We start from the raw sequence: 1,153,433 nt of genomic DNA, 5'->3' as shown, positions 1-1,153,433 counted from the left end.
TGGCCAGATCCTGGGCGTTTTCTAGGTTGGATCAGGTAGTAGTGTGGTACCGCACTGAAACAGTGAAGTAATCCTGGATTCGATCTATATATTAGAGGGTGACACCGGTTAGGTTTAGGTTAGGTCTGGTATTTGCCATTATCTGGCTCATAGTTTCGCATTTTTCGCATACTTGTTCGCCACATCCTGGGCGCTTTCTGGTTTGGATCACGTAGTAATGTAGCACCACTCTGAAACAGTGAAGTAATCCTGGATTCGATCTATATATAAGAGGGTAACACCGGTTAGGTTTGGGTTAGGTCCGGTATTTGCCATCATCTGGCTCTTACTTTCGCATTTTTCGCATACTTGTTGGTCAGATCCTGGGCGTTTTCTGGGTTGGATCAGGTAGTAGTGTGGTACCGCACTGAAACAGTGAGTTAAACCTGGTTTCAATGTATATTTTAGAGGATAACACCCGTTAGGTCAGGGTTAGGTCTGGTATTTGCCATCATCTGGCTCATACATTCGCACTTTACGCATACTTGTTGGCCAGATCCTGCACGTTTTCTGGTTTGGATCACGTAATAATGTGGGACCACACTCAAACAGTGAGTTCAACCGGGATCCAATCTATATTTTAGAAGAATAACAACAGTTAGGTCAGCGTTATGTCTGGTATTTGCCATCAACTGGCTCATACTTTCGCATTTTGCACCTATTTGCTGGCCAGATCCTGGGCGTTTTCTGGGTTGGATCACGTAGTAATGTGGTACCACACTGAAACAGTGAGTTAAACCTGGTTTCAATGTATATTTTAGAGGATAACACCCGTTAGGTCAGGGTTAGGTCTGGTATTTGCCATCATCTGGCTTATTCTTTCGCCTTTTTCACCTACTTGTTGGCCAGATCCTGGGCGTTTTCTGGGTTGGATCAGGTAGTAGTGTGGTACCTCACTGAAACAGTGAAGTAATCCTGGATTCGATCTATATATTAGAGGGTGACACCGGTTAGGTCAGGGTTAGGTCTGGTGTTTGCCATCATCTGGCTCATACTTTCGCATTTTTCGCATACTTGTTGGCCAGATCCTGGGCGCTTTCTGGTTTGGATCACGTAGTAATGTAGCACCACTCTGAAACAGTGAGTTAAACCTGGATTCAATCTATATTTTACTGGATAACACCGGTTAGGTCAGGGTTAGGTCTGGTATTTGCCATCATCTGGCTCATAGTTTCGCCTTTTTCACCTACTTGATGGCCTGATCCTGGCCGTTTTCTGATTTGGATCACGTAGTAATGTGGTACCACACTGAAAGAGTGTGTTAAACCTGTGTCCGATCTATATTTTAAAGGATAACACCGGCTAGGTCGGGCTGAGGCCTGGGAGTAGCCATCATCTGGCTCATAGTTTCGCATTTTTCGCATACTTATTGGTCAGATACTTGGCGTTTTCTGGTTTGCATAATGTAGTAATGTGGTTCCACACTGCATCAGTGAGTTGAACCTGGATACAATCTATATTTTAAGGGATAACACCGGTTAGGTCAGGGTTAGGTCTGGTATTTGCCATCATCTGGCTCATACATTCGCATTTTTCGCATACTTGTTGGCCAGATCCTGGGCGCTTTCTGGTTTGGATCACGTAGTAATGTAGCACCACTCTGAAACAGTGAGTTAAACCTGGCTTGAATGTATATTTTAGAGGATAACACCGGTTAGGTCCGGGTCAGGTCTGGTATTTGCCATCATCTGGCTCATACATTCGCATTTTTCGCATACTTATTGGCCAGATCCTGGGCGTTTTCTGGTTTGGATCACATAGTAATGTGGTACCACACTCAAACAGTGAGTTAAACCTGGATCCAATCTATATTTAAGAAGAACAACACTGGTTAGGTCAGGGTTAGTTCCGGTATTTGCCATCATCTGGCTCATACTTTCGCATTTTTCGCATACTTGTTGGCCATATCCTGGGCGTTTTCTGGTTTGGATCACGTAGTAATGTGGCACCACACTGCAACAGTGAGTTAAACCTGGATTCAATCTATATTTTAGAGGATAACACTGGTTAGGTCAGGGTTAGGTCTGGTATTTGCCATCATCTGGCTTATTCTTTCGCCTTTTTCCCCTACTTGTTGGCCAGATCCTGGGCGTTTTCTGGGTTGGATCGGGTAGTAGTGTGGTACCGCACTGAAACAGTGAAGTAATCCTGGATTCGATATATATATTAGAGGGTGACACTGGTTAGGTCAGGGTTAGGTCCGGTATTTGCCATCATCTGGCTCATACTTTCGCATTTTTCGCATACTTGTTGGCCAGATCCTGGGCGCTTTCTCGTTTGGATCACGTAGTAATGTAGCACCACTCTGAAACAGTGGGTTAAACCTGGATTCAATCTATATTTTAGAGGATAACACCGGTTAGGTCAGGGTTAGGTCTGGTATTTGCCATCATCTGGCTTATTCTTTCGCCTTTTTCACCTACTTGTTGGCCAGATCCTGGGCGTTTTCTGGGTTGGAACAGGTAGTAGTGTGGTACCTCACTGAAACAGTGAAGTAATCCTGGATTCGATCTATATATTAGAGGGTGACACCGGTTAGGTCAGGGTTAGGTCTGGTGTTTGCCATCATCTGGCTCATACTTTCGCATTTTTCGCATACTTGTTGGCCAGATCCTGGGCGTTTTCTGGTTTGGATCACGCGGCAATGTGGTACCACACTGAAACAGTGAGTTTATGCTGGATTCGATCTATATATTAGAGGGTAACACCGGTTAGGTTTGTGTTAGGTTGGGTATTTGCCATCATTTGGCTCATACTTTCGCATTTTTCGCATACATGTTGGCGAGATCCTGGGCGCCTTCTGGTTTGGGTTACGTAGTAGTGTGGTACCACACTGGAACAGTGAGTTAAACCTGAATTCAATCTATATTTTAGAGGATAACAACGGTTAGGTCAGGGCTAGGTCTGGTATTTGCCATAACTGGTTCATACTTTCGCATTTTTCGAATACTTGTTGGCCAGATCCTGGGCGCTTTCTGGTTTGGATCACGTAGTAATGTAGCACCACTCTGAAACAGTGAGTTAAACCTGGATTCAATCTATATTTTAGAGGATAACACCGGCTAGGTCAGGGTTAGGTCTGGTATTTGCCATCATCTGGCTTATTCTTTCGCCTTTTTCAACTACTTGTTGGCCAGATCCTGTGCGTTTTCTGGGTTGGATCAGGTAGTAGTGTGGTACCTCACTGAAACAGTGAAGTAATCCTGGATTCGATCTATATATTAGAGGGTGACACCGGTTAGGTCAGGGTTAGGTCTGGTGTTTGCCATCATCTGGCTCATACTTTCGCCTTTTTCACCTACTTGTTGGCCAGATCCTGGGCGTTTTCTGGGTTGGATCAGGTAATAGTGTGGTACCGCACTGAAACAGTGAAGTAATCCTGGATTCGATCTTTATATTAGAGGGTGACACCGGTTAGGTCAGGGTTAGGTCTGGTATTTGCCATCATCTGGCTCATACATTCGCATTTTTCGCATACTTGTTGGCCAGATCCCGGGCGTTTTCTGGTTTGGATCACGTAGTAATGTAGCACCACTCTGAAGCAGTGAGTTAAACCTGGATTCAATCTATATTTTAGAGGATAACACCGGTTAGGTCAGGGTTAGGTCTGGTATTTGCCATCATCTGGCTCAAACAATCGCCATTTTCACCTACTTGATGGCCTGATCCTGGGCGTTTTCTGGTTTGGATCACGTAGTAATGTGGTACCACACTCAAACAGTTAGTTAAACCTGTGTCCGATCTATATTTTAAAGGATAACGCCGGTTAGGTCGGGCTGAGGCCTGGGAGTTGCCATCATGTGGCTCATAGTTTCGCATTTTTCGCATACTTATTCGACAGATACTTGGCGTTTTCTCGTTTGGATCATGTAGTAATGTGGTTCCACACTGCATCAGTGTGTTAAACCTGGATACAATCTATGTTTTAGAGGATAACACTGGTTAGGTCAGGGTTAGGTCCGGTATTTGCCATCATCTGGATCATACTTTCGCATTTTTCGTATACTTGTTGGCCAGATCCTGGGCGTTTTCTGGTTTGGATCACGTAGTAATGTGGCACCACACTGCAACAGTGAGTTAAACCTGGATTCAATCTATATTTTAGAGGATAACACTGGTTAGGTCAGGGTTAGGTCTGGTATTTGCCATCATCTGGCTTATTCTTTCGCCTTTTTCACCTACTTGTTGGCCAGATCCTGGGCGTTTTCTGTGTTGGATCAGGTAGTAGTGTGGTACCGCACTGAAACAGTGAAGTAATCCTGGATTCGATCTATATATTAGAGGGTGACACCGGTTAGGTCAGGGTTAGGTCTGGTGTTTGCCATCATCTGGCTCATACTTTCGCATTTTTCGCATACTTGTTGGCCAGATCCTGGGTGTTTTCTGGTTTGGGTTACGTAGTAATGTAGCACCACTCTGAAACAGTGAGTTAAACCTGGATTCAATCTTTACTTTACTGGATAACACCGGTTAGGTCAGGGTTAGGTCTGACATTTGCCATCATGTGGCTCATACTTTCGCATTTTTCGCATACTTGTTGGCCAGATCCTGGGCGCTCTCTGGTTTGGATCACGTAGTAATGTAGCACCACTCTGAAACAGTGAGTTAAACCTGGATTCAATCTATATTTTAGAGGATAACACCGGTTAGGTCAGGGTTAGGTCTGGTATTTGCCATCATCTGGCTCATAGTTTCGCATTTTTCGCATACTTGTTGGCCAGATTCTGCGCGTTTTCTGGTTTGGATCACGTTGTAATGTGGGACCACACTCAAACAGTGAGTTAAACCTGGATCCAATCTATATTTTAGAAGAATAACAACAGTTAGGTCAGTGTTAGGTCTGGTATTTGCCATCAACTGGCTCATACCTTCGCATTTTGCACCTACATGTTGGCCAGATCCTGGGCGTTTTCTGGGTTGGATCACGTAGTAATGTGGTACCACACTGAAACAGTGTGTTAAACCTGGTTTCAATGTATATTTTAGAGGATAACAACAGTTAGGTCAGTGTTAGGTCTGGTATTTGCCATCAATTGGCTCATACTTTCGCATTTTTCACCTACTTGTTGGCCAGATCCTGGGCGTTTTCTGGGTTGGATCACGTAGTAATGTGGTACCACACTGAAACATTGAGTTAAACCTGGTTTCAATGTATATTTTAGAGGATAACACCCGTTAGGTCAGGGTTAGGTCTTGTATTTGCCATCATCTGGCTCATAGTTTCGCCTTTTTCACCTACTTGATGGCCTGACCCTGGGCGTTTTCTGGTTTGGATCACGTAGTAATGTGGTACCACACTGAAACAGTGAGTTAAACCTGTGTCCGATCTATATTTTAAAGGATAACACCGGTTAGGTTTGGGTTAGGTCTGGTGTTTACCATCATCTGGCTCATGCTTTCGCATTTTTCGCATACTTGTTGGCCAGATCCTGGGCGTTTTCTGGTTGGGATCACGCAGCAATGTGGTACCACGTTGAAACAGTGAGTTAATGCTGGATTCGATCTATATATTAGACGGTAACACCGGCTAGGTTTGTGTTAGGTTTGGTATTTGCCATCATCTGACTCATACTTTCGCATTTTTCGCATAGTTGTTGTCCAGATCCTGGGCGTTTTCTGGTTTGCATCACGTAGTAGTGTGTGACCACACTGAAACTGTGAGTTAATCTTGGATTCAATCTATACATTAGAGGATGACACCGGTTAGGTCAGGGTTAGGTCTGGTATTTACCTTCCACTGGCATATACTTTCGACTTTTTCACCTACATGTTGGCCAGATCCTGGGCGTTTTCTAGGTTGGATCAGGTAGTAGTGTGGTACCGCACTGAAACAGTGAAGTAATCCTGGATTCGATCTATATATTAGAGGGTAACACCGGTTAGGTTTGGGTTAGGTCCGGTATTTGCCATCATCTGGCTCATACTTTCGCATTTTTCGCATACTTGTTGTCCAGATCCTGGGCGTTTTCTGGTTTGGATCACGTAGTAATGTGGCACCACACTGCACCAGTGAGTTAAACCTGGATTCAATCTATATTTTGGAGGGTAACACTGGTTAGGTCAGGGTTAGGTCTGGTATTTGCCATCATCTGGCTCATAGTTTCGCCTTTATCACCTACTTGATGGCCTGATCCTGGGCGTATTCTGGTTTGGCTCACGTAGTAATGTGGTACCACACTGAAACAGTGAGTTAAACCTGTGTCCGATCTATATTTTAAAGGATAACGCCGGTTAGGTCGGGCTGAGGCCTGGGAGTTGCCATCATCTGGCTCATACTTTCGCATTTTTCGCATACTTGTTCGCCAGATCCTGGGCGATTTCAGGATTGGATCACGTAGTAATGTGGCACCACACTGCACCAGTGAGTTAAACCTGGATTCAATCTATATTTTAGAGGATAACACTGGTTAGGTCAGGGTTTGGTCTGGTATTTGCCATCATCTGGCATATACTTTCGAATTTTTCACCTACTTGTTGGCCAGATCCTGGGCGTTTTCTGGGTTGGATCAGGTAGTAGTGTGGTACCGCACTGAAACAGTGAAGTGATCCTGGATTCGATCTATATATTAGAGGGTGACACCGGTTAGGTTTGGGTTAGGTCTGGTATTTGCCATCATCTGGCTCATACTTTCGCATTTTTCGCATACTTGTTGGCCATATCCTGGGCGCTTTCTGGTTTGGATCACGTAGTAATGTAGCACCACTCTGAAACAGTGAGTTAAACCTGGATTCAATCTATATTTTAGAGGATAACACCGGTTAGGTCAGGGTGAGGTCTGGTATTTGCCATCATCTGGCTCAAACATTCGCATTTTTCGCATACTTGTTGGCCAGATCCTGCGCGTTTTCTGGTTTGGACCACGTAGTACTGTGGGACCACACTCAAGCAGTGAGTTAAACCTGGATCCAATCTATATTTTAGAAGAATAACAACAGTTAGGTCAGTGTTAGGTCCGGTATTTGCCATCAATTGGCTCATACTTTCGCATTTTTCACCTACTTGTTGGCCAGATCCTGGGCGTTTTCTGGGTTGGATCACGTAGTAATGTGGTACCACACTGAAACATTGAGTCAAACCTGGTTTCAATGTATATTTTAGAGGATAACACCCGTTAGGTCAGGGTTAGGTCTTGTATTTGCCATCATCAGGCTCATAGTTTCGCCTTTTTCACCTACTTGATTGCCTGACCCTGGGCGTTTTCTGGTTTGGATCACGTAGTAATGTGTTACCACACTGAAACAGTGAGTTAAACCAGTGTCCGATCTATATTTTAAAGGATAACACCGGTTAGGTTTGGGTTAGGTCTGGTGTTTGCCATCATCTGGCTCATGCTTTCGCATTTTTCGCATACTTGTTGGCCAGATCCTGGGCGTTTTCTGGTTGGGATCACGCAGCAATGTGGTACCACGTTGAAACAGTGAGTAAATGCTGGATTCGATCTATACATTAGAGGATGACACCGGTTAGGTCAGGGTTAGGTCTGGTATTTACCTTCCACTGGCATATACTTTCGACTTTTTCACCTACTTGTTGGCCAGATCCTGGGCGTTTTCTGGTTTGGATCACGTAGTAATGTGGTACCACACTGAAACAGTGAGTTAAACCAGTGTCCGATCTATATTTTAAAGGATAACACCGGCTAGGTTTGTGTTAGGTTTGGTATTTGCCATCATCTGACTCATACTTTCGCATTTTTCGTATAGTTGTTGTCCAGATCCTGGGCGTTTTCTGTTTTCGATCACGTAGTAGTGTGTGACCACACTGAAACTGTGAGTTAATCTTGGATTCGATCTATACATTAGAGGATGACACCGGTTAGGTTTAGGTTAGGTCTGGTATTTGCCATTATCTGGCTCATAGTTTCGCATTTTTCGCATACTTGTTCGCCACATCCTGGGCGCTTTCTGGTTTGGATCACGTAGTAATGTAGCACCACTCTGAAACAGTGAAGTAATCCTGGATTCGATCTATATATAAGAGGGTAACACCGGTTAGGTTTGGGTTAGGTCCGGTATTTGCCATCATCTGGCTCTTACTTTCGCATTTTTCGCATACTTGTTGGTCAGATCCTGGGCGTTTTCTGGGTTGGATCAGGTAGTAGTGTGGTACCGCACTGAAACAGTGAGTTAAACCTGGTTTCAATGTATATTTTAGAGGATAACACCCGTTAGGTCAGGGTTAGGTCTGGTATTTGCCATCATCTGGCTCATACATTCGCACTTTACGCATACTTGTTGGCCAGATCCTGCACGTTTTCTGGTTTGGATCACGTAATAATGTGGGACCACACTCAAACAGTGAGTTCAACCGGGATCCAATCTATATTTTAGAAGAATAACAACAGTTAGGTCAGCGTTATGTCTGGTATTTGCCATCAACTGGCTCATACTTTCGCATTTTGCACCTATTTGCTGGCCAGATCCTGGGCGTTTTCTGGGTTGGATCACGTAGTAATGTGGTACCACACTGAAACAGTGAGTTAAACCTGGTTTCAATGTATATTTTAGAGGATAACACCCGTTAGGTCAGGGTTAGGTCTGGTATTTGCCATCATCTGGCTTATTCTTTCGCCTTTTTCACCTACTTGTTGGCCAGATCCTGGGCGTTTTCTGGGTTGGATCAGGTAGTAGTGTGGTACCTCACTGAAACAGTGAAGTAATCCTGGATTCGATCTATATATTAGAGGGTGACACCGGTTAGGTCAGGGTTAGGTCTGGTGTTTGCCATCATCTGGCTCATACTTTCGCATTTTTCGCATACTTGTTGGCCAGATCCTGGGCGCTTTCTGGTTTGGATCACGTAGTAATGTAGCACCACTCTGAAACAGTGAGTTAAACCTGGATTCAATCTATATTTTACTGGATAACACCGGTTAGGTCAGGGTTAGGTCTGGTATTTGCCATCATCTGGCTCATAGTTTCGCCTTTTTCACCTACTTGATGGCCTGATCCTGGCCGTTTTCTGATTTGGATCACGTAGTAATGTGGTACCACACTGAAAGTGTGTGTTAAACCTGTGTCCGATCTATATTTTAAAGGATAACACCGGTTAGGTCGGGCTGAGGCCTGGGAGTAGCCATCATCTGGCTCATAGTTTCGCATTTTTCGCATACTTATTGGTCAGATACTTGGCGTTTCCTGGTTTGCATCATGTAGTAATGTGGTTCCACACTGCATCAGTGAGTTGAACCTGGATACAATCTATATTTTAAGGGATAACACCGGTTAGGTCAGGGTTAGGTCTGGTATTTGCCATCATCTGGCTCATACATTCGCATTTTTCGCATACTTGTTGGCCAGATCCTGGGCGCTTTCTGGTTTGGATCACGTAGTAATGTAGCACCACTCTGAAACTGTGAGTTAAACCTGGCTTGAATGTATATTTTAGAGGATAACACCGGTTAGGTCCGGGTTAGGTCTGGTATTTGCCATCATCTGGCTCATACATTCGCATTTTTCGCATACTTGTTGGCCAGATCCTGGGCGTTTTCTGGTTTGGATCACATAGTAATGTGGTACCACACTCAAACAGTGAGTTAAACCTGGATCCAATCTATATTTTAGAAGAACAACACTGGTTAGGTCAGGGTTAGGTCTGGTATTTGCCATCATCTGGCTTATTCTTTCGCCTTTTTCCCCTACTTGTTGGCCAGATCCTGGGCGTCTTCTGGGTTGGATCGGGTAGTAGTGTGGTACCGCACTGAAACAGTGAAGTAATCCTGGATTCGATATATATATTAGAGGGTGGCACCGGTTAGGTCAGGGTTAGGTCCGGTATTTGCCAGCATCTGGCTCATACTTTCGCCTTTTTCACCTACTTGATGGCCTGACCCTGGGCGTTTTCTGGTTTGGATCACGTAGTAATGTGGTACCACACTGAAACAGTGAGTTAAACCAGTGTCCGATCTATATTTTAAAGGATAACACCGGTTAGGTTTGGGTTAGGTCTGGTGTTTGCCATCATCTGGCTCATGCTTTCGCATTTTTCGCATACTTGTTGGCCAGATCCTGGGCGTTTTCTGGTTGGGATCACGCAGCAATGTGGTACCACGTTGAAACAGTGAGTAAATGCTGGATTCGATCTATACATTAGAGGATGACACCGGTTAGGTCAGGGTTAGGTCTGGTATTTACCTTCCACTGGCATATACTTTCGACTTTTTCACCTACTTGTTGGCCAGATCCTGGGCGTTTTCTGGTTTGGATCACGTAGTACTGTGGTACCACACTGAAACAGTGAGTTAAACCAGTGTCCGATCTATATTTTAAAGGATAACACCGGCTAGGTTTGTGTTAGGTTTGGTATTTGCCATCATCTGACTCATACTTTCGCATTTTTCGCATAGTTGTTGTCCAGATCCTGGGCGTTTTCTGTTTTGGATCACGTAGTAGTGTGTGACCACACTGAAACTGTGAGTTAATCTTGGATTCAATCTATACATTAGAGGATGACACCGGTTAGGTCAGGGTTAGGTCTGGTATTTACCTTCCACTGGCATATACTTTCGACTTTTTCACCTACTTGTTGGCCAGATCCTGGGCGTTTTCTAGGTTGGATCAGGTAGTAGTGTGGTACCGCACTGAAACAGTGAAGTAATCCTGGATTCGATCTATATATTAGAGGGTGACACCGGTTAGGTTTAGGTTACGTCTGGTATTTGCCATTATCTGGCTCATAGTTTCGCATTTTTCGCATACTTGTTCGCCACATCCTGGGCGCTTTCTGGTTTGGATCACGTAGTAATGTAGCACCACTCTGAAACAGTGAAGTAATCCTGGATTCGATCTATATATAAGAGGGTAACACCGGTTAGGTTTGGGTTAGGTCCGGTATTTGCCATCATCTGGCTCTTACTTTCGCATTTTTCGCATACTTGTTGGTCAGATCCTGGGCGTTTTCTGGGTTGGATCAGGTAGTAGTGTGGTACCGCACTGAAACAGTGAGTTAAACCTGGTTTCAATGTATATTTTAGAGGATAACACCCGTTAGGTCAGGGTTAGGTCTGGTATTTGCCATCATCTGGCTCATACATTCGCACTTTACGCATACTTGTTGGCCAGATCCTGCACGTTTTCTGGTTTGGATCACGTAATGATGTGGGACCACACTCAAACAGTGAGTTCAAGCGGGATCCTATCTATATTTTAGAAGAATAACAACAGTTAGGTCAGCGTTATGTCTGGTATTTGCCATCAACTGGCTCATACTTTCGCATTTTGCACCTATTTGCTGGCCAGATCCTGGGCGTTTCTGGGTTGGATCACGTAGTAATGTGGTACCACACTGAAACAGTGAGTTAAACCTGGTTTCAATGTATATTTTAGAGGATAACACGCGTTAGGTCAGGGTTAGGTCTGGTATTTGCCATCATCTGGCTTATTCTTTCGCCTTTTTCACCTACTTGTTGGCCAGATCCTGGGCGTTTTCTGGGTTGGATCAGGTAGTAGTGTGGTACCTCACTGAAACAGTGAAGTAATCCTGGATTCGATCTATATATTAGAGGGTGACACCGGTTAGGTCAGGGTTAGGTCTGGTGTTTGCCATCATCTGGCTCATACTTTCGCATTTTTCGCATACTTGTTGGCCAGATCCTGGGCGCTTTCTGGTTTGGATCACGTAGTAATGTAGCACCACTCTGAAACAGTGAGTTAAACCTGGATTCAATCTATATTTTACTGGATAACACCGGTTAGGTCAGTGTTAGGTCTGGTATTTGCCATCATCTGGCTCATAGTTTCGCCTTTTTCACCTACTTGATGGCCTGATCCTGGGCGTTTTCTGATTTGGATCACGTAGTAATGTGGTACCACACTGAAAGAGTGTGTTAAACCTGTGTCCGATCTATATTTTAAAGGATAACACCGGTTAGGTCGGGCTGAGGCCTGGGAGTAGCCATCATCTGGCTCATAGTTTCGCATTTTTCGCATACTTATTGGTCAGATACTTGGCGTTTCCTGGTATGCATCATGTAGTAATGTGGTTCCACACTGCATCAGTGAGTTGAACCTGGATACAATCTATATTTTAAGGGATAACACCGGTTAGGTCAGGGTTAGGTCTGGTATTTGCCATCATCTGGCTCATACATTCGCATTTTTCGCATACTTGTTGGCCAGATCCTGGGCGCTTTCTGGTTTGGATCACGTAGTAATGTAGCACCACTCTGAAACTGTGAGTTAAACCTGGCTTGAATGTATATTTTAGAGGATAACACCGGTTAGGTCCGGGTTAGGTCTGGTATTTGCCATCATCTGGCTCATACATTCGCATTTTTCGCATACTTGTTGGCCAGATCCTGGGCGTTTTCTGGTTTGGATCACATAGTAATGTGGTACCACACTCAAACAGTGAGTTAAACCTGGATCCAATCTATATTTTAGAAGAACAACACTGGTTAGGTCAGGGTTAGGTCTGGTATTTGCCATCATCTGGCTTATTCTTTCGCCTTTTTCCCCTACTTGTTGGCCAGATCCTGGGCGTCTTCTGGGTTGGATCGGGTAGTAGTGTGGTACCGCACTGAAACAGTGAAGTAATCCTGGATTCGATATATATATTAGAGGGTGGCACCGGTTAGGTCAGGGTTAGGTCCGGTATTTGCCATCATCTGGCTCATACTTTCGCATTTTTCGCATACTTGTTCGCCACATCCTGGGCGCTTTCTGGTTTGGATCACGTAGTAATGTAGCACCACTCTGAAACAGTGAAGTAATCCTGGATTCGATCTATATATAAGAGGGTAACACCGGTTAGGTTTGGGTTAGGTCCGGTATTTGCCATCATCTGGCTCTTACTTTCGCATTTTTCGCATACTTGTTGGTCAGATCCTGGGCGTTTTCTGGGTTGGATCAGGTAGTAGTGTGGTACCGCACTGAAACAGTGAGTTAAACCTGGTTTCAATGTATATTTTAGAGGATAACACCCGTTAGGTCAGGGTTAGGTCTGGTATTTGCCATCATCTGGCTCATACATTCGCACTTTACGCATACTTGTTGGCCAGATCCTGCACGTTTTCTGGTTTGGATCACGTAATGATGTGGGACCACACTCAAACAGTGAGTTCAAGCGGGATCCTATCTATATTTTAGAAGAATAACAACAGTTAGGTCAGCGTTATGTCTGGTATTTGCCATCAACTGGCTCATACTTTCGCATTTTGCACCTATTTGCTGGCCAGATCCTGGGCGTTTCTGGGTTGGATCACGTAGTAATGTGGTACCACACTGAAACAGTGAGTTAAACCTGGTTTCAATGTATATTTTAGAGGATAACACGCGTTAGGTCAGGGTTAGGTCTGGTATTTGCCATCATCTGGCTTATTCTTTCGCCTTTTTCACCTACTTGTTGGCCAGATCCTGGGCGTTTTCTGGGTTGGATCAGGTAGTAGTGTGGTACCTCACTGAAACAGTGAAGTAATCCTGGATTCGATCTATATATTAGAGGGTGACACCGGTTAGGTCAGGGTTAGGTCTGGTGTTTGCCATCATCTGGCTCATACTTTCGCATTTTTCGCATACTTGTTGGCCAGATCCTGGGCGCTTTCTGGTTTGGATCACGTAGTAATGTAGCACCACTCTGAAACAGTGAGTTAAACCTGGATTCAATCTATATTTTACTGGATAACACCGGTTAGGTCAGTGTTAGGTCTGGTATTTGCCATCATCTGGCTCATAGTTTCGCCTTTTTCACCTACTTGATGGCCTGATCCTGGGCGTTTTCTGATTTGGATCACGTAGTAATGTGGTACCACACTGAAAGAGTGTGTTAAACCTGTGTCCGATCTATATTTTAAAGGATAACACCGGTTAGGTCGGGCTGAGGCCTGGGAGTAGCCATCATCTGGCTCATAGTTTCGCATTTTTCGCATACTTATTGGTCAGATACTTGGCGTTTCCTGGTATGCATCATGTAGTAATGTGGTTCCACACTGCATCAGTGAGTTGAACCTGGATACAATCTATATTTTAAGGGATAACACCGGTTAGGTCAGGGTTAGGTCTGGTATTTGCCATCATCTGGCTCATACATTCGCATTTTTCGCATACTTGTTGGCCAGATCCTGGGCGCTTTCTGGTTTGGATCACGTAGTAATGTAGCACCACTCTGAAACTGTGAGTTAAACCTGGCTTGAATGTATATTTTAGAGGATAACACCGGTTAGGTCCGGGTTAGGTCTGGTATTTGCCATCATCTGGCTCATACATTCGCATTTTTCGCATACTTGTTGGCCAGATCCTGGGCGTTTTCTGGTTTGGATCACATAGTAATGTGGTACCACACTCAAACAGTGAGTTAAACCTGGATCCAATCTATATTTTAGAAGAACAACACTGGTTAGGTCAGGGTTAGGTCTGGTATTTGCCATCATCTGGCTTATTCTTTCGCCTTTTTCCCCTACTTGTTGGCCAGATCCTGGGCGTCTTCTGGGTTGGATCGGGTAGTAGTGTGGTACCGCACTGAAACAGTGAAGTAATCCTGGATTCGATATATATATTAGAGGGTGGCACCGGTTAGGTCAGGGTTAGGTCCGGTATTTGCCATCATCTGGCTCATACTTTCGCATTTTTCGCATACTTGTTGGCCAGATCCTGGGCGTTTTCTGGTTTGGATCACGTAGTAATGTAGCACCACTCTGAAACAGTGAGTTAAACCTGGATCCAATCTATATTTTAGAAGAATAACACCAGTTAGGTCAGCGTTACGTCTGGTCTTTGCCATCAACTGGCTCATAGTTTCGCATTTTTCACCTACTTGTTGGCCAGATCCTGGGCGTTTTCTGGGTTGGATCACGTAGTAATGTTGTGCCACACTGAAACAGTGAGTTAAACCTGGCTTGAATGTATATTTTAGAGGATAACACCGGTTAGGTCAGGGTTAGGTCTGGTATTTGCCATCATCTGGCTCAAACATTCGCCTTTTTCACCTACTTGATGGCCTGATGCTGGGCGTTTTCTGGTTTGGATCATGTAGTAATGTGGTTCCACACTGCATCAGTGAGTTAAACCTGGATACAATCTATGTTTTAGAGGATAACTCTGGTTAGGTCAGGGTTAGGTCTGGTATTTGCCATCATCTGGCTCATACTTTCGCATTTTTCGCATACTTGTGGGCCAGATCCCGGGCCCTTTCTGGTTTGGATCACGTAGTAGTATAGCACCACTCTGAAACAGTGAGTTAAACCTGTATTCAATCTATATTTTAGGAGATAACACCGGTTAGGTCAGGGTTAGGTCTGGTATTTGCGATCATCTGGCTCATACTTTCGCATTTTTCGCATACTTGTTGGCCAGATCCTGGGCGTTTTCTGGTTTGGATTACGTAGTAATGTAGCACCACTCTGAAACAGTGAGTTAAACCTGGATTCAATCTATATTTTAGAGGATAACACCGGTTAGGTCAGGGTTAGGTCTGGTATTTGCGATCATCTGGCTCATACATTCGCATTTTTCGCATACTTGTTGGCCAGATCCTGGGCGCTTTCTCGTTTGGATCACGTAGTAATGTAGCACCACTCTGAAACAGTGGGTTAAACCTGGATCCAATCTATATTTTAAAGGATAACACCGGTTAGGTCAGGGTTAGGTCTGGTATTTGCCATCATCTGGCTTATTCTTTCGCCTTTTTCACCTACTTGTTGGCCAGATCCTGGGCGTTTTCTGGGTTGGATCAGGTAGTAGTGTGGTACCTCACTGAAACAGTGAAGTAATCCTGGATTCAATCTATATTTTAGAGGATAACACTGGTTAGGTCAGGGTTAGGTCTGGTATTTGCCATCATCTGGCTTATTCTTTCGCCTTTTTCACCTACTTGTTGGCCAGATCCTGGGCGTTTTCTGTGTTGGATCAGGTAGTAGTGTGGTACCGCACTGAAACAGTGAAGTGATCCTGGATTCGATCTATATATTAGAGGGTGACACCGGTTAGGTCAGGGTTAGGTCTGGTGTTTGCCATCATCTGGCTCATACTTTCGCATTTTTCGCATACTTGTTGGCCAGATCCTGGGCGTTTTCTGGTTTTGGTTACGTAGTAATGTAGCACCACTCTGAAACAGTGAGTTAAACCTGGATTCAATCTTTACTTTACTGGATAACACCGGTTAGGTCAGGGTTAGGTCTGACATTTGCCATCATGTGGCTCATACTTTCGCATTTTTCGCATACTTGTTGGCCAGATCCTGGGCGCTCTCTGGTTTGGATCACGTAGTAATGTAGCACCACTCTGAAACAGTGAGTTAAACCTGGATTCAATCTATATTTTAGAGGATAACACCGGTTAGGTCAGGGTTAGGTCTGGTATTTGCCATCATCTGGCTCATAGTTTCGCATTTTTCGCATACTTGTTGGCCAGATCCTGCGCGTTTTCTGGTTTGGATCACGTTGTAATGTGGGACCACACTCAAACAGTGAGTTAAACCTGGATCCAATCTATGTTTTAGATGAATAACAACAGTTAGGTCAGTGTTAGGTCTGGTATTTGCCATCAACTGGCTCATACCTTCGCATTTTGCACCTACATGTTGGCCAGATCCTGGGCGTTTTCTGGGTTGGATCACGTAGTAATGTGGTACCACACTGAAACAGTGTGTTAAACCTGGTTTCAATGTATATTTTAGAGGATAACACCCGTTAGGTCAGGGTTAGTTCTGGTATTTGCCATCATCTGGCTCATAGTTTCGCCTTTTTCACCTACTTGATGGCCTGATCCTGGGCGTTTTCTGGTTTGGATCACGTAGTAATGTGGGACCACACTGAAACAGTGAGTTAAACCTGTGTCCAATCTATATTTTGAAGGATAACACCGTTTAGGTCGGGCTGAGGCCTGGGAGTTGCCATCATCTGGCTCATAGTTTCGCATTTTTCGCATACTTATTGGCCAGATACTTGGCGTTTTCTGGTTTGGATCATGTAGTAATGTGGTTCCACACTGCATCAGTGAGATAACCTGGATACAATCTATGTTTTAGTGGATAACACTGGTTAGGTCAGGGTTAGGTCCGGTATTTGCCATCATCTGGCTCATAGTTTCGCCTTTTTCACCTACTTGATGGCCTGATCCTGGGCGTTTTCTGATTTGGATCACGTAGTAATGTGGTACCACACTGAAAGAGTGTGTTAAACCTGTGTCCGATCTATATTTTAAAGGATAACACCGGTTAGGTCGGGCTGAGGCCTGGGAGTAATCGTCATCTGGCTCATAGTTTCGCATTTTTCGCATACTTATTGGTCAGATACTTGGCGTTTCCTGGTTTGCATCATGTAGTAATGTGGTTCCACACTGCATCAGTGAGTTGAACCTGGATACAATCTATATTTTAAGGGATAACACCGGTTAGGTCAGGGTTAGGTCTGGTATTTGCCATCATCTGGCTCATACATTCGCATTTTTCGCATACTTGTTGGCCAGATCCTGGGCGCTTTCTGGTTTGGATCACGTAGTAATGTAGCACCACTCTGAAACTGTGAGTTAAACCTGGCTTGAATGTATATTTTAGAGGATAACACCGGTTAGGTCCGGGTTAGGTCTGGTGTTTGCCATCATCTGGCTCATACATTCGCATTTTTCACCTACTTGATGGCCTGATCCTGGGCGTTTTCTGATTTGGATCACGTAGTAATGTGGTACCACACTGAAAGAGTGTGTTAAACCTGTGTCCGATCTATATTTTAGAAGAACAACACTGGTTAGGTCAGGGTTAGGTCTGGTATTTGCCATCATCTGGCTTATTCTTTCGCCTTTTTCCCCTACTTGTTGGCCAGATCCTGGGCGTCTTCTGGGTTGGATCGGGTAGTAGTGTGGTACCGCACTGAAACAGTGAAGTAATCCTGGATTCGATATATATATTAGAGGGTGGCACCGGTTAGGTCAGGGTTAGGTCCGGTATTTGCCATCATCTGGCTCATACTTTCGCATTTTTCGCATACTTGTTGGCCAGATCCTGGGCGTTTTCTGGTTTGGATCACGTAGTAATGTAGCACCACTCTGAAACAGTGAGTTAAACCTGGATCCAATCTATATTTTAGAAGAATAACACCAGTTAGGTCAGCGTTACGTCTGGTCTTTGCCATCAACTGGCTCATAGTTTCGCATTTTTCACCTACTTGTTGGCCAGATCCTGGGCGTTTTCTGGGTTGGATCACGTAGTAATGTTGTGCCACACTGAAACAGTGAGTTAAACCTGGCTTGAATGTATATTTTAGAGGATAACACCGGTTAGGTCAGGGTTAGGTCTGGTATTTGCCATCATCTGGCTCAAACATTCGCCTTTTTCACCTACTTGATGGCCTGATGCTGGGCGTTTTCTGGTTTGGATCATGTAGTAATGTGGTTCCACACTGCATCAGTGAGTTAAACCTGGATACAATCTATGTTTTAGAGGATAACTCTGGTTAGGTCAGGGTTAGGTCTGGTATTTGCCATCATCTGGCTCATACTTTCGCATTTTTCGCATACTTGTGGGCCAGATCCCGGGCCCTTTCTGGTTTGGATCACGTAGTAGTATAGCACCACTCTGAAACAGTGAGTTAAACCTGTATTCAATCTATATTTTAGGAGATAACACCGGTTAGGTCAGGGTTAGGTCTGGTATTTGCGATCATCTGGCTCATACTTTCGCATTTTTCGCATACTTGTTGGCCAGATCCTGGGCGTTTTCTGGTTTGGATTACGTAGTAATGTAGCACCACTCTGAAACAGTGAGTTAAACCTGGATTCAATCTATATTTTAGAGGATAACACCGGTTAGGTCAGGGTTAGGTCTGGTATTTGCGATCATCTGGCTCATACATTCGCATTTTTCGCATACTTGTTGGCCAGATCCTGGGCGCTTTCTCGTTTGGATCACGTAGTAATGTAGCACCACTCTGAAACAGTGGGTTAAACCTGGATCCAATCTATATTTTAAAGGATAACACCGGTTAGGTCAGGGTTAGGTCTGGTATTTGCCATCATCTGGCTTATTCTTTCGCCTTTTTCACCTACTTGTTGGCCAGATCCTGGGCGTTTTCTGGGTTGGATCAGGTAGTAGTGTGGTACCTCACTGAAACAGTGAAGTAATCCTGGATTCAATCTATATTTTAGAGGATAACACTGGTTAGGTCAGGGTTAGGTCTGGTATTTGCCATCATCTGGCTTATTCTTTCGCCTTTTTCACCTACTTGTTGGCCAGATCCTGGGCGTTTTCTGTGTTGGATCAGGTAGTAGTGTGGTACCGCACTGAAACAGTGAAGTGATCCTGGATTCGATCTATATATTAGAGGGTGACACCGGTTAGGTCAGGGTTAGGTCTGGTGTTTGCCATCATCTGGCTCATACTTTCGCATTTTTCGCATACTTGTTGGCCAGATCCTGGGCGTTTTCTGGTTTTGGTTACGTAGTAATGTAGCACCACTCTGAAACAGTGAGTTAAACCTGGATTCAATCTTTACTTTACTGGATAACACCGGTTAGGTCAGGGTTAGGTCTGACATTTGCCATCATGTGGCTCATACTTTCGCATTTTTCGCATACTTGTTGGCCAGATCCTGGGCGCTCTCTGGTTTGGATCACGTAGTAATGTAGCACCACTCTGAAACAGTGAGTTAAACCTGGATTCAATCTATATTTTAGAGGATAACACCGGTTAGGTCAGGGTTAGGTCTGGTATTTGCCATCATCTGGCTCATAGTTTCGCATTTTTCGCATACTTGTTGGCCAGATCCTGCGCGTTTTCTGGTTTGGATCACGTTGTAATGTGGGACCACACTCAAACAGTGAGTTAAACCTGGATCCAATCTATGTTTTAGATGAATAACAACAGTTAGGTCAGTGTTAGGTCTGGTATTTGCCATCAACTGGCTCATACCTTCGCATTTTGCACCTACATGTTGGCCAGATCCTGGGCGTTTTCTGGGTTGGATCACGTAGTAATGTGGTACCACACTGAAACAGTGTGTTAAACCTGGTTTCAATGTATATTTTAGAGGATAACACCCGTTAGGTCAGGGTTAGTTCTGGTATTTGCCATCATCTGGCTCATAGTTTCGCCTTTTTCACCTACTTGATGGCCTGATCCTGGGCGTTTTCTGGTTTGGATCACGTAGTAATGTGGGACCACACTGAAACAGTGAGTTAAACCTGTGTCCAATCTATATTTTGAAGGATAACACCGTTTAGGTCGGGCTGAGGCCTGGGAGTTGCCATCATCTGGCTCATAGTTTCGCATTTTTCGCATACTTATTGGCCAGATACTTGGCGTTTTCTGGTTTGGATCATGTAGTAATGTGGTTCCACACTGCATCAGTGAGATAACCTGGATACAATCTATGTTTTAGTGGATAACACTGGTTAGGTCAGGGTTAGGTCCGGTATTTGCCATCATCTGGCTCATAGTTTCGCCTTTTTCACCTACTTGATGGCCTGATCCTGGGCGTTTTCTGATTTGGATCACGTAGTAATGTGGTACCACACTGAAAGAGTGTGTTAAACCTGTGTCCGATCTATATTTTAAAGGATAACACCGGTTAGGTCGGGCTGAGGCCTGGGAGTAATCGTCATCTGGCTCATAGTTTCGCATTTTTCGCATACTTATTGGTCAGATACTTGGCGTTTCCTGGTTTGCATCATGTAGTAATGTGGTTCCACACTGCATCAGTGAGTTGAACCTGGATACAATCTATATTTTAAGGGATAACACCGGTTAGGTCAGGGTTAGGTCTGGTATTTGCCATCATCTGGCTCATACATTCGCATTTTTCGCATACTTGTTGGCCAGATCCTGGGCGCTTTCTGGTTTGGATCACGTAGTAATGTAGCACCACTCTGAAACTGTGAGTTAAACCTGGCTTGAATGTATATTTTAGAGGATAACACCGGTTAGGTCCGGGTTAGGTCTGGTGTTTGCCATCATCTGGCTCATACATTCGCATTTTTCACCTACTTGATGGCCTGATCCTGGGCGTTTTCTGATTTGGATCACGTAGTAATGTGGTACCACACTGAAAGAGTGTGTTAAACCTGTGTCCGATCTATATTTTAAAGGATAACACTGGTTAGGTCAGGGTTAGGTCTGGTATTTGCCATCATCTGGCTTATTCTTTCGCCTTTTTCCCCTACTTGTTGGCCAGATCCTGGGCGTTTTCTGGGTTGGATCGGGTAGTAGTGTGGTACCGCACTGAAACAGTGAAGTAATCCTAGATTCGATATATATATTAGAGGGTGGCACCGGTTAGGTCAGGGTTAGGTCCGGTATTTGCCATCATCTGGCTCATACTTTCGCATTTTTCGCATACTTGTTGGCCAGATCCTGGGCGTTTTCTGGTTTGGATCACGTAGTAATGTAGCACCACTCTGAAACAGTGAGTTAAACCTGGATCCAATCTATATTTTAGAAGAATAACACCAGTTAGGTCAGCGTTACGTCTGGTCTTTGCCATCAACTGGCTCATAGTTTCGCATTTTTCACCTACTTGTTGGCCAGATCCTGGGCGTTTTCTGGGTTGGATCACGTAGTAATGTTGTGCCACACTGAAACAGTGAGTTAAACCTGGCTTGAATGTATATTTTAGAGGATAACACCGGTTAGGTCAGGGTTAGGTCTGGTATTTGCGATCATCTGGCTCATACATTCGCATTTTTCGCATACTTGTTGGCCAGATCCTGGGCGCTTTCTCGTTTGGATCACGTAGTAATGTAGCACCACTCTGAAACAGTGGGTTAAACCTGGATCCAATCTATATTTTAAAGGATAACACCGGTTAGGTCAGGGTTAGGTCTGGTATTTGCCATCATCTGGCTTATTCTTTCGCCTTTTTCACCTACTTGTTGGCCAGATCCTGGGCGTTTTCTGGGTTGGATCAGGTAGTAGTGTGGTACCTCACTGAAACAGTGAAGTAATCCTGGATTCGATCTATATATTAGAGGGTAACACCGGTTAGGTTTGTGTTAGGTTGGGTATTTGCCATCATCTGGCTCATACTTTCGCATTTTTCGCATACATGTTGGCCAGATCCTGGGCGCCTTCTGGTTTGGGTTACGTAGTAGTGTGGTACCACACTGGAACAGTGAGTTAAACCTGAATTCAATCTATATTTTAGAGGATAACAACGGTTAGGTCAGGGCTAGGTCTGGTATTTGCCATATCTGGTTCATACTTTCGCATTTTTCGCATACTTGTTGGCCAGATCCTGGGCGCTTTCTGGTTTGGATCACGTAGTAATGTAGCACCACTCTGAAACAGTGAGTTAAACCTGGATTCAATCTATATTTTAGAGGATAACACCGGCTAGGTCAGGGTTAGGTCTGGTATTTGCCATCATCTGGCTTATTCTTTCGCCTTTTTCACCTACTTGTTGGCCAGATCCTGGGCGTTTTCTGGGTTGGATCAGGTAGTAGTGTGGTACCTCACTGAAACAGTGAAGTAATCCTGGATTCGATCTATATATTAGAGGGTGACACCGGTTAGGTCAGGGTTAGGTCTGGTGTTTGCCATCATCTGGCTCATACTTTCGCATTTTTCGCATACTTGTTGGCCTGATCCTGGGCGTTTTCTGGTTTGGGTTACGTAGTAATGTAGCACCACTCTGAAACAGTGAGTTAAACCTGGATTCAATCCATATTTTAGAGGATAACACCGGTTAGGTCAGGGTTAGGTCTGGTATTTGCCATCATCTGGCTCGTACATTCGCATTTTTCGCATACTTGTTGGCCAGATCCTGGGCGCTTTCTCGTTTGGATCACGTAGTAATGTAGCACCACTCTGAAACAGTGAGATAAAAACCTGGATTCAATCTATATTTTAGAGGATAACACCGGTTAGGTTTGGGTTAGGTCTGGTATTTGCCATCATCTGGCTCATACTTTCGCATTTTTCGCATACTTGTTGGCCATATCCTGGGCGCTTTCTCGTTTGGATCACGTAGTAATGTAGCACCACTCCGAAACAGTGAGTTAAACCTGGATTCAATCTATATTTTAGAGGATAACACCGGTTAGGTCAGGGTTAGGTCTGGTATTTGCCATCATCTGGCTCATGCTTTCGCATTTTTCGCATGCTTGTTGGCCAGATCCTGGGCGTTTTCTGGTTGGGATCACGCGCCAATGTGGTACCACACTGAAGCAGTGAGTTTATGCTGGATTCGATCTATATATTAGAGGGTAACACCGGTTAGGTTTGTGTTAGGTTTGGTATTTGCCATCATCTGGCTCATACTTTGGCATTTTTCGCATAGTTGTTGGCCAGATCCTAGGCGCCTTCTGGTTTGGGTTACGTAGTAATGTGGTACCACACTGGAACAGTGAGTTAAACCTGAATTCAATTTATATTTTAGAGGATAACAACGGTTAGGTCAGGGCTAGGTCTGGTATTTGCCATCATCTGGTTCATACTTTCGCATTTTTCGCATACTTGTTGGCCAGATCCTGGGCGCTTTCTGGTTTGGATCACGTAGTAATGTAGCACCACTCTGAAACAGTGAGTTAAACCTGGATTCAATCTATATTTTAGAGGATAACACCGGCTAGGTCCGGGTTAGGTCTGGTATTTGCTATCATCTGGCTCATACATTCGCATTTTTCGTATACTTGTTTGCCAGATCCTAGGCGTTTTCTGGTTTGGATCGCGTAGTAATGTGGCACCACACTGCAACAGTGAGTTAAACCTGGATTCAATCTGTATTTTAGGGGATCACACTGGTTAGGTCAGGGTTAGGTCTGGTATTTGCCACCATCTGGCTTATTCTTTCGCCTTTTTCACCTACTTGTTGGCCAGATCCTGGGCGTTTTCTGGTTTGGATCACGTAGTAATGTGGTACCACACTCAAACAGTGAGTTAAACCTGGATCCAATCTATAGTTTAGAAGAATAACACTGGTTAGGTCAGCGTTAGTTCTGGTATTTGCCATCAACTGGTTCATACTTTCGCATTTTTCACCTACTTGTTGGACAGATCCTGGGCGTTTTCTGGGTTGGATCACGTAGTAATGTGGGACCACACTGCAACAGTGAGTTAAACCTGGATTCAATCTATATTTTAGAGGATAACACTGGTTAGGTCAGGGTTAGGTCTGGTATTTGCCATCATCTGGCTTATTCTTTCGCCTTTTTCACCTACTTGTTGGCCAGATCCTGGGCGATTTCAGTGTTGGATCAGGTAGTAGTGTGGTACCGCACTGAAACAGTGAAGTGATCCTGGATTCGATCTATATATTAGAGGGTGACACCGGTTAGGTCGGGGTTTGGTCTGGTGTTTGCCATCATCTGGCTCATACTTTCGCATTTTTCGCATACTTGTTGGCCAGATCCTGGGCGTTTTCTGGTTTTGGTTACGTAGTAATGTAGCACCACTCTGAAACAGTGAGTTAAACCTGGATTCAATCTTTACTTTACTGGATAACACCGGTTAGGTCAGGGTTAGGTCTGACATTTGCCATCATGTGGCTCATACTTTCGCATTTTTCGCATACTTGTTGGCCAGATCCTGGGCGCTCTCTGGTTTGGATCACGTAGTAATGTAGCACCACTCTGAAACAGTGAGTTAAACCTGGATTCAATCTATATTTTAGAGGATTACACCGGTTAGGTCAGGGTTAGGTCTGGTATTTGCCATCATCTGACTCATAGTTTCGCATTTTTCGTATACTTGTTGGCCAGATCCTGCGCGTTTTCTGGTTTGGATCACGTTGTAATGTGGGACCACACTCAAACAGTGAGTTAAACCTGGATCCAATCTATATTTTAGAAGAATAACAACAGTTAGGTCAGTGTTAGGTCTGGTATTTGCCATCAACTGGCTCATACCTTCGCATTTTGCACCTACATGTTGGCCAGATCCTGGGCGTTTTCTGGGTTGGATCACGTAGTAATGTGGTACCACACTGAAACAGTGTGTTAAACCTGGTTTCAATGTATATTTTAGAGGATAACACCCGTTAGGTCAGGGTTAGTTCTGGTATTTGCCATCATCTGGCTCATAGTTTCGCCTTTTTCACCTACTTGATGGCCTGATCCTGGGCGTTTTCTGGTTTGGATCACGTAGTAATGTGGGACCACACTGAAACAGTGAGTTAAACCTGTGTCCAATCTATATTTTGAAGGATAACACCGTTTAGGTCGGGCTGAGGCCTGGGAGTTGCCATCATCTGGCTCATAGTTTCGCATTTTTCGCATACTTATTGGCCAGATACTTGGCGTTTTCTGGTTTGGATCATGTAGTAATGTGGTTCCACACTGCATCAGTGAGATAACCTGGATACAATCTATGTTTTAGTGGATAACACTGGTTAGGTCAGGGTTAGGTCCGGTATTTGCCATCAACTGGCTCATACCTTCGCATTTTGCACCTACATGTTGGCCAGATCCTGGGCGTTTTCTGGGTTGGATCACGTAGTAATGTGGTACCACACTGCAACATTGAGCTAAACCTGGATTCAATCTATATTTTAAAGTGTTACACCGGTTAGGTTTGGGTTAGAACTGGTATTTGCCATCATCTGGCTCATACGTTCGTATTTTTCGCACACTTGTTGGCCAGATCCTGGGCGTTTTCTGGTTTGGAACACATAGCAATGTGGTATCACACTTAAACAGTGAGTTGAACCTGGATTCAATCTATATTTTAGAGGACAACACCGGTTAGGTCTGGGTTAGGTCTGGTATTTGCCATCATCTGTCTCATACTTTCGCATTTTTCGCCTACTCGTTGGCCAGATACTGGGCGTTTTCTGGGTTGGATCACGTGGTAACGTGGTACCGCACTGAAACAGTGTAGTAATCCTGGATTCGATCTATATATTTGAGGGTAACACCGGTTAGGTTTGGGTTGGGTCTGGTATTTGCCATCATCTGGCTCATACTTTCGCAGTTTTCGCATACTTGTTGGCCAGATCCTGGGCGTTTCCAGGGTTGGATCACGTAGTAATGTGGTACCACACTGAAACAGTGAGTTAATCCTCGATTCGATCTATATATTAGAGGGTAACACCGGTTAGGTTTGGGTTAGGTCTGGTATTTGCCATCATCTGGCTCATACTTTCGCAGTTTTCGCATACTTGTTGGCCAGATCCTGGGCGTTTTCTGGTTTGGATCACATAGCAATGTGGTATCACACTTAAACAGTGAGTTAAACCTGGATTCAATCTATATTTTAGAGGATAACAGCGGTGAGGTCAGGGTTAGGTCTGGTATTTGCCATCATCTGTCTCATACTATCGCATTTTTCGCCAACTTGTTGGCCAGATACTGGGCGTTGTCTGGGTTGGATCACGTAGTAATGTGGCCCCACACTCAAACAGTGAGTTAAACCTGGACTCAATCTATATTTTAGAGGATAACACCGGTTAGGTCAGGGTTAGGTCTGGTATTTGCCATCATCTGCCTCATGCTTTCGCATTTTTCTCCTACTTGTTGGCCAGATCCTGGCCGTTTTCTGGGTCGGATCACGTAGTAATGTGGCACCACACTCAAACAGTGTGTTAAACCTGGATTCAATCTATATTTTAGAGGATAACACCGGTTAGGGCAAGGTTAGGTCTAGTATTTGCCATCATCTGGCTCATACATTCGCATTTTTCGCATAATTGTAGGCCAGAACCTGGGCGTTTTCTGGTTTGGATCATGTCGTAATGTGGTTCCACACTGCATCAGTGAGTTAAACCTGGATACAATCTATATTTTAGAAGAATAACACCGGTTAGGTCAGTGTTAGGTCTGGTATTTGCCATCATGAGGATCATACTTTCGTATTTTTCGCATAATTGTTGGCCAGATCCTGGGCGTTTTCTGGTTTGGATCACGTAGTAATGTAGAACCACTCTGAAGCTCTGAGTTAAACCTGGATTCAATCTATATTTTAGAGGATAACACCGGTTAGGTCAGGGTTGGGTTTGGTATTTGCCATCATCTGCCTCATAGTTTCGCAATTTTCGCATACTTGTTGGCCAGATCCAGGGCGTTTTCTGGTTTGGATCACGTAGTAATGTGGTACCACACAGCCACATGAGTTAAACCTGGATTCAATCTATATTTTAGAGGGTAACACCGGTTAGGTCAGGGTTAGGTCTGGTATTTGCCATCATCTGGCTCATGCTTTCGCATTTGTCGCATACTTGTTGGCCAGATCCTGGGCGTTTTCTGGTTCGTATCACGTAGTAATGTGGTACCACACTCCAACAGTGAGTTAAACCTGGATTCAATCTATATTTTAGAGGATAACACCGGTTAGGTCAGGGTTAGGTCTGCTATTTGCCACCGCCTGCCTCATACTTTCGCATTTTTCGCATACTTGTTGGCCAGATCTAGGGCGTCTTCTGGTTTGGAACACGTAGTAATGTGGTACCACACTGAAACTGTGAGTTAATCCCGTATTCGATCTGTATATTAGAGGGTAACACCGGTTTGGTCAGGGTTAGGTCTGGTATTTGTCATCATCCGGCTCATTCTTTCGCATTTTTCACCTACTTGTTGGCCAGATCCAGCGCGTTTTCTGGTTTGGATCACGTAGTAATGTGGTACCACACTGAAACATTGAGTTAATCCTGGATTCGATCTATATATTAGAGGGTAACACCGGTTAGGTTTGGGTTAGATGTGGTATTTGCCATCATCTGGCTCATACTTTCGCAATTTTTCGCATACTTGTTGGCCAGATCCAGGGCGTTTTCTGGTTTGGATCACATGGTAATGTGGTACCGCACTGAAACAGTGAAGTAATCCTGGATTCGATCTATATATTAGAGCGTAACACCGGTTAGGTTTGGGTTAGGTCTGGTATTTGCCATCATCTGGCCCATGCTATCGCATTTGTCGCATACTTGTTGGCCAGATCCTGGGCGTCTTCTGGTTTGGATCACGTAGTAATGTGGTACCACACTGAAACAGTGTGTTAATCCTGGATTCGATCTATATATTAGAGGGTAACACCGGTTAGGTTTGGGTTAGGTCTGGTATTTGCCATCATGTGGCTCATGATTTCGCATTTGTCGCATACTTGTTGGCCAGATCCTGGGCGTTTTCTGGTTTGGATCACGTAGTAATGTGGTACCACACTGAAACAGTGAAGTAATCCTGGATTCGATCTATATATTAGAGGGTAACACCGGTTAGGTTTGGGTTAGGTCTGGTATTTGCCATCATCTGGCCCATGCTTTCGCATTTTTCGCATACATGTTAGCCAGATCCTGGCCTTTTCTGGTTTGGATCACGTAGTAATGTGGTACCACACTGAAACAGCGAGTTAATCCTGGATTCAATCTATATTTTAGAGGATAACAGCGGTGAGGTCAGGGTTGGGTCTGGTATTTGCCATCGCCTGCCTCATACTTTCGCATTTTTCGCATACTTGTTGGCCAGATCCATGGCGTTTTCTGGTTTGGATCACGTAGTAATGTGGTACCACACTGAAACTGTGAGCTAATCCTGGATTCGATCTATATATTAGAGGGTAACACCGGTTAGGTTTGGGTTAGGTCTGGTATTTGCCATCATCTGGCCCATGCTTTCGCATTTTTCGCATACATGTTAGCCAGATCCTGGCCTTTTCTGGTTTGGATCACGTAGTAATGTGGTACCACACTGAAACAGCGAGTTAATCCTGGATTCAATCTATATTTTAGAGGATAACAGCGGTGAGGTCAGGGTTGGGTCTGGTATTTGCCATCATCTGGCTCATACTTTCGCATTTTTCGCATACTTGTTGGCCAGATCCTGGGCGTTTTCTGGGTTGGATCAGGTAGTAGCGTGGTACGGCACTGAAACAGTGCAGTAATCCTGGATTCGATCTATATATTAGAGGGTAACACCGGTTAGGTTTGGGTTAGGTCTGGTATTTGCCATCATCTGGCTCATACCTTCGCATATTTCGCATACTTGTAGGCCAGATCCAGGGCGTTTTCTGGTTTGGATCACGTAGTAATGTGGTACCACACTCAAACAGTGAGTTAAACCTGGATTCAATCTATATTTTAGAGGATAACACCGGTTAGGTCAGGGATAGGTCTGGTATTTGCCATCATGTGGCTCATACTTTGGCATTTTTCGCATACTTGTTGGTCAGATCCTGGGCGTTTTCAGGTTTGGATCACGTAGTAATGTGGTACCACCCTCAAACAGTGAGTTAATCCTGGATCCAATCTATATTTTAGAAGAATAACACCGGTTAGGCCAGCGTTAGGTCTGGTATTTGCCATCATGTGGCATATACTTTCGAATTTTTCACCTACTTGTTGGCCAGATCCTGGGCGTTTTCTGGTTTGGATCACGTAGTAATGTGGTACCACACTGCAGCAGTGAGTTAAACCTGGCTTGAACGTATATTTTAGAGGATAACACCGGTTAGGTCAGGGTTAGGTCTGGTATTTGCCATGATCTGGCTTATACTTTCGCCTTTTTCACCTACTTGTTGGCCAGATCCTGGGCGTTTTCTGGGTTGGATCAGGTAGTAGTGTGATACCGCACTGAAACAGTGAAGTAATCCTGGATTCGATCTATATATTAGAGGGTGACACCGGTTAGGTTTGTTTTAGGTCTGGTATTTGCCATTATCTGGCTCATACATTCGCATTTTTCGCATACTGGTTCGCCATATCCTGGCCGCTTTCAGGTTTGGATCACGTAGTAATGTAGCACCACTCTGAAACAGTGAGTTAAACCTGGATTCAATCTATATTTTAGAGGATAACACCGGTTAGGTCAGGGATAGGTCTGGTATTTGCCATCATCTGGTTCATACTTTCGCATTTTTCGCATACTTTTTGTCCAGATCCTGGGCGTTTTCTGGTTTGCATCACGTAGTAATGTGGTTCCACACTGCAACATTGAGCTAAACCTGGATTCAATCTATATTTTATAGGATAACACCGGTTAGGATTGGGTTAGGTCTGGTATTTGCCATCATCTGGCTCATACTTTCGCATTTTTCGCATACTTGTTGGCCAGATCCTGGGCGTTTTCTGGTTTGGATCACGTAGTAATGTGGCACCACACTGCAACAGTGAGTTAAACCTGGATTCAATCTATATTTTAGAGGATAACCCCGGTTAGGTCAGGGTTAGGTCTGCTATTTGCCATCATCAGGCTCATACATTCGCATTTTTCGCATACTTGTAGGCCAGATCCAGGGCGTTTTCTGGTTTGGATCACGTAGTAATGTGGTACCACACTCAAACAGTGAGTTAAACCTGGATCCAATCTATATTTTAGACGAATAACACCGGTTAGGTCAGCGTTAGGTCTGGTATTTGCCATCATCTGGCTCATACTTTCGCATTTTTCGCATACTTGTTGGCCAGATCCTGGGCGTTTTCTGGTTTGGATCACGTAGTAATGTGGTTCCACACTGCAACATTGAGCTAAACCTGGATTCAATCTATATTTTATAGGATAACACCGGTTAGGATTGGGTTAGGTCTGGTATTTGCCATCATCTGGCTCATACTTTCGCATTTTTCGCATACTTGTTGGTCAGATCCTGGGCGTTTTCTGGTTTGGATCACGTAGTAATGTAGCACCACTCTGAAACAGTGAGTTAAACCTGGATTCAATCTATATTTTAGAGGATAACACCGGTTAGGGCAAGGTTAGGTCTTGTATTTGCCATCATCTGGCTCATACATTCGCATTTTTCGCATAATTGTAGGCCAGAACCTGGGCGTTTTCTGGATTGGATCACGTAGTAATGTGGTACCACACTCAAACAGTGAGTTAAACCTGGCTTGAATGTATATTTTAGGGGATAACACCGGTTAGGTCAGGGTTATGTCTGGTATTTGCGATCATCTGGCTCATACTTTCGCATTTTTCGCATACTTGTTGGCCAGATCCTGGGCGTATTCTGGTTTGGATCACGTAGTAACGTGGCACCACACTGCAACAGTGAGTTAAACCTGGATTCAATCTATATTTTAGAGGATAACACTGGTTAGGTCAGGGTTACGTCTGGTATTTGCCATGATCTGGCTTATACTTTCGCCTTTTTCACCTACTTGTTGGCCAGATTCTGGGCGTCTTCTAGGTTGGATCAGGTAGTAGTGTGGTACCACACTGAAACAGTGAAGTAATCCAGGATTCGATCTATATATTAGAGGGTGACGCCGGTTAGGTTTGTGTTAGGTCTGGTATTTGCCATTATCTGGCTCATACTTTCGCATTTTTCCCATACTTGTTGTCCAGATCCTGGGCGTTTTCTGGTTTGGATCACGCAGTAATGTGGTTCCACACTGCAACATTGAGCTAAACCAGGATTCAATCTATATTTTATAGGATAACACCGGTTAGGATTGGGTTAGGTCTGGTATTTGCCATCATCTGGCTCATACTTTCGCATTTTTCGCATACTTGTTGGCCAGATCCTGGGCGTTTTCTGGGTTGGATCACGTAGTAATGTGGCACCACACTGCAACAGTGAGAGAAACCTGGATTCAATCTATATTTTAGAGGATAACACTGGTTAGGTCAGGGTTAGGTCTGGTATTTGCCATCATCTGGCTTATTCTTTCGCCTTTTTCACCTACTTGTTGGCCAGATCCTGGGCGTTTTCTGGGTTGGATCAGGTAGTAGTGTGGTACCGCACTGAAACAGTGAAGTAATCCTGGATTTGATCTATATATTAGAGGGTGACACCGGTTAGGTCAGGATTAGGTCCGGTATTTGCCATCCACTGGCTCATACTTTCGCATTTTTCGCATACTTGTTGGCCAGATCCTGGGCGCTATCTGGTTTGGATCACGTAGTAATGTAGCACCACTCTGAAGCAGTGAGTTAAACCTGGATTCAATCTATACTTTACTGGATAACACCGGTTAGGTCAGGGTTAGGTCTGGTATTTGCCATCATCTGGCTCATACTTTCGCATTTTTCGCATACTTGTTGGCCAGATCCTGGGCGTTTTCTAGGTTGGATCAGGTAGTAGTACGGTACCGCACTGAAACAGTGAAGTAATCCTGGATTCGATCTATATATTAGATGGTGACACCGATTAGGTCAGGATTAGGTCCGGTATTTGCCATCCACTGGCTCATACTTTCGCATTTTTCGCATACTTGTTGGCCAGATCCTGGGCGCTATCTGGTTTGGATCACGTAGTAATGTAGCACCACTCTGAAGCAGTGAGTTAAACCTGGATTCAATCTATACTTTACTGGATAACACCGGTTAGGTCAGGGTTAGGTCTGGTATTTGCCATCATCTGGCTCATACTTTCGCATTTTTCGCATACTTGTTGGCCAGATCCTGGGCGTTTTCTGGGTTGGATCAGGTAGTAATGTGGCACCACACTGCAACAGTGAGTTAAACCTGGATTCAATCTATATTTTAGAGGATAACACCGGTTAGGTCAGGGTTAGGTCTGGTATTTGCCATCATCTGCCTCATACTTTCGCATTTTTCGCACACTTGTTGGCCAGATCCAGGGCGTTTTCTGGATTGTATCACGTAGTAATGTGGTACCACACTGAAACAGTGTTAATCCTGGATTTGATCTATATATTAGAGGGTAACACCGGTTAGGTTTGGGTTAGATATGGTATTTGCCATCATCTGGCTCATACTTTCGCAATTTTTCGCATACTTCTTGGCCAGATCCAGGGCGTTTTCTGCTTTGGATCACGTAGTAATGAGGTACCACACTGAAACGGTGAGTTAATCCTGGATTCGGTCTATATTTTAAAGTGTTACACCGGTTAGGTTTGGGTTAGAACTGGTATTTGCCATCATCTGGCTCATACGTTCGTATTTTTCGCACACTTGTTGGCCAGATCCTGGGCGTTTTCTGGTTTGGAACACATAGCAATGTGGTATCACACTTAAACAGTGAGTTGAACCTGGATTCAATCTATATTTTAGAGGACAACACCGGTTAGGTCTGGGTTAGGTCTGGTATTTGCCATCATCTGTCTCATACTTTCGCATTTTTCGCCTACTCGTTGGCCAGATACTGGGCGTTTTCTGGGTTGGATCACGTGGTAACGTGGTACCGCACTGAAACAGTGTAGTAATCCTGGATTCGATCTATATATTTGAGGGTAACACCGGTTAGGTTTGGGTTGGGTCTGGTATTTGCCATCATCTGGCTCATACTTTCGCAGTTTTCGCATACTTGTTGGCCAGATCCTGGGCGTTTCCAGGGTTGGATCACGTAGTAATGTGGTACCACACTGAAACAGTGAGTTAATCCTCGATTCGATCTATATATTAGAGGGTAACACCGGTTAGGTTTGGGTTAGGTCTGGTATTTGCCATCATCTGGCTCATACTTTCGCAGTTTTCGCATACTTGTTGGCCAGATCCTGGGCGTTTTCTGGTTTGGATCACATAGCAATGTGGTATCACACTTAAACAGTGAGTTAAACCTGGATTCAATCTATATTTTAGAGGATAACAGCGGTGAGGTCAGGGTTAGGTCTGGTATTTGCCATCATCTGTCTCATACTATCGCATTTTTCGCCAACTTGTTGGCCAGATACTGGGCGTTGTCTGGGTTGGATCACGTAGTAATGTGGCCCCACACTCAAACAGTGAGTTAAACCTGGACTCAATCTATATTTTAGAGGATAACACCGGTTAGGTCAGGGTTAGGTCTGGTATTTGCCATCATCTGCCTCATGCTTTCGCATTTTTCTCCTACTTGTTGGCCAGATCCTGGCCGTTTTCTGGGTCGGATCACGTAGTAATGTGGCACCACACTCAAACAGTGTGTTAAACCTGGATTCAATCTATATTTTAGAGGATAACACCGGTTAGGGCAAGGTTAGGTCTAGTATTTGCCATCATCTGGCTCATACATTCGCATTTTTCGCATAATTGTAGGCCAGAACCTGGGCGTTTTCTGGTTTGGATCATGTCGTAATGTGGTTCCACACTGCATCAGTGAGTTAAACCTGGATACAATCTATATTTTAGAAGAATAACACCGGTTAGGTCAGTGTTAGGTCTGGTATTTGCCATCATGAGGATCATACTTTCGTATTTTTCGCATAATTGTTGGCCAGATCCTGGGCGTTTTCTGGTTTGGATCACGTCGTAATGTAGAACCACTCTGAAGCTCTGAGTTAAACCTGGATTCAATCTATATTTTAGAGGATAACACCGGTTAGGTCAGGGTTGGGTTTGGTATTTGCCATCATCTGCCTCATAGTTTCGCAATTTTCGCATACTTGTTGGCCAGATCCAGGGCGTTTTCTGGTTTGGATCACGTAGTAATGTGGTACCACACAGCCACATGAGTTAAACCTGGATTCAATCTATATTTTAGAGGGTAACACCGGTTAGGTCAGGGTTAGGTCTGGTATTTGCCATCATCTGGCTCATGCTTTCGCATTTGTCGCATACTTGTTGGCCAGATCCTGGGCGTTTTCTGGTTCGTATCACGTAGTAATGTGGTACCACACTCCAACAGTGAGTTAAACCTGGATTCAATCTATATTTTAGAGGATAACACCGGTTAGGTCAGGGTTAGGTCTGCTATTTGCCACCGCCTGCCTCATACTTTCGCATTTTTCGCATACTTGTTGGCCAGATCTAGGGCGTCTTCTGGTTTGGAACACGTAGTAATGTGGTACCACACTGAAACTGTGAGTTAATCCCGTATTCGATCTGTATATTAGAGGGTAACACCGGTTTGGTCAGGGTTAGGTCTGGTATTTGTCATCATCCGGCTCATTCTTTCGCATTTTTCACCTACTTGTTGGCCAGATCCAGCGCGTTTTCTGGTTTGGATCACGTAGTAATGTGGTACCACACTGAAACATTGAGTTAATCCTGGATTCGATCTATATATTAGAGGGTAACACCGGTTAGGTTTGGGTTAGATGTGGTATTTGCCATCATCTGGCTCATACTTTCGCAATTTTTCGCATACTTGTTGGCCAGATCCAGGGCGTTTTCTGGTTTGGATCACATGGTAATGTGGTACCGCACTGAAACAGTGAAGTAATCCTGGATTCGATCTATATATTAGAGCGTAACACCGGTTAGGTTTGGGTTAGGTCTGGTATTTGCCATCATCTGGCCCATGCTATCGCATTTGTCGCATACTTGTTGGCCAGATCCTGGGCGTCTTCTGGTTTGGATCACGTAGTAATGTGGTACCACACTGAAACAGTGTGTTAATCCTGGATTCGATCTATATATTAGAGGGTAACACCGGTTAGGTTTGGGTTAGGTCTGGTATTTGCCATCATGTGGCTCATGATTTCGCATTTGTCGCATACTTGTTGGCCAGATCCTGGGCGTTTTCTGGTTTGGATCACGTAGTAATGTGGTACCACACTGAAACAGTGAAGTAATCCTGGATTCGATCTATATATTAGAGGGTAACACCGGTTAGGTTTGGGTTAGGTCTGGTATTTGCCATCATCTGGCCCATGCTTTCGCATTTTTCGCATACATGTTAGCCAGATCCTGGCCTTTTCTGGTTTGGATCACGTAGTAATGTGGTACCACACTGAAACAGCGAGTTAATCCTGGATTCAATCTATATTTTAGAGGATAACAGCGGTGAGGTCAGGGTTGGGTCTGGTATTTGCCATCGCCTGCCTCATACTTTCGCATTTTTCGCATACTTGTTGGCCAGATCCATGGCGTTTTCTGGTTTGGATCACGTAGTAATGTGGTACCACACTGAAACTGTGAGCTAATCCTGGATTCGATCTATATATTAGAGGGTAACACCGGTTAGGTTTGGGTTAGGTCTGGTATTTGCCATCATCTGGCCCATGCTTTCGCATTTTTCGCATACATGTTAGCCAGATCCTGGCCTTTTCTGGTTTGGATCACGTAGTAATGTGGTACCACACTGAAACAGCGAGTTAATCCTGGATTCAATCTATATTTTAGAGGATAACAGCGGTGAGGTCAGGGTTGGGTCTGGTATTTGCCATCATCTGGCTCATACTTTCGCATTTTTCGCATACTTGTTGGCCAGATCCTGGGCGTTTTCTGGGTTGGATCAGGTAGTAGCGTGGTACGGCACTGAAACAGTGCAGTAATCCTGGATTCGATCTATATATTAGAGGGTAACACCGGTTAGGTTTGGGTTAGGTCTGGTATTTGCCATCATCTGGCTCATACCTTCGCATATTTCGCATACTTGTAGGCCAGATCCAGGGCGTTTTCTGGTTTGGATCACGTAGTAATGTGGTACCACACTCAAACAGTGAGTTAAACCTGGATTCAATCTATATTTTAGAGGATAACACCGGTTAGGTCAGGGATAGGTCTGGTATTTGCCATCATGTGGCTCATACTTTGGCATTTTTCGCATACTTGTTGGTCAGATCCTGGGCGTTTTCAGGTTTGGATCACGTAGTAATGTGGTACCACCCTCAAACAGTGAGTTAATCCTGGATCCAATCTATATTTTAGAAGAATAACACCGGTTAGGCCAGCGTTAGGTCTGGTATTTGCCATCATGTGGCATATACTTTCGAATTTTTCACCTACTTGTTGGCCAGATCCTGGGCGTTTTCTGGTTTGGATCACGTAGTAATGTGGTACCACACTGCAGCAGTGAGTTAAACCTGGCTTGAACGTATATCTTAGAGGATAACACCGGTTAGGTCAGGGTTAGGTCTGGTATTTGCCATGATCTGGCTTATACTTTCGCCTTTTTCACCTACTTGTTGGCCAGATCCTGGGCGTTTTCTGGGTTGGATCAGGTAGTAGTGTGATACCGCACTGAAACAGTGAAGTAATCCTGGATTCGATCTATATATTAGAGGGTGACACCGGTTAGGTTTGTTTTAGGTCTGGTATTTGCCATTATCTGGCTCATACATTCGCATTTTTCGCATACTGGTTCGCCATATCCTGGCCGCTTTCAGGTTTGGATCACGTAGTAATGTAGCACCACTCTGAAACAGTGAGTTAAACCTGGATTCAATCTATATTTTAGAGGATAACACCGGTTAGGTCAGGGATAGGTCTGGTATTTGCCATCATCTGGTTCATACTTTCGCATTTTTCGCATACTTTTTGTCCAGATCCTGGGCGTTTTCTGGTTTGCATCACGTAGTAATGTGGTTCCACACTGCAACATTGAGCTAAACCTGGATTCAATCTATATTTTATAGGATAACACCGGTTAGGATTGGGTTAGGTCTGGTATTTGCCATCATCTGGCTCATACTTTCGCATTTTTCGCATACTTGTTGGCCAGATCCTGGGCGTTTTCACGTTTGGATCACGTAGTAATGTGGCACCACACTGCAACAGTGAGTTAAACCTGGATTCAATCTATATTTTAGAGGATAACCCCGGTTAGGTCAGGGTTAGGTCTGCTATTTGCCATCATCAGGCTCATACATTCGCATTTTTCGCATACTTGTAGGCCAGATCCAGGGCGTTTTCTGGTTTGGATCACGTAGTAATGTGGTACCACACTCAAACAGTGAGTTAAACCTGGATCCAATCTATATTTTAGACGAATAACACCGGTTAGGTCAGCGTTAGGTCTGGTATTTGCCATCATCTGGCTCATACTTTCGCATTTTTCGCATACTTGTTGGCCAGATCCTGGGCGTTTTCTGGTTTGGATCACGTAGTAATGTGGTTCCACACTGCAACATTGAGCTAAACCTGGATTCAATCTATATTTTATAGGATAACACCGGTTAGGATTGGGTTAGGTCTGGTATTTGCCATCATCTGGCTCATACTTTCGCATTTTTCGCATACTTGTTGGTCAGATCCTGGGCGTTTTCTGGTTTGGATCACGTAGTAATGTAGCACCACTCTGAAACAGTGAGTTAAACCTGGATTCAATCTATATTTTAGAGGATAACACCGGTTAGGGCAAGGTTAGGTCTTGTATTTGCCATCATCTGGCTCATACATTCGCATTTTTCGCATAATTGTAGGCCAGAACCTGGGCGTTTTCTGGATTGGATCACGTAGTAATGTGGTACCACACTCAAACAGTGAGTTAAACCTGGCTTGAATGTATATTTTAGGGGATAACACCGGTTAGGTCAGGGTTATGTCTGGTATTTGCGATCATCTGGCTCATACTTTCGCATTTTTCGCATACTTGTTGGCCAGATCCTGGGCGTATTCTGGTTTGGATCACGTAGTAACGTGGCACCACACTGCAACAGTGAGTTAAACCTGGATTCAATCTATATTTTAGAGGATAACACTGGTTAGGTCAGGGTTACGTCTGGTATTTGCCATGATCTGGCTTATACTTTCGCCTTTTTCACCTACTTGTTGGCCAGATTCTGGGCGTCTTCTAGGTTGGATCAGGTAGTAGTGTGGTACCACACTGAAACAGTGAAGTAATCCAGGATTCGATCTATATATTAGAGGGTGACGCCGGTTAGGTTTGTGTTAGGTCTGGTATTTGCCATTATCTGGCTCATACTTTCGCATTTTTCGCATACTTGTTGTCCAGATCCTGGTCGTTTTCTGGTTTGGATCACGCAGTAATGTGGTTCCACACTGCAACATTGAGCTAAACCAGGATTCAATCTATATTTTATAGGATAACACCGGTTAGGATTGGGTTAGGTCTGGTATTTGCCATCATCTGGCTCATACTTTCGCATTTTTCGCATACTTGTTGGCCAGATCCTGGGCGTTTTCTGGGTTGGATCACGTAGTAATGTGGCACCACACTGCAACAGTGAGAGAAACCTGGATTCAATCTATATTTTAGAGGATAACACTGGTTAGGTCAGGGTTAGGTCTGGTATTTGCCATCATCTGGCTTATTCTTTCGCCTTTTTCACCTACTTGTTGGCCAGATCCTGGGCGTTTTCTGGGTTGGATCAGGTAGTAGTGTGGTACCGCACTGAAACAGTGAAGTAATCCTGGATTTGATCTATATATTAGAGGGTGACACCGGTTAGGTCAGGATTAGGTCCGGTATTTGCCATCCACTGGCTCATACTTTCGCATTTTTCGCATACTTGTTGGCCAGATCCTGGGCGCTATCTGGTTTGGATCACGTAGTAATGTAGCACCACTCTGAAGCAGTGAGTTAAACCTGGATTCAATCTATACTTTACTGGATAACACCGGTTAGGTCAGGGTTAGGTCTGGTATTTGCCATCATCTGGCTCATACTTTCGCATTTTTCGCATACTTGTTGGCCAGATCCTGGGCGTTTTCTAGGTTGGATCAGGTAGTAGTACGGTACCGCACTGAAACAGTGAAGTAATCCTGGATTCGATCTATATATTAGATGGTGACACCGATTAGGTCAGGATTAGGTCCGGTATTTGCCATCCACTGGCTCATACTTTCGCATTTTTCGCATACTTGTTGGCCAGATCCTGGGCGCTATCTGGTTTGGATCACGTAGTAATGTAGCACCACTCTGAAGCAGTGAGTTAAACCTGGATTCAATCTATACTTTACTGGATAACACCGGTTAGGTCAGGGTTAGGTCTGGTATTTGCCATCATCTGGCTCATACTTTCGCATTTTTCGCATACTTGTTGGCCAGATCCTGGGCGTTTTCTGGGTTGGATCACGTAGTAATGTGGCACCACACTGCAACAGTGAGAGAAACCTGGATTCAATCTATATTTTAGAGGATAACACTGGTTAGGTCAGGGTTAGGTCTGGTATTTGCCATCATCTGGCTTACTCTTTCGCCTTTTTCACCTACTTGTTGGCCAGATCCTGGGCGTTTTCTGGGTTGGATCAGGTAGTAGTGTGGTACCGCACTGAAACAGTGAAGTAATCCTGGATTCGATCTATATATTAGAGGGAGACACCGGTTAGGTTTGGGTTAGGTCTGGTATTTGCCATTATCTGGCTCATACTTTCGCATTTTTCGCATACTTGTTCGCCATATCCTGGGCGCTTTCAGGTTTGGATCACGTAGTAATGTGGTTCCACACAGCAACAGTGAGTTAAACCTGGATTCAATCAATATTTTAGAGGATAACACCGGTTACGTCAGGGATAGGTCTGGTATTTGCCATCATCTGGCTCATACTTTCGCATTTTTCGCATACTTGTTGGCCAGATCCTGGGCGATTTCTGGGTTGGATCAGGTAGTAGTACGGTACCGCACTGAAACAGTGAAGTAATCCTGGATTCGATCTATATATTAGATGGTGACACCGATTAAGTCAGGGTTAGGTCTGGTATTTGCCATCCACTGGCTCATACTTTCGCATATTTCGCACACTTGTTGGCCAGATCCTGGGCGCTTTCTGGTTTGGATCACGTAATAATGTAGCACCACTCTGAAACAGTGAGATAAACCTAGATTCAATCTTTACTTTACTGGATAACACCGGTTAGGTCAGGGTTAGGTCTGGTATTTGCCATCATGTGGCTCATACTTTCGCATTTTTCGCATACTTGATGGTCAGATCCTGGGCGTTTTCTGGTTTGGATCACGTAGTAATGTAGCACCACTCTGAAACAGTGAGTTTAACCTGGATTCAATCTATATTTTAGAGGATAACACCGGTTAGGGCAAGGTTAGGTCTAGTATTTGCCATCATCTGGCTCATACATTCGCATTTTTCGCATAATTGTAGGCCAGAACCTGGGCGTTTTCTGGTTTGGATCATGTCGTAATGTGGTTCCACACTGCATCAGTGAGTTAAACCTGGATACAATCTATATTTTAGAAGAATAACACCGGTTAGGTCTGTGTTAGGTCTGGTATTTGCCATCATGAGGATCATACTTTCGTATTTTTCGCATTATTGTTGGCCAGATCCTGGGCGTTTTCTGGTTTGGATCACGTAGTAATGTGGCACCACACTGCAACAGTGAAGTAATCCTGGATTCGATCTATATATTAGAGGGTGACACCGGTTAGGTTTGTTTTAGGTCTGGTATTTGCCATTATCTGGCTCATACTTTCGCATTTTTCGCATACTGGTTCGCCATATCCTGGCCGCTTTCAGGTTTGGATCACGTAGTAATGTAGCACCACTCTGAAACAGTGAGTTAAACCTGGATTCAATCTATATTTTAGAGGATAACACCTGTTAGGTCAGGGATAGGTCTGGTATTTGCCATCATCTGGTTCATACTTTCGCATTTTTCGCATACTTTTTGTCCAGATCCTGGGCGTTTTCTGGTTTGCATCACGTAGTAATGTGGTTCCACACTGCAACATTGATCTAAACCTGGATTCAATCTATATTTTAGAGGACAACACCGGTTAGGATTGGGTTAGGTCTGGTATTTGCCATCAACTGGGTCATACTTTCGCATTTTTCACCTACTTGTTGGCCTGATCCTGGGCGTTTTCTGGTTTGGATCACGTAGTAATGTGGGACCACACTGAAACAGTGAGTTAAACCTGGATCAATCTATATTTTAGAGGATAACACCGGTTAGGTCAGAGTTAGGTCTGGTATTTGCCATCATCTGGCTCATACATTCGCATTTTTCGCATACTTGTTGGCCAGATCCTGCGCGTTTTCTGGTTTGGATCACGTAGTAATGTGGGACCACACTCAAACAGTGAGTTAAACCTGGATCCAATCTATATTTTAGAAGAATAACAACAGTTAGGTCAGTGTTAGGTCTGGTATTTGCCATCATCTGGCTCATACATTCGCATTTTTCGCATACTTGTTGGCCAGATCCTGGGCGTTTTCTGGGTTGGATCACGTAGTAATGTGGTACCACACTGAAACAGTGAGTTAAACCTGGTTTCAATGTATATTTTAGAGGATAACACCCGTTAGGTCAGGGTTAGGTCTGGTATTTGCCATCATCTGGCTCATAGTTTCGCCTTTTTCACCTACTTGATGGCCTGATCCTTGGCGTTTTCTGGTTTGGATCACGTAGTAATGTGGTTCCACACTGCAACATTGAGCTAAACCTGGATTCAATCTATATTTTATAGGATAAAACCGGTTAGGATTGGGTTAGGGTCGGTATTTGCCATCATCAGGCTCATACATTCGCATTTTTCGCATACTTGTTGGCCATATCCTGGGCGCTTTCTGGTTTGGATCACGTAGTAATGTAGCACCACTTTGAAACAGTGAGTTAAACCTGGATTCAATCTATATTATAGAGGATAACACCGATTAGGTTTGTGTTAGGTCTGGTATTTGTCATCATCTGGCGCATACTTTCGCAATTTTCGCATACTTGTTGGCCAGATCCTGGGCGTTTTCTGGTTTGGATCACATAACAATGTGGTACCACACTTAAGCAGTGAGTTAAACCTGGATTCAATCTATATTTTAGAGGATAATACCGGTTAGATCTGGGTTAGGTCTGGTATTTGCCATCATCCGACTCATGCTTTCGCATTTTTCGCATACTTATTGGCCAGATCCTGGGCGTTTTCTGGTTTGGATCACGTAGTAATGTGGTACCACACTGAAACAGTGAGTTAATCCTGGATTCGATCTATATATTCGAGGGTAACACCGATTAGGTTTGTGTTAGGTCTGGTATTTGCCATCATCTGGCTCATACTTTCGCATTTTTCGCATACTTGTTGGCCAGATCCTGGTCGTTTTCTGGGTTGGATCTGGTAGTAGTGTGGTAACCCACTAAAACAGTGAAGTAATCCTGGATTCGATCTATATATTAGAGGGTAACACCGGGTAGGTTTGGGTTAGGTCTGGTATTTGCCATCATCTGGCTCATGCTTGCGCATTTTTCGCCAACTTGTTGGCCAGATCCTGGGCGTTTTCTGGGTTGGATCAGGTAGTAGTGTGGTACCGCACTGAAACTGTGAAGTAATCCTAGATTCGATCTATATATTAGAGGGTAACACCGGTTAGGTTTGGGTTAGGTCTGGTATTTGCCATCATCTGGCTCATACTTTCGCAATTTTCGCATACTTGTTGGCCACATCCTGGGCGTTTTCTGGTTTGGATCACATAGCAATGTGGTATCACACTTAAACAGTGAGGTAAACCTGGATTCAATCTATATTTTAGAGGATAACAGCGGTGAGGTCAGGGTTAGGTCTGGTATTTGCCATCATCTGTCTCATACTTTCGCATTTTTCGCCTACTTGTTGGCCAGATACTGGGCGTTTTCTGGGTTGGATCACGTAGTAATGTGGCCCCACACTCAAACAGTGAGTTAAACCTGGATTCAATCTATATTTTAGAGGATAACACCGGTTAGGTCAGGGTTAGGTCTGGTATTTGCCATCATCTGCCTCATACTTTCGCATTTTTCGCACACTTGTTGGCCAGATCCAGGGCGTTTTCTGGATTGTATCACGTAGTAATGTGGTACCACACTGAAACAGTGTTAATCCTGGATTTGATCTATATATTAGAGGGTAACACCGGTTAGGTTTGGGTTAGATATGGTATTTGCCATCATCTGGCTCATACTTTCGCAATTTTTCGCATACTTCTTGGCCAGATCCAGGGCGTTTTCTGCTTTGGATCACGTAGTAATGTGGTACCACACTGAAACAGTGAGTTAATCCTGGATTCGGTCTATATTTTAGAGTGTTACACCGGTTAGGTTTGGGTTAGAACTGGTATTTGCCATCATCTGGCTCATACGTTCGTATTTTTCGCACACTTGTTGGCCAGATCCTGGGCGTTTTCTGGTTTGGAACACATAGCAATGTGGTATCACACTTAAACAGTGAGTTGAACCTGGATTCAATCTATATTTTAGAGGACAACACCGGTTAGGTCTGGGTTAGGTCTGGTATTTGCCATCATCTGTCTCATACTTTCGCATTTTTCGCCTACTTGTTGGCCAGATACTGGGCGTTTTCTGGGTTGGATCACGTGGTAACGTGGTACCGCACTGAAACAGTGTAGTAATCCTGGATTCGATCTATATATTTGAGGGTAACACCGGTTAGGTTTGGGTTGGGTCTGGTATTTGCCATCATCTGGCTCATACTTTCGCAGTTTTCGCATACTTGTTGGCCAGATCCTGGGCGTTTCCAGGGTTGGATCACGTAGTAATGTGGTACCACACTGAAACAGTGAGTTAATCCTCGATTCGATCTATATATTAGAGGGTAACACCGGTTAGGTTTGGGTTAGGTCTGGTATTTGCCATCATCTGGCTCATACTTTCGCAGTTTTCGCATACTTGTTGGCCAGATCCTGGGCGTTTTCTGGTTTGGATCACATAGCAATGTGGTATCACACTTAAACAGTGAGTTAAACCTGGATTCAATCTATATTTTAGAGGATAACAGCGGTGAGGTCAGGGTTAGGTCTGGTATTTGCCATCATCTGTCTCATACTATCGCATTTTTCGCCAACTTGTTGGCCAGATACTGGGCGTTGTCTGGGTTGGATCACGTAGTAATGTGGCCCCACACTCAAACAGTGAGTTAAACCTGGACTCAATCTATATTTTAGAGGATAACACCGGTTAGGTCAGGGTTAGGTCTGGTATTTGCCATCATCTGCCTCATGCTTTCGCATTTTTCTCCTACTTGTTGGCCAGATCCTTGCCGTTTTCTGGGTCGGATCACGTAGTAATGTGGCACCACACTCAAACAGTGTGTTAAACCTGGATTCAATCTATATTTTAGAGGATAACACCGGTTAGGGCAAGGTTAGGTCTAGTATTTGCCATCATCTGGCTCATACATTCGCATTTTTCGCATAATTGTAGGCCAGAACCTGGGCGTTTTCTGGTTTGGATCATGTCGTAATGTGGTTCCACACTGCATCAGTGAGTTAAACCTGGATACAATCTATATTTTAGAAGAATAACACCGGTTAGGTCAGTGTTAGGTCTGGTATTTGCCATCATGAGGATCATACTTTCGTATTTTTCGCATACTTGTTGGCCAGATCCAGGGCGTTTTCTGGTTTGGATCACGTAGTAATGTGGTACCACACAGCCACATGAGTTAAACCTGGATTCAATCTATATTTTAGAGGGTAACACCGGTTAGGTCAGGGTTAGGTCTGGTATTTGCCATCATCTGGCTCATGCTTTCGCATTTGTCGCATACTTGTTGGCCAGATCCTGGGCGTTTTCTGGTTCGTATCACGTAGTAATGTGGTACCACACTCCAACAGTGAGTTAAACCTGGTTTCAATCTATATTTTAGAGGATAACACCGGTTAGGTCAGGGTTAGGTCTGCTATTTGCCACCGCCTGCCTCATACTTTCGCATTTTTCGCATACTTGTTGGCCAGATCTAGGGCGTCTTCTGGTTTGGAACACGTAGTAATGTGGTACCACACTGAAACTGTGAGTTAATCCCGTATTCGATCTATATATTAGAGGGTAACACCGGTTTGGTCAGGGTTAGGTCTGGTATTTGTCATCATCCGGCTCATTCTTTCGCATTTTTCACCTACTTGTTGGCCAGATCCAGCGCGTTTTCTGGTTTGGATCACGTAGTAATGTGGTACCACACTGAAACATTGAGTTAATCCTGGATTCGATCTATATATTAGAGGGTAACACCGGTTAGGTTTGGGTTAGATGTGGTATTTGCCATCATCTGGCTCATACTTTCGCAATTTTTCGCATACTTGTTGGCCAGATCCAGGGCGTTTTCTGGTTTGGATCACATGGTAATGTGGTACCGCACTGAAACAGTGAAGTAATCCTGGATTCGATCTATATATTAGAGCGTAACACCGGTTAGGTTTGGGTTAGGTCTGGTATTTGCCATCATCTGGCCCATGCTATCGCATTTGTCGCATACTTGTTGGCCAGATCCTGGGCGTCTTCTGGTTTGGATCACGTAGTAATGTGGTACCACACTGAAACAGTGTGTTAATCCTGGATTCGATCTATATATTAGAGGGTAACACCGGTTAGGTTTGGGTTAGGTCTGGTATTTGCCATCATGTGGCTCATGATTTCGCATTTGTCGCATACTTGTTGGCCAGATCCTGGGCGTTTTCTGGTTTGGATCACGTAGTAATGTGGTACCACACTGAAACAGTGAAGTAATCCTGGATTCGATCTATATATTAGAGGGTAACACCGGTTAGGTTTGGGTTAGGTCTGGTATTTGCCATCATCTGGCCCATGCTTTCGCATTTTTCGCATACATGTTAGCCAGATCCTGGCCTTTTCTGGTTTGGATCACGTAGTAATGTGGTACCACACTGAAACAGCGAGTTAATCCTGGATTCAATCTATATTTTAGAGGATAACAGCGGTGAGGTCAGGGTTGGGTCTGGTATTTGCCATCGCCTGCCTCATACTTTCGCATTTTTCGCATACTTGTTGGCCAGATCCATGGCGTTTTCTGGTTTGGATCACGTAGTAATGTGGTACCACACTGAAACTGTGAGCTAATCCTGGATTCGATCTATATATTAGAGGGTAACACCGGTTAGGTTTGGGTTAGGTCTGGTATTTGCCATCATCTGGCCCATGCTTTCGCATTTTTCGCATACATGTTAGCCAGATCCTGGCCTTTTCTGGTTTGGATCACGTAGTAATGTGGTACCACACTGAAACAGCGAGTTAATCCTGGATTCAATCTATATTTTAGAGGATAACAGCGGTGAGGTCAGGGTTGGGTCTGGTATTTGCCATCATCTGGCTCATACTTTCGCATTTTTCGCATACTTGTTGGCCAGATCCTGGGCGTTTTCTGGGTTGGATCAGGTAGTAGCGTGGTACGGCACTGAAACAGTGAAGTAATCCTGGATTCGATCTATATATTAGAGGGTAACACCGGTTAGGTTTGGGTTAGGTCTGGTATTTGCCATCATCTGGCTCATACCTTCGCATATTTCGCATACTTGTAGGCCAGATCCAGGGCGTTTTCTGGTTTGGATCACGTAGTAATGTGGTACCACACTCAAACAGTGAGTTAAACCTGGATTCAATCTATATTTTAGAGGATAACACCGGTTAGGTCAGGGATAGGTCTGGTATTTGCCATCATGTGGCTCATACTTTGGCATTTTTCGCATACTTGTTGGTCAGATCCTGGGCGTTTTCAGGTTTGGATCACGTAGTAATGTGGTACCACCCTCAAACAGTGAGTTAATCCTGGATCCAATCTATATTTTAGAAGAATAACACCGGTTAGGCCAGCGTTAGGTCTGGTATTTGCCATCATGTGGCATATACTTTCGAATTTTTCACCTACTTGTTGGCCAGATCCTGGGCGTTTTCTGGTTTGGATCACGTAGTAATGTGGTACCACACTGCAGCAGTGAGTTAAACCTGGCTTGAACGTATATTTTAGAGGATAACACCGGTTAGGTCAGGGTTAGGTCTGGTATTTGCCATGATCTGGCTTATACTTTCGCCTATTTCACCTACTTGTTGGCCAGATCCTGGGCGTTTTCTGGGTTGGATCAGGTAGTAGTGTGATACCGCACTGAAACAGTGAAGTAATCCTGGATTCGATCTATATATTAGAGGGTGACACCGGTTAGGTTTGTTTTAGGTCTGGTATTTGCCATTATCTGGCTCATACTTTCGCATTTTTCGCATACTGGTTCGCCATATCCTGGCCGCTTTCAGGTTTGGATCACGTAGTAATGTAGCACCACTCTGAAACAGTGAGTTAAACCTGGATTCAATCTATATTTTAGAGGATAACACCGGTTAGGTCAGGGATAGGTCTGGTATTTGCCATCATCTGGTTCATACTTTCGCATTTTTCGCATACTTTTTGTCCAGATCCTGGGCGTTTTCTGGTTTGCATCACGTAGTAATGTGGTTCCACACTGCAACATTGATCTAAACCTGGATTCAATCTATATTTTAGAGGACAACACCGGTTAGGATTGGGTTAGGTCTGGTATTTGCCATCAACTGGGTCATACTTTCGCATTTTTCACCTACTTGTTGGCCAGATCCTGGGCGTTTTCTGGTTTGGATCACGTAGTAATGTGGGACCACACTGAAACAGTGAGTTAAACCTGGATCAATCTATATTTTAGAGGATAACACCGGTTAGGTCAGAGTTAGGTCTGGTATTTGCCATCATCTGGCTCATACATTCGCATTTTTCGCATACTTGTTGGCCAGATCCTGCGCGTTTTCTGGTTTGGATCACGTAGTAATGTGGGACCACACTCAAACAGTGAGTTAAACCTGGATTCAATCTATATTATAGAGGATAACACCGATTAGGTTTGTGTTAGGTCTGGTATTTGCCATCATCTGGCTCATACATTCGCATTTTTCGCATACTTGTTGGCCAGATCCTGGGCGTTTTCTGGGTTGGATCACGTAGTAATGTGGTACCACACTGAAACAGTGAGTTAAACCTGGTTTCAATGTATATTTTAGAGGATAACACCCGTTAGGTCAGGGTTAGGTCTGGTATTTGCCATCATCTGGCTCATAGTTTCGCCTTTTTCACCTACTTGATGGCCTGATCCTTGGCGTTTTCTGGTTTGGATCACGTAGTAATGTGGTTCCACACTGCAACATTGAGCTAAACCTGGATTCAATGTATATTTTATAGGATAACACCGGTTAGGATTGGGTTAGGGTCGGTATTTGCCATCATCAGGCTCATGCTTTCGCATTTGTCGCATACTTGTTGGCCAGATCCTGGGCGTTTTCTGGTTCGTATCACGTAGTAATGTGGTACCACACTCCAACAGTGAGTTAAACCTGGATTCAATCTATATTTTAGAGGATAACACCGGTTAGGTCAGGGTTAGGTCTGCTATTTGCCACCGCCTGCCTCATACTTTCGCATTTTTCGCATACTTGTTGGCCAGATCTAGGGCGTCTTCTGGTTTGGAACACGTAGTAATGTGGTACCACACTGAAACTGTGAGTTAATCCCGTATTCGATCTATATATTAGAGGGTAACACCGGTTTGGTCAGGGTTAGGTCTGGTATTTGTCATCATCCGGCTCATTCTTTCGCATTTTTCACCTACTTGTTGGCCAGATCCTGGCCGTTTTCTGGGTCGGATCACGTAGTAATGTGGTACCACACTGAAACATTGAGTTAATCCTGGATTCGATCTATATATTAGAGGGTAACACCGGTTAGGTTTGGGTTAGGTCTGGTATTTGCCATCATCTGGCCCATGCTTTCGCATTTTTCGCATACATGTTAGCCAGATCCTGGGCGTTTTCTGGTTTGGATCATGTCGTAATGTGGTTCCACACTGCATCAGTGAGTTAAACCTGGATACAATCTATATTTTAGAAGAATAACACCGGTTAGGTCAGTGTTAGGTCTGGTATTTGCCATCATGAGGATCATACTTTCGTATTTTTCGCATAATTGTTGGCCAGATCCTGGGCGTTTTCTGGTTTGGATCACGTAGTAATGTAGAACCACTCTGAAGCTCTGAGTTAAACCTGGATTCAATCTATATTTTAGAGGATAACACCGGTTAGGTCAGGGTTGGGTTTGGTATTTGCCATCATCTGCCTCATACTTTCGCAATTTTCGCATACTTGTTGGCCAGATCCAGGGCGTTTTCTGGTTTGGATCACGTAGTAATGTGGTACCACACAGCCACATGAGTTAAACCTGGATTCAATCTATATTTTAGAGGGTAACACCGGTTAGGTCAGGGTTAGGTCTGGTATTTGCCATCATCTGGCTCATGCTTTCGCATTTGTCGCATACTTGTTGGCCAGATCCTGGGCGTTTTCTGGTTCGTATCACGTAGTAATGTGGTACCACACTCCAACAGTGAGTTAAACCTGGATTCAATCTATATTTTAGAGGATAACACCGGTTAGGTCAGGGTTAGGTCTGCTATTTGCCACCGCCTGCCTCATACTTTCGCATTTTTCGCATACTTGTTGGCCAGATCTAGGGCGTCTTCTGGTTTGGAACACGTAGTAATGTGGTACCACACTGAAACTGTGAGTTAATCCCGTATTCGATCTATATATTAGAGGGTAACACCGGTTTGGTCAGGGTTAGGTCTGGTATTTGTCATCATCCGGCTCATTCTTTCGCATTTTTCACCTACTTGTTGGCCAGATCCAGCGCGTTTTCTGGTTTGGATCACGTAGTAATGTGGTACCACACTGAAACATTGAGTTAATCCTGGATTCGATCTATATATTAGAGGGTAACACCGGTTAGGTTTGGGTTAGATGTGGTATTTGCCATCATCTGGCTCATACTTTCGCAATTTTTCGCATACTTGTTGGCCAGATCCAGGGCGTTTTCTGGTTTGGATCACATGGTAATGTGGTACCGCACTGAAACAGTGAAGTAATCCTGGATTCGATCTATATATTAGAGCGTAACACCGGTTAGGTTTGGGTTAGGTCTGGTATTTGCCATCATCTGGCCCATGCTATCGCATTTGTCGCATACTTGTTGGCCAGATCCTGGGCGTCTTCTGGTTTGGATCACGTAGTAATGTGGTACCACACTGAAACAGTGTGTTAATCCTGGATTCGATCTATATATTAGAGGGTAACACCGGTTAGGTTTGGGTTAGGTCTGGTATTTGCCATCATGTGGCTCATGATTTCGCATTTGTCGCATACTTGTTGGCCAGATCCTGGGCGTTTTCTGGTTTGGATCACGTAGTAATGTGGTACCACACTGAAACAGTGAAGTAATCCTGGATTCGATCTATATATTAGAGGGTAACACCGGTTAGGTTTGGGTTAGGTCTGGTATTTGCCATCATCTGGCCCATGCTTTCGCATTTTTCGCATACATGTTAGCCAGATCCTGGCCTTTTCTGGTTTGGATCACGTAGTAATGTGGTACCACACTGAAACAGCGAGTTAATCCTGGATTCAATCTATATTTTAGAGGATAACAGCGGTGAGGTCAGGGTTGGGTCTGGTATTTGCCATCGCCTGCCTCATACTTTCGCATTTTTCGCATACTTGTTGGCCAGATCCATGGCGTTTTCTGGTTTGGATCACGTAGTAATGTGGTACCACACTGAAACTGTGAGCTAATCCTGGATTCGATCTATATATTAGAGGGTAACACCGGTTAGGTTTGGGTTAGGTCTGGTATTTGCCATCATCTGGCCCATGCTTTCGCATTTTTCGCATACATGTTAGCCAGATCCTGGCCTTTTCTGGTTTGGATCACGTAGTAATGTGGTACCACACTGAAACAGCGAGTTAATCCTGGATTCAATCTATATTTTAGAGGATAACAGCGGTGAGGTCAGGGTTGGGTCTGGTATTTGCCATCATCTGGCTCATACTTTCGCATTTTTCGCATACTTGTTGGCCAGATCCTGGGCGTTTTCTGGGTTGGATCAGGTAGTAGCGTGGTACGGCACTGAAACAGTGAAGTAATCCTGGATTCGATCTATATATTAGAGGGTAACACCGGTTAGGTTTGGGTTAGGTCTGGTATTTGCCATCATCTGGCTCATACCTTCGCATATTTCGCATACTTGTAGGCCAGATCCAGGGCGTTTTCTGGTTTGGATCACGTAGTAATGTGGTACCACACTCAAACAGTGAGTTAAACCTGGATTCAATCTATATTTTAGAGGATAACACCGGTTAGGTCAGGGATAGGTCTGGTATTTGCCATCATGTGGCTCATACTTTGGCATTTTTCGCATACTTGTTGGTCAGATCCTGGGCGTTTTCAGGTTTGGATCACGTAGTAATGTGGTACCACCCTCAAACAGTGAGTTAATCCTGGATCCAATCTATATTTTAGAAGAATAACACCGGTTAGGCCAGCGTTAGGTCTGGTATTTGCAATCATGTGGCATATACTTTCGAATTTTTCACCTACTTGTTGGCCAGATCCTGGGCGTTTTCTGGTTTGGATCACGTAGTAATGTGGTACCACACTGCAGCAGTGAGTTAAACCTGGCTTGAACGTATATTTTAGAGGATAACACCGGTTAGGTCAGGGTTAGGTCTGGTATTTACCATGATCTGGCTTATACTTTCGCCTTTTTCACCTACTTGTTGGCCAGATCCTGGGCGTTTTCTGGGTTGGATCAGGTAGTAGTGTGATACCGCACTGAAACAGTGAAGTAATCCTGGATTCGATCTATATATTAGAGGGTGACACCGGTTAGGTTTGTTTTAGGTCTGGTATTTGCCATTATCTGGCTCATACTTTCGCATTTTTCGCATACTGGTTCGCCATATCCTGGCCGCTTTCAGGTTTGGATCACGTAGTAATGTAGCACCACTCTGAAACAGTGAGTTAAACCTGGATTCAATCTATATTTTAGAGGATAACACCGGTTAGGTCAGGGATAGGTCTGGTATTTGCCATCATCTGGTTCATACTTTCGCATTTTTCGCATACTTTTTGTCCAGATCCTGGGCGTTTTCTGGTTTGCATCACGTAGTAATGTGGTTCCACACTGCAACATTGATCTAAACCTGGATTCAATCTATATTTTAGAGGACAACACCGGTTAGGATTGGGTTAGGTCTGGTATTTGCCATCAACTGGGTCATACTTTCGCATTTTTCACCTACTTGTTGGCCAGATCCTGGGCGTTTTCTGGTTTGGATCACGTAGTAATGTGGGACCACACTCAAACAGTGAGTTAAACCTGGATTCAATCTATATTATAGAGGATAACACCGATTAGGTTTGTGTTAGGTCTGGTATTTGCCATCATCTGGCTCATACATTCGCCTTTTTCACCTACTTGATGGCCTGATCCTTGGCGTTTTCTGGTTTGGATCACGTAGTAATGTGGTTCCACACTGCAACATTGAGCTAAACCTGGATTCAATGTATATTTTATAAGATAACACCGGTTAGGATTGGGTTAGGGTCGGTATTTGCCATCATCAGGCTCATACATTCGCATTTTTCGCATACTTGTTGGCCATATCCTGGGCGCTTTCTGGTTTGGATCACGTAGTAATGTAGCACCACTTTGAAACAGTGAGTTAAACCTGGATTCAATCTATATTATAGAGGATAACACCGATTAGGTTTGTGTTAGGTCTGGTATTTGTCATCATCTGGCGCATACTTTCGCAATTTTCGCATTCTTGTTGGCCAGATCCTGGGCGTTTTCTGGGTTGGATCTGGTAGTAGTGTGGTAACCTACTAAAACAGTGAAGTAATCCTGGATTCGATCTATATATTAGAGGGTAACACCGATTAGGTTTGTGTTAGGTCTGGTATTTGCCATCATCTGGCTCATGCTTGCGCATTTTTCGCCAACTTGTTGGCCAGATCCTGGGCGTTTTCTGGGTTGGATCAGGTAGTAGTGTGGTACCGCACTGAAACTGTGAAGTAATCCTAGATTCGATCTATATATTAGAGGGTAACACCGGTTAGGTTTGGGTTAGGTCTGGTATTTGCCATCATCTGGCTCATACTTTCGCAATTTTCGCATACTTGTTGGCCACATCCTGGGCGTTTTCTGGTTTGGATCACATAGCAATGTGGTATCACACTTAAACAGTGAGGTAAACCTGGATTCAATCTATATTTTAGAGGATAACAGCGGTGAGGTCAGGGTTAGGTCTGGTATTTGCCATCATCTGTCTCATACTTTCGCATTTTTCGCCTACTTGTTGGCCAGATACTGGGCGTTTTCTGGGTTGGATCACGTAGTAATGTGGCCCCACACTCAAACAGTGAGTTAAACCTGGATTCAATCTATATTTTAGAGGATAACACCGGTTAGGTCAGGGTTAGGTCTGGTATTTGCCATCATCTGTCTCATACTTTCGCATTTTTCGCATACTTGCTGGCCAGATCCTGGGCGTTTTCTGGTTTGGAACACATAGCAATGTGGTATCACACTTAAACAATGAGTTAAACCTGGATTCAATCTATATTTTAGAGGATAACACCGGTTAGGTCTGGGTTAGGTCTGGTATTTGCCATCATCTGTCTCATACTTTCGCATTTTTCGCCTACTTGTTGGCCAGATACTGGGTGTTTTCTGGGTTGGATCACGTGGTAATGTGGTACCGCACTGAAACAGTGTAGCAATCCTGGATTCCATCTATATATTAGAGGGTAACACCGGTTTGGTCAGGGTTAGGTCTGGTATTTGCCATCATCTGCCTCATGCTTTCGCTTTTTTCACCTACTTGTTGGCCAGATCCTGGGCGTTTTCTGGGTCGGATCACGTAGTAATGTGGGACCACACTCAAACAGTGAGTTAAACCTGGATTCAATCTATATTATAGAGGATAACACCGATTAGGTTTGTGTTAGGTCTGGTATTTGCCATCATCTGGCTCATACATTCGCATTTTTCGCATACTTGTTGGCCAGATCCTGGGCGTTTTCTGGGTTGGATCACGTAGTAATGTGGTACCACACTGAAACAGTGAGTTAAACCTGGTTTCAATGTATATTTTAGAGGATAACACCCGTTAGGTCAGGGTTAGGTCTGGTATTTGCCATCATCTGGCTCATAGTTTCGCCTTTTTCACCTACTTGATGGCCTGATCCTTGGCGTTTTCTGGTTTGGATCACGTAGTAATGTGGTTCCACACTGCAACATTGAGCTAAACCTGGATTCAATGTATATTTTATAGGATAACACCGGTTAGGATTGGGTTAGGGTCGGTATTTGCCATCATCAGGCTCACGCTTTCGCATTTGTCGCATACTTGTTGGCCAGATCCTGGGCGTTTTCTGGTTCGTATCACGTAGTAATGTGGTACCACACTCCAACAGTGAGTTAAACCTGGATTCAATCTATATTTTAGAGGATAACACCGGTTAGGTCAGGGTTAGGTCTGCTATTTGCCACCGCCTGCCTCATACTTTCGCATTTTTCGCATACTTGTTGGCCAGATCTAGGGCGTCTTCTGGTTTGGAACACGTAGTAATGTGGTACCACACTGAAACTGTGAGTTAATCCCGTATTCGATCTATATATTAGAGGGTAACACCGGTTTGGTCAGGGTTAGGTCTGGTATTTGTCATCATCCGGCTCATTCTTTCGCATTTTTCACCTACTTGTTGGCCAGATCCAGCGCGTTTTCTGGTTTGGATCACGTAGTAATGTGGTACCACACTGAAACATTGAGTTAATCCTGGATTCGATCTATATATTAGAGGGTAACACCGGTTAGGTTTGGGTTAGATGTGGTATTTGCCATCATCTGGCTCATACTTTCGCAATTTTTCGCATACTTGTTGGCCAGATCCAGGGCGTTTTCTGGTTTGGATCACATGGTAATGTGGTACCGCACTGAAACAGTGAAGTAATCCTGGATTCGATCTATATATTAGAGCGTAACACCGGTTAGGTTTGGGTTAGGTCTGGTATTTGCCATCATCTGGCCCATGCTATCGCATTTGTCGCATACTTGTTGGCCAGATCCTGGGCGTCTTCTGGTTTGGATCACGTAGTAATGTGGTACCACACTGAAACAGTGTGTTAATCCTGGATTCGATCTATATATTAGAGGGTAACACCGGTTAGGTTTGGGTTAGGTCTGGTATTTGCCATCATGTGGCTCATGATTTCGCATTTGTCGCATACTTGTTGGCCAGATCCTGGGCGTTTTCTGGTTTGGATCACGTAGTAATGTGGTACCACACTGAAACAGTGAAGTAATCCTGGATTCGATCTATATATTAGAGGGTAACACCGGTTAGGTTTGGGTTAGGTCTGGTATTTGCCATCATCTGGCCCATGCTTTCGCATTTTTCGCATACATGTTAGCCAGATCCTGGCCTTTTCTGGTTTGGATCACGTAGTAATGTGGTACCACACTGAAACAGCGAGTTAATCCTGGATTCAATCTATATTTTAGAGGATAACAGCGGTGAGGTCAGGGTTGGGTCTGGTATTTGCCATCGCCTGCCTCATACTTTCGCATTTTTCGCATACTTGTTGGCCAGATCCATGGCGTTTTCTGGTTTGGATCACGTAGTAATGTGGTACCACACTGAAACTGTGAGCTAATCCTGGATTCGATCTATATATTAGAGGGTAACACCGGTTAGGTTTGGGTTAGGTCTGGTATTTGCCATCATCTGGCCCATGCTTTCGCATTTTTCGCATACATGTTAGCCAGATCCTGGCCTTTTCTGGTTTGGATCACGTAGTAATGTGGTACCACACTGAAACAGCGAGTTAATCCTGGATTCAATCTATATTTTAGAGGATAACAGCGGTGAGGTCAGGGTTGGGTCTGGTATTTGCCATCATCTGGCTCATACTTTCGCATTTTTCGCATACTTGTTGGCCAGATCCTGGGCGTTTTCTGGGTTGGATCAGGTAGTAGCGTGGTACGGCACTGAAACAGTGAAGTAATCCTGGATTCGATCTATATATTAGAGGGTAACACCGGTTAGGTTTGGGTTAGGTCTGGTATTTGCCATCATCTGGCTCATACCTTCGCATATTTCGCATACTTGTAGGCCAGATCCAGGGCGTTTTCTGGTTTGGATCACGTAGTAATGTGGTACCACACTCAAACAGTGAGTTAAACCTGGATTCAATCTATATTTTAGAGGATAACACCGGTTAGGTCAGGGATAGGTCTGGTATTTGCCATCATGTGGCTCATACTTTGGCATTTTTCGCATACTTGTTGGTCAGATCCTGGGCGTTTTCAGGTTTGGATCACGTAGTAATGTGGTACCACCCTCAAACAGTGAGTTAATCCTGGATCCAATCTATATTTTAGAAGAATAACACCGGTTAGGCCAGCGTTAGGTCTGGTATTTGCAATCATGTGGCATATACTTTCGAATTTTTCACCTACTTGTTGGCCAGATCCTGGGCGTTTTCTGGTTTGGATCACGTAGTAATGTGGTACCACACTGCAGCAGTGAGTTAAACCTGGCTTGAACATATATTTTAGAGGATAACACCGGTTAGGTCAGGGTTAGGTCTGGTATTTGCCATGATCTGGCTTATACTTTCGCCTTTTTCACCTACTTGTTGGCCAGATCCTGGGCGTTTTCTGGGTTGGATCAGGTAGTAGTGTGATACCGCACTGAAACAGTGAAGTAATCCTGGATTCGATCTATATATTAGAGGGTGACACCGGTTAGGTTTGTTTTAGGTCTGGTATTTGCCATTATCTGGCTCATACTTTCGCATTTTTCGCATACTGGTTCGCCATATCCTGGCCGCTTTCAGGTTTGGATCACGTAGTAATGTAGCACCACTCTGAAACAGTGAGTTAAACCTGGATTCAATCTATATTTTAGAGGATAACACCGGTTAGGTCAGGGATAGGTCTGGTATTTGCCATCATCAGGTTCATACTTTCGCATTTTTCGCATACTTTTTGTCCAGATCCTGGGCGTTTTCTGGTTTGCATCACGTAGTAATGTGGTTCCACACTGCAACATTGATCTAAACCTGGATTCAATCTATATTTTAGAGGACAACACCGGTTAGGATTGGGTTAGGTCTGGTATTTGCCATCAACTGGGTCATACTTTCGCATTTTTCACCTACTTGTTGGCCAGATCCTGGGCGTTTTCTGGTTTGGATCACGTAGTAATGTGGGACCACACTGAAACAGTGAGTTAAACCTGGATCAATCTATATTTTAGAGGATAACACCGGTTAGGTCAGAGTTAGGTCTGGTATTTGCCATCATCTGGCTCATACATTCGCATTTTTCGCATACTTGTTGGCCAGATCCTGCGCGTTTTCTGGTTTGGATCACGTAGTAATGTGGGACCACACTCAAACAGTGAGTTAAACCTGGATTCAATCTATATTATAGAGGATAACACCGATTAGGTTTGTGTTAGGTCTGGTATTTGCCATCATCTGGCTCATACATTCGCATTTTTCGCATACTTGTTGGCCAGATGCCGGGTCGGACCGGTTGGGGGTAGGAGTGCCTCCCCCTACCGGTCCGACGCAAGGGGAGGCACCCTCGGCGGTCTGGTGCGGTCATGAACGCCCGGCCGCCGAGGGGTGGAAACGGGGTCGCGGGCGGTTGCGAGTTGGGGCTCGCAGCCGCCACTAAACGCGGCCCCGGGACGGATAGCGGCGGGATGGAGTGGCCCCGTCCCGCCGCTATGAGGCAGTGTGTCTACTGGGGGGACCGATTGTCCCCCCGGGGGATGGGCGCGAAAGCGCGGGCACGGGGAGGATACCGGAAGAATGCTTCGAGCGATTCCCGGTATCCTCCCAAAGCGTGCCGAAGGGTCACCGTGGGGTTTTTAGTGGGTAGGTCCCGCGCCTGTCGTTGTACGGGCGCGGGGAATCCCACACACCCCTCCCACCTCTCCCCAAGGAGGTGGGAGGGAGTCTTTCGAAGATTTTCCCCACGACAAAAAAAAAAAAAAAAAAAAAAAAAAAAAAAAAAAAAAAAAAAAAATACTTGTTGGCCAGATCCTGGGCGTTTTCTGGGTTGGATCACGTAGTAATGTGGTACCACACTGAAACAGTGAGTTAAACCTGGTTTCAATGTATATTTTAGAGGATAACACCCGTTAGGTCAGGGTTAGGTCTGGTATTTGCCATCATCTGGCTCATAGTTTCGCCTTTTTCACCTACTTGATGGCCTGATCCTTGGCGTTTTCTGGTTTGGATCACGTAGTAATGTGGTTCCACACTGCAACATTGAGCTAAACCTGGATTCAATGTATATTTTATAGGATAACACCGGTTAGGATTGGGTTAGGGTCGGTATTTGCCATCATCAGGCTCATACATTCGCATTTTTCGCATACTTGTTGGCCATATCCTGGGCGCTTTCTGGTTTGGATCACGTAGTAATGTAGCACCACTTTGAAACAGTGAGTTAAACCTGGATTCAATCTATATTATAGAGGATAACACCGATTAGGTTTGTGTTAGGTCTGGTATTTGTCATCATCTGGCGCATACTTTCGCAATTTTCGCATTCTTGTTGGCCAGATCCTGGGCGTTTTCTGGGTTGGATCTGGTAGTAGTGTGGTAACCTACTAAAACAGTGAAGTAATCCTGGATTCGATCTATATATTAGAGGGTAACACCGATTAGGTTTGTGTTAGGTCTGGTATTTGCCATCATCTGGCTCATGCTTGCGCATTTTTCGCCAACTTGTTGGCCAGATCCTGGGCGTTTTCTGGGTTGGATCAGGTAGTAGTGTGGTACCGCACTGAAACTGTGAAGTAATCCTAGATTCGATCTATATATTAGAGGGTAACACCGGTTAGGTTTGGGTTAGGTCTGGTATTTGCCATCATCTGGCTCATACTTTCGCAATTTTCGCATACTTGTTGGCCACATCCTGGGCGTTTTCTGGTTTGGATCACATAGCAATGTGGTATCACACTTAAACAGTGAGGTAAACCTGGATTCAATCTATATTTTAGAGGATAACAGCGGTGAGGTCAGGGTTAGGTCTGGTATTTGCCATCATCTGTCTCATACTTTCGCATTTTTCGCCTACTTGTTGGCCAGATACTGGGCGTTTTCTGGGTTGGATCACGTAGTAATGTGGCCCCACACTCAAACAGTGAGTTAAACCTGGATTCAATCTATATTTTAGAGGATAACACCGGTTAGGTCAGGGTTAGGTCTGGTATTTGCCATCATCTGTCTCACACTTTCGCATTTTTCGCATACTTGCTGGCCAGATCCTGGGCGTTTTCAGGTTTGGAACACATAGCAATGTGGTATCACACTTAAACAATGAGTTAAACCTGGATTCAATCTATATTTTAGAGGATAACACCGGTTAGGTCTGGGTTAGGTCTGGTATTTGCCATCATCTGTCTCATACTTTCGCATTTTTCGCCTACTTGTTGGCCAGATACTGGGTGTTTTCTGGGTTGGATCACGTGGTAATGTGGTACCGCACTGAAACAGTGTAGCAATCCTGGATTCCATCTATATATTAGAGGGTAACACCGGTTTGGTCAGGGTTAGGTCTGGTATTTGCCATCATCTGCCTCATGCTTTCGCTTTTTTCACCTACTTGTTGGCCAGATCCTGGGCGTTTTCTGGGTCGGATCACGTAGTAATGTGGCACCACACTCAAACAGTGAGTTAAACCTGGATTCAATCTATATTTTAGAGGATAACACCGGTTAGGTCAGGGTTAGGTCTGGTATTTGCCATCGCCTGCCTCATACTTTCGCATTTTTCGCACACTTGTTGGCCAGATCCAGGGCGTTTTCTGGATTGTATCACGTAGTAATGTGGTACCACACTGAAACAGTGTTAATCCTGGATTTGATCTATATATTAGAGGGTAACACCGGTTAGGTTTGGGTTAGATATGGTATTTGCCGTCATCTGGCTCATACTTTCGCAATTTTTCGCATACTTCTTGGCCAGATCCAGGGCGTTTTCTGCTTTGGATCACGTAGTAATGTGGTACCACACTGAAACAGTGAGTTAATCCTGGATTCGGTCTATATTTTAGAGTGTTACACCGGTTAGGTTTGGGTTAGAACTGGTATTTGCCATCATCTGGCTCATACGTTCGTATTTTTCGCACACTTGTTGGCCAGATCCTGGGCGTTTTCTGGTTTGGAACACATAGCAATGTGGTATCACACTTAAACAGTGAGTTGAACCTGGATTCAATCTATATTTTAGAGGACAACACCGGTTAGGTCTGGGTTAGGTCTGGTATTTGCCATCATCTGTCTCATAATTTCGCATTTTTCGCCTACTTGTTGGCCAGATACTGGGCGTTTTCTGGGTTGGATCACGTGGTAACGTGGTACCGCACTGAAACAGTGTAGTAATCCTGGATTCGATCTATATATTTGAGGGTAACACCGGTTAGGTTTGGGTTGGGTCTGGTATTTGCCATCATCTGGCTCATACTTTCGCAGTTTTCGCATACTTGTTGGCCAGATCCTGGGCGTTTCCAGGGTTGGATCACGTAGTAATGTGGTACCACACTGAAACAGTGAGTTAATCCTCGATTCGATCTATATATTAGAGGGTAACACCGGTTAGGTTTGGGTTAGGTCTGGTATTTGCCATCATCTGGCTCATACTTTCGCAGTTTTCGCATACTTGTTGGCCAGATCCTGGGCGTTTTCTGGTTTGGATCACATAGCAATGTGGTATCACACTTAAACAGTGAGTTAAACCTGGATTCAATCTATATTTTAGAGGATAACAGCGGTGAGGTCAGGGTTAGGTCTGGTATTTGCCATCATCTGTCTCATACTATCGCATTTTTCGCCAACTTGTTGGCCAGATACTGGGCGTTGTCTGGGTTGGATCACGTAGTAATGTGGCCCCACACTCAAACAGTGAGTTAAACCTGGATTCAATCTATATTTTAGAGGATAACACCGGTTAGGTCAGGGTTAGGTCTGGTATTTGCCATCATCTGCCTCATGCTTTCGCATTTTTCTCCTACTTGTTGGCCAGATCCTGGCCGTTTTCTGGGTCGGATCACGTAGTAATGTGGCACCACACTCAAACAGTGTGTTAAACCTGGATTCAATCTATATTTTAGAGGATAACACCGGTTAGGGCAAGGTTAGGTCTAGTATTTGCCATCATCTGGCTCATACATTCGCATTTTTCGCATAATTGTAGGCCAGAACCTGGGCGTTTTCTGGTTTGGATCATGTCGTAATGTGGTTCCACACTGCATCAGTGAGTTAAACCTGGATACAATCTATATTTTAGAAGAATAACACCGGTTAGGTCAGTGTTAGGTCTGGTATTTGCCATCATGAGGATCATACTTTCGTATTTTTCGCATAATTGTTGGCCAGATCCTGGGCGTTTTCTGGTTTGGATCACGTAGTAATGTAGAACCACTCTGAAGCTCTGAGTTAAACCTGGATTCAATCTGTATTTTAGAGGATAACACCGGTTAGGTCAGGGTTGGGTTTGGTATTTGCCATCATCTGCCTCATACTTTCGCAATTTTCGCATACTTGTTGGCCAGATCCAGGGCGTTTTCTGGTTTGGATCACGTAGTAATGTGGTACCACACAGCCACATGAGTTAAACCTGGATTCAATCTATATTTTAGAGGGTAACACCGGTTAGGTCAGGGTTAGGTCTGCTATTTGCCACCGCCTGCCTCATACTTTCGCATTTTTCGCATACTTGTTGGCCAGATCTAGGGCGTCTTCTGGTTTGGAACACGTAGTAATGTGGTACCACACTGAAACTGTGAGTTAATCCCGTATTCGATCTATATATTAGAGGGTAACACCGGTTTGGTCAGGGTTAGGTCTGGTATTTGTCATCATCCGGCTCATTCTTTCGCATTTTTCACCTACTTGTTGGCCAGATCCAGCGCGTTTTCTGGTTTGGATCACGTAGTAATGTGGTACCACACTGAAACATTGAGTTAATCCTGGATTCGATCTATATATTAGAGGGTAACACCGGTTAGGTTTGGGTTAGATGTGGTATTTGCCATCATCTGGCTCATACTTTCGCAATTTTTCGCATACTTGTTGGCCAGATCCAGGGCGTTTTCTGGTTTGGATCACATGGTAATGTGGTACCGCACTGAAACAGTGAAGTAATCCTGGATTCGATCTATATATTAGAGCGTAACACCGGTTAGGTTTGGGTTAGGTCTGGTATTTGCCATCATCTGGCCCATGCTATCGCATTTGTCGCATACTTGTTGGCCAGATCCTGGGCGTCTTCTGGTTTGGATCACGTAGTAATGTGGTACCACACTGAAACAGTGTGTTAATCCTGGATTCGATCTATATATTAGAGGGTAACACCGGTTAGGTTTGGGTTAGGTCTGGTATTTGCCATCATGTGGCTCATGATTTCGCATTTGTCGCATACTTGTTGGCCAGATCCTGGGCGTTTTCTGGTTTGGATCACGTAGTAATGTGGCCCCACACTCCAACAGTGAGTTAAACCTGGATTCAATCTATATTTTAGAGGATAACACAGGTCATGTCAGGGTTAGGCCTGGTATTTGCCATCATCCTGCTCATACTTTCGCATTTTTCGCATACTTGTTGGCCAGATCCTGGGCGTTTTCTGGTTTGGATCAGGTAGTAATATGGTACCACACTGAAACTGTGAGCTAATCCTGTATTCGATCTATATATTAGAGGGTAACACAGGTTAGGTCAGGGTTAGGCCTGGTATTTGCCATCATCAGGCTCATACTTTCGCATTTTTCGCATACTTGTTGGCCAGATACTGGGCGTTTCCTGGTTTGGATCACGTAGTAATGTGGTACCACACAGCCACATGAGTTAAACCTGGATTCAATCTATATTTTAGAGGATAACACCTGTTAGGTCAGGGTTAGGTCTGGTATTTGCCATCATCTGGCTCATACTTTCGCATTTTTCGCATACTTGTTAGCCAGATCCTGGCCTTTTCTGGTTTGGATCACGTAGTAATGTGGTACCACACTGAAACAGCGAGTTAATCCTGGATTCAATCTATATTTTAGAGGACAACAGCGGTGAGGTCCAGGGTTGGGTCTGGTATTTGGCATCGCCTGCCTCATACTTTCGCATTTTTCGCATACTTGTTGGCCAGATCCATGGCGCTTTCTCGTTTGGATCACGTAGTAATGTGGTACCACACTGAAACTGTGAGCTAATCCTGTATTCGATCTATATATTCGAGGGTAACCCCGGTTAGGTCAGGGTTAGGCCTGGTATTTGCCATCATCTGGCTCATACTTTCGCATTTTTCGCATACTTGTTGGCCAGATACTGGGCGTTTCCTGGTTTGGATCACGTAGTAATGCGGTACCACACAGCCACATGAGTTAAACCTGGATTCAATCTATATTTTAGAGGATAACACCGGTTAGGTCAGGGTTAGGTCTGGTATTTGCCATCATCTGGCTCATACTTTCGCATTTTTCGCATACTTGTTGGCCAGATCCATGGCGTTTTCTGGTTTGGATCACGTAGTAAAGTGGTACCACACTGAAACTGTGAGTTACTCCTGTATTCGATCTATATATTAGAGGGTAACACCGGTTAGGTCAGGGTTAGGCCTGGTATTTGCCATCATCTGGCTTATACTTTCGCATTTTTCGCATACTTGTTGGCCAGATCCAGGGCGTTTCCTGGTTTGGATCACGTAGTAATGTGTGTTACCACACAGCCACATGAGTTAAACCTGGACTCAATCTATATTTTAGAGGATAACACCGGTTAGGTCAGGGTTAGGTCTGGTATTTGCCATCATCTGGCTCATACTTTCGCATTTTTCACCTACTTGTTGGCCAGATACTGGGCGTTTTCTGGGTTGGATCACGTGGTAATGTGGTACCGCACGGAAACAGTGAGTTAATCCTGGATTCGATCTATATATTAGAGGGTAACACCGGTTAGGTTTGCGTTAGGTCTGGTATTTGCCATCATCTGGCTCATACTTTCGCCATTTTCGCATACTTGTTGGCCAGATCCTGGGCGTTTTCTTGTTTGGATCACGTAGTAATGTCGTACCACACTGAAACAGTGAGTTAATCCTGGATTCGATCTATGTATTACAAGGTAACACTGGTTAGGTTTGGGTTAGGTCTGGTATTTGCCATCATCTGGCTCATACGTTCGCATTTTTCGCATACTTGTTGGCCAGATACTGGGCGTTTCCTGGTTTGGATCACGTAGTAATGTGGTACCACACAGCCACATGAGTTAAACCTGGATTCAATCTATATTTTAGAGGATAACACCGGTTAGGTCAGGGTTAGGTCTGGTATTTGCCATCATCTGGCTCATACTTTCGCATTTTTCGCATACTTGTTGGCCAGATCCATGGCGTTTTCTGGTTTGGATCACGTAGTAAAGTGGTACCACACTGAAACTGTGAGTTACTCCTGTATTCGATCTATATATTAGAGGGTAACACCGGTTAGGTCAGGGTTAGGCCTGGTATTTGCCATCATCTGGCTTATACTTTCGCATTTTTCACCTACTTGTTGGCCAGATCCAGGGCGTTTCCTGGTTTGGATCACGTAGTAATGTGGTACCACACAGCCACATGAGTTAAACCTGGATTCAATCTATATTTTAGAGGATAACACCGGTTAGGTCAGGGTTAGGTCTGGTATTTGCCATCATCTGGCTCATACTTTCGCATTTTTCACCTACTTGTTGGCCAGATACTGGGCGTTTTCTGGGTTGGATCACGTGGTAATGTGGTACCGCACGGAAACAGTGAGTTAATCCTGGATTCGATCTATATATTAGAGGGTAACACAGGTTAGGTTTGCGTTAGGTCTGGTATTTGCCATCATCTGGCTCATACTTTCGCCATTTTCGCATACTTGTTGGCCAGATCCTGGGCGTTTGCTTGTTTGGATCACGTAGTAATGTCGTACCCCACTGAAACAGTGAGTTAATCCTGGATTCGATCTATGTATTACAAGGTAACACTGGTTAGGTTTGGGTTAGGTCTGGTATTTGCCATCATCTGGCTCATACGTTCGCATATTTCGCATACTTGTTGGCCAGATCCTGTGCGTTTTCTGGTTTGGATCACGTAGTAATGTGGTACCACACTGAAACAGTGAGTTAATCGTGGATTCGATCTATATATTAGAGGGTGACACCGGTTAGGTTTGGGTTAGGTCTTGTATTTGCCATCATCTGGCTCATACTTTCGCATTTTTCGCATACTTGTTGACCAGATCCTGGGCGTTTTCTAGTTTGGATCACGTAGTAATGTGGTACCACACTGAAACAGTGAGTTAATCCTGGATTCAATCTATATTTTAGAGGTTAACACCGGCTAGGTCAGGGTTAGGTCTGGTATTTGCCATCATCTGTCTCATACTTTCGCATTTTTCACCTACTTGTTGGCCAGATCCTGGGCGTTTTCTGGGTTGGATCACGTACTAATGGGGCACCACACTGCAACAGTGAGTTAAACCTGGATTCGATCTATATATTAGAGGGTAACACCGGTTAGGTTTGGGTTAGGTCTGGTATTTGCCATCATCTGGCACATACTTTCGCAATTTTCGCATAGTTTTTGGCCATATTCTGGGCGTTTTCGGGGTTGGATCACGTAGTAGTGTGATGCCACACTGAAACAGTGAATTAATCCTGGATTCGATCTATATATTAGTGGGTAACACCGGTTAGGTTTGGGTTATGTCTGGTATGTAATAGTATCTCGCCAATACTTTCGCATATTTCGTATAAATATTGGCCAGATCCTGGGCGTTTTCTGGTTTCGATCACGTAGTAATGTGGTACCACACTGAAACAGCGAGCTAAACCTGGGTCCGATCGATATTTTAAAGGATAACACCGGTTAGGCCGGGATTAGGTCTGGCATTTGCCATCATCTGGCTCATACTTTCGCATTTTTTGCATACTTGTTGGTCAGATCCTGGGCATTTTCTGGCTTGGATCACGTAGTAATGTGGTACCACACTGCAGCAGTGAGTTAAACCTGGGTCCGATCTATATTTTAAAGGATAGGACCGGTTAGGTCGGCGTGAGGCCTGGGGTTTGTCATCATCTGGCTCCTACTTTCGCATTTTTCGCCTACTTGTTGGCCAGATCCTGGGCGTTTTCTGGATCGGATCATGTAGTAATGTGGTACCACACTGAAACAGTGAGTTAGACCTGGGTCCGATGAGTATTTTAGAGTGTAACACCGCTTAGGTTTGGTTAGGTCTGGTATTTGCCATCATCTGTCTCATACTTTCGCATTTTTCCCATACTTGTTGGTCAGATCCTGGGCATTTTCTGGTTTGGATCACGTAGTAATGTGGTACCACACTGCAGCAGTGAGTTAGACCTGGGTCCGATCTATATTTTAAAGGATAGCACCGGTTAGGTCGGTGTGAGTTCTGGGATTCGTCATCATCTGGCTCATACTTTCGCATTTTTCGCCTACTTGTTGGCCAGATCCTGGGCGTTTTCTGGTTCGGATCATGTAGTAATGTGGTACCACACTGAAACAGTGAGTTAAACCTGGGTCCGATGAGTATTTTAGAGTGTAACACCGGTTAGGTTTGGTCAGGTCTGGTATTTGCCATCATCTGGCTCATACTTTCGCATTTTTCGCATACTTGTTGGCCAGATCCTGGGCGTTTTCTGGTTTGGATCACGTAGTAATGTGGTACCACACTGCAGCAGTGAGTTAGACCTGGGTCCGATCTATATTTTAAAGGATAGCACCGGTTAGGTCGGTGTGAGTTCTGGGATTCGTCATCATCTGGCTCATACTTTCGCATTTTTCGCCTACTTGTTGGCCAGATCCTGGGCGTTTTCTGGTTTGGATCACGTAGTAAAGTGTTACCACACTGAAACTGTGAGTTACTCCTGTATTCGATCTATATATTAGAGGGTAACACCGGTTAGGTCAGGGTTAGGCCTGGTATTTGGCATCATCTGGCTCATACTTTCGCATTTTTCGCATACTTGTTGGCCAGATCCTGTGCGTTTTCTGGTTTGGATCACGTTGTAATGTGGTACCACACTGAAACAGTGAGTTAATCCTGGATTCAATCTATATATTAGAGGGTAACACCGGTTAGGTTTGGGATAGGTCTGGTATTTGATATTATCTGGCCCATTCTTTCGCATATTTGGAAAATGTTGGCCAGATGCTGGGCTTTTTCTGGTATAGCTCACATAGCATTGTGGTACCACAATGAAACAGCGGGCTAAACCGGGGCCCGATCAATTCTTTAGAGGGTAACACCGGTAAGATCTGGGTAAGGTCTGGGGTTCGCCATCATCTCGCTCATACTTTCACTTTTTTCGCATATTTGTTGGCTAAACGCTGGCTTTTTCTTGGTTGAATCACGTAGTAATGTGGTACCGCACTGAAACAGTGAAGTAATCCAGGGTCCGATCTATATTTTAAAGGATAGCACCGGTCAGGTCGGCGTGAGGCCTGGGATTTGTCATCATCTGGCTCCTACTTTCGCATTTTTCGCCTACTTGTTGGCCAGATCCTGGGCGTTTTCTGGATCAGATCATGTAGTAATGTGGTACCACACTGAAACAGTGAGTTAAACCTGGGTCCGATGAGTATTTTAGAGTGTAACACCGGTTAGGTTTGGTTAGGTCTGGTATTTGCCATCATCTGGCTCATACTTTCGCATTTTTCGCATACTTGTTGACCAGATCCTGGGCGTTTTCTAGTTTGGATCACGTAGTAATGTGGTACCACACTGAAACAGTGAGTTAATCCTGTATTCGATCTATATATTAGAGGATAACACCGGTTAGGTCAGGGCTAGGTCTGGTATTCGCCATCATCTGGCTCATACTTTCGCATTTTTCGCATACTTGTTGGCCAGATCCTGGGCGTTTTCAGGTTTGGATCACGTAGTAAGGTGGTAACACACTGAAACAGTGTGTTAAACCAGGATTCAATCTATATTACAGAAGATAACACAGTTTAGGTCTGGGTTAGGTCTGGCATTTTCCATCATCTGGCACATACTTTCGCAATTTTCGCATAGTTTTTGGCCATATCCTGGGCGTTTTCTGGGTTGGATCACGTAGTGATGTGGCACCACACTCAAACAGTGTGTTAAACCTGGATTCAATCTATATTTTAGAGGATAACTCCAGTTAGGTCACGGTTAGGACTGGTACTTGCCATCGTCTGCCTCATACTTACGCATTTTTCGCATTGTTGTTGGCCAGATCCAGGGCGTTTTCTGGTTTGGATCACGTACTAATGGGGCGCCACACTGCAACAGTGAGTTAAACCTGGATTAAATCTTTATTTTGGAGGATAACACCGGCTAGGTCTGGGTTAGGTCTGGTATTTGCCATCATCTGGCTCATAGTTTCGCATTTTTCGCATACTTGTTGGCCAGATCCTGGGCGTTTTCTGGGCTGGATCAGGTAGTGGTGCGGTACCGCACTGAAACAGTGAAGTAACCCTGGATTCGATCTATATATTAGAGGGTAACACCGGTTAGGTTTGGGTTAGGTCTGGTATTTGCCATCATCTGGCTTATAGTTTCGCATTTTTCGCATACTTGTTGGCCAGATCCTGGGCGTTTTCTGGTTTGGATCACGTAGTAATGTGGTACCACACTGAAACAGTGAGTAAATCCTGGATTTAATCTATATTTTAGAGGATAACACCGGTTAGGTCAGGGTTAGGTCTGGTATTTGCCATCATCTGGCACATAGTTTCACATTTTTCGCATACTTGTTGGCCAGATCCTGGGCGTTTTCTGGGCTGGATCAGGTAGTGGTGCGGTACCGCACTGAAACAGTGAATTAATCCTGGATTCGATCTACATATTAGAGGATAACACGTGTTAGGTCAGGGTTAGGTCTGGTGTTTGCCATCGTCTGCCTCATACTTTCGCATTTTTCGCATACTTGTTGGCCAGATCCTGGGCGTTTTCTGGTTTGGATCACGTAGTAATGTGGTACCACACTGAAACAGTGCGTTTATCTTGGATCCAATCTATATTTTGGAGGATGACACCGGTTATGTCAGGTTTGGGTCTGGTATTTGCCATCATCTGGCTCATACTTTCGCATTTTTCGCATACTTCTGGCCAGATCGTGGGCGTTTTCTGGTTTGGATCACGTAGTGATGTTGAACCACTCTGAAGCAGTGTGTAAAGCCCAGATTCAATCTATATTTTAGAGGATAACACCGGTTAGGTCAGGGCTAGGTCTGGTATTCGCCATCATCTGGCTCATACTTTCGCATTTTTCGCATACTTGTTGGCCAGATCCTGGGCGTTTTCAGGTTTGGATCACGTAGTAAGGTGGTAACACACTGAAACAGTGTGTTAAACCAGGATTCAATCTATATTACAGAAGATAACACAGTTTAGGTCTGGGTTAGGTCTGGCATTTTCCATCATCTGGCACATACTTTCGCAATTTTCGCATAGTTTTTGGCCATATCCTGGGCGTTTTCTGGGTTGGATCACGTAGTGATGTGGCACCACACTCAAACAGTGTGTTAAACCTGGATTCAATCTATATTTTAGAGGATAACTCCAGTTAGGTCACGGTTAGGACTGGTACTTGCCATCGTCTGCCTCATACTTACGCATTTTTCGCATAGTTGTTGGCCAGATCCAGGGCGTTTTCTGGTTTGGATCACGTACTAATGGGGCGCCACATTGCAACAGTGAGTTAAACCTGGATTAAATCTTTATTTTGGAGGAAAACACCGGCTAGGTCTGGGTTAGGTCTGGTATTTGCCATCATCTGGCTCATAGTTTCGCATTTTTCGCATACTTGTTGGCCAGATCCTGGGCGTTTTCTGGGCTGGATCAGGTAGTGGTGCGGTACCGCACTGAAACAGTGAAGTAACCCTGGATTCGATCTATATATTAGAGGGTAACACCGGTTAGGTTTGGGTTAGGTCTGGTATTTGCCATCATCTGGCTTATAGTTTCGCATTTTTCGCATACTTGTTGGCCAGATCCTGGGCGTTTTCAGGTTTGGATCACGTAGTAGTGTGGTACCACACACAAACAGTGAGTTAAGCCTGGATTCAGTCTATATTTTAGAAGAATAACTCCAGTTAGGTCAGGGTTAGGTCTGGTATTTGCCATCATCTGGCTCATACTTTCGCATTTTTCGCATACTTGTTACCCAGCTCCTGGGCGTTTTCTGGGTTGGATCACGTAGTAAGGTGGTAACACACTGAAACAGTGTGTTAAACCAGGATTCAATCTATATTACAGAAGATAACACAGTTTAGGTCTGGGTTAGGTCTGGCATTTTCCATCATCTGGCACATACTTTCGCAATTTTCGCATAGTTTTTGGCCATATCCTGGGCGTTTTCTGGGTTGGATCACGTAGTAGTGTGATGCCACACTGAAACAGTGAATTAATCCTGGATACGATCTATATATTAGTGGGTAACACCGGTTAGGTTTGGGTTAGGTCTGGTATTTGATAGTATCTCGCCCATACTTTCGCATATTTCGTATAAATATCGGCCAGATCCTGTGCGTTTTCTGGTTTCGATCACGTAGTAATGTGGTACCACATTGAAACAGTGGGTTAAACCTGGATACAATCTATATTTTAGAGGATAACACTGGTTAGGTCAGGGTTAGGTCTGGTATTTGCCATCATCTGGCTCATACTTTCGCATTTTTCGCATACTTGTTGGCCAGATCCTGGGCATTTTCTGGTTTGGATCACGTACTAATGTAGAACCACTCTGAAACTGTGAGATAAACCTGGATTCAATCTATATTTTAGAGGATAACACCGGTTAGGTCAGGGTTATGTCTGGTATTTGGCATCATCTGGCTCACACTTTCGCATTTTTCGCATACTTGTTGGCCAGATCCTGGGCGTTTTCTGGTTTGGATCACGTAGTAATGTGGTACCACACTGAAACAGTGAGTTAATCTTGGATTCAATCTATATTTTAGAGGATAACACTGGTTAGGTCAGGGTTAGGTCTGGTATTTGCCATCATCTGTCTCATACTTGCGCATTTTTCGCATACTTGTTGGCCAGATCCTGGGCGTTTTCTGGTTTGGATCACGTAGTAATGAGGTACCACACTCAAGCAGTGAGTTAAACCTGGATTCAATCTATATAATAGAAGAATAACACCAGTTAGGTCAGGGTTAGATCTGGTATTTGCCATCATCTGGCACATACTTTCGCATTTTTCGCATAATTGTTGGCCAGATCCTGGGCGTTTTCTGGTTTGGATCACGTAGTAGTGTGGTACCACACTGAAACAGTGAATTAATCCTGGATTCGATCTACATATTAGAGGATAACACGTGTTAGGTCAGGGTTAGGTCTGGTGTTTGCCATCGTCTGCCTCATACTTTCGCATTTTTCGCATACTTGTTGGCCAGATCCTGGGCGTTTTCTGGTTTGGATCACGTAGTAATGTGGTACCACACTGAAACAGTGCGTTTATCTTGGATCCAATCTATATTTTGGAGGATGACACCGGTTATGTCAGGTTTGGGTCTGGTATTTGCCATCATCTGGCTCATACTTTCGCATTTTTCGCATACTTCTGGCCAGATCGTGGGCGTTTTCTGGTTTGGATCACGTAGTGATGTTGAACCACTCTGAAGCAGTGTGTAAAGCTCAGATTCAATCTATATTTTAGAGGATAACACCGGTTAGGTCAGGGCTAGGTCTGGTATTCGCCACCATCTGGCTCATACTTTCGCATTTTTCGCATACTTGTTGGCCAGATCCTGGGCGTTTTCAGGTTTGGATCACGTAGTAAGGTGGTAACACACTGAAACAGTGTGTTAAACCAGGATTCAATCTATATTACAGAAGATAACACAGTTTAGGTCTGGGTTAGGTCTGGCATTTTCCATCATCTGGCACATACTTTCGCAATTTTCGCATACTTGTTGGCCAGATCCTGGGCGTTTTCTGGGTTGGATCACGTAGTAGTGTGATGCCACACTGAAACAGTGAGTTAAACCTGGGTCCGATCTATATTTCAAAGGGTAGCACCGGTTAGGTTTGGGTTAGGTCTGGTATTTGCCATCATCTGGCTCATGCTTTCGCCTTTTTCGCATACTTGTTGGCCAGATCCTGTGCGTTTTCTGGTTTGGATCACGTTGTAATGTGGTACCACACTGAAACAGTGAGTTAATCCTGGATTCGATCTATATATTAGAGGGTAGCACCGGTTAGGTTTGGGATAGGTCTGGTATTTGCCATCATCTGGCTCATACATTCGCATTTTTCGCATACTTGTTGGCCAGATCCTGTGCGTTTTCTGGTTTGGATCACGTAGTAATGTGGTACCACACTGAAACAGTGAGTTAATCTTGGATTCAATCTATATTTTAGAGGATAACACTGGTTAGGTCAGGGTTAGGTCTGGTATTTGCCATCATCTGTCTCATACTTGCGCATTTTTCGCATACTTGTTGGCCAGATCCTGGGCGTTTTCTGGTTTGGATCACGTAGTAATGAGGTACCACACTCAAGCAGTGAGTTAAACCTGGATTCAATCTATATAATAGAAGAATAACACCAGTTAGGTCAGGGTTAGGTCTGGTATTTGCCATCATCTGGCACATACTTTCGCATTTTTCGCATAATTGTTGGCCAGATCCTGGGCGTTTTCTGGTTTGGATCACGTAGTAGTGTGGTACCACACTGAAACAGTGAGTAAATCCTGGATTCAATCTATATTTTAGAGGATAACACCGGTTAGGTCAGGGTTAGGCCTGGTATTTTCCATCATCTGGCACATACTTTCGCATTTTTCGCATACTTTTTGGACAGATCCCGGGCGTTTTCTCGGGTGTATCACGTAGTAGTGTGATGGCGCACTGAAACAGTGAGTAAATCCTGGATTTAATCTATATTTTAGAGGATAACACCGGTTAGGTCAGGGTTAGGTCTGGTATTTGCCATCATCTGGCACATACTTTCGCATTTTTCGCATACTTGTTGGCCAGATCCTGGGCGTTTTCTGGTTTGGATCACGTAGTAATGTGGTACCACACTGAAACAGTGAGTTTATCTTGGATCCAATCTATATTTTGGAGGATGACACCGGTTATGTCAGGTTTGGGTCTGGTATTTGCCATCATCTGGCTCATACTTTCGCATTTTTCGCATACTTCTGGCCAGATCGTGGGCGTTTTCTGGTTTGGATCACGTAGTGATGTTGAACCACTCTGAAGCAGTGTGTAAAGCCCAGATTCAATCCATATTTTAGAGGATAACACCGGTTAGGTCAGGGCTAGGTCTGGTATTCGCCATCATCTGGCTCATACTTTCGCAATTTTCGAATACTTGTTGGCCAGATCCTGGGCGTTCTCTGGGTTCGATCAGGTAGTAGTGTGGAACCGCACTGAAACAGTAAAGTAATCCTGGATTCGATCTATATATTAGAGGGTAACACCTGTTAGGTTTGGGTTAGGTCTGGTATTTGCCATCATCTGGCTCATGCTTCCGCATTTTTCGCATACTTGTTGGCCAGATCCTGGGCGTTTTCTGGGTTGGATCAGGTAGTAGTGTGGTAACCCACTAAAACGGTGAAGTAATCCTGGATTCGATCTATATATTAGAGGGTAACACCGGATAGGTTTGGGTTAGGTCTGGTATTTGCCATCATCTGGCTCATGCTTCCGCATTTTTCGCATACTTGTTGGCCAGATCCTGGGCGTTTTCTGGGTTGGATCAGGTAGTAGTGTGGTACCGCACTGAAACAGTGAAGTAATCCTGGATTCGATCTATATATTAGAGGGTAACACCGTTTAGGTTTGGGTTACATCTGATATTTGCCATCATCTGGCTCATACTTTCGCAATTTTTCGCATACTTGTTGGCCAGATACAAGGACGTTTTCTGGTTAGGATCACGCAGTAATGTGGTACCACTCAGCCACATGAGTTAAACCTGGATTCAATCTATATTTTAGAGGATAACAACGGTTAGGTTTGAGTTTGGTCTGGTATTTGCCATCATCTGGCTCATACTTTCGCAATTTTCGAATACTTGTTGGCCAGATCCTGGGCGTTTTCTGGGTTGGATCAGGTAGTAGTGTGGTACCGCACTGAAACAGTGAAGTAATCCTGGATTCGGTCTATATATTAGAGGGTAACACCGGTTAGGTTTGGGTTAGGTCTGGTATTTGCCATCATCTGGCTCATACTTTCGCATTTTTCGCATACTTGTTGGCCAGATCCAGGGCGTCTTCTGGTTTGGATCACGTAGTAATATGGTACCACACTGAGACACTGAGTTAATCCTAGATTCAATCTATATTTTAGAGGATAACAGCAGTGAGATCAGGGTTGGTTCTGGTATTTGCCATCGCCTGCCTCATTCTTTCGCTTTTTTCGCATACTTGTTGGCCAGATCCAGGGCGTTTTCTGGTTTGGATCACGTAGTAATGTGGTACCACACTGAAACAGTCAGTTAATCCTGGATTCGAGCTATATATTAGAGGGTAACACCGGTTAGGTTTGGGTTAGGACTGGTATTTGTCATCATCCGGCTCATACTTTCGCATTTTTCGCCTACTTGTTGGCCAGATACTGGGCGTTCTCTGGTTTAGATCACGCAGTAATGTGGTACCACTCAGCCACATGAGTTAAACCTGGATTCAATCTATATTTTAGAGGATAACAACGGTTAGGTTTGTGTTAGGTCTGGCATTTGCCATCATCTGGCTCATACTTTCGCAATTTTCGAATACTTGTTGGCCAGATCCTGGGCGTTTTCTGGGTTGGATCAGGTAGTAGTGTGGTACCGCACTGAAACAGTGAAGTAATCCTGGATTCGATCTATATATTAGAGGGTAACACCGGCTAGGTCAGGGTTAGGTCTGGTACTTGCCATCATCTGGCTCATGCTTCCGCATTTTTCGCATACTTGTTGGCCAGATCCTGGGCGTTTTCTGGGTTGGATCAGGTAGTAGTGTGCTCCCCGCACTGAAACAGTGAAGTAATCCTGGATTCGAGCTATATATTAGAGGGTAACACCGGTTAGGTCAGGGTTAGGTCTGGTATTTGTCATCATCCGGCTCATACTTTCGCATATTTCGCATACTTGTTGGCCAGATCCTGGGCGTTTTCTGGTTTGGATCACGTAGTAATGTAGAACCACTCTGAAGCTGTGAGTTAAACCTATATTCAATCTATATTTTAGAGGATAACACCGGTTAGGTCAGGGTTGGGTTTGGTATTTGCCATCATCTGCCTCATGCTTTCGCTTTTTTCACCTACTTGTTGGCCAGATCCTGGGCGTTTTCTGGGTCGGATCACGTAGTAATGTTGCACCACACTCAAACAGTGAGTTAAACCTGGATTCAATCTATATTTTAGAGGATAACACCGGTTAGGTCAGGGTTAGGTCTGGTACTTGCCATCATCTGGCTCATGCTTCCGCATTTTTCGCATACTTGTTGGCCAGATCCTGGGCGTTTTCTGGGTTGGATCAGGTAGTAGTGTGCTCCCCGCACTGAAACAGTGAAGTAATCCTGGATTCGATCTATATATTAGAGGGTAACACCGGCTAGGTCAGGGTTAGGTCTGGTACTTGCCATCATCTGGCTCATGCTTCCGCATTTTTCTCCTACTTGTTGGCCAGATCCTGGGCGTTTTCTGGTTTGGATCACATAGCAATGTGGTATCACACTTAAACAGTGAGTTAATCCTAGATTCAATCTATATTTTAGAGGATAACAGCAGTGAGATCAGGGTTGGGTCTGGTATTTGCCATCGCCTGCCTCATACTTTCGCATTTTTCGCATACTTGTTGGCCAGATCCTGGGCGTTTTCTGGTTTGGATCACGTAGTAATGTGGTACCACACTGAAACAGTGAGTTAATCCTGGATTCCATCTATATATTAGAAGGTAACGCCGGTTAGGTTTGGGTTAGGTCTGGTATTTGCCATCATCTGCCTCATGCTTTCGCATTTTTCTCCTACTTGTTGGCCAGATCCTGGGCGTTTTCTGGTTTGGATCACGTAGTAATGTGGTACCACACTGAAACAGTGAGTTAATCCTGGATTCGATCTATATATTAGAGGGTAACGCCGGTTAGGTTTGGGTTAGGTCTGGTATTTGCCATCATCTGCCTCATGCTTTCGCATTTTTCTCCTACTTGTTGGCCAGATCCTGGGCGTTTTCTGGGTCGGATCACTTAGTAATGTGGCACCACACTCAAACAGTGAGTTAGACCTGGAGTCAATCGATATTTTAGAGGATAACGCCGGTTAGGTCAGGGTTAGGTCTGGTATTTGCCATCGTCTGCCTCATACTTTCGCACTTTTCGCATACTTGTTGGCCAGATCCAGCGCGTTTTCTGGTTTGGATCACGTAGTAATGTGGTACCACACTGAAACAGTGAGTTAATCCTGGATTCGAGCTATATATTAGAGGGTAACACCGGTTATGTCAGGGTTAGGTCTGGTATTTGTCATCATCCGGCTCATACTTTCGCATATTTCGCATACTTGTTGGCCAGGTCCAGGGCGTTTTCCGGTTTGGATCACGTAGTAATGTGGTACCACGCAGCCACATGAGTTAAACCTGGATTCAATCTATTTTTTAGAGGATAACACCGGTTAGGTTTTGGTTAGGTCTGGTATTTGCCATCATCTGGCTCATACTTTCGCAATTTTCGAATACTTGTTGGCCAGATCCTGGGCGTTCTCTGGGTTCGATCAGGTAGTAGTGTGGAACCGCACTGAAACAGTAAAGTAATCCTGGATTCGATCTATATATTAGAGGGTAACACCTGTTAGGTTTGGGTTAGGTCTGGTATTTGCCATCATCTGGCTCATGCTTCCGCATTTTTCGCATACTTGTTGGCCAGATCCTGGGCGTTTTCTGGGTTGGATCAGGTAGTAGTGTGGTAACCCACTAAAACGGTGAAGTAATCCTGGATTCGATCTATATATTAGAGGGTAACGCCGGATAGGTTTGGGTTAGGTCTGGTATTTGCCATCATCTGGCTTATGCTTCCGCATTTTTCGCATACTTGTTGGCCAGATCCTGGGCGTTTTCTGGGTTGGATCAGGTAGTAGTGTGGTACCGCACTGAAACAGTGAAGTAATCCTGGATTCGATCTATATATTAGAGGGTAACACCGTTTAGGTTTGGGTTACATCTGATATTTGCCATCATCTGGCTCATACTTTCGCAATTTTTCGCATACTTGTTGGCCAGATACAAGGACGTTTTCTGGTTAGGATCACGCAGTAATGTGGTACCACTCAGCCACATGAGTTAAACCTGGATTCAATCTATATTTTAGAGGATAACAACGGTTAGGTTTGAGTTTGGTCTGGTATTTGCCATCATCTGGCTCATACTTTCGCAATTTTCGAATACTTGTTGGCCAGATCCTGGGCGTTTTCTGGGTTGGATCAGGTAGTAGTGTGGTACCGCACTGAAACAGTGAAGTAATCCTGGATTCGGTCTATATATTAGAGGGTAACACCGGTTAGGTTTGGGTTAGGTCTGGTATTTGCCATCATCTGGCTCATACTTTCGCATTTTTCGCATACTTGTTGGCCAGATCCTGGGCGTCTTCTGGTTTGGATCACGTAGTAATAAGGTACCACACTGAAACACTGAGTTAATCCTAGATCCAATCTATATTTTAGAGGATAACAGCAGTGAGATCAGGGATGGTTCTGGTATTTGCCATCGCCTGCCTCATTCTTTCGCTTTTTTCGCATACTTGTTGGCCAGATCCAGGGCGTTTTCTGGTTTGGATCACGTAGTAATGTGGTACCACACTGAAACAGTGAGTTAATCCTGGATTCGAGCTATATATTAGAGGGTAACACCGGTTAGGTTTGGGTTAGGTCTGGTATTTGTCATCATCCGGCTCATACTTTCGCAATTTTTCGCATACTTGTTGGCCAGATCCTGGGCGTTTTCTGGTTTGGATCACGTAGTAATATAGAACCACTCTGAAGCTGTGAGTTAAACCTATATTCAATCTATATTATAGAGGATAACACCGGTTAGGTCAGGGTTGGGGTTGGTATTTGCCATCATCTGCCTCATGCTTTCGCTGTTTTCACCTACTTGTTGGCCAGATCCTGGGCGTTTTCTGGATTGTATCACGTAGTAATGTGGTACCACACTGAAACAGTGAGTTAATCCTGGATTCGATCTATATATTAGAGGGTAACACCGGTTAGGTTTGGGTTAGAACTGGTATTTGCCATCATCTGGCTCATACTTTCGCATTTTTCGCCTACTTGTTGGCCAGATACTGGGCGTTTTCTGGGTTGGATCACGTGGTAATGTGGTACCGCACTGAAACAGTGTAGTAATCCTGGATTCGAGCTATATATTAGGGGGTAACACCGGTTAGGTTTGGGTTAGGTCTGGTATTTGCCATCATCTGGCTCATACTTTCGCAATTTTCGCATACTTGCTGGCCAGATCCTGGGCGTTTTCTGGTTTGGATCACATAGCAATGTGGTATCACACTTAAACAATGAGTTAAACCTGGATTCAATCTATATTTTAGAGGATAACAGCGGTGAGGTCAGGGTTAGGTCTGGTATTTGCCATCATCTGTCTCATACTTTCGCATTTTTCGCCTACTTGTTGGCCAGATACTGGGCGTTTTCTGGGTTGGATCACGTAGTAATGTGGCCCCACACTCAAACGGTGAGTTAAACCTGGATTCAATCTATATTTTAGAGGATAACACCGGTTAGTTCAGGGTTAGGTCTGGTATTTGCCATCATCTGACTCATACTTTCGCATTTTTCGCCTACTTGTTGTTCAGATACTGGGCGCTTCCTGGGTTGGATCACGTGGTAATGTGGTACAGCACTGAAACAGTGTAGTAATCCTGGATTCGATCTATATATTAGAGGGTAACACCGGTTAGGTTTGGGTTAGGTCTGGTATTTGCCATCATCTGGCTCATACTTTCGCAATTTTCGCATACTTGTTGTCCAGATCCTGTGCGTTTTCTGGCTTGGATCACATAGCAATGTGGTATCACACTTAAACAGTGAGTTAAACCTGGGTTCAATCTATATTTTAGAGGATAACAGCGGTGAGGTCAGGGTTAGGTCTGGTATTTGCCATCATCTGTCTCATACTTTCGCATTTTTCGCCTACTTGTTGGCCAGATACTGGGCGTTGTCTGGGTTGGATCACGTAGTAATGTAGCCCCACACTCAAACAGTGAGTTAAACCTGGATTCAATCTATATTTTAGAGGATAACACCGTTTAGGTCAGGGTTAGGTCTGGTATTTGCCATCATCTGCCTCATGCTTTCGAATTTTTCTCCTACTTGTTGGCCAGATCCTGGCCGATTTCTGGGTCGGATCACGTAGTAATCTGGCACCACACTCAAACAGTGTGTTAAACCTGGATTCAATCTATATTTTAGATGATAACACCGGTTAGGTCAGGGTTAGATCTGGTATTTGCCATCGTCTGCATCATGCTTTCGCATTTTTCTCCTACTTGTTGGCCAGATCCTGTGCGTTTTCTGGGTCGGATCATTTAGTAATGTGGCACCACACTCAAACAGTGAGTTAAACCTGGAGTCAATCGATATTTTAGAGGATAACGCCGGTTAGGTCAGGGTTAGGTCTGGTATTTGCCATCATCTGCCTCATACTTTCGCACTTTTCGCATACTTGTTGGCCAGATCCAGCGCGTTTTCTGGTTTGGATCACGTAGTAATGTGGTACCACACTGAAACAGTGAGTTAATCCTGGATTCGAGCTATATATTAGAGGGTAACACCGGTTATGTCAGGGTTAGGTCTGGTATTTGTCATCATCCGGCTCATACTTTCGCATATTTCGCATACTTGTTGGCCAGGTCCAGGGCGTTTTCCGGTTTGGATCACGTAGTAATGTGGTACCACGCAGCCACATGAGTTAAACCTGGATTCAATCTATTTTTTAGAGGATAACACCGGTTAGGTTTGGGTTAGGTCTGGTATTTGCCATCATCTGGCTCATACTTTCGCAATTTTCGAATACTTGTTGGCCAGATCCTGGGCGTTCTCTGGGTTGGATCAGGTAGTAGTGTGGAACCGCACTGAAACAGTAAAGTAATCCTGGATTCGATCTATATATTAGAGGGTAACACCTGTTAGGTTTGGGTTAGGTCTGGTATTTGCGATCATCTGGCTCATGCTTCCGCATTTTTCGCATACTTGTTGGCCAGATCCTGGGCGTTTTCTGGGTTGGATCAGGTAGTAGTGTGGTACCGCACTGAAACAGTGAAGTAATCCTGGATTCGATCTATATATTAGAGGGTAACACCGTTTAGGTTTGGGTTACATCTGATATTTGCCATCATCTGGCTCATACTCTCGCAATTTTTCGCATACTTGTTGGCCAGATACAAGGACGTTTTCTGGTTAGGATCACGCAGTAATGTGGTACCACTCAGCCACATGAGTTAAACCTGGATACAATCTATATTTTAGAGGATAACAACGGTTAGGTTTGAGTTTGGTCTGGTATTTGCCATCATCTGGCTCATACTTTCGCAATTTTCGAATACTTGTTGGCCAGATCCTGGGCGTTTTCTGGGTTGGATCAGGTAGTAGTGTGGTACCGCACTGAAACAGTGAAGTAATCCTGGATTCGGTCTATATATTAGAGGGTAACACCGGTTAGGTTTGGGTTAGGTCTGGTATTTGCCATCATCTGGCTCATACTTTCGCATTTTTCGCATACTTGTTGGCCAGATCCTGGGCGTCTTCTGGTTTGGATCACGTAGTAATAAGGTACCACACTGAAACACTGAGTTAATCCTAGATCCAATCTATATTTTAGAGGATAACAGCAGTGAGATCAGGGTTGGTTCTGGTATTTGCCATCGCCTGCCTCATTCTTTCGCTTTTTTCGCATACTTGTTGGCCAGATCCAGGGCGTTTTCTGGTTTGGATCACGTAGTAATGTGGTACCACACTGAAACAGTGAGTTAATCCTGGATTCGAGCTATATATTAGGGGGTAACACCGGTTAGGTTTGGGTTAGGTCTGGTATTTGTCATCATCCGGCTCATACTTTCGCAATTTTTCGCATACTTGTTGGCCAGATCCTGGGCGTTTTCTGGTTTGGATCACGTAGTAATGTAGAACCACTCTGAAGCTGTGAGTTAAACCTATATTCAATCTATATTATAGAGGATAACACCGGTTAGGTCAGGGTTGGGGTTGGTATTTGCCATCATCTGCCTCATGCTTTCGCTTTTTTCACCTACTTGTTGGCCAGATCCTGGGCGTTTTCTGGATTGTATCACGTAGTAATGTGGTACCACACTGAAACAGTGAGTTAATCCTGGATTCGATCTATATATTAGAGGGTAACACCGGTTAGGTTTGGGTTAGAACTGGTATTTGCCATCATCTGCCTCATGCTTTCGAATTTTTCTCCTACTTGTTGGCCAGATCCTGGCCGATTTCTGGGTCGGATCACGTAGTAATGTGGCACCACACTCAAACAGTGTGTTAAACCTGGATTCAATCTATATTTTAGATGATAACACCGGTTAGGTCAGGGTTAGATCTGGTATTTGCCATCGTCTGCCTCATACTTTCGTACTTTTCGCATACTTGTTGGCCAGATCCAGCGCGTTTTCTGGTTTGGATCACGTAGTAATGTGGTACCACACTGAAACAGTGAGTTAATCCTGGATTCCATCTATATATTAGAGGGTAACGCCGGTTAGGTTTGGGTTAGGTCTGGTATTTGCCATCATCTGCTACATGCTTTCGCATTTTTCTCCTACTTGTTGGCCAGATCCTGGGCGTTTTCTGGTTTGGATCACGTAGTAATGTGGTACCACACTGAAACAGTGAGTTAATCCTGGATTCGATCTATATATTAGAGGGTAACGCCGGTTAGGTTTGGGTTAGGTCTGGTATTTGCCATCATCTGCATCATGCTTTCGCATTTTTCTCCTACTTGTTGGCCAGATCCTGTGCGTTTTCTGGGTCGGATCACTTAGTAATGTGGCACCACACTCAAACAGTGAGTTAAACCTGGAGTCAATCGATATTTTAGAGGATAACGCCGGTTAGGTCAGGGTTAGGTCTGGTATTTGCCATCGTCTGCCTTATACTTTCGCACTTTTCGCATACTTGTTGGCCAGATCCTGGGCGTTTTCTGGGTTGGATCAGGTAGTAGTGTGGTACCGCACTGAAACAGTGAAGTAATCCTGGATTCGATCTATATATTAGAGGGTAACACCGTTTAGGTTTGGGTTACATCTGATATTTGCCATCATCTGGCTCATACTTTCGCAATTTTTCGCATACTTGTTGGCCAGATACAAGGACGTTTTCTGGTTAGGATCACGCAGTAATGTGGTACCACTCAGCCACATGAGTTAAACCTGGATTCAATCTATATTTTAGAGGATAACAACGGTTAGGTTTGAGTTTGGTCTGGTATTTGCCATCATCTGGCTCATACTTTCGCAATTTTCGAATACTTGTTGGCCAGATCCTGGGCGTTTTCTGGGTTGGATCAGGTAGTAGTGTGGTACCGCACTGAAACAGTGAAGTAATCCTGGATTCGGTCTATATATTAGAGGGTAACACCGGTTAGGTTTGTGTTAGGTCTGGTATTTGCCATCATCTGGCTCATACTTTCGCATATTTCGCATACTTGTTGGCCAGATCCTGGGCGTCTTCTGGTTTGGATCACGTAGTAATAAGGTACCACACTGAAACACTGAGTTAATCCTAGATTCAATCTATATTTTAGAGGATAACAGCAGTGAGATCAGGGTTGGTTCTGGTATTTGCCATCGCCTGCCTCATTCTTTCGCTTTTTTCGCATACTTGTTGGCCAGATCCTGGGCGTTCTCTGGGTTGGATCAGGTAGTAGTGTGGTACCGCACTGAAACAGTAAAGTAATCCTGGATTCGATCTATACAGGGTGGGGCAGTAACTATTAGCACCTCAGATATCTTGGAAACTATAAGTTTCACAGAAATATTTGCTAAAGTAAATTGCACAATACGAAGGGTGCTATTGGGTGGCGATAATAGTTTTTTTTGCAGGTGGAGGTACTTCGGACATTTGAAGGTCACATCCATTTTTTTAAATGGATCGGTATGTTTTTGCTTCCGTATCACGATAGAGGATCTTAAAACGAGTTCAACGACCTATTACACAAGGTCATTGAAGGTCATAGAAAGTAGAGAAAGGCGATAATACTTACGGTTTTGCTAGTAAATGAAACATGTTTATAGTAGGTGTTCGAAATGATGACCATCACTGTCAATGCACCGTTGGATTCTTTTTACGATTGATAGACTTGCAAGTCTTACAGCGTCAGAACTTATTGATGCACAGGCTGCAATAATTCGCTGTTGCATATCGTGAGATGTAGTTGGTACTTCTTTGTACACTTTCTCTTTCAGTGTTCCCCACAGAAAGAAATCTAAAGGTGTTATGTCTGGTGAACGAGCTGGCCACGATATTGGACCGCCGCATCCAATCCAACGATTTCGAAATTTTTCATCGAGTTCCCTTCGCGCAATCGATGAATAATGTGCTGGGCATCCATCATGTTGATACCACATGGTTTGTCATGAAAATAAAGGTAACTCTTCTAGCAAAAGACCCAATGTATCCTTCATAAAATTAGCATAGACGTTGCCATTCAAATTTCCATTGATAAAATAAGGTCCAATAATTTGATCACCTATGATACCGCGCCATACATTCACAGACCATTGTTTTTGATGTTCAACCTGTCGCAGCCAATGTGGATTTTCCGCTGCCCATAAATGCATGTTATGCAAATTAACATTCCCATGATTTGTGAATGTTGCTTTATCAGTAAATAAGACGGTATTAAAAAAAAGCTCATTGTTTTGAATCTGACGTATAGCCCATCGACAAAACTCAACGCGATTCATGAAGTTGTTCCCATGCAATTCTTGGTGAAGATTAACGTGATACGGATGAAATTTGTGACGGTGCAAAATGCGAAGTACGCTCCTCCTACTAATGCCAGATTCGCGTTCAATTTATCGCGAACTAATATGAGAATTTCTAGACACACTAGCGAGCACACCGATTTCCATTTCTTCGTTAATTACTCGTTTCTGGCGTTCACTTTTACGAACACTTAAACTACCGGTTTGCCTAAGTTTATCGTACACATTTTTAAATGTTTGACGCGAAGGCTGAGACCGATGTGGATATCGTTCAGCATACAAGTTTTTTGCCCTTACAGAATTTTGTTGGCATTCGCCATAAATAAGAAGCATATCAACCTGCTCTTCAAACGGATACATCGTGCCGGATTGACCGATTTATCGATACTAATCTTATGATGTTTATCTTACTCTGCAAACTATTAAAGTGTCCTTCAAGCAGTGTTTATTCTCAGTGAAGTAAACGGTAAGCATTACGCATTCCTCTACTGTTGACAATACGTATGTTTCATTTACTACCAAAACCGTAAGTATTATCGCCTTTCTCTACTTTCTATGACCTTCAATGACCTTGTGTAACAGGTCGTTGAACTCGTTTTAAGATCCTCTATCGTGATACGGAAGCAAAAACATACCGATCCATTTAAAAAAATGGATGTGACCTTGAAATGTCCGAAGTACCTCCACCTGCAAAAAAACTATTATCGCCACCCAATAGCGCCCTTCGTACTGTGCAATTTACTTTAGCAAACATTTCTGTGAAACTTATAGTTTCCAAGATATCTGAGGTGCTAATAGTTACTGCCCCACCCTGTATATTAGAGGGTAACACCGTTTAGGTTTGGGTTAGATCTGATATTTGCCATCATCTGGCTCATACTTTCGCAATTTTTCGCATACTTGTTGGCCAGATCCAGGACGTTTTCTGGTTTGGATCACGCAGTAATGTGGTACCACTCAGCCACATGAGTTAAACCTGGATTCAATCTATATTTTAGAGGATAACAACGGTTAGGTTTGAGTTTGGTCTGGTATTTGCCATCATCTGGCTCATACTTTCGCAATTTTCGAATACTTGTTGGCCAGATCCTGGGCGTTTTCTGGGTTGGATCAGGTAGTAGTGTAGTACCGCACTGAAACAGTGAAGTAATCCTGGATTCGGTGTATATATTAGAGGGTAACAACGGTTAGGTTTGGGTTAGGTCTGGTATTTGCCATCATCTGGCTCATACTTTCGCATTTTTCGCATACTTGTTGGCCAGATCCTGGGCGTCTTCTGGTTTGGATCACGTAGTAATAAGGTACCACACTGAAACACTGAGTTAATCCTAGATTCAATCTATATTTTAGAGGATAACAGCAGTGAGATCAGGGTTGGGTCTGGTATTTGCCATCGCCTGCCTCATACTTTCGCTTTTTTCGCATACTTGTTGGCCAGATCCAGGGCGTTTTCTGGTTTGGATCACGTAGTAATGTGGTACCACACTGAAACAGTGAGTTAATCCTGGATTCGATCTATATATTAGTGGGTAACACCGGTTAGGTTTGGGTTAGGTCTGGTATTTGCCATCATCTGCCTCATGCTTTCGCATTTTTCTCCTACTTGTTGGCCAGATCCTGGGCGTTTTCTGGGTCGGATCACTTAGTAATGTGGCACCACACTCAAACAGTGTGTTAGACCAGGAGTCAATCGATATTTTAGAGGATAACGCCGGTTAGGTCAGGGTTAGGTCTGGTATTTGCCATCATCTGCCTCATACTTTCGCACTTTTCGCATACTTGTTGGCCAGATCCAGCGCGTATTCTGGTTTGGATCACGTAGTAATGTGGTACCACACTGAAACAGTGAGTTAATCCTGGATTCGAGCTATATATTAGAGGGTAACACCGGTTAGGTTTGGGTTAGGTCTGGTATTTGTCATCATCCGGCTCATACTTTCGCAATTTTTCGCATACTTGTTGGCCAGATCCTGGGCGTTTTCTGGTTTGGATCACGTAGTAATGTAGAACCACTCTGAAGCTGTGAGTTAAACCTATATTCAATCTATATTTTAGAGGATAACACCGGTTAGGTCAGGGTTGGGGTTGGTATTTGCCATCATCTGCCTCATGCTTTCGCTTTTTTCACCTACTTGTTGGCCAGATCCTGGGCGATTTCTGGGTCGAATCACGTAGTAATGTGGCACCACACTCAAACAGTGAGTTAAACCTGGATTCAATCTATATTTTAGAGGATAACACCGGTTAGGTCAGGGTTAGGTCTGGTATTTGCCATCGCCTGCCTCATACTTTCGCATTTTTCACATACTTGTTGGCCAGATCCAGGGCGTTTTCTGGATTGTATCACGTAGTAATGTGGTACCACACTGAAACAGTGAGTTAATCCTGGATTTGATCTATATATTAGAGGGTAACACCGGTTAGGTTTGGGTTAGATATGGTATTTGCCATCATCTGGCTCATACTTTCGCAATTTTTCGCATACTTCTTGGCCAGATCCTGGGCGTTTTCTGCTTTGGATCACGTAGTAATGTGGTACCGCACTGAAACAGTGTAGTAATCCTGGATTCGATCTATATATTAGAGGGTAACACCGGTTAGGTTTGGGTTAGGTCTGGTATTTGCCATCATCTGTCTCATACTTTCGCATTTTTCGCCTACTTGTTGGCCAGATACTGGGTGTTCTCTGGGTTGGATCACGTGGTAATGTGGTACCGCACTGAAACAGTGAAGTAATCCTGGATTCGATCTATATATTAGAGGGTAACACCGGTTAGGTTTGGGTTAGGTCTGGTATTTGCCATCATCTGGCTCATACTTTCGCAATTTTCGCATACTTGTTGGCCACATCCTGGGCGTTTTCTGGTTTGGATCACATAGCAATGTGGTATCACACTTAAACAGTGAGTTAAACCTGGATTCGATCTATATATTAGAGGGTAACACCGGTTAGGTTTAGGTTTGGTCTGGTATTTGCCATCATGTGGCTCATGCTTTCGCATTTGTCGCATACTTGTTGGCCAGATCCTGGGCGTTTTCTGGTTTGGATCACGTAGTAATGTGGTACCACACTGAAACTGTGAGTTAGTCCAGTATTCGATCTATATATTAGAGGGTAACACCGGTTAGGTTTGGGTTAGGTCTGGTATTTGCCATCATCTGGCTCATACTTTCGCAATTTTCGCATACTTGTTGGCCACATCCTGGGCGTTTTCTGGTTTGGATCACATAGCAATGTGGTATCACACTTAAACAGCGTGTTAAACCTGGATTCAATCTATATTTTAGAGGATAACACCGGTTAGGTCAGGGTTAGGTCTGGTATTTGCCATCATCTGGCTCATGCTTTCGCATTTGTCGCATACTTGTTGGCCAGATCCTGGGCGTTTTCTGGTTCGGATCACGTAGTAATGTGGTACCACACTGAAACAGTGAGTTAATCCTGGATTCGATCTATATATTAGAGGGTAACACCGGTTAGGTTTGGGTTAGGTCTGGTATTTGGCATCAACTGGCTCATACTTTCGCAATTTTTCGCATACTTGTTGGCCAGATCCAGGACGTTTTCTGGTTTGGATCACGCAGTAATGTGGTACCACTCAGCCACATGAGTTAAACCTGGATTCAATCTATATTTTAGAGGATAACAACGGTTAGGTTTGAGTTTGGTCTGGTATTTGCCATCATCTGGCTCATACTTTCGCAATTTTCGAATACTTGTTGGCCAGATCCTGGGCGTTTTCTGGGTTGGATCAGGTAGTAGTGTAGTACCGCACTGAAACAGTGAAGTAATCCTGGATTCGGTGTATATATTAGAGGGTAACAACGGTTAGGTTTGGGTTAGGTCTGGTATTTGCCATCATCTGGCTCATACTTTCGCAATTTTTCGCATACTTGTTGGCCAGATCCTGGGCGATTTCTGGGTCGAATCACGTAGTAATGTGGCACCACACTCAAACAGTGAGTTAAACCTGGATTCAATCTATATTTTAGAGGATAACACCGGTTAGGTCAGGGTTGGGGTTGGTATTTGCCATCATCTGCCTCATGCTTTCGCTTTTTTCACCTACTTGTTGGCCAGATCCTGGGCGATTTCTGGGTCGAATCACGTAGTAATGTGGCACCACACTCAAACAGTGAGTTAAACCTGGATTCAATCTATATTTTAGAGGATAACACCGGTTAGGTCAGGGTTAGGTCTGGTATTTGCCATCGCCTGCCTCATACTTTCGCATTTTTCACATACTTGTTGGCCAGATCCAGGGCGTTTTCTGGATTGTATCACGTAGTAATGTGGTACCACACTGAAACAGTGAGTTAATCCTGGATTTGATCTATATATTAGAGGGTAACACCGGTTAGGTTTGGGTTAGATATGGTATTTGCCATCATCTGGCTCATACTTTCGCAATTTTTCGCATACTTCTTGGCCAGATCCTGGGCGTTTTCTGCTTTGGATCACGTAGTAATGTGGTACCGCACTGAAACAGTGTAGTAATCCTGGATTCGATCTATATATTAGAGGGTAACACCGGTTAGGTTTGGGTTAGGTCTGGTATTTGCCATCATCTGGCTCATACTTTCGCAATTTTCGCATACTTGTTGGCCACATCCTGGGCGTTTTCTGGTTTGGATCACATAGCAATGTGGTATCACACTTAAACAGCGTGTTAAACCTGGATTCAATCTATATTTTAGAGGATAACACCGGTTAGGTCATTGTTAGGTCTGGTATTTGCCATCATCTGGCTCATGCTTTCGCATTTGTCGCATACTTGTTGGCCAGATCCTGGGCGTTTTCTGGTTTGGATCACATAGCAATGTTGTATCACACTTAAACAGTGAGTTAAACCTGGATTCAATCTATATTTTCGAGGATAACACCGGTTAGGTCTGGGTTAGGTCTGGTATTTGGCATCATCCGACTCATACTTTCGCATTTTTCGCATACTTATTGGCCAGGTCCTGGGCGTCTTCTGGTTTGGATAACGTAGTAATATGGTACCACACTGAAACAGTGAGTTAACCCTGGATTCAATCTATATTTTAGAGGATAACAGCGGTGAGGTCAGGGTTAGGTCTGGTATTTGTCATCATCTGTCTCATATGTTTCGCATCTTTCGCCTACTTGTTGGACAGATACTGGGCGTTTTCTGGGTTGGATCACGTAGTAATGTGGCCCCACACTCCAACAGTGAGTTAAACCTGGATTCAATCTATATTTTAGAGGATAACACCGGTTAGGTCAGGGTTAGGTCTGCTATTTGCCACAGCCTGCCTCATACTTTCGCATTTTTCGCATACTTGTTGGCCAGATCTAGGGCGTCTTCTGGTTTGGAACACGTAGTAATGTGGTACCACACTGAAACTGTGAGTTAATCCTGTATTCGATCTATATATTAGAGGGTAACACCGGTTTGGTCAGGGTTAGGTCTGGTATTTGTCATCATCCGGCTCATTCTTTCGCATTTTTCACCTACTTGTTGGCCAGATCCAGCGCGTTTTCTGGTTTGGATCACGTAGTAACGTGGTACCACACTGAAACATTTAGTTAATCCTGGATTCGATCTATATATTAGAGGGTAACACCGGTTAGGTTTGGGTTAGGTCTGGTATTTGCCATCATGTGGCTCATGCTTTCGCATTTGTCGCATACTTGTTGGCCAGATCCTGGGCGTTTTCTGGTTTGGATCACGTAGTAATGTGGTACCAAACTGAAACTGTGAGTTAGTCCAGTATTCGATCTATATATTAGAGGGTAACACCGGTTAGGTCAGGGTTAGTTCTGGTATTTGCCATCATCCGGCTCATACTTTCGCATTTGACGCATACTTGTTGGCCAGATCCTGGGCGTTTTCTGGTTTGGATCACGTAGTAATGTGGTACCACGCTGAAACAGTGAGTTAATCCTGGATTCAATCTATATTTTAGAGGATAACAGCGGTGAGGTCAGGGTTAGGTCTGGTATTTGCCATCATCCGGCTCATACTTTCGCATTTTTCGCATACTTGTTGGCCAGATCCAGGGCGTTTTCTGGATTGGATCACGTAGTAATGTGGTACCACACTGAAACAGCGAGTTAATCCTGGATTCGATCTATATATTAGAAGGTAACACCGGTTAGGTCAGGGTTAGGTCTGGTATTTGCCATCATCCGGCTCATACTTTTGCATATTTCGCATACTCGGTGGCCAGATCCTGGGCGTTTTCTGGTTTGGATCACGTAGTAATATGGTACCACACTGAAAGAGTGAGTTAATCCTGGATTCGATCTATATATTAGAGGGTAACACCGGTTAGGTTTGTGTTAGGTCTGGTATTTGCCATCATCTGGCTCATACTTTCGCATTTTTCGCATACATGTTAGCCAGATCCAGGGCGTTTTCTGGTTTGGATCACGTGGTAATGTGGTACCGCACTGAAACAGTGAAGTAATCCTGGATTCGATCTATATATTAGAGCGTAACACCGGTTAGGTTTTGGTTAGGTCTGGTATTTGCCATCATCTGGCCCATGCTATCGCATTTGTCGCATACTTGTTGGCCAGATCCTGGGCGTTTTCTGGTTTGGATCACGTAGTAATGTGGTACCACGCTGAAACAGCGAGTTAATCCTGGATTCAATCTATATATTAGAGGGTAACACCGGTTTGGTCAGGGTTAGGTCTGGTATTTGTCATCATCCGGCTCATTCTTTCGCATTTTTCACCTACTTGTTGGCCAGATCCAGCGCGTTTTCTGGTTTGGATCACGTGGTAATGTGGTACCGCACTGAAACATTGAGTTAGTCCTGGATTCGATCTATATATTAGAGGGTAACACCGGTTAGGTTTGGGTTAGATATGGTATTTGCCATCATCTGGCTCATACTTTCGCAATTTTTCGCATACTTGTTGGCCAGATCCAGGGCGTTTTCTGGTTTGGATCACGTGGTAATGTGGTACCGCACTGAAACAGTGAAGTAATCCTGGATTCGATCTATATATTAGAGGATAACACCGGTTAGGTCAGGGTTAGGTCTGCTATTTGCCACCGCCTGCCTCATACTTTCGCATTTTTCGCATACTTGTTGGCCAGATCTAGGGCGTCTTCTGGTTTGGAACACGTAGTAATGTGGTACCACACTGACACTGTGAGTTAATCCTGTATTCGATCTATATATTAGAGGGTAACACCGGTTTGGTCAGGGTTAGGTCTGGTATTTGTCATCATCCGGCTCATTCTTTCGCATTTTTCACCTACTTGTTGGCCAGATCCAGCCCGTTTTCTGGTTTGGATCACGTGGTAATGTGGTACCACACTGAAACATTGAGTTAGTCCTGGATTCGATCTATATATTAGAGGGTAACACCGGTTAGGTTTGGGTTAGATATGGTATTTGCCATCATCTGGCTCATACTTTCGCAATTTTTCGCATACTTGTTGGCCAGACCCAGGCCGTTTTCTGGTTTGGATCACGTGGTAATGTGGTACCGCACTGAAACAGTGAAGTAATCCTGGATTCGATCTATATATTAGAGCGTAACACCGGTTAGGTTTGGGTTAGGTCTGGTATTTGCCATCATCTGGCCCATGCTATCGCATTTGTCGCATACTTGTTGGCCAGATCCTGGGCGTCTTCTGGTTTGGATCACGTAGTAATGTGGTACCACACTGAAACAGTGTGTTAATCCTGGATTCGATCTATATTTTAGAGGATAACAGCGGTGAGGTCAGGGTTGGGTCTGGTATTTGCCATCGCCTGCCTCATACTTTCGCATTTTTCGCATACTTGTTGGCCAGATCCATGGCGTTTTCTGGTTTGGATCACGTAGTAATGTGGTACCACACTGAAAGTGTGAGCTAATCCAGTATTCGATCTATATATTAGAGGGTAACACCGGTTAGGTCAGGGTTAGGCCTGGTATTTGCCATCATCTGGCTCATACTTTCGCATTTTTCGCATACTTGTTGGCCAGATACTGGACGTTTCCTGGTTTGGATCACGTAGTAATGTGGTACCACACAGCCACATGAGTTAAACCTGGATTCAATCTATATTTTAGAGGATAACACCGGTTAGGTCAGGGTTAGGTCTGGTATTTGCCATCATCTGGCTCATGCTTTCGCATTTTTCGCATACTTGTTAGCCAGATCCTGGCCTTTTCTGGTTTGGATCACGTAGTAATGTGGTACCACACTGAAACAGCGAGTTAATCCTCGATTCAATCTATATTTTACAGGATAACAGCGGTGAGGTCAGGGTTGGGTCTGGTATTTGCCATCGCCTGCCTCATACTTTCGCATTTTTCGCATACTTATTGGCCAGATGCTGGGCGTCTTCTGGTTTGGAACACGTAGTAATATGGTACCACGCTGAAACAGTGTGTAAAACCTGGATTCAATCTATATTTTAGAGGATAACACCGGTTAGGTCAGGGTTAGGTCTGGTATTTGCCATCATCTGGCTCATACTTTCGCATTTTTCACCTACTTGTTGGCCAGATACTGGGCGTTTTCTGGGTTGGATCACGTGGTAATGTGGTACCGCACGGAAACAGTGAAGTAATCCTGGATTCGATCTGTATATTAGAGTGTAGCACCGGTTAGGTTTGGGTTAGGTCTGGTATTTGCCATCAACTGGCTCATATTTTCGCATTTTTCGCATACTTGTTGGCCAGATCCAGGGCGTTTTCTGGGTTGGATCACGTAGTAATGTGGCCCCACACTCCAACAGTGAGTTAAACCTGGATTCAATCTATATTTTAGAGGGTAACACCGGTTAAGTTTGGGTTAGGTCTGGTATTTGCCATCATGTGGCTCATGCTTTCGCATTTGTCGCATACTTGTTGGCCAGATCCTGGGCGTTTTCTGGTTTGGATCACGTAGTAATGTGGTACCACACTGAAACTGTGAGTTAGTCCAGTATTCGATCTATATATTAGAGGGTAACACCGGTTAGGTCAGGGTTAGTTCTGGTATTTGCCATCATCCGGCTCATACTTTCGCATTTGACGCATACTTGTTGGCCAGATCCTGGGCGTTTTCTGGTTTGGATCACGTAGTAATGTGGTACCACGCTGAAACAGTGAGTTAATCCTGGATTCAATCTATATTTTAGAGGATAACAGCGGTGAGGTCAGGGTTAGGTCTGGTATTAGCCATCGTCTGCCTCATACTTTCGCATTTTTCGCATACTTCTTGGCCAGATCCTGGGCGTTTTCTGGTTTGGATCACGTAGTAATGTGGTACCACACTGAAACAGCGAGTTAATCCTGTATTCGATCTATATATTAGAGGGTAACACCGGTTAGGTCAGGGTTAGGCCTGGTATTTGCCATCATCTGGCTCATACTTTCGCATATTTCGCATACTCGGTGGCCAGATCCTGCGCGTTTTCTGGTTTGGATCACGTAGTAATGTGGTACCACACAGCCACATGAGTTAAACCTGGATGCAATCTATATTTTAGAGGCTAACACCGGTTAGGTCAGGGTTAGGTCTGGTATTTGCCATCATATGGCTCATGCTTTCGCATTTTTCGCATACTTGTTAGCCAGATCCTGGCCTTTTCTGGGTTGGATCACGTGGTAATGTGGTACCGCACGGAAACAGTGAAGTAATCCTGGATTCGATCTGTATATTAGAGTGTAGCACCGGTTAGGTCAGGGTTAGGTCTGGTATTTGCCATCATCCGGCTCATACTTTTGCATTTTTCGCATTCTAGTTGGCCAGATCCTGGGCATTTTCTGGTTTGGATCACGTCGTAATGTGGTTCCACACTGCAACAGTGAGTTAAACCTGGATTCAATCTATATTTTAGAGGATAACACCGGTTAGGTCTGGGTTAGGTCTGGTATTTGCCATCATTCGGCTCACACTTCCGCATTTCTCGCATACTTGTTGGCCAGATCCTGGGCATTTTCTGGTTTGGATCACGTCGTAATGTGGTTCCACACTGCAACAGTGAGTTAAACCTGGATTCAATCTATATTTTAGAGGATAACACCGGTTAGGTCTGGGTTAGGTCTGGTATTTGCCATCATTCGGCTCACACTTCCGCATTTCTCGCATACTTGTTGGCCAGATCCTGGGCGTTTTCTGGTTTGGATCACGCAGTAATGTGGTACCACACTGCCACATGAGTTTAACCTGGATTCAATCTATATTTTAGAGGATAACACCGGTTAGGTCAGGGTTAGGCCTGGTATTTGCCATCATCCGGCTCATACTTTCGCATTTTTCGCATACTTGTTGGCCAGATCCTGGGCGTTTTCTGGTTTGGATCACGCAGTAATGTAGAACCACTCTGAAACAGTGAGCTAAACCTGGATACAATCTATATTATGGAGGATAACACCGGTTAGGTCAGGGTTAGGTCTGGTATTTGCCATCATCCGGCTCATACTTTTGCATTTTTCGCATTCTAGTTGGCCAGATCCTGGGCATTTTCTGGTTTGGATCACGTCGTAATGTGGTTCCACACTGCAACAGTGAGTTAAACCTGGATTCAATCTATATTTTAGAGGATAACACCGGTTAGGTCTGGGTTAGGTCTGGTATTTGCCATCATTCGGCTCACACTTCCGCATTTCTCGCATACTTGTTGGCCAGATCCTGGGCGTTTTCTGGTTTGGATCACGCAGTAATGTGGTACCACACTGCCACATGAGTTTAACCTGGATTCAATCTATATTTTAGAGGATAACACCGGTTAGGTCAGGGTTAGATACGGTATTTGCCATCGTCTGCCTCATACTTTCGCATTTTTCGCATACTTGATGGCCAGATCCAGGGCGTTTTCTGGATTGGATCACGTAGTAATGTGGTACCACACTGAAACAGTGAGTTAATCCTGGATTCGATCTATATATTAGAAGGTAACACCGGTTAGGTTTGGGTTAGGTCTGGTATTTGCCATCATCTGGCTCATACTTTCGCATTTTTCGCATACTTGTTGGCCAAATCCAGGGCGTTTCCTGGTTTGGATCACGTAGTAATGTGGTACCACACAGCCACATGAGTTAAAGCTGGATTCAATCTATATTTTAGAGGATAACACCGGTTAGGTCAGGGTTAGGTCTGGTATTTGGCATCATCTGGCTCATACTTTCGCATTTTTCGCATACTTGTTGGCCAGATCCTGGGCGTTTTCTGGTTTGGATCACGTAGTAATGTGGTACCACACTCAAACAGTGAGCTAAACCTGGATTCGATCTATATATTAGAGGGTAACACCGGTTACGTTTGGGTTAGGTGTGGTATTTGCTGGCAGGGCCTGGGCTCTAGCGGTGGGCACTCTGGGGGCCGGCCTGATAAGCGTCTTTGACGCGTGCCTGCGGACCGGTCAGTTCCCCCCCATATGGAAGGTGGCGAGGTTGGTCCTCCTCCACAAGCCAGGGAAGCCCGTGGATTCTCCGTCCGCGTTCCGCCCGATATGCTTGTTGGACGAGGCTGGGAAGCTCCTCGAGCGGGTCATTGTATCCCGTCTCGAGGGTCATCTGTCCCGCGTCGGCCCCGATCTGGCCGACCGACAGTTCGGCTTTCGCCGGGGCCGTTCCACGGTCGACGCCATAGCGACCGTACGGACCCTGGCGGAATCGGCAATCTCCCGGGGGGGTGTGGCGTTGGCAGTCTCATTAGACATTGCCAACGCCTTTAATACCGTCTCCTGGGGGTCGATAGGTCGGGCACTTCAATACCACCGGGTGCCCGCCTATCAATGCCGACTGATCGGGGATTATCTGCGGGGCAGAGTAGTCCAATATCCGGGTCGGAACGGGATGGAGCAGAGAGCGGTGCACCGAGGAGTTCCACAGGGGTCGGTCCTCGGGCCGCTCCAGTGGAACTTGGCGTATGACGCGGTGCTGCGGGCTGACCTCCCCGTCGGCGTGTCGTTGGTTTGTTATGCCGACGACACCCTGGTGATAGCCGGCGGGGATACGTGGAGGAGGGCCGTGGCCCTCGCGGAGGAAGGGACGGCACGAGTCGTCGCCGAGGTAGAGCGTCTGGGGTTGCGCGTGGCACCCCAGAAGACCGAGGCCATCTGGCTGTGTAACGTCAGTGGCCGTGGGGTGCCGCGCCAGGCGTCTCTACGGGTGGGTGGAGCCCAAGTCGAGGTGGGTCGCCGGATGAAGTATCTGGGCCTCACACTCGACAGCTACTGGCGCTTCGGGCATCACTTGGAAGGGTTGGGTCCCCGTATTGAAAGGGCAGCGGCCGCGTTAGGCCGCATAATGCCCAATCTCGGGGGGCCCAACATGGCGGCACGGCGGCTGTATTTGGGAGTCGTCCGGTCCATGGCGCTTTATGGCGCGCCAATATGGGCCGACGGTCTGATGGCCAATCGGCGGGGTGCATTTGTACTCCGTCGGTTACAGAGGTTGGTCGCCATCAGAGTCGTGCGGGGTTATCGCACGATCTCCTACACAGCCGCCACCTTGCTGGCGGGTTCCGCACCGTTTCACCTGCTGGCGAAAATGGACGCAGAGGTCTATCAAAACCTCTGCGACCTTCGCCAGCGGGGCGTGGACCCACACGGCGAGGAGGCCGCCAGGGCCCGAAGCCAGGCGCGGCGACGCGTCTATAGTCGGTGGCTGGTCTGGTTATCGAAGCCAGATCAGCGGGATGATCGCGTTGCCGCGGCGGTCCGCCCAGTGTTTTATGCCTGGGTGGGCCGTAGCTGGGGTACGCCCACCTATCGCCTGACACAGGTACTGACCGGACACGGTTGCTTCGGTCGGTACCTGCATCGGATAGGGCGGGAGGCGACGGCTGCGTGCCGTCACTGCAGGGGAAGGGAGGACTCCGCGCAGCACACGCTGCAGTTTTGCCCGGCGTGGGCAGCGCAGCGCGGTGTCCTCGTTGGAGTAGTTGGAGCGGACCTCTCGCTGCCGCCCGTCATTCGTGCGATGGTCGGCAGTGAGGAGGCGTGGGCGGCCATGGCCTTGTTTTGTGAAGAGGTCATGGCCGCCAAGGAGGACGCCGAAAGGGCGCGTGAAGAGGTGGGGGGCAGGCGGCGACGCCGACCGTAAGACCCTCCACCGCTCCCCGTGGCAGGGGGAGCGCGAAGGGGTCGGTGATGGTGTTTGTGGTGCGGAGCGAGGGACTTTATCCCCTCATTCCCCCTCGCACCCAGCCCATCACCGGACCGGGGGCCCGTGGCAGGGGCCCCGTCTAGCGGGGGCGGCAGTGATAGTCGGCCCCGCAGCCGTGGTCGCGATCGGGTGGGGGCCCGAACGCGGCTAGTAGCAACGGCACGAGTGGGGCGACGTCGCCGGGGGGCAATCAATCATGTTTGCCCCCCATTGGGGGAGGAGATACTATTCCTCCCCCAGGAAGGGCCCGTAGTAGGGCGTTGCGCCAGCGGGGAGAGTCACGGTAGTATCGCTAGTTTGGTTCCCGTGACTCTCCCCAGATAAAGGGTGCAGGCGGTCACCGTGGTGTTTTAGCCGGTAAGAGTCCGGCACTACCCCGGCCTCCCCCCCAGGGAGCCGGGGTGTCCATGAGGATTTCACCACGTTAAAAAAAAAAAAAAAAAAAAAAAAAAAGGTCTGGTATTTGCCATCATCTGGCTCATGCTTTCGCATTTTTCGCATACTTGTTGGCCAGATCCTGGGCGTTTTCTGGGTTGGATCAGGTAGTAGTGTGGTACCGCACTGAAACAGTGAAGTAATCCTGGATTCGATCTATATTTTAGAGGAAAACACCGCTTAGGTCAGGCTTAGGTCTTGTATTTGCCAGCATCTGGCTCATACTTTCGCATTTTTCACATACTTGTTGGCCAGATCCTGGGCGTTTCCCGGTTTGGATCACGTAGTAATGTGGTACCACACAGCCACATGAGTTAAACCTGGATTCAATCTATATTTTAGAGGATAACACCGGTTAGGTCAGGGTTAGGTCTGGTATTTGCCATCATCTGGCTCATACTTTCGCATTTTTCACCTACTTGTTGGCCAGATACTGGGCGTTTTCTGGGTTGGATCACGTGGTAATGTGGTACCGCACGGAAACAGTGAGTTAATCCTGGATTCGATCTATATACTAGAGGGTAACACCGGTTAGGTTTGCGTTAGGTCTGGTATTTGCCATTATCTGGCTCATACTTTCGCCATTTTCGCATACTTATTTGCCAGATACTGGGCGTCTTCTGGTTTGGAACACGTAGTAATATGGTACCACACTGAGACAGTGTGTAAAACCTGGATTCAATCTATATTTTAGAGGATAACACCGGTTAGGTCAGGGTTAGGTCTGGTATTTGCCATCATCTGGCTCATACTTTCGCATTTTTCGCATACTAGTTGGCCAGATCCATGGCGTTTCCTGGTTTGGATCACGTAGTAAAGTGGTACCACACTGAAACTGTGAGTTACACCTGTATTCGATCTATATATTAGAGGATAATACCGGTTAGCTCAGGGTTAGGCCTGGTATTTGCCATCATCTGGCTTATACTTTCCCATTTTTCGCATACTTGTTGGCCAGATCCAGGGCGTTTCCTGGTTTGGATCACGTAGTAATGTGGTACCACACAGCCACATGAGTTAAACCTGGATTCAATCTATATTTTAGAGGATAACACCGGTTAGGTCAGGGTTAGGTCTGGTATTTGCCATCATCTGGCTCATACTTTCGCATTTTTCACCTACTTGTTGGCCAGATACTGGGCGTTTTCTGGGTTGGATCACGTGGTAATGTGGTACCGCACGGAAACAGTGAGTTAATCCTGGATTCGATCTATATATTAGAGGGTAACACCGGTTAGGTTTGCGTTAGGTCTGGTATTTGCCATTATCTGGCTCATACTTTCGCCATTTTCGCATACTTGTTGGCCAGATCCTGGGCGTTTTCTGGTTTGGATCACATAGCAATGTGGTATCACACTTAAACAGTGAGTTAAACCTGGATTCATTCTAAATTTAAGAGGATAACACCGGTTAGGTCTGGGTTAACTCAGGTATTTGCCATCATCCGACTCATACTTTCGCATTTTTCGCATACTTATTTGCCAGATACTGGGCGTCTTCTGGTTTGGAACACGTAGTAATATGGTACCACACTGAAACAGTGTGTAAAACCTGGATTCAATCTATATTTAAGAGGATATCACCGGTTAGGTCTGGGTCAGGTCTGGGATTCGCCATCATCTCGCTCATACTTTCACGTTTTTCGCATACTTGTTGGCGGGATCCTGGGCATTTTCTGGATTGAATCACGTAGTAATGTGGTACCACACTGAAACAGCGAGTTAATCCTGGATTCAATGTATATTTTGGAGGATAACAGCGGTGAGGTCCAGGGTTGGGTCTGGTATTTGCCATCGCCTGCCTCATACTTTTTTTTTTTTTTTTTTTTTTTTTTTTTTTTTGTCGTGGGGAAAATCTTCGAAAGACTCCCTCCCACCTCCTTGGGGAGAGGTGGGAGTCGTGTGTGGGATTCCCCGCGCCCGTACAACGACAGGCGCGGGACCTACCCACTAAAAACCCCACGGTGACCCTTCGGCACGCTTTGGGAGGATACCGGGAATCGCTCGAAGCATTCTTCCGGTATCCCCCCCGTGCCCGCGCTTTCGCGCCCATCCCCCGGGGGGACAATCGGTCCCCCCAGTAGACACACTGCCTCATAGCGGCGGGACGGGGCCACTCCATCCCGCCGCTATCCGTCCCGGGGCCGCGTTTAGTGGCGGCTGCGAACCCCAACTCGCAACCGCCCGCGACCCCGTTTCCATCCCTCGGCGGCCGGGCGTTCATGGCCGCACCAGACCGCCGAGGGTGCCTCCCCTTGCGTCGGACCGGTAGGGGAAGGCACTCCTACCCCCAACCGGTCCGACCCGGCGCCGCCTGGCGGGAGGAGGGTCCCCTCAGGACCCCCCTCCCAGCCTAGGTCATCCGCCACGCCGAGGCGGCCGCCCGTGACGCCTCGCGACCGGGCGACGACCTCGGGCCACCGCTCGAGCGCGCGCTTCAGCACGCCGCTGAAGCTCGCGCTCCCTCCCCGCGGCCTCCTTCTGCAACATTACGTTCTCGCAGAAGGAGGCCACGGCCCTCCACTTCTCCTCGCTGCCGAGCATGGCGCGCACCACGCCCGGCAGCGAGACATCCCGCCCGACGACGCCGACCAGGACACGGCGCTCCCCCTCCCACGCGGGGCATACCTCCAGGGTATGATCCGCCGTGTCCTGCTCAGCGTCGCAGTGGCAGCAACGCGCCGTCGGCTCCTTCCCTATCCGGCACAGGTATCTTCCGAAGCTGCCATGCCCGGAAAATACCTGTGCCAGCCGGTAGGTGAGGCTGCCATGGCCTCTGTCCAGCCACTCCTTCAGGAGTGGCCGAACAGCCTCGACAGTCCGGTGCCCCGCGGTTGGCAGAGCCAGCCGCTCCTGCCACGCGAGCAACACGGACTGCCGGGCCTGGCGCTTCAAATCGCCCCAAGCAGGTTCCTGCCCGCCCGGGACCGCCCCCACCCCCGCGCGACGGTCGACGCGGTGCCGGTACATCACCGCGTGCGACCGCGCGAGCAGGTCCATGGGCGGCATCCCCGCTAGAACCGTCGCCGCCTCATGTGACATGGTCCGATACCCGCGGACGACCCTGAGCGCCATGCGCCTCTGCACCCGACGCAGCATAGTCATGCTGCGCCGGGAGGCAGCCAGGTCGTCCGCCCAGACGGGGGCCCCGTATAGGGCCACCGACTGGACCATTGCCACATAGAGGCGACGAACTCGGCCCGCCGGGCCCCCCAGGTTGGGCAGGATCCGGCCCAGAGCCGCAACCATCCTTTCCAACCGGGGGACCAGGCAGCGGAAATGCTTCTCCAAACGCCAGTGGCTATCGAGGATCAGCCCCAGATACCTGATCTGGGGCTTCACCTCGATGTCAGCCCCACCCACCCGAATCAGAGGGGGTGGCGGATCCTGCCGAGGTGAATGAAACGCAATCACCTCGGTCTTATGGACCGCCACCGTCATCCCCATCCCCCTGATCCGGTCGACGACGCGTTGCGACCCCTCCTCCGCGCGATGCATGGCCCTCCCCCAGTGCGCCCCGACGGCCAGCACCAGTGTGTCATCCGCATAACACACCGTGCTGACGCCGTCGGGGAGGCCGGCCCGCAACACCGAGTCGTACGCGATGTTCCACAGGAGTGGCCCGAGGACCGACCCCTGCGGAACACCGCAGTACACCTCCCTCCGCATATCACCATCCCGGCCCGGATACTCGATCCACCTGCCGCGGAGATAATCCCCGACGACCGCCCTGAGACAAGGGGGGACTCGATGATATTCGAGTCCCCTCCTTATCTCTTCCCAGGGGAGGGTGTTAAAGGCATTGGCAATATCCAAGGATATTGCCAATGCCACCCCTCCCCGGGAGACGGCCGCCTCCGAGAGGGCCCTCACACGACCTATCGCGTCGATAGTCGATCGGCCCCCCCGGAAACCGAACTGGCAGTCGGCCAGACCGGGATCACCCCGCGACAGGTGCTCGACGAGGCGGGCAGCAATCACACGCTCGAAGAGCTTGCCCACCTCGTCGAGGAGACAAATGGGCCGGTATGCGGAGGGAGACTCCGCGGGCCGACCCTCCTTCCGGAGGAGGACCATCCTTGCCACCTTCCAACTGGGGGGGAATCGCCCGTCCCTCAGGCAGCGGTCGAACAACCGCCTGAGGTCGGCCCCAAGGACGCCCTGGGTCAAGACCCAAACCCGGCCGGGCACACCATCCGGACCCGGGGCCGTGTTACGAACCCCGAGCCGTCTGATGGCCGCTGCCAGCTCCTCCTGCGTGACCCCCAGCTCGGCCGTCCACTCCACTGGGACAGCCGCCGCCGCCGGAGGACGCGGTCCCCTCTCCCCAATTGGGAAGAGTGTATTGACCACGTCCTCCAGCAGCCGGGGGTCAAGACCCTCGGTGACGGGGGGCGCCCACGGGCGGAGCTTATTCAGCACCACCTTATATGGGCGCCCCCATGGATCGTCATCAAGGGTCTGGAGGAGCTCCTTCCATGCCTGGGTCTTGGCCCGTTTGATGGCGACCTGCAGAGCAACCCGCGCCACGCGGTATGCTCCATACAGGTCATCAGCTGCCCTCGCTCGCGCCACGCCGTCGCCTGTACGTTGACGACGGCGCGCGCGGGTGTACTGGCGTCGGGCGCGGACAGTCGCGACTCGCAACTCCGCGATCGCGTCCGACCACCAGTACACCGCCCGGCGAGGAGAAGCCCGCCCGACCCGAGGCATCGCCGCGTCGCAAATACCCGCGACCAATGCTCCGAGCCGGGCGACCTCCTCCTCTATGCTCGGCAACTCGGCCGCTCCCTGCGGCCAAGTTGCAGCGAGGGCAGCTGCCATCAGGGCGTCCTTGTCCAGGCGCCGAAGCGCCCAGCGGCGTGGTGGGGTGCCACGCAGGCGGCCGTGTCGGGATGCACTCGCGGCGGCAGGGACCTCCATCCGGATGTACCGGTGATCGGAGAGTGTCTCTGCCCCCGCGACCACGTGCCAACCCGACACCATGCGCACGGCGTTGGGGGTCGCGAATCCAACATCCACGATGGACCCCCCATATCGCCGCACGCATGTGTTCTCCGACCCCCGGTTCAATACCCGGAGGTCGAGCCCCGCCGCCCAATCGCCCAGGATCCCGCCGCGAACGGAGGTCCTGGGGGATCCCCAAGCCACCGACTTGGCATTAAAATCCCCCAGGACCAGCACCGGCCGGGCCGCGTAGCGCTGCACGCATGCCGCGACCTCGGCCAAGTACAGCTCGAACGCAGCGTGACCGCTACGGGGCGAAATGTAGCACCCCACCACAGCGACTCCCCCCCAGTCCACGACGACGAATCCCCGACCGCGCTCCAACAAGGAGAACGGTGGGGACCCGTCGCCCCCTCCCCATACCGTCGCCACCAAGCCGTCCGCGTCGCCCACCCAATGAGGGTGATCAGGGACGCGGTACGGCTCGGCGGCGACCGCCAGGCCAACCCCCCACTCCGCGAGGACTTGGGACATCAAGTCCTGTGCCGCGCGGCAGTGGTTGAGGTTGGCCTGGAGGAGGAGGCGGGGCGGCATTAATTAATGGCCGCGCCAGCCTCCTCCCGGCCGTCCGTCCCCGTAGCACCGTCCACCTCCATGGAGGACGATGCCACCGCCCTCGGCACCGGAGCCGGTGCAGCCCGCCTCTTCCTCTCCTTCCGGGAGGGGGGGGAGCACTTCTTGCTCCCCACCCTGTGATCGGCTGGCCTCCCCATGTCCGCACACAGCGGGCAGTGGGGGGCCGCCGAGCACTGGCTCGCACGGTGCTCTTTGGCACCGCAGCGGTAACACTGACCGCTGCGGTCCACCGGCGAGGTGCACCACTGCCTCACGTGCCCCAATTCGAGGCAGCGGTGACACTGGAGCGGGCGCGGCGCGAGGATTTCCACTCGCGCCGAAACCCACCCCACCAACACCCTCCCGGATTCCGCCACCTTACGGGCGGCGGAGAGGGGGCACCGGGCCCACACCGACCCGAGGCCGGAGGGCGACCTGCGGATCTCTCCGATCCGCAGGTCCTCCACAGGACAGTCCCCCGCCCTCGCAAGGGCACGGGACACATCCTGTGCGCTGACCGAGTCGTCCAGCCCACAAATGCGCATCTCCGTGCGCTTCGTGGGCCGGGCGACCCGGACACCTCGCTCGCCCAGCTGCTCCCGGAGCCTCTGGGCGAGACGATCCGCCTTCGCGCCGCCTTCTGCACCGGGGATCTCCAGCAAGAGACCCCCGGTCACGGCCCTCTTCGCCCTCACGGAGGCGATGCCCAGCTCTTCCAGGGAGATATTCTCCCTGGCGAGCCGCATCGCCTCCGCGAGGGTCAGGTCGCCCCCCTGCGCAACAGTCAGCGTCACCGCTGCCGTTTTTGGGGGACGACCTGGTCGTGCCTTCCCGACCTTCGCGGCCTTTACCTTGGCCGCCGGCGGCGGAGGCGGAGGCTGCGGTTGCGAGGCCTTCCTCGCCGCCCGCTTCGCCTTCCGCCCCACCACCTCACTCCACGCCACCCCCCCTTGGGAGGGTGCTGTGGAGGACGCGACCACCGCGACCACGGGTACACCACCCCCCTTGGGGGTCGCGACCCGGGGCCCTGGTGCCGCAACGCTGGGCGGAGCCTTCACTCCGCCCTTCTTTGCCTTCCCCGACTGTACCGGAACAGGTCGGGGAGGCACCGCCTTCCTGCTGACCGCTCTTCCGGCGAGGAGCTCCTCCCGGAAGGCAGCCAGCTTGCCATCAATCATGTCCCCAATCCTCCTCAGAAGATCGTCTTCTGAGGAGGACGGGGACTTCTTCACGGGCGGAGTGCGGGTGGAGGGGCCCGCGGTGCCCCGCACCACTGCCGCCGCACCCCGTTTAGTTACCTCCGCCGAGGGACGCGGCGGTGGAGGAGGAGGGAGGATGGGAGGGAGGGCCGCGCTGTTCCACAGCGCCTCTGCCCTCCTCCTCCCCTGTCGCTCCTCCTCCAACAGGAGCTGCAGACGGGCGTTCCGCCCTCTGAGCTCCCGCGCCGCCTCCCTCATTTCCTCCGCCGCGGCCTTCAGGGCCTCCGCGCCACCGCTTTTCTGCCCCTTAAAGGCGCAGGCAGCGGCGACTTTCTCCACCCGCCTCAGGGACGAGGAGATCCTCTCCGATATCTCCTCGGTCACCTCGTCCCTGAGGCAACTCAGCCTCACCGACGGGCTCATCGCCCCGCCCACCTCGACGACGGCCTGCCCCGTCCTCTTCCTCTTAGAGCCTATGTGGCTCGTGCTGGAGGAGAAGGACGAGACCGACGCCGTCTCGTCGTCCTCCTCCACCCTCCACGAAGCCGGACCTGACGCTGAGTGGGGCGCGAGCGCCGCCACCCTAACCCCAACCCCGTCTCCGTCCTCCCCAACCGACAAAACCCGCCCCATCCCCATTTTATTTTCTGTGTCCATAATAGTCCCACGAGATGGTCGGAAATAAAGGTCCACCCGGGCAGAGCCGCCTTACCCGGGTAAGCCTAATACTCCGGGGGTTCGGCAGGTTCCCCGGAGGTGGTCGCTTGGGATTGGGCCTTCTCCCCCAACCATGCATCCCATCGCCGCGCACCATAGCTTAGGATTGGAGGGCGATTTTATAGAGTCGCCATACTCGTGGCCCAGGCGGTTAAGCCAAGACCCCCGTTCCTCCTGCCGTCACGTACCATTCACAAAACCAATAGGGAATTGTGAATGGGTCGTTGTGACGACCAACAGGAGGCTTACGGTGTGTGTATGACTCGGGTACCCCGGGTTCGTTAAGCCCGTACTGCAGCTGAAAGGCTGGCAGCCCCTGAGGGAGCCTGCCTCATACTTTCGCATTTTTCGCATACTTGTTGGCCAGATCCAGGGCGTTTTCTGGTTTGGATCACGTAGTAATGTGGTACCACACTGCCACATGAGTTAAACCTGGATTCAATCTATATTTTAGAGGATAACACCGGTTAGGTCAGGGTTAGTTCTGGTATTTGCCTTCATCCGGCTCATACTTTCGCATTTGTCGCATACTTGTTGGCCAGATCCTGGGCGTTTTCTGGTTTGGATCACGTAGTGATGTGGTACCACGCTGAAACAGTGAGTTAATCCAGGATTCAATCTATATTTTAGAGGATAACAGCGGTGAGGTCAGGGTTAGGTCTGGTATTTGCCACCGCCTGCCTCATACTTTCGCATTTTTCGCACACTTGTTGGCCAGATCCTGGGCGTTTTCTGGTTTGGATCACGCAGTAATATAGAACCACTCTGAAACAGTGAGCTAAACCTGGATACAATGTATATTTTGGAGGATAACACCGGTTAGGTCAGGGTTAGGTCTGGTATTTGCTATCATCCGGCTCATACTTTTGCATTTTTCGCATACTTGTTGGCCAGATCCTGGGCATTTTCTGGTTTGGATCACGTAGTAATGTGGTTCCACACTGCAACACTGAGTTACACCCGGATTCAATCTATATTTTAGAGGATAACACCGGTTAGGCCAGGGTTAGGTCTGGTATTTGCCATCGTCTGCCTCATACTTTCGCATTTTTCGCATACTTGGTGGCCAGATCCAGCGCGTTTTCCGGTTTAGATCACGTAGTAATGTGGTACCACACTGAAAGGGTGAGTTAATCCTGGATTCGATCTATATATTAGAGGGTAACACCGGTTAGGTTTGGGTTTGGTCTGGTATTTGCCATCATCTGGCTCATACTTTCGCAATTTTCGCATACTTGTTGGCCAGATCCTGGGCGTTTTCTGGTTTGGATCACATAGCAATGTGGTATCACACTTAAACAGTGAGTTAAACCTGGATTCATTCTAAATTTTAGAGGATAACACCGGTTAGGTCTGGGTTAGGTCTGGTATTTGCCATCATCCGACACATACTTTCGCATTTTTCGCATACTTGTTGGCCAGATACTGGGCGTTTCCTGGTTTGGATCACGTAGTAATGTGGTACCACACAGCCACATGAGTTAAAACTGGATTCAATCTATATTTTAGAGGATAACACCGGTTAGGTCAGGGTTAGGTCTGGTATTTGCCATCATCTGACTCATACTTTCGCATTTTTCGCATACTTGTTAGCCAGATCCTGGCCTTTTCTGGTTTGGATCACGTAGTAATGTGGTACCACACTGAAACAGCGAGTTAATCCTGGATTCAATGTATATTTTGGAGGATAACAGCGGTGAGGTCCAGGGTTGGGTCTGGTATTTGCCATCGCCTGCCTCATACTTTCGCATTTTTCGCATACTTGTTGGCCAGATCCATGGCGTTTTCTGGTTTGGATCACGTAGTAATGTGGTACCACACTGAAACTGTGAGTTAATCCTGTATTCGATCTATATATTAGAGGGTAACCCCGGTTAGGTCAGGGTTAGGTCTGGTATTTGCCATCATCTGGCTCATACTTTCGCATTTTTCACCTACTTGTTGGCCAGATACTGGGCGTTTTCTGGGTTGGATCACGTGGTAATGTGGTACCGCACGGAAACAGTGAGTTAATCCTGGATTCGATCTATATATTAGAGGGTAACACCGGTTAGGTTTGCGTTAGGTCTGGTATTTGCCATTATCTGGCTCATACTTTCGCCATTTTCGCATACTTATTTGCCAGATACTGGGCGTCTTCTGGTTTGGAACACGTAGTAATATGGTACCACACTGAGACAGTGTGTAAAACCCGGATTCAATCTATATTTTAGAGGATAACACCGGTTAGGTCAGGGTTAGGTCTGGTATTAGCCATCGTCTGCCTCATACTTTCGCATTTTTCGCATACTTGGTGGCCAGATCCAGCGCGTTTCCTGGTTTGGATCACGTAGTAATGTGGTACCACACAGCCACATGAGTTAAACCCGGATTCAATCTATATTTTAGAGGATAACACCGGTTAGGTCAGGGTTAGGTCTGGTATTTGCCATCATCTGGCTCATACTTTCGCATTTTTCGCATACTTGTTGGCCAGATCCATGGCGTTTCCTGGTTAAGATCACGTAGTAAAGTGGTACCACACTGAAACTGTGAGTTACTCCTGTATTCGATCTATATATTAGAGGGTAACACCGGTTAGGACAGGGTTAGGCCTGGTATTTGCCATCATCTGGCTTATACTTTCGCATTTTTCGCATACTTGTTGGCCAGATCCAGGGCGTTTCCTGGTTTGGATCACGTAGTAATGTGGTACCACACAGCCACATGAGCTAAACCTGGATTCAATCTATATTTTAGAGGATAACACCGGTTAGGTCAGGGTTAGGTCTGGTATTTGCCATCATCTGGCTCATACTTTCGCATTTTTCACCTACTTGTTGGCCAGATACTGGGCGTTTTCTGGGTTGGATCACGTGGTGTTGTGGTACCGCACGGAAACAGTGAGTTAATCCTGGATTCGATCTATATATTAGAGGGTAACACCGGTTAGATTTGCGTTAGGTCTGGTATTTGCCATTATCTGGCTCATACTTTCGCCATTTTCGCATACTTATTTGCCAGATACTGGGCGTCTTCTGGTTTGGAACACGTAGTAATATGGTACCACACTGAGACAGTGTGTAAAACCTGGATTCAATCTATATTTTAGAGGATAACACCGGTTAGGTCAGGGTTAGGTCTGGTATTTGCCATCATCTGGCTCATACTTTCGCATTTTTCGCATACTTGTTGGCCAGATCCATGGCGTTTCCTGGTTTGGATCACGTAGTAAAGTGGTACCACACTGAAACTGTGAGTTACACCTGTATTCGATCTATATATTAGAGGGTAACACCGGTTAGGTCAGGGTTAGGCCTGGTATTTGCCATCATCTGGCTTATACTTTCGCATTTTTCGCATACTTGTTGGCCAGATCCAGGGCGTTTCCTGGTTTGGATCACGTAGTAATGTGGTACCACACAGCCACATGAGTTAAACCTGGATTCAATGTATATTTTAGAGGATAACACCGGTTAGGTCAGGGTTAGGTCTGGTATTTGCCATCATCTGGCTCATACTTTCGCATTTTTCACCTACTTGTTGGCCAGATACTGGGCGTTTTCTGGGTTGGATCACGTGGTAATGTGGTACCGCACGGAAACAGTGAGTTAATCCTGGATTCGATCTATATATTAGAGGGTAACACCGGTTAGGTTTGCGTTAGGTCTGGTATTTGCCATTATCTGGCTCATACTTTCGCCATTTTCGCATACTTGTTGGCCAGATCCTGGGCGTTTTCTGGTTTGGATCACATAGCAATGTGGTATCACACTTAAACAGTGAGTTAAACCTGGATTCATTCTAAATTTTAGAGGATAACACCGGTTAGGTCTGGGTTAACTCAGGTATTTGCCATCATCCGACTCATACTTTCGCATTTTTCGCATACTTATTTGCCAGATACTGGGCGTCTTCTGGTTTGGAACACGTAGTAATATGGTACCACACTGAAACAGTGTGTAAAACCTGGATTCAATCTATATTTTAGAGGATATCACCGGTTAGGTCTGGGTCAGGTCTGGGATTCGCCATCATCTCGCTCATACTTTCACGTTTTTCGCATACTTGTTGGCCAGATCCTGGGCGTTTTCTGGTTTGGATCACATAGCAATGTGGTATCACACTTAAACAGTGAGTTAAACCTGGATTCATTCTAAATTTTAGAGGATAACACCGGTTAGGTCTGGGTTAACTCAGGTATTTGCCATCATCCGACTCATACTTTCGCATTTTTCGCATACTTATTTGCCAGATACTGGGCGTCTTCTGGTTTGGAACACGTAGTAATATGGTACCACACTGAAACAGTGTGTAAAACCTGGATTCAATCTATATTTTAGAGGATATCACCGGTTAGGTCTGGGTCAGGTCTGGGATTCGCCATCATCTCGCTCATAGTTTCGCATTTTTCGCATACTTGTTGGCCAGATCCTGGGCGTTTTCAGGTTTGTGTCACGTAGCAATGTGGTACCACACTGCAACTGTGAGTTAAACCTGGAATCAATCTATATTTAAGAAGAAAACACCGCTTAGGTCAGGGTTAGGTCTGGTATTTGTTATCATCTGGCTCATACTTTCACCTTTTTCACCTACTTGTTGGCCTGATCCTGGGCGTTTTCTGGTATCGATCACGTAGTAATGTGGTACCACAATGAAACAGCGGGTTAAACCGGGGTCCGATCACTTCTTTAGAGGATAACACCGGTTAGGTCTGGGTCAGGTCTGGGATTCGCCATCATCTCGCTCATACTTTCACCTTTTTCTCATAATTGTTGGCCAAATGCTGGCATTTTCTGGTTTGGATCACGTAGTAATGTGGTACCACACTGAAACAGTAAGATAATCCAGGATTCGATCTATATATAAGAGGGTAACACCGGTTAGGTTTGGGTTAGGTCTGGTATTTGCCATCATCTGGCTCATTCGTTTGCATTTTTCGCATACTTTTTGGCCAGATCCTGGGCGTTTTCTGGTTTGGGTCACGTAGTAATATGGTGCCACACTCAAACATTGAGTTAAACCTGGATTCAATCTATATTTTAGAGGATAACACCTGTTAGGTCAGGGTTTGGTCTGGTATTTGCCATCATCCGGCTCATACTTTCGCATTTTTCGCATACTTGTTGGCCAGATCCTGGGCGTTTTCTGGGTTGGATCAGGTAGTAGAGTGGTACTGCACTGAAACAGTAAAGAAATCCTGGATTCGATCTATATATTGGAGGGTAACACCGGTTAGGTCAGGGTTAGGTCTGGTATTTGCCATCATCCGGCTCATACTTTCGCATTTTTCGCATACTTGTTGGCCAGATCCTGGGCGTCTTCTGGGTTGGATCAGGTAGTAATGTGGTACCACACTGAAACAGTAAGATAATCCTGGATTCGATCTATATATAAGAGGGTAACACCGGTTAGGTTTGGGTTAGGTCTGGGATTCGCCATCATCTCGCTCATACTTTCACGTTTTTCGCATACTTGTTGGCGAGATCCTGGGCGTTTTCTGGATTGAATCACGTAGTAATGTAGAACCACTTTGAAACAGTGAGTTAAACCTGGATTCAATCTATATTTCAGTGGCTAACACCGGTTAGGTTTGGGTTAGGTCTGGTATTTGCCATCATCTGGCTCATACTATCGTATTTTTCGCATACTTGTTGGCCAGATCCTGAACGTTTTCTGGTTTGTATGACGTGGTAATATGGTACCACACTGAATCAGTGAGTTAATCCTGGATTCAATCTATATTTTAGAGGATAACAGCGGTTAGGTCAGGGTTAGGTCTGGCATTTGCCATCATCTGTCTCATACTTTCGCATTTTTCAGCTACTTGTTGGCCAGATACTGGGCGTTTTCTGGTTTGGATCACGTAGTAATGTGGCACCACACTGAAACAGTGAGTTAATCCTGGATTCGATCTATATATTAGAGGGTAACACCGGTTAGGTCAGGATTAGGTCTGGTATTTGCCATCATCCGGCTCATACTTTCGCATATTTCGGATACTTGTTGGCCAGCTCCTGTGCGTTTTCTTGTTTGGATCACGTAGTAATGTGGTTCCACACTGCAACACTGAGTTAAACCTGGATTCAATCTATATTTTAGAGGATAACAGCGGTTAGGTGAGGGTTCGGTCTGGTATTTGCCATCATCTGGCTCATACTTTCGCATTTTTCGCATACTTGTTGGCCAGATCCAGGGAGTTTTCTGGGTTGGATCAGGTAGTAATGTGGCACCACACTGCAACCGTGAGTTAAACCTGGATTCAACCTATATTTTAGAGGATAACACCGGCTAGGTCTGGGTGAGGTCTGGTATTTGCCATCATCTGGCTCATAGTTTCGCATTTTTCGCATACTTATTGGCCAGATCCTGGGCGTTTTCTCGTTTGGATCACGTAGTAATGTGGTTCCACACTGCAACAGTGAATTAATCCTGGATTCGATCTATATATTAGAGGGTAACACCGATTAGGTTTGGGTTAGGTCTGGTATTTGATATTACATGGCCCATACTTTCGCATGTTTCGTATAAATTTTGGCCAGATCCTGGGCTCTCTCTGGTATGGATCACGTAGTAATGTGGTACCACAATGAAACGGTGGGTTAAACCTGGGTCCGATCAATTCTTTAGAGGATAACACCGGTTAGGTCTGGGTCAGGTCTGGTATTCGCCATCATCTCGCTCATACTTTCACCTTTTTCGCATAATTGTTGGCCAAATGCTGGCTTTTTCTGGTTTGGATCACGCAGTAATGTGGTACCACACGGAAACAGTGTGTTAATCCTGGATTCGATCTATATATTAGAGGGTAACACCGGTTAGGTTTGGGTTAGGTCTGGTATTTGCCATCATCTGGCTCATACTTTCGCATTTTTCGCATACTTGTTGGCCAGATCCAGGGCGTTTTCTGGTTTGGATCACGTAGTAATGTGGTACCACACTGCCACATGAGTTAAACCTGGATTCAATCTATATTTTAGAGCATAACACTGGTTAGGTCAGGGTTAGTTCTGGTGTTTGCCATCATCCGGCTAATACTTTCGCATTTTTCGCATACTTGTTGGCCAGATCCTGGGCGTTTTCTGGGTTGGATCAGCTAGTAGTGTGGTACCGCACTGAAACAGTGAAGTAACCCTGGATTCGATCTATATATTGGAGGGTAACACCGGTTAGGTCAGGGTTAGGTCTGGTATTTGCCATCATCCGGCTCATACTTTCGCATTTTTCGCATACTTGTTGGCCAGATCCTGGGCGTCATCTGGGTTGGATCAGGTAGTAATGTGGTACCACACTGAAACCGTGAGTTAAACCTGGATTCAATCTATATTTTAGAGGAAAACACCGCTTAGGTCAGGGTTTGGTCTGGTATTTCCCATCGACTGGCTCATACTTTCGCCTTTTTCACCTACTTGTTGGCCTGATCCTTGGTGTTTTCTGGGTTGGATCACGTAGTAATGTGGAACCACACAGAAACAATGGGTTAAACCGGGGTCCGATCAATCCTTTAGAGGATAACACCGGTTAGGTCTGGGTCAGGTCTGGTATTCGCCATCATCTCGCTCATACTTTCACCTTTTTCGCATAATTGTTGGCCAAATGCTGGCTTTTTCTGGTTTGGATCACGCAGTAATGTGGTACCACACGGAAACAGTGAGTTAATCCTGGATTCGATCTATATATTAGAGGGTAACACCGGTTAGGTTTGGGTTAGGTCTGGTATTTGCAATCATCTGGCTCATACTTTCGCATTTTTCGCATACTTGTTGGCCAGATCCAGGGCGTTTTCTGGTTTGGATCACGTAGTAATGTGGTACCACACTGAAACAGTGGGTTAAATCAGGATTCAATCTATATTTTAGAGGATCACACCGGTTAGGTCATGGTTAGGTCTGGTATTTTCCATCATATGGATCATACTTTCGCATTTTTCGGATACTTTTTGGCCAGATCCTGGGCGTTTTCAGGGTTGGATCACGTAGTAGTGTGATGCCACACTGAAACAGTGAATTAATCCTGGATTCGATCAATATATTAGAGGGTAACACCGGTTAGGTTTGGGTTAGGTCTGGTATCTGCTATTACCTGGCCCATACTTTCGCATATTTCGTAAAAATGTTGGCCAGATCCTGGGCTTTTTCTGGTATGGATCACGTAGTAATCTGGTACCACAATGAAACAGCGGGTTAAACCGGGGTCCGATCAATTCTTTAGAGGATAACACCGGTTAGGTCAGGGTTAGGTCTGGGATTCGCCTTCATCTCGCTCATACTTTCACCTTTTTCGTATAATTGTTGACCAAATGCTGGCTTTTTCAGGCTTGGGTCACGTAGTAATGTGGTACCACACTGAAACAGTGTGATAATCCTGGATTCGATCTATATATTAGAGGGTAACACCGGTTAGGTTTGGGTTAGGTCTGGTACTTGCCATCATCTGGCTCATACTTTCGCATTTTTCGCATACTTGTTGGCCAGTTCCAGGGCGTTTTCTGGTTTGGATCACGTAGTAATGTGGTACCACACTGAAACAGTGTGTTAAACCAGGAGTCGATCTTTATATTAGAGGGTAACACCGGTTAGGTCTGGGTCAGGTCTGGGATTCGCCATCATCTCGCTCATACTTTCACCTTTTTTGCATAATTGTTGGCCAAATGCTGGCTTTTTCTGGTTTGGATCACGTAGTAATGTGTCACCACACTGCAACCGCGAGTTAAACCTGGATTCAAACTATATTTTAGAGGATAACACCGGCTAGGTCAGGGTTAGGTTTGGTATTTGCCATCATCTGGCTCATAGTTTCGCATTTTTCGCATACTTATTGGCCAGATCCTGGCCTTTTCTGGTTTGGATCACGTAGTAATGTGGTACCACACTGAAACAGCGAGTTAATCCTGGATTCAATGTATATTTTGGAGGATAACAGCGGTGAGGTCCAGGGTTGGGTCTGGTATTTGCCATCGCCTGCCTCATACTTTCGCATTTTTCGCATACTTGTTGGCCAGATCCATGGCGTTTTCTGGTTTGGATCACGTAGTAATGTGGTACCACACTGAAACTGTGAGTTAATCCTGTATTCGATCTATATATTAGAGGGTAACCCCGGTTAGGTCAGGGTTAGGTCTGGTATTTGCCATCATCTGGCTCATACTTTCGCATTTTTCACCTACTTGTTGGCCAGATACTGGGCGTTTTCTGGGTTGGATCACGTGGTAATGTGGTACCGCACGGAAACAGTGAGTTAATCCTGGATTCGATCTATATATTAGAGGGTAACACCGGTTAGGTTTGCGTTAGGTCTGGTATTTGCCATTATCTGGCTCATACTTTCGCCATTTTCGCATACTTATTTGCCAGATACTGGGCGTCTTCTGGTTTGGAACACGTAGTAATATGGTACCACACTGAGACAGTGTGTAAAACCCGGATTCAATCTATATTTTAGAGGATAACACCGGTTAGGTCAGGGTTAGGTCTGGTATTAGCCATCGTCTGCCTCATACTTTCGCATTTTTCGCATACTTGGTGGCCAGATCCAGCGCGTTTCCTGGTTTGGATCACGTAGTAATGTGGTACCACACAGCCACATGAGTTAAACCCGGATTCAATCTATATTTTAGAGGATAACACCGGTTAGGTCAGGGTTAGGTCTGGTATTTGCCATCATCTGGCTCATACTTTCGCATTTTTCGCATACTTGTTGGCCAGATCCATGGCGTTTCCTGGTTAAGATCACGTAGTAAAGTGGTACCACACTGAAACTGTGAGTTACTCCTGTATTCGATCTATATATTAGAGGGTAACACCGGTTAGGACAGGGTTAGGCCTGGTATTTGCCATCATCTGGCTTATACTTTCGCATTTTTCGCATACTTGTTGGCCAGATCCAGGGCGTTTCCTGGTTTGGATCACGTAGTAATGTGGTACCACACAGCCACATGAGCTAAACCTGGATTCAATCTATATTTTAGAGGATAACACCGGTTAGGTCAGGGTTAGGTCTGGTATTTGCCATCATCTGGCTCATACTTTCGCATTTTTCACCTACTTGTTGGCCAGATACTGGGCGTTTTCTGGGTTGGATCACGTGGTGTTGTGGTACCGCACGGAAACAGTGAGTTAATCCTGGATTCGATCTATATATTAGAGGGTAACACCGGTTAGATTTGCGTTAGGTCTGGTATTTGCCATTATCTGGCTCATACTTTCGCCATTTTCGCATACTTATTTGCCAGATACTGGGCGTCTTCTGGTTTGGAACACGTAGTAATATGGTACCACACTGAGACAGTGTGTAAAACCTGGATTCAATCTATATTTTAGAGGATAACACCGGTTAGGTCAGGGTTAGGTCTGGTATTTGCCATCATCTGGCTCATACTTTCGCATTTTTCGCATACTTGTTGGCCAGATCCATGGCGTTTCCTGGTTTGGATCACGTAGTAAAGTGGTACCACACTGAAACTGTGAGTTACACCTGTATTCGATCTATATATTAGAGGGTAACACCGGTTAGGTCAGGGTTAGGCCTGGTATTTGCCATCATCTGGCTTATACTTTCGCATTTTTCGCATACTTGTTGGCCAGATCCAGGGCGTTTCCTGGTTTGGATCACGTAGTAATGTGGTACCACACAGCCACATGAGTTAAACCTGGATTCAATGTATATTTTAGAGGATAACACCGGTTAGGTCAGGGTTAGGTCTGGTATTTGCCATCATCTGGCTCATACTTTCGCATTTTTCACCTACTTGTTGGCCAGATACTGGGCGTTTTCTGGGTTGGATCACGTGGTAATGTGGTACCGCACGGAAACAGTGAGTTAATCCTGGATTCGATCTATATATTAGAGGGTAACACCGGTTAGGTTTGCGTTAGGTCTGGTATTTGCCATTATCTGGCTCATACTTTCGCCATTTTCGCATACTTGTTGGCCAGATCCTGGGCGTTTTCTGGTTTGGATCACATAGCAATGTGGTATCACACTTAAACAGTGAGTTAAACCTGGATTCATTCTAAATTTTAGAGGATAACACCGGTTAGGTCTGGGTTAACTCAGGTATTTGCCATCATCCGACTCATACTTTCGCATTTTTCGCATACTTATTTGCCAGATACTGGGCGTCTTCTGGTTTGGAACACGTAGTAATATGGTACCACACTGAAACAGTGTGTAAAACCTGGATTCAATCTATATTTTAGAGGATATCACCGGTTAGGTCTGGGTCAGGTCTGGGATTCGCCATCATCTCGCTCATACTTTCACGTTTTTCGCATACTTGTTGGCCAGATCCTGGGCGTTTTCTGGTTTGGATCACATAGCAATGTGGTATCACACTTAAACAGTGAGTTAAACCTGGATTCATTCTAAATTTTAGAGGATAACACCGGTTAGGTCTGGGTTAACTCAGGTATTTGCCATCATCCGACTCATACTTTCGCATTTTTCGCATACTTATTTGCCAGATACTGGGCGTCTTCTGGTTTGGAACACGTAGTAATATGGTACCACACTGAAACAGTGTGTAAAACCTGGATTCAATCTATATTTTAGAGGATATCACCGGTTAGGTCTGGGTCAGGTCTGGGATTCGCCATCATCTCGCTCATAGTTTCGCATTTTTCGCATACTTGTTGGCCAGATCCTGGGCGTTTTCAGGTTTGTGTCACGTAGCAATGTGGTACCACACTGCAACTGTGAGTTAAACCTGGAATCAATCTATATTTAAGAAGAAAACACCGCTTAGGTCAGGGTTAGGTCTGGTATTTGTTATCATCTGGCTCATACTTTCACCTTTTTCACCTACTTGTTGGCCTGATCCTGGGCGTTTTCTGGTATCGATCACGTAGTAATGTGGTACCACAATGAAACAGCGGGTTAAACCGGGGTCCGATCACTTCTTTAGAGGATAACACCGGTTAGGTCTGGGTCAGGTCTGGGATTCGCCATCATCTCGCTCATACTTTCACCTTTTTCTCATAATTGTTGGCCAAATGCTGGCATTTTCTGGTTTGGATCACGTAGTAATGTGGTACCACACTGAAACAGTAAGATAATCCAGGATTCGATCTATATATAAGAGGGTAACACCGGTTAGGTTTGGGTTAGGTCTGGTATTTGCCATCATCTGGCTCATTCGTTTGCATTTTTCGCATACTTTTTGGCCAGATCCTGGGCGTTTTCTGGTTTGGGTCACGTAGTAATATGGTGCCACACTCAAACATTGAGTTAAACCTGGATTCAATCTATATTTTAGAGGATAACACCTGTTAGGTCAGGGTTTGGTCTGGTATTTGCCATCATCCGGCTCATACTTTCGCATTTTTCGCATACTTGTTGGCCAGATCCTGGGCGTTTTCTGGGTTGGATCAGGTAGTAGAGTGGTACTGCACTGAAACAGTAAAGAAATCCTGGATTCGATCTATATATTGGAGGGTAACACCGGTTAGGTCAGGGTTAGGTCTGGTATTTGCCATCATCCGGCTCATACTTTCGCATTTTTCGCATACTTGTTGGCCAGATCCTGGGCGTCTTCTGGGTTGGATCAGGTAGTAATGTGGTACCACACTGAAACAGTAAGATAATCCTGGATTCGATCTATATATAAGAGGGTAACACCGGTTAGGTTTGGGTTAGGTCTGGGATTCGCCATCATCTCGCTCATACTTTCACGTTTTTCGCATACTTGTTGGCGAGATCCTGGGCGTTTTCTGGATTGAATCACGTAGTAATGTAGAACCACTTTGAAACAGTGAGTTAAACCTGGATTCAATCTATATTTCAGTGGCTAACACCGGTTAGGTTTGGGTTAGGTCTGGTATTTGCCATCATCTGGCTCATACTATCGTATTTTTCGCATACTTGTTGGCCAGATCCTGAACGTTTTCTGGTTTGTATGACGTGGTAATATGGTACCACACTGAATCAGTGAGTTAATCCTGGATTCAATCTATATTTTAGAGGATAACAGCGGTTAGGTCAGGGTTAGGTCTGGCATTTGCCATCATCTGTCTCATACTTTCGCATTTTTCAGCTACTTGTTGGCCAGATACTGGGCGTTTTCTGGTTTGGATCACGTAGTAATGTGGCACCACACTGAAACAGTGAGTTAATCCTGGATTCGATCTATATATTAGAGGGTAACACCGGTTAGGTCAGGATTAGGTCTGGTATTTGCCATCATCCGGCTCATACTTTCGCATATTTCGGATACTTGTTGGCCAGCTCCTGTGCGTTTTCTTGTTTGGATCACGTAGTAATGTGGTTCCACACTGCAACACTGAGTTAAACCTGGATTCAATCTATATTTTAGAGGATAACAGCGGTTAGGTGAGGGTTCGGTCTGGTATTTGCCATCATCTGGCTCATACTTTCGCATTTTTCGCATACTTGTTGGCCAGATCCAGGGAGTTTTCTGGGTTGGATCAGGTAGTAATGTGGCACCACACTGCAACCGTGAGTTAAACCTGGATTCAACCTATATTTTAGAGGATAACACCGGCTAGGTCTGGGTGAGGTCTGGTATTTGCCATCATCTGGCTCATAGTTTCGCATTTTTCGCATACTTATTGGCCAGATCCTGGGCGTTTTCTCGTTTGGATCACGTAGTAATGTGGTTCCACACTGCAACAGTGAATTAATCCTGGATTCGATCTATATATTAGAGGATAACACCGATTAGGTTTGGGTTAGGTCTGGTATTTGATATTACATGGCCCATACTTTCGCATGTTTCGTATAAATTTTGGCCAGATCCTGGGCTCTCTCTGGTATGGATCACGTAGTAATGTGGTACCACAATGAAACGGTGGGTTAAACCTGGGTCCGATCAATTCTTTAGAGGATAACACCGGTTAGGTCTGGGTCAGGTCTGGTATTCGCCATCATCTCGCTCATACTTTCACCTTTTTCGCATAATTGTTGGCCAAATGCTGGCTTTTTCTGGTTTGGATCACGCAGTAATGTGGTACCACACGGAAACAGTGTGTTAATCCTGGATTCGATCTATATATTAGAGGGTAACACCGGTTAGGTTTGGGTTAGGTCTGGTATTTGCCATCATCTGGCTCATACTTTCGCATTTTTCGCATACTTGTTGGCCAGATCCAGGGCGTTTTCTGGTTTGGATCACGTAGTAATGTGGTACCACACTGCCACATGAGTTAAACCTGGATTCAATCTATATTTTAGAGCATAACACTGGTTAGGTCAGGGTTAGTTCTGGTGTTTGCCATCATCCGGCTAATACTTTCGCATTTTTCGCATACTTGTTGGCCAGATCCTGGGCGTTTTCTGGGTTGGATCAGCTAGTAGTGTGGTACCGCACTGAAACAGTGAAGTAACCCTGGATTCGATCTATATATTGGAGGGTAACACCGGTTAGGTCAGGGTTAGGTCTGGTATTTGCCATCATCCGGCTCATACTTTCGCATTTTTCGCATACTTGTTGGCCAGATCCTGGGCGTCATCTGGGTTGGATCAGGTAGTAATGTGGTACCACACTGAAACCGTGAGTTAAACCTGGATTCAATCTATATTTTAGAGGAAAACACCGCTTAGGTCAGGGTTTGGTCTGGTATTTCCCATCGACTGGCTCATACTTTCGCCTTTTTCACCTACTTGTTGGCCTGATCCTTGGTGTTTTCTGGGTTGGATCACGTAGTAATGTGGAACCACACAGAAACAATGGGTTAAACCGGGGTCCGATCAATCCTTTAGAGGATAACACCGGTTAGGTCTGGGTCAGGTCTGGTATTCGCCATCATCTCGCTCATACTTTCACCTTTTTCGCATAATTGTTGGCCAAATGCTGGCTTTTTCTGGTTTGGATCACGCAGTAATGTGGCACCACACTGCAACCGTGAGTTAAACCTGGATTCAACCTATATTTTAGAGGATAACACCGGCTAGGTCTGGGTGAGGTCTGGTATTTGCCATCATCTGGCTCATAGTTTCGCATTTTTCGCATACTTATTGGCCAGATCCTGGGCGTTTTCTCGTTTGGATCACGTAGTAATGTGGTTCCACACTGCAACAGTGAATTAATCCTGGATTCGATCTATATATTAGAGGATAACACCGATTAGGTTTGGGTTAGGTCTGGTATCTGCTATTACCTGGCCCATACTTTCGCATATTTCGTAAAAATGTTGGCCAGATCCTGGGCTTTTTCTGGTATGGATCACGTAGTAATCTGGTACCACAATGAAACAGCGGGTTAAACCGGGGTCCGATCAATTCTTTAGAGGATAACACCGGTTAGGTCAGGGTTAGGTCTGGGATTCGCCTTCATCTCGCTCATACTTTCACCTTTTTCGTATAATTGTTGACCAAATGCTGGCTTTTTCAGGCTTGGGTCACGTAGTAATGTGGTACCACACTGAAACAGTGTGATAATCCTGGATTCGATCTATATATTAGAGGGTAACACCGGTTAGGTTTGGGTTAGGTCTGGTACTTGCCATCATCTGGCTCATACTTTCGCATTTTTCGCATACTTGTTGGCCAGTTCCAGGGCGTTTTCTGGTTTGGATCACGTAGTAATGTGGTACCACACTGAAACAGTGTGTTAAACCAGGAGTCGATCTTTATATTAGAGGGTAACACCGGTTAGGTCTGGGTCAGGTCTGGGATTCGCCATCATCTCGCTCATACTTTCACCTTTTTTGCATAATTGTTGGCCAAATGCTGGCTTTTTCTGGTTTGGATCACGTAGTAATGTGTCACCACACTGCAACCGCGAGTTAAACCTGGATTCAAACTATATTTTAGAGGATAACACCGGCTAGGTCAGGGTTAGGTTTGGTATTTGCCATCATCTGGCTCATAGTTTCGCATTTTTCGCATACTTATTGGCCAGATCCTGGGCGTATTCTGGTTTGGATCACGTAGTAATGTGGTTCCACACTGCAACAGTGAGTTAACCCTGGATACAATCTATATTTTAGAGGATAACACCGGTTAGGTCAGGGTTAGGTCTGGTATTTGCCATCATCTGGCTCATATTTTCGCATTTTTCGCATACTTATTGGCCAGATCCTGGGCGATTTCTAGTTTGGGTCACGTAGTAATGTGGTTCCGCACTGCAACAGTGAGTTAAACCTTCATACAATCTATATCTTAGAGGATAACACCGGTTAGGTCAGGGTTAGGTTTGGTATTTGCCATCACCTGGCTCATACTTTCGCATTTTTCGCATACTTGTTGGCCAGATCCTGGGCGTTTTCTGGGTTGGATCAGGTAGTAGTGTCACCGCACTGAAAAAGTAAAGTAATCCTGGATTCGATGTATATATTAGAGGTTAACACCGGTTAGGTTTGGGTTAGGTCTGGTATTTGCCATCATCTGGCTCATACTTTCGCATTTTTCGCATACTTGTTTGTCAGATCCTGGGCGTTTTCTGGGTTGCATCAGGTAGTAGTGTGGTACCGCACTGAAACAGTGAAGTAATCCTGGATTCGATCTATATATTGGAGTGTAACACCGGTTAAGCTTGGGTTAGTTCTGGTATTTACCATCATCTGGCAAATACTTTCGCATTTTTCGCATACTTGTTGGCCAGATCCAGGGCGTTTTCTGGTTTGGGTCACGTAGTAATGTGGTACCTCACTGCCACATGGGTTAAACCTGGATTCAATCTATATTTTAGAGGATAACACCGGTTAGGTCAGGGTTAGGTCTGGTATTTGCCATCATCTGGCACATACTTTCGCATTTTTCGCATACTTGTTGGCCAGATCCTGGGCGTTTTCTGGGTTGGATCAGGTAGTAGTGTGGTACCGCACTGAAACAGTGAAGTAATCCGGGATTCGATCTATATATTAGAGGGTAACACCGGTTAGGTCTGGGTCATGTCTGGGATTCGCCATCACCTCGCTCATACTTTCACCTTTTTTGCATAATTGTTGGCCAAATGCTGGCTTTTTCTGGTTTGGATCACGTAGTAATGTGACACCACACTGCAAGCGTGAGTTAAACCTGGATTCAAACTATATTTTAGAGGATAACACCGGCTAGGTCAGGGTTAGGTCTGGTATTTGCCATCATCTGGCTCATAGTTTCGCATTTTTCGCATACTTATTGGCCAGATCCTGGGCGTTTTCTGGTTTGGATCACGTAGTAATGTGGTTCCATACTGCAACAGTGAGTTAAACCTGGAATCAATCTATATTTTAGAGGAAAACACCGCTTAGGTCAGGGTTAGGTCTGGTATTTGTTATCATCTGGCTCATACTTTCACCTTTTTCACCTACTTGTTGGCCTGATCCTGGGCGTTTTCTGGTATCGATCACGTAGTAATGGGGTACCACAATGAAACAGCGGGTTAAACCGGGGTCCGATCATTTCTTTAGAGGATAACACCGGTTAGGTCTGGGTCAGGTCTGGGATTCGCCATCATCTCGCTCATACTTTCACCTTTTTCTCATAATTGTTGGCCAAATGCTGGCTTTTTCTGGTTTGGATCACGTAGTAATGTGGTACCACACTGAAACATTAAGATAATCCTGGGTTCGATCTATATATAAGAGGGCAACACCGGTTAGGTTTGGGTTAGGTCTGGTATTTGCCATCATCTGGCTCATTCGTTCGCATTTTTCGCATACTTTTTGGCCAGATCCTGGGTGTTTTCTGGTTTGGGTCACGTGGTAATATGGTGCCACACTCAAACATTGAGTTAAACCTGGATTCAATCTATATTTTAGAGGATAACACCTGTTAGGTCAGGGTTTAGTCTGGTATTTGCCATCATCCGGCTCATACATTCGCATTTTTCGCATACTTGTTGGCCAGATCCTGGGCGTTATCTGGGTTGGATCAGGTAGTAGAGTGGTACTGCACTGAAACAGTAAAGAAATCCTGGATTCGATCTATATATTGGAGGGTAACACCGGTTAGGTCAGGGTTAGGTCTGGTATTTGCCATCATCCGGCTCATACTTTCGCATTTTTCGCATACTTGTTGGCCAGATCCTGGGCGTCATCTGGGTTGGATCAGGCAGTAATGTGGTACCACACTGAAACAGTAAGATAATCCTGGATTCGATCTATATATAAGAGGGTAACACCGGTTAGGTTTGGGTTAGGTCTGGGATTCGCCATCATCTCGCTCATACTTTCACGTTTTTCGCATACTTGTTGGCGAGATCCTGGGCGTTTTCTGGATTGAATCACGTAGTAATGTAGAACCACTCTGAAACAGTGAGTTAAACCTGGATTCAATCTATATTTCAGTGGCTAACACCGGTTAGGTCAGGGTTAGGTCTGGTATTTGCCATCATCTGTCTCATACTTTCGCATTTTTCAGCTACTTGTTGGCCAGATACTGGGCGTTTTCTGGTTTGGGTCACGTAGTAATATGGTGCCACACTCAAACATTGAGTTAAACCTGGATTCAATCTATATTTTAGAGGATAACAGCGGTTAGGTCAGGGTTGGGTCTGGTATTTGCCATCATCTGTCTCATACTTTCGCATTTTTCAGCTACTTGTTGGCCAGATCCTGGGCGTTTTCTGGTTTGGACCACGTAGTAATGTGGTACCACACTGCCACATGAGTTAAACCTGGATTCAATCAATATTTTAGAGGATAACACCGGTCAGGTGAGGGTTAGGTCTGGTATTTGCCATCATCCGGCTCATACTTTCGCATTTTTCCCATACTTGTTGGCCAGATCCCGGGCGTTTTCTGGTTTGGATCACGTACTAATGTAGAACCACTCTGAAACATCGAGTTAAACCTGGATACAATCTATATTTTAGAGGATAACACCGGTTAGGTCAGGGTTAGGTCTGGTATTTGCCATCATCTGGCTCATACTTTCGCATTTTTCGCATACTTGTTGGCCAGATCCAGGGAGTTTTCTGGGTTGGATCAGGTAGTAATGTGGTTCCACACTGCAACAGTGAATTAATCCTGGATTCGATCTATATATTAGAGGGTAACACCGGTTAGGTCAGGATTAGGTCTGGTATTTGCCATCATCCGGCTCATACTTTCGCATATTTCGGATACTTGTTGGCATGACCCTGGGCGTTTTCTGGGTTGGATCACGTAGTAATGTGGTACCACACTGCCACATGAGTTAAACCTGGATTCAATCTATATTTTAGAGGATAACACCGCTTAGGTCAGGGTTAGGACTGGCATTTGTCATCATCTGGCTAATACTTTCGCATTTTTCGCATACTTGTTGGCATGACCCTGGGCGTTTTCTGGGTTGGATCACGTAGTAATGTGGTACCACACTGAAACACTGGTTTAAACCAGGATTGAATCTATATTTTAGAGGATAACTCCGGTTAGGTCAGGGTTAGGTCTGGTATTTGCCATCATCTGTCTCATACTTTCGCATTTTTCGCATACTTGTTGGCCAGATCCCGGGCGTTTTCTGGTTTGGATCACGTACTAACGTAGAACCACTCTGAGACATCGAGTTAAACCTGGATACAATCTATATTTTAGAGGATAACACCGGTTAGGTCAGGGTTAGGTCTGGTATTTGCCATCATCTGGCTCATACTTTCGCATTTTTCGCATACTTGTTGGCCAGATCCAGGGAGTTTTCTGGGTTGGATCAGGTAGTAATGTGGCACCACACTGCAACCGTGAGTTAAACCTGGATTCAACCTATATTTTAGAGGATAACACCGGCTAGGTCATGGTGAGGTCTGGTATTTGCCATCATCTGGCTCATAGTTTCGCATTTTTCGCATACTTATTGGCCAGATCCTGGGCGTTTTCTGGTTTGGATCACGTAGTAATGTGGTTCCACACTGCAACAGTGAATTAATCCTGGATTCGATCTATATATTAGAGGGTAACACCGATTAGGTTTGGGTTAGGTCTGGTATTTGATATTACATGGCCCATACTTTCGCATGTTTCGTATAAATTTTGGCCAGATCCTGGGCTCTTTCTGGTATGGATCACGTAGTAATGTGGTACCACAATGAAACGGCGGGTTAAACCTGGGTCCGATCAATTCTTTAGGGGATAACACCGGTTAGGTCTGGGTCAGGTCTGGTATTCGCCATCATCTCGCTCATACTTTCACCTTTTTCGCATAATTGTTGGCCAAATGCTGGCTTTTTCTGGTTTGGCTCACGCAGTAATGTGGTACCACACGGAAACAGTGTGTTAATCCTGGATTCGATCTATATATTAGAGGGTAACACCGGTTAGGTTTGGGTTAGGTCTGGTATTTGCCAACATCTGGCTCATACTTTCGCATTTTTCGCATACTTGTTGGCCAGATCCAGGGCGTTTTCTGGTTTGGATCACGCAGTAATGTGGTACCACACTGCCACATGAGTTAAACCTGGATTCAATCTATATTTTAGAGGATAACACCGGTTAGGTCAGGGTTAGTTCTGGTGTTTGCCATCATCCGGCTCATACTTTCGCATTTTTCGCAACTTGTTGGCCAGATCCTGGGCGTTTTCTGGGTTGGATCAGCTTGTAGTGTGGTACCGCACTGAAACAGTGAAGTAATCCTGGATTCGATCTATATATTGGAGGGTAACACCTGTTAGGTCAGGGTTAGGTCTGGTATTTGCCATCATCCGGCTCATACTTTCGCATTTTTCGCATACTTGTTGGCCAGATCCAGGGCGTTTTCTGGTTTGGATCACGTAGTAATGTGGTACCACACTGCCACATGAGTTAAACCTGGATTCAATCTATATTTTAGACGATAACACCGGTTAGGTCTGGGTCAGGTCTGGTATTCGCCATCATCTCGCTCATACTTTCACCTTTTTCGCATAATTTTTGGCCAAATGCTGGCTTTTTCTGGTTTGGATCACGCAGTAATGTGGTACCACACGGAAACAGTGAGTTAATCCTGGATTCGATCTATATATTGGAGGGTAACACCGGTTAGGTTTGGGTTAGGTCTGGTATTTGCCATTATCTGGCTCATACTTTCGCATTTTTCGCATACTTGTTGGCCAGATCCAGGGCGTTTTCTGGTTTGGATCACGTAGTAATGTGGTACCACACTGCCACATGAGTTAAACCTGGATTCAATCTATATTTTAGACGATAACACCGGTTAGGTCTGGGTCAGGTCTGGTATTCGCCATCATCTCGCTCATACTTTCACCTTTTTCGCATAATTTTTGGCCAAATGCTGGCTTTTTCTGGTTTGGATCACGCAGTAATGTGGTACCACATGGAAACAGTGAGTTAATCCCGGATTCGATGTATATAGTAGGGGGTAACACCGGTTAGGTCTGGGTCAGGTCTGGGATTCGCCATCATGTCGCTCATACTTTCACCTTTTTTGCATAATTGTTGGCCAGATCCTGGGCGTTTTCTGGGTTGGATCAGGTAGTAGAGTGGTACCGCACTGAAACAGTGAAGTAATCCTGGATTCGATCTATATTTTAGAGGAAAACACTGGTTAGGTTTGGGTTAGGTCCGGTATTTGCCATCATCTGGCTCATAGTTTCGCATTTTTCGCATACTTGTTGGCCAGATCCTGGGCGTTTTCTGGGTTGGATCAGGTAGTAGTGTGGTACCGCACTGAAACAGTGAAGAAATCCTGGATTCGATCTATATTTTAGAGGAAAACACCGGTTAGGCTTGGGTTTGGTCTGGTATTTGCCATCATCTGGCTCATACTTTCGCATTTTTCGCATACTTCTTGGCCAGATCCAGGACGTTTTCTGGTTTGGATCACGTAGTAATGTGGTACCACACTGAAACAGTGTGTTAAACCAGGAGTCGATCTATATATTAGAGGGTAACACCGGTTAGGTTTGGGTTAGGTCTGGTATTTGCCATCATCCGGCTCATACTTTCGCATTTTTGGCATACTTGTTGGCCAGATCCTGGGCGTTTTCAGGGTTAGATCACGTAGTAGTGTGGTACCGCACTGAAACAGTGAAGTAATCCTGGATTCGATCTATATATTAGAGGGTAACACCGGTTAGGTCTGGGTCAGGTCTGGGATTCGCCATCATCTCGCTCATACTTTCACCTTTTTTGCATAATTGTTGGCCAAATGCTGGCTTTTTCTGGTTTGGATCACGTAGTAATGTGGCACCACACTGCAACCGTGAGTTAAACCTGGATTCAAACTATATTTTAGAGGATAACTCCGGCTAGGTCAGGGTTAGGTTTGGTATTTGCCATCATCTGGCACATAGTTTCGCATTTCTCGCATACTTATTGGCCAGATCCTGGGCGTTTTCTGGTTTGGATCACGTAGTAATGTGGTTCCACACTGCAACAGTGAGTTAAACCTGGATACAATCTATATTTTAGAGGATAACACCGGTTAGGTCAGGGTTAGGTCTGGTATTTGCCATCATCTGGCTCATATTTTCGCATTTTTCGCATACTTATTGGCCAGATCCTGGGCGTTTTCTAGTTTGGGTCAAGTAGTAATGTGGTTCCGCACTGCAACAGTGAGTTAAACCTGCATACAATCTATATTTTAGAGGATAACACCGGTTAGGTCAGGGTTAGGTTTGGTATTTGCAATCACCTGGCTCATACTTTCGCATTTTTCGCATACTTGTTGGCCAGATCCTGGGCGTTTTCTGGGTTGGATCAGGTAGTAGTGTGGCACCGCACTGAAAAAGTAAAGTAATCCTGGATTCGATGTATATATTAGAGGTTAACACCGGTTAGGTTTGGGTTAGGTCTGGTATATGCCATCATCCGGCTCATACTTTCGCATTTTTCGCATACTTGTTGGCCAGATCCTGGGCGTTTTCTGGGTTGGATCAGGTAGTAGTGTGGTACCGCACTGAAACAGTGAAGTAATCCTGGATTCGATCTATATATTAGAGGGTAACACCGGTTAGGTCTGGGTCATGTCTGGGATTCGCCATCATCTCGCTCATATTTTCGCATTTTTCGCATACTTATTGGCCAGATCCTGGGCGTTTTCTAGTTTGGATCACGTAGTAATGTGGTTGCGCACTGCAACAGTGAGTTAAACCTGGATACAATCTATATTTTAGAGGATAACACCGGTTAGGTCAGGGTTAGGTTTGGTATTTGCCATCACCTGGCTCATACTTTCGCATTATTCGCATACTTGTTGGCCAGATCCTGGGCGTTTTCTGGGTTGGATCAGGTAGTAGTGTGGCACCGCACTGAAAAAGTAAAGTAATCCTGGATTCGATGTATATATTAGAGGGTAACACCGGTTAGGTTTGGGTTAGGTCTGGTATTTGCCATCATCTGGCTCATACTTTCACCTTTTTCGCATAATTGTTGGCCAAATGCTGGCTTTTTCTGGTTTGGATCACGCAGTAATGTGGTACCACACGGAAACAGTGTGTTAATCCTGGATTCGATCTATATATTAGAGGGTAACACCGGTTAAGTTTGGTTTAGGTCTGGTATTTGCCATCATCTGGCAAATACTTTCGCATTTTTCGCATACTTTTTGGCCAGATCCTGGGCTTTTTCTGGTTTGGATCACGTAGTAATGTGATACTACACTGAAACATTGAGTTAATCCTGCATTCGATCTATATATTAGAGGGTAACACCGGTTAGTCTTGGGTTAGGTCTGGTATTTGCCATCATCTGGCTCATACTTTCGCTTTTTTCGCATACTTGTTGGCCAGATCCAGGGCGTTTTCTGGTTTGAGTCACGTAGTAATGTGGTACTTCACAGCCACATGGGTTAAACCTGGATTCAATCTATATTTTAGAGGATAACACCGGTTAGGTCACGGTTAGGTCTGGTATTTGCCATCATCTGGCACATACTTTCGCATTTTTCGCATACATTTTGGCCAGTTCCTGGGCTTTTTCTGGTTTGGATCACGTAGTAATGTGATACTACACTGAAACAGTGAGTTAATCCTGGATTCGATCTATATATTAGAGGGTAACACCGGTTAGGCTTGGGTTAGTTCTGGTATTTGCTATTACCTGGCCCATACTTTGTCATATTTCGTATAAATGTTGGCCAGATCCTGGGCTTTTTCTGGTATGGATCACGTAGTAATGTGGTACCATAATGAAACAGCGGGTTGAACCGGGGTTCGATCAATTTTTTAGAGGATATCACCGGTTAGGTCTGGGTCAGGTCTGGGCTTCGCCATCATCTCGCTCATACTTTCACCTTTTTCGCATACTTGTTGGCGAGATCCTGGGCGTTCTTTGGATTGGATCACGTAGTAATGTGGTACCACACTGCAACTGTGAGTTAAACCTGGATTCAATCTATATTTTAGAGGATAACACCGATTAGGTCAGGGTTAGATCTGGTATTTGCCATCATCCGGCTCATACTTTCGCATTTTTCGCATACTTCTTGGCTAGATCCTGGGCGTTTTCTGGGTTGGATCACGTAGTAGTGTGATGCCACACTGAAACAGTGAATTAATCCTGAATTCGATCTATATATTGGAGGGTAACACCGGTTAGGTTTGGGTTAGGTCAGGTATTTGCTATTACCTGGCCCATACTTTGTCATATTTCGTATAAATGTTGGCCAGATCCTGGGCTTTTTCTGGTATGGATCACGTAGTAATGTGGTACCACAATGAAACAGCGGGTTAGACCGGGGTCCGATCAATTTTTTAGAGGATATCACCGGTTAGGTCTGGGTCAGGTCTGGGATTCGCCATCATCTCGCTCATACTTTCACCTTTTTCGCATACTTGTTGGCGAGATCCTGAGCGTTTTTTGGATTGGATCACGTAGTAATGTGGTACCACACTGCAACTGTGAGTTAAACCTGGATTCAATCTATATTTTAGAGGAAAACACCGGTTAGGCTTCCGTTTGGTCTGGTATTTGCCATCATCTGGCTCATACTTTCGCATTTTTCACATAATTGTTGGCCTGATCCTGGGCGTTTTCTGGGTTGGGTCACGTACTAATGTGGTACCTCACTGCCACATGGGTTAAACCTGGATTCAATCTATATTTTAGAGGATAACGCCGGTTAGGTCAGGGTTAGGTCTGGTATTTGCCATCATCCGGCTCATACTTTCGCATTTTTCGCATACTTCTTGGCTAGATCCTGGGCGTTTTCTGGGTTGGATCACGTAGTAGTGTGATGCCACACTGAAACAGTGAATTAATCCTGGGTTCGATCTATATATTGGAGGCTAACACCGGTTAGGTTTGGGTTAGGTCTGGTATTTGCCATCATCCGGCTCATACTTTCGCATTTTTCGCATACTTGTTGGCCAGATCCTGGGCTTTTTCTGGTATGGATCACGTAGTAATGTGGTACCACAATGAAACAGCGGGTTGAACCGGGGTCCGATCAATTTTTTAGAGGATATCACCGGTTAGGTCTGGGTCAGGTCTGGGATTCGCCATCATCTCGCTCATACTTTCACCTTTTTCGCATACTTGTTGGCGAGATCCTGGGCGTTTTCTAGGTTGGATCAGGTAGTAGTTTGGTACCGCACTGAAACAGTGAAGTAATCCTGGATTCGATCTATATATTGGAGGGTAACACAGGTTAGGTCAGGGTTAGGTCTGGTATTTGCCATCATCTGGCTCATACTTTCGCATTTTTCGCATACTTGTTGGCCAGATCCTGGGCGTCTTCTGGGTTGGATCAGGTAGTAGTGTGGTACCGCAATGAAACAGTGAAGTAATCCTGGATTCGATCTATATATTGGAGGGTAACACCGGTTAGGTCAGGGTTAGGTCTGGTATTTGCTATCATCCGTCTCATACTTTCGCATTTTTCGCATACTTGCTGGCCAGATCCTGGGCGTCTTCTGTGTTGGATCAGGTAGTAGTGTGATGCCACACTGAAACAGTGAATTAATCCTGGATTCGTTCTATATATTAGAGGGTAACACCAGTTAGGTTTGGGTTAGGTCTGGTATTTGATATTACCTGGCCTATACTTTCGCATATTTCGTATAAATGTTGGCCAGATCCTGGGCTTTTTCTGGTATGGATCACGTAGTAATGTGGTACCACAATGAAACAGCGGGTTAAACCGTGGTCCGATCAATTCTTTAGAGGATAACACCGGTTAGGTCTGGGTCAGGTCTGGGATTCGCCATCATCTCGCTCATACATCCACCTTTTTCGCATACTTGTTGGCCAGATCCTGGGCGTTTTCTGGGTTGGATCAGGTAGTAGTTTGGTACCGCACTGAAACAGTGAAGTAATCCTGGATTCGATCTATATATTGGAGGGTAACACAGGTTAGGTCAGGGGTAGGTCTGGTATTTGCCATCATCTGGCTCATACTTTCGCATTTTTCGCATACTTGTTGGCCAGATCCTGAGCGTTTTCTGGTTTGGATCACGTAGTAATATGGTACCACAGTGAAACAGTGAGTTAATCCGGGATTCAATCTATATTTTAGAGGATAACAGCGGTTAGGTCAGGGTTAGGTCTGGTATTTGCCATCATCTGTCTCATACTTTCGCATTCTTCACATACTTGTTGGCCAGATCCTGGGCGTTTTCTGGGTTGGATCAGGTAGTAGTGTGGTACCGCACTGAAACAGTGAAGTAATCCTGGATTCGATCTATATATTGGAGGGTAACACCGGTTAGGTCAGGGTTAGGTCTGGTATTTGCCATCATCCGGCTCATACTTTCGCATTTTTCGCATACATGTTGGCCAGATCCTGGGCGTTTTCTGGGTTGGATCAGGTAGTAGTGTGGTACCGCACTGAAACAGTGAAGTAATCCTGGATTCGATCTATATATTGGAGGCTAACACCGGTTAGGTTTGGGTTAGGTCTGGTATTTGCTATTACCTGGCCCATACTTTGTCATATTTCGTATAAATGTTGGCCAGATCCTGGGCTTTTTCTGGTATGGATCACGTAGTAATGTGGTACCACAATGAAACAGCGGGTTGAACCGGGGTCCGATCAATTTTTTAGAGGATATCACCGGTTAGGTCTGGGTCAGGTCTGGGATTCGCCATCATCTCGCTCATACTTTCACCTTTTTCGCATACTTGTTGGCGAGATCCTGGGCGTTTTCTGGGTTGGATCAGGTAGTAGTTTGGTACCGCACTGAAACAGTGAAGTAATCCTGGATTCGATCTATATATTGGAGGGTAACACAGGTTAGGTCAGGGTTAGGTCTGGTATTTGCCATCATCTGGCTCATACTTTCGCATTTTTCGCATACTTGTTGGCCAGATCCTGAGCGTTTTCTGGTTTGGATCACGTAGTAATATGGTACCACACTGAAACAGTGAGTTAATCCGGGATTCAATCTATATTTTAGAGGATAACAGCGGTTAGGTCAGGGTTAGGTCTGGTATTTGCCAGCATCTGGCTCATACTTTCACATTTTTCGCATACATTTTGGCCAGTTCCAGGGCTTTTTCTGGTTTGGATCACGTAGTAATGTGATACTACACTGAAACAGTGAGTTAATCCAGGATTCGATCTATATATTAGAGGGTAACACCGGTTAGGCTTGGGTTAGTTCTGGTATTTGCTATTACCTGGCCCATACTTTGTCATATTTCGTATAAATGTTGGCCAGATCCTGGGCTTGTTCTGGTATCGATCACGTAGTAATGTGGTACCACAATGAAACAGCGGGTTGAACCGGGGTTCGATCAATTTTTTAGAGGATATCACCGGTTAGGTCTGGGTCAGGTCTGGGCTTCGCCATCATCTCGCTCATACTTTCACCTTTTTCGCATACTTGTTGGCGAGATCCTGGGCGTTTGTTGGATTGGATCACGTAGTAATGTGGTACCACACTGCAACTGTGAGTTAAACCTGGATTCAATCTATATTTTAGAGGAAAACACCGGTTAGGCTTGTGTTTGGTCTGGTATTTGCCATCGTCTGGCTCATACTTTCGCATTTTTCACATAATTGTTGGCCTGATCCTGGGCGTTTTCTGGGTTGGGTCACGTACTAATGTGGTACCTCACTGCCACATGGGTTAAACCTGGATTCAATCTATATTTTAGAGGGTAACACCGGTTAGGTCAGGGTTAGGTCTGGTATTTGCCATCATCCGGCTCATACTTTCGCATTTTTCGCATACTTCTTGGCTAGATCCTGGGCGTTTTCTGGGTTGGATCACGTAGTAATATGGTACCACACTGAGACAGTGTGTAAAACCCGGATTCAATCTATATTTTAGAGGGTAACACAGGTTAGGTCAGGGTTAGGTCTGGTATTTGCCATCATCTGGCTCATACTTTCACCTTTTTCGCATACTTGTTGGCGAGATCCTGGGCGTTTTCTGGGTTGGATCAGGTAGTAGTTTGGTACCGCACTGAAACATTGAGTTAATCCTGGATTCGATCTATATATTAGAAGGTAACACCGGTTAGGTCTGTGTTAGCTCAGGTATTTGCCATCATCCGACTCATACTTTCGCATTTTTCGCATACTTATTTGCCAGATACTGGGCGTCTTCTGGTTTGGAACACGTAGTAATATGGTACCACACTGAGACAGTGTGTAAAACCCGGATTCAATCTATATTTTAGAGGGTAACACAGGTTAGGTCAGGGTTAGGTCTGGTATTTGCCATCATCTGGCTCATACTTTCGCATTTTTCGCATACTTGTTGGCCAGATCCTGAGCGTTTTCTGGTTTGGATCACGTAGTAATATGGTACCACACTGAAACAGTGAGTTAATCCGGGATTCAATCTATATTTTAGAGGATAACAGCGGTTAGGTCAGGGTTAGGTCTGGTATTTGCCATCATCTGTCTCATACTTTCGCATTTTTCACATACTTGTTGGCCAGATCCTGGGCGTTTTCTGGGTTGGGTCACGTACTAATGTGGCACCTCACTGCCACATGGGTTAAACCTGGATTCAATCTATATTTTAGAGGATAACACCGGTTAGGTCAGGGTTAGGTCTGGTATTTGCCATCATCCGGCTCATACTTTCGCATTTTTCGCATACTTCTTGGCTAGATCCTGGGCGTTTTCTGGGTTGGATCACGTAGTAGTGTGGTGCCACACTGAAACAGTGAATTAATCCTGGATTCGATCTATATATTGGAGGCTAACACCGGTTAGGTTTGGGTTAGGTCTGGTATTTGCTATTACCTGGCCCATACTTTGTCATATTTCGTATAAATGTTGGCCAGATCCTGGGCTTTTTCTGGTATGGATCACGTAGTAATGTGGTACCACAATGAAACAGCGGGTTGAACCGGGGTCCGATCAATTTTTTAGAGGATATCACTGGTTAGGTCTGGGTCAGGTCTGGGATTCGCCATCATCTCGCTCATACTTTCACCTTTTTCGCATACTTCTTGGCGAGATCCTGGGCGTTTTCTGGGTTGGATCAGGTAGTAGTTTGGTACCGCACTGAAACAGTGAAGTAATCCTGGATTCGATCTATAAATTGGAGGGTAACACAGGTTAGGTCAGGGTTAGGTCTGGTATTTGCCATCATCTGGCTCATACTTTCGCATTTTTCGCATACTTGTTGGCCAGATCCTGAGCGTTTTCTGGTTTGGATCACGTAGTAATATGGTACCACACTGAAACAGTGAGTTAATCCGGGATTCAATCTATATTTTAGAGGATAACAGCGGTTAGGTCAGGGTTAGGTCTGGTATTTGCCATCATCTGTCTCATACTTTCGCATTTTTCACATACTTGTTGGCCAGATCCTGGGCGTTTTCTGGGTTGGATCAGGTAGTAGTGTGGTACCGCACTGAAACAGTGAAGTAATCCTGGATTCGATCTATATATTGGAGGGTAACACCGGTTAGGTCAGGGTTAGGTCTGGTATTTGCCATCATCCGGCTCATACTTTCGCATTTTTCGCATACTTGTTGGCCAGATCCTGGGCGTTTTCTGGGTTGGATCAGGTAGTAGTGTGGTACCGCACTGAAACAGTGAAGTAATCCTGGATTCGATCTATATATTGGAGGGTAACACCGGTTAGGTCAGGGTTAGGTCTGGTATCTGCTATCATCCGTCTCATACTTTCGCATTTTTCGCATACTTGTTGGCCAGATCCTGGGCGTCTTCTGTGTTGGATCAGGTAGTAGTGTGATGCCACACTGAAACAGTGAATTAATCCTGGATTCGATCTATATATTAGAGGGTAACACCAGTTAGGTTTGGGTTAGGTCTGGTATTTGATATTACCTGGCCTATACTTTCGCATATTTCGTATAAATGTTGGCCAGATCCTGGGCTTTTTCTGGTATCGATCACGTAGTAATGTGGTACCACAATGAAACAGCGGGTTGAACCGGGGTTCGATCAATTTTTTAGAGGATATCACCGGTTAGGTCTGGGTCAGGTCTGGGCTTCGCCATCATCTCGCTCATACTTTCACCTTTTTCGCATACTTGTTGGCGAGATCCTGGGCGTTTTTTGGATTGGATCACGTAGTAATGTGGTACCACACTGCAACTGTGAGTTAAACCTGGATTCAATCTATATTTTAGAGGAAAACACCGGTTTGGCTTGTGTTTGGTCTGGTATTTGCCATCATCTGGCTCATACTTTCGCATTTTTCACATAATTGTTGGCCTGATCCTGGGCGTTTTCTGGGTTGGGTCACGTACTAATGTGGTACCTCACTGCCACATGGGTTAAACCTGGATTCAATCTATATTTTAGAGGGTAACACCGGTTAGGTCAGGGTTAGGTCTGGTATTTGCCATCATCCGGCTCATACTTTCGCATTTTTCGCATACTTCTTGGCTAGATCCTGGGCGTTTTCTGGGTTGGATCACGTAGTAGTGTGATGCCACACTGAAACAGTGAATTAATCCTGGATTCGATCTATATATTGGAGGCTAACACCGGTTAGGTTTGGGTTAGGTCTGGTATTTGCAATTACCTGGCCCATACTTTGTCATATTTCGTATAAATGTTGGCCAGATCCTGGGCTTTTTCTGGTATGGATCACGTAGTAATGTGGTACCACAATGAAACAGCAGGTTGAACCGGGGTCCGATCAATTTTTTAGAGGATATCACCGGTTAGGTCTGGGTCAGGTCTGGGATTCGCCATCATCTCGCTCATACTTTCACCTTTTTCGCATACTTGTTGGCGAGATCCTGGGCGTTTTCTGGGTTGGATCAGGTAGTAGTTTGGTACCGCACTGAAACAGTGAAGTAATCCTGGATTCGATCTATATATTGGAGGGTAACACAGGTTAGGTCAGGGTTAGGTCTGGTATTTGCCATCATCTGGCTCATACTTTCGCATTTTTCGCATACTTATTTGCCAGATACTGGGCGTCTTCTGGTTTGGAACACGTAGTAATATGGTACCACTCTGAGACAGTGTGTAAAACCCGGATTCAATCTATATTTTAGAGGGTAACACAGGTTAGGTCAGGGTTAGGTCTGGTATTTGCCATCATCTGGCTCATACTTTCGCATTTTTCGCATACTTGTTGGCCAGATCCTGAGCGTTTTCTGGTTTGGATCACGTAGTAATATGGTACCACACTGAAACAGTGAGTTAATCCGGGATTCAATCTATATTTTAGAGGATAACAGCGGTTAGGTCAGGGTTAGGTCTGGTATTTGCCATCATCTGTCTCATACTTTCGCATTTTTCACATACTTGTTGGCCAGATCCTGGGCGTTTTCTGGGTTGGGTCACGTACTAATGTGGCACCTCACTGCCACATGGGTTAAACCTGGATTCAATCTATATTTTAGAGGATAACACCGGTTAGGTCAGGGTTAGGTCTGGTATTTGCCATCATCCGGCTCATACTTTCGCATTTTTCGCATACTTCTTGGCTAGATCCTGGGCGTTTTCTGGGTTGGATCACGTAGTAGTGTGGTGCCACACTGAAACAGTGAATTAATCCTGGATTCGATCTATATATTGGAGGCTAACACCGGTTAGGTTTGGGTTAGGTCTGGTATTTGCTATTACCTGGCCCATACTTTGTCATATTTCGTATAAATGTTGGCCAGATCCTGGGCTTTTTCTGGTATGGATCACGTAGTAATGTGGTACCACAATGAAACAGCGGGTTGAACCGGGGTCCGATCAATTTTTTAGAGGATATCACTGGTTAGGTCTGGGTCAGGTCTGGGATTCGCCATCATCTCGCTCATACTTTCACCTTTTTCGCATACTTCTTGGCGAGATCCTGGGCGTTTTCTGGGTTGGATCAGGTAGTAGTTTGGTACCGCACTGAAACAGTGAAGTAATCCTGGATTCGATCTATAAATTGGAGGGTAACACAGGTTAGGTCAGGGTTAGGTCTGGTATTTGCCATCATCTGGCTCATACTTTCGCATTTTTCGCATACTTGTTGGCCAGATCCTGAGCGTTTTCTGGTTTGGATCACGTAGTAGTATGGTACCACACTGAAACAGTGAGTTAATCCGGGATTCAATCTATATTTTAGAGGATAACAGCGGTTAGGTCAGGGTTAGGTCTGGTATTTGCCATCATCTGTCTCATACTTTCGCATTTTTCACATACTTGTTGGCCAGATCCTGGGCGTTTTCTGGGTTGGATCAGGTAGTAGTGTGGTACCGCACTGAAACAGTGAAGTAATCCTGGATTCGATCTATATATTGGAGGGTAACACCGGTTAGGTCAGGGTTAGGTCTGGTATTTGCCATCATCCGGCTCATACTTTCGCATTTTTCGCATACTTGTTGGCTAGATCCTGGGCGTTTTCTGGGTTGGATCAGGTAGTAGTGTGGTACAGCACTGAAACAGTGAAGTAATCCTGGATTCGATCTATATTTTAGAGGAAAACACCGCTTAGGTCAGGCTTAGGTCATGTATTTGCCAGCATCTGGCTCATACTTTCGCATTTTTCACATACTTGTTGGCCAGATCCTGGGCGTTTTCTGGGTTGGATCAGGTAGTAGTGTGGTACCGCACTGAAACAGTGAAGTAATCCTGGATTCGATCTATATATTGGAGGGTAACACCGGTTAGGTCAGGGTTAGGTCTGGTATTTGCCATCATCCGGCTCATACTTTCGCATTTTTCGCATACTTGTTGGCCAGATCCTGGGCGTTTTCTGGGTTGGATCAGGTAGTAGTGTGGTACCGCACTGAAACAGTGAAGTAATCCTGGATTCGATCTATATATTGGAGGGTAACACCGGTTAGGTCAGGGTTAGGTCTGGTATTTGCTATCATCCGTCTCATACTTTCGCATTTTTCGCATACTTGTTGGCCAGATCCTGGGCGTCTTCTGTGTTGGATCAGGTAGTAGTGTGATGCCACACTGAAACAGTGAATTAATCCTGGATTCGATCTATATATTAGAGGGTAACACCAGTTAGGTTTGGGTTAGGTCTGGTATTTGATATTACCTGGCCTATACTTTCGCATATTTCGTATAAATGTTGGCCAGATCCTGGGCTTTTTCTGGTATGGATCACGTAGTAATGTGGTACCACAATGAAACTGCGAGTTAAACCGTGGTCCGATCAATTCTTTAGAGGATAACACCGGTTAGGTCTGGGTCAGGTCTGGGATTCGCCATCATCTCGCTCATACTTCCACCTTTTTCGCATACTTGTTGGCCAGATCCTGGGCGTTTTCTGGGTTGGAGCAGGTAGTAATGTGGCACCACACTCAAACTGTGATTTAAACCTGGATGCAATCTATATTTTAGGGGATAACACCGGTTAGGTCAGGGATAGGTCTGGTATTTGCCATCATCCGGCTCATACTTTCGCATTTTTCGCATACTTGTTGGCCAGATCCTGGGCGTTTTCTGGGTTGGATCAGGTAGTAGTGTGCTACCGCACTGAAACAGTGAAGTAATCCTGGATTCGATCTATATATTGGAGGGTAACACCGGTTAGGTCAGGGTTAGGTCTGGTATTTCCCATTATCCGGCTCATACTTTCGCATTTTTCGCATACTTGTTGGCCAGATCCTGGGCGTTTCCTCGTTTGGGTCACGTAGTAATGTGGTGCCACACTGCAACAGTGAGTTCAACCTGGATTCAATCTGTATTTTAGAGGATAACACCGGTTAGGTCAGGGTTACGTCTGGTATTTGCCATTATCTGGCTCATACTTTCGCCTTTTTCACCTACTTTTTGGCCAGATCCTGGGCGTTTTCTGGGTTGGATCACGTAGTAGTGTGATGCCACACTGAAACAGTGAGTTAAACCTGGATTCAATCTATATTTTAGAGGATAACACCGGTTAGGTCACGGTTAGGTCTGGTATTTGCCATCATCTGGCACATACTTTCGCATTTTTCGCATACATTTTGGCCAGTTCCTGGGCTTTTTCTGGTTTGGATCACGTAGTAATGTGATACTACACTGAAACAGTGAGTTAATCCTGGATTCGATCTATATATTAGAGGGTAACACCGGTTAGGCTTGGGTTAGTTCTGGTATTTGCTATTACCTGGCCCATACTTTGTCATATTTCGTATAAATGTTGGCCAGATCCTGGGCTTTTTCTGGTATGGATCACGTAGTAATGTGGTACCATAATGAAACAGCGGGTTGAACCGGGGTTCGATCAATTTTTTAGAGGATATCACCGGTTAGGTCTGGGTCAGGTCTGGGCTTCGCCATCATCTCGCTCATACTTTCACCTTTTTCGCATACTTGTTGGCGAGATCCTGGGCGTTCTTTGGATTGGATCACGTAGTAATGTGGTACCACACTGCAACTGTGAGTTAAACCTGGATTCAATCTATATTTTAGAGGATAACACCGATTAGGTCAGGGTTAGATCTGGTATTTGCCATCATCCGGCTCATACTTTCGCATTTTTCGCATACTTCTTGGCTAGATCCTGGGCGTTTTCTGGGTTGGATCACGTAGTAGTGTGATGCCACACTGAAACAGTGAATTAATCCTGAATTCGATCTATATATTGGAGGGTAACACCGGTTAGGTTTGGGTTAGGTCAGGTATTTGCTATTACCTGGCCCATACTTTGTCATATTTCGTATAAATGTTGGCCAGATCCTGGGCTTTTTCTGGTATGGATCACGTAGTAATGTGGTACCACAATGAAACAGCGGGTTAGACCGGGGTCCGATCAATTTTTTAGAGGATATCACCGGTTAGGTCTGGGTCAGGTCTGGGATTCGCCATCATCTCGCTCATACTTTCACCTTTTTCGCATACTTGTTGGCGAGATCCTGAGCGTTTTTTGGATTGGATCACGTAGTAATGTGGTACCACACTGCAACTGTGAGTTAAACCTGGATTCAATCTATATTTTAGAGGAAAACTGCGGTTAGGCTTCCGTTTGGTCTGGTATTTGCCATCATCTGGCTCATACTTTCGCATTTTTCACATAATTGTTGGCCTGATCCTGGGCGTTTTCTGGGTTGGGTCACGTACTAATGTGGTACCTCACTGCCACATGGGTTAAACCTGGATTCAATCTATATTTTAGAGGATAACGCCGGTTAGGTCAGGGTTAGGTCTGGTATTTGCCATCATCCGGCTCATACTTTCGCATTTTTCGCATACTTCTTGGCTAGATCCTGGGCGTTTTCTGGGTTGGATCACGTAGTAGTGTGATGCCACACTGAAACAGTGAATTAATCCTGGGTTCGATCTATATATTGGAGGCTAACACCGGTTAGGTTTGGGTTAGGTCTGGTATTTGCCATCATCCGGCTCATACTTTCGCATTTTTCGCATACTTGTTGGCCAGATCCTGGGCTTTTTCTGGTATGGATCACGTAGTAATGTGGTACCACAATGAAACAGCGGGTTGAACCGGGGTCCGATCAATTTTTTAGAGGATATCACCGGTTAGGTCTGGGTCAGGTCTGGGATTCGCCATCATCTCGCTCATACTTTCACCTTTTTCGCATACTTGTTGGCGAGATCCTGGGCGTTTTCTAGGTTGGATCAGGTAGTAGTTTGGTACCGCACTGAAACAGTGAAGTAATCCTGGATTCGATCTATATATTGGAGGGTAACACAGGTTAGGTCAGGGTTAGGTCTGGTATTTGCCATCATCTGGCTCATACTTTCGCATTTTTCGCATACTTGTTGGCCAGATCCTGGGCGTCTTCTGGGTTGGATCAGGTAGTAGTGTGGTACCGCAATGAAACAGTGAAGTAATCCTGGATTCGATCTATATATTGGAGGGTAACACCGGTTAGGTCAGGGTTAGGTCTGGTATTTGCTATCATCCGTCTCATACTTTCGCATTTTTCGCATACTTGCTGGCCAGATCCTGGGCGTCTTCTGTGATGGATCAGGTAGTAGTGTGATGCCACACTGAAACAGTGAATTAATCCTGGATTCGTTCTATATATTAGAGGGTAACACCAGTTAGGTTTGGGTTAGGTCTGGTATTTGATATTACCTGGCCTATACTTTCGCATATTTCGTATAAATGTTGGCCAGATCCTGGGCTTTTTCTGGTATGGATCACGTAGTAATGTGGTACCACAATGAAACAGCGGGTTAAACCGTGGTCCGATCAATTCTTTAGAGGATAACACCGGTTAGGTCTGGGTCAGGTCTGGGATTCGCCATCATCTCGCTCATACATCCACCTTTTTCGCATACTTGTTGGCCAGATCCTGGGCGTTTTCTGGGTTGGATCAGGTAGTAGTTTGGTACCGCACTGAAACAGTGAAGTAATCCTGGATTCGATCTATATATTGGAGGGTAACACAGGTTAGGTCAGGGGTAGGTCTGGTATTTGCCATCATCTGGCTCATACTTTCGCATTTTTCGCATACTTGTTGGCCAGATCCTGAGCGTTTTCTGGTTTGGATCACGTAGTAATATGGTACCACAGTGAAACAGTGAGTTAATCCGGGATTCAATCTATATTTTAGAGGATAACAGCGGTTAGGTCAGGGTTAGGTCTGGTATTTGCCATCATCTGTCTCATACTTTCGCATTCTTCACATACTTGTTGGCCAGATCCTGGGCGTTTTCTGGGTTGGATCAGGTAGTAGTGTGGTACCGCACTGAAACAGTGAAGTAATCCTGGATTCGATCTATATATTGGAGGGTAACACCGGTTAGGTCAGGGTTAGGTCTGGTATTTGCCATCATCCGGCTCATACTTTCGCATTTTTCGCATACATGTTGGCCAGATCCTGGGCGTTTTCTGGGTTGGATCAGGTAGTAGTGTGGTACCGCACTGAAACAGTGAAGTAATCCTGGATTCGATCTATATATTGGAGGCTAACACCGGTTAGGTTTGGGTTAGGTCTGGTATTTGCTATTACCTGGCCCATACTTTGTCATATTTCGTATAAATGTTGGCCAGATCCTGGGCTTTTTCTGGTATGGATCACGTAGTAATGTGGTACCACAATGAAACAGCGGGTTGAACCGGGGTCCGATCAATTTTTTAGAGGATATCACCGGTTAGGTCTGGGTCAGGTCTGGGATTCGCCATCATCTCGCTCATACTTTCACCTTTTTCGCATACTTGTTGGCGAGATCCTGGGCGTTTTCTGGGTTGGATCAGGTAGTAGTTTGGTACCGCACTGAAACAGTGAAGTAATCCTGGATTCGATCTATATATTGGAGGGTAACACAGGTTAGGTCAGGGTTAGGTCTGGTATTTGCCATCATCTGGCTCATACTTTCGCATTTTTCGCATACTTGTTGGCCAGATCCTGAGCGTTTTCTGGTTTGGATCACGTAGTAATATGGTACCACACTGAAACAGTGAGTTAATCCGGGATTCAATCTATATTTTAGAGGATAACAGCGGTTAGGTCAGGGTTAGGTCTGGTATTTGCCAGCATCTGGCTCATACTTTCACATTTTTCGCATACATTTTGGCCAGTTCCAGGGCTTTTTCTGGTTTGGATCACGTAGTAATGTGATACTACACTGAAACAGTGAGTTAATCCAGGATTCGATCTATATATTAGAGGGTAACACCGGTTAGGCTTGGGTTAGTTCTGGTATTTGCTATTACCTGGCCCATACTTTGTCATATTTCGTATAAATGTTGGCCAGATCCTGGGCTTGTTCTGGTATCGATCACGTAGTAATGTGGTACCACAATGAAACAGCGGGTTGAACCGGGGTTCGATCAATTTTTTAGAGGATATCACCGGTTAGGTCTGGGTCAGGTCTGGGCTTCGCCATCATCTCGCTCATACTTTCACCTTTTTCGCATACTTGTTGGCGAGATCCTGGGCGTTTGTTGGATTGGATCACGTAGTAATGTGGTACCACACTGCAACTGTGAGTTAAACCTGGATTCAATCTATATTTTAGAGGAAAACACCGGTTAGGCTTGTGTTTGGTCTGGTATTTGCCATCGTCTGGCTCATACTTTCGCATTTTTCACATAATTGTTGGCCTGATCCTGGGCGTTTTCTGGGTTGGGTCACGTACTAATGTGGTACCTCACTGCCACATGGGTTAAACCTGGATTCAATCTATATTTTAGAGGGTAACACCGGTTAGGTCAGGGTTAGGTCTGGTATTTGCCATCATCCGGCTCATACTTTCGCATTTTTCGCATACTTCTTGGCTAGATCCTGGGCGTTTTCTGGGTTGGATCACGTAGTAATATGGTACCACACTGAGACAGTGTGTAAAACCCGGATTCAATCTATATTTTAGAGGGTAACACAGGTTAGGTCAGGGTTAGGTCTGGTATTTGCCATCATCTGGCTCATACTTTCACCTTTTTCGCATACTTGTTGGCGAGATCCTGGGCGTTTTCTGGGTTGGATCAGGTAGTAGTTTGGTACCGCACTGAAACATTGAGTTAATCCTGGATTCGATCTATATATTAGAAGGTAACACCGGTTAGGTCTGTGTTAGCTCAGGTATTTGCCATCATCCGACTCATACTTTCGCATTTTTCGCATACTTATTTGCCAGATACTGGGCGTCTTCTGGTTTGGAACACGTAGTAATATGGTACCACACTGAGACAGTGTGTAAAACCCGGATTCAATCTATATTTTAGAGGGTAACACAGGTTAGGTCAGGGTTAGGTCTGGTATTTGCCATCATCTGGCTCATACTTTCGCATTTTTCGCATACTTGTTGGCCAGATCCTGAGCGTTTTCTGGTTTGGATCACGTAGTAATATGGTACCACACTGAAACAGTGAGTTAATCCGGGATTCAATCTATATTTTAGAGGATAACAGCGGTTAGGTCAGGGTTAGGTCTGGTATTTGCCATCATCTGTCTCATACTTTCGCATTTTTCACATACTTGTTGGCCAGATCCTGGGCGTTTTCTGGGTTGGGTCACGTACTAATGTGGCACCTCACTGCCACATGGGTTAAACCTGGATTCAATCTATATTTTAGAGGATAACACCGGTTAGGTCAGGGTTAGGTCTGGTATTTGCCATCATCCGGCTCATACTTTCGCATTTTTCGCATACTTCTTGGCTAGATCCTGGGCGTTTTCTGGGTTGGATCACGTAGTAGTGTGGTGCCACACTGAAACAGTGAATTAATCCTGGATTCGATCTATATATTGGAGGCTAACACCGGTTAGGTTTGGGTTAGGTCTGGTATTTGCTATTACCTGGCCCATACTTTGTCATATTTCGTATAAATGTTGGCCAGATCCTGGGCTTTTTCTGGTATGGATCACGTAGTAATGTGGTACCACAATGAAACAGCGGGTTGAACCGGGGTCCGATCAATTTTTTAGAGGATATCACTGGTTAGGTCTGGGTCAGGTCTGGGATTCGCCATCATCTCGCTCATACTTTCACCTTTTTCGCATACTTCTTGGCGAGATCCTGGGCGTTTTCTGGGTTGGATCAGGTAGTAGTTTGGTACCGCACTGAAACAGTGAAGTAATCCTGGATTCGATCTATAAATTGGAGGGTAACACAGGTTAGGTCAGGGTTAGGTCTGGTATTTGCCATCATCTGGCTCATACTTTCGCATTTTTCGCATACTTGTTGGCCAGATCCTGAGCGTTTTCTGGTTTGGATCACGTAGTAATATGGTACCACACTGAAACAGTGAGTTAATCCGGGATTCAATCTATATTTTAGAGGATAACAGCGGTTAGGTCAGGGTTAGGTCTGGTATTTGCCATCATCTGTCTCATACTTTCGCATTTTTCACATACTTGTTGGCCAGATCCTGGGCGTTTTCTGGGTTGGATCAGGTAGTAGTGTGGTACCGCACTGAAACAGTGAAGTAATCCTGGATTCGATCTATATATTGGAGGGTAACACCGGTTAGGTCAGGGTTAGGTCTGGTATTTGCCATCATCCGGCTCATACTTTCGCATTTTTCGCATACTTGTTGGCCAGATCCTGGGCGTTTTCTGGGTTGGATCAGGTAGTAGTGTGGTACCGCACTGAAACAGTGAAGTAATCCTGGATTCGATCTATATATTGGAGGGTAACACCGGTTAGGTCAGGGTTAGGTCTGGTATCTGCTATCATCCGTCTCATACTTTCGCATTTTTCGCATACTTGTTGGCCAGATCCTGGGCGTCTTCTGTGTTGGATCAGGTAGTAGTGTGATGCCACACTGAAACAGTGAATTAATCCTGGATTCGATCTATATATTAGAGGGTAACACCAGTTAGGTTTGGGTTAGGTCTGGTATTTGATATTACCTGGCCTATACTTTCGCATATTTCGTATAAATGTTGGCCAGATCCTGGGCTTTTTCTGGTATCGATCACGTAGTAATGTGGTACCACAATGAAACAGCGGGTTGAACCGGGGTTCGATCAATTTTTTAGAGGATATCACCGGTTAGGTCTGGGTCAGGTCTGGGCTTCGCCATCATCTCGCTCATACTTTCACCTTTTTCGCATACTTGTTGGCGAGATCCTGGGCGTTTTTTGGATTGGATCACGTAGTAATGTGGTACCACACTGCAACTGTGAGTTAAACCTGGATTCAATCTATATTTTAGAGGAAAACACCGGTTTGGCTTGTGTTTGGTCTGGTATTTGCCATCATCTGGCTCATACTTTCGCATTTTTCACATAATTGTTGGCCTGATCCTGGGCGTTTTCTGGGTTGGGTCACGTACTAATGTGGTACCTCACTGCCACATGGGTTAAACCTGGATTCAATCTATATTTTAGAGGGTAACACCGGTTAGGTCAGGGTTAGGTCTGGTATTTGCCATCATCCGGCTCATACTTTCGCATTTTTCGCATACTTCTTGGCTAGATCCTGGGCGTTTTCTGGGTTGGATCACGTAGTAGTGTGATGCCACACTGAAACAGTGAATTAATCCTGGATTCGATCTATATATTGGAGGCTAACACCGGTTAGGTTTGGGTTAGGTCTGGTATTTGCAATTACCTGGCCCATACTTTGTCATATTTCGTATAAATGTTGGCCAGATCCTGGGCTTTTTCTGGTATGGATCACGTAGTAATGTGGTACCACAATGAAACAGCGGGTTGAACCGGGGTCCGATCAATTTTTTAGAGGATATCACCGGTTAGGTCTGGGTCAGGTCTGGGATTCGCCATCATCTCGCTCATACTTTCACCTTTTTCGCATACTTGTTGGCGAGATCCTGGGCGTTTTCTGGGTTGGATCAGGTAGTAGTTTGGTACCGCACTGAAACAGTGAAGTAATCCTGGATTCGATCTATATATTGGAGGGTAACACAGGTTAGGTCAGGGTTAGGTCTGGTATTTGCCATCATCTGGCTCATACTTTCGCATTTTTCGCATACTTATTTGCCAGATACTGGGCGTCTTCTGGTTTGGAACACGTAGTAATATGGTACCACTCTGAGACAGTGTGTAAAACCCGGATTCAATCTATATTTTAGAGGGTAACACAGGTTAGGTCAGGGTTAGGTCTGGTATTTGCCATCATCTGGCTCATACTTTCGCATTTTTCGCATACTTGTTGGCCAGATCCTGAGCGTTTTCTGGTTTGGATCACGTAGTAATATGGTACCACACTGAAACAGTGAGTTAATCCGGGATTCAATCTATATTTTAGAGGATAACAGCGGTTAGGTCAGGGTTAGGTCTGGTATTTGCCATCATCTGTCTCATACTTTCGCATTTTTCACATACTTGTTGGCCAGATCCTGGGCGTTTTCTGGGTTGGGTCACGTACTAATGTGGCACCTCACTGCCACATGGGTTAAACCTGGATTCAATCTATATTTTAGAGGATAACACCGGTTAGGTCAGGGTTAGGTCTGGTATTTGCCATCATCCGGCTCATACTTTCGCATTTTTCGCATACTTCTTGGCTAGATCCTGGGCGTTTTCTGGGTTGGATCACGTAGTAGTGTGGTGCCACACTGAAACAGTGAATTAATCCTGGATTCGATCTATATATTGGAGGCTAACACCGGTTAGGTTTGGGTTAGGTCTGGTATTTGCTATTACCTGGCCCATACTTTGTCATATTTCGTATAAATGTTGGCCAGATCCTGGGCTTTTTCTGGTATGGATCACGTAGTAATGTGGTACCACAATGAAACAGCGGGTTGAACCGGGGTCCGATCAATTTTTTAGAGGATATCACTGGTTAGGTCTGGGTCAGGTCTGGGATTCGCCATCATCTCGCTCATACTTTCACCTTTTTCGCATACTTCTTGGCGAGATCCTGGGCGTTTTCTGGGTTGGATCAGGTAGTAGTTTGGTACCGCACTGAAACAGTGAAGTAATCCTGGATTCGATCTATAAATTGGAGGGTAACACAGGTTAGGTCAGGGTTAGGTCTGGTATTTGCCATCATCTGGCTCATACTTTCGCATTTTTCGCATACTTGTTGGCCAGATCCTGAGCGTTTTCTGGTTTGGATCACGTAGTAGTATGGTACCACTCTGAAACAGTGAGTTAATCCGGGATTCAATCTATATTTTAGAGGATAACAGCGGTTAGGTCAGGGTTAGGTCTGGTATTTGCCATCATCTGTCTCATACTTTCGCATTTTTCACATACTTGTTGGCCAGATCCTGGGCGTTTTCTGGGTTGGATCAGGTAGTAGTGTGGTACCGCACTGAAACAGTGAAGTAATCCTGGATTCGATCTATATATTGGAGGGTAACACCGGTTAGGTCAGGGTTAGGTCTGGTATTTGCCATCATCCGGCTCATACTTTCGCATTTTTCGCATACTTGTTGGCTAGATCCTGGGCGTTTTCTGGGTTGGATCAGGTAGTAGTGTGGTACAGCACTGAAACAGTGAAGTAATCCTGGATTCGACCTATATTTTAGAGGAAAACACCGCTTAGGTCAGGCTTAGGTCATGTATTTGCCAGCATCTGGCTCATACTTTCGCATTTTTCACATACTTGTTGGCCAGATCCTGGGCGTTTTCTGGGTTGGATCAGGTAGTAGTGTGGTACCGGACTGAAACAGTGAAGTAATCCTGGATTCGATCTATATATTGGAGGGTAACACCGGTTAGGTCAGGGTTAGGTCTGGTATTTGCCATCATCCGGCTCATACTTTCGCATTTTTCGCATACTTGTTGGCCAGATCCTGGGCGTTTTCTGGGTTGGATCAGGTAGTAGTGTGGTACCGCACTGAAACAGTGAAGTAATCCTGGATTCGATCTATATATTGGAGGGTAACACCGGTTAGGTCAGGGTTAGGTCTGGTATTTGCTATCATCCGTCTCATACTTTCGCATTTTTCGCATACTTGTTGGCCAGATCCTGGGCGTCTTCTGTGTTGGATCAGGTAGTAGTGTGATGCCACACTGAAACAGTGAATTAATCCTGGATTCGATCTATATATTAGAGGGTAACACCAGTTAGGTTTGGGTTAGGTCTGGTATTTGATATTACCTGGCCTATACTTTCGCATATTTCGTATAAATGTTGGCCAGATCCTGGGCTTTTTCTGGTATGGATCACGTAGTAATGTGGTACCACAATGAAACTGCGAGTTAAACCGTGGTCCGATCAATTCTTTAGAGGATAACACCGGTTAGGTCTGGGTCAGGTCTGGGATTCGCCATCATCTCGCTCATACTTCCACCTTTTTCGCATACTTGTTGGCCAGATCCTGGGCGTTTTCTGGGTTGGAGCAGGTAGTAATGTGGCACCACACTCAAACTGTGATTTAAACCTGGATGCAATCTATATTTTAGGGGATAACACCGGTTAGGTCAGGGATAGGTCTGGTATTTGCCATCATCCGGCTCATACTTTCGCATTTTTCGCATACTTGTTGGCCAGATCCTGGGCGTTTTCTGGGTTGGATCAGGTAGTAGTGTGCTACCGCACTGAAACAGTGAAGTAATCCTGGATTCGATCTATATATTGGAGGGTAACACCGGTTAGGTCAGGGTTAGGTCTGGTATTTCCCATTATCCGGCTCATACTTTCGCATTTTTCGCATACTTGTTGGCCAGATCCTGGGCGTTTCCTCGTTTGGGTCACGTAGTAATGTGGTGCCACACTGCAACAGTGAGTTCAACCTGGATTCAATCTGTATTTTAGAGGATAACACCGGTTAGGTCAGGGTTACGTCTGGTATTTGCCATTATCTGGCTCATACTTTCGCCTTTTTCACCTACTTTTTGGCCAGATCCTGGGCGTTTTCTGGGTTGGATCACGTAGTAGTGTGATGCCACACTGAAACAGTGAGTTAAACCTGGATTCAATCTATATTTTAGAGGATAACACCGGTTAGGTCACGGTTAGGTCTGGTATTTGCCATCATCTGGCACATACTTTCGCATTTTTCGCATACATTTTGGCCAGTTCCTGGGCTTTTTCTGGTTTGGATCACGTAGTAATGTGATACTACACTGAAACAGTGAGTTAATCCTGGATTCGATCTATATATTAGAGGGTAACACCGGTTAGGCTTGGGTTAGTTCTGGTATTTGCTATTACCTGGCCCATACTTTGTCATATTTCGTATAAATGTTGGCCAGATCCTGGGCTTTTTCTGGTATGGATCACGTAGTAATGTGGTACCATAATGAAACAGCGGGTTGAACCGGGGTTCGATCAATTTTTTAGAGGATATCACCGGTTAGGTCTGGGTCAGGTCTGGGCTTCGCCATCATCTCGCTCATACTTTCACCTTTTTCGCATACTTGTTGGCGAGATCCTGGGCGTTCTTTGGATTGGATCACGTAGTAATGTGGTACCACACTGCAACTGTGAGTTAAACCTGGATTCAATCTATATTTTAGAGGATAACACCGATTAGGTCAGGGTTAGATCTGGTATTTGCCATCATCCGGCTCATACTTTCGCATTTTTCGCATACTTCTTGGCTAGATCCTGGGCGTTTTCTGGGTTGGATCACGTAGTAGTGTGATGCCACACTGAAACAGTGAATTAATCCTGAATTCGATCTATATATTGGAGGGTAACACCGGTTAGGTTTGGGTTAGGTCAGGTATTTGCTATTACCTGGCCCATACTTTGTCATATTTCGTATAAACGTTGGCCAGATCCTGGGCTTTTTCTGGTATGGATCACGTAGTAATGTGGTACCACAATGAAACAGCGGGTTAGACCGGGGTCCGATCAATTTTTTAGAGGATATCACCGGTTAGGTCTGGGTCAGGTCTGGGATTCGCCATCATCTCGCTCATACTTTCACCTTTTTCGCATACTTGTTGGCGAGATCCTGAGCGTTTTTTGGATTGGATCACGTAGTAATGTGGTACCACACTGCAACTGTGAGTTAAACCTGGATTCAATCTATATTTTAGAGGAAAACACCGGTTAGGCTTCCGTTTGGTCTGGTATTTGCCATCATCTGGCTCATACTTTCGCATTTTTCACATAATTGTTGGCCTGATCCTGGGCGTTTTCTGGGTTGGGTCACGTACTAATGTGGTACCTCACTGCCACATGGGTTAAACCTGGATTCAATCTATATTTTAGAGGATAACACCGGTTAGGTCAGGGTTAGGTCTGGTATTTGCCATCATCCGGCTCATACTTTCGCATTTTTCGCATACTTCTTGGCTAGATCCTGGGCGTTTTCTGGGTTGGATCACGTAGTAGTGTGATGCCACACTGAAACAGTGAATTAATCCTGGGTTCGATCTATATATTGGAGGCTAAAACCGGTTAGGTTTGGGTTAGGTCTGGTATTTGCTATTACCTGGCCCACACCTTGTCATATTTCGTATAAATGTTGGCCAGATCCTGGGCTTTTTCTGGTATGGATCACGTAGTAATGTGGTACCACAATGAAACAGCGGGTTGAACCGGGGTCCGATCAATTTTTTAGAGGATATCACCGGTTAGGTCTGGGTCAGGTCTGGGATTCGCCATCATCTCGCTCATACTTTCACCTTTTTCGCATACTTGTTGGCGAGATCCTGGGCGTTTTCTAGGTTGGATCAGGTAGTAGTTTGGTACCGCACTGAAACAGTGAAGTAATCCTGGATTCGATCTATATATTGGAGGGTAACACAGGTTAGGTCAGGGTTAGGTCTGGTATTTGCCATCATCTGGCTCATACTTTCGCATTTTTCGCATACTTGTTGGCCAGATCCTGAGCGTTTTCTGGTTTGGATCACGTAGTAATATGGTACCACACTGAAACAGTGAGTTAATCCGGGATTCAATCTATATTTTAGAGGATAACAGCGGTTAGGTCGGGGTTAGGTCTGGTATTTGCCATCATCTGTCTCATACTTTCGCATTTTTCACATACTTGTTGGCCAGATCCTGGGCGTTTTCTGGGTTGGATCAGGTAGTAGTGTGGTACCGCACTGAAACAGTGAAGTAATCCTGGATTCGATCTATATATTGGAGGGTAACACCGGTTAGGTCAGGGTTAGGTCTGGTATTTGCCATCATCCGGCTCATACTTTCGCATTTTTCGCATACTTGTTGGCCAGATCCTGGGCGTTTTCTGGGTTGGATCAGGCAGTAGTGTGGTACCGCACTGAAACAGTGAAGTAATCCTGGATTCGATCTATATTTTAGAGGAAAACACCGCTTAGGTCAGGCTTAGGTCTTGTATTTGCCAGCATCTGGCTCATACTTTCGCATTTTTCACATACTTGTTGGCCAGATCCTGGGCGTTTTCTGGGTTGGATCAGGTAGTAGTGTGGTACCGCACTGAAACAGTGAAGTAATCCTGGATTCGATCTATATATTGGAGGGTAACACCGGTTAGGTCAGGGTTAGGTCTGGTATTTGCCATCATCCGGCTCATACTTTCGCATTTTTCGCATACTTGTTGGCCAGATCCTGGGCGTCTTCTGGGTTGGATCAGGTAGTAGTGTGGTACCGCAATGAAACAGTGAAGTAATCCTGGATTCGATCTATATATTGGAGGGTAACACCGGTTAGGTCAGGGTTAGGTCTGGTATTTGCTATCATCCGTCTCATACTTTCGCATTTTTCGCATACTTGTTGGCCAGATCCTGGGCGTCTTCTGTGTTGGATCAGGTAGTAGTGTGATGCCACACTGAAACAGTGAATTAATCCTGGATTCGTTCAATATATTAGAGGGTAACACCAGTTAGGTTTGGGTTAGGTCTGGTATTTGATATTACCTGGCCTATACTTTCGCATATTTCGTATAAATGTTGGCCAGATCCTGGGCTTTTTCTGGTATGGATCACGTAGTAATGTGGTACCACAATGAAACAGCGGGTTAAACTGTGGTCCGATCAATTCTTTAGAGGATAACACCGGTTAGGTCTGGGTCAGGTCTGGGATTCGCCATCATCTCGCTCATACATCCACCTTTTTCGCATACTTGTTGGCCAGATCCTGGGCGTTTTCTGGGTTGGATCAGGTAGTAGTTTGGTACCGCACTGAAACAGTGAAGTAATCCTGGATTCGATCTATATATTGGAGGGTAACACAGGTTAGGTCAGGGGTAGGTCTGGTATTTGCCATCATCTGGCTCATACTTTCGCATTTTTCGCATACTTGTTGGCCAGATCCTGAGCGTTTTCTGGTTTGGATCACGTAGTAATATGGTACCACAGTGAAACAGTGAGTTAATCCGGGATTCAATCTATATTTTAGAGGATAACAGCGGTTAGGTCAGGGTTAGGTCTGGTATTTGCCATCATCTGTCTCATACTTTCGCATTCTTCACATACTTGTTGGCCAGATCCTGGGCGTTTTCTGGGTTGGATCAGGTAGTAGTGTGGTACCGCACTGAAACAGTGAAGTAATCCTGGATTCGATCTATATATTGGAGGGTAACACCGGTTAGGTCAGGGTTAGGTCTGGTATTTGCCATCATCCGGCTCATACTTTCGCATTTTTCGCATACATGTTGGCCAGATCCTGGGCGTTTTCTGGGTTGGATCAGGTAGTAGTGTGGTACCGCACTGAAACAGTGAAGTAATCCTGGATTCGATCTATATATTGGAGGCTAACACCGGTTAGGTTTGGGTTAGGTCTGGTATTTGCTATTACCTGGCCCATACTTTGTCATATTTCGTATAAATGTTGGCCAGATCCTGGGCTTTTTCTGGTATGGATCACGTAGTAATGTGGTACCACAATGAAACAGCGGGTTGAACCGGGGTCCGATCAATTTTTTAGAGGATATCACCGGTTAGGTCTGGGTCAGGTCTGGGATTCGCCATCATCTCGCTCATACTTTCACCTTTTTCGCATACTTGTTGGCGAGATCCTGGGCGTTTTCTGGGTTGGATCAGGTAGTAGTTTGGTACCGCACTGAAACAGTGAAGTAATCCTGGATTCGATCTATATATTGGAGGGTAACACAGGTTAGGTCAGGGTTAGGTCTGGTATTTGCCATCATCTGGCTCATACTTTCGCATTTTTCGCATACTTGTTGGCCAGATCCTGAGCGTTTTCTGGTTTGGATCACGTAGTAATATGGTACCACACTGAAACAGTGAGTTAATCCGGGATTCAATCTATATTTTAGAGGATAACAGCGGTTAGGTCAGGGTTAGGTCTGGTATTTGCCAGCATCTGGCTCATACTTTCACATTTTTCGCATACATTTTGGCCAGTTCCAGGGCTTTTTCTGGTTTGGATCACGTAGTAATGTGATACTACACTGAAACAGTGAGTTAATCCAGGATTCGATCTATATATTAGAGGGTAACACCGGTTAGGCTTGGGTTAGTTCTGGTATTTGCTATTACCTGGCCCATACTTTGTCATATTTCGTATAAATGTTGGCCAGATCCTGGGCTTGTTCTGGTATCGATCACGTAGTAATGTGGTACCACAATGAAACAGCGGGTTGAACCGGGGTTCGATCAATTTTTTAGAGGATATCACCGGTTAGGTCTGGGTCAGGTCTGGGCTTCGCCATCATCTCGCTCATACTTTCACCTTTTTCGCATACTTGTTGGCGAGATCCTGGGCGTTTGTTGGATTGGATCACGTAGTAATGTGGTACCACACTGCAACTGTGAGTTAAACCTGGATTCAATCTATATTTTAGAGGAAAACACCGGTTAGGCTTGTGTTTGGTCTGGTATTTGCCATCGTCTGGCTCATACTTTCGCATTTTTCACATAATTGTTGGCCTGATCCTGGGCGTTTTCTGGGTTGGGTCACGTACTAATGTGGTACCTCACTGCCACATGGGTTAAACCTGGATTCAATCTATATTTTAGAGGGTAACACCGGTTAGGTCAGGGTTAGGTCTGGTATTTGCCATCATCCGGCTCATACTTTCGCATTTTTCGCATACTTCTTGGCTAGATCCTGGGCGTTTTCTGGGTTGGATCACGTAGTAATATGGTACCACACTGAGACAGTGTGTAAAACCCGGATTCAATCTATATTTTAGAGGGTAACACAGGTTAGGTCAGGGTTAGGTCTGGTATTTGCCATCATCTGGCTCATACTTTCACCTTTTTCGCATACTTGTTGGCGAGATCCTGGGCGTTTTCTGGGTTGGATCAGGTAGTAGTTTGGTACCGCACTGAAACATTGAGTTAATCCTGGATTCGATCTATATATTAGAAGGTAACACCGGTTAGGTCTGTGTTAGCTCAGGTATTTGCCATCATCCGACTCATACTTTCGCATTTTTCGCATACTTATTTGCCAGATACTGGGCGTCTTCTGGTTTGGAACACGTAGTAATATGGTACCACACTGAGACAGTGTGTAAAACCCGGATTCAATCTATATTTTAGAGGGTAACACAGGTTAGGTCAGGGTTAGGTCTGGTATTTGCCATCATCTGGCTCATACTTTCGCATTTTTCGCATACTTGTTGGCCAGATCCTGAGCGTTTTCTGGTTTGGATCACGTAGTAATATGGTACCACACTGAAACAGTGAGTTAATCCGGGATTCAATCTATATTTTAGAGGATAACAGCGGTTAGGTCAGGGTTAGGTCTGGTATTTGCCATCATCTGTCTCATACTTTCGCATTTTTCACATACTTGTTGGCCAGATCCTGGGCGTTTTCTGGGTTGGGTCACGTACTAATGTGGCACCTCACTGCCACATGGGTTAAACCTGGATTCAATCTATATTTTAGAGGATAACACCGGTTAGGTCAGGGTTAGGTCTGGTATTTGCCATCATCCGGCTCATACTTTCGCATTTTTCGCATACTTCTTGGCTAGATCCTGGGCGTTTTCTGGGTTGGATCACGTAGTAGTGTGGTGCCACACTGAAACAGTGAATTAATCCTGGATTCGATCTATATATTGGAGGCTAACACCGGTTAGGTTTGGGTTAGGTCTGGTATTTGCTATTACCTGGCCCATACTTTGTCATATTTCGTATAAATGTTGGCCAGATCCTGGGCTTTTTCTGGTATGGATCACGTAGTAATGTGGTACCACAATGAAACAGCGGGTTGAACCGGGGTCCGATCAATTTTTTAGAGGATATCACTGGTTAGGTCTGGGTCAGGTCTGGGATTCGCCATCATCTCGCTCATACTTTCACCTTTTTCGCATACTTCTTGGCGAGATCCTGGGCGTTTTCTGGGTTGGATCAGGTAGTAGTTTGGTACCGCACTGAAACAGTGAAGTAATCCTGGATTCGATCTATAAATTGGAGGGTAACACAGGTTAGGTCAGGGTTAGGTCTGGTATTTGCCATCATCTGGCTCATATTTTCGCATTTTTCGCATACTTGTTGGCCAGATCCTGAGCGTTTTCTGGTTTGGATCACGTAGTAATATGGTACCACACTGAAACAGTGAGTTAATCCGGGATTCAATCTATATTTTAGAGGATAACAGCGGTTAGGTCAGGGTTAGGTCTGGTATTTGCCATCATCTGTCTCATACTTTCGCATTTTTCACATACTTGTTGGCCAGATCCTGGGCGTTTTCTGGGTTGGGTCACGTACTAATGTGGCACCTCACTGCCACATGGGTTAAACCTGGATTCAATCTATATTTTAGAGGATAACACCGGTTAGGTCAGGGTTAGGTCTGGTATTTGCCATCATCCGGCTCATACTTTCGCATTTTTCGCATACTTCTTGGCTAGATCCTGGGCGTTTTCTGGGTTGGATCACGTAGTAGTGTGGTGCCACACTGAAACAGTGAATTAATCCTGGATTCGATCTATATATTGGAGGCTAACACCGGTTAGGTTTGGGTTAGGTCTGGTATTTGCTATTACCTGGCCCATACTTTGTCATATTTCGTATAAATGTTGGCCAGATCCTGGGCTTTTTCTGGTATGGATCACGTAGTAATGTGGTACCACAATGAAACAGCGGGTTGAACCGGGGTCCGATCAATTTTTTAGAGGATATCACTGGTTAGGTCTGGGTCAGGTCTGGGATTCGCCATCATCTCGCTCATACTTTCACCTTTTTCGCATACTTCTTGGCGAGATCCTGGGCGTTTTCTGGGTTGGATCAGGTAGTAGTTTGGTACCGCACTGAAACAGTGAAGTAATCCTGGATTCGATCTATAAATTGGAGGGTAACACAGGTTAGGTCAGGGTTAGGTCTGGTATTTGCCATCATCTGGCTCATACTTTCGCATTTTTCGCATACTTGTTGGCCAGATCCTGAGCGTTTTCTGGTTTGGATCACGTAGTAATATGGTACCACACTGAAACAGTGAGTTAATCCGGGATTCAATCTATATTTTAGAGGATAACAGCGGTTAGGTCAGGGTTAGGTCTGGTATTTGCCATCATCTGTCTCATACTTTCGCATTTTTCACATACTTGTTGGCCAGATCCTGGGCGTTTTCTGGGTTGGATCAGGTAGTAGTGTGGTACCGCACTGAAACAGTGAAGTAATCCTGGATTCGATCTATATATTGGAGGGTAACACCGGTTAGGTCAGGGTTAGGTCTGGTATTTGCCATCATCCGGCTCATACTTTCGCATTTTTCGCATACTTGTTGGCCAGATCCTGGGCGTTTTCTGGGTTGGATCAGGTAGTAGTGTGGTACCGCACTGAAACAGTGAAGTAATCCTGGATTCGATCTATATATTGGAGGGTAACACCGGTTAGGTCAGGGTTAGGTCTGGTATCTGCTATCATCCGTCTCATACTTTCGCATTTTTCGCATACTTGTTGGCCAGATCCTGGGCGTCTTCTGTGTTGGATCAGGTAGTAGTGTGATGCCACACTGAAACAGTGAATTAATCCTGGATTCGATCTATATATTAGAGGGTAACACCAGTTAGGTTTGGGTTAGGTCTGGTATTTGATATTACCTGGCCTATACTTTCGCATATTTCGTATAAATGTTGGCCAGATCCTGGGCTTTTTCTGGTATCGATCACGTAGTAATGTGGTACCACAATGAAACAGCGGGTTGAACCGGGGTTCGATCAATTTTTTAGAGGATATCACCGGTTAGGTCTGGGTCAGGTCTGGGCTTCGCCATCATCTCGCTCATACTTTCACCTTTTTCGCATACTTGTTGGCGAGATCCTGGGCGTTTTTTGGATTGGATCACGTAGTAATGTGGTACCACACTGCAACTGTGAGTTAAACCTGGATTCAATCTATGTTTTAGAGGAAAACACCGGTTTGGCTTGTGTTTGGTCTGGTATTTGCCATCATCTGGCTCATACTTTCGCATTTTTCACATAATTGTTGGCCTGATCCTGGGCGTTTTCTGGGTTGGGTCACGTACTAATGTGGTACCTCACTGCCACATGGGTTAAACCTGGATTCAATCTATATTTTAGAGGGTAACACCGGTTAGGTCAGGGTTAGGTCTGGTATTTGCCATCATCCGGCTCATACTTTCGCATTTTTCGCATACTTCTTGGCTAGATCCTGGGCGTTTTCTGGGTTGGATCACGTAGTAGTGTGATGCCACACTGAAACAGTGAATTAATCCTGGATTCGATCTATATATTGGAGGCTAACACCGGTTAGGTTTGGGTTAGGTCTGGTATTTGCAATTACCTGGCCCATACTTTGTCATATTTCGTATAAATGTTGGCCAGATCCTGGGCTTTTTCTGGTATGGATCACGTAGTAATGTGGTACCACAATGAAACAGCGGGTTGAACCGGGGTCCGATCAATTTTTTAGAGGATATCACCGGTTAGGTCTGGGTCAGGTCTGGGATTCGCCATCATCTCGCTCATACTTTCACCTTTTTCGCATACTTGTTGGCGAGATCCTGGGCGTTTTCTGGGTTGGATCAGGTAGTAGTTTGGTACCGCACTGAAACATTGAGTTAATCCTGGATTCGATCTATATATTAGAAGGTAACACCGGTTAGGTCTGGGTTAGCTCAGGTATTTGCCATCATCCGACTCATACTTTCGCATTTTTCGCATACTTATTTGCCAGATACTGGGCGTCTTCTGGTTTGGAACACGTAGTAATATGGTACCACTCTGAGACAGTGTGTAAAACCCGGATTCAATCTATATTTTAGAGGGTAACACAGGTTAGGTCAGGGTTAGGTCTGGTATTTGCCATCATCTGGCTCATACTTTCGCATTTTTCGCATACTTGTTGGCCAGATCCTGAGCGTTTTCTGGTTTGGATCACGTAGTAATATGGTACCACACTGAAACAGTGAGTTAATCCGGGATTCAATCTATATTTTAGAGGATAACAGCGGTTAGGTCAGGGTTAGGTCTGGTATTTGCCATCATCTGTCTCATACTTTCGCATTTTTCACATACTTGTTGGCCAGATCCTGGGCGTTTTCTGGGTTGGGTCACGTACTAATGTGGCACCTCACTGCCACATGGGTTAAACCTGGATTCAATCTATATTTTAGAGGATAACACCGGTTAGGTCAGGGTTAGGTCTGGTATTTGCCATCATCCGGCTCATACTTTCGCATTTTTCGCATACTTCTTGGCTAGATCCTGGGCGTTTTCTGGGTTGGATCACGTAGTAGTGTGGTGCCACACTAAAACAGTGAATTAATCCTGGATTCGATCTATATATTGGAGGCTAACACCGGTTAGGTTTGGGTTAGGTCTGGTATTTGCTATTACCTGGCCCATACTTTGTCATATTTCGTATAAATGTTGGCCAGATCCTGGGCTTTTTCTGGTATGGATCACGTAGTAATGTGGTACCACAATGAAACAGCGGGTTGAACCGGGGTCCGATCAATTTTTTAGAGGATATCACTGGTTAGGTCTGGGTCAGGTCTGGGATTCGCCATCATCTCGCTCATACTTTCACCTTTTTCGCATACTTCTTGGCGAGATCCTGGGCGTTTTCTGGGTTGGATCAGGTAGTAGTTTGGTACCGCACTGAAACAGTGAAGTAATCCTGGATTCGATCTATAAATTGGAGGGTAACACAGGTTAGGTCAGGGTTAGGTCTGGTATTTGCCATCATCTGGCTCATACTTTCGCATTTTTCGCATACTTGTTGGCCAGATCCTGAGCGTTTTCTGGTTTGGATCACGTAGTAGTATGGTACCACACTGAAACAGTGAGTTAATCCGGGATTCAATCTATATTTTAGAGGATAACAGCGGTTAGGTCAGGGTTAGGTCTGGTATTTGCCATCATCTGTCTCATACTTTCGCATTTTTCACATACTTGTTGGCCAGATCCTGGGCGTTTTCTGGGTTGGATCAGGTAGTAGTGTGGTACCGCACTGAAACAGTGAAGTAATCCTGGATTCGATCTATATATTGGAGGGTAACACCGGTTAGGTCAGGGTTAGGTCTGGTATTTGCCATCATCCGGCTCATACTTTCGCATTTTTCGCATACTTGTTGGCTAGATCCTGGGCGTTTTCTGGGTTGGATCAGGTAGTAGTGTGGTACCGCACTGAAACAGTGAAGTAATCCTGGATTCGATCTATATTTTAGAGGAAAACACCGCTTAGGTCAGGCTTAGGTCATGTATGTGCCAGCATCTGGCTCATACTTTCGCATTTTTCACATACTTGTTGGCCAGATCCTGGGCGTTTTCTGGGTTGGATCAGGTAGTAGTGTGGTACCGCACTGAAACAGTGAAGTAATCCTGGATTCGATCTATATATTGGAGGGTAACACCGGTTAGGTCAGGGTTAGGTCTGGTATTTGCCATCATCCGGCTCATACTTTCGCATTTTTCGCATACTTGTTGGCCAGATCCTGGGCGTTTTCTGGGTTGGATCAGGTAGTAGTGTGGTACCGCACTGAAACAGTGAAGTAATCCTGGATTCGATCTATATATTGGAGGGTAACACCGGTTAGGTCAGGGTTAGGTCTGGTATTTGCTATCATCCGTCTCATACTTTCGCATTTTTCGCATACTTGTTGGCCAGATCCTGGGCGTCTTCTGTGTTGGATCAGGTAGTAGTGTGATGCCACACTGAAACAGTGAATTAATCCTGGATTCGATCTATATATTAGAGGGTAACACCAGTTAGGTTTGGGTTAGGTCTGGTATTTGATATTACCTGGCCTATACTTTCGCATATTTCGTATAAATGTTGGCCAGATCCTGGGCTTTTTCTGGTATGGATCACGTAGTAATGTGGTACCACAATGAAACTGCGAGTTAAACCGTGGTCCGATCAATTCTTTAGAGGATAACACCGGTTAGGTCTGGGTCAGGTCTGGGATTCGCCATCATCTCGCTCATACTTCCACCTTTTTCGCATACTTGTTGGCCAGATCCTGGGCGTTTTCTGGGTTGGAGCAGGTAGTAATGTGGCACCACACTCAAACTGTGATTTAAACCTGGATGCAATCTATATTTTAGGGGATAACACCGGTTAGGTCAGGGATAGGTCTGGTATTTGCCATCATCCGGCTCATACTTTTGCATTTTTCGCATACTTGTTGGCCAGATCCTGGGCGTTTTCTGGGTTGGATCAGGTAGTAGTGTGCTACCGCACTGAAACAGTGAAGTAATCCTGGATTCGATCTATATATTGGAGGATAACACCGGTTAGGTCAGGGTTACGTCTGGTATTTGCCATTATCTGGCTCATACTTTCGCCTTTTTCACCTACTTTTTGGCCAGATCCTGGGCGTTTTCTGGGTTGGATCACGTAGTAGTGTGATGCCACACTGAAACAGTGAATTAATCCTGCATTCGATCTATATATTAGAGGGTAACTCCGGTTAGGTGTGGGTTAGGTCTGGTATTTGATATTACCTGGCCCATACTTTCGCATATTTCGTATAAATGTTGGCCAGATCCTGGGCTTTTTCTGGTATGGATCACGTAGTAATGTAGTACCACAATGAAACAGCGGGTTAAACCGGGGTCCGATCAATTCTTTAGAGGATAACACCGGTTAGGTCTGGGTCAGGTACTGGGATTCGCCATCATCTCGCTCATACTTTCACCTTTTTCGCATAATTGTTGGCCAAATGCTGGCTTTTTCTGGTTTGGATCACGTAGTAATGTGGTACCGCACTGAAACAGTGAAGTAATCCTGGATTCGATCTATATATTAGAGGGTAACACCGGTTAGGTTTGGGTTAGGTCTGGTATTTGCCATCATCTGTCTCATACTTTCGCATTTTTCACCTACTTGTTGGCCAGACACTGGGCGTTTTCCGGGTTGGATCACGTAGTAATGTGGCACCACACTCAAACAGTGACTTAAACCTGCATGCAATCTATATTTTAGAGGATAACACCGGTTAGGTCAGGGTTAGGTCTTGTATTTGCCATCATCCGGCTCATACTTTCGCATTTTTCGCATACTTGTTGGCCAGATCGTGGGCGTCTTCTGGGTTGGAACAGGTAGTAGTGTGGTACCGCACTGAAATAGTGAAGTAATCCAGGATTCGATCTATATATTGGTGGGTCACACCGGTTAGGTCAGGGTTAGTTCTGGTATTTGCCATCATCCGGCTCATACTTACGCATTTTTCGCATACTTGTTGGCCAGATCCTGGGCGTCTTCTGGGTTCGATCAGGTAGTAGTGTGGTACCGCACTGAAACAGTGAAGTAATCCTGGATTCGATCAATATAGTAGAGGGTAACACCGGTTAGGTTTTTGTTGGGTCTTGTATTTGCCATCATCTGACTCATACTTTCGCATTTATCGCATACTTTTTGGCCAGATCCTGGGCGTTTTCTGGTTTGGGTCACGTAGTAATGTGGTACCACACTGAAACCGTGAGTTAATCCTGGACTCAATCTATATTTTAGAGGATAACAGCGGTTAGGTATGGGTTAGGTCTGGTATTTGATATTACCTGGGCCATACTTTCGCATTTTTCGCATACTTGTTGGCCAGAACCAGGGCTTTTTCTGGTATGGACCACGTAGTAATGTGGTATCACAATGAAGCAGCGGGTTAAACCGGGGTCCGATCAATTCTTTAGAGGATAACACCGGTTAGGCCTGGGTCAGGTCTGGGATTCGCCATCATCTCGCTCATACTTTCGCATTTTTCGCATACTTGTTGACCAGATCCAGGGCGTTTTCTGGTTTGGATCACGTAGTGATGTGGTACCACACTGAAACAGTGAGTTAATCCTGGATTCGATCTATATATTAGAGGGTAACACCGGTTAGGTTTGGGTTAGGTCTGGTATTTGCCATCATCTGGCTCATACATTCGCATTTTTCGCATACTTGTTGGCCAGATCCAGGGCGTTTTCTGGTTTGGGTCACGTAGTAATGTGGTACCAAACTGCAACTGTGAGTTAAACCTGGATTCAATCTATATTTTAGAGGATAACACCGGTTAGGTCAGGGTTAGGTCTAGTATTTGCCATCGTCTGCCTCATACTTTCGCATTTTTCGCATACTTGTTGGCCAGCTCCAGGGCGTTTTCAGGTTTGGATCACGTAGTAATGTGGTACCATACTGAAACAGTGAGTTAATTCTGGATTCGATCTATATATTAGAGGGTAACACCGGTTAGGTTTGGGTTAGGTCTGGTATTTGCCATCATCTGGCTCATACTTTCGCCTTTTTCACCTACTTCTTGGCCTGATCCTGGGCGTTTTCTGGGTTGGATCACGTAGTAATGTGGCACCACACTTAAACAGTGAGTTAAATCTGGATTCAATCTATATATTAGAGGGTAACACCGGTTAGGTTTGGGTTAGGTCTGGGATTCGCCATCATCTCGCTCATACTTTCGCATTTTTCGCATACTTGTTGGCCAGCTCCAGGGCGTTTTCAGGTTTGGATCACGTAGTAATGTGGTACCACACTGAAACAGTGAGTTAATCCTGGATTCGATCTATATATTAGAGGGTAACACCGGTTAGGTTTGGGTTAGGTCTGGCATTTGCCATCATCTGGCTAATACTTTCGCATTTTTCGCATACTTGTTGGCCAGATCCAGGGCGTTCTCTGGTTTGGATCACGTAGTAATGTGGTACCACACTGCCAGATGAGTTAAACATGGATTCAATCTATATTTTAGAGGATAACAACGGTTAGGTCAGGGTTAGGTCTGGTATTTGCCATCATCTGGCTCATGCTTTCGCATTTTTCGCATACTTTTTGGCCAGATCCAGGGCGTTTTCTGGTTTGGGTCACGTAGTAATATGGTGCCACACTGCCAGATGAGTTAAACATGGATTCAATCTATATTTTAGAGGATAACAATGGTTAGGTCAGGGTTAGTTCTGGTATTTGCCATCATCTGGCTCATACATTCGCATTTTTCGCATACTTGTTGGCCAGATCCTGGGCGTTTTCTGGTTTGGGTCACGTAGTAATGTGGTACCAAATTGCAACTGTGAGTTACACCTGGATTCAATCTATATTTTAGAGGATAACACCGGTTAGGTCAGGGTTAAGTCTAGTATTTGCAATCGTCTGCCTTTACTTTCGCATTTTTCGCATACTTGTTGGCCAGCTCCAGGGCGTTTTCAGGTTTGGATCACGTAGTAATGTGGTACCACACTGAAACAGTGAGTTAATCCTGGGTTCGATCTATATATTAGAGGGTAACACCGGTTAGGTCAGGGTTAGGTCTGGTATTTTCCACCATCTGGCCCATACTTTCGCATTTTTCGTATACTTGTTGGCCAGATCCTGGGCGTTTTCTGGGTTGGATCAGGTAGCAGTGTGGTACCGCACTGAAGTAGTGAAGTAATCCTGGATTCGATCTATATATTAGAGGGTAACACCGGTTAGGTTTTGATTAGGTCTGGTATTTGCCATCACGTGGCTCATACTTTCGCATTTTTCGCATACTTGTTGGCCAGATCCTGGGCGTTTTCTGGTTTGGGTCACGTAGTAATGTGGTGCCACACTGCAACAGTGAGTTAATCCTGGATTCAATCTATATTTTAGAGGATAACACCGGTTAGGTCAGAGTTAGGTCTGGTATTTTCCATCATCTGGCTCATACTTTCGCCTTTTTCACCTACTTGTTGGCCTGATCCTGGGCGTTTTCTGGGTTGGATCACGTAGTAATGTGGTACCACACTGCCACATGAGTTAAACCTGGGTTCAATCTATATTTTAGAGGATAACACCGGTTAGGTCAGGGTTAGGACTGGCATTTGCCATCATCTGGCAAATACTTTCGCATTTTTCGCATACTTGTTCGCCAGATCCAGGGCGTTTTCTGCTTTGGGTCACGTAGTAATGTGGTACCACACTGCCACATGAGTTAAACCTGGATTCAATCTATATTTTAGTGGATAACACCGCTTAGGTCAGGGTTAGGACTGGCATTTGTCATCATCTGGCTAATACTTTCGCATTTTTCGCATACTTGTTGGCCAGATCCAGGGCGTCTTCTGGTTTGGATCACGTAGTAATGTGGTACCACACTGCCAGATGAGTTAAACCTGGATTCAATCTATATTTTAGAGGATAACACCGGTTAGGTCAGGGTTAGGTCTGGTATTTGCCATCATCCGGCTCATATATTCGCATTTTTCGCGTACTTGTTGGCCAGATCCAGGGCGTTTTCTGCTTTGGGTCACGTAGTAATGTGGTACCACACTGCCACATGAGTTAAACCTGGATTCAATCTATATTTTAGAGGATAACACCGCTTAGGTCAGGGTTAGGACTGGCATTTGTCATCATCTGGCTCATACTTTCGCATATTTCGCATACTTGTTGGCCAGATCCTGGGCGTTTTCTGGTTTGGATCACGTAGTAATGTGGCACCACACTGCAACCGTGAGTTAAACCTGGATTCAATCTATATTTTAGAGGATAACACCGGTTAGGTCAGGGTTAGGTCTGGTATTTGCCATCATCCGGCTCATACTTTCGCATTTTTCGCATACTTGTTCGCCAGATCCAGGGCGTTTTCTGGTTTGGATCACGTAGTAATGTGGTACCACACTGCCACATGAGTTAAACCTGGATTCAATCTATATTTTAGAGGATAACACCGGTTAGGTCAGGGTTAGGACTGGCATTTGCCATCATCTGGCTAATACTTTCGCATTTTTCGTATACTTGTTGGCCAGATCCAGGGCGTTTTCTGGTTTGGATCACGTAGTAATGTGGTACCACACTGCCAGATGAGTTAAACCTGGATTCACTCTATATTTTAGAGGATAACACCGGTTAGGTCAGGGTTAGGTCTGGTATTTGCCATCATCCGGCTCATATATTCGCATTTTTCGCGTACTGGTTTGCCAGATCCAGGGCGTTTTCTGCTTTGGTTCACGTAGTAATGTGGTGCCACACTGCAACAGTGAGTTAAACCTGGATTCAATCTATATTTTAGAGGATAACACCGGTTAGGTCAGGGTTAAGTCTAGTATTTGCCATCATCTGCATCATACTTTCGCATTTTTCGCATACTTGTTGGCCAGCTCCAGGGTGTTTTCTGGTTTGTATCACGTAGTAATGTGGTACCACACTGAAACAGTGAGTTAATCCTGGATTCGATCTATATATTAGAGGGTAACACCGGTTAGGTCAGGGTTAGGTCTGGTATTTCCTATTATCTGGCACATACTTTCGTATTTTTCGCATACTTTTTGGCCAGATCCTGTGCGTTTTCTGGTTTGGGTCACGTAGTAATGTGGTGCCACACTGAAACCGTGAGTTTATCCTGTATTCAATCTATATTTTAGAGGATAGCAGCGGTTAGGTCAGGGTTAGGTCTGGTATTTGCCATCTTCTGGCCCATACTTTCGCATTTTTCGCATACTTGTTGGCCAGATCCTGGGCGTTTTCTGGTTAGGGTCACGTAGTAATATGGTGCCACACGGCAACAGTGAGTTAAACCTGGATTCAATCTATATTTTAGAGGATAACACCGGTTAGGTCAGGGTTAGGTCTGGTATTTGCCATCATCCGGCTCATATATTCGCATTTTTCGCGTACTTGTTGGCCAGATCCAGGGCGTTTTCTGCTTCGGGTCACGTAGTAATGTGGTGCCACTCTGCAACAGTGAGTTAAACCTGGATTCAATCTATATAATAGAAGAATAACACCAGTTAGGTCAGGGTTAGGACTGGCATTTGCCATCATCTGGCTAATACTTTCGCATTTTTCGTATACTTGTTGGCCAGATCCAGGGCGTTTTCTGGTTTGGATCACGTAGTAATGTGGTACCACACTGCCAGATGAGTTAAACCTGGATTCAATCTATATTTTAGAGGATAACACCGGTTAGGTCAGGGTTAGGTCTGGTATTTGCCATCATCCGGCTCATATATTCGCATTTTTCGCGTACTGGTTCGCCAGATCCAGGGCGTTTTCTGCTTTGGTTCACGTAGTAATGTGGTGCCACACTGCAACAGTGAGTTATACCTGGATTCAATCTATATTTTAGAGGATAACACCGGTTAGGTCAGGGTTAAGTCTAGTATTTGCCATCGTCTGCCTCATACTTTCGCATTTTTCGCATACTTGTTGGCCAGCTCCAGGGTGTTTTCTGGTTTGTATCACGTAGTAATGTGGTACCACACTGAAACAGTGAGTTAATCCTGGATTCGATCTATATATTAGAGGGTAACACCGGTTAGGTCAGGGTTAGGTCTGGTATTTCCTATTATCTGGCACATACTTTCGTATTTTTCGCATACTTTTTGGCCAGATCCTGTGCGTTTTCTGGTTTGGGTCACGTAGTAATGTGGTGCCACACTGAAACCGTGAGTTTATCCTGTATTCAATCTATATTTTAGAGGATAGCAGCGGTTAGGTCAGGGTTAGGTCTGGTATTTGCCATCTTCTGGCCCATACTTTCGCATTTTTCGCATACTTGTTGGCCAGATCCTGGGCGTTTTCTGGTTAGGGTCACGTAGTAATATGGTGCCACACGGCAACAGTGAGTTAAACCTGGATTCAATCTATATTTTAGAGGATAACACCGGTTAGGTCAGGGTTAGGTCTGGTATTTGCCATCATCCGGCTCATATATTCGCATTTTTCGCGTACTTGTTGGCCAGATCCAGGGCGTTTTCTGCTTCGGGTCACGTAGTAATGTGGTGCCACTCTGCAACAGTGAGTTAAACCTGGATTCAATCTATATAATAGAAGAATAACACCAGTTAGGTCAGGGTTAGGACTGGCATTTGCCATCATCTGGCTAATACTTTCGCATTTTTCGTATACTTGTTGGCCAGATCCAGGGCGTTTTCTGGTTTGGATCACGTAGTAATGTGGTACCACACTGCCAGATGAGTTAAACCTGGATTCAATCTATATTTTAGAGGATAACACCGGTTAGGTCAGGGTTAGGTCTGGTATTTGCCATCATCCGGCTCATATATTCGCATTTTTCGCGTACTGGTTCGCCAGATCCAGGGCGTTTTCTGCTTTGGTTCACGTAGTAATGTGGTGCCACACTGCAACAGTGAGTTATACCTGGATTCAATCTATATTTTAGAGGATAACACCGGTTAGGTCAGGGTTAAGTCTAGTATTTGCCATCGTCTGCCTCATACTTTCGCATTTTTCGCATACTTGTTGGCCAGCTCCAGGGTGTTTTCTGGTTTGTATCACGTAGTAATGTGGTACCACACTGAAACAGTGAGTTAATCCTGGATTCGATCTATATATTAGAGGGTAACACCGGTTAGGTCAGGGTTAGGTCTGGTATTTCCTATTATCTGGCACATACTTTCGTATTTTTCGCATACTTTTTGGCCAGATCCTGTGCGTTTTCTGGTTTGGGTCACGTAGTAATGTGGTACCACACTGAAACAGTGAGTTAATCCTGGGTTCGATCTATATATTAGAGGGTAACACCGGTTAGGTCAGGGTTAGTTCTGGTATTTGCCATCATCCGGCTCATATATTCGCATTTTTCGCGTACTTGTTGGCCAGATCCTGGGCGTTTTCTGGTTAGGGTCACGTAGTAATATGGTGCCACACGGCAACAGTGAGTTAAACCTGGATTCAATCTATATTTTAGAGGATAACACCGGTTAGGTCAGGGTTAGGTCTGGTATTTGCCATCATCCGGCTCATATATTCGCATTTTTCGCGTACTTGTTGGCCAGATCCAGGGCGTTTTCTGCTTCGGCTCACGTAGTAATGTGGTGCCACTCTGCAACAGTGAGTTAAACCTGGATTCAATCTATATAATAGAAGAATAACACCAGTTAGGTCAGGGTTAGGACTGGCATTTGCCATCTTCTGGCCCATACTTTCGCATTTTTCGCATACTTGTTGGCCAGATCCTGGGCGTTTTCTGGTTAGGGTCACGTAGTAATGTGGTATCACAATGAAGCAGCGGGTTAAACCGGGGTCCGATCAATTCTTTAGAGGATAACACCGGTTAGGCCTGGGTCAGGTCTGGGATTCGCCATCATCTCGTTCATACTTTCGCATTTTTCGCATACTTGTTGACCAGATCCAGGGCGTTTTCTGGTTTGGATCACGTAGTGATGTGGTACCACACTGAAACAGTGAGTTAATCCTGGATTCGATCTATATATTAGAGGGTAACACCGGTTAGGTTTGGGTTAGGTCTGGTATTTGCCATCATCTGGCTCATACATTCGCATTTTTCGCATACTTGTTGGCCAGATCCAGGGCGTTTTCTGGTTTGGGTCACGTAGTAATGTGGTACCAAACTGCAACTGTGAGTTAAACCTGGATTCAATCTATATTTTAGAGGATAACACCGGTTAGGTCAGGGTTAGGTCTAGTATTTGCCATCGTCTGCCTCATACTTTCGCATTTTTCGCATACTTGTTGGCCAGCTCCAGGGCGTTTTCAGGTTTGGATCACGTAGTAATGTGGTACCATACTGAAACAGTGAGTTAATTCTGGATTCGATCTATATATTAGAGGGTAACACCGGTTAGGTTTGGGTTAGGTCTGGTATTTGCCATCATCTGGCTCATACTTTCGCCTTTTTCACCTACTTCTTGGCCTGATCCTGGGCGTTTTCTGGGTTGGATCACGTAGTAATGTGGCACCACACTTAAACAGTGAGTTAAATCTGGATTCAATCTATATATTAGAGGGTAACACCGGTTAGGTTTGGGTTAGGTCTGGGATTCGCCATCATCTCGCTCATACTTTCGCATTTTTCGCATACTTGTTGGCCAGCTCCAGGGCGTTTTCAGGTTTGGATCACGTAGTAATGTGGTACCACACTGAAACAGTGAGTTAATCCTGGATTCGATCTATATATTAGAGGGTAACACCGGTTAGGTTTGGGTTAGGTCTGGCATTTGCCATCATCTGGCTAATACTTTCGCATTTTTCGCATACTTGTTGGCCAGATCCAGGGCGTTCTCTGGTTTGGATCACGTAGTAATGTGGTACCACACTGCCAGATGAGTTAAACATGGATTCAATCTATATTTTAGAGGATAACAACGGTTAGGTCAGGGTTAGGTCTGGTATTTGCCATCATCTGGCTCATGCTTTCGCATTTTTCGCATACTTTTTGGCCAGATCCAGGGCGTTTTCTGGTTTGGGTCACGTAGTAATATGGTGCCACACTGCCAGATGAGTTAAACATGGATTCAATCTATATTTTAGAGGATAACAATGGTTAGGTCAGGGTTAGTTCTGGTATTTGCCATCATCTGGCTCATACATTCGCATTTTTCGCATACTTGTTGGCCAGATCCTGGGCGTTTTCTGGTTTGGGTCACGTAGTAATGTGGTACCAAATTGCAACTGTGAGTTACACCTGGATTCAATCTATATTTTAGAGGATAACACCGGTTAGGTCAGGGTTAAGTCTAGTATTTGCAATCGTCTGCCTTTACTTTCGCATTTTTCGCATACTTGTTGGCCAGCTCCAGGGCGTTTTCAGGTTTGGATCACGTAGTAATGTGGTACCACACTGAAACAGTGAGTTAATCCTGGGTTCGATCTATATATTAGAGGGTAACACCGGTTAGGTCAGGGTTAGGTCTGGTATTTTCCACCATCTGGCCCATACTTTCGCATTTTTCGTATACTTGTTGGCCAGATCCTGGGCGTTTTCTGGGTTGGATCAGGTAGCAGTGTGGTACCGCACTGAAGTAGTGAAGTAATCCTGGATTCGATCTATATATTAGAGGGTAACACCGGTTAGGTTTTGATTAGGTCTGGTATTTGCCATCACGTGGCTCATACTTTCGCATTTTTCGCATACTTGTTGGCCAGATCCTGGGCGTTTTCTGGTTTGGGTCACGTAGTAATGTGGTGCCACACTGCAACAGTGAGTTAATCCTGGATTCAATCTATATTTTAGAGGATAACACCGGTTAGGTCAGAGTTAGGTCTGGTATTTTCCATCATCTGGCTCATACTTTCGCCTTTTTCACCTACTTGTTGGCCTGATCCTGGGCGTTTTCTGGGTTGGATCACGTAGTAATGTGGTACCACACTGCCACATGAGTTAAACCTGGGTTCAATCTATATTTTAGAGGATAACACCGGTTAGGTCAGGGTTAGGACTGGCATTTGCCATCATCTGGCAAATACTTTCGCATTTTTCGCATACTTGTTCGCCAGATCCAGGGCGTTTTCTGCTTTGGGTCACGTAGTAATGTGGTACCACACTGCCACATGAGTTAAACCTGGATTCAATCTATATTTTAGTGGATAACACCGCTTAGGTCAGGGTTAGGACTGGCATTTGTCATCATCTGGCTAATACTTTCGCATTTTTCGCATACTTGTTGGCCAGATCCAGGGCGTCTTCTGGTTTGGATCACGTAGTAATGTGGTACCACACTGCCAGATGAGTTAAACCTGGATTCAATCTATATTTTAGAGGATAACACCGGTTAGGTCAGGGTTAGGTCTGGTATTTGCCATCATCCGGCTCATATATTCGCATTTTTCGCGTACTTGTTGGCCAGATCCAGGGCGTTTTCTGCTTTGGGTCACGTAGTAATGTGGTACCACACTGCCACATGAGTTAAACCTGGATTCAATCTATATTTTAGAGGATAACACCGCTTAGGTCAGGGTTAGGACTGGCATTTGTCATCATCTGGCTCATACTTTCGCATATTTCGCATACTTGTTGGCCAGATCCTGGGCGTTTTCTGGTTTGGATCACGTAGTAATGTGGCACCACACTGCAACCGTGAGTTAAACCTGGATTCAATCTATATTTTAGAGGATAACACCGGTTAGGTCAGGGTTAGGTCTGGTATTTGCCATCATCCGGCTCATACTTTCGCATTTTTCGCATACTTGTTCGCCAGATCCAGGGCGTTTTCTGGTTTGGATCACGTAGTAATGTGGTACCACACTGCCACATGAGTTAAACCTGGATTCAATCTATATTTTAGAGGATAACACCGGTTAGGTCAGGGTTAGGACTGGCATTTGCCATCATCTGGCTAATACTTTCGCATTTTTCGTATACTTGTTGGCCAGATCCAGGGCGTTTTCTGGTTTGGATCACGTAGTAATGTGGTACCACACTGCCAGATGAGTTAAACCTGGATTCACTCTATATTTTAGAGGATAACACCGGTTAGGTCAGGGTTAGGTCTGGTATTTGCCATCATCCGGCTCATATATTCGCATTTTTCGCGTACTGGTTTGCCAGATCCAGGGCGTTTTCTGCTTTGGTTCACGTAGTAATGTGGTGCCACACTGCAACAGTGAGTTAAACCTGGATTCAATCTATATTTTAGAGGATAACACCGGTTAGGTCAGGGTTAAGTCTAGTATTTGCCATCATCTGCATCATACTTTCGCATTTTTCGCATACTTGTTGGCCAGCTCCAGGGTGTTTTCTGGTTTGTATCACGTAGTAATGTGGTACCACACTGAAACAGTGAGTTAATCCTGGATTCGATCTATATATTAGAGGGTAACACCGGTTAGGTCAGGGTTAGGTCTGGTATTTCCTATTATCTGGCACATACTTTCGTATTTTTCGCATACTTTTTGGCCAGATCCTGTGCGTTTTCTGGTTTGGGTCACGTAGTAATGTGGTGCCACACTGAAACCGTGAGTTTATCCTGTATTCAATCTATATTTTAGAGGATAGCAGCGGTTAGGTCAGGGTTAGGTCTGGTATTTGCCATCTTCTGGCCCATACTTTCGCATTTTTCGCATACTTGTTGGCCAGATCCTGGGCGTTTTCTGGTTAGGGTCACGTAGTAATATGGTGCCACACGGCAACAGTGAGTTAAACCTGGATTCAATCTATATTTTAGAGGATAACACCGGTTAGGTCAGGGTTAGGTCTGGTATTTGCCATCATCCGGCTCATATATTCGCATTTTTCGCGTACTTGTTGGCCAGATCCAGGGCGTTTTCTGCTTCGGGTCACGTAGTAATGTGGTGCCACTCTGCAACAGTGAGTTAAACCTGGATTCAATCTATATAATAGAAGAATAACACCAGTTAGGTCAGGGTTAGGACTGGCATTTGCCATCATCTGGCTAATACTTTCGCATTTTTCGTATACTTGTTGGCCAGATCCAGGGCGTTTTCTGGTTTGGATCACGTAGTAATGTGGTACCACACTGCCAGATGAGTTAAACCTGGATTCAATCTATATTTTAGAGGATAACACCGGTTAGGTCAGGGTTAGGTCTGGTATTTGCCATCATCCGGCTCATATATTCGCATTTTTCGCGTACTGGTTCGCCAGATCCAGGGCGTTTTCTGCTTTGGTTCACGTAGTAATGTGGTGCCACACTGCAACAGTGAGTTATACCTGGATTCAATCTATATTTTAGAGGATAACACCGGTTAGGTCAGGGTTAAGTCTAGTATTTGCCATCGTCTGCCTCATACTTTCGCATTTTTCGCATACTTGTTGGCCAGCTCCAGGGTGTTTTCTGGTTTGTATCACGTAGTAATGTGGTACCACACTGAAACAGTGAGTTAATCCTGGATTCGATCTATATATTAGAGGGTAACACCGGTTAGGTCAGGGTTAGGTCTGGTATTTCCTATTATCTGGCACATACTTTCGTATTTTTCGCATACTTTTTGGCCAGATCCTGTGCGTTTTCTGGTTTGGGTCACGTAGTAATGTGGTGCCACACTGAAACCGTGAGTTTATCCTGTATTCAATCTATATTTTAGAGGATAGCAGCGGTTAGGTCAGGGTTAGGTCTGGTATTTGCCATCTTCTGGCCCATACTTTCGCATTTTTCGCATACTTGTTGGCCAGATCCTGGGCGTTTTCTGGTTAGGGTCACGTAGTAATATGGTGCCACACGGCAACAGTGAGTTAAACCTGGATTCAATCTATATTTTAGAGGATAACACCGGTTAGGTCAGGGTTAGGTCTGGTATTTGCCATCATCCGGCTCATATATTCGCATTTTTCGCGTACTTGTTGGCCAGATCCAGGGCGTTTTCTGCTTCGGGTCACGTAGTAATGTGGTGCCACTCTGCAACAGTGAGTTAAACCTGGATTCAATCTATATAATAGAAGAATAACACCAGTTAGGTCAGGGTTAGGACTGGCATTTGCCATCATCTGGCTAATACTTTCGCATTTTTCGTATACTTGTTGGCCAGATCCAGGGCGTTTTCTGGTTTGGATCACGTAGTAATGTGGTACCACACTGCCAGATGAGTTAAACCTGGATTCAATCTATATTTTAGAGGATAACACCGGTTAGGTCAGGGTTAGGTCTGGTATTTGCCATCATCCGGCTCATATATTCGCATTTTTCGCGTACTGGTTCGCCAGATCCAGGGCGTTTTCTGCTTTGGTTCACGTAGTAATGTGGTGCCACACTGCAACAGTGAGTTATACCTGGATTCAATCTATATTTTAGAGGATAACACCGGTTAGGTCAGGGTTAAGTCTAGTATTTGCCATCGTCTGCCTCATACTTTCGCATTTTTCGCATACTTGTTGGCCAGCTCCAGGGTGTTTTCTGGTTTGTATCACGTAGTAATGTGGTACCACACTGAAACAGTGAGTTAATCCTGGATTCGATCTATATATTAGAGGGTAACACCGGTTAGGTCAGGGTTAGGTCTGGTATTTCCTATTATCTGGCACATACTTTCGTATTTTTCGCATACTTTTTGGCCAGATCCTGTGCGTTTTCTGGTTTGGGTCACGTAGTAATGTGGTACCACACTGAAACAGTGAGTTAATCCTGGGTTCGATCTATATATTAGAGGGTAACACCGGTTAGGTCAGGGTTAGTTCTGGTATTTGCCATCATCCGGCTCATATATTCGCATTTTTCGCGTACTTGTTGGCCAGATCCTGGGCGTTTTCTGGTTAGGGTCACGTAGTAATATGGTGCCACACGGCAACAGTGAGTTAAACCTGGATTCAATCTATATTTTAGAGGATAACACCGGTTAGGTCAGGGTTAGGTCTGGTATTTGCCATCATCCGGCTCATATATTCGCATTTTTCGCGTACTTGTTGGCCAGATCCAGGGCGTTTTCTGCTTCGGCTCACGTAGTAATGTGGTGCCACTCTGCAACAGTGAGTTAAACCTGGATTCAATCTATATAATAGAAGAATAACACCAGTTAGGTCAGGGTTAGGACTGGCATTTGCCATCTTCTGGCCCATACTTTCGCATTTTTCGCATACTTGTTGGCCAGATCCTGGGCGTTTTCTGGTTAGGGTCACGTAGTAATATGGTGCCACACGGCAACAGTGAGTTAAACCTGGATTCAATCTATATTTTAGAGGATAACACCGGTTAGGTCAGGGTTAGGTCTGGTATTTGCCATCATCCGGCTCATATATTCGCATTTTTCGCGTACTTGTTGGCCAGATCCTGGGCGTTTTCTGGTTAGGGTCACGTAGTAATATGGTGCCACACGGCAACAGTGAGTTAAACCTGGATTCAATCTATATTTTAGAGGATAACACCGGTTAGGTCAGGGTTAGGTCTGGTATTTGCCATCATCCGGCTCATATATTCGCATTTTTCGCGTACTTGTTGGCCAGATCCAGGGCGTTTTCTGCTTTGGGTCACGTAGTAATGTGGTGCCACACTGCAACAGTGAGTTAAACCTAGATTCAATCTATACTTTAGAGGATAACACCGGTTAGGTCAGGGTTAAGTCTAGTATTTGCCATCGTCTGCCTCATACTTTCGCATTGTTCGCATACTTGTTGGCCAGCTCCAGGGCGTTTTCAGGTTTGGATCACGTAGTAATGTGGTACCACACTGAAACAGTGAGTTAATCCTGGGTTCGATCTATATATTAGAGGGTAACACCGGTTAGGTCAGGGTTAGTTCTGGTATTTTCCACCATCTGGCCCATACTTTCGCATTTTTCGTATACTTGTTGGCCAGATCCTGGGCGTTTTCTGGGTTGGATCAGGTAGTAGTGTGGTACCGCACTGAAATAGTGAAGTAATCCTGGATTCGATCTATATATTAGAGGGTAACACCGGTTAGGTTTGGGTTAGGTCTGGTATTTGCCATCACGTGGCTCATACTTTCGCATTTTTCGCATACTTGTTGGCCAGATCCTTGGCGTTTTCTGGTTTGGGTCACGTAGTAATGTGGTGCCACACTGCAACAGTGAGTTAATCCTGGATTCAATCTATATTTTAGAGGATAACACCGGTTAGGTCAGAGTTAGGTCTGGTATTTTCCATCATCTGGCTCATGCTTTCGCCTTTTTCACCTACTTGTTGGCCTGATCCTGGGCGTTTTCTGGTTTGGGTCACGTAGTAATGTGGTATCACACTGAAACCGCGATTTTATCCTGTATTCAATCTATATTTTAGAGGATAACAGCGGTTAGGTCAGGGTTAGTTCTGGTATTTGCCATCATCTGGCCCATACTTTCGCATTTTTCGCATACTTGTTGGCTAGATCCAGGGCGTTTTCTGCTTTGGGTCACGTAGTAATGTGGTACCACACTGTCACATGAGTTAAACCTGGATTCAATCTATATTTCAGAGGATAACACCGCTTAGGTCAGGGTTAGGACTGGCATTTGTCATCATCTGGCTAATACTTTCGCATTTTTCGCATACTTGTTGGCCAGATCCAGGGTGTCTTCTGGTTTGGATCACGTAGTAATGTGGTACCACACTGCCAGATGAGTTAAACCTGGATTCAATCTATATTTTAGAGGATAACACCGGTTAGGTCAGGGTTAGGTCTGGTATTTGCCATCATCCGGCTCATATATTCGCATTTTTCGCGTACTTGTTGGCCAGATCCAGGGCGTTTTCTGCTTCGGGGCACGTAGTAATGTGGTGCCACTCTGCAACAGTGAGTTAAACCTGGATTCAATCTATACTTTAGAGGATAACACCGGTTAGGTCAGGGTTAAGTCTAGTATTTGCCATCGTCTGCCTCATACTTTCGCATTGTTCGCATACTTGTTGGCCAGCTCCAGGGCGTTTCAGGTTTGGATCACGTAGTAATGTGGTACCACACTGAAACAGTGAGTTAATCCTGGATTCGATCTATATATTAGAGGGTAACACCGGTTAGGTCAGGGTTAGGTCTGGTATTTGCCATCAACCGGCTCATACTTTCGCATATTTCGCATACTTGTTGGCCAGATCCTGGGCGTTTTCTGGTTTGGATCACGTAGTAATGTGGCACCACACTGCAACCGTGACTTAAACCTGGATTCAATCTATATTTTAGAGGATAACACCGGTTAGGTCAGGGTTAGGTCTGGTATTTGCCATCATCCGGCTCATATATTCGCATTTTTCGCGTACTTGTTGGCCAGATCCAGGGCGTTTTCTGCTTCGGGTCACGTAGTAATGTGGTGCCACTCTGCAACAGTGAGTTAAACCTGGATTCAATCTATATATTAGAGGGTAACACCGGTTAGGTCAGGGTTAGGTCTGGTATTTGCCATCAACCGGCTCATACTTTCGCATATTTCGCATACTTGTTGGCCAGATCCTGGGCGTTTTCTGGTTTGGATCACGTAGTAATGTGGCACCACACTGCAACCGTGAGTTAAACCTGGATTCAATCTATATTTTAGAGGATAACACCGGTTAGGTCAGGGTTAGGTCTGGTATTTGCCATCATCCGGCTCATACTTTCGCATTTTTCGCATACTTGTTGGCCAGATCCTGTGCGTTTTCTGGTTTGGATCACGTAGTAATGTGGTACCACACTGCCACATGAGTTAAACCTGGGTTCAATCAATATTTTAGAGGATAACACCGGTTAGGTCAGGGTTAGGACTGGCATTTGCCATCATCTGGCTAATACTTTCGCATTTTTCGCATACTTGTTCGCCAGATCCAGGGCGTTTTCTGGTTTGGATCACGTAGTAATGTGGTACCACACTGCCACATCAGTTAAACCTGGATTCAATCTATATTTTAAAGGATAACACCGGTTAGGTCAGGGTTGGGACTGGCATTTGCCATCATCTGGCTAATACTTTCGCATTTTTCGTATACTTGTTGGCCAGATCCAGGGCGTTTTCTGGTTTGGATCACGTAGTAATGTGGTACCACACTGCCAGATGAGTTAAACCTGGATTCAATCTATATTTTAGAGGATAACACCGGTTAGGTCAGGGTTAGGTCAGGGTTAGGTCTGGTATTTGCCATCAACCGGCTCATACTTTCGCATATTTCGCATACTTGTTGGCCAGATCCTGGGCGTTTTCTGGTTTGGATCACGTAGTAATGTGGCACCACACTGCAACCGTGAGTTAAACCTGGATTGAATCTATATTTTAGAGGATAACACCGGTTAGGTCAGGGTTAGGTCTGGTATTTGCCATCATCCGGCTCATACTTTCGCATTTTTCGCATACTTTTTGGCCAGATCCTGGGCGTTTTCTGGTTTGGGTCACGTAGTAATGTGGTATCACACTGAAACCGTGATTTTATCCTGTACTCAATCTATATTTTAGATGATAACAGCGGTTAGGTCAGGGTTAGTTCTGGTATTTGCCATCATCTGGCCCATACTTTCGCATTTTTCGCATACTTGTTGGCCAGATCCTGGGCGTTTTCTGGTTTGGGTCACGTAGTAATATGGTGCCACACTGCAACAGTGAGTTAAACCTGGATTCAATCTATATTTTAGAGGATAACACCGGTTAGGTCAGGGTTAGGTCTGGTATTTTCAATCATCTGGCTCATGCTTTCGCTTTTTTCGCATACTTTTTGGCCAGATCCTGGGCGTTTTCTGGGTTGGATCACGTAGTAGTGTGATGCCACACTGAAACAGTGAATTAATCCTGGATTCGATCTGTAAATTTGAGGGCAACACCGGTTAGGTTTGGGTTAGGCCTGGTGTTTGCCATCATCTGGCTCATACATTCGCATTTTTCGTATACTTGTTGGCCAGATCCAGGTCGTTTTCTGGTATGGATCACGTAGTAATGTGGTACCACACTGCCACATGAGTTAAACCTGGATTCAATCTATATTTTAGAGGATATCAACGGTTAGGTCAGGGTTAGGTCTGGTATTTGCCACCATCCAGCTCATATATTCGCATTTTTCGCGTACTTGTTGGCCAGATCCAGGGCGTTTTCAGGTTTGGATCAGGTAGTAATGTGGTGCCACACTGCAACAGTGAGTTAAACATGGATTCAATCTATATTTTAGAGGATAACACCGGTTAGGTCAGGGATAGGTCTGGTATTTGCCATCATCTCGCTCATACTTTCGCCTTTTTCGCATAATTGTAGGCCAAATGCTGGCTTTTTCTGGCTTGGATCACGTAGTAATGTGGTACCACACTGAAGCCGTGAGTTTATCCTGTATTCAATCTATATTTTAGAGGATAGCAGCGGTTAGGTCAGGGTTAGGTCTGGTATTTGCCATCTTCTGGCCCATACTTTCGCATTTTTCGCATACTTGTTGGCCAGATCCTGGGCGTCTGGTTAGGGTCACGTAGTAATATGGTGCCACACGGCAACAGTGAGTTAAACCTGGATTCAATCTATATTTTAGAGGATAACACCGGTTAGGTCAGGGTTAGGTCTGGTATTTGCCATCTTCTGGCCCATACTTTCGTATTTTTCGCATACTTTTTGGCCAGATCTTGGGCGTTTTCTGGTTTGGGTCACGTAGTAATGTGGTGCCACACTGAAACCGTGAGTTTATCCTGTATTCAATCTATATTTTAGAGGATAGCAGCGGTTAGGTCAGGGTTAGGTCTGGTATTTGCCATCTTCTGGCCCATACTTTCGCATTTTTCGCATACTTGTTGACCAGATCCTGGGCGTTTTCTGGTTAGGGTCACGTAGTAATATGGTGCCACACGGCAACAGTGAGTTAAACCTGGATTCAATCTATATTTTAGAGGATAACACCGGTTAGGTCAGGATTAGGTCTGCTATATGCCATCATCAGGTTCATACTTTCGCATTTTTCGCATACTTGTTGGCCAGCTCCAGGGCGTTTTCAGGTTTGGATCACGTAGTAATGTGGTACCACACTGAAACAGTGAGTTAATCCTGGGTTCGATCTATATATTAGAGGGTAACACCGGTTAGGTCAGGGTTAGTTCTGGTATTTTCCACCATCTGGCCCATACTTTCGCATTTTTCGTATACTTGTTGGCCAGATCCTGGGCGTTTTCTGGGTTGGATCAGGTAGTAGTGTGGTACCGCACTGAAATAGTGAAGTAATCCTGGATTCGCTCTATATATTAGAGGGTAACACCGGTTAGGTTTGGGTTAGGTCTGGTATTTGCCATCTCGTGGCTCATACTTTCGCATTTTTCGCATACTTGTTGGCCAGATCCTGGGCGTTTTCTGGTTTGGGTCACGTAGTAATGTGGTGCCACACTGCAACAGTGAGTTAATCCTGGATTCAATCTATATTTTAGAGGATAACACCGGTTAGGTCAGAGTTAGGTCTGGTATTTTCCATCATCTGGCTCATACTTTCGCCTTTTTCACCTACTTGTTGGCCTGATCCTGGGCGTTTTCTGGGTTGGATCACGTAGTAATGTGGTACCACACTGCCACATGAGTTAAACCTGGGTTCAATCTATATTTTAGAGGATAACACCGGTTAGGTCAGGGTTAGGACTGGCATTTGCCATCATCTGGCTAATACTTTCGCATTATTCGCATACTTGTTCGCCAGATCCAGGGCGTTTTCTGCTTTGGGTCACGTAGTAATGTGGTACCACACTGCCACATGAGTTAAACCTGGATTCAATCTATATTTTAGAGGATAACACCGCTTAGGTCAGGGTAAGGACTGGCATTTGTCATCATCTGGCTAATACTTTCGCATTTTTCGCATACTTGTTGGCCAGATCCAGGGTGTCTTCTGGTTTGGATCACGTAGTAATGTGGTACCACACTGCCAGATGAGTTAAACCTGGATTCAATCTATATTTTAGAGGATAACACCGGTTAGGTCAGGGTTAGGTCTGGTATTTGCCATCATCCGGCTCATATATTCGCATTTTTCGCGTACTTGTTGGCCAGATCCAGGGCGTTTTCTGCTTCGGGTCACGTAGTAATGTGGTACCACACTGCCACATGAGTTAAACCTGGATTCAATCTATACTTTAGAGGATAACACCGGTTAGGTCAGGGTTAAGTCTAGTATTTGCCATCGTCTGCCTCATACTTTCGCATTGTTCGCATACTTGTTGGCCAGCTCCAGGGCGTTTTCTGGTTTGGATCACGTAGTAATGTGGCACCACACTGCAACCGTGAGTTAAACCTGGATTCAATCTATATTTTAGAGGATAACACCGGTTAGGTCAGGGTTAGGTCTGGTATTTGCCATCATCCGGCTCATACTTTCGCATTTTTCGCATACTTGTTGGCCAGATCCTGGGCGTTTTCTGGTTTGGATCACGTAGTAATGTGGTACCGCACTGCCACATGAGTTAAACCTGGGTTCAATCTATATTTTAGAGGATAACACCGGTTAGGTCAGGGTTAGGACTGGCATTTGCCATCATCTGGCTAATACTTTCACATTTTTCGCATACTTGTTCGCCAGATCCAGGGCGTTTTCTGGTTTGGATCACGTAGTAATGTGGTACCACACTGCCAGATGAGTTAAACCTGGATTCAATCTATATTTTAGAGGATAACACCGGTTAGGTCAGGGTTAGGTCTGGTATTTGCCATCATCCGGCTCATATATTCGCATTTTTCGCGTACTTGTTGGCCAGATCCAGGGCGTTTTCTGCTTTGGGTCACGTAGTAATGTGGTGCCACACTGCAACAGTGAGTTAAACCTGGATTCAATCTATATTTTAGAGGATAACACCGGTTAGGTCAGGGTTAAGTCTAGTATTTGCCATCGTCTGCCTCATACTTTCGCATTTTTCGCATACTTGTTGGCCAGCTCCAGGGCGTTTTCTGGTTTGGATCACGTAGTAATGTGGTACCACACTGAAACAGTGAGTTAATCCTGGATTCGATCTATATATTAGAGGGTAACACCGGTTAGTTCAGGGTTAGGTCTGGTATTTCCTATTGTCTGGCACATACTTTCGTATTTTTCGCATACTTCTTGGCCAGATCCTGGGCGTTTTCTGGTTTGGGTCACGTAGTAATGTGGTGCCACACTGAAACCGTGAGTTTATCCTGTATTCAATCTATATTTTAGAGGATAGCAGCGGTTAGGTCAGGGTTAGGTCTGGTATTTGCCATCTTCTGGCCCATACTTTCGCATTTTTCGCATACTTGTTGGCCAGATCCTGGGCGTTTTCTGGTTAGGGTCACGTAGTAATATGGTGCCACGCGGCGACAGTGAGTTAATCCTGGGTTCGATCTATATATTAGAGGGTAACACCGGTTAGGTCAGGGTTAGGTCTGGTATTTTCCACCATCTGGCCCATACTTTCGCATTTTTCGTATACTTGTTGGCCAGATCCTGGGCGTTTTCTGGGTTGGATCAGGTAGTAGTGTGGTACCGCACTGAAATAGTGAAGTAATCCTGGATTCGATCTATATATTAGAGGGTAACACCGGTTAGGTCAGGGTTAGGTCTGGTATTTGCCATCATCCGGCTCATACTTTCGAATTGTTCGCATACTTGTTGGCCAGCTCCAGGGCGTTTTCAAGTTTGGATCACGTAGTAATATGGTACCACACTGAAACAGTGAGTTAATCCTGGATTCGATCTATATATTAGAGGGTAACACCGGTTAGGTCAGGGTTAGGTCTGGTATTTGCCATCATCCGGCTCATACTTTCGCATGTTTCGCATACTTGTTGGCCAGATCCTGGGCGTTTTCTGGTTTGGATCACGTAGTAATGTGGCACCACACTGCAACCGTGAGTTAAACCTGGATTCAATCTATATTTTAGAGGATAACACCGGTTAGGTCAGGGTTAGGTCTGGTATTTGCCATCATCCGGCTCATACTTTCGCATTTTTCGCATACTTGTTGGCCAGATCCTGGGCGTTTTCGGGTTTGAATCACGTAGTAATGTGGTACCACACTGTAACAGTCAATTAAACCTGGTTTCGATCAATATTTTAGAGGATAAAACCGGTTAGGTCTGGATTAGGTCTGGGTTATGTCCACATCTGGCTCATGATTTTGCCTTTTTCGCATTCCTGTTGGTCAGAACCTCGGTTTTCTCTTGTTTGAATCAGGTAGTAGTGTGGTACCACACTGAAACAGACAATTTAACTTGTTTTCGATGAATATCTTACAGGATAAAACCGCTTAGGTCTGGGTTAGGTCTGGGTTATGCCCGCATCTGGCTCATGATTTTACCTTCTTCGCATACTTGTTGGACAGATCCTGGGGGTTTTCGGGTTTGAATCACGTAGTAATGTGGTACCACATTGAAACAGTCAATTAAACCTGATTTCGATGAATATTTTAGAGGATAAAACCGGTTAGGTCTGGGTTAGGTCTGGGTTATGCCCGCTTCTGGCTCATGATTTTGCCTTCTTCTCATACTTGTTGGCCAGATCCTTGGTTTTTTTCGGGTTTGAATCACGTAGTAATGTGGTACCACGAAGTAACAGTGAATTAAACCTGGATTCGGTCAGTATTTTAGTCGGTAACACCGGTTAGGCCTGGGTTAGGTCTGGGTTATGCCCCCATCTAACTCATGATTATACCATCTTCGCATACTTGTTGGACAGATCCTGGGTTTTTTCGGGTTTGAATCACGTAGTAATGTGGTACCACACAAAACAGTCAATTAAACCTGGTTTCGATCAATATTTTGGAGGATAAAACCGATTAGGTCTGGGTTAGGTCTGGGTTATGTCCGCATCTGGCTCATGATTTTGCCTTCTTCGCATACTTGTTGGCCACATCCTGGGTTTTTTCGGATTTGAATCACGTAGTAAAGTGGTACCACACTGTAACAGTCAATTAAACCTGGTTTCGATCAATATTTTAGAGGATAAAACCGGTTAGGTCTGGATTAGGTCTGGGTTATGTCCACATCTGGCTCATGATTTTGCCTTTTTCGCATTCCTGTTGGTCAGAACCTCGGTTTTCTCTTGTTTGAATCAGGTAGTAATGTGGTACCACACTGAAACAGACAATTTAACTTGTTTTCGATGAATATCTTAGCGGATAAAACCGATTAGGTCTGGGTTAGGTCTGGGTTATGCCCGCATCTGGCTCATGATTTTACCTTCTTCGCATACTTGTTCGACAGATCCTGGGGTTTTTCGGGTTTGAATCACGTAGTAATGTGGTACCACACTGAAACAGACAATTAAACCTGGTTTCGATCAATATCTTAGAGGATAACACCGGTTAGGTCTGGGTTAGGTCTGGGTTATGCCCGCATCTGGCTCATGATTTTGCCTTTTCCGCATTCTTGTTGGCCAGATCCTTGGTTTTCTCTGGTTCGAATCGCGTAGTAATGTGGTACCACACTGAAACAGACAATTAAACCTGGTTTCGATCAATATTTTAGAGGATAACACCGATTAGGTCTGGGTTAGGTCTGGGTTATGGCCGCATCTGGCTCATGATTTTACCTTTTTCGCATTCCTGTTGGTCAGAACCTCGGTTTTCTCTTGTTTGAATCAGGTAGTAATGTGGTACCACACTGAAACAGACAATAAAACTTGTTTTCGATCAATATTTTAGAGGATAAAACCGGTTAGGTCTGGGTTAGGTCTGGGTTATGCCCGCTTCTGGCCCATGATTTTTCCTTCTTCTCATACTTGTTGGCCAGATCCTTGGTTTTTTCGGGTTTGAATCCCATAGTAATGTGGTACCACACTGTAGCAGTCAATTAAACCTGGTTTCGATCAATATTTTAGAGGATAAAACCGGTTGGGTCTGGATTAGGTCTGGATTATGTCCACATCTGGCTCATGATTTTGCCTTTTTCGCATTCCTGTTGGTCAGAACCTCGGTTTTCTCTTGTTTGAATCAAGTAGTAGTGTGGTACCACACTGCAACAGACAATTTAACTTGTTTTCGATGAATATCTTAGAGGATAAAACCGATTAGGTCTGGGTTAGGTCTGGGTTATGCCCGCATCTGGCTCATGATTTTGCCTTCTTCGCATACTTGTTGGCCAGATCCTTGGTTTTTTAGGATTTGAATCACGTATTAATGTGGTACCACGAAGTAACAGTGAATTAAACCTGGATTCGGTCAGTATTCTAGTCGGTAACACCGGTTAGGCCTGGGTTAGGTCTGGGTTATGCCCCCATCTAACTCATGATTTTACCATCTTCGCATACTTGTTGGACAGATCCTGGGTTTTTTCGGGTTTGAATCACGTAGTAATGTGGTACCACAGCGAAACAGTCAATGAAACCTGGTTTCGATCAATATTTTAGAGGATAAAACCGGTTAGGTCTGGGTTAGGTATGGGTTATGCCCACATCTGGCTCATGATTTTGCCTTTTCCGCATTCCTGTTGAGCAGAACCTTGGTTTTATCTTGTTTGAATCAGGTAGTAATGTGGTACCACACTGAAACAGACAATTAAACCTGGTTACGATCCACATTTTAGAACATAACACCGGTTAGGTCTGGATTAGGTCTGGGTTATGCCCGCATCTGGCTCATGATTTTGCCTTCTTCGCATACTTGTTGGCCAGATCCTGGGTTTTTTCGCGTTTGAATCACGTAGTAATGTGGAACCACACAGTAACAGTCAATTAAACCTGATTTCCATGAATATTTTAGAGGATAAAACCGGTTAGGTCTGAGTTAGGTGTGGGTAATGCCCGCATCTGGCTCATGATTTTGCCTTCTTCGCATACTTGTTGGCCAGATCCTGGGTTTTTTCGGATTTGAATCACGTAGTAATGTGGTGCGACACTGTAACAGACAATTAAACCTGGTTTCGATCCACATTTTAGAACATAACACCGGTAAGGTCTGGGTTAGGTCTGGGTTTGCCCGCATCTGGCTCATGATTTTACATTCTTCGCATACTTGTTGGACAGATCCTAGGACTTTTCGGGTTTGAATCACGTAGTAATGTGGTACCACACTGAAACAGTCAATTAAACCTGGTTTTGATCAATATTTTAGAGGATAACACCGGTCAGTTCTGGGTTAGGACTGGATTATGTCCACATCTGGCTCATGATTTTGGCTTTTTCGCATTCCTGTTGGTCAGAACCTCGGCATTCTCTTGTTTGAATCAGGTAGTAATGTGGTACCACACTGAAACAGACAATTAAACTTGTTGTCGATGAATATCTTAGAGGATAAAACGGATTAGGTCTGGGTTAGGTCTGGGTTATACCCGCATCTGGCTCATGATTTTGCCTCCTTCGCATACTTGTTGGCCACATCCTTGGTTTTTTCGGATTTGAATCACGTAGTAAAGTGGTACCACACTGTAACAGTCAACTAAACCTGGTTTCGATCAATATTTTACAGAATAAAACCGTTTAGGTCTGGGTGAGGTATGGGTAATGTCCACATCTGGCTCACGATTTTGCCTTTTCCGCATTCCTGTTGACCAGAACCTTGGCCTTATCTTGTTTGATTCAGGCAGTAATGTGGTACCACACTGAAACAGACAATAAAACTTGTTTTCGATCAATATTTTAGAGGTTAAAACCGGTTAGGTCTGGGTTAGGTCCGGGTTATGCCCGCATCTGTCTCATGATTTTGCCTTCTTCGCATACTTGTTGGCCAGATCCTGGGTTTTTTCGGGTTTGAATCATGTAGTAATGTGTTACCACATTGAAACAGACAATTAAACCTGGTTTCGATCAATATCTTAGAGGATAACACCGGTTAGGTCTGGGATTGGTCTGGGTTGTGGCCGCATCTGGCTCATGATTTTGCCTTTTCCGCATTCTTGTTGGCCAGATCCTTGGTTTTCTCTGGTTCGAATCACGTAGTAATGTGGTACCACACTGAAACAGACAATTAAACCTGGTTTCGATCAATATTTTAGAGGATAAAGCCGGTTAGGTCTGGGTTAGGTCTGGGTTATGCCCGCATCTGGCTCATGATTTTACCTTCTTCGCAAATTTGTTGGCCAGATCCTTGGTTTTCACTGGTTTGAATCACGTAGTAATGTGGTTCCACGAAGCAACAGTCAATTAAACCTGGATTCGGTCAGTATTTTAGTCGGTAACACCGGTTAGGTCTGGGATAGGTCTAGGTTATGCCCGAGTCTGGCTAATGATTTTGCATTCTCCGCATACTTGTTGGTCAGAACCTTGGTTTTCTCTGGTTTGAATCAGGTAGTAATGTGGTACCACACTGAAACAGACAATTAAACTTGTTTTCGATGAATATTTTAGAGGATAAAACCGATTAGGTCTGGGTTAGGTCTGGGTTATGCCCGCATCTGCCTCATGATTTTACCTTCCTCGCATACTTGTTGGCCAGATCCTTGGTTTTTTCGGGTTTGAATCACGTATTAATGTGGTACCACGAAGTAACAGTGAATTAAACCTGGATTCGGTGAGTATTTTAGTCGGTAACACCGGTTAGGCCTGGGTTAGGTCTGGGTTATGCCCCCATCTAACTCATGATTTTACCATCTTCGCATACTTGTTGGACAGATCCTGGGTTTTTTCGAGTTTGAATCACGTAGTAATGTGGTACCACACTGAAACAGTCAATTAAACCTGGTTTCGATCAATATTTTAGAGGATAACACCGGTTAGGTCTGGGTTATGCCCGCTTCTGGCTCATGATTTTGCCTTCTTCGCATACTTGTTGGACACATCCTGGGGTTTTTCGGGTTTGAATCACGTAGTAATGTGGTACCACATTGAAACAGTCAATTAAACCTGATTTCGATGAATATTTTAGAGGATAAAACCGGTTAGGTCTGGGTTAGGTCTGGGTTATGCCCGCTTCTGGCTCATGATTTTGCCTTCTTCTCATACTTGTTGGCCAGATCCTTGGTTTTTTCGGGTTTGAATCACGTAGTAATGTGGTACCACACTGTAACAGACAATTTAACTTGTTTTCGATGAATATCTTAGCGGATAAAACCGATTAGGTCTGGGTTAGGTCTGGGTTATGCCCGCATCTGGCTCATGATTTTACCTTCTTCGCATACTTGTTCGACAGATCCTGGGGTTTTTCGGGTTTGAATCACGTAGTAATGTGGTACCACACTGAAACAGACAATTAAACCTGGTTTCGATCAATATTTTAGTGGATAACACCGGTTAGGTCTGGGTTATGCCGCTTCTGGCTCATGATTTTGCCTTCTTCTCATACTTGTTGGACAGATCCTTGGTTTTTTCGGGTTTGAATCACGTAGTAATGTGGTACCACGAAGTAACAGTGAATTAAACCTGGATTCGGTCAGTATTTTAGTCGGTAACACCGGTTAGGCCTGGGTTAGGTCTGGGATATGCCCCCATCTAACTCATGATTTTACCATCTTCGCATACTTGTTGGACAGATCCTGGGTTTTTTCGGGTTTGAATCACGTAGTAATGTGGTACCACACTGAAACAGTCAATTAAACCTGGTTTTGATCAATATTTTAGAGGATAACACCGGTCAGTTCTGGGTTAGGACTGGATTATGTCCACATCTGGCTCATGATTTTGGCTTTTTCGCATTCCTGTTGGTCAGAACCACGGCTTTCTCTTGTTTGAATCAGGTAGTAATGTGGTACCACACTGAAACAGACAATAAAACTTGTTTTCGATCAATATTTTAGAGGTTAAAACCGGTTAGATCTGGGTTAGGTCCGGGTTATGCCCGCATCTGTCTCATGATTTTGCCTTCTTCGCATACTTGTTGGCCAGATCCTGGGTTTTTTCGGGTTTGAATCATGTAGTAATGTCTTACCACATTGAAACAGACAATTAAACCTGGTTTCGATCAATATCTTAGAGGATAACACCGGTTAGGTCTGGGTTAGGTCTGGGTTATGCCCGCATCTGGCTCATGATTTTGCCTTTTCCGCATTCTTGTTGGCCAGATCCTTGGTTTTCTCTGGTTCGAATCGCGTAGTAATGTGGTACCACACTGAAACAGACAATTAAACCTGGTTTCGATCAATATTTTAGAGGATAACACCGGGGGGTGGGTCTGGGTTATGCCGCATCTGGCTCATGATTTTGCCTTTTCCGCATTCTTGTTGGCCAGATGCTTGGTTTTCTCTGGTTCGAATCGCGTAGTAATGTGGTACCACACTGAAACCGACAATTAAACCTGGTTTCGATCAATATTTTAGAGGATAACACCGGTTAGGTCTGGGTTATGCCGCATCTGGCTCATGATTTTGCCTTCTGCGCATACTTGTTGGCCAGGTCTTGGGTTTTTTCGGGTTTGAATCATGTAGTAATGTGTTACCACATTGAAACAGTCAATTAAACCTGGTTTCGATCAATATTTCAGATCATAAAACCGGTTAGGTCTGGGATTGGTCTGGGTTGTGACCGCATCTGGCTCATGATTTTGCCTTTTCCGCATTCTTGTTGGCCAGATCCTTGGTTTTCTCTGGTTCGAATCACGTAGTAATGTGGTACCACACTGAAACAGACAATTAAACCTGGTTTCGATCAATATTTTAGAGGATAACACCGGTTAGTTCTGGGTTAGGTCTGGGTTATGCCCGCATCTGGCTCATGTTTTTGCCTTCTTCGCAAATTTGTTGGCCAGATCCTTGGTTTTCACTGGTTTGAATCACGTAGTAATGTGGTTCCACGAAGCAACAGTCAATTAAACCTGGATTCGGTCAGTATTTTAGTCGGTAACACCGGTTAGGTCTGGGATAGGTCTAGGTTATGCCCGAGTCTGGCTAATGATTTTGCATTCTCCGCATACTTGTTGGTCAGAACCTTGGTTTTCTCTGGTTTGAATCAGGTAGTAATGTGGTACCACACTGAAACAGACAATTAAACTTGTTTTCGATGAATATTTTAGAGGATAAAACCGATTAGGTCTGGGTTAGGTCTGGGTTATGCCCGCATCTGCCTCATGATTTTACCTTCCTCGCATACTTGTTGGCCAGATCCTTGGTTTTTTCGGGTTTGAATCACGTATTAATGTGGTACCACGAAGTAACAGTGAATTAAACCTGGATTCGGTGAGTATCTTAGTCGGTAACACCGGTTAGGCCTGGGTTAGGTCTGGGTTATGCCCCCATCTAACTCATGATTTTACCATCTTCGCATACTTGTTGGACAGATCCTGGGTTTTTTCGAGTTTGAATCACGTAGTAATGTGGTACCACACTGAAACAGTCAATTAAACCTGGTTTCGATCAATATTTTAGAGGATAACACCGGTTAGGTCTGGGTTATGCCCGCTTCTGGCTCATGATTTTGCCTTCTTCGCATACTTGTTGGACACATCCTGGGGTTTTTCGGGTTTGAATCACGTAGTAATGTGGTACCACATTGAAACAGTCAATTAAACCTGATTTCGATGAATATTTTAGAGGATAAAACCGGTTAGGTCTGGGTTAGGTCTGGGTTATGCCCGCTTCTGGCTCATGATTTTGCCTTCTTCTCATACTTGTTGGCCAGATCCTTGGTTTTTTCGGGTTTGAATCACGTAGTAATGTGGTACCACACTGTAACAGACAATTTAACTTGTTTTCGATGAATATCTTAGCGGATAAAACCGATTAGGTCTGGGTTAGGTCTGGGTTATGCCCGCATCTGGCTCATGATTTTACCTTCTTCGCATACTTGTTCGACAGATCCTGGGGTTTTTCGGGTTTGAATCACGTAGTAATGTGGTACCACACTGAAACAGACAATTAAACCTGGTTTCGATCAATACTTTAGAGGATAAAACCGGTTAGGTCTGGGTTAGGTCTGGGTTATGCCCGCATCTGGCTCATGATTTTACCTTCTTCGCAAATTTGTTGGCCAGATCATGGATTTTTTCGGGTTTGAATCACGTAGTATTGTGGTACCACACTGAAACAGACAATTAAACCTGGTTTCGATCAATATCTTAGAGGATAACACCGGTTAGGTCTGGGTTAGGTCTGGGTTATGCCCGCATCTGGCTCATGATTTTGCCTTTTCCGCATTCTTGTTGGCCAGATCCTTGGTTTTCTCTGGTTCGAATCGCGTAGTAATGTGGTACCACACTGAAACAGACAATTAAACCTGGTTTCGATCAATATTTTAGAGGATAACACCGGTTAGGTCTGGGTCATGCCGCATCTGGCTCATGATTTTGCCTTCTGCGCATACTTGTTGGCCAGATCTTGGGTTTTTTCGGGTTTGAATCACGTAGTAATGTGGCACCACATTGAAACAGTCAATTAAACCTGGTTTCGATCAATATTTCAGATGATAAAACCGGTTAGGTCTGGGTTATGCCGCTTCTGGCTCATGATTTTGCCTTCTTCTCATACTTGTTGGACAGATCCTTGGTTTTTTCGGGTTTGAATCACGTAGTAATGTGGTACCACGAAGTAACAGTGAATTAAACCTGGATTCGGTCAGTATTTTAGTCGGTAACACCGGTTAGGCCTGGGTTAGGTCTGGGATATGCCCCCATCTAACTCATGATTTTACCATCTTCGCATACTTGTTGGACAGATCCTGGGTTTTTTCGGGTTTGAATCACGTAGTAATGTGGTACCACACTGAAACAGTCAATTAAACCTGGTTTTGATCAATATTTTAGAGGATAACACCGGTCAGTTCTGGGTTAGGACTGGATTATGTCCACATCTGGCTCATGATTTTGGCTTTTTCGCATTCCTGTTGGTCAGAACCACGGCTTTCTCTTGTTTGAATCAGGTAGTAATGTGGTACCACACTGAAACAGACAATAAAACTTGTTTTCGATCAATATTTTAGAGGTTAAAACCGGTTAGATCTGGGTTAGGTCCGGGTTATGCCCGCATCTGTCTCATGATTTTGCCTTCTTCGCATACTTGTTGGCCAGATCCTGGGTTTTTTCGGGTTTGAATCATGTAGTAATGTCTTACCACATTGAAACAGACAATTAAACCTGGTTTCGATCAATATCTTAGAGGATAACACCGGTTAGGTCTGGGTTAGGTCTGGGTTATGCCCGCATCTGGCTCATGATTTTGCCTTTTCCGCATTCTTGTTGGCCAGATGCTTGGTTTTCTCTGGTTCGAATCGCGTAGTAATGTGGTACCACACTGAAACCGACAATTAAACCTGGTTTCGATCAATATTTTAGAGGATAACACCGGTTAGGTCTGGGTTATGCCGCATCTGGCTCATGATTTTGCCTTCTGCGCATACTTGTTGGCCAGATCTTGGGTTTTTTCGGGTTTGAATCATGTAGTAATGTGTTACCACATTGAAACAGTCAATTAAACCTGGTTTCGATCAATATTTCAGATCATAAAACCGGTTAGGTCTGGGATTGGTCTGGGTTGTGACCGCATCTGGCTCATGATTTTGCCTTTTCCGCATTCTTGTTGGCCAGATCCTTGGTTTTCTCTGGTTCGAATCACGTAGTAATGTGGTACCACACTGAAACAGGCAATTAAACCAGGTTTCGATCAATATTTTAGAGGATAACGCCGGTTAGGTCTGGGTTAGGTCTGGGTTATGCCCGCATCTGGCTCATGATTTTGCCTTCTGCGCATACTTGTTGGCCAGATCTTGGGTTTTTTCGGGTTTGAATCATGTAGTAATGTGTTACCACATTGAAACAGTCAATTAAACCTGGTTTCGATCAATATTTCAGATCATAAAACCGGTTAGGTCTGGGATTGGTCTGGGTTGTGACCGCATCTGGCTCATGATTCTGCCTTTTCCGCATTCTTGTTGGCCAGATCCTTGGTTTTCTCTGGTTCGAATCGCGTAGTAATGTGGTACCACACTGAAACAGACAACTAAACCTGGTTTCGATCAATATTCTAGAGGATAAAACCGGTTAGGTCTGGATTAGGTCTGGGTTATGTCCACATCTGGCTCATGATTTTGCCTTTTTCGCATTCCTGTTGGTCAGAACCTCGGTTTTCTCTTGTTTGAATCAGGTAGTAATGTGGTACCACACTGAAACAGACAATAAAACTTGTTTTCGATCAATATTTTAGAGGTTAAAACCGGTTAGGTCTGGGTTAGGTCCGGGTTATGCCCGCATCTGTCTCATGATTTTGCCTTCTTCGCATACTTGTTGGCCAGATCCTGGGTTTTTTCAGGTTTGAATCATGTAGTAATGTGTTACCACATTGAAACAGACAATTAAACCTGGTTTCGATCAATATCTTAGAGGATAACACCGGTTAGGTCTGGGTTAGGTCTGGGTTATGCCCGCATCTGGCTCATGATTTTACCATCTTCGCATACTTGTTGGACAGATCCTGGGTTTTTTCGGGTTTGAATCACGTAGTAATGTGGTACCACACTGAAACAGTCAATTAAACCTGGTTTTGATCAATATTTTAAAGGATAACACCGGTCAGTTCTGGGTTAGGACTGGATTATGTCCACATCTGGCTCATGATTTTGGCTTTTTCGCATTCCTGTTAGTCAGAACCACGGCTTTCTCTTGTTTGAATCAGGTAGTAATGTGGTACCACACTGAAACAGACAATAAAACTTGTTTTCGATCAATATTTTAGAGGTTAGAACCGGTTAGGTCTGGGTTAGGTCCGGGTTATGCCCGCATCTGTCTCATGATTTTGCCTTCTTCGCATACTTGTTGGCCAGATCCTGGGTTTTTTCGGGTTTGAATCATGTAGTAATGTGTTACCACATTGAAACAGACAATTAAACCTGGTTTCGATCAATATCTTAGAGGATAACACCGGTTAGGTCTGGGTTAGGTCTGGGTTATGCCCGCATCTGGCTCATGATTTTGCCTTTTCCGCATTCTTGTTGGCCAGATCCTTGGTTTTCTCTGGTTCGAATCGCGTAGTAATGTGGTACCACACTGAAACAGACAATTAAACCTGGTTTCGATCAATATTTTAGAAGATAACACCGGTTAGGTCTGGGTTATGCCGCATCTGGCTCATGATTTTGCCTTCTGCGCATACTTGTTGGCCAGGTCTTGGGTTTTTTCGAGTTTGAATCATGTAGTAATGTGTTACCACATTGAAACAGTCAATTAAACCTGGTTTCGATCAATATTTCAGATCATAAAACCGGTTAGGTCTGGGATTGGTCTGGGTTGTGACCGCATCTGGCTCATGATTTTGCCTTTTCCGCATTCTTGTTGGCCAGATCCTTGGTTTTCTCTGGTTCGAATCACGTAGTAATGTGGTACCACACTGAAACAGACAATTAAACCTGGTTTCGATCAATATTTTAGAGGATAACGCCGGTTAGATCTGGGTTAGGTCTGGGTTATGCCCGCATCTGGCTCATGATTTTACCTTCTTCGCAAATTTGTTGGCCAGATCCTGGATTTTTTCGGGTTTGTATCACGTAGTATTGTGGTACCACACTGAAGCAGACCATTAAACCTGGTTTCGATCAATATCTTAGAGGATAACACCGGTTAGGTCTGGGTTAGGTCTGGGTTATGCCCGCATCTGGCTCATGATTTTGCCTTCTTCGCATACTTGTTTGCCAGATTCTGGGTTTTTTCGGGTTTGAATCACGTAGTAATGTGGTTCCACGCGGAAACAGACCACTTAACTTGGTTTCGATCAATATTTTAGAGGATAACACAGGTTAGGTCTGGGTTACGTCTGGGTTATACCCGCATCTGGCTCATGATTTTGCATTGTCCGCATTCTTGTTTGCCAGATCCATGGTTTTCTCTGGTTTGAATCACGTAGTAATGTGGTACCACACTGAAACAGTCCATTAAACTTGGTTTCGATCAATATTTTAGAGGATAACACCGGTTAGTTCTGGGTTAGGTCTGGGTTATGCCCGCATCTGGCTCATGTATTTGCCTTCTTCGCAAATTTGTTGGCCAGATCCTTGGTTTTCACTGGTTTGAATCACGTAGTAATGTGGTTCCACGAAGCAACAGTCAATTAAACCTGGATTCGGTCAGTATTTTAGTCGGTAACACCGGTTAGGTCTGGGATAGGTCTAGGTTATGCCCGAGTCTGGCTAATGATTTTGCATTCTCCGCATACTTGTTGGTCAGAACCTTGGTTTTCTCTGGTTTGAATCAGGTAGTAATGTGGTACCACACTGAAACAGACAATTAAACTTGTTTTCGATGAATATTTTAGAGGATAAAACCGATTAGGTCTGGGTTAGGTCTGGGTTATGGCCGCATCTGGCTCATGATTTTGCCTTCTTCTCATACTTGTTGGCCAGATCCTTGGTTTTTTCGGGTTTGAATCACGTAGTAATGTGGTACCACGAAGTAACAGTGAATTAAACCTGGATTCGTTCAGTATTTTAGTCGGTAACACCGGTTAGGCCTGGGTTTGGTCTGGGTTATGCCCCATCTAACTCATTATTTTACCATCTTCGCATACTTGTTGGACAGATCCTGGGTTTTTTCGAGTTTGAATCACGTAGTAATGTGGTACCACACTGAAACAGTCAATTAAACCTGGTTTCGATCAATATTTTAGAGTATATCACCGGTTAGGTCTGGGTTATGCCCGCTTCTGGCTCATGATTTTGCCTTCTTCGCATACTTGTTGGGCAGATCCTGGGGTTTTTCGGGTTTGAATCACGTAGTAATGTGGTACCACATTGAAACAGTCAATTAAACCTGATTTCGATGAATATTTTAGAGGATAAAACCGGTTAGGTCTGGGTTAGGTCTGGGTTATGCCCGCTTCTGGCTCATGATTTTGCCTTCTTCTCATACTTGTTGGCCAGATCCTTGGTTTTTTCGGGTTTGAATCACGTAGTAATGTGGTACCACGATGTAACAGTGAATTAAACCTGGATTCGTTCAGTATTTTAATCGGTAACACCGGTTAGGCCTGGGTTAGGTCTGGGTTATGCCCGAGTCTGGCAAATGATTTTGCATTCTCCGCATACTTGTTGGTCAGAACTTCGGTTTTCTCTTGTTTAAATCAGGTAGTAGTCTGGTACCACACTGAAACAGACAATTGAACTTGTTTTCGATGAATATCTTAGAGGATAAAACCGATTAGGTCTGGGTTAGGTCTGGTTTATGCCCGCATCTGGCTCATGATTTTACCTTCTTCACATACTTGTTGGACAGATCCTGGGGTTTTTCGGATTTGAATCACGTAGTAATGTGGTAGCACATTGAAACAGTCAATTAAACCTGATTTCGATGAATATTTTAGAGGATAAAACCGGTTAGGTCTGGGTTAGGTCTGGGTTATGCCCGCTTCTGGCTCATGATTTGGCTTCTTCTCATATTTGTTGGCCAGATCCTGGGTTTTTTCGGGTTTGAATCACGTAGTAATGTGGTACCACACTGAAACAGTCAATTAAACCTGGTTTCGATCAATATTTTAGATGATAAAACCGGTTAGGTCTGGATTAGGTCTGGGTTATGTCCACATCTGGCTCATGATTTTGCCTTTTCCGCATTCCCGTTGACCAGAACCTTGGTTTTCTCTGGTTCGAATCGCGTAGTAATGTGGTACCACACTGAAACAGACAAATAAACCTGGTTTCGATCAATATTTTAGAGGATAACACCGGTTAGGTCTGGGTTATGCCGCATCTGGCTCATGATTTTGCCTTCTGCGCATACTTGTTGGCCAGGTCTTGGCTTTTTTCGAGTTTGAATCACGTAGTAATGTGTTACCACATTGAAACAGTCAATTAAACCTGGTTTCGATCAATATTTCAGATCATAAAACCGGTTAGGTCTGGGATTGGTCTTGGTTGTGACCGCATCTGGCTCATGATTTTGCCTTTTCCGCATTCTTGTTGGCCAGATCCTTGGTTTTCTCTGGTTCGAATCACGTAGTAATGTGGTACCACACTGAAACAGACAATTAAACCTGGTTTCGATCAATATTTTAAAGGATAACGCCGGTTAGATCTGGGTTAGGTCTGGGTTATGCCCGCATCTGACTCATGATTTTACCTTCTTCGCAAATTTGTTGGCCAGATCCTGGATTTTTTCGGGTTTGTATCACGTAGTATTGTGGTGCCACACTGAAGCAGACCATTAAACCTGGTTTCGATCAATATCTTAGAGGATAACACCGGTTAGGTCTGGGTTAGGTCTGGGTTATGCCCGCATCTGGCTCATGATTTTGCCTTCTTCGCATACTTGTTTGCCAGATTCTGGGTTTTTTCGGGTTTGAATCACGTAGTAATGTGGTTCCACGCGGAAACAGACCACTTAACTTGGTTTCGATCAATATTTTAGAGGATAACACAGGTTAGGTCTGGGTTACGTCTGGGTTATACCCGCATCTGGCTCATGATTTTGCATTGTCCGCATTCTTGTTTGCCAGATCCATGGTTTTCTCTGGTTTGAATCACGTAGTAATGTGGTACCACACTGAAACAGTCCATTAAACTTGGTTTCGATCAATATTTTAGAGGATAACACCGGTTAGTTCTGGGTTAGGTCTGGGTTATGCCCGCATCTGGCTCATGTTTTTGCCTTCTTCGCAAATTTGTTGGCCAGATCCTTGGTTTTCACTGGTTTGAATCACGTAGTAATGTGGTTCCACGAAGCAACAGTCAATTAAACCTGGATTCGGTCAGTATTTTAGTCGGTAACACCGGTTAGGTCTGGGATAGGTCTAGGTTATGCCCGAGTCTGGCTAATGATTTTGCATTCTCCGCATACTTGTTGGTCAGAACCTTGGTTTTCTCTGGTTTGAATCAGGTAGTAATGTGGTACCACACTGAAACAGACAATTAAACTTGTTTTCGATGAATATTTTAGAGGATAAAACCGATTAGGTCTGGGTTAGGTCTGGGTTATGGCCGCATCTGGCTCATGATTTTGCCTTCTTCTCATACTTGTTGGCCAGATCCTTGGGTTTTTCGGGTTTGAATCACGTAGTAATGTGGTACCACGAAGTAACAGTGAATTAAACCTGGATTCGTTCAGTATTTTAGTCGGTAACACCGGTTAGGCCTGGGTTTGGTCTGGGTTATGCCCCATCTAACTCATGATTTTACCATCTTCGCATACTTGTTGGACAGATCCTGGGTTTTTTCGAGTTTGAATCACGTAGTAATGTGGTACCACACTGAAACAGTCAATTAAACCTGGTTTCGATCAATATTTTAGAGGATAACACCGGTTAGGTCTGGGTTATGCCCGCTTCTGGCTCATGATTTTGCCTTCTTCGCATACTTGTTGGACAGATCCTGGGTTTTTTCGGGTTTGAATCACGTAGTAATGTGGTACCACACTGAAACAGTCAATTAAACCTGGTTTCGATCAATATTTTAGATGATAAAACCGGTTAGGTCTGGATTAGGTCTGGGTTATGTCCACACCTGGCTCATGATTTTGCCTTTTCCGCATTCCCGTTGACCAGAACCTTGGTTTTCTCTGGTTCGAATCGCGTAGTAATGTGGTACCACACTGAAACAGACAAATAAACCTGGTTTCGATCAATATTTTAGAGGATAACACCGGTTAGGTCTGGGTTATGCCGCATCTGGCTCATGATTTTGCCTTCTTCGCATACTTGTTGGGCAGAACCTCGGTTTTTTCAGATTTGAATCACGTAGTAATGTGGTACCACACTGAAACAGACAATTAAACCTGGTTTCGATCAATATTTTAGAGGATAAAACCGGTTAGGTCTGGGTAAGGTCTGGGTTATGCCCGCTTCTGGCTCATGATTTTGCCTTCTTCTCATACTTGTTGGCCAGATCCTTGGTTTTTTCGGGTTTGAATCACGTAGTAATGTGGTACCACGAAGTAACAGTGAATTAAACCTGGATTCGTTCAGTATTTTAGTCGGTAACACCGGTTAGGCCAGGGTTAGGTCTGGGTTATGCCCGCTTCTGGCTCATGATTTTGCCTTCTTCTCATACTTGTTGGCCAGATCCTTGGTTTTTTCGGGTTTGAATCACGTAGTAATGTGGTACCACACTGTAACAGTCAATTAAACCTGGTTTCGATCAATATTTTAGAGGATAACGCCGGTTAGGTCTGGGTTAGGTCTGGGTTATGCCCGCATCTGGCTCATGATTTTACCTTCTTCGCAAATTTGTTGGCCAGATCATGGATTTTTTCGGGTTTGAATCACGTAGTATTGTGGTACCACACTGAAACAGACAATTAAACCTGGTTTCGATCAATATCTTAGAGGATAACACCGGTTAGGTCTGGGTTAGGTCTGGGTTATGCCCGCATCTGGCTCATGATTTTGCCTTTTCCGCATTCTTGTTGGCCAGATCCTTGGTTTTCTCTGGTTCGAATCGCGTAGTAATGTGGTACCACACTGAAACAGACAACTAAACCTGGTTTCGATCAATATTTTAGAGGATAACACCGGTTAGGTCTGGGTTATGCCGCATCTGGCTCATGATTTTGCCTTCTGCGCATACTTGTTGGCCAGATCTTGGGTTTTTTCGGGTTTGAATCACGTAGTAATGTGGCACCACATTGAAACAGTCAATTAAACCTGGTTTCGATCAATATTTCAGATGATAACACCGGTTAGGTCTGGGTTAGGTCTGGGTTATGCCCGCATCTGGCTCATGATTTTGCCTTTTCCGCATTCTTGTTGGCCAGATCCTTGGTTTTCTCTGGTTCGAATCGCGTAGTAATGTGGTACCACACTGAAACAGACAATTAAACCTGGTTTCGATCAGTATTTTAGAGGATAACACCGGTTAGGTTTGGGTTATGCCGCATCTGGCGCATGATTTTGCCTTCTGCGCATACTTGTTGGCCAGATCTTGGGTTTTTTCGGGTTTGAATCATGTAGTAATGTGTTACCACATTGAAACAGTCAATTAAACGTGGTTTCGATCAATATTTCAGATCATAAAACCGGTTAGGTCTGGGATTGGTCTGGGTTGTGACCGCATCTGGCTCATGATTTTGCCTTTCCGCATTCTTGTTGGCCAGATCCTTGGTTTTCTCTGGTTCGAATCACGTAGTAATGTGGTACCACACTGAAACAGACAATTAAACCTGGTTTCGATCAATATTTTAGAGGATAACGCCGGATAGGTCTGGGTTAGGTCTGGGTTATGCCCGCATCTGGCTCATGATTTTACCTTCTTCGCATTCCTGTTGGTCAGAACCTCGGTTTTCTCTTGTTTGAATCAGGTAGTAATGTGGTACCACAATGAAGCAGAGAATTAAACCTGGTTTCGATCAATATCTTAGAGGATAACACCGGTTAGGTCTGCGTTAGGTCTGGGTTATGCCCGCATCTGGCTCATGATTTTGCATTGTCCGCATTCTTGTTTGCCAGATCCATGGTTTTCTCTGGTTTGAATCACGTAGTAATGTGGTACCACACTGAAACAGTCCATTAAACTTGGTTTCGATCAATATTTTAGAGGATAACACCGGTTAGTTCTGGGTTAGCTCTGGGTTATGCCCGCATCCGGCTCATGTTTTTGCCTTCTTCGCAAATTTGTTGGCCAGATCCTTGGTTTTCACTGGTTTGAATCACGTAGTAATGTGGTTCCACGAAGCAACAGTCAATTAAACCTGGATTCGGTCAGTATTTTAGTCGGTAACACCGGTTAGGTCTGGGATAGGTCTAGGTTATGCCCGAGTCTGGCTAATGATTTTGCATTCTCCGCATACTTGTTGGTCAGAACCTTGGTTTTCTCTGGTTTGAATCAGGTAGTAATGTGATACCACACTGAAACAGACAATTAAACTTGTTTTCGATGAATATTTTAGAGGATAAAACCGATTAGGTCTGGGTTAGGTCTGGGTTATGGCCGCATCTGGCTCATGATTTTGCCTTCTTCTCATACTTGTTGGCCAGATCCTTGGTTTTTTCGGGTTTGAATCACGAAGTAGTGTGGCACCACACTGTAACAGTCAATTAAACCTGGTTTCGATCAATATTTTAGAGGATAAAACCGGTTACGTCTGGGTTAGGTATGGGTTATGTCCACATCTGGCTCATGATTTTGCCTTTTCCGCGTTCCTGTTGAGCAGAACCTTGGTTTTATCTTGTTTGAATCAGGTAGTAATGTGGTACCACACTGAAACAGACAATTAAACCTGGTTACGATCCACATTTTAGAACATAACACCGGTTAGGTCTGGATTAGGTCTGGGTTATGCCCGCATCTGGCTCATGATTTTGCCTTCTTCGCATACTTGTTGGCCAGATCCTGGGTTTTTTCGGATTTGAATCACGTAGTAATGTGGTGCGACACTGTAACAGTCAATTAAACCTGGTTTCGATGAATATTTTAGAGGATAAAACGGGTTAGGTCTGGATTAGGTATGGGTTATGTCCACATCTGGCCCATGATTTTGCCTTTTCCGCATTCCTGTTGGTCAGAACCTCGGTTTTCTCTTGTTTGAATCAGGTAGTAATGTGGTACCACACTGAAACAGACAATTAAACCTGGTTTCGATCAATATTTTAGAGGATAACGCCGGTTAGGTCTGGGTTAGGTCTGGGTTATGCCCGCATCTGGCTCATGATTTTACCTTCTTCGCAAATTTGTTGGCCAGATCCTGGATTTTTTCGGGTTTGAATCACGTAGTATTGTGGTACCACACTGAAGCAGACAATTAAACCTGGTTTCGATCAATATCTTAGAGGATAACACCGGTTACGTCTGGGTTAGGTCTGGGTTATGCCCGCATCTGGCTCATGATTTTGCCTTCTTCGCATACTTGTTTGCCAGATTCTGGGTTTTTTCGGGTTTGAGTCACGTAGTAATGTGGTTCCACGCGGAAACAGACCACTTAACTTGGTTTCGATCAATATTTTAGAGGATAACACAGGTTAGGTCTGGGTTACGTCTGGGTTATACCCGCATCTGGCTCATGATTTTGCATTGTCCGCATTCTTGTTTGCCAGATCCATGGTTTTCTCTGGTTTGAATCACGTAGTAATGTGGTACCACACTGAAACAGTCCATTAAACTTGGTTTCGATCAATATTTTAGAGGATAACACCGGTTAGTTCTGGGTTAGCTCTGGGTTATGCCCGCATCCGGCTCATGTTTTTGCCTTCTTCGCAAATTTGTTGGCCAGATCCTTGGTTTTCACTGGTTTGAATCACGTAGTAATGTGGTTCCACGAAGCAACAGTCAATTAAACCTGGATTCGGTCAGTATTTTAGTCGGTAACACCGGTTAGGTCTGGGATAGGTCTAGGTTATGCCCGAGTCTGGCTAATGATTTTGCATTCTCCGCATACTTGTTGGTCAGAACCTTGGTTTTCTCTGGTTTGAATCAGGTAGTAATGTGATACCACACTGAAACAGACAATTAAACTTGTTTTCGATGAATATTTTAGAGGATAAAACCGATTAGGTCTGGGTTAGGTCTGGGTTATGGCCGCATCTGGCTCATGATTTTGCCTTCTTCTCATACTTGTTGGCCAGATCCTTGGTTTTTTCGGGTTTGAATCACGAAGTAGTGTGGCACCACACTGTAACAGTCAATTAAACCTGGTTTCGATCAATATTTTAGAGGATAAAACCGGTTACGTCTGGGTTAGGTATGGGTTATGTCCACATCTGGCTCATGATTTTGCCTTTTCCGCGTTCCTGTTGAGCAGAACCTTGGTTTTATCTTGTTTGAATCAGGTAGTAATGTGGTACCACACTGAAACAGACAATTAAACCTGGTTACGATCCACATTTTAGAACATAACACCGGTTAGGTCTGGATTAGGTCTGGGTTATGCCCGCATCTGGCTCATGATTTTGCCTTCTTCGCATACTTGTTGGCCAGATCCTGGGTTTTTTCGGATTTGAATCACGTAGTAATGTGGTGCGACACTGTAACAGTCAATTAAACCTGGTTTCGATGAATATTTTAGAGGATAAAACGGGTTAGGTCTGGATTAGGTATGGGTTATGTCCACATCTGGCCCATGATTTTGCCTTTTCCGCATTCCTGTTGGTCAGAACCTCGGTTTTCTCTTGTTTGAATCAGGTAGTAATGTGGTACCACACTGAAACAGACAATTAAACCTGGTTTCGATCAATATTTTAGAGGATAACGCCGGTTAGGTCTGGGTTAGGTCTGGGTTATGCCCGCATCTGGCTCATGATTTTACCTTCTTCGCAAATTTGTTGGCCAGATCCTGGATTTTTTCGGGTTTGAATCACGTAGTATTGTGGTACCACACTGAAGCAGACAATTAAACCTGGTTTCGATCAATATCTTAGAGGATAACACCGGTTACGTCTGGGTTAGGTCTGGGTTATGCCCGCATCTGGCTCATGATTTTGCCTTCTTCGCATACTTGTTTGCCAGATTCTGGGTTTTTTCGGGTTTGAGTCACGTAGTAATGTGGTTCCACGCGGAAACAGACCACTTAACTTGGTTTCGATCAATATTTTAGAGGATAACACAGGTTAGGTCTGGGTTACGTCTGGGTTATACCCGCATCTGGCTCATGATTTTGCATTGTCCGCATTCTTGTTTGCCAGATCCATGGTTTTCTCTGGTTTGAATCACGTAGTAATGTGGTACCACACTGAAACAGTCCATTAAACTTGGTTTCGATCAATATTTTAGAGGATAACACCGGTTAGTTCTGGGTTAGCTCTGGGTTATGCCCGCATCCGGCTCATGTTTTTGCCTTCTTCGCAAATTTGTTGGCCAGATCCTTGGTTTTCACTGGTTTGAATCACGTAGTAATGTGGTTCCACGAAGCAACAGTCAATTAAACCTGGATTCGGTCAGTATTTTAGTCGGTAACACCGGTTAGGTCTGGGATAGGTCTAGGTTATGCCCGAGTCTGGCTAATGATTTTGCATTCTCCGCATACTTGTTGGTCAGAACCTTGGTTTTCTCTGGTTTGAATCAGGTAGTAATGTGATACCACACTGAAACAGACAATTAAACTTGTTTTCGATGAATATTTTAGAGGATAAAACCGATTAGGTCTGGGTTAGGTCTGGGTTATGGCCGCATCTGGGTCATGATTTTGCCTTCTTCTCATACTTGTTGGCCAGATCCTTGGTTTTTTCGGGTTTGAATCACGAAGTAGTGTGGCACCACACTGTAACAGTCAATTAAACCTGGTTTCGATCAATATTTTAGAGGATAAAACCGGTTACGTCTGGGTTAGGTATGGGTTATGTCCACATCTGGCTCATGATTTTGCCTTTTCCGCGTTCCTGTTGAGCAGAACCTTGGTTTTATCTTGTTTGAATCAGGTAGTAATGTGGTACCACACTGAAACAGACAATTAAACCTGGTTACGATCCACATTTTAGAACATAACACCGGTTAGGTCTGGATTAGGTCTGGGTTATGCCCGCATCTGGCTCATGATTTTGCCTCCTTCGCATACTTGTTGGCCAGATTCTGGGTTTTTTCGCGTTTGAATCACGTAGTAATGTGGAACCACACAGTAACAGTCAAATAAACCTGATTTCGATGAATATTTTAGAGGATAAAACCGGTTAGGTCTGAGTTAGGTGTGGGTAATGCCCGCATCTGGCTCATGATTTTGCCTTCTTCGCATACTTGTTGGCCAGATCCTGGGTTTTTTCGGATTTGAATCACGTAGTAATGTGGTACCACACTGAAACTGACTATTAAACCTGGTTTCGATCCACATTTTAGAACATAACACCGGTAAGGTCTGGGTTAGGTATGGGTTATGCCCGCATCTGGCTCATGATTTTACCTTCTTCGCATACTTGTTGGACAGATCCTAGGGTTTTTCGGGTTTGAATCACGTAGTAATGTGGTACCACATTGAAACAGTCAATTAAACCTGATTTCGATGAATATTTTAGAGGATAAAACCGGTTAGGTCTGGGTTAGGTCTGGGTTATGCCCGCTTCTGGTTCATGATTTTGCCTTCTGCGCATACTTGTTTGCCAGATCTTGGGTTTATTCGGATTTGAATCACGTAGTAATGTGGTACCACGAAGTAACAGTGAATTAAACCTGGATTCGGTCAGTATTTTAGACAGTAACACCGGTTAGGCCTGGGTTAGGTCTGGGTTATGCCCCCATCTGACTCATGATTTTACCTTCTTCGCATACTTGTTGGACAGATCTTGGGTTTTTTCGGGTTTGAATCACGTAGTAATGTGGTACCACACAGAAACAGTCCATTAAACTTGGTTTCGATCAATATTTTAGAGGATAACACCGGTAAGGTCTGGGTTATGCCGCATCTGGCTCATGATTTTGCATTCTTCGCATACTTGTTGGCCAGATCCTTGGTTTTTTCGGATTTGAATCACGTAGTAATGTGGTACCACGATGTAACAGTGAATTAAACCTGGATACGGTCAGTATTTTAGACAGTAACACCGGTTAGGCCTGGGTTAGGTCTGGGTTATGCCCCCATCTGACTCATGATTTTACCTTCTTCGCATACTTGTTGGACAGATCCTTGGTTTTTTCGGATTTGAATCACGTAGTAATGTGGTACCACGATGTAACAGTGAATTATACCTGGATTCGGTCAGTATTTTAGACAGTAACACCGGTTAGGCCTGGGTTAGGTCTGGGTTATGCCCCCATCTGACTCATGATTTTACCTTCTTCACATACTTGTTGGACAGATCCTGTGTTTTTTCGGGTTTGAATCACGTAGTTATGTGGAACCACACGGTAACAGTCAATTATACCTGGTTTCGATCCACATTTTTGAGGTTACCAACGGTTAGGTCTGGGGTTTGCCCGCATCTGGCGCATGATTTTGCCTTCTTCGCATACTTGTTGGCCAGATTCTGGGTTTTTTCGGATTTGAATCACGTAGTGTGGTACCACACAGTAACAGTCAATTAAACCTGGATTCGGTCAGTATGTTAGTCGGTAACACTGGTTAGGTCTGGGTTAGGTCTGGGTTATGCCCGCATCTGCCTCATGATTTTGCCTTTTCCGCATTCTTGTTGGCCAGATCCTTGGTTTTCTCTGGTTTGAATCAGGGAGTAATGTGGTACCACTCTGAAACAGTCCATTAAACTTGGTTTCGATCAATATTTTAGAGGATAACATCGGTCAGGTCTGGGTTAGGTCTGGGTTATGCCCGCATCTGGCTCAAGATTTTGCCTTCGGCGCATACTTGTTGGCCAGATCCTGGGTTTTTACGGGTTTGAATCACGTAGTAATGTGGTACCACATTGAAACAGTCAATTAAACCTGGTTTCGATCAATATTTTAGAGGATAACACCGGTTAGGTCTGAGTTAGGTCTGGGTTATGCACGCATCTGGCTCATGATTTTACCATCTTCGCATACTTGTTGGACAGATCCTGGGTTTTTTCGGGTTTGAATCACGTAGTAATGTGGCACCACACTGAAACAGTCCATTAAACTTGGTTTCGATCAATATTTTAGAGGATAACACCGGTTAGGTCTGTGTTAGGTCTGGGTTATGCCCGCATCTGACTCATGATTTTGCCTTCTTCGCAAACTTGTTGGCCAGATCCTGGGTTTTTTAGGGTTAGAATCACGTAGTAATGTGGTTCCACGCGGAAACAGACCACTAAACTTGGTTTTGATCAATATTTTAGAGGATAACACAGGTTAGGTCTGGGTTACGTCTGGGTTATACCCGCATCTGGCTCATGATTTTGCCTTGTCCGCATTCTTGTTGGCCAGATCCTTGGTTTTCTCTGGTTTGAATCACGTAGTAATGTGGTACCACACTGAAACAGTCCATTAAACTTGGTTTCGATCAATATTTTAGAGGATAACACCGGTTAGGTCTGGGGTAGGTCTGGGATATGCCCGCATCTGGCTCATGATTTTGCCTTCTGCGCATACTTGTTGGCCAGATCTTGGGTTTATTCGGGTTTGAATCACGTAGTAATGTGGCACCACATTGAAACAGTCAATTAAACCTGGTTTTGATCAATATTTTAGAGGATAACACCGGTTAGGTCTGGGTTATGCCGCATCTGGCTCATGATTTTGCCTTCTTCGCAAAATTGTTGGCCAGATCCTTGGTTTTTTCGGATTTGAATCACGTAATAATGTGGTACCACGAAGTAACAGTGAATTAAACCTGGATTCGGTCAGTATTTTAGTCGGTAACACTGGTTAGGTCTGGGTTAGGTCTGGGTTATGCCCGCATCTGCCTCATGATTTTGCCATTTCCGCATTATTGTTTGCCAGATCCTTGGTTTTCTCTGGTTTGAATCACGTAGCAATGGGGTACCACACTGAAACAGACGATTAAACCTGGTATCGATGAATATTTTAGAGTATAAAACCGGTTTGGTTTGGGATAGGCCTGGTTTATGCCCGCATCTGGCTCATGATTTTGCTTCTTCCAATACTTGTTGGCCAGATCCTTGGTTTTCTCTGGTTTGAACCACGTAGTAATGTGGTACCACTCTGAAACAGTCCATTAAACTTGGTTTCGATCAATATTTTAGAGGATAACATCGGTCAGGTCTGGGTTAGGTCTGGGTTATGCCCGCATCTGGCTCAAGATTTTGCCTTCGGCGCATACTTGTTGGCCAGATCCTGGTTTTTACGGGTTTGAATCACGTAGTAATGTGGTACCTCATTGAAACAGTCAATTAAACCTGGTTTCGATCATTATTTTAGAGGATAACACCGGTTAGGTCTGAGTTAGGTCTGGGTTATGCCCGCATCTGGCTCATGATTTTACCATCTTCGCATACTTGTTGGACAGATCCTGGGTTTTTTCGGGTTTGAATCACGTAGTAATGTGGCACCACACTGAAACAGTCCATTAAACTTGGTTTCGATCAATATTTTAGAGGATAACACCGGTTAGGTCTGTGTTAGGTCTGGGTTATGCCCGCATCTGACTCATGATTTTGCCTTCTTCGCAAACTTGTGGGCCAGATCCTGGGTTTTTTAGGGTTAGAGTCACGTAGTAATGTGGTTCCACGCGGAAACAGACCACTAAACTTGGTTTCGATCAATATTTTAGAGGATAACACAGGTTAGGTCTGGGTTACGTCTGGGTTATACCCGCATCTGGCTCATGATTTTGCCTTGTCCGCATTCTTGTTGGCCAGATCCTTGGTTTTCTCTGGTTCGAATCACGTAGTAATGTGGTACCACACTGAAACAGTCCATTAAACTCGGTTTCGATCAATATTTCAGATGATAAAACCGGTTAGGTCTGGGATTGGTCTGGGTTATGCCCGCATCTGCTGATGATTTTGCCTTTTCCGCATTCTTGTTGGCCAGATCCTTGGTTTTCTCTGGTTCGAATCGCGTAGTAATGTGGTACCACACTGAAACAGACAATTAAACCTGGTTTCGATCAATATTTTAGAGGATAACACCGGTTAGGTCTGGGTTATGCCGCATCTGGCTCATGATTTTGCCTTCTTCGCAAAATTGTTGGCCAGATCCTTGGTTTTTTCGGATTTGAATCACGTAATAATGTGGTACCACGAAGTAACAGTGAATTAAACCTGGATTCGGTCAGTATTTTAGACAGTAACACCGGTTAGGCCTGGGTTAGGTCTGGGTTATGCCCCCATCTGACTCATGATTTTACCTTCTTCGCATACTTGTTGGACAGATCCTGGGTTTTTTCGGGTTTGAATCACGTAGTAATGTGGAACCACACGGTAGCAGTCAATTATACCTGGAGTCGGTCAGTATTTTAGACGGTAACACCGGTTAGGACTGGGTTAGGTCTGGGTTATGCCCGCATCTGGCTCACGATTTTGCCTATTCCGCATTCTTGTTGGCCAGATCCTTGGTTTTCTCTGGTTTGAAACACGTAGTAATGTGGTACCACTCTGAAACAGTCCATTAAACTTGGTTTCGATCAATATTTTAGAGGATAACATCGGTCAGGTCTGGGTTAGGTCTGGGTTATGCCCGCATCTGGCTCAAGATTTTGCCTTCGGCGCATACTTGTTGGCCAGATCCTGGGTTTTTACGGGTTTGAATCAGGTAGTAATGTGGTACCACATTGAAACAGTCAATTAAACCTGGTTTCGATCAATATTTTAGAGGATAACACCGGTTAGGTCTGAGTTAGGTCTGGGTTATGCACGCATCTGGCTCATGATTTTACCATCTTCGCATACTTGTTGGACAGATCCTGGGTTTTTTCGGGTTTGAATCACGTAGTAATGTGGCACCACACTGAAACAGTCCATTAAACTTGGTTTCGATCAATATTTTAGAGGATAACACCGGTTAGGTCTGTGTTAGGTCTGGGTTATGCCCGCATCTGACTCATGATTTTGCCTTTTTCGCAAACTTGTTGGCCAGCTCCTGGGTTTTTTAGGGTTAGAATCACGTAGTAATGTGGTTCCACGCGGAAACAGACCACTAAACTTGGTTTTGATCAATATTTTAGAGGATAACACAGGTTAGGTCTGGGTTACGTCTGGGTTATACCCGCATCTGGCTCATGATTTTGCCTTGTCCGCATTCTTGTTGGCCAGATCCTTGGTTTTCTCTGGTTTGAATCACGTAGTAATGTGGTACCACACTGAAACAGTCCATTAAACTTGGTTTCGATCAATATTTTAGAGGATAACACCGGTTAGGTCTGGGGTAGGTCTGGGATATGCCCGCATCTGGCTCATGATTTTGCCTTCTGCGCATACTTGTTGGCCAGATCTTGGGTTTATTCGGGTTTGAATCACGTAGTAATGTGGCACCACATTGAAACAGTCAATTAAACCTGGTTTTGATCAATATTCCAGATGATAAAACCGGTTAGGTCTGGGATTGGTCTGGGTTATGCCCGCATCTGCTGATGATTTTGCCTTTTCCGCATTCTTGTTGGCCAGATCCTTGGTTTTCTCTGGTTCGAATCGCGTAGTAATGTGGTACCACACTGAAACAGACAATTAAACCTGGTTTCCATCAATATTTTAGAGGATAACACTGGTTAGGTCTGGGTTAGGTCTGGGTTATGCCCGCATCTGCCTCATGATTTTGCCTTTTCCGCATTCTTGTTGGCCAGATCCTTGGTTTTCTCTGGTTTGAATCACGGAGTAATGGGGTACCACACTGAAAGAGTCAATTAAACCTGGTTTCGATCCACATTTTAGAGGATAACAACGGTTAGGTCTGGGGTTTGCCCGCATCTGGCGCATGATTTTGCCTTCTTCGCATACTTGTTGGCCAGATTCTGGGTTTTTTCGGATTTGAACCACGTAGTGTGGTAGCACACAGTAACAGTCAACTAAACCTGGATTCGGTCAGTATTTTAGTCGGTAACACTGGTTAGGTCTGGGTTAGGTCTGGGTTATGCCCGCATCTGCCTCATGATTTTGCCATTTCCGCATTATTGTTTGCCAGATCCTTGGTTTTCTCTGGTTTGAATCACGTAGCAATGGGGTACCACACTGAAACAGACGATTAAACCTGGTATCGATGAATATTTTAGAGTATAAAACCGGTTAGGTTTGGGATAGGCCTGGTTTATGCCCGCATCTGGCTCATGATTTTGCTTCTTCCAATACTTGTTGGCCAGATCCTTGGTTTTCTCTGGTTTGAACCACGTAGTAATGTGGTACCACTCTGAAACAGTCCATTAAACTTGGTTTCGATCAATATTTTAGAGGATAACATCGGTCAGGTCTGGGTTAGGTCTGGGTTATGCCCGCATCTGGCTCAAGATTTTGCCTTCGGCGCATACTTGTTGGCCAGATCCTGGGTTTTTACGGGTTTGAATCACGTAGTAATGTGGTACCACATTGAAACAGTCAATTAAACCTGGTTTCGATCAATATTTTAGAGGATAACGCCGGTTAGGTCTGGGTTAGGTCTGGGTTATGCCCGCATCTGGCTCATGATTTTACCTTCTTCGCAAATTTGTTGGCCAGATCATGGATTTTTTCGGGTTTGAATCACGTAGTATTGTGGTACCACACTGAAACAGACAATTAAACCTGGTTTCGATCAATATCTTAGAGGATAACACCGGTTAGGTCTGGGTTAGGTCTGGGTTATGCCCGCACCTGGCTCATGATTTTGCCTTTTCCGCATTCTTGTTGGCCAGATCCTTGGTTTTCTCTGGTTCGAATCGCGTAGTAATGTGGTACCACACTGAAACAGACAACTAAACCTGGTTTCGATCAATATTTTAGAGGATAACACCGGTTAGGTCTGGGTTATGCCGCATCTGGCTCATGATTTTGCCTTCTGCGCATACTTGTTGGCCAGATCTTGGGTTTTTTCGGGTTTGAATCACGTAGTAATGTGGCACCACATTGAAACAGTCAATTAAACCTGGTTTCGATCAATATTTCAGATGATAACACCGGTTAGGTCTGGGTTAGGTCTGGGTTATGCCCGCATCTGGCTCATGATTTTGCCTTTTCCGCATTCTTGTTGGCCAGATCCTTGGTTTTCTCTGGTTCGAATCGCGTAGTAATGTGGTACCACACTGAAACAGACAATTAAACCTGGTTTCGATCAGTATTTTAGAGGATAACACCGGTTAGGTTTGGGTTATGCCGCATCTGGCGCATGATTTTGCCTTCTGCGCATACTTGTTGGCCAGATCTTGGGTTTTTTCGGGTTTGAATCATGTAGTAATGTGTTACCACATTGAAACAGTCAATTAAACGTGGTTTCGATCAATATTTCAGATCATAAAACCGGTTAGGTCTGGGATTGGTCTGGGTTGTGACCGCATCTGGCTCATGATTTTGCCTTTCCGCATTCTTGTTGGCCAGATCCTTGGTTTTCTCTGGTTCGAATCACGTAGTAATGTGGTACCACACTGAAACAGACAATTAAACCTGGTTTCGATCAATATTTTAGAGGATAACGCCGGATAGGTCTGGGTTAGGTCTGGGTTATGCCCGCATCTGGCTCATGATTTTACCTTCTTCGCATTCCTGTTGGTCAGAACCTCGGTTTTCTCTTGTTTGAATCAGGTAGTAATGTGGTACCACAATGAAGCAGACAATTAAACCTGGTTTCGATCAATATCTTAGAGGATAACACCGGTTAGGTCTGCGTTAGGTCTGGGTTATGCCCGCATCTGGCTCATGATTTTGCCTTCTTCGCATACTTGTTTGCCAGATTCTGGGTTTTTTCGGGTTTGAATCACGTAGTAATGTGGTACCACAGCGAAACAGTCAATGAAACCTGGTTTCGATCAATATTTTAGAGGATAAAACCGGTTAGGTCTGGGATAGGTATGGGTTATGTCCACATCTGGCTCATGATTTTGCCTTTTCCGCATTCCTGTTGAGCAGAACCTTGGTTTTATCTTGTTTGAATCAGGTAGTAATGTGGTACCACACTGAACAGACAATTAAACCTGGTTACGATCCACATTTTAGAACATAACACCGGTTAGGTCTGGATTAGGTCTGGGTTATGCCCGCATCTGGCTCATGATTTTGCCTTCTTCGCATACTTGTTGGCCAGATCCTGGGTTTTTTCGGATTTGAATCACGTAGTAATGTGGTGCGACACTGTAACAGTCAATTAAACCTGGTTTCGATCAATATTTTAGAGGATAAAACGGGTTAGGTCTGGATTAGGTATGGGTTATGTCCACATCTGGCCCATGATTTTGCCTTTTCCGCATTCCTGTTGGTCAGAACCTCGGTTTTCTCTTGTTTGAATCAGGTAGTAATGTGGTACCACACTGAAACAGACAATTAAACCTGGTTTCGATCAATATTTTAGAGGATAACGCCGGTTAGGTCTGGGTTAGGTCTGGGTTATGCCCGCATCTGGCTCATGATTTTACCTTCTTCGCAAATTTGTTGGCCAGATCCTGGATTTTTTCGGGTTTGAATCACGTAGTATTGTGGTACCACACTGAAGCAGACAATTAAACCTGGTTTCGATCAATATCTTAGAGGATAACACCGGTTACGTCTGGGTTAGGTCTGGGTTATGCCCGCATCTGGCTCATGATTTTGCCTTCTTCGCATACTTGTTTGCCAGATTCTGGGTTTTTTCGGGTTTGAGTCACGTAGTAATGTGGTTCCACGCGGAAACAGACCACTTAACTTGGTTTCGATCAATATTTTAGAGGATAACACAGGTTAGGTCTGGGTTACGTCTGGGTTATACCCGCATCTGGCTCATGATTTTGCATTGTCCGCATTCTTGTTTGCCAGATCCATGGTTTTCTCTGGTTTGAATCACGTAGTAATGTGGTACCACACTGAAACAGTCCATTAAACTTGGTTTCGATCAATATTTTAGAGGATAACACCGGTTAGTTCTGGGTTAGCTCTGGGTTATGCCCGCATCCGGCTCATGTTTTTGCCTTCTTCGCAAATTTGTTGGCCAGATCCTTGGTTTTCACTGGTTTGAATCACGTAGTAATGTGGTTCCACGAAGCAACAGTCAATTAAACCTGGATTCGGTCAGTATTTTAGTCGGTAACACCGGTTAGGTCTGGGATAGGTCTAGGTTATGCCCGAGTCTGGCTAATGATTTTGCATTCTCCGCATACTTGTTGGTCAGAACCTTGGTTTTCTCTGGTTTGAATCAGGTAGTAATGTGATACCACACTGAAACAGACAATTAAACTTGTTTTCGATGAATATTTTAGAGGATAAAACCGATTAGGTCTGGGTTAGGTCTGGGTTATGGCCGCATCTGGCTCATGATTTTGCCTTCTTCTCATACTTGTTGGCCAGATCCTTGGTTTTTTCGGGTTTGAATCACGAAGTAGTGTGGCACCACACTGTAACAGTGAATTAAACCTGGTTTCGATCAATATTTTAGAGGATAAAACCGGTTACGTCTGGGTTAGGTATGGGTTATGTCCACATCTGGCTCATGATTTTGCCTTTTCCGCGTTCCTGTTGAGCAGAACCTTGGTTTTATCTTGTTTGAATCAGGTAGTAATGTGGTACCACACTGAAACAGACAATTAAACCTGGTTACGATCCACATTTTAGAACATAACACCGGTTAGGTCTGGATTAGGTCTGGGTTATGCCCGCATCTGGCTCATGATTTTGCCTTCTTCGCATACTTGTTGGCCAGATCCTGGGTTTTTTCGGATTTGAATCACGTAGTAATGTGGTGCGACACTGTAACAGTCAATTAAACCTGGTTTCGATCAATATTTTAGAGGATAAAACGGGTTAGGTCTGGATTAGGTATGGGTTATGTCCACATCTGGCCCATGATTTTGCCTTCTCCGCATTCCTGTTGGTCAGAACCTCGGTTTTCTCTTGTTTGAATCAGGTAGTAATGTGGTACCACACTGAAACAGACAATTAAACCTGGTTTCGATCAATATTTTAGAGGATAACGCCGGTTAGGTCTGGGTTAGGTCTGGGTTATGCCCGCATCTGGCTCATGATTTTACCTTCTTCGCAAATTTGTTGGCCAGATCCTGGATTTTTTCGGGTTTGAATCACGTAGTATTGTGGTACCACACTGAAGCAGACAATTAAACCTGGTTTCGATCAATATCTTAGAGGATAACACCGGTTACGTCTGGGTTAGGTCTGGGTTATGCCCGCATCTGGCTCATGATTTTGCCTTCTTCGCATACTTGTTTGCCAGATTCTGGGTTTTTTCGGGTTTGAGTCACGTAGTAATGTGGTTCCACGCGGAAACAGACCACTTAACTTGGTTTCGATCAATATTTTAGAGGATAACACAGGTTAGGTCTGGGTTACGTCTGGGTTATACCCGCATCTGGCTCATGATTTTGCATTGTCCGCATTCTTGTTTGCCAGATCCATGGTTTTCTCTGGTTTGAATCACGTAGTAATGTGGTACCACACTGAAACAGTCCATTAAACTTGGTTTCGATCAATATTTTAGAGGATAACACCGGTTAGTTCTGGGTTAGCTCTGGGTTATGCCCGCATCCGGCTCATGTTTTTGCCTTCTTCGCAAATTTGTTGGCCAGATCCTTGGTTTTCACTGGTTTGAATCACGTAGTAATGTGGTTCCACGAAGCAACAGTCAATTAAACCTGGATTCGGTCAGTATTTTAGTCGGTAACACCGGTTAGGTCTGGGATAGGTCTAGGTTATGCCCGAGTCTGGCTAATGATTTTGCATTCTCCGCATACTTGTTGGTCAGAACCTTGGTTTTCTCTGGTTTGAATCAGGTAGTAATGTGATACCACACTGAAACAGACAATTAAACTTGTTTTCGATGAATATTTTAGAGGATAAAACCGATTAGGTCTGGGTTAGGTCTGGGTTATGGCCGCATCTGGCTCATGATTTTGCCTTCTTCTCATACTTGTTGGCCAGATCCTTGGTTTTTTCGGGTTTGAATCACGAAGTAGTGTGGCACCACACTGTAACAGTCAATTAAACCTGGTTTCGATCAATATTTTAGAGGATAAAACCGGTTACGTCTGGGTTAGGTATGGGTTATGTCCACATCTGGCTCATGATTTTGCCTTTTCCGCGTTCCTGTTGAGCAGAACCTTGGTTTTATCTTGTTTGAATCAGGTAGTAATGTGGTACCACACTGAAACAGACAATTAAACCTGGTTACGATCCACATTTTAGAACATAACACCGGTTAGGTCTGGATTAGGTCTGGGTTATGCCCGCATCTGGCTCATGATTTTGCCTCCTTCGCATACTTGTTGGCCAGATTCTGGGTTTTTTCGCGTTTGAATCACGTAGTAATGTGGAACCACACAGTAACAGTCAAATAAACCTGATTTCGATGAATATTTTAGAGGATAAAACCGGTTAGGTCTGAGTTAGGTGTGGGTAATGCCCGCATCTGGCTCATGATTTTGCCTTCTTCGCATACTTGTTGGCCAGATCCTGGGTTTTTTCGGATTTGAATCACGTAGTAATGTGGTACCACACTGAAACTGACTATTAAACCTGGTTTCGATCCACATTTTAGAACATAACACCGGTAAGGTCTGGGTTAGGTATGGGTTATGCCCGCATCTGGCTCATGATTTTACCTTCTTCGCATACTTGTTGGACAGATCCTAGGGTTTTTCGGGTTTGAATCACGTAGTAATGTGGTACCACATTGAAACAGTCAATTAAACCTGATTTCGATGAATATTTTAGAGGATAAAACCGGTTAGGTCTGGGTTAGGTCTGGGTTATGCCCGCTTCTGGTTCATGATTTTGCCTTCTGCGCATACTTGTTTGCCAGATCTTGGGTTTATTCGGATTTGAATCACGTAGTAATGTGGTACCACGAAGTAACAGTGAATTAAACCTGGATTCGGTCAGTATTTTAGACAGTAACACCGGTTAGGCCTGGGTTAGGTCTGGGTTATGCCCCCATCTGACTCATGATTTTACCTTCTTCGCATACTTGTTGGACAGATCCTGGGTTTTTTCGGGTTTGAATCACGTAGTAATGTGGTACCACACAGAAACAGTCCATTAAACTTGGTTTCGATCAATATTTTAGAGGATAACACCGGTAAGGTCTGGGTTATGCCGCATCTGGCTCATGATTTTGCATTCTTCGCATACTTGTTGGCCAGATCCTTGGTTTTTTCGGATTTGAATCACGTAGTAATGTGGTACCACGATGTAACAGTGAATTAAACCTGGATACGGTCAGTATTTTAGACAGTAACACCGGTTAGGCCTGGGTTAGGTCTGGGTTATGCCCCCATCTGACTCATGATTTTACCTTCTTCGCATACTTGTTGGACAGATCCTTGGTTTTTTCGGATTTGAATCACGTAGTAATGTGGTACCACGATGTAACAGTGAATTATACCTGGATTCGGTCAGTATTTTAGACAGTAACACCGGTTAGGCCTGGGTTAGGTCTGGGTTATGCCCCCATCTGACTCATGATTTTACCTTCTTCACATACTTGTTGGACAGATCCTGTGTTTTTTCGGGTTTGAATCACGTAGTTATGTGGAACCACACGGTAACAGTCAATTATACCTGGTTTCGATCCACATTTTTGAGGTTACCAACGGTTAGGTCTGGGGTTTGCCCGCATCTGGCGCATGATTTTGCCTTCTTCGCATACTTGTTGGCCAGATTCTGGGTTTTTTCGGATTTGAATCACGTAGTGTGGTACCACACAGTAACAGTCAATTAAACCTGGATTCGGTCAGTATGTTAGTCGGTAACACTGGTTAGGTCTGGGTTAGGTCTGGGTTATGCCCGCATCTGCCTCATGATTTTGCCTTTTCCGCATTCTTGTTGGCCAGATCCTTGGTTTTCTCTGGTTTGAATCAGGGAGTAATGTGGTACCACTCTGAAACAGTCCATTAAACTTGGTTTCGATCAATATTTTAGAGGATAACATCGGTCAGGTCTGGGTTAGGTCTGGGTTATGCCCGCATCTGGCTCAAGATTTTGCCTTCGGCGCATACTTGTTGGCCAGATCCTGGGTTTTTACGGGTTTGAATCACGTAGTAATGTGGTACCACATTGAAACAGTCAATTAAACCTGGTTTCGATCAATATTTTAGAGGATAACACCGGTTAGGTCTGAGTTAGGTCTGGGTTATGCACGCATCTGGCTCATGATTTTACCATCTTCGCATACTTGTTGGACAGATCCTGGGTTTTTTCGGGTTTGAATCACGTAGTAATGTGGCACCACACTGAAACAGTCCATTAAACTTGGTTTCGATCAATATTTTAGAGGATAACACCGGTTAGGTCTGTGTTAGGTCTGGGTTATGCCCGCATCTGACTCATGATTTTGCCTTCTTCGCAAACTTGTTGGCCAGATCCTGGGTTTTTTAGGGTTAGAATCACGTAGTAATGTGGTTCCACGCGGAAACAGACCACTAAACTTGGTTTTGATCAATATTTTAGAGGATAACACAGGTTAGGTCTGGGTTACGTCTGGGTTATACCCGCATCTGGCTCATGATTTTGCCTTGTCCGCATTCTTGTTGGCCAGATCCTTGGTTTTCTCTGGTTTGAATCACGTAGTAATGTGGTACCACACTGAAACAGTCCATTAAACTTGGTTTCGATCAATATTTTAGAGGATAACACCGGTTAGGTCTGGGGTAGGTCTGGGATATGCCCGCATCTGGCTCATGATTTTGCCTTCTGCGCATACTTGTTGGCCAGATCTTGGGTTTATTCGGGTTTGAATCACGTAGTAATGTGGCACCACATTGAAACAGTCAATTAAACCTGGTTTTGATCAATATTTTAGAGGATAACACCGGTTAGGTCTGGGTTATGCCGCATCTGGCTCATGATTTTGCCTTCTTCGCAAAATTGTTGGCCAGATCCTTGGTTTTTTCGGATTTGAATCACGTAATAATGTGGTACCACGAAGTAACAGTGAATTAAACCTGGATTCGGTCAGTATTTTAGTCGGTAACACTGGTTAGGTCTGGGTTAGGTCTGGGTTATGCCCGCATCTGCCTCATGATTTTGCCATTTCCGCATTATTGTTTGCCAGATCCTTGGTTTTCTCTGGTTTGAATCACGTAGCAATGGGGTACCACACTGAAACAGACGATTAAACCTGGTATCGATGAATATTTTAGAGTATAAAACCGGTTTGGTTTGGGATAGGCCTGGTTTATGCCCGCATCTGGCTCATGATTTTGCTTCTTCCAATACTTGTTGGCCAGATCCTTGGTTTTCTCTGGTTTGAACCACGTAGTAATGTGGTACCACTCTGAAACAGTCCATTAAACTTGGCTTCGATCAATATTTTAGAGGATAACATCGGTCAGGTCTGGGTTAGGTCTGGGTTATGCCCGCATCTGGCTCAAGATTTTGCCTTCGGCGCATACTTGTTGGCCAGATCCTGGTTTTTACGGGTTTGAATCACGTAGTAATGTGGTACCTCATTGAAACAGTCAATTAAACCTGGTTTCGATCATTATTTTAGAGGATAACACCGGTTAGGTCTGAGTTAGGTCTGGGTTATGCCCGCATCTGGCTCATGATTTTACCATCTTCGCATACTTGTTGGACAGATCCTGGGTTTTTTCGGGTTTGAATCACGTAGTAATGTGGCACCACACTGAAACAGTCCATTAAACTTGGTTTCGATCAATATTTTAGAGGATAACACCGGTTAGGTCTGTGTTAGGTCTGGGTTATGCCCGCATCTGACTCATGATTTTGCCTTCTTCGCAAACTTGTGGGCCAGATCCTGGGTTTTTTAGGGTTAGAGTCACGTAGTAATGTGGTTCCACGCGGAAACAGACCACTAAACTTGGTTTCGATCAATATTTTAGAGGATAACACAGGTTAGGTCTGGGTTACGTCTGGGTTATACCCGCATCTGGCTCATGATTTTGCCTTGTCCGCATTCTTGTTGGCCAGATCCTTGGTTTTCTCTGGTTCGAATCACGTAGTAATGTGGTACCACACTGAAACAGTCCATTAAACTCGGTTTCGATCAATATTTCAGATGATAAAACCGGTTAGGTCTGGGATTGGTCTGGGTTATGCCCGCATCTGCTGATGATTTTGCCTTTTCCGCATTCTTGTTGGCCAGATCCTTGGTTTTCTCTGGTTCGAATCGCGTAGTAATGTGGTACCACACTGAAACAGACAATTAAACCTGGTTTCGATCAATATTTTAGAGGATAACACCGGTTAGGTCTGGGTTATGCCGCATCTGGCTCATGATTTTGCCTTCTTCGCAAAATTGTTGGCCAGATCCTTGGTTTTTTCGGATTTGAATCACGTAATAATGTGGTACCACGAAGTAACAGTGAATTAAACCTGGATTCGGTCAGTATTTTAGACAGTAACACCGGTTAGGCCTGGGTTAGGTCTGGGTTATGCCCCCATCTGACTCATGATTTTACCTTCTTCGCATACTTGTTGGACAGATCCTGGGTTTTTTCGGGTTTGAATCACGTAGTAATGTGGAACCACACGGTAGCAGTCAATTATACCTGGAGTCGGTCAGTATTTTAGACGGTAACACCGGTTAGGACTGGGTTAGGTCTGGGTTATGCCCGCATCTGGCTCACGATTTTGCCTATTCCGCATTCTTGTTGGCCAGATCCTTGGTTTTCTCTGGTTTGAAACACGTAGTAATGTGGTACCACTCTGAAACAGTCCATTAAACTTGGTTTCGATCAATATTTTAGAGGATAACATCGGTCAGGTCTGGGTTAGGTCTGGGTTATGCCCGCATCTGGCTCAAGATTTTGCCTTCGGCGCATACTTGTTGGCCAGATCCTGGGTTTTTACGGGTTTGAATCAGGTAGTAATGTGGTACCACATTGAAACAGTCAATTAAACCTGGTTTCGATCAATATTTTAGAGGATAACACCGGTTAGGTCTGAGTTAGGTCTGGGTTATGCACGCATCTGGCTCATGATTTTACCATCTTCGCATACTTGTTGGACAGATCCTGGGTTTTTTCGGGTTTGAATCACGTAGTAATGTGGCACCACACTGAAACAGTCCATTAAACTTGGTTTCGATCAATATTTTAGAGGATAACACCGGTTAGGTCTGTGTTAGGTCTGGGTTATGCCCGCATCTGACTCATGATTTTGCCTTCTTCGCAAACTTGTTGGCCAGCTCCTGGGTTTTTTAGGGTTAGAATCACGTAGTAATGTGGTTCCACGCGGAAACAGACCACTAAACTTGGTTTTGATCAATATTTTAGAGGATAACACAGGTTAGGTCTGGGTTACGTCTGGGTTATACCCGCATCTGGCTCATGATTTTGCCTTGTCCGCATTCTTGTTGGCCAGATCCTTGGTTTTCTCTGGTTTGAATCACGTAGTAATGTGGTACCACACTGAAACAGTCCATTAAACTTGGTTTCGATCAATATTTTAGAGGATAACACCGGTTAGGTCTGGGGTAGGTCTGGGATATGCCCGCATCTGGCTCATGATTTTGCCTTCTGCGCATACTTGTTGGCCAGATCTTGGGTTTATTCGGGTTTGAATCACGTAGTAATGTGGCACCACATTGAAACAGTCAATTAAACCTGGTTTTGATCAATATTCCAGATGATAAAACCGGTTAGGTCTGGGATTGGTCTGGGTTATGCCCGCATCTGCTGATGATTTTGCCTTTTCCGCATTCTTGTTGGCCAGATCCTTGGTTTTCTCTGGTTCGAATCGCGTAGTAATGTGGTACCACACTGAAACAGACAATTAAACCTGGTTTCCATCAATATTTTAGAGGATAACACTGGTTAGGTCTGGGTTAGGTCTGGGTTATGCCCGCATCTGCCTCATGATTTTGCCTTTTCCGCATTCTTGTTGGCCAGATCCTTGGTTTTCTCTGGTTTGAATCACGGAGTAATGGGGTACCACACTGAAAGAGTCAATTAAACCTGGTTTCGATCCACATTTTAGAGGATAACAACGGTTAGGTCTGGGGTTTGCCCGCATCTGGCGCATGATTTTGCCTTCTTCGCATACTTGTTGGCCAGATTCTGGGTTTTTTCGGATTTGAACCACGTAGTGTGGTAGCACACAGTAACAGTCAACTAAACCTGGATTCGGTCAGTATTTTAGTCGGTAACACTGGTTAGGTCTGGGTTAGGTCTGGGTTATGCCCGCATCTGCCTCATGATTTTGCCATTTCCGCATTATTGTTTGCCAGATCCTTGGTTTTCTCTGGTTTGAATCACGTAGCAATGGGGTACCACACTGAAACAGACGATTAAACCTGGTATCGATGAATATTTTAGAGTATAAAACCGGTTAGGTTTGGGATAGGCCTGGTTTATGCCCGCATCTGGCTCATGATTTTGCTTCTTCCAATACTTGTTGGCCAGATCCTTGGTTTTCTCTGGTTTGAACCACGTAGTAACGTGGTACCACTCTGAAACAGTCCATTAAACTTGGTTTCGATCAATATTTTAGAGGATAACATCGGTCAGGTCTGGGTTAGGTCTGGGTTATGCCCGCATCTGGCTCAAGATTTTGCCTTCGGCGCATACTTGTTGGCCAGATCCTGGGTTTTTACGGGTTTGAATCACGTAGTAATGTGGTACCACATTGAAACAGTCAATTAAACCTGGTTTCGATCATTATTTTAGAGGATAACACCGGTTAGGTCTGAGTTAGGTCTGGGTTATGCACGCATCTGGCTCATGATTTTACCATCTTCGCATACTTGTTGGACAGATCCTGGGTTTTTTCGGGTTTGAATCACGTAGTAATGTGGCACCACACTGAAACAGTCCATTAAACTTGGTTTCGATCAATATTTTAGAGGATAACACCGGTTAGGTCTGTGTTAGGTCTGGGTTATGCCCGCATCTGACTCATGATTTTGCCTTCTTCGCAAACTTGTGGGCCAGATCCTGTGTTTTTTAGGGTTAGAATCACGTAGTAATGTGGTTCCACGCGGAAACAGACCACTAAACTTGGTTTCGATCAATATTTTAGAGGATAACACAGGTTAGGTCTGGGTTACGTCTGGGTTATACCCGCATCTGGCTCATGATTTTGCCTTGTCCGCATTCTTGTTGGCCAGATCCTTGGTTTTCTCTGGTTTGAATCACGTAGTAATGTGGTACCACACTGAAACAGTCCTTTAAACTCGGTTTCGATCAATATTTTAGAGGATAACACCGGTTAGGTCTGGGGTAGGTCTGGGATATGCCCGCATCTGGCTCATGATTTTGCCTTCTGCGCATACTTGTTGGCCAGATCTTGGGTTTATTCGGGTTTGAATCACGTAGTAATGTGGCACCACATTGAAACAGTCAATTTAACCTGGTTTCGATCAATATTTCAGATGATAAAACCGGTTAGGTCTGGGATTGGTCTGGGTTATGCCCGCATCTGCTGATGATTTTGCCTTTTCCGCATTCTTGTTGGCCAGATCCTTGGTTTTCTCTGGTTCGAATCGCGTAGTAATGTGGTACCACACTGAAACAGACAATTAAACCTGGTTTCGATCAATATTTTAGAGGATAACACCGGTTAGGTCTGGGTTATGCCGCATCTGGCTCATGATTTTGCCTTCTTCGCAAAATTGTTGGCCAGATCCTTGGTTTTTTCGGATTTGAATCACGTAATAATGTAGTACCACGAAGTAACAGTGAATTAAACCTGGATTCGGTCAGTATTTTAGACAGTAACACCGGTTAGGCGTGGGTTAGGTCTGGGTTATGCCCCCATCTGACTCATGATTTTACCTTCTTCGCATACTTGTTGGACAGATCCTGGGTTTTTTCGGGTTTGAATCACGTAGTAATGTGGAACCACACGGTAGCAGTCAATTATACCTGGATTCGGTCAGTATTTTAGACGGTACCACCGGTTAGGACTGGGTTAGGTCTGGGTTATGCCCGCATCTGGCTCACGATTTTGCCTATTCCGCATTCTGGTTGGCCAGATCCTTGGTTTTCTCTGGTTTGAAACACGTAGTAATGTGGTACCACTCTGAAACAGTCCATTAAACTTGGTTTCGATCAATATTTTAGAGGATAACATCGGTCAGGTCTGGGTTAGGTCTGGGTTATGCCCGCATCTGGCTCAAGATTTTGCCTTCGGCGCATACTTGTTGGCCAGATCCTGGGTTTTTACGGGTTTGAATCAGGTAGTAATGTGGTACCACATTGAAACAGTCAATTAAACCTGGTTTCGATCAATATTTTAGAGGATAACACCGGTTAGGTCTGAGTTAGGTCTGGGTTATGCACGCATCTGGCTCATGATTTTACCATCTTCGCATACTTGTTGGACAGATCCTGGGTTTTTTCGGGTTTGAATCACGTAGTAATGTGGCACCACACTGAAACAGTCCATTAAACTTGGTTTCGATCAATATTTTAGAGGATAACACCGGTTAGGTCTGTGTTAGGTCTGGGTTATGCCCGCATCTGACTCATGATTTTGCCTTCTTCGCAAACTTGTTGGCCAGATCCTGGGTTTTTTAGGGTTAGAATCACGTAGTAATGTGGTTCCACGCGGAAACAGACCACTAAACTTGGTTTCGATAAATATTTTAGAGGATAACACAGGTTAGGTCTGGGTTACGTCTGGGTTATACCCGCATCTGGCTCATGATTTTGCCTTGTCCGCATTCTTGTTGGCCAGATCCTTGGTTTTTCTCTGGTTTGAATCACGTAGTAATGTGGTACCACACTGAAACAGTCCATTAAACTTGGTTTCGGTCAATATTTTAGAGGATAACACCGGTTAGGTCTGGTGTAGGTCTGGGATATGCCCGCATCTGGCTCATGATTTTGCCTTCTGCGCATACTTGTTGGCCAGATCTTGGGTTTATTCGGGTTTGAATCACGTAGTAATGTGGCACCACATTGAAACAGTCAATTAAACCTGGTTTTGATCAATATTCCAGATGATAAAACCGGTTAGGTCTGGGATTGGTCTGGGTTATGCCCGCATCTGCTGATGATTTTGCCTTTTCCGCATTCTTGTTGGCCAGATCCTTGGTTTTCTCTGGTTCGAATCGCGTAGTAATGTGGTACCACACTGAAACAGACAATTAAACCTGGTTTCCATCAATATTTTAGAGGATAACACCGGTTAGGTCTGGGTTATGCCGCATCTGGCTCATGATTTTGCCTTCTTCGCATACTTGTTGGCCAGATCCTTGGTTTTTTCGGATTTGAATCACGTAGTGTGGTACCACACAGTAACAGTCAATTAAACCTGGATTCGGTCAGTATTTTTGTCGGTAACACTGGTTAGGTCTGGGTTAGGTCTGGGTTATGCCCGCATCTGCCTCATGATTTTGCCTTTTCCGCATTCTTGTTGGCCAGATCCTTGGTTTTCTCTGGTTTGAATCACGGAGTAATGGGGTACCACACTGAAAGAGTCAATTAAACCTGGTTTCGATCCACATTTTAGAGGATAACAACGGTTAGGTCTGGGGTTTGCCCGCATCTGGCGCATGATTTTGCCTTCTTCGCATACTTGTTGGCCAGATTCTGGGTTTTTTCGGATTTGAACCACGTAGTGTGGTACCACACAGTAACAGTCAACTAAACCTGGATTCGGTCAGTATTTTAGTCGGTAACACTGGTTAGGTCTGGGTTAGGTCTGGGTTATGCCCGCAACTGCCTCATGATTTTGCCATTTCCGCATTATTGTTTGCCAGATCCTTGGTTTTCTCTGGTTTGAATCACGTAGCAATGGGGTACCACACTGAAACAGACGATTAAACCTGGTATCGATGAATATTTTAGAGTATAAAACCGGTTAGGTTTGGGATAGGCCTGGTTTATGCCCGCATCTGGCTCATGATTTTGCTTCTTCCAATACTTGTTGGCCAGATCCTTGGTTTTCTCTGGTTTGAACCACGTAGTAATGTGGTACCACTCTGAAACAGTCCATTAAACTTGGGTTCGATCAATATTTTAGAGGATAACATCGGTCAGGTCTGGGTTAGGTCTGGGTTATGCCCGCATCTGGCTCAAGATTTTGCCTTCGGCGCATACTTGTTGGCCAGATCCTGGGTTTTTACGGGTTTGAATCACGTAGTAATGTGGTACCACATTGAAACAGTCAATTAAACCTGGTTTCGATCATTATTTTAGAGGATAACACCGGTTAGGTCTGAGTTAGGTCTGGGTTATGCACGCATCTGGCTCATGATTTTACCATCTTCGCATACTTGTTGGACAGATCCTGGGTTTTTTCGGGTTTGAATCACGTAGTAATGTGGCACCACACTGAAACAGTCCATTAAACTTGGTTTCGATCAATATTTTAGAGGATAACACCGGTTAGGTCTGTGTTAGGTCTGGGTTATGCCCGCATCTGACTCATGATTTTGCCTTCTTCGCAAACTTGTTGGCCAGATCCTGGGTTTTTTAGGGTTAGAATCACGTAGTAATGTGGTTCCACGCGGAAACAGACCACTAAACTTGGTTTCGATCAATATTTTAGAGGATAACACAGGTTAGGTCTGGGTTACGTCTGGGTTATACCCGCATCTGGCTCATGATTTTGCCTTGTCCGCATTCTTGTTGGCCAGATCCTTGGTTTTCTCTGGTTTGAATCACGTAGTAATGTGGTACCTCACTGAAACAGTCCATTAAACTTGGTTTCGATCAATATTTTAGAGGATAACACCGGTTAGGTCTGGGGTAGGTCTGGGATATGCCCGCATCTGGCTCATGATTTTGCCTTCTGCGCATACTTGTTGGCCAGATCTTGGGTTTATTCGGGTTTGAATCACGTAGTAATGTGGCACCACATTGAAACAGTCAATTAAACCTGGTTTCGATCAATATTTCAGATGATAAAACCGGTTAGGTCTGGGATTGGTCTGGGTTATGCCCGCATCTGCTGATGATTTTGCCTTTTCCGCATTCTTGTTGGCCAGATCCTTGGTTTTCTCTGGTTCGAATCGCGTAGTAATGTGGTACCACACTGAAACAGACAATTAAACCTGGTTTCCATCAATATTTTAGAGGATAACACCGGTTAGGTCTGGGTTATGCCGCATCTGGCTCATGATTTTGCCTTCTTCGCAATACTTGTTGGCCAGATCCTTGGTTTTTTCGGATTTGAATCACGTAGTGTGGTACCACACAGTAACAGTCAATTAAACCAGGATTCGGTCAGTATTTTTGTCGGTAACACTGGTTAGGTCTGGGTTAGGTCTGGGTTATGCCCGCATCTGCCTCATGATTTTGCCTTTTCCGCATTCTTGTTGGCCAGATCCTTGGTTTTCTCTGGTTTGAATCACGGAGTAATGGGGTACCACACTGAAAGAGTCAATTAAACCTGGTTTCGATCCACATTTTAGAGGATAACAACAGTTAGGTCTGGGGTTTGCCCGCATCTGGCGCATGATTTTGCCTTCTTCGCATACTTGTTGGCCAGATTCTGGGTTTTTTCGGATTTGAATCACGTAATAATGTGGTACCACGAAGTAACAGTGAATTAAACCTGGATTCGGTCAGTATTTTAGACAGTAACACCGGTTAGGCGTGGGTTAGGTCTGGGTTATGCCCCCATCTGACTCATGATTTTACCTTCTTCGCATACTTGTTGGACAGATCCTGGGTTTTTTCGGGTTTGAATCACGTAGTAATGTGGAACCACACGGTAGCAGTCAATTATACCTGGTTTCGATCCACATTTTAGAGGATAACAACGGTTAGGTCTGGGGTTTGCCCGCATCTGGCGCATGATTTTGCCTTCTTCGCATACTTGTTGGCCAGATTCTGGGTTTTTTCGGATTTGAATCACGTAATAATGTGGTACCACGAAGTAACAGTGAATTAAACCTGGATTCGGTCAGTATTTTAGACGGTAACACCGGTTAGGACTGGGTTAGGTCTGGGTTATGCCCGCATCTGGCTCACGATTTTGCCTATTCCGCATTCTTGTTGGACAGATCCTGGGTTTTTTCGGGTTTGAATCACGTAGTAATGTGGCACCACACTGAAACAGTCCATTAAACTTGGTTTCGGTCAGTATTTTAGACGGTAACACCGGTTAGGACTGGGTTAGGTCTGGGTTATGCCCGCATCTGGCTCACGATTTTGCCTATTCCGCATTCTTGTTGGACAGATCCTGGGTTTTTTCGGGTTTGAATCACGTAGTAATGTGGCACCACACTGAAACAGTCCATTAAACTTGGTTTCGATCAATATTTTAGAGGATAACACCGGTTAGGTCTGTGTTAGGTCTGGGTTATGCCCGCATCTGACTCATGATTTTGCCTTCTTCGCAAACTTGTTGGCCAGATCCTGGGTTTTTTAGGGTTAGAATCACGTAGTAATGTGGTTCCACGCGGAAACAGACCACTAAACTTGGTTTCGATCAATATTTTAGAGGATAACACAGGTTAGGTCTGGGTTACGTCTGGGTTATACCCGCATCTGGCTCATGATTTTGCCTTGTCCGCATTCTTGTTGGCCAGATCCTTGGTTTTCTCTGGTTTGAATCACGTAGTAATGTGGTACCACACTGAAACAGTCCATTAAACTTGGTTTCGATCAATATTTTAGAGGATAACACCGGTTAGGTCTGGGGTAGGTCTGGGATATGCCCGCATCTGGCTCATGATTTTGCCTTCTGCGCATACTTGTTGGCCAGATCTTGGGTTTATTCGGGTTTGAATCACGTAGTAATGTGGCACCACATTGAAACAGTCAATTAAACCTGGTTTCGATCAATATTTCAGATGATAAAACCGGTTAGGTCTGGGATTGGTCTGGGTTATGCCCGCATCTGCTGATGATTTTGCCTTTTCCGCATTCTTGTTGGCCAGATCCTTGGTTTTCTCTGGTTCGAATCGCGTAGTAATGTGGTACCACACTGAAACAGACAATTAAACCTGGTTTCCATCAATATTTTAGAGGATAACACCGGTTAGGTCTGGGTTATGCCGCATCTGCCTCATGATTTTGCCTTCTTCGCATACTTGTTGGCCAGATCCTTGGTTTTTTCGGATTTGAATCACGTAGTGTGGTACCACACAGTAACAGTCAATTAAACCAGGATTCGGTCAGTATTTTTGTCGGTAACACTGGTTAGGTCTGGGTTAGGTCTGGGTTATGCCCGCATCTGCCTCATGATTTTGCCTTTTCCGCATTCTTGTTGGCCAGATCCTTGGTTTTCTCTGGTTTGAATCACGGAGTAATGGGGTACCACACTGAAAGAGTCAATTAAACCTGGTTTCGATCCACATTTTAGAGGATAACAACAGTTAGGTCTGGGGTTTGCCCGCATCTGGCGCATGATTTTGCCTTCTTCGCATACTTGTTGGCCAGATTCTGGGTTTTTTCGGATTTGAATCACGTAATAATGTGGTACCACGAAGTAACAGTGAATTAAACCTGGATTCGGTCAGTATTTTAGACAGTAACACCGGTTAGGCGTGGGTTAGGTCTGGGTTATGCCCCCATCTGACTCATGATTTTACCTTCTTCGCATACTTGTTGGACAGATCCTGGGTTTTTTCGGGTTTGAATCACGTAGTAATGTGGAACCACACGGTAGCAGTCAATTATACCTGGTTTCGATCCACATTTTAGAGGATAACAACGGTTAGGTCTGGGGTTTGCCCGCATCTGGCGCATGATTTTGCCTTCTTCGCATACTTGTTGGCCAGATTCTGGGTTTTTTCGGATTTGAATCACGTAATAATGTGGTACCACGAAGTAACAGTGAATTAAACCTGGATTCGGTCAGTATTTTAGACGGTAACACCGGTTAGGACTGGGTTAGGTCTGGGTTATGCCCGCATCTGGCTCACGATTTTGCCTATTCCGCATTCTTGTTGGACAGATCCTGGGTTTTTTCGGGTTTGAATCACGTAGTAATGTGGCACCACACTGAAACAGTCCATTAAACTTGGTTTCGGTCAGTATTTTAGACGGTAACACCGGTTAGGACTGGGTTAGGTCTGGGTTATGCCCGCATCTGGCTCACGATTTTGCCTATTCCGCATTCTTGTTGGACAGATCCTGGGTTTTTTCGGGTTTGAATCACGTAGTAATGTGGCACCACACTGAAACAGTCCATTAAACTTGGTTTCGATCAATATTTTAGAGGATAACACCGGTTAGGTCTGTGTTAGGTCTGGGTTATGCCCGCATCTGACTCATGATTTTGCCTTCTTCGCAAACTTGTTGGCCAGATCCTGGGTTTTTTAGGGTTAGAATCACGTAGTAATGTGGTTCCACGCGGAAACAGACCACTAAACTTGGTTTCGATCAATATTTTAGAGGATAACACAGGTTAGGTCTGGGTTACGTCTGGGTTATACCCGCATCTGGCTCATGATTTTGCCTTGTCCGCATTCTTGTTGGCCAGATCCTTGGTTTTTCTCTGGTTTGAATCACGTAGTAATGTGGTACCACACTGAAACAGTCCATTAAACTTGGTTTCGATCAATATTTTAGAGGATAACACCGGTTAGGTCTGGTGTAGGTCTGGGATATGCCCGCATCTGGCTCATGATTTTGCCTTCTGCGCATACTTGTTGGCCAGATCTTGGGTTTATTCGGGTTTGAATCACGTAGTAATGTGGCACCACATTGAAACAGTCAATTAAACCTGGTTTTGATCAATATTCCAGATGATAAAACCGGTTAGGTCTGGGATTGGTCTGGGTTATGCCCGCATCTGCTGATGATTTTGCCTTTTCCGCATTCTTGTTGGCCAGATCCTTGGTTTTCTCTGGTTCGAATCGCGTAGTAATGTGGTACCACACTGAAACAGACAATTAAACCTGGTTTCCATCAATATTTTAGAGGATAACACCGGTTAGGTCTGGGTTATGCCGCATCTGGCTCATGATTTTGCCTTCTTCGCATACTTGTTGGCCAGATCCTTGGTTTTTTCGGATTTGAATCACGTAGTGTGGTACCACACAGTAACAGTCAATTAAACCTGGATTCGGTCAGTATTTTTGTCGGTAACACTGGTTAGGTCTGGGTTAGGTCTGGGTTATGCCCGCATCTGCCTCATGATTTTGCCTTTTCCGCATTCTTGTTGGCCAGATCCTTGGTTTTCTCTGGTTTGAATCACGGAGTAATGGGGTACCACACTGAAAGAGTCAATTAAACCTGGTTTCGATCCACATTTTAGAGGATAACAACGGTTAGGTCTGGGGTTTGCCCGCATCTGGCGCATGATTTTGCCTTCTTCGCATACTTGTTGGCCAGATTCTGGGTTTTTTCGGATTTGAACCACGTAGTGTGGTACCACACAGTAACAGTCAACTAAACCTGGATTCGGTCAGTATTTTAGTCGGTAACACTGGTTAGGTCTGGGTTAGGTCTGGGTTATGCCCGCATCTGCCTCATGATTTTGCCATTTCCGCATTATTGTTTGCCAGATCCTTGGTTTTCTCTGGTTTGAATCACGTAGCAATGGGGTACCACACTGAAACAGACGATTAAACCTGGTATCGATGAATATTTTAGAGTATAAAACCGGTTAGGTTTGGGATAGGCCTGGTTTATGCCCGCATCTGGCTCATGATTTTGCTTCTTCCAATACTTGTTGGCCAGATCCTTGGTTTTCTCTGGTTTGAACCACGTAGTAATGTGGTACCACTCTGAAACAGTCCATTAAACTTGGGTTCGATCAATATTTTAGAGGATAACATCGGTCAGGTCTGGGTTAGGTCTGGGTTATGCCCGCATCTGGCTCAAGATTTTGCCTTCGGCGCATACTTGTTGGCCAGATCCTGGGTTTTTACGGGTTTGAATCACGTAGTAATGTGGTACCACATTGAAACAGTCAATTAAACCTGGTTTCGATCATTATTTTAGAGGATAACACCGGTTAGGTCTGAGTTAGGTCTGGGTTATGCACGCATCTGGCTCATGATTTTACCATCTTCGCATACTTGTTGGACAGATCCTGGGTTTTTTCGGGTTTGAATCACGTAGTAATGTGGCACCACACTGAAACAGTCCATTAAACTTGGTTTCGATCAATATTTTAGAGGATAACACAGGTTAGGTCTGGGTTACGTCTGGGTTATACCCGCATCTGGCTCATGATTTTGCCTTGTCCGCATTCTTGTTGGCCAGATCCTTGGTTTTCTCTGGTTTGAATCACGTAGTAATGTGGTACCACACTGAAACAGTCCATTAAACTTGGTTTCGATCAATATTTTAGAGGATAACACCGGTTAGGTCTGGGGTAGGTCTGGGATATGCCCGCATCTGGCTCATGATTTTGCCTTCTGCGCATACTTGTTGGCCAGATCTTGGGTTTATTCGGGTTTGAATCACGTAGTAATGTGGCACCACATTGAAACAGTCAATTAAACCTGGTTTCGATCAATATTTCAGATGATAAAACCGGTTAGGTCTGGGATTGGTCTGGGTTATGCCCGCATCTGCTGATGATTTTGCCTTTTCCGCATTCTTGTTGGCCAGATCCTTGGTTTTCTCTGGTTCGAATCGCGTAGTAATGTGGTACCACACTGAAACAGACAATTAAACCTGGTTTCCATCAATATTTTAGAGGATAACACCGGTTAGGTCTGGGTTATGCCGCATCTGGCTCATGATTTTGCCTTCTTCGCATACTTGTTGGCCAGATCCTTGGGTTTATTCGGGTTTGAATCACGTAGTAATGTGGCACCACATTGAAACAGTCAATTAAACCTGGTTTCGATCAATATTTCAGATGATAAAACCGGTTAGGTCTGGGATTGGTCTGGGTTATGCCCGCATCTGCTGATGATTTTGCCTTTTCCGCATTCTTGTTGGCCAGATCCTTGGTTTTCTCTGGTTCGAATCGCGTAGTAATGTGGTACCACACTGAAACAGACAATTAAACCTGGTTTCGATCAATATTTTAGAGGATAACACCGGTTAGGTCTGGGTTATGCCGCATCTGGCTCATGATTTTGCCTTCTTCGCATACTTGTTGGCCAGATTCTGGGTTTTTTCGGATTTGAATCACGTAATAATGTGGTACCACGAAGTAACAGTGAATTAAACCTGGATTCGGTCAGTATTTTAGACAGTAACACCGGTTAGGCGTGGGTTAGGTCTGGGTTATGCCCCCATCTGACTCATGATTTTACCTTCTTCGCATACTTGTTGGACAGATCCTGGGTTTTTTCGGGTTTGAATCACGTAGTAATGTGGAACCACACGGTAGCAGTCAATTATACCTGGTTTCGATCCACATTTTAGAGGATAACAACGGTTAGGTCTGGGGTTTGCCCGCATCTGGCGCATGATTTTGCCTTCTTCGCATACTTGTTGGCCAGATTCTGGGTTTTTTCGGATTTGAATCACGTAATAATGTGGTACCACGAAGTAACAGTGAATTAAACCTGGATTCGGTCAGTATTTTAGACGGTAACACCGGTTAGGACTGGGTTAGGTCTGGGTTATGCCCGCATCTGGCTCACGATTTTGCCTATTCCGCATTCTTGTTGGACAGATCCTGGGTTTTTTCGGGTTTGAATCACGTAGTAATGTGGCACCACACTGAAACAGTCCATTAAACTTGGTTTCGGTCAGTATTTTAGACGGTAACACCGGTTAGGACTGGGTTAGGTCTGGGTTATGCCCGCATCTGGCTCACGATTTTGCCTATTCCTCATTCTTGTTGGACAGATCCTGGGTTTTTTCGGGTTTGAATCACGTAGTAATGTGGCACCACACTGAAACAGTCCATTAAACTTGGTTTCGATCAATATTTTAGAGGATAACACCGGTTAGGTCTGTGTTAGGTCTGGGTTATGCCCGCATCTGACTCATGATTTTGCCTTCTTCGCAAACTTGTTGGCCAGATCCTGGGTTTTTTAGGGTTAGAATCACGTAGTAATGTGGTTCCACGCGGAAACAGACCACTAAACTTGGTTTCGATCAATATTTTAGAGGATAACACAGGTTAGGTCTGGGTTACGTCTGGGTTATACCCGCATCTGGCTCATGATTTTGCCTTGTCCGCATTCTTGTTGGCCAGATCCTTGGTTTTCTCTGGTTTGAATCACGTAGTAATGTGGTACCACACTGAAACAGTCCATTAAACTTGGTTTCGATCAATATTTTAGAGGATAACACCGGTTAGGTCTGGGGTAGGTCTGGGATATGCCCGCATCTGGCTCATGATTTTGCCTTCTGCGCATACTTGTTGGCCAGATCTTGGGTTTATTCGGGTTTGAATCACGTAGTAATGTGGCACCACATTGAAACAGTCAATTAAACCTGGTTTCGATCAATATTTCAGATGATAAAACCGGTTAGGTCTGGGATTGGTCTGGGTTATGCCCGCATCTGCTGATGATTTTGCCTTTTCCGCATTCTTGTTGGCCAGATCCTTGGTTTTCTCTGGTTCGAATCGCGTAGTAATGTGGTACCACACTGAAACAGACAATTAAACCTGGTTTCCATCAATATTTTAGAGGATAACACCGGTTAGGTCTGGGTTATGCCGCATCTGGCTCATGATTTTGCCTTCTTCGCATACTTGTTGGCCAGATCCTTGGTTTTTTCGGATTTGAATCACGTAGTGTGGTACCACACAGTAACAGTCAATTAAACCAAGATTCGGTCAGTATTTTTGTCGGTAACACTGGTTAGGTCTGGGTTAGGTCTGGGTTATGCCCGCATCTGCCTCATGATTTTGCCTTTTCCGCATTCTTGTTGGCCAGATCCTTGGTTTTCTCTGGTTTGAATCATGGAGTAATGGGGTACCACACTGAAAGAGTCAATTAAACCTGGTTTCGATCCACATTTTAGAGGATAACAACAGTTAGGTCTGGGGTTTGCCCGCATCTGGCGCATGATTTTGCCTTCTTCGCATACTTGTTGGCCAGATTCTGGGTTTTTTCGGATTTGAATCACGTAATAATGTGGTACCACGAAGTAACAGTGAATTAAACCTGGATTCGGTCAGTATTTTAGACAGTAACACCGGTTAGGCGTGGGTTAGGTCTGGGTTATGCCCCCATCTGACTCATGATTTTACCTTCTTCGCATACTTGTTGGACAGATCCTGGGTTTTTTCGGGTTTGAATCACGTAGTAATGTGGAACCACACGGTAGCAGTCAATTATACCTGGTTTCGATCCACATTTTAGAGGATAACAACGGTTAGGTCTGGGGTTTGCCCGCATCTGGCGCATGATTTTGCCTTCTTCGCATACTTGTTGGCCAGATTCTGGGTTTTTTCGGATTTGAATCACGTAATAATGTGGTACCACGAAGTAACAGTGAATTAAACCTGGATTCGGTCAGTATTTTAGACGGTAACACCGGTTAGGACTGGGTTAGGTCTGGGTTATGCCCGCATCTGGCTCACGATTTTGCCTATTCCGCATTCTTGTTGGACAGATCCTGGGTTTTTTCGGGTTTGAATCACGTAGTAATGTGGCACCACACTGAAACAGTCCATTAAACTTGGTTTCGGTCAGTATTTTAGACGGTAACACCGGTTAGGACTGGGTTAGGTCTGGGTTATGCCCGCATCTGGCTCACGATTTTGCCTATTCCGCATTCTTGTTGGACAGATCCTGGGTTTTTTCGGGTTTGAATCACGTAGTAATGTGGCACCACACTGAAACAGTCCATTAAACTTGGTTTCGATCAATATTTTAGAGGATAACACCGGTTAGGTCTGTGTTAGGTCTGGGTTATGCCCGCATCTGACTCATGATTTTGCCTTCTTCGCAAACTTGTTGGCCAGATCCTGGGTTTTTTAGGGTTAGAATCACGTAGTAATGTGGTTCCACGCGGAAACAGACCACTAAACTTGGTTTCGATCAATATTTTAGAGGATAACACAGGTTAGGTCTGGGTTACGTCTGGGTTATACCCGCATCTGGCTCATGATTTTGCCTTGTCCGCATTCTTGTTGGCCAGATCCTTGGTTTTTCTCTGGTTTGAATCACGTAGTAATGTGGTACCACACTGAAACAGTCCATTAAACTTGGTTTCGATCAATATTTTAGAGGATAACACCGGTTAGGTCTGGTGTAGGTCTGGGATATGCCCGCATCTGGCTCATGATTTTGCCTTCTGCGCATACTTGTTGGCCAGATCTTGGGTTTATTCGGGTTTGAATCACGTAGTAATGTGGCACCACATTGAAACAGTCAATTAAACCTGGTTTTGATCAATATTCCAGATGATAAAACCGGTTAGGTCTGGGATTGGTCTGGGTTATGCCCGCATCTGCTGATGATTTTGCCTTTTCCGCATTCTTGTTGGCCAGATCCTTGGTTTTCTCTGGTTCGAATCGCGTAGTAATGTGGTACCACACTGAAACAGACAATTAAACCTGGTTTCCATCAATATTTTAGAGGATAACACCGGTTAGGTCTGGGTTATGCCGCATCTGGCTCATGATTTTGCCTTCTTCGCATACTTGTTGGCCAGATCCTTGGTTTTTTCGGATTTGAATAACGTAGTGTGGTACCACACAGTAACAGTCAATTAAACCTGGATTCGGTCAGTATTTTTGTCGGTAACACTGGTTAGGTCTGGGTTAGGTCTGGGTTATGCCCGCATCTGCCTCATGATTTTGCCTTTTCCGCATTCTTGTTGGCCAGATCCTTGGTTTTCTCTGGTTTGAATCACGGAGTAATGGGGTACCACACTGAAAGAGTCAATTAAACCTGGTTTCGATCCACATTTTAGAGGATAACAACGGTTAGGTCTGGGGTTTGCCCGCATCTGGCGCATAATTTTGCCTTCTTCGCATACTTGTTGGCCAGATTCTGGGTTTTTTCGGATTTGAACCACGTAGTGTGGTACCACACAGTAACAGTCAACTAAACCTGGATTCGGTCAGTATTTTAGTCGGTAACACTGGTTAGGTCTGGGTTAGGTCTGGGTTATGCCCGCATCTGCCTCATGATTTTGCCATTTCCGCATTATTGTTTGCCAGATCCTTGGTTTTCTCTGGTTTGAATCACGTAGCAATGGGGTACCACACTGAAACAGACGATTAAACCTGGTATCGATGAATATTTTAGAGTATAAAACCGGTTAGGTTTGGGATAGGCCTGGTTTATGCCCGCATCTGGCTCATGATTTTGCTTCTTCCAATACTTGTTGGCCAGATCCTTGGTTTTCTCTGGTTTGAACCACGTAGTAATGTGGTACCACTCTGAAACAGTCCATTAAACTTGGGTTCGATCAATATTTTAGAGGATAACATCGGTCAGGTCTGGGTTAGGTCTGGGTTATGCCCGCATCTGGCTCAAGATTTTGCCTTCGGCGCATACTTGTTGGCCAGATCCTGGGTTTTTACGGGTTTGAATCACGTAGTAATGTGGTACCACATTGAAACAGTCAATTAAACCTGGTTTCGATCATTATTTTAGAGGATAACACCGGTTAGGTCTGAGTTAGGTCTGGGATATGCACGCATCTGGCTCATGATTTTACCATCTTCGCATACTTGTTGGACAGATCCTGGGTTTTTTCGGGTTTGAATCACGTAGTAATGTGGCACCACACTGAAACAGTCCATTAAACTTGGTTTCGATCAATATTTTAGAGGATAACACCGGTTAGGTCTGTGTTAGGTCTGGGTTATGCCCGCATCTGACTCATGATTTTGCCTTCTTCGCAAACTTGTTGGCCAGATCCTGGGTTTTTTAGGGTTAGAATCACGTAGTAATGTGGTTCCACGCGGAAACAGACCACTAAACTTGGTTTCGATCAATATTTTAGAGGATAACACAGGTTAGGTCTGGGTTACGTCTGGGTTATACCCGCATCTGGCTCATGATTTTGCCTTGTCCGCATTCTTGTTGGCCAGATCCTTGGTTTTCTCTGGTTTGAATCACGTAGTAATGTGGTACCACACTGAAACAGTCCATTAAACTTGGTTTCGATCAATATTTTAGAGGATAACACCGGTTAGGTCTGGGGTAGGTCTGGGATATGCCCGCATCTGGCTCATGATTTTGCCTTCTGCGCATACTTGTTGGCCAGATCTTGGGTTTATTCGGGTTTGAATCACGTAGTAATGTGGCACCACATTGAAACAGTCAATTAAACCTGGTTTCGATCAATATTTCAGATGATAAAACCGGTTAGGTCTGGGATTGGTCTGGGTTATGCCCGCATCTGCTGATGATTTTGCCTTTTCCGCATTCTTGTTGGCCAGATCCTTGGTTTTCTCTGGTTCGAATCGCGTAGTAATGTGGTACCACACTGAAACAGACAATTAAACCTGGTTTCCATCAATATTTTAGAGGATAACACCGGTTAGGTCTGGGTTATGCCGCATCTGGCTCATGATTTTGCCTTCTTCGCATACTTGTTGGCCAGATCCTTGGTTTTTTCGGATTTGAATCACGTAGTGTGGTACCACACAGTAACAGTCAATTAAACCTGGATTCGGTCAGTATTTTTGTCGGTAACACTGGTTAGGTCTGGGTTAGGTCTGGGTTATGCCCGCATCTGCCTCATGATTTTGCCTTTTCCGCATTCTTGTTGGCCAGATCCTTGGTTTTCTCTGGTTTGAATCACGGAGTAATGGGGTACCACACTGAAAGAGTCAATTAAACCTGGTTTCGATCCACATTTTAGAGGATAACAACGGTTAGGTCTGGGGTTTGCCCGCATCTGGCGCATGATTTTGCCTTCTTCGCATACTTGTTGGCCAGATTCTGGGTTTTTTCGGATTTGAACCACGTAGTGTGGTACCACACAGTAACAGTCAACTAAACCTGGATTCGGTCAGTATTTTAGTCGGTAACACTGGTTAGGTCTGGGTTAGGTCTGGGTTATGCCCGCATCTGCCTCATGATTTTGCCATTTCCGCATTATTGTTTGCCAGATCCTTGGTTTTCTCTGGTTTGAATCACGTAGCAATGGGGTACCACACTGAAACAGACGATTAAACCTGGTATCGATGAATATTTTAGAGTATAAAACCGGTTAGGTTTGGGATAGGCCTGGTTTATGCCCGCATCTGGCTCATGATTTTGCTTCTTCCAATACATGTTGGCCAGATCCTTGGTTTTCTCTGGTTTGAACCACGTAGTAATGTGGTACCACTCTGAAACAGTCCATTAAACTTGGTTTCGATCAATATTTTAGAGGATAACATCGGTCAGGTCTGGGTTAGGTCTGGGTTATGCACGCATCTGGCTCATGATTTTACCATCTTCGCATACTTGTTGGACAGATCCTGGGTTTTTTCGGGTTTGAATCACGTAGTAATGTGGCACCACACTGAAACAGTCCATTAAACTTGGTTTCGATCAATATTTTAGAGGATAACACCGGTTAGGTCTGTGTTAGGTCTGGGTTATGCCCGCATCTGACTCATGATTTTGCCTTCTTCGCAAACTTGTTGGCCAGATCCTGGGTTTTTTAGGGTTAGAATCACGTAGTAATGTGGTTCCACGCGGAAACAGACCACTAAACTTGGTTTCGATCAATATTTTAGAGGATAACACAGGTTAGGTCTGGGTTACGTCTGGGTTATACCCGCATCTGGCTCATGATTTTGCCTTGTCCGCATTCTTGTTGGCCAGATCCTTGGTTTTCTCTGGTTTGAATCACGTAGTAATGTGGTACCACACTGAAACAGTCCATTAAACTTGGTTTCGATCAATATTTTAGAGGATAACACCGGTTAGGTCTGGGGTAGGTCTGGGATATGCCCGCATCTGGCTCATGATTTTGCCTTCTGCGCATACTTGTTGGCCAGATCTTGGGTTTATTCGGGTTTGAATCACGTAGTAATGTGGCACCACATTGAAACAGTCAATTAAACCTGGTTTCGATCAATATTTCAGATGATAAAACCGGTTAGGTCTGGGATTGGTCTGGGTTATGCCCGCATCTGCTGATGATTTTGCCTTTTCCGCATTCTTGTTGGCCAGATCCTTGGTTTTCTCTGGTTCGAATCGCGTAGTAATGTGGTACCACACTGAAACAGACAATTAAACCTGGTTTCGATCAATATTTTAGAGGATAACACCGGTTAGGTCTGGGTTATGCCGCATCTGGCTCATGATTTTGCCTTCTTCGCATACTTGTTGGCCAGATCCTTGGTTTTTTCGGATTTGAATCACGTAATAATGTGGTACCACGAAGTAACAGTGAATTAAACCTGGATTCGGTCAGTATTTTAGACAGTAACACCGGTTAGGCCTGGGTTAGGTCTGGGTTATGCCCCCATCTGACTCATGATTTTACCTTCTTCGCATACTTGTTGGACAGATCCTGGGTTTTTTCGGGTTTGAACCACGTAGTAATGTGGAACCACACGGTAGCAGTCAATTATACCTGGATTCGGTCAGTATTTTAGTCGGTAACACCGGTTAGGACTGGGTTAGGTCTGGGTTATGCCCGCATCTGGCTCACGATTTTGCCTATTCCGCATTCTTGTTGGCCAGATCCTTGGTTTTCTCTGGTTTGAAACACGTAGTAATGTGGTACCACTCTGAAACAGTCCATTAAACTTGGTTTCGATCAATATTTTAGAGGATAACATCGGTCAGGTCTGGGTTAGGTCTGGGTTATGCCCGCATCTGGCTCAAGATTTTGCCTTCGGCGCATACTTGTTGGCCAGATCCTGGGTTTTTACGGGTTTGAATCAGGTAGTAATGTGGTACCACATTGAAACAGTCAATTAAACCTGGTTTCGATCAATATTTTAGAGGATAACACCGGTTAGGTCTGAGTTAGGTCTGGGTTATGCACGCATCTGGCTCATGATTTTACCATCTTCGCATACTTGTTGCACAGATCCTGGGTTTTTTCGGGCTTGAATCACGTAGTAATGTGGCACCACTCTGAAACAGTCCATTAAACTTGGTTTCGATCAATATTTTAGAGGATAACATCGGTCAGGTCTGGGTTAGGTCTGGGTTATGCACGCATCTGGCTCATGATTTTACCATCTTCGCATACTTGTTGGACAGATCCTGGGTTTTTTCGGGTTTGAATCACGTAGTAATGTGGCACCACACTGAAACAGTCCATTAAACTTGGTTTCGATCAATATTTTAGAGGATAACACCGGTTAGGTCTGTGTTAGGTCTGGGTTATGCCCGCATCTGACTCATGATTTTGCCTTCTTCGCAAACTTGTTGGCCAGATCCTGGGTTTTTTAGGGTTAGAATCACGTAGTAATGTGGTTCCACGCGGAAACAGACCACTAAACTTGGTTTCGATCAATATTTTAGAGGATAACACAGGTTAGGTCTGGGTTACGTCTGGGTTATACCCGCATCTGGCTCATGATTTTGCCTTGTCCGCATTCTTGTTGGCCAGATCCTTGGTTTTCTCTGGTTTGAATCACGTAGTAATGTGGTACCACACTGAAACAGTCCATTAAACTTGGTTTCGATCAATATTTTAGAGGATAACACCGGTTAGGTCTGGGGTAGGTCTGGGATATGCCCGCATCTGGCTCATGATTTTGCCTTCTGCGCATACTTGTTGGCCAGATCTTGGGTTTATTCGGGTTTGAATCACGTAGTAATGTGGCACCACATTGAAACAGTCAATTAAACCTGGTTTCGATCAATATTTCAGATGATAAAACCGGTTAGGTCTGGGATTGGTCTGGGTTATGCCCGCATCTGCTGATGATTTTGCCTTTTCCGCATTCTTGTTGGCCAGATCCTTGGTTTTCTCTGGTTCGAATCGCGTAGTAATGTGGTACCACACTGAAACAGACAATTAAACCTGGTTTCGATCAATATTTTAGAGGATAACACCGGTTAGGTCTGGGTTATGCCGCATCTGGCTCATGATTTTGCCTTCTTCGCATACTTGTTGGCCAGATCCTTGGTTTTTTCGGATTTGAATCACGTAATAATGTGGTACCACGAAGTAACAGTGAATTAAACCTGGATTCGGTCAGTATTTTAGACAGTAACACCGGTTAGGCCTGGGTTAGGTCTGGGTTATGCCCCCATCTGACTCATGATTTTACCTTCTTCGCATACTTGTTGGACAGATCCTGGGTTTTTTCGGGTTTGAATCACGTAGTAATGTGGAACCACACGGTAGCAGTCAATTATACCTGGATTCGGTCAGTATTTTAGTCGGTAACACCGGTTAGGACTGGGTTAGGTCTGGGTTATGCCCGCATCTGGCTCACGATTTTGCCTATTCCGCATTCTTGTTGGCCAGATCCTTGGTTTTCTCTGGTTTGAAACACGTAGTAATGTGGTACCACTCTGAAACAGTCCATTAAACTTGGTTTCGATCAATATTTTAGAGGATAACATCGGTCAGGTCTGGGTTAGGTCTGGGTTATGCCCGCATCTGGCTCAAGATTTTGCCTTCGGCGCATACTTGTTGGCCAGATCCTGGGTTTTTACGGGTTTGAATCAGGTAGTAATGTGGTACCACATTGAAACAGTCAATTAAACCTGGTTTCGATCAATATTTTAGAGGATAACACCGGTTAGGTCTGAGTTAGGTCTGGGTTATGCACGCATCTGGCTCATGATTTTACCATCTTCGCATACTTGTTGCACAGATCCTGGGTTTTTTCGGGCTTGAATCACGTAGTAATGTGGCACCACACTGAAACAGTCCATTAAACTTGGTTTCGATCAATATTTTAGAGGATAACACCGGTTAGGTCTGTGTTAGGTCTGGGTTATGCCCGCATCTGACTCATGATTTTGCCTTCTTCGCAAACTTGTTGGCCAGATCCTGGGTGTTTTAGGGTTAGAATCACGTAGTAATGTGGTTCCACGCGGAAACAGACCACTAAACTTGGTTTCGATCAATATTTTAGAGGATAACACAGGTTAGGTCTGGGTTACGTCTGGGTTATACCCGCATCTGGCTCATGATTTTGCCTTGTCCGCATTCTTGTTGGCCAGATCCTTGGTTTTCTCTGGTTTGAATCACGTAGTAATGTGGTACCACACTGAAACAGTCCATTAAACTTGGTTTCGATCAATATTTTAGAGGATAACACCGGTTAGGTCTGGGGTAGGTCTGGGATATGCCCGCATCTGGCTCATGATTTTGCCTTCTGCGCATACTTGTTGGCCAGATCTTGGGTTTATTCGGGTTTGAATCACGTAGTAATGTGGCACCACATTGAAACAGTCAATTAAAGCTGGTTTCGATCAATATTTCAGATGATAAAACCGGTTAGGTCTGGGATTGGTCTGGGTTATGCCCGCATCTGCTGATGATTTTGCCTTTTCCGCATTCTTGTTGGCCAGATCCTTGGTTTTCTCTGGTTCGAATCGCGTAGTAATGTGGTACCACACTGAAACAGACAATTAAACCTGGTTTCGATCAATATTTTAGAGGATAACACCGGTTAGGTCTGGGTTATGCCGCATCTGGCTCATGATTTTGCCTTCTTCGCATACTTGTTGGCCAGATCCTTGGTTTTTTCGGATTTGAATCACGTAATAATGTGGTACCACGAAGTAACAGTGAATTAAACCTGGATTCGGTCAGTATTCTAGACAGTAACACCGGTTAGGCCTGGGTTAGGTCTGGGTTATGCCCCCATCTGACTCATGATTTTACCTTCTTCGCATACTTGTTGGACAGATCCTGGGTTTTTTCGGGTTTGAATCACGTAGTAATGTGGAACCACACAGTAGCAGTCAATTATACCTGGATTCGGTCAGTATTTTAGTCGGTAACACCGGTTAGGACTGGGTTAGGTCTGGGTTATGCCCGCATCTGGCTCACGATTTTGCCTATTCCGCATTCTTGTTGGCCAGATCCTTGGTTTTCTCAGGTGTGAATCACGGAGTAATAGGGTACCACACTGAAAAAGTCAATGAAACCTGGTTTCGATTCACATTTTAGAGGTTAACAACGGTTAGGTCTGGGGTTTGCCCGCATCTGGCGCATGATTTTGCCTTCTTCGCATACTTGTTGGCCAGATTCTGGGTTTTTTCGGATTTGAATCACGTCGTGTGGTACCACACAGTAACAGTCAATTAAACCTGGATTCGGTCAGTATTTTAGTCGGTAACACTGGTTAGGTCTGGGTTAGGTCTGGGTTATGCCCGCATCTGCCTCATGATTTTGCCTTTTCCGCATTCTTGTTGGCCAGATCCTTGGTTTTCTCTGGTTTGAATCTCGGAGTAATGGGGTACAACACTGAAAGAGTCAATTAAACCTGGTTTCGATCCACATTTTAGAGGATAACAACGGTTAGGTCTTGGGTTTGCCCGCATCTGGCACATGATTTTGTCTTCTTCGCATACTTGTTGGCCAGATTCTGGGTTTTTTCGGATTTGAATCACGTAGTTGTGGTACCACACAGTAACAGTCAATTAAACCTGGATTCGGTCAGTATTTTAGTCGGTAACACTGGTTAGGTCTGGGTTAGGTCTGGGTTATGCCCGCATCTGCCTCATGTTTTTGCCATTTCCGCATTCTTGTTTGCCAGATCCTTGGTTTTCTCTGGTTTGAATCAGGCAGTAATGTGGTACCACACTGAAACAGACAATTAAACCTGGTTTCGATCAATATTTTAGAGGATAACGCCGGTTAGATCTGGGTTAGGTCTGGGTTATGCCCGCATCTGGCTCATGATTTTGCTTCTTCCAATACTTGTTGGCCAGATCCTGGGTTTTTTCGGGTTTGAGTCACGTAGTAAAGTGGAACCACACAGTAACAGTCAATTATACCTCGATTCGGTCAGTATTTTAGTCGGTAACACCGGTTAGGGCTGGGTTAGGTCAGGGTTATGCCCGCATCTGGCTCACGATTTTGCCTATCCCGCATACTTGTTTGCCAGATCCTTGGTTTTCTCTGGTTTGAATCACGTAGTAATGTGGTACCACACTGAAACAGACAATTAAACCTGGTTTCGATCAATATTTTGGTGGATAAAACCGGTTAGGTCTGGGTGAGGTATGGGATGTGCCCGCATCCGGCTCATGATTTTGCCCTCTGCGCATACTTATTGACCAGAACCTTGGTCTTATCTTGTTTGAATCAGGCAGTAATGTGGTACCACACTGAAACAGACAATAAAACTTGTTTTCGATCAATATTTTGGTGGATAAAACCGGTTAGGTCTGGGTTAGGTCTGGGATATGCCCGCATCTGGCTCATGATTTTGCCTTCTGCGCATACTTGTTGGCCAGATCTTGGGTTTTCTCGGGTTTGAATCACGTAGTAATGTGGTACCACACTGAAACAGACAATAAAACTTGTTTTCGATCAATATTTTGGTGGATAAAACCGGTTAGGTCTGGGTTAGGTCTGGGTTATGCCCGCATCTGGCTCATGATTTTGCCTTATCCGCATACTTGTTGGCCAGATCCTTGGTTTTTTCGGATTTGAATCACGTAGTAATGTGGTACCACACTGAAACAGACCATTAAACTTCGTTTCGATCAATATTTTAGAGGATAACACCGGTTAGGTCTGGGGTAGGTCTGGGATATGCCCGCATCTGGCTCATGATTTTGCCTTCTGCGCATACTTGTTGGCCAGATCTTGGGTTTTCTCGGGTTTGAATCACGTAGTAATGTGGCACCACATTGAAACAGTCAATTAAACCTGGTTTCGATCAATATTTTAGAGGATAAAACCGGTTAGGTCTGGGTTAGGTATGGGTTTTGTCCACATCTGGCTCATGATTTTGCCTTGTGCGCATACTTGTTGTCCAGATCCTGGGTTTTTTCGGGTTTGAATCACGTAGTAATGTGGTGCCACATTGAAACAGTCAATGACACCTGGTCTGAATCAATATTTTAGAGTATAACACCGGTTAGGTCTGGGTTAGGTCTGGGATATGCCCGCATCTGGCTCATGATTTTGCCTTCTGCGCATACTTGTAGGCCAGATCCTTGGTTTTTTCGGGTTTGAATCACGTAGTAATGTGGAACCACGAAATAACAGTGAATTAAACCTGGATTCGGTCAGTACTTTAGTCGGTAACACCGGTTAGGTCTGGGTTAGGTCCGGGTTATGCCCGCATCTGGCTCATGATTTTGCCTTCTTCGCATACTTGTAGGCCAGATCCTTGGTTTCCTCTGGTTTGAATCACGTAGTAATGTGGTACCACAGCGAAACAGTCAACTAAACCTGGTTTCGATCAATATTTTAGAGGATAACACCGGTTAGGTCTGGGTTATGCCGCATCTGGCTCATGATTTTGCCTTCGTCGCATACTTGTAGGCCAGATCCTTGGTTTCCTCTGGTTTGAATCACGTAGTAATGTGGTACCACAGCGAAACAGTCAACTAAACCTGGTTTCGATCAATATTTTAGAGGATAACACCGGTTAGGTCTGGGTTATGCCGCATCTGGCTCATGATTTTGCCTTCGTCGCATACTTGTAGGCCAGATCCTTGGTTTTCTCTGGTTTGAATCACGTAGTAATATGGTACCACACTGAAACAGACCATTAAACTTCGTTTCGATCAATATTTTAGAGGATAACACCGGTTAGGTCTGGGGTAGGTCTGGGTTATGCCGCATCTGGCTCATGATTTTGCCTTCTTCGCATACTTGTTGGCCAGATCTTTGGTTTTCTCTGGTTCGAATCGCGTAGTAATGTGGTACCACACTGAAACAGACAATTAAACCTGGTTTCGATCAATATTTTAGAGGATAACACCGGTTAGGTCTGGGTTATGCCGCATCTGGCTCATGATTTTGCCTTCTTCGCATACTTGTTGGCCAGATCCTTGGTTTTTTCGGATTTGAATCACGTAATAATGTGGTACCACGAAGTAACAGTGAATTAAACCTGGATTCGGTCAGTATTTTAGACAGTAACACCGGTTAGGCCTGGGTTAGGTCTGGGTTATGCCCCCATCTGACTCATGATTTTACCTTCTTCGCATACTTGTTGGACAGATCCTGGGTTTTTTCGGGTTTGAATCACGTAGTAATGTGGAACCACACGGTAGCAGTCAATTATACCTGGATTCGGTCAGTATTTTAGTCGGTAACACCGGTTAGGACTGGGTTAGGTCTGGGTTATGCCCGCATCTGGCTCACGATTTTGCCTATTCCGCATTCTTGTTGGCCAGATCCTTGGTTTTCTCTGGTTTGAAACACGTAGTAATGTGGTACCACTCTGAAACAGTCCATTAAACTTGGTTTCGATCAATATTTTAGAGGATAACATCGGTCAGGTCTGGGTTAGGTCTGGGTTATGCCCGCATCTGGCTCAAGATTTTGCCTTCGGCGCATACTTGTTGGCCAGATCCTGGGTTTTTACGGGTTTGAATCAGGTAGTAATGTGGTACCACATTGAAACAGTCAATTAAACCTGGTTTCGATCAATATTTTAGAGGATAACACCGGTTAGGTCTGAGTTAGGTCTGGGTTATGCACGCATCTGGCTCATGATTTTACCATCTTCGCATACTTGTTGGACAGATCCTGGGTTTTTTCGGGCTTGAATCACGTAGTAATGTGGCACCACACTGAAACAGTCCATTAAACTTGGTTTCGATCAATATTTTAGAGGATAACACCGGTTAGGTCTGTGTTAGGTCTGGGTTATGCCCGCATCTGACTCATGATTTTGCCTTCTTCGCAAACTTGTTGGCCAGATCCTGGGTGTTTTAGGGTTAGAATCACGTAGTAATGTGGTTCCACGCGGAAACAGACCACTAAACTTGGTTTCGATCAATATTTTAGAGGATAACACAGGTTAGGTCTGGGTTACGTCTGGGTTATACCCGCATCTGGCTCATGATTTTGCCTTGTCCGCATTCTTGTTGGCCAGATCCTTGGTTTTCTCTGGTTTGAATCACGTAGTAATGTGGTACCACACTGAAACAGACAATTAAACCTGGTTTCGATCAATATTTTAGAGGATAACACCGGTTAGGTCTGGGTTATGCCGCATCTGGCTCATGATTTTGCCTTCTTCGCATACTTGTTGACCAGAACCTTGGTCTTATCTTGTTTGAATCACGTAGTAATGTGGTACCACATTGAAACAGTCAATTAAACCTGGTTTCGATCAATATTTTAGAGGATAACACCGGTTAGGTCTGGGTTACGTCTGGGTTATACCCGCATCTGGCTCATGATTTTACCATCTTCGCATACTTGTTGGCCAGATCTTGGGTTTATTCGGGTTTGAATCACGTAGTAATGTGGCACCACATTGAAACAGTCAATTAAAGCTGGTTTCGATCAATATTTCAGATGATAAAACCGGTTAGGTCTGGGATTGGTCTGGGTTATGCCCGCATCTGCTGATGATTTTGCCTTTTCCGCATTCTTGTTGGCCAGATCCTTGGTTTTCTCTGGTTCGAATCGCGTAGTAATGTGGTACCACACTGAAACAGACAATTAAACCTGGTTTCGATCAATATTTTAGAGGATAACACCGGTTAGGTCTGGGTTATGCCGCATCTGGCTCATGATTTTGCCTTCTTCGCATACTTGTTGGCCAGATCCATGGTTTTTTCGGATTTGAATCACGTAATAATGTGGTACCACGAAGTAACAGTGAATTAAACCTGGATTCGGTCAGTATTCTAGACAGTAACACCGGTTAGGCCTGGGTTAGGTCTGGGTTATGCCCCCATCTGACTCATGATTTTACCTTCTTCGCATACTTGTTGGACAGATCCTGGGTTTTTTCGGGTTTGAATCACGTAGTAATGTGGAACCACACGGTAGCAGTCAATTATACCTGGATTCGGTCAGTATTTTAGTCGGTAACACCGGTTAGGACTGGGTTAGGTCTGGGTTATGCCCGCATCTGGCTCACGATTTTGCCTATTCCGCATTCTTGTTGGCCAGATCCTTGGTTTTTTCTGGTGTGAATCACGGAGTAATAGGGTACCACACTGAAAAAGTCAATGAAACCTGGTTTCGATTCACATTTTAGAGGTTAACAACGGTTAGGTCTGGGGTTTGCCCGCATCTGGCGCATGATTTTGCCTTCTTCGCATACTTGTTGGCCAGATTCTGGGTTTTTTCGGATTTGAATCACGTCGTGTGGTACCACACAGTAACAGTCAATTAAACCTGGATTCGGTCAGTATTTTAGTCGGTAACACTGGTTAGGTCTGGGTTAGGTCTGGGTTATGCCCGCATCTGCCTCATGATTTTGCCTTTTCCGCATTCTTGTTGGCCAGATCCTTGGTTTTCTCTGGTTTGAATCTCGGAGTAATGGGGTACAACACTGAAAGAGTCAATTAAACCTGGTTTCGATCCACATTTTAGAGGATAACAACGGTTAGGTCTTGGGTTTGCCCGCATCTGGCACATGATTTTGTCTTCTTCGCATACTTGTTGGCCAGATTCTGGGTTTTTTCGGATTTGAATCACGTAGTTGTGGTACCACACAGTAACAGTCAATTAAACCTGGATTCGGTCAGTATTTTAGTCGGTAACACTGGTTAGGTCTGGGTTAGGTCTGGGTTATGCCCGCATCTGCCTCATGTTTTTGCCATTTCCGCATTCTTGTTTGCCAGATCCTTGGTTTTCTCTGGTTTGAATCAGGCAGTAATGTGGTACCACACTGAAACAGACAATTAAACCTGGTTTCGATCAATATTTTAGAGGATAACGCCGGTTAGATCTGGGTTAGGTCTGGGTTATGCCCGCATCTGGCTCATGATTTTGCTTCTTCCAATACTTGTTGGCCAGATCCTGGGTTTTTTCGGGTTTGAGTCACGTAGTAAAGTGGAACCACACAGTAACAGTCAATTATACCTCGATTCGGTCAGTATTTTAGTCGGTAACACCGGTTAGGGCTGGGTTAGGTCAGGGTTATGCCCGCATCTGCCTCATGTTTTTGCCATTTCCGCATTCTTGTTTGCCAGATCCTTGGTTTTCTCTGGTTTGAATCAGGCAGTAATGTGGTACCACACTGAAACAGACAATTAAACCTGGTTTCGATCAATATTTTAGAGGATAACGCCGGTTAGATCTGGGTTAGGTCTGGGTTATGCCCGCATCTGGCTCACGATTTTGCCTATCCCGCATACTTGTTTGCCAGATCCTTGGTTTTCTCTGGTTTGAATCACGTAGTAATGTGGTACCACACTGAAACAGACAATTAAACCTGGTTTCGATCAATATTTTGGTGGATAAAACCGGTTAGGTCTGGGTGAGGTATGGGATGTGCCCGCATCCGGCTCATGATTTTGCCCTCTGCGCATACTTATTGACCAGAACCTTGGTCTTATCTTGTTTGAATCAGGCAGTAATGTGGTACCACACTGAAACAGACAATAAAACTTGTTTTCGATCAATATTTTAGAGGATAACACCGGTTAGGTCTGGGGTAGGTCTGGGATATGCCCGCATCTGGCTCATGATTTTGCCTTCTGCGCATACTTGTTGGCCAGATCTTGGGTTTTCTCGGGTTTGAATCACGTAGTAATGTGGCACCACATTGAAACAGTCAATTAAACCTGGTTTCGATCAATATTTTAGAGGATAAAACCGGTTAGGTCTGGGTTAGGTCTGGGTTATGCCCGCATCTGGCTCATGATTTTGCCTTGTGCGCATACTTGTTGTCCAGATCCTGGGTTTTTTCGGGTTTGAATCACGTAGTAATGTGGTGCCACATTGAAACAGTCAATTAAACCTGGTTTCGATCAATATTTCAGATCATAAAACCGGTTAGGTCTGGGATTGGTCTAGGTTATACCCGCATCTGGCTCATGATTTTGCCTTCTTCGCAAACTTGTTGGCCAGATCCTGGGTGTTTTAGGGTTAGAATCACGTAGTAATGTGGTTCCACGCGGAAACAGACCACTAAACTTGGTTTCGATCAATATTTTAGAGGATAACACAGGTTAGGTCTGGGTTACGTCTGGGTTATACCCGCATCTGGCTCATGATTTTACCTTCTTCCCAAATTTGTTGGCCAGATCCTGGATTTTTTCGGGTTTGAATCACGTAGTATTGTGGTACCACACTGAAACAGACAAATAAACCTGGTTTCGATCAATATCTTAGAGGATAACACCGGTTAGGTCTGGGTTAGGTCTGGGTTATGCCCGCATCTGGCTCATGATTTTGCCTTCTTTGCATACTTGTTGGCCAGATCCTTGATTTTTTCGGATTTGAATCACGTAGTAATGTGGTACCACACTGAAACAGTCCATTAAACTTGGTTTCGATCAATATTTTAGAGGATAACACGGGTTAGGTCTGGGGTAGGTCTGGGATATGCCCGCATCTGGCTCATGATTTTCCCTTCTGCGCATACTTGTTGGCCAGATCTTGGGTTTTTTCGGGTTTGAATCACGTAGTAATGTGGCACCACATTGAAACAGTCAATTAATCCTGGTTTCGATCAATATTTCAGATGATAAAACCGGTTAGGTCTGGGATTGGTCTGGGTTATGCCCGCATCTGGCTCATGATTTTGCCTTTTCCGCATACTCGTAGGCCAGAGCCTTGGTTTTCTCTGGTTTGAATCACGTAGAAATGTGGTACCACGAAGTAACAGTGAATTAAACCTGGATTTGGTCAGTATGTTAGTCGGTAACACCGGTTAGGCCTGGGTTAGGTCTGGGTTATGCCCTCATCTGACTCATGATTTTACCTTCTTCGCATACTTGTTGGACAGATCCTGGGTTTTTTCGGGTTTGAATCACGTAGTAATGTGGTACCACACTGAAACAGTCCATTAAACCTGGTTTTCGATCAATATTTTACAGGATAGCACCGCTTAGGTCTGGGTTAGGTCTGGGTTATGCCCGCATCTGGCTCATGATTTTGCCATGTCTGCATTCTTGTTGGCCAGATCCTTGGTTTTCTCTGGTTTGAATCACGTAGTAATATGGTACCACACTGAAACAGTCCATTAAACTTGGTTTCGATCAATATTTTAGAGGATAACACCGGTTAGGTCTGGGTTATGCCGCATCTGGCTCATGATTTTGCCTTCTTCGCATACTTGTTGGCCAGATCCTTGGTTTCTACGGGTTTGAATCACGTAGTAATGTGGAACCACGAAATAACAGTGAATTAAACCTGGATTCGGTCAGTACTTTAGTCGGTAACACCGGTTAGGTCTGGGTTAGGTCCGGGTTATGCCCGCATCTGGCTCATGATTTTGCCTTCTTCGCATACTTGTAGGCCAGATCCTTGGTTTCCTCTGGTTTGAATCACGTAGTAATGTGGTACCACAGCGAAACAGTCAACTAAACCTGGTTTCGATCAATATTTTAGAGGATAACACCGGTTAGGTCTGGGTTATGCCGCATCTGGCTCATGATTTTGCCATCGTCGCATACTTGTTGGCCAGATCCTTGGTTTTTTCGGATTTGAATCACGTAGTAATGTGGTACCACGAAGTAACAGTGAATTAAACCTGGATTCGGTCAGTATTTTAGACGGTAACACCGGCTAGGCCTGGGTTAGGTCTGTGTTATGCCCCCATCTGACACATGATTTCACCTTCTTCGCATACTTGTTGGACAGATCCTGGTTTTTTCGGGTTTGAATCACGTAGTAATGTGGTACCACACTGAAACAGTCCATTAAACTTGCTTTCAATCAATATTTTAGAGGATAACACCGGTTAGGTCTGGGTTAGGTCTGGGTTATGCCCGCATCTGGCTCATGATTTTGCCTTCTGCGCATACTTGTTGGCCAGATCCTGTGTTTTTTCGGGTTTGAATCACGTAGTAATGTGGTACCACATTGAAACAGTCAATGACACCTGGTTTCAATCAATATTTTAGAGGATAAAACCGGTTAGGTCTGGGTTAGGTATGGGTTATGTCCACATCTGGCTCATGATTTTGCATTTCCGCATTCCAGTTGACCAGAACCTTGGTTTTATCTTGTTTGAATCAGGCAGTAATGTGGTACCACACTGAAACGGACAATAAAACTTGTTCTCGATCAATTTTTAGAGGATAAAACCGGTTAGGCCTGGGTTAGGTCCGGGTTATGCCCGCATCTGGCTCATGATTTTGCCTTCTTCGCATACTTGTTGGCTTGATCCTGGGTGTTTTCGGGTTTGAATCACGTAGTAATGTGCCACCACATTGAAACAGTCAATTAAACCTGGTTTCGATCAAAATTTTAGATGATAAAACCGGTTAGGTCTGGGATTGGTCTGGGTTATGCCCGCATCTGGCTCATGGTTTTGCCTTTTCCGCATTCTTGTTGGACAGATCCTTGGTTTTATCTTGTTTGAATCAGGTAGTAATGTGGCACCACACTGAAACAGACAATAAAACCTGGTTTCGATCAATATTTTAGAGGATAACGCCGGTTAGGTCTGGATTAGGCCTGGGTTATGCCCCCATATGGCTCATGATTTTGGCTTCTTCGCATACTTGTTGGACAGATCCTGGGTTTTTTCGGGTTTGAATCACGTAGTAATGTGGTACCACACTGAAACAGTCCATTAGACCTGGTTTACGATCAATATTACAGAGGATAACACCGGTTAGGTCTGGGTTATGCCCGCATCTGGCTCATGATTTTGCCTTCTGTGCATACTTGTTGGCCAGATCCTTGGTTTTTTCGCGTTTGAATCACGTAGTAAAGTGGTACCACGAAGTAACAGTGAATTAAACCTGGATTCGGTCAGTATTTTAGTCGGTAAGACCGGTTAGGCCTGGGTTAGGTCTGGGTTATGCCCTCATCTGACTCATGATTTTACCTTCTTCGCATACTTGTTGGACAGATCCTGGGTTTTTTCGGGTTTGAATTACGTAGTAATGTGGTACCACACTGAAACAGTCCATTAAACCTGGTTTTCGATCAATATTTTACAGGATAGCACCGGTTAGGGCTGGGTTAGGTCTGGGTTATGCCCGCATCTGGCTCATGATTTTGCCATTTCCGCATTCTTGTTGGCCAGATCCTTGGTTTTCTCTGGTTTGAATCACGTAGTAATGTGGGACCACACTGAAACAGACCATTAAACTTGGTTTCGATCAATATTTTAGAGGATAACACCGGTTAGGTCTGGGTTATGCCGCATCAGGCTCATGATTTTGCCTTCTTCGCATACTTGTTGGCCAGATCCTTGGTTTTTTCGGGTTTGAATCACGTAGTAATGTGGTACCACGAAGTAACAGTGAATTAAACCTGGATTCGGTCAGTATTTTAGTCGGTAACACCGGTTAGGCCTGGGTTAGGTCTGGGTTATGCCCCCATCTGACTCATGATTTTACCTTCTTCGCATACTTGTTGGCCAGATCCTTGGTTTCTTCGGGTTTGAATCACGTAGTAATGTGGTACCACGAAGTAACAGTGAATTAAACCTGGATTCGGTCAGTATTTTAGTCGGTAACACCGGTTAGGCCTGGGTTAGGTCTGGGTTATGCCCGCATCTGGCTCATGATTTTGCCATTTCCGCATTCTTGTTGGCCAGATCCTTGGTTTTCTCTGGTTTGAATCACGTAGTAATGTGGGACCACACTGAAACAGACCATTAAACTTGGTTTCGATCCACATTTTAGAACATAACACCGGTTAGGTCTGGATTAAGTCTGGGTTATGCACGCATCTGGCTCATGATTTTGCCTTCTTCGCATACTTGTTGGCCAGATCCTTGGTTTTCTCTGGTTTGAAACACGTAGTAATGTGGTACCACTCTGAAACAGTCCATTAAACTTGGTTTCGATCAATATTTTAGAGGATAAAACCGGTTAGGTCTGGATTAGGTCTGGGTTATGCCCGCATCTGGCTCAAGATTTTGCCTTCGGCGCATACTTGTTGGACAGATCCTGGGTTTTTTCGGGTTTGAGTCACGTAGTAATGTGGTACCACACTGAAACAGTCCATTAAACCTGGTTTTCGATCAATATTTTAGAGGATAGCACCGGTTAGGTCTGGGTTCGGTCTGGGTTATGCCCGCATCTGGCTCATGATTTTGCCATTTCCGCATTCTTGTTGGCCAGATCCTTGGTTTTCTCTGGTTTGAATCACGTAGTAATGTGGTACCACACTGAAACAGTCCATTAAACCTGGTTTACGATCAATATTACAGAGGATAACACCGGTTAGGTCTGGGTTATGCCCGCATCTGGCTCATGATTTTGCCTTCTTCGCATACTTGTTGGCCAGATCCTTGGTTTTTTCGGGTTTGAATCACGTAGTAATGTGGTACCACGAAGTAACAGTGAATTAAACCTGGATTCGGTCAGTATTTTAGTCGGTAACACCGGTTAGGCCTGGGTTAGGTCTGGGTAATGCCCCCATCTGACTCATGATTCTACCTTCTTCGCATACTTGTTGGCCAGATCCTTGGTTTTTTCGGGTTTGAATCACGTAGTAATGTGGTACTACGAAGTAACAGTGAATTAAACCTGGATTCGGTCAGTATTTTAGTCGGTAACACCGGTTAGGCCTGGGTTAGGTCTGGGTAATGCCCCCATCTGACTCATGATTTTACCTTCTTCGCATACTTGTTGGCCAGATCCTTGGTTTTTTCGGGTTTGAATCACGTAGTAATGTGGTACCACGAAGTAACAGTGAATTAAACCTGGATTCGGTCAGTATTTTAGTCGGTAACACCGGTTAGGTCTGGGTTAGGTCCGGGTTATGCCCGCATCTGGCTCGTGATTTTGCCTTCTTCGCATACTTGCTGGACAGATCCTGGGTTTGTTCGGGTTTGAATCAGGTAGTAATGTGGCACCACATTGAAACAGTCAATTAAACCTTGTTTCGATCAAAATTTCAGATGATAAAACCGGTTAGGTCTGGGATTGGTCTGGGTTATGCCCGCATCTGGCTCATGGTTTTGCCTTTTCCGCATTCTTGTTGGACAGATCCTTGGTTTTATCTTGTTTGAATCAGGCAGTAATGTGGCACCACACTGAAACGGACAATTAAACCTGGTTTCGATCAATATTTTAGAGGATAACGCCGGTTAGGTCTGGGTTAGGCCTGGGTTATGCCCCCATATGGCTCATGATTTTGGCTTCTTCGCATACTTGTTGGACAGATCCTGGGTTTTTTCGGGTTTGAATGACGTAGTAATGTGGTACCACACTGAAACAGTCCATTAAACCTGGTTTTCGATCAATATTTTACAGGATAGCATCGGTTATGTCTGGGTTAGGTCTGGGTTATGCCCCCATCTAACTCATGATTTTGCATTCTTCTCATACTTGTTGGCCAGATCCTTGGTTTTTTCGGGTTTGAAGCACGTAGTAATGTGGTACCACTAAGTAACAGTGAATTAAACCTGGATTCGGTCAGTATTTTAGTCGGTAACACCGGTTAGGCCTGGGTTAGGTATGGGTTATGTCCACATCTGGCTCATGATTTTGCATTTCCGCATTCCTGTTGACCAGAACCTTGGTTTTATCTTGTTTGAATCAGGTAGTAATGTGGTACCACACTGAAACAGACAATTAAACCTGGTTTCGATCCACATTTTAGAACATAACACCGGTTAGGTCTGGATTAGGTCTGGGTTATGCACGCATCTGGCTCATGATTTTGCCTTCTTCGCATACTTGTTGGCCAGATCCTGGGTTTTTTCGGGTTTGAATCACGTAGTAATGTGGAACCACAGAGTAACAGTCAATTAAACCTGATTTCGATCTATATTTTAGAGGATAAAACCGGTTAGGTCTGAGTTAGGTGTGGGTTATGCCCGCATCTGGCTCATGATTTTGCCTTCTTCGCATACTTGTTGGCCAGATCCTGGGTTTTTCGGATTTGAATCACGTAGTAGTGTGGTACGACACTGCAACAGTCAATTAAACCTGGTTTCGATCAATATTTTAGAGGATAGAACCGGTTAGGTCTGGATTAGGTCTGGGTTATGTCCACATCTGGCTCATGATTTTGCATTTTCCGCATTCCTGTTGGTCAGAACCTCGGTTTTCTCTTGTTTGAATCAGGTAGTAATGTGGTACCACACTGAAACAGACAACTAAACTTGTTTTCGATGAATATTTTAGTGGATAAAACCGGTTAGGTCTGGGTTAGGTCTGGGTTATGTCCACATCTGGCTCATGATTTTGCCTTTTTCGCATTCCTGTTGGTCACCCCTCAGGGGCTGCCAGCCTTTCAGCTGCAGTACGGGCTTAACGAACCCGGGGTACCCGAGTCATACACACACCGTAAGCCTCCTGTTGGTCGTCACAACGACCCATTCACAATTCCCTATTGGTTTTGTGAATGGTACGTGACGGCAGGAGGAACGGGGGTCTTGGCTTAACCGCCTGGGCCACGAGTATGGCGACTCTATAAAATCGCCCTCCAATCCTAAGCTATGGTGCGCGGCGATGGGATGCAAGGTTGGGGGAGAAGGCCCAATCCCAAGCGACCACCTCCGGGGAACCTGCCGAACCCCCGGGGTATTAGGCTTACCCGGGTAAGGCGGCTCTGCCCGGGTGGACCTTTATTTCCGACCATCTCGTGGGATTATTATGGACACAGAATATAAAATGGGGATGGGGCGGGTTTTGTCGGTTGGGGAGGACGGAGACGGGGTTGGGGTTAGGGTGGCGGCGCTCGCGCCCCACTCAGCGCCAGGTCCGGCTTCGTGGAGGGTGGAGGAGGACGACGAGACGGCGTCGGTCTCGTCCTTCTCCTCCAGCACGAGCCACATAGGCTCTAAGAGGAAGAGGACGGGGCAGGCCGTCGTCGAGGTGGGCGGGGCGATGAGCCCGTCGGTGAGGCTGAGTTGCCTCAGGGACGAGGTGACCGAGGAGATATCGGAGAGGATCTCCTCGTCCCTGAGGCGGGTGGAGAAAGTCGCCGCTGCCTGCGCCTTTAAGGGGCAGAAAAGCGGTGGCGCGGAGGCCCTGAAGGCCGCGGCGGAGGAAATGAGGGAGGCGGCGCGGGAGCTCAGAGGGCGGAACGCCCGTCTGCAGCTCCTGTTGGAGGAGGAGCGACAGGGGAGGAGGAGGGCAGAGGCGCTGTGGAACAGCGCGGCCCTCCCTCCCATCCTCCCTCCTCCTCCACCGCCGCGTCCCTCGGCGGAGGTAAATAAACGGGGTGCGGCGGCAGTGGTGCGGGGCACCGCGGGCCCCTCCACCCGCACTCCGCCCGTGAAGAAGTCCCCGTCCTCCTCAGAAGACGATCTTCTGAGGAGGATTGGGGACATGATTGATGGCAAGCTGGCCGCCTTCCGGGAGGAGCTCCTCGCCGGAAGGGCGGTCAGCAGGAAGGCGGTGCCTCCCCGACCTGTTCCGGTACAGTCGGGGAAGGCAAAGAAGGGCGGAGTGAAGGCTCCGCCCAGCGTTGCGGCACCAGGGCCCCGGGTCGCGACCCCCAAGGGGGGTGGTGTACCCGTGGTCGCGGTGGTCGCGTCCTCCACAGCACCCTCCCAAGGGGGGGTGGCGTGGAGTGAGGTGGTGGGGCGGAAGGCGAAGCGGGCGGCGAGGAAGGCCTCGCAACCGCAGCCTCCGCCTCCGCCGCCGGCGGCTAAGGTAAAGGCCGCGAAGGTCGGGAAGGCACGAACAGGTCGTCCCCCAAAAACGGCAGCGGTGACGCTGACCGTTGCGCAGGGGGGCGACCTGACCCTCGCGGAGGCGATGCGGCTCGCCAGGGAGAATATCTCCCTGGAAGAGCTGGGCATCGCCTCTGTGAGGGCGAAGAGGGCCGTGACCGGGGGTCTCTTGCTGGAGATCCCCGGTGCAGAAGGCGGCGCGAAGGCGGATCGTCTCGCCCAGAGGCTCCGGGAGCAGCTGGGCGAGCGAGGTGTCCGGGTCGCCCGGCCCACGAAGCGCACGGAGATGCGCGTTTGTGGGCTGGACGACTCGGTCAGCGCACAGGATGTGTCCCGTGCCCTTGCGAGGGCGGGGGACTGTCCTGTGGAGGACCTGCGGATCGGAGAGATCCACAGGTCGCCCTCCGGCCTCGGGTCGGTGTGGGCCCGGTGCCCCCTCTCCGCCGCCCGTAAGGTGGCGGAATCTGGGAGGGTGTTGGTGGGGCGGGTTTCGGCGCGAGTGGAAATCCTCGCGCCGCGCCCGCTCCAGTGTCACCGCTGCCTCGAGTTGGGGCACGTGAGGCAGTGGTGCACCTCGCCGGTGGACCGCAGCGGTCAGTGTTACCGCTGCGGTGCCAAAGAGCACCGTGCGAGCCAGTGCTCGGCGGCCCCCCACTGCCCGCTGTGTGCGGACATGGGGAGGCCAGCCGATCACAGGGTGGGGAGCAAGAAGTGCTCCCCCCCCCTCCCGGAAGGAGAGGAAGAGGCGGGCTGCACCGGCTCCGGTGCCGAGGGCGGTGGCATCGTCCTCCATGGAGGTGGACGGTGCTACGGGGACGGACGGCCGGGAGGAGGCTGGCGCGGCCATTAATTAATGCCGCCCCGCCTCCTCCTCCAGGCCAACCTCAACCACTGCCGCGCGGCACAGGACTTGATGTCCCAAGTCCTCGCGGAGTGGGGGGTTGGCCTGGCGGTCGCCGCCGAGCCGTACCGCGTCCCTGATCACCCTCATTGGGTGGGCGACGCGGACGGCTTGGTGGCGACGGTATGGGGAGGGGGCGACGGGTCCCCACCGTTCTCCTTGTTGGAGCGCGGTCGGGGATTCGTCGCCGTGGACTGGGGGGGAGTCGCTGTGGTGGGGTGCTACATTTCGCCCCGTAGCGGTCACGCTGCGTTCGAGCTGTACTTGGCCGAGGTCGCGGCATGCGTGCAGCGCTACGCGGCCCGGCCGGTGCTGGTCCTGGGGGATTTTAATGCCAAGTCGGTGGCTTGGGGATCCCCCAGGACCTCCGTTCGCGGCGGGATCCTGGGCGATTGGGCGGCGGGGCTCGACCTCCGGGTATTGAACCGGGGGTCGGAGAACACATGCGTGCGGCGATATGGGGGGTCCATCGTGGATGTTGGATTCGCGACCCCCAACGCCGTGCGCATGGTGTCGGGTTGGCACGTGGTCGCGGGGGCAGAGACACTCTCCGATCACCGGTACATCCGGATGGAGGTCTCTGCCGCCGCGAGTGCATCCCGACACGGCCGCGTGCGTGGCACCCCACCACGCCGCTGGGCGCTTCGGCGCCTGGACAAGGACGCCCTGATGGCAGCTGCCCTCGCTGCAACTTGGCCGCAGGGAGCGGCCGAGTTGCCGAGCATAGAGGAGGAGGTCGCCCGGCTCGGAGCATTGGTCGCGGGTATTTGCGACGCGGCGATGCCTCGGGTCGGGCGGGCTTCTCCTCGCCGGGCGGTGTACTGGTGGTCGGACGCGATCGCGGAGTTGCGAGTCGCGACTGTCCGCGCCCGACGCCAGTACACCCGCGCGCGCCGTCGTCAACGTACAGGCGACGGCGTGGCGCGAGCGAGGGCAGCTGATGACCTGTATGGAGCATACCGCGTGGCGCGGGTTGCTCTGCAGCTCGCCATCAAACGGGCCAAGACCCAGGCATGGAAGGAGCTCCTCCAGACCCTTGATGACGATCCATGGGGGCGCCCATATAAGGTGGTGCTGAATAAGCTCCGCCCGTGGGCGCCCCCCGTCACCGAGGGTCTTGACCCCCGGCTGCTGGAGGACGTGGTCAATACACTCTTCCCAATTGGGGAGAGGGGACCGCGTCCTCCGGCGGCGGCGGCAGTCCCAGTGGAGTGGACGGCCGAGCTGGGGGTCACGCAGGAGGAGCTGGCAGCGGCCATCAGACGGCTCGGGGTTCGTAACACGGCCCCGGGTCCGGATGGTGTGCCCGGCCGGGTTTGGGTCTTGACCCAGGGCGTCCTTGGGGCCGACCTCAGGCGGTTGTTCGACCGCTGCCTGAGGGACGGGCGATTCCCCCCCAGTTGGAAGGTGGCGAGGATGGTCCTCCTCCGGAAGGAGGGTCGGCCCGCGGAGTCTCCCTCCGCATACCGGCCCATTTGTCTCCTCGACGAGGTGGGCAAGCTCTTCGAGCGTGTGATTGCTGCCCGCCTCGTCGAGCACCTGTCGCGGGGTGATCCCGGTCTGGCCGACTGCCAGTTCGGTTTCCGGGGGGGCCGATCGACTATCAACGCGATAGGTCGTGTGAGGGCCCTCTCGGAGGCGGCCGTCTCCCGGGGAGGGGTGGCATTGGCAATATCCTTGGATATTGCCAATGCCTTTAACACCCTCCCCTGGGAAGAGATAAGGAGGGGACTCGAATATCATCGAGTCCCCCCTTGTCTCAGGGCGGTCGTCGGGGATTATCTCCGCGGCAGGTGGATCGAGTATCCGGGCCGGGATGGTGATATGCGGAGGGAGGTGTACTGCGGTGTTCCGCAGGGGTCGGTCCTCGGGCCACTCCTGTGGAACATCGCGTACGACTCGGTGTTGCGGGCCGGCCTCCCCGACGGCGTCAGCACGGTGTGTTATGCGGATGACACACTGGTGCTGGCCGTCGGGGCGCACTGGGGGAGGGCCATGCGTCGCGCGGAGGAGGGGTCGCAACGCGTCGTCGACCGGATCAGGAGGATGGGGATGACGGTGGCGGTCCATAAGACCGAGGTGATTGCGTTTCATTCACCTCGGCAGGATCCGCCACCCCCTCTGATTCGGGTGGGTGGGGCTGACATCGAGGTGAAGCCCCAGATCAGGTATCTGGGGCTGATCCTCGATAGCCACTGGCGTTTCGAGAAGCATTTCCGCTGCCTGGTCCCCCGGTTGGAAAGGATGGTTGCGGCTCTGGGCCGGATCCTGCCCAACCTGGGGGGCCCGGCGGGCCGAGTTCGTCGCCTCTATGTGGCAATGGTCCAGTCGGTGGCCCTATACGGGGCCCCCGTCTGGGCGGACGACCTGGCTGCCTCCCGGCGCAGCATGACTATGCTGCGTCGGGTGCAGAGGCGCATGGCGCTCAGGGTCGTCCGCGGGTATCGGACCATGTCACATGAGGCGGCGACGGTTCTAGCGGGGATGCCGCCCATGGACCTGCTCGCGCGGTCGCACGCGGTGATGTACCGGCACCGCGTCGACCGTCGCGCGGGGGTGGGGGCGGTCCCGGGCGGGCAGGAACCTGCTTGGGGCGATTTGAAGCGCCAGGCCCGGCAGTCCGTGTTGCTCGCGTGGCAGGAGCGGCTGGCTCTGCCAACCGCGGGGCACCGGACTGTCGGGGCTGTTCGGCCACTCCTGAAGGAGTGGCTGGACAGAGGCCATGGCAGCCTCACCTACCGGCTGGCACAGGTATTTTCCGGGCATGGCAGCTTCGGAAGATACCTGTGCCGGATAGGGAAGGAGCCGACGGCGCGTTGCTGCCACTGCGACGCTGAGCAGGACACGGCGGATCATACCCTGGAGGTATGCCCCGCGTGGGAGGGGGAGCGCCGTGTCCTGGTCGGCGTCGTCGGGCGGGATGTCTCGCTGCCGGACGTGGTGCGCGCCATGCTCGGCAGCGAGGAGAAGTGGAGGGCCGTGGCCTCCTTCTGCGAGAACGTAATGTTGCAGGAGGCCGCGGGGAGGGAGCGCGAGCTTCAGCGGCGTGCTGAAGCGCGCGCTCGTGCGGTGGCCCGAGGTCGTCGCCCGGTCGCGAGGCGTCGCGGGCGGCCGCCTCGGCGTGGCGGATGACCTAGGCTGGGAGGGGGGTCCTGAGGGGACCCTCCTCCCGCCAGGCGGCGCCGGGTCGGACCGGTTGGGGGTAGGAGTGCCTTCCCCTACCGGTCCGACGCAAGGGGAGGCACCCTCGGCGGTCTGGTGCGGCCATGAACGCCCGGCCGCCGAGGGATGGAAACGGGGTCGCGGGCGGTTGCGAGTTGGGGCTCGCAGCCGCCACTAAACGCGGCCCCGGGACGGATAGCGGCGGGATGGAGTGGCCCCGTCCCGCCGCTATGAGGCAGTGTGTCTACTGGGGGGACCGATTGTCCCCCCGGGGGATGGGCGCGAAAGCGCGGGCACGGGGAGGATACAGGAAGAATGCTTCGAGCGATTCCCGGTATCCTCCCAAAGCGTGCCGAAGGGTCACCGTGGGGTTTTTAGTGGGTAGGTCCCGCGCCTGTCGTTGTACGGGCGCGGGGAATCCCACACACGCCTCCCACCTCTCCCCAAGGAGGTGGGAGGGAGTCTTTCGAAGATTTTCCCCACGACAAAAAAAAAAAAAAAAAAAAAAAAAAAAAAAAAAAAAAAAAAAAAAAAAAATTCCTGTTGGTCAGAACCTCGGTTTTCTCTTGTTTGAATCAGGTAGTAATGTGGTACCACACTGAAACAGACAATTTAACTTGTTTTCGATGAATATCTTAGAGGATAAAACCGGTTAGGTCTGGGTTAGGACTGGGTTATGCCCGCTTCTGGCTCATGATTTTGCCTTCTTCTCATACTTGTTGGCCAGATCCTTGGTTTTTTCGGGTTTGAATCACGTAGTAATGTGGTACCACGAAGTAACAGTGAATTAAACCTGGATTCGGTCAGTATTTTAGTCGGTAACACCGGTTAGGCCTGGGTTAGGTCTGGGTTATGCCCCCATCTAACTCATGATTTTACCATCTTCGCATACTTGTTGGACAGATCCTGGGTTTTTTCGGGTTTGAATCACGTAGTAATGTGGTACCACACTGAAACAGTCAATTAAACCTGGTTTCGATCAATATTTTAGATGATAAAACCGGTTAGGTCTGGATTAGGTCTGGGTTATGTCCACATCTGGCTCATGATTTTGCCTTTTCCGCATTCCTGTTGACCAGAACCGTGGTTTTATCTTGTTTGAATCAGGTAGTAATGTGGTACCACACTGAAACAGGCAACTAAACCTGGTTTCGATCAATATTTTAGAGGATAACACCGGTTAGTTCTGGGTTAGGTCTGGGTTCTGCCCGCATCTGGCTCATGGTTTTGCCTTCTTCGCAAATTTGTTGGCCGGATCCTGGGTTTTTTCGGGTTTGAATCACGTAGTAATGTGGTTCCACGAAGCAATAGTCAATTTTACCTGTATTCGGTCAGTATTTTAGTCGGTAACACAGGTTAGGTCTGGGTTAGGTCTAGGTTATGCCCGAGTCTGGCTAATGATTTTGCATTCTCCGCATACTTGTTGGTCAGAACCTTGGTTTTCTCTTGTTTGAATCAGGTAGTAATGTGGTACCACACTGAAGCAGACAATTAAACTTGTTTTCGATGAATATTTTAGAGGATAAAACCGGTTAGGTCTGGGTTATACCCGCATCTCGCTCATGATTTTGCCTTTGCCGCATACTTGTTGGCCAGATCGTTGGTTTTCTCTGGTTTGAATCACGTAGTAATGTGGTACCACAGCGAAACAGTCAATGAAACCTGGTTTCGATCAATATTTTAGAGGATAAAACCGGTTAGGTCTGGGTTAGGTATGGGTTATGTCCACATCTGGCTCATGATTTTGCCTTTTCCGCATACTTGTTGGACAGATCCTAGGGTTTTTCGGGTTTGAATCACGTACTAATGTGGTACCACATTGAAACAGTCAATTAAACCTGATTTCGATGAATATTTTAGAGGATAAAACCGATTAGGTCTGGGTTAAGTCTGGGTTATGCCCGCATCAGGCTCATGATTTTGCCTTTTTCGCATTCCTGTTGGCCAGAACCTCGGTTTTCTCTTGTTTGAATCAGGTAGTAGTGTGGTACCACACTGGAACAGTAAATTAAACCTGATTTCGATGAATATTTTAGAGGATAAAACCGGTTAGGTCTGGGCTAGGTCTGGGTTATGCCCGCTTCTGGCTCATGATTTTGCCTTCTTCTCATACTTGTTGGCCAGATCCTGGGTTTATTCGGGTTTGAATCAGGTAGTAATGTGGCACCACATTGAAACAGTCAATTAAACCTGGTTTCGATCAAAATTTCAGATGATAAAACCGGTTAGGTCTGGGATTGGTCTGGGTTATGCCCGCATCTGGCTCATGGTTTTGCCTTTTCCGCATTCTTGTTGGACAGATCCTTGGTTTTATCTTGTTTGAATCAGGTAGTAATGTGGCACCATCCTGAAACAGACAATTAAACCTGGTTTCGATCAATATTATAGAGGATAACGCCGGTTAGGTCTGGGTTAGGCCTGGGTTATGCCCCCATATGGCTCATGATTTTGGCTTCTTCGCATACTTGTTGGACAGATCCTTGGTTTTTTCGGGTTTGAATCACGTAGTAATGTGGTACCACACTGAAACAGTCCATTAAACCTGGTTTACGACCAATATTACAGAGGATAACACCGGTTAGGTCTGGGTTATGCCCGCATCTGGCTCATGATTTTGCCTTCTTCGCATACTTGTTGGCCAGATCCTTGGTTTTTTCGGGTTTGAATCACGTAGTAATGTGGTACCACGAAGTAACAGTGAATTAAACCTGGATTCGGTCAGTATTTTAGTCGGTAACACCGGTTAGGCCTGGGTTAGGTATGGGTTATGTCCACATCTGGCTCATGATTTTGCATCTCCGCATTCCTGTTGACCAGAACCTCGGTTTTATCTTGTTTGAATCAGGTAGTAATGTGGTACCACACTGAAACAGACAATTAAAGCTGGTTTCGATCTATATTTTAGAGGATAAAACCGGTTAGGTCTGAGTTAGGTGAGGGTTATGCCCGCATCTGGCTCATGGTTTTGCCTTCTTCGCAAATTTGTTGGCCGGATCCTGGTTTTTTTCGGGTTTGAATCACGTAGTAATGTGGTTCCACGAAGCAACAGTCAATTAAACCTGGATTCGGTCAGTATTTTAGTCGGTAACACCGGTTAGGTCTGGGTTAGGTCTAGGTTATGCCCGAATCTGGCTAATGATTTTGCATTCTCCGCATACTTGTTGGTCAGAACCTTGGTTTTCTCTGGTTTGAATCAGGTAGTAATGTGGTACCACACTGAAGTAGACAATTAAACTTGTTTTCGATGAATATTATAGAGGATAAAACCGGTTAGGTCTGGGTTAGGTCTCGGTTATACCCGAATCTGGCTAATGATTTTGCATTCTCCGCATACTTGTTGGTCAGAACCTTGGTTTTCTCTGGTTTGAATCAGGTAGTAATGTGGTACCACACTGAAACAGACAATTAAACTTGTTTTCGATGAATATTTTATAGGATAAAACCGATTAGGTCTGGGTTAGGTCTCGGTTATGCCCGCATCTGGCTCATGATTTTGCCTTCTTCGCATACTTGTCGGCCACATCCTGGGTTTTTTCGGATTTGAATCACGTAGTAAAGTGGTACCACACTGTAACAGTGAATTAAACCTGGATTCGGTCAGTATTTTAGTCGGTAACACCGGTTAGGACTGGGTTAGGTCTGGGTTATGCCCGCATCTGGCTCACGATTTTGCCTATTCCGCATTCTTGTTGGCCAGATCCTTGGTTTTCTCTGGTTTGAAACACGTAGTAATGTGGTACCACTCTGAAACAGTCCATTAAACTTGGTTTCGATCAATATTTTAGAGGATAACATCGGTCAGGTCTGGGTTAGGTCTGGGTTATGCCCGCATCTGGCTCAAGATTTTGCCTTCGGCGCATACTTGTTGGCCAGATCCTGGGTTTTTACGGGTTTGAATCAGGTAGTAATGTGGTACCACATTGAAACAGTCAATTAAACCTGGTTTCGATCAATATTTTAGAGGATAACACCGGTTAGGTCTGAGTTAGGTCTGGGTTATGCACGCATCTGGCTCATGATTTTACCATCTTCGCATACTTGTTGGACAGATCCTGGGTTTTTTCGGGCTTGAATCACGTAGTAATGTGGCACCACACTGAAACAGTCCATTAAACTTGGTTTCGATCAATATTTTAGAGGATAACACCGGTTAGGTCTGTGTTAGGTCTGGGTTATGCCCGCATCTGACTCATGATTTTGCCTTCTTCGCAAACTTGTTGGCCAGATCCTGGGTGTTTTAGGGTTAGAATCACGTAGTAATGTGGTTCCACGCGGAAACAGACCACTAAACTTGGTTTCGATCAATATTTTAGAGGATAACACAGGTTAGGTCTGGGTTACGTCTGGGTTATACCCGCATCTGGCTCATGATTTTGCCTTGTCCGCATTCTTGTTGGCCAGATCCTTGGTTTTCTCTGGTTTGAATCACGTAGTAATGTGGTACCACACTGAAACAGACAATTAAACCTGGTTTCGATCAATATTTTAGAGGATAACACCGGTTAGGTCTGGGTTATGCCGCATCTGGCTCATGATTTTGCCTTCTTCGCATACTTGTTGACCAGAACCTTGGTCTTATCTTGTTTGAATCACGTAGTAATGTGGTACCACATTGAAACAGTCAATTAAACCTGGTTTCGATCAATATTTTAGAGGATAACACCGGTTAGGTCTGGGTTACGTCTGGGTTATACCCGCATCTGGCTCATGATTTTACCATCTTCGCATACTTGTTGGCCAGATCTTGGGTTTATTCGGGTTTGAATCACGTAGTAATGTGGCACCACATTGAAACAGTCAATTAAAGCTGGTTTCGATCAATATTTCAGATGATAAAACCGGTTAGGTCTGGGATTGGTCTGGGTTATGCCCGCATCTGCTGATGATTTTGCCTTTTCCGCATTCTTGTTGGCCAGATCCTTGGTTTTCTCTGGTTCGAATCGCGTAGTAATGTGGTACCACACTGAAACAGACAATTAAACCTGGTTTCGATCAATATTTTAGAGGATAACACCGGTTAGGTCTGGGTTATGCCGCATCTGGCTCATGATTTTGCCTTCTTCGCATACTTGTTGGCCAGATCCTTGGTTTTTTCGGATTTGAATCACGTAATAATGTGGTACCACGAAGTAACAGTGAATTAAACCTGGATTCGGTCAGTATTCTAGACAGTAACACCGGTTAGGCCTGGGTTAGGTCTGGGTTATGCCCCCATCTGACTCATGATTTTACCTTCTTCGCATACTTGTTGGACAGATCCTGGGTTTTTACGGGTTTGAATCACGTAGTAATGTGGAACCACACGGTAGCAGTCAATTATACCTGGATTCGGTCAGTATTTTAGTCGGTAACACCGGTTAGGACTGGGTTAGGTCTGGGTTATGCCCGCATCTGGCTCACGATTTTGCCTATTCCGCATTCTTGTTGGCCAGATCCTTGGTTTTCTCTGGTGTGAATCACGGAGTAATAGGGTACCACACTGAAAAAGTCAATGAAACCTGGTTTCGATTCACATTTTAGAGGTTAACAACGGTTAGGTCTGGGGTTTGCCCGCATCTGGCGCATGATTTTGCCTTCTTCGCATACTTGTTGGCCAGATTCTGGGTTTTTTCGGATTTGAATCACGTCGTGTGGTACCACACAGTAACAGTCAATTAAACCTGGATTCGGTCAGTATTTTAGTCGGTAACACTGGTTAGGTCTGGGTTAGGTCTGGGTTATGCCCGCATCTGCCTCATGATTTTGCCTTTTCCGCATTCTTGTTGGCCAGATCCTTGGTTTTCTCTGGTTTGAATCTCGGAGTAATGGGGTACAACACTGAAAGAGTCAATTAAACCTGGTTTCGATCCACATTTTAGAGGATAACAACGGTTAGGTCTTGGGTTTGCCCGCATCTGGCACATGATTTTGTCTTCTTCGCATACTTGTTGGCCAGATTCTGGGTTTTTTCGGATTTGAATCACGTAGTTGTGGTACCACACAGTAACAGTCAATTAAACCTGGATTCGGTCAGTATTTTAGTCGGTAACACTGGTTAGGTCTGGGTTAGGTCTGGGTTATGCCCGCATCTGCCTCATGTTTTTGCCATTTCCGCATTCTTGTTTGCCAGATCCTTGGTTTTCTCTGGTTTGAATCAGGCAGTAATGTGGTACCACACTGAAACAGACAATTAAACCTGGTTTCGATCAATATTTTAGAGGATAACGCCGGTTAGATCTGGGTTAGGTCTGGGTTATGCCCGCATCTGGCTCATGATTTTGCTTCTTCCAATACTTGTTGGCCAGATCCTGGGTTTTTTCGGGTTTGAGTCACGTAGTAAAGTGGAACCACACAGTAACAGTCAATTATACCTCGATTCGGTCAGTATTTTAGTCGGTAACACCGGTTAGGGCTGGGTTAGGTCAGGGTTATGCCCGCATCTGGCTCACGATTTTGCCTATCCCGCATACTTGTTTGCCAGATCCTTGGTTTTCTCTGGTTTGAATCACGTAGTAATGTGGTACCACACTGAAACAGACAATTAAACCTGGTTTCGATCAATATTTTGGTGGATAAAACCGGTTAGGTCTGGGTGAGGTATGGGATGTGCCCGCATCCGGCTCATGATTTTGCCCTCTGCGCATACTTATTGACCAGAACCTTGGTCTTATCTTGTTTGAATCAGGCAGTAATGTGGTACCACACTGAAACAGACAATAAAACTTGTTTTCGATCAATATTTTAGAGGATAACACCGGTTAGGTCTGGGGTAGGTCTGGGATATGCCCGCATCTGGCTCATGATTTTGCCTTCTGCGCATACTTGTTGGCCAGATCTTGGGTTTTCTCGGGTTTGAATCACGTAGTAATGTGGCACCACATTGAAACAGTCAATTAAACCTGGTTTCGATCAATATTTTAGAGGATAAAACCGGTTAGGTCTGGGTTAGGTCTGGGTTATGCCCGCATCTGGCTCATGATTTTGCCTTGTGCGCATACTTGTTGTCCAGATCCTGGGTTTTTTCGGGTTTGAATCACGTAGTAATGTGGTGCCACATTGAAACAGTCAATTAAACCTGGTTTCGATCAATATTTCAGATCATAAAACCGGTTAGGTCTGGGATTGGTCTGGGTTGTGCCCGCATCTGGCTCATGATTTTACCTTCTTCCCAAATTTGTTGGCCAGATCCTGGATTTTTTCGGGTTTGAATCACGTAGTATTGTGGTACCACACTGAAACAGACAAATAAACCTGGTTTCGATCAATATCTTAGAGGATAACACCGGTTAGGTCTGGGTTAGGTCTGGGTTATGCCCGCATCTGGCTCATGATTTTGCCTTCTTTGCATACTTGTTGGCCAGATCCTTGATTTTTTCGGATTTGAATCACGTAGTAATGTGGTACCACACTGAAACAGTCCATTAAACTTGGTTTCGATCAATATTTTAGAGGATAACACGGGTTAGGTCTGGGGTAGGTCTGGGATATGCCCGCATCTGGCTCATGATTTTCCCTTCTGCGCATACTTGTTGGCCAGATCTTGGGTTTTTTCGGGTTTGAATCACGTAGTAATGTGGCACCACATTGAAACAGTCAATTAATCCTGGTTTCGATCAATATTTCAGATGATAAAACCGGTTAGGTCTGGGATTGGTCTGGGTTATGCCCGCATCTGGCTCATGATTTTGCCTTTTCCGCATACTCGTAGGCCAGAGCCTTGGTTTTCTCTGGTTTGAATCACGTAGAAATGTGGTACCACGAAGTAACAGTGAATTAAACCTGGATTTGGTCAGTATGTTAGTCGGTAACACCGGTTAGGCCTGGGTTAGGTCTGGGTTATGCCCTCATCTGACTCATGATTTTACCTTCTTCGCATACTTGTTGGACAGATCCTGGGTTTTTTCGGGTTTGAATCACGTAGTAATGTGGTACCACACTGAAACAGTCCATTAAACCTGGTTTTCGATCAATATTTTACAGGATAGCACCGGTTAGGTCTGGGTTAGGTCTGGGTTATGCCCGCATCTGGCTCATGATTTTGCCATGTCTGCATTCTTGTTGGCCAGATCCTTGGTTTTCTCTGGTTTGAATCACGTAGTAATATGGTACCACACTGAAACAGTCCATTAAACTTGGTTTCGATCAATATTTTAGAGGATAACACCGGTTAGGTCTGGGTTATGCCGCATCTGGCTCATGATTTTGCCTTCTTCGCATACTTGTTGGCCAGATCCTTGGTTTCTACGGGTTTGAATCACGTAGTAATGTGGAACCACGAAATAACAGTGAATTAAACCTGGATTCGGTCAGTACTTTAGTCGGTAACACCGGTTAGGTCTGGGTTAGGTCCGGGTTATGCCCGCATCTGGCTCATGATTTTGCCTTCTTCGCATACTTGTAGGCCAGATCCTTGGTTTCCTCTGGTTTGAATCACGTAGTAATGTGGTACCACAGCGAAACAGTCAACTAAACCTGATTTCGATCAATATTTTAGAGGATAACACCGGTTAGGTCTGGGTTATGCCGCATCTGGCTCATGATTTTGCCATCGTCGCATACTTGTTGGCCAGATCCTTGGTTTTTTCGGATTTGAATCACGTAGTAATGTGGTACCACGAAGTAACAGTGAATTAAACCTGGATTCGGTCAGTATTTTAGACGGTAACACCGGCTAGGCCTGGGTTAGGTCTGTGTTATGCCCCCATCTGACACATGATTTCACCTTCTTCGCATACTTGTTGGACAGATCCTGGTTTTTTCGGGTTTGAATCACGTAGTAATGTGGTACCACACTGAAACAGTCCATTAAACTTGCTTTCAATCAATATTTTAGAGGATAACACCGGTTAGGTCTGGGTTAGGTCTGGGTTATGCCCGCATCTGGCTCATGATTTTGCCTTCTGCGCATACTTGTTGGCCAGATCCTGTGTTTTTTCGGGTTTGAATCACGTAGTAATGTGGTACCACATTGAAACAGTCAATGACACCTGGTTTCAATCAATATTTTAGAGGATAAAACCGGTTAGGTCTGGGTTAGGTATGGGTTATGTCCACATCTGGCTCATGATTTTGCATTTCCGCATTCCAGTTGACCAGAACCTTGGTTTTATCTTGTTTGAATCAGGCAGTAATGTGGTACCACACTGAAACGGACAATAAAACTTGTTCTCGATCAATTTTTAGAGGATAAAACCGGTTAGGCCTGGGTTAGGTCCGGGTTATGCCCGCATCTGGCTCATGATTTTGCCTTCTTCGCATACTTGTTGGCTTGATCCTGGGTGTTTTCGGGTTTGAATCACGTAGTAATGTGCCACCACATTGAAACAGTCAATTAAACCTGGTTTCGATCAAAATTTTAGATGATAAAACCGGTTAGGTCTGGGATTGGTCTGGGTTATGCCCGCATCTGGCTCATGGTTTTGCCTTTTCCGCATTCTTGTTGGACAGATCCTTGGTTTTATCTTGTTTGAATCAGGTAGTAATGTGGCACCACACTGAAACAGACAATAAAACCTGGTTTCGATCAATATTTTAGAGGATAACGCCGGTTAGGTCTGGATTAGGCCTGGGTTATGCCCACATATGGCTCATGATTTTGGCTTCTTCGCATACTTGTTGGACAGATCCTGGGTTTTTTCGGGTTTGAATCACGTAGTAATGTGGTACCACACTGAAACAGTCCATTAGACCTGGTTTACGATCAATATTACAGAGGATAACACCGGTTAGGTCTGGGTTATGCCCGCATCTGGCTCATGATTTTGCCTTCTGTGCATACTTGTTGGCCAGATCCTTGGTTTTTTCGCGTTTGAATCACGTAGTAAAGTGGTACCACGAAGTAACAGTGAATTAAACCTGGATTCGGTCAGTATTTTAGTCGGTAAGACCGGTTAGGCCTGGGTTAGGTCTGGGTTATGCCCTCATCTGACTCATGATTTTACCTTCTTCGCATACTTGTTGGACAGATCCTGGGTTTTTTCGGGTTTGAATTACGTAGTAATGTGGTACCACACTGAAACAGTCCATTAAACCTGGTTTTCGATCAATATTTTACAGGATAGCACCGGTTAGGGCTGGGTTAGGTCTGGGTTATGCCCGCATCTGGCTCATGATTTTGCCATTTCCGCATTCTTGTTGGCCAGATCCTTGGTTTTCTCTGGTTTGAATCACGTAGTAATGTGGGACCACACTGAAACAGACCATTAAACTTGGTTTCGATCAATATTTTAGAGGATAACACCGGTTAGGTCTGGGTTATGCCGCATCAGGCTCATGATTTTGCCTTCTTCGCATACTTGTTGGCCAGATCCTTGGTTTTTTCGGGTTTGAATCACGTAGTAATGTGGTACCACGAAGTAACAGTGAATTAAACCTGGATTCGGTCAGTATTTTAGTCGGTAACACCGGTTAGGCCTGGGTTAGGTCTGGGTTATGCCCCCATCTGACTCATGATTTTACCTTCTTCGCATACTTGTTGGCCAGATCCTTGGTTTCTTCGGGTTTGAATCACGTAGTAATGTGGTACCACGAAGTAACAGTGAATTAAACCTGGATTCGGTCAGTATTTTAGTCGGTAACACCGGTTAGGCCTGGGTTAGGTCTGGGTTATGCCCGCATCTGGCTCATGATTTTGCCATTTCCGCATTCTTGTTGGCCAGATCCTTGGTTTTCTCTGGTTTGAATCACGTAGTAATGTGGGACCACACTGAAACAGACCATTAAACTTGGTTTCGATCCACATTTTAGAACATAACACCGGTTAGGTCTGGATTAAGTCTGGGTTATGCACGCATCTGGCTCATGATTTTGCCTTCTTCGCATACTTGTTGGCCAGATCCTTGGTTTTCTCTGGTTTGAAACACGTAGTAATGTGGTACCACTCTGAAACAGTCCATTAAACTTGGTTTCGATCAATATTTTAGAGGATAAAACCGGTTAGGTCTGGATTAGGTCTGGGTTATGCCCGCATCTGGCTCAAGATTTTGCCTTCGGCGCATACTTGTTGGACAGATCCTGGGTTTTTTCGGGTTTGAGTCACGTAGTAATGTGGTACCACACTGAAACAGTCCATTAAACCTGGTTTTCGATCAATATTTTAGAGGATAGCACCGGTTAGGTCTGGGTTCGGTCTGGGTTATGCCCGCATCTGGCTCATGATTTTGCCATTTCCGCATTCTTGTTGGCCAGATCCTTGGTTTTCTCTGGTTTGAATCACGTAGTAATGTGGTACCACACTGAAACAGTCCATTAAACCTGGTTTACGATCAATATTACAGAGGATAACACCGGTTAGGTCTGGGTTATGCCCGCATCTGGCTCATGATTTTGCCTTCTTCGCATACTTGTTGGCCAGATCCTTGGTTTTTTCGGGTTTGAATCACGTAGTAATGTGGTACCACGAAGTAACAGTGAATTAAACCTGGATTCGGTCAGTATTTTAGTCGGTAACACCGGTTAGGCCTGGGTTAGGTCTGGGTAATGCCCCCATCTGACTCATGATTCTACCTTCTTCGCATACTTGTTGGCCAGATCCTTGGTTTTTTCGGGTTTGAATCACGTAGTAATGTGGTACTACGAAGTAACAGTGAATTAAACCTGGATTCGGTCAGTATTTTAGTCGGTAACACCGGTTAGGCCTGGGTTAGGTCTGGGTAATGCCCCCATCTGACTCATGATTTTACCTTCTTCGCATACTTGTTGGCCAGATCCTTGGTTTTTTCGGGTTTGAATCACGTAGTAATGTGGTACCACGAAGTAACAGTGAATTAAACCTGGATTCGGTCAGTATTTTAGTCGGTAACACCGGTTAGGTCTGGGTTAGGTCCGGGTTATGCCCGCATCTGGCTCGTGATTTTGCCTTCTTCGCATACTTGCTGGACAGATCCTGGGTTTGTTCGGGTTTGAATCAGGTAGTAATGTGGCACCACATTGAAACAGTCAATTAAACCTTGTTTCGATCAAAATTTCAGATGATAAAACCGGTTAGGTCTGGGATTGGTCTGGGTTATGCCCGCATCTGGCTCATGGTTTTGCCTTTTCCGCATTCTTGTTGGACAGATCCTTGGTTTTATCTTGTTTGAATCAGGCAGTAATGTGGCACCACACTGAAACGGACAATTAAACCTGGTTTCGATCAATATTTTAGAGGATAACGCCGGTTAGGTCTGGGTTAGGCCTGGGTTATGCCCCCATATGGCTCATGATTTTGGCTTCTTCGCATACTTGTTGGACAGATCCTGGGTTTTTTCGGGTTTGAATGACGTAGTAATGTGGTACCACACTGAAACAGTCCATTAAACCTGGTTTTCGATCAATATTTTACAGGATAGCATCGGTTAGGTCTGGGTTAGGTCTGGGTTATGCCCCCATCTAACTCATGATTTTGCATTCTTCTCATACTTGTTGGCCAGATCCTTGGTTTTTTCGGGTTTGAAGCACGTAGTAATGTGGTACCACTAAGTAACAGTGAATTAAACCTGGATTCGGTCAGTATTTTAGTCGGTAACACCGGTTAGGCCTGGGTTAGGTATGGGTTATGTCCACATCTGGCTCATGATTTTGCATTTCCGCATTCCTGTTGACCAGAACCTTGGTTTTATCTTGTTTGAATCAGGTAGTAATGTGGTACCACACTGAAACAGACAATTAAACCTGGTTTCGATCCACATTTTAGAACATAACACCGGTTAGGTCTGGATTAGGTCTGGGTTATGCACGCATCTGGCTCATGATTTTGCCTTCTTCGCATACTTGTTGGCCAGATCCTGGGTTTTTTCGGGTTTGAATCACGTAGTAATGTGGAACCACAGAGTAACAGTCAATTAAACCTGATTTCGATCTATATTTTAGAGGATAAAACCGGTTAGGTCTGAGTTAGGTGTGGGTTATGCCCGCATCTGGCTCATGATTTTGCCTTCTTCGCATACTTGTTGGCCAGATCCTGGGTTTTTCGGATTTGAATCACGTAGTAGTGTGGTACGACACTGCAACAGTCAATTAAACCTGGTTTCGATCAATATTTTAGAGGATAGAACCGGTTAGGTCTGGATTAGGTCTGGGTTATGTCCACATCTGGCTCATGATTTTGCATTTTCCGCATTCCTGTTGGTCAGAACCTCGGTTTTCTCTTGTTTGAATCAGGTAGTAATGTGGTACCACACTGAAACAGACAACTAAACTTGTTTTCGATGAATATTTTAGTGGATAAAACCGGTTAGGTCTGGGTTAGGTCTGGGTTATGTCCACATCTGGCTCATGATTTTGCCTTTTTCGCATTCCTGTTGGTCACCCCTCAGGGGCTGCCAGCCTTTCAGCTGCAGTACGGGCTTAACGAACCCGGGGTACCCGAGTCATACACACACCGTAAGCCTCCTGTTGGTCGTCACAACGACCCATTCACAATTCCCTATTGGTTTTGTGAATGGTACGTGACGGCAGGAGGAACGGGGGTCTTGGCTTAACCGCCTGGGCCACGAGTATGGCGACTCTATAAAATCGCCCTCCAATCCTAAGCTATGGTGCGCGGCGATGGGATGCAAGGTTGGGGGAGAAGGCCCAATCCCAAGCGACCACCTCCGGGGAACCTGCCGAACCCCCGGGGTATTAGGCTTACCCGGGTAAGGCGGCTCTGCCCGGGTGGACCTTTATTTCCGACCATCTCGTGGGATTATTATGGACACAGAATATAAAATGGGGATGGGGCGGGTTTTGTCGGTTGGGGAGGACGGAGACGGGGTTGGGGTTAGGGTGGCGGCGCTCGCGCCCCACTCAGCGCCAGGTCCGGCTTCGTGGAGGGTGGAGGAGGACGACGAGACGGCGTCGGTCTCGTCCTTCTCCTCCAGCACGAGCCACATAGGCTCTAAGAGGAAGAGGACGGGGCAGGCCGTCGTCGAGGTGGGCGGGGCGATGAGCCCGTCGGTGAGGCTGAGTTGCCTCAGGGACGAGGTGACCGAGGAGATATCGGAGAGGATCTCCTCGTCCCTGAGGCGGGTGGAGAAAGTCGCCGCTGCCTGCGCCTTTAAGGGGCAGAAAAGCGGTGGCGCGGAGGCCCTGAAGGCCGCGGCGGAGGAAATGAGGGAGGCGGCGCGGGAGCTCAGAGGGCGGAACGCCCGTCTGCAGCTCCTGTTGGAGGAGGAGCGACAGGGGAGGAGGAGGGCAGAGGCGCTGTGGAACAGCGCGGCCCTCCCTCCCATCCTCCCTCCTCCTCCACCGCCGCGTCCCTCGGCGGAGGTAAATAAACGGGGTGCGGCGGCAGTGGTGCGGGGCACCGCGGGCCCCTCCACCCGCACTCCGCCCGTGAAGAAGTCCCCGTCCTCCTCAGAAGACGATCTTCTGAGGAGGATTGGGGACATGATTGATGGCAAGCTGGCCGCCTTCCGGGAGGAGCTCCTCGCCGGAAGGGCGGTCAGCAGGAAGGCGGTGCCTCCCCGACCTGTTCCGGTACAGTCGGGGAAGGCAAAGAAGGGCGGAGTGAAGGCTCCGCCCAGCGTTGCGGCACCAGGGCCCCGGGTCGCGACCCCCAAAGGGGGTGGTGTACCCGTGGTCGCGGTGGTCGCGTCCTCCACAGCACCCTCCCAAGGGGGGGTGGCGTGGAGTGAGGTGGTGGGGCGGAAGGCGAAGCGGGCGGCGAGGAAGGCCTCGCAACCGCAGCCTCCGCCTCCGCCGCCGGCGGCTAAGGTAAAGGCCGCGACGGTCGGGAAGGCACGAACAGGTCGTCCCCCAAAAACGGCAGCGGTGACGCTGACCGTTGCGCAGGGGGGCGACCTGACCCTCGCGGAGGCGATGCGGCTCGCCAGGGAGAATATCTCCCTGGAAGAGCTGGGCATCGCCTCTGTGAGGGCGAAGAGGGCCGTGACCGGGGGTCTCTTGCTGGAGATCCCCGGTGCAGAAGGCGGCGCGAAGGCGGATCGTCTCGCCCAGAGGCTCCGGGAGCAGCTGGGCGAGCGAGGTGTCCGGGTCGCCCGGCCCACGAAGCGCACGGAGATGCGCGTTTGTGGGCTGGACGACTCGGTCAGCGCACAGGATGTGTCCCGTGCCCTTGCGAGGGCGGGGGACTGTCCTGTGGAGGACCTGCGGATCGGAGAGATCCACAGGTCGCCCTCCGGCCTCGGGTCGGTGTGGGCCCGGTGCCCCCTCTCCGCCGCCCGTAAGGTGGCGGAATCTGGGAGGGTGTTGGTGGGGCGGGTTTCGGCGCGAGTGGAAATCCTCGCGCCGCGCCCGCTCCAGTGTCACCGCTGCCTCGAGTTGGGGCACGTGAGGCAGTGGTGCACCTCGCCGGTGGACCGCAGCGGTCAGTGTTACCGCTGCGGTGCCAAAGAGCACCGTGCGAGCCAGTGCTCGGCGGCCCCCCACTGCCCGCTGTGTGCGGACATGGGGAGGCCAGCCGATCACAGGGTGGGGAGCAAGAAGTGCTCCCCCCCCTCCCGGAAGGAGAGGAAGAGGCGGGCTGCACCGGCTCCGGTGCCGAGGGCGGTGGCATCGTCCTCCATGGAGGTGGACGGTGCTACGGGGACGGACGGCCGGGAGGAGGCTGGCGCGGCCATTAATTAATGCCGCCCCGCCTCCTCCTCCAGGCCAACCTCAACCACTGCCGCGCGGCACAGGACTTGATGTCCCAAGTCCTCGCGGAGTGGGGGGTTGGCCTGGCGGTCGCCGCCGAGCCGTACCGCGTCCCTGATCACCCTCATTGGGTGGGCGACGCGGACGGCTTGGTGGCGACGGTATGGGGAGGGGGCGACGGGTCCCCACCGTTCTCCTTGTTGGAGCGCGGTCGGGGATTCGTCGCCGTGGACTGGGGGGGAGTCGCTGTGGTGGGGTGCTACATTTCGCCCCGTAGCGGTCACGCTGCGTTCGAGCTGTACTTGGCCGAGGTCGCGGCATGCGTGCAGCGCTACGCGGCCCGGCCGGTGCTGGTCCTGGGGGATTTTAATGCCAAGTCGGTGGCTTGGGGATCCCCCAGGACCTCCGTTCGCGGCGGGATCCTGGGCGATTGGGCGGCGGGGCTCGACCTCCGGGTATTGAACCGGGGGTCGGAGAACACATGCGTGCGGCGATATGGGGGGTCCATCGTGGATGTTGGATTCGCGACCCCCAACGCCGTGCGCATGGTGTCGGGTTGGCACGTGGTCGCGGGGGCAGAGACACTCTCCGATCACCGGTACATCCGGATGGAGGTCTCTGCCGCCGCGAGTGCATCCCGACACGGCCGCGTGCGTGGCACCCCACCACGCCGCTGGGCGCTTCGGCGCCTGGACAAGGACGCCCTGATGGCAGCTGCCCTCGCTGCAACTTGGCCGCAGGGAGCGGCCGAGTTGCCGAGCATAGAGGAGGAGGTCGCCCGGCTCGGAGCATTGGTCGCGGGTATTTGCGACGCGGCGATGCCTCGGGTCGGGCGGGCTTCTCCTCGCCGGGCGGTGTACTGGTGGTCGGACGCGATCGCGGAGTTGCGAGTCGCGACTGTCCGCGCCCGACGCCAGTACACCCGCGCGCGCCGTCGTCAACGTACAGGCGACGGCGTGGCGCGAGCGAGGGCAGCTGATGACCTGTATGGAGCATACCGCGTGGCGCGGGTTGCTCTGCAGCTCGCCATCAAACGGGCCAAGACCCAGGCATGGAAGGAGCTCCTCCAGACCCTTGATGACGATCCATGGGGGCGCCCATATAAGGTGGTGCTGAATAAGCTCCGCCCGTGGGCGCCCCCCGTCACCGAGGGTCTTGACCCCCGGCTGCTGGAGGACGTGGTCAATACACTCTTCCCAATTGGGGAGAGGGGACCGCGTCCTCCGGCGGCGGCGGCTGTCCCAGTGGAGTGGACGGCCGAGCTGGGGGTCACGCAGGAGGAGCTGGCAGCGGCCATCAGACGGCTCGGGGTTCGTAACACGGCCCCGGGTCCGGATGGTGTGCCCGGCCGGGTTTGGGTCTTGACCCAGGGCGTCCTTGGGGCCGACCTCAGGCGGTTGTTCGACCGCTGCCTGAGGGACGGGCGATTCCCCCCCAGTTGGAAGGTGGCGAGGATGGTCCTCCTCCGGAAGGAGGGTCGGCCCGCGGAGTCTCCCTCCGCATACCGGCCCATTTGTCTCCTCGACGAGGTGGGCAAGCTCTTCGAGCGTGTGATTGCTGCCCGCCTCGTCGAGCACCTGTCGCGGGGTGATCCCAGTCTGGCCGACTGCCAGTTCGGTTTCCGGGGGGGCCGATCGACTATCAACGCGATAGGTCGTGTGAGGGCCCTCTCGGAGGCGGCCGTCTCCCGGGGAGGGGTGGCATTGGCAATATCCTTGGATATTGCCAATGCCTTTAACACCCTCCCCTGGGAAGAGATAAGGAGGGGACTCGAATATCATCGAGTCCCCCCTTGTCTCAGGGCGGTCGTCGGGGATTATCTCCGCGGCAGGTGGATCGAGTATCCGGGCCGGGATGGTGATATGCGGAGGGAGGTGTACTGCGGTGTTCCGCAGGGGTCGGTCCTCGGGCCACTCCTGTGGAACATCGCGTACGACTCGGTGTTGCGGGCCGGCCTCCCCGACGGCGTCAGCACGGTGTGTTATGCGGATGACACACTGGTGCTGGCCGTCGGGGCGCACTGGGGGAGGGCCATGCGTCGCGCGGAGGAGGGGTCGCAACGCGTCGTCGACCGGATCAGGAGGATGGGGATGACGGTGGCGGTCCATAAGACCGAGGTGATTGCGTTTCATTCACCTCGGCAGGATCCGCCACCCCCTCTGATTCGGGTGGGTGGGGCTGACATCGAGGTGAAGCCCCAGATCAGGTATCTGGGGCTGATCCTCGATAGCCACTGGCGTTTCGAGAAGCATTTCCGCTGCCTGGTCCCCCGGTTGGAAAGGATGGTTGCGGCTCTGGGCCGGATCCTGCCCAACCTGGGGGGCCCGGCGGGCCGAGTTCGTCGCCTCTATGTGGCAATGGTCCAGTCGGTGGCCCTATACGGGGCCCCCGTCTGGGCGGACGACCTGGCTGCCTCCCGGCGCAGCATGACTATGCTGCGTCGGGTGCAGAGGCGCATGGCGCTCAGGGTCGTCCGCGGGTATCGGACCATGTCACATGAGGCGGCGACGGTTCTAGCGGGGATGCCGCCCATGGACCTGCTCGCGCGGTCGCACGCGGTGATGTACCGGCACCGCGTCGACCGTCGCGCGGGGGTGGGGGCGGTCCCGGGCGGGCAGGAACCTGCTTGGGGCGATTTGAAGCGCCAGGCCCGGCAGTCCGTGTTGCTCGCGTGGCAGGAGCGGCTGGCTCTGCCAACCGCGGGGCACCGGACTGTCGGGGCTGTTCGGCCACTCCTGAAGGAGTGGCTGGACAGAGGCCATGGCAGCCTCACCTACCGGCTGGCACAGGTATTTTCCGGGCATGGCAGCTTCGGAAGATACCTGTGCCGGATAGGGAAGGAGCCGACGGCGCGTTGCTGCCACTGCGACGCTGAGCAGGACACGGCGGATCATACCCTGGAGGTATGCCCCGCGTGGGAGGGGGAGCGCCGTGTCCTGGTCGGCGTCGTCGGGCGGGATGTCTCGCTGCCGGACGTGGTGCGCGCCATGCTCGGCAGCGAGGAGAAGTGGAGGGCCGTGGCCTCCTTCTGCGAGAACGTAATGTTGCAGGAGGCCGCGGGGAGGGAGCGCGAGCTTCAGCGGCGTGCTGAAGCGCGCGCTCGTGCGGTGGCCCGAGGTCGTCGCCCGGTCGCGAGGCGTCGCGGGCGGCCGCCTCGGCGTGGCGGATGACCTAGGCTGGGAGGGGGGTCCTGAGGGGACCCTCCTCCCGCCAGGCGGCGCCGGGTCGGACCGGTTGGGGGTAGGAGTGCCTTCCCCTACCGGTCCGACGCAAGGGGAGGCACCCTCGGCGGTCTGGTGCGGCCATGAACGCCCGGCCGCCGAGGGATGGAAACGGGGTCGCGGGCGGTTGCGAGTTGGGGCTCGCAGCCGCCACTAAACGCGGCCCCGGGACGGATAGCGGCGGGATGGAGTGGCCCCGTCCCGCCGCTATGAGGCAGTGTGTCTACTGGGGGGACCGATTGTCCCCCCGGGGGATGGGCGCGAAAGCGCGGGCACGGGGAGGATACAGGAAGAATGCTTCGAGCGATTCCCGGTATCCTCCCAAAGCGTGCCGAAGGGTCACCGTGGGGTTTTTAGTGGGTAGGTCCCGCGCCTGTCGTTGTACGGGCGCGGGGAATCCCACACACGCCTCCCACCTCTCCCCAAGGAGGTGGGAGGGAGTCTTTCGAAGATTTTCCCCACGACAAAAAAAAAAAAAAAAAAAAAAAAAAAAAAAAAAAAAAAAAAAAAAAAAATTCCTGTTGGTCAGAACCTCGGTTTTCTCTTGTTTGAATCAGGTAGTAATGTGGTACCACACTGAAACAGACAATTTAACTTGTTTTCGATGAATATCTTAGAGGATAAAACCGGTTAGGTCTGGGTTAGGACTGGGTTATGCCCGCTTCTGGCTCATGATTTTGCCTTCTTCTCATACTTGTTGGCCAGATCCTTGGTTTTTTCGGGTTTGAATCACGTAGTAATGTGGTACCACGAAGTAACAGTGAATTAAACCTGGATTCGGTCAGTATTTTAGTCGGTAACACCGGTTAGGCCTGGGTTAGGTCTGGGTTATGCCCCCATCTAACTCATGATTTTACCATCTTCGCATACTTGTTGGACAGATCCTGGGTTTTTTCGGGTTTGAATCACGTAGTAATGTGGTACCACACTGAAACAGTCAATTAAACCTGGTTTCGATCAATATTTTAGATGATAAAACCGGTTAGGTCTGGATTAGGTCTGGGTTATGTCCACATCTGGCTCATGATTTTGCCTTTTCCGCATTCCTGTTGACCAGAACCGTGGTTTTATCTTGTTTGAATCAGGTAGTAATGTGGTACCACACTGAAACAGGCAACTAAACCTGGTTTCGATCAATATTTTAGAGGATAACACCGGTTAGTTCTGGGTTAGGTCTGGGTTCTGCCCGCATCTGGCTCATGGTTTTGCCTTCTTCGCAAATTTGTTGGCCGGATCCTGGGTTTTTTCGGGTTTGAATCACGTAGTAATGTGGTTCCACGAAGCAATAGTCAATTAAACCTGTATTCGGTCAGTATTTTAGTCGGTAACACAGGTTAGGTCTGGGTTAGGTCTAGGTTATGCCCGAGTCTGGCTAATGATTTTGCATTCTCCGCATACTTGTTGGTCAGAACCTTGGTTTTCTCTTGTTTGAATCAGGTAGTAATGTGGTACCACACTGAAGCAGACAATTAAACTTGTTTTCGATGAATATTTTAGAGGATAAAACCGGTTAGGTCTGGGTTATACCCGCATCTCGCTCATGATTTTGCCTTTGCCGCATACTTGTTGGCCAGATCGTTGGTTTTCTCTGGTTTGAATCACGTAGTAATGTGGTACCACAGCGAAACAGTCAATGAAACCTGGTTTCGATCAATATTTTAGAGGATAAAACCGGTTAGGTCTGGGTTAGGTATGGGTTATGTCCACATCTGGCTCATGATTTTGCCTTTTCCGCATACTTGTTGGACAGATCCTAGGGTTTTTCGGGTTTGAATCACGTACTAATGTGGTACCACATTGAAACAGTCAATTAAACCTGATTTCGATGAATATTTTAGAGGATAAAACCGATTAGGTCTGGGTTAAGTCTGGGTTATGCCCGCATCAGGCTCATGATTTTGCCTTTTTCGCATTCCTGTTGGCCAGAACCTCGGTTTTCTCTTGTTTGAATCAGGTAGTAGTGTGGTACCACACTGGAACAGTAAATTAAACCTGATTTCGATGAATATTTTAGAGGATAAAACCGGTTAGGTCTGGGCTAGGTCTGGGTTATGCCCGCTTCTGGCTCATGATTTTGCCTTCTTCTCATACTTGTTGGCCAGATCCTGGGTTTATTCGGGTTTGAATCAGGTAGTAATGTGGCACCACATTGAAACAGTCAATTAAACCTGGTTTCGATCAAAATTTCAGATGATAAAACCGGTTAGGTCTGGGATTGGTCTGGGTTATGCCCGCATCTGGCTCATGGTTTTGCCTTTTCCGCATTCTTGTTGGACAGATCCTTGGTTTTATCTTGTTTGAATCAGGTAGTAATGTGGCACCATCCTGAAACAGACAATTAAACCTGGTTTCGATCAATATTATAGAGGATAACGCCGGTTAGGTCTGGGTTAGGCCTGGGTTATGCCCCCATATGGCTCATGATTTTGGCTTCTTCGCATACTTGTTGGACAGATCCTTGGTTTTTTCGGGTTTGAATCACGTAGTAATGTGGTACCACACTGAAACAGTCCATTAAACCTGGTTTACGACCAATATTACAGAGGATAACACCGGTTAGGTCTGGGTTATGCCCGCATCTGGCTCATGATTTTGCCTTCTTCGCATACTTGTTGGCCAGATCCTTGGTTTTTTCGGGTTTGAATCACGTAGTAATGTGGTACCACGAAGTAACAGTGAATTAAACCTGGATTCGGTCAGTATTTTAGTCGGTAACACCGGTTAGGTCTGGGTTAGGTCTGGGTTATGCCCCCATCTTACTCATGATTTTACCATCTTCGCATACTTGTTGGACAGATCCTGGGTTTTTTCGGGTTTGAATCACGTAGTAATGTGGTACCACACTGAAACAGTCAATTAAACCTGGATACGGTCAGTATTTTAGTCGGTAACGCCGGTTAGGCCTGGGTTAGGTCTCGGTTATACCCGAATCTGGCTAATGATTTTGCATTCTCCGCATACTTGTTGGTCAGAACCTTGGTTTTCTCTGGTTTGAATCAGGTAGTAATGTGGTACCACACTGAAACAGACAATTAAACTTGTTTTCGATGAATATTTTATAGGATAAAACCGATTAGGTCTGGGTTAGGTCTCGGTTATGCCCGCATCTGGCTCATGATTTTGCCTTCTTCGCATACTTGTCGGCCACATCCTGGGTTTTTTCGGATTTGAATCACGTAGTAAAGTGGTACCACACTGTAACAGTGAATTAAACCTGGATACGGTCAGTATTTTAGTCGGTAACACCGGTTAGGTCTGGGTTAGGTCTGGGTTATGCCCCCATCTTACTCATGATTTTACCATCTTCGCATACTTGTTGGACAGATCCTGGGTTTTTTCGGGTTTGAATCACGTAGTAATGTGGTACCACACTGAAACAGTCAATTAAACCTGGATACGGTCAGTATTTTAGTCGGTAACGCCGGTTAGGCCTGGGTTAGGTCTGGGTTATGCCCCCATCTAACTCATGATTTTACCATCTTCGCATACTTGTTGGACAGATCCTGGGTTTTTTCGGGATTGAATCACGTAGTAATGTGGTACCACACTGAAACAGTCAATTAAACCTGGTTTCGATGAATATTTTAGATGATAAAACCGGTTAGGTCTGGATTAGGTCTGGCTTATGTCCACATCTGGCTCATGATTTTGCCTTTTCCGCATTCCTGTTGACCAGAACCTTGGTTTTATCTTGTTTGAATCAGGTAGTAATGTGGTACCACACTGAAACAGACAATTAAACCTGGTTTCGATCCACATTTTAGAACACAACACCGGTTAGGTCTGGATTAGGTCTGGGTTATGCCCGCATCTGGCTCATGATTTTGCCTTCTTCGCATACTTGTTGGCCAGATCCTGGGTTTTTTCGGGTTTGAATCACGTAGTAATGTGGAACCACACTGTACCAGTCAATTAAACCTGGCTTCGATCAATATTTTAGAGGATAAAACCGGTTAGGTCTGGATTAGGTCTGGGTTATGTCCACATCTGGCTCATGATTTTGCCTTTTTCGCATTCCTGTTGGTCAGAGCCTCGGTTTTCTCTTGTTTGAATCAGGTAGTAATGTGGTACCACACTGAAACAGACAATTAAACCTGGTTTCGATCAATATTTTAGAGGATAACACCGGTTAGTTCTGGGTTAGGTCTGGGTTCTGCCCGCATCTGGCTCATGGTTTTGCCTTCTTCGCAAATTTCTTGGCCGGATCCTGGTTTTTTTCGGGTTTGAATCACGTAGTAATGTGGTTCCACGAAGCAACTGTCAATTAAACCTGGATTCGGTCAGTATTTTAGTCGGTAACACCGGTTAGGTCTGGGTTAGGTCTAGGTTATGCCCGAGTCTGGCTAATGATTTTGCATTCTCCGCATACTTGTTGGTCAGAACCTTGGTTTTCTCTGGTTTGAATCAGGTAGTAATGTGGTACCACACTGAAGTAGACAATTAAACTTGTATTCGATGAATATTATAGAGGATAAAACCGGTTAGGTCTGGGTTAGGTCTCGGTTATACCCGCATCTCGCTCATGATTTTGCCTTTTCCGCATACTTGTTGGCCAGATCGTTGGTTTTCTCTGGTTTGAATCACGTAGTAATGTGGTACCACAGCGAAACAGTCAATGAAACCTGGTTTCGATCAATATCTTAGAGGATAAAACCGGTTAGGTCTGAGTTAGGTATGGGTTATGTCCACATCTGGCTCATGATTTTGCCTTTTCCGCATTCCTGCTGACCAGAACTTTGGTTTTTTCGGGTTTGAATCACGTAGTAATGTGGAACCACACAGTAACAGTCAATTAAACCTGATTTCGATGAATATTTTAGAGGATAAAACCGGTTAGGTCTGAGTTAGGTGTGGGTTATGCCCGCATCTGGCTCATGATTTTGCCTTGTTCGCATACTTGTTGGCCACATCCTGGGTTTTTTCGGATTTGAATCACGTAGTAAAGTGGTACCACACTGTAACAGTCAATTAAACCTGGTTTCGATCAATATTTTAGAGGATAAACCCGGTTAGGTCTGGGTTAGGACTGGGTTATGCCAGCATCTGGCTCATGATTTTGCATTCTTCGCAAATTTGATGGCCATATCCTTGGTATTCTCTGGTTTGAATCAGGTAATAATGTGGTACCACATTGAAACAGTCAATTAAACCTGGTTTCGATCAATATTTCAGGAGATAACACCGGTTAGTTCTGGGTTAGGTCTGGGTTATGCCCGCATCTGGCTCATGATTTTGCCTTTTCCGCATTCTTGTTGGCCAGATCCTTGGTTTTCACTGGTTTGAATCACGTAGTAATGTGGTACCACACTGTAACAGACAATTAAACCTGGTTTCGATCAATATTTTAGAGGATAACACCGGTTAGTTCTGGGTTAGGTCTGGGTTCTGCCCGCATCTGGCTCATGATTTTGCATTCTTCGCAAATTTGATGGCCATATCCTTGGTATTCTCTGGTTTGAATCAGGTAATAATGTGGTACCACATTGAAACAGTCAATTAAACCTGGTTTCGATCAATATTTCAGGAGATAACACCGGTTAGTTCTGGGTTAGGTCTGGGTTATGCCCGCATCTGGCTCATGATTTTGCCTTTTCCGCATTCTTGTTGGCCAGATCCTTGGTTTTCACTGGTTTGAATCACGTAGTAATGTGGTACCACACTGTAACAGACAATTAAACCTGGTTTCGATCAATATTTTAGAGGATAACACCGGTTAGGTCTGGGTTAGGACTGGGTTATGCCCGCTTCTGGCTCATGATTTTGCCTTCTTCTCATACTTGTTGGCCAGATCCTTGGTTTTTTCGGGTTTGAATCACGTAGTAATGTGGTACCACGAAGTAACAGTGAATTAAACCTGGATTCGGTCAGTATTTTAGTCGGTAACACCGGTTAGGCCTGGGTTAGGTCTGGGTTATGCCCCCATCTAACTCATGATTTTACCATCTTCGCATACTTGTTGGACAGATCCTGGGTTTTTTCGGGTTTGAATCACGTAGTAATGTGGTACCACACTGAAACAGTCAATTAAACCTGGTTTCGATCAATATTTTAGATGATAAAACCGGTTAGGTCTGGATTAGGTCTGGGTTATGTCCACATCTGGCTCATGATTTTGCCTTTTCCGCATTCCTGTTGACCAGAACCGTGGTTTTATCTTGTTTGAATCAGGTAGTAATGTGGTACCACACTGAAACAGGCAACTAAACCTGGTTTCGATCAATATTTTAGAGGATAACACCGGTTAGTTCTGGGTTAGGTCTGGGTTCTGCCCGCATCTGGCTCATGGTTTTGCCTTCTTCGCAAATTTGTTGGCCGGATCCTGGGTTTTTTCGGGTTTGAATCACGTAGTAATGTGGTTCCACGAAGCAATAGTCAATTAAACCTGTATTCGGTCAGTATTTTAGTCGGTAACACAGGTTAGGTCTGGGTTAGGTCTAGGTTATGCCCGAGTCTGGCTAATGATTTTGCATTCTCCGCATACTTGTTGGTCAGAACCTTGGTTTTCTCTTGTTTGAATCAGGTAGTAATGTGGTACCACACTGAAGCAGACAATTAAACTTGTTTTCGATGAATATTTTAGAGGATAAAACCGGTTAGGTCTGGGTTATACCCGCATCTCGCTCATGATTTTGCCTTTGCCGCATACTTGTTGGCCAGATCGTTGGTTTTCTCTGGTTTGAATCACGTAGTAATGTGGTACCACAGCGAAACAGTCAATGAAACCTGGTTTCGATCAATATTTTAGAGGATAAAACCGGTTAGGTCTGGGTTAGGTATGGGTTATGTCCACATCTGGCTCATGATTTTGCCTTTTCCGCATACTTGTTGGACAGATCCTAGGGTTTTTCGGGTTTGAATCACGTACTAATGTGGTACCACATTGAAACAGTCAATTAAACCTGATTTCGATGAATATTTTAGAGGATAAAACCGATTAGGTCTGGGTTAAGTCTGGGTTATGCCCGCATCAGGCTCATGATTTTGCCTTTTTCGCATTCCTGTTGGCCAGAACCTCGGTTTTCTCTTGTTTGAATCAGGTAGTAGTGTGGTACCACACTGGAACAGTAAATTAAACCTGATTTCGATGAATATTTTAGAGGATAAAACCGGTTAGGTCTGGGCTAGGTCTGGGTTATGCCCGCTTCTGGCTCATGATTTTGCCTTCTTCTCATACTTGTTGGCCAGATCCTGGGTTTATTCGGGTTTGAATCAGGTAGTAATGTGGCACCACATTGAAACAGTCAATTAAACCTGGTTTCGATCAAAATTTCAGATGATAAAACCGGTTAGGTCTGGGATTGGTCTGGGTTATGCCCGCATCTGGCTCATGGTTTTGCCTTTTCCGCATTCTTGTTGGACAGATCCTTGGTTTTATCTTGTTTGAATCAGGTAGTAATGTGGCACCATCCTGAAACAGACAATTAAACCTGGTTTCGATCAATATTATAGAGGATAACGCCGGTTAGGTCTGGGTTAGGCCTGGGTTATGCCCCCATATGGCTCATGATTTTGGCTTCTTCGCATACTTGTTGGACAGATCCTTGGTTTTTTCGGGTTTGAATCACGTAGTAATGTGGTACCACACTGAAACAGTCCATTAAACCTGGTTTACGACCAATATTACAGAGGATAACACCGGTTAGGTCTGGGTTATGCCCGCATCTGGCTCATGATTTTGCCTTCTTCGCATACTTGTTGGCCAGATCCTTGGTTTTTTCGGGTTTGAATCACGTAGTAATGTGGTACCACGAAGTAACAGTGAATTAAACCTGGATTCGGTCAGTATTTTAGTCGGTAACACCGGTTAGGCCTGGGTTAGGTATGGGTTATGTCCACATCTGGCTCATGATTTTGCATCTCCGCATTCCTGTTGACCAGAACCTCGGTTTTATCTTGTTTGAATCAGGTAGTAATGTGGTACCACACTGAAACAGACAATTAAAGCTGGTTTCGATCTATATTTTAGAGGATAAAACCGGTTAGGTCTGAGTTAGGTCTCGGTTATACCCGAATCTGGCTAATGATTTTGCATTCTCCGCATACTTGTTGGTCAGAACCTTGGTTTTCTCTGGTTTGAATCAGGTAGTAATGTGGTACCACACTGAAACAGACAATTAAACTTGTTTTCGATGAATATTTTATAGGATAAAACCGATTAGGTCTGGGTTAGGTCTCGGTTATGCCCGCATCTGGCTCATGATTTTGCCTTCTTCGCATACTTGTCGGCCACATCCTGGGTTTTTTCGGATTTGAATCACGTAGTAAAGTGGTACCACACTGTAACAGTGAATTAAACCTGGATACGGTCAGTATTTTAGTCGGTAACACCGGTTAGGTCTGGGTTAGGTCTGGGTTATGCCCCCATCTTACTCATGATTTTACCATCTTCGCATACTTGTTGGACAGATCCTGGGTTTTTTCGGGTTTGAATCACGTAGTAATGTGGTACCACACTGAAACAGTCAATTAAACCTGGATACGGTCAGTATTTTAGTCGGTAACGCCGGTTAGGCCTGGGTTAGGTCTGGGTTATGCCCCCATCTAACTCATGATTTTACCATCTTCGCATACTTGTTGGACAGATCCTGGGTTTTTTCGGGATTGAATCACGTAGTAATGTGGTACCACACTGAAACAGTCAATTAAACCTGGTTTCGATGAATATTTTAGATGATAAAACCGGTTAGGTCTGGATTAGGTCTGGCTTATGTCCACATCTGGCTCATGATTTTGCCTTTTCCGCATTCCTGTTGACCAGAACCTTGGTTTTATCTTGTTTGAATCAGGTAGTAATGTGGTACCACACTGAAACAGACAATTAAACCTGGTTTCGATCCACATTTTAGAACACAACACCGGTTAGGTCTGGATTAGGTCTGGGTTATGCCCGCATCTGGCTCATGATTTTGCCTTCTTCGCATACTTGTTGGCCAGATCCTGGGTTTTTTCGGGTTTGAATCACGTAGTAATGTGGAACCACACTGTACCAGTCAATTAAACCTGGCTTCGATCAATATTTTAGAGGATAAAACCGGTTAGGTCTGGATTAGGTCTGGGTTATGTCCACATCTGGCTCATGATTTTGCCTTTTTCGCATTCCTGTTGGTCAGAGCCTCGGTTTTCTCTTGTTTGAATCAGGTAGTAATGTGGTACCACACTGAAACAGACAATTAAACCTGGTTTCGATCAATATTTTAGAGGATAACACCGGTTAGTTCTGGGTTAGGTCTGGGTTCTGCCCGCATCTGGCTCATGGTTTTGCCTTCTTCGCAAATTTCTTGGCCGGATCCTGGTTTTTTTCGGGTTTGAATCACGTAGTAATGTGGTTCCACGAAGCAACTGTCAATTAAACCTGGATTCGGTCAGTATTTTAGTCGGTAACACCGGTTAGGTCTGGGTTAGGTCTAGGTTATGCCCGAGTCTGGCTAATGATTTTGCATTCTCCGCATACTTGTTGGTCAGAACCTTGGTTTTCTCTGGTTTGAATCAGGTAGTAATGTGGTACCACACTGAAGTAGACAATTAAACTTGTATTCGATGAATATTATAGAGGATAAAACCGGTTAGGTCTGGGTTAGGTCTCGGTTATACCCGCATCTCGCTCATGATTTTGCCTTTTCCGCATACTTGTTGGCCAGATCGTTGGTTTTCTCTGGTTTGAATCACGTAGTAATGTGGTACCACAGCGAAACAGTCAATGAAACCTGGTTTCGATCAATATCTTAGAGGATAAAACCGGTTAGGTCTGAGTTAGGTATGGGTTATGTCCACATCTGGCTCATGATTTTGCCTTTTCCGCATTCCTGCTGACCAGAACTTTGGTTTTTTCGGGTTTGAATCACGTAGTAATGTGGAACCACACAGTAACAGTCAATTAAACCTGATTTCGATGAATATTTTAGAGGATAAAACCGGTTAGGTCTGAGTTAGGTGTGGGTTATGCCCGCATCTGGCTCATGATTTTGCCTTGTTCGCATACTTGTTGGCCACATCCTGGGTTTTTTCGGATTTGAATCACGTAGTAAAGTGGTACCACACTGTAACAGTCAATTAAACCTGGTTTCGATCAATATTTTAGAGGATAAACCCGGTTAGGTCTGGGTTAGGACTGGGTTATGCCAGCATCTGGCTCATGATTTTGCATTCTTCGCAAATTTGATGGCCATATCCTTGGTATTCTCTGGTTTGAATCAGGTAATAATGTGGTACCACATTGAAACAGTCAATTAAACCTGGTTTCGATCAATATTTCAGGAGATAACACCGGTTAGTTCTGGGTTAGGTCTGGGTTATGCCCGCATCTGGCTCATGATTTTGCCTTTTCCGCATTCTTGTAGGCCAGATCCTTGGTTTTCACTGGTTTGAATCACGTAGTAATGTGGTACCACACTGTAACAGACAATTAAACCTGGTTTCGATCAATATTTTAGAGGATAACACCGGTTAGTTCTGGGTTAGGTCTGGGTTCTGCCCGCATCTGGCTCATGGTTTTGCCTTCTTCGCAAATTTCTTGGCCGGATCCTGGTTTTTTTCGGGTTTGAATCACGTAGTAATGTGGTTCCACGAAGCAACAGTCAATTAAACCTGGATTCAGTCAGTATTTTAGTCGGTAACACCGGTTAGGTCTGGGTTAGGTCTAGGTTATGCCCGAGTCTGGCTAATGATTTTGCATTCTCCGCATACTTGTTGGTCAGAACCTTGGTTTTCTCTGGTTTGAATCAGGTAGTAATGTGGTACCACACTGAAGTAGACAATTAAACTTGTTTTCGATGAATATTATAGAGGATAAAACCGGTTAGGTCTGGGTTAGGTCTCGGTTATACCCGCATCTCGCTCATGATTTTGCCTTTTCCGCATACTTGTTGGCCAGATCGTTGGTTTTCTCTGGTTTGAATCACGTAGTAATGTGGTACCACAGCGAAACAGTCAATGAAACCTGGTTTCGATCAATATTTTACAGGTTAAAACCGGTTAGGTCTGGGTTAGGTATGGGTTATGTCCACATCTGGCTCATGATTTTGCCTTTTCCGCATTCCTGCTGACCAGAACTTTGGTTTTTTCGCGTTTGAATCACGTAGTAATGTGGAACCACACAGTAACAGTCAATTAAACCTGATTTCGATGAATATTTTAGAGGATAAAACCGGTTAGGTCTGAGTTAGGTGTGGGTTATGCCCGCATCTGGCTCATGATTTTGCCTTCTTCGCATACTTGTTGGCCAGATCCTGGGTTTTTTCGGATTTGAATCACGTAGTAATGTGGTACGACACGGTAACAGTCAATTAAACCTGGTTTCGATCAATATTTTGGAGGATAAAACCGGTTAGGTCTGGATTAGGTCTGGGTTATGTCCACATCTGGCTCATGATTTTGCCTTTTCCGCATTCCTGTTGGTCAGAAACTCGGTTTTCTCTTGTTTGAATCAGGTAGTAATGTGGTACCACACTGAAACAGACAATTTAACTTGTTTTCGATCAATATTTTAGAGGATAAAACCGATTAGGTCTGGGTTAGGTCTGGGTTATGCCCGCATCTGGCTCATGATTTTGCCTTCTTCGCATACTTGTTGGCCACATCCTGGGTTTTTTCGGATTTGAATCACGTAGTAATGTGGTACCACACTTTAACAGCCAATTAAACCTGGTTTCGATCAATATTTTAGAGGATAAATCCGGTTATCTCTGGATTAGGTCTGGGTTATGTCCACATCTGGCTCATGATTTTGCCTTTTTCGCATTCCTGTTGGTCAGAACCTCGGTTTTCTCTTGTTTGAATCAGGTAGTAATGTGGTACCACACTGAAACAGACAATTTAACTTGTTTTCGATGAATATCTTAGAGGATAAAACCGATTAGGTCTGGGTTAGGTCTGGGTTATGCCCTCATCTGGCTCATGATTTTACCTTCTTCGCATACTTGTTCGACAGATCCTGGGGTTTTTCGGGTTTGAATCACGTAGTAATGTGGTACCACATTGAAACAGTCAACTGAACCTGATTTCGATGAATATTTTAGAGGATAAACCCGGTTAGGTGTGGGTTAGGACTGGGTTATGCCAGCATCTGGCTCATGATTTTGCCTTTTCCGCATTCTTGTTGGCCAGATCCTTGGTTTTCACTGGTTTGAATCACGTAGTAATGTGGTACCACACTGTAACAGACAATTAAACCTGGTTTCGATCAATATTTTAGAGGATAACACCGGTTAGTTCTGGGTTAGGTCTGGGTTCTGCCCGCATCTGGCTCATGGTTTTGCCTTCTTCGCAAATTTGTTGGCCAGATCCTGGTTTTTTTGGGTTTGAATCACGTAGTAATATGGTTCCACGAAGCAACAGTCAATTAAACCTGGATTCGGCCAGTATTTTAGTCGGTAACACCGGTTAGGTCTGGGTTAGGTCTAGGTTATGGCCGAGTCTGGCTAATGATTTTGCATTCTCCGCATACTTGTTGGTCAGAACCTTGGTTTTCTCTGGTTTGAATCAGGTAGTAATGTGGTACCACACTGAAGTAGACAATTAAACTTGTTTTCGATGAATATTATAGAGGATAAAACCGGTTAGGTCTGGGTTAGGTCTCGGTTATACCCGCATCTCGCTCATGATTTTGCCTTTTCCGCATACTTGTTGGCCATATCGTTGGTTTTCTCTGGTTTGAATCACGTAGTAATGTGGTACCACAGCGAAACAGTCAATGAAACCTGGTTTCGATCAATATTTTAGAGGATAAAACCGGTTAGGTCTGGGTTAGGTATGGGTTATGTCCACATCTGGCTCATGATTTTGCCTTTTCCGCATTCCTGTTGACCAGAACCTTGGTTTTATCTTGTTTGAATCAGGTAGTAATGTGGTACCACACTGAAACAGACAATTAAACCTGGTTTCGATCCACATTTTAGAACACAACACCGGTTAGGTCTGGATTAGCTCTGGGTTATGCCCGCATCTGGCTCATGATTTTGCCTTCTTCGCATACTTGTTGGCCAGATCCTGGGTTTTTTCGGGTTTGAATCACGTAGTAATGTGGAACCACACTGTAACAGTCAATTAAACCTGGCTTCGATCAATATTTTAGAGGATAAAACCGGTTAGGTCTGGATTAGGTCTGGGTTATGTCCACATCTGGCTCATGATTTTGCCTTCTTCGCATACTTGTTGGCCACATCCTGGGTTTTTTCGGATTTGAATCACGTAGTAATGTGGAACCACACTGTAACAGTCAATTAAACCTGGCTTCGATCAATATTTTAGAGGATAAAACCGGTTAGGTCTGGATTAGGTCTGGGTTATGTCCACATCTGGCACATGATTTTGCCTTCTTCGCATTCCTGTTGGCCAGAACCACGGTTTTCTCTTGTTTGAATCAGGTAGTAATGTGGTACCACACTGAAACAGACAATTTCACTTGTTTTCGATGAATATCTTAGAGGATAAAACCGATTAGGTCTGGGTTAGGTCTGGGTTATGCCCGCATCTGGCTCATGATTTTACCTTCTTCGCATACTTGTTCGACAGATCCTGGGGTTTTTCGGGTTTGAATCACGTAGTAATGTGGTACCACATTGAAACAGTCAATTAAACTTGTTTTCGATGAATATTTTATAGGATAAAACCGATTAGGTCTGGGTTAGGTCTGGGTTATGCCCGCATCTGGCTCATGATTTTGCCTTCTTCGCATACTTGTTGGCCACATCCTGGGTTTTTTCGGATTTGAATCACGTAGTAATGTGGTACCACAGCGAAACAGTCAATGAAACCTGGTTTCGATCAATATTTTAGAGGATAAAACCGGTTAGGTCTGGGTTAGGTATGGGTTATGTCCACATCTGGCTCATGATTTTGCCTTTTCGCATTCCTGTTGACCAGAACCTTGGTTTTATCTTGTTTGAATCAGGTAGTAATGTGGTACCACACTGAAACAGACAATAAAACCTGGTTTCGATCCACATTTTAGAACCCAACACCGGTTAGGTCTGGATTAGGTCTGGGTTATGCCCGCATCTGGCTCATGTTTTTGCCTTCTTCGCATACTTGTTGGCCAGATCCTGGGTTTTTTCGGGTTTGAATCACGTAGTAATGTGGAACCACACTGTAACAGTCAATTAAACCTGGCTTCGATCAATATTTTAGAGGATAAAACCGGTTAGGTCTGGATTAGGTCTGGGTTATGCCCGCATCTGGCTCATGATTTTACCTTCTTCGCATACTTGTTCGACAGATCCTGGGGTTTTTCGGGTTTGAATCACGTAGTAATGTGGTACCACATTGAAACAGTCAATTAAACTTGTTTTCGATGAATATTTTATAAGATAAAACCGATTAGGTCTGGGTTAGGTCTCGGTTATGCCCGCATCTGGCTCATGATTTTGCCTTCTTCGCATACTTGTTGGCCACATCCTGGGTTTTTTCGGATTTGAATCACGAAGTAAAGTGGTACCACACTGTAACAGTCAATTAAACCTGGTTTCGATTAATATTTTAGAGGATAAAACCGGTTAGGTCTGGATAAGGTCTGGGTTATGTCCACATCTGGCTCATGATTTTGCCTTTTTCGCATTCCCGTTGGTCAGAACTTCGGTTTTCTCTTGTTTGAATCAGGTAGTAATGTGGTACCACACTGAAACAGACAATTTAACTTGTTTTCGATGAATATCATAGAGGATAAAACCGATTAGGTCTGGGTTAGTTCTGGGTTTTGCCCGCATCTGGCTCATGATTTTACCTTCTTCGCATACTTGTTCGACAGATCCTGGGGATTTTCGGGTTTGAATCACGTAGTATAGTGGTACAACACTGTAACAGTCAATTAAACCTGGCTGCGATCAACATTTTAGAGGACAAAACCGGTTAGGTCTGGATTAGGTCTGGGTTATGTCCACATCTGGCTCATGATTTTGCCTTTTTCGCATTCCTGTTGGTCAGAACCTCGGTCTTCTCTTGTTTGAATGAGGTAGTAATGTGGTACCACACTGAAGCAGACAATTTAACATGTTTTCGATGAATATCTTAGAGGATAAAACCGAGTAGGTCTGGGTTAGGTCTGGGTTATGCCCGCTTCTGGCTCATGATTTTGCCTTCTTCTCATACTTGTTGGCCAGATCCTTGGTTTTTTCGGGTTTGAATCACGTAGTAATGTGGTACCACGAAGTAAAAGTGAATTAAACCTGGATTCGGTCAGTATTTTAGTCGGTAACACCGGTTAGGCCTGGGTTAGGTCTGGGTTGTGCCCCCATGTAACTCATGATTTTACCATCTTCGCATACTTGTTGGACAGATCCTGGGTTTTTTCGGGTTTGAATCACGTAGTAATGTGGGACCACACTGAAACAGTCAATTAAACCTGGTTTCGATCAATATTTTAGATGATAAAACCGGTTAGGTCTGGATTAGGCCTGGGTTATGTCCACATCTGGCTCATGATTTTGCCTTTTCCGCATCCCTGTTGACCAGAACCTTGGTTTTATCTTGTTTGAATCAGGCAGTAATGTGGTACCACACTGAAACAGACAATTAAACCTGGTTTCGATCAATATTTTAGAGGATAACACCGGTTAGTTCTGGGTTAGGACTGGGTTATGCTAGCATCTGGCTCATGTTTTTGCATTCTTCGCAAATTTGATGGCCATATCCTTGGTATTCTCTGGTTTGTATCAGGTAATAATGTGGTACCACATTGAAACTGTCAATTAAACCTGGTTTCGATCAATATTTTAGAGGATAACACCGGTTAGTTCTGGGTTAGGTCTGGGTTTGCCCGCATCTGGCTCATGTATTTGTCTTCTTCGCAAATTTGTTGGCCGGATCCTGGGTTTTTTCGGGTTTGAATCACGTAGTAATGTGGTTCCACGAAGCAACAGTCAATTAGACCTGGATTCGGTCAGTATTTTAGTCGGCAACACCGGTTAGGTCTGGGTTAGGTCTAGGTTATGCCCGAGTCTGGCTAATGATTTTGCATTCTTCTCATACTTGTTGGCCAGATCCTGGGTTTTTTCGGGTTTGAATCACGTAGTAATGTGGTACCACGAAGTAACAGTGAATAAAACCTGGATTCGGTCAGTATTTTAGTCCGTAACACCGGTTAGGCCTGGGTTAGGTCTGGGTTATGCCCCCTTCTAACTCATGATTTTACCATCTTCGCATACTTGTTGGACTGATCCTGGGTTTTTTCGGGTTTGAATCACGTAGTAATGTGGTACCACACTGAAACAGTCAATTAAACCTGTTTTCGATCAATATTTTAGAGGATAACACCGGTTAGTACTGGATTAGGAATGGGTTATGCCAGCATCTGGCTCATGATTTTGCATTCTTCGCAAATTTGATGGCCATATCCTTGGTATTCTCTGGTTTGAATCAGGTAATAATGTGGTACCACATTGAAACAGTCAATTAAACCTGGTTTCGATCAATATTTCAGAGGATAACACCGGTTAGTTCTGGGTTAGGTCTGGGTTATGCCCGCATCTGGCTCATGATTTTGCCTTTTCTGCATTCTCGTTGGCCAGGTCCTTGAATTTCACTAGTTTGAATCACGTAGTAATGTGGTACCACACTGAAGCAGACAATTAAACCTGGTTTCGATCAATATTTTAGAGGATAAAACCGGTTAGGTCTGGGTTAGGTATGGGTTATGTCCACATCTGGCTCATGATTTTGCCTTTTCCGCATTCCTGTTGGTCAGTACCTCGGTTTTCTCTCGTTTGAATCAGGTAGTAATGTGGTACCACACTGAAACATACAATTAAACTTGTTTTCGATGAATATTTTAGTGGATAAAACCGATTAGGTCTGGGTTAGGTCTGGGTTATGCCCGCATCTGGCTCATGATTTTGCCTTTTTCGCATTCCTGTTGGTCAGAACCTCGGTTTTCTCTTGTTTGAATCAGGTAGTAGTGTGGTACCACACTGGAACAGTCAATTATACCTGATTTCGATGAATATTTTAGAGGATAAAACCGGTTAGGTCTGGGTTAGGTCTGGGTTATGACCGCTTCTGGCTCATGAATTTGCCTTCTTCTCATAATTGTTGGCCAGATCCTGGGTTTTTTCGGGTTTGAATCACGTAGTAATGTGGTACCACGAAGTAACAGTGAATTAAACCTGGATACGGTCAGTATTTTAGTCGGTAACACCGGTTAGGTCTGGGCTAGGTCTAGGTTATGCCCGAGTCTGGCTAATGATTTTGCATTCTCCGCATACTTGTTGGTCAGAACCTTGGTTTTTTCGGGTTTGAATCACGTAGTAGTGTGGTTCCACGAAGCAATTAAACTTGGATTCGGTCAGTATTTTAGTCGGTAACACCGGTTAGCTCTGGGTTAGGTCTAGGTTATGCCCGAGTCTGGCTAATGGTTTTGCCTTTTCCGCATTCCTGTTGACCAGAACCTTGGTTTTATCTTGTTTGAATCCGGTAGTAATGTGGTACCACACTGAAACAGACAATTAAACCTGGTTTCGGTCAATATTTTAGAGGATAACACCGGTTAGTTCTGGGTTAGGACTGGGTTATGCTAGCATCTGGCTCACGATTTTGCATTCTTCGCAAATTTGATGGCCATATCCTTGGTATTCTCTGGTTTGAATCAGGTAATAATGTGGTACCACATTGAAACAGTCAATTAAACCTGGTTTCGATCAATATTTCAGAGGATAACAGCGGTTAGTTCTGGGTTAGGTCTGGGTTATGCCCGCATCTGGCTCATGATTTTGCCTTTTCCGCATTCCTGTTGGCCAGATCCTTGGTTTTCACTGGTTTGAATCACGTAGTAATGTGGTACCACACAGTAACAGACAATTAAACCTGGTTTCGATCAATATTTTAGAGGATAACACCGGTTAGTTGTGGGTTAGGTCTGGGTTCTGCCCGCATCTGGCTCATGGTTTTGCCTTCTTCGCAAATTTGTTGGCCGGATCCTGGTTTTTTTCGGGTTTGAATCACGTAGTAATGTGGTTCCACGAAGCAACAGTCAATTAAACCTGGATTCGGTCAGTATTTTAGTCGGTAACACCGGTTAGGTCTGGGTTAGGTCTAGGTTATGCCCGCATCTGGCTCATGATTTTGCCTTTTTCGCATTCCTGTTGGTCAGAACCTCGGTTTTCTCTTGTTTGAATCAGGTAGTAGTGTAGTACCACACTGGAACAGTCAATTAAACCTGATTTCGATGAATATTTTAGAGGATAAAACCGGTTAGGTCTGGGTTAGGTCTGGGTTATGCCCGCTTCTGGCTCATGATTTTGCCTTCACCTCATACTTGTTGGCCAGATCCTGGGTTTTTTCGGGTTTGAATCACGTAGTAATGTGATTCCACGAAGCAACAGTCAATTAGACCTGGATTCGGTCAGTATTTTAGTCGGTAACACCGGTTAGGTCTGGGCTAGGTCTAGGTTATGCCCGAGTCTGGCTAATGATTTTGCATTCTCCGCATACTTGTTGGTCAGAACCTTGGTTTTTTCGGGTTTGAATCACGTAGTAATGTGGTTCCACGAAGCAATTAAACTTGGATTCGGTCAGTATTTTAGTCGGTAACACCGGTTAGCTCTGGGTTAGGTCTAGGTTATGCCCGAGTCTGGCTAATGATTTTGCGTCTTTCGCATTCCTGTTGACCAGAACCTTGGTTTTATCTTGTTCGAATCCGGTAGTAATGTGGTACCACACTGAAACAGACAATTAAACCTGGTTTCGATCAATATTTTAGAGGATAACACCGGTTAGTTCTGGGTTAGGTCTGGGTTATGCCCGCATCTGGCTCATGTATTTGTCTTCTTCGCAAATTTGTTGGCCGGATCCTGGGTTTTTTCGGGTTTGAATCACGCAGTAATGTGGTTCCACGAAGCAACAGTCAATTAGACCTGGATTCGGTCAGTATTTTAGTCGGTAACACCGGTTAGGTCTGGGCTAGGTCTAGGTTATGCCCGAGTCTGGCTAAAGATTTTGCATTCTCCGCATACTTGTTGGTCAGAACCTTGGTTTTCTCTGGTTTGAATCAGGTAGTAATGTGGTACCACACTGAAGCAGTACAATTAAACTTGTTTTCGATGAATATTTTAGAGGATAAAACCGGTTAGGTCTGGGTTAGGTCTGGGTTATACCCGCAGCTCGCTCATGATTTTGCCTTTTCCGCATACTTGTTGGCCAGATCGTTGGTTTTCTCTGGTTTGAATCACGTAGTAATGTGGTACCACAGCGAAACAGTCAATGAAACCTGGTTTCGATCAATATTTTAGAGGATAAAACCGGTTAGGTCTGGGTTAGGTATGGGTTATGTCCACATCTGGCTCATGATGTTGCCTTTTCCGCATTCCTGCTGACCAGAACCTTGGTTTTTTCGGGTTTGAATCACGTAGTAATGTGGAACCACACAGTAACAGTCAATTAAACCTGATTTCGATGAATATTTTAGAGGATAAAACCGGTTAGGTCTGAGGTTGGTGTGGGGTTATGCCCGCATCTGGCTCATGATTTTGCCTTCTTCGCATACTTGTTGGACAGATCCTGGGTTTTTTCGGATTTGAATCTCGTAGTAATGTGGTATGACACGGTAACAGTCAATTAAACCTGGTTTCGATCAATATTTTAGAGGATAAATCCGGTTAGGTCTGGATTAGGTCTGGGTTATGTCCACATCTGGCTCATGATTTAACCTTTTTCGCATTCCTGTTGGTCAGAACCTCGGTTTTCTCTTGTTTGAATCAGGTAGTAATGTGGTACCACACTGAAACAGACAATTTAACTTGTTTTCGATGAATATCTTAGGGGATAAAACCGATTAGGCCTGGGTTAGGTCTGAGTTATGCCCGCATCTGGCTCATGATTTTACCTTCTTCGCATACTTGTTCGACACATCCTGGGGTTTTTCGGGTTTGTATCACGTAGTAATGTGGTACCACACTGTAACAGACAATTAAACCTGGTTTCGATCAATACTTTAGAGGATAACACCGGTTAGTTCTGGGTTAGGTCTGGGTTCTGCCCGCATCTGGCTCATGGTTTTGCCTTCTCCGCAAATTTGTTGGCCGGATCCTGGTTTTTTTCGGGTTTGAATCACGTAGTAATGTGGTTCCACGAAGCAACAGTCAATTAAACCTGGATTCGGTCAGTATTTTAGTCGGTAACACCGGTTAGGTCTGGGTTAGGTCTAGGTTATGCCCGAGTCTGGCTGATGATTTTGCATTCTCCGCATACTTGTTGGTCAGAACCTTGGTTTTCTCTGGTTTGAATCAGGTAGTAATGTGGTACCACAATGAAGCAGACAATTAAACTTGTTTTCGATGAATATTATAGAGGATAAAACCGGTTAGGTCTGGGTTAGGTCTGGGTTATACCCGCATCTCGCTCATGATTTTGCCTTTTCCGCATGCTTGTTGGCAAGATCGTTGGTATTCTCTGGTTTGAATCACGTAGTAATGTGGTACCACTGCGAAACAGTCAATGAAACCTGGTTTCGATCAATATTTTAGAGGATAAAACCGGTTAGGTCTGGGTTAGGTATGGGTTATGTCCACATCTGGCTCATGATTTTGCCTTTTCCGCATTCCTGTTGACCAGAACCTTGGTTTTATCTTGTTTGAATCAGGTAGTAATGTGGTACCACACTGAAACAGACAATAAAACCTGGTTTCGATCCACATTTTAGAACACAACACCGGTTAGGTCTGGATTAGGTCTGGGTTATGCCCGCATCTGGCTCATGATTTTGCCTTCTTCGCATACTTGTTGGCCAGATCCTGGGTTTTTTCGGGTTCGAATCACGTAGTAATGTGGAACCACACTGTAACAGTCAATTAAACCTGGCTTCGATCAATATTTTAGAGGATAAAACCGGTTAGGTCTGGATTAGGTCTGGGTTATGTCCACATCTGGCTCATGATTTTGCCTTTTTCGCATTCCTGTTGGTCAGAACCACGGTTTTCTCTTGTTTGAATCAGGTAGTAATGTGGTACCACACTGAAACAGACAATTTAACTTGTTTTCGATGAATATCTTAGAGGATAAAACCGATTAGGTCTGGGTTAGGTCTGGGTTATGCCCGCATCTGGCTCATGATTTTACCTTCTTCGCATACTTGTTCGACAGATCCTGGGGTTTTTCGGGTTTGAATCACGTAGTAATGTGCTACCACATTGAAACAGTCAATTAAACTTGTTTTCGATGAATATTTTATAGGATAAAACCGATTAGGTCTGGGTTAGGTCTGGGTTATGCCCGCATCTGGCTCATGATTTTGCCTTCTTCGCATACTTGTTGGCCACATACTGGGTTTTTTCGGATTTGAATCACGTAGTAATGTGGTACCACAGCGAAACAGTCAATGAATCCTGGTTTCGATCAATATTTTAGAGGATAAAACCGGTTAGGTCTGGGTTAGGTATGGGTTATGTCCACATCTGGCTCATGATTTTGCCGTTTCGCATTCCTGTTGACCAGAACCTTGGTTTTATATTGTTTGAATCAGGTAGTAATGTGGTACCACACTGAAACAGACAATTAAACCTGGTTTCGATCCACATTTTAGAACACAACACCGGTTAGGTCTGGATTAGGTCTGGGTTATGCCCGCATCTGGCTCATGATTTTGCCTTCTTCGCATACTTGTTGGCCAGATCCTGGGTTTTTTCGGGTTCGAATCACGTAGTAATGTGGAACCACACTGTAACAGTCAATTAAACCTGGCTTCGATCAATATTTTAGAGGATAAAACCGGTTAGGTCTGGATTAGGTCTGGGTTATGTCCACATCTGGCTCATGATTTTGCCTTTTTCGCATTCCTGTTGGTCAGAACCTCGGTTTTCTCTTGTTTGAATCAGGTAGTAATGTGGTACCACACTGTAACAGACAATTTAACTTGTTTTCGATGAATATCTTAGAGGGTAAAACCGATTAGGTCTGGGTTAGGTCTGGGTTATGCCCGCTTCTGGCTCATGATTTTGCCTTCTTCTCATACTTGTTGGCCAGATCCTTGGTTTTTTCGGGTTTGAATCACGTAGTAATGTGGTACCACGAAGTAAAAGTGAATTAAACCTGGATTCGGTCAGTATTTTAGTCGGTAACACCGGTTAGGCCTGGGTTAGGCCTGGGTTATGCCCCCATGTAACTCATGATTTTACCATCTTCGCATACTTGTTGGACAGATCCTGGGTTTTTTCGGGTTTGAATCACGTAGTAATGTTGTACCACACTGAAACAGTCAATTAAACCTGATTTCGATCAATATTTTAGATGATAAAACCGGTTAGGTCTGGATTAGGTCTGGGTTATGTCCACATCTGGCTCATGATTTTGCCTTTTCCGCATCCCTGTTGACCAGAACCGTGGTTTTATCTTGTTTGAATCAGGCAGTAATGTTGTACCACACTGAAACAGACAATTAAACCTGGTTTCCATCAATATTTTAGAGGATAACACCGGTTAGTTCTGGGTTAGGTCTGGGTTTGCCCGCATCTGGCTCATGTGCTTGTCTTCTTCGCAAATTTGCTGGCCGGATCCTGGGTTTTTTCGGGTTTGAATCACGTAGTAATGTGGTTCCACGATGCAACAGTCAATTAGACCTGGATTCGGTCAGTATTTTAGTCGGCAACACCGGTTAGGTCTGGGCTAGGTCTAGGTTATGCCCGAGTCTGCCTAATGATTTTGCATTCTTCTCATACTTGTTGGCCAGATCCTGGGTTTTTTCGGGTTTGAATCACGTAGTAATGTGGTACCACGAAGTAACAGTGAATTAAACCTGGATTCGGTCAGTATTTTAGTCGGTAACACCGGTTAGGCCTGGGTTAGGTCTGGGTTATGCCCCCATCTAACTCATGATTTTACCATCTTCGCAATTTTGATGGCCATATCCTTGGTATTCTCTGGTTTGAATCAGGTAATAATGTGGTACCACATTGAAACAGTCAATTAAACCTGGTTTCGATCAATATTTCAGAGGATAACACCGGTTAGTTCTGGGTTAGGTCTGGGTTATGCCCGCATCTGGCTCATGATTTTGCCTTTTCCGCATTCTCGTTGGCCAGATCCTTGGTTTTCACTAGTTTGAATCACGTAGTAATGTGGTACCACACTGAAACAGACAATTAAACCTGGTTTCGATCAATATTTTAGAGGATAAAACCGGTTAGGTCTGGGTTAGGTATGGGTTATGTCCACATCTGGCTCATGATTTTGCCTTTTCCGCATTCCTGTTGGTCAGTACCTCGGTTTTCTCTTGTTTGAATCAGGTAGTAATGTGGTACCACACTGAAACAGACAATTAAACCTGGTTTCGATCAATACTTTATAGGATAAAACCGATTAGGTCTGGATTGTCTGGGTTATGCCCGCATCTGGCTCATGATTTTACCTTCTTCGCAACTTGTTCGACAGATCCTGGGGATTTTCGGGTTTGAATCACGTAGTAAAGTGGTACCACACTGTAACAGTCAATTAAACCTGGCTTCGATCAATATTTTAGATGATAAAACCGGTTAGGTCTGGATTAGGTATGGGTTATGCCCACATCTGGCTCATGATTTTGCCTTTTCCGCATTCCTGTTGACCAGAACCTTGGTTTTATCTTGTTTGAATCAGATAGTAATGTGGTACCACACTGAAACAGACAATTAAACCTGGATTCGGTCAGTATTTTAGTCGGTAACACCGGTTAGCTCTGGGTTAGGTCTAGGTTATGCCCGAGTCTGGCTAATGATTTTGCCTTTTCCGCATTCCTGTTGACCAGAACCTTGGTTTTATCTTGTTTGAATCCGGTAGTAATGTGGTACCACACTGAAACAGACAATTAAACCTGGTTTCGATCAATATTTTAGATGATAACACCGGTTAGTTCTGGGTTAGGTCTGGGTTATGCCCGCATCTGGCTCATGTATTTGTCTTCTTCGCAAATTTGTTGGCCGGATCCTGGGTTTTTTCGGGTTTGAATCACGCAGTAATGTGGTTCCACGATGCAATAGTCAATTAGACCTGGATTCGGTCAGTATTTTAGTCGGTAACACCGGTTAGGTCTGGGCTAGGTCTAGGTTATGCCCGAGTTTGGCTAATGATTTTGCATTCTCCGCATACATGTTGGTCAGAACCTTGGTTTTCTCTGGTTTGAATCAGGTAGTAATGTGGTACCACACTGAAGCAGTACAATTAAACTTGTTTTCGATGAATATTTTAGAGGATAAAACCGGTTAGGTCTGGGTTAGGTCTGGGTTATACCCGCAGCTCGATCATGATTTTGCCTTTTCCGCATACTTGTTGGCCAGATCGCTGGTTTTCTCTGGTTTGAATCACGTAGTAATGTGGTACCACAGCGAAACAGTCAATGAAACCTGGTTTCGATCAATATTTTAGAGGATAAAACCGGTTAGGTCTGGGTTAGGTATGGGTTATGTCCACATCTGGCTCATGATTTTGCCTTTTCCGCATTCCTGCTGACCAGAACCTTGGTTTTTTCGGGTTTGAATCACGTAGTAATGTGGAACCACACAGTAACAGTCAATTAAACCTGATTTCGATGAATATTATAGAGGATAAAACCGGTTAGGTCTGAGTTAGGTGTGGGTTATGCCCGCATCTGGTTCATGGTTTTGCCTTCTTCGCATACTTGTTGGACAGATCCTGGGTTTTTTCGGATTTGAATCACGTAGTAATGTGGTACGACACGGTAACAGTCAATTAAACCTGGTTTCGATCAATATTTTGGAGGATAAATCCGGTTAGGTCTGGATTAGGTCTGGGTTATGTCCACATCTGGCTCATGATTTAACCTTTTTCGCATTCCTGTTGGTCAGAACCTCGGTTTTCTCTTGTTTGAATCAGGTAGTAATGTGGTACCACACTGAAACAGACAATTTAACTTGTTTTCGATGAATATCTTAGAGGATAAAACCGATTAGGCCTGGGTTAGATCTGGGTTATGCCCGCATCTGGCTCATGATTTTACCTTCTTCGCATACTTGTTCGACAGATCCTGGGGTTTTTGGGGTTTGTATCACGTAGTAATGTGGTACCACATTGAAACAGTCAATTAAACCTGATTTCGATGAATATTTTAGAGGATAAACCCGGTTAGGTCTGGGTTAGGACTGGGTTATGCCAGCATCTGTCTCATGATTTTGCATTCTTCGCAAATTTGATGGCCGTATCCTTGGTATTCTCTGGTTTGAATCTGGTAATAATGTGGTACCACATTGAAACAGTCAATTAAACCTGGTTTCGATCAATATTTCAGAGGATAACAGCGGTTTAGTTCTGGGTTAGGTCTAGGTTCTGCCCGCATCTGGCTCATGGTTTTGCCTTCTTCGCAAATTTGTTGGCCGGATCCTGGTTTTTTTCGGGTTTGAATCACGTAGTAATGTGGTTCCACGAAGCAACAGTCAATTAAACCTGGATTCGGTCAGTATTTTAATCGGTAACACCGGTTAGGTCTGGGTTAGGTCTAGGTTATGCCCGAGTCTGGCTGATGATTTTGAATCTCCGCATACTTGTTGGTCAGAACCTTGGTTTTCTCTGGTTTGAATCAGGTAGTAATGTGGTACCACACAGAAGCAGACAATTAAACTTGTTTTCGATGAATATTATGGAGGATAAAACCGGTTAGGTCCGGGTTAGGTCTGGGTTATGTCCACATCTGGCTCATGATTTTGCCTTCTTCGCATACTTGTTGGCCAGATCCTGGGTTTTTTCGGGTTTGAATCACGTAGTAATGTGGAACCACAATGTAACAGTCAATTAAACCTGGCTTCGATCAATATTTTAGAGGATAAAACCGGTTAGGTCTGGATTAGGTCTGGGTTATGTCCACATCTGGCTCATGATTTTGCCTTTTTCGCATTCCTGTTGGTCAGAACCACGGTTTTCTCTTGTTTGAATCAGGTAGTAATGTGGTACCACACTGAAACAGACAATTAAACCTGGTTTCGATCAATATTTTAGAGGATAACACCGGTTAGTTCTGGGTTAGGTCTGGGTTCTGCCAGCATCTGGCTCATGGTTTTGCCTTCTTCGCAAATTTGTTGGCCGGATCCTGGTTTTTTTCGGGTTTGAATCACGTAGTAATGTGGTTCCACGAAGCAACAGTCAATTAAACCTGGATTCGGTCAGTATTTTAGTCGGTAACACCGGTTAGGTCTGGGTTAGGTCTAGGTTATGCCCGAGTCTGGCTGATGATTTTGCATTCTCCGCATACTTGTTGGTCAGAACCTTGGTTTTCCCTGGTTTGAATCAGGTAGTAATGTGGTACCACACTGAAGCAGACAATTAAACTTGTTTTCGATGAATATTATAGAGGATAAAACCGGTTAGGTCTGGGTTAGGTCTGGGTTATACCCGCATCTCGCTCATGATTTTGCCTTTTCCGCATACTTGTTGGCCAGATCGTTGGTTTTCTCTGGTTTGAATCACGTAGTAATGTGGTACCACAGCGAAACAGTCAATGAAACCTGGTTTCGATCAATATTTTCGAGGATAAAACCGGTTAGGTCTGGGTTAGGTATGGGTTATGTCCACATCTGGCTCATGATTTTTCCTTTTCCGCATTCCTGTTGACCAGAACCTTGGTTTTATCTTGTTTGAATCAGGTAGTAATGTGGTACCACACTGAAACAGACAATTAAACCTGGTTTCGATCCACATTTTAGAACACAACACCGGTTAGGTCTGGATTAGGTCTGGGTTATGCCCGCATCTGGCTCATGATTTTGCCTTCTTCGCATACTTGTTGGCCAGATCCTGGGTTTTTTCGGGTTTGAATCACGTAGTAATGTGGAACCACACTGTAACAGTCAATTAAACCTGGCTTCGATCAATATTTTAGAGGATAAAACCGGTTAGGTCTGGATTAGGTCTGGGTTATGTCCACATCTGGCTCATGATTTTGCCTTTTTCGCATTCCTGTTGGTCAGAACCACGGTTTTCTCTTGTTTGAATCAGGTAGTAATGTGGTACCACACTGAAACAGACAATTTAACTTGTTTTCGATGAATATCTTAGAGGATAAAACCGATTAGGTCTGGGTTAGGTCTGGGTTTTGCCCGCATCTGGCCCATGATTTTACCTTCTTCGCATACTTGTTCGACAGATCCTGGGGATTTTCGGGTTTGAATCACGTAGTAAAGTGGTACCACACTGTAACAGTCAATTAAACCTGGCTTCGATCAATATTTTAGAGGATAAAACCGGTTAGGTCTGGATTAGGTCTGGGTTATGTCCACATCTGGCTCCTGATTTTGCCTTTTTCGCAATTCCTGTTGGTCAGAACCTCGGTTTTCTCTTGTTTGAATCAGGTAGTAATGTGGTACCACACTGAAACAGACAATTTAACTTGTTTTCGATGAATATCTTAGAGGATAAAACCGATTAGGTCTGGGTTAGGTCTGGGTTATGCCTGCTTCTGGCTCATGATTTTGCCTTCTTCTCATACTTGTTGGCCAGATCCTTGGTTTCTTCGGGTTTGAATCACGTAGTAATGTGGTACCACGATGTAAAAGTGAATTAAACCTGGATTCGGTCAGTATTTTAGTCGGTAACACCGGTTAGGCCTGGGTTAGGTCTGGGTTATGCCCCCATGTAACTCATGATTTTACCATCTTCGCATACTTGTTGGACAGATCCTGGGTTTTTTCGGGTTTGAATCACGTAGTAATGTGGTACCACACTGAAGCAGTCAATTAAACCTGGTTTCGATCAATATTTTAGATGATAAAACCGGTTAGGTCTGGATTAGGTCTGGGTTATGTCCACATCTGGCTCATGATTTTGCCTTTTCCGCATCCCTGTTGACCAGAACCTTGGTTTTATCTTGTTTGAATCAGGCAGTAATGTGGTACCACACTGAAACAGACAATTAAACCTGGTTTCGATCAATATTTTAGAGGATAACACCGGTTAGTTCTGGGTTAGGTCTGGGTTTGCCCGCATCTGGCTCATGTATTTGTCTTCTTTGCAAATTTGTTGGCCGGATCCTGGGTTTTTTCGGGTTTGAATCACGTAGTAATGTGGTTCCACGAAGCAACAGTCAATTAGATCTGGATTCGGTCAGTATTTTAGTCGGCAACACCGGTTAGGTCTGGGCTAGGTCTAGGTTATGCCCGAGTCTGGCTAATGATTTTGCATTCTTCTCATACTTGTTGGCAAGATCCTGGGTTTTTTCGGGTTTGAATCACGTAGTAATGTGGTACCACGAAGTAACAGTGAATTAAACCTGGATTCGGTCAGTATTTTAGTCGGTAACACCGGTTAGGCCTGGGTTAGGTCTGGGTTATGCCCGCATCTGGCTCATGATTTTTCCTTCTTCGAATACTTGTTGGACAGATCCTAGGGTTTTTCGGGTTTGAATCACGTAGTAATGTGGTACCACATTGAAACAGTCAATTAAACCTGATTTCGATCAATATTTTAGAGGATAACACCGGTTAGTACTGGATTAGGAATGGGTTATGCCAGCATCTGGCTCATGATTTTGCATTCTTCGCAAATTTGATGGCCATATCCTTGGTATACTCTGGTTTGAATCAGGTAATAATGTGGTACCACATTGAAACAGTCAATTAAACCTGGTTTCGATCAATATTTCAGAGGATAACACCGGTTAGTTCTGGGTTAGGTCTGGGTTATGCCCGCATCTGGCTCATGTATTTGTCTTCTTCGCAAATTTGTTGGCCGGATCCTGGGTTTTTTCGGGTTTGAATCACGCAGTAATGTGGTTCCACGAAGCAACAGTCAATTAGACCTGGATTCGGTCAGTATTTTAGTCGGTAACACCGGTTAGGTCTGGGCCAGGTCTAGGTTATGCCCGAGTCTGGCTAATGATTTTGCATTCTCCGCATACTTGTTGGTCAGAACCTTGGTTTTCTCTGGTTTGAATCAGGTAGTAATGCGGTACCACACTGAAACAGACAATTAAACTTGTTTTCGATGAATATTTTAGAGGATAAAACCGATTAGGTCTGGGTTAGGTCTGGGTTATGCCCGCATCTGTCTCATGATTTTGCCTTTTTCGCATTCCTGTTGGTCAGAACCTCGGTTTTCTCTTGTTTGAATCAGGTAGTAGTGTGGTACCACACTGGAACCGTCAATTATACCTGATTTCGATGAATATTTTAGAGGATAAAACCGGTTAGGTCTGGGTTAGGTCTGGGTTATGACCGCTTCTGGCTCATGATTTTGCCTTCTTCTCATACTTCTTGGCCAGATCCAGGGTTTTTTCGGGTTTGAATCACGTAGTAATGTGGTACCACGAAGTAACAGTGAATTAAACCTGGATACGGTCAGTATTTTAGTCGGTAACACCGGTTAGGCCTGGGTTAGGTCTGGGTTATGCCCCCATCTAACTCATGATTTTACCATCTTCGCATACTTGTTGGACAGATCCTGGGTTTTTTCGGGTTTGAATCACGTAGTAATGTGGTACCACACTGAAACAGTCAATTAAACCTGGTTTCGATCAATATTTTAGATGATAAAACCGGTTAGGTCTGGATTAGGTATGGGTTATGTCCACATCTGGCTCATGATTTTGCCTTTTCCGCATTCCTGTTGACCAGAACCTTGGTTTTATCTGGTTTGAATCAGGTAGTAATGTGGTACCACACTGAAACAGACAATTAAACCTGGTTTCGATCCACATTTTAGAACACAACACCGGTTAGGTCTGGATTAGGTCTGGGTTATGCCCGCATCTGGCTCATGATTTTGCCTTCTTCACATACTTGTTGGCCAGATCCTGGGTTTTTTCGGGTTTGAATCACGTAGTAATGAGGAACCACACTGTAACAGTCAATTAAACCTGGCTTCGATCAATATTTTAGAGGATAAAACCGCTTAGGTCTGGATTAGGTCTGGGTTATGTCCACATCTGGCTCATGATTTTGCCTTTTTCGCATTCCTGTTGGTCAGAACCACGGTTTTCTCTTGTTTGAATCAGGTAGTAATGTGGTACCACACTGAAACAGACAATTTAACTTGTTTTCGATGAATATCTTAGAGGATAAAACCGATTAGGTCTGGGTTAGGTCTGGGTTATGCCCGCATCTGGCTCATGATTTTACCTTCTTCGCATACTTGTTCGACAGATCCTGGGGTTTTTCGGGTTTGAATCACGTAGTAATGTGGTACCACATTGAAACAGTCAATTTTAACTTGTTTTCGATGAATATTTTATAGGATAAAACCGATTAGGTCTGGGTTAGGTCTGGGTTATGCCCGCATCTGGCTCATGATTTTGCCTTCTTCGCATACTTGTTGGCCACATCCTGGGTTTTTTCGGATTTGAATCACGTAGTAAAGTGGTACCACACTGTAACAGTCAATTAAACCTGGTTTCGATCAATATTTTAGATGATAAAACCGGTTAGGTCTGGATTAGGTCTGGGTTATGTCCACATTTGGCTCATGATTTTGCCTTTTTCACATTCCTGTTGGTCAGAACCTCGGTTTTCTCTTGTTTGAATCAGGTAGTAATGTGGTACCACACTGAAACACACAATTTAACTTGTTTTCGATGAATATCTTAGAGGATATAACCGATTAGGTCTGGGTTAGGTCTGGGTTATGCCTGCTTCTGGCTCATGATTTTGCCTTCTTCTCATACTTGTTGGCCAGATCCTTGGTTTCTTCGGGTTTGAATCACGTAGTAATGTGGTACCACGATGTAAAAGTGAATTAAACCTGGATTCGGTCAGTATTTTAGTCGGTAACACCGGTTAGGCCTGGGTTAGGTCTGGGTTATGCCCCCATGTAACTCATGATTTTACCATCTTCGCATACTTGTTGGACAGATCCTGGTTTTTTTCGGGTTTGAATCACGTAGTAATGTGGTACCACACTGAAGCAGTCAATTAAACCTGGTTTAGATCAATATTTTAGATGATAAAACCGGTTAGGTCTGGATTAGGTCTGGGTTATGTCCACATCTGGCTCATGATTTTGCCTTTTCCGCATCCCTGTTGACCAGAACCTTGGTTTTATCTTGTTTGAATCAGGCAGTAATGTGGTACCACACTGAAACAGACAATTAAACCTGCTTTCCATCAATATTTTAGAGGATAACACCGGTTAGTTCTGGGTTAGGACTGGGTTATGGTAGCATCTGGCTCATGATTTTGCATTCTTCGCAAATTTGATGGCCATATCCTTGGTATTCTCTGGTTTGTATCAGGTAATAATGTGGTACCACATTGAAACTGTCAATTAAACCTGGTTTCGATCAATATTTTAGAGGATAACACCGGTTAGTTCTGGGTTAGGTCTGGGTTTGCCCGAATCTGGCTCATGTATTTGTCTTCTTCGCAAATTTGTTGGCCGGATCCTGGGTTTTTTCGGGTTTGAATCACGTCGTAATGTGGTTCCACGAAGCAACAGTCAATTAGACCTGGATTCGGTCAGTATTTTAGTCGGCAACACCGGTTAGGTCTGGGCTAGGTCTAGGTTATGCCCGAGTCTGGCTAATGATTTTGCATTCTTCTCATACTTGTTGGCCAGATCCTTGGTTTTTTCGGGTTTGAATCACGTAGTAATGTGGTACCACGAAGTAACAGTGAATTAAACCTGGATTCGGTCAGTATTTTAGTCGGTAACACCGGTTAGGCCTGGGTTAGGTCTGGGTTATGCCCGCATCTGGCTCATGGTTTTTCCTTCTTCGCATACTTGTTGGACAGATCCTAGGGTTTTTCGGGTTTGAATCACGTAGTAATGTGGTACCACATTGAAACAGTCAATTAAACCTGATTTCGATCAATATTTTAGAGGATAACACCGGTTAGTACTGGATTAGGAATGGGTTATGCCAGCATCTGGCTCATGATTTTGCATTCTTCGCAAATTTGATGGCCATATCCTTGGTATTCTCTGGTTTGAATCAGGTAATAATGTGGTACCACATTGAAACAGACAATTAAACCTGGTTTCGATCAATATTTCAGAGGATAACACCGGTTAGTTCTGGGTTAGGTCTGGGTTATGCCCGCATCTGGCTCATGTATTTGTCTTCTTCGCAAATTCGTTGGCCGGATCCTGGGTTTTTTCGGGTTTGAATCACGCAGTAATGTGGTTCCACGAAGCAACAGTCAATTAGACCTGGATTCGGTCAATATCTTAGTCGGTAACACCGGTTAGGTCTGGGCTAGGTCTAGGTTATGCCCGAGTCTGGCTAATGATTTTGCATTCTTCTCATACTTGTTGGCCAGATCCTTGGTTTTTTCGGGTTTGAATCACGTAGTAATGTGGTACCACGAAGTAACAGTGAATTAAACCTGGATTCGGTCAGTATTTTAGTCGGTAACACCGGTTAGGCCTGGGTTAGGTCTGGGTTATGACCGCTTCTGGCTCATGATTTTGCCTTCTTCTCATACTTCTTGGTCAGATCCAGGGTTTTTTCGGGTTTGAATCACGTAGTAATGTGGTACCACGAAGTAACAGTGAATTAAACCTGGATACGGTCAGTATTTTAGTCGGTAACACCGGTTAGGCCTGGGTTAGGTCTGGGTTATGCCCCCATCTAACTCATGATTTTACCATCTTCGCATACTTGTTGGACAGATCCTGGGTTTTTTCGGGTTTGAATCACGTAGTAATGTGGTACCACACTGAAACAGTCAATTAAACCTGGCTTCGATCAATATTTTAGATGATAAAACCGGTTAGGTCTGGATTAGGTATGGGTTATGTCCACATCTGGCTCATGATTTTGCCTTTTCCGCATTCCTGTTGACCAGAACCTTGGTTTTATCTTGTTTGAATCAGGTAGTAATGTGGTACCACACTGAAACAGACAATTAAACCTGGTTTCGATCCACATTTTAGAACACAACACCGGTTAGGTCTGGATTAGGTCTGGGTTATGCCCGCATCTGGCTCATGATTTTGCCTTCTTCGCATACTTGTTGGCCAGATCCTGGGTTTTTTCGGGTTTGAATCACGTAGTAATGTGGAACCACACTGTAACAGTCAATTAAACCTGGCTTCGATCAATATTTTAGAGGATAAAACCGCTTAGGTCTGGATTAGGTCTGGGTTATGTCCACATCTGGCTCATGATTTTGCCTTTTTCGCATTCCTGTTGGTCAGAACCACGGTTTTCTCTTGTTTGAATCAGGTAGTAATGTGGTACCACACTGAAACAGACAATTTAACTTGTTTTCGATGAATATCTTAGAGGATAAAACCGATTAGGTCTGGGTTAGGTCTGGGTTATGCCCGCATCTGGCTCATGATTTTACCTTCTTCGCATACTTGTTCGACAGATCCTGGGGTTTTTCGGGTTTGAATCACGTAGTAATGTGGTACCACATTGAAACAGTCAATTAAACTTGTTTTCGATGAATATTTTATAGGATAAATCCGATTAGGTCTGGGTTAGGTCTGGGTTATGCCCGCATCTGGCTCATGATTTTGCCTTCTTCGCATACTTGTTGGCCACATCCTGGGTTTTTTCGGATTTGAATCACGTAGTAAAGTGGTACCACACTGTAACAGTCAATTAAACCTGGTTTCGATCAATATTTTAGATGATAAAACCGGTTAGGTCTGGATTAGGTCTGGGTTATGTCCACATCTGGCTCATGAGTTTGCCTTTTCCGCATCCCTGTTGACCAGAACCTTGGTTTTATCTTGTTTGAATCAGGCAGTAATGTGGTACCTCACTGAAACAGACAATTAAACCTGCTTTCGATCAATATTTTAGAGGATAACACCGGTTAGGTCTGGATTAGGTCTGGGTTATGTCCACATTTGGCTCATGATTTTGCCTTTTTCACATTCCTGTTGGTCAGAACCTCGGTTTTCTCTTGTTTGAATCAGGTAGTAATGTGGTACCACACTGAAACACACAATTTAACTTGTTTTCGATGAATATCTTAGAGGATAAAACCGATTAGGTCTGGGTTAGGTCTGGGTTATGCCCGCTTCTGGCTCATGATTTTGCATTCTTCTCATACTTGTTGGCCAGATCCTTGGTTTTTTCGGGTTTGAATCACGTAGTAATGTGGTACCACGAAGTAAAAGTGAATTAAACCTGGATTCGGTCAGTATTTTAGTCGGTAACACCGGTTAGGCCTGGGTTAGGTCTGGGTTATGCCCCCATGTAACTCATGATTTTACCATCTTCGCATACTTGTTGGACAGATCCTGGGTTTTTTCGGGTTTGAATCACGTAGTAATGTGGTACCACACTGAAACAGTCAACTAAACCTGGTTTCGATCAATATTTTAGATGATAAAACCGGTTAGGTCTGGATTAGGTCTGGGTTATGTCCACATCTGGCTCATGAGTTTGCCTTTTCCGCATCCCTGTTGACCAGAACCTTAGTTTTATCTTGTTTGAATCAGGCAGTAATGTGGTACCACATTGAAACAGTCAATTAAACCTGGTATCGATCAACATTTTGGAGGATAGCACCGGTTAGGTCTGGGTTAGATCTGGGTTATGCCCGCATCTGGCTCATGGTTTTGCCTGCTTCGCATACTTGTTGGACAGGTCCTGGGATTTTTCGGATTTGAATCACGTAGTAATGTGGTACCACACTGAGACAGACAATTAAACCTGGTTTCGATCAATATTTTAGAAGATAACACCGGTTAGGTCTGGGTTAGGTCTGGGTTTGCCCGCATCTGGCTCATGATTTTACCATCTTCGCATACTTGTTGGCCGGATCCTGGGTTTTTTCGGGTTTGAATCACGTAGTAATGTGGTGTCACGAAGCAACAGTCAATTAGACCTGGATTCGGTCAGTATTTTAGTCGGCAACACCGGTTAGGTCTGGGCTAGGTCTAGGTTATGCCCGAGTCTGGCTAATGATTTTGCATTCTTCTCATACTTGTTGGCCAGATCCTGGGTTTTTTCGGGTTTGAATCACGTAGTAATGCGGTACCACGAAGTAACAGTGAATTAAACCTGGATTCGGTCAGTATTTTACTCGGTAACACCGGTTAGGCCTGGGTTAGTTCTGGGTTATGCCCGCATCTGGCTCATGATTTTAACTTCTTCGCATACTTGTTCGACAGATCCTGGGTTTTTTCGGGTTTGAATCACGTAGTAATGTGGTTCCACACTGAAACAGTCCATTAAACTTGGTTTCGATCCACATTTTAGAGGATAACAACTGCTAGGTCTGGGTTATGCCCGCATCTGGCGCATGATTTTGCCTTCTTCGCATACTTGTTGGCCAGATCCTGGGTTTTTTCGGATTTGAATCACGTAGTAATGTGGTACCACACAGTAACAGTCAATTAAACCTGGATTCGGTCAGTATTTTAGTCGGTAACACCGGTTAGGTCTGGGTTAGGTCTGGGTTATGCCCGCATCTGGCTCATGATTTTGCCTATTCCGCATTCTTGTTGGCCAGATCCTTGGTTTTCTCTGGTTTTAATCACGTAGTAATGTGGTACGACACCGAAACAGTCCATTGAACTTGGTTTCGATCAATATTTTGGAGGATAACAGCGGTTAGGTCTGGGTTAGGTCTGGGTTATGCCCGCATCTGGCTCATGATTTTGCCTTCTTCGCATACTTGTTGGCCAGATCCTTGGTATTCTCTGGTTTGAATCAGGTAATATTGTGGTACCACATTGAAACAGTCAATTAAACCTGGTATCGATCAATATTTTGGAGGATAGCACCGGTTAGGTCTGGGTTAGATCTGGGTTATGCCCGCATCTGGCTCATGATTTTGCCTATTCCGCATACTTGTTGGACAGGTCCTGGGATTTTTCGGATTTGAATCACGTAGTAATGTGGTACCACAGCGCAACAGTCAATTAAGCCTGGTTTCGATCAATATTTTAGAGGATAACACCGGTTAGGTCTGGGTTAGGTCTGGGTTATGCCCGCATCTGGCTCATGATTTTGCCTATTCCGCATTCTTGTTGGCCAGATCCTCGGTTTTCTCTGGTTTTAATCACGTAGTAATGTGGTACCACACTGAAACAGTCCATTGAACTTGGTTTCGATCAATATTTTACAGGATAAAACCGGTTAGGTCTGGGTTACGTCTGGGTTATACCCGCATCTGGCTCATGATTTTGCCTTGTCCGCATTCTTGTTGGCCAGACCCTTGGTTTTCTCTGGTTTGAATCACGGAGTAATGGGGTACCACACTGAGACAGTCAATTAAACCTGGTTTCGATCCACATTTTAGAGGATAACAACTGCTAGGTCTGGGTTATGCCCGCATCTGGCGCATGATTTTGCCTTCTTCGCATACTTGTTGGCCAGATCCTGGGTTTTTTCGGATTTGAATCACGTAGTAATGTGGTACCACACAGTAACAGTCAATTAAACCTGGATTCGGTCAGTATTTTAGTCGGTAACACCGGTTAGGTCTGGGTTAGGTCTGGGTTATGCCCGCATCTGGCTCATGATTTTGCCTATTCCGCATTCTTGTTGGCCAGATCCTTGGTTTTCTCTGGTTTTAATCACGTAGTAATGTGGTACCACACTGAAACAGTCCATTGAACTTGGTTTCGATCAATATTTTACAGGATAAAACCGGTTAGGTCTGGGTTAGGTCTGGGTTATGCCCGCATCTGGCTCGTGGTTTTGCCTACTTCGCATACTTGTTGGACAGGTCCTGGGTTTTTTCGGATTTGAATCACGTAGTAATGTGGTACCACACTGAGGCAGACAATTAAACCTGGTTTCGATCAATATTTTATAGGATAACACCGGTTAGGTCTGGGTTAGGTTTGGGTTATGCCCGCATCTCGCTCATGATTTTGCCTTTTTCATGTACTTTTTGGCCAGATCTTGTGTTTTTTCGGGTTTGAATCATATACTAATGTGGTACCACACTGAAACAGACAATTAAACCTGGTTTCGATCAATATTTTATAGGATAACACCGGTTACGTCTGGGTTAGGTCCGGGTTATGCCCGCATCTGGCTCATGATTTTGCCTTTTCCGCATACTTGTTGGCCAGATCGTTGGTTTTCTCTGTTTTGAATCACGTAGTAATGTGGTACCACAGCGCATCAGTCAATTAAGCCTGGTTTCGATCAATATTTTAGAGGATAACACCGGTTAGGTCTGGGTTAGGTCTCGGTTATGCCCGCATCTCGCTCATAATTTTGCCTTCTTCGCATACTTGTTGGCCAGATCCTGGGTTTTCTCTGGTTTGAATCACGTAGTAATGTGGTACCACACTGAAACAGTCAATTAAACCTGGATTAGGTCAGTATTTTAGTCGGTAACACCGGTAAGGTCTGGGTTAGGTCTGGGTTATGCCCGCATCTGGCTCATGATTTTGCCTTCTTGGCATACTTGTTGGCCAGATCCTTGTTTTTCTCTGGTTTGTATCACGTAGTAATGTGGTACCACAGCGAAACAGACCATTAAACTTGGTTTCCATCAATATTTTCGGGGATAAAACCGGTTAGGTCTGGGTTAGGTCTAGGTTATTCCCGCATCTGCGCCATGATTTTGCCTAATTCCAATACTTGTTGGCCAGATCCTGTGTTTCGTTCGGGTATGAATTACGTAGTACTGTGGTACCACACTGAAACAGACAATTAAACCTGGTTTCGATCAATATTTTAGAGGATAAAACCGGTTAGGTCTGGGTTTGGTCTAGGTTATGCCCGCATCCGGCTCATGATTATGCCTATTCCGCATAATTGTTGGCCATATCGTTGGTTTTATCTTTTTTGAATCACGTAGTAATGTGGTACCACAGCGCAACAGTCAATTGAACCTGGTTTCGATCAATATTTTAGAGGATAACACCGGTTAGGTCTGGGTTAGGTCTCGGTTATGCCCGCATCTGGCTCATGATTTTGCATTTTCCGCATACTTGTAGGCCAGATCCTTGTTTTGCTCTGGTTTGAATCACGTAGTAATGTGGTACCACAGCGAAACAGTCAACTAAACCTGGTTTCGATCAATATTTTACAGGGTAACACCGGTTAGATCTGGGTTAGGTCTGGGTCATGCCCGCATCTGGCTCATTATTTTGCCTTGTCCGCATTCTTGCTGGCCAGATCCTTGGTTTCCTCAGGTTTAAATCACGTAGTAATGTGGTACCACACTGAAACAGACAATTAAACCTGGTTTCGATCAATATTTTAGAGGATAAAAACGGTTAGGTCTGGGTTAGGTCTGGGTTATGCCCGCATCTGCCTCATGATTTTGCCTTTTCCGCATTCTTGTTTGCCAGATCCTTGGTTTTCTCTGGTTTAAATCACGTAGTAATGGGGTACCACACTGAAACAACAATTAAACCTGGTTTCGAAGAATATTTTAGAGGATAAAACCGGTTACGTCTGGGTTAGGCCTGGGTTATGCCCGCATCTGGCACATGATTTTGCCAACTTCGCATACTTGTTGGCCAGATCCTTGGTATTCTCAGGTTTGAATCAGGTAATAATGTGGTACCACATTGAAACAGTCACTTAAACCTGGTTTCGGTCAGTATTTTAGTCGGTAACACCGGTTAGGTCTGGGTTAGGTGTGGGTTATGCCCGCATCTGGCTCATGATTTTGCCTTGTCCGCATTCTTGTTGGCCAGATCCTTGGTTTCCTCTGGTTTGAATCACGGAGTAATGGGGTACCACACTGATACAGTCAATGAAACCTGAATTCGGTCAGTATTTTAGTCGGTAACACCGGTTAGGTCTGTGTTAGGTCTGGGTTATGCCCGCAGCTGCCTCATGATTTTGCCTTTTCCACATTCTTGTTTGCCAGATGCTTGGTTTTATCTGGTTTAAATCACGTAGTAATGCGGTACCACACTGAAACAGACAATTAAACCTGGTTTCGATGAATATTTTAGGGGATAAATCCGGTTAGGTCTGGGTTAGGCCTGGGTTATGCCCGCATCTGGCTCATGATTTTGCCCTCTTCGCATACTTATTGGCCAGATCCTGGGTTTTTTCGGGTTTGAATCACGTAGTAATTTGGAACCACCCAGTAACAGTCAATTATACTTGGATTCGATCAGTATTTCAGTCGGTAACACCGGTTAGGACTGGGTTAGGTCTGGGTTATGCCCGCATCTGGCTCATGATTTTGCCTTTTCCGCATTCTTTTTTGCCAGATCCTTGGTTTTCTCTGGTTTAAATCACGTAGTAATGTGGTACCACACTGAAACAGACCATTAAACTTGGTTTCGATCAATATTTTCGAGGATAAAACCGGTTAGGTCTGGGTTAGGTCTAGGTTATTCCCGCATCTGGGTCATGATTTTGCCTAATTCGCATACTTGTTGGCCAGATCCTGTGTTTTTTCGGGTTTGAATCACGTGGTAATGTGGTACCACACTGAAACAGACAATTAAACCTGGTTTCAATCAATATTTTAGAGGATTATAACCGGTTAGGTCTGGGTTAGGTCTGGGTTATGCCCGCATCTGGCTCATGATTTTGCCTACTTCGCATACTTGTCGGACAGGTCCTGGGTTTTTTCGGGTTTGAATCACGTAGTAATGTGGTACCACACTGAAACAGACAATTAAACCTGGTTTCGTTCAAAATTTTACAGGGTAACACCGGTTAGGTCTGGGTTAGGTCTCGGTTATTCCCGCATCTGGCTCATGATTTTGCCTTTTCCGCATACTTATTGGCCAGATCCTTGGTATTCTCTGGTTTGAAACAGGTAATAATGTGGTACCACATTGAAACAGTCAATTAAACCTGGTTTCGATCTATATTTTAGAAGATAATACCGGTTAGGTCTAGGTTAGGCCCGGGTTATGCCCGCATCTCGCTCATGATTTTGCCTTTTTCATGTACTTGTTGGCCAGATCTTGTGTTTTTTCGGATTTGAATCATATAGTAATGTGGTACCACACTGAAACAACAATTAAACCTGGTTTCGAAGAATATTTTAGAGGATAAAAACGGTTAGGTCTGTGTTAGGTCTGGGTTATGCCCGCATCTGCCTCATAATTTTGCCTTTTTCGCATTCTTGTTTGCCAGATCAATGGTTTTCTCTGGTTTGAATCACGTAGTAATGGGGTACCACACTGAAACAGACAATTAAACCTGGTTTCGATGAATATTTTAGGGGATAAATCCGGTTAGGTCTGGGTTAGGCCTGGGTTATGCCCGCATCTGGCTCATGATTTTGCCCTCTTCGCATACTTGTTGGCCAGATCCTGGGGTTTTTCGGGTTTGAACCACATAGTAACGTGGTACCAAACAGTTACAGTCAATTAAGCCTGGATTCGGTCAGTATTTTAGAGGATAACACCGGTTAGGTCTGGCTTAGGTCTGGGTTATGTCCAAATCTGGCTCATGATTTTGCCTTTTCCGCATTCCTGTTGACCAGAACCTTGGTTTTATCTTGTTTGGGTCAGGTACTAATGTGGTACCACTCTGAAACAGACAATTAATCTTGTTTCCGATCAATATTTTAGAGGGTAAAACCGGTTAGGTCTGGGATATGTCTGAGTTATGCCCGCATCTGGCTCATGATTTTGCCTTTTCCGCATTCTTGTTGGCCAGATCCTTGGTTTTCTCTGTTTTGAATCACGTAGTAATGTGGTACCACAGCGAAACAGTCAACTAAACCTGGTTTCGATCAATATTTTAAAGGATAACAACGGTTACGTCTGGGTAAGGTCTGGGTTATGCCCGCATCTGGCTCATGATTTTGCCTTCTTGGCATACTTGTTGGCCAGATCCTTGGTTTTCTCTGGTTTGAATCACGTAGTAATGTGGTACCAGAGCGAAACAGACCATTAAACTTGGTTTCGATCAATATTTTAGAGGATAAAACCGGTTAGGTCTCGGTTAGGTCTGGGTTATTCCCGCATGTGGGTCATGATTTTGCCTAATTCGCATACTTGTTGGCCAGATCCTGTGTTTTCTCTGGTTTGAGTCACGTAGTAATTTGGTACCACACTGAAACAGACAATTAAACCTGGTTTCGATAAATATTTTAGAGGATAAAACCGGTTAGGTCTGGGTTAGGCCTGGGTTATGCCCGCGTCTGGCTCATGATTTTGCCTAATTCGCATACTTGTTGGCCAGATCCTGGGTTTTTTCGGGTTTCAATCACGTAGTATTGTGGTACCACACTGAAACAGACAATTAAACCTGGTTTCGAAGAATATTTTAGAGGATAAAACCGGTTAGGTCTGGGTTAGGCCTGGGTTATGCCCGCATCTGGCTCATGATTTTGCCTTTTCCGCTTTCTTGTTGGCCAGATCCTTGGTTTTCTCTGGTTTGAATCACGTAGTAATGTGGTACCACACTGAAACAGACAATTAAACCTGGTTTCGATGAATATTTTAGAGGATAACACCAGTTAGGTCTGGGTTAGGTCTGGGTTATGCCCGCATCTGGCTCATGATTTTGCTTTCTTCACAAATTTGTTGGCCAGATCCTGGATTTTTTCGGGTTTGAATCACGTAGTATTGTGGTACCACACTGAAACAGACAATTAAACCTGGTTTCGATCAATATTTTAGAGGATAACACCGGTTAGGTCTGGGTTAGGTCTGGGTTATGCCCGCATCTGGCTCATGATTTTGCCTTCTTCGCATACTTGTTCGCCAGATCCTGTGTTTTTTCGGGTTTGAACCACGTAGTAACGTGGTACCAAACAGTTACAGTCAATTAAGCCTGAATTAGGTCAGTATTTTAGAGGATAACACCGGTTAGGTCTGGCTTAGGTCTGGGTTATGCCCGCATCGGGCTCATGATTTTGCATTTCCGCATACTTGTTGGCCAGATCCTTGGTTTTCTCTGTTTTGAATCACGTAGTAATGTGGTACCACAGCGAAACAGTCAACTAAACCTGGTTTCGATCAATATTTTAAAGGATAACAACGGTTACGTCTGGGTTAGGTCTGGGTTATGCCCGCATCTGGTTCATGATTTTGCCTTCTTGGCATACTTGTTGGCCAGATCCTTGGTTTTCTCTGGTTTGAATCACGTAGCAATGTGGTACCACAGCGAAACAGACCATTAAACTTGGTTTCGATCAATATTTTCGAGGATAAAACCGGTTAGGTCTGGGTTAGGTCTGGGTTATGCCCGCATCTGGCTCATGATTTTGCCTACTTCGCATACTTGTCGGAGAGGTCCTGGGTTTTTTCGGGTTTGAATCACGTAGTAATGTGGTACCACACTGAAACAGACAATTAAACCTGGTTTCGATCAAAATTTTACAGGGTAACACCGGTTAGGTCTGGGTTAGGTCTCGGTTATTCCCGCATCTGGCTCATGATTTTGCCTTTTCCGCATACTTATTGGCCAGATCCTTGGTATTCTCTGGTTTGAAACAGGTAATAATGTGGTACCACATTGAAACAGTCAATTAAACCTGGTTTCGATCTATATTTTAGAAGATAATACCGGTTAGGTCTAGGTTAGGCCCGGGTTATGCCCGCATCTCGCTCATGATTTTGCCTTTTTCATGTACTTGTTGGCCAGATCTTGTGTTTTTTCGGATTTGAATCATATAGTAATGTGGTACCACACTGATACAGTCAATTAAACCTGGATTCGGTCAGTATTTTAGTCGGTAACACCGGTTAGGTCTGGGTTAGGTCTGGGTTATGCCCGCATCTGGTTCATGATTTTGCCTTTTTCGCATTCTTGTTTGCCAGGTCAATGGTTTTCTCTGGTTTGAATCACGTAGTAATGGGGTACCACACTGAAACAGACAATTAAACCTGGTTTCGATGAATATTTTAGGGGATAAATCCGGTTAGGTCTGGGTTAGGCCTGGGTTATGCCCGCATCTGGCTCATGATTTTGCCCTCTTCGCATACTTGTTGGCCAGATCCTGGGGTTTTTCGGGTTTGAACCACATAGTAACGTGGTACCAAACAGTTACAGTCAATTAAGCCTGGATTCGGTCAGTATTTTAGAGGATAACACCGGTTAGGTCTGGCTTAGGTCTGGGTTATGTCCAAATCTGGCTCATGATTTTGCCTTTTCCGCATTCCTGTTGACCAGAACCTTGGTTTTATCTTCTTTGGGTCAGGTACTAATGTGGTACCACTCTGAAACAGACAATTAATCTTGTTTTCGATCAATATTTTAGAGGGTAAAACCGGTTAGGTCTGGGATATGTCTGAGTTATGCCCGCATCTGGCTCATGATTTTGCCTAATTCGCATACTTGTTGGCCAGATCCTTGGTTTTCTCTGGTTTGAGTCACGTAGTAACGTGGTACCAAACAGTTACAGTCAATTAAGCCTGAATTAGGTCAGTATTTTAGAGGATAACACCGGTTAGGTCTGGCTTAGGTCTGGGTTATGCCCGCATCGGGCTCATGATTTTGCATTTCCGCATACTTGTTGGCCAGATCCTTGGTTTTCTCTGTTTTGAATCACGTAGTAATGTGGTACCACAGCGAAACAGTCAACTAAACCTGGTTTCGATCAATATTTTAAAGGATAACAACGGTTACGTCTGGGTTAGGTCTGGGTTATGCCCGCATCTGGTTCATGATTTTGCCTTCTTGGCATACTTGTTGGCCAGATCCTTGGTTTTCTCTGGTTTGAATCACGTAGCAATGTGGTACCACAGCGAAACAGACCATTAAACTTGGTTTCGATCAATATTTTCGAGGATAAAACCGGTTAGGTCTGGGTTAGGTCTAGGTTATTCCCGCATCTGGGGGTCATGATTTTGCCTAATTCGCATACTTGTTGGCCAGATCCTGTGTTTTTTCGGGTTTGAATCACGTAGTAACGTAGTACCACACTGAAACAGACAATTAAACCTGGTCTCGATCAATATTTTAGAGGACAACACCGGTTCGGTCTGGGTTAGGTCTGGGTTATGCCCGCATCTCGCTCATGATATAGCCTTCTTCGCATACTTGTTGACCAGATCCTGGGTTTTTTCCTGTTTGAATCACATAGTAATGTCATACCACAGCGAAACAGTCCATTAAACTTGGATTCGATCAATATTTTCGAGGATAAAACCGGTTAGGTCTGGGTTAGGTCTGGGTTAGCTCTGGGTTATTCCCGCATGTGGGTCATGATTTTGCCTAATTCGCATACTTGTTGGCCAGATCCTGTGTTTTCTCAGGTTTGAGTCACGTAATAATGTGGTACCACAGTGAAACAGTCAATTAAACCTGGTTTCGATAAATATTTTAGAGGATAACACCGTTTAGGTCTGGGTTAGGTCTGGGTTATGCCCGCATCTGGCTCATGATTTTGCCTTGTCCGCAATCTTGTTGGCCAGATCCTTGGTTATCTCTGGTTTGAATCACGGAGTAATGAGGTACCACACTGAAACTGCCAATTAAACCTGGTTTCGATCCACATTTTAGAGGATAACAACGGTTAGGTCTGGGTTATGCCCGCATCTGGCACATGATTTTGCCTTCTTCGCATACTTATTGGACCGATCCTGGGTTTTTTCGGGTTTGAATAACGTAGTAATGTGGCACCACACTGAAACAGTTCATTAAACTTGGTTTCGATCAATATTTTAGAGGATAACACCGGTTAGGTCTGGGTTAGGTCTGGGTTATGCCCGCATCTGGGTCATGATTTTGCCTAATTCGCATACTTGTTGGCCAGATCCTGTGTTTTTTCGGGTTTGAATCACGTAGTAATCAGGTACCACACTGAAACAGACAATTAAACCTGGTTTCGATCAATATGTTAGAGGATTAAAACCGGTTAGGTCTGGGTTAGGTCTGGGTTATGCCCGCATCTGGCTCATGATTTTGCCTAATTCGCATACTTGTTGGCCAGATCCTGTGTTTTTTCGGGTTTGAATCACGTAGTAATTTGGTAACACACTGAAACTGACAATTAAACCTGGTTTCGATCAATATGTTAGAGGATTAAAACCGGTTAGGTCTGGGTTAGGTCTAGGTTATTCCCGCATCTGGGTCATGATTTTGCCTAATTCGCATACTTGTTGGACAGGTCACGGGTTTTTTCGGGTTTGAATCACGCAGTAATGGGGTACCACACTGAAACAGACAATTAAACCTGGTTTCGAAGAATATTTTAGAGGATAAAGCCGGTTAGGTCTGGGTTAGGCCTGGGTTATGCCCGCATCTGGCTCATGATTTTGCCTTCTTCGCATACCTGTTGGCCAGATCCTGGGTTTTTTCGGGTTTGAATCACGTAGTAATGTGGTGCCACACAGTCACAGTCAATTATACCTGGATTCGGTCAGTATTTTAGTCGGTAACACCGGTTAGGCCTGGGTTAGGTCTGGGTTATGCCCGCATCTGGTTCATGATTTTGCCTTCTACGCAATCTTGTTGGCCAGATCCTTGGTTATCTCTGGTTTGAATCACGGAGTAATGAGGTACCACACTGAAACTGCCAATTAAACCTGGTTTCGATCCACATTTTAGAGGATAACAACGGTTAGGTCTGGGTTATGCCCGCATCTGGCACATGATTTTGCCTTCTTCGCATACTTATTGGACCGATCCTGGGTTTTTTCGGGTTTGAATAACGTAGTAATGTGGCACCACACTGAAACAGTTCATTAAACTTGGTTTCGATCAATATTTTAGAGGATAACACCGGTTAGGTCTGGGTTAGGTCTGGGTTATGCCCGCATCTGGGTCATGATTTTGCCTAATTCGCATACTTGTTGGCCAGATCCTGTGTTTTTTCGGGTTTGAATCACGTAGTAATCAGGTACCACACTGAAACAGACAATTAAACCTGGTTTCGATCAATATGTTAGAGGATTAAAACCGGTTAGGTCTGGGTTAGGTCTGGGTTATGCCCGCATCTGGCTCATGATTTTGCCCTCTTCGAATACTTGTTGGCCAGATCCTGGGTTTTTTCGGGTTTGAACCACATAGTAACGTGGTACCAAACAGTTACAGTCAATTAAGCCTGGATTCGGTCAGTATTTTAGAGGATAACACCGGTTAGGTCTGGCTTAGGTCTGGGATATGTCCACATCTGGCTCATGATTTTGCCTTTTCCGCATTCTTGTTGGCCAGATCCTTGGTTTTCTCTGTTTCGAATCACGTAGTAATGTGGTACCACAGCGAAACAGTCAACTAAACCTGGTTTCGATCAATATTTTAAAGGATAGCAACGGTTACGTCTGGGTAAGGTCTGGGTTATGCCCGCATCTGTCTCATGATTTTGCCTTCTTGGCATACTTGTTGGCCAGATCCTTGGTTTTCTCTGGTTTGAATCACGTAGTAATGTGGTACCAGAGCGAAACAGACAATTAAACCTGGTTTCGAAGAATATTTTAGAGGATAAAACCGGTTAGGTCTGGGTTAGGCCTGGGTTATGCCCGCATCTGGCTCATGATTTTGCCTTTTCCGATTTCTTGTTGGCCAGATCCTTGGTTTTCTCTGGTTTGAATCACGTAGTAATGTGGTACCACACTGAAACAGACAATTAAACCTGGTTTCGATGAATATTTTAGAGGATAACACCAGTTAGGTCTGGGTTAGGTCTGGGTTATGCCCGCATCTGGCTCATGATTTTGCTTTCTTCGCAAATTTGTTGGCCAGATCCTGGATTTTTTCGGGTTTGAATCACGTAGTATTGTGGTACCACACTGAAACAGACAATTAAACCTGGTTTCGATCAATATTTTAGAGGATAACACCGGTTAGGTCTGGGTTAGGTCTGGGTTATGCCCGCATCTGGCTCATGATTTTGCCTTCTTCGCATACTTGTTCGCCAGATCCTGTGTTTTTTCGGGTTTGAACCACGTAGTAACGTGGTACCAAACAGTAACAGTCAATTAAGCCTGAATTAGGTCAGTATTTTAGTCGGTAACACCGGTTAGGTCTGGGTTAGGTCTAGGTTATGCCCGAGTCTGGCTCATGATTTTGCCTTCTTCGCATACTTGTTGGCCAGATCCTGGGTTTTTTCCGTGTTTGAATCACGTAGTAATGTGGTAGCACACAGAAGCAGTCAATTATACCTGGTTTCGATCAATATTTCAGAGGATAACACCGGTTAGGTCTGGGTTAGGTCCGGGAAATGCACGCATCTGGCTCATGATTTCGCCTTTTTCGCAAACTTGTTGGCCAGATCCTGGGTTTTTTCCGTGTTTGAATCACGTAGTAATGTGGTAATTCACTGAAGCAGTCAATTAAACCTGGTTTCGATCAATATTTTAGAGGATAACACCGGTTAGGTCTGGGTTAGGTCTGAGTTATGCCCGCATCTGGCTCATGATTTTGCCTTTTTCGCAAACTTGTTGGCAGATCCTGGGTTTTTTCCGTGTTTGAATCACGTAGTAATGTTGTAGCACACTGAAGCAGTCAATTAAACCTGGTTTCGATCAATATTTTAGAGGATAACACCGGTTAGGTCTGGGTTAGGTCTGGGATATGCGCGCATCTGGCTTATACTTTCGCCCTTTTCGCAAACTTGTTGGCCAGATCCTGGGTTTTTTCCGTGTTTGAATCACGTAGTAATGTGGTAACACACTGAAGCAGTCAATTAAACCTGGTTTCGATCAATATTTTAGAGGATAACACCGGTTAGGTCTGGGTTAGGTCTGGGTTATGGCCGCATCTGGCTCATGATTTTGCCTTCTTCGCATACTTGTTGGCCAGATCCTGGGTTTTTTTCGTGTTTGAATCACGTAGTAATGTGGTAACACACTGAAGCAGTCAATTAGACCTGGTTTCGATCAATATTTCAGAGGATAACACCGGTTAGGTCTGGGTTAGGTCAGGGTTATGCCCGCATCTGGCTCATGATTTTGCCTTCTTCGCATACTTGTTGGCCAGATCCTGGGTTTTTTTCGTGTTTGAATCACGTAGTAATGTGGTACCACACTGAGGCAGTCAATTAAACCTGGTTTCGATCAATATTTCAGAGGATAACACCGGTTAGGTCTGGGTTCGGTCAGGGTTATGCCCGCATCTGGCTCATGATTTTGCCTTCTTCGCATACTTGTTGGCCAGATCCTGGGTTTTTATCGTGTTTGAATCACGTAGTAATGTGGCACCACACTGAGGCAGTCAATTAACCCTGGTTTCGATCAATATTTTGGAGGATAACACCGGTTAGGTCTGGGTTAGGTCTGGGATATGCGCGCATCTGGCTCATGATTTTGCCTTTTTCGCAAACTTTTTGGCCAGATCATGGGTCTTCTACGTGTTTGAATCACATAGTAATGTTGTACCACACTGAGGCAGTCAATTAAACCAGGATTCAGACAGTATTTTAGAGGATAACACCGGTTAGGTCTGGGTTAGGTCTGGGTTATGGCCGCATCTGGCTCATGATTTTGCCTTCTTCGCATACTTGTTGGCCAGATCCTGGGTTTTTTTCGTGTTTGAATCACGTAGTAATGTGGTAACACACTGAAGCAGTCAATTATACCTGGTTTCGATCAATATTTCAGAGGATAACACCGGTTAGGTCTGGGTTAGGTCAGGGTTATGCCCGCATCTGGCTCATGATTTTGCCTTCTTCGCATACTTGTTGGCCAGATCCTGGGTTTTTTTCGTGTTTGAATCACGTAGTAATGTGGTACCACACTGAGGCAGTCAATTAAACCTGGTTTCGATCAATATTTCAGAGGATAACACCGGTTAGGTCTGGGTTCGGTCAGGGTTATGCCCGCATCTGGCTCATGATTTTGCCTTCTTCGCATACTTGTTGGCCAGATCCTGGGTTTTTATCGTGTTTGAATCACGTAGTAATGTGGCACCACACTGAGGCAGTCAATTAACCCTGGTTTCGATCAATATTTTGGAGGATAACCCCGGTTAGGTCTGGGTTAGGTCTGGGATACGCGCGCATCTGGCTCATGATTTTGCCTTTTTCGCAAACTTTTTGGCCAGATCATGGGTCTTCTACGTGTTTGAATCACGTAGTAATGTTGTACCACACTGAGGCAGTCAATTAAACCAGGATTCAGACAGTATTTTAGAGGATAACACCGGTTAGGTCTGGGTTAGGTCTGGGTTATGCCCGCATCTGGCTCATGATTTTGCCTTCTTCGCATACTTGTTGGCCAGATCCTGGGTTTTTTTCGTGTTTGAATCACGTAGTAATGTGGTAACACACTGAAGCAGTCAATTATACCTGGTTTCGATCAATATTTTAGAGGGTAACACCGGTTAGGTCTGGGTTAGGTCTGGGTTATGCCCGCATCTGGCTGATGATTTTGCCTTCTTCGCATACTTGTTGGCCAGATCCTGGGTTTTTTCCGTGTTTGAATCACGTAGTAATGTTGTAGCACACTGAAGCAGTCAATTAAACCTGGTTTCGATCAATATTTTAGAGGATAACACCGGTTAGGTCTGGGTTAGGTCTGGGATATGCGCGCATCTGGCTTATACTTTCGACTTTTTCGCAAACTTGTTGGCCAGATCCTGGGTTTTTTCCGTGTTTGAATCACGTAGTAATGTGGTAACACACTGAAGCAGTCAATTAAACCTGGTTTCGATCAATATTTTAGAGGATAACACCGGTTAGGTCTGGGTTAGGTCTGGGTTATGGCCGCATCTGGCTCATGATTTTGCCTTCTTCGCATACTTGTTGGCCAGATCCTGGGTTTTTTTCGTGTTTGAATCACGTAGTAATGTGGTAACACACTGAAGCAGTCAATTATACCTGGTTTCGATCAATATTTCAGAGGATAACACCGGTTAGGTCTGGGTTAGGTCAGGGTTATGCCCGCATCTGGCTCATGATTTTGCCTTCTTCGCATACTTGTTGGCCAGATCCTGGGTTTTTTTCGTGTTTGAATCACGTAGTAATGTGGTACCACACTGAGGCAGTCAATTAAACCTGGTTTCGATCAATATTTCAGAGGATAACACCGGTTAGGTCTGGGTTCGGTCAGGGTTATGCCCGCATCTGGCTCATGATTTTGCCTTCTTCGCATACTTGTTGGCCAGATCCTGGGTTTTCATCGTGTTTGAATCACGTAGTAATGTGGCACCACACTGAGGCAGTCAATTATACCTGGTTTCGATCAATATTTTAGAGGATAACACCGGTTAGGTCTGGGTTATGCCCGCATCTGGCTGATGATTTTGCCTTCTTCGCATACTTGTTGGCCAGATCCTGGGTTTTTTTCGTGTTTGAATCACGTAGGAATGTGGTAACACACTGAAGCAGTCAATTAAACCTGGTTTCGATCAATATTTTAGAGGATAACACCGGATAGGTCTGGGTTAAGTCTGGGATATGCGCGCATCTGGCTCATACTTTCGCCTTTTTCGCAAACTTGTTGGCCAGATCCTGGGTTTTTTTCGTGTTTGAATCACGTAGTAATGTGGCACCACACTGAGGCAGTCAATTAACCCTGGTTTCGATCAATATTTAGGAGGATAACACCGGTTAGGTCTGGGTTAGGTCTGGGATATGCGCGCATCTGGCTTATACTTTCGCCTTTTTCGCAAACTTGTTGCAGATCCTGGGCTTTTTTCGTGTTTGAATCACGTAGTAATGTGGTAACACACTGAAGGAGTCAATTAAACCTGGTTTCGATCAATATTTTAGAGGATAACACCGGTTACGCCTGGGCTAGGTCTGGGTTATGCCCGCATCTGGCTGATGATTTTGCCTTCTTCGCATACTTGTTGGCCAGATCCTGGGTTTTTTTCGTGTTTGAATCACGTAGGAATGTGGTAACACACTGAAGCAGTCAATTAAACCTGGTTTCGATCAATATTTTTGAGGATAACACCGGTTAGGTCTGGGTTAGGTCCGGTATATGCGCGCATCTGGCTTATACTTTCGCCTTTTTCGCAAACATGTTGCAGATCATGGGTTTCTTCCGTGTTTGAATCACGTAGTAATGTGGCACCACACTGAGGCAGTCAATTAACCCTGGTTTCGATCAATATTTAGGAGGATAACACCGGTTAGGTCTGGGTTAGGTCTGGGATATGCGCGCATCTGGCTTATACTTTCGCCTTTTTCGCAAACTTGTTGCAGATCCTGGGTTTTTTTCGTGTTTGAATCACGTAGTAATGTGGTAACACACTGAAGGAGTCAATTAAACCTGGTCTCGATCTATATTTTAGATGATAACACCGGTTAGGTCTGGGTTAGGTCTGGGTTATGCCCGCATCTGGCTCATGATTTTGCCTTCTTCGCATACTTGTTGGCCAGATCCTGGGTTTTTTTCGTGTTTGAATCACGTAGTAATGTGGTACCACACTGAGGCAGTCAATTAAACCTGATTTCGATCAATATTTCAGAGGATAACACCGCTTAGGTCTGGGTTAGGTCCGGTATATGCGCGCATCTGGCTTATACTTTCGCCTTTTTCGCAAACATGTTGCAGATCATGGGTTTCTTCCGTGTTTGAATCACGTAGTAATGTGGTAACACACCGAAGGAGTCAATTAAACCTGGTTTCGATCAATATTTTAGAGGATAACACCGGTTAGGCCTGGGTTAGGTCTGGGTTATGCCCGCATCTGGCTCATAATTTTGCCATCTTCGCATACTTGTTGGCCAGATCCCGGGTTTTTACCGTGTTTGAATCACGTAGTAATGTGGTACCACACTGAGGCAGTCAATTAATCCTGGTTTCGATCAACATTTCACAGGATAACACCGGTTAGGTCTGGGTTAGGTCTGGGTTATGCCCGCATCTGGCTCATGATTTTGCCTTCTTCGCATACTTGTTGGCCAGATCCTGGGTTTTTTTCGTGTTTGAATCACATAGTAATGTGGTAACACACTGAAACTGTCAACTAAACCTGGTTTCGATCAATATTTTAGAGGATAACACCGGTTAGGTCTGGGTTAGGTCTGGGTTATGCCCGCATCTGGCTCATGATTTTGCCTTTTTCGCAAACTTGTTGGCCAGATCCTGGGTTTTTCCGTGTTTGAATGACCTAGTAATGTTGTAGCACACTGAGGCAGTCAATTAAACCTGGTTTCGATCAATATTTCAGAGGATAACACCGGTTTGGTCTGGGTTAGGTCTGGGTTATGCCCGCATCTGGCTCATGATTTTGCCTTCTTCGCATACTTGTTGGCCAGATCCTGGGTTTTTTTCGCGTTTGAATCACGTAGTAATGTGGTAACACACTGAAGCAGTCAATTAAACCTGGTTTCGATCAATATTTTGGAGGATAACACCGGTTACGTCTGGGCCAGGTCTGGGTTATGCCCGCATCTGGCTCATGATTTTGCATTCTTCGCATACTTGTTGGCCAGATCCTGGGTTTTTACCGTGTTTCAATCACGTAGTAATGTGGTACCACACTGAGGCAGTCAATTAAACCTGGTTTCGATCAATATTTTAGAGGATAACACCGGTTAGGTCTGGGTTAGGTCTGGGTTAGGTCTGGGTTATGCCCGCATCTGGCTCATGATTTTGCCTTCTTCGTATACTTGTTGGCCAGATCCTGGGTTTTTTTCGTGCTTGAATCACGTAGTAATGTGGTAACACACTGAAGGAGTCAATTAAACCTGGTTTCGATCAATATTTTAGAGGATAACGCCGGTTAGGTCTGGGATAGGTCTGGGTTATGCCCCCCGCCAACCGGGCAGGGATGCACACCCGGCGCCACGCTGGTCCGCCAAGAGGCTGGACCCGGACGCCCTTGCGATGGCAGCCTCCGTTGTGGCATGGCAGGAGATGCCACGCCGGACCCTCGGCAATCCATCTGCCGGGGCGCGTTGGTTCCGGGAGACTATGACGTCGTTGTGTGACGCAGTCATGCCCCGGGCCACCGCCCCGAGCCGAGGGGGGTCCGTGTACTGGTGGTCGGGCGAGATCGAGGATTTACGCACTCGGTGCGTTGTCGCCCGACGCCGGTACACCCGCGCCAGGAGATGGCGCGGGGCGACGGAGGCAGAGGTGGTGGGGTTGCGCGGGGTATTTTCCCTGGCGCGAAGAACCCTCCGCCGGGCCATCGCGACCGCGAAAGCCCAGGCATGGACGGAGCTCCTCGGGTCTCTGGATGCAAATCCATGGGGGCGCCCTTATCATATGGTCGTAGGGAAGATGCGATCATGGGCGCCCCCGATCACAGAGAGCCTCGACCCCCAGCTGCTCGGGGAAACTATGCGCGTCCTCTTCCCCGCTGGGGGAGAGGCGTTCCTGCATCCCCCCGAGCCACAGCCGGATCACCCGCCTTGGTGGTCCGACGAACTGGGGGTCTCCGAGGAGGAGCTAGCTAGGGCCGTCCGGAGAGTGGCTGCCAAGAAGACGGCGCCAGGACCGGACGGCATACCCGGCAAGGCCTGGGCAGTAGCGGTGGGCGTTTTGGGTGGCGGGTTGATACGCGTCTTCGACGCGTGCCTCCAGACCGGTCAGTTCCCCCCCATATGGAAGGTGGCGAGGTTGGTCCTCCTCCACAAGCCAGGGAAGCCCGCGGATTCTCCATCCGCGTTCCGACCCATTTGTCTGTTGGACGAGGCTGGGAAACTCCTCGAGCGGGTCATTGTATCCCGTCTCGAGGGGCATCTGTCCCGCGTCGGCCCTGATCTGGCCGACCGACAGTTCGGCTTTCGCCGGGGCCGCTCCACTGTCGACGCCATAGCGACCGTGCGGACCCTGGCGGAATCGGCAATCTCCCGGGGGGGTGTGGCGTTGGCAGTCTCGTTGGACATAGCCAACGCCTTTAACACCGTCTCCTGGGGGGCGATAGGTCGGGCACTCCAGTACCACCGGGTGCCCGCCTATCTGTGTCGACTGATCGGGGACTATCTGCGGGGCAGGGTAGTCCAATATCCGGGTCGGAACGGGATGGAGCAGAGAGCGGTGCACCGCGGCGTTCCACAGGGGTCGGTCCTCGGGCCGCTCCTGTGGAACTTGGCGTATGACGCGGTGCTGCGGGCTGACCTCCCCGTCGGCGTGTCGTTGGTTTGTTATGCCGACGACACCCTGGTGATAGCCGGCGGGGATACGTGGTGGAGGGCCGTGGCCCTCGCGGAGGAAGGGACGGCACGAGTCGTCGCCGAGGTAGAGCGTCTGGGGTTGCGCGTGGCACCCCAAAAGACCGAGGCCATCTGGCTGTGTAACGTCAGTGGTCGTGGGGTGCCGCGCCAGGCGTCTCTACGGGTGGGTGGAGCCCAAGTCGGGGTGGGGCGCCGGATGAAGTACCTGGGCCTCACCCTCGACAGCTACTGGCGGTTCGGGCATCATTTGGAAGGGTTGGGTCCCCGTATTGAAAGGGCAGCGGCCGCGTTAGGTCGCATAATGCCCAATCTCGGGGGACCCAACATGGCGGCACGGCGGCTGTATTTGGGAGTCGTCCGGTCCATGGCGCTTTATGGCGCGCCTATATGGGCCGGCGGTCTGATGGCCAATCGGCGGGGTGCATTTGTACTCCGTCGGTTACAGAGGTTGGTCGCCATCAGAGTCGTGCGGGGTTATCGCACGATCTCCTACACAGCCGCCACCTTGCTGGCGGGTTCCGCACCGTTTCACCTGTTGGCGAAAATGGATGCAGAGGTCTATCAAAACCTCTGCGACCTTCGCCAGCGGGGTGTGGACCCGCACGGCGAGGAGGCCGCCAGGGCCCGAAGCCAGGCGCGGCGACGCGTCTATAGTCGGTGGCTGGTCTGGTTATCCAAGCCAGACCAGCGGGATGATCGCGTCGCCGCGGCGGTCCGCCCAGAGTTTTATGCCTGGGTGGGCCGTAGCTGGGGTACGCCCACCTACCGCCTGACACAGGTACTGACCGGACACGGTTGCTTCGGTCGGTACCTGCATCGGATAGGGCGGGAGGCGACGGCTGCGTGCCATCATTGCAGGGGAAGGGAGGACACCGCGCAGCACACGCTGCAGTTTTGCCCGGCGTGGGCAGCGCAGCGCGGTGTCCTTATTAGAGCGATTGGAGCGGACCTCTCGCTGCCGGCCGTCATTCGTGCGATGGTCGGCAGTAAGGAGGCGTGGGCGGCCATGGCCTTGTTTTGTGAAGAGGTCATGGCCGCGAAGGAGGACGCCGAAAGGGCGCGAGAGGAGGTGGTGGGCAGGCGGCGACGCCGACCGTAAGACCCTCCACCGCTCCCCGTGGCAGGGGGAGCGCGAAGGGGTCGGTGATGGTGTTTGTGGTGCGAGGTGAGGGACTTTATCCCCTCATTCCCCCTCGCACCCAGCCTATCACCGGACCGGGGGCCCGTGGTAGGGGCCCCGTCTAGCGGGGGCGGCAGTGTTAGCCGGCCCCGCAGCCGTGGTCGCGATCGGGTGGGGGCCCGGTCGCGGCTAGTAGCAACGGCGCGAGTGGGGGCGACGTCGCGTGTGACCGCGCGGCGTCGCCGGGGGGCAATCAGTTTAGTTTGCCCCCATTGGGGGAGGAGGATCGCTTCTCCTCCCCCGGGAAGGGCCCGTAGTAGGGTGTTGCGCCAACGGGGAGAGTCACGGTAGTATCGCTAGTTTGGTTCCCGTGACTCTCCCCAGATAAAGGGCGCAGGCGGTCACCGTGGTGTTTTAGCCGGTAAGAGTCCGGCACTACCCCGGCCTCCCCCCCAGGGAGCCGGGGTGTCCATGAGGATTTCACCACGTTAAAAAAAAAAAAAAAAAAAAGGTCTGGGTTATGCCCGCATCTGGCTCATGATTTTGCCTTCTTCGCATACTTGTTGGCCAGATCCTGGGTTTTTTTCGTGTTTGAATCACGTAGTAATGTGGTAACACACTGAAGCAGTCAATTAAACCTGGTTTCGATCTCTATTTTAGAGGATAACACCGGTTAGGACTGGGTTAGGTGTGGGTTATGCCCGCATCTGGCTCATGATTTTGCCTTCTTCGCATACTTGTTGGCCAGGTCCTGGGTTTTTTTCGTGTTTGAATCACGTAGTAATGTGGTAACACACTGAAGGAGTCAATTAAACCTGGTTTCGATCAATATTTTAGAGGATAACACCGGTTACGTCTGGGCTAGGTCTGGGTTATGCCCGCATCTGGCTCATGATTTTGCATTCTTCGCATACTTGTTGGCCAGATCCTGGGTTTTTTTCGTGTTTGAATCACGTAGTTATGTGGTAACACACTGAAGGAGTCAATTAAACCTCGTTTAGCTCAGTATTTTAGAGGATAACACCGGTTAAGTCTGGGTTAGGTCTGGGTTATGCCCGCATCTGGCTCATGATTTTGCCTTCTTCGCATACTTGTTGGCCAGATCCTGGGTTTTTTTTGTGTTTGAATCACGTAGTAATGTGGTAACACACTGAAGAAGTCGATTAAACCTGGTTTCGATCAATATTTTAGAGGATAACGCCGGTTAGGTCTGGGATAGGTCTGGGTTATGCCCGCATCTGGCTCATGATTTTGCCTTCTTCGCATACTTGTTGGCCAGATCCTGGGTTTTTTTCGTGTTTGAATCACGTAGTAATGTGGTTACACACTGGAGCAGTCAATTAAACCTGGTTTCGATCTCTATTTTAGAGGATAACACCGGTTAGGACTGGGTTAGGTGTGGGTTATGCCCGCATCTGGCTCATGATTTTGCCTTCTTCGCATACTTGTTGGCCAGGTCCTGGGTTTTTTTCGTGTTTGAATCACGTAGTAATGTGGTAACACACTGAAGGAGTCAATTAAACCTGGTTTCGATCAATATTTTAGAGGATAACACCGGTTACGTCTGGGCTAGGTCTGGGTTATGCCCGCATCTGGCTCATGATTTTGCATTCTTCGCATACTTGTTGGCCAGATCCTGGGTTTTTTTCGTGTTTGAATCACGTAGTTATGTGGTAACACACTGAAGGAGTCAATTAAACCTCGTTTCGCTCAGTATTTTAGAGGATAACACCGGTTAAGTCTGGGTTAGGTCTGGGTTATGCCCGTATCCGGCTCATGATTTTGCCTTTTTCGCAAACTTGTTGGCCAGATCCTGGGTTTTTACCGTGTTTGAATCACGTAGTAATGTGGTACCACACTGAGGCAGTCAATTAAACCTGGTTTCGATCAATATTTTAGAGGATAACACCGGTTAGGTCTGGGTTAGGTCTGGGTTATGCCCGCATCTGGCTCATGATTTTGCCTTCTACGAATACTTGTTGGCCAGATCCTGGGTTTTTTTTGTGTTTGAATCACGTAGTAATGTGGTAACACACTGAAGGAGTCAATTAAACCTGGTTTCGATCAATATTTTAGAGGATAACACCGGTTACGTCTGGGCTAGGTCTGGGTTATGCCCGCATCTTGCTCATAATTTTGCCTTCTTCGCATACCTGTAGGCCAGATCCTGGGTTTTTTTCGTGTTTGAATCACGTAGTAATGTGGTAACACACCGAAGGAGTCAATTAAACCTGGTTTCGATCAATATTTTAGAGGATAACACCGGTTAGGTCTGGGTTAGGTCCGGGAAATGCCCGCATCTGGCTCATGATTTTGCCTTCTTCGCATACTTGTTGGCCAGATCCTGGGTTTTTTTCGTGTTTGAATCACGTAGTAATGTGGTAACACACTGAAGCAGTCAATTAAACCTGGTTTCGATCAATATTTTAGAGGATAACAGCGATTAGGTCTGGGTTAGGTCTGAGTTATGCCCGCATCTGGCTCATGATTTTGCCTTCTTCGCATACTTGTTGGCCAGATCCTGGGTTTTTTTCGTATTTGAATCACGTAGTAATGTGGTAACACACTGAAGCAGTCAATTAAACCTGGTTTCGATCAATTTTTTTAGAGGATGACACCGGTTAGGTCTGGGTTAGGTCTGGGTTATGCCCGCATCTGGCTCATGATTTTGCCTTCTTCGCATACTTGTTGGCCAGATCCTGGGTTTTTTTGGTGTTTGAATCACGTAGTAATGTGGTAACACACTGAAGCAGTCAATTTAACCTGGTTTCGATCAATATTTTAGAGGATAACACCGGTTAGGTCTGGGTTAGGTCTGGGAAATGCGCGCATCTGGCTTACACTTTCGTCATTTTCGCAAACTTGTTGGCCAGATCCTGGGTTTTTTTCGTGTTTGAATCACGTAGTAATGTAGTACCACACTGAGGCAGTCAATTAAACCTGGTTTCGATCAATATTTCAGAGAATAACACCGGTTAGGTCTGGGTTAGGTCCGGGAAATGCACGCATCTGGCTCATGATTTCGCCTTTTTCGCAAACTTGTTGGCCAGATCCTGGGTTTTTTCCGTGTTTGAATCACGTAGTAATGTGGTAACACACTGAAGGAGTCAATTAAACCTGGTTTCGATCAATATTTTAGAGGATAACACCGGTTACGTCTGGGCTAGGTCTGGGTTATGCCCGCATCTGGCTCATGATTTTGCATTCTTCGCATACTTGTTGGCCAGATCCTGGGTTTTTTTCGTGTTTGAATCACGTAGTTATGTGGTAACACACTGAAGGAGTCAATTAAACCTCGTTTCGCTCAGTATTTTAGAGGATAACACCGGTTAAGTCTGGGTTAGGTCTGGGTTATGCCCGCATCTGGCTCATGATTTTGCCTTTTTCGCAAACTTGTTGGCCAGATCCTGGGTTTTTACCGTGTCTGAATCACGTAGTAATGTGGTACCACACTGAGGCAGTCAATTAAACCTGGTTTCGATCAATATTTTAGAGGATAACACCGGTTAGGTCTGGGTTAGGTCTGGGTTATGCCCGCATCTGGCTCATGATTTTGCCTTCTTCGCATACTTGTTGGCCAGATCCTGGGTTTTTTTCGTGTTTGAATCACGTAGTAATGTGGTGACACACTGAAGGAGTCAATTAAACCTGGTTTCGATCAATATTTTAGAGGATAACACCGGTTACGTCTGGGCTAGGTCTGGGTTATGCCCGCATCTTGCTCATAATTTTGCCTTCTTCGCATACCTGTTGGCCAGATCCTGGGTTTTTTTCGTGTTTGAATCACGTAGTAATGTGGTAACACACCGAAGGAGTCAATTAAACCTGGTTTCGATCAATATTTTAGAGGATAACACCGGTTAGCTCTGGGTTAGGTCTGGGTTATGCGCGCATCTGGCTCATGATTTTGCCTTCTTCGCATACTTGTTGGCCAGATCCTGGGTCTTTTTCGTGTTTGAATCACGTAGTAATGTGGTAACACACTGAAGCAGTCAATTAAACCTGGTCTCGATCAATATTTTAGAGGATAACACCGATTAGGTCTGGGTTAGGTCTGAGTTATGCCCGCATCTGGCTCATGATTTTGCCTTCTTCGCATACTTGCTGGTCAGATCCTGGGTTTTTTTCGTGTTTGAATCACGTAGTAATGTGGTAACACACTGAAGCAGTCAATTAAACCTGGTTTAGATCAATTTTTTTAGAGGATGACACCGGTTAGGTCTGGGTTAGGTCTAGGTTATGCCCGCATCTGGCTCATGATTTTGCCTTCTTCGCATACTTGTTGGCCAGATCCTGGGTTTTTTTCGTGTTTGAATCACGTAGTAATGTGGTAACACACTGAAGCAGTCAATTAAACCTGGTTTCGATCAATTTTTTTAGAGGATGACACCGGTTAGGTCTGGGTTAGGTCTGGGTTATGCCCGCATCTGGCTCATGATTTTGCCTTCTTCGCATACTTGTTGGCCAGATCCTGGGTTTTTTTCGTGTTTGAATCACGTAGTAATGTGGTAACACACTGAAGCAGTCAATTTAACCTGGTTTCGATCAATATTTTAGAGCATAACACCGGTTAGGTCTGGGTTAGGTCCGGGAAATGACCGCATCTGGCTCATGATTTTGCCTTCTTCGCATACTTGTTGGCCAGATCCTGGGTTTTTTTCGTGTTTGAATCACGTAGTAATGTGGTAACACACTGAAGCAATCAATTAAACCTGGTTTCGATCAATATTTTAGAGGATAACACCGATTAGGTCTGGGTTAGGTCTGAGTTATGCTCGCATCTGGCTCATGATTTTGCCTTCTTCGCATACTTGTTGGCCAGATCCTGGGTTTTTTCCGTGTTTGAATCACGTAGTAATGTGGTAATACACTGAAGCAGTCAATTAAACCTGGTTTCGATGAATATTTTAGAGGATAACACCGGTGAGGTCTGGGTAAGGTCCGGGAAATGCACGCATCTGGCTTATGATTTCGCCTTTTTCGCAAACTTGTTGACCAGATCCTGGGTTTTTTCCGTGTTTGAATCACGTAGTAATGTGGTACCACACTGTGGCAGTCAATTAAACCTGGTTTCGATTAATATTTTAGAGGATAACACCAGTTAGGTCTGGGTTAGGTCTGGGATATGCGCGCATCTGGCTTACACTTTCGCCATTTTCGCAAACTTGTTGGCCAGATCCTGGGTTTTTTTCGTGTTTGAATCACGTAGTAATGTTGTACCAGTCTGAGGCAGTCAATTAAACCTGGTTTCGATCAATATTTCAGAGGATAACACCGGTTAGGTCTGGGTTAGGTCTGAGTTATGCCCGCATCTGGCTCATGATTTTGCCTTCTTCGCATACTTGTTGGCCAGATCCTGGCTTTTTTTCGTGTTTGAACCACGTAGAAATGTGGTAACACACTGAAGCAGTCAATTAAACCTGGTTTCGATCAATTTTTTTAGAGGATGACACCGGTTAGGTTTGGGTTACGTCTGGGTTATGCCCGCATCTGGCTCATGATTTTGCCTTCTTCGCATACTTGTTGGCCAGATCCTGGGTTTTTTTGGTGTTTGAATCACGTAGTAATGTGGTAACACACTGAAGCAGTCAATTTAACCTGGTTTCGATCAATATTTTACAGGATAACACCGGTTAGGTCTGGGTTAGGTCTGGGAAATGCGCGCATCTGGCTTACACTTTCGTCATTTTCGCAAACTTGTTGGCCAGATCCTGGGTTTTTTTCGTGTTTGAATCACGTAGTAATGTTGTACCACACTGAGGCAGTTAATTAAACCTGGTTTCGATCAATATTTCAGAGAATAACACCGGTTAGGTCTGGGTTAGGTCCGGGAAATGCACGCATCTGGCTCATGATTTCGCCTTTTTCGCAAACTTGTTGGCCAGATCCTGGGTTTTTTCCGTGTTTGAATCATGTAGTAATGTTGTAGCACACTGAAGGAGTCAATTAAACCTGGTTTCGATCAATATTTTAGAGGATAACACCGGTTACGTCTGGGCTAGGTCTGGGTTATGCCCGCATCTGGCTCATGATTTTGCATTCTTCGCATACTTGTTGTCCAGATCCTGGGTTTTTTTCGTGTTTGAATCACGTAGTTATGTGGTAACACACTGAAGGAGTCAATTAAACCTCGTTTCGCGCAGTATTTTAGAGGATAACACCGGTTAAGTCTGGGTTAGGTCTGGGTTATGCCCGCATCTGGCTCATGATTTTGCCTTTTTCGCAAACTTGTTGGCCAGATCCTGGGTTTTTACCGTGTCTGAATCACGTAGTAATGTGGTACCACACTGAGGCAGTCAATTAAACCTGGTTACGATCAATATTTTAGAGGATAACACCGGTTAGGTCTGGGTTAGGTTGGGTTATGCCCGCATCTGGCTCATGATTTTGCCTTCTTCGCATACTTGTTGGCCAGATCCTGGGTTTTTTTCGTGTTTGAATCACGTAGTAATGTGGTAACACACTGAAGGAGTCAATTAAACCTGGTTTCGATCAATATTTTAGAGGATAACACCGGTTACGTCTGGGCTAGGTCTGGGTTATGCCCGCATCTTGCTCATAATTTTGCCTTCTTCGCATACCTGTTGGCCAGATCCTGGGTTTTTTTCGTGTTTGAATCACGTAGTAATGTGGTAACACACCGAAGGAGTCAATTAAACCTGGTTTCGATCAATATTTTAGAGGATAACACCGGTTAGCTCTGGGTTAGGTCTGGGTTATGCGCGCATCTGGCTCATGATTTCGCCTTTTTCGCAAACTTGTTGGCCAGATCCTGGGTTTTTTCCGTGTTTGAATCACGTAGTAATGTGGTACCACACTGAGGCAGTCAATTAAACCTGGTTTCGATCAATATTTTAGAGGATAACACCGGTTAGGTCTGGGTTAGGTCTGGGATACGCGCGCATCTGGCTTATACTTTCGGCTTTTTCGCAAACTTGTTGGCCAGATCCTCGGTTTTTTCCGTGTTTGAATCAGGTAGTAATGTGGTAACACACTGAAGCAGTCAATTAAACCTGGTTTCGATCAATTTTTTTAGAGGATGACACCGGTTAGGTCTGGGTTAGGTCTAGGTTATGCCCGCATCTGGCTCATGATTTTGCCTTCTTCGCATACTTGTTGGCCAGATCCTGGCTTTTTTTCGTATTTGAACCGCGTAGAAATGTGGTAACACACTGAAGCAGTCAATTAAACCTGGTTTCGATCAATTTTTTTAGAGGATGACACCGGTTAGGTTTGGGTTACGTCTGGGATATGCGCGCATCTGGCTTACACTTTCGCCATTTTCGCAAACTTGTTGGCCAGATCCTGGGTTTTTTTCGTGTTTGAATCACGTAGTAATGTTGTACCAGTCTGAGGCAGTCAATTAAACCTGGTTTCGATCAATATTTCAGAGGATAACACCGGTTAGGTCTGGGTTAGGTCTGAGTTATGCCCGCATCTGGCTCATGATTTTGCCTTCTTCGCATACTTGTTGGCCAGATCCTGGCTTTTTTTCGTATTTGAACCGCGTAGAAATGTGGTAACACACTGAAGCAGTCAATTAAACCTGGTTTCGATCAATTTTTTTAGAGGATGACACCGGTTAGGTTTGGGTTACGTCTGGGTTATGCCCGCATCTGGCTCATGATTTTGCCTTCTTCGCATACTTGTTGGCCAGATCCTGGGTTTTTTTGGTGTTTGAATCACGTAGTAATGTGGTAACACACTGAAGCAGTCAATTTAACCTGGTTTCGATCAATATTTTAGAGGATAACACCGGTTAGGTCTGGGTTAGGTCTGGGAAATGCGCGCATCTGGCTTACACTTTCGTCATTTTCGCAAACTTGTTGGCCAGATCCTGGGTTTTTTTCGTGTTTGAATCACGTAGTAATGTTGTACCACACTGAGGCAGTCAATTAAACCTGGTTTCGATCAATATTTCAGAGAATAACACCGGTTAGGTCTGGGTTAGGTCCGGGAAATGCACGAATCTGGCTCATGATTTCGCCTTTTTCGCAAACTTGTTGGCCAGATCCTGGGTTTTTTCCGGGTTTGAATCACGTAGTAATGTGGTAATTCACTGAAGCAATCAATTAAACCTGGTTTCGATCAATATTTTAGAGGATAACACCGGTTAGGTCTGGGTTAGGTCTGAGTTATGCCCGCATCTGGCTCATGATTTTGCCTTCTTCGCATACTTGTTGGCCAGATCCGAGGTTTTTTTCGTGTTTGAATCACGTAGAAATGTGGTAACACACTGAAGCAGTCAATTAAACCTGGTTTCGATCAATTTTTTTAGAGGATGACACCGGTTAGGTCTGGGTTAGGTCTGGGTTATGCCCGCATCTGGCTCATGATCTTGCCTTCTTCGCATACTTGTTGGCCAGATCCTGGGGTTTTTTTCGTGTTTGAATCACGTAGTAATGTGGTAACACACTGAAGCAGTCAATTTAACCTGGTTTCGATCAATATTTTAGAGGATAACACCGGTTAGATCTGGGTTAGGTCCGGGATATGCCCGCATCTGGCTCATGATTTTGCCTTCTTCGTATACTTGTTGGCCAGATCCTGGGTTTTTTTCGTGTTTGAATCACGTACTAATGTGGTAACACACTGAAGCAGTCAATTAAGCCTGGTTTCGATCAATATTTTAGAGGATAACACCGGTTAGGTCTGGGTTAGGTCTGAGTAATGCCCGCATCTGGCTCATGATTTTGCTTTTTTCGCAAACTTGTTGGCCAGATCCTGGGTTTTTTCCGTGTTTGAATCACGTAGTAATGTTGTAGCACACTGAAGCAGTCAATTAAACCTGGTTTCGATCAATATTTTAGAGGATAACACCGGTTAGGTCTGGGTTAGGTCTGGGTTATGCTCGCATCTGGCTCATGATTTTGCCTTCTTCGCATACTTGTTGGCCAGATCCTGGATTTTTTTCGTGTTTGAATCACGTAGTAATGTGGTAACACACTGAAGCAATCAATTAAACCTGGTTTCGATCAATATTTTAGAGGATAACACCGGTTAGGTCTGGGTTAGGTCTGGGCTATGCCCGCATCTGGCTCATGATTTTGACTTCTTCGCATACTTGTTGGCCAGATCCTGGGTTTTTTTCGTGTTTGAATGACGTAGTAATGTTGTACCACACTGAGGCAGTCAATTAAACCTGGTTTCGATCAATATTTCAGAGGATAACACCGGTTAGGTCTGGGTTAGGTCCGGGAAATGCACGCATCTGGCTCATGATTTCGCCGTTTTCGCAAACTTGTTGACCAGATCCTGGGTTTTTTCCGTGGTTGAATCACGTAGTAATGTGGTACCACACTGTGGCAGTCAATTAAACCTGGTTTCGATCAATATTTTAGATGATAACACCAGTTAGGTCTGGGTTAGGTCTGGGATATGCGCGCATCTGGCTTACACTTTCGCCATTTTCGTAAACTTGTTGGCCAGATCCTGGGTTTTTTTCGTGTTTGAATCACGTAGTAATGTTGTACCAGTCTGAGGCAGTCAATTAATCCTGGTTTCGATCAATATTTCAGAGGATAACACCGGTTAGGTCTGGGTTAGGTCCGGGAAATGCACGAATCTGGCTCATGATTTCGCCTTTTTCGCAAACTTGTCGGCCAGATCCTGTGTTTTTTCCGTGTTTGAATCACGTAGTAATGTGGTAATTCACTGAAGCAGTCACTTAAACCTGGTTTCGATCAATATTTTAGAGGATAACACCGGTTAGGTCTGGGTTAGGTCTGAGTTATGCCCGCATCTGGCTCATGATTTTGCCTTTTTCGCAAACTTGTTGGCCAGATCCTGGGTTTTTTCCGTGTTTGAATCACGTAGTAATGTGGTAACACACTGAAGCTGTCAATTAAACCTGGTTTCGATCAATATTTTAGAGGATAACACCGGTTAGGTCTGGGTTAGGTCTGGGTTATGCCTGCATCTGGCTCATGATTTTGCCTTCTTCGCATACTTGTTGGCCAGATCCTAGGTTTTTTTCGTGTTTGAATCACGTACTAATGTGGTAACACACTGAAGCAGTCAATTAAACCTGGTTTCGATCAATATTTTAGAGGATAACACCGGTTAGGTCTGGGTTAGGTCCGGGAAATGCACGCATCTGGCTAATGATTTCGCCCTTTTCGCAAACTTGTTGACCAGATCCTGGGTTTTTTCCGTGTTTGAATCACGTAGTAATGTGGTACCACACTGAGGCAGTCAATTAAACCTGGCTTCGATCAATATTTTAGAGGATAACACCGGTTAGCTCTGGGTTAGGTCTGGGATATGCGCGCATCTGGCTTACACTTTCGCCATTTTCACAAACTTGTTGGCCAGATCCTGGGTTTTTTTCGTGTTTGAATCACGTAGTAACGTTGTACCACACTGAGGCAATCAATTAAACCTGGTTTAGATCAATATTTTAGAGGATAACACCGGTTAGGTCTGGGTTAGGTCTGGGCTATTCGCGCATCTGGCTCATGATTTTGACTTCTTCGCATACTTGTTGGCCAGATCCTGGGTTTTTTTCGTGTTTGAATCACGTAGTGATGTTGTACCACACTGAGGCAGTCAATTAAACCTGGTTTCGATCAATATTTCAGAGGATAACACCGGTTAGGTCTGGGTTAGGTCCGGGAAATGCACGCATCTGGCTCATGATTTCGCCTTTTTCGCAAACTTGTTGACCAGATCCTGGGTTTTTTCCGTGTTTGAATCACGTAGTAATGTGGTAATTCACTGAAGCAGTCAATTAAACCTGGTTTCGATCAATATTTTAGAGGATAACACCGGTTAGGTCTGGGTTAGGTCTGAGTTATGCCCGCATCTGGCTCATGATTTTGCCTTTTTCGCAAACTTGTTGGCCAGATCCTGGGTTTTTTCCGTGTTTGAATCACGTAGTAATGTTGTAGCACACTGAAGCAGTCAATTAAACCTGGTTTTGATCAATATTTTAGAGGATAACACCGGTTAGGTCTGGGTTAGGTCTGGGATATGCGCGCATGTGGCTTATACTTGCGCCTTTCCGCAAACTTGTTGGCCAGATCCAGGGTTTTTTCCGTGTTTGAATCGCGTAGTAATGTGGTAATTCACTGAAGCAGTCAATTAAACCTGGTTTCGATCAATATTTTAGAGGATTTCACTGGTTAGGTCTGGGTTAGGTCTGGGTTAGGTCTGGGTTATGCCCGCATCTGGCTCATGATTTTGCCTTCTTCGCATACTTGTTGGCCAGATCCGGTTTTTTTTGTGGTTGAATAACGTAGTAATGTGGTAACACACTGAAGCAGTCAATTGAACCTGGTTTCGATCAATATTTTAGAGGATAACACCGGTTAGGTCTGGGTTAGATCTGGGTAATGCCCACATCTGGCTCATGATTTTGCCTTCTTCGCATACTTGTTGGCCAGATCATGAGTTTTTTTCGTGTTTGAATCACGTAGTAATGTGGTAACACACTGAAGCAGTCAATTAAACCTGGTTTCGATCAATATTTTAGAGGATAACACCGGTTAGGTCTGGGCTAGGTCTGCGTTATGCCCGCATCTGGCTCATGATTTTGCCTTCTTCGCATACTTGTTGGCCAGATCCGGGGATTTTTTCGTGTTTGAATCACGTAGTAATGTGGTAACACACTGAAGCAGTCCATTAAACCTGGTTTCGATCAATTTTTTTAGAGGATGACACCGGTTAGGTCTGGGTTAGGTCTGGGTTATGCCCGCATCTGGCTCATGATTTTGCCTTCTTCGCATACTTGTTGGCCAGATCCTGGGTTTTTTTCGTGTTTGAATCACGTAGTAATGTGGTAACACACTGAAGCAATCAATTAAACCTGGTTTGGATCAATATTTTAGAGGATAACACCGGTTAGGTCTGGGTTAGGTCTGGGCTATGCCCGCATCTGGCTCATGATTTTGACTTCTTCGCATACTTGTTGGCCAGATCCTGGGTTTTTTTCGTGTTTGAATCACGTAGTAATGTTGTACCACACTGAGGCAGTCAATTAAACCTGGTTTCGATCAATATTTCAGAGGATAACACTGGTTAGGTCTGGGTTAGGTCCGGGAAATGCACGCATCTGGCTCATGATTTCGCCTTTTTCGCAAACATGTTGGCCAGATCCTGGGTTTTTTCCGTGTTTGAATCACGTAGTAATGTGGTAATTCACTGAAACACTCAATTAAACCTGGTTTCGATCAATATTTTAGAGGATAACACCGGTTAGGTCTAGGTTAGGTCTGGGATATGCGCGCATCTGGCTTATACTTTCGCCTTTTTCGCAAACTTGTTCGCCAGATCCTGGGTTTTTTCCGTGTTTGAATCACGTAGTAATGTGGTAATACACTGAAGCAGTCAATTAAACCTGGTTTCGATCAATATTTTAGAGGATAACACCGGTAAGGTCTGGGTTAGGTCCGGGAAATGCACGCATCTGGCTTATGATTTCGCCGTTTTCGCAAACTTGTTGGCCAGATCCTGGGTTTTTTCCGTGTTTGAATCACGTAGTAATGTGGTAATACACTGAAGCAGTCAATTAAACCTGGTTTCGATCAATATTTTGGAGGATAACACCGGTGAGGTCTGGGTAAGGTCCGGGAAATGCACGCATCTGGCTTATGATTTCGCCTTTTTCGCAAACTTGTTGACCAGATCCTGGGTTTTTTCCGTGTTTGAATCACGTAGTAATGTGGTACCACACTGTGGCAGTCAATTAAACCTGGTTTCGATCAATATTTTAGAGGATAACACCAGTTAGGTCTGGGTTAGGTCTGGGATATGCGCGCATCTGGCTTACACTTTCGCCATTTTCGCAAACTTGTTGGCCAGATCCTGGGTTTTTTTCGTGTTTGAATCACGTAGCAATGTTGTACCAGTCTGAGGCAGTCAATTAATCCTGGTTTCGATCAATATTTCAGAGGATAACACCGGTTAGGTCTGGGTTAGGTCTGGGTTATGCCCCCTCAGGGGCTGTGTCCGGCCAGGTGTCCGGCGCAGTACGGGGCGTAGCGACCCCGAGGTACCTGATGCTAATCACACCGTAAGCCTCCTGTTGGTCGTCGCAACGACTCATTCACAATTCCAGTCTTGGTTTTGTGAATGGTACGTGACGGCAGGAGGACCGGGGGCCTTGGCTTAACCGCCTGGGCTGCGAGGATGGTAACTCTATAAATTACCCTCTAATCCTAAGTTATGGTGCGCGGCGATGGGATGCATGGTTGGGAGAGAAGGCCCAATCCCTAGCGACCACCTCCGGGGGCACCTGCCGAACCCCCGGAGTATTAGGCTTCCCCAGGCAAGGCGGCTCTGCCTGGGGTGACCTTCCTTCCGACCACACTCGTGGGAACAACAATGGAGCATGATCAAATTAAAACAAACAGGACTGGATATTTTGATAACGGATTGGAACTCGAAACGGCAAACGGCATGGCAACGAATGGACCACTTCCTGGTGGGGTGAAACCCATGGTCAGGAGTGTGGAGGTGGTTAATCCCCAGCTCGGGATCCACCTTGGAGGTGATTTGGACCTCCTTAGGGTCGGCGCCGGCCCAGTGGTCAGCCTGGAGCGGCTGAATGCCTCTGAGTGGCGCAAAGCGGGGAGGGAATCACCTCCCCGCAAAAGGCATGATGCCGAGGAGGCGACGTCGAGCATCGTGGAGGCTGTCGCACTTCTCGACGATGAGTCCCAAGACGGCGACGATTGGGCGCCGGATCGTTCAACTGCCGACGACGTTGAGTGCGTCGATTCAAGCGAGGAGGATATTGAACCCGGGAAGAGGAAGCGGAAGGGCCCAGGGGCGGGGAGACCCCGGGGTATTTTCGTAGACCCTAGAAAGTTGGGGCCCGGTATGAAGCACCTGCCGAAGCAGGCGGACCTCCGTAATATTGCGGAGGTCATGAAGTCAGACGAACTCTTGGGCCGGCTGAAAGAGCAGTTGGAGTCCGTCGTCAGGGTGGCAGATACCGCGAGCCACTTAAAGACGACGGACATCCGCGGCCTACGTTTGGCTGCACGGGTGGCGTTGGTCAGCGCCGAAGAGCTGCACGGCAGAGCTGACCGCGCCGAAAACCCGAACAGGCCGGCCCGGGAAGTCGTCATTCGTCAGGGCGAATGGGAGAGGAGGTCCAAGGCACTAGAGAAGAGGCTGGAGGTGGCGGATAAGACCGCCACCACCCTTTCCGAGACCGTGAGGGTCAAAGACAGGGAGTTGGAGCACCTCAGGCGGGAAGTTGGCCGCCTGAGGTACAAAGAGGAGCAGCGGAGGCTCCAGAGAGCAGGAGACGAGCCGGCCGGCGAGACACCACCGGACCATCTGCTGCCCTGTGTCCCTCGACCGCGGCGGAGGGACCTCCTCCCGCCCACCTTTGACGGGGGGGATCCCGGCATGGAGATCGACACGGCGGTCCCTGGACCGTCATGTCCAGCTAGGCCCGTCCAGCAAGTAGAAGAGTGCCCCGAGTCTGGAAACCCTTTGGTGGCCATGATGGCAGAAGTCGTCAAAAGGGTTTCTGACATGGCCGGGCATATATCGGCCCTGGAGGACCGGTTCCAGGCGCGTTTTGATGCGGTGTGGCGGGCTGTGTCCCGCCCGCCACTGGGGAAGGGTGCCATGACCCTTTCTGCATCCGCAGGAGCGGCCCCGCCGATTAACGCGAAAGGGGCAGATATGCCAAAGGGAAAGGCGAAGGGGACCGTGGCGACGAAACCGGGGGGCACGTGTGCTCCTGTCAAAGCCGCCGCGACAACCCCCAAGGCTACAAACAAAAAGATAGGTGCCACCAAGCCCCATGGTGGCACCTCTACAGCCGGAGTGACGGATAAATCAAAGCCACCCGCCGCGAAATCCAAAGTGTCGGAAAAGGCTGCGCCACTTCTCCCTCCACCATCACCCAAGGCGAAGTCCACCCCTACCCCCACCAGCGAGGGGCAGGGTACTTGGGCTGAGGTGGTTAGGCGTGGCAAAAAGAAGGGGTGTGGAAAGGAGGCGACTGCAGTCACACCCACCACCAAGGCAGGTAAGACCTCCGCGGCAAGTCGGCCAGCCGCCACTACTGCGGCTGGCAGCAGCAAGAAAGGCGGTGCTCAGACTGCGGCGGTCAAATTGCCGAGGTTGCCTAAAAAGGCAGCAGTCTCGGTGACCGCCGCCGTAGGACGCGAAGGAGAACTGGGCCCCCTCCTCAACAGGGTGATGCCGGGTATCTGTAAGGATCTCGGGATCACCGGGATGCAGCCCACCAGAGCGGTCACCGGGGCGCTCCTGTTAGCGATCCCTGGTGAGAAAGGTAAGGAGAAGGCGACCGCTCTGCGTGCGCGTCTTGAGGGGGTCCTCCAGGACGAGGGTGTTCGGGTGGCTTGCCCCCAGAAACAGGCCGAGTTAAGGGTGTCCGGCCTGTCGGAGGCAGCCACCCAGGACGCAGTTAGGGAGGCCCTTGCCACCGCCGGGGGTTGCGGCGCTGCGGAGGTCAACGTTGGTGACCTCCGCAGGGACAGCTCAGGCATGTTTACTGCCTGGGCTCGCTGTCCCCTTCGCGCCGCAACCAAGCTCGCGAAGTCCGGCCGCCTAATGGTCGGCTTCTTCGAGGCCCGGCTGGCGGTGCTTGCCGCGAGGCCGCTGCAGTGCCACCGCTGCCTGGAGTTCGGTCACGTTCGGCAGCGGTGCACCAGCACCGTAGATCGCAGCGGCCTCTGCTACCGCTGCGGAGGGGACTCCCACACAGCCAGGGAGTGTACGGCCGCCCCAAAATGCCCCCTTTGTGTGGGCCTGGGGCGGCCAGCGGATCACCGAATGGGTGGGGCGGCGTGCCGTCCCCCCAAACGGAAGGGCAAGAAGGCAAAGGGTATGGTTGTGCCCCCATCCACGGTGCCGGCTGGTGTTGAGCCGGCGCCGGTGCCCGTCGCGATGGAGATCCAGGGGGCGGCTTGTTCCCAGCCGTCCCCAGCTGTGGTGTCGGGTGTTACACCCGCCCCAGCCTCTGTCGCGACGGCAGTGAGGGGGGTGGCATGTGTACCCGCCCCGCAACCCATGACGGAGATGATGGAGGTGGATGTGGCGCCTTGCGACTCGGTGCCCTCCACCTCCACGAAATCGGAAGGAGTTTTGTCCGGTGGGGGTGCTGCAGAGCCCCCACCACGGGCGGCAGACCAGACGCCGTGCGGGTCAGAGCCCCTTATTAGGGGGGTGATGGCCTCGTACGGCGGCAATGATCCGGGGCGCGCAGAGGCGCCCCTAAGCGCTGGAAGTGGAGGCCTGGAGGAGGCCGCGGGTGAGATCCGATAATGTCTCAACGCCTCCTCCAGGTCAATTTGAACCACTGCCGGGGGGCTCAGGATCTCATGCTCCAAACCCTCCGGCAGTGGAACATCGGGATGGCCGTGATCGCCGAGCCCTATCGTGTCCCCAAACACCCCGCTTGGGTGGGGGACCTTAACGGGGTCTCGGCGATCACCTGGCAGTACGGGCGCGGCACGTTGCCGTGCTCTGTAGTGGGGCGGGGCCACGGGTTTGTGGCGGTTAAGTGGGGGGAAGTAGTGGTTGCCGGGTGTTATGCGTCGCCCGCCAAGGGCCTCAGCGATTTTGAGGCGTACCTCGACGAGGTGGGGAGATGCATCTCCCCACATCTCGCCAGTGGGGTACTCGTCCTGGGAGATTTTAATGCCCACGCTGCAGCGTGGGGCTGCCCCAGGACGACCGTGAAGGGTGACGCGATGCTCGAATGGGCGGCGGGTCACGGCCTCATAGTTTTGAATGAAGGGGCCGTGAGCACGTGCGTGCACGCGCGGGGCGAGTCGATCGTCGACATATCGTTGGCGAGCCCCGCCATGGCGCGCCGTGTGTCCGACTGGAGGGTCGCGGAAGAGGTGGCCACGTTAAGCGACCACCTCTATATTACGTTTTCCGTATCCGCGACCCCCGGCGTAAATGGACCCCGTCAACCGGGCAGGGAAGCACACCCGGCGCCACGCTGGTCCGCCAAGAGGCTGGACCCGGACGCCCTTGCGATGGCAGCCTCCGTTGTGGCATGGCAGGAGATGCCACGCCGGACCCTCGGCAATCCTTCTGCCGGGGCGCGTTGGTTCCGCGACACTATGACGTCCTTGTGCGACGCAGTCATGCCGCGGGCCACCGCCCCGAGCCGAGGGGGGTCCGTGTACTGGTGGTCGGGCGAGATCGAGGACTTACGCACTCGTTGCGTTGTCGCCCGACGCCGGTACACCCGCGCCAGGAGACGGCGCGGGGCGACGGAGGCAGAGGTGGTGGGGTTGCGCGGGGAATTTTCTCTGGCGCGAAGAACCCTCCGCCGGGCCATCGCGACCGCGAAAGCCCATGCATGGACGGAGCTCCTCGGCTCTCTGGATGCAAATCCATGGGGGCGCCCCTATCATATGGTCGTAGGGAAGATGCGATCATGGGCGCCCCCGGTCACAGAGAGCCTCGACCCCCAGCTGCTCGGGGAAACTATGCGCGTCCTCTTCCCAGTTGGGGGAGAGGCGTTCCTGCATCCCCCCGAGCCACAGCCGGATCACCCGCCTTGGTGGTCCGACGAACTGGGGGTCTCCGAGGAGGAGCTGGCCAGGGCCGTCCGGAGAATGGCTGCCAAAAAGACGGCGCCAGGACCGGACGGCATACCTGGCAGGGCCTGGGCTATAGCGGTGGGTGCTCTGGGGGCTGGCTTGATACGCGTCTTTGACGCGTGCCTGCGGACCGGTCAGTTCCCCCCCATATGGAAGGTGGCTAGGTTGGTCCTCCTCCACAAGCCAGGGAAGCCCGCGGATTCTCCATCTGCGTTCCGACCCATTTGTCTGTTGGACGAGGCTGGAAAGCTCCTCGAGCGGGTCATTGTATCCAGGCTCGAGGGGCACCTGTCCCGCGTCGGCCCTGATCTGGCCGACCGACAGGTCGGCTTTCGCCGGGGCCGCTCCACAGTCGACGCCATAGCGACAGTGCGGACCCTGGCGGAATCGGCAATCTCCCGGGGGGGTGTGGCGTTGGCAGTCTCATTAGACATTGCCAACGCCTTCAATACCGTCTCCTGGGGGGCGATAGGTCGGGCACTGCAGTACCACCGGGTGCCCGCCTATCTATGCCGACTGATCGGGGATTATCTTCGGGGCAGGGTAGTCCAATATCCGGGTCGGAACGGGATGGAGCAGAGAGCGGTGCACCGCGGGGTTCCACAGGGGTCGGTCCTCGGGCCGCTCCTGTGGAACTTGGCCTATGATGCGGTGCTGCGGGCAGAACTCCCCGTCGGCGTGTCGTTGGTTTGTTATGCCGACGACACCCTGGTGATTGCCGGCGGGGATACGTGGAGGAGGGCGGTGGCCCTCGCGGAGGATGGGACGGCACGAGTCGTCGCCGAAGTAGAGCGTCTGGGGTTGCGCGTGGCACCCCAGAAGACCGAGGCCATCTGGCTGTGTAATGTCAGTGGTCGCGGGGTGCCGCGCCAGGCGTCTCTACGGGTGGGTGGAGCCCAAGTCGGGGTGGGGCGCCGGATGAAGTATCTGGGCCTCACCCTCGACAGCTACTGGCGCTTCGGGCATCATTTGGAAGGGTTGGGTCCCCGTATCGAGAGGGCAGCGGCCGCGTTAGGCCGCATAATGCCTAATCTCGGGGGACCCAACATGGCGGCACGGCGGCTGTATTTGGGAGTCGTCCGGTCCATGGCGCTTTATGGCGCGCCGATATGGGCCGGCGGTCTGATGGCCAATCGGCGGGGTGCATTTGTACTCCGTCGGTTACAGAGGTTGGTCGCCATCAGAGTCGTGCGGGGTTATCGCACGATCTCCTACACAGCCGCCACCTTGCTAGCGGGTTCCGCACCGTTTCACCTGCTGGCGAAAATGGACGCAGAGGTGTATCAAAGCCTCTGCGACCTTCGCCAGCGGGGCGTGGACCCGCATGGCGAGGAGGCCGCCAGGGCCCGGAGCCAGGCGCGGCGACGCGTCTATAGTCGGTGGCTGGTCTGGTTATCGAAGCCAGACCAGCAGGATGATCGCGTCGCCGCGGCGGTCCGCCCAGTGTTTTATGCCTGGGTGGGCCGTAGCTGGGGTACGCCCACCTACCGCCTGACACAGGTACTGACCGGACACGGTTGCTTCGGTCGGTACCTGCATCGGATAGGGCGGGAGGCGACGGCTGCGTGCCATCATTGCAGGGGAAGGGAGGACACCGCGCAGCACACGCTGCAGTTTTGCCCGGCGTGGGCAGCTCAGCGCGGTGTCCTCGTTGGAATAGTTGGTGCGGACCTCTCGCTGCCGGCCGTCATTCGTGCAATGGTCGGCAGTGCGGAGGCGTGGGCGGCCATGGCCTTGTTTTGTGAAGAGGTCATGGCCGCGAAGGAGGACGCCGAAAGGGCGCGTGAGGAGGTGGGGGGCAGGCGGCGACGCCGACCGTAAGACCCTCCACCGCTCCCCGTGACAGGGGGAGCGCGAAGGGGTCGGTGATGGTGTTTGGGTGCGAGGTGAGGGTCACTATTCCCTCATTCCCCCTCGCATCCAGCCCATCACCGTACCAGGGGCCCGTGGCAGGGGCCCCGTCTAGCGGGGGCGGCAGTGTTAGCCGGCCCCGCAGCCGTGGTCGCGATCGGGTGGGGGCCCGGTCGCGGCTAGTAGCAACGGCAAGAGCGGGGGCGACGTCGCGTGTGACCGCGTGGCGTCGCCGGGGGGCAATCAGGTTAGTTTGCCCCCCATTGGGGGAGGAGGATCATATCTCCTCCCCCGGGAAGGGCCCGTAGTAGGGCGTTGCGACAACGGGGAGAGTCACGGTAGTATCGCTAGTTTGGTTCCCGTGACTCTCCCCAGATAAAGGGCGCAGGCGGTCACCGTGGTGTTTTAGCCGGTAAGAGTCCGGCACTACCCCGGCCTCCCCCCCAGGGAGCCGGGGTGTCCATGAGGATTTCACCACGTTAAAAAAAAAAAAAAAAAAAAAAAAGTAATGTGGTAACACACTGAAGCAATCAATTAAACCTGGTTTAGATCAATATTTTAGAGGATAACACCGGTTAGGTCTGGGTTAGGTCTGGGCTATTCGCGCATCTGGCTCATGATTTTGACTTCTTCGCATACTTGTTGGCCAGATCCTGGGTTTTTTTCGTGTTTGAATCACGTAGTGATGTTGTACCACACTGAGGCAGTCAATTAAACCTGGTTTCGATCAATATTTCAGAGGATAACACCGGTTAGGTCTGGGTTAGGTCCGGGAAATGCACGCATCTGGCTCATGATTTCGCCTTTTTCGCAAACTTGTTGACCAGATCCTGGGTTTTTTCCGTGTTTGAATCACGTAGTAATGTGGTAATTCACTGAAGCAGTCAATTAAACCTGGTTTCGATCAATATTTTAGAGGATAACACCGGTTAGGTCTGGGTTAGGTCTGAGTTATGCCCGCATCTGGCTCATGATTTTGCCTTTTTCGCAAACTTGTTGGCCAGATCCTGGGTTTTTTCCGTGTTTGAATCACGTAGTAATGTTGTAGCACACTGAAGCAGTCAATTAAACCTGGTTTCGATCAATATTTTAGAGGATAACACCGGTTAGGTCTGGGTTAGGTCTGGGTTATGCCCGCATCTGGCTCATGATTTTGCCTTCTTCGCATACTTGTTGGCCAGATCCTGGGTTTTTTTCGTGTTTGAATCACGTAGTAATGTGGTAACACACTGAAGCAGTCAATTAAACCTGGTTTCGATCAATATTTTAGAGGATAACACCGGTTAGGTCTGGGCTAGGTCTGCGTTATGCCCGCATCTGGCTCATGATTTTGCCTTCTTCGCATACTTGTTGGCCAGATCCGGGGATTTTTTCGTGTTTGAATCACGTAGTAATGTGGTAACACACTGAAGCAGTCCATTAAACCTGGTTTCGATCAATTTTTTTAGAGGATGACACCGGTTAGGTCTGGGTTAGGTCTGGGTTATGCCCGCATCTGGCTCATGATTTTGCCTTCTTCGCATACTTGTTGGCCAGATCCTGGGTTTTTTTCGTGTTTGAATCACGTAGTAATGTGGTAACACACTGAAGCAATCAATTAAACCTGGTTTGGATCAATATTTTAGAGGATAACACCGGTTAGGTCTGGGTTAGGTCTGGGCTATGCCCGCATCTGGCTCATGATTTTGACTTCTTCGCATACTTGTTGGCCAGATCCTGGGTTTTTTTCGTGTTTGAATCACGTAGTAATGTTGTACCACACTGAGGCAGTCAATTAAACCTGGTTTCGATCAATATTTCAGAGGATAACACTGGTTAGGTCTGGGTTAGGTCCGGGAAATGCACGCATCTGGCTCATGATTTCGCCTTTTTCGCAAACATGTTGGCCAGATCCTGGGTTTTTTCCGTGTTTGAATCACCTAGTAATGTGGTAATTCACTGAAACACTCAATTAAACCTGGTTTCGATCAATATTTTAGAGGATAACACCGGTTAGGTCTAGGTTAGGTCTGGGATATGCGCGCATCTGGCTTATACTTTCGCCTTTTTCGCAAACTTGTTCGCCAGATCCTGGGTTTTTTCCGTGTTTGAATCACGTAGTAATGTGGTAATACACTGAAGCAGTCAATTAAACCTGGTTTCGATCAATATTTTAGAGGATAACACCGGTAAGGTCTGGGTTAGGTCCGGGAAATGCACGCATCTGGCTTATGATTTCGCCGTTTTCGCAAACTTGTTGGCCAGATCCTGGGTTTTTTCCGTGTTTGAATCACGTAGTAATGTGGTAATACACTGAAGCAGTCAATTAAACCTGGTTTCGATCAATATTTTGGAGGATAACACCGGTGAGGTCTGGGTAAGGTCCGGGAAATGCACGCATCTGGCTTATGATTTCGCCTTTTTCGCAAACTTGTTGACCAGATCCTGGGTTTTTCCGTGTTTGAATCACGTAGTAATGTGGTACCACACTGTGGCAGTCAATTAAACCTGGTTTCGATCAATATTTTAGAGGATAACACCAGTTAGGTCTGGGTTAGGTCTGGGATATGCGCGCATCTGGCTTACACTTTCGCCATTTTCGCAAACTTGTTGGCCAGATCCTGGGTTTTTTTCGTGTTTGAATCACGTAGCAATGTTGTACCAGTCTGAGGCAGTCAATTAATCCTGGTTTCGATCAATATTTCAGAGGATAACACCGGTTAGGTCTGGGTTAGGTCCGGGAAATGCACGAATCTGGCTCATGATTTCGCCTTTTTCACAAACTTGTCGGCCAGATCCTGGGTTTTTTCCGTGTTTGAATCACGTAGTAATGTGGTAATTCACTGAAGCAGTCACTTAAACCTGGTTTCGATCAATATTTTAGAGGATAACACCGGTTAGGTCTGGGTTAGGTCTGAGTTATGCCCGCATCTGGCTCATGATTTTGCCTTTTTCGCAAACTTGTTGGCCAGATCCTGGGTTTTTTCCGTGTTTGAATCACGTAGTAATGTGGTAACACACTGAAGCAGTCAATTAAACCTGGTTTCGATCAATATTTTAGAGGATAACACCGGTTAGGTCTGGGTTAGGTCTGGGTTATGCCTGCATCTGGCTCATGATTTTGCCTTCTTCGCATACTTGTTGGCCAGATCCTAGGTTTTTTTCGTGTTTGAATCACGTACTAATGTTGTAACACACTGAAGCAGTCAATTAAACCTGGTTTCGATCAATATTTTAGAGGATAACACCGGTTAGGTCTGGGTTAGGTCCGGGAAATGCACGCATCTGGCTAATGATTTCGCCCTTTTCGCAAACTTGTTGACCAGATCCTGGGTTTTTTCCGTGTTTGAATCACGTAGTAATGTGGTACCACACTGAGGCAGTCAATTAAACCTGGCTTCGATCAATATTTTAGAGGATAACACCGGTTAGCTCTGGGTTAGGTCTGGGATATGCGCGCATCTGGCTTACACTTTCGCCATTTTCACAAACTTGTTGGCCAGATCCTGGGTTTTTTTCGTGTTTGAATCACGTAGTAACGTTGTACCACACTGAGGCAGTCAATTAAACCTGGTTTCGATCAATATTTCCGAGGATAACACCGGTTAGGTCTGTGTTAGGTCCGGGAAATGCACGCATCTGGCTCATGATTTTGCCTTTTTCGCAAACTTGTTGGCCAGATCCTGGGTTTTTTCCGTGTTTGAATCACGTAGTAATGTTGTAGCACACTGAAGCAGTCAATTAAACCTGGTTTCGATCAATATTTTAGAGGATAACACCGGTTAGGTCAGGGTTAGGTCTGGATTATGCACGCATCTGGCTCATGATTTTGCCTTCTTCGCATACTTCTTGGCCAGATCCGTTTTTTTTGTGTTTGAATCACGTAGTAATGTGGTAACACACTGAAGCAGTCAATTAAACCTGGTTTCGATCCATATTTTAGAGGATAACACCGGTTAGGTCTGGGTTAGGTCTGGGTTATGCCCGCATCTGGCTCATGATTTTGCCTTCTTCGCAGACTTGTTGGCCAGATCCTGGATTTTTTTCGTGTTTGAATCACGTAGTAATGTGGTAACACACTGAAGCAATCAATTAAACCTGGTTTAGATCAATATTTTAGAGGATAACACCGGTTAGGTCTGGGTTAGGTCTGGGCTATTCGCGCATCTGGCTCATGATTTTGACTTCTTCGCATACTTGTTGGCCAGATCCTGGGTTTTTTTCGTGTTTGAATCACGTAGTGATGTTGTACCACACTGAGGCAGTCAATTAAACCTGGTTTCGATCAATATTTCAGAGGATAACACCGGTTAGGTCTGGGTTAGGTCTGGGCTATGCCCGCATCTGGCTCATGATTTTGACTTCTTCGCATACTTGTTGGCCAGATCCTGGGTTTTTTTCGTGTTTGAATCACGTAGTAATGTTGTACCACACTGAGGCAGTCAATTAAACCTGGTTTCGATCAATATTTCAGAGGATAACACTGGTTAGGTCTGGGTTAGGTCCGGGAAATGCACGCATCTGGCTCATGATTTCGCCTTTTTCGCAAACATGTTGGCCAGATCCTGGGTTTTTTCCGTGTTTGAATCACGTAGTAATGTGGTAATTCACTGAAACACTCAATTAAACCTGGTTTCGATCAATATTTTAGAGGATAACACCGGTTAGGTCTAGGTTAGGTCTGGGATATGCGCGCATCTGGCTTATACTTTCGCCTTTTTCGCAAACTTGTTCGCCAGATCCTGGGTTTTTTCCGTGTTTGAATCACGTAGTAATGTGGTAATACACTGAAGCAGTCAATTAAACCTGGTTTCGATCAATATTTTAGAGGATAACACCGGTAAGGTCTGGGTTAGGTCCGGGAAATGCACGCATCTGGCTTATGATTTCGCCTTTTTCGCAAACTTGTTGACCAGATCCTGGGTTTTTCCGTGTTTGTATCACGTAGTAATGTGGTACCACACTGTGGCAGTCAATTAAACCTGGTTTCGATCAATATTTTAGAGGATAACACCAGTTAGGTCTGGGTTAGGTCTGGGATATGCGCGCATCTGGCTTACACTTTTGTCATTTTCGCAAACTTGTTGGCCAGATCCTGGGTTTTTTTCGTGTTTGAATCACGTAGTAATGTTGTACCACACTGAGGCAGTCAATTAAACCTGGTTTCGATCAATATTTCAGAGGATAACACCGGTTAGGTCTGGGTTAGGTCCGGGATATGCACGCATCTGGCTCATGATTTCGCCTTTTTCGCAAACTTGTTGGCCAGATCCTGGGTTTTTTCCGTGTTTGAATCACGTAGTAATGTTGTAGCACACTGAAGCAGTCAATTAAACCTGGTTTCGATCAATATTTTAGAGGATAACACCGGTTAGGTCTGGGTTAGGTCTGGATTATGCCCGCATCTGGCTCATAATTTTGCCTTCTTCGCATACTTCTTGGCCAGATCCGGTTTTTTTTGTGTTTGAATCACGTAGTAATGTGGTAACACACTGAAGCAGTCAATTAAACCTGGTTTCGATCAATATTTTAGAGGATAACACCAGTTAGGTCTGGGTTAGGTCTGGGTTATGCCCGCATCTGGCTCATGATTTTGCCTTCTTCGCAGACTTGTTGGCCAGATCCTGGATTTTTTTCGTGTTTGAATGACGTAGTAATGTGGTAACACACTGAAGCAATCAAGTAAACCTGGTTTAGATCAATATTTTAGAGGATAACACCGGTTAGGTCTGGGCTAGGTCTGCGTTATGCCCGCATCTGGCTCATGATTTTGCCTTCTTCGCATACTTGTTGGCCAGATCCGAAAATTTTTTCGTGTTTGAATCACGGAGTAATGTGGTAACACACTGAAGCAGTCAATTAAACCTGGTTTCGATCCATTTTTTTAGAGGATGACACCGGTTAGGTCTGGGTTAGGTCTGGGTTATGCCCGCATCTGGCTCATGATTTTGCCTTCTTCGCATACTTGTTGGCCAGATCCTGGGTTTTTTTCGTGTTTGAATCACGTAGTAATGTGGTAACACACTGAAGCTGTCAATTTAACCTGGTTTCGATCTATATTTTAGAGGATAACACCGGTTATGTCTGGGTTAGGTCTGGGATACGCGCGCATCTGGCTTATACTTTCGCCTTTTTCGCAAACTTGTTGGCCAGTTCCTGGGTTTTCTCCGTGTTTGAATCACGTAGTAATGTGGTAACACAATGAAGCAGTCAATTAACCCTGGTTTCGATCAATATTTTGGAGGATAACACCGGTTAGGTCTGGGTTAGGTCTGGGTTATGCCCGCATCTGGCTCATGATTTTGCCTTTTTCGCAAACTTGTTGGCCAGATCCTGGGTTTTTTCCGTGTTTGAATCACGTAGTAATGTGGTAATACACTGAAGCAGTCAATTAAACCTGGTTTCGATCAATATTTTAGAGGATAACACCGGTTAGGTCTGGGTTAGGTCTGGGATATGCGCGCATCTGGCTTATACTTTCGCCTTTTTCGCAAACTTGTTGACCATATCCTGGGTTTTTTCCGTGTTTGAATCACGTAGTAATGTGGTACCACACTGAGGCAGTCAATTAAACCTGGTTTCGATCAATATTTTAGAGGATAACACCGGTTAGGTCTGGGTTAGGTCTGGGATATGCGCGCATCTGGCTTACACTTTCGCCATTTTCGCGAACTTGTTGGCCAGATCCTGGGTTTTTTTCGTGTTTGAATCACGTAGTAACGTTGTACCACACTGAGGCAGTCAATTAAACCTGGTTTCGATCAATATTTTAGAGGATAACACCGGTTAGGTCTGGGCTAGGTCTGCGTTATGCCCGCATCTGGCTCATGATTTTGCCTTCTTCGCATACTTGTTGGCCAGATCCGAAAATTTTTTCGTGTTTGAATCACGGAGTAATGTGGTAACACACTGAAGCAGTCAATTAAACCTGGTTTCGATCTATATTTTAGAGGATAACACCGGTTAGGTCTGGGTTAGGTCTGGGCTATGCCCGCATCTGGCTCATGATTTTGACTTCTTCGCATACTTGTTGGCCAGATCCTGGGTTTTTTTCGTGTTTGAATCACGTAGTAATGTTGTACCACACTGAGGCAGTCAATTAAACCTGGTTTCGATCAATATTTCAGAGGATAACACTGGTTAGGTCTGGGTTAGGTCCGGGAAATGCACGCATCTGGCTCATGATTTCGCCTTTTTCGCAAACTTGTTGGCCAGATCCTGGGTTTTTCCGTGTTTGAATCACGTAGTAATGTGGTAATTCACTGAAACACTCAATTAAACCTGGTTTCGATCAATATTTTAGGGGATAACACCGGTTAGGTCTGGGTTAGGTCTGGGATATGCGCGCATCTGGCTCATACTTTCGCCTTTTTCGCAAACTTGTTCGCCAGATCCTGGGTTTTTTTCGTGTTTGAATCACGTGGTAATGTTGTACCAGACTGAGGCAGTCAATTAAACCTGGTTTCGATCAATATTTCAGAGGATAACACCGGTTAGGTCTGGGTTAGGTACGGGAAATGCATCATCTGGCTCATGATTTCGCCTTTTTCGCAAACTTGTTGGCCAGATCCTGGGTTTTTTCCGTGTTTGAATCACGTTGTAATGTGGTAATTCACTGAAGCAGTCAATTAAACCTGGTTTCGATCAATATTTTAGAGGATAGCACCGGTTAGGTCTGGGTTAGGTCTGGGTTATGCCCGCATCTGGCTCATGATTTTGCCTTCTTCGCATACTTGTTGGCCAGATCCTGGGTTTTTTTCGTGTTTGAATCACGTAGTAATGTGGTAACACACTGAAGCAGTCAATTAAACCTGGTTTCGATCAATTTTTTTAGAGGATAACACCGGTTAGGTCTGGGTTAGGTCTGGGTTATGCCCGCATCTGGCTCATGATTTTGCCTTCTTCGCATACTTGTTCGCCAGATACTGGGTTTTTTTCGTGTTTGAATCACGTAGTAATGTGGTAACACACTGAAGCAGTCAATTTAACCTGGTTTCGATCAATATTTTAGAGGATAACACCGGTTATGTCTGGGTTAGGTCTGGGATACGCGCGCATCTGGCTTATACTTTCGCCTTTTTCGCAAACTTGTTGGCCAGTTCCTGGGTTTTCTCCGTGTTTGAATCACGTAGTAATGTGGTAACACAATGAAGCAGTCAATTAATCCCTGGTTTCGATCAATATTTTGGAGGATAACACCGGTTAGGTCTGGGTTAGGTCCGGGTTATGCCCGCATCTGGCTCATGATTTTGCCTTTTTCGCAAACTTGTTGGCCAGATCCTGGGTTTTTTCCGTGTTTGAATCTCGTAGTAATGTGGTAATACACTGAAGCAGTCAATTAAACCTGGTTTCGATCAATATTTTAGAGGATAACACCGGTAAGGTCTGGGTTAGGTCCGGGAAATGCACGCATCTGGCTTATGATTTCGCCTTTTTCGCAAACTTGTTGACCAGATCCTGGGTTTTTCCGTGTTTGAATCACGTAGTAATGTGGTACCACACTGTGGCAGTCAATTAAACCTGGTTTCGATCAATATTTTAGAGGATAACACCAGTTAGGTCTGGGTTAGATCTGGGATATGCGCGCATCTGGCTTACACTTTTGTCATTTTCGCAAACTTGTTGGCCAGATCCTGGGTTTTTTTCGTGTTTGAATCACGTAGTAATGTTGTACCAGACTGAGGCAGTCAATTAAACCTGGTTTCGATCAATATTTCAGAGGATAACACCGGTTAGGTCTGGGTTAGGTACGGGAAATGCACGCATCTGGCTCATGATTTCGCCTTTTTCGCAAACTTGTTGGCCAGATCCTGGGTTTTTTCCGTGTTTGAATCACGTTGTAATGTGGTAATTCACTGAAGCAGTCAATTAAACCTGGTTTCGATCAATATTTTAGAGGATAACACCGGTTAGGTCTGGGTTAGGTCTGGGTTATGCCCGCATCTGGCTCATGATTTTGCCTTCTTCGCATACTTGTTGGCCAGATCCTGGGTTTTTTTCGTGTTTGAATCACGTAGTAATGTGGTAACACACTGAAGCAGTCAATTAAACCTGGTTTCGATCAATTTTTTTAGAGGATAACACCGGTTAGGTCTGGGTTAGGTCTGGGTTATGCCCGCATCTGGCTCATGATTTTGCCTTCTTCGCATACTTGTTCGCCAGATACTGGGTTTTTTTCGTGTTTGAATCACGTAGTAATGTGGTAACACACTGAGGCAGTCAATTTAACCTGGTTTCGATCAATATTTTAGAGGATAACACCGGTTATGTCTGGGTTAGGTCTGGGATACGCGCGCATCTGGCTTATACTTTCGCCTTTTTCGCAAACTTGTTGGCCAGTTCCTGGGTTTTCTCCGTGTTTGAATCACGTAGTAATGTGGTAACACAATGAAGCAGTCAATTAATCCCTGGTTTCGATCAATATTTTGGAGGATAACACCGGTTAGGTCTGGGTTAGGTCCGGGTTATGCCCGCATCTGGCTCATGATTTTGCCTTTTTCGCAAACTTGTTGGCCAGATCCTGGGTTTTTTCCGTGTTTGAATCTCGTAGTAATGTGGTAATACACTGAAGCAGTCAATTAAACCTGGTTTCGATCAATATTTTAGAGGATTACACCGGTTAGGTCTGGGTTAGGTCCGGGAAATGCACGCATCTGGGCTATGATTTCGCCTTTTTCGCAAACTTGTTGGCCAGATCCTGGGGGTTTTTCGTGTTTGAATCACGTAGTAATGTGGTAACACGTTGAAGCAGTCAATTAAACCTGGTTCCGATCAATATTTTAGAGGATAACACCGGTTAGGTCTGGGTTAGGTCTGGGTTATGCCCGCATCTGGCTCATGATTTTGCCTTCTTCGCATACTTGTTGGCCAGATCCTGGGGTTTTTTCGTGTTTGAATCACGTAGTAATGTGGTAACACACTGAAGCAGTCAATTAAACCTGGTTCCGATCAATATTTTAGAGGATAACACCGGTTAGGTCTGGGTTAGGTCTGGGTTATGCCCGCATCTGGCTCATGATTTTGCCTTCTTCGCATACTTGTTGGCCAGATCCTGGGGTTTTTTCGTGTTTGAATCACGTAGTAATGTGGTAACACACTGAAGCAGTCAATTAAACCTGGTTCCGATCAATATTTTAGAGGATAACACCGGTTAGGTCTGGGTTAGGTCTGGGTTATGCCCGCATCTGGCTCATGATTTTGCCTTCTTCGCATACTTGTTGGCCAGATCCTGGGGTTTTTTCGTGTTTGAATCACGTAGTAATGTGGTAACACACTGAAGCAGTCAATTAAACCTGGTTCCGATCAATATTTTAGAGGATAACACCGGTTAGGTCTGGGTTAGGTCTGGGTTATGCCCGCATCTGGCTCATGATTTTGCCTTCTTCGCATACTTGTTGGCCAGACCCTGGGTTTTTTTCGTGTTTGAATCACGTAGTAATGTGGTAACACACTGAAGCAGTCAATTAAACCTGGTTTCGATCAATATTTTAGAGGATAACACCGGTTAGGTCTGGGTTAGGTCTGGGATATGCGCGCATCTGGCTTATACTTTCGCCTTTTTCGCAAACTTGTTGGCCAGATCCTGGGTTTTTTCCGTGTTTGAATCACGTAGTAATGTTGTACCACACTGAGGCAGTCAATTAAACCTGGTTTCGATCAATATTTTAGAGGATAACACCGGTTAGGTCTGGGTTAGGTCTGGGATATGCGCGCATCTGGCTTACACTTTCGCCATTTTCGCATACTTGTTGGCCAGATCCTGGGTTTTTTTCGTGTTTGAATCACGTAGTAATGTGGTAACACACTGAAGCAGTCAATTAAACCTGGTTTCGATCAATATTTTAGAGGATAACACCTGTTAGGTCTGGGTTAAGTCCGGGAAATGCACGCATCTGGCTTATGATTTCGCCTTTTTCGCAAACTTGTTGACCAGATCCTGGGTTTTTTCCGTGTTTGAATCACGTAGTAATGTGGTACCACACTGAGGCAGTCAATTAAACCTGGTTTCGATCAATATTTTAGAGGATAACACCGGTTAGGTCTGGGTTAGGTCTGGGATATGCGCGCATCTGGCTTACACTTTCGCCATTTTCGCATACTTGTTGGCCAGATCCTGGGTTTTTTCGTGTTTGAATCACGTAGTAATGTGGTAACACACTGAAGCAGTCAATTAAACCTGGTTTCGATCAATATTTTAGAGGATAACACCTGTTAGGTCTGGGTTAAGTCCGGGAAATGCACGCATCTGGCTTATGATTTCGCCTTTTTCGCAAACTTGTTGGCCAGATCCTCGGTTTTTTCCGTGTTTGAATCACGTAGTAATGTGGTAACACACTGAAGCAGTCAATTAAACCTGGTTTCGATCAATATTTTAGAGGATAACACCGGTTAGGTCTGGGTTAGGTCTGGGTTATGCCCGCATCTGGCTCATGATTTTGCCTTCTTCGCATACCTGTTGGCCAGATCCTGGGTTTTATTCGTGTTTGAATCACGTAGTAATGTGGTAACACACTGAAGCAGTCAATTAAACCTGGTTTCGATCAATATTTTAGAGGATAACACCGGTTAGGTCTGGGTTAGGTCTGAGTTATGCCCGCATCTGGCTCATGATTTTGCCTTCTTCGCATACTTGTTGGCCAGATCCTGGGTTTTTTTCGTGTTTGAATCACGTAGTAATGTGGTAACACACTGAAGCAGTCAATTAAACTTGGTTTCGATCAATTTTTTTAGGGGATGACACCGGTTAGGTCTGGGTTAGGTCTGGGTTATGCCCGCATCTGGCTCATGATTAAGCCTTCTTCGCATACTTGTTGGCCAGATCCTGGATTTTTTTCGTGTTTGAATCACGTAGTAATGTGGTAACACACTGAAGCAGTCAATTTAACCTGGTTTCGATCAATATTTTAGAGGATAGCACCGGTTAGGTCTGGGTTAGGTCTGGGATACGCGCGCATCTGGCTTATACTTTCGCCTTTTTCGCAAACTTGTTGGCCAGAACCTCGGTTTTTTCCGTGTTTGAAACACGTAGTAATGTGGTAACACACTGAAGCAGTCAATTAAACCTGGTTTCGATCAATATTTTAGATGATGACACCGGTTAGGTCTGGGTTAGGTCTGGGATATGCGCGCATCTGGCTTATACTTTCTCCTTTTTCGCAAACTTGTTCGCCAGATACTGGGTTTTTTTCGTGTTTGAATCACGTAGTAATGTGGTAACACACTGAAGCAGTCAATTTAACCTGGTTTCGATCAATATTTTAGAGGATAACACCGGTTATGTCTGGGTTAGGTCTGGGATACGCGCGCATCTGGCTTATACTTTCGCATTTTTCGCAAACTTGTTGGCCAGTTCCTGGGTTTTCTCCGTGTTTGAATCACGTAGTAATGTGGTAACACAATGAAGCAGTCAATTAACCCTGGTTTCGATCAGTATTTTGGAGGATAACACCGGTTAGGTCTGGGTTAGGTCTGGGTTATGCCCGCATCTGGCTCATGATTTTGCCTTCTTCGCATACTTGTTGGCCAGATCCTGGATTTTTTTCGTGTTTGAATCACGTAGTAATGTGGTAACACACTGAAGCAGTCAATTAAATCTGGTTCCGATCAATATTTTAGAGGATAACACCGGTTAGGTCTGGGTTAGGTCTGGGTTATGCCCGCATCTGGCTCATGATTTTGCCTTCTTCGCATACTTGTTGGCCAGATCCTGGGGTTTTTTCGTGTTTGAATCACGTAGTAATGTGGTAACACACTGAAGCAGTCAATTAAACCTGGTTCCGATCAATATTTTAGAGGATAACACCGGTTAGGTCTGGGTTAGGTCTGGGAAATGCGCGCATCTGGCTTATACTTTCGCATTTTTCGCAAACTTGTTGGCCAGTTCCTGGGTTTTCTCCGTGTTTGAATCACGTAGTAATGTGGTAACACACTGAAGCAGTCAATTAAACCTGGTTCCGATCAATATTTTAGAGGATAACACCGGTTAGGTCTGGGTTAGGTATGGGTTATGCCCGCATCTGGCTCATGATTTTGCCTTCTTCGCATACTTGTTGGCCAGATCCTGGGTTTTTTTCGTGTTTGAATCACGTAGTAATGTGGTAACACACTGAAGCAGTCAATTAAACCTGGTTTCGATCAATATTTTAGAGGATAACACCGGTTAGGTCTGGGTTAGGTCTGGGATATGCGCGCATCTGGCTTATACTTTCGCCTTTTTCGCAAACTTGTTGGCCAGATCCTCGGTTTTTTCCGTGTTTGAATCACGTAGTAATGTGGTAACACACTGAAGCAGTCAATTAAACCTGGTTTCGATCAATATTTCAGAGGATAACACCGGTTAGGTCTGGGTTAGGTCCGGGAAATGCACGCATCTGGCTCATGTTTTCGCCTTTTTCGCAAACTTGTTGGCCAGATCCTGGGTTTTTTCCGTGTTTGAATCACGTAGTAATGTGGTAATTCACTGAAACACTCAATTAAACCTGGTTTCGATCAATATTTTAGAGGATAACACCGGTTAGGTCTGGGTTAGGTCTGGGATATGCGCGCATCTGGCTTATACTTTCGCCTTTTTCGCAAACTTGTTCGCCAGATCCTGGGTTTTTTCCGTGTTTGAATCACGTAGTAATGTGGTAATACACTGAAGCAGTCAATTAAACCTGGTTTCGATCAATATTTTAGAGGATAACACCGGTAAGGTCTGGGTTAGGTCCGGGAAATGCACGCATCTGGCTTATGATTTCGCCTTTTTCGCAAACTTGTTGACCAGATCCTGGGTTTTTCCGTGTTTGAATCACGTAGTAATGTGGTACCACACTGTGGCAGTCAATTAAACCTGGTTTCGATCAATATTTTAGAGGATAACACCAGTTAGGTCTGGGTTAGGTCTGGGATATGCGCGCATCTGGCTTACACTTTTGTCATTTTCGCAAACTTGTTGGCCAGATCCTGGGTTTTTTCCGTGTTTGTATCACGTAGTAATGTGGTAATTCACTGAAACACTCAATTAAACCTGGTTTCGATCAATATTTTAGAGGATAACACCGGTTAGGTCTGGGTTAGGTCTGGGCTATGCCCGCATCTGGCTCATGATTTTGACTTCTTCGCATACTTGTTGGCCAGATCCTGGGTTTTTTTCGTGTTTGAATCACGTAGTAATGTTGTACCACACTGAGGCAGTCAATTAAACCTGGTTTCGATCAATATTTTAGAGGATAACACCGGTTAGGTCTGGGTTAGGTCTGGGTTATGCCCGCATCTGGCTCATGATTTTGCCTTCTTCGCATACTTGTTGGCCAGATCCTGGGTTTTTTTCGTGTTTGAATCACGTAGTAATGTGGCAACACACTGAAGCAGTCAATTAAACCTGGTTTCGATCAATATTTTAGAGGATAACACCGGTTAGGTCTGGGCTAGGTCTGAGTTATGCCCGCATCTGGCTCATGATTTTGCCTTCTTCGCATACTTGTTGGCCAGATCCGGGGTTTTTTTCGTGTTTGAATCACGTGGTAATGTGGTAACACACTGAAGCAGTCAATTAAACCTGGTTTCGATCAATATTTTAGAGGATAACACCGGTAAGGTCTGGGTTAGGTCCGGGAAATGCACGCATCTGGCTCATGATTTCGCCTTTTTCGCAAACTTGTTGGCCAGATCCTGGGTTTTTTCCGTGTTTGAATCACGTAGTAATGTGGAAACACACTGAAGCAGTCAATTAAACCTGGTTTCGATCAATATTTTAGAGGATAACACCGGTTAGGTCTGGGTTAGGTCTGGGATATGCGCGCATCTGGCTTACACTTTCGCCATTTTCGCAAACTTGTTGGCCAGATCCTGGGTTTTTCCGTGTTTGAATCACGTAGGAATGTGGTACCACACTGTGGCAGTCAATTAAACCTGGTTTCGATCAATATTTTAGAGGATAACACCAGTTAGGTCTGGGTTAGGTCTGGGATATGCGCGCATCTGGCTTACACTTTTGTCATTTTCGCAAACTTGTTGGCCAGATCCTGGGTTTTTTTTGTGTTTGAATCACGTAGTAATGTTGTACCACACTGAGGCAGTCAATTAAACCTGGTTTCGATCAATATTTCAGAGGATAACACCGGTTAGGTCTGGGTTAGGTCCGGGAAATGCACGCATCTGGCTCATGATTTCGCCTTTTTCGCAAACTTGTTGGCCAGATCCTGGGTTTTTTCCGTGTTTGAATCACGTAGTAATGTGGTAACACACTGAAGCAGTCAATTAAACCTGGTTTCGATCAATAATTTAGAGGATAACACCGGTTAGGTCTGGGTTAGGTCTGGGATATGCGCGCATCTGGCTTACACTTTCGCCATTTTCGCAAACTTGTTGGCCAGATCCTGGGTTTTTTTCGTGTTTGAATCACGTAGTAATGTTGTACCAGACTGAGGCAGTCAATTAAACCTGGTTTCGATCAATATTTCAGAGGATAACACCGGTTAGGTCTGGGTTAGGTCCGGGAAATGCACGCATCTGGCTCATGATTTCGCCTTTTTCGCAAACTTGTTGGCCAGATCCTGGGTTTTTCCGTGTTTGAATCACGTTGTAATGTGGTAATTCACTGAAGCAGTCAATTAAACCTGGTTTCGATCAATATTTTAGAGGATAACACCGGTTAGGTCTGGGTTAGGTCTGGGTTATGCCCGCATCTGGCTCATGATTTTGCCTTCTTCGCATACTTGTTGGCCAGATCCTGGGTTTTTTTCGTGTTTGAATCATGTAGTAATGTGGTAACACACTGAAGCAGTCAATTAAACCTGGTTTCGATCAATATTTTAGAGGATAACACCGGTTAGGTCTGGGCTAGGTCTGAGTTATGCCCGCATCTGGCTCATGATTTTGCCTTCTTCGCATACTTGTTGGCCAGATCCGGGGTTTTTTTCGTGTTTGAATCACGTAGTAATGTGGTAACACACTGAAGCAGTCAATTAAACCTGGTTTCGATCAATTTTTTTAGAGGATAACACCGGTTAGGTCTGGGTTAGGTCTGGGTTATGCCCGCATCTGGCTCATGATTTTGCCTTCTTCGTATACTTGTTCGCCAGATACTGGGTTTTTTTCGTGTTTGAATCACGTAGTAATGTGGTAACACACTGAAGCAGTCAATTTAACCTGGTTTCGATCAATATTTTAGAGGATAACACCGGTTATGTCTGGGTTAGGTCTGGGATACGCGCGCATCTGGCTTATACTTTCGCCTTTTTCGCAAACTTGTTGGCCAGTTCCTGGGTTTTCTCCGTGTTTGAATCACGTAGTAATGTGGTAACACAATGAAGCAGTCAATTAACCCTGGTTTCGATCAATATTTTGGAGGATAACACCGGTTAGGTCTGGGTTAGGTCTGGGTTATGCCCGCATCTGGCTCATGATTTTGCCTTTTTCGCAAACTTGTTGGCCAGATCCTGGGTTTTTTCCGTGTTTGAATCACGTAGTAATGTGGTAATACACTGAAGCAGTCAATTAAACCTGGTTTCGATCAATATTTTAGAGGATTACACCGGTTAGGTCTGGGTTAGGTCCGGGAAATGCACGCATGTGGCTTATGATTTCGCCTTTTTCGCAAACTTGTTGGCCAGATCCTGGGGGTTTTTCGTATTTGAATCACGTAGTAATGTGGTAACACACTGAAGCAGTCAATTAAATCTGGTTCCGATCAATATTTTAGAGGATAACACCGGTTAGGTCTGGGTTAGGTCTGGGTTAGGTCTGGGTTATGCCCGCATCTGGCTCATGATTTTGCCTTCTTCGCATACTTGTTGGCCAGATCCTGGGGTTTTTTCGTGTTTGAATCACGTAGTAATGTGGTAACACACTGAAGCAGTCAATTAAACCTGGTTCCGATCAATATTTTAGAGGATAACACCGGTTAGGTCTGGGTTAGGTCTGGGTTATGCCCGCATCTGGCTCATGATTTTGCCTTCTTCGCATACTTGTTGGCCAGATCCTGGGTTTTTTTCGTGTTTGAATCACGTAGTAATGTGGTAACACACCGAAGCAGTCAATTAAACCTGGTTTCGATCAATATTTTAGAGGATAACACCGGTTAGGTCTGGGTTAGGTCTGGGATATGCGCGCATCTGGCTTATACTTTCGCCTTTTTCGCAAACTTGTTGTCCAGATCCTCGGTTTTTTCCGTGTTTGAATCACGTAGTAATGTGGTGACACACTGAAGCAGTCAATTAAACCTGGTTTCGATCAATATTTTAGAGGATAACACCGGTTAGGTCTGGGTTAGGTCCGGGAAATGCACGCATCTGGCTTATGATTTCGCCTTTTTCGCAAACTTGTTGACCAGATCCTGGGTTTTTTCCGTGTTTGAATCACGTAGTAATGTGGTACCACACTGAGGCAGTCAATTAAACCTGGTTTCGATCAATATTTTGGAGGATAACACCGGTTAGGTCTGGGTTAGGTCTGGGATATGCGCGCATCTGGCTTACACTTTCGCCATTTTCGCAAACTTGTTGGCCAGATCCTGGGTTTTTTTCGTGTTTGAATCACGTAGTAATGTGGTAACACACTGAAGCAGTCAATTAAACCTGGTTTCGATCAATATTTTAGAGGATAACACCGGATAGGTCTGGGTTAAGTCTGGTATATGCGCGCATCTGGCTCATACTTTCGCCTTTTTCGCAAACTTGTTGGCCAGATCCTGGGTTTTTTTCGTGTTTGAATCACGTAGTAATGTTGTACCACACTGAGGCAGTCAATTAAACCTGGTTTCGATGAATATTTCAGAGGATAACACCGGTTAGGTCTGGGTTAGGTCCGGGAAATGCACGCATCTGGTTCATGATTTCGCCTTTTTCGCAAACTTGTTGGCCAGATCCTGGGTTTTTTCCGTGTTTGAATCACGAAGTAATGTGGTAATTCACTGAACCAGTCAATTAAACCTGGTTTCGATCAATATTTTAGAGGATAACACCGGTTAGGTCCGGGTTAGGTCTGGGTTATGCCCGCATCTGGCTCATGATTTTGCCTTCTTCGCATACCTGTTGGCCAGATCCTGGGTTTTTTTCGTGTTTGAATCACGGAGTAATGTGGTAACACACTGAAGCAGTCAATTAAACCTGGTTTCGATGAATATTTTAGAGCATAACACCGGTTAGGTCTGGGTTAGGTCTGAGTTATGCCCGCATCTGGCTCATGATTTTGCCTTCTTCGCATACTTGTTGGCCAGATCCTGGGTTTTTTTCGTGTTTGAATCACGTAGTAATGTGGTAACACACTGAAGCAGTCAATTAAACCTGGTTTCGATCAATTTTTTTAGGGGATGACACCGGTTAGGTCTGGGTTAGGTCTGGGTTATGCCAGCATCTGGCTCATGATTTAGCCTTCTTCGCATACTTGTTGGCCAGATCCGGGGTTTTTTTCGTGTTTGAATCACGTTGTAATTTGGTAACACACTGAAGCAGTCAATTAAACCTGGTTTCGATCAATATTTTACAGGATAACACCGGTAAGGTCTGGGTTAGGTCCGGGAAATGCACGCATCTGGCTTATGATTTCGCCTTTTTCGCAAACTTGTTGACCAGATCCTGGGTTTTTCCGTGTTTGAATCACGTAGTAATGTGGTACCACACTGTGGCAGTCAATTAAACCTGGTTTCGATCAATATTTTAGAGGATAACACCAGTTAGGTCTGGGTTAGGTCTGGGATATGCGCGCATCTGGCTTACACTTTTGTCATTTTCGCAAACTTGTTGGCCAGATCCTGGGTTTTTTTTGTGTTTGAATCACGTAGTAATGTTGTACCACACAGAGGCAGTCAATTAAACCTGGTTTCGATCAATATTTCAGAGGATAACACCGGTTAGGTCTGGGTTAGGTCCGGGAAATGCACGCATCTGGCTCACGATTTCGCCTTTTTCGCAAACTTGTTGGCCAGATCCTGGGGTTTTTTCGTGTTTGAATCACATAGTAATGTGGTAACACACTGAAGCAGTCAATTAAACCTGGTTCCGATCAATATTTTAGAGGATAACACCGGTTAGGTCTGGGTTAGGTCTGGGTTATGCCCGCATCTGGCTCATGATTTTGCCTTCTTCGCATACTTGTTGGCCAGATCCTGGGTTTTTTTCGTGTTTGAATCACGTAGTAATGTGGTAACACACCGAAGCAGTCAATTAAACCTGGTTTCGATCAATATTTTAGAGGATAACACCGGTTAGGTCTGGGTTAGGTCCGGGAAATGCACGCATCTGGCTTATGATTTCGCCTTTTTCGCAAACTTGTTGACCAGATCCTGGGTTTTTTCCGTGTTTGAATCACGTAGTAATGTGGTACCACACTGAGGCAGTCAATTAAACCTGGTTTCGATCAATATTTTAGAGGATAACACCGGTTAGGTCTGGGTTAGGTCTGGGATATGCGCGCATCTGGCTTACACTTTCGCCATTTTCGCAAACTTGTTGGCCAGATCCTGGGTTTTTTTCGTGTTTGAATCACGTAGTAATGTGGTAACACACTGAAGCAGTCAATTAAACCTGGTTTCGATCAATATTTTAGAGGATAACACCGGATAGGTCTGGGTTAAGTCTGGGATATGCGCGCATCTGGCTCATACTTTCGCCTTTTTCGCAAACTTGTTGGCCAGATCCTGGGTTTTTTTCGTGTTTGAATCACGTAGTAATGTTGTACCACACTGATGCAGTCAATTAAACCTGGTTTCGATGAATATTTCAGAGGATAACACCGGTTAGGTCTGGGTTAGGTCCGGGAAATGCACGCATCTGGTTCATGATTTCGCCTTTTTCGCAAACTTGTTGGCCAGATCCTGGGTTTTTTCCGTGTTTGAATCACGAAGTAATGTGGTAATTCACTGAACCAGTCAATTAAACCTGGTTTCGATCAATATTTTAGAGGATAACACCGGTTAGGTCCGGGTTAGGTCTGGGTTATGCCCGCATCTGGCTCATGATTTTGCCTTCTTCGCATACCTGTTGGCCAGATCCTGGGTTTTTTTCGTGTTTGAATCACGTAGTAATGTGGTAACACACTGAAGCAGTCAATTAAACCTGGTTTCGATGAATATTTTAGAGGATAACACCGGTTAGGTCTGGGTTAGGTCTGAGTTATGCCCGCATCTGGCTCATGATTTTGCCTTCTTCGCATACTTGTTGGCCAGATCCTGGGTTTTTTTCGTGTTTGAATCACGTAGTAATGTGGTAACACACTGAAGCAGTCAATTAAACCTGGTTTCGATCAATTTTTTTAGGGGATGACACCGGTTAGGTCTGGGTTAGGTCTGGGTTATGCCCGCATCCGGCTCATGATTTAGCCTTCTTCGCATACTTGTTGGCCAGATCCGGGGTTTTTTTCGTGTTTGAATCACGTTGTAATTTGGTAACACACTGAAGCAGTCAATTAAACCTGGTTTCGATCAATATTTTAGAGGATAACACCGGTAAGGTCTGTGTTAGGTCCGGGAAATGCACGCATCTGGCTTATGATTTCGCCTTTTTCGCAAACTTGTTGACCAGATCCTGGGTTTTTCCGTGTTTGAATCACGTAGTAATGTGGTACCACACTGTGGCAGTCAATTAAACCTGGTTTCGATCAATATTTTAGAGGATAACACCAGTTAGGTCTGGGTTAGGTCTGGGATATGCGCGCATCTGGCTTACACTTTTGTCATTTTCGCAAACTTGTTGGCCAGATCCTGGGTTTTTTTTGTGTTTGAATCACGTAGTAATGTTGTACCACACAGAGGCAGTCAATTAAACCTGGTTTCGATCAATATTTCAGAGGATAACACCGGTTAGGTCTGGGTTAGGTCCGGGAAATGCACGCATCTGGCTCATGATTTCGCCTTTTTCGCAAACTTGTTGGCCAGATCCTGGGTTTTTTCCGTGTTTGAATCACGTAGTAATGTGGTAACACACTGAAGCAGTCCATTAAACCTGGTTTCGATCAATATTTTAGAGGATAACACCGGTTAGGTCTGGGTTAGGTCTGGGTTATGCCCGCTTCTGGCTCATGATTTTGCCTTCTTCGCATACTTGTTGGCCAGATCCTGGGTTTTTTTCGTATTTGAATCACGTAGTAATGTTGTACCACACTGAGGCAGTCAATTAAACCTGGATTCGATCAATATTTCAGAGGATAACACCGGTTAGGTCTGGGTTAGGTCTGGGATATGCGCGCATCTGGCTTACACTTTCGCCATTTTCGCAAACTTGTTGGCCAGATCCTGGGTTTTTTTCGTGTTTGAATCACGTAGTAATGTTGTACCAGACTGAGGCAGTCAATTAAACCTGGTTTCGATCAATATTTCAGAGGATAACACCGGTTAGGTCTGGGTTAGGTCCGGGAACTTGTTGGCCAGATCCTGGGTTTTTTTCGTGTTTGAATCACGTAGTAATGTTGTACCAGACTGAGGCAGTCAATTAAACCTGGTTTCGATCAATATTTCAGAGGATAACACCGGTTAGGTCTGGGTTAGGTCCGGGAAATGCACGCATCTGGCTCATGATTTCGCCTTTTTCGCAAACTTGTTGGCCAGATCCTGGGTTTTTTCCGTGTTTGAATCACGTTGTAATGTGGTAATTCACTGAAGCAGTCAATTAAACCTGGTTTCGATCAATATTTTAGAGGATAACACCGGTTAGGTCTGGGTTAGGTCTGGGTTATGCCCGCATCTGGCTCATGATTTTGCCTTCTTCGCATACTTGTTGGCCAGATCCTGGGTTTTTTTCGTGTTTGAATCACGTAGTAATGTGGTAACACACTGAAGCAGTCAATTAAACCTGGTTTCGATCAATATTTTAGAGGATAACACCGGTTAGGTCTGGGCTAGGTCTGAGTTATGCCCGCATCTGGCTCATGATTTTGCCTTCTTCGCATACTTGTTGGCCAGATCCGGGGTTTTTTTCGTGTTTGAATCACGTAGTAATGTGGTAACACACTGAAGCAGTCAATTAAACCTGGTTTCGATCAATTTTTTTAGAGGAAAACACCGGTTAGGTCTGGGTTAGGTCTGGGTTATGCCCGCATCTGGCTCATGATTTTGCCTTCTTCGCATACTTGTTCGCCAGATACTGGGTTTTTTTCGTGTTTGAATCACGTAGTAATGTGGTAAAACACTGATGCAGTCAATTTAACCTGGTTTCGATCAATATTTTAGAGGATAACACCGGTTAGGTCTGGGTTAGGTCTGGGATATGCGCGCATCTGGCTTATACTTTCGCCTTTTTCGCAAACTTGTTGGCCAGATCCTCGGTTTTTTCCGTGTTTGAATCACGTAGTAATGTGGTAACACACTGAAGCAGTCAATTAAACCTGGTTCCGATCAATATTTTAGAGGATAACACCGGTTAGGTCTGGGTTAGGTCCGGGAAATGCACGCATCTGGCTTATGATTTCGCCTTTTTCGCAAACTTGTTGACCAGATCCTGGGTTTTTTCCGTGTTTGAATCACGTAGTAATGTGGTACCACACTGAGGCAGTCAATTAAACCTGGTTTCGATCAATATTTTAGAGGATAACACCGGTTAGGTCTGGGTTAGGTCTGGGATATGCGCCCCATCTGGCTTACACTTTCGCCATTTTCGCAAATTTGTTGGCCAGATCCTGGGTTTTTTTCGTGTTTGAATCACGTAGTAATGTGGTAACACACTGAAGCAGTCAATTAAACCTGGTTTCGATCAATATTTTAGAGGATAACACCGGTTAGGTCTGGGTTAGGTCTGGGATATGCGCGCATCTGGCTCATACTTTCGCCTTTTTCGCAAACTTGTTGGCCAGATCCTTGGTTCTTTTCGTGTTTGAATCACGTAGTAATGTTGTACCACACTGAGGCAGTCAATTAAACCTGGTTTCGATGAATATTTCAGAGGATAACACCGGTTAGGTCTGGGTTAGGTCCGGGAAATGCACGCATCTGGTTCATGATTTCGCCTTTTTCGCAAACTTGTTGGCCAGATCCTGGGTTTTTTCCGTGTTTGAATCACGAAGTAATGTGGTAATTCACTGAACCAGTCAATTAAACCTGGTTTCGATCAATATTTTAGAGGATAACACCGGTTAGGTCTGGGTTAGGTCTGAGTTATGCCCGCATCTGGCTCATGATTTTGCCTTCTTCGCATACTTGTTGGCCAGATCCCGGGTTTTTTTCGTGTTTGAATCACGTAGTAATGTGGTAACACACTGAAGCAGTCAATTAAACCTGGTTTCGATCAATTTTTTTAGGGGATGACACCAGTTAGGTCTGGGTTAGGTCTGGGTTATGCCCGCATCTGGCTCATGATTTAGCCTTCTTCGCATACTTGTTGGCCAGATCCTGGATTTTTTTCGTGTTTGAATCACGTAGTAATGTGGTAACACACTGAAGCAGTCAATTTAACCTGGTTTCGATCAATATTTTAGAGGATAACACCGGTTAGGTCTGGGTTAGGTCTGGGATACGCGCGCATCTGGCTTATACTTTCGCCTTTTTCGCAAACTTGTTGGCCAGATCCTCGGTTTTTTCCGTGTTTGAAACACGTAGTAATGTGGTAACACACTGAAGCAGTCAATTAAACCTGGTTTCGATCAATATTTTAGAGGATGACACCGGCTAGGTCTGGGTTAGGTCTGGGATATGCGCGCATCTGGCTTACACTTTCGCCATTTTCGCAAACTTGTTGGCCAGATCCTGGGTTTTTTTCGTGTTTGAATCACGTAGTAATGTTCTACCACACTGAGGCAGTCAATTAAACCTGGTTTCGATCAATATTTCAGAGGATAACACCGGCTGGGTCTGGGTTAGGTCCGGGAAATGCACGCATCTGGCTCATGATTTCGCCTTTTTCGCAAACTTGTTGGCCAGATCCTGGGTTTTTTCCGTGTTTGAATCACGTAGTAATGTGGTACCACACTGAGGCAGTCAATTAAACCTGGTTTCGATCAATATTTTAGAGGATAACACCGGTTAGGTCTGGGTTAGGTCTGGGATATGCGCGCATCTGGCTTACACTTTCGCAATTTTCGCAAACTTGTTGGCCAGATCCTGGGTTTTTTTCGTGTTTGAATCACGTAGTAACGTTGTACCACACTGAGGCAGTCAATTAAACCTGGTTTCGATCAATATTTTAGAGGATAACACCGGTTAGGTCTGGGTTAGGTCTGGGTTATGCCCGCATCTGGCTCATGATTTTGCCTTCTTTGCATACTAGTTGGCCAGATCCTGGGGTTTTTTCGTGTTTGAATCACGTAGTAATGTGGTAACACACTGAACCAGCCAATTAAACCTGGTTCCGATCAATATTTTAGAGGATAACACCGGTTAGGTCTGGGTTAGGTCTGGGTTATGCCCGCATCTGGCTCATGATTTTGCCTTCTTCACATACTTGTTGGCCAGATCCTGGGTTTTTTTCGTGTTTGAATCACGTAGTAATGTGGTAGCATACTGAAGCAGTCAATTAAACCTGGTTTCGATCAATATTTCAGAGGATAACACCGGTTAGGTCTGGGTTAGGTTTGGGTTATGCCCGCATCTGGCTCATGATTTTGCCTTCTTCGCATACTTGTTGGCCAGATCCTGGGTTTTTTTCGTGTTTGAATCACGTAGTAATGTTGTACCACACTGAGGCAGTCAATTAAACCTGGTTTCGATCAATATTTCAGAGGATAACACCGGTTAGGTCTGGGTTAGGTCTGGGAAATGCACGCATCTGGCTCATGATTTCGCCTTTTTCGCAAACTTGTTGGCCAGATCCTGGGTTTTTTCCGTGTTTGAATCACGTAGTAATGTTGTAGCACACTGAAGCAGTCAATTAAACCTGGTTTCGATCAATATCTTAGAGGATAACACCGGTTAGGTCTGGGTTAGGTTTGGGTTATGCCCGCATCTGGCTCATGATTTTGCATTCTTCGCATACTTGTTGGCCAGATCCTGGGTTTTTTTCGTGTTTGAATCACGTAGTAATGTGGTAACACACTGAAGCATTCAATTAAACCTGGTTTCGATCAATATTTTAGAGGATAACACCGGTTAGGTCTGGGTTAGGTCTGAGTTATGCCCGCATCTGGCTCATGATTTTGCCTTCTTCGCATACTTGTTGGCCAGATCCTGGGATTTTTTCGTGTTTGAATCACGTAGTAATGTGGTAACACACTGAAGCAGTCAATTAAATCTGGTTTCGATCAATATTTTAGAGGATAACACCGGTTAGGTCTGGGTTAGGTCTGGGATATGCGCGCATCTGGCTTACGATTTCGCCTTTTTCGCAAACTTGTTGACCAGATCCTGGGTTTTTTCCGTGTTTGAATCACGTAGTAATGTTGTAGCACACTGTAGCAGACAATTAAACCTGGTTTCGATCAATATTTTAGAGGATAACACCGGTTAGGTCTGGGTTAGGTCTGGGATACGCGCGCATCTGGCTTATACTTTCGCCTTTTTCGCAAACTTGTTGGCCAGATCCTCGGTTTTTTCCGTGTTTGAAACACGTAGTAATGTGGTAACACACTGAAGCAGTCAATTAAACCTGGTTTCGGTCAATATTTTAGAGGATGACACCGGTTAGGTCTGGGTTAGGTCTGGGATATGCGCGCATCTGGCTTACACTTTCGTCATTTTCGCAAACTTGTTGGCCAGATCCTGGGTTTTTTTCGTGTTTGAATCACGTAGTAATGTGGTAACACACTGAAGCAGTCAATTAAACCTGGTTTCGATCAATATTTTAGAGGATAACACCGGTTAGGTCTGGGTTAGGTCTGGGATATGCGCGCATCTGGCTTACACTTTCGCCATTTTCGCAAACTTGTTGGCCAGATCCTGGGTTTTTCCGTGTTTGAATCACGTAGTAATGCGGTACCACACTGTGGCAGTCAATTAAACCTGGTTTCGATCAATATTTCAGAGGATAACACCGGTTAGGTCTGGGTTAGGTCTGGGAAATGCACGCATCTGGCTCATGATTTCGCCTTCTTCGCATACTTGTTGGCCAGATCCTGGGTTTTTTTCGTGTTTGAATCACGTAGTAATGTGGTAACACACTGAAGCATTCAATTAAACCTGGTTTCGATCAATATTTTAGAGGATAACACCGGTTAGGTCTGGGTTAGGTCTGAGTTATGCCCGCATCTGGCTCATGATTTTGCCTTCTTCGCATACTTGTTGGCCAGATCCTGGGTTTTTTTCGTGGGTGAATCACGTAGTAATGTTGTACCAGCCTGAGGCAGTCAATTAAACCTGGTTTCGATCAATATTTCAGAGGATAACACCGGTTAGGTCTGGGTTAGGTCCGGGAAATGCACGCATCTGGCTCATGATTTCGCCATTTTCGCAAACTTGTTGGCCAGATCCTGGGTTTTTTCCGTGTTTGAATCACGTACTAATGTGGTAATTCACTGAAGCAGTCAATTAAACCTGGTTTCGATCAATATTTTAGAGGATAACACCGGTTAGGTCTGGGTTAGGTCTGAGTTATGCCCGCATCTGGCTCATGATTTTGCCATTTTCGCAAACTTGTTGGCCAGATCCTGGGTTTTTTTCGTGTTTGAATCATGTAGTAATGTGGTAACACACTGAAGCAGTCAATTAAGCCTGGTTTCGATCAATATTTTAGAGGATAACACCGGTTAGGTCTGGGTTAGGTCTGGGATATGCGCGCATCTGGCTTATACTTTCGCCTTTTTCGCAAACTTTTTGGACAGATCCTGGGGTTTTTCCGTGTTTGAATCACGTAGTAATGTGGTAATACATTGAAGCAGTCAATTTAACCTGGTTTCGATCAATATTTTAGAGGATAACACCGGTTAGGTCTGGGTTAGGTCTGGGTTATGCCCGCATCTGGCTCATGATTTTGCCTTCCTCGCATACTTGTTGGCCAGATCCTGGGTTTTTTTCGTGTTTGAATCATGTAGTAATGTGGTAACACACTGAAGCAGTCAATTTAACCTGGTTTCGATCAATATTTTAGAGGATAACACCGGTTAGGTCTGGGTTAGGTCTGGGTTATGCCCGCATCTGGCTCATGATTTTGCCTTCCTCGCATACTTGTTGGCCAGATCCTCGGTTTTTTTCGTGTTTGAATCATGTAGTAATGTGGTAACACACAGAAGCAGTCAATTAAACCTCGTTTCGATCAATATTTTAGAGGATAACTCCGGTTAGGTCTGGGTTAGGTCTGGGTTATGCCCGCATCTGGCTCATGATTTTGCCTTCTTCGCATACTTGTTGGCCAGATCCTGGGTTTTTTCCGTGTTCGTATCACGTAGTAACGTGGTAATTCACTGAAACACTCAATTAAGCCTGGTTTCGATCAATATTTTAGAGGATAACACCGGTTAGGTCTGGGTTAGGTCTGGGATATGCGCGCATCTGGCTTATACTTTCGCCTCTTTCGCAAACTTGTTGGCCAGATCCTGGGTTTTTTCCGTGTTTGAATCACGTAGTAATGTTGTAATACACTGAAGCAGTCAATTAAACCTGGTTTCGATCAATATTTTAGAGGATAACACCGGTTAGGTCTGGGTTAGGTCTGGGATACGCGCGCATCTGGCTTATACTTTCGCCTTTTTCGCAAACTTGTTGGCCAGATCCTGGGTTTTTTCCGTGTTTGTATCACGTAGTAATGTGGTAACATAACGAAGCAGTCAATTAAGCCTGGTTTCGATCAATATTTTAGAGGATAACACCGGTTAGGTCTGGGTTAGGTCTGGGATATGCGCGCATCTGGCTTATACTTTCGCCTTTTTCGCAAACTTGTTGGCCAGATCCTGGGTTTTTTCCGTGTTTGAATCACGTAGTAATGTTGTAATACACTGAAGCAGTCAATTAAACCTGGTTTCGATCAATATTTTAGAGGATAACACCGGTTAGGTCTGGGTTAGGTCTGGGATACGCGCGCATCTGGCTTATACTTTCGCCTTTTTCGCAAACTTGTTGGCCAGATCCTGGGTTTTTTCCGTGTTTGTATCACGTAGTAATGTGGTAACATAACGAAGCAGTCAATTAACCCTGGTTTCGATCAATATTTTGGAGGATGACACCGGTTAGGTCTGGGTTAGGTCTGGGTTATGCCCGCATCTGGCTCATGATTTTGCCTTCTTCGCATACTAGTTGGCCAGATCCTGGCTTTTTTTCGTGTTTGAATCACGTAGTAATGTGGTAACACACTGAAGCAGTCAATTAAACCTGGTTTCGATCAATATTTTAGAGGATGACACCGGTTAGGTCTGGGTTAGGTCTGGGATATGCGCGCATCTGGCTTATACTTTCTCCTTTTTCACAAACTTGTTGGCTAGATCCTGGGTTTTTTCGGGTTCGAATCACGTAGTAATGTGGTAACACACTGAAGCAGTCATTTAAACCTGGTTTCGATCAATATTTTAGAGGATAACACCGGTTAGGTCTGGGTTAGGTCTGGGATATGCGCGCATCTGGCTTATACTTTCGCCTTTTTCGCAAACTTTTTGGACAGATCCTGGGGTTTTTCCGTGTTTGAATCACGTAGTCATGTGGTACCACACTGAGGTAGTCAATTAAACCTGGTTTCGATCAATATTTTAGAGGATAACACCGGTTAGGTCTGGGTTAGGTCTGGGTTATGCCCGCATCTGGCTCATGATTTTGCCTTCTTCGCATACTTGTTGGCCAGATCCTGGGTTTTTTCCGTGTTCGTATCACGTAGTAACGTGGTAATTCACTGAAACACTCAATTAAGCCTGGTTTCGATCAATATTTTAGAGGATAACACCGGTTAGGTCTGGGTTAGGTCTGGGATATGCGCGCATCTGGCTTATACTTTCGCCTTTTTCGCAAACTTGTTGGCCAGATCCTGGGTTTTTTCCGTGTTTGAATCACGTAGTAATGTTGTAATACACTGAAGCAGTCAATTAAACCTGGTTTCGATCAATATTTTAGAGGATAACACCGGTTAGGTCTGGGTTAGGTCTGGGTTATGCCCGCATCTGGCTCATGATTTTGCCTTCTTCGTATACTTGTTCGCCAGATACTGGGTTTTTTTCGTGTTTGAATCACGTAGTAATGTGGTAACACACTGAAGCAGTCAATTTAACCTGGTTTCGATCAATATTTTAGAGGATAACACCGGTTATGTCTGGGTTAGGTCTGGGATACGCGCGCATCTGGCTTATACTTTCGCCTTTTTCGCAAACTTGTTGGCCAGTTCCTGGGTTTTCTCCGTGTTTGAATCACGTAGTAATGTGGTAACACAATGAAGCAGTCAATTAACCCTGGTTTCGATCAATATTTTGGAGGATAACACCGGTTAGGTCTGGGTTAGGTCTGGGTTATGCCCGCATCTGGCTCATGATTTTGCCTTTTTCGCAAACTTGTTGGCCAGATCCTGGGTTTTTTCCGTGTTTGAATCACGTAGTAATGTGGTAATACACTGAAGCAGTCAATTAAACCTGGTTCCGATCAATATTTTAGAGGATAACACCGGTTATGTCTGGGTTAGGTCTGGGATACGCGCGCATCTGGCTTATACTTTCGCCTTTTTCGCAAACTTGTTGGCCAGTTCCTGGGTTTTCTCCGTGTTTGAATCACGTAGTAATGTGGTAACACAATGAAGCAGTCAATTAACCCTGGTTTCGATCAATATTTTGGAGGATAACACCGGTTAGGTCTGGGTTAGGTCTGGGTTATGCCCGCATCTGGCTTATACTTTCGCCTTTTTCGCAAACTTGTTGGCCAGATCCTGGGTTTTTTCCGTGTTTGTATCACGTAGTAATGTGGTAACATAACGAAGCAGTCAATTAACCCTGGTTTCGATCAATATTTTGGAGGATGACACCGGTTAGGTCTGGGTTAGGTCTGGGTTATGCCCGCATCTGGCTCATGATTTTGCCTTCTTCGCATACTAGTTGGCCAGATCCTGGCTTTTTTTCGTGTTTGAATCACGTAGTAATGTGGTAACACACTGAAGCAGTCAATTAAACCTGGTTTCGATCAATATTTTAGAGGATGACACCGGTTAGGTCTGGGTTAGGTCTGGGACATGCGCGCATCTGGCTTATACTTTCTCCTTTTTCACAAACTTGTTGGCTAGATCCTGGGTTTTTTCGGGTTCGAATCACGTAGTAATGTGGTAACACACTGAAGCAGTCATTTAAACCTGGTTTCGATCAATATTTTAGAGGATAACACCGGTTAGGTCTGGGTTAGGTCTGGGATATGCGCGCATCTGGCTTATACTTTCGCCTTTTTCGCAAACTTTTTGGACAGATCCTGGGGTTTTTCCGTGTTTGAATCACGTAGTCATGTGGTACCACACTGAGGTAGTCAATTAAACCTGGTTTCGATCAATATTTTAGAGGATAACACCGGTTAGGTCTGGGTTAGGTCTGGGTTATGCCCGCATCTGGCTCATGATTTTGCCTTCTTCGCATACTTGTTGGCCAGATCCTGGGTTTTTTCCGTGTTCGTATCACGTAGTAACGTGGTAATTCACTGAAACACTCAATTAAGCCTGGTTTCGATCAATATTTTAGAGGATAACACCGGTTAGGTCTGGGTTAGGTCTGGGATATGCGCGCATCTGGCTTATACTTTCGCCTTTTTCGCAAACTTGTTGGCCAGATCCTGGGTTTTTTCCGTGTTTGAATCACGTAGTAATGTTGTAATACACTGAAGCAGTCAATTAAACCTGGTTTCGATCAATATTTTAGAGGATAACACCGGTTAGGTCTGGGTTAGGTCTGGGATACGCGCGCATCTGGCTTATACTTTCGCCTTTTTCGCAAACTTGTTGGCCAGATCCTGGGTTTTTTCCGTGTTTGTATCACGTAGTAATGTGGTAACATAACGAAGCAGTCAATTAACCCTGGTTTCGATCAATATTTTGGAGGATGACACCGGTTAGGTCTGGGTTAGGTCTGGGTTATGCCCGCATCTGGCTCATGATTTTGCCTTCTTCGCATACTAGTTGGCCAGATCCTGGCTTTTTTTCGTGTTTGAATCACGTAGTAATGTGGTAACACACTGAAGCAGTCAATTAAACCTGGTTTCGATCAATATTTTAGAGGATAACACCGGTTAGGTCTGGGTTAGGTCTGGGATATGCGCGCATCTGGCTTATACTTTCGCCTTTTTCGCAAACTTTTTGGACAGATCCTGGGGTTTTTCCGTGTTTGAATCACGTAGTCATGTGGTACCACACTGAGGTAGTCAATTAAACCTGGTTTCGATCAATATTTTAGAGGATAACACCGGTTAGGTCTGGGTTAGGTCTGGGATATGCGCGCATCTGGCTTATACTTTCTCCTTTTTCACAAACTTGTTGGCTAGATCCTGGGTTTTTTCGGGTTCGAATCACGTAGTAATGTGGTAACACACTGAAGCAGTCATTTAAACCTGGTTTCGATCAATATTTTAGAGGATAACACCGGTTAGGTCTGGGTTAGGTCTGGGATATGCGCGCATCTGGCTTATACTTTCGCCTTTTTCGCAAACTTTTTGGACAGATCCTGGGGTTTTTCCGTGTTTGAATCACGTAGTCATGTGGTACCACACTGAGGTAGTCAATTAAACCTGGTTTCGATCAATATTTTAGAGGATAACACCGGTTAGGTCTGGGTTAGGTCTGGGTTATGCCCGCATCTGGCTCATGATTTTGCCTTCTTCGCATACTTGTTGGCCAGATCCTTGGTTTTTTTCGTGTTTGAATCACGTAGTAATGTGGTAACACACTGAAGCAGTCAATTAAACCTGGTTTCGATCAATATTTTAGAGGATAACACCGGTTAGGTCTGGGTTAGGTCTGGGTTACGCCCGCATCTGGCTCATGATTTTGCCATCTTCGCATACTTGTTGGCCAGATCCTGGGTTTTTTTCGTGTTTGAATGATGTAGTAATGTGGTAACACACTGAAGCAGTCAATTAAACCTGGTTTCGATCAATATTTTAGAGGATAACACCGGTTAGGTCTGGGTTAGGTCTGGGTTATGCCCGCCTCTGGCTCATGATTTTGCCTTCTTCGCATACTTGTTGGCCAGATCCTGGGTTTTTTTCGTATTTGAATCTCGTAGTAATGTTGTACCACACTGAGGCAGTCAATTAAACCTGGATTCGATCAATATTTTAGAGGATAACACCGGTTAGGTCTGGGTTAGGTCTGGGTTATGCCCGCCTCTGGCTCATGATTTTGCCTTCTTCGCATACTTGTTGGCCAGATCCTGGGTTTTTTTCGTATTTGAATCTCGTAGTAATGTTGTACCACACTGAGGCAGTCAATTAAACCTGGATTCGATCAATATTTCAGAGGATAACACCGGTTAGGTCTGGGTTAGGTCTGGGATATGCGCGCATCTGGCTTACACTTTCGCCATTTTCGCAGACTCGTTGGCCAGATCCTGGGTTTTTTTCGTGGGTGAATCACGTAGTAATGTTGTACCAGCCTGAGGCAGTCAATTAAACCTGGTTTCGATCAATATTTCAGAGGATAACACCGGTTAGGTCTGGGTTAGGTCCGGGAAATGCACGCATCTGGCTCATGATTTCGCCATTTTCGCAAACTTGTTGGCCAGATCCTGGGTTTTTTCCGTGTTTGAATCACGTACTAATGTGGTAATTCACTGAAGCAGTCAATTAAACCTGGTTTCGATCAATATTTTAGAGGATAACACCGGTTAGGTCTGGGTTAGGTCTGAGTTATGCCCGCATCTGGCTCATGATTTTGCCATTTTCGCAAACTTGTTGGCCAGATCCTGGGTTTTTTTCGTGTTTGAATCATGTAGTAATGTGGTAACACACTGAAGCAGTCAATTAAGCCTGGTTTCGATCAATATTTTAGAGGATAACACCGGTTAGGTCTGGGTTAGGTCTGGGATATGCGCGCATCTGGCTTATACTTTCGCCTTTTTCGCAAACTTTTTGGACAGATCCTGGGGTTTTTCCGTGTTTGAATCACGTAGTAATGTGGTAATACATTGAAGCAGTCAATTTAACCTGGTTTCGATCAATATTTTAGAGGATAACACCGGTTAGGTCTGGGTTAGGTCTGGGTTATGCCCGCATCTGGCTCATGATTTTGCCTTCCTCGCATACTTGTTGGCCAGATCCTGGGTTTTTTTCGTGTTTGAATCATGTAGTAATGTGGTAACACACTGAAGCAGTCAATTTAACCTGGTTTCGATCAATATTTTAGAGGATAACACCGGTTAGGTCTGGGTTAGGTCTGGGTTATGCCCGCATCTGGCTCATGATTTTGCCTTCCTCGCATACTTGTTGGCCAGATCCTCGGTTTTTTTCGTGTTTGAATCATGTAGTAATGTGGTAACACACAGAAGCAGTCAATTAAACCTCGTTTCGATCAATATTTTAGAGGATAACTCCGGTTAGGTCTGGGTTAGGTCTGGGTTATGCCCGCATCTGGCTCATGATTTTGCCTTCTTCGCATACTTGTTGGCCAGATCCTGGGTTTTTTCCGTGTTCGTATCACGTAGTAACGTGGTAATTCACTGAAACACTCAATTAAGCCTGGTTTCGATCAATATTTTAGAGGATAACACCGGTTAGGTCTGGGTTAGGTCTGGGATATGCGCGCATCTGGCTTATACTTTCGCCTTTTTCGCAAACTTGTTGGCCAGATCCTGGGTTTTTTCCGTGTTTGAATCACGTAGTAATGTTGTAATACACTGAAGCAGTCAATTAAACCTGGTTTCGATCAATATTTTAGAGGATAACACCGGTTAGGTCTGGGTTAGGTCTGGGATACGCGCGCATCTGGCTTATACTTTCGCCTTTTTCGCAAACTTGTTGGCCAGATCCTGGGTTTTTTCCGTGTTTGTATCACGTAGTAATGTGGTAACATAACGAAGCAGTCAATTAAGCCTGGTTTCGATCAATATTTTAGAGGATAACACCGGTTAGGTCTGGGTTAGGTCTGGGATATGCGCGCATCTGGCTTATACTTTCGCCTTTTTCGCAAACTTGTTGGCCAGATCCTGGGTTTTTTCCGTGTTTGAATCACGTAGTAATGTTGTAATACACTGAAGCAGTCAATTAAACCTGGTTTCGATCAATATTTTAGAGGATAACACCGGTTAGGTCTGGGTTAGGTCTGGGATACGCGCGCATCTGGCTTATACTTTCGCCTTTTTCGCAAACTTGTTGGCCAGATCCTGGGTTTTTTCCGTGTTTGTATCACGTAGTAATGTGGTAACATAACGAAGCAGTCAATTAACCCTGGTTTCGATCAATATTTTGGAGGATGACACCGGTTAGGTCTGGGTTAGGTCTGGGTTATGCCCGCATCTGGCTCATGATTTTGCCTTCTTCGCATACTAGTTGGCCAGATCCTGGCTTTTTTTCGTGTTTGAATCACGTAGTAATGTGGTAACACACTGAAGCAGTCAATTAAACCTGGTTTCGATCAATATTTTAGAGGATGACACCGGTTAGGTCTGGGTTAGGTCTGGGATATGCGCGCATCTGGCTTATACTTTCTCCTTTTTCACAAACTTGTTGGCTAGATCCTGGGTTTTTTCGGGTTCGAATCAGGTAGTAATGTGGTAACACACTGAAGCAGTCATTTAAACCTGGTTTCGATCAATATTTTAGAGGATAACACCGGTTAGGTCTGGGTTAGGTCTGGGATATGCGCGCATCTGGCTTATACTTTCGCCTTTTTCGCAAACTTTTTGGACAGATCCTGGGGTTTTTCCGTGTTTGAATCACGTAGTCATGTGGTACCACACTGAGGTAGTCAATTAAACCTGGTTTCGATCAATATTTTAGAGGATAACACCGGTTAGGTCTGGGTTAGGTCTGGGTTATGCCCGCATCTGGCTCATGATTTTGCCTTCTTCGCATACTTGTTGGCCAGATCCTGGGTTTTTTCCGTGTTCGTATCACGTAGTAACGTGGTAATTCACTGAAACACTCAATTAAGCCTGGTTTCGATCAATATTTTAGAGGATAACACCGGTTAGGTCTGGGTTAGGTCTGGGATATGCGCGCATCTGGCTTATACTTTCGCCTTTTTCGCAAACTTGTTGGCCAGATCCTGGGTTTTTTCCGTGTTTGAATCACGTAGTAATGTTGTAATACACTGAAGCAGTCAATTAAACCTGGTTTCGATCAATATTTTAGAGGATAACACCGGTTAGGTCTGGGTTAGGTCTGGGTTATGCCCGCATCTGGCTCATGATTTTGCCTTCTTCGTATACTTGTTCGCCAGATACTGGGTTTTTTTCGTGTTTGAATCACGTAGTAATGTGGTAACACACTGAAGCAGTCAATTTAACCTGGTTTCGATCAATATTTTAGAGGATAACACCGGTTATGTCTGGGTTAGGTCTGGGATACGCGCGCATCTGGCTTATACTTTCGCCTTTTTCGCAAACTTGTTGGCCAGTTCCTGGGTTTTCTCCGTGTTTGAATCACGTAGTAATGTGGTAACACAATGAAGCAGTCAATTAACCCTGGTTTCGATCAATATTTTGGAGGATAACACCGGTTAGGTCTGGGTTAGGTCTGGGTTATGCCCGCATCTGGCTCATGATTTTGCCTTTTTCGCAAACTTGTTGGCCAGATCCTGGGTTTTTTCCGTGTTTGAATCACGTAGTAATGTGGTAATACACTGAAGCAGTCAATTAAACCTGGTTCCGATCAATATTTTAGAGGATAACACCGGTTATGTCTGGGTTAGGTCTGGGATACGCGCGCATCTGGCTTATACTTTCGCCTTTTTCGCAAACTTGTTGGCCAGTTCCTGGGTTTTCTCCGTGTTTGAATCACGTAGTAATGTGGTAACACAATGAAGCAGTCAATTAACCCTGGTTTCGATCAATATTTTGGAGGATAACACCGGTTAGGTCTGGGTTAGGTCTGGGTTATGCCCGCATCTGGCTTATACTTTCGCCTTTTTCGCAAACTTGTTGGCCAGATCCTGGGTTTTTTCCGTGTTTGTATCACGTAGTAATGTGGTAACATAACGAAGCAGTCAATTAACCCTGGTTTCGATCAATATTTTGGAGGATGACACCGGTTAGGTCTGGGTTAGGTCTGGGTTATGCCCGCATCTGGCTCATGATTTTGCCTTCTTCGCATACTAGTTGGCCAGATCCTGGCTTTTTTTCGTGTTTGAATCACGTAGTAATGTGGTAACACACTGAAGCAGTCAATTAAACCTGGTTTCGATCAATATTTTAGAGGATGACACCGGTTAGGTCTGGGTTAGGTCTGGGATATGCGCGCATCTGGCTTATACTTTCTCCTTTTTCACAAACTTGTTGGCTAGATCCTGGGTTTTTTCGGGTTCGAATCACGTAGTAATGTGGTAACACACTGAAGCAGTCATTTAAACCTGGTTTCGATCAATATTTTAGAGGATAACACCGGTTAGGTCTGGGTTAGGTCTGGGATATGCGCGCATCTGGCTTATACTTTCGCCTTTTTCGCAAACTTTTTGGACAGATCCTGGGGTTTTTCCGTGTTTGAATCACGTAGTCATGTGGTACCACACTGAGGTAGTCAATTAAACCTGGTTTCGATCAATATTTTAGAGGATAACACCGGTTAGGTCTGGGTTAGGTCTGGGTTATGCCCGCATCTGGCTCATGATTTTGCCTTCTTCGCATACTTGTTGGCCAGATCCTGGGTTTTTTCCGTGTTCGTATCACGTAGTAACGTGGTAATTCACTGAAACACTCAATTAAGCCTGGTTTCGATCAATATTTTAGAGGATAACACCGGTTAGGTCTGGGTTAGGTCTGGGATATGCGCGCATCTGGCTTATACTTTCGCCTTTTTCGCAAACTTGTTGGCCAGATCCTGGGTTTTTTCCGTGTTTGAATCACGTAGTAATGTTGTAATACACTGAAGCAGTCAATTAAACCTGGTTTCGATCAATATTTTAGAGGATAACACCGGTTAGGTCTGGGTTAGGTCTGGGATACGCGCGCATCTGGCTTATACTTTCGCCTTTTTCGCAAACTTGTTGGCCAGATCCTGGGTTTTTTCCGTGTTTGTATCACGTAGTAATGTGGTAACATAACGAAGCAGTCAATTAACCCTGGTTTCGATCAATATTTTGGAGGATGACACCGGTTAGGTCTGGGTTAGGTCTGGGTTATGCCCGCATCTGGCTCATGATTTTGCCTTCTTCGCATACTAGTTGGCCAGATCCTGGCTTTTTTTCGTGTTTGAATCACGTAGTAATGTGGTAACACACTGAAGCAGTCAATTAAACCTGGTTTCGATCAATATTTTAGAGGATGACACCGGTTAGGTCTGGGTTAGGTCTGGGATATGCGCGCATCTGGCTTATACTTTCTCCTTTTTCACAAACTTGTTGGCTAGATCCTGGGTTTTTTCGGGTTCGAATCACGTAGTAATGTGGTAACACACTGAAGCAGTCATTTAAACCTGGTTTCGATCAATATTTTAGAGGATAACACCGGTTAGGTCTGGGTTAGGTCTGGGATATGCGCGCATCTGGCTTATACTTTCGCCTTTTTCGCAAACTTTTTGGACAGATCCTGGGGTTTTTCCGTGTTTGAATCACGTAGTCATGTGGTACCACACTGAGGTAGTCAATTAAACCTGGTTTCGATCAATATTTTAGAGGATAACACCGGTTAGGTCTGGGTTAGGTCTGGGTTATGCCCGCATCTGGCTCATGATTTTGCCTTCTTCGCATACTTGTTGGCCAGATCCTTGGTTTTTTTCGTGTTTGAATCACGTAGTAATGTGGTAACACACTGAAGCAGTCAATTAAACCTGGTTTCGATCAATATTTTAGAGGATAACACCGGTTAGGTCTGGGTTAGGTCTGGGTTATGCCCGCATCTGGCTCATGATTTTGCCTTCTTCGCATACTTGTTGGCCAGATCCTTGGTTTTTTTCGTGTTTGAATCACGTAGTAATGTGGTAACACACTGAAGCAGTCAATTAAACCTGGTTTCGATCAATATTTTAGAGGATAACACCGGTTAGGTCTGGGTTAGGTCTGGGATATGCGCGCATCTGGCTTATACTTTCGCCTTTTTCGCAAACTTGTTGGCCAGATCCTGGGTTTTTTCCGTGTTTGAATCACGTAGTAATGTTGTAATACACTGAAGCAGTCAATTAAACCTGGTTTCGATCAATATTTTAGAGGATAACACCGGTTAGGTCTGGGTTAGGTCTGGGTTACGCCCGCATCTGGCTCATGATTTTGCCATCTTCGCATACTTGTTGGCCAGATCCTGGGTTTTTTTCGTGTTTGAATGATGTAGTAATGTGGTAACACACTGAAGCAGTCAATTAAACCTGGTTTCGATCAATATTTTAGAGGATAACACCGGTTAGGTCTGGGTTAGGTCTGGGTTATGCCCGCATCTGGCTCATGATTTTGCCTTCCTCGCATACTTGTTGGCCAGATCCTGGGATTTTTCCGTGTTTGTATCACGTTGTAATGTGGTAATTCACTGAAACACTCAATTAAACCTGGTTTCGATCAATATTTTAGAGGATAACACCGGTTAGGTCTGGGTTAGGTCTGGGATATGCGCGCATCTGGCTTATACTTTCGCCTTTTTCGCAAACTTGTTGGCCAGATCCTGGGTTTTTTCCGTGTTTGTATCACGTAGTAATGTGGTAATTCACTGAAACACTCAATTAAACCTGGTTTCGATCAATATTTTAGAGGATAACACCGGTTAGGTCTGGGTTAGGTCTGGGATATGCGCGCATCTGGCTTATACTTTCGCCTTTTTCGCAAACTTGTTGGCCAGATCCTGGGTTTTTTCCGTGTTTGAATCACGTAGTAATGTGGTACCACATTGAGGCAGTCAATTAAACCTGGTTTCGATCAATATTTTAGAGGATAACACCGGTTAGGTCTGGGTTAGGTCTGGGTTATGCCCGCATCTGGCTCATGATTTTGCCTTCCTCGCATACTTGTTGGCCAGATCCTGGGTTTTTTTCGTGTTTGAATCATGTAGTAATGTGGCAACACACTGAAGCAGTCAATTAAGCCTGGTTTCGATCAATATTTTAGAGGATAACACCGGTTAGGTCTGGGTTAGGTCTGGGATATGCGCGCATCTGGCTTATACTTTCGCCTTTTTCGCAAACTTTTTGGACAGATCCTGGGGTTTTTCCGTGTTTGAATCACGTAGTAATGTGGTAATACATTGAAGCAGTCAATTTAACCTGGTTTCGATCAATATTTTAGAGGATAACACCGGTTAGGTCTGGGTTAGGTCTGGGTTATGCCCGCATCTGGCTCATGATTTTGCCTTCCTCGCATACTTGTTGGCCAGATCCTGGGTTTTTTTCGTGTTTGAATCATGTAGTAATGTGGTAACACACTGAAGCAGTCAATTTAACCTGGTTTCGATCAATATTTTAGAGGATAACACCGGTTAGGTCTGGGTTAGGTCTGGGTTATGCCCGCATCTGGCTCATGATTTTGCCTTCCTCGCATACTTGTTGGCCAGATCCTGGGTTTTTTTCGTGTTTGAATCATGTAGTAATGTGGTAACACACAGAAGCAGTCAATTAAACCTCGTTTCGATCAATATTTTAGAGGATAACTCCGGTTAGGTCTGGGTTAGGTCTGGGTTATGCCCGCATCTGGCTCATGATTTTGCCTTCTTCGCATACTTGTTGGCCAGATCCTGGGTTTTTTCCGTGTTCGTATCACGTAGTAACGTGGTAATTCACTGAAACACTCAATTAAGCCTGGTTTCGATCAATATTTTAGAGGATAACACCGGTTAGGTCTGGGTTAGGTCTGGGATATGCGCGCATCTGGCTTATACTTTCGCCTTTTTCGCAAACTTGTTGGCCAGATCCTGGGTTTTTTCCGTGTTTGAATCACGTAGTGATGTGGTACCACACTGAGGTAGTCAATTAAACCTGGTTTCGATCAATATTTTAGAGGATAACACCGGTTAGGTCTGGGTTAGGTCTGGGTTATGCCCGCATCTGGCTCATGATTTTGCCTTCTTCGCATACTTGTTGGCCAGATCCTTGGTTTTTTTCGTGTTTGAATCACGTAGTAATGTGGAAACACACTGAAGCAGTCAATTAAGCCTGGTTTCGATCAATATTTTAGAGGATAACACCGGTTAGGTCTGGGTTAGGTCTGGGATATGCGCGCACCTGGCTTATACTTTCGCCTTTTTCGCAAACTTTTTGGACAGATCCTGGGGTTTTTCCGTGTTTGAATCACGTAGTAATGTGGTAATACATTGAAGCAGTCAATTTAACCTGGTTTCGATCAATATTTTAGAGGATAACACCGGTTAGGTCTGGGTTAGGTCTGGGTTATGCCCGCATCTGGCTCATGATTTTGCCTTCCTCGCATACTTGTTGGCCAGATCCTGGGGTTTTTTCGTGTTTGAATCATGTAGTAATGTGGTAACACACTGAAGCAGTCAATTTAACCTGGTTTCGATCAATATTTTAGAGGATAACACCGGTTAGGTCTGGGTTAGGTCTGGGTTATGCCCGCATCTGGCTCATGATTTTGCCTTCCTCGCATACTTGTTGGCCAGATCCTCGGTTTTTTTCGTGTTTGAATCATGTAGTAATGTGGTAACACACAGAAGCAGTCAATTAAACCTCGTTTCGATCAATATTTTAGAGGATAACTCCGGTTAGGTCTGGGTTAGGTCTGGGTTATGCCCGCATCTGGCTCATGATTTTGCCTTCTTCGCATACTTGTTGGCCAGATCCTGGGTTTTTTCCGTGTTCGTATCACGTAGTAACGTGGTAATTCACTGAAACACTCAATTAAGCCTGGTTTCGATCAATATTTTAGAGGATAACACCGGTTAGGTCTGGGTTAGGTCTGGGATATGCGCGCATCTGGCTTATACTTTCGCCTTTTTCGCAAACTTGTTGGCCAGATCCTGGGTTTTTTCCGTGTTTGAATCACGTAGTAATGTTGTAATACACTGAAGCAGTCAATTAAACCTGGTTTCGATCAATATTTTAGAGGATAACACCGGTTAGGTCTGGGTTAGGTCTGGGATACGCGCGCATCTGGCTTATACTTTCGCCTTTTTCGCAAACTTGTTGGCCAGATCCTGGGTTTTTTCCGTGTTTGTATCACGTAGTAATGTGGTAACATAACGAAGCAGTCAATTAACCCTGGTTTCGATCAATATTTTGGAGGATGACACCGGTTAGGTCTGGGTTAGGTCTGGGTTATGCCCGCATCTGGCTCATGATTTTGCCTTCTTCGCATACTAGTTGGCCAGATCCTGGCTTTTTTTCGTGTTTGAATCACGTAGTAATGTGGTAACACACTGAAGCAGTCAATTAAACCTGGTTTCGATCAATATTTTAGAGGATGACACCGGTTAGGTCTGGGTTAGGTCTGGGATATGCGCGCATCTGGCTTATACTTTCTCCTTTTTCACAAACTTGTTGGCTAGATCCTGGGTTTTTTCGGGTTCGAATCACGTAGTAATGTGGTAACACACTGAAGCAGTCATTTAAACCTGGTTTCGATCAATATTTTAGAGGATAACACCGGTTAGGTCTGGGTTAGGTCTGGGATATGCGCGCATCTGGCTTATACTTTCGCCTTTTTCGCAAACTTTTTGGACAGATCCTGGGGTTTTTCCGTGTTTGAACCACGTAGTCATGTGGTACCACACTGAGGTAGTCAATTAAACCTGGTTTCGATCAATATTTTAGAGGATAACACCGGTTAGGTCTGGGTTAGGTCTGGGTTATGCCCGCATCTGGCTCATGATTTTTCCTTCTTCGCATACTTGTTGGCCAGATCCTGGGTTTTTTCCGTGTTCGTATCACGTAGTAACGTGGTAATTCACTGAAACACTCAATTAAGCCTGGTTTCGATCAATATTTTAGAGGATAACACCGGTTAGGTCTGGGTTAGGTCTGGGATATGCGCGCATCTGGCTTATACTTTCGCCTTTTTCGCAAACTTGTTGGCCAGATCCTGGGTTTTTTCCGTGTTTGAATCACGTAGTAATGTTGTAATACACTGAAGCAGTCAATTAAACCTGGTTTCGATCAATATTTTAGAGGATAACACCGGTTAGGTCTGGGTTAGGTCTGGGATACGCGCGCATCTGGCTTATACTTTCGCCTTTTTCGCAAACTTGTTGGCCAGATCCTGGGTTTTTTCCGTGTTTGTATCACGTAGTAATGTGGTAACATAACGAAGCAGTCAATTAACCCTGGTTTCGATCAATATTTTGGAGGATGACACCGGTTAGGTCTGGGTTAGGTCTGGGTTATGCCCGCATCTGGCTCATGATTTTGCCTTCTTCGCATACTAGTTGGCCAGATCCTGGCTTTTTTTCGTGTTTGAATCACGTAGTAATGTGGTAACACACTGAAGCAGTCAATTAAACCTGGTTTCGATCAATATTTTAGAGGATGACACCGGTTAGGTCTGGGTTAGGTCTGGGATATGCGCGCATCTGGCTTATACTTTCTCCTTTTTCACAAACTTGTTGGCTAGATCCTGGGTTTTTTCGGGTTCGAATCACGTAGTAATGTGGTAACACACTGAAGCAGTCATTTAAACCTGGTTTCGATCAATATTTTAGAGGATAACACCGGTTAGGTCTGGGTTAGGTCTGGGATATGCGCGCATCTGGCTTATACTTTCGCCTTTTTCGCAAACTTTTTGGACAGATCCTGGGGTTTTTCCGTGTTTGAATCACGTAGTCATGTGGTACCACACTGAGGTAGTCAATTAAACCTGGTTTCGATCAATATTTTAGAGGATAACACCGGTTAGGTCTGGGTTAGGTCTGGGTTATGCCCGCATCTGGCTCATGATTTTGCCTTCTTCGCATACTTGTTGGCCAGATCCTTGGTTTTTTTCGTGTTTGAATCACGTAGTAATGTGGTAACACACTGAAGCAGTCAATTAAACCTGGTTTCGATCAATATTTTAGAGGATAACACCGGTTAGGTCTGGGTTAGGTCTGGGTTACGCCCGCATCTGGCTCATGATTTTGCCATCTTCGCATACTTGTTGGCCAGATCCTGGGTTTTTTTCGTGTTTGAATGATGTAGTAATGTGGTAACACACTGAAGCAGTCAATTAAACCTGGTTTCGATCAATATTTTAGAGGATAACACCGGTTAGGTCTGGGTTAGGTCTGGGTTATGCCCGCCTCTGGCTCATGATTTTGCCTTCTTCGCATACTTGTTGGCCAGATCCTGGGTTTTTTTCGTATTTGAATCTCGTAGTAATGTTGTACCACACTGAGGCAGTCAATTAAACCTGGATTCGATCAATATTTCAGAGGATAACACCGGTTAGGTCTGGGTTAGGTCCGGGATATGCACGCACCTGGCTCATGATTTCGCCTTTTTCGCAAACTTGTTGGCCAGATCCTGGGTTTTTTCCGTGTTTGAATCACGTAGTAATGTGGTAATACACTGAAGCAGTCAATTAAACCTGGTTTCGATCAATATTTTAGAGGATAACACCGGTTAGGTCTGGGTTAGGTCTGGGTTATGCCCGCATCTGGCTCATGATTTTGCCTTCTTCACATACTTGTTGGCCAGATCCTGGGTTTTTTTCGTGTTTGAATCACGTAGTATTGTGGTAGCATACTGAAGCAGTCAATTAAACCTGGTTTCGATCAATATTTCAGAGGATAACACCGGCTGGGTCTGGGTTAGGTCCGGGAAATGCACGCATCTGGCTCATGATTTCGCCTTTTTCGCAAACTTGTTGGCCAGATCCTGGGTTTTTTCCGTGTTTGAATCACGTAGTAATGTGGTACCACACTGAGGCAGTCAATTAAACCTGGTTTCGATCAATATTTTAGAGGATAACACCGGTTAGGTCTGGGTTAGGTCTGGGATATGCGCGCATCTGGCTTACACTTTCGCCATTTTCGCAGACTTGTTGGCCAGATCCTGGGTTTTTTTCGTGTTTGAATCACGTAGTAACGTTGTACCACACTGAGGCAGTCAATTAAACCTGGTTTCGATCAATATTTTAGAGGATAACACCGGTTAGGTCTGGGTTAGGTCTGGGTTATGCCCGCATCTGGCTCATGATTTTGCCTTCTTCGCATACTTGTTGGCCAGATCCTGGGTTTTTTTCGTAGTTGAATCACGTAGTAATGTTGTACCACACTGAGGCAGTCAATTAAACCAGGTTTCGATCAATATTTCAGAGGATAACACCGGTTAGGTCTGGGTTAGGTCTGGGATATGCGCGCATCTGGCTTATACTTTCGCCTTTTTCGCAAACTTGTTGGCCAGATCCTGGGTTTTTTCCGTGTTTGTATCACGTAGTAATGTGGTAATTCACTGAAACACTCAATTAAACCTGGTTTCGATCAATATTTTAGAGGATAACACCGGTTAGGTCTGGGTTAGGTCTGGGATATGCGCGCATCTGGCTTATACTTTCGCCTTTTTCGCAAACTTGTTGGCCAGATCCTGGGTTTTTTCCGTGTTTGAATCACGTAGTAATGTGGTACCACACTGAGGCAGTCAATTAAACCTGGTTTCGATCAATATTTTAGAGGATAACACCGGTTAGGTCTGGGTTAGGTCTGGGTTATGCCCGCATCTGGCTCATGATTTTGCCTTCCTCGCATACTTGTTGGCCAGATCCTGGGATTTTTCCGTGTTTGTATCACGTTGTAATGTGGTAATTCACTGAAACACTCAATTAAACCTGGTTTCGATCAATATTTTAGAGGATAACACCGGTTAGGTCTGGGTTAGGTCTGGGATATGCGCGCATCTGGCTTATACTTTCGCCTTTTTCGCAAACTTGTTGGCCAGATCCTGGGTTTTTTCCGTGTTTGTATCACGTAGTAATGTGGTAATTCACTGAAACACTCAATTAAACCTGGTTTCGATCAATATTTTAGAGGATAACACCGGTTAGGTCTGGGTTAGGTCTGGGATATGCGCGCATCTGGCTTATACTTTCGCCTTTTTCGCAAACTTGTTGGCCAGATCCTGGGTTTTTTTCGTAGTTGAATCACGTAGTAATGTTGTACCACACTGAGGCAGTCAATTAAACCAGGTTTCGATCAATATTTCAGAGGATAACACCGGTTAGGTCTGGGTTAGGTCTGGGATATGCGCGCATCTGGCTTATACTTTCGCCTTTTTCGCAAACTTGTTGGCCAGATCCTGGGTTTTTTCCGTGTTTGTATCACGTAGTAATGTGGTAATTCACTGAAACACTCAATTAAACCTGGTTTCGATCAATATTTTAGAGGATAACACCGGTTAGGTCTGGGTTAGGTCTGGGATATGCGCGCATCTGGCTTATACTTTCGCCTTTTTCGCAAACTTGTTGGCCAGATCCTGGGTTTTTTCCGTGTTTGAATCACGTAGTAATGTGGTACCACACTGAGGCAGTCAATTAAACCTGGTTTCGATCAATATTTTAGAGGATAACACCGGTTAGGTCTGGGTTAGGTCTGGGTTATGCCCGCATCTGGCTCATGATTTTGCCTTCCTCGCATACTTGTTGGCCAGATCCTGGGATTTTTCCGTGTTTGTATCACGTTGTAATGTGGTAATTCACTGAAACACTCAATTAAACCTGGTTTCGATCAATATTTTAGAGGATAACACCGGTTAGGTCTGGGTTAGGTCTGGGATATGCGCGCATCTGGCTTATACTTTCGCCTTTTTCGCAAACTTGTTGGCCAGATCCTGGGTTTTTTCCGTGTTTGTATCACGTAGTAATGTGGTAATTCACTGAAACACTCAATTAAACCTGGTTTCGATCAATATTTTAGAGGATAACACCGGTTAGGTCTGGGTTAGGTCTGGGATATGCGCGCATCTGGCTTATACTTTCGCCTTTTTCGCAAACTTGTTGGCCAGATCCTGGGTTTTTTCCGTGTTTGAATCACGTAGTAATGTGGTACCACATTGAGGCAGTCAATTAAACCTGGTTTCGATCAATATTTTAGAGGATAACACCGGTTAGGTCTGGGTTAGGTCTGGGTTATGCCCGCATCTGGCTCATGATTTTGCCTTCCTCGCATACTTGTTGGCCAGATCCTGGGTTTTTTTCGTGTTTGAATCATGTAGTAATGTGGTAACACACTGAAGCAGTCAATTAAGCCTGGTTTCGATCAATATTTTAGAGGATAACATCGGTTAGGTCTGGGTTAGGTCTGGGATATGCGCGCATCTGGCTTATACTTTCGCCTTTTTCGCAAACTATTTGGACAGATCCTGGGGTTTTTCCGTGTTTGAATCACGTAGTAATGTGGTAATACATTGAAGCAGTCAATTTAACCTGGTTTCGATCAATATTTTAGAGGATAACACCGGTTAGGTCTGGGTTAGGTCTGGGTTATGCCCGCATCTGGCTCATGATTTTGCCTTCCTCGCATACTTGTTGGCCAGATCCTGGGTTTTTTTCGTGTTTGAATCATGTAGTAATGTGGTAACACACTGAAGCAGTCAATTTAACCTGGTTTCGATCAATATTTTAGAGGATAACACCGGTTAGGTCTGGGTTAGGTCTGGGTTATGCCCGCATCTGGCTCATGATTTTGCCTTCCTCGCATACTTGTTGGCCAGATCCTGGGTTTTTTTCGTGTTTGAATCATGTAGTAATGTGGTAACACACAGAAGCAGTCAATTAAACCTCGTTTCGATCAATATTTTAGAGGATAACTCCGGTTAGGTCTGGGTTAGGTCTGGGTTATGCCCGCATCTGGCTCATGATTTTGCCTTCTTCGCATACTTGTTGGCCAGATCCTTGGTTTTTTTCGTGTTTGAATCACGTAGTAATGTGGTAACACACTGAAGCAGTCAATTAAGCCTGGTTTCGATCAATATTTTAGAGGATAACACCGGTTAGGTCTGGGTTAGGTCTGGGATATGCGCGCACCTGGCTTATACTTTCGCCTTTTTCGCAAACTTTTTGGACAGATCCTGGGGTTTTTCCGTGTTTGAATCACGTAGTAATGTGGTAATACATTGAAGCAGTCAATTTAACCTGGTTTCGATCAATATTTTAGAGGATAACACCGGTTAGGTCTGGGTTAGGTCTGGGTTATGCCCGCATCTGGCTCATGATTTTGCCTTCCTCGCATACTTGTTGGCCAGATCCTGGGTTTTTTTCGTGTTTGAATCATGTAGTAATGTGGTAACACACTGAAGCAGGCAATTTAACCTGGTTTCGATCAATATTTTAGAGGATAACACCGGTTAGGTCTGGGTTAGGTCTGGGTTATGCCCGCATCTGGCTCATGATTTTGCCTTCCTCGCATACTTGTTGGCCAGATCCTCGGTTTTTTTCGTGTTTGAATCATGTAGTAATGTGGTAACACACAGAAGCAGTCAATTAAACCTCCTTTCGATCAATATTTTAGAGGATAACTCCGGTTAGGTCTGGGTTAGGTCTGGGTTATGCCCGCATCTGGCTCATGATTTTGCCTTCTTCGCATACTTGTTGGCCAGATCCTGGGTTTTTTCCGTGTTCGTATCACGTAGTAACGTGGTAATTCACTGAAACACTCAATTAAGCCTGGTTTCGATCAATATTTTAGAGGATAACACCGGTTAGGTCTGGGTTAGGTCTGGGATATGCGCGCATCTGGCTTATACTTTCGCCTTTTTCGCAAACTTGTTGGCCAGATCCTGGGTTTTTTCCGTGTTTGAATCACGTAGTAATGTTGTAATACACTGAAGCAGTCAATTAAACCTGGTTTCGATCAATATTTTAGAGGATAACACCGGTTAGGTCTGGGTTAGGTCTGGGATACGCGCGCATCTGGCTTATACTTTCGCCTTTTTCGCAAACTTGTTGGCCAAATCCTGGGTTTTTTCCGTGTTTGTATCACGTAGTAATGTGGTAACATAACGAAGCAGTCAATTAACCCTGGTTTCGATCAATATTTTGGAGGATGACACCGGTTAGGTCTGGGTTAGGTCTGGGTTATGCCCGCATCTGGCTCATGATTTTGCCTTCTTCGCATACTAGTTGGCCAGATCCTGGCTTTTTTTCGTGTTTGAATCACGTAGTAATGTGGTAACACACTGAAGCAGTCAATTAAACCTGGTTTCGATCAATATTTTAGAGGATGACACCGGTTAGGTCTGGGTTAGGTCTGGGATATGCGCGCATCTGGCTTATACTTTCTCCTTTTTCACAAACTTGTTGGCTAGATCCTGGGTTTTTTCGGGTTCGAATCACGTAGTAATGTGGTAACACACTGAAGCAGTCATTTAAACCTGGTTTCGATCAATATTTTAGAGGATAACACCGGTTAGGTCTGGGTTAGGTCTGGGATATGCGCGCATCTGGCTTATACTTTCGCCTTTTTCGCAAACTTTTTGGACAGATCCTGGGGTTTTTCCGTGTTTGAATCACGTAGTCATGTGGTACCACACTGAGGTAGTCAATTAAACCTGGTTTCGATCAATATTTTAGAGGATAACACCGGTTAGGTCTGGGTTAGGTCTGGGTTATGCCCGCATCTGGCTCATGATTTTGCCTTCTTCGCATACTTGTTGGCCAGATCCTGGGTTTTTTCCTTGTTCGTATCACGTAGTAACGTGGTAACTCACTGAAACACTCAATTAAGCCTGGTTTCGATCAATATTTTAGAGGATAACACCGGTTAGGTCTGGGTTAGGTCTGGGATATGCGCGCATCTGGCTTATACTTTCGCCTTTTTCGCAAACTTGTTGGCCAGATCCTGGGTTTTTTCCGTGTTTGAATCACGTAGTAATGTTGTAATACACTGAAGCAGTCAATTAAACCTGGTTTCGATCAATATTTTAGAGGATAACACCGGTTAGGTCTGGGTTAGGTCTGGGATACGCGCGCATCTGGCTTATACTTTCGCCTTTTTCGCAAACTTGTTGGCCAGATCCTGGATTTTTTCCGTGTTTGTATCACGTAGTAATGTGGTAACATAACGAAGCAGTCAATTAACCCTGGTTTCGATCAATATTTTGGAGGATGACACCGGTTAGGTCTGGGTTAGGTCTGGGATATGCGCGCATCTGGCTTATACTTTCTCCTTTTTCACAAACTTGTTGGCTAGATCCTGGGTTTTTTCGGGTTCGAATCACGTAGTAATGTGGTAACACACTGAAGCAGTCATTTAAACCTGGTTTCGATCAATATTTTAGAGGATAACACCGGTTAGGTCTGGGTTAGGTCTGGGATATGCGCGCATCTGGCTTATACTTTCGCCTTTTTCGCAAACTTTTTGGACAGATCCTGGGGTTTTTCCGTGTTTGAATCACGTAGTCATGTGGTACCACACTGAGGTAGTCAATTAAACCTGGTTTCGATCAATATTTTAGAGGATAACACCGGTTAGGTCTGGGTTAGGTCTGGGTTATGCCCGCATCTGGCTCATGATTTTGCCTTCTTCGCATACTTGTTGGCCAGATCCTTGGTTTTTTTCGTGTTTGAATCACGTAGTAATGTGGTAACACACTGAAGCAGTCAATTAAACCTGGTTTCGATCAATATTTTAGAGGATAACACCGGTTAGGTCTGGGTTAGGTCTGGGTTACGCCCGCATCTGGCTCATGATTTTGCCATCTTCGCATACTTGTTGGCCAGATCCTGGGTTTTTTTCGTGTTTGAATGATGTAGTAATGTGGTAACACACTGAAGCAGTCAATTAAACCTGGTTTCGATCAATATTTTAGAGGATAACACCGGTTAGGTCTGGGTTAGGTCTGGGTTATGCCCGCCTCTGGCTCATGATTTTGCCTTCTTCGCATACTTGTTGGCCAGATCCTGGGTTTTTTTCGTATTTGAATCTCGTAGTAATGTTGTACCACACTGAGGCAGTCAATTAAACCTGGATTCGATCAATATTTCAGAGGATAACACCGGTTAGGTCTGGGTTAGGTCCGGGATATGCACGCACCTGGCTCATGATTTCGCCTTTTTCGCAAACTTGTTGGCCAGATCCTGGGTTTTTTCCGTGTTTGAATCACGTAGTAATGTGGTAATACACTGAAGCAGTCAATTAAACCTGGTTTCGATCAATATTTTAGAGGATAACACCGGTTAGGTCTGGGTTAGGTCTGGGTTATGCCCGCATCTGGCTCATGATTTTGCCTTCTTCACATACTTGTTGGCCAGATCCTGGGTTTTTTTCGTGTTTGAATCACGTAGTATTGTGGTAGCATACTGAAGCAGTCAATTAAACCTGGTTTCGATCAATATTTCAGAGGATAACACCGGCTGGGTCTGGGTTAGGTCCGGGAAATGCACGCATCTGGCTCATGATTTCGCCTTTTTCGCAAACTTGTTGGCCAGATCCTGGGTTTTTTCCGTGTTTGAATCACGTAGTAATGTGGTACCACACTGAGGCAGTCAATTAAACCTGGTTTCGATCAATATTTTAGAGGATAACACCGGTTAGGTCTGGGTTAGGTCTGGGATATGCGCGCATCTGGCTTACACTTTCGCCATTTTCGCAGACTTGTTGGCCAGATCCTGGGTTTTTTTCGTGTTTGAATCACGTAGTAACGTTGTACCACACTGAGGCAGTCAATTAAACCTGGTTTCGATCAATATTTTAGAGGATAACACCGGTTAGGTCTGGGTTAGGTCTGGGTTATGCCCGCATCTGGCTCATGATTTTGCCTTCTTCGCATACTTGTTGGCCAGATCCTGGGTTTTTTTCGTAGTTGAATCACGTAGTAATGTTGTACCACACTGAGGCAGTCAATTAAACCAGGTTTCGATCAATATTTCAGAGGATAACACCGGTTAGGTCTGGGTTAGGTCTGGGATATGCGCGCATCTGGCTTATACTTTCGCCTTTTTCGCAAACTTGTTGGCCAGATCCTGGGTTTTTTCCGTGTTTGTATCACGTAGTAATGTGGTAATTCACTGAAACACTCAATTAAACCTGGTTTCGATCAATATTTTAGAGGATAACACCGGTTAGGTCTGGGTTAGGTCTGGGATATGCGCGCATCTGGCTTATACTTTCGCCTTTTTCGCAAACTTGTTGGCCAGATCCTGGGTTTTTTCCGTGTTTGAATCACGTAGTAATGTGGTACCACACTGAGGCAGTCAATTAAACCTGGTTTCGATCAATATTTTAGAGGATAACACCGGTTAGGTCTGGGTTAGGTCTGGGTTATGCCCGCATCTGGCTCATGATTTTGCCTTCCTCGCATACTTGTTGGCCAGATCCTGGGATTTTTCCGTGTTTGTATCACGTTGTAATGTGGTAATTCACTGAAACACTCAATTAAACCTGGTTTCGATCAATATTTTAGAGGATAACACCGGTTAGGTCTGGGTTAGGTCTGGGATATGCGCGCATCTGGCTTATACTTTCGCCTTTTTCGCAAACTTGTTGGCCAGATCCTGGGTTTTTGCCGTGTTTGTATCACGTAGTAATGTGGTAATTCACTGAAACACTCAATTAAACCTGGTTTCGATCAATATTTTAGAGGATAACACCGGTTAGGTCTGGGTTAGGTCTGGGATATGCGCGCATCTGGCTTATACTTTCGCCTTTTTCGCAAACTTGTTGGCCAGATCCTGGGTTTTTTTCGTAGTTGAATCACGTAGTAATGTTGTACCACACTGAGGCAGTCAATTAAACCAGGTTTCGATCAATATTTCAGAGGATAACACCGGTTAGGTCTGGGTTAGGTCTGGGATATGCGCGCATCTGGCTTATACTTTCGCCTTTTTCGCAAACTTGTTGGCCAGATCCTGGGTTTTTTCCGTGTTTGTATCACGTAGTAATGTGGTAATTCACTGAAACACTCAATTAAACCTGGTTTCGATCAATATTTTAGAGGATAACACCGGTTAGGTCTGGGTTAGGTCTGGGATATGCGCGCATCTGGCTTATACTTTCGCCTTTTTCGCAAACTTGTTGGCCAGATCCTGGGTTTTTTCCGTGTTTGAATCACGTAGTAATGTGGTACCACACTGAGGCAGTCAATTAAACCTGGTTTCGATCAATATTTTAGAGGATAACACCGGTTAGGTCTGGGTTAGGTCTGGGTTATGCCCGCATCTGGCTCATGATTTTGCCTTCCTCGCATACTTGTTGGCCAGATCCTGGGATTTTTCCGTGTTTGTATCACGTTGTAATGTGGTAATTCACTGAAACACTCAATTAAACCTGGTTTCGATCAATATTTTAGAGGATAACACCGGTTAGGTCTGGGTTAGGTCTGGGATATGCGCGCATCTGGCTTATACTTTCGCCTTTTTCGCAAACTTGTTGGCCAGATCCTGGGTTTTTTCCGTGTTTGTATCACGTAGTAATGTGGTAATTCACTGAAACACTCAATTAAACCTGGTTTCGATCAATATTTTAGAGGATAACACCGGTTAGGTCTGGGTTAGGTCTGGGATATGCGCGCATCTGGCTTATACTTTCGCCTTTTTCGCAAACTTGTTGGCCAGATCCTGGGTTTTTTCCGTGTTTGAATCACGTAGTAATGTGGTACCACATTGAGGCAGTCAATTAAACCTGGTTTCGATCAATATTTTAGAGGATAACACCGGTTAGGTCTGGGTTAGGTCTGGGTTATGCCCGCATCTGGCTCATGATTTTGCCTTCCTCGCATACCTGTTGGCCAGATCCTGGGTTTTTTTCGTGTTTGAATCATGTAGTAATGTGGTAACACACTGAAGCAGTCAATTAAGCCTGGTTTCGATCAATATTTTAGGGGATAACACCGGTTAGGTCTGGGTTAGGTCTGGGATATGCGCGCATCTGGCTTATACTTTCGCCTTTTTCGCAAACTATTTGGACAGATCCTGGGGTTTTTCCGTGTTTGAATCACGTAGTAATGTGGTAATACATTGAAGCAGTCAATTTAACCTGGTTTCGATCAATATTTTAGAGGATAACACCGGTTAGGTCTGGGTTAGGTCTGGGTTATGGCCGCATCTGGCTCATGATTTTGCCTTCCTCGCATACTTGTTGGCCAGATCCTGGGTTTTTTTCGTGTTTGAATCATGTAGTAATGTGGTAACACACTGAAGCAGTCAATTTAACCTGGTTTCGATCAATATTTTAGAGGATAACACCGGTTAGGTCTGGGTTAGGTCTGGGTTATGCCCGCATCTGGCTCATGATTTTGCCTTCCTCGCATACTTGTTGGCCAGATCCTGGGTTTTTTTCGTGTTTGAATCATGTAGTAATGTGGTAACACACAGAAGCAGTCAATTAAACCTCGTTTCGATCAATATTTTAGAGGATAACTCCGGTTAGGTCTGGGTTAGGTCTGGGTTATGCCCGCATCTGGCTCATGATTTTGCCTTCTTCGCATACTTGTTGGCCAGATCCTGGGTTTTTTCCGTGTTCGTATCACGTAGTAATGTGGTAACACACTGAAGCAGTCAATTAAACCTGGTTTCGATCAATATTTTAGAGGATGACACCGGTTAGGTCTGGGTTAGGTCTGGGATATGCGCGCATCTGGCTTATACTTTCGCCTTTTTCGCAAACTTTTTGGACAGATCCTGGGGTTTTTCCGTGTTTGAATCACGTAGTCATGTGGTACCACACTGAGGTAGTCAATTAAACCTGGTTTCGATCAATATTTTAGAGGATAACACCGGTTAGGTCTGGGTTAGGTCTGGGTTATGCCCGCATCTGGCTCATGATTTTGCCTTCTTCGCATACTTGTTGGCCAGATCCTTGGTTTTTTTCGTGTTTGAATCACGTAGTAATGTGGTAACACACTGAAGCAGTCAATTAAACCTGGTTTCGATCAATATTTTAGAGGATAACACCGGTTAGGTCTGGGTTAGGTCTGGGTTACGCCCGCATCTGGCTCATGATTTTGCCATCTTCGCATACTTGTTGGCCAGATCCTGGGTTTTTTTCGTGTTTGAATGATGTAGTAATGTGGTAACACACTGAAGCAGTCAATTAAACCTGGTTTCGATCAATATTTTAGAGGATAACACCGGTTAGGTCTGGGTTAGGTCTGGGTTATGCCCGCCTCTGGCTCATGATTTTGCCTTCTTCGCATACTTGTTGGCCAGATCCTGGGTTTTTTTCGTATTTGAATCTCGTAGTAATGTTGTACCACACTGAGGCAGTCAATTAAACCTGGATTCGATCAATATTTCAGAGGATAACACCGGTTAGGTCTGGGTTAGGTCCGGGATATGCACGCACCTGGCTCATGATTTCGCCTTTTTCGCAAACTTGTTGGCCAGATCCTGGGTTTTTTCCGTGTTTGAATCACGTAGTAATGTGGTAATACACTGAAGCAGTCAATTAAACCTGGTTTCGATCAATATTTTAGAGGATAACACCGGTTAGGTCTGGGTTAGGTCTGGGTTATGCCCGCATCTGGCTCATGATTTTGCCTTCTTCACATACTTGTTGGCCAGATCCTGGGTTTTTTTCGTGTTTGAATCACGTAGTAATGTGGTAGCATACTGAAGCAGTCAATTAAACCTGGTTTCGATCAATATTTCAGAGGATAACACCGGCTGGGTCTGGGTTAGGTCCGGGAAATGCACGCATCTGGCTCATGATTTCGCCTTTTTCGCAAACTTGTTGGCCAGATCCTGGGTTTTTTCCGTGTTTGAATCACGTAGTAATGTGGTACCACACTGAGGCAGTCAATTAAACCTGGTTTCGATCAATATTTTAGAGGATAACACCGGTTAGGTCTGGGTTAGGTCTGGGATATGCGCGCATCTGGCTTACACTTTCGCCATTTTCGCAGACTTGTTGGCCAGATCCTGGGTTTTTTTCGTGTTTGAATCACGTAGTAACGTTGTACCACACTGAGGCAGTCAATTAAACCTGGTTTCGATCAATATTTTAGAGGATAACACCGGTTAGGTCTGGGTTAGGTCTGGGTTATGCCCGCATCTGGCTCATGATTTTGCCTTCTTCGCATACTTGTTGGCCAGATCCTGGGGTTTTTTCGTGTTTGAATCACGTAGTAATGTGGTAACACACTGAACCAGCCAATTAAACCTGGTTCCGATCAATATTTTAGAGGATAACACCGGTTAGGTCTGGGTTAGGTCTGGGTTATGCCCGCATCTGGCTCATGATTTCGCCTTTTTCGCAAACTTGTTGGCCAGATCCTGGGTTTTTTCCGTGTTTGAATCACGTAGTAATGTTGTAGCACACTGAAGCAGTCAATTAAACCTGGTTTCGATCAATATCTTAGAGGATAACACCGGTTAGGTCTGGGTTAGGTTTGGGTTATGCCCGCATCTGGCTCATGATTTTGCCTTCTTCACATACTTGTTGGCCAGATCCTGGGTTTTTTTCGTGTTTGAATCACGTAGTAATGTGGTAGCATACTGAAGCAGTCAATTAAACCTGGTTTCGATCAATATTTCAGAGGATAACACCGGTTAGGTCTGGGTTAGGTTTGGGTTATGCCCGCATCTGGCTCATGATTTTGCCTTCTTCGCATACTTGTTGGCCAGATCCTGGGTTTTTTTCGTGTTTGAATCACGTAGTAATGTTGTACCACACTGAGGCAGTCAATTAAACCTGGTTTCGATCAATATTTCAGAGGATAACACCGGTTAGGTCTGGGTTAGGTCTGGGAAATGCGCGCATCTGGCTCATGATTTCGCCTTTTTCGCAAACTTGTTGGCCAGATCCTGGGTTTTTTCCGTGTTTGAATCACGTAGTAACGTGGTAATTCACTGAAACACTCAATTAAGCCTGGTTTCGATCAATATTTTAGAGGATAACACCGGTTAGGTCTGGGTTAGGTCTGGGTTATGCCCGCATCTGGCTCATGATTTTGCCTTCTTCGCATACTTGTTGGCCAGATCCTGGGTTTTTTCCGTGTTCGTATCACGTAGTAACGTGGTAATTCACTGAAACACTCAATTAAGCCTGGTTTCGATCAATATTTTAGAGGATAACACCGGTTAGGTCTGGGTTAGGTCTGGGATATGCGCGCATCTGGCTTATACTTTCGCCTTTTTCGCAAACTTTTTGGACAGATCCTGGGGTTTTTCCGTGTTTGAATCACGTAGTAATGTGGTAATACATTGAAGCAGTCAATTAAACCTGGTTTCGATCAATATTTTAGAGGATAACACCGGCTAGGACTGGGTTCGGTCCGGGAAATGCACGCATCTGGCTTATGATTTCGCCTTTTTCGCAAACTTGTTAACCAGATCCTGGGTTTTTTCCGTGTTTGTATCACGTAGTAATGTGGTAATTCACTGAAACACTCAATTAAACCTGGTTTCGATCAATATTTTAGAGGATAACACCGGTTAGGTCTGGGTTAGGTCTGGGATATGCGCGCATCTGGCTTATACTTTCGCCTTTTTCGCAAACTTGTTGGCCAGATCCTGGGTTTTTTCCGTGTTTGAATCACGTAGTAATGTTGTAATACACTGAAGCAGTCAATTAAACCTGGTTTCGATCAATATTTTAGAGGATAACACCGGTTAGGTCTGGGTTAGGTCTGGGATACGCGCGCATCTGGCTTATACTTTCGCCTTTTTCGCAAACTTGTTGGCCAGATCCTGGGTTTTTTCCGTGTTTGTATCACGTAGTAATGTGGTAACATAACGAAGCAGTCAATTAACCCTGGTTTCGATCAATATTTTGGAGGATGACACCGGTTAGGTGTGGGTTAGGTCTGGGTTATGCCCGCATCTGGCTCATGATTTTGCCTTCTTCGCATACTAGTTGGCCAGATCCTGGCTTTTTTTCGTGTCTGAATCACGTAGTAATGTGGTAACACACTGAAGCAGTCAATTAAACCTGGTTTCGATCAATATTTTAGAGGATGACACCGGTTAGGTCTGGGTTAGGTCTGGGATATGCGCGCATCTGGCTTATACTTTCTCCTTTTTCACAAACTTGTTGGCTAGATCCTGGGTTTTTTCGGGTTCGAATCACGTAGTAATGTGGTAACACACTGAAGTAGTCATTTAAACCTGGTTTCGATCAATATTTTAGAGGATAACACCGGTTAGGTCTGGGTTAGGTCTGGGATATGCGCGCATCTGGCTTATACTTTCGCCTTTTTCGCAAACTTGTTGGCCAGATCCTGGGTTTTTTCCGTGTTTGTATCACGTAGTAATGTGGTAATTCACTGAAACACTCAATTAAACCTGGTTTCGATCAATATTTTAGAGGATAACACCGGTTAGGTCTGGGTTAGGTCTGGGATATGCGCGCATCTGGCTTATACTTTCGCCTTTTTCGCAAACTTGCTGGCCAGATCCTGGGTTTTTTCCGTGTTTGAATCACGTAGTAATGTGGTACCACACTGAGGCAGTCAATTAAACCTGGTTTCGATCAATATTTTAGAGGATAACACCGGTTAGGTCTGGGTTAGGTCTGGGTTATGCCCGCATCTGGCTCATGATTTTGCCTTCCTCGCATACTTGTTGGCCAGATCCTGGGTTTTTTTCGTGTTTGAATCATGTAGTAATGTGGTAACACACTGAAGCAGTCAATTTAACCTGGTTTCGATCAATATTTTAGAGGATAACACCGGTTAGGTCTGGGTTAGGTCTGGGTTATGCCCGCATCTGGCTCATGATTTTGCCTTCCTCGCATACTTGTTGGCCAGATCCTGGGTTTTTTTCGTGTTTGAATCATGTAGTAATGTGGTAACACACAGAAGCAGTCAATTAAACCTCGTTTCGATCAATATTTTAGAGGATAACTCCGGTTAGGTCTGGGTTAGGTCTGGGTTATGCCCGCATCTGGCTCATGATTTTGCCTTCTTCGCATACTTGTTGGCCAGATCCTGGGTTTTTTCCGTCTTCGTATCACGTAGTAACGTGGTAATTCACTGAAACACTCAATTAAGCCTGGTTTCGATCAATATTTTAGAGGATAACACCGGTTAGGTCTGGGTTAGGTCTGGGATATGCGCGCATCTGGCTTATACTTTCGCCTTTTTCGCAAACTTTTTGGACAGATCCTGGGGTTTTTCCGTGTTTGAATCACGTAGTAATGTGGTAATACATTGAAGCAGTCAATTAAACCTGGTTTCGATCAATATTTTAGAGGATAACACCGGCTAGGACTGGGTTCGGTCCGGGAAATGCACGCATCTGGCTTATGATTTCGCCTTTTTCGCAAACTTGTTAACCAGATCCTGGGTTTTTTCCGTGTTTGAATCACGTAGTAATGTGGTACCACACTGAGGCAGTCAATTAAACCTGGTTTCGATCAATATTTTAGAGGATAACACCGGTTAGGTCTGGGGTAGGTCAGGGATATGCGCGCATCTGGCTTATACTTTCGCCTTTTTCGCAAACTTGTTGGCCAGATCCTGGGTTTTTTCCGTGTTTGAATCACGTAGTAATGTGGTAATACACTGAAGCAGTCAATTAAACCTGGTTTCGATCAATATTTTAGAGGATAACACCGGTTAGGTCTGGGTTAGGTCTGGGATACGCGCGCATCTGGCTTATACTTTCGCCTTTTTCGCAAACTTGTTGGCCAGATCCTGGGTTTTTTCCGTGTTTGTATCACGTAGTAATGTGGTAACATAACGAAGCAGTCAATTAACCCTGGTTTCGATCAATATTTTGGAGGATGACACCGGTTAGGTCTGGGTTAGGTCTGGGTTATGCCCGCATCTGGCTCATGATTTTGCCTTCTTCGCATACTAGTTGGCCAGATCCTGGCTTTTTTTCGTGTTTGAATCACGTAGTAATGTGGTAACACACTGAAGCAGTCAATTAAACCTGGTTTCGATCAATATTTTAGAGGATGACACCGGTTAGGTCTGGGTTAGGTCTGGGATATGCGCGCATCTGGCTTATACTTTCTCCTTTTTCACAAACTTGTTGGCTAGATCCTGGGTTTTTTCGGGTTCGAATCACGTAGTAATGTGGTAACACACTGAAGCAGTCATTTAAACCTGGTTTCGATCAATATTTTAGAGGATAACACCGGTTAGGTCTGGGTTAGGTCTGGGATATGCGCGCATCTGGCTTATACTTTCGCCTTTTTCGCAAACTTTTTGGACAGATCCTGGGGTTTTTCCGTGTTTGAATCACGTAGTCATGTGGTACCACACTGAGGTAGTCAATTAAACCTGGTTTCGATCAATATTTTAGAGGATAACACCGGTTAGGTCTGGGTTAGGTCTGGGTTATGCCCGCATCTGGCTCATGATTTTGCCTTCTTCGCATACTTGTTGGCCAGATCCTTGGTTTTTTTCGTGTTTGAATCACGTAGTAATGTGGTAACACACTGAAGCAGTCAATTAAACCTGGTTTCGATCAATATTTTAGAGGATAACACCGGTTAGGTCTGGGTTAGGTCTGGGTTACGCCCGCATCTGGCTCATGATTTTGCCATCTTCGCATACTTGTTGGCCAGATCCTGGGTTTTTTTCGTGTTTGAATGATGTAGTAATGTGGTAACACACTGAAGCAGTCAATTAAACCTGGTTTCGATCAATATTTTAGAGGATAACACCGGTTAGGTCTGGGTTAGGTCTGGGTTATGCCCGCTTCTGGCTCATGATTTTGCCTTCTTCGCATACTTGTTGTCCAGATCCTGGGTTTTTTTCGTATTTGAATCACGTAGTAATGTTGTACCACACTGAGGCAGTCAATTAAACCTGGATTCGATCAATATTTCAGAGGATAACACCGGTTAGGTCTGGGTTAGGTCCGGGATATGCACGCACCTGGCTCATGATTTCGCCTTTTTCGCAAACTTGTTGGCCAGATCCTGGGTTTTTTCCGTGTTTGAATCACGTAGTAATGTGGTAATACACTGAAGCAGTCAATTAAACCTGGTTTCGATCAATATTTTAGAGGATAACACCGGTTAGGTCTGGGTTAGGTCTGGGATACGCGCGCATCTGGCTTATACTTTCGCCTTTTTCGCAAACTTGTTGGCCAGATCCTGGGTTTTTTCCGTGTTTGTATCACGTAGTAATGTGGTAACATAACGAAGCAGTCAATTAACCCTGGTTTCGATCAATATTTTGGAGGATGACACCGGTTAGGTCTGGGTTAGGTCTGGGTTATGCCCGCATCTGGCTCATGATTTTGCCTTCTTCGCATACTAGTTGGCCAGATCCTGGCTTTTTTTCGTGTTTGAATCACGTAGTAATGTGGTAACACACTGAAGCAGTCAATTAAACCTGGTTTCGATCAATATTTTAGAGGATGACACCGGTTAGGTCTGGGTTAGGTCTGGGATATGCGCGCATCTGGCTTATACTTTCTCCTTTTTCACAAACTTGTTGGCTAGATCCTGGGTTTTTTCGGGTTCGAATCACGTAGTAATGTGGTAACACACTGAAGCAGTCATTTAAACCTGGTTTCGATCAATATTTTAGAGGATAACACCGGTTAGGTCTGGGTTAGGTCTGGGATATGCGCGCATCTGGCTTATACTTTCGCCTTTTTCGCAAACTTTTTGGACAGATCCTGGGGTTTTTCCGTGTTTGAATCACGTAGTCATGTGGTACCACACTGAGGTAGTCAATTAAACCTGGTTTCGATCAATATTTTAGAGGATAACACCGGTTAGGTCTGGGTTAGGTCTGGGTTATGCCCGCATCTGGCTCATGATTTTGCCTTCTTCGCATACTTGTTGGCCAGATCCTTGGTTTTTTTCGTGTTTGAATCACGTAGTAATGTGGTAACACACTGAAGCAGTCAATTAAACCTGGTTTCGATCAATATTTTAGAGGATAACACCGGTTAGGTCTGGGTTAGGTCTGGGTTATGCCCGCATCTGGCTCATGATTTTGCCTTCCTCGCATACTTGTTGGCCAGATCCTGGGTTTTTTTCGTGTTTGAATCATGTAGTAATGTGGTAACACGCAGAAGCAGTCAATTAAACCTGGTTTCGATCAATATTTTAGAGGATAACACCGGTTAGGTCTGGGTTAGGTCTGGGTTATGCCCGCATCTGGCTCATGATTTTGCCTTCTTCGCATACTTGTTGGCCAGATCCTGGGTTTTTTTCGTGTTTGAATCACGTAGTAAGGTGGTAACACACTGAAGCAGTCAATTAAACCTGGTTTCGATCAATTTTTTTAGGGGATGACACCGGTTAGGTCTGGGTTAGGTCTGGGTTATGCCCGCATCTGGCTCATGATTTTGCCTTCTTCGCATACTTGTTGGTCAGATCCTGGATTTTTTTCGTGTTTGAATCACGTAGTAATGTGGTAACACACTGAGGCAGTCAATTTAACCTGGTTTCGATCAATATTTTAGAGGATAACACCGGTTAGGTCTGGGTTAGGTCTGGGATACGCGCGCATCTGGCTTATACTTTCGCCTTTTTCGCAAACTTGTTGGCCAGATCCTGGGTTTTTTCCGTGTTTGTATCACGTAGTAATGTGGTAATTCACTGAAACACTCAATTAAACTGGTTTCGATCAATATTTTAGAGGATAACACCGGTTAGGTCTGGGTTAGGTCTGGGATATGCGCGCATCTGGCTTATACTTTCGCCTTTTTCGCAAACTTGTTGGCCAGATCCTGGGTTTTCTCCGTGTTTGAATCACGTAGTAATGTGGTTCCACACTGAGGCAGTCAATTAAACCTGGTTTCGATCAATATTTTAGAGGATAACACCGGTTAGGTCTGGGTTAGGTCTGGGTTATGCCCGCATCTGGCTCATGATTTTGCCTTCCTCGCATACTTGTTGGCCAGATCCTGGGTTTTTTTCGTGTTTGAATCATGTAGTAATGTGGTAACACACTGAAGCAGTCAATTAAACCTGGTTTCGATCAATTTTTTTAGGGGATGACACCGGTTAGGTCTGGGTTAGGTCTGGGTTATGCCCGCATCTGGCTCATGATTTTGCCTTCTTCGCATACTTGTTGGTCAGATCCTGGATTTTTTTCGTGTTTGAATCACGTAGTAATGTGGTAACACACTGAAGCAGTCAATTTAACCTGGTTTCGATCAATATTTTGGAGGATGACACCGGTTAGGTCTGGGTTAGGTCTGGGTTATGCCCGCATCTGGCTCATGATTTTGCCTTCTTCGCATACTTGTTGGTCAGATCCTGGATTTTTTTCGTGTTTGAATCACGTAGTAATGTGGTAACACACTGAAGCAGTCAATTTAACCTGGTTTCGATCAATATTTTGGAGGATGACACCGGTTAGGTCTGGGTTAGGTCTGGGTTATGCCCGCATCTGGCTCATGATTTTGCCTTCTTCGCATACTTGTTGGTCAGATCCTGGATTTTTTTCGTGTTTGAATCACGTAGTAATGTGGTAACACACTGAAGCAGTCAATTTAACCTGGTTTCGATCAATATTTTAGAGGATAACACCGGTTAGGTCTGGGTTAGGTCTGGGTTATGCCCGCATCTGGCTCATGATTTTGCCTTCTTCGCATACTTGTTGGCCAGATCCTGGGTTTTTTTCGTGTTTGAATCACGTAGTAATGTGGTAACACACTGAAGCAGTCAATTAAACCTGGTTTCGATCAATTCTTTTAGGGGATGACACCGGTTAGGTCTGGGTTAGGTCTGGGTTATGCCCGCATCTGGCTCATGATTTTGCCTTCTTCGCATACTTGTTGGTCAGATCCTGGATTTTTTTCGTGTTTGAATCACGTAGTAATGTGGTAACACACTGAAGCAGTCAATTTAACCTGGTTTCGATCAATATTTTAGAGGATAACACCGGTTAGGTCTGCGTTAGGTCTGGGATACGCGCGCATCTGGCTTATACTTTCGCCTTTTTCGCAAACTTGTTGGCCAGATCCTGGGTTTTTTCCGTGTTTGTATCACGTAGTAATGTGGTAACATAACGAAGCAGTCAATTAACCCTGGTTTCGATCAATATTTTGGAGGATGACACCGGTTAGGTCTGGGTTAGGTCTGGGTTATGCCCGCATCTGGCTCATGATTTTGACTTCTTCGCATACTTGTTGGCCAGATCCTGGGTTTTTTTCGTGTTTGAATCACGTAGTAATGTGGTAACACACTGAAGCCGTCAATTAAACCTGGTTTCGATCAATATTTTAGAGGATGACACCGGTTAGGTCTGGGTTAGGTCTGGGATATGCGCGCATCTGGCTCATGATTTTGCCTTCCTCGCATACTTGTTGGCCAGATCCTGGGTTTTTTCCGTGTTTGAATCACGTAGAAAAGTGGTACCACACTGAGGCAGTCAATTAAACCTGGTTTCGATCAATATTTTAGAGGATAACACCGGTTAGGTCTGGGTTAGGTCTGGGTTAGGTCTGGGTTATGCCCGCATCTGGCTCATGATTTTGCCTTCCTCGCATACTTGTTGGCCAGATCCTGGGTTTTTTTCGTGTTTGAATCATGTAGTAATGTGGTAACACACAGAAGCAGTCAATTAAACCTGGTTTCGATCAATATTTTAGAGGATAACACCGGTTAGGTCTGGGTTAGGTCTGGGATATGCGCGCATCTGGCTTATACTTTCGCCTTTTTCGCAAACTTGTTGGCCAGATGCTGGGTTTTTTCCGTGTTTGAATCACGTAGTAATGTGGTACCACACTGAGGCAGTCAATTAAACCTGGTTTCGATCAATATTTTAGAGGATAACACCGGTTAGGTCTGGGTTAGGTCTGGGTTAGGTCTGGGATATGCGCGCATCTGGCTTATACTTTCGCCTTTTTCGCAAACTTGTTGGCCAGATCCAGGGTTTTTTCCGTGTTTGAATCGCGTAGTAATGTGGTAATTCACTGAAGCAGTCAATTAAACCTGGTTTCGATCAATATTTTAGAGGATTTCACTGGTTAGGTCTGGGTTAGGTCTGGGTTATGCCCGCATCTGGCTCATGATTTTGCCTTCTTCGCATACTTGTTGGCCAGATCCGGTTTTTTTTGTGTTTGAATCACGTAGTAATGTGGTAACACACTGAAGCAGTCAACTAAACCTGGTTTCGTTCAATATTTTAGAGGATAACACCGGTTAGGTCTGGGTTAGGTCTGGGATATGCGCGCATCTGGCTTATACTTTCGCCTTTTTCGCAAACTTGTTGGCCAGATCCTGGGTTTTTTCCGTGTTTGAATCACGTAGTAAAGTGGTACCACACTGAGGCAGTCAATTAAACCTGGTTTCGATCAATATTTTAGAGGATAACACCGGTTAGGTCTGGGTTAGGTCTGGGTTAGGTCTGGGTTATGCCCGCATCTGGCTCATGATTTTGCCTTCCTCGCATACTTGTTGGCCAGATCCTGGGTTTTTTTCGTGTTTGAATCATGTAGTAATGTGGTAACACACAGAAGCAGTCAATTAAACCTGGTTTCGATCAATATTTTAGAGGATAACACCGGTTAGGTCTGGGTTAGGTCTGGGATATGCCTGCATCTGGCTCATGATTTCGCCTTTTTCGCAAACTTGTTGGCCAGATCCTGGGTTTTTTCCGTGTTTGAATCACGTAGTAATGTGGTACCACACTGAGGCAGTCAATTAAACCTGGTTTCGATCAATATTTTAGAGGATAACACCGGTTAGGTCTGGGTTAGGTCTGGGTTATGCCCGCATCTGGCTCATGATTTTGCCTTCCTCGCATACTTGTTGGCCAGATCCTGGGTTTTTTTCGTGTTTGAATCATGTAGTAATGTGGTAACACACAGAAGCAGTCAATTAAACCTGGTTTCGATCAATATTTTAGAGGATAACACCGGTTAGGTCTGGGTTAGGTCTGGGTTATGCCCGCATCTGGCTCATGATTTTGCCTTCTTCGCATACTTGTTGGCCAGATCCTGGGTTTTTTTCGTGTTTGAATCACGTAGTAATGTGGTAACACACTGAAGCAGTCAATTAAACCTGGTTTCGATCAATTTTTTTAGGGGATGACACCGGTTAGGTCTGGGTTAGGTCTGGGTTATGCCCGCATCTGGCTCATGATTTTGCCTTCTTCGCATACTTGTTGGTCAGATCCTGGATTTTTTTCGTGTTTGAATCACGTAGTAATGTGGTAACACACTGAAGCAGTCAATTTAACCTGGTTTCGATCAATATTTTAGAGGATAACACCGGTTAGGTCTGGGTTAGGTCTGGGTTATGCCCGCATCTGGCTCATGATTTTGCCTTCTTCGCATACTTGTTGGCCAGATCCTGGGTTTTTTTCGTGTTTGAATCACGTAGTAATGTGGTAACACACTGAAGCAGTCAATTAAACCTGGTTTCGATCAATTCTTTTAGGGGATGACACCGGTTAGGTCTGGGTTAGGTCTGGGTTATGCCCGCATCTGGCTCATGATTTTGCCTTCTTCGCATACTTGTTGGTCAGATCCTGGATTTTTTTCGTGTTTGAATCACGTAGTAATGTGGTAACACACTGAAGCAGTCAATTTAACCTGGTTTCGATCAATATTTTAGAGGATAACACCGGTTAGGTCTGGGTTAGGTCTGGGTTATGCCCACATCTGGCTCATGATTTTGCCTTCTTCGCATACTTGTTGGCCAGATCCTGGGTTTTTTTCGTGTTTGAATCACGTAGTAATGTGGTAACACACTGAAGCAGTCAATTTAACCTGGTTTCGATCAATATTTTAGAGGATAACACCGGTTAGGTCTGGGTTAGGTCTGGGATACGCGCGCATCTGGCTTATACTTTCGCCTTTTTCGCAAACTTGTTGGCCAGATCCTGGGTTTTTTCCGTGTTTGTATCACGTAGTAATGTGGTAACATAACGAAGCAGTCAATTAACCCTGGTTTCGATCAATATTTTGGAGGATGACACCGGTTAGCTCTGGGTTAGGTCTGGGTTATGCCCGCATCTGGCTCATGATTTTGCCTTCTTCGCATACTTGTTGGCCAGATCCTGGGTTTTTTTCGTGTTTGAATCACGTAGTAATGTGGTAACACACTGAAGCCGTCAATTAAACCTGGTTTCGATCAATATTTTAGAGGATGACACCGGTTAGGTCTGGGTTAGGTCTGGGATATGCGCGCATCTGGCTTATACTTTCTCCTTTTTCGCAAACTTGTTGGCTAGATCCTGGGTTTTTTCGGGGTTCGAATCACGTAGTAATGTGGTAACACACTCAAGCAGTCATTTATACCTGGTTTCGATCAATATTTTAGAGGATAACACAGGTTAGGTCTGGGTTAGGTCTGGGATATGCGCGCATCTGGCTTATACTTTCGCCTTTTTCGCAAACTTTTTGGCCAGATCCTGGGTTTTTTCCGTGTTTGAATCACGTAGTAATGTGGTACCACACTGAGGTAGTCAATTAAACCTGGTTTCGATCAATATTTCAGAGGATAACACCGGTTAGGTCTGGGTTAGGTCTGGGTTATGCCCGCATCTGGCTCATGATTTTGCCTTCTTCGCATACTTGTTGGCCAGATCCTTGGTTTTTTTCGTGTTTGAATCACGTAGTAATGTGGTAACACACTGAAGCAGTCAATTAAACCTGGTTTCGATCAATATTTTAGAGGATAACACCGGTTAGGTCTGGGTTAGGTCTGGGATATGCGCGCATCTGGCTTATACTTTCTCCTTTTTCGCAAACTTGTTGGCTAGATCCTGGGTTTTTTCGGGTTCGAATCACGTAGTAATGTGGTAACACACTGAAGCAGTCATTTAAACCTGGTTTCGATCAATATTTTAGAGGATAACACCGGTTAGGTCTGGGTTAGGTCTGGGATATGCGCGCATCTGGCTTATACTTTCGCCTTTTTCGCAAACTTTTTGGACAGATCCTGGGTTTTTTCCGTGTTTGAATCACGTAGTCATGTGGTACCACACTGAGGTAGTCAATTAAACCTGGTTTCGATCAATATTTTAGAGGATAACACCGGTTAGGTCTGGGTTAGGTCTGGGTTATGCCCGCATCTGGCTCATGATTTTGCCTTCTTCGCATACTTGTTGGCCAGATCCTTGGTTTTTTTCGTGTTTGAATCACGTAGTAATGTGGTAACACACTGAAGCAGTCAATTAAACCTGGTTTCGATCAATATCTTAGAGGATAACACCGGTTAGGTCTGGGTTAGGTCTGGGTTACGCCCGCATCTGGCTCATGATTTTGCCATCTTCGCATACTTGTTGGCCAGATCCTGGGTTTTTTTCGTGTTTGAATGATGTAGTAATGTGGTAACACACTGAAGCAGTCAATTAAACCTGGTTTCGATCAATATTTTAGAGGATAACACCGGTTAGGTCTGGGTTAGGTCTGGGTTATGCCCGCTTCTGGCTCATGATTTTGCCTTCTTCGCATACTTGTTGGCCAGATCCTGGGTTTTTTTCGTATTTGAATCACGTAGTAATGTTGTACCACACTGAGGCAGTCAATTAAACCTGGTTTCGATCAATATTTCAGAGGATAACACCGGTTAGGTCTGGGTTAGGTCCGGGATATGCACGCACCTGGCTCATGATTTTGCCTTCTTCGCATACTTGTTGGCCAGATCCTTGGTTTTTTTCGTGTTTGAATCACGTAGTAATGTGGTAACACACTGAAGCAGTCAATTAAACCTGGTTTCGATCAATATTTTAGAGGATAACACCGGTTAGGTCTGGGTTAGGTCTGGGTTACGCCCGCATCTGGCTCATGATTTTGCCATCTTCGCATACTTGTTGGCCAGATTCTGGGTTTTTTTCGTGTTTGAATGATGTAGTAAAGTGGTAACACACTGAAGCAGTCAATTAAACCTGGTTTCGATCAATATTTTAGAGGATAACACCGGTTAGGTCTGGGTTAGGTCTGGGTTATGCCCGCTTCTGGCTCATGATTTTGCCTTCTTCGCATACTTGTTGGCCAGATCCTGGGTTTTTTTCGTATTTGAATCACGTAGTAATGTTGTACCACACAGAGGCAGTCAATTAAACCTGGTTTCGATCAATATTTCAGAGGATAACACCGGTTAGGTCTGGGTTAGGTCCGGGATATGCACGCACCTGGCTCATGATTTCGCCTTTTTCGCAAACTTGTTGGCCAGATCCTGGGTTTTTTCCGTGTTTGAATCACGTAGTAATATGGTAATACACTGAAGCAGTCAATTAAACCTGGTTTCGATCAATATTTTAGAGGATAACACCGGTTAGGTCTGGGTTAGGTCTGGGATATGCGCGCATCTGGCTTATACTTCTTCTTTTTCGCAAACTTGTTGGCCAGATCCTGGGTTTTTTCCGTGTTTGTATCACGTAGTAATGTGGTAATTCACTGAAACACTCAATTAAACCTGGTTTCGATCAATATTTTAGAGGATAACACCGGTTAGGTCTGGGTTAGGTCTGGGATATGCGCGCATCTGGCTTATACTTTCGCCTTTTTCGCAAACTTGTTGGCCAGATCCTGGGTTTTTTCCGTGTTTGAATCACGTAGTAATGTGGTACCACACTGAGGCAGTCAATTAAACCTGGTTTCGATCAATATTTTAGAGGATAACACCGGTTAGGTCTGGGTTAGGTCTGGGTTAGGTCTGGGTTATGCCCGCATCTGGCTCATGATTTTGCCTTCCTCGCATACTTGTTGGCCAGATCCTGGGTTTTTTCCGTGTTTGAATCACGTAGTAAAGTGGTACCACACTGAGGCAGTCAATTAAACCTGGTTTCGATCAATATTTTAGAGGATAACACCGGTTAGGTCTGGGTTAGGTCTGGGTTAGGTCTGGGTTATGCCCGCATCTGGCTCATGATTTTGCCTTCCTCGCATACTTGTTGGCCAGATCCTGGGTTTTTTTCGTGTTTGAATCATGTAGTAATGTGGTAACACACAGAAGCAGTCAATTAAACCTGGTTTCGATCAATATTTTAGAGGATAACACCGGTTAGGTCTGGGTTAGGTCTGGGATATGCGCGCATCTGGCTTATACTTTCGCCTTTTTCGCAAACTTGTTGGCCAGATCCTGGGTTTTTTCCGTGTTTGAATCACGTAGTAATGTGGTACCACACTGAGGCAGTCAATTAAACCTGGTTTCGATCAATATTTTAGAGGATAACACCGGTTAGGTCTGGGTTAGGTCTGGGTTAGGTCAGGGATATGCGCGCATCTGGCTTATACTTTCGCCTTTTTCGCAAACTTGTTGGCCAGATCCAGGGTTTTTTCCGTGTTTGAATCGCGTAGTAATGTGGTAATTCACTGAAGCAGTCAATGAAACCTGGTTTCGATCAATATTTTAGAGGATTTCACTGGTTAGGTCTGGGTTAGGTCTGGGTTATGCCCGCACCTGGCTCATGATATTGCCTTCTTCGCATACTTGTTGGCCAGATCCGGTTTTTTTTGTGTTTGAATCAAGTAGTAATGTGGTAACACACTGAAGCAGTCAACTAAACCTGGTTTCGATCAATATTTTAGAGGATAACACCGGTTAGGTCTGGGTTAGGTCTGGGATATGCGCGCATCTGGCTTATACTTTCGCCTTTTTCGCAAACTTGTTGACCAGATCCTGGGTTTTTTCCGTGTTTGAATAACGTAGTAATGTGGTACCACACTGAGGCAGTCAATTAAACCTGGTTTCGATCAATATTTTAGAGGATAACACCGGTTAGGTCTGGGTTAGGTCTGGGTTAGGTCTGGGATATGCGCGCATCTGGCTTATACTTTCGCCTTTTTCGCAAACTTGTTGGCCAGTTCCTGGGTTTTCTCCGTGTTTGAATCACGTAGTAATGTGGTAACACAATGAAGCAGTCAATTAACCCTGGTTTCGATCAATATTTTGGAGGATAACACCGGTTAGGTCTGGGTTAGGTCTGGGTTATGCCCGCATCTGGCTCATGATTTTGCCTTCTTCGCAAACTTGTTGGCCAGATCCTGGGTTTTTTCCGTGTTTGAATCACGTAGTAATGTGGTAATACACTGAAGCAGTCAATTAAACCTGGTTTCGATCAATATTTTAGAGGATAACACAGGTTAGGTCTGGGTTAGGTCTGGGTTATGCCTGCATCTGGCTCATGATTTTGCCTTCTTCGCATACTTGTTGGCCAGATCCTGGGTTTTTTTCGTGTTTGAATCACGTACTAATGTGGTAACACACTGAAGCAGTCAATTAAACCTGGTTTCGATCAATATTTTAGAGGATAACACCGGTTAGGTCTGGGTTAGGTCCGGGAAATGCACGCATCTGGCTTATGATTTCGCCTTTTTCGCAAACTTGTTGACCAGATCCTGGGTTTTTTCCGTGTTTGAATCACGTAGTAATGTGGTACCACACTGAGGCAGTCAATTAAACCTGGTTTCGATCAATATTTTAGAGGATAACACCGGTTAGGTCTGGGTTAGGTCTGGGATATGCGCGCATCTGGCTTACACTTTCGCCATTTTCGCAAACTTGTTGGCCAGATCCTGGGTTTTTTTCGTGTTTGAATCACGTAGTAATGTTGTACCAGACTGAGGCAGTCAATTAAACCTGGTTTCGATCATTATTTCAGAGGATAACACCGGTTAGGGCTGGGTTAGGTCCGGGAAATGCACGCATCTGGCTCATGATTTCGCCTTTTTCGCAAACTTGTTGGCCAGATCCTGGGTTTTTTCCGTGTTTGAATCACGTTGTAATGTGGTAATTCACTGAAGCAGTCAATTAAACCTGGTTTCGATCAATATTTTAGAGGATAACACCGGTTAGGTCTGGGTTAGGTCTGGGCTATGCCCGCATCTGGCTCATGATTTCGCCTTTTTCGCAAACTTGTTGGCCAGATCCTGGGTTTTTTCCGTGTTTGAATCACGTAGTAATGTGGTAATTCACTGAAACACTCAATTAAACCTGGTTTCGATCAATATTTTAGAGGATAACACCGGTTAGGTCTGGGTTAGGTCTGGGATATGCGCGGATCTGGCTTATACTTTCGCCTTTTTCGCAAACTTGTTCGCCAGATCCTGGGTTTTTTCCGTGTTTGAATCACGTAGTAATGTGGTAATACACTGAAGCAGTCAATTAAACCTGGTTTCGATCAATATTTTAGAGGATAACACCGGTAAGGTCTGGGTTAGGTCCGGGAAATGCACGCATCTGGCTTATGATTTCGCCTTTTTCGCAAACTTGTTGACCAGATCCTGGGTTTTTCCGTGTTTGAATCACGTAGTAATGTGGTACCACACTGTGGCAGTCAATTAAACCTGGTTTCGATCAATATTTTAGAGGATAACACCAGTTAGGTCTGGGTTAGGTCTGGGATATGCGCGCATCTGGCTTTCACTTTTGTCATTTTCGCAAACTTGTTGGCCAGATCCTGGGTTTTTTTCGTGTGTGAATCACGTAGTAATGTTGTACCAGACTGAGGCAGTCAATTAAACCTGGTTTCGATCAATATTTCAGAGGATAACACCGGCTAGGTCTGGGTTAGGTACGGGAAATGCACGCATCTGGCTCATGATTTCGCCTTTTTCGCAAACTTGTTGGCCAGATCCTGGGTTTTTTCCGTGTTTGAATCACGTAGTAATGTGGTAACACACTGAAGCAGTCAATTAAACCTGGTTTCGATCAATTTTTTTAGAGGATAACACCGGTTAGGTCTGGGTTAGGTCTGGGTTATGCCCGCATCTGGCTCATGATTTTGCCTTCTTCGTATACTTGTTCGCCAGATACTGGGTTTTTTTCGTGTTTGAATCACGTAGTAATGTGGTAACACACTGAAGCAGTCAATTTAACCTGGTTTCGATCAATATTTTAGAGGATAACACCGGTTATGTCTGGGTTAGGTCTGGGATACGCGCGCATCTGGCTTATACTTTCGCCTTTTTCGCAAACTTGTTGGCCAGTTCCTGGGTTTTCTCCGTGTTTGAATCACGTAGTAATGTGGTAACACAATGAAGCAGTCAATTAACCCTGGTTTCGATCAATATTTTGGAGGATAACACCGGTTAGGTCTGGGTTAGGTCTGGGTTATGCCCGCATCTGGCTCATGATTTTGCCTTTTTCGCAAACTTGTTGGCCAGATCCTGGGTTTTTTCCGTGTTTGAATCACGTAGTAATGTGGTAATACACTGAAGCAGTCAATTAAACCTGGTTTCGATCAATATTTTAGAGGATTACACCGGTTAGGTCTGGGTTAGGTCCGGGAAATGCACGCATCTGGCTTATGATTTCGCCTTTTTCGCAAACTTGTTGGCCAGATCCTGGGGGTTTTTCGTGTTTGAATCACGTAGTAATGTGGTAACACACTGAAGCAGTCAATTAAATCTGGTTCCGATCAATATTTTAGAGGATAACACCGGTTAGGTCTGGGTTAGGTCTGGGTTAGGTCTGGGTTATGCCCGCATCTGGCTCATGATTTTGCCTTCTTCGCATACTTGTTGGCCAGATCCTGGGGTTTTTTCGTGTTTGAATCACGTAGTAATGTGGTAACACACTGAAGCAGTCAATTAAACCTGGTTCCGATCAATATTTTAGAGGATAACACCGGTTAGGTCTGGGTTAGGTCTGGGTTATGCCCGCATCTGGCTCATGATTTTGCCTTCTTCGCATACTTGTTGGCCAGATCCTGGGTTTTTTTCGTGTTTGAATCACGTAGTAATGTGGTAACACACCGAAGCAGTCAATTAAACCTGGTTTCGATCAATATTTTAGAGGATAACACCGGTTAGGTCTGGGTTAGGTCTGGGATATGCGCGCATCTGGCTTATACTTTCGCCTTTTTCGCAAACTTGTTGGCCAGATCCTCGGTTTTTTCCGTGTTTGAATCACGTAGTAATGTGGTAACACACTGAAGCAGTCAATTAAACCTGGTTTCGATCAATATTTTAGAGGATAACACCGGTTAGGTCTGGGTTAGGTCCGGGAAATGCACGCATCTGGCTTATGATTTCGCCTTTTTCGCAAACTTGTTGACCAGATCCTGGGTTTTTTCCGTGTTTGAATCACGTAGTAATGTGGTACCACACTGAGGCAGTCAATTAAACCTGGTTTCGATCAATATTTTAGAGGATAACACCGGTTAGGTCTGGGTTAGGTCCGGGAAATTCACGCATCTGGCTTATACTTTCGCCTTTTTCGCAAACTTGTTGGCCAGATCCTCGGTTTTTTCCGTGTTTGAATCACGTAGCAATGTGGTAACACACTGAAGCAGTCAATTAAACCTGGTTTCGATCAATATTTTAGAGGATAACACCGGATAGGTCTGGGTTAGGTCTGAGTTATGCCCGCATCTGGCTCATGATTTTGCCTTTTTCGCAAACTTGTTGGCCAGATCCTGGGTTTTTTCCGTGTTTGAATCACGTAGTAATGTGGTAACACACTGAAGCAGTCAATTAAACCTGGTTCCGATCAATATTTTAGAGGATAACACCGGTTAGGTCTGGGTTAGGTCTGGGTTATGCCCGCATCTGGCTCATGATTTTGCCTTCTTCGCAAACTTGTTGGCCAGATCCTGGGTTTTTTTCGTGTTTGAATCACGTAGTAATGTTGTACCACACTGAGGCAGTCAATTAAACCTGGTTTCGATGAATATTTCAGAGGATAACACCGGTTAGGTCTGGGTTAGGTCCGGGAAATGCACGCATCTGGTTCATGATTTCGCCATCTTCGCATACTTGTTGGCCAGATCCTGGGTTTTTTCCGTGTTTGAATCACGTTTAATGTGGTAACACACTGAAGCAGTCAATTAAACCTGGTTTCGATCAATATTTTAGAGGATAACACCGGTTAGGTCTGGGCTAGGTCTGAGTTATGCCCGCATCTGGCTCATGATTTTGCCTTCTTCGCATACTTGTTGGCCAGATCCGGGGTTTTTTTCGTGTTTGAATCACGTAGTAATGTGGAAACACACTGAAGCAGTCAATTAAATCTGGTTCCGATCAATATTTTAGAGGATAACACCGGTTAGGTCTGGGTTAGGTCTGGGTTATGCCCGCATCTGGCTCATGATTTTGCCTTCTTCGCATACTTGATGGCCAGATCCTGGGTTTTTTTCGTGTTTGAATCACGTAGTAATGTGGTAACACACCGAAGCAGTCAATTAAACCTGGCTTCGATCAATATTTTAGAGGATAACACCGGTTAGGTCTGGGTTAGGTCTGGGATATGCGCGCATCTGGCTTATACTTTCGCCTTTTTCGCAAACTTGTTGGCCAGATCCTGGGTTTTTTCCGTGTTTGAATCACGAAGTAATGTGGTAATTCACTGAAGCAGTCAATTAAACCTGGTTTCGATCAATATTTTAGAGGATAACACCGGTTAGGTCTGGGCTAGGTCTGAGTTATGCCCGCATCTGGCTCATGATTTTGCCTTCTTCGCATACTTGTTGGCCAGATCCGGGGTTTTTTTCGTGTTTGAATCACGTAGTAATGTGGAAACACACTGAAGCAGTCAATTAAATCTGGTTCCGATCAATATTTTAGAGGATAACACCGGTTAGGTCTGGGTTAGGTCTGGGTTAGGTCTGGGTTATGCCCGCATCTGGCTCATGATTTTGCCTTCTTCGCATACTTGTTGGCCAGATCCTTGGGTTTTTTCGTGTTTGAATCACGTAGTAATGTGGTAACACACTGAAGCAGTCAATTAAACCTGGTTCCGATCAATATTTTAGAGGATAACACCGGTTAGGTCTGGGTTAGGTCTGGGTTATGCCCGCATCTGGCTCATGATTTTGCCTTCTTCGCATACTTGATGGCCAGATCCTGGGTTTTTTTCGTGTTTGAATCACGTAGTAATGTGGTAACACACCGAAGCAGTCAATTAAACCTGGCTTCGATCAATATTTTAGAGGATAACACCGGTTAGGTCTGGGTTAGGTCTGGGATATGCGCGCATCTGGCTTATACTTTCGCCTTTTTCGCAAACTTGTTGGCCAGATCCTGGGTTTTTTCCGTGTTTGAATCACGAAGTAATGTGGTAATTCACTGAACCAGTCAATTAAACCTGGTTTCGATCAATATTTTAGAGGATAACACCGGTTAGGTCCGGGTTAGGTCTGGGTTATGCCCGCATCTGGCTCATGATTTTGCCTTCTTCGCATACCTGTTGGCCAGATCCTGGGTTTTTTTCGTGTTTGAATCACGTAGTAATGTGGTAACACACTGAAGCAGTCAATTAAACCTGGTTTCGATGAATATTTTAGAGGATAACACCGGTTAGGTCTGGGTTAGGTCTGAGTTATGCCCGCATCTGGCTCATGATTTTGCCTTCTTCGCATACTTGTTGGCCAGATCCTGGGTTTTTTTCGTGTTTGAATCACGTAGTAATGTGGTAACACACTGAAGCAGTCAATTAAACCTGGTTTCGATCAATTTTTTTAGGGGATGACACCGGTTAGGTCTGGGTTAGGTCTGGGTTATGCCCGCATCTGGCTCATGATTTAGCCTTCTTCGCATACTTGTTGGCCAGATCCGGGGTTTTTTTCGTGTTTGAATCACGTTGTAATTTGGTAACACACTGAAGCAGTCAATTAAACCTGGTTTCGATCAATATTTTAGAGGGTAACACCGGTAAGGTCTGGGTTAGGTCCGGGAAATGCTCGCATCTGGCTTATGATTTCGCCTTTTTCGCAAACTTGTTGACCAGATCCTGGGTTTTTCCGTGTTTGAATCACGTAGTAATGTGGTACCACACTGTGGCAGTCAATTAAACCTGGTTTCGATCAATATTTTAGAGGATAACACCAGTTAGGTCTGGGTTAGGTCTGGGATATGCGCGCATCTGGCTTACACTTTTGTCATTTTCGCAAACTTGTTGGCCAGATCCTGGGTTTTTTTTGTGTTTGAATCACGTAGTAATGTTGTACCACACAGAGGCAGTCAATTAAACCTGGTTTCGATCAATATTTCAGAGGATAACACCGGTTAGGTCTGGGTTAGGTCCGGGAAATGCACGCATCAGGCTCATGATTTCGCCTTTTTCGCAAACTTGTTGGCCAGATCCTGGGGTTTTTTCGTGTTTGAATCACGTAGTAATGTGGTAACACACTGAAGCAGTCAATTAAACCTGGTTCCGATCAATATTTTAGAGGATAACACCGGTTAGGTCTGGGTTAGGTCTGGGTTATGCCCGCATCTGGCTCATGATTTTGCCTTCTTCGCATACTTGTTGGCCAGATCCTGGGTTTTTTTCGAGTTTGAATCACGTAGTAATGTGGTAACACACCGAAGCAGTCAATTAAACCTGGTTTCGATCAATATTTTAGAGGATAACACCGGTTAGGTCTGGGTTAGGTCTGGGATATGCGCGCATCTGGCTTATACTTTCGCCTTTTTCGCAAACTTGTTGGCCAGATCCTCGGTTTTTTCCGTGTTTGAATCACGTAGTAATGTGGTAACACACTGAAGCAGTCAATTAAACCTGGTTTCGATCAATATTTTAGAGGATAACACCGGTTAGGTCTGGGTTAGGTCCGGGAAATGCACGCATCTGGCTTATGATTTCGCCTTTTTCGCAAACTTGTTGACCAGATCCTGGGTTTTTTCCGTGTTTGAATCAGGTAGTAATGTGGTACCACACTGAGGCAGTCAATTAAACCTGGTTTCGATCAACATTTTAGAGGATAACACCGGTTAGGTCTGGGTTAGGTCTGGGATATGCGCGCATCTGGCTCATGAGTTTGCCTTTTTCGCAAACTTGTTGACCAGATCCTGGGTTTTTTCCGTGTTTGAATCAGGTAGTAATGTGGTACCACACTGAGGCAGTCAATTAAACCTGGTTTCGATCAACATTTTAGAGGATAACACCGGTTAGGTCTGGGTTAGGTCCGGGAAATGCACGCATCTGGTTCATGATTTCGCCTTTTTCGCAAACTTGTTGGCCAGATCCTGGGTTTTTTCCGTGTCTGAATCACGAAGTAATGTGGTAATTCACTGAACCAGTCAATTAAACCTGGTTTCGATCAATATTTTAGAGGATAACACCGGTTAGGTCCGGGTTAGGTCTGGGTTATGCCCGCATCTGGCTCATGAGTTTGCCTTCTTCGCATACCTGTTGGCCAGATCCTGGGTTTTTTTCGTGTTTGAATCACGTAGTAATGTGGTAACACACTGAAGCAGTCAATTAAACCTGGTTTCGATCAATTTTTTTAGGGGATGACACCAGTTAGGTCTGGGTTAGGTCTGGGATATGCGCGCATCTGGCTTACACTTTTGTCATTTTCGCAAACTTGTTGGCCAGATCCTGGGTTTTTTTTGTGTTTGAATCACGTAGTAATGTTGTACCACACAGAGGCAGTCAATTAAACCTGGTTTCGATCAATATTTCAGAGGATAACACCGGTTAGGTCTGGGTTAGGTCCGGGAAATGCACGCATCTGGCTCATGATTTCGCCTTTTTCGCAAACTTGTTGGCCAGATCCTGGGTTTTTTCCGTGTTTGAATCACGTAGTAATGTGGTAACACACTGAAGCAGTCAATTAAACCTGGTTTCGATCAATATTTTAGAGGATAACACCGGTTAGGTCTGGGTTAGGTCTGGGATATGCGCGCATCTGGCTTACACTTTCGCCATTTTCGCAAACTTGTTGGCCAGATCCTGGGTTTTTTTCGTGTTTGAATCACGTAGTAATGTTGTACCAGACTGAGGCAGTCAATTAAACCTGGTTTCGATCAATATTTCGGAGGATAACACCGGTTAGGTCTGGGTTAGGTCCGGGAAATGCACGCATCTGGCTCATGATTTCGCCTTTTTCGCAAACTTGTTGGCCAGATCCTGGGTTTTTTCCGTGTTTGAATCACGTTGTAATGTGGTAATTCACTGAAGCAGTCAATTAAACCTGGTTTCGATCAATATTTTAGAGGATAACGCCGGTTAGGTCTGGGTTAGGTCTGGGTTATGCCCGCATCTGGCTCATGATTTTGCCTTCTTCGCATACTTGTTGGACAGATCCTGGGTTTTTTTCGTGTTTGAATCACGTAGTAAAGTGGTAACACACTGAAGCAGTCAATTAAACCTGGTTTCGATCAATATTTTAGAGGATAACACCGGTTAGGTCTGGGCTAGGTCTGAGTTATGCCCGCATCTGGCTCATGATTTTGCCTTCTTCGCATACTTGTTGGCCAGAGCCGGGGTTTTTTTCGTGTTTGAATCACGTAGTAATGTGGTAACACACTGAAGCAGTCAATTAAACCTGGTTTCGATCAATTTTTTTAGAGGAAAACACCGGTTAGGTCTGGGTTAGGTCTGGGTTATGCCCGCATCTGGCTCATGAGTTTGCCTTCTTCGCATACTTGTTCGCCAGATACTGGGTTTTTTTCGTGTTTGAATCACGTAGTAATGTGGTAACACACTGAAGCAGTCAATTTAACCTGGTTTCGATCAATATTTTAGAGGATAACACCGGTTATGTCTGGGTTAGGTCTGGGATACGCGCGCATCTGGCTCATGATTTCGCCTTTTTCGCAAACTTGTTGGCCAGATCCTGGGTTTTTTCCGTGTTTGAATCACGTAGTAATGTGGTAACACACTGAAGCAGTCAATTAAACCTGGTTTCGATCAATATTTTAGAGGATAACACCGGTTAGGTCTGGGTTAGGTCTGGGATATGCGCGCATCTGGCTTACACTTTCGCCATTTTCGCAAACTTGTTGGCCAGATCCTGGGTTTTTCCGTGTTTGAATCACGTAGTAATGTGGTAATACACTGTGGCAGTAAATTAAACCTGGTTTCGATCAATATTTTAGAGGATAACACCAGTTAGGTCTGGGTTAGGTCTGGGATATGCGCGCATCTGGCTTACACTTTTGTCATTTTCGCAAACTTGTTGGCCAGATCCTGGGTTTTTTTTGTGTTTGAATCACGTAGTAATGTTGTACCACACTGAGGCAGTCAATTAAACCTGGTTTCGATCAATATTTCAGAGGATAACACCGGTTAGGTCTGGGTTAGGTCCGGGAAATGCACGCATCTGGCTCATGATTTCGCCTTTTTCACAAACTTGTTGGCCAGATCCTGGGTTTTTTCCGTGTTTGAATCACGTAGTAATGTGGTAACACAATGAAGCAGTCAATTAAACCTGGTTTCGATCAATATTTTAGAGGATAACACCGGTTAGGTCTGGGTTAGGTCTGGGATATGCGCGCATCTGGCTTACACTTTCGCCATTTTCGCAAACTTGTTGGCCAGATCCTGGGTTTTTTTCGTGTTTGAATCACGTAGTAATGTTGTACCAGACTGAGGCAGTCAATTAAACCTGGTTTCGATCAATATTTCAGAGGATAACACCGGTTAGGTCTGGGTTAGGTCCGGGAAATGCACGCATCTGGCTCATGATTTCGCCTTTTTCGCAAACTTGTTGGCCAGATCCTGGGTTTTTTCCGTGTTTGAATCACGTAGTAATGTGGTAACACACTGAAGCAGTCAATTAAACCTGGTTTCGATCAATATTTTAGAGGATAACACCGGTTAGGTCTGGGTTAGGTCTGGGATATGCGCGCATCTGGCTTACACTTTTGTCATTTTCGCAAACTTGTTGGCCAGATCCTGGGTTTTTTTGTGTTTGAATCACGTAGTAATGTTGTACCACACTGAGGCAGTCAATTAAACCTGGTTTCGATCAATATTTCAGAGGATAACACCGGTTAGGTCTGGGTTAGGTCCGGGAAATGCACGCATCTGGCTCATGATTTCGCCTTTTTCGCAAACTTGTTGGCCAGATCCTGGGTTTTTTCCGTGTTTGAATCACGTAGTAATGTGGTAACACACTGAAGCAGTCAATTAAACCTGGTTTCGATCAATGTTTTAGAGGATAACACCGGTTAGGTCTGGGTTAGGTCTGGGTTATGCGTCCGGTCCATGGCGCTTTATGGCGCGCCGATATGGGCCGGCGGTCTGATGGCCAATCGGCGGGGTGCATTTGTACTCCGTCGGTTACAGAGGTTGGTCGCCATCAGAGTCGTGCGGGGTTATCGCACGATCTCCTACACAGCCGCCACCTTGCTAGCGGGTTCCGCACCATTTCACCTGCTGGCGAAAATGGACGCAGAGGTGTATCAAAGCCTCTGCAACCTTCGCCAGCGGGGCGTGGACCCGCATGGCGAGGAGGCCGCCAGGGCCCGGAGCCAGGCGCGGCGACGCGTCTATAGTCGGTGGCTGGTCTGGTTATCGAAGCCAGACCAGCAGGATGATCGCGTCGCCGCGGCGGTCCGCCCAGTGTTTTATGCCTGGGTGGGCCGTAGCTGGGGTACGCCCACCTACCGCCTGACACAGGTACTGACCGGACACGGTTGCTTCGGTCGGTACCTGCATCGGATAGGGCGGGAGGCGACGGCTGCGTGCCATCATTGCAGGGGAAGGGAGGACACCGCGCAGCACACGTTGGAAATTTGTCCGGCGTGGGCAGCTCAGCGCGGTGTCCTCGTTAGAGCGATTGGAGCGGACCTCTCGCTGCCGGCCGTCATACGGGCAATGGTCGGCAGCGAGGAGGCGTGGGCGGCCATGGCCTTGTTTTGTGAAGAGGTCATGGCCGCCAAGGAAGACGCCGAGAGGGCGCGTGAGGAGGTGGGGGGCAGGCGGCGACGCCGACCGTAAGACCTTCCACCGCTCCCCGTGGCAGGGGGAGCGCGAAGGGGTCGGTGATGGTGTTTGTGGTGCGAGGTGAGGGACTTTATTCCCTCATTCCCTCTCGCACCCAGCCCATCACCGGACCGGGGGCCCGTGACAGGGGCCCCATTTAGCGGGGGCGGCAGTGTTAGCCGGCCCCGCAGCCGTGGTCGCGATCGGGTGGGGGCCCGGTCGCGGCTAGTAGCAACGGCACGAGTGGGGCGACGTCGCGTGTGACCGCGCGGCGTCGCCGGGGGGCAATCAATCATGGTTGCCCCCCATCGGGGGAGGAGGATCACATCTCCTCCCCCGGGAAGGGCCCGTAGTAGGGCGTTGCGCCAACGGGGAGAGTCACGGTAGTATCGCTAGTTTGGTTCCCGTGACTCTCCCCAGATAAAGGGCGCAGGCGGTCACCGTGGTGTTTTAGCCGGTAAGAGTCCGGCACTACCCCGGCCTCCCCCCCCAGGGAGCCGGGGTGTCCATGAGGATATCACCACGATAAAAAAAAAAAAAAAAAAAAAAAAAAAAAAAAGGTCTGGGTTATGCCCGCATCTGGCTCATGATTTTGCCATCTTCGCATACTTGTTGGCCAGATCCTGGGTTTTTTTCGTGTTTGAATCATGTAGTAATGTGGTAACACACTGAAGCAGTCAATTAAACCTGGTTTCGATCAATATTTTAGAGGATAACACCGGTTAGGTCTGGGCTAGGTCTGAGTTATGCCCGCATCTGGCTCATGATTTTGCCTTCTTCGCATACTTGTTGGCCAGATCCGGGGTTTTTTTCGTGTTTGAATCACGTAGTAATGTGGTAACACACTGAAGCAGTCAATTAAACCTGGTTTCGATCAATTTTTTTAGAGGATAACACCGGTTAGGTCTGGGTTAGGTCTGGGTTATGCCCGCATCTGGCTCATGATTTTGCCTTCTTCGTATACTTGTTCGCCAGATACTGGGTTTTTTTCGTGTTTGAATCACGTAGTAATGTGGTAACACACTGAAGCAGTCAATTTAACCTGGTTTCGATCAATATTTTAGAGGATAACACCGGTTATGTCTGGGTTAGGTCTGGGATACGCGCGCATCTGGCTTATACTTTCGCCTTTTTCGCAAACATGTTGGCCAGTTCCTGGGTTTTCTCCGTGTTTGAATCACGTAGTAATGTGGTAACACAATGAAGCAGTCAATTAACCCTGGTTTCGATCAATATTTTGGAGGATAACACCGGTTAGGTCTGGGTTAGGTCTGGGTTATGCCCGCATCTGGCTCATGATTTTGCCTTTTTCGCAAACTTGTTGGCCAGATCCTGGGTTTTTTCCGTGTTTGAATCACGTAGTAATGTGGTAATACACTGAAGCAGTCAATTAAACCTGGTTTCGATCAATATTTTAGAGGATTACACCGGTTAGGTCTGGGTTAGGTCCGGGAAATGCACGCATCTGGCTTATGATTTCGCCTTTTTCGCAAACTTGTTGGCCAGATCCTGGGGGTTTTTCGTGTTTGAATCACGTAGTAATGTGGAAACACACTGAAGCAGTCAATTAAATCTGGTTCCGATCAATATTTTAGAGGATAACACCGGTTAGGTCTGGGTTAGGTCTGGGTTAGGTCTGGGTTATGCCCGCATCTGGCTCATGATTTTGCCTTCTTCGCATACTTGTTGGCCAGATCCTGGGGTTTTTTCGTGTTTGAATCACGTAGTAATGTGGTAACACACTGAAGCAGTCAATTAAACCTGGTTCCGATCAATATTTTAGAGGATAACACCGGTTAGGTCTGGGTTAGGTCTGGGTTATGCCCGCATCTGGCTCATGATTTTGCCTTCTTCGCATACTTGTTGGCCAGATCCTGGGTTTTTTTCGTGTTTGAATCACGTAGTAATGTGGTAACACACCGAAGCAGTCAATTAAACCTGGTTTCGATCAATATTTTAGAGGATAACACCGGTTAGGTCTGGGTTAGGTCTGGGATATGCGCGCATCTGGCTTATACTTTCGCCTTTTTCGCAAACTTGTTGGCCAGATCCTCGGTTTTTTCCGTGTTTGAATCACGTAGTAATGTGGTAACACACTGAAGCAGTCAATTAAACCTGGTTTCGATCAATATTTTAGAGGATAACACCGGTTAGGTCTGGGTTAGGTCCGGGAAATGCACGCATCTGGCTTATGATTTTGCCTTTTTCGCAAACTTGTTGACCAGATCCTGGGTTTTTTCCGTGTTTGAATCACGTAGTAATGTGGTACCACACTGAGGCAGTCAATTAAACCTGGTTTCGATCAATATTTTAGAGGATAACACCGGTTAGGTCTGGGTTAGGTCTGGGATATGCGCGCATCTGGCTTACACTTTCGCCATTTTCGCAAACTTGTTGGCCAGATCCTGGGTTTTTTCCGTGTTTGAATCACGAAGTAATGTGGTAATTCACTGAACCAGTCAATTAAACCTGGTTTCGATCAATATTTTAGAGGATAACACCGGTTAGGTCCGGGTTAGGTCTGGGTTATGCCCGCATCTGGCTCATGATTTTGCCTTCTTCGCATACCTGTTGGCCAGATCCTGGGTTTTTTTCGTGTTTGAATCACGTAGTAATGTGGTAACACACTGAAGCAGTCAATTAAGCCTGGTTTCGATGAATATTTTAGAGGATAACACCGGTTAGGTCTGGGTTAGGTCTGAGTTATGCCCGCATCTGGCTCATGATTTTGCCTTCTTCGCATACTTGTTGGCCAGATCCTGGGTTTTTTTCGTGTTTGAATCACGTAGTAATGTGGTAACACACTGAAGCAGTCAATTAAACCTGGTTTCGATCAATTTTTTTAGGGGATGACACCGGTTAGGTCTGGGTTAGGTCTGGGTTATGCCCGCATCTGGCTCATGATTTAGCCTTCTTCGCATACTTGTTGGCCAGATCCGGGGTTTTTTTCGTGTTTGAATCACGTTGTAATTTGGTAACACACTGAAGCAGTCAATTAAACCTGGTTTCGATCAATATTTTAGAGGGTAACACCGGTAAGGTCTGGGTTAGGTCCGGGAAATGCTCGCATCTGGCTTATGATTTCGCCTTTTTCGCAAACTTGTTGACCAGATCCTGGGTTTTTCCGTGTTTGAATCACGTAGTAATGTGGTACCACACTGTGGCAGTCAATTAAACCTGGTTTCGATCAATATTTTAGAGGATAACACCAGTTAGGTCTGGGTTAGGTCTGGGATATGCGCGCATCTGGCTTACACTTTTGTCATTTTCGCAAACTTGTTGGCCAGATCCTGGGTTTTTTTTGTGTTTGAATCACGTAGTAATGTTGTACCACACAGAGGCAGTCAATTAAACCTGGTTTCGATCAATATTTCAGAGGATAACACCGGTTAGGTCTGGGTTAGGTCCGGGAAATGCACGCATCAGGCTCATGATTTCGCCTTTTTCGCAAACTTGTTGGCCAGATCCTGGGGTTTTTTCGTGTTTGAATCACGTAGTAATGTGGTAACACACTGAAGCAGTCAATTAAACCTGGTTCCGATCAATATTTTAGAGGATAACACCGGTTAGGTCTGGGTTAGGTCTGGGTTATGCCCGCATCTGGCTCATGATTTTGCCTTCTTCGCATACTTGTTGGCCAGATCCTGGGTTTTTTTCGTGTTTGAATCACGTAGTAATGTGGTAACACACCGAAGCAGTCAATTAAACCTGGTTTCGATCAATATTTTAGAGGATAACACCGGTTAGGTCTGGGTTAGGTCTGGGATATGCGCGCATCTGGCTTATACTTTCGCCTTTTTCGCAAACTTGTTGGCCAGATCCTCGGTTTTTTCCGTGTTTGAATCACGTAGTAATGTGGTAACACACTGAAGCAGTCAATTAAACCTGGTTTCGATCAATATTTTAGAGGATAACACCGGTTAGGTCTGGGTTAGGTCCGGGAAATGCACGCATCTGGCTTATGATTTCGCCTTTTTCGCAAACTTGTTGACCAGATCCTGGGTTTTTTCCGTGTTTGAATCAGGTAGTAATGTGGTACCACACTGAGGCAGTCAATTAAACCTGGTTTCGATCAACATTTTAGAGGATAACACCGGTTAGGTCTGGGTTAGGTCTGGGATATGCGCGCATCTGGCTTACACTTTCGCCATTTTCGCAAACTTGTTGGCCAGATCCTGGGTTTTTTTCGTGTTTGAATCACGTAGTAATGTGGTAACACACTGAAGCAGTCAATTAAACCTGGTTTCGATCAATATTTTAGAGGATAACACCGGATAGGTCTGGGTTAAGTCTGGGATATGCGCGCATCTGGCTCATACTTTCGCCTTTTTCGCAAACTTGTTGGCCAGATCCTGGGTTTTTTTCGTGTTTGAATCACGTAGTAATGTTGTACCACACTGAGGCAGTCAATTAAACCTGGTTTCGATGAATATTTCAGAGGATAACACCGGTTAGGTCTGGGTTAGGTCCGGGAAATGCACGCATCTGGTTCATGATTTCGCCTTTTTCGCAAACTTGTTGGCCAGATCCTGGGTTTTTTCCGTGTTTGAATCACGAAGTAATGTGGTAATTCACTGAACCAGTCAATTAAACCTGGTTTCGATCAATATTTTAGAGGATAACACCGGTTAGGTCCGGGTTAGGTCTGGGTTATGCCCGCATCTGGCTCATGATTTTGCCTTCTTCGCATACCTGTTGGCCAGATCCTGGGTTCTTTTCGTGTTTGAATCACGTAGTAATGTGGTAACACACTGAAGCAGTCAATTAAACCTGGTTTCGATCAATTTTTTTAGGGGATGACACCAGTTAGGTCTGGGTTAGGTCTGGGATATGCGCGCATCTGGCTTACACTTTTGTCATTTTCGCAAACTTGTTGGCCAGATCCTGGGTTTTTTTTGTGTTTGAATCACGTAGTAATGTTGTACCACACAGAGGCAGTCAATTAAACCTGGTTTCGATCAATATTTCAGAGGATAACACCGGTTAGGTCTGGGTTAGGTCCGGGAAATGCACGCATCTGGCTCATGATTTCGCCTTTTTCGCAAACTTGTTGGCCAGATCCTGGGTTTTTTCCGTGTTTGAATCACGTAGTAATGTGGTAACACACTGAAGCAGTCAATTAAACCTGGTTTCGATCAATTTTTTTAGAGGAAAACACCGGTTAGGTCTGGGTTAGGTCTGGGTTATGCCCGCATCTGGCTCATGAGTTTGCCTTCTTCGCATACTTGTTCGCCAGATACTGGGTTTTTTTCGTGTTTGAATCACGTAGTAATGTGGTAACACACTGAAGCAGTCAATTTAACCTGGTTTCGATCAATATTTTAGAGGATAACACCGGTTATGTCTGGGTTAGGTCTGGGATACGCGCGCATCTGGCTTATACTTTCGCCTTTTTCGCAAACTTGTTGGCCAGTTCCTGGGTTTTCTCCGTGTTTGAATCACGTAGTAATGTGGTAACACAATGAAGCAGTCAATTAACCCTGGTTTCGATCAATATTTTGGAGGATAACACCGGTTAGGTCTGGGTTAGGTCTGGGTTATGCCCGCATCTGGCACATGATTTTGCCTTTTTCGCAAACTTGTTGGCCAGATCCTGGGTTTTTTCCGTGTTTGAATCACGTAGTAATGTGGTAATACACTGAAGCAGTCAATTAAACCTGGTTTCGATCAATATTTTAGAGGATTACACCGGTTAGGTCTGGGTTAGGTCCGGGAAATGCACGCATCTGGCTTATGATTTCGCCTTTTTCGCAAACTTGTTGGCCAGATCCTGGGGGTTTTTCGTGTTTGAATCACGTAGTAATGTGGTAACACACTGAAGCAGTCAATTAAATCTGGTTCCGATCAATATTTTAGAGGATAACACCGGTTAGGTCTGGGTTAGGTCTGGGTTATGCCCGCATCTGGCTCATGATTTTGCCTTCTTCGCATACTTGTTGGCCAGATCCTGGGGTTTTTTCGTGTTTGAATCACGTAGTAATGTGGTAACACACTGAAGCAGTCAATTAAACCTGGTTCCGATCAATATTTTAGAGAATAACACCGGTTAGGTCTGGGTTAGGTCTGGGTTATGCCCGCATCTGGCTCATGATTTTGCCTTCTTCGCATACTTGTTGGCCAGATCCTGGGTTTTTTTCGTGTTTGAATCACGTAGTAATGTGGTAACACACTGAAGCAGTCAATTAAACCTGGTTTCGATCAATATTTTAGAGGATAACACCGGTTAGGTCTGGGTTAGGTCTGGGATATGCGCGCATCTGGCTTATACTTTCGCCTTTTTCGCAAACTTGTTGGCCAGATCCTCGGTTTTTTCCGTGTTTGAATCACGTAGTAATGTGGTAACACACTGAAGCAGTCAATTAAACCTGGTTCCGATCAATATTTTAGAGGATAACACCAGTTAGGTCTGGGTTAGGTCTGGGATATGCGCGCATCTGGCTTACACTTTTGTCATTTTCGCAAACTTGTTGGCCAGATCCTGGGTTTTTTTTGTGTTTGAATCACGTAGTAATGTTGTACCACACAGAGGCAGTCAATTAAACCTGGTTTCGATCAATATTTCAGAGGATAACACCGGTTAGGTCTGGGTTAGGTCCGGGAAATGCACGCATCTGGCTCATGATTTCGCCTTTTTCGCAAACTTGTTGGCCAGATCCTGGGTTTTTTCCGTGTTTGAATCACGTTTAAAGTGGTAACACACTGAAGCAGTCAATTAAACCTGGTTTCGATCAATATTTTAGAGGATAACACCGGTTAGGTCTGGGCTAGGTCTGAGTTATGCCCGCATCTGGCTCATGATTTTGCCTTCTTCGCATACTTGTTGGCCAGATCCGGGGTTTTTTTCGTGTTTGAATCACGTAGTAATGTGGTAACACACTGAAGCAGTCAATTAAACCTGGTTTCGATCAATATTTTAGAGGATAACACCGGTAAGGTCTGGGTTAGGTCCGGGAAATGCACGCATCTGGCTCATGATTTCGCCTTTTTCGCAAACTTGTTGGCCAGATCCTGGGTTTTTTCCGTGTTTGAATCACGTAGTAATGTGGTAACACACTGAAGCAGTCAATTAAACCTGGTTTCGATCAATATTTTAGAGGATAACACCGGTTAGGTCTGGGTTAGGTCTGGGATATGCGCGCATCTGGCTTACACTTTCGCCATTTTCGCAAACTTGTTGGCCAGATCCTGGGTTTTTCCGTGTTTGAATCACGTAGTAATGTGGTACCACACTGTGGCAGTAAATTAAACCTGGTTTCGATCAATATTTTAGAGGATAACACCAGTTAGGTCTGGGTTAGGTCTGGGTTTGCGCGCATATGGCTTACACTTTTGTCATTTTCGCAAACTTGTTGGCCAGATCCTGGGTTTTTTTTGTGTTTGAATCACGTAGTAATGTTGTACCACACTGAGGCAGTCAATTAAACCTGGTTTCGATCAATATTTCAGTGGATAACACCGGTTAGGTCTGGGTTAGGTCCGGGAAATGCACGCATCTGGCTCATGATTTCGCCTTTTTCGCAAACTTGTTGGCCAGATCCTGGGTTTTTTCCGTGTTTGAATCACGTAGTAATGTGGTAACACACTGAAGCAGTCAATTAAACCTGGTTTCGATCAATATTTTAGAGGATAACACCGGTTAGGTCTGGGTGAGGTCTGGGATATGCGCGCATCTGGCTTACACTTTCGCCATTTTCGCAAACTTGTTGGCCAGATCCTGGGTTTTTTTCGTGTTTGAATCACGTAGTAATGTTGTACCAGACTGAGGCAGTCAATTAAACCTGGTTTCGATCAATATTTCAGAGGATAACACCGGTTAGGTCTGGGTTAGGTCCGGGAAATGCACGCATCTGGCTCATGATTTCGCATTTTTCGCAAACTTGTTGGCCAGATCCTGGGTTTTTTCCGTGTTTGAATCACGTTGTAATGTGGTAATTCACTGAAGCAGTCAATTAAACCTGGTTTCGATCAATATTTTAGAGGATAACACCGGTTAGGTCTGGGTTAGGTCTGGGTTATGCCCGCATCTGGCTCATGATTTTGCCATCTTCGCATACTTGTTGGCCAGATCCTGGGTTTTTTTCGTGTTTGAATCATGTAGTAATGTGGTAACACACTGAAGCAGTCAATTAAACCTGGTTTCGATCAATATTTTAGAGGATAACACCGGTTAGGTCTGGGCTAGGTCTGAGTTATGCCCGCATCTGGCTCATGATTTTGCCTTCTTCGCATACTTGTTGGCCAGATCCGGGGTTTTTTTCGTGTTTGAATCACGTAGCAATGTGGTAACACACTGAAGCAGTCAATTAAACCTGGTTTCGATCAATTTTTTTAGAGGATAACACCGGTTAGGTCTGGGTTAGGTCTGGGTTATGCCCGCATCTGGCTCATGATTTTGCCTTCTTCGTATACTTGTTCGCCAGATACTGGGTTTTTTTCGTGTTTGAATCACGTAGTAATGTGGTAACACACTGAAGCAGTCAATTTAACCTGGTTTCGATCAATATTTTAGAGGATAACACCGGTTATGTCTGGGTTAGGTCTGGGATACGCGCGCATCTGGCTTATACTTTCGCCTTTTTCGCAAACTTGTTGGCCAGTTCCTGGGTTTTCTCCGTGTTTGAATCACGTAGTAATGTGGTAACACAATGAAGCAGTCAATTAACCCTGGTTTCGATCAATATTTTGGAGGATAACACCGGTTAGGTCTGGGTTAGGTCTGGGTTATGCCCGCATCTGGCTCATGATTTTGCCTTTTTCGCAAACTTGTTGGCCAGATCCTGGGTTTTTTCCGTGTTTGAATCACGTAGTAATGTGGTAATACACTGAAGCAGTCAATTAAACCTGGTTTCGATCAATATTTTAGAGGATTACACCGGTTAGGTCTGGGTTAGGTCCGGGAAATGCACGCATCTGGCTTATGATTTCGCCTTTTTCGCAAACTTGTTGGCCAGATCCTGGGGGTTTTTCGTGTTTGAATCACGTAGTAATGTGGAAACACACTGAAGCAGTCAATTAAATCTGGTTCCGATCAATATTTTGGAGGATAACACCGGTTAGGTCTGGGTTAGGTCTGGGTTAGGTCTGGGTTATGCCCGCATCTGGCTCATGATTTTGCCTTCTTCGCATACTTGTTGGCCAGATCCTGGGGTTTTTTCGTGTTTGAATCACGTAGTAATGTGGTAACACACTGAAGCAGTCAATTAAACCTGGTTCCGATCAATATTTTAGAGGATAACACCGGTTAGGTCTGGGTTAGGTCTGGGTTATGCCCGCATCTGGCTCATGATTTTGCCTTCTTCGCATACTTGTTGGCCAGATCCTGGGTTTTTTTCGTGTTTGAATCACGTAGTAATGTGGTAACACACCGAAGCAGTCAATTAAACCTGGTTTCGATCAATATTTTAGAGGATAACACCGGTTAGGTCTGGGTTAGGTCTGGGATATGCGCGCATCTGGCTTATACTTTCGCCTTTTTCGCAAACTTGTTGGCCAGATCCTCGGTTTTTTCCGTGTTTGAATCACGTAGTAATGTGGTAACACACTGAAGCAGTCAATTAAACCTGGTTTCGATCAATATTTTAGAGGATAACACCGGTTAGGTCTGGGTTAGGTCCGGGAAATGCACGCATCTGGCTTATGATTTCGCCTTTTTCGCAAACTTGTTGACCAGATCCTGGGTTTTTTCCGTGTTTGAATCACGTAGTAATGTGGTACCACACTGAGGCAGTCAATTAAACCTGGTTTCGATCAATATTTTAGAGGATAACACCGGTTAGGTCTGGGTTAGGTCTGGGATATGCGGCTGGTCCGCCAAGAGGCTGGAGCCGGACGCCCTTGCGATGGCAGCCTCCGTTGTGGCATGGCAGGAGATGCCACGCCGGACCCTCGGCAATCCATCTGCCGGGGCGCGTTGGTTCCGGGAGACTATGACGTCGTTGTGTGACGCAGTCATGCCCCGGGCCACCGCCCCGAGCCGAGGGGGGTCCGTGTACTGGTGGTCGGGCGAGATCGAGGATTTACGCACTCGGTGCGTTGTCGCCCGACGCCGGTACACCCGCGCCAGGAGACGGCGCGGGGCGACGGAGGCAGAGGTGGTGGGGTTGCGCGGGGAATTTTCCCTGGCGCGAAGAACCCTCCGCCGGGCCATCGCGACCGCGAAAGCCCAGGCATGGACGGAGCTCCTCGGGTCTCTGGATGCAAATCCATGGGGGCGCCCTTATCATATGGTCGTAGGGAAGATGCGATCATGGGCGCCCCCGATCACAGAGAGCCTCGACCCCCAGCTGCTCGGGGAAACTATGCGCGTCCTCTTCCCCGCTGGGGGAGAGGCGTTCCTGCATCCCCCCGAGCCACAGCCGGATCACCCGCCTTGGTGGTCCGACGAACTGGGGGTCTCCGAGGAGGAGCTAGCTAGGGCCGTCCGGAGAATGGCTGCCAAGAAGACGGCGCCAGGACCGGACGGCATACCCGGCAAGGCCTGGGCAGTAGCGGTGGGCGTTTTGGGTGGCGGGTTGATACGCGTCTTCGACGCGTGCCTCCAGACCGGTCAGTTCCCCCCCATATGGAAGGTGGCGAGGTTGGTCCTCCTCCACAAGCCAGGGAAGCCCGCGGATTCTCCATCCGCGTTCCGACCCATTTGTCTGTTGGACGAGGCTGGGAAACTCCTCGAGCGGGTCATTGTATCCCGTCTCGAGGGGCATCTGTCCCGCGTCGGCCCTGATCTGGCCGACCGACAGTTCGGCTTTCGCCGGGGCCGCTCCACTGTCGACGCCATAGCGACCGTGCGGACCCTGGCGGAATCGGCAATCTCCCGGGGGGGTGTGGCATTGGCAGTCTCGTTGGACATAGCCAACGCCTTTAACACCGTCTCCTGGGGGGCGATAGGTCGGGCACTCCAGTACCACCGGGTGCCCGCCTATCTGTGTCGACTGATCGGGGACTATCTGCGGGGCAGGGTAGTCCAATATCCGGGTCGGAACGGGATGGAGCAGAGAGCGGTGCACAGCGGCGTTCCACAGGGGTCGGTCCTCGGGCCGCTCCTGTGGAACTTGGCGTATGACGCGGTGCTGCGGGCTGACCTCCCCGTCGGCGTGTCGTTGGTTTGTTATGCCGACGACACCCTGGTGATAGCCGGCGGGGATACGTGGTGGAGGGCCGTGGCCCTCGCGGAGGAAGGGACGGCACGAGTCGTCGCCGAGGTAGAGCGTCTGGGGTTGCGCGTGGCACCCCAAAAGACCGAGGCCATCTGGCTGTGTAACGTCAGTGGTCGAGGGGTGCCGCGCCAGGCGTCTCTACGGGTGGGTGGAGCCCAAGTCGGGGTGGGGCGCCGGATGAAGTACCTGGGCCTCACCCTCGACAGCTACTGGCGGTTCGGGCATCATTTGGAAGGGTTGGGTCCCCGTATTGAAAGGGCAGCGGCCGCGTTAGGTCGCATAATGCCCAATCTCGGGGGACCCAACATGGCGGCACGGCGGCTGTATTTGGGAGTCGTCCGGTCCATGGCGCTTTATGGCGCGCCTATATGGGCCGGCGGTCTGATGGCCAATCGGCGGGGTGCATCTGTACTCCGTCGGTTACAGAGGTTGGTCGCCATCAGAGTCGTGCGGGGTTATCGCACGATCTCCTACACAGCCGCCACCTTGCTGGCGGGTTCCGCACCGTTTCACCTGCTGGCGAAAATGGACGCAGAGGTCTATCAAAACCTCTGCGACCTTCGCCAGCGGGGTGTGGAACCGCACGGCGAGGAGGCCGCCAGGGCCCGAAGTCAGGCGCGGCGACGCGTCTATAGTCGGTGGCTGGTCTGGTTATCCAAGCCAGACCAGCGGGATGATCGCGTCGCCGCGGCGGTCCGCCCAGAGTTTTATGCCTGGGTGGGCCGTAGCTGGGGTACGCCCACCTACCGCCTGACACAGGTACTGACCGGACACGGTTGCTTCGGTCGGTACCTGCATCGGATAGGGCGGGAGGCGACGGCTGCGTGCCATCATTGCAGGGGAAGGGAGGACACCGCGCAGCACACGCTGCAGTTTTGCCCGGCGTGGGCAGCGCAGCGCGGTGTCCTTATTAGAGCGATTGGAGCGGACCTCTCGCTGCCGGCCGTCATTCGTGCGATGGTCGGCAGTAAGGAGGCGTGGGCGGCCATGGCCTTGTTTTGTGAAGAGGTCATGGCCGCGAAGGAGGACGCCGAAAGGGCGCGAGAGGAGGTGGGGGGCAGGCGGCGACGCCGACCGTAAGACCCTCCACCGCTCCCCGTGCCAGGGGGAGCGCGAAGGGGTCAGTGATGGTGTTTGTGGTGCGAGGTGAGGGACTTTATCCCCTCATTCCCCCTCGCACCCAGCCTATCACCGGACCGGGGGCCCGTGGTAGGGGCCCCGTCTAGCGGGGGCGGCAGAGTTAGCCGGCCCCGCAGCCGTGGTCGCGATCGGGTGGGGGCCCGGTCGCGGCTAGTAGCAACGGCGCGAGTGGGGGCGACGTCGCGTGTGACCGCGCGGCGTCGCCGGGGGGCAATCAGTTTAGTTTGCCCCCCATTGGGGAAGGAGGATCGCTTCCCCTCCCCCGGGAAGGGCCCGTAGTAGGGTGTTGCGCCAACGGGGAGAGTCACGGTAGTATCGCTAGTTTGGTTCCCGTGACTCTCCCCAGATAAAGGGCGCAGGCGGTCACCGTGGTGTTTTAGCCGGTAAGAGTCCGGCACTACCCCGGCCTCCCCCCCCAGGGAGCCGGGGTGTCCATGAGGATTTCACCACGTTAAAAAAAAAAAAAAAAAAAAAAAAAAAAAAAAAAAAAAAAGGTCTGGGATATGCGCGCATCTGGCTTACACTTTCGCCATTTTCGCAAACTTGTTGGCCAGATCCTGGGTTTTTTTCGTGTTTGAATCACGTAGTAATGTGGTAACACACTGAAGCAGTCAATTAAACCTGGTTTCGATCAATATTTTAGAGGATAACACCGGATAGGTCTGGGTTAAGTCTGGTATATGCGCGCATCTGGCTCATACTTTCGCCTTTTTCGCAAACTTGTTGGCCAGATCCTGGGTTTTTTTCGTGTTTGAATCACGTAGTAATGTTGTACCACACTGAGGCAGTCAATTAAACATGGTTTCGATGAATATTTCAGAGGATAACACCGGTTAGGTCTGGGTTAGGTCCGGGAAATGCACGCATCTGGTTCATGATTTCGCCTTTTTCGCAAACTTGTTGGCCAGATCCTGGGTTTTTTCCGTGTTTGAATCACGAAGTAATGTGGTAATTCACTGAACCAGTCAATTAAACCTGGTTTCGATCAATATTTTAGAGGATAACACCGGTTAGGTCCGGGTTAGGTCTGGGTTATGCCCGCATCTGGCTCATGATTTTGCCTTCTTCGCATACCTGTTGGCCAGATCCTGGGTTTTTTTCGTGTTTGAATCACGTAGTAATGTGGTAACACACTGAAGCAGTCAATTAAACCTGGTTTCGATGAATATTTTAGAGGATAACACCGGTTAGGTCTGGGTTAGGTCTGAGTTATGCCCGCATCTGGCTCATGATTTTGCCTTCTTCGCATACTTGTTGGCCAGATCCTGGGTTTTTTTCGTGTTTGAATCACGTAGTAATGTGGTAACACACTGAAGCAGTCAATTAAACCTGGTTTCGATCAATTTTTTTAGGGGATGACACCGGTTAGGTCTGGGTTAGGTCTGGGTTATGCCAGCATCTGGCTCATGATTTTGCCATCTTCGCATACTTGTTAGCCAGATCCTGGGTTTTTTTCGTGTTTGAATCATGTAGTAATGTGGTAACACACTGAAGCAGTCAATTAAACCTGGTTTCGATCAATATTTTAGAGGATAACACCGGTTAGGTCTGGGCTAGGTCTGAGTTATGCCCGCATCTGGCTCATGATTTTGCCTTCTTCGCATACTTGTTGGCCAGATCCGGGGTTTTTTTCGTGTTTGAATCACGTAGTAATGTGGTAACACACTGAAGCAGTCAATTAAACCTGGTTTCGATCAATTTTTTTAGAGGATAACACCGGTTAGGTCTGGGTTAGGTCTGGGTTATGCCCGCATCTGGCTCATGATTTTGCCTTCTTCGTATACTTGTTCGCCAGATACTGGGTTTTTTTCGTGTTTGAATCACGTAGTAATGTGGTAACACACTGAAGCAGTCAATTTAACCTGGTTTCGATCAATATTTTAGAGGATAACACCGGTTATGTCTGGGTTAGGTCTGGGATACGCGCGCATCTGGCTTATACTTTCGCCTTTTTCGCAAACTTGTTGGCCAGTTCCTGGGTTTTCTCCGTGTTTGAATCACGTAGTAATGTGGTAACACAATGAAGCAGTCAATTAACCCTGGTTTCGATCAATATTTTGGAGGATAACACCGGTTAGGTCTGGGTTAGGTCTGGGTTATGCCCGCATCTGGCTCATGATTTTGCCTTTTTCGCAAACTTGTTGGCCAGATCCTGGGTTTTTTCCGTGTTTGAATCACGTAGTAATGTGGTAATACACTGAAGCAGTCAATTAAACCTGGTTTCGATCAATATTTTAGAGGATTACACCGGTTAGGTCTGGGTTAGGTCCGGGAAATGCACGCATCTGGCTTATGATTTCGCCTTTTTCGCAAACTTGTTGGCCAGATCCTGGGGGTTTTTCGTGTTTGAATCACGTAGTAATGTGGAAACACACTGAAGCAGTCAATTAAATCTGGTTCCGATCAATATTTTGGAGGATAACACCGGTTAGGTCTGGGTTAGGTCTGGGTTAGGTCTGGGTTATGCCCGCATCTGGCTCATGATTTTGCATTCTTCGCATACTTGTTGGCCAGATCCTGGGGTTTTTTCGTGTTTGAATCACGTAGTAATGTGGTAACACACTGAAGCAGTCAATTAAACCTGGTTCCGATCAATATTTTAGAGGATAACACCAGTTAGGTCTGGGTTAGGTCTGGGATATGCGCGCATCTGGCTTACACTTTTGTCATTTTCGCAAACTTGTTGGCCAGATCCTGGGTTTTTTTCGTGTTTGAATCACGTAGTAATGTGGTAACACACCGAAGCAGTCAATTAAACCTGGTTTCGATCAATATTTTAGAGGATAACACCGGTTAGGTCTGGGTTAGGTCTGGGATATGCGCGCATCTGGCTTATACTTTCGCCTTTTTCGCAAACTTGTTGGCCAGATCCTCGGTTTTTTCCGTGTTTGAATCACGTAGTAATGTGGTAACACACTGAAGCAGTCAATTAAACCTGGTTTCGAACAATATTTTAGAGGATAACACCGGTTAGGTCTGGGTTAGGTCCGGGAAATGCACGCATCTGGCTTATGATTTCGCCTTTTTCGCAAACTTGTTGACCAGATCCTGGGTTTTTTCCGTGTTTGAATCACGTAGTAATGTGGTACCACACTGAGGCAGTCAATTAAACCTGGTTTCGATCAATATTTTAGAGGATAACACCGGTTAGGTCTGGGTTAGGTCTGGGATATGCGCGCATCTGGCTTACACTTTCGCCATTTTCGCAAACTTGTTGGCCAGATCCTGGGTTTTTTTCGTGTTTGAATCACGTAGTAATGTGGTAACACACTGAAGCAGTCAATTAAACCTGGTTTCGATCAATATTTTAGAGGATAACACCGGATAGGTCTGGGTTAAGTCTGGTATATGCGCGCATCTGGCTCATACTTTCGCCTTTTTCGCAAACTTGTTGGCCAGATCCTGGGTTTTTTTCGTGTTTGAATCACGTAGTAATGTTGTACCACACTGAGGCAGTCAATTAAACATGGTTTCGATGAATATTTCAGAGGATAACACCGGTTAGGTCTGGGTTAGGTCCGGGAAATGCACGCATCTGGTTCATGATTTCGCCTTTTTCGCAAACTTGTTGGCCAGATCCTGGGTTTTTTCCGTGTTTGAATCACGAAGTAATGTGGTAATTCACTGAACCAGTCAATTAAACCTGGTTTCGATCAATATTTTAGAGGATAACACCGGTTAGGTCCGGGTTAGGTCTGGGTTATGCCCGCATCTGGCTCATGATTTTGCCTTCTTCGCATACTTGTTCGCCAGATACTGGGTTTTTTTCGTGTTTGAATCACGTAGTAATGTGGTAACACACTGAAGCAGTCAATTTAACCTGGTTTCGATCAATATTTTAGAGGATAACACCGGTTATGTCTGGGTTAGGTCTGGGATACGCGCGCATCTGGCTTATACTTTCGCCTTTTTCGCAAACTTGTTGGCCAGTTCCTGGGTTTTCTCCGTGTTTGAATCACGTAGTAATGTGGTAACACACTGAAGCAGTCAATTAAACCTGGTTTCGATCAATTTTTTTAGGGGATGACACCGGTTAGGTCTGGGTTAGGTCTGGGTTATGCCCGCATCTGGCTCATGATTTAGCCTTCTTCGCATACTTGTTGGCCAGATCCGGGGTTTTTTTCGTGTTTGAATCACGTTGTAATTTGGTAACACACTGAAGCAGTCAATTAAACCTGGTTTCGATCAATATTTTAGAGGGTAACACCGGTAAGGTCTGGGTTAGGTCCGGGAAATGCTCGCATCTGGCTTATGATTTCGCCTTTTTCGCAAACTTGTTGACCAGATCCTGGGTTTTTCCGTGTTTGAATCACGTAGTAATGTGGTACCACACTGTGGCAGTCAATTAAACCTGGTTTCGATCAATATTTTAGAGGATAACACCAGTTAGGTCTGGGTTAGGTCTGGGATATGCGCGCATCTGGCTTACACTTTTGTCATTTTCGCAAACTTGTTGGCCAGATCCTGGGTTTTTTTTGTGTTTGAATCACGTAGTAATGTTGTACCACACAGAGGCAGTCAATTAAACCTGGTTTCGATCAATATTTCAGAGGATAACACCGGTTAGGTCTGGGTTAGGTCCGGGAAATGCACGCATCAGGCTCATGATTTCGCCTTTTTCGCAAACTTGTTGGCCAGATCCTGGGGTTTTTTCGTGTTTGAATCACGTAGTAATGTGGTAACACACTGAAGCAGTCAATTAAACCTGGTTCCGATCAATATTTTAGAGGATAACACCGGTTAGGTCTGAGTTAGGTCTGGGTTATGCCCGCATCTGGCTCATGATTTTGCCTTCTTCGCATACTTGTTGGCCAGATCCTGGGTTTTTTTCGTGTTTGAATCACGTAGTAATGTGGTAACACACCGAAGCAGTCAATTAAACCTGGTTTCGATCAATATTTTAGAGGATAACACCGGTTAGGTCTGGGTTAGGTCTGGGATATGCGCGCATCTGGCTTATACTTTCGCCTTTTTCGCAAACTTGTTGGCCAGATCCTCGGTTTTTTCCGTGTTTGAATCACGTAGTAATGTGGTAACACACTGAAGCAGTCAATTAAACCTGGTTTCGATCAATATTTTAGAGGATAACACCGGTTAGGTCTGGGTTAGGTCCGGGAAATGCACGCATCTGGCTTATGATTTCGCCTTTTTCGCAAACTTGTTGACCAGATCCTGGGTTTTTTCCGTGTTTGAATCAGGTAGTAATGTGGTACCACACTGAGGCAGTCAATTAAACCTGGTTTCGATCAACATTTTAGAGGATAACACCGGTTAGGTCTGGGTTAGGTCTGGGATATGCGCGCATCTGGCTTACACTTTCGCCATTTTCGCAAACTTGTTGGCCAGATCCTGGGTTTTTTTCGTGTTTGAATCACGTAGTAATGTGGTAACACACTGAAGCAGTCAATTAAACCTGGTTTCGATCAATATTTTAGAGGATAACACCGGATAGGTCTGGGTTAAGTCTGGGATATGCGCGCATCTGGCTCATACTTTCGCCTTTTTCGCAAACTTGTTGGCCAGATCCTGGGTTTTTTTCGTGTTTGAATCACGTAGTAATGTTGTACCACACTGAGGCAGTCAATTAAACCTGGTTTCGATGAATATTTCAGAGGATAACACCGGTTAGGTCTGGGTTAGGTCCGGGAAATGCACGCATCTGGTTCATGATTTCGCCTTTTTCGCAAACTAGTTGGCCAGATCCTGGGTTTTTTCCGTGTTTGAATCACGAAGTAATGTGGTAATTCACTGAACCAGTCAATTAAACCTGGTTTCGATCAATATTTTAGAGGATAACACCGGTTAGGTCCGGGTTAGGTCTGGGTTATGCCCGCATCTGGCTCATGATTTTGCCTTCTTCGCATACCTGTTGGCCAGATCCTGGGTTTTTTTCGTGTTTGAATCACGTAGTAATGTGGTAACACACTGAAGCAGTCAATTAAACCTGGTTTCGATCAATTTTTTTAGGGGATGACACCAGTTAGGTCTGGGTTAGGTCTGGGATATGCGCGCATCTGGCTTACACTTTTGTCATTTTCGCAAACTTGTTGGCCAGATCCTGGGTTTTTTTTGTGTTTCAATCACGTAGTAATGTTGTACCACACAGAGGCAGTCAATTAAACCTGGTTTCGATCAATATTTCAGAGGATAACACCGGTTAGGTCTGGGTTAGGTCCGGGAAATGCACGCATCTGGCTCATGATTTCGCCTTTTTCGCAAACTTGTTGGCCAGATCCTGGGGTTTTTCCGTGTTTGAATCACGTAGTAATGTGGTAACACACTGAAGCAGTCAATTAAACCTGGTTTCGATCAATATTTTAGAGGATAACACCGGTTAGGTCTGGGTTAGGTCTGGGATATGCGCGCATCTGGCTTACACTTTCGCCATTTTCGCAAAATTGTTGGCCAGATCCTGGGTTTTTTTCGTGTTTGAATCACGTAGTAATGTTGTACCAGACTGAGGCAGTCAATTAAACCTGGTTTCGATCAATATTTCAGAGGATAACACCGGTTAGGTCTGGGTTAGGTCCGGGAAATGCACGCATCTGGCTCATGATTTAGCCTTTTTCGCAAACTTGTTGGCCAGATCCTGGGTTTTTTCCGTGTTTGAATCACGTTGTAATGTGGTAATTCACTGAAGCAGTCAATTAAACCTGGTTTCGATCAATATTTTAGAGGATAACACCGGTTAGGTCTGGGTTAGGTCTGGGTTATGCCCGCATCTGGCTCATGATTTTGCCTTCTTCGCATACTTGTTGGACAGATCCTGGGTTTTTTTCGTGTTTGAATCACGTAGTAATGTGGTAACACACTGAAGCAGTCAATTAAACCTGGTTTCGATCAATATTTTAGAGGATAACACCGGTTAGGTCTGGGTTAGGTCTGGGTTATGCCCGCATCTGGCTCATGAGTTTGCCTTCTTCGCATACTTGTTCGCCAGATACTGGGTTTTTTTCGTGTTTGAATCACGTAGTAATGTGGTAACACACTGAAGCAGTCAATTTAACCTGGTTACGATCAATATTTTAGAGGATAACACCGGTTATGTCTGGGTTAGGTCTGGGATACGCGCGCATCTGGCTTATACTTTCGCCTTTTTCGCAAACTTGTTGGCCAGTTCCTGGGTTTTCTCCGTGTTTGAATCACGTAGTAATGTGGTAACACAATGAAGCAGTCAATTAACCCTGGTTTCGATCAATATTTTGGAGGATAACACCGGTTAGGTCTGGGTTAGGTCTGGGTTATGCCCGCATCTGGCACATGATTTTGCCTTTTTCGCAAACTTGTTGGCCAGATCCTGGGTTTTTTCCGTGTTTGAATCACGTAGTAATGTGGTAATACACTGAAGCAGTCAATTAAACCTGGTTTCGATCAATATTTTAGAGGATTACACCGGTTAGGTCTGGGTTAGGTCCGGGAAATGCACGCATCTGGCTTATGATTTCGCCTTTTTCGCAAACTTGTTGGCCAGATCCTGGGGGTTTTTCGTGTTTGAATCACGTAGTAATGTGGTAACACACTGAAGCAGTCAATTAAATCTGGTTCCGATCAATATTTTAGAGGATAACACCGGTTAGGTCTGGGTTAGGTCTGGGTTATGCCCGCATCTGGCTCATGATTTTGCCTTCTTCGCATACTTGTTGGCCAGATCCTGGGGTTTTTTCGTGTTTGAATCACGTAGTAATGTGGTAACACACTGAAGCAGTCAATTAAACCTGGTTCCGATCAATATTTTAGAGAATAACACCGGTTAGGTCTGGGTTAGGTCTGGGTTATGCCCGCATCTGGCTCATGATTTTGCCTTCTTCGCATACTTGTTGGCCAGATCCTGGGTTTTTTTCGTGTTTGAATCACGTAGTAATGTGGTAACACACTGAAGCAGTCAATTAAACCTGGTTTCGATCAATATTTTAGAGGATAACACCGGTTAGGTCTGGGTTAGGTCTGGGATATGCGCGCATCTGGCTTATACTTTCGCCTTTTTCGCAAACTTGTTGGCCAGATCCTCGGTTTTTTCCGTGTTTGAATCACGTAGTAATGTGGTAACACACTGAAGCAGTCAATTAAACCTGGTTCCGATCAATATTTTAGAGGATAACACCGGTTAGGTCTGGGTTAGGTCCGGGAAATGCACGCATCTGGCTTATGATTTCGCCTTTTTCGCAAACTTGTTGACCAGATCCTGGGTTTTTTCCGTGTTTGAATCACGTAGTAATGTGGTACCACACTGAGGCAGTCAATTAAACCTGGTTTCGATCAATATTTTAGAGGATAACACCGGCTAGGACTGGGTTCGGTCCGGGAAATGCACGCATCTGGCTTATGATTTCGCCTTTTTCGCAAACTTGTTAACCAGATCCTGGGTTTTTTCCGTGTTTGAATCACGTAGTAATGTGGTACCACACTGAGGCAGTCAATTAAACCTGGTTTCGATCAATATTTTAGAGGATAACACCGGTTAGGTCTGGGTTAGGTCTGGGATATGCGCGCATCTGGCTTATACTTTCGCCTTTTTCGCAAACTTGTTGGCCAGATCCTGGGTTTTTTCCGTGTTTGAATCACGTAGTAATGTGGTAATACACTGAAGCAGTCAATTAAACCTGGTTTCGATCAATATTTTAGAGGATAACACCGGTTAGGTCTGGGTTAGGTCTGGGTTACGCCCGCATCTGGCTCATGATTTTGCCATCTTCGCATACTTGTTGGCCAGATCCTGGGTTTTTTTCGTGTTTGAATGATGTAGTAATGTGGTAACACACTGAAGCAGTCAATTTAACCTGGTTTCGATCAATATTTTAGAGGATAACACCGGTTAGGTCTGGGTTAGGTCTGGGTTATGCGCGCATCTGGCTCATGATTTTGCCTTCCTCGCATGCTTGTTGGCCAGATCCTGGGTTTTTTTCGTGTTTGAATCATGTAGTAATGTGGTAACACACAGAAGCAGTCAATTAAACCTCGTTTCGATCAATATTTTAGAGGATAACTCCGGTTAGGTCTGGGTTAGGTCTGGGTTATGCCCGCATCTGGCTCATGATTTTGCCTTCTTCGCATACTTGTTGGCCAGATCCTGGGTTTTTTCCGTGTTCGTATCACGTAGTAACGTGGTAATTCACTGAAACACTCAATTAAGCCTGGTTTCGATCAATATTTTAGAGGATAACACCGGTTAGGTCTGGGTTAGGTCTGGGATATGCGCGCATCTGGCTTATACTTTCGCCTTTTTCGCAAACTTTTTGGACAGATCCTGGGGTTTTTCCGTGTTTGAATCACGTAGTAATGTGGTAATACATTGAAGCAGTCAATTAAACCTGGTTTCGATCAATATTTTAGAGGATAACACCGGCTAGGACTGGGTTCGGTCCGGGAAATGCACGCATCTGGCTTATGATTTCGCCTTTTTCGCAAACTTGTTAACCAGATCCTGGGTTTTTTCCGTAATTGAATCACGTAGTAATGTGGTACCACACTGAGGCAGTCAATTAAACCTGGTTTCGATCAATATTTTAGAGGATAACACCGGTTAGGTCTGGGTTAGGTCTGGGATATGCGCGCATCTGGCTTATACTTTCGCCTTTTTCGCAAACTTGTTGGCCAGATCCTGGGTTTTCTCCGTGTTTGAATCACGTAGTAATGTGGTAATACACTGAAGCAGTCAATTAAACCTGGTTTCGATCAATATTTTAGAGGATAACACCGGTTAGGTCTGGGTTAGGTCTGGGTTACGCCCGCATCTGGCTCATGATTTTGCCATCTTCGCATACTTGTTGGCCAGATCCTGGGTTTTTTTCGTGTTTGAATGATGTAGTAATGTGGTAACACACTGAAGCAGTCAATTAAACCTGGTTTCGATCAATATTTTAGAGGATAACACCGGTTAGGTCTGGGTTAGGTCTGGGTTATGCCGGTTCTGGCTCATGATTTTGCCTTCTTCGCATACTTGTTGGCCAGATCCTGGGTTTTTTTCGTATTTGAATCAAGTAGTAATGTTGTACCACACTGAGGCAGTCAATTAAACCTGGTTTCGATCAATATTTCAGAGGATAACACCGGTTAGGTCTGGGTTAGGTCCGGGATATGCACGCACCTGGCTCATGATTTCGCCTTTTTCGCAAACTTGTTGGCCAGATCCTGGGTTTTTTCCGTGTTTGAATCACGTAGTAATGTGGTAATACACTGAAGCAGTCAATTAAACCTGGTTTCGATCAATATTTTAGAGGATAACACCGGTTAGGTCTGGGTTAGGTCTGGGATATGCGCGCATCTGGCTTATACTTTCGCCTTTTTCGCAAACTTGTTGGCCAGATCCTGGGTTTTTTCCGTGTTTGTATCACGTAGTAATGTGGTAATTCACTGAAACACTCAATTAAACCTGGTTACGATCAATATTTTAGAGGATAACACCGGTTAGGTCTGGGTTAGGTCCGGGAAATGCACGCATCTGGCTTATGATTTCGCCTTTTTCGCAAACTTGTTAACCAGATCCTGGGTTTTTTCCGTGTATGAATCACGTAGTAATGTGGTACCACACTGAGGCAGTCAATTAAACCTGGTTTCGATCAATATTTTAGAGGATAACACCGGTTAGGTCTGGGTTAGGTCTGGGATATGCGCGCATCTGGCTTATACTTTCGCCTTTTTCGCAAACTTGTTGGCCAGATCCTGGGTTTTTTCCGTGTTTGAATCACGTAGTAATGTGGTAATACACTGAAGCAGTCATTTAAACCTGGTTTCGATCAATATTTTAGAGGATAACACCGGTTAGGTCTGGGTTAGGTCTGGGATACGCGCGCATCTGGCTTATACTTTCGCCTTTTTCGCAAACTTGTTGGCCAGATCCTGGGTTTTTTCCGTGTTTGTATCACGTAGTAATGTGGTAACATAACGAAGCAGTCAATTAACCCTGGTTTCGATCAATATTTTGGAGGATGACACCGGTTAGGTCTGGGTTAGGTCTGGGTTATGCCCGCATCTGGCTCATGATTTTGCCTTCTTCGCATACTTGTTGGCCAGATCCTGTGTTTTTTTCGTGTTTGAATCACGTAGTAATGTGGTAACACACTGAAGCAGTCAATTAAACCTGGTTTCGATCAATATTTTAGAGGATGACACCGGTTAGGTCTGGGTTAGGTCTGGGATATGCGCGCATCTGGCTTATACTTTCTCCTTTTTCACAAACTTGTTGGCTAGATCCTGGGTTTTTTCGGGTTCGAATCACGTAGTAATGTGGTAACACACTGAAGCAGTCATTTAAACCTGGTTTCGATCAATATTTTAGAGGATAACACCGGTTAGGTCTGGGTTAGGTCTGGGATATGCGCGCATCTGGCTTATACTTTCGCCTTTTTCGCAAACTTTCTGGACAGATCCTGGGGTTTTTCCGTGTTTGAATCACGTAGTCATGTGGTACCACACTGAAGCAGTCAATTAAACCTGGTTTCGATCAATTTTTTTAGGGGATGACACCGGTTAGGTCTGGGTTAGGTCTGGGTTATGCTCCCTCAGGGGCTGTGTCCGGCCAGGTGTCCGGCGCAGTACGGGGCGTAGCGACCCCGAGGTACCTGATGCTAATCACACTGTAAGCCTCCTGTTGGTCGTCGCAACGACCCATTCACAACTCCAGTTTTGGTTTTGTGAATGGTACGTGGCGGCAGGAGGACCGGGGGCCTTGGCTTAACCGCCTGGGCCACGAGGATGGTAACTCTATAAATTACCCTCTAATCCTAAGTTATGGTGCGCGGCGATGGGATGCATGGTTGGGAGAGAAGGCCCAATCCCTAGCGACCACCTCCGGGGGCACCTGCCGAACCCCCGGAGTATTAGGCTTCCCCAGGCATGGCGGCTCTGCCTGGGGTGACCTCCATTCCGACCACACTCGTGGGAACAGTAATGGACATTAATGACTCTCAAATTAGCAACCGGACTGGAAATTTGGAAAACGGAATGGCACGTGTATCGGCAGACAAGATTGGTTTATTGAACAATAATATGGATGGACCACTTCCTGGTGGGGTTAAACCCACGGTCAGGAGTGTGCAGGTGGTGAATCCCCCGTTGGGGGTCCACCTGGAGGGTGATGTTGACCTGGTCAGGGTCGGTCCCGCTCCTGTTGTCAGCCTAGAGCGGCTAAATGTCACGGAGTGGCGTAAGGCGGGGAGGGAGTCACCTCCCCGCAAGAGGCATGATGCCGTGGGATCGCTGCCTTCGATGGGCGGCGCAGCCCAGAGGAAAGATGAGGGGACGGTATGCGTTGGGAAGACCATCTCCCACACCCTCGACGACGACGACTCGCAGGATGGCGACGAGTGGGCGCCGAATCCTTGCACCGGTGACGAAGCTGAGAGTGGCGACTCCAGCGAGGGTTATGGTCCCGGTAAGAGAAAGAGGAAGGGCCCCGGGGCTGGAAGACCCAGGGGTATCTTCGTGGACCCCAGAAAGTTGGGTCCCGGGATGAAGGCCCTGCCGAAGCAGGCAGACCTCCGCAACATTGCGGAGGTCATGAAATCGGACGAGCTCCTGGGTCGGCTCAAGGAGCAACTAGAGTCCGTCGTCAAGGTGGCAGACACCGCAAGCCACCTTAAGACGACGGACATCCGTGGGCTCCGCTTAGCAGCGAGGGTGGCTATGGTCAGCGCCGAAGAACTTCACGGCAGAGCTGACCGTGCCGAAAATCCCAATAGGCCGGCCCGGGAGGTAGTCATTCGCCAGAGCGAGTGGGAGAGGAGGGCCAAGGCCCTCGAGAAGAGGTTGGAGGTGGCGGACAAGACCGCCACAACCCTGTCCGAGACCGTGAGAGTTAAGGACAGGGAGCTGGAGCACCTCAGGCGGGAAGTGGGCCGCCTGAGGTATAAGCAGGAGCAGCGGAGGCTGCTTCGGGAGGGGGAGGAGTTGGCCAGCGAGACGCTACCGGACCATGAATTGCCGTGTGTCCCTCGACCCCGGCGGAAGGATCTCCTTCCGTCAACATTTGCCGGGGAGGACACCGGCATGGAGGTCGAGACGTCGGTCGCAGGACCGTCGTCTGCAGCACGGCCTGCCCCGATTGAGGAGGAGAGTCCCGCGTCCGGAAACCCTTTGATGGTCATGATGACCGAAGTCGTCAAAAGGGTTTCCGAGATGGCGGGACACATATCGGCTGTCGAGAGCCGTTTCGACGCCCGTTTTGAGGCGGTGTGGCGGGCAGTGTCTCGCCCGCCACTCGGGAATGTTCCGCTGCCCCCTTCCGCATCCGTGAGAGCGGCTCCGCCGGCTATGGCGAAAGTGCTGGAGGCGCCAAAAGGGAAGGCGAAGGGAACTGCGGTGACGAAATCGGGCAGCAACCCCAAGAAAAGAGATGCCGCCAAGGCCCAAGGAGGTACAGCAGCGGCCGGTGGGGCGGGCGTGGCGAATTCACCCGCCCCGAAATCTACGATGCCGCCGAAGGCAACGCATCGTCCCCCTCCACCACCTCCCAAGGCGGATAGCGGCAGGTCCGCACCGCCAGCCAACTCCAAGGCAAAGTCCACCCCTGCTCCTGCCAACGATGGGCAGGGCTCCTGGGCTGAGGTGGTGAGGAGGGGGAAGAAGAGGGGTAGTGAAAAGGGTGCGGCACCTTCCGCGGCTTCCTCTAAGGGCGGCAAGATACCCGCTGCCAGTCGGCTAGCCGCCACTACGGCTGCGGGCAGTAAAAAGAAGGGTGGTGTCCAGGTTCCGGCGGCCAAACTGCCGAGGCTGCCGAAGAATGCGGCAGTCTCGGTGACCGCCGCCTCCGGACGAGAAGGAGATTTGGGCCCCCTCCTCAATAGGGTGATGCCCGAGATTTGCAAAGATCTCGGGCTCACCGGGATGCGCCCCACCAGGGCAGTTACCGGGGCGCTATTGCTAGCGATCCCCGGTGAGAAGGGGAAAGAAAAGGCGACGGCCCTGAGGGCGCGTCTTGAGGGGGCCCTCCAGGTCGAGGGTGTTCGGGTGGCTTGCCCCCAAAAACAGGCCGAGTTAAGGGTGTCCGGCCTGTCGGAGGCAGCCACCCAGCAGGCTGTCAGGGAGGCCCTTGCCACAGCCGGGGGTTGCGGCGCTGCGGAGGTAAACGTTGGTGACCTCCGCCGGGACAGCTCGGGCATGTTTACTGCCTGGGCCCGCTGTCCCCTTCGCGCCGCAACCAAGCTCGCGAAATCCGGCCGATTAATGGTCGGCTTCTTCGAGGCCCGGCTGGCAGTACTCGCAGCGAGGCCGCTGCAGTGCCACCGCTGCCTGGAGTTCGGACATGTCCGGCAGCGGTGCACCAGCACTGTCGATCGCAGCGGCCTCTGTTACCGCTGCGGAGGGGCCTCCCACACCGCACGGGAGTGCACGGCCGCCCCTAAATGCCCCCTTTGTGTGGGCTTGGGGCGGCCAGCGGATCACCGCATGGGTGGGGCGGCGTGCCGTCCCCCCAAACGCAAGGGGAAGAAGGCGAAAGGATCGAGTGTGACCCCACCCACGGTGCCGGCTGGTGTTGAGCCGGCGCCGGTGCCCGTCGCGATGGAGGTCCAAGGGGCGGCTTGTACCCAGCCGTCCCCAGCTGTGGTGTCGGGTGCTATACCCGCCCCAGCCTCTGTTGTGACGGGAGGGGTGGTGGTGGCGGGAGTGACCGCCCCGCAGACAGTGACGGAGATGATGGAGGTGGATGTGGCGCCTTGCGACTCGGCGCCCACCACCTCCACGAAGTCGGAATGCATTTTGTCCGGGGGTGGCCCTGCAGAGTCCCCACTCCAATCGACATCCCAGCCGCCGTGCGGGTCAGAGCCCCTTAGTCGGGGGGTGATGGCCTCGTACGGCGGCAAAGATCCGGGGCGCACAGAGGCGTCCATAAGCACTGGAAGGGGAGGCCTGGAGGAGGCCGCGGGTGAGACCCGATAATGTCTCAACGCCTCCTCCAGGTAAATTTGAACCACTGCCGGGGGGCTCAAGATCTCATGCTCCAAACCCTCCGGCAGTGGAACATCGGGATGGCCGTGATCGCCGAGCCCTACCGTGTCCCCAAACACCCCGCTTGGGTGGGGGACCTTAACGGGGTCTCGGCGATCACCTGGCAGTACGGGCGCGGCACGTTGCCGTGCCCCGTAGTGGGGAGGGGCCACGGTTTTGTGGCGGTGAAGTGGGGGGAACTCGTGGTTGCCGGGTGTTACGCGTCGCCCGCTATGGGCCTCAGCGAATTTGAGGCGTACCTCGACGAGGTGGGGAGATGCATCTCCCCACATCTCGCCAGTGGGGTACTCGTCCTGGGCGATTTTAATGCCCACGCTGCAGCCTGGGGCTGCCCCAGGACGACCGTGAAGGGCGACGCGATGCTCGAATGGGCGGCGGGTCACGGCCTCGTAGTTTTGAATCAAGGGGCCGTGAGCACGTGCGTGCACGCGCGGGGCGAGTCGATCGTCGACATATCGTTGGGGAGCCCCGCCATAGCACGCCGTGTGTCCGACTGGAGGGTCGCGGAAGAGGTGGCCACGTTAAGCGACCACCTCTACATTACGTTTTCCGTATCCGCGACCCCCGGCTTAAATGGACCCCGCCAACCGGGCAGGGATGCACACCCGGCGCCACGCTGGTCCGCCAAGAGGCTGGACCCGGACGCCCTTGCGATGGCAGCCTCCGTTGTGGCATGGCAGGAGATGCCACGCCGGACCCTCGGCAATCCATCTGCCGGGGCGCGTTGGTTCCGGGAGACTATGACGTCGTTGTGTGACGCAGTCATGCCCCGGGCCACCGCCCCGAGCCGAGGGGGGTCCGTGTACTGGTGGTCGGGCGAGATCGAGGATTTACGCACTCGGTGCGTTGTCGCCCGACGCCGGTACACCCGCGCCAGGAGACGGCGCGGGGCGACGGAGGCAGAGGTGGTGGGGTTGCGCGGGGAATTTTCCCTGGCGCGAAGAACCCTCCGCCGGGCCATCGCGACCGCGAAAGCCCAGGCATGGACGGAGCTCCTCGGGTCTCTGGATGCAAATCCATGGGGGCGCCCTTATCATATGGTCGTAGGGAAGATGCGATCATGGGCGCCCCCGATCACAGAGAGCCTCGACCCCCAGCTGCTCGGGGAAACTATGCGCGTCCTCTTCCCCGCTGGGGGAGAGGCGTTCCTGCATCCCCCCGAGCCACAGCCGGATCACCCGCCTTGGTGGTCCGACGAACTGGGGGTCTCCGAGGAGGAGCTAGCTAGGGCCGTCCGGAGAATGGCTGCCAAGAAGACGGCGCCAGGACCGGACGGCATACCCGGCAAGGCCTGGGCAGTAGCGGTGGGCGTTTTGGGTGGCGGGTTGATACGCGTCTTCGACGCGTGCCTCCAGACCGGTCAGTTCCCCCCCATATGGAAGGTGGCGAGGTTGGTCCTCCTCCACAAGCCAGGGAAGCCCGCGGATTCTCCATCCGCGTTCCGACCCATTTGTCTGTTGGACGAGGCTGGGAAACTCCTCGAGCGGGTCATTGTATCCCGTCTCGAGGGGCATCTGTCCCGCGTCGGCCCTGATCTGGCCGACCGACAGTTCGGCTTTCGCCGGGGCCGCTCCACTGTCGACGCCATAGCGACCGTGCGGACCCTGGCGGAATCGGCAATCTCCCGGGGGGGTGTGGCATTGGCAGTCTCGTTGGGCATAGCCAACGCCTTTAACACCGTCTCCTGGGGGGCGATAGGTCGGGCACTCCAGTACCACCGGGTGCCCGCCTATCTGTGTCGACTGATCGGGGACTATCTGCGGGGCAGGGTAGTCCAATATCCGGGTCGGAACGGGATGGAGCAGAGAGCGGTGCACAGCGGCGTTCCACAGGGGTCGGTCCTCGGGCCGCTCCTGTGGAACTTGGCGTATGACGCGGTGCTGCGGGCTGACCTCCCCGTCGGCGTGTCGTTGGTTTGTTATGCCGACGACACCCTGGTGATAGCCGGCGGGGATACGTGGTGGAGGGCCGTGGCCCTCGCGGAGGAAGGGACGGCACGAGTCGTCGCCGAGGTAGAGCGTCTGGGGTTGCGCGTGGCACCCCAAAAGACCGAGGCCATCTGGCTGTGTAACGTCAGTGGTCGAGGGGTGCCGCGCCAGGCGTCTCTACGGGTGGGTGGAGCCCAAGTCGGGGTGGGGCGCCGGATGAAGTACCTGGGCCTCACCCTCGACAGCTACTGGCGGTTCGGGCATTATTTGGAAGGGTTGGGTCCCCGTATTGAAAGGGCAGCGGCCGCGTTAGGTCGCATAATGCCCAATCTCGGGGGACCCAACATGGCGGCACGGCGGCTGTATTTGGGAGTCGTCCGGTCCATGGCGCTTTATGGCGCGCCTATATGGGCCGGCGGTCTGATGGCCAATCGGCGGGGTGCATTTGTACTCCGTCGGTTACAGAGGTTGGTCGCCATCAGAGTCGTGCGGGGTTATCGCACGATCTCCTACACAGCCGCCACCTTGCTGGCGGGTTCCGCACCGTTTCACCTGCTGGTGAAAATGGACGCAGAGGTCTATCAAAACCTCTGCGACCTTCGCCAGCGGGGTGTGGACCCGCACGGCGAGGAGGCCGCCAGGGCCCGAAGTCAGGCGCGGCGACGCGTCTATAGTCGGTGGCTGGTCTGGTTATCCAAGCCAGACCAGCGGGATGATCGCGTCGCCGCGGCGGTCCGCCCAGAGTTTTATGCCTGGGTGGGCCGTAGCTGGGGTACGCCCACCTACCGCCTGACACAGGTACTGACCGGACACGGTTGCTTCGGTCGGTACCTGCATCGGATAGGGCGGGAGGCGACGGCTGCGTGCCATCATTGCAGGGGAAGGGAGGACACCGCGCAGCACACGCTGCAGTTTTGCCCGGCGTGGGCAGCGCAGCGCGGTGTCCTTATTAGAGCGATTGGAGCGGACCTCTCGCTGCCGGCCGTCATTCGTGCGATGGTCGGCAGTAAGGAGGCGTGGGCGGCCATGGCCTTGTTTTGTGAAGAGGTCATGGCCGCGAAGGAGGACGCCGAAAGGGCGCGAGAGGAGGTGGGGGGCAGGCGGCGACGCCGACCGTAAGACCCTCCACCGCTCCCCGTGCCAGGGGGAGCGCGAAGGGGTCGGTGATGGTGTTTGTGGTGCGAGGTGAGGGACTTTATCCCCTCATTCCCCCTCGCACCCAGCCTATCACCGGACCGGGGGCCCGTGGTAGGGGCCCCGTCTAGCGGGGGCGGCAGTGTTAGCCGGCCCCGCAGCCGTGGTCGCGATCGGGTGGGGGCCCGGTCGCGGCTAGTAGCAACGGCGCGAGTGGGGGCGACGTCGCGTGTGACCGCGCGGCGTCGCCGGGGGGCAATCAGTTTAGTTTGCCCCCCATTGGGGAAGGAGGATCGCTTCTCCTCCCCCGGGAAGGGCCCGTAGTAGGGTGTTGCGCCAACGGGGAGAGTCACGGTAGTATCGCTAGTTTGGTTCCCGTGACTCTCCCCAGATAAAGGGCGCAGGCGGTCACCGTGGTGTTTTAGCCGGTAAGAGTCCGGCACTACCCCGGCCTCCCCCCCCCCCCAGGGAGCCGGGGTGTCCATGAGGATTTCACCACGTTAAAAAAAAAAAAAAAAAAAAAAAGGTCTGGGAAATGCGCGCATCTGGCTTATTCTTTCGCCTTCTTCGCATACTTCTTGGCCAGATCCTGGGTTTTTTTCGTGTTTGAATCACGTAGGAATGTGGTAACACACTGAAGCAGTCAATTAAACCTGGTTTCGATCAATATTTTAGAGGATAACACCGGTTAGGTCTGGGTTAGGTCTGGGATACGCGCACATCTGGCTTATACTTTCGCCTTTTTCGCAAACTTGTTGGCCAGATCCTGGGTTTTTTCCGTGTTTGTATCACGTAGTAATGTGGTAACATAACGAAGCAGTCAATTAACCCTGGTTTCGATCAATATTTTGGAGGATGACACCGGTCAGGTCTGGGTTAGGTCTGGGTTATGCCCGCATCTGGCTCATGATTTTGCCTTCTTCGCATACTTGTTGGCCAGATCCTGGGTTTTTTTCGTGTTTGAATCACGTAGTAATGTGGTAACACACTGAAGCCGTCAATTAAACCTGGTTTCGATCAATATTTTAGAGGATGACACCGGTTAGGTCTGGGTTAGGTCTGGGATATGCGCGCATCTGGCTTATTCTTTCTCCTTTTTCGCAAACTTGTTGGCTAGATCCTGGGTTTTTTCGGGTTCGAATCACGTAGTAATGTGGTAACACACTGAAGCAGTCATTTATACCTGGTTTCGATCAATATTTTAGAGGATAACACAGGTTAGGTCTGGGTTAGGTCTGGGATATGCGCGCATCTGGCTTATACTTTCGCCTTTTTCGCAAACTTTTTGGCCAGATCCTGGGTTTTTTCCGTGTTTGAATCACGTAGTAATGTGGTACCACACTGAGGTAGTCAATTAAACCTGGTTTCGATCAATATTTTAGAGGATAACACCGGTTAGGTCTGGGTTAGGTCTGGGTTATGCCCGCATCTGGCTCATGATTTTGCCTTCTTCGCATACTTGTTGGCCAGATCCTTGGTTTTTTTCGTGTTTGAATCACGTAGTAATGTGGTAACACACTGAAGCAGTCAATTAAACCTGGTTTGATAAATATTTTAGAGGATAACACCGGTTAGGTCTGGGTTAGGTCTGGGATATGCGCGCATCTGGCTTATACTTTCTCCTTTTTCGCAAACTTGTTGGCTAGATCCTGGGTTTTTTCGGGTTCGAATCACGTAGTAATGTGGTAACACACTGAAGCAGTCATTTAAACCTGGTTTCGATCAATATTTTAGAGGATAACACCGGTTAGGTCTGGGTTAGGTCTGGGATATGCGCGCATCTGGCTGATACTTTCGCCTTTTTCGCAAACTTTTTGGACAGATCCTGGGTTTTTTCCGTGTTTGAATCACGTAGTCATGTGGTACCACACTGAGGTAGTCAATTAAACCTGGTTTCGATCAATATTTTAGAGGATAACACCGGTTAGGTCTGGGTTAGGTCTGGGTTATGCCCGCATCTGGCTCATGATTTTGCCTTCTTCGCATACTTGTTGGTCAGATCCTTGGTTTTTTTCGTGTTTGAATCACGTAGTAATGTGGTAACACACTGAAGCAGTCAATTAAACCTGGTTTCGATCAATATTTTAGAGGATAACACCGGTTAGGTCTGCGTTAGGTCTGGGTTACGCCCGCATCTGGCTCATGATTTTGCCATCTTCGCATACTTGTTGGCCAGATCCTGGGTTTTTTTCGTGTTTGAATGATGTAGTAATGTGGTAACACACTGAAGCAGTCAATTAAACCTGGTTTCGATCAATATTTTAGAGGATAACACCGGTTAGGTCTGGGTTAGGTCTGGGTTATGCCCGCTTCTGGCTCATGATTTTGCCTTCTTCGCATACTTGTTGGCCAGATCCTGGGTTTTTTTCGTATTTGAATCACGTAGTAATGTTGTACCACACTGAGGCAGTCAATTAAACCTGGTTTCGATCAATATTTCAGAGGATAACACCGGTTAGGTCTGGGTTAGGTCCGGGATATGCACGCACCTGGCTCATGATTTCGCCTTTTTCGCAAACTTGTTGGCCAGATACTGGGTTTTTTCCGTGTTTGAATCACGTAGTAATGTGGTAATACACTGAAGCAGTCAATTAAACCTGGTTTCGATCAATATTTTAGAGGATAACACCGGTTAGGTCTGGGTTAGGTCTGGGATATGCGCGCATCTGGCTTATACTTTCGCCTTTTTCGCAAACTTGTTGGCCAGATCCTGGGTTTTTTCCGTGTTTGTATCACGTAGTAATGTGGTAATTCACTGAAACACTCAATTAAACCCGGTTTCGATGAATATTTTAGAGGATAACACCGGTTAGGTCTGGGTTAGGTCTGGGATATGCGCGCATCTGGCTTATACTTTCGCCTTTTTCGCAAACTTGTTGGCCAGATCCTGGGTTTTTTCCGTGTTTGAATCACGTAGTAATGTGGTACCACACTGAGGCAGTCAATTAAACCTGGTTTCGATCAATATTTTAGAGGATAACACCGGTTAGGTCTGGGTTAGGTCTGGGTTATGCCCGCATCTGGCTCATGATTTTGCCTTCCTCGCATACTTGTTGGCCAGATCCTGGGTTTTTTCCGTGTTTGAATCATGTAGTAATGTGGTAACACACAGAAGCAGTCAATTAAACCTGGTTTCGATCAATATTTTAGAGGATAACACCGGTTAGGTCTGGGTTAGGTCTGGGTTATGCCCGCATCTGGCTCATGATTTTGCCTTCTTCGCATACTTGTTGGCCAGATCCTGGGTTTTTTTCGTGTTTGAATCACGTAGTAATGTGGTAACACACTGAAGCAGTCAATTAAACCTGGTTTCGATCAATTTTTTTAGGGGATGACACCGGTTAGGTCTGGGTTAGGTCTGGGTTATGCCCGCATCTGGCTCATGATTTTGCCTTCTTCGCATACTTGTTGGCCAGATCCTGGGTTTTTTTCGTGTTTGAATCACGTAGTAATGTGGTAACACACTGAAGCAGTCAATTAAACCTGGTTTCGATCAATTCTTTTAGGGGATGACACCGGTTAGGTCTGGGTTAGGTCTGGGTTATGCCCGCATCTGGCTCATGATTTTGCCTTCTTCGCATACTTGTTGGCCAGATCCTGGGTTTTTTTCGTGTTTGAATCACGTAGTAATGTGGTAACACACTGAAGCCGTAAATTAAACCTGGTTTCGATCAATATTTTAGAGGATGACACCGGTTAGGTCTGGGTTAGGTCTGGGATATGCGGGCATCTGGCTTATACTTTCTCCTTTTTCGCAAACTTGTTGGCTAGATCCTGGGTTTTTTCGGGTTCGAATCACGTAGTAATGTGGTAACACACTGAAGCAGTCATTTAAACCTGGTTTCGATCAATATTTTAGAGGATAACACCGGTTAGGTCTGGGTTAGGTCTGGGATATGCGCGCATCTGGCTTATACTTTCGCCTTTTTCGCAAACTTTTTCGACAGATCCTGGGTTTTTTCCGTGTTTGAATCACGTAGTCATGTGGTACCACACTGAGGTAGTCAATTAAACCTGGTTTCGATCAATATTTTAGAGGATAACTCCGGTTAGGTCTGGGTTAGGTCTGGGTTATGCCCGCATCTGGCTCATGATTTTGCCTTCTTCGCATACTTGTTGGCCAGATCCTTGGTTTTTTTCGTGTTTGAATCACGTAGTAATGTGGTAACACACTGAAGCAGTCAATTAAACCTGGTTTCGATCAATATCTTAGAGGATAACACCGGTTAGGTCTGGGTTAGGTCTGGGTTACGCCCGCATCTGGCTCATGATTTTGCCATCTTCGCATACTTGTTGGCCAGATCCTGGGCTTTTTTCGTGTTTGAATCACGTAGTAATGTGGTAATACACTGAAGCAGTCAATTAAACCTGGTTTCGATCAATATTTTAGAGGATAACACCGGTTAGGTCTGGGTTAGGTCTGGGATATGCGCGCATCTGGCTTATACTTTCGCCTTTTTCGCAAACTTGTTGGCCAGATCCTGGGTTTTTTCCGTGTTTGTATCACGTAGTAATGTGGTAATTCACTGAAACACTCAATTAAACCTGGTTTCGATCAATATTTTAGAGGATAACACCGGTTAGGTCTGGGTTAGGTCCGGAAAATGCACGCATCTGGCTTATGATTTCGCCTTTTTCGCAAACTTGTTAACCAGATCCTGGGTTTTTTCCGTGTATGAATCACGTAGTAATGTGGTACCACACTGAGGCAGTCAATTAAACCTGGTTTCGATCAATATTTTAGAGGATAACACCGGTTAGGTCTGGGTTAGGTCTGGGATATGCGCGCATCTGGCTTATACTTTCGCCTTTTTCGCAAACTTGTTGGCCAGATCCTGGGTTTTTTCCGTGTTTGAATCACGTAGTAATGTGGTAATACACTGAAGCAGTCAATTAAACCTGGTTTCGATCAATATTTTAGAGGATAACACCGGTTAGGTCTGGGTTAGGTCTGGGATACGCGCGCATCTGGCTTATACTTTCGCCTTTTTCGCAAACTTGTTGGCCAGATCCTGGGTTTTTTCCGTGTTTGTATCACGTAGTAATGTGGTAACATAACGAAGCAGTCAATTAACCCTGGTTTCGATCAATATTTTGGAGGATGACACCGGTTAGGTCTGGGTTAGGTCTGGGTTATGCCCGCATCTGGCTCATGATTTTGCCTTCTTCGCATACTTGTTGGCCAGATCCTGTGTTTTTTTCGTGTTTGAATCACGTAGTAATGTGGTAACACACTGAAGCAGTCAATTAAACCTGGTTTCGATCAATATTTTAGAGGATGACACCGGTTAGGTCTGGGTTAGGTCTGGGATATGCGCGCATCTGGCTTATACTTTCTCCTTTTTCACAAACTTGTTGGCTAGATCCTGGGTTTTTTCGGGTTCGAATCACGTAGTAATGTGGTAACACACTGAAGCAGTCATTTAAACCTGGTTTCGATCAATATTTTAGAGGATAACACCGGTTAGGTCTGGGTTAGGTCTGGGATATGCGCGCATCTGGCTTATACTTTCGCCTTTTTCGCAAACTTTTTGGCCAGATCCTGGGTTTTTTCCGTGTTTGAATCACGTAGTAATGTGGTACCACACTGAGGTAGTCAATTAAACCTGGTTTCGATCAATATTTTAGAGGATAACACCGGTTAGGTCTGGGTTAGGTCTGGGTTATGCCCGCATCTGGCTCATGATTTTGCCTTCTTCGCATACTTGTTGGCCAGATCCTTGGTTTTTTTCGTGTTTGAATCACGTAGTAATGTGGTAACACACTGAAGCAGTCAATTAAACCTGGTTTCGATAAATATTTTAGAGGATAACACCGGTTAGGTCTGGGTTAGGTCTGGGATATGCGCGCATCTGGCTTATACTTTCTCCTTTTTCGCAAACTTGTTGGCTAGATCCTGGGTTTTTTCGGGTTCGAATCACGTAGTAATGTGGTAACACACTGAAGCAGTCATTTAAACCTGGTTTCGATCAATATTTTAGAGGATAACACCGGTTAGGTCTGGGTTAGGTCTGGGATATGCGCGCATCTGGCTGATACTTTCGCCTTTTTCGCAAACTTTTTGGACAGATCCTGGGTTTTTTCCGTGTTTGAATCACGTAGTCATGTGGTACCACACTGAGGTAGTCAATTAAACCTGGTTTCGATCAATATTTTAGAGGATAACACCGGTTAGGTCTGGGTTAGGTCTGGGTTATGCCCGCATCTGGCTCATGATTTTGCCTTCTTCGCATACTTGTTGGCCAGATCCTTGGTTTTTTTCGTGTTTGAATCACGTAGTAATGTGGTAACACACTGAAGCAGTCAATTAAACCTGGTTTCGATCAATATTTTAGAGGATAACACCGGTTAGGTCTGGGTTAGGTCTGGGATATGCGCGCATCTGGCTTATACTTTCTCCTTTTTCGCAAACTTGTTGGCTAGATCCTGGGTTTTTTCGGGTTCGAATCACGTAGTAATGTGGTAACACACTGAAGCAGTCATTTAAACCTGGTTTCGATCAATATTTTAGAGGATAACACCGGTTAGGTCTGGGTTAGGTCTGGGATATGCGCGCATCTGGCTTATACTTTCGCCTTTTTCGCAAACTTTTTGGACAGATCCTGGGTTTTTTCCGTGTTTGAATCACGTAGTCATGTGGTACCACACTGAGGTAGTCAATTAAACCTGGTTTCGATCAATATTTTAGAGGATAACTCCGGTTAGGTCTGGGTTAGGTCTGGGTTATGCCCGCATCTGGCTCATGATTTTGCCTTCTTCGCATACTTGTTGGCCAGATCCTTGGTTTTTTTCGTGTTTGAATCACGTAGTAATGTGGTAACACACTGAAGCAGTCAATTAAACCTGGTTTCGATCAATATCTTAGAGGATAACACCGGTTAGGTCTGGGTTAGGTCTGGGTTACGCCCGCATCTGGCTCATGATTTTGCCATCTTCGCATACTTGTTGGCCAGATCCTGGGCTTTTTTCGTGTTTGAATCACGTAGTAATGTGGTAATACACTGAAGCAGTCAATTAAACCTGGTTTCGATCAATATTTTAGAGGATAACACCGGTTAGGTCTGGGTTAGGTCTGGGATATGCGCGCATCTGGCTTATACTTTCGCCTTTTTCGCAAACTTGTTGGCCAGATCCTGGGTTTTTTCCGTGTTTGTATCACGTAGTAATGTGGTAATTCACTGAAACACTCAATTAAACCTGGTTTCGATCAATATTTTAGAGGATAACACCGGTTAGGTCTGGGTTAGGTCCGGAAAATGCACGCATCTGGCTTATGATTTCGCCTTTTTCGCAAACTTGTTAACCAGATCCTGGGTTTTTTCCGTGTATGAATCACGTAGTAATGTGGTACCACACTGAGGCAGTCAATTAAACCTGGTTTCGATCAATATTTTAGAGGATAACACCGGTTAGGTCTGGGATATGCGCGCATCTGGCTTATACTTTCGCCTTTTTCGCAAACTTGTTGGCCAGATCCTGGGTTTTTTCCGTGTTTGAATCACGTAGTAATGTGGTAATACACTGAAGCAGTCAATTAAACCTGGTTTCGATCATTATTTTAGAGGATAACACCGGTTAGGTCTGGGTTAGGTCTGGGATACGCGCGCATCTGGCTTATACTTTCGCCTTTTTCGCAAACTTGTTGGCCAGATCCTGGGTTTTTTCCGTGTTTGTATCACGTAGTAATGTGGTAACATAACGAAGCAGTCAATTAACCCTGGTTTCGATCAATATTTTGGAGGATGACACCGGTTAGGTCTGGGTTAGGTCTGGGTTATGCCCGCATCTGGCTCATGATTTTGCCTTCTTCGCATACTTGTTGGCCAGATCCTGTGTTTTTTTCGTGTTTGAATCACGTAGTAATGTGGTAACACACTGAAGCAGTCAATTAAACCTGGTTTCGATCAATATTTTAGAGGATGACACCGGTTAGGTCTGGGTTAGGTCTGGGATATGCGCGCATCTGGCTTATACTTTCTCCTTTTTCACAAACTTGTTGGCTAGATCCTGGGTTTTTTCGGGTTCGAATCACGTAGTAATGTGGTAACACACTGAAGCAGTCATTTAAACCTGGTTTCGATCAATATTTTAGAGGATAACACCGGTTAGGTCTGGGTTAGGTCTGGGATATGCGCGCATCTGGCTTATACTTTCGCCTTTTTCGCAAACTTTTTGGCCAGATCCTGGGTTTTTTCCGTGTTTGAATCACGTAGTAATGTGGTACCACACTGAGGTAGTCAATTAAACCTGGTTTCGATCAATATTTTAGAGGATAACACCGGTTAGGTCTGGGTTAGGTCTGGGTTATGCCCGCATCTGGCTCATGATTTTGCCTTCTTCGCATACTTGTTGGCCAGATCCTTGGTTTTTTTCGTGTTTGAATCACGTAGTAATGTGGTAACACACTGAAGCAGTCAATTAAACCTGGTTTCGATAAATATTTTAGAGGATAACACCGGTTAGGTCTGGGTTAGGTCTGGGATATGCGCGCATCTGGCTTATACTTTCTCCTTTTTCGCAAACTTGTTGGCTAGATCCTGGGTTTTTTCGGGTTCGAATCACGTAGTAATGTGGTAACACACTGAAGCAGTCATTTAAACCTGGTTTCGATCAATATTTTAGAGGATAACACCGGTTAGGTCTGGGTTAGGTCTGGGATATGCGCGCATCTGGCTGATACTTTCGCCTTTTTCGCAAACTTTTTGGACAGATCCTGGGTTTTTTCCGTGTTTGAATCACGTAGTCATGTGGTACCACACTGAGGTAGTCAATTAAACCTGGTTTCGATCAATATTTTAGAGGATAACACCGGTTAGGTCTGGGTTAGGTCTGGGTTATGCCCGCATCTGGCTCATGATTTTGCCTTCTTCGCATACTTGTTGGCCAGATCCTTGGTTTTTTTCGTGTTTGAATCACGTAGTAATGTGGTAACACACTGAAGCAGTCAATTAAACCTGGTTTCGATCAATATTTTAGAGGATAACACCGGTTAGGTCTGGGTTAGGTCTGGGTTACGCCCGCATCTGGCTCATGATTTTGCCATCTTCGCATACTTGTTGGCCAGATCCTGGGTTTTTTTCGTGTTTGAATGATGTAGTAATGTGGTAACACACTGAAGCAGTCAATTAAACCTGGTTTCGATCAATATTTTAGAGGATAACACCGGTTAGGTCTGGGTTAGGTCTGGGTTATGCCCGCTTCTGGCTCATGATTTTGCCTTCTTCGCATACTTGTTGGCCAGATCCTGGGTTTTTTTCGTATTTGAATCACGTAGTAATGTTGTACCACACTGAGGCAGTCAATTAAACCTGGTTTCGATCAATATTTCAGAGGATAACACCGGTTAGGTCTGGGTTAGGTCCGGGATATGCACGCACCTGGCTCATGATTTCGCCTTTTTCGCAAACTTGTTGGCCAGATACTGGGTTTTTTCCGTGTTTGAATCACGTAGTAATGTGGTAATACACTGAAGCAGTCAATTAAACCTGGTTTCGATCAATATTTTAGAGGATAACACCGGTTAGGTCTGGGTTAGGTCTGGGATATGCGCGCATCTGGCTTATACTTTCGCCTTTTTCGCAAACTTGTTGGCCAGATCCTGGGTTTTTTCCGTGTTTGTATCACGTAGTAATGTGGTAATTCACTGAAACACTCAATTAAACCCGGTTTCGATCAATATTTTAGAGGATAACACCGGTTAGGTCTGGGTTAGGTCTGGGATATGCGCGCATCTGGCTTATACTTTCGCCTTTTTCGCAAACTTGTTGGCCAGATCCTGGGTTTTTTCCGTGTTTGAATCACGTAGTAATGTGGTACCACACTGAGGCAGTCAATTAAACCTGGTTTCGATCAATATTTTAGAGGATAACACCGGTTAGGTCTGGGTTAGGTCTGGGTTATGCCCGCATCTGGCTCATGATTTTGCCTTCCTCGCATACTTGTTGGCCAGATCCTGGGTTTTTTCCGTGTTTGAATCATGTAGTAATGTGGTAACACACAGAAGCAGTCAATTAAACCTGGTTTCGATCAATATTTTAGAGGATAACACCGGTTAGGTCTGGGTTAGGTCTGGGTTATGCCCGCATCTGGCTCATGATTTTGCCTTCTTCGCATACTTGTTGGCCAGATCCTGGGTTTTTTTCGTGTTTGAATCACGTAGTAATGTGGTAACACACTGAAGCAGTCAATTAAACCTGGTTTCGATCAATTTTTTTAGGGGATGACACCGGTTAGGTCTGGGTTAGGTCTGGGTTATGCCCGCATCTGGCTCATGATTTTGCCTTCTTCGCATACTTGTTGGTCAGATCCTGGATTTTTTTCGTGTTTGAATCACGTAGTAATGTGGTAACACACTGAAGCAGTCAATTTAACCTGGTTTCGATCAATATTTTAGAGGATAACACCGGTTAGGTCTGGGTTAGGTCTGGGTTATGCCCGCATCTGGCTCATGATTTTGCCTTCTTCGCATACTTGTTGGCCAGATCCTGGGTTTTTTTCGTGTTTGAATCACGTAGTAATGTGGTAACACACTGAAGCAGTCAATTAAACCTGGTTTCGATCAATTCTTTTAGGGGATGACACCGGTTAGGTCTGGGTTAGGTCTGGGTTATGCCCGCATCTGGCTCATGATTTTGCCTTCTTCGCATACTTGTTGGCCAGATCCTGGGTTTTTTTCGTGTTTGAATCACGTAGTAATGTGGTAACACACTGAAGCCGTCAATTAAACCTGGTTTCGATCAATATTTTAGAGGATGACACCGGTTAGGTCTGGGTTAGGTCTGGGATATGCGCGCATCTGGCTTATACTTTCTCCTTTTTCGCAAACTTGTTGGCTAGATCCTGGGTTTTTTCGGGTTCGAATCACGTAGTAATGTGGTAACACACTGAAGCAGTCATTTATACCTGGTTTCGATCAATATTTTAGAGGATAACACAGGTTAGGTCTGGGTTAGGTCTGGGATATGCGCGCATCTGGCTTATACTTTCGCCTTTTTCGCAAACTTTTTGGCCAGATCCTGGGTTTTTTCCGTGTTTGAATCACGTAGTAATGTGGTACCACACTGAGGTAGTCAATTAAACCTGGTTTCGATCAATATTTTAGAGGATAACGCCGGTTAGGTCTGGGTTAGGTCTGGGTTATGCCCGCATCTGGCTCATGATTTTGCCTTCTTCGCATACTTGTTGACCAGATCCTTGGTTTTTTTCGTGTTTGAATCACGTAGTAATGTGGTAACACACTGAAGCAGTCAATTAAACCTGGTTTCGATCAATATTTTAGAGGATAACACCGGTTAGGTCTGGGTTAGGTCTGGGATATGCGCGCATCTGGCTTATACTTTCTCCTTTTTCGCAAACTTGTTGGCTAGATCCTGGGTTTTTTCGGGTTCGAATCACGTAGTAATGTGGTAACACACTGAAGCAGTCATTTAAACCTGGTTTCGATCAATATTTTAGAGGATAACACCGGTTAGGTCTGGGTTAGGTCTGGGATATGCGCGCATCTGGCTTATACTTTCGCCTTTTTCGCAAACTTTTTGGACAGATCCTGGGTTTTTTCCGTGTTTGAATCACGTAGTCATGTGGTACCACACTGAGGTAGTCAATTAAACCTGGTTTCGATCAATATTTTAGAGGATAACTCCGGTTAGGTCTGGGTTAGGTCTGGGTTATGCCCGCATCTGGCTCATGATTTTGCCTTCTTCGCATACTTGTTGGCCAGATCCTTGGTTTTTTTCGTGTTTGAATCACGTAGTAATGTGGTAACACACTGAAGCAGTCAATTAAACCTGGTTTCGATCAATATCTTAGAGGATAACACCGGTTAGGTCTGGGTTAGGTCTGGGTTACGCCCGCATCTGGCTCATGATTTTGCCATCTTCGCATACTTGTTGGCCAGATCCTGGGTTTTTTTCGTGTTTGAATGATGTAGTAATGTGGTAACACACTGAAGCAGTCAATTAAACCTGGTTTCGATCAATATTTTAGAGGATAACACCGGTTAGGTCTGGGTTAGGTCTGGGTTATGCCCGCTTCTGGCTCATGATTTTGCCTTCTTCGCATACTTGTTGGCCAGATCCTGGGTTTTTTTCGTATTTGAATCACGTAGTAATGTTGTACCACACTGAGGCAGTCAATTAAACCTGGTTTCGATCAATATTTCAGAGGATAACACCGGTTAGGTCTGGGTTAGGTCCGGGATATGCACGCACCTGGCTCATGATTTTGCCTTCTTCGCATACTTGTTGGCCAGATCCTTGGTTTTTTTCGTGTTTGAATCACGTAGTAATGTGGTAACACACTGAAGCAGTCAATTAAACCTGGTTTCGATCAATATTTTAGAGGATAACACCGGTTAGGTCTGAGTTAGGTCTGGGTTACGCCCGCATCTGGCTCATGATTTTGCCATCATCGCATACTTGTTGGCCAGATTCTGGGTTTTTTTCGTGTTTGAATGATGTAGTAATGTGGTAACACACTGAAGCAGTCAATTAAACCTGGTTCCGATCAATATTTTAGAGGATAACACCGGTTAGGTCTGGGTTAGGTCTGGGTTATGCCCGCTTCTGGCTCATGATTTTGCCTTCTTCGCATACTTGTTGGCCAGATCCTGGGTTTTTTTCGTATTTGAATCACGTAGTAATGTTGTACCACACTGAGGCAGTCAATTAAACCTGGTTTCGATCAATATTTCAGAGGATAACACCGGTTAGGTCTGGGTTAGGTCCGGGATATGCACGCACCTGGCTCATGATTTCGCCTTTTTCGCAAACTTGTTGGCCAGATCCTGGGTTTTTTCCGTGTTTGAATCACGTAGTAATGTGGTAATACACTGAAGCAGTCAATTAAACCTGGTTTCGATCAATATTTTAGAGGATAACACCGGTTAGGTCTGGGTTAGGTCTGGGATATGCGCGCATCTGGCTTATACTTCTCCTTTTTCGCAAACTTGTTGGCCAGATCCTGGGTTTTTTCCGTGTTTGTATCACGTAGTAATGTGGTAATTCACTGAAACACTCAATTAAACCTGGTTTCGATCAATATTTTAGAGGATAACACCGGTTAGGTCTGGGTTAGGTCTGGGATATGCGCGCATCTGGCTTATACTTTCGCCTTTTTCGCAAACTTGTTGGCCAGATCCTGGGTTTTTTCCGTGTTTGAATCACGTAGTAATGTGGTACCACACTGAGGCAGTCAATTAAACCTGGTTTCGATCAATATTTTAGAGGATAACACCGGTTAGGTCTGGGTTAGGTCTGGGTTATGCCCGCATCTGGCTCATGATTTTGCCTTCCTCGCATAATTGTTGGCCAGATCCTGGGTTTTTTTCGTGTTTGAATCATGTAGTAATGTGGTAACACACAGAAGCAGTCAATTAAACCTGGTTTCGATCAATATTTTAGGGGATAACACCGGTTAGGTCTGGGTTAGGTCTGGGTTATGCCCGCATCTGGCTCATGATTTTGCCTTCTTCGCATACTTGTTGGCCAGATCCTGGGTTTTTTTCGTGTTTGAATCACGTAGTAATGTGGTAACACACTGAAGCAGTCAATTAAACCTGGTTTCGATCAATTTTTTTAGGGGATGACACCGGTTAGGTCTGGGTTAGGTCTGGGTTATGCCCGCATCTGGCTCATGATTTTGCCTTCTTCGCATACTTGTTGGTCAGATCCTGGATTTTTTTCGTGTTTGAATCACGTAGTAATGTGGTAACACACTGAAGCAGTCAATTTAACCTGGTTTCGATCAATATTTTAGAGGATAACACCGGTTAGGTCTGGGTTAGGTCTGGGATACGCGCGCATCTGGCTTATACTTTCGCCTTTTTCGCAAACTTGTTGGCCAGATCCTGGGTTTTTTCCGTGTTTGTATCACGTAGTAATGTGTAAACATAACGAAGCAGTCAATTAACCCTGGTTTCGATCAATATTTTGGAGGATGACACCGGTTAGGTCTGGGTTAGGTCTGGGTTATGCCCGCATCTGGCTCATGATTTTGCCTTCTTCGCATACTTGTTGGCCAGATCCTGGGTTTTTTGCGTGTTTGAATCACGTAGTAATGTGGTAACACACTGAAGCCGTCAATTAAACCTGGTTTCGATCAATATTTTAGAGGATGACACCGGTTAGGTCTGGGTTAGGTCTGGGATATGCGCGCATCTGGCTTATACTTTCTCCTTTTTCGCAAACTTGTTGGCTAGATCCTGTGTTTTTTCGGGTTCGAATCACGTAGTAATGTGGTAACACACTGAAGCAGTCATTTATACCTGGTTTCGATCAATATTTTAGAGGATAACACCGGTTAGGTCTGGGTTAGGTCTGGGATATGCTCGCATCTGGCTTATACTTTCGCCTTTTTCGCAAACTTTTTGGCCAGATCCTGGGTTTTTTCCGTGTTTGAATCACGTAGTAATGTGGTACCACACTGAGGTAGTCAATTAAACCTGGTTTCGATCAATATTTTAGAGGATAACACCGGTTACGTCTGGGTTAGGTCTGGGTTATGCCCGCATCTGGCTCATGATTCTGCCTTCTTCGCATACTTGTTGGCCAGATCCTTGGTTTTTTTCGTGTTTGAATCACGTAGTAATGTGGTAACACACTGAAGCAGTCAATTAAACCTGGTTTCGATCAATATTTTAGAGGATAACACCGGTTAGGTCTGGGTTAGGTCTGGGATATGCGCGCCTCTGGCTTATACTTTCTCCTTTTTCGCAAACTTGTTGGCTAGATCCTGGGTTTTTTCGGGTTCGAATCACGTAGTAATGTGGTAACACACTGAAGCAGTCATTTAAACCTGGTTTCGATCAATATTTTAGAGGATAACACCGGTTAGGTCTGGGTTAGGTCTGGGATATGCGCGCATCTGGCTTATACTTTCGCCTTTTTCGCAAACTTTTTGGACAGATCCTGGGTTTTTTCCGTGTTTGAATCACGTAGTCATGTGGTACCACACTGAGGTAGTCAATTAAACCTGGTTTCGATCAATATTTTAGAGGATAACACCGGTTAGGTCTGGGTTAGGTCTGGGTTATGCCCGCATCTGGCTCATGATTTTGCCTTCTTCGCATACTTGTTGGCCAGATCCTTGGTTTTTTTCGTGTTTAAATCACGTAGTAATGTGGTAACACACTGAAGCAGTCAATTAAACCTGGTTTCGATCAATATTTTAGAGGATAACACCGGTTAGGTCTGGGTTAGGTCTGGGTTACGCCCGCATCTGGCTCATGATTTTGCCATCTTCGCATACTTGTTGGCCAGATCCTGGGTTTTTTTCGTGTTTGAATGATGTAGTAATGTGGTAACACACTGAAGCAGTCAATTAAACCTGGTTTCGATCAATATTTTAGAGGATAACACCGGTTAGGTCTGGGTTAGGTCTGGGTTATGCCCGATTCTGGCTCATGATTTTGCCTTCTTCGCATACTTGTTGGCCAGATCCTGGGTTTTTTTCGTATTTGAATCACGTAGTAATGTTGTACCACACTGAGGCAGTCAATTAAACCTGGTTTCGATCAATATTTCAGAGGATAACACCGGTTAGGTCTGGGTTAGGTCCGGGATATGCACGCACCTGGCTCATGATTTCGCCTTTTTCGCAAACTTGTTGGCCAGATCCTGGGTTTTTTCCGTGTTTGAATCACGTAGTAATGTGGTAATACACTGAAGCAGTCAATTAAACCTGGTTTCGATCAATATTTTAGAGGATAACACCGGTTAGGTCTGGGTTAGATCTGGGATATGCGCGCATCTGGCTTATACTTTCGCCTTTTTCGCAAACTTGTTGGCCAGATCCTGGGTTTTTTCCGTGTTTGAATCACGTAGTAATCTGGTACCACACTGAGGCAGTCAATTAAACCTGGTTTCGATCAATATTTTAGAGGATAACACCGGTTAGGTCTGGGTTAGGTCTGGGTTAGGTCTGGGTTATGCCCGCATCTGGCTCATGATTTTGCCTTCCTCGCATCCTTGTTGGCCAGATCCTGGGTTTTTTTCGTGTTTGAATCATGTAGTAATGTGGTAACACACAGAAGCAGTCAATTAAACCTGGTTTCGATCAATATTTTAGAGGATAACACCGGTTAGGTCTGGGTTAGGTCTGGGTTATGCCCGCATCTGGCTCATGATTTTGCCTTCTTCGCATACTTGTTGGCCAGATCCTGGGTTTTTTTCGTATTTGAATCACGTAGTAATGTTGTACCACACTGAGGCAGTCAATTAAACCTGGTTTCGATCAATATTTCAGAGGATAACACCGGTTAGGTCTGGGTTAGGTCCGGGATATGCACGCACCTGGCTCATGATTTCGCCTTTTTCGCAAACTTGTTGGCCAGATCCTGGGTTTTTTCCGTGTTTGAATCACGTAGTAATGTGGTAATACACTGAAGCAGTCAATTAAACCTGGTTTCGATCAATATTTTAGAGGATAACACCGGTTAGGTCTGGGTTAGGTCTGGGATATGCGCGCATCTGGCTTATACTTTCGCCTTTTTCGCAAACTTGTTGGCCAGATCCTGTGTTTTTTCCGTGTTTGTATCACGTAGTAATGTGGTAATTCACTGAAACACTCAATTAAACCTGGTTTCGATCAATATTTTAGAGGATAACACCGGTTAGGTCTGGGTTAGGTCTGGGATATGCGCGCATCTGGCTTATACTTTCGCCTTTTTCGCAAACTTGTTGGCCAGATCCTGGGTTTTTTCCGTGTTTGAATCACGTAGTAATGTGGTACCACACTGAGGCAGTCAATTAAACCTGGTTTCGATCAATATTTTAGTGGATAACACCGGTTAGGTCTGGGTTAGGTCTGGGTTATGCCCGCATCTGGCTCATGATTTTGCCTTCTTCGCATACTTGTTGGCCAGATCCTTGGTTTTTTTCGTGTTTGAATCACGTAGTAATGTGGTAACACACTGAAGCAGTCAATTAAACCTGGTTTCGATCAATATTTTAGAGGATAACACCGGTTAGGTCTGGGTTAGGTCTGGGATATGCGCGCATCTGGCTTATACTTTCTCCTTTTTCGCAAACATGTTGGCTAGATCCTGGGTTTTTTCGGGTTCGAATCACGTAGTAATGTGGTAACGCACTAAAGCAGTCATTTAAACCTGGTTTCGATCAATATTTTAGAGGATAACACCGGTTAGGTCTGGGTTAGGTCTGGGATATGCGCGCATCTGGCTTATACTTTCGCCTTTTTCGCAAACTTTTTGGACAGATCCTGGGTTTTTTCCGTGTTTGAATCACGTAGTCATGTGGTACCACACTGAGGTAGTCAATTAAACCTGGTTTCGATCAATATTTTAGAGGATAACACCGGATAGGTCTGGGTTAGGTCTGGGTTATGCCCGCATCTGGCTCATGATTTTGCCTTCTTCGCATACTTGTTGGCCAGATCCTTGGTTTTTTTCGTGTTTGAATCACGTAGTAATGTGGTAACACACTGAAGCAGTCAATTAAACCTGGTTTCGATCAATATTTTAGAGGTTAGGTCTGGGTTAGGTCTGGGTTACGCCCGCATCTGGCTCATGATTTTGCCATCTTCGCATACTTGTTGGCCAGATCCTGGGTTTTTTTCGTGTTTGAATGATGTAGTAATGTGGTAACACACTGAAGCAGTCAATTAAACCTGGTTTCGATCAATATGTTAGAGGATAACACCGGTTAGGTCTGGGTTAGGTCTGGGTTATGCCCGCTTCTGGCTCATGATTTTGCCTTCTTCGCATACTTGTTGGCCAGATCCTGGGTTTTTTTCGTATTTGAATCACGTAGTAATGTTGTACCACACTGAGGCAGTCAATTAAACCTGGTTTCGATCAATATTTCAGAGGATAACACCGGTTAGGTCTGGGTTAGGTCCGGGATATGCACGCACCTGGCTCATGATTTCGCCTTTTTCGCAAACTTGTTGGCCAGATCCTGGGTTTTTTCCATGTTTGAATCACGTAGTAATGTGGTAATCCACTGAAGCAGTCAATTAAACCTGGTTTCGATCAATATTTTAGAGGATAACACCGGTTAGGTCTGGGTTAGGTCTGGGATATGCGCGCATCTGGCTTATACTTTCGCCTTTTTCGCAAACTTGTTGGCCAGATCCTGGGTTTTTTCCGTGTTTGTATCACGTAGTAATGTGGTAATTCACTGAAACACTCAATTAAACCTGGTTTCGATCAATATTTTAGAGGATAACACCGGTTAGGTCTGGGTTAGGTCTGGGATATGCGCGCATCTGGCTTATACTTTCGCCTTTTTCGCAAACTTGTTGGCCAGATCCTGGGTTTTTTCCGTGTTTGAATCACGTAGTAATGTGGTACCACACTGAGGCAGTCAATTAAACCTGGTTTCGATCAATATTTTAGAGGATAACACCGGTTAGGTCTGGGTTAGGTCTGGGTTATGCCCGCATCTGGCTCATGATTTTGCCTTCCTCGCATACTTGTTGGCCAGATCCTGGGTTTTTTTCGTGTTTGAATCATGTAGTAATGTGGTAACACACAGAAGCAGTCAATTAAACCTGGTTTCGATCAATATTTTAGAGGATAACATCGGTTAGGTCTGGGTTAGGTCTGGGTTATGCCCGCATCTGGCTCATGATTTTGCCTTCTTCGCATACTTATTGGCCAGATCCTGGGTTTTTTTCGTGTTTGAATCACGTAGTAATGTGGTAACACACTGAAGCAGTCAATTAAACCTGGTTTCGATCAATTTTTTTAGGGGATAACACCGGTTAGGTCTGGGTTAGGTCTGGGTTATGCCCGCATCTGGCTCATGATTTTGCCTTCTTCGCATACTTGTTGGTCAGATCCTGGATTTTTTTCGTGTTTGAATCACGTAGTAATGTGGTAACACACTGAAGCAGTCAATTTAACCTGGTTTCGATCAATATTTTAGAGGATAACACCGGTTAGGTCTGGGTTAGGTCTGGGATACGCGCGCATCTGGCTTATACTTTCGCCTTTTTCGCAAACTTGTTGGCCAGATCCTGGGTTTTTTCCGTGTTTGTATCACGTAGTAATGTGGTAACATAACGAAGCAGTCAATTAACCCTGGTTACGATCAATATTTTGGAGGATGACTCCGGTTAGGTCTGGGTTAGGTCTGGGTTATGCCCGCATCTGGCTCATGATTTTGCCTTCTTCGCATACTTGTTGGCCAGATCCTGGGTTTTTTTCGTATTTGAATCACGTAGTAATGTTGTACCACACTGAGGCAGTCAATTAAACCTGGTTTCGATCAATATTTTAGAGGATAACACCGGTTAGGTCTGGGTTAGGTCTGAGTTATGCCCGCATCTGGCTCATGATTTTGCCTTTTTCGCAAACTTGTAGGCCAGATCCTGGGTTTTTTCCGAGTTTGAATCACGTAGTATGTTGTAGCACACTGAAGCAGTCAATTAAACCTGGTTTCGATCAATATTTTAGAGGATAACACCGGTTAGGTCTGGGTTAGGTCTGGGATATGCGCGCATCTGGCTTATACTTTCGCCTTTTTCGCAAACTTGTTGGCCAGATCCTGGGTTTTTTCCGTGTTTGAATCACGTAGTAATGTGGTAATACACTGAAGCAGTCAATTAAACCTGGTTTCGATCAATATTTTGGAGGATGACACCGGTTAGGTCTGGGTTAGGTCTGGGTTATGCCCGCATCTGGCTCATGATTTTGCCTTCTTCGCATACTTGTTGGCCAGATCCTGGGTTTTTTTCGTGTTTGAATCACGTAGTAATGTGGTAACACACTGAAGCAGTCATTTATACCTGGTTTCGATCAATATTTTAGAGGATAACACAGGTTAGGTCTGGGTTAGGTCTGGGATATGCGCGCATCTGGCTTATACTTTCGCCTTTTTCGCAAACTTTTTGGCCAGATCCTGGGTTTTTTCCGTGTTTGAATCACGTAGTAATGTGGTACCACACTGAGGTAGTCAATTAAACCTGGTTTTGATCAATATTTTAGAGGATAACACCGGTTAGGTCTGGGTTAGGTCTGGGTTATGCCCGCATCTGGCTCATGATTTTGCCTTCTTCGCATACTTGTTGGCCAGATCCTGGGATTTTTTCGTGTTTGAATCACGTAGTAATGTGGTAACACACTGAAGCAGTCATTTAAACCTGGTTTCGATCAATATTTTAGAGGATAACACCGGTTAGGTCTGGATTAGGTCTGGGTTATGCCCGCATCTGGCTCATGATTTTGCCTTCTTCGCATACTTGTTGGCCAGATCCTGGGTTTTTTCGTGTTTGAATCACGTAGTAATGTGGTAACACACTGAAGCAGTCAATTAAACCTGGTTTCGATCAATTTTTTTAGGGGATGACACCGGTTAGGTCTGGGTTAGGTCTGGGTTACGCCCGCATCTGGCTCATGATTTTGCCATCTTCGCATACTTGTTGGCCAGATCCTGGGTTTTTTTCGTGTTTGAATGATGTAGTAATGTGGTAACACACTGAAGCAGTCAATTAAACCTGGTTTCGATCAATATTTTAGAGGATAACACCGGTTAGGTCTGGGTTAGGTCTGGGTTATGCCCGATTCTGGCTCATGATTTTGCCTTCTTCGCATACTTGTTGGCCAGATCCTGGGTTTTTTTCGTATTTGAATCACGTAGTAATGTTGTACCACACTGAGGCAGTCAATTAAACCTGGTTTCGATCAATATTTCAGAGGATAACACCGGTTAGGTCTGGGTTAGGTCCGGGATATGCACGCACCTGGCTCATGATTTCGCCTTTTTCGCAAACTTGTTGGCCAGATCCTGGGTTTTTTCCGTGTTTGAATCACGTAGTAATGTGGTAATACACTGAAGCAGTCAATTAAACCTGGTTTCGATCAATATTTTAGAGGATAACACCGGTTAGGTCTGGGTTAGATCTGGGATATGCGCGCATCTGGCTTATACTTTCGCCTTTTTCGCAAACTTGTTGGCCAGATCCTGGGTTTTTTCCGTGTTTGAATCACGTAGTAATCTGGTACCACACTGAGGCAGTCAATTAAACCTGGTTTCGATCAATATTTTAGAGGATAACACCGGTTAGGTCTGGGTTAGGTCTGGGTTAGGTCTGGGTTATGCCCGCATCTGGCTCATGATTTTGCCTTCCTCGCATCCTTGTTGGCCAGATCCTGGGTTTTTTTCGTGTTTGAATCATGTAGTAATGTGGTAACACACAGAAGCAGTCAATTAAACCTGGTTTCGATCAATATTTTAGAGGATAACACCGGTTAGGTCTGGGTTAGGTCTGGGTTATGCCCGCATCTGGCTCATGATTTTGCCTTCTTCGCATACTTGTTGGCCAGATCCTGGGTTTTTTTCGTATTTGAATCACGTAGTAATGTTGTACCACACTGAGGCAGTCAATTAAACCTGGTTTCGATCAATATTTCAGAGGATAACACCGGTTAGGTCTGGGTTAGGTCCGGGATATGCACGCACCTGGCTCATGATTTCGCCTTTTTCGCAAACTTGTTGGCCAGATCCTGGGTTTTTTCCGTGTTTGAATCACGTAGTAATGTGGTAATACACTGAAGCAGTCAATTAAACCTGGTTTCGATCAATATTTTAGAGGATAACACCGGTTAGGTCTGGGTTAGGTCTGGGATATGCGCGCATCTGGCTTATACTTTCGCCTTTTTCGCAAACTTGTTGGCCAGATCCTGTGTTTTTTCCGTGTTTGTATCACGTAGTAATGTGGTAATTCACTGAAACACTCAATTAAACCTGGTTTCGATCAATATTTTAGAGGATAACACCGGTTAGGTCTGGGTTAGGTCTGGGATATGCGCGCATCTGGCTTATACTTTCGCCTTTTTCGCAAACTTGTTGGCCAGATCCTGGGTTTTTTCCGTGTTTGAATCACGTAGTAATGTGGTACCACACTGAGGCAGTCAATTAAACCTGGTTTCGATCAATATTTTAGTGGATAACACCGGTTAGGTCTGGGTTAGGTCTGGGTTATGCCCGCATCTGGCTCATGATTTTGCCTTCTTCGCATACTTGTTGGCCAGATCCTTGGTTTTTTTCGTGTTTGAATCACGTAGTAATGTGGTAACACACTGAAGCAGTCAATTAAACCTGGTTTCGATCAATATTTTAGAGGATAACACCGGTTAGGTCTGGGTTAGGTCTGGGATATGCGCGCATCTGGCTTATACTTTCTCCTTTTTCGCAAACATGTTGGCTAGATCCTGGGTTTTTTCGGGTTCGAATCACGTAGTAATGTGGTAACGCACTAAAGCAGTCATTTAAACCTGGTTTCGATCAATATTTTAGAGGATAACACCGGTTAGGTCTGGGTTAGGTCTGGGATATGCGCGCATCTGGCTTATACTTTCGCCTTTTTCGCAAACTTTTTGGACAGATCCTGGGTTTTTTCCGTGTTTGAATCACGTAGTCATGTGGTACCACACTGAGGTAGTCAATTAAACCTGGTTTCGATCAATATTTTAGAGGATAACACCGGATAGGTCTGGGTTAGGTCTGGGTTATGCCCGCATCTGGCTCATGATTTTGCCTTCTTCGCATACTTGTTGGCCAGATCCTTGGTTTTTTTCGTGTTTGAATCACGTAGTAATGTGGTAACACACTGAAGCAGTCAATTAAACCTGGTTTCGATCAATATTTTAGAGGTTAGGTCTGGGTTAGGTCTGGGTTACGCCCGCATCTGGCTCATGATTTTGCCATCTTCGCATACTTGTTGGCCAGATCCTGGGTTTTTTTCGTGTTTGAATGATGTAGTAATGTGGTAACACACTGAAGCAGTCAATTAAACCTGGTTTCGATCAATATGTTAGAGGATAACACCGGTTAGGTCTGGGTTAGGTCTGGGTTATGCCCGCTTCTGGCTCATGATTTTGCCTTCTTCGCATACTTGTTGGCCAGATCCTGGGTTTTTTTCGTATTTGAATCACGTAGTAATGTTGTACCACACTGAGGCAGTCAATTAAACCTGGTTTCGATCAATATTTCAGAGGATAACACCGGTTAGGTCTGGGTTAGGTCCGGGATATGCACGCACCTGGCTCATGATTTCGCCTTTTTCGCAAACTTGTTGGCCAGATCCTGGGTTTTTTCCATGTTTGAATCACGTAGTAATGTGGTAATCCACTGAAGCAGTCAATTAAACCTGGTTTCGATCAATATTTTAGAGGATAACACCGGTTAGGTCTGGGTTAGGTCTGGGATATGCGCGCATCTGGCTTATACTTTCGCCTTTTTCGCAAACTTGTTGGCCAGATCCTGGGTTTTTTCCGTGTTTGTATCACGTAGTAATGTGGTAATTCACTGAAACACTCAATTAAACCTGGTTTCGATCAATATTTTAGAGGATAACACCGGTTAGGTCTGGGTTAGGTCTGGGATATGCGCGCATCTGGCTTATACTTTCGCCTTTTTCGCAAACTTGTTGGCCAGATCCTGGGTTTTTTCCGTGTTTGAATCACGTAGTAATGTGGTACCACACTGAGGCAGTCAATTAAACCTGGTTTCGATCAATATTTTAGAGGATAACACCGGTTAGGTCTGGGTTAGGTCTGGGTTATGCCCGCATCTGGCTCATGATTTTGCCTTCCTCGCATACTTGTTGGCCAGATCCTGGGTTTTTTTCGTGTTTGAATCATGTAGTAATGTGGTAACACACAGAAGCAGTCAATTAAACCTGGTTTCGATCAATATTTTAGAGGATAACATCGGTTAGGTCTGGGTTAGGTCTGGGTTATGCCCGCATCTGGCTCATGATTTTGCCTTCTTCGCATACTTATTGGCCAGATCCTGGGTTTTTTTCGTGTTTGAATCACGTAGTAATGTGGTAACACACTGAAGCAGTCAATTAAACCTGGTTTCGATCAATTTTTTTAGGGGATAACACCGGTTAGGTCTGGGTTAGGTCTGGGTTATGCCCGCATCTGGCTCATGATTTTGCCTTCTTCGCATACTTGTTGGTCAGATCCTGGATTTTTTTCGTGTTTGAATCACGTAGTAATGTGGTAACACACTGAAGCAGTCAATTTAACCTGGTTTCGATCAATATTTTAGAGGATAACACCGGTTAGGTCTGGGTTAGGTCTGGGATACGCGCGCATCTGGCTTATACTTTCGCCTTTTTCGCAAACTTGTTGGCCAGATCCTGGGTTTTTTCCGTGTTTGTATCACGTAGTAATGTGGTAACATAACGAAGCAGTCAATTAACCCTGGTTACGATCAATATTTTGGAGGATGACTCCGGTTAGGTCTGGGTTAGGTCTGGGTTATGCCCGCATCTGGCTCATGATTTTGCCTTCTTCGCATACTTGTTGGCCAGATCCTGGGTTTTTTTCGTATTTGAATCACGTAGTAATGTTGTACCACACTGAGGCAGTCAATTAAACCTGGTTTCGATCAATATTTTAGAGGATAACACCGGTTAGGTCTGGGTTAGGTCTGAGTTATGCCCGCATCTGGCTCATGATTTTGCCTTTTTCGCAAACTTGTAGGCCAGATCCTGGGTTTTTTCCGAGTTTGAATCACGTAGTATGTTGTAGCACACTGAAGCAGTCAATTAAACCTGGTTTCGATCAATATTTTAGAGGATAACACCGGTTAGGTCTGGGTTAGGTCTGGGATATGCGCGCATCTGGCTTATACTTTCGCCTTTTTCGCAAACTTGTTGGCCAGATCCTGGGTTTTTTCCGTGTTTGAATCACGTAGTAATGTGGTAATACACTGAAGCAGTCAATTAAACCTGGTTTCGATCAATATTTTGGAGGATGACACCGGTTAGGTCTGGGTTAGGTCTGGGTTATGCCCGCATCTGGCTCATGATTTTGCCTTCTTCGCATACTTGTTGGCCAGATCCTGGGTTTTTTTCGTGTTTGAATCACGTAGTAATGTGGTAACACACTGAAGCAGTCATTTATACCTGGTTTCGATCAATATTTTAGAGGATAACACAGGTTAGGTCTGGGTTAGGTCTGGGATATGCGCGCATCTGGCTTATACTTTCGCCTTTTTCGCAAACTTTTTGGCCAGATCCTGGGTTTTTTCCGTGTTTGAATCACGTAGTAATGTGGTACCACACTGAGGTAGTCAATTAAACCTGGTTTTGATCAATATTTTAGAGGATAACACCGGTTAGGTCTGGGTTAGGTCTGGGTTATGCCCGCATCTGGCTCATGATTTTGCCTTCTTCGCATACTTGTTGGCCAGATCCTGGGATTTTTTCGTGTTTGAATCACGTAGTAATGTGGTAACACACTGAAGCAGTCATTTAAACCTGGTTTCGATCAATATTTTAGAGGATAACACCGGTTAGGTCTGGATTAGGTCTGGGTTATGCCCGCATCTGGCTCATGATTTTGCCTTCTTCGCATACTTGTTGGCCAGATCCTGGGTTTTTTCGTGTTTGAATCACGTAGTAATGTGGTAACACACTGAAGCAGTCAATTAAACCTGGTTTCGATCAATTTTTTTAGGGGATGACACCGGTTAGGTCTGGGTTAGGTCTGGGTTACGCCCGCATCTGGCTCATGATTTTGCCTTCTTCGCATACTTGTTGGTCAGATCCTAGATTTTTCGTGTTTGAATCACGTAGTAATGTGGTAACACACTGAAGCAGTCAATTAAACCTGGTTTCGATCAATATTTTAGAGGATAACACCGGTTAGATCTGGGTTAGGTCTGAGTTATGCCCGCATCTGGCTCATGATTTTGCCTTCTTCGCATACTTGTTGGCCAGATCCTGGGTTTTTTTCGTGTTTGAATCACGTAGTAATGTGGTAACACACTGAAGCAGTCAATTAAACCTGGTTTCGATCAATATTTTAGAGGATAACACCGGTTAGGTCTGGGTTAGGTCTGGGATATGCGCGCATCTGGCTTATACTATCGCCTTTTTCGCAAACTTGTTGGCCAGATCCTGGGTTTTTTCCGTGTTTGAATCTCGTAGTAATGTGGTAATTCACTGAAGCAGTCAATTAAACCTGGTTTCGATCAATATTTTAGAGGATAACACCGGTTAGGTCTGGGTTAGGTCTGGGGTATGCCCGCATCTGGCTCATGATTTTGCCTTCTTCGCATACTTGTTGGCCAGATCCGGTTTTTTTTGTGTTTGAATCACGTAGTAATGTGGTAACACACTGAGGCAGTCAATTAAACCTGGTTTCGATCAATATTTTAGAGGATAACACCGGTTAGGTCTGGGTTAGGTCTGGGTTATGCCCGCATCTGGCTCATGATTTTGCCTTCTTCGCATACTTGTTGGCCAGATCCTGGGTTTTTTTCGTGTTTGAATCACGTAGTAATGTGGTAACACACTGAAGCAGTCAATTAAACCTGGTTTCGATCCATATTTTAGAGGATAACACCGGTTAGGTCTGGGTTAGGTCTGGGTTATGCCCGCATCTGGCTCATGATTTTGCCTTCTTCGCATACTTGTTGGCCAGATCCTGGGTTTTTTTCGTATTTGTATCACGTAGTAATGTGGTAATTCACTGAAACACTCAATTAAACCTGGTTTCGATCAATATTTTAGAGGATAACACCGGTTAGGTCTGGGTTAGGTCTGGGATATGCGCGCATCTGGCTTATACTTTCGCCTTTTTCGCAAACTTGTTGGGCAGATCCTGGGTTTTTTCCGTGTTTGAATCACGTAGTAATGTGGTAATACACTGAAGCAGTTAATTAAACCTGGTCTCGATCAATATTTTAGAGGGTAACACCGGTTAGGACTGGGTTCGGTCCGGGAAATGCACGCATCTGGCTTATGATTTCGCCTTTTTCGCAAACTTGTTAACCAGATCCTGGGTTTTTTCCGTGTTTGAATCACGTAGTAATGTGGTACCACACTGAGGCAGTCAATTAAACCTGGTTTCGATCAATATTTCAGAGGATAACGCCGGTTAGGTCTGGGTTAGGTCCGGGAAATGCACGCACCTGGCTCATGATTTCGCCTTTTTCGCAAACTTGTTGGCCAGATCCTGGGTTTTTTTCGTGTTTGAATCACGTAGTAATGTGGTAACACACTGAAGCAGTCAATTAAACCTGGTTTCGATCAATATTTTAGAGGATAACACCGGTTAGGTCTGGGTTAGGTCTGGGATATGCGCGCATCTGGCTTATACTTTCGCCTTTTTCGCAAACTTGTTGGCCAGATCCTGGGTTTTTTCCGTGTTTGAATCACGTAGTAATGTGGTAATACACTGAAGCAGTTAATTAAACCTGGTTTCGATCAATATTTTAGAGGGTAACACCGGTTAGGACTGGGTTCGGTCCGGGAAATGCACGCATCTGGCTTATGATTTCGCCTTTTTCGCAAACTTGTTAACCAGATCCTGGGTTTTTTCCGTGTTTGAATCACGTAGTAATGTGGTACCACACTGAGGCAGTCAATTAAACCTGGTTTCGATCAATATTTCAGAGGATAACACCGGTTAGGTCTGGGTTAGGTCCGGGAAATGCACGCACCTGGCTCATGATTTCGCCTTTTTCGCAAACTTGTTGGCCAGATCCTGGGTTTTTTTCGTGTTTGAATCACGTAGTAATGTGGTAACACACTGAAGCAGTCAATTAAACCTGGTTTCGATCAATATTTTAGAGGATAACACCGGTTAGGTCTGGGTTAGGTCTGGGATATGCGCGCATCTTGCTTATACTTTCGCCTTTTTCGCAAACTTTTTGGCCAGATCCTGGGTTTTTTCCGTGTTTGAATCACGTAGTAATGTGGTAATTCACTGAAGCAGTCAATTAAACCTGGTTTCAATCAATATTTTAGAGGATAACACCGGTTAGGTCTAGGTTAGGTCTGGGTTATGCCCGCATCTGGCTCATGATTTTGCCTTCTTCGCATACTTGTTGGCCAGATCCGGTTTTTTTTGTGTTTGAATCACGTAGTAATGTGGTAACACACTGAGGCAGTCAATTAAACCTGGTTTCGATCAATATTTTAGAGGATAACACCGGTTAGGTCTGGGTTAGGTCTGGGTTATGCCCGCACCTGGCTCATGATTTCGCCTTTTTCGCAAACTTGTTGGCCAGATCCTGGGTTTTTTCCGTGTTTGTATCACGTAGTAATGTGGTAATTCACTGAAACACTCAATTAAACCTGGTTTCGATCAATATTTTAGAGGATAACACCGGTTAGGTCTGGGTTAGGTCTGGGATATGCGCGCATCTGGCTTAAACTTTCGCCTTTTTCGCAAACTTGTTGGCCAGATCCTGGGTTTTTTCCGTGTTTGAATCACGTAGTAATGTGGTAATACACTGAAGCAGTCAATTAAACCTGGTTTCGATCAATATTTTAGAGGGTAACACCGGTTAGGACTGGGTTCGGTCCGGGAAATGCACGCATCTGGCTTATGATTTCGCCTTTTTCGCAAACTTGTTAACCAGATCCTGGGTTTTTTCCGTGTTTGAATCACGTAGTAATGTGGTACCACACTGAGGCAGTCAATTAAACCTGGTTTCGATCAATATTTTAGAGGATAACACCGGTTAGGTCTGGGTTAGGTCTGAGTTATGCCCGCATCTGGCTCATGATTTTGCCTTCTTCGCATACTTGTTGGCCAGATCCTGGGTTTTTTTCGTGTTTGAATCACGTAGTAATGTGGTAACACACTGAAGCAGTCAATTAAACCTGGTTTCGATCAATATTTTAGAGGATAACACCGGTTAGGTCTGGGTTAGGTCTGGGATATGCGCGCATCTTGCTTATACTTTCGCCTTTTTCGCAAACTTGTTGGCCAGATCCTGGGTTTTTTCCGTGTTTGAATCACGTAGTAATGTGGTAATTCACTGAAGCAGTCAATTAAACCTGGTTTCGATCAATATTTTAGAGGATAACACCGGTTAGGTCTGGGTTAGGTCTGGGTTATGCCCGCATCTGGCTCATGATTTTGCCTTCTTCGCATACTTGTTGGCCAGATCCGGTTTTTTTTGTGTTTGAATCACGTAGTAATGTGGTAACACACTGAGGCAGTCAATTAAACCTGGTTTCGATCAATATTTTAGAGGATAACACCGGTTAGGTCTGGGTTAGGTCTGGGTTATGCCCGCATCAGGCTCATGATTTTGCCTTCTTCGCATACTTGTTGGCCAGATTCTGGGTTTTTTTCGTGTTTGAATCACGTAGTAATGTGGTAACACACTGAAGCAGTCAATTAAACCTGGTTTCGATCAATATTTTAGAGGATAACACCGGTTAGGTCTGGGTTAGGTCTGGGTTATGCCCGCATCTGGCTCATGATTTTGCCTTCTTCGCATACTTGTTGGCCAGATCCTGGGTTTTTTTCGTATTTGAATCACGTAGTAATGTTGTACCACACTGAGGCAGTCAATTAAACCTGGTTTCGATCAATATTTCAGAGGATAACACCGGTTAGGTCTGGGTTAGGTCCGGGAAATGCACGCACCTGGCTCATGATTTCGCCTTTTTCGCAAACTTGTTGGCCAGATCCTGGGTTTCTTCCGTGTTTGTATCACGTAGTAATGTGGTAATTCACTGAAACACTCAATTAAACCTGGTTTCGATCAATATTTTAGAGGATAACACCGGTTAGGTCTGGGTTAGGTCTGGGATATGCGCGCATCTGGCTTATACTTTCGCCTTTTTCGCAAACTTTTTGGCCAGATCCTGGGTTTTTTCCGTGTTTGAATCACGTAGTAATGTGGTACCACACTGAGGTAGTCAATTAAACCTGGTTTCGATCAATATTTTAGAGGATAACACCGGTTAGGTCTGGGTTAGGTCTGGGTTATGCCCGCATCTGGCTCATGATTTTGCCTTCTTCGCATACTTGTTGGCCAGATCCTTGGTTTTTTTCGTGTTTGAATCACGTAGTAATGTGGTAACACACTGAAGCAGTCAATTAAACCTGGTTTCGATCAATATTTTAGAGGATAACACCGGTTAGGTCTGGGTTAGGTCTGGGTTACGCCCGCATCTGGCTCATGATTTTGCCATCTTCGCATACTTGATGGCCAGATCCTGGGTTTTTTTCGTGTTTGAATCACGTAGTAATGTGGTAACACACAGAAGCAGTCAATTAAACCTGGTTTCGATCAATATTTTAGAGGATAACACCGGTTAGGTCTGGGTTAGGTCAGGGTTATGCCCGCATCTGGCTCATGATTTTGCCTTCTTCGCATACTTGTTGGCCAGATCATGGGTTTTTTTCGTGTTTGAATCACGTAGTAATGTGGTAATTCACTGAAGCAGTCAATTAAACCTGGTTCCGATCAATATTTTATAGGATAACACCGGTTAGGTCTGGGTTAGGTCTGGGTTATGCCCGCATCTGGCTCATGACTTTGCCTTCCTCGCATACTTGTTGGCCAGATCCTGGGTTTTTTTCGTGTTTGAATCACGTAGTAATGTGGTAACACACAGAAGCAGTCAATTAAACCTGGTTTCGATCAATATTTTAGAGGATAACACCGGTTAGGTCTGGGTTAGGTCAGGGTTATGCCCGCATCTGGCTTATACTTTCGCCTTTTTCGCAAACTTGTTGGCCAGATCCTGGGTTTTTTCCGTGTTTGAATCACGTAGTAATGTGGTAATACACTGAAGCAGTCAATTAAACCCGGTTTCGATCAATATTTTAGAGGATAACACCGGTTAGGTCTGGGTTAGGTCTGGGTTATGCCCGCATCTGGCTCATGACTTTGCCTTCCTCGCATACTTGTTGGCCAGATCCTGGGATTTTTTTTCGTGTTTGAATCATGTAGTAATGTGGTAACACACAGAAGCAGTCAATTAAACCTGGTTTCGATCAATACTTTAGAGGATAACACCGGTTAGGTCTGGTTTAGGTCTGGGTAATGCCCGCATCTGGCTCATGATTTTGCCTTCTTCGCATACTTGTTGGCCAGATCCTGGGTTTTTTCCGTGTTTGAATCACGTAGTAATGTGGTAATTCACTGAAGCAGTCAATTAAACCTGGTTTCGATCAATATTTTAGAGGATAACACCGGTTAGGTCTGGGTTAGGTCTGAGTTATGCCCGCATCTGGCTCATGATTTTGCCTTTTTCGCAAACTTGTTGGCCAGATCCTGGGTTTTTCCGTGTTTGAATCACGTAGTAATGTTGTAGCACACTGAAGCAGTCAATTAAACCTGGTTTCGATCAATAATATAGAGGATAACACCGGTTAGGTCTGGGTTAGGTCTGGGATATGTGCGCATCTGGCTTATACTTTCGCCTTTTTCGCAAACTTGTTGGCCAGATCCTGGGTTTTTTCCGTGTTTGAATCACGTAGTAATGTGGTAATACACTGAAGCAGTCAATTAAACCTGGTGTCGATCAATATTTTAGAGGATAACACCGGTTAGGTCTGGGTTAGGTCTGGGTTATGCCCGCATCTGGCTCATGATTTTGCCTTCTTCGCATACTTGTTGGCCAGATCCTGGGTTTTTTCGTGTTTGAATCACGTAGTAATGTGGTAACACACTGAAGCAGTCAATTAAACCTGGTTTCGATCAATTTTTTTAGGGGATGACACCGGTTAGGTCTGGGTTAGGTCTGGGTTACGCCCGCATCTGGCTCATGATTTTGCCTTCTTCGCATACTTGTTGGTCAGATCCTGGATTTTTTTCGTGTTTGAATCACGTAGTAATGTGGTAACACACTGAAGCAGTCAATTAAACCTGGTTTCGATCAATATTTTAGAGGATAACACCGGTTAGGTCTGGGTTAGGTCTGGGTTATGCCCGCATCTGGCTCATGATTTTGCCTTCTTCGCATACTTGTTGGCCAGATCCGGTTTTTTTTGTGTTTGAATCACGTAGTAATGTGGTAACACACTGAGGCAGTCAATTAAACCTGGTTTCGATCAATATTTTAGAGGATAACACCGGTTAGGTCTGGGTTAGGTCTGGGTTATGCCCGCATCTGGCTCATGATTTTGCCTTCTTCGCATACTTGTTGGCCAGATCCTGGGTTTTTTCGTGTTTGAATCACGTAGTAATGTGGTAACACACTGAAGCAGTCAATTAAACCTGGTTTCGATCAATTTTTTTAGGGGATGACACCGGTTAGGTCTGGGTTAGGTCTGGGTTACGCCCGCATCTGGCTCATGATTTTGCCTTCTTCGCATACTTGTTGGCCAGATCCGGTTTTTTTTGTGTTTGAATCACGTAGTCATGTGGTAACACACTGAGGCAGTCAATTAAACCTGGTTTCGATCAATATTTTAGAGGATAACACCGGTTAGGTCTGGGTTAGGTCTGGGTTATGCCCGCATCTGGCTCATGATTTTGCCTTCTTCGCATACTTGTTGGCCAGATCCTGGGTTTTTTCGTGTTTGAATCACGTAGTAATGTGGTAACACACTGAAGCAGTCAATTAAACCTGGTTTCGATCAATTTTTTTAGGGGATGACACCGGTTAGGTCTGGGTTGGGTCTGGGTTACGCCCGTATCTGGCTCATGATTTTGCCTTCTTCGCATACTTGTTGGTCAGATCCTGGATTTTTTTCGTGTTTGAATCACGTAGTAATGTGGTAACACACTGAAGCAGTCAATTAAACCTGGTTTCGATCAATATTTTAGAGGATAACACCGGTTAGGTCTGGGTTAGGTCTGAGTTATGCCCGCATCTGGCTCATGATTTTGCCTTCTTCGCATACTTGATGGCCAGATCCTGGGTTTTTTTCGTGTTTGAATCACGTAGTAATGTGGTAACACACTGAAGCAGTCAATTAAACCTGGTTTCGATCAATATTTTAGAGGATAACACCGGTTAGGTCTGGGTTAGGTCTGGGATATGCGCGCATCTGGCTTATACTTTCGCCTTTTTCGCAAACTTGTTGGCCAGATCCTGGGTTTTTTCCGTGTTTGAATCACGTAGTAATGTGGTAATTCACTGAAGCAGTCAATTAAACCTGGTTTCGATCAATATTTTAGAGGATAACACCGGTTAGGTCTGGGTTAGGTCTGGGTTATGCCCGCATCTGGCTCATGATTTTGCCTTCTTCGCATACTTGTTGGCCAGATCCGGTTTTTTTTGTGTTTGAATCACGTAGTAATGTGGTAACACACTGAGGCAGTCAATTAAACCTGGTTTCGATCAATATTTTAGAGGATAACACCGTTTAGGTCTGGGTTAGGTCTGGGTTATGCCCGCATCTGGCTCATGATTTTGCCTTCTTCGCATACTTGTTGGCCAGATCCTGGGTTTTTTTCGTGTTTGAATCACGTAGTAATGTGGTAACACACTGAAGCAGTCAATTAAACCTGGTTTCGATCAATATTTTAGAGGATAACACCGGTTAGGTGTGGGTTAGGTCTGGGTTATGCCCGCATCTGGCTCATGATTTTGCCTTCTTCGCATACTTGTTGGACAGATCCTGGGTTTTTTTCGTATTTGAATCACGTAGTAATGTTGTACCACACTGAGGCAGTCAATTAAACCTGGTTTCGATCAATATTTCAGAGGATAACACCGGTTAGGTCTGGGTTAGGTCCGGGAAATGCACGCACCTGGCTCATGATTTCGCCTTTTTCGCAAACTTGTTAGCCAGATCCTGGGTTTTTTCCGTGTTTGTATCACGTAGTAATGTGGTAATTCACTGAAACACTCAATTAAACCTGGTTTCGATCAATATTTTAGAGGATAACACCGGTTAGGTCTGGGTTAGGTCTGGGATATGCGCGCATCTGGCTTATACTTTCGCCTTTTTCGCAAACTTGTTGGCCAGATCCTGGGTTTTTTCCGTGTTTGAATCACGTAGTAATGTGGTAATACACTGAAGCAGTCAATTAAACCTGGTTTCGATCAATATTTTAGAGGGTAACACCTGTTAGGACTGGGTTCGGTCCGGGAAATGCACGCATCTGGCTTATGATTTCGCCTTTTTCGCAAACTTGTTAACCAGATCCTGGGTTTTTTCCGTGTTTGAATCACGTAGTAATGTGGTACCACACTGAGGCAGTCAATTAAACCTGGTTTCGATCAATATTTTAGAGGATAACACCGGTTAGGTCTGGGTTAGGTCTGAGTTATGCCCGCATCTGGCTCATGATTTTGCCTTCTTCGCATACTTGTTGGCCAGATCCTGGGTTTTTTTCGTGTTTGAATCACGTAGTAATGTGGTAACACACTGAAGCAGTCAATTAAACCTGGTTTCGATCAATATTTTAGAGGATAACACCGGTTAGGTCTGGGTTAGGTCTGGGATATGCGCGCATCTGCCTTATACTTTCGCCTTTTTCGCAAACTTGTTGGCCAGATCCTGGGTTTTTTCCGTGTTTGAATCACGTAGTAATGTGGTAATTCACTGAAGCAGTCAATTAAACCTGGTTTCGATCAATATTTTACAGGATAACACCGGTTAGGTCTGGGTTAGGTCTGAGTTATGCCCGCATCTGGCTCATGATTTTGCCTTCTTCGCATACTTGTTGGCCAGATCCGGTTTTTTTTGTGTTTGAATCACGTAGTAATGTGGTAACACACTGAGGCAGTCAATTAAACCTGGTTTCGATCAATATTTTAGAGGATAACACCGGTTAGGTCTGGGTTAGGTCTGGGTTATGCCCGCATCTGGCTCATGATTTTGCCTTCTTCGCATACTTGTTGGCCAGATCCTGGGTTTTTTTCGTGTTTGAATCACGTAGTAATGTGGTAACACACTGAAGCAGTCAATTAAACCTGGTTTCGATCAATATTTTAGAGGATAACACCGGTTAGGTCTGGGTTAGGTCTGGGTTATGCCCGCATCTGGCTCATGATTTTGCCATCTTCGCATACTTGTTGGCCAGATCCTGGGTTTTTTTCGTATTTGAATCACGTAGTAATGTTGTACCACACTGAGGCAGTCAATTAAACCTGGTTTCGATCAATATTTCAGAGGATAACACCGGTTAGGTCTGGGTTAGGTCCGGGAAATGCACGCACCTGGCTCATGATTTCGCCTTTTTCGCAAACTTGTTGGCCAGATCCTTGGTTTTTTCCGTGTTTGTATCACGTAGTAATGTGGTAATTCACTGAAACGCTCAATTAAACCTGGTTTCGATCAATATTTTAGAGGATAACACCGGTTAGGTCTGGGTTAGGTCTGGGATATGCGCGCATCTGGCTTATACTTTCGCCTTTTTCGCAAACTTGTGGGCCAGATCCTGGGTTTTTTCCGTGTTTGAATCACGTAGTAATGTGGTAATACACTGAAGCAGTCAATTAAACCTGGTTTCGATCAATATTTTAGAGGGTAACACCGGTTAGGACTGGGTTCGGTCCGGGAAATGCACGCATCTGGCTTATGATTTCGCCTTTTTCGCAAACTTGTTAACCAGATCCTGGGTTTTTCCGTGTTTGAATCAGGTAGTAATGTGGTAATTCACTGAAGCAGTCAATTAAACCTGGTTTCGATCAATATTTTAGAGGATAACACCGGTTAGGTCTGGGTTAGGTCTGGGTTATGCCCGCATCTGGCTCATGATTTTGCCTTCTTCGCATACTTGTTGGCCAGATCCGGTTTTTTTTGTGTTTGAATCACGTAGTAATGTGGTAACACACTGAGGCAGTCAATTAAACCTGGTTTCGATCAATATTTTAGAGGATAACACCGGTTAGGTCTGGGTTAGGTCTGGGTTATGCCCGCATCTGGCTCATGATTTTGCCTTCTTCGCATACTTGTTGGCCAGATCCTGGGTTTTTTCGTGTTTGAATCACGTAGTAATGTGGTAACACACTGAAGCAGTCAATTAAACCTGGTTTCGATCAATTTTTTTAGGGGATGACACCGGTTAGGTCTGGGTTAGGTCTGGGTTACGCCCGCATCTGGCTCATGATTTTGCCTTCTTCGCATACTTGTTGGTCAGATCCTGGACTTTTTTCGTGTTTGAATCACGTAGTAATGTGGTAACACACTGAAGCAGTCAACTAAACCTGGTTTCGATCAATATTTTAGAGGATAACACCGGTTAGGTCTGGGTTAGGTCTGAGTTATGCCCGCATCTGGCTCATGATTTTGCCTTCTTCGCATACTTGTTGGCCAGATCCTGGGTTTTTTTCGTGTTTGAATCACGTAGTAATGTGGTAACACACTGAGGCAGTCAATTAAACCTGGTTTCGATCAATATTTTAGAGGATAACACCGGTTAGGTCTGGGTTTGGTCTGGGATATGCGCGCATCTGGCTTATACTTTCGCCTTTTTCGCAAACTTGTTGGCCAGATCCTGGGTTTTTTCCGTGTTTGAATCACGTAGTAATGTGGTAATTCACTGAAGCAGTCAATTAAACCTGGTTTCGATCAATATTTTAGAGGATAACACCGGTTTGGTCTGGGTTAGGTCTGGGTTATGCCCGCATCTGGCTCATGATTTTGCCTTCTTCGCATACTTGTTGGCCAGATCCGGTTTTTTTTGTGTTTGAATCACGTAGTAATGTGGTAACACACTGAGGCAGTCAATTAAACCTGGTTTCGATCAATATTTTAGAGGATAACACCGGTTAGGTCTGGGATAGGTCTGGGTTATGCCCGCATCTGGCTCATGATTTTGCCTTCTTCGCATACTTGTTGGCCAGATCCTGGGTTTTTTTCGTGTTTGAATCACGTAGTAATGTGGTAACACACTGAAGCAGTCAATTAAACCTGGTTTCGATCAATATTTTAGAGGATAACACCGGTTAGGTCTGGGTTAGGTCTGGGTTATGCCCGCATCTGGCTCATGATTTTGCCTTCTTCGCATACTTGTTGGCCAGATCCTGGGTTTTTTTCGTATTTGAATCACGTAGTAATGTTGTACCACACTGAGGCAGTCAATTAAACCTGGTTTCGATCAATATTTCAGAGGATAACACCGGTTAGGTCTGGGTTAGGTCCGGGAAATGCACGCACCTGGCTCATGATTTCGCCTTTTTCGCAAACTTGTTGGCCAGATCCTGGGTTTTTTCCGTGTTTGTATCACGTAGTAATGTGGTAATTCACTGAAACACTCAATTAAACCTGGTTTCGATCAATATTTTAGAGGATAACACCGGTTAGGTCTGGGTTAGGTCTGGGATATGCCCGCATCTGGCTCATGATTTTGCCTTCTTCGCATACTTGTTGGCCAGATCCTGGGTTTTTTTCGTGTTTGAATCACGTAGTAATGTGGTAACACACTGAAGCAGTCAATTAAACCTGGTTTCGATCAATATTTTAGAGGATAACACCGGTTAGGTCTGGGTTAGGTCTGGGTTATGCCCGCATCTGGCTCATGATTTTGCCATCTTCGCATACTTGTTGGCCAGATCCTGGGTTTTTTTCGTATTTGAATCACGTAGTAATGTTGTACCACACTGAGGCAGTCAATTAAACCTGGTTTCGATCAATATTTCAGAGGATAACACCGGTTAGGTCTGGGTTAGGTCCGGGAAATGCACGCACCTGGCTCATGATTTCGCCTTTTTCGCAAACTTGTTGGCCAGATCCTTGGTTTTTTCCGTGTTTGTATCACGTAGTAATGTGGTAATTCACTGAAACACTCAATTAAACCTGGTTTCGATCAATATTTTAGAGGATAACTCCGGTTAGGTCTGGGTTAGGTCTGGGATATGCGCGCATCTGGCTTATACTTTCGCCTTTTTCGCAAACTTGTTGGCCAGATCCTGGGTTTTTTCCGTGTTTGAATCACGTAGTAATGTGGTAATACACTGAAGCAGTCAATTAAACCTGGTTTCGATCAATATTTTAGAGGGTAACACCGGTTAGGACTGGGTTCGGCCCGGGAAATGCACGCATCTGGCTTATGATTTCGCCTTTTTCGCAAACTTGTTAACCAGATCCTGGGTTTTTTCCGTGTTTGAATCACGTAGTAATGTGGTACCACACTGAGGCAGTCAATTAAACCTGGTTTCGATCAATATTTTAGAGGATAACACCGGTTAGGTCTGGGTTAGGTCTGGGTTATGCCCGCATCTGGCTCATGATTTTGCCTTCTTCGCATACTTGTTGGCCAGATCCTGGGTTTTTTTCGTGTTTGAATCACGCAGTAATGTGGTAACACACTGAAGCAGTCAATTAAACCTGGTTTCGATCAATTTCTTTAGGGGATGACACCGGTTAGGTCTGGGTTAGGTCTGGGTTATGCCCGCATCTGGCTCATGATTTTGCCTTCTTCGCATACTTGTTGGTCAGATCCTGGATTTTTTCGTGTTTGAATCACGTAGTAATGTGGTAACACACTGAAGCAGTCAATTTAACCTGGTTTCGATCAATATTTTAGAGGATAACACCGGTTAGGTCTGGGTTAGGTCTGAGTTATGCCCGCATCTGGCTCATGATTTTGCCTTCTTCGCATACTTGTTGGCCAGATCCTGGGTTTTTTTCATGTTTGAATCACGTAGTAATGTGGTAACACACTGAAGCAGTCAATTAAACCTGGTTTCGATCAATATTTTAGAGGATAACACCGGTTAGGTCTGGGTTAGGTCTGGGATATGCGCGCATCTGGCTTACACTTTCGCCATTTTCGCAAACTTGTTGGCCAGATCCTGGGTTTTTTTCGTGTTTGAATCACGCAGTAATGTGGTAACACACTGATGCAGTCAATTAAACCTGGTTTCGATCAATTTTTTTAGGGGATGACACCGGTTAGGTCTGGGTTAGGTCCGGGTTATGCCCGCATCTGGCTCATGATTTTGCCTTCTTCGCATACTTGTTGGTCAGATCCTGGATTTTTTTCGTGTTTGAATCACGTAGTAATGTGGTAACACACTGAAGCAGTCAATTAAACCTGGTTTCGATCAATATTTTAGAGGATAACACCGGTTAGGTCTGGGTTAGGTCTGGGTTATGCCCGCATCTGGCTCATGATTTTGCCTTCTTCGCATACTTGTTGGCCAGATCCTGGGTTTTTTTCGTATTTGAATCACGTAGTAATGTTGTACCACACTGAGGCAGTCAATTAAACCTGGTTTCGATCAATATTTCAGAGGATAACAACGGTTAGGTCTGGGTTAGGTCTGGGTTATGCCCGCATCTGGCTCATGATTTTGCCTTCTTCGCATACTTGTTGGCCAGATCCTGGGTTTTTTTCGTATTTGAATCACGTAGTAATGTTGTACCACACTGAGGCAGTCAATTAAACCTGGTTTCGATCAATATTTCAGAGGATAACACCGGTTAGGTCTGGGTTAGGTCCGGGAAATGCACGCACCTGGCTCATGATTTCGCCTTTTTCGCAAACTTGTTGGCCAGATCCTGGGTTTTTTCCGTGTTTGTATCACGTAGTAATGTGGTAATTCACTGAAACACTCAATTAAACCTGGTTTCGATCAATATTTTAGAGGATAACACCGGTTAGGTCTGGGTTAGGTCTGGGATATGCGCGCATCTGGCTTATACTTTCGCCTTTTTCGCAAACTTGTTGGCCAGATCCTGGGTTTTTTCCGTGTTTGAATCACGTAGTAATGTGGTAATACACTGAAGCAGTCAATTAAACCTGGTTTCGATCAATATTTTAGAGGGTAACACCGGTTAGGACTGGGTTCGGTCCGGGAAATGCACGCATCTGGCTTATGATTTCGCCTTTTTCGCAAACTTGTTAACCAGATCCTGGGTTTTTTCCGTGTTTGAATCACGTAGTAATGTGGTACCACACTGAGGCAGTCAATTAAACCTGGTTTCGATCAATATTTTTGAGGATAACACCGGTTAGGTCTGGGTTAGGTCTGGGTTATGCCCGCATCTGGCTCATGATTTTGCCTTCCTCGCATACTTGTTGGCCAGATCCTGGGTTTTTTTCGTGTTTGAATCATGTAGTAATGTGGTAACACACAGAAGCAGTCAATTAACCCTGGTTTCGATCAATATTTTAGAGGATAACACCGGTTAGGTCTGGGTTAGGTCTGGGTTATGCCCGCATCTGGCTCATGATTTTGCCTTCTTCGCATACTTGTTGGCCAGATCCTGGGTTTTTTTCGTGTTTGAATCACGCAGTAATGTGGTAACACACTGAAGCAGTCAATTAAACCTGGTTTCGATCAATTTTTTTAGGGGATGACACCGGTTAGGTCTGGGTTAGGTCTGGGTTATGCCCGCATCTGGCTCATGATTTTGCCTTCTTCGCATACTTGTTGGTCAGATCCTGGATTTTTTTCGTGTTTGAATCACGTAGTAATGTGGTAACACACTGAAGCAGTCAATTTAACCTGGTTTCGATCAATATTTTAGAGGATAACACCGGTTAGGTCTGGGTTAGGTCTGAGTTATGCCCGCATCTGGCTCATGATTTTGCCTTCTTCGCATACTTGTTGGCCAGATCCTGGGTTTTTTTCGTGTTTGAATCACGTAGTAATGTGGTAACACACTGAAGCAGTCAATTAAACCTGGTTTCGATCAATATTTTAGAGGATAACACCGGTTAGGTCTGGGTTAGGTCTGGGATATGCGCGCATCTGGCTCATGATTTCGCCTTTTTCGCAAACTTGTTGGCCAGATCCTGGGTTTTTTCCGTGATTGAATCACGTAGTAATGTGGTAATTCACTGAAGCAGTCAATTAAACCTGGTTTCGATCAATATTTTAGAGGATAACACCGGTTAGGTCTGGGTTAGGTCTGAGTTATGCCCGCATCTGGCTCATGATTTTGCCTTTTTCGCAAACTTGTTGGCCAGATCCTGGGTTTTTTCCGTGTTTGAATCACGTAGTAATGTGGTAATACACTGAAGCAGTCAATTAAACCTGGTTTCGATCAATATTTTAGAGGATAACACCGGTTAGGTCTGGGTTAGGTCTGGGATATGCGCGCATCTGGCTTACACTTTCGCCATTTTCGCAAACTTGTTGGCCAGATCCTGGGTTTTGTTTCGTGTTTGAATCACGCAGTAATGTGGTAACACACTGATGCAGTCAATTAAACCTGGTTTCGATCAATTTTTTTAGGGGATGACACCGATTAGGTCTGGGTTAGGTCCGGGTTATGCCCGCATCTGGCTCATGATTTTGCCTTCTTCGCATACTTGTTGGTCAGATCCTGGATTTTTTTCGTGTTTGAATCACGTAGTAATGTGGTAACACACTGAAGCAGTCAATTAAACCTGGTTTCGATCAATATTTTAGAGGATAACACCGGTTAGGTCTGGGTTAGGTCTGGGTTATGCCCGCATCTGGCTCATGATTTTGCCTTCTTCGCATACTTGTTGGCCAGATCCTGGGTTTTTTTCGTATTTGAATCACGTAGTAATGTTGTACCACACTGAGGCAGTCAATTAAACCTGGTTTCGATCAATATTTCAGAGGATAACAACGGTTAGGTCTGGGTTAGGTCTGGGTTATGCCCGCATCTGGCTCATGATTTTGCCTTCTTCGCATACTTGTTGGCCAGATCCTGGGTTTTTTTCGTATTTGAATCACGTAGTAATGTTGTACCACACTGAGGCAGTCAATTAAACCTGGTTTCGATCAATATTTTAGAGGATAACACCGGTTAGGTCTGGGTTAGGTCTGGGATATGCGCGCATCTGGCTTATACTTTCGCCTTTTTCGCAAACTTGTTGGCCAGATCCTGGGTTTTTTCCGTGTTTGAATCACGTAGTAATGTGGTAATACACTGAAACACTCAATTAAACCTGGTTTCGATCAATATTTTAGAGGATAACACCGGTTAGGTCTGGGTTAGGTCCGGGAAATGCACGCACCTGGCTCATGATTTCGCCTTTTTCGCAAACTTGTTGGCCAGATCCTGGGTTTTTTCCGTGTTTGTATCACGTAGTAATGTGGTAATTCACTGAAACACTCAATTAAACCTGGTTTCGATCAATATTTTAGAGGATAACACCGGTTAGGTCTGGGTTAGGTCTGGGATATGCGCGCATCTGGCTTATACTTTCGCCTTTTTCGCAAACTTGTTGGCCAGATCCTGGGTTTTTTCCGTGTTTGAATCACGTAGTAATGTGGTAACACACAGAAGCAGTCAATTAACCCTGGTTTCGATCAATATTTTAGAGGATAACACCGGTTAGGTCTGGGTTAGGTCTGGGTTATGCCCGCATCTGGCTCATGATTTTGCCTTCTTCGCATACTTGTTGGCCAGATCCTGGGTTTTTTTCGTGTTTGAATCACGCAGTAATGTGGTAACACACTGAAGCAGTCAATTAAACCTGGTTTCGATCAATTTTTTTAGGGGATGACACCGGTTAGGTCTGGGTTAGGTCTGGGTTATGCCCGCATCTGGCTCATGATTTTGCCTTCTTCGCATACTTGTTGGTCAGATCCTGGATTTTTTTCGTGTTTGAATCACGTAGTAATGTGGTAACACACTGTAGCAGTCAATTTAACCTGGTTTCGATCAATATTTTAGAGGATAACACCGGTTAGGTCTGGGTTAGGTCTGAGTTATGCCCGCATCTGGCTCATGATTTTGCCTTCTTCGCATACTTGTTGGCCAGATCCTGGGTTTTTTTCGTGTTTGAATCACGTAGTAATGTGGTAACACACTGAAGCAGTCAATTAAACCTGGTTTCGATCAATATTTTAGAGGATAACACCGGTTAGGTCTGGGTTAGGTCTGGGATATGCGCGCATCTGGCTCATGATTTCGCCTTTTTCGCAAACTTGTTGGCCAGATCCTGGGTTTTTTCCGTGATTGAATCACGTAGTAATGTGGTAATTCACTGAAGCAGTCAATTAAACCTGGTTTCGATCAATATTTTAGAGGATAACACCGGTTAGGTCTGGGTTAGGTCTGAGTTATGCCCGCATCTGGCTCATGATTTTGCCTTTTTCGCAAACTTGTTGGCCAGATCCTGGGTTTTTTTCGTATTTGAATCACGTAGTAATGTTGTACCACACTGAGGCAGTCAATTAAACCTGGTTTCGATCAATATTTCAGAGGATAACACCGGTTAGGTCTGGGTTAGGTCCGGGAAATGCACGCACCTGGCTCATGATTTCGCCTTTTTCGCAAACTTGTTGGCCAGATGCTGGGTTTTTTCCGTGTTTGTATCACGTAGTAATGTGGTAATTCACTGAACCACTCAATTACACCTGGTTTCGATCAATATTTTAGAGGATAACACCGGTTAGGTCTGGGTTAGGTCTGGGATATGCGTGCATCTGGCTTATACTTTCGCCTTTTTCGCAAACTTGTTGGCCAGATCCTGGGTTTTTTCCGTGTTTGAATCACGTAGTAATGTGGTAATACACTGAAGCAGTCAATTAAACCTGGTTTCGATCAATATTTTAGAGGATAACACCGGTTAGGTCTGGGTTAGGTCTGGGATATGCGCGCATCTGGCTTACACTTTCGCCATTTTCGCAAACTTGTTGGCCAGATCCTGGGTTTTTTCGTGTTTGAATCACGCAGTAATGTGGTAACACACTGATGCAGTCAATTAAACCTGGTTTCGATCAATTTTTTTAGGGGATGACACCGGTTAGGTCTGGGTTAGGTCCGGGTTATGCCCGCATCTGGCTCATGATTTTGCCTTCTTCGCATACTTGTTGGTCAGATCCTGGATTTTTTTCGTGTTTGAATCACGTAGTAATGTGGTAACACACTGAAGCAGTCAATTAAACCTGGTTTCGATCAATATTTTAGAGGATAACACCGGTTAGGTCTGGGTTAGGTCTGGGTTATGCCCGCATCTGGCTCATGATTTTGCCTTCTTCGCATACTTGTTGGCCAGATCCTGGGTTTTTTTCGTATTTGAATCACGTAGTAATGTTGTACCACACTGAGGCAGTCAATTAAACCTGGTTTCGATCAATATTTCAGAGGATAACAACGGTTAGGTCTGGGTTAGGTCTGGGTTATGCCCGCATCTGGCTCATGATTTTGCCTTCTTCGCATACTTGTTGGCCAGATCCTGGGTTTTTTTCGTATTTGAATCACGTAGTAATGTTGTACCACACTGAGGCAGTCAATTAAACCTGGTTTCGATCAATATTTCAGAGGATAACACCGGTTAGGTCTGGGTTAGGTCCGGGAAATGCACGCACCTGGCTCATGATTTCGCCTTTTTCGCAAACTTGTTGGCCAGATCCTGGGTTTTTTCCGTGTTTGTATCACGTAGTAATGTGGTAATTCACTGAAACACTCAATTAAACCTGGTTTCGATCAATATTTTAGAGGATAACACCGGTTAGGTCTGGGTTAGGTCTGGGATATGCGCGCATCTGGCTTATACTTTCGCCTTTTTCGCAAACTTGTTGGCCAGATCCTGGGTTTTTTCCGTGTTTGAATCACGTAGTAATGTGGTAATACACTGAAGCAGTCAATTAAACCTGGTTTCGATCAATATTTTAGAGGGTAACACCGGTTAGGACTGGGTTCGGTCCGGGAAATGCACGCATCTGGCTTATGATTTCGCCTTTTTCGCAAACTTGTTAACCAGATCCTGGGTTTTTTCCGTGTTTGAATCACGTAGTAATGTGGTACCACACTGAGGCAGTCAATTAAACCTGGTTTCGATCAATATTTTAGAGGATAACACCGGTTAGGTCTGGGTTAGGTCTGGGTTATGCCCGCATCTGGCTCATGATTTTGCCTTCCTCGCATACTTGTTGGCCAGATCCTGGGTTTTTTTCGTGTTTGAATCATGTAGTAATGTGGTAACACACAGAAGCAGTCAATTAACCCTGGTTTCGATCAATATTTTAGAGGATAACACCGGTTAGGTCTGGGTTAGGTCTGGGTTATGCCCGCATCTGGCTCATGATTTTGCCTTCTTCGCATACTTGTTGGCCAGATCCTGGGTTTTTTTCGTGTTTGAATCACGCAGTAATGTGGTAACACACTGAAGCAGTCAATTAAACCTGGTTTCGATCAATTTTTTTAGGGGATGACACCGGTTAGGTCTGGGTTAGGTCTGGGTTATGCCCGCATCTGGCTCATGATTTTGCCTTCTTCGCATACTTGTTGGTCAGATCCTGGATTTTTTTCGTGTTTGAATCACGTAGTAATGTGGTAACACACTGAGGCAGTCAATTTAACCTGGTTTCGATCAATATTTTAGAGGATAACACCGGTTAGGTCTGGGTTAGGTCTGAGTTATGCCCGCATCTGGCTCATGATTTTGCCTTCTTCGCATACTTGTTGGCCAGATCCTGGGTTTTTTTCGTGTTTGAATCACGTAGTAATGTGGTAACACACTGAAGCAGTCAATTAAACCTGGTTTCGATCAATATTTTAGAGGATAACACCGGTTAGGTCTGGGTTAGGTCTGGGATATGCGCGCATCTGGCTCATGATTTCGCCTTTTTCGCAAACTTGTTGGCCAGATCCTGGGTTTTTTCCGTGATTGAATCACGTAGTAATGTGGTAATTCACTGAAGCAGTCAATTAAACCTGGTTTCGATCAATATTTTAGAGGATAACACCGGTTAGGTCTGGGTTAGGTCTGAGTTATGCCCGCATCTGGCTCATGATTTTGCCTTTTTCGCAAACTTGTTGGCCAGATCCTGGGTTTTTTTCGTATTTGAATCACGTAGTAATGTTGTACCACACTGAGGCAGTCAATTAAACCTGGTTTCGATCAATATTTCAGAGGATAACACCGGTTAGGTCTGGGTTAGGTCCGGGAAATGCGCGCACCTGGCTCATGATTTCGCCTTTTTCGCAAACTTGTTGGCCAGATGCTGGGTTTTTTCCGTGTTTGTATCACGTAGTAATGTGGTAATTCACTGAACCACTCAATTACACCTGGTTTCGATCAATATTTTAGAGGATAACACCGGTTAGGTCTGGGTTAGGTCTGGGATATGCGCGCATCTGGCTTATACTTTCGCCTTTTTCGCAAACTTGTTGGCCAGATCCTGGGTTTTTTCCGTGTTTGAATCACGTAGTAATGTGGTAATACACTGAAGCAGTCAATTAAACCTGGTTTCGATCAATATTTTAGAGGGTAACACCGGTTAGGACTGGGTTCGGTCCGGGAAATGCACGCATCTGGCTTATGATTTCGCCTTTTTCGCAAACTTGTTAACCAGATCCTGGGTTTTTTCCGTGTTTGAATCACGTAGTAATGTGGTAATTCACTGAAGCAGTCAATTAAACCTGGTTTCGATCAATATTTTAGAGGATAACACCGGTTAGGTCTGGGTTAGGTCTGGGTTATGCCCGCATCTGGCTCATGATTTTGCCTTCTTCGCATACTTGTTGGCCAGATCCGGTTTTTTTTGTGTTTGAATCACGTAGTAATGTGGTAACACACTGAGGCAGTCAATTAAACCTGGTTTCGATCAATATTTTAGAGGATAACACCGGTTAGGTCTGGGTTAGGTCTGGGTTATGCCCGCATCTGGCTCATGATTTTGCCTTCTTCGCATACTTGTTGGCCAGATCCTGGGTTTTTTTCGTGTTTGAATCACGTAGTAATGTGGTAACACACTGAAGCAGTCAATTAAACCTGGTTTCGATCAATATTTTAGAGGATAACACCGGTTAGGTCTGGGTTAGGTCTGGGTTATGCGCGCATCAAGCTCATGATTTTGCCTTCTTCGCATACTTGTTGGCCAGATCCTGGGTTTATTTCGTATTTGAATCACGTAGTAATGTTGTACCACACTGAGGCAGTCAATTAAACCTGGTTTCGATCAATATTTCAGAGGATAACACCGGTTAGGTCTGGGTTAGGGCCGGGAAATGCACGCACCTGGCTCATGATTTCGCCTTTTTCGCAAACTTGTTGGCCAGATGCTGGGTTTTTTCCGTGTTTGTATCACGTAGTAATGTGGTAATTCACTGAAACTCTCAATGAAACCTGGTTTTGATCAATATTTTAGAGGATAACACCGGTTAAGTCTGGGTTAGGTCTGGGACATGCGCGCATCTGGCTTATACTTTCGCCTTTTTCGCAAACTTGTTGGCCAGATCCTGGGTTATTTCCGTGTTTGAATCACGTAGTAATGTGGTAATACACTGAAGCAGTCAATTAAACCTGGTTTCGATCAATATTTTAGAGGGTAACACCGGTTAGGACTGGGTTCGGTCCGGGAAATGCACGCATCTGGCTTATGATTTCGCCTTTTTCGCAAACTTGTTAACCAGATCCTGGGTTTTTTCCGTGTTTGAATCACGTAGTAATGTGGTACCACACTGAGGCAGTCAATTAAACCTGGTTTCGATCAATATTTTAGAGGATAACACCGGTTAGGTCTGGGTTAGGTCTGGGTTATGCCCGCATCTGGCTCATGATTTTGCCTTCCTCGCATACTTGTTGGCCAGATCCTGGGTTTTTTTCGTGTTTGAATCATGTAGTAATGTGGTAACACACAGAAGCAGTCAATTAACCCTGGTTTCGATCAATATTTTAGAGGATAACACCGGTTAGGTCTGGGTTAGGTCTGGGTTATGCCCGCATCTGGCTCATGATTTTGCCTTCTTCGCATACTTGTTGGCCAGATCCTGGGTTTTTTTCGTGTTTGAATCACGCAGTAATGTGGTAACACACTGAAGCAGTCAATTAAACCTGGTTTCGATCAATTTTTTTAGGGGATGACACCGGTTAGGTCTGGGTTAGGTCTGGGTTATGCCCGCATCTGGCTCATGATTTTGCCTTCTTCGCATACTTGTTGGTCAGATCCTGGATTTTTTTCGTGTTTGAATCACGTAGTAATGTGGTAACACACTGAAGCAGTCAATTTAACCTGGTTTCGATCAATATTTTAGAGGATAACACCGGTTAGGTCTGGGTTAGGTCTGAGTTATGCCCGCATCTGGCTCATGATTTTGCCTTCTTCGCATACTTGTTGGCCAGATCCTGGGTTTTTTTCGTGTTTGAATCACGTAGTAATGTGGTAACACACTGAAGCAGTCAATTAAACCTGGTTTCGATCAATATTTTAGAGGATAACACCGGTTAGGTCTGGGTTAGGTCTGGGATATGCGCGCATCTGGCTCATGATTTCGCCTTTTTCGCAAACTTGTTGGCCAGATCCTGGGTTTTTTCCGTGATTGAATCACGTAGTAATGTGGTAATTCACTGAAGCAGTCAATTAAACCTGGTTTCGATCAATATTTTAGAGGATAACACCGGTTAGGTCTGGGTTAGGTCTGAGTTATGCCCGCATCTGGCTCATGATTTTGCCTTTTTCGCAAACTTGTTGGCCAGATCCTGGGTTTTTTTCGTATTTGAATCACGTAGTAATGTTGTACCACACTGAGGCAGTCAATTAAACCTGGTTTCGATCAATATTTCAGAGGATAACACCGGTTAGGTCTGGGTTAGGTCCGGGAAATGCACGCACCTGGCTCATGATTTCGCCTTTTTCGCAAACTTGTTGGCCAGATGCTGGGTTTTTTCCGTGTTTGTATCACGTAGTAATGTGGTAATTCACTGAACCACTCAATTACACCTGGTTTCGATCAATATTTTAGAGGATAACACCGGTTAGGTCTGGGTTAGGTCTGGGATATGCGCGCATCTGGCTTATACTTTCGCCTTTTTCGTAAACTTGTTGGCCAGATCCTGGGTTTTTTCCGTGTTTGAATCACGTAGTAATGTGGTAATACACTGAAGCAGTCAATTAAACCTGGTTTCGATCAATATTTTAGAGGATAACACCGGTTAGGTCTGGGTTAGGTCTGGGATATGCGCGCATCTGGCTTACACTTTCGCCATTTTCGCAAACTTGTTGGCCAGATCCTGGGTTTTTTTCGTGTTTGAATCACGCAGTAATGTGGTAACACACTGATGCAGTCAATTAAACCTGGTTTCGATCAATTTTTTTAGGGGATGACACCGGTTAGGTCTGGGTTAGGTCCGGGTTATGCCCGCATCTGGCTCATGATTTTGCCTTCTTCGCATACTTGTTGGTCAGATCCTGGATTTTTTTCGTGTTTGAATCACGTAGTAATGTGGTAACACACTGAAGCAGTCAATTAAACCTGGTTTCGATCAATATTTTAGAGGATAACACCGGTTAGGTCTGGGTTAGGTCTGGGTTATGCCCGCATCTGGCTCATGATTTTGCCTTCTTCGCATACTTGTTGGCCAGATCCTGGTTTTTTTCGTATTTGAATCACGTAGTAATGTTGTACCACACTGAGGCAGTCAATTAAACCTGGTTTCGATCAATATTTCAGAGGATAACAACGGTTAGGTCTGGGTTAGGTCTGGGTTATGCCCGCATCTGGCTCATGATTTTGCCTTCTTCGCATACTTGTTGGCCAGATCCTGGGTTTTTTTCGTATTTGAATCACGTAGTAATGTTGTACCACACTGAGGCAGTCAATTAAACCTGGTTTCGATCAATATTTCAGAGGATAACACCGGTTAGGTCTGGGTTAGGTCCGGGAAATGCACGCACCTGGCTCATGATTTCGCCTTTTTCGCAAACTTGTTGGCCAGATCCTGGGTTTTTTCCGTGTTTGTATCACGTAGTAATGTGGTAATTCACTGAAACACTCAATTAAACCTGGTTTCGATGAATATTTTAGAGGATAACACCGGTTAGGTCTGGGTTAGGTCTGGGATATGCGCGCATCTGGCTTATACTTTCGCCTTTTTCGCAAACTTGTTGGCCAGATCCTGGGTTTTTTCCGTGTTTGAATCACGTAGTAATGTGGTAATACACTGAAGCAGTCAATTAAACCTGGTTTCGATCAATATTTTAGAGGGTAACACCGGTTAGGACTGGGTTCGGTCCGGGAAATGCACGCATCTGGCTTATGATTTCGCCTTTTTCGCAAACTTGTTAACCAGATCCTGGGTTTTTTCCGTGTTTGAATCACGTAGTAATGTGGTACCACACTGAGGCAGTCAATTAAACCTGGTTTCGATCAATATTTTAGAGGATAACACCGGTTAGGTCTGGGTTAGGTCTGGGTTATGCCCGCATCTGGCTCATGATTTTGCCTTCCTCGCATACTTGTTGGCCAGATCCTGGGTTTTTTTCGTGTTTGAATCATGTAGTAATGTGGTAACACACTGAGGCAGTCAATTAAACCTGGTTTCGATCAATATTTCAGAGGATAACACCGGTTAGGTCTGGGTTAGGTCCGGGAAATGCACGCACCTGGCTCATGATTTCGCCTTTTTCGCAAACTTGTTGGCCAGATCCTGGGTTTTTTCCGTGTTTGTATCACGTAGTAATGTGGTAATTCACTGAAACACTCAATTAAACCTGGTTTCGATCAATATTTTAGAGGATAACACCGGTTAGGTCTGGGTTAGGTCTGGGATATGCGCGCATCTGGCTTATACTTTCGCCTTTTTCGCAAACTTGTTGGCCAGATCCTGGGTTTTTTCCGTGTTTGAATCACGTAGTAATGTGGTAATACACTGAAGCAGTCAATTAAACCTGGTTTCGATCAATATTTTAGAGGGTAACACCGGTTAGGACTGGGTTCGGTCCGGGAAATGCACGCATCTGGCTTATGATTTCGCCTTTTTCGCAAACTTGTTAACCAGATCCTGGGTTTTTTCCGTGTTTGAATCACGTAGTAATGTGGTACCACACTGAGGCAGTCAATTAAACCTGGTTTCGATCAATATTTTAGAGGATAACACCGGTTAGGTCTGGGTTAGGTCTGGGTTATGCCCGCATCTGGCTCATGATTTTGCCTTCCTCGCATACTTGTTGGCCAGATCCTGGGTTTTTTTCGTGTTTGAATCATGTAGTAATGTGGTAACACACAGAAGCAGTCAATTAACCCTGGTTTCGATCAATATTTTAGAGGATAACACCGGTTAGGTCTGGGTTAGGTCTGGGTTATGCCCGCATCTGGCTCATGATTTTGCCTTCTTCGCATACTTGTTGGCCAGATCCTGGGTTTTTTTCGTGTTTGAATCACGCAGTAATGTGGTAACACACTGAAGCAGTCAATTAAACCTGGTTTCGATCAATTTTTTTAGGGGATGACACCGGTTAGGTCTGGGTTAGGTCTGGGTTATGCCCGCATCTGGCTCATGATTTTGCCTTCTTCGCATACTTGTTGGTCAGATCCTGGATTTTTTTCGTGTTTGAATCACGTAGTAATGTGGTAACACACTGAAGCTGTCAATTTAACCTGGTTTCGATCAATATTTTAGAGGATAACACCGGTTAGGTCTGGGTTAGGTCTGAGTTATGCCCGCATCTGGCACATGATTTTGCCTTCTTCGCATACTTGTTGGCCAGATCCTGGGTGTTTTTCGTATTTGAATCACGTAGTAATGTTGTACCACACTGAGGCAGTCAATTAAACCTGGTTTCGATCAATATTTCAGAGGATAACACCGGTTAGGTCTGGGTTAGGTCCGGGAAATGCACGCACCTGGCTCATGATTTCGCCTTTTTCGCAAACTTGTTGGCCAGATCCTGGGTTTTTTCCGTGTTTGAATCACGTAGTAATGTGGTAATACACTGAAGCAGTCAATTAAACCTGGTTTCGATCAATATTTTAGAGGGTAACACCGGTTAGGACTGGGTTCGGTCCGGGAAATGCACGCATCTGGCTTATGATTTCGCCTTTTTCGCAAACTTGTTAACCAGATCCTGGGTTTTTTCCGTGTTTGAATCACGTAGTAATGTGGTACCACACTGAGGCAGTCAATTAAACCTGGTTTCGATCAATATTTTAGAGGATAACACCGGTTAGGTCTGGGTTAGGTCTGGGTTATGCCCGCATCTGGCTCATGATTTTGCCTTCCTCGCATACTTGTTGGCCAGATCCTGGGTTTTTTTCGTGTTTGAATCATGTAGTAATGTGGTAACACACTGAGGCAGTCAATTAAACCTGGTTTCGATCAATATTTCAGAGGATAACACCGGTTAGGTCTGGGTTAGGTCCGGGAAATGCACGCACCTGGCTCATGATTTCGCCTTTTTCGCAAACTTGTTGGCCAGATCCTGGGTTTTTTCCGTGTTTGTATCACGTAGTAATGTGGTAATTCACTGAAACACTCAATTAAACCTGGTTTCGATCAATATTTTAGAGGATAACACCGGTTAGGTCTGGGTTAGGTCTGGGATATGCGCGCATCTGGCTTATACTTTCGCCTTTTTCGCAAACTTGTTGGCCAGATCCTGGGTTTTTTCCGTGTTTGAATCACGTAGTAATGTGGTAATACACTGAAGCAGTCAATTAAACCTGGTTTCGATCAATATTTTAGAGGGTAACACCGGTTAGGACTGGGTTCGGTCCGGGAAATGCACGCATCTGGCTTATGATTTCGCCTTTTTCGCAAACTTGTTAACCAGATCCTGGGTTTTTTCCGTGTTTGAATCACGTAGTAATGTGGTACCACACTGAGGCAGTCAATTAAACCTGGTTTCGATCAATATTTTAGAGGATAACACCGGTTAGGTCTGGGTTAGGTCTGGGTTATGCCCGCATCTGGCTCATGATTTTGCCTTCCTCGCATACTTGTTGGCCAGATCCTGGGTTTTTTTCGTGTTTGAATCATGTAGTAATGTGGTAACACACAGAAGCAGTCAATTAACCCTGGTTTCGATCAATATTTTAGAGGATAACACCGGTTAGGTCTGGGTTAGGTCTGGGTTATGCCCGCATCTGGCTCATGATTTTGCCTTCTTCGCATACTTGTTGGCCAGATCCTGGGTTTTTTTCGTGTTTGAATCACGCAGTAATGTGGTAACACACTGAAGCAGTCAATTAAACCTGGTTTCGATCAATTTTTTTAGGGGATGACACCGGTTAGGTCTGGGTTAGGTCTGGGTTATGCCCGCATCTGGCTCATGATTTTGCCTTCTTCGCATACTTGTTGGTCAGATCCTGGATTTTTTTCGTGTTTGAATCACGTAGTAATGTGGTAACACACTGAAGCAGTCAATTTAACCTGGTTTCGATCAATATTTTAGAGGATAACACCGGTTAGGTCTGGGTTAGGTCTGAGTTATGCCCGCATCTGGCTCATGATTTTGCCTTCTTCGCATACTTGTTGGCCAGATCCTGGGTTTTTTTCGTGTTTGAATCACGTAGTAATGTGGTAACACACTGAAGCAGTCAATTAAACCTGGTTTCGATCAATATTTTAGAGGATAACACCGGTTAGGTCTGGGTTAGGTCTGGGATATGCGCGCATCTGGCTCATGATTTCGCCTTTTTCGCAAACTTGTTGGCCAGATCCTGGGTTTTTTCCGTGATTGAATCACGTAGTAATGTGGTAATTCACTGAAGCAGTCAATTAAACCTGGTTTCGATCAATATTTTAGAGGATAACACCGGTTAGGTCTGGGTTAGGTCTGAGTTATGCCCGCATCTGGCTCATGATTTTGCCTTTTTCGCAAACTTGTTGGCCAGATCCTGGGTTTTTTTCGTATTTGAATCACGTAGTAATGTTGTACCACACTGAGGCAGTCAATTAAACCTGGTTTCGATCAATATTTCAGAGGATAACACCGGTTAGGTCTGGGTTAGGTCCGGGAAATGCACGCACCTGGCTCATGATTTCGCCTTTTTCGCAAACTTGTTGGCCAGATGCTGGGTTTTTTCCGTGTTTGTATCACGTAGTAATGTGGTAATTCACTGAACCACTCAATTACACCTGGTTTCGATCAATATTTTAGAGGATAACACCGGTTAGGTCTGGGTTAGGTCTGGGATATGCGTGCATCTGGCTTATACTTTCGCCTTTTTCGCAAACTTGTTGGCCAGATCCTGGGTTTTTTCCGTGTTTGAATCACGTAGTAATGTGGTAATACACTGAAGCAGTCAATTAAACCTGGTTTCGATCAATATTTTAGAGGATAACACCGGTTAGGTCTGGGTTAGGTCTGGGATATGCGCGCATCTGGCTTACACTTTCGCCATTTTCGCAAACTTGTTGGCCAGATCCTGGGTTTTTTTCGTGTTTGAATCACGCAGTAATGTGGTAACACACTGATGCAGTCAATTAAACCTGGTTTCGATGAATTTTTTTAGGGGATGACACCGGTTAGGTCTGGGTTAGGTCCGGGTTATGCCCGCATCTGGCTCATGATTTTGCCTTCTTCGCATACTTGTTGGTCAGATCCTGGATTTTTTTCGTGTTTGAATCACGTAGTAATGTGGTAACACACTGAAGCAGTCAATTAAACCTGGTTTCGATCAATATTTTAGAGGATAACACCGGTTAGGTCTGGGTTAGGTCTGGGTTATGCCCGCATCTGGCTCATGATTTTGCCTTCTTCGCATACTTGTTGGCCAGATCCTGGGTTTTTTTCGTATTTGAATCACGTAGTAATGTTGTACCACACTGAGGCAGTCAATTAAACCTGGTTTCGATCAATATTTCAGAGGATAACAACGGTTAGGTCTGGGTTAGGTCTGGGTTATGCCCGCATCTGGCTCATGATTTTGCCTTCTTCGCATACTTGTTGGCCAGATCCTGGGTTTTTTTCGTATTTGAATCACGTAGTAATGTTGTACCACACTGAGGCAGTCAATTAAACCTGGTTTCGATCAATATTTCAGAGGATAACACCGGTTAGGTCTGGGTTAGGTCCGGGAAATGCACGCACCTGGCTCATGATTTCGCCTTTTTCGCAAACTTGTTGGCCAGATCCTGGGTTTTTTCCGTGTTTGTATCACGTAGTAATGTGGTAATTCACTGAAACACTCAATTAAACCTGGTTTCGATCAATATTTTAGAGGATAACACCGGTTAGGTCTGGGTTAGGTCTGGGATATGCGCGCATCTGGCTTATACTTTCGCCCTTTTCGCAAACTTGTTGGCCAGATCCTGGGTTTTTTCCGTGTTTGAATCACGTAGTAATGTGGTAATACACTGAAGCAGTCAATTAAACCTGGTTTCGATCAATATTTTAGAGGGAAACACCGGTTAGGACTGGGTTCGGTCCGGGAAATGCACGCATCTGGCTTATGATTTCGCCTTTTTCGCAAACTTGTTAACCAGATCCTGGGTTTTTTCCGTGTTTGAATCACGTAGTAATGTGGTACCACACTGAGGCAGTCAATTAAACCTGGTTTCGATCAATATTTTAGAGGATAACACCGGTTAGGTCTGGGTTAGGTCTGGGTTATGCCCGCATCTGGCTCATGATTTTGCCTTCCTCGCATACTTGTTGGCCAGATCCTGGGTTTTTTTCGTGTTTGAATCATGTAGTAATGTGGTAACACACAGAAGCAGTCAATTAACCCTGGTTTCGATCAATATTTTAGAGGATAACACCGGTTAGGTCTGGGTTAGGTCTGGGTTATGCCCGCATCTGGCTCATGATTTTGCCTTCTTCGCATACTTGTTGGCCAGATCCTGGGTTTTTTTCGTGTTTGAATCACGCAGTAATGTGGTAACACACTGAAGCAGTCAATTAAACCTGGTTTCGATCAATTTTTTTAGGGGATGACACCGGTTAGGTCTGGGTTAGGTCTGGGTTATGCCCGCATCTGGCTCATGATTTTGCCTTCTTCGCATACTTGTTGGTCAGATCCTGGATTTTTTTCGTGTTTGAATCACGTAGTAATGTGGTAACACACTGAAGCAGTCAATTTAACCTGGTTTCGATCAATATTTTAGAGGATAACACCGGTTAGGTCTGGGTTAGGTCTGGGATATGCGCGCATCTGGCTCATGATTTCGCCTTTTTCGCAAACTTGTTGGCCAGATCCTGGGTTTTTTCCGTGATTGAATCACGTAGTAATGTGGTAATTCACTGAAGCAGTCAATTAAACCTGGTTTCGATCAATATTTTAGAGGATAACACCGGTTAGGTCTGGGTTAGGTCTGAGTTATGCCCGCATCTGGCTCATGATTTTGCCTTTTTCGCAAACTTGTTGGCCAGATCCTGGGTTTTTTTCGTATTTGAATCACGTAGTAATGTTGTACCACACTGAGGCAGTCAATTAAACCTGGTTTCGATCAATATTTCAGAGGATAACACCGGTTAGGTCTGGGTTAGGTCCGGGAAATGCGCGCACCTGGCTCATGATTTCGCCTTTTTCGCAAACTTGTTGGCCAGATGCTGGGTTTTTTCCGTGTTTGTATCACGTAGTAATGTGGTAATTCACTGAACCACTCAATTACACCTGGTTTCGATCAATATTTTAGAGGATAACACCGGTTAGGTCTGGGTTAGGTCTGGGATATGCGCGCATCTGGCTTATACTTTCGCCTTTTTCGCAAACTTGTTGGCCAGATCCTGGGTTTTTTCCGTGTTTGAATCACGTAGTAATGTGGTAATACACTGAAGCAGTCAATTAAACCTGGTTTCGATCAATATTTTAGAGGGTAACACCGGTTAGGACTGGGTTCGGTCCGGGAAATGCACGCATCTGGCTTATGATTTCGCCTTTTTCGCAAACTTGTTAACCAGATCCTGGGTTTTTTCCGTGTTTGAATCACGTAGTAATGTGGTAATTCACTGAAGCAGTCAATTAAACCTGGTTTCGATCAATATTTTAGAGGATAACACCGGTTAGGTCTGGGTTAGGTCTGGGTTATGCCCGCATCTGGCTCATGATTTTGCCTTCTTCGCATACTTGTTGGCCAGATCCGGTTTTTTTTGTGTTTGAATCACGTAGTAATGTGGTAACACACTGAGGCAGTCAATTAAACCTGGTTTCGATCAATATTTTAGAGGATAACACCGGTTAGGTCTGGGTTAGGTCTGGGTTATGCCCGCATCTGGCTCATGATTTTGCCTTCTTCGCATACTTGTTGGCCAGATCCTGGGTTTTTTTCGTGTTTGAATCACGTAGTAATGTGGTAACACACTGAAGCAGTCAATTAAACCTGGTTTCGATCAATATTTTAGAGGATAACACCGGTTAGGTCTGGGTTAGGTCTGGGTTATGCGCGCATCAAGCTCATGATTTTGCCTTCTTCGCATACTTGTTGGCCAGATCCTGGGTTTATTTCGTATTTGAATCACGTAGTAATGTTGTACCACACTGAGGCAGTCAATTAAACCTGGTTTCGATCAATATTTCAGAGGATAACACCGGTTAGGTCTGGGTTAGGGCCGGGAAATGCACGCACCTGGCTCATGATTTCGCCTTTTTCGCAAACTTGTTGGCCAGATGCTGGGTTTTTTCCGTGTTTGTATCACGTAGTAATGTGGTAATTCACTGAAACTCTCAATGAAACCTGGTTTTGATCAATATTTTAGAGGATAACACCGGTTAAGTCTGGGTTAGGTCTGGGACATGCGCGCATCTGGCTTATACTTTCGCCTTTTTCGCAAACTTGTTGGCCAGATCCTGGGTTATTTCCGTGTTTGAATCACGTAGTAATGTGGTAATACACTGAAGCAGTCAATTAAACCTGGTTTCGATCAATATTTTAGAGGGTAACACCGGTTAGGACTGGGTTCGGTCCGGGAAATGCACGCATCTGGCTTATGATTTCGCCTTTTTCGCAAACTTGTTAACCAGATCCTGGGTTTTTTCCGTGTTTGAATCACGTAGTAATGTGGTACCACACTGAGGCAGTCAATTAAACCTGGTTTCGATCAATATTTTAGAGGATAACACCGGTTAGGTCTGGGTTAGGTCTGGGTTATGCCCGCATCTGGCTCATGATTTTGCCTTCCTCGCATACTTGTTGGCCAGATCCTGGGTTTTTTTCGTGTTTGAATCATGTAGTAATGTGGTAACACACAGAAGCAGTCAATTAACCCTGGTTTCGATCAATATTTTAGAGGATAACACCGGTTAGGTCTGGGTTAGGTCTGGGTTATGCCCGCATCTGGCTCATGATTTTGCCTTCTTCGCATACTTGTTGGCCAGATCCTGGGTTTTTTTCGTGTTTGAATCACGCAGTAATGTGGTAACACACTGAAGCAGTCAATTAAACCTGGTTTCGATCAATTTTTTTAGGGGATGACACCGGTTAGGTCTGGGTTAGGTCTGGGTTATGCCCGCATCTGGCTCATGATTTTGCCTTCTTCGCATACTTGTTGGTCAGATCCTGGATTTTTTTCGTGTTTGAATCACGTAGTAATGTGGTAACACACTGAAGCAGTCAATTTAACCTGGTTTCGATCAATATTTTAGAGGATAACACCGGTTAGGTCTGGGTTAGGTCTGGGATATGCGCGCATCTGGCTCATGATTTCGCCTTTTTCGCAAACTTGTTGGCCAGATCCTGGGTTTTTTCCGTGATTGAATCACGTAGTAATGTGGTAATTCACTGAAGCAGTCAATTAAACCTGGTTTCGATCAATATTTTAGAGGATAACACCGGTTAGGTCTGGGTTAGGTCTGAGTTATGCCCGCATCTGGCTCATGATTTTGCCTTTTTCGCAAACTTGTTGGCCAGATCCTGGGTTTTTTTCGTATTTGAATCACGTAGTAATGTTGTACCACACTGAGGCAGTCAATTAAACCTGGTTTCGATCAATATTTCAGAGGATAACACCGGTTAGGTCTGGGTTAGGTCCGGGAAATGCGCGCACCTGGCTCATGATTTCGCCTTTTTCGCAAACTTGTTGGCCAGATGCTGGGTTTTTTCCGTGTTTGTATCACGTAGTAATGTGGTAATTCACTGAACCACTCAATTACACCTGGTTTCGATCAATATTTTAGAGGATAACACCGGTTAGGTCTGGGTTAGGTCTGGGATATGCGCGCATCTGGCTTATACTTTCGCCTTTTTCGCAAACTTGTTGGCCAGATCCTGGGTTTTTTCCGTGTTTGAATCACGTAGTAATGTGGTAATACACTGAAGCAGTCAATTAAACCTGGTTTCGATCAATATTTTAGAGGGTAACACCGGTTAGGACTGGGTTCGGTCCGGGAAATGCACGCATCTGGCTTATGATTTCGCCTTTTTCGCAAACTTGTTAACCAGATCCTGGGTTTTTTCCGTGTTTGAATCACGTAGTAATGTGGTAATTCACTGAAGCAGTCAATTAAACCTGGTTTCGATCAATATTTTAGAGGATAACACCGGTTAGGTCTGGGTTAGGTCTGGGTTATGCCCGCATCTGGCTCATGATTTTGCCTTCTTCGCATACTTGTTGGCCAGATCCGGTTTTTTTTGTGTTTGAATCACGTAGTAATGTGGTAACACACTGAGGCAGTCAATTAAACCTGGTTTCGATCAATATTTTAGAGGATAACACCGGTTAGGTCTGGGTTAGGTCTGGGTTATGCCCGCATCTGGCTCATGATTTTGCCTTCTTCGCATACTTGTTGGCCAGATCCTGGGTTTTTTTCGTGTTTGAATCACGTAGTAATGTGGTAACACACTGAAGCAGTCAATTAAACCTGGTTTCGATCAATATTTTAGAGGATAACACCGGTTAGGTCTGGGTTAGGTCTGGGTTATGCGCGCATCAAGCTCATGATTTTGCCTTCTTCGCATACTTGTTGGCCAGATCCTGGGTTTATTTCGTATTTGAATCACGTAGTAATGTTGTACCACACTGAGGCAGTCAATTAAACCTGGTTTCGATCAATATTTCAGAGGATAACACCGGTTAGGTCTGGGTTAGGGCCGGGAAATGCACGCACCTGGCTCATGATTTCGCCTTTTTCGCAAACTTGTTGGCCAGATGCTGGGTTTTTTCCGTGTTTGTATCACGTAGTAATGTGGTAATTCACTGAAACTCTCAATGAAACCTGGTTTTGATCAATATTTTAGAGGATAACACCGGTTAAGTCTGGGTTAGGTCTGGGACATGCGCGCATCTGGCTTATACTTTCGCCTTTTTCGCAAACTTGTTGGCCAGATCCTGGGTTATTTCCGTGTTTGAATCACGTAGTAATGTGGTAATACACTGAAGCAGTCAATTAAACCTGGTTTCGATCAATATTTTAGAGGGTAACACCGGTTAGGACTGGGTTCGGTCCGGGAAATGCACGCATCTGGCTTATGATTTCGCCTTTTTCGCAAACTTGTTAACCAGATCCTGGGTTTTTTCCGTGTTTGAATCACGTAGTAATGTGGTACCACACTGAGGCAGTCAATTAAACCTGGTTTCGATCAATATTTTAGAGGATAACACCGGTTAGGTCTGGGTTAGGTCTGGGTTATGCCCGCATCTGGCTCATGATTTTGCCTTCCTCGCATACTTGTTGGCCAGATCCTGGGTTTTTTTCGTGTTTGAATCATGTAGTAATGTGGTAACACACAGAAGCAGTCAATTAAACCTGGTTTCGATCAATATTTTAGAGGATAACACCGGTTAGGTCTGGGTTAGGTCTGGGTTATGCCCGCATCTGGCTCATGATTTTGCCTTCTTCGCATACTTGTTGGCCAGATCCTGGGTTTTTTTCGTGTTTGAATCACGCAGTAATGTGGTAACACACTGAGGCAGTCAATTAAACCTGGTTTCGATCAATTTTTTTAGGGGATGACACCGGTTAGGTCTGGGTTAGGTCTGGGTTATGCCCGCATCTGGCTCATGATTTTGCCTTCTTCGCATAATTGTTGGCCAGATCCGGTTTTTTTTGTGTTTGAATCACGTAGTAATGTGGTAACACACTGAGGCAGTCAATTAAACCTGGTTTCGATCAATATTTTAGAGGATAACACCGGTTAGGTCTGGGTTAGGTCTGGGTTATGCCCGCATCTGGCTCATGATTTTGCCTTCTTCGCATACTTGTTGGCCAGATCCTGGGTTTTTTTCGTGTTTGAATCACGTAGTAATGTGGTAACACACTGAAGCAGTCAATTAAACCTGGTTTCGATCAATATTTTAGAGGATAACACCGGTTAGGTCTGGGTTAGGTCTGGGTTATGCCCGCATCAAGCTCATGATTTTGCCTTCTTCGCATACTTGTTGGCCAGATCCTGGGTTTTTTTCGTATTTGAATCACGTAGTAATGTTGTACCACACTGAGGCAGTCAATTAAACCTGGTTTCGATCAATATTTCAGAGGACAACACCGGTTAGGTCTGGGTTAGGTCCGGGAAATGCACGCACCTGGCTCATGATTTCGCCTTTTTCGCAAACTTGTTGGCCAGATGCTGGGTTTTTTCCGTGTTTGTATCACGTAGTAATGTGGTAATTCACTGAAACACTCAATTAAACCTGGTTTCGATCAATATTTTAGAGGATAACACCGGTTAGGTCTGGGTTAAGTCTGGGATATGCGCGCATCTGGCTTATACTTTCGCCTTTTTCGCATACTTGTTGGCCAGATCCTGGGGTTTTTCCGTGTTTGAATCACGTAGTAATGTGGTAATACACTGAAGCAGTCAATTAAACCTGGTTTCGATCAATATTTTAGAGGGTAACACCGGTTAGGACTGGGTTCGGTCCGGGAAATGCACGCATCTGGCTTATGATTTCGCCTTTTTCGCAAACTTGTTAACCAGATCCTGGGTTTTTTCCGTGTTTGAATCACGTACTAATGTGGTACCACACAGAGGCAGTCAATTAAACCTGGTTTCGATCAATATTTTAGAGGATAACACCGGTTAGGTCTGGGTTAGGTCTGGGTTATGCCCGCATCTGGCTCATGATTTTGCCTTCCTCGCATACTTGTTGGCCAGATCCTGGGTTTTTTTCGTGTTTGAATCATGTAGTAATGTGGTAACACACAGAAGCAGTCAATTAAACCTGGTTTCGATCAATATTTTAGAGGATAACACCGGTTAGGTCTGGGTTAGATCTGGGTTATGCCCGCATCTGGCTCATGATTTTGCCTTCTTCGCATACTTGTTGGCCAGATCCTGGGATTTTTTCGTGTTTGAATCACGCAGTAATGTGGTAACACACTGAGGCAGTCAATTAAACCTGGTTTCGATCAATTTTTTTAGGGGATGACACCGGTTAGGTCTGGGTTATGCCCGCATCTGGATCATGATTTTGCCTTCTTCGCATACTTGTTGGTCAGATCCTGGATTTTTTTCGTGTTTGAATCACGTAGTAATGTGGTAACACACTGAAGCAGTCAATTTAACCTGGTTTCGATCAATATTTTAGAGGATAACACCCGTTAGGTCTGGGTTAGGTCTGGGTTATGCCCGCATCTGGCTCATGATTTTGCCTTCTTCGCATACTTGTTGGCCAGATCCTGGGATTTTTTCGTGTTTGAATCATGTAGTAATGTGGTAACACACAGAAGCAGTCAATTAAACCTGGTTTCGATCAATATTTTAGAGGATAACACCGGTTAGGTCTGGGTTAGGTCTGGGTTATGCCCGCATCTGGCTCATGATTTTGCCTTCTTCGCATACTTGTTGGCCAGATCCTGGGTTTTTTTCGTGTTTGAATCACGTAGTAATGTGGTAACACACTGAAGCAGTCAATTAAACCTGGTTCCGATCAATATTTTAGAGGATAACACCGGTTAGGTCTGGGTTAGGTCTGGGTTATGACCGCTTCTGGCTCATGATTTTACCTTCTTCGCATACTTGTGGGCCAGATCCTGGGTTTTTTTCGTGTTTGAATCACGTTGTAATGTGGTAACACACTGAAGCAGTCAATTAAACCTGGTTTCGATCAATATTTTAGAGGATAACACCGGTTAGGTCTGGGTTAGGTCTGGGTTATGCGCGCATCTGGCTTATACTTTCGCCTTTTTCGCAAACTTGTTGGCCAGATCCTGGGTTTTTTTCGTGTTTGAATCACGTAGTAATACTGTAATTCACTGAAGCAGTCAATTAAACCTGGTTTCGGTCAATATTTTAGAGGATAACACCGGTTAGGTCTGGGTTAGGTCTGAGTTATGCCCGCATCTGGCTCATGATTTTGCCTTTTTCGCAAACTTGTAGGCCAGATCCTGGGTTTTTTCCGTGTTTGAATCACGTAGTAATGTTGTAGCACACTGAAGCAGTCAATTAAACCTGGTTTCGATCAATATTTTAGAGGATAACACCGGTTAGGTCTGGGTTAGGTCTGGGATATGTGCGCATCTGGCTTATACTTTCGCCTTTTTCGCAAACTTGTTGGCCAGATCCTGGGTTTTTTCCATGTTTGAATCACGTAGTAATGTGGTAATTCACTGAAGCAGTCAATTAAACCTGGTTTCGATCAATATTTTAGAGGATAACACCGGTTAGGTCTGGGTTAGGTCTGGGTTATGCCCGCATCTGGCTCATGATTTTGCCTTCTTCGCATACTTGTTGGCCAGATCCGGTTTTTTTTGTGTTTGAATCACGTAGTAATGTGGTAACACACTGAAGCAGTCAATTAAACCTGGTTTCGATCAATATTTTAGAGGATAACACCGGCTAGGTCTGGGTTAGGTCTGAGTTATGCCCGCATCTGGCTCATGATTTTGCCTTCTTCGCATACTTGTTGGCCAGATCCTGGATTTTTTTCGTGTTTGAAACACGTAGTAATGTGGTAACACACGGAAGCAGTCAATTTAACCTGGTTTCGATCAATTTTTTTAGGAAATGACACCGGTTAGGTCTGGGTTAGGTCTGGGTTATGCCCGCATCTGGCTCATGATTTTGCCTTCTTCGCATACTTGTTGGCCAGATCCTGGATTTTTTTCGTGTTTGAAACACGTAGTAATGTGGTAACACACTGAAGCAGTCAATTTAACCTGGTTTCGATCAATATTTTAGAGGATAACACCGGTTAGGTCTGGGTTAGGTCTGGGATACGCGCGCATCTGGCTTATACTTTCGCCTTTTTCGCAAACTTGTTGGCCAGATCCTGGGTTTTTCCGTGTTTGAATCACGTAGTAATGTGGTAACATAATGAAGCAGTCAATTAACCCTGGATTCGATCAATATTTTGGAGGATGACACCGGTTAGGTCTGGGTTAGGTCTGGGTTATGCCCGCATCTGGCTCATGATTTTGCCTTCTTCGCATACTTGTTGGCCAGATCCTGGATTTTTTTCGAGTTTGAATCACGTAGTAATGTGGTAACACACTGAAGCAGTCAATTTAACCTGGTTTCGATCAATATTTTAGAGGATAACACCGGTTAGGTCTGGGTTAGGTCTGGGATACGCGCGCATCTGGCTTATACTTTCGCCTTTTTCGCAAACTTGTTGGCCGGATCCTGGGTTTTTTCCGTGTTTGTATCACGTAGTAATGTGGTAACACACTGAAGCAGTCAATTAAACCTGGTTTCGATCAATATTTTAGAGGATAACACCGGTTAGGTCTGGGTTAGGTCTGGGTTATGCCCGCATCTGGCTCATGATTTTGCCTTCTTCGCATACTTGTTGGCCAGATCCTGGGTTTTTTTCGTGTTTGAATCACGCAGTAATGTGGTAACACACTGAAGCAGTCAATTAAACCTGGTTTCGATCAATTTCTTTAGGGGATGACACCGGTTAGGTCTGTGTTAGGTCTGGGTTATGCCCGCATCTGGCTCATGATTTTGCCTTCTTCGCATACTTGTTGGTCAGATCCTGGATTTTTTTCGTGTTTGAATCACGTAGTAATGTGGTAACACACTGAAGCAGTCAATTTAACCTGGTTTCGATCAATATTTTAGAGGATAACACCGGTTAGGTCTGGGTTAGGTCTGAGTTATGCCCGCATCTGGCTCATGATTTTGCCTTCTTCGCATACTTGTTGGCCAGATCCTGGGTTTTTTTCGTGTTTGAATCACGTAGTAATGTGGTAACACACTGAAGCAGTCAATTAAACCTGGTTTCGATCAATATTTTAGAGGATAACACCGGTTAGGTCTGGGTTAGATCTGGGTTATGCCCGCATCTGGCTCATGATTTTGCCTTCTTCGCATACTTGTTGGCCAGATCCTGGGATTTTTTCGTGTTTGAATCACGCAGTAATGTGGTAACACACTGAGGCAGTCAATTAAACCTGGTTTCGATCAATTTTTTTAGGGGATGACACCGGTTAGGTCTGGGTTATGCCCGCATCTGGCTCATGATTTTGCCTTCTTCGCATACTTGTTGGTCAGATCCTGGATTTTTTTCGTGTTTGAATCACGTAGTAATGTGGTAACACACTGAAGCAGTCAATTTAACCTGGTTTCGATCAATATTTTAGAGGATAACACCGGTTAGGTCTGGGTTAGGTCTAGGATACGCGCGCATGTGGCTTATACTTTCGCCTTTTTCGCAAACTTGTTGGCCAGATCCTGGGTTTTTTCCGTGTTTGAATCACGTAGTAATGTGGTAACTCACAGAAGCAGTCAATTAAACCTGGTTTCGATCAATATTTTAGAGGATAACACCGGTTAGGTCTGGGTTAGGTCTGGGTTATGCCCGCATCTGGCTCATGATTTTGCCTTCCTCGCATACTTGTTGGCCAGATCCTGGGTTTTTTTCGTGTTTGAATCATGTAGTAATTTGGTAACACACAGAAGCAGTCAATTAAACCTGGTTTCGATCAATATTTTAGAGGATAACACCGGTTAGGTCTGGGTTAGGTCTGGGTTATGCCCGCATCTGGCTCATGATTTTGCCTTCTTCGCATACTTGTTGGCCAGATCCTGGGTTTTTTTCGTGTTTGAATCACGTAGTAATGTGGTAACACACTGAAGCAGTCAATTAAACCTGGTTCCGATCAATATTTTAGAGGATAACACCGGTTAGGTCTGGGTTAGGTCTGGGTTATGACCGCTTCTGGCTCATGATTTTGCCTTCTTCGCATACTTGTGGGCCAGATCCTGGGTTTTTTTCGTGTTTGAATCACGTTGTAATGTGGTAACACACTGAAGCAGTCAATTAAACCTGGTTTCGATCAATATTTTAGAGGATAACACCGGTTAGGTCTGAGTTAGGTCTGGGTTATGCGCGCATCTGGCTTATACTTTCGCCTTTTTCGCAAACTTGTTGGCCAGATCCTGGGTTTTTTCCATGTTTGAATCACGTAGTAATGTGGTAATTCACTGAAGCAGTCAATTAAACCTGGTTTCGATCAATATTTTAGAGGATAACACCGGTTAGGTCTGGGTTAGGTCTGGGTTATGCCCGCATCTGGCTCATGATTTTGCCTTCTTCGCATACTTGTTGGCCAGATCCGGTTTTTTTTGTGTTTGAATCACGTAGTAATGTGGTAACACACTGAAGCAGTCAATTAAACCTGGTTTCGATCAATATTTTAGAGGATAACACCGGCTAGGTCTGGGTTAGGTCTGAGTTATGCCCGCATCTGGCTCATGATTTTGCCTTCTTCGCATACTTGTTGGCCAGATCCTGGATTTTTTTCGTGTTTGAAACACGTAGTAATGTGGTAACACACTGAAGCAGTCAATTTAACCTGGTTTCGATCAATTTTTTTAGGAAATGACACCGGTTAGGTCTGGGTTAGGTCCGGGTTATGCCCGCATCTGGCTCATGATTTTGCCTTCTTCGCATACTTGTTGGCCAGATCCTGGGTTTTTTCCGTGTTTGTATCACGTAGTAATGTTGTACCACACTGAGGCAGTCAATTAAACCTGGTTTCGATCAATATTTCAGAGGATAACACCGGTTAGGTCTGGGTTAGGTCCGGGAAATGCACGCACCTGGCTCATGATTTCGCCTTTTTCGCAAACTTGTTGGCCAGATGCTGGGTTTTTTCCGTGTTTGTATCACGTAGTAATGTGGTAATTCACTGAACCACTCAATTACACCTGGTTTCGATCAATATTTTAGAGGATAACACCGGTTAGGTCTGGGTTAGGTCTGGGATATGCGTGCATCTGGCTTATACTTTCGCCTTTTTCGCAAACTTGTTGGCCAGATCCTGGGTTTTTTCCGTGTTTGAATCACGTAGTAATGTGGTAATACACTGAAGCAGTCAATTAAACCTGGTTTCGATCAATATTTTAGAGGATAACACCGGTTAGGTCTGGGTTAGGTCTGGGATATGCGCGCATCTGGCTTACACTTTCGCCATTTTCGCAAACTTGTTGGCCAGATCCTGGGTTTTTTTCGTGTTTGAATCACGCAGTAATGTGGTAACACACTGATGCAGTCAATTAAACCTGGTTTCGATCAATTTTTTTAGGGGATGACACCGGTTAGGTCTGGGTTAGGTCCGGGTTATGCCCGCATCTGGCTCATGATTTTGCCTTCTTCGCATACTTGTTGGTCAGATCCTGGATTTTTTTCGTGTTTGAATCACGTAGTAATGTGGTAACACACTGAAGCAGTCAATTAAACCTGGTTTCGATCAATATTTTAGAGGATAACACCGGTTAGGTCTGGGTTAGGTCTGGGTTATGCCCGCATCTGGCTCATGATTTTGCCTTCTTCGCATACTTGGTGGCCAGATCCTGGGTTTTTTTCGTATTTGAATCACGTAGTAATGTTGTACCACACTGAGGCAGTCAATTAAACCTGGTTTCGATCAATATTTCAGAGGATAACAACGGTTAGGTCTGGGTTAGGTCTGGGTTATGCCCGCATCTGGCTCATGATTTTGCCTTCTTCGCATACTTGTTGGCCAGATCCTGGGTTTTTTTCGTATTTGAATCACGTAGTAATGTTGTACCACACTGAGGCAGTCAATTAAACCTGGTTTCGATCAATATTTCAGAGGATAACACCGGTTAGGTCTGGGTTAGGTCCGGGAAATGCACGCACCTGGCTCATGATTTCGCCTTTTTCGCAAACTTGTTGGCCAGATCCTGGGTTTTTTCCGTGTTTGTATCACGTAGTAATGTGGTAATTCACTGAAACACTCAATTAAACCTGGTTTCGATCAATATTTTAGAGGATAACACCGGTTAGGTCTGGGTTAGGTCTGGGATATGCGCGCATCTGGCTTATACTTTCGCCTTTTTCGCAAACTTGTTGGCCAGATCCTGGGTTTTTTCCGTGTTTGAATCACGTAGTAATGTGGTAATACACTGAAGCAGTCAATTAAACCTGGTTTCGATCAATATTTTAGAGGGTAACACCGGTTAGGACTGGGTTCGGTCCGGGAAATGCACGCATCTGGCTTATGATTTCGCCTTTTTCGCAAACTTGTTAACCAGATCCTGGGTTTTTTCCGTGTTTGAATCACGTAGTAATGTGGTACCACACTGAGGCAGTCAATTAAACCTGGTTTCGATCAATATTTTAGAGGATAACACCGGTTAGGTCTGGGTTAGGTCTGGGTTATGCCCGCATCTGGCTCATGATTTTGCCTTCTTCACATACTTGTTGGCCAGATCCTGGGTTTTTTTCGTGTTTGAATCACGCAGTAATGTGGTAACACACTGAAGCAGTCAATTAAACCTGGTTTCGATCAATTTTTTTAGGGGATGACACCGGTTAGGTCTGGGTTAGGTCTGGGTTATGCCCGCATCTGGCTCATGATTTTGCCTTCTTCGCATACTTGTTGGTCAGATCCTGGATTTTTTTCGTGTTTGAATCACGTAGTAATGTGGTAACACACTGAAGCAGTCAATTTAACCTGGTTTCGATCAATATTTTAGAGGATAACACCGGTTAGGTCTGGGTTAGGTCTGAGTTATGCCCGCATCTGGCTCATGATTTTGCCTTCTTCGCATACTTGTTGGCCAGATCCTGGGTTTTTTTCGTGTTTGAATCACGTAGTAATGTGGTAACACACTGAAGCAGTCAATTAAACCTGGTTTCGATCAATATTTTAGAGGATAACACCGGTTAGGTCTGGGTTAGGTCTGGGATATGCGCGCATCTGGCTCATGATTTCGCCTTTTTCGCAAACTTGTTGGCCAGATCCTGGGTTTTTTCCGTGATTGAATCACGTAGTAATGTGGTAATTCACTGAAGCAGTCAATTAAACCTGGTTTCGATCAATATTTTAGAGGATAACACCGGTTAGGTCTGGGTTAGGTCTGAGTTATGCCCGCATCTGGCTCATGATTTTGCCTTTTTCGCAAACTTGTTGGCCAGATCCTGGGTTTTTTTCGTATTTGAATCACGTAGTAATGTTGTACCACACTGAGGCGGTCAATTAAACCTGGTTTCGATCAATATTTCAGAGGATAACACCGGTTAGGTCTGGGTTAGGTCCGGGAAATGCGCGCACCTGGCTCATGATTTCGCCTTTTTCGCAAACTTGTTGGCCAGATGCTGGGTTTTTTCCGTGTTTGTATCACGTAGTAATGTGGTAATTCACTGAACCACTCAATTACACCTGGTTTCGATCAATATTTTAGAGGATAACACCGGTTAGGTCTGGGTTAGGTCTGGGATATGCGCGCATCTGGCTTATACTTTCGCCTTTTTCGCAAACTTGTTGGCCAGATCCTGGGTTTTTTCCGTGTTTGAATCACGTAGTAATGTGGTAATACACTGAAGCAGTCAATTAAACCTGGTTTCGATCAATATTTTAGAGGGTAACACCGGTTAGGACTGGGTTCGGTCCGGGAAATGCACGCATCTGGCTTATGATTTCGCCTTTTTCGCAAACTTGTTAACCAGATCCTGGGTTTTTTCCGTGTTTGAATCACGTAGTAATGTGGTAATTCACTGAAGCAGTCAATTAAACCTGGTTTCGATCAATATTTTAGAGGATAACACCGGTTAGGTCTGGGTTAGGTCTGGGTTATGCCCGCATCTGGCTCATGATTTTGCCTTCTTCGCATACTTGTTGGCCAGATCCGGTTTTTTTTGTGTTTGAATCACGTAGTAATGTGGTAACACACTGAGGCAGTCAATTAAACCTGGTTTCGATCAATATTTTAGAGGATAACACCGGTTAGGTCTGGGTTAGGTCTGGGTTATGCCCGCATCTGGCTCATGATTTTGCCTTCTTCGCATACTTGTTGGCCAGATCCTGGGTTTTTTTCGTGTTTGAATCACGTAGTAATGTGGTAACACACTGAAGCAGTCAATTAAACCTGGTTTCGATCAATATTTTAGAGGATAACACCGGTTAGGTCTGGGTTAGGTCTGGGTTATGCGCGCATCAAGCTCATGATTTTGCCTTCTTCGCATACTTGTTGGCCAGATCCTGGGTTTATTTCGTATTTGAATCACGTAGTAATGTTGTACCACACTGAGGCAGTCAATTAAACCTGGTTTCGATCAATATTTCAGAGGATAACACCGGTTAGGTCTGGGTTAGGGCCGGGAAATGCACGCACCTGGCTCATGATTTCGCCTTTTTCGCAAACTTGTTGGCCAGATGCTGGGTTTTTTCCGTGTTTGTATCACGTAGTAATGTGGTAATTCACTGAAACTCTCAATGAAACCTGGTTTTGATCAATATTTTAGAGGATAACACCGGTTAAGTCTGGGTTAGGTCTGGGACATGCGCGCATCTGGCTTATACTTTCGCCTTTTTCGCAAACTTGTTGGCCAGATCCTGGGTTATTTCCGTGTTTGAATCACGTAGTAATGTGGTAATACACTGAAGCAGTCAATTAAACCTGGTTTCGATCAATATTTTAGAGGGTAACACCGGTTAGGACTGGGTTCGGTCCGGGAAATGCACGCATCTGGCTTATGATTTCGCCTTTTTCGCAAACTTGTTAACCAGATCCTGGGTTTTTTCCGTGTTTGAATCACGTAGTAATGTGGTACCACACTGAGGCAGTCAATTAAACCTGGTTTCGATCAATATTTTAGAGGATAACACCGGTTAGGTCTGGGTTAGGTCTGGGTTATGCCCGCATCTGGCTCATGATTTTGCCTTCCTCGCATACTTGTTGGCCAGATCCTGGGTTTTTTTCGTGTTTGAATCATGTAGTAATGTGGTAACACACAGAAGCAGTCAATTAAACCTGGTTTCGATCAATATTTTAGAGGATAACACCGGTTAGGTCTGGGTTAGGTCTGGGTTATGCCCGCATCTGGCTCATGATTTTGCCTTCTTCGCATACTTGTTGGCCAGATCCTGGGTTTTTTTCGTGTTTGAATCACGCAGTAATGTGGTAACACACTGAGGCAGTCAATTAAACCTGGTTTCGATCAATTTTTTTAGGGGATGACACCGGTTAGGTCTGGGTTAGGTCTGGGTTATGCCCGCATCTGGCTCATGATTTTGCCTTCTTCGCATAATTGTTGGCCAGATCCGGTTTTTTTTGTGTTTGAATCACGTAGTAATGTGGTAACACACTGAGGCAGTCAATTAAACCTGGTTTCGATCAATATTTTAGAGGATAACACCGGTTAGGTCTGGGTTAGGTCTGGGTTATGCCCGCATCTGGCTCATGATTTTGCCTTCTTCGCATACTTGTTGGCCAGATCCTGGGTTTTTTTCGTGTTTGAATCACGTAGTAATGTGGTAACACACTGAAGCAGTCAATTAAACCTGGTTTCGATCAATATTTTAGAGGATAACACCGGTTAGGTCTGGGTTAGGTCTGGGTTATGCCCGCATCAAGCTCATGATTTTGCCTTCTTCGCATACTTGTTGGCCAGATCCTGGGTTTTTTTCGTATTTGAATCACGTAGTAATGTTGTACCACACTGAGGCAGTCAATTAAACCTGGTTTCGATCAATATTTCAGAGGATAACACCGGTTAGGTCTGGGTTAGGTCCGGGAAATGCACGCACCTGGCTCATGATTTCGCCTTTTTCGCAAACTTGTTGGCCAGATGCTGGGTTTTTTCCGTGTTTGTATCACGTAGTAATGTGGTAATTCACTGAAACACTCAATTAAACCTGGTTTCGATCAATATTTTAGAGGATAACACCGGTTAGGTCTGGGTTAAGTCTGGGATATGCGCGCATCTGGCTTATACTTTCGCCTTTTTCGCATACTTGTTGGCCAGATCCTGGGGTTTTTCCGTGTTTGAATCACGTAGTAATGTGGTAATACACTGAAGCAGTCAATTAAACCTGGTTTCGATCAATATTTTAGAGGGTAACACCGGTTAGGACTGGGTTCGGTCCGGGAAATGCACGCATCTGGCTTATGATTTCGCCTTTTTCGCAAACTTGTTAACCAGATCCTGGGTTTTTTCCGTGTTTGAATCACGTACTAATGTGGTACCACACAGAGGCAGTCAATTAAACCTGGTTTCGATCAATATTTTAGAGGATAACACCGGTTAGGTCTGGGTTAGGTCTGGGTTATGCCCGCATCTGGCTCATGATTTTGCCTTCCTCGCATACTTGTTGGCCAGATCCTGGGTTTTTTTCGTGTTTGAATCATGTAGTAATGTGGTAACACACAGAAGCAGTCAATTAAACCTGGTTTCGATCAATATTTTAGAGGATAACACCGGTTAGGTCTGGGTTAGATCTGGGTTATGCCCGCATCTGGCTCATGATTTTGCCTTCTTCGCATACTTGTTGGCCAGATCCTGGGATTTTTTCGTGTTTGAATCACGCAGTAATGTGGTAACACACTGAGGCAGTCAATTAAACCTGGTTTCGATCAATTTTTTTAGGGGATGACACCGGTTAGGTCTGGGTTATGCCCGCATCTGGATCATGATTTTGCCTTCTTCGCATACTTGTTGGTCAGATCCTGGATTTTTTTCGTGTTTGAATCACGTAGTAATGTGGTAACACACTGAAGCAGTCAATTTAACCTGGTTTCGATCAATATTTTAGAGGATAACACCCGTTAGGTCTGGGTTAGATCTGGGTTATGCCCGCATCTGGCTCATGATTTTGCCTTCTTCGCATACTTGTTGGCCAGATCCTGGGATTTTTTCGTGTTTGAATCATGTAGTAATGTGGTAACACACAGAAGCAGTCAATTAAACCTGGTTTCGATCAATATTTTAGAGGATAACACCGGTTAGGTCTGGGTTAGGTCTGGGCTATGCCCGCATCTGGCTCATGATTTTGCCTTCTTCGCATACTTGTTGGCCAGATCCTGGGTTTTTTTCGTGTTTGAATCACGTAGTAATGTGGTAACACACTGAAGCAGTCAATTAAACCTGGTTCCGGTCAATATTTTAGAGGATAACACCGGTTAGGTCTGGGTTAGGTCTGGGTTATGACCGCTTCTGGCTCATGATTTTGCCTTCTTCGCATACTTGTGGGCCAGATCCTGGGTTTTTTTCGTGTTTGAATCACGTTGTAATGTGGTAACACACTGAAGCAGTCAATTAAACCTGGTTTCGATCAATATTTTAGAGGATAACACCGGTTAGGTCTGGGTTAGGTCTGGGTTATGCGCGCATCTGGCTTATACTTTCGCCTTTTTCGCAAACTTGTTGGCCAGATCCTGGGTTTTTTTCGTGTTTGAATCACGTAGTAATACTGTAATTCACTGAAGCAGTCAATTAAACCTGGTTTCGGTCAATATTTTAGAGGATAACACCGGTTAGGTCTGGGTTAGGTCTGAGTTATGCCCGCATCTGGCTCATGATTTTGCCTTTTTCGCAAACTTGTAGGCCAGATCCTGGGTTTTTTCCGTGTTTGAATCACGTAGTAATGTTGTAGCACACTGAAGCAGTCAATTAAACCTGGTTTCGATCAATATTTTAGAGGATAACACCGGTTAGGTCTGGGTTAGGTCTGGGATATGTGCGCATCTGGCTTATACTTTCGCCTTTTTCGCAAACTTGTTGGCCAGATCCTGGGTTTTTTCCATGTTTGAATCACGTAGTAATGTGGTAATTCACTGAAGCAGTCAATTAAACCTGGTTTCGATCAATATTTTAGAGGATAACACCGGTTAGGTCTGGGTTAGGTCTGGGTTATGCCCGCATCTGGCTCATGATTTTGCCTTCTTCGCATACTTGTTGGCCAGATCCGGTTTTTTTTGTGTTTGAATCACGTAGTAATGTGGTAACACACTGAAGCAGTCAATTAAACCTGGTTTCGATCAATATTTTAGAGGATAACACCGGCTAGGTCTGGGTTAGGTCTGAGTTATGCCCGCATCTGGCTCATGATTTTGCCTTCTTCGCATACTTGTTGGCCAGATCCTGGATTTTTTTCGTGTTTGAAACACGTAGTAATGTGGTAACACACGGAAGCAGTCAATTTAACCTGGTTTCGATCAATTTTTTTAGGAAATGACACCGGTTAGGTCTGGGTTAGGTCTGGGTTATGCCCGCATCTGGCTCATGATTTTGCCTTCTTCGCATACTTGTTGGCCAGATCCTGGATTTTTTTCGTGTTTGAAACACGTAGTAATGTGGTAACACACTGAAGCAGTCAATTTAACCTGGTTTCGATCAATATTTTAGAGGATAACACCGGTTAGGTCTGGGTTAGGTCTGGGATACGCGCGCATCTGGCTTATACTTTCGCCTTTTTCGCAAACTTGTTGGCCAGATCCTGGGTTTTTCCGTGTTTGAATCACGTAGTAATGTGGTAACATAATGAAGCAGTCAATTAACCCTGGATTCGATCAATATTTTGGAGGATGACACCGGTTAGGTCCGGGTTAGGTCTGGGTTATGCCCGCATCTGGCTCATGATTTTGCCTTCTTCGCATACTTGTTGGCCAGATCCTGGATTTTTTTCGAGTTTGAATCACGTAGTAATGTGGTAACACACTGAAGCAGTCAATTTAACCTGGTTTCGATCAATATTTTAGAGGATAACACCGGTTAGGTCTGGGTTAGGTCTGGGATACGCGCGCATCTGGCTTATACTTTCGCCTTTTTCGCAAACTTGTTGGCCGGATCCTGGGTTTTTTCCGTGTTTGTATCACGTACTAATGTGGTAACACACTGAAGCAGTCAATTAAACCTGGTTTCGATCAATATTTTAGAGGATAACACCGGTTAGGTCTGGGTTAGGTCTGGGTTATGCCCGCATCTGGCTCATGATTTTGCCTTCTTCGCATACTTGTTGGCCAGATCCTGGGTTTTTTTCGTGTTTGAATCACGCAGTAATGTGGTAACACACTGAAGCAGTCAATTAAACCTGGTTTCGATCAATTTCTTTAGGGGATGACACCGGTTAGGTCTGGGTTAGGTCTGGGTTATGCCCGCATCTGGCTCATGATTTTGCCTTCTTCGCATACTTGTTGGTCAGATCCTGGATTTTTTTCGTGTTTGAATCACGTAGTAATGTGGTAACACACTGAAGCAGTCAATTTAACCTGGTTTCGATCAATATTTTAGAGGATAACACCGGTTAGGTCTGGGTTAGGTCTGAGTTATGCCCGCATCTGGCTCATGATTTTGCCTTCTTCGCATACTTGTTGGCCAGATCCCGGGTTTTTTTCGTGTTTGAATCACGTAGTAATGTGGTAACACACTGAAGCAGTCAATTAAACCTGGTTTCGATCAATATTTTAGAGGATAACACCGGTTAGGTCTGGGTTAGGTCTGGGATATGCGCGCATCTGGCTTACACTTTCGCCATTTTCGCAAACTTGTTGGCCAGATCCTGGGTTTTTTTCGTGTTTGAATCACGCAGTAATGTGGTAACACACTGAAGCAGTCAATTAAACCTGGTTTCGATCAATATTTTAGAGGATAACACCGGTTAGGTCTGGGTTAGGTCTGAGTTATGCCCGCATCTGGCTCATGATTTTGCCTTCTTCGCATACTTGTTGGTCAGATCCTGGATTTTTTTCGTGTTTGAATCACGTAGTAATGTGGTAACACACTGAAGCAGTCAATTTAACCTGGTTTCGATCAATATTTTAGAGGATAACACCGGTTAGGTCTGGGTTAGGTCTGAGTTATGCCCGCATCTGGCTCATGATTTTGCCTTCTTCGCATACTTGTTGGCCAGATCCTGGGTTTTTTTCGTGTTTGAATCACGTAGTAATGTGGTAACACACTGAAGCAGTCAATTAAACCTGGTTTCGATCAATATTTTAGAGGATAACACCGGTTAGGTCTCGGTTAGGTCTGGGATATGCGCGCATCTGGCTTACACTTTCGCCATTTTCGCAAACTTGTTGGCCAGATCCTGGGTTTTTCTCGTGGGTGAATCACGTAGTAATGTTGTACCAGCCTGAGGCAGTCAATTTAACCTGGTTTCGATCAATATTTCAGAGGATAACACCGGTTAGGTCTGGGTTAGGTCCGGGAAATGCACGCATCTGGCTCATGATTTCGCCTTGTTCGCAAACTTGTTGGCCAGATCCTGGGTTTTTTCCGTGTTTGAATCACGTAGTAATGTGGTAATTCACTGAGGCAGTCAATTAAACCTGGTTTCGATCAATATTTTAGAGGATAACACCGGTTAGGTCTGGGTTAGGTCTGGGTTATGCCCGCATCTGGCTCATGATTTTGCCTTCTTCGCATACTTGTTGGCCAGATCCTGGGTTTTTTTCGTGTTTGAATCACGTAGTAATGTGGTAACACACTGAAGCAGTCAATTAAACCTGGTTTCGATCAATATTTTAGAGGATAACACCGGTTAGGTCTGGGTTAGGTCTGGGTTATGCCCGCATCTGGCTCATGATTTTGCCTTCTTCGCATACTTGTTGGCCAGATCCTGGGGTTTTTCCGTGTTTGAATCACGTAGTAATGTGGTAATACACTGAAGCAGTCAATTAAACCTGGTTTCGATCAATATTTTAGAGGGTAACACCGGTTAGGACTGGGTTCGGTCCGGGAAATGCACGCATCTGGCTTATGATTTCGCCTTTTTCGCAAACTTGTTAACCAGATCCTGGGTTTTTTCCGTGTTTGAATCACGTACTAATGTGGTACCACACTGAGGCAGTCAATTAAACCTGGTTTCGATCAATATTTTAGAGGATAACACCGGTTAGGTCTGGGTTAGGTCTGGGTTATGCCCGCATCTGGCTCATGATTTTGCCTTCCTCGCATACTTGTTGGCCAGATCCTGGGTTTTTTTCGTGTTTGAATCATGTAGTAATGTGGTAACACACAGAAGCAGTCAATTAAACCTGGTTTCGATCAATATTTTAGAGGATAACACCGGTTAGGTCTGGGTTAGATCTGGGTTATGCCCGCATCTGGCTCATGATTTTGCCTTCTTCGCATACTTGTTGGCCAGATCCTGGGATTTTTTCGTGTTTGAATCACGCAGTAATGTGGTAACACACTGAGGCAGTCAATTAAACCTGGTTTCGATCAATTTTTTTAGGGGATGACACCGGTTAGGTCTGGGTTATGCCCGCATCTGGCTCATGATTTTGCCTTCTTCGCATACTTGTTGGTCAGATCCTGGATTTTTTTCGTGTTTGAATCACGTAGTAATGTGGTAACACACTGAAGCAGTCAATTTAACCTGGTTTCGATCAATATTTTAGACGATAACACCGGTTAGGTCTGGGTTAGGTCTAGGATACGCGCGCATGTGGCTTATACTTTCGCCTTTTTCGCAAACTTGTTGGCCAGATCCTGGGTTTTTTCCGTGTTTGAATCACGTAGTAATGTGGTAACACACTGAAGCAGTCAATTAAACCAGGTTCCGATCAATATTTTAGAGGATAACACCGGTTAGGTCTGGGTTAGATCTGGGTTATGCCCGCATCTGGCTCATGATTTTGCCTTCTTCGCATACTTGTTGGCCAGATCCTGGGATTTTTTCGTGTTTGAATCACGCAGTAATGTGGTACCACACTGAGGCAGTCAATTAAACCTGGTTTCGATCAATATTTTAGAGGATAACACCGGTTAGGTCTGGGTTAGGTCTGGGTTATGCGCGCATCTGGCTTATACTTTCGCCTTTTTCGCAAACTTGTTGGCCAGATCCTGGGTTTTTTTCGTGTTTGAATCACGTAGTAATGAGGTAACACACAGAAGCAGTCAATTAAACCTGGTTTCGATCAATATTTTAGAGGATAACACCGGTTAGGTCTGGGTTAGGTCTGGGTTATGCCCGCATCTGGCTCATGATTTTGCCTTCCTCGCATACTTGTTGGCCAGATCCTGGGTTTTTTTCGTGTTTGAATCATGTTGTAATGTGGTAACACACAGAAGCAGTCAATTAAACCTGGTTTCGATCAATATTTTAGAGGATAACACCGGTTAGGTCTGGGTTAGGTCTGGGTTATGCCCGCATCTGGCTCATGATTTTGCCTTCTTCGCATACTTGTTGGCCAGATCCTGGGTTTTTTTCGTGTTTGAATCACGTAGTAATGTGGTAACACACTGAAGCAGTCAATTAAACTTGGTTCCGATCAATATTTTAGAGGATAACACCGGTTAGGTCTGGGTTAGGTCTGGGTTATGACCGCATCTGGCTCATGATTTTGCCTTCTTCGCATACTTGTGGGCCAGATCCTGGGTTTTTTTCGTGTTTGAATCACGTAGTAATGTGGTAACACACTGAAGCAGTCAATTAAACCTGGTTTCGATCAATATTTTAGAGGATAACACCGGTTAGGTCTGGGTTAGGTCTGGGTTATGCGCGCATCTGGCTTATACTTTCGCCTTTTTCGCAAACTTGTTGGCCAGATCCTGGGTTTTTTTCGTGTTTGAATCACGTAGTAATACTGTAATTCACTGAAGCAGTCAATTAAACCAGGTTTCGGTCAATATTTTAGAGGATAACACCGGTTAGGTCTGGGTTAGGTCTGAGTTATGCCCGCATCTGGCTCATGATTTTGCCTTTTTCGCAAACTTGTAGGCCAGATCCTGGGTTTTTTCCGTGTTTGAATCACGTAGTAATGTTGTAGCACACTGAAGCAGTCAATTAAACCTGGTTTGGATCAATATTTTAGAGGATAACACCGGTTAGGTCTGGGTTAGGTCTGGGATATGTGCGCATCTGGCTTATACTTTCGCCTTTTTCGCAAACTTGTTGGCCAGATCCTGGGTTTTTTCCATGTTTGAATCACGTAGTAATGTGGTAATTCACTGAAGCAGTCAATTAAACCTGGTTTCGATCAATATTTTAGAGGATAACACCGGTTAGGTCTGGGTTAGGTCTGGGTTATGCCCGCATCTGGCTCATGATTTTGCCTTCTTCGCATACTTGTTGGCCAGATCCTGGATTTTTTTCGTTTTTGAAACACGTAGTAATGTGGTAACACACTGAAGCAGTCAATTTAACCTGGTTTCGATCAATTTTTTTAGGAAATGACACCGGTTAGGTCTGGGTTAGGTCTGGGTTATGCCCGCATCTGGCTCATGATTTTGCCTTCTTCGCATACTTGTTGGCCAGATCCTGGACTTTTTTCGTGTTTGAAACACGTAGTAATGTGGTAACACACTGAAGCAGTCAATTTAACCTGGTTTCGATCAATATTTTAGAGGATAACACCGGTTAGGTCTGGGTTAGGTCTGGGATACGCGCGCATCTGGCTTATACTTTCGCCTTTTTCGCAAACTTGTTGGCCAGATCCTGGGTTTTTCCGTGTTTGAATCACGTAGTAATGTGGTAACATAATGAAGCAGTCAATTAACCCTGGATTCGATCAATATTTTGGAGGATGACACCGGTTAGGTCTGGGTTAGGTCTGGGTTATGCCCGCATCTGGCTCATGATTTTGCCTTCTTCGCATACTTGTTGGCCAGATCCTGGATTTTTTTCGAGTTTGAATCACGTAGTAATGTGGTAACACACTGAAGTAGTCAATTAAACCTGGTTCCGATCAATTTCTTTAGGGGATGACACCGGTTAGGTCTCGGTTAGGTCTGGGATATGCGCGCATCTGGCTTACACTTTCGCCATTTTCGCAAACTTGTTGGCCAGATCCTGGGTTTTTCTCGTGGGTGAATCACGTAGTAATGTTGTACCAGCCTGAGGCAGTCAATTTAACCTGGTTTCGATCAATATTTCAGAGGATAACACCGGTTAGGTCTGGGTTAGGTCTGGGTTATGCCCGCATCTGGCTCATGATTTTGCCTTCTTCGCATACTTGTTGGCCAGATCCTGGGGTTTTTCCGTGTTTGAATCACGTAGTAATGTGGTAATACACTGAAGCAGTCAATTAAACCTGGTTTCGATCAATATTTTAGAGGGTAACACCGGTTAGGACTGGGTTCGGTCCGGGAAATGCACGCATCTGGCTTATGATTTCGCCTTTTTCGCAAACTTGTTAACCAGATCCTGGGTTTTTTCCGTGTTTGAATCACGTACTAATGTGGTACCACACTGAGGCAGTCAATTAAACCTGGTTTCGATCAATATTTTAGAGGATAACACCGGTTAGGTCTGGGTTAGGTCTGGGTTATGCCCGCATCTGGCTCATGATTTTGCCTTCTTCGCATACTTGTTGGCCAGATCCTGGGTTTTTTTCGTGTTTGAATCACGCAGTAATGTGGTAACACACTGAAGCAGTCAATTAAACCTGGTTTCGATCAATTTCTTTAGGGGATGACACCGGTTAGGTCTGGGTTAGGTCTGGGTTATGCCCGCATCTGGCTCATGATTTTGCATTCTTCGCATACTTGTTGGTCAGATCCTGGATTTTTTTCGTGTTTGAATCACGTAGTAATGTGGTAACACACTGAAGCAGTCAATTTAACCTGGTTTCGATCAATATTTTAGAGGATAACACCGGTTAGGTCTGGGTTAGGTCTGAGTTATGCCCGCATCTGGCTCATGATTTTGCCTTCTTCGCATACTTGTTGGCCAGATCCTGGGTTTTTTTCGTGTTTGAATCACGTAGTAATGTGGTAACACACTGAAGCAGTCAATTAAACCTGGTTCCGATCAATATTTTAGAGGATAACACCGGTTAGGTCTGGGTTAGGTCTGGGTTATGACCGCATCTGGCTCATGATTTTGCCTTCTTCGCATACTTGTTGGTCAGATCCTGGATTTTTTTCGTGTTTGAATCACGTAGTAATGTGGTAACACACTGAAGCAGTCAATTTAACCTGGTTTCGATCAATATTTTAGAGGATAACACCGGTTAGGTCTGGGTTAGGTCTGGGATACGCGCGCATCTGGCTTATACTTTCGCCTTTTTCGCAAACTTGTTGGCCAGATCCTGGGTTTTTCCGTGTTTGAATCACGTAGTAATGTGGTAACATAATGAAGCAGTCAATTAACACTGGATTCGATCAATATTTTGGAGGATGACACCGGTTAGGTCTGGGTTAGGTCTGGGTTATGCCCGCATCTGGCTCATGATTTTGCCTTCTTCGCATACTTGTTGGCCAGATCCTGGGTTTTTTTCGTGTTTGAATCACGCAGTAATGTGGTAACACACTGAAGCAGTCAATTAAACCTGGTTTCGATCAATTTCTTTAGGGGATGACACCGGTTAGGTCTGGGTTAGGTCTGGGTTATGCCCGCATCTGGCTCATGATTTTGCCTTCTTCGCATACTTGTTGGTCAGATCCTGGATTTTTTTCGTGTTTGAATCACGTAGTAATGTGGTAACACACTGAAGCAGTCAATTAAACCTGGTTCCGATCAATATTTTAGAGGATAACACCGGTTAGGTCTGGGTTAGGTCTGGGTTATGACCGCATCTGACTCATGATTTTGCCTTCTTCGCATACTTGTTGGTCAGATCCTGGATTTTTTTCGTGTTTGAATCACGTAGTAATGTGGTAACACACTGAAGCAGTCAATTTAACCTGGTTTCGATCAATATTTTAGAGGATAACACCGGTTAGGTCTGGGTTAGGTCTGGGATACGCGCGCATCTGGCTTATACTTTCGCCTTTTTCGCAAACTTGTTGGCCAGATCCTGGGTTTTTCCGTGTTTGAATCACGTAGTAATGTGGTAACATAATGAAGCAGTCAATTAACACTGGATTCGATCAATATTTTGGAGGATGACACCGGTTAGGTCTGGGTTAGGTCTGGGTTATGCCCGCATCTGGCTCATGATTTTGCCTTCTTCGCATACTTGTTGGCCAGATCCTGGATTTTTTTCGAGTTTGAATCACGTAGTAATGTGGTAACACACTGAAGCAGTCAATTTAACCTGGTTTCGATCAATATTTTAGAGGATAACACCGGTTATGTCTGGGTTAGATCTGGGATACGCGCGCATCTGGCTTATACTTTCGCCTTTTTCGCAAACTTGTTGGCCAGATCCTGGGTTTTTTCCGTGTTTGTATCACGTAGTAATGTGGTAACACACTGAAGCAGTCAATTAAACCTGGTTTCGATCAATATTTTAGAGGATAACACCGGTTAGGTCTGGGTTAGGTCTGGGTTATGCCCGCATCTGGCTCATGATTTTGCCTTCTTCGCATACTTGTTGGCCAGATCCTGGGTTTTTTTCGTGTTTGAATCACGCAGTAATGTGGTAACACACTGAAGCAGTCAATTAAACCTGGTTTCGATCAATTTCTTTAGGGGATGACACCGGTTAGGTCTGGGTTAGGTCTGGGTTATGCCCGCATCTGGCTCATGATTTTGCCTTCTTCGCATACTTGTTGGTCAGATCCTGGATTTTTTTCGTGTTTGAATCACGTAGTAATGTGGTAACACACTGAAGCAGTCAATTTAACCTGGTTTCGATCAATATTTTAGAGGATAACACCGGTTAGGTCTGGGTTAGGTCTGAGTTATGCCCGCATCTGGCTCATGATTTTGCCTTCTTCGCATACTTGTTGGCCAGATCCTGGATTTTTTTCGTGTTTGAAACACGTAGTAATGTGGTAACACACTGAAGCAGTCAATTTAACCTGGTTTCGATCAATTTTTTTAGGAAATGACACCGGTTAGGTCTGGGTTAGGTCTGGGTTATGCCCGCATCTGGCTCATGATTTTGCCTTCTTCGCATACTTGTTGGCCAGATCCTGGATTTTTTTCGTGTTTGAAACACGTAGTAATGTGGTAACACACTGAAGCAGTCAATTTAACCTGGTTTCGATCAATATTTTAGAGGATAACACCGGTTAGGTCTGGGTTAGGTCTGGGATACGCGCGCATCTGGCTTATACTTTCGCCTTTTTCGCAAACTTGTTGGCCAGATCCTGGGTTTTTTTCGTGTTTGAATCACGTAGTAATACTGTAATTCACTGAAGCAGTCAATTAAACCTGGTTTCGATCAATATTTTAGAGGATAACACCGGTTAGGTCTGGGTTAGGTCTGGGTTATGCCCGCATCTGGCTCATGATTTTGCCTTCTTCGCATACTTGTTGGCCAGATCCGGTTTTTTTTGTGTTTGAATCACGTAGTAATGTGGTAACACACTGAAGCAGTCAATTAAACCTGGTTTCGATCAATATTTTAAAGGATAACACCGGCTAGGTCTGGGTTAGGTCTGAGTTATGCCCGCATCTGGCTCATGATTTTGCCTTCTTCGCATACTTGTTGGCCAGATCCTGGATTTTTTTCGTTTTTGAAACACGTAGTAATGTTGTAGCACACTGAAGCAGTCAATTAAACCTGGTTTGGATCAATATTTTAGAGGATAACACCGGTTAGGTCTGGGTTAGGTCTGGGATATGTGCGCATCTGGCTTATACTTTCGCCTTTTTCGCAAACTTGTTGGCCAGATCCTGGGTTTTTTCCATGTTTGAATCACGTAGTAATGTGGTAATTCACTGAAGCAGTCAATTAAACCTGGTTTCGATCAATATTTTAGAGGATAACACCGGTTAGGTCTGGGTTAGGTCTGGGTTATGCCCGCATCTGGCTCATGATTTTGCCTTCTTCGCATACTTGTTGGCCAGATCCGGTTTTTTTTGTGTTTGAATCACGTAGTAATGTGGTAACACACTGAAGCAGTCAATTAAACCTGGTTTCGATCAATATTTTAAAGGATAACACCGGCTAGGTCTGGGTTAGGTCTGAGTTATGCCCGCATCTGGCTCATGATTTTGCCTTCTTCGCATACTTGTTGGCCAGATCCTGGATTTTTTTCGTTTTTGAAACACGTAGTAATGTGGTAACACACTGAAGCAGTCAATTTAACCTGGTTTCGATCAATTTTTTTAGGAAATGACACCGGTTAGGTCTGGGTTAGGTCTGGGTTATGCCCGCATCTGGCTCATGATTTTGCCTTCTTCGCATACTTGTTGGCCAGATCCTGGACTTTTTTCGTGTTTGAAACACGTAGTAATGTGGTAACACACTGAAGCAGTCAATTTAACCTGGTTTCGATCAATATTTTAGAGGATAACACCGGTTAGGTCTGGGTTAGGTCTGGGATACGCGCGCATCTGGCTTATACTTTCGCCTTTTTCGCAAACTTGTTGGCCAGATCCTGGGTTTTTCCGTGTTTGAATCACGTAGTAATGTGGTAACATAATGAAGCAGTCAATTAACCCTGGATTCGATCAATATTTTGGAGGATGACACCGGTTAGGTCTGGGTTAGGTCTGGGTTATGCCCGCATCTGGCTCATGATTTTGCCTTCTTCGCATACTTGTTGGCCAGATCCTGGATTTTTTTCGAGTTTGAATCACGTAGTAATGTGGTAACACACTGAAGTAGTCAATTAAACCTGGTTCCGATCAATTTCTTTAGGGGATGACACCGGTTAGGTCTCGGTTAGGTCTGGGATATGCGCGCATCTGGCTTACACTTTCGCCATTTTCGCAAACTTGTTGGCCAGATCCTGGGTTTTTCTCGTGGGTGAATCACGTAGTAATGTTGTACCAGCCTGAGGCAGTCAATTTAACCTGGTTTCGATCAATATTTCAGAGGATAACACCGGTTAGGTCTGGGTTAGGTCTGGGTTATGCCCGCATCTGGCTCATGATTTTGCCTTCTTCGCATACTTGTTGGCCAGATCCTGGGGTTTTTCCGTGTTTGAATCACGTAGTAATGTGGTAATACACTGAAGCAGTCAATTAAACCTGGTTTCGATCAATATTTTAGAGGGTAACACCGGTTAGGACTGGGTTCGGTCCGGGAAATGCACGCATCTGGCTTATGATTTCGCCTTTTTCGCAAACTTGTTAACCAGATCCTGGGTTTTTTCCGTGTTTGAATCACGTACTAATGTGGTACCACACTGAGGCAGTCAATTAAACCTGGTTTCGATCAATATTTTAGAGGATAACACCGGTTAGGTCTGGGTTAGGTCTGGGTTATGCCCGCATCTGGCTCATGATTTTGCCTTCTTCGCATACTTGTTGGCCAGATCCTGGGTTTTTTTCGTGTTTGAATCACGCAGTAATGTGGTAACACACTGAAGCAGTCAATTAAACCTGGTTTCGATCAATTTCTTTAGGGGATGACACCGGTTAGGTCTGGGTTAGGTCTGGGTTATGCCCGCATCTGGCTCATGATTTTGCATTCTTCGCATACTTGTTGGTCAGATCCTGGATTTTTTTCGTGTTTGAATCACGTAGTAATGTGGTAACACACTGAAGCAGTCAATTTAACCTGGTTTCGATCAATATTTTAGAGGATAACACCGGTTAGGTCTGGGTTAGGTCTGAGTTATGCCCGCATCTGGCTCATGATTTTGCCTTCTTCGCATACTTGTTGGCCAGATCCTGGGTTTTTTTCGTGTTTGAATCACGTAGTAATGTGGTAACACACTGAAGCAGTCAATTAAACCTGGTTCCGATCAATATTTTAGAGGATAACACCGGTTAGGTCTGGGTTAGGTCTGGGTTATGACCGCATCTGGCTCATGATTTTGCCTTCTTCGCATACTTGTTGGTCAGATCCTGGATTTTTTTCGTGTTTGAATCACGTAGTAATGTGGTAACACACTGAAGCAGTCAATTTAACCTGGTTTCGATCAATATTTTAGAGGATAACACCGGTTAGGTCTGGGTTAGGTCTGGGATACGCGCGCATCTGGCTTATACTTTCGCCTTTTTCGCAAACTTGTTGGCCAGATCCTGGGTTTTTCCGTGTTTGAATCACGTAGTAATGTGGTAACATAATGAAGCAGTCAATTAACACTGGATTCGATCAATATTTTGGAGGATGACACCGGTTAGGTCTGGGTTAGGTCTGGGTTATGCCCGCATCTGGCTCATGATTTTGCCTTCTTCGCATACTTGTTGGCCAGATCCTGGGTTTTTTTCGTGTTTGAATCACGCAGTAATGTGGTAACACACTGAAGCAGTCAATTAAACCTGGTTTCGATCAATTTCTTTAGGGGATGACACCGGTTAGGTCTGGGTTAGGTCTGGGTTATGCCCGCATCTGGCTCATGATTTTGCCTTCTTCGCATACTTGTTGGTCAGATCCTGGATTTTTTTCGTGTTTGAATCACGTAGTAATGTGGTAACACACTGAAGCAGTCAATTAAACCTGGTTCCGATCAATATTTTAGAGGATAACACCGGTTAGGTCTGGGTTAGGTCTGGGTTATGACCGCATCTGACTCATGATTTTGCCTTCTTCGCATACTTGTTGGTCAGATCCTGGATTTTTTTCGTGTTTGAATCACGTAGTAATGTGGTAACACACTGAAGCAGTCAATTTAACCTGGTTTCGATCAATATTTTAGAGGATAACACCGGTTAGGTCTGGGTTAGGTCTGGGATACGCGCGCATCTGGCTTATACTTTCGCCTTTTTCGCAAACTTGTTGGCCAGATCCTGGGTTTTTCCGTGTTTGAATCACGTAGTAATGTGGTAACATAATGAAGCAGTCAATTAACACTGGATTCGATCAATATTTTGGAGGATGACACCGGTTAGGTCTGGGTTAGGTCTGGGTTATGCCCGCATCTGGCTCATGATTTTGCCTTCTTCGCATACTTGTTGGCCAGATCCTGGATTTTTTTCGAGTTTGAATCACGTAGTAATGTGGTAACACACTGAAGCAGTCAATTTAACCTGGTTTCGATCAATATTTTAGAGGATAACACCGGTTATGTCTGGGTTAGATCTGGGATACGCGCGCATCTGGCTTATACTTTCGCCTTTTTCGCAAACTTGTTGGCCAGATCCTGGGTTTTTTCCGTGTTTGTATCACGTAGTAATGTGGTAACACACTGAAGCAGTCAATTAAACCTGGTTTCGATCAATATTTTAGAGGATAACACCGGTTAGGTCTGGGTTAGGTCTGGGTTATGCCCGCATCTGGCTCATGATTTTGCCTTCTTCGCATACTTGTTGGCCAGATCCTGGGTTTTTTTCGTGTTTGAATCACGCAGTAATGTGGTAACACACTGAAGCAGTCAATTAAACCTGGTTTCGATCAATTTCTTTAGGGGATGACACCGGTTAGGTCTGGGTTAGGTCTGGGTTATGCCCGCATCTGGCTCATGATTTTGCCTTCTTCGCATACTTGTTGGTCAGATCCTGGATTTTTTTCGTGTTTGAATCACGTAGTAATGTGGTAACACACTGAAGCAGTCAATTTAACCTGGTTTCGATCAATATTTTAGAGGATAACACCGGTTAGGTCTGGGTTAGGTCTGAGTTATGCCCGCATCTGGCTCATGATTTTGCCTTCTTCGCATACTTGTTGGCCAGATCCTGGATTTTTTTCGTGTTTGAAACACGTAGTAATGTGGTAACACACTGAAGCAGTCAATTTAACCTGGTTTCGATCAATTTTTTTAGGAAATGACACCGGTTAGGTCTGGGTTAGGTCTGGGTTATGCCCGCATCTGGCTCATGATTTTGCCTTCTTCGCATACTTGTTGGCCAGATCCTGGATTTTTTTCGTGTTTGAAACACGTAGTAATGTGGTAACACACTGAAGCAGTCAATTTAACCTGGTTTCGATCAATATTTTAGAGGATAACACCGGTTAGGTCTGGGTTAGGTCTGGGATACGCGCGCATCTGGCTTATACTTTCGCCTTTTTCGCAAACTTGTTGGCCAGATCCTGGGTTTTTTTCGTGTTTGAATCACGTAGTAATACTGTAATTCACTGAAGCAGTCAATTAAACCTGGTTTCGATCAATATTTTAGACGATAACACCGGTTAGGTCTGGGTTAGGTCTGGGTTATGCCCGCATCTGGCTCATGATTTTGCCTTCTTCGCATACTTGTTGGCCAGATCCTGGGTTTTTTTCGTGTTTGAATCACGCAGTAATGTGGTAACACACTGAAGCAGTCAATTAAACCTGGTTTCGATCAATTTCTTTAGGGGATGACACCGGTTAGGTCTGGGTTAGGTCTGGGTTATGCCCGCATCTGGCTCATGATTTTGCCTTCTTCGCATACTTGTTGGTCAGATCCTGGATTTTTTTCGTGTTTGAATCACGTAGTAATGTGGTAACACACTGAAGCAGTCAATTTAACCTGGTTTCGATCAATATTTTAGAGGATAACACCGGTTAGGTCTGGGTTAGGTCTGAGTTATGCCCGCATCTGGCTCATGATTTTGCCTTCTTCGCATACTTGTTGGCCAGATCCAGGGTTTTTTTCGTGTTTGAATCACGTAGTAATGTGGTAACACACTGAAGCAGTCAATTAAACCTGGTTTCGATCAATATTTTAGAGGATAACACCGGTTAGGTCTGGGTTTGGTCTGGGATATGCGCGCATCTGGCTTACACTTTCGCCATTTTCGCAAACTTGTTGGCCAGATCCTGGGTTTTTTTCGTGTTTGAATCACGCAGTAATGTGGTAACACACTGAAGCAGTCAATTAAACCTGGTTTCGATCAATTTTTTTAGGGGATGACACCGGTTAGGTCTGGGTTAGGTCTGGGTTATGCCCGCATCTGGCTCATGATTTTGCCTTCTTCGCATACTTGTTGGCCAGATCCAGGGTTTTTTTCGTGTTTGAATCACGTAGTAATGTGGTAACTCACTGAAGCAGTCAATTAAACCTGGTTTCGATCAATATTTTAGAGGATAACACCGGTTAGGTCTCGGTTAGGTCTGGGATATGCGCGCATCTGGCTTACACTTTCGCCATTTTCGCAAACTTGTTGGCCAGATCCTGGGTTTTTCTCGTGGGTGAATCACGTAGTAATGTTGTACCAGCCTGAGGCAGTCAATTTAACCTGGTTTCGATCAATATTTCAGAGGATAACACCGGTTAGGTCTGGGTTAGGTCCGGGAAATGCACGCATCTGGCTCATGATTTCGCCTTGTTCGCAAACTTGTTGGCCAGATCCTGGGTTTTTTCCGTGTTTGAATCACGTAGTAATGTGGTAATTCACTGAGGCAGTCAATTAAACCTGGTTTCGATCAATATTTTAGAGGATAACACCGGTTAGGTCTGGGTTAGGTCTGGGTTATGCCCGCATCTGGCTGATGATTTTGCCTTCTTCGCATACTTGTTGGCCAGATCCTGGGTTTTTTTCGTGTTTGAATCACGTACTAATGTGGTACCACACTGAGGCAGTCAATTAAACCTGGTTTCGATCAATATTTTAGAGGATAACACCGGTTAGGTCTGGGTTAGGTCTGGGTTATGCCCGCATCTGGCTCATGATTTTGCCTTCTTCGCATACTTGTTGGCCAGATCCTGGGTTTTTTTCGTGTTTGAATCACGCAGTAATGTGGTAATACACTGAAGCAGTCAATTAAACCTGGTTTCGATCAATATTTTAGAGGGTAACACCGGTTAGGACTGGGTTCGGTCCGGGAAATGCACGCATCTGGCTTATGATTTCGCCTTTTTCGCAAACTTGTTAACCAGATCCTGGGTTTTTTCCGTGTTTGAATCACGTACTAATGTGGTACCACACTGAGGCAGTCAATTAAACCTGGTTTCGATCAATATTTTAGAGGATAACACCGGTTAGGTCTGGGTTAGGTCTGGGTTATGCCCGCATCTGGCTCATGATTTTGCCTTCTTCGCATACTTGTTGGCCAGATCCTGGGTTTTTTTCGTGTTTGAATCACGCAGTAATGTGGTAACACACTGAAGCAGTCAATTAAACCTGGTTTCGATCAATTTCTTTAGGGGATGACACCGGTTAGGTCTGGGTTAGGTCTGGGTTATGCCCGCATCTGGCTCATGATTTTGCATTCTTCGCATACTTGTTGGTCAGATCCTGGATTTTTTTCGTGTTTGAATCACGTAGTAATGTGGTAACACACTGAAGCAGTCAATTTAACCTGGTTTCGATCAATATTTTAGAGGATAACACCGGTTAGGTCTGGGTTAGGTCTGAGTTATGCCCGCATCTGGCTCATGATTTTGCCTTCTTCGCATACTTGTTGGCCAGATCCTGGGTTTTTTTCGTGTTTGAATCACGTAGTAATGTGGTAACACACTGAAGCAGTCAATTAAACCTGGTTCCGATCAATATTTTAGAGGATAACACCGGTTAGGTCTGGGTTAGGTCTGGGTTATGACCGCATCTGGCTCATGATTTTGCCTTCTTCGCATACTTGTTGGTCAGATCCTGGATTTTTTTCGTGTTTGAATCACGTAGTAATGTGGTAACACACTGAAGCAGTCAATTTAACCTGGTTTCGATCAATATTTTAGAGGATAACACCGGTTAGGTCTGGGTTAGGTCTGGGATACTCGCGCATCTGGCTTATACTTTCGCCTTTTTCGCAAACTTGTTGGCCAGATCCTGGGTTTTTCCGTGTTTGAATCACGTAGTAATGTGGTAACATAATGAAGCAGTCAATTAACACTGGATTCGATCAATATTTTGGAGGATGACACCGGTTAGGTCTGGGTTAGGTCTGGGTTATGCCCGCATCTGGCTCATGATTTTGCCTTCTTCGCATACTTGTTGGCCAGATCCTGGGTTTTTTTCGTGTTTGAATCACGCAGTAATGTGGTAACACACTGAAGCAGTCAATTAAACCTGGTTTCGATCAATTTCTTTAGGGGATGACACCGGTTAGGTCTGGGTTAGGTCTGGGTTATGCCCGCATCTGGCTCATGATTTTGCCTTCTTCGCATACTTGTTGGTCAGATCCTGGATTTTTTTCGTGTTTGAATCACGTAGTAATGTGGTAACACACTGAAGCAGTCAATTAAACCTGGTTCCGATCAATATTTTAGAGGATAACACCGGTTAGGTCTGGGTTAGGTCTGGGTTATGACCGCATCTGACTCATGATTTTGCCTTCTTTGCATACTTGTTGGTCAGATCCTGGATTTTTTTCGTGTTTGAATCACGTAGTAATGTGGTAACACACTGAAGCAGTCAATTTAACCTGGTTTCGATCAATATTTTAGAGGATAACACCGGTTAGGTCTGGGTTAGGTCTGGGATACGCGCGCATCTGGCTTATACTTTCGCCTTTTTCGCAAACTTGTTGGCCAGATCCTGGGTTTTTCCGTGTTTGAATCACGTAGTAATGTGGTAACATAATGAAGCAGTCAATTAACACTGGATTCGATCAATATTTTGGAGGATGACACCGGTTAGGTCTGGGTTAGGTCTGGGTTATGCCCGCATCTGGCTCATGATTTTGCCTTCTTCGCATACTTGTTGGCCAGATCCTGGATTTTTTTCGAGTTTGAATCACGTAGTAATGTGGTAACACACTGAAGCAGTCAATTTAACCTGGTTTCGATCAATATTTTAGAGGATAACACCGGTTATGTCTGGGTTAGATCTGGGATACGCGCGCATCTGGCTTATACTTTCGCCTTTTTCGCAAACTTGTTGGCCAGATCCTGGGTTTTTTCCGTGTTTGTATCACGTAGTAATGTGGTAACACACTGAAGCAGTCAATTAAACCTGGTTTCGATCAATATTTTAGAGGATAACACCGGTTAGGTCTGGGTTAGGTCTGGGTTATGCCCGCATCTGGCTCATGATTTTGCCTTCTTCGCATACTTGTTGGCCAGATCCTGCGTTTTTTTCGTGTTTGAATCACGCAGTAATGTGGTAACACACTGAAGCAGTCAATTAAACCTGGTTTCGATCAATTTCTTTAGGGGATGACACCGGTTAGGTCTGGGTTAGGTCTGGGTTATGCCCGCATCTGGCTCATGATTTTGCCTTCTTCGCATACTTGTTGGTCAGATCCTGGATTTTTTTCGTGTTTGAATCACGTAGTAATGTGGTAACACACTGAAGCAGTCAATTTAACCTGGTTTCGATCAATATTTTAGAGGATAACACCGGTTAGGTCTGGGTTAGGTCTGAGTTATGCCCGCATCTGGCTCATGATTTTGCCTTCTTCGCATACTTGTTGGCCAGATCCTGGATTTTTTTCGTGTTTGAAACACGTAGCAATGTGGTAACACACTGAAGCAGTCAATTTAACCTGGTTTCGATCAATTTTTTTAGGAAATGACACCGGTTAGGTCTGGGTTAGGTCTGGGTTATGCCCGCATCTGGCTCATGATTTTGCCTTCTTCGCATACTTGTTGGCCAGATCCTGGATTTTTTTCGTGTTTGAAACACGTAGTAATGTGGTAACACACTGAAGCAGTCAATTTAACCTGGTTTCGATCAATATTTTAGAGGATAACACCGGTTAGGTCTGGGTTAGGTCTGGGATACGCGCGCATCTGGCTTATACTTTCGCCTTTTTCGCAAACTTGTTGGCCAGATCCTGGGTTTTTTTCGTGTTTGAATCACGTAGTAATACTGTAATTCACTGAAGCAGTCAATTAAACCTGGTTTCGATCAATATTTTAGACGATAACACCGGTTAGGTCTGGGTTAGGTCTGGGTTATGCCCGCATCTGGCTCATGATTTTGCCTTCTTCGCATACTTGTTGGCCAGATCCTGGGTTTTTTTCGTGTTTGAATCACGCAGTAATGTGGTAACACACTGAAGCAGTCAATTAAACCTGGTTTCGATCAATTTCTTTAGGGGATGACACCGGTTAGGTCTGGGTTAGGTCTGGGTTATGCCCGCATCTGGCTCATGATTTTGCCTTCTTCGCATACTTGTTGGTCAGATCCTGGATTTTTTTCGTGTTTGAATCACGTAGTAATGTGGTAACACACTGAAGCAGTCAATTTAACCTGGTTTCGATCAATATTTTAGAGGATAACACCGGTTAGGTCTGGGTTAGGTCTGAGTTATGCCCGCATCTGGCTCATGATTTTGCCTTCTTCGCATACTTGTTGGCCAGATCCAGGGTTTTTTTCGTGTTTGAATCACGTAGTAATGTGGTAACACACTGAGGCAGTCAATTAAACCTGGTTTCGATCAATATTTTAGAGGATAACACCGGTTAGGTCTGGGTTTGGTCTGGGATATGCGCGCATCTGGCTTACACTTTCGCCATTTTCGCAAACTTGTTGGCCAGATCCTGGGTTTTTTTCGTGTTTGAATCACGCAGTAATGTGGTAACACACTGAAGCAGTCAATTAAACCTGGTTTAGATCAATTTTTTTAGGGGATGACACCGGTTAGGTCTGGGTTAGGTCTGGGTTATGCCCGCATCTGGCTCATGATTTTGCCTTCTTCGCATACTTGTTGGCCAGATCCAGGGTTTTTTTCGTGTTTGAATCACGTAGTAATGTGGTAACACACTGAAGCAGTCAATTAAACCTGGTTTCGATCAATATTTTAGAGGATAACACCGGTTAGGTCTCGGTTAGGTCTGGGATATGCGCGCATCTGGCTTACACTTTCGCCATTTTCGCAAACTTGTTGGCCAGATCCTGGGTTTTTCTCGTGGGTGAATCACGTAGTAATGTTGTACCAGCCTGAGGCAGTCAATTTAACCTGGTTTCGATCAATATTTCAGAGGATAACACCGGTTAGGTCTGGGTTAGGTCCGGGAAATGCACGCATCTGGCTCATGATTTCGCCTTGTTCGCAAACTTGTTGGCCAGATCCTGGGTTTTTTCCGTGTTTGAATCACGTAGTAATGTGGTAATTCACTGAGGCAGTCAATTAAACCTGGTTTCGATCAATATTTTAGAGGATAACACCGGTTAGGTCTGGGTTAGGTCTGGGTTATGCCCGCATCTGGCTCATGATTTTGCCTTCTTCGCATACTTGTTGGCCAGATCCTGGGTTTTTTTCGTGTTTGAATCACGTAGTAATGTGGTAACACACTGAAGCAGTCAATTAAACCTGGTTTCGATCAATATTTTAGAGGATAACACCGGTTAGGTCTGGGTTAGGTCTGGGTTATGCCCGCATCTGGCTCATGATTTTGCCTTCTTCGCATACTTGTTGGCCAGATCCTGGGGTTTTTCCGTGTTTGAATCACGTAGTAATGTGGTAATACACTGAAGCAGTCAATTAAACCTGGTTTCGATCAATATTTTAGAGGGTAACACCGGTTAGGACTGGGTTCGGTCCGGGAAATGCACGCATCTGGCTTATGATTTCGCCTTTTTCGCAAACTTGTTAACCAGATCCTGGGTTTTTTCCGTGTTTGAATCACGTACTAATGTGGTACCACACTGAGGCAGTCAATTAAACCTGGTTTCGATCAATATTTTAGAGGATAACACCGGTTAGGTCTGGGTTAGGTCTGGGTTATGCCCGCATCTGGCTCATGATTTTGCCTTCCTCGCATACTTGTTGGCCAGATCCTGGGTTTTTTTCGTGTTTGAATCATGTAGTAATGTGGTAACACACAGAAGCAGTCAATTAAACCTGGTTTCGATCAATATTTTAGAGGATAACACCGGTTAGGTCTGGGTTAGATCTGGGTTATGCCCGCATCTGGCTCATGATTTTGCCTTCTTCGCATACTTGTTGGCCAGATCCTGGGATTTTTTCGTGTTTGAATCACGCAGTAATGTGGTAACACACTGAGGCAGTCAATTAAACCTGGTTTCGATCAATTTTTTTAGGGGATGACACCGGTTAGGTCTGGGTTATGCCCGCATCTGGCTCATGATTTTGCCTTCTTCGCATACTTGTTGGTCAGATCCTGGATTTTTTTCGTGTTTGAATCACGTAGTAATGTGGTAACACACTGAAGCAGTCAATTTAACCTGGTTTCGATCAATATTTTAGACGATAACACCGGTTAGGTCTGGGTTAGGTCTAGGATACGCGCGCATGTGGCTTATACTTTTTTTTTTTTTTTTTTTTTTTTTTTTTTTTTGTCGTGGGGAAAATCTTCGAAAGACTCCCTCCCACCTCCTTGGGGAGAGGTGGGAGGGGTGTGTGGGATTTCCCGCGCCCGTACAACGACAGGCGCGGGACCTACCCACTAAAAACCCCACGGTGACCCTTCGGCACGCTTTGGGAGGATACCGGGAATCGCTCGAAGCATTCTTCCGGTATCCTCCCCGTGCCCGCGCTTTCGCGCCCATCCCCCGGGGGGACAATCGGTCCCCCCAGTAGACACACTGCCTCATAGCGGCGGGACGGGGCCACTCCATCCTGCCGCTATCCGTCCCGGGGCCGCGTTTAGTGGCGGCTGCGAGCCCCAACTCGCAACCGCCCGCGACCCCGTTTCCACCCCTCGGCGGCCGGGCGTTCATGGCCGCACCAGACCGCCGAGGGTGCCTCCCCTTGCGTCGGACCGGTAGAGGGAGGCACTCCTACCCCCAACCGGTCCGACCCGGCGCCGCCTGGCGGGAGGAGGGTCCCCTCAGGACCCCCCTCCCAGCCTAGGTCATCCGCCACGCCGAGGCGGCCGCCCGCGACGCCTCGCGACCGGGCGACGACCTCGGGCCACCGCACGAGCGCGAGCTTCAGCGCGCCGCTGAAGCTCGCGCTCCCTCCCCGCGGCCTCCTTCTGCAACATTACGTTCTCGCAGAAGGAGGCCACGGCCCTCCACTTCTCCTCGCTGCCGAGCATGGCGCGCACCACGCCCGGCAGCGAGACATCCCGCCCGACGACGCCGACCAGGACACGGCGCTCCCCCTCCCACGCGGGGCATACCTCCAGGGTATGATCCGCCGTGTCCTGCTCAGCGTCGCAGTGGCAGCAACGCGCCGTCGGCTCCTTCCCTATCCGGCACAGGTATCTTCCGAAGCTGCCATGCCCGGAAAATACCTGTGCCAGCCGGTAGGTGAGGCTGCCATGGCCTCTGTCCAGCCACTCCTTCAGGAGTGGCCGAACAGCCCCGACAGTCCGGTGCCCCGCGGTTGGCAGAGCCAGCCGCTCCTGCCACGCGAGCAACACGGACTGCCGGGCCTGGCGCTTCAAATCGCCCCAAGCAGGTTCCTGCCCGCCCGGGACCGCCCCCACCCCCGCGCGACGGTCGACGCGGTGCCGGTACATCACCGCGTGCGACCGCGCGAGCAGGTCCATGGGCGGCATCCCCGCTAGAACCGTCGCCGCCTCATGTGACACGGTCCGATACCCGCGGACGACCCTGAGCGCCATGCGCCTCTGCACCCGACGCAGCATAGTCATGCTGCGCCGGGAGGCAGCCAGGTCGTCCGCCCAGACGGGGGCCCCGTATAGGGCCACCGACTGGACCATTGCCACATAGAGGCGACGAACTCGGCCCGCCGGGCCCCCCAGGTTGGGCAGGATCCGGCCCAGAGCCGCAACCATCCTTTCCAACCGGGGGACCAGGCAGCGGAAATGCTTCTCGAAACGCCAGTGGCTATCGAGGATCAGCCCCAGATACCTGATCTGGGGCTTCACCTCGATGTCAGCCCCACCCACCCGAATCAGAGGGGGTGGCGGATCCTGCCGAGGTGAATGAAACGCAATCACCTCGGTCTTATGGACCGCCACCGTCATGTGGCTTATACTTTCGCCTTTTTCGCAAACTTGTTGGCCAGATCCTGGGTTTTTTCCGTGTTTGAATCACGTAGTAATGTGGTAACACACTGAAGCAGTCAATTAAACCAGGTTCCGATCAATATTTTAGAGGATAACACCGGTTAGGTCTGGGTTAGATCTGGGTTATGCCCGCATCTGGCTCATGATTTTGCCTTCTTCGCATACTTGTTGGCCAGATCCTGGGATTTTTTCGTGTTTGAATCACGCAGTAATGTGGTACCACACTGAGGCAGTCAATTAAACCTGGTTTCGATCAATATTTTAGAGGATAACACCGGTTAGGTCTGGGTTAGGTCTGGGTTATGCGCGCATCTGGCTTATACTTTCGCCTTTTTCGCAAACTTGTTGGCCAGATCCTGGGTTTTTTTCGTGTTTGAATCACGTAGTAATGTGGTAACACACAGAAGCAGTCAATTAAACCTGGTTTCGATCAATATTTTAGAGGATAACACCGGTTAGGTCTGGGTTAGGTCTGGGTTATGCCCGCATCTGGCTCATGATTTTGCCTTCCTCGCATACTTGTTGGCCAGATCCTGGGTTTTTTTCGTGTTTGAATCATGTTGTAATGTGGTAACACACAGAAGCAGTCAATTAAACCTGGTTTCGATCAATATTTTAGAGGATAACACCGGTTAGGTCTGGGTTAGGTCTGGGTTATGCCCGCATCTGGCTCATGATTTTGCCTTCTTCGCATACTTGTTGGCCAGATCCTGGGTTTTTTTCGTGTTTGAATCACGTAGTAATGTGGTAACACACTGAAGCAGTCAATTAAACTTGGTTCCGATCAATATTTTAGAGGATAACACCGGTTAGGTCTGGGTTAGGTCTGGGTTATGACCGCATCTGGCTCATGATTTTGCCTTCTTCGCATACTTGTGGGCCAGATCCTGGGTTTTTTTCGTGTTTGAATCACGTAGTAATGTGGTAACACACTGAAGCAGTCAATTAAACCTGGTTTCGATCAATATTTTAGAGGATAACACCGGTTAGGTCTGGGTTAGGTCTGGGTTATGCGCGCATCTGGCTTATACTTTCGCCTTTTTCGCAAACTTGTTGGCCAGATCCTGGGTTTTTTTCGTGTTTGAATCACGTAGTAATACTGTAATTCACTGAAGCAGTCAATTAAACCAGGTTTCGGTCAATATTTTAGAGGATAACACCGGTTAGGTCTGGGTTAGGTCTGAGTTATGCCCGCATCTGGCTCATGATTTTGCCTTTTTCGCAAACTTGTAGGCCAGATCCTGGGTTTTTTCCGTGTTTGAATCACGTAGTAATGTTGTAGCACACTGAAGCAGTCAATTAAACCTGGTTTGGATCAATATTTTAGAGGATAACACCGGTTAGGTCTGGGTTAGGTCTGGGATATGTGCGCATCTGGCTTATACTTTCGCCTTTTTCGCAAACTTGTTGGCCAGATCCTGGGTTTTTTCCATGTTTGAATCACGTAGTAATGTGGTAATTCACTGAAGCAGTCAATTAAACCTGGTTTCGATCAATATTTTAGAGGATAACACCGGTTAGGTCTGGGTTAGGTCTGGGTTATGCCCGCATCTGGCTCATGATTTTGCCTTCTTCGCATACTTGTTGGCCAGATCCGGTTTTTTTTGTGTTTGAATCACGTAGTAATGTGGTAACACACTGAAGCAGTCAATTAAACCTGGTTTCGATCAATTTTTTTAGGAAATGACACCGGTTAGGTCTGGGTTAGGTCTGGGTTATGCCCGCATCTGGCTCATGATTTTGCCTTCTTCGCATACTTGTTGGCCAGATCCTGGACTTTTTTCGTGTTTGAAACACGTAGTAATGTGGTAACACACTGAAGCAGTCAATTTAACCTGGTTTCGATCAATATTTTAGAGGATAACACCGGTTAGGTCTGGGTTAGGTCTGGGATACGCGCGCATCTGGCTTATACTTTCGCCTTTTTCGCAAACTTGTTGGCCAGATCCTGGGTTTTTCCGTGTTTGAATCACGTAGTAATGTGGTAACATAATGAAGCAGTCAATTAACCCTGGATTCGATCAATATTTTGGAGGATGACACCGGTTAGGTCTGGGTTAGGTCTGGGTTATGCCCGCATCTGGCTCATGATTTTGCCTTCTTCGCATACTTGTTGGCCAGATCCTGGATTTTTTTCGAGTTTGAATCACGTAGTAATGTGGTAACACACTGAAGTAGTCAATTAAACCTGGTTCCGATCAATTTCTTTAGGGGATGACACCGGTTAGGTCTGGGTTAGGTCTGGGATATGCGCGCATCTGGCTTACACTTTCGCCATTTTCGCAAACTTGTTGGCCAGATCCTGGGTTTTTTTCGTGGGTGAATCACGTAGTAATGTTGTACCAGCCTGAGGCAGTCAATTAAACCTGGTTTCGATCAATATTTCAGAGGATAACACCGGTTAGGTCTGGGTTAGGTCTGGGTTATGCCCGCATCTGGCTCATGATTTTGCCTTCTTCGCATACTTGTTGGCCAGATCCTGGGGTTTTTCCGTGTTTGAATCACGTAGTAATGTGGTAATACACTGAAGCAGTCAATTAAACCTGGTTTCGATCAATATTTTAGAGGGTAACACCGGTTAGGACTGGGTTCGGTCCGGGAAATGCACGCATCTGGCTTATGATTTCGCCTTTTTCGCAAACTTGTTAACCAGATCCTGGGTTTTTTCCGTGTTTGAATCACGTACTAATGTGGTACCACACTGAGGCAGTCAATTAAACCTGGTTTCGATCAATATTTTAGAGGATAACACCGGTTAGGTCTGGGTTAGGTCTGGGTTATGCCCGCATCTGGCTCATGATTTTGCCTTCTTCGCATACTTGTTGGCCAGATCCTGGGTTTTTTTCGTGTTTGAATCACGCAGTAATGTGGTAACACACTGAAGCAGTCAATTAAACCTGGTTTCGATCAATTTCTTTAGGGGATGACACCGGTTAGGTCTGGGTTAGGTCTGGGTTATGCCCGCATCTGGCTCATGATTTTGCATTCTTCGCATACTTGTTGGTCAGATCCTGGATTTTTTTCGTGTTTGAATCACGTAGTAATGTGGTAACACACTGAAGCAGTCAATTTAACCTGGTTTCGATCAATATTTTAGAGGATAACACCGGTTAGGTCTGGGTTAGGTCTGAGTTATGCCCGCATCTGGCTCATGATTTTGCCTTCTTCGCATACTTGTTGGCCAGATCCTGGGTTTTTTTCGTGTTTGAATCACGTAGTAATGTGGTAACACACTGAAGCAGTCAATTAAACCTGGTTCCGATCAATATTTTAGAGGATAACACCGGTTAGGTCTGGGTTAGGTCTGGGTTATGACCGCATCTGGCTCATGATTTTGCCTTCTTCGCATACTTGTTGGTCAGATCCTGGATTTTTTTCGTGTTTGAATCACGTAGTAATGTGGTAACACACTGAAGCAGTCAATTTAACCTGGTTTCGATCAATATTTTAGAGGATAACACCGGTTAGGTCTGGGTTAGGTCTGGGATACGCGCGCATCTGGCTTATACTTTCGCCTTTTTCGCAAACTTGTTGGCCAGATCCTGGGTTTTTCCGTGTTTGAATCACGTAGTAATGTGGTAACATAATGAAGCAGTCAATTAACACTGGATTCGATCAATATTTTGGAGGATGACACCGGTTAGGTCTGGGTTAGGTCTGGGTTATGCCCGCATCTGGCTCATGATTTTGCCTTCTTCGCATACTTGTTGGCCAGATCCTGGGTTTTTTTCGTGTTTGAATCACGCAGTAATGTGGTAACACACTGAAGCAGTCAATTAAACCTGGTTTCGATCAATTTCTTTAGGGGATGACACCGGTTAGGTCTGGGTTAGGTCTGGGTTATGCCCGCATCTGGCTCATGATTTTGCCTTCTTCGCATACTTGTTGGTCAGATCCTGGATTTTTTTCGTGTTTGAATCACGTAGTAATGTGGTAACACACTGAAGCAGTCAATTAAACCTGGTTCCGATCAATATTTTAGAGGATAACACCGGTTAGGTCTGGGTTAGGTCTGGGTTATGACCGCATCTGACTCATGATTTTGCCTTCTTCGCATACTTGTTGGTCAGATCCTGGATTTTTTTCGTGTTTGAATCACGTAGTAATGTGGTAACACACTGAAGCAGTCAATTTAACCTGGTTTCGATCAATATTTTAGAGGATAACACCGGTTAGGTCTGGGTTAGGTCTGGGATACGCGCGCATCTGGCTTATACTTTCGCCTTTTTCGCAAACTTGTTGGCCAGATCCTGGGTTTTTCCGTGTTTGAATCACGTAGTAATGTGGTAACATAATGAAGCAGTCAATTAACACTGGATTCGATCAATATTTTGGAGGATGACACCGGTTAGGTCTGGGTTAGGTCTGGGTTATGCCCGCATCTGGCTCATGATTTTGCCTTCTTCGCATACTTGTTGGCCAGATCCTGGATTTTTTTCGAGTTTGAATCACGTAGTAATGTGGTAACACACTGAAGCAGTCAATTTAACCTGGTTTCGATCAATATTTTAGAGGATAACACCGGTTATGTCTGGGTTAGATCTGGGATACGCGCGCATCTGGCTTATACTTTCGCCTTTTTCGCAAACTTGTTGGCCAGATCCTGGGTTTTTTCCGTGTTTGTATCACGTAGTAATGTGGTAACACACTGAAGCAGTCAATTAAACCTGGTTTCGATCAATATTTTAGAGGATAACACCGGTTAGGTCTGGGTTAGGTCTGGGTTATGCCCGCATCTGGCTCATGATTTTGCCTTCTTCGCATACTTGTTGGCCAGATCCTGGGTTTTTTTCGTGTTTGAATCACGCAGTAATGTGGTAACACACTGAAGCAGTCAATTAAACCTGGTTTCGATCAATTTCTTTAGGGGATGACACCGGTTAGGTCTGGGTTAGGTCTGGGTTATGCCCGCATCTGGCTCATGATTTTGCCTTCTTCGCATACTTGTTGGTCAGATCCTGGATTTTTTTCGTGTTTGAATCACGTAGTAATGTGGTAACACACTGAAGCAGTCAATTTAACCTGGTTTCGATCAATATTTTAGAGGATAACACCGGTTAGGTCTGGGTTAGGTCTGAGTTATGCCCGCATCTGGCTCATGATTTTGCCTTCTTCGCATACTTGTTGGCCAGATCCTGGATTTTTTTCGTGTTTGAAACACGTAGTAATGTGGTAACACACTGAAGCAGTCAATTTAACCTGGTTTCGATCAATTTTTTTAGGAAATGACACCGGTTAGGTCTGGGTTAGGTCTGGGTTATGCCCGCATCTGGCTCATGATTTTGCCTTCTTCGCATACTTGTTGGCCAGATCCTGGATTTTTTTCGTGTTTGAAACACGTAGTAATGTGGTAACACACTGAAGCAGTCAATTTAACCTGGTTTCGATCAATATTTTAGAGGATAACACCGGTTAGGTCTGGGTTAGGTCTGGGATACGCGCGCATCTGGCTTATACTTTCGCCTTTTTCGCAAACTTGTTGGCCAGATCCTGGGTTTTTTTCGTGTTTGAATCACGTAGTAATACTGTAATTCACTGAAGCAGTCAATTAAACCTGGTTTCGATCAATATTTTAGACGATAACACCGGTTAGGTCTGGGTTAGGTCTGGGTTATGCCCGCATCTGGCTCATGATTTTGCCTTCTTCGCATACTTGTTGGCCAGATCCTGGGTTTTTTTCGTGTTTGAATCACGCAGTAATGTGGTAACACACTGAAGCAGTCAATTAAACCTGGTTTCGATCAATTTCTTTAGGGGATGACACCGGTTAGGTCTGGGTTAGGTCTGGGTTATGCCCGCATCTGGCTCATGATTTTGCCTTCTTCGCATACTTGTTGGTCAGATCCTGGATTTTTTTCGTGTTTGAATCACGTAGTAATGTGGTAACACACTGAAGCAGTCAATTTAACCTGGTTTCGATCAATATTTTAGAGGATAACACCGGTTAGGTCTGGGTTAGGTCTGAGTTATGCCCGCATCTGGCTCATGATTTTGCCTTCTTCGCATACTTGTTGGCCAGATCCAGGGTTTTTTTCGTGTTTGAATCACGTAGTAATGTGGTAACACACTGAAGCAGTCAATTAAACCTGGTTTCGATCAATATTTTAGAGGATAACACCGGTTAGGTCTGGGTTTGGTCTGGGATATGCGCGCATCTGGCTTACACTTTCGCCATTTTCGCAAACTTGTTGGCCAGATCCTGGGTTTTTTTCGTGTTTGAATCACGCAGTAATGTGGTAACACACTGAAGCAGTCAATTAAACCTGGTTTCGATCAATTTTTTTAGGGGATGACACCGGTTAGGTCTGGGTTAGGTCTGGGTTATGCCCGCATCTGGCTCATGATTTTGCCTTCTTCGCATACTTGTTGGTCAGATCCTGGATTTTTTTCGTGTTTGAATCACGTAGTAATGTGGTAACACACTGAAGCAGTCAATTTAACCTGGTTTCGATCAATATTTTAGAGGATAACACCGGTTAGGTCTGGGTTAGGTCTGAGTTATGCCCGCATCTGGCTCATGATTTTGCCTTCTTCGCATACTTGTTGGCCAGATCCTGGGTTTTTTTCGTGTTTGAATCACGTAGTAATGTGGTAACACACTGAAGCAGTCAATTAAACCTGGTTTCGATCAATATTTTAGAGGATAACACCGGTTAGGTCTGGGTTAGGTCTGGGATATGCGCGCATCTGGCTTACACTTTCGCCATTTTCGCAAACTTGTTGGCCAGATCCTGGGTTTTTTTCGTGGGTGAATCACGTAGTAATGTTGTACCAGCCTGAGGCAGTCAATTAAACCTGGTTTCGATCAATATTTCAGAGGATAACACCGGTTAGGTCTGGGTTAGGTCTGGGCTATGCCCGCATCTGGCTCATGATTTTGCCTTCTTCGCATACTTGTTGGCCAGATCCTGGGGTTTTTCCGTGTTTGAATCACGTAGTAATGTGGTAATACACTGAAGCAGTCAATTAAACCTGGTTTCGATCAATATTTTAGAGGGTAACACCGGTTAGGACTGGGTTCGGTCCGGGAAATGCACGCATCTGGCTTATGATTTCGCCTTTTTCGCAAACTTGTTAACCAGATCCTGGGTTTTTTCCGTGTTTGAATCACGTACTAATGTGGTACCACACTGAGGCAGTCAATTAAACCTGGTTTCGATCAATATTTTAGAGGATAACACCGGTTAGGTCTGGGTTAGGTCTGGGTTATGCCCGCATCTGGCTCATGATTTTGCCTTCCTCGCATACTTGTTGGCCAGATCCTGGGTTTTTTTCGTGTTTGAATCACGTAGTAATGTGGTACCACACTGAGGCAGTCAATTAAACCTGGTTTCGATCAATATTTTAGAGGATAACACCGGTTAGGTCTGGGTTTGGTCTGGGTTATGCCCGCATCTGGCTCATGATTTTGCCTTCCTCGCATACTTGTTGGCCAGATCCTGGGTTTTTTTCGTGTTTGAATCATGTAGTAATGTGGTAACACACAGAAGCAGTCAATTAAACCTGGTTTCGATCAATATTTTAGAGGATAACACCGGTTAGGTCTGGGTTAGGTCTGGGTTATGCCCGCATCTGGCTCATGATTTTGCCTTCATCGCATACTTGTTGGCCAGATCCTGGGTTTTTTTCGTGTTTGAATCACGTAGTAATGTGGTAACACACTGAAGCAGTCAATTAAACCTGGTTCCGATCAATATTTTAGAGGATAACATCGGTTAGGTCTGGGTTAGGTCTGGGTTATGACCGCATCTGGATCATGATTTTGCCTTCTTCGCATACTTGTGGGCCAGATCCTGGGTTTTTTTCGTGTTTGAATCACGTAGTAATGTGGTAACACACTGAAGCAGTCAATTAAACCTGGTTTCGATCAATATTTTAGAGGATAACACCGGTTAGGTCTGGGTTAGGTCTGGGTTATGCGCGCATCTGGCTTATACTTTCGCCTTTTTCGCAAACTTGTTGGCCAGATCCTGGGTTTTTTTCGTGTTTGAATCACGTAGTAATTCTGTAATTCACTGAAGCAGTCAATTAAACCTGGTTTCGGTCAATATTTTAGAGGATAACACCGGTTAGGTCTGGGTTAGGTCTGAGTTATGCCCGCATCTGGCTCATGATTTTGCCTTTTTCGCAAACTTGTAGGCCAGATCCTGGGTTTTTTCCGTGTTTGAATCACGTAGTAATGTTGTAGCACACTGAAGCAGTCAATTAAACCTGGTTTCGATCAATATTTTAGAGGATAACACCGGTTAGGTCTGGGTTAGGTCTGGGATATGTGCGCATCTGGCTTATACTTTCGCCTTTTTCGCAAACTTGTTGGCCAGATCCTGGGTTTTTTCCATGTTTGAATCACGTAGTAATGTGGTAATTCACTGAAGCAGTCAATTAAACCTGGTTTCGATCAATATTTTAGAGGATAACACCGGTTAGGTCTGGGTTAGGTCTGGGTTATGCCCGCATCTGGCTCATGATTTTGCCTTCTTCGCATACTTGTTGGCCAGATCCGGTTTTTTTTGTGTTTGAATCACGTAGTAATGTGGTAACACACTGAAGCAGTCAATTAAACCTGGTTTCGATCAATATTTTAGAGGATAACACCGGCTAGGTCTGGGTTAGGTCTGAGTTATGCCCGCATCTGGCTCATGATTTTGCCTTCTTCGCATACTTGTTGGCCAGATCCTGGATTTTTTTCGTGTTTGAAACACGTAGTAATGTGGTAACACACTGAAGCAGTCAATTTAACCTGGTTTCGATCAATTTTTTTAGGAAATGACACCGGTTAGGTCTGGGTTAGGTCTGGGTTATGACCGCATCTGGCTCATGATTTTGCCTTCTTCGCATACTTGTGGGCCAGATCCTGGGTTTTTTTCGTGTTTGAATCACGTAGTAATGTGGTAACACACTGAAGCAGTCAATTAAACCTGGTTTCGATCAATATTTTAGAGGATAACACCGGTTAGGTCTGGGTTAGGTCTGGGTTATGCGCGCATCTGGCGTATACTTTCGCCTTTTTCGCAAACTTGTTGGCCAGATCCTGGGTTTTTTTCGTGTTTGAATCACGTAGTAATTCTGTAATTCACTGAAGCAGTCAATTAAACCTGGTTTCGGTCAATATTTTAGAGGATAACACCGGTTAGGTCTGGGTTAGGTCTGAGTTATGCCCGCATCTGGCTCATGATTTTGCCTTTTTCGCAAACTTGTAGGCCAGATCCTGGGTTTTTTCCGTGTTTGAATCACGTAGTAATGTTGTAGCACACTGAAGCAGTCAATTAAACCTGGTTTCGATCAATATTTTAGAGGATAACACCGGTTAGGTCTGGGTTAGGTCTGGGATATGTGCGCATCTGGCTTATACTTTCGCCTTTTTCGCAAACTTGTTGGCCAGATCCTGGGTTTTTTCCATGTTTGAATCACGTAGTAATGTGGTAATTCACTGAAGCAGTCAATTAAACCTGGTTTCGATCAATATTTTAGAGGATAACACCGGTTAGGTCTGGGTTAGGTCTGGGTTATGCCCGCATCTGGCTCATGATTTTGCCTTCTTCGCATACTTGTTGGCCAGATCCGGTTTTTTTTGTGTTTGAATCACGTAGTAATGTGGTAACACACTGAAGCAGTCAATTAAACCTGGTTTCGATCAATATTTTAGAGGATAACACCGGCTAGGTCTGGGTTAGGTCTGAGTTATGCCCGCATCTGGCTCATGATTTTGCCTTCTTCGCATACTTGTTGGCCAGATCCTGGATTTTTTTCGTGTTTGAAACACGTAGTAATGTGGTAACACACTGAAGCAGTCAATTTAACCTGGTTTCGATCAATTTTTTTAGGAAATGACACCGGTTAGGTCTGGGTTAGGTCTGGGTTATGACCGCATCTGGCTCATGATTTTGCCTTCTTCGCATACTTGTGGGCCAGATCCTGGGTTTTTTTCGTGTTTGAATCACGTAGTAATGTGGTAACACACTGAAGCAGTCAATTAAACCTGGTTTCGATCAATATTTTAGAGGATAACACCGGTTAGGTCTGGGTTAGGTCTGGGTTATGCGCGCATCTGGCGTATACTTTCGCCTTTTTCGCAAACTTGTTGGCCAGATCCTGGGTTTTTTTCGTGTTTGAATCACGTAGTAATTCTGTAATTCACTGGAGAAGTCAATTAAACCTGGTTTCGGTCAATATTTTAGAGGATAACACCGGTTAGGTCTGGGTTAGGTCTGAGTTATGCCCGCATCTGGCTCATGATTTTGCCTTTTTCGCAAACTTGTAGGCCAGATCCTGGGTTATTTCCGTGTTTGAATCACGTAGTAATGTTGTAGCACACTGAAGCAGTCAATTAAACCTGGTTTCGATCAATATTTTAGAGGATAACACCGGTTAGGTCTGGGTTAGGTCTGGGATATGTGCGCATCTGGCTTATACTTTCGCCTTTTTCGCAAACTTGTTGGCCAGATCCTGGGTTTTTTCCATGTTTGAATCACGTAGTAATGTGGTAATTCACTGAAGCAGTCAATTAAACCTGGTTTCGATCAATATTTTAGAGGATAACACCGGTTAGGTCTGGGTTAGGTCTGGGTTATGCCCGCATCTGGCTCATGATTTTGCCTTCTTCGCATACTTGTTGGCCAGATCCGGTTTTTTTTGTGTTTGAATCACGTAGTAATGTGGTAACACACTGAAGCAGTCAATTAAACCTGGTTTCGATCAATATTTTAGAGGATAACACCGGCTAGGTCTGGGTTAGGTCTGAGTTATGCCCGCATCTGGCTCATGATTTTGCCTTCTTCGCATACTTGTTGGCCAGATCCTGGATTTTTTTCGTGTTTGAAACACGTAGTAATGTGGTAACACACTCAAGCAGTCAATTTAACCTGGTTTCGATCAATTTTTTTAGGAAATGACACCGGTTAGGTCTGGGTTAGGTCTGGGTTATGCCCGCATCTGGCTCATGATTTTGCCTTCTTCGCATACTTGTTGGCCAGATCCTGGATTTTTTTCGTGTTTGAAACACGTAGTAATGTGGTAACACACTGAAGCAGTCAATTTAACCTGGTTTCGATCAATATTTTAGAGGATAACACCGGTTAGGTCTGGGTTAGGTCTGGGATACGCGCGCATCTGGCTTATACTTTCGCCTTCTTCGCATACTTGTTGGCCAGATCCTGGGTTTTTCCGTGTTTGAATCACGTAGTAATGTGGTAACATAATGAAGCAGTCAATTAACCCTGGATTCGATCAATATTTTGGAGGATGACACCGGTTAGGTCTGGGTTAGGTCTGGGTTATGCCCGCATCTGGCTCATGATTTTGCCTTCTTCGCATACTTGTTGGCCAGATCCTGGATTTTTTCCGACTTTGAATCACGTAGTAATGTGGTAACACACTGAAGCAGTCAATTTAACCTGGTTTCGATCAATATTTTAGAGGATAACACCGGTTAGGTCTGGGTTAGGTCTGGGATACGCGCGCATCTGGCTTATACTTTCGCCTTCTTCGCATACTTGTTGGCCAGATCCTGGGTTTTTTTCGTGTTTGAATCACGCAGTAATGTGGTAACACACTGAAGCAGTCAATTAAACCTGGTTTCGATCAATTTCTTTAGGGGATGACACCGGTTAGGTCTGGGTTAGGTCTGGGTTATGCCCGCATCTGGCTCATGATTTTGCGTTCTTCGCATACTTGTTGGTCAGATCCTGGATTTTTTTCGTGTTTGAATCACGTAGTAATGTGGTAACACACTGAAGCAGTCAATTTAACCTGGTTTCGATCAATATTTTAGAGGATAACACCGGTTAGGTCTGGGTTAGGTCTGAGTTATGCCCGCATCTGGCTCATGATTTTGCCTTCTTCGCATACTTGTTGGCCAGATCCTGGGTTTTTTTCGTGTTTGAATCACTTAGTAATGTGGTAACACACTGACGCAGTCAATTAAACCTGGTTTCGATCAATATTTTAGAGGATAACACCGGTTAGGTCTGGGATAGGTCTGGGATATGCGCGCATCTGGCTTACACTTTCGCCATTTTCGCAAACTTGTTGGCCAGATCCTGGGTTTTTTTCGTGTTTGAATCACGCAGTAATGTGGTAACACACAGAAGCAGTCAATTAAACCTGGTTTCGATCAATTTTTTTAGGGGATGACAACGGTTAGGTCTGGGTTAGGTCTGGGTTATGCCCGCATCTGGCTCATGATTTTGCCTTCTTCGCAAACTTGTTGGCCAGATCCTGGGTTTTTTTCGTGGGTGAATCACGTAGTAATGTTGTACCAGCCTGAGGCAGTCAATTAAACCTGGTTTCGATCAATATTTCAGAGGATAACACCGGTTAGGTCTGGGTTAGGTCCGGGAAATGCACGCATCTGGCTCATGATTTCGCCTTTTTCGCAAACTTGTTGGCCAGATCCTGGGTTTTTTCCGTGTTTGAATCACGTAGTAATGTGGTAATCCACTGAGGCAGTCAATTAAACCTGGTTTCGATCAATATTTTAGAGGATAACACCGGTTAGGTCTGGGTTAGGTCTGGGTTATGCCCGCATCTGGCTCATGATTTTGCCTTCTTCGCATACTTGTTGGCCAGATCCTGGGTTTTTTTCGTGTTTGAATCACGTAGTAATGTGGTAACACACTGAAGCAGTCAATTAAACCTGGTTTCGATCAATATTTTAGAGGATAACACCGGTTAGGTCTGGGTTAGGTCTGGGTTATGGCCGCATCTGGCTCATGATTTTGCCTTCTTCGCATACTTGTTGGCCAGATCCTGGGTTTTTTTCGTATTTGAATCACGTAGTAATGTTGTACCACACTGAAGCAGTCAATTAAACCTGGTTTCGATCAATATTTCAGAGGATAACACCGGTTAGGTCTGGGTTAGGTCCGGGAAATGCACGCACCTGGCTCATGATTTCGCCTTTTTCGCAAACTTGTTGGCCAGATCCTGGGTTTTTTCCGTGTTTGTATCACGTAGTAATGTGGTAATTCACTGAAACACTCAATTAAACCTGGTTTCGATCAATATTTTAGAGGATAACACCGGTTAGGTCTGGGTTAGGTCTGGGATATGCGCGCATCTGGCTTATACTTTCGCCTTTTTCGCAAACTTGTTGGCCAGATCCTGGGTTTTTTCCGTGTTTGAATCACGTAGTAATGTGGTAATACACTGAAGCAGTCAATTAAACCTGGTTTCGATCAATATTTTAGAGGGTAACACCGGTTAGGACTGGGTTCGGTCCGGGAAATGCACGCATCTGGCTTATGATTTCGCCTTTTTCGCAAACTTGTTAACCAGATCCTGGGTTTTTTCCGTGTTTGAATCACGTCGTAATGTGGTACCACACTGAGGCAGTCAATTAAACCTGGTTTCGATCAATATTTTAGAGGATAACACCGGTTAGGTCTGGGTTAGGTCTGGGTTATGCCCGCATCTGGCTCATGATTTTGCCTTCCTCGCATACTTGTTGGCCAGATCCTGGGTTTTTTTCGTGTTTGAATCATGTAGTAATGTGGTAACACACAGAAGCAGTCAATTAACCCTGGTTTCGATCAATATTTTAGAGGATAACACCGGTTAGGTCTGGGTTAGGTCTGGGTTATGCCCGCATCTGGCTCATGATTTTGCCTTCTTCGCATACTTGTTGGCCAGATCCTGGGTTTTTTTCGTGTTTGAATCACGCAGTAATGTGGTAACACACTGAAGCAGTGAATTAAACCTGGTTTCGATCAATTTTTTTAGGGGATGACACCGGTTAGGTCTGGGTTAGGTCTGGGTTATGCCCGCATCTGGCTCATGATTTTGCCTTCTTCGCATACTTGTTGGTCAGATCCTGGATTTTTTTCGTGTTTGAATCACGTAGTAATGTGGTAACACACTGAAGCAGTCAATTTAACCTGGTTTCGATCAATATTTTAGAGGATAACACCGGTTAGGTCTGGGTTAGGTCTGAGTTATGCCCGCATCTGGCTCATGATTTTGCCTTCTTCGCATACTTGTTGGCCAGATCCTGGGCTTTTTCGTGTTTGAATCACGTAGTAATGTGGTAACACACTGAAGCAGTCAATTAAACCTGGTTTCGATCAATATTTTAGAGGATAACACCGGTTAGGTCTGGGTTAGGTCTGGGATATGCGCGCATCTGGCTTACACTTTCGCCATTTTCGCAAACTTGTTGGCCAGATCCTGGGTTTTTTTCGTGGGTGAATCACGTAGTAATGTTGTACCAGCCTGAGGCAGTCAATTAAACCTGGTTTCGATCAATATTTCAGAGGATAACACCGGTTAGGTCTGGGTTAGGTCCGGGAAATGCACGCATCTGGCTCATGATTTCGCCTTTTTCGCAAACTTGTTGGCCAGATCCTGGGTTTTTTCCGTTTTTGAATCACGTAGTAATGTGGTAATTCACTGAAGCAGTCAATTAAACCTGGTTTCGATCAATATTTTAGAGGATAACACCGGTTAGGTCTGGGTTAGGTCTGAGTTATGCCCGCATCTGGCTCATGATTTTGCCTTTTTCGCAAACTTGTTGGCCAGATCCTGGGTTTTTTTCGTATTTGAATCACGTAGTAATGTTGTACCACACTGAGGCAGTCAATTAAACCTGGTTTCGATCAATATTTCAGAGGATAACACCGGTTAGGTCTGGGTTAGGTCCGGGAAATGCACGCACCTGGCTCATGATTTCGCCTTTTTCGCAAACTTGTTGGCCAGATGCTGGGTTTTTTCCGTGTTTATATCATGTAGTAATGTGGTAATTCACTGAACCACTCAATTAAACCTGGTTTCGATCGATATTTTAGAGGATAACACCGGTTAGGTCTGGGTTAGGTCTGGGATATGCGCGCATCTGGCTTATACTTTCGCCTTTTTCGCAAACTTGTTGGCCAGATCCTGGGTTTTTTCCGTGTTTGAATCACGTAGTAATGTGGTAATACACTGAAGCAGTCAATTAAACCTGGTTTCGATCAATATTTTAGAGGGTAACACCGGTTAGGACTGGGTTCGGTCCGGGAAATGCACGCATCTGGCTTATGATTTCGCCTTTTTCGCAAACTTGTTAACCAGATCCTGGGTTTTTTCCGTGTTTGAATCACGTAGTAATGTGGTAATTCACTGAAGCAGTCAATTAAACCTGGTTTCGATCAATATTTTAGAGGATAACACCGGTTAGGTCTGGGTTAGGTCTGGGTTATGCCCGCATCTGGCTCATGATTTTGCCTTCTTCGCATACTTGTTGGCCAGATCCGGTTTTTTTTGTGTTTGAATCACGTAGTAATGTGGTAACACACTGAGGCAGTCAATTAAACCTGGTTTCGATCAATATTTTAGAGGATAACACCGGTTAGGTCTGGGTTAGGTCTGGGTTATGCCCGCATCTGGCTCATGATTTTGCCTTCTTCGCATACTTGTTGGCCAGATCCTGGGTTTTTTTCGTGTTTGAATCACGTAGTAATGTGGTAACACACTGAAGCAGTCAATTAAACCTGGTTTCGATCAATATTTTAGAGGATAACACCGGTTAGGTCTGGGTTAGGTCTGGGTTATGCCCGCATCAAGCTCATGATTTTGCCTTCTTCGCATACTTGTTGGCCAGATCCTGGGTCTATTTCGTATTTGAATCACGTAGTAATGTTGTACCACACTGAGGCAGTCAATTAAACCTGGTTTCGATCAATATTTCAGAGGATAACACCGGTTAGGTCTGGGTTAGGGCCGGGATATGCACGCACCTGGCTCATGATTTCGCCTTTTTCGCAAACTTGTTGGCCAGATGCTGGGTTTTTTCCGTGTTTGCATCACGTAGTAAAGTGGTAATTCACTGAAACTCTCAATTAAACCTGGTTTCGATCAATATTTTAGAGGATAACACCGGTTAGGTCTGGGTTAGGTCTGGGATATGCGCGCATCTGGCTTATACTTTCGCCTTTTTCGCAAACTTGTTGGCCAGATCCTGGGTTTTTTCCGTGTTTGAATCACGTAGTAATGTGGTAATACACTGAAGCAGTCAATTAAACCTGGTTTCGATCAATATTTTAGAGGGTAACACCGGTTAGGACTGGGTTCGGTCCGGGAAATGCACGCATCTGGCTTATGATTTCGCCTTTTTCGCAAACTTGTTAACCAGATCCTGGGTTTTTTCCGTGTTTGAATCACGTAGTAATGTGGTACCACACTGAGGCAGTCAATTAAACCTGGTTTCGATCAATATTTTAGAGGATAACACCGGTTAGGTCTGGGTTAGGTCTGGGTTATGCCCGCATCTGGCTCATGATTTTGCCTTCCTCGCATACTTGTTGGCCAGATCCTGGGTTTTTTTCGTGTTTGAATCATGTAGTAATGTGGTAACACACAGAAGCAGTCAATTAAACCTGGTTTCGATCAATATTTTAGAGGATAACACCGGTTAGGTCTGGGTTAGGTCTGGGTTATGCCCGCATCTGGCTCATGATTTTGCCTTCTTCGCATACTTGTTGGCCAGATCCTGGGTTTTTTTCGTGTTTGAATCACGCAGTAATGTGGTAACACACTGAGGCAGTCAATTAAACCTGGTTTCGATCAATTTTTTTAGGGGATGACACCGGTTAGGTCTGGGTTAGGTCTGGGTTATGCCCGCATCTGGCTCATGATTTTGCCTTCTTCGCATACTTGTTGGCCAGATCCTGGGTTTTTTTCGTGTTTGAATCACGTAGTAATGTGGTAACACACTGAAGCAGTCAATTTAACCTGGTTTCGATCAATATTTTAGAGGATAACACCGGTTAGGTCTGGGTTAGGTCTGGGATACGCGCGCATCTGGCTTATACTTTCGCCTTTTTCGCAAACTTGTTGGCCAGATCCTGGGTTTTTCCGTGTTTGAATCACGTAGTAATGTGGTAACATAATGAAGCAGTCAATTAACCCTGGATTCGATCAATATTTTGGAGGATGACACCGGTTAGGTCTGGGTTAGGTCTGGGTTATGCCCGCATCTGGCTCATGATTTTGCCTTCTTCGCATACTTGTTGGCCAGATCCGGTTTTTTTTGTGTTTGAATCACGTAGTAATGTGGTAACACACTGAGGCAGTCAATTAAACCTGGTTTCGATCAATATTTTAGAGGATAACACCGGTTAGGTCTGGGTTAGGTCTGGGTTATGCCCGCATCTGGCTCATGATTTTGCCTTCTTCGCATACTTGTTGGCCAGATCCTGGGTTTTTTTCGTGTTTGAATCACGTAGTAATGTGGTAACACACTGAAGCAGTCAATTAAACCTGGTTTCGATCAATATTTTAGAGGATAACACCGGTTAGGTCTGGGTTAGGTCTGGGTTATGCCCGCATCAAGCTCATGATTTTGCCTTCTTCGCATACTTGTTGGCCAGATCCTGGGTTTTTTTCGTATTTGAATCACGTAGTAATGTTGTACCACACTGAGGCAGTCAATTAAACCTGGTTTCGATCAATATTTCAGAGGATAACACCGGTTAGGTCTGGGTTAGGTCCGGGAAATGCACGCACCTGGCTCATGATTTCGCCTTTTTCGCAAACTTGTTGGCCAGATGCTGGGTTTTTTCCGTGTTTGTATCACGTAGTAATGTGGTAATTCACTGAAACACTCAATTAAACCTGGTTTCGATCAATATTTTAGAGGATAACACCGGTTAGGTCTGGGTTAAGTCTGGGATATGCGCGCATCTGGCTTATACTTTCGCCTTTTTCGCAAACTTGTTGGCCAGATCCTGGGGTTTTTCCGTGTTTGAATCACGTAGTAATGTGGTAATACACTGAAGCAGTCAATTAAACCTGGTTTCGATCAATATTTTAGAGGATAACACCGGTTAGGTCTGGGTTAGGTCTGGGTTATGCCCGCATCTGGCTCATGATTTTGCCTTCCTCGCATACTTGTTGGCCAGATCCTGGGTTTTTTTCGTGTTTGAATCATGTAGTAATGTGGTAACACACAGAAGCAGTCAATTAAACCTGGTTTCGATCAATATTTTAGAGGATAACACCGGTTAGGTCTGGGTTAGATCTGGGTTACGCCCGCATCTGGCTCATGATTTTGCCTTCTTCGCATACTTGTTGGCCAGATCCTGGGATTTTTTCGTGTTTGAATCACGCAGTAATGTGGTAACACACTGAGGGAGTCAATTAAACCTGGTTTCGATCAATTTTTTTAGGGGATGACACCGGTTAGGTCTGGGTTATGCCCGCATCTGGCTCATGATTTTGCCTTCTTCGCATACTTGTTGGTCAGATCCTGGATTTTTTTCGTGTTTGAATCACGTAGTAATGTGGTAACACACTGAAGCAGTCAATTTAACCTGGTTTCGATCAATATTTTAGAGGATAACACCGGTTAGGTCTGGGTTAGGTCTAGGATACGCGCGCATGTGGCTTATACTTTCGCCTTTTTCGCAAACTTGTTGGCCAGATCCTGGGTTTTTTCCGTGTTTGAATCACGTAGTAATGTGGTAACACACTGAAGCAGTCAATTAAACCTGGTTCCGATCAATATTTTAGAGGATAACACCGGTTAGGTCTGGGTTAGATCTGGGTTATGCCCGCATCTGGCTCATGATTTTGCCTTCTTCGCATACTTGTTGGCCAGATCCTGGGATTTTTTCGTGTTTGAATCACGCAGTAATGTGGTACCACACTGAGGCAGTCAATTAAACCTGGTTTCGATCAATATTTTAGAGGATAACACCGGTTAGGTCTGGGTTAGGTCTGGGTTATGCGCGCATCTGGCTTATACTTTCGCCTTTTTCGCAAACTTGTTGGCCAGATCCTGGGTTTTTTTCGTGTTTGAATCACGTAGTAATGTGGTAACACACAGAAGCAGTCAATTAAACCTGGTTTCGATCAATATTTTAGAGGATAACACCGGTTAGGTCTGGGTTAGGTCTGGGTTATGCCCGCATCTGGCTCATGATTTTGCCTTCCTCGCATACTTGTTGGCCAGATCCTGGGTTTTTTTCGTGTTTGAATCATGTAGTAATGTGGTAACACACAGAAGCAGTCAATTAAACCTGGTTTCGATCAATATTTTAGAGGATAACACCGGTTAGGTCTGGGTTAGGTCTGGGTTATGCCCGCATCTGGCTCATGATTTTGCCTTCTTCGCATACTTGTTGGCCAGATCCTGGGTTTTTTTCGTGTTTGAATCACGTAGTAATGTGGTAACACACTGAAGCAGTCAATTAAACCTGGTTCCGATCAATATTTTAGAGGATAACACCGGTTAGGTCTGGGTTAGATCTGGGTTATGCCCGCATCTGGCTCATGATTTTGCCTTCTTCGCATACTTGTTGGCCAGATCCTGGGATTTTTTCGTGTTTGAATCACGTAGTAATGTGGTAACACACTGAAGCAGTCAATTAAACCTGGTTTCGATCAATATTTTAGAGGATAACACCGGTTAGGTCTGGGTTAGGTCTGGGTTATGCGCGCATCTGGCTTATACTTTCGCCTTTTTCGCAAACTTGTTGGCCAGATCCTGGGTTTTTTTCGTGTTTGAATCACGTAGTAATACTGTAATTCACTGAAGCAGTCAATTAAACCTGGTTTCGGTCAATATTTTAGAGGATAACACCGGTTAGGTCTGGGTTAGGTCTGGGTTATGCCCGCATCTGGCTCATGATTTTGCCTTTTTCGCTAACTTGTAGGCCAGATCCTGGGTTTTTTCCGTGTTTGAATCACGTAGTAATGTTGTAGCACACTGAAGCAGTCAATTAAACCTGGTTTCGATCAATATTTTAGAGGATAACACCGGTTAGGTCTGGGTTAGGTCTGGGATATGTCCCCTCAGGGGCTGTGTCCGGCCAGGTGTCCGGCGCAGTACGGGGCGTAGCGACCCCGAGGTACCTGATGCTAATCACACCGTAAGCCTCCTGTTGGTCGTCGCAACGACTCATTCGCAATTCCAGTCTTGGTTTTGTGAATGGTACGTGACGGCAGGAGGACCGGGGGCCTTGGCTTAACCGCCTGGGCTGCGAGGATGGTAACTCTATAAATTACCCTCTAATCCTAAGTTATGGTGCGCGGCGATGGGATGCATGGTTGGGAGAGAAGGCCCAATCCCTAGCGACCACCTCCGGGGGCACCTGCCGAACCCCCGGAGTATTAGGCTTCCCCAGGCAAGGCGGCTCTGCCTGGGGTGACCTTCCTTCCGACCACACTCGTGGGAACAACAATGGAGCATGATCAAATTAAAACAAACAGGACTGGATATTTTGATAACGGATTGGAACTCGAAACGGCAAACGGCATGGCAACGAATGGACCACTTCCTGGTGGGGTGAAACCCATGGTCAGGAGTGTGGAGGTGGTTAATCCCCAGCTCGGGATCCACCTTGGAGGTGATTTGGACCTCCTTAGGGTCGGCGCCGGCCCAGTGGTCAGCCTGGAGCGGTTGAATGCCTCTGAGTGGCGGAAAGCGGGGAGGGAATCACCTCCCCGCAAAAGGCATGATGCCGAGGAGGCGACGTCGAGCATCGTGGAGGCTGTCGCACTTCTCGACGATGAGTCCCAAGACGGCGACGATTGGGCGCCGGATCGTTCAACTGCCGACGACGTTGAGTGCGTCGATTCAAGCGAGGAGGATATTGAACCCGGGAAGAGGAAGCGGAAGGGCCCAGGGGCGGGGAGACCCCGGGGTATTTTCGTAGACCCTAGAAAGTTGGGGCCCGGTATGAAGCACCTGCCGAAGCAGGCGGACCTCCGTAATATTGCGGAGGTCATGAAGTCAGACGAACTCTTGGGCCGGCTGAAAGAGCAGTTGGAGTCCGTCGTCAGGGTGGCAGATACCGCGAGCCACTTAAAGACGACGGACATTCGCGGCCTACGTTTGGCTGCACGGGTGGCGTTGGTCAGCGCCGAAGAGCTGCACGGCAGAGCTGACCGCGCCGAAAACCCGAACAGGCCGGCCAGGGAAGTCGTCATTCGTCAGGGCGAATGGGAGAGGAGGTCCAAGGCACTAGAGAAGAGGCTGGAGGTGGCGGATAAGACCGCCACCACCCTTTCCGAGACCGTGAGGGTCAAAGACAGGGAGTTGGAGCACCTCAGGCGGGAAGTTGGCCGCCTGAGGTACAAAGAGGAGCAGCGGAGGCTCCAGAGAGCAGGAGACGAGCCGGCCGGCGAGACACCACCGGACCATCTGCTGCCCTGTGTCCCTCGACCGCGGCGGAGGGACCTCCTCCCGTCCACCTTTGACGGGGGGGATCCCGGCATGGAGATCGACACGGCGGTCCCTGGACCGTCATGTCCAGCTAGGCCCGTCCAGCAAGTAGAAGAGTGCCCCGAGTCTGGAAACCCTTTGGTGGCCATGATGGCAGAAGTCGTCAAAAGGGTTTCTGACATGGCCGGGCATATATCGGCCCTGGAGGACCGGTTCCAGGCGCGTTTTGATGCGGTGTGGCGGGCTGTGTCCCGCCCGCCACTGGGGAAGGGTGCCATGACCCTTTCTGCATCCGCGGGAGCGGCCCCGCCGATTAACGCGAAAGGGGCAGATATGCCAAAGGGAAAGGCGAAGGGGACCGTGGCGACGAAACCGGGGGGCACGCGTGCTCCAGTCAAAGCCGCCGTGACAACCCCCAAGGCTACAAACAAAAAGATAGGTGCCACCAAGCCCCATGGTGGCACCTCTACAGCCGGAGTGGCGGATAAATCAAAGCCACCCGCCGCGAAATCCAAAGTGTCGGAAAAGGCTGCGCCACTTCTCCCTCCACCACCACCCAAGGCGAAGTCCACCCCTACCCCCACCAGCGAGGGGCAGGGTACTTGGGCTGAGGTGGTTAGGCGTGGCAAAAAGAAGGGGTGTGGAAAGGAGGCGACTGCAGTCACACCCACCACCAAGGCAGGTAAGACCTCCGCGGCAAGTCGGCCAGCCGCCACTACTGCGGCTGGCGGCAGCAAGAAAGGCGGTGCTCAGACTGCGGCGGTCAAATTGCCGAGGTTGCCTAAAAAGGCAGCAGTCTCGGTGACCGCCGCCGTAGGACGCGAAGGAGAACTGGGCCCCCTCCTCAACAGGGTGATGCCGGGTATCTGTAAGGATCTCGGGATCACCGGGATGCAGCCCACCAGAGCGGTCACCGGGGCGCTCCTGTTAGCGATCCCTGGTGAGAAAGGTAAGGAGAAGGCGACCGCTCTGCGTGCGCGTCTTGAGGGGGTCCTCCAGGACGAGGGTGTTCGGGTGGCTTGCCCCCAGAAACAGGCCGAGTTAAGGGTGTCCGGCCTGTCGGAGGCAGCCACCCAGGACGCAGTTAGGGAGGCCCTTGCCACCGCCGGGGGTTGCGGCGCTACGGAGGTCAACGTTGGTGACCTCCGCAGGGACAGCTCAGGCATGTTTACTGCCTGGGCTCGCTGTCCCCTTCGCGCCGCAACCAAGCTCGCGAAGTCCGGCCGCCTAATGGTCGGCTTCTTCGAGGCCCGGCTGGCGGTGCTTGCCGCGAGGCCGCTGCAGTGCCACCGCTGCCTGGAGTTCGGTCACGTTCGGCAGCGGTGCACCAGCACCGTAGATCGCAGCGGCCTCTGCTACCGCTGCGGAGGGGCCTCCCACACAGCCAGGGAGTGTACGGCCGCCCCAAAATGCCCCCTTTGTGTGGGCCTGGGGCGGCCAGCGAATCACCGAATGGGTGGGGCGGCGTGCCGTCCCCCCAAACGGAAGGGGAAGAAGGCAAAGGGTATGGTTGTGCCCCCATCCACGGTGCCGGCTGGTGTTGAGCCGGCGCCGGTGCCCGTCGCGATGGAGATCCAGGGGGCGGCTTGTTCCCAGCCGTCCCCAGCTGTGGTGTCGGGTGTTACACCCGCCCCAGCCTCTGTCGCGACGGCAGTGAGGGGGGTGGCATGCGTACCCGCCCCGCAACCCATGACGGAGATGATGGAGGTGGATGTGGCGCCTTGCGACTCGGTGCCCTCCACCTCCACGAAATCGGAAGGAGTTTTGTCCGGTGGGGGAGCTGCAGAGCCCCCACCACGGGCGGCAGACCAGACGCCGTGCGGGTCAGAGCCCCTTATTAGGGGGGTGATGGCCTCGTACGGCGGCAATGATCCGGGGCGCGCAGAGGCGCCCCTAAGCGCTGGAAGTGGAGGCCTGGAGGAGGCCGCGGGTGAGATCCGATAATGTCTCAACGCCTCCTCCAGGTCAATTTGAACCACTGCCGGGGGGCTCAGGATCTCATGCTCCAAACCCTCCGGCAGTGGAACATCGGGATGGCCGTGATCGCCGAGCCCTATCGTGTCCCCAAACACCCCGCTTGGGTGGGGGACCTTAACGGGGTCTCGGCGATCACCTGGCAGTACGGGCGCGGCACGTTGCCGTGCTCTGTAGTGGGGCGGGGCCACGGGTTTGTGGCGGTTAAGTGGGGGGAAGTAGTGGTTGCCGGGTGTTATGCGTCGCCCGCCAAGGGCCTCAGCGATTTTGAGGCGTACCTCGACGAGGTGGGGAGATGCATCTCCCCACATCTCGCCAGTGGGGTACTCGTCCTGGGAGATTTTAATGCCCACGCTGCAGCGTGGGGCTGCCCCAGGACGACCGTGAAGGGCGACGCGATGCTCGAATGGGCGGCGGGTCACGGCCTCATAGTTTTGAATGAAGGGGCCGTGAGCACGTGCGTGCACGCGCGGGGCGAGTCGATCGTCGACATATCGTTGGCGAGCCCCGCCATAGCGCGCCGTGTGTCCGACTGGAGGGTCGCGGAAGAGGTGGCCACGTTAAGCGACCACCTCTATATTACGTTTTCCGTATCCGCGACCCCTGGCGTAAATGGACCCCGTCAACCGGGCAGGGAAGCACACCCGGCGCCACGCTGGTCCGCCAAGAGGCTGGACCCGGACGCCCTTGCGATGGCAGCCTCCGTTGTGGCATGGCAGGAGATGCCACGCCGGACCCTCGGCAATCCTTCTGCCGGGGCGCGTTGGTTCCGCGACACTATGACGTCCTTGTGCGACGCAGTCATGCCGCGGGCCACCGCCCCGAGCCGAGGGGGGTCCGTGTACTGGTGGTCGGGCGAGATCGAGGACTTACGCACTCGTTGCGTTGTCGCCCGACGCCGGTACACCCGCGCCAGGAGACGGCGCGGGGCGACGGAGGCAGAGGTGGTGGGGTTGCGCGGGGAATTTTCCCTAGCGCGAAGAACCCTCCGCCGGGCCATCGCGACCGCGAAAGCCCATGCATGGGCGGAGCTCCTCGGCTCTCTGGATGCAAATCCGTGGGGGCGCCCCTATCATATGGTCGTAGGGAAGATGCGATCATGGGCGCCCCCGGTCACAGAGAGCCTCGACCCCCAGCTGCTCGGGGAAACTATGCGCGTCCTCTTCCCAGTTGGGGGAGAGGCGTTCCTGCATCCCCCCGAGCCACAGCCGGATCACCCGCCTTGGTGGTCCGACGAACTGGGGGTCTCCGAGGAGGAGCTGGCCAGGGCCGTCCGGAGAATGGCTGCCAAAAAGACGGCGCCAGGACCGGACGGCATACCTGGCAGGGCCTGGGCTATAGCGGTGGGTGCTCTGGGGGCTGGCTTGATACGCGTCTTTGACGCGTGCCTGCGGACCGGTCAGTTCCCCCACATATGGAAGGTGGCGAGGTTGGTCCTCCTCCACAAGCCAGGGAAGCCCGCAGATTCTCCATCTGCGTTCCGACCCATTTGTCTGTTGGACGAGGCTGGAAAGCTCCTCGAGCGGGTCATTGTATCCAGGCTCGAGGGGCACCTGTCCCGCGTCGGCCCTGATCTGGCCGACCGACAGTTCGGCTTTCGCCGGGGCCGCTCCACGGTCGACGCCATAGCGACAGTGCGGACCCTAGCGGAATCGGCAATCTCCCGGGGGGGTGTGGCGTTGGCAGTATCTCTCGACATAGCCAACGCCTTTAACACCGTCTCCTGGGGGGCGATAGGTCGGGCACTCCAGTACCACCGGGTGCCCGCCTATCTATGCCGACTGATCGGGGATTATCTGCGGGGCAGGGTAGTCCAATATCCGGGTCGGAACGGGATGGAGCAGAGAGCGGTGCACCGCGGAGTCCCACAGGGGTCGGTCCTCGGGCCGCTCCTGTGGAGCTTGGCGTATGATGCGGTGCTGCGGGCTGACCTACCCGTCGGCGTGTCGTTGGTTTGTTATGCCGACGACACCCTGGTGATTGCCGGCGGGGATACTTGGAGGAGGGCCGTGGCCCTCGCGGAGGAAGGGACGGCACGAGTCGTTGCCGAGGTAGAGCGTCTGGGGTTGCGCGTGGCACCCCAGAAGACCGAGGCCATCTGGCTGTGCAACGTCAGTGGTCGAGGGGTGCCGCGCCAGGCGTCTCTACGAGTGGGCGGAGCCCAAGTCGGGGTGGGGCGCCGGATGAAGTATTTGGGCCTCACCCTCGACAGCTACTGGCGGTTCGGGCATCATTTGGAAGGGTTGGGTCCCCGTATTGAAAGGGCAGCGGCCGCGTTAGGCCGCATAATGCCCAATCTCGGGGGGCCCAACATGGCGGCACGGCGGCTGTATTTGGGAGTCGTCCGGTCCATGGCGCTTTATGGCGCGCCAATATGGGCCGGCGGTCTGATGGTCAATCGGCGGGGTACATTTGTACTCCGTCGGTTACAGAGGTTGGTCGCCATCAGAGTCGTGCGGGGTTATCGCACGATCTCCTACACAGCCGCCACCTTGCTGGCGGGTTCCGCACCGTTTCACCTGCTGGCGAAAATGGACGCAGAGGTGTATCAAAGCCTCTGCGACCTTCGCCAGCGGGGCGTGGACCCGCAAGGCGAGGAGGCCGCCAGGGCCCGAAGCCAGGCGCGGCGACGCGTCTATAGTCGGTGGCTGGTCTGGTTATCGAAGCCAGACCAGCGGGATGATCGCGTCGCCGCGGCGGTCCGCCCAGTGTTTTATGCCTGGGTGGGCCGTAGCTGGGGTACGCCCACCTACCGCCTGACACAGGTACTGACCGGACACGGTTGCTTCGGTCGGTACCTGCATCGGATAGGGCGGGAGGCGACGGCTGCGTGCCGTCACTGCAGGGGACGAGAGGACACCGCGCAGCACACGCTGCAGTTTTGCCCAGCGTGGGCAACGCAGCGCGGTGTCCTCGTTAGAGCGATTGGAGCGGACCTCTCGCTGCCGGCCGTCATTCGTGCGATGGTCGGCAGTGAGGAGGCTTGGGCGGCCATGGCCTTGTTTTGTGAAGAGGTCATGGCCGCCAAGGAGGACGCCGAAAGGGCGCGTGAGGAGGTGGGGGGCAGGCGGCGACGCCGACCGTAAGACCCTCCACCGCTCCCCGTGGCAGGGGGAGCGCGAAGGGGTCGGTGATGGTGTTTGGGTGCGAGGTGAGGGTCACTATTCCCTCATTCCCCCTCGTATCCAGCCCATCACCGTACCAGGGGCCCGTGGCAGAGGCCCCGTCCAGCGGGGGCGGCAGTGCTAGCCGGCCCCGCAGCCGTGGTCGCGATCGGGTGGGGGCCCGGTCGCGGCTAGTAGCAACGGCACGAGTGGGGGCGACGTCGCGTGTGACCGCGTGGCGTCGCCGGGGGGCAATCAATTATGTTTGCCCCCCATTGGGGGAGGAGGATAACATCTCCTCCCCCGGGAAGGGCCCGTAATAGGGCGTTGCGCCAACGGGGAGAGTCACGGTAGTATCGCTAGTTTGGTTCCCGTGACTCTCCCCAGATAAAGGGCGCAGGCGGTCACCGTGGTGTTTTAGCCGGTAAGAGTCCGGCACTACCCCGGCCTCCCCCCCAGGGAGCCGGGGTGTCCATGAGGATTTCACCACGTTAAAAAAAAAAAAAAAAAAAAAAAGGTCTGGGATATGTGCGCATCTGGCTTATACTTTCGCCTTTTTCGCAAACTTGTTGGCCAGATCCTGGGTTTTTTCCATGTTTGAATCACGTAGTAATGTGGTAATTCACTGAAGCAGTCAATTAAACCTGGTTTCGATCAATATTTTAGAGGATAACACCGGTTAGGTCTGGGTTAGGTCTGGGTTATGCCCGCATCTGGCTCATGATTTTGCCTTCTTCGCGTACTTGTTGGCCAGATCCGGTTTTTTTTGTGTTTGAATCACGTAGTAATGTGGTAACACACTGAAGCAGTCAATTAAACCTGGTTTCGATCAATATTTTAGAGGATAACACCGGCTAGGTCTGGGTTAGGTCTGAGTTATGCCCGCATCTGGCTCATGATTTTGCCTTCTTCGCAAACTTGTTGGCCAGATCCTGGATTTTTTTCGTGTTTGAAACACGTAGTAATGTGGTAACACACTGAAGCAGTCAATTTAACCTGATTTCGATCAATTTTTTTAGGAAATGACACCGGTTAGGTCTGGGTTAGGTCTGGGTTATGCCCGCATCTGGCTCATGATTTTGCCTTCTTCGCATACTTGTTGGCCAGATCCTGGATTTTTTTCGTGTTTGAAACACGTAGTAATGTGGTAACACACTGAAGCAGTCAATTTAACCTGGTTTCGATCAATATTTTAGAGGATAACACCGGTTAGGTCTGGGTTAGGTCTGGGATACGCGCGCATCTGGCTTATACTTTCGCCTTTTTCGCAAACTTGTTGGCCAGATCCTGGGTTTTTCCGTGTTTGAATCACGTAGTAATGTGGTAACATAATGAAGCAGTCAATTAACCCTGGATTCGATCAATATTTTAGAGGATAACACCGGTTAGGTCTGGGTTAGGTCTGGGATACGCGCGCATCTGGCTTATACTTTCGCCTTTTTCGCAAACTTGTAGGCCAGATCCTGGGTTTTTTCCGTGTTTGAATCACGTAGTAATGTTGTAGCACACTGAAGCAGTCAATTATACCTGGTTTCGATCAATATTTTAGAGGATAACACCGGTTAGGTCTGGGTTAGGTCTGGGATATGTGCGCATCTGGCTAATACTTTCGCCTTTTTCGCAAACTTGTTGGCCAGATCCTGGGTTTTTTCCATGTTTGAATCACGTAGTAATGTGGTAACACACTGAAGCAGTCAATTTAACCTGGTTTCGATCAATATTTTAGAGGATAACACCGGTTAGGTCTGGGTTAGGTCTGGGATACGCGCGCATCTGGCTTATACTTTCGCCTTTTTCGCAAACTTGTTAACCAGATCCTGGGTTTTTTCCGTGTTTGAATCACGTAGTAATGTGGTACCACACTGAGGCAGTCAATTAAACCTGGCTTCGATCAATATTTTAGAGGATAACACCGGTTAGGTCTGGGTTAGGTCTGGGTTATGCCCGCATCTGGCTCATGATTTTGCCTTCTTCGCATACTTGTTGGCCAGATCCGGTTTTTTTTGTGTTTGAATGACGTAGTAATGTGGTAACACACTGAAGCAGTCAATTAAACCTGGTTTCGATCAATTTTTTTAGGAAATGACACCGGTTAGGTCTGGGATAGATCTGGGTTATGCCCGCATCTGGCTCATGATTTTGCCTTCTTCGCATACTTGTTGGCCAGATCCTGGGTTTTTTTCGTGTTTGAATCACGTAGTAATGTGGTAACACACTGAAGCAGTCAATTAAACCTGGTTTCGATCAATATTTTAGAGGATAACACCGGTTAGGTCTGGGTTAGGTCTGGGATATGCGCGCATCTGGCTTACACTTTCGCCATTTTCGCAAACTTGTTGGCCAGATCCTGGGTTTTTTTCGTGGGTGAATCACGTAGTAATGTTGTACCAGCCTGAGGCAGTCAATTAAACCTGGTTTCGATCAATATTTCAGAGGATAACACCGGTTAGGTCTGGGTTAGGTCTGAGTTATGCCCGCATCTGGCTCATGATTTTGCCTTTTTCGCAAACTTGTAGGCCAGATCCTCGGTTTTTTCCGTGTTTGAATCACGTAGTAATGTTGCAGCACACTGAAGCAGTCAATTAAACCTGGTTTCGATCAATATTTTAGAGGATAACACCGGTTAGGTCTGGGTTAGGTCTGGGATATGTGCGCATCTGGCTTATACTTTCGCCTTTTTCGCAAACTTGTTGGCCAGATCCTGGGTTTTTTCCATGTTTGAATCACGTAGTAATGTGGTAATTCACTGAAGCAGTCAATTAAACCTGGTTTCGATCAATATTTTAGAGGATAACATCGGTTAGGTCTGGGTTAGGTCTGGGTTATGCCCGCATCTGGCTCATGATTTTGCCTTCTTCGCATACTTGTTGGCCAGATCCGGTTTTTTTTGTGTTTGAATCACGTAGTAATGTGGTAACACACTGAAGCAGTCAATTAAACCTGGTTTCGATCAATATTTTAGAGGATAACACCGGCTAGGTCTGGGTTAGGTCTGTGTTATGCCCGCATCTGGCTCATGATTTTGCCTTCTTCGCATACTTGTTGGCCAGATCCTGGATTTTTTTCGTGTTTGAAACACGTAGTAATGTGGTAACACACTGAAGCAGTCAATTTAACCTGGTTTCGATCAATTTTTTTAGGAAATGACACCGGTTAGGTCTGGGTTAGGTCTGGGTTATGCCCGCATCTGGCTCATGATTTTGCCTTCTTCGCATACTTGTTGGCCAGATCCTGGATTTTTTTCGTGTTTGAAACACGTAGTAATGTGGTAACACACTGAAGCAGTCAATTTAACCTGGTTTCGATCAATATTTTAGAGGATAACACCGGTTAGGTCTGGGTTAGGTCTGGGATACGCGCGCATCTGGCTTATACTTTCGCCTTTTTCGCAAACTTGTTGGCCAGATCCTGGGTTTTTCCGTGTTTGAATCACGTAGTAATGTGGTAACACACTGAAGCAGTCAATTAAACCTGGTTTCGATCAATATTTTAGAGGATAACACCGGTTAGGTCTGGGTTAGGTCTGGGATATGCGCGCATGCGGCTTACACTTTCGCCATTTTCGCAAACTTGTTGGCCAGATCCTGGGTTTTTTTCGTGGGTGAATCACGTAGTAATGTTGTACCAGCCTGAGGCAGTCAATTAAACCTGGTTTCGATCAATATTTCAGAGGATAACACCGGTTAGGTCTGGGTTAGGTCTGAGTTATGCCCGCATCTGGCTCATGATTTTGCCTTTTTCGCAAACTTGTAGGCCAGATCCTCGGTTTTTTCCGTGTTTGAATCACGTAGTAATGTTGCAGCACACTGAAGCAGTCAATTAAACCTGGTTTCGATCAATATTTTAGAGGATAACACCGGTTAGGTCTGGGTTAGGTCTTGGGATATGTGCGCATCTGGCTTATACTTTCGCCTTTTTCGCAAACTTGTTGGCCAGATCCTGGGTTTTTTCCATGTTTGAATCACGTAGTAATGTGGTAATTCACTGAAGCAGTCAATTAAACCTGGTTTCGATCAATATTTTAGAGGATAACATCGGTTAGGTCTGGGTTAGGTCTGGGTTATGCCCGCATCTGGCTCATGATTTTGCCTTCTTCGCATACTTGTTGGCCAGATCCGGTTTTTTTTGTGTTTGAATCACGTAGTAATGTGGTAACACACTGAAGCAGTCAATTAAACCTGGTTTCGATCAATATTTTAGAGGATAACACCGGCTAGGTCTGGGTTAGGTCTGAGTTATGCCCGCATCTGGCTCATGATTTTGCCTTCTTCGCATACTTGTTGGCCAGATCCTGGATTTTTTTCGTGTTTGAAACACGTAGTAATGTGGTTACACACTGAAGCAGTCAATTTAACCTGGTTTCGATCAATTTTTTTAGGAAATGACACCGGTTAGGTCTGGGTTAGGTCTGGGTTATGCCCGCATCTGGCTCATGATTTTGCCTTCTTCGCATACTTGTTGGCCAGATCCTGGATTTTTTTCGTGTTTGAAACACGTAGTAATGTGGTAACACACTGAAGCAGTCAATTTAACCTGGTTTCGATCAATATTTTAGAGGATAACACCGGTTAGGTCTGGGTTAGGTCTGGGATACGCGCGCATCTGGCTTATACTTTCGCCTTTTTCGCAAACTTGTTGGCCAGATCCTGGGTTTTTCCGTGTTTGAATCACGTAGTAATGTGGTAACATAATGAAGCAGTCAATTAACCCTGGATTCGATCAATATTTTGGAGGATGACACCGGTTAGGTCTGGGTTAGGTCTGGGTTATGCCCGCATCTGGCTCATGATTTTGCCTTCTTCGCATACTTGTTGGCCAGATCCTGGATTTTTTTCGAGTTTGAATCACGTAGTAATGTGGTAACACACTGAAGCAGTCAATTTAACCTGGTTTCGATCAATATTTTAGAGGATAACACCGGTTAGGTCTGGGTTAGGTCTGGGATACGCGCGCATCTGGCTTATACTTTCGCCTTTTTCGCAAACTTGTTGGCCAGATCCTGGGTTTTTTCCGTGTTTGTATCACGTAGTAATGTGGTAACACACTGAAGCAGTCAATTAAACCTGGTTTCGATCAATATTTTAGAGGATAACACCGGTTAGGTCTGGGTTAGGTCTGGGATATGCGCGCATCTGGCTTACACTTTCGCCATTTTCGCAAACTTGTTGGCCAGATCCTGGGTTTTTTTCGTGGGTGAATCACGTAGTAATGTTGTACCAGCCTGAGGCAGTCAATTAAACCTGGTTTCGATCAATATTTCAGAGGATAACACCGGTTAGGTCTGGGTTAGGTCTGGGATACGCGCGCATCTGGCTTATACTTTCGCCTTTTTCGCAAACTTGTTGGCCAGATCCTGGGTTTTTCCGTGTTTGAATCACGTAGTAATGTGGTAACACACTGAAGCAGTCAATTAAACCTGGTTTCGATCAATTTTTTTAGGAAATGACACCGGTTAGGTCTGGGTTAGGTCTGGGTTATGCCCGCATCTGGCTCATGATTTTGCCTTCTTCGCATACTTGTTGGCCAGATCCTGGATTTTTTTCGAGTTTGAATCACGTAGTAATGTGGTAACACACTGAAGCAGTCAATTTAACCTGGTTTCGATGAATATTTTAGAGGATAACACCGGTTAGGTCTGGGTTAGGTCTGGGATACGCGCGCATCTGGCTTATACTTTCGCCTTTTTCGCAAACTTGTAGGCCAGATCCTGGGTTTTTTCCGTGTTTGAATCACGTAGTAATGTTGTAGCACACTGAAGCAGTCAATTAAACCTGGTTTCGATCAATATTTTAGAGGATAACACCGGTTAGGTCTGGGTTAGGTCTGGGATATGTGCGCATCTGGCTTATACTTTCGCCTTTTTCGCAAACTTGTTGGCCAGATCCTGGGTTTTTTCCATGTTTGAATCACGTAGTAATGTGGTAACACACTGAAGCAGTCAATTTAACCTGGTTTCGATCAATATTTTAGAGGATAACACCGGTTAGGTCTGGGTTAGGTCTGGGATATGTGCGCATCTGGCTTATACTTTCGCCTTTTTCGCAAACTTGTTGGCCAGATCCTGGGTTTTTTCCATGTTTGAATCACGTAGTAATGTGGTAATTCACTGAAGCAGTCAATGAAACCTGGTTTCGATCAATATTTTAGAGGATAACACCGGTTAGGTCTGGGTTAGGTCTGGGTTATGCCCGCATCTGGCTCATGATTTTGCCTTCCTCGCATACTTGTTGGCCAGATCCTGGGTTTTTTTCGTGTTTGAATCATGTAGTAATGTGGTAACACACAGAAGCAGTCAATTAAACCTGGTTTCGATCAATATTTTAGAGGATAACACCGGTTAGGTCTGGGTTAGGTCTGGGTTATGCCCGCATCTGGCTCATGATTTTGCCATCTTCGCATACTTGTTGGCCAGATCCTGGGTTTTTTTCGTGTTTGAATCACGCAGTAATGTGGTAACACACTGAAGCAGTCAATTAAACCTGGTTTCGATCAATTTTTTTAGGAAATGACACCGGTTAGGTCTGGGTTAGGTCTGGGTTATGCCCGCATCTGGCTCATGATTTTGCCTTCTTCGCCTACTTGTTGGCCAGATCCTGGGTTTTTTTCGTGTTTGAATCACGTAGTAATGTGGTAACACACTGAAGCAGTCAATTAAACCTGGTTTCGATCAATATTTTAGAGGATAACACCGGTTAGGTCTGGGTTAGGTCTGGGATATGCGCGCATCTGGCTTACACTTTCGCCATTTTCGCAAACTTGTTGGCCAGATCCTGGGTTTTTTTCGTGGGTGAATCACGTAGTAATGTTGTACCAGCCTGAGGCAGTCAATTAAACCTGGTTTCGATCAATATTACAGAGGATAACACCGGTTAGGTCTGGGTTAGGTCCGGGAAATGCACGCATCTGGCTCATGATTTCGCCTTTTTCGCAAACTTGTTGGCCAGATCCTGGGTTTTTTCCGTGTTTGAATCACGTAGTAATGTGGTAATTCACTGAAGCAGTCAATTAAACCTGGTTTCGATCAATATTTTAGAGGATAACACCGGTTAGGTCTGGGTTAGGTCTGAGTTATGCCCGCATCTGGCTCATGATTTTGCCTTTTTCGCAAACTTGTTGGCCAGATCCTGGGTTTTTTTCGTATTTGAATCACGTAGTAATGTTGTACCACACTGAGGCAGTCAATTAAACCTGGTTTCGATCAATATTTCAGAGGATAACACCGGTTAGGTCTGGGTTAGGTCCGGGAAATGCACGCACCTGGCTCATGATTTCGCCTTTTTCGCAAACTTGTTGGCCAGATGCTGGGTTTTTTCCGTGTTTGTATCACGTAGTAATGTGGTAATTCACTGAACCACTCAATTAAACCTGGTTTCGATCAATATTTTAGAGGATAACACCGGTTAGGTCTGGGTTAGGTCTGGGTTATGCCCGCATCTGGCTCATGATTTTGCCTTCTTCGCATACTTGTTGGCCAGATCCTGGATTTTTTTCGAGTTTGAATCACGTAGTAATGTGGTAACACACTGAAGCAGTCAATTAAACCTGGTTTCGATCAATATTTTAGAGGATAACACCGGTTAGGTCTGGGTTAGGTCTGGGATATGCGCGCATCTGGCTTACACTTTCGCCATTTTCGCAAACTTGTTGGCCAGATCCTGGGTTTTTTTCGTGGGTGAATCACGTAGTAATGTTGTACCAGCCTGAGGCAGTCAATTAAACCTGGTTTCGATCAATATTTCAGAGGATAACACCGGTTAGGTCTGGGTTAGGTCTGGGATACGCGCGCATCTGGCTTATACTTTCGCCTTTTTCGCAAACTTGTTGGCCAGATCCTGGGTTTTTCCGTGTTTGAATCACGTAGTAATGTGGTAACACACTGAAGCAGTCAATTAAACCTGGTTTCGATCAATTTTTTTAGGAAATGACACCGGTTAGGTCTGGGTTAGGTCTGGGTTATGCCCGCATCTGGCTCATGATTTTGCCTTCTTCGCATACTTGTTGGCCAGATCCTGGATTTTTTTCGAGTTTGAATCACGTAGTAATGTGGTAACACACTGAAGCAGTCAATTTAACCTGGTTTCGATGAATATTTTAGAGGATAACACCGGTTAGGTCTGGGTTAGGTCTGGGATACGCGCGCATCTGGCTTATACTTTCGCCTTTTTCGCAAACTTGTAGGCCAGATCCTGGGTTTTTTCCGTGTTTGAATCACGTAGTAATGTTGTAGCACACTGAAGCAGTCAATTAAACCTGGTTTCGATCAATATTTTAGAGGATAACACCGGTTAGGTCTGGGTTAGGTCTGGGATATGTGCGCATCTGGCTTATACTTTCGCCTTTTTCGCAAACTTGTTGGCCAGATCCTGGGTTTTTTCCATGTTTGAATCGCGTAGTAATGTGGTAACACACTGAAGCAGTCAATTTAACCTGGTTTCGATCAATATTTTAGAGGATAACACCGGTTAGGTCTGGGTTAGGTCTGGGATATGTGCGCATCTGGCTTATACTTTCGCCTTTTTCGCAAACTTGTTGGCCAGATCCTGGGTTTTTTCCATGTTTGAATCACGTAGTAATGTGGTAATTCACTGAAGCAGTCAATGAAACCTGGTTTCGATCAATATTTTAGAGGATAACACCGGTTAGGTCTGGGTTAGGTCTGGGTTATGCCCGCATCTGGCTCATGATTTTGCCTTCCTCGCATACTTGTTGGCCAGATCCTGGGTTTTTTTCGTGTTTGAATCATGTAGTAATGTGGTAACACACAGAAGCAGTCAATTAAACCTGGTTTCGATCAATATTTTAGAGGATAACACCGGTTAGGTCTGGGTTAGGTCTGGGTTATGCCCGCATCTGGCTCATGATTTTGCCATCTTCGCATACTTGTTGGCCAGATCCTGGGTTTTTTTCGTGTTTGAATCACGCAGTAATGTGGTAACACACTGAAGCAGTCAATTAAACCTGGTTTCGATCAATTTTTTTAGGAAATGACACCGGTTAGGTCTGGGTTAGGTCTGGGTTATGCCCGCATCTGGCTCATGATTTTGCCTTCTTCGCATACTTGTTGGCCAGATCCTGGGTTTTTTTCGTGTTTGAATCACGTAGTAATGTGGTAACACACTGAAGCAGTCAATTAAACCTGGTTTCGATCAATATTTTAGAGGATAACACCGGTTAGGTCTGGGTTAGGTCTGGGATATGCGCGCATCTGGCTTACACTTTCGCCATTTTCGCAAACTTGTTGGCCAGATCCTGGGTTTTTTTCGTGGGTGAATCACGTAGTAATGTTGTACCAGCCTGAGGCAGTCAATTAAACCTGGTTTCGATCAATATTACAGAGGATAACACCGGTTAGGTCTGGGTTAGGTCCGGGAAATGCACGCATCTGGCTCATGATTTCGCCTTTTTCGCAAACTTGTTGGCCAGATCCTGGGTTTTTTCCGTGTTTGAATCACGTAGTAATGTGGTAATTCACTGAAGCAGTCAATTAAACCTGGTTTCGATCAATATTTTAGAGGATAACACCGGTTAGGTCTGGGTTAGGTCTGAGTTATGCCCGCATCTGGCTCATGATTTTGCCTTTTTCGCAAACTTGTTGGCCAGATCCTGGGTTTTTTTCGTATTTGAATCACGTAGTAATGTTGTACCACACTGAGGCAGTCAATTAAACCTGGTTTCGATCAATATTTCAGAGGATAACACCGGTTAGGTCTGGGTTAGGTCCGGGAAATGCACGCACCTGGCTCATGATTTCGCCTTTTTCGCAAACTTGTTGGCCAGATGCTGGGTTTTTTCCGTGTTTGTATCACGTAGTAATGTGGTAATTCACTGTACCACTCAATTAAACCTGGTTTCGATCAATATTTTAGAGGATAACACCGGTTAGGTCTGGGTTAGGTCTGGGATATGCGCGCATCTGGCTTATACTTTCGCCTTTTTCGCAAACTTGTTGGCCAGATCCTGGGTTTTTTCCGTGTTTGAATCACGTAGTAATGTGGTAATACACTGGAGCAGTCAATTAAACCTGGTTTCGATCAATATTTTAGAGGGTAACACCGGTTAGGACTGGGTTCGGTCCGGGAAATGCACGCATCTGGCTTATGATTTCGCCTTTTTCGCAAACTTGTTAACCAGATCCTGGGTTTTTTCCGTGTTTGAATCACGTAGTAATGTGGTAATTCACTGAAGCAGTCAATTAAACCTGGTTTCGATCAATATTTTAGAGGATAACACCGGTTAGGTCTGGGTTAGGTCTGGGTTATGCCCGCATCTGGCTCATGATTTTGCCTTCTTCGCATACTTGTTGGCCAGATCCTGGATTTTTTTCGTGTTTGAAACACGTAGTAATGTGGTAACACACTGAAGCAGTCAATTTAACCTGGTTTCGATCAATATTTTAGAGGATAACACCGGTTAGGTCTGGGTTAGGTCTGGGATACGCGCGCATCTGGCTTATACTTTCGCCTTTTTCGCAGACTTGTTGGCCAGATCCTGGGTTTTTCCGTGTTTGAATCACGTAGTAATGTGGTAACATAATGAAGCAGTCAATTAACCCTGGATTCGATCAATATTTTGGAGGATGACACCGGTTAGGTCTGGGTTAGGTCTGGGTTATGCCCGCATCTGGCTCATGATTTTGCCTTCTTCGCATACTTGTTGGCCAGATCCTGGATTTTTTTCGAGTTTGAATCACGTAGTAATGTGGTAACACACTGAAGCAGTCAATTTAACCTGGTTTCGATCAATATTTTAGAGGATAACACCGGTTAGGTCTGGGTTAGGTCTGGGATACGCGCGCATCTGGCTTATACTTTCGCCTTTTTCGCAAACTTGTTGGCCAGATCCTGGGTTTTTTCCGTGTTTGTATCACGTAGTAATGTGGTAACACACTGAAGCAGTCAATTAAACCTGGTTTCGATCAATATTTTAGAGGATAACACCGGTTAGGTCTGGGTTAGGTCTGGGATATGCGCGCATCTGGCTTACACTTTCGCCATTTTCGCAAACTTGTTGGCCAGATCCTGGGTTTTTTTCGTGGGTGAATCACGTAGTAATGTTGTACCAGCCTGAGGCAGTCAATTAAACCTGGTTTCGATCAATATTTCAGAGGATAACACCGGTTAGGTCTGGGTTAGGTCTGGGATACGCGCGCATCTGGCTTATACTTTCGCCTTTTTCGCAAACTTGTTGGCCAGATCCTGGGTTTTTCCGTGTTTGAATCACGTAGTAATGTGGTAACACACTGAAGCAGTCAATTAAACCTGGTTTCGATCAATTTTTTTAGGAAATGACACCGGTTAGGTCTGGGTTAGGTCTGGGTTATGCCCGCATCTGGCTCATGATTTTGCCTTCTTCGCATACTTGTTGGCCAGATCCTGGATTTTTTTCGAGTTTGAATCACGTAGTAATGTGGTAACACACTGAAGCAGTCAATTTAACCTGGTTTCGATCAATATTTTAGAGGATAACACCGGTTAGGTCTGGGTTAGGTCTGGGATACGCGCGCATCTGGCTTATACTTTCGCCTTTTTCGCAAACTTGTAGGCCAGATCCTGGGTTTTTTCCGTGTTTGAATCACGTAGTAATGTTGTAGCACACTGAAGCAGTCAATTAAACCTGGTTTCGATCAATATTTTAGAGGATAACACCGGTTAGGTCTGGGTTAGGTCTGGGATATGTGCGCATCTGGCTTATACTTTCGCCTTTTTCGCAAACTTGTTGGCCAGATCCTGGGTTTTTTCCATGTTTGAATCACGTAGTAATGTGGTAACACACTGAAGCAGTCAATTTAACCTGGTTTCGATCAATATTTTAGAGGATAACACCGGTTAGGTCTGGGTTAGGTCTGGGATATGTGCGCATCTGGCTTATACTTTCGCCTTTTTCGCAAACTTGTTGGCCAGATCCTGGGTTTTTTCCATGTTTGAATCACGTAGTAATGTGGTAATTCACTGAAGCAGTCAATGAAACCTGGTTTCGATCAATATTTTAGAGGATAACACCGGTTAGGTCTGGGTTAGGTCTGGGTTATGCCCGCATCTGGCTCATGATTTTGCCTTCCTCGCATACTTGTTGGCCAGATCCTGGGTTTTTTTCGTGTTTGAATCATGTAGTAATGTGGTAACACACAGAAGCAGTCAATTAAACCTGGTTTCGATCAATATTTTAGAGGATAACACCGGTTAGGTCTGGGTTAGGTCTGGGTTATGCCCGCATCTGGCTCATGATTTTGCCATCTTCGCATACTTGTTGGCCAGATCCTGGGTTTTTTTCGTGTTTGAATCACGCAGTAATGTGGTAACACACTGAAGCAGTCAATTAAACCTGGTTTCGATCAATATTTTAGAGGATAACACCGGTTAGGTCTGGGTTAGGTCTGGGATATGCGCGCATCTGGCTTACACTTTCGCCATTTTCGCTAACTTGTTGGCCAGATCCTGGGTTTTTTTCGTGGGTGAATCACGTAGTAATGTTGTACCAGCCTGAGGCAGTCAATTAAACCTGGTTTCGATCAATATTTCAGAGGATAACACCGGTTAGGTCTGGGTTAGGTCCGGGAAATGCACGCATCTGGCTCATGATTTCGCCTTTTTCGCAAACTTGTTGGCCAGATCCTGGGTTTTTTCCGTGTTTGAATCACGTAGTAATGTGGTAATTCACTGAAGCAGTCAATTAAACCTGGTTTCGATCAATATTTTAGAGGATAACACCGGTTAGGTCTGGGTTAGGTCTGAGTTATGCCCGCATCTGGCTCATGATTTTGCCTTCTTCGCATACTTGTTGGCCAGATCCTGGATTTTTTTCGAGTTTGAATCACGTAGTAATGTGGTAACACACTGAAGCAGTCAATTTAACCTGGTTTCGATCAATATTTTAGAGGATAACACCGGTTAGGTCTGGGTTAGGTCTGGGATACGCGCGCATCTGGCTTATACTTTCGCCTTTTTCGCAAACTTGTAGGCCAGATCCTGGGTTTTTTCCGTGTTTGAATCACGTAGTAATGTGGTAGTACACTGGAGCAGTCAATTAAACCTGGTTTCGATCAATATTTTAGAGGGTAACACCGGTTAGGACTGGGTTCGGTCCGGGAAATGCACGCATCTGGCTTATGATTTCGCCTTTTTCGCAAACTTGTTAACCAGATCCTGGGTTTTTTCCGTGTTTGAATCACGTAGTAATGTGGTAATTCACTGAAGCAGTCAATTAAACCTGGTTTCGATCAATATTTTAGAGGATAACACCGGTTAGGTCTGGGTTAGGTCTGGGTTATGCCCGCATCTCGCTCATGATTTTGCCTTCTTCGCATACTTGTTGGCCAGATCCGGTTTTTTTTGTGTTTGAATCACGTAGTAATGTGGTAACACACTGAGGCAGTCAATTAAACCTGGTTTCGATCAATATTTTAGAGGATAACACCGGTTAGGTCTGGGTTAGGTCTGGGTTATGCCCGCATCTGGCTCATGATTTTGCCTTCTTCGCATACTTGTTGGCCAGATCCTGGGTTTTTTTCGTGTTTGAATCACGTAGTAATGTGGTAACACACTGAAGCAGTCAATTAAACCTGGTTTCGATCAATATTTTAGAGGATAACACCGGTTAGGTCTGGGTTAGGTCTGGGTTATGCCCGCATCAACCTCATGATTTTGCCTTCTTCGCATACTTGTTGGCCAGATCCTGGGTTTATTTCGTATTTGAATCACGTAGTAATGTTGTACCACACTGAGGCAGTCAATTAAACCTGGTTTCGATCAATATTTCAGAGGATAACACCGGTTAGGTCTGGGTTAGGGCCGGGAAATGCACGCACCTGGCTCATGATTTCGCCTTTTTCGCAAACTTGTTGGCCAGATGCTGGGTTTTTTCCGTGTTTGTATCACGTAGTAATGTGGTAATTCACGGAAACACTCAATTAAACCTGGTTTCGATCAATATTTTAGAGGATAACACCGGTTAGGTCTGGGTTAGGTCTGGGATATGCGCGCATCTGGCTTATACTTTCGCCTTTTTCGCAAACTTGTTGGCCAGATCCTGGGTTTTTTCCGTGTTTGAATCACGTAGTAATGTGGTAATACACTGAAGCAGTCAATTAAACCTGGTTTCGATCAATATTTTAGAGGGTAACACCGGTTAGGACTGGGTTCGGTCCGGGAAATGCACGCATCTGGCTTATGATTTCGCCTTTTTCGCATACTTGTTGGCCAGATCCTGGGTTTTTTTCGTGTTTGAATCATGTAGTAATGTGGTAACACATAGAAGCAGTCAATTAAACCTGGTTTCGATCAATATTTTAGAGGATAACACCGGTTAGGTCTGGGTTAGGTCTGGGTTATGCCCGCATCTGGCTCATGATTTTGCCTTCTTCGCATACTTGTTGGCCAGATCCTGGGTTTTTTTCGTGTTTGAATCACGCAGTAATGTGGTAACACACTGAGGCAGTCAATTAAACCTGGTTTCGATCAATTTTTTTAGGGGATGACACCGGTTAGGTCTGGGTTAGGTCTGGGTTATGCCCGCATCTGGCTCATGATTTTGCCTTCTTCGCATACTTGTTGGCCAGATCCTGGGTTTTTTTCGTGTTTGAATCACGTAGTAATGTGGTAACACACTGAAGCAGTCAATTTAACCTGGTTTCGATCAATATTTTAGAGGATAACACCGGTTAGGTCTGGGTTAGGTCTGGGATACGCGCGCATCTGGCTTATACTTTCGCCTTTTTCGCAAACTTGTTGGCCAGATCCTGGGTTTTTCCGTGTTTGAATCACGTAGTAATGTGGTAACATAATGAAGCAGTCAATTAACCCTGGATTCGATCAATATTTTGGAGGATGACACCGGTTAGGTCTGGGTTAGGTCTGGGTTATGCCCGCATCTGGCTCATGATTTTGCCTTCTTCGCATACTTGTTGGCCAGATCCTGGGTTTTTTTCGTGTTTGAATCACGTAGTAATGTGGTAACACACTGAAGCAGTCAATTTAACCTGGTTTCGATCAATATTTTAGAGGATAACACCGGTTAGGTCTGGGTTAGGTCTGGGATACGCGCGCATCTGGCTTATACTTTCGCCTTTTTCGCAAACTTGTTGGCCAGATCCTGGGTTTTTCCGTGTTTGAATCACGTAGTAATGTGGTAACATAATGAAGCAGTCAATTAACCCTGGATTCGATCAATATTTTGGAGGATGACACCGGTTAGGTCTGGGTTAGGTCTGGGTTATGCCCGCATCTGGCTCATGATTTTGCCTTCTTCGCATACTTGTTGGCCAGATCCGGTTTTTCTGGTGTTTGAATCACGTAGTAATGTGGTAACACACTGAGGCAGTCAATTAAACCTGGTTTCGATCAATATTTTAGAGGATAACACCGGTTAGGTCTGGGTTAGGTCTGGGTTATGCCCGCATCTGGCTCATGATTTTGCCTTCTTCGCATACTTGTTGGCCAGATCCTGGGTTTATTTCGTATTTGAATCACGTAGTAATGTTGTACCACACTGAGGCAGTCAATTAAACCTGGTTTCGATCAATATTTCAGAGGATAACACCGGTTAGGTCTGGGTTAGGTCCGGGAAATGCACGCACCTGGCTCATGATTTCGCCTTTTTCGCAAACTTGTTGGCCAGATGCTGGGTTTTTTCCGTGTTTGTATCACGTAGTAATGTGGTAATTCACTGAAACACTCAATTAAACCTGGTTTCGATCAATATTTTAGAGGATAACACCGGTTAGGTCTGGGTTAAGTCTGGGATATGCGCGCATCTGGCTTATACTTTCGCCTTTTTCGCAAACTTGATGGCCAGATCGTGGGGTTTTTCCGTGTTTGAATCACGTAGTAATGTGGTAATACACTGAAGCAGTCAATTAAACCTGGTTTCGATCAATATTTTAGAGGGTAACACCGGTTAGGACTGGGTTCGGTCCGGGAAATGCACGCATCTGGCTTATGATTTCGCCTTTTTCGCAAACTTGTTAACCAGATCCTGGGTTTTTTCCGTGTTTGAATCACGTACTAATGTGGTACCACACTGAGGCAGTCAATTAAACCTGGTTTCGATCAATATTTTAGAGGATAACACCGGTTAGGTCTGGGTTAGGTCTGGGTTATGCCCGCATCTGGCTCATGATTTTGCCTTCCTCGCATACTTGTTGGCCAGATCCTGGGTTTTTTTCGTGTTTGAATCATGTAGTAATGTGGTAACACACAGAAGCAGTCAATTAAACCTGGTTTCGATCAATATTTTAGAGGATAACACCGGTTAGGTCTGGGTTAGGTCTGGGATATGCGCGCATCTGGCTTACACTTTCGCCATTTTCGCAAACTTGTTGGCCAGATCCTGGGTTTTTTTCGTGGGTGAATCACGTAGTAATGTTGTACCAGCCTGAGGCAGTCAATTAAACCTGGTTTCGATCAATATTTCAGAGGATAACACCGGTTAGGTCTGGGTTAGGTCCGGGAAATGCACGCATCTGGCTCATGATTTCGCCTTTTTCGCAAACTTGTTGGCCAGATCCTGGGTTTTTTCCGTGTTTGAATCACGTAGTAATGTGGTAATTCACTGAAGCAGTCAATTAAACCTGGTTTCGATCAATATTTTAGAGGATAACACCGGTTAGGTCTGGGTTAGGTCTGAGTTATGCCCGCATCTGGCTCATGATTTTGCCTTTTTCGCAAACTTGTTGGCCAGATCCTGGGTTTTTTTCGTATTTGAATCACGTAGTAATGTTGTACCACACTGAGGCAGTCAATTAAACCTGGTTTCGATCAATATTTCAGAGGATAACACCGGTTAGGTCTGGGTTAGGTCCGGGAAATGCACGCACCTGGCTCATGATTTCGCCTTTTTCGCAAACTTGTTGGCCAGATGCTGGGTTTTTTCCGTGTTTGTATCACGTAGTAATGTGGTAATTCACTGAACCACTCAATTAAACCTGGTTTCGATCAATATTTTAGAGGATAACACCGGTTAGGTCTGGGTTAGGTCTGGGATATGCGCGCATCTGGCTTATACTTTCGCCTTTTTCGCAAACTTGTTGGCCAGATCCTGGGTTTTTTCCGTGTTTGAATCACGTAGTAATGTGGTAATACACTGGAGCAGTCAATTAAACCTGGTTTCGATCAATATTTTAGAGGGTAACACCGGTTAGGACTGGGTTCGGTCCGGGAAATGCACGCATCTGGCTTATGATTTCGCCTTTTTCGCAAACTTGTTAACCAGATCCTGGGTTTTTTCCGTGTTTGAATCACGTAGTAATGTGGTAATTCACTGAAGCAGTCAATTAAACCTGGTTTCGATCAATATTTTAGAGGATAACACCGGTTAGGTCTGGGTTAGGTCTGGGTTATGCCCGCATCTGGCTCATGATTTTGCCTTCTTCGCATACTTGTTGGCCAGATCCGGTTTTTTTTGTGTTTGAATCACGTAGTAATGTGGTAACACACTGAGGCAGTCAATTAAACCTGGTTTCGATCAATATTTTAGAGGATAACACCGGTTAGGTCTGGGTTAGGTCTGGGTTATGCCCGCATCTGGCTCATGATTTTGCCTTCTTCGCATACTTGTTGGCCAGATCCTGGGTTTTTTTCGTGTTTGAATCACGTAGTAATGTGGTAACACACTGAAGCAGTCAATTAAACCTGGTTTCGATCAATATTTTAGAGGATAACACCGGTTAGGTCTGGGTTAGGTCTGGGTTATGCCCGCATCAAGCTCATGATTTTGCCTTCTTCGCATACTTGTTGGCCAGATCCTGGGTTTATTTCGTATTTGAATCACGTAGTAATGTTGTACCACACTGAGGCAGTCAATTAAACCTGGTTTCGATCAATATTTCAGAGGATAACACCGGTTAGGTCTGGGTTAGGGCCGGGAAATGCACGCACCTGGCTCATGATTTCGCCTTTTTCGCAAACTTGTTGGCCAGATGCTGGGTTTTTTCCGTGTTTGTATCACGTAGTAATGTGGTAATTCACGGAAACACTCAATTAAACCTGGTTTCGATCAATATTTTAGAGGATAACACCGGTTAGGTCTGGGTTAGGTCTGGGATATGCGCGCATCTGGCTTATACTTTCGCCTTTTTCGCAAACTTGTTGGCCAGATCCTGGGTTTTTTCCGTGTTTGAATCACGTAGTAATGTGGTAATACACTGAAGAAGTCAATTAAACCTGGTTTCGATCAATATTTTAGAGGGTAACACCGGTTAGGACTGGGTTCGGTCCGGGAAATGCACGCATCTGGCTTATGATTTCGCCTTTTTCGCAAACTTGTTAACCAGATCCTGGGTTTTTTCCGTGTTTGAATCACGTAGTAATGTGGTACCACACTGAGGCAGTCAATTAAACCTGGTTTCGATCAATATTTTAGAGGATAACACCGGTTAGGTCTGGGTTAGGTCTGGGTTATGCCCGCATCTGGCTCATGATTTTGCCTTCCTCGCATACTTGTTGGCCAGATCCTGGGTTTTTTTCGTGTTTGAATCACGCAGTAATGTGGTAACACACTGAGGCAGTCAATTAAACCTGGTTTCGATCAATTTTTTTAGGGGATGACACCGGTTAGGTCTGGGTTAGGTCTGGGTTATGTCCGCATCTGGCTCATGATTTTGCCTTCTTCGCATACTTGTTGGTCAGATCCTGGATTTTTTTCGTGTTTGAATCACGTAGTAATGTGGTAACACACTGAAGCAGTCAATTTAACCTGGTTTCGATCAATATTTTAGAGGATAACACCGGTTAGGTCTGGGTTAGGTCTAGGATACGCGCGCATGTGGCTTATACTTTCGCCTTTTTCGCAAACTTGTTGGCCAGATCCTGGGTTTTTTCCGTGTTTGAATCACGTAGTAATGTGGTAACACACTGAAGCAGTCAATTAAACCTGGTTCCGATCAATATTTTAGAGGATAACACCGGTTAGGTCTGGGTTAGATCTGGGTTATGCCCGCATCTGGCTCATGATTTTGCCTTCTTCGCATACTTGTTGGCCAGATCCTGGGATTTTTTCGTGTTTGAATCACGCAGTAATGTGGTACCACACTGAGGCAGTCAATTAAACCTGGTTTCGATCAATATTTTAGAGGATAACACCGGTTAGGTCTGGGTTAGGTCTGGGTTATGCGCGCATCTGGCTTATACTTTCGCCTTTTTCGCAAACTTGTTGGCCAGATCCTGGGTTTTTTTCGTGTTTGAATCACGTAGTAATGTGGTAACACACAGAAGCAGTCAATTAAACCTGGTTTCGATCAATATTTTAGAGGATAACACCGGTTAGGTCTGGGTTAGGTCTGGGTTATGCCCGCATCTGGCTCATGATTTTGCCTTCCTCGCATACTTGTTGGCCAGATCCTGGGTTTTTTTCGTGTTTGGATCATGTAGTAATGTGGTAACACACAGAAGCAGTCAATTAAACCTGGTTTCGATCAATATTTTAGAGGATAACACCGGTTAGGTCTGGGTTAGGTCTGGGATACGCGCGCATCTGGCTTATACTTTCGCCTTTTTCGCAAACTTGTTGGCCAGATCCTGGGTTTTTCCGTGTTTGAATCACGTAGTAATGTGGTAACATAATGAAGCAGTCAATTAACCCTGGATTCGATCAATATTTTGGAGGATGACACCGGTTAGGTCTGGGTTAGGTCTGGGTTATGCCCGCATCTGGCTCATGATTTTGCCTTCTTCGCATACTTGTTGGCCAGATCCTGGATTTTTTTCGAGTTTGAATCACGTAGTAATGTGGTAACACACTGAAGCAGTCAATTTAACCTGGTTTCGATCAATATTTTAGAGGATAACACCGGCTAGGTCTGGGTTAGGTCTGGGATACGCGCGCATCTGGCTTATACTTTCGCCTTTTTCGCAAACTTGTTGGCCAGATCCTGGGTTTTTTCCGTGTTTGTATCACGTAGTAATGTGGTAACATAATGAAGCAGTCAATTAACCCTGTTTTCGATCAATATTTTGGAGGATGACACCGGTTAGGTCTGGGTTAGGTCTGGGTTATGCCCGCATCTGGCTCATGATTTTGCCTTCTTCGCATACTTGTTGGCCAGATCCTGGGCTTTTTTCGTGTTTCAATCACGTAGTAATGTGGTAACACACTGAAGGAGTCAATTAAACCTGGTTTCGATCAATATTTTAGAGGATAACACCGGTTAGGTCTGGGTTAGGCCTGGGTTATGCCCGCATCTGGCTCATGATTTTGCCTTCTTCGCATACTTGTTGGCCAGATCCTGGGTTTTTTTCGTGTTTGAATCACGTAGTAATGTGGTAACACACTGAAGCAGTCAATTAAACCTGGTTTCGATCAATATTTTTAGAGGATGACACCGGTTAGGTCTGGGTTAGGTCTGGGATATGCGCGCATCTGGCTTATACTTTCTCCTTTTTCGCAAACTTGTTGGCTAGATCCTGGGTTTTTTCGTGTTCGAATCACGTAGTAATGTGGTAATGCACTGAGGCAGTCAATTAAACCTGGTTTCGATCAATATTTCAGAGGATAACACCGGTTAGGTCTGGGTTAGGTCTGGGATATGCGCGCATCTGGCTTATACTTTCGCCTTTTTCGCAAACCTTTTGGCCAGATCCTGGGTTTTTTTCGTGTTTGAATCACGTAGTAATGTGGTAACACACTGAAGCAGTCAATTAAACCTGGTTTCGATCAATATTTTAGAGGATAACACCGGTTAGGTCTGGGATATGCGCGCATCTGGCTTATACTTTCGCCTTTTTCGCAAACTTGTTGGCTAGATCCTGGGTTTTTTCGTGTTCGAATCACGTAGTAATGTGGTAATGCACTGAGGCAGTCAATTAAACCTGGTTTCGATCAATATTTCAGAGGATAACACCGGTTAGGTCTGGGTTAGGTCTGGGATATGCGCGCATCTGGCTTATACTTTCGCCTTTTTCGCAAACCTTTTGGCCAGATCCTGGGTTTTTTTCGTGTTTGAATCACGTAGTAATGTGGTAACACACTGAAGCAGTCAATTAAACCTGGTTTCGATCAATATTTTAGAGGATAACACCGGTTAGGTCTGGGATATGCGCGCATCTGGCTTATACTTTCGCCTTTTTCGCAAACTTTTTGGCCAGATCCTGGGTTTTTTCGTGTTTGAATCACGTAGTAATGTGGTAACACACTGAAGCAGTCAATTAAACCTGGTTTCAATCAATATTTTAGAGGATAACACCGGTTAGGTCTGGGTTAGGTTTGGGTTATTCCCGCATCTGGCTCATGATTTTGCCTTCTTCGCATACTTGTTGGCCAGATCCTGGGTTTTTTTCGTGTTTGAATCACGTAGTAATGTGGTAACACACTGAAGCAGTCAATTAAACCTGGTTTCGATCAATATTTTAGAGGATAACACCGGTTAGGTCTGGGTTAGGTCTGGGTTATGCTCCTTCAGGGGCTGTGTCCGGCCAGGTGTCCGGCGCAGTACGGGGCGTAGCGACCCCGAGGTACCTGATGCTAATCACGCCGTAAGCCTCCTGTTGGTCGTCGCAACGACCCATTCACAACTCCAGTTTTGGTTTTGTGAATGGTACGTGGCGGCAGGAGGACCGGGGGCCTTGGCTTAACCGCCTGGGCCGCGAGGATGGTAACTCTATAAATTACCCTCTAATCCTAAGTTATGGTGCGCGGCGATGGGATGCATGGTTGGGAGAGAAGGCCCAATCCCTAGCGACCACCTCCGGGGGCACCTGCCGAACCCCCGGAGTATTAGGCTTCCCCAGGCATGGCGGCTCTGCCTGGGGTGACCTCCATTCCGACCACACTCGTGGGAACAGTAATGGACATTAATGACTCTCAAATTAGCAACCGGACTGGAAATTTGGAAAACGGAATGGCACGTGTATCGGCAGACGAGATTGGTTTATTGAACAATAATATGGATGGACCACTTCCTGGTGGGGTTAAACCCACGGTCAGGAGTGTGCAGGTGGTGAATCCCCCGTTGGGGGTCCACCTGGAGGGTGATGTTGACCTGGTCAGGGTCGGTCCCGCTCCTGTTGTCAGCCTAGAGCGGCTAAATGTCACGGAGTGGCGTAAGGCGGGGAGGGAGTCACCTCCCCGCAAGAGGCATGATGCCGTGGGATCGCTGCCTTCGATGGGCGGCGCAGCCCAGAGGAAAGATGAGGGGACGGTATGCGTTGGGAAGACCATCTCCCACACCCTCGACGACGACGACTCGCAGGATGGCGACGAGTGGGCGCCGAATCCTTGCACCGGTGACGAAGCTGAGAGTGGCGACTCCAGCGAGGGTTATGGTCCCGGTAAGAGAAAGAGGAAGGGCCCCGGGGCTGGAAGACCCAGGGGTATCTTCGTGGACCCCAAAAAGTTGGGTCCCGGGATGAAGGCCCTGCCGAAGCAGGCAGACCTCCGCAACATTGCGGAGGTCATGAAATCGGACGAGCTCCTGGGTCGGCTCAAGGAGCAACTAGAGTCCGTCGTCAAGGTGGCAGACACCGCAAGCCACCTTAAGACGACGGACATCCGTGGGCTCCGCTTGGCAGCGAGGGTGGCTATGGTCAGCGCCGAAGAACTTCACGGCAGAGCTGACCGTGCCGAAAATCCCAATAGGCCGGCCCGGGAGGTAGTCATTCGCCAGGGCGAGTGGGAGAGGAGGGCCAAGGCCCTCGAGAAGAGGTTGGAGGTGGCGGACAAGACCGCCACAACCCTGTCCGAGACCGTGAGAGTTAAGGACAGGGAGCTGGAGCACCTCAGGCGGGAAGTGGGCCGCCTGAGGTATAAGCAGGAGCAGCGGAGGCTGCTTCGGGAGGGGGAGGAGTTGGCCAGCGAGACGCCACCGGACCATGAATTGCCGTGTGTCCCTCGACCCCGGCGAAAGGATCTCCTTCCGTCAACATTTGCCGGGGAGGACACCGGCATGGAGGTCGAGACGTCGGTCGCAGGACCGTCGTCTGCAGCACGGCCTGCCCCGATTGAGGAGGAGAGTCCCGCGTCCGGAAACCCTTTGATGGTCATGATGACCGAAGTCGTCAAAAGGGTTTCCGAGATGGCGGGACACATATCGGCTGTCGAGAGCCGTTTCGACGCCCGTTTTGAGGCGGTGTGGCGGGCAGTGTCTCGCCCGCCGCTCGGGAATGTTCCGCTGCCCCCTTCCGCATCCGTGAGAGCGGCTCCGCCGGCTATGGCGAAAGTGCTGGAGGCGCCAAAAGGGAAGGCGAAGGGAACTGCGGTGACGAACTCGGGCAGCACCCCCAAGAAGAGAGATGCCGCCAAGGCCCAAGGAGGTACAGCAGCGGCCGGTGGGGCGGGCGTGGCGAATTCACCCGTCCCGAAATCTACGATGCCGCCGAAGGCAACGCATCGTCTCCCTCCACCACCTCCCAAGGCGGATAGTGGCAGGTCCGCACCGCCAGCCAACTCCAAGGCAAAGTCCACCCCTGCTCGTGCCAACGATGGGCAGGGCTCCTGGGCTGAGGTGGTGAGGAGGGGAAAGAAGAGGGGTAGTGAAAAGGGTGCGGCACCTTCCGCGGCTTTTTTTTTTTTTTTTTTTTTTTTTTTTTTGTCGTGGGGAAAATCTTCGAAAGACTCCCTCCCACCTCCTTGGGGAGAGGTGGGAGGGGTGTGTGGGATTCCCCGCGCCCGTACAACGACAGGCGCGGGACCTACCCACTAAAAACCCCACGGTGACCCTTCGGCACGCTTTGGGAGGATACCGGGAATCGCTCGAAGCATTCTTCCGGTATCCTCCCCGTGCCCGCGCTTTCGCGCCCATCCCCCGGGGGGACAATCGGTCCCCCCAGTAGACACACTGCCTCATAGCGGCGGGACGGGGCCACTCCATCCCGCCGCTATCTGTCCCGGGGCCGCGTTTAGTGGCGGCTGCGAGCCCCAACTCGCAACCGCCCGCGACCCCGTTTCCACCCCTCGGCGGCCGGGCGTTCATGGCCGCACCAGACCGCCGAGGGTGCCTCCCCTTGCGTCGGACCGGTAGGGGGAGGCACTCCTACCCCCAACCGGTCCGACCCGGCGCCGCCTGGCGGGAGGAGGGTCCCCTCAGGACCCCCCTCCCAGCCTAGGTCATCCGCCACGCCGAGGCGGCCGCCCGCGACGCCTCGCGACCGGGCGACGACCTCGGGCCACCGCACGAGCGCGAGCTTCAGCGCGCCGCTGAAGCTCGCGCTCCCTCCCCGCGGCCTCCTTCTGCAACACTACGTTCTCGCAGAAGGAGGCCACGGCCCTCCACTTCTCCTCGCTGCCGAGCATGGCGCGCACCACGCCCGGCAGCGAGACATCCCGCCCGACGACGCCGACCAGGACACGGCGCTCCCCCTCCCACGCGGGGCATACCTCCAGGGTATGATCCGCCGTGTCCTGCTCAGCGTCGCAGTGGCAGCAACGCGCCGTCGGCTCCTTCCCTAACCGGCACAGGTATCTTCCGAAGCTGCCATGCCCGGAAAATACCTGTGCCAGCCGGTAGGTGAGGCTGCCATGGCCTCTGTCCAGCCACTCCTTCAGGAGTGGCCGAACCGCCCCGACAGTCCGGTGCCCCGCGGTTGGCAGAGCCAGCCGCTCCTGCCACGCGAGCAACACGGACTGCCGGGCCTGGCGCTTCAAATCGCCCCAAGCAGGTTCCTGCCCGCCCGGGACCGCCCCCACCCCCGCGCGACGGTCGACGCGGTGCCGGTACATCACCGCGTGCGACCGCGCGAGCAGGTCCATGGGCGGCATCCCCGCTAGAACCGTCGCCGCCTCATGTGACATGGTCCGATACCCGCGGACGACCCTGAGCGCCATGCGCCTCTGCACCCGACGCAGCATAGTCATGCTGCGCCACCTTCCGCGGCTTCCTCTAAGGGCGGCAAGATACCCGCTGCCAGTCGGCTAGCCGCCACTACGGCTGCGGGCAGTAAAAAGAAGGGTGGTGTCCAGGTTCCGGCGGCCAAACTGCCGAGGCTGCCGAAGAATGCGGCAGTCTCGGTGACCGCCGCCTCCGGACGAGAAGGAGATTTGGGCCCCCTCCTCAATAGGGTGATGCCCGAGATTTGCAAAGATCTCGGGCTCACCGGGATGCGCCCCACCAGGGCAGTTACCGGGGCGCTATTGCTAGCGATCCCCGGTGAGAAGGGGAAAGAAAAGGCGACCGCCCTGAGGGCGCGTCTTGAGGGGGCCCTCCAGGTCGAGGGTGTTCGGGTGGCTTGCCCCCAAAAACAGGCCGAGTTAAGGGTGTCCGGCCTGTCGGAGGCAGCCACCCAGCAGGCTGTCAGGGAGGCCCTTGCCACAGCCGGGGGTTGCGGCGCTGCGGAGGTAAACGTTGGTGACCTCCGCCGGGACAGCTCGGGCATGTTTACTGCCTGGGCCCGCTGTCCCCTTCGCGCCGCAACCAAGCTCGCGAAGTCCGGCCGATTAATGGTCGGCTTCTTCGAGGCCCGGCTGGCAGTACTCGCAGCGAGGCCGCTGCAGTGCCACCGCTGCCTGGAGTTCGGACATGTCCGGCAGCGGTGCACCAGCACTGTCGATCGCAGCGGCCTCTGTTAGCGCTGCGGAGGGGCCTCCCACACCGCACGGGAGTGCACGGCCGCCCCTAAATGCCCCCTTTGTGTGGGCTTGGGGCGGCCAGCGGATCACCGCATGGGTGCGGCGGCGTGCCGTCCCCCCAAACGCAAGGGGAAGAAGGCGAATGGTTCGAGTGTGACCCCACCCACGGTGCCGACTGGTGTTGAGCCGGCGCCGGTGCCCGTCGCGATGGAGGTCCAAACGGCGGCTTGTACCCAGCCGTCCCCAGCTGTGGTGTCGGGTGCTATACCCGCCCCAGCCTCTGTTGTGACGGGAGGGGTGGTGGTGGCGGGAGTGACCGCCCCGCAGACAGTGACGGAGATGATGGAGGTGGATGTGGCGCCTTGCGACTCGGCGCCCACCACCTCCACGAAGTCGGAATGCATTTTGTCCGGGGGTGGCCCTGCAGAGTCCCCACTCCAATCGACATCCCAGCCGCCGTGCGGGTCAGAGCCCCTTAGTCGGGGGGTGATGGCCTCGTACGGCGGCAAAGATCTGGGGCGCACAGAGGCGTCCATAAGCACTGGAAGGGGAGGCCTGGAGGAGGCCGCGGGTGAGACCCGATAATGTCTCAACGCCTCCTCCAGGTAAATTTGAACCACTGTCGGGGGGCTCAGGATCTCATGCTCCAAACCCTCCGGCAGTGGAACATCGGGATGGCCGTGATCGCCGAGTCCTACCGTGTCCCCAAACACCCCGCTTGGGTGGGGGACCTTAACGGGGTCTCGGCGATCACCTGGCAGTACGGGCGCGGCACGTTGCCGTGCCCCGTAGTGGGGAGGGGCCACGGTTTTGTGGCGGTGAAGTGGGGGGAACTCGTTGTTGCCGGGTGTTACGCGTCGCCCGCTATGGGCCTCAGCGAATTTGAGGCGTACCTCGACGAGGTGGGGAGATGCATCTCCCCACATCTCGCCAGTGGGGTACTCGTCCTGGGCGATTTTAATGCCCACGCTGCAGCCTGGGGCTGCCCCAGGACGACCGTGAAGGGCGACGCGATGCTCGAATGGGCGGCGGGTCACGGCCTCGTAGTTTTGAATCAAGGGGCCGTGAGCACGTGCGTGCACGCGCGGGGCGAGTCGATCGTCGACATATCGTTGGGGAGCCCCGCCATAGCACGCCGTGTGTCCGACTGGAGGGTCGCGGAAGAGGTGGCCACGTTAAGCGACCACCTCTACATTACGTTTTCCGTATCCGCGACCCCCGGCTTAAATGGACCCCGCCAACCGGGCAGGGATGCACACCCGGCGCCACGCTGGTCCGCCAAGAGGCTGGACCCGGACGCCCTTGCGATGGCAGCCTCCGTTGTGGCATGGCAGGAGATGCCACACCGGACCCTCGGCAATCCATCTGCCAGGGCGCGTTAGTTCCGGGAGACTATGACGTCGTTGTGTGACGCAGTCATGCCCCGGGCCACCGCCCCGAGCCGAGGGGGTCCGTGTACTGGTGGTCGGGCGAGATCGAGGATTTACGCACTCGGTGCGTTGTCGCCCGACGCCGGTACACCCGCGCCAGGAGACGGTGCGGGGCGACGGAGGCAGAGGTGGTGGGGTTGCGCGGGGAATTTTCCCTGGCGCGAAGAACCCTCCGCCGGGCCATCGCGACCGCGAAAGCCCAGGCATGGACGGAGCTCCTCGGGTCTCTGGATGCAAATCCATGGGGGCGCCCTTATCATATGGTCGTAGGGAAGATGCGATCATGGGCGCCCCCGATCACAGAGAGCCTCGACCCCCAGCTGCTCGGGGAAACTATGCGCGTCCTCTTCCCCGCTGGGGGAGAGGCGTTCCTGCATCCCCCCGAGCCACAGCCGGATCACCCGCCTTGGTGGTCCGATGAACTGGGGGTCTCCGAGGAGGAGCTAGCTAGGGCCGTCCGGAGAATGGCTGCCAAGAAGACGGCGCCAGGACCGGACGGCATACCCGGCAAGGCCTGGGCAGTAGCGGTGGGCGTTTTGGGTGGCGGGTTGATACGCGTCTTCGACGCGTGCCTCCAGACCGGTCAGTTCCCCCCCATATGGAAGGTGGCGAGGTTGGTCCTCCTCCACAAGCCAGGGAAGCCCGCGGATTCTCCATCCGCGTTCCGACCCATTTGTCTGTTGGACGAGGCTGGGAAACTCCTCGAGCGGGTCATTGTATCCCGTCTCGAGGGGCATCTGTCCCGCGTCGGCCCTGATCTGGCCGACCGACAGTTCGGCTTTCGCCGGGGCCGCTCCACTGTCGACGCCATAGCGACCGTGCGGACCCTGGCGGAATCGGCAGTCTCCCGGGGGGGTGTGGCGTTGGCAGTCTCGTTGGACATAGCCAACGCCTTTAACACCGTCTCCTGGGGGGCGATAGGTCGGGCACTCCAGTACCACCGGGTGCCCGCCTATCTGTGTCGACTGATCGGGGACTATCTGCGGGGCAGGGTAGTCCAATATCCGGGTCGGAACGGGATGGAGCAGAGAGCGGTGCACCGCGGCGTTCCACAGGGGTCGGTCCTCGGGCCGCTCCTGTGGAACTTGGCGTATGACGCGGAGCTGCGGGCTGACCTCCCCGTCGGCGTATCGTTGGTTTGTTATGCCGACGACACCCTGGTGATAGTCGGCGGGGATACGTGGTGGAGGGCCGTGGCCCTCGTGGAGGAAGGGACGGCACGAGTCGTCGCCGAGGTAGAGCGTCTGGGGTTGCGCGTGGCACCCCAAAAGACCGAGGCCATCTGGCTGTGTAACGTCAGTGGTCGAGGGGTGCCGCGCCAGGCGTCTCTACGGGTGGGTGGAGCCCAAGTCGGGGTGGGGCGCCGGATGAAGTACCTGGGCCTCACCCTCGACAGCTACTAGCGGTTCGGGCATCATTTGGAAGGGTTGGGTCCCCGTATTGAAAGGGCAGCGGCCGCGTTAGGTCGCATAATGCCCAATCTCGGGGGACCCAACATGGCGGCACGGCGGCTGTATTTGGGAGTCGTCCGGTCCATGGCGCTTTATGGCGCGCCTATATGGGCCGGCGGTCTGATGGCCAATCGGCGGGGTGCATTTGTACTCCGTCGGTTACAGAGGTTGGTCGCCATCAGAGTCGTGCGGGGTTATCGCACGATCTCCTACACAGCCGCCACCTTGCTGGCGGGTTCCGCACCGTTTCAGCTGCTGGCGAAAATGGACGCAGAGGTCTATCAAAACCTGCGGGGCGTGGACCCGCACGGCGAGGAGGCCGCCAGGGCCCGAAGCCAGGCGCGGCGACGCGTCTATAGTCGGTGGCTGGTCTGGTTATCCAAGCCAGACCAGCGGGATGATCGCGTCGCCGGGGCGGTCCGCCCAGTGTTTTATGCCTGGGTGGGCCGTAGCTGGGGTACGCCCACCTACCGCCTGACACAGGTACTGACCGGACACGGTTGCTTCGGTCGGTACCTGCATCGCATAAGCGGGAGGCGACGGCTGCGTGCCGTCACTGCAGGGGAAGGGAGGACACCGCGCAGCACACGCTGGAGTTTTGTCCGGCGTGGGCAGCGCAGCGCGGTGTCCTCGTTAGAGCGATTGGAGCGGACCTCTCGCTGCCGGCCGTCATACGTGCGATGGTCGGCAGTGAGGAGGCCTGGGCGGCCATGGCCTTATTTTGTGAAGAGGTCATGGCCGCCAAGGAGGACGCCGAAAGGGCGCGTGAGGAGGTGGGGGGCAGGCGGCGACGCCGACCGTAAGACCCTCCACCGCTCCCCGTGACAGGGGGAGCGCGATGGGGTCGGTGATGGTGTTTGTGGTGCGAGGTGAGGGACTTTATCCCCTCATTCCCCCTCGCGCTCAGCCCATCACCGGACCGTGGGCCCGTGGCAGGGGCCCCGTCCAGCGGGGGCGGCAGTGTTAGCCGGCCCCGCAGCCGTGGTCGCGATCGGGTGGGGGCCCGGTCGCGGCTAGTAGCAACGGCACGAGTGGGGGCGACGTAGCGTGTGACCGCGCCGCGTCGCCGGGGGGCAATCAGATTAGTTTGCCCCCCATTGGGGGAGGACGATAACATCTCCTCCCCCGGGAAGAGCCCGTAGTAGGGCGTTGCGCCAACGGGGAGAGTCACGGTAGTATCGCTAGTTTGGTTCCCGTGACTCTCCCCAGATAAAGGGCGCAGGCGGTCACCGTGGTGTTTTAGCCGGTAAGAGTCCGGCACTACCCCGGCCTCCCCCCCAGGGAGCCGGGGTGTCCATGAGGATTTCACCACGTTAAAAAAAAAAAAAAAAAAAAAAAGGTCTGGGTTATGCCCGCATCTGGCTCATGATTTTGCCTTCTTCGCAAACTTGTTGGCCAGATCCTCGGTTTTTTCCGTGTTTGAATCACGTAGTAATGTGGTAACACACTGAAGCAGTCAATTAAACCTGGTTTCGATCAGTATTTTAGAGGATAACACCGGTTAAGTCTGGGTTAGGTCCGGGAAATGCACGCATCTGGCTTATGATTTCGCCTTTTTCGCAAACTTGTTGACCAGATCCTGGGTTTTTTCCGTGTTTGAATCACGTAGTAATGTGGTACCACACTGAGGCAGTCAATTAAACCTGGTTTCGATCAATATCTTAGAGGATAACACCGGTTAGGTCTGGGTTAGGTTTGGGTTATGCCCGCATCTGGCTCATGATTTTGCCTTCTTCGCATACTTGTTGGCCAGATCCTGGATTTTTTTCGTGTTTGAATCACGTAGTAATGTGGTACCACACTGAGGCAGTCAATTAAACCTGGTTTCGATCAATATCTTAGAGGATAACACCGGTTAGGTCTGGGTTAGGTTTGGGTTATGCCCGCATCTGGCTCATGATTTTGCCTTCTTCGCATACTTGTTGGCCAGATCCTGGGTTTTTTTCGTGTTTGAATCACGTAGTAACGTGGTAACACACTGAAGCAGTCAATTAAACCTGGTATCGATCAATATCTTAGAGGGTAACACCGGTTAGGTCTGGGTTAGGTCTGGGATATGCGCGCATCTGGCTTACACTTTCGCCATTTTCGCAAACTTGTTGGCCAGATCCTGGGTTTTTTTCGTGTTTGAATCACGTAGTAATGTTGTACCAGCCTGAGGCAGTCAATTAAACCTGGTTTCGATCAATATTTTAGAGGATAACACCGGTTAGGTCTGGGTTAGGTCTGGGATATGCGCGCATCTGGCTTACACTTTCGCCATTTTCGCAAACTTGTTGGCCAGATCCTGGGTTTTTTTCGTGTTTGAATCACGTAGTAATGTGGTAACACACTGAAGCAGTCAATTAAACCTGGTTTCGATCAATATTTTAGAGGATAACACCGGTTAGGTCTGGGTTAGGTCCGGGAAATGCACGCATCTGGCTCATGATTTCGCCTTTTTCGCAAACTTGTTGGCCAGATCCTGGGTTTTTTCCGTGTTTGAATCACGTAGTAATGTGGTAATTCACTGAAGCAGTCAATTAAACCTGGTTTCGATCAATATTTTAGAGGATAACACCGGTTAGGTCTGGGTTAGGTCTGGGATATGCGCGCATCTGGCTTATTCTTTCGCCTTTTTCGCAATCTTGTTGGCCAGATCCTGGGTTTTTTTCGTGTTTGAATCACGTAGTAATGTTGTACCCAACTGAGGCAGTCAATTAAACCTGGTTTCGATCAATATTTCAGAGGATAACACCGGTTAGGTCTGGGTTAGGTCCGGGAAATGCACGCATCTGGTTCATGATTTCGCCTTTTTCGCAAACTTGTTGGCCAGATCCTGGGTTTTTTTCGTGTTTGAATCACGTAGTAATATTGTACCCCACTGAGGCAGTCAATTAAACCTGGTTTCGATCAATATTTCAGAGGATAACACCGGTTAGGTCTGGGTTAGGTCCGGGAAATGCACGCATCTGGTTCATGATTTCGCCTTTTTCGCAAACTTGTTGGCCAGATCCTGGGTGTTTTCCGTGTTTGAATCACGTAGTAATGTGGTAATTCACTGAAGCAGTCAATTAAACCTGGTTTCGATCAATATTTTAGGGGATAACACCGGTTAGGTCTGGGTTAGGTCTGGGTTATGCCCGCATCTGGCTCATGATTTTGCCTTCTTCGCATACTTGTTGGCCAGATCCTGGGTTTTTTTCGTGTTTGAATCACGTAGTAATGTGGTAACACACTGAAGCAGTCAATTAAACCTGGTTTCGATCAATATTTTAGAGGATAACACCGGTTAGGTCTGGGTTAGGTCTGAGTTATGCCCGCATCTGGCTCATGATTTTGCCTTCTTCGCATACTTGTTGGCCAGATCCTGGGTTTTTTTCGTGCTTGAATCACGTAGTGATGTGGTAACACACAGAAGCAGTCAATTAAACCTGGATTCGATCAATATTTTAGAGGATAACACCGGTTAGGTCTGGGTTAGGTCCGGGAAATGCACGCATCTGGTTCATGATTACGCCTTTTTCGCAAACTTGTTGGCCAGATCCTGGGTTTTTTTCGTGTTTGAATCACGTAGTAATATTGTACCCCACTGAGGCAGTCAATTAAACCTGGTTTCGATCAATATTTCAGAGGATAACACCGGTTAGGTCTGGGTTAGGTCCGGGAAATGCACGCATCTGGTTCATGATTTCGCCTTTTTCGCAAACTTGTTGGCCAGATCCTGGGTTTTTTTCGTGTTTGAATCACGTAGTAATATTGTACCCCACTGAGGCAGTCAATTAAACCTGGTTTCGATCAATATTTCAGAGGATAACACCGGTTAGGTCTGGGTTAGGTCTGGGTTATGCCCGCATCTGGCTCATGATTTTGCCTTCTTCGCATACTTGTTGGCCAGATCCTGGATTTTTTTCGTGTTTGAATCACGTAGTAATGTGGTAACACACTGAAGCAGTCAATTTAACCTGGTTTCGATCAATATTTTGGAGGATGACACCGGTTATGTCTGGGTTAGGTCTGGGTTATGCCCGCATCTGGCTCATTATTTTGCCTTCTTCGCATACTTGTTGGCCAGATCCTGGGTTTTTTTGGTGTTTGAATCACGTAGTAATGTGGTAACACGCTGAAGCAGCCAATTAAACCTGGTTTCGATCAATTTTTTTAGAGGATGACACCGGTTAGGTCTGGGTTAGGTCTGGGTTATGCCCGCATCTGGCTCATGATTTTGCCTTCTTCGCATACTTGTTGGCCAGATCCTGGGTTTTTTTCGTGTTTGAATCACGTAGTAACGTGGTAACACACTGAAGCAGTCAATTAAACCTGGTATCGATCAATATCTTAGAGGATAACACCGGTTAGGTCTGGGTTAGGTCTGGGATATACGCGCATCTGGCTTACACTTTCGCCATTTTCGCAAACTTGTTGGCCAGATCCTGGGTTTTTTTCGTGTTTGAATCACGTAGTAATGTGGTAACACACTGAAGCAGTCAATTAAACCTGGTTTCGATCAATATTTCAGAGGATAACACCGGTTAGGTCTGGGTTAGGTCTGGGATATGCGCGCATCTGGCTTATACTTTCGCCTTTTTCGCAAACTTGTTGGCCAGATCCTCGGTTTTTTCCGTGTTTGAATCACGTAGTAATGTGGTAACACACTGAAGCAGTCAATTAAACCTGGTTTCGATCAGTATTTTACAGGATAACACCGGTTAAGTCTGGGTTAGGTCCGGGAAATGCACGCATCTGGCTTATGATTTCGTCTTTTTCGCAAACTTGTTGACCAGATCCTGGGTTTTTTCCGTGTTTGAATCACGTAGTAATGTGGTACCACACTGAGGCAGTCAATTAAACCTGGTTTCGATCAATATCTTAGAGGATAACACCGGTTAGGTCTGGGTTAGGTCTGGGTTAGGTCTGGGTTATGCCCGCATCTGGCTCATGATTTTGCCTTCTTCGCATACTTGTTGGCCAGATCCTGGGTTTTTTTCGTGTTTGAATCACGTAGTAATGTGGTAACACATAGAAGCAGCCAATTAAACCTGGTTTCGATCAATTTTTTTAGAGGATGACACCGGTTAGGTCTGGGTTAGGTCTGGGTTATGCCCGCATCTGGCTCATGATTTTGCCTTCTTCGCATACTGGTTGGCCAGATCCTGGGTTTTTTTCGTGTTTGAATCACGTAGTAATGTGGTAACACACTGAAGCAGTCAATTAAACCTGGTTTCGATCAATATTTTAGAGGATAACACCGGTTAGGTCTGGGTTAGGTCTGAGTTATGCCCGCATCTGGCTCATGATTTTGCCTTCTTCGCATACTTGTTGGCCAGATCCTGGGTTTTTTTTGTGCTTCAATCACGTAGTGATGTGGTAACACACAGAAGCAGTCAATTAAACCTGGATTCGATCAATATTTTAGAGGATAACACCGGTTAGGTCTGGGTTAGGTCCGGGAAATGCACGCATCTGGCTTATGATTTCGCCTTTTTCGCAAACTTGTTGACCAGATCCTGGGTTTTTTCCGTGGTTGAATCACGTAGTAATGTGGTACCACACTGAGGTAGTCAATTAAACCTGGTTTCGATCAATATTTTAGAGGATAACACCGGTTAGGTCTGGGTTAGGTCTGGGTTAGGTCTGGGTTATGCCCGCATCTGGCTCATGATTTTGCCTTCTTCGCATACTTGTTGGCCAGATCCTGGGTTTTTTTCGTGTTTGAATCACGTAGTAATGTGGTAACACATAGAAGCAGTCAATTAAACCTGGTTTCGATCAATATTTCAGAGGATAACACCGGTTAGGTCTGGGTTAGGTCCGGGAAATGCACGCATCTGGCTTATGATTTCGCCTTTTTCGCAAACTTGTTGACCAGATCCTGGGTTTTTTTCGTGTTTGAATCACGTAGTAATGTGGTAACACACTGAAGCAGTCAATTAAACCTGGTTTCGATCAATATTTTAGAGGATAACACCGGTTAGGTCTGGGTTAGGTCTGGGATATGCGCGCATCTGGCTTATTCTTTCGCCTTTTTCGCAATCTTGTTGGCCAGATCCTGGGTTTTTTTCGTGTTTGAATCACGTAGTAATGTTGTACCCAACTGAGGCAGTCAATTAAACCTGGTTTCGATCAATATTTCAGAGGATAACACCGGTTAGGTCTGGGTTAGGTCCGGGAAATGCACGCATCTGGTTCATGATTTCGCCTTTTTCGCAAACTTGTTGGCCAGATCCTGGGTTTTTTTCGTGTTTGAATCACGTAGTGATATTGTACCCCACTGAGGCAGTCAATTAAACCTGGTTTCGATCAATATTTCAGAGGATAACACCGGTTAGGTCTGGGTTAGGTCTGGGTTATGCCCGCATCTGGCTCATGATTTTGCCTTCTTCGCATACTTGTTGGCCAGATCCTGGATTTTTTTCGTGTTTGAATCACGTAGTAATGTGGTAACACACTGAAGCAGTCAATTTAACCTGGTTTCGATCAATATTTTGGAGGATGACACCGGTTATGTCTGGGTTAGGTCTGGGTTATGCCCGCATCTGGCTCATTATTTTGCCTTCTTCGCATACTTGTTGGCCAGATCCTGGGTTTTTTTCGTGTTTGAATCACGTAGTAATGTGGTAACACACTGAAGCAGTCAATTAAACCTGGTATCGATCAATATCTTAGAGGATAACACCGGTTAGGTCTGGGTTAGGTCTGGGATATGCGCGCATCTGGCTTACACTTTCGCCATTTTCGCAAACTTGTTGGCCAGATCCTGGGTTTTTTTCGTGTTTGAATCACGTAGTAATGTTGAACCAGCCTGAGGCAGTCAATTAAACCTGGTTTCGATCAATATTTTAGAGGATAACACCGGTTAGGTCTGGGTTAGGTCTGGGATATGCGCGCATCTGGCTTACACTTTCGCCATTTTCGCAAACTTGTTGGCCAGATCCTGGGTTTTTTTCGTGTTTGAATCACGTAGTAATGTGGTAACACACTGAAGCAGCCAATTAAACCTGGTTTCGATCAATTTTTTTAGAGGATGACACCGGTTAGGTCTGGGTTAGGTCTGGGTTATGCCCGCATCTGGCTCATGATTTTGCCTTCTTCGCATACTTGTTGGCCAGATCCTGGGTTTTTTTCGTGTTTGAATCACGTAGTAACGTGGTAACACACTGAAGCAGTCAATTAAACCTGGTATCGATCAATATCTTAGAGGATAACACCGGTTAGGTCTGGGTTAGGTCTGGGATATGCGCGCATCTGGCTTACACTTTCGCCATTTTCGCAAACTTGTTGGCCAGATCCTGGGTTTTTTTCGTGTTTGAATCACGTAGTAATGTTGAACCAGCCTGAGGCAGTCAATTAAACCTGGTTTCGATCAATATTTTAGAGGATAACACCGGTTAGGTCTGGGTTAGGTCTGGGATATGCGCGCATCTGGCTTACACTTTCGCCATTTTCGCAAACTTGTTGGCCAGATCCTGGGTTTTTTTCGTGTTTGAATCACGTAGTAATGTGGTAACACACTGAAGCAGTCAATTAAACCTGGTTTCGATCAATATTTTAGAGGATAACACCGGTTAGGTCTGGGTTAGGTCCGGGAAATGCACGCATCTGGCTCATGATTTCGCCTTTTTCGCAAACTTGTTGGCCAGATCCTGGGTTTTTTCCGTGTTTGAATCACGTAGTAATGTGGTAATTCACTGAAGCAGTCAATTAAACCTGGTTTCGATCAATATTTTAAAGGATAACACCGGTTAGGTCTGGGTTAGGTCTGGGATATGCGCGCATCTGGCTTATTCTTTCGCCTTTTTCGCAATCTTGTTGGCCAGATCCTGGGTTTTTTTCGTGTTTGAATCACGTAGTAATGTTGTACCCAACTGAGGCAGTCAATTAAACCTGGTTTCGATCAATATTTCAGAGGATAACACCGGTTAGGTCTGGGTTAGGTCCGGGAAATGCACGCATCTGGTTCATGATTTCGCCTTTTTCGCAAACTTGTTGGCCAGATCCTGGGTTTTTTTCGTGTTTGAATCACGTAGTAATATTGTACCCCACTGAGGCAGTCAATTAAACCTGGTTTCGATCAATATTTCAGAGGATAACACCGGTTAGGTCTGGGTTAGGTCCGGGAAATGCACGCATCTGGTTCATGATTTCGCCTTTTTCGCAAACTTGTTGGCCAGATCCTGGGTGTTTTCCGTGTTTGAATCACGTAGTAATGTGGTAATTCACTGAAGCAGTCAATTAAACCTGGTTTCGATCAATATTTTAGGGGATAACACCGGTTAGGTCTGGGTTAGGTCTGGGTTATGCCCGCATCTGGCTCATGATTTTGCCTTCTTCGCATACTTGTTGGCCAGATCCTGGGTTTTTTTCGTGTTTGAATCACGTAGTAATGTGGTAACACACTGAAGCAGTCAATTAAACCTGGTTTCGATCAATATTTTAGAGGATAACACCGGTTAGGTCTGGGTTAGGTCTGAGTTATGCCCACATCTGGCTCATGATTTTGCCTTCTTCGCATACTTGTTGGCCAGATCCTGGGTTTTTTTCGTGCTTGAATCACGTAGTGATGTGGTAACACACAGAAGCAGTCAATTAAACCTGGATTCGATCAATATTTTAGAGGATAACACCGGTTAGGTCTGGGTTAGGTCCGGGAAATGCACGCATCTGGTTCATGATTTCGCCTTTTTCGCAAACTTGTTGGCCAGATCCTGGGTTTTTTTCGTGTTTGAATCACGTAGTAATATTGTACCCCACTGAGGCAGTCAATTAAACCTGGTTTCGATCAATATTTCAGAGGATAACACCGGTTAGGTCTGGGTTAGGTCCGGGATATGCACGCATCTGGTTCATGATTTCGCCTTTTTCGCAAACTTGTTGGCCAGATCCTGGGTGTTTTCCGTGTTTGAATCACGTAGTAATGTGGTAGTTCACTGAAGCAGTCAATTAAACCTGGTTTCGATCAATATTTTAGGGGATAACACCGGTTAGGTCTGGGTTAGGTCTGGGTTATGCCCGCATCTGGCTCATGATTTTGCCTTCTTCGCATACTTGTTGGCCAGATCCTGGGTTTTTTTCGTGTTTGAATCACGTAGTAATGTGGTAACACACTGAAGCAGTCAATTAAACCTGGTTTCGATCAATATTTTAGAGGATAACACCGGTTAGGTCTGGGTTAGGTCTGAGTTATGCCCGCATCTGGCTCATGATTTTGCCTTCTTCGCATACTTGTTGGCCAGATCCTGGGTTTTTTTCGTGCTTGAATCACGTAGTGATGTGGTAACACACAGAAGCAGTCAATTAAACCTGGATTCGATCAATATTTTAGAGGATAACACCGGTTAGGTCTGGGTTAGGTCCGGGAAATGCACGCATCTGGCTTATGATTTCGCCTTTTCCGCAAACTTGTTGACCAGATCCTGGGTTTTTTCCGTGGTTGAATCACGTAGTAATGTGGTACCACACTGAGGTAGTCAATTAAACCTGGTTTCGATCAATATTTTAGAGGATAACACCGGTTAGGTCTGGGTTAGGTCTGGGTTAGGTCTGGGTTATGCCCGCATCTGGCTCATGATTTTGCCTTCTTCGCATACTTGTTGGCCAGATCCTGGGTTTTTTTCGTGTTTGAATCACGTAGTAATGTGGTAACACATAGAAGCAGTCAATTAAACCTGGTTTCGATCAATATTTTAGAGGATAACACCGGTTAGGTCTGGGTTAGGTCCGGGAAATGCACGCATCTGGCTTATGATTTCGCCTTTTTCGCAAACTTGTTGACCAGATCCTGGGTTTTTTTCGTGTTTGAATCACGTAGTAATGTGGTAACACACTGAAGCAGTCAATTAAACCTGGTTTCGATCAATATTTTAGAGGATAACACCGGTTAGGTCTGGGTTAGGTCTGGGATATGCGCGCATCTGGCTTATTCTTTCGCCTTTTTCGCAATCTTGTTGGCCAGATCCTGGGTTTTTTTCGTGTTTGAATCACGTAGTAATGTTGTACCCAACTGAGGCAGTCAATTAAACCTGGTTTCGATCAATATTTCAGAGGATAACACCGGTTAGGTCTGGGTTAGGTCCGGGAAATGCACGCATCTGGTTCATGATTTCGCCTTTTTCGCAAACTTGTTGGCCAGATCCTGGGTTTTTTTCGTGTTTGAATCACGTAGTAATATTGTACCCCACTGAGGCAGTCAATTAAACCTGGTTTCGATCAATATTTCAGAGGATAACACCGGTTAGGTCTGGGTTAGGTCCGGGAAATGCACGCATCTGGTTCATGATTTCGCCTTTTTCGCAAACTTGTTGGCCAGATCCTGGGTTTTTTTCGTGTTTGAATCACGTAGTAATGTGGTACCACACTGAGGCAGTCAATTAAACCTGGTTTCGATCAATATTTCAGAGGATAACACCGGTTAGGTCTGGGTTAGGTCTGGGATATGCGCGCATCTGGCTTATACTTTCGCCTTTTTCGCAAACTTTTTGGCCAGATCCTGGGTTTTTTTCATGTTTGAATCACGTAGTAATGTGGTACCACACTGAGGCAGTCAATTAAACCTGGTTTCGATCAATATTTTAGAGGATAACACCGGTTAGGTCTGGGTTAGGTCCGGGAAATGCACGCATCTGGCTCATGATTTCGCCTTTTTCGCAAACTTGTTGGCCAGATCCTGGGTTTTTTCCGTGTTTGAATCACGTAGTAATGTGGTAATTCACTGAAGCAGTCAATTAAACCTGGTTTCGATCAATATTTTAGAGGATAACACCGGTTAGGTCTGGGTTAGGTCTGGGATATGCGCGCATCTGGCTTATTCTTTCGCCTTTTTCGCAATCTTGTTGGCCAGATCCTGGGTTTTTTTCGTGTTTGAATCACGTAGTAATGTTGTACCCAACTGAGGCAGTCAATTAAACCTGGTTTCGATCAATATTTCAGAGGATAACACCGGTTAGGTCTGGGTTAGGTCCGGGAAATGCACGCATCTGGTTCATGATTTCGCCTTTTTCGCAAACTTGTTGGCCAGATCCTGGGTTTTTTTCGTGTTTGAATCACGTAGTAATATTGTACCCCACTGAGGCAGTCAATTAAACCTGGTTTCGATCAATATTTCAGAGGATAACACCGGTTAGGTCTGGGTTAGGTCCGGGAAATGCACGCATCTGGTTCATGATTTCGCCTTTTTCGCAAACTTGTTGGCCAGATCCTGGGTGTTTTCCGTGTTTGAATCACGTAGTAATGTGGTAATTCACTGAAGCAGTCAATTAAACCTGGTTTCGATCAATATTTTAGGGGATAACACCGGTTAGGTCTGGGTTAGGTCTGGGTTATGCCCGCATCTGGCTCATGATTTTGCCTTCTTCGCATACTTGTTGGCCAGATCCTGGGTTTTTTTCGTGTTTGAATCACGTAGTAATGTGGTAACACACTGAAGCAGTCAATTAAACCTGGTTTCGATCAATATTTTAGAGGATAACACCGGTTAGGTCTGGGTTAGGTCTGAGTTATGCCCGCATCTGGCTCATGATTTTGCCTTCTTCGCATACTTGTTGGCCAGATCCTGGGTTTTTTTCGTGCTTGAATCACGTAGTGATGTGGTAACACACAGAAGCAGTCAATTAAACCTGGATTCGATCAATATTTTAGAGGATAACACCGGTTAGGTCTGGGTTAGGTCCGGGAAATGCACGCATCTGGTTCATGATTACGCCTTTTTCGCAAACTTGTTGGCCAGATCCTGGGTTTTTTTCGTGTTTGAATCACGTAGTAATATTGTACCCCACTGAGGCAGTCAATTAAACCTGGTTTCGATCAATATTTCAGAGGATAACACCGGTTAGGTCTGGGTTAGGTCCGGGAAATGCACGCATCTGGTTCATGATTTCGCCTTTTTCGCAAACTTGTTGGCCAGATCCTGGGTTTTTTTCGTGTTTGAATCACGTAGTAATATTGTACCCCACTGAGGCAGTCAATTAAACCTGGTTTCGATCAATATTTCAGAGGATAACACCGGTTAGGTCTGGGTTAGGTCTGGGTTATGCCCGCATCTGGCTCATGATTTTGCCTTCTTCGCATACTTGTTGGCCAGATCCTGGATTTTTTTCGTGTTTGAATCACGTAGTAATGTGGTAACACACTGAAGCAGTCAATTTAACCTGGTTTCGATCAATATTTTGGAGGATGACACCGGTTATGTCTGGGTTAGGTCTGGGTTATGCCCGCATCTGGCTCATTATTTTGCCTTCTTCGCATACTTGTTGGCCAGATCCTGGGTTTTTTTGGTGTTTGAATCACGTAGTAATGTGGTAACACGCTGAAGCAGCCAATTAAACCTGGTTTCGATCAATTTTTTTAGAGGATGACACCGGTTAGGTCTGGGTTAGGTCTGGGTTATGCCCGCATCTGGCTCATGATTTTGCCTTCTTCGCATACTTGTTGGCCAGATCCTGGGTTTTTTTCGTGTTTGAATCACGTAGTAACGTGGTAACACACTGAAGCAGTCAATTAAACCTGGTATCGATCAATATCTTAGAGGATAACACCGGTTAGGTCTGGGTTAGGTCTGGGATATACGCGCATCTGGCTTACACTTTCGCCATTTTCGCAAACTTGTTGGCCAGATCCTGGGTTTTTTTCGTGTTTGAATCACGTAGTAATGTGGTAACACACTGAAGCAGTCAATTAAACCTGGTTTCGATCAATATTTCAGAGGATAACACCGGTTAGGTCTGGGTTAGGTCTGGGATATGCGCGCATCTGGCTTATACTTTCGCCTTTTTCGCAAACTTGTTGGCCAGATCCTCGGTTTTTTCCGTGTTTGAATCACGTAGTAATGTGGTAACACACTGAAGCAGTCAATTAAACCTGGTTTCGATCAGTATTTTACAGGATAACACCGGTTAAGTCTGGGTTAGGTCCGGGAAATGCACGCATCTGGCTTATGATTTCGTCTTTTTCGCAAACTTGTTGACCAGATCCTGGGTTTTTTCCGTGTTTGAATCACGTAGTAATGTGGTACCACACTGAGGCAGTCAATTAAACCTGGTTTCGATCAATATCTTAGAGGATAACACCGGTTAGGTCTGGGTTAGGTCTGGGTTAGGTCTGGGTTATGCCCGCATCTGGCTCATGATTTTGCCTTCTTCGCATACTTGTTGGCCAGATCCTGGGTTTTTTTCGTGTTTGAATCACGTAGTAATGTGGTAACACATAGAAGCAGCCAATTAAACCTGGTTTCGATCAATTTTTTTAGAGGATGACACCGGTTAGGTCTGGGTTAGGTCTGGGTTATGCCCGCATCTGGCTCATGATTTTGCCTTCTTCGCATACTGGTTGGCCAGATCCTGGGTTTTTTTCGTGTTTGAATCACGTAGTAATGTGGTAACACACTGAAGCAGTCAATTAAACCTGGTTTCGATCAATATTTTAGAGGATAACACCGGTTAGGTCTGGGTTAGGTCTGAGTTATGCCCGCATCTGGCTCATGATTTTGCCTTCTTCGCATACTTGTTGGCCAGATCCTGGGTTTTTTTTGTGCTTCAATCACGTAGTGATGTGGTAACACACAGAAGCAGTCAATTAAACCTGGATTCGATCAATATTTTAGAGGATAACACCGGTTAGGTCTGGGTTAGGTCCGGGAAATGCACGCATCTGGCTTATGATTTCGCCTTTTTCGCAAACTTGTTGACCAGATCCTGGGTTTTTTCCGTGGTTGAATCACGTAGTAATGTGGTACCACACTGAGGTAGTCAATTAAACCTGGTTTCGATCAATATTTTAGAGGATAACACCGGTTAGGTCTGGGTTAGGTCTGGGTTAGGTCTGGGTTATGCCCGCATCTGGCTCATGATTTTGCCTTCTTCGCATACTTGTTGGCCAGATCCTGGGTTTTTTTCGTGTTTGAATCACGTAGTAATGTGGTAACACATAGAAGCAGTCAATTAAACCTGGTTTCGATCAATATTTCAGAGGATAACACCGGTTAGGTCTGGGTTAGGTCCGGGAAATGCACGCATCTGGCTTATGATTTCGCCTTTTTCGCAAACTTGTTGACCAGATCCTGGGTTTTTTTCGTGTTTGAATCACGTAGTAATGTGGTAACACACTGAAGCAGTCAATTAAACCTGGTTTCGATCAATATTTTAGAGGATAACACCGGTTAGGTCTGGGTTAGGTCTGGGATATGCGCGCATCTGGCTTATTCTTTCGCCTTTTTCGCAATCTTGTTGGCCAGATCCTGGGTTTTTTTCGTGTTTGAATCACGTAGTAATGTTGTACCCAACTGAGGCAGTCAATTAAACCTGGTTTCGATCAATATTTCAGAGGATAACACCGGTTAGGTCTGGGTTAGGTCCGGGAAATGCACGCATCTGGTTCATGATTTCGCCTTTTTCGCAAACTTGTTGGCCAGATCCTGGGTTTTTTTCGTGTTTGAATCACGTAGTGATATTGTACCCCACTGAGGCAGTCAATTAAACCTGGTTTCGATCAATATTTCAGAGGATAACACCGGTTAGGTCTGGGTTAGGTCTGGGTTATGCCCGCATCTGGCTCATGATTTTGCCTTCTTCGCATACTTGTTGGCCAGATCCTGGATTTTTTTCGTGTTTGAATCACGTAGTAATGTGGTAACACACTGAAGCAGTCAATTTAACCTGGTTTCGATCAATATTTTGGAGGATGACACCGGTTATGTCTGGGTTAGGTCTGGGTTATGCCCGCATCTGGCTCATTATTTTGCCTTCTTCGCATACTTGTTGGCCAGATCCTGGGTTTTTTTCGTGTTTGAATCACGTAGTAATGTGGTAACACACTGAAGCAGTCAATTAAACCTGGTATCGATCAATATCTTAGAGGATAACACCGGTTAGGTCTGGGTTAGGTCTGGGATATGCGCGCATCTGGCTTACACTTTCGCCATTTTCGCAAACTTGTTGGCCAGATCCTGGGTTTTTTTCGTGTTTGAATCACGTAGTAATGTTGAACCAGCCTGAGGCAGTCAATTAAACCTGGTTTCGATCAATATTTTAGAGGATAACACCGGTTAGGTCTGGGTTAGGTCTGGGATATGCGCGCATCTGGCTTACACTTTCGCCATTTTCGCAAACTTGTTGGCCAGATCCTGGGTTTTTTTCGTGTTTGAATCACGTAGTAATGTGGTAACACACTGAAGCAGCCAATTAAACCTGGTTTCGATCAATTTTTTTAGAGGATGACACCGGTTAGGTCTGGGTTAGGTCTGGGTTATGCCCGCATCTGGCTCATGATTTTGCCTTCTTCGCATACTTGTTGGCCAGATCCTGGGTTTTTTTCGTGTTTGAATCACGTAGTAACGTGGTAACACACTGAAGCAGTCAATTAAACCTGGTATCGATCAATATCTTAGAGGATAACACCGGTTAGGTCTGGGTTAGGTCTGGGATATGCGCGCATCTGGCTTACACTTTCGCCATTTTCGCAAACTTGTTGGCCAGATCCTGGGTTTTTTTCGTGTTTGAATCACGTAGTAATGTTGAACCAGCCTGAGGCAGTCAATTAAACCTGGTTTCGATCAATATTTTAGAGGATAACACCGGTTAGGTCTGGGTTAGGTCTGGGATATGCGCGCATCTGGCTTACACTTTCGCCATTTTCGCAAACTTGTTGGCCAGATCCTGGGTTTTTTTCGTGTTTGAATCACGTAGTAATGTGGTAACACACTGAAGCAGTCAATTAAACCTGGTTTCGATCAATATTTTAGAGGATAACACCGGTTAGGTCTGGGTTAGGTCCGGGAAATGCACGCATCTGGCTCATGATTTCGCCTTTTTCGCAAACTTGTTGGCCAGATCCTGGGTTTTTTCCGTGTTTGAATCACGTAGTAATGTGGTAATTCACTGAAGCAGTCAATTAAACCTGGTTTCGATCAATATTTTAAAGGATAACACCGGTTAGGTCTGGGTTAGGTCTGGGATATGCGCGCATCTGGCTTATTCTTTCGCCTTTTTCGCAATCTTGTTGGCCAGATCCTGGGTTTTTTTCGTGTTTGAATCACGTAGTAATGTTGTACCCAACTGAGGCAGTCAATTAAACCTGGTTTCGATCAATATTTCAGAGGATAACACCGGTTAGGTCTGGGTTAGGTCCGGGAAATGCACGCATCTGGTTCATGATTTCGCCTTTTTCGCAAACTTGTTGGCCAGATCCTGGGTTTTTTTCGTGTTTGAATCACGTAGTAATATTGTACCCCACTGAGGCAGTCAATTAAACCTGGTTTCGATCAATATTTCAGAGGATAACACCGGTTAGGTCTGGGTTAGGTCCGGGAAATGCACGCATCTGGTTCATGATTTCGCCTTTTTCGCAAACTTGTTGGCCAGATCCTGGGTGTTTTCCGTGTTTGAATCACGTAGTAATGTGGTAATTCACTGAAGCAGTCAATTAAACCTGGTTTCGATCAATATTTTAGGGGATAACACCGGTTAGGTCTGGGTTAGGTCTGGGTTATGCCCGCATCTGGCTCATGATTTTGCCTTCTTCGCATACTTGTTGGCCAGATCCTGGGTTTTTTTCGTGTTTGAATCACGTAGTAATGTGGTAACACACTGAAGCAGTCAATTAAACCTGGTTTCGATCAATATTTTAGAGGATAACACCGGTTAGGTCTGGGTTAGGTCTGAGTTATGCCCACATCTGGCTCATGATTTTGCCTTCTTCGCATACTTGTTGGCCAGATCCTGGGTTTTTTTCGTGCTTGAATCACGTAGTGATGTGGTAACACACAGAAGCAGTCAATTAAACCTGGATTCGATCAATATTTTAGAGGATAACACCGGTTAGGTCTGGGTTAGGTCCGGGAAATGCACGCATCTGGTTCATGATTTCGCCTTTTTCGCAAACTTGTTGGCCAGATCCTGGGTTTTTTTCGTGTTTGAATCACGTAGTAATATTGTACCCCACTGAGGCAGTCAATTAAACCTGGTTTCGATCAATATTTCAGAGGATAACACCGGTTAGGTCTGGGTTAGGTCCGGGATATGCACGCATCTGGTTCATGATTTCGCCTTTTTCGCAAACTTGTTGGCCAGATCCTGGGTGTTTTCCGTGTTTGAATCACGTAGTAATGTGGTAGTTCACTGAAGCAGTCAATTAAACCTGGTTTCGATCAATATTATAGGGGATAACACCGGTTAGGTCTGGGTTAGGTCTGGGTTATGCCCGCATCTGGCTCATGATTTTGCCTTCTTCGCATACTTGTTGGCCAGATCCTGGGTTTTTTTCGTGTTTGAATCACGTAGTAATGTGGTAACACACTGAAGCAGTCAATTAAACCTGGTTTCGATCAATATTTTAGAGGATAACACCGGTTAGGTCTGGGTTAGGTCTGAGTTATGCCCGCATCTGGCTCATGATTTTGCCTTCTTCGCATACTTGTTGGCCAGATCCTGGGTTTTTTTCGTGCTTGAATCACGTAGTGATGTGGTAACACACAGAAGCAGTCAATTAAACCTGGATTCGATCAATATTTTAGAGGATAACACCGGTTAGGTCTGGGTTAGGTCCGGGAAATGCACGCATCTGGCTTATGATTTCGCCTTTTTCGCAAACTTGTTGACCAGATCCTGGGTTTTTTCCGTGGTTGAATCACGTAGTAATGTGGTACCACACTGAGGTAGTCAATTAAACCTGGTTTCGATCAATATTTTAGAGGATAACACCGGTTAGGTCTGGGTTAGGTCTGGGTTAGGTCTGGGTTATGCCCGCATCTGGCTCATGATTTTGCCTTCTTCGCATACTTGTTGGCCAGATCCTGGGTTTTTTTCGTGTTTGAATCACGTAGTAATGTGGTAACACATAGAAGCAGTCAATTAAACCTGGTTTCGATCAATATTTTAGAGGATAACACCGGTTAGGTCTGGGTTAGGTCCGGGAAATGCACGCATCTGGCTTATGATTTCGCCTTTTTCGCAAACTTGTTGACCAGATCCTGGGTTTTTTTCGTGTTTGAATCACGTAGTAATGTGGTAACACACTGAAGCAGTCAATTAAACCTGGTTTCGATCAATATTTTAGAGGATAACACCGGTTAGGTCTGGGTTAGGTCTGGGATATGCGCGCATCTGGCTTATTCTTTCGCCTTTTTCGCAATCTTGTTGGCCAGATCCTGGGTTTTTTTCGTGTTTGAATCACGTAGTAATGTTGTACCCAACTGAGGCAGTCAATTAAACCTGGTTTCGATCAATATTTCAGAGGATAACACCGGTTAGGTCTGGGTTAGGTCCGGGAAATGCACGCATCTGGTTCATGATTTCGCCTTTTTCGCAAACTTGTTGGCCAGATCCTGGGTTTTTTTCGTGTTTGAATCACGTAGTAATATTGTACCCCACTGAGGCAGTCAATTAAACCTGGTTTCGATCAATATTTCAGAGGATAACACCGGTTAGGTCTGGGTTAGGTCCGGGAAATGCACGCATCTGGTTCATGATTTCGCCTTTTTCGCAAACTTGTTGGCCAGATCCTGGGTTTTTTTCGTGTTTGAATCACGTAGTAATGTGGTACCACACTGAGGCAGTCAATTAAACCTGGTTTCGATCAATATTTCAGAGGATAACACCGGTTAGGTCTGGGTTAGGTCTGGGATATGCGCGCATCTGGCTTATACTTTCGCCTTTTTCGCAAACTTTTTGGCCAGATCCTGGGTTTTTTTCATGTTTGAATCACGTAGTAATGTGGTACCACACTGAGGCAGTCAATTAAACCTGGTTTCGATCAATATTTTAGAGGATAACACCGGTTAGGTCTGGGTTAGGTCAGGGATATGCGCGCATCTGGCTTACAGTTTCGCCATTTTCGCAAACTTGTTGGCCAGATCCTGGGTTTTTTTCGTGTTTGAATCACGTAGTAATGTGGTAACACACTGAAGCAGTCAATTAAACCTGGTTTCGATCAATATTTTAGAGGATAACACCGGTTAGGTCTGGGTTAGGTCTGGGATATGCGCGCATCTGGCTTACACTTTCGCCATTTTCGCAAACTTGTTGGTCAGATCCTGGGTTTTTTTCGTGTTTGAATCACGTAGTAATGTTCTACCACACTGAGGCAGTCAATTAAACCTGGTTTCGATCAATATTTTAGAGGATAACACCGGTTAGGTCTGGGTTAGGTCTGGGTTATGCCCGCATCTGGCTCGTGATTTTGCCTTCTTCGCATACTTGTGGGCCAGATCCTGGGTTGTTTTCGTGTTTGAATCACGTAGTAATGTGGCAACACACTGAAGCAGTCAATTAAACCTGGTTTCGATCAATATTTTAGAGGATAACACCGGTTAGGTCTGGGATAGGTCTGGGATATGCGCGCATCTGGCTTATTCTTTCGCCTTTTTCGCAATCTTGTTGGCCAGATCCTGGGTTTTTTTCGTGTTTGAATCACGTAGTAATGTTCTACCACACTGAGGCAGTCAATTAAACCTGGTTTCGATCAATATTTCAGAGGATAACACCGGTTAGGTCTGGGTTAGGTCCGGGAAATGCACGCATCTGGCTCATGATTTCGCCTTTTTCGCAAACTTGTTGGCCAGATCCTGGGTTTTTTCCGTGTTTGAATCACGTAGTAATGTGGTAATTCACTGAAGCAGTCAATTAAACCTGGTTTCGATCAATATTTTAGAGGATAACACCGGTTAGGTCTGTGTTAGGTTTGGGTTATGCCCGCATCTGGCTCATGATTTTGCCTTCTTCGCATACTTGTTGGCCAGATCCTGGGTTTTTTTCGTGTTTGAATCACGTAGTAATGTGGTAACACACTGAAGCAGTCAATTAAACCTGGTTTCGATCAATATTTTAGAGGATAACACCGGTTAGGTCTGGGTTAGGTCTGGGTTATGCCCGCATCTGGCTCATGATTTTGCCTTCTTCGCATACTTGTTGGCCAGATCCTGGGTTTTTTTCGTGTTTGAATCACGTAGTAATGTGGTAACACACTGAAGCAGTCAATTAAACCTGGTTTCGATCAATATTTTAGAGGATGACACCGGTTAGGTCTGGGTTAGGTCTGGGATATGCGCGCATCTGGCTTTAACTTTCTCCTTTTTCGCCAACTTGTTGGCTATATCCTGGGTTTTTTCGGGTTCGAATCACGTAGTAATGTGGTAATTCACTGAAACACTCAATTAAACCTGGTTTCGATCAGTATTTTAGAGGATAACACCGGGTAGGTCTGGGTTAGGTCCGGGAAATGCACGCATCTGGCTTATACTTTCTCCTTTTTCGCAAACTTGTTGGCTATATCCTGGGTTTTTTCGGGTTCGAATCACGTAGTAATGTGGTAATTCACTGAAACACTCAATTAAACCTGGTTTCGATCAGTATTTTAGAGGATAACACCGGTTAGGACTGGGTTCGGTCCGGGAAATGCACGCATCTGGCTTATGATTTCGCCTTTTTCGCAAACTTGTTGGCCAGATCCTGGGTTTTTTTCGTGTTTGAATCACGTAGTAATGTTGTACCCAACTGAGGCAGTCAATTAAACCTGGTTTCGATCAATATTTCAGAGGATAACACCGGTTAGGTCTGGGTTAGGTCCGGGAAATGCACGCATCTGGTTCATGATTTCGCCTTTTTCGCAAACTTGTTGGCCAGATCCTGGGTTTTTTTCGTGTTTGAATCACGTAGTAATATTGTACCCCACTGAGGCAGTCAATTAAACCTGGTTTCGATCAATATTTCAGAGGATAACACCGGTTAGGTCTGGGTTAGGTCCGGGAAATGCACGCATCTGGTTCATGATTTCGCCTTTTTCGCAAACTTGTTGGCCAGATCCTGGGTTTTTTTCGTGTTTGAATCACGTAGTAATGTGGTACCACACTGAGGCAGTCAATTAAACCTGGTTTCGATCAATATTTCAGAGGATAACACCGGTTAGGTCTGGGTTAGGTCTGGGATATGCGCGCATCTGGCTTATACTTTCGCCTTTTTCGCAAACTTTTTGGCCAGATCCTGGGTTTTTTTCATGTTTGAATCACGTAGTAATGTGGTACCACACTGAGGCAGTCAATTAAACCTGGTTTCGATCAATATTTTAGAGGATAACACCGGTTAGGTCTGGGTTAGGTCAGGGATATGCGCCCATCTGGCTTACACTTTCGCCATTTTCGCAAACTTGTTGGCCAGATCCTGGGTTTTTTTCGTGTTTGAATCACGTAGTAATGTGGTAACACACTGAAGCAGTCAATTAAACCTGGTTTCGATCAATATTTTAGAGGATAACACCGGTTAGGTCTGGGTTAGGTCTGGGATATGCGCGCATCTGGCTTACACTTTCGCCATTTTCGCAAACTTGTTGGTCAGATCCTGGGTTTTTTTCGTGTTTGAATCACGTAGTAATGTTCTACCACACTGAGGCAGTCAATTAAACCTGGTTTCGATCAATATTTCAGAGGATAACACCGGTTAGGTCTGGGTTAGGTCCGGGAAATGCACGCATCTGGCTCATGATTTCGCCTTTTTCGCAAACTTGTTGGCCAGATCCTGGGTTTTTTCCGTGTTTGAATCACGTAGTAATGTGGTAATTCACTGAAGCAGTCAATTAAACCTGGTTTCGATCAATATTTTAGAGGATAACACCGGTTAGGTCTGGGTTAGGTCTGGGTTATGCCCGCATCTGGCTCATGATTTTGCCTTCTTCGCATACTCGTTGGCCAGATCCTGGGTTTTTTTCGTGTTTGAATCACGTAGTAATGTGGTAACACACTGAAGCAGTCAATTAAACCTGGTTTCGATCAATACTTTAGAGGATGACACCGGTTAGGTCTGGGTTAGGTCTGGGATATGCGCGCATCTGGCTTATACTTTCTCCTTTTTCGCAAACTTGTTGGCTAGATCCTGGGTTTTTTCGGGTTCGAATCACGTAGTAATGTGGTAATTCACTGAAACACTCAATTAAACCTGGTTTCGGTCAGTATTTTAGAGGATAACACCGGTTAGGACTGGGTTCGGTCTGGGAAATGCACGCATCTGGCTTATGATTTCGCCTTTTTCGCAAACTTGTTGACCAGATCCTGGGTTTTTTCCGTGTTTGAATCATGCAGTAATGTGGTACCACACTGAGGCAGTCAATTAAACCTGGTTTCGATCAATATTTTAGAGGATAACACCGGTTAGGTCTGGGTTAGGTCTGGGTTATGCCCGCATCTGGCTCATGATTTTGCCTTCTTCGCATACTTGTGGGCCAGATCCTGGGTTGTTCTCGTGTTTGAATCACGTAGTAATGTGGTAACACACTGAAGCAGTCAATTAAACCTGGTTTCGATCAATATTTTAGAGGATAACACCGGTTAGGTCTGGGTTAGGTCTGGGATATGCGCGCATCTGGCTTATTCTTTCGCCTTTTTCGCAATCTTGTTGGCCAGATCCTGGGTTTTTTTCGTGTTTGAATCACGTAGTAATGTTGTACCCCACTGAGGCAGTCAATTAAACCTGGTTTCGATCAATATTTCAGAGGATAACACCGGTTAGGTCTGGGTTAGGTCTGAGTTATGCCCGCATCTGGCTCATGATTATTTGCCTTCTTCGCATACTTGTTGGCCAGATCCTGGGTTTTTTTCGTGTTTGAATCACGTAGTAATGTGGTAACACACTGAAGCAGTCAATTAAACCTGGTTTCGATCAATTTTTTTAGGGGATGACACCGGTTAGGTCTGGGTTAGGTCTGGGTTATGCCCGCATCTGGCTCATGATTTTGCCTTCTTCGCATACTTGTTGGCCAGATCCTGGATTTTTTTCGTGTTTGAATCACGTAGTAATGTGGTAACACACTGAAGCAGTCAATTTAACCTGGTTTCGATCAATATTTCAGAGGATAACACCGGTTCGGTCTGGGTTAGGTCCGGGAAATGCACGCATCTGGCTCATGATTTCGCCTTTTTCGCAAACTTGTTGGCCAGATCCTGGGTTTTTTCCGTGTTTGAATCACGTAGTAATGTGGTAACACACTGAAGCAGTCAATTAAACCTGGTTTCGATCAATACTTTAGAGGATGACACCGGTTAGGTCTGGGTTAGGTCTGGGATATGCGCGCATCTGGCTTATACTTTCTCCTTTTTCGCAAACTTGTTGGCTAGATCCTGGGTTTTTTCGGGTTCGAATCACGTAGTAATGTGGTAATTCACTGAAACACTCAATTAAACCTGGTTTCGGTCAGTATTTTAGAGGATAACACCGGTTAGGACTGGGTTCGGTCTGGGAAATGCACGCATCTGGCTTATGATTTCGCCTTTTTCGCAAACTTGTTGACCAGATCCTGGGTTTTTTCCGTGTTTGAATCATGCAGTAATGTGGTACCACACTGAGGCAGTCAATTAAACCTGGTTTCGATCAATATTTTAGAGGATAACACCGGTTAGGTCTGGGTTAGGTCTGGGTTATGCCCGCATCTGGCTCATGATTTTGCCTTCTTCGCATACTTGTGGGCCAGATCCTGGGTTGTTCTCGTGTTTGAATCACGTAGTAATGTGGTAACACACTGAAGCAGTCAATTAAACCTGGTTTCGATCAATATTTTAGAGGATAACACCGGTTAGGTCTGGGTTAGGTCTGGGATATGCGCGCATCTGGCTTATTCTTTCGCCTTTTTCGCAATCTTGTTGGCCAGATCCTGGGTTTTTTTCGTGTTTGAATCACGTAGTAATGTTGTACCCCACTGAGGCAGTCAATTAAACCTGGTTTCGATCAATATTTCAGAGGATAACACCGGTTAGGTCTGGGTTAGGTCTGAGTTATGCCCGCATCTGGCTCATGATATTGCCTTTTTTGCAAACTTGTTGGCCAGATCCTGGGTTTTTTTCGTGTTTGAATCACGTAGTAATGTTGTACCCCACTGAGGCAGTCAATTAAACCTGGTTTCGATCAATATTTCAGAGGATAACACCGGTTAGGTCTGGGTTAGGTCCGGGAAATGCACGCATCTGGCTCATGATTTCGCCTTTTTCGCAAACTTGTTGGCCAGATCCTGGGTTTTTTCCGTGTTTGAATCACGTAGTAATGTGGTAATTCACTGAAGCAGTCAATTAAACCTGGTTTCGATCAATATTTTAGAGGATAACACCGGTTAGGTCTGGGTTAGGTCTGGGATATGCGCGCATCTGGCTTATTCTTTCGCCTTTTTCGCAATCTTGTTGGCCAGATCCTGGGTTTTTTTCGTGTTTGAATCACGTAGTAATGTTGTACCCAACTGAGGCAGTCAATTAAACCTGGTTTCGATCAATATTTCAGAGGATAACACCGGTTAGGTCTGGGTTAGGTCCGGGAAATGCACGCATCTGGTTCATGATTTCGCCTTTTTCGCAAACTTGTTGGCCAGATCCTGGGTTTTTTTCGTGTTTGAATCACGTAGTAATATTGTACCCCACTGAGGCAGTCAATTAAACCTGGTTTCGATCAATATTTCAGAGGATAACACCGGTTAGGTCTGGGTTAGGTCCGGGAAATGCACGCATCTGGTTCATGATTTCGCCTTTTTCGCAAACTTGTTGGCCAGATCCTGGGTGTTTTCCGTGTTTGAATCACGTAGTAATGTGGTAATTCACTGAAGCAGTCAATTAAACCTGGTTTCGATCAATATTTTAGGGGATAACACCGGTTAGGTCTCGGTTAGGTCTGGGTTATGCCCGCATCTGGCTCATGATTTTGCCTTCTTCGCATACTTGTTGGCCAGATCCTGGGTTTTTTTCGTGTTTGAATCACGTAGTAATGTGGTAACACACTGAAGCAGTCAATTAAACCTGGTTTCGATCAATATTTTAGAGGATAACACCGGTTAGGTCTGGGTTAGGTCTGAGTTATGCCCGCATCTGGCTCATGATTTTGCCTTCTTCGCATACTTGTTGGCCAGATCCTGGGTTTTTTTCGTGCTTGAATCACGTAGTGATGTGGTAACACACAGAAGCAGTCAATTAAACCTGGATTCGATCAATATTTTAGAGGATAACACCGGTTAGGTCTGGGTTAGGCCCGGGAAATGCACGCATCTGGTTCATGATTTCGCCTTTTTCGCAAACTTATTGGCCAGATCCTGGGTTTTTTTCGTGTTTGAATCACGTAGTAATATTGTACCCCACTGAGGCAGTCAATTAAACCTGGTTTCGATCAATATTTCAGAGGATAACACCGGTTAGGTCTGGGTTAGGCCCGGGATATGCACGCATCTGGTTCATGATTTCGCCTTTTTCGCAAACTTGTTGGCCAGATCCTGGGTGTTTTCCGTGTTTGAATCACGTAGTAATGTGGTAGTTCACTGAAGCAGTCAATTAAACCTGGTTTCGATCAATATTTTAGGGGATAACACCGGTTAGGTCTGGGTTAGGTCTGGGTTATGCCCGCATCTGGCTCATGATTTTGCCTTCTTCGCATACTTGTTGGCCAGATCCTGGGTTTTTTTCGTGTTTGAATCACGTAGTAATGTGGTAACACACTGAAGCAGTCAATTAAACCTGGTTTCGATCAATATTTTAGAGGATAACACCGGTTAGGTCTGGGTTAGGTCTGAGTTATGCCCGCATCTGGCTCATGATTTTGCCTTCTTCGCATACTTGTTGGCCAGATCCTGGGTTTTTTTCGTGCTTGAATCACGTAGTGATGTGGTAACACACAGAAGCAGTCAATTAAACCTGGATTCGATCAATATTTTAGAGGATAACACCGGTTAGGTCTGGGTTAGGTCCGGGAAATGCACGCATCTGGCTTATGATTTCGCCTTTTTCGCAAACTTGTTGACCAGATCCTGGGTTTTTTCCGTGGTTGAATCACGTAGTAATGTGGTACCACACTGAGGTAGTCAATTAAACCTGGTTTCGATCAATATTTTAGAGGATCACACCGGTTAGGTCTGGGTTAGGTCTGGGTTAGGTCTGGGTTATGCCCGCATCTGGCTCATGATTTTGCCTTCTTCGCATACTTGTTGGCCAGATCCTGGGTTTTTTTCGTGTTTGAATCACGTAGTAATGTGGTAACACATAGAAGCAGTCAATTAAACCTGGTTTCGATCAATATTTTAGAGGATAACACCGGTTAGGTCTGGGTTAGGTCCGGGAAATGCACGCATCTGGCTTATGATTTCGCCTTTTTCGCAAACTTGTTGACCAGATCCTGGGTTTTTTTCGTGTTTGAATCACGTAGTAATGTGGTAACACACTGAAGCAGTCAATTAAACCTGGTTTCGATCAATATTTTAGAGGATAACACCGGTTAGGTCTGGGTTAGGTCTGGGATATGCGCGCATCTGGCTTATTCTTTCGCCTTTTTCGCAATCTTGTTGGCCAGATCCTGGGTTTTTTTCGTGTTTGAATCACGTAGTAATGTTGTACCCAACTGAGGCAGTCAATTAAACCTGGTTTCGATCAATATTTCAGAGGATAACACCGGTTAGGTCTGGGTTAGGTCCGGGAAATGCACGCATCTGGTTCATGATTTCGCCTTTTTCGCAAACTTGTTGGCCAGATCCTGGGTTTTTTTCGTGTTTGAATCACGTAGTAATATTGTACCCCACTGAGGCAGTCAATTAAACCTGGTTTCGATCAATATTTCAGAGGATAACACCGGTTAGGTCTGGGTTAGGTCCGGGAAATGCACGCATCTGGTTCATGATTTCGCCTTTTTCGCAAACTTGTTGGCCAGATCCTGGGTTTTTTTCGTGTTTGAATCACGTAGTAATGTGGTACCACACTGAGGCAGTCAATTAAACCTGGTTTCGATCAATATTTCAGAGGATAACACCGGTTAGGTCTGGGTTAGGTCTGGGATATGCGCGCATCTGGCTTATACTTTCGCCTTTTTCGCAAACTTTTTGGCCAGATCCTGGGTTTTTTTCATGTTTGAATCACGTAGTAATGTGGTACCACACTGAGGCAGTCAATTAAACCTGGTTTCGATCAATATTTTAGAGGATAACACCGGTTAGGTCTGGGTTAGGTCAGGGATATGCGCGCATCTGGCTTACAGTTTCGCCATTTTCGCAAACTTGTTGGCCAGATCCTGGGTTTTTTTCGTGTTTGAATCACGTAGTAATGTGGTAACACACTGAAGCAGTCAATTAAACCTGGTTTCGATCAATATTTTAGAGGATAACACCGGTTAGGTCTGGGTTAGGTCTGGGATATGCGCGCATCTGGCTTACACTTTCGCCATTTTCGCAAACTTGTTGGTCAGATCCTGGGTTTTTTTCGTGTTTGAATCACGTAGTAATGTTCTACCACACTGAGGCAGTCAATTAAACCTGGTTTCGATCAATATTTTAGAGGATAACACCGGTTAGGTCTGGGTTAGGTTTGGGTTATGCCCGCATCTGGCTCATGATTTTGCCTTCTTCGCATACTTGTTGGCCAGATCCTGGGTTTTTTTCGTGTTTGAATCACGTAGTAATGTGGTAACACACTGAAGCAGTCAATTAAACCTGGTTTCGATCAATATTTTAGAGGATAACACCGGTTAGGTCTGGGTTAGGTCTGGGTTATGCCCGCATCTGGCTCATGATTTTGCCTTTTTGCATACTTGTTGGCCAGATCCTGGGTTTTTTTCGTGTTTGAATCACGTAGTAATGTGGTAACACACTGAAGCAGTCAATTAAACCTGGTTTCGATCAATATTTTAGAGGATGACACCGGTTAGGTCTGGGTTAGGTCTGGGATATGCGCGCATCTGGCTTTAACTTTCTCCTTTTTCGCCAACTTGTTGGCTATATCCTGGGTTTTTTCGGGTTCGAATCACGTAGTAATGTGATAATTCACTGAAACACTCAATTAAACCTGGTTTCGATCAGTATTTTAGAGGATAACACCGGTTAGGTCTGGGTTAGGTCCGGGAAATGCACGCATCTGGCTTATACTTTCTCCTTTTTCGCAAACTTGTTGGCTATATCCTGGGTTTTTTCGGGTTCGAATCACGTAGTAATGTGGTAATTCACTGAAACACTCAATTAAACCTGGTTTCGATCAGTATTTTAGAGGATAACACCGGTTAGGACTGGGTTCGGTCCGGGAAATGCACGCATCTGGCTTATGATTTCGCCTTTTTCGCAAACTTGTTGGCCAGATCCTGGGTTTTTTTCGTGTTTGAATCACGTAGTAATGTTGTACCCAACTGAGGCAGTCAATTAAACCTGGTTTCGATCAATATTTCAGAGGATAACACCGGTTAGGTCTGGGTTAGGTCCGGGAAATGCACGCATCTGGTTCATGATTTCGCCTTTTTCGCAAACTTGTTGGCCAGATCCTGGGTTTTTTTCGTGTTTGAATCACGTAGTAATGTGGTACCACACTGAGGCAGTCAATTAAACCTGGTTTCGATCAATATTTCAGAGGATAACACCGGTTAGGTCTGGGTTAGGTCTGGGATATGCGCGCATCTGGCTTATACTTTCGCCTTTTTCGCAATCTTTTTGGCCAGATCCTGGGTTTTTTTCATGTTTGAATCACGTAGTAATGTGGTACCACACTGAGGCAGTCAATTAAACCTGGTTTCGATCAATATTTTAGAGGATAACACCGGTTAGGTCTGGGTTAGGTCTGGGATATGCGCGCATCTGGCTTACACTTTCGCCATTTTCGCAAACTTGTTGGTCAGATCCTGGGTTTTTTTCGTGTTTGAATCACGTAGTAATGTTCTACCACACTGAGGCAGTCAATTAAACCTGGTTTCGATCAATATTTCAGAGGATAACACCGGTTAGGTCTGGGTTAGGTCCGGGAAATGCACGCATCTGGCTCATGATTTCGCCTTTTTCGCAAACTTGTTGGCCAGATCCTGGGTTTTTTCCGTGTTTGAATCACGTAGTAATGTGGTAATTCACTGAAGCAGTCAATTAAACCTGGTTTCGATCAATATTTTAGAGGATAACACCGGTTAGGTCTGGGTTAGGTCTGGGTTATGCCCGCATCTGGCTCATGATTTTGCCTTCTTCGCATACTCGTTGGCCAGATCCTGGGTTTTTTTCGTGTTTGAATCACGTAGTAATGTGGTAACACACTGAAGCAGTCAATTAAACCTGGTTTCGATCAATACTTTAGAGGATGACACCGGTTAGGTCTGGGTTAGGTCTGGGATATGCGCGCATCTGGCTTATACTTTCTCCTTTTTCGCAAACTTGTTGGCTAGATCCTGGGTTTTTTCGGGTTCGAATCACGTAGTAATGTGGTAATTCACTGAAACACTCAATTAAACCTGGTTTCGGTCAGTATTTTAGAGGATAACACCGGTTAGGACTGGGTTCGGTCTGGGAAATGCACGCATCTGGCTTATGATTTCGCCTTTTTCGCAAACTTGTTGACCAGATCCTGGGTTTTTTCCGTGTTTGAATCATGCAGTAATGTGGTACCACACTGAGGCAGTCAATTAAACCTGGTTTCGATCAATATTTTAGAGGATAACACCGGTTAGGTCTGGGTTAGGTCTGGGATATGCGCGCATCTGGCTTATTCTTTCGCATTTTTCGCAATCTTGTTGGCCAGATCCTGGGTTTTTTTCGTGTTTGAATCACGTAGTAATGTTGTACCCCACTGAGGCAGTCAATTAAACCTGGTTTCGATCAATATTTCAGAGGATAACACCGGTTAGGTCTGGGTTAGGTCTGAGTTATGCCCGCATCTGGCTCATGATATTGCCTTTTTTGCAAACTTGTTGGCCATATCCTGGGTTTTTTTCGTGTTTGAATCACGTAGTAATGTTGTACCCCACTGAGGCAGTCAATTAAACCTGGTTTCGATCAATATTTCAGAGGATAACACCGGTTAGGTCTGGGTTAGGTCTGAGTTATGCCCGCATCTGGCTCATGATTATTTGCCTTCTTCGCATACTTGTTGGCCAGATCCTGGGTTTTTTTCGTGTTTGAATCACGTAGTAATGTGGTAACACACTGAAGCAGTCAATTAAACCTGGTTTCGATCAATTTTTTTAGGGGATGACACCGGTTAGGTCTGGGTTAGGTCTGGGTTATGCCCGCATCTGGCTCATGATTTTGCCTTCTTCGCATACTTGTTGGCCAGATCCTGGATTTTTTTCGTGTTTGAATCACGTAGTAATGTGGTAACACACTGAAGCAGTCAATTTAACCTGGTTTCGATCAATATTTCAGAGGATAACACCGGTTCGGTCTGGGTTAGGTCCGGGAAATGCACGCATCTGGCTCATGATTTCGCCTTTTTCGCAAACTTGTTGGCCAGATCCTGGGTTTTTTCCGTGTTTGAATCACGTAGTAATGTGGTAACACACTGAAGCAGTCAATTAAACCTGGTTTCGATCAATACTTTAGAGGATGACACCGGTTAGGTCTGGGTTAGGTCTGGGATATGCGCGCATCTGGCTTATACTTTCTCCTTTTTCGCAAACTTGTTGGCTATATCCTGGGTTTTTTCGGGTTCGAATCACGTAGTAATGTGGTAATTCACTGAAACACTCAATTAAACCTGGTTTCGATCAGTATTTTAGAGGATAACACCGGTTAGGACTGGGTTCGGTCCGGGAAATGCACGCATCTGGCTTATGATTTCGCCTTTTTCGCAAACTTGTTGGCCAGATCCTGGGTTTTTTTCGTGTTTGAATCACGTAGTAATGTTGTACCCAACTGAGGCAGTCAATTAAACCTGGTTTCGATCAATATTTCAGAGGATAACACCGGTTAGGTCTGGGTTAGGTCCGGGAAATGCACGCATCTGGTTCATGATTTCGCCTTTTTCGCAAACTTGTTGGCCAGATCCTGGGTTTTTTTCGTGTTTGAATCACGTAGTAATATTGTACCCCACTGAGGCAGTCAATTAAACCTGGTTTCGATCAATATTTCAGAGGATAACACCGGTTAGGTCTGGGTTAGGTCCGGGAAATGCACGCATCTGGTTCATGATTTCGCCTTTTTCGCAAACTTGTTGGCCAGATCCTGGGTTTTTTTCGTGTTTGAATCACGTAGTAATGTGGTACCACACTGAGGCAGTCAATTAAACCTGGTTTCGATCAATATTTCAGAGGATAACACCGGTTAGGTCTGGGTTAGGTCTGGGATATGCGCGCATCTGGCTTATACTTTCGCCTTTTTCGCAAACTTTTTGGCCAGATCCTGGGTTTTTTTCATGTTTGAATCACGTAGTAATGTGGTACCACACTGAGGCAGTCAATTAAACCTGGTTTCGATCAATATTTTAGAGGATAACACCGGTTAGGTCTGGGTTAGGTCTGGGATATGCGCGCATCTGGCTTACACTTTCGCCATTTTCGCAAACTTGTTGGTCAGATCCTGGGTTTTTTTCGTGTTTGAATCACGTAGTAATGTTCTACCACACTGAGGCAGTCAATTAAACCTGGTTTCGATCAATATTTCAGAGGATAACACCGGTTAGGTCTGGGTTAGGTCCGGGAAATGCACGCATCTGGCTCATGATTTCGCCTTTTTCGCAAACTTGTTGGCCAGATCCTGGGTTTTTTCCGTGTTTGAATCACGTAGTAATGTGGTAATTCACTGAAGCAGTCAATTAAACCTGGTTTCGATCAATATTTTAGAGGATAACACCGGTTAGGTCTGGGTTAGGTCTGGGTTATGCCCGCATCTGGCTCATGATTTTGCCTTCTTCGCATACTCGTTGGCCAGATCCTGGGTTTTTTTCGTGTTTGAATCACGTAGTAATGTGGTAACACACTGAAGCAGTCAATTAAACCTGGTTGCGATCAATACTTTAGAGGATGACACCGGTTAGGTCTGGGTTAGGTCTGGGATATGCGCGCATCTGGCTTATACTTTCTCCTTTTTCGCAAACTTGTTGGCTAGATCCTGGGTTTTTTCGGGTTCGAATCACGTAGTAATGTGGTAATTCACTGAAACACTCAATTAAACCTGGTTTCGGTCAGTATTTTAGAGGATAACACCGGTTAGGACTGGGTTCGGTCTGGGAAATGCACGCATCTGGCTTATGATTTCGCCTTTTTCGCAAACTTGTTGACCAGATCCTGGGTTTTTTCCGTGTTTGAATCATGCAGTAATGTGGTACCACACTGAGGCAGTCAATTAAACCTGGTTTCGATCAATATTTTAGAGGATAACACCGGTTAGGTCTGGGTTAGGTCTGGGTTATGCCCGCATCTGGCTCATGATTTTGCCTTCTTCGCATACTTGTGGGCCAGATCCTGGGTTGTTCTCGTGTTTGAATCACGTAGTAATGTGGTAACACACTGAAGCAGTCAATTAAACCTGGTTTCGATCTATATTTTAGAGGATAACACCGGTTAGGTCTGGGTTAGGTCTGGGATATGCGCGCATCTGGCTTATTCTTTCGCCTTTTTCGCAATCTTGTTGGCCAGATCCTGGGTTTTTTTCGTGTTTGAATCACGTAGTAATGTTGTACCCCACTGAGGCAGTCAATTAAACCTGGTTTCGATCAATATTTCAGAGGATAACACCGGTTAGGTCTGGGTTAGGTCTGAGTTATGCCCGCATCTGGCTCATGATATTGCCTTTTTTGCAAACTTGTTGGCCAGATCCTGGGTTTTTTTCGTGTTTGAATCACGTAGTAATGTTGTACCCCACTGAGGCAGTCAATTAAACCTGGTTTCGATCAATATTTCAGAGGATAACACCGGTTAGGTCTGGGTTAGGTCTGAGTTATGCCCGCATCTGGCTCATGATTATTTGCCTTCTTCGCATACTTGTTGGCCAGATCCTGGGTTTTTTTCGTGTTTGAATCACGTAGTAATGTGGTAACACACTGAAGCAGTCAATTAAACCTGGTTTCGATCAATTTTTTTAGGGGATGACACCGGTTAGGTCTGGGTTAGGTCTGGGTTATGCCCGCATCTGGCTCATGATTTTGCCTTCTTCGCATACTTGTTGGCCAGATCCTGGATTTTTTTCGTGTTTGAATCACGTAGTAATGTGGTAACACACTGAAGCAGTCAATTTAACCTGGTTTCGATCAATATTTTAGAGGATAACACCGGTTAGGTCTGGGTTAGGTCTGAGTTATGCCCGCATCTGGCTCATGATTTTGCCTTTTTTGCAAACTTGTTGGCCAGATCCTGGGTTTTTTCCGTGTTTGAATCAGGCAGTAATGTGGTAACACACTGAAGCAGCCAATTAAACCTGGTTTCGATCAATATTTTAGAGGATAACACCGGTTAGGTCTGGGTTAGGTCTGGGATATGCGCGCATCTGGCTTACACTTTCGCCATTTTCGCAAACTTGTTGGCCAGATCCTGGGTTTTTTTCGTGTTTGAATCACGTAGTAATGTTCTACCACACGGAGGCAGTCAATTAAACCTGGTTTCGATCAATATTTCAGAGGATAACACCGGTTCGGTCTGGGATAGGTCCGGGAAATGCACGCATCTGGCTCATGATTTCGCCTTTTTCGCAAACTTGTTGGCCAGATCCTGGGTTTTTTCCGTGTTTGAATCACGTAGTAATGTGGTAATTCACTGAAGCAGTCAATTAAACCTGGTTTCGATCAATATTTTAGAGGATAACACCGGTTAGGTCTGGGTTAGGTTTGGGTTATGCCCGCATCTGGCTCATGATTTTGCCTTCTTCGCATACTTGTTGGCCAGATCCTGGGTTTTTTTCGTGTTTGAATCACGTAGTAATGTGGTAACACACTGAAGCAGTCAATTAAACCTGGTTTCGATCAATATTTTAGAGGATAACACCGGTTAGGTCTGGGTTAGGTCTGGGTTATGCCCGCATCTGGCTCATGATTTTGCCTTCTTCGCATACTTGTTGGCCAGATCCTGGGTTTTTTTCGTGTTTGAATCACGTAGTAATGTGGTAACACACTGAAGCAGTCAATTAAACCTGGTTTCGATCAATATTTTAGAGGATGACACCGGTTAGGTCTGGGTTAGGTCTGGGATATGCGCGCATCTGTCTTTAACTTTCTCCTTTTTCGCAAACTTGTGGCTAGATCCTGGGTTTTTTCGGATTCGAATCACGTAGTAATGTGGTAATTCACTGAAACACTCAATTAAACCTGGTTTCGGTCAGTATTTTAGAGGATAACACCGGTTAGGACTGGGTTCGGTCCGGGAAATGCACGCATCTGGCTTATGATTTCGCCTTTTTCGCAAACTTGTTGACCAGATCCTGGGTTTTTTCCGTGTTTGAATCATGCAGTAATGTGGTACCACACTGAGGCAGTCAATTAAACCTGGTTTCGATCAATATTTTAGAGGATAACACCGGTTAGGTCTGGGTTAGGTCTGGGTTATGCCCGCATCTGGCTCATGATTTTGCCTTCTTCGCATACTTGTGGGCCAGATCCTGGGTTGTTTTCGTGTTTGAATCACGTAGTAATGTGGCAACACACTGAAGCAGTCAATTAAACCTGGTTTCGATCAATATTTTAGAGGATAACACCGGTTAGGTCTGGGATAGGTCTGCGATACGCGCGCATCTGGCTTATTCTTTCGCCTTTTTCGCAATCTTGTTGGCCAGATCCTGGGTTTTTTTCGTGTATGAATCACGTAGTAATGTTCTACCACACTGAGGCAGTCAATTAAACCCGGTTTCGATCAATATTTCAGAGGATAACACCGGTTAGGTCTGGGTTAGGTCCGGGAAATGCACGCATCTGGCTCATGATTTCGCCTTTTTCGCAAACTTGTTGGCCAGATCCTGGGTTTTTTCCGTGTTTGAATCACGTAGTAATGTGGTAATTCACTGAAGCAGTCAATTAAACCTGGTTTCGATCAATATTTTACAGGATAACACCGGTTAGGTCTGTGTTAGGTTTCGGTTATGCCCGCATCTGGCTCATGATTTTGCCTTCTTCGCATACTTGTTGGCCAGATCCTGGGTTTTTTTCGTGTTTGAATCACGTAGTAATGTGGTAACACACTGAAGCAGTCAATTAAACCTGGTTTCGATCAATATTTTAGAGGATAACACCGGTTAGGTCTGGGTTAGGTCTGGGTTATGCCCGCATCTGGCTCATGATTTTGCCTTCTTCGCATACTTGTTGGCCAGATCCTGGGTTTTTTTCGTGTTTGAATCACGTAGTAATGTGGTAACACACTGAAGCAGTCAATTAAACCTGGTTTCGATCAATATTTTAGAGGATGACACCGGTTAGGTCTGGGTTAGGTCTGGGATATGCGCGCATCTGGCTTATACTTTCTCCTTTTTCACAAACTTGTTGGCTAGATCCTGGGTTTTTTTCGGGTTCGAATCACGTAGTGATGTGGTAATTCACTGAAACACTCAATTAAACCTGGTTTCGATCAGTATTTTAGAGGATAACACCGGTTAGGACTGGGTTCGGTCCGGGAAATGCACGTATCTGGCTTATGATTTCGCCTTTTTCGCAAACTTGTTGACCAGATCCTGGGTTTTTTCCGTGTTTGAATCACGTAGTAATGTGGTACCACACTGAGGCAGTCAATTAAACCTGGTTTCGATCAATATTTTAGAGGATAACACCGGTTAGGTCTGGGTTAGGTCTGGGTTATGCCCGCATCTGGCTCATGATTTTGCCTTCTTCGCATACTTGTTGGCCAGATCCTGGGTTTTTTTCGTGTTTGAATCACGTAGTAATGGGGTAACACACAGAAGCAGTCAATTAAACCTGGTTTCGATCAATATTTTAGAGGGTAACACCGGTTAGGTCTGGGTTAGGTCTGGGATATGCGCGCATCTGGCTTATACTTTCGCCGTTTTCGCAAACTAGTTGGCCAGATCCTGGGGTTTTTCCGTGTTTGAATCACGTAGTAATGTGGTAATACACTGAAGCAGTCAATTAAACCTGGTTTCGATCAATATTTTAGAGGATAACACCGGTTAGGACTGGGTTCGGTCTGGGATATGCGCGCATCTGGCTTACACTTTCGCCATTTTCGCAAACTTGTTGGCCAGATCCTCGGTTTTTTCCGTGTTTGAATCAGGTAGTAATGTGGTAACACACTGAAGCAGTCATTTAAACCTGGTTTCGATCAATATTTTAGAGGATAACACCGGTTAGGTCTGGGTTAGGTCTGGGATATGCGCGCATCTGGCTTATACTTTCGCCTTTTTCGCAAACTTTTTGGCCAGATCCTGGGTTTTTTTCGTGTTTGAATCACGTAGTAATGTGGTAACACACTGAAGCAGTCAATTAAACCTGGTTTCGATCAATATTTTAGAGGATAACACCGGTTAGGTCTGGGTTAGTTCCGGGAAATGCACGCATCTGGCTTATGATTACGCCTTTTTCGCAAACTTGGTGACCAGATCCTGGGTCTTTTCTGTGTTTGAATCACGTAGTAATGTGGTACCACACTGAGACAGTCAATTAAACCTGGTTTCGATCAATATTTTAGAGGATAACACCGGTTAGGTCTGGGTTAGGTCTGGGATATGCGCGCATCTGGCTTACACTTTCGCCATTTTCGCATACTTGTTGGCCAGATCCTGGGTTTTTTTCGTGTTTGAATCACGTAGTAATGTTGTACCACACTGAGGCAGTCAATTAAACCTGGTTTCGATCAATATTTCAGTGGATAACACCGGTTAGGTCTGGGTTAGGTCCGGGAAATGCACGCATCTGGCTCATGATTTCGCCTTTTTCGCAAACTTGTTGGCCAGATCCTGGGTTTTTTCCGTGTTTGAATCAAGTAGTAATGTGGTACCACACTGAGGCAGTCAATTAAACCTGGTTTCGATCAATATTTTAGAGGATAACACCGGTTAGGTCTGGGTTAGGTTTGGGTTATGCCCGCATCTGGCTCATGATTTTGCCTTCTTCGCATACTTGTTGGCCAGATCCTGGGTTTTTTTCGTGTTTGAATCACGTAGTAATGTGGTAACACACTGAAGCAGTCAATTAAACCTGGTTTCGGTCAATATTTTAGGGGATAACACCGGTTAGGTCTGGGTTAGGTCTGAGTTATGCCCGCATCTGGCTCATGATTTTGCCTTCTTCGCATACTTGTTGGCCAGATCCTGGGTTTTTTTCGTGTTTGAATCACGTAGTAATGTGGTAACACACTGAAGCAGTCAATTAAACCTGGTTTCGATCAATTTTTTTAGGGGATGACACCGGTTAGGTCTGGGTTAGGTCTGGGTTATGCCCGCATCTGGCTCATGATTTTGCCTTCTTCGCATACTTGTTGGCCAGATCCTGGATTTTTTTCGTGTTTGAATCACGTAGTAATGTTGTACCACACTGAGGCAGTCAATTAAACCTGGTTTCGATCAATATTTCAGAGGATAACACCGGTTAGGTCTGGGTTAGGTCCGGGAAATGCACGCATCTGGCTCATGATTTCGCCCTTTTCGCAAACTTGTTGGCCAGATCCTGGGTTTTTTCCGTGTTTGAATCACGTAGTAATGTGGTAATTGACTGAAGCAGTCAATTAAACCTGGTTTCGATCAATATCTTAGAGGATAACACTGGTTAGGTCTGGGTTAGGTTTGGGTTATGCCCGCATCTGGCTCATGATTTTGCCTTCTTCGCATACTTGTTGGCCAGATCCTGGGTTTTTTTCGTGTTTGAATCACGTAGTAATGTGGTAACACACTGAAGCAGTCAATTAAACCTGGTTTCGATCAATATTTTAGAGGATAACACCGGTTAGGCCTGGGTTAGGTCTGGGTTATGCCCGCATCTGGCTCATGATTTTGCCTTTTTCGCAAACTTTTTGGCCAGATCCTGGGTTTTTTTCGTGTTTGAATCACGTAGTAATGTGGTAACACACTGAAGCAGTCAATTAAACCTGGTTTCGATCAATATTTTAGAGGATAACACCGGTTAGGTCTGGGTTAGGTCCGGGAAATGCACGCATCTGGCTTATGATTACGCCTTTTTCGCAAACTTGGTGACCAGATCCTGGGTCTTTTCCGTGTTTGAATCACGTAGTAATGTGGTACCACATTGAGACAGTCAATTAAACCTGGTTTCGATCAATATTTTAGAGGTTAACACCGGTTAGGTCTGGGTTAGGTCTGGGATATGCGCGCATCTGGCTTACACTTTCGCCATTTTCGCATACTTGTTGGCCAGATCCTGGGTTTTTTTCGTGTTTGAATCACGTAGTAATGTTGTACCACACTGAGGCAGTCAATGAAACCTGGTTTCGATCAATATTTCAGTGGATAACACCGGTTAGGTCTGGGTTAGGTCCGGGAAATGCACGCATCTGGCTCATGATTTCGCCTCTTTCGCAAACTTGTTGGCCAGATCCTGGGTTTTTTCCGTGTTTGAATCACGTAGTAATGTGGTAACACACTGAAGCAGTCAATTAAACCTGGTTTCGATCAATTTTTTTAGGGGATGACACCGGTTAGGTCTGGGTTAGGTCTGGGTTATGCCTGCATCTGGCTCATGATTTTGCCTTTTTCGCAAACTTTTTGGCCAGATCCTGGGTTTTTTTCGTGTTTGAATCACGTAGTAATGTGGTAACAGACTGAAGCAGTCAATTAAACCTGGTTTCGATCAATTTTTTTAGGGGATAACACCGGTTAGGTCTGGGTTAGGTCTGAGTTATGCCCGCATCTGGCTCATGATTTTGCCTTCTTCGCATACTTGTTGGCCAGATCCTGGGTTTTTTTCGTGTTTGAATCACGTAGTAATGTGGTAACACACTGAAGCAGTCAATTAAACCTGGTTTCGATCAATTTTTTTAGGGGATGACACCGGTTAGGTCTGGGTTAGGTCTGGGATATGCGCGCATCTGGCTTACACTTTCGCCTTCTTCGCATACTTGTTGGCCAGATCCTGGGTTTTTTTCGTGTTTGAATCACGTAGTAATGTGGTAACACACTGAAGCAGTCAATTAAACCTGGTTTCGATCAATATTTTAGAGGATAACACCGGTTAGGCCTGGGTTAGGTCTGGGTTATGCCCGCATCTGGCTCATGATTTTGCCTTTTTCGCAAACTTTTTGGCCAGATCCTGGGTTTTTTTCGTGTTTGAATCACGTAGTAATGTGGTAACACACTGAAGCAGTCAATTAAACCTGGTTTCGATCAATATTTTAGAGGATAACACCGGTTAGGTCTGGGTTAGGTCCGGGAAATGCACGCATCTGGCTCATGATTTCGCCCTTTTCGCAAACTTGTTGGCCAGATCCTGGGTTTTTTCCGTGTTTGAATCACGTAGTAATGTGGTAATTCACTGAAGCAGTCAATTAAACCTGGTTTCGATCAATATTTTAGAGGATAACACCGGTTAGGTCTGGGTTAGTTCCGGGAAATGCACGCATCTGGCTTATGATTACGCCTTTTTCGCAAACTTGGTGACCAGATCCTGGGTCTTTTCCGTGTTTGAATCACGTAGTAATGTGGTACCACACTGAGACAGTCAATTAAACCTGGTTTCGATCAATATTTTAGAGGATAACACCGGTTAGGTCTGGGTTAGGTCTGGGATATGCGCGCATCTGGCTTACACTTTCGCCATTTTCGCATACTTGTTGGCCAGATCCTGGGTTTTTTTCGTGTTTGAATCACGTAGTAATGTTGTACCACACTGAGGCAGTCCATTAAACCTGGTTTCGATCAATATTTCAGTGGATAACACCGGTTAGGTCTGGGTGAGGTCCGGGAAATGCACGCATCTGGCTCATGATTTCGCCTTTTTCGCAAACTTGTTGGCCAGATCCTGGGTTTTTTCCGTGTTTGAATCAAGTAGTAATGTGGTACCACACTGAGGCAGTCAATTAAACCTGGTTTCGATCAATATTTTAGAGGATAACACCGGTTAGGTCTGGGTTAGGTTTGGGTTATGCCCGCATCTGGCTCATGATTTTGCCTTCTTCGCATACTTGTTGGCCAGATCCTGGGTTTTTTTCGTGTTTGAATCACGTAGTAATGTGGTAACACACTGAAGCAGTCAATTAAACCTGGTTTCGATCATTATTTTAGGGGATAACACCGGTAAGGTCTGGGTTAGGTCTGAGTTATGCCCGCATCTGGCTCATGATTTTGCCTTCTTCGCATACTTGTTGGCCAGATCCTGGGCTTTTTTCGTGTTTGAATCACGTAGTAATGTGGTAACACACTGAAGCAGTCAATTAAACCTGGTTTCGATCAATTTTTTTAGGGGATGACACCGGTTAGGTCTGGGTTAGGTCTGGGTTATGCCCGCATCTGGCTCATGATTTTGCCTTCTTCGCATACTTGTTGGCCAGATCCTGGATTTTTTTCGTGTTTGAATCACGTAGTAATGTTGTACCACACTGAGGCAGTCAATTAAACCTGGTTTCGATCAATATTTCAGAGGATAACACCGGTTAGGTCTGGGTTAGGTCCGGGAAATGCACGCATCTGGCTTATGATTTCGCCCTTTTCGCAAACTTGTTGGCCAGATCCTGGGTTTTTTCCGTGTTTGAATCACGTAGTAATGTGGTAATTGACTGAAGCAGTCAATTAAACCTGGTTTCGATCAATATCTTAGAGGATAACACTGGTTAGGTCTGGGTTAGGTTTGGGTTATGCCCGCATCTGGCTCATGATTTTGCCTTCTTCGCATACTTGTTGGCCAGATCCTGAGTTTTTTTCGTGTTTGAATCACGTAGTAATGTGGTAACACACTGAAGCAGTCAATTAAACCTGGTTTCGATCAATATTTTAGAGGATAACACCGGTTAGGTCTGGGTTAGGTCTGGGATATGCGCGCATCTGGCTTACACTTTCGCCATTTTCGCAAACTTGTTGGCCAGATCCTGGGTTTTTTTCGTGTTTGAATCACGTAGTAATGTTCTACCACCCTGAGGCAGTCAATTAAACCCGGTTTTGATCAATATTTCAGAGGATAACACCGGTTAGGTCTGGGTTAGGTCCGGGAAATGCACGCATCTGGCTCATGATTTCGCCTTTTTCGCAAACTTGTTGGCCAGATCCTGGGTTTTTTCCGTGTTTGAATCACGTAGTAATGTGGTAATTCACTGAAGCAGTCAATTAAACCTGGTTTCGATCAATATTTTAGAGGATAACACCGGTTAGGTCTGGGTTAGGTTAGGGTTATGCCCGCATCTGGCTCATGATTTTGCCTTCTTCGCATACTTGTTGGCCAGATCCTGGGTTTTTTTCGTGTTTGAATCACGTAGTAATGTGGTAACACACTGAAGCAGTCAATTAAACCTGGTTTCGATCAATATTTTAGAGGATAACACCGGTTAGGCCTGGGTTAGGTCTGGGTTATGCCCGCATCTGGCTCATGATTTAGCCTTTTTCGCAAACTTTTTGGCCAGATCCTGGGGTTTTTTTCGTGTTTGAATCACGTAGTAATGTGGTAACACACTGAAGCAGTCAATTAAACCTGGTTTCGATCAATATTTTAGAGGATAACACCGGTTAGGTCTGGGTTAGGTCCGGGAAATGCACGCATCTGGCTTATGATTACGCCTTTTTCGCAAACTTGGTGACCAGATCCTGGGTCTTTTCCGTGTTTGAATCACGTAGTAATGTGGTACCACACTGAGACAGTCAATTAAACCTGGTTTCGATCAATATTTTAGAGGTTAACACCGGTTAGGTCTGGGTTAGGTCTGGGATATGCGCGCATCTGGCTTACACTTTCGCCATTTTCGCATACTTGTTGGCCAGATCCTGGGTTTTTTTCGTGTTTGAATCACGTAGTAATGTTGTACCACACTGAGGCAGTCAATTAAACCTGGTTTCGATCAATATTTCAGTGGATAACACCGGTTAGGTCTGGGTTAGGTCCGGGAAATGCACGCATCTGGCTCATGATTTCGCCTTTTTCGCAAACTTGTTGGCCAGATCCTGGGTTTTTTCCGTGTTTGAATCACGTAGTAATGTGGTACCACACTGAGGCAGTCAATTAAACCTGGTTTCGATCAATATTTTAGAGGATAACACCGGTTAGGTCTGGGTTAGGTCTGGGATACGCGCGCATCTGGCTTATACTTTCGGCTTTTTCGCAAACTTGTTGGCCAGATCCTCGGTTTTTTCCGTGTTTGAATCAGGTAGTAATGTGGTAACACACTGAAGCAGTCAATTAAACCTGGTTTCGATCAATATTTTAGGGGATAACACCGGTTAGGTCTGGGTTAGGTCTGAGTTATGCCCGCATCTGGCTCATGATTTTGCCTTCTTCGCATACTTGTTGGCCAGATCCTGGGTTTTTTTCGTGTTTGAATCACGTAGTAATGAGGTAACACACTGAAGCAGTCAATTAAACCTGGTTTCGATCAATTTTTTTAGGGGATGACACCGGTTAGGTCTGGGTTAGGTCTGGGTTATGCCCGCATCTGGCTCATGATTTTGCCTTCTTCGCATACTTGTTGGCCAGATCCTGGATTTCTTTCGTGTTTGAATCACGTAGTAATGTGGTAACACACTGAAGCAGTCAATTTAACCTGGTTTCGATCAATATTTTAGTGGATAACACCGGTTAGGTCTGGGTTAGGTCTGGGATACGCGCGCATCTGGCTTATACTTTCGCCTTTTCCGCAAACTTGTTGGCCAGATCCTCGGTTTTTTCCGTGTTTGAATCAGGTAGTAATGTGGTAACACACTGAAGCAGTCAATTAAACCTGGTTTCGATCAATATTTTAGACGATGACACCGGTTAGGTCTGGGTTAGGTCTGGGATATGCGCGCATCTGGCTTACACTTTCGCCATTTTCGCAAACTTGTTGGCCAGATCCTGGGTTTTTTTCGTGTTTGAATCACGTAGTAATGTTCTACCACCCTGAGGCAGTCAATTAAACCCGGTTTTGATCAATATTTCAGAGGATAACACCGGTTAGGTCTGGGTTAGGTCCGGGAAATGCACGCATCTGGCTCATGATTTCGCCTTTTTCGCAAACTTGTTGGCCAGATCCTGGGTTTTTTCCGTGTTTGAATCACGTAGTAATGTGGTAATTCACTGAAGCAGTCAATTAAACCTGGTTTCGATCAATATTTTAGAGGATAACACCGGTTAGGTCTGGGTTAGGTTAGGGTTATGCCCGCATCTGGCTCATGATTTTGCCTTCTTCGCATACTTGTTGGCCAGATCCTGGGTTTTTTTCGTGTTTGAATCACGTAGTAATGTGGTAACACACTGAAGCAGTCAATTAAACCTGGTTTCGATCAATATTTTAGAGGATAACACCGGTTAGGCCTGGGTTAGGTCTGGGTTATGCCCGCATCTGGCTCATGATTTTGCCTTTTTCGCAAACTTTTTGGCCAGATCCTGGGTTTTTTTCGTGTTTGAATCACGTAGTAATGTGGTAACACACTGAAGCAGTCAATTAAACCTGGTTTCGATCAATATTTTAGAGGATAACACCGGTTAGGTCTGGGTTAGGTCCGGGAAATGCACGCATCTGGCTTATGATTACGCCTTTTTCGCAAACTTGGTGACCAGATCCTGGGTCTTTTCCGTGTTTGAATCACGTAGTAATGTGGTACCACACTGAGACAGTCAATTAAACCTGGTTTCGATCAATATTTTAGAGGTTAACACCGGTTAGGTCTGGGTTAGGTCTGGGATATGCGCGCATCTGGCTTACACTTTCGCCATTTTCGCATACTTGTTGGCCAGATCCTGGGTTTTTTTCGTGTTTGAATCACGTAGTAATGTTGTACCACACTGAGGCAGTCAATTAAACCTGGTTTCGATCAATATTTCAGTGGATAACACCGGTTAGGTCTGGGTTAGGTCCGGGAAATGCACGCATCTGGCTCATGATTTCGCCTTTTTCGCAAACTTGTTGGCCAGATCCTGGGTTTTTTCCGTGTTTGAATCACGTAGTAATGTGGTACCACACTGAGGCAGTCAATTAAACCTGGTTTCGATCAATATTTTAGAGGATAACACCGGTTAGGTCTGGGTTAGGTCTGGGATACGCGCGCATCTGGCTTATACTTTCGGCTTTTTCGCAAACTTGTTGGCCAGATCCTCGGTTTTTTCCGTGTTTGAATCAGGTAGTAATGTGGTAACACACTGAAGCAGTCAATTAAACCTGGTTTCGATCAATATTTTAGGGGATAACACCGGTTAGGTCTGGGTTAGGTCTGAGTTATGCCCGCATCTGGCTCATGATTTTGCCTTCTTCGCATACTTGTTGGCCAGATCCTGGGTTTTTTTCGTGTTTGAATCACGTAGTAATGAGGTAACACACTGAAGCAGTCAATTAAACCTGGTTTCGATCAATTTTTTTAGGGGATGACACCGGTTAGGTCTGGGTTAGGTCTGGGTTATGCCCGCATCTGGCTCATGATTTTGCCTTCTTCGCATACTTGTTGGCCAGATCCTGGATTTCTTTCGTGTTTGAATCACGTAGTAATGTGGTAACACACTGAAGCAGTCAATTTAACCTGGTTTCGATCAATATTTTAGTGGATAACACCGGTTAGGTCTGGGTTAGGTCTGGGATACGCGCGCATCTGGCTTATACTTTCGCCTTTTCCGCAAACTTGTTGGCCAGATCCTCGGTTTTTTCCGTGTTTGAATCAGGTAGTAATGTGGTAACACACTGAAGCAGTCAATTAAACCTGGTTTCGATCAATATTTTAGACGATGACACCGGTTAGGTCTGGGTTAGGTCTGGGATATGCGCGCATCTGGCTTATACTTTCGCCTTTTTCGCAAACTTTTTGGCCATATCCTGGGTTTTTTTCGCGTTTGAATCACGTAGTAATGTGGTACCACACTGAGGCAGTCAATTAAACCTGGTTTCGATCAATATTTTAGAGGATAACACCGGTTAGGTCTGGGTTAGGTCTGGGATATGCGCGCATCTGGCTTACACTTTCGCCATTTTCGCAAACTTGTTGGACAGATCCTGGGTTTTTTTCGTGTTTGAATCACGTAGTAATGTTGTACCACACTGAGGCAGTCAATTAAACCTGGTTTCGATCAATATTTCAGAGGATAACACCGGTTAGGTCTGGGTTAGGTCCGGGAAATGCACGCATCTGGCTCATGATTTCGCCTTTTTCGCAAACTTGTTGGCCAGATCCTGGGTTTTTTCCGTGTTTGAATCACGTAGTAATGTGGTAATTGACTGAAGCAGTCAATTAAACCTGGTTTCGATCAATATCTTAGAGGATAACACTGGTTAGGTCTGGGTTAGGTTTGGGTTATGCCCGCATCTGGCTCATGATTTTGCCTTCTTCGCATACTTGTTGGCCAGATCCTGGGTTTTTTTCGTGTTTGAATCACGTAGTAATGTGGTAACACACTGAAGCAGTCAATTAAACCTGGTTTCGATCAATATTTTAGAGGATAACACCGGTTAGGTCTGGGTTAGGTCTGGGATATGCGCGCAACTGGCTTACACTTTCGCCATTTTCGCAAACTTGTTGGCCAGATCCTGGGTTTTTTTCGTGTTTGAATCACGTAGTAATGTTCTACCACCCTGAGGCAGTCAATTAAACCTGGTTTCGATCAATATTTCAGAGGATAACACCGGTTAGGTCTGGGTTAGGTCCGGGAAATGCACGCATCTGGCTCATGATTTCGCCTTTTTCGCAAACTTGTTGGCCAGATCCTGGGTTTTTTCCGTGTTTGAATCACGTAGTAATGTGGTAATTCACTGAAGCAGTCAATTAAACCTGGTTTCGATCAATATTTTAGAGGATAACACCGGTTAGGTCTGGGTTAGGTTTGGGTTATGCCCGCATCTGGCTCTTGATTTTGCCTTCTTCGCATACTTGTTGGCCAGATCCTGGGTTTTTTTCGTGTTTGAATCACGTAGTAATGTGGTAATTCACTGAAGCAGTCAATTAAACCTGGTTTCGATCAATATTTTAGAGGATGACACCGGTTAGGTCTGGGTTAGGTCTGGGATATGCGCGCATCTGGCTTATACTTTCTCCTTTTTCGCAAACTTGTTGGCTAGATCCTGGGTTTTTTCGGGTTCGAATCACGTAGTAATGTGGTAATTCACTGAAACACTCAACTAAACCTGGCTTCGATCAATATTTTAGAGGATAACACCGGTTAGGACTGGGTTCGGTCCGGGAAATGCACGCATCTGCCTTATGATTTCGCCTTTTTCGCAAACTTGTTGACCAGATCCTGGGTTTTTTGCGTGTTTGAATCACGTAGTAATGTGGTACCACACTGAGGCAGTCAATTAAACCTGGTTTCGATCAATATTTTAGAGGATAACACCGGTTAGGTCTGGGTTAGGTCTGGGTTATGCCCGCATCTGGCTCATGATTTTGCCTTCTTCGCATACTTGTTGGCCAGATCCTGGGTTTTTTTCGTGTTTGAATCACGTAGTAACGGGGTAACACACAGAAGCAGTGAATTAAACCTGGTTTCGCTCAATATTTTAGAGGATAACACCGGTTAGGTCTGGGTTAGGTCTGGGATATGCGCGCATCTTGCTTATACTTTCGCCTTTTTCGCAAACTTGATGGCCAGATCCTGGGTTTTTTTCGTGTTTGAATCACGTAGTAATGTGGTAACACACAGAAGCAGTCAATTAAACCTGGTTTCGATCAATATTTTAGAGGATAACACCGGTTAGGTCTGGGTTAGGTCTAAGTTATGCCCGCATCTGGCTCATGATTTTGCCTTCTTCGCATACTTGTTGGCCAGATCCTGGGTTTTTTTCGTGTTTGAATCACGTAGTAATGTGGTAACACACTGAAGCAGTCAATTAAACCTGGTTTCGATCAATTTTTTTAGGGGATGACACCGGTTAGGTCTGGGTTAGGTCCGGGAAATGCACGCATCTGGCTCATGATTTCGCCTTTTTCGCAAACTTGTTGGCCAGATCCTGGGGTTTTTCCGTGTTTGAATCACGTAGTAATGTGGTAATTCACTGAAGCAGTCAATTAAACCTGGTTTCGATCAATATTTTAGAGGATAACACCGGTTAGGTCTGGGTTAGGTTTGAGTTATGCCCGCATCTGGCTCATGATTTTGCCTTCTTCGCATACTTGTTGGCCAGATCCTGTGTTTTTTCCGTGTTTGAATCACGTAGTAATGTGGTACCACACTGAGACAGTCAATTAAACCTGGTTTCGATCAATATTTTAGAGGATAACACCGGTTAGGTCTTGGTTAGGTCTGGGATATGCGCGCATCTGGCTTACACTTTCGCCATTTTCGCAAACTTGTTGGCCAGATCCTGGGTTTTTTTCGTGTTTGAATCACGTAGTAATGTTGTACCACACTGAGGCAGTCAATTAAACCTGGTTTCGATCAATATTTCAGAGGATAACACCGGTTAGGTCTGGGTTAGGTCCGGGAAATGCACGCATCTCGCTCATGATTTCGCCTTTTTCGCAAACTTGTTGGCCAGATCCTGGGTTTTTTCCGTGTTTGAATCACGTAGTAATGTGGTAATTCACTGAAGCAGTCAATTAAACCTGGTTTCGATCAATATTTTAGAGGATAACACCGGTTAGGTCTGGGTTAGGTTTGAGTTATGCCCGCATCTGGCTCATGATTTTGCCTTCTTCGCATACTTGTTGGCCAGATCCTGGGTTTTTTCCGTGTTTGAATCACGTAGTAATGTGGTACCACACTGAGACAGTCAATTAAACCTGGTTTCGATCAATATTTTAGAGGATAACACCGGTTAGGTCTGGGTTAGCTCTGGGATATGCGCGCATCTGGCTTACACTTTCGCCATTTTCGCAAACTTGCTGGCCAGATCCTGGGTTTTTTTCGTGTTTGAATCACGTAGTAATGTTGTACCACACTGAGGCAGTCAATTAAACCTGGTTACGATCAATATTTCAGAGGATAACACCGGTTAGGTCTGGGTTAGGTCCGGGAAATGCACGCATCTGGCTCATGTTTTCGCCTTTTTCGCAAACTTGTTGGCCAGATCCTCGGTTTTTTCCGTGTTTGAATCACGTAGTAATGTGGTACCACACTGAGGCAGTCAATTAAACCTGGTTTCGATCAATATATTAGAGGATAACACCGGTTAGGTCTGGGTTAGGTTTGAGTTATGCCCGCATCTGGCTCATGATTTTGCCTTCTTCGCATAATTGTTGGCCAGATCCTGGGTTTTTTTCGTGTTTGAATCACGTAGTAATGTGGTAACACACTGAAGCAGTCAATTAAACCTGGTTTCGATCAATTTTTTTAGGGGATGACACCGGTTAGGTCTGGGTTAGGTCTGGGTTATGCCCGCATCTGGCTCATGATTTTGCCTTCTTCGCATACTTGTTGGCCAGATCCTGGGTTTTTTTCGTGTTTGAATCACGTAGTAAAGTGGTAACACACTGAAGCAGTCAATTAAACCTGGTTTCGATCAATTTTTTTAGGGGATGACACCGGTTAGGTCTGGGTTAGGTCCGGGAAATGCACGCATCTGGCTCATGATTTCGCCTTTTTCGCAAACTTGTTGGCCAGATCCTGGGTTTTTTCCGTGTTTGAATCACGTAGTAATGAGGTAATTCACTGAAGCAGTCAATTAAACCTGGTTTCGATCAATATTTTAGAGGATAACACCGGTTAGGTCTGGGTTAGGTCTGGGATATGCGCGCATCTGGCTTACACTTTCGCCCTTTTCGCAAACTTGTTGGCCAGATCCTGGGTTTTTTTCGTGTTCGAATCACGTAGTAATGTGGTAACACACTGAAGCAGTCAATTAAACCTGGTTTCGATCAATTTTTTTAGGGGATGACACCGGTTAGGTCTGGGTTAGGTCTGGGTTATGCCCGCATCTGGCTCATGATTTTGCCTTCTTCGCATACTTGTTGGCCAGATCCTGGGTTTTTTTCGTGTTTGAATCACGTAGTAATGTGGTAACACACTGAAGCAGTCAATTAAACCTGGTTTCGATCAATTTTTTTAGGGGATGACACCGGTTAGGTCTGGGTTAGGTCCGGGAAATGCACGCATCTGGCTCATGATTTCGCCTTTTTCGCAAACTTGTTGGCCAGATCCTGGGTTTTTTCCGTGTTTGAATCACGTAGTAATGTGGTAATTGACTGAAGCAGTCAATTAAACCTGGTTTCGATCAATATCTTAGAGGATAACACTGGTTAGGTCTGGGTTAGGTTTGGGTTATGCCCGCATCTGGCTCATGATTGTGCCTTCTTCGCATACTTGTTGGCCAGATCCTGGGTTTTTTTCGTGTTTGAATCACGTAGTAATGTGGTAACACACTGAAGCAGTCAATTAAACCTGGTTTCGATCAATATTTTAGAGGATAACACCGGTTAGGTCTGGGTTAGGTCTGGGATATGCGCGCATCTGGCTTACACTTTCGCCATTTTCGCAAACTTGTTGGCCAGATCCTGGGTTTTTTTCGTGTTGGAATCACGTAGTAATGTTCTACCACCCTGAGGCAGTCAATTAAACCTGGTTTCGATCAATATGTCAGAGGATAACACCGGTTAGGTCTGGGTTAGGTCCGGGAAATGCACGCATCTGGCTCATGATTTCGCCTTTTTCGCAAACTTGTTGGCCAGATCCTGGGTTTTTTCCGAGTTTGAATCACGTAGTAATGTGGTAACATAATGAAGCAGTCAATTAACCCTGGATTCGATCAATATTTTGGAGGATGACACCGGTTAGGTCTGGGTTAGGTCTGGGTTATGCCCGCATCTGGCTCATGATTTTGCCTTCTTCGCATACTTGTTGGCCAGATCCTGGGTTTTTTTCGTGTTTGAATCACGTAGTAATGTGGTAACACACTGAAGCAGTCAATTAAACCTGGTTTCGATCAATATTTCAGAGGATAACACCGGTTAGGTCTGGGTTAGGTCCGGGAAATGCACGCATCTGGCTCATGATTTCGCCTTTATCGCAAACTTGTTGGCCAGATCCTCGGTTTTTTCCGTGTTTGAATCACGTAGTAATGTGGTACCACACTGAGGCAGTCAATTAAACCTGGTTTCGATCAATATATTAGAGGATAACACCGGTAAGGTCTGGGTTAGGTTTGAGTTATGCCCGCATCTGGCTCATGATTTTGCCTTCTTCGCATAATTGTTGGCCAGATCCTGGGTTTTTTTCGTGTTTGAATCACGTAGTAATGTGGTAACACACTGAAGCAGTCAATTAAACCTGGTTTCGATCAATTTTTTTAGGGGATGACACCGGTTAGGTCTGGGTTAGGTCTGGGTTATGCCCGCATCTGGCTCATGATTTTGCCTTCTTCGCATACTAGTTGGCCAGATCCTGGGTTTTTTTCGTGTTTGAATCACGTAGTAATGTGGTAACACACTGAAGCAGTCAATTAAACCTGGTTTCGATCAATATTTTAGAGGATGACACCGGTTAGGTCTGGGTTAGGTCTGCGATATGCGCGCATCTGGCATATACTTTCTCCTTTTTCGCAAACTTGTTGGCTAGATCCTGGGTTTTTTCGGGTTCGAATCACGTAGTAATGTGGTAATTCACTGAAACACTCAACTAAACCTGGCTTCGATCAATATTTTAGAGGATAACACCGGTTAGGACTGGGTTCGGTCCGGGAAATGCACGCATCTGGCTTATGATTTCGCCTTTTTCGCAAACTTGTTGACCAGATCCTGGGTTTTTTTCGTGTTTGAATCACGTAGTAATGTGGTAACACACAGAAGCAGTCAATTAAACCTGGTTTCGATCAATATTTTAGAGGATAACACAGGTTAGGTCTGGGTTAGGTCTAAGTTATGCCCGCATCTGGCTCATGATTTTGCCTTCTTCGCATACTTGTTGGCCAGATCCTGGGTTTTTTTCGTGTTTGAATCACGTAGTAATGTGGTAACACACAGAAGCAGTCAATTAAACCTGGTTTCGATCAATATTTTAGAGGATAACACCGGTTAGGTCTGGGTTAGGTCTAAGTTATGCCCGCATCTGGCTCATGATTTTGCCTTCTTCGCATACTTGTTGGCCAGATCCTGGGTTTTTTTCGTGTTTGAATCACGTAGTAATGTGGTAACACACTGAAGCAGTCAATTAAACCTGGTTTCGATCAATTTTTTTAGGGGATGACACCGGTTAGGTCTGGGTTAGGTCTGGGTTATGCCCGCATCTGGCTCATGATTTTGCCTTCTTCGCATACTAGTTGGCCAGATCCTGGGTTTTTTTCGTGTTTGAATCACGTAGTAATGTGGTAACACACTGAAGCAGTCAATTAAACCTGGTTTCGATCAATATTTTAGAGGATGACACCGGTTAGGTCTGGGTTAGGTCTGCGATATGCGCGCATCTGGCATATACTTTCTCCTTTTTCGCAAACTTGTTGGCTAGATCCTGGGTTTTTTCGGGTTCGAATCACGTAGTAATGTGGTAATTCACTGAAACACTCAACTAAACCTGGCTTCGATCAATATTTTAGAGGATAACACCGGTTAGGACTGGGTTCGGTCCGGGAAATGCACGCATCTGGCTTATGATTTCGCCTTTTTCGCAAACTTGTTGACCAGATCCTGGGTTTTTTTCGTGTTTGAATCACGTAGTAATGTGGTAACACACAGAAGCAGTCAATTAAACCTGGTTTCGATCAATATTTTAGAGGATAACACCGGTTAGGTCTGGGTTAGGTCTAAGTTATGCCCGCATCTGGCTCATGATTTTGCCTTCTTCGCATACTTGTTGGCCAGATCCTGGGTTTTTTTCGTGTTTGAATCACGTAGTAATGTGGTAACACACTGAAGCAGTCAATTAAACCTGGTTTCGATCAATTTTTTTAGGGGATGACACCGGTTAGGTCTGGGTTAGGTCCGGGAAATGCACGGATCTGGCTCATGATTTCGCCTTTTTCGCAAACTTGTTGGCCAGATCCTGGGGTTTTTCCGTGTTTGAATCACGTAGTAATGTGGTAATTCACTGAAGCAGTCAATTAAACCTGGTTTCGATCAATATCTTAGAGGATAACACCGGTTAGGTCTGGGTTAGGTTTGGGTTATGCCCGCATCTGGCTCATGATTTTGCCTTCTTCGCATACTAGTTGGCCAGATCCTGGGTTTTTTTCGTGTTTGAATCACGTAGTAATGTGGTAACACACAGAAGCAGTCAATTAAACCTGGTTTCGATCAATATTTTAGAGGATAACACCGGTTAGGTCTGGGTTAGGTCTAAGTTATGCCCGCATCTGGCTCATGATTTTGCCTTCTTCGCATACTTGTTGGCCAGATCCTGGGTTTTTTTCGTGTTTGAATCACGTAGTAATGTGGTAACACACTGAAGCAGTCAATTAAACCTGGTTTCGATCAATTTTTTTAGGGGATGACACCGGTTAGGTCTGGGTTAGGTCCGGGAAATGCACGCATCTGGCTCATGATTTCGCCTTTTTCGCAAACTTGTTGGCCAGATCCTGGGGTTTTTCGTGTTTGAATCACGTAGTAATGTGGTAATTCACTGAAGCAGTCAATTAAACCTGGTTTCGATCAATATCTTAGAGGATAACACCGGTTAGGTCTGGGTTAGGTTTGGGTTATGCCCGCATCTGGCTCATGATTTTGCCTTCTTCGCATACTTGTTGGCCAGATCCTGGGTTTTTTTCGTGTTTGAATCACGTAGTAATGTGGTAACACACTGAAGCAGTCAATTAAACCTGGTTTCGATCAATATTTTAGAGGATAACACCGGTTAGGTCTGGGTTAGGTCTGGGATATGCGCGCATCTGGCTTACACTTTCGCCATTTTCGCAAACTTGTTGGCCAGATCCTGGGTTTTTTTCGTGGTTGAATCACGTAGTAATGTTCTACCACCCTGAGGCAGTCAATTAAACCTGGTTTCGATCAATATTTCAGAGGATAACACCGGTTAGGTCTGGGTTCGGTCCGGGAAATGCACGCATCTGGCTTATGATTTCGCCTTTTTCGCAAACTTGTTGACCAGATCCTGGGTTTTTTGCGTGTTTGAATCACGTAGTAATGTGGTACCACACTGAGGCAGTCAATTAAACCTGGTTTCGATCAATATTTTAGAGGATAACACCGGTTAGGTCTGGGTTAGGTCTGGGTTATGCCCGCATCTGGCTCATGATTTTGCCTTCTTCGCATACTTGTTGGCCAGATCCTGGGTTTTTTTCGTGTTTGAATCACGTAGTAACGGGGTAACACACAGAAGCAGTCAATTAAACCTGGTTTCGATCAATGTTTTAGAGGATAACACCGGTTAGGTCTGGGTTAGGTTTGGGATATGCGCGCATCTTGCTTATACTTTCGCCATTTTCGCAAACTTGATGGCCAGATCCTGGGTTTTTTCCGTGTTTGAATCACGCAGTAATGTGGTACCACACTGAGGCAGTCAATTAGACCTGGTTTCGATCAATATTTTAGAGGATAACACCGGTTAGGTCTGGGTTATGCCCGCATCTGGCTCATGATTTTGCCTTCTTCGCATACTTGTTGGCCAGATCCTGGGTTTTTTTCGTGTTTGAATCACGTAGTAATGTGGTAACACACAGAAGCAGTCAATTAAACCTGGTTTCGATCAATATTTTAGAGGATAACACCGGTTAGGTCTGGGTTAGGTCTAAGTTATGCCCGCATCTGGCTCATGATTTTGCCTTCTTCGCATACTTGTTGGCCAGATCCTGGGTTTTTTTCGTGTTTGAATCACGTAGTAAAGTGGTAACACACTGAAGCAGTCAATTAAACCTGGTTTCGATCAATTTTTTTAGGGGATGACACCGGTTAGGTCTGGGTTAGGTCCGGGAAATGCACGCATCTGGCTCATGATTTCGCCTTTTTCGCAAACTTGTTGGCCAGATCCTGGGGTTTTTCCGTGTTTGAATCACGTAGTAATGTGGTAATTCACTGAAGCAGTCAATTAAACCTGGTTTCGATCAATATCTTAGAGGATAACACCGGTTAGGTCTGGGTTAGGTTTGGGTTATGCCCGCATCTGGCTCATGATTTTGCCTTCTTGGCATACTTGTTGGCCAGATCCTGGGTTTTTTTCGTGTTTGAATCACGTAGTAATGTGGTAACACACTGAAGCAGTCAATTAAACCTGGTTTCGATCAATATTTTAGAGGATAACACCGGTTAGGTCTGGGTTAGGTCTGGGATATGCGCGCATCTGGCTTACACTTTCGCCATTTTCGCAAACTTGTTGGCCAGATCCTGGGTTTTTTTCGTGTTTGAATCACGTAGTAATGTTGTACCACACTGAGGCAGTCAATTAAACCTGGTTTCGATCAATATTTCAGAGGATAACACCGGTTTGGTCTGGGTTAGATCCGGGAAATGCACGCATCTGGCTCATGATTTCGCCTTTTTCGCAAACTTGTTGGCCAGATCCTGGGTTTTTTTCGTGTTTGAATCACGTAGTAATGTGGTAATTCACTGAAGCAGTCAATTAAACCTGGTTTCGATCAATATTTTAGAGGATAACACCGGTTAGGTCTGGGTTAGGTTTGAGTTATGCCCGCATCTGGCTCATGATTTTGCCTTCTTCGCATACTTGTTGGCCAGATCCTGGGTTTTTTTCGTGTTTGAATCACGTAGTAATGTGGTAATTCACTGAAGCAGTCAATTAAACCTGGTTTCGATCAATATTTTAGAGGATAACACCGGTTAGGTCTGGGTTAGGTTTGAGTTATGCCCGCATCTGGCTCATGATTTTGCCTTCTTCGCATACTTGTTGGCCAGATCCTGGGTTTTTTCCGTGTTTGAATCACGTAGTAATGTGGTACCACACTGAGACAGTCAATTAAACCTGGTTTCGATCAATATTTTAGAGGATAACACCGGTTAGGTCTGGGTTAGGTCTGGGATATGCGCGCATCTGGCTTACACTTTCGCCATTTTCGCAAACTTGCTGGCCAGATCCTGGGTTTTTTTCGTGTTTGAATCACGTAGTAATGTTGTACCACACTGAGGCAGTCAATTAAACCTGGTTTCGATCAATATTTCAGAGGATAACACCGGTTAGGTCTGGGTTAGGTCCGGGAAATGCACGCATCTGTCTCATGATTTCGCCTTTTTCGCAAACTTGTTGGCCAGATCCGGGGTTTTTTCCGTGTTTGAATCACGTAGTAATGTGGTACCACACTGAGGCAGTCAATTAAACCTGGTTTCGATCAATATTTTAGAGGATAACACCGGTTAGGTCTGGGTTAGGTCTGGGATACGCGCGCATCTGGCTTATACTTTCGCCTTTTTCGCAAACTTGTTGGCCAGATCCTCGGTTTTTTCCGTGCTTGAATCAGGTAGTAATGTGGTAACACACTGAAGCAGTCAATTAAACCTGGTTTCGATCAATATTTTAGAGGATAACACCGGTTAGGTCTGGGTTAGGTCTGAGTTATGCCCGCAACTGGCTCATGATTTTGCCTTCTTCGCATACTTGTTGGCCAGATCCTGGGTTTTTTTCGTGTTTGAATCACGTAGTAATGTGGTAACACACTGAAGCAGTCAATTAAACCTGGTTTCGATCAATATTTCAGAGGATAACACCGGTTAGGTCTGGGTTAGGTCCGGGAAATGCACGCATCTGGCTCATGATTTCGCCTTTTTCGCAAACTTGTTGGCCAGATCCTGGGTTTTTTCCGTATTTGAATCACGTAGTAATGTGGTAATTCACTGAAGCAGTCAATTAAACCTGGTTTCGATCAATATTTTAGAGGATAACACCGGTTAGGTCTGGGTTAGGTCTGGGATATGCGCGCATCTGGCTTACACTTTCGCCATTTTCGCAAACTTGTTGGCCAGATCCTGGGTTTTTTTCGTGTTTGAATCACGTAGTAATGTGGTAACACACTGAAGCAGTCAATTAAACCTGGTTTCGATCAATATTTCAGAGGATAACACCGGTTAGGTCTGGGTTAGGTCCGGGAAATGCACGCATCTGGCTCATGATTTCGCCTTTTTCGCAAACTTGTTGGCCAGATCCTGGGTTTTTTCCGTATTTGAATCACGTAGTAATGTGGTAATTCACTGAAGCAGTCAATTAAACCTGGTTTCGATCAATATTTTAGAGGATAACACCGGTTAGGTCTGGGTTAGGTCTGGGATATGCGCGCATCTGGCTTACACTTTCGCCATTTTCGCAAACTTGTTGGCCAGATCCTGGGTTTTTTTCGTGTTTGAATCACGTAGTAATGTTGTACCACACTGAGGCAGTCAATTAAACCTGGTTTCGATCAATATTTCAGAGGATAACACCGGTTAGGTCTGGGTTAGGTCCGGGAAATGCACGCATCTGGCTCATGATTTCGCCTTTTTCGCAAACTTGTTGGCCAGATCCTGGGTTTTTTTCGTGTTTGAATCACGTAGTAATGTTGTACCACACTGAGGCAGTCAATTAAACCTGGTTTCGATCAATATTTCAGAGGATAACACCGGTTAGGTCTGGGTTAGGTCCGGGAAATGCACGCATCTGGCTCATGATTTCGCCTTTTTCGCAAACTTGTTGGCCAGATCCTGGGTTTTTTCCGTATTTGAATCACGTAGTAATGTGGTAATTCACTGAAGCAGTCAATTAAACCTGGTTTCGATCAATATTTTAGAGGATAACACCGGTTAGGTCTGGGTTAGGTCTGGGATACGCGCGCATCTGGCTTATACTTTCGCCTTTTTCGCAAACTTGTTGGCCAGATCCTCGGTTTTATCCGTGTTTGAATCAGGTAGTAATGTGGTAACACACTGAAGCAGTCAATTAAACCTGGTTTCGATCAATATTTTAGAGGATAACACCGGTTAGGTCTGGGTTAGGTCTGAGTTATGCCCGCATCTGGCTCATGATTTTGCCTTCTTCGCATACTTGTTGGCCAGATCCTGGGTTTTTTTCGTGCTTGAATCACGTAGTAATGTGGTAACACACTGAAGCAGTCAATTAAACCTGGTTTCGATCAATTTTTTTAGGGGATGACACCGGTTAGGTCTGGGTTAGGTCTGGGTTATGCCCGCATCTGGCTCATGATTTTGCCTTCTTCGCATACTTGTTGGCCAAATCCTGGATTTTTTTCGTGTTTGAATCACGTAGTAATGTGGTAACACACTGAAGCAGTCAATTTAACCTGGTTTCGATCAATATTTCAGAGGATAACACCGGTTAGGTCTGGGTTAGGTCCGGGAAATGCACGCATCTGGCTCATGATTTCGCCTTTTTCGCAAACTTGTTGGCCAGATCCTGTGTTTTTTCCGTGTTTGAATCACGTAGTAATGTGGTAATTCACTGAAGCAGTCAATTAAACCTGGTTTCGATCAATATTTTAGAGGATAACACCGGTTAGATCTGGATTAGGTCTGAGTTATGCCCGCATCTGGCACATGATTTTGCCTTTTTCGCAAACTTGTTGGCCAGATCCTGGGTTTTTTCCGTGTTTGAATGACGTAGTAATGTGGTAATTCACTGAAACACTCAATTAAACCTGGTTTCGATCAATATTTTAGAGGATAACACCGGTTAGGTCTGTGTTAGGTCTGGGTTATGCCCGCATCTGGCTCATGATTTTGCCTTCTTCGCATACTTGTTGGCCAGATCCTGGGTTTTTTCCGTGTTTGAATCACGTAGTAATGTGGTAATACACTGAAGCAGTCAATTAAACCTGGTTTCGATCAATATTTTAGAGGATAACACCGGTTAGGACTGGGTTCGGTCCGGGAAATGCACGCATCTGGCTTATGATTTCGCCTTTTTCGCAAACTTGTTGACCAGATCCTGGGTTTTTTCCGTGTTTGAATCACGTAGTAATGTGGTACCACACTGAGGCAGTCAATTAAACCTGGTTTCGATCAATATTTTAGAGGATAACACCGGTTAGGTCTGGGTTAGGTCTGGGTTATGCCCGCATCTGGCTCATGATTTTGCCTTCTTCGCATACTTGTTGGCCAGATCCTGGGTTTTTTTCGTGTTTGAATCACGTAGTAATGTGGTAACACACAGAAGCAGTCAATTAAACCTGGTTTCGATCAATATTTTAGAGGATAACACCGGTTAGGTCTGGGTTAGGTCTGGGTTATGCCCGCATCTGGCTCATGATTTTGCCTTCTTCGCATACTTGTTGGCCAGATCCTGGGTTTTTTTCGTGTTTGAATCACGTAGTAATGTGGTAACACACTGAAGCAGTCAATTAAACCTGGTTCCGATCAATATCTTAGAGGATAACACCGGTTAGGTCTTGGTTAGGTCTGGGTTATGCCCGCATCTGGCTCATGATTTTGCCTTCTTCGCATACTTGTGGGCCAGATCCTGGGTTTTTTTCGTGTTTGAATCACGTAGTAATGTGGTAACACACTGAAGCAGTCAATTAAACCTGGTTTCGATCAATATTTTAGAGGATAACACCGGTTAGGTCTGGGTTAGGTCTGGGATATGCGCGCATCTGGCTTATACTTTTGCCCTTTTCGGAAACTTGTTGGCCAGATCCTGGGTTTTTTTTCGTGTTTGAATCACGTAGTAATGTTGTACCACACTGAGGCAGTCAATTAAACCTGGTTTCGATCAATATTTCAGAGGATAACACCGGTTAGGTCTGGGTTAGGTCCGGGAAATGCACGCATCTGGCTCATGATTTCGCCTTTTTCGCAAACTTGTTGGCCAAATCCTGGGTTTTTTCCGTGTTTGAATCACGTAGTAATGTGGTAATTCACTGAAGCAGTCAATTAAACCTGGTTTCGATCAATATTTTAGAGGATAACACCGGTTAGGTCTGGGTTAGGTCTGGGATATGCGCGCATCTGGCTCATGATTTTGCCTTCTTCGCATACTTGTGGGCCAGATCCTGGGTTTTTTTCGTGTTTGAATCACGTAGTAATGTGGTAACACACTGAAGCAGTCAATTAAACCTGGTTTCGATCAATATTTTAGAGGAAAACACCGGTTAGGTCTGGGTTAGGTCTGAGTTATGCCCGCATCTGGCTCATGATTTTGCCTTCTTCGCATACTTGTGGGCCAGATCCTGGGTTTTTTTCGTGTTTGAATCACGTAGTAATGTGGTAACACACTGAAGCAGTCAATTAAACCTGGTTTCGATCAATATTTTAGAGGATAACACCGGTTAGGTCTGGGTTAGGTCTGGGATATGCGCGCATCTGGCTTATACTTTTGCCCTTTTCGCAAACTTGTTGGCCAGATCCTGGGTTTTTTTTCGTGTTTGAATCACGTAGTAATGTTGTACCACACTGAGGCAGTCAATTAAACCTGGTTTCGATCAATATTTCAGAGGATAACACCGGTTAGGTCTGGGTTAGGTCCGGGAAATGCACGCATCTGGCTCATGATTTCGCCTTTTTCGCAAACTTGTTGGCCAAATCCTGGGCTTTTTCCGTGTTTGAATCACGTAGTAATGTGGTAATTCACTGAAGCAGTCAATTAAACCTGGTTTCGATCAATATTTTAGAGGATAACACCGGTTAGGTCTGGGTTAGGTCTGGGTTATGCCCGCATCTGGCTCATGATTTTGCCTTCTTCGCATACTTGTTGGCCAGATCCTGGGTTTTTTTCGTGTTTGAATCACGTAGTAATGTGGTAACACACTGAAGCAGTCAATTAAACCTGGTTTCGATCAATATTTTAGAGGAAAACACCGGTTAGGTCTGGGTTAGGTCTGAGTTATGCCCGCATCTGGCTCATGATTTTGCCTTCTTCGCATACTTGTTGGCCAGATCCTGGGTTTTTTTCGTGTTTGAATCACGTAGTAATGTGGTAACACACTGAAGCAGTCAATTAAACCTGGTTTCGATCAATATTTTAGAGGATAACACCGGTTAGGACTGGGTTCGGTCCGGGAAATGCACGCATCTGGCTTATGATTTCGCCTTTTTCGCAAACTTGTTGACCAGATCCTGGGTTTTTTCCGTGTTTGAATCACGTAGTAATGTGGTACCACACTGAGGCAGTCAATTAAACCTGGTTTCGATCAATATTTTAGAGGATAACACCGGTTAGGTCTGGGTTAGGTCTGGGTTATGCCCGCATCTGGCTCATGATTTTGCCTTCTTCGCATACTTGTTGGCCAGATCCTGGGTTTTTTTCGTGTTTGAATCACGTAGTAATGTGGTAACACACAGAAGCAGTCAATTAAACCGGGTTTCGATCAATATTTTACAGGATAACACCGGTTAGGTCTGGGTTAGGTCTGGGTTATGCCCGCATCTGGCTCATGATTTTGCCTTCTTCGCATACTTGTTGGCCAGATCCTGGGTTTTTTTCGTGTTTGAATCACGTAGTAATGTGGTAACACACTGAAGCAGTCAATTAAACCTGGTTTCGATCAATATTTTAGAGGATAACACCGGTTAGGACTGGGTTCGGTCCGGGAAATGCACGCATCTGGCTTATGATTTCGCCTTTTTCGCAAACTTGTTGACCAGATCCTGGGTTTTTTCCGTGTTTGAATCACGTAGTAATGTGGTACCACACTGAGGCAGTCAATTAAACCTGGTTTCGATCAATATTTTAGAGGATAACACCGGTTAGGTCTGGGTTAGGTCTGGGTTATGCCCGCATCTGGCTCATGATTTTGCCTTCTTCGCATACTTGTTGGCCAGATCCTGGGTTTTTTTCGTGTTTGAATCACGTAGTAATGTGGTAACACACAGAAGCAGTCAATTAAACCGGGTTTCGATCAATATTTTACAGGATAACACCGGTTAGGTCTGGGTTAGGTCTGGGTTATGCCCGCATCTGGCTCATGATTTTGCCTTCTTCGCATACTTGTTGGCCAGATCCTGGGTTTTTTTCGTGTTTGAATCACGTAGTAATGTGGTAACACACTGAAGCAGTCAATTAAACCTGGTTCCGATCAATATCTTAGAGGATAACACCGGTTAGGTCTTGGTTAGGTCTGGGTTATGCCCGCATCTGGCTCATGATTTTGCCTTCTTCGCATACTTGTGGGCCAGATCCTGGGTTTTTTTCGTGTTTGAATCACGTAGTAATGTGGTAACACACTGAAGCAGTCAATTAAACCTGGTTTCGATCAATATTTTAGAGGATAACACCGGTTAGGTCTGGGTTAGGTCTGGGATATGCGCGCATCTGGCTTATACTTTTGCCATTTTCGCAAACTTGTTGGCCAGATCCTGGGTTTTTTTTCGTGTTTGAATCACGTAGTAATGTTGTACCACACTGAGGCAGTCAATTAAACCTGGTTTCGATCAATATTTCAGAGGATAACACCGGTTAGGTCTGGGTTAGGTCCGGGAAATGCACGCATCTGGCTCATGATTTCGCCTTTTTCGCAAACTTGTTGGCCAAATCCTGGGTTTTTTCCGTGTTTGAATCACGTAGTAATGTGGTAATTCACTGAAGCAGTCAATTAAACCTGGTTTCGATCAATATTTTAGAGGATAACACCGGTTAGGTCTGGGTTAGGTCTGGGTTATGCCCGCATCTGGCTCATGATTTTGCCTTCTTCGCATACTTGTTGGCCAGATCCTGGGTTTTTTTCGTGTTTGAATCACGTAGTAATGTGGTAACACACTGAAGCAGTCAATTAAACCTGGTTTCGATCAATATTTTACAGGAAAACACCGGTTAGGTCTGGGCTAGGTCTGAGTTATGCCCGCATCTGGCTCATGATTTTGCCTTCTTCGCATACTTGTTGGCCAGATCCTGGGTTTTTTTCGTGTTTGAATCACGTAGTAATGTGGTAACACACTGAAGCAGTCAATTAAACCTGGTTTCGATCAATATTTTAGAGGATAACACCGGTTAGGACTGGGTTCGGTCCGGGAAATGCACGCATCTGGCTTATGATTTCGCCTTTTTCGCAAACTTGTTGACCAGATCCTGGGTTTTTTCCGTGTTTGAATCACGTAGTAATGTGGTACCACACTGAGGCAGTCAATTAAACCTGGTTTCGATCAATATTTTAGAGGATAACACCGGTTAGGTCTGGGTTAGGTCTGGGTTATGCCCGCATCTGGCTCATGATTTTGCCTTCTTCGCATACTTGTTGGCCAGATCCTGGGTTTTTTTCGTGTTTGAATCACGTAGTAATGTGGTAACACACAGAAGCAGTCAATTAAACCTGGTTTCGATCAATATTTTACAGGATAACACCGGTTAGGTCTGGGTTAGGTCTGGGTTATGCCCGCATCTGGCTCATGATTTTGCCTTCTTCGCATACTTGTTGGCCAGATCCTGGGTTTTTTTCGTGTTTGAATCACGTAGTAATGTGGTAACACACTGAAGCAGTCAATTATACCTGGTTCCGATCAATATCTTAGAGGATAACACCGGTTAGGTCTTGGTTAGGTCTGGGTTATGCCCGCATCTGGCTCATGATTTTGCCTTCTTCGCATACTTGTGGGCCAGATCCTGGGTTTTTTTCGTGTTTGAATCACGTAGTAATGTGGTAACACACTGAAGCAGTCAATTAAACCTGGTTTCGATCAATATTTTAGAGGATAACACCGGTTAGGTCTGGGTTAGGTCTGGGATATGCGCGCATCTGGCTTATACTTTTGCCCTTTTCGCAAACTTGTTGGCCAGATCCTGGGTTTTTTTTCGTGTTTGAATCACGTAGTAATGTTGTACCACACTGAGGCAGTCAATTAAACCTGGTTTCGATCAATATTTCAGAGGATAACACCGGTTAGGTCTGGGTTAGGTCCGGGAAATGCACGCATCTGGCTCATGATTTCGCCTTTTTCGCAAACTTGTTGGCCAGATCCTGGGGTTTTTCCGTGTTTGAATCACGTAGTAATGTGGTAATTCACTGAAGCAGTCAATTAAACCTGGTTTCGATCAATATCTTAGAGGATAACACCGGTTAGGTCTGGGTTAGGTTTGGGTTATGCCCGCATCTGGCTCATGATTTTGCCTTCTTGGCATACTTGTTGGCCAGATCCTGGGTTTTTTTCGTGTTTGAATCACGTAGTAATGTGGTAACACACTGAAGCAGTCAATTAAACCTGGTTTCGATCAATATTTTAGAGGATAACACCGGTTAGGTCTGGGTTAGGTCTGGGATATGCGCGCATCTGGCTTACACTTTCGCCATTTTCGCAAACTTGTTGGCCAGATCCTGGGTTTTTTTCGTGTTTGAATCACGTAGTAATGTTGTACCACACTGAGGCAGTCAATTAAACCTGGTTTCGATCAATATTTCAGAGGATAACACCGGTTTGGTCTGGGTTAGATCCGGGAAATGCACGCATCTGGCTCATGATTTCGCCTTTTTCGCAAACTTGTTGGCCAGATCCTGGGTTTTTTTCGTGTTTGAATCACGTAGTAATGTGGTAATTCACTGAAGCAGTCAATTAAACCTGGTTTCGATCAATATTTTAGAGGATAACACCGGTTAGGTCTGGGTTAGGTTTGAGTTATGCCCGCATCTGGCTCATGATTTTGCCTTCTTCGCATACTTGTTGGCCAGATCCTGGGTTTTTTTCGTGTTTGAATCACGTAGTAATGTGGTAATTCACTGAAGCAGTCAATTAAACCTGGTTTCGATCAATATTTTAGAGGATAACACCGGTTAGGTCTGGGTTAGGTTTGAGTTATGCCCGCATCTGGCTCATGATTTTGCCTTCTTCGCATACTTGTTGGCCAGATCCTGGGTTTTTTCCGTGTTTGAATCACGTAGTAATGTGGTACCACACTGAGACAGTCAATTAAACCTGGTTTCGATCAATATTTTAGAGGATAACACCGGTTAGGTCTGGGTTAGGTCTGGGATATGCGCGCATCTGGCTTACACTTTCGCCATTTTCGCAAACTTGCTGGCCAGATCCTGGGTTTTTTTCGTGTTTGAATCACGTAGTAATGTTGTACCACACTGAGGCAGTCAATTAAACCTGGTTTCGATCAATATTTCAGAGGATAACACCGGTTAGGTCTGGGTTAGGTCCGGGAAATGCACGCATCTGTCTCATGATTTCGCCTTTTTCGCAAACTTGTTGGCCAGATCCGGGGTTTTTTCCGTGTTTGAATCACGTAGTAATGTGGTACCACACTGAGGCAGTCAATTAAACCTGGTTTCGATCAATATTTTAGAGGATAACACCGGTTAGGTCTGGGTTAGGTCTGGGATACGCGCGCATCTGGCTTATACTTTCGCCTTTTTCGCAAACTTGTTGGCCAGATCCTCGGTTTTTTCCGTGCTTGAATCAGGTAGTAATGTGGTAACACACTGAAGCAGTCAATTAAACCTGGTTTCGATCAATATTTTAGAGGATAACACCGGTTAGGTCTGGGTTAGGTCTGAGTTATGCCCGCAACTGGCTCATGATTTTGCCTTCTTCGCATACTTGTTGGCCAGATCCTGGGTTTTTTTCGTGTTTGAATCACGTAGTAATGTGGTAACACACTGAAGCAGTCAATTAAACCTGGTTTCGATCAATATTTCAGAGGATAACACCGGTTAGGTCTGGGTTAGGTCCGGGAAATGCACGCATCTGGCTCATGATTTCGCCTTTTTCGCAAACTTGTTGGCCAGATCCTGGGTTTTTTCCGTATTTGAATCACGTAGTAATGTGGTAATTCACTGAAGCAGTCAATTAAACCTGGTTTCGATCAATATTTTAGAGGATAACACCGGTTAGGTCTGGGTTAGGTCTGGGATATGCGCGCATCTGGCTTACACTTTCGCCATTTTCGCAAACTTGTTGGCCAGATCCTGGGTTTTTTTCGTGTTTGAATCACGTAGTAATGTGGTAACACACTGAAGCAGTCAATTAAACCTGGTTTCGATCAATATTTCAGAGGATAACACCGGTTAGGTCTGGGTTAGGTCCGGGAAATGCACGCATCTGGCTCATGATTTCGCCTTTTTCGCAAACTTGTTGGCCAGATCCTGGGTTTTTTCCGTATTTGAATCACGTAGTAATGTGGTAATTCACTGAAGCAGTCAATTAAACCTGGTTTCGATCAATATTTTAGAGGATAACACCGGTTAGGTCTGGGTTAGGTCTGGGATATGCGCGCATCTGGCTTACACTTTCGCCATTTTCGCAAACTTGTTGGCCAGATCCTGGGTTTTTTTCGTGTTTGAATCACGTAGTAATGTTGTACCACACTGAGGCAGTCAATTAAACCTGGTTTCGATCAATATTTCAGAGGATAACACCGGTTAGGTCTGGGTTAGGTCCGGGAAATGCACGCATCTGGCTCATGATTTCGCCTTTTTCGCAAACTTGTTGGCCAGATCCTGGGTTTTTTTCGTGTTTGAATCACGTAGTAATGTTGTACCACACTGAGGCAGTCAATTAAACCTGGTTTCGATCAATATTTCAGAGGATAACACCGGTTAGGTCTGGGTTAGGTCCGGGAAATGCACGCATCTGGCTCATGATTTCGCCTTTTTCGCAAACTTGTTGGCCAGATCCTGGGTTTTTTCCGTATTTGAATCACGTAGTAATGTGGTAATTCACTGAAGCAGTCAATTAAACCTGGTTTCGATCAATATTTTAGAGGATAACACCGGTTAGGTCTGGGTTAGGTCTGGGATACGCGCGCATCTGGCTTATACTTTCGCCTTTTTCGCAAACTTGTTGGCCAGATCCTCGGTTTTATCCGTGTTTGAATCAGGTAGTAATGTGGTAACACACTGAAGCAGTCAATTAAACCTGGTTTCGATCAATATTTTAGAGGATAACACCGGTTAGGTCTGGGTTAGGTCTGAGTTATGCCCGCATCTGGCTCATGATTTTGCCTTCTTCGCATACTTGTTGGCCAGATCCTGGGTTTTTTTCGTGCTTGAATCACGTAGTAATGTGGTAACACACTGAAGCAGTCAATTAAACCTGGTTTCGATCAATTTTTTTAGGGGATGACACCGGTTAGGTCTGGGTTAGGTCTGGGTTATGCCCGCATCTGGCTCATGATTTTGCCTTCTTCGCATACTTGTTGGCCAAATCCTGGATTTTTTTCGTGTTTGAATCACGTAGTAATGTGGTAACACACTGAAGCAGTCAATTTAACCTGGTTTCGATCAATATTTCAGAGGATAACACCGGTTAGGTCTGGGTTAGGTCCGGGAAATGCACGCATCTGGCTCATGATTTCGCCTTTTTCGCAAACTTGTTGGCCAGATCCTGTGTTTTTTCCGTGTTTGAATCACGTAGTAATGTGGTAATTCACTGAAGCAGTCAATTAAACCTGGTTTCGATCAATATTTTAGAGGATAACACCGGTTAGATCTGGATTAGGTCTGAGTTATGCCCGCATCTGGCACATGATTTTGCCTTTTTCGCAAACTTGTTGGCCAGATCCTGGGTTTTTTCCGTGTTTGAATGACGTAGTAATGTGGTAATTCACTGAAACACTCAATTAAACCTGGTTTCGATCAATATTTTAGAGGATAACACCGGTTAGGTCTGTGTTAGGTCTGGGTTATGCCCGCATCTGGCTCATGATTTTGCCTTCTTCGCATACTTGTTGGCCAGATCCTGGGTTTTTTCCGTGTTTGAATCACGTAGTAATGTGGTAATACACTGAAGCAGTCAATTAAACCTGGTTTCGATCAATATTTTAGAGGATAACACCGGTTAGGACTGGGTTCGGTCCGGGAAATGCACGCATCTGGCTTATGATTTCGCCTTTTTCGCAAACTTGTTGACCAGATCCTGGGTTTTTTCCGTGTTTGAATCACGTAGTAATGTGGTACCACACTGAGGCAGTCAATTAAACCTGGTTTCGATCAATATTTTAGAGGATAACACCGGTTAGGTCTGGGTTAGGTCTGGGTTATGCCCGCATCTGGCTCATGATTTTGCCTTCTTCGCATACTTGTTGGCCAGATCCTGGGTTTTTTTCGTGTTTGAATCACGTAGTAATGTGGTAACACACAGAAGCAGTCAATTAAACCTGGTTTCGATCAATATTTTAGAGGATAACACCGGTTAGGTCTGGGTTAGGTCTGGGTTATGCCCGCATCTGGCTCATGATTTTGCCTTCTTCGCATACTTGTTGGCCAGATCCTGGGTTTTTTTCGTGTTTGAATCACGTAGTAATGTGGTAACACACTGAAGCAGTCAATTAAACCTGGTTCCGATCAATATCTTAGAGGATAACACCGGTTAGGTCTTGGTTAGGTCTGGGTTATGCCCGCATCTGGCTCATGATTTTGCCTTCTTCGCATACTTGTGGGCCAGATCCTGGGTTTTTTTCGTGTTTGAATCACGTAGTAATGTGGTAACACACTGAAGCAGTCAATTAAACCTGGTTTCGATCAATATTTTAGAGGATAACACCGGTTAGGTCTGGGTTAGGTCTGGGATATGCGCGCATCTGGCTTATACTTTTGCCCTTTTCGGAAACTTGTTGGCCAGATCCTGGGTTTTTTTTCGTGTTTGAATCACGTAGTAATGTTGTACCACACTGAGGCAGTCAATTAAACCTGGTTTCGATCAATATTTCAGAGGATAACACCGGTTAGGTCTGGGTTAGGTCCGGGAAATGCACGCATCTGGCTCATGATTTCGCCTTTTTCGCAAACTTGTTGGCCAAATCCTGGGTTTTTTCCGTGTTTGAATCACGTAGTAATGTGGTAATTCACTGAAGCAGTCAATTAAACCTGGTTTCGATCAATATTTTAGAGGATAACACCGGTTAGGTCTGGGTTAGGTCTGGGATATGCGCGCATCTGGCTCATGATTTTGCCTTCTTCGCATACTTGTGGGCCAGATCCTGGGTTTTTTTCGTGTTTGAATCACGTAGTAATGTGGTAACACACTGAAGCAGTCAATTAAACCTGGTTTCGATCAATATTTTAGAGGAAAACACCGGTTAGGTCTGGGTTAGGTCTGAGTTATGCCCGCATCTGGCTCATGATTTTGCCTTCTTCGCATACTTGTGGGCCAGATCCTGGGTTTTTTTCGTGTTTGAATCACGTAGTAATGTGGTAACACACTGAAGCAGTCAATTAAACCTGGTTTCGATCAATATTTTAGAGGATAACACCGGTTAGGTCTGGGTTAGGTCTGGGATATGCGCGCATCTGGCTTATACTTTTGCCCTTTTCGCAAACTTGTTGGCCAGATCCTGGGTTTTTTTTCGTGTTTGAATCACGTAGTAATGTTGTACCACACTGAGGCAGTCAATTAAACCTGGTTTCGATCAATATTTCAGAGGATAACACCGGTTAGGTCTGGGTTAGGTCCGGGAAATGCACGCATCTGGCTCATGATTTCGCCTTTTTCGCAAACTTGTTGGCCAAATCCTGGGCTTTTTCCGTGTTTGAATCACGTAGTAATGTGGTAATTCACTGAAGCAGTCAATTAAACCTGGTTTCGATCAATATTTTAGAGGATAACACCGGTTAGGTCTGGGTTAGGTCTGGGTTATGCCCGCATCTGGCTCATGATTTTGCCTTCTTCGCATACTTGTTGGCCAGATCCTGGGTTTTTTTCGTGTTTGAATCACGTAGTAATGTGGTAACACACTGAAGCAGTCAATTAAACCTGGTTTCGATCAATATTTTAGAGGAAAACACCGGTTAGGTCTGGGTTAGGTCTGAGTTATGCCCGCATCTGGCTCATGATTTTGCCTTCTTCGCATACTTGTTGGCCAGATCCTGGGTTTTTTTCGTGTTTGAATCACGTAGTAATGTGGTAACACACTGAAGCAGTCAATTAAACCTGGTTTCGATCAATATTTTAGAGGATAACACCGGTTAGGACTGGGTTCGGTCCGGGAAATGCACGCATCTGGCTTATGATTTCGCCTTTTTCGCAAACTTGTTGACCAGATCCTGGGTTTTTTCCGTGTTTGAATCACGTAGTAATGTGGTACCACACTGAGGCAGTCAATTAAACCTGGTTTCGATCAATATTTTAGAGGATAACACCGGTTAGGTCTGGGTTAGGTCTGGGTTATGCCCGCATCTGGCTCATGATTTTGCCTTCTTCGCATACTTGTTGGCCAGATCCTGGGTTTTTTTCGTGTTTGAATCACGTAGTAATGTGGTAACACACAGAAGCAGTCAATTAAACCGGGTTTCGATCAATATTTTACAGGATAACACCGGTTAGGTCTGGGTTAGGTCTGGGTTATGCCCGCATCTGGCTCATGATTTTGCCTTCTTCGCATACTTGTTGGCCAGATCCTGGGTTTTTTTCGTGTTTGAATCACGTAGTAATGTGGTAACACACTGAAGCAGTCAATTAAACCTGGTTTCGATCAATATTTTAGAGGATAACACCGGTTAGGACTGGGTTCGGTCCGGGAAATGCACGCATCTGGCTTATGATTTCGCCTTTTTCGCAAACTTGTTGACCAGATCCTGGGTTTTTTCCGTGTTTGAATCACGTAGTAATGTGGTACCACACTGAGGCAGTCAATTAAACCTGGTTTCGATCAATATTTTAGAGGATAACACCGGTTAGGTCTGGGTTAGGTCTGGGTTATGCCCGCATCTGGCTCATGATTTTGCCTTCTTCGCATACTTGTTGGCCAGATCCTGGGTTTTTTTCGTGTTTGAATCACGTAGTAATGTGGTAACACACAGAAGCAGTCAATTAAACCGGGTTTCGATCAATATTTTACAGGATAACACCGGTTAGGTCTGGGTTAGGTCTGGGTTATGCCCGCATCTGGCTCATGATTTTGCCTTCTTCGCATACTTGTTGGCCAGATCCTGGGTTTTTTTCGTGTTTGAATCACGTAGTAATGTGGTAACACACTGAAGCAGTCAATTAAACCTGGTTCCGATCAATATCTTAGAGGATAACACCGGTTAGGTCTTGGTTAGGTCTGGGTTATGCCCGCATCTGGCTCATGATTTTGCCTTCTTCGCATACTTGTGGGCCAGATCCTGGGTTTTTTTCGTGTTTGAATCACGTAGTAATGTGGTAACACACTGAAGCAGTCAATTAAACCTGGTTTCGATCAATATTTTAGAGGATAACACCGGTTAGGTCTGGGTTAGGTCTGGGATATGCGCGCATCTGGCTTATACTTTTGCCATTTTCGCAAACTTGTTGGCCAGATCCTGGGTTTTTTTTCGTGTTTGAATCACGTAGTAATGTTGTACCACACTGAGGCAGTCAATTAAACCTGGTTTCGATCAATATTTCAGAGGATAACACCGGTTAGGTCTGGGTTAGGTCCGGGAAATGCACGCATCTGGCTCATGATTTCGCCTTTTTCGCAAACTTGTTGGCCAAATCCTGGGTTTTTTCCGTGTTTGAATCACGTAGTAATGTGGTAATTCACTGAAGCAGTCAATTAAACCTGGTTTCGATCAATATTTTAGAGGATAACACCGGTTAGGTCTGGGTTAGGTCTGGGTTATGCCCGCATCTGGCTCATGATTTTGCCTTCTTCGCATACTTGTTGGCCAGATCCTGGGTTTTTTTCGTGTTTGAATCACGTAGTAATGTGGTAACACACTGAAGCAGTCAATTAAACCTGGTTTCGATCAATATTTTACAGGAAAACACCGGTTAGGTCTGGGCTAGGTCTGAGTTATGCCCGCATCTGGCTCATGATTTTGCCTTCTTCGCATACTTGTTGGCCAGATCCTGGGTTTTTTTCGTGTTTGAATCACGTAGTAATGTGGTAACACACTGAAGCAGTCAATTAAACCTGGTTTCGATCAATATTTTAGAGGATAACACCGGTTAGGACTGGGTTCGGTCCGGGAAATGCACGCATCTGGCTTATGATTTCGCCTTTTTCGCAAACTTGTTGACCAGATCCTGGGTTTTTTCCGTGTTTGAATCACGTAGTAATGTGGTACCACACTGAGGCAGTCAATTAAACCTGGTTTCGATCAATATTTTAGAGGATAACACCGGTTAGGTCTGGGTTAGGTCTGGGTTATGCCCGCATCTGGCTCATGATTTTGCCTTCTTCGCATACTTGTTGGCCAGATCCTGGGTTTTTTTCGTGTTTGAATCACGTAGTAATGTGGTAACACACAGAAGCAGTCAATTAAACCTGGTTTCGATCAATATTTTACAGGATAACACCGGTTAGGTCTGGGTTAGGTCTGGGTTATGCCCGCATCTGGCTCATGATTTTGCCTTCTTCGCATACTTGTTGGCCAGATCCTGGGTTTTTTTCGTGTTTGAATCACGTAGTAATGTGGTAACACACTGAAGCAGTCAATTATACCTGGTTCCGATCAATATCTTAGAGGATAACACCGGTTAGGTCTTGGTTAGGTCTGGGTTATGCCCGCATCTGGCTCATGATTTTGCCTTCTTCGCATACTTGTGGGCCAGATCCTGGGTTTTTTTCGTGTTTGAATCACGTAGTAATGTGGTAACACACTGAAGCAGTCAATTAAACCTGGTTTCGATCAATATTTTAGAGGATAACACCGGTTAGGTCTGGGTTAGGTCTGGGATATGCGCGCATCTGGCTTATACTTTTGCCCTTTTCGCAAACTTGTTGGCCAGATCCTGGGTTTTTTTTCGTGTTTGAATCACGTAGTAATGTTGTACCACACTGAGGCAGTCAATTAAACCTGGTTTCGATCAATATTTCAGAGGATAACACCGGTTAGGTCTGGGTTAGGTCCGGGAAATGCACGCATCTGGCTCATGATTTCGCCTTTTTCGCAAACTTGTTGGCCAAATCCTGGGTTTTTTCCGTGTTTGAATCACGTAGTAATGTGGTAATTCACTGAAGCAGTCAATTAAACCTGGTTTCGATCAATATTTTAGAGGATAACACCGGTTAGGTCTGGGTTAGGTCTGGGTTATGCCCGCATCTGGCTCATGATTTTGCCTTCTTCGCATACTTGTTGGCCAGATCCTGGGTTTTTTTCGTGTTTCAATCACGTAGTAATGTGGTAACACACTGAAGCAGTCAATTAAACCTGGTTCCGATCAATATCTTAGAGGATAACACCGGTTAGGTCTTGGTTAGGTCTGGGTTATGCCCGCATCTGGCTCATGATTTTGCCTTCTTCGCATACTTGTGGGCCAGATCCTGGGTTTTTTTCGTGTTTGAATCACGTAGTAATGTGGTAACACACTGAAGCAGTCAATTAAACCTGGTTTCGATCAATATTTTAGAGGATAACACCGGTTAGGTCTGGGTTAGGTCTGGGATATGCGCGCATCTGGCTTATACTTTTGCCCTTTTCGCAAACTTGTTGGCCAGATCCTGGGTTTTTTTTCGTGTTTGAATCACGTAGTAATGTTGTACCACACTGAGGCAGTCAATTAAACCTGGTTTCGATCAATATTTCAGAGGATAACACCGGTTAGGTCTGGGTTAGGTCCGGGATATGCACGCATCTGGCTCATGATTTCGCCTTTTTCGCAAACTTGTTGGCCAAATCCTGGGTTTTTTCCGTGTTTGAATCACGTAGTAATGTGGTAATTCACTGAAGCAGTCAATTAAACCTGGTTTCGATCAATATTTTAGAGGATAACACCGGTTAGGTCTGGGTTAGGTCTGGGTTATGCCCGCATCTGGCTCATGATTTTGCCTTCTTCGCATACTTGTGGGCCAGATCCTGGGTTTTTTTCGTGTTTGAATCACGTAGTAATGTGGTAACACACTGAAGCAGTCAATTAAACCTGGTTTCGATCAATATTTTAGAGGATAACACCGGTTAGGTCTGGGTTAGGTCTGGGATATGCGCGCATCTGGCTTATACTTTTGCCCTTTTCGCAAACTTGTTGGCCAGATCCTGGGTTTTTTTTCGTGTTTGAATCACGTAGTAATGTTGTACCACACTGAGGCAGTCAATTAAACCTGGTTTCGATCAATATTTCAGAGGATAACACCGGTTAGGTCTGGGTTAGGTCCGGGAAATGCACGCATCTGGCTCATGATTTCGCCTTTTTCGCAAACTTGTTGGCCAAATCCTGGGTTTTTTCCGTGTTTGAATCACGTAGTAATGTGGTAATTCACTGAAGCAGTCAATTAAACCTGGTTTCGATCAATATTTTAGAGGATAACACCGGTTAGGTCTGGGTTAGGTCCGGGAAATGCACGCATCTGGCTCATGATTTCGCCTTTTTCGCAAACTTGTTGGCCAAATCCTGGGTTTTTTCCGTGTTTGAATCACGTAGTAATGTGGTAATTCACTGAAGCAGTCAATTAAACCTGGTTTCGATCAATATTTTAGAGGATAACACCGGTTAGGTCTGGGTTAGGTCTGGGTTATGCCCGCATCTGGCTCATGATTTTGCCTTCTTCGCATACTTGTTGGCCAGATCCTGGGTTTTTTTCGTGTTTGAATCACGTAGTAATGTGGTAACACACTGAAGCAGTCAATTAAACCTGGTTTCGATCAATATTTTAGAGGATAACACCGGTTAGGTCTGGGTTAGGTCTGGGATATGCGCGCATCTGGCTTATACTTTTGCCCTTTTCGCAAACTTGTTGGCCAGATCCTGGGTTTTTTTCGTGCTTGAATCACGTAGTAATGTGGTAACACACTGAAGCAGTCAATTAAACCTGGTTTCGATCAATTTTTTTAGGGGATGACACCGGTTAGGTCTGGGTTAGGTCTGGGTTATGCCCGCATCTGGCTCATGATTTTGCCTTCTTCGCATACTTGTTGGCCAAATCCTGGATTTTTTTCGTGTTTGAATCACGTAGTAATGTGGTAACACACTGAAGCAGTCAATTTAACCTGGTTTCGATCAATATTTCAGAGGATAACACCGGTTAGGTCTGGGTTAGGTCTGGGAAATGCACGCATCTGGCTCATGATTTCGCCTTTTTCGCAAACTTGTTGGCCAGATCCTGTGTTTTTTCCGTGTTTGAATCACGTAGTAATGTGGTAATTCACTGAAGCAGTCAATTAAACCTGGTTTCGATCAATATTTTAGAGGATAACACCGGTTAGATCTGGATTAGGTCTGAGTTATGCCCGCATCTGGCACATGATTTTGCCTTTTTCGCAAACTTGTTGGCCAGATCCTTGGTTTTTTCCGTGTTGGAATCACGTAGTAATGTTGTAGCACACTGAAGCAGTCAATTAAACCTGGTTTCGATCAATATTTTAGAGGATAACACCGGTTAGGTCTGGGTTAGGTCTGGGATATGTGCGCATCTGGCTTATACTTTCGCCTTTTTCGCAAACTTGTTGGCCAGATCTTGGGTTTTTTCCGTGCTTGAATCACGTAGTAATGTGGTAATTCACTGAAGCAGTCAATTAAACTTGGTATCGATCAATATTTTAGAGGACAACACCGGTTAGGTCTGGGTTTGGTCTGGGTTATGCCCGCATCTGGGTCATGATTTTGCGTTCTTCGCATACTTGTTGGCCAGATACGGTTTTTTTTGTGTTTGAATCACGTAGTAATGTGGTAACACACTGAAGCAGGCAATTAAACCTGGTTTCGATCAATATTTTAGAGGATAACACCGGTTAGGTCAGGGTTAGGTCTGGGTTATGCCCGCATCTGGCTCATGATTTTGCAATCTTCGCATACTTGTTGGCCAGATCCTGGGTTTTTTTCGTATTTGAATCACGTAGTAATGTTGTACCACACCGAGGCAGTCAATTAAACCTGGTTTCGATCAATATTTCAGAGGATAACACCGGTTAGGTTTGGGTTAGGTCCGAGAAATGCACGCACCTGGCTCATGATTTCGCCTTTTTCGCAAACTTGTTGGCCAGATCCTGGGTTTTTTCCGTGTTTGAATGACGTAGTAATGTGGTAATTCACTGAAACACTCAATTAAACCTGGTTTCGATCAATATTTTAGAGGATAACACCGGTTAGGTCTGGGTTAGGTCTGGGTTATGCCCGCATCTGGCTCATGATTTTGCCTTCTTCGCATACTTGTTGGCCAGATCCTGGGTTTTTTCCGTGTTTGAATCACGTAGTAATGTGGTAATACACTGAAGCAGTCAATTAAACCTGGTTTCGATCAATATTTTAGAGGATAACACCGGTTAGGACTGGGTTCGGTCCGGGAAATGCACGCATCTGGCTTATGATTTCGCCTTTTTCGCAAACTTGTTGACCAGATCCTGAGTTTTTTCCGTGTTTGAATCACGTAGTAATGTGGTACCACACTGAGGCAGTCAATTAAACCTGGTTTCGATCAATATTTTAGAGGATAACACCGGTTAGGTCTGGGTTAGGTCTGGGTTATGCCCGCATCTGGCTCATGATTTTGCCTTCTTCGCATACTTGTTGGCCAGATCCTGGGTTTTTTTCGTGTTTGAATCACGTGGTAATGTGGTAACACACAGAAGCAGTCAATTAAACCTGGTTTCGATCAATATTTTACAGGATAACACCGGTTAGGTCTGGGTTAGGTCTGGGTTATGCCCGCATCTGGCTCATGATTTTGCCTTCTTCGCATACTTGTTGGCCAGATCCTGGGTTTTTTTCGTGTTTGAATCACGTAGTAATGTGGTAACACACTGAAGCAGTCAATTAAACCTGGTTCCGATCAATATCTTAGAGGATAACACCGGTTAGGTCTTGGTTAGGTCTGGGTTATGCCCGCATCTGGCTCATGATTTTGCTTCTTCGCATACTTGTGGGCCAGATCCTGGGTTTTTTTCGTGTTTGAATCACGTAGTAATGTGGTAACACACTGAAGCAGTCAATTAAACCTGGTTTCGATCAATATTTTAGAGGATAACACCGGTTAGGTCTGGGTTAGGTCTGGGTTATGCCCGCATCTGGGTCATGATTTTGCCTTCTTCGCATACTTGTTGGCCAAATCCTGGATTTTTTTCGTGTTTGAATCACGTAGTAATGTGGTAACACACTGAAGCAGTCAATTTAACCTGGTTTCGATCAATATTTCAGAGGATAACACCGGTTAGGTCTGGGTTAGGTCTGGGAAATGCACGCATCTGGCTCATGATTTCGCCTTTTTCGCAAACTTGTTGGCCAGATCCTGTGTTTTTTCCGTGTTTGAATCACGTAGTAATGTGGTAATTCACTGAAGCAGTCAATTAAACCTGGTTTCGATCAATATTTTAGAGGATAACACCGGTTAGATCTGGATTAGGTCTGAGTTATGCCCGCATCTGGCACATGATTTTGCCTTTTTCGCAAACTTGTTGGCCAGATCCTTGGTTTTTTCCGTGTTGGAATCACGTAGTAATGTTGTAGCACACTGAAGCAGTCAATTAAACCTGGTTTCGATCAATATTTTAGAGGATAACACCGGTTAGGTCTGGGTTAGGTCTGGGATATGCGCGCATCTGGCTTATACTTTTGCCCTTTTCGCAAACTTGTTGGCCAGATCCTGGGTTTTTTTCGTGCTTGAATCACGTAGTAATGTGGTAACACACTGAAGCAGTCAATTAAACCTGGTTTCGATCAATTTTTTTAGGGGATGACACCGGTTAGGTCTGGGTTAGGTCTGGGTTATGCCCGCATCTGGCTCATGATTTTGCCTTCTTCGCATACTTGTTGGCCAAATCCTGGATTTTTTTCGTGTTTGAATCACGTAGTAATGTGGTAACACACTGAAGCAGTCAATTTAACCTGGTTTCGATCAATATTTCAGAGGATAACACCGGTTAGGTCTGGGTTAGGTCTGGGAAATGCACGCATCTGGCTCATGATTTCGCCTTTTTCGCAAACTTGTTGGCCAGATCCTGTGTTTTTTCGGTGTTTGAATCACGTAGTAATGTGGTAATTCACTGAAGCAGTCAATTAAACCTGGTTTCGATCAATATTTTAGAGGATAACACCGGTTAGATCTGGATTAGGTCTGAGTTATGCCCGCATCCGGCACATGATTTTGCCTTTTTCGCAAACTTGTTGGCCAGATCCTTGGTTTTTTCCGTGTTGGAATCACGTAGTAATGTTGTAGCACACTGAAGCAGTCAATTAAACCTGGTTTCGATCAATATTTTAGAGGATAACACCGGTTAGGTCTGGGTTAGGTCTGGGATATGTGCGCATCTGGCTTATACTTTCGCCTTTTTCGCAAACTTGTTGGCCAGATCTTGGGTTTTTTCCGTGCTTGAATCACGTAGTAATGTGGTAATTCACTGAAGCAGTCAATTAAACTTGGTATCGATCAATATTTTAGAGGACAACACCGGTTAGGTCTGGGTTTGGTCTGGGTTATGCCCGCATCTGGGTCATGATTTTGCGTTCTTCGCATACTTGTTGGCCAGATCCGGTTTTTTTTGTGTTTGAATCACGTAGTAATGTGGTAACACACTGAAGCAGGCAATTAAACCTGGTTTCGATCAATATTTTAGAGGATAACACCGGTTAGGTCAGGGTTAGGTCTGGGTTATGCCCGCATCTGGCTCATGATTTTGCAATCTTCGCATACTTGTTGGCCAGATCCTGGGTTTTTTTCGTATTTGAATCACGTAGTAATGTTGTACCACACCGAGGCAGTCAATTAAACCTGGTTTCGATCAATATTTCAGAGGATAACACCGGTTAGGTTTGGGTTAGGTCCGGGAAATGCACGCACCTGGCTCATGATTTCGCCTTTTTCGCAAACTTGTTGGCCAGATCCTGGGTTTTTTCCGTGTTTGAATGACGTAGTAATGTGGTAATTCACTGAAACACTCAATTAAACCTGGTTTCGATCAATATTTTAGAGGATAACACCGGTTAGGTCTGGGTTAGGTCTGGGTTATGCCCGCATCTGGCTCATGATTTTGCCTTCTTCGCATACTTGTTGGCCAGATCCTGGGTTTTTTTCGTGTTTGAATCACGTAGTAATGTGGTAACACACTGAAGCAGTCAATTAAACCTGGTTTCGATCAATATTTTAGAGGTTAACACCGGTTTGGTCTGGGTTAGGTCTGGGTTATGCCCGCATCTGGCTCATGATTTTGCCTTCTTCGCATACTTGTTGGCCAGATCCTGGGTTTTTTCGTGTTTGAATCACGTAGTAATGTGGTAACACACTGAAGCAGTCAATTAAACCTAGTTTCGATCAATATTTTAGAGGATAACACCGGTTAGGTCTGGGTTAGGTCTGGGATTTGCGCGCATCTGGCTTATACTTTCGCCTTTTTCGCAAACTTGTTGGCCAGATCCTGGGTATTTTCCGTGTTTGAATCACGTAGTAATGTGGTAACACACTGAAGCAGTCAATTAAACCAGGTTTCGATCAATATTTCAGAGGATAACACCGGTTAGGTCTGGGTTAGGTCTGGGTTATGCCCGCATCTGGCTCATGATTTTGCCTTCTTCGCATACTTGTTGGCCAGATCCTGGGGTTTTTTCGTGTTTGAATCACGTAGTAATGTGGTAACACACTGAAGCTGTCAATGAAACCTGGTTTCGATCAATATTTTAGAGGATAACACCGGTTAGGTCTGGGTTAGGTCTGGGTTATGCCCGCATCTGGCTCATGATTTTGCCTTCTTCGCATACTTGTTGGCCAGATCCTGGGTTTTTTTCGTGTTTGAATCACGTAGTAATGTGGTAATACACTGAAGCAGTCAATTAAACCTGGTTTCGATCAATATTTCAGAGTATAACACCGGTTAGGTCTGGGTTAGGTCTGGGATATGCGCGCATCTGGCTTATACATTCGCCTTTTTCGCAAACTTGTTGGCCAGATCCTGGGTATTTTCCGTGTTTGAAACACGTAGTAATGTGGTAACACACTGAAGCTGTCAATGAAACCTGGTTTCGATCAATATTTTAGAGGATAACACCGGTTAGGTCTGGGTTAGGTCTGGGTTATGACCGCATCTGGCTCATGATTTTGCCTTCTTCGCATACTTGTTGGCCAGATCCTGGATTTTTTTTGTGTTTGAATCACGTAGTAATGTGGTAACACACTGAAGCAGTCAATTTAACCTGGTTTCGATCAATATTTCAGAGGATAACACCGGTTAGGTCTGGGTTAGGTCCGGGAAATGCACGCATCTGGCTCATGATTTCGCCTTTTTCGCAAACTTGTTGGCCAGATCCTGGGTTTTTTCCGTGTTTGAATCACGTAGTAATGTGGTAATTCACTGAAGCAGCCAATTAAACCTGGTTTCGATCAATATTTTAGAGGATAACACCGGTTAGGTCTGGATTAGGTCTGAGTTATGCCCGCTTCTGGTACATGATTTTGCCTTTTTCGCAAACTTGTTGGCCAGATCCTGGGTTTTTTTCGTATTTGAATAACGTAGTAATGTTGTACCACACTGAGGCAGTCAATTAAACCTGGTTTCCATCAATTTTTTTAGGGGATGACACCGGTTAGGTCTGGGTTAGGTCCGGGAAATGCACGCATCTGGCTCATGATTTCGCCTTTTTCGCAAACTTGTTGGCCAGATCCTGGGCTTTTTCTGTGTTTGAATCACGTAGTAATGTGGTACCACACTGAGGCAGTCAATTAAACCTGGTTTCGATCAATATTTTAGAGGATAACACCGGTTAGGTCTGGGTTAGGTCTGGGATACCCGCGCATCTGGCTTATACTTTCACCTTTTTCGCAAACTTGTTGGCCAGATCCTCGGTTTTTTCCGTGTTTGAATCAGGTAGTCATGTGGTAACACACTGAAGCAGTCAATTAAACCTGGTTTCGATCAATATTTTAGAGGATAACACCGGTTAGGTCTGGGTTAGGTCTGAGTTATGCCCGCATCTGGCTCATGATTTTGCCTTCTTCGCATACTTGTTGGCCAGATCCTGGGTTTTTTTCGTGTTTGAATCACGTAGTAATGTGGTAACACACTGAAGCAGTCAATTAAAACTGGTTTCGATCAATTTTTTTAGGGGATGACACCGGTTAGGTCTGGGTTAGGTCTGGGTTATGCCCGCATCTGGCTCATGATTTTGCCTTCTTCGCATACTTCTTGGCCAGATCCTGGATTTTTTTCGTGTTTGAATCACGTAGTAATGTGGTAACACACTGAAGCAGTCAATTTAACCTGGTTTCGATCAATATTTCAGAGGATAACACCGGTTAGGTCTGGGATAGGTCCGGGAAATGCACGCATCTGGCTCATGATTTCGCCTTTTTCGCAAACTTGTTGGCCAGATCCTGGGTTTTTTCCGTGTTTGAATCACGTAGTAATGTGGTAATTCACTGAAGCAGTCAATTAAACCTGGTTTCGATCAATATTTTAGAGGATAACACCGGTTAGGTCTGGATTAGGTCTGAGTTATGCCCGCATCTGGCACATGATTTTGCCTTTTTCGCAAACTTGTTGGCCAGATCCTTGGTTTTTTCCGTGTTGGAATCACGTAGTAATGTTGTAGCACACTGAAGCAGTCAATTAAACCTGGTTTCGATCATTATTTAAGAGGATAACACCGGTTAGGTCTGGGTTAGGTCTGGGATATGTGCGCATCTGGCTTATACTTTCGCCTTTTTCGCAGACTTGTTGGCCAGATCCTGGGTTTTTTCCGTGTTTGAATCACGTAGTAATGTGGTAATTCACTGAAGCAGTCAATTAAACTTGGTTTCGATCAATATTTTAGAGGACAACACCGGTTAGGTCTGGGTTTGGTCTGGGTTATGCCCGCATATGGCTCATGATTTTGCGTTCTTCGCATACTTGTTGGCCAGATCCGGTTTTTTTTGTGTTTGAATCACGTAGTAATGTGGTAACACACTGAAGCAGTCAATTAAACCTGGTTTCGATCAATATTTTAGAGGATAACACCGGTTAGGTCTGGGTTATGCCCGCATCTGGCTCATGATTTTGCAATCTTCGCATATTTGTTGGCCAGATCCTGGGTTTTTTTCGTATCTGAATAACGTAGTAATGTTGTACCACACTGAGGCAGTCAATTAAACCTGGTTTCGATCAATATTTCAGAGGATAACACCGGTTAGGTCTGGGTTAGGTCCGGGAAATGCACGCACCTGGCTCATGATTTCGCCTTTTTCGCAAACTTGTTGGCCAGATCCTGGGTTTTTTCCGTGTTTGAATGACGTAGTAATGTGGTAATTCACTGAAACACTCAATTAAACCTGGTTTCGATCAATATTTTAGAGGATAACACCGGTTAGGTCTGGGTTAGGTCTGGGTTATGCCCGCTTCTGGCTCATGATTTTGCCTTCTTCGCATACTTGTTGGCCTGATCCTGGGTTTTTTCGGTGTTTGAATCACGTAGTAATGTGGTATCACACTGAAGCAGTCAATTAAACCTGGTTTCGATCAATATTTTAGAGGATAACACCGGTTAGGTCTGGGTTTCGTCAGGGATATGCCCGCATCTGGCTCATGATTTTGCCTTCATCGCATACTTGTTGGCCAGATCCTGGGTTTTTTCCGTGTTTGAATCACGTAGTAATGTGGTAATACACTGAAGCAGTCAATTAAACCTGGTTTCGATCAATATTTCAGAGGATAACACCGGTTAGGTCTGGGTTAGGTCCGGGAAATGCACGCATCTGGCTCATGATTTCGCCTTTTTCGCAAACTTGTTGGCCAGATCCTGGGTTTTTTCCGTGTTTGAATCACGTAGTAATGTGGTAATTCACTGAAGCAGTCAATTAAACCTGGTTTCGATCAATATTTTAGAGGATAACACCGGTTAGGTCTGGATTATGTCTGAGTTATGCCCGCTTCTGGCACATGATTTTGCCTTTTTCGCAAACTTGTTGGCCAGATCCTGGGTTTTTTTCGTATTTGAATAACGTAGTAATGTTGTACCACACTGAGGCAGTCAATTAAACCTGGTTTCCATCAATTTTTTTAGGGGATGACACCGGTTAGGTCTGGGTTAGGTCCGGGAAATGCACGCATCTGGCTCATGATTTCGCCTTTTTCGCAAACTTGTTGGCCAGATCCTGGGCTTTTTCTGTGTTTGAATCACGTAGTAATGTGGTACCACACTGAGGCAGTCAATTAAACCTGGTTTCGATCAATATTTTAGAGGATAACACCGGTTAGGTCTGGGTTAGGTCTGGGATACCCGCGCATCTGGCTTATACTTTCACCTTTTTCGCAAACTTGTTGGCCAGATCCTCGGTTTTTTCCGTGTTTGAATCAGGTAGTCATGTGGTAACACACTGAAGCAGTCAATTAAACCTGGTTTCGATCAATATTTTAGAGGATAACACCGGTTAGGTCTGGGTTAGGTCTGAGTTATGCCCGCATCTGGCTCATGATTTTGCCTTCTTCGCATACTTGTTGGCCAGATCCTGGGTTTTTTTCGTGTTTGAATCACGTAGTAATGTGGTAACACACTAAAGCAGTCAATTAAAACTGGTTTCGATCAATTTTTTTAGGGGATGACACCGGTTAGGTCTGGGTTAGGTCTGGGTTATGCCCGCATCTGGCTCATGATTTTGCCTTCTTCGCATACTTCTTGGCCAGATCCTGGATTTTTTTCGTGTTTGAATCACGTAGTAATGTGGTAACACACTGAAGCAGTCAATTTAACCTGGTTTCGATCAATATTTCAGAGGATAACACCGGTTAGGTCTGGGATAGGTCCGGGAAATGCACGCATCTGGCTCATGATTTCGCCTTTTTCGCAAACTTGTTGGCCAGATCCTGGGTTTTTTCCGTGTTTGAATCACGTAGTAATGTGGTAATTCACTGAAGCAGTCAATTAAACCTGGTTTCGATCAATATTTTAGAGGATAACACCGGTTAGGTCTGGATTAGGTCTGAGTTATGCCCGCATCTGGCACATGATTTTGCCTTTTTCGCAAACTTGTTGGCCAGATCCTTGGTTTTTTCCGTGTTGGAATCACGTATTAATGTTGTAGCACACTGAAGCAGTCAATTAAACCTGGTTTCGATCATTATTTAAGAGGATAACACCGGTTAGGTCTGGGTTAGGTCTGGGATATGTGCGCATCTGGCTTATACTTTCGCCTTTTTCGCAAACTTGTTGGCCAGATCCTGGGTTTTTTCCGTGTTTGAATCACGTAGTAATGTGGTAATTCACTGAAGCAGTCAATTAAACTTCGTTTCGATCAATATTTTAGAGGACAACACCGGTCAGGTCTGGGTTTGGTCTGGGTTATGCCCGCATATGGCTCATGATTTTGCGTTCTTCGCATACTTGTTGGCCAGATCCGGTTTTTTTTGTGTTTGAATCACGTAGTAATGTGGTAACACACTGAAGCAGTCAATTAAACCTGGTTTCGATCAATATTTTAGAGGATAACACCGGTTAGGTCTGGGTTAGGTCTGGGTTATGCCCGCATCTGGCTCATGATTTTGCAATCTTCGCATATTTGTTGGCCAGATCCTGGGTTTTTTTCGTATCTGAATAACGTAGTAATGTTGTACCACACTGAGGCAGTCAATTAAACCTGGTTTCGATCAATATTTCAGAGGATAACACCGGTTAGGTCTGGGTTAGGTCCGGGAAATGCACGCACCTGGCTCATGATTTCGCCTTTTTCGCAAACTTGTTGGCCAGATCCTGGGTTTTTTCCGTGTTTGAATGACGTAGTAATGTGGTAATTCACTGAAACACTCAATTAAACCTGGTTTCGATCAATATTTTAGAGGATAACACCGGTTAGGTCTGGGTTAGGTCTGGGATATGCGCGCATCTGGCTTATACTTTCGCCTTTTTCGCAAACTTGTTGGCCAGATCCTGGGTTTTTTCCGTGTTTGAATCACGTAGTAATGTGGTAATACACTGAAGCAGTCAATTAAACCTGGTTTCGATCAATATTTTAGAGGATAACACCGGTTAGGTCTGGGTTAGGTCTGGGATATGCGCGCATCTGGCTTATACTTTCGCCTTTTTCGCAAACTTGTTGGCCAGATCCTGGGTTTTTTCCGTGTTTGAATCACGTAGTAATGTGGTAATTCACTGAAGCAGTCAATTAAACTTGGTTTCGATCAATATTTTAGAGGACAACACCGGTTAGGTCTGGGTTTGGTCTGGGTTATGCCCGCATATGGCTCATGATTTTGCGTTCTTCGCATACTTGTTGGCCAGATCCGGTTTTTTTTGTGTTTGAATCACGTAGTAATGTGGTAACACACTGAAGCAGTCAATTAAACCTGGTTTCGATCAATATTTTAGAGGATAACACCGGTTAGGTCTGGGTTAGGTCTGGGTTATGCCCGCATCTGGCTCATGATTTTGCCTTCTTCGCATACTTGTGGGCCAGATCCTGGGTTTTTCTCGTGTTTGAATCACGTAGTAATGTGGTAACACACTGAAGCAGTCAATTAAACCTGGTTTCGATCAATATTTTAGAGGATAACACCGGTTAGGTCTGGGTTAGGTCTGAGTTATGCCCGCATCTGGCTCATGATTTTGCCTTCTTCGCATACTTGTTGGCCAGATCCTGGGTTTTTTTCGTGTTTGAATCACGTAGTAATGTGGTAACACACTGAAGCAGTCAATTAAACCTGGTTTCGATCAATATTTTAGAGGATAACACCGGTTAGGTCTGGGTTAGGTCTGAGTTATGCCCGCATCTGGCTCATGATTTTGCCTTCTTCGCATACTTGTTGGCCAGATCCGGTTTTTTTTGTGTTTGAATCACGTAGTAATGTGGTAACACACTGAAGCAGTCAATTAAACCTGGTTTCGATCAATATTTTAGACGATAACACCGGTTAGGTCTGGGTTAGGTCTGGGTTATGCCCGCATCTGGCTCATGATTTTGCCTTCTTCGCATACTTGTTGGCCAGATCCTGGGTTTTTTTCGTGTTTGAATCACGTAGTAATGTGGTAACACACTGAAGCAGTCAATTAAACCTGGTTTCGATCAATATTTTAGAGGTTAACACCGGTGTGGTCTGGGTTAGGTCTGGGTTATGCCCGCATCTGGCTCATGATTTTGCCTTCTTCGCATACTTGTTGGCCAGATCCTGGGTTTTTTTCGTGTTGAATCACGTAGGAATGTGGTAACACACTGAAGCAGTCAATTAAACCTGGTTTCGATCAATATTTTAGAGGATAACACCGGTTAGGTCTGGGTTAGGTCCGGGATATGCGCGCATCTGGCTTATACTTTCGCCTTTTTCGCAAACTTGTTGGCCAGATCCTGGATTTTTCCCGTGTTTGAATCACGTGGTAATGTTGTACCACACTGAGGCAGTCAATTAAACCTGGATTCGGATATTATTTTAGAGGATAACACCGGTTAGGTCTGGGTTAGGTCTGCGTTATGCCCGCATCTGGCTCATGATTTTGCCTTCTTCGCATACTTGTTGGTCAGATCCTGGGCTTTTTTCGTGTTTGAATCACGTAGGAATGTGGTAACACACTGAAGCAGTCAATTAAACCTGGTTTCGATCAATATTTTAGAGGATAACACCGGTTAGGTCTGGGTTAGGTCTGGGATACCCGCGCATCTGGCTTATACTTTCACCTTTTTCGCAAACTTGTTGGCCAGATCCTCGGTTTTTTCCGTGTTTGAATCAGGTAGTCATGTGGTAACACACTGAAGCAGTCAATTAAACCTGGTTTCGATCAATATTTTAGAGGATAACACCGGTTGGGTCTGGGTTAGGTCTGGGTTATGCCCGCATCTGGCTCATGATTTTGCCTTCTTCGCATACTTGTTGGCCAGATCCTGGGTTTTTTTCGTGTTTGAATCACGTAGTAATGTGGTAACACCCTGAAGCAGTCAATTAAACCTGGTTTCGATCAATTTTTTTAGGGGATGACACCGGTTAGGTCTGGGTTAGGTCTGGGTTATGCCCGCTTCTGGCTCATGATTTTGCCTTCTTCGCATACTTCTTGGCCAGATCCTGGATTTTTTTCGTGTTTGAATCACGTAGTAATGTGGTAACACACTGAAGCAGTCAATTTAACCTGGTTTCGATCAATATTTCAGAGGATAACACCGGTTAGGTCTGGGTTAGGTCCGGGAAATGCACGCATCTGGCTCATGATTTCGCCTTTTTCGCAAACTTGTTGGCCAGATCCTGGGTTTTTTCCGTGTTTGAATCACGTAGTAATGTGGTAATTCACTGGAGCAGTCAATTAAACCTGGTTTCGATCAATATTTTAGAGGATAACACCGGTTAGGTCTGGATTAGGTCTGAGTTATGCCCGCATCTGGCACATGATTTTGCCTTTTTCGCAAACTTGTTGGCCAGATCCTTGGTTTTTTCCGTGTTGGAATCACGTAGTAATGTTGTAGCACACTGAAGCAGTCAATTAAACCTGGTTTCGATCATTATTTAAGAGGATAACACCGGTTAGGTCTGGGTTAGGTCTGGGATATGTGCGCATCTGGCTTATACTTTCGCCTTTTTCGCAAACTTGTTGGCCAGATCCTGGGTTTTTTCCGTGTTTGAATCAGGTAGTAATGTGGTAATTCACTGAAGCAGTCAATTAAACTTGGTTTCGATCAATATTTTAGAGGACAACACCGGTTAGGTCTGGGTTTGGTCTGGGTTATGCCCGCATCTGGCTCATGATTTTGCGTTCTTCGCATACTTGTTGGCCAGATCCGGTCTTTTTTGTGTTTGAATCACGTAGTAATGTGGTAACACACTGAAGCAGTCAATTAAACCTGGTTTCGATGAATATTTTAGAGGATAACACCGGTTAGGTCTGGGTTAGGTCTGGGTTATGCCCGCATCTGGCTCATGATTTTGCAATCTTCGCATACTTGTTGGCCAGATCCTGGGTTTTTTTCGTATTTGAATAACGTAGTAATGTTGTACCACACTGAGGCAGTCAATTAAACCTGGTTTCGATCAATATTTCAGAGGATAACACTGGTTAGGTCTGGGTTAGGTCCGGGAAATGCACGCACCTAGCTCATGATTTCGCCTTTTTCGCAAACTTGTTGGCCAGATCCTGGGTTTTTTCCGTGTTTGAATGACGTAGTAATGTGGTAATTCACTGAAACACTCAATTAAACCTGGTTTCGATCAATATTTTAGAGGATAACACCGGTTAGGTCTGGGTTAGGTCTGGGATATGCGCGCATCTGGCTTATACTTTCGCCTTTTTCGCAAACTTGTTGGCCAGATCCTGGGTTTTTTCCGTGTTTGAATCACGTAGTAATGTGGTAATACACTGAAGCAGTCAATTAAACCTGGTTTCGATCAATATTTTAGAGGATAACACCGGTTAGGTCTGGGTTAGGTCCGGGAAATGCACGCACCTGGCTCATGATTTCGCCTTTTTCGCAAACTTCTTGACCAGATCCTGGGTTTTTTCCGTGTTTGAATCACGTAGTAATGTGGTACCACACTGAGGCAGTCAATTAAACCTGGTTTCGATCAATATTTTAGAGGATAACGCCGGTTAGGTCTGGGTTAGGTCTGGGTTATGCCCGCATCTGGCTCATGATTTTGCCTTCTTCGCATACTTGTTGGCCAGATCCGGTTTTTTTTGTGTTTGAATCACGTAGTAATGTGGTAACACACTGAAGCAGTCAATTAAACCTGGTTTCGATCAATATTTTAGACGATAACACCGGTTAGGTCTGGGTTAGGTCTGGGTTATGCCCGCATCTGGCTCATGATTTTGCCTTCTTCGCATACTTGTTGGCCAGATCCTGGGTTTTTTTCGTGTTTGAATCACGTAGTAATGTGGTAACACACTGAAGCAGTCAATTAAACCTGGTTTCGATCAATATTTTAGAGGTTAACACCGGTTTGGTCTGGGTTAGGTCTGGGTTATGCCCGCATCTGGCTCATGATTTTGCCTTCTTCGCATACTTGTTGGCCAGATCCTGGGTTTTTTTCGTGTTTGAATCACGTAGGAATGTGGTAACACACTGAAGCAGTCAATTAAACCTGGTTTCGATCAATATTTTAGAGGATAACACCGGTTAGGTCTGGGTTAGGTCCGGGATATGCGCGCATCTGGCTTATACTTTCGCCTTTTTCGCAAACTTGTTGGCCAGATCCTGGATTTTTCCCATGTTTGAATCACGTGGTAATGTTGTACCACACTGAGGCAGTCAATTAAACCTGGATTCGGATATTATTTTAGAGGATAACACCGGTTAGGTCTGGGTTAGGTCTTGGATTTGCGCGCATCTGGCTTATACTTTCGCCTTTTTAGCAAACTTGTTGGCCAGATACTGGGTATTTTCCGTGTTTGAATCACGTAGTAATGTGGTAACACACTGAAGCAGTCAATTAAACCTGGTTTCGATCAATATTTTAGAGGATAACACCGGTTAGGTCTGGGTTAGGTCTGGGATTTGCGCGCATCTGGCTTATACTTTCGCCTTCTTCGCAAACTTGTTGGCCAGATCCTGGGTATTTTCCGTGTTTGAATCACGTAGTAATGTGGTAACACACTGAAGCAGTCAATTAAACCTGGTTTCGATCAATATTTTACAGGATAACACCGGTTAGGTCTGGGTTAGGTCTGGGTTATGCCCGCTTCTGGCTCATGATTTTGCCTTCTTCGCATACTTGTTGGCCTGATCCTGGGTTTTTTCCGTGTTTGAATCACGTAGTAATGTGGTAATACACTGAAGCAGTCAATTAAACCTGGTTTCGATCAATATTTCAGAGGATAACACCGGTTAGGTCTGGGTTAGGTCCGGGATATGCCCGCATCTGGCTCATGATTTTGCCTTCTTCGCATACTTGTTGGCCAGATCCTGGGTTTTTTTCGTGTTTGAATCACGTAGTAATGTGGTAACACACTGAAGCTGTCAATTAAACCTGGTTTCGATCAATATTTTAGAGGATAACACCGGTTAGGTCTGGGTTAGGTCTGGGTTATGCCCGCATCTGGCTCATGATTTTGCCTTCATCGCATACTTGTTGGCCAGATCCTGGGTTTTTTCCGTGTTTGAATCACGTAGTAATGTGGTATCACACAGAAGCAGTCAATTAAACCTGGTTTCGATCAATATTTTAGAGGATAACACCGGTTAGGTCTGGGTTTCTTCTGGGATATGCCCGCATCTGGCTCATGATTTTGCCTTCTTCGCAAACTTGTTGGCCAGATCCTGGGTCTTTTCCGTGTTTGAAACACGTAGTAATGTGGTAACACACTGAAGCAGTCAAATAAACCTGGTTTCGATCAATATTTCAGAGTATAACACCGGTTAGGTCTGGTTTAGGTCTGGGATATGCGCGCATCTGGCTTATTCTTTCGCCTTTTTCGCAAACTTGTTGGCCAGATCCTGGGTATTTTCCGTGTTTGAAACACGTAGTAATGTGGTAACACACTGAAGCTGTCAATTAAACCTGGTTTCGATCAATATTTTAGAGGATAACACCGGTTAGGTCTGGGTTAGGTCTGGGTTATGCCCGCATCTGGCTCATGAGTTTGCCTTCTTCGCAAACTTGTTGGCCAGATCCTGGATTTTTTTTGTGTTTGAATCACGTAGTAATGTGGTAACACACTGAAGCAGTCAATTTAACCTGGTTTCGATCAATATTTCAGAGGATAACACCGGTTAGGTCTGCGTTAGGTCCACGAAATGCACGCATCTGGCTCATGATTTCGCCTTTTTCGCAAACTTGTTGGCCAGATCCTGGGTTTTTTCCGTGTTTGAATCACGTAGTAATGTGGTAATTCACTGAAGCAGTCAATTAAACCTGGTTTCGATCAATATTCTAGAGGATAACACCGGTTAGGTCTGGATTAGGTCTGAGTTATGCCCGCATCTGGCACATGATTTTGCCTTTTTCGCAAACTTGTTGGCCAGATCCTTGGTTTTTTCCGTGTTGGAATCACGTAGTAATGTTGTAGCACACTGAAGCAGTCAATTAAACCTGGTTTCGATCAATATTTTAGAGGATAACACCGGTTAGGTCTGGGTTAGGTCTAAGTTATGCCCGCATCTGGCTCATGATTTTGCCATCATCGCATACTTGTTGGCCAGATCCTGGGTTTTTTCCGTTTTTGAATCACGTAGTAATGTGGTAATACACTGAAGCAGTCAATTAAACCTGGTTTCGATCAATATTTCAGAGGATAACACCGGTTAGGTCTGGGTTAGGTCTGGGTTATGCCCGCATCTGGCTCATGATTTTGCCTTCTTCGCACACTTGTTGGCCAGATCCTGGGTTTTTTTTGTGTTTGAATCACGTAGTAATGTGGTAGCACACTGAAGCAGTCAATTAAACCTGGTTTCGATCAATATTTTAGAGGATAACGCCGGTTAGGTCTGGGTTAGGTCTGGGAAATGCGCGCATCTGGCTTATACTTTCGCCTTCTTCGCATACTTGTTGGCCAGATCCTGGGTTTTTTTCGTGTTTGAATCACGTAGTAATGTTGTAATACACTGAAGCAGTCAATAAAACCTGGTTTCGATCAATATTTTAGAGGATAACACCGGTTAGGTCTGGGTTAGGTCTGGGTTATGCCCGCATCTGGCTCATGATTTTGCCTTCTTCGGATACTTGTTGGCCAGATCCTGGGTTTTTTTCGTGTTTGAATCATGTAGTAATGTGGTAACACACTGAAGCAGTCAATTAAACCTGGTTTCGATCAATATTTTAGAGGTTAACACCGGTTTGGTCTGGGTTAGGTCTGGGTTATGCCCGCATCTGGCTCATGATTTTGCCTTCTTCGCATACTTGTTGGCCAGATCCTGGGTTTTTTTCGTGTTTGAATCACGTAGGAATGTGGTAACACACTGAAGCAGTCAATTAAACCTGGTTTCGATCAATATTTTAGAGGATAACACCGGTTAGGTCTGGGTTAGGTCCGGGATATGCGCGCATCTGGCTTATACTTTCGCCTTTTTCGCAAACTTGTTGGCCAGATCCTGGATTTTTTCCGTGTTTGAATCACTTAGTAATGTTGTACCACACTGAGGCAGTCAATTAAACCTGGATTCGGATATTATTTTAGAGGATAACACCAGTTAGGACTGGGTTCGGTCCGGGAAATGCACGCATCTGGCTTATGATTTCGCCTTTTTCACAAACTTGTTGACCAGATCCTGGGTTTTTTCCGTGTTTTGAATCACGTAGTAATGTGGTACCACACTGAGGCAGTCAATTAAACCTGGTTTCGATCAATATTTTAGAGGATAACACCGGTTAGGTCTGGGTTAGGTCTGGGTTATGCCCGCATCTGGCTCATGATTTTGCCTTCTTCGCATACTTGTTGGCCAGATCCTGGGTTTTTTTCGTGTTTGAATCACGTAGGAATGTGGTAACACACAGAAGCAGTCAATGAAACCTGGTTTCGGTCAATATTTTAGAGGATAACACCGGTTAGGTCTGGGTTAGGTCTGGGTTATGCCCGCATCTGGCTCATGATTTTGCCTTCTTCGCATACTTGTGGGCCAGATCCTGGGTTTTTTTCGTGTTTGAATCACGTAGTAATGTGGTAACACACTGAAGCAGTCAATTAAACCTGGTTCCGATCAATCTTTTAGAGGATAACACCGGTTAGGTCTTGGTTAGGTCTGGGTTATGCCCGCATCTGGCTCATGATTTTGCCTTCTTCGCATACTTGTGGGCCAGATCCTGGGTTTTTCTCGTGTTTGAATCACGTAGTAATGTGGTAACACACTGAAGCAGTCAATTAAACCTGGTTTCGATCAATATTTTAGAGGATAACACCGGTTAGGTCTGGGTTAGGTCTGGGATATGCGCGCATCTGGCTTATACTTTTGCCCTTTTCGCAAACTTGTTGGCCAGATCCTGGGTTTTTTTTCGTGTTTGAATCACGTAGTAATGTTGTACCACACTGAGGCAGTCAATTAAACCTGGTTTCGATCAATATTTCAGAGGATAACACCGGTTAGGTCTGGGTTAGGTCCGGGAAATGCACGCATCTGGCTCATGATTTCGCCTTTTTCGCAAACTTGTTGGCCAGATCCTGGGTTTTTTTCGTGTTTGAATCACGTAGTAATGTGGTAACACACTGAAGCAGTCAATTAAACCTGGTTTCGATCAATATTTTAGAGGATAACACCGGTTAGGTCTGGGTTAGGTCTGAGTTATGCCCGCATCTGGCTCATGATTTTGCCTTCTTCGCATACTTGTTGGCCAGATCCTGGGTTTTTTTCGTGTTTGAATCACGTAGTAATGTGGTAACACACTGAAGCAGTCAATTAAACCTGGTTTCGATCAATATTTTAGAGGATAAGACCGGTTAGGTCTGGGTTAGGTACCTGAGTTATGCCCGCATCTGGCTCATGATTATGCCTTCTTCGCATACTTGTTGGCCAGATCCGGTTTTTTTTGTGTTTGAATCACGTAGTAATGTGGTAACACACTGAAGCAGTCAATTAAACCTGGTTTCGATCAATATTTTAGAGGATAACACCGGTTAGGTCTGGGTTAGGTCTGGGTTATGCCCGCATCTGGCTCATGATTTTGCCTTCCTCGCATACTTGTTGGCCAGATCCTGGGTTTTTTCCGTGTTTGAATCACGTAGTAATGTGGTAACACACTGAAGCAGTCAATTAAACCTGGTTTCGATCAATATTTTAGAGGATAACACCGGTTAGGTCTGGGTTAGGTCTGAGTTATGCCCGCATCTGGCTCATGATTTTGCCTTCTTCGCATACTTGTTGGCCAGATCCTGGGTTTTTTTTGTGTTTGAATCACGTAGTAATGTGGTAACACACTGAAGCAGTCAATTAAACCTGGTTTCGATCAATATTTTAGAGGATAACGGCGGTTAGGTCTGGGTTAGGTCTGGGAAATGCGCGCATCTGGCTTATACTTTCGCCTTCTTCGCATACTTGTTGGCCAGATCCTGGGTTTTTTTCGTGTTTGAATCACGTAGTAATGTGGTAATACACTGAAGCAGTCAATAAAACCTGGTTTCGATCAATATTTTAGAGGATAACACCGGTTAGGTCTGGGTTAGGTCTGGGTTATGCCCGCATCTGGCTCATGATTTTGCCTTCTTCGCATTCTTGTTGGCCAGATCCTGGGTTTTTTTCGTGTTTGAATCACGTAGGAATGTGGTAACACACTGAAGCAGTCAATTAAACCTGGTTTCGATCAATATTTTAGAGGATAACACCGGTTAGGTCTGGGTTAGGTCCGGGATATGCGCGCATCTGGCTTATACTTTCGCCTTTTTCGCAAACTTGTTGGCCAGATCCTGGATTTTTCCCGTGTTTGAATCACGTAGTAATGTTGTACCACACTGAGGCAGTCAATTAAACCTGGATTCGGATATTATTTTAGAGGATAACACCGGTTAGGTCTGGGTTAGGTCTGCGTTATGCCCGCATCTGGCTCATGATTTTGCCTTCTTCGCATACTTGTTGGTCAGATCCTGGGCTTTTTCGTGTTTGAATCACGTAGGAATGTGGTAACACACTGAAGCAGTCAATTAAACCTGGTTTCGATCAATATTTTAGAGGATAACACCGGTTAGGTCTGGGTTAGGTCTGGGATTTGCGCGCATCTGGCTTATACTTTCGCCTTTTTCGCAAACTTGTTGGCCAGATACTGGGTATTTTCCGTGTTTGAATCACGTAGTAATGTGGTAACACACTGAAGCAGTCAATTAAACCTGGTTTCGATCAATATTTCAGAGGATAACACCGGTTAGGTCTGGGTTAGGTCTGGGTTTTGCCCGCATCTGGCACATGATTTTGCCTTCTTCGCATACTTGTTGGCCAGATCCTGGGTTTTTTTCGTGTTTGAATCATGTAGTAATGTGGTCACACACTGAAGCAGACAATTAAACCTGGTTTCGATCAATATTTTAGAGGATAACTCAGGTTAGGTCTGGGTTAGGTCTGGGTTATGCCCGCATCTGGCTCATGATTTTGCCTTCATCGCATACTTGTTGGCCAGATCCTGGGTTTTTTTCGTGTTTGAATCACGTAGTAATGTGGTAATACACTGAAGCAGTCAATAAAACCAGGTTTCGATCAATATTTTAGAGGATAACACCGGTTAGGTTTGGGTTAGGTCTGGGTTATGCCCGCATCTGGCTCATGATTTTGCCTTCTTCGCATACTTGTTGGCCAGATCCTGGGTTTTTTTCGTGTTTGAATCACGTAGTAATGTGGTAACACACTGAAGCTGTCAATTAAACCTGGTTTCGATCAATACTTTAGAGGATAACACCGGTTAGGTCTGGGTTAGGTCTGGGTTATGCCCGCATCTGGCTCATGATTTTGCCTTCTTCGCATACTTGTTGGCCAGATCCTGGGTTTTTTTCATGTTTGAATCACGTAGTAATGTGGTAACACACTGAAGCAGTCAATTAAACCTGGTTTCGATCAATATTTTAGAGGATAACACCGGTTAGGTCTGGGTTTCGTCTGGGATATGCCCGCATCTGGCTCATGATTTTGCCTTCTTCGCATACTTGTTGGCCAGATCCTGGGTTTTTTCGTGTTTGAATCACGTAGTAATGTGGTAACACACTGAAGCAGTCAATTAAACCTAGTTTCGATCAATATTTTAGAGGATAACACCGGTTAGGTCTGGGTTAGGTCTGGGATTTGCGCGCATCTGGCTTATACTTTCGCCTTTTTCGCAAACTTGTTGGCCAGATCCTGGGTATTTTCCGTGTTTGAATCACGTAGTAATGTGGTAACACACTGAAGCAGTCAATTAAACCAGGTTTCGATCAATATTTCAGAGGATAACACCGGTTAGGTCTGGGTTAGGTCTGGGTTATGCCCGCATCTGGCTCATGATTTTGCCTTCTTCGCATACTTGTTGGCCAGATCCTGGGGTTTTTTCGTGTTTGAATCACGTAGTAATGTGGTAACACACTGAAGCTGTCAATTAAACCTGGTTTCGATCAATATTTGAGAGGATAACACCGGTTAGGTCTGGGTTAGGTCTGGGATTTGCGCGCATCTGGCTTATACTTTCGCCTTTTTCGCAAACTTGTTGGCCAGATCCTGGGTATTTTCCGTGTTTGAATCACGTAGTAATGTGGTAACACACTGAAGCAGTCAATTAAACCTGGTTTCGATCAATATTTTACAGGATAACACCGGTTAGGTCTGGGTTAGGTCTGGGTTATGCCCGCTTCTGGCTCATGATTTTGCCTTTTTCGCAAGCTTGTTGGCCAGATCCTTGGTTTTTTCCGTGTTGGAATCACGTAGTAATGTTGTAGCACACTGAAGCAGTCAATTAAACCTGGTTTCGATCAATATTTTAGAGGATAACACCGGTTAGGTCTGGGTTAGGTCTAAGTTATGCCCGCATCTGGCTCATGATTTTGCCTTCTTCGCATACATGTTGGCCAGCTCCTGGGTTTTTTTCGTGTTTGAATCACGTAGTAATGTGGTAACACACTGAAGCAGTCAAGTAAACCTAGTTTCGATCAATATTTTAGAGGATAACACCGGTTAGGTCTGGGTTAGGTCTGGGATTTGCGCGCATCTGGCTTATACTTTCGCCTTTTTCGCAAACTTGTTGGCCAGATCCTGGGTTTTTTTCGTGTTTGAATCACGTAGTAATGTGGTAACACACTGAAGCAGTCAATTAAACCTAGTTTCGATCAATATTTTAGAGGATAACACCGGTTAGGTCTGGGTTAGGTCTGGGATTTGCGCGCATCTGGCTTATACTTTCGCCTTTTTCGCAAACTTGTTGGCCAGATCCTGGGTATTTTCCGTGTCTGAATCACGTAGTAATGTGGTAACACACTGAAGCAGTCAATTAAACCAGGTTTCGATCAATATTTCAGAGGATAACACCGGTTAGGTCTGGGTTAGGTCCGGGAAATGCACACATCTGGCTCATGATTTCGCCTTTTTCGCAAACTTGTTGGCCAGATCCTGGGTTTTTTCCGTGTTTGAATCACGTAGTAATGTGGTACCACACTGAGGCAGTCAATTAAACCTGGTTTCGATCAATATTTTAGAGGATAACACCGGTTAGGTCTGGGTTAGGTCTGGGATACCCGCGCATCTGGCTTATACTTTCGCCTTTTTCGCAAACTTGTTGGCCAGATCCTCGGTTTTTTCCGTATTTGAATCAGGTAGTCATGTGGTAACACACTGAAGCAGTCAATTAAACCTGGTTTCGATCGATATTTTAGAGGATAACACCGGTTAGGTCTGGGTTAGGTCTGAGTTATGCCCGCATCTGGCTCATGATTTTGCCTTCTTCGCATACTTGTTGGCGAGATCCTGGGTTTTTTTCGTGTTTGAATCACGTAGTAATGTGCTAACACACTGAAGCAGTCAATTAAACCTGGTTTCGATCAATATTTTAGAGGATAACACCGGTTAGGTCTGGGTTAGGTCTGGGATATGCGCGCATCTGGCTTATACTTTTGCCCTTTTCGCAAACTTGTTGGCCAGATCCTGGGTTTTTTTTCGTGTTTGAATCACGTAGTAATGTTGTACCACACTGAGGCAGTCAATTAAACCTGGTTTCGATCAATATTTCAGAGGATAACACCGGTTAGGTCTGGGTTAGGTCCGGGAAATGCACGCATCTGGCTCATGATTTCGCCTTTTTCGCAAACTTGTTGGCCAGATCCTGGGTTTTTTCCGTGTTTGAATCACGTAGTAATGTGGTAACACACTGAAGCAGTCAATTAAACCTGGTTTCGATCAATATTTTAGAGGATAACACCGGTTAGGTCTGGGTTAGGTCTGAGTTATGCCCGCATCTGGCTCATGATTTTGCCTTCTTCGCAAACTTGTTGGCCAGATCCTGGGTTTTTTCCGTGTTTGAATCACGTAGTAATGTGGTACCACACTGAGGCAGTCAATTAAACCTGGTTTCGATCAATATTTTAGAGGATAACACCGGTTAGGTCTGGGTTAGGTCTGGGATACCCGCGCATCTGGCTTATACTTTCGCCTTTTTCGCAAACTTGTTGGCCAGATCCTCGGTTTTTTCCGTGTTTGAATCAGGTAGTCATGTGGTAACACACTGAAGCAGTCAATTAAACCTGGTTTCGATCAATATTTTAGAGGATAACACCGGTTAGGTCTGGGTTAGGTCTGAGTTATGCCCGCATCTGGCTCATGATTTTGCCTTCTTCGCTTACTTGTTGGCCAGATCCTGGGTTTTTTTCGTGTTTGAATCACGTAGTAATGTGGTAACACACTGAAGCAGTCAATTAAACCTGGTTTCGATCAATATTTTAGAGGATAACACCGGTTAGGTCTGGGTTAGGTCTGAGTTATGCCCGCATCTGGCTCATGATTTTGCCTTCTTCGCATACTTGTTGGCCAGATCCGGTTTTTTTTGTGTTTGAATCACGTAGTAATGTGGTAACACACTGAAGCAGTCAATTAAACCTGGTTTCGATCAATATTTTAGACGATAACACCGGTTAGGTCTGGGTTAGGTCTGGGTTATGCCCGCATCTGGCTCATGATTTTGCCTTCTTCGCATACTTGTTGGCCAGATCCTGGGTTTTTTTCGTGTTTGAATCACGTAGTAATGTGGTAACACACTGAAGCAGTCAATTAAACCTGGTTTCGATGAATAATTTAGAGGATAACACCGGTTAGGTCTGGGTTAGGTCTGGGTTATGCCCGCATCTGGCTCATGATTTTGCCTTCTTCGCATACTTGTTGGCCAGATCCTGGGTTTTTTCCGTGTTTGAATCACGTAGTAATGTGGTATCACACTGAAGCAGTCAATTAAACCTGGTTTCGATCAATATTTTAGAGGATAACACCGGTTAGGTCTGGGTTTCGTCTGGGATATGCCCGCATCTGGCTCATGATTTTGCCTTCATCGCATACTTGTTGGCCAGATCCTGGGTTTTTTTCGTGTTTGAATCACGTAGTAATGTGGTAACACACTGAAGCAGTCAATTAAACCTGGTTTCGATCAATATTTTAGACGATAACACCGGTTAGGTCTGGGTTAGGTCTGGGTTATGCCCGCATCTGGCTCATGATTTTGCCTTCTTCGCATACTTGTTGGCCAGATCCTGGGTTTTTTTCGTGTTTGAATCACGTAGTAATGTGGTAACACACTGAAGCAGTCAATTAAACCTGGTTTCGATGAATAATTTAGAGGATAACACCGGTTAGGTCTGGGTTAGGTCTGGGTTATGCCCGCATCTGGCTCATGATTTTGCCTTCTTCGCATACTTGTTGGCCAGATCCTGGGTTTTTTTCGTGTTTGAATCACGTAGTAATGTGGTAACACACTGAAGCAGTCAATTAAACCTGGTTTCGATGAATAATTTAGAGGATAACACCGGTTAGGTCTGGGTTAGGTCTGGGTTATGCCCGCATCTGGCTCATGATTTTGCCTTCTTCGCATACTTGTTGGCCAGATCCTGGGTTTTTTCCGTGTTTGAATCACGTAGTAATGTGGTATCACACTGAAGCAGTCAATTAAACCTGGTTTCGATCAATATTTTAGAGGATAACACCGGTTAGGTCTGGGTTTCGTCTGGGATATGCCCGCATCTGGCTCATGATTTTGCCTTCATCGCATACTTGTTGGCCAGATCCTGGGTTTTTTCCGTGTTTGAATCACGTAGTAATGTGGTAATACAATGAAGCAGTCAATTAAACCTGGTTTCGATCAATATTTCAGAGGATAACACCGGTTAGGTCTGGGTTAGGTCTGGGTTATGCCCGCATCTGGCTCATGATTTTGCCTTCTTCGCATACTTGTTGGCCAGATCCTGGGTTTTTTTTGAGTTTGAATCACGTAGTAATGTGGTAACACACTGAAGCAGTCAATTAAACCTGGTTTCGCTCAATATTTTAGAGGATAACGGCGGTTAGGTCTGGGTTAGGTCTGGGAAATGCGCGCATCTGGCTTATACTTTCGCCTTCTTCGCATACTTGTTGGCCAGATCCTGGGTTTTTTTCGTGTTTGAATCACGTAGTAATGTGGTAATACACTGAAGCAGTCAATAAAACCTGGTTTCGATCAATATTTTAGAGGATAACACCGGTTAGGTCTGGGTTAGGTCTGGGTTATGCCCGCATCTGGCTCATGATTTTGCCTTCTTCGCATTCTTGTTGGCCAGATCCTGGGTTTTTTTCGTGTTTGAATCACGTAGGAATGTGGTAACACACTGAAGCAGTCAATTAAACCTGGTTTCGATCAATATTTTAGAGGATAACACCGGTTAGGTCTGGGTTAGGTCCGGGATATGCGCGCATCTGGCTTATACTTTCGCCTTTTTCGCAAACTTGTTGGCCAGATCCTGGATTTTTCCCGAGTTTGAATCACGTAGTAATGTTGTACCACACTGAGGCAGTCAATTAAACCTGGATTTGGATATTATTTTAGAGGATAACACCGGTTAGGTCTGGGTTAGGTCTGCGTTATGCCCGCATCTGGCTCATGATTTTGCCTTCTTCGCATACTTGTTGGTCAGATCCTGGGCTTTTTTCGTGTTTGAATCACGTAGGAATGTGGTAACACACTGAAGCAGTCAATTAAACCTGGTTTCGATCAATATTTTAGAGGATAACACCGCTTTGGTCTGGGTTAGGTCTGGGATTTGCGCGCATCTGGCTTATACTTTCGCCTTTTTCGCAAACTTGTTGGCCAGATACTGGGTATTTTCCGTGTTTGAATCACGTAGTAATGTGGTAACACACTGAAGCAGTCAATTAAACCTGGTTTCGATCAATATTTCAGAGGATAACACCGGTTAGGTCTGGGTTAGGTCTGGGTTTTGCCGCATCTGGCTCATGATTTTGCCTTCTTCGCATACTTGTTGGCCAGATCCTGGGTTTTTTTCGTGTTTGAATCATGTAGTAATGTGGTCACACACTGAAGCAGACAATTAAACCTGGTTTCGATCAATATTTTAGAGGATAACACAGGTTAGGTCTGGGTTAGGTCTGGGTTATGCCCGCATCTGGCTCATGATTTTGCCTTCATCGCATACTTGTTGGCCAGATCCTGGATTTTTTTCGTGTTTGAATCACGTAGTAATGTGGTAATACACTGAAGCAGTCAATAAAACCAGGTTTCGATCAATATTTTAGAGGATAACACCGGTTAGGTTTGGGTTAGGTCTGGGTTATGCCCGCATCTGGCTCATGATTTTGCCTTCTTCGCATACTTGTTGGCCAGATCCTGGGTTTTTTTCGTGTTTGAATCACGTAGTAATGTGGTAACACACTGAAGCTGTCAATTAAACCTGGTTTCGATCAATATTTTAGAGGATAACACCGGTTAGGTCTGGGTTAGGTCTGGGTTATGCCCGCATCTGGCTCATGATTTTGCCTTCTTCGCATACTTGTTGGCCAGATCCTGGGTTTTTTTCATGTTTGAATCACGTAGTAATGTGGTAACACACTGAAGCAGTCAATTAAACCTGGTTTCGATCAATATTTTAGAGGATAACACCGGTTAGGTCTGGGTTTCGTCTGGGATATGCCCGCATCTGGCTCATGATTTTGCCTTCTTCGCATACTTGTTGGCCAGATCCTGGGTTTTTTCGTGTTTGAATCACGTAGTAATGTGGTAACACACTGAAGCAGTCAATTAAACCTAGTTTCGATCAATATTTTAGAGGATAACACCGGTTAGGTCTGGGTTAGGTCTGGGATTTGCGCGCATCTGGCTTATACTTTCGCCTTTTTCGCAAACTTGTTGGCCAGATCCTGGGTATTTTCCGCGTTTGAATCACGTAGTAATGTGGTAACACACTGAAGCAGTCAATTAAACCAGGTTTCGATCAATATTTCAGAGGATAACACCGGTTAGGTCTGGGTTAGGTCTGGGTTATGCACGCATCTGGCTCATGATTTCGCCTTTTTCGCAAACTTGTTGGCCAGATCCTGGGTTTTTTCCGTGTTTGAATCACGTAGGAATGTGGTAACACACTGAAGCAGTCAATTAAACCTCGTTTCGATCAATATTTTACAGGATAACACCGGTTAGGTCTGGGTTAGGTCTGGGTTATGCCCGCTTCTGGCTCATGATTTTGCCTTCTTCGCATACTTGTTGGCCAGATCCTGGGTTTTTTCCGTGTTTGAATCACGTAGTAATGTGGTATCACACTGAAGCAGTCAATTAAACCTGGTTTCGATCAATATTTTAGAGGATAACACCGGTTAGGTCTGGGTTTCGTCTGGGATATGCCCGCATCTGGCTCATGATTTTGCCTTCATCGCATACTTGTTGGCCAGATCCTGGGTATTTTCCGTGTTTGAATCACGTAGTAATGTGGTAATACACTGAAGCAGTCAATTAAACCTGGTTTCGATCAATATTTCAGAGGATAACACCGGTTAGGTCTGGGTTAGGTCTGGGTTATGCCCGCATCTGGCTCATGATTTTGCCTTCTTCGCATACTTGTTGGCCAGATCCTGGGTTTTTTCCGTGTTTGAATCACGTAGTAATGTGGTATCACACAGAAGCAGTCAATTAAACCTGGTTTCGATCAATATTTTAGAGGATAACACCGGTTAGGTCTGGGTTTCTTCTGGGATATGCCCGCATCTGGCTCATGATTTTGCCTTCTTCGCAAACTTGTTGGCCAGATCCTGGGTCTTTTCCGTGTTTGAAACACGTAGTAATGTGGTAACACACTGAAGCAGTCAAATAAACCTGGTTTCGATCAATATTTCAGAGTATAACACCGGTTAGGTCTGGGTTAGGTCTGGTATATGCGCGCATCTGGCTTATACTTTCGCCTTTTTCGCAAACTTGTTGGCCAGATCCTGGGTATTTTCCGTGTTTGAAACACGTAGTAATGTGGTAACACACTGAAGCTGTCAATTAAACCTGGTTTCGATCAATATTTTAGAGGATATCACCGGTTAGGTCTGGGTTAGGTCTGGGTTATGCCCGCATCTGGCTCATGAGTTTGCCTTCTTCGCATACTTGTTGGCCAGATCCTGGATTTTTTTTGTGTTTGAATCACGTAGTAATGTGGTAACACACTGAAGCAGTCAATTTAACCTGGTTTCGATCAATATTTCAGAGGATAACACCGGTTAGGTCTGGGTTAGGTCCGGGAAATGCACGCATCTGGCTCATGATTTCGCCTTTTTCGCAAACTTGTTGGCCAGATCCTGGGTTTTTTCCGTGTTTGAATCACGTAGTAATGTGGTAATTCACTGAAGCAGTCAATTAAACCTGGTTTCGATCAATATTTTAGAGGATAACACCGGTTAGGTCTGGATTAGGTCTGAGTTATGCCCGCATCTGGCACATGATTTTGCCTTTTTCGCAAACTTGTTGGCCAGATCCTTGGTTTTTTCCGTGTTGGAATCACGTAGTAATGTTGTAGCACACTGAAGCAGTCAATTAAACCTGGTTTCGATCAATATTTTAGAGGATAACACCGGTTAGGTCTGGGTTAGGTCTAAGTTATGCCCGCATCTGGCTCATGATTTTGCCTTCTTCGCATACTTGTTGGCCAGATCCTGGGTTTTTTTCGTGTTTGAATCACGTAGTAATGTGGTAACACACTGAAGCAGTCAATTAAACCTGGTTTCCATCAATTTTTTTAGGGGATGACACCGGTTAGGTCTGGGTTAGGTCCGGGAAATGCACGCATCTGGCTCATGATTTCGCCTTTTTCGCAAACTTGTTGGCCAGATCCTGGGCTTTTTCCGTGTTTGAATCACGTAGTAATGTGGTAATTCACTGAAGCAGTCAATTAAACCTGGTTTCGATCAATATTTCAGAGGATAACACCGGTTAGGTCTGGGTTAGGTCCGGGAAATGCACGCATCTGGCTCATGATTTCGCCTTTTTCGCAAACTTGTTGGCCAGATCCTGGGTTTTTTCCGTGTTTGAATCACGTAGTAATGAGGTACCACACTGAGGCAGTCAATTAAACCTGGTTTCGATCAATATTTTAGAGGATAACACCGGTTAGGTCTGGGTTAGGTCTGGGATACCCGCGCATCTGGCTTATACTTTCGCCTTTTTCGCAAACTTGTTGGCCAGATCCTCGGTTTTTTCCGTGTTAAAATCAGGTAGTCATGTGGTAACACACTGAAGCAGTCAATTAAACCTGGTTTCGATCAATATTTTAGAGGATAACACCGGTTAGGTCTGGGTTAGGTCTGAGTTATGCCCGCATCTGGCTCATGATTTTGCCTTCTTCGCATACTTGTTGGCCAGATCCTGGGTTTTTTTCGTGTTTGAATCACGTAGTAATGTGGTAACACACTGAAGCAGTCAATTAAACCTGGTTTCGATCAATTTTTTTAGGGGATGACACCGGTTAGGACTGGGTTAGGTCTGGGTTATGCCCGCATCTGGCTCATGATTTTGCCTTCTTCGCATACTTCTTGGCCAGATCCTGGATTTTGTTCGTGTTTGAATCACGTAGTAATGTGGTAACACACTGAAGCAGTCAATTTAACCTGGTTTCGATCAATATTTCAGAGGATAACACCGGTTAGGTCTGGGTTAGGTCCGGGAAATGCACGCATCTGGCTCATGATTTCGCCTTTTTCGCAAACTTGTTGGCCAGATCCTGGGCTTTTTCCGTGTTTGAATCACGTAGTAATGTGGTAATTCACTGAAGCAATCAATTAAACCTGGTTTGGATCAATATTTTAGAGGATAACACCGGTTAGGTCTGGATTAGGTCTGAGTTATGCCCGCATCTGGCACATGATTTTGCCTTTTTCGCAAACTTGTTGGCCAGATCCTGGGTTTTTTTCGTGTTTGAATCACGTAGTAATGTGGTAACACACTGAAGCAGTCAATTAAACCTGGTTTCCATCAATTTTTTTAGGGGATGACACCGGTTAGGTCTGGGTTAGGTCCGGGAAATGCACGCATCTGGCTCATGATTTCGCCTTTTTCGCAAACTTGTTGGCCAGATCCTGGGTTTTTTCCGTGTTTGAATCACGTAGTAATGTGGTAATTCACTGAAGCAGTCAATTAAACCTGGTTTCGATCAATATTTTAGAGGATAACACCGGTTAGGTCTGGATTAGGTCTGAGTTATGCCCGCATCTGGCACATGATTTTGCCGTTTTCGCAAACTTGTTGGCCAGATCCTTGGTTTTTTCCGTGTTGGAATCACGTAGTAATGTTGTAGCACACTGAAGCAGTCAATTAAACCTGGTTTCGATCAATATTTAAGAGGATAACACCGGTTAGGTCTGGGTTAGGTCTGGGTTAGGTCTGGGATATGTGCGCATCTGGCTTATACTTTCGCCTTTTTCGCAAACTTGTTGGCCAGATCCTGGGTTTTTTCCGTGTTTGAATCACGTAGTAATGTGGTAATTCACTGAAGCAGTCAATTAAACTTGGTTTCGATCAATATTTTAGAGGACAACACCGGTTAGGTCTGGGTTTGGTATGGGTTATGCCCGCATCTGGCTCATGATTTTGCGTTCTTCGCATACTTGTTGGCCAGATCCGGTTTTTTTTGTGTTTGAATCACGTAGTAATGTGGTAACACACTGAAGCAGTCAATTAAACCTGGTTTCGATCAATATTTTAGAGGATAACACCGGTTAGGTCTGGGTTAGGTCTGGGTTATGCCCGCATCTGGCTTATGATTTCGCCTTTTTCGCAAACTTGTTGACCAGATCCTGGGTTTTTTCCGTGTTTGAATCACGTAGTAATGTGGTACCACACTGAGGCAGTCAATTAAACCTGGTTTCGATCAATATTTTAGAGGATAACACCGGTTATGTCTGGGTTAGGTCTGGGTTATGCCCGCATCTGGCTCATGATTTTGCCTTCTTCGCATACTTGTTGGCCAGATCCTGGGTTTTTTTCGTGTTTGAATCACGTAGTAATGTGGTAACACACAGAAGCAGTCAATTAAACCTGGTTTCGGTCAATATTTTAGAGGATAACACCGGTTAGGTCTGGGTTAGGTCTGGGTTATGCCCGCATCTGGCTCATGATTTTGCCTTCTTCGCATACTTGTTGGCCAGATCCTGGGTTTTTTTCGTGTTTGAATCACGTAGTAATGTGGTAACACACTGAAGCAGTCAATTAAACCTGGTTCCGATCAATATTTTAGAGGATAACACCGGTTAGGTCTTGGTTAGGTCTGGGTTATGCCCGCATCTGGCTCATGATTTTGCCTCCTTCGCATACTTGTGGGCCAGATCCTGGGTTTTTTTCGTATTTGAATAACGTAGTAATGTTGTACCACACTGAGGCAGTCAATTAAACCTGGTTTCGATCAATATTTCAGAGGATAACACCGGTTAGGTCTGGGTTAGGTCCGGGAAATGCACGCACCTGGCTCATGATTTCGCCTTTTTCGCAAACTTGTTGGCCAGATCCTGAGTTTTTTCCGTGTTTGAATGACGTAGTAATGTGGTAATTCACTGAAACACTCAATTAAACCTGGTTTCGATCAATATTTTAGAGGATAACACCGGTTAGGTCTGGGTTAGGTCTGGGATATGCGCGCATCTGGCTTATACTTTCGCCTTTTTCGCAAACTTGTTGGCCAGATCCTGGGTTTTTTCCGTGTTTGAATCACGTAGTAATGTGGTAATACACTGAAGCAGTCAATTAAACCTTGTTTCGATCAATATTTTAGAGGATAACACCGGTTAGGACTGGGTTCGGTCCGGGAAATGCACGCATCTGGCTTATGATTTCGCCTTTTTCGCAAACTTGTTGACCAGATCCTGGGTTTTTTCCGTGTTTGAATCACGTAGTAATGTGGTACCACACTGAGGCAGTCAATTAAACCTGGTTTCGATCAATATTTTAGAGGATAACACCGGTTAGGTCTGGGTTAGGTCTGGGTTATGCCCGCATCTGGCTCATGATTTTGCCTTCTTCGCATACTTGTTGGCCAGATCCTGGGTTTTTTTCGTGTTTGAATCACGTAGTAATGTGGTAACACACAGAAGCAGTCAATTAAACCTGGTTTCGATCAATATTTTAGAGGATAACACCGGTTAGGTCTGGGTTCGGTCCGGGAAATGCACGCATCTGGCTTATGATTTCGCCTTTTTCGCAAACTTGTTGACCAGATCCTGGGTTTTTTCCGTGTTTGAATCACGTAGTAATGTTGTACCACACTGAGGCAGTCAATTAAACCTGGATTCGGATATTATTTTAGAGGATAACACCAGTTAGGACTGGGTTCGGTCCGGGAAATGCACGCATCTGGCTTATGATTTCGCCTTTTTCGCAAACTTGTTGACCAGATCCTGGGTTTTTTCCGTGTTTGAATCACGTAGTAATGTGGTACCACACTGAGGCAGTCAATTAAACCTGGTTTCGATCAATATTTTAGAGGATAACACCGGTTAGGTCTGGGTTAGGTCTGGGTTATGCCCGCATCTGGCTCATGATTTTGCCTTCTTCGCATACTTGTTGGCCAGATCCTGGGTTTTTTTCGTGTTTGAATCACGTAGGAATGTGGTAACACACAGAAGCAGTCAATTAAACCTGGTTTCGATCAATATTTTAGAGGATAACACCGGTTAGGTCTGGGTTAGGTCTGGGTTATGCCCGCATCTGGCTCATGATTTTGCCTTCTTCGCATACTTGTTGGCCAGATCCTGGGTTTTTTTCGTGTTTGAATCACGTAGTAACGTGGTAACACACTGAAGCAGTCAATTAAACCTGGTTCCGATCAATATTTTAGAGGATAACACCGGTTAGGTCTTGGTTAGGTCTGGGTTATGCCCGCATCTGGGTCATGATTTTGCCTTCTTCGCATACTTGTGGGCCAGATCCTGGGTTTTTTTCGTGTTTGAATCACGTAGTAATGTGGTAACACACTGAAGCACTCAATTAAACCTGGTTTCGATCAATATTTTAGAGGATAACACCGGTTAGGTCTAGGTTAGGTCTGGGATATGCGCGCATCTGGCTTATACTTTTGCCCTTTTCGCAAACTTGTTGGCCAGATCCTGGGTTTTTTTTCGTGTTTGAATCACGTAGTAATGTTGTACCACACTGAGGCAGTCAATTAAACCTGGTTTCGATCAATATTTCAGAGGATAACACCGGTTAGGTCTGGGTTAGGTCCGGGAAATGCACGCATCTGGCTCATGATTTCGCCTTTTTCGCAAACTTGTTGGCCAGATCCTGGGTTTTTTCCGTGTTTGAATCACGTAGTAATGTGGTAATTCACTGAAGCAGTCAATTAAACCTGGTTTCGATCAATATTTTAGAGGATAACACAGGTTAGGTCTGGGTTAGGTCTGGGTTATGCCCGCATCTGGCTCATGATTTTGCCTTCTTCGCATACTTGTTCGCCAGATCCTGGGTTTTTCTCGTGTTTGAATCACGTAGTAATGTGGTAACACACTGAAGCAGTCAATAAAACCTGGTTTCGATCAATATTTTAGAGGATAACACCGGTTAGGTCTGGGTTAGGTCTGAGTTATGCCCGCATCTGGCTCATGATTTCGCCTTTTTCGCAAACTTGTTGGCCAGATCCTGGGTTTTTTCCGTGTTTGAATGACGTAGTAATGTGGTAATTCACTGAAACACTCAATTAAACCTGGTTTCGATCAATATTTTAGAGGATAACACCGGTTAGGTCTGGGTTAGGTCTGGGATATGCGCGCATCTGGCTTATACTTTCGCCTTTTTCGCAAACTTGTTGGCCAGATCCTGAATTTTCCGGGTTTGAATCACGTAGTAATGTGGTAACATAATGAAGCAGTCAATTAACCCTGGTTTCGATCAATATTTTGGAGGATGACACCGGTTAGGTCTGGGTTAGGTCTGGGTTATGCCCGCATCTGGCTCATGATTTTGCCTTCTTCGCATACTTGTTGGCCAGATCCTGGGTTTTTTTCGTGTTTGAATCACGTAGTAATGTGGTAACACACTGAAGCAGTCAATTAAACCTTGGTTTCGATAAATATTTTAGAGGATAACACCGGTTAGGTCTGGGTTAGGTCTGGGTTACGCCCGCATCTGGCTCATGATTTTGCCTTCTTCGCATACTTGTTGGCCAGATCCTGGGCTTTTTTCGTGTGTGAATCACGTAGTAATGTGGTAACACACAGAAGCAGTCAATTAAACCTGGTTTCGATCAATATTTTAGAGGATAACACCGGTTAGGTCTGGGTTTGGTCTGGGTTATACCCGCATCTGGCTCATGATTTTGCCTTCTTCGCATACTTGTTGGCCAGATCCTGGGTTTTTTTCGTGTTTGAATCACGTAGTAATGTGGTAACACATTGAAGCAGTCAATTAAACCTGGTTTCGATCAATATTTTAGAGGATAACACCGGTTAGGTCTGGGTTAGGTCTGGGTTATGCCCGCATCTGGCTCATGATTTTGCCTTCTTCCCATACTTGTTGGCCAGATCCTGGGTTTTTTCCGTGTTTGAATCACGTAGTAATGTGGTATCACACTGAAGCAGTCAATTAAACCTGGTTTCGATCAATATTTTAGAGGATAACACCGGTTAGGTCTGGGTTTCGTCTGGGATATGCCCGCATCTGGCTCATGATTTTGCCTTCATCGCATACTTGTTGGCCAGATCCTGGGTTTTTTCCGTATTTGAATCACGTAGTAATGTGGTAATACACTGAAGCAGGCAATTAAACCTGGTTTCGATCAATATTTCAGAGGATAACACCGGTTAGGTCTGGGTTAGGTCTGGGTTATGCCCGCATCTGGCTCATGATTTTGCCTTCTTCGCATACTTGTTGGCCAGATCCTGGGTTTTTTTTGTGTTTGAATCACGTAGTAATGTGGTAACACACTGAAGCAGTCAATTAAACCTGGTTTCGATCAATATTTTAGAGGATAACGCCGGTTAGGTCTGGGTTAGGTCTGGGAAATGCGCGCATCTGGCTTATACTTTCGCCTTCTTCGCATACTTGTTGGCCAGATCTTGGGTTTTTTTCGTGTCTGAATCACGTAGTAATGTGGTAATACACTGAAGCAGTCAATAAAACCTGGTTTCGATCAATATTTTAGAGGATAACACCGGTTAGGTCTGGGTTAGGTCTGGGTTATGCCCGCATCTGGCTCATGATTTTGCCTTCTTCGCATTCTTGTTGGCCAGATCCTGGGTTTTTTTCGTGTTTGAATCATGTAGTAATGTGGTAACACACTGAAGCAGTCAATTAAACCTGGTTTCGATCAATATTTTAGAGGTTAACACCGGCTTGGTCTGGGTTAGGTCCGGGATATGCGCGCATCTGGCTTATACTTTCGCCATTTTCGCAAACTTGTTGGCCAGATCCTGGATTTTTTCCGTGTTTGAATCACGTAGTAATGTTGTACCACACTGAGGCAGTCAATTAAACCTGGATTCGGATATTATTTTAGAGGATAACACCGGTTAGGTCTGGGTTAGGTCTGGGTTATGCCCGCATCTGGCTCATGATTTTGCCTTCTTCGCATACTTGTTGGCCAGATCCTGGGTTTTTTTCGTGTTTGAATCATGTAGTAATGTGGTAACACACTGAAGCAGTCAATTAAACCTGGTGTCGATCAATATTTTAGAGGATAACACCGGTTAGGTCTGGGTTAGGTCTGCGTTATGCTCGCATCTGGCTCATGATTTCGCCTTTTTCGCAAACTTGTTGGCCAGATCCTGGGTTTTTTCCGTGTTTGAATGACGTAGTAATGTGGTAATTCACTGAAACACTCAATTAAACCTGGTTTCGATCAATATTTTAGAGGATAACACCGGTTAGGTCTGGGTTAGGTCTGGGATATGCGCGCATCTGGCTTATACTTTCGCCTTTTTCGCAAACTTGTTGGCCAGATCCTGGGTTTTATCCGTGTTTGAATCACGTAGTAATGTTGTACCACACTGAGGCAGTCAATTAAACCTGGTTTCGATCAATATTTCAGAGTATAACACCGGTTAGGACTGGGTTCGGTCCGGGAAATGCACGCATCTGGCTTATGATTTCGCCTTTTTCGCAAACTTGTTGACCAGATCCTGGGTTTTTTTCGTGTTTGAATCACGTAGTAATGTGGTAATACACTGAAGCAGTCAATAAAACCTGGTTTCGATCAATATTTTAGAGGATAACACCGGTTAGGTCTGGGTTAGGTCCGGGATATGCGCGCACCTGGCTTATACTTTCGCCTTTTTCGCAAACTTGTTGGCCAGATCCTGGATTTTTCCCGTGTTTGAATCACGTAGTAATGTTGTACCACACTGAGGCAGTCAATTAAACCTGGATTCGGATATTATTTTAGAGGATAACACCGGTTAGGTCTGGGTTAGGTCTGCGTTATGCCCGCATCTGGCTCATGATTTTGCCTTCTTCGCATACTTGTTGGTCAGATCCTGGGCTTTTTCGTGTTTGAATCACGTAGGAATGTGGTAACACACTGAAGCAGTCAATTAAACCTGGTTTCGATCAATATTTTAGAGGATAACACCGGTTAGGTCTGGGTTAGATCTGGGATTTGCGCGCATCTGGCTTATACTTTCGCCTTTTTCGCAAACTTGTTGGCCAGATACTGGGTATTTTCCGTGTTTGAATCACGTAGTAATGTGGTAACACACTGAAGCAGTCAATTAAACCTGGTTTCGATCAATATTTCAGAGGATAACACCGGTTAGGTCTGGGTTAGGTCTGGGTTTTGCCCGCATCTGGCTCATGATTTTGCCTTCTTCGCATACTTGTTGGCCAGATCCTGGGTTTTTTTCGTGTTTGAATCACGTAGTAATGTGGTAATACACTGAAGCAGTCAATAAAACCTGGTTTCGATCAATATTTTAGAGGATAACACCGGTTAGGTCTGGGTTAGGTCCGGGATATGCGCGCATCTGGCTTATACTTTCGCCTTTTTCGCAAACTTGTTGGCCAGATCCTGGATTTTTCCCGTGTTTGAATCACGTAGTAATGTTGTACCACACTGAGGCAGTCAATTAAACCTGGATTCGGATATTATTTTAGAGGATAACACCGGTTAGGTCTGGGTTAGGTCTGCGTTATGCCCGCATCTGGCTCATGATTTTGCCTTCTTCGCATACTTGTTGGTCAGATCCTGGGCTTTTTCGTGATTGAATCACGTAGGAATGTGGTAACACACTGAAGCAGTCAATTAAACCTGGTTTCGATCAATATTTTAGAGGATAACACCGGTTAGGTCTGGGTTAGGTCTGGGATTTGCGCGCATCTGGCTTATACTTTCGCCTTTTTCGCAAACTTGTTGGCCAGATACTGGGTATTTTCCGTGTTTGAATCACGTAGTAATGTGGTAACACACTGAAGCAGTCAATTAAACCTGGTTTCGATCAATATTTCAGAGGATAACACCGGTTAGGTCTGGGTTAGGTCTGGGTTTTGCCCGCATCTGGCTCATGATTTTGCCTTCTTCGCATACTTGTTGGCCAGATCCTGGGTTTTTTTCGTGTTTGAATCATGTAGTAATGTGGTCACACACTGAAGCAGACAATTAAACCTGGTTTCGATCAATATTTTAGAGGATAACTCAGGTTAGGTCTGGGTTAGGTCTGGGTTATGCCCGCATCTGGCTCATGATTTTGCCTTCATCGCATACTTGTTGGCCAGATCCTGGGTTTTTTTCGTGTTTGAATCACGTAGTAATGTGGTAATACACTGAAGCAGTCAATAAAACCAGGTTTCGATCAATATTTTAGAGGATAACACCGGTTAGGTTTGGGTTAGGTCTGGGTTATGCCCGCATCTGGCTCATGATTTTGCCTTCTTCGCATACTTGTTGGCCAGATCCTGGGTTTTTTTCGTGTTTGAATCACGTAGTAATGTGGTAACACACTGAAGCTGTCAATTAAACCTGGTTTCGATCAATACTTTAGAGGATAACACCGGTTAGGTCTGGGTTAGGTCTGGGTTATGCCCGCATCTGGCTCATGATTTTGCCTTCTTCGCATACTTGTTGGCCAGATCCTGGGTTTTTTTCATGTTTGAATCACGTAGTAATGTGGTAACACACTGAAGCAGTCAATTAAACCTGGTTTCGATCAATATTTTAGAGGATAACACCGGTTAGGTCTGGGTTTCGTCTGGGATATGCCCGCATCTGGCTCATGATTTTGCCTTCTTCGCATACTTGTTGGCCAGATCCAGGGTTTTTTCGTGTTTGAATCACGTAGTAATGTGGTAACACACTGAAGCAGTCAATTAAACCTAGTTTCGATCAATATTTTAGAGGATAACACCGGTTAGGTCTGGGTTAGGTCTGGGATTTGCGCGCATCTGGCTTATACTTTCGCCTTTTTCGCAAACTTGTTGGCCAGATCCTGGGTATTTTCCGTGTTTGAATCACGTAGTAATGTGGTAACACACTGAAGCAGTCAATTAAACCAGGTTTCGATCAATATTTCAGAGGATAACACCGGTTAGGTCTGGGTTAGGTCTGGGTTATGCCCGCATCTGGCTCATGATTTTGCCTTCTTCGCATACTTGTTGGCCAGATCCTGGGGTTTTTTCGTGTTTGAATCACGTAGTAATGTGGTAACACACTGAAGCTGTCAATTAAACCTGGTTTCGATCAATATTTGAGAGGATAACACCGGTTAGGTCTGGGTTAGGTCTGGGATTTGCGCGCATCTGGCTTATACTTTCGCCTTTTTCGCAAACTTGTTGGCCAGATCCTGGGTATTTTCCGTGTTTGAATCACGTAGTAATGTGGTAACACACTGAAGCAGTCAATTAAACCTGGTTTCGATCAATATTTTACAGGATAACACCGGTTAGGTCTGGGTTAGGTCTGGGTTATGCCCGCTTCTGGCTCATGATTTTGCCTTTTTCGCAAACTTGTTGGCCAGATCCTTGGTTTTTTCCGTGTTGGAATCACGTAGTAATGTTGTAGCACACTGAAGCAGTCAATTAAACCTGGTTTCGATCAATATTTTAGAGGATAACACCGGTTAGGTCTGGGTTAGGTCTAAGTTATGCCCGCATCTGGCTCATGATTTTACCTTCTTCGCATACATGTTGGCCAGATCCTGGGTTTTTTTCGTGTTTGAATCACGTAGTAATGTGGTAACACACTGAAGCAGTCAATTAAACCTGGTTTCCATCAATTTTTTTAGGGGATGACACCGGTTAGGTCTGGGTTAGGTCCGGGAAATGCACGCATCTGGCTCATGATTTCGCCTTTTTCGCAAACTTGTTGGCCAGATCCTGGGCTTTTTCCGTGTTTGAATCACGTAGTAATGTGGTAATTCACTGAAGCAGTCAATTAAACCTGGTTTCGATCAATATTTCAGAGGATAACACCGGTTAGGTCTGGGTTAGGTCTGGGATTTGCGCGCATCTGGCTTATACTTTCGCCTTTTTCGCAAACTTGTTGGCCAGATCCTGGGTTTTTTTCGTGTTTGAATCACGTAGTAATGTGGTAACACACTGAAGCAGTCAATTAAACCTAGTTTCGATCAATATTTTAGAGGATAACACCGGTTAGGTCTGGGTTAGGTCTGGGATTTGCGCGCATCTGGCTTATACTTTCGCCTTTTTCGCAAACTTGTTGGTCAGATCCTGGGCTTTTTCGTGTTTGAATCACGTAGGAATGTGGTAACACACTGAAGCAGTCAATTAAACCTGGTTTCGATCAATATTTTAGAGGATAACACCGGTTAGGTCTGGGTTAGGTCTGGGATTTGCGCGCATCTGGCTTATACTTTCGCCTTTTTCGCAAACTTGTTGGCCAGATACTGGGTATTTTCCGTGTTTGAATCACGTAGTAATGTGGTAACACACTGAAGCAGTCAATTAAACCTGGTTTCGATCAATATTTCAGAGGATAACACCGGTTAGGTCTGGGTTAGGTCTGGGTTTTGCCCGCATCTGGCTCATGATTTTGCCTTCTTCGCATACTTGTTGGCCAGATCCTGGGTTTTTTTCGTGTTTGAATCACGTAGTAATGTGGTAATACACTGAAGCAGTCAATAAAACCTGGTTTCGATCAATATTTTAGAGGATAACACCGGTTAGGTCTGGGTTAGGTCCGGGATATGCGCGCATCTGGCTTATACTTTCGCCTTTTTCGCAAACTTGTTGGCCAGATCCTGGATTTTTCCCGTGTTTGAATCACGTAGTAATGTTGTACCACACTGAGGCAGTCAATTAAACCTGGATTCGGATATTATTTTAGAGGATAACACCGGTTAGGTCTGGGTTAGGTCTGCGTTATGCCCGCATCTGGCTCATGATTTTGCCTTCTTCGCATACTTGTTGGTCAGATCCTGGGCTTTTTCGTGATTGAATCACGTAGGAATGTGGTAACACACTGAAGCAGTCAATTAAACCTGGTTTCGATCAATATTTTAGAGGATAACACCGGTTAGGTCTGGGTTAGGTCTGGGATTTGCGCGCATCTGGCTTATACTTTCGCCTTTTTCGCAAACTTGTTGGCCAGATACTGGGTATTTTCCGTGTTTGAATCACGTAGTAATGTGGTAACACACTGAAGCAGTCAATTAAACCTGGTTTCGATCAATATTTCAGAGGATAACACCGGTTAGGTCTGGGTTAGGTCTGGGTTTTGCCCGCATCTGGCTCATGATTTTCCCTTCTTCGCATACTTGTTGGCCAGATCCTGGGTTTTTTTCGTGTTTGAATCATGTAGTAATGTGGTCACACACTGAAGCAGACAATTAAACCTGGTTTCGATCAATATTTTAGAGGATAACTCAGGTTAGGTCTGGGTTAGGTCTGGGTTATGCCCGCATCTGGCTCATGATTTTGCCTTCATCGCATACTTGTTGGCCAGATCCTGGGTTTTTTTCGTGTTTGAATCACGTAGTAATGTGGTAATACACTGAAGCAGTCAATGAAACCAGGTTTCGATCAATATTTTAGAGGATAACACCGGTTAGGTTTGGGTTAGGTCTGGGTTATGCCCGCATCTGGCTCATGATTTTGCCTTCTTCGCATACTTGTTGGCCAGATCCTGGGTTTTTTTCGTGTTTGAATCACGTAGTAATGTGGTAACACACTGAAGCTGTCAATTAAACCAGGTTTCGATCAATACTTTAGAGGATAACACCGGTTAGGTCTGGGTTAGGTCTGGGTTATGCCCGCATCTGGCTCATGATTTTGCCTTCTTCGCATACTTGTTGGCCAGATCCTGGGGTTTTTTCGTGTTTGAATCACGTAATAATGTGGTAACACACTGAAGCTGTCAATTAAACCTGGTTTCGATCAATATTTGAGAGGATAACACCGGTTAGGTCTGGGTTAGGTCTGGGATTTGCGCGCATCTGGCTTATACTTTCGCCTTTTTCGCAAACTTGTTGGCCAGATCCTGGGTATTTTCCGTGTTTGAATCACGTAGTAATGTGGTAACACACTGAAGCAGTCAATTAAACCTGGTTTCGATCAATATTTTACAGGATAACACCGGTTAGGTCTGGGTTAGGTCTGGGTTATGCCCGCTTCTGGCTCATGATTTTGCCTTTTTCGCAAACTTGTTGGCCAGATCCTTGGTTTTTTCCGTGTTGGAATCACGTAGTAATGTTGTAGCACACTGAAGCAGTCAATTAAACCTGGTTTCGATCAATATTTTAGAGGATAACACCGGTTAGGTCTGGGTTAGGTCTAAGTTATGCCCGCATCTGGCTCATGATTTTACCTTCTTCGCATACATGTTGGCCAGATCCTGGGTTTTTTTCGTGTTTGAATCACGTAGTAATGTGGTAACACACTGAAGCAGTCAATTAAACCTGGTTTCCATCAATTTTTTTAGGGGATGACACCGGTTAGGTCTGGGTTAGGTCCGGGAAATGCACGCATCTGGCTCATGATTTCGCCTTTTTCGCAAACTTGTTGGCCAGATCCTGGGCTTTTTCCGTGTTTGAATCACGTAGTAATGTGGTAATTCACTGAAGCAGTCAATTAAACCTGGTTTCGATCAATATTTCAGAGGATAACACCGGTTAGGTCTGGGTTAGGTCTGGGATTTGCGCGCATCTGGCTTATACTTTCGCCTTTTTCGCAAACTTGTTGGCCAGATCCTGGGTTTTTTTCGTGTTTGAATCACGTAGTAATGTGGTAACACACTGAAGCAGTCAATTAAACCTAGTTTCGATCAATATTTTAGAGGATAACACCGGTTAGGTCTGGGTTAGGTCTGGGATTTGCGCGCATCTGGCTTATACTTTCGCCTTTTTCGCAAACTTGTTGGCCAGATCCTCGGTTTTTTCCGTATTTGAATCAGGTAGTCATGTGGTAATACACTGAAGCAGTCAATAAAACCAGGTTTCGATCAATATTTTAGAGGATAACACCGGTTAGGTTTGGGTTAGGTCTGGGTTATGCCCGCATCTGGCTCATGATTTTGCCTTCTTCGCATACTTGTTGGCCAGATCCTGGGTTTTTTTCGTGTTTGAATCACGTAGTAATGTGGTAACACACTGAAGCTGTCAATTAAACCTGGTTTCGATCAATACTTTAGAGGATAACACCGGTTAGGTCTGGGTTAGGTCTGGGTTATGCCCGCATCTGGCTCATGATTTTGCCTTCTTCGCATACTTGTTGGCCAGATCCTGGGTTTTTTTCATGTTTGAATCACGTAGTAATGTGGTAACACACTGAAGCAGTCAATTAAACCTGGTTTCGATCAATATTTTAGAGGATAACACCGGTTAGGTCTGGGTTTCGTCTGGGATATGCCCGCATCTGGCTCATGATTTTGCCTTCTTCGCATACTTGTTGGCCAGATCCAGGGTTTTTTCGTGTTTGAATCACGTAGTAATGTGGTAACACACTGAAGCAGTCAATTAAACCTAGTTTCGATCAATATTTTAGAGGATAACACCGGTTAGGTCTGGGTTAGGTCTGGGATTTGCGCGCATCTGGCTTATACTTTCGCCTTTTTCGCAAACTTGTTGGCCAGATCCTGGGTATTTTCCGTGTTTGAATCACGTAGTAATGTGGTAACACACTGAAGCAGTCAATTAAACCAGGTTTCGATCAATATTTCAGAGGATAACACCGGTTAGGTCTGGGTTAGGTCTGGGTTATGCCCGCATCTGGCTCATGATTTTGCCTTCTTCGCATACTTGTTGGCCAGATCCTGGGGTTTTTTCGTGTTTGAATCACGTAGTAATGTGGTAACACACTGAAGCTGTCAATTAAACCTGGTTTCGATCAATATTTGAGAGGATAACACCGGTTAGGTCTGGGTTAGGTCTGGGATTTGCGCGCATCTGGCTTATACTTTCGCCTTTTTCGCAAACTTGTTGGCCAGATCCTGGGTATTTTCCGTGTTTGAATCACGTAGTAATGTGGTAACACACTGAAGCAGTCAATTAAACCTGGTTTCGATCAATATTTTACAGGATAACACCGGTTAGGTCTGGGTTAGGTCTGGGTTATGCCCGCTTCTGGCTCATGATTTTGCCTTTTTCGCAAACTTGTTGGCCAGATCCTTGGTTTTTTCCGTGTTGGAATCACGTAGTAATGTTGTAGCACACTGAAGCAGTCAATTAAACCTGGTTTCGATCAATATTTTAGAGGATAACACCGGTTAGGTCTGGGTTAGGTCTAAGTTATGCCCGCATCTGGCTCATGATTTTACCTTCTTCGCATACATGTTGGCCAGATCCTGGGTTTTTTTCGTGTTTGAATCACGTAGTAATGTGGTAACACACTGAAGCAGTCAATTAAACCTGGTTTCCATCAATTTTTTTAGGGGATGACACCGGTTAGGTCTGGGTTAGGTCCGGGAAATGCACGCATCTGGCTCATGATTTCGCCTTTTTCGCAAACTTGTTGGCCAGATCCTGGGCTTTTTCCGTGTTTGAATCACGTAGTAATGTGGTAATTCACTGAAGCAGTCAATTAAACCTGGTTTCGATCAATATTTCAGAGGATAACACCGGTTAGGTCTGGGTTAGGTCTGGGATTTGCGCGCATCTGGCTTATACTTTCGCCTTTTTCGCAAACTTGTTGGCCAGATCCTGGGTTTTTTTCGTGTTTGAATCACGTAGTAATGTGGTAACACACTGAAGCAGTCAATTAAACCTAGTTTCGATCAATATTTTAGAGGATAACACCGGTTAGGTCTGGGTTAGGTCTGGGATTTGCGCGCATCTGGCTTATACTTTCGCCTTTTTCGCAAACTTGTTGGTCAGATCCTGGGCTTTTTCGTGTTTGAATCACGTAGGAATGTGGTAACACACTGAAGCAGTCAATTAAACCTGGTTTCGATCAATATTTTAGAGGATAACACCGGTTAGGTCTGGGTTAGGTCTGGGATTTGCGCGCATCTGGCTTATACTTTCGCCTTTTTCGCAAACTTGTTGGCCAGATACTGGGTATTTTCCGTGTTTGAATCACGTAGTAATGTGGTAACACACTGAAGCAGTCAATTAAACCTGGTTTCGATCAATATTTCAGAGGATAACACCGGTTAGGTCTGGGTTAGGTCTGGGTTTTGCCCGCATCTGGCTCATGATTTTGCCTTCTTCGCATACTTGTTGGCCAGATCCTGGGTTTTTTTCGTGTTTGAATCACGTAGTAATGTGGTAATACACTGAAGCAGTCAATAAAACCTGGTTTCGATCAATATTTTAGAGGATAACACCGGTTAGGTCTGGGTTAGGTCCGGGATATGCGCGCATCTGGCTTATACTTTCGCCTTTTTCGCAAACTTGTTGGCCAGATCCTGGATTTTTCCCGTGTTTGAATCACGTAGTAATGTTGTACCACACTGAGGCAGTCAATTAAACCTGGATTCGGATATTATTTTAGAGGATAACACCGGTTAGGTCTGGGTTAGGTCTGCGTTATGCCCGCATCTGGCTCATGATTTTGCCTTCTTCGCATACTTGTTGGTCAGATCCTGGGCTTTTTCGTGATTGAATCACGTAGGAATGTGGTAACACACTGAAGCAGTCAATTAAACCTGGTTTCGATCAATATTTTAGAGGATAACACCGGTTAGGTCTGGGTTAGGTCTGGGATTTGCGCGCATCTGGCTTATACTTTCGCCTTTTTCGCAAACTTGTTGGCCAGATACTGGGTATTTTCCGTGTTTGAATCACGTAGTAATGTGGTAACACACTGAAGCAGTCAATTAAACCTGGTTTCGATCAATATTTCAGAGGATAACACCGGTTAGGTCTGGGTTAGGTCTGGGTTTTGCCCGCATCTGGCTCATGATTTTGCCTTCTTCGCATACTTGTTGGCCAGATCCTGGGTTTTTTTCGTGTTTGAATCATGTAGTAATGTGGTCACACACTGAAGCAGACAATTAAACCTGGTTTCGATCAATATTTTAGAGGATAACTCAGGTTAGGTCTGGGTTAGGTCTGGGTTATGCCCGCATCTGGCTCATGATTTTGCCTTCATCGCATACTTGTTGGCCAGATCCTGGGTTTTTTTCGTGTTTGAATCACGTAGTAATGTGGTAATACACTGAAGCAGTCAATGAAACCAGGTTTCGATCAATATTTTAGAGGATAACACCGGTTAGGTTTGGGTTAGGTCTGGGTTATGCCCGCATCTGGCTCATGATTTTGCCTTCTTCGCATACTTGTTGGCCAGATCCTGGGTTTTTTTCGTGTTTGAATCACGTAGTAATGTGGTAACACACTGAAGCTGTCAATTAAACCAGGTTTCGATCAATACTTTAGAGGATAACACCGGTTAGGTCTGGGTTAGGTCTGGGTTATGCCCGCATCTGGCTCATGATTTTGCCTTCTTCGCATACTTGTTGGCCAGATCCTGGGTTTTTTTCATGTTTGAATCACGTAGTAATGTGGTAACACACTGAAGCAGTCAATTAAACCTGGTTTCGATCAATATTTTAGAGGATAACACCGGTTAGGTCTGGGTTTCGTCTGGGATATGCCCGCATCTGGCTCATGATTTTGCCTTCTTCGCATACTTGTTGGCCAGATCCAGGGTTTTTTCGTGTTTGAATCACGTAGTAATGTGGTAACACACTGAAGCAGTCAATTAAACCTAGTTTCGATCAATATTTTAGAGGATAACACCGGTTAGGTCTGGGTTAGGTCTGGGATTTGCGCGCATCTGGCTTATACTTTCGCCTTTTTCGCAAACTTGTTGGCCAGATCCTGGGTATTTTCCGTGTTTGAATCACGTAGTAATGTGGTAACACACTGAAGCAGTCAATTAAACCAGGTTTCGATCAATATTTCAGAGGATAACACCGGTTAGGTCTGGGTTAGGTCTGGGTTATGCCCGCATCTGGCTCATGATTTTGCCTTCTTCGCATACTTGTTGGCCAGATCCTGGGGTTTTTTCGTGTTTGAATCACGTAATAATGTGGTAACACACTGAAGCTGTCAATTAAACCTGGTTTCGATCAATATTTGAGAGGATAACACCGGTTAGGTCTGGGTTAGGTCTGGGATTTGCGCGCATCTGGCTTATACTTTCGCCTTTTTCGCAAACTTGTTGGCCAGATCCTGGGTATTTTCCGTGTTTGAATCACGTAGTAATGTGGTAACACACTGAAGCAGTCAATTAAACCTGGTTTCGATCAATATTTTACAGGATAACACCGGTTAGGTCTGGGTTAGGTCTGGGTTATGCCCGCTTCTGGCTCATGATTTTGCCTTTTTCGCAAACTTGTTGGCCAGATCCTTGGTTTTTTCCGTGTTGGAATCACGTAGTAATGTTGTAGCACACTGAAGCAGTCAATTAAACCTGGTTTCGATCAATATTTTAGAGGATAACACCGGTTAGGTCTGGGTTAGGTCTAAGTTATGCCCGCATCTGGCTCATGATTTTACCTTCTTCGCATACATGTTGGCCAGATCCTGGGTTTTTTTCGTGTTTGAATCACGTAGTAATGTGGTAACACACTGAAGCAGTCAATTAAACCTGGTTTCCATCAATTTTTTTAGGGGATGACACCGGTTAGGTCTGGGTTAGGTCCGGGAAATGCACGCATCTGGCTCATGATTTCGCCTTTTTCGCAAACTTGTTGGCCAGATCCTGGGCTTTTTCCGTGTTTGAATCACGTAGTAATGTGGTAATTCACTGAAGCAGTCAATTAAACCTGGTTTCGATCAATATTTCAGAGGATAACACCGGTTAGGTCTGGGTTAGGTCTGGGATTTGCGCGCATCTGGCTTATACTTTCGCCTTTTTCGCAAACTTGTTGGCCAGATCCTGGGTTTTTTTCGTGTTTGAATCACGTAGTAATGTGGTAACACACTGAAGCAGTCAATTAAACCTAGTTTCGATCAATATTTTAGAGGATAACACCGGTTAGGTCTGGGTTAGGTCTGGGATTTGCGCGCATCTGGCTTATACTTTCGCCTTTTTCGCAAACTTGTTAGCCAGATCCTGGGTATTTTCCGTGTTTGAATCACGTAGTAATGTGGTAACACACTGAAGCAGTCAATTAAACCAGGTTTCGATCAATATTTCAGAGGATAACACCGGTTAGGTCTGGGTTAGGTCCGGGAAATGCACGCATCTGGCTCATGATTTCGCCTTTTTCGCAAACTTGTTGGCCAGATCCTGGGTTTTTTCCGTGTTTGAATCACGTAGTAATGTGGTACCACACTGAGGCAGTCAATTAAACCTGGTTTCGATCAATATTTTAGAGGATAACACCGGTTAGGTCTGGGTTAGGTCTGGGATACCCGCGCATCTGGCTTATACTTTCGCCTTTTTCGCAAACTTGTTGGCCAGATCCTCGGTTTTTTCCGTATTTGAATCAGGTAGTCATGTGGTAACACACTGAAGCAGTCAATTAAACCTGGTTTCGATCGATATTTTAGAGGATAACACCGGTTAGGTCTGGGTTAGGTCTGAGTTATGCCCGCATCTGGCTCATGATTTTGCCTTCTTCGCATACTTGTTGGCCAGATCCTGGGTTTTTTTCGTGTTTGAATCACGTAGTAATGTGCTAACACACTGGAGCAGTCAATTAAACCTGGTTTCGATCAATATTTTAGAGGATAACACCGGTTAGGTCTGGGTTAGGTCTGGGATATGCGCGCATCTGGCTTATACTTTTGCCCTTTTCGCAAACTTGTTGGCCAGATCCTGGGTTTTTTTTCGTGTTTGAATCACGTAGTAATGTTGTACCACACTGAGGCAGTCAATTAAACCTGGTTTCGATCAATATTTCAGAGGATAACACCGGTTAGGTCTGGGTTAGGTCCGGGAAATGCACGCATCTGGCTCATGATTTCGCCTTTTTCGCAAACTTGTTGGCCAGATCCTGGGTTTTTTCCGTGTTTGAATCACGTAGTAATGTGGTAACACACTGAAGCAGTCAATTAAACCTGGTTTCGATCAATATTTTAGAGGATAACACCGGTTAGGTCTGGGTTAGGTCTGAGTTATGCCCGCATCTGGCTCATGATTTTGCCTTCTTCGCAAACTTGTTGGCCAGATCCTGGGTTTTTTCCGTGTTTGAATCACGTAGTAATGTGGTACCACACTGAGGCAGTCAATTAAACCTGGTTTCGATCAATATTTTAGAGGATAACACCGGTTAGGTCTGGGTTAGGTCTGGGATACCCGCGCATCTGGCTTATACTTTCGCCTTTTTCGCAAACTTGTTGGCCAGATCCTCGGTTTTTTCCGTGTTTGAATCAGGTAGTCATGTGGTAACACACTGAAGCAGTCAATTAAACCTGGTTTCGATCAATATTTTAGAGGATAACACCGGTTAGGTCTGGGTTAGGTCTGAGTTATGCCCGCATCTGGCTCATGATTTTGCCTTCTTCGCTTACTTGTTGGCCAGATCCTGGGTTTTTTTCGTGTTTGAATCACGTAGTAATGTGGTAACACACTGAAGCAGTCAATTAAACCTGGTTTCGATCAATATTTTAGAGGATAACACCGGTTAGGTCTGGGTTAGGTCTGGGATATGCGCGCATCTGGCTTATACTTTTGCCCTTTTCGCAAACTTGTTGGCCAGATCCTGGTTTTTTTTCGTGTTTGAATCACGTAGTAATGTTGTACCACACTGAGGCAGTCAATTAAACCTGGTTTCGATCAATATTTCAGAGGATAACACCGGTTAGGTCTGGGTTAGGACCGGGAAATGCACGCATCTGGCTCATGATTTCGCCTTTTTCGCAAACTTGTTGGCCAGATCCTGGGTTTTTTCCGTGTTTGAATCACGTAGTAATGTGGTAATTCACTGAAGCAGTCAATTAAACCTGGTTTCGATCAATATTTTAGAGGATAACACCGGTTAGGTCTGGGTTAGGTCTGGGTTATGCCCGCATCTGGCTCATGATTTTGCCTTCTTCGCATACTTGTTCGCCAGATCCTGGGTTTTTTTCGTGTTTGAATCACGTAGTAATGTGGTAACACACTGAAGCAGTCAATTAAACCTGGTTTCGATCAATATTTTGGAGGATAACACCGGTTAGGTCTGGGTTAGGTCTGAGTTATGCCCGCATCTGGCTCATGATTTTGCCTTCTTCGCATACCTGTTGGCCAGATCCTGGGTTTTTTTCGTGTTTGAATCACGTAGTAATGTGGTAACACACTGAAGCAGTCAATTAAACCTGGTTTCGATCAATATTTTAGAGGATAACACCGGTTAGGTCTGGGTTAGGTCTGAGTTATGCCCGCATCTGGCTCATGATTTTGCCTTCTTCGCATACTTGTTGGCCAGATCCGGTTTTTTTCGTGTTTGAATCACGTAGTAATGTGGTAACACACTGAAGCAGTCAATTAAACCTGGTTTCGATCAATATTTTAGAGGATAACACCGGTTAGGTCTGGGTTAGGTCTGGGTTACGCCCGCATCTGGCTCATGATTTTGCCTTCTTCGCATACTTGTTGGCCAGATCCTGGGTTTTTTTCGTGTTTGAATCACGTAGTAATGTGGTAATACACAGAAGGAGTCAATAAAACCTGGTTTCGATCAATATTTTAGAGGATAACACCGGTTAGGTCTGGGTTAGGTCCGGGATATGCGCGCATCTGTCTTATACTTTCGCCTTTTTCGCAAACTTGTTGGCCAGATCCTGGATTTTTCCCGTGTTTGAATCACGTAGTAATGTTGTACCACACTGAGGCAGTCAATTAAACCTGGATTCGGATATTATTTTAGAGGATAACACCGGTTAGGTCTGGGTTAGGTCTGCGTTATGCCCGCATCTGGCTCATGATTTTGCCTTCTTCGCATACTTGTTGGTCAGATCCTGGGCTTTTTCGTGATTGAATCACGTAGGAATGTGGTAACACACTGAAGCAGTCAATTAAACCTGGTTTCGATCAATATTTTAGAGGATAACACCGGTTAGGTCTGGGTTAGGTCTGGGATTTGCGCGCATCTGGCTTATACTTTCGCCTTTTTCGCAAACTTGTTGGCCAGATACTGGGTATTTTCCGTGTTTGAATCACGTAGTAATGTGGTAACACACTGAAGCAGTCAATTAAACCTGGTTTCGATCAATATTTCAGAGGATAACACCGGTTAGGTCTGGGTTAGGTCTGGGTTTTGCCCGCATCTGGCTCATGATTTTGCCTTCTTCGCATACTTGTTGGCCAGATCCTGGGTTTTTTTCGTGTTTGAATCATGTAGTAATGTGGTCACACACTGAAGCAGACAATTAAACCTGGTTTCGATCAATATTTTAGAGGATAACTCAGGTTAGGTCTGGGTTAGGTCTGGGTTATGCCCGCATCTGGCTCATGATTTTGCCTTCATCGCATACTTGTTGGCCAGATCCTGGGTTTTTTTCGTGTTTGAATCACGTAGTAATGTGGTAATACACTGAAGCAGTCAATAAAACCAGGTTTCGATCAATATTTTAGAGGATAACACCGGTTAGGTTTGGGTTAGGTCTGGGTTATGCCCGCATCTGGCTCATGATTTTGCCTTCTTCGCATACTTGTTGGCCAGATCCTGGGTTTTTTTCGTGTTTGAATCACGTAGTAATGTGGTAACACACTGAAGCTGTCAATTAAACCTGGTTTCGATCAATACTTTAGAGGATAACACCGGTTAGGTCTGGGTTAGGTCTGGGTTATGCCCGCATCTGGCTCATGATTTTGCCTTCTTCGCATACTTGTTGGCCAGATCCTGGGTTTTTTTCATGTTTGAATCACGTAGTAATGTGGTAACACACTGAAGCAGTCAATTAAACCTGGTTTCGATCAATATTTTAGAGGATAACACCGGTTAGGTCTGGGTTTCGTCTGGGATATGCCCGCATCTGGCTCATGATTTTGCCTTCTTCGCATACTTGTTGGCCAGATCCAGGGTTTTTTCGTGTTTGAATCACGTAGTAATGTGGTAACACACTGAAGCAGTCAATTAAACCTAGTTTCGATCAATATTTTAGAGGATAACACCGGTTAGGTCTGGGTTAGGTCTGGGATTTGCGCGCATCTGGCTTATACTTTCGCCTTTTTCGCAAACTTGTTGGCCAGATCCTGGGTATTTTCCGTGTTTGAATCACGTAGTAATGTGGTAACACACTGAAGCAGTCAATTAAACCAGGTTTCGATCAATATTTCAGAGGATAACACCGGTTAGGTCTGGGTTAGGTCTGGGTTATGCCCGCATCTGGCTCATGATTTTGCCTTCTTCGCATACTTGTTGGCCAGATCCTGGGGTTTTTTCGTGTTTGAATCACGTAGTAATGTGGTAACACACTGAAGCTGTCAATTAAACCTGGTTTCGATCAATATTTGAGAGGATAACACCGGTTAGGTCTGGGTTAGGTCTGGGATTTGCGCGCATCTGGCTTATACTTTCGCCTTTTTCGCAAACTTGTTGGCCAGATCCTGGGTATTTTCCGTGTTTGAATCACGTAGTAATGTGGTAACACACTGAAGCAGTCAATTAAACCTGGTTTCGATCAATATTTTACAGGATAACACCGGTTAGGTCTGGGTTAGGTCTGGGTTATGCCCGCTTCTGGCTCATGATTTTGCCTTTTTCGCAAACCTGTTGGCCAGATCCTTGGTTTTTTCCGTGTTGGAATCACGTAGTAATGTTGTAGCACACTGAAGCAGTCAATTAAACCTGGTTTCGATCAATATTTTAGAGGATAACACCGGTTAGGTCTGGGTTAGGTCTAAGTTATGCCCGCATCTGGCTCATGATTTTACCTTCTTCGCATACATGTTGGCCAGATCCTGGGTTTTTTTCGTGTTTGAATCACGTAGTAATGTGGTAACACACTGAAGCAGTCAATTAAACCTGGTTTCCATCAATTTTTTTAGGGGATGACACCGGTTAGGTCTGGGTTAGGTCCGGGAAATGCACGCATCTGGCTCATGATTTCGCCTTTTTCGCAAACTTGTTGGCCAGATCCTGGGCTTTTTCCGTGTTTGAATCACGTAGTAATGTGGTAATTCACTGAAGCAGTCAATTAAACCTGGTTTCGATCAATATTTCAGAGGATAACACCGGTTAGGTCTGGGTTAGGTCTGGGATTTGCGCGCATCTGGCTTATACTTTCGCCTTTTTCGCAAACTTGTTGGCCAGATCCTGGGTTTTTTTCGTGTTTGAATCACGTAGTAATGTGGTAACACACTGAAGCAGTCAATTAAACCAGGTTTCGATCAATATTTCAGAGGATAACACCGGTTAGGTCTGGGTTAGGTCCGGGAAATGCACGCATCTGGCTCATGATTTCGACCTTTTTCGCAAACTTGTTGGCCAGATCCTGGGTTTTTTCCGTGTTTGAATCACGTAGTAATGTGGTACCACACTGAGGCAGTCAATTAAACCTGGTTTCGATCAATATTTTAGAGGATAACACCGGTTAGGTCTGGGTTAGGTCTGGGATACCCGCGCATCTGGCTTATACTTTCGCCTTTTTCGCAAACTTGTTGGCCAGATCCTCGGTTTTTTCCGTATTTGAATCAGGTAGTCATGTGGTAACACACTGAAGCAGTCAATTAAACCTGGTTTCGATCGATATTTTAGAGGATAACACCGGTTAGGTCTGGGTTAGGTCTGAGTTATGCCCGCATCTGGCTCATGATTTTGCCTTCTTCGCATACTTGTTGGCCAGATCCTGGGTTTTTTTCGTGTTTGAATCACGTAGTAATGTGCTAACACACTGGAGCAGTCAATTAAACCTGGTCTCGATCAATATTTTAGAGGATAACACCGGTTAGGTCTGGGTTAGGTCTGGGATATGCGCGCATCTGGCTTATACTTTTGCCCTTTTCGCAAACTTGTTGGCCAGATCCTGGGTTTTTTTTCGTGTTTGAATCACGTAGTAATGTTGTACCACACTGAGGCAGTCAATTAAACCTGGTTTCGATCAATATTTCAGAGGATAACACCGGTTAGGTCTGGGTTAGGTCCGGGAAATGCACGCATCTGGCTCATGATTTCGCCTTTTTCGCAAACTTGTTGGCCAGATCCTGGGTTTTTTCCGTGTTTGAATCACGTAGTAATGTGGTAACACACTGAAGCAGTCAATTAAACCTGGTTTCGATCAATATTTTAGAGGATAACACCGGTTAGGTCTGGGTTAGGTCTGAGTTATGCCCGCATCTGGCTCATGATTTTGCCTTCTTCGCAAACTTGTTGGCCAGATCCTGGGTTTTTTCCGTGTTTGAATCACGTAGTAATGTGGTACCACACTGAGGCAGTCAATTAAACCTGGTTTCGATCAATATTTTAGAGGATAACACCGGTTAGGTCTGGGTTAGGTCTGGGATACCCGCGCATCTGGCTTATACTTTCGCCTTTTTCGCAAACTTGTTGGCCAGATCCTCGGTTTTTTCCGTGTTTGAATCAGGTAGTCATGTGGTAACACACTGAAGCAGTCAATTAAACCTGGTTTCGATCAATATTTTAGAGGATAACACCGGTTAGGTCTGGGTTAGGTCTGAGTTATGCCCGCATCTGGCTCATGATTTTGCCTTCTTCGCTTACTTGTTGGCCAGATCCTGGGTTTTTTTCGTGTTTGAATCACGTAGTAATGTGGTAACACACTGAAGCAGTCAATTAAACCTGGTTTCGATCAATATTTTAGAGGATAACACCGGTTAGGTCTGGGTTAGGTCTGGGATATGCGCGCATCTGGCTTATACTTTTGCCCTTTTCGCAAACTTGTTGGCCAGATCCTGGTTTTTTTTCGTGTTTGAATCACGTAGTAATGTTGTACCACACTGAGGCAGTCAATTAAACCTGGTTTCGATCAATATTTCAGAGGATAACACCGGTTAGGTCTGGGTTAGGACCGGGAAATGCACGCATCTGGCTCATGATTTCGCCTTTTTCGCAAACTTGTTGGCCAGATCCTGGGTTTTTTCCGTGTTTGAATCACGTAGTAATGTGGTAATTCACTGAAGCAGTCAATTAAACCTGGTTTCGATCAATATTTTAGAGGATAACACCGGTTAGGTCTGGGTTAGGTCTGGGTTATGCCCGCATCTGGCTCATGATTTTGCCTTCTTCGCATACTTGTTCGCCAGATCCTGGGTTTTTTTCGTGTTTGAATCACGTAGTAATGTGGTAACACACTGAAGCAGTCAATTAAACCTGGTTTCGATCAATATTTTGGAGGATAACACCGGTTAGGTCTGGGTTAGGTCTGAGTTATGCCCGCATCTGGCTCATGATTTTGCCTTCTTCGCATACCTGTTGGCCAGATCCTGGGTTTTTTTCGTGTTTGAATCACGTAGTAATGTGGTAACACACTGAAGCAGTCAATTAAACCTGGTTTCGATCATTATTTTAGAGGATAACACCGGTTAGGTCTGGGTTAGGTCTGTGTTATGCCCGCATCTGGCTCATGATTTTGCCTTCTTCGCATACTTGTTGGCCAGATCCGGTTTTTTTTGTGTTTGAATCACGTAGTAATGTGGTAACACACTGAAGCAGTCAATTAAACCTGGTTTCGATCAATATTTTAGACGATAACACCGGTTAGGTCTGGGTTAGGTCTGGGTTATGCCCGCATCTGGCTCATGATTTTGCCTTCTTCGCATACTTGTTGGCCAGATCCTGGGTTTTTTTCGTGTTTGAATCACGTAGTAATGTGGTAACACACTGAAGCAGTCAATTAAACCTGGTTTCGATGAATAATTTAGAGGATAACACCGGTTAGGTCTGGGTTAGGTCTGGGTTATGCCCGCATCTGGCTCATGATTTTGCCTTCTTCGCATACTTGTTGGCCAGATCCTGGGTTTTTTCCGTGTTTGAATCACGTAGTAATGTGGTATCACACTGAAGCAGTCAATTAAACCTGGTTTCGATCAATATTTTAGAGGATAACACCGGTTAGGTCTGGGTTTCGTCTGGGATATGCCCGCATCTGGCTCATGATTTTGCCTTCATCGCATACTTGTTGGCCAGATCCTGGGTTTTTTCCGTGTTTGAATCACGTAGTAATGTGGTAATACAATGAAGCAGTCAATTAAACCTGGTTTCGATCAATATTTCAGAGGATAACACCGGTTAGGTCTGGGTTAGGTCTGGGTTATGCCCGCATCTGGCTCATGATTTTGCCTTCTTCGCATACTTGTTGGCCAGATCCTGGGTTTTTTTTGTGTTTGAATCACGTAGTAATGTGGTAACACACTGAAGCAGTCAATTAAACCTGGTTACGCTCAATATTTTAGAGGATAACGGCGGTTAGGTCTGGGTTAGGTCTGGGAAATGCGCGCATCTGGCTTATACTTTCGCCTTCTTCGCATACTTGTTGGCCAGATCCTGGGTTTTTTTCGTGTTTGAATCACGTAGTAATGTGGTAATACACTGAAGCAGTCAATAAAACCTGGTTTCGATCAATATTTTAGAGGATAACACCGGTTAGGTCTGGGTTAGGTCTGGGTTATGCCCGCATCTGGCTCATGATTTTGCCTTCTTCGCATTCTTGTTGGCCAGATCCTGGGTTTTTTTCGTGTTTGAATCACGTAGGAATGTGGTAACACACTGAAGCAGTCAATTAAACCTGGTTTCGATCAATATTTTAGAGGATAACACCGGTTAGGTCTGGGTTAGGTCCGGGATATGCGCGCATCTGGCTTATACTTTCGCCTTTTTCGCAAACTTGTTGGCCAGATCCTGGATTTTTCCCGTGTTTGAATCACGTAGTAATGTTGTACCACACTGAGGCAGTCAATTAAACCTGGATTTGGATATTATTTTAGAGGATAACACCGGTTAGGTCTGGGTTAGGTCTGCGTTATGCCCGCATCTGGCTCATGATTTTGCCTTCTTCGCATACTTGTTGATCAGATCCTGGGCTTTTTTCGTGTTTGAATCACGTAGGAATGTGGTAACACACTGAAGCAGTCAATTAAACCTGGTTTCGATCAATATTTTAGAGGATAACACCGCTTAGGTCTGGGTTAGGTCTGGGATTTGCGCGCATCTGGCTTATACTTTCGCCTTTTTCGCAAACTTGTTGGCCAGATACTGGGTATTTTCCGTGTTTGAATCACGTAGTAATGTGGTAACACACTGAAGCAGTCAATTAAACCTGGTTTCGATCAATATTTCAGAGGATAACACCGGTTAGGTCTGGGTTAGGTCTGGGTTTTGCCCGCATCTGGCTCATGATTTTGCCTTCTTCGCATACTTGTTGGCCAGATCCTGGGTTTTTTTCGTGTTTGAATCATGTAGTAATGTGGTCACACACTGAAGCAGACAATTAAACCTGGTTTCGATCAATATTTTAGAGGATAACACAGGTTAGGTCTGGGTTAGGTCTGGGTTATGCCCGCATCTGGCTCATGATTTTGCCTTCATCGCATACTTGTTGGCCAGATCCTGGGTTTTTTTCGTGTTTGAATCACGTAGTAATGTGGTAATACACTGAAGCAGTCAATAAAACCAGGTTTCGATCAATATTTTAGAGGATAACACCGGTTAGGTTTGGGTTAGGTCTGGGTTATGCCCGCATCTGGCTCATGATTTTGCCTTCTTCGCATACTTGTTGGCCAGATCCTGGGTTTTTTTCGTGTTTGAATCACGTAGTAATGTGGTAACACACTGAAGCTGTCAATTAAACCTGGTTTCGATCAATATTTTAGAGGATAACACCGGTTAGGTCTGGGTTAGGTCTGGGTTATGCCCGCATCTGGCTCATGATTTTGCCTTCTTCGCATACTTGTTGGCCAGATCCTGGGTTTTTTTCATGTTTGAATCACGTAGTAATGTGGTAACACACTGAAGCAGTCAATTAAACCTGGTTTCGATCAATATTTTAGAGGATAACACCGGTTAGGTCTGGGTTTCGTCTGGGATATGCCCGCATCTGGCTCATGATTTTGCCTTCTTCGCATACTTGTTGGCCAGATCCTGGGTTTTTTTTGTGTTTGAATCACGTAGTAATGTGGTAACACACTGAAGCAGTCAATTAAACCTAGTTTCGATCAATATTTTAGAGGATAACACCGGTTAGGTCTGGGTTAGGTCTGGGATTTGCGCGCATCTGGCTTATACTTTCGCCTTTTTCGCAAACTTGTTGGCCAGATCCTGGGTATTTTCCGTGTTTGAATCACGTAGTAATGTGGTAACACACTGAAGCAGTCAATTAAACCAGGTTTCGATCAATATTTCAGAGGATAACACCGGTTAGGTCTGGGTTAGGTCTGGGTTATGCACGCATCTGGCTCATGATTTCGCCTTTTTCGCAAACTTGTTGGCCAGATCCTGGGTTTTTTCCGTGTTTGAATCACGTAGGAATGTGGTAACACACTGAAGCAGTCAATTAAACCTCGTTTCGATCAATATTTTACAGGATAACACCGGTTAGGTCTGGGTTAGGTCTGGGTTATGCCCGCTTCTGGCTCATGATTTTGCCTTCTTCGCATACTTGTTGGCCAGATCCTGGGTTTTTTCCGTGTTTGAATCACGTAGTAATGTGGTATCACACTGAAGCAGTCAATTAAACCTGGTTTCGATCAATATTTTAGACGATAACACCGGTTAGGTCTGGGTTAGGTCCGGGATATGCGCGCATCTGGCTTATACTTTCGCCTTTTTCGCAAACTTGTTGGCCAGATCCTGGATTTTTTCCGTGTTTGAATCACGTAGTAATGTTGTACCACACTGAGGCAGTCAATTAAACCTGGATTCGGATATTATTTTAGAGGATAACACCAGTTAGGACTGGGTTCGGTCCGGGAAATGCACGCATCTGGCTTATGATTTCGCCTTTTTCGCAAACTTGTTGACCAGATCCTGGGTTTTTTCCGTGTTTGAATCACGTAGTAATGTGGTACCACACTGAGGCAGTCAATTAAACCTGGTTTCGATCAATATTTTAGAGGATAACACCGGTTAGGTCTGGGTTAGGTCTGGGTTATGCCCGCATCTGGCTCATGATTTTGCCTTCTTCGCATACTTGTTGGCCAGATCCTGGGTTTTTTTCGTGTTTGAATCACGTAGGAATGTGGTAACACACAGAAGCAGTCAATTAAACCTGGTTTCGATCAATATTTTAGAGGATAACACCGGTTAGGTCTGGGTTAGGTCTGGGTTATGCCCGCATCTGGCTCATGATTTTGCCTTCTTCGCATACTTGTTGGCCAGATCCTGGGTTTTTTTCGTGTTTGAATCACGTAGTAACGTGGTAACACACTGAAGCAGTCAATTAAACCTGGTTTCGATCAATATTTTAGAGGATAACACCGGTTAGGTCTGGGTTAGGTCTGGGTTATGCCCGCATCTGGCTCATGAGTTTGCCTTCTTCGCATACTTGTTGGCCAGATCCTGGATTTTTTTTGTGTTTGAATCACGTAGTAATGTGGTAACACACTGAGGCAGTCAATTTAACCTGGTTTCGATCAATATTTCAGAGGATAACACCGGTTAGGTCTGGGTTAGGTCCGGGAAATGCACGCATCTGGCTCATGATTTCGCCTTTTTCGCAAACTTGTTGGCCAGATCCTGGGTTTTTTCCGTGTTTGAATCACGTAGTAATGTGGTAATTCACTGAAGCAGTCAATTAAACCTGGTTTCGATCAATATTTTAGAGGATAACACCGGTTAGGTCTGGATTAGGTCTGAGTTATGCCAGCATCTGGCACATGATTTTGCCTTTTTCGCAAACTTGTTGGCCAGATCCTTGGTTTTTTCCGTGTTGGAATCACGTAGTAATGTTGTAGCACACTGAAGCAGTCAATTAAACCTGGTTTCGATCAATATTTTAGAGGATAACACCGGTTAGGTCTGTGTTAGGTCTAAGTTATGCCCGCATCTGGCTCATGATTTTGCCTTCTTCGCATACTTGTTGGCCAGATCCTGGGTTTTTTTCGTGTTTGAATCACGTAGTAATGTGGTAACACACTGAAGCAGTCAATTAAACCTGGTTTCCATCAATTTTTTTAGGGGATGACACCGGTTAGGTCTGGGTTAGGTCCGGGAAATGCACGCATCTGGCTCATGATTTCGCCTTTTTCGCAAACTTGTTGGCCAGATCCTGGGCTTTTTCCGTGTTTGAATCACGTAGTAATGTGGTAATTCACTGAAGCAGTCAATTAAACCTGGTTTCGATCAATATTTCAGAGGATAACACCGGTTAGGTCTGGGTTAGGTCCGGGAAATGCACGCATCTGGCTCATGATTTCGCCTTTTTCGCAAACTTGTTGGCCAGATCCTGGGTTTTTTCCGTGTTTGAATCACGTAGTAATGTGGTACCACACTGAGGCAGTCAATTAAACCTGGTTTCGATCAATATTTTAGAGGATAACACCGGTTAGGTCTGGGTTAGGTCTGGGATACCCGCGCATCTGGCTTATACTTTCGCCTTTTTCGCAAACTTGTTGGCCAGATCCTCGGTTTTTTCCGTGTTAAAATCAGGTAGTCATGTGGTAACACACTGAGGCAGTCAATTAAACCTGGTTTCGATCAATATTTTAGAGGATAACACCGGTTAGGTCTGGGTTAGGTCTGAGTTATGCCCGCATCTGGCTCATGATTTTGCCTTCTTCGCATACTTGTTGGCCAGATCCTGGGTTTTTTTCGTGTTTGAATCACGTAGTAATGTGGTAACACACTGAAGCAGTCAATTAAACCTGGTTTCGATCAATTTTTTTAGGGGATGACACCGGTTAGGTCTGGGTTAGGTCTGGGTTATGCCCGCATCTGGCTCATGATTTTGCCTTCTTCGCATACTTCTTGGCCAGATCCTGGATTTTGTTCGTGTTTGAATCACGTAGTAATGTGGTAACACACTGAAGCAGTCAATTTAACCTGGTTTCGAACAATATTTCAGAGGATAACACCGGTTAGGTCTGGGTTAGGTCCGGGAAATGCACGCATCTGGCTCATGATTTCGCCTTTTTCGCAAACTTGTTGGCCAGATCCTGGGTTTTTTCCGTGTTTGAATCACGTAGTAATGTGGTAATTCACTGAAGCAGTCAATTAAACCTGGTTTCGATCAATATTTTAGAGGATAACACCGGTTAGGTCTGGATTAGGTCTGAGTTATGCCCGCATCTGGCACATGATTTTGCCTTTTTCGCAAACTTGTTGGCCAGATCCTGGGTTTTTTTCGTGTTTGAATCACGTAGTAATGTGGTAACACACTGAAGCAGTCAATTAAACCTGGTTTCCATCAATTTTTTTAGGGGATGACACCGGTTAGGTCTGGGTTAGGTCCGGGAAATGCACGCATCTGGCTCATGATTTCGCCTTTTTCGCAAACTTGTTGGCCAGATCCTGGGTTTTTTCCGTGTTTGAATCACGTAGTAATGTGGTAATTCACTGAAGCAGTCAATTAAACCTGGTTTCGATCAATATTTTAGAGGATAACACCGGTTAGGTCTGGATTAGGTCTGAGTTATGCCCGCATCTGGCACATGATTTTGCCTTTTTCGCAAACTTGTTGGCCAGATCCTTGGTTTTTTCCGTGTTGGGATCACGTAGTAATGTTGTAGCACACTGAAGCAGTCAATTAAACCTGGTTTCGATCAATATTTAAGAGGATAACACCGGTTAGGTCTGGGTTAGGTCTGGGTTAGGTCTGGGATATGTGCGCATCTGGCTTATACTTTCGCCTTTTTCGCAAACTTGTTGGCCAGATCCTGGGTTTTTTCCGTGTTTGAATCACGTAGTAATGTGGTAATTCACTGAAGCAGTCAATTAAACTTGGTTTCGATCAATATTTTAGAGGACAACACCGGTTAGGTCTGGGTTTGGTATGGGTTATGCCCGCATCTGGCTCATGATTTTGCGTTCTTCGCATACTTGTTGGCCAGATCCGGTTTTTTTTGTGTTTGAATCACGTAGTAATGTGGTAACACACTGAAGCAGTCAATTAAACCTGGTTTCGATCAATATTTTAGAGGATAACACCGGTTAGGTCTGGGTTAGGTCTGGGTTATGCCCGCATCTGGCTTATGATTTCGCCTTTTTCGCAAACTTGTTGACCAGATCCTGGGTTTTTTCCGTGTTTGAATCACGTAGTAATGTGGTACCACACTGAGGCAGTCAATTAAACCTGGTTTCGATCAATATTTTAGAGGATAACACCGGTTAGGTCTGGGTTAGGTCTGGGTTATGCCCGCATCTGGCTCATGATTTTGCCTTCTTCGCATACTTGTTGGCCAGATCCTGGGTTTTTTTCGTGTTTGAATCACGTAGTAATGTGGTAACACACAGAAGCAGTCAATTAAACCTGGTTTCGGTCAATATTTTAGAGGATAACACCGGTTAGGTCTGGGTTAGGTCTGGGTTATGCCCGCATCTGGCTCATGATTTTGCCTTCTTCGCATACTTGTTGGCCAGATCCTGGGTTTTTTTCGTGTTTGAATCACGTAGTAATGTGGTAACACACTGAAGCAGTCAATTAAACCTGGTTCCGATCAATATTTTAGAGGATAACACCGGTTAGGTCTTGGTTAGGTCTGGGTTATGCCCGCATCTGGCTCATGATTTTGCCTTCTTCGCATACTTGTGGGCCAGATCCTGGGTTTTTTTCGTATTTGAATAACGTAGTAATGTTGTACCACACTGAGGCAGTCAATTCAACCTGGTTTCGATCAATATTTCAGAGGATAACACCGGTTAGGTCTGGGTTAGGTCCGGGAAATGCACGCACCTGGCTCATGATTTCGCCTCTTTCGCAAACTTGTTGGCCAGATCCTGAGTTTTTTCCGTGTTTGAATGACGTAGTAATGTGGTAATTCACTGAAACACTCAATTAAACCTGGTTTCGATCAATATTTTAGAGGATAACACCGGTTAGGTCTGTGTTAGGTCTGGGATATGCGCGCATCTGGCTTATACTTTCGCCTTTTTCGCAAACTTGTTGGCCAGATCCTGGGTTTTTTCCGTGTTTGAATCACGTAGTAATGTGGTAATACACTGAAGCAGTCAATTAAACCTTGTTTCGATCAATATTTTAGAGGATAACACCGGTTAGGACTGGGTTCGGTCCGGGAAATGCACGCATCTGGCTTATGATTTCGCCTTTTTCGCAAACTTGTTGACCAGATCCTGGGTTTTTTCCGTGTTTGAATCACGTAGTAATGTGGTACCACACTGAGGCAGTCAATTAAACCTGGTTTCGATCAATATTTTAGAGGATAACACCGGTTAGGTCTGGGTTAGGTCTGGGTTATGCCCGCATCTGGCTCATGATTTTGCCTTCTTCGCATACTTGTTGGCCAGATCCTGGGTTTTTTTCGTGTTTGAATCACGAAGTAATGTGGTAACACACAGAAGCAGTCAATTAAACCTGGTTTCGATCAATATTTTAGAGGATAACACCGGTTAGGTCTGGGTTCGGTCCGGGAAATGCACGCATCTGGCTTATGATTTCGCCTTTTTCGCAAACTTGTTGACCAGATCCTGGGTTTTTTCCGTGTTTGAATCACGTAGTAATGTGGTACCACACTGAGGCAGTCAATTAAACCTGGTTTCGATCAATATTTTAGAGGATAACGCCGGTTAGGTCTGGGTTAGGTCTGGGAAATGCGCGCATCTGGCTTATACTTTCGCCTTCTTCGCATACTTGTTGGCCAGATCCTGGGTTTTTTCCGTGTTTGAATCACGTAGTAATGTGGTAATACACTGAAGCAGTCAATTAAACCTGGTTTCGATCAATATTTCAGAGGATAACACCGGTTAGGTCTGGGTTAGGTCTGGGTTATGCCCGCATCTGGCTCATGATTTTGCCTTCTTCGCATACTTGTTGGCCAGATCCTGGGTTTTTTTCGTGGTTTGAATCATGTAGTAATGTGGTAACACACTGAAGCAGTCAATTAAACCTGGTTTCGATCAATATTTTAGAGGTTAACACCGGTTTGGTCTGGGTTAGGTCTGGGTTATGCCCGCATCTGGCTCATGATTTTGCCTTCTTCGCATACTTGTTGGCCAGATCCTGGGTTTTTTTCGTGTTTGAATCACGTAGGAATGTGGTAACACACTGAAGCAGTCAATTAAACCTGGTTTCGATCAATATTTTAGACGATAACACCGGTTAGGTCTGGGTTAGGTCCGGGATATGCGCGCATCTGGCTTATACTTTCGCCTTTTTCGCAAACTTGTTGGCCAGATCCTGGATTTTTTCCGTGTTTGAATCACGTAGTAATGTTGTACCACACTGAGGCAGTCAATTAAACCTGGATTCGGATATTATTTTAGAGGATAACACCAGTTAGGACTGGGTTCGGTCCGGGAAATGCACGCATCTGGCTTATGATTTCGCCTTTTTCGCAAACTTGTTGACCAGATCCTGGGTTTTTTCCGTGTTTGAATCACGTAGTAATGTGGTACCACACTGAGGCAGTCAATTAAACCTGGTTTCGATCAATATTTTAGAGGATAACACCGGTTAGGTCTGGGTTAGGTCTGGGTTATGCCCGCATCTGGCTCATGATTTTGCCTTCTTCGCATACTTGTTGGCCAGATCCTGGGTTTTTTTCGTGTTTGAATCACGTAGGAATGTGGTAACACACAGAAGCAGTCAATTAAACCTGGTTTCGATCAATATTTTAGAGGATAACACCGGTTAGGTCTGGGTTAGGTCTGGGTTATGCCCGCATCTGGCTCATGATTTTGCCTTCTTCGCATACTTGTTGGCCAGATCCTGGGTTTTTTTCGTGTTTGAATCACGTAGTAACGTGGTAACACACTGAAGCAGTCAATTAAACGTGGTTCCGATCAATATTTTAGAGGATAACACCGGTTAGGTCTTGGTTAGGTCTGGGTTATGCCCGCATCTGGGTCATGATTTTGCCTTCTTCGCATACTTGTGGGCCAGATCCTGGGTTTTTTTCGTGTTTGAATCACGTAGTAATGTGGTAACACACTGAAGCAGTCAATTAAACCTGGTTTCGATCAATATTTTAGAGGATAACACCGGTTAGGTCTAGGTTAGGTCTGGGATATGCGCGCATCTGGCTTATACTTTTGCCCTTTTCGCAAACTTGTTGGCCAGATCCTGGGTTTTTTTTCGTGTTTGAATCACGTAGTAATGTTGTACCACACTGAGGCAGTCAATTAAACCTGGTTTCGATCAATATTTCAGAGGATAACACCGGTTAGGTCTGGGTTAGGTCCGGGAAATGCACGCATCTGGCTCATGATTTCGCCTTTTTCGCAAACTTGTTGGCCAGATCCTGGGTTTTTTCCGTGTTTGAATCACGTAGTAATGTGGTAATTCACTGAAGCAGTCAATTAAACCTGGTTTCGATCAATATTTTAGAGGATAACACAGGTTAGGTCTGGGTTAGGTCTGGGTTATGCCCGCATCTGGCTCATGATTTTGCCTTCTTCGCATACTTGTTCGCCAGATCCTGGGTTTTTCTCGTGTTTGAATCACGTAGTAATGTGGTAACACACTGAAGCAGTCAATTAAACCTGGTTTCGATCAATATTTTAGAGGATAACACCGGTTAGGTCTGGGTTAGGTCTGAGTTATGCCCGCATCTGGCTCATGATTTCGCCTTTTTCGCAAACTTGTTGGCCAGATCCTGGGTTTTTTCCGTGTTTGAATGACGTAGTAATGTGGTAATTCACTGAAACACTCAATTAAACCTGGTTTCGATCAATATTTTAGAGGATAACACCGGTTAGGTCTAGGTTAGGTCTGGGATATGCGCGCATCTGGCTTATACTTTCGCCTTTTTCGCAAACTTGTTGGCCAGATCCTGAATTTTCCGGGTTTGAATCACGTAGTAATGTGGTAACATAATGAAGCAGTCAATTAACCCTGGTTTCGATCAATATTTTGGAGGATGACACCGGTTAGGTCTGGGTTAGGTCTGGGTTATGCCCGCATCTGGCTCATGATTTTGCCTTCTTCGCATACTTGTGGGCCAGATCCTGGGTTTTTTTCGTGTTTGAATCACGTAGTAATGTGGTAACACACTGAAGCAGTCAATTAAACCTGGTTTCGATCAATATTTTAGAGGATAACAACGGTTAGGTCTGGGTTAGGTCTGGGTTATGCCCGCATCTGGCTCATGATTTTGCCTTCTTCGCATACTTGTTGGCCAGATCCTGGGTTTTTTCCGTGTTTGAATCACGTAGTAATGTGGTATCACACTGAAGCAGTCAATAAAACCTGGTTTCGATCAATATTTTAGAGGATAACACCGGTTAGGTCTGGGTTAGGTCTGCGTTATGCTCGCATCTGGCTCATGATTTCGCCTTTTTCGCAAACTTGTTGGCCAGATCCTGGGTTTTTTCCGTGTTTGAATGACGTAGTAATGTGGTAATTCACTGAAACACTCAATTAAACCTGGTTTCGATCAATATTTTAGAGGATAACACCGGTTAGGTCTGGCTTATACTTTCGCCTTTTTCGCAAACTTGTTGGCCAGATCCTGGGTTTTTTCCGTGTTTGAATCACGTAGTAATGTTGTACCACACTGAGGCAGTCAATTAAACCTGGTTTCGATCAATATTTTAGAGTATAACACCGGTTAGGACTGGGTTCGGTCCGGGAAATGCACGCATCTGGCTTATGATTTCGCCTTTTTCGCAAACTTGTTGACCAGATCCTGGGTTTTTTCCGTGTTTGAATCACGTAGTAATGTGGTACCACACTGAGGCAGTCAATTAAACCTGGTTTCGATCAATATTTTAGAGGATAACACCGGTTAGGTCTGGGTTAGGTCTGGGTTATGCCCGCATCTGGCTCATGATTTTGCCTTCTTCGCATACTTGTTCGCCAGATCCTGGGTTTTTTTCGTGTTTGAATCACGTAGTAATGTGGTAACACACAGAAGCAGTCAATTAAACCTGGTTTCGATCAATATTTTAGAGGATAACACCGGTTAGGTCTGGGTTAGGTCTGGGTTATGCCCGCATCTGGCTCATGATTTTGCCTTCTTCGCATACTTGTTGGCCAGATCCTGGGTTTTTTTCGTGTTTGAATCACGTAGTAATGTGGTAACACACTGAAGCAATCAATTAAACCTGGTTCCGATCAATATTTTAGAGGATAACACCGGTTAGGTCTTGGTTAGGTCTGGGTTATGCCCGCATCTGGCTCATGATTTTGCCTTCTTCGCATACTTGTGGGCCAGATCCTGGGTTTTTTTCGTGTTTGAATCACGTAGTAATGTGGTAACACACTGAAGCAGTCAATTAAACCTGGTTTCGATCAATATTTTAGAGGATAACAACGGTTAGGTCTGGGTTAGGTCTGGGATATGCGCGCATCTGGCTTATATTTTTGCCCTTTTCGCAAACTTGTTAGCCAGATCCTGGGTTTTTTTTCGTGTTTGAATCACGTAGTAATGTTGTACCACACTGAGGTAGTCAATTAAACCTGGTTTCGATCAATATTTCAGAGGATAACACCGGTTAGGTCTGGGTTAGGTCCGGGAAATGCACGCATCTGGCTCATGATTTCGCCTTTTTCGCAAACTTGTTGGCCAGATCCTGGGTTTTTTCCGTGTTTGAATCACGTAGTAATGTGGTAATTCACTGAAGCAGTCAATTAAACCTGGTTTTGATCAATATTTTAGAGGATAACACCGGTTAGGTCTGGGTTAGGTCTGGGTTATGCCCGCATCTGGCTCATGATTTTGCCTTCTTCGCATACTTGTTGGCCAGATCCTGGGTTTTTTCCGTGTTTGAATCACGTAGTAATGTGGTAATTCACTGAAGCAGTCAATTAAACCTGGTTTTGATCAATATTTTAGAGGATAACACCGGTTAGGTCTGGGTTTCGTCTGGGATATGCCCGCATCTGGCTCATGATTTTGCCTTCATCGCATACTTGTTGGCCAGATCCTGGGTTTTTTCCGTATTTGAATCACGTAGTAATGTGGTAATACACTGAAGCAGTCAATTAAACCTGGTTTCGATCAATATTTCTGAGGATAACACCGGTTAGGTCTGGGTTAGGTCTGGGTTATGCCCGCATCTGGCTCATGATTTTGCCTTCTTCGCATACTTGTTGGCCAGATCCTGGGTTTTTTTTGTGTTTGAATCACGTAGTAATGTGGTAACACACTGAAGCAGTCAATTAAACCTGGTTTCGATCAATATTTTAGAGGATAACGCCGGTTAGGTCTGGGTTAGGTCTGGGAAATGCGCGCATCTGGCTTATACTTTCGCCTTCTTCGCATACTTGTTGGCCAGATCTTGGGTTTTTTTCGTGTCTGAATCACGTAGTAATGTGGTAATACACTGAAGCAGTCAATAAAACCTGGTTTCGATCAATATTTTAGAGGATAACACCGGTTAGGTCTGGGTTAGGTCTGGGTTATGCCCGCATCTGGCTTATACTTTCGCCATTTTCGCAAACTTGTTGGCCAGATCCTGGATTTTTTCCGTGTTTGAATCACGTAGTAATGTTGTACCACACTGAGGCAGTCAATTAAACCTGGATTCGGATATTATTTTAGAGGATAACACCGGTTAGGTCTGGGTTAGGTCTGGGTCATGCCCGCATCTGGCTCATGATTTTGCCTTCTTCGCATACTTGTTGGCCAGATCCTGGGTTTTTTTCGTGTTTGAATCATGTAGTAATGTGGTAACACACTGAAGCAGTCAATTAAACCTGGTGTCGATCAATATTTTAGAGGATAACACCGGTTAGGTCTGGGTTAGGTCTGCGTTATGCTCGCATCTGGCTCATGATTTCGCCTTTTTCGCAAACTTGTTGGCCAGATCCTGGGTTTTTTCCGTGTTTGAATGACGTAGTAATGTGGTAATTCACTGAAACACTCAATTAAACCTGGTTTCGATCAATATTTTAGAGGATAACACCGGTTAGGTCTGGGTTAGGTCTGGGATATGCGCGCATCTGGCTTATACTTTCGCCTTTTTCGCAAACTTGTTGGCCAGATCCTGGGTTTTTTCCGTGTTTGAATCACGTAGTAATGTTGTACCACACTGAGGCAGTCAATTAAACCTGGTTTCGATCAATATTTTAGAGTATAACACCGGTTAGGACTGGGTTCGGTCCGGGAAATGCACGCATCTGGCTTATGATTTCGCCTTTTTCGCAAACTTGTTGACCAGATCCTGGGTTTTTTCCGTGTTTGAATCACGTAGTAATGTGGTACCACACTGAGGCAGTCAATTAAACCTGGTTTCGATCAATATTTTAGAGGATAACACCGGTTAGGTCTGGGTTAGGTCTGGGTTATGCCCGCATCTGGCTCATGATTTTGCCTTCTTCGCATACTTGTTGGCCAGATCCTGGGTTTTTTTCGTGTTTGAATCACGTAGTAATGTGGTAACACACAGAAGCAGTCAATTAAACCTGGTTTCGATCAATATTTTAGAGGATAACACCGGTTAGGTCTGGGTTAGGTCTGGGTTATGCCCGCATCTGGCTCATGATTTTGCCTTCTTCGCATACTTGTTGGCCAGATCCTGGGTTTTTTTCGTGTTTGAATCACGTAGTAATGTGGTAACACACTGAAGCAATCAATTAAACGTGGTTCCGATCAATATTTTAGAGGATAACACCGGTTAGGTCTTGGTTAGGTCTGGGTTATGCCCGCATCTGGCTCATGATTTTGCCTTCTTCGCATACTTGTGGGCCAGATCCTGGGTTTTTTTCGTGTTTGAATCACGTAGTAATGTGGTAACACACTGAAGCAGTCAATTAAACCTGGTTTCGATCAATATTTTAGAGGATAACAACGGTTAGGTCTGGGTTAGGTCTGGGATATGCGCGCATCTGGCTTATACTTTTGCCCCTTTCGCAAACTTGTTAGCCAGATCCTGGGTTTTTTTTCGTGTTTGAATCACGTAGTAATGTTGTACCACACTGAGGTAGTCAATTAAACCTGGTTTCGATCAATATTTCAGAGGATAACACCGGTTAGGTCTGGGTTAGGTCCGGGAAATGCACGCATCTGGCTCATGATTTCGCCTTTTTCGCAAACTTGTTGGCCAGATCCTGGGTTTTTTCCGTGTTTGAATCACGTAGTAATGTGGTAATTCACTGAAGCAGTCAATTAAACCTGGTTTTGATCAATATTTTAGAGGATAACACCGGTTAGGTCTGGGTTAGGTCTGGGTTATGCCCGCATCTGGCTCATGATTTTGCCTTCTTCGCATACTTGTTGGCCAGATCCTGGGTTTTTTTCGTGTTTGAATCACGTAGTAATGTGGTAACACACTGAAGCAGTCAATTAAACCTGGTTTCGATCAATATTTTAGAGGATAACACCGGTTAGGTCTGGGTTAGGTCTGAGTTATGCCCGCATCTGGCTCATGATTTTGCCTTCTTCGCATACTTGTTGGCCAGATCCTGGGTTTTTTTCGTGTTTGAATCACGTAGTAATGTGGTAACACACTGAAGCAGTCAATTAAACCTGGTTTCGATCAATATTTTAGAGGATAACACCGGTTAGGTCTGGGTTAGGTCTGAGTTATGCCCGCATCTGGCTCATGATTTTGCCTTCTTCGCATACTTGTTGGCCAGATCCGGTTTTTTTTGTGTTTGAATCACGTAGTAATGTGGTAACACACTGAAGCAGTCAATTAAACCTGGTTTCGATCAATATTTTAGACGATAACACCGGTTAGGTCTGGGTTAGGTCTGGGTTATGCCCGCATCTGGCTCATGATTTTGCCTTCTTCGCATACTTCTTGGCCAGATCCTGGGTTTTTTTCGTGTTTGAATCACGTAGTAATGTGGTAACACACTGAAGCAGTCAATTAAACCTGGTTTCGATCAATATTTTAGAGGATAACACCGGTTAGGTCTGGGTTAGGTCTGGGTTACGCCCGCATCTGGCTCATGATTTTGCCTTCTTCGCATACTTGTTGGCCAGATCCTGGGTTTTTTTCGTGTTTGAATCACGTAGTAATGTGGTAACACACTGAAGCAGTCACTTAAACCTGGTTTCGATTAATATTTTAGAGGATAACACCGGTTAGGTCTGGGTTAGGTCTGGGTTATGCCCGCATCTGGCTCATGATTTTGCCTTCTTCGCATACTTGTTGGCCAGATCCTGGGTTTTTTCCGTGTTTGAATCACGTAGTAATGTGGTATCACACTGAAGCAGTCAATAAAACCTGGTTTCGATCAATATTTTAGAGGATAACACCGGTTAGGTCTGGGTTAGGTCTGCGTTATGCTCGCATCTGGCTCATGATTTCGCCTTTTTCGCAAACTTGTTGGCCAGATCCTGGGTTTTTTCCGTGTTTGAATGACGTAGTAATGTGGTAATTCACTGAAACACTCAATTAAACCTGGTTTCGATCAATATTTTAGAGGATAACACCGGTTAGGTCTGGCTTATACTTTCGCCTTTTTCGCAAACTTGTTGGCCAGATCCTGGGTTTTTTCCGTGTTTGAATCACGTAGTAATGTTGTACCACACTGAGGCAGTCAATTAAACCTGGTTTCGATCAATATTTTAGAGTATAACACCGGTTAGGACTGGGTTCGGTCCGGGAAATGCACGCATCTGGCTTATGATTTCGCCTTTTTCGCAAACTTGTTGACCAGATCCTGGGTTTTTTCCGTGTTTGAATCACGTAGTAATGTGGTACCACACTGAGGCAGTCAATTAAACCTGGTTTCGATCAATATTTTAGAGGATAACACCGGTTAGGTCTGGGTTAGGTCTGGGTTATGCCCGCATCTGGCTCATGATTTTGCCTTCTTCGCATACTTGTTGGCCAGATCCTGGGTTTTTTTCGTGTTTGAATCACGTAGTAATGTGGTAACACACAGAAGCAGTCAATTAAACCTGGTTTCGATCAATATTTTAGAGGATAACACCGGTTAGGTCTGGGTTAGGTCTGGGTTATGCCCGCATCTGGCTCATGATTTTGCCTTCTTCGCATACTTGTTGGCCAGATCCTGGGTTTTTTTCGTGTTTGAATCACGTAGTAATGTGGTAACACACTGAAGCAATCAATTAAACCTGGTTCCGATCAATATTTTAGAGGATAACACCGGTTAGGTCTTGGTTAGGTCTGGGTTATGCCCGCATCTGGCTCATGATTTTGCCTTCTTCGCATACTTGTGGGCCAGATCCTGGGTTTTTTTCGTGTTTGAATCACGTAGTAATGTGGTAACACACTGAAGCAGTCAATTAAACCTGGTTTCGATCAATATTTTAGAGGATAACAACGGTTAGGTCTGGGTTAGGTCTGGGATATGCGCGCATCTGGCTTATACTTTTGCCCTTTTCGCAAACTTGTTAGCCAGATCCTGGGTTTTTTTTCGTGTTTGAATCACGTAGTAATGTTGTACCACACTGAGGTAGTCAATTAAACCTGGTTTCGATCAATATTTCAGAGGATAACACCGGTTAGGTCTGGGTTAGGTCCGGGAAATGCACGCATCTGGCTCATGATTTCGCCTTTTTCGCAAACTTGTTGGCCAGATCCTGGGTTTTTTCCGTGTTTGAATCACGTAGTAATGTGGTAATTCACTGAAGCAGTCAATTAAACCTGGTTTTGATCAATATTTTAGAGGATAACACCGGTTAGGTCTGGGTTAGGTCTGGGTTATGCCCGCATCTGGCTCATGATTTTGCCTTCTTCGCATACTTGTTGGCCAGATCCTGGGTTTTTTTCGTGTTTGAATCACGTAGTAATGTGGTAACACACTGAAGCAGTCAATTAAACCTGGTTTCGATCAATATTTTAGAGGATAACACCGGTTAGGTCTGGGTTAGGTCTGAGTTATGCCCGCATCTGGCTCATGATTTTGCCTTCTTCGCATACTTGTTGGCCAGATCCTGGGTTTTTTTCGTGTTTGAATCACGTAGTAATGTGGTAACACACTGAAGCAGTCAATTAAACCTGGTTTCGATCAATATTTTAGAGGATAACACCGGTTAGGTCTGGGTTAGGTCTGAGTTATGCCCGCATCTGGCTCATGATTTTGCCTTCTTCGCATACTTGTTGGCCAGATCCGGTTTTTTTTGTGTTTGAATCACGTAGTAATGTGGTAACACACTGAAGCAGTCAATTAAACCTGGTTTCGATCAATATTTTAGACGATAACACCGGTTAGGTCTGGGTTAGGTCTGGGTTATGCCCGCATCTGGCTCATGATTTTGCCTTCTTCGCATACTTCTTGGCCAGATCCTGGGTTTTTTTCGTGTTTGAATCACGTAGTAATGTGGTAACACACTGAAGCAGTCAATTAAACCTGGTTTCGATCAATATTTTAGAGGATAACACCGGTTAGGTCTGGGTTAGGTCTGGGTTACGCCCGCATCTGGCTCATGATTTTGCCTTCTTCGCATACTTGTTGGCCAGATCCTGGGTTTTTTTCGTGTTTGAATCACGTAGTAATGTGGTAACACACTGAAGCAGTCACTTAAACCTGGTTTCGATTAATATTTTAGAGGATAACACCGGTTAGGTCTGGGTTAGGTCTGGGTTATGCACGCATCTGGCTCATGATTTTGCCTTCTTCGCATACTTGTTGGCCAGATCCTGGGTTTTTTCCGTGTTTGAATCACGTAGTAATGTGGTATCACACTGAAGCAGTCAATAAAACCTGGTTTCGATCAATATTTTAGAGGATAACACCGGTTAGGTCTGGGTTAGGTCTGCGTTATGCTCGCATCTGGCTCATGATTTCGCCTTTTTCGCAAACTTGTTGGCCAGATCCTGGGTTTTTTCCGTGTTTGAATGACGTAGTAATGTGGTAATTCACTGAAACACTCAATTAAACCTGGTTTCGATCAATATTTTAGAGGATAACACCGGTTAGGTCTGGCTTATACTTTCGCCTTTTTCGCAAACTTGTTGGCCAGATCCTGGGTTTTTTCCGTGTTTGAATCACGTAGTAATGTTGTACCACACTGAGGCAGTCAATTAAACCTGGTTTCGATCAATATTTTAGAGTATAACACCGGTTAGGACTGGGTTCGGTCCGGGAAATGCACGCATCTGGCTTATGATTTCGCCTTTTTCGCAAACTTGTTGACCAGATCCTGGGTTTTTTCCGTGTTTGAATCACGTAGTAATGTGGTACCACACTGAGGCAGTCAATTAAACCTGGTTTCGATCAATATTTTAGAGGATAACACCGGTTAGGTCTGGGTTAGGTCTGGGTTATGCCCGCATCTGGCTCATGATTTTGCCTTCTTCGCATACTTGTTCGCCAGATCCTGGGTTTTTTTCGTGTTTGAATCACGTAGTAATGTGGTAACACACAGAAGCAGTCAATTAAACCTGGTTTCGATCAATATTTTAGAGGATAACACCGGTTAGGTCTGGGTTAGGTCTGGGTTATGCCCGCATCTGGCTCATGATTTTGCCTTCTTCGCATACTTGTTGGCCAGATCCTGGGTTTTTTTCGTGTTTGAATCACGTAGTAATGTGGTAACACACTGAAGCAATCAATTAAACCTGGTTCCGATCAATATTTTAGAGGATAACACCGGTTAGGTCTTGGTTAGGTCTGGGTTATGCCCGCATCTGGCTCATGATTTTGCCTTCTTCGCATACTTGTGGGCCAGATCCTGGGTTTTTTTCGTGTTTGAATCACGTAGTAATGTGGTAACACACTGAAGCAGTCAATTAAACCTGGTTTCGATCAATATTTTAGAGGATAACAACGGTTAGGTCTGGGTTAGGTCTGGGATATGCGCGCATCTGGCTTATACTTTTGCCCTTTTCGCAAACTTGTTAGCCAGATCCTGGGTTTTTTTTCGTGTTTGAATCACGTAGTAATGTTGTACCACACTGAGGTAGTCAATTAAACCTGGTTTCGATCAATATTTCAGAGGATAACACCGGTTAGGTCTGGGTTAGGTCCGGGAAATGCACGCATCTGGCTCATGATTTCGCCTTTTTCGCAAACTTGTTGGCCAGATCCTGGGTTTTTTCCGTGTTTGAATCACGTAGTAATGTGGTAATTCACTGAAGCAGTCAATTAAACCTGGTTTTGATCAATATTTTAGAGGATAACACCGGTTAGGTCTGGGTTAGGTCTGGGTTATGCCCGCATCTGGCTCATGATTTTGCCTTCTTCGCATACTTGTTGGCCAGATCCTGGGTTTTTTTCGTGTTTGAATCACGTAGTAATGTGGTAACACACTGAAGCAGTCAATTAAACCTGGTTTCGATCAATATTTTAGAGGATAACACCGGTTAGGTCTGGGTTAGGTCTGAGTTATGCCCGCATCTGGCTCATGATTTTGCCTTCTTCGCATACTTGTTGGCCAGATCCTGGGTTTTTTTCGTGTTTGAATCACGTAGTAATGTGGTAACACACTGAAGCAGTCAATTAAACCTGGTTTCGATCAATATTTTAGAGGATAACACCGGTTAGGTCTGGGTTAGGTCTGAGTTATGCCCGCATCTGGCTCATGATTTTGCCTTCTTCGCATACTTGTTGGCCAGATCCGGTTTTTTTTGTGTTTGAATCACGTAGTAATGTGGTAACACACTGAAGCAGTCAATTAAACCTGGTTTCGATCAATATTTTAGACGATAACACCGGTTAGGTCTGGGTTAGGTCTGGGTTATGCCCGCATCTGGCTCATGATTTTGCCTTCTTCGCATACTTCTTGGCCAGATCCTGGGTTTTTTTCGTGTTTGAATCACGTAGTAATGTGGTAACACACTGAAGCAGTCAATTAAACCTGGTTTCGATCAATATTTTAGAGGATAACACCGGTTAGGTCTGGGTTAGGTCTGGGTTACGCCCGCATCTGGCTCATGATTTTGCCTTCTTCGCATACTTGTTGGCCAGATCCTGGGTTTTTTTCGTGTTTGAATCACGTAGTAATGTGGTAACACACTGAAGCAGTCACTTAAACCTGGTTTCGATTAATATTTTAGAGGATGACACCGGTTAGGTCTGGGTTAGGTCTGGGTTATGCACGCATCTGGCTCATGATTTTGCCTTCTTCGCATACTTGTTGGCCAGATCCTGGGTTTTTTCCGTGTTTGAATCACGTAGTAATGTGGTATCACACTGAAGCAGTCAATAAAACCTGGTTTCGATCAATATTTTAGAGGATAACACCGGTTAGGTCTGGGTTAGGTCTGCGTTATGCTCGCATCTGGCTCATGATTTCGCCTTTTTCGCAAACTTGTTGGCCAGATCCTGGGTTTTTTCCGTGTTTGAATGACGTAGTAATGTGGTAATTCACTGAAACACTCAATTAAACCTGGTTTCGATCAATATTTTAGAGGATAACACCGGTTAGGTCTGGCTTATACTTTCGCCTTTTTCGCAAACTTGTTGGCCAGATCCTGGGTTTTTTCCGTGTTTGAATCACGTAGTAATGTTGTACCACACTGAGGCAGTCAATTAAACCTGGTTTCGATCAATATTTTAGAGTATAACACCGGTTAGGACTGGGTTCGGTCCGGGAAATGCACGCATCTGGCTTATGATTTCGCCTTTTTCGCAAACTTGTTGACCAGATCCTGGGTTTTTTCCGTGTTTGAATCACGTAGTAATGTGGTACCACACTGAGGCAGTCAATTAAACCTGGTTTCGATCAATATTTTAGAGGATAACACCGGTTAGGTCTGGGTTAGGTCTGGGTTATGCCCGCATCTGGCTCATGATTTTGCCTTCTTCGCATACTTGTTCGCCAGATCCTGGGTTTTTTTCGTGTTTGAATCACGTAGTAATGTGGTAACACACAGAAGCAGTCAATTAAACCTGGTTTCGATCAATATTTTAGAGGATAACACCGGTTAGGTCTGGGTTAGGTCTGGGTTATGCCCGCATCTGGCTCATGATTTTGCCTTCTTCGCATACTTGTTGGCCAGATCCTGGGTTTTTTTCGTGTTTGAATCACGTAGTAATGTGGTAACACACTGAAGCAATCAATTAAACCTGGTTCCGATCAATATTTTAGAGGATAACACCGGTTAGGTCTTGGTTAGGTCTGGGTTATGCCCGCATCTGGCTCATGATTTTGCCTTCTTCGCATACTTGTGGGCCAGATCCTGGGTTTTTTTCGTGTTTGAATCACGTAGTAATGTGGTAACACACTGAAGCAGTCAATTAAACCTGGTTTCGATCAATATTTTAGAGGATAACAACGGTTAGGTCTGGGTTAGGTCTGGGATATGCGCGCATCTGGCTTATACTTTTGCCCTTTTCGCAAACTTGTTAGCCAGATCCTGGGTTTTTTTTCGTGTTTGAATCACGTAGTAATGTTGTACCACACTGAGGTAGTCAATTAAACCTGGTTTCGATCAATATTTCAGAGGATAACACCGGTTAGGTCTGGGTTAGGTCCGGGAAATGCACGCATCTGGCTCATGATTTCGCCTTTTTCGCAAACTTGTTGGCCAGATCCTGGGTTTTTTCCGTGTTTGAATCACGTAGTAATGTGGTAATTCACTGAAGCAGTCAATTAAACCTGGTTTTGATCAATATTTTAGAGGATAACACCGGTTAGGTCTGGGTTAGGTCTGGGTTATGCCCGCATCTGGCTCATGATTTTGCCTTCTTCGCATACTTGTTGGCCAGATCCTGGGTTTTTTTCGTGTTTGAATCACGTAGTAATGTGGTAACGCACTGAAGCAGTCAATTAAACCTGGTTTCGATCAATATTTTAGAGGATAACACCGGTTAGGTCTGGGTTAGGTCTGGGTTATGCCCGCATCTGGCTCATGATTTTGCCTTCTTCGCATACTTGTTCGCCAGATCCTGGGTTTTTTTCGTGTTTGAATCTCGTAGTAATGTGGTAACACACTGAAGCAGTCAATTAAACCTTGTTTCGATCAATATTTTAGAGGATAACACCGGTTAGGTCTGGGTTAGGTCTGAGTTATGCCCGCATCTGGCTTATACTTTTGCCCTTTTCGCAAACTTGTTAGCCAGATCCTGGGTTTTTTTTCGTGTTTGAATCACGTAGTAATGTTGTACCACACTGAGGTAGTCAATTAAACCTGGTTTCGATCAATATTTCAGAGGATAACACCGGTTAGGTCTGGGTTAGGTCCGGGAAATGCACGCATCTGGCTCATGATTTCGCCTTTTTCGCAAACTTGTTGGCCAGATCCTGGGTTTTTTCCGTGTTTGAATCACGTAGTAATGTGGTAATTCACTGAAGCAGTCAATTAAACCTGGTTTTGATCAATATTTTAGAGGATAACACCGGTTAGGTCTGGGTTAGGTCTGGGTTATGCCCGCATCTGGCTCATGATTTTGCCTTCTTCGCATACTTGTTGGCCAGATCCTGGGTTTTTTTCGTGTTTGAATCACGTAGTAATGTGGTAACGCACTGAAGCAGTCAATTAAACCTGGTTTCGATCAATATTTTAGAGGATAACACCGGTTAGGTCTGGGTTAGGTCTGGGTTATGCCCGCATCTGGCTCATGATTTTGCCTTCTTCGCATACTTGTTCGCCAGATCCTGGGTTTTTTTCGTGTTTGAATCTCGTAGTAATGTGGTAACACACTGAAGCAGTCAATTAAACCTTGTTTCGATCAATATTTTAGAGGATAACACCGGTTAGGTCTGGGTTAGGTCTGAGTTATGCCCGCATCTGGCTCATGATTTTGCCTTCTTCGCATACTTGTTGGCCAGATCCGGTTTTTTTTTGTTTGAATCACGTAGTAATGTGGTAACACACAGAAGCAGTCAATTAAACCTGGTTTCGATCAATATTTTAGACGATAACACCGGTTAGGTCTGGGTTTGGTCTGGGTTATACCCGCATCTGGCTCATGATTTTGCCTTCTTCGCATACTTGTTGGCCAGATCCTGGGTTTTTTCCGTGTTTGAATGACGTAGTAATGTGGTAATTCACTGAAACACTCAATTAAACCTGGTTTCGATCAATATTTTAGAGGATAACACCGGTTAGGTCTGGGTTAGGTCTGGGATATGCGCGCATCTGGCTTATACTTTCGCCTTTTTCGCAAACTTGTTGGCCAGATCCTGGGTTTTTTCCGTGTTTGAATCACGTAGTAATGTTGTACCACACTGAGGCAGTCAATTAAACCTGGTTTCGATCAATATTTTAGAGTATAACACCGGTTAGGACTGGGTTCGGTCCGGGAAATGCACGCATCTGGCTTATGATTTCGCCTTTTTCGCAAACTTGTTGACCAGATCCTGGGTTTTTTCCGTGTTTGAATCACGTAGTAATGTGGTACCACACTGAGGCAGTCAATTAAACCTGGTTTCGATCAATATTTTAGAGGATAACACCGGTTAGGTCTGGGTTAGGTCTGGGTTATGCCCGCATCTGGCTTATGATTTTGCCTTCTTCGCATACTTGTTGGCCAGATCCTGGGTTTTTTTCGTGTTTGAATCACGTAGTAATGTGGTAACACACAGAAGCAGTCAATTAAACCTGGTTTCGATCAATATTTTAGAGGATAACACCGGTTAGGTCTGGGTTAGGTCTGGGTTATGCCCGCATCTGGCTCATGATTTTGCCTTCTTCGCATACTTGTTGGCCAGATCCTGGGTTTTTTTCGTGTTTGAATCACGTAGTAATGTGGTAACACACTGAAGCAATCAATTAAACCTGGTTCCGATCAATATTTTAGAGGATAACACCGGTTAGGTCTTGGTTAGGTCTGGGTTATGCCCGCATCTGGCTCATGATTTTGCCTTCTTCACATACTTGTGGGCCAGATCCTGGGTTTTTTTCGTGTTTGAATCACGTAGTAATGTGGTAACACACTGAAGCAGTCAATTAAACCTGGTTTCGATCAATATTTTAGAGGATAACAACGGTTAGGTCTGGGTTAGGTCTGGGATATGCGCGCATCTGGCTTATACTTTTGCCCTTTTCGCAAACTTGTTAGCCAGATCCTGGGTTTTTTTTCGTGTTTGAATCACGTAGTAATGTTGTACCACACTGAGGTAGTCAATTAAACCTGGTTTCGATCAATATTTCAGAGGATAACACCGGTTAGGTCTGGGTTAGGTCCGGGAAATGCACGCATCTGGCTCATGATTTCGCCTTTCTCGCAAACTTGTTGGCCAGATCCTGGGTTTTTTCCGTGTTTGAATCACGTAGTAATGTGGTAATTCACTGAAGCAGTCAATTAAACCTGGTTTTGATCAATATTTTAGAGGATAACACCGGTTAGGTCTGGGTTAGGTCTGGGTTATGCCCGCATCTGGCTCGTGATTTTGCCTTCTTCGCATACTTGTTGGCCAGATCCTGGGTTTTTTTCGTGTTTGAATCACGTAGTAATGTGGTAACACACTGAAGCAGTCAATTAAACCTGGTTTCGATCAATATTTTAGAGGATAACACCGGTTAGGTCTGGGTTAGGTCTGAGTTATGCCCGCATCTGGCTCATGATTTTGCCTTCTTCGCATACTTGTTGGCCAGATCCTGGGTTTTTTTCGTGTTTGAATCACGTAGTAATGTGGTAACACACTGAAGCAGTCAATTAAACCTGGTTTCGATCAATATTTTAGAGGATAACACCGGTTAGGTCTGGGTTAGGTCTGAGTTATGCCCGCATCTGGCTCATGATTTTGCCTTCTTCGCATACTTGTTGGCCAGATCCGGTTTTTTTTGTGTTTGAATCACGTAGTAATGTGGTAACACACTGAAGCAGTCAATTAAACCTGGTTTCGATCAATATTTTAGAGGATAACACCGGTTAGGTCTGGGTTAGGTCTGAGTTATGCCCGCATCTGGCTCATGATTTTGCCTTCTTCGCATACTTGTTGGCCAGATCCTGGGTTTTTTCCGTGTTTGAATCACGTAGTAATGTTGTACCACACTGAGGTAGTCAATTAAACCTGGTTTCGATCAATATTTCAGAGGATAACACCGGTTAGGTCTGGGTTAGGTCCGGGAAATGCACGCATCTGGCTCATGATTTCGCCTTTCTCGCAAACTTGTTGGCCAGATCCTGGGTTTTTTCCGTGTTTGAATCACGTAGTAATGTGGTAATTCACTGAAGCAGTCAATTAAACCTGGTTTTGATCAATATTTTAGAGGATAACACCGGTTAGGTCTGGGTTAGGTCTGGGTTATGCCCGCATCTGGCTCGTGATTTTGCCTTCTTCGCATACTTGTTGGCCAGATCCTGGGTTTTTTTCGTGTTTGAATCACGTAGTAATGTGGTAACACACTGAAGCAGTCAATTAAACCTGGTTTCGATCAATATTTTAGAGGATAACACCGGTTAGGTCTGGGTTAGGTCTGAGTTATGCCCGCATCTGGCTCATGATTTTGCCTTCTTCGCATACTTGTTGGCCAGATCCTGGGTTTTTTTCGTGTTTGAATCACGTAGTAATGTGGTAACACACTGAAGCAGTCAATTAAACCTGGTTTCGATCAATATTTTAGAGGATAACACCGGTTAGGTCTGGGTTAGGTCTGAGTTATGCCCGCATCTGGCTCATGATTTTGCCTTCTTCGCATACTTGTTGGCCAGATCCGGTTTTTTTTGTGTTTGAATCACGTAGTAATGTGGTAACACACTGAAGCAGTCAATTAAACCTGGTTTCGATCAATATTTTAGAGGATAACACCGGTTAGGTCTGGGTTAGGTCTGAGTTATGCCCGCATCTGGCTCATGATTTTGCCTTCTTCGCATACTTGTTGGCCAGATCCTGGGTTTTTTCCGTGTTTGAATCACGTAGTAATGTGGTAATTCACTGAAGCAGTCAATTAAACCTGGTTTCGATCAATATTTTAGAGGATAACACCGGTTAGGTCTGGGTTACGTCTGGGTTATGCCCGCATCTGGCTCATGATTTTGCCTTCTTCGCATACTTGTTCGCCAGATCCTGGGTTTTTTTCGTGTTTGAATCTCGTAGTAATGTGGTAACACACTGAAGCAGTCAATTAAACCTGGTTTCGATCAATATTTTAGAGGATAACACCGGTTAGGTCTGGGTTAGGTCTGAGTTATGCCCGCATCTGGCTCATGATTTTGCCTTCTTCGCATACTTGTTGGCCAGATCCGGTTTTTTTTGTGTTTGAATCACGTAGTAATGTGGTAACACACAGAAGCAGTCAATTAAACCTGGTTTCGATCAATATTTTAGACGATAACACCGGTTAGGTCTGGGTTTGGTCTGGGTTATACCCGCATCTGGCTCATGATTTTGCCTTCTTCGCATACTTGTTGGCCAGATCCTGGGTTTTTTTCGTGTTTGAATCACGTAGTAATGTGGTAACACACTGAAGCAGTCAATTAAACCTGGTTTCGATCAATATTTTAGAGGATAACACCGGTTAGGTCTGGGTTTCGTCTGGGATATGCCCGCATCTGGCTCATGATTTTGCCTTCATCGCATACTTGTTGGCCAGATCCTGGGTTTTTTCCGTGTTTGAATCACGTAGTAATGTGGTAATACACTGAAGCAGTCAATTAAACCTGGTTTCGATCAATATTTCAGAGGATAACACCGGTTAGGTCTGGGTTAGGTCTGGGTTATGCCCGCATCTGGCTCATGATTTTGCCTTCTTCGCATACTTGTTGGCCAGATCCTGGGTTTTTTTTGTGTTTGAATCACGTAGTAATGTGGTAACACACTGAAGCAGTCAATTAAACCTGGTTTCGATCAATATTTTAGAGGATAACGCCGGTTAGGTCTGGGTTAGGTCTGGGAAATGCGCGCATCTGGCTTATACTTTCGCCTTCATCGCATACTTGTTGGCCAGATCCTGGGTTTTTTTCGTGTTTGAATCACGTAGTAATGTGGTAATACACTGAAGCAGTCAATAAAACCTGGTTTCGATCAATATTTTAGAGGATAACACCGGTTAGGTCTGGGTTAGGTCTGGGTTATGCCCGCATCTGGCTCATGATTTTGCCTTCTTCGCATTCTTGTTGGCCAGATCCTGGGTTTTTTTCGTGTTTGAATCATGTAGTAATGTGGTAACACACTGAAGCAGTCAATTAAACCTGGTTTCGATCAATATTTTAGAGGTTAACACCGGTTTGGTGTGGGTTAGGTCTGGGTTATGCCCGCATCTGGCTCATGATTTTGCCTCCTTCGCATACTTGTTGGCCAGATCCTGGGTTTTTTTCGTGTTTGAATCACGTAGGAATGTGGTAACACACTGAAGCAGTCAATTAAACCTGGTTTCGATCAATATTTTAGAGGATAACACCGGTTAGGTCTGGGTTAGGTCCGGGATATGCGCGCATCTGGCTTATACTTTCGCCTTTTTCGCAAACTTGTTGGCCAGATCCTGGATTTTTTCCGTGTTTGAATCACGTAGTAATGTTGTACCACACTGAGGCAGTCAATTAAACCTTGATTCGGATATTATTTTAGAGGATAACACCGGTTAGGTCTGGGTTAGGTCTGGGTTATGCCCGCATCTGGCTCATGATTTTACCTTCTTCGCATACTTGTTGGCCAGATCCTGGGTTTTTTTCGTGTTTGAATCATGTAGTAATGTGGTAACACACTGAAGCAGTCAATTAAACCTGGTTTCGATCAATATTTTAGAGGATAACACCGGTTAGGTCTGGGTTAGGTCTGCGTTATGCCCGCATCTGGCTCATGATTTTGCCTTCTTCGCATACTTGTTGGTCAGATCCTGGGCTTTTTTCGTGTTTGAATCACGTAGGAATGTGGTAACACACTGAAGCAGTCAATTAAACCTGGTTTCGATCAATATTTTAGAGGATAACACCGGTTAGGTCTGGGTTAGGTCTGGGATTTGCGCGCATCTGGCTTATACTTTCGCCTTTTTCGCAAACTTGTTGGCCAGATACTGGGTATTTTCCGTGTTTGAATCACGTAGTAATGTTGTAACACACTGAAGCAGTCAATTAAACCTGGTTTCGATCAATATTTCAGAGGATAACACCGGTTACGTCTGGGTTAGGTCTGGGTTTTGCCCGCATCTGGCTCATGATTTTGCCTTCTTCGCATACTTGTTGGCCAGATCCTGGGTTTTTTTCGTGTTTGAATCACGTAGTAATGTGGTAATACACTGAAGCAGTCAATAAAACCTGGTTTCGATCAATATTTTAGAGGATAACACCGGTTAGGTCTGGGTTAGGTCTGCGTTATGCCCGCATCTGGCTCATGATTTTGCCTTCTTCGCATACTTGTTGGCCAGATCCTGGGTTTTTTTCGTGTTTGAATCACGTTGTAATGTGGTAACACACTGAAGCAGTCAATTAAACCTGGTTTCGATCAATATTTTAGAGGATAACACCGGTTAGGTCTGGGTTAGGTCTGGGATTTGCGCGCATCTGGCTTATACTTTCGCCTTTTTCGCAAACTTGTTGGCCAGATCCTGGGTATTTTCCGTGTTTGAATCACGTAGTAATGTGGTAACACACTGAAGCAGTCAATTAAACCTGGTTTCGATCAATATTTCAGAGGATAACACCGGTTAGGTCTGGGTTAGGTCTGGGTTATGCCCGCATCTAGCTCATGATTTTGCCTTCTTCGCATACTTGTTGGCCAGATCCTGGGTTTTTTTCGTGTTTGAATCATGTAGTAATGTGGTCACACACTGAAGCAGACAATTAAACCTGGTTTCGATCAATATTTTAGAGGATAACACAGGTTAGGTCTGGGTTAGGTCTGGGTTATGCCCGCATCTGGCTCATGATTTTGCCTTCATCGCATACTTGTTGGCCAGATCCTCGGTTTTTTTCGTGTTTGAATCACGTAGTAATGTGGTAATACACTGAAGCAGTCAATAAAACCAGGTTTCGATCAATATTTTAGAGGATAACACCGGTTAGGTTTGGGTTAGGTCTGGGTTATGCCCGCATCTGGCTCATGATTTTGCCTTCTTCGCATACTTGTTGGCCAGATCCTGGGTTTTTTTCGTGTTTGAATCACGTAGTAATGTGGTAACACACTGAAGCTGTCAATTAAACCTGGTTTCGATCAATATTTTAGAGGATAACACCGGTTAGGTCTGGGTTAGGTCTGGGTTATGCCCGCATCTGGCTCATGATTTTGCCTTCTTCGCATACTTGTTGGCCAGATCCTGGGTTTTTTTCATGTTTGAATCACGTAGTAATGTGGTAACACACTGAAGCAGTCAATTAAACCTGGTTTCGATCAATATTTTAGAGGATAACACCGGTTAGGTCTGGGTTTCGTCTGGGATATGCCCGCATCTGGCTCATGATTTTGCCTTCTTCGCATACTTGTTGGCCAGATCCTGGGTTTTTTCGTGTTTGAATCACGTAGTAATGTGGTAACACACTGAAGCAGTCAATTAAACCTGGTTTCGATCAATATTTTAGAGGATAACACCGGTTAGGTCTGGGTTAGGTCTGGGATTTGCGCGCATCTGGCTTATACTTTCGCCTTTTTCGCAAACGTGTTGGCCAGATCCTGGGTATTTTCCGTGTTTGAATCACGTAGTAATGTGGTAACACACTGAAGCAGTCAATTAAACCAGGTTTCGATCAATATTTCAGAGGATAACACCGGTTAGGTCTGGGTTAGGTCTGGGTTATGCCCGCATCTGGCTCATGATTTTGCCTTCTTCGCATACTTGTCGGCCAGATCCTGGGGTTTTTTCGTGTTTGAATCACGTAGTAATGTGGTAACACACTGAAGCTGTCAATTAAGCCTGGTTTCGATCAATATTTTAGAGGATAACACCGGTTAGGTCTGGGTTAGGTCTGGGATTTGCGCGCATCTGGCTTATACTTTCGCCTTTTTCGCAAACTTGGGGCCAGATCCTGGGTATTTTCCGTGTTTGAATCACGTAGTAATGTGGTAACACAGTGAAGCAGTCAATTAAACCTGGTTTCGATCAATATTTTACAGGATAACACCGGTTAGGTCTGGGTTAGGTCTGGGTTATGCCCGCATCTGGCTCATGATTTTGCCTTCTTCGCATACTTGTTGGCCAGATCCTGGGTTTTTTCCGTGTTTGAATCACGTAGTAATGTGGTATCACACTGAAGCAGTCAATTAAACCTGGTTTCGATCAATATTTTAGAGGATAACACCGGTTAGGTCTGGGTTTCGTCTGGGATATGCCCGCATCTGGCTCATGATTTTGCCTTCATCGCATACTTGTTGGCCAGATCCTGGGTTTTTTCCGTGTTTGAATCACGTAGTAATGTGGTAATACACTGAAGCAGTCAATTAAACCTGGTTTCGATCAATATTTCAGAGGATAACACCGGTTAGGTCTGGGTTAGGTCTGGGTTATGCCCGCATCTGGCTCATGATTTTGCCTTCTTCGCATACTTGTTGGCCAGATCCTGGGTTTTTTTCGTGTTTGAATCACGTAGTAATGTGGTAATACACTGAAGCAGTCAATTAAACCTGGTTTCGATCAATATTTCAGAGGATAACACCGGTTAGGTCTGGGTTAGGTCCGGGATATCCCGCAGCTGGCTCATGATTTTGCCTTCTTCGCATACTTGTTGGCCAGATCCTGGGTTTTTTTCGTGTTTGAATCACGTAGTAATGTGGTAACACACTGAAGCTGTCAATTAAACCTGGTTTCGATCAATATTTTAGAGGATAACACCGGTTAGGTCTGGGTTAGGTCTGGGTTATGCCCGCATCTGGCTCATGATTTTGCCTTCATCGCATACTTGTTGGCCAGATCCTGGGTTTTTTCCGTGTTTGAATCACGTAGTAATGTGGTATCACACAGAAGCAGTCAATTAAACCAGGTTTCGATCAATATTTTAGAGGATAACACCGGTTAGGTCTGGGTTAGGTCTGGGTTATGCCCGCATCTGGCTCATGATTTTGCCTTCTTCGCATACTTGTTGGCCAGATCCTGGGTTTTTTTCGTGTTTGAATCACGTAGTAATGAGGTAATACACTGAAGCAGTCAATTAAACCTGGTTTCGATCAATATTTTAGAGGATAACACCGGTTAGGTCTGGGTTAGGTCTGGGATATGCGCGCATCTGGCTTATACTTTCGCCTTTTTCGCAAACTTGTTGGCCAGATCCTGGGTATTTTCCGTGTTTGAAACACGTAGTAATGTGGCAACACACTGAAGCTGTCAATTAAACCTGGTTTCGATCAATATTTTAGAGGATAACACCGGTTAGGTCTGGGTTAGGTCTGGGTTATGCCCGCATCTGGCTCATGATTTTGCCTTCTTCGCATACTTGTTGGCCAGATCCTGGGTTTTTTCCGTGTTTGAATCACGCAGTAATGTGGTAACACACTGAAGCAGTCAATTAAACCTGGTTTCGATCAATATTTCAGAGGATAACACCGGTTAGGTCTGGGTTAGGTCTGGGAAATGCGCGCATCTGGCTTATACTTTCGCCTTTTTCGCAAACTTGTTGGCCAGATCCTGCGTTTTTTTCGTGTTTGAATCACGTAGTAATGTGGTAACACACTGAAGCAGTCAATTAAACCTGGTTTCGATCAATATTTTAGAGGATAACACCGGTTAGGTCTGGGTTAGGTCTGGGTTATGCCCGCATCTGGCTCATGATTTTGCCTTCTTCGCATACTTGTTGGCCAGATCCTGGGTTTTTTTCGTGTTTGAATCACGTAGTAATGAGGTAATACACTGAAGCAGTCAATTAAACCTGGTTTCGATCAATATTTTAGAGGATAACACCGGTTAGGACTGGGTTAGGTCTGGGATATGCGCGCATCTGGCTTATACTTTCGCCTTTTTCGCAAACTTGTTGGCCAGATCCTGGATTTTTTCCGTGTTTGAATCACGTAGTAATGTTGTACCACACTGAGGCAGTCAATTAAACCTGGATTCGGACATTATTTTAGAGGATAACACCGGTTAGGTCTGGGTTAGGTCTGGGTTATGCCCGCATCTGGCTCATGATTTTGCCTTCTTCGCATACTTGTTGGCCAGATCCTGGGTTTTTTTCGTGTTTGAATCATGTAGTAATGTGGTAACACACAGAAGCAGTCAATTAAACCTGGTTTCGATCAATATTTTAGAGGATAACACCGGTTAGGTCTGGGTTAGGTCTGGGTTATGCCCGCATCTGGCTCATGATTTTGCCTTCTTCGCATACTTGTTGGCCAGATCCTGGGTTTTTTCCGTGTTTGAATCACGCAGTAATGTGGTAACACACTGAAGCAGTCAATTAAACCTGGTTTCGATCAATATTTCAGAGGATAACACCGGTTAGGTCTGGGTTAGGTCTGGGAAATGCGCGCATCTGGCTTATACTTTCGCCTTTTTCGCAAACTTGTTGGCCAGATCCTGCGTTTTTTTCGTGTTTGAATCACGTAGTAATGTGGTAACACACTGAAGCAGTCAATTAAACCTGGTTTCGATCAATATTTTAGAGGATAACACCGGTTAGGTCTGGGTTAGGTCTGGGTTATGCCCGCATCTGGCTCATGATTTTGCCTTCTTCGCATACTTGTTGGCCAGATCCTGGGTTTTTTTCGTGTTTGAATCACGTAGTAATGTGGTAATACACTGAAGCAGTCAATTAAACCTGGTTTCGATCAATATTTCAGAGGATAACACCGGTTAGGTCTGGGTTAGGTCTGGGTTATGCCCGCATCTGGCTCATGATTTTGCCTTCTTCGCATACTTGTTGGCCAGATCCTGGGTTTTTTTCGTGTTTGAATCATGTAGTAATGTGGTAACACACAGAAGCAGTCAATTAAACCTGGTTTCGATCAATATTTTAGAGGATAACACCGGTTAGGTCTGGGTTAGGTCTGGGTTATGCCCGCATCTGGCTCATGATTTTGCCTTCTTCGCAAACTTGTTGGCCAGATCCTGGGTATTTTCCGTGTTTGAAACACGTAGTAATGTGGTAACACACTGAAGCTGTCAATTAAACCTGGTTTCGATCAATATTTTAGAGGATAACACCGGTTAGGTCTGGGTTTCTTCTGGGTTATGCCCGCATCTGGCTCATGATTTTGCCTTCTTCGCATACTTGTTGGCCAGATCCTGGGTTTTTTCCGTGTTTGAATCACGCAGTAATGTGGTAACACACTGAAGCAGTCAATTAAACCTGGTTTCGATCAATATTTCAGAGTATAACACCGGTTAGGTCTGGGTTAGGTCTGGGATATGCGCGCATCTGGCTTATACTTTCGCCTTTTTCGCAAACTTGTTGGCCAGATCCTGGGTATTTTCCGTGTTTGAAACACGTAGTAATGTGGTAACACACTGAAGCTGTCAATTAAACCTTGTTTCGATCAATATTTTAGAGGATAACACCGGTTAGGTCCGGGTTAGGTCTGGGTTATGCCCGCATCTGGCTCATGATTTTGCCTTCTTCGCATACTTGTTGGCCAGATCCTGGGTTTTTTCCGTGTTTGAATCACGCAGTAATGTGGTAACACACTGAAGCAGTCAATTAAACCTGGTTTCGATCAATATTTCAGAGGATAACACCGGTTAGGTCTGGGTTAGGTCTGGGTTATGCCCGCATCTGGCTCATGATTTTGCCTTCTTCGCATACTTGTTGGCCAGATCCTGGGTTTTTTTCGTGTTTGAATCACGTAGTAATGTGGTAATACACTGAAGCAGTCAATTAAACCTGGTTTCGATCAATATTTCAGAGGATAACACCGGTTAGGTCTGGGTTAGGTCTGGGTTATGCCCGCATCTGGCTCATGATTTTGCCTTCTTCGCATACTTGTTGGCCATATCCTGGGTTTTTTTCGTGTTTGAATCACGTAGTAATGTGGTAATACACTGAAGCAGTCAATTAAACCTGGTTTCGATGAATATTTTAGAGGATAACACCGGTTAGGTCTGGTTTAGGTCTGGGAAATGCGCGCATCTGGCTTATACTTTCGCCTTTTTCGCAAACTTGTTGGCCAGATCCTGCGTTTTTTTCGTGTTTGAATCACGTAGTAATGTGGTAACACACTGAAGCAGTCAATTAAACCTGGTTTCGATCAATATTTTAGAGGATAACACCGGTTAGGTCTGGGTTAGGTCTGGGTTATGCCCGCATCTGGCTCATGATTTTGCCTTCTTCGCATACAAGTTGGCCAGATCCTGGGTTTTTTCCGTGTTTGAATCACGCAGTAATGTGGTAACACACTGAAGCAGTCAATTAAACCTGGTTTCGATCAATATTTCAGAGGATAACACCGGTTAGGTCTGGGTTAGGTCTGGGTTATGCCCGCATCTGGCTCATGATTTTGCCTTCTTCGCATACTTGTTGGCCAGATCCTGGGTTTTTTTCGTGTTTGAATCACGTAGTAATGTGGTAATACACTGAAGCAGTCAATTAAACCTGGTTTCGATCAATATTTCAGAGGATAACACCGGTTAGGTCTGGGTTAGGTCTGGGTTATGCCCGCATCTGGCTCATGATTTTGCCTTCTTCGCATACTTGTTGGCCAGATCCTGGGTTTTTTCCGTGTTTGAATCACGCAGTAATGTGGTAACACACTGAAGCAGTCAATTAAACCTGGTTTCGATCAATATTTCAGAGGATAACACCGGTTAGGTCTGGGTTAGGTCTGGGAAATGCGCGCATCTGGCTTATACTTTCGCCTTTTTCGCAAACTTGTTGGCCAGATCCTGCGTTTTTTTCGTGTTTGAATCACGTAGTAATGTGGTAACACACTGAAGCAGTCAATTAAACCTGGTTTCGATCAATATTTTAGAGGATAACACCGGTTAGGTCTGGGTTAGGTCTGGGTTATGCCCGCATCTGGCTCATGATTTTGCCTTCTTCGCATACTTGTTGGCCAGATCCTGGGTTTTTTTCGTGTTTGAATCACGTAGTAATGTGGTAATACACTGAAGCAGTCAATTAAACCTGGTTTCGATCAATATTTCAGAGGATAACACCGGTTAGGTCTGGGTTAGGTCTGGGTTATGCCCGCATCTGGCTCATGATTTTGCCTTCTTCGCATACTTGTTGGCCAGATCCTGGGTTTTTTTCGTGTTTGAATCATGTAGTAATGTGGTAACACACAGAAGCAGTCAATTAAACCTGGTTTCGATCAATATTTTAGAGGATAACACCGGTTAGGTCTGGGTTAGGTCTGGGTTATGCCCGCATCTGGCTCATGATTTTGCCTTCTTCGCAAACTTGTTGGCCAGATCCTGGGTATTTTCCGTGTTTGAAACACGTAGTAATGTGGTAACACACTGAAGCTGTCAATTAAACCTGGTTTCGATCAATATTTTAGAGGATAACACCGGTTAGGTCTGGGTTTCTTCTGGGTTATGCCCGCATCTGGCTCATGATTTTGCCTTCTTCGCATACTTGTTGGCCAGATCCTGGGTTTTTTCCGTGTTTGAATCACGCAGTAATGTGGTAACACACTGAAGCAGTCAATTAAACCTGGTTTCGATCAATATTTCAGAGTATAACACCGGTTAGGTCTGGGTTAGGTCTGGGATATGCGCGCATCTGGCTTATACTTTCGCCTTTTTCGCAAACTTGTTGGCCAGATCCTGGGTATTTTCCGTGTTTGAAACACGTAGTAATGTGGTAACACACTGAAGCTGTCAATTAAACCTTGTTTCGATCAATATTTTAGAGGATAACACCGGTTAGGTCCGGGTTAGGTCTGGGTTATGCCGGCATCTGGCTCATGATTTTGCCTTCTTCGCATACTTGTTGGCCAGATCCTGGGTTTTTACCGTGTTTGAATCACGCAGTAATGTGGTAACACACTGAAGCAGTCAATTAAACCTGGTTTCGATCAATATTTCAGAGGATAACACCGGTTAGGTCTGGGTTAGGTCTGGGTTATGCCCGCATCTGGCTCATGATTTTGCCTTCTTCGCATACTTGTTGGCCAGATCCTGGGTTTTTTTCGTGTTTGAATCACGTAGTAATGTGGTAATACACTGAAGCAGTCAATTAAACCTGGTTTCGATCAATATTTCAGAGGATAACACCGGTTAGGTCTGGGTTAGGTCTGGGTTATGCCCGCATCTGGCTCATGATTTTGCCTTCTTCGCATACTTGTTGGCCATATCCTGGGTTTTTTTCGTGTTTGAATCACGTAGTAATGTGGTAATACACTGAAGCAGTCAATTAAACCTGGTTTCGATGAATATTTTAGAGGATAACACCGGTTAGGTCTGGTTTAGGTCTGGGAAATGCGCGCATCTGGCTTATACTTTCGCCTTTTTCGCAAACTTGTTGGCCAGATCCTGCGTTTTTTTCGTGTTTGAATCACGTAGTAATGTGGTAACACACTGAAGCAGTCAATTAAACCTGGTTTCGATCAATATTTTAGAGGATAACACCGGTTAGGTCTGGGTTAGGTCTGGGTTATGCCCGCATCTGGCTCATGATTTTGCCTTCTTCGCATACTTGTTGGCCAGATCCTGGGTTTTTTCCGTGTTTGAATCACGCAGTAATGTGGTAACACACTGAAGCAGTCAATTAAACCTGGTTTCGATCAATATTTCAGAGGATAACACCGGTTAGGTCTGGGTTAGGTCTGGGTTATGCCCGCATCTGGCTCATGATTTTGCCTTCTTCGCATACTTGTTGGCCAGATCCTGGGTTTTTTTCGTGTTTGAATCACGTAGTAATGTGGTAATACACTGAAGCAGTCAATTAAACCTGGTTTCGATCAATATTTCAGAGGATAACACCGGTTAGGTCTGGGTTAGGTCTGGGTTATGCCCGCATCTGGCTCATGATTTTGCCTTCTTCGCATACTTGTTGGCCAGATCCTGGGTTTTTTTCGTGTTTGAATCACGTAGTAATGTGGTAATACATTGAAGCAGTCAATTAAACCTGGTTTCGATGAATATTTTAGAGGATAACACCGGTTAGGTCTGGTTTAGGTCTGGGAAATGCGCGCATCTGGCTTATACTTTCGCCTTTTTCGCAAACTTGTTGGCCAGATCCTGCGTTTTTTTCGTGTTTGAATCACGTAGTAATGTGGTAACACACTGAAGCAGTCAATTAAACCTGGTTTCGATCAATATTTTAGAGGATAACACCGGTTAGGTCTGGGTTAGGTCTGGGTTATGCCCGCATCTGGCTCATGATTTTGCCTTCTTCGCATACTTGTTGGCCAGATCCTGGGTTTTTTTCGTGTTTGAATCACGTAGTAATGAGGTAATACACTGAAGCAGTCAATTAAACCTGGTTTCGATCAATATTTTAGAGGATAACACCGGTTAGGTCTGGGTTAGGTCTGGGATATGCGCGCATCTGGCTTATACTTTCGCCTTTTTCGCAAACTTGTTGGCCAGATCCTGGATTTTTTCCGTGTTTGAATCACGTAGTAATGTTGTACCACACTGAGGCAGTCAATTAAACCTGGATTCGGACATTATTTTAGAGGATAACACCGGTTAGGTCTGGGTTAGGTCTGGGTTATGCCCGCATCTGGCTCATGATTTTGCCTTCTTCGCATACTTGTTGGCCAGATCCTGGGTTTTTTTTGTGTTTGAATCACGTAGTAATGTGGTAATACACTGAAGCAGTCAATTAAACCTGGTTTCGATCAATATTTTAGAGGATAACACCGGTTAGGTCTGGGTTAGGTCTGGGTTATGCCCGCATCTGGCTCATGATTTTGCCTTCTTCGCATACTTGTTGGCCAGATCCTGGGTTTTTTTCGTGTTTGAATCACGTAGTAATGTGGTAACACACTGAAGCAGTCAATTAAACCTGGTTTCGATCAATATTTTAGAGGATAACACCGGTTAGGTCTGGATTAGGTCTGGGTTATGCCCGCATCTGGCTCATGATTTTGCCTTCTTCGCATACTTGTTGGCCAGATCCTGGGTTTTTTTCGTGTTTGAATCACGTAGTAATGTGGTAACACACTGAAGCAGTCAATTAAACCTGGTTTCGATCAATATTTCAGAGGATAACACCGGTTAGGTCTGGGTTAGGTCTGGGTTATGCCCGCATCTGGCTCATGATTTTGCCTTCTTCGCATACTTGTTGGCCAGATCCTGGGTTTTTTTCGTGTTTGAATCACGTAGTAATGTGGTAACACACTGAAGCAGTCAATTAAACCTGGTTTCGATCAATATTTTAGAGGATCACACAGGTTGGGTCTGGGTTAGGTCCGGGATATGCCCGCATCTGGCTCATGGTTTTGCCTTCTTCGCATACTTGTTGGCCAGATCCTGGGTTTTTTTCGTGTTTGAATCACGTAGTAATGTGGTAACACACTGAAGCTGTCAATTAAACCTGGTTTCGATCAATATTTTAGAGGATGACACCGGTTAGGTCAGGGTTAGGTCTGGGATATGCGGGCATCTGGCTTATACTTTCACCTTTTTCGCAAACTTGTTGGCCAGATCCTGGGTTTCTTTCGTGTTTGAATCACGTAGTAATGTGGTAACACACTGAAGCTGTCAATTAAACCTGATTTTGATCAATATTTTAGAGGATAACACCGGTTAGGTCTGGGTTAGGTCTGGGAAATGCGCGCATCTGGCTAATACTTTCGCCTTCTTCGCATACTTGTTGGTCAGATCCTGGGTTTTTTCCGTGTTTGATCACGTAGTAATGTGGTAACACACTGAAGCAGACAATAAAACCTGGTTTCGATCAATATTTTAGAGGATAACACCGGTTAGGTCTGGGTTAGGTCTGGGATTTGCGCGCATCTGGCTTATACATTCGCCTTTTTCGCAAACTTGTTGGCCAGATCCTGGGTATTTTCCGTGCTTGAATCACGTAGTAATGTGGTAACACACTGAAGCAGTCAATTTAACCTGGTTTCGATCAATATTTCAGAGGATAACACCGGTTAGGTCTGGGTTAGGTCTGGGATATGCGCGCATCTGGCTTATACTTTCGCCTTTTTCGCAAACTTTTTGGCTAGATCCTGGGTTTTTTTCGGGTTTGAATAACGCAGTAATGTGGTACCACACGGAAGCAGTCAATTAAACCTGGTTTCGATCAATATTTCAGAGGATAACACCGGTTAGGTCTTGGTTAGGTCCGGGATATGCCCGCATCTGGCTCATGATTTTGCCTTCTTCGCATACTTGTTGGCCAGATCCTGGGTTTTTTTCGTGTTTGAATCAGGTAGTAATGTGGTAACACACAGAAGCAGTCAATTAAACCTGGTTTCGATCAATATTTTAGAGGATAACACCGGTTAGGTCTGGGTTAGGTCTGGGTTATGCCCGCATCTGGCTCATGATTTTGCCTTCTTCGCATACTTGTTGGCCAGATCCTGGGTTTTTTTCGTGTTTGAATCACGTAGTAATGTGGTAACACACTGAAGCAGTCAATTAAACCTGGTTTCGATCAATATTTCAGAGGATAACACCGGTTAGGTCTGGATTAGGTCTGGGTTATGCCCGCATCTGGCTCATGATTTTGCCTTCTTCGCATACTTGTTGGCCAGATCCTGGGTTTTTTTCGTGTTTGAATCACGTAGTAATGTGGTAACACACTGAAGCTGTCAATTAAACCTGGTTTCGATAAATAGTTTAGAGGATAACACCGGTTAGGTCTGGGTTAGGTCTGGGTTATGCCCGCATCTGGCTCATGATTTTACCTTCATCGCATACTTGTTGGCCAAATCCTGGGTTTTTTCCGTGTTTGAATCACGTAGTAATGTGGTAACACACTGAAGCAGTCAATTAAACCTGGTTTCGATCAATATTTCAGAGGATAACACCGGTTAGGTCTGGGTTAGGTCTGGGAAATGCGCGCATCTGGCTTATACTTTCACCTTTTTCGCAAACTTGTTGGCCAGATCCTGGGTTTTTTCCGTGTTTGAATCACGTAGTCATGTGGTAACACACTGAAGCAGTCAATAAAACCTGGTTTCGATCAATATTTTAGAGGATAACACCGGTTAGGTCTGGGATTTGCGCGCATCTGGCTCATACTTTCGCCTTTTTCGCAAACTTGTTGGCCAGATCCTGGGTATTTTCCGTGTTTGAATCACGTAGTAATGTGGTAACACACTGAAGCAGTCAATTAAACCTGGTTTCGATCAATATTTCAGAGGATTACACCGGTAAGGTCTGGGTTAGGTCTGGGTTATGCCCGCATCTGGCTCATGATTTTGCCTTCTTCGCATACTTGTTGGCCAGATCCTGGGTTTTTTTCGTGTTTGAATCACGTAGGAATGTGGTAACACACTGAAGCAGTCAATTAAACCTGGTTTCGATCAATATTTTAGAGGATAACACCGGTTAGGTCTGTGTTAGGTCCGGGATATGCCCGCATCTGACTCATGATTTTGCCTTCTTCGCATACTTGTTGGCCAGATCCTGGGTTTTTTTCGTGTTTGAATCACGTAGTAATGTGGTAACACACTGAAGCTGTCAATTAAACCTGGTTTCGATCAATATTTTAGAGGATAACACCGGTTAGGTCTGGGTTAGGTCCGGGATATGCCCGCATCTGGCTCATGATTTTGCCTTCTTCGCAAAGTTGTTGGCCAGTTCCTGGGTTTTTTTCGTGTTTGAATCACGTAGTAATGTGGTAACACACTGAAGCAGTCAATTAAACCTGGTTTCGATCAATATATCAGAGGATAACACCGGTTAGGTCTGGGTTAGGTCTGGGAAATGCGCGCATCTGGCTTATACTTTCGCCTTCTTCGCATACTTGTTGATCAGATCCTGGGGTTTTTCCGTGTTTGATCACGTAGTAATGTGGTAACACACTGAAGCAGTCAATAAAACCTGGTTTCGATCAATATTTTAGAGGATAACACCGGTTAGGTCTGGGTTAGGTCTGGGATTTGCGCGCATCTGGCTTATACTTTCGCCTTTTTCGCAAACTTGTTGGCCAGATCCTGGGTATTTTCCGTGTTTGAATCACGTAGTAATGTGGTAACACACTGAAGCAGTCAATTAAACCTGGTTTCGATCAATATTTTAGAGGATAACACCGGTTAGGTCTGGGTTAGGTCCGGGATATGCCCGCATCTGGCTCATGATTTTGCCTTCTTCGCATACTTGTTGGCCAGATCCTGGGTTTTTTTCGTGTTTGAATCACGTAGTAATGTGGTAACACACAGAAGCTGTCAATTAAACCTGGTTTCGATAAATATTTTAGAGGATAACACCGGTTAGGTCTGGGTTAGGTCTGGGTTATGCCCGCATCTGGCTCATGATTTTGCCTTCATCGCATACTTGTTGGTCAAATCCTGGGTTTTTCCGTGTTTGAATCACGTAGTAATGTAGTAACACACTGAAGCAGTCAATTAAACCTGGTTTCGATCAATATTTCAGAGGATAACACCGGTTAGGTCTGTGTTAGGTCCGGGATATGCCCGCATCTGGCTCATGATTTTGCCTTCTTCGCATACTTGTTGGCCAGATCCTGGGTTTTTTTCGTGTTTGAATCACGTAGTAATGTGGTAACACACTGAAGCTGTCAATTAAACCCGGTTTCGATCAATATTTTAGAGGATAACACAGGTTGGGTCTGGGTTAGGTCCGGGATATGCCCGCATCTGGCTCATGATTTTGCCTTCTTCGCATACTTGTTGGCCAGATCCTGGGTTTTTTTCGTGTTTGAATCACGTAGTAATGTGGTAACACACTGAAGCAGTCAATTAAACCTGGTTTCGATCAATATTTTAGAGGATCACACAGGTTGGGTCTGGGTTAGGTCCGGGATATGCCCGCATCTGGCTCATGGTTTTGCCTTCTTCGCATACTTGTTGGCCAGATCCTGGGTTTTTTTCGTGTTTGAATCACGTAGCAATGTGGTAACACACTGAAGCTGTCAATTAAACCTGGTTTCGATCAATATTTTAGAGGATGACACCGGTTAGGTCAGGGTTAGGTCTGGGATATGCGGGCATCTGGCTTATACTTTCACCTTTTTCGCAAACTTGTTGGCCAGATCCTGGGTTTTTTTCGTGTTTGAATCACGTAGTAATGTGGTAACACACTGAAGCTGTCAATTAAACCTGATTTTGATCAATATTTTAGAGGATAACACCGGTTAGGTCTGGATTAGGTCTGGGAAATGCGCGCATCTGGCTAATACTTTCGCCTTCTTCGCATACTTGTTGGTCAGATCCTGGGTTTTTTCCGTGTTTGATCACGTAGTAATGTGGTAACACACTGAAGCAGACAATAAAACCTGGTTTCGATCAATATTTTAGAGGATAACACCGGTTAGGTCTGGGTTAGGTCTGGGATTTGCGCGCATCTGGCTTATACATTCGCCTTTTTCGCAAACTTGTTGGCCAGATCCTGGGTATTTTCCGTGCTTGAATCACGTAGTAATGTGGTAACACACTGAAGCAGTCAATTTAACCTGGTTTCGATCAATATTTCAGAGGATAACACCGGTTAGGTCTGGGTTAGGTCTGGGATATGCGCGCATCTGGCTTATACTTTCGCCTTTTTCGCAAACTTTTTGGCTAGATCCTGGGTTTTTTTCGGGTTTGAATAACGCAGTAATGTGGTACCACACGGAAGCAGTCAATTAAACCTGGTTTCGATCAATATTTCAGAGGATAACACCGGTTAGGTCTGGGTTAGGTCCGGGATATGCCCGCATCTGGCTCATGATTTTGCCTTCTTCGCATACTTGTTGGCCAGATCCTGGGTTTTTTTCGTGTTTGAATCAGGTAGTAATGTGGTAACACACAGAAGCAGTCAATTAAACCTGGTTTCGATCAATATTTTAGAGGATAACACCGGTTAGGTCTGGGTTAGGTCCGGGATATGCCCGCATCTGGCTCATGATTTTGCCTTCTTCGCATACTTGTTGGCCAGATCCTGGGTTTTTTTCGTGTTTGAATCAGGTAGTAATGTGGTAACACACTGAAGCAGTCAATTAAACCTGGTTTCGATCAATATTTCAGAGGATAACACCGGTTAGGTCTGGGTTAGGTCTGGGTTATGCCCGCATCTGGCTCATGATTTTGCCTTCTTCGCATACTTGTTGGCCAGATCCTGGGTTTTTTTCGTGTTTGAATCACGTAGTAATGTGGTAACACACTGAAGCTGTCAATTAAACCTGGTTTCGATAAATAGTTTAGAGGATAACACCGGTTAGGTCTGGGTTAGGTCTGGGTTATGCCCGCATCTGGCTCATGATTTTACCTTCATCGCATACTTGTTGGCCAAATCCTGGGTTTTTTTCGTGTTTGAATCACGTAGTAATGTGGTAACACACTGAAGCTGTCAATTAAACCTGATTTTGATCAATATTTTAGAGGATAACACCGGTTAGGTCTGGATTAGGTCTGGGAAATGCGCGCATCTGGCTAATACTTTCGCCTTCTTCGCATACTTGTTGGTCAGATCCTGGGTTTTTTCCGTGTTTGATCACGTAGTAATGTGGTAACACACTGAAGCAGACAATAAAACCTGGTTTCGATCAATATTTTAGAGGATAACACCGGTTAGGTCTGGGTTAGGTCTGGGATTTGCGCGCATCTGGCTTATACATTCGCCTTTTTCGCAAACTTGTTGGCCAGATCCTGGGTATTTTCCGTGCTTGAATCACGTAGTAATGTGGTAACACACTGAAGCAGTCAATTTAACCTGGTTTCGATCAATATTTCAGAGGATAACACCGGTTAGGTCTGGGTTAGGTCTGGGATATGCGCGCATCTGGCTTATACTTTCGCCTTTTTCGCAAACTTTTTGGCTAGATCCTGGGTTTTTTTCGGGTTTGAATAACGCAGTAATGTGGTACCACACGGAAGCAGTCAATTAAACCTGGTTTCGATCAATATTTCAGAGGATAACACCGGTTAGGTCTGGGTTAGGTCCGGGATATGCCCGCATCTGGCTCATGATTTTGCCTTCTTCGCATACTTGTTGGCCAGATCCTGGGTTTTTTTCGTGTTTGAATCAGGTAGTAATGTGGTAACACACAGAAGCAGTCAATTAAACCTGGTTTCGATCAATATTTTAGAGGATAACACCGGTTAGGTCTGGGTTAGGTCCGGGATATGCCCGCATCTGGCTCATGATTTTGCCTTCTTCGCATACTTGTTGGCCAGATCCTGGGTTTTTTTCGTGTTTGAATCAGGTAGTAATGTGGTAACACACTGAAGCAGTCAATTAAACCTGGTTTCGATCAATATTTCAGAGGATAACACCGGTTAGGTCTGGGTTAGGTCTGGGTTATGCCCGCATCTGGCTCATGATTTTGCCTTCTTCGCATACTTGTTGGCCAGATCCTGGGTTTTTTTCGTGTTTGAATCACGTAGTAATGTGGTAACACACTGAAGCTGTCAATTAAACCTGGTTTCGATAAATAGTTTAGAGGATAACACCGGTTAGGTCTGGGTTAGGTCTGGGTTATGCCCGCATCTGGCTCATGATTTTACCTTCATCGCATACTTGTTGGCCAAATCCTGGGTTTTTTCCGTGTTTGAATCACGTAGTAATGTGGTAACACACTGAAGCAGTCAATTAAACCTGGTTTCGATCAATATTTCAGAGGATAACACCGGTTAGGTCTGGGTTAGGTCTGGGAAATGCGCGCATCTGGCTTATACTTTCACCTTTTTCGCAAACTTGTTGGCCAGATCCTGGGTTTTTTCCGTGTTTGAATCACGTAGTCATGTGGTAACACACTGAAGCAGTCAATAAAACCTGGTTTCGATCAATATTTTAGAGGATAACACCGGTTAGGTCTGGGTTAGGTCTGGGATTTGCGCGCATCTGGCTCATACTTTCGCCTTTTTCGCAAACTTGTTGGCCAGATCCTGGGTATTTTCCGTGTTTGAATCACGTAGTAATGTGGTAACACACTGAAGCAGTCAATTAAACCTGGTTTCGATCAATATTTCAGAGGATTACACCGGTAAGGTCTGGGTTAGGTCTGGGTTATGCCCGCATCTGGCTCATAATTTTGCCTTCTTCGCATACTTGTTGGCCAGATCCTGGGTTTTTTTCGTGTTTGAATCATGTAGTAATGTGGTAACACACTGAAGCAGTCAATTAAACCTGGTATCGATCAATATTTTGGAGGATAACACCGGTTAGGTCTGGGTTAGGTCTGGGTTATGCCCGCATCTGGATCATGATTTTGCCTTCTTCGCATACTTGTTGGCCAGATCCTGGGTTTTTTTCGTGTTTGAATCACGTAGTAATGTGGTAATACACTGAAGCAGTCAATAAAACCTGGTTTCGATCAATATTTTAGAGGATAACATCGGTTAGGTCTGGGTTAGGTCTGGGTTATGCCCGCATCTGGCTCATGATTTTGCCTTCTTCGCATACTTGTTGGCCAGATCCTGGGGTTTTTTCGTGTTTGAATCACGTAGTAATGTGGTAACACACTGAAGCAGTCAATTAAACCTGGTTTCGAACAATATTTTAGAGGATAACACCGGTTAGGTCTGGGTTATGTCTGGGAAATGACCGCATCTGGCTTATACTTTCGCCTTTTTCGCAAACTTGTTGGCCAGATCCTGGGTTTTTTTCGTGTTTGAATCATGTAGTAATGTGGTAACACACTGAAGCAGTCAATTAAACCTGGTTTCGATCAATATTTTAGAGGATAACACCGGTTAGGTCTGGGTTAGGTCTGGGTTATGCCCGCATCTGGCCCATGATCTTGCCTTCTTCGCATACTTGTTGGCCAGATCCTGAGTTTTTTTCGTGTTTGAATCACGTAGTAATGTGGTAATACACTGAAGCAGTCAATAAAACCTGGTTTCGATCAATATTTTAGAGGATAACACCGGTTAGGTCTGGGGTAGGTCTGGGTTATGCCCGCATCTGGCACATGATTTTGCCTTCTTCGCATACTTGTTGGCCAGATCCTGGGCTTTTTTCGTGTTTGAATCACGTAGTAATGTGGTAATACACTGAAGCAGTCAATAAAACCTGGTTTCGATCAATATTTTAGAGGATAACACCGGTTAGGTCTGGGTTAGGTCTGGGTTATGCCCGCATCTGGCTCATGATTTTGCCTTCCTCGCATACTTGTTGGCCAGATCCTGGGGTTTTTTCGTGTTTGAATCATGTAGTAATGTGGTAACACACTGAAGCAGTCAATTAAACCTGGTTTCGATCAATATTTTAGAGGATAACACCGGTTAGGTCTGGGTTAGGTCTGGGTTATGCCCGCATCTGGCCCATGATCTTGCCTTCTTCGCATACTTGTTGGCCAGATCCTGGGTTTTTTTCGTGTTTGAATCACGTAGTAATGTGGTAATACACTGAAGCAGTCAATAAAACCTGGTTTCGATCAATATTTTAGAGGATAACACCGGTTAGGTCTGGGTTAGGTCTGGGTTATGCCCGCATCTGGCACATGATTTTGCCTTCTTCGCATACTTGTTGGCCAGATCCTGGGCTTTTTTCGTGTTTGAATCACGTAGTAATGTGGTAATACACTGAAGCAGTCAATAAAACCTGGTTTCGATCAATATTTTAGAGGATAACACCGGTTAGGTCTGGGTTAGGTCTGGGTTATGCCCGCATCTGGCTCATGATTTTGCCTTCCTCGCATACTTGTTGGCCAGATCCTGGGGTTTTTTCGTGTTTGAATCACGTAGTAATGTGGTAACACATTGAAGCAGTCAATTAAACCTGGTTTCGATGAATATTTTAGAGGATAACACCGGATAGGTCTGGGATAGGTCCGGGATATGCCCGCATCTGGCTCATGATTTTGCCTTCTTCGCATACTTGTTGGCCAGATCCTGGGTTTTTTTCGTGTTTGAATCACGTAGTAATGTGGTAACACACTGAAGCAGTCAATTACACCTGGTTTCGATCAATATTTCAGAGGATAGCACCGGTTAGGTCTGGGTTAGGTCTGGGATATGCGCGCATCTGGCTTATACTTTCGCCTTTTTCGCAAACTTGTTGACCAGATCCTGGGTTTTTTCCGTGTTTGAATCACGTAGTAATGTGGTAACACACTGAAGCAGTCAATTAAACCTGGTTTCGATCAATATTTCAGAGGATAACACCGGTTAGGTCTGGGTTAGGTCTGTGATATGCGCACATCTGGCTTATACTTTCGCCTTTTTCGCAAACTTCTTGGCTAGATCCTGGGTTTTTTTCGGGTTTGAATAACGCAGTAATGTGGTACCACACGGAAGCAGTCAATTAAACCTGGTTTCGATCAATATTTCAGAGGATAACACCGGTTAGGTCTGGGTTAGGTCCGGGATATGCCCGCATCTGGCTCATGATTTTGCCTTCTTCGCATACTTGTTGGCCAGATCCTGGGTTTTTTTCGTGTTTGAATCAGGTAGTAATGTGGTAACACACTGAAGCAGTCAATTAAACCTGGTTTCGATCAATATTTTAGAGGATAACACCGGTTAGGTCTGGGTTAGGTCCGGGATATGCCCGCATCTGGCTCATGATTTTGCCTTCTTCGCATAATTGTTGGCCAGATCCTGGGTTTTTTTCGTGTTTGAATCAGGTAGTAATGTGGTAACACACTGAAGCAGTCAATTAAACCTGGTTTCGATCAATATTTCAGAGGATAACACCGGTTAGGTCTGGGTTAGGTCTGAGTTATGCCCGCATCTGGCTCATGATTTTGCCTTCTTCGCATACTTGTTGGCCAGATCCCGGGTTTTTTTCGTGTTTGAATCACGTAGTAATGTGGTAACACACTGAAGCAGTCAATTAAACCTGGTTTCGATCAATATTTTAGAGGATAACCCCGGTTAGGTCTGGGTTAGGTCTGGGTTATGCCCGCATCTGGCTCATGATTTTGCCTTCTTCGCATACTTGTTGGCCAGATCCCGGTATTTTTCGTGTTTGAATCACGTAGTAATGTGGTAACACACTGAAGCAGTCAATTAAACCAGGTTGCGATCTATATTTTAGAGGATAACACCGGTTAGGTCTGGGTTAGGTCTGGGTTATGCCCGCATCTGGCTCATGATTTTGCCTTCTTCGCATACTTGTTGGCCAGATACTGGGTTTTTTTCGTGTTTGAATCACGTAGTAATGTGGTAACACACTGTAGCTGTCAATTAAACCTGGTTTCGATCAATATTTTAGAGGATAACACCGGTTAGGTCTGGGTTAGGTTTGGGATATGCGCGCATCTGGCTTATACTTTCACCTTTTTCGCAAACTTGTTGGCCAGATCCTGGGTTTTTTCCGTGTTTGATCACGTAGTAATGTGGTAACACACTGAAGCAGTCAATAAAACCTGGTTTCGATCAATATTTTAGAGGATAACACCGGTTAGGTCTGGGTTAGGTCTGGGTTATGCCCGCATCTGGCTCATGATTTTGCCTTCTTCGCATACTTGTTGGCCAGATCCTGGGTTTTTTTCGTGTTTGAATCACGTAGTAATGTGGTAACACACTGAAGCAGTCAATTAAACCTGGTTTCGATCAATATTTTAGAGGATAACACCGGTTAGGTCTGGGATAGGTCCGGGATATGCCCGCATCTGGCTTATACTTTCGCCTTTTTCGCAAACTTGTTGGCTAGATCCTGGGTTATTTTCCGGTTTGAATAACGCAGTAATGTGGTACCACACTGAAGCAGTCAATTAAACCTGGTTTCGATCAATATTATAGAGGATAACACCGGTTAGGTCTGGGATAGGTCCGGGATATGCCCGCATCTGGCTCATGATTTTGCCTTCTTCGCATACTTGTTGGCCAGATCCTGGGTTTTTTTCGTGTTTGAATCACGTAGTAATGTGGTAACACACTGAAGCTGTCAATTAAACGTGGTTTCGATCAATATTTTAGAGGATAACACCGGTTAGGTCTGGGTTATGCCCGCATCTGGCTCATAATTTTGCCTTCTTCGCATACTTGTTGGCCAGATCCTGGGTTTTTTTCGTGTTTGAATCACGTAGTAATGTGGTAACACACTGAAGCTGTCAATTAAACGTGGTTTCGATCAATATTTTAGAGGATAACACCGGTTAGGTCTGGGTTATGCCCGCATCTGGCTCATAATTTTGCCTTCTTCGCATACTTGTTGGCCAGATCCTGGGTTTTTTTCGTGTTTGAATCACGTAGTAATGTGGTAATACACTGAAGCAGTCAATAAAACCTGGTTTCGATCAATATTTTAGAGGATAACACCGGTTTGGTCTGGGTTAGGTCTGGGTTATGCCCGCATCTGGCTCATGATTTGGTCTTCTTCGCATACTTGTTGGCCAGACCCTGGGTTTCTTTCGTGTTTGAATCACGTAGTAATGTGGTAACACACTGAAGCAGTCAATTAAACCTGGTTTCGATCAATATTTTAGAGGTTAACACCGGTTTGGTCTGGGTTAGGTCTGGGTTATGCCCGCATCTGGCCTATACTTTCGCCTTTTTCGCAAACTTGTTGGCCAGATACTGGGTATTTTCCGTGTTTGAATCACGTAGTAATGTGGTAACACACTGAAGCAGTCAATTAAACCTGGTTTCGATCAATATTTCAGAGGATAACACCGGTTAGGTCTGGGTTAGGTCTGGGTTTTGCCCGCATCTGGCTCATGATTTTGCCTTCTTCGCATACTTGTTGGCCAGATCCTGGGTTTTTTCCGTGTTTGAATCACGTAGTAATGTTGTACCACACTGAGGCAGTCAATAAAACCTGGATTCCGATATTATTTTAGAGGATAACACCGGTTAGGTCTGGGTTAGGTCTGGGTTATGCCCGCATCTGGCTCATAATTTTGCCTTCTTCGCATACTTGTTGGCCAGATCCTGGATTTTTTTCGTGTTTGAATCATGTAGTAATGTGGTAACACACTGAAGCAGTCAATTAAACCTGGTTTCGATCAATATTTTAGAGGATAACACCGGTTAGGTCGGGGTTAGGTCTGGGTTATGCCCGCATCTGGCTCATGATTTTGCCTTCTTCGCATACTTGTTGGCCAGATCCTGGGTTTTTTTCGTGTTTGAATCATGTAGTAATGTGGTAACACACTGAAGCAGTCAATTAAACCTGGTTTCGATCAATATTTTAGAGGATAACACCGGTTTGGTCTGGGTTAGGTCTGGGTTATGCCCGCATCTGGCTCATGATTTTGCCTTCTTCGCATACTTGTTGGCCAGATCCTGGGTTTTTTTCGTGTTTGAATCACGTAGTAATGTGGTAACACACTGAAGCAGTCAATTAAACCTGGTTTCGATCAATATTTTAGAGGATAACGCCGGTTAGGTCTGGGTTAGGTCTGCGAAATGCGCGCATCTGGCTTATACTTTCGCCTTCTTCGCATACTTGTTGGTCAGATCCTGGGCTTTTTTCGTGTTTGAATCCCGTAGGAATGTGGTAACACACTGAAGCAGTCAATTAAACCTGGTTTCGATCAATATTTTAGAGGATAACACCGGTTAGGTCTGGGTTAGGTCTGGGATTTGCGCGCATCTGGCTTATGCTTTCGCCTTTTTCGCAAACTTGTTGGCCAGATACTGGGTATTTTCCGTGTTTGAATCATGTAGTAATGTGGTAACACACTGAAGCAGTCAATTAAACCTGGTTTCGATCAATATTTCAGAGGATAACACCGGTTAGGTCTGGGTTAGGTCTGGGTTATGCCCGCATCTGGCTCATGATTTTGCCTTCTTCGCATACTTGTTGGCCAGATCCTGGGTTTTTTTCGTGTTTGAATCACGTAGTAATGTGGTAATACACTGAAGCAGTCAATAAAACCTGGTTTCGATCAATATTTTAGAGGATAACACCGGTTAGGTCTGGGTTAGGTCTGCGTTATGCCCGCATCTGGCTCATGATTTTGCCTTCTTCGCATACTTGTTGGCCAGATCCTGGGTTTTTTTCGTGTTTGAATCACGTTGTAATGTGGTAACACACTGAAGCAGTCAATTAAACCTGGTTTCGATCAATATTTTAGAGGATAACACCGGTTAGGTCTGGGTTAGGTCTGGGATTTGCGCGCATCTGGCTTATACTTTCGCCTTTTTCGCAAACTTGTTGGCCAGATCCTGGGTATTTTCCGTGTTTGAATCACGTAGTAATGTGGTAACACACTGAAGCTGTCAATTAAACCTGGTTTCGATCAATATTTTAGAGGATAACACCGGTTAGGTCTGGGTTAGGTCTGGGTTATGCCCGCATCTGGCTCATGATTTTGCCTTCTTCGCATACTTGTTGGCCAGATCCTGGGGTTTTTCCGTGTTTGAATCACGCAGTAATGTGGTAACACACTGAAGCAGTCAATTAAACCTGGTTTCGATCAATATTTCAGAGGATAACACCGGTTAGGTCTGGGTTAGGTCTGGGTTATGCCCGCATCTGGCTCATGATTTTGCCTTCTTCGCATACTTGTTGGCCAGATCCTGGGTTTTTTTCGTGTTTGAATCACGTAGTAATGTGGTAATACACTGAAGCAGTCAATTAAACCTGGTTTCGATCAATATTTCAGAGGATAACACCGGTTAGGTCTGGGTTAGGTCTGGGTTATGCCCGCATCTGGCTCATGATTTTGCCTTCTTCGCATACTTGTTGGCCAGATCCTGGGTTTTTTTCGTGTTTGAATCACGTAGTAATGTGGTAATACACTGAAGCAGTCAATTAAACCTGGTTTCAATCTATATTATAGAGGATAACACCGGTTAGGTCTGGGTTAGGTCTGGGAAATGCGCGCATCTGGCTTATACTTTCGCCTTTTTCGCAAACTTGGTGGCCAGATCCTGGATTTTCCCCGTGTTTGAATCACGTAGTAATGTTGTACCACACTGAGGCAGTCAATTAAACCTGGATTCGGACATTATTTTAGAGGATAACACCGGTTAGGTCTGGGTTAGGTCTGGGTTATGCCCGCATCTGGCTCATGATTTTGCCTTCTTCGCATACTTGTTGGCCAGATCCTGGGTTTTTTTCGTGTTTGAGTCATGTAGTAATGTGGTAACACACAGAAGCAGTCAATTAAACCTGGTTTCGATCAATATTTTAGAGGATAACACCGGTTAGGTCTGGGTTAGGTCTGGGTTATGCCCGCATCTGGCTCATGATTTTGCCTTCTTCGCATACTTGTTGGCCAGATCCTGGGTTTTTTTCGTGTTTGAATCACGTAGTAATGTGGTAACACACTGAAGCAGTCAATTAAACCTGGTTTCGATCAATATTTTAAAGGATAACACCGGTTAGGTCTGGGTTAGGTCTGGGTTATGCCCGCATCTGGCTCATGATTTTGCCTTCTTCGCATACTTGTTGGCCAGATCCTGGGTTTTTTTCGTGTTTGAATCACGTAGTAATGAGGTAATACACTGAAGCAGTCAATTAAACCTGGTTTCGATCAATATTTTAGAGGATAACACCGGTTAGGTCTGGGTTAGGTCTGGGATTTGCGCGCATCTGGCTTATACTTTCGCCTTTTTCGCAAACTTGTTGGCCAGATCCTGGATTTTTTCCGTGTTTGAATCACGTAGTAATGTTGTACCACACTGAGGCAGTCAATTAAACCTGGATTCGGACATTATTTTAGAGGATAACACCGGTTAGGTCTGGGTTAGGTCTGGGTTATGCCCGCATCTGGCTCATGATTTTGCCTTCTTCGCATACTTGTTGGCCAGATCCTGGTTTTTTTTCGTGTTTGAATCATGTAGTTATGTGGTAACACACAGAAGCAGTCAATTAAACCTGGTTTCGATCAATATTTTAGAGGATAACACCGGTTAGGTCTGGGTTAGGTCTGGGTTATGCCCGCATCTGGCTCATGATTTTGCCTTCTTCGCATACTTGTTGGCCAGATCCTGGGTTTTTTTCGTGTTTGAATCACGTAGTAATGTGGTAATACACTGAAGCAGTCAATTAAACCTGGTTTCGATCAATATTTCAGAGGATAACACCGGTTAGATCTGGGTTAGGTCTGGGTTATGCCCGCATCTGGCTCATGATTTTGCCTTCTTCGCATACTTGTTGGCCAGATCCTGGGTTTTTTTCGTGTTTGAATCACGTAGTAATGTGGTAATACACTGAAGCAGTCAATTAAACCTGGTTTCGATCTATATTTTAGAGGATAACACCGGTTAGGTCTGGGTTAGGTCTGGGAAATGCGCGCATCTGGCTTATACTTTCGCCTTTTTCGCAAACTTGTTGGCCAGATCCTGCGTTTTTTTCGTGTTTGAATCACGTAGTAATGTGGTAACACACTGAAGCAGTCAATTAAACCTGGTTTCGATCAATATTTTAGAGGATAACACCGGTTAGGTCTGGGTTAGGTCTGGGTTATGCCCGCATCTGGCTCATGATTTTGCCTTCTTCGCATACTTGTTGGCCAGATCCTGGGTTTTTTTCGTGTTTGAATCACGTAGTAATGAGGTAATACACTGAAGCAGTCAATTAAACCTGGTTTCGATCAATATTTTAGAGGAAAACACCGGTTAGGTCTGGGTTAGGTCTGGGATATGCGCGCATCTGGCTTATACTTTCGCCTTTTTCGCAAACTTGTTGGCCAGATCCTGGATTTTCTCCGTGTTTGAATCACGTAGTAATGTTGTACCACACTGAGGCAGTCAATTAAACCAGGATTCGGACATTATTTTAGAGGATAACACCGGTTAGGTCTGGGTTAGGTCTGGGTTATGCCCGCATCTGGCTCATGATTTTGCCTTCTTCGCATACTTGTTGGCCAGATCCTGGGTTTTTTTCGTGTTTGAATCATGTAGTAATGTGGTAACACACAGAAGCAGTCAATTAAACCTGGTTTCGATCAATATTTTAGAGGATAACACCGGTTTGGTCTGGGTTAGGTCGGGGTTATGCCCGCATCTGGCTCATGATTTTGCCTTCTTCGCATACTTGTTGGCCAGATCCTGGGTTTTTTTCGTGTTTGAATCACGTAGTAATGTGGTAATACACTGAAGCAGTCAATTAAACCAGGTTGCGATCTATATTTTAGAGGATAACACCGGTTAGGTCTGGGTTAGGTCTGGGTTATGCCCGCATCTGGCTCATGATTTTGCCTTCTTCGCATACTTGTTGGCCAGATACTGGGTTTTTATCGTAATTGAATCACGTAGTAATGTGGTAACACACTGAAGCAGTCAATTAAACCTGGTTTCGATCAATATTTTAGAGGATAACACCGGTTAGGTCTGGGTTAGGTCTGGGTTATGCCCGCATCTGGATCATGATTTTGCCTTCTTCGCATACTTGTTGGCCAGATCCTGGGTTTTTTTCGTGTTTGAATCACGTAGTAATGTGGTAACACACTGTAGCTGTCAATTAAACCTGGTTTCGATCAATATTTTAGAGGATAACACCGGTTAGGTCTGGGTTAGGTTTGGGATATGCGCGCATCTGGCTTATACTTTCACCTTTTTCGCAAACTTGTTGGCCAGATCCTGGGTTTTTTCCGTGTTTGATCACGTAGTAATGTGGTAACACACTGAAGCAGTCAATAAAACCTGGTTTCGATCAATATTTTAGAGGATAACACCGGTTAGGTCTGGGTTAGGTCTGGGTTATGCCCGCATCTGGCTCATGATTTTGCCTTCTTCGCATACTTGTTGGCCAGATCCTGGGTTTTTTTCGTGTTTGAATCACGTAGTAATGTGGTAACACACTGAAGCAGTCAATTAAACCTGGTTTCGATCAATATTTTAGAGGATAACACCGGTTAGGTCTGGGATAGGTCCGGGATATGCCCGCATCTGGCTTATACTTTCGCCTTTTTCGCAAACTTGTTGGCTAGATCCTGGGTTATTTTCCGGTTTGAATAACGCAGTAATGTGGTACCACACTGAAGCAGTCAATTAAACCTGGTTTCGATCAATATTATAGAGGATAACACCGGTTAGGTCTGGGATAGGTCCGGGATATGCCCGCATCTGGCTCATGATTTTGCCTTCTTCGCATACTTGTTGGCCAGATCCTGGGTTTTTTTCGTGTTTGAATCACGTAGTAATGTGGTAACACACTGAAGCTGTCAATTAAACGTGGTTTCGATCAATATTTTAGAGGATAACACCGGTTAGGTCTGGGTTATGCCCGCATCTGGCTCATAATTTTGCCTTCTTCGCATACTTGTTGGCCAGATCCTGGGTTTTTTTCGTGTTTGAATCACGTAGTAATGTGGTAACACACTGAAGCTGTCAATTAAACGTGGTTTCGATCAATATTTTAGAGGATAACACCGGTTAGGTCTGGGTTATGCCCGCATCTGGCTCATAATTTTGCCTTCTTCGCATACTTGTTGGCCAGATCCTGGGTTTTTTTCGTGTTTGAATCACGTAGTAATGTGGTAACACACTGAAGCAGTCAATTAAACCTGGTTTCGATCAATATTTTAGAGGTTAACACCGGTTTGGTCTGGGTTAGGTCTGGGTTATGCCCGCATCTGGCCTATACTTTCGCCTTTTTCGCAAACTTGTTGGCCAGATACTGGGTATTTTCCGTGTTTGAATCACGTAGTAATGTGGTAACACACTGAAGCAGTCAATTAAACCTGGTTTCGATCAATATTTCAGAGGATAACACCGGTTAGGTCTGGGTTAGGTCTGGGTTTTGCCCGCATCTGGCTCATGATTTTGCCTTCTTCGCATACTTGTTGGCCAGATCCTGGGTTTTTTCCGTGTTTGAATCACGTAGTAATGTTGTACCACACTGAGGCAGTCAATAAAACCTGGATTCCGATATTATTTTAGAGGATAACACCGGTTAGGTCTGGGTTAGGTCTGGGTTATGCCCGCATCTGGCTCATAATTATGCCTTCTTCGCATACTTGTTGGCCAGATCCTGGATTTTTTTCGTGTTTGAATCATGTAGTAATGTGGTAACACACTGAAGCAGTCAATTAAACCTGGTTTCGATCAATATTTTAGAGGATAACACCGGTTAGGTCGGGGTTAGGTCTGGGTTATGCCCGCATCTGGCTCATGATTTTGCCTTCTTCGCATACTTGTTGGCCAGATCCTGGGTTTTTTTCGTGTTTGAATCATGTAGTAATGTGGTAACACACTGAAGCAGTCAATTAAACCTGGTTTCGATCAATATTTTAGAGGATAACACCGGTTTGGTCTGGGTTAGGTCTGGGTTATGCCCGCATCTGGCTCATGATTTTGCCTTCTTCGCATACTTGTTGGCCAGATCCTGGGTTTTTTTCGTGTTTGAATCACGTAGTAATGTGGTAACACACTGAAGCAGTCAATTAAACCTGGTTTCGATCAATATTTTAGAGGATAACGCCGGTTAGGTCTGGGTTAGGTCTGCGAAATGCGCGCATCTGGCTTATACTTTCGCCTTCTTCGCATACTTGTTGGTCAGATCCTGGGCTTTTTTCGTGTTTGAATCCCGTAGGAATGTGGTAACACACTGAAGCAGTCAATTAAACCTGGTTTCGATCAATATTTTAGAGGATAACACCGGTTAGGTCTGGGTTAGGTCTGGGATTTGCGCGCATCTGGCTTATGCTTTCGCCTTTTTCGCAAACTTGTTGGCCAGATACTGGGTATTTTCCGTGTTTGAATCATGTAGTAATGTGGTAACACACTGAAGCAGTCAATTAAACCTGGTTTCGATCAATATTTCAGAGGATAACACCGGTTAGGTCTGGGTTAGGTCTGGGTTATGCCCGCATCTGGCTCATGATTTTGCCTTCTTCGCATACTTGTTGGCCAGATCCTGGGTTTTTTTCGTGTTTGAATCACGTAGTAATGTGGTAATACACTGAAGCAGTCAATAAAACCTGGTTTCGATCAATATTTTAGAGGATAACACCGGTTAGGTCTGGGTTAGGTCTGCGTTATGCCCGCATCTGGCTCATGATTTTGCCTTCTTCGCATACTTGTTGGCCAGATCCTGGGTTTTTTTCGTGTTTGAATCACGTTGTAATGTGGTAACACACTGAAGCAGTCAATTAAACCTGGTTTCGATCAATATTTTAGAGGATAACACCGGTTAGGTCTGGGTTAGGTCTGGGATTTGCGCGCATCTGGCTTATACTTTCGCCTTTTTCGCAAACTTGTTGGCCAGATCCTGGGTATTTTCCGTGTTTGAATCACGTAGTAATGTGGTAACACACTGAAGCTGTCAATTAAACCTGGTTTCGATCAATATTTTAGAGGATAACACCGGTTAGGTCTGGGTTAGGTCTGGGTTATGCCCGCATCTGGCTCATGATTTTGCCTTCTTCGCATACTTGTTGGCCAGATCCTGGGGTTTTTCCGTGTTTGAATCACGCAGTAATGTGGTAACACACTGAAGCAGTCAATTAAACCTGGTTTCGATCAATATTTCAGAGGATAACACCGGTTAGGTCTGGGTTAGGTCTGGGTTATGCCCGCATCTGGCTCATGATTTTGCCTTCTTCGCATACTTGTTGGCCAGATCCTGGGTTTTTTTCGTGTTTGAATCACGTAGTAATGTGGTAATACACTGAAGCAGTCAATTAAACCTGGTTTCGATCAATATTTCAGAGGATAACACCGGTTAGGTCTGGGTTAGGTCTGGGTTATGCCCGCATCTGGCTCATGATTTTGCCTTCTTCGCATACTTGTTGGCCAGATCCTGGGTTTTTTTCGTGTTTGAATCACGTAGTAATGTGGTAATACACTGAAGCAGTCAATTAAACCTGGTTTCAATCTATATTATAGAGGATAACACCGGTTAGGTCTGGGTTAGGTCTGGGAAATGCGCGCATCTGGCTTATACTTTCGCCTTTTTCGCAAACTTGGTGGCCAGATCCTGGATTTTCCCCGTGTTTGAATCACGTAGTAATGTTGTACCACACTGAGGCAGTCAATTAAACCTGGATTCGGACATTATTTTAGAGGATAACACCGGTTAGGTCTGGGTTAGGTCTGGGTTATGCCCGCATCTGGCTCATGATTTTGCCTTCTTCGCATACTTGTTGGCCAGATCCTGGGTTTTTTTCGTGTTTGAATCATGTAGTAATGTGGTAACACACAGAAGCAGTCAATTAAACCTGGTTTCGATCAATATTTTAGAGGATAACACCGGTTAGGTCTGGGTTAGGTCTGGGTTATGCCCGCATCTGGCTCATGATTTTGCCTTCTTCGCATACTTGTTGGCCAGATCCTGGGTTTTTTTCGTGTTTGAATCACGTAGTAATGTGGTAACACACTGAAGCAGTCAATTAAACCTGGTTTCGATCAATATTTTAAAGGATAACACCGGTTAGGTCTGGGTTAGGTCTGGGTTATGCCCGCATCTGGCTCATGATTTTGCCTTCTTCGCATACTTGTTGGCCAGATCCTGGGTTTTTTTCGTGTTTGAATCACGTAGTAATGAGGTAATACACTGAAGCAGTCAATTAAACCTGGTTTCGATCAATATTTTAGAGGATAACACCGGTTAGGTCTGGGTTAGGTCTGGGATTTGCGCGCATCTGGCTTATACTTTCGCCTTTTTCGCAAACTTGTTGGCCAGATCCTGGATTTTTTCCGTGTTTGAATCACGTAGTAATGTTGTACCACACTGAGGCAGTCAATTAAACCTGGATTCGGACATTATTTTAGAGGATAACACCGGTTAGGTCTGGGTTAGGTCTGGGTTATGCCCGCATCTGGCTCATGATTTTGCCTTCTTCGCATACTTGTTGGCCAGATCCTGGTTTTTTTTCGTGTTTGAATCATGTAGTTATGTGGTAACACACAGAAGCAGTCAATTAAACCTGGTTTCGATCAATATTTTAGAGGATAACACCGGTTAGGTCTGGGTTAGGTCTGGGTTATGCCCGCATCTGGCTCATGATTTTGCCTTCTTCGCATACTTGTTGGCCAGATCCTGGGTTTTTTTCGTGTTTGAATCACGTAGTAATGTGGTAATACACTGAAGCAGTCAATTAAACCTGGTTTCGATCAATATTTCAGAGGATAACACCGGTTAGATCTGGGTTAGGTCTGGGTTATGCCCGCATCTGGCTCATGATTTTGCCTTCTTCGCATACTTGTTGGCCAGATCCTGGGTTTTTTTCGTGTTTGAATCACGTAGTAATGTGGTAATACACTGAAGCAGTCAATTAAACCTGGTTTCGATCTATATTTTAGAGGATAACACCGGTTAGGTCTGGGTTAGGTCTGGGAAATGCGCGCATCTGGCTTATACTTTCGCCTTTTTCGCAAACTTGTTGGCCAGATCCTGCGTTTTTTTCGTGTTTGAATCACGTAGTAATGTGGTAACACACTGAAGCAGTCAATTAAACCTGGTTTCGATCAATATTTTAGAGGATAACACCGGTTAGGTCTGGGTTAGGTCTGGGTTATGCCCGCATCTGGCTCATGATTTTGCCTTCTTCGCATACTTGTTGGCCAGATCCTGGGTTTTTTTCGTGTTTGAATCACGTAGTAATGAGGTAATACACTGAAGCAGTCAATTAAACCTGGTTTCGATCAATATTTTAGAGGAAAACACCGGTTAGGTCTGGGTTAGGTCTGGGATATGCGCGCATCTGGCTTATACTTTCGCCTTTTTCGCAAACTTGTTGGCCAGATCCTGGATTTTCTCCGTGTTTGAATCACGTAGTAATGTTGTACCACACTGAGGCAGTCAATTAAACCAGGATTCGGACATTATTTTAGAGGATAACACCGGTTAGGTCTGGGTTAGGTCTGGGTTATGCCCGCATCTGGCTCATGATTTTGCCTTCTTCGCATACTTGTTGGCCAGATCCTGGGTTTTTTTCGTGTTTGAATCATGTAGTAATGTGGTAACACACAGAAGCAGTCAATTAAACCTGGTTTCGATCAATATTTTAGAGGATAACACCGGTTAGGTCTGGGTTAGGTCTGGGTTATGCCCGCATCTGGCTCATGATTTTGCCTTCTTCGCATACTTGTTGGCCAGATCCTGGGTTTTTTTCGTGTTTGAATCACGTAGTAATGTGGTAATACACTGAAGCAGTCAATTAAACCTGGTTTCAATCAATATTTTAGAGGATAACACCGGTTAGGTCTGGGTTAGGTCTGGGTTATGCCCGCATCTGGCTCATGATTTTGCCTTCTTCGCATACTTGTTGGCCAGATCCTGGGTTTTTTTCGTGTTTGAATCACGTAGTAATGTGGTAACACACTGAAGCAGTCAATTAAACCTGGTTTCGATCAATATTTTAGAGGATAACACCGGTTAGGTCTGGGTTAGGTCTGGGTTATGCCCGCATCTGGCTCATGATTTTGCCTTCTTCGCATACTTGTTGGCCAGATCCTGGGTTTTTTTCGTGTTTGAATCACGTAGTAATGAGGTAATACACTGAAGCAGTCAATTAAACCTGGTTTCGATCAATATTTTAGAGGATAAAACCGGTTAGGTCTGGGTTAGGTCTGGGATATGCGCGCATCCGGCTTATACTTTCGCCTTTTTCGCAAACTTGTTGGCCAGATCCTGGATTTTTTCCGTGTTTGAATCACGTAGTAATGTTGTACCACACTGAGGCAGTCAATTAAACCTGGATTCGGACATTATTTTAGAGGATAACACCGGTTAGGTCTGGGTTAGGTCTGGGTTATGCCCGCATCTGGCTCATGATTTTGCCTTCTTCGCATACTTGTTGGCCAGATCCTGGTTTTTTTTCGTGTTTGAATCATGTAGTTATGTGGTAACACACAGAAGCAGTCAATTAAACCTGGTTTCGATCATTATTTTAGAGGATAACACCGGTTAGGTCTGGGTTAGGTCTGGGTTATGCCCGCATCTGGCTCATGATTTTGCCTTCTTCGCATAGTTGTTGGCCAGATCCTGGGTTTTTTTCGTGTTTGAATCACGTAGTAATGTGGTAACACACTGAAGCAGACAATTAAACCTGGTTTCGATCAATATTTTAGAGGATAACACCGGTTAGGTCTGGGTTAGGTCTGGGTTATACCCGCATCTGGCTCATGATTTTGCCTTCTTCGCATACTTGTTGACCAGATCCTGGGTTTTTTTCGTGTTTGAATCACGTAGTAATGTGGTAACACACTGAAGCAGGCAATTAAACCTGGTTTCGATCAATATTTCAGAGGATAACACCGGTTAGGTCTGGGTTAGGTCTGGGTTATGCCCGCATCTGGCTCATGATTTTGCCTTTTTCGCATACTTGTTGGCCAGATCCTGGGTTTTTTTCGTGTTTGAATCATGTAGTAATGTGGTAACACACTGAAGCAGTCAATTAAACCTGGTTTCGATCAATATTTTAGAGGATAACACCGGTTAGGTCTGGGTTAGGTCTGGGATTTGCGCGCATCTGGCTTATACTTTCGCCTTTTTCGCAAACTTGTTGGCCATATCCTGGGTATTTTCCGTGTTTGAATCACGTAGTAATGTGGTAACACACTGAAGCTGTCAATTAAACCTGGTTTCGATCAATATTTTAGAGGATAACACCGGTTAGGTCTGGGTTAGGTCTGGATTATGCCCGCATCTGGCTCATGATTTTGCCTTCTTCGCATACTTGTTGGCCAGATCCTGGGTTTTTTTCGTGTTTGAATCATGTAGTAATGTGGTAACACACAGAAGCAGTCAATTAAACCTGGTTTCGATCAATATTTTAGAGGATAACACCGGTTAGGTCTGGGTTAGGTCTGGGTTATGCCCGCATCTGGCTCATGATTTTGCCTTCTTCGCATACTTGTTGGCCAGATCCTGGGTTTTTTCGTGTTTGAATCACGTAGTAATGTGGTAATACACTGAAGCAGTCATTTAAACCTGGTTTCAATCAATATTTTAGAGGATAACACCGGTTAGGTCTGGGTTAGGTCTGGGTTATGCCCGCATCTGGCTCATGATTTTGCCTTCTTCGCATACTTGTTGGCCAGATCCTGGGTTTTTTTCGTGTTTGAATCACGTAGTAATGTGGTAACACACTGACGCAGTCAATTAAACCTGGTTTCGATCAATATTTTAGAGGATAACACCGGTTAGGTCTGGGTTAGGTCTGGGTTATGCCCGCATCTGGCTCATGATTTTGCCTTCTTCGCATACTTGTTGGCCAGATCCTGGGTTTTTTTCGTGTTTGAATCATGTAGTAATGTGGTAACACACAGAAGCAGTCAATTAAACCTGGTTTCGATCAATATTTTAGAGGATAACACCGGTTAGGTCTGGGTTAGGTCTGGGTTATGCCCGCATCTGGCTCATGATTTTGCCTTCTTCGCATACTTGTTGGCCAGATCCTGGGTTTTTTTCGTGTTTGAATCACGTAGTAATGAGGTAATACACTGAAGCAGTCAATTAAACCTGGTTTCGATCAATATTTTAGAGGAAAACACCGGTTAGGTCTGGGTTAGGTCTGGGATATGCGCGCATCTGGCTTATACTTTCGCCTTTTTCGCAAACTTGTTGGCCAGATCCTGGATTATCTCCGTGTTTGAACCACGTAGTAATGTTGTACCACACTGAGGCAGTCAATAAAACCTGGATTCGGACATTATTTTAGAGGATAACACCGGTTAGGTCTGGGTTAGGTCTGGGTTATGCCCGCATCTGGCTCATGATTTTGCCTTCTTCGCATACTTGTTGGCCAGATCCTGGGTTTTTTTCGTGTTTGAATCATGTAGTAATGTGGTAACACACAGAAGCAGTCAATTAAACCTGGTTTCGATCAATATTTTAGAGGATAACACCGGTTAGGTCTGGGTTAGGTCTGGGTTATGCCCGCATCTGGCTCATGATTTTGCCTTCTTCGCATACTTGTTGGCCAGATCCTGGGTTTTTTCGTGTTTGAATCACGTAGTAATGTGGTAATACACTGAAGCAGTCATTTAAACCTGGTTTCAATCAATATTTTAGAGGATAACACCGGTTAGGTCTGGGTTATGCCCGCATCTGGCTCATGATTTTGCCTTCTTCGCATACTTGTTGGCCAGATCCTGGGTTTTCTCCGTGTTTGAATCACGTAGTAATGTTGTACCACACTGAGGCAGTCAATTAAACCAGGATTCGGACATTATTTTAGAGGATAACACCGGTTAGGTCTGGGTTAGGTCTGGGTTATGCCCGCATCTGGCTCATGATTTTGCCTTCTTCGCATACTTGTTGGCCAGATCCTGGGTTTTTTTCGTGTTTGAATCATGTAGTAATGTGGTAACACACAGAAGCAGTCAATTAAACCTGGTTTCGATCAATATTTTAGAGGATAACACCGGTTAGGTCTGGGTTAGGTCTGGGATTTGCGCGCATCTGGCTCATACTTTCGCCTTTTTCGCAAACTTGTTGGCCAGATCCTGGGTATTTTCCGTGTTTGAATCACGTAGTAATGTGGTAACACACTGAAGCAGTCAATTAAACCTGGTTTCGATCAATATTTCAGAGGATTACACCGGTAAGGTCTGGGTTAGGTCTGGGTTATGCCCGCATCTGGCTCATGATTTTGCCTTCTTCGCATACTTGTTGGCCAGATCCTGGGTTTTTTTCGTGTTTGAATCACGTAGTAATGTGGTAACACACTGAAGCAGTCAATTAAACCTGGTTTCGATCAATATTTTAGAGGATAACACCGGTTAGGTCTGGGTTAGGTCTGGGTTATGCCCGCATCTGACTCATGATTTTGCCTTCTTCGCATACTTGTTGGCCAGATCCTGGGTTTTTTTCGTGTTTGAATCACGTAGTAATGTGGTAACACACTGAAGCAGTCAATTAAACCTGGTTTCGATCAATATTTTAGAGGATAACACCGGTTAGGTCTGGGTTAGGTCTGGGTTATGCCCGCATCTGGCTCATGATTTTGCCTTCTTCGCATACTTGTTGGCCAGATCCTGGGTTTTTTTCGTGTTTGAATCACGTAGTAATGAGGTAATACACTGAAGCAGTCAATTAAACCTGGTTTCGATCAATATTTTAGAGGATAAAACCGGTTAGGTCTGGGTTAGGTCTGGGATATGCGCGCATCCGGCTTATACTTTCGCCTTTTTCGCAAACTTGTTGGCCAGATCCTGGATTTTTTCCGTGTTTGAATCACGTAGTAATGTTGTACCACACTGAGGCAGTCAATTAAACCTGGATTCGGACATTATTTTAGAGGATAACACCGGTTAGGTCTGGGTTAGGTCTGGGTTATGCCCGCATCTGGCTCATGATTTTGCCTTCTTCGCATACTTGTTGGCCAGATCCTGGTTTTTTTTCGTGTTTGAATCATGTAGTTATGTGGTAACACACAGAAGCAGTCAATTAAACCTGGTTTCGATCAATATTTTAGAGGATAACACCGGTTAGGTCTGGGTTAGGTCTGGGTTATGCCCGCATCTGGCTCATGATTTTGCCTTCTTCGCATACTTGTTGGCCAGATCCTGGGTTTTTTTCGTGTTTGAATCACGTAGTAATGTGGTAACACACTGAAGCAGTCAATTAAACCTGGTTTCGATCAATATTTTAGAGGATAACACCGGTTAGGTCTGGGTTAGGTCTGGGTTATGCCCGCATCTGGCTCATGATTTTGCCTTCTTCGCATACTTGTTGACCAGATCCTGGGTTTTTTTCGTGTTTGAATCACGTAGTAATGTGGTAACACACTGAAGCAGGCAATTAAACCTGGTTTCGATCAATATTTTAGAGGATAAAACCGGTTAGGTCTGGGTTAGGTCTGGGATATGCGCGCATCTGGCTTATACTTTCGCCTTTTTCGCATACTTGTTGGCCAGATCCTGGGTTTTTTTCGTGTTTGAATCATGTAGTAATGTGGTAACACACTGAAGCAGTCAATTAAACCTGGTTTCGATCAATATTTTAGAGGATAACACCGGTTAGGTCTGGGTTAGGTCTGGGATTTGCGCGCATCTGGCTTATACTTTCGCCTTTTTCGCAAACTTGTTGGCCAGATCCTGGGTATTTTCCGTGTTTGAATCACGTAGTAATGTGGTAACACACTGAAGCTGTCAATTAAACCCGGTTTCGATCAATATTTTAGAGGATAACACCGGTTAGGTCTGGGTTAGGTGTGGGTTATGCCCGCATCTGGCTCATGATTTTGCCTTCTTCGCATACTTGTTGGCCAGATCCTGGGTTTTTTTCGTGTTTGAATCATGTAGTAATGTGGTAACACACAGAAGCAGTCAATTAAACCTGGTTTCGATCAATATTTTAGAGGATAACACCGGTTAGGTCTGGGTTAGGTCTGGGTTATGCCCGCATCTGGCTCATGATTTTGCCTTCTTCGCATACTTGTTGGCCAGATCCTGGGTTTTTTCGTGTTTGAATCACGTAGTAATGTGGTAATACACTGAAGCAGTCATTTAAACCTGGTTTCAATCAATATTTTAGAGGATAACACCGGTTAGGTCTGGGTTAGGTCTGGGTTATGCCCGCATCTGGCTCATGATTTTGCCTTCTTCGCATACTTGTTGGCCAGATCCTGGGTTTTTTTCGTGTTTGAATCACGTAGTAATGTGGTAACACACTGAAGCAGTCAATTAAACCTGGTTTCGATCAATATTTTAGAGGATAACACCGGTTAGGTCTGGGTTAGGTCTGGGTTATGCCCGCATCTGGCTCATGATTTTGCCTTCTTCGCATACTTGTTGGCCAGATCCTGGGTTTTTTTCGTGTTTGAATCACGTAGTAATGAGGTAATACACTGAAGCAGTCAATTAAACCTGGTTTCGATCAATATTTTAGAGGATAAAACCGGTTAGGTCTGGGTTAGGTCTGGGATATGCGCGCATCTGGCTCATGATTTTGCCTTCTTCGCATACTTGTTGGCCAGATCCTGGTTTTTTTTCGTGTTTGAATCATGTAGTTATGTGGTAACACACAGAAGCAGTCAATTAAACCTGGTTTCGATCAATATTTTAGAGGATAACACCGGTTAGGTCTGGGTTAGGTCTGGGTTATGCCCGCATCTGGCTCATGATTTTGCCTTCTTCGCATACTTGTTGGCCAGATCCTGGGTTTTTTTCGTGTTTGAATCACGTAGTAATGTGGTAATACACTGAAGCAGTCAATTAAACCTGGTTTCGATCAATATTTCAGAGGATAACACCGGTTAGATCTGGGTTAGGTCTGGGTTATGCCCGCATCTGGCTCATGATTTTGCCTTCTTCGCATACTTGTTGGCCAGATCCTGGGTTTTTTTCGTGTTTGAATCACGTAGTAATGTGGTAATACACTGAAGCAGTCAATTAAACCTGGTTTCGATCTATATTTTAGAGAATAACACCGGTTAGGTCTGGGTTAGGTCTGGGAAATGCGCGCATCTGGCTTATACTTTCGCCTTTTTCGCAAACTTGTTGGCCAGATCCTGCGTTTTTTTCGTGTTTGAATCACGTAGTAATGTGGTAACACACTGAAGCAGTCAATTAAACCTGGTTTCGATCAATATTTTAGAGGATAACACCGGTTAGGTCTGGGTTAGGTCTGGGTTATGCCCGCATCTGGCTCATGATTTTGCCTTCTTCGCATACTTGTTGGCCAGATCCTGGGTTTTTTTCGTGTTTGAATCACGTAGTAATGAGGTAATACACTGTAGCAGTCAATTAAACCTGGTTTCGATCAATATTTTAGAGGAAAACACCGGTTAGGTCTGGGTTAGGTCTGGGATATGCGCGCATCTGGCTTATACTTTCGCCTTTTTCGCAAACTTGTTGGCCAGATCCTGGATTTTCTCCGTGTTTGAATCACGTAGTAATGTTGTACCACACTGAGGCAGTCAATTAAACCAGGATTCGGACATTATTTTAGAGGATAACACCGGTTAGGTCTGGGTTAGGTCTGGGTTATGCCCGCATCAGGCTCATGATTTTGCCTTCTTCGCATACTTGTTGGCCAGATCCTGGGTTTTTTTCGTGTTTGAATCATGTAGTAATGTGGTAACACACAGAAGCAGTCAATTAAACCTGGTTTCGATCAATATTTTAGAGGATAACACCGGTTAGGTCTGGGTTAGGTCTGGGTTATGCCCGCATCTGGCTCATGATTTTGCCTTCTTCGCATACTTGTTGGCCAGATCCTGGGTTTTTTTCGTGTTTGAATCACGTAGTAATGTGGTAATACACTGAAGCAGTCAATTAAACCTGGTTTCAATCAATATTTTAGAGGATAACACCGGTTAGGTCTGGGTTAGGTCTGGGTTATGCCCGCATCTGGCTCATGATTTTGCCTTCTTCGCATACTTGTTGGCCAGATCCTGGGTTTTTTTCGTGTTTGAATCACGTAGTAATGTGGTAACACACTGAAGCAGTCGATTAAACCTGGTTTCGATCAATATTTTAGAGGATAACACCGGTTAGGTCTGGGTTAGGTCTGGGTTATGCCCGCATCTGGCTCATGATTTTGCCTTCTTCGCATACTTGTTGGCCAGATCCTGGGTTTTTTTCGTGTTTGAATCACGTAGTAATGAGGTAATACACTGAAGCAGTCAATTAAACCTGGTTTCGATCAATATTTTAGAGGATAAAACCGGTTAGGTCTGGGTTAGGTCTGGGATATGCGCGCATCCGGCTTATACTTTCGCCTTTTTCGCAAACTTGTTGGCCAGATCCTGGATTTTTTCCGTGTTTGAATCACGTAGTAATGTTGTACCACACTGAGGCAGTCAATTAAACCTGGATTCGGACATTATTTTAGAGGATAACACCGGTTAGGTCTGGGTTAGGTCTGGGTTATGCCCGCATCTGGCTCATGATTTTGCCTTCTTCGCATACTTGTTGGCCAGATCCTGGTTTTTTTTCGTGTTTGAATCATGTAGTTATGTGGTAACACACAGAAGCAGTCAATTAAACCTGGTTTCGATCAATATTTTAGAGGATAACACCGGTTAGGTCTGGGTTAGGTCTGGGTTATGCCCGCATCTGGCTCATGATTTTGCCTTCTTCGCATACTTGTTGGCCAGATCCTGGGGTTTTTCCGTGTTTGAATCACGCAGTAATGTGGTAACACACTGAAGCAGTCAATTAAACCTGGTTTCGATCAATATTTCAGAGGATAACACCGGTTAGGTCTGGGTTAGGTCTGGGTTATGCCCGCATCTGGCTCATGATTTTGCCTTCTTCGCATACTTGTTGACCAGATCCTGGGTTTTTTTCGTGTTTGAATCACGTAGTAATGTGGTAACACACTGAAGCAGGCAATTAAACCTGGTTTCGATCAATATTTCAGAGGATAACACCGGTTAGGTCTGGGTTAGGTCTGGGTTATGCCCGCATCTGGCTCATGATTTTGCCTTTTTCGCATACTTGTTGGCCAGAGCCTGGGTTTTTTTCGTGTTTGAATCATGTAGTAATGTGGTAACACACTGAAGCAGTCAATTAAACCTGGTTTCGATCAATATTTTAGAGGATAACACCGGTTAGGTCTGGGTTAGGTCTGGGATTTGCGCGCATCTGGCTTATACTTTCGCCTTTTTCGCAAACTTGTTGGCCAGATCCTGGGTATTTTCCGTGTTTGAATCACGTAGTAATGTGGTAACACACTGAAGCTGTCAATTAAACCTGGTTTCGATCAATATTTTAGAGGATAACACCGGTTAGGTCTGGGTTAGGTCTGGGTTATGCCCGCATCTGGCTCATGATTTTGCCTTCTTCGCATACTTGTTGGCCAGATCCTGGGGTTTTTCCGTGTTTGAATCACGCAGTAATGTGGTAACACCCTGAAGCAGTCAATTAAACCTGGTTTCGATCAATATTTCAGAGGATAACACCGGTTAGGTCTGGGTTAGGTCTGGGTTATGCCCGCATCTGGCTCATGATTTTGCCTTCTTCGCATACTTGTTGGCCAGATCCTGGGTTTTTTTCGTGTTTGAATCACGTAGTAATGTGGTAATACACTGAAGCAGTCAATTAAACCTGGTTTCGATCAATATTTCAGAGGATAACACCGGTTAGGTCTGGGTTAGGTCTGGGTTATGCCCGCATCTGGCTCATGATTTTGCCTTCTTCGCATACTTGTTGGCCAGATCCTGGGTTTTTTTCGTGTTTGAATCACGTAGTAATGTGGTAATACACTGAAGCAGTCAATTAAACCTGGTTTCAATCTATATTTTAGAGGATAACACCGGTTAGGTCTGGGTTAGGTCTGGGATATGCGCGCATCCGGCTTATACTTTCGCCTTTTTCGCAAACTTGTTGGCCAGATCCTGGATTTTTTCCGTGTTTGAATCACGTAGTAATGTTGTACCACACTGAGGCAGTCAATTAAACCTGGATTCGGACATTATTTTAGAGGATAACACCGGTTAGGTCTGGGTTAGGTCTGGGTTATGCCCGCATCTGGCTCATGATTTTGCCTTCTTCGCATACTTGTTGGCCAGATCCTGGTTTTTTTTCGTGTTTGAATCATGTAGTTATGTGGTAACACACAGAAGCAGTCAATTAAACCTGGTTTCGATCAATATTTTAGAGGATAACACCGGTTAGGTCTGGGTTAGGTCTGGGTTATGCCCGCATCTGGCTCATGATTTTGCCTTCTTCGCATACTTGTTGGCCAGATCCTGGGTTTTTTTCGTGTTTGAATCACGTAGTAATGTGGTAACACACTGAAGCAGTCAATTAAACCTGGTTTCGATCAATATTTTAGAGGATAACACCGGTTAGGTCTGGGTTAGGTCTGGGTTATGCCCGCATCTGGCTCATGATTTTGCCTTCTTCGCATACTTGTTGACCAGATCCTGGGTTTTTTTCGTGTTTGAATCACGTAGTAATGTGGTAACACACTGAAGCAGGCAATTAAACCTGGTTTCGATCAATATTTCAGAGGATAACACCGGTTAGGTCTGGGTTAGGTCTGGGTTATGCCCGCATCTGGCTCATGATTTTGCCTTTTTCGCATACTTGTTGGCCAGATCCTGGGTTTTTTTCGTGTTTGAATCATGTAGTAATGTGGTAACACACTGAAGCAGTCAATTAAACCTGGTTTCGATCAATATTTTAGAGGATAACACCGGTTAGGTCTGGGTTAGGTCTGGGATTTGCGCGCATCTGGCTTATACTTTCGCCTTTTTCGCAAACTTGTTGGCCAGATCCTGGGTATTTTCCGTGTTTGAATCACGTAGTAATGTGGTAACACACTGAAGCTGTCAATTAAACCTGGTTTCGATCAATATTTTAGAGGATAACACCGGTTAGGTCTGGGTTAGGTCTGGGAAATGCGCGCATCTGGCTTATACTTTCGCCTTTTTCGCAAACTTGTTGGCCAGATCCTGCGTTTTTTTCGTGTTTGAATCACGTAGTAATGTGGTAACACACTGAAGCAGTCAATTAAACCTGGTTTCGATCAATATTTTAGAGGATAACACCGGTTAGGTCTGGGTTAGGTCTGGGTTATGCCCGCATCTGGCTCATGATTTTGCCTTCTTCGCATACTTGTTGGCCAGATCCTGGGTTTTTTTCGTGTTTGAATCACGTAGTAATGAGGTAATACACTGAAGCAGTCAATTAAACCTGGTTTCGATCAATATTTTAGAGGAAAACACCGGTTAGGTCTGGGTTAGGTCTGGGATATGCGCGCATCTGGCTTATACTTTCGCCTTTTTCGCAAACTTGTTGGCCAGATCCTGGATTTTCTCCGTGTTTGAATCACGTAGTAATGTTGTACCACACTGAGGCAGTCAATTAAACCTGGATTCGGACATTATTTTAGAGGATAACACCGGTTAGGTCTGGGTTAGGTCTGGGTTATGCCCGCATCTGGCTCATGATTTTGCCTTCTTCGCATACTTGTTGGCCAGATCCTGGGTTTTTTTCGTGTTTGAATCATGTAGTAATGTGGTAACACACAGAAGCAGTCAATTAAACCTGGTTTCGATCAATATTTTAGAGGATAACACCGGTTAGGTCTGGGTTAGGTCTGGGTTATGCCCGCATCTGGCTCATGATTTTGCCTTCTTCGCATACTTGTTGGCCAGATCCTGGGTTTTTTTCGTGTTTGAATCACGTAGTAATGTGGTAATACACTGAAGCAGTCATTTAAACCTGGTTTCAATCAATATTTTAGAGGATAACACCGGTTAGGTCTGGGTTAGGTCTGGGTTATGCCCGCATCTGGCTCATGATTTTGCCTTCTTCGCATACTTGTTGGCCCGATCCTGGGTTTTTTTCGTGTTTGAATCACGTAGTAATGTGGTAACACACTGAAGCAGTCAATTAAACCTGGTTTCGATCAATATTTTAGAGGATAACACCGGTTAGGTCTGGGTTAGGTCTGGGTTATGCCCGCATCTGGCTCATGATTTTGCCTTCTTCGCATACTTGTTGGCCAGATCCTGGGTTTTTTTCGTGTTTGAATCACGTAGTAATGAGGTAATACACTGAAGCAGTCAATTAAACCTGGTTTCGATCAATATTTTAGAGGATAAAACCGGTTAGGTCTGGGTTAGGTCTGGGATATGCGCGCATCTGGCTTATACTTTCGCCTTTTTCGCAAACTTGTTGGCCAGATCCTGGATTTTTTCCGTGTTTGAATCACGTAGTAATGTTGTACCACACTGAGGCAGTCAATTAAACCTGGATTCGGACATTATTTTAGAGGATAACACCGGTTAGGTCTGGGTTAGGTCTGGGTTATGCCCGCATCTGGCTCATGATTTTGCCTTCTTCGCATACTTGTTGGCCAGATCCTGGTTTTTTTTCGTGTTTGAATCATGTAGTTATGTGGTAACACACAGAAGCAGTCAATTAAACCTGGTTTCGATCAATATTTTAGAGGATAACACCGGTTAGGTCTGGGTTAGGTCTGGGTTATGCCCGCATCTGGCTCATGATTTTGCCTTCTTCGCATACTTGTTGGCCAGATCCTGGGTTTATTTCGTGTTTGAATCACGTAGTAATGTGGTAACACACTGAAGCAGTCAATTAAACCTGGTTTCGATCAATATTTTAGAGGATAACACCGGTTAGGTCTGGGTTAGGTCTGGGTTATGCCCGCATCTGGCTCATGATTTTGCCTTCTTCGCATACTTGTTGACCAGATCCTGGGTTTTTTTCGTGTTTGAATCACGTAGTAATGTGGTAACACACTGAAGCAGGCAATTAAACCTGGTTTCGATCAATATTTCAGAGGATAACACCGGTTAGGTCTGGGTTATGCCCGCATCTGGCTCATGATTTTGCCTTTTTCGCATACTTGTTGGCCAGATCCTGGGTTTTTTTCGTGTTTGAATCATGTAGTAATGTGGTAACACACTGAAGCAGTCAATTAAACCTGGTTTCGATCAATATTTTAGAGTATAACACCGGTTAGGTCTGGGTTAGGTCTGGGATTTGCGCGCATCTGGCTTATACTTTCGCCTTTTTCGCAAACTTGTTGGCCAGATCCTGGGTATTTTCCGTGTTTGAATCACGTAGTAATGTGGTAACACACTGAAGCTGTCAATTAAACCCGGTTTCGATCAATATTTTAGAGGATAACACCGGTTAGGTCTGGGTTAGGTCTGGGTTATGCCCGCATCTGGCTCATGATTTTGCCTTCTTCGCATACTTGTTGGCCAGATCCTGGGTTTTTTTCGTGTTTGAATCATGTAGTAATGTGGTAACACACAGAAGCAGTCAATTAAACCTGGTTTCGATCAATATTTTAGAGGATAACACCGGTTAGGTCTGGGTTAGGTCTGGGTTATGCCCGTATCTGGCTCATGATTTTGCCTTCTTCGCATACTTGTTGGCCAGATCCTGGGTTTTTTTCGTGTTTGAATCACGTAGTAATGTGGTAACACACTGAAGCAGTCAATTAAACCTGGTTTCGATCAATATTTTAGAGGATAACACCGGTTAGGTCTGGGTTAGGTCTGGGTTATGCCCGCATCTGGCTCATGATTTTGCCTTCTTCGCATACTTGTTGACCAGATCCTGGGTTTTTTTCGTGTTTGAATCACGTAGTAATGTGGTAACACACTGAAGCAGGCAATTAAACCTGGTTTCGATCAATATTTCAGAGGATAACACCGGTTAGGTCTGGGTTAGGTCTGGGTTATGCCCGCATCTGGCTCATGATTTTGCCTTCTTCGCATACTTGTTGGCCAGATCCTGGGTTTTTTTCGTGTTTGAATCACGTAGTAATGAGGTAATACACTGAAGCAGTCAATTAAACCTGGTTTCGATCAATATTTTAGAGGATAAAACCGGTTAGGTCTGGGTTAGGTCTGGGATATGCGCGCATCTGGCTTATACTTTCGCCTTTTTCGCAAACTTGTTGGCCAGATCCTGGATTTTTTCCGTGTTTGAATCACGTAGTAATGTTGTACCACACTGAGGCAGTCAATTAAACCTGGATTCGGACATTATTTTAGAGGATAACACCGGTTAGGTCTGGGTTAGGTCTGGGTTATGCCCGCATCTGGCTCATGATTTTGCCTTCTTCGCATACTTGTTGGCCAGATCCTGGTTTTTTTTCGTGTTTGAATCATGTAGTTATGTGGTAACACACAGAAGCAGTCAATTAAACCTGGTTTCGATCAATATTTTAGAGGATAGCACCGGTTAGGTCTGGGTTAGGTCTGGGTTATGCCCGCATCTGGCTCATGATTTTGCCTTCTTCGCATACTTGTTGGCCAGATCCTGGGTTTTTTTCGTGTTTGAATCACGTAGTAATGTGGTAATACACTGAAGCAGTCAATTAAACCTGGTTTCGATCAATATTTCAGAGGATAACACCGGTTAGATCTGGGTTAGGTCTGTGTTATGCCCGCATCTGGCTCATGATTTTGCCTTCTTCGCATACTTGTTGGCCAGATCCTGGGTTTTTTTCGTGTTTGAATCACGTAGTAATGTGGTAATACACTGAAGCAGTCAATTAAACCTGGTTTCGATCTATATTTTAGAGGATAACACCGGTTAGGTCTGGGTTAGGTCTGGGAAATGCGCGCATCTGGCTTATACTTTCGCCTTTTTCGCAAACTTGTTGGCCAGATCCTGCGTTTTTTTCGTGTTTGAATCACGTAGTAATGTGGTAACACACTGAAGCAGTCAATTAAACCTGGTTTCGATCAATATTTTAGAGGATAACACCGGTTAGGTCTGGGTTAGGTCTGGGTTATGCCCGCATCTGGCTCATGATTTTGCCTTCTTCGCATACTTGTTGGCCAGATCCTGGGTTTTTTTCGTGTTTGAATCACGTAGTAATGAGGTAATACACTGAAGCAGTCAATTAAACCTGGTTTCGATCAATATTTTAGAGGAAAACACCGGTTAGGTCTGGGTTAGGTCTGGGATATGCGCGCATCTGGCTTATACTTTCGCCTTTTTCGCAAACTTGTTGGCCAGATCCTGGATTTTCTCCGTGTTTGAATCACGTAGTAATGTTGTACCACACTGAGGCAGTCAATTAAACCAGGATTCGGACATTATTTTAGAGGATAACACCGGTTAGGTCTGGGTTAGGTCTGGGTTATGCCCGCATCAGGCTCATGATTTTGCCTTCTTCGCATACTTGTTGGCCAGATCCTGGGTTTTTTTCGTGTTTGAATCATGTAGTAATGTGGTAACACACAGAAGCAGTCAATTAAACCTGGTTTCGATCAATATTTTAGAGGATAACACCGGTTAGGTCTGGGTTAGGTCTGGGTTATGCCCGCATCTGGCTCATGATTTTGCCTTCTTCGCATACTTGTTGGCCAGATCCTGGGTTTTTTTCGTGTTTGAATCACGTAGTAATGTGGTAATACACTGAAGCAGTCAATTAAACCTGGTTTCAATCAATATTTTAGAGGATAACACCGGTTAGGTCTGGGTTAGGTCTGGGTTATGCCCGCATCTGGCTCATGATTTTGCCTTCTTCGCATACTTGTTGGCCAGATCCTGGGGTTTTTTCGTGTTTGAATCACGTAGTAATGTGGTAACACACTGAAGCAGTCAATTAAACCTGGTTTCGATCAATATTTTAGAGGATAACACCGGTTAGGTCTGGGTTAGGTCTGGGTTATGCCCGCATCTGGCTCATGATTTTGCCTTCTTCGCATACTTGTTGGCCAGATCCTGGGTTTTTTTCGTGTTTGAATCACGTAGTAATGAGGTAATACACTGAAGCAGTCAATTAAACCTGGTTTCGAGCAATATTTTAGAGGATAAAACCGGTTAGGTCTGGGTTAGGTCTGGGATATGCGCGCATCCGGCTTATACTTTCGCCTTTTTCGCAAACTTGTTGGCCAGATCCTGGATTTTTTCCGTGTTTGAATCACGTAGTAATGTTGTACCACACTGAGGCAGTCAATTAAACCTGGATTCGGACATTATTTTAGAGGATAACACCGGTTAGGTCTGGGTTAGGTCTGGGTTATGCCCGCATCTGGCTCATGATTTTGCCTTCTTCGCATACTTGTTGGCCAGATCCTGGTTTTTTTTCGTGTTTGAATCATGTAGTTATGTGGTAACACACAGAAGCAGTCAATTAAACCTGGTTTCGATCAATATTTTAGAGGATAACACCGGTTAGGTCTGGGTTAGGTCTGGGTTATGCCCGCATCTGGCTCATGATTTTGCCTTCTTCGCATACTTGTTGGCCAGATCCTGGGTTTTTTTCGTGTTTGAATCACGTAGTAATGTGGTAACACACTGAAGCAGTCAATTAAACCTGGTTTCGATCAATATTTTAGAGGATAACACCGGTTAGGTCTGGGTTAGGTCTGGGTTATGCCCGCATCTGGCTCATGATTTTGCCTTCTTCGCATACTTGTTGACCAGATCCTGGGTTTTTTTCGTGTTTGAATCACGTAGTAATGTGGTAACACACTGAAGCAGGCAATTAAACCTGGTTTCGATCAATATTTCAGAGGATAACACCGGTTAGGTCTGGGTTAGGTCTAGGTTATGCCCGCATCTGGCTCATGATTTTGCCTTTTTCGCATACTTGTTGGCCAGATCCTGGGTTTTTTTCGTGTTTGAATCATGTAGTAATGTGGTAACACACTGAAGCAGTCAATTAAACCTGGTTTCGATCAATATTTTAGAGGATAACACCGGTTAGGTCTGGGTTAGGTCTGGGATTTGCGCGCATCTGGCTTATACTTTCGCCTTTTTCGCAAACTTGTTGGCCAGATCCTGGGTATTTTCCGTGTTTGAATCACGTAGTAATGTGGTAACACACTGAAGCTGTCAATTAAACCTGGTTTCGATCAATATTTTAGAGGATAACACCGGTTAGGTCTGGGTTAGGTCTGGGTTATGCCCGCATCTGGCTCATGATTTTGCCTTCTTCGCATACTTGTTGGCCAGATCCTGGGGTTTTTCCGTGTTTGAATCACGCAGTAATGTGGTAACACACTGAAGCAGTCAATTAAACCTGGTTTCGATCAATATTTCAGTGGATAACACCGGTTAGGTCTGGGTTAGGTCTGGGTTATGCCCGCATCTGGCTCATGATTTTGCCATCTTCGCATACTTGTTGGCCAGATCCTGGGTTTTTTTCGTGTTTGAATCACGTAGTAATGTGGTAATACACTGAAGCAGTCAATTAAACCTGGTTTCGATCAATATTTCAGAGGATAACACCGGTTAGGTCTGGGTTAGGTCTGGGTTATGCCCGCATCTGGCTCATGATTTTGCCTTCTTCGCATACTTGTTGGCCAGATCCTGGGTTTTTTTCGTGTTTGAATCACGTAGTAATGTGGTAATACACTGAAGCAGTCAATTAAACCTGGTTTCAATCTATATTTTAGAGGATAACACCGGTTAGGTCTGGGTTAGGTCTGGGAAATGCGCGCATCTGGCTTATACTTTCGCCTTTTTCGCAAACTTGTTGGCCAGATCCTGCGTTTTTTTCGTGTTTGAATCACGTAGTAATGTGGTAACACACTGAAGCAGTCAATTAAACCTGGTTTCGATCAATATTTTAGAGGATAACACCGGTTAGGTCTAGGTTAGGTCTGGGTTATGCCCGCATCTGGCTCATGATTTTGCCTTCTTCGCATACTTGTTGGCCAGATCCTGGGTTTTTTTCGTGTTTGAATCACGTAGTAATGAGGTAATACACTGAAGCAGTCAATTAAACCTGGTTTCGATCAATATTTTAGAGGAAAACACCGGTTAGGTCTGGGTTAGGTCTGGGATATGCGCGCATCTGGCTTATACTTTCGCCTTTTTCGCAAACTTGTTGGCCAGATCCTGGATTTTCTCCGAGTTTGAATCACGTAGTAATGTTGTACCACACTGAGGCAGTCAATTAAACCTGGATTCGGACATTATTTTAGAGGATAACACCGGTTAGGTCTGGGTTAGGTCTGGGTTATGCCCGCATCTGGCTCATGATTTTGCCTTCTTCGCATACTTGTTGGCCAGATCCTGGGTTTTTTTCGTGTTTGAATCATGTAGTAATGTGGTAACACACAGAAGCAGTCAATTAAACCTGGTTTCGATCAATATTTTAGAGGATAACACCGGTTAGGTCTGGGTTAGGTCTGGGTTATGCCCGCATCTGGCTCATGATTTTGCCTTCTTCGCATACTTGTTGGCCAGATCCTGGGTTTTTTTCGTGTTTGAATCACGTAGTAATGTGGTAATACACTGAAGCAGTCATTTAAACCTGGTTTCAATCAATATTTTAGAGGATAACACCGGTTAGGTCTGGGTTAGGTCTGGGTTATGCCCGCATCTGGCTCATGATTTTGCCTTCTTCGCATACTTGTTGGCCCGATCCTGGGTTTTTTTCGTGTTTGAATCACGTAGTAATGTGGTAACACACTGAAGCAGTCAATTAAACCTGGTTTCGATCAATATTGTAGAGGATAACACCGGTTAGGTCTGGGTTAGGTCTGGGTTATGCCCGCATCTGGCTCATGATTTTGCCTTCTTCGCATACTTGTTGGCCAGATCCTGGGTTTTTTTCGTGTTTGAATCACGTAGTAATGAGGTAATACACTGAAGCAGTCAATTAAACCTGGTTTCGATCAATATTTTAGAGGATAAAACCGGTTAGGTCTGGGTTAGGTCTGGGATATGCGCGCATCTGGCTTATACTTTCGCCTTTTTCGCAAACTTGTTGGCCAGATCCTGGATTTTTTCCGTGTTTGAATCACGTAGTAATGTTGTACCACACTGAGGCAGTCAATTAAACCTGGATTCGGACATTATTTTAGAGGATAACACCGGTTAGGTCTGGGTTAGGTCTGGGTTATGCCCGCATCTGGCTCATGATTTTGCTTTCTTCGCATACTTGTTGGCCAGATCCTGGTTTTTTTTCGTGTTTGAATCATGTAGTTATGTGGTAACACACAGAAGCAGTCAATTAAACCTGGTTTCGATCAATATTTTAGAGGATAACACCGGTTAGGTCTGGGTTAGGTCTGGGTTATGCCCGCATCTGGCTCATGATTTTGCCTTCTTCGCATACTTGTTGGCCAGATCCTGGGTTTTTTTCGTGTTTGAATCACGTAGTAATGTGGTAATACACTGAAGCAGTCAATTAAACCTGGTTTCGATCAATATTTCAGAGGATAACACCGGTTAGGTCTGGGTTAGGTCTGGGTTATGCCCGCATCTGGCTCATGATTTTGCCTTCTTCGCATACTTGTTGGCCAGATCCTGGGTTTTTTTCGTGTTTGAATCACGTAGTAATGTGGTAATACACTGAAGCAGTCAATTAAACCTGGTTTCGATCTATATTTTAGAGGATAACACCGGTTAGGTCTGGGTTAGGTCTGGGAAATGCGCGCATCTGGCTTATACTTTCGCCTTTTTCGCAAACTTGTTGGCCAGATCCTGCGTTTTTTTCGTGTTTGAATCACGTAGTAATGTGGTAACACACTGAAGCAGTCAATTAAACCTGGTTTCGATCAATATTTTAGAGGATAACACCGGTTAGGTCTGGGTTAGGTCTGGGTTATGCCCGCATCTGGCTCACGATTTTGCCTTCTTCGCATACTTGTTGGCCAGATCCTGGGTTTTTTTCGTGTTTGAATCACGTAGTAATGAGGTAATACACTGAAGCAGTCAATTAAACCTGGTTTCGATCAATATTTTAGAGGAAAACACCGGTTAGGTCTGGGTTAGGTCTGGGATATGCGCGCATCTGGCTTATACTTTCGCCTTTTTCGCAAACTTGTTGGCCAGATCCTGGATTTTCTCCGTGTTTGAATCACGTAGTAATGTTGTACCACACTGAGGCAGTCAATTAAACCTGGATTCGGACATTATTTTAGAGGATAACACCGGTTAGGTCTGGGTTAGGTCTGGGTTATGCCCGCATCTGGCTTATACTTTCGCCTTTTTCGCAAACTTGTTGGCCAGATCCTGGATTTTTTCCGTGTTTGAATCACGTAGTAATGTTGTACCACACTGAGGCAGTCAATTAAACCTGGTTTCGATCAATATTTTAGAGGATAACACCGGTTAGGTCTGGGTTAGGTCTGGGTTATGCCCGCATCTGGCTCATGATTTTGCCTTCTTCGCATACTTGTTGGCCAGATCCTGGGTTTTTTTCGTGTTTGAATCACGTAGTAATGTGGTAATACACTGAAGCAGTCAATTAAGCCTGGTTTCAATCAATATTTTAGAGGATAACACCGGTTAGGTCTGGGTTAGGTCTGGGTTATGCCCGCATCTGGCTCATGATTTTGCCTTCTTCGCATACTTGTTGGCCAGATCCTGGGTTTTTTTCGTGTTTGAATCACGTAGTAATGTGGTAACACACTGGAGCAGTCAATTAAACCTGGTTTCGATCAATATTTTAGAGGATAACACCGGTTAGGTCTGGGTTAGGTCTGGGTTATGCCCGCATCTGGCTCATGATTTTGCCTTCTTCGCATACTTGTTGGCCAGATCCTGGGTTTTTTTCGTGTTTGAATCACGTAGTAATGAGGTAATACACTGAAGCAGTCAATTAAACCTGGTTTCGATCAATATTTTAGAGGATAAAACCGGTTAGGTCTGGGTTAGATCTGGGATATGCGCGCATCTGGCTTATACTTTCGCCTTTTTCGCAAACTTGTTGGCCAGATCCTGGATTTTTTCCGTGTTTGAATCACGTAGTAATGTTGTACCACACTGAGGCAGTCAATTAAACCTGGATTCGGACATTATTTTAGAGGATAACACCGGTTAGGTCTGGGTTAGGTCTGGGTTATGCCCGCATCTGGCTCATGATTTTGCCTTCTTCGCATACTTGTTGGCCAGATCCTGGTTTTTTTTCGTGTTTGAATCATGTAGTTATGTGGTAACACACAGAAGCAGTCAATTAAACCTGGTTTCGATCAATATTTTAGAGGATAACACCGGTTAGGTCTGGGTTAGGTCTGGGTTATGCCCGCATCTGGCTCATGATTTTGCCTTCTTCGCATACTTGTTGGCCAGATCCTGGGTTTTTTTCGTGTTTGAATCACGTAGTAATGTGGTAACACACTGAAGCAGTCAATTAAACCTGGTTTCGATCAATATTTCAGAGGATAACACCGGTTAGGTCTGGGTTAGGTCTGGGTTATGCCCGCATCTGGCTCATGATTTTGCCTTTTTCGCATACTTGTTGGCCAGATCCTGGGTTTTTTTCGTGTTTGAATCATGTAGTAATGTGGTAACACACTGAAGCAGTCAATTAAACCTGGTTTCGATCAATATTTTAGAGGATAACACCGGTTAGGTCTGGGTTAGGTCTGGATTATGCCCGCATCTGGCTCATGATTTTGCCTTCTTCGCATACGTGTTGGCCACGTGTTGACGATAAAACTGTAAGATATAGGATGAATTAAGTTCCATGTCCCTAAAATTTTCCAAATCATAGATTTAAAAATGATTTAGATATTTAGATGATTTTAGTGTGGGTATTTATACAAGTATGTAAATCTCTATTTATGCATAACATGTTACCCCTAAATGGGCAAGTTAATGAATTATATAGATGTTAATTGTATAATAATAACCCTTTGTTCCTCATAAAAATTCATAACTGAATTGCTATCATTCTAAAAAAATCCATCCCAAAATATATTGTCAAAACTAGTAATAAATTATTTGAACAAGGTGATAACAGATTTGAAATATTTAATAAAATTTAAATACCAGTAGTATTAATAAAAGATAATATTAATACTATTTTGACACTGTTATTTGATTTTAATATTAATTATAGATACTTTGATTATTGATTTATTAAAACCTAAAGTTAATGAAGTCCCAGTAGATTATAAATATTTTAAAGAGCATGAATTAGCATAGAATTTCATAAAAAATTTGATGAGTGATAGAAGTAACTTGAATAATCTGAATTTTGTAGCTTTTACTATATCTTTGGATATGGAATCACAGATTCATTTTATTAATAAAAATAGAGATAGTACTGATGATTTACTCTGGCTCGTTAAAGTAAGTGGGCCAAGTGGGAAGAATATTAAGATAGATGGATAGATATTGGTAAAAGTATTCTTCTTGTCCTTATATAGGAAATCTTTAATATTACAAATAAACTCTTTCTGTAAAATCTTGAACTTATCATTATAATTTATAGAATTAAAGTCAACGCATCTAATAATGAAAGTGAACTGAAGTATTTTATAGACTTGTCAAGAACGTTTTTTGGTATATTCCTAGCAAACGACCCGTTCAACGATCGGGATGAGTTATACGTAATTCGATTCGTCTAATTCAGTATATTATTTCATTAGTATATGCATTTCATTATCTGCGGAAATTCGGTATTTTTACAAAGTAACTAAGTATTTTAAATATATTCTGACAGGTTCACAGGTGGAAACAAGTGACTGTCGTTACCTGTGTTCAAAATGCCAGCTAGTCAAATGCTAATTTGTTAACAATAACATTTATTGAATGAAATTTCTGCTATTTCTGCAAATATCTCATTGAATAAATCACCATCTTTCTATTATATATACATTTACTAAATACATAATGGCTCAGGTATCCAATGAAGTTACTCTTATTGAAAATATAAAATATTGATAGTATTATATGTTAGAAAAAAGTGGTTTCTTCAATTTAATTCATGTAAGCATCAGTAATGAGATCTTGAAAATTGACGCTGTGATTAATTTTCAAATGGCCTCTGTGCCATTATTTCTACAACAAAATGTTGATTCATCAGTCTCTATCTACTCTACCCTTCCACAATTGCTGCGCAGTATTTTTATTTAATGTTAGTTATATAATATCACGACATTGCTCATAATTATATGTTAGCATATATGGTAATTTTAAAACAATATCTGTAACTGAGTTTGTTTTTAGAAAACCACGTTCTTTGCTTTTCAAATATCTTTATATAATGCAATGGCTTTTAAAAAATAAGGGTATAAACATCTCACCGTAAACCGTAAATAGTTTACATTTTAAAGATCCAGAAACAGGCGCTCATACGAATAAAACAGAAACTACGTGGAAGCATAGTAAACACTTTTTGCCTGAATATTGTCGGTTAGTATTTGCAGTTCCACACGTTTTTTAATATGTTTTTCTAACATATAATACAAAATAATAAATATTATATTTTCTATTTTCAGCAAAAAAGATAATTTCATTGGGTACTTAAGCCATTACGTGTTTTATAAACCTTCCAAGCAAGGAAAGGATGATTTATTTAATCAGTTCTTAAAAGAAATTTCAGAAATTTCATTTGATGATGATCGATTCTGTAAAAAATCAAAATATACCAGACTTAGATGATAATGAAATTTAATAATAAAAACAAGTTAAACCAACGTACTGCGTACAATAGTAATTTACTATATATTGTAAACACTGTCAGCGACGGGGAGACATTTTTTACTGTTGCTGCATGTACTATCTACATACCTGGTTTTAATACTGTCCACCTGACCGACTCGTGGAAGTTCTATGCCTAAAAAAATGATTTTTATGCATCATACAAATTCTTCTACAAATTCCCATTTGACAATGTAGAATAGATCCAATTAGATAAATTATTTATAATTTTTAAAATGAACATAGCAACGATGGTCACTAGTTTCTATCTGTGAACCTGTCAAAAAATCTACTTGACCTTACTTTTTTACTGTAACTTTTTATAATAACTGTTAAAATACTGTTTATATTATTTATTATAATGAATCTTGTTACAAAACAAACACACTTATTTTCCATTGTGAAAAGAAAACTTAAAAACTAAAAGAACATTCCTCTACATGTGCTTCTTTCACACACACACACACACACACACACACACACACACACACACACACACACACACACCACACACTACCCCTCTTATCTGAAACGGTAAACTCCTAAACACTAAAGAAACTAACGAATTTTAAGTCATATTTCTAACACGCCTTCTTGACTTAAAATTTATCAAAACAACAACAAAAATTTTGCCTTTCCTAACGATTTAGTCAGTACATCTGCAATTTGATCGTCCGTAGTCACACTTATTAGTCCCTTTTTTCATAATCATAAACAAAATGATAACTTATATCTATATGCTTGGAATTTTTTGAAAATTTTCCATTTTTTGATAAGGCTATCGCTCCAATATTGTCTTCATATATTTTTACTGGATTGTCATTCTTCACGTCAAAAACAGATAAAATGCCCTTAATTGGAATGATTTCTTCTACACAATCAGCAAGAGCGTAGTATTCAGCATGCGTTGAGGCTCTGGAGACAATTTTTTGTTTTTGCGATTTCCATAGTACTACATTTCCAAAAACTCGTATGATTATCCCTGTAGTCGATTTTCTGTCCGTAGTGTCTGCAGCCCAATCAGCGTCAACAAATGCATCCATTATTTCCTGAGTAGTTGAGTTATAAACAAGATTTATGGAACGAGTGTGATACAAGTATTTTAGAACACGTGTGCTGTCATAGCTATTTTGGAATCGACTTAGGTAATTGACCGCAAATGAAATGTCTGGGCGAGTACCATTTGCAATATACAATAATGCTCCAATTAAATTCCTATATTTCAGTTCTTCATCCACTATATCAGCAGGTTCAATTTTTCGATTCATTTCCATAGGTGTATCGAACCTTTTACTATTTATTATTCCGTACTTATGACTAAGATTTTCAATATATTTTTCTTGATTCAAGTATATTTCCTCTTTACTTTGGTTACGTTGTACTTCAATTCCCAAGTATTGCTTTATTTGTCCCAAGTCTTTCATGCGAAATCGTTTATTAAGCATGATCTTAACTTCATCTATAGCCATTTCATTTATACCACTGATTAATATATCATCCACATATAAAATAATATATATTTTTGTGTCGTTTATCTCTCCAGTATACAGACAGTAATCATAATCAGATCTTTTAAAATACAAGCTTATCATGTAATTATGAAAACAATCATACCAGTCACGTGGACTTTCTCTCAATCCATAAAGCGCCTTCTTAAGTAAACAAACCTTATCTGACTGTATATTACTACCATCAGGAGGGTAGATGTAAACTTCAGACTTGATATTTCCGTTTAAAAAAGCTGTTTGAACATCCATTTGTTCTATTTTTAAATTTTTAACACATGCAATTGACAGCAACACCTTTAGCGTGCTCATTCTTGCAACCGGTGAATAAACTTCTTCATCGCTTTGGTACAACTGTTGGAAATGCGACTTTGGCGACAATGCGCGCTTTGCATACTCCATCTGTCTTAATTCTATATATCCACTTTACTTCAATTATTTTCTTATTTATTGGAACGTTAACCAAATCCCATGTGTCGTTTTCTTTTAAACCATCAAGTTCTTGTTTCATAGCCGCTTTCCATTTTCTTGACTCTTCGCAGTTCAATGGTTCTTGGTAGTTTTCAGGTATCAAAGCATTGCAATAGTTTGTATATACGACATGATCATCAAATTTCACAACATTTCACACATTATGTTACGCTTGGGGCGTGTATCTTATTTAACTTCCTCAGTTTTGCTGCATTGATCATCGTCAGTTTTATTTTCTTTTATTTTCAAAACTCTTTCTTCTTCTTCTTCTTCTTCTTCTTCTTCTTCTTTTGGCGTTTCCCCTTCGTATTTTTCTTCGTTATCAGTATTTCTATAAATGGTATATCTTGCACGTGACGACTTACAACTATTTTGTCATTAACCAATATCTGTATACCCTATTAATATTAATTCCTTTTTCGGCCTTTGGATTTAGCTTTGAATATCTGCATGCCTCGGGAATTCGTACAAAAGCAGTGCTTCCATATAAGTGTAAGTTTGAAACATCAGCCCTTTTATTAAAAAATATTTCATATGGTGTTTTTCTTATTCTTGTGTTTGCTAATAGGCGATTTCCAATGTAGGCAGCCGTGTAAATACATTCTGGCCAATAAAACTTGTCGACATTTGCCTCTGACAGCAAGCAGCGTGCACGATCCATTATCGTTCTGTTGTGCCTTTCGGCGACTCCGTTCAATTCGTGTGTGTATGCTGGTCCTGGTTTCAAATAAATACCTTCTCGTTTCGCTAATTCATCAAAGTTTTTGTTAAGATATGATTCTCTTCCATTGTCACATCGAATTTCTTTAATACTTTTTCCAGTTTGATTTTTTACTAATTTCCTAATATACCTAATGAAGCAATAAAAAACATCACTTTTTTGTTTTATGCAATACACAACAGCAATTTTACTGAAATCATCTATAAAAGACACAAAGTATTTCTCACCATTATGACCTGTCTGAGTTATTGGACCATGAACATCTGTATGGACTATTTGTAACAAATCATTTGCTCTTGTACGTTTGTTTTTAAATTTCAAATTTGTCATTTTATTCTCCGGACAAACTTCGCATTTTATAAATTCGTTTTCGAGTTTCACCGGTGTTCCATTTAGCAGCTGAGCTTCACACAAATATTTTAAATCTCTAAAATTTGTGTGACAAAGTATATATCTATGCCATTTTTCTATATTTGAAATTCCCATTGAACTAGTGTACGTACTTGTTTTCTTATTCTCAAGTCTGGCAACTTCTCCATTTAATTCAAAGAGTTTATTTCTTTTAACAGCAATAGCAATGAGTTTTTCTTTCGAATTACAAATTTTATTGTAATTCATTGTCTTTCTCAAACATTATTTTTAATTGTTTTGATTTACAAATACAAGAGACACTTAGTAAGTTTTGTTTCATTTCTGGTACATAGTATATACATTTTTAATCTTTATTTCCTCCGACTTGTCATTAATGTTAATCATTACATTACCAATTTTTCCAGATATTAGTTTAAAACCATCACCAACTTTAATATCAACCGGGTTTTGTAGATTTTTGGATTCATAAAAGTACTCATCTGTGTTTATTATGTGATCTGAGCAACCACTATCTAGTAGCCATTTAATATTTCTACTTCTTCTATTTTGCTACTTTTCATTACTTCAACCTTGAATGAATTGTAATTTCTACTGTCATCTAGACTCGAATTTCCAGCCACTTTTCTATCGTGTCTATTTTGTATATGTTTGAAAAGGTTGCATTTTGTAATAATTATTAAAGTTTTCTGGGCAGTAACGTTGGATGTGCCCTGACTTATTACACTGACTTAACATACCGCTTCAGTAGTCGTTGCACTGCTATGCTGATTATCCTTTGAATTGAGATACTTGTTCTGATTGCGTTGTACGTGTCGAAACCTATGACCTCTAGGATTTTTAGTTAAATTTGAACTAAACGTGCGAGTGTAATTTCTGCTGTACTCAAAGTAGTAACTTTTACCGTTTCTCTTTTGATACTCTAACAGTAATTTAGATTTTACATACTCAACTGTTTTCTCCTTCGTTGGCAGTGCATCAATAATATCAACAATACGTGAGAAGTTAACGTTAATAACAGATAATTCAATTTATCCTCTTCATTCACAGTCTCACCAGTATTTTTGAGCCTATTTATATGCGTTTCAAATTCGTTAAAGAAGTCACTTGGATTTTCACCTTCTTTCATTTTTAATTCTAACAATCTTCTTTTACACAATAGCTTTACTGCACTGTTTTTAACTAGATAAATTTCGTCAAGCTTTGCAATCATATTTTTCGCAGTCGTTTCTGATATTATTAATTCTAACTGAGTGTTTGAAATACTGTTTACGATGTAACTTTTTGCTTTAATTTCCGTTTTTATTCCAATCTTCGACTCTTATTTCAGCCGGTCTTTCATCATGTAGAATAACCTCGTTACAGTCTTTCATTTCTAAAAATAAATTTAGCCTGAATTTCTAGTTCCATAAAATATTTGTAACATGAAATCGTCCTTTTTTTCACTTGCCATGCTTCAAACTTAGGTTATCTTCCTTTCACAACTAAATTTCTTTTCTTTACTGTTAACGAACAAACCACGGACCTCTGCTACCATGTTAAAATACTGTTTATATTATTTATTATAATGAATCTTGTTACAAAACAAACACACTTATTTTCCATTGTGAAAAGAAAACTTAAAAACTAAAAGAACATTTCTCGACGTGTGCTTCTTTCACACACACACACACACGCGCGCGCGCACACACTCCTAAACACTAAAGAAACTAACGAATTTTAAGTCATATTTCTAACAATAGCAGTAACAGTTTATAAAAAAATAACGAATTTCCACAGATGCATAGAAATGCATATCAATAATGTACTGAATTAGGCGAATCGAATAATGTATAACTCACCCCGATCCGTGAACGGGCCTAGCGTTTGCTAGGAATATAATGTTCCATAACTTTTCAACAAAGTCTAAAATTTTTCCCAAGGGTTTTTGAATACCTATACACTGTATAGATATCCTGTTTCCTTCAACCGAACGACATGTGTCCCTAAAAAATATATTTATAAAGTAAGTCGGTCAAGTAGGAAGAATATTCAGATATTTAAGAATATGGATATATTGGTAAAAATATCCATTCCTCTTACCTTTATGTCCTGTGTATTGGATAATATAGAATTACATACTTTTACCGCTGAATTCGAAATTCTGAACTAAACATAGGTACAGGACTCGTAAAAACCGTTTTTTATTCTTTTTATAGTTTTATCTGTTTTCCAAAAAACAACCAATTAAATTAAGTTGCAAGAATGCAAAAGCGATAAAACTTACAGAGGCTTTAATAGAAAATTATAAAACAAAATGTTTACTTAAGACTTTACCTTTTGTAAAAACCGGCGATATTGACTGTGTGTGTGTAAATCGTCGTACGTTCGTGCCCGGTGCAGTAAAACACGTGCATCGATCTAGGTTACGTACGTTCCTCACGTGCCACTTTCTCAATCTATACTTTTACATAAAAATTACTTAGAAAATCACTCCTACTCCTCATTTGGACAGAATTTTTACTTTCATGATTTTAGCGAAAAGTCGTTTTCCTGCTCGGGGAACACATATGTACAGGGTGTTCGGCCACCCCTGGGAAAAATTTTAATGGGGGATTCTAGATGCCAAAATACGAAAATACAGACGAAAATCAAGAATACCAATTTGTTGATAGAGGCTACGTTGAAAAGTTATTAACAATTAAACTCAAAAATTTCAAATCGTTCTGGAAAAATTGTTATCGGTTGCGGGGGTCAATTGCAATCATTTTTGGTGAATACACATACCTCCGAAATCTTACCCACTTTCGAGATAAAAATTCGAGAATGTGTGAAATATTTTCGATGGAAAAGAAAAATTTCAAATCGTTTTGGAAAAATTGTTATCGGTTGCGGGGGTTACTTACAACCATTTTGGGTGAATCGTCATACCCCCCTAATCATGCGCATTTTCGAGAAAGAAATTCAGTACGGGCGGAACTTTAAACGTTAATAACTTTTTAATAAAGCCTCCATTAACAAATTGGTATTCTTGATTTTCGTCTTACTTTGGTCTCTAGAATCCCCTGGGAGAAATTGTAATGGGAGATTCTAGAGGTTAAAGTAGGATGAAAATCAAGAATACCAATTTGTTGATGGAGTAATACGATACTAAACAAGTTATTGACGTTTAAAGTTCCGCTCTTACTTTCGAATTTTTTTCTCGAAAATACGCAGGATTTCGTATGTGGTATGTCTATTCACCGAAAATAATTGTAATTGACCCCCGAAACCGAAAGTAATTTTTTCAGAACGATTTGAAATTTTCTTTTTCTTTCGTCGAAAAATTTAGGCACTGTCTGTCGATTTTTCTTAAAAATTCCTTTCTGATTTTTATTCAGTTTGTAAAATAGTTGTTTAATAATACTCTTTGTGTAGGTACCCATGAGCTCTACTCGCGAAAAAAAACGTTTCATTGGAATATATTCACTATTCACTATATCAGTAGGAGTTGCGGGGGCTGTTTGAAAATTTGACCAGTTATATGGGATTTTTCTCACTTTACGGGGTCAAGGAACAACTTTTCCAACATCTCTACATATTCTCCATTAAAATATGCGTTGTGTTGCTGTTTGAAACATTAAAATCGTTCAATCCGGCTGTCGACCAAAAAAAAAAAATGCTTGTAACTGACCCCTGCAACGAAAACTAATTCTTCCAAGACGATTCGAAATTCTTTTTTACTTGAATTCTTTTTGTCGAAACTGAGTAGGATTTCGGGGGTACGATTCTAACTGACCTCCGCGACCAAAAATAATTTTTTCAGAACGATTTGAAATTTTTTTATTTAATGTTATTAATAACTACTTTTTAACGAAACCTCAGTCGAAAAATTGATATTCTTAATTTTCGTCTTATTTTGGCTTCTAGAATCTCCCATTAAAATTTTTCCCAGGGGTGGCCAAACACCCTGTATATATTAAATCAATATTAATGAAATTACACCTTGACCGAATTCATTTCAATCCCCCCACACTAATACATATATTGTGTGTAGCCCATAAATGGTTGAGAATGGAGTCACCTTTCCTATACTGGTATTATTAGATGGTCGCAGGTCCTGCATAAATTTCAATTTACATAATTTTTGTTTTGAGTAAACTCATTTTACTTTTTTGTATATTATTACCTAATGCAACTCATATTTTCCAGCCATGCGATGTAGGAATATTTAGACGATTAAAAGTTCTCGCGCGGTCGCACGCGGTGATGTACCGCGCTGAAGCTCGCGCTCGTGCGGTGGCCCGAGGTCGTCGCCCGGTCGCGAGGCGTCGCGGGCGGCCGCCTCGGCGTGGCGGATGACCTAGGCTGGGAGGGGGGTCCTGAGGGGACCCTCCTCCCGCCAGGCGGCGCCGGGTCGGACCGGTTGGGGGTAGGAGTGCCTCCCCCTACCGGTCCGACGCAAGGGGAGGCACCCTCGGCGGTCTGGTGCGGCCATGAACGCCCGGCCGCCGAGGGGTGGAAACGGGGTCGCGGGCGGTTGCGAGTTGGGGCTCGCAGCCGCCACTAAACGCGGCCCCGAGACGGATAGCGGCGGGATGGAGTGGCCCCGTCCCGCCGCTATGAGGCAGTGTGTCTACTGGGGGGACCGATTGTCCCCCCGGGGGATGGGCGCGAAAGCGCGGGCACGGGGAGGATACCGGAAGAATGCTTCGAGCGATTCCCGGTATCCTCCCAAAGCGTGCCGAAGGGTCACCGTGGGGTTTTTAGTGGGCAGGTCCCGCGCCTGTCGTTGTACGGGCGCGGGGAATCCCACACACCCCTCCCACCTCTCCCCAAGGAGGTGGGAGGGAGTCTTTCGAAGAGTTTCCCCACGACAAAAAAAAAAAAAAAAAAAAAAAAAAAAAAAAAAAAAAAGACGATTAAAAGTTGCATGGCGAAGGGTAGTGCAGGAACATAGACAAAGTACGTAGGTAGACTAAACCCATTACGAAGGTGAATTTCGCACCAATATATCATACCATATATAAATTCCATGAAGAAGGAAATGCTTTTAAAGCTTGTGGTGGTCTATGACCGTTTAACTCAAATACAATTTACTAGACAAAACGTATTTCAGAAAGAAGAAAATAAATTAGAATTCATGTCGCCAGATGAAACTGACATCAATGACAGCAATATAGGTAGTTTTACATAGCATTCAAGAGCATATTCCAGATGATCTGAGAGGGGAACAATTTTCTTTTCTATATAGAAAATATTAAAATACAATCGGGACACAACTAAGACACAACACAAGACACAACTCGCAGAGAGAAAGCACTGCTGATGTTCAACGCAGTGCAGTTCATAGTAACAGTAAAACCAATACCAGTGTAGAAGACTAATTTAACAACGTTTCGCTAGAAGAAACTAATATATGATATACTGATCATTAATTAACTTTAATATTTCATGACAATGATGCTTTTACTTTTTTCTAATGGGAATTGTTTTGTTTCCGATGGTACTGAAATCAAACTACATTAATTCTACAACGTTACTTTACTTATTTTCTCGTAAAGACAAAGATTCTTCAGAATCTATTCTGGATAAACATTATCAACATTATCAAAAGATTGAAAAAACAACAAAGAAAAGAAAAGAAAAGAAAAGAAAAGAAAAGAAATATAGAAAGAGTGTGTGCAATCAAAGTTACATCAAAGACATGAAAATAGGCTCAGCTTGAAAAAATAGAAGCAATTGATAACCAGGAAAAAGAAAAACAAAGAATGAAAGAAGAACGATTAGAAAAGAAAAAAACAAGCCGAGAAATTAAAAGAAGAAAAGCTATTGAAAAAAGAAAGAAAAACAGAAAAATGAAAAGGAAAAGGAGAAAGAAAAGCAAGACGAAGAGAAGGAGAAATGTAAAACTCAAACTAAAAATAAAAATAAAGTTAAGAACGTGAAAAGAAAATAATAAATAATATTATTGTGTTGTTTTTACAGGGTGAATGTAGTAACTGAACCAGGTGGTTATGACTATGCAACATTTTTATTAGCATCTTTTTCAAACTCCACTTGGAACAACACTGTACGTATGTATGTATGGGATTATCAGGAACCGTGTTTGTTCGTTAATCGGCACACTCGTATTTATTTCGTTAAACACAGTCACACCTACTACGTACTTTTCCTCAATCTTTCTCTCTTCCGTGCTGTCTTTTCTCGCTTTCTGGGTTATTCACCCATCAGCTGTTCGGCCGTACGCTCGCCGCGTGTTGACGGCTTTTTCGGCGGTAACCGTCTTCGCTCGTGCAAACTCGTAGACAGCGAACGATTCGCTGTTCGGCCAAAAATTCGTGCGCGATTTAATAATTTTCAACTGCACGGTTCCCTACATACAGGGTGTTCGGCCATCCATGGGAAAAATTTTAATGGGGGATTCTAGAGGTAAAAATAAGACGAAAATCAAGAATACCAATTTGTTGATGGAGGCACTGTTAAAAAGTTATTAATGTTTAAAGTTCTGCTCGTACTGAATTTTTTTCTCGAATATGCGCAAGATTTCGGGGGTATGTCTATACATAAAAAATGATTGTCACCGACCCTCGCAACTGAAAATAATTTTTCACAGAACGATTTGAAATCTTTTTTTTTTCATCGAAAAATATAGGCACCCGATTAGATTTTCGGTAAGGAATTTTTTCCTCGAAAGTGCGTAGGATTTCGGGGGTATGTGTAATGACCAAAAATGATTGTAATTGACCCCTGCAACCGAAAATAATTTTTTTAGAACGATTTGAGAAATTTGTTTTTCGCCGAAAAATATCAACACATACTCGAATTTTTTTCTCGAAACTGAGTAGGATTCCGAATATATGTCTACTCACTAAAAATGCTTGTAATTGACCTCCGCAGGCGAAAATAATTTTTCTGGAACGATTTGAAATTTTTGAATCAAATTGTTAATTACTTTTTAACGAAGCCTCCATCAACAAATTGATATTCTTGATTTTCGTCTTAGTTTGGCCTCTAGAATATCCTATTAAAATGTTTCTCAGGGCTGGCCGAACACCCTCTATACTACTATGTTTACTAGATCCTGGGTTTTTTTCGGGTTTGAATCACGTAGTAATGTGGTACCACACTGAAGCTGTCAATTAAACCTGGTTTCGATCAATATTTTAGAGGATAACACCGGTTAGGTCTGGGTTAGGTCCGGGATATGCCCGCATCTGGCTCATGATTTTGCCTTCTTCGCATACTTGTTGGCCAGATCCTGGGTTTTTTCCGTGTTTGAATCACGTAGTAATGTGGTAACACACTGAAGCAGTCAATTAAACCTGGTTTCGATCAATATTTCAGAGGATAACACCGGTTAGGTCTGGGTTAGGTCTGGGAAATGCGCGCATCTGGCTTATTCTTTCGCCTTCTTCGCATACTTCTTGGCCAGATCCTGGGTTTTTTTCGTGTTTGAATCACGTAGGAATGTGGTAACACACTGAAGCAGTCAATTAAACCTGGTTTCGATCAATATTTTAGAGGATAACACCGGTTAGGTCTGTGTTAGGTCCGGGATATGCCCGCATCTGGCTCATGATTTTGCCTTCTTCGCATACTTGTTGGCCAGATCCTGGGTTTTTTCCGTGTTTGAATCACGTAGTAATGTGGTAACACACTGAAGCAGTCAATTAAACCTGGTTTCGATCAATATTTCAGAGGATAACACCGGTTAGGTCTGGGTTAGGTCTGGGAAATGCGCGCATCTGGCTTATACTTTCGCCTTCTTCGCATACTTGTTGGTCAGATCCTGGGTTTTTTCCGCGTTTGATCACGTAGTAATGTGGTAACACACTGAAGCAGTCAATTAAACCTGGTTTCGATCAATATTTCAGAGGATAACACCGGTTAGGTCTGGGTTAGGTCTGGGAAATGCGCGCATCTGGCTTATACTTTCGCCTTCTTCGCATACTTGTTGGTCAGATCCTGGGTTTTTTCCGTGTTTGATCACGTAGTAATGTGGTAACACACTGAAGCAGTCAATAAAACCTGGTTTCGATCAATATTTTAGAGGATAACACCGGTTAGGTCTGGGTTAGGTCTGGGATTTGCGCGCATCTGGCTTATACTTTCGCCTTTTTCGCAAACTTATTGGCCAGATCCTGGGTATTTTCCGTGTTTGAATCACGTAGTAATGTGGTAACACACTGAAGCAGTCAATTAAACCTGGTTTCGATCAATATTTTAGAGGATAACACCGGTTAGGTCTGGGTTTGGTCCGGGATATGCCCGCATCTGGCTCATGATTTTGCCTTCTTCGCATACTTGTTGGCCAGATCCTGGGTTTTTTTCGTGTTTGAATCACGTAGTAATGTGGTAACACACTGAAGCTGTCAATTAAACCTGGTTTCGATCAATATTTTAGAGGACAACACAGGCTGGGTCTGGGTTAGGTCCGGGATATGCCCGCATCTGGCTCATGATTTTGCCTTCTTCACATACTTGTTGGCCAGATCCTGGGTTTTTTTCGTGTTTGAATCACGTAGTAATGTGCTAACACACTGAAGCTGTCAATTAAACCTGGTTTCGATCAATATTTCAGAGGATAACACCGGTTAGGTCTGGGTTAGGTCTGGGAAATGCGCGCATCTGGCTTATACTTTCGCCTTCTTCGCATACTTGTTCGTCAGATCCTGGGTTTTTTCCGTGTTTGACCACGTAGTAATGTGGTAACACACTGAAGCAGTCAATAAAACCTGGTTTCGATCAATATTTTAGAGGATAACACCGGTTAGGTCTGGGTTAGGTCTGGGATTTGCGCGCATCTGGCTTATACTTTCGCCTTTTTCGCAAACTTGTTGGCCAGATCCTGGGTATATTCCGTGTTTGAATCACGTAGTAATGTGGTAACACACTGAAGCAGTCAATTAAACCTGGCTTCGATCAATATTTTAGAGGATAACACCGGTTAGGTCTGGGTTAGGTCTGGGTTATGCCCGCATCTGGCTCATGATTTTGCCTTCATCGCATACTTGTTGGCCAGATCCTGGGTTTTTTCGTGTTTGAATCACGTAGTAATGTGGTAACACACTGAAGCAGTCAATTAAACCTGGTTTCGATCAATATTTTAGAGGATCACACAGGCTGGGTCTGGGTTAGGTCCGGGATATGCCCGCATCTGGCTCATGGTTTTGCCTTCTTCGCATACTTGTTGGCCAGATCCTGGGTTTTTTTCGTGTTTGAATCACGTAGTAATGTGGTAACACACTGAAGCTGTCAATTAAACCTGGTTTCGATCAATATTTTAGAGGATAACACCGGTTAGGTCTGGGTTAGGTCCGGGATATGCCCGCCTCTGGCTCATGATTTCGCCTTCTTCGCATACTTGTTGGCCAGATCCTGGGTTTTTTTCGTGTTTGAATCACGTAGTAATGTGGTAACACACTGAAGCAGTCAATTAAACCTGGTTTCGATCAATATTTTAGAGGATAACACCGGTTAGGTCTGTGTTAGGTCCGGGATATGCCCGCATCTGGCTCATGATTTTGCCTTCTTCGCATACTTGTTGGCCAGATCCTGGGTTTTTTCCGTGTTTGAATCACGTAGTAATGTGGTAACACACTGAAGCAGTCAATTAAACCTGGTTTCGATCAATATTTCAGAGGATAACACCGGTTAGGTCTGGGTTAGGTCTGGGAAATGCGCGCATCTGGCTTATTCTTTCGCCTTCTTCGCATACTTCTTGGCCAGATCCTGGGTTTTTTTCGTGTTTGAATCACGTAGGAATGTGGTAACACACTGAAGCAGTCAATTAAACCTGGTTTCGATCAATATTTTAGAGGATAACACCGGTTAGGTCTGTGTTAGGTCCGGGATATGCCCGCATCTGGCTCATGATTTTGCCTTCTTCGCATACTTGTTGGCCAGATCCTGGGTTTTTTCCGTGTTTGAATCACGTAGTAATGTGGTAACACACTGAAGCAGTCAATTAAACCTGGTTTCGATCAATATTTCAGAGGATAACACCGGTTAGGTCTGGGTTAGGTCTGGGAAATGCGCGCATCTGGCTTATACTTTCGCCTTCTTCGCATACTTGTTGGTCAGATCCTGGGTTTTTTCCGCGTTTGATCACGTAGTAATGTGGTAACACACTGAAGCAGTCAATTAAACCTGGTTTCGATCAATATTTCAGAGGATAACACCGGTTAGGTCTGGGTTAGGTCTGGGAAATGCGCGCATCTGGCTTATACTTTCGCCTTCTTCGCATACTTGTTGGTCAGATCCTGGGGTTTTTCCGTGTTTGATCACGTAGTAATGTGGTAACACACTGAAGCAGTCAATAAAACCTGGTTTCGATCAATATTTTAGAGGATAACACCGGTTAGGTCTGGGTTAGGTCTGGGATTTGCGCGCATCTGGCTTATACTTTCGCCTTTTTCGCAAACTTATTGGCCAGATCCTGGGTATTTTCCGTGTTTGAATCACGTAGTAATGTGGTAACACACTGAAGCAGTCAATTAAACCTGGTTTCGATCAATATTTTAGAGGATAACACCGGTTAGGTCTGGGTTAGGTCCGGGATATGCCCGCATCTGGCTCATGATTTTGCCTTCTTCGCATACTTGTTGGCCAGATCCTGGGTTTTTTTCGTGTTTGAATCACGTAGTAATGTGGTAACACACTGAAGCTGTCAATTAAACCTGGTTTCGATCAATATTTTAGAGGACAACACAGGCTGGGTCTGGGTTAGGTCCGGGATATGCCCGCATCTGGCTCATGATTTTGCCTTCTTCACATACTTGTTGGCCAGATCCTGGGTTTTTTTCGTGTTTGAATCACGTAGTAATGTGCTAACACACTGAAGCTGTCAATTAAACCTGGTTTCGATCAATATTTTAGAGGATAACACCGGTTAGGTCTGGGTTAGGTCCGGGATATGCCCGCATCTGGCTCATGATTTTGCCTTCTTCGCATAGTTGTTGGCCAGATCCTGGGTTTTTTTCGTGTTTGAATCACGTAGTAATGTGGTAACACACTGAAGCAGTCAATTAAACCTGGTTTCGATCAATATTTCAGAGGATAACACCGGTTAGGTCTGGGTTAGGTCTGGGAAATGCGCGCATCTGGCTTATACTTTCGCCTTCTTCGCATACTTGTTCGTCAGATCCTGGGTTTTTTCCGTGTTTGACCACGTAGTAATGTGGTAACACACTGAAGCAGTCAATAAAACCTGGTTTCGATCAATATTTTAGAGGATAACACCGGTTAGGTCTGGGTTAGGTCTGGGATTTGCGCGCATCTGGCTTATACTTTCGCCTTTTTCGCAAACTTGTTGGCCAGATCCTGGGTATATTCCGTGTTTGAATCACGTAGTAATGTGGTAACACACTGAAGCAGTCAATTAAACCTGGCTTCGATCAATATTTTAGAGGATAACACCGGTTAGGTCTGGGTTAGGTCCGGGATATGCCCGCATCTGGCTCATGATTTTGCCTTCTTCGCATACTTGTTGGCCAGATCCTGGGTTTTTTTCGTGTTTGAATCACGTAGTAATGTGGTAACACACTGAAGCTGTCAATTAAACCTGGTTCCGATAAATATTTTAGAGGATAACACCGGTTAGGTCTGGGTTAGGTCTGGGTTATGGCCGCATCTGGCTCATGATTTTGCCTTCATCGCATACTTGTTGGCCAGATCCTGGGTTTTTTCGTGTTTGAATCACGTAGTAATGTGGTAACACACTGAAGCAGTCAATTAAACCTGGTTTCGATCAATATTTTAGAGGATCACACAGGCTGGGTCTGGGTTAGGTCCGGGATATGCCCGCATCTGGCTCATGGTTTTGCCTTCTTCGCATACTTGTTGGCCAGATCCTGGGTTTTTTTCGTGTTTGAATCACGTAGTAATGTGGTAACACACTGAAGCTGTCAATTAAACCTGGTTTCGATCAATATTTTAGAGGATAACACCGGTTAGGTCTGGGTTAGGTCCGGGATATGCCCGCCTCTGGCTCATGATTTCGCCTTCTTCGCATACTTGTTGGCCAGATCCTGGGTTTTTTTCGTGTTTGAATCACGTAGTAATGTGGTAACACACTGAAGCTGTCAATTAAACCTGGTTTCGATAAATAGTTTAGAGGATAACACCGGTTAGGTCTGGGTTAGGTCTGGGATATGCCCGCATCTGGCTCATGATTTTGCCTTCATCGCATACTTGTTGGCCAAATCCTGGGTTTTTTCCGTGTTTGAATCACGTAGTAATGTGGTAACACACTGAAGCAGTCAATTAAACCTGGTTTCGATCAATATTTCAGAGGATAACACCGGTTAGGTCTGGGTTAGGTCTGGGAAATGCGCGCATCTGGCTTATACTTTCACCTTTTTCGCAAACTTGTTGGCCAGATCCTGGGTTTTTTCCGTGTTTGAATCACGTAGTAATGTGGTAACACACTGAAGCAGTCAATAAAACCTGGTTTCGATCAATATTTTAGAGGATAACACCGGTTAGGTCTGGGTTAGGTCTGGGATTTGCGCGCAACTGGCTCATACTTTCGCCTTTTTCGCAAACTTGTTGGCCAGATCCTGGGTATTTTCCGTGTTTGAATCACGTAGTAATGTGGTAACACACTGAAGCAGTCAATTAAACCTGGTTTCGATCAATATTTCAGAGGATTACACCGGTAAGGTCTGGGTTAGGTCTGGGTTATGCCCGCATCTGGCTCATGATTTTGCCTTCTTCGCATACTTGTTGGCCAGATCCTGGGTTTTTTTCGTGTTTGAATCATGTAGTAATGTGGTAACACACTGAAGCAGTCAATTAAACCTGGTATCGATCAATATTTTGGAGGATAACACCGGTTAGGTCTGGGTTAGGTCTGGGTTATGCCCGCATCTGGATCATGATTTTGCCTTCTTCGCATACTTGTTGGCCAGATCCTGGGTTTTTTTCGTGTTTGAATCACGTAGTAATGTGGAAATACACTGAAGCAGTCAATAAAACCTGGTTTCGATCAATATTTTAGAGGATAACATCGGTTAGGTCTGGGTTAGGTCTGGGTTATGCCCGCATCTGGCTCATGATTTTGCCTTCTTCGCATACTTGTTGGCCAGATCCTGGGGTTTTTTCGTGTTTGAATCACGTAGTAATGTGGTAACACACTGAAGCAGTCAATTAAACCTGGTTTCGAACAATATTTTAGAGGATAACACCGGTTAGGTCTGGGATAGGTCCGGGATATGCCCGCATCTGGCTTATACTTTCGCCTTTTTCGCAAACTTGTTGGCTAGATCCTGGGTTTTTTTCCGGTTTGAATAACGCAGTAATGTGGTACCACACTGAAGCAGTCAATTGAACCTGGTTTCGATCAATATTTTAGAGGATAACGCCGGTTAGGTCTGGGTTAGGTCTGGGAAATGCGCGCATCTGGCTTATACTTTCGCCTTTTTCGCAAACTTGTTGGCCAGGTCCTGGGTTTTTTTCATGTTTGAATCATGTAGTAATGTGGTAACACACTGAAGCAGTCAATTAAACCTGGTTTCGATCAATATTTTAGAGGATAACACCGGTTAGGTCTGGGTTAGGTCTGGGTTATGCCCGCATCTGGCTCATGATTTTGCCTTCTTCGCATACTTGTTGGCCAGATCCTGGGTTTTTTTCGTGTTTGAATCACGTAGTAATGTGGTAATACACTGAAGCAGTCAATAAAACCTGGTTTCGATCAATATTTTAGAGGATAACACCGGTTAGGTCTGGGTTAGATCTGGCTTATGCCCGCATCTGGCTCATGATTTTGCCTTCTTCGCATACTTGTTGGCCAGATCCTGGGTTTTTTTCGTGTTTGAATCACGTAGTAATGTGGTAATACACTGAAGCAGTCAATAAAACCTGGTTTCGATCAATATTTTAGAGGATAACACCGGTTAGGTCTGGGTTAGGTCTGGGTTATGCCCGCATCTGGCTCATGATTTTGCCTTCTTCGCATACTTGTTGGCCAGATCCAGGGCTTTTTTCGTGTTTGAATCACGTAGTAATGTGGTAATACACTGAAGCAGTCAATAAAACCTGGTTTCGATCAATATTTTAGAGGATAACACCGGTTAGTTCTGGGTTAGGTCTGGGTTATGCCCGCATCTGGCTCATGGTTTTGCCTTCTTCGCATACTTGTTGGCCAGATCCTGGGGTTACTTCGTGTTTGAATCACGTAGTAATGTGGTAACACACTGAAGCAGTCAATTAGACCTGGTTTCGATGAATATTTTAGAGGATAACACCGGTTAGGTCTGGGATAGGTCCGGGATATGCCCGCATCTGGCTCATGATTTTGCCTTCTTCGCATACTTGTTGGTTAGATCCTGGGTTTTTTCCGTGTTTGATCACGTAGTAATGTGGTAACACACTGAAGCAGTCAATAAAACCTGGTTTCGATCAATATTTTACAGGATAACACCGGTTTGGTCTGGGTTAGGTCTGGGATATGCGCGCATCTGGCTTATACTTTCGCCTTTTTCGCAAACTTGTTGGCTAGATCCTAGGTTTTTTTCGGGTTTGAATAACGCAGTAATGTGGTACCACACTGAAGCAGTCAATTAAACCTGGTTTCGATCAATATTTTAGAGGATAACGCCGGTTAGGTCTGGGTTATGTCTGGGAAATGCGCGCATCTGGCTTATACTTTCGCCTTTTTCGCAAACTTGTTGGCCAGATCCTGGGTTTTTTTCGTGTTTGAATAACGCAGCAATGTGGTACCACACTGAAGCAGTCAATTAAACCTGGTTTCGATCAATATTTCAGAGGATAACACCGGTTAGGTCTGGGTTAGGTCTGGGTTATGCCCGCATCTGGCTCATGATTTTGCCTTCCTCGCATACTTGTTGGCCAGATCCTGGGGTTTTTTCGTGTTTGAATCACGTAGTAATGTGGTAACACATTGAAGCAGTCAATTAAACCTGGTTTCGATGAATATTTTAGAGGATAACACCGGATAGGTCTGGGATAGGTCCGGGATATGCCCGCATCTGGCTCATGATTTTGCCTTCTTCGCATACTTGTTGGCCAGATCCTGGGTTTTTTTCGTGTTTGAATCACGTAGTAATGTGGTAACACACTGAAGCAGTCGATTAAACCTGGTTTCGATCAATATTTCAGAGGATAGCACCGGTTAGGTCTGGGTTAGGTCTGGGATATGCGCGCATCTGGCTTATACTTTCACCTTTTTCGCAAACTTGTTGGCCAGATCCTGGGTTTTTTCCGTGTTTGAATCACGTAGTAATGTGGTAACACACTGAAGCAGTCAATTAAACCTGGTTTCGATCAATATTTCAGAGGATAACACCGGTTAGGTCTGGGTTAGGTCTGGGAAATGCGCGCATCTGGCTCATGATTTTGCCTTCTTCGCATACTTGTTGGCCAGATCCTGGGGTTTTTTCGTGTTTGAATCACGTAGTAATGTGGTAACACACTGAAGCAGTCAATTAAACCTGGTTTCGAACAATATTTTAGAGGATAACACCGGTTAGGTCTGGGATAGGTCCGGGATATGCCCGCATCTGGCTTATACTTTCGCCTTTTTCGCAAACTTGTTGGCTAGATCCTGGGTTTTTTTCCGGTTTGAATAACGCAGTAATGTGGTACCACACTGAAGCAGTCAATTGAACCTGGTTTCGATCAATATTTTAGAGGATAACGCCGGTTAGGTCTGGGTTAGGTCTGGGAAATGCGCGCATCTGGCTTATACTTTCGCCTTTTTCGCAAACTTGTTGGCCAGGTCCTGGGTTTTTTTCGTGTTTGAATCATGTAGTAATGTGGTAACACACTGAAGCAGTCAATTAAACCTGGTTTCGATCAATATTTTAGAGGATAACACCGGTTAGGTCTGGGTTAGGTCTGGGTTATGCCCGCATCTGGCTCATGATTTTGCCTTCTTCGCATACTTGTTGGCCAGATCCTGGGTTTTTTTCGTGTTTGAATCACGTAGTAATGTGGTAATACACTGAAGCAGTCAATAAAACCTGGTTTCGATCAATATTTTAGAGGATAACACCGGTTAGGTCTGGGTTAGATCTGGCTTATGCCCGCATCTGGCTCATGATTTTGCCTTCTTCGCATACTTGTTGGCCAGATCCTGGGTTTTTTTCGTGTTTGAATCACGTAGTAATGTGGTAATACACTGAAGCAGTCAATAAAACCTGGTTTCGATCAATATTTTAGAGGATAACACCGGTTAGGTCTGGGTTAGGTCTGGGTTATGCCCGCATCTGGCTCATGATTTTGCCTTCTTCGCATACTTGTTGGCCAGATCCAGGGCTTTTTTCGTGTTTGAATCACGTAGTAATGTGGTAATACACTGAAGCAGTCAATAAAACCTGGTTTCGATCAATATTTTAGAGGATAACACCGGTTAGTTCTGGGTTAGGTCTGGGTTATGCCCGCATCTGGCTCATGGTTTTGCCTTCTTCGCATACTTGTTGGCCAGATCCTGGGGTTACTTCGTGTTTGAATCACGTAGTAATGTGGTAACACACTGAAGCAGTCAATTAGACCTGGTTTCGATGAATATTTTAGAGGATAACACCGGTTAGGTCTGGGATAGGTCCGGGATATGCCCGCATCTGGCTCATGATTTTGCCTTCTTCGCATACTTGTTGGTTAGATCCTGGGTTTTTTCCGTGTTTGATCACGTAGTAATGTGGTAACACACTGAAGCAGTCAATAAAACCTGGTTTCGATCAATATTTTACAGGATAACACCGGTTTGGTCTGGGTTAGGTCTGGGATATGCGCGCATCTGGCTTATACTTTCGCCTTTTTCGCAAACTTGTTGGCTAGATCCTAGGTTTTTTTCGGGTTTGAATAACGCAGTAATGTGGTACCACACTGAAGCAGTCAATTAAACCTGGTTTCGATCAATATTTTAGAGGATAACGCCGGTTAGGTCTGGGTTATGTCTGGGAAATGCGCGCATCTGGCTTATACTTTCGCCTTTTTCGCAAACTTGTTGGCCAGATCCTGGGTTTTTTTCGTGTTTGAATAACGCAGCAATGTGGTACCACACTGAAGCAGTCAATTAAACCTGGTTTCGATCAATATTTCAGAGGATAACACCGGTTAGGTCTGGGTTAGGTCTGGGTTATGCCCGCATCTGGCTCATGATTTTGCCTTCCTCGCATACTTGTTGGCCAGATCCTGGGGTTTTTTCGTGTTTGAATCACGTAGTAATGTGGTAACACATTGAAGCAGTCAATTAAACCTGGTTTCGATGAATATTTTAGAGGATAACACCGGATAGGTCTGGGATAGGTCCGGGATATGCCCGCATCTGGCTCATGATTTTGCCTTCTTCGCATACTTGTTGGCCAGATCCTGGGTTTTTTTCGTGTTTGAATCACGTAGTAATGTGGTAACACACTGAAGCAGTCGATTAAACCTGGTTTCGATCAATATTTCAGAGGATAGCACCGGTTAGGTCTGGGTTAGGTCTGGGATATGCGCGCATCTGGCTTATACTTTCACCTTTTTCGCAAACTTGTTGGCCAGATCCTGGGTTTTTTCCGTGTTTGAATCACGTAGTAATGTGGTAACACACTGAAGCAGTCAATTAAACCTGGTTTCGATCAATATTTCAGAGGATAACACCGGTTAGGTCTGGGTTAGGTCTGGGAAATGCGCGCATCTGGCTTATACTTTTTTTTTTTTCTTTTTTTTTCGTGGGGAAAATCTTCGAAGGACTCCCTCCCACCTCCTTGGGGAGAGGTGGGAGGGGTGTGTGGGATTCCCCGCGCCCGTACAACGACAGGCGCGGGACCTACCCACTAAAAACCCCACGGTGACCCTTCGGCACGCTTTGGGAGGATACCGGGAATCGCTCGAAGCATTCTTCCGGTATCCTCCCCGTGCCCGCGCTTTCGCGCCCATCCCCCGTGGGGACAATCGGTCCCCCCAGTAGACACACTGCCTCATAGCGGCGGGACGGGGCCACTCCATCCCGCCGCTATCCGTCCCGGGGCCGCGTTTAGTGGCGGCTGCGAGCCCCAACTCGCAACCGCCCGCGACCCCGTTTCCACCCCTCGGCGGCCGGGCGTTCATGGCCGCACCAGACCGCCGAGGGTGCCTCCCCTTGCGTCGGACCGGTAGGGGGAGGCACTCCTACCCCCAACCGGTCCGACCCGGCGCCGCCTGGCGGGAGGAGGGTCCCCTCAGAACCCCCCTCCCAGCCTAGGTCATCCGCCACGCCGAGGCGGCCGCCCGCGACGCCTCGCGACCGGGCGACGACCTCGGGCCACCGCACGAGCGCGAGCTTCATTGCGCCGCTGAAGCTCGCGCTCCCTCCCCGCGGCCTCCTTCTGCAACATTACGTTCTCGCAGAAGGAGGCCACGGCCCTCCACTTCTCCTCGCTGCCGAGCATGGCGCGCACCACGCTCGGCAGCGAGACATCCCGCCCGACGACGCCGACCAGGACACGGCGCTCCCCCTCCCACGCGGGGCATACCTCCAGGGTATGATCCGCCGTGTCCTGCTCAGCGTCGCAGTGGCAGCAACGCGCCGTCGGCTCCTTCCCTATCCGGCACAGGTATCTTCCGAAGCTGCCATGCCCGGAAAATACCTGTGCCAGCCGGTAGGTGAGGCTGCCATGGCCTCTGTCCAGCCACTCCTTCAGGAGTGGCCGAACAGCCCCGACAGTCCGGTGCCCCGCGGTTGGCAGAGCCAGCCGCTCCTGCCACGCGAGCAACACGGACTGCCGGGCCTGGCGCTTCAAATCGCCCCAAGCAGGTTCCTGCCCGCCCGGGACCGCCCCCACCCCCGCGCGTCGGTCGACGCGGTGCCGGTACATCACCGCGTGCAACCGCGCGAGCAGGTCCATGGGCGGCATCCCCGCTAGAACCGTCGCCGCCTCATGTGACATGGTCCGATACCCGCGGACGACCCTGAGCGCCACGCGCCTCTGCACCCGACGCAGCATAGTCATGCTGCGCCGGGAGGCAGCCAGGTCGTCCGCCCAGACGGGGGCCCCGTATAGGGCCACCGACTGGACCATTGCCACATAGAGGCGACGAACTCGGCCCGCCGGGCCCCCCAGGTTGGGCAGGATCCGGCCCAGAGCCGCAACCATCCTTTCCAACCGGGGGACCAGGCAGCGGAAATGCTTCTCGAAACGCCAGTGGCTATCGAGGATCAGCCCTAGATACCTGATCTGGGGCTTCACCTCGATGTCAGCCCCACCCACCCGAATCAGAGGGGGTGGCGGATCCTGCCGAGGTGAATGAAACGCAATCACCTCGGTCTTATGGACCGCCACCGTCATCCCCATCCCCCTGATCCGGTCGACGACGCGTTGCGACCCCTCCTCCGCGCGACGCATGGCCCTCCCCCAGTGCGCCCCGACGGCCAGCACCAGTGTGTCATCCGCATAACACACCGTGCTGACGCCGTCGGGGAGGCCGGCCCGCAACACCGAGTCGTACGCGATGATCCACAGGAGTGGCCCGAGGACCGACCCCTGCGGAACACCGCAGTACACCTCCCTCCGCATATCACCATCCCGGCCCGGATACTCGATCCACCTGCCGCGGAGATAATCCCCGACGACCGCCCTGAGACAAGGGGGGACTCGATGATATTCGAGTCCCCTCCTTATCTCTTCCCAGGGGAGGGTGTTAAAGGCATTGGCAATATCCAAGGATATTGCCAATGCCACCCCTCCCCGGGAGACGGCCGCCTCCGAGAGGGCCCTCACACGACCTATCGCGTCGATAGTCGATCGGCCCCCCCGGAAACCGAACTGGCAGTCGGCCAGACCGGGATCACCCCGCGACAGGTGCTCGACGAGGCGGGCAGCAATCACACGCTCGAAGAGCTTGCCCACCTCGTCGAGGAGACAAATGGGCCGGTATGCGGAGGGAGACTCCGCGGGCCGACCCTCCTTCCGGAGGAGGACCATCCTCGCCACCTTCCAACTGGGGGGGAATCGCCCGTCCCTCAGGCAGCGGTCGAACAACCGCCTGAGGTCGGCCCCAAGGACGCCCTGGGTCAAGACCCAAACCCGGCCGGGCACACCATCCGGACCCGGGGCCGTGTTACGAACCCCGAGCCGTCTGATGGCCGCTGCCAGCTCCTCCTGCGTGACCCCCAGCTCGGTCGTCCACTCCACTGGGACAGCCGCCGCCGCCGGAGGACGCGGTCCCCTCTCCCCAATTGGGAAGAGTGTATTGACCACGTCCTCCAGCAGCCGGGGGTCAAGACCCTCGGTGACGGGGGGCGCCCACGGGCGGAGCTTATTCAGCACCACCTTATATGGGCGCCCCCATGGATCGTCATCAAGGGTCTGGAGGAGCTCCTTCCATGCCTGGGTCTTGGCCCGTTTGATGGCGACCTGCAGAGCAACCCGCGCCACGCGGTATGCTCCATACAGGTCATCCGCTGCCCTCGCTCGCGCCACGCCGTCGCCTGTACGTTGACGACGGCGCGCGCGGGTGTACTGGCGTCGGGCGCGGACAGTCGCGACTCGCAACTCCGCGATCGCGTCCGACCACCAGTACACCGCCCGGCGAGGAGAAGCCCGCCCGACCCGAGGCATCGCCGCGTCGCAAATACCCGCGACCAATGCTCCGAGCCGGGCGACCTCCTCCTCTATGCTCGGCAACTCGGCCGCTCCCTGCGGCCAAGTTGCAGCGAGGGCAGCTGCCATCAGGGCGTCCTTGTCCAGGCGCCGAAGCGCCCAGCGGCGTGGTGGGGTGCCACGCAGGCGGCCGTGTCGGGATGCACTCGCGGCGGCAGAGACCTCCATCCGGATGTACCGGTGATCGGAGAGTGTCTCTGCCCCCGCGACCACGTGCCAACCCGACACCATGCGCACGGCGTTGGGGGTCGCGAATCCAACATCCACGATGGACCCCCCATATCGCCGCACGCATGTGTGCTCCGAACCCCGGTTCAATACCCGGAGGTCGAGCCCCGCCGCCCAATCGCCCAGGATCCCGCCGCGAACGGAGGTCCTGGGGGATCCCCAAGCCACCGACTTGGCATTAAAATCCCCCAGGACCAGCACCGGCCGGGCCGCGTAGCGCTGCACGCATGCCGCGACCTCGGCCAAGTACAGCTCGAACGCAGCGTGACCGCTACGGGGCGAAATGTAGCACCCCACCACAGCGACTCCCCCCCAGTCCACGGCGACGAATCCCCGACCGCGCTCCAACAAGGAGAACGGTGGGGACCCATCGCCCCCTCCCCATACCGTCGCCACCAAGCCGTCCGCGTCGCCCACCCAATGAGGGTGATCAGGGACGCGGTACGGCTCGGCGGCGACCGCCAGGCCAACCCCCCACTCCGCGAGGACTTGGGACATCAAGTCCTGTGCCGCGCGGCAGTGGTTGAGGTTGGCCTGGAGGAGGAGGCGGGGCGGCATTAATTAATGGCCGCGCCAGCCTCCTCCCGGCCGTCCGTCCCCGTAGCACCGTCCACCTCCATGGAGGACGATGCCACCGCCCTCGGCACCGGAGCCGGTGCAGCCCGCCTCTTCCTCTCCTTCCGGGAGGGGGGGGAGCACTTCTTGCTCCCCACCCTGTGATCGGCTGGCCTCCCCATGTCCGCACACAGCGGGCAGTGGGGGGCCGCCGAGCACTGGCTCGCACGGTGCTCTTTGGCACCGCAGCGGTAACACTGACAGCTGCGGTCCACCGGCGAGGTGCACCACTGCCTCACGTGCCCCAATTCGAGGCAGCGGTGACACTGGAGCGGGCGCGGCGCGAGGATTTCCACTCGCGCCGAAACCCACGCCACCAACACCCTCCCGGATTCCGCCACCTTACGGGCGGCGGAGAGGGGGCACCGGGCCCACACCGACCCGAGGCCGGAGGGCGACCTGCGGATCTCTCCGATCCGCAGGTCCTCCACAGGACAGTCCCCCGCCCTCGCAAGGGCACGGGACACATCCTGTGCGCTGACCGAGTCGTCCAGCCCACAAACGCGCATCTCCGTGCGCTTCGTGGGCCGGGCGACCCGGACACCTCGCTCGCCCAGCTGCTCCCGGAGCCTCTGGGCGAGACGATCCGCCTTCGCGCCGCCTTCTGCACCGGGGATCTCCAGCAAGAGACCCCCGGTCATGGCCCTCTTCGCCCTCACGGAGGCGATGCCCAGCTCTTCCAGGGAGATATTCTCCCTGGCGAGCCGCATCGCCTCCGCGAGGGTCAGGTCGCCCCCCTGCGCAACGGTCAGCGTCACCGCTGCCGTTTTTGGGGGACGACCTGGTCGTGCCTTCCCGACCTTCGCGGCCTTTACCTTGGCCGCCGGCGGCGGAGGCGGAGGCTGCGGTTGCGAGGCCTTCCTCGCCGCCCGCTTCGCCTTCCGCCCCACCACCTCACTCCACGCCACCCCCCCCATGGGAGGGTGCTGTGGAGGACGCGACCACCGCGACCACGGGTACACCACCCCCCTTGGGGGTCGCGACCCGGGGCCCTGGTGCCGCAACGCTGGGCGGAGCCTTCACTCCGCCCTTGTTTGCCTTCCCCGACTGTACCGGAACAGGTCGGGGAGGCACCGCCTTCCTGCTGACCGCTCTTCCGGCGAGGAGCTCCTCCCGGAAGGCGGCCAGCTTGCCATCAATCATGTCCCCAATCCTCCTCAGAAGATCGTCTTCTGAGGAGGACGGGGACTTCTTCACGGGCGGAGTGCGGGTGGAGGGGCCCGCGGTGCCCCGCACCACTGCCGCCGCACTCCGCTTATTTACCTCCGCCGAGGGACGCGGCGGTGGAGGAGGAGGGAGGATGGGAGGGAGGGCCGCGCTGTTCCACAGCGCCTCTGCCCTCCTCCTCCCCTGTCGCTCCTCCTCCAACAGGAGCTGCAGACGGGCGTTCCGCCCTCTGAGCTCCCGCGCCGCCTCCCTCATTTCCTCCGCCGCGGCCTTCAGGGCCTCCGCGCCACCGCTTTTCTGCCCCTTAAAGGTGCAGGCAGCGGCGACTTTCTCCACCCGCCTCAGGGACGAGGAGATCCTCTCCGATATCTCCTCGGTCACCTCGTCCCTGAGGCAACTCAGCCTCACCGACGGGCTCATCGCCCCGCCCACCTCGACGACGGCCTGCCCCGTCCTCTTCCTCTTAGAGCCTATGTGGCTCGTGCTGGAGGAGAAGGACGAGACCGACGCCGTCTCGTCGTCCTCCTCCACCCTCCACGAAGCCGGACCTGGCGCTGAGTGGGGCGCGAGCGCCGCCACCCTAACCCCAACCCCGTCTCCGTCCTCCCCAACCGACAAAACCCGCCCCATCCCCATTTTATTTTCTGTGTCCATAATAGTCCCACGAGATGGTCGGAAATAAAGGTCCACCCGGGCAGAGCCGCCTTACCCGGGTAAGCCTAATACTCCGGGGGTTCGGCAGGTTCCCCGGAGGTGGTCGCTTGGGATCGGGCCTTCTCCCCCAACCATGCATCCCATCGCCGCGCACCATAGCTTAGGATTGGAGGGCGATTTTATAGAGTCGCCATACTCGTGGCCCAGGCGGTTAAGCCAAGACCCCCGTTCCTCCTGCCGTCACGTACCATTCACAAAACCAATAGGGAATTGTGAATGGGTCGTTGTGACGACCAACAGGAGGCTTACGGTGTGTGTATGACTCGGGTACCCCGGGTTCGTTAAGCCCGTACTGCAGCTGAAAGGCTGGCAGCCCCTGAGGGAATCTGGCTTATACTTTCGCCTTTTTCGCAAACTTGTTGGCCAGATCCTGGGTTTTTTCCGTGTTTGAATCACGTAGTAATGTGGTAACACACTGAAGCAGTCAATTAAACCTGGTTTCGATCAATATTTTAGAGGATAACACCGGTTAGGTCTGGGTTAGGTCCGGGATATGCCCGCATCTGGCACATGATTTTGCCTTCTTCGCATACTTGTTGGCCAGATCCTGGGTTTTTTTCGTGTTTGAATCAGGTAGTAATGTGGTAACACACTGAAGCAGTCAATTAAACCTGGTTTCGATCAATATTTCAGAGGATAACACCGGTTAGGTCTGGGTTAGGTCTGGGTTATGCCAGCATCTGGCTCATGATTTTGCCTTCTTCGCATACTTGTTGGCCAGATCCCGGGTTTTTTTCGTGTTTGAATCACGTAGTAATGTGGTAACACACTGAAGCAGTCAATTAAACCTGGTTTCGATCAATATTTTAGAGGATAACACCGGTTAGGTCTGGGTTATGCCCGCATCTGGCTCATGATTTTGCCTTCTTCGCATACTTGTTGGGCAGACCCCAGGTTTTTTTCGTGTTTGAATCACGTAGTAATGTGGTAACACACTGAAGCAGTCAATTAAACCAGGTTTCGATCAATATTTTGGAGGATAACACCGGTTAGGTCTGGGTTAGCTCCGGGATATGCGCGCATCTGGCTTATACTTTCGCCTTTTTCGCAAACTTGTTGGCCAGATCCTGGGTTTTTTCCGTGTTTGAATCACGCAGTAATGTGGTACCACACTGAAGCAGTCAATTAAACCTGGTTTCGATCAATATTTCAGAGGATAACACCGGATAGGTCTGTGTTAGGTCTGGGAAATGCGCGCATCTGGCTTATACTTTCGCCTTTTTCGCAAACTTGTTGGCCAGATCCTGGGTATTTTTCGTGTTTGAATCACGTAGTAATGTGGTAACACACTGAAGCAGTCAATTAAACCTGGTTTCGATCAATATTTCAGAGGATAACACCGGTTAGGTCTGGGTTAGGTCTGGGAAATGCGCGCATCTGGCTTATACTTTCGCCTTCTTCGCATACTTGTTGGTCAGATCCTGGGTTTTTTCCGTGTTTGATCACGTAGTAATGTGGTAACACACTGAAGCAGTCAATAAAACCTGGTTTCGATCAATATTTTAGAGGATAACACCGGTTAGGTCTGGGTTAGGTCCGGGATATGCCCGCATCTGGCTCATGATTTTGCCTTCTTCGCATACTTGTTGGCCAGATCCTGGGTTTCTTTCGTGTTTGAATCAGGTAGTAATGTGGTAACACACTGAAGCAGTCAATTAAACCTGGTTTCGATCAATATTTCAGAGGATAACACCGGTTAGGTCTGGGTTAGGTCTGGGTTATGCCCGCATCTGGCTCATGATTTTGCCTTCTTCGCATACTTGTTGGCCAGATCCCGGGTTTTTTTCGTGTTTGAATCACGTAGTAATGTGGTAACACACTGAAGCAGTCAATTAAACCTGGTTTCGATCAATATTTTAGAGGATAACACCGGTTAGGTCTGGGTTATGCCCGCATCTGGCTCATGATTTTGCCTTCTTCACATACTTGTTGGCCAGACCCCAGGTTTTTTTCGTGTTTGAATCACGTAGTAATGTGGTAACACACTGAAGCAGTCAATTAAACCAGGTTTCGATCAATATTTTGGAGGATAACACCGGTTAGGTCTGGGTTAGGTCTGGGTTATGCCCGCATCTGGCTCATGATTTTGCCTTCTTCGCATACTTGTTGGCCAGATCCTGGGTTTTTATCGTAATTGAATCACGTAGTAATGTGGTAACATACTGAAGCAGTCAATTAAACCTGGTTTCGATCAATATTTTAGAGGATAACACCGGTTAGGTCTGGGTTTCGTCTGGGATATGCCCGCATCTGGCTCATGATTTTGCCTTCATCGCATACTTGTTGGCCAGATCCTGGGTTTTTTCCGTGTTTGAATCACGTAGTAATGTGGTAATACACTGAAGCAGTCAATTAAACCTGGTTTCGATCAATATTTCAGAGGATAACACCGGTTAGGTCTGGGTTAGGTCTGGGTTATGCCCGCATCTGGCTCATGATTTTGCCTTCTTCGCATACTTGTTTGCCAGATCCTGGGTTTTTTTCGTGTTTGAATCACGTAGTAATGTGGTAACACACTGAAGCTGTCAATTAAACCTGGTTTCGATCAATATTTCAGAGGATAACACCGGTTAGGTCTGGGTTAGGTCTGGGTTATGCCCGCATCTGGCTCATGATTTTGCCTTCATCGCATACTTGTTGGCCAAATCCTGGGTTTTTTCCGTGTTTGAATCACGTAGTAATGTGGTAACACACTGAAGCAGTCAATTAAACCTGGTTTCGATCAATATTTCAGAGGATAACACCGGATAGGTCTGTGTTAGGTCTGGGAAATGCGCGCATCTGGCTTATACTTTCGCCTTTTTCGCAAACTTGTTGGCCAGATCCTGGGTATTTTTCGTGTTTGAATCACGTAGTAATGTGGTAACACACTGAAGCAGTCAATTAAACCTGGTTTCGATCAATATTTCAGAGGATAACACCGGTTAGGTCTGGGTTAGGTCTGGGAAATGCGCGCATCTGGCTTATACTTTCGCCTTCTTCGCATACTTGTTGGTCAGATCCTGGGTTTTTTCCGTGTTTGATCACGTAGTAATGTGGTAACACACTGAAGCAGTCAATAAAACCTGGTTTCGATCAATATTTTAGAGGATAACACCGGTTAGGTCTGGGTTAGGTCTGGGATTTGCGGGCATCTGGCTTATACTTTCGCCTTTTTCGCAAACTTGTTGGCCAGATCCTGGGTATTTTCCGTGTTTGAATCACGTAGTAATGTGGTAACACACTGAAGCAGTCAATTAAACCAGGTTTCGATCAATATTTTGGAGGATAACACCGGTTAGGTCTGGGTTAGGTCTGGGTTATGCCCGCATCTGGCTCATGATTTTGCCTTCTTCGCATACTTGTTGGCCGGATCCTGGGTTTTTTTCGTGTTTGAATCACGTAGTAATGTGGTAATACACTGAAGCAGTCAATTAAACCTGGTTTCGATCAATATTTCAGAGGATAACACCGGTTAGGTCTGGGTTAGGTCTGGGTTATGCCCGCATCTGGGTCATGATTTTGCCTTCTTCGCATACTTGTTGGCCAGATCCTGGGTTTTTTTCGTGTTTGAATCACGTAGTAATGTGGTAATACACTGAAGCAGTCAATTAAACCTGGTTTCGATCTATATTATAGAGGATAACACCGGTTAGGTCTGTGTTAGGTCTGGGAAATGCGCGCATCTGGCTTATACTTTCGCCTTCTTCGCATACTTGTTGGTCAGATCCTGGGTTTTTTCCGTGTTTGATCACGTAGTAATGTGGTAACACACTGAAGCAGTCAATAAAACCTGGTTTCGATCAATATTTTAGAGGATAACACCGGTTAGGTCTGGGTTAGGTCTGGGATTTGCGGGCATCTGGCTTATACTTTCGCCTTTTTCGCAAACTTGTTGGCCAGATCCTGGGTATTTTCCGTGTTTGAACCACGTAGTAATGTGGTAACACACTGAAGCAGTCAATTAAACCAGGTTTCGATCAATATTTTGGAGGATAACACCGGTTAGGTCTGGGTTAGGTCTGGGTTATGCCCGCATCTGGCTCATGATTTTGCCTTCTTCGCATACTTGTTGGCCAGATCCTGGGTTTTTTTCGTGTTTGAATCACGTAGTAATGTGGTGATACACTGAAGCAGTCAATAAAACCTGGTTTCGATCAATATTTTAGAGGATAACACCGGTTAGGTCTGGGTTAGGTCTGGGTTATGCCCGCATCTGGCTCATGATTTTGCCTTCTTCGCATACTTGTTGGCCAGATCCTGGGTTTTTTTCGTGTTTGAATCACGTAGTAATGTGGTGATACACTGAAGCAGTCAATAAAACCTGGTTTCGATCAATATTTTAGAGGATAACACCGGTTTGGTCTGGGTTAGGTCTGGGTTATGCCCGCATCTGGCCCATGATTTTGCCTTCTTCGCATACTTGTTGGCCAGATCCTGGGTTTTTTTCGTGTTTGAATCACGTAGTAATGTGGTAACACACTGAAGCAGTCAATTAAACCTGGTTTCGATCAATATTTTAGAGGATAACACCGGTTAGGTCTGGGTTAGGTCTGGGTTATGCCCGCATCTGGCTCATGATTTTGCCTTCTTCGCATACTTGTTGGCCAGATCCTGGGTTTTTTCCGTGTTTGAATCACGTAGTAATGTGGTATCACACTGAAGCAGTCAATTAAACCTGGTTTCGATCAATATTTTAGAGGATAACACCGGTTAGGTCTGGGTTTCGTCTAGGATATGCCCGCATCTGGCTCATGATTTTGCCTTCATCGCATTCTTGTTGGCCAGATCCTGGGTTTTTTCCGTGTTTGAATCACGTAGTAATGTGGTAATACACTGAAGCAGTCAATTAAACCTGGTTTCGATTTATATTTTAGAGGATAACACCGGTTAGGTCTGTGTTAGGTCTGGGAAATGCGCGCATCTGGCTTATACTTTCGCCTTTTTCGCAAACTTGTTGGCCAGATCCTGCGTTTTTTTCGTGTCTGAATCACGTAGTAATGTGGTAACACACTGAAGCAGCCAATTAAACCTGGTTTCGATCAATATTTTAGAGGATAACACCGGTTAGGTCTGGGTTAGGTCTGGGTTATGCCCGCATCTGGCTCATGATTTTGCCTTCTTCGCATACTTCTTGGCCAGATCCTGGGTTTTTTTCGTGTTTGAATCACGTAGGAATGTGGTAACACACTGAAGCAGTCAATTAAACCTGGTTTCGATCAATATTTTAGAGGATAACACCGGTTAGGTCTGTGTTAGGTCCGGGATATGCCCGCATCTGGCTCATGATTTTGCCTTCTTCGCATACTTGTTGGCCAGATCCTGGGTTTTTTTCGTGTTTGAATCACGTAGTAATGTGGTAACACACTGAAGCTGTCAATTAAACCTGGTTTCGATCAATATTTTAGAGGATAACACCGGTTAGGTCTGGGTTAGGTCTGGGAAATGCGCGCATCTGGCTTATTCTTTCGCCTTCTTCGCATACTTCTTGGCCAGATCCTGGGTTTTTTTCGAGTTTGAATCACGTAGGAATGTGGTAACACACTGAAGCAGTCAATTAAACCTGGTTTCGATCAATATTTCAGAGGATAACACCGGTTAGGTCTGGGTTAGGTCTGGGTTATGCCCGCATCTGGCTCATGATTTTGCCTTCATCGCATAATTGTTGGCCAAATCCTGGGTTTTTTCCGTGTTTGAATCACGTAGTAATGTGGTAACACACTGAAGCAGTCAATTAAACCTGGTTTCGATCAATATTTCAGAGGATAACACCGGATAGGTCTGTGTTAGGTCTGGGAAATGCGCGCATCTGGCTTATACTTTCGCCTTTTTCGCAAACTTGTTGGCCAGATCCTGGGTATTTTTCGTGTTTGAATCACGTAGTAATGTGGTAACACACTGAAGCAGTCAATTAAACCTGGTTTCGATCAATATTTCAGAGGATAACACCGGTTGGGTCTGGGTTAGGTCTGGGAAATGCGCGCATCTGGCTTATACTTTCGCCTTCTTCGCATACTTGTTGGTCAGATCCTGGGTTTTTTCCGCGTTTGATCACGTAGTAATGTGGTAACACACTGAAGCAGTCAATAAAACCTGGTTTCGATCAATATTTTAGAGGATAACACCGGTTAGGTCTGGGTTAGGTCTGGGATTTGCGGGCATCTGGCTGATACTTTCGCCTTTTTCGCAAACTTGTTGGCCAGATCCTGGGTATTTTCCGTGTTTGAATCACGTAGTAATGTGGTAACACACTGAAGCAGTCAATTAAACCAGGTTTCGATCAATATTTTGGAGGATAACACTGGTTAGGTCTGGGTTAGGTCTGGGTTATGCCCGCATCTGGCTCATGATTTTGCCTTCTTCGCATACTTGTTGGCCAGATCCTGGGTTTTTTTCGTGTTTGAATCATGTAGTAATGTGGTAACACACTGAAGCTGTCAATTAAACCTGGTTTCGATCAATATTTTAGAGGATAACACCGGTTAGGTCTGGGTTAGGTCTGGGTTATGCCCGCATCTGGCTCATGATTTTGCCTTCTTCGCATACTTGTTGGCCAGATCCTGGGTTTTTTTCGTGTTTGAATCACGTAGTAATGTGGTAATACACTGAAGCAGTCAATAAAACCTGGTTTCGATCAATATTTTAGAGGATAACACCGGTTTGGTCTGGGTTAGGTCTGGGTTATGCCCGCATCTGGCCCATGATTTTGCCTTCTTCGCATACTTGTTGGCCAGATCCTGGGTTTTTTTCGTGTTTGAATCACGTAGTAATGTGGTAACACACTGAAGCAGTCAATTAAACCTGGTTTCGATCAATATTTTAGAGGATAACACCGGTTAGGTCTGGGTTAGGTCTGGGTTATGCCCGCATCTGGCTCATGATTTTGCCTTCTTCGCATACTTGTTGGCCAGATCCTGGGTTTTTTCCGTGTTTGAATCACGTAGTAATGTGGTATCACACTGAAGCAGTCAATTAAACCTGGTTTCGATCAATATTTTAGAGGATAACACCGGTTAGGTCTGGGTTTCGTCTAGGATATGCCCGCATCTGGCTCATGATTTTGCCTTCATCGCATTCTTGTTGGCCAGATCCTGGGTTTTTTCCGTGTTTGAATCACGTAGTAATGTGGTAATACACTGAAGCAGTCAATTAAACCTGGTTTCGATTTATATTTTAGAGAATAACACCGGTTAGGTCTGTGTTAGGTCTGGGAAATGCGCGCATCTGGCTTATACTTTCGCCTTTTTCGCAAACTTGTTGGCCAGATCCTGCGTTTTTTTCGTGTCTGAATCACGTAGTAATGTGGTAACACACTGAAGCAGCCAATTAAACCTGGTTTCGATCAATATTTTAGAGGATAACACCGGTTAGGTCTGGGTTAGGTCTGGGTTATGCCCGCATCTGGCTAATGATTTTGCCTTCTTCGCATACTTCTTGGCCAGATCCTGGGTTTTTTTCGTGTTTGAATCACGTAGGAATGTGGTAACACACTGAAGCAGTCAATTAAACCTGGTTTCGATCAATATTTTAGAGGATAACACCGGTTAGGTCTGTGTTAGGTCCGGGATATGCCCGCATCTGGCTCATGATTTTGCCTTCTTCGCATACTTGTTGGCCAGATCCTGGGTTTTTTTCGTGTTTGAATCACGTAGTAATGTGGTAACACACTGAAGCTGTCAATTAAACCTGGTTTCGATCAATATTTTAGAGGATAACACCGGTTAGGTCTGGGTTAGGTCTGGGAAATGCGCGCATCTGGCTTATTCTTTCGCCTTCTTCGCATACTTCTTGGCCAGATCCTGGGTTTTTTTCGAGTTTGAATCACGTAGGAATGTGGTAACACACTGAAGCAGTCAATTAAACCTGGTTTCGATCAATATTTCAGAGGATAACACCGGTTAGGTCTGGGTTAGGTCTGGGTTATGCCCGCATCTGGCTCATGATTTTGCCTTCATCGCATAATTGTTGGCCAAATCCTGGGTTTTTTCCGTGTTTGAATCACGTAGTAATGTGGTAACACACTGAAGCAGTCAATTAAACCTGGTTTCGATCAATATTTCAGAGGATAACACCGGATAGGTCTGTGTTAGGTCTGGGAAATGCGCGCATCTGGCTTATACTTTCGCCTTTTTCGCAAACTTGTTGGCCAGATCCTGGGTATTTTTCGTGTTTGAATCACGTAGTAATGTGGTAACACACTGAAGCAGTCAATTAAACCTGGTTTCGATCAATATTTCAGAGGATAACACCGGTTAGGTCTGGGTTAGGTCTGGGAAATGCGCGCATCTGGCTTATACTTTCGCCTTCTTCGCATACTTGTTGGTCAGATCCTGGGTTTTTTCCGCGTTTGATCACGTAGTAATGTGGTAACACACTGAAGCAGTCAATAAAACCTGGTTTCGATCAATATTTTAGAGGATAACACCGGTTAGGTCTGGGTTAGGTCTGGGATTTGCGGGCATCTGGCAGATACTTTCGCCTTTTTCGCAAACTTGTTGGCCAGATCCTGGGTATTTTCCGTGTTTGAATCACGTAGTAATGTGGTAACACACTGAAGCAGTCAATTAAACGTGGTTTCGATCAATATTTTAGAGGATAACACCGGTTAGGTCTGGGTTAGGTCCGGGATATGCCCGCATCTGGCTCATGATTTTGCCTTCTTCGCATACTTGTTGGCCAGATCCTGGGTTTTTTTCGTGTTTGAATCACGTAGGAATGTGGTAACACACTGAAGCTGTCAATTAAACCTGGTTTTGATCAATATTTTAGAGGATAACACCGGTTAGGTCTGGGTTAGGTCTGGGTTATGCCCGCATCTGGCTCATGATTTTGCCTTCTTCGCATACTTGTTGGCCAGATCCTGGGTTTTTTTCGTGTTTGAATCACGTAGGAATGTGGTAACACACTGAAGCTGTCAATTAAACCTGGTTTTGATCAATATTTTAGAGGATAACACCGGTTAGGTCTGGGTTAGGTCTGGGTTATGCCCGCATCTGGCTCATGATTTTGCCTTCTTCGCATACTTGTTGGCCAGATCCTGGGTTTTTTTCGTGTTTGAATCACGTAGGAATGTGGTAACACACTGAAGCTGTCAATTAAACCTGGTTTTGATCAATATTTTAGAGGATAACACCGGTTAGGTCTGGGTTAGGTCTGGGTTATGCCCGCATCTGGCTCATGATTTTGCCTTCTTCGCATACTTTTTGGCAAGATCCTGGGTTTTTTTCGTGTTTGAATCACGTAGGAATGTGGTAACACACTGAAGCAGTCAATTAAACCTGGTTTCGATCAATATTTTAGAGGATAACACCGGTTAGGTCTGTGTTAGGTCCGGGATATGCCCGCATCTGCCTCATGATTTTGCCTTCTTCGCATACTTGTTGGCCAGATCCTGGGTTTTTTTCGTGTTTGAATCACGTAGTAATGTGGTAACACACTGAAGCTGTCAATTAAACCTGGTTTCGATCAATATTTTAGAGGAAAACACCGGTTAGGTCTGGGTTAGGTCCAGGATATGCCCGCATCTGGCTCATGATTTTGCCTTCTTCGCATAGTTGTTGGCCTGATCCTGGGTTTTTTTCGTGTTTGAATCACGTAGTAATGTGGTAACACACTGAAGCAGTCAATTAAACCTGGTTTCGATCAATATTTCAGAGGATAACCCCGGTTAGGTCTGGGTTAGGTCTGGGAAATGCGCGCATCTGGCTTATACTTTCGCCTTCTTCGCATACTTGTTGGTCAGATCCTGGGTTTTTTCCGTGTTTGATCACGTAGTAATGTGGTAACACACTGAAGCAGTCAATAAAACCTGGTTTCGATCAATATTTTAGAGGATAACACCGGTTAGGTCTGGGTTAGGTCTGGGATTTGCGCGCATCTGGCTTATACTTTCGCCTTCTTCGCATACTTGTTGGCCAGATCCTGGGTTTTTTCCGTGTTTGAATCACGTAGTAATGTGGTAACACACTGAAGCAGTCAATTAAACCTGGTTTCGATCAATATTTCAGAGGATAACACCGGTTAGGTCTGGGTTAGGTCTGGGAAATGCGCGCATCTGGCTTATTCTTTCGCCTTCTTCGCATACTTGTTGGCCAAATCCTGGGTTTTTTCCGTGTTTGAATCACGTAGTAATGTGGTAACACACTGAAGCAGTCAATTAAACCTGGTTTCGATCAATATTTCAGAGGATAACACCGGTTAGGTCTGTGTTAGGTCTGGGAAATGCGCGCATCTGGCTTATACTTTCGCCTTTTTCGCAAACTTGTTGGCCAGATCCTGGGTTTTTTTCGTGTTTGAATCACGTAGTAATGTGGTAACACACTGAAGCTGTCAATTAAACCTGGTTTCGATCAATATTTTAGAGGATAACACCGGTTAGGTCTGGGTTAGGTCTGGGAAATGCGCGCATCTGGCTTATTCTTTCGCCTTCTTCGCATACTTCTTGGCCAGATCCTGGGTTTTTTTCGTGTTTGAATCACGTAGGAATGTGGTAACACACTGAAGCAGTCAATTAAACCTGGTTTCGATCAATATTTCAGAGGATAACACCGGTTAGGTCTGGGTTAGGTCTGGGTTATGCCCGCATCTGGCTCATGATTTTGCCTTCATCGCATAATTGTTGGCCATATCCTGGGTTTTTTCCGTGTTTGAATCACGTAGTAATGTGGTAACACACTGAAGCAGTCAATTAAACCTGGTTTCGATCAATATTTCAGAGGATAACACCGGATAGGTCTGTGTTAGGTCTGGGAAATGCGCGCATCTGGCTTATACTTTCGCCTTTTTCGCAAACTTGTTGGCCAGATCCTGGTTATTTTTCGTGTTTGAATCACGTAGTAATGTGGTAACACACTGAAGCAGTCAATTAAACCTGGTTTCGATCAATATTTCAGAGGATAACACCGGTTAGGTCTGGGTTAGGTCTGGGAAATGCGCGCATCTGGCTTATACTTTCGCCTTCTTCGCATACTTGTTGGTCAGATCCTGGGTTTTTTCCGTGTTTGATCACGTAGTAATGTGGTAACACACTGAAGCAGTCAATAAAACCTGGTTTCGATCAATATTTTAGAGGATAACACCGGTTAGGTCTGGGTTAGGTCTGGGATTTGCGGGCATCTGGCTTATACTTTCGCCTTTTTCGCAAACTTGTTGGCCAGATCCTGGGTATTTTCCGTGTTTGAATCACGTAGTAATGTGGAAACACACTGAAGCAGTCAATTAAACGTGGTTTCGATCAATATTTTAGAGGATAACACCGGTTAGGTCTGTGTTAGGTCCGGGATATGCCCGCATCTGGCTCATGATTTTGCCTTCTTCGCATACTTGTTGGCCAGATCCTGGGTTTTTTTCGTGTTTGAATCACGTAGGAATGTGGTAACACACTGAAGCTGTCAATTAAACCTGGCTATGATCAATATTTTAGAGGATAACACCGGTTAGGTCTGGGTTAGGTCTGGGTTATGCCCGCATCTGGCTCATGATTTTGCCTTCTTCGCATACTTGTTGGCCAGATCCTGGGTTTTCTTCGAGTTTGAATCACGTAGTAATGTGGTAACACACTGAAGCTGTCAATTAAACCTTGTTTCGATCAATATTTTAGAGGATAACACCGGTTAGGTCTGGGTTAGGTCTGGGATATGCGCGCATCTGGCTTATACTTTCACCTTTGTCGCAAACTTGTTGGCCAGATCCTGGGTTTTTTTCGTGTTTGAATCACGTAGTAATGTGGTAACACACTGAAGCTGTCAATTAAACCTGGTTTCGATCAATATTTTAGAGGATAACACCGGTTAGGTCTGGGTTAGGTACGGGATATGCCCGCATCTGGCTCATGATTTTGCCTTCTTCGCATACTTTTTGGCAAGATCCTGGGTTTTTTTCGTGTTTGAATCACGTAGGAATGTGGTAACACACTGAAGCAGTCAATTAAACCTGGTTTCGATCAATATTTTAGAGGATAACACCGGTTAGGTCTGTGTTAGGTCCGGGATATGCCCGCATCTGGCTCATGATTTTGCCTTCTTCGCATACTTGTTGGCCAGATCCTGGGTTTTTTTCGTGTTTGAATCACGTAGTAATGTGGTAACACACTGAAGCTGTCAATTAAACCTGGTTTCGATCAATATTTTAGAGGAAAACACCGGTTAGGTCTGGGTTAGGTCCAGGATATGCCCGCATCTGGCTCATGGTTTTGCCTTCTTCGCATAGTTGTTGGCCAGATCCTGGGTTTTTTTCGTGTTTGAATCACGTAGTAATGTGGTAACACACTGAAGCAGTCAATTAAACCTGGTTTCGATCAATATTTCAGAGGATAACACCGGTTAGGTCTGGGTTAGGTCTGGGAAATGCGCGCATCTGGCTTATACTTTCGCCTTCTTCGCATACTTGTTGGTCAGATCCTGGGTTTTTTCCGTGTTTGATCACGTAGTAATGTGGTAACACACTGAAGCAGTCAATAAAACCTGGTTTCGATCAATATTTTAGAGGATAACACCGGTTAGGTCTGGGTTAGGTCTGGGATTTGCGCGCATCTGGCTTATACTTTCGCCTTCTTCGCATACTTGTTGGCCAGATCCAGGGTTTTTTCCGTGTTTGAATCACGTAGTAATGTGGTAACACACTGAAGCAGTCAATTAAACCTGGTTTCGATCAATATTTCAGAGGATAACACCGGTTAGGTCTGGGTTAGGTCTGGGAAATGCGCGCATCTGGCTTATTCTTTCGCCTTCTTCGCATACTTGTTGGCCAAATCCTGGGTTTTTTCCGTGTTTGAATCACGTAGTAATGTGGTAACACACTGAAGCAGTCAATTAAACCTGGTTTCGATCAATATTTCAGAGGATAACACCGGTTAGGTCTGTGTTAGGTCTGGGAAATGCGCGCATCTGGCTTATACTTTCGCCTTTTTCGCAAACTTGTTGGCCAGATCCTGGGTTTTTTTCGTGTTTGAATCACGTAGTAATGTGGTAACACACTGAAGCTGTCAATTAAACCTGGTTTCGATCAATATTTTAGAGGAAAACACCGGTTAGGTCTGGGTTAGGTCCAGGATATGCCCGCATCTGGCTCATGGTTTTGCCTTCTTCGCATAGTTGTTGGCCAGATCCTGGGTTTTTTTCGTGTTTGAATCACGTAGTAAAGTGGTAACACACTGAAGCAGTCAATTAAACCTGGTTTCGATCAATATTTCAGAGGATAACACCGGTTAGGTCTGGGTTAGGTCTGGGAAATGCGCGCATCTGGCTTATACTTTCGCCTTCTTCGCATACTTGTTGGTCAGATCCTGGGTTTTTTCCGTGTTTGATCACGTAGTAATGTGGTAACACACTGAAGCAGTCAATAAAACCTGGTTTCGATCAATATTTTAGAGGATAACACCGGTTAGGTCTGGGTTAGGTCTGGGATTTGCGCGCATCTGGCTTATACTTTCGCCTTCTTCGCATACTTGTTGGCCAGATCCTGGGTTTTTTCCGTGTTTGAATCACGTAGTAATGTGGTAACACACTGAAGCAGTCAATTAAACCTGGTTTCGATCAATATTTCAGAGGATAACACCGGTTAGGTCTGGGTTAGGTCTGGGAAATGCGCGCATCTGGCTTAATCTTTCGCCTTCTTCGCATACTTGTTGGCCAAATCCTGGGTTTTTTCCGTGTTTGAATCACGTAGTAATGTGGTAACACACTGAAGCAGTCAATTAAACCTGGTTTCGATCAATATTTCGGAGGATAACACCGGTTAGGTCTGTGTTAGGTCTGGGAAATGCGCGCATCTGGCTTATACTTTCGCCTTTTTCGCAAACTTGTTGGCCAGATCCTGGGTATTTTTCGTGTTTGAATCACGTAGTAATGTGGTAACACACTGAAGCTGTCAATTAAACCTGGTTTCGATCAATATTTTAGAGGATAACACAGGTTGCGTCTGGGTTAGGTCCGGGATATGCCCGCATCTGGCTCATGATTTTGCCTTCTTCGCATACTTGTTTGCCAGATCCTGGGTTTTTTTCGTGTTTGAATCACGTAGTAATGTGGTAACACACTGAAGCAGTCAATTAAACCTGGTTTCGATCAATATTTTAGAGGATCACACAGGTTGGGTCTGGGTTAGGTCCGGGATATGCCCGCATCTGGCTCATGGTTTTGCCTTCTTCGCATACTTGTTGGCCAGATCCTGGGTTTTTTTCGTGTTTGAATCACGTAGTAATGTGGTAACACACTGAAGCTGTCAATTAAACCTGGTTTCGATCAGTATTTCAGAGGATAACACCGGTTAGGTCTGGGTTAGGTCTGGGAAATGCGCGCATCTGGCTTATACTTTCGCCTTCTTCGCATACTTGTTGGTCAGATCCTGGGTTTTTTCCGTGTTTGATCACGTAGTAATGTGGTAACACACTGAAGCAGTCAATAAAACCTGGTTTCGATCAATATTTTAGAGGATCACACAGGTTGGGTCTGGGTTAGGTCCGGGATATGCCCGCATCTGGCTCATGATTTTGCCTTCTTCGCATACTTCTTGGCAAGATCCTGGGTTTTTTTCGTGTTTGAATCACGTAGGAATGTGGTAACACACTGAAGCAGTCAATTAAACCTGGTTTCGATCAATATTTTAGAGGATAACACCGGTTAGGTCTGTGTTAGGTCCGGGATATGCCCGCATCTGGCTCATGATTTTGCCTTCTTCGCATACTTGTTGGCCAGATCCTGGGTTTTTTTCGTGTTTGAATCACGTAGTAATGTGGTAACACACTGAAGCTGTCAATTAAACCTGGTTTCGATCAATATTTTAGAGGATAACACCGGTTAGGTCTGTGTTAGGTCTGGGAAATGCGCGCATCTGGCTTATACTTTCGCCTTTTTCGCAAACTTGTTGGCCAGATCCTGCGTTTTTTTCGTGTCTGAATCACGTAGTAATGTGGTAACACACTGAAGCAGCCAATTAAACCTGGTTTCGATCAATATTTTAGAGGATAACACCGGTTAGGTCTGGGTTAGGTCTGGGTTATGCCCGCATCTGGCTCATGATTTTGCCTTCTTCGCATACTTCTTGGCCAGATCCTGGGTTTTTTTCGTGTTTGAATCACGTAGGAATGTGGTAACTCACTGAAGCAGTCAATTAAACCTGGTTTCGATCAATATTTTAGAGGATAACACCGGTTAGGTCTGTGTTAGGTCTGGGATATGCCCGCATCTGGCTCATGATTTTGCCTTCTTCGCATACTTGTTGGCCAGATCCTGGGTTTTTTTCGTGTTTGAATCACGTAGTAATGTGGTAACACACTGAAGCAGTCAATTAAACCTGGTTTCGATCAATATTTCAGAGGATAACACCGGTTAGGTCTGGGTTAGGTCTGGGTTATGCCCGCATCTGGCTCATGATTTTGCCTTCATCGCATAATTGTTGGCCAAATCCTGGGTTTTTTCCGTGTTTGAATCACGTAGTAATGTGGTAACACACTGAAGCAGTCAATTAAACCTGGTTTCGATCAATATTTCAGAGGATAACACCGGATAGGTCTGTGTTAGGTCTGGGAAATGCGCGCATCTGGCTTATACTTTCGCCTTTTTCGCAAACTTGTTGGCCAGATCCTGGGTATTTTTCGTGTTTGAATCACGTAGTAATGTGGTAACACACTGAAGCAGTCAATTAAACCTGGTTTCGATCAATATTTCAGAGGATAACACCGGTTAGGTCTGGGTTAGGTCTGGGAAATGCGCGCATCTGGCTTATACTTTCGCCTTCTTCGCATACTTGTTGGTCAGATCCTGGGTTTTTTCCGCGTTTGATCACGTAGTAATGTGGTAACACACTGAAGCAGTCAATAAAACCTGGTTTCGATCAATATTTTAGAGGATAACACCGGTTAGGTCTGGGTTAGGTCTGGGATTTGCGGGCATCTGGCTGATACTTTCGCCTTTTTCGCAAACTTGTTGGCCAGATCCTGCGTTTTTTTCGTGTTTGAATCATGTAGTAATGTGGTAACACACTGAAGCTGTCAATTAAACCTGGTTTCGATCAATATTTTAGAGGATAACACCGGTTAGGTCTGGGTTAGGTCTGGGTTATGCCCGCATCTGGCTCATGATTTTGCCTTCTTCGCATACTTGTTGGCCAGATCCTGGGTTTTTTTCGTGTTTGAATCATGTAGTAATGTGGTAACACACTGAAGCTGTCAATTAAACCTGGTTTCGATCAATATTTTAGAGGATAACACCGGTTAGGTCTGGGTTAGGTCTGGGTTATGCCCGCATCTGGCTCATGATTTTGCCTTCTTCGCATACTTGTTGGCCAGATCCTGGGTTTTTTTCGTGTTTGAATCACGTAGTAATGTGGTAATACACTGAAGCAGTCAATAAAACCTGGTTTCGATCAATATTTTAGAGGATAACACCGGTTTGGTCTGGGTTAGGTCTGGGTTATGCCCGCATCTGGCCCATGATTTTGCCTTCTTCGCATACTTGTTGGCCAGATCCTGGGTTTTTTTCGTGTTTGAATCACGTAGTAATGTGGTAACACACTGAAGCAGTCAATTAAACCTGGTTTCGATCAATATTTTAGAGGATAACACCGGTTAGGTCTGGGTTAGGTCTGGGTTATGCCCGCATCTGGCTCATGATTTTGCCTTCTTCGCATACTTGTTGGCCAGATCCTGGGTTTTTTCCGTGTTTGAATCACGTAGTAATGTGGTATCACACTGAAGCAGTCAATTAAACCTGGTTTCGATCAATATTTTAGAGGATAACACCGGTTAGGTCTGGGTTTCGTCTAGGATATGCCCGCATCTGGCTCATGATTTTGCCTTCATCGCATTCTTGTTGGCCAGATCCTGGGTTTTTTCCGTGTTTGAATCACGTAGTAATGTGGTAATACACTGAAGCAGTCAATTAAACCTGGTTTCGATTTATATTTTAGAGGATAACACCGGTTAGGTCTGTGTTAGGTCTGGGAAATGCGCGCATCTGGCTTATACTTTCGCCTTTTTCGCAAACTTGTTGGCCAGATCCTGCGTTTTTTTCGTGTCTGAATCACGTAGTAATGTGGTAACACACTGAAGCAGCCAATTAAACCTGGTTTCGATCAATATTTTAGAGGATAACACCGGTTAGGTCTGGGTTAGGTCTGGGTTATGCCCGCATCTGGCTCATGATTTTGCCTTCTTCGCATACTTCTTGGCCAGATCCTGGGTTTTTTTCGTGTTTGAATCACGTAGGAATGTGGTAACACACTGAAGCAGTCAATTAAACCTGGTTTCGATCAATATTTTAGAGGATAACACCGGTTAGGTCTGTGTTAGGTCCGGGATATGCCCGCATCTGGCTCATGATTTTGCCTTCTTCGCATACTTGTTGGCCAGATCCTGGGTTTTTTTCGTGTTTGAATCACGTAGTAATGTGGTAACACACTGAAGCTGTCAATTAAACCTGGTTTCGATCAATATTTTAGAGGATAACACCGGTTAGGTCTGGGTTAGGTCTGGGAAATGCGCGCATCTGGCTTATTCTTTCGCCTTCTTCGCATACTTCTTGGCCAGATCCTGGGTTTTTTTCGAGTTTGAATCACGTAGGAATGTGGTAACACACTGAAGCAGTCAATTAAACCTGGTTTCGATCAATATTTCAGAGGATAACACCGGTTAGGTCTGGGTTAGGTCTGGGTTATGCCCGCATCTGGCTCATGATTTTGCCTTCATCGCATAATTGTTGGCCAAATCCTGGGTTTTTTCCGTGTTTGAATCACGTAGTAATGTGGTAACACACTGAAGCAGTCAATTAAACCTGGTTTCGATCAATATTTCAGAGGATAACACCGGATAGGTCTGTGTTAGGTCTGGGAAATGCGCGCATCTGGCTTATACTTTCGCCTTTTTCGCAAACTTGTTGGCCAGATCCTGGGTATTTTTCGTGTTTGAATCACGTAGTAATGTGGTAACACACTGAAGCAGTCAATTAAACCTGGTTTCGATCAATATTTCAGAGGATAACACCGGTTAGGTCTGGGTTAGGTCTGGGATTTGCGGGCATCTGGCAGATACTTTCGCCTTTTTCGCAAACTTGTTGGCCAGATCCTGGGTATTTTCCGTGTTTGAATCACGTAGTAATGTGGTAACACACTGAAGCAGTCAATTAAACGTGGTTTCGATCAATATTTTAGAGGATAACACCGGTTAGGTCTGGGTTAGGTCTGGGATATGCGCGCATCTGGCTTATACTTTCACCTTTTTCGCAAACTTGTTGGCCAGATCCTGGGTTTTTTCCGTGTTTGAATCACGTAGTAATGTGGTAACACACTGAAGCAGTCAATTAAACCTGGTTTCGATCAATATTTCAGAGGATAACACCGGTTAGGTCTGGGTTAGGTCTGGGTTATGCCCGCATCTGGCTCATGATTTTGCCTTCTTCGCATACTTGTTGGCCAGATCCTGGGTTTTTTCCGTGTTTGAATCACGTAGTAATGTGGTAACACACTGAAGCAGTCAATTAAACCTGGTTTCGATCAATATTTCAGAGGATAACACCGGTTAGGTCTGGGTTAGGTCTGGGAAATGCGCGCATCTGGCTTATACTTTCGCCTTTTTCGCAAACTTGTTGGCCAGATCCTGGGTTTTTTTCGTGTTTGAATCACGTAGTAATGTGGTAACACACTGAAGCTGTCAATTAAACCTGGTTTCGATCAATATTTTAGAGGATAACACCGGTTAGGTCTGGGTTAGGTCTGGGAAATGCGCGCATCTGGCTTATTCTTCCGCCTTCTTCGCATACTTCTTGGCCAGATCCTGGGTTTTTTTCGTGTTTGAATCACGTAGGAATGTGGTAACACACTGAAGCAGTCAATTAAACCTGGTTTCGATCAATATTTTAGAGGATAACACCGGTTAGGTCTGTGTTAGGTCCGGGATATGCCCGCATCTGGCTCATGATTTTGCCTTCTTCGCATACTTGTTGGCCAGATCCTGGGTTTTTTTCGTGTTTGAATCACGTAGTAATGTGGTAACACACTGAAGCTGTCAATTAAACCTGGTTTCGATCAATATTTTAGAGGATAACACCGGTTAGGTCTGGGTTAGGTCTGGGAAATGCGCGCATCTGGCTTATTCTTTCGCCTTCTTCGCATACTTCTTGGCCAGATCCTGGGTTTTTTTCGAGTTTGAATCACGTAGGAATGTGGTAACACACTGAAGCAGTCAATTAAACCTGGTTTCGATCAATATTTCAGAGGATAACACCGGTTAGGTCTGGGTTAGGTCTGGGTTATGCCCGCATCTGGCTCATGATTTTGCCTTCATCGCATAATTGTTGGCCAAATCCTGGGTTTTTTCCGTGTTTGAATCACGTAGTAATGTGGTAACACACTGAAGCAGTCAATTAAACCTGGTTTCGATCAATATTTCAGAGGATAACACCGGATAGGTCTGTGTTAGGTCTGGGAAATGCGCGCATCTGGCTTATACTTTCGCCTTTTTCGCAAACTTGTTGGCCAGATCCTGGGTATTTTTCGTGTTTGAATCACGTAGTAATGTGGTAACACACTGAAGCAGTCAATTAAACCTGGTTTCGATCAATATTTCAGAGGATAACACCGGTTAGGTCTGGGTTAGGTCTGGGATTTGCGGGCATCTGGCAGATACTTTCGCCTTTTTCGCAAACTTGTTGGCCAGATCCTGGGTATTTTCCGTGTTTGAATCACGTAGTAATGTGGTAACACACTGAAGCAGTCAATTAAACGTGGTTTCGATCAATATTTTAGAGGATAACACCGGTTAGGTCTGGGTTAGGTCCGGGATATGCCCGCATCTGGCTCATGATTTTGCCTTCTTCGCATACTTGTTGGCCAGATCCTGGGTTTTTTTCGTGTTTGAATCACGTAGGAATGTGGTAACACACTGAAGCTGTCAATTAAACCTGGTTTTGATCAATATTTTAGAGGATAACACCGGTTAGGTCTGGGTTAGGTCTGGGTTATGCCCGCATCTGGCTCATGATTTTGCCTTCTTCGCATACTTGTTGGCCAGATCCTGGGTTTTTTCCGTGTTTGAATCACGTAGTAATGTGGTAACACACTGAAGCAGTCAATTAAACCTGGTTTCGATCAATATTTCAGAGGATAACACCGGTTAGGTCTGGGTTAGGTCTGGGAAATGCGCGCATCTGGCTTATACTTTCGCCTTTTTCGCAAACTTGTTGGCCAGATCCTGGGTTTTTTTCGTGTTTGAATCACGTAGTAATGTGGTAACACACTGAAGCTGTCAATTAAACCTGGTTTCGATCAATATTTTAGAGGATAACACCGGTTAGGTCTGGGTTAGGTCTGGGAAATGCGCGCATCTGGCTTATTCTTCCGCCTTCTTCGCATACTTCTTGGCCAGATCCTGGGTTTTTTTCGTGTTTGAATCACGTAGGAATGTGGTAACACACTGAAGCAGTCAATTAAACCTGGTTTCGATCAATATTTCAGAGGATAACACCGGTTAGGTCTGGGTTAGGTCTGGGAAATGCGCGCATCTGGCTTATTCTTCCGCCTTCTTCGCATACTTGTTGGCCAGATCCTGGGTTTTTTTCGTGTTTGAATCACGTAGGAATGTGGTAACACACTGAAGCTGTCAATTAAACCTGGCTATGATCAATATTTTAGAGGATAACACCGGTTAGGTCTGGGTTAGGTCTGGGTTATGCCCGCATCTGGCTCATGATTTTGCCTTCTTCGCATACTTGTTGGCCAGATCCTGGGTTTTCTTCGAGTTTGAATCACGTAGTAATGTGGTAACACACTGAAGCTGTCAATTAAACCTTGTTTCGATCAATATTTTAGAGGATAACACCGGTTAGGTCTGGGTTAGGTCTGGGATATGCGCGCATCTGGCTTATACTTTCACCTTTGTCGCAAACTTGTTGGCCAGATCCTGGGTTTTTTTCGTGTTTGAATCACGTAGTAATGTGGTAACACACTGAAGCTGTCAATTAAACCTGGTTTCGATCAATATTTTAGAGGATAACACCGGTTAGGTCTGGGTTAGGTACGGGATATGCCCGCATCTGGCTCATGATTTTGCCTTCTTCGCATACTTTTTGGCAAGATCCTGGGTTTTTTTCGTGTTTGAATCACGTAGGAATGTGGTAACACACTGAAGCAGTCAATTAAACCTGGTTTCGATCAATATTTTAGAGGATAACACCGGTTAGGTCTGTGTTAGGTCCGGGATATGCCCGCATCTGGCTCATGATTTTGCCTTCTTCGCATACTTGTTGGCCAGATCCTGGGTTTTTTTCGTGTTTGAATCACGTAGTAATGTGGTAACACACTGAAGCTGTCAATTAAACCTGGTTTCGATCAATATTTTAGAGGAAAACACCGGTTAGGTCTGGGTTAGGTCCAGGATATGCCCGCATCTGGCTCATGGTTTTGCCTTCTTCGCATAGTTGTTGGCCAGATCCTGGGTTTTTTTCGTGTTTGAATCACGTAGTAATGTGGTAACACACTGAAGCAGTCAATTAAACCTGGTTTCGATCAATATTTCAGAGGATAACACCGGTTAGGTCTGGGTTAGGTCTGGGAAATGCGCGCATCTGGCTTATACTTTCGCCTTCTTCGCATACTTGTTGGTCAGATCCTGGGTTTTTTCCGTGTTTGATCACGTAGTAATGTGGTAACACACTGAAGCAGTCAATAAAACCTGGTTTCGATCAATATTTTAGAGGATAACACCGGTTAGGTCTGGGTTAGGTCTGGGATTTGCGCGCATCTGGCTTATACTTTCGCCTTCTTCGCATACTTGTTGGCCAGATCCAGGGTTTTTTCCGTGTTTGAATCACGTAGTAATGTGGTAACACACTGAAGCAGTCAATTAAACCTGGTTTCGATCAATATTTCAGAGGATAACACCGGTTAGGTCTGGGTTAGGTCTGGGAAATGCGCGCATCTGGCTTATTCTTTCGCCTTCTTCGCATACTTGTTGGCCAAATCCTGGGTTTTTTCCGTGTTTGAATCACGTAGTAATGTGGTAACACACTGAAGCAGTCAATTAAACCTGGTTTCGATCAATATTTCAGAGGATAACACCGGTTAGGTCTGTGTTAGGTCTGGGAAATGCGCGCATCTGGCTTATACTTTCGCCTTTTTCGCAAACTTGTTGGCCAGATCCTGGGTTTTTTTCGTGTTTGAATCACGTAGTAATGTGGTAACATACTGAAGCTGTCAATTAAACCTGGTTTCGATCAATATTTTAGAGGAAAACACCGGTTAGGTCTGGGTTAGGTCCAGGATATGCCCGCATCTGGCTCATGGTTTTGCCTTCTTCGCATAGTTGTTGGCCAGATCCTGGGTTTTTTTCGTGTTTGAATCACGTAGTAAAGTGGTAACACACTGAAGCAGTCAATTAAACCTGGTTTCGATCAATATTTCAGAGGATAACACCGGTTAGGTCTGGGTTAGGTCTGGGAAATGCGCGCATCTGGCTTATACTTTCGCCTTCTTCGCATACTTGTTGGTCAGATCCTGGGTTTTTTCCGTGTTTGATCACGTAGTAATGTGGTAACACACTGAAGCAGTCAATAAAACCTGGTTTCGATCAATATTTTAGAGGATAACACCGGTTAGGTCTGGGTTAGGTCTGGGATTTGCGCGCATCTGGCTTATACTTTCGCCTTCTTCGCATACTTGTTGGCCAGATCCTGGGTTTTTTCCGTGTTTGCATCACGTAGTAATGTGGTAACACACTGAAGCAGTCAATTAAACCTGGTTTCGATCAATATTTCAGAGGATAACACCGGTTAGGTCTGGGTTAGGTCTGGGAAATGCGCGCATCTGGCTTATTCTTTCGCCTTCTTCGCATACTTGTTGGCCAAATCCTGGGTTTTTTCCGTGTTTGAATCACGTAGTAATGTGGTAACACACTGAAGCAGTCAATTAAACCTGGTTTCGATCAATATTTCGGAGGATAACACCGGTTAGGTCTGTGTTAGGTCTGGGAAATGCGCGCATCTGGCTTATACTTTCGCCTTTTTCGCAAACTTGTTGGCCAGATCCTGGGTATTTTTCGTGTTTGAATCACGTAGTAATGTGGTAACACACTGAAGCTGTCAATTAAACCTGGTTTCGATCAATATTTTAGAGGATAACACAGGTTGCGTCTGGGTTAGGTCCGGGATATGCCCGCATCTGGCTCATGATTTTGCCTTCTTCGCATACTTGTTTGCCAGATCCTGGGTTTTTTTCGTGTTTGAATCACGTAGTAATGTGGTAACACACTGAAGCAGTCAATTAAACCTGGTTTCGATCAATATTTTAGAGGATCACACAGGTTGGGTCTGGGTTAGGTCCGGGATATGCCCGCATCTGGCTCATGGTTTTGCCTTCTTCGCATACTTGTTGGCCAGATCCTGGGTTTTTTTCGTGTTTGAATCACGTAGTAATGTGGTAACACACTGAAGCTGTCAATTAAACCTGGTTTCGATCAGTATTTCAGAGGATAACACCGGTTAGGTCTGGGTTAGGTCTGGGAAATGCGCGCATCTGGCTTATACTTTCGCCTTCTTCGCATACTTGTTGGTCAGATCCTGGGTTTTTTCCGTGTTTGATCACGTAGTAATGTGGTAACACACTGAAGCAGTCAATAAAACCTGGTTTCGATCAATATTTTAGAGGATCACACAGGTTGGGTCTGGGTTAGGTCCGGGATATGCCCGCATCTGGCTCATGATTTTGCCTTCTTCGCATACTTCTTGGCAAGATCCTGGGTTTTTTTCGTGTTTGAATCACGTAGGAATGTGGTAACACACTGAAGCAGTCAATTAAACCTGGTTTCGATCAATATTTTAGAGGATAACACCGGTTAGGTCTGTGTTAGGTCCGGGATATGCCCGCATCTGGCTCATGATTTTGCCTTCTTCGCATACTTGTTGGCCAGATCCTGGGTTTTTTTCGTGTTTGAATCACGTAGTAATGTGGTAACACACTGAAGCTGTCAATTAAACCTGGTTTCGATCAATATTTTAGAGGATAACACCGGTTAGGTCTGTGTTAGGTCTGGGAAATGCGCGCATCTGGCTTATACTTTCGCCTTTTTCGCAAACTTGTTGGCCAGATCCTGCGTTTTTTTCGTGTCTGAATCACGTAGTAATGTGGTAACACACTGAAGCAGCCAATTAAACCTGGTTTCGATCAATATTTTAGAGGATAACACCGGTTAGGTCTGGGTTAGGTCTGGGTTATGCCCGCATCTGGCTCATGATTTTGCCTTCTTCGCATACTTCTTGGCCAGATCCTGGGTTTTTTTCGTGTTTGAATCACGTAGGAATGTGGTAACACACTGAAGCAGTCAATTAAACCTGGTTTCGATCAATATTTTAGAGGATAACACCGGTTAGGTCTGTGTTAGGTCTGGGATATGCCCGCATCTGGCTCATGATTTTGCCTTCTTCGCATACTTGTTGGCCAGATCCTGGGTTTTTTTCGTGTTTGAATCACGTAGTAATGTGGTAACACACTGAAGCAGTCAATTAAACCTGGTTTCGATCAATATTTCAGAGGATAACACCGGTTAGGTCTGGGTTAGGTCTGGGTTATGCCCGCATCTGGCTCATGATTTTGCCTTCATCGCATAATTGTTGGCCAAATCCTGGGTTTTTTCCGTGTTTGAATCACGTAGTAATGTGGTAACACACTGAAGCAGTCAATTAAACCTGGTTTCGATCAATATTTCAGAGGATAACACCGGATAGGTCTGTGTTAGGTCTGGGAAATGCGCGCATCTGGCTTATACTTTCGCCTTTTTCGCAAACTTGTTGGCCAGATCCTGGGTATTTTTCGTGTTTGAATCACGTAGTAATGTGGTAACACACTGAAGCAGTCAATTAAACCTGGTTTCGATCAATATTTCAGAGGATAACACCGGTTAGGTCTGGGTTAGGTCTGGGAAATGCGCGCATCTGGCTTATACTTTCGCCTTCTTCGCATACTTGTTGGTCAGATCCTGGGTTTTTTCCGCGTTTGATCACGTAGTAATGTGGTAACACACTGAAGCAGTCAATAAAACCTGGTTTCGATCAATATTTTAGAGGATAACACCGGTTAGGTCTGGGTTAGGTCTGGGATTTGCGGGCATCTGGCTGATACTTTCGCCTTTTTCGCAAACTTGTTGGCCAGATCCTGGGTATTTTCCGTGTTTGAATCACGTAGTAATGTGGTAACACACTGAAGCAGTCAATTAAACCTGGTTTCGATCAATATTTTGGAGGATAACACCGGTTAGGTCTGGGTTAGGTCTAGGTTATGCCCGCATCTGGCTCATGATTTTGCCTTCTTCGCATACTTGTTGGCCAGATCCTGGGTTTTTTTCGTGTTTGAATCATGTAGTAATGTGGTAACACACTGAAGCTGTCAATTAAACCTGGTTTCGATCAATATTTTAGAGGATAACACCGGTTAGGTCTGGGTTAGGTCTGGGTTATGCCCGCATCTGGCTCATGATTTTGCCTTCTTCGCATACTTGTTGGCCAGATCCTGGGTTTTTTTCGTGTTTGAATCACGTAGTAATGTGGTAATACACTGAAGCAGTCAATAAAACCTGGTTTCGATCAATATTTTAGAGGATAACACCGGTTTGGTCTGGGTTAGGTCTGGGTTATGCCCGCATCTGGCCCATGATTTTGCCTTCTTCGCATACTTGTTGGCCAGATCCTGGGTTTTTTTCGTGTTTGAATCACGTAGTAATGTGGTAACACACTGAAGCAGTCAATTAAACCTGGTTTCGATCAATATTTTAGAGGATAACACCGGTTAGGTCTGGGTTAGGTCTGGGTTATGCCCGCATCTGGCTCATGATTTTGCCTTCTTCGCATACTTGTTGGCCAGATCCTGGGTTTTTTCCGTGTTTGAATCACGTAGTAATGTGGTATCACACTGAAGCAGTCAATTAAACCTGGTTTCGATCAATATTTTAGAGGATAACACCGGTTAGGTCTGGGTTTCGTCTAGGATATGCCCGCATCTGGCTCATGATTTTGCCTTCATCGCATTCTTGTTGGCCAGATCCTGGGTTTTTTCCGTGTTTGAATCACGTAGTAATGTGGTAATACACTGAAGCAGTCAATTAAACCTGGTTTCGATTTATATTTTAGAGGATAACACCGGTTAGGTCTGTGTTAGGTCTGGGAAATGCGCGCATCTGGCTTATACTTTCGCCTTTTTCGCAAACTTGTTGGCCAGATCCTGCGTTTTTTTCGTGTCTGAATCACGTAGTAATGTGGTAACACACTGAAGCAGCCAATTAAACCTGGTTTCGATCAATATTTTAGAGGATAACACCGGTTAGGTCTGGGTTAGGTCTGGGTTATGCCCGCATCTGGCTCATGATTTTGCCTTCTTCGCATACTTCTTGGCCAGATCCTGGGTTTTTTTCGTGTTTGAATCACGTAGGAATGTGGTAACACACTGAAGCAGTCAATTAAACCTGGTTTCGATCAATATTTTAGAGGATAACACCGGTTAGGTCTGTGTTAGGTCCGGGATATGCCCGCATCTGGCTCATGATTTTGCCTTCTTCGCATACTTGTTGGCCAGATCCTGGGTTTTTTTCGTGTTTGAATCACGTAGTAATGTGGTAACACACTGAAGCTGTCAATTAAACCTGGTTTCGATCAATATTTTAGAGGATAACACCGGTTAGGTCTGGGTTAGGTCTGGGAAATGCGCGCATCTGGCTTATTCTTTCGCCTTCTTCGCATACTTCTTGGCCAGATCCTGGGTTTTTTTCGAGTTTGAATCACGTAGGAATGTGGTAACACACTGAAGCAGTCAATTAAACCTGGTTTCGATCAATATTTCAGAGGATAACACCGGTTAGGTCTGGGTTAGGTCTGGGTTATGCCCGCATCTGGCTCATGATTTTGCCTTCATCGCATAATTGTTGGCCAAATCCTGGGTTTTTTCCGTGTTTGAATCACGTAGTAATGTGGTAACACACTGAAGCAGTCAATTAAACCTGGTTTCGATCAATATTTCAGAGGATAACACCGGATAGGTCTGTGTTAGGTCTGGGAAATGCGCGCATCTGGCTTATACTTTCGCCTTTTTCGCAAACTTGTTGGCCAGATCCTGGGTATTTTTCGTGTTTGAATCACGTAGTAATGTGGTAACACACTGAAGCAGTCAATTAAACCTGGTTTCGATCAATATTTCAGAGGATAACACCGGTTAGGTCTGGGTTAGGTCTGGGATTTGCGGGCATCTGGCAGATACTTTCGCCTTTTTCGCAAACTTGTTGGCCAGATCCTGGGTATTTTCCGTGTTTGAATCACGTAGTAATGTGGTAACACACTGAAGCAGTCAATTAAACGTGGTTTCGATCAATATTTTAGAGGATAACACCGGTTAGGTCTGGGTTAGGTCCGGGATATGCCCGCATCTGGCTCATGATTTTGCCTTCTTCGCATACTTGTTGGCCAGATCCTGGGTTTTTTTCGTGTTTGAATCACGTAGGAATGTGGTAACACACTGAAGCTGTCAATTAAACCTGGTTTTGATCAATATTTTAGAGGATAACACCGGTTAGGTCTGGGTTAGGTCTGGGTTATGCCCGCATCTGGCTCATGATTTTGCCTTCTTCGCATACTTGTTGGCCAGATCCTGGGTTTTTTCCGTGTTTGAATCACGTAGTAATGTGGTAACACACTGAAGCAGTCAATTAAACCTGGTTTCGATCAATATTTCAGAGGATAACACCGGTTAGGTCTGGGTTAGGTCTGGGAAATGCGCGCATCTGGCTTATACTTTCGCCTTTTTCGCAAACTTGTTGGCCAGATCCTGGGTTTTTTTCGTGTTTGAATCACGTAGTAATGTGGTAACACACTGAAGCTGTCAATTAAACCTGGTTTCGATCAATATTTTAGAGGATAACACCGGTTAGGTCTGGGTTAGGTCTGGGAAATGCGCGCATCTGGCTTATTCTTCCGCCTTCTTCGCATACTTCTTGGCCAGATCCTGGGTTTTTTTCGTGTTTGAATCACGTAGGAATGTGGTAACACACTGAAGCAGTCAATTAAACCTGGTTTCGATCAATATTTCAGAGGATAACACCGGTTAGGTCTGGGTTAGGTCTGGGTTATGCCCGCATCTGGCTCATGATTTTGCCTTCATCGCATAATTGTTGGCCAAATCCTGGGTTTTTTCCGTGTTTGAATCACGTAGTAATGTGGTAACACACTGAAGCAGTCAATTAAACCTGGTTTCGATCAATATTTCAGAGGATAACACCGGATAGGTCTGTGTTAGGTCTGGGAAATGCGCGCATCTGGCTTATACTTTCGCCTTTTTCGCAAACTTGTTGGCCAGATCCTGGTTATTTTTCGTGTTTGAATCACGTAGTAATGTGGTAACACACTGAAGCAGTCAATTAAACCTGGTTTCGATCAATATTTCAGAGGATAACACCGGTTAGGTCTGGGTTAGGTCTGGGAAATGCGCGCATCTGGCTTATACTTTCGCCTTCTTCGCATACTTGTTGGTCAGATCCTGGGTTTTTTCCGTGTTTGATCACGTAGTAATGTGGTAACACACTGAAGCAGTCAATAAAACCTGGTTTCGATCAATATTTTAGAGGATAACACCGGTTAGGTCTGGGTTAGGTCTGGGATTTGCGGGCATCTGGCTTATACTTTCGCCTTTTTCGCAAACTTGTTGGCCAGATCCTGGGTATTTTCCGTGTTTGAATCACGTAGTAATGTGGTAACACACTGAAGCAGTCAATTAAACGTGGTTTCGATCAATATTTTAGAGGATAACACCGGTTAGGTCTGTGTTAGGTCCGGGATATGCCCGCATCTGGCTCATGATTTTGCCTTCTTCGCATACTTGTTGGCCAGATCCTGGGTTTTTTTCGTGTTTGAATCACGTAGGAATGTGGTAACACACTGAAGCTGTCAATTAAACCTGGCTATGATCAATATTTTAGAGGAAAACACCGGTTAGGTCTGGGTTAGGTCCAGGATATGCCCGCATCTGGCTCATGGTTTTGCCTTCTTCGCATAGTTGTTGGCCAGATCCTGGGTTTTTTTCGTGTTTGAATCACGTAGTAATGTGGTAACACACTGAAGCAGTCAATTAAACCTGGTTTCGATCAATATTTCAGAGGATAACACCGGTTAGGTCTGGGTTAGGTCTGGGAAATGCGCGCATCTGGCTTATACTTTCGCCTTCTTCGCATACTTGTTGGTCAGATCCTGGGTTTTTTCCGTGTTTGATCACGTAGTAATGTGGTAACACACAGAAGCAGTCAATAAAACCTGGTTTCGATCAATATTTTAGAGGATAACACCGGTTAGGTCTGGGTTAGGTCTGGGATTTGCGCGCATCTGGCTTATACTTTCGCCTTCTTCGCATACTTGTTGGCCAGATCCTGGGTTTTTTCCGTGTTTGAATCACGTAGTAATGTGGTAACACACTGAAGCAGTCAATTAAACCTGGTTTCGATCAATATTTCAGAGGATAACACCGGTTAGGTCTGGGTTAGGTCTGGGAAATGCGCGCATCTGGCTTATTCTTTCGCCTTCTTCGCATACTTGTTGGCCAAATCCTGGGTTTTTTCCGTGTTTGAATCACGTAGTAATGTGGTAACACACTGAAGCAGTCAATTAAACCTGGTTTCGATCAATATTTCGGAGGATAACACCGGTTAGGTCTGTGTTAGGTCTGGGAAATGCGCGCATCTGGCTTATACTTTCGCCTTTTTCGCAAACTTGTTGGCCAGATCCTGGGTATTTTTCGTGTTTGAATCACGTAGTAATGTGGTAACACACTGAAGCTGTCAATTAAACCTGGTTTCGATCAATATTTTAGAGGATAACACAGGTTGCGTCTGGGTTAGGTCCGGGATATGCCCGCATCTGGCTCATGATTTTGCCTTCTTCGCATACTTGTTTGCCAGATCCTGGGTTTTTTTCGTGTTTGAATCACGTAGTAATGTGGTAACACACTGAAGCAGTCAATTAAACCTGGTTTCGATCAATATTTTAGAGGATCACACAGGTTGGGTCTGGGTTAGGTCCGGGATATGCCCGCATCTGGCTCATGGTTTGCCTTCTTCGCATACTTGTTGGCCAGATCCTGGGTTTTTTTCGTGTTTGAATCACGTAGTAATGTGGTAACACACTGAAGCTGTCAATTAAACCTGGTTTCGATCAGTATTTCAGAGGATAACACCGGTTAGGTCTGGGTTAGGTCTGGGAAATGCGCGCATCTGGCTTATACTTTCGCCTTCTTCGCATACTTGTTGGTCAGATCCTGGGTTTTTTCCGTGTTTGATCACGTAGTAATGTGGTAACACACTGAAGCAGTCAATAAAACCTGGTTTCGATCAATATTTTAGAGGATCACACAGGTTGGGTCTGGGTTAGGTCCGGGATATGCCCGCATCTGGCTCATGATTTTGCCTTCTTCGCATACTTCTTGGCAAGATCCTGGGTTTTTTTCGTGTTTGAATCACGTAGGAATGTGGTAACACACTGAAGCAGTCAATTAAACCTGGTTTCGATCAATATTTTAGAGGATAACACCGGTTAGGTCTGTGTTAGGTCCGGGATATGCCCGCATCTGGCTCATGATTTTGCCTTCTTCGCATACTCGTTGGCCAGATCCTGGGTTTTTTTCGTGTTTGAATCACGTAGTAATGTGGTAACACACTGAAGCTGTCAATTAAACCTGGTTTCGATCAATATTTTAGAGGATAACACCGGTTAGGTCTGGGTTAGGTCTGGGATATGCGCGCATCTGGCTTATACTTTCACCTTTTTCGCAAACTTGTTGGCCAGATCCTGGGTTTTTTTCGTGTTTGAATCACGTAGTAATGTTGTAACACACTGAAGCTGTCAATTAAGCCTGGTTTTGATCAATATTTTAGAGGATAACACCGGTTAGGTCTGGGTTAGGTCCGGGATATGCCCGCATCTGGCTCATGATTTTGCCTTCTTCGCATACTTGTTGGCCAGATCCTGGGTTTTTTTCGTGTTTGAATCACGTAGTAATGTGGTAACACACTGAAGCTGTCAATTAAACCTGGTTTCGATAAATATTTTAGAGGATAACACCGGTTAGGTCTGGGTTAGGTCTGGGTTATTCCCGCATCTGGCTCATGATTTTGCCTTCATCGCATACTTGTTGGCCAAATCCTGGGGTTTTTCCGTGTTTGAATCACGTAGTAATGTGGTAACACACTGAAGCAGTCAATTAAACCTGGTTTCGATCAATATTTCAGAGGATAACACCGGTTAGGTCTGGGTTAGGTCTGGGAAATGCGCGCATCTGGCTTATACTTTCACCTTTTTCGCAAACTTGTTGGCCAGATCCTGGGTTTTTTCCGTGTTTGAATCACGTAGTAATGTGGTAACACACTGAAGCAGTCAATAAAACCTGGTTTCGATCAATATTTTAGGGGATAACACCGGTTAGGTCTGGGTTTGGTCTGGGATTTGCGCGCATCTGGCTTATACTTTCGCCTTTTTCGCAAACTTGTTGGCCAGATCCTGGGTATTTTCCGTGTTTGAATCACGTAGTAATGTGGTAACACACTGAAGCAGTCAACTAAACCTGGTTTCGATCAATATTTCAGAGGATAACACCGGTAAGGTCTGGGTTAGGTCTGGGTTATGCCCGCATCTGGCTCATGATTTTGCCTTCTTCGCATACTTGTTGGTCAGATCCTGGGTTTTTTCCGTGTTTGATCACGTAGTAATGTGGTAACACACTGAAGCAGTCAATAAAACCTGGTTTCGATCAATATTTTAGAGGATAACACCGGTTAGGTCTGGGTTAGGTCTGGGATTTGCGCGCATCTGGCTTATACTTTCGCCTTTTTCGCAAACTTGTTGGCCAGATCCTGGGTATTTTTCGTGTTTGAATCACGTAGTAATGTGGTAACACACTGAAGCAGTCAATTAAACCTGGTTTCGATCAGTATTTCAGAGGATAACACCGGTTAGGTCTGGGTTAGGTCTGGGAAATGCGCGCATCTGGCTTATACTTTCGCCTTCTTCGCATACTTGTTGGTCAGATCCTGGGTTTCTTCCGTGTTTGATCACGTAGTAATGTGGTAACACACTGAAGCAGTCAATAAAACCTGGTTTCGATCAATATTTTAGAGGATAACACCGGTTAGGTCTGGGTTAGGTCTGGGATTTGCGGGCATCTGGCTTATACTTTCGCCGTTTTCGCAAACTTGTTGGCCAGATCCTGGGTATTTTCCGTGTTTGAATCACGTAGTAATGTGGTAACACACTGAAGCAGTCAATTAAACCTGGTTTCGATCGATATTTTAGAGGATAACACCGGTTAGGTCTGGGTTAGGTCCGGGATATGCCCGCATCTGGCTCATGATTTTGCCTTCTTCGCATACTTGTTGGCCAGATCCTGGGTTTTTTTCGTGTTTGAATCACGTAGTAATGTGGTAACACACTGAAGCAGTCAATTAAACCTGGTTTCGATCAATATTTTAGAGGATCACACAGGTTGGGTCTGGGTTAGGTCCGGGATATGCCCGCATCTGGCTCATGATTTTGCCTTCTTCGCATACTTCTTGGCAAGATCCTGGGTTTTTTTCGTGTTTGAATCACGTAGGAATGTGGTAACACACTGAAGCAGTCAATAAAACCTGGTTTCGATCAATATTTTAGAGGATAACACCGGTTAGGTCTGTGTTAGGTCCGGGATATGCCCGCATCTGGCTCATGATTTTGCCTTCTGCGCATACTTGTTGGCCAGATCCTGGGTTTTTTTCGTGTTTGAATCACGTAGTAATGTGGTAACACACTGAAGCTGTCAATTAAACCTGGTTTCGAACAATATTTTAGAGGATAACACCGGTTAGGTCTGGGTTAGGTCTGGGATATGCGCGCATCTGGCTTATACTTTCACCTTTTTCGCAAACTTGTTGGCCAGATCCTGGGTTTTTTTCGTGTTTGAATCACGTAGTAATGTGGTAACACACTGAAGCTGTCAATTAAGCCTGGTTTTGATCAATATTTTAGAGGATAACACCGGTTAGGTCTGGGTTAGGTCTGGGAAATGCGCGCATCTGGCTTATACTTTCGCCTTCTTCGCATACTTGTTGGTCAGATCCTGGGTTTTTTCCGTGTTTGATCACGTAGTAATGTGGTAACACACTGAAGCAGTCAATAAAACCTGGTTTCGATCAATATTTTAGAGGATAACACCGGTTAGGTCTGGGTTAGGTCTGGGATTTGCGCGCATCTGGCTTATACTTTCGCCTTTTTCGCAAACTTGTTGGCCAGATCCTGGGTATTTTCCGTGCTTGAATCACGTAGTAATGTGGTAACACACTGAAGCAGTCAATTAAACCTGGTTTCGATCAATATTTTAGAGGATAACACCGGTTAGGTCTGGGTTAGGTCCGGGATATGCCCGCATCTGGCTCATGATTTTGCCTTCTTCGCATACTTGTTGGCCAGATCCTGGGTTTTTTTCGTGTTTGAATCACGTAGTAATGTGGTAACACACTGAAGCTGTCAATTAAACCTGGTTTCGATAAATATTTTAGAGGATAACACCGGTTAGGTCTGGGTTAGGTCTGGGTTATGCCCGCATCTGGCTCATGATTTTGCCTTCATCGCATACTTGTTGGCCAAATCCTGGGGTTTTTCCGTGTTTGAATCACGTAGTAATGTGGTAACACACTGAAGCAGTCAATTAAACCTGGTTTCGATCAATATTTCAGAGGATAACACCGGTTAGGTCTGGGTTAGGTCTGGGATTTGCGCGCATCTGGCTTATACTTTCGCCTTTTTCGCAAACTTGTTGGCCAGATCCTGGGTATTTTCCGTGTTTGAATCACGTAGTAATGTGGTAACACACTGAAGCAGTCAACTAACCTGGTTTCGATCAATATTTCAGAGGATAACACCGGTAAGGTCTGGGTTAGGTCTGGGTTATGCCTGCATCTGGCTCATGATTTTGCCTTCTTCGCATACTTGTTGGTCAGATCCTGGGTTTTTTCCGTGTTTGATCACGTAGTAATGTGGTAACACACTGAAGCAGTCAATAAAACCTGGTTTCGATCAATATTTTAGAGGATAACACCGGTTAGGTCTGGGTTAGGTCTGGGATTTGCGCGCATCTGGCTTATACTTTCGCCTTTTTCGCAAACTTGTTGGCCAGATCCTGGGTATTTTCCGTGCTTGAATCACGTAGTAATGTGGTAACACACTGAAGCAGTCAATTAAACCTGGTTTCGATCAATATTTCAGAGGATAACACCGGTTAGGTCTGGGTTAGGTCTGGGAAATGCGCGCATCTGGCTTATTCTTTCGCCGTCTTCGCATACTTGTTGGCCAAATCCTGGGTTTTTTCCGTGTTTGAATCACGTAGTAATGTGGTAACACACTGAAGCTGTCAATTAAACCTGGTTTCGATAAATATTTTAGAGGATAACACCGGTTAGGTCTGGGTTAGGTCTGGGTTATGCCCGCATCTGGCTCATGATTTTGCCTTCATCGCATACTTGTTGGCCAAATCCTGGGGTTTTTCCGTGTTTGAATCACGTAGTAATGTGGTAACACACTGAAGCAGTCAATTAAACCTGGTATCGATCAATATTTTAGAGGATAACATCGGTTAGGTCTGGGTTAGGTCTGGGTTATGCCCGCATCTGGCTCATGATTTTGCCTTCTTCGCATACTTGTTGGCCAGATCCTGGGGTTTTTTCGTGTTTGAATCACGTTGTAATGTGGTAACACACTGAAGCAGTCAATTAAACCTGGTTTCGATCAATATTTTAGAGGATAACACCGGTTAGGTCTGGGATAGGTCCGGGATATGCCCGCATCTGGCTTATACTTTCGCCTTTTTCGCAAACTTGTTGGCTAGATCCTGGGTTTTTTTCCGGTTTGAATAACGCAGTAATGTGGTACCACACTGAAGCAGTCAGTTAAACCTGGTTTCGATCAATATTTTAGAGGATAACGCCGGTTAGGTCTGGGTTAGGTCTGGGAAATGCGCGCATCTGGCTCATGGTTTTGCCTTCTTCGCATACTTGGTGGCCAGATCCTGGGGTTACCTCGTGTTTGAATCACGTAGTAATGTGGTAACTCACTGAAGCAGTCAATTAAACCTGGTTTCGATGAATATTTTAGAGGATAACACCGGTTAGGTCTGGGATAGGTCCGGGATATGCCCGCATCTGGCTCATGATTTTGCCTTCTTCGCATACTTGTTGGTTAGATCCTGGGTTTTTTCCGTGTTTGATCACGTAGTAATGTGGTAACACACTGAAGCAGTCAATAAAACCTGGTTTCGATCAATATTTTACAGGATAACACCGGTTAGGTCTGGGTTAGGTCTGGGATATTCGCGCATCTGGCTTATACTTTCGCCTTTTTCGCAAAATTGTTGGCTAGATCCTAGGTTTTTTTCGGGGTTGAATAACGCAGTAATGTGGCACCACACTGAAGCAGTCAATTAAACCTGGTTTCGATCAATATTTTAGAGGGTAACGCCGGTTAGGTCTGGGTTATGTCTGGGAAATGCGCGCATCTGGCTTATACTTTCGCCTTTTTCGCAAACTTGTTGGCCAGATCCTGGGTTTTTTTCGTGTTTGAATCATGTAGTAATGTGGTAACACACTGAAGCAGTCAATTAAACCTGGTTTCGATCAATATTTTAGAGGATAACACCGGGTAGGTCTGGGTTAGGTCTGGGTTATGCCCGCATCTGGCCCATGATCTTGCCTTCTTCGCATACTTGTTGGCCAGATCCTGGGTTTTTTTCGTGTTTGAATCACGTAGTAATGTGGTAATACACTGAAGCAGTCAATAAAACCTGGTTTCGATCAATATTTTAGAGGATAACACCGGTTAGGTCTGGGTTAGGTCTGGGTTATGCCCGCATCTGGCTCATGATTTTGCCTTCTTCGCATACTTGTTGGCCAGATCCTGGGTTTTTTTCGTGTTTGAATCACGTAGTAATGTGGTAACACACTGAAGCAGTCAATTAAACCTGGTTTCGATCAATATTTCAGAGGATAACACCGGTTAGGTCTGGGTTAGGTCTGGGATATGCGCGCATCTGGCTTATACTTTCACCTTTTTCGCAAACTTGTTGGCCAGATCCTGGGTTTTTTCCGTGTTTGAATCACGTAGTAATGTGGTAACACACTGAAGCAGTCAATTAAACCTGGTTTCGATCAATATTTCAGAGGATAACACCGGTTAGGTCTGGGTTAGGTCTGGGTTATGCCCGCATCTGGCTCATGATTATGCCTTCTTCGCATACTTGTTGGCCAGATCCCGGGTTTTTTTCGTGATTGAATCACGTAGTAATGTGGTAACACACTGAAGCTGTCAATTAAACCTGGTTTCGATCAATATTTTAGAGGATAACACCGGTTAGGTCTGGGTTAGGTCTGGGTTATGCCCGCATCTGGCTCATGATATTGCCTTCTTCGCATACTTGTTGGCCAGATCCCGGGTTTTTTTCGTGTTTGAATCACGTAGTAATGTGGTAACACACTGAAGCAGTCAATAAAACCAGGTTTCGATCAATATTTTAGAGGATAACACCGGTTAGGTCTGGGTTAGGTCTGGGTTATGCCCGCATCTGGCTCATGATTTTGCCTTCTTCGCATACTTGTTGGCCAGATCCTGGGTTTTTATCGTAATTGAATCACGTAGTAATGTGGTAACATACTGAAGCTGTCAATTAAACCTGGTTTCGATCAATATTTTAGAGGATAACACCGGTTAGGTCTGGGTTAGGTCTGGGATATGCCCGCATCTGGCTCATGATATTGCCTTCTTCGCATACTTGTTGGCCAGATCCTGGGTTTTTTTCGTGTTTGAATCACGTAGTAATGTGGTAACACACTGAAGCAGTCAATAAAACCTGGTTTCGATCAATATTTTAGAGGATAACACCGGTTAGGTCTGGGTTAGGTCTGGGATTTGCGCGCATCTGGCTTATACTTTCGCCTTTTTCGCAAACTTGTTGGCCAGATCCTGGGTATTTTCCGTGTTTGAATCACGTAGTAATGTGGTAATACACTGAAGCTGTCAACTAAACCTGGTTTCGATCAATATTTCAGAGGATAACACCGGTAAGGTCTGGGTTAGGTCTGGGTTATGCCCGCATCTGGCTCATGATTTTGCCTTCTTCGCATACTTGTTGGCCAGATCCTGGGTTTTTTTCGTGTTTGAATCATGTAGTAATGTGGTAACACACTGAAGCAGTCAATTAAACCTGGTATCGATCAATATTTTAGAGGATAACATCGGTTAGGTCTGGGTTAGGTCTGGGTTATGCCCGCATCTGGCTCATGATTTTGCCTTCTTCGCATACTTGTTGGCCAGATCCTGGGGTTTTTTCGTGTTTGAATCACGTAGTAATGTGGTAACACACTGAAGCAGTCAATTAAACCTGGTTTCGAACAATATTTTAGGGGATAACACCGGTTAGGTCTGGGATAGGTCCGGGATATGCCCGCATCTGGCTTATACTTTCGCCTTTTTCTCAAACTTGTTGGCTAGATCCTGGGTTTTTTTCCGGTTTGAATAACGCAGTAATGTGGTACCACACTGAAGCAGTCAATTAAACCTGGTTTCGATCAATATTTTAGAGGATAACGCCGGTTAGGTCTGGGTTAGGTCTGGGAAATGCGCGCATCTGGCTCATGGTTTTGCCTTCTTCGCATACTTGGTGGCCAGATCCTGGGGTTACTTCGTGTTTGAATCACGTAGTAATGTGGTAACACACTGAAGCAGTCAATTAAACCTGGTTTCGATGAATATTTTAGAGGATAACACCGGATAGGTCTGGGATAGGTCCGGGATATGCCCGCATCTGGCTCATGATTTTGCCTTCTTCGCATGCTTGTTGGCCAGGTCCTGGGTATTTTTCGTGTTTGAATCACGTAGTAATGTGGTAACACACTGAAGCAGTCAATTAAACCTGGTTTCGATCAATATTTCAGAGGATAACACCGGTTAGGTCTGGGTTAGGTCTGGGATATGCGCGCATCTGTCTTATACTTTCACCTTTTTCGCAAACTTGTTGGCCAGATCCTGGGTTTTTTCCGTGTTTGAATCACGTAGTAATGTGGTAACACACTGAAGCAGTCAATTAAACCTGGTTTCGATCAATATTTCAGAGGATAACACCGGTTAGGTCTGGGTTAGGTCTGGGTTATGCCCGCATCTGGCTCATGATTTTGCCTTCCACGCATACTTGTTGGCCAGATCCTGGGGTTTCTTCGTGTTTGAATCACGTAGTAATGTGGTAACACATTGAAGCAGTCAATTAAACCTGGTTTCGATGAATATTTTAGAGGATAACACCGGATAGGTCTGGGATAGGTCCGGGATATGCCCGCATCTGGCTCATGATTTTGCCTTCTTCGCATACTTGTTGGCCAGGTCCTGGGTATTTTTCGTGTTTGAATCACGTAGTAATGTGGTAACACACTGAAGCAGTCAATTAAACCTGGTTTCGATCAATATTTCAGAGGATAACACCGGTTAGGTCTGGGTTAGGTCTGGGATATGCGCGCATCTGGCTTATACTTTCACCTTTTTCGCAAACTTGTTGGCCAGATCCTGGGTTTTTTCCGTGTTTGAATCAGGTAGTAATGTGGTAACACACTGAAGCAGTCAATTAAACCTGGTTTCGATCAATATTTCAGAGGATAACACCGGTTAGGTCTGGGTTAGGTCTGGGTTATGCCCGCATCTGGCTCATGATTTTGCCTTTTTCGCAAACTTGTTGGCCAGATCCTGGGTTTTTTCCGTGTTTGAATCACGTAGTAATGTGGTACCACACTGAGGCAGTCAATTAAACCTGGTTTCGACGAATATTTTATAGGATAACACCGGTTAGGTCTGGGTTAGGTCCGGGATATGCGCGCATCTGGCTTATACTTTCGCCATTTTCGCAAACTTGTTGGCTAGATCCTGGGTTTTTTTCGGGTTTGAATAACGCAGTAATGTGGTACCACACTGAAGCAGTCAATTAAACCTGGTTTCGATCAATATTTCAGAGGATAACACCGGTTAGGTCTGGGTTAGGTCCGGGATATGCCCGCATCTGGCTCATGATTTTGCCTTCTTCGCATACTTGTTGGCCAGATCCTGGGTTTTTTTCGTGTTTGAATCAGGTAGTAATGTGGTAACACACTGAAGCAGTCAATTAAACCTGGTTTCGATCAAACTTTCAGAGGATAACACCGGTTAGGTCTGGGTTAGGTCTGGGAAATGCGCGCATCTGGCTTATACTTTCGCCTTTTTCGCAAACTTGTTGGCCAGATCCTGGGTTTATTCCGTGTTTGAATCACGTAGTAATGTGGTAACACACGGAAGCAGTCAATTAAACCTGGTTTCGATCAATATTTTAGAGGATAACACCGGTTAGGTCTGGGTTAGGTCCGGGACATGCCCGCATCTGGCTCATGATTTTGCCTTCTTCGCATACTTGTTGGCCAGATCCTGGGTTTTTTTCGTGTTTGAATCAGGTAGTAATGTGGTAACACACTGAAGCAGTCAATTAAACCTGGTTTCGATCAATATTTCAGAGGATAACACCGGTTAGGTCTGGGTTAGGTCTGGGTTATGCCCGCATCTGGCTCATGATTATGCCTTCTTCGCACACTTGCTGGCCAGATCCCGGGTTTTTTTCGTGTTTGAATCACGTAGTAATGTGGTAACACACTGAAGCTGTCAATTAAACCTGGTTTCGATCAATATTTTAGAGGATAACACCGGTTAGGTCTGGGTTAGGTCTGGGTTATGCCCGCATCTGGCTCATGATTTTGCCTTCTTCGCATACTTGTTGGCCAGATCCCGGGTTTTTTTCGTGTTTGAATCACGTAGTAATGTGGTAACACACTGAAGCAGTCAATTAAACCTGCTTTCGATCAAACTTTCAGAGGATAACACCGGTTAGGTCTGGGTTAGGTCCGGGACATGCCCGCATCTGGCTCATGATTTTGCCTTCTTCGCATACTTGTTGGCCAGATACTGGGTTTTTTTCGTGTTTGAATCAGGTAGTAATGTGGTAACACACTGAAGCTGTCAATTAAACCTGGTTTCGATCAATATTTTAGAGGATAACACCGGTTAGGTCTGGGTTAGGTCTGGGATATGCGCGCATCTGGCTTATACTTTCACCTTTTTCGCAAACTTGTTGGCTAGATCCTGGGTTTTTTTCGTGTTTGAATCACGTAGTAATGTGGTAACACACTGAAGCTGTCAATTAAACCTGGTTTCGATCAATATTTTAGAGGATAACACCGGTTAGGTCTGTGTTAGGTCTGGGTTAAGCCCGCATCTGGCTCATGATTTTGCCTTCTTCGCATACTTGTTGGCCAGATCCTGGGTTTTTTCGGGTTTGAATCACGTAGTAATGTGGTAACACACTGAAGCTGTCAATTAAACCTGGTTTCGATCAATATTTTAGAGGATAACACCGGTTAGGTCTGGGTTAGATCCGGGATATGCCCGCATCTGGCTCATGATTTTGCCTTCTTCGCATACTTGTTGGCCAGATCCTGGGTTTTTTTCGTGTTTGAATCACGTAGTAATGTGATAACACACTGAAGCTGTCAATTAAACCTGGTTTCGATCAATATTTCAGAGGATAACACCGGTTAGGTCTGGGTTAGGTCTGGGTTATGCCCGCATCTGGCTCATGATTTTGCCTTTTTCGCAAACTTGTTGGCCAGATCCTGGGTTTTTTCCGTGTTTGAATCACGTAGTAATGTGGTACCACACTGAAGCAGTCAATTAAACCTGGTTTCGATCAATATTTCAGTGGATAACACCGGTTAGGTCTGGGTTAGGTCCGGGATATGTCCGCATCTGGCTCATGATTTTGCCTTCTTCGCATACTTGTTGGCCAGATCCTGGGTTTTTTTCGTGTTTGAATCAGGTAGTAATGTGGTAACACACTGAAGCAGTCAATTAAACCTGGTTTCGATCAAACTTTCAGAGGATAACACCGGTTAGGTCTGGGTTAGGTCTGGGAAATGCGCGCATCTGGCTTATACTTTCGCCTTTTTCGCAAACTTGTTGGCCAGATCCTGGGTTTTTTCCGTGTTTGAATCACGTAGTAATGTGGTAACACACGGAAGCAGTCAATTAAACCTGGTTTCGATCAATATTTCAGAGGGTAACGCCGGTTAGGTCTGGGTTATGTCTGGGAAATGCGCGCATCTGGCTTATACTTTCGCCTTTTTCGCAAACTTGTTGGCCAGATCCTGGGTTTTTTTCGTGTTTGAATCATGTAGTAATGTGGTAACACACTGAAGCAGTCAATTAAACCTGGTTTCGATGAATATTTTAGAGGATAACACCGGTTAGGTCTGGGATAGGTCCGGGATATGCCCGCATCTGGCTCATGATTTTGCCTTCTTCGCATACTTGTTGGTTAGATCCTGGGTTCTTTCCGTGTTTGATCACGTAGTAATGTGGTAACACACTGAAGCAGTCAATTCAACCTGGTTTCGATCAATATTTTACAGGATAACACCGGTTAGGTCTGGGTTAGGTCTGGGATATGCGCGCATCTGGCTTATACTTTCGCCATTTTCGCAAACTTGTTGGCTAGATCCTAGGTTTTTTTCGGGTTTGAATAACGCAGTAATGTGGCACCACACTGAAGCAGTCAATTAAACCTGGTTTCGATCAATATTTTAGAGGGTAACGCCGGTTAGGTCTGGGTTATGTCTGGGAAATGCGCGCATCTGGCTTATACTTTCGCCTTTTTCGCAAACTTGTTGGCCAGATCCTGGGTTTTTTTCGTGTTTGAATCATGTAGTAATGTGGTAACACACTGAAGCAGTCAATTAAACCTGGTTTCGATCAATATTTTAGAGGATAACACCGGGTAGGTCTGGGTTAGGTCTGGGTTATGCCCGCATCTGGCCCATGATCTTGCCTTCTTCGCATACTTGTTGGCCAGATCATGGGTTTTTTTCGTGTTTGATTCACGTAGTAATGTGGTAATACACTGAAGCAGTCAATAAAACCTGGTTTCGATCAATATTTTAGAGGATAACACCGGTTAGGTCTGGGTTAGGTCTGGGTTATGCCCGCATCTGGCACATGATTTTGCCTTCTTCGCATACTTGTTGGCCAGATCCTGGGCTTTTTTCGTGTTTGAATCACGTAGTAATGTGGTAATACACTGAAGCAGTCAATTAAACCTGGTTTCGATGAATATTTTAGAGGATAACACCGGATAGGTCTGGGATAGGTCCGGGATATGCCCGCATCTGGCTCATGATTTTGCCTTCTTCGCATACTTGTTGGCCAGGTCCTGGGTATTTTTCGTGTTTGAATCACGTAGTAATGTGGTAACACACTGAAGCAGTCAATTAAACCTGGTTTCGATCAATATTTCAGAGGATAACACCGGTTAGGTCTGGGTTAGGTCTGGGATATGCGCGCATCTGGCTTATACTTTCACCTTTTTCGCAAACTTGTTGGCCAGATCCGGGGTTTTTTCCGTGTTTGAATCACGTAGTAATGTGGTAACACACTGAAGCAGTCAATTAAACCTGGTTTCGATCAATATTTCAGAGGATAACACCGGTTAGGTCTGGGTTAGGTCTGGGTTATGCCCGCATCTGGCTCATGATTTTGCCTTTTTCGCAAACTTGTTGGCCAGATCCTGGGTTTTTTCCGTGTTTGAATCACGTAGTAATGTGGTACCACACTGAGGCAGTCAATTAAACCTGGTTTCGACGAATATTTTATAGGATAACACCGGTTAGGTCTGGGTTAGGTCCGGGATATGCGCGCATCTGGCTTATACTTTCGCCTTTTTCGCAAACTTGTTGGCTAGATCCTGGGTTTTTTTCGGGTTTGAATAACGCAGTAATGTGGTACCACACTGAAGCAGTCAATTAAACCTGGTTTCGATCAATATTTCAGAGGATAACACCGGTTAGGTCTGGGTTAGGTCCGGGATATGCCCGCATCTGGCTCATGATTTTGCCTTCTTCGCATACTTGTTGGCCAGATCCTGGGTTTTTTTCGTGTTTGAATCAGGTAGTAATGTGGTAACACACTGAAGCAGTCAATTAAACCTGGTTTCGATCAAACTTTCAGAGGATAACACCGGTTAGGTCTGGGTTAGGTCTGGGAAATGCGCGCATCTGGCTTATACTTTCGCCTTTTTCGCAAACTTGTTGGCCAGATCCTGGGTTTATTCCGTGTTTGAATCACGTAGTAATGTGGTAACACACGGAAGCAGTCAATTAAACCTGGTTTCGATCAATATTTTAGAGGATAACACCGGTTAGGTCTGGGTTAGGTCCGGGACATGCCCGCATCTGGTTCATGATTTTGCCTTCTTCGCATACTTGTTGGCCAGATCCTGGGTTTTTTTCGTGTTTGAATCAGGTAGTAATGTGGTAACACACTGAAGCAGTCAATTAAACCTGGTTTCGATCAATATTTCAGAGGATAACACCGGTTAGGTCTGGGTTAGGTCTGGGTTATGCCCGCATCTGGCTCATGATTATGCCTTCTTCGCATACTTGTTGGCCAGATCCCGGGTTTTTTTCGTGTTTGAATCACGTAGTAATGTGGTAACACACAGAAGCTGTCAATTAAACCTGCTTTCGATCAAACTTTCAGAGGATAACACCGGTTAGGTCTGGGTTAGGTCCGGGACATGCCCGCATCTGGCTCATGATTTTGCCTTCTTCGCATACTTGTTGGCCAGATACTGGTTTTTTTTCGTGTTTGAATCAGGTAGTAATGTGGTAACACACTGAAGCTGTCAATTAAACCTGGTTTCGATCAATATTTTAGAGGATAACACCGGTTAGGTCTGGGTTAGGTCTGGGATATGCGCGCATCTGGCTTATACTTTCACCTTTTTCGCAAACTTCTTGGCTAGATCCTGGGTTTTTTTCGTGTTTGAATCAGGTAGTAATGTGGTAACACACTGAAGCTGTCAATTAAACCTGGTTTCGATCAATATTTTAGAGGATAACACCGGTTAGGTCTGGGTTAGGTCTGGGTTAAGCCCGCATCTGGCACATGATTTTGCCTTCTTCGCATACTTGTTGGCCAGATCCTGGGTTTTTTCGGGTTTGAATCACGTAGTAATGTGGTAACACACTGAAGCTGTCAATTAAACCTGGTTTCGATCAATATTTTAGAGGATAACACCGGTTAGGTCTGGGTTAGATCCGGGATATGCCCGCATCTGGCTCATGATTTTGCCTTCTTCGCATACTTGTTGGCCAGATCCTGGGTTTTTTTCGTGTTTGAATCACGTAGTAATGTGATAACACACTGAAGCTGTCAATTAAACCTGGTTTCGACGAATATTTTATAGGATAACACCGGTTAGGTCTGGGTTAGGTCTGGGATATGCGCGCATCTGGCTTATACTTTCACCTTTTTCGCAAACTTGTTGGCCAGATCCTGGGTTTTTTCCGTGTTTGAATCACGTAGTAATGTGGTAACACACTGAAGCAGTCAATTAAACCTGGTTTCGACGAATATTTTATAGGATAACACCGGTTAGGTCTGGGTTAGGTCTGGGATATGCGCGCATCTGGCTTATACTTTCACCTTTTTCGCAAACTTGTTGGCCAGATCCTGGGTTTTTTCCGTGTTTGAATCACGTAGTAATGTGGTAACACACTGAAGCAGTCAATTAAACCTGGTTTCTATCAATATTTCAGAGGATAACACCGGTTAGGTCTGGGTTAGGTCTGGGAAATGCGCGCATCTGGCTTATACTTTCGCCTTTTTCGCAAACTTGTTGGCCAGATCCTGGGTTTTTTCCGTGTTTGAATCACGTAGTAATGTGGTAACACACGGAAGCAGTCAATTAAACCTGGTTTCGATCAATATTTTAGAGGATAACACCGGTTAGGTCTGGGTTAGGTCCGGGACATGCCCGCATCTGGCTCATGATTTTGCCTTCTTCGCATACTTGTTGGCCAGATCCTGGGTTTTTTTCGTGTTTGAATCAGGTAGTAATGTGGTAACACACTGAAGCAGTCAATTAAACCTGGTTTCGATCAATATTTCAGGGGATAACACCGGTTAGGTCTGGGTTAGGTCTGGGTTATGCCCGCATCTGGCTCATGATTATGCCTTCTTCGCATACTTGTTGGCCAGATCCCGGGTTTTTTTCGTGTTTGAATCACGTAGTAATGTGGTAACACACTGAAGCTGTCAATTAAACCTGGTTTCGGTCAATATTTTAGAGGATAACACCGGTTAGGTCTGGGTTAGGTCTGGGTTATGCCCGCATCTGGCTCATGATTTTGCCTTCTTCGCATACTTGTTGGCCAGATCCCGGGTTTTTTTCGTGTTTGAATCACGTAGTAATGTGGTAACACACTGAAGCAGTCAATTAAACCTGGTTTCGATCAAACTTTCAGAGGATAACACCGGTTAGGTCTGGGTTAGGTCCGGGACATGCCCGCATCTGGCTCATGATTTTGCCTTCTTCGCATACTTGTTGGCCAGATCCTGGGTTTTTTTCGTGTTTGAATCAGGTAGTAATGTGGTAACACACTGAAGCTGTCAATTAAACCTGGTTTCGATCAATATTTTAGAGGATAACACCGGTTAGGTCTGGGTTAGGTCTGGGATATGCGCGCATCTGGCTTATACTTTCACCTTTTTCGCAAACTTGTTGGCTAGATCCTGGGTTTTTTTCGGGTTTGAATAACGCAGTAATGTGGTACCACACTGAAGCAGTCAATTAAACCTGGTTTCGATCAATATTTCAGAGGATAACACCGGTTAGGTCTGGGTTAGGTCCGGGATATGCCCGCATCTGGCTCATGATTTTGCCTTCTTCGCATACTTGTTGGCCAGATCCTGGGTTTTTTTCGTGTTTGAATCAGGTAGTAATGTGGTAACACACTGAAGCAGTCAATTAAACCTGGTTTCGATCAATATTTCAGAGGATAACACCGGTTAGGTCTGGGTTAGGTCTGGGTTATGCCCGCATCTGGCTCATGATTATGCCTTCTTCGCATACTTGTTGGCCAGATCCCGGGTTTTTTTCGTGTTTGAATCACGTAGTAATGTGGTAACACACTGAAGCTGTCAATTAAACCTGGTTTCGATCAATATTTTAGAGGATAACACCGGTTAGGTCTGGGTTAGGTCCGGGATATGCCCGCATCTGGCTCATGATTATGCCTTCTTCGCATACTTGTTGGCCAGATCCCGGGTTTTTTTCGTGTTTGAATCACGTAGTAATGTGGTAACACACTGAAGCTGTCAATTAAACCTGGTTTCGATCAATATTTTAGAGGATAACACCGGTTAGGTCTGGGTTAGGTCTGGGTTATGCCCGCATCTGGCTCATGATTTTGCCTTCATCAAATACTTGTTGGCCAGTTCCCGGGTTTTTTTCGTGTTTGAATCTCGTAGTAATGTGGTAACACACTGAAGCAGTCAATTAAACCAGGTTTCGATCAATATTTTAGAGGATAACACCGGTTAGGTCTGGGTTAGGTCAGGGTTATGCCCGCATCTGGCCCATGATCTTGCCTTCTTCGCATACTTGTTGGCCAGATCATGGGTTTTTTTCGTGTTTGATTCACGTAGTAATGTGGTAATACACTGAAGCAGTCAATAAAACCTGGTTTCGATCAATATTTTAGAGGATAACACCGGTTAGGTCTGGGTTAGGTCTGGGTTATGCCCGCATCTGGCACATGATTTTGCCTTCTTCGCATACTTGTTGGCCAGATCCTGGGCTTTTTTCGTGTTTGAATCACGTAGTAATGTGGTAATACACTGAAGCAGTCAATTAAACCTGGTTTCGATGAATATTTTAGAGGATAACACCGGATAGGTCTGGGATAGGTCCGGGATATGCCCGCATCTGGCTCATGATTTTGCCTTCTTCGCATACTTGTTGGCCAGGTCCTGGGTATTTTTCGTGTTTGAATCACGTAGTAATGTGGTAACACACTGAAGCAGTCAATTAAACCTGGTTTCGATCAATATTTCAGAGGATAACACCGGTTAGGTCTGGGTTAGGTCTGGGATATGCGCGCATCTGGCTTATACTTTCACCTTTTTCGCAAACTTGTTGGCCAGATCCGGGGTTTTTTCCGTGTTTGAATCACGTAGTAATGTGGTAACACACTGAAGCAGTCAATTAAACCTGGTTTCGATCAATATTTCAGAGGATAACACCGGTTAGGTCTGGGTTAGGTCTGGGTTATGCCCGCATCTGGCTCATGATTTTGCCTTTTTCGCAAACTTGTTGGCCAGATCCTGGGTTTTTTCCGTGTTTGAATCACGTAGTAATGTGGTACCACACTGAGGCAGTCAATTAAACCTGGTTTCGACGAATATTTTATAGGATAACACCGGTTAGGTCTGGGTTAGGTCCGGGATATGCGCGCATCTGGCTTATACTTTCGCCTTTTTCGCAAACTTGTTGGCTAGATCCTGGGTTTTTTTCGGGTTTGAATAACGCAGTAATGTGGTACCACACTGAAGCAGTCAATTAAACCTGGTTTCGATCAATATTTCAGAGGATAACACCGGTTAGGTCTGGGTTAGGTCCGGGATATGCCCGCATCTGGCTCATGATTTTGCCTTCTTCGCATACTTGTTGGCCAGATCCTGGGTTTTTTTCGTGTTTGAATCAGGTAGTAATGTGGTAACACACTGAAGCAGTCAATTAAACCTGGTTTCGATCAAACTTTCAGAGGATAACACCGGTTAGGTCTGGGTTAGGTCTGGGAAATGCGCGCATCTGGCTTATACTTTCGCCTTTTTCGCAAACTTGTTGGCCAGATCCTGGGTTTATTCCGTGTTTGAATCACGTAGTAATGTGGTAACACACGGAAGCAGTCAATTAAACCTGGTTTCGATCAATATTTTAGAGGATAACACCGGTTAGGTCTGGGTTAGGTCCGGGACATGCCCGCATCTGGTTCATGATTTTGCCTTCTTCGCATACTTGTTGGCCAGATCCTGGGTTTTTTTCGTGTTTGAATCAGGTAGTAATGTGGTAACACACTGAAGCAGTCAATTAAACCTGGTTTCGATCAATATTTCAGAGGATAACACCGGTTAGGTCTGGGTTAGGTCTGGGTTATGCCCGCATCTGGCTCATGATTATGCCTTCTTCGCATACTTGTTGGCCAGATCCCGGGTTTTTTTCGTGTTTGAATCACGTAGTAATGTGGTAACACACAGAAGCTGTCAATTAAACCTGCTTTCGATCAAACTTTCAGAGGATAACACCGGTTAGGTCTGGGTTAGGTCCGGGACATGCCCGCATCTGGCTCATGATTTTGCCTTCTTCGCATACTTGTTGGCCAGATACTGGTTTTTTTTCGTGTTTGAATCAGGTAGTAATGTGGTAACACACTGAAGCTGTCAATTAAACCTGGTTTCGATCAATATTTTAGAGGATAACACCGGTTAGGTCTGGGTTAGGTCTGGGATATGCGCGCATCTGGCTTATACTTTCACCTTTTTCGCAAACTTCTTGGCTAGATCCTGGGTTTTTTTCGTGTTTGAATCAGGTAGTAATGTGGTAACACACTGAAGCTGTCAATTAAACCTGGTCTCGATCAATATTTTAGAGGATAACACCGGTTAGGTCTGGGTTAGGTCTGGGTTAAGCCCGCATCTGGCACATGATTTTGCCTTCTTCGCATACTTGTTGGCCAGATCCTGGGTTTTTTCGGGTTTGAATCACGTAGTAATGTGGTAACACACTGAAGCTGTCAATTAAACCTGGTTTCGATCAATATTTTAGAGGATAACACCGGTTAGGTCTGGGTTAGATCCGGGATATGCCCGCATCTGGCTCATGATTTTGCCTTCTTCGCATACTTGTTGGCCAGATCCTGGGTTTTTTTCGTGTTTGAATCACGTAGTAATGTGATAACACACTGAAGCTGTCAATTAAACCTGGTTTCGACGAATATTTTATAGGATAACACCGGTTAGGTCTGGGTTAGGTCTGGGATATGCGCGCATCTGGCTTATACTTTCACCTTTTTCGCAAACTTGTTGGCCAGATCCTGGGTTTTTTCCGTGTTTGAATCACGTAGTAATGTGGTAACACACTGAAGCAGTCAATTAAACCTGGTTTCGACGAATATTTTATAGGATAACACCGGTTAGGTCTGGGTTAGGTCTGGGATATGCGCGCATCTGGCTTATACTTTCACCTTTTTCGCAAACTTGTTGGCCAGATCCTGGGTTTTTTCCGTGTTTGAATCACGTAGTAATGTGGTAACACACTGAAGCAGTCAATTAAACCTGGTTTCTATCAATATTTCAGAGGATAACACCGGTTAGGTCTGGGTTAGGTCTGGGAAATGCGCGCATCTGGCTTATACTTTCGCCTTTTTCGCAAACTTGTTGGCCAGATCCTGGGTTTTTTCCGTGTTTGAATCACGTAGTAATGTGGTAACACACGGAAGCAGTCAATTAAACCTGGTTTCGATCAATATTTTAGAGGATAACACCGGTTAGGTCTGGGTTAGGTCCGGGACATGCCCGCATCTGGCTCATGATTTTGCCTTCTTCGCATACTTGTTGGCCAGATCCTGGGTTTTTTTCGTGTTTGAATCAGGTAGTAATGTGGTAACACACTGAAGCAGTCAATTAAACCTGGTTTCGATCAATATTTCAGGGGATAACACCGGTTAGGTCTGGGTTAGGTCTGGGTTATGCCCGCATCTGGCTCATGATTATGCCTTCTTCGCATACTTGTTGGCCAGATCCCGGGTTTTTTTCGTGTTTGAATCACGTAGTAATGTGGTAACACACTGAAGCTGTCAATTAAACCTGGTTTCGGTCAATATTTTAGAGGATAACACCGGTTAGGTCTGGGTTAGGTCTGGGTTATGCCCGCATCTGGCTCATGATTTTGCCTTCTTCGCATACTTGTTGGCCAGATCCCGGGTTTTTTTCGTGTTTGAATCACGTAGTAATGTGGTAACACACTGAAGCAGTCAATTAAACCTGGTTTCGATCAAACTTTCAGAGGATAACACCGGTTAGGTCTGGGTTAGGTCCGGGACATGCCCGCATCTGGCTCATGATTTTGCCTTCTTCGCATACTTGTTGGCCAGATCCTGGGTTTTTTTCGTGTTTGAATCAGGTAGTAATGTGGTAACACACTGAAGCTGTCAATTAAACCTGGTTTCGATCAATATTTTAGAGGATAACACCGGTTAGGTCTGGGTTAGGTCTGGGATATGCGCGCATCTGGCTTATACTTTCACCTTTTTCGCAAACTTGTTGGCTAGATCCTGGGTTTTTTTCGGGTTTGAATAACGCAGTAATGTGGTACCACACTGAAGCAGTCAATTAAACCTGGTTTCGATCAATATTTCAGAGGATAACACCGGTTAGGTCTGGGTTAGGTCCGGGATATGCCCGCATCTGGCTCATGATTTTGCCTTCTTCGCATACTTGTTGGCCAGATCCTGGGTTTTTTTCGTGTTTGAATCAGGTAGTAATGTGGTAACACACTGAAGCAGTCAATTAAACCTGGTTTCGATCAATATTTCAGAGGATAACACCGGTTAGGTCTGGGTTAGGTCTGGGTTATGCCCGCATCTGGCTCATGATTATGCCTTCTTCGCATACTTGTTGGCCAGATCCCGGGTTTTTTTCGTGTTTGAATCACGTAGTAATGTGGTAACACACTGAAGCTGTCAATTAAACCTGGTTTCGATCAATATTTTAGAGGATAACACCGGTTAGGTCTGGGTTAGGTCCGGGACATGCCCGCATCTGGCTCATGATTTTGCCTTCTTCGCATACTTGTTGGCCAGATCCTGGGTTTTTTTCGTGTTTGAATCAGGTAGTAATGTGGTAACACACTGAAGCAGTCAATTAAACCTGGTTTCGATCAATATTTCAGAGGATAACACCGGTTAGGTCTGGGTTAGGTCTGGGTTATGCCCGCATCTGGCTCATGATTATGCCTTCTTCGCATACTTGTTGGCCAGATCCCGGGTTTTTTTCGTGTTTGAATCACGTAGTAATGTGGTAACACACTGAAGCTGTCAATTAAACCTGGTTTCGATCAATATTTTAGAGGATAACACCGGTTAGGTCTGGGTTAGGTCTGGGTTATGCCCGCATCTGGCTCATGATTTTGCCTTCATCAAATACTTGTTGGCCAGTTCCCGGGTTTTTTTCGTGTTTGAATCTCGTAGTAATGTGGTAACACACTGAAGCAGTCAATTAAACCAGGTTTCGATCAATATTTTAGAGGATAACACCGGTTAGGTCTGGGTTAGGTCAGGGTTATGCCCGCATCTGGCTCATGATTTTGCCTTCTTCGCAAACTTGTTGGCCAGATCCTGGGTTTTTATCGTAATTGAATCACGTAGTAATGTGGTAACACACTGAAGCAGTCAATTAAACCTGGTTTCGATCAATATTTTAGAGGATAACACCGGTTAGGTCTGGGTTAGGTCTGGGTTATGCCCGCATCTGGATCATGATTTTGCCTTCTTCGCATACTTGTTGGCCAGATCCTGGGTTTTTTTCGTGTTTGAATCACGTAGTAATGTGGTAACACACTGAAGCTGTCAATTAAACCTGGTTTCGATCAATATTTTAGAGGATAACACCGGTTAGGTCTGGGTTAGGTCTGGGAAATGCGCGCATCTGGCTTATACTTTCGCCTTCTTCGCATACTTGTTGGTCAGATCCTGGGTTTTTTCCGTGTTTGAATCTGGTAGTAATGTGGTAACACACTGTAGCAGTCAATTAAACCTGGTTTCGATCAATATTTTAGAGGATATCACCGGTTAGGTCTGGGTTAGGTCTGGGTTATGCCCGCATCTGGCTCATGATTTTGCCTTCATCGCATACTTGTTGGCCAGATCCTGGGTTTTTTCCTTGTTTGAATCACGTAGTAATGTGGTAACACACTGAAGCAGTCAATTAAACCTGGTTTCGATCAATATTTCAGAGGATAACACCGTTTAGGTCTGGGTTAGGTCTGGGTTATGCCCGCATCTGGCTCATGATTTTGCCTTCTTCGCATACTTGTTGGCCAGATCCTGGGTTTTTTTCGGGTTTGAATCACGTAGTAATGTGGTAACACACTGAAGCTGTCAATTAAACCTGGTTTCGATCAATATTTTAGAGGATAACACCGGTTAGGTCTGGGTTAGGTCTGGGTTATGCCCGCATCTGGCTCATGATTTTGCCTTCTTCGCATACTTGTTGGCCAGATCCTGGGTTTTTATCGTAATTGAATCACGTAGTAATGTGGTAACACACTGAAGCAGTCAATTAAACCTGGTTTCGATCAATATTTTAGAGGATAACACCGGTTAGGTCTGGGTTAGGTCTGGGTTATGCCCGCATCTGGATCATGATTTTGCCTTCTTCGCATACTTGTTGGCCAGATCCTGGGTTTTTTTCGTGTTTGAATCACGTAGTAATGTGGTAACACACTGAAGCTGTCAATTAAACCTGGTTTCGATCAATATTTTAGAGGATAACACCGGTTAGGTCTGGGTTAGGTCTGGGAAATGCGCGCATCTGGCTTATACTTTCGCCTTCTTCGCATACTTGTTGGTCAGATCCTGGGTTTTTTCCGTGTTTGAATCTGGTAGTAATGTGGTAACACACTGAAGCAGTCAATTAAACCTGGTTTCGATCAATATTTTAGAGGATAACACCGGTTAGGTCTGGGTTAGGTCTGGGTTATGCCCGCATCTGGCTCATGATTTTGCCTTCATCGCATACTTGTTGGCCAGATCCTGGGTTTTTTCCTTGTTTGAATCACGTAGTAATGTGGTAACACACTGAAGCAGTCAATTAAACCTGGTTTCGATCAATATTTCAGAGGATAACACCGGTTAGGTCTGGGTTAGGTCTGGGTTATGCCCGCATCTGGCTCATGATTTTGCTTTCTTCGCATACTTGTTGGCCAGATCCTGGGTTTTTTTCGGGTTTGAATCACGTAGTAATGTGATAACACACTGAAGCTGTCAATTAAACCTGGTTTCGATCAATATTTTAGAGGATAACACCGGTTAGGTCTGGGTTAGGTCTGGGTTATGCCCGCATCTGGCTCATGATTATGCCTTCTTCGCATACTTGTTGGCCAGATCCCGGGTTTTTTTCGTGTTTGAATCACGTAGTAATGTGGTAACACACTGAAGCTGTCAATTAAACCTGGTTTCGATCAATATTTCAGAGGATAACACCGGTTAGGTCTGGGTTAGGTCTGGGTTATGCCCGCATCTGGCTCATGATTTTGCCTTCTTCGCGTACTTGTTGGCCAGATCCTGGGTTTTTTTCGTGTTTGAATCAGGTAGTAATGTGGTAACACACTGAAGCAGTCAAGTAAACCTGGTTTCGATCAATATTTCAGAGGATAACACCGGTTAGGTCTGGGTTAGGTCTGGGTTATGCCCGCATCTGGCTCAAGATTATGCCTTCTTCGCATACTTGTTGGCCAGATCCCGGGTTTTTTTCGTGTTTGAATCACGTAGTAATGTGGTAACACACTGAAGCTGTCAATTAAACCTGGTTTCGATCAATATTTTAGAGGATAACACCGGTTAGGTCTGGGTTAGGTCTGGGTTATGCCCGCATCTGGCTTATACTTTCGCCTTTTTCGCAAACTTGTTGGCCAGATCCTGGGTATTTTCCGTGCTTGAATCACGTAGTAATGTGGTAACACACTGAAGCAGTCAATTAAACCTGGTTTCGATCAATATTTTAGAGGATAACACCGGTTAGGTCTGGGTTAGGTCCGGGATATGCCCGCATCTGGCTCATGATTTTGCCTTCTTCGCATACTTGTTGGCCAGAACCTGGGTTTTTTTCGTGTTTGAATCACGTAGTAATGTGGTAACACACTGAAGCTGTCAATTAAACCTGGTTTCGATAAATATTTTAGAGGATAACACCGGTTAGGTCTGGGTTAGGTCTGGATTATGCCCGCATCTGGCTCATGATTTTGCCTTCATCGCATACTTGTTGGCCAAATCCTGGGGTTTTTCCGTGTTTGAATCACGTAGTAATGTGGTAACACACTGAAGCAGTCAATTAAACCTGGTTTCGATCAATATTTCAGAGGATAACACCGGTTAGGTCTGGGTTAGGTCTGGGAAATGCGCGCATCTGGCTTATACTTTCACCTTTTTCGCAAACTTGTTGGCCAGATCCTGGGTTTTTTCCGTGTTTGAATCACGTAGTAACGTGGTAACACACTGAAGCAGTCAATAAAACCTGGTTTCGATCAATATTTTAGAGGATAACACCGGTTAGGTCTGGGTTAGGTCTGGGATTTGCGCGCATCTGGCTTATACTTTCGCCTTTTTCGCAAACTTGTTGGCCAGATCCTGGGTATTTTCCGTGTTTGAATCACGTAGTAATGTGGTAACACACTGAAGCAATCAACTAACCTGGTTTCGATGAATATTTTACAGGATAACACCGGTTAGGTCTGGGATAGGTCCGGGATATGCCCGCATCTGGCTCATGATTTTGCCTTCTTCGCATACTTGTTGGTTAGATCCTGGGTTTTTTCCGTGTTTGATCACGTAGTAATGTGGCACCACACTGAAGCAGTCAATTAAACCTGGTTTCGATCAATATTTTAGAGGGTAACGCCGGTTAGGTCTGGGTTATGTCTGGGAAATGCGCGCATCTGGCTTATACTTTCGCCTTTTTCGCAAACTAGTTGGCCAGATCCGGGGTTTTTTTCGTGTTTGAATCATGTAGTAATGTGGTAACACACTGAAGCAGTCAATTAAACCTGGTTTCGATCAATATTTTAGAGGATAACACCGGGTAGGTCTGGGTTAGGTCTGGGTTATGCCCGCATCTGGCCCATGATCTTGCCTTCTTCGCATACTTGTTGGCCAGATCATGGGTTTTTTTCGTGTTTGAATCACGTAGTAATGTGGTAATACACTGAAGCAGTCAATAAAACCTGGTTTCGATCAATATTTTAGAGGATAACACCGGTTAGGTCTGGGTTAGGTCTGGGTTATGCCCGCATCTGGCACATGATTTTGCCTTCTTCGCATACTTGTTGGCCAGATCCTGGGCTTTTTTCGTGTTTGAATCACGTAGTAATGTGGTAATACACTGAAGCAGTCAATAAAACCTGGTTTCGATCAATATTTTAGAGGATAACACCGGTTAGGTCTGGGTTAGGTCTGGGTTATGCCCGCATCTGGCTCATGATTTTGCCTTCCACGCATACTTGTTGGCCAGATCCTGGGGTTTTTTCGTGTTTGAATCACGTAGTAATGTGGTAACACATTGAAGCAGTCAATTAAAGCTGGTTTCGATGAATATTTTAGAGGATAACACCGGATAGGTCTGGGATAGGTCCGGGATATGCCCGCATCTGGCTCATGATTTTGCCTTCTTCGCATACTTGTTGGCCAGGTCCTGGGTATTTTTCGTGTTTGAATCACGTAGTAATGTGGTAACACACTGAAACAGTCAATTAAACCTGGTTTCGATCAATATTTCAGAGGATAACACCGGTTAGGTCTGGGTTAGGTCTGGGATATGCGCGCATCTGGCTTATACTTTCACCTTTTTCGCAAACTTGTTGGCCAGATCCTGGGTTTTTTCCGTGTTTGAATCACGTAGTAATGTGGTAACACACTGAAGCAGTCAATTAAACCTGGTTTCGATCAATATTTCAGAGGATAACACCGGTTAGGTCTGGGTTATGCCCGCATCTGGCTCATGATTTTGCCTTTTTCGCAAACTTGTTGGCCAGATCCTGGGTTTTTTCCGTGTTTGAATCACGTAGTAATGTGGTACCACACTGAGGCAGTCAATTAAACCTGGTTTCGACGAATATTTTATAGGATAACACCGGTTAGGTCTGGGTTAGGTCCGGGATATGCGCGCATCTGGCTTATACTTTCGCCTTTTTCGCAAACTTGTTGGCTAGATCCTGGGTTTTTTTCGGGTTTGAATAACGCAGTAATGTGGTACCCCACTGAAGCAGTCAATTAAACCTGGTTTCGATCAATATTTCAGAGGATAACACCGGTTAGGTCTGGGTTAGGTCCGGGATATGCCCGCAACCTGGCTCATGATTTTGCCTTCTTCGCATACTTGTTGGCCAGATCCTGGGTTTTTTTCGTGTTTGAATCAGGTAGTAATGTGGTAACACACTGAAGCAGTCAATTAAACCTGGTTTCGATCAAACTTTCAGAGGATAACACCGGTTAGGTTTGGGTTAGGTCTGGGAAATGCGCGCATCTGGCTTATACTTTCGCCTTTTTCGCAAACTTGTTGGCCAGATCCTGGGTTTATTCCGTGTTTGAATCACGTAGTAATGTGGTAACACACGGAAGCAGTCAATTAAACCTGGTTTCGATCAATATTTTAGAGGATAACACCGGTTAGGTCTGGGTTAGGTCCGGGACATGCCCGCATCTGGCTCATGATTTTGCCTTCTTCGCATACTTGTTGGCCAGGTCCTGGGTATTTTTCGTGTTTGAATCACGTAGTAATGTTGTAACACACTGAAGCAGTCAATTAAACCTGGTTTCGATCAATATTTCAGAGGATAACACCGGTTAGGTCTGGGTTAGGTCTGGGTTATGCCCGCATCTGGCTCATGATTTTGCCTTCTTCGCATACTTGTTGGCCAGATCCCGGGTTTTTTTCGTGTTTGAATCACGTAGTAATGTGGTAACACACTGAAGCAGTCAATTAAACCTGCTTTCGATCAAACTTTCAGAGGATAACACCGGTTAGGTCTGGGTTAGGTCCGGGACATGCCCGCATCTGGCTCATGATTCTGCCTTCTTCGCATACTTGTTGGCCAGATACTGGGTTTTTTTCGTGTTTGAATCAGGTAGTAATGTGGTAACACACTGAAGCTGTCAATTAAACCTGGTTTCGATCAATATTTTAGAGGATAACACCGGTTAGGTCTGGGTTAGGTCTGGGATATGCGCGCATCTGGCTTATACTTTCACCTTTTTCGCAAACTTGTTGGCTAGATCCTGGGTTTTTTTCGTGTTTGAATCACGTAGTAATGTGGTAACACACTGAAGCTGTCAATTAAACCTGGTTTCGATCAATATTTTAGAGGATAACACCAGTTAGGTCTGGGTTAGGTCTGGGTTAAGCCCGCATCTGGCTCATGATTTTGCCTTCTTCGCATACTTGTTGGCCAGATCCTGGGTTTTTTCGGGTTTGAATCACGTAGTAATGTGGTAACACACTGAAGCTGTCAATTAAACCTGGTTTCGATCAATATTTTAGAGGATAACACCGGTTAGGTCTGGGTTAGATCCGGGATATGCCCGCATCTGGCTCATGATTTTGCCTTCTTCGCATACTTGTTGGCCAGATCCTGGGTTTTTTTCGTGTTTGAATCACGTAGTAATGTGATAACACACTGAAGCTGTCAATTAAACCTGGTTTCGACGAATATTTTATAGGATAACACCGGTTAGGTCTGGGTTAGGTCTGGGATATGCGCGCATCTGGCTTATACTTTCACCTTTTTCGCAAACTTGTTGGCCAGATCCTGGGTTTTTTCCGTGTTTGAATCACGTAGTAATGTGGTAACACACTGAAGCAGTCAATTAAACCTGGTTTCGATCAATATTTCAGAGGATAACACCGGTTAGGTCTGGGTTAGGTCTGGGTTATGCCCGCATCTGGCTCATGATTTTGCCTTTTTCGCAAACTTGTTGGCCAGATCCTGGGTTTTTTCCGTGTTTGAATCACGTAGTAATGTGGTACCACATTGAGGCAGTAAATTAAACCTGGTTTCGACGAATATTTTATAGTATAACACCGGTTAGGTCTGGGTTAGGTCTGGGAAATGCGCGCATCTGGCTTATACTTTCGCCTTTATCGCAAACTTGTTGGCCAGATCCTGGGTTTTTTCCGTGTTTGAATCACGTAGTAATGTGGTAACACACGGAAGCAGTCAATTAAACCTGGTTTCGATCAATATTTTAGAGGATAACACCGGTTAGGTCTGGGTTAGGTCCGGGACATGCCCGCATCTGGCTCATGATTTTGCCTTCTTCGCATACTTGTTGGCCAGATCCTGGGTTTTTTTCGTGTTTGAATCAGGTAGTAATGTGGTAACACACTGAAGCAGTCAATTAAACCTGGTTTCGATCAATATTTCAGAGGATAACACCGGTTAGGTCTGGGTTAGGTCTGGGTTATGCCCGCATCTGGCTCATGATTATGCCTTCTTCGCATACTTGTTGGCCAGATCCCGGGTTTTTTTCGTGTTTGAATCACGTAGTAATGTGGTAACACACTGAAGCAGTCAATTAAACCTGGTTTCGATCAAACTTTCAGAGGATAACACCGGTTAGGTCTGGGTTAGGTCCGGGACATGCCCGCATCTGGCTCATGATTTTGCCTTCTTCGCATACTTGTTGGCCAGATCCTGGGTTTTTTTCGTGTTTGAATCAGGTAGTAATGTGGTAACACACTGAAGCTGTCAATTAAACCTGGTTTCGATCAATATTCTAGAGGATAACACCGGTTAGGTCTGGGTTAGGTCTGGGATATGCGCGCATCTGGCTTATACTTTCACCTTTTTCGCAAACTTGTTGGCTAGATCCTGGGTTTTTTTCGGGTTTGAATAACGCAGTAATGTGGTACCACACTGAAGCAGTCAATTAAACCTGGTTTCGATCAATATTTCAGAGGATAACACCGGTTAGGTCTGGGTTAGGTCCGGGATATGCCCGCATCTGGCTCATGATTTTGCCTTCTTCGCATACTTGTTGGCCAGATCCTGGGTTTTTTTCGTGTTTGAATCAGGTAGTAATGTGGTAACACACTGAAGCAGTCAATTAAACCTGGTTTCGATCAATATTTCAGAGGATAACACCGGTTAGGTCTGGGTTAGGTCTGGGTTATGCCCGCATCTGGCTCATGATTATGCCTTCTTCGCATACTTGTTGGCCAGATCCCGGGTTTTTTTCGTGTTTGAATCACGTAGTAATGTGGTAACACACTGAAGCTGTCAATTAAACCTGGTTTCGATCAATATTTTAGAGGATAACACCGGTTAGGTCTGGGTTAGGTCTGGGTTATGCCCGCATCTGGCTCATGATTTTGCCTTCTTCGCATACTTGTTGGCCAGATCCCGGGTTTTTTTCGTGTTTGAATCACGTAGTAATGTGGTAACACACTGAAGCAGTCAATTAAACCTGGTTTCGATCAAACTTTCAGAGGATAACACCGGTTAGGTCTGGGTTAGGTCCGGGACATGCCCGCATCTGGCTCATGATTTTGCCTTCTTCGCATACTTGTTGGCCAGATCCTGGGTTTTTTTCGTGTTTGAATCAGGTAGTAATGTGGTAACACACTGAAGCTGTCAATTAAACCTGGTTTCGATCAATATTCTAGAGGATAACACCGGTTAGGTCTGGGTTAGGTCTGGGATATGCGTGCATCTGGCTTATACTTTCACCTTTTTCGCAAACTTGTTGGCTAGATCCTGGGTTTTTTTCGGGTTTGAATAACGCAGTAATGTGGTACCACACTGAAGCAGTCAATTAAACCTGGTTTCGATCAATATTTCAGAGGATAACACCGGTTAGGTCTGGGTTAGGTCCGGGATATGCCCGCATCTGGCTCATGATTTTGCCTTCTTCGCATACTTGTTGGCCAGATCCCGGGTTTTTTTCGTGTTTGAATCACGTAGTAATGTGGTAACACACTGAAGCAGTCAATTAAACCTGCTTTCGATCAAACTTTCAGAGGATAACACCGGTTAGGTCTGGGTTAGGTCCGGGACATGCCCGCATCTGGCTCATGATTTTGCCTTCTTCGCATACTTGTTGGCCAGATACTGGGTTTTTTTCGTGTTTGAATCAGGTAGTAATGTGGTAACACACTGAAGCTGTCAATTAAACCTGGTTTCGATCAATATTTTAGAGGATAACACCGGTTAGGTCTGGGTTAGGTCTGGGATATGCGCGCATCTGGCTTATACTTTCACCTTTTTCGCAAACTTGTTGGCTAGATCCTGGGTTTTTTCGTGTTTGAATCACGTAGTAATGTGGTAACACACTGAAGCTGTCAATTAAACCTGGTTTCGATCAATATTTTAGAGGATAACACCGGTTAGGTCTGGGTTAGGTCTGGGTTAAGCCCGCATCTGGCTCATGATTTTGCCTTCTTCGCATACTTGTTGGCCAGATCCTGGGTTTTTTCGGGTTTGAATCACGTAGTAATGTGGTAACACACTGAAGCTGTCAATTAAACCTGGTTTCGATCAATATTTTAGAGGATAACACCGGTTAGGTCTGGGTTAGATCCGGGATATGCCCGCATCTGGCTCATGATTTTGCCTTCTTCGCATACTTGTTGGCCAGATCCTGGGTTTTTTTCGTGTTTGAATCACGTAGTAATGTGATAGCACACTGAAGCTGTCAATTAAACCTGGTTTCGACGAATATTTTATAGGATAACACCGGTTAGGTCTGGGTTAGGTCTGGGATATGCGCGCATCTGGCTTATACTTTCACCTTTTTCGCAAACTTGTTGGCCAGATCCTGGGTTTTTTCCGTGTTTGAATCACGTAGTAATGTGGTAACACACTGAAGCAGTCAATTAAACCTGGTTTCGACGAATATTTTATAGGATAACACCGGTTAGGTCTGGGTTAGGTCTGGGATATGCGCGCATCTGGCTTATACTTTCACCTTTTTCGCAAACTTGTTGGCCAGATCCTGGGTTTTTTCCGTGTTTGAATCACGTAGTAATGTGGTAACACACTGAAGCAGTCAATTAAACCTGGTTTCGATCAATATTTCAGAGGATAACACCGGTTAGGTCTGGGTTAGGTCTGGGTTATGCCCGCATCTGGCTCATGATTTTGCCTTTTTCGCAAACTTGTTGGCCAGATCCTGGGTTTTTTCCGTGTTTGAATCACGTAGTAATGTGGTACCACACTGAGGCAGTAAATTAAACCTGGTTTCGACGAATATTTTATAGTATAACACCGGTTAGGTCTGGGTTAGGTCCGGGATATGCACGCATCTGGCTTATACTTTCGCCTTTTTCGCAAACTTGTTGGCTAGATCCTGGGTTTTTTTCGGGTTTGAATAACGCAGTAATGTGGTACCACACTGAAGCAGTCAATTAAACCTGGTTTCGATCAATATTTCAGAGGATAACACCGGTTAGGTCTGGGTTAGGTCCGGGATATGCCCGCATCTGGCTCATGATTTTGCCTTCTTCGCATACTTGTTGGCCAGATCCTGGGTTTTTATCGTAATTGAATCACGTAGTAATGTGGTAACATACTGAAGCAGTCAATTAAACCTGGTTTCGATCAAACTTTCAGAGGATAACACCGGTTAGGTCTGGATTAGGTCCGGGACATGCCCGCATCTGGCTCATGATTTTGCCTTCTTCGCATACTTGTTGGCCAGATCCTGGGTTTTTTTCGTGTTTGAATCAGGTAGTAATGTGGTAACACACTGAAGCAGTCAATTAAACCTGGTTTCGATCAAACTTTCAGAGGATAACACCGGTTAGGTCTGGATTAGGTCTGGGAAATGCGCGCATCTGGCTTATACTTTCGCCTTTTTCGCAAACTTGTTGGCCAGATCCTGGGTTTTTTCCGTGTTTGAATCACGTAGTAATGTGGTAACACACGGAAGCAGTCAATTAAACCTGGTTTCGATCAATATTTTAGAGGATAACACCGGTTAGGTCTGGGTTAGGTCCGGGACATGCCCGCATCTGGCTCATGATTTTGCCTTCTTCGCATACTTGTTGGCCAGATCCTGGGTTTTTTTCGTGTTTGAATCAGGTAGTAATGTGGTAACACACTGAAGCTGTCAATTAAACCTGGTTTCGATCAATATTTTAGAGGATAACACCGGTTAGGTCTGGGTTAGGTCTGGGATATGCGCGCATCTGGCTTATACTTTCACCTTTTTCGCAAACTTGTTGGCTAGATCCTGGGTTTTTTTCGGGTTTGTATAACGCAGTAATGTGGTACCACACTGAAGCAGTCAATTAAACCTGGTTTCGATCAATATTTCAGAGGATAACACCGGTTAGCTCTGGGTTAGGTCCGGGATATGCCCGCATCTGGCTCATGATTTTGCCTTCTTCGCATACTTGTTGGCCAGATCCTGGGTTTTTTTCGTGTTTGAATCAGGTAGTAATGTGGTAACACACTGAAGCAGTCAATTAAACCTGGTTTCGATCAAACTTTCAGAGGATAACACCGGTTAGGTCTGGGTTAGGTCCGGGACATGCCCGCATCTGGCTCATGATTTTGCCTTCTTCGCATACTTGTTGGCCAGATCCTGGGTTTTTTTCGTGTTTGAATCAGGTAGTAATGTGGTAACACACTGAAGCTGTCAATTAAACCTGGTTTCGACGAATATTTTATAGTATAACACCGGTTAGGTCTGGGTTAGGTCCGGGATATGCGCGCATCTGGCTTATACTTTCGCCTTTTTCGCAAACTTGTTGGCTAGATCCTGGGTTTTTTTCGGGTTTGAATAACGCAGTAATGTGGTACCACACTGAAGCAGTCAATTAAACCTGGGGTCGATCAATATTTCAGAGGATAACACCGGTTAGGTCTGGGTTAGGTCCGGGATATGCCCGCATCTGGCTCATGATTTTGCCTTCTTCGCATACTTGTTGGCCAGATCCTGGGTTTTTTTCGTGTTTGAATCAGGTAGTAATGTGGTAACACACTGAAGCAGTCAATTAAACCTGGTTTCGATCAAACTTTCAGAGGATAACACCGGTTAGGTCTGGGTTAGGTCTGGGAAATGCGCGCATCTGGCTTATACTTTCGCCTTTTTCGCAAACTTGTTGGCCAGATCCTGGGTTTTTTCCGTGTTTGAATCACGTAGTAATGTGGTAACACACGGAAGCAGTCAATTAAACCTGGTTTCGATCAATATTTTAGAGGATAACACCGGTTAGGTCTGGGTTAGGTCCGGGAGATGCCCGCATCTGGCTCATGATTTTGCCTTCTTCGCATACTTGTTGGCCAGATCCTGGGTTTTTTCCGTGTTTGAATCAGGTAGTAATGTGGTAACACACTGAAGCAGTCAATTAAACCTGGTTTCGATCAATATTTCAGAGGATAACACCGGTTAGGTCTGGGTTAGGTCTGGGTTATGCCCGCATCTGGCTCATGATTATGCCTTCTTCGCATACTTGTTGGCCAGATCCCGGGTTTTTTTCGTGTTTGAATCACGTAGTAATGTGGTAACACACTGAAGCTGTCAATTAAACCTGGTTTCGATCAATATTTTAGAGGATAACACCGGTTAGGTCTGGGTTAGGTCTGGGTTATGCCCGCATCTGGCTCATGATTTTGCCTTCTTCGCATACTTGTTGGCCAGATCCCGGGTTTTTTTCGTGTTTGAATCACGTAGTAATGTGGTAACACACTGAAGCAGTCAATTAAACCTGGTTTCGATCAAACTTTCAGAGGATAACACCGGTTAGGTCTGGGTTAGGTCCGGGACATGCCCGCATCTGGCTCATGATTTTGCCTTCTTCGCATACTTGTTGGCCAGATCCTGGGTTTTTTTCGTGTTTGAATCAGGTAGTAATGTGGTAACACACTGAAGCTGTCAATTAAACCTGGTTTCGATCAATATTTTAGAGGATAACACCGGTTAGGTCTGGGTTAGGTCTGGGATATGCGCGCATCTGGCTTATACTTTCACCTTTTTCGCAAACTTGTTGGCTAGATCCTGGGTTTTTTTCGGGTTTGAATAACGCAGTAATGTGGTACCACACTGAAGCAGTCAATTAAACCTGGTTTCGATCAATATTTCAGAGGATAACACCGGTTAGCTCTGGGTTAGGTCCGGGATATGCCCGCATCTGGCTCATGATTTTGCCTTCTTCGCATACTTGTTGGCCAGATCCTGGGTTTTTTTCGTGTTTGAATCAGGTAGTAATGTGGTAACACACTGAAGCAGTCAATTAAACCTGGTTTCGATCAAACTTTCAGAGGATAACACCGGTTAGGTCTGGTTTAGGTCTGGGAAATGCGCGCATCTGGCTTATACTTTCGCCTTTTTCGCAAACTTGTTGGCCAGATCCTGGGTTTTTTCCGTGTTTGAATCACGTAGTAATGTGGTAACACACGGAAGCAGTCAATTAAACCTGGTTTCGATCAATATTTTAGAGGATAACACCGGTTAGGTCTGGGTTAGGTCCGGGACATGCCCGCATCTGGCTCATGATTTTGCCTTCTTCGCATACTTGTTGGCCAGATCCTGGGTTTTTTTCGTGTTTGAATCAGGTAGTAATGTGGTAACACACTGAAGCTGTCAATTAAACCTGGTTTCGATCAATATTTTAGAGGATAACACCGGTTAGGTCTGGGTTAGGTCTGGGATATGCGCGCATCTGGCTTATACTTTCACCTTTTTCGCAAACTTGTTGGCTAGATCCTGGGTTTTTTTCGGGTTTGAATAACGCAGTAATGTGGTACCACACTGAAGCAGTCAATTAAACCTGGTTTCGATCAATATTTCAGAGGATAACACCGGTTAGCTCTGGGTTAGGTCCGGGATATGCCCGCATCTGGCTCATGATTTTGCCTTCTTCGCATACTTGTTGGCCAGATCCTGGGTTTTTATCGTAATTGAATCACGTAGTAATGTGGTAACATACTGAAGCAGTCAATTAAACCTGGTTTCGATCAAACTTTCAGAGGATAACACCGGTTAGGTCTGGATTAGGTCCGGGACATGCCCGCATCTGGCTCATGATTTTGCCTTCTTCGCATACTTGTTGGCCAGATCCTGGGTTTTTTTCGTGTTTGAATCAGGTAGTAATGTGGTAACACACTGAAGCTGTCAATTAAACCTGGTTTCGATCAATATTTTAGAGGATAACACCGGTTAGGTCTGGGTTAGATCTGGGATATGCGCGCATCTGGCTTATACTTTCACCTTTTTCGCAAACTTGTTGGCTAGATCCTGGGTTTTTTTCGGGTTTGAATAACGCAGTAATGTGGTACCACACTGAAGCAGTCAATTAAACCTGGTTTCGATCAATATTTCAGAGGATAACACCGGTTAGGTCTGGGTTAGGTCTGGGTTATGCCCGCATCTGGCTCATGATTATGCCTTCTTCGCATACTTGTTGGCCAGATCCCGGGTTTTTTTCGTGTTTGAATCACGTAGTAATGTGGTAACACACTGAAGCTGTCAATTAAACCGGGTTTCGATCAATATTTTAGAGGATAACACCGGTTAGGTCTGGGTTAGGTCTGGGTTATGCCCGCATCTGGCTCATGATTTTGCCTTCTTCAAATACTTGTTGGCCAGATCCCGGGTTTTTTTCGTGTTTGAATCTCGTAGTAATGTGGTAACACACTGAAGCAGTCAATTAAACCAGGTTTCGATCAATATTTTAGGGGATAACACCGGTTAGGTCTGGGTTAGGTCTGGGTTATGCCCGCATCTGGCTCATGATTTTGCCTTCTTCGCATACTTGTTGGCCAGATCCTGGGTTTTTATCGTAATTGAATCACGTAGTAATGTGGTAACATACTGAAGCAGTCAATTAAACCTGGTTTCGATCAATATTTTAGAGGATAACACCGGTTAGGTCTGGGTTAGGTCTGGGATATGCCCGCATCTGGCTCATGATTTTGCCTTCTTCGCATACTTGTTGGCCAGATCCTGGGTTTTTTTCGTGTTTGAATCACGTAGTAATGTGGTAACACACTGAAGCAGTCAATTAAACCAGGTTTCGATCAATATTTTAGAGGATAACACCGGTTAGGTCTGGGTTAGGTCTGGGTTATGCCCGCATCTGGCTCATGATTTTGCCTTCTTTGCATACTTGTTGGCCAGATCCTGGGTTTTTATCGTAATTGAATCACGTAGTAATGTGGTAACATACTGAAGCAGTCAATTAAACCTGGTTTCGATCATTATTTTAGAGGATAACACCGGTTAGGTCTGGGTTAGGTCTGGGATATGCCCGCATCTGGCTCATGATTTTGCCTTCTTCGCATACTTGTTGGCCAGATCCTGGGGTTTTTTTCGTGTTTGAATCACGTAGTAATGTGGTAACACACTGAAGCAGTCAATTAAACCTGGTTTCGACGAATATTTTAGAGGATAACACCGGTTAGGTCTGGGTTAGGTCTGGGTTATGCCCGCATCTGGCTCATGATTTTGCCTTCTTCGCATACTTGTTGGCCAGATCCTGGGTTTTTATCGTAATTGAATCACGTAGTAATGTGGTAACACACTGAAGCAGTCAATTAAACCTGGTTTCGATCAATATTTTAGAGGATAACACCGGTTAGGTCTGGGTTAGGTCTGGGTTATGCCCGCATCTGGATCATGATTTTGCCTTCTTCGCATACTTGTTGGCCAGATCCTGGGTTTTTTTCGTGTTTGAATCACGTAGTAATGTGGTAACACACTGAAGCTGTCAATTAAACCTGGTTTCGATCAATATTTTAGAGGATAACACCGGTTAGGTCTGGATTAGGTCTGGGAAATGCGCGCATCTGGCTTATACTTTCGCCTTCTTCGCATACTTGTTGGTCAGATCCTGGGTTTTTTCCGTGTTTGAATCTGGTAGTAATGTGGTAACACACTGAAGCAGTCAATTAAACCTGGTTTCGATCAATATTTTAGAGGATAACACCGGTTAGGTCTGGGTTAGGTCTGGGTTATGCCCGCATCTGGCTCATGATTTTGCCTTCATCGCATACTTGTTGGCCAGATCCTGGGTTTTTTCCTTGTTTGAATCACGTAGTAATGTGGTAACACACTGAAGCAGTCAATTAAACCTGGTTTCGATCAATATTTCAGAGGATAACACCGGTTAGGTCTGGGTTAGGTCTGGGTTATGCCCGCATCTGGCTCATGATTTTGCCTTCTTCGCATACTTGTTGGCCAGATCCTGGGTTTTTTTCGGGTTTGAATCACGTAGTAATGTGGTAACACACTGAAGCTGTCAATTAAACCTGGTTTCGCTCAATATTTTAGAGGATAACACCGGTTAGGTCTGGGTTAGGTCTGGGTTATGCCCGCATCTGGCTCATGATTTTGCCTTCTTCGCATACTTGTTGGCCAGATCCTGGGTTTTTATCGTAATTGAATCACGTAGTAATGTGGTAACACACTGAAGCAGTCAATTAAACCTGGTTTCGATCAATATTTTAGAGGATAACACCGGTTAGGTCTGGGTTAGGTCTGGGTTATGCCCGCATCTGGATCATGATTTTGCCTTCTTCGCATACTTGTTGGCCAGATCCTGGGTTTTTTTCGTGTTTGAATCACGTAGTAATGTGGTAACACACTGAAGCTGTCAATTAAACCTGGTTTCGATCAATATTTTAGAGGATAACACCGGTTAGGTCTGGGTTAGGTCTGGGTTATGCCCGCATCTGGCTCATGATTATGCCTTCTTCGCATACTTGTTGGCCAGATCTCGGGTTTTTTTCGTGTTTGAATCACGTAGTAATGTGGTAACACGCTGAAGCTGTCAATTAAACCTGGTTTCGATCAATATTTCAGAGGATAACACCGGTTAGGTCTGGGTTAGGTCTGGGTTATGCCCGCATCTGGCTCATGATTTTGCCTTCTTCGCATACTTGTTGGCCAGATCCTGGGTTTTTTTCGTGTTTGAATCAGGTAGTAATGTGGTAACACACTGAAGCAGTCAAGTAAACCTGGTTTCGATCAATATTTCAGAGGATAACACCGGTTATGTCTGGGTTAGGTCTGGGTTATGCCCGCATCTGGCTCATGATTATGCCTTCTTCGCATACTTGTTGGCCAGATCCCGGGTTTTTTTCGTGTTTGAATCACGTAGTAATGTGGTAACACACTGAAGCTGTCAATTAAACCTGGTTTCGATCAATATTTTAGAGGATAACACCGGTTAGGTCTGGGTTAGGTCTGGGTTATGCCCGCATCTGGCTCATGATTTTGCCTTCTTCGCATACTTGTTGGCCAGATCCCGGGTTTTTTTCGTGTTTGAATCACGTAGTAATGTGGTAACACACTGAAGCAGTCAATTAAACCAGGTTTCGATCAATATTTTAGAGGATAACACCGGTTAGGTCTGGGTTAGGTCTGGGTTATGCCCGCATCTGGCTCATGATTTTGCCTTCTTCGCATACTTGTTGGCCAGATCCTGGGTTTTTATCGTAATTGAATCACGTAGTAATGTGGTAACATACTGAAGCAGTCAATTAAACCTGGTTTCGATCAATATTTTAGAGGATAACACCGGTTAGGTCTGGGTTAGGTCTGGGATATGCCCGCATCTGGCTCATGATTTTGCCTTCTTCGCATACTTGTTGGCCAGATCCTGGGTTTTTTTCGTGTTTGAATCACGTAGTAATGTGGTAACACACTGAAGCAGTCAATTAAACCTGGTTTCGACGAATATTTTAGAGGATAACACCGGTTAGGTCTGGGTTAGGTCTGGGTTATGCCCGCATCTGGCTCATGATTTTGCCTTCTTCGCATACTTGTTGGCCAGATCCTGGGTTTTTATCGTAATTGAATCACGTAGTAATGTGGTAACACACTGAAGCAGTCAATTAAACCTGGTTTCGATCAATATTTTAGAGGATAACACCGGTTACTTCTGGGTTAGGTCTGGGTTATGCCCGCATCTGGATCATGATTTTGCCTTCTTCGCATACTTGTTGGCCAGATCCTGGGTTTTTTTCGTGTTTGAATCACGTAGTAATGTGGTAACACACTGAAGCTGTCAATAAAACCTGGTTTCGATCAATATTTTAGAGGATAACACCGGTTAGGTCTGGGTTAGGTCTGGGAAATGCGCGCATCTGGCTTATACTTTCGCCTTCTTCGCATACTTGTTGGTCAGATCCTGGGTTTTTTCCGTGTTTGAATCTGGTAGTAATGTGGTAACACACTGAAGCAGTCAATTAAACCTGGTTTCGATCAATATTTTAGAGGATAACACCGGTTAGGTCTGGGTTAGGTCTGGGTTATGCCCGCATCTGGCTCATGATTATGCCGTCATCGCATACTTGTTGGCCAGATCCTGGGTTTTTTCCTTGTTTGAATCAGGTAGTAATGTGGTAACACACTGAAGCAGTCAATTAAACCTGGTTTCGATCAATATTTCAGAGGATAACACCGGTTAGGTCTGGGTTAGGTCTGGGTTATGCCCGCATCTGGCTCATGATTTTGCCTTCTTCGCATACTTGTTGGCCAGATCCTGGGTTTTTTTCGGGTTTGAATCACGTAGTAATGTGGTAACACACTGAAGCTGTCAATTAAACCTGGTTTCGATCAATATTTTAGAGGATAACACCGGTTAGGTCTGGGTTAGATCCGGGATATGCCCGCATCTGGCTCATGATTTTGCCTTCTTCGCATACTTGTTGGCCAGATCCTGGGTTTTTTTCGTGTTTGAATCACGTAGTAATGTGATAACACACTGAAGCTGTCAATTAAACCTGGTTTCGATCAATATTTTAGAGGATAACACTGGTTAGGCTTGGGTTTCGTCTGGGTTATGTCCGCACCTGGCTCATGACTTTGCCTTCTTCGCATAATTCTTGGCCAGATCCTGGGTTTTTTTCGTGTTTGAATCACGTAGGAATGTGGTAACACACTGAAGCAGTCAATTAAACCTGGTTTCGATCAATATTTTAGAGGATAACACCGGTTAGGTCTGGGTTAGGTCCGGGATATGCCCGCATCTGGCTCATGATTTTGCCTTCTCCGCATACTTGTTGGCCAGATCCTGGGTTTTTTTCGTGTTTGAATCACGTAGTAATGTGGTAACACACTGAAGCAGTCAATTAAACCTGGTTTCGATCAATATTTTAGAGGATCACACAGGTTGGGTCTGGGTTAGGTCCGGGATATGCCCGCATCTGGCTCTTGGTTTTGCCATCTTCGCATACTTGTTGGCCAGATCCTGGGTTTTTTTCGTGTTTGAATCACGTAGTAATGTGGTAACACACTGAAGCTGTCAATTAAACCTGGTTTTGATCAATATTTTAGAGGATAACACCGGTTAGGTCTGGGTTAGGCATGGGTTATGCCCGCATCTGGCTCATGATTTTGCCTTCTTCGCATACTTGTCGGCCAGATCCTGGGTTTTTTTCGTGTTTGAATCACGTAGTAATGTGGTAACACACTGAAGCTGTCAATTAAACCTGGTTTCGATCAATATTTTAGAGGATAACACCGGTTAGGTCTGGGTTTGGTCTGGGATATGCGCCCATCTGGCTTATACTTTCACCTTTTTCGCAAACTTGTTGGCCAGATCCTGGGGTTTTTTCGTGTTTGAATCACGTAGTAATGTGGTAACACACTGAAGCTGTCAATTAAACCTGGTTTTGATCAATATTTTAGAGGATAACACCGGTTAGGTCTGGGTTAGGTCTGGGAAATGCGCGCATCTGGCTTATACTTTCGCCTTCTTCGCATACTTGTTGGTCAGATCCTGGGTTTTTTCCGTGTTTGATCACGTAGTAATGTGGTAACACACTGAAGCAGTCAATAAAACCTGGTTTCGATCAATATTTTAGAGGATAACACCGGTTAGGTCTGGGATTAGCGCGCATCTGGCTTATACTTTCGCCTTTTTCGCAAACTTGTTGGCCAGATCCTGGGTATTTTCCGTGCTTGAATCACGTAGTAATGTGGTAACACACTGAAGCAGTCAATTAAACCTGGTTTCGATCAATATTTTAGAGGATAACACCGGTTAGGTCTGGGTTAGGTCCGGGATATGCCCGCATCTGGCTCATGATTTTGCCTTCTTCGCATACTTGTTGGCCAGATCCTGGGTTTTTTTCGTGTTTGAATCACGTAGTAATGTGGTAACACACTGAAGCTGTCAATTAAACCTGGTTTCGATAAATATTTTAGAGGATAACACCGGTTAGGTCTGGGTTAGGTCTGGGTTATGCCCGCATCTGGCTCATGATTTTGCCTTCATCGCATACTTGTTGGCCAAATCCTGGGTTTTTTCCGTGTTTGAATCACGTAGTAATGTGGTAACACACTGAAGCAGTCAATTAAACCTGGTTTCGATCAATATTTTTGAGGATAACACCGGTTAGGTCTGGGTTAGGTCTGGGTTATGCCCGCATCTGGCTCATGATTTTGCCTTCATCGCATACTTGTTGGCCAAATCCTGGGTTTTTTCCGTGTTTGAATCACGTAGTAATGTGGTAACACACTGAAGCAGTCAATTAAACCTGGTTTCGATCAATATTTTAGAGGATAACACCGGTTAGGTCTGGGTTAGGTCCGGGATATGCCCGCATCTGGCTCATGATTTTGCCTTCTTCGCATACTTGTTGGCCAGATCCTGGGTTTTTTTCGTGTTTGAATCACGTAGTAATGTGGTAACACACTGAAGCTGTCAATTAAACCTGGTTTCGATAAATATTTTAGAGGATAACACCGGTTAGGTCTGGGTTAGGTCTGGGTTATGCCCGCATCTGGCTCATGATTTTGCCTTCATCGCATACTTGTTGGCCAAATCCTGGGTTTTTTCCGTGTTTGAATCACGTAGTAATGTGGTAACACACAGAAGTAGTCAATTAAACCTGGTTTCGATCAATATTTCAGAGGATAACACCGGTTAGGTCTGGGTTAGGTCTGGGAAATGCGCGCATCTGGCTTATACTTTCACCTTTTTCGCAAACTTGTTGGCCAGATCCTGGGTTTTTTCCGTGTTTGAATCACGTAGTGATGTGGTAACACTCTGAAGCAGTCAATAAAACCTGGTTTCGATCAATATTTCAGAGGATAACACCGGTTAGGTCTGGGTTAGGTCTGGGAAATGCGCGCATCTGGCTTATACTTTCGCCTTCTTCGCATACTTGTTGGTCAGATCCTGGGTTTTTTCCGTGTTTGATCACGTAGTAATGTGGTAACACACTGAAGCAGTCAATAAAACCTGGTTTCGATCAATATTTTAGAGGATAACACCGGTTAGGTCTGGGATTAGCGCGCATCTGGCTTATACTTTCGCCTTTTTCGCAAACTTGTTGGCCAGATCCTGGGTATTTTCCGTGCTTGAATCACGTAGTAATGTGGTAACACACTGAAGCAGTCAATTAAACCTGGTTTCGATCAATATTTTAGAGGATAACACCGGTTAGGTCTGGGTTAGGTCCGGGATATGCCCGCATCTGGCTCATGATTTTGCCTTCTTCGCATACTTGTTGGCCAGATCCTGGGTTTTTTTCGTGTTTGAATCACGTAGTAATGTGGTAACACACTGAAGCTGTCAATTAAACCTGGTTTCGATAAATATTTTAGAGGATAACACCGGTTAGGTCTGGGTTAGGTCTGGGTTATGCCCGCATCTGGCTCATGATTTTGCCTTCATCGCATACTTGTTGGCCAAATCCTGGGTTTTTTCCGTGTTTGAATCACGTAGTAATGTGGTAACACACTGAAGCAGTCAATTAAACCTGGTTTCGATCAATATTTCAGAGGATAACACCGGTTAGGTCTGGGTTAGGTCTGGGAAATGCGCGCATCTGGCTTATACTTTCACCTTTTTCGCAAACTTGTTGGCCAGATCCTGGGTTTTTTCCGTGTTTGAATCACGTAGTGATGTGGTAACACTCTGAAGCAGTCAATAAAACCTGGTTTCGATCAATATTTCAGAGGATAACACCGGTTAGGTCTGGGTTAGGTCTGGGAAATGCGCGCATCTGGCTTATACTTTCACCTTTTTCGCAAACTTGTTGGCCAGATCCTGGGTTTTTTCCGTGTTTGAATCACGTAGTGATGTGGTAACACACTGAAGCTGTCAATTAAACCTGGTTTCGATCAATATTTTAGAGGATAACACTGGTTAGGCTTGGGTTTCGTCTGGGTTATGTCCGCACCTGGCTCATGACTTTGCCTTCTTCGCATACTTGTTGGCCAGATCCTGGGTTTTTTTCGTGTTTGAATCACGTAGTAATGTGGTAACACACTGAAGCAGTCAATTGAACCTGGTTTCGACGAATATTTTAGAGGATAACACCGGATAGGTCTGGGTTAGGTCTGGGTTATGCCCGCATCTGGCTCATGATTTTGCCTTCTTCGCATACTTGTTGACCAGATCCTGGGTTTTTATCGTAATTGAATCACGTAGTAATGTGGTAACACACTGAAGCAGTCAAGTAAACCTGGTTTCGATCAATATTTTAGAGGATAACACCGGTTAGGTCTGGGTTAGGTCTGGGTTATGCCCGCATCTGGATCATGATTTTGCCTTCTTCGCATACTTGTTGGTCAGATCCTGGGTTTTTTCCGTGTTTGAATCTGGTAGTAATGTGGTAACACACTGAAGCAGTCAATTAAACCTGGTTTCGATCAATATTTTAGAGGATAACACCGGTTAGGTCTGGGTTAGGTCTGGGTTATGCCCGCATCTGGCTCATGATTTTGCCGTCATCGCATACTTGTTGGCCAGATCCTGGGTTTTTTCCTTGTTTGAATCACGTAGTAATGTGGTAACACACTGAAGCAGTCAATTAAACCTGGTTTCGATCAATATTTCAGAGGATAACACCGGTTAGGTCTGGGTTAGGTCTGGGTTATGCCCGCATCTGGCTCATGATTTTGCCTTCTTCGCATACTTGTTGGCCAGATCCTGGGTTTTTTTCGGGTTTGAATCACGTAGTAATGTGGTAACACACTGAAGCTGTCAATTAAACCTGGTTTCGATCAATATTTTAGAGGATAACACCGGTTAGGTCTGGGTTAGATCCGGGATATGCCCGCATCTGGCTCATGATTTTGCCTTCTTCGCATACTTGTTGGCCAGATCCTGGGTTTTTTTCGTGTTTGAATCACGTAGTAATGTGATAACACACTGAAGCTGTCAATTAAACCTGGTTTCGATCAATATTTTAGAGGATAACACTGGTTAGGCTTGGGTTTCGTCTGGGTTATGTCCGCACCTGGCTCATGACTTTGCCTTCTTCGCATAATTCTTGGCCAGATCCTGGGTTTTTTTCGTGTTTGAATCACGTAGGAATGTGGTAACACACTGAAGCAGTCAATTAAACCTGGTTTCGATCAATATTTTAGAGGATAACACCGGTTAGGTCTGGGTTAGGTCCGGGATATGCCCGCATCTGGCTCATGATTTTGCCTTCTTCGCATACTTGTTGGCCAGATCCTGGGTTTTTTTCGTGTTTGAATCACGTAGTAATGTGGTAACACACTGAAGCAGTCAATTAAACCTGGTTTCGATCAATATTTTAGAGGATCACACAGGTTGGGTCTGGGTTAGGTCCGGGATATGCCCGCATCTGGCTCTTGGTTTTGCCTTCTTCGCATACTTGTTGGCCAGATCCTGGGTTTTTTTCGTGTTTGAATCACGTAGTAATGTGGTAACACACTGAAGCTGTCAATTAAACCTGGTTTTGATCAATATTTTAGAGGATAACACCGGTTAGGTCTGGGTTAGGCATGGGTTATGCCCGCATCTGGCTCATGATTTTGCCTTCTTCGCATACTTGTCGGCCAGATCCTGGGTTTTTGTCGTGTTTGAATCACGTAGTAATGTGGTAACACACTGAAGCTGTCAATTAAACCTGGTTTCGATCAATATTTTAGAGGATAACACCGGTTAGGTCTGGGTTAGGTCTGGGATATGCGCCCATCTGGCTTATACTTTCACCTTTTTCGCAAACTTGTTGGCCAGATCCTGGGTTTTTTTCGTGTTTGAATCACGTAGTAATGTGGTAACACACTGAAGCTGTCAATTAAACCTGGTTTTGATCAATATTTTAGAGGATAACACCGGTTAGGTCTGGGTTAGGTCTGGGAAATGCGCGCATCTGGCTTATACTTTCGCCTTCTTCGCATACTTGTTGGTCAGATCCTGGGTTTTTTCCGTGTTTGATCACGTAGTAATGTGGTAACACACTGAAGCAGTCAATAAAACCTGGTTTCGATCAATATTTTAGAGGATAACACCGGTTAGGTCTGGGATTAGCGCGCATCTGGCTTATACTTTCGCCTTTTTCGCAAACTTGTTGGCCAGATCCTGGGTATTTTCCGTGCTTGAATCACGTAGTAATGTGGTAACACACTGAAGCAGTCAATTAAACCTGGTTTCGATCAATATTTTAGAGGATAACACCGGTTAGGTCTGGGTTAGGTCCGGGATATGCCCGCATCTGGCTCATGATTTTGCCTTCTTCGCATACTTGTTGGCCAGATCCTGGGTTTTTTTCGTGTTTGAATCACGTAGTAATGTGGTAACACACTGAAGCTGTCAATTAAACCTGGTTTCGATAAATATTTTAGAGGATAACACCGGTTAGGTCTGGGTTAGGTCTGGGTTATGCCCGCATCTGGCTCATGATTTTGCCTTCATCGCATGCTTGTTGGCCAAATCCTGGGTTTTTTCCGTGATTGAATCACGTAGTAATGTGGTAACACACTGAAGCAGTCAATTAAACCTGGTTTCGATCAATATTTCAGAGGATAACACCGGTTAGGTCTGGGTTAGGTCTGGGAAATGCGCGCATCTGGCTTATACTTTCACCTTTTTCGCAAACTTGTTGGCCAGATCCTGGGTTTTTTCCGTGTTTGAATCACGTAGTGATGTGGTAACACACTGAAGCTATCAATTAAACCTGGTTTCGATCAATATTTTAGAGGATAACACTGGTTAGGCTTGGGTTTCGTCTGGGTTATGTCCGCACCTGGCTCATGACTTTGCCTTCTTCGCATACTTGTTGGCCAGATCCTGGGTTTTTTTCGTGTTTGAATCACGTAGTAATGTGGTAACACACTGAAGCAGTCAATTGAACCTGGTTTCGACGAATATTTTAGAGGATAACACCGGATAGGTCTGGGTTAGGTCTGGGTTATGCCCGCATCTGGCTCATGATTTTGCCTTCTTCGCATACTTGTTGGCCAGATCCTGGGTTTTTATCGTAATTGTATCACGTAGTAATGTGGTAACACACTGAAGCAGTCAAGTAAACCTGGTTTCGATCAATATTTTAGAGGATAACACCGGTTAGGTCTGGGTTAGGTCTGGGTTATGCCCGTATCTGGCTCATGATTTTGCCTTCTTCGCATACTTGTTGGCCAGATCCTGGGTTTTTTTCGTGTTTGAATCTGGTAGTAATGTGGTAACACACTGAAGCAGTCAATTAAACCTGGTTTCGATCAATATTTTAGAGGATAACACCGGTTAGGTCTGGGTTAGGTCTGGGTTATGCCCGCATCTGGCTCATGATTTTGCCTTCATCGCATACTTGTTGGCCAGATCCTGGGTTTTTTCCTTGTTTGAATCACGTAGTAATGTGGTAACACACTGAAGCAGTCAATTAAACCTGGTTTCGATCAATATTTCAGAGGATAACACCGGTTAGGTCTGGGTTAGGTCTGGGTTATGCCCGCATCTGGCTCATGATTTTGCCTTCTTCGCATACTTGTTGGCCAGATCCTGGGTTTTTTTCGGGTTTGAATCACGTAGTAATGTGGTAACACACTGAAGCTGTCAATTAAACCTGGTTTCGATCAATATTTTAGAGGATAACACCGGTTAGGTCTGGGTTAGGTCCGGGATATGCCCGCATCTGGCTCATGATTTTGCCTTCTTCGCATACTTGTTGGCCAGATCCTGGGTTTTTTTCGTGTTTGAATCACGTAGTAATGTGATAACACACTGAAGCTGTCAATTAAACCTGGTTTCGATCAATATTTTAGAGGATAACACTGGTTAGGCTTGGGTTTCGTCTGGGTTATGTCCGCACCTGGCTCATGACTTTGCCTTCTTCGCATACTTGTTGGCCAGATCCTGGGTTTTTTTCGTGTTTGAATCACGTAGTAATGTGGTAACAAACTGAAGCAGTCAATAAAACCTGGTTTCGATCAATATTTTAGAGGATAACACCGGTTAGGTCTGGGTTAGGTCCGGGATATGCCCGCATCTGGCTCATGATTTTGCCTTCTTCGCATACTTGTTGGCCAGATCCTGGGTTTTTATCGTAATTGAATCACGTAGTAATGTGGTAACACACTGAAGCAGTCAAGTAAACCTGGTTTCGATCAATATTTTCGAGGATAACACCGGTTAGGTCTGGGATAGGTCTGGGTTATGCCCGCATCTGGATCATGATTTTGCCTTCTTCGCATACTTGTTGGCCAGATCCTGGGTTTTTTTCGTGTTTGAATCACGTAGTAATGTGGTAACACACTGAAGCTGTCAATTAAACCTGGTTTCGATCAATATTTTAGAGGATAACACCGGTTAGGTCTGGGTTAGGTCTGGAATATGCGCGCATCTGGCTTATACTTTCACCTATTTCGCAAACTTGTTGGCCAGATCCTGGGTTTTTTCCGTGTTTGATCACGTAGTAATGTGGTAACACACTGAAGCAGTCAATAAAACCTGGTTTCGATCAATATTTTAGAGGGTAACACCGGTTAGGTCTGGCTTAGGTCTGGGTTATGCGCGCATCTGGCTCATGATTTTGCCTTCTTCGCATACTTGTTGGCCAGATCCTGGGTTTTTTTCGTGTTTGAATCTGGTAGTAATGTGGTAACACACTGAAGCAGTCAATTAAACCTGGTTTCGATCAATATTTTAGAGGATAACACCGGTTAGGTCTGGGTTAGGTCTGGGTTATGCCCGCATCTGGCTCATGATTTTGCCTTCATCGCATACTTGTTGGCCAGATCCTGGGTTTTTTCCTTGTTTGAATCACGTAGTAATGTGGTAACACACTGAAGCAGTCAATTAAACCTGGTTTCGATCAATATTTCAGAGGATAACACCGGTTAGGTCTGGGTTAGGTCTGGGTTATGCCCGCATCTGGCTCATGATTTTGCCTTCTTCGCATACTTGTAGGCCAGATCCTGGGTTTTTTTCGGGTTTGAATCACGTAGTAATGTGGTAACACACTGAAGCTGTCAATTAAACCTGGTTTCGATCAATATTTTAGAGGATAACACCGGTTAGGTCTGGGTTAGGTCCGGGATATGCCCGCATCTGGCTCATGATTTTGCCTTCTTCGCATACTTGTTGGCCAGGTCCTGGGTTTTTAACGTGTTTGAATCACGTAGTAATGTGATAACACACTGAAGCTGTCAATTAAACCTGGTTTCGATCAATATTTTAGAGGATAACACTGGTTAGGCTTGGGTTTCGTCTGGGTTATGTCCGCACCTGGCTCATGACTTTGCCTTCTTCGCATACTTGTTGGCCAGATCCTGGGTTTTTTTCGTGTGTGAATCACGTAGTAATGTGGTAACAAACTGAAGCAGTCAATAAAACCTGGTTTCGATCAATATTTTAGAGGATAACACCGGCTAGGTCTGGGTTAGGTCCGGGATATGCCCGCATCTGGCTCATGATTTTGCCTTCTTCGCATACTTGTTGGCCAGATCCTGGGTTTTTTTCGTGTTTGAATCACGTAGTAATGTAGTAACACACTGAAGCTGTCAACTAAACCTGGTTTCGATCAATATTTTAGAGGATAACACCGGTTAGGTCTGGGTTAGGTCTGGGTTATGCCCGCATCTGGCTCATGATTTTGCCTTCTTCGCATACTTGTTGGCCAGATCTTGGGTTTTTTTCGTGTTTGAATCACGTAGTAATGTGGTAACACACTGAAGCAGTCAATTAAACCTGGTTTCGATCAATATTTTAGGGGTTAACACCGGTTAGGTCTGGGTTAGGTCTGGGTTATGCCCGCATCTGGCTCATGATTTTGCCTTCATCGCATACTTGTTGGCCAGATCCTGGGTTTTTTCCGTGTTTGAATCACGTAGTAATGTGGTAACACACTGAAGCAGTCAATTAAACCTGGTTTCGATCAATATTTCAGAGGATAACACCGGTTAGGTCTGGGTTAGGTCTGGGAAATGCGCGCATCTGGCTTATTCTTTCGCCTTCTTCGCATAATTCTTGGCCAGATCCCGGGTTTTTTTCGTGTTTGAATCACGTAGGAATGTGGTAACACACTGGAGCAGTCAATTAAACCTGGTTTCGATCTATATTTTAGAGGATAACACCGGTTAGGTCTGGGTTAGGTCCGGATATGCCCGCATCTGGCTCATGATTTTGCCTTCTTCGCATACTTGCTGGCCAGATCCTGGGTTTTTATCGTGTTTGAATCACGTAGTAATGTGGTAACACACTGAAGCTGTCAATTAAACCTGGTTTCGATCAATATTTTAGAGGATAACACCGGTTAGGTCAGGGTTAGGTCCGGGATATGCCCGCATCTGGCTCATGATTTTGCCTTCATCGCATACTTGTTGGCCAGATCCTGGGTTTTTTTCGTGTTTGAATCACGTAGGAATGTGGTAACACACTGAAGCAGTCAATTAAACCTGGTTTCGATCAATATTTTAGAGGATAACACCGGTTAGGTCTGGGTTAGGTCTGGGATTTGCGCGCATCTGGCTTATACTTTCGCCTTTTTCGCAAACTTGTTGGCAGATCCTGGGTATTTTCCGTGTTTGAATCACGTAGAAATGTTGTACCACACTGAGGCAGTCAATTAAACCTGGATTCGGATATTATTTTAGAGGATAACACCGGTTAGGTCTGGGTTAGGTCTGGGTTATGCCCGCATCTGGCTCATGATTTTGCCTTCTTCGCATACTTGTTGACCAGATCCTGGGTTTTTTTCGTGTTTGAATCACGTAGTAATGTGGTAACACACTGAAGCTGTCAATTAAACCTGGTTTCGATCAATATTTTAGAGGATAACACCGGTTAGGTCTGGGTTAGGTCTGGGTTATGCCCGCATCTGGCTCATGATTTTGCCTTCTTCGCATACTTGTTGGCCAGATCTTGGGTTTTTTTCGAGTTTGAATCACGTAGTAATGTGGTAACACACTGAAGCAGTCAATTAAACCTGGTTTCGATCAATATTTTAGAGGATAACACCGGTTAGGTCTGGGTTAGGTCTGGGTTATGCCCGCATCTGGCTCATGATTTTGCCTTCATCGCATACTTGTTGGCCAGATCCTGGGTTTTTTCCGTGTTTGAATCACGTAGTAATGTGGTAACACACTGAAGCAGTCAATTAAACCTGGTTTCGATCAATATTTCAGAGGATAACACCGGTTAGGTCTGGGTTAGGTCTGGGAAATGCGCGCATCTGGCTTATTCTTTCGCCTTCTTCGCATAATTCTTGGCCAGATCCTGGGTTTTTTTCGTGTTTGAATCACGTAGGAATGTGGTAACACACTGAAGCAGTCAATTAAACCTGGTTTCGATCAATATTTTAGAGGATAACACCGGTTAGGTCTGGGTTAGGTCCGGGATATGCCCGCATCTGGCTCATGATTTTGCCTTCTTCGCATACTTGCTGGCCAGATCCTGGGTTTTTTTCGTGTTTGAATCACGTAGTAATGTGGTAACACACTGAAGCTGTCAATTAAACCTGGTTTCGATCAATATTTTAGAGGATAACACCGGTTAGGTCTGGGTTAGGTCTGGGTTATGCCCGCATCTGGCTCATGATTTTGCCTTCTTCGCATACTTGTTGGCCAGATCCTGGGTTTTTTTCGTGTTTGAATCACGTAGTAATCTGGTAACACACTGGAGCTGTCAATTAAACCTGGTTTCGATCAATATTTTAGAGGATAACACCGGTTAGGTCTGGGTTAGGTCTGGGAAATGCGCGCATCTGGCTTATTCTTTCGCCTTCTTCGCATACTTCTTGGCCAGATCCTGGGTTTTTTTCGTGTTTGAATCACGTAGGAATGTGGTAACACACTGAAGCAGTCAATTAAACCTGGTTTCGATCAATATTTTAGAGGATAACACCGGTCAGGTCTGGGTTAGGTCTGGGATTTGCGCGCATCTGGCTTATACTTTCGCCTTTTTCGCAAACTTGTTGGCAGATCCTGGGTATTTTCCGTGTTTGAATCACGTAGTAATGTGGTAACAAACTGAAGCAGTCAATAAAACCTGGTTTCGATCAATATTTTAGAGGATAACACCGGTTAGGTCTGGGTTAGGTCTGGGTTATGCCCGCATCTGGCTCATGATTTTGCCTTCTTCGCATACTTGTTGGCCAGATCCTGGGTTTTTTCCGTGTTTGAATCACGTAGTAATGTGGTAACACACTGAAGCAGTCAATTAAACCTGGTTTCGATCAATATTTCAGAGGATAACACCGCTTAGGTCTGGGTTAGGTCTGGGTTATGCCCGCATCTGGCTCATGATTTTGCCTTCTTCGCATACTTGTTGGCCAGATCCTGGGTTTTTTTCGTGTTTGAATCACGTAGTAATGTGGTAACACACTGAAGCTCTCAATTAAACCTGGTTTCGATCAATATTTTAGAGGATAACACCGGTTAGGTCTGGGTTAGGTCTGGGATATGCGCGCATCTGGCTTATACTTTCACCTTTATCGCAAACTTGTTGGCCAGATCCTGGGTTTTTTCCGTGTTTGATCACGTAGTAATGTGGTAACACACTGAAGCAGTCAATAAAACCTGGTTTCGATCAATATTTTAGAGGATAACACCGGTTAGGTCTGGGTTAGGTCTGGGTTATGCCCGCATCTGGCTCATGATTTTGCCTTCTTCGCATACTTGTTGGCCAGATCCTGGGTTTTTTTCGTGTTTGAATCACGTAGTAATGTGGTAACACACTGAAGCTGTCAATTAAACGTGGTTTCGATCAATATTTTAGAGGATAACACCGGTTAGGTCTGGGTTAGGTCTGGGATATGCGCGCATCTGGCTTATACTTTCACCTTTATCGCAAACTTGTTGGCCAGATTCTGGGTTTTTTCCGTGTTTGATCACGTAGTAATGTGGTAATACACTGAAGCAGTCAATTAAACCTGGTTTCGATCAATATTTTAGAGGATAACACCGGTTAGGTCTGGGTTAGGTCTGGGTTATGCCCGCATCTGGCTCATGATTTTGCCGTCTTCGCATACTTGTTGGCCAGATCCTGGGTTTTTTTCGTGTTTCAATCACGTAGTAATGTGGTAACACGGTGAGGCAGTCTATTGAACCTGGATTCGGACAGTATTTTAGAAGATAACACCGGTTAGGTCTGGGTTAGGTCTGGGTTATGCCCGCATCTGGCTCATGATTTTGCCTTCTTCGCATACTTGTTGGCCAGATCCTGGGTTTTTTTCGTGTTTGAATCACGTAGTAATGTGGAAACACACTGAAGCTGTGAATTAAACCTGGTTTCGATCAATATTTTAGAGGATAACACCGGTTAGGTCTGGGTTAGGTCTGCGTTATGCCCGCATCTGGCTCATGATTTTGCCTTCTTCGCATACTTGTTGGCCAGCTCCTGGGGTTTTTCCGTGTTTGAATCACGTAGTAATGTGGTAACACACTGAAGCAGTCAATTAAACCTGGTTTCGATCAATATTTCAGAGGATAACACCGGTTAGGTCTGGGTTAGGTCTGGGAAATGCGCGCATCTGGCTTATTCTTTCGCCTTCTTCGCATACTTCTTGGCCAGATCCTGGGTTTTTTTCGTGTTTGAATCAGGTAGTAATGTGGTAACACACTGAAGCAGTCAATTAAACCTGGTTTCGATCAATATTTTAGAGGATAACACCGGTTAGGTCTGGGTTAGGTCCGGGATATGCCCGCATCTGGCTCATGATTTTGCCGTCTTCGCATACTTGTTGGCCAGATCCTGGGTTTTTTTCGTGTTTGAATCACGTAGGAATGTGGTAACACACTGAAGCAGTCAATTAAACCTGGTTTCGATCAATATTTTAGAGGATAACACCGGTTAGGTCTGGGTTAGGTCCGGGATATGCCCGCATCTGGCTCATGATTTTGCCTTCTTCGCATACTTGCTGGCCAGATCCTGGGTTTTTTTCGTGTTTGATTCACGTAGTAATGTGGTAACACACTGAAGCTGTCAATTAAACCTGGTTTCGATCAATATTTTAGAGGATAACGCCGGTTAGGTCTGGGTCAGGTCTGGGAAATGCACGCATCTGGCTTATACTTTCGCCTTTTTCGCAAACTTGTTGGCTAGATCCTGGGTTTTTTTCGGGTTTGAATAACGCAGTAATGTGGTACCACACTGAAGCAGTCAATTAAACCTGGTTTCGATCAATATTTTAGAGGATAACACCGGTTAGGTCTGGGTTACGTCTGGGTTATGCCCGCATCTGGCTCATGATTTTGCCTTTTTCGCAAACTTGTTTGCCAGATCCTGGGTTTTTTTCGTGTTTGAATCACGTAGTAATGTGGTAACACACTGAAGCAGTCAATTAAACCTGGTTTCGACGAATATTTTAGAGGATAACACCGGTTAGGTCTGGGTTAGGTCTGGGTTATGCCCGCATCTGGCTCATGATTTTGCCTTCTTCGCATACTTGTTGGCCAGATCCTGGGTTTTTATCGTAATTGAATCACGTAGTAATGTGGTAACACACTGAAGCAGTCAAGTAAACCTGGTTTCGATCAATATTTTAGAGGATAACACCGGTTAGGTCTGGGTTAGGTCTGGGTTATGCCCGCATCTGGATCATGATTTTGCCTTCTTCGCATACTTGTTGGCCAGATCCTGGGTTTTTTTCGTGTTTGAATCACGTAGTAATGTGGTAACACACTGAAGCTGTCAATTAAACCTGGTTTCGATCAATATTTTAGAGGATAACACCGGTTAGGTCTGGGTTAGGTCTGGGATATGCTCGCATCTGGCTTATACTTTCACCTTTTTCGCAAACTTGTTGGCCAGATCCTGGGTTTTTTCCGTGTTTGATCACGTAGTAATGTGGTAACACACTGAAGCAGTCAATAAAACCTGGTTTCGATCAATATTTTAGAGGATAACACCGGTTAGGTCTGGGTTAGGTCTGGGTTATGCCCGCATCTGGCTCATGATTTTGCCTTCTTCGCATACTTGTTGGCCAGATCCTGGGTTATTTTCGTGTTTGAATCAGGTAGTAATGTGGTAACACACTGAAGCAGTCAATTAAACCTGGTTTCGATCAATATTTTAGAGGATAACACCGGTTAGGTCTGGGTTAGGTCTGGGTTATGCCCGCATCTGGCTCATGATTTCGCCTTCATCGCATACTTGTTGGCCAGATCCTGGGTTTTTTCCTTGTTTGAATCACGTAGTAATGTGGTAACACACTGAAGCAGTCAATTAAACCTGGTTTCGATCAATATTTCAGAGGATAACACCGGTTAGGTCTGGGTTAGGTCTGGGTTATGCCCGCATCTGGCTCATGATTTTGCCTTCTTCGCATACTTGTTGGCCAGATCCTGGGTTTTTTTCGGGTTTGAATCACGTAGTAATGTGGTAACACACTGAAGCTGTCAATTAAACCTGGTTTCGTTCAATATTTTAGAGAATAACACCGGTTAGGTCTGGGTTAGGTCCGGGATATGCCCGCATCTGGCTCATGATTTTGCCTTCTTCGCATACTTGTTTGCCAGGTCCTGGGTTTTTTTCGTGTTTGAATCACGTAGTAATATGATAACACACTGAAGCTGTCAATTAAACCTGGTTTCGATCAATATTTTAGAGGATAACACTGGTTAGGCTTGGGTTTCGTCTGGGTTATGTCCGCACCTGGCTCATGACTTTGCCTTCTTCGCATACTTGTTGGCCAGATCCTGGGATTTTTCGTGTTTGAATCACGTAGTAATGTGGTAACAAACTGAAGCAGTCAATAAAACCTGGTTTCGATCAATATTTTAGAGGATAACACCGGTTAGGTCTGGGTTAGGTCCGGGATATGCCCGCATCTGGCTCATGATTTTGCCTTCATCGCATACTTGTTGGCCAGATCCTGGGTTTTTTTCGTGTTTGAAACACGTAGGAATGTGGTAACACACTGATGCAGTCAATTAAACCTGGTTTCGATCAATATTTTAGAGGATAACACCGGTTAGGTCTGGGTTAGGTCTGGGATTTGCGCGCATCTGGCTTATACTTTCGCCTTTTTCGCAAACTTGTTGGCAGATCCTGGGTATTTTCCGTGTTTGAATCACGTAGTAATGTTGTACCACACTGAGGCAGTCAATTAAACCTGGATTCGGATATTATTTTAGAGGATAACACTGGTTAGGCTTGGGTTTCGTCTGGGTTATGTCCGCACCTGGCTCATGACTTTGCCTTCTTCGCATACTTGTTGGCCAGATCCTGGGATTTTTCGTGTTTGAATCACGTAGTAACGTGGTAACAAACTGAAGCAGTCAATAAAACCTGGTTTCGATCAATATTTTAGAGGATAACACCGGTTAGGTCTGGGTTAGGTCCGGGATATGCCCGCATCTGGCTCATGATTTTGCCTTCATCGCATACTTGTTGGCCAGATCCTGGGTTTTTTTCGTGTTTGAAACACGTAGGAATGTGGTAACACACTGATGCAGTCAATTAAACCTGGTTTCGATCAATATTTTAGAGGATAACACCGGTTAGGTCTGGGTTAGGTCTGGGATTTGCGCGCATCTGGCTTATACTTTCGCCTTTTTCGCAAACTTGTTGGCAGATCCTGGGTATTTTCCGTGTTTGAATCACGTAGTAATGTTGTACCACACTGAGGCAGTCAATTAAACCTGGATTCGGATATTATTTTAGAGGATAACACCGGTTAGGACTGGGTTAGGTCTGGGTTATGCCCGCATCTGGCTCATGATTTTGCCTTCTTCGCATACTTGTTGGCCAGATCTTGGGTTTTTTTCGAGTTTGAATCACGTAGTAATGTGGTAACACACTGAAGCAGTCAATTAAACCTGGTTTCGACCAATATTTTAGAGGATAACACCGGTTAGGTCTGGGTTAGGTCTGGGTTATGCCCGCATCTGGCTCATGATTTTGCCTTCATCGCATACTTGTTGGCCAGATCCTGGGTTTTTTTCGTGTTTGAATCACGTAGTAATGTGGTAACACACTGAAGCAGTCAATTAAACCTGGTTTCGATCAATATTTCAGAGGATAACACCGGTTAGGTCTGGGTTAGGTCTGGGAAATGCGCGCATCTGGCTTATTCTTTCGCCTTCTTCGCATAATTCTTGGCCAGATCCTGGGTTTTTTTCGTGTTTGAATCACGTAGGAATGTGGTAACACACTGAAGCAGTAAATTAAACCTGGTTTCGATCAATATTTTAGAGGATAACACCGGTTAGGTCTGGGTTAGGTCCGGGATATGCCCGCATCTGGCTCATGATTTTGCCTTCTTCGCATACTTGCTGGCCAGATCCTGGGTTTTTTTCGTGTTTGAATCACGTAGTAATGTGGTAACACACTGAAGCTGTCAATTAAACCTGGTTTCGATCAATATTTTAGAGGATAACACCGGTTAGGTCTGGGTTAGGTCTGGGCTATGCCCGCATCTGGCTCATGATTTTGCCTTCTTCGCATACTTGTTGGCCAGATCCTGGGTTTTTTTCGTGTTTGAATCACGTAGTAATGTGGTAACACACTGGAGCTGTCAATTAAACCTGGTTTCGATCAATATTTTAGAGGATAACACCGGTTAGGTCTGGGTTAGGTCTGGGAAATGCGCGCATCTGGCTTATTCTTTCGCCTTCTTCGCATACTTCTTGGCCAGATCCTGGGTTTTTTTCGTGTTTGAATCACGTAGGAATGTGGTAACACACTGAAGCAGTCAATTAAACCTGGTTTCGATCAATATTTTAGAGGATAACACCGGTCAGGTCTGGGTTAGGTCTGGGAGTTGCGCGCATCTGGCTTATACTTTCGCCTTTTTCGCAAACTTGTTGGCAGATCCTGGGTATTTTCCGTGTTTGAATCACGTAGTAATGTGGTAACAAACTGAAGCAGTCAATAAAACCTGGTTTCGATCAATATTTTAGAGGATAACACCGGTTAGGTCTGGGTTAGGTCCGGGATATGCCCGCATCTGGCTCATGATGTTGCCTTCTTCGCATACTTGTTGGCCAGATCCTGGGTTTTTTTCGTGTTTGAATCACGTAGTAATGTGGTAACACACTGAAGCTGTCAATTAAACCTGGTTTCGATGAATATTTTAGAGGATAACACCGGTTAGGTCTGGGTTAGGTCTGGGTTATGCCCGCATCTGGCTCATGATTTTGCCTTCTTCGCATACTTGTTGGCCAGATCCTGGGTTTTTTCCGTGTTTGAATCACGTAGTAATGTGGTAACACACTGAAGCAGTCAATTAAACCTGGTTTCGATCAATATTTCAGAGGATAACACCGCTTAGGTCTGGGTTAAGTCTGGGTTATGCCCGCATCTGGCTCATGATTTTGCCTTCTTCGCATACTTGTTCGCCAGATCCTGGATTTTTTTCGTGTTTGAATCACGTAGTAATGTGGTCATACACTGAAGCAGTCAATAAAACCTGGTTTCGATCAATATTTTAGAGGATAACACCGGTTAGGTCTGGGTTAGGTCCGGGATATGCCCGCATCTGGCTCATGATTTTGCCTTCTTCGCATACTTGTTGGCCAGATCCTGGGTTTTTTTCATGTTTGAATCACGTAGTAAAGTGGTAACACACTGAAGCTGTCAATTAAACCTGGTTTCGATCAATATTTTAGAGGATAACACCGGTTAGGTCTGGGTTAGGTCTGGGTTATGCCCGCATCTGGCTCATGATTTTGCCTTCTTCGCATACTTGTTGGCCAGATCCTGGGTTTTTTTCGTGTTTGAATCACGTAGTAATGTGGTAACACACTGAAGCTCTCAATTAAACCTGGTTTCGATCAATATTTTAGAGGATAACACCGGTTAGGTCTGGGTTAGGTCTGGGATATGCGCGCATCTGGCTTATACTTTCACCTTTATCGCAAACTTGTTGGCCAGATCCTGGGTTTTTTCCGTGTTTGATCACGTAGTAATGTGGTAACACACTGAAGCAGTCAATAAAACCTGGTTTCGATCAATATTTTAGAGGATAACACCGGTTAGGTCTGGGTTAGGTCTGGGTTATGCCCGCATCTGGCTCATGATTTTGCCTTCTTCGCATACTTGTTGGCCAGATCCTGGGTTTTTTTCGTGTTTGAATCACGTAGTAATGTGGTAACACACTGAAGCTGTCAATTAAACCTGGCTTCGATCAATATTTTAGAGGATAACACCGGTTAGGTCTGGGTTAGGTCTGGGATATGCGCGTATCTGGCTTATACTTTCACCTTTATCGCAAACTTGTTGGCCAGATCCTGGGTTTTTTCCGTGTTTGATCACGTAGTAATGTGGTAATACACTGAAGCAGTCAATTAAACCTGTTTTCGATCAATATTTTAGAGGATAACACCGGTTAGGTCTGGGTTAGGACTGGGTTATGCCCGCATCTGGCTCATGATTTTGCCGTCTTCGCATACTTGTTGGCCAGATCCTGGGTTTTTTTCGTGTTTCAATCACGTAGTAATGTGGTAACACGGTGAGGCAGTCTATTAAACCTGGATTCGGACAGTATTTTAGAAGATAACACCGGTTAGGTCTGGGTTAGGTCTGGGTTATGCCCGCATCTGGCTCATGATTTTGCCTTCTTCGCATACTTGTTGGCCAGATCCTGGGTTTTTTCCGTGTTTGAATCACGTAGTAATGTGGTAACACACTGAAGCAGTCAATTAAACCTGGTTTCGATCAATATTTCAGAGGATAACACCGGTTAGGTCTGGGTTAGGTCTGGGAAATGCGCGCATCTGGCTTATTCTTTCGCCTTCTTCGCATACTTCTTGGCCAGATCCTGGGTTTTTTTCGTGTTTGAATCACGTAGGAATGTGGTAACACACTGAAGCAGTCAATTAAACCTGGTTTCGATCAATATTTTAGAGGATAACACCGGTTAGGTCTGGGTTAGGTCCGGGATATGCCCGCATCTGGCTCATGATTTTGCCTTCTTCGCATACTTGCTGGCCAGATCCTGGGTTTTTTTCGTGTTTGATTCACGTAGTAATGTGGTAACACACTGAAGCTGTCAATTAAACCTGGTGTCGATCAATATTTTAGAGGATAACGCCGGTTAGGTCTGGGTCAGGTCTGAGAAATGCACGCATCTGGCTTATACTTTCGCCTTTTTCGCAAACTTGTTGGCTAGATCCTGGGTTTTTTTTCGTGTTTGAATAACGCAGTAATGTGGTACCACACTGAAGCAGTCAATTAAACCTGGTTTCGATCAATATTTTAGAGGATAACACCGGTTAGGTCTGGGTAAGGTCTGGGTTATGCCCGCATCTGGCTCATGATTTTGCCTTTTTCGCAAACTTGTTGGCCAGATCCTGGGTTTTTTTCGTGTTTGAATCACGTAGTAATGTGGTAACACACTGAAGCAGTCAATTAAACCTGGTTTCGACGAATATTTTAGAGGATAACACCGGTTAGGTCTGGGTTAGGTCTGGGTTATGCCCGCATCTGGCTCATGATTTTGCCTTCTTCGCATACTTGTTGGCCAGATCCTGGGTTTTTATCGTAATTGAATCTCGTAGTAATGTGGTAACACACTGAAGCAGTCAAGTAAACCTGGTTTCGATCAATATTTTAGAGGATAACACCGGTTAGGTCTGGGTTAGGTCTGGGTTATGCCCGCATCTGGATCATGATTTTGCCTTCTTCGCATACTTGTTGGCCAGATCCTGGGTTTTTTTCGTGTTTGAATCACGTAGTAATGTGGTAACACACTGAAGCTGTCAATTAAACCTGGTTTCGATCAATATTTTAGAGGATAACACCGGTTAGGTCTGGGTTAGGTCTGGGATATGCGCGCATCTGGCTTATACTTTCACCTTTTTCGCAAACTTGTTGGCCAGATCCTGGGTTTTTTCCGTGTTTGATCACGTAGTAATGTGGTAACACACTGAAGCAGTCAATAAAACCTGGTTTCGATCAATATTTTAGAGGATAACACCGGTTAGGTCTGGGTTATGCCCGCATCTGGCTCATGATTTTGCCTTCTTCGCATACTTGTTGGCCAGATCCTGGGTTTTTTTCGTGTTTGAATCTGGTAGTAATGTGGTAACACACTGAAGCAGTCAATTAAACCTGGTTTCGATCAATATTTTAGAGGATAACACCGGTTAGGTCTGGGTTAGGTCTGGGTTATGCCCGCATCTGGCTCATGATTTTGCCTTCATCGCATACTTGTTGGCCAGATCCTGGGTTTTTTCCTTGTTTGAATCACGTAGTAATGTGGTAACACATTGAAGCAGTCAATTAAACCTGGTTTCGATCAATATTTCAGAGGATAACACCGGTTAGGTCTGGGTTAGGTCTGGGTTATGCCCGCATCTGGCTCGTGATTTTGCCTTCTTCGCATACTTGTTGGCCAGATCCTGGGTTTTTTTCGGGTTTGAATCACGTAGTAATGTGGTACCACACTGAAGCAGTCAATTAAACCTGGTTTCGATCAATATTTTAGAGGATAACACCGGTTAGGTCTGGGTTAGGTCCGGGATATGCCCGCATCTGGCTCATGATTTTGCCTTCTTCGCATACTTGTTGGCCAGGTCCTGGGTTTTTTTCGTGTTTGAATCACGTAGTAATGTGGTACCACACTGAAGCAGTCAATTAAACCTGGTTTCGATCAATATTTTAGAGGATAACACCGGTTAGGTCTGGGTTAGGTCTGGGATTTGCGCGCATCTGGCTCATACTTTCGCCTTTTTCGCAAACTTGTTGGCAGATCCTGGGTATTTTCCGTGTTTGAATCACGTAGTAATGTTGTACCACACTGAGGCAGTCAATTAAACCTGGATTCGGATATTATTTTAGAGGATAACACCGGTTAGGTCTGGGTTAGGTCTGGGTTATGCCCGCATCTGGCTCATGATTTTGCATTCTTCGCATACTTGTTGGCCAGATCCTGGGTTTTTTTCGTGTTTGAATCACGTAGTAATGTGGAAACACACTGAAGCTGTCAATTAAACCTGGTTTCGATCAATATTTTAGAGGATAACACCGGTTAGGTCTGGGTTAGGTCTGGGAAATGCGCGCATCTGGCTTATTCTTTCGCCTTCTTCGCATACTTCTTGGCCAGATCCTGGGTTTTTTTCGTGTTTGAATCACGTAGGAATGTGGTAACACACTGAAGCAGTCAATTAAACCTGGTTTCGATCAATATTTTAGAGGATAACACCGGTTAGGTCTGGGTTATGCCCGCATCTGGCTCATGATTTTGCCTTCTTCGCATACTTGTTGGCCAGATCCTGCGTTTTTATCGTAATTGAATCACGTAGTAATGTGGTAACACACTGAAGCAGTCAAGTAAACCTGGTTTCGATCAATATTTTAGAGGATAACACCGGTTAGGTCTGGGTTAGGTCTGGGTTATGCCCGCATCTGGATCATGATTTTGCCTTCTTCGCATACTTGTTGGCCAGATCCTGGGTTTTTTTCGTGTTTGAATCACGTAGTAATGTGGTAACACACTGAAGCTGTCAATTAAACCTGGTTTCGATCAATATTTTAGAGGATAACACCGGTTAGGTCTGGGTTAGGTCTGGGATATGCGCGCATCTGGCTTATACTTTCACCTTTTTCGCAAACTTGTTGGCCAGATCCTGGGTTTTTTCCGTGTTTGATCACGTAGTAATGTGGTAACACACTGAAGCAGTCAATAAAACCTGGTTTCGATCAATATTTTAGAGGATAACACCGGTTAGGTCTGGGTTATGCCCGCATCTGGCTCATGATTTTGCCTTCTTCGCATACTTGTTGGCCAGATCCTGGGTTTTTTTCGTGTTTGAATCTGGTAGTAATGTGGTAACACACTGAAGCAGTCAATTAAACCTGGTTTCGATCAATATTTTAGAGGATAACACCGGTTAGGTCTGGGTTAGGTCTGGGTTATGCCCGCATCTGGCTCATGATTTTGCCTTCATCGCATACTTGTTGGCCAGATCCTGGGTTTTTTCCTTGTTTGAATCACGTAGTAATGTGGTAACACACTGAAGCAGTCAATTAAACCTGGTTTCGATCAATATTTCAGAGGATAACACCGGTTAGGTCTGGGTTAGGTCTGGGTTATGCCCGCATCTGGCTCATGATTTTGCCTTCTTCGCATACTTGTTGGCCAGATCCTGGGTTTTTTTCATGTTTGAATCACGTAGTAATGTGGTAGCACACTGAAGCAGTCAATTAAACCTGGTTTCGATCAACATTTTAGAGGATAACACCGGTTAGGTCTGGGATAGGTCCGGGATATGCCCGCATCTGGCTTATACTTTCGCCTTTTTCGCAAACTTGTTGGCTAGATCCTGGGTTTTTTTCCGGTTTGAATAACGCAGTAATGTGGTACCACACTGAAGCAGTCAATTAAACCTGGTTTCGATCAATATTTCAGAGGATAACACCGGTTAGGTCTGGGTTAGGTCCGGGATATGCCCGCATCTGGCTCATGATTTTGCCTTCTTCGCATACTTGTTGGCCAGATCCTGGGTTTTTTTCGTGTTTGAATCACGTAGTAATGTGGTAACACACTGAAGCAGTCAATTACACCTGGTTTCGATCAATATTTTAGAGGATAACACCGGTTAGGTCTGGGTTAGGTCTGGGATATGCGCGCATCTGGCTTATACTTTCGCCTTTTTCGCAAACTTGTTGGCCAGATCCTGGATTTTTTCCGTGTTTGAATCACGTAGTAATGTTGTACCACACTGAGGCAGTCAATTAAACCTGGATTCGGACATTATTTTAGAGGATAACACCGGTTAGGTCTGGGTTAGGTCTGGGTTATGCCCGCATCTGGCTCATGATTTTGCCTTCTTCGCATACTTGTTGGCCAGATCCTGGGTTTTTTTCGTGTTTGAATCACGTAGTAATGTGGTAACACACTGAAGCAGTCAATTAAACCTGGTTTCGACGAATATTTTAGAGGATAACACCGGTTAGGTCTGGGTTAGGTCTGGGTTATGCCCGCATCTGGCTCATGATTTTGCCTCCTTCGCATACTTGTTGGCCAGATCCTGCGTTTTTATCGTAATTGAATCACGTAGTAATGTGGTAACACACTGAAGCAGTCAAGTAAACCTGGTTTCGATCAATATTTTAGAGGATAACACCGGTTAGGTCTGGGTTAGGTCTGGGTTATGCCCGCATCTGGATCATGATTTTGCCTTCTTCGCATACTTGTTGGCCAGATCCTGGGTTTTTTTCGTGTTTGAATCACGTAGTAATGTGGTAACACACTGAAGCTGTCAATTAAACCTGGTTTCGATCAATATTTTAGAGGATAACACCGGTTAGGTCTGGGTTAGGTCTGGGATATGCGCGCATCTGGCTTATACTTTCACCTTTTTCGCAAACTTGTTGGCCAGATCCTGGGTTTTTTCCGTGTTTGATCACGTAGTAATGTGGTAACACACTGAAGCAGTCAATAAAACCTGGTTTCGATCAATATTTTAGAGGATAACACCGGTTAGGTCTGGGTTATGCCCGCATCTGGCTCATGATTTTGCCTTCTTCGCATACTTGTTGGCCAGATCCTGGGTTTTTTTCGTGTTTGAATCTGGTAGTAATGTGGTAACACACTGAAGCAGTCAATTAAACCTGGTTTCGATCAATATTTTAGAGGATAACACCGGTTAGGTCTGGGTTAGGTCTGGGTTATGCCCGCATCTGGCTCATGATTTTGCCTTCATCGCATACTTGTTGGCCAGATCCTGGGTTTTTTCCTTGTTTGAATCACGTAGTAATGTGGTAACACACTGAAGCAGTCAATTAAACCTGGTTTCGATCAATATTTCAGAGGATAACACCGGTTAGGTCTGGGTTAGGTCTGGGTTATGCCCGCATCTGGCTCATGATTTTGCCTTCTTCGCATACTTGTTGGCCAGATCCTGGGTTTTTTTCATGTTTGAATCACGTAGTAATGTGGTAGCACACTGAAGCAGTCAATTAAACCTGGTTTCGATCAACATTTTAGAGGATAACACCGGTTAGGTCTGGGATAGGTCCGGGATATGCCCGCATCTGGCTTATACTTTCGCCTTTTTCGCAAACTTGTTGGCTAGATCCTGGGTTTTTTTCCGGTTTGAATAACGCAGTAATGTGGTACCACACTGAAGCAGTCAATTAAACCTGGTTTCGATCAATATTTCAGAGGATAACAACGGTTAGGTCTGGGTTAGGTCCGGGATATGCCCGCATCTGGCTCATGATTTTGCCTTCTTCGCATACTTGTTGGCCAGATCCTGGGTTTTTTTCGTGTTTGAATCACGTAGTAATGTGGTAACACACTGAAGCTGTCAATTAAACCTGGTTTCGATCAATATTTTAGAGGATAACACCGGTTAGGTCTGGGTTAGGTCTGGGATATGCCCGCATCTGGCTCATGATTTTGCCTTCTTCGCAAACTTGTTGGCCAGATCCTGGGTCTTTTCCGTGTTTGAAACACGTAGTAATGTGGTAACACACTGAAGCAGTCAAATAAACCTGGTTTCGATCAATATTTCAGAGTATAACACCGGTTAGGTCTGGGTAAGGTCTGGGATATGCGCACATCTGGCTTATACTTTCGCCTTTTTCGCAAACTTGTTGGCCAGGTCCTGGGTATTTTCCGTGTTGGAACACATAGTAATGTGGTAACACACTGAAGCAGTCAATTAAACCTGGTTTCGATCAATATTTCAGAGGATAACACCGGTTAGGTCTGGGTTAGGTCTGGGTTATGCCCGCATCTGGCTCATGATTTTGCCTTCTTCGCATACTTGTTGGCCAGATCCTGGGTTTTTTTCGTGTTTGAATCACGTAGTAATGAGGTAATACACTGAAGCAGTCAATTAAACCTGGTTTCGATCAATATTTTAGAGGATAACACCGGTTAGGTCTGGGTTAGGTCTGGGATATGCGCGCATCTGGCTTATACTTTCGCCTTTTTCGCAAACTTGTTGGCCAGATCCTGGATTTTTTCCGTGTTTGAATCACGTAGTAATGTTGTACCACACTGAGGCAGTCAATTAAACCTGGATTCGGACATTATTTTAGAGGATAACACCGGTTTGGTCTGGGTTAGGTCTGGGTTATGCCCGCATCTGGCTCATGATTTTGCCTTCTTCGCATACTTGTTGGCCAGATCCTGGGTTTTTTTCGTGTTTGAATCACGTAGTAATGTGGTAACACACTGAAGCAGTCAATTAAACCTGGTTTCGATCAATATTTCAGAGGATAACACCGGTTAGGTCTGGGTTAGGTCTGGGTTATGCCCGCATCTAGCTCATGATTTTGCCTTCTTCGCATACTTGTTGGCCAGATCCTGGGTTTTTTTCGTGTTTGAATCACGTAGTAATGTGGTAATACACTGAAGCAGTCAATTAAACCTGGTTTCGATCAATATTTTAGAGGATAACACCGGTTAGGTCTGGGTTAGGTCTGGGTTATGCCCGCATCTGGCTCATGATTTTGCCTTCTTCGCATACTTGTTGGCCAGATCCTGGGTTTTTTTCGTGTTTGAATCACGTAGTAATGTGGTAACACACTGAAGCAGTCAATTAAACCTGGTTTCGATCAATATTTTAGAGGATAACACCGGTTAGGTCTGGGATAGGTCCGGGATATGCCCGCATCTGGCTTATACTTTCGCCTTTTTCGCAAACTTGTTGGCTAGATCCTGGGTTTTTTTCCGGTTTGAATAATGCAGTAATGTGGTACCACACTGAAGCAGTCAACTAAACCTGGTTTCGATCAATATTTCAGAGGATAACACCGGTTAGGTCTGGGTTAGGTCCGGGATATGCCCGCATCTGGCTCATGATTTTGCCTTCTTCGCATACTTGTTGGCCAGATCCTGGGTTTTTTTCGTGTTTGAATCACGTAGTAATGTGGTGACACACTGAAGCAGTCAATTAAACCTGGTTTCGATCAATATTTTAGGGGATAACACCGGTTAGGTCTGGGTTAGGTCTGGGATTTGCGCGCATCTGGCTTATACTTTCGCCATTTTCGCAAACATGTTGGCCAGATCCTGGGTATTTTCCGTGTTTGAATCACGTAGTAATGTGGTAACACACTGAAGCAGTCAATTAAACCTGGTTTCGATCAATATTTCAGAGGATAACACCGGTTAGGTCTGGGTTAGTTCTGGGTTATGCCCGCATCTGGCTCATGATTTTGCCTTCTTCGCATACTTGTTGGCCAGACCCTGGGTTTTTTTCGTGTTTGAATCATGCAGTAATGTGGTAACACACTGAAGCAGTCAATTAAACCTGGTTTCGATCAATATTTCAGAGGATAACACCGGTTAGGTCTGGGTTAGGTCTGGGTTATGCCCGCATCTGGCTCATGATTTTGCCTTCTTCGCATACTTGTTGGCCAGATCCTGGGTTTTTTTCGTGTTTGAATCACGTAGTAATGTGGTAATACACTGAAGCAGTCAATTAAACCTGGTTTCGATCAATATTTTAGAGGATAACACCGGTTAGGTCTGGGTTAGGTCTGGGTTATGCCCGCATCTGGCTTATACTTTCGCCTTTTTCGCAAACTTGTTGGCTAGATCCTGGGTTTTTTTCCGGTTTGAATAACGCAGTAATGTGGTACCACACTGAAGCAGTCAATTAAACCTGGTTTCGATCAATATTTCAGAGGATAACACCGGTTAGGTCTGGGTTAGGTCCGGGATATGCCCGCATCTGGCTCATGATTTTGCCTTCTTCGCATACTTGTTGGCCAGATCCTGGGTTTTTTTCGTGTTTGAATCACGTAGTAATGTGGTAACACACTGAAGCAGTCATTAAACCTGGTTTCGATCAATATTTCAGAGGATAACACCGGTTAGGTCTGGGTTAGGTCTGGGAAATGCGCGCATCTGGCTTATACTTTCGCCTTTTTCGCAAACTTGTTGGCCAGATCCTGGGTATTTTCCGTGTTTGAATCACGTAGTAATGTGGTAACACACTGAAGCAGTCAATTAAACCTGGTTTCGATCAATATTTCAGACGATAACACCGGTTAGGTCTGGGTTAGGTCTGGGAAATGCGCGCATCTGGCTTATACTTTCGCCTTTTTCGCAAACTTGTTGGCCAGATCCTGGGTTTTTTTCGTGTTTGAATCACGTAGTAATGTGGTAATACACTGAAGCAGTCAATAAAACCTGGTTTCGATTAATATTTTAGAGGATAACACCGGTTTGGTCTGGGTTAGGTCTGGGTTATGCCCGCATCTGGCTCATGATTTTGCCTTCTTCGCATACTTGTTGGCCAGATCCTGGGTTTTTTTCGTGTTTGAATCACGTAGTAATGTGGTAAACACTGAAGCTGTCAATTAAACCTGGTTTCGATCAATATTTTAGAGGATAACACCGGTTAGGTCTGGGTTAGGTCTGGGATTTGCGCGCATCTGGCTTATACCTTCGCCATTTTCGCAAACTTGTTGGCCAGATCCTGGGTATCTTCCGTGTTTGAATCACGTAGTAATGTGGTAACACACTGAAGCAGTCAATTAAACCTGGTTTCGATCAATATTTCAGAGGATAACACCGGTTAGGTCTGGGTTAGGTCTGGGTTATGCCCGCATCTGGCTCATGATTTTGCCTTCTTCGCATACTTGTTGGCCAGACCCTGGGTTTTTTTCGTGTTTGAATCATGTAGTAATGTGGTAACACACTGAAGCAGTCAATTAAACCTGTTTTCGATCAATATTTCAGAGGATAACACCGGTCAGGTCTGGGTTAGGTCTGGGTTATGCCCGCATCTGGCTCATGATTTTGCCTTCTTCGCATACTTGTTGGCCAGATCCTGGGTTTTTTTCGTGTTTGAATCACGTAGTAATGTGGTAATACACTGAAGCAGTCAATAAAACCTGGTTTCGATCAATATTTTAGAGGATAACACCGGTTAGGTCTGGGTTAGGTCTGGGCTATGCCTGCATCTGGCTCATGATTTTGCCTTCTTCGCATACATGTTGGCCAGATCCTGGGATTTTTTCATGTTTGAATCACGTAGTAATGTGGTAGCACACTGAAGCAGTCAATTAAACCTGGTTTCGATCAACATTTTAGAGGATAACACCGGTTAGGTCTGGGATAGGTCCGGGATATGCCCGCATCTGGCTTATACTTTCGCCTTTTTCGCAAACTTGTTGGCTAGATCCTGGGTTTTTTTCCGGTTTGAATAACGCAGTAATGTGGTACCACACTGAAGCAGTCAATTGAACCTGGTTTCGATCAATATTTCAGAGGATAACACCGGTTAGGTCTGGGTTAGGTCCGGGATATGCCCGCATCTGGCTCATGATTTTGCCTTCTTCGCATACTTGTTGGCCAGATCCTGGGTTTTTTTCGTGTTTGAATCACGTAGTAATGTGGTAACACACTGAAGCAGTCAATTACACCTGGTTTCGATCAATATTTTAGAGGATAACACCGGTTAGGTCTGGGTTAGGTCTGGGATATGCGCGCATCTGGCTTATACTTTCGCCTTTTTCGCAAACTTGTTGGCCAGATCCTGGATTTTTTCCGTGTTTGAATCACGTAGTAATGTTGTACCACACTGAGGCAGTCAATTAAACCTGGATTCGGACATTATTTTAGAGGATAACACCGGTTAGGTCTGGGTTAGGTCTGGGTTATGCCCGCATCTGGCTCATGATTTTGCCTTCTTCGCAAACTTGTTGGCCAGATCCTGGATTTTTTCCGTGTTTGAATCACGTAGTAATGTTGTACCACACTGAGGCAGTCAATTAAACCTGGATTCGGACATTATTTTTGAGGATAACACCGGTTAGGTCTGGGTTAGGTCTGGGTTATGCCCGCATCTGGCTCATGATTTTGCCTTCTTCGCATACTTGTTGGCCAGATCCTGGGTTTTTTTCGTGTTTGAATCACGTAGTAATGTGGTAACACACTGAAGCAGTCAATTAAACCTGGTTTCGATCAATATTTCAGAGGATAACACCGGTTAGGGCTGGGTTAGGTCTGGGTTATGCCCGCATCTGGCTCATGATTTTGCCTTCTTCGCATACTTGTTGGCCAGATCCTGGGTTTTTTTCGTGTTTGAATCACGTAGTAATGAGGTAATACACTGAAGCAGTCAATTAAACCTGGTTTCGATCAATATTTTAGAGGATAACACCGGTTAGGTCTGGGTTAGGTCTGGGATATGCGCGCATCTGGCTTATACTTTCGCCTTTTTCGCAAACTTGTTGGCCAGATCCTGGATTTTTTCCATGTTTGAATCACGTAGTAATGTTGTACCACACTGAGGCAGTCAATTAAACCTGGATTCGGACATTATTTTAGAGGATAACACCGGTTAGGTCTGGGTTAGGTCTGGGTTATGCCCGCATCTGGCTCATGATTTTGCCTTCTTCGCATACTTGTTGGCCAGATCCTGGGTTTTTTTCGTGTTTGAATCACGTAGTAATGTGGTAACACACTGAAGCAGTCAATTAAACCTGGTTTCGATCAATATTTCAGAGGATAACACCGGTTAGGTCTGGGTTAGGTCTGGGTTATGCCCGCATCTAGCTCATGATTTTGCCTTCTTCGCATACTTGTTGGCCAGATCCTGGGTTTTTTTCGTGTTTGAATCACGTAGTAATGTGGTAATACACTGAAGCAGTCAATTAAACCTGGTTTCGATCAATATTTTAGAGGATAACACCGGTTAGGTCTGGGTTAGGTCTGGGTTATGCCCGCATCTGGCTCATGATTTTGCCTTCTTCGCATACTTGTTGGCCAGATCCTGGGTTTTTTTCGTGTTTGAATCACGTAGTAATGTGGTAACACACTGAAGCAGTCAATTAAACCTGGTTTCGATCAATATTTTAGAGGATAAGACCGGTTAGGTCTGGGATAGGTCCGGGATATGCCCGCATCTGGCTTATACTTTCGCCTTTTTCGCAAACTTGTTGGCTAGATCCTGGGTTTTTTTCCGGTTTGAATAACGCAGTAATGTGGTACCACACTGAAGCAGTCAACTAAACCTGGTTCGATCAATACTTCAGAGGATAACACCGGTTAGGTCTGGGTTAGGTCCGGGATATGCCCGCATCTGGCTCATGATTTTGCCTTCTTCGCATACTTGTTGGCCAGATCCTGGGTTTTTTTCGTGTTTGAATCACGTAGTAATGTGGTAACACACTGAAGCAGTCAATTAAACCTGGTTTCGATCAATATTTTAGGGGATAACACCGGTTAGGTCTGGGTTAGGTCTGGGATTTGCGCGCATCTGGCTTATACTTTCGCCATTTTCGCAAACATGTTGGCCAGATCCTGGGTATTTTCCGTGTTTGAATCACGTAGTAATGTGGTAACACACTGAAGCAGTCAATTAAACCTGGTTTCGATCAATATTTCAGAGGATAACACCGGTTAGGTCTGGGTTAGTTCTGGGTTATGCCCGCATCTGGCTCATGATTTTGCCTTCTTCGCATACTTGTTGGCCAGACCCTGGGTTTTTTTCGTGTTTGAATCATGCAGTAATGTGGTAACACACTGAAGCAGTCAATTAAACCTGGTTTCGATCAATATTTCAGAGGATAACACCGGTTAGGTCTGGGTTAGGTCTGGGTTATGCCCGCATCTGGCTCATGATTTTGCCTTCTTCGCATACTTGTTGGCCAGATCCTGGGTTTTTTTCGTGTTTGAATCACGTAGTAATGTGGTAATACACTGAAGCAGTCAATTAAACCTGGTTTCGATCAATATTTTAGAGGATAACACCGGTTAGGTCTGGGTTAGGTCTGGGTTATGCCCGCATCTGGCTTATACTTTCGCCTTTTTCGCAAACTTGTTGGCTAGATCCTGGGTTTTTTTCCGGTTTGAATAACGCAGTAATGTGGTACCACACTGAAGCAGTCAATTAAACCTGGTTTCGATCAATATTTCAGAGGATAACACCGGTTAGGTCTGGGTTAGGTCCGGGATATGCCCGCATCTGGCTCATGATTTTGCCTTCTTCGCATACTTGTTGGCCAGATCCTGGGTTTTTTTCGTGTTTGAATCACGTAGTAATGTGGTAACACACTGAAGCAGTCATTAAACCTGGTTTCGATCAATATTTCAGAGGATAACACCGGTTAGGTCTGGGTTAGGTCTGGGAAATGCGCGCATCTGGCTTATACTTTCGCCTTTTTCGCAAACTTGTTGGCCAGATCCTGGGTATTTTCCGTGTTTGAATCACGTAGTAATGTGGTAACACACTGAAGCAGTCAATTAAACCTGGTTTCGATCAATATTTCAGACGATAACACCGGTTAGGTCTGGGTTAGGTCTGGGAAATGCGCGCATCTGGCTTATACTTTCGCCTTTTTCGCAAACTTGTTGGCCAGATCCTGGGTTTTTTTCGTGTTTGAATCACGTAGTAATGTGGTAATACACTGAAGCAGTCAATAAAACCTGGTTTCGATTAATATTTTAGAGGATAACACCGGTTTGGTCTGGGTTAGGTCTGGGTTATGCCCGCATCTGGCTCATGATTTTGCCTTCTTCGCATACTTGTTGGCCAGATCCTGGGTTTTTTTCGTGTTTGAATCACGTAGTAATGTGGTAAACACTGAAGCTGTCAATTAAACCTGGTTTCGATCAATATTTTAGAGGATAACACCGGTTAGGTCTGGGTTAGGTCTGGGATTTGCGCGCATCTGGCTTATACCTTCGCCATTTTCGCAAACTTGTTGGCCAGATCCTGGGTATCTTCCGTGTTTGAATCACGTAGTAATGTGGTAACACACTGAAGCAGTCAATTAAACCTGGTTTCGATCAATATTTCAGAGGATAACACCGGTTAGGTCTGGGTTAGGTCTGGGTTATGCCCGCATCTGGCTCATGATTTTGCCTTCTTCGCATACTTGTTGGCCAGACCCTGGGTTTTTTTCGTGTTTGAATCATGTAGTAATGTGGTAACACACTGAAGCAGTCAATTAAACCTGTTTTCGATCAATATTTCAGAGGATAACACCGGTCAGGTCTGGGTTAGGTCTGGGTTATGCCCGCATCTGGCTCATGATTTTGCCTTCTTCGCATACTTGTTGGCCAGATCCTGGGTTTTTTTCGTGTTTGAATCACGTAGTAATGTGGTAATACACTGAAGCAGTCAATAAAACCTGGTTTCGATCAATATTTTAGAGGATAACACCGGTTAGGTCTGGGTTAGGTCTGGGCTATGCCTGCATCTGGCTCATGATTTTGCCTTCTTCGCATACTTGTTGGCCAGATCCTGGGATTTTTTCATGTTTGAATCACGTAGTAATGTGGTAGCACACTGAAGCAGTCAATTAAACCTGGTTTCGATCAACATTTTAGAGGATAACACCGGTTAGGTCTGGGATAGGTCCGGGATATGCCCGCATCTGGCTTATACTTTCGCCTTTTTCGCAAACTTGTTGGCTAGATCCTGGGTTTTTTTCCGGTTTGAATAACGCAGTAATGTGGTACCACACTGAAGCAGTCAATTAAACCTGGTTTCGATCAATATTTCAGAGGATAACACCGGTTAGGTCTGGGTTAGGTCCGGGATATGCCCGCATCTGGCTCATGATTTTGCCTTCTTCGCATACTTGTTGGCCAGATCCTGGGTTTTTTTCGTGTTTGAATCACGTAGTAATGTGGTAACACACTGAAGCAGTCAATTACACCTGGTTTCGATCAATATTTTAGAGGATAACACCGGTTAGGTCTGGGTTAGGTCTGGGATATGCGCGCATCTGGCTTATACTTTCGCCTTTTTCGCAAACTTGTTGGCCAGATCCTGGATTTTTTCCGTGTTTGAATCACGTAGTAATGTTGTACCACACTGAGGCAGTCAATTAAACCTGGATTCGGACATTATTTTAGAGGATAACACCGGTTAGGTCTGGGTTAGGTCTGGGTTATGCCCGCATCTGGCTCATGATTTTGCCTTCTTCGCAAACTTGTTGGCCAGATCCTGGATTTTTTCCGTGTTTGAATCACGTAGTAATGTTGTACCACACTGAGGCAGTCAATTAAACCTGGATTCGGACATTATTTTAGAGGATAACACCGGTTAGGTCTGGGTTAGGTCTGGGTTATGCCCGCATCTGGCTCATGATTTTGCCTTCTTCGCATACTTGTTGGCCAGATCCTGGGTTTTTTTCGTGTTTGAATCACGTAGTAATGTGGTAACACACTGAAGCAGTCAATTAAACCTGGTTTCGATCAATATTTCAGAGGATAACACCGGTTAGGTCTGGGTTAGGTCTGGGTTATGCCCGCATCTGGCTCATGATTTTGCCTTCTTCGCATACTTGTTGGCCAGATCCTGGGTTTTTTTCGTGTTTGAATCACGTAGTAATGAGGTAATACACTGAAGCAGTCAATTAAACCTGGTTTCGATCAATATTTTAGAGGATAACACCGGTTAGGTCTGGGTTAGGTCTGGGATATGCGCGCATCTGGCTTATACTTTCGCCTTTTTCGCAAACTTGTTGGCCAGATCCTGGATTTTTTCCGTGTTTGAATCACGTAGTAATGTTGTACCACACTGAGGCAGTCAATTAAACCTGGATTCGGACATTATTTTAGAGGATAACACCGGTTAGGTCTGGGTTAGGTCTGGGTTATGCCCGCATCTGGCTCATGATTTTGCCTTCTTCGCATACTTGTTGGCCAGATCCTGGGTTTTTTTCGTGTTTGAATCACGTAGTAATGTGGTAACACACTGAAGCAGTCAATTAAACCTGGTTTCGATCAATATTTCACAGGATAACACCGGTTAGGTCTGGGTTAGGTCTGGGTTATGCCCGCATCTAGCTCATGATTTTGCCTTCTTCGCATACTTGTTGGCCAGATCCTGGGTTTTTTTCGTGTTTGAATCACGTAGTAATGTGGTAATACACTGAAGCAGTCAATTAAACCTGGTTTCGATCAATATTTTAGAGGATAACACCGGTTAGGTCTGGGTTAGGTCTGGGTTATGCCCGCATCTGGCTCATGATTTTGCCTTCTTCGCATACTTGTTGGCCAGATCCTGGGTTTTTTTCGTGTTTGAATCACGTAGTAATGTGGTAACACACTGAAGCAGTCAATTAAACCTGGTTTCGATCAATATTTTAGAGGATAACACCGGTTAGGTCTGGGATAGGTCCGGGATATGCCCGCATCTGGCTTATACTTTCGCCTTTTTCGCAAACTTGTTGGCTAGATCCTGGGTTTTTTTCCGGTTTGAATAACGCAGTAATGTGGTACCACACTGAAGCAGTCAACTAAACCTGGTTTCGATCAATATTTCAGAGGATAACACCGGTTAGGTCTGGGTTAGGTCCGAGATATGCCCGCATCTGGCTCATGATTTTGCCTTCTTCGCATACTTGTTGGCCAGATCCTGGGTTTTTTTCGTGTTTGAATCACGTAGTAATGTGGTAACACACTGAAGCAGTCAATTAAACCTGGTTTCGATCAATATTTTAGGGGATAACACCGGTTAGGTCTGGGTTAGGTCTGGGATTTGCGCGCATCTGGCTTATACTTTCGCCATTTTCGCAAACATGTTGGCCAGATCCTGGGTATTTTCCGTGTTTGAATCACGTAGTAATGTGGTAACACACTGAAGCAGTCAATTAAACCTGGTTTCGATCAATATTTCAGAGGATAACACCGGTTAGGTCTGGGTTAGTTCTGGGTTATGCCCGCATCTGGCTCATGATTTTGCCTTCTTCGCATACTTGTTGGCCAGACCCTGGGTTTTTTTCGTGTTTGAATCATGCAGTAATGTGGTAACACACTGAAGCAGTCAATTAAACCTGGTTTCGATCAATATTTCAGAGGATAACACCGGTTAGGTCTGGGTTAGGTCTGGGTTATGCCCGCATCTGGCTCATGATTTTGCCTTCTTCGCATACTTGTTGGCCAGATCCTGGGTTTTTTTCGTGTTTGAATCACGTAGTAATGTGGTAATACACTGAAGCAGTCAATTAAACCTGGTTTCGATCAATATTTTAGAGGATAACACCGGTTAGGTCTGGGTTAGGTCTGGGTTATGCCCGCATCTGGCTTATACTTTCGCCTTTTTCGCAAACTTGTTGGCTAGATCCTGGGTTTTTTTCCGGTTTGAATAACGCAGTAATGTGGTACCACACTGAAGCAGTCAATTAAACCTGGTTTCGATCAATATTTCAGAGGATAACACCGGTTAGGTCTGGGTTAGGTCCGGGATATGCCCGCATCTGGCTCATGATTTTGCCTTCTTCGCATACTTGTTGGCCAGATCCTGGGTTTTTTTCGTGTTTGAATCACGTAGTAATGTGGTAACACACTGAAGCAGTCATTAAACCTGGTTTCGATCAATATTTCAGAGGATAACACCGGTTAGGTCTGGGTTAGGTCTGGGAAATGCGCGCATCTGGCTTATACTTTCGCCTTTTTCGCAAACTTGTTGGCCAGATCCTGGGTATTTTCCGTGTTTGAATCACGTAGTAATGTGGTAACACACTGAAGCAGTCAATTAAACCTGGTTTCGATCAATATTTCAGACGATAACACCGGTTAGGTCTGGGTTAGGTCTGGGAAATGCGCGCATCTGGCTTATACTTTCGCCTTTTTCGCAAACTTGTTGGCCAGATCCTGGGTTTTTTTCGTGTTTGAATCACGTAGTAATGTGGTAATACACTGAAGCAGTCAATAAAACCTGGTTTCGATTAATATTTTAGAGGATAACACCGGTTTGGTCTGGGTTAGGTCTGGGTTATGCCCGCATCTGGCTCATGATTTTGCCTTCTTCGCATACTTGTTGGCCAGATCCTGGGTTTTTTTCGTGTTTGAATCACGTAGTAATGTGGTAAACACTGAAGCTGTCAATTAAACCTGGTTTCGATCAATATTTTAGAGGATAACACCGGTTAGGTCTGGGTTAGGTCTGGGATTTGCGCGCATCTGGCTTATACCTTCGCCATTTTCGCAAACTTGTTGGCCAGATCCTGGGTATCTTCCGTGTTTGAATCACGTAGTAATGTGGTAACACACTGAAGCAGTCAATTAAACCTGGTTTCGATCAATATTTCAGAGGATAACACCGGTTAGGTCTGGGTTAGGTCTGGGTTATGCCCGCATCTGGCTTATACCTTCGCCTTTTTCGCAAACTTGTTGGCCAGATCCTGGGTATTTTCCGTGTTTGAATCACGTAGTAATGTGGTAACACACTGAAGCAGTCAATTAAACCTGGTTTCGATCAATATTTCAGAGGATAACACCGGTTAGGTCTGGGTTAGGTCTGGGTTATGCCCGCATCTGGCTCATGATTTTGCCTTCTTCGCATACTTGTTGGCCAGATCCTGGGTTTTTTTCGTGTTTGAATCACGTAGTAATGTGGTAATACCCTGAAGCAGTCAATAAAACCTGGTTTCGATCAATATTTTAGAGGATAACACCGGTTAGGTCTGGGTTAGGTCTGGGCTATGCCTGCATCTGGCTCATGATTTTGTCTTCTTCGCATACTTGTTGGCCAGATCCTGGGATTTTTTCATGTTTGAATCACGTAGTAATGTGGTAGCACACTGAAGCAGTCAATTAAACCTGGTTTCGATCAACATTTTACAGGATAACACCGGTTAGGTCTGGGATAGGTCCGGGATATGCCCGCATCTGGCTTATACTTTCGCCTTTTTCGCAAACTTGTTGGCTAGATCCTGGGTTTTTTTCCGGTTTGAATAACGCAGTAATGTGGTACCACACTGAAGCAGTCAATTAAACCTGGTTTCGATCAATATTTTAGAGGATAACGCCGGTTAGGTGTGGGTTAGGTCTGGGAAATGCGCGCATCTGGCTTTTACTTTCGCCTTTTTCGCATACTTGTTGGTCAGATCCTGGGTTTTGTTCGTGTTTGAATCACGTAGGAATGTGGTAACACACTTTAGCAGTCAATTAAACCTGGTTTCGATCAATATTTTAGAGGATAACACCGGTTAGGTCTGGGTTAGGTCCGGGATATGCCCGCATCTGGCTCATGATTTTGCCTTCTTCGCATACTTGTTGGCCAGATCCTGGGTTTTTTTCGTGTTTGAATCACGTAGTAATGTGGTAACACACTGAAGCTGTCAATTAAACCTGGTTTCGATCAATATTTTAGAGGATAACACCGGTTAGGTCTGGGTTAGGTCTGGGTTATGCCCGCACCTGGCTCATGATTTTGCCTTCTTCGCATACTTGTTGGCCAGATCCTGGGTTTTTTTTCGTGTTTGAATCACGTAGTAATGTGGTAACACACTGAAGCAGTCAATTACACCTGGTTTCGATCAATATTTTAGAGGATAACACCGGTTAGGTCTGGGTTAGGTCTGGGATATGCGCGCATCTGGCTTATACTTTCGCCTTTTTCGCAAACTTGTTGGCCAGATCCTGGATTTTTTCCGTGTTTGAATCACGTAGTAATGTTGTACCACACTGAGGCAGTCAATTAAACCTGGATTCGGACATTATTTTAGAGGATAACACCGGTTAGGTCTGGGTTAGGTCTGGGTTATGCCCGCATCTGGCTCATGATTTTACCTTCTTCGCATACTTGTTGGCCAGATCCTGGGTTTTTTTCGTGTTTGAATCACGTAGTAATGTGGTAATACACTGAAGCAGTCAATAAAACCTGGTTTCGATCAATATTTTAGAGGATAACACCGGTTAGGTCTGGGTTAGGTCTGGGTTATGCCCGCATCTGGCTCATGATTTTGCCTTCTTCGCATACTTGTTGGCCAGATCCTGGGTTTTTTTCGTGTTTGAATCACGTAGTAATGTGGTAACACACTGAAGCAGTCAATTAAACCTGGTTTCGATCAACATTTTAGAGGATAACACCGGTTAGGTCTGGGATAGGTGCGGGATATGCCCGCATCTGGCTTATACTTTCGCCTTTTTCGCAAACTTGTTGGCTAGATCCTGGGTTTTTTTCCGGTTTGAATAACGCAGTAATGTGGTACCACACTGAAGCAGTCAATTAAACCTGGTTTCGATCAATATTTCAGAGGATAACACCGGTTAGGTCTGGGTTAGGTCCGGGATATGCCCGCATCTGGCTCATGATTTTGCCTTCTTCGCATACTTGTTGGCCAGATCCTGGGTTTTTTTCGTGTTTGAATCACGTAGTAATGTGGTAACACACTGAAGCAGTCAATTAAACCTGGTTTCGATCAATAATTTAGAGGATAACACCGGTTAGGTCTGGGTTAGGTCTGGGATATGCGCGCATCTGGCTTATACTTTCGCCTTTTTCGCAAACTTGTTGGCCAGATCCTGGATTTTGCCCGTGTTTGAATCACGTAGTAATGTTGTACCACACTGAGGCAGTCAATTAAACCTGGATTCGGACATTATTTTAGAGGATAACACCGGTTAGGTCTGGGTTAGGTCTGGGTTATGCCCGCATCTGACTCATGATTTTGTCTTCTTCGCATACTTGTTGGCCAGATCCTGGGTTTTTTTCGTGTTTGAATCATGTAGTAATGTGGTAACACACTGAAGCAGTCAATTAAACCTGGTTTCGATCAATATTTTAGAGGATAACGCCGGTTAGGTCTGGGTTAGGTCTGGGAAATGCGCGCATCTGGCTTATACTTTCGCCTTCTTCGCATACTTGTTGGTCAGATCCTGGGGTTTTTTCGTGTTTGAATCACGTAGGAATGTGGTAACACACTGAAGCAGTCAATTAAACCTGGTTTCGATCAATATTTTAGAGGATAACACCGGTTAGGTCTGGGTTAGGTCCGGGATATGCGCGCATCTGGCTTATACTTTCGCCTTTTTCGCAAACTTGTTGGCCAGATCCTGGATTTTTTCCGTGTTTGAATCACGTAGTAATGTTGTACCACACTGAGGCACTCAATTAAACCTGGATTCGGACATTATTTTAGAGGATAACACCGGTTAGGTCTGGGTTAGGTCTGGGTTATGCCCGCATCTGGCTCATGATTTTGCCTTCTTCGCATACTTGTTGGCCAGATCCTGGGGTTTTTTCGTGTTTGAATCACGTAGTAATGTGGTAACACACTGAAGCAGTCAATTAAACCTGGTTTCGATCAATATTTTAGAGGATAACGCCGGTTAGGTTTGGGTTAGGTCTGGGAAATGCGCGCATCTGGCTTATACTTTCGCCTTCTTCGCATACTTGTTGGTCAGATCCTGGGTTTTGTTCGTGTTTGAATCACGTAGTAATGTGGTAACACACTGAAGCAGTCAATTAAACCTGGTTTCGATCAATATTTCAGAGGATAACACCGGTTAGGTCTGGGTTAGGTCTGGGTTATGCCCGCATCTGGCTCATGATTTTGCCTTCTTCGCATACTTGTTGGCCAGATCCTGGGTTTTTTTCGTGTTTGAATCACGTAGTAATGTGGTAATACACTGAAGCAGTCAATTAAACCTGGTTTCGATCAATATATCAGAGGATAACAACGGTTAGGTCTGGGTTAGGTCCGGGATATGCCCGCATCTGGCTCATGATTTTGCCTTCTTCGCATACTTGTTGGCCAGATCCTGGGTTTTTTTCGTGTTTGAATCACGTAGTAATGTGGTAACACACTGAAGCTGTCGATTAAACCTGGTTTCGATCAATATTTTAGAGGATAACACCGGTTAGGTCTGGGTTAGGTCTGGGATATGCCCGCATCTGGCTCATGATTTTGCCTTCTTCGCAAACTTGTTGGCCAGATCCTGGGTCTTTTCCGTGTTTGAAACACGTAGTAATGTGGTAACACACTGAAGCAGTCAAATAAACCTGGTTTCGATCAATATTTCAGAGTATAACACCGGTTAGGTCTGGGTAAGGTCTGGGATATGCGCACATCTGGCTTATACTTTCGCCTTTTTCGCAAACTTGTTGGCCAGGTCCTGGGTATTTTCCGTGTTGGAACACGTAGTAATGTGGTAACACACTGAAGCAGTCAATTAAACCTGGTTTCGATCAATATTTCAGAGGATAACACCGGTTAGGTCTGGGTTATGCCCGCATCTGGCTCATGATTTTGCCTTCTTCGCATACTTGTTGGCCAGATCCTGGGTTTTTTTCGTGTTCGAATCACGTAGTAATGTGGTAATACACTGAAGCAGTCAATTAAACCTGGTTTCGATCAACATTTCAGAGGATAACACCGGTTAGGTCTGGGTTAGGTCTGGGTTATGCCCGCATCTGGCTCATGATTTTGCATTCTTCGCATACTTGTTGGCCAGATCCTGGGTTTTTTTCGTGTTTGAATCACGTAGTAATGTGGTAATACACTGAAGCAGTCATTTAAACCTGGTTTCGATCAATATTTTAGAGGATAACACCGGTTAGGTCTGGGTTAGGTCTGGGAAATGCGCGCATCTGGTTTATACTTTCGCCTTTTTCGCAAACTTGTTGGCCAGATGCTGCGTTTTTTTCGTGTTTGAATCACGTAGTAATGTGGTAACACACTGAAGCAGTCAATTAAACCTGGTTTCGATCAATATTTTAGAGGATAACACCGGTTAGGTCTGGGTTAGGTCTGGGTTATGCCCGCATCTGGCTCATGATTTTGCCTTCTTCGCATACTTGTTGGCCAGATCCTGGGTTTTTTTCGTGTTTGAATCACGTAGTAATGTGGTAATACACTGGAGCAGTCAATTAAACCTGGTTTCGATCAATATTTCAGAGGATAACAACGGTTAGGTCTGGGTTAGGTCCGGGATATGCCCGCATCTGGCTCATGATTTTGCCTTCTTCGCATACTTGTTGGCCAGATCCTGGGTTTTTTTCGTGTTTGAATCACGTAGTAATGTGGTAACACACTGAAGCTCTCAATTAAACCTGGTTTCGATCAATATTTTAGAGGATAACACCGGTTAGGTCTGGGTTAGGTCTGGGATATGCCCGCATCTGGCTCATGATTTTGCCTTCTTCGCAAACTTGTTGGCCAGATCCTGGGTCTTTTCCGTGTTTGAAACCCGTAGTAATGTGGTAACACACTGAAGCAGTCAAATAAACCTGGTTTCGATCAATATTTCAGAGTATAACACCGGTTAGGTCTGGGTAAGGTCTGGGATATGCGCACATCTGGCTTATACTTTCGCCTTTTTCGCAAACTTGTTGGCCAGGTCCTGGGTATTTTCCGTGTTGGAACACGTAGTAATGTGGTAACACACTGAAGCAGTCAATTAAACCTGGTTTCGATCAATATTTCAGAGGATAACACCGGTTAGGTCTGGGTTATGCCCGCATCTGGCTCATGATTTTGCCTTCTTCGCATACTTGTTGGCCAGATCCTGGGTTTTTTTCGTGTTCGAATCACGTAGTAATGTGGTAATACACTGAAGCAGTCAATTAAACCTGGTTTCGATCAACATTTCAGAGGATAACACCGGTTAGGTCTGGGTTAGGTCTGGGTTATGCCCGCATCTGGCTCATGATTTTGCATTCTTCGCATACTTGTTGGCCAGATCCTGGGTTTTTTTCGTGTTTGAATCACGTAGTAATGTGGTAATACACTGAAGCAGTCATTTAGACCTGGTTTCGATCAATATTTTAGAGGATAACACCGGTTAGGTCTGGGTTAGGTCTGGGAAATGCGCGCATCTGGTTTATACTTTCGCCTTTTTCGCAAACTTGTTGGCCAGATGCTGCGTTTTTTTCGTGTTTGAATCACGTAGTAATGTGGTAACACACTGAAGCAGTCAATTAAACCTGGTTTCGATCAATATTTTAGAGGATAACACCGGTTAGGTCTGGGTTAGGTCTGGGATATGCCCGCATCTGGCTCATGATTTTGCCTTCTTCGCAAACTTGTTGGCCAGATCCTGGGTCTTTTCCGTGTTTGAAACACGTAGTAATGTGGTAACACACTGAAGCAGTCAAATAAACCTGGTTTCGATCAATATTTCAGAGTATAACACCGGTTAGGTCTGGGTAAGGTCTGGGATATGCGCACATCTGGCTTATACTTTCGCCTTTTTCGCAAACTTGTTGGCCAGGTCCTGGGTATTTTCCGTGTTGGAACACGTAGTAATGTGGTAACACACTGAAGCAGTCAATTAAACCTGGTTTCGATCAATATTTCAGAGGATAACACCGGTTAGGTCTGGGTTATGCCCGCATCTGGCTCGTGATTTTGCCTTCTTCGCATACTTGTTGGCCAGATCCTGGGTTTTTTTCGTGTTTGAATCACGTAGTAATGTGGTAACACACTGAAGCTGTCAATTAAACCTGGTTTCGATCAATATTTTAGAGGATAACACCGGTTAGGTCTGGGTTAGGTCTGGGATATGCCCGCATCTGGCTCATGATTTTGCCTTCTTCGCAAACTTGTTGGCCAGATCCTGGGTCTTTTCCGTGTTTGAAACACGTAGTAATGTGGTAACACACTGAAGCAGTCAAATAAACCTGGTTTCGATCAATATTTCAGAGTATAACACCGGTTAGGTCTGGGTAAGGTCTGGGATATGCGCACATCTGGCTTATACTTTCGCCTTTTTCGCAAACTTGTTGGCCAGGTCCTGGGTATTTTCCGTGTTGGAACACGTAGTAATGTGGTAACACACTGAAGCAGTCAATTAAACCTGGTTTCGATCAATATTTCAGAGGATAACACCGGTTAGGTCTGGGTTATGCCCGCATCTGGCTCATGATTTTGCCTTCTTCGCATACTTGTTGGCCAGATCCTGGGTTTTTTTCGTGTTCGAATCACGTAGTAATGTGGTAATACACTGAAGCAGTCAATTAAACCTGGTTTCGATCAACATTTCAGAGGATAACACCGGTTAGGTCTGGGTTAGGTCTGGGTTATGCCCGCATCTGGCTCATGATTTTGCATTCTTCGCATACTTGTTGGCCAGATCCTGGGTTTTTTTCGTGTTTGAATCACGTAGTAATGTGGTAATACACTGAAGCAGTCATTTAAACCTGGTTTCGATCAATATTTTAGAGGATAACACCGGTTAGGTCTGGGTTAGGTCTGGGAAATGCGCGCATCTGGTTTATACTTTCGCCTTTTTCGCAAACTTGTTGGCCAGATGCTGCGTTTTTTTCGTGTTTGAATCACGTAGTAATGTGGTAACACACTGAAGCAGTCAATTAAACCTGGTTTCGATCAATATTTTAGAGGATAACACCGGTTAGGTCTGGGTTAGGTCTGGGTTATGCCCGCATCTGGCTCATGATTTTGCCTTCTTCGCATACTTGTTGGCCAGATCCTGGGTTTTTTTCGTGTTTGAATCACGTAGTAATGAGGTAATACACTGAAGCAGTCAATTAAACCTGGTTTCGATCAATATTTTAGAGGATAACACCGGTTAGGTCTGGGTTAGGTCTGGGATATGCGCGCATCTGGCTTATACTTTCGCCTTTTTCGCAAACTTGTTGGCCAGATCCTGGATTTTTTCCGTGTTTGAATCACGTAGTAATGTTGTACCTCACTGAGGCAGTCAATTAAACCTGGATTCGGACATTATTTTAGAGGATAACACCGGTTAGGTCTGGGTTAGGTCTGGGTTATGCCCGCATCTGGCTCATGATTTTGCCTTCTTCGCATACTTGTTGGCCAGATCCTGGGTTTTTTTCGTGTTTGAATCACGTAGTAATGTGGTAACACACTGAAGCAGTCAATTAAACCTGGTTTCGATCAATATTTCAGAGGATAACACCGGTTAGGTCTGGGTTAGGTCTGGGTTATGCCCGCATCTGGCTCATGATTTTGCCTTCTTCGCATACTTGTTGGCCAGATCCTGGGTTTTTTTCGTGTTTGAATCACGTTGTAATGTGGTAACACACTGAAGCAGTCAATTAAACCTGGTTTCGATCAATATTTTAGGGGATATCGCCGGTTAGGTCTGGGTTAGGTCTGGGAAATGCGCGCATCTGGCTTATACTTTCGCCTTCTTCGCATACTTGTTGGCCAGAGACTGGGTATTTCCCGTGTTTGAATCACGTAGTAATGTGGTAACACACTGAAGCAGTCAATTAAACCTGGTTTCGATCAATATTTTAGAGGATAACACCGGTTAGGTCTGGGTTAGGTCTGGGATTTGCGCGCATCTGGCTTATATCTTCGCCTTTTTCGCAAACTTGTTGGCCAGATCCTGGGTATTTTCCGTGTTTGAATCACGTAGTAATGTGGTAACACACTGAAGCAGTCAATTAAACCTGGTTTCGATCAATATTTCAGAGGATAACACCGGTTAGGTCTGGGTTAGGTCTGGGTTATGCCCGCATCTGGCTCATGATTTTGCCTTCTTCGCATACTTGTTGGCCAGATCCTGGGTATTTCCCGTGTTTGAATCACGTAGTAATGTGGTAACACACTGAAGCAGTCAATTAAACCTGGTTTCGATCAATATTTCAGAGGATAACACCGGTTAGGTCTGGGATAGGTCCGGGATATGCCCGCATCTGGCTTATACTTTCGCCTTTTTCGCAAACTTGTTGGCTAGATCCTGGGTTTTTTTCCGGTTTGAATAACGCAGTAATGTGGTACCACACTGAAGCAGTCAATTAAACCTGGTTTCGATCAATATTTCAGAGGATAACACCGGTTAGGTCTGGGTTAGGTCCGGGATATGCCCGCATCTGGCTCATGATTTTGCCTTCTTCGCATACTTGTTGGCCAGATCCTGGGTTTTTTTCGTGTTTGAATCACGTAGTAATGTTGTAACACACTGAAGCAGTCAATTACACCTGGTTTCGATCAATATTTTAGAGGATAACACCGGTTAGGTCTGGGTTAGGTCTGGGATATGCGCGCATCTGGCTTATACTTTCGCCTTTTTCGCAAACTTGTTGGCCAGATCCTGGATTTTTTCCGTGTTTGAATCACGTAGTAATGTTGTACCACACTGAGGCAGTCAATTAAACCTGGATTCGGACATTATTTTAGAGGATAACACCGGTTAGGTCTGGGTTAGGTCTGGGTTATGCCCGCATCTGGCTCATGATTTTGCCTTCTTCGCAAACTTGTTGGCCAGATCCTGGATTTTTTCCGTGTTTGAATCACGTAGTAATGTTGTACCACACTGAGGCAGTCAATTAAACCTGGATTCGGACATTATTTTAGAGGATAACACCGGTTAGGTCTGGGTTAGGTCTGGGTTATGCCCGCATCTGGCTCATGATTTTGCCTTCTTCGCATACTTGTTGGCCAGATCCTGGGTTTTTTTCGTGTTTGAATCACGTAGTAATGTGGTAACACACTGAAGCAGTCAATTAAACCTGGTTTCGATCAATATTTCAGAGGATAACACCGGTTAGGTCTGGGTTAGGTCTGGGTTATGCCCGCATCTGGCTCATGATTTTGCCTTCTTCGCATACTTGTTGGCCAGATCCTGGGTTTTTTTCGTGTTTGAATCACGTTGTAATGTGGTAACACACTGAAGCAGTCAATTAAACCTGGTTTCGATCAATATTTTAGGGGATATCGCCGGTTAGGTCTGGGTTAGGTCTGGGAAATGCGCGCATCTGGCTTATACTTTCGCCTTCTTCGCATACTTGTTGGCCAGAGACTGGGTATTTCCCGTGTTTGAATCACGTAGTAATGTGGTAACACACTGAAGCAGTCAATTAAACCTGGTTTCGATCAATATTTTAGAGGATAACACCGGTTAGGTCTGGGTTAGGTCTGGGATTTGCGCGCATCTGGCTTATATCTTCGCCTTTTTCGCAAACTTGTTGGCCAGATCCTGGGTATTTTCCGTGTTTGAATCACGTAGTAATGTGGTAACACACTGAAGCAGTCAATTAAACCTGGTTTCGATCAATATTTCAGAGGATAACACCGGTTAGGTCTGGGTTAGGTCTGGGTTATGCCCGCATCTGGCTCATGATTTTGCCTTCTTCGCATACTTGTTGGCCAGATCCTGGGTTTTTTTCGTGTTTGAATCACGTAGTAATGTGGTAACACACTGAAGCAGTCAATTAAACCTGGTTTCGATCAATATTTCAGAGGATAACACCGGTTAGGTCTGGGTTAGGTCTGGGTTATGCCCGCATCTGGCTCATGATTTTACCTTCTTCGCATACTTGTTGGCCAGATCCTGGGTTTTTTTCGTGTTTGAATCACGTAGTAATGTGGTAACACACTGAAGCAGTCAATTAAACCTGGTTTCGATCAATATTTCAGAGGATAACACCGGTTAGGTCTGGGTTAGGTCTGGGTTATGCCCGCATCTGGCTCATGATTTTGCCTTCTTCGCATACTTGTTGGCCAGATCCTGGGTTTTTTTCGTGTTTGAATCACGTTGTAATGTGGTAACACACTGAAGCAGTCAATTAAACCTGGTTTCGATCAATATTTTAGGGGATATCGCCGGTTAGGTCTGGGTTAGTTCTGGGAAATGCGCGCATCTGGCTTATACTTTCGCCTTCTTCGCATACTTGTTGGCCAGATCCTGGGTATTTCCCGTGTTTGAATCACGTAGTAATGTGGTAACACACTGAAGCAGTCAATTACACCTGGTTTCGATCAATATTTTAGAGGATAACACCGGTTAGGTCTGGGATAGGTCCGGGATATGCCCGCATCTGGCTTATACTTTCGCCTTTTTCGCAAACTTGTTGGCTAGATCCTGGGTTTTTTTCCGGTTTGAATAACGCAGTAATGTGGTACCACACTGAAGCAGTCAATTAAACCTGGTTTCGATCAATATTTCAGAGGATAACACCGGTTAGGTCTGGGTTAGGTCCGGGATATGCCCGCATCTGGCTCATGATTTTGCCTTCTTCGCATACTTGTTGGCCAGATCCTGGGTTTTTTTCGTGTTTGAATCACGTAGTAATGTGGTAACACACTGAAGCAGTCAATTACACCTGGTTTCGATCAATATTTTAGAGGATAACACCGGTTAGGTCTGGGTTAGGTCTGGGATATGCGCGCATCTGGCTTATACTTTCGCCTTTTTCGCAAACTTGTTGGCCAGATCCTGGATTTTTTCCGTGTTTGAATCACGTAGTAATGTTGTACCACACTGAGGCAGTCAATTAAACCTGGATTCGGACATTATTTTAGAGGATAACACCGGTTAGGTCTGGGTTAGGTCTGGGTTATGCCCGCATCTGGCTCATGATTTTGCCTTCTTCGCAAACTTGTTGGCCAGATCCTGGATTTTTTCCGTGTTTGAATCACGTAGTAATGTTGTACCACACTGAGGCAGTCAATTAAACCTGGATTCGGACATTATTTTAGAGGATAACACCGGTTAGGTCTGGGTTAGGTCTGGGTTATGCCCGCATCTGGCTCATGATTTTGCCTTCTTCGCATACTTGTTGGCCAGATCCTGGGTTTTTTTCGTGTTTGAATCACGTAGTAATGTGGTAACACACTGAAGCAGTCAACTAAACCTGGTTTCGATCAATATTTCAGAGGATAACACCGGTTAGGTCTGGGTTAGGTCTGGGTTATGCCCGCATCTGGCTCATGATTTTGCCTTCTTCGCATACTTGTTGGCCAGATCCTGGGTTTTTTTCGTGTTTGAATCACGTAGTAATGAGGTAATACACTGAAGCAGTCAATTAAACCTGGTTTCGATCAATATTTTAGAGGATAACACCGGTTAGGTCTGGGTTAGGTCTGGGATATGCGCGCATCTGGCTTATACTTTCGCCTTTTTCGCAAACTTGTTGGCCAGATCCTGGATTTTTTCCGTGTTTGAATCACGTAGTAATGTTGTACCACACTGAGGCAGTCAATTAAACCTGGATTCGGACATTATTTTAGAGGATAACACCGGTTAGGTCTGGGTTAGGTCTGGGTTATGCCCGCATCTGGCTCATGATTTTGCCTTCTTCGCATACTTGTTGGCCAGATCCTGGGTTTTTTTCGTGTTTGAATCACGTAGTAATGTGGTAACACACTGAAGCAGTCAATTAAACCTGGTTTCGATCAATATTTCACAGGATAACACCGGTTAGGTCTGGGTTAGGTCTGGGTTATGCCCGCATCTAGCTCATGATTTTGCCTTCTTCGCATACTTGTTGGCCAGATCCTGGGTTTTTTTCGTGTTTGAATCACGTAGTAATGTGGTAATACACTGAAGCAGTCAATTAAACCTGGTTTCGATCAATATTTTAGAGGATAACACCGGTTAGGTCTGGGTTAGGTCTGGGTTATGCCCGCATCTGGCTCATGATTTTGCCTTCTTCGCATACTTGTTGGCCAGATCCTGGGTTTTTTTCGTGTTTGAATCACGTAGTAATGTGGTAACACACTGAAGCAGTCAATTAAACCTGGTTTCGATCAATATTTTAGAGGATAACACCGATTAGGTCTGGGATAGGTCCGGGATATGCCCGCATCTGGCTTATACTTTCGCCTTTTTCGCAAACTTGTTGGCTAGATCCTGGGTTTTTTTCCGGTTTGAATAACGCAGTAATGTGGTACCACACTGAAGCAGTCAACTAAACCTGGTTTCGATCAATATTTCAGAGGATAACACCGGTTAGGTCTGGGTTAGGTCTGGGTTATGCCCGCATCTGGCTCATGATTTTGCCTTCTTCGCATACTTGTTGGCCAGATCCTGGGTATTTTCCGTGTTTGAATCACGTAGTAATGTGGTAACACACTGAAGCAGTCAATTAAACCTGGTTTCGATCAATATTTCAGAGGATAACACCGGTTAGGTCTGGGTTAGTTCTGGGTTATGCCCGCATCTGGCTCATGATTTTGCCTTCTTCGCATACTTGTTGGCCAGACCCTGGGTTTTTTTCGTGTTTGAATCATGCAGTAATGTGGTAACACACTGAAGCAGTCAATTAAACCTGGTTTCGATCAATATTTCAGAGGATAACATCGGTTAGGTCTGGGTTAGGTCTGGGTTATGCCCGCATCTGGCTCATGATTTTGCCTTCTTCGCATACTTGTTGGCCAGATCCTGGGTTTTTTTCGTGTTTGAATCACGTAGTAATGTGGTAATACACTGAAGCAGTCAATTAAACCTGGTTTCGATCAATATTTTAGAGGATAACACCGGTTAGGTCTGGGTTATGCCCGCATCTGGCTTATACTTTCGCCTTTTTCGCAAACTTGTTGGCTAGATCCTGGGTTTTTTTCCGGTTTGAATAACGCAGTAATGTGGTACCACACTCAAGCAGTCAATTAAACCTGGTTTCGATCAATATTTCAGAGGATAACACCGGTTAGGTCTGGGTTAGGTCCGGGATATGCCCGCATCTGGCTCATGATTTTGCCTTCTTCGCATACTTGTTGGCCAGATCCTGGGTTTTTTTCGTGTTTGAATCACGTAGTAATGTGGTAACACACTGAAGCAGTCATTAAACCTGGTTTCGATCAATATTTCAGAGGATAACACCGGTTAGGTCTGGGTTAGGTCTGGGAAATGCGCGCATCTGGCTTATACTTTCGCCTTTTTCGCAAACTTGTTGGCCAGATCCTGGGTATTTTCCGTGTTTGAATCACGTAGTAATGTGGTAACACACTGAAGCAGTCAATTAAACCTGGTTTCGATCAATATTTCAGACGATAACACCGGTTAGGTCTGGGTTAGGTCTGGGAAATGCGCGCATCTGGCTTATACTTTCGCCTTTTTCGCAAACTTGTTGGCCAGATCCTGGGTTTTTCTCGTGTTTGAATCACGTAGTAATGTGGTAATACACTGATGCAGTCAATAAAACCTGGTTTCGATTAATATTTTAGAGGATAACACCGGTGTGGTCTGGGTTAGGTCTGGGTTATGCCCGCATCTGGCTCATGATTTTGCCTTCTTCGCATACTTGTTGGCCAGATCCTGGGTTTTTTTCGTGTTTGAATCACGTAGTAATGTGGTAAACACTGAAGCTGTCAATTAAACCTGGTTTCGATCAATATTTTAGAGGATAACACCGGTTAGGTCTGGGTTAGGTCTGGGATTTGCGCGCATCTGGCTTATACCTTCGCCATTTTCGCAAACTTGTTGGCCAGATCCTGGGTATCTTCCGTGTTTGAATCACGTAGTAATGTGGTAACACACTGAAGCAGTCAATTAAACCTGGTTTCGATCAATATTTCAGAGGATAACACCGGTTAGGTCTGGGTTAGGTCTGGGTTATGCCCGCATCTGGCTCATGATTTTGCCTTCTTCGCATACTTGTTGGCCAGACCCTGGGTTTTTTTCGTGTTTGAATCATGTAGTAATGTGGTAACACACTGAAGCAGTCAATTAAACCTGTTTTCGATCAATATTTCAGAGGATAACACCGGTTAGGTCTGGGTTAGGTCTGGGTTATGCCCGCATCTGGCTCATGATTTTGCCTTCTTCGCATACTTGTTGGCCAGATCCTGGGTTTTTTTCGTGTTTGAATCACGTAGTAATGTGGTAACACACTGAAGCAGTCAATTAAACCTGGTTTCGATCAATATTTCAGAGGATAACACCGGTTAGGTCTGGGTTAGGTCTGGGTTATGCCCGCATCTGGCTCATGATTTTACCTTCTTCGCATACTTGTTGGCCAGATCCTGGGTTTTTTTCGTGTTTGAATCACGTAGTAATGTGGTAACACACTGAAGCAGTCAATTAAACCTGGTTTCGATCAATATTTCAGAGGATAACACCGGTTAGGTCTGGGTTAGGTCTGGGTTATGCCCGCATCTGGCTCATGATTTTGCCTTCTTCGCATACTTGTTGGCCAGATCCTGGGTTTTTTTCGTGTTTGAATCACGTTGTAATGTGGTAACACACTGAAGCAGTCAATTAAACCTGGTTTCGATCAATATTTTAGGGGATATCGCCGGTTAGGTCTGGGTTAGTTCTGGGAAATGCGCGCATCTGGCTTATACTTTCGCCTTCTTCGCATACTTGTTGGCCAGATCCTGGGTATTTCCCGTGTTTGAATCACGTAGTAATGTGGTAACACACTGAAGCAGTCAATTACACCTGGTTTCGATCAATATTTTAGAGGATAACACCGGTTAGGTCTGGGATAGGTCCGGGATATGCCCGCATCTGGCTTATACTTTCGCCTTTTTCGCAAACTTGTTGGCTAGATCCTGGGTTTTTTTCCGGTTTGAATAGCGCAGTAATGTGGTACCACACTGAAGCAGTCAATTAAACCTGGTTTCGATCAATATTTCAGAGGATAACACCGGTTAGGTCTGGGTTAGGTCCGGGATATGCCCGCATCTGGCTCATGATTTTGCCTTCTTCGCATACTTGTTGGCCAGATCCTGGGTTTTTTTCGTGTTTGAATCACGTAGTAATGTGGTAACACACTGAAGCAGTCAATTACACCTGGTTTCGATCAATATTTTAGAGGATAACACCGGTTAGGTCTGGGTTAGGTCTGGGATATGCGCGCATCTGGCTTATACTTTCGCCTTTTTCGCAAACTTGTTGGCCAGATCCTGGATTTTTTCCGTGTTTGAATCACGTAGTAATGTTGTACCACACTGAGGCAGTCAATTAAACCTGGATTCGGACATTATTTTAGAGGATAACACCGGTTAGGTCTGGGTTAGGTCTGGGTTATGCCCGCATCTGGCTCATGATTTTGCCTTCTTCGCAAACTTGTTGGCCAGATCCTGGATTTTTTCCGTGTTTGAATCACGTAGTAATGTTGTACCACACTGAGGCAGTCAATTAAACCTGGATTCGGACATTATTTTAGAGGATAACACCGGTTAGGTCTGGGTTAGGTCTGGGTTATGCCCGCATCTGGCTCATGATTTTGCCTTCTTCGCATACTTGTTGGCCAGATCCTGGGTTTTTTTCGTGTTTGAATCACGTAGTAATGTGGTAACACACTGAAGCAGTCAACTAAACCTGGTTTCGATCAATATTTCAGAGGATAACACCGGTTAGGTCTGGGTTAGGTCTGGGTTATGCCCGCATCTGGCTCATGATTTTGCCTTCTTCGCATACTTGTTGGCCAGATCCTGGGTTTTTTTCGTGTTTGAATCACGTAGTAATGAGGTAATACACTGAAGCAGTCAATTAAACCTGGTTTCGATCAATATTTTAGAGGATAACACCGGTTAGGTCTGGGTTAGGTCTGGGATATGCGCGCATCTGGCTTATACTTTCGCCTTTTTCGCAAACTTGTTGGCCAGATCCTGGATTTTTTCCGTGTTTGAATCACGTAGTAATGTTGTACCACACTGAGGCAGTCAATTAAACCTGGATTCGGACATTATTTTAGAGGATAACACCGGTTAGGTCTGGGTTAGGTCTGGGTTATGCCCGCATCTGGCTCATGATTTTGCCTTCTTCGCATACTTGTTGGCCAGATCCTGGGTTTTTTTCGTGTTTGAATCACGTAGTAATGTGGTAACACACTGAAGCAGTCAATTAAACCTGGTTTCGATCAATATTTCACAGGATAACACCGGTTAGGTCTGGGTTAGGTCTGGGTTATGCCCGCATCTAGCTCATGATTTTGCCTTCTTCGCATACTTGTTGGCCAGATCCTGGGTTTTTTTCGTGTTTGAATCACGTAGTAATGTGGTAATACACTGAAGCAGTCAATTAAACCTGGTTTCGATCAATATTTTAGAGGATAACACCGGTTAGGTCTGGGTTAGGTCTGGGTTATGCCCGCATCTGGCTCATGATTTTGCCTTCTTCGCATACTTGTTGGCCAGATCCTGGGTTTTTTTCGTGTTTGAATCACGTAGTAATGTGGTAACACACTGAAGCAGTCAATTAAACCTGGTTTCGATCAATATTTTAGAGGATAACACCGGTTAGGTCTGGGATAGGTCCGGGATATGCCCGCATCTGGCTTATACTTTCGCCTTTTTCGCAAACTTGTTGGCTAGATCCTGGGTTTTTTTCCGGTTTGAATAACGCAGTAATGTGGTACCACACTGAAGCAGTCAACTAAACCTGGTTTCGATCAATATTTCAGAGGATAACACCGGTTAGGTCTGGGTTAGGTCCGAGATATGCCCGCATCTGGCTCATGATTTTGCCTTCTTCGCATACTTGTTGGCCAGATCCTGGGTTTTTTTCGTGTTTGAATCACGTAGTAATGTGGTAACACACTGAAGCAGTCAATTAAACCTGGTTTCGATCAATATTTTAGGGGATAACACCGGTTAGGTCTGGGTTAGGTCTGGGATTTGCGCGCATCTGGCTTATACTTTCGCCATTTTCGCAAACATGTTGGCCAGATCCTGGGTATTTTCCGTGTTTGAATCACGTAGTAATGTGGTAACACACTGAAGCAGTCAATTAAACCTGGTTTCGATCAATATTTCAGAGGATAACACCGGTTAGGTCTGGGTTAGTTCTGGGTTATGCCCGCATCTGGCTCATGATTTTGCCTTCTTCGCATACTTGTTGGCCAGACCCTGGGTTTTTTTCGTGTTTGAATCATGCAGTAATGTGGTAACACACTGAAGCAGTCAATTAAACCTGGTTTCGATCAATATTTCAGAGGATAACACCGGTTAGGTCTGGGTTAGGTCTGGGTTATGCCCGCATCTGGCTCATGATTTTGCCTTCTTCGCATACTTGTTGGCCAGATCCTGGGTTTTTTTCGTGTTTGAATCACGTAGTAATGTGGTAATACACTGAAGCAGTCAATTAAACCAGGTTTCGATCAATATTTTAGAGGATAACACCGGTTAGGTCTGGGTTATGCCCGCATCTGGCTTATACTTTCGCCTTTTTCGCAAACTTGTTGGCTAGATCCTGGGTTTTTTTCCGGTTTGAATAACACAGTAATGTGGTACCACACTCAAGCAGTCAATTAAACCTGGTTTCGATCAATATTTCAGAGGATAACACCGGTTAGGTCTGGGTTAGGTCCGGGATATGCCCGCATCTGGCTCATGATTTTGCCTTCTTCGCATACTTGTTGGCCAGATCCTGGGTTTTTTTCGTGTTTGAATCACGTAGTAATGTGGTAACACACTGAAGCAGTCATTAAACCTGGTTTCGATCAATATTTCAGAGGATAACACCGGTTAGGTCTGGGTTAGGTCTGGGAAATGCGCGCATCTGGCTTATACTTTCGCCTTTTTCGCAAACTTGTTGGCCAGATCCTGGGTATTTTCCGTGTTTGAATCACGTAGTAATGTGGTAACACACTGAAGCAGTCAATTAAACCTGGTTTCGATCAATATTTCAGACGATAACACCGGTTAGGTCTGGGTTAGGTCTGGGAAATGCGCGCATCTGGCTTATACTTTCGCCTTTTTCGCAAACTTGTTGGCCAGATCCTGGGTTTTTCTCGTGTTTGAATCACGTAGTAATGTGGTAATACACTGATGCAGTCAATAAAACCTGGTTTCGATTAATATTTTAGAGGATAACACCGGTTTGGTCTGGGTTAGGTCTGGGTTATGCCCGCATCTGGCTCATGATTTTGCCTTCTTCGCATACTTGTTGGCCAGATCCTGGGTTTTTTTCGTGTTTGAATCACGTAGTAATGTGGTAAACACTGAAGCTGTCAATTAAACCTGGTTTCGATCAATATTTTAGAGGATAACACCGGTTAGGTCTGGGTTAGGTCTGGGATTTGCGCGCATCTGGCTTATACCTTCGCCATTTTCGCAAACTTGTTGGCCAGATCCTGGGTATCTTCCGTGTTTGAATCACGTAGTAATGTGGTAACACACTGAAGCAGTCAATTAAACCAGGTTTCGATCAATATTTCAGAGGATAACACCGGTTAGGTCTGGGTTAGGTATGGGTTATGCCCGCATCTGGCTCATGATTTTGCCTTCTTCGCATACTTGTTGGCCAGACCCTGGGTTTTTTTCGTGTTTGAATCATGTAGTAATGTGGTAACACACTGAAGCAGTCAATTAAACCTGTTTTCGATCAATATTTCAGAGGATAACACCGGTCAGGTCTGGGTTAGGTCTGGGTTATGCCCGCATCTGGCTCATGATTTTGCCTTCTTCGCATACTTGTTGGCCAGATCCTGGGTTTTTTTCGTGTTTGAATCACGTAGTAATGTGGTAATACCCTGAAGCAGTCAATAAAACCTGGTTTCGATCAATATTTTAGAGGATAACACCGGTTAGGTCTGGGTTAGGTCTGGGCTATGCCTGCATCTGGCTCATGATTTTGCCTTCTTCGCATACTTGTTGGCCAGATCCTGGGATTTTTTCATGTTTGAATCACGTAGTAATGTGGTAGCACACTGAAGCAGTCAATTAAACCTGGTTTCGATCAACATTTTAGAGGATAACACCGGTTAGGTCTGGGATAGGTCCGGGATATGCCCGCATCTGGCTTATACTTTCGCCTTTTTCGCAAACTTGTTGGCTAGATCCTGGGTTTTTTTCCGGTTTGAATAACGCAGTAATGTGGTACCACACTGAAGCAGTCAATTAAACCTGGTTTCGATCAATATTTCAGAGGATAACACCGGTTAGGTCTGGGTTAGGTCCGGGATATGCCCGCATCTGGCTCATGATTTTGCCTTCTTCGCATACTTGTTGGCCAGATCCTGGGTTTTTTTCGTGTTTGAATCACGTAGTAATGTGGTAACACACTGAAGCAGTCAATTAAACCTGGTTTCGATCAATATTTCACAGGATAACACCGGTTAGGTCTGGGTTAGGTCTGGGTTATGCCCGCATCTAGCTCATGATTTTGCCTTCTTCGCATACTTGTTGGCCAGATCCTGGGTTTTTTTCGTGTTTGAATCACGTAGTAATGTGGTAACACACTGAAGCAGTCAATTAAACCTGGTTTCGATCAATATTTCAGAGGATAACACCGGTTAGGTCTGGGTTAGGTCTGGGTTATGCCCGCATCTGGCTCATGATTTTGCCTTCTTCGCATACTTGTTGGCCAGATCCTGGGTTTTTTTCGTGTTTGAATCACGTAGTAATGTGGTAACACACTGAAGCAGTCAATTAAACCTGGTTTCGATCAATATTTCAGAGGATAACACCGGTTAGGTCTGGGTTAGGTCTGGGTTATGCCCGCATCTGGCTCATGATTTTACCTTCTTCGCATACTTGTTGGCCAGATCCTGGGTTTTTTTCGTGTTTGAATCACGTAGTAATGTGGTAATACACTGAAGCAGTCAATAAAACCTGGTTTCGATCAATATTTTAGAGGATAACACCGGTTAGGTCTGGGTTAGGTCTGGGTTATGCCCGCATCTGGCTCATGATTTTGCCTTCTTCGCATACTTGTTGGCCAGATCCTGGGTTTTTTTCGTGTTTGAATCACGTAGTAATGTGGTAACACACTGAAGCAGTCAATTAAACCTGGTTTCGATCAACATTTTAGAGGATAACACCGGTTAGGTCTGGGATAGGTGCGGGATATGCCCGCATCTGGCTTATACTTTCGCCTTTTTCGCAAACTTGTTGGCTAGATCCTGGGTTTTTTTCCGGTTTGAATAACGCAGTAATGTGGTACCACACTGAAGCAGTCAATTAAACCTGGTTTCGATCAATATTTCAGAGGATAACACCGGTTAGGTCTGGGTTAGGTCCGGGATATGCCCGCATCTGGCTCATGATTTTGCCTTCTTCGCATACTTGTTGGCCAGATCCTGGGTTTTTTTCGTGTTTGAATCACGTAGTAATGTGGTAACACACTGAAGCAGTCAATTAAACCTGGTTTCGATCAATAATTTAGAGGATAACACCGGTTAGGTCTGGGTTAGGTCTGGGATATGCGCGCATCTGGCTTATACTTTCGCCTTTTTCGCAAACTTGTTGGCCAGATCCTGGATTTTGCCCGTGTTTGAATCACGTAGTAATGTTGTACCACACTGAGGCAGTCAATTAAACCTGGATTCGGACATTATTTTAGAGGATAACACCGGTTAGGTCTGGGTTAGGTCTGGGTTATGCCCGCATCTGACTCATGATTTTGTCTTCTTCGCATACTTGTTGGCCAGATCCTGGGTTTTTTTCGTGTTTGAATCATGTAGTAATGTGGTAACACACTGAAGCAGTCAATTAAACCTGGTTTCGATCAATATTTTAGAGGATAACGCCGGTTAGGTCTGGGTTAGGTCTGGGAAATGCGCGCATCTGGCTTATACTTTCGCCTTCTTCGCATACTTGTTGGTCAGATCCTGGGGTTTTTTCGTGTTTGAATCACGTAGGAATGTGGTAACACACTGAAGCAGTCAATTAAACCTGGTTTCGATCAATATTTTAGAGGATAACACCGGTTAGGTCTGGGTTAGGTCCGGGATATGCGCGCATCTGGCTTATACTTTCGCCTTTTTCGCAAACTTGTTGGCCAGATCCTGGATTTTTTCCGTGTTTGAATCACGTAGTAATGTTGTACCACACTGAGGCACTCAATTAAACCTGGATTCGGACATTATTTTAGAGGATAACACCGGTTAGGTCTGGGTTAGGTCTGGGTTATGCCCGCATCTGGCTCATGATTTTGCCTTCTTCGCATACTTGTTGGCCAGATCCTGGGGTTTTTTCGTGTTTGAATCACGTAGTAATGTGGTAACACACTGAAGCAGTCAATTAAACCTGGTTTCGATCAATATTTTAGAGGATAACGCCGGTTAGGTTTGGGTTAGGTCTGGGAAATGCGCGCATCTGGCTTATACTTTCGCCTTCTTCGCATACTTGTTGGTCAGATCCTGGGTTTTGTTCGTGTTTGAATCACGTAGGAATGTGGTAACACACTTTAGCAGTCAATTAAACCTGGTTTCGATCAATATTTTAGAGGATAACACCGGTTAGGTCTGGGTTAGGTCCGGGATATGCCCGCATCTGGCTCATGATTTTGCCTTCTTCGCATACTTGTTGGCCAGATCCTGGGTTTTTTTCGTGTTTGAATCACGTAGTAATGTGGTAACACACTGAAGCTGTCAATTAAACCTGGTTTCGATCAATATTTTAGAGGATAACACCGGTTAGGTCTGGGTTAGGTCTGGGTTATGCCCGCATCTGGCTCATGATTTTGCCTTCTTCGCATACTTGTTGGCCAGATCCTGGGTTTTTTTCGTGTTTGAATCACGTAGTAATGTGGTAATACACTGAAGCAGTCAATTAAACCTGGTTTCGATCAATATTTCAGAGGATAACAACGGTTAGGTCTGGGTTAGGTCCGGGATATGCCCGCATCTGGCTCATGATTTTGCCTTCTTCGCATACTTGTTGGCCAGATCCTGGGTTTTTTTCGTGTTTGAATCACGTAGTAATGTGGTAACACACTGAAGCTGTCAATTAAACCTGGTTTCGATCAATATTTTAGAGGATAACACCGGTTAGGTCTGGGTTAGGTCTGGGATATGCCCGCATCTGGCTCATGATTTTGCCTTCTTCGCAAACTTGTTGGCCAGATCCTGGGTCTTTTCCGTGTTTGAAACACGTAGTAATGTGGTAACACACTGAAGCAGTCAAATAAACCTGGTTTCGATCAATATTTCAGAGTATAACACCGGTTAGGTCTGGGTAAGGTCTGGGATATGCGCACATCTGGCTTATACTTTCGCCTTTTTCGCAAACTTGTTGGCCAGGTCCTGGGTATTTTCCGTGTTGGAACACGTAGTAATGTGGTAACACACTGAAGCAGTCAATTAAACCTGGTTTCGATCAATATTTCAGAGGATAACACCGGTTAGGTCTGGGTTATGCCCGCATCTGGCTCATGATTTTGCCTTCTTCGCATACTTGTTGGCCAGATCCTGGGTTTTTTTCGTGTTCGAATCACGTAGTAATGTGGTAATACACTGAAGCAGTCAATTAAACCTGGTTTCGATCAACATTTCAGAGGATAACACCGGTTAGGTCTGGGTTAGGTCTGGGTTATGCCCGCATCTGGCTCATGATTTTGCATTCTTCGCATACTTGTTGGCCAGATCCTGGGTTTTTTTCGTGTTTGAATCACGTAGTAATGTGGTAATACACTGAAGCAGTCATTTAAACCTGGTTTCGATCAATATTTTAGAGGATAACACCGGTTAGGTCTGGGTTAGGTCTGGGAAATGCGCGCATCTGGTTTATACTTTCGCCTTTTTCGCAAACTTGTTGGCCAGATGCTGCGTTTTTTTCGTGTTTGAATCACGTAGTAATGTGGTAACACACTGAAGCAGTCAATTAAACCTGGTTTCGATCAATATTTTAGAGGATAACACCGGTTAGGTCTGGGTTAGGTCTGGGTTATGCCCGCATCTGGCTCATGATTTTGCCTTCTTCGCATACTTGTTGGCCAGATCCTGGGTTTTTTTCGTGTTTGAATCACGTAGTAATGTGGTAATACACTGAAGCAGTCAATTAAACCTGGTTTCGATCAATATTTCAGAGGATAACAACGGTTAGGTCTGGGTTAGGTCCGGGATATGCCCGCATCTGGCTCATGATTTTGCCTTCTTCGCATACTTGTTGGCCAGATCCTGGGTTTTTTTCGTGTTTGAATCACGTAGTAATGTGGTAACACACTGAAGCTGTCAATTAAACCTGGTTTCGATCAATATTTTAGAGGATAACACCGGTTAGGTCTGGGTTAGGTCTGGGATATGCCCGCATCTGGCTCATGATTTTGCCTTCTTCGCAAACTTGTTGGCCAGATCCTGGGTCTTTTCCGTGTTTGAAACACGTAGTAATGTGGTAACACACTGAAGCAGTCAAATAAACCTGGTTTCGATCAATATTTCAGAGTATAACACCGGTTAGGTCTGGGTAAGGTCTGGGATATGCGCACATCTGGCTTATACTTTCGCCTTTTTCGCAAACTTGTTGGCCAGGTCCTGGGTATTTTCCGTGTTGGAACACGTAGTAATGTGGTAACACACTGAAGCAGTCAATTAAACCTGGTTTCGATCAATATTTCAGAGGATAACACCGGTTAGGTCTGGGTTATGCCCGCATCTGGCTCATGATTTTGCCTTCTTCGCATACTTGTTGGCCAGATCCTGGGTTTTTTTCGTGTTCGAATCACGTAGTAATGTGGTAATACACTGAAGCAGTCAATTAAACCTGGTTTCGATCAACATTTCAGAGGATAACACCGGTTAGGTCTGGGTTAGGTCTGGGTTATGCCCGCATCTGGCTCATGATTTTGCATTCTTCGCATACTTGTTGGCCAGATCCTGGGTTTTTTTCGTGTTTGAATCACGTAGTAATGTGGTAATACACTGAAGCAGTCATTTAAACCTGGTTTCGATCAATATTTTAGAGGATAACACCGGTTAGGTCTGGGTTAGGTCTGGGAAATGCGCGCATCTGGTTTATACTTTCGCCTTTTTCGCAAACTTGTTGGCCAGATGCTGCGTTTTTTTCGTGTTTGAATCACGTAGTAATGTGGTAACACACTGAAGCAGTCAATTAAACCTGGTTTCGATCAATATTTTAGAGGATAACACCGGTTAGGTCTGGGTTAGGTCTGGGATATGCCCGCATCTGGCTCATGATTTTGCCTTCTTCGCAAACTTGTTGGCCAGATCCTGGGTCTTTTCCGTGTTTGAATCACGTAGTAATGTGGTAACACACTGAAGCAGTCAAATAAACCTGGTTTCGATCAATATTTCAGAGTATAACACCGGTTAGGTCTGGGTAAGGTCTGGGATATGCGCACATCTGGCTTATACTTTCGCCTTTTTCGCAAACTTGTTGGCCAGGTCCTGGGTATTTTCCGTGTTGGAACACGTAGTCATGTGGTAACACACTGAAGCAGTCAATTAAACCTGGTTTCGATCAATATTTCAGAGGATAACACCGGTTAGGTCTGGGTTATGCCCGCATCTGGCTCATGATTTTGCCTTCTTCGCATACTTGTTGGCCAGATCCTGGGTTTTTTTCGTGTTTGAATCACGTAGTAATGTGGTAACACACTGAAGCTGTCAATTAAACCTGGTTTCGATCAATATTTTAGAGGATAACACCGGTTAGGTCTGGGTTAGGTCTGGGATATGCCCGCATCTGGCTCATGATTTTGCCTTCTTCGCAAACTTGTTGGCCAGATCCTGGGTCTTTTCCGTGTTTGAAACACGTAGTAATGTGGTAACACACTGAAGCAGTCAAATAAACCTGGTTTCGATCAATATTTCAGAGTATAACACCGGTTAGGTCTGGGTAAGGTCTGGGATATGCGCACATCTGGCTTATACTTTCGCCTTTTTCGCAAACTTGTTGGCCAGGTCCTGGGTATTTTCCGTGTTGGAACACGTAGTAATGTGGTAACACACTGAAGCAGTCAATTAAACCTGGTTTCGATCAATATTTCAGAGGATAACACCGGTTAGGTCTGGGTTATGCCCGCATCTGGCTCATGATTTTGCCTTCTTCGCATACTTGTTGGCCAGATCCTGGGTTTTTTTCGTGTTCGAATCACGTAGTAATGTGGTAATACACTGAAGCAGTCAATTAAACCTGGTTTCGATCAACATTTCAGAGGATAACACCGGTTAGGTCTGGGTTAGGTCTGGGTTATGCCCGCATCTGGCTCATGATTTTGTATTCTTCGCATACTTGTTGGCCAGATCCTGGGTTTTTTTCGTGTTTGAATCACGTAGTAATGTGGTAATACACTGAAGCAGTCATTTAAACCTGGTTTCGATCAATATTTTAGAGGATAACACCGGTTAGGTCTGGGTTAGGTCTGGGAAATGCGCGCATCTGGTTTATACTTTCGCCTTTTTCGCAAACTTGTTGGCCAGATGCTGCGTTTTTTTCGTGTTTGAATCACGTAGTAATGTGGTAACACACTGAAGCAGTCAATTAAACCTGGTTTCGATCAATATTTTAGAGGATAACACCGGTTAGGTCTGGGTTAGGTCTGGGTTATGCCCGCATCTGGCTCATGATTTTGCCTTCTTCGCATACTTGTTGGCCAGATCCTGGGTTTTTTTCGTGTTTGAATCACGTAGTAATGAGGTAATACACTGAAGCAGTCAATTAAACCTGGTTTCGATCAATATTTTAGAGGATAACACCGGTTAGGTCTGGGTTAGGTCTGGGATATGCGCGCATCTGGCTTATACTTTCGCCTTTTTCGCAAACTTGTTGGCCAGATCCTGGATTTTTTCCGTGTTTGAATCACGTAGTAATGTTGTACCTCACTGAGGCAGTCAATTAAACCTGGATTCGGACATTATTTTAGAGGATAACACCGGTTAGGTCTGGGTTAGGTCTGGGTTATGCCCGCATCTGGCTCATGATTTTGCCTTCTTCGCATACTTGTTGGCCAGATCCTGGGTTTTTTTCGTGTTTGAATCACGTAGTAATGTGGTAACACACTGAAGCAGTCAATTAAACCTGGTTTCGATCAATATTTCAGAGGATAACACCGGTTAGGTCTGGGTTAGGTCTGGGTTATGCCCGCATCTGGCTCATGATTTTGCCTTCTTCGCATACTTGTTGGCCAGATCCTGGGTTTTTTTCGTGTTTGAATCACGTTGTAATGTGGTAACACACTGAAGCAGTCAATTAAACCTGGTTTCGATCAATATTTTAGGGGATATCGCCGGTTAGGTCTGGGTTAGGTCTGGGAAATGCGCGCATCTGGCTTATACTTTCGCCTTCTTCGCATACTTGTTGGCCAGAGACTGGGTATTTCCCGTGTTTGAATCACGTAGTAATGTGGTAACACACTGAAGCAGTCAATTAAACCTGGTTTCGATCAATATTTTAGAGGATAACACCGGTTAGGTCTGGGTTAGGTCTGGGATTTGCGCGCATCTGGCTTATATCTTCGCCTTTTTCGCAAACTTGTTGGCCAGATCCTGGGTATTTTCCGTGTTTGAATCACGTAGTAATGTGGTAACACACTGAAGCAGTCAATTAAACCTGGTTTCGATCAATATTTCAGAGGATAACACCGGTTAGGTCTGGGTTAGGTCTGGGTTATGCCCGCATCTGGCTCATGATTTTGCCTTCTTCGCATACTTGTTGGCCAGATCCTGGGTTTTTTTCGTGTTTGAATCACGTAGTAATGTGGTAACACACTGAAGCAGTCAATTAAACCTGGTTTCGATCAATATTTCAGAGGATAACACCGGTTAGGTCTGGGTTAGGTCTGGGTTATGCCCGCATCTGGCTCATGATTTTACCTTCTTCGCATACTTGTTGGCCAGATCCTGGGTTTTTTTCGTGTTTGAATCACGTAGTAATGTGGTAACACACTGAAGCAGTCAATTAAACCTGGTTTCGATCAATATTTCAGAGGATAACACCGGTTAGGTCTGGGTTAGGTCTGGGTTATGCCCGCATCTGGCTCATGATTTTGCCTTCTTCGCATACTTGTTGGCCAGATCCTGGGTTTTTTTTCGTGTTTGAATCACGTAGTAATGTGGTAACACACTGAAGCAGTCAATTACACCTGGTTTCGATCAATATTTTAGAGGATAACACCGGTTAGGTCTGGGTTAGGTCTGGGATATGCGCGCATCTGGCTTATACTTTCGCCTTTTTCGCAAACTTGTTGGCCAGATCCTGGATTTTTTCCGTGTTTGAATCACGTAGTAATGTTGTACCACACTGAGGCAGTCAATTAAACCTGGATTCGGACATTATTTTAGAGGATAACACCGGTTAGGTCTGGGTTATGCCCGCATCTGGCTCATGATTTTGCCTTCTTCGCATACTTGTTGGCCAGATCCTGGGTTTTTTTCGTGTTTGAATCACGTAGTAATGTGGTAACACACTGAAGCAGTCAATTAAACCTGGTTTCGATCAATATTTCAGAGGATAACACCGGTTAGGTCTGGGTTAGGTCTGGGTTATGCCCGCATCTGGCTCATGATTTTGCCTTCTTCGCATACTTGTTGGCCAGATCCTGGGTTTTTTTCGTGTTTGAATCACGTTGTAATGTGGTAACACACTGAAGCAGTCAATTAAACCTGGTTTCGATCAATATTTTAGGGGATATCGCCGGTTAGGTCTGGGTTAGTTCTGGGAAATGCGCGCATCTGGCTTATACTTTCGCCTTCTTCGCATACTTGTTGGCCAGATCCTGGGTATTTCCCGTGTTTGAATCACGTAGTAATGTGGTAACACACTGAAGCAGTCAATTAAACCTGGTTTCGATCAATATTTTAGAGGATAACACCGGTTAGGTCTGGGTTAGGTCTGGGATTTACGCGCATCTGGCTTATACCTTCGCCTTTTTCGCAAACTTGTTGGCCAGATCCTGGGTATTTTCCGTGTTTGAATCACGTAGTAATGTGGTAACACACTGAAGCAGTCAATTAAACCTGGTTTCGATCAATATTTCAGAGGATAACACCGGTTAGGTCTGGGTTAGGTCTGGGTTATGCCCGCATCTGGCTCATGATTTTGCCTTCTTCGCATACTTGTTGGCCAGATCCTGGGTTTTTTTCGTGTTTGAATCACGTAGTAATGTGGTAACACACTGAAGCAGTCAATTAAACCTGGTTTCGATCAATATTTCAGAGGATAACACCGGTTAGGTCTGGGTTAGGTCTGGGTTATGCCCGCATCTGGCTCATGATTTTACCTTCTTCGCATACTTGTTGGCCAGATCCTGGGTTTTTTTCGTGTTTGAATCACGTAGTAATGTGGTAATACACTGAAGCAGTCAATAAAACCTGGTTTCGATCAATATTTTAGAGGATAACACCGGTTAGGTCTGGGTTAGGTCTGGGTTATGCCCGCATCTGGCTCATGATTTTGCCTTCTTCGCATACTTGTTGGTCAGATCCTGGGTTTTTTTCGTGTTTGAATCACGTAGTAATGTGGTAACACACTGAAGCAGTCAATTAAACCTGGTTTCGATCAATATTTTAGAGGATAACACCGGTTAGGTCTGGGATAGGTGCGGGATATGCCCGTATCTGGCTTATACTTTCGCCTTTTTCGCAAACTTGTTGGCTAGATCCTGGGTTTTTTTCCGGTTTGAATAACGCAGTAATGTGGTACCACACTGAAGCAGTCAATTAAACCTGGTTTCGATCAATATTTCAGAGGATAACACCGGTTAGGTCTGGGTTAGGTCCGGGATATGCCCGCATCTGGCTCATGATTTTGCCTTCTTCGCATACTTGTTGGCCAGATCCTGGGTTTTTTTCGTGTTTGAATCACGTAGTAATGTGGTAACACACTGAAGCAGTCAATTAAACCTGGTTTCGATCAATAATTTAGAGGATAACACCGGTTAGGTCTGGGTTAGGTCTGGGATATGCGCGCATCTGGCTTATACTTTCGCCTTTTTCGCAAACTTGTTGGCCAGATCCTGGATTTTGCCCGTGTTTGAATCACGTAGTAATGTTGTACCACACTGAGGCAGTCAATTAAACCTGGATTCGGACATTATTTTACAGGATAACACCGGTTAGGTCTGGGTTAGGTCTGGGTTATGCCCGCATCTGACTCATGATTTTGTCTTCTTCGCATACTTGTTGGCCAGATCCTGGGTTTTTTTCGTGTTTGAATCATGTAGTAATGTGGTAACACACTGAAGCAGTCAATTAAACCTGGTTTCGATCAATATTTTAGAGGATAACGCCGGTTAGGTCTGGGTTAGGTCTGGGAAATGCGCGCATCTGGCTTATACTTTCGCCTTCTTCGCATACTTGTTGGTCAGATCCTGGGGTTTTTTCGTGTTTGAATCACGTAGGAATGTGGTAACACACTGAAGCAGTCAATTAAACCTGGTTTCGATCAATATTTCAGAGGATAACACCGGTTAGGTCTGGGTTAGGTCTGGGTTATGCCCGCATCTGGCTTATACTTTCGCCTTTTTCGCAAACTTGTTGGCCAGATCCTGGATTTTTTCCGTGTTTGAATCACGTAGTAATGTTGTACCACACTGAGGCACTCAATTAAACCTGGATTCGGACATTATTTTAGAGGATAACACCGGTTAGGTCTGGGTTAGGTCTGGGTTATGCCCGCATCTGGCTCATGATTTTGCCTTCTTCGCATACTTGTTGGCCAGATCCTGGGTTTTTTTCGTGTTTGAATCACGTAGTAATGTGGTAACACACTGAAGCAGTCAATTAAACCTGGTTTCGATCAATATTTTAGAGGATAACGCCGGTTAGGTGTGGGTTAGGTCTGGGAAATGCGCGCATCTGGCTTATACTTTCGCCTTCTTCGCATACTTGTTGGTCAGATCCTGGGTTTTGTTCGTGTTTGAATCACGTAGGAATGTGGTAACACACTTTAGCAGTCAATTAAACCTGGTTTCGATCAATATTTTAGAGGATAACACCGGTTAGGTCTGGGTTAGGTCCGGGATATGCCCGCATCTGGCTCATGATTTTGCCTTCTTCGCATACTTGTTGGCCAGATCCTGGGTTTTTTTCGTGTTTGAATCACGTAGTAATGTGGTAACACACTGAAGCTGTCAATTAAACCTGGTTTCGATCAATATTTTAGAGGATAACACCGGTTAGGTCTGGGTTAGGTCTGGGTTATGCCCGCATCTGGCTCATGATTTTGCCTTCTTCGCATACTTGTTGGCCAGATCCTGGGTTTTTTTCGTGTTTGAATCACGTAGTAATGTGGTAATACACTGAAGCAGTCAATTAAACCTGGTTTCGATCAATATTTCAGAGGATAACAACGGTTAGGTCTGGGTTAGGTCCGGGATATGCCCGCATCTGGCTCATGATTTTGCCTTCTTCGCATACTTGTTGGCCAGATCCTGGGTTTTTTTCGTGTTTGAATCACGTAGTAATGTGGTAACACACTGAAGCTGTCAATTAAACCTGGTTTCGATCAATATTTTAGAGGATAACACCGGTTAGGTCTGGGTTAGGTCTGGGATATGCCCGCATCTGGCTCATGATTTTGCCTTCTTCGCAAACTTGTTGGCCAGATCCTGGGTCTTTTCCGTGTTTGAAACACGTAGTAATGTGGTAACACACTGAAGCAGTCAAATAAACCTGGTTTCGATCAATATTTCAGAGTATAACGCCGGTTAGGTCTGGGTAAGGTCTGGGATATGCGCACATCTGGCTTATACTTTCGCCTTTTTCGCAAACTTGTTGGCCAGGTCCTGGGTATTTTCCGTGTTGGAACACGTAGTAATGTGGTAACACACTGAAGCAGTCAATTAAACCTGGTTTCGATCAATATTTCAGAGGATAACACCGGTTAGGTCTGGGTTATGCCCGCATCTGGCTCATGATTTTGCCTTCTTCGCATACTTGTTGGCCAGATCCTGGGTTTTTTTCGTGTTTGAAACACGTAGTAATGTGGTAACACACTGAAGCAGTCAAATAAACCTGGTTTCGATCAATATTTCAGAGTATAACACCGGTTAGGTCTGGGTAAGGTCTGGGATATGCGCACATCTGGCTTATACTTTCGCCTTTTTCGCAAACTTGTTGGCCAGGTCCTGGGTATTTTCCGTGTTGGAACACGTAGTAATGTGGTAACACACTGAAGCAGTCAATTAAACCTGGTTTCGATCAACATTTCAGAGGATAACACCGGTTAGGTCTGGGTTAGGTCTGGGTTATGCCCGCATCTGGCTCATGATTTTGCATTCTTCGCATACTTGTTAGCCAGATCCTGGGTTTTTTTCGTGTTTGAATCACGTAGTAATGTGGTAATACACTGAAGCAGTCATTTAAACCTGGTTTCGATCAATATTTTAGAGGATAACACCGGTTAGGTCTGGGTTAGGTCTGGGAAATGCGCGCATCTGGTTTATACTTTCGCCTTTTTCGCAAACTTGTTGGCCAGATGCTGCGTTTTTTTCGTGTTTGAATCACGTAGTAATGTGGTAACACACTGAAGCAGTCAATTAAACCTGGTTTCGATGAATATTTTAGAGGATAACACCGGTTAGGTCTGGGTTAGGTCTGGGTTATGCCCGCATCTGGCTCATGATTTTGCCTTCTTCGCATACTTGTTGGCCAGATCCTGGGTTTTTTTCGTGTTTGAATCACGTAGTAATGAGGTAATACACTGAAGCAGTCAATTAAACCTGGTTTCGATCAATATTTTAGAGGATAACACCGGTTAGGTCTGGGTTAGGTCTGGGATATGCGCGCATCTGGCTTATACTTTCGCCTTTTTCGCAAACTTGTTGGCCAGATCCTGGATTTTTTCCGTGTTTGAATCACGTAGTAATGTTGTACCTCACTGAGGCAGTCAATTAAACCTGGATTCGGACATTATTTTAGAGGATAACACCGGTTAGGTCTGGGTTAGGTCTGGGTTATGCCCGCATCTGGCTCATGATTTTGCCTTCTTCGCATACTTGTTGGCCAGATCCTGGGTTTTTTTCGTGTTTGAATCACGTAGTAATGTGGTAACACACTGAAGCAGTCAATTAAACCTGGTTTCGATCAATATTTCAGAGGATAACACCGGTTAGGTCTGGGTTAGGTCTGGGTTATGCCCGCATCTGGCTCATGATTTTGCCTTCTTCGCATACTTGTTGGCCAGATCCTGGGTTTTTTTCGTGTTTGAATCACGTTGTAATGTGGTAACACACTGAAGCAGTCAATTAAACCTGGTTTCGATCAATATTTTAGGGGATATCGCCGGTTAGGTCTGGGTTAGGTCTGGGAAATGCGCGCATCTGGCTTATACTTTCGCCTTCTTCGCATACTTGTTGGCCAGAGACTGGGTATTTCCCGTGTTTGAATCACGTAGTAATGTGGTAACACACTGAAGCAGTCAGTTAAACCTGGTTTCGATCAATATTTTAGAGGATAACACCGGTTAGGTCTGGGTTAGGTCTGGGATTTGCGCGCATCTGGCTTATACCTTCGCCTTTTTCGCAAACTTGTTGGCCAGATCCTGGGTATTTTCCGTGTTTGAATCACGTAGTAATGTGGTAACACACTGAAGCAGTCAATTAAACCTGGTTTCGATCAATATTTCAGAGGATAACACCGGTTAGGTCTGGGTTAGGTCTGGGTTATGCCCGCATCTGGCTCATGATTTTGCCTTCTTCGCATACTTGTTGGCCAGATCCTGGGTTTTTTTCGTGTTTGAATCACGTAGTAATGTGGTAACACACTGAAGCAGTCAATTAAACCTGGTTTCGATCAATATTTCAGAGGATAACACCGGTTAGGTCTGGGTTAGGTCTGGGTTATGCCCGCATCTGGCTCATGATTTTACCTTCTTCGCATACTTGTTGGCCAGATCCTGGGTTTTTTTCGTGTTTGAATCACGTAGTAATGTGGTAATACACTGAAGCAGTCAATAAAACCTGGTTTCGATCAATATTTTAGAGGATAACACCGGTTAGGTCTGGGTTAGGTCTGGGTTATGCCCGCATCTGGCTCATGATTTTGCCTTCTTCGCATACTTGTTGGCCAGATCCTGGGTTTTTTTCGTGTTTGAATCACGTAGTAATGTGGTAACACACTGAAGCAGTCAATTAAACCTGGTTTCGATCAATATTTTAGAGGATAACACCGGTTAGGTCTGGGATAGGTGCGGGATATGCCCGCATCTGGCTTATACTTTCGCCTTTTTCGCAAACTTGTTGGCTAGATCCTGGGTTTTTTTCCGGTTTGAATAACGCAGTAATGTGGTACCACACTGAAGCAGTCAATTAAACCTGGTTTCGATCAATATTTCAGAGGACAACACCGGTTAGGTCTGGGTTAGGTCCGGGATATGCCCGCATCTGGCTCATGATTTTGCCTTCTTCGCATACTTGTTGGCCAGATCCTGGGTTTTTTTCGTGTTTGAATCACGTAGTAATGTGGTAACACACTGAAGCAGTCAATTAAACCTGGTTTCGATCAATAATTTAGAGGATAACACCGGTTAGGTCTGGGTTAGGTCTGGGATATGCGCGCATCTGGCTTATACTTTCGCCTTTTTCGCAAACTTGTTGGCCAGATCCTGGATTTTGCCCGTGTTTGAATCACGTAGTAATGTTGTACCACACTGAGGCAGTCAATTAAACCTGGATTCGGACATTATTTTAGAGGATAACACCGGTTAGGTCTGGGTTAGGTCTGGGTTATGCCCGCATCTGACTCATGATTTTGTCTTCTTCGCATACTTGTTGGTCAGATCCTGGGGTTTTTTCGTGTTTGAATCACGTAGGAATGTGGTAACACACTGAAGCAGTCAATTAAACCTGGTTTCGATCAATATTTTAGAGGATAACACCGGTTAGGTCTGGGTTAGGTCCGGGATATGCGCGCATCTGGCTTATACTTTCGCCTTTTTCGCAAACTTGTTGGCCAGATCCTGGATTTTTTCCGTGTTTGAATCACGTAGTATAGTTGTACCACACTGAGGCACTCAATTAAACCTGGATTCGGACATTATTTTAGAGGATAACACCGGTTAGGTCTGGGTTAGGTCTGGGTTATGCCCGCATCTGGCTCATGATTTTGCCTTCTTCGCATACTTGTTGGCCAGATCCTGGGTTTTTTTCGTGTTTGAATCACGTAGTAATGTGGTAATACACTGAAGCAGTCAATTAAACCTGGTTTCGATCAATATTTCAGAGGATAACAACGGTTAGGTCTGGGTTAGGTCCGGGATATGCCCGCATCTGGCTCATGATTTTGCCTTCTTCGCATACTTGTTGGCCAGATCCTGGGTTTTTTTCGTGTTTGAATCACGTAGTAATGTGGTAACACACTGAAGCTGTCAATTAAACCTGGTTTCGATCAATATTTTAGAGGATAACACCGGTTAGGTCTGGGTTAGGTCTGGGATATGCCCGCATCTGGCTCATGATTTTGCCTTCTTCGCAAACTTGTTGGCCAGATCCTGGGTCTTTTCCGTGTATGAAACACGTAGTAATGTGGTAACACACTGAAGCAGTCAAATAAACCTGGTTTCGATCAATATTTCAGAGTATAACACCGGTTAGGTCTGGGTAAGGTCTGGGATATGCGCACATCTGGCTTATACTTTCGCCTTTTTCGCAAACTTGTTGGCCAGGTCCTGGGTATTTTCCGTGTTGGAACACGTAGTAATGTGGTAACACACTGAAGCAGTCAATTAAACCTGGTTTCGATCAATATTTCAGAGGATAACACCGGTTAGGTCTGGGTTAGGTCTGGGTTATGCCCGCATCTGGCTCATGATTTTGCCTTCTTCGCATACTTGTTGGCCAGATCCTGGGTTTTTTTCGTGTTCGAATCACGTAGTAATGTGGTAATACACTGAAGCAGTCAATTAAACCTGGTTTCGATCAACATTTCAGAGGATAACACCGGTTAGGTCTGGGTTAGGTCTGGGTTATGCCCGCATCTGGCTCATGATTTTGCATTCTTCGCATACTTGTTGGCCAGATCCTGGGTTTTTTTCGTGTTTGCATCACGTAGTAATGTGGTAATACACTGAAGCAGTCATTTAAACCTGGTTTCGATCAATATTTTAGAGGATAACACCGGTTAGGTCTGGGTTAGGTCTGGGAAATGCGCGCATCTGGTTTATACTTTCGCCTTTTTCGCAAACTTGTTGGCCAGATGCTGCGTTTTTTTCGTGTTTGAATCACGTAGTAATGTGGTAACACACTGAAGCAGTCAATTAAACCTGGTTTCGATCAATATTTTAGAGGATAACACCGGTTAGGTCTGGGTTAGGTCTGGGTTATGCCCGCATCTGGCTCATGATTTTGCCTTCTTCGCATACTTGTTGGCCAGATCCTGGGTTTTTTTCGTGTTTGAATCACGTAGTAATGAGGTAATACACTGAAGCAGTCAATTAAACCTGGTTTCGATCAATATTTTAGAGGATAACGCCGGTTAGGTCTGGGTTAGGTCTGGGATATGCGCGCATCTGGGTTATACTTTCGCCTTTTTCGCAAACTTGTTGGCCAGATCCTGGATTTTTTCCGTGTTTGAATCACGTAGTAATGTTGTACCTCACTGAGGCAGTCAATTAAACCTGGATTCGATCAATATTTCAGAGGATAACACCGGTTAGGTCTGGGTTAGGTCTGGGTTATGCCCGCATCTGGCTCATGATTTTGCCTTCTTCGCATACTTGTTGGCCAGATCCTGGGTTTTTTTCGTGTTTGAATCACGTTGTAATGTGGTAACACACTGAAGCAGTCAATTAAACCTGGTTTCGATCAATATTTTAGGGGATATCGCCGGTTAGGTCTGGGTTAGGTCTGGGTTATGCCCGCATCTGGCTCATGATTTTGCCTTCTTCGCATACTTGTTGGCCAGATCCTGGGTTTTTTTCGTGTTTGAATCACGTAGTAATGTGGTAACACACTGAAGCAGTCAATTAAACCTGGTTTCGATCAATATTTCAGAGGATAACACCGGTTAGGTCTGGGTTAGGTCTGGGTTATGCCCGCATCTGGCTCATGATTTTACCTTCTTCGCATACTTGTTGGCCAGATCCTGGGTTTTTTTCGTGTTTGAATCACGTAGTAATGTGGTAATACACTGAAGCAGTCAATAAAACCTGGTTTCGATCAATATTTTAGAGGATAACACCGGTTAGGTCTGGGTTAGGTCTGGGTTATGCCCGCATCTGGCTCATGATTTTGCCTTCTTCGCATACTTGTTGGCCAGATCCTGGGTTTTTTTCGTGTTTGAATCACGTAGTAATGTGGTAACACACTGAAGCAGTCAATTAAACCTGGTTTCGATCAATATTTTAGAGGATAACACCGGTTAGGTCTGGGATAGGTGCGGGATATGCCCGCATCTGGCTTATACTTTCGCCTTTTTCGCAAACTTGTTGGCTAGATCCTGGGTTTTTTTCCGGTTTGAATAACGCAGTAATGTGGTACCACACTGAAGCAGTCAATTAAACCTGGTTTCGATCAATATTTCAGAGGATAACACCGGTTAGGTCTGGGTTAGGTCCGGGATATGCCCGCATCTGGCTCATGATTTTGCCTTCTTCGCATACTTGTTGGCCAGATCCTGGGTTTTTTTCGTGTTTGAATCACGTAGTAATGTGGTAACACACTGAAGCAGTCAATTAAACCTGGTTTCGATCAATAATTTAGAGGATAACACCGGTTAGGTCTGGGTTAGGTCTGGGATATGCGCGCATCTGGCTTATACTTTCGCCTGTTTCGCAAACTTGTTGGCCAGATCCTGGATTTTGCCCGTGTTTGAATCACGTAGTAATGTTGTACCACACTGAGGCAGTCAATTAAACCTGGATTCGGACATTATTTTAGAGGATAACACCGGTTAGGTCTGGGTTAGGTCTGGGTTATGCCCGCATCTGACTCATGATTTTGTCTTCTTCGCATACTTGTTGGTCAGATCCTGGGGTTTTTTCGTGTTTGAATCACGTAGGAATGTGGTAACACACTGAAGCAGTCAATTAAACCTGGTTTCGATCAATATTTTAGAGGATAACACCGGTTAGGTCTGGGTTAGGTCCGGGATATGCGCGCATCTGGCTTATACTTTCGCCTTTTTCGCAAACTTGTTGGCCAGATCCTGGATTTTTTCCGTGTTTGAATCACGTAGTAATGTTGTACCACACTGAGGCACTCAATTAAACCTGGATTCGGACATTATTTTAGAGGATAACACCGGTTAGGTCTGGGTTAGGTCTGGGTTATGCCCGCATCTGGCTCATGATTTTGCCTTCTTCGCATACTTGTTGGCCAGATCCTGGGTTTTTTTCGTGTTTGAATCACGTAGTAATGTGGTAATACACTGAAGCAGTCAATTAATCCTGGTTTCGATCAATATTTCAGAGGATAACAACGGTTAGGTCTGGGTTAGGTCCGGGATATGCCCGCATCTGGCTCATGATTTTGCCTTCTTCGCATACTTGTTGGCCAGATCCTGGGCTTTTTTCGTGTTTGAATCACGTAGTAATGTGGTAACACACTGAAGCTGTCAATTAAACCTGGTTTCGATCAATATTTTAGAGGATAACACCGGTTAGGTCTGGGTTAGGTCTGGGATATGCCCGCATCTGGCTCATGATTTTGCCTTCTTCGCAAACTTGTTGGCCAGATCCTGGGTCTTTTCCGTGTATGAAACACGTAGTAATGTGGTAACACACTGAAGCAGTCAAATAAACCTGGTTTCGATCAATATTTCAGAGTATAACACCGGTTAGGTCTGGGTAAGGTCTGGGATATGCGCACATCTGGCTCATGATTTTGCCTTCTTCGCATACTTGTTGGCCAGATCCTGGGTTTTTTTCGTGTTTGAATCACGTAGTAATGTGGTAACACACTGAAGCAGTCAATTAAACCTGGTTTCGATCAATATTTCAGAGGATAACACCGGTTAGGTCTGGGTTAGGTCTGGGTTATGCCCGCATCTGGCTCATGATTTTACCTTCTTCGCATACTTGTTGGCCAGATCCTGGGTTTTTTTCGTGTTTGAATCACGTAGTAATGTGGTAATACACTGAAGCAGTCAATAAAACCTGGTTTCGATCAATATTTTAGAGGATAACACCGGTTAGGTCTGGGTTAGGTCTGGGTTATGCCCGCATCTGGCTCATGATTTTGCATTCTTCGCATACTTGTTGGCCAGATCCTGGGTTTTTTTCGTGTTTGAATCACGTAGTAATGTGGTAACACACTGAAGCAGTCAATTAAACCTGGTTTCGATCAATATTTTAGAGGATAACACCGGTTAGGTCTGGGACAGGTGCGGGATATGCCCGCATCTGGCTTATACTTTCGCCTTTTTCGCAAACTTGTTGGCTAGATCCTGGGTTTTTTTCCGGTTTGAATAACGCAGTAATGTGGTACCACACTGAAGCAGTCAATTAAACCTGGTTTCGATCAATATTTCAGAGGATAACACCGGTTAGGTCTGGGTTAGGTCCGGGATATGCCCGCATCTGGCTCATGATTTTGCCTTCTTCGCATACTTGTTGGCCAGATCCTGGGTTTTTTTCGTGTTTGAATCACGTAGTAATGTGGTAATACACTGAAGCAGTCAATAAAACCTGGTTTCGATCAATATTTTAGAGGATAACACCGGTTTGGTTTGGGTTAGGTCTGGGTTATGCCCGCATCTGGCTCATGATTTTGCCTTCTTCGCTTACTTGTTGGCCAGATCCTGGGTTTTTTTCGTGTTTGAATCACGTAGTAATGTGGTAACACACTGAAGCAGTCAATTAAACCTGGTTTCGATCAATATTTTAGAGGATAACGCCGGTTAGGTCTGGGTTAGGTCTGGGAAATGCGCGCATCTGGCTTATACTTTCGCCTTCTTCGCATACTTGTTGGCCAGATCCTGGGTTTTTTTCGTGTTTGAATCACGTAGTAATGTGGTAATACACTGAAGCAGTCAATAAAACCTGGTTTCGATCAATATTTTAGAGGATAACACCGGTTAGGTCTGGGTTAGGTCTGGGTTATGCCCGCATCTGGCTCATGATTTTGCCTTCTTCGCATACTTGTTGGCCAGATCCTGGGTTTTTTTCGTGTTTGAATCATGTAGTAATGTGGTAACACACTGAAGCAGTCAATTAAACCTGGTTTCGATCAATATCTTAGAGGTTAACACCGGTTTGGTCTGGGTTAGGTCTGGGTTATGCCCGCATCTGGCTCATGATTTTGCCTTCTTCGCATACTTGTTGGCCAGATCCTGGGTTTTTTTCGTGTTTGAATCACGTAGGAATGTGGTAACACACTGAAGCAGTCAATTAACCCTGGTTTCGATCAATATTTTAGAGGATAACACCGGTTAGGTCTGGGTTAGGTCCGGGATATGCGCGCATCTGGCTTATACTTTCGCCTTTTTCGCAAACTTGTTGGCCAGATCCTGGATTTTTTCCGTGTTTGAATCACGTAGTAATGTTGTACCACACTGAGGCAGTCAATTAAACCTGGATTCGGATATTATTTTAGAGGATAACACCGGTTAGGTCTGGGTTAGGTCTGGGTTATGCCCGCATCTGGCTCATGATTTTGCCTTCTTCGCAAACTTGTTGGCCAGGTCCTGGGTATTTTCCGTGTGTGAAACACGTAGTAATGTGGTAACACACTGAAGCTGCCAATTAAACCTGGTTTCGATCAATATTTTAGAGGATAACACCGGTTAGGTCTGGGTTAGGTCTGGGTTATGCCCGCATCTGGCTCATGATTTTGCCTTCTTCGCATACTTGTTGGCCAGATCCTGGGGGTTTTCCGTGTTTGAATCACGCAGTAATGTGGTAACACACTGAAGCAGTCAATTAAACCTGGTTTCGATCAATATTTCAGAGGATAACTCCGGTTAGGTCTGGGTTAGGTCTGGGTTATGCCCGCATCTGGTTCATGATTTTGCCTTCTTCGCATACTTGTTGGCCAGATCCTGGGTTTTTTTCGTGTTTGAATCACGTAGTAATGTGGTAATACACTGAAGCAGTCAATAAAACCTGGTTTCGATCAATATTTTAGAGGATAACACCGGTTAGGTCTGGGTTAGGTCTGGGTTATGCCCGCATCTGGCTCATGATTTTGCCTTCTTCGCATACTTGTTGGCCAGATCCTGGGTTTTTTTCGTGTTTGAATCACGTAGTAATGTGGTAACACACTGAAGCAGTCAATTAAACCTGGTTTCGATCAATATTTTAGAGGATAACACCGGTTTGGTCTGGGTTAGGTCTGGGTTATGCCCGCATCTGGCTCATGATTTGCCTTCTTCGCATACTTGTTGGCTAGATCCTGGGTTTTTTTCCGGTTTGAATAACGCAGTAATGTGGTACCACACTGAAGCAGTCAATTAAACCTGGTTTCGATCAATATTTCAGAGGATAACACCGGTTAGGTCTGGGTTAGGTCCGGGATATGCCCGCATCTGGCTCATGATTTTGCCTTCTTCGCATACTTGTTGGCCAGATCCTGGGTTTTTTTCGTGTTTGAATCACGTAGTAATGAGGTAATACACTGAAGCAGTCAATTAAAGTATTTTCCGTGTTTGAATCACGTAGTAATGTGGTAACACACTGAAGCAGTCAATTAAACCTGGTTTCGATCAATATTTCAGAGGATAACACCGGTTAGGTCTGGGTTATGCCCGCATCTGGCTCATGATTTTGCCTTCTTCGCATACTTGTTGGCCAGATCCTGGGTTTTTTTCGTGTTTGAATCATGTAGTAATGTGGTAACACACTGAAGCAGTCAATTAAACCTGGTTTCGATCAATATTTTACAGGATAACACCGGTTAGGTCTGGGTTAGGTCCGGGATATGCCCGCATCTGGCTCATGATTTTGCCTTCTTCGCATACTTGTTGGCCAGATCCTGGGTTTTTTTCGTGTTTGAATCACGTAGTAATGTGGTAACACACTGAAGCTGTCAATTAAACCTGGTTCCGATAAATATTTTAGAGGATAACACCGGTTAGGTCTGGGTTAGGTCTGGGTTATACCCGCATCTGGCTCATGATTTTGCCTTCATCGCATATTTCTAGGCCAGATCCTGGGTTTTTTTCGTGTTTGAATGACGTAGGAATGTGGTAACACACTGAAGCAGTCAATTAAACCTGGTTTCGATCAATATTTTAGAGGATAACACCGGTTAGGTCTGGGTTAGCTCTGGGTTATGCCCGCATCTGGCTCATGATTTTGCCGTCTTCGCATACTTGTTGGCCAGATCCTGGGTTTTTTTCGTGTTTGAATCACGTAGTAATGTGGTAATACACTGAAGCAGTCAATAAAACCTGGTTTCGATCAATATTTTAGAGGATAACACCGGTTAGACTTGGGTTAGGTCTGGGTTATGCCCGCATCTGGCTCATGATTTTGCCTTCTTCGCATACTTGTTGGCCAGATCCTGGGTTTTTTTCGTGTTTGAATCACGTAGTAATGTGGTAATACACTGAAGCAGTCAATAAAACCTGGTTTCGATCAATATTTTAGAGGATAACACCGGTTAGGTCTGGGTTAGGTCTGCGTTATGCCCGCATCTGGCTCATGATTTTGCCTTCTTCGCATACTTGTTGGCCAGATCCTGGGTTTTTTTCGTGTTTGAATCACGTTGTAATGTGGTAACACACTGAAGCAGTCAATTAAACCTGGTTTCGATCAATATTTTAGAGGATAACACCGGTTAGGTCTGGGTTAGGTCTGGGATTTGCGCGCATCTGGCTTATACTTTCGCCTTTTTCGCAAACTTGTTGGCCAGATCCTGGGTATTTTCCGTGTTTGAATCACGTAGTAATGTGGTAACACACTGAAGCAGTCAATTAAACCTGGTTTCGATCAATATTTCAGAGGATAACACCGGTTAGGTCTGGGTTATGCCCGCATCTGGCTCATGATTTTGCCTTCTTCGCATACTTGTTGGCCAGATCCTGGGTTTTTTTCGTGTTTGAATCATGTAGAAATGTGGTCACACACTGAAGCAGACAATTAAACCTGGTTTCGATCAATATTTTAGAGGATAACACCGGTTAGGTCTGGGTTAGCTCTGGGTTATGCCCGCATCTGGCTCATGATTTTGCCTTCTTCGCATACTTGTTGGCCAGATCCTGGGTTTTTTTCGTGTTTGAATCACGTAGTAATGTGGTAATACACTGAAGCAGTCAATAAAACCTGGTTTCGATCAATATTTTAGAGGATAACACCGGTTAGGTTTGGGTTAGGTCTGGGTTATGCCCGCATCTGGCTCATGATTTTGCCTTCTTCGCATACTTGTTGGCCAGATCCTGGGTTTTTTTCGTGTTTGAATCACATAGTAATGTGGTAACACACTGAAGCTGTCAATTAAACCTGGTTTCGATCAATATTTTAGAGGATAACACCGGTTAGGTCTGGGTTAGGTCTGTGTTAGGCCCGCATCTGGCTCATGATTTTGCCTTCTTCGCATACTTGTTGGCCAGATCCTGGATTTTTTTCATGTTTGAATCACGTAGTAATGTGGTAACACACTGAAGCAGTCAATTAAACCTGGTTTCGATCAATATTTTAGAGGATAACACCGGTTTGGTCTGGGTTAGGTCTGGGTTATGCCCGCATCTGGCTCATGATTTGCCTTCTTCGCATACTTGTTGGCCAGATCCTGGGTTTTTTTCGTGTTTGAATAACGTAGGAATGTGGTAACACACTGAAACAGTCAATTAAACCTGGTTTCGATCAATATTTTAGAGGATAACACCGGTGAGGTCTGGGTTAGGTCTGGGATTTGCGCGCATCTGGCTTATACTTTCGCCTTTTTCGCAAACTTGTTGGCCAGATCCTGGGTATTTTCCGTGTTTGAATCACGTAGTAATGTGGTAACACACTGAAGCAGTCAATTAAACCTGGTTTCGATCAATATTTCAAAGGATAACACCGGTTAGGGCTGGGTTAGGTCTGGGTTATGCCCGCATCTGGCTCATGATTTTGCCTTCTTCGCATACTTGTTGGCCAGATCGTGGGTTTTTTTCGTGTTTGAATCATGTAGTAATGTGGTCACACACTGAAGCAGACAATTAAACCTGGTTTCGATCAATATTTTAGAGGATAACACCGGTTAGGTCTGGGTTAGGTCTGGGTTATGCCCGCATCTGGCTCATGATTTTGCCTTCTTCGCATACTTGTTGGCCAGATCCTGGGTTTTTTTCGTGTTTGAATCACATAGTAATGTGGTAACACACTGAAGCTGTCAATTAAACCTGGTTTCGATCAATATTTTAGAGGATAACACCGGTTAGGTCTGGGTTAGGTCTGTGTTATGCCCGCATCTGGCTCATGATTTTGCCTTCTTCGCATACTTGTTGGCCAGATCCTGGATTTTTTTCATGTTTGAATCACGTAGTAATGTGGTAACACACTGAAGCAGTCAATTAAACCTGGTTTCGATCAATATTTTAGAGGATAACACCGGTTAGGTCTGGGTTAGGTCTGGGATTTGCGCGCATCTGGCTTATACTTTCGCCTTTTTCGCAAACTTGTTGGCCAGATCCTGGGTATTTTCCGTGTTTGAATCACGTAGTAATGTGGTAACACACTGAAGCAGTCAATTAAACCAGGTTTCGATCAATATTTCAGAGGATAACACCGGTTAGGTCAGGGTTAGGTCTGGGTTATGCCCGCATCTGGCTCATGATTTTGCCTTCTTCGCATACTTGTTGGCCAGATCCTGGGGTTTTTTCGTGTTTGAATCACGTAGTAATGTGGTAACACACTGAAGCTGTCAATTAAACCTGGTTTCGATCAATATTTTAGAGGATAACACCGGTTAGGTCTGGGTTAGGTCTGGGTTATGCCCGCATCTAGCTCATGATTTTGCCTTCTTCGCATACTTGTTGGCCAGATCCTGGACTTTTTCGTGTTTGAATCACGTAGTAATGTGGTAACACACTGAAGCAGTCAATAAAACCTGGTTTCGATCAATATTTCAGAGGATAACACCGGTTAGGTCTGGGTTAGGTCTGGGTTATGCCCGCATCTGGCTCATGATTTTGCCTTCTTCGCATACTTGTTGGCCAGATCCTGGGTATTTTCCGTGTTTGAATCACGTAGTAATGTGGTAACACACTGAAGCAGTCAATTAAACCAGGTTTCGATCAATATTTCAGAGGATAACACCGGTTAGGTCAGGGTTAGGTCTGGGTTATGCCCGCATCTGGCTCATGATTTTGCCTTCTTCGCATACTTGTTGGCCAGATCCTGGGGTTTTTTCGTGTTTGAATCACGTAGTAATGTGGTAACACACTGAAGCTGTCAATTAAACCTGGTTTCGATCAATATTTTAGAGGATAACACCGGTTAGGTCTGGGTTAGGTCTGGGTTATGCACGCATCTAGCTCATGATTTTGCCTTCTTCGCATACTTGTTGGCCAGATCCTGGACTTTTTCGTGTTTGAATCACGTAGTAATGTGGTAACACACTGAAGCAGTCAATTAAACCTGGTTTCGATCAATATTTCAGAGGATAACACCGGTTAGGTCTGGGTTAGGTCTGGGTTATGCCCGCATCTGGCTCATGATTTTGCCTTCTTCGCATACTTGTTGGCCAGATCCTGGGTTTTTTTCGTGTTTGAATCACGTAGTAATGTGGTAATACACTGAAGCAGTCAATAAAACCTGGTTTCGATCAATATTTTAGAGGATAACACCGGTTAGGTTTGGGTTAGGTCTGGGTTATGCCCGCATCTGGCTCATGATTTTGCCTCCTTCGCATACTTGTTGGCCAGATCCTGGGTTTTTTTCGTGTTTGAATCACATAGTAATGTGGTAACACACTGAAGCTGTCAATTAAACCTGGTTTCGATCAATATTTTAGAGGATAACACCGGTTAGGTCTGGGTTAGGTCTGGGTTATGCCCGCATCTGGCTCATGATTTTGCCTTCTTCGCATACTTGTTGGCCAGATCCTGGGTTTTTTTCGTGTTTGAATCACGTAGTAATGTGGTAATACACTGAAGCAGTCAATAAAACCTGGTTTCGATCAATATTTTAGAGGATAACACCGGTTAGGTTTGGGTTAGGTCTGGGTTATGCCCGCATCTGGCTCATGATTTTGCCTTCTTCGCATACTTGTTGGCCAGATCCTGGGTTTTTTTCGTGTTTGAATCACATAGTAATGTGGTAACACACTGAAGCTGTCAATTAAACCTGGTTTCGATCAATATTTTAGAGGATAACACCGGTTAGGTCTGGGTTAGGTCTGTGTTATGCCCGCATCTGGCTCATGATTTTGCCTTCTTCGCATACTTGTTGGCCAGATCCTGGATTTTTTTCATGTTTGAATCACGTAGTAATGTGGTAACACACTGAAGCAGTCAATTAAACCTGGTTTCGATCAATATTTTAGAGGATAACACCGGTTAGGTCTGGGTTTCGTCTGGGATATGCCCGCATCTGGCTCATGATTTTGCCTTCTTCGCATACTTGTTGGCCAGATCCTGGGTTTTTTTCGTGTTTCAATCACGTAGTAATGTGGTAACACACTGAAGCAGTCAATTAAACCTGGTTTCGATCAATATTTTAGAGGATAACACCGGTTAGGTCTGGGACAGGTGCGGGATATGCCCGCATCTGGCTTATACTTTCGCCTTTTTCGCAAACTTGTTGGCTAGATCCTGGGTTTTTTTCCGGTTTGAATAACGCAGTAATGTGGTACCACACTGAAGCAGTCAATTAAACCTGGTTTCGATCAATATTTCAGAGGATAACACCGGTTAGGTCTGGGTTAGGTCCGGGATATGCCCGCATCTGGCTCATGATTTTGCCTTCTTCGCATACTTGTTGGCCAGATCCTGGGTTTTTTTCGTGTTTGAATCACGTAGTAATGTGGTAATACACTGAAGCAGTCAATAAAACCTGGTTTCGATCAATATTTTAGAGGATAACACCGGTTTGGTTTGGGTTAGGTCTGGGTTATGCCCGCATCTGGCTCATGATTTTGCCTTCTTCGCTTACTTGTTGGCCAGATCCTGGGTTTTTTTCGTGTTTGAATCACGTAGTAATGTGGTAACACACTGAAGCAGTCAATTAAACCTGGTTTCGATCAATATTTTAGAGGATAACGCCGGTTAGGTCTGGGTTAGGTCTGGGAAATGCGCGCATCTGGCTTATACTTTCGCCTTCTTCGCATACTTGTTGGCCAGATCCTGGGTTTTTTTCGTGTTTGAATCACGTAGTAATGTGGTAATACACTGAAGCAGTCAATAAAACCTGGTTTCGATCAATATTTTAGAGGATAACACCGGTTAGGTCTGGGTTAGGTCTGGGTTATGCCCGCATCTGGCTCATGATTTTGCCTTCTTCGCATACTTGTTGGCCAGATCCTGGGTTTTTTTCGTGTTTGAATCATGTAGTAATGTGGTAACACACTGAAGCAGTCAATTAAACCTGGTTTCGATCAATATTTTAGAGGTTAACACCGGTTTGGTCTGGGTTAGGTCTGGGTTATGCCCGCATCTGGCTCATGATTTTGCCTTCTTCGCATACTTGTTGGCCAGATCCTGGGTTTTTTTCGTGTTTGAATCACGTAGGAATGTGGTAACACACTGAAGCAGTCAATTAACCCTGGTTTCGATCAATATTTTAGAGGATAACACCGGTTAGGTCTGGGTTAGGTCCGGGATATGCGCGCATCTGGCTTATACTTTCGCCTTTTTCGCAAACTTGTTGGCCAGATCCTGGATTTTTTCCGTGTTTGAATCACGTAGTAATGTTGTACCACACTGAGGCAGTCAATTAAACCTGGATTCGGATATTATTTTAGAGGATAACACCGGTTAGGTCTGGGTTAGGTCTGGGTTATGCCCGCATCTGGCTCATGATTTTGCCTTCTTCGCAAACTTGTTGGCCAGGTCCTGGGTATTTTCCGTGTGTGAAACACGTAGTAATGTGGTAACACACTGAAGCTGCCAATTAAACCTGGTTTCGATCAATATTTTAGAGGATAACACCGGTTAGGTCTGGGTTAGGTCTGGGTTATGCCCGCATCTGGCTCATGATTTTGCCTTCTTCGCATACTTGTTGGCCAGATCCTGGGGGTTTTCCGTGTTTGAATCACGCAGTAATGTGGTAACACACTGAAGCAGTCAATTAAACCTGGTTTCGATCAATATTTCAGAGGATAACTCCGGTTAGGTCTGGGTTAGGTCTGGGTTATGCCCGCATCTGGTTCATGATTTTGCCTTCTTCGCATACTTGTTGGCCAGATCCTGGGTTTTTTTCGTGTTTGAATCACGTAGTAATGTGGTAATACACTGAAGCAGTCAATAAAACCTGGTTTCGATCAATATTTTAGAGGATAACACCGGTTAGGTCTGGGTTAGGTCTGGGTTATGCCCGCATCTGGCTCATGATTTTGCCTTCTTCGCATACTTGTTGGCCAGATCCTGGGTTTTTTTCGTGTTTGAATCACGTAGTAATGTGGTAACACACTGAAGCAGTCAATTAAACCTGGTTTCGATCAATATTTTAGAGGATAACACCGGTTTGGTCTGGGTTAGGTCTGGGTTATGCCCGCATCTGGCTCATGATTTGCCTTCTTCGCATACTTGTTGGCTAGATCCTGGGTTTTTTTCCGGTTTGAATAACGCAGTAATGTGGTACCACACTGAAGCAGTCAATTAAACCTGGTTTCGATCAATATTTCAGAGGATAACACCGGTTAGGTCTGGGTTAGGTCCGGGATATGCCCGCATCTGGCTCATGATTTTGCCTTCTTCGCATACTTGTTGGCCAGATCCTGGGTTTTTTTCGTGTTTGAATCACGTAGTAATGAGGTAATACACTGAAGCAGTCAATTAAAGTATTTTCCGTGTTTGAATCACGTAGTAATGTGGTAACACACTGAAGCAGTCAATTAAACCTGGTTTCGATCAATATTTCAGAGGATAACACCGGTTAGGTCTGGGTTATGCCCGCATCTGGCTCATGATTTTGCCTTCTTCGCATACTTGTTGGCCAGATCCTGGGTTTTTTTCGTGTTTGAATCATGTAGTAATGTGGTAACACACTGAAGCAGTCAATTAAACCTGGTTTCGATCAATATTTTACAGGATAACACCGGTTAGGTCTGGGTTAGGTCCGGGATATGCCCGCATCTGGCTCATGATTTTGCCTTCTTCGCATACTTGTTGGCCAGATCCTGGGTTTTTTTCGTGTTTGAATCACGTAGTAATGTGGTAACACACTGAAGCTGTCAATTAAACCTGGTTCCGATAAATATTTTAGAGGATAACACCGGTTAGGTCTGGGTTAGGTCTGGGTTATACCCGCATCTGGCTCATGATTTTGCCTTCATCGCATATTTCTAGGCCAGATCCTGGGTTTTTTTCGTGTTTGAATGACGTAGGAATGTGGTAACACACTGAAGCAGTCAATTAAACCTGGTTTCGATCAATATTTTAGAGGATAACACCGGTTAGGTCTGGGTTAGCTCTGGGTTATGCCCGCATCTGGCTCATGATTTTGCCGTCTTCGCATACTTGTTGGCCAGATCCTGGGTTTTTTTCGTGTTTGAATCACGTAGTAATGTGGTAATACACTGAAGCAGTCAATAAAACCTGGTTTCGATCAATATTTTAGAGGATAACACCGGTTAGGCTTGGGTTAGGTCTGGGTTATGCCCGCATCTGGCTCATGATTTTGCCTTCTTCGCATACTTGTTGGCCAGATCCTGGGTTTTTTTCGTGTTTGAATCACGTAGTAATGTGGTAATACACTGAAGCAGTCAATAAAACCTGGTTTCGATCAATATTTTAGAGGATAACACCGGTTAGGTCTGGGTTAGGTCTGCGTTATGCCCGCATCTGGCTCATGATTTTGCCTTCTTCGCATACTTGTTGGCCAGATCCTGGGTTTTTTTCGTGTTTGAATCACGTTGTAATGTGGTAACACACTGAAGCAGTCAATTAAACCTGGTTTCGATCAATATTTTAGAGGATAACACCGGTTAGGTCTGGGTTAGGTCTGGGATTTGCGCGCATCTGGCTTATACTTTCGCCTTTTTCGCAAACTTGTTGGCCAGATCCTGGGTATTTTCCGTGTTTGAATCACGTAGTAATGTGGTAACACACTGAAGCAGTCAATTAAACCTGGTTTCGATCAATATTTCAGAGGATAACACCGGTTAGGTCTGGGTTATGCCCGCATCTGGCTCATGATTTTGCCTTCTTCGCATACTTGTTGGCCAGATCCTGGGTTTTTTTCGTGTTTGAATCATGTAGAAATGTGGTCACACACTGAAGCAGACAATTAAACCTGGTTTCGATCAATATTTTAGAGGATAACACCGGTTAGGTCTGGGTTAGCTCTGGGTTATGCCCGCATCTGGCTCATGATTTTGCCTTCTTCGCATACTTGTTGGCCAGATCCTGGGTTTTTTTCGTGTTTGAATCACGTAGTAATGTGGTAATACACTGAAGCAGTCAATAAAACCTGGTTTCGATCAATATTTTAGAGGATAACACCGGTTAGGTTTGGGTTAGGTCTGGGTTATGCCCGCATCTGGCTCATGATTTTGCCTTCTTCGCATACTTGTTGGCCAGATCCTGGGTTTTTTTCGTGTTTGAATCACATAGTAATGTGGTAACACACTGAAGCTGTCAATTAAACCTGGTTTCGATCAATATTTTAGAGGATAACACCGGTTAGGTCTGGGTTAGGTCTGTGTTAGGCCCGCATCTGGCTCATGATTTTGCCTTCTTCGCATACTTGTTGGCCAGATCCTGGATTTTTTTCATGTTTGAATCACGTAGTAATGTGGTAATACACTGAAGCAGTCAATAAAACCTGGTTTCGATCAATATTTTAGAGGATAACACCGGTTAGGTCTGGGTTAGGTCTGCGTTATGCCCGCATCTGGCTCATGATTTTGCCTTCTTCGCATACTTGTTGGCCAGATCCTGGGTTTTTTTCGTGTTTGAATCACGTTGTAATGTGGTAACACACTGAAGCAGTCAATTAAACCTGGTTTCGATCAATATTTTAGAGGATAACACCGGTTAGGTCTGGGTTAGGTCTGGGATTTGCGCGCATCTGGCTTATACTTTCGCCTTTTTCGCAAACTTGTTGGCCAGATCCTGGGTATTTTCCGTGTTTGAATCACGTAGTAATGTGGTAACACACTGAAGCAGTCAATTAAACCTGGTTTCGATCAATATTTCAGAGGATAACACCGGTTAGGTCTGGGTTATGCCCGCATCTGGCTCATGATTTTGCCTTCTTCGCATACTTGTTGGCCAGATCCTGGGTTTTTTTCGTGTTTGAATCATGTAGAAATGTGGTCACACACTGAAGCAGACAATTAAACCTGGTTTCGATCAATATTTTAGAGGATAACACCGGTTAGGTCTGGGTTAGCTCTGGGTTATGCCCGCATCTGGCTCATGATTTTGCCTTCTTCGCATACTTGTTGGCCAGATCCTGGGTTTTTTTCGTGTTTGAATCACGTAGTAATGTGGTAATACACTGAAGCAGTCAATAAAACCTGGTTTCGATCAATATTTTAGAGGATAACACCGGTTAGGTTTGGGTTAGGTCTGGGTTATGCCCGCATCTGGCTCATGATTTTGCCTTCTTCGCATACTTGTTGGCCAGATCCTGGGTTTTTTTCGTGTTTGAATCACATAGTAATGTGGTAACACACTGAAGCTGTCAATTAAACCTGGTTTCGATCAATATTTTAGAGGATAACACCGGTTAGGTCTGGGTTAGGTCTGTGTTAGGCCCGCATCTGGCTCATGATTTTGCCTTCTTCGCATACTTGTTGGCCAGATCCTGGATTTTTTTCATGTTTGAATCACGTAGTAATGTGGTAACACACTGAAGCAGTCAATTAAACCTGGTTTCGATCAATATTTTAGAGGATAACACCGGTTAGGTCTGGGTTTCGTCTGGGATATGCCCGCATCTGGCTCATGATTTTGCCTTCTTCGCATACTTGTTGGCCAGATCCTGGGTTTTTTTCGTGTTTGAATCACGTAGTAATGTGGTAACACACTGAAGCAGTCAATTAAACCTGGTTTCGATCAATATTTTAGAGGATAACACCGGTTAGGTCTGGGTTAGGTCTGGGATTTGCGCGCATCTGGCTTATACTTTCGCCTTTTTCGCAAACTTGTTGGCCAGATCCTGGGTATTTTCCGTGTTTGAATCACGTAGTAATGTGGTAACACACTGAAGCAGTCAATTAAACCAGGTTTCGATCAATATTTCAGAGGATAACACCGGTTAGGTCAGGGTTAGGTCTGGGTTATGCCCGCATCTGGCTCATGATTTTGCCTTCTTCGCATACTTGTTGGCCAGATCCTGGGGTTTTTTCGTGTTTGAATCACGTAGTAATGTGGTAACACACTGAAGCTGTCAATTAAACCTGGTTTCGATCAATATTTTAGAGGATAACACCGGTTAGGTCTGGGTTAGGTCTGTGTTATGCCCGCATCTGGCTCATGATTTTGCCTTCTTCGCATACTTGTTGGCCAGATCCTGGATTTTTTTCATGTTTGAATCACGTAGTAATGTGGTAACACACTGAAGCAGTCAATTAAACCTGGTTTCGATCAATATTTTAGAGGATAACACCGGTTAGGTCTGGGTTTCGTCTGGGATATGCCCGCATCTGGCTCATGATTTTGCCTTCTTCGCATACTTGTTGGCCAGATCCTGGGTTTTTTTCGTGTTTGAATAACGTAGTAATGTGGTAACACACTGAAGCAGTCAATTAAACCTGGTTTCGATCAATATTTTAGAGGATAACACCGGTTAGGTCTGGGTTAGGTCTGGGATTTGCGCGCATCTGGCTTATACTTTCGCCTTTTTCGCAAACTTGTTGGCCAGATCCTGGGGTTTTTTCGTGTTTGAATCACGTAGTAATGTGGTAACACACTGAAGCTGTCAATTAAACCTGGTTTCGATCAATATTTTAGAGGATAACACCGGTTAGGTCTGGGTTAGGTCTGGGTTATGCCCGCATCTAGCTCATGATTTTGCCTTCTTCGCATACTTGTTGGCCAGATCCTGGACTTTTTCGTGTTTGAATCACGTAGTAATGTGGTAACACACTGAAGCAGTCAATTAAACCTGGTTTCGATCAATATTTCAGAGGATAACACCGGTTAGGTCTGGGTTAGGTCTGGGTTATGCCCGCATCTGGCTCATGATTTTGCCTTCTTCGCATACTTGTTGGCCAGATCCTGGGTTTTTTTCGTGTTTGAATCACGTAGTAATGTGGTAATACACTGAAGCAGTCAATAAAACCTGGTTTCGATCAATATTTTAGAGGATAACACCGGTTAGGTTTGGGTTAGGTCTGGGTTATGCCCGCATCTGGCTCATGATTTTGCCTCCTTCGCATACTTGTTGGCCAGATCCTGGGTTTTTTTCGTGTTTGAATCACATAGTAATGTGGTAATACACTGAAGCAGTCAATAAAACCTGGTTTCGATCAATATTTTAGAGGATAACACCGGTTAGGTTTGGGTTAGGTCTGGGTTATGCCCGCATCTGGCTCATGATTTTGCCTTCTTCGCATACTTGTTGGCCAGATCCTGGGTTTTTTTCGTGTTTGAATCACATAGTAATGTGGTAACACACTGAAGCTGTCAATTAAACCTGGTTTCGATCAATATTTTAGAGGATAACACCGGTTAGGTCTGGGTTAGGTCTGTGTTATGCCCGCATCTGGCTCATGATTTTGCCTTCTTCGCATACTTGTTGGCCAGATCCTGGATTTTTTTCATGTTTGAATCACGTAGTAATGTGGTAACACACTGAAGCAGTCAATTAAACCTGGTTTCGATCAATATTTTAGAGGATAACACCGGTTAGGTCTGGGTTAGGTCTGGGATTTGCGCGCATCTGGCTTATACTTTCGCCTTTTTCGCAAACTTGTTGGCCAGATCCTGGGTATTTTCCGTGTTTGAATCACGTAGTAATGTGGTAACACACTGAAGCAGTCAATTAAACCAGGTTTCGATCAATATTTCAGAGGATAACACCGGTTAGGTCAGGGTTAGGTCTGGGTTATGCCCGCATCTGGCTCATGATTTTGCCTTCTTCGCATACTTGTTGGCCAGATCCTGGGGTTTTTTCGTGTTTGAATCACGTAGTAATGTGGTAACACACTGAAGCTGTCAATTAAACCTGGTTTCGATCAATATTTTAGAGGATAACACCGGTTAGGTCTGGGTTAGGTCTGGGTTATGCCCGCATCTAGCTCATGATTTTGCCTTCTTCGCATACTTGTTGGCCAGATCCTGGACTTTTTCGTGTTTGAATCACGTAGTAATGTGGTAACACACTGAAGCAGTCAATTAAACCTGGCTTCGCTCAATATTTCAGAGGATAACACCGGTTAGGTCTGGGTTAGGTCTGGGATTTGCGCGCATCTGGCTTATACTTTCGCCTTTTTCGCAAACTTGTTGGCCAGATCCTGGGTATTTTCCGTGTTTGAATCACGTAGTAATGTGGTAACACACTGAAGCAGTCAATTAAACCAGGTTTCGATCAATATTTCAGAGGATAACACCGGTTAGGTCAGGGTTAGGTCTGGGTTATGCCCGCATCTGGCTCATGATTTTGCCTTCTTCGCATACTTGTTGGCCAGATCCTGGGGTTTTTTCGTGTTTGAATCACGTAGTAATGTGGTAACACACTGAAGCTGTCAATTAAACCTGGTTTCGATCAATATTTTAGAGGATAACACCGGTTAGGTCTGGGTTAGGTCTGGGTTATGCCCGCATCTAGCTCATGATTTTGCCTTCTTCGCATACTTGTTGGCCAGATCCTGGACTTTTTCGTGTTTGAATCACGTAGTAATGTGGTAACACACTGAAGCAGTCAATTAAACCTGGTTTCGATCAATATTTCAGAGGATAACACCGGTTAGGTCTGGGTTAGGTCTGGGTTATGCCCGCATCTGGCTCATGATTTTGCCTTCTTCGCATACTTGTTGGCCAGATCCTGGGTATTTTCCGTGTTTGAATCACGTAGTAATGTGGTAACACACTGAAGCAGTCAATTAAACCAGGTTTCGATCAATATTTCAGAGGATAACACCGGTTAGGTCAGGGTTAGGTCTGGGTTATGCCCGCATCTGGCTCATGATTTTGCCTTCTTCGCATACTTGTTGGCCAGATCCTGGGGTTTTTTCGTGTTTGAATCACGTAGTAATGTGGTAACACACTGAAGCTGTCAATTAAACCTGGTTTCGATCAATATTTTAGAGGATAACACCGGTTAGGTCTGGGTTAGGTCTGGGTTATGCCCGCATCTAGCTCATGATTTTGCCTTCTTCGCATACTTGTTGGCCAGATCCTGGACTTTTTCGTGTTTGAATCACGTAGTAATGTGGTAACACACTGAAGCAGTCAATTAAACCTGGTTTCGATCAATATTTCAGAGGATAACACCGGTTAGGTCTGGGTTAGGTCTGGGTTATGCCCGCATCTGGCTCATGATTTTGCCTTCTTCGCATACTTGTTGGCCAGATCCTGGGTTTTTTTCGTGTTTGAATCACGTAGTAATGTGGTAATACACTGAAGCAGTCAATAAAACCTGGTTTCGATCAATATTTTAGAGGATAACACCGGTTAGGTTTGGGTTAGGTCTGGGTTATGCCCGCATCTGGCTCATGATTTTGCCTCCTTCGCATACTTGTTGGCCAGATCCTGGGTTTTTTTCGTGTTTGAATCACATAGTAATGTGGTAATACACTGAAGCAGTCAATAAAACCTGGTTTCGATCAATATTTTAGAGGATAACACCGGTTAGGTTTGGGTTAGGTCTGGGTTATGCCCGCATCTGGCTCATGATTTTGCCTTCTTCGCATACTTGTTGGCCAGATCCTGGGTTTTTTTCGTGTTTGAATCACATAGTAATGTGGTAACACACTGAAGCTGTCAATTAAACCTGGTTTCGATCAATATTTTAGAGGATAACACCGGTTAGGTCTGGGTTAGGTCTGTGTTATGCCCGCATCTGGCTCATGATTTTGCCTTCTTCGCATACTTGTTGGCCAGATCCTGGATTTTTTTCATGTTTGAATCACGTAGTAATGTGGTAACACACTGAAGCAGTCAATTAAACCTGGTTTCGATCAATATTTTAGAGGATAACACCGGTTAGGTCTGGGTTTCGTCTGGGATATGCCCGCATCTGGCTCATGATTTTGCCTTCTTCGCATACTTGTTGGCCAGATCCTGGGTTTTTTTCGTGTTTGAATCACGTAGTAATGTGGTAACACACTGAAGCAGTCAATTAAACCTGGTTTCGATCAATATTTTAGAGGATAACACCGGTTAGGTCTGGGTTAGGTCTGGGATATGCGCTCCCAGAGGACAGGGCGCGGCGTATTGGTGGTCGCCGCACATCGAGCAGTGCAATGCTCGGTGTGCGCGCGCCCGCCGTAGATACACCCGCGCCCGACGGTCACGTCGTCGACGCCCGGCCGCGGAGCAGATGGCGCTCATATACGAGGAGTTCGCCAGGGAGCGGCGAACCCTCCAGCGCGCCATCCGAGATGCCAAGGCACAGGCATGGAAGGGCCTCCTCGGGGAGCTGAACAGAGATCCGTGGGGGCGCCCGTATAAGCTTGTAATGGACAAGCTTCGTCCATGGGCGCCCCCGCTGACAGAGACTCTCGACCTCCAGTTTTTAGAGGAGGTGGTATCAACCCTGTTCCCGGGGTCTAACCGGGACGGGGTACCACCTTCTCGAGAACCCTGGGACCCTACCATCTGGTCCCAGGAACTGGAGGTCACGCCCGAGGAGATGGGCCGGGCAGTTCGTCCGATGAGATCTCGGAGAGTTGCTCCGGGTCCCGACGGCGTGCCCGGCCAGGTGTTGGCCTGTGCCCTTGGCGTCTTGAGCCCGCGGTTCGGGAGGCTGCTGAGCGGTTGCCTCCGTCGAGGGGTATTTCCCTCCCCCTGGAAGGCGGCGCGGCTGGTCCTTCTCCAGAAGGCGGGAAGGCCCGCAGGTACGCCCTCCGCGTACCGGCCGGTGTGTTTGTTGGATGAGGCGGGCAAGCTCTTTGAACGCATAGTGGCTGCCCGCCTCTCCAACCACCTGTCCACAGTAAGACCCGACTTGGCCCCCTGCCAATTCGGCTTTAGAGAGGGACGGTCCACGCTCGATGCCATAGAGCTGGTCCGCTCCCTCTCTCAGGGGGCCACCTCCCAGGGTAGGGTGGTTCTGGCGATATCAATAGATATCGTCAATGCATTTAACACCCTGCCCTGGGAGGCGATTATGGGGGCGCTAGATTTTCATCGTGTGCCCCCATACCTGAGGAGGATAGTCGGGTCCTACCTAAGCGACAGGTGGATCAGTTGCACCGGCCGGGATGGAGTATGCATGCGGAGGGGAGTCGTACGCGGTGTTCCGCAGGGGTCGGTTCTAGGACCCCTGCTATGGAACATCGGCTATGACTCGGTACTGCGGGTTCCGCTGCCCGCTGACGTAGCGCTGGCGTGTTATGCCGATGACACGCTGGTGCTCGTCAGCGGGTCAGACTGGAGAGGGACTGCGCGCGCCGCGGAGGTGGCGGTGGCCACCGTCGTCGCCGAAATTCGCAGGCTGGGTCTAGAGGTGGCGCCCCAGAAATCGGAGGTCATGTTCTTTCAGAGACTTGGCCCCCGAGGGGTGCCACCGACCGGCCTGCGGATCCGAGTTGGGACAGCCTACGTCGAGGTGAAGGCCCATATGAAATACCTGGGCCTGATCCTCGACAGCCGGTGGCGCTTCGTAGAGCATTTCGACCGCTTGGCCCCCCGCGTGGAGAAGGCGGCTGCCGCGTTAGGCCGCCTTCTTCCGAATATCGGGGGGCCTGAGGTTGGAGTCCGCCGCCTCTATGTGGAGGTGGTGCGTTCAATTGCCCTCTACGGGGCCCCTATTTGGACCCCGCAACTGGATGCCAGCCGGCGCAGCACGGAGATGCTGCGCCGCGTCAACCGTCGGCTGGCAATCCGGGTGGTAAGAGGGTATCGCACCATCTCCCACGAGGCGGCGACTACCCTGGCGTGTCTCCCGCCCCTGGAGCTCCTAGCCTGGAGAAACCAATTGGTTTTCCGGCATTCCAGGGAGCTTCAGGAGGCTGGGAGGCCGCCAGAGGAGAGGAGGCAAGCGGTCGAAGGGACGAGGCGCCATGCCCAACGGACCGTTTTGTTCATGTGGTTCCACCAACTAATTCAGGCTGGTGGAGCCACACAACGGTCCGTTGGTGCAGTCCTGCTACATTGGCAAGAGTGGCAGGACAAACCGGGTAGGCTGTCCTACAGGATGACACAGGTGCTCACCGGGCATGGTTGTTTTGGTGAGTACCTGTGTCGAATCGGGAAGGAGGCGACGGCGGTGTGCCACCACTGTGGGAACCCTCAGGACACGGCGCAGCACACGCTGGCAGCCTGCCCAGCGTGGGCAGATGAGCGCCGTGTCCTGCTGCAGGAAGTTGGGAGGAACCTCTCGCTGGCCACAGTAGTTGGCAAGATGGTGGCCAGCGAGAGGACATGGCAAGTGGTGGCCTCCTTCTGCGAGGTAGTTATGTCACAGAAGGAGGCCGCCGAGCGGGCGCGCGAGCAGGCCGCGCATCACGCCCGAAGAGGGAGGGCTCGGAGAGGAGCCAGGGCGAGGCGACCTTCGCCTCCTGGCCCACTCCAATAGCTCCTGAAGGGGTAGGTGGCCCGTCAAATTTCAACTCCGGCCACCACGTCGATGGCCGGGGGATGGACGGGCCGCCGGTGTGGGCTGCAGGTGCTCGGCGATAGGGACCCGAGCACCGAAGGCAGCTCCGGGGCCGCGGGCGTCGGGTGACCTGGCGTCTGCGGCGGAGAAATCAGGGGGGGAAGGACACGTTGTCAATCCCCCCGGGATGAGCCTCGACAGGCAAGGCGCGGCGGGGGACTCTGTGATGTCTCACTAGAGTTCCCGGTCCCCCGCCGCAGCGCCCGAGGACGGTCACCGTGGGGTTTTAGCCGGTAGGAGTCCGGCACTACCCTGAGGCCCTCCCCTACTTATGGGCCTCGGGGTGTCCATGAGGATTTCCCCACGTACAAAAAAAAAAAAAAAGGTCTGGGATATGCGCGCATCTGGCTTATACTTTCGCCTTTTTCGCAAACTTGTTGGCCAGATCCTGGGTATTATCCGTGTTTGAATCACGTAGTAATGTGGTAACACACTGAAGCAGTCAATTAAACCAGGTTTCGATCAATATTTCAGAGGATAACACCGGTTAGGTCTGGGTTAGGTCTGGGTTATGCCCGCATCTGGCTCATGATTTTGCCTTCTTCGCATACTTGTTGGCCAGATCCTGGGGTTTTTTCGTGTTTGAATCACGTAGTAATGTGGTAACACACTGAAGCTGTCAATTAAACCTGGTTTCGATCAATATTTTAGAGGATAACACCGGTTAGGTCTGGGTTAGGTCTGGGTTATGCCCGCATCTAGCTCATGATTTTGCCTTCTTCGCATACTTGTTGGCCAGATCCTGGACTTTTTCGTGTTTGAATCACGTAGTAATGTGGTAACACACTGAAGCAGTCAATTAAACCTGGTTTCGATCAATATTTCAGAGGATAACACCGGTTAGGTCTGGGTTAGGTCTGGGTTATGCCCGCATCTGGCTCATGATTTTGCCTTCTTCGCATACTTGTTGGCCAGATCCTGGGTTTTTTTCGTGTTTGAATCACGTAGTAATGTGGTAATACACTGAAGCAGTCAATAAAACCTGGTTTCGATCAATATTTTAGAGGATAACACCGGTTAGGTTTGGGTTAGGTCTGGGTTATGCCCGCATCTGGCTCATGATTTTGCCTTCTTCGCATACTTGTTGGCCAGATCCTGGGTTTTTTTCGTGTTTGAATCACATAGTAATGTGGTAACACACTGAAGCTGTCAATTAAACCTGGTTTCGATCAATATTTTAGAGGATAACACCGGTTAGGTCTGGGTTAGGTCTGGGTTATGCCCGCATCTGGCTCATGATTTTGCCTTCTTCGCATACTTGTTGGCCAGATCCTGGATTTTTTTCATGTTTGAATCACGTAGTAATGTGGTAACACACTGAAGCAGTCAATTAAACCTGGTTTCGATCAATATTTTAGAGAATAACACCGGTTAGGTCTGGGATAGGTCCGGGATATGCCCGCATCTGGCTTATACTTTCGCCTTTTTCGCATACTTGTTGGACAGATCCTGGGTTTTTTTCGTGTTTGAATCACGTAGTAATGTGGTAACACACTGAAGCAGTCAATTAAACCTGGTTTCGATCAATATTTTAGAGGATAACACCGGTTAGGTCTGGGTTAGGTCTGGGATTTGCGCGCATCTGGCTTATACTTTCGCCTTTTTCGCAAACTTGTTGGCCAGATCCTGGGTATTTTCCGTGTTTGAATCACGTAGTAATGTGGTAACACACTGAAGCAGTCAATTAAACCAGGTTTCGATCAATATTTCAGAGGATAACACCGGTTAGGTCTGGGTTAGGTCTGGGTTATGCCCGCATCTGGCTCATGATTTTGCCTTCTTCGCATACTTGTTGGCCAGATCCCGGGGTTTTTTCGTGTTTGAATCACGTAGTAATGTGGTAACACACTGAAGCTGTCAATTAAACCTGGTTTCGATCAATATTTTAGAGGATAACACCGGTTAGGTCTGGGTTAGGTCTGGGTTATGCCCGCATCTAGCTCATGATTTTGCCTTCTTCGCATACTTGTTGGCCAGATCCTGGGTTTTTTTCGTGTTTGAATCACGTAGTAATGAGGTAATACACTGAAGCAGTCAATTAAACCTGGTTTCGATCAATATTTTAGAGGATAACACCGGTTAGGTCTGGGTTAGGTCTGGGATTTGCGCGCATCTGGCTTATACTTTCGCCTTTTTCGCAAACTTGTTGGCCAGATCCTGGGTATTTTCCGTGTTTGAATCACGTAGTAATGTTGTACCACACTGAGGCAGTCAATTAAACCTGGATTCGGACATTATTTTAGAGGATAACACCGGTTAGGTCTGGGTTAGGTCTGGGTTATGCCCGCATCTGGCTCATGATTTAGCCTTCTTCGCATACTTGTTGGCCAGATCCTGGTTTTTTTTCGTGTTTGAATCATGTAGCAATGTGGTAACACACAGAAGCAGTCAATTAAACCTGGTTTCGATCAATATTTTAGAGGATAACACCGGTTAGGTCTGGGTTAGGTCTGGGTTATGCCCGCATCTGGCTCATGATTTTGCCTTCTTCGCATACTTGTTGGCCAGATCCTGGGTTTTTTTCGTGTTTGAATCACGTAGTAATGTGGTAATACACTGAAGCAGTCAATTAAACCTGGTTTCGATCAATATTTTAGAGGATAACACCGGTTAGGTCTGGGTTAGGTCTGGGTTATGCCCGCATCTGGCTCATGATTTTGCCTTCTTCGCATACTTGTTGGCCAGATCCTGGGTTTTTTTCGTGTTTGAATCACGTAGTAATGTGGTAACACACTGAAGCAGTCAATTAAACCTGGTTTCGATCAATATTTTAGAGGATAACACCGGTTGGGTCTGGGTTAGGTCTGGGTTATGCCCGCATCTGGCTCATGATTTTGCCTTCTTCGCATACTTGTTGGCCAGATCCTGGGTTTTTTTCGTGTTTGAATCACGTAGTAATGTGGTAACACACTGAAGCAGTCAATTAAACCTGGTTTCGATCAATATTTCAGAGGATAACACCGGTTAGGTCTGGGTTAGGTCTGGGTTATGCCCGCATCTGGCTCATGATTTTGCCTTCTTCGCATACTTGTTGGCCAGATCCTGGGTTTTTTTCGTGTTTGAATCATGTAGTAATGTGGTAACACACTGAAGCAGTCAATTAAACCTGGTTTCGACGAATATTTTGGAGGATAACACCGGTTAGGTCTGGGTTAGGTCTGGGTTATGCCCGCATCTGGCTCATGATTTTGCCTTCTTCGCATACGTGTTGGCCACGTGTTGACGATAAAACTGTAAGATATAGGATTAATTAAGTTCCATGTCCCTAAAATTTTCCAAATCATAGATTTAAAAATGATTTAGATATTTAGATGATTTTAGTGTGGGTATTTATACAAGTATGTAAATCTCTATTTATGCATAACATGTTACCCCTAAATGGGCAAGTTAATGAATTATATAGATGTTAATTGTATAATAATAACCCTTTGTTCCTCATAAAAATTCATAACTGAATTGCTATCATTCTAAAAAAATCCATCCCAAAATATATTGTCAAAACTAGTAATAAATTATTTGAACAAGGTGATAACAGATTTGAAATATTTAATAAAATTTAAATACCAGTAGTATTAATAAAAGATAATATTAATACTATTTTGACACTGTTATTTGATTTTAATATTAATTATAGATACTTTGATTATTGATTTATTAAAACGTAAAGTTAATGAAGTCCCAGTAGATTATAAATATTTTAAAGAGCATGAATTAGCATAGAATTTCATAAAAAATTTGATGAGTGATAGAAGTAACTTGAATAATCTGAATTTTGTAGCTTTTACTATATCTTTGGATATGGAATCACAGATTCATTTTATTAATAAAAATAGAGATAGTACTGATGATTTACTCAGGCTCGTTAAAGTAAGTGGGCCAAGTGGGAAGAATATTAAGATAGATGGATAGATATTGGTAAAAGTATTCTTCTTGTCCTTATATAGGAAATCTTTAATATTACAAATAAACTCTTTCTGTAAAATCTTGAACTTATCATTATAATTTATAGAATTAAAGTCAACGCATCTAATAATGAAAGTGAACTGAAGTATTTTATAGACTTGTCAAGAACGTTTTTTGGTATATTCCTAGCAAACGACCCGTTCAACGATCGGGATGAGTTATACGTAATTCGATTCGTCTAATTCAGTATATTATTTCATTAGTATATGCATTTCATTATCTGCGGAAATTCGGTATTTTTACAAAGTAACTAAGTATTTTAAATATATTCTGACAGGTTCACAGGTGGAAACAAGTGACTGTCGTTACCTGTGTTCAAAATGCCAGCTAGTCAAATGCTAATTTGTTAACAATAACATTTATTGAATGAAATTTCTGCTATTTCTGCAAATATCTCATTGAATAAATCACCATCTTTCTATTATATATACATTTACTAAATACATAATGGCTCAGGTATCCAATGAAGTTACTCTTATTGAAAATATAAAATATTGATAGTATTATATGTTAGAAAAAAGTGGTTTCTTCAATTTAATTCATGTAAGCATCAGTAATGAGATCTTGAAAATTGACGCTGTGATTAATTTTCAAATGGCCTCTGTGCCATTATTTCTACAACAAAATGTTGATTCATCAGTCTCTATCTACTCTACCCTTCCACAATTGCTGCGCAGTATTTTTATTTAATGTTAGTTATATAATATCACGACATTGCTCATAATTATATGTTAGCATATATGGTAATTTTAAAACAATATCTGTAACTGAGTTTGTTTTTAGAAAACCACGTTCTTTGCTTTTCAAATATCTTTATATAATGCAATGGCTTTTAAAAAATAAGGGTATAAACATCTCACCGTAAACCGTAAATAGTTTACATTTTAAAGATCCAGAAACAGGCGCTCATACGAATAAAACAGAAACTACGTGGAAGCATAGTAAACACTTTTTGCCTGAATATTGTCGGTTAGTATTTGCAGTTCCACACGTTTTTTAATATGTTTTTCTAACATATAATACAAAATAATAAATATTATATTTTCTATTTTCAGCAAAAAAGATAATTTCATTGGGTACTTAAGCCATTACGTGTTTTATAAACCTTCCAAGCAAGGAAAGGATGATTTATTTAATCAGTTCTTAAAAGAAATTTCAGAAATTTCATTTGATGATGATCGATTCTGTAAAAAATCAAAATATACCAGACTTAGATGATAATGAAATTTAATAATAAAAACAAGTTAAACCAACGTACTGCGTACAATAGTAATTTACTATGTATTGTAAACACTGTCAGCGACGGGGAGACATTTTTTACTGTTGCTGCATGTACTGTCTACATACCTGGTTTTAATACTGTCCACCTGACCGACTCGTGGAAGTTCTATGCCTAAAAAAATGATTTTTATGCATCATACAAATTCTTCTACAAATTCCCATTTGACAATGTAGAATAGATCCAATTAGATAAATTATTTATAATTTTTAAAATGAACATAGCAACGATGGTCACTAGTTTCTATCTGTGAACCTGTCAAAAAATCTACTTGACCTTACTTTTTTACTGTAACTTTTTATAATAACTGTTAAAATACTGTTTATATTATTTATTATAATGAATCTTGTTACAAAACAAACACACTTATTTTCCATTGTGAAAAGAAAACTTAAAAACTAAAAGAACATTCCTCTACATGTGCTTCTTTCACACACACACACACACACACACACACACACACCACACTACCCCTCTTATCTGAAACGGTAAACTCCTAAACACTAAAGAAACTAACGAATTTTAAGTCATATTTCTAACACGCCTTCTTGACTTAAAATTTATCAAAACAACAACAAAAATTTTGCCTTTCCTAACGATTTAGTCAGTACATCTGCAATTTGATCGTCCGTAGTCACACTTATTAGTCCCTTTTTTCATAATCATAAACAAAATGATAACTTATATCTATATGCTTGGAATTTTTTGAAAATTTTCCATTTTTTGATAAGGCTATCGCTCCAATATTGTCTTCATATATTTTTACTGGATTGTCATTCTTCACGTCAAAAACAGATAAAATGCCCTTAATTGGAATGATTTCTTCTACACAATCAGCAAGAGCGTAGTATTCAGCATGCGTTGAGGCTCTGGAGACAATTTTTTGTTTTTGCGATTTCCATAGTACTACATTTCCAAAAACTCGTATGATTATCCCTGTAGTCGATTTTCTGTCCGTAGTGTCTGCAGCCCAATCAGCGTCAACAAATGCATCCATTATTTCCTGAGTAGTTGAGTTATAAACAAGATTTATGGAACGAGTGTGATACAAGTATTTTAGAACACGTGTGCTGTCATAGCTATTTTGGAATCGACTTAGGTAATTGACCGCAAATGAAATGTCTGGGCGAGTACCATTTGCAATATACAATAATGCTCCAATTAAATTCCTATATTTCAGTTCTTCATCCACTATATCAGCAGGTTCAATTTTTCGATTCATTTCCATAGGTGTATCGAACCTTTTACTATTTACTATTCCGTACTTATGACTAAGATTTTCAATATATTTTTCTTGATTCAAGTATATTTCCTCTTTACTTTGGTTACGTTGTACTTCAATTCCCAAGTATTGCTTTATTTGTCCCAAGTCTTTCATGCGAAATCGTTTATTAAGCATGATCTTAACTTCATCTATAGCCATTTCATTTATACCACTGATTAATATATCATCCACATATAAAATAATATATATTTTTGTGTCGTTTATCTCTCCAGTATACAGACAGTAATCATAATCAGATCTTTTAAAATGCAAGCTTATCATGTAATTATGAAAACAATCATACCAGTCACGTGGACTTTCTCTCAATCCATAAAGCGCCTTCTTAAGTAAACAAACCTTATCTGACTGTATATTACTACCATCAGGAGGGTAGATGTAAACTTCAGACTTGATATTTCCGTTTAAAAAAGCTGTTTGAACATCCATTTGTTCTATTTTTAAATTTTTAACACATGCAATTGACAGCAACACCTTTAGCGTGCTCATTCTTGCAACCGGTGAATAAACTTCTTCATCGCTTTGGTACAACTGTTGGAAATGCGACTTTGGCGACAATGCGCGCTTTGCATACTCCATCTGTCTTAATTCTATATATCCACTTTACTTCAATTATTTTCTTATTTATTGGAACGTTGACCAAATCCCATGTGTCGTTTTCTTTTAAACCATCAAGTTCTTGTTTCATAGCCGCTTTCCATTTTCTTGACTCTTCGCAGTTCAATGGTTCTTGGTAGTTTTCAGGTATCAAAGCATTGCAATAGTTTGTATATACGACATGATCATCAAATTTCACAACATTTCACACATTATGTTACGCTTGGGGCGTGTATCTTATTTAACTTCCTCAGTTTTGCTGCATTGATCATCGTCAGTTTTATTTTCTTTTATTTTCAAAACTCTTTCTTCTTCTTCTTCTTCTTCTTCTTCTTCTTCTTCTTCTTTTGGCGTTTCCCCTTCGTATTTTTCTTCGTTATCAGTATTTCTATAAATGGTATATCTTGCACGTGACGACTTACAACTATTTTGTCATTAACCAATATCTGTATACCCTATTAATATTAATTCCTTTTTCGGCCTTTGGATTTAGCTTTGAATATCTGCATGCCTCGGGAATTCGTACAAAAGCAGTGCTTCCATATAAGTGTAAGTTTGAAACATCAGCCCTTTTATTAAAAAATATTTCATATGGTGTTTTTCTTATTCTTGTGTTTGCTAATAGGCGATTTCCAATGTAGGCAGCCGTGTAAATACATTCTGGCCAATAAAACTTGTCGACATTTGCCTCTGACAGCAAGCAGCGTGCACGATCCATTATCGTTCTGTTGTGCCTTTCGGCGACTCCGTTCAATTCGTGTGTGTATGCTGGTCCTGGTTTCAAATAAATACCTTCTCGTTTCGCTAATTCATCAAAGTTTTTGTTAAGATATGATTCTCTTCCATTGTCACATCGAATTTCTTTAATACTTTTTCCAGTTTGATTTTTTACTAATTTCCTAATATACCTAATGAAGCAATAAAAAACATCACTTTTTTGTTTTATGCAATACACAACAGCAATTTTACTGAAATCATCTATAAAAGACACAAAGTATTTCTCACCATTATGACCTGTCTGAGTTATTGGACCATGGACATCTGTATGGACTATTTGTAACAAATCATTTGCTCTTGTACGTTTGTTTTTAAATTTCAAATTTGTCATTTTATTCTCCGGACAAACTTCGCATTTTATAAATTCGTTTTCGAGTTTCACCGGTGTTCCATTTAGCAGCTGAGCTTCACACAAATATTTTAAATCTCTAAAATTTGTGTGACAAAGTATATATCTATGCCATTTTTCTATATTTGAAATTCCCATTGAACTAGTGTACGTACTTGTTTTCTTATTCTCAAGTCTGGCAACTTCTCCATTTAATTCAAAGAGTTTATTTCTTTTAACAGCAATAGCAATGAGTTTTTCTTTCAAATTACAAATTTTATTGTAATTCATTGTCTTTCTCAAACATTATTTTTAATTGTTTTGATTTACAAATACAAGAGACACTTAGTAAGTTTTGTTTCATTTCTGGTACATAGTATATACATTTTTAATCTTTATTTCCTCCGACTTGTCATTAATGTTAATCATTACATTACCAATTTTTCCAGATATTAGTTTAAAACCATCACCAACTTTAATATCAACCGGGTTTTGTAGATTTTTGGATTCATAAAAGTACTCATCTGTGTTTATTATGTGATCTGAGCAACCACTATCTAGTAGCCATTTAATATTTCTACTTCTTCTATTTTGCTACTTTTCATTACTTCAACCTTGAATGAATTGTAATTTCTACTGTCATCTAGACTCGAATTTCCAGCCACTTTTCTATCGTGTCTATTTTGTATATGTTTGAAAAGGTTGCATTTTGTAATAATTATTAAAGTTTTCTGGGCAGTAACGTTGGATGTGCCCTGACTTATTACACTGACTTAACATACCGCTTCAGTAGTCGTTGCACTGCTATGCTGATTATCCTTTGAATTGAGATACTTGTTCTGATTGCGTTGTACGTGTCGAAACCTATGACCTCTAGGATTTTTAGTTAAATTTGAACTAAACGTGCGAGTGTAATTTCTGCTGTACTCAAAGTAGTAACTTTTACCGTTTCTCTTTTGATACTCTAACAGTAATTTAGATTTTACATACTCAACTGTTTTCTCCTTCGTTGGCAGTGCATCAATAATATCAACAATACGTGAGAAGTTAACGTTAATAACAGATAATTCAATTTATCCTCTTCATTCACAGTCTCACCAGTATTTTTGAGCCTATTTATATGCGTTTCAAATTCGTTAAAGAAGTCACTTGGATTTTCACCTTCTTTCATTTTTAATTCTAACAATCTTCTTTTACACAATAGCTTTACTGCACTGTTTTTAACTAGATAAATTTCGTCAAGCTTTGCAATCATATTTTTCGCAGTCGTTTCTGATATTATTAATTCTAACTGAGTGTTTGAAATACTGTTTACGATGTAACTTTTTGCTTTAATTTCCGTTTTTATTCCAATCTTCGACTCTTATTTCAGCCGGTCTTTCATCATGTAGAATAACCTCGTTACAGTCTTTCATTTCTAAAAATAAATTTAGCCTGAATTTCCAGTTCCATAAAATATTTGTAACATGAAATCGTCCTTTTTTTCACTTGCCATGCTTCAAACTTAGGTTATCTTCCTTTCACAACTAAATTTCTTTTCTTTACTGTTAACGAACAAACCACGGACCTCTGCTACCATGTTAAAATACTGTTTATATTATTTATTATAATGAATCTTGTTACAAAACAAACACACTTATTTTCCATTGTGAAAAGAAAACTTAAAAACTAAAAGAACATTCCTCGACGTGTGCTTCTCTCACAAACACACACACAAACACACACTCCTAAACACTAAAGAAACTAACGAATTTTAAGTCATATTTCTAACAATAGCAGTAACAGTTTATAAAAAAATAACGAATTTCCACAGATGCATAGAAATGCATATCAATAATGTACTGAATTAGGCGAATCGAATAATGTATAACTCACCCCGATCCGAGAACGGGCCTAGCGTTTGCTAGGAATATAATGTTCCATAACTTTTCAACAAAGTCTAAAATTTTTCCCAAGGGTTTTTGAATACCTATACACTGTATAGATATCCTGTTTCCTTCAACCGAACGACATGTGTCCCTAAAAAATATATTTATAAAGTAAGTCGGTCAAGTAGGAAGAATATTCAGATATTTAAGAATATGGATATATTGGTAAAAATATCCATTCCTCTTACCTTTATGTCCTGTGTATTGGATAATATAGATTTACATACTTTTACCGCTGAATTCGAAATTCTGAACTAAATATAGGTACAGGACTCGTAAAAACCGTTTTTTATTCTTTTTATAGTTTTATCTGTTTTCCAAAAAACAACCAATTAAATTAAGTTGCAAGAATGCAAAAGCGATAAAACTTACAGAGGCTTTAATAGAAAATTATAAAACAAAATGTTTACTTAAGACTTTACCTTTTGTAAAAACCGGCGATATTGACTGTGTGTGTGTAAATCGTCGTACGTTCGTGCCCGGTGCAGTAAAACACGTGCATCGATCTAGGTTACGTACGTTCCTCACGTGCCACTTTCTCAATCTATACTTTTACATAAAAATTACTTAGAAAATCACTCCTACTCCTCATTTGGACAGAATTTTTACTTTCATGATTTTAGCGAAAAGTCGTTTTCCTGCTCGGGGAACACATATGTACAGGGTGTTCGGCCACCCCTGGGAAAAATTTTAATGGGGGATTCTAGATGCCAAAATACGAAAATACAGACGAAAATCAAGAATACCAATTTGTTGATAGAGGCTACGTTGAAAAGTTATTAACAATTAAACTCAAAAATTTCAAATCGTTCTGGAAAAATTGTTATCGGTTGCGGGGGTCAATTGCAATCATTTTTGGTGAATACACATACCTCCGAAATCTTACCCACTTTCGAGATAAAAATTCGAGAATGTGTGAAATTTTTTCGATGGAAAAGAAAAATTTCAAATCGTTTTGGAAAAATTATTATCGGTTGCGGGGGTTACTTACAACCATTTTGGGTGAATCGTCATACCCCCCTAATCATGCGCATTTTCGAGAAAGAAATTCAGTACGGGCGGAACTTTAAACGTTAATAACTTTTTAATAAAGCCTCCATTAACAAATTGGTATTCTTGATTTTCGTCTTACTTTGGTCTCTAGAATCCCCTGGGAGATTGTAATGGGAGATTCTAGAGGTTAAAGTAGGATGAAAATCAAGAATACCAATTTGTTGATGGAGTAATACGATACTAAACAAGTTATTGACGTTTAAAGTTCCGCTCTTACTTTCGAATTTTTTTCTCGAAAATGCGCAGGATTTCGTATGTGGTATGTCTATTCACCGAAAATAATTGTAATTGACCCCCGAAACCGAAAGTAATTTTTTCAGAACGATTTGAAATTTTCTTTTTCTTTCGTCGAAAAATTTAGGCACTGTCTGTCGATTTTTCTTAAAAATTCCTTTCTGATTTTTATTCAGTTTGTAAAATAGTTGTTTAATAATACTCTTTGTGTAGGTACCCATGAGCTCTACTCGCGAAAAAAAACGTTTCATTGGAATATATTCACTATTCACTATATCAGTAGGAGTTGCGGGGGCTGTTTGAAAATTTGACCAGTTATATGGAATTTTTCTCACTTTACGGGGTCAAGGAACAACTTTTCCAACATCTCTACATATTCTCCATTAAAATATGCGTTGTGTTGCTGTTTGAAACATTAAAATCGTTCAATCCGGCTGTCGACCAAAAAAAAAAAATGCTTGTAACTGACCCCTGCAACGAAAACTAATTCTTCCAAGACGATTCGAAATTCTTTTTTACTTGAATTTTTTTTGTCGAAACTGAGTAGGATTTCGGGGGTACGATTCTAACTGACCTCCGCGACCAAAAATAATTTTTTCAGAACGATTTGAAATTTTTTTATTTAATGTTATTAATAACTACTTTTTAACGAAACCTCAGTCGAAAAATTGATATTCTTAATTTTCGTCTTATTTTGGCTTCTAGAATCTCCCATTAAAATTTTTCCCAGGGGTGGCCAAACACCCTGTATATATTAAATCAATATTAATGAAATTACACCTTGACCGAATTCATTTCAATCCCCCCACACTAATACATATATTGTGTGTAGCCCATAAATGGTTGAGAATGGAGTCACCTTTCCTATACTGGTATTATTAGATGGTCGCAGGTCCTGCATAAATTTCAATTTACATAATTTTTGTTTTGAGTAAACTCATTTTACTTTTTTGTATATTATTACCTAATGCAACTCATATTTTCCAGCCATGCGATGTAGGAATATTTAGACGATTAAAAGTTGCATGGCGAAGGGTAGTGCAGGAACATAGACAAAGTACGTAGGTAGACTAAACCCATTACGAAGGTGAATTTCGCACCAATATATCATACCATATATAAATTCCATGAAGAAGGAAATGCTTTTAAAGCTTGTGGTGGCCTATGACCGTTTAACTCAAATACAATTTACTAGACAAAACGTATTTCAGAAAGAAGAAAATAAATTAGAATTCATGTCGCCAGATGAAACTGACATCAATGACAGCAATATAGGTAGTTTTACATAGCATTCAAGAGCATATTCCAGATGATCTGAGAGGGGAACAATTTTCTTTTCTATATAGAAAATATTAAAATACAATCGGGACACAACTAAGACACAACACAAGACACAACTCGCAGAGAGAAAGCACTGCTGATGTTCAACGCAGTGCAGTTCATAGTAACAGTAAAACCAATACCAGTGTAGAAGACTAATTTAACAACGTTTCGCTAGAAGAAACTAATATATGATATACTGATCATTAATTAACTTTAATATTTCATGACAATGATGCTTTTACTTTTTTCTAATGGGAATTGTTTTGTTTCCGATGGTACTGAAATCAAACTACATTAATTCTACAACGTTACTTTACTTATTTTCTCGTAAAGACAAAGATTCTTCAGAATCTATTCTGGATAAACATTATCAACATTATCAAAAGATTGAAAAAACAACAAAGAAAAGAAAAGAAAAGAAAAGAAATATAGAAAGGTGTGTGCAATCAAAGTTACATCAAAGACATGGAAATAGACTCAGCTTGAAAAAATAGAAGCAATTGATAACCAGGAAAAAGAAAAACAAAGAATGAAAGAAGAACGATTAGAAAAGAAAAAAACAAGCCGAGAAATTAAAAGAAGAAAAGCTATTGAAAAAAGAAAGAAAAACAGAAAAATGAAAAGGAAAAGGAGAAAGAAAAGCAAGACGAAGAGAAGGAGAAATGTAAAACTCAAACTAAAAATAAAAATAAAGTTAAGAACGTGAAAAGAAAATAATAAATAATATTATTGTGTTGTTTTTACAGGGTGAATGTAGTAACTGAACCAGGTGGTTATGACTATGCAACATTTTTATTAGCATCTTTTTCAAACTCCACTTGGAACAACACTGTACGTATGTATGTATGGGATTATCAGGAACCGTGTTTGTTCGTTAATCGGCACACTCGTATTTATTTCGTTAAACACAGTCACACCTACTACGTACTTTTCTTCAATCTTTCTCTCTTCCGTGCTGTCTTTTCTCGCTTTCTGGGTTATTCACCCATCAGCTGTTCGGCCGTACGCTCGCCGCGTGTTGACGGCTTTTTCGGCGGTAACCGTCTTCGCTCGTGCAAGCTCGTGGACAGCGAACGATTCGCTGTTCGGCCAAAAATTCGTGCGCGATTTAATAATTTTCAACTGCACGGTTCCCTACATACAGGGTGTTCGGCCATCCATGGGAAAAATTTTAATGGGGGATTCTAGAGGTCAAAATAAGACGAAAATCAAGAATACCAATTTGTTGATGGAGGCACTGTTAAAAAGTTATTAATGTTTAAAGTTCCGCTCGTACTGAATTTTTTTCTCGAAAATGCGCAAGATTTCGGGGGTATGTCTATACATAAAAAATGATTGTCACCGACCCTCGCAACAGAAAATAATTTTTCACAGAACGATTTGAAATCTTTCTTTTGCATCGAAAAATAAAGGCACCCGATTAGATTTTCGGTAAGGAATTTCTTTCTCGAAAGTGCGTAGGATTTCGGGGGTATGTGTAATGACCAAAAATGATTGTAATTGACCCCTGTAACCGAAAATAATTTTTTTAGAACGATTTGAAAAATTTGTTTTTCGCCGAAAAATATCAACACATACTCGAATTTTTTTCTCGAAACTGAGTAGGATTCCGAATATATGTCTACTCACTAAAAATGCTTGTAATTGACCTCCGCAGCCGAAAATAATTTTTCTGGAACGATTTGAAATTTTTGAATCAAATTGTTAATAACTTTTTAACGAAGCCTCCATCAACAAATCGATATTCTTGATTTTCGTCTTAGTTTGGCCTCTAGAATATCCTATTAAAATGTTTCTCAGGGCTGGCCGGACACCCTCTATACTACTATGTTTACTAGATCCTGGGTTTTTTCGGGTTTGAATCACGTAGTAATGTGGTAACACACTGAAGCTGTCAATTAAACCTGGTTTCGATCAATATTTTAGAGGATAACACCGGTTAGGTCTGGGTTAGGTCCGGGATATGCCCGCATCTGGCTTATACTTTCGCCTTTTTCGCAAACTTGTTGGCAGATCCTGGGTATTTTCCGTGTTTGAATCACGTAGGAATGTGGTAACACACTGAAGCTGTCAATTAAACCTGGTTTCGATCAATATTTTAGAGGATAACACCGGTTAGGTCTGGGTTAGGTCTGGGTTATGCCCGCATCTGGCTCATGATTTTGCCTTCTTCGCATACTTGTTGGCCAGATCTTGGGTTTTTTTCGTGTTTGAATCACCTAGTAATGTGGTAACACACTGAAGCAGTCAATTAAACCTGGTTTCGATCAATATTTTAGAGGATAACACCGGTTAGGTCTGGGTTAGGTCTGGGTTATGCCCGCATCTGGCTCATGATTTTGCCTTCATCGCATACTTGTTGGCCAGATCCTGGGTTTTTTCCGTGTTTGAATCACGTAGTAATGTGGTAACACACTGAAGCAGTCAATTAAACCTGGTTTTGATCAATATTTCAGAGGATAACACCGGTTAGGTCTGGGTTAGGTCTGGGAAATGCGCGCATCTGGCTTATTCTTTCGCCTTCTTCGCATAATTCTTGGCCAGATCCTGGGTTTTTTTCGTGTTTGAATCACGTAGGAATGTGGTAACACACTGAAGCAGTCAATTAAACATGGTTTCGATCAATATTTTAGAGGATAACACCGGTTAGGTCTGGGTTAGGTCCGGGATATGCCCGCATCTGGCTCATGATTTTGCCTTCTTCGCATACTTGCTGGCCAGATCCTGGGTTTTTTTCGTGTTTGAATCACGTAGTAATGTGGTAACACACTGAAGCTGTCAATTAAACCTGGTTTCGATCAATATTTTAGAGGATAACACCGGTTAGGTCTGGGTTAGGTCCGGGATATGCCCGCATCTGGCTCATGATTTTGCCTTCATCGCATACTTGTTGGCCAGATCCTGGGTTTTTTTCGTGTTTGAATCACGTAGGAATGTGGTAACACACTGAAGCAGTCAATTAAACCTGGTTTCGATCAATATTTTAGAGGATAACACCGGTTAGGTCTGGGTTAGGTCTGGGATTTGCGCGCATCTGGCTTATACTTTCGCCTTTTTTGCAAACTTGTTGGCAGATCCTGGGTTTTTTTCGTGTTTGAATCACGTAGGAATGTGGTAACACACTGAAGCAGTCAATTAAACCTGGTTTCGATCAATATTTTAGAGGATAACACCGGTTAGGTCTGTGTTAGGTCCGGGATATGCCCGCATCTGGCTCATGATTTTGCCTTCTTCGCATACTTGTTGGCCAGATCCTGGGTTTTTTTCGTGTTTGAATCACGTAGTAATGTGGTAACACACTGAAGCTGTCAATTAAACCTGGTTTCGATCAATATTTTAGAGGATAACACCGGTTAGGTCTGGGTTAGGTCCGGGATATGCCCGCATCTGGCTCATGATTTTGCCTTCTTCGCATAGTTGTTGGCCAGATCCTGGGTTTTTTTCGTGTTTGAATCACGTAGTAATGTGGTAACAAACTGAAGCAGTCAATAAAACCTGGTTTCGATCAATATTTTAGAGGATAACACCGGTTAGGTCTGGGTTAGGTCCGGGATATGCCCGCATCTGGCTCATGATTTTGCCTTCTTCGCATACTTGTTGGCCAGATCCTGGGTTTTTTTCGTGTTTGAAACACGTAGTAATGTGGTAACACACTGAAGCTGTCAATTAAACCTGGTTTCGATCAATATTTTAGAGGATAACACCGGTTAGGTCTGGGTTAGGTCCGGGATATGCCCGCTTCTGGCTCATGATTTTGCCTTCTTCGCATAGTTGTTGGCCAGATCCTGGGTTTTTTTCGTGTTTGAATCACGTAGTAATGTGGTAACACACTGAAGCAGTCAATTAAACCTGGTTTCGATCAATATTTCAGAGGATAACACCGGTTAGGTCTGGGTTAGGTCTGGGAAATGCGCGCATCTGGCTTATACTTTCGCCTTCTTCGCATACTTGTTGGTCAGATCCTGGGTTGTTTCCGTGTTTGATCACGTAGTAATGTGGTAACACACTGAAGCAGTCAATAAAACCTGGTTTCGATCAATATTTCAGAGGATAACACCGGTTAGGTCTGGGTTAGGTCTGGGAAATGCGCGCATCTGGCTCATGATTTTGCCTTCTTCGCATACTTCTTGGCCAGATCCTGGGTTTTTTTCGTGTTTGAATCACGTAGGAATGTGGTAACACACTGAAGCAGTCAATTAAACCTGGTTTCGATCAATATTTTAGAGGATAACACCGGTTAGGTCTGTGTTAGGTCCGGGATATGCCCGCATCTGGCTCATGATTTTGCCTTCTTCGCATACTTGTTGGCCAGATCCTGGGTTTTTTTCGTGTTTGAATCACGTAGTAATGTGGTAACACACTGAAGCAGTCAATTAAACCTGGTTTCGATCAATATTTCAGAGGATAACACCGGTTAGGTCTGGGTTAGGTCTGGGAAATGCGCGCATCTGGCTTATACTTTCGCCTTCTTCGCATACTTGTTGGTCAGATCCTGGGTTTTTTCCGTGTTTGATCACGTAGTAATGTGGTAACACACTGAAGCAGTCAATAAAACCTGGTTTCGATCAATATTTTAGAGGATAACACCGGTTAGGTCTGGGTTAGGTCTGGGATTTGCGCGCATCTGGCTTATACTTTCGCCTTTTTCGCAAACTTGTTGGCCAGATCCTGGGTATTTTCCGTGTTTGAATCACGTAGTAATGTGGTAACACACTGAAGCAGTCAATTAAACCTGGTTTCGATCAATATTTTACAGGATAACACCGGTTAGGTCTGGGTTAGGTCCGGGATATGCCCGCATCTGGCTCATGATTTTGCCTTCTTCGCATACTTGTTGGCCAGATCCTGGGTTTTTTTCGTGTTTGAATCACGTAGTAATGTGGTAACACACTGAAGCTGTCAATTAAACCTGGTTCCGATAAATATTTTAGAGGATAACACCGGTTAGGTCTGGGTTAGGTCTGGGTTATACCCGCATCTGGCTCATGATTTTGCCTTCATCGCATATTTCTAGGCCAGATCCTGGGTTTTTTTCGTGTTTGAATGACGTAGGAATGTGGTAACACACTGAAGCAGTCAATTAAACCTGGTTTCGATCAATATTTTAGAGGATAACACCGGTTAGGTCTGGGTTAGGTCCGGGATATGCCCGCATCAGGCTCATGATTTTGCCTTCTTCGCATACTTGCTGGCCAGATCCTGGGTTTTTTTCGTGTTTGAATCACGTAGTAATGTGGTAACACACTGAAGCTGTCAATTAAACCTGGTTTCGATCAATATTTTAGAGGATAACACCGGTTAGGTCTGGGTTAGGTCCGGGATATGCCCGCATCTGGCTCATGATTTTGCCTTCATCGCATACTTGTTGGCCAGATCCTGCGTTTTTTTCGTGTTTGAATCACGTAGGAATGTGGTAACACACTGAAGCAGTCAATTAAACCTGGTTTCGATCAATATTTTAGAGGATAACACCGGATAGGTCTGGGTTAGGTCTGGGATTTGCGCGCATCTGGCTTATACTTTCGCCTTTTTCGCAAACTTGTTGGCAGATCCTGGGTATTTTCCGTGTTTGAATCACGTAGGAATGTGGTAACACACTGAAGCAGTCAATTAAACCTGGTTCCGATCAATATTTTAGAGGATAACACCGGTTAGGTCTGGGTTATGCCCGCATCTGGCTCATGATTTTGCCTTCATCGCATACTTGTTGGCCAAATCCTGGGTTTTTTCCGTGTTTGAATCACCTAGTAATGTGGTAACACACTGAAGCAGTCAATTAAACCTGGTTTCGATCAATATTTCAGAGGATAACACCGGTTAGGTCTGTGTTAGGTCTGGGAAATGCGCGCATCTGGCTTATACTTTCGCCTTTTTCGCAAACTTGTTGGCCAGATCCGGGGTATTTTTCGTGTTTGAATCACGTTGTAATGTGGTAACACACTGAAGCAGTCAATTAAACCTGGTTTCGATCAATATATCAGAGGATAACACCGGTTAGGTCTGGGTTAGGTCTGGGAAATGCGCGCATCTGGCTTATACTTTCGCCTTCTTCGCATACTTGTTGATCAGATCCTGGGGTTTTTCCGTGTTTGATCACGTAGTAATGTGGTAACACACTGAAGCAGTCAATAAAACCTGGTTTCGATCAATATTTTAGAGGATAACACCGGTTAGGTCTGGGTTAGGTCTGGGATTTGCGCGCATCTGGCTTATACTTTCGCCTTTTTCGCAAACTTGTTGGCCAGATCCTGGGTATTTTCCGTGTTTGAATCACGTAGTAATGTGGTAACACACTGAAGCAGTCAATTAAACCTGGTTTCGATCAATATTTCAGAGGATAACACCGGTTAGGTCTGGGTTAGGTCTGGGAAATGCGCGGATCTGGCTTATTCTTTCGCCTTCTTCGCATACTTCTTGGCAAGATCCTGGGTTTTTTTCGTGTTTGAATCACGTAGGAATGTGGTAACACACTGAAGCAGTCAATTAAACCTGGTTTCGATCAATATTTTAGAGGATAACACCGGTTAGGTCTGGGTTAGGTCTGGGTTATGCCCGCATCTGGCTCATGATTTTGCCTTCTTCGCATACTTGTTGGCCAGATCTTGGGTTTTTTTCGTGTTTGAATCACCTAGTAATGTGGTAACACACTGAAGCAGTCAATTAAACCTGGTTTCGATCAATATTTTAGAGGATAACACCGGTTAGGTCTGGGTTAGGTCTGGGTTATGCCCGCATCTGGCTCATGATTTTGCCTTCATCGCATACTTGTTGGCCAGATCCTGGGTTTTTTCCGTGTTTGAATCACGTAGTAATGTGGTAACACACTGAAGCAGTCAATTAAACCTGGTTTTGATCAATATTTCAGAGGATAACACCGGTTAGGTCTGGGTTAGGTCTGGGAAATGCGCGCATCTGGCTTATTCTTTCGCCTTCTTCGCATAATTCTTGGCCAGATCCTGGGTTTTTTTCGTGTTTGAATCACGTAGGAATGTGGTAACACACTGAAGCAGTCAATTAAACCTGGTTTCGATCAATATTTTAGAGGATAACACCGGTTAGGTCTGGGTTAGGTCCGGGATATGCCCGCATCTGGCTCATGATTTTGCCTTCTTCGCATACTTGCTGGCCAGATCCTGGGTTTTTTTCGTGTTTGAATCACGTAGTAATGTGGTAACACACTGAAGCTGTCAATTAAACCTGGTTTCGATCAATATTTTAGAGGATAACACCGGTTAGGTCTGGGTTAGGTCCGGGATATGCCCGCATCTGGCTCATGATTTTGCCTTCGTCGCATACTTGTTGGCCAGATCCTGGGTTTTTTTCGTGTTTGAATCACGTAGGAATGTGGTAACACACTGAAGCAGTCAATTAAACCTGGTTTCGATCAATATTTTAGAGGATAACACCGGTTAGGTCTGGGTTAGGTCTGGGATTTGCGCGCATCTGGCTTATACTTTCGCCTTTTTTGCAAACTTGTTGGCAGATCCTGGGTTTTTTTCGTGTTTGAATCACGTAGGAATGTGGTAACACACTGAAGCAGTCAATTAAACCTGGTTTCGATCAATATTTTAGAGGATAACACCGGTTAGGTCTGTGTTAGGTCCGGGATATGCCCGCATCTGGCTCATGATTTTGCCTTCTTCGCATACTTGTTGGCCAGATCCTGGGTTTTTTTCGTGTTTGAATCACGTAGTAATGTGGTAACACACTGAAGCTGTCAATTAAACCTGGTTTCGATCAATATTTTAGAGGATAACACCGGTTAGGTCTGGGTTAGGTCCGGGATATGCCCGCATCTGGCTCATGATTTTGCCTTCTTCGCATAGTTGTTGGCCAGATCCTGGGTTTTTTTCGTGTTTGAATCACGTAGTAATGTGGTAACAAACTGAAGCAGTCAATAAAACCTGGTTTCGATCAATATTTTAGAGGATAACACCGGTTAGGTCTGGGTTAGGTCCGGGATATGCCCGCATCTGGCTCATGATTTTGCCTTCTTCGCATACTTGTTGGCCAGATCCTGGGTTTTTTTCGTGTTTGAAACACGTAGTAATGTGGTAACACACTGAAGCTGTCAATTAAACCTGGTTTCGATCAATATTTTAGAGGATAACACCGGTTAGGTCTGGGTTAGGTCCGGGATATGCCCGCTTCTGGCTCATGATTTTGCCTTCTTCGCATAGTTGTTGGCCAGATCCTGGGTTTTTTTCGTGTTTGAATCACGTAGTAATGTGGTAACACACTGAAGCAGTCAATTAAACCTGGTTTCGATCAATATTTCAGAGGATAACACCGGTTAGGTCTGGGTTAGGTCTGGGAAATGCGCGCATCTGGCTTATACTTTCGCCTTCTTCGCATACTTGTTGGTCAGATCCTGGGTTGTTTCCGTGTTTGATCACGTAGTAATGTGGTAACACACTGAAGCAGTCAATAAAACCTGGTTTCGATCAATATTTCAGAGGATAACACCGGTTAGGTCTGGGTTAGGTCTGGGAAATGCGCGCATCTGGCTCATGATTTTGCCTTCTTCGCATACTTCTTGGCCAGATCCTGGGTTTTTTTCGTGTTTGAATCACGTAGGAATGTGGTAACACACTGAAGCAGTCAATTAAACCTGGTTTCGATCAATATTTTAGAGGATAACACCGGTTAGGTCTGTGTTAGGTCTGGGATTTGCGCGCATCTGGCTTATACTTTCGCCTTTTTCGCAAACTTGTTGGCCAGATCCTGGGTATTTTCCGTGTTTGAATCACGTAGTAATGTGGTAACACACTGAAGCTGTCAATTAAACCTGGTTTCGATCAATATTTTACAGGATAACACCGGTTAGGTCTGGGTTAGGTCCGGGATATGCCCGCATCTGGCTCATGATTTTGCCTTCTTCGCATACTTGTTGGCCAGATCCTGGGTTTTTTTCGTGTTTGAATCACGTAGTAATGTGGTAACACACTGAAGCTGTCAATTAAACCTGGTTCCGATAAATATTTTAGAGGATAACACCGGTTAGGTCTGGGTTAGGTCTGGGTTATACCCGCATCTGGCTCATGATTTTGCCTTCATCGCATATTTCTAGGCCAGATCCTGGGTTTTTTTCGTGTTTGAATGACGTAGGAATGTGGTAACACACTGAAGCAGTCAATTAAACCTGGTTTCGATCAATATTTTAGAGGATAACACCGGTTAGGTCTGGGTTAGGTCCGGGATATGCCCGCATCAGGCTCATGATTTTGCCTTCTTCGCATACTTGCTGGCCAGATCCTGGGTTTTTTTCGTGTTTGAATCACGTAGTAATGTGGTAACACACTGAAGCTGTCAATTAAACCTGGTTTCGATCAATATTTTAGAGGATAACACCGGATAGGTCTGGGTTAGGTCTGGGATTTGCGCGCATCTGGCTTATACTTTCGCCTTTTTCGCAAACTTGTTGGCAGATCCTGGGTATTTTCCGTGTTTGAATCACGTAGGAATGTGGTAACACACTGAAGCAGTCAATTAAACCTGGTTCCGATAAATATTTTAGAGGATAACACCGGTTAGGTCTGGGTTAGGTCTGGGTTATACCCGCATCTGGCTCATGATTTTGCCTTCATCGCATATTTCTAGGCCAGATCCTGGGTTTTTTTCGTGTTTGAATGACGTAGGAATGTGGTAACACACTGAAGCAGTCAATTAAACCTGGTTTCGATCAATATTTTAGAGGATAACACCGGTTAGGTCTGGGTTAGGTCCGGGATATGCCCGCATCTGGCTCATGATTTTGCCTTCTTCGCATACTTGTTGGCCAGATCCTGCGTTTTTTTCGTGTTTGAATCACGTAGGAATGTGGTAACACACTGAAGCAGTCAATTAAACCTGGTTTCGATCAATATTTTAGAGGATAACACCGGATAGGTCTGGGTTAGGTCTGGGATTTGCGCGCATCTGGCTTATACTTTCGCCTTTTTCGCAAACTTGTTGGCAGATCCTGGGTATTTTCCGTGTTTGAATCACGTAGGAATGTGGTAACACACTGAAGCAGTCAATTAAACCTGGTTCCGATCAATATTTTAGAGGATAACACCGGTTAGGTCTGGGTTAGGTCCGGGATATGCCCGCATCTGGCTCATGATTTGGCTTCTTCGCATACTTGTTGGCCAGATCCTGGGTTTTTTTCGTGTTTGAATCACGTAGTAATGTGGTAACACACTGAAGCTGTCAATTAAACCTGGTTTCGATAAATATTTTAGAGGATAACACCGGTTAGGTCTGGGTTAGGTCTGGGTTATGCCCGCATCTGGCTCATGATTTTGCCTTCATCGCATACTTGTTGGCCAAATCCTGGGTTTTTTCCGTGTTTGAATCACCTAGTAATGTGGTAACACACTGAAGCAGTCAATTAAACCTGGTTTCGATCAATATTTCAGAGGATAACACCGGTTAGGTCTGTGTTAGGTCTGGGAAATGCGCGCATCTGGCTTATACTTTCGCCTTTTTCGCAAACTTGTTGGCCAGATCCGGGGTATTTTTCGTGTTTGAATCACGTTGTAATGTGGTAACACACTGAAGCAGTCAATTAAACCTGGTTTCGATCAATATATCAGAGGATAACACCGGTTAGGTCTGGGTTAGGTCTGGGAAATGCGCGCATCTGGCTTATACTTTCGCCTTCTTCGCATACTTGTTGATCAGATCCTGGGTTTTTTCCGTGTTTGATCACGTAGTAATGTGGTAACACACTGAAGCAGTCAATAAAACCTGGATTCGATCAATATTTTAGAGGATAACACCGGTTAGGTCTGGGTTAGGTCTGGGATTTGCGCGCATCTGGCTTATACTTTCGCCTTTTTCGCAAACTTGTTGGCCAGATCCTGGGTATTTTCCGTGTTTGAATCACGTAGTAATGTGGTAACACACTGAAGCAGTCAATTAAACCTGGTTTCGATCAATATTTCAGAGGATAACACCGGTTAGGTCTGGGTTAGGTCTGGGAAATGCGCGGATCTGGCTCATGGTTTTGCCTTCTTCGCATACTTGTTGGCCAGATCCTGGGTTCTTTCGTGTTTGAATCACGTAGTAATGTGGTAACACACTGAAGCTGTCAATTAAACCTGGTTTTGATCAATATTTTAGAGGATAACACTAGTTAGGCTTGGGTTTCGTCTGGGTTATGTCCGCACCTGGCTCATGACTTTGCCTTCTTCGCATACTTGTTGGCCAGATCCTGGGTTTTTTTCGTGTTTGAATCACGTAGTAATGTGGTAACAAACTGAAGCAGTCAATAAAACCTGGTTTCGATCAATATTTTAGAGGATAACACCGGTTAGGTCTGGGTTAGGTCCGGGATATGCCCGCATCTGGCTCATGATTTTGCCTTCTTCGCATACTTGTTGGCCAGATTTTGGGTTTTTTTCGTGTTTAAATCACGTAGTAATGTGGTAACACACTGAAGCTGTCAATTAAACCTGGTTTCGATCAATATTTTAGAGGATAACACTAGTTAGGCTTGGGTTTCGTCTGGGTTATGTCCGCACCTGGCTCATGACTTTGCCTTCTTCGCATACTTGTTGGCCAGATCCTGGGTTTTTTTCGTGTTTGAATCACGTAGTAATGTGGTAACAAACTGAAGCAGTCAATAAAACCTGGTTTCGATCAATATTTTAGAGGATAACACCGGTTAGGTCTGGGTTAGGTCCGGGATATGCCCGCATCTGGCTCATGATTTTGCCTTCTTCGCATACTTGTTGGCCAGATCCTGGGTTTTTTTCGTGTTTGAAACACGTAGTAATGTGGTAACACACTGAAGCTGTCAATTAAACCTGGTTTCGATCAATATTTTAGAGGATAACACCGGTTAGGTCTGGGTTAGGTCTGGGTTATGCCCGCATCTGGCTCATGATTTTGCCTTCTTCGCATACTTGTTGGCCAGATCTTGGGTTTTTTTCGTGTTTGAATCACCTAGTAATGTGGTAACACACTGAAGCAGTCAATTAAACCTGGTTTCGATCAATATTTTAGAGGATAACACCGGTTAGGTCTGGGTTAGGTCTGGGTTATGCCCGCATCTGGCTCATGATTTTGCCTTCATCGCATACTTGTTGGCCAGATCTTGGGTTTTTTTCGTGTTTGAATCACCTAGTAATGTGGTAACACACTGAAGCAGTCAATTAAACCTGGTTTCGATCAATATTTTAGAGGATAACACCGGTTAGGTCTGGGTTAGGTCTGGGTTATGCCCGCATCTGGCTCATGATTTTGCCTTCTTCGCATACTTGTTGGCCAGATCCTGGGTTCTTTCGTGTTTGAATCACGTAGTAATGTGGTAACACACTGAAGCTGTCAATTAAACCTGGTTTTGATCAATATTTTAGAGGATAACACTAGTTAGGCTTGGGTTTCGTCTGGGTTATGTCCGCACCTGGCTCATGACTTTGCCTTCTTCGCATACTTGTTGGCCAGATCCTGGGTTTTTTTCGTGTTTGAATCACGTAGTAATGTGGTAACAAACTGAAGCAGTCAATAAAACCTGGTTTCGATCAATATTTTAGAGGATAACACCGGTTAGGTCTGGGTTAGGTCCGGGATATGCCCGCATCTGGCTCATGATTTTGCCTTCTTCGCATACTTGTTGGCCAGATTTTGGGTTTTTTTCGTGTTTAAATCACGTAGTAATGTGGTAACACACTGAAGCTGTCAATTAAACCTGGTTTCGATCAATATTTTAGAGGATAACACCGGTTAGGTCTGGGTTAGGTCTGGGTTATGCCCGCATCTGGCTCATGATTTTGCCTTCTTCGCATACTTGTTGGCCAGATCTTGGGTTTTTTTCGTGTTTGAATCACCTAGTAATGTGGTAACACACTGAAGCAGTCAATTAAACCTGGTTTCGATCAATATTTTAGAGGATAACACCGGTTAGGTCTGGGTTAGGTCTGGGTTATGCCCGCATCTGGCTCATGATTTTGCCTTCTTCGCATACTTGCTGGCCAGATCCTGGGTTTTTTTCGTGTTTGAATCACGTAGTAATGTGGTAACACACTGAAGCTGTCAATTAAACCTGGTTTCGATCAATATTTTAGAGGATAACACCGGTTAGGTCTGGGTTAGGTCCGGGATATGCCCGCATCTGGCTCATGATTTTGCCTTCATCGCATACTTGTTGGCCAGATCCTGGGTTTTTTTCGTGTTTGAATCACGTAGGAATGTGGTAACACACTGAAGCAGTCAATTAAACCTGGTTTCGATCAATATTTTAGAGGATAACACCGGTTAGGTCTGGGTTAGGTCTGGGATTTGCGCGCATCTGGCTTATACTTTCGCCTTTTTTGCAAACTTGTTGGCAGATCCTGGGTTTTTTTCGTGTTTGAATCACGTAGGAATGTGGTAACACACTGAAGCAGTCAATTAAACCTGGTTTCGATCAATATTTTAGAGGATAACACCGGTTAGGTCTGTGTTAGGTCCGGGATATGCCCGCATCTGGCTCATGATTTTGCCTTCTTCGCATACTTGTTGGCCAGATCCTGGGTTTTTTTCGTGTTTGAATCACGTAGTAATGTGGTAACACACTGAAGCTGTCAATTAAACCTGGTTTCGATCAATATTTTAGAGGATAACACCGGTTAGGTCTGGGTTAGGTCCGGGATATGCCCGCATCTGGCTCATGATTTTGCCTTCTTCGCATAGTTGTTGGCCAGATCCTGGGTTTTTTTCGTGTTTGAATCACGTAGTAATGTGGTAACAAACTGAAGCAGTCAATAAAACCTGGTTTCGATCAATATTTTAGAGGATAACACCGGTTAGGTCTGGGTTAGGTCCGGGATATGCCCGCATCTGGCTCATGATTTTGCCTTCTTCGCATACTTGTTGGCCAGATCCTGGGTTTTTTTCGTGTTTGAAACACGTAGTAATGTGGTAACACACTGAAGCTGTCAATTAAACCTGGTTTCGATCAATATTTTAGAGGATAACACCGGTTAGGTCTGGGTTAGGTCCGGGATATGCCCGCTTCTGGCTCATGATTTTGCCTTCTTCGCATAGTTGTTGGCCAGATCCTGGGTTTTTTTCGTGTTTGAATCACGTAGTAATGTGGTAACACACTGAAGCAGTCAATTAAACCTGGTTTCGATCAATATTTCAGAGGATAACACCGGTTAGGTCTGGGTTAGGTCTGGGAAATGCGCGCATCTGGCTTATACTTTCGCCTTCTTCGCATACTTGTTGGTCAGATCCTGGGTTGTTTCCGTGTTTGATCACGTAGTAATGTGGTAACACACTGAAGCAGTCAATAAAACCTGGTTTCGATCAATATTTCAGAGGATAACACCGGTTAGGTCTGGGTTAGGTCTGGGAAATGCGCGCATCTGGCTCATGATTTTGCCTTCTTCGCATACTTCTTGGCCAGATCCTGGGTTTTTTTCGTGTTTGAATCACGTAGGAATGTGGTAACACACTGAAGCAGTCAATTAAGCGTGGTTTCGATCAATATTTTAGAGGATAACACCGGTTAGGTCTGTGTTAGGTCCGGGATATGCCCGCATCTGGCTCATGATTTTGCCTTCTTCGCATACTTGTTGGCCAGATCCTGGGTTTTTTTCGTGTTTGAATCACGTAGTAATGTGGTAACACACTGAAGCAGTCAATTAAACCTGGTTTCGATCAATATTTTAGAGGATAACACAGGTTAGGTCTGGGTTAGGTCCGGGATATGCCCGCATCTGGCTCATGATTTTGCCTTCTTCGCATACTTGCTGGCCAGATCCTGGGTTTTTTTCGTGTTTGAATCACGTAGTAATGTGGTAACACACTGAAGCTGTCAATTAAACCTGGTTTCGATCAATATTTTAGAGGATAACACCGGTTAGGTCTGGGTTAGGTCCGGGATATGCCCGCATCTGGCTCATGATTTTGCCTTCATCGCATACTTGTTGGCCAGATCCTGGGTTTTTTTCGTGTTTGAATCACGTAGGAATGTGGTAACACACTGAAGCAGTCAATTAAACCTGGTTTCGATCAATATTTTAGAGGATAACACCGGTTAGGTCTGGGTTAGGTCTGGGATTTGCGCGCATCTGGCTTATACTTTCGCCTTTTTTGCAAACTTGTTGGCAGATCCTGGGTTTTTTTCGTGTTTGAATCACGTAGGAATGTGGTAACACACTGAAGCAGTCAATTAAACCTGGTTTCGATCAATATTTTAGAGGATTACACCGGTTAGGTCTGTGTTAGGTCCGGGATATGCCCGCATCTGGCTCATGATTTTGCCTTCTTCGCATACTTGTTGGCCAGATCCTGGGTTTTTTTCGTGTTTGAATCACGTAGTAATGTGGTAACACACTGAAGCTGTCAATTAAACCTGGTTTCGATCAATATTTTAGAGGATAACACCGGTTAGGTCTGGGTTAGGTCCGGGATATGCCCGCATCTGGCTCATGATTTTGCCTTCTTCGCATAGTTGTTGGCCAGATCCTGGGTTTTTTTCGTGTTTGAATCACGTAGTAATGTGGTAACAAACTGAAGCAGTCAATAAAACCTGGTTTCGATCAATATTTTAGAGGATAACACCGGTTAGGTCTGGGTTAGGTCCGGGATATGCCCGCATCTGGCTCATGATTTTGCCTTCTTCGCATACTTGTTGGCCAGATCCTGGGTTTTTTTCGTGTTTGAAACACGTAGTAATGTGGTAACACACTGAAGCTGTCAATTAAACCTGGTTTCGATCAATATTTTAGAGGATAACACCGGTTAGGTCTGGGTTAGGTCCGGGATATGCCCGCTTCTGGCTCATGATTTTGCCTTCTTCGCATAGTTGTTGGCCAGATCCTGGGTTTTTTTCGTGTTTGAATCACGTAGTAATGTGGTAACACACTGAAGCAGTCAATTAAACCTGGTTTCGATCAATATTTCAGAGGATAACACCGGTTAGGTCTGGGTTAGGTCTGGGAAATGCGCGCATCTGGCTCATGATTTTGCCTTCTTCGCATACTTGTTGGCCAGATCCTGGGTTTTTTTCGTGTTTGAAACACGTAGTAATGTGGTAACACACTGAAGCTGTCAATTAAACCTGGTTTCGATCAATATTTTAGAGGATAACACCGGTTAGGTCTGGGTTAGGTCTGGGTTATGCCCGCATCTGGCTCATGATTTTGCCTTCTTCGCATACTTGTTGGCCAGATCTTGGGTTTTTTTCGTGTTTGAATCACCTAGTAATGTGGTAACACACTGAAGCAGTCAATTAAACCTGGTTTCGATCAATATTTTAGAGGATAACACCGGTTAGGTCTGGGTTAGGTCCGGGATATGCCCGCATCTGGCTCATGATTTTGCCTTCTTCGCATACTTGTTGGCCAGATCCTGGGTTTTTTTCGTGTTTGAAACACGTAGTAATGTGGTAACACACTGAAGCTGTCAATTAAACCTGGTTTCGATCAATATTTTAGAGGATAACACCGGTTAGGTCTGGGTTAGGTCCGGGATATGCCCGCTTCTGGCTCATGATTTTGCCTTCTTCGCATAGTTGTTGGCCAGATCCTGGGTTTTTTTCGTGTTTGAATCACGTAGTAATGTGGTAACACACTGAAGCAGTCAATTAAACCTGGTTTCGATCAATATTTTAGAGGATAACACCGGTTAGGTCTGGGTTAGGTCCGGGATATGCCCGCATCTGGCTCATGATTTTGCCTTCTTCGCATACTTGTTGGCCAGATCCTGGGTTTTTTTCGTGTTTGAAACACGTAGTAATGTGGTAACACACTGAAGCTGTCAATTAAACCTGGTTTCGATCAATATTTTAGAGGATAACACCGGTTAGGTCTGGGTTAGGTCTGGGTTATGCCCGCATCTGGCTCATGATTTTGCCTTCTTCGCATACTTGTTGGCCAGATCTTGGGTTTTTTTCGTGTTTGAATCACCTAGTAATGTGGTAACACACTGAAGCAGTCAATTAAACCTGGTTTCGATCAATATTTTAGAGGATAACACCGGTTAGGTCTGGGTTAGGTCTGGGTTATGCCCGCATCTGGCTCATGATTTTGCCTTCATCGCATACTTGTTGGCCAGATCTTGGGTTTTTTTCGTGTTTGAATCACCTAGTAATGTGGTAACACACTGAAGCAGTCAATTAAACCTGGTTTCGATCAATATTTTAGAGGATAACACCGGTTAGGTCTGGGTTAGGTCTGGGTTATGCCCGCATCTGGCTCATGATTTTGCCTTCTTCGCATACTTGTTGGCCAGATCCTGGGTTCTTTCGTGTTTGAATCACGTAGTAATGTGGTAACACACTGAAGCTGTCAATTAAACCTGGTTTTGATCAATATTTTAGAGGATAACACTAGTTAGGCTTGGGTTTCGTCTGGGTTATGTCCGCACCTGGCTCATGACTTTGCCTTCTTCGCATACTTGTTGGCCAGATCCTGGGTTTTTTTCGTGTTTGAATCACGTAGTAATGTGGTAACAAACTGAAGCAGTCAATAAAACCTGGTTTCGATCAATATTTTAGAGGATAACACCGGTTAGGTCTGGGTTAGGTCCGGGATATGCCCGCATCTGGCTCATGATTTTGCCTTCTTCGCATACTTGTTGGCCAGATTTTGGGTTTTTTTCGTGTTTAAATCACGTAGTAATGTGGTAACACACTGAAGCTGTCAATTAAACCTGGTTTCGATCAATATTTTAGAGGATAACACCGGTTAGGTCTGGGTTAGGTCTGGGTTATGCCCGCATCTGGCTCATGATTTTGCCTTCTTCGCATACTTGTTGGCCAGATCTTGGGTTTTTTTCGTGTTTGAATCACCTAGTAATGTGGTAACACACTGAAGCAGTCAATTAAACCTGGTTTCGATCAATATTTTAGAGGATAACGCCGGTTAGGTCTGGGTTAGGTCTGGGTTATGCCCGCATCTGGCTCATGATTTTGCCTTCTTCGCATACTTGCTGGCCAGATCCTGGGTTTTTTTCGTGTTTGAATCACGTAGTAATGTGGTAACACACTGAAGCTGTCAATTAAACCTGGTTTCGATCAATATTTTAGAGGATAACACCGGTTAGGTCTGGGTTAGGTCCGGGATATGCCCGCATCTGGCTCATGATTTTGCCTTCATCGCATACTTGTTGGCCAGATCCTGGGTTTTTTTCGTGTTTGAATCACGTAGGAATGTGGTAACACACTGAAGCAGTCAATTAAACCTGGTTTCGATCAATATTTTAGAGGATAACACCGGTTAGGTCTGGGTTAGGTCTGGGATTTGCGCGCATCTGGCTTATACTTTCGCCTTTTTTGCAAACTTGTTGGCAGATCCTGGGTTTTTTTCGTGTTTGAATCACGTAGTAATGTGGTAACACACTGAAGCAGTCAATTAAACCTGGTTTCGATCAATATTTTAGAGGATAACACCGGTTAGGTCTGGGTTAGGTCCGGGATATGCCCGCATCTGGCTCATGATTTTGCCTTCTTCGCATACTTGTTGGCCAGATCCTGGGTTTTTTTCGTGTTTGAAACACGTAGTAATGTGGTAACACACTGAAGCTGTCAATTAAACCTGGTTTCGATCAATATTTTAGAGGATAACACCGGTTAGGTCTGGGTTAGGTCTGGGTTATGCCCGCATCTGGCTCATGATTTTGCCTTCTTCGCATACTTGTTGGCCAGATCTTGGGTTTTTTTCGTGTTTGAATCACCTAGTAATGTGGTAACACACTGAAGCAGTCAATTAAACCTGGTTTCGATCAATATTTTAGAGGATAACACCGGTTAGGTCTGGGTTAGGTCTGGGTTATGCCCGCATCTGGCTCATGATTTTGCCTTCATCGCATACTTGTTGGCCAGATCTTGGGTTTTTTTCGTGTTTGAATCACCTAGTAATGTGGTAACACACTGAAGCAGTCAATTAAACCTGGTTTCGATCAATATTTTAGAGGATAACACCGGTTAGGTCTGGGTTAGGTCTGGGTTATGCCCGCATCTGGCTCATGATTTTGCCTTCTTCGCATACTTGTTGGCCAGATCCTGGGTTCTTTCGTGTTTGAATCACGTAGTAATGTGGTAACACACTGAAGCTGTCAATTAAACCTGGTTTTGATCAATATTTTAGAGGATAACACTAGTTAGGCTTGGGTTTCGTCTGGGTTATGTCCGCACCTGGCTCATGACTTTGCCTTCTTCGCATACTTGTTGGCCAGATCCTGGGTTTTTTTCGTGTTTGAATCACGTAGTAATGTGGTAACAAACTGAAGCAGTCAATAAAACCTGGTTTCGATCAATATTTTAGAGGATAACACCGGTTAGGTCTGGGTTAGGTCCGGGATATGCCCGCATCTGGCTCATGATTTTGCCTTCTTCGCATACTTGTTGGCCAGATTTTGGGTTTTTTTCGTGTTTAAATCACGTAGTAATGTGGTAACACACTGAAGCTGTCAATTAAACCTGGTTTCGATCAATATTTTAGAGGATAACACCGGTTAGGTCTGGGTTAGGTCTGGGTTATGCCCGCATCTGGCTCATGATTTTGCCTTCTTCGCATACTTGTTGGCCAGATCTTGGGTTTTTTTCGTGTTTGAATCACCTAGTAATGTGGTAACACACTGAAGCAGTCAATTAAACCTGGTTTCGATCAATATTTTAGAGGATAACACCGGTTAGGTCTGGGTTAGGTCTGGGTTATGCCCGCATCTGGCTCATGATTTTGCCTTCTTCGCATACTTGCTGGCCAGATCCTGGGTTTTTTTCGTGTTTGAATCACGTAGTAATGTGGTAACACACTGAAGCTGTCAATTAAACCTGGTTTCGATCAATATTTTAGAGGATAACACCGGTTAGGTCTGGGTTAGGTCCGGGATATGCCCGCATCTGGCTCATGATTTTGCCTTCATCGCATACTTGTTGGCCAGATCCTGGGTTTTTTTCGTGTTTGAATCACGTAGGAATGTGGTAACACACTGAAGCAGTCAATTAAACCTGGTTTCGATCAATATTTTAGAGGATAACACCGGTTAGGTCTGGGTTAGGTCTGGGATTTGCGCGCATCTGGCTTATACTTTCGCCTTTTTTGCAAACTTGTTGGCAGATCCTGGGTTTTTTTCGTGTTTGAATCACGTAGGAATGTGGTAACACACTGAAGCAGTCAATTAAACCTGGTTTCGATCAATATTTTAGAGGATAACACCGGTTAGGTCTGTGTTAGGTCCGGGATATGCCCGCATCTGGCTCATGATTTTGCCTTCTTCGCATACTTGTTGGCCAGATCCTGGGTTTTTTTCGTGTTTGAATCACGTAGTAATGTGGTAACACACTGAAGCTGTCAATTAAACCTGGTTTCGATCAATATTTTAGAGGATAACACCGGTTAGGTCTGGGTTAGGTCCGGGATATGCCCGCATCTGGCTCATGATTTTGCCTTCTTCGCATAGTTGTTGGCCAGATCCTGGGTTTTTTTCGTGTTTGAATCACGTAGTAATGTGGTAACAAACTGAAGCAGTCAATAAAACCTGGTTTCGATCAATATTTTAGAGGATAACACCGGTTAGGTCTGGGTTAGGTCCGGGATATGCCCGCATCTGGCTCATGATTTTGCCTTCTTCGCATACTTGTTGGCCAGATCCTGGGTTTTTTTCGTGTTTGAAACACGTAGTAATGTGGTAACACACTGAAGCTGTCAATTAAACCTGGTTTCGATCAATATTTTAGAGGATAACACCGGTTAGGTCTGGGTTAGGTCCGGGATATGCCCGCTTCTGGCTCATGATTTTGCCTTCTTCGCATAGTTGTTGGCCAGATCCTGGGTTTTTTTCGTGTTTGAATCACGTAGTAATGTGGTAACACACTGAAGCAGTCAATTAAACCTGGTTTCGATCAATATTTCAGAGGATAACACCGGTTAGGTCTGGGTTAGGTCTGGGAAATGCGCGCATCTGGCTTATACTTTCGCCTTCTTCGCATACTTGTTGGTCAGATCCTGGGTTGTTTCCGTGTTTGATCACGTAGTAATGTGGTAACACACTGAAGCAGTCAATAAAACCTGGTTTCGATCAATATTTCAGAGGATAACACCGGTTAGGTCTGGGTTAGGTCTGGGAAATGCGCGCATCTGGCTCATGATTTTGCCTTCTTCGCATACTTCTTGGCCAGATCCTGGGTTTTTTTCGTGTTTGAATCACGTAGGAATGTGGTAACACACTGAAGCAGTCAATTAAGCGTGGTTTCGATCAATATTTTAGAGGATAACACCGGTTAGGTCTGTGTTAGGTCCGGGATATGCCCGCATCTGGCTCATGATTTTGCCTTCTTCGCATACTTGTTGGCCAGATCCTGGGTTTTTTTCGTGTTTGAATCACGTAGTAATGTGGTAACACACTGAAGCAGTCAATTAAACCTGGTTTCGATCAATATTTTAGAGGATAACACAGGTTAGGTCTGGGTTAGGTCCGGGATATGCCCGCATCTGGCTCATGATTTTGCCTTCTTCGCATACTTGCTGGCCAGATCCTGGGTTTTTTTCGTGTTTGAATCACGTAGTAATGTGGTAACACACTGAAGCTGTCAATTAAACCTGGTTTCGATCAATATTTTAGAGGATAACACCGGTTAGGTCTGGGTTAGGTCCGGGATATGCCCGCATCTGGCTCATGATTTTGCCTTCATCGCATACTTGTTGGCCAGATCCTGGGTTTTTTTCGTGTTTGAATCACGTAGGAATGTGGTAACACACTGAAGCAGTCAATTAAACCTGGTTTCGATCAATATTTTAGAGGATAACACCGGTTAGGTCTGGGTTAGGTCTGGGATTTGCGCGCATCTGGCTTATACTTTCGCCTTTTTTGCAAACTTGTTGGCAGATCCTGGGTTTTTTTCGTGTTTGAATCACGTAGGAATGTGGTAACACACTGAAGCAGTCAATTAAACCTGGTTTCGATCAATATTTTAGAGGATAACACCGGTTAGGTCTGTGTTAGGTCCGGGATATGCCCGCATCTGGCTCATGATTTTGCCTTCTTCGCATACTTGTTGGCCAGATCCTGGGTTTTTTTCGTGTTTGAATCACGTAGTAATGTGGTAACACACTGAAGCTGTCAATTAAACCTGGTTTCGATCAATATTTTAGAGGATAACACCGGTTAGGTCTGGGTTAGGTCCGGGATATGCCCGCATCTGGCTCATGATTTTGCCTTCTTCGCATAGTTGTTGGCCAGATCCTGGGTTTTTTTCGTGTTTGAATCACGTAGTAATGTGGTAACAAACTGAAGCAGTCAATAAAACCTGGTTTCGATCAATATTTTAGAGGATAACACCGGTTAGGTCTGGGTTAGGTCCGGGATATGCCCGCATCTGGCTCATGATTTTGCCTTCTTCGCATACTTGTTGGCCAGATCCTGGGTTTTTTTCGTGTTTGAAACACGTAGTAATGTGGTAACACACTGAAGCTGTCAATTAAACCTGGTTTCGATCAATATTTTAGAGGATAACACCGGTTAGGTCTGGGTTAGGTCCGGGATATGCCCGCTTCTGGCTCATGATTTTGCCTTCTTCGCATAGTTGTTGGCCAGATCCTGGGTTTTTTTCGTGTTTGAATCACGTAGTAATGTGGTAACACACTGAAGCAGTCAATTAAACCTGGTTTCGATCAATATTTCAGAGGATAACACCGGTTAGGTCTGGGTTAGGTCTGGGAAATGCGCGCATCTGGCTCATGATTTTGCCTTCTTCGCATACTTGTTGGCCAGATCCTGGGTTTTTTTCGTGTTTGAAACACGTAGTAATGTGGTAACACACTGAAGCTGTCAATTAAACCTGGTTTCGATCAATATTTTAGAGGATAACACCGGTTAGGTCTGGGTTAGGTCTGGGTTATGCCCGCATCTGGCTCATGATTTTGCCTTCTTCGCATACTTGTTGGCCAGATCTTGGGTTTTTTTCGTGTTTGAATCACCTAGTAATGTGGTAACACACTGAAGCAGTCAATTAAACCTGGTTTCGATCAATATTTTAGAGGATAACACCGGTTAGGTCTGGGTTAGGTCCGGGATATGCCCGCATCTGGCTCATGATTTTGCCTTCTTCGCATACTTGTTGGCCAGATCCTGGGTTTTTTTCGTGTTTGAAACACGTAGTAATGTGGTAACACACTGAAGCTGTCAATTAAACCTGGTTTCGATCAATATTTTAGAGGATAACACCGGTTAGGTCTGGGTTAGGTCCGGGATATGCCCGCTTCTGGCTCATGATTTTGCCTTCTTCGCATAGTTGTTGGCCAGATCCTGGGTTTTTTTCGTGTTTGAATCACGTAGTAATGTGGTAACACACTGAAGCAGTCAATTAAACCTGGTTTCGATCAATATTTTAGAGGATAACACCGGTTAGGTCTGGGTTAGGTCCGGGATATGCCCGCATCTGGCTCATGATTTTGCCTTCTTCGCATACTTGTTGGCCAGATCCTGGGTTTTTTTCGTGTTTGAAACACGTAGTAATGTGGTAACACACTGAAGCTGTCAATTAAACCTGGTTTCGATCAATATTTTAGAGGATAACACCGGTTAGGTCTGGGTTAGGTCTGGGTTATGCCCGCATCTGGCTCATGATTTTGCCTTCTTCGCATACTTGTTGGCCAGATCTTGGGTTTTTTTCGTGTTTGAATCACCTAGTAATGTGGTAACACACTGAAGCAGTCAATTAAACCTGGTTTCGATCAATATTTTAGAGGATAACACCGGTTAGGTCTGGGTTAGGTCTGGGATTTGCGCGCATCTGGCTTATACTTTCGCCTTTTTTGCAAACTTGTTGGCAGATCCTGGGTTTTTTTCGTGTTTGAATCACGTAGGAATGTGGTAACACACTGAAGCAGTCAATTAAACCTGGTTTCGATCAATATTTTAGAGGATAACACCGGTTAGGTCTGTGTTAGGTCCGGGATATGCCCGCATCTGGCTCATGATTTTGCCTTCTTCGCATACTTGTTGGCCAGATCCTGGGTTTTTTTCGTGTTTGAATCACGTAGTAATGTGGTAACACACTGAAGCTGTCAATTAAACCTGGTTTCGATCAATATTTTAGAGGATAACACCGGTTAGGTCTGGGTTAGGTCCGGGATATGCCCGCATCTGGCTCATGATTTTGCCTTCTTCGCATAGTTGTTGGCCAGATCCTGGGTTTTTTTCGTGTTTGAATCACGTAGTAATGTGGTAACAAACTGAAGCAGTCAATAAAACCTGGTTTCGATCAATATTTTAGAGGATAACACCGGTTAGGTCTGGGTTAGGTCCGGGATATGCCCGCATCTGGCTCATGATTTTGCCTTCTTCGCATACTTGTTGGCCAGATCCTGGGTTTTTTTCGTGTTTGAAACACGTAGTAATGTGGTAACACACTGAAGCTGTCAATTAAACCTGGTTTCGATCAATATTTTAGAGGATAACACCGGTTAGGTCTGGGTTAGGTCCGGGATATGCCCGCTTCTGGCTCATGATTTTGCCTTCTTCGCATAGTTGTTGGCCAGATCCTGGGTTTTTTTCGTGTTTGAATCACGTAGTAATGTGGTAACACACTGAAGCAGTCAATTAAACCTGGTTTCGATCAATATTTCAGAGGATAACACCGGTTAGGTCTGGGTTAGGTCTGGGAAATGCGCGCATCTGGCTCATGATTTTGCCTTCTTCGCATACTTGTTGGCCAGATCCTGGGTTTTTTTCGTGTTTGAAACACGTAGTAATGTGGTAACACACTGAAGCTGTCAATTAAACCTGGTTTCGATCAATATTTTAGAGGATAACACCGGTTAGGTCTGGGTTAGGTCTGGGTTATGCCCGCATCTGGCTCATGATTTTGCCTTCTTCGCATACTTGTTGGCCAGATCTTGGGTTTTTTTCGTGTTTGAATCACCTAGTAATGTGGTAACACACTGAAGCAGTCAATTAAACCTGGTTTCGATCAATATTTTAGAGGATAACACCGGTTAGGTCTGGGTTAGGTCCGGGATATGCCCGCATCTGGCTCATGATTTTGCCTTCTTCGCATACTTGTTGGCCAGATCCTGGGTTTTTTTCGTGTTTGAAACACGTAGTAATGTGGTAACACACTGAAGCTGTCAATTAAACCTGGTTTCGATCAATATTTTAGAGGATAACACCGGTTAGGTCTGGGTTAGGTCCGGGATATGCCCGCTTCTGGCTCATGATTTTGCCTTCTTCGCATAGTTGTTGGCCAGATCCTGGGTTTTTTTCGTGTTTGAATCACGTAGTAATGTGGTAACACACTGAAGCAGTCAATTAAACCTGGTTTCGATCAATATTTTAGAGGATAACACCGGTTAGGTCTGGGTTAGGTCCGGGATATGCCCGCATCTGGCTCATGATTTTGCCTTCTTCGCATACTTGTTGGCCAGATCCTGGGTTTTTTTCGTGTTTGAAACACGTAGTAATGTGGTAACACACTGAAGCTGTCAATTAAACCTGGTTTCGATCAATATTTTAGAGGATAACACCGGTTAGGTCTGGGTTAGGTCTGGGTTATGCCCGCATCTGGCTCATGATTTTGCCTTCTTCGCATACTTGTTGGCCAGATCTTGGGTTTTTTTCGTGTTTGAATCACCTAGTAATGTGGTAACACACTGAAGCAGTCAATTAAACCTGGTTTCGATCAATATTTTAGAGGATAACACCGGTTAGGTCTGGGTTAGGTCTGGGTTATGCCCGCATCTGGCTCATGATTTTGCCTTCATCGCATACTTGTTGGCCAGATCTTGGGTTTTTTTCGTGTTTGAATCACCTAGTAATGTGGTAACACACTGAAGCAGTCAATTAAACCTGGTTTCGATCAATATTTTAGAGGATAACACCGGTTAGGTCTGGGTTAGGTCTGGGTTATGCCCGCATCTGGCTCATGATTTTGCCTTCTTCGCATACTTGTTGGCCAGATCCTGGGTTCTTTCGTGTTTGAATCACGTAGTAATGTGGTAACACACTGAAGCTGTCAATTAAACCTGGTTTTGATCAATATTTTAGAGGATAACACTAGTTAGGCTTGGGTTTCGTCTGGGTTATGTCCGCACCTGGCTCATGACTTTGCCTTCTTCGCATACTTGTTGGCCAGATCCTGGGTTTTTTTCGTGTTTGAATCACGTAGTAATGTGGTAACAAACTGAAGCAGTCAATAAAACCTGGTTTCGATCAATATTTTAGAGGATAACACCGGTTAGGTCTGGGTTAGGTCCGGGATATGCCCGCATCTGGCTCATGATTTTGCCTTCTTCGCATACTTGTTGGCCAGATTTTGGGTTTTTTTCGTGTTTAAATCACGTAGTAATGTGGTAACACACTGAAGCTGTCAATTAAACCTGGTTTCGATCAATATTTTAGAGGATAACACCGGTTAGGTCTGGGTTAGGTCTGGGTTATGCCCGCATCTGGCTCATGATTTTGCCTTCTTCGCATACTTGTTGGCCAGATCTTGGGTTTTTTTCGTGTTTGAATCACCTAGTAATGTGGTAACACACTGAAGCAGTCAATTAAACCTGGTTTCGATCAATATTTTAGAGGATAACACCGGTTAGGTCTGGGTTAGGTCTGGGTTATGCCCGCATCTGGCTCATGATTTTGCCTTCTTCGCATACTTGCTGGCCAGATCCTGGGTTTTTTTCGTGTTTGAATCACGTAGTAATGTGGTAACACACTGAAGCTGTCAATTAAACCTGGTTTCGATCAATATTTTAGAGGATAACACCGGTTAGGTCTGGGTTAGGTCCGGGATATGCCCGCATCTGGCTCATGATTTTGCCTTCATCGCATACTTGTTGGCCAGATCCTGGGTTTTTTTCGTGTTTGAATCACGTAGGAATGTGGTAACACACTGAAGCAGTCAATTAAACCTGGTTTCGATCAATATTTTAGAGGATAACACCGGTTAGGTCTGGGTTAGGTCTGGGATTTGCGCGCATCTGGCTTATACTTTCGCCTTTTTTGCAAACTTGTTGGCAGATCCTGGGTTTTTTTCGTGTTTGAATCACGTAGGAATGTGGTAACACACTGAAGCAGTCAATTAAACCTGGTTTCGATCAATATTTTAGAGGATAACACCGGTTAGGTCTGTGTTAGGTCCGGGATATGCCCGCATCTGGCTCATGATTTTGCCTTCTTCGCATACTTGTTGGCCAGATCCTGGGTTTTTTTCGTGTTTGAATCACGTAGTAATGTGGTAACACACTGAAGCTGTCAATTAAACCTGGTTTCGATCAATATTTTAGAGGATAACACCGGTTAGGTCTGGGTTAGGTCCGGGATATGCCCGCATCTGGCTCATGATTTTGCCTTCTTCGCATAGTTGTTGGCCAGATCCTGGGTTTTTTTCGTGTTTGAATCACGTAGTAATGTGGTAACAAACTGAAGCAGTCAATAAAACCTGGTTTCGATCAATATTTTAGAGGATAACACCGGTTAGGTCTGGGTTAGGTCCGGGATATGCCCGCATCTGGCTCATGATTTTGCCTTCTTCGCATACTTGTTGGCCAGATCCTGGGTTTTTTTCGTGTTTGAAACACGTAGTAATGTGGTAACACACTGAAGCTGTCAATTAAACCTGGTTTCGATCAATATTTTAGAGGATAACACCGGTTAGGTCTGGGTTAGGTCCGGGATATGCCCGCTTCTGGCTCATGATTTTGCCTTCTTCGCATAGTTGTTGGCCAGATCCTGGGTTTTTTTCGTGTTTGAATCACGTAGTAATGTGGTAACACACTGAAGCAGTCAATTAAACCTGGTTTCGATCAATATTTCAGAGGATAACACCGGTTAGGTCTGGGTTAGGTCTGGGAAATGCGCGCATCTGGCTTATACTTTCGCCTTCTTCGCATACTTGTTGGTCAGATCCTGGGTTGTTTCCGTGTTTGATCACGTAGTAATGTGGTAACACACTGAAGCAGTCAATAAAACCTGGTTTCGATCAATATTTCAGAGGATAACACCGGTTAGGTCTGGGTTAGGTCTGGGAAATGCGCGCATCTGGCTCATGATTTTGCCTTCTTCGCATACTTCTTGGCCAGATCCTGGGTTTTTTTCGTGTTTGAATCACGTAGGAATGTGGTAACACACTGAAGCAGTCAATTAAGCGTGGTTTCGATCAATATTTTAGAGGATAACACCGGTTAGGTCTGTGTTAGGTCCGGGATATGCCCGCATCTGGCTCATGATTTTGCCTTCTTCGCATACTTGTTGGCCAGATCCTGGGTTTTTTTCGTGTTTGAATCACGTAGTAATGTGGTAACACACTGAAGCAGTCAATTAAACCTGGTTTCGATCAATATTTTAGAGGATAACACAGGTTAGGTCTGGGTTAGGTCCGGGATATGCCCGCATCTGGCTCATGATTTTGCCTTCTTCGCATACTTGCTGGCCAGATCCTGGGTTTTTTTCGTGTTTGAATCACGTAGTAATGTGGTAACACACTGAAGCTGTCAATTAAACCTGGTTTCGATCAATATTTTAGAGGATAACACCGGTTAGGTCTGGGTTAGGTCCGGGATATGCCCGCATCTGGCTCATGATTTTGCCTTCATCGCATACTTGTTGGCCAGATCCTGGGTTTTTTTCGTGTTTGAATCACGTAGGAATGTGGTAACACACTGAAGCAGTCAATTAAACCTGGTTTCGATCAATATTTTAGAGGATAACACCGGTTAGGTCTGGGTTAGGTCTGGGATTTGCGCGCATCTGGCTTATACTTTCGCCTTTTTTGCAAACTTGTTGGCAGATCCTGGGTTTTTTTCGTGTTTGAATCACGTAGGAATGTGGTAACACACTGAAGCAGTCAATTAAACCTGGTTTCGATCAATATTTTAGAGGATAACACCGGTTAGGTCTGTGTTAGGTCCGGGATATGCCCGCATCTGGCTCATGATTTTGCCTTCTTCGCATACTTGTTGGCCAGATCCTGGGTTTTTTTCGTGTTTGAATCACGTAGTAATGTGGTAACACACTGAAGCTGTCAATTAAACCTGGTTTCGATCAATATTTTAGAGGATAACACCGGTTAGGTCTGGGTTAGGTCCGGGATATGCCCGCATCTGGCTCATGATTTTGCCTTCTTCGCATAGTTGTTGTCCAGATCCTGGGTTTTTTTCGTGTTTGAATCACGTAGTAATGTGGTAACAAACTGAAGCAGTCAATAAAACCTGGTTTCGATCAATATTTTAGAGGATAACACCGGTTAGGTCTGGGTTAGGTCCGGGATATGCCCGCATCTGGCTCATGATTTTGCCTTCTTCGCATACTTGTTGGCCAGATCCTGGGTTTTTTTCGTGTTTGAAACACGTAGTAATGTGGTAACACACTGAAGCTGTCAATTAAACCTGGTTTCGATCAATATTTTAGAGGATAACACCGGTTAGGTCTGGGTTAGGTCCGGGATATGCCCGCTTCTGGCTCATGATTTTGCCTTCTTCGCATAGTTGTTGGCCAGATCCTGGGTTTTTTTCGTGTTTGAATCACGTAGTAATGTGGTAACACACTGAAGCAGTCAATTAAACCTGGTTTCGATCAATATTTCAGAGGATAACACCGGTTAGGTCTGGGTTAGGTCTGGGAAATGCGCGCATCTGGCTTATACTTTCGCCTTCTTCGCATACTTGTTGGTCAGATCCTGGGTTGTTTCCGTGTTTGATCACGTAGTAATGTGGTAACACACTGAAGCAGTCAATAAAACCTGGTTTCGATCAATATTTCAGAGGATAACACCGGTTAGGTCTGGGTTAGGTCTGGGAAATGCGCGCATCTGGCTCATGATTTTGCCTTCTTCGCATACTTCTTGGCCAGATCCTGGGTTTTTTTCGTGTTTGAATCACGTAGGAATGTGGTAACACACTGAAGCAGTCAATTAAACGTGGTTTCGATCAATATTTTAGAGGATAACACCGGTTAGGTCTGTGTTAGGTCCGGGATATGCCCGCATCTGGCTCATGATTTTGCCTTCTTCGCATACTTGTTGGCCAGATCCTGGGTTTTTTTCGTGTTTGAATCACGTAGTAATGTGGTAACAGACTGAAGCAGTCAATTAAACCTGGTTTCGATCAATATTTTAGAGGATAACACCGGATAGGTCTGGGTTAGGTCTGGGATTTGCGCGCATCTGGCTTATACTTTCGCCTTTTTCGCAAACTTGTTGGCAGATCCTGGGTATTTTCCGTGTTTGAATCACGTAGGAATGTGGTAACACACTGAAGCAGTCAATTAAACCTGGTTCCGATCAATATTTTAGAGGATAACACCGGTTAGGTCTGGGTTAGGTCCGGGATATGCCCGCATCTGGCTCATGATTTGGCTTCTTCGCATACTTGTTGGCCAGATCCTGGGTTTTTTTCGTGTTTGAATCACGTAGTAATGTGGTAACACACTGAAGCTGTCAATTAAACCTGGTTTCGATAAATATTTTAGAGGATAACACCGGTTAGGTCTGGGTTAGGTCTGGGTTATGCCCGCATCTGGCTCATGATTTTGCCTTCATCGCATACTTGTTGGCCAAATCCTGGGTTTTTTCCGTGTTTGAATCACCTAGTAATGTGGTAACACACTGAAGCAGTCAATTAAACCTGGTTTCGATCAATATTTCAGAGGATAACACCGGTTAGGTCTGTGTTAGGTCTGGGAAATGCGCGCATCTGGCTTATACTTTCGCCTTTTTCGCAAACTTGTTGGCCAGATCCGGGGTATTTTTCGTGTTTGAATCACGTTGTAATGTGGTAACACACTGAAGCAGTCAATTAAACCTGGTTTCGATCAATATATCAGAGGATAACACCGGTTAGGTCTGGGTTAGGTCCGGGATATGCACGCATCTGGCTCATGATTTGGCTTCTTCGCATACTTGTTGGCCAGATCCTGGGTTTTTTTCGTGTTTGAATCACGTAGTAATGTGGTAACACACTGAAGCTGTCAATTAAACCTGGTTTCGATAAATATTTTAGAGGATAACACCGGTTAGGTCTGGGTTAGGTCTGGGTTATGCCCGCATCTGGCTCATGATTTTGCCTTCATCGCATACTTGTTGGCCAAATCCTGGGTTTTTTCCGTGTTTGAATCACCTAGTAATGTGGTAACACACTGAAGCAGTCAATTAAACCTGGTTTCGATCAATATATCAGAGGATAACACCGGTTAGGTCTGGGTTAGATCTTGGAAATGCGCGCATCTGGCTTATACTTTCGCCTTCTTCGCATACTTGTTGATCAGATCCTGGGTTTTTTCCGTGTTTGATCACGTAGTAATGTGGTAACACACTGAAGCAGTCAATAAAACCTGGTTTCGATCAATATTTTAGAGGATAACACCGGTTAGGTCTGGGTTAGGTCTGGGATTTGCGCGCATCTGGCTTATACTTTCGCCTTTTTCGCAAACTTGTTGGCCAGATCCTGGGTATTTTCCGTGTTTGAATCACGTAGTAATGTGGTAACACACTGAAGCAGTCAATTAAACCTGGTTTCGATCAATATTTCAGAGGATAACACCGGTTAGGTCTGGGTTAGGTCTGGGAAATGCGCGGATCTGGCTTATACTTTCGCCTTCTTCGCATACTTCTTGGCAAGATCCTGGGTTTTTTTCGTGTTTGAATCACGTAGGAATGTGGTAACACACTGAAGCAGTCAATTAAACCTGGTTTCGATCAATATTTTAGAGGATAACACCGGTTATGTCTGGGTTAGGTCCGGGATATGCCCGCATCTGGCTCATGGTTTTGCCTTCTTCGCATACTTGTTGGCCAGATCCTGGGTTCTTTCGTGTTTGAATCACGTAGTAATGTGGTAACACACTGAAGCTGTCAATTAAACCTGGTTTTGATCAATATTTTAGAAGATAACACCGGTTAGGTCTGGGTTAGGTCTGGGTTATGCCCGCATCTGACTCATGATTTTGCATTCTTCGCATACTTGTTGGACAGATCCTGGGTTTTTTTCGTGTTTGAATCACGTAGTAATGTGGTAACACACTGAAGCTGTCAATTAAACCTGGTTTCGATCAATATTTTAGAGGATAACACCGGTTAGGTCTGGGTTAGGTCTGGGATATGCGCGCATCTGGCTTATACTTTCACCTTTTTCGCAAACTTGTTGGCCAGATCCTGGGTTTTTTCCGTGTTTGAATCACGTAGTAATGTGGTAACACACTGAAGCAGTCAATAAAACCTGGTTTCGATCAATATTTTAGAGGATAACACCGGTTAGGTCCGGGTTAGGTCTGGGATTTGCGCGCATCTGGCTTATACTTTCGCCTTTTTCGCAAACTTGTTGGCCAGATCCTGGGTATTTTTCGTGTTTGAATCACGTAGTAATGTGGTAACACACTGAAGCAGTCAATTAAACCTGGTTTCGATCAATATTTCAGAGGATAACACCGGTTAGGTCTGGGTTAGGTCTGGGAAATGCGCGCATCTGGCTTATACTTTCGCCTTCTACGCATACTTGTTGGTCAGATCCTGGGTTTTTTCCGTGTTTGATCACGGAGTAGTGTGGTAACACACTGAAGCAGTCAATAAAACCTGGTTTCGATCAATATTTTAGAGGATAACACCGGTTAGGTCTGGGTTAGGTCTGGGATTTGCGCGCATCTGGCTTATACTTTCGCCTTTTTCGCAAACTTGTTGGCCAGATCCTGGGTATTTTCCGTGCTTGAATCACGTAGTAATGTGGTAACACACTGAAGCAGTCAATTAAACCTGGTTCCGATCAATATTTTAGAGGATAACACCGGTTAGGTCTGGGTTAGGTCCGGGATATGCCCGCATCTGGCTCATGATTTTGCCTTCTTCGCATACTTGTTGGCCAGATCCTGGGTTTTTTTCGTGTTTGAATCACGTAGTAATGTGGTAACACACTGAAGCAGTCAATTAAACCTGGTTTCGATCAATATTTGAGAGGATAACACCGGTTAGGTCTGGGTTAGGTCTAGGTTATGCCCGCATCTGGCTCATGATTTTGCCTTCATCGCACACTTGTTGGCCAGATCCTGGGTTTTTTCCGTGTTTGAATCACGTAGTAATGTGGTAACACACTGAAGCAGTCAATTAAACCTGGTTTCGATCAATATTTCAGAGGATAACACCGGTTAGGTCTGGGTTAGGTCTGGGAAATGCGCGGATCTGGCTTATTCTTTCGCCTTCTTCGCATACTTCTTGGCAAGATCCTGGGTTTTTTTCGTGTTTGAATCACGTAGGAATGTGGTAACACACTGAAGCAGTCAATTAAACCTGGTTTCGATCAATATTTTAGAGGATAACACCGGTTATGTCTGGGTTAGGTCCGGGATATGCCCGCATCTGGCTCATGATTTTGCCTTCTTCGCATTCTTGTTGGTCAGATCCTGGGTTTTTTTCGTGTTTGAATCACGTAGTAATGTGGTAACACACTGAAGCTGTCAATTAAACCTGGTTTCGATCAATATTTTAGAGGATAACACCGGTTAGGTCTGGGTTAGGTCCGGGATATGCCCGCATCTGGCTCATGATTTTGCCTTCTTCGCATAGTTGTTGGCCAGATCCTGGGTTTTTTTCGTGTTTGAATCACGTAGTAATGTGGTAACACACTGAAGCAGTCAATTAAACCTGGTTTCGATCAATATTTCAGAGGATAACACCGGTTAGGTCTGGGTTAGGTCTGGGATTTGCGCGCATCTGGCTTATACTTTCGCCTTCTTCGCATACTTGTTGGCCAGATCCTGGGTTTTTTTCGTGTTTGAATCACGTAGTAATGTGGTAACACACTGAAGCTGTCAATTAAACCTGGTTTCGATAAATATTTTAGAGGATAACACCGGTTAGGTCTGGGTTAGGTCTGGGTTATGCCCGCATCTGGCTCATGATTTTGCCTTCATCGCATAATTCTACGCCAGATCCTGGGTTTTTTTCGTGTTTGAATCACGTAGGAATGTGGTAACACACTGAAGCAGTCAATTAAACCTGGTTTCGATCAATATTTTAGAGGATAACACCGGTTAGGCCTGGGTTAGGTCCGGAATATGCCCGCATCTGGCTCATGATTTTGCCTTCTTCGCATACTTGCTGGCCAGATCCTGGGTTTTTTTCGTGTTTGAATCACGTAGTAATGTGGTAACACACTGAAGCTGTCAATTAAACCTGGTTTCGATCAATATTTTAGAGGATAACACCGGTTAGGTCTGGGTTAGGTCCGGGATATGCCCGCATCTGGCTCATGATTTTGCCTTCATCGCATACTTGTTGGCCAGATCCTGGGTTTTTTTCGTGTTTGAATCACGTAGGAATGTGGTAACACACTGAAGCAGTCAATTAAACCTGGTTTCGATCAATATTTTAGTGGATAACACCGGTTAGGTCTGGGTTAGGTCTGGGATTTGCGCGCATCTGGCTTATACTTTCGCCTTTTTCGCAAACTTGTTGGGAGATCCTGGGTATTTTCCGTGTTTGAATCACGTAGTAATGTGGTAACACACTGAAGCAGTCAATTAAACCTGGTTTCGATCAATATTTCAGAGGATAACACCGGTTAGGTCTGGGTTAGGTCTGAGTTATACCCGCATCTGGCTCATGATTTTGCCTTCTTCGCATACTTGTTGGCCAGATCTTGGGTTTTTTTCGTGTTTGAATCACGTAGGAATGTGGTAACACACTGAAGCAGTCAATTAAACCTGGTTCCGATCAATATTTTAGAGGATAACACCGGTTAGGTCTGGGTTAGGTCCGGGATATGCCCGCATCTGGCTCATGATTTTGCCTCCTTCGCATACTTGTTGGCCAGATCCTGGGCTTTTTTCGTGTTTGAATCACGTAGTAATGTGGTAACACACTGAAGCAGTCAATTAAACCTGGTTTCGATCAATATTTTTGAGGATAACACCGGTTAGGTCTGGGTTAGGTGCGGGATATGCCCCCATCTGGCTCATGATTTGGCTTCTTCGCATACTTGTTGGCCAGATCCTGGGTTTTTTTCGTGTTTGATTCACGTAGTAATGTGGTAACACACTGAAGCTGTCAATTAAGCCTGGTTTCGATAAATATTTTAGAGGATAACACCGGTTAGGTCTGGGTTAGATCTGGGTTATGCCCGCATCTGGCTCATGATTTTGCCTTCATCGCATACTTGTTGGCCGAATCCTGGGTTTTTTCCGTGTTTGAATCACGTAGTAATGTGGTAACACACTGAAGCAGTCAATTAAACCTGGTTTCGATCAATATTTCAGAGGATAACACCGGTTAGGTCTGTGATAGGTCTGGGAAATGCGCGCATCTGGCTTATACTTTCGCCTTTTTCGCAAACTTGTTGGCCAGATCCTGGGTATTTTTCGTGTTTGAATCACGTAGTAATGTGGTAACACACTGAAGCAGTCAATAAAACCTGGTTTCGATCAATATTTCAGAGGATAACACCGGTTAGGTCTGGGTTAAGTCTGGGAAATGCGCGCATCTGGCTTATACTTTCGCCTTCTTCGCATACTTGTTGGTCAGATCCTGGGTTTTTTCCGTGTTTGATCACGTAGTAATGTGGTAACACACTGAAGCAGTCAATTAAACCTGGTTTCGATCAATATTTCAGAGGATAACACCGGTTAGGTCTGGGTTAGGTCTGGGATTTGCGCGCATCTGGCTTATACTTTCGCCTTTTTCGCAAACTTGTTGGTCAGATCCTGGGTATTTTCCGTGTTTGAATCACGTAGTAATGTGGTAACACACTGAAGCAGTCAATTAAACCTGGTTTCGATCAATATTTTAGAGGATAACACCGGTTAGGTCTGGGTTAGGTCCGGGATATGCCCGCATCTGGCTCATGATTTTGCCTACTTCGCATACTTGTTGGCCAGATCCTGGGTTTTTTTCGTGTTTGAATCACGTAGTAATGTGGTAACACACTGAAGCAGTCAATTAAACCTGGTTTCGATCAATATTTTAGAAGATCACACAGGTTGGGTCTGGGTTAGGTCCGGGATATGCCCGCATCTGGCTCATGGTTTTGCCTTCTTCGCATACTTGTTGGCCAGATCCTGGGTTTTTTTCGTGTTTGAATCACGTAGTAATGTGGTAACACACTGAAGCTGTCAATTAAACCTGGTTTTGATCAATATTTTAGAGGATAACACCGGTTAGGTCTGGGTTAGGTCTGGGTTATGCCCGCATCTGGCTTATACTTTCGCCTTTTTCGCAAACTTGTTGGCCAGATCCTGGGTATTTTTCGTGTTTGAATCACGTAGTAATGTGGTAACACACTGAAGCAGTCAATAAAACCTGGTTTCGATCAATATTTCAGAGGATAACACCGGTTAGGTCTGGGTTAAGTCTGGGAAATGCGCGCATCTGGCTTATACTTTCGCCTTCTTCGCATACTTGTTGGTCAGATCCTGGGTTTTTTCCGTGTTTGATCACGTAGTAATGTGGTAACACACTGAAGCTGTCAATAAAACCAGGTTTCGATCAATATTTTAGAGGATAACACCGGTTAGGTCTGGGTTAGGTCTGGGATTTGCGCGCATCTGGCTTATACTTTCGCCTTTTTCGCAAACTTGTTGGTCAGATCCTGGGTATTTTCCGTGTTTGAATCACGTAGTAATGTGGTAACACATTGAAGCAGTCAATTAAACCTGGTTTCGATGAATATTTTAGAGGATAACACCGGATAGGTCTGGGATAGGTCCGGGATATGCCCGCATCTGGCTCATGATTTTGCCATCTTCGCATACTTGTTGGCCAGATCCTGGGTTTTTTTCGTGTTTGAATCACGTAGTAATGTGGTAACACACTGAAGCAGTCAATTAAACCTGGTTTCGATCAATATTTCAGAGGATAACACCGGTTAGGTCTGGGTTAGGTCTGGGATATGCGCGCATCTGGCTTATACTTTCACCTTTTTCGCAAACTTGTTGGCCAGATCCTGGGTTTTTTTCGTGTTTGAATCACGTAGTAATGTGGTAACACACTGAAGCTGTCAATTAAACCTGGTTTTGATCAATATTTTAGAGGATAACACCGGTTAGGTCTGGGTTAGGTCTGGGTTATGCCCGCATCTGGCTCATGATTTTGCCTTCTTCGCATACTTGTTGGCCAGATCCTGGGCTTTTTTCGTGTTTGAATCACGTAGTAATGTGGTAATACACTGAAGCAGTCGATAATACCTGGTTTGGATCAATATTTTAGAGGATAACACCGGTTAGGTCTGGGTTAGGTCTGGGTTATGCCCGCATCTGGCTCATGGCTTTGCCTTCTTCGCATACTTGTTGGCCAGATCCTGGGGTTACTTCGTGTTTGAATCACGTAGTAATGTGGTAACACACTGAAGCAGTCAATTAAACCTGGTTTCGATGAATATTTTAGAGGATAACACCGGTTAGGTCTGGGATAGGTCCGGGATATGCCCGCATCTGGCTCATGATTTTGCCATCTTCGCATACTTGTTGGTTAGATCCTGGGTTTTTTCCGTGTTTGATCACGTAGTAATGTGGTAACACACTGAAGCAGTCAATAAAACCTGGTTTCGATCAATATTTTACAGGATAACACCGGTTAGGTCTGGGTTAGGTCTGGGATATGCGCGCATCTGGCTTATACTTTCGCCTTTTTCGCAAACTTGTTGGCCAGATCCTGGGTTTTTTTCGTGTTTGAATCATGTAGTAATGTGGTAACACACTGAAGCAGTCAATTAAACCTGGTTTCGATCAATATTTTAGAGGATAACACCGGTTAGGTCTGGGTTAGGTCTGGGTTATGCCCGCATCCGGCCCATGATCTTGCCTTCTTCGCATACTTGTTGGCCAGATCCTGGGTTTTTTTCGTGTTTGAATCACGTAGTAATGTGGTAATACACTGAAGCAGTCAATAAAACCTGGTTTCGATCAATATTTTAGAGGATAACACCGGTTAGGTCTGGGTTAGGTCTGGGTTATGCCCGCATCTGGCACATGATTTTGCCTTCTTCGCATACTTGTTGGCCAGATCCTGGGCTTTTTTCGTGTTTGAATCACGTAGTAATGTGGTAATACACTGAAGCAGTCAATAAAACCTGGTTTCGATCAATATTTTAGAGGATAACACCGGTTAGGTCTGGGTTAGGTCTGGGTTATGCCCGCATCTGGCTCATGATTTTGCCTTCCTCGCATACTTGTTGGCCAGATCCTGGGGTTTTTTCGTGTTTGAATCACGTAGTAATGTGGTAACACATTGAAGCAGTCAATTAAACCTGGTTTCGATGAATATTTTAGAGGATAACACCGGATAGGTCTGGGATAGGTCCGGGATATGCCCGCATCTGGCTCATGATTTTGCCTTCTTCGCATACTTGTTGGCCAGATCCTGGGTTTTTTTCGTGTTTGAATCACGTAGCAATGTGGTAACACACTGAAGCAGTCAATTAAACCTGGTTTCGATCAATATTTCAGAGGATAACACCGGTTAGGTCTGGGTTAGGTCTGGGATATGCGCGCATCTGGCTTATACTTTCACCTTTTTCGCAAACTTGTTGGCCAGATCCTGGGTTTTTTCCGTGTTTGAATCACGTAGTAATGTGGTAACACACTGAAGCAGTCAATTAAACCTGGTTTCGATCAATATTTCAGAGGATAACACCGGTTAGGTCTGGGTTAGGTCTGGGATATGCGCGCATCTGGCTTATACTTTCGCCTTTTTCGCAAACTTGTTGGCTAGATCCTGGGTTTTTTTCCGGTTTGAATAACGCAGTAATGTGGTACCACACTGAAGCAGTCAATTAAACCTGGTTTCGATCAATATTTTAGAGGATAACGCCGGTTAGGTCTGGGTCAGGTCTGGGAAATGCGCGCATCTGGCTTATACTTTCGCCTTTTTCGCAAACTTGTTGGCCAGATCCTGGGTTTTTTTCGTGTTTGAATCACGTAGTAATGTGGTAATACACTGAAGCAGTCAATAAAACCTGGTTTCGATCAATATTTTAGAGGATAACACCGGTTAGGTCTGGGTTAGGTCTGGGTTATGCCCGCATCTGGCTCATGATTTTGCCTTCCTCGCATACTTGTTGGCCAGATCCTGGGGTTGTTTCGTGTTTGAATCACGTAGTAATGTGGTAACACATTGAAGCAGTCAATTAAACCTGGTTTCGATGAATATTTTAGAGGATAACACCGGTTAGGTCTGGGTTAGGTCTGGGTTATGCCCGCATCTGGCTCATGATTTTGCCTTCCTCGCATACTTGTTGGCCAGATCCTGAAGTTTTTTCGTGTTTGAATCACGTAGTAATGTGGTAACACATTGAAGCAGTCAATTAAACCTGGTTTCGATGAATATTTTAGAGGATAACACCGGATAGGTCTGGGATAGGTCCGGGATATGCCCGCATCTGGCTCATGATTTTGCCTTCTTCGCATACTTGTTGGCCAGATCCTGGGTTTTTTTCGTGTTTGAATCACGTAGCAATGTGGTAACACACTGAAGCAGTCAATTAAACCTGGTTTCGATCAATATTTCAGAGGATAACACCGGTTAGGTCTGGGTTAGGTCTGGGATATGCGCGCATCTGGCTTATACTTTCACCTTTTTCGCAAACTTGTTGGCCAGATCCTGGGTTTTTTCCGTGTTTGAATCACGTAGTAATGTGGTAACACACTGAAGCAGTCAATTAAACCTGGTTTCGATCAATATTTCAGAGGATAACACCGGTTAGGTCTGGGTTAGGTCTGGGATATGCGCGCATCTGGCTTATACTTTCGCCTTTTTCGCAAACTTGTTGGCTAGATCCTGGGTTTTTTTCCGGTTTGAATAACGCAGTAATGTGGTACCACACTGAAGCAGTCAATTAAACCTGGTTTCGATCAATATTTTAGAGGATAACGCCGGTTAGGTCTGGGTCAGGTCTGGGAAATGCGCGCATCTGGCTTATACTTTCGCCTTTTTCGCAAACTTGTTGGCCAGATCCTGGGTTTTTTTCGTGTTTGAATCACGTAGTAATGTGGTAATACACTGAAGCAGTCAATAAAACCTGGTTTCGATCAATATTTTAGAGGATAACACCGGTTAGGTCTGGGTTAGGTCTGGGTTATGCCCGCATCTGGCTCATGATTTTGCCTTCCTCGCATACTTGTTGGCCAGATCCTGGGGTTGTTTCGTGTTTGAATCACGTAGTAATGTGGTAACACATTGAAGCAGTCAATTAAACCTGGTTTCGATGAATATTTTAGAGGATAACACCGGATAGGTCTGGGATAGGTCCGGGATATGCCCGCATCTGGCTCATGATTTTGCCATCTTCGCATACTTGTTGGCCAGATCCTGGGTTTTTTTCGTGTTTGAATCACGTAGTAATGTGGTAACACACTGAAGCAGTCAATTAAACCTGGTTTCGATCAATATTTCAGAGGATAACACCGGTTAGGTCTGGGTTAGGTCTGGGATATGCGCGCATCTGGCTTATACTTTCACCTTTTTCGCAAACTTGTTGGCCAGATCCTGGGTTTTTTCCGTGTTTGAATCACGTAGTAATGTGGTAACACACTGAAGCAGTCAATTAAACCTGGTTTCGATCAATATTTCAGAGGATAACACCGGTTAGGTCTGGGTTAAGTCTGGGAAATGCGCGCATCTGGCTTATACTTTCGCCTTCTTCGCATACTTGTTGGTCAGATCCTGGGTTTTTTCCGTGTTTGATCACGTAGTAATGTGGTAACACACTGAAGCAGTCAATAAAACCAGGTTTCGATCAATATTTTAGAGGATAACACCGGTTAGGTCTGGGTTAGGTCTGGGATTTGCGCGCATCTGGCTTATACTTTCGCCTTTTTCGCAAACTTGTTGGCCAGATCCTGGGTATTTTCCGTGTTTGAATCACGTAGTAATGTGGTAACACACTGAAGCAGTCAATTAAACCTGGTTTCGATCAATATTTTAGAGGATAACACCGGTTAGGTCTGGGTTAGGTCCGGGATATGCCCGCATCTGGCTCATGATTTTGCCTACTTCGCATACTTGTTGGCCAGATCCTGGGTTTTTTTCGTGTTTGAATCACGTAGTAATGTGGTAACACACTGAAGCAGTCAATTAAACCTGGTTTCGATCAATATTTTAGAAGATCACACAGGTTGGGTCTGGGTTAGGTCCGGGATATGCCCGCATCTGGCTCATGGTTTTGCCTTCTTCGCATACTTGTTGGCCAGATCCTGGGTTTTTTTCGTGTTTGAATCACGTAGTAATGTGGTAACACACTGAAGCTGTCAATTAAACCTGGTTTTGATCAATATTTTAGAGGATAACACCGGTTAGGTCTGGGTTAGGTCTGGGTTATGCCCGCATCTGGCTCATGATTTTGCCTTCTTCGCATACTTGTTGGCCAGATCCTGGGCTTTTTTCGTGTTTGAATCACGTAGTAATGTGGTAATACACTGAAGCAGTCGATAATACCTGGTTTGGATCAATATTTTAGAGGATAACACCGGTTAGGTCTGGGTTAGGTCTGGGTTATGCCCGCATCTGGCTCATGGCTTTGCCTTCTTCGCATACTTGTTGGCCAGATCCTGGGGTTACTTCGTGTTTGAATCACGTAGTAATGTGGTAACACACTGAAGCAGTCAATTAAACCTGGTTTCGATGAATATTTTAGAGGATAACACCGGTTAGGTCTGGGATAGGTCCGGGATATGCCCGCATCTGGCTCATGATTTTGCCATCTTCGCATACTTGTTGGTTAGATCCTGGGTTTTTTCCGTGTTTGATCACGTAGTAATGTGGTAACACACTGAAGCAGTCAATAAAACCTGGTTTCGATCAATATTTTACAGGATAACACCGGTTAGGTCTGGGTTAGGTCTGGGATATGCGCGCATCTGGCTTATACTTTCGCCTTTTTCGCAAACTTGTTGGCCAGATCCTGGGTTTTTTTCGTGTTTGAATCATGTAGTAATGTGGTAACACACTGAAGCAGTCAATTAAACCTGGTTTCGATCAATATTTTAGAGGATAACACCGGTTAGGTCTGGGTTAGGTCTGGGTTATGCCCGCATCCGGCCCATGATCTTGCCTTGTTCGCATACTTGTTGGCCAGATCCTGGGTTTTTTTCGTGTTTGAATCACGTAGTAATGTGGTAATACACTGAAGCAGTCAATAAAACCTGGTTTCGATCAATATTTTAGAGGATAACACCGGTTAGGTCTGGGTTAGGTCTGGGTTATGCCCGCATCTGGCACATGATTTTGCCTTCTTCGCATACTTGTTGGCCAGATCCTGGGCTTTTTTCGTGTTTGAATCACGTAGTAATGTGGTAATACACTGAGGCAGTCAATAAAACCTGGTTTCGATCAATATTTTAGAGGATAACACCGGTTAGGTCTGGGTTAGGTCTGGGTTATGCCCGCATCTGGCTCATGATTTTGCCTTCCTCGCATACTTGTTGGCCAGATCCTGGGGTTTTTTCGTGTTTGAATCACGTAGTAATGTGGTAACACATTGAAGCAGTCAATTAAACCTGGTTTCGATGAATATTTTAGAGGATAACACCGGATAGGTCTGGGATAGGTCCGGGATATGCCCGCATCTGGCTCATGATTTTGCCTTCTTCGCATACTTGTTGGCCAGATCCTGGGTTTTTTTCGTGTTTGAATCACGTAGCAATGTGGTAACACACTGAAGCAGTCAATTAAACCTGGTTTCGATCAATATTTCAGAGGATAACACCGGTTAGGTCTGGGTTAGGTCTGGGATATGCGCGCATCTGGCTTATACTTTCACCTTTTTCGCAAACTTGTTGGCCAGATCCTGGGTTTTATCCGTGTTTGAATCACGTAGTAATGTGGTAACACACTGAAGCAGTCAATTAAACCTGGTTTCGATGAATATTTTAGAGGATAACACCGGTTAGGTCTGGGTTAGGTCTGGGTTATGCCCGCATCTGGCTCATGATTTTGCCTTCTTCGCATACTTGTTGGCCAGATCCTGGGTTTTTTTCGTGTTTGAATCACGTAGGAATGTGGTAACACACTGAAGCAGTCAATTAAACCTGGTTTCGATCAATATTTCAGAGGATAACACCGGTTAGGTCTGGGTTATGCCCGCATCTGGCTCATGATTTTGCCTTCTTCGCATACTTGTTGGCCAGATCCTGGGTTTTTTTCGTGTTTGAATCATGTAGTAATGTGGTAACACACTGAAGCAGTCAATTAAACCTGGTTTCGATCAATATTTTAGAGGATAACACCGGTTAGGTCTGGGTTAGGTCTGCGTTATGCCCTCATCTGGCTCATGATTTTGCCTTCTTCGCATACTTGTTGGCCTGATCCTGGGTTTTTTTCGTGTTTGAATCACGTAGTAATGTGGTAACACACTGAAGCAGTCAATTAAACCTGGTTTCGATCAATATTTTAGAGGATAACACCGGTTAGGTCTGGGATAGGTCCGGGATATGCCCGCATCTGGCTCATGATTTTGCCTTCTTCGCATACTTGTTGGCCAGATCCTGGGTTTTTTTCATGTTTGAATCACGTAGTAATGTGGTAACACACTGAAGCAGTCAATTAAACCTGGTTTCGATCAATATTTTAGAGGATAACACCGGTTAGGTCTGGGATAGGTCCGGGATATGCGCGCATCTGGCTTATACTTTCGCCTTTTTCGCAAACTTGTTGGCTAGATCCTGGGTTTTTTTCGGGTTTGAATAACGCAGTAATGTGGTACCACACTGAAGCAGTCAATTAAACCTGGTTTCGATCAATATTTTAGAGGATAACACCGGTTAGGTCTGGGATAGGTCCGGGATATGCCCGCATCTGGCTTATACTTTCGCCTTCTTCGCATACTTGTTGGCCAGATCCTGGGTTTTTTCCGTGTTTGAATCACGTAGTAGTGTGGTACCACACTGAGGCAGTCAATTAAACCTGGTTTCGACGAATATTTTAGAGGATAACACCGGTTAGGTCTGGGTTAGGTCCGGGATATGCGCGCATCTGGCTTATACTTTCGCCTTTTTCGCAACTTGTTGGCTAGATCCTGGGTTTTTTTCGGGTTTGAATAACGCAGTAATGTGGTACCACACTGAAGCAGTCAACTAAACCTGGTTTCGATCAATATTTTAGAGGATAACACCGGTTAGGTCTGGGTTAGGTCTGGGTTATGCCCGCATCTGGCTCATGATTTTGCCTTCTTCTCATACTTGTTGGCCAGATCCTGGGTTTTTTTCGTGTTTGAATCACGTAGTAATGTGGTAACACACTGAAGCAGTCAATTAAACCTGGTTTCGATCAATATTTCAGAGGATAACACCGGTTAGGTCTGGGTTAGGTCGGGGTTATGCCCGCATCTGGCTCATGATTTTGCCTTCTTCGCATACTTGTTGGCCAGATCCTGGGTTTTTTCGTGTTTGAATCACGTAGTAATGTGGTAACACACTGAAGCAGTCAATTAAACCTGGTTTCGATCAATATTTCAGAGGATAACACCGGTTAGGTCTGGGTTAGGTCTGGGTTATGCCCGCATCTGGCTCATGATTTTGCCTTCTTCGCATACTTGTTGGCCAGATCCTGGGTTTTTTTCGTGTTTAAATCACGTAGAAATGTGGTAACACACTGAAGCAGTCAATTAAACCTGGTTTCGATCAATATTTCAGAGGATAACACCGGTTAGGTCTCTGTTAGGTCTGGGAAATGCGCGCATCTGGCTTATACTTTCGCCTTTTTCGCAAACTTGTTGGCCAGATCCTGGGTATTTTTCGTGTTTGAATCACGTAGTAATGTGGTAACACACTGAAGCAGTCAATTAAACCTGGTTTCGATCAATATTTCAGAGGATAACACCGGTTAGGTCTGGGTTAGGTCTGGGTTATGCCAGCATCTGGCTCATGATTTTGCCTTCTTCGCATACTTGTTGGCCAGATCCTGGGCTTTTTTCGTGTTTGAATCACGTAGTAATGTGGTAATACACTGAAGCAGTCAATAAAACCTGGTTTGGATCAATATTTTAGAGGATAACACCGGTTAGGTCTGGGTTAGGTCTGGGTTATGCCCGCATCTGGCTCACGGCTTTGCCTTCTTCGCATACTTGTTGGCCAGATCCTGGGGTTACTTCGTGTTTGAATCACGTAGTAATGTGGTAACACACTGAAGCAGTCAATTAAACCTGGTTTCGATCAATATTTCAGAGGATAACACCGGTTAGGTCTGGGTTAGGTCTGGGTTATGCCAGCATCTGGCTCATGATTTTGCCTTCTTCGCATACTTGTTGGCCAGATCCTGGGCTTTTTTCGTGTTTGAATCACGTAGTAATGTGGTAATACACTGAAGCAGTCAATAAAACCTGGTTTCGATCAATATTTTACAGGATAACACCGGTTAGGTCTGGGTTAGGTCTGGGATATGCGCGCATCTGGCTTATACTTTCGCCTTTTTCGCAAACTTGTTGGCTAGATCCTAGGTTTTTTTCGGGTTTGAATAACGCAGTAATGTGGTACCACACTGAAGCAGTCAATTAAACCTGGTTTCGATCAATATTTTAGAGGATAACGCCGGTTAGGTCTGGGTTATGTCTGGGAAATGCGCGCATCTGGCTTATACTTTCGCCTTTTTCACAAACTTGTTGGCCAGATCCTGGGTTTTTTTCGTGTTTGAATCATGTAGTAAAGTGGTAACACACTGAAGCAGTCAATTAAACCTGGTTTCGATCAATATTTTAGAGGATAACACCGGTTAGGTCTGGGTTAGGTCTGGGTTATGCCCGCATCCCGCCCATGATCTTGCCTTCTTCGCATACTTGTTGGCCAGATCCTGGGTTTTTTTCGTGTTTGAATCACGTAGTAATGTGGTAATACACTGAAGCAGTCAATAAAACCTGGTTTCGATCAATATTTTAGAGGATAACACCGGTTAGGTCTGGGTTAGGTCTGGGTTATGCCCGCATCTGGCTCATGATTTTGCCTTCTTCGCATACTTGTTGGCCAGATCCTGGGTTTTTTTCGTGTTTAAATCACGTAGTAATGTGGTAACACACTGAAGCAGTCAATTAAACCTGGTTTCGATCAATATTTCAGAGGATAACACCGGTTAGGTCTGTGTTAGGTCTGGGAAATGCGCGCATCTGGCTTATACTTTCGCCTTTTTCGCAAACTTGTTGGCCAGATCCTGGGTATTTTTCGTGTTTGAATCACGTAGTAATGTGGTAACACACTGAAGCAGTCAATTAAACCTGGTTTCGATCAATATTTCAGAGGATAACACCGGTTAGGTCTGGGTTAGGTCTGGGTTATGCCAGCATCTGGCTCATGATTTTGCCTTCTTCGCATACTTGTTGGCCAGATCCTGGGCTTTTTTCGTGTTTGAATCACGTAGTAATGTGGTAATACACTGAAGCAGTCAATAAAACCTGGTTTGGATCAATATTTTAGAGGATAACACCGGTTAGGTCTGGGTTTGGTCTGGGTTATGCCCGCATCTGGCTCACGGCTTTGCCTTCTTCGCATACTTGTTGGCCAGATCCTGGGGTTACTTCGTGTTTGAATCACGTAGTAATGTGGTAACACACTGAAGCAGTCAATTAAACCTGGTTTCGATCAATATTTCAGAGGATAACACCGGTTAGGTCTGGGTTAGGTCTGGGTTATGCCCGCATCTGGCACATGATTTTGCCTTCTTCGCATACTTGTTGGCCAGATCCTGGGCTTTTTTCGTGTTTGAATCACGTAGTAATGTGGTAATACACTGAAGCAGTCAATAAAACCTGGTTTCGATGAATATTTTAGAGGATAACACCGGTTAGGTCTGTGTTAGGTCTGGGAAATGCGCGCATCTGGCTTATACTTTCGCCTTTTTCGCAAACTTGTTGGCCAGATCCTGGGTATTTTTCGTGTTTGAATCACGTAGTAATGTGGTAACACACTGAAGCAGTCAATTAAACCTGGTTTCGATCAATATTTCAGAGGATAACACCGGTTAGGTCTGGGTTAGGTCTGGGTTATGCCAGCATCTGGCTCATGATTTTGCCTTCTTCGCATACTTGTTGGCCAGATCCTGGGCTTTTTTCGTGTTTGAATCACGTAGTAATGTGGTAACACACTGAAGCAGTCAATTAAACCTGGTTTCGATCAATATTTCAGAGGATAACACCGGTTAGGTCTGGGTTAGGTCTGGGTTATGCCAGCATCTGGCTCATGATTTTGCCTTCTTCGCATACTTGTTGGCCAGATCCTGGGCTTTTTTCGTGTTTGAATCACGTAGTAATGTGGTAACACACTGAAGCAGTCAATTAAACCTGGTTTCGATGAATATTTTAGAGGATAACACCGGTTAGGTCTGGGATAGGTCCGGGATATGCCCGCATCTGGCTCATGATTTTGCCTTCTTCGCATACTTGTTGGTTAGATCCTGGGTTTTTTCCGTGTTTGATCACGTAGTAATGTGGTAACACACTGAAGCAGTCAATAAAACCTGGTTTCGATCAATATTTTACAGGATAACACCGGTTAGGTCTGGGTTAGGTCTGGGATTTGCGCGCATCTGGCTTATACTTTCGCCTTTTTCGCAAACTTGTTGGCCAGGTCCTGGGTATTTTCCGTGTTTGAATCACGTAGTAATGTGGTAACACACTGAAGCAGTCAATTAAACCTGGTTTCGATCAATATTTCAGAGGATAACACCGGTTAGGTCTGGGTTAGGTCTGGGTTATGCCCTCCCTCAGGGGCTGTGTCCGGCCAGGTGTCCGGCGCAGTACGGGGCGTAGCGACCCCGAGGTACCTGATGCTAATCACACCGTAAGCCTCCTGTTGGTCGTCGCAACGACCCATTCGCAACTCCATTTTTGGTTTTGTGAATGGTACGTGACGGCAGGAGGACCGGGGGCCTTGGCTTAACTGCCTGGGCCGCGAGTATGGTGACTCTATAAAATCGCCCTCTAATCCTTAGTTATGGTGCGCGGCGATGGGATGCATGGTTGGGAGAGGAGGCCCAATCCCTAGCGACCACCTCCGGGGGCACCTGCCAAACCCCCGGAGTATTAGGCTTCCCCAGGTATGGCGGCTCTGCCTGGGGTGACCTTCTTTCCGACCCTACTCGTGGGATGACTAATGGATCCAAACAATAAAACCAAAATGGGGGGTATGGGGAATGAAGGTGGGAGGAAAAAGGGAGGTAGCGCGGGATCGCGGATCGCGGCCGCTGCTGCCTCACAGCGTGAGGAGAGTGGTGTGAAGTCTCGTGTAGCGGCTTCGACGGGGAGGAAGCGCCAGGCTGACCCGGTAGAGGCGGGTATTGTCTCACCCTGCTACTCGGCCGAATCGTCAGAGGAGTGGCACGAGGTGGCCGGGAAGCGAAAAAAGAAGTGGAGGGACGTCTTGGGGGAGAAGCTCCGCGCCCAGATGAAGAGAAAGGAGGAGGAGGCGCTCCATACGGAGATCCTCGACGAGACGGAGAAGGTCCTCGAGGTGGCCGAGAAGTCGGCTAATCTTAAAGGAACCGCGGTGAGGGACTTGAAGTTCGCGGCAGAATTTATCCGGGTGGCAGCGACCGAGCTACAGACGCGTCTTTCGGTCGTCTCCACCCAAAGGTCACAAGAGCTGAAGCTGGAAGTGGAGCTGCAGGAGGCGCGACGGGAACTGGCGGCTCTGAAGGGTCAGGGTGGAGATGAACCCCCGCCACCCTTGGAAATGCAGAGAACATCGGCCGCGCCCGTTTTAACGGATGGCATCGCGGAAGACACCCCAATTCCGGATTCGGATCCTTATCCCGAAACCTCCCCGCCCATAGCAGGCGATGCAGGCGAGGTTGTGGGAGTGCTGGCGGAGAAGCGAGGGGAGATTGCAGCCCCTACCTTGTCTGTTGTGTCTGCCTCCTCGGCAGACGTGGAAGCCCTGGTGAGGGGCGTGGAAGCGGTGATAGAGGGGCGATTTCGGGCGCTGCGGGAGGAGATTATTCTCTCCCTTGCACGCCCGGCCGTCCCTTCTTCAGCTCCTAGGGCGCGGCCACGGGACACTAGATCGGCAGCTATGCCCCGACTCGAGTATCGGGCGCCGACGTCGCCCCAGATGATAACGAGGGGTGGAACCGCTGCCAACAGGAGGACGAGGAAGAGGAGGGAGCAGAGGGCCAGGCAGAGACTAAGACTGGCCGCCCTCTGTCCTACCTCTTCCTCGTCCAAACCCTCGGAATCTGGAGCGGCTACGAGCACCTGTAAAGGTCTGGAAACCCGCCCCCATCATCGACGCCTCACCCAACCAACTACCAATCCTTCGTCACTACCACCATCCACACCCATGGTTCCGGGAAAGAGGGCGGTTGGACATACGTGGGCTGACACGGTGAGGCGTTGACGGGCCAAGCATCATCCCGTCCAGGCCGCCGTAACTGCCGCCCAGGTCCGCCCAACGACCACCCAGGCCTCCTCCTCTTTAGTGCAGTTGGGCGGAAAAGGCCCCCATCCCCAAACTAGGGGGGCAACTAGATCGACCCCGATGGCCAGCCGTCCGCCAAAAACGGCGGCGGTGGCCATCGATGCGGTGGAGGGCTCGGCTGCCGTCTTGGCCGAGGCAATGTCGAGGGCGCGGGCGAACATCAAGCTCGCGGACCTCGGCATCGCTGAGGTCAAGACGAAGCGGGCTATTACGGGGGGACTCTTGCTCGAGATTCCCGGGCCCGAGGGGGAGGCCAAGGCAGACGCCTTGGCCGCCAAGCTGAAGGAGACCCTAACCGGGATGGCGGTTAGGGTGGCCCGCCCAACCAAGCGGGCCGAGCTGAGGGTGAGTGGCTTGGACGACGCCGCCACTCCAGCAGAGGTCCGCTTTGCCATAGCGGCCCTGGGAGAGTGCCCAGAGGAGGGGGTCCAAGTGGGCGATATTCGTAGGACCCTCAGGACCCTGGGTACCGTGTGGGTTAGGTGCCCCTTAACAGCCGCCATTAAAATTGCGGCGGCTAGAAAAGTCAAGGTGGGTTGGACCTCCGCGAAAGTGGACGTCCTTCCGCCGCGCCCTATGCAGTGCTACCGCTGTCTCGAGACAGGCCATGTCAGGCAGCGGTGCACAGCTTCTGTGGATCGGAGTGACCGCTGCTACAAGTGCGGTTCCTCCGGCCACCGCGCCAGACAGTGTGGCGCGGCGTCTCCGGTGTGTCCATTATGTGTGGACATACCGGGGAGACCCACAAGGCACCGGTTGGGGGGGCCGGGTTGTGCCCCCCCTCCTAGGCAGGGCCGCCGAGCACGGGCCAAGGAGGTAGTAAAGGGACCGAAGGCAGCCGTTCACGCTCTCCCGTTGGGAAAGGTCAGTAATGCCTCTTCCACTACGACGAGCAAGGAGGCAGAACAGGGGGCTATGGCCTCTCCATCGATGGAGGTAGATCAAGTCGACGGGGGGGATGGGCCCCTCCTGACATCAGAGTCGAAGGGGGAGTGTGAGCACCCCTCCCCAACTAAGAGTAAAGGCCTGGAGGAGGCCGTGAAGTCCTGAAATTCACGCTCCTCCTTCAGGCCAATTTGGCGAGGGCTCGCAGGGCACAGGACATGTTTGTCCACGCCCTGCGGGCCCAAAGGGTAGGCCTGGCCATCGCCGCCGAGCCGTACATGGTTCCCGACCAGCCCAATTGGGTTGGGAGCCTGTGCGGACTGGTAGCGATGGTCTGGGCGTGGCCGCCAGACTCCCCTCCCGTTACCATCCTGCATCGGGGGAGGGGGTTTCTGGCGGTCCAATGGGGGACAATCGCGGTGGTGGGCTGCTACGTGTCGCCCAACTGCGACCTCGCCACATATGCGGCATACCTGGACGGGGTGGGCGATTGTATCAGGAGATGCCTACCCCGCCCGGTACTGGCCCTGGGGGATTTCAATGCTCATGCAGCTGCATGGGGCAACCCCAGGACCAACCGCCGTGGCGAAGCGCTGTTGGGGTGGGCGGCTGAGCACGACCTCCGGCTGGTGAACCAGGGCTCCGAAGCCACTTTCGTAGGGCCGCAGGGAACGTCCGTCATCGATTTGACGTGGGCAACCCCTGCGGCCCTGCGACTCGTGTCGGGGTGGCGAGTGGCCGTAGAGGTGGCCACACTTAGTGACCACCTCTACATCACCATGTCGGCGAGGGCCACCTCTTCTTCGCATACTTGTTGGCCAGATCCTGGGTTTTTTTCGTGTTTGAATCATGTAGTAATGTGGTAACACACTGAAGCAGTCAATTAAACCTGGTTTCGATCAATATTTTAGAGGATAACACCGGTTAGGTCTGGGTTAGGTCTGGATTATGCCCGCATCTGGCTCATGATTTTGCCTTCTTCGCATACGTGTTGGCCACGTGTTGACGATAAAACTGTAAGATATAGGATGAATTAAGTTCCATGTCCCTAAAATTTTCCAAATCATAGATTTAAAAATGATTTAGATATTTAGATGATTTTAGTGTGGGTATTTATACAAGTATGTAAATCTCTATTTATGCATAACATGTTACCCCTAAATGGGCAAGTTAATGAATTATATAGATGTTAATTGTATAATAATAACCCTTTGTTCCTCATAAAAATTCATAACTGAATTGCTATCATTCTAAAAAAATCCATCCCAAAATATATTGTCAAAACTAGTAATAAATTATTTGAACAAGGTGATAACAGATTTGAAATATTTAATAAAATTTAAATACCAGTAGTATTAATAAAAGATAATATTAATACTATTTTGACACTGTTATTTGATTTTAATATTAATTATAGATACTTTGATTATTGATTTATTAAAACATAAAGTTAATGAAGTCCCAGTAGATTATAAATATTTTAAAGAGCATGAATTAGCATAGAATTTCATAAAAAATTTGATGAGTGATAGAAGTAACTTGAATAATCTGAATTTTGTAGCTTTTACTATATCTTTGGATATGGAATCACAGATTCATTTTATTAATAAAAATAGAGATAGTACTGATGATTTACTCAGGCTCGTTAAAGTAAGTGGGCCAAGTGGGAAGAATATTAAGATAGATGGATAGATATTGGTAAAAGTATTCTTCTTGTCCTTATATAGGAAATCTTTAATATTACAAATAAACTCTTTCTGTAAAATCTTGAACTTATCATTATAATTTATAGAATTAAAGTCAACGCATCTAATAATGAAAGTGAACTGAAGTATTTTATAGACTTGTCAAGAACGTTTTTTGGTATATTCCTAGCAAACGACCCGTTCAACGATCGGGATGAGTTATACGTAATTCGATTCGTCTAATTCAGTATATTATTTCATTAGTATATGCATTTCATTATCTGCGGAAATTCGGTATTTTTACAAAGTAACTAAGTATTTTAAATATATTCTGACAGGTTCACAGGTGGAAACAAGTGACTGTCGTTACCTGTGTTCAAAATGCCAGCTAGTCAAATGCTAATTTGTTAACAATAACATTTATTGAATGAAATTTCTGCTATTTCTGCAAATATCTCATTGAATAAATCACCATCTTTCTATTATATATACATTTACTAAATACATAATGGCTCAGGTATCCAATGAAGTTACTCTTATTGAAAATATAAAATATTGATAGTATTATATGTTAGAAAAAAGTGGTTTCTTCAATTTAATTCATGTAAGCATCAGTAATGAGATCTTGAAAATTGACGCTGTGATTAATTTTCAAATGGCCTCTGTGCCATTATTTCTACAACAAAATGTTGATTCATCAGTCTCTATCTACTCTACCCTTCCACAATTGCTGCGCAGTATTTTTATTTAATGTTAGTTATATAATATCACGACATTGCTCATAATTATATGTTAGCATATATGGTAATTTTAAAACAATATCTGTAACTGAGTTTGTTTTTAGAAAACCACGTTCTTTGCTTTTCAAATATCTTTATATAATGCAATGGCTTTTAAAAAATAAGGGTATAAACATCTCACCGTAAACCGTAAATAGTTTACATTTTAAAGATCCAGAAACAGGCGCTCATACGAATAAAACAGAAACTACGTGGAAGCATAGTAAACACTTTTTGCCTGAATATTGTCGGTTAGTATTTGCAGTTCCACACGTTTTTTAATATGTTTTTCTAACATATAATACAAAATAATAAATATTATATTTTCTATTTTCAGCAAAAAAGATAATTTCATTGGGTACTTAAGCCATTACGTGTTTTATAAACCTTCCAAGCAAGGAAAGGATGATTTATTTAATCAGTTCTTAAAAGAAATTTCAGAAATTTCATTTGATGATGATCGATTCTGTAAAAAATCAAAATATACCAGACTTAGATGATAATGAAATTTAATAATAAAAACAAGTTAAACCAACGTACTGCGTACAATAGTAATTTACTATATATTGTAAACACTGTCAGCGACGGGGAGACATTTTTTACTGTTGCTGCATGTACTGTCTACATACCTGGTTTTAATACTGTTCACCTGACCGACTCGTGGAAGTTCTATGCCTAAAAAAATGATTTTTATGCATCATACAAATTCTTCTACAAATTCCCATTTGACAATGTAGAATAGATCCAATTAGATAAATTATTTATAATTTTTAAAATGAACATAGCAACGATGGTCACTAGTTTCTATCTGTGAACCTGTCAAAAAATCTACTTGACCTTACTTTTTTACTGTAACTTTTTATAATAACTGTTAAAATACTGTTTATATTATTTATTATAATGAATCTTGTTACAAAACAAACACACTTATTTTCCATTGTGAAAAGAAAACTTAAAAACTAAAAGAACATTCCTCTACATGTGCTTCTTTCACACACACACACACACACACACACACACACACACACACACCACACTACCCCTCTTATCTGAAACGGTAAACTCCTAAACACTAAAGAAACTAACGAATTTTAAGTCATATTTCTAACACGCCTTCTTGACTTAAAATTTATCAAAACAACAACAAAAATTTTGCCTTTCCTAACGATTTAGTCAGTACATCTGCAATTTGATCGTCCGTAGTCACACTTATTAGTCCCTTTTTTCATAATCATAAACAAAATGATAACTTATATCTATATGCTTGGAATTTTTTGAAAATTTTCCATTTTTTGATAAGGCTATCGCTCCAATATTGTCTTCATATATTTTTACTGGATTGTCATTCTTCACGTCAAAAACAGATAAAATGCCCTTAATTGGAATGATTTCTTCTACACAATCAGCAAGAGCGTAGTATTCAGCATGCGTTGAGGCTCTGGAGACAATTTTTTGTTTTTGCGATTTCCATAGTACTACATTTCCAAAAACTCGTATGATTATCCCTGTAGTCGATTTTCTGTCCGTAGTGTCTGCAGCCCAATCAGCGTCAACAAATGCATCCATTATTTCCTGAGTAGTTGAGTTATAAACAAGATTTATGGAACGAGTGTGATACAAGTATTTTAGAACACGTGTGCTGTCATAGCTATTTTGGAATCGACTTAGGTAATTGACCGCAAATGAAATGTCTGGGCGAGTACCATTTGCAATATACAATAATGCTCCAATTAAATTCCTATATTTCAGTTCTTCATCCACTATATCAGCAGGTTCAATTTTTCGATTCATTTCCATAGGTGTATCGAACCTTTTACTATTTATTATTCCGTACTTATGATTAAGATTTTCAATATATTTTTCTTGATTCAAGTATATTTCCTCTTTACTTTGGTTACGTTGTACTTCAATTCCCAAGTATTGCTTTATTTGTCCCAAGTCTTTCATGCGAAATCGTTTATTAAGCATGATCTTAACTTCATCTATAGCCATTTCATTTATACCACTGATTAATATATCATCCACATATAAAATAATATATATTTTTGTGTCGTTTATCTCTCCAGTATACAGACAGTAATCATAATCAGATCTTTTAAAATGCAAGCTTATCATGTAATTATGAAAACAATCATACCAGTCACGTGGACTTTCTCTCAATCCATAAAGCGCCTTCTTAAGTAAACAAACCTTATCTGACTGTATATTACTACCATCAGGAGGGTAGATGTAAACTTCAGACTTGATATTTCCGTTTAAAAAAGCTGTTTGAACATCCATTTGTTCTATTTTTAAATTTTTAACACATGCAATTGACAGCAACACCTTTAGCGTGCTCATTCTTGCAACCGGTGAATAAACTTCTTCATCGCTTTGGTACAACTGTTGGAAATGCGACTTTGGCGACAATGCGCGCTTTGCATACTCCATCTGTCTTAATTCTATATATCCACTTTACTTCAATTATTTTCTTATTTATTGGAACGTTGACCAAATCCCATGTGTCGTTTTCTTTTAAACCATCAAGTTCTTGTTTCATAGCCGCTTTCCATTTTCTTGACTCTTCGCAGTTCAATGGTTCTTGGTAGTTTTCAGGTATCAAAGCATTGCAATAGTTTGTATATACGACATGATCATCAAATTTCACAACATTTCACACATTATGTTACGCTTGGGGCGTGTATCTTATTTAACTTCCTCAGTTTTGCTGCATTGATCATCGTCAGTTTTATTTTCTTTTATTTTCAAAACTCTTTCTTCTTCTTCTTCTTCTTCTTCTTCTTCTTCTTCTTCTTTTGGCGTTTCCCCTTCGTATTTTTCTTCGTTATCAGTATTTCTATAAATGGTATATCTTGCACGTGACGACTTACAACTATTTTGTCATTAACCAATATCTGTATACCCTATTAATATTAATTCCTTTTTCGGCCTTTGGATTTAGCTTTGAATATCTGCATGCCTCGGGAATTCGTACAAAAGCAGTGCTTCCATATAAGTGTAAGTTTGAAACATCAGCCCTTTTATTAAAAAATATTTCATATGGTGTTTTTCTTATTCTTGTGTTTGCTAATAGGCGATTTCCAATGTAGGCAGCCGTGTAAATACATTCTGGCCAATAAAACTTGTCGACATTTGCCTCTGACAGCAAGCAGCGTGCACGATCCATTATCGTTCTGTTGTGCCTTTCGGCGACTCCGTTCAATTCGTGTGTGTATGCTGGTCCTGGTTTCAAATAAATACCTTCTCGTTTCGCTAATTCATCAAAGTTTTTGTTAAGATATGATTCTCTTCCATTGTCACATCGAATTTCTTTAATACTTTTTCCAGTTTGATTTTTTACTAATTTCCTAATATACCTAATGAAGCAATAAAAAACATCACTTTTTTGTTTTATGCAATACACAACAGCAATTTTACTGAAATCATCTATAAAAGACACAAAGTATTTCTCACCATTATGACCTGTCTGAGTTATTGGACCATGGACATCTGTATGGACTATTTGTAACAAATCATTTGCTCTTGTACGTTTGTTTTTAAATTTCAAATTTGTCATTTTATTCTCCGGACAAACTTCGCATTTTATAAATTCGTTTTCGAGTTTCACCGGTGTTCCATTTAGCAGCTGAGCTTCACACAAATATTTTAAATCTCTAAAATTTGTGTGACAAAGTATATATCTATGCCATTTTTCTATATTTGAAATTCCCATTGAACTAGTGTACGTACTTGTTTTCTTATTCTCAAGTCTGGCAACTTCTCCATTTAATTCAAAGAGTTTATTTCTTTTAACAGCAATAGCAATGAGTTTTTCTTTCGAATTACAAATTTTATTGTAATTCATTGTCTTTCTCAAACATTATTTTTAATTGTTTTGATTTACAAATACAAGAGACACTTAGTAAGTTTTGTTTCATTTCTGGTACATAGTATATACATTTTTAATCTTTATTTCCTCCGACTTGTCATTAATGTTAATCATTACATTACCAATTTTTCCAGATATTAGTTTAAAACCATCACCAACTTTAATATCAACCGGGTTTTGTAGATTTTTGGATTCATAAAAGTACTCATCTGTGTTTATTATGTGATCTGAGCAACCACTATCTAGTAGCCATTTAATATTTCTACTTCTTCTATTTTGCTACTTTTCATTACTTCAACCTTGAATGAATTGTAATTTCTACTGTCATCTAGACTCGAATTTCCAGCCACTTTTCTATCGTGTCTATTTTGTATATGTTTGAAAAGGTTGCATTTTGTAATAATTATTAAAGTTTTCTGGGCAGTAACGTTGGATGTGCCCTGACTTATTACACTGACTTAACATACCGCTTCAGTAGTCGTTGCACTGCTATGCTGATTATCCTTTGAATTGAGATACTTGTTCTGATTGCGTTGTACGTGTCGAAACCTATGACCTCTAGGATTTTTAGTTAAATTTGAACTAAACGTGCGAGTGTAATTTCTGCTGTACTCAAAGTAGTAACTTTTACCGTTTCTCTTTTGATACTCTAACAGTAATTTAGATTTTACATACTCAACTGTTTTCTCCTTCGTTGGCAGTGCATCAATAATATCAACAATACGTGAGAAGTTAACGTTAATAACAGATAATTCAATTTATCCTCTTCATTCACAGTCTCACCAGTATTTTTGAGCCTATTTATATGCGTTTCAAATTCGTTAAAGAAGTCACTTGGATTTTCACCTTCTTTCATTTTTAATTCTAACAATCTTCTTTTACACAATAGCTTTACTGCACTGTTTTTAACTAGATAAATTTCGTCAAGCTTTGCAATCATATTTTTCGCAGTCGTTTCTGATATTATTAATTCTAACTGAGTGTTTGAAATACTGTTTACGATGTAACTTTTTGCTTTAATTTCCGTTTTTATTCCAATCTTCGACTCTTATTTCAGCCGGTCTTTCATCATGTAGAATAACCTCGTTACAGTCTTTCATTTCTAAAAATAAATTTAGCCTGAATTTCCAGTTCCATAAAATATTTGTAACATGAAATCGTCCTTTTTTTCACTTGCCATGCTTCAAACTTAGGTTATCTTCCTTTCACAACTAAATTTCTTTTCTTTACTGTTAACGAACAAACCACGGACCTCTGCTACCATGTTAAAATACTGTTTATATTATTTATTATAATGAATCTTGTTACAAAACAAACACACTTATTTTCCATTGTGAAATGAAAACTTAAAAACTAAAAGAACATTTCTCGACGTGTGCTTCTTTCACACACACACACACACGCGCGCGCGCACACACTCCTAAACACTAAAGAAACTAACGAATTTTAAGTCATATTTCTAACAATAGCAGTAACAGTTTATAAAAAAATAACGAATTTCCACAGATGCATAGAAATGCATATCAATAATGTACTGAATTAGGCGAATCGAATAATGTATAACTCACCCCGATCCGTGAACGGGCCTAGCGTTTGCTAGGAATATAATGTTCCATAACTTTTCAACAAAGTCTAAAATTTTTCCCAAGGGTTTTTGAATACCTATACACTGTATAGATATCCTGTTTCCTTCAACCGAACGACATGTGTCCCTAAAAAATATATTTATAAAGTAAGTCGGTCAAGTAGGAAGAATATTCAGATATTTAAGAATATGGATATATTGGTAAAAATATCCATTCCTCTTACCTTTATGTCCTGTGTATTGGATAATATAGATTTACATACTTTTACCGCTGAATTCGAAATTCTGAACTAAACATAGGTACAGGACTCGTAAAAACCGTTTTTTATTCTTTTTATAGTTTTATCTGTTTTCCAAAAAACAACCAATTAAATTAAGTTGCAAGAATGCAAAAGCGATAAAACTTACAGAGGCTTTAATAGAAAATTATAAAACAAAATGTTTACTTAAGACTTTACCTTTTGTAAAAACCGGCGATATTGACTGTGTGTGTGTAAATCGTCGTACGTTCGTGCCCGGTGCAGTAAAACACGTGCATCGATCTAGGTTACGTACGTTCCTCACGTGCCACTTTCTCAATCTATACTTTTACATAAAAATTACTTAGAAAATCACTCCTACTCCTCATTTGGACAGAATTTTTACTTTCATGATTTTAGCGAAAAGTCGTTTTCCTGCTCGGGGAACACATATGTACAGGGTGTTCGGCCACCCCTGGGAAAAATTTTAATGGGGGATTCTAGATGCCAAAATACGAAAATACAGACGAAAATCAAGAATACCAATTTGTTGATAGAGGCTACGTTGAAAAGTTATTAACAATTAAACTCAAAAATTTCAAATCGTTCTGGAAAAATTGTTATCGGTTGCGGGGGTCAATTGCAATCATTTTTGGTGAATACACATACCTCCGAAATCTTACCCACTTTCGAGATAAAAATTCGAGAATGTGTGAAATTTTTTCGATGGAAAAGAAAAATTTCAAATCGTTTTGGAAAAATTGTTATCGGTTGCGGGGGTTACTTACAACCATTTTGGGTGAATAGTCATACCCCCCTAATCATGCGCATTTTCGAGAAAGAAATTCAGTACGGGCGGAACTTTAAACGTTAATAACTTTTTAATAAAGCCTCCATTAACAAATTGGTATTCTTGATTTTCGTCTTACTTTGGTCTCTAGAATCCCCTGGGAGAAATTGTAATGGGAGATTCTAGAGGTTAAAGTAGGATGAAAATCAAGAATACCAATTTGTTGATGGAGTAATACGATACTAAACAAGTTATTGACGTTTAAAGTTCCGCTCTTACTTTCGAATTTTTTTCTCGAAAATACGCAGGATTTCGTATGTGGTATGTCTATTCACCGAAAATAATTGTAATTGACCCCCGAAACCGAAAGTAATTTTTTCAGAACGATTTGAAATTTTCTTTTTCTTTCGTCGAAAAATTTAGGCACTGTCTGTCGATTTTTCTTAAAAATTCCTTTCTGATTTTTATTCAGTTTGTAAAATAGTTGTTTAATAATACTCTTTGTGTAGGTACCCATGAGCTCTACTCGCGAAAAAAAACGTTTCATTGGAATATATTCACTATTCACTATATCAGTAGGAGTTGCGGGGGCTGTTTGAAAATTTGACCAGTTATATGGGATTTTTCTCACTTTACGGGGTCAAGGAACAACTTTTCCAACATCTCTACATATTCTCCATTAAAATATGCGTTGTGTTGCTGTTTGAAACATTAAAATCGTTCAATCCGGCTGTCGACCAAAAAAAAAAAATGCTTGTAACTGACCCCTGCAACGAAAACTAATTCTTCCAAGACGATTCGAAATTCTTTTTTACTTGAATTCTTTTTGTCGAAACTGAGTAGGATTTCGGGGGTACGATTCTAACTGACCTCCGCGACCAAAAATAATTTTTTCAGAACGATTTGAAATTTTTTTATTTAATGTTATTAATAACTACTTTTTAACGAAACCTCAGTCGAAAAATTGATATTCTTAATTTTCGTCTTATTTTGGCTTCTAGAATCTCCCATTAAAATTTTTCCCAGGGGTGGCCAAACACCCTGTATATATTAAATCAATATTAATGAAATTACACCTTGACCGAATTCATTTCAATCCCCCCACACTAATACATATATTGTGTGTAGCCCATAAATGGTTGAGAATGGAGTCACCTTTCCTATACTGGTATTATTAGATGGTCGCAGGTCCTGCATAAATTTCAATTTACATAATTTTTGTTTTGAGTAAACTCATTTTACTTTTTTGTATATTATTACCTAATGCAACTCATATTTTCCAGCCATGCGATGTAGGAATATTTAGACGATTAAAAGTTCTCGCGCGGTCGCACGCGGTGATGTACCGTCACCGCGTCGACCGTCGCGCGGGGGTGGGGGCGGTCCCGGGCGGGCAGGAACCTGCTTGGGGCGATTTGAAGCGCCAGGCCCGGCAGTCCGTGTTGCTCGCGTGGCAGGAGCGGCTGGCTCTGCCAACCGCGGGGCACCGGACTGTCGGGGCGGTTCGGCCACTCCTGAAGGAGTGGCTGGACAGAGGCCATGGCAGCCTCACCTACCGGATGGCACAGGTATTTTCCGGGCATGGCAGCTTCGGAAGATACCTGTGCCGGATAGGGAAGGAGCCGACGGCGCGTTGCTGCCACTGCGACGCTGAGCAGGACACGGCGGATCATACCCTGGAGGTATGCCCCGCGTGGGAGGGGGAGCGCTGTGTCCTGGTCGGCGTCGTCGGGCGGGATGTCTCGCTGCCGGGCGTGGTGCGCGCCATGCTCGGCAGCGAGGAGAAGTGGAGGGCCGTGGCCTCCTTCTGCGAGAACGTAATGATGCAGAAGGAGGCCGCGGGGAGGGAGCGCGAGCTTCAGCGGCGCGCTGAAGCTCGCGCTCGTGCGGTGGCCCGAGGTCGTCGCCCGGTCGCGAGGCGTCGCGGGCGGCCGCCTCGGCGTGGCGGATGACCTAGGCTGGGAGGGGGGTCCTGAGGGGACCCTCCTCCCGCCAGGCGGCGCCGGGTCGGACCGGTTGGGGGTAGGAGTGCCTCCCCCTACCGGTCCGACGCAAGGGGAGGCACCCTCGGCGGTCTGGTGCGGCCATGAACGCCCGGCCGCCGAGGGGTGGAAACGGGGTCGCGGGCGGTTGCGAGTTGGGGCTCGCAGCCGCCACTAAACGCGGCCCCGGGACGGATAGCGGCGGGATGGAGTGGCCCCGTCCCGCCGCTATGAGGCAGTGTGTCTACTGGGGGGACCGATTGTCCCCCCGGGGGATGGGCGCGAAAGCGCGGGCACGGGGAGGATACCGGAAGAATGCTTCGAGCGATTCCCGGTATCCTCCCAAAGCGTGCCGAAGGGTCACCGTGGGGTTTTTAGTGGGCAGGTCCCGCGCCTGTCGTTGTACGGGCGCGGGGAATCCCACACACCCCTCCCACCTCTCCCCAAGGAGGTGGGAGGGAGTCTTTCGAAGAGTTTCCCCACGACAAAAAAAAAAAAAAAAAAAAAAAGACGATTAAAAGTTGCATGGCGAAGGGTAGTGCAGGAACATAGACAAAGTACGTAGGTAGACTAAACCCATTACGAAGGTGAATTTCGCACCAATATATCATACCATATATAAATTCCATGAAGAAGGAAATGCTTTTAAAGCTTGTGGTGGTCTATGACCGTTTAACTCAAATACAATTTACTAGACAAAACGTATTTCAGAAAGAAGAAAATAAATTAGAATTCATGTCGCCAGATGAAACTGACATCAATGACAGCAATATAGGTAGTTTTACATAGCATTCAAGAGCATATTCCAGATGATCTGAGAGGGGAACAATTTTCTTTTCTATATAGAAAATATTAAAATACAATCGGGACACAACTAAGACACAACACAAGACACAACTCGCAGAGAGAAAGCACTGCTGATGTTCAACGCAGTGCAGTTCATAGTAACAGTAAAACCAATACCAGTGTAGAAGACTAATTTAACAACGTTTCGCTAGAAGAAACTAATATATGATATACTGATCATTAATTAACTTTAATATTTCATGACAATGATGCTTTTACTTTTTTCTAATGGGAATTGTTTTGTTTCCGATGGTACTGAAATCAAACTACATTAATTCTACAACGTTACTTTACTTATTTTCTCGTAAAGACAAAGATTCTTCAGAATCTATTCTGGATAAACATTATCAACATTATCAAAAGATTGAAAAAACAACAAAGAAAAGAAAAGAAAAGAAAAGAAAAGAAAAGAAAAGAAAAGAAAAGAAAAGAAAAGAAAAGAAAAGAAAAGAAAAGAAAAGAAATATAGAAAGAGTGTGTGCAATCAAAGTTACATCAAAGACATGAAAATAGGCTCAGCTTGAAAAAATAGAAGCAATTGATAACCAGGAAAAAGAAAAACAAAGAATGAAAGAAGAACGATTAGAAAAGAAAAAAACAAGCCGAGAAATTAAAAGAAGAAAAGCTATTGAAAAAAGAAAGAAAAACAGAAAAATGAAAAGGAAAAGGAGAAAGAAAAGCAAGACGAAGAGAAGGAGAAATGTAAAACTCAAACTAAAAATAAAAATAAAGTTAAGAACGTGAAAAGAAAATAATAAATAATATTATTGTGTTGTTTTTACAGGGTGAATGTAGTAACTGAACCAGGTGGTTATGACTATGCAACATTTTTATTAGCATCTTTTTCAAACTCCACTTGGAACAACACTGTACGTATGTATGTATGGGATTATCAGGAACCGTGTTTGTTCGTTAATCGGCACACTCGTATTTATTTCGTTAAACACAGTCACACCTACTACGTACTTTTCTTCAATCTTTCTCTCTTCCGTGCTGTCTTTTCTCGCTTTCTGGGTTATTCACCCATCAGCTGTTCGGCCGTACGCTCGCCGCGTGTTGACGGCTTTTTCGGCGGTAACCGTCTTCGCTCGTGCAAACTCGTAGACAGCGAACGATTCGCTGTTCGGCCAAAAATTCGTGCGCGATTTAATAATTTTCAACTGCACGGTTCCCTACATACAGGGTGTTCGGCCATCCATGGGAAAAATTTTAATGGGGGATTCTAGAGGTAAAAATAAGACGAAAATCAAGAATACCAATTTGTTGATGGAGGCACTGTTAAAAAGTTATTAATGTTTAAAGTTCTGCTCGTACTGAATTTTTTTCTCGAATATGCGCAAGATTTCGGGGGTATGTCTATACATAAAAAATGATTGTCACCGACCCTCGCAACTGAAAATAATTTTTCACAGAACGATTTGAAATCTTTTTTTTTTCATCGAAAAATATAGGCACCCGATTAGATTTTCGGTAAGGAATTTTTTCCTCGAAAGTGCGTAGGATTTCGGGGGTATGTGTAATGACCAAAAATGATTGTAATTGACCCCTGCAACCGAAAATAATTTTTTTAGAACGATTTGAGAAATTTGCTTTCGCCGAAAAATATCAACACATACTCGAATTTTTTTCTCGAAACTGAGTAGGATTCCGAATATATGTCTACTCACTAAAAATGCTTGTAATTGACCTCCGCAGGCGAAAATAATTTTTCTGGAACGATTTGAAATTTTTGAATCAAATTGTTAATTACTTTTTAACGAAGCCTCCATCAACAAATTGATATTCTTGATTTTCGTCTTAATTTGGCCTCTAGAATATCCTATTAAAATGTTTCTCAGGGCTGGCCGAACACCCTCTATACTACTATGTTTACTAGATCCTGGGTTTTTTTCGGGTTTGAATCACGTAGTAATGTGGTACCACACTGAAGCTGTCAATTAAACCTGGTTTCGATCAATATTTTAGAGGATAACACCGGTTAGGTCTGGGTTAGGTCTGGGTTATGCCCGCATCTGGCTCATGATATTGCCTTCTTCGCATACTTGTTGGCCAGATCCTGGGTTTTTTTCGTGAATGAATCACGTAGTAATGTGGTAACACACTGAAGCTGTCAATTAAACCTGGTTTCGATCAATATTTTAGAGGATAACACCGGTTAGGTCTGGGTTAGGTCTGGGTTATGCCCGCATCTGGCTCATGATTTTGCCTTCTTCGCATACTTGTTGGCCAGATCCTGGGTTTTTTTCGTGTTTGAATCACGTAGTAATGTGGTAACACACTGAAGCTGTCAATTAAACCTGGTTTCGATCAATATTTCAGAGGATAACACCGGTTAGGTCTGGGATAGGTCTGGGAAATGCGCGCATCTGGCTTATACTTTCGCCTTCTTCGCATACTTGTTGGCCAGATCCTGGGTTTTTTTCGTGTTTGAATCACGTAGTAATGTGGTAACACACTGAAGCTGTCAATTAAACCTGGTTTCGATCAATATTTCAGAGGGTAACACCGGTTAGGTCTGCGTTAGGTCTGGGTTATGCCCGCATCTGGCTCATGATTTTGCCTTCTTCGCATACTTGTTGGCCAGATCTTGGGTTTTTTTCGTGTTTGAATCACGTAGTAATGTGGTAACACACTGAAGCAGTCAATTAAACCTGGTTTCGATCAATATTTTAGAGGATAACACCGGTTAGGTCTGGGTTAGGTCTGGGTTATGCCCGCATCTGGCTCATGATTTTGCCTTCATCGCATACTTGTTGGCCAGATCCTGGGTTTTTTCCGTGTTTGAATCACGTAGTAATGTGGTAACACACTGAAGCTGTCAATTAAACCTGGTTTCGATCAATATTTTAGAGGATAACACCGGTTAGGTCTGGGTTAGGTCTGGGATATGCGCGCATCTGGCTTATACTTTCACCTTTTTCGCAAACTTGTTGGCCAGATCCTGGGTTTTTTCCGTGTTTGATCACGTAGTAATGTGGTAACACACTGAAGCAGTCAATAAAACCTGGTTTCGATCAATATTTTAGAGGATAACACCGGTTAGGTCTGGGTTAGGTCTGGGATTTGCGCGCATCTGGCTTATACTTTCGCCTTTTTCGCAAACTTGTTGGCCAGATCCTGGGTATTTTCCGGGTTTGAATCACGTAGTAATGTGGTAACACACTGAAGCAGTCAATTAAACCTGGTTTCTATCAATATTTTAGAGGATAACACCGGTTAGGTCTGGGTTAGGTCCGGGATATGCCCGCATCTGGCTCATGATTTTGCCTTCTTCGCATACTTGTTGTCCAGATCTTGGGTTTTTTTCGTGTTTGGATCACGTAGTAATGTGGTAACACACTGAAGCAGTCAATTAAACCTGGTTTCTATCAATATTTTAGAGGATAACACCGGTTAGGTCTGGGTTAGGTCCGGGATATGCCCGCATCTGGCTCATGATTTTGCCTTCTTCGCATACTTGTTGGCCAGATCCTGGGTTTTTTTCGTGATTGAATCACGTAGTAATGTGGTAACACACTGAAGCTGTCAATTAAACCTGGTTTCGATCAATATTTTAGAGGATAACACCGGTTAGGTCTGGGTTAGGTCTGGGAAATGCGCGCATCTGGCTTATTCTTTCGCCTTCTTCGCATACTTCTTGGCCAGATCCTGGGTTTTTTTCGTGTTTGAATCACGTAGTAATGTGGTAACACCCTGAAGCAGTCAATTAAACCTGGTTTCGATCAATATTTCAGAGGATAACACCGGTTAGGTCTGGGTTAGGTCTGGGTTATGCCCGCATCTGGCTCATGATTTTGCCTTCTTCGCATACTTGTTGGCCAGATCCTGGGTTTTTTTCGTGTTTGAATCACGTAGTAATGTGGTAATACACTGAAGCAGTCAATTAAACCTGGTTTCGATCAATATTTTAGAGGATAACACCGGTTAGGTCTGGGTTAGGTCTGGGTTATGGCCGCATCTGGCTCATGATTTTGCCTTCTTCGCATACTTGTTGGCCAGATCCTGGGTTTTTTTCGTGTTTGAATCACGTAGTAATGTGGTAACACACTGAAGCTGTCAATTAAACCTGGTTTCGATCAATATTCTAGAGGATAACACCGGTTAGGTCTGGGTTAGGTCTGGGATATGCGCGCATCTGGCTTATACTTTCACCTTTCTCGCAAACTTGTTGGCCAGATCCTGGGTATTTTCCGTGTTTGAAACACGTAGTAATGTGGTAACACACTGAAGCAGTCAATTAAACCTGGTTTCGATCAATATTTCAGAGGATAACACCGGTTAGGTCTGGGTTAGGTATGGGATATGCGCGCATCTGGCTTATACTTTCGCCTTTTACGCAAACTTGTTGGCTAGATCCTGGGTTTTTTTCGGGTTTGAATAACACAGTATTGTGGTACCACACTGAAGCAGTCAATTAAACCTGGTTTCGATCAATATTTTAGAGGATAACACCGGTTAGGTCTGGATTAGGTCTGGGTTATGCCCGCATCTGGCTCATGATTTTGCCTTCTTCGCATACTTGTTGGCCAGATCCTGGGGTTCTTTCGTGTTTGAATCACGTAGTAATGTGGTAACACACTGAAGCAGTCAATTAAACTTGGTTTCGATCAATATTTTAGAGGATAACACCGGTTAGGTCTGGGTAAGGTCTGGGTTATGCCCGCCTCTGGCTCATGATTTTGCCTTCATCGCATACTTGTTGGCCAGATCCTGGGTTTTTTCCGTGTTTGAATCACGTAGTAATGTGGTAGCACACTGAAGCAGGCAATTAAACCTGGTTTCGATCAATATTTTAGAGGATAACACCGGTTAGGTCTGGGTTAGGTCTGGGATATGCGCGCATCTGGCTTATACTTTCGCCTTTTTCGCAAACTTGTTGGCTAGATCCTGGGTTTTTTTCGGGTTTGAATAACGCAGTAATGTGGTACCACACTGAAGCAGTCAATTAAACCTGGTTTCGATCAATATTTTAGGGGATAACGCCGGTTAGGTCTGGGTTAGGTCTGGGTTATGCCCGCATCTGGCTCATGATTTTGCCTTCTTCGCATACTTGTTGGCCAGATCCTGGGTTTTTTCCATGTTTGAATCACGTAGTAATGTGGTAACACACTGAAGCAGTCAATTAAACCTGGTTTCGATCAATATTTTAGAGGATAACACCGGTTAGGTCTGGGATAGGTCCGGGATATGCCCGCATCTGGCTCATGATTTTGCCTTCTTCGCATACTTGTTGGCCAGATCCTGGGTTTTTTTCGTGATTGAATCACGTAGTAATGTGGTAACACACTGAAGCTGTCAATTAAACCTGGTTTCGATCAATATTTTAGAGGATAACACCGGTTAGGTCTGGGTTAGGTCTGGGAAATGCGCGCATCTGGCTTATTCTTTCGCCTTCTTCGCATACTTCTTGGCCAGATCCTGGGTTTTTTTCGTGATTGAATCACGTAGTAATGTGGCAACACACTGAAGCAGTCAATTAAACCTGGTTTCGATCAATATTTCAGAGGATAACACCGGTTAGGTCTGGGTTAGGTCTGGGAAATGCGCGCATCTGGCTTATTCTTTCGCCTTCTTCGCATACTTCTTGGCCAGATCCTGGGTTTTTTTCGTGTTTGAATCACGTAGTAATGTGGTAACACCCTGAAGTAGTCAATTAAACCTGGTTTCGATCAATATTTCAGAGGATAACACCGGTTAGGTCTGGGTTAGGTCTGGGTTATGCCCGCATCTGGCTCATGATTTTGCCTTCTTCGCATACTTGTTGGCCAGATCCTGGGTTTTTTTCGTGTTTGAATCACGTAGTAATGTGGTAATACACTGAAGCAGTCAATTAAACCTGGTTTCGATCAATATTTTAGAGGATAACACCGGTTAGGTCTGGGTTAGGTCTGGGATATGCGCGCATCTGGCTTATACTTTCACCTTTCTCGCAAACTTGTTGGCCAGATCCTGGGTATTTTCCGTGTTTGAAACACGTAGTAATGTGGTAACACACTGAAGCTGTCAATTAAACCTGGTTTCGATCAATATTTTAGAGGATAACACCGGTTAGGTCTGGGTTAGGTCTGGGAAATGCGCGCATCTGGCTTATTCTTTCGCCTTCTTCGCATACTTCTTGGCCAGATCCTGGGTTTTTTTCGTGATTGAATCACGTAGTAATGTGGCAACACACTGAAGCAGTCAATTAAACCTGGTTTCGATCAATATTTCAGAGGATAACACCGGTTAGGTCTGGGTTAGGTCTGGGAAATGCGCGCATCTGGCTTATTCTTTCGCCTTCTTCGCATACTTCTTGGCCAGATCCTGGGTTTTTTTCGTGTTTGAATCACGTAGTAATGTGGTAACACCCTGAAGCAGACAATTAAACCTGGTTTCGATCAATATTTCAGAGGATAACACCGGTTAGGTCTGGGTTAGGTCTGGGTTATGCCCGCATCTGGCTCATGATTTTGCCTTCTTCGCATACTTGTTGGCCAGATCCTGGGTTTTTTTCGTGTTTGAATCACGTAGTAATGTGGTAATACACTGAAGCAGTCAATTAAACCTGGTTTCGATCAATATTTTAGAGGATAACACCGGTTAGGTCTGGGTTAGGTCTGGGTTATGCCCGCATCTGGCTCATGATTTTGCCTTCTTCGCATACTTGTTGGCCAGATCCTGGGTTTTTTTCGTGTTTGAATCACGTAGTAATGTGGTAACACACTGAAGCTGTCAATTAAACCTGGTTTCGATCAATATTCTAGAGGATAACACCGGTTAGGTCTGGGTTAGGTCTGGGATATGCGCGCATCTGGCTTATACTTTCACCTTTCTCGCAAACTTGTTGGCCAGATCCTGGGTATTTTCCGTGTTTGAAACACGTAGTAATGTGGTAACACACTGAAGCAGTCAATTAAACCTGGTTTCGATCAATATTTCAGAGGATAACACCGGTTAGGTCTGGGTTAGGTATGGGATATGCGCGCATCTGGCTTATACTTTCGCCTTTTACGCAAACTTGTTGGCTAGATCCTGGGTTTTTTTCGGGTTTGAATAACACAGTATTGTGGTACCACACTGAAGCAGTCAATTAAACCTGGTTTCGATCAATATTTTAGAGGATAACACCGGTTAGGTCTGGATTAGGTCTGGGTTATGCCCGCATCTGGCTCATGATTTTGCCTTCTTCGCATACTTGTTGGCCAGATCCTGGGGTTCTTTCGTGTTTGAATCACGTAGTAATGTGGTAACACACTGAAGCAGTCAATTAAACTTGGTTTCGATCAATATTTTAGAGGATAACACCGGTTAGGTCTGGGTATGGTCTGGGTTATGCCCGCCTCTGGCTCATGATTTTGCCTTCATCGCATACTTGTTGGCCAGATCCTGGGTTTTTTCCGTGTTTGAATCACGTAGTAATGTGGTAGCACACTGAAGCAGGCAATTAAACCTGGTTTCGATCAATATTTTAGAGGATAACACCGGTTAGGTCTGGGTTAGGTCTGGGATATGCGCGCATCTGGCTTATACTTTCGCCTTTTTCGCAAACTTGTTGGCTAGATCCTGGGTTTTTTTCGGGTTTGAATAACGCAGTAATGTGGTACCACACTGAAGCAGTCAATTAAACCTGGTTTCGATCAATATTTTAGGGGATAACGCCGGTTAGGTCTGGGTTAGGTCTGGGTTATGCCCGCATCTGGCTCATGATTTTGCCTTCTTCGCATACTTGTTGGCCAGATCCTGGGTTTTTTCCGTGTTTGAATCACGTAGTAATGTGGTAACACACTGAAGCAGTCAATTAAACCTGGTTTCGATCAATATTTTAGAGGATAACACCGGTTAGGTCTGGGATAGGTCCGGGATATGCCCGCATCTGGCTCATGATTTTGCCTTCTTCGCATACTTGTTGGCCAGATCCTGGGTTTTTTTCCTGATTGAATCACGTAGTAATGTGGTAACACACTGAAGCAGTCAATTAAACCTGGTTTCGATCAATATTTCAGAGGATAGTACCGGTTAGGTCTGGGTTAGGTCTGGGAAGTGCGCGCATCTGGCTTATACCTTCGCCTTTTTCGCAAACTTGTTGGACAGATCCTGGGTTTCTTTCGTGTTTGAATCACGTAGTAATGTGGTAACACACTGAAGCAGTCAATTAAACCTGGTTTCGATCAATATTTTAGAGGATAACACCGGTTAGGTCTGGGTTAGGTCTGGGATATGCGTGCATCTGGCTTATACTTTCGCCTTTTTCGCAAACTTGTTGGCCAGATCCTGGATTTTTTCCGTGTTTGAATCACGTAGTAATGTTGTACCACACTGAGGCAGTCAATTAAACCTGGATTCGGACATTATTTTAGAGGATAACACCGGTTAGGTCTGGGTTAGGTCTGGGTTATGCCCGCATCTGGCTCATGATTTTGCCTTCTTCGCATACTTGTTGGCCAGATCCTGGGTTTTTTTCGTGTTTGAATCATGTAGTAATGTGGTAATACACTGAAGCAGTCAATAAAACCTGGTTTCGATCAATATTTTAGAGGATAACACCGGTTAGGTCTGGGATAGGTCCGGGATATGCCCGCATCTGGCTCATGATTTTGCCTTCTTCGCAAACTTGTTGGCCAGATCCTGGGTTTTTCTCGTGTTTGAATCACGTAGTAATGTGGTAACACACTGGATCAGTCAATTAAACCTGGTTTCGATCAATATTTCAGAGGATATCACCGGTTAGGTCTGGGTTAGGTCCGGGATATGCCCGCATCTGGCTCATGATTTTGCCTTCTTCGCATACTTGTTGGCCAGATCCTGGGTTTTTTTCGTGTTTGAATCACGTAGTAATGAGGTAATACACTGAAGCTGTCAATTAAACCTGGTTTCGATCAATATTTTAGAGGATAACACCGGTTAGGGCTGGGTTAGGTCTGGGATATGCGCGCATCTGGCTTATACTTTCACCTTTTTCGCAAACTTGTTGGCCAGATCCTGGGTTTTTTCCGTGTTTGATCACGTAGTAATGTGGTAACACACTGAAGCAGTCAATAAAACCTGGTTTCGATCAATATTTTAGAGGATAACACCGGTTAGGTCTGGGTTAGGTCTGGGATTTGCGCGCATCTGGCTTATACTTTCGCCTTTTTCGCAAACTTGTTGGCCAGATCCTGGGTATTTTCCGTGTTTGAATCACGTAGTAATGTGGTAACACACTGAAGCAGTCAATTAAACCTGGTTTCTATCAATATTTTAGAGGATAACACCGGTTAGGTCTGGGTTAGGTCCGGGATATGCCCGCATCTGGCTCATGATTTTGCCTTCTTCGCATACTTGTTGTCCAGATCTTGGGTTTTTTTCGTGTTTGAATCACGTAGTAATGTGGTAACACACTGAAGCAGTCAATTAAACCTGGTTTCTATCAATATTTTAGAGGATAACACCGGTTAGGTCTGGGTTATGTCTGGGATATGCGCGCATCTGGCTTATACTTTCGCCTTTTTCGCAAACTTGTTGGCTAGATCCTGGGTTTTTTTCGGGTTTGAATAACGCAGTAATGTGGTACCACACTGAAGCAGTCAATTAAACCTGGTTTCGATCAATATTTTAGAGGATAACACCGGTTAGGTCTGGGTTAGGTCTGGGAAATGCGCGCATCTGGCTTATTCTTTCGCCTTCTTCGCATACTTCTTGGCCAGATCCTGGGTTTTTTTCGTGATTGAATCACGTAGTAATGTGGCAACACACTGAAGCAGTCAATTAAACCTGGTTTCGATCAATATTTCAGAGGATAACACCGGTTAGGTCTGGGTTAGGTCTGGGAAATGCGCGCATCTGGCTTATTCTTTCGCCTTCTTCGCATACTTCTTGGCCAGATCCTGGGTTTTTTTCGTGTTTGAATCACGTAGTAATGTGGTAATACACTGAAGCAGTCAATTAAACCTGGTTTCGATCAATATTTTAGAGGATAACACCGGTTAGGTCTGGGTTAGGTCTGGGTTATGCCCGCATCTGGCTCATGATTTTGCCTTCTTCGCATACTTGTTGGCCAGATCCTGGGTTTTTTTCGTGTTTGAATCACGTAGTAATGTGGTAACACACTGAAGCTGTCAATTAAACCTGGTTTCGATCAATATTCTAGAGGATGACACCGGTTAGGTCTGGGTTAGGTCTGGGATATGCGCGTATCTGGCTTATACTTTCACCTTTCTCGCAAACTTGTTGGCCAGATCCTGGGTATTTTCCGTGTTTGAAACACGTAGTAATGTGGTAACACACTGAAGCAGTCAATTAAACCTGGTTTCGATCAATATTTCAGAGGATAACACCGGTTAGGTCTGGGTTAGGTATGGGATATGCGCGCATCTGGCTTATACTTTCGCCCTTTACGCAAACTTGTTGGCTAGATCCTGGGTTTTTTTCGGGTTTGAATAACGCAGTATTGTGGTACCACACTGAAGCAGTCAATTAAACCTGGTTTCGATCAATATTTTAGAGGATAACACCGGTTAGGTCTGGATTAGGTCTGGGTTATGCCCGCATCTGGCTCATGATTTTGCCTTCTTCGCATACTTGTTGGCCAGATCCTGGGGTTCTTTCGTGTTTGAATCACGTAGTAATGTGGTAACACACTGAAGCAGTCAATTAAACTTGGTTTCGATCAATATTTTAGAGGATAACACCGGTTAGGTCTGGGTAAGGTCTGGGTTATGCCCGCCTCTGGCTCATGATTTTGCCTTCATCGCATACTTGTTGGCCAGATCCTGGGTTTTTTCCGTGTTTGAATCACGTAGTAATGTGGTAGCACACTGAAGCAGGCAATTAAACCTGGTTTCGATCAATATTTTAGAGGATAACACCGGTTAGGTCTGGGTTAGGTCTGGGATATGCGCGCATCTGGCTTATACTTTCGCCTTTTTCGCAAACTTGTTGGCTAGATCCTGGGTTTTTTTCGGGTTTGAATAACGCAGTAATGTGGTACCACACTGAAGCAGTCAATTAAACCTGGTTTCGATCAATATTTTAGGGGATAACGCCGGTTAGGCCTGGGTTAGGTCTGGGTTATGCCCGCATCTGGCTCATGATTTTGCCTTCTTCGCATACTTGTTGGCCAGATCCTGGGTTTTTCCCGTGTTTGAATCACGTAGTAATGTGGTAACACACTGAAGCAGTCAATTAAACCTGGTTTCGATCAATATTTTAGAGGATAACACCGGTTAGGTCTGGGATAGGTCCGGGATATGCCCGCATCTGGCTCATGATTTTGCCTTCTTCGCATACTTGCTGGCCAGATCCTGGGTTTTTTTCGTGTTTGAATCACGTAGTAATGTGGTAACACACTGAAGCAGTCAATTAAACCTGGTTTCGATCAATATTTCAGAGGATAACACCGGTTAGGTCTGGGTTAGGTCTGGGAAATGCGCGCATCTGGCTTATACTTTCGCCTTTTTCGCAAACTTGTTGGCTAGATCCTGGGTTTTTTTCGGGTTTGAATAACGCAGTAATGTGGTACCACACTGAAGCAGTCAATTAAACCTGGTTTCGATCAATATTTTAGAGGATAACGCCGGTTAGGTCTGGGTTAGGTCTGGGATATGCGCGCATCTGGCTTATACTTTCGCCTTTTTCGCAAACTTGTTGGCCAGATCCTGGATTTTTTCCGCGTTTGAATCACGTAGTAATGTTGTACCACACTGAGGCAGTCAATTAAACCTGGATTCGGACATTATTTTAGAGGATAACACCGGTTAGGTCTGGGTTAGGTCTGGGTTATGCCCGCATCTGGCTCACGATTTTGCCTTCTTCGCATACTTGTTGGCCAGATCCTGGGTTTTTTTCGTGTTTGAATCATGTAGTAATGTGGTAACACACTGAAGCAGTCAATTAAACCTGGTTTCGATCAATATTTCAGAGGATAACACCGGTTAGGTCTGGGTTAGGTCCGGGATATTCCCGCATCTGGCTCATGATTTTGCCTTCATCGCATACTTGTTTGCCGGATCCTGGGTTTTTTTCGTGTTTGAATCACGTAGTAATGTGGTAACACACTGAAGCTGTCAACTAAACCTGGTTTCGATCAATATTTTAGAGGATAACACCGGTTAGGTCTGGGATAGGTCCCGGATATGCCCGCATCTGGCTCATGATTTTGCCTTCTTCGCATACTTGTTGGCCAGATCCTGGGTTTTTTTCGTGTTTGAATCACGTAGTAATGTGGTAACACACTGAAGCAGTCAATTAAACCTGGTTTCGATCAATATTTCAGAGGATAGTACCGGTTAGGTCTGGGTTAGGTCTGGGAAGTGCGCGCATCTGGCTTATACCTTCGCCTTTTTCGCAAACTTGTAGGACAGATCCTGGGTTTCTTTCGTGTTTGAATCACGTAGTAATGTGGTAACACACTGAAGCAGTCAATTAAACCTGGTTTCGATCAATATTTTAGAGGATAACACCGGTTAGGTCTGGGTTAGGTCTGGGATATGCGCGCATCTGGCTTATACTTTCGCCTTTTTCGCAAACTTGTTGGCCAGATCCTGGATTTTTTCCGTGTTTGAATCACGTAGTAATGTTGTACCACACTGAGGCAGTCAATTAAACCTGGATTCGGACATTATTTTAGAGGATAACACCGGTTAGGTCTGGGTTAGGTCTGGGTTATGCCCGCATCTGGCTCATGATTTTGCCTTCTTCGCATACTTGTTGGCCAGATCCTGGGTTTTTTTCGTGTTTGCATCATGTAGTAATGTGGTAATACACTGAAGCAGTCAATAAAACCTGGTTTCGATCAATATTTTAGAGGATAACACCGGTTAGGTCTGGGATAGGTCCGGGATATGCCCGCATCTGGCTCATGATTTTGCCTTCTTCGCAAACTTGTTGACCAGATCCTGGGTTTTTCTCGTGTTTGAATCACGTAGTAATGTGGTAACACACTGGATCAGTCAATTAAACCTGGTTTCGATCAATATTTCAGAGGATATCACCGGTTAGGTCTGGGTTAGGTCCGGGATATGCCCTCATCTGGCTCATGATTTTGCCTTCTTCGCATACTTGTTGGCCAGATCCTGGGTTTTTTTCGTGTTTGAATCACGTAGTAATGAGGTAATACACTGAAGCAGTCAATTAAACCTGGTTTCGATCAATATTTTAGAGGATAACACCGGTTAGGTCTGGGTTAGGTCTGGGATATGCGCGCATCTGGCTTATGCATTCGCCTTTTTCGCAAACTTGTTGGCCAGATCCTGGGTTTTTTCCGTGTTTGAATCACGTAGTAATGTTGTACCACACTGAGGCAGTCAATTAAACCTGGATTCGTACAGTATTTTAGAGGATAACACCGGTTAGGTCTGGGGGAGGTCTGGGTTATGTCCGCATCTGGCTCATGATTTTGCCTTCTTCGCATACTTGTTGGCCAGATCCTGGGTTTTTTTCGTGTTTGAATCATGTAGTAATGTGGTAATACACTGAAGCAGTCAATAAAACCTGGTTTCGATCAATATTTTAGAGGATAACACCGGTTAGGTCTGGGATAGGTCCGGGATATGCCCGCATCTGGCTCATGATTTTGCCTTCTTCGCATACTTGTTGGCCAGATCCTGGGTTTTTCTCGTGTTTGAATCACGTAGTAATGTGGTAACACACTGGAGCAGTCAATTAAACCTGGTTTCGATCAATATTTCAGAGGATATCACCGGTTAGGTCTGGGTTAGGTCCGGGATATGCCCGCATCTGGCTCATGATTTTGCCTTCTTCGCATACTTGTTGGCCAGATCCTGGGTTTTTTTCGTGTTTGAATCACGTAGTAATGAGGTAATACACTGAAGCAGTCAATTAAACCTGGTTTCGATCAATATTTTAGAGGATAACACCGGTTAGGTCTGGGTTAGGTCTGGGATATGCGCGCATCTGGCTTATACTTTCGCCTTTTTCGCAAACTTGTTGGCTAGATCCTGGGTTTTTTTCGGGTTTGAATAACGCAGTAATGTGGTACCACACTGAAGCAGTCAATTAAACCTGGTTTCGATCAATATTTTAGGGGATAACGCCGGTTAGGCCTGGGTTAGGTCTGGGTTATGCCCGCATCTGGCTCATGATTTTGCCTTCTTCGCATACTTGTTGGCCAGATCCTGGGTTTTTTCCGTGTTTGAATCACGTAGTAATGTGGTAACACACTGAAGCAGTCAATTAAACCTGGTTTCGATCAATATTTTAGAGGATAACACCGGTTAGGTCTGGGATAGGTCCGGGATATGCCCGCATCTGGCTCATGATTTTGCCTTCTTCGCATACTTGTTGGCCAGATCCTGGGTTTTTTTCGTGTTTGAATCACGTAGTAATGTGGTAACACACTGAAGCAGTCAATTAAACCTGGTTTCGATCAATATTTCAGAGGATAACACCTGTTAGGTCTGGGTTAGGTCTGGGAAATGCGCGCATCTGGCTTATACTTTCGCCTTTTTCGCAAACTTGTTGGCTAGATCCTGGGTTTTTTTCGGGTTTGAATAACGCAGTAATGTGGTACCACACTGAAGCAGTCAATTAAACCTGGTTTCGATCAATATTTTAGAGGATAACGCCGGTTAGGTCTGGGTTAGGTCTGGGATATGCGCGCATCTGGCTTATACTTTCGCCTTTTTCGCAAACTTGTTGGCCAGATCCTGGATTTTTTCCGCGTTTGAATCACGTAGTAATGTTGTACCACACTGAGGCAGTCAATTAAACCTGGATTCGGACATTATTTTAGAGGATAACACCGGTTAGGTCTGGGTTAGGTCTGGGTTATGCCCGCATCTGGCTCACGATTTTGCCTTCTTCGCATACTTGTTGGCCAGATCCTGGGTTTTTTTCGTGTTTGAATCATGTAGTAATGTGGTAACACACTGAAGCAGTCAATTAAACCTGGTTTCGATCAATATTTCAGAGGATAACACCGGTTAGGTCTGGGTTAGGTCCGGGATATTCCCGCATCTGGCTCATGATTTTGCCTTCATCGCATACTTGTTTGCCGGATCCTGGGTTTTTTTCGTGTTTGAATCACGTAGTAATGTGGTAACACACTGAAGCTGTCAACTAAACCTGGTTTCGATCAATATTTTAGAGGATAACACCGGTTAGGTCTGGGATAGGTCCCGGATATGCCCGCATCTGGCTCATGATTTTGCCTTCTTCGCATACTTGTTGGCCAGATCCTGGGTTTTTTTCGTGTTTGAATCACGTAGTAATGTGGTAACACACTGAAGCAGTCAATTAAACCTGGTTTCGATCAATATTTCAGAGGATAGTACCGGTTAGGTCTGGGTTAGGTCTGGGAAGTGCGCGCATCTGGCTTATACCTTCGCCTTTTTCGCAAACTTGTAGGACAGATCCTGGGTTTCTTTCGTGTTTGAATCACGTAGTAATGTGGTAACACACTGAAGCAGTCAATTAAACCTGGTTTCGATCAATATTTTAGAGGATAACACCGGTTAGGTCTGGGTTAGGTCTGGGATATGCGCGCATCTGGCTTATACTTTCGCCTTTTTCGCAAACTTGTTGGCCAGATCCTGGATTTTTTCCGTGTTTGAATCACGTAGTAATGTTGTACCACACTGAGGCAGTCAATTAAACCTGGATTCGGACATTATTTTAGAGGATAACACCGGTTAGGTCTGGGTTAGGTCTGGGTTATGCCCGCATCTGGCTCATGATTTTGCCTTTTTCGCAAACTTGTTGGCCAGATCCTGGGTTTTTTCCGTGTTTGAATCACGTAGTAATGTTGTACCACACTGAGGCAGTCAATTAAACCTGGATTCGTACAGTATTTTAGAGGATAACACCGGTTAGGTCTGGGGGAGGTCTGGGTTATGTCCGCATCTGGCTCATGATTTTGCCTTCTTCGCATACTTGTTGGCCAGATCCTGGTTTTTTTTCGTGTTTGAATCATGTAGTAATGTGGTAATACACTGAAGCAGTCAATAAAACCTGGTTTCGATCAATATTTTAGAGGATAACACCGGTTAGGTCTGGGATAGGTCCGGGATATGCCCGCATCTGGCTCATGATTTTGCCTTCTTCGCATACTTGTTGGCCAGATCCTGGGGTTTTCTCGTGTTTGAATCACGTAGTAATGTGGTAACACACTGGAGCAGTCAATTAAACCTGGTTTCGATCAATATTTCAGAGGATATCACCGGTTAGGTCTGGGTTAGGTCCGGGATATGCCCGCATCTGGCTCATGATTTTGCCTTCTTCGCATACTTGTTGGCCAGATCCTGGGTTTTTTTCGTGTTTGAATCATGTAGTAATGAGGTAATACACTGAAGCAGTCAATTAAACCTGGTTTCGATCAATATTTTAGAGGATAACACCGGTTAGGTCTGGGTTAGGTCTGGGATATGCGCGCATCTGGCTTATGCATTCGCCTTTTTCGCAAACTTGTTGGCCAGATCCTGGGTTTTTTCCGTGTTTGAATCACGTAGTAATGTTGTACCACACTGAGGCAGTCAATTAAACCTGGATCCGTACAGTATTTTAGAGGATAACACCGGTTAGGTGTGGGGGAGGTCTGGGTTATGTCCGCATCTGGCTCATGATTTTGCCTTCTTCGCATACTTGTTGGCCAGATCCTGTGTTTTTTTCGTGTTTGAATCGCGTAGTAATGTGGTAATACACTGAAGCAGTCAATAAAACCTGGTTTCGATCAATATTTTAGAGGATAACACCGGTTAGGTCTGGGTTAGGTCTGGGTTATGCCCGCATCTGGCTCATGATTTTGCCTTCTTCGCATACTTGTTGGCCAGATCCTGGGTTTTTTTCGTGTTTGAATCACGTAGTAATCTGGTAATACACTGCAGCAGTCAATAAAACCTGGTTCCGATCAATATTTCAGAGGATAACACCGGTTAGGTCTGGGTTAAGTCTGGGATATGCGCGCATCTGGCTTATACTTTCGCCTTTTTCGCAAACTTGTTGGCTAGATCCTGGGTTTTTTTCGGGTTTGAATAACGCAGTAATGTGGTACCACACTGAAGCAGTCAATTAAACCTGGTTTCGATCAATATTTTAGAGGATAACGCCGGTTAGGTCTGGGTTAGGTCTGCGTTTTGCCCGCATCTGGCTCATGATTTTGCCTTCTTCGCATACTTGTTGGCCAGATCCTGGGTTTTTTCCGTGTTTGAATCACGTAGTAATGTGGTAACACACTGAAGCAGTCAATTAAACCTGGTTTCGATCAATATTTTAGAGGATAACACCGGTTAGGTCTGGGATAGGTCCGGTATATGCCCGCATCTGGCTCATGATTTTGCCTTCTTCGCATACTTGTTGGCCAGATCCTGGGTTTTTTTCGTGTTTGAATCACGTAGTAATGTGGTAACACACTGAAGCAGTCAATTAAACCTGGTTTCGATCAATATTTCAGAGGATAACACCGGTTAGGTCTGGGTTAGGTCTGGGAAATGCGCGCATCTGGCTTATACTTTCGCCTTTTTCGCAAACTTGTTGGCTAGATCCTGGGTTTTTTTCGGGTTTGAATAACGCAGTAATGTGGTACCACACTGAAGCAGTCAATTAAACCTGGTTTCGATCAATATTTTAGAGGATAACGCCGGTTAGGTCTGGGTTAGGTCTGGGATATGCGCGCATCTGGCTTATACTTTCGCCTTTTTCGCAAACTTGTTGGCTAGATCCTGGGTTTTTTTCGGGTTTGAATAACGCAGTAATGTGGTACCACACTGAAGCAGTCAATAAAACCTGGTTTCGATCAATATTTCAGAGGATAACACCGGTTAGGTCTGGGTTAGGTCCGGGATATGCGCGCATCTGGCTTATACTTTCGCCTCTTTCGCAAACTTGTTGGCCAGATCCTGGATTTTTTCCGTGTTTGAATCACATAGTAATGTTGTACCACACTGAGGCAGTCAATTAAACCTGGATTCGGACATTATTTTAGAGGATAACACCGGTTAGGTCTGGGTTAGGTCTGGGTCATGCCCGCATCTGGCTCATGATTTTGCCTTCTTCGCATACTTGTTGGCCAGATCCTGGGTTTTTTTCGTGTTTGAATCATGTAGTAATGTGGTAATACACTGAAGCAGTCAATAAAACCTGGTTTCGATCAATATTTTAGAGGATAACACCGGTTAGGTCTGGGATAGGTCCGGGATATGCCCGCATCTGGCTCATGATTTTGCATTCTTCGCATACTTGTTGGCCAGATCCTGGGTTTTTCTCGTGTTTGAATCACGTAGTAATGTGGTAACACACTGGAGCAGTCAATTAAACCTGGTTTCGATCAATATTTCAGAGGATATCACCGGTTAGGTCTGGGTTAGGTCCGGGATATGCCCGCATCTGGCTCATGATTTTGCCTTCTTCGCATACTTGTTGGCCAGATCCTGGGTTTTTTTCGTGTTTGAATCACGTAGTAATGAGGTAATACACTGAAGCAGTCAATTAAACCTGGTTTCGATCAATATTTTAGAGGATAACACCGGTTAGGTCTGGGTTAGGTCTGGGATATGCGCGCATCTGGCTTATGCATTCGCCTTTTTCGCAAACTTGTTGGCCAGATCCTGGGTTTTTTCCGTGTTTGAATAACGCAGTAATGTGGTACCACACTGAAGCAGTCAATTAAACCTGGTTTCGATCAATATTTTAGAGGATAACGCCGGTTAGGTCTGGGTTAGGTCTGCGTTATGCCCGCATCTGGCTCATGATTTTGCCTTCTTCGCATACTTGTTGGCCAGATCCTGGGTTTTTTCCGTGTTTGAATCACGTAGTAATGTGGTAACACACTGAAGCAGTCAATTAAACTTGGTTTCGATCAATATTTTAGAGGATAACACCGGTTAGGTCTGGGTTAGGTCTGCGTTATGCCCGCATCTGGCTCATGATTTTGCCTTCTTCGCATACTTGTTGGCTAGATCCTGGGTTTTTTTCGGGTTTGAATAACGCAGTAATGTGGTACCACACTGAAGCAGTCAATTAAACCTGGTTTCGATCAATATTTTAGAGGATAACGCCGGTTAGGTCTGGGTTAGGTCTGGGTTATGCCCGCATCTGGCTCATGATTTTGCCTTCTTCGCATACTTGTTGGCCAGATCCTGGGTTTTTTTCGTGTTTGAATCATGTAGTAATGTGGTAACACACTGAAGCAGTCAATTAAACCTGGTTTCGATTAATATTTCAGAGGATAACGCCGGTTAGGTCTGGGTTAGGTCTGGGTTATGCCCGCATCTGGCTCATGATTTTGCCTTCTTCGCATACTTGTTGGCCAGATCCTGGGTTTTTTTCGTGTTTGAATCATGTAGTAATGTGGTAATACACTGAAGCAGTCAATAAAACCTGGTTTCGATCAATATTTTAGAGGATAACACCGGTTAGGTCTGGGATAGGTCCGGGATATGCCCGCATCTGGCTCATGATTTTGCCTTTTTCGCAAACTTGTTGGCCAGATCCTGGATTTTTTCCGTGTTTGAATCACATAGTAATGTTGTACCACACTGAGGCAGTCAATTAAACCTGGATTCGGACATTATTTTAGAGGTTAACACCGGTTAGGTCTGGGTTAGGTCTGGGTCATGCCCGCATCTGGCTCATGATTTTGCCTTCTTCGCATACTTGTTGGCCAGATCCTGGGTTTTTTTCGTGTTTGAATCATGTAGTAATGTGGTAACACACTGAAGCAGTCAATTAAACCTGGTTTCGATCAATATTTCAGAGGATAACACCGGTTAGGTCTGGGTTAGGTCTGGGATATGCGCGCATCTGGCTTATACTTTCGCCTTTTTCGCAAACTTGTTGGCCAGATCCTGGATTTTTTCCGTGTTTGAATCACGTAGTAATGTTGTACCACACTGAGGCAGTCAATTAAACCTGGATTCGGACATTATTTTAGAGGATAACACCGGTTAGGTCTGGGTTAGGTCTGGGTTATGCCCGCATCTGGCTCATGATTTTGCCTTCTTCGCATACTTGTTGGCCAGATCCTGGGTTTTTTTCGTGTTTGAATCACGTAGTAATGTGGTAACACACTGAAGCAGTCAATTAAACCTGGTTTCGATCAATATTTCGGAGGATAACACCGGTTAGGTCTGGGTTAGGTCTGGGATATGCGCGCATCTGGCTTATACTTTCACCTTTTTCGCAAACTTGTTGGCCAGATCCTAGGTTTTTTTCGTGTTTCAATCACGTAGTAATGTGGTAACACACTGAGGCAGTCAATTAAACCTGGTTTCGATCAATATTTTAGAGGATAACACCGGTTAGGTCTGGGATAGGTCCGGGATATGCCCGCATCTGGCTCATGATTTTGCCTTCTTCGCATACTTGTTGGCCAGATCCTGGGTTTTTTCCGTGTTTGAATCACGTAGTAATGTGGTAACACACTGAGGCAGTCAATTAAACCTGGTTTCGATCAATATTTTAGAGGATAACACCGGTTAGGTCTGGGTTAGGTCTGGGTTATGCCCGCATCTGGCTCATGATTTTGCCTTCTTCGCATACTTGTTGGCCAGATCCTGGGTTTTTTTCGTGTTTGAATCACGTAGTAATGTGGTAACACACTGAAGCAGTCAATTAAACCTGGTTTCGATCAATATTTTAGAGGATAACACCGGTTAGGTCTGGATTAGGTCTGGGTTATGCCCGCATCTGGCTCATGATTTTGCCTTCATCGCATACTTGTTGGCCAGATCCTGGGTTTTTTCCGTGTTTGAATCACGTAGTAATGTGGTAACACACTGAAGCAGTCAATTAAACCTGGTTTCGATTAATATTTCAGAGGATAACGCCGGTTAGGTCTGGGTTAGGTCTGGGTTATGCCCGCATCTGGCTCATGATTTTGCCTTCTTCGCATACTTGTTGGCCAGATCCTGGGTTTTTTTCGTGTTTGAATCACGTAGTAATGTGGTAATACACTGAAGCAGTCAATAAAACCTGGTTTCGATCAATATTTTAGAGGATAACACCGGTTAGGTCTGGGATAGGTCCGGGATATGCCCGCATCTGGCTCATGATTTTGCCTTCTTCGCATACTTGTTGGCCAGATCCTGGGTTTTTTTCGTGTTTGAATCACGTAGTAATGTGGTAACACACTGAAGCAGTCAATTAAACCTGGTTTCGATCAATATTTCAGAGGATAACACCGGTTAGGTCTGGGTTAGGTCTGGGATTTGCCCGCATCTGGCTTATACTTTCGCCTTTTTCGCAAACTTGTTGGCCAGATCCTGGGTATTTTCCGTGTTTGAATCACGTAGTAATGTGGTAATACACTGAAGCAGTCAATTCAACCTGGTTTCGATCAATATTTCAGAGGATAACACCGGTTAGGTCTGGGATAGGTCCGGGATATGTCCGCATCTGGCTCATGATTTTGCCTTCTTCGCATACTTGTTGGCCAGATCCTGGGTTTTTTCCGTGTTTGAATCACGTAGTAATGTGGTAACACACTGAAGCAGTCAAGTAAACCTGGTTTCGATCAATATTTCAGAGGATAACACCGGTTAGGTCTGGGTTAGGTCCGGGATATGCCCGCATCTGGCTCATGAATTTGCCTTCTTCGCATACTTGTTTGCCGGATCCTGGGTTTTTTTCGTGTTTGAATCACGTAGTAATGTGGTAACACACTGAAGCTGTCAATTAAACCTGGTTTCGATCAATATTTTAGAGGATAACACCGGTTAGGTCTGGGTTAGGTCTGGGTTATGCCCGCATCTGGCTCATGATTTTGCATTCTTCGCATACTTGTTTGCCGGATCCTGGGCTTTTTCGCGTTTGAATCACGTAGTAATGTGGTAACACACTGAAGCTGTCAATTAAACCTGGTTTCCATGAATATTTTAGAGGATAACACCGGTTAGGTCTGGGTTAGGTCTGGGATATGCGCGCATCTGGCTTATACTTTCACCTTTTTCGCAAACTTGTTGGCCAGATCCTGGGTTATTTCCGTGTTTGAATCACGTAGTAATGTGGTAACACACTGAAGCAGTCAATAAAACCTGGTTTCGATCAATATTTTAGAGGATAACACCGGTTAGGTCTGGGTTAGGTCCGGGATATGCCCGCCTCTGGCTCATGATTTTGCCTTCATCGCATACTTGTTGGCCAGATCCTGGGTTTTTTCCGTGTTTGAATCACGTAGTAATGTGGTAACACACTGAAGCAGTCAATTAAACCTGGTTTCGATCAATATTTCAGAGGATAACACCGGTTAGGTCTGGGTTAGGTCCGGGATATGCCCGCATCTGGCTCATGATTTTGCCTTCTTCGCATACTTGTTGGCCAGATCCTGGGTTTTTTTCGTGTTTGAATCACGTAGTAATGTGGTAACACACTGAAGCAGTCAATTAAACCTGGTTTCGATCAATATGTTAGAGGATAACACCGGTTAGGTCTGGGTTAGGTCTGGGTTATGCCCGCATCTGGCTCATGATTTTGCCTTCTTCGCATACTTGTTGGCCAGATCCTGGGTTTTTTTCGTGTTTGAATCACGTAGTAATGAGGTAATACACTGAAGCAGTCAATTAAACCTGGTTTCGATCAATATTTTAGAGGATAACACCGGTTAGGTCTGGGTTAGGTCTGGGATATGCGCGCATCTGGCTTATGCATTCGCCTTTTTCGCAAACTTGTTGGCCAGATCCTGGGTTTTTTCCGTGTTTGAATCACGTAGTAATGTTGTACCACACTGAGGCAGTCAATTAAACCTTGATTCGTACAGTATTTTGGAGGATAACACCGGTTACGTCTGGGTGAGGTCTGGGTTATGCCCGCATCTGGCTCATGATTTCGCCTTCTTCGCATACTTGTTGGCCAGATCCTGGGTTTTTTTCGTGTTTGAATCACGTAGTAATGTGGTAATACACTGAAGCAGTCAATAAAACCTGGTTTCGATCAATATTTTAGAGGATAACACCGGTTAGGTCTGGGTTAGGTCTGGGTTATGCCCGCATCTGGCTCATGATTTTGCCTTCTTCGCATACTTGTTGCCCAGATCCTGGGTTTTTTTCGTGTTTGAATCACGTAGTAATGTGGTAACACACTGAAGCAGTCAATTAAACCTGGTTTCGATCAATATTTTAGAGGATAACACCGGTTAGGTCTGGGTTAGGTCTGGGTTATGCCCGCATCTGGCTCATGATTTTGCCTTCATCGCATACTTGTTGGCCAGATCCTGGGTTTTTTCCGTGTTTGAATCACGTAGTAATGTGGTAACACACTGAAGCAGTCAATTAAACCTGGTTTCGATCAATATTTTAGAGGATAACGCCGGTTAGGTCTGGGTTAGGTCTGGGATATGCGCGCATCTGGCTTATACTTTCGCCTTTTTCGCAAACTTGTTGGCAAGATCCTGGATTTTTTCCATGTTTGAATCACGTAGTAATGTTGTACCACACTGAGGCAGTCAATTAAACCTGGATTCGGACATTATTTTAGAGGTTAACACCGGTTAGGTCTGGGTTAGGTCTGGGTCATGCCCGCATCTGGCTCATGATTTTGCCTTCTTCGCATACTTGTTGGCCAGATCCTGGGTTTTTTTCGTGTTTGAATCATGTAGTAATGTGGTAACACACTGAAGCAGTCAATTAAACCTGGTTTCGATCAATATTTCAGAGGATAACACCGGTTAGGTCTGGGTTAGGTCTGGGATATGCGCGCATCTGGCTTATACTTTCGCCTTTTTCGCAAACTTGTTGGCCAGATCCTGGATTTTTTCCGTGTTTGAATCACGTAGTAATGTTGTACCACACTGAGGCAGTCAATTAAACCTGGATTCGGACATTATTTTAGAGGATAACACCGGTTAGGTCTGGGTTAGGTCTGGGTTATGCCCGCATCTGGCTCATGATTTTGCCTTCTTCGCATACTTGTTGGCCAGATCCTGGGTTTTTTTCGTGTTTGAATCACGTAGTAATGTGGTAACACACTGAAGCAGTCAATTAAACCTGGTTTCGATCAATATTTTAGAGGATAACACCGGTTAGGTCTGGATTAGGTCTGGGTTATGCCCGCATCTGGCTCATGATTTTGCCTTCATCGCATACTTGTTGGCCAGATCCTGGGTTTTTTCCGTGTTTGAATCACGTAGTAATGTGGTAACACACTGAAGCAGTCAATTAAACCTGGTTTCGATTAATATTTCAGAGGATAACGCCGGTTAGGTCTGGGTTAGGTCTGGGTTATGCCCGCATCTGGCTCATGATTTTGCCTTCTTCGCATACTTGTTGGCCAGATCCTGGGTTTTTTTCGTGTTTGAATCACGTAGTAATGTGGTAATACACTGAAGCAGTCAATAAAACCTGGTTTCGATCAATATTTTAGAGGATAACACCGGTTAGGTCTGGGATAGGTCCGGGATATGCCCGCATCTGGCTCATGATTTTGCCTTCTTCGCATACTTGTTGGCCAGATCCTGGGTTTTTTTCGTGTTTGAATCACGTAGTAATGTGGTAACACACTGAAGCAGTCAATTAAACCTGGTTTCGATCAATATTTCAGAGGATAACACCGGTTAGGTCTGGGTTAGGTCTGGGATTTGCCCGCATCTGGCTTATACTTTCGCCTTTTTCGCAAACTTGTTGGCCAGATCCTGGGTATTTTCCGTGTTTGAATCACGTAGTAATGTGGTAATACACTGAAGCAGTCAATTCAACCTGGTTTCGATCAATATTTCAGAGGATAACACCGGTTAGGTCTGGGATAGGTCCGGGATATGTCCGCATCTGGCTCATGATTTTGCCTTCTTCGCATACTTGTTGGCCAGATCCTGGGTTTTTTCCGTGTTTGAATCACGTAGTAATGTGGTAACACACTGAAGCAGTCAAGTAAACCTGGTTTCGATCAATATTTCAGAGGATAACACCGGTTAGGTCTGGGTTAGGTCCGGGATATGCCCGCATCTGGCTCATGAATTCGCCTTCTTCGCATACTTGTTTGCCGGATCCTGGGTTTTTTTCGTGTTTGAATCACGTAGTAATGTGGTAACACACTGAAGCTGTCAATTAAACCTGGTTTCGATCAATATTTTAGAGGATAACACCGGTTAGGTCTGGGTTAGGTCTGGGTTATGCCCGCATCTGGCTCATGATTTTGCATTCTTCGCATACTTGTTTGCCGGATCCTGGGCTTTTTCGCGTTTGAATCACGTAGTAATGTGGTAACACACTGAAGCTGTCAATTAAACCTGGTTTCCATGAATATTTTAGAGGATAACACCGGTTAGGTCTGGGTTAGGTCTGGGATATGCGCGCATCTGGCTTATACTTTCACCTTTTTCGCAAACTTGTTGGCCAGATCCTGGGTTATTTCCGTGTTTGAATCACGTAGTAATGTGGTAACACACTGAAGCAGTCAATAAAACCTGGTTTCGATCAATATTTTAGAGGATAACACCGGTTAGGTCTGGGTTAGGTCCGGGATATGCCCGCCTCTGGCTCATGATTTTGCCTTCATCGCATACTTGTTGGCCAGATCCTGGGTTTTTTCCGTGTTTGAATCACGTAGTAATGTGGTAACACACTGAAGCAGTCAATTAAACCTGGTTTCGATCAATATTTCAGAGGATAACACCGGTTAGGTCTGGGTTAGGTCCGGGATATGCCCGCATCTGGCTCATGATTTTGCCTTCTTCGCATACTTGTTGGCCAGATCCTGGGTTTTTTTCGTGTTTGAATCACGTAGTAATGTGGTAACACACTGAAGCAGTCAATTAAACCTGGTTTCGATCAATATGTTAGAGGATAACACCGGTTAGGTCTGGGTTAGGTCTGGGTTATGCCCGCATCTGGCTCATGATTTTGCCTTCTTCGCATACTTGTTGGCCAGATCCTGGGTTTTTTTCGTGTTTGAATCACGTAGTAATGAGGTAATACACTGAAGCAGTCAATTAAACCTGGTTTCGATCAATATTTTAGAGGATAACACCGGTTAGGTCTGGGTTAGGTCTGGGATATGCGCGCATCTGGCTTATGCATTCGCCTTTTTCGCAAACTTGTTGGCCAGATCCTGGGTTTTTTCCGTGTTTGAATCACGTAGTAATGTTGTACCACACTGAGGCAGTCAATTAAACCTTGATTCGTACAGTATTTTGGAGGATAACACCGGTTACGTCTGGGTGAGGTCTGGGTTATGCCCGCATCTGGCTCATGATTTCGCCTTCTTCGCATACTTGTTGGCCAGATCCTGGGTTTTTTTCGTGTTTGAATCACGTAGTAATGTGGTAATACACTGAAGCAGTCAATAAAACCTGGTTTCGATCAATATTTTAGAGGATAACACCGGTTAGGTCTGGGTTAGGTCTGGGTTATGCCCGCATCTGGCTCATGATTTTGCCTTCTTCGCATACTTGTTGCCCAGATCCTGGGTTTTTTTCGTGTTTGAATCACGTAGTAATGTGGTAACACACTGAAGCAGTCAATTAAACCTGGTTTCGATCAATATTTTAGAGGATAACACCGGTTAGGTCTGGGTTAGGTCTGGGTTATGCCTGCATCTGGCTCATGATTTTGCCTTCATCGCATACTTGTTGGCCAGATCCTGGGTTTTTTCCGTGTTTGAATCACGTAGTAATGTGGTAACACACTGAAGCAGTCAATTAAACCTGGTTTCGATCAATATTTTAGAGGATAACGCCGGTTAGGTCTGGGTTAGGTCTGGGATATGCGCGCATCTGGCTTATACTTTCGCCTTTTTCGCAAACTTGTTGGCAAGATCCTGGATTTTTTCCATGTTTGAATCACGTAGTAATGTTGTACCACACTGAGGCAGTCAATTAAACCTGGATTCGGACATTATTTTAGAGGTTAACACCGGTTAGGTCTGGGTTAGGTCTGGGTCATGCCCGCATCTGGCTCATGATTTTGCCTTCTTCGCATACTTGTTGGCCAGATCCTGGGTTTTTTTCGTGTTTGAATCATGTAGTAATGTGGTAACACACTGAAGCAGTCAATTAAACCTGGTTTCGATCAATATTTCAGAGGATAACACCGGTTAGGTCTGGGTTAGGTCTGGGATATGCGCGCATCTGGCTTATACTTTCGCCTTTTTCGCAAACTTGTTGGCCAGATCCTGGATTTTTTCCGTGTTTGAATCACGTAGTAATGTTGTACCACACTGAGGCAGTCAATTAAACCTGGATTCGGACATTATTTTAGAGGATAACACCGGTTAGGTCTGGGTTAGGTCTGGGTTATGCCCGCATCTGGCTCATGATTTTGCCTTCTTCGCATACTTGTTGGCCAGATCCTGGGTTTTTTTCGTGTTTGAATCACGTAGTAATGTGGTAACACACTGAAGCAGTCAATTAAACCTGGTTTCGATCAATATTTCGGAGGATAACACCGGTTAGGTCTGGGTTAGGTCTGGGATATGCGCGCATCTGGCTTATACTTTCACCTTTTTCGCAAACTTGTTGGCCAGATCCTAGGTTTTTTTCGTGTTTCAATCACGTAGTAATGTGGTAACACACTGAGGCAGTCAATTAAACCTGGTTTCGATCAATATTTTAGAGGATAACACCGGTTAGGTCTGGGATAGGTCCGGGATATGCCCGCATCTGGCTCATGATTTTGCCTTCTTCGCATACTTGTTGGCCAGATCCTGGGTTTTTTCCGTGTTTGAATCACGTAGTAATGTGGTAACACACTGAGGCAGTCAATTAAACCTGGTTTCGATCAATATTTTAGAGGATAACACCGGTTAGGTCTGGGTTAGGTCTGGGTTATGCCCGCATCTGGCTCATGATTTTGCCTTCTTCGCATACTTGTTGGCCAGATCCTGGGTTTTTTTCGTGTTTGAATCACGTAGTAATGTGGTAACACACTGAAGCAGTCAATTAAACCTGGTTTCGATCAATATTTTAGAGGATAACACCGGTTAGGTCTGGGATAGGTCCGGGATATGCCCGCATCTGGCTCATGATTTTGCCTTCTTCGCATACTTGTTGGCCAGATCCTGTGTTTTTTTCGTGTTTGAATCACGTAGTAATGTGGTAACACACTGAAGCAGTCAATTAAACCTGGTTTCGATCAATATTTTAGAGGATAACACCGGTTAGGTCTGGGTTAGGTCTGGGTTATGCCCGCATCTGGCTCATGATTTTGCCTTCTTCGCATACTTGTTGGCCAGATCCTGGGTTTTTTTCGTGTTTGAATCACGTAGTAATGTGGTAACACACTGAAGCAGTCAATTAAACCTGGTTTCGATCAATATTTCGGAGGATAACACCGGTTAGGTCTGGGTTAGGTCTGGGATATGCGCGCATCTGGCTTATACTTTCACCTTTTTCGCAAACTTGTTGGCCAAATCCTAGGTTTTTTTCGTGTTTCAATCACGTAGTAATGTGGTAACACACTGAGGCAGTCAATTAAACCTGGTTTCGATCAATATTTTAGAGGATAACACCGGTTAGGTCTGGGATAGGTCCGGGATATGCCCGCATCTGGCTCATGATTTTGCCTTCTTCGCATACTTGTTGGCCAGATCCTGGGTTTTTTCCGTGTTTGAATCACGTAGTAATGTGGTAACACACTGAGGCAGTCAATTAAACCTGGTTTCGATCAATATTTTAGAGGATAACACCGGTTAGGTCTGGGTTAGGTCTGGGTTATGCCCGCATCTGGCTCATGATTTTGCCTTCTTCGCATACTTGTTGGCCAGATCCTGGGTTTTTTTCGTGTTTGAATCACGTAGTAATGTGGTAACACACTGAAGCAGTCAATTAAACCTGGTTTCGATCAATATTTTAGAGGATAACACCGGTTAGGTCTGGGATAGGTCCGGGATATGCCCGCATCTGGCTCATGATTTTGCCTTCTTCGCATACTTGTTGGCCAGATCCTGGGTTTTTTTCGTGTTTGAATCACGTAGTAATGTGGTAACACACTGAAGCAGTCAATTAAACCTGGTTTAGATCAATATTTTAGAGGATAACACCGGTTAGGTCTGGGTTAGGTCTGGGTTATGCCCGCATCTGGCTCATGATTTTGCATTCTTCGCATACTTGTTTGCCGGATCCTGGGCTTTTTCGCGTTTGAATCACGTAGTAATGTGGTAACACACTGAAGCTGTCAATTAAACCTGGTTTCCATGAATATTTTAGAGGATAACACCGGTTAGGTCTGGGTTAGGTCTGGGATATGCGCGCATCTGGCTTATACTTTCACCTTTTTCGCAAACTTGTTGGCCAGATCCTGGGTTATTTCCGTGTTTGAATCACGTAGTAATGTGGTAACACACTGAAGCAGTCAATAAAACCTGGTTTCGATCAATATTTTAGAGGATAACACCGGTTAGGTCTGGGTTAGGTCCGGGATATGCCCGCCTCTGGCTCATGATTTTGCCTTCATCGCATACTTGTTGGCCAGATCCTGGGTTTTTTCCGTGTTTGAATCACGTAGTAATGTGGTAACACACTGAAGCAGTCAATTAAACCTGGTTTCGATCAATATTTCAGAGGATAACACCGGTTAGGTCTGGGTTAGGTCCGGGATATGCCCGCATCTGGCTCATGATTTTGCCTTCTTCGCATACTTGTTGGCCAGATCCTGGGTTTTTTTCGTGTTTGAATCACGTAGTAATGTGGTAACACACTGAAGCAGTCAATTAAACCTGGTTTCGATCAATATGTTAGAGGATAACACCGGTTAGGTCTGGGTTAGGTCTGGGTTATGCCCGCATCTGGCTCATGATTTTGCCTTCTTCGCATACTTGTTGGCCAGATCCTGGGTTTTTTTCGTGTTTGAATCACGTAGTAATGAGGTAATACACTGAAGCAGTCAATTAAACCTGGTTTCGATCAATATTTTAGAGGATAACACCGGTTAGGTCTGGGTTAGGTCTGGGATATGCGCGCATCTGGCTTATGCATTCGCCTTTTTCGCAAACTTGTTGGCCAGATCCTGGGTTTTTTCCGTGTTTGAATCACGTAGTAATGTTGTACCACACTGAGGCAGTCAATTAAACCTTGATTCGTACAGTATTTTGGAGGATAACACCGGTTACGTCTGGGTGAGGTCTGGGTTATGCCCGCATCTGGCTCATGATTTCGCCTTCTTCGCATACTTGTTGGCCAGATCCTGGGTTTTTTTCGTGTTTGAATCACGTAGTAATGTGGTAATACACTGAAGCAGTCAATAAAACCTGGTTTCGATCAATATTTTAGAGGATAACACCGGTTAGGTCTGGGTTAGGTCTGGGTTATGCCAGCATCTGGCTCATGATTTTGCCTTCTTCGCATACTTGTTGCCCAGATCCTGGGTTTTTTTCGTGTTTGAATCACGTAGTAATGTGGTAACACACTGAAGCAGTCAATTAAACCTGGTTTCGATCAATATTTTAGAGGATAACACCGGTTAGGTCTGGGTTAGGTCTGGGTTATGCCCGCATCTGGCTCATGATTTTGCCTTCATCGCATACTTGTTGGCCAGATCCTGGGTTTTTTCCGTGTTTGAATCACGTAGTAATGTGGTAACACACTGAAGCAGTCAATTAAACCTGGTTTCGATCAATATTTTAGAGGATAACGCCGGTTAGGTCTGGGTTAGGTCTGGGATATGCGCGCATCTGGCTTATACTTTCGCCTTTTTCGCAAACTTGTTGGCCAGATCCTGGATTTTTTCCATGTTTGAATCACGTAGTAATGTTGTACCACACTGAGGCAGTCAATTAAACCTGGATTCGGACATTATTTTAGAGGATAACACCGGTTAGGTCTGGGATAGGTCCGGGATATGCGCGCATCTGGCTCATGATTTTGCCTTCTTCGCATACTTGTTGGCCAGATCCTGGGTTTTTTTCGTGTTTGAATCACGTAGTAATGTGGTAACACACTGAAGCAGTCTATTAAACCTGGTTTCGATCAATATTTCAGAGGATAACACCGGTTAGGTCTGGGTTAGGTCTGGGATATGCGCGCATCTGGCTTATACTTTCGCTTTTTTCGCAAACTTGTTGGCCAGATCCTGGATTTTTTTCGTGTTTGAATCACGTAGTAATGTGGTAACACACTGAAGCAGTCAACTGAACCTGGTTTCGATCAATATTTCAGAGGATAACACCGGTTAGGTCTGGGTTAGGTCTGGGATATGCCCGCATCTGGCTCATGATTTTGCATTCTTCGCATACTTGTTGGCCAGATCCTGGGTTTTTTCCGTGTTTGATCACGTAGTAATGTGGTAACACACTGAAGCAGTCAATAAAACCTGGTTTCGATCAATATTTTAGAGGATAACACCGGTTAGGTCTGGGTTAGGTCTGGGATTTGCGCGCATCTGGCTTATACTTTCGCCTTTTTCGCAAACTTGTTGGCCAGATCCTGGGTATTTTCCGTGTTTGAATCACGTAGTAATGTGGTAATACACTGAAGCAGTCAATTAAACCTGGTTTCGATCAATATTTCAGAGGATAACACCGGTTAGGTCTGGGATAGGTCCGGGATATGCCCGCATCTGGCTCATGATTTTGCCTTCTTCGCATACTTGTTTGCCGGATCCTCGGTTTTTTTCGTGTTTGAATCACGTAGTAATGTGGTAACACACTGAAGCTGTCAATTAAACCTGGTTTCGATCAATATTTTAGAGGATAACACCGGTTAGGTCTGGGTTAGGTCTGGGTTATGCCCGCATCTGGCTCATGATTTTGCATTCTTCGCATACTTGTTTGCCGGATCCTGGGCTTTTTCGCGTTTGAATCACGTAGTAATGTGGTAACACACTGAAGCAGTCAATTAAACCTGGTTTCGATCAATATTTCAGAGGATAACACCGGTTAGGTCTGGGTTAGGTCCGGGATATGCCCGCATCTGGCTCATGATTTTGACTTCTTCGCATACTTGTTTGCCGGATCCTGGGTTTTTTTCGTGTTTGAATCACGTAGTAATGTGGTAACACACTGAAGCAGTCAATTAAACCTGGTTTCGATCAATATTTCAGAGGATAACACCGGTTAGGTCAGGGTTAGGTCTGGGAAATGCGCGCATCTGGCTTATACTTTCGCCTTTTTCGCAAACTTGTTGGCCAGATCCTGGGTTTTTTTCGTGTTTGAATCACGTAGTAATGTGGTAACACACTGAAGCAGTCAATTAAACCTGGTTTCGATCAATATTTTAGAGGATAACACCGGTTAGGTCTGGGTTAGGTCTGGGATATGCGCGCATATGGCTTATACTTTCGCCTTTTTCGCAAACTTGTTGGCCAGATCCTGGATTTTTTCCGTGTTTGAATCACGTAGTAATGTTGTACCACACTGAGGCAGTCAATTAAACCTGGATTCGGACATTATTTTAGAGGATAACACCGGTTAGGTCTGGGTTAGGTCTGGGTTATGCCCGCATCTGGCTCATGATTTTGTCTTCTTCGCATACTTGTTGGCCAGATCCTGGGTTTTTTTCGTGTTTGAATCACGTAGTAATGTGGTAACACACTGAAGCAGTCAATTAAACCTGGTTTCGATCAATATTTCAGAGGATAACACCGGTTAGGTCTGGGTTAGGTCTGGGATATGCGCGCATCTGGCTTATACTTTCGCCTTTTTCGCAAACTTGTTGGCCAGATCCTGGATTTTTTTCGTGTTTGAATCACGTAGTAATGAGGTAACACACTGAAGCAGTCAACTAAACCTGGTTTCGATCAATATTTCAGAGGATAACACCGGTTAGGTCTGGGTTAGGTCTGGGATATGCCCGCATCTGGCTCATGATTTTGCATTCTTCGCATACTTGTTGGCCAGATCCTGGGTTTTTTCCGTGTTTGATCACGTAGTAATGTGGTAACACACTGAAGCAGTCAATAAAACCTGGTTTCGATCAATATTTTAGAGGATAACACCGGTTAGGTCTGGGTTAGGTCTGGGATTTGCGCGCATCTGGCTTATACTTTCGCCTTTTTCGCAAACTTGTTGGCCAGATCCTGGGTATTTTCCGTGTTTGAATCACGTAGTAATGTGGTAATACACTGAAGCAGTCAATTAAACCTGGTTTCGATCAATATTTCAGAGGATAACACCGGTTAGGTCTGGGATAGGTCCGGGATATGCCCGCATCTGGCTCATGATTTTGCCTTCTTCGCATACTTGTTTGCCGGATCCTGGGTTTTTTTCGTGTTTGAATCACGTGGTAATGAGGTAACACACTGAAGCTGTCAATTAAACCTGGTTTCGATCAATATTTTAGAGGATAACACCGGTTAGGTCTGGGTTAGGTCTGGGTTATGCCCGCATCTGGCTCATGATTTTGCATTCTTCGCATACTTGTTTGCCGGATCCTGGGCTTTTTCGCGTTTGAATCACGTAGTAATGTGGTAACACACTGAAGCTGTCAATTAAACCTGGTTTCCATCAATATTTTAGAGGATAACACCGGTTAGGTCTGGGTTAGGTCTGGGATATGCGCGCATCTGGCTTATACTTTCACCTTTTTCGCAAACTTGTTGGCCAGATCCTGGGTTTTTTCCGTGTTTGAATCACGTAGTAATGTGGTAACACACTGAAGCAGTCAATAAAACCTGGTTTCGATCAATATTTTAGAGGATAACACCGGTTAGGTCTGGGTTAGGTCTGGGATTTGCGCGCACCTGGCTTATACTTTCGCCTTTTTCGCAAACTTGTTGGCCAGATCCTGGGTATTTTCCGTGTTTGAATCACGTAGTAATGTGGTAATACACTGATGCAGTCAATAAAACCTGGTTTCGATCAATATTTCAGAGGATAACACCGGTTAGGTCTCGGATAGGTCCGGGACATGCCCGCATCTGGCTCATGAATTTGCTTTCTGCGCATACTTGTTGGCCAGATCCTTGGTTTTTTTCGTGTTTGAATCACGTAGTAATGTGGTAACACACTGAAGCAGTCAATTAAACCGGGTTTCGATCAATATTTTAGAGGATAACACCGGTTAGGTCTGGGTAAGGTCTGGGTTATGCCCGCCTCTGGCTCATGATTTTGCCTTCATCGCATACTTGTTGGCCAGATCCTGGGTTTTTTCCGTGTTTGAATCACGTAGTAATGTGGTAACACACTGAAGCAGTCAATTAAACCTGGTTTCGATCAATATTTCAGAGGATAACGCCGGTTAGGTCTGGGTTAGGTCCGGGATATGCCCGCATCTGGCTCATGATTTTGCCTTCTTCGCATACTTGTTGGCCAGATCCTGGGTTTTTTTCGTGTTTGAATCACGTAGTAATGTGGTAACACACTGAAGCAGTCAATTAAACCTGGTTTCGATCAATATTTTAGAGGATAACACCGGTTAGGTCTGGGTTAGGTCTGGGTTATGCCCGCATCTGGCTCATGATTTTGCCTTCTTCGCATACTTGTTGGCCAGATCCTGGGTTTTTTTCGTGTTTGAATCACGTAGTAATGTGGTAACACACTGAAGCAGTCAATTAAACCTGGTTTCGATCAATATTTTAGAGGATAACACCGGTTAGGTCTGGGTTAGGTCTGGGTTATGCCCGCATCTGGCTCATGATTTTGCCTTCTTCGCATACTTGTTGGCCAGATCCTGGGTTTTTTTCGTGTTTGAATCACGTAGTAATGTGGTAACACACTGAAGCAGTCAATTAAACCTGGTTTCGATCAATATTTTAGAGGATAACGCCGGTTAGGTCTGGGTTAGGTCTGGGATATGCGCGCATCTGGCATATACTTTCGCCTTTTTCGCAAACTTGTTGGCCAGATCCTGGATTTTTTCCATGTTTGAATCACGTAGTAATGTTGTACCACACTGAGGCAGTCAATTAAACCTGGATTCGGACATTATTTTAGAGGATAACACCGGTTAGGTCTGGGTTAGGTCTGGGTTATGCCCGCATCTGGCTCACGATTTTGCCTTCTTCGCATACTTGTTGGCCAGATCCTGGGTTTTTTTCGTATTTGAATCATGTAGTAATGTGGTAACACACTGAAGCCGTCAATTAAACCTGGTTTCGATCAATATTTCAGAGGATAACACCGGTTAGGTCTGGGTTAGGTCCGGGATATGCCCGCGTCTGGCTCATGATTTTGCCTTCTTCGCATACTTGTTTGCCGGATCCTGGGTTTTTTTCGTGTTTGAATCACGTAGTAATGTGGTAACACACTGAAGCTGTCAATTAAACCTGGTTTCGATCAATATTTTAGAGGATAACACCGGTTAGGTCTGGGATAGGTCCGGGATATGCGCGCATCTGGCTCATGATTTTGCCTTCTTCGCATACTTGTTGGCCAGATCCTGGGTTTTTTTCGTGTTTGAATCACGTAGTAATGTGGTAACACACTGAAGCAGTCAATTAAACCTGGTTTCGATCAATATTTCAGAGGATAACACCGGTTAGGTCTGGGTTAGGTCTGGGAAATGCGCGCATCTGGCTTATACTTTCGCCTTTTTCGCAAACTTGTTGGCCAGATCCTGGGTTTTTTTCGTGTTTGAATCACGTAGTAATGTGGTAACACACTGAAGCAGTCAATTAAACCTGGTTTCGATCAATATTTTAGAGGATAACACCGGTTAGGCCTGGGTTAGGTCTGGGATATGCGCGCATCTGGCTTATACTTTCGCCTTTTTCGCAAACTTGTTGGCCAGATCCTGGATTTTTTCCGTGTTTCAATCACGTAGTAATGTTGTACCACACTGAGGCAGTCAATTAAACCTGGATTCGGACATTATTTTAGAGGATAACACCGGTTAGGTCTGGGTTAGGTCTGGGTCATGCCCGCATCTGGCTCATGATTTTGCCTTCTTCGCATACTTGTTGGCCAGATCCTGGATTTTTTCCGTGTTTGAATCACGTAGTAATGTTGTACCACACTGAGGCAGTCAATTAAACCTGGATTCGGACATTATTTTAGAGGATAACACCGGTTAGGTCTGGGTTAGGTCTGGGTTATGCCCGCATCTGGCTCATGATTTTGCCTTCTTCGCATACTTGTTGGCCAGTTCCTGGGTTTTTTTCGTGTTTGAATCACGTAGTAATGTGGTAACACACTGAAGCAGTCAATTAAACCTGGTTTCGATCAATATTTCAGAGGATAACACCGGTTAGGTCTGGGTTAGGTCTGGGATATGCGCGCATCTGGCTTATACTTTCGCCTTTTTCGCAAACTTGTTGGCCAGATCCTGGATTTTTTTCGTGTTTGAATCACGTAGTAATGTAGTAACACACTGAAGCAGTCAACTAAACCTGGTTTCGATCAATATTTCAGAGGATAACACCGGTTAGGTCTGGGTTAGGTCTGGGATATGCCCGCATCTGGCTCATGATTTTGCATTCTTCGCATACTTGTTGGCCAGATCCTGGGTTTTTTCCGTGTTTGATCACGTAGTAATGTGGTAACACACTGAAGCAGTCAATAAAACCTGGTTTCGATCAATATTTTACAGGATAACACCGGTTAGGTCTGGGTTAGGTCTGGGATTTGCGCGCATCTGGCTTATACTTTCGCCTTTTTCGCAAACTTGTTGGCCAGATCCTGGGTATTTTCCGTGTTTGATTCACGTAGTAATGTGGTAACACACTGAAGCTGTCAATTAAACCTGGTTTCGATCAATATTTTAGAGGATAACACCGGTTAGGTCTGGGTTAGGTCTGGGTTATGCCCGCATCTGGCTCATGACTTTGCCTTCTTCGCATACTTGTTGGCCAGATCCTGGGTTTTTTTCGTGTTTGAATCACGGAGTAATGTGGTAACAAACTGAAGCAGTCAATAAAACCTGGTTTCGATCAATATTTTAGAGGATAACGCCGGTTAGGTCTGGGTTAGGTCTGGGATATGCGCGCATCTGGCTTATACTTTCGCCTTTTTCGCAAACTTGTTGGCCAGATCCTGGATTTTTTCCATGTTTGAATCACGTAGTAATGTTGTACCACACTGAGGCAGTCAATTAAACCTGGATTCGGACATTATTTTAGAGGATAACACCGGTTAGGTCTGGGATAGGTCCGGGATATGCGCGCATCTGGCTCATGATTTTGCCTTCTTCGCATACTTGTTGGCCAGATCCTGGATTTTTTCCATGTTTGAATCACGTAGTAATGTTGTACCACACTGAGGCAGTCAATTAAACCTGGATTCGGACATTATTTTAGAGGATAACACCGGTTAGGTCTGGGATAGGTCCGGGATATGCGCGCATCTGGCTCATGATTTTGCCTTCTTCGCATACTTGTTGGCCAGATCCTGGGTTTTTTTCGTGTTTGAATCACGTAGTAATGTGGTAACACACTGAAGCAGTCAATTAAACCTGGTTTCGATCAATATTTTAGAGGATAACACCGGTTAGGTCTGGGCTAGGTCTGGGATTTGCGCGCATCTGGCTTATACTTTCGCCTTTTTCGCAAACTTGTTGGCCAGATCCTGGGTATTTTCCGTGTTTGAATCACGTAGTAATGTGGTAATACACTGAAGCAGTCAATTAAACCTGGTTTCGATCAATATTTCAGAGGATAACACCGGTTAGGTCTGGGATAGGTCCGGGATATGCCCGCATCTGGCTCATGATTTTGCCTTCTTCGCATACTTGTTTGCCGGATCCTGGGTTTTTTTCGTGTTTGAATCACGTAGTAATGTGGTAACACACTGAAGCTGTCAATTAAACCTGGTTTCGATCAATATTTTAGAGGATAACACCGGTTAGGTCTGGGTTAGGTCTGGGTTATGCCCGCATCTGGCTCATGATTTTGCATTCTTCGCATACTTGTTTGCCGGATCCTGGGCTTTTTCGCGTTTGAATCACGTAGTAATGTGGTAACACACTGAAGCAGTCAATTAAACCTGGTTTCGATCAATATTTCAGAGGATAACACCGGTTAGGTCTGGGTTAGGTCCGGGATATGCCCGCATCTGGCTCATGATTTTGACTTCTTCGCATACTTGTTTGCCGGATCCTGGGTTTTTTTCGTGTTTGAATCACGTAGTAATGTGGTAACACACTGAAGCTGTCAATTAAACCTGGTTTCGATCAATATTTTAGAGGATAACACCGGTTAGGTCTGGGATAGGTCCGGGATATGCGCGCATCTGGCTCATGATTTTGCCTTCTTCGCATACTTGTTTGCCAGATCCTGGGTTTTTTTCGTGTTTGAATCACGTAGTAATGTGGTAACACACTGAAGCAGTCAATTAAACCTGGTTTCGATCAATATTTCAGAGGATAACACCGGTTAGGTCAGGGTTAGGTCTGGGAAATGCGCGCATCTGGCTTATACTTTCGCCTTTTTCGCAAACTTGTTGGCCAGATCCTGGGTTTTTTTCGTGTTTGAATCACGTAGTAATGTGGTAACACACTGAAGCAGTCAATTAAACCTGGTTTCGATCAATATTTTAGAGGATAACACCGGTTAGGTCTGGGTTAGGTCTGGGATATGCGCGCATATGGCTTATACTTTCGCCTTTTTCGCAAACTTGTTGGCCAGATCCTGGATTTTTTCCGTGTTTGAATCACGTAGTAATGTTGTACCACACTGAGGCAGTCAATTAAACCTGGATTCGGACATTATTTTAGAGGATAACACCGGTTAGGTCTGGGTTAGGTCTGGGTTATGCCCGCATCTGGCTCATGATTTTGTCTTCTTCGCATACTTGTTGGCCAGATCCTGGGTTTTTTTCGTGTTTGAATCACGTAGTAATGTGGTAACACACTGAAGCAGTCAATTAAACCTGGTTTCGATCAATATCTCAGAGGATAACACCGGTTAGGTCTGGGTTAGGTCTGGGATATGCGCGCATCTGGCTTATACTTTCGCCTTTTTCGCAAACTTGTTGGCCAGATCCTGGATTTTTTTCGTGTTTGAATCACGTAGTAATGTGGTAACACACTGAAGCAGTCAACTAAACCTGGTTTCGATCAATATTTCAGAGGATAACACCGGTTAGGTCTGGGTTAGGTCTGGGATATGCCCGCATCTGGCTCATGATTTTGCATTCTTCGCATACTTGTTGGCCAGATCCTGGGTTTTTTCCGTGTTTGATCACGTAGTAATGTGGTAACACACTGAAGCAGTCAATAAAACCTGGTTTCGATCAATATTTTAGAGGATAACACCGGTTAGGTCTGGGTTAGGTCTGGGATTTGCGCGCATCTGGCTTATACTTTCGCCTTTTTCGCAAACTTGTTGGCCAGATCCTGGGTATTTTCCGTGTTTGAATCACGTAGTAATGTGGTAATACACTGAAGCAGTCAATTAAACCTGGTTTCGATCAATATTTCAGAGGATAACACCGGTTAGGTCTGGGATAGGTCCGGGATATGCCCGCATCTGGCTCATGATTTTGCCTTCTTCGCATACTTGTTTGCCGGATCCTGGGTTTTTTTCGTGTTTGAATCACGTGGTAATGTGGTAACACACTGAAGCTGTCAATTAAACCTGGTTTCGATCAATATTTTAGAGGATAACACCGGTTAGGTCTGGGTTAGGTCTGGGTTATGCCCGCATCTGGCTCATGATTTTGCATTCTTCGCATACTTGTTTGCCGGATCCTGGGCTTTTTCGCGTTTGAATCACGTAGTAATGTGGTAACACACTGAAGCTGTCAATTAAACCTGGTTTCCATCAATATTTTAGAGGATAACACCGGTTAGGTCTGGGTTAGGTCTGGGATATGCGCGCATCTGGCTTATACTTTCACCTTTTTCGCAAACTTGTTGGCCAGATCCTGGGTTTTTTCCGTGTTTGAATCACGTAGTAATGTGGTAACACACTGAAGCAGTCAATAAAACCTGGTTTCGATCAATATTTTAGAGGATAACACCGGTTAGGTCTGGGTTAGGTCTGGGATTTGCGCGCATCTGGCTTATACTTTCGCCTTTTTCGCAAACTTGTTGGCCAGATCCTGGGTATTTTCCGTGTTTGAATCACGTAGTAATGTGGTAATACACTGATGCAGTCAATAAAACCTGGTTTCGATCAATATTTCAGAGGATAACACCGGTTAGGTCTCGGATAGGTCCGGGACATGCCCGCATCTGGCTCATGATTTTGCTTTCTGCGCATACTTGTTGGCCAGATCCTTGGTTTTTTTCGTGTTTGAATCACGTAGTAATGTGGTAACACACTGAAGCAGTCAATTAAACCGGGTTTCGATCAATATTTTAGAGGATAACACCGGTTAGGTCTGGGTAAGGTCTGGGTTATGCCCGCCTCTGGCTCATGATTTTGCCTTCATCGCATACTTGTTGGCCAGATCCTGGGTTTTTTCCATGTTTGAATCACGTAGTAATGTGGTAACACACTGAAGCAGTCAATTAAACCTGGTTTCGATCAATATTTTAGAGGATAACACCGGTTAGGTCTGGGTTAGGTCTGGGTTATGCCCGCATCTGGCTCATGATTTTGCCTTCTTCGCATACTTGTTGGCCAGATCCTGGGTTTTTTTCGTGTTTGAATCACGTAGTAATGTGGTAACACACTGAAGCAGTCAATTAAACCTGGTTTCGATCAATATTTTAGAGGATAACGCCGGTTAGGTCTGGGTTAGGTCTGGGATATGCGCGCATCTGGCATATACTTTCGCCTTTTTCGCAAACTTGTTGGCCAGATCCTGGATTTTTTCCATGTTTGAATCACGTAGTAATGTTGTACCACACTGAGGCAGTCAATTAAACCTGGATTCGGACATTATTTTAGAGGATAACACCGGTTAGGTCTGGGTTAGGTCTGGGTTATGCCCGCATCTGGCTCACGATTTTGCCTTCTTCGCATACTTGTTGGCCAGATCCTGGGTTTTTTCCGTGTTTCAATCACGTAGTAATGTTGTACCACACTGAGGCAGTCAATTAAACCTGGATTCGGACAATATTTCAGAGGATAACACCGGTTAGGTCTGGGTTAGGTCTGGGAAATGCGCGCATCTGGCTTATACTTTCGCCTTTTTCGCAAACTTGTTGGCCAGATCCTTGGTTTTTTTCGTGTTTGAATCACGTAGTAATGTGGTAACACACTGAAGCAGTCAATTAAACCTGGTTTCGATCAATATTTTAGAGGATAACACCGGTTAGGCCTGGGTTAGGTCTGGGATATGCGCGCATCTGGCTTATACTTTCGCCTTTTTCGCAAACTTGTTGGCCAGATCCTGGATTTTTTCCGTGTTTCAATCACGTAGTAATGTTGTACCACACTGAGGCAGTCAATTAAACCTGGATTCGGACATTATTTTAGAGGATAACACCGGTTAGGTCTGGGTTAGGTCTGGGTCATGCCCGCATCTGGCTCATGATTTTGCCTTCTTCGCATACTTGTTGGCCAGATCCTGGATTTTTTCCGTGTTTGAATCACGTAGTAATGTTGTACCACACTGAGGCAGTCAATTAAACCTGGATTCGGACATTATTTTAGAGGATAACACCGGTTAGGTCTGGGTTAGGTCTGGGTTATGCCCGCATCTGGCTCATGATTTTGCCTTCTTCGCATACTTGTTGGCCAGATCCTGGGTTTTTTTCGTGTTTGAATCACGTAGTAATGTGGTAACACACTGAAGCAGTCAATTAAACCTGGTTTCGATCAATATTTCAGAGGATAACACCGGTTAGGTCTGGGTTAGGTCTGGGATATGCGCGCATCTGGCTTATACTTTCGCCTTTTTCGCAAACTTGTTGGCCAGATCCTGGATTTTTTTCGTGGTTGAATCACGTAGTAATGTAGTAACACACTGAAGCAGTCAACTAAACCTGGTTTCGATCAATATTTCAGAGGATAACACCGGTTAGGTCTGGGTTAGGTCTGGGATATGCCCGCATCTGGCTCATGATTTTGCATTCTTCGCATACTTGTTGGCCAGATCCTGGGTTTTTTCCGTGTTTGATCACGTAGTAATGTGGTAACACACTGAAGCAGTCAATAAAACCTGGTTTCGATCAATATTTTAGAGGATAACACCGGTTAGGTCTGGGTTAGGTCTGGGATTTGCGCGCATCTGGCTTATACTTTCGCCTTTTTCGCAAACTTGTTGGCCAGATCCTGGGTATTTTCCGTGTTTGATTCACGTAGTAATGTGGTAACACACTGAAGCTGTCAATTAAACCTGGTTTCGATCAATATTTTAGAGGATAACACCGGTTAGGTCTGGGTTAGGTCTGGGTTATGCCCGCATCTGGCTCATGACTTTGCCTTCTTCGCATACTTGTTGGCCAGATCCTGGGTTTTTTTCGTGTTTGAATCACGTAGTAATGTGGTAACACACTGAAGCTGTCAATTAAACCTGGTTTCGATCAATATTTTGGAGGATAACACCGGTTAGGTCTGGGTTAGGTCCGGGATATGCCCGCATCTGGCTCATGATTTTGCCTTCTTCGCATACTTGTTGGCCAGATCCTGGGTTTTTTCGTGTTTGAATCACGTAGTAATGAGGTAATACACTGAAGCAGTCAATTAAACCTGGTTTCGATCAATATTTTAGGGGATAACACCGGTTAGGTCTGGGTTAGGTCTGGGATATGCGCGCATCTGGCTAATGCATTCGCCTTTTTCGCAAACTTGTTGGCCAGATCCTGGGTTTTTTCCGTGTTTGAATCACGTAGTAATGTTGTACCACACTGAGGCAGTCAATTAAACCTCGATTCGTACAGTATTTTAGAGGATAACACCGGTTACGTCTGGGTGAGGTCTGGGTTATGCCCGCATCTGGCTCATGATTTTGCCTTCTTCGCATACTTGTTGGCCAGATCCTGGGTTTTTTTCGTGTTTGAATCACGTAGTAATGTGGTAATACACTGAAGCAGTCAATAAAACCTGGTTTCGATCAATATTTTAGAGGATAACACCGGTTAGGTCTGGGTTAGGTCTGGGTTATGCCCGCATCTGGCTCATGATTTTGCCTTCTTCTCATACTTGTTGGCCAGATCCTGGGTTTTTTTCGTGTTTGAATCACGTAGTAATGTGGTAACACACTGAAGCAGTCAATTAAACCTGGTTTCGATCAATATTTTAGAGGATAACACCGGTTAGGTCTGGGTTAGGTCTGGGTTATGCCCGCATCTGGCTCATGATTTTGCCTTCTTCGCATACTTGTTGGCCAGATCCTGGGTTTTTTTCGTGTTTGAATCACGTAGTAATGTGGTAACACACTGAAGCAGTCAATTAAACCTGGTTTCGATCAATGTTTTAGAGGATAACACCGGTTAGGTCTGGGTTAGGTCTGGGTTATGCCCGCATCTGGCTCATGATTTTGCCTTCTTCGCATACTTGTTGGCCAGATCCCGGGTTTTTTTCGTGTTTGAATCACGTAGTAATGTGGTAACACACTGAAGCAGTCAATTAAACCTGGTTTCGATCAATATTTTAGAGGATAACACCGGTTAGGTCTGGGTTAGGTCTGGGTTATGCCCGCATCTGGCTCATGATTTTGCCTTCATCGCATACTTGTTGGCCAGATCCTGGGTTTTTTCCGTGTTTGAATCACGTAGTAATGTGGTAACACACTGAAGCAGTCAATTAAACCTGGTTTCGATCAATATTTTAGAGGATAACACCGGTTAGGTCTGGGTTAGGTCTGGGATATGCGCGCATCTGGCTTATACTTTCGCCTTTTTCGCAAACTTGTTGGCCAGATCCGGGATTTTTTCCATGTGTGAATCACGTAGTAATGTTGTACCACACTGAGGCAGTCAATTAAACCTGGATTCGGACATTATTTTAGAGGATAACACCGGTTAGGTCTGGGTTAGGTCTGGGTTATGCCCGCATCTGGCTCATGATTTTGCCTTCTTCGCATACTTGTTTGCCGGATCCTGGGTTTTTTTCGTGTTTGAATCACGTAGTAATGTGGTAACACACTGAAGCTGTCAATTAAACCTGGTTTCGATCAATATTTTAGAGGATAACACCGGTTAGGTCCGGGATAGGTCCGGGATATGCGCGCATCTGGCTCATGATTTTGCCTTCTTCGCATACTTGTTGGCCAGATCCTGGGTTTTTTTCGTGTTTGAATCACGTAGTAATGTGGTAACACACTGAAGCAGTCAATTAAACCTGGTTTCGATCAATATTTCAGAGGATAACACCGGTTAGGTCTGGGTTAGGTCTGGGAAATGCGCGCATCTGGCTTATACTTTCGCCTTTTTCGCAAACTTGTTGGCCAGATCCTGGGTTTTTTTCGTGTTTGAATCACGTAGTAATGTGGTAACACACTGAAGCAGTCAATTAAACCTGGTTTCGATCAATATTTTAGAGGATAACACCGGTTAGGACTGGGTTAGGTCTGGGATATGCGCGCATCTGGCTTATACTTTCGCCTTTTTCGCAAACTTGTTGGCCAGATCCTGGATTTTTTCCGTGTTTCAATCACGTAGTAATGTTGTACCACACTGAGGCAGTCAATTAAACCTGGATTCGGACATTATTTTAGAGGATAACACAGGTTAGGTCTGGGTTAGGTCTGGGTCATGCCCGCATCTGGCTCATGATTTTGCCTTCTTCGCATACTTGTTGGCCAGATCCTGGGTTTTTTTCGTGTTTGAATCATGTAGTAATGTGGTAACACACTGAAGCAGTCAATTAAACCTGGTTTCGATCAATATTTTAGAGGATAACACCGGTTAGGTCTGGGTTAGGTCTGGGATTTGCGCGCATCTGGCTTATACTTTCGCCTTTTTCGCAAACTTGTTGGCCAGATCCTGGGTATTTTCCGTGTTTGAATAACGTAGTAATGTGGTAACACACTGAAGCTGTCAATTAAACCTGGTTTCGATCAATATTTTAGAGGATAACGCCGGTTAGGTCTGGGTTAGGTCTGGGATATGCGCGCATCTGGCTTATACTTTCGCCTTTTTCGCAAACTTGTTGGCCAGATCCGGGATTTTTTCCATGTGTGAATCACGTAGTAATGTTGTACCACACTGAGGCAGTCAATTAAACCTGGATTCGGACATTATTTTAGAGGATAACACCGGTTAGGTCTGGGTTAGGTCTGGGTTATGCCCGCATCTGGCTCACGATTTTGCCTTCTTCGCATACTTGTTGGCCAGATCCTGGGTTTTTTTCGTGTTTGAATTATGTAGTAATGTGGTAACACACTGAAGCAGTCAATTAAACCTGGTTTCGATCAATATTTCAGAGGATAACACCGGTTAGGTCTGGGTTAGGTCCGGGATATGCCCGCATCTGGCTCATGATTTTGCCTTCTTCGCATACTTGTTTGCCGGATCCTGGGTTTTTTTCGTGTTTGAATCACGTAGTAATGTGGTAACACACTGAAGCTGTCAATTAAACCTGGTTTCGATCAATATTTTAGAGGATAACACCGGTTAGGTCCGGGATAGGTCCGGGATATGCGCGCATCTGGCTCATGATTTTGCCTTCTTCGCATACTTGTTGGCCAGATCCTGGGTTTTTTTCGTGTTTGAATCACGTAGTAATGTGGTAACACACTGAAGCAGTCAATTAAACCTGGTTTCGATCAATATTTCAGAGGATAACACCGGTTAGGTCTGGGTTAGGTCTGGGAAATGCGCGCATCTGGCTTATACTTTCGCCTTTTTCGCAAACTTGTTGGCCAGATCCTGGGTTTTTTTCGTGTTTGAATCACGTAGTAATGTGGTAACACACTGAAGCAGTCAATTAAACCTGGTTTCGATCAATATTTTAGAGGATAACACCGGTTAGGACTGGGTTAGGTCTGGGATATGCGCGCATCTGGCTTATACTTTCGCCTTTTTCGCAAACTTGTTGGCCAGATCCTGGATTTTTTCCGTGTTTCAATCACGTAGTAATGTTGTACCACACTGAGGCAGTCAATTAAACCTGGATTCGGACATTATTTTAGAGGATAACACAGGTTAGGTCTGGGTTAGGTCTGGGTCACGCCCGCATCTGGCTCATGATTTTGCCTTCTTCGCATACTTGTTGGCCAGATCCTGGGTTTTTTTCGTGTTTGAATCATGTAGTAATGTGGTAACACACTGAAGCAGTCAATTAAACCTGGTTTCGATCAATATTTTAGAGGATAACACCGGTTAGGTCTGGGTTAGGTCTGGGATTTGCGCGCATCTGGCTTATACTTTCGCCTTTTTCGCAAACTTGTTGGCCAGATCCTGGGTATTTTCCGTGTTTGAATAACGTAGTAATGTGGTAACACACTGAAGCTGTCAATTAAACCTGGTTTCGATCAATATTTTAGAGGATAACACCGGTTAGGTCTGGGTTAGGTCTGGGTAATGCCCGCATCTGGCTCATGATTTTGCCTTCTTCGCATACTTGTTGGCCAGATCCTGGGTTTTTTTCGTGTTTGAATCACGTAGTAATGTGGTAACACACTGAAGCTGTCAATTAAACCTGGTTTCGATCAATATTTTAGAGGATAACACCGGTTAGGTCTGGGTTAGGTCTGGGTTATGCCCGCATCTGGCTCATGATTTTGCCTTCTTCGCATACTTGTTGGCCAGATCCTGGGTTTTTTCCGTCTTTGAATCACGTAGTAATGTGGTAACACACTGAAGCAGTCATTTAAGCCTGGTTTCGATCAATATTTCAGAGGATAACACCGGTTAGGTCTGGGAGAGGTCCGGGATATGCCCGCATCTGGCTCATGATTTTGCCTTCTTCGCATACTTGTTGGCCAGATCCTGGGTTTTTTTCGTGTTTGAATCACGTAGTAATGTGGTAATACACTGAAGCAGTCAATAAAACCTGGTTTCGATCAATATTTTAGAGGATAACACCGGTTAGGTCTGGGTTAGGTCCGGGATATGCCCGCATCTGGCTCATGATTTTGCCTTCTTCGCATACTTGTTGGCCAGATCCTGGGTTTTTTTCATGTTTGAATCACGTAGTAATGTGGTAACACACTGAAGCTGTCAATTAAACCTGGTTTCGATCAATATTTTAGAGGATAACACCGGTTAGGTCTGGGTTAGGTCTGGGTTATGCCCGCATCTGGCTCATGATTTTGCCGTCTTCGCATACCTGTTGGCCAGATCCTGGGTTTTTTCCGTGTTTGATCACGTAGTAATGTGGTAACACACTGAAGCAACCCATAAAACCTGGTTTCGATCAATATTTTAGAGCATAACACCGGTTAGGTCTGGGTTAGGTCTGGGATTTGCGCGCATCTGGCTTATACTTTCGCCTTTTTCGCAAACTTGTTGGCCAGATCCTGGGTATTTTCCGTGTTTGAATCACGTAGTAATGTGGTAACACACTGAAGCAGTCAATCAAACCTGGTTTCGATCAATATTTCAGAGGATAACACCGGTTAGGTCTGGGTTAGGTCTGGGTTATGCCCGCATCTGGCTCATGATTTTGCCTTCTTCGCTTACTTGTTGGCCAGATCCTGGGTTTTTTTCGTGTTTGAATCACGTAGTAATGTGGTAACACACTGAAGCAGTCAATAAAACCTGGTTTCGATCAATATTTCAGAGGATAACACCGGTTAGGTCTGGGTTAGGTCTGGGATTTGCGCGCATCTGGCTTATACTTTCGCCTTTTTCGCAAACTTGTTGGCCAGATCCTGGGTATTTTCCGTGTTTGAATCACGTAGTAATGTGGTAACACACTGAAGCTGTCAATTAAACCTGGTTTCGATCAATATTTTAGAGGATAACACCGGTTAGGTCTGGGTTAGGTCTGGGTTACGCCCGCATCTGGCTCATGATTTTGCCTTCTTCGCATACTTGTTGGCCAGATCCTGGGTTTTTTTCCTGTTTGAATCACGTAGTAATGTGGTAACACACTGAAGCTGTCAATTAAACCTGGTTTCGATCAATAATTTAGAGGATAACACCGGTTAGGTCTGGGTTAGGTCTGGGATATGCGCGCATCTGGCTTATACTTTCGCCTTTTTCGCAAACTTGTTGGCCAGATCCTGGGTTTTTCTCGTGTTTGAATCACGTAGTAATGTGGTAACACACTGGAGCAGTCAATTAAACCTCGTTTCGATCAATATTTCAGAGGATAACACCGGTTAGGTCTGGGTTAGGTCCGGGATATGCCCGCATCTGGCTCATGATTTTGCCTTCTTCGCATACTTGCTGGCCAGATCCTGGGTTTTTCTCGTGTTTGAATCACGTAGTAATGTGGTAACACACTGGAGCAGTCAATTAAACCTGGTTTCGATCAATATTTTAGAGGATAACGCCGGTTAGGTCTGGGTTAGGTCTGGGATATGCGCGCATCTGGCTTATACTTTCGCCTTTTTCGCAAACTTGTTGGCCAGATCCTGGATTTTTTCCATGTTTGAATCACGTAGTAATGTTGAACCACACTGAGGCAGTCAATTAAACCTGGATTCGGACATTATTTTAGAGGATAACACCGGTTAGGTCTGGGTTAGGTCTGGGTTATGCCCGCATCTGGCTCACGATTTTGCCTTCTTCGCATACTTGTTGGCCAGATCCTGGGTTTTTTTCGTGTTTGAATCATGTAGTAATGTGGTAATACACTGAAGCAGTCAATTAAACCTGGTTTCGATCAATATTTCAGAGGATAACACCGGTTAGGTCTGGGTTAGGTCCGGGATATGCCCGCATCTGGCTCATGATTTTGCCTTCTTCGCATACTTGTTGGCCAGATCCTGGGTTTTTCTCGTGTTTGAATCACGTAGTAATGTGGTAACACACTGGAGCAGTCAATTAAACCTGGTTTCGATCAATATTTCAGAGGATAACACCGGTTAGGTCTGGGTTAGGTCTGGGAAATGCGCGCATCTGGCTTATACTTTCGCCTTTTTCGCAAACTTGTTGGCCAGATCCTGGGTTTTTTTCGTGTTTGAATCACGTAGTAATGAGGTAATACACTGAAGCAGTCAATTAAACCTGGTTTCGATCAATATTTTAGAGGATAACACCGGATAGGTCTGGGATATGCGCGCATCTGGCTTATGCATTCGCCTTTTTCGCAAACTTGTTGGGCAGATCCTGGGTTTTTTCCGTGTTTGAATCACGTAGTAATGTTGTACCACACTGAGGCAGTCAATTAAACCTGGATTCGTACAGTATTTTAGAGGATAACACCGGTTAGGTCTGGGGGAGGTCTGGGTTATGCCCGCATCTGGCTCATGATTTTGCCTTCTTCGCATACTTGTTGGCCAGATCCTGTGTTTTTTTCGTGTTTGAATCACGTAGTAATGTGGTAATACACTGAAGCAGTCAATAAAACCTGATTTCGATCAATATTTTAGAGGATAACACCGGTTAGGTCTGGGTTAGGTCTGGGTTATGCCCGCATCTGGCTCATGATTTTGCCTTCTTCGCATACTTGTTGGCCAGATCCTGGGTTTTTTTCGTGTTTGAATCACGTAGTAATGTGGTAATACACTGAAACAGTCAATAAAACCTGGTTTCGATCAATATTTCGGAGGATAACACCGGTTAGGTCTGGGTTAAGTCTGGGATATGCGCGCATCTGGCTTATACTTTCGCCTTTTTCGCAAACTTGTTGGCTAGATCCTGGGTTTTTTCGGGTTTGAATAACGCAGTAATGTGGTACCACACTGAAGCAGTCAATTAAACCTGCTTTCGATCAATATTTTAGAGGATAACGCCGGTTAGGTCTGAGTTAGGTCTGGGTTATGCCCGCATCTGGCTCATGATTTTGCCTTCTTCGCATACTTGTTGGCCAGATCCTGGGTTTTTTTCGTGTTTGAATCATGTAGTAATGTGGTAACACACTGAAGCAGTCAATTAAACCTGGTTTCGATCAATATTTTAGAGGATAACACCGGTTAGGTCTGGGTTAGGTCTGGGATATGCGCGCATCTGGCTTATGCATTCGCCTTTTTCGCAAACTTGTTGGCCAGATCCTGGGTTTTTTCCGTGTTTGAATCACGTAGTAATGTTGTACCACACTGAGGCAGTCAATTAAACCTTGATTCGTACAGTATTTTAGAGGATAACACCGGTTACGTCTGGGTGAGGTCTGGGTTATGCCCGCATCTGGCTCATGATTTCGCCTTCTTCGCATACTTGTTGGCCAGATCCTGGGTTTTTTTCGTGTTTGAATCACGTAGTAATGTGGTAACACACTGAAGCAGTCAATTAAACCTGGTTTCGATCAATATTTCAGAGGATAACACCGGTTAGGTCTGGGTTAGGTCTGGGAAATGCGCGCATCTGGCTTATACTTTCGCCTTTTTCGCAAACTTGTTGGCCAGATCCTGGGTTTTTTTCGTGTTTGAATCACGTAGTAATGTGGTAACACACTGAAGCAGTCAATTAAACCTGGCTTCGATCAATATTTTAGAGGATAACACCGGTTAGGTCTGGGTTAGGTCTGGGATATGCGCGCATCTGGCTTATACTTTCGCCTTTTTCGCAAACTTGTTCGCCAGATCCTGGATTTTTTCCGTGTTTCAATCACGTAGTAATGTTGTACCACACTGAGGCAGTCAATTAAACCTGGATTCGGACATTATTTTAGAGGATAACACCGGTTAGGTCTGGGTTAGGTCTGGGTCATGCCCGCATCTGGCTCATGATTTTGCCTTCTTCGCATACTTGTTGGCCAGATCCTGGGTTTTTTTCGTGTTTGAATCATGTAGTAATGTGGTAACACACTGAAGCAGTCAGTTAAACCTGGTTTCGATCAATATTTCAGAGGATAACACCGGTTAGGTCTGGGTTAGGTCTGGGATATGCGCGCATCTGGCTTATACTTTCGCCTTTTTCGCAAACTTGTTGGCCAGATCCTGGATTTTTTCCGTGTTTGAATCACGTAGTAATGTTGTACCACACTGAGGCAGTCAATTAAACCTGGATTCGGACATTATTTTAGAGGATAACACCGGTTAGGTCTGGGTTAGGTCTGGGTTATGCCCGCATCTGGCTCATGATTTTGCCTTCTTCGCATACTTGTTGGCCAGATCCTGGGTTTTTTTCGTGTTTGAATCACGTAGTAATGTGGTAACACACTGAAGCAGTCAATTAAACCTGGTTTCGATCAATATTTCAGAGGATAACACCGGTTAGGTCTGGGTTAGGTCTGGGATATGCGCGCATCTGGCTTATACTTTCGCCTTTTTCGCAAACTTGTTGGCCAGATCCTGGATTTTTTTCGTGTTTGAATCACGTAGTAATGTGGTAACACACTGAAGCAGTCAACTAAACCTGGTTTCGATCAATATTTCAGAGGATAACACCGGTTAGGTCTGGGTTAGGTCTGGGATTTGCGCGCATCTGGCTTATACTTTCGCCTTTTTCGCAAACTTGTTGGCCAGATCCTGGGTATTTTCCGTGTTTGAATAACGTAGTAATGTGGTAACACACTGAAGCTGTCAATTAAACCTGGTTTCGATCAATATTTTAGAGGATAACACCGGTTAGGTCTGGGTTAGGTCTGGGTTATGCCCGCATCTGGCTCATGATTTTGCCTTCTTCGCATACTTGTTGGCCAGATCCTGGGTTTTTTTCGTGTTTGAATCACGTAGTAATGTGGTAACACACTGAAGCTGTCAATTAAACCTGGTTTCGATCAATATTTTAGAGGATAACACCGGTTAGGTCTGGGTTAGGTCTGGGTTATGCCCGCATCTGGCTCATGATTTTGCCTTCTTCGCATACTTGTTGGCCAGATCCTGGGTTTTTTCCGTCTTTGAATCACGTAGTAATGTGGTAACACACTGAAGCAGTCATTTAAGCCTGGTTTCGATCAATATTTCAGAGGATAACACCGGTTAGGTCTGGGAGAGGTCCGGGATATGCCCGCATCTGGCTCATGATTTTGCCTTCTTCGCATACTTGTTGGCCAGATCCTGGGTTTTTCTCGTGTTTGAATCACGTAGTAATGTGGTAATACACTGAAGCTGTCAATTAAACCTGGTTTCGATCAATATTTTAGAGGATAACACCGGTTAGGTCTGGGTTAGGTCTGGGTTATGCCCGCATCTGGCTCATGATTTTGCCGTCTTCGCATACCTGTTGGCCAGATCCTGGGTTTTTTCCGTGTTTGATCACGTAGTAATGTGGTAACACACTGAAGCAGTCCATAAAACCTGGTTTCGATCAATATTTTAGAGGATAACACCGGTTAGGTCTGGGTTAGGTCTGGGATTTGCGCGCATCTGGCTTATACTTTCGCCTTTTTCGCAAACTTGTTGGCCAGATCCTGGGTATTTTCCGTGTTTGAATCACGTAGTAATGTGGTAACACACTGAAGCAGTCAATCAAACCTGGTTTCGATCAATATTTCAGAGGATAACACCGGTTAGGTCTGGGTTAGGTCTGGGTTATGCCCGCATCTGGCTCATGATTTTGCCTTCTTCGCTTACTTGTTGGCCAGATCCTGGGTTTTTTTCGTGTTTGAATCACGTAGTAATGTGGTAACACACTGAAGCAGTCAATAAAACCTGGTTTCGATCAATATTTCAGAGGATAACACCGGTTAGGTCTGGGTTAGGTCTGGGATTTGCGCGCATCTGGCTTATACTTTCGCCTTTTTCGCAAACTTGTTGGCCAGATCCTGGGTATTTTCCGTGTTTGAATCACGTAGTAATGTGGTAACACACTGAAGCTGTCAATTAAACCTGGTTTCGATCAATATTTTAGAGGATAACACCGGTTAGGTCTGGGTTAGGTCTGGGTTACGCCCGCATCTGGCTCATGATTTTGCCTTCTTCGCATACTTGTTGGCCAGATCCTGGGTTTTTTTCCTGTTTGAATCACGTAGTAATGTGGTAACACACTGAAGCTGTCAATTAAACCTGGTTTCGATCAATATTTTAGAGGATAACACCGGTTAGGTCTGGGTTAGGTCTGGGATATGCGCGCATCTGGCTTATACTTTCACCTTTATCGCAAACTTGTTGGCCAGATCCTGAGTTTTTTCCGTGTTTGAATCACGTAGTAATGTTGTACCACACTGAGGCAGTCAATTAAACCTTGATTCGTACAGTATTTTAGAGGATAACACCGATTACGTCTGGGTGAGGTCTGGGTCATGCCCGCATCTGGCTCATGATTTCGCCTTCTTCGCATACTTGTTGGCCAGATCCTGGGTTTTTTTCGTGTTTGAATCACGTAGTAATGTGGTAATACACTGAAGCAGTCAATAAAACCTGGTTTCGATCAATATTTTAGAGGATAACACCGGTTAGGTCTGGGTTAGGTCTGGGTTATGCCCGCATCTGGCTCATGATTTTGCCTTCTTCGCATACTTGTTGGACAGATCCTGGGTTTTTTTCGTGTTTGAATCACGTAGTAATGTGGTAACACACTGAAGCAGTCAATTAAACCTGGTTTCGATCAATATTTTAGAGGATAACACCGGTTAGGTCTGGGTTAGGTCTGGGTTATGCCCGCATCTGGCTCATGATTTTGCCTTCATCGCATACTTGTTGGCCAGATCCTGGGTTTTTTCCGTGTTTGAATCACGTAGTAATGTGGTAACACACTGAAGCAGTCAATTAAACCTGGTTTCGATCAATATTTTAGAGGATAACGCCGGTTAGGTCTGGGTTAGGTCTGGGATATGCGCGCATCTGGCTTATACTTTCGCCTTTTTCGCAAACTTGTTGGCCAGATCCTGGATTTTTTCCATGTTTGAATCACGTAGTAATGTTGTACCACACTGAGGCAGTCAATTAAACCTGGATTCGGACATTATTTTAGAGGATAACACCGGTTAGGTCTGGGTTAGGTCTGGGTTATGCCCGCATCTGGCTCACGATTTTGCCTTCTTCGCATACTTGTTGGCCAGATCCTGGGTTTTTTTCGTGTTTGAATCATGTAGTAATGTGGTAATACACTGAAGCAGTCAATTAAACCTGGTTTCGATCAATATTTCAGAGGATAACACCGGTTAGGTCTGGGTTAGGTCCGGGATATGCCCGCATCTGGCTCATGATTTTGCCTTCTTCGCATACTTGTTGGCCAGATCCTGGGTTTTTCTCGTGTTTGAATCACGTAGTAATGTGGTAACACACTGGAGCAGTCAATTAAACCTGGTTTCGATCAATATTTCAGAGGATAACACCGGTTAGGTCTGGGTTAGGTCTGGGATATGCCCGCATCTGGCTCATGATTTTGCCTTCTTCGCATACTTGTTGGCCAGATCCTGGGTTTTTTTCGTGTCTGAATCACGTAGTAATGAGGTAATACACTGAAGCAGTCAATTAAACCTGGTTTCGATCAATATTTTAGAGGATAACACCGGTTAGGTCTGGGATATGCGCGCATCTGGCTTATGCATTCGCCTTTTTCGCAAACTTGTTGGGCAGATCCTGGGTTTTTTCCGTGTTTGAATCACGTAGTAATGTTGTACCACACTGAGGCAGTCAATTAAACCTGGATTCGTACAGTATTTTAGAGGATAACACCGGTTAGGTCTGGGGGAGGTCTGGGTTATGCCCGCATCTGGCTCACGATTTTGCCTTCTTCGCATACTTGTTGGCCAGATCCTGGGTTTTTTTCGTGTTTGAATCATGTAGTAATGTGGTAACACACTGAAGCAGTCAATTAAACCTGGTTTCGATCAATATTTCAGAGGATAACACCGGTTAGGTCTGGGTTAGGTCTGGGATTTGCGCGCATCTGGCTTATACTTTCGCCTTTTTCGCAAACTTGTTGGCCAGATCCTGGGTATTTTCCGTGTTTGAATCACGTAGTAATGTGGTAACACACTGAAGCTGTCAATTAAACCTGGTTTCGATCAATATTTTAGAGGATAACACCGGTTAGGTCTGGGTTAGGTCTGGGTTACGCCCGCATCTGGCTCATGATTTTGCCTTCTTCGCATACTTGTTGGCCAGATCCTGGGTTTTTTTCCTGTTTGAATCACGTAGTAATGTGGTAACACACTGAAGCTGTCAATTAAACCTGGTTTCGATCAATATTTTACAGGATAACACCGGTTAGGTCTGGGTTAGGTCTGGGATATGCGCGCATCTGGCTTATACTTTCACCTTTATCGCAAACTTGTTGGCCAGATCCTGGGTTTTTTCCGTGTTTGAATCACGTAGTAATGTTGTACCACACTGAGGCAGTCAATTAAACCTTGATTCGTACAGTATTTTAGAGGATAACACCGATTACGTCTGGGTGAGGTCTGGGTCATGCCCGCATCTGGCTCATGATTTCGCCTTCTTCGCATACTTGTTGGCCAGATCCTGGGTTTTTTTCGTGTTTGAATCACGTAGTAATGTGGTAATACACTGAAGCAGTCAATAAAACCTGGTTTCGATCAATATTTTAGAGGATAACACCGGTTAGGTCTGGGTTAGGTCTGGGTTATGCCCGCATCTGGCTCATAATTTTGCCTTCTTCGCATACTTGTTGGCCAGATCCTGGGTTTTTTTCGTGTTTGAATCACGTAGTAATGTGGTAACACACTGAAGCAGTCAATTAAACCTGGTTTCGATCAATATTTTAGAGGATAACACCGGTTAGGTCTGGGTTAGGTCTGGGTTATGCCCGCATCTGGCTCATGATTTTGCCTTCATCGCATACTTGTTGGCCAGATCCTGGGTTTTTTCCGTGTTTGAATCACGTAGTAATGTGGTAACACACTGAAGCAGTCAATTAAACCTGGTTTCGATCAATATTTTAGAGGATAACGCCGGTTAGGTCTGGGTTAGGTCTGGGATATGCGCGCATCTGGCTTATACTTTCGCCTTTTTCGCAAACTTGTTGGCCAGATCCTGGATTTTTTCCATGTTTGAATCACGTAGTAATGTTGTACCACACTGAGGCAGTCAATTAAACCTGGATTCGGACATTATTTTAGAGGATAACACCGGTTAGGTCTGGGTTAGGTCTGGGTTATGCCCGCATCTGGCTCACGATTTTGCCTTCTTCGCATACTTGTTGGCCAGATCCTGGGTTTTTTTCGTGTTTGAATCATGTAGTAATGTGGTAATACACTGAAGCAGTCAATTAAACCTGGTTTCGATCAATATTTCAGAGGATAACACCGGTTAGGTTTGGGTTAGGTCCGGGATATGCCCGCATCTGGCTCATGATTTTGCCTTCTTCGCATACTTGTTGGCCAGATCCTGGGTTTTTCTCGTGTTTGAATCACGTAGTAATGTGGTAACACACTGGAGCAGTCAATTAAACCTGGTTTCGATCAATATTTCAGAGGATAACACCGGTTAGGTCTGGGTTAGGTCCGGGATATGCCCGCATCTGGCTCATGATTTTGCCTTCTTCGCATACTTGTTGGCCAGATCCTGGGTTTTTTTCGTGTTTGAATCACGTAGTAATGAGGTAATACACTGAAGCAGTCAATTAAACCTGGTTTCGATCAATATTTTAGAGGATAACACCGGTTAGGTCTGGGATATGCGCGCATCTGGCTTATGCATTCGCCTTTTTCGCAAACTTGTTGGGCAGATCCTGGGTTTTTTCCGTGTTTGAATCACGTAGTAATGTTGTACCACACTGAGGCAGTCAATTAAACCTGGATTCGTACAGTATTTTAGAGGATAACACCGGTTAGGTCTGGGGGAGGTCTGGGTTATGCCCGCATCTGGCTCACGATTTTGCCTTCTTCGCATACTTGTTGGCCAGATCCTGGGTTTTTTTCGTGTTTGAATCATGTAGTAATGTGGTAACACACTGAAGCAGTCAATTAAACCTGGTTTCGATCAATATTTCAGAGGATAACACCGGTTAGGTCTGGGTTAGGTCCGGGATATGCCCGCATCTGGCTCATGATTTTGCCTTCTTCGCATACTTGTTTGCCGGATCCTGGGTTTTTTTCGTGTTTGAATCACGTAGTTATGTGGTAACACACTGAAGCTGTCAATTAAACCTGGTTTCGATCAATATTTTAGATGATAACACCGGTTAGGTCTGGGATAGGTCCGGGATATGCGCGCATCTGGCTCATGATTTTGCCTTCTTCGCATACTTGTTGGCCAGATCCTGGGTTTTTTTCGTGTTTGAATCACGTAGTAATGTGGTAACACACTGAAGCAGTCAATTAAACCTGGTTTCGATCAATATTTCAGAGGATAACACCGGTTAGGTCTGGGTTAGGTCCGGGATATGCCCGCATCTGGCTCATGATTTTGCCTTCTTCGCATACTTGTTGGCCAGATCCTGGGTTTTTTTCGTGTTTGAATCACGTAGTAATGTGGTAATACACTGAAGCAGTCAATAAAACCTGGTTTCGATCAATATTTTAGAGGATAACACCGGATAGGTCTGGGATATGCGCGCATCTGGCTTATGCATTCGCCTTTTTCGCAAACTTGTTGGGCAGATCCTGGGTTTTTTCCGTGTTTGAATCACGTAGTAATGTTGTACCACACTGAGGCAGTCAATTAAACCTGGATTCGTACAGTATTTTAGAGGATAACACCGGTTAGGTCTGGGGGAGGTCTGGGTTATGCCCGCATCTGGCTCATGATTTTGCCTTCTTCGCATACTTGTTGGCCAGATCCTGTGTTTTTTTCGTGTTTGAATCACGTAGTAATGTGGTAATACACTGAAGCAGTCAATAAAACCTGATTTCGATCAATATTTTAGACGATAACACCGGTTAGGTCTGGGTTAGGTCTGGGTTATGCCCGCATCTGGCTCATGATTTTGCCTTCTTCGCATACTTGTTGGCCAGATCCTGGGTTTTTTTCGTGTTTGAATCACGTAGTAATGTGGTAATACACTGAAACAGTCAATAAAACCTGGTTTCGATCAATATTTCGGAGGATAACACCGGTTAGGTCTGGGTTAAGTCTGGGATATGCGCGCATCTGGCTTATACTTTCGCCTTTTTCGCAAACTTGTTGGCTAGATCCTGGGTTTTTTCGGGTTTGAATAACGCAGTAATGTGGTACCACACTGAAGCAGTCAATTAAACCTGCTTTCGATCAATATTTTAGAGGATAACGCCGGTTAGGTCTGGGTTAGGTCTGGGTTATGCCCGCATCTGGCTCATGATTTTGCCTTCTTCGCATACTTGTTGGCCAGATCCTGGGTTTTTTCCGTGTTTGAATCACGTAGTAATGTGGTAACACACTGAAGCAGTCAATTAAACCTGGTTTCGATCAATATTTTAGAGGATAACACCGGTTAGGTCTGGGATAGGTCCGGTATATGCCCGCATCTGGCTCATGATTTTGCCTTCTTCGCATACTTGTTGGCCAGATCCTGGGTTTTTTTCGTGTTTGAATCACGTAGTAATGTGGTAATACACTGAAGCAGTCAATAAAACCTGGTTTCGATCAATATTTTAGAGGATAACAACGGTTAGGTCTGGGTTAGGTCCGGGATATGCCCGCATCTGGCTCATGATTTTGCCTTCTTCGCATACTTGTTGGCCAGATCCTGGGTTTTTTTCATGTTTGAATCACGTAGTAATGTGGTAACACACTGAAGCTGTCAATTAAACCTGGTTTCGATCAATATTTTAGAGGATAACACCGGTTAGGTCTGGGTTAGGTCTGGGTTATGCCCGCATCTGGCTCATGATTTTGCCGTCTTCGCATACCTGTTGGCCAGATCCTGGGTTTTTTCCGTGTTTGATCACGTAGTAATGTGGTAACACACTGAAGCAGTCCATAAAACCTGGTTTCGATCAATATTTTAGAGGATAACACCGGTTAGGTCTGGGTTAGGTCTGGGATTTGCGCGCATCTGGCTTATACTTTCGCCTTTTTCGCAAACTTGTTGGCCAGATCCTGGGTATTTTCCGTGTTTGAATCACGTAGTAATGTGGTAACACACTGAAGCAGTCAATCAAACCTGGTTTCGATCAATATTTCAGAGGATAACACCGGTTAGGTCTGGGTTAGGTCTGGGTTATGCCCGCATCTGGCTCATGATTTTGCCTTCTTCGCTTACTTGTTGGCCAGATCCTGGGTTTTTTTCGTGTTTGAATCACGTAGTAATGTGGTAACACACTGAAGCAGTCAATAAAACCTGGTTTCGATCAATATTTCAGAGGATAACACCGGTTAGGTCTGGGTTAGGTCTGGGATTTGCGCGCATCTGGCTTATACTTTCGCCTTTTTCGCAAACTTGTTGGCCAGATCCTGGGTATTTTCCGTGTTTGAATCACGTAGTAATGTGGTAACACACTGAAGCTGTCAATTAAACCTGGTTTCGATCAATATTTTAGAGGATAACACCGGTTAGGTCTGGGTTAGGTCTGGGTTACGCCCGCATCTGGCTCATGATTTTGCCTTCTTCGCATACTTGTTGGCCAGATCCTGGGTTTTTTTCCTGTTTGAATCACGTAGTAATGTGGTAACACACTGAAGCTGTCAATTAAACCTGGTTTCGATCAATATTTTAGAGGATAACACCGGTTAGGTCTGGGTTAGGTCTGGGATATGCGCGCATCTGGCTTATACTTTCACCTTTATCGCAAACTTGTTGGCCAGATCCTGGGTTTTTTCCGTGTTTGAATCACGTAGTAATGTTGTACCACACTGAGGCAGTCAATTAAACCTTGATTCGTACAGTATTTTAGAGGATAACACCGATTACGTCTGGGTGAGGTCTGGGTCATGCCCGCATCTGGCTCATGATTTCGCCTTCTTCGCATACTTGTTGGCCAGATCCTGGGTTTTTTTCGTGTTTGAATCACGTAGTAATGTGGTAATACACTGAAGCAGTCAATAAAACCTGGTTTCGATCAATATTTTAGAGGATAACACCGGTTAGGTCTGGGTTAGGTCTGGGTTATGCCCGCATCTGGCTCATGATTTTGCCTTCTTCGCATACTTGTTGGCCAGATCCTGGGTTTTTTCCGTGTTTGAATCACGTAGTAATGTGGTAACACACTGAAGCAGTCAATTAAACCTGGTTTCGATCAATATTTTAGAGGATAACACCGGTTAGGTCTGGGTTAGGTCTGGGTTATGCCCGCATCTGGCTCATGATTTTGCCTTCATCGCATACTTGTTGGCCAGATCCTGGGTTTTTTCCGTGTTTGAATCACGTAGTAATGTGGTAACACACTGAAGCAGTCAATTAAACCTGGTTTCGATCAATATTTTAGAGGATAACGCCGGTTAGGTCTGGGTTAGGTCTGGGATATGCGCGCATCTGGCTTATACTTTCGCCTTTTTCGCAAACTTGTTGGCCAGATCCTGGATTTTTTCCATGTTTGAATCACGTAGTAATGTTGTACCACACTGAGGCAGTCAATTAAACCTGGATTCGGACATTATTTTAGAGGATAACACCGGTTAGGTCTGGGTTAGGTCTGGGTTATGCCCGCATCTGGCTCACGATTTTGCCTTCTTCGCATACTTGTTGGCCAGATCCTGGGTTTTTTTCGTGTTTGAATCATGTAGTAATGTGGTAATACACTGAAGCAGTCAATTAAACCTGGTTTCGATCAATATTTCAGAGGATAACACCGGTTAGGTCTGGGTTAGGTCCGGGATATGCCCGCATCTGGCTCATGATTTTGCCTTCTTCGCATACTTGTTGGCCAGATCCTGGGTTTTTCTCGTGTTTGAATCACGTAGTAATGTGGTAACACACTGGAGCAGTCAATTAAACCTGGTTTCGATCAATATTTCAGAGGATAACACCGGTTAGGTCTGGGTTAGGTCCGGGATATGCCCGCATCTGGCTCATGATTTTGCCTTCTTCGCATACTTGTTGGCCAGATCCTGGGTTTTTTTCGTGTTTGAATCACGTAGTAATGAGGTAATACACTGAAGCAGTCAATTAAACCTGGTTTCGATCAATATTTTAGAGGATAACACCGGTTAGGTCTGGGATATGCGCGCATCTGGCTTATGCATTCGCCTTTTTCGCAAACTTGTTGGGCAGATCCTGGGTTTTTTCCGTGTTTGAATCACGTAGTAATGTTGTACCACACTGAGGCAGTCAATTAAACCTGGATTCGTACAGTATTTTAGAGGATAACACCGGTTAGGTCTGGGGGAGGTCTGGGTTATGCCCGCATCTGGCTCACGATTTTGCCTTCTTCGCATACTTGTTGGCCAGATCCTGGGTTTTTTTCGTGTTTGAATCATGTAGTAATGTGGTAACACACTGAAGCAGTCAATTAAACCTGGTTTCGATCAATATTTCAGAGGATAACACCGGTTAGGTCTGGGTTAGGTCTGGGATTTGCGCGCATCTGGCTTATACTTTCGCCTTTTTCGCAAACTTGTTGGCCAGATCCTGGGTATTTTCCGTGTTTGAATCACGTAGTAATGTGGTAACACACTGAAGCTGTCAATTAAACCTGGTTTCGATCAATATTTTAGAGGATAACACCGGTTAGGTCTGGGTTAGGTCTGGGTTACGCCCGCATCTGGCTCATGATTTTGCCTTCTTCGCATACTTGTTGGCCAGATCCTGGGTTTTTTTCCTGTTTGAATCACGTAGTAATGTGGTAACACACTGAAGCTGTCAATTAAACCTGGTTTCGATCAATATTTTAGAGGATAACACCGGTTAGGTCTGGGTTAGGTCTGGGATATGCGCGCATCTGGCTTATACTTTCACCTTTATCGCAAACTTGTTGGCCAGATCCTGGGTTTTTTCCGTGTTTGAATCACGTAGTAATGTTGTACCACACTGAGGCAGTCAATTAAACCTTGATTCGTACAGTATTTTAGAGGATAACACCGATTACGTCTGGGTGAGGTCTGGGTCATGCCCGCATCTGGCTCATGATTTCGCCTTCTTCGCATACTTGTTGGCCAGATCCTGGGTTTTTTTCGTGTTTGAATCACGTAGTAATGTGGTAATACACTGAAGCAGTCAATAAAACCTGGTTTCGATCAATATTTTAGAGGATAACACCGGTTAGGTCTGGGTTAGGTCTGGGTTATGCCCGCATCTGGCTCATGATTTTGCCTTCTTCGCATACTTGTTGGCCAGATCCTGGGTTTTTTTCGTGTTTGAATCACGTAGTAATGTGGTAACACACTGAAGCAGTCAATTAAACCTGGTTTCGATCAATATTTTAGAGGATAACACCGGTTAGGTCTGGGTTAGGTCTGGGTTATGCCCGCATCTGGCTCATGATTTTGCCTTCATCGCATACTTGTTGGCCAGATCCTGGGTTTTTTCCGTGTTTGAATCACGTAGTAATGTGGTAACACACTGAAGCAGTCAATTAAACCTGGTTTCGATCAATATTTTAGAGGATAACGCCGGTTAGGTCTGGGTTAGGTCTGGGATATGCGCGCATCTGGCTTATACTTTCGCCTTTTTCGCAAACTTGTTGGCCAGATCCTGGATTTTTTCCATGTTTGAATCACGTAGTAATGTTGTACCACACTGAGGCAGTCAATTAAACCTGGATTCGGACATTATTTTAGAGGATAACACCGGTTAGGTCTGGGTTAGGTCTGGGTTATGCCCGCATCTGGCTCACGATTTTGCCTTCTTCGCATACTTGTTGGCCAGATCCTGGGTTTTTTTCGTGTTTGAATCATGTAGTAATGTGGTAATACACTGAAGCAGTCAATTAAACCTGGTTTCGATCAATATTTCAGAGGATAACACCGGTTAGGTCTGGGTTAGGTCCGGGATATGCCCGCATCTGGCTCATGATTTTGCCTTCTTCGCATACTTGTTGGCCAGATCCTGGGTTTTTCTCGTGTTTGAATCACGTAGTAATGTGGTAACACACTGGAGCAGTCAATTAAACCTGGTTTCGATCAATATTTCAGAGGATAACACCGGTTAGGTCTGGGTTAGGTCCGGGATATGCCCGCATCTGGCTCATGATTTTGCCTTCTTCGCATACTTGTTGGCCAGATCCTGGGTTTTTTTCGTGTTTGAATCACGTAGTAATGAGGTAATACACTGAAGCAGTCAATTAAACCTGGTTTCGATCAATATTTTAGAGGATAACACCGGATAGGTCTGGGATATGCGCGCATCTGGCTTATGCATTCGCCTTTTTCGCAAACTTGTTGGGCAGATCCTGGGTTTTTTCCGTGTTTGAATCACGTAGTAATGTTGTACCACACTGAGGCAGTCAATTAAACCTGGATTCGTACAGTATTTTAGAGGATAACACCGGTTAGGTCTGGGGGAGGTCTGGGTTATGCCCGCATCTGGCTCATGATTTTGCCTTCTTCGCATACTTGTTGGCCAGATCCTGTGTTTTTTTCGTGTTTGAATCACGTAGTAATGTGGTAATACACTGAAGCAGTCAATAAAACCTGATTTCGATCAATATTTTAGAGGATAACACCGGTTAGGTCTGGGTTAGGTCTGGGTTATGCCCGCATCTGGCTCATGATTTTGCCTTCTTCGCATACTTGTTGGCCAGATCCTGGGTTTTTTTCGTGTTTGAATCACGTAGTAATGTGGTAATACACTGAAGCAGTCAATAAAACCTGGTTTCGATCAATATTTCAGAGGATAACACCGGTTAGGTCTGGGTTAAGTCTGGGATATGCGCGCATCTGGCTTATACTTTCGCCTTTTTCGCAAACTTGTTGGCTAGATCCTGGGTTTTTTCGGGTT

The sequence above is a fragment of the Colletes latitarsis genome, chromosome 12, assembly GCF_051014445.1.
Source record: "Colletes latitarsis isolate SP2378_abdomen chromosome 12, iyColLati1, whole genome shotgun sequence".
Lineage (NCBI taxonomy): Eukaryota > Metazoa > Arthropoda > Insecta > Hymenoptera > Colletidae > Colletes > Colletes latitarsis.
Note: the sequence above shows the minus strand (reverse complement) of the source record.